Here is a 1,153,433-nt window from a genome sequence, read left to right as displayed (position 1 = left end):
GGCTAGTGGGAAACCAAGGTGAATATCGTGATCCCAGTTCTCAGGTCATGTTGTTCAGTTGGACTTTATTTCTGTCTTTGCTTAAAAAAATTCAGAAGCTCCTTAGTAACCTAGGAAGCTAGATATAATTTTCTAAAGGGATTGAAAACCAAGATCACAAAGTGTTTAGAATGTTAATGAACTGGGAATATTTACTAGCTGTCTTATTAGGAATTATAAAAGGAAAACATTATTATTATCATCATCTAATCATATAAACAAGACATAGTAACTATAAAATTAATTTATTGATTGAGGTGCTTTTGTATATATTTATATATTAGCTGTATGGTAGAAGTTTTTTATATATACATGTAAGTATATATGTGTCTATGTATCCCTTCCCAGTTGGAAGGGACCTCAGAAGACCATCTGGTGTGTATGTATATAAAGCTTCATAGTTTTCTGTCCAAAATAAATACACACTCTGTTTCCAAGAGCCTATATTTCTCTGAAAGTAATTTTCCTTAGTATTCTAAGTTATTTAGGAGCTTTGAAATTCTATTTTTTGCTATGTTTCTATGAAATGTGAGAGTCACTGCTTTGTAAGTTGAACTATGTTGTGATGACTCTAGCTTCACACTTGAATTCTATACATATTTGCTTGTACAGATGGGAAAAGAGAGAGTTTCTTTGGGAAAGAAGTCTTGGTCTCATAAAATTTGACACTTTCATTTGAGCTAAGTGAAGCTCTTACTCTAAGCATTTCAAATTATTTAAAAAAAAAAAAAAAGAACGAAACTTTAAGAAAGTAAGATTAAGACCTTGGACGTTGTCCCAGAAATATTTCTGCAAGTAAATTATGTGCATCATTCCACACGTTTCACAAAGCTGCATAAGGTTGAGTACCTACTTGAGTCTATATAAAATCAAGAACTGAATTTACTAATTTGGGTACTTAACTTAATGTAAATAGTCTATGAGCTATACTAAGATCTGCAGCTTTCATAATTAACTCTTGTTAGTATGAATATCTTGCCCTAGGTCATACAGGAATGTAACCTGACTATTTACACACTCACCTCATTTTTTAAAGTTCAGTTTTCCATTCCAGATAATTCAGGAAAGTAAGCATCTTGAAGAAAATTACATAGATGTCTGAGAAAAAAAATAGACCTAGTGATATTTTAGGCCACCAAGTTTTTCTATCTGGCTTTCAGTTGCCAGTCCAGAAGTGCAGATGTTTCTTTTAAATCTTGTTTCTTATCTGCCAGACCCAAGCAGATATTTTATATATGCTAAGGAGTTCAAAATTGTACAAAATTATTGTGACTAGGTTCCTGAGTATTACTGAATTTAAATTTTTTGTTTAGAAAATCACAGAAATATAAACCATGGAAATGCAAATTCCTAAATATTTTCTACCACAAAAGGGCTTTGTCTTGGCTTTTTTTGTTTTGTATTGTTTTCACATCACTTAATCACCAAAAAAATCCCATAGGCAGAAGGAGAACTTGGTGGATTCAGTTGCTTGGTGGATTCAGTTTTATTGTAATATGTAGCAGTGAAAGGGGGACTCTGAAAAATCTTGCCTTCATTTTGTTTTTTTTCCACTGAGGATGGAAATTCTCCATGTGTGATGGTCTGAACATGTCTGTCTTGGAGCAACTGTAGATCTTTCAATATCTGACATGAATGGCGTATTGTTTCCTGGTTTTATTAAGTATTTGCATTTTATTACAGTTCAGACAGTCTGGTTTTATGATGCAAATCTTTGCTACATTTGCTTACAGTTGGCACTTCAAGGCCTCTCTGTTGGCTGAGTATGAAAAAAATCATTAATCCTGAATATATTTTCTTTGATATGGTCCATTTGGTGCTGATGAGAAAAATTATGAGGCAAAATTCTGAAGTAATAATAATTTTAACTGGTTTAATTGTCTCACCACTTACTGACTGAGAGTTCATGCCTAAATGATATATGAGACGTAGGCTGCTTTCTGGTTTGGAACAAAATTCTGAAGTGTCCTATAAGAGATTTTAAAGATTTCTCATGAAGTCTATTACCTGCAGATTGATACATTCAGCACCGCATCAGCCAGATATTAGATCATTGTCTTCAGCAGGTCATGGTTTCAAGCTTTTTTCTTTCCTGCTCAGTGGGAAAACAGGCCAGAGCAAATAAATGTTCTGTGGCTGTCATGGTTTAACCTCACCCAGCAACTAAGCACCATCGAGATGCTCGCTCACTCCCTCCCAGCAGGGTAGGAGAGAGAATTGGAAGAGTAAAAGTGAGAAAACTCATGGGTTAGGATAAAGACAGTCAAGCAAAAGCCATGCACACAAGCAAAGCAAAACAAGGAATTCGTTCACCAATGCCCAGGCAAACAGGACTGAATCACATGTAATGGTTACTTGGGAACAAAAACCACTGACTAGATATGTCCCCCCCAACTCCTTCTTCTTCCCCCAGCTTTATATGCTGAGCACAATATCATATGGTCTCGAATATCCCATTGGTCAGTTGGGATCAGCTGACCCGGCTGTGTCACCTCCAAACTTCTTGTGCACCCCCAGCCTACTCGCTGGTGGCGTGGTGTGAGGAGCAGAAAAGGCCTTGACTCTGTGTAAGCACTGCCCGGCAATAGCTAAAACATCCATATGTTATCATAAGCACTGTTTCAAGCACAAATCCAAAAAATAGCCCCATACTAGCTACTGTGAAGAAAAATGAACTCTACCCCAGCCAAAACCAACACAGTGGCAAATTGTAAAACTGGATCTGTGGGTCTTGAGAAGCCATCATCACTCTATCTTAATCTCTACTATATTCTGCCTTTTTTTTTTTTCTCCAATTGTGTTTATCAATCTAGTCAATATTATCACAGTTTTTTAATTTCTTCTGTTAGAAAATAGAACAGATAGACGTGTCCATAATATTCAGTACAAATGCTTAACACTGTGTTAACTGCAACTAAGAGCTCCTGTAATCAGCAACTACGTCCCTAAGAATGAAAGCAGATGAAAAAGTAGGTTATAATCATAAAGGAAAACTGAAAAGAATATTTTAACTGTTAAAACATACCAAAACTAAATCAAAAAGATGAATTGTCTGCATCAACACAAAATGATAGAAAAGATAAATCAAGTCTCTAATGGAAAGCAACGGCTAGGGACCAAAAGTTTTACTATGGAAGTGGAAAACATCAATGAATGTTTTAGCAGGTATGACTGGCCACGTGTTTTCTATCATTCTAGTTCATGGTTATTGTTTGCTGCCAGATTGAACTGAGAAGGAAAGCAGAAACTTTTTGTTATGTTGCCTTTTCAGACACCATAATGTCTGGCTGAGTTCAGTTATTCCATTCTCCTCTGTAATACTACATGGCTGCTACCACCTTTGCAATCACAATGATGATATTTATAGACCACGCTAGTGCAATAAGCTACTAGTTTGCCCACTTTTCTGTGTGCTAATATATGATCTGATCCAAAGTCAATACTTCTCTTATGCACTGATGCATGTACATTTTTTCATAAATACCAAAGTACGCATCAATGTTGCTTAATCAGAAAAAAGTCTTTACTTCTGCGCACAGCAGAAGTAAAATGGGGGTACATTGTGATTTCTATTATCCATGGAATTATAATGTCACTTTCGATATACAGAAGTGTTGATAAGAATATGAGTAAAATATTCTTGATTAGCAACCTTGTTTAGATTTACATTCATGCAATTTTTAATCAATCAACCTTTCAGGGAAAATTGGATGAAATCTGCTGTATTTATCATGACATTCTGTATTTTTTAAAAACAGAAAGAAACAAAACCACTGTCCCCCTCTCCATCCCCTCACCTTCTCTCCTATTTCTTGACTGGGATGATCAGGTACATAGAGAATTTTTTTCATCAGTAGCTCTTTTGTCTGTGATGTCTTCTTCAAGTTCCTTTTCTCCCCATTGATGTTCAGAATCAGACATTGATTTTTTAATTCCTGAAAAAAACTAAATTCCTAGTTATCTTTGAAGAGTTATTAACAAATTTTTCCACTACATTTTTTTCATATTTGAATGTCCTTAGCTCATAGATTACATTGGAAGCAATAAGCTATTATTGTTATGATAGTTTGCATGTATTATTTTAGGCATTCTTATTTGCTAAATGACAGTGACATGCTGCTTATTGCATAACACACAACTAATGACAGCAGTGGCTTCAAAGGCCTTACAAAACTGGCTGTCATTTGAAAATTTAAATCCCTCTATGTAGAGAAGATTCCCAATGAACAAGTGACAAAAATGCAGCTTCATCCCAATGCAAACCAGATTTATTTATATATAACAATTTCTATTGTTTAGGTAAAGCATTTCTTCTGAAGCTTTCAGGAGTACTTTCAGGTCCTAACTACTTCATAAAGTGACCTTCACAACACATGACTGTCAATTTGCATGAGGTATCACCTCCAGTCTAACTTCTCACTAAGACAGGCAGCTGTGCTCTGACAAAGAAGATTACATGGTTTTGCCATTGAAAACCTGATTTTTATGTCTCCTATAAGAAGTAAGCTTGAAAAATGTCTTAGCAGTCTATTTGACCAGACAAAACCTGCAACTTTGCTCTTCAAGCTAGTGCCCTTCAAATTAAAATAGAACTCATACCTTCATATTTCAAGAGTTGATCTGCAAAGCCACTAGGAATATACTTTTAAGGCACCCAGGTATACCTGATCCAGAAAGTTGGGCAACTGAAAATTTACTGTGACTTTGACACCTTCTTTCTTCTTCCCATGTTACATCCTCTGAGAAAAATTTGCATATCTAACAAAAGTGTAAGCTCCTTTAACCTAAAAACTGGGCACACGGAATCACTAAAGTTTAATCAGAATAAGAAACAATATTGCATAAGGAAGGTGAAATATTAGTAGAAGTAAAAATAATCAAACTTGTTAATACATTTAAGTATATTAATTCACAATGGATATAGATACATATGTGGATAATCGGGAATTTTAAGTGTTTGTTAGTGTATAAATGCTGATTTTCAAAAAATGGTGGGTTAATAAAGAATTATTTTGATTTTTTGATTGCTTTGTGTTGCTAGCTTCCTCTTTTTTCAAAAATTTTAACCTTGTTGATATTGGATGTTTCAAAGGCTCAGCTCTCAGAAATCCACATCTTCCCTTTTTGCCTTAAATTCAAGTTCTCAAGATCTAGTTTTGATTAAAAAAAAAAAAAAAAGAAAAGGATTTTGAAACAAGCTCTGTAAATAGCACTCCTATTTCACTAACTGGCATGACATGCAAGCCTGGTTAAACAGAAAGGAGTGTAGGTACTCAAAAAGTGGAAGGGATAAATTGTTAGGCCCAATAAGCTTCTGAGTAATCGTGTATTCCTTCCTTTGCCAAAAAAAACCTAAAAGAGATTTATTAGGATGCAGGGTACATGCCAAAGCTACAGTAATCAAAGATAATAAAAAAATACAGTTTATTTTTCTCTCTTATCATATTGGCTTCCTGTTTTATTTCCTGTATTTTAGGGTTAAAATCAAAACTGGAGCACTGGTAAAAGTTCATTTGTTCTGGATGTCATCCATAATACCGAGGTATTAATGTATGTACTTATATAGTATCTGGATCTCAACAGAGCCACATTAGAGCTACATATCTCAGATATTGACATCTTAATTCTTCCACTTACCATTCTTCAGTTTTTCTTAACTTTGAAATATCTTCTCCGCATTTTTTCAGGCACTCTTGACAGTTTGGTTATACTTTTGATAGTTATGCCATTCTAAGCTTACCATTTTTCTTTCTTTTTTTTTTTTTTTTAAAAATCACAACCCCTCCTCTTCATTAAAGAGTTTATAATGTCAGCTAGAGATAGATGGAGACAACACCATGAACTTTTGATATTATACCTGACACTAATCAGTGAATTTTGGACCGAAACAGTTTACTCTTTTCTTTCCTCAAGGATAGGCTGACAGCAGACCCTAGCCCTGAGGACATGATGGCATGTAGTCACCCTCTGGCCCCACGTGTATAGTGAGTTACTAGACAGCTATGAACAGCATAGCATAGTTCCCCAGACATCTCAGACTGGCTGCCAGCACTGCAGGCACACAGAAGAACTTCCAGCCACTCCTCTTCATTGTCAACTTGACTTTACAAATGGAGGGTTTCTTTTTCTTCACACATCTTTTAAGTTAAGCATGCAGGCTTAATCAAGAGATCATAGAATCACAGAATCATAGAATAGCAGGTTGGAGGGGACCACAACGATCACCTGGTCCAACTTTTCTTGGCAAAAGCATGGTCTAGACTAGAAGGCCCAGCACCCTGTCCTGCTGAATTTTAAAAGTATCCAATTCTGGGGAATCCATCACTTCCCAGAGGAGATTATTCCTATGGATGTTTGTTCTCATTGTGAAAAATTTTCCCCTACTGTCCAATTAGAATTTCCGTGGGAGTAATTTGTACCCATTACCCCTCTCCTTTTCCAGGTGACTCCTTGTAAAAGGGGAGTCTCCATCTGCTGTATATCCAAGCTTTAAATACCGGAACACAGTTAAAAAGACCCCCTTGAGTCTTCTTTTCTCAAGGCTGAACAGACCCAGTTCTCTCTGCCTTTCCTCACATGTCAGGCTTCCCAGTACTTAAATCATCTTTGTGGCCTTTCTCTGGACCCTCTCCAGCCTGTCCACAGCACAGATGTATCAAGTATTTTCTCTCTGAAATTGGTTTATATTCCACATTTGTCACTGAGGCCAAAAAGTGATTAGATATCATACAGAAAAATGTGCTTTTCCTTATCTAATCATAAATTAGAGGGTTAGAGAGGGTGGAGAAGAACATTTGACAGGTTTGTAACCTTAGGATTATTTACTTTATTTGGAAATGTATTCTGCTTTCCAGTTTAGATCATGTTACAAAAGTCCTAAGTTCCTCGCTGATGTTTCATTTCCATATAGTGACCAAAAGTAGTGTCCAAAAATAATGCTTTCTATCGACTCCAGCTGACTAGGAAAAATTGATTCATTTTGGCAGATTATGACTTGATCACAGCTACGCATGCTTTTTTCTGACTTGAAAATTGATTGCAATTGATTGATCCATGTAGGCAGGAAGCTTGGGAATTCTGACTAGTGTTGAATATAAAGCGTGCTATTCAAGGCATTTGGCAACCTGGTTCCAGACTATCTAAATACTGAGAACTTATAAAATGATGACTTCCAATAATGTCAAATTTACTTTGTACAGCAAAGACAGCTTTCTCAGGAGTCTACACCTGTAAAAAGCATTTGCCGAGAGACTAAGACCCATCCCAGAAGAATTTTTATTTTATTCTATTTCACTTTCCTTTCACATAATCTTCGTTAACTCAGAATAGTAGTTGTGTATGTGCATTTACAAGTGTATATGTTGATACATAGTTAGATATAGATACATGTAATGTAAAAGATCCCAAAATACAACACACCAATCTTCCTCCATTAGTGGTCTAGAAAAGAGAAGGGGAATGCCTGAGAAATGTAAATTGTGATATTTATTCTACCAGAGACAGAATCTTAGGTATTATGGTGGTACTGATGGTGAATGAAGTAGGGAAGGAAAGAGTGGAAGGTCTTTAACTGTGATCCAATAAGTTGTTCCATAAATTTGTCCAGGCATGAGTCCTCTTGTGCCCTTTCTCTTCTCTAAGTAGAAAGGAAGGCGATAGAAAATACTTCAGCACTCATTGCTGGCAGTGCAGGCAGAGTAAACACCTTGGATAAGGTTAAAGCCAAGGCTCTGTTGTCTGTATTCTTTCTACTAAACATCTACTGTAGGAAGAAATCAGGAGAAAAACAATTCTTATTTATACCTGTACAGATGGTACCAAAGACCAGGAAAAGAACACAAGGTACCCACTGAGGATCTTGACCTCACTAGTATAGTCCCACGACCAGTGGCCAAAACTAATTTTAAAACCTATGTACTCTGTATGTCATTGATAAGAATGTTTATCATATTATTATTATGTTAGATTTTTTTAAACATTAGCAAATAGGCATATGTCAGCTGTTGCCAGATGAAATCAACATTTTAATGTATGCTGTACTTATTTATCAAATACCTATTAAAATTTTTGAGGGGTGACTGTAATATCTCCAGGTAGTTTTTTTCTCTCTGAAATGTAAATGAAAACAGATCTTCACTAGCTAGTATTCTGATGTGACAGAGTGTTTCACTGTCAAAAAACTATAATTTATGGTATTAACCATCAGTAAGTTTACTAAAATGCTGATGTAATGTGAGCTAGGAACATTTAACAGATTTCAGGGAAAAAAAAGAGCATTTAGTGTCTGTTTATGAAAGTGAATTGCCTTGAAAAATAAATTGATTCTTCAGTGCTCTTCGAGTTTAATCATTAGATAGAGTAATTGACAGTTGTATTGCTCAAGTAAATTACTGTATATATACCTCTTTATGTATTGCAAAGATATTTTTAACTCTGCAGTCTCTGCACTTAATAAAACCAGTTCTCTCATTAATTGCTTTCCTGGGTGGAGTCAAGAAATTTGCTCAAACATATCTGCAGTAATACATGTCCGCAAGGCCATGCTTGGACCAGTGTTGCTGTAGACGACTAAATTCATTCAGAGAAGAGAAAACCAGCTATGTCTGCAGAATAATGTTCTTACTCTTGATGCCCTGCTGGCATCTTCCTCTGTTTGGTCCTGTCCTTACAAACCTGTAATCATCAGGTTCCAGGCAGCATGCTCTTTAATGTGAAAATTGAAATAGGCTGAGAGATTACTTCGAAACTCAGGTACCACAGGATTGTGCCCTGCAGTGTGATGCGATACAATTCAGAAACAGGCAGCTGTAGTGCTGCTTAAATTCTGGACGTATGGGATGGGATCAAAATAGACCAGCAGGCATTGCGGGAATGCTGCCAGGAGGATCTAGCAGGAGAATGTTGCATTGTTGCCTTCACTTCATGGAAATAAAAGCTTAGTGGGGAGCAAGTGAATAGTTCTGGTGCCGATTGCAGAAGGCAAGAGCTCCTGGAGGGAGACTTTAAAAATAGTAGGCTTAAAGTCCTAAGTGACACTCTGCTAATTTGGAGGCTTTCATTCCCTGTCTAGATTTCATTATTGATGACACCTTGGTAAGTGATGTGTTTGTTCAAAGACCTGTCTCTGAATGTTGGAAACTCAATTACACCTTGTGTTGATGTGGGTTGATTAGTCAGTGGCCTCCCACCTAGATACAGTGGCGCTGCATATTTTTTACATCACTTGAGGGTGGTACTATGCTATGGATGATCACATGCTAAAAAATATGCTCAGCATGCTTTTAAAACTGTGTTTCAATGCCAAATTTAGCTATTTGCATGTGAAAAGTTCAAGTTAGCCACAGTCCAAAATCACTGTTTCTTTTAAATCAAAGACTTCAGATGCATATATATTCAATATTTAAGAAAAATAATGCTGTGGTAATTGGTAATTTGTTATGTTGTACTAAGATTTCAAGCGTAACCAATTCTCTGTTATTGTATCTTATTGAATGGAGTAAACAGACTAGCTGTGTGATGATTTTAAGAGCTCCTATTCTCCTGTCCTTGACTATGACTAAATGGCTAATGGCAATTGAATTGGTATTCATATGATCAAAGCACATAGATATTTGAATACACAAATACAGAAATGAAGAATTATATTTGTTGTTCTTGCTGTGTTTCAGAGAAGATAATTCTGCATTTCAAGACACTGAACACTCAAGTAATGCCAAACATAAATATTATTAAAGTGAATCATCTCCTACTAAGTGAACAATGCATATGACACAGAACAGAGATTGAAATGGACTGTAAACTTTATTCTTGCTATACGTTCAATGTGTATTACTATTCAGGATTTTTATATAGTACAGAATGTCAACTTCACTGTTTCTCACCACATGAACAAAAAGGCCTGGAAAGGTGTTTGATAGGAAAGATTGAGAGCAGCCACAACACTGAGACTTCCTTCTTATCATACCTGTCTTTGCAGACAAAGTAGAGCATGTGCAACTGAAAAGATAATACAGAATTCTATTGGCCTCTATTGTATGCGTAGAAAAAGGGTGATTAGTAAGATGGACAGAGAAAGACTTCTCAGCTGTGGTTTCTTTAAAAATACAAATTAGTTATATTTCTGTAGGCTAAAAGTTTACAGGGGAATATTTCCCTCCTTTAGCTGTAGCATGGGTTTGAGACTAGTTTAAATAAAATACAGATTAACTAAAATCATGACAATCCATTTAACTGGGCAGAAATTTTTACAAGTTTTAATATGATGCACTGACTTTGAGAGAAAATGGAATCTTAAACCAAGTCATCTGTTGAGCAGTTGTTATTCTATTGTATGTGGCATCTCTGAAAGTCATGAAGAGGGTTGGTTTATTAGGAATGCTGTACTTGTTCTTTGGTGGGGAAAGAAGGCAAGCACTATTGCTTCTCCATTAAAGAAGTCCATCCTGAAACACCTCGTTAGTGAATTTTTTTTCTTTTCCATAAACTGCAAAGTATTAATTTAATGCCTCAAGCAAATTCATCTTTCTTTAAATTTTGTGGGCACCTTTTATAATTGTGCGTATTATTTCTCAATCTTAACAAATTCTTACTCAAATAGAAATGGACTAATTAAGTTTGACATTTCTCCACCTAGATGGCCAAACACAAATCAGTCTAGATGTTCCTAGGTTAGCCAGAGCATGGATTATGAATTCTACCATGCTCTGTGGATCTGAACCCTTCTATACCCTAAACAGGGGCCATATCTTATTTCCAGGTTCCAGCTGGAAGTTCATAAGCTCAGTTTCACAGCATATTGCACATAGGTAGAAGATACTTGGAATACTTGCCATTCCAATCACTTTTAACACAAGTATGAGTTCTTCAGTGCCCCAGCACCCAATCAGACTTCAAATAACTTTTCCAAATAAGCCAAATTACATGCTAAGCATTCACCTCAACTTTTCTTAAGGTTATACAAGGTTTTTCTGCAAATGTTAAAATTATTAAAACAAAAATACAGAAGATATCCAAGGATATACTATTTTGTACCTGCAGTTTCAATACGTCTGGCTGTCATTTCAAAAAAGGTGTAGTCAAATTGGAAAAGCTGCAAAAAAGTCCCATGAGAATGATCAATTTCTCTGAACATTTCTGTTACAATTTTTCTTAGTTTAAAAGTCTGATGTTTTGTAATTCAGCAGTTTTTGTCTGTCCTTCAATGTACTTTGAATAAAATTAGCTTGTATATAAATAACTTCCTCCAAGGTTATTTTATGTAACTAACTCTTCCTTAATGTCCTCGTAAGTTATCAAAATAGCATCACCATTTTTAGGTCACTTGTCACACAGAGGAACAATTTAAGCAGGTGCTTAAATTTTAGCATATGACTGCTCTTTGGTGCACTGGAACCTTGATGAACTTCTTTACAATTAAATAATTAAGTAAAATTAACTTCCTGTCTTTCAAGTGAAAGATAAGCCACAGAAACTGGGACAGTTGAGGTCTTTCAGATGTCCCATTGGATCATATGAAATAATGAACAAATATGAAACTATTTATATAAACTCTGTCTTAATAATATGAAATCGTTATGTTTTATTGCACTCTCTCAAAGCAAATTTGGATTTTATGTGAGTCAGAATGTTGTTTGTGATTCTTTGCTGTTCTAATCTCTTTCCATGCCAATTTTTTTTCATGATAGTGTTCCATATAAATATCTCATTGCATATTCTAAATACTGGCTAGCAGTAAAAATTACTTCAAATGTCAACAAAATGCAGTTACTGTGCATGCAATGCATATGCCACATCTATATGGAAACATACAGGGTAAAGAGTTTGCAAAATACCGTTTCTAGAGCACCCCACCATATAGGAAAGGTGATTCTCTTTCTTTTTTTTTTTTTTTCCGTTGAATTCAAATGTCACCTGAGTTAGCAAGCAAAGATGTAGATGTCTACAAAGTTGAAGATAAGGTTTGTTAGAATTAATTCCATCCAGGGTCCTACTATTTGAAGTTGTTATGAAAATTTCTCTGTTTTAGGTGGTGCAGAAAAAGAATGTCCATGCAGTTCAGTTCACTTAGTAACTAAACAAATACATAAAATACAGTATATTAGTGATTAAATTTATTGTAAAAAATCACTTATGCAGCCTTACTTATCCACTAGTGGTATTTGTTTATGAAAGCTTTCTATTTTTCTTTTTTCCTACCTGCCTTTGAGCATAATTTAGGTCACTTCAATTTTTAGTATTTCTTCTTCTCTGGGAAAACTCTCACAGTGCTGCGGCATATTGCCCTCCCTCTCTCCTGAGATCCTTCTGCCCTCGCTGTGGCAACTCACCCTCTGCCCCAGGGCAGTGCTAGGTGGGAGGCGGGCACAGAAGTCAGGACTTTCTTCTCTTGGGTACATTATTCCTTCCTTCAGTGTTCATGCCCTCTTCACCTTTGGTATGTGCTTTTCACTATACTGCTTTCCCTGTTTCTCTCAAACCCATGTTTGTGCAGAGTCATGGCTGTTTTGCAAAGTTTGATACCCCCTGATATGAGTATGATTTCTGCAGCACAGCACTGCTACAGCAAGTATGAACTAAGGCATTAGTGCACATCTCTTTTTGTCTCTTTCATTTTAGTTTGCTTATGCCAGTCACTGTTTTTTCTATTTTTCTTTTCCTTACTCTCTGTTCTTTTTTAAAATTCTTTGTCTAGCTCTCTGATTCTCAATTTGGCCATCTTTTTCTACTTTCCTGTTAGTGTGCCTAACTATGCTCTTTTTCTTGTTCAGAGTTCTTTTATGGGTATTTGTATTCATGAGTCTGAAAGACACTCAGCTTTAGCTCTGTTCCAGATGAAAGCTTGTATACCTTCCTATTTATCTTTGTGGTTTTTTTTTCAAACTGCTCATTCTCATTATTGAATATATTTATAAACTGTGCAGTGTAGCATTTGACAATATCAATATATTTTGCTTACAGGTAAAGTAGTTGTGTCTCTTCAAGATGCAGCTATTTATCTGTCAAGAAGATCAATAACAGAATTTATAAAAATAAAAAAAAAGACAATTTCAAATTAAATCTCCCAAAGCGAAAAAAAAAAATTAAATGAACATTCATAAACATCCAGTAGGAAAATCAAGTAGAAGGTAAAATACACTTGTGGTTTAAATTTCATTGGCTAATTTCCATGACTCAAAGTGCAAAAGGAAATTATTAACTAATGGAGTGCCTCAAGGGCCCATACAGGCATTAATATTATTTAGTATCTTCATCAATGACATAGTGCAATTGAGTGCAACCTCAGCAAATCTGCAGATGGCATGTAACTGAGTGGTGCAGTTGATACATTTGAGGGAAGGGATGCCATCCAGGGGGACCTTGAAAGGCTTGAGAAATGGACCCATGTGAACCTCACAAGGCAAAGTACGAGGTCCTGCACCTAGGCTGGGGCAATCCCCAGTATCAGTACAGGATGGAGGACGAAGGGATTGAGTGCAGCCCTTCAGAGAAGGGTTTAGGGATACTGATAGATGAAAAACTGGACATAACCTAACAATGTGCATTTGATTCTCTGATTTTGTGATTCCTTTCAGGGATTTGTCAAAAGTCATTCCAAAACATACTGTAAATCCATTCAGACAGTTGCAATTCAAATGCACTACTTAGAGCTTCCACTGCTTTCTGTATTTATTCAAAGGGTAAAACTGAATAGTATATTGCATAGTTATGAAAACTATACGTGCAGGTTTCCTACAGGTCTGGCCATCAGTAACAGTACTTTGTGCCACTTTGTGTCACAGCCAAGCTTTCCACTAAGATGCACATTATTGAAACTAGGATGAGGACTTCATTTTCAGTGACTAATACGTCTGATCACCAAGGATTTGGGTCTTACAATTTTTCAGGTACCTATATTGATTTCTGCAGATTAGCTTATCATTTTAATCTTTTTACTGAAGTCTGCCTAGTAGCATGCAAATGCACTTCGGCTGGTGAGATATTTGCAAAAGATTCACTTTGATAATTCACTAACAATTTTTTGTGAAGCTGGTGATAGACATCTACTCTCCAGGGAAATTGAGAGATGTAATTAGTTTTGGCCAAATGTGCTATCCTTTGTATAAACAGGGTGTCTTAAAAAAAGATTATAGGATATGGTCTTATGCTCTTCATTATGCAGGCAGAATTCCTCATCATTGCTGAAAGGTTAAATGCGTTGGTCTGTTGTTATGAAAGCAGTATAAGCTGGTGACTGCAGCATTGTCCTGGGAGATGCAAGTTCAAGTCCTAGCATGACTAGTATCTTGCTTCTTAACCTTTAACAAGTATTTCCCTTCTTTCTTCTATATATCAAGTTCCTTTGGGCTGGATGGTGATTTTAATTCTCTATACAGTCTGCGAAATTTCTCATGTTATCATGTCACACAAATGAATAATTATAATTATTATTCATATCAGAAGTTTGTTTTAATATTCAGTCTTGTTCTAGATGACCTCTGAAATCAAAATTTTGGGGTTTAAAATTTTGCTTTTAAGTAGTTGACAAAAGAACTTTTATATTTCAGCAGAATTCATGATTAAAAGGTACATTTAAATTTTTCAATTTCATTTCACATTTGTTTACTGAATTTTCTTTTTCAGTTCTTTACATATTACAGTTTTATTTTAATCTGTTATTTTAGACCAGACAGGTGTATGGCAAACTGTACATATTGGTCTTTGTTTAACTTGCATAAGGTTTTATCAACAGGTCTTCGTCTAAATCCATACAACTCTTGACTAGTAACACTTTTTTCACATTAGACCTCAGAATAATTTCTAATGTGATGGTTATATTTTATTCCTTTTCATCCTTCAGCCCAAACGTAATTATATATGTTGTGCTCATTTCATTAAAAACAAATTAATAAATAAAAAGGCATCTAGCAGTAAAGCCTAGAGGAATTAATGTACTCTGCAAGTATACTAAGTATATCAGAAGTTCTTATTCTTAAAAGTTTTGGAAATGAATACACAGTTTAAGATCTTGATTATGTGGAATGAGAAGAGAGAATGACTGAAAAGTTGGAAAACAGGCTTACTGTATAAGTAAAGATGTGTGCATATATATATACAAACATATACATGAAAATATATAAATATATATACATAATACGCATATATATACATGATACATAAATATATATAAAAAATATTCTGTGTTGTTGTCTATACAGATTATCGAACAGTTTTCACAGTTTAGCTGGAGAATCCTCTTTATACCATGTAAACATGGTGTTTTAAACTATAGTTTTGCATGTACATGCATGTATGTTTTCTAAAAAATTTTAAAATCATAGAATAATTCAGGTTGGAAGGGACCCCAGGAGGTCTTTTATCCAAACTCTTCCTTACAGGAGGGTCAACAAAGAATTGAGACCAGGTTGTTCAGGGCTTTATCCAGTCACATCTTGAAAATCTCCAAGAGTGGAAACTGCACAATGACTCTGGAAAACTTGCTCCAGTGTCTAATCATGGTCATAATATAAATATAAAATGGTCATAATATAAAATTTTGTCATTGTGTCAGAATATCCCTTTTCAATTTATGGTCATACCCTCTGAACCTCATGTCATGCACAGCTATGAAATCCTGTCTCCATCTTCTTGCCATCTTCCATGTAGGCACTGGTGGGCTGCTTAGATTGCCCTTGAAGCTACCTCTTCTCCAGGGTGAAGACACCCAACTCTCTCAGCCTTATCTTACAGGGCAAGTGCTCCAATCCCTGATAATGTTGGATGGAGCAAGTCTGCTGGACTTGCGCACATTCACCAGCGTTTCCTTTGGGGATCCCAAACTGGACTGCATATCACAGGTATGTTGTAATGAGGACTCAGTATAAGAGAGTAGCTGGTTTCCCCAGTCAACTGGCCATACTTCTGTAGACACATCCCAGGATGCTGTTGGTTTCAGTGCTGCCCATGCAGCACTAATACAGCTCATTATAGCCTGCTGTCCACCAAGGCCCCCAGCTTCTCCTCAGTGGAGTTACTGGTAATTTATTTATAGATTAACTTTTACATGTATTCACTTTTTAAGGTTTGTTTTTTGAAATAGAATGAAAATGAGAACTCCTTTTGAGAAGTGACTTTATTTGGGGAGTGGAAGGTATCTTAAATAACATTGTAAAGTTATGTTTTTCTGATCAGCTTGAATTTCCTGTCAAATATTTTCTCCTGCTGTAGAACCATCTATTTCAAATGTTTCTGTTCTTTATGTAAAAACTTTCACACCTTCACATGATTTATAAATTCATTTAATCCACTTACTGCCTAACAGTCCTGGAAATATCTGCTCTTCAATAACTTTCAGTTGGCTCAGCACCATAAATTGCAGGCTACACCTTTAATGCTGGTTCCAGTACTTGATTTTACTTTCTTATCTGAATGTGTTAACTTCTGGTCTATGAGACTGAGCATCTCCAAACAGCTTTTGGCAAGCTGTGGAGAGCTTGAAGTTGTGTGAAACAGTTCGATTATTTGATGTGTTCAGTGTTTATATATATTCTTAACAATGCTGTGTAACAATATAACATTTATCCAAGACATTGATTTTAAGTGGAAGGAGTTAATTATAAGAGACTACTCAAACTACCTTAATTCATAAAGATTGCTTGCTTTATATAAAACTCAGGGCTGAATGCAACCTATAGTCATTGGGGAGAGACTAAGCTTTCTTCCTGTGTCAGGTTTGCCCCTTAGCCAGGGATGCATTCCCAGTACGGGTCACATAATCACAGTACAGTTTTGCTGTGCAGGGTTGCTAAGGAAAGGAATAGGCACTATGAAATAATCCTGGTTGCCAAGCAATTTCAAAGTTTCTGCTAGGTAGAAAGAAGTGGTAGCACTGAACAGCAGCTCTGTGTGTGTGTGTGCTCATGTGTGCATGCAAGAGGTGCAAGAGCGAGAGTTCGATGGTGAACTAAGTTTGTTGCAACCTTTCCTCCTCCCTTCTTCTCAGCAAGTTTATGCCTAGGAAAAAAGTAACACCCTTATACTGCCTAATGATGGTCCTTTTGCAACAGGACTTAATCTTAAAAACCTCTGGATTAAAAAAGATTGGAGCTTATTTTTGCTTAGCATTCATGTAATACACCAAGAGTGAAGATGGTAAGAGCAAAGTGTCTCATGAAGTGTGTGATTTGGGAAGTGAAGAGTGTTCAGCACTGCAATCAAACAAACCTTAATGAGAAATTGTCTGCTGGGGTAAATCAGAATATTTGCTCTGAAATAAGAAGCAGTGCTGGGCTTTTATATTAGCTGATGGTACAGTTCTGTATAATTTTATACAATTTGCTTGGTGTAGGTCATCATGAGGATGCCCAGTGAATAATAATCAGGGTAATTTGTTAATCATGGATGAATGTATTGAACAGTTTTGTGGTGTATTTATAGAAAGCTTTGCTATTTTTTAACCTAAAGAAAACACTCTTATTCTATATATATACATACGTATAGGTATGTATATAAAATTTTTTTTGTTTGTAAGAAATTTGAGGCATTTTATCGAAAGTATATTCAATTTATGCATGTGCATGTTCATTAGTCAGGACAAATGAGGTGTGTTTTATTACATTTCAGAAGGAATTTTTTTATATATTACTTCTAAAAGAAAAAATAAATAATGTAAAAATGTTGAAGAGCTGTTTAAAATTCTAGGTTTTTTACTTTGAAATCTGAGTTTCTGTTCTGATTTTATTGCATAACAAATTCTGTAGTCTAGGAAGACATGAGAAATGCAGAGAAGTTTCTTTCCAGTCACTGCCTAAGCTGCTGTACAATTTTGGGCCTTGGATAAGAAACTTAACCTCGTCATAGCTGGAAAATTAGATCAAAACAGAACCTTAGAATAATCACATGCCTCAAGCGAAATGAGTATTACACATGCAAACTATGTATATATGGAAAATATCGTGATCTGGGAAAATTTTTAGTACAATAACAGAATATAGACAAAGGCTGGGTTTTTAAAAGATACTTAGGCAATTTGGTGCTCACTTCCACAAAGCCTTAGGGAAAGAAGTAAAATATGAAATAAGCGACAAAAGAGAGAGTCATAAATGTGAGTGATAAGTCTCAAAGTTAGCTGTTCAAATCCTGATTAATTACCTTCAGTAGCTTTTATGGGCATGTCAAGAAAAGTGAATCCCCCAGAGAGCTTAATACAGCCACATCCTAGCTACAACTTTAAGAATGTGCACTTAATTTTCCTGCATCCCTCAATTTTCCAAATAATGTTTTTACAATCCCCCTTCTTTATCAGCTGAGAATATAATTTGTAAATAAAAAGCTGACTGAAACTGCTAAGAGAACTTTGGAAGAGAAAGGCAGATGAAAATGCTGAAAAACAGGTCTAAGCTGATCAGCATGTGGATGGTGACTGTACCAGAATACTCCCCCACAAAAAAAAAAAATAAAAAAAAAAAACCAAACAAAAAAAAACCCGCCAAAAACCACAACCCCCCCTCCCCAACCAAACAAAAACAACTGAAAAAAAGGTATAGAAGCAGAGACTGAAAAACATGTTGCCAGCCTTTCAGTAAGCCTCATAGGAGTTGTCCTTGTTCAAAAACCCAGATCTTGAAGTACTTACTTGACCATATAGACTTTGTGATTTGAGAGAAAAATAATGTAAACTGATGCAATCCACATTCAGTGCCAAAAAGCAAATAGAGAGAATGATTACTGTTCATTCTTAAGTCCTTTAAGCCAATCATGTAATTTGGGATGTTTTGTCTTTTTGAGTACTTGAAGTTGACTGAGCAATAGATGATAGCTAACAGTATGAAAGAAAACAGTGCAGCAAGAACTGGTAGTCACAAGAACGCCTTGAGTTCCTATGACAACTGAGGACAGTCTGAAGGTTGCAGAGGAATCTCATCCTAAGTATGTGCTACTTAAAATGATCAAAGAGGATAGTTTCCTTTTATTCTTGAATTTTCATTCAGAATTAGTTTCTTGCTTAATATCAAATTGAATACTAATAACATACAGTACTGTGAGAAAGGCTCTGGTTGCACCTTGAGAGGGCTTTGTGAATAATGTAAAACTTGTATTCCACAAAAGCATTTAATAAAACTACCACAGGGAGAAAAATTCTGCATGTTTATTCATTTATTTTAGCTTCCTTTGCTTTTAACAACCATAGATTATAAATAGTTCACTGTACAGAGCATAGGCTAGGCTGATAAATTTCATAGGTTTGTAATGGCGAAAGTATTACATTTCATGCCTTGTCACAGATTAATGGGAAAACCATATTAATGCTATGAAGACAATTTCTGTACTTTAAACTGAATTTCAGAGGCATGCTTAAAGAAAAAGAAAATAAAGTAAGAGCTTACATAGGAAAAGAATGGCAATAAAATGTTGAGACATCTTGGAATTTCTCTGTGGTAAAAGAGAAATTTGTATTATACTGGGTTTTTTCTATGTTGTGTGTGTGTATATATATATATGCACACCAAAAAGTAAGGGCATTAAATCTTCACAAGCCTTCTGTGTGTTTTATCTCCCCTAAACACCTAAATGTTTGACATCTAAGCTAATCATCCTAGGTTCCTTATATAGTTAGCAAAGAGAAATAGGCATTTCCTGAGGGTGGTTCATCTCCCCTGACTCAGACTCAAATTTTAAGACAACATGAAGTGCCTTCTGGATTTTTCTGGAAGAATCTGTTCCAATAAGGTCAATCTCACATTTTGTATGGGCCTGTAGGATGAGTGATGATCTATTCTGTAGATATATGTTTTTACACAAGACCTTTCAAAACTGTTGATTAAGGCAGTGGTAGAGTACAAGAACACGCCACAGGGAATAAGTCTTTTCTAGTCCTGGGAACAGAGAATTAGTGTTTGTGTATATCAAGATACCTTCAAAATTGTAAATGAGTCAGAAGATAAACTATGCTATAAACACTATAGAAAAACATTATAATTTCTGTTACAAAGACTTATGGCAAATACCTCAATGTGGCAAAACCTGAATTCCACATAACTGAAAAAATGTGTAATCTCAGTATTTTCTGATTTATTGAGATGCATATGTTTCACACATAATTTCTCTGTAAAGACCTCTCCTTTTCCTTATTGGGATTTATCAGCATATCACAATAGCTTTTGCTTTTTTAGTCACTTTGAAGTCATACAATGTCCAGCATGTATTTTATCCTTATTTCTTTCTACTCTTATCTTTGTGATATTTAATATTTTCACCTCTTGCTTTCAGCATTACTGTTCTCAGGGTACTATCATGATCAGTCTCATCAGCTGAAGCAATAATCATATCATCAGCAATTACATCTTCCCTGGAAGTATCACCAAGTGCCTCATAACTCTCTTTCTACAATATTTCACTGACACATTTAATTTCAAATGTTAATCTAGAAAACTGATAATGTCCTCCTGGAGAGTTAGAGGTACCAAAAAAGAGACATACCTCTCTAATTTCACCTGCCAGGCCCCATCTTTCTTATCTGAAATTGTAACAAGTTGGTCAATTGCTAATTAATGTTGCAAATCTTCTGATGTCAGCACTGAGCAGGGGTAATAGGCATGGTGTTATTTAACTTCTGGTGTTAAAAATGATGAGTCATTTCTTGTTCTTTGTTTTTTTTCTGTTCCCATCAAAGTGCTGATACATTCTCTTGTGATATCATGTTTCGGTTATTTACTGGCTAATCACTTCTGCCAGATCATAGAATTATAGAATCACAGAACGGTTTAAGTGGGAAGGGACCTTTAAAGGTCTTCTAGTGCAACCCCACTGTCATAGGCAGGGACAAATGAAATGGGTTCGGATGACAGGTTTTGAAAGGGTTAACTTGCCTGTGTTAAGGGCTAAGGAAAGCACCATCAGCATTTGAATAGGAAAAAAGACAACCCTGGTGAGGGCTTTGTCTTATTCATGTAGGACAGTGATCCAAGCTGAAGAGCATGCAACACTGATAGGGGTACAAGATTAAAATTTTATTTGTATAAATTATTAAAAAGCCCAAGTATTTATTCTTGCTGGAATAATCCTAGATATAATACGTGGCATTTGTAAAAGAACAGGAGTGGTTCATCTCATTTAACTTCAAATATGATGTGCAGTGTTTGTACTTTTAATCAATGAAGAGGAACAAGCACTTTAAAGATCCCAAGATGGATAGGTCAGAAAACCTATTTTAGGTCAGAACAATTACACCTTAGCAGTGCCATTAACAGCACAAACATAAAATAAGCTCACAATTTGTACTGTTACATCTTATGTAATATAATGCATATGAATATTATATGCAGTTTTATAATGTTATATTATATATAGTATAAAAACCTATATAACATTTTAAGCCTTTTTTTCCTCCAAATTTTCATCAGGGTATTTTTAATGCATTCAGCCTTCAGTAATCGATATAGGTTTGCAGCTTGCACATGCCTGTGCACTTAAGTGGCTAACACATGTGTGTTTACTGATTTGGCAGAAAAGGATTAAATTACGTTTGTAAGTTCTGGGATAGCTTTTGGTGGTGATAATCCAGCCATTCTCTGAATATCCAGACTCCCTTTGGCACTAGTTGTCCAGCTATAATTTCTTGGATTCGACAGGATAAATTCATGCTGCAAAGATTGCCTCCAAATTTCTGCCTAACAGTTTGCATGCAGGCCAAGATGGAACAGATGGTCTTTGCACGGCAGAAGCTCACAAGAATCAATTTCACCTCTCTTTGCTAGAACAGCTGACAACAGCACTAATTGATCTCAGTTGTTGCACATTTAGGAGGGGATAGAGAATACGTAAATTCTTGCAATTTCTAAAAGAGATCCATGAAATCTCTCGTGCTTGCACAAATTCATAAAAAGGTCTGTTGGGAATGGTGCTCTTTTTGTGCAAGATTTTTTTTTCTTTTTAATAGAGTTCCAAGCTTTCTCTTGCCAGGAAAAATAGTAACTCTGTTACGATCCAAAGAGATGTGTAGATCTGTCAGTGCTCTGAACACATCATTAGTTCCATGGAGCTGGTATAATTTAGATAGAGAGTCCTGTACCTTTGCCCAGATGCTTTTAATGATAGCAATATAATATCTATTGTTTCAGAGTAAGAAAAGCAATATGCTATATAATTTTTCTAATTAAAATTGCTTAGGTAACAGGTTCTTTTTCAAATTAATGTCTCTTCAAAAAAAAAGAACAAAAGAAGAATTATTAGATATTAGAAAGCATCAGAATGTACATATCATCATAAGCATTATTATGCATCGGTTCCTTTTAAGAGAGGTTAAAACCACAGGTGAAGAAAAAAGACAAGTACATATGATTTTGTGGAACCCATATGGAGGGTGATGAAGTTGTCCTTTCATTAACTGTTGTTTACTTATAATGCTAATTCTATCCCAAACTGCACCTAGAAATATTTACCAGTAACAAATAGAACAGTATCTGGTGAACAAGGTTTGAAACATTGCCATTTCCCACTCAACTGTGTAACTGCCAGTGTGAGGTCCTGAGGGTCAATATGGGGCAAACACACAGATTTTTTAATGAATTCAAGTTAAATAATTTCAGCAAAGGCTAGTCAGTTTATTATACAAATGTTTGACTTAGGTTTTGAACCGGCTCAGTGTCTGAGATTTGCAGTCCAGTGTTAAAATTAGGTCATAGTTTCTCTAGGAGGTTTCATGGACTATGCACAATACAGATGATGCAGAATGAATCTATGAAGTACACTGTCAAGAACAGTAATCTGCTGTTTAATGCTGTATTAATGAAATGTATTATTGAGTTAGTTACACAAACGGTTCTTGTATAATATCAGCACCAGTATAACATAGATAAATGAGATATAGCTTTTTGAAATCTCTCCAACAACTTCCATGAAGGTTCACCAATGAAACCACCAGATTTCAGCACAGATCTCTTGACATATGTACAGTGATAACATGGAAGTCTTCTATGTCGGTAGGTGCAGAATTCAAGGACTGGTTGATGGTTAGCAATCCATCAAAATTAGATCGCACGTATATAGGATTTTACTCAGTTATTTTGATGAAAGTAAAAACTCGGTTCATTAAAGCTTGAGCCTCTAAATGAATTAAAGAATGTATCTTCTAGATGGGACACTGTCAACCAGTTGCATAGTGGACTTCAATGACTGTGCCACAGAGGATGACTTCTGCTTAAAAGGCTTCCAGAGTTCAAAGGAGGATGTAAAGGTTTTAATGGGTCTGTGCAAGAACTTGATAAGAAGAAATTCACCAGAGGTTAGAAAATAACCTCTTCTTTTTCTTGAATTAGAAAATGTTTTGGTCTGTTAATCATAAATAACATGAAAGTAGCTGCATATTTTCCTACATTATTCTAATAAAAAAATCTGGAGTGGACAATAGGGATTTAACTTTCTCTGAAAAAGTAATTCTTACATTAATAATAGTTGATCTAATGTCAGTGTCATTTATTTATGAGCTAAGAGACAGTTGATGTTCTCAGCCTGTCAGTCATTCAGATGTCTCTTTCATAGAATATATCTGCTGGCTTTCATAGTTTATTTTCAAGTTGTTTAGTTTTCTCAGAAAACTACACAGTACTAGAAACTATGATTTTCTTTAAGTTTAAACTTAGAATACTTTAGATTTATTCAATAATAATAGCTTGTGTACACTCACTCACCAAGTTCTCTCTGTCTGTTAAGGTAAGAATTGAATTCTACTACATGTAAAATCTTAAGAAGTGATGGCAGCAGAATATAGCAACTTGATAGGGAAAAGGACAAGATGCAAAGGTTGACTTCCATGGGAAAAGCAGTATGAACAGGCTTCCTTTATAGAGCACTGCTAGAGTAGGATTTTAAGGAGAAAAGTGAAGAAAAGAAAAAAAAAGGTAGAGAAAGAGGGAGAATATACTGGTTAAAACCTTGTATTTGGTCTGTGTGGCAAGGTTTTGGTAGTGGTGGGGACCTGCAAGGGTGGTTTCTGTGAGAAGCTGCTAGAAACTTCCTCCATGTTCAATAGCCAATGCCAGCTGGCTCCAAGATGGACCCGCTTTGGCCATGGCCAGTGCTGGTGGTAGCACCTCTGGGATAACATGTTTAAGCAGGGGAAAAAAAATCCTGTAAGTATATCAACTTGCAACAACAAAAAAAGGGCTTTGTCATGATTTAACCTAAAGAGGGCAAGAAATATATTTCTACATTGCTTTTCCAGCTGCTGCTTTTTCTATAGCTTAGGTGAATGTGTACTTAGGAGAAGTGAGATATAGGTTCTTGTTACCCACATAACTAACATTTAACTCACTGCACTGTTGATTTATTCTCCAAAGTTTGCTTGCTGTACACTAATTTGAATCATATTTTCACTTATATTTCCAGTTGTGATCGTTGTATAGCCAGCTGTGGTTTCCTCTGATCACACTGGGAATAGCAAAAATTGGATTAAACCACAATTTGCCATTCCCACTCATTTCTAAGCTCCAGAAAACAGAGATGTGCCCTTCAGGACAATATTTTATAATTATATATCAACTTTTCATAAATGTTTGTCCAAAACCTCATAAAATAATAAATATAGGAAAAAACATGAACTCAAAACCGTAAGAGTGGGAAAAATGGTATCTTGTGGAAAAGCCTCTTATTTTGTGTATTTAATATATTATTTTGCTTAATCTACAACATATGGAGTACATCTACAGGAGTTAATTTCTCTACTTTTTACTCATAAACTTCTTTGGCTCATTTTTTTAAGTCCATCAGAGAGAGATATTTTTCAGATTATCCCAAAGATAATCTTTATTTTTTTAAAACTATAAGTGTAGTTTCTTCTCCATGTGTTCCTGGATTTTTGTTCTCCATGTAAGATGTGGGGGTTTTTAGAGCTATTCATTACTTTTTAAGCAGTAGCTGAGGAAAATAAATCAGGTTATAGTTTGTATGTACAAAAATTAAAGAGAAATGTTAGCATGGTAATCCTGTGCCCAGCGTGAAAAGTCTGGACACTGCATAAATCCTCTTAGTTGCTCTCAGGTCAGTCCAGCAAGCAGTATTTAACCACAGTAGCAGAACTTGAAAGTGAAAAACAATATCCAATTAACAGAGATAACTGCACTGCAGAACAGAAATGTGAGAAACACAAATAAAGGAAAATGAAACCGCAGGGTGTTTCGAGGTTTATGAAAGTAAAATGAGGAATCACATCAAAACTTGATATTTGAAAAAATAAAACATAACCAAATGAAAAGCCTGTTTACCTTGGAGAAGGAAGAAAAGAGGAAAGAAAAATAATCTATAGCATACAGAAATTTTCAGTGTGGTTGCTGGTTTGCATAAATGGAAAAAGTCTAATTAATTCCATCTGCTGTTGGTGTGAAAAAGAAGCATCTCCATTTAATTTTTCTCAACTATGGAAATTTATAAAATGATGATATTTACAGCTGAAGTAAACAGTTTAGGAAAGGAATCAAGATAAATAAAGGCATTTACATGTAAAAGGGCTTTCAGTTTTTAATCTGTTCAGTCAAAAACCACTTAGGAACAAATAAGCCATTTTTATAACTTAGGAGAAAAGATTTATAAGTATCTGTTGCATTTGGAGAAATGCTGTCCTCTTCACCCTTTGTAAGACTAGCTTTTACACACCACCGCAGCTTCACCAAACCAACTCTGTCTGAATGGGTAGTCTTACTAGACATGTACTATTTGTTCAGTTTGAAAAAAGCTAGAAGACATAAGCTAGCACTAAAACAACAAAGCTAACATTAGTTAGCTGACATAAGTAAGCTTTTGCTAATGTAAGTTAGCAGAAACATTAGAGTGTATTTGATCAAATTGCAGTTGCAGACCATGGAGACCTTGAGGTTAAAGTAACTGACTGTATTAGCTTATTACAAGATAAAAGTTCCTTGCCACCTAGATGTTGCCTAATACTAGTAGAGCGCATAGAATGGACCTGATAGCAATGGGAAGGAACACCAAACAGTGTTAAGGCTGAGCTATGATTATCACTAGAAAAATGAAAGCACTGAGGGTGGACCACTTCGGAGTTAGTGGTGATGTGTTTAGTGAGATCTACCACCTGATCTTGTGTCATCTCTGTAACGGTTTAAACAAAGAGGGGAGCAATGGAGAAATATAAATTCATATTTCCTAGAGGAGTTAGATTCGATTTCTCTGTTTATTTATACAAAGATTCTACAGACAAGCGGAATTTTTTAAGGTTTAACCAGAATCACTGAAGCAAAGAATGCTTGAGGTTGGAATGGGCCTCTGGAGATCATCTTGTCCAAACTCTCTGCTCAAGCAGGGCCATCTAAAGCCACTTGCACAGGATCATTTCCAGGTAGCTTTTGAATGTCTCCAAGGATAGAGACTTCAAAAGCTCTCTGAGCAACCTGTGCCAGTGCTTAATCACCCTCACAGCAAAAAAGTGTTTTCTGATGTTCAGACAGAACGTCCTGTGTTTCAATTTGGGCCCATTTCCTCTGGTCCTGTCACTGGGCACCACTGAAAAGAGCCTGTCTCTGTCTTCTTTACAACTTCTTTCAGGTATTTACATACATCGATGAGATTCTCCTGATGCCTTTTCTTTTCTAGGCTGAACTGCCCCAGATCTCTCAGCTTTTCCTCACGTGTAAGGTTCTCCTTAATCTTCCTTGTGGCCCTTCAGTGAACTCTGTCCAGTATGTCCATGTCTCTTTTGTACTAGGGAGCCCAGAACTATACACAATACTCCAGATATGGCCTCATAACCTTCCTTAAGCTGCTGGCAATACTTTTTCTAATGCAGATGAGGATATCATTTGCCTTCTTTGCAGCAAGGGTGCATTGCCAGATTACGTTCAACCAAAAATGACCTTTTCTGACAAGCTGCATCACAGCTGGGTGGCCCTGAGCATTTATCAGTGCACGGAGTTGTTCCTCCTGAGGTGCAGGACTTTACATTTCCCCTTTACGTTTCCCCTTGTTGAGCACCACAATATCCTTGCTGGCCCATTTCTCCAGGTTGTTAAGGTCCTTCTGAATGGTAGCTTAACACTTTTGTATGTCTGTTACTCCTCCCACATTGGTGTCATCTGCAAACTTGCTGAGGCCACACTGCTGAGGTTTGATGGAGAAGATGACCAAGAAAGCATGCAATACTCAGCTATAGTCAAGTGAGTGGAACAAGCATGTTTTCTAGAACAATGCTGAACAGGACAGGATTAATCACCAGCTATTAGTATACCTGGGAGATAAGGTGCCTGCAATGCCACACATGGCAAAGGGAAACAATGGTAATCCTTCCTGAACGTTGTCTGGCAGGGCTCTAATCCAACTAGCAAAACCAGTATTATTATGGTAGATTTTTAGAAATTTATACATTACAGCATATTTAGAAATATGTTTGTCTGTCACATCCATGTTTTGAGTTCCTAAGAGCACATCATGTCCATAATCTAGATGTTTTGTTAATTTTAGAAAAACTAGTAAAACATGCCACTGTTATGTTAAGGATTGAAAGTTTTTTGATGCGTTGGTGACAACAGCTATGTTGTTCTGTGCCAAAGCTGATCTCCAAGTCCTGAGGACAGATCAGTCTTTGCTTTTGGAATGGTCTTCCAGGACTAAGAAGATTCCAGACTGTGGCCATCTGTAGCGAAAGCTGTAAAAGCTTCCAATTTCAGAAAAGCTTTCCAACATCACAAGTCCTGATATCCCTCTTAAATGAAAATGAGGACATCAAAAAGATATTTCTATCTATCTATCTGCTATAGAACTATAACAGAGTTTTCACTTTCTACATGTATCGTATATGCAACATATCTAATGAAAGGAACTTTCAATCTCCCTCAAAATCAGCTTTCATTTCCTGGAACTGAAGAATAAACAGAAATGTCATGAAATATCTTTGCTATTTATTATTTTCACAAAGTATCAGATCAGTTGCAATAGATCAACTAAGAAGATTTAATAAATAAATAAGTATGCTTCCTGAGACATAGCTCCTATTGTAACAGCTGAAGCTGGAGAAGTGCTGTACCTGGTACCAGCGTTCTTTGTACGCTTTTACAGAGTTTGTCTCTTATCAGCAATCTTTATTTTTTGTGTTTTATTTCTTGTACTGCAAATCTTTCACTAAAAGTAATAAGAAATGAGCTACACTGAGATAGCATTTATATGCCTTTAAAACTCTGCTTGCTGCTGTCTTTAAAAATATAAAAGTCTTTAAGCCTCATTTCCCAAACAAATATGGCTTCTGTAATTACACTGTCCATTTGTCTCTTTTCACATCTGCCAAGCCATTTGTCTTTCTTTTGATAAAGTGAATCTCCTTGCCAGTTTCCACCAAATTTGACTGAAGTCTCATAAATTCATGTGAGTTTTGTAACGATCAGTAGCAGGATAGTTGTGTATTTGAGGGAGGACAGGGACAAGATGAGGGAGAGGGACAGGGACATGGAGACTGAAATGGGATTCCTGCTGAGTAGATAGCTGAGCTGAGAGTTGGTGGAGTTGAGAAGTGGGTAAATCTGGAAAAGGGTAATGGCTAGGAGATGGTGCAGAATTACATAGGGACAAAAGGGAGTACGTAAACAGAAAGTTAAAGGAAAGGAGAATTTGTCTGTATGCTGTACCAGGCAAACCAGTCTAGTCTACATAGCTTTCTTAAATAATAGCGTAATATAAAGATTTGAGGCTTCCAGTTAATTATAGCTCTTTAACAGGAGAATACGGTGTAGCTATATATTGTGTGTCTAAGTAATGAAGACTGAAAATAAAAAAAAAAGTGATAAAGTGCTGTTCTTTAGAAGATGAAAGGTATAAAATTCCTATGAATCATAATGGGAATTTCCAATTTTAAGTGCTCAAAATACTTCTCTCAGTTTGTATTTTTGTAATAACTAGTACTTAAGGCATTGATTTATTTTCTTTCTTTTCCTTTTGATTTAGTTCCAAACAGAATATTTTTGTACATTTGAACTTCCATATATTTTGTACTCTTTATGGGGATGATTTACACTGGCATCTACAGCTGAGAAGTCAAATTGAAACACATCTACTCTTTCTTCAAGGAGTTATTTCACGTCATTTAAACATTTAAAATACCAAAACGATGGCTTAATTCCTTAGAGTGTATATAATTCACATGACATAGTAAAAGTGTCGACATCAAAGTGAATACTAATCCAAACGTCAAGTGAAAATCAGATCATTTAAAATGCAAACATGTCTTATAACTATGAAAGCTGAAGATAAAAGCTGTGGAAGTGCACAGGCCTACACATCCTTAAATAAAGTTTCAAGAATCCATATGTTACAAGGATAATGTAGAACCACATGTCCATTCCTCAGTGATTTATATCAGAAGCAGCTGAATTACCTGCAAATGCCTCTATAACTAACTTATTCCAAATCTCGGGTGCAAGTCCTTAACAGTCTTTTCAATAATACCACTTTTAGATGCTCTTTTTAATGTTCAGGGGCTTGTTTATTCAAACCAGATTCCTAAATCTCCTCACTCCTTAGGATGTTTTGAACAAAAACAGGGCAAGGCTATGCATAGCTATTCTCCTTATATTTCCTCATGGCCTGGGGGGTTTGGTTTGTTTTTTTGGGTTTTTTTCTAATGAATGGGGACAGGGATGCAGTGCACAAGAAGAAACCTGCACCAAGAACAGTGAAGCATTGCTTTGCATAAGTCTTTTGAGGACTCTCAGATGCATTATATTGAATTAAGCCTCAAGGCTATTCCATCTAAAATCTAGTAAGACTTCAATAGTGTTCAGTCAATCTTGTGAAGAGCCAGTTTCTTGTAAGCATATGTGTAAGGCATGTAGGAAACACAGTTGATAGTGTTTAAAATTGTAGTAAGTTCGACACAAAAGCTATTGGGCATTTATTGGCATTTTTTATTCTTTGTGTTTTTTATACAGGGGTCCAGTGCAATGCTTTCACTGATTTTTAGCAGATAGAAGAACATGCAGTTTTATTTCCCCCACTGATACCTGTCTTTAAGATGTGACTGCTCTGCTGCATTTCTCTGTTTTTTCAAGATGAGAAGAAAAGCTTCAAAGCTGACCTTTTCCAAACATTGAATAGTTTCTTCAATATACCAGGCATGGATCAACAACTGATCAATCTACTTAGCTACTGGTGAAGCAAAAATTAAGTCTGTAACTGAACTGGTCCAGGTGTTGGGATCAACACCTGAGATAAGTATTTGTAAGACTCCAGAAGCAGAGCAATCTTTTCCAAATATGCCCAACTAAAGTTGGTAAGAATCTGCTGACAGAGTCTCAATCAAAATCAGTCAGATGGCAGCTGTTGTGCTATTGCTTGTAACAATCTGCATAATTTTCAACTTTCTATTTCATTCCATGAGCCAGTCGCAATGGGACACAACCATTATCATAATAGAAATCTATTCTACTAGACTAAGTTGCAGTGATGCTTACCTTTATACAAAGTGATGTATTTGTCGAAATGTAAGCCTCCTGGGGAAAAAGCAGCTTTTTTTGCTTTGAATGCATTAGTCATTCAATTAAGAGACCTGTCTTTAGCTCCTATGCATGCAGCCTTCCTAATTTACACCCCAGTTTTGGCTCATCCATTTATCATATGGTGAGTACACCGTGGATGTCTGGGGGAGCTTCTGACTTGCTTTGCCTTGCAGTACGTACATCTGAGGTTGGACAGACCATGTCTACGCTACAAAACCAAGCTGGGTTCGAAGCCAGCCCCACCACAGTACACAGGTTATTTAGAGAGCAAACCAGGCTAGGCTCAGGCACAGTCTCCAACACAGCTGGCTATTGAGAATTACTATACTGTCAACCATACCCAGATAGCCTGCTGCAAGCCTCCTGCTGTGACTGGCAAGTGGAAAGATGCTAGGGAGAAAGCTGGGCATGCTTTCCTTGTTCAAGCAGTCTGTGCACATCCTTTCTGTGGAATATATATGTGATATCACTTTGCAGTAGAACAGACCTATGTATGTAAGTAGCTTACAGCGCCAGTGCTTGTCTTCTTGGGCAAAGTAAAGCAGGGAAACTGCTGACTGACAGGCTGCTTTGCTTGCATAACAACGCTTTTAATCCACCCCTTAAATCAGGCTTATGTCACTGTTCCCAATATCCATAACAATTGTGTGCACTGGCTCCTGATCCGTCAGGAACTGTTTACTAATGGTGGATGCTAAGGACAGTCTCTCAGAAAGCCCATGATTAAAAAGACACTTGAACAAATGCTTATAGAGCTTCCAAAACTTTTTCCCATTTTTAAAAATTTATTTATTTATTTATGTTCTCTGTTGATTTTAATTAAACTCACTCAAAGTGATTCAGGGCATGGAGAAATACTGGTGGTTGCTAATTGAGGCTGCGATTTTAAATTAACTATCTTTTGGAGATGTTATGTAAGCTAACTGTAGGCACTCAGAAAATATTATGTGCCGTGATATTTCTTTGTGTAGGCTCAAGAGGGAAGCAGCCATGCTGAAATATAGCCAGCAAGTCTATTTCCAGAGAACTTCAAGTCAGGAAGTTTCTGTGTCACAGCTTTGTTCTCAAGTTTACATGTAAGGGGTGCCAAAGTGCCTTGTGTAAGTCATATTCCCAGTGTCACATCAAGTATGAATATAATCTGTTCAAATATGGGTTTGAGACCATATCTCTATTTGCAAAACCAAAGGAGAAATATTTAAAGTAGTTAGAATTTAATTTATTATTTTTTAGATTGCTTAAATATTCATATATCCAAAGCTCTCAGTACACATACAAAATATTAGTAGAAAATCCAGGAACATAATGCTGCTATGCAAAACATCTCAGAGCTACTTTGCCAGAGGAAATTGCTGCATTCTAAAAGCTTTATTGCTGTCCAGAATATTTTTGGGTTTTCCTTCTTTTTCATTGACCCGTTAGTAGACAACTTCAGGAAAAGAACTTTTATTCTTCAAATACTCTGTTTAACTTTTAATGGAAGTGTAAAGATAAAAAGGATAGGTGAGGTGAAGAAGGGAATAGGGAAAAGGGGAAGTGGAGTGGGAATGCAATGGAAGAGAAACAAAAAAATAGAAACAGAAAACAAAATAAAAAGGAAAAGTAAAAAGAAGATGAAGAAGAGAAGGAGGAAGAAAAAGAGAAAGCAAAAAAGCAAAAGAAAGAAAAAAGCAAAAGAAAAAGCAAAAGCAAAAGAAAGAATAAAAAGAAAAAGAAAAAAGAAAAAGAAAAAGAAAACGAAAGAAAAAGAAAAAGAAAAGAAAAATAAAAAGAAAAAAAGAAGAAAGAAAGAAAAAAGAAAAAAGAAAAAGAAAGAAAAAAAGAGAGGGAAAAGAAGAAACAGAAAAGGCAAGGGCAAAGGTAAAGTAAAAGGAAAAGGTAAAGAAAAGGAAACGGTAAGGAAAAGGTAAGGAAAAGGAAGAGGGAAAGGAAAAGGAAAAGGAAAAGGGAAAAGGAAAAGGAAAAGCATGTGTATGTTCTGGTTCAATACACTTAACAGGACAAAAGTGTATGTTCTAAAATTACTTTCTATTAGGGTAGAGCTTTATTATTCATTAGACTAGTTCAGTGAAAAACATTTATTTGAAAAGCCTTCAATCAGGATATTTGAAAAACAGTTTACCAACTCCAGCTTCCTCAAAAAAAAAAATTGGTCTGACCTGATGAGACAAATCAGGACCACAGCAGTGATTTAATGGAGCAATCAGCAATGTGTCAAATCTGATTGATGTGTCCCTTCAGAAACCTGACGGGTGATATGATCCCCACCAGCATAGACAAATCTTCCCCAAAAGACCCTATTGCTAACACAAGCCATGGAAAGATTTTTCCAGTCAACATTTTTTTTATTTTGCCCTTGAATTGAGGTGATATTTTTATTTGTCCAACCCCTTCACTTTGACTTGATTTGAATAGTATTGTCCCGACCTAAAGATGTTATTTATGACAGAACATTGCTCTTACTTTTCAAAATGTCAAATGTTTTATCAGGTGGTGAAGTTATTTCTCTGCTAAAGCTAAATTAAGAAAATAATAAATGTAATTTACACAAACCAGCAGTTCCACTAGCTAGAAATTAAATTAATTAAATTAAAACTACGAAATTAACAATTTCGAGTCAATAAGCATAGTTAACTTCTGGGTTTTTAAGTTACTGTAGAATGACTGCAGAGAAAGGCAGAGAGCAAAAAACAGGTATAAACCAATTAGAGGCTCATTATATTTCAAAACAGTTACAAATAATTCCATGATTATTTGTTTTTATAAAAAATGCATATTTGAAAGCTTTATTGAAAAATGTCATAAAAATTATGTTTTAACTTGTGTGAATGGAAACCTGCATGACGTGCCTTGCTGCTTCCAAATCTGTAAACTTTAAAGGTCTCTGTCCTCTCTGCTTTACAGCCCATTCACAGACTTACACACAAAAATCAATTATTTGTATAAGACCTTACTGTAATTTGACATAGCAGGCTACGGATACAATGGTCCTGTGTATATTAGCAGATATCACCCTTGCTAAGGCCAGGGACACTGAAAGCATTATAAATAACTTACTATATGAATTAATATTCAACATTATATAATTATGAAGTTAGCATACACTGTTTATGTAATGTTAGGTGCATAATGAAAAAAATACAAATAAGGAGATTGTGAACAAACACTGTCAGCAGAACAAATGATCTGGCGAGGCTTCTCCTCAGTCAGGGTAACTCAGTAAAGCTCTGAAGCCTGTTGTGATGGAGGCGTGCATGCAGAGAGAGGTTTCAGGAATGCAGAGGTAAGGTGATCAGCATCCTCTCTCCCAGTGCTGCCCCCCAAAACCGATGCTGTGGGGAAGAGGAGAGACAGCACATTGCCAGCATTGCTCTGCAGCACCAGCAGCATGAGTTAGTGTCCTGCCACGTACAGTCTGGGAACAGTCTGAAAAAAAACAGCTCAGGACTGAAGGGTTCAGAGATGGAGATACCTTTTGCTCCTTGGTCTTTCTGCATACTCTGTGTACACCCAGCTTTTGGTAGTGCATTTTTTTAAGCTGCAACCAACAGTCAGGAGCATGACTATGAGTCTACATGAACTAGACTGTGACCAGTGATGGATTTGAGTGGGTAGGTAAGATGTAGGTAGATTTGCAACAGAAGGGAAAGAGAGAATCAGTTTACTATACAAATTTTATATGTATAAATTGCTTCTTCCATAATATCTGCAAGTAATTTCCATGAGCCTGTAGGGAGAATTGGGAAGAGAAAGCAGAGCATAACTTCTATAAAAACTTAGGTCTACATGATAGTGTTTATTTTTCTTTATGAAATATAAAAAGTCTATTTAACCTCTGAGCAGTTGAATAAGGTAATTATTTGCAAGGCATTAGCAGTAATATGAAGCTTCATATAAAGTATGCATGACCTGAATCAAGAGTTTGCAAGGTCATTTCTTTTTAATGATGTCAGTTCATAATTAAAATCAACACAAAGGGTTTATTTTGGAGGATAGGAGCTAATCTGTAAATGTGCCTGTTACGGATCTTGTGTCCAATCCCAGTCTGACTACTTTATTAAAATGCATTTGGTGTGCTTCTCTAACAAAAATCAATTTTAACACCTTTCTCCAAACAATTTCCTTCCTGTTAGAATAATTTTCGTCTGTAATTATAAAATCATCAGTGTAAGAAGATACGCTTGGAGTTCGAATAGTATAGTTTATTTTTTAATTACATTTAATGAATAATTGAAAAATATATTAATCTAATGAAAATAAATTTGCATTTATGATTGTATCATTTTAATTTTTATTAAATCCATTTACAAGATGTTTATCGAAGAATACCTGTACATGTTCTATGGCTTGAATTTGTCATTAAATATCCCAAATAGGATTAAAACAGTCTGATCCCTTATTCCTGTTATCCCCTAGATTATATTCACATGAATGTGGTCCATTAGGTGCCTACAGTGAAATTTGGTTTGTATTAAAATTGAAGGCACAATTCCTAGTGATGTAGAGAGGTCAATACTCTGTCCATGGAAAGGCACAGCATAATCAGCTAGGAAGGTCTTTGAGAAGAAAGGCTACTTTCATCTCATTCAGCCTATGCAGCTCCAACTTGAAAGAAAATGATGAACTTTGGCCCTCATTAACATCTGTAGAGTCTGAGAGCATTCAGCATTTTCTCAGCAGCTTACAAGTACCATGGCACAGCCTCAAACTAAAAGCCTGTTAAACATACACGTACGGTTCTTGCTGATTCTGTGGACATGGAATAAGATTTGTTTCATTAGTCCTGAAGGTTAAAGGCAGACTTAGCCTCTGAAGCTATTGGAAGTAATTCTTTGGTGATGAGTAGATAATGCTTTAAGAGATTCATCTGATGGATTTATCTCTCTAGAAGTTGAATGTCTAGTCCAAATTTTCAGGTTTTTTTTAAGTTTGGCTGCTGCATCTCCATGACAGCAAAATCTTAGGTTGACTAGCTACTATGAAGATCCCAGCTAATATGAAGAAAAATTAACTCTACACCAGCCAAAAGAAGGCACAATGACTAATTTTAGGTAACTTTGATCATAAGAGGCAAATTCACCATGAAGGCAACTGAAATTTCCAAAATAATTATCAGCTTACGTGCTATCAAGTTTCCTATGTCCAGCTTCAGACATCACAAAGTCCCTTGGGCTGTGTAAAACTCTACTCTGTGGGTATTGGAGTATGCCAATTGGTTGGATGTACCAGTAAGCGCAGTCTTATGGTATTTGAAATTGCTGCATGGAGAGAGGAATTGCTATTCAAAATGTTGAACTGAGGCCAATCTCTTAAAAAAAAAAAAAAAAAAATCCTTTCAGCTCTAAGTCCACAGAGTTAAATCAGGAATGGCTTTGATTACAAAATTGAGATAGAAATATGCTTACCTAAAAATTGGCTATTCTGGCGAGGCTGATACTTATTCTGGACTATAAAAACACTTCCAGTGCCATTCTAGAACAGAATATTATATTATTCTGGTGCAGATCAATGAAATGAACACTGAGATTTCGGGATATTTTAGGTTTATAAACTGCAGGATGTTGAATATTCATCCCTGATTATCCAAAACCATCTTTAAACTTGAGGAAGCCAAGACTATATGCCTAATTTACTTTTATTTTAAGGAAAATAGGGTTCAATTTTTATTTGAGCTCTGTTGGTAATGAAAAATAGCTATTCCATCATAAAACTAACAACCTTAATATGTATGTCTTGAAACTGGCATTAAACACACTCTATTTTATAACTACACATCAAATAAATGTCCTTGACTTGGAAAATCTGACTATTTGAGAGAAAAAAAATGCTAGAAGATTAGGAAAAAAGATTTATTTGCAACTTTAGAAACTAATTTAATATGGAATCTGCAGCAAGACTGTGTAGCTTAAAATCTTTGTGGTAAAACAGTCTACATACTTCTGGTATCGCTACTGCTAAAATTGTAATTCTGATTAATGGTGCTGTATCATATGGAATGATTTCAGTTCAGAAATCTATGCATAGGAATGACCTATATTTTGTATACGATTAGTACAAAAAAATTTAAAAAAAAGAAACAGTCAGAAAATGCTGTAAGCATGACATATAAACACAAGTCTAGGAGACAGCATTTTTTTTCTTAGGTGAACTTGTTCACTGTTTTGATACTGATGGCATTTCTGCATTTACATAAAACCAGAAAGATCTTTCTTCATACTTTTCATAAGACATCCTCCTTGGACACATATAATTTAAGTGCACCTTGTTACATGTAACATCTCTATGGGATTTACTTAAGGTGTGTGAGATGCTCTAATACCCACATCTGGAAGAAAAACATAAAACAAGATAACTGTGAATGGCTGCTCATATTCTTGCCTATATATTCAGTTCGCTCAAAAAAGAACCAAAACCCAAACCTCTCAGTTGACAGACATAGTTAACAATCACAATTGGGTAGAAAAATAATCATGAAAGTCCTTGAATTCCTTAAAGGTAAGCAATGGCATTTTTCAAGTTTCTGACAGGAAATAGGTTCAGAGATCAGTTTGTCATATCATTTTACAAGATACAAGGAGACATCTCTTCCTTCAAGGTTATCATCTGCCATATGTCTTGCTCTATAGGTTTGCCAAAAGTCACTTAATGCCATATGTCCTAAGCCATTTGTTTTTTCAAACAGTACCTCAGCTGTTATAGGCACTGTCTGATGAAAATAGTCAGAAAAACCTAATGTTTGTGTTTTGCTGCTATCAGAGACTCCATTTGTCTGTGTATGGTAGGTATCATGAGAAGTGTACATTTTAAACCTGAATATTATTTTCTCCATAAGACAATTTTAAGTGACATGCATAGTTACACCTCCTGTAGCACTCCCAGTAGGGAGGGGACAGGTTTGTCTGCACAAGCAGGGGTATACCAACCCAAACAGGTCACTCCATCTTTCCCTAACAAAAATATTGAAATTTCAGAAGGTTGAGAAACTTGTCAAAATGGTATTTAAGAAGCAGTGTCTAATCATAAAATGTTCACCAGTGTAGTGAATAGATGGGAGGAGTGGAAGGTGGGGAAAGCATCCCTCATCTGTAACCCTTTCTTTCCCACAGCTGTTAGACAGCTGCCTAATCAAGTAGTTCCTGAAAATTCATAAATGCCAATCTTTCTAAAAAAAGGTTTGTCATGTGCCACTGCATAAGATTCGTGATCCTTTAAGTAAGACCTTAACTTAGGGTAGAAGGAGTGCAGCAGGCTACGCAACACATTAAGCTGTTCTTATTGAGTTAACCACTGTCTTCCCCAAAAATATAAATTAGGGATCTGTGGAAGTAGGAAGCATGTCTGGGGAAATATATTATTGGATTTTGTTAAAAATCCTAGAACTTTACCTTAAACATTTTAGTATTTGAGTATAGTTTACTACGAATTTTTTCTTGATTTTTATGTTACTAATTTTGAATTTTATTACATTTTATAATTTTATCTCACATCTGACTTTTAGCCTAAATATTTGTTAAAATAACATTCAAAGAAAGCTTGGTTTAAAACCTTGAAAAAGACATATAACAAAATATAGATACAGCTGAAAGTGCAAGGTCAAAAATGGTGCTCTCCTTTTGATCTTGTACTGCATATGGGCAGCTACTGTAAACATTTTATTGTTTTCAGGCTGTATTTGCTTTTCAGCTTGAGCAGAACAACAAATATTTGCTGATTTAGGCCCCAGAGACATAAGGGGCACTATTCCATTTTGAGTATGATATGAAAGCAAAGGCCTGACTTCTTTTTGTTAAGATTGAATAGTGGTTTCATCAGAATAAAGAGTTCCTGTTTTGTCTTCTGTTCAAGCTTGAGCCTTGTACTTTCTGACATTTCCTGTAGTTTACATAAATATACCATCCTTTCTTTAACAGTCCCTTTGCAAGTGTTAGAGTCACAGACAATCAATCCTTTGTACAGCAAGACTAATTTTCCGAGACATAATTTAGGGGGTTGTGTTCTAACAATCTGTTTTCCTAAAGACTTTCTTTGAAGGAAAAAAGACAAAGCTGGAGTAAATCTCTGTGCAATTGTCCATCATGCTCTGTTTAACTCTTTCGCAAGTCTGTGAAAGGACGATTTTCAAAGCAAAAGACCTGAGCCCCTTACTAAACTTTCACATACCCATCCTTAAATATGACCTTCTGCTCTGTCTCACACGGTAGTGGGTAGCTGTAGATGCAAGACACAGAAGGCAATTTGTTTTCCTGGTGAAGTATCAGAAGTACTCCTTCCTTCTTTTTCTTTCTCTGCACCACCAATTTTGTTTCTAGGCATGTTGGACAATCTTTGCTCCTGTGTGTTGAAGACAAGCTTGTTGCTACTACAGCATTCAAGCAGTAAAATTCCCATGGAGCTACTGCAAAGTGGGTAGTGTGGGTTGGGTTTCCTTCTTCTGTTGCAATACGGTTTATCATTAATAGCCCTTGAACATGTATGAGGAAGTTCCCAGGTTGGAGAATTACTCTATTCTTTCAATGGAGTTAGAAAGGGTCGACTGTGCTTGGTCACTTCTTTATGGTTTTCTTAGCAAACAAGGAGATGGAATTACTTTTAAGCTTTTTAAAATGAAAGATAGGACTTTCATTTGAAACATCAGCAAGCTTTTCCTTGCTATGAGTTCCAAGGACCTTAATTAGCTAAATTTTGTTTTGACTGTGGTAATGCTGTAGTGATTGTTCTTTGATTCAATGATACACTGAGTTTGAAGTGTAAAACAGATAGTGCATAGGAGAATAAATTTTGCTAGACTAAGCAATTAAAATATAATTAATTTCACAGAACCTTACCTCAGATCAGCTTTAAATATGACAACCTACGTTTTAAGTCTAACCCTATATCACTGAAGTTTTTTATACATCTATATTCCTCCATGCCTTTGTAGTATTTTCAAATTTATTTCCTTTCTATATATAGATTGTCTCTACATACTGTTTTCAGTACGTTGTTGATATTTTAGAATTAGTGGAAATAATTCATGCAGATTCGGAGGAGATTGAACTGGCAAAGTCTAGTCCAGGGCTATTATCCTAGAGAGCTGTCAAAAGTAATAATACCATGGAAACTACTGAATGTAATTGTTCTTAATATTTTCATAATCTGAACTCACTACAAAGACTTGCACCATATTTGTGTTAAACCGCAATAGCAGATGGACTGTGTGCGACTGTTTGCATAGATGTAGTAGTGTAATCCTTCTTAATATTGCGAAGCTTTGTTGACTTTCTTTGGTGACTGTTAGTACATGTATTTCTTTGACATGAAGTTCCTCTGCAGCTGGCTTAGGTCAACATAGCTAGGTTTATTCTTCCTGAAGTTTTGCCCAAGACTACAGCAATGTGATCATGCTACATAATAAAAGATTTCAGCTTGCCTTCCTTAACAGTAGACTACAGGTAGGGATACACAGCCTTTTGCATATCATGTCCTTCGAGACTTCTGGTATCACCATCAAAAATTTGCATCCCTTGGTCCTTGCTCTGAACTGAGAATGCATTTGCTCTGATTGTACTCTGAAAAGGTGTGGAGTCAGAAAGTCAGACTGTACCTGAGATGGTGCAGAATATTATTATCCTGTTTTTCAGTACAGTTACAATCTTTGCCACAAAAATGACAAGTATCTGCAGTATTTAACTTATTCTGAAAATGGGAGGCTTCCCACTTGGATTATGAACTTTATTTCCTCATCACCTAACTTTCGTAATTTACAAGGACTCCATGAAGTTTCTGCAATATAAAATAAGCAACAGCTATAATTAATATAATGCCTAAACAAGACTACTTAGTTCCTTTTAGCTGAAAATCCGTTGTACTGAAATGTCAGTGACATTTCTTTCAATGTAAGTGTTGCATTGCCATAGGAAAAAAAAATCAGATGTCATAGATCACTATCAGTAGCAGTAAGTTATAATTTTATTTCTTTTTGTCTTAATTAGGGTTGATTCTGCAAATGGAGTCCCTCACTATGGAATACCAAGTTTTGTCAACAAGTAGTATTTGAATGAAGAAAGACTTCATACTGGCAAAGCTTACCAGTGGTAGCAGAAAAATATATACATTGCTACTACCAGCTTATTTTACATTGGGAAAAAAAAAAAATAATCCTTCACCGTTAAATTTAAGCAGCACCATCTTTTACAGCAGAGCATATATACTGTGATTCACTTTCCATCAAATAATTGGGGTTTTCTTTGTCCTATAGCTATAAATTTTTGTTGCTGTTGTTGATGTTTATCTGACATTTATAAAATTTGTTGCTGGCTTTGGTATTTGTTAGTCAGGATGTGACTATGCCATATTGGTTTTGCTCTGCAGCAAGTTGTCTATGTCAAGGAACCATAGGAATCTAGTCCTTAGATATCCATTCCTTTTAAACCGGACAGAAAGAATGTCTGCTTACCCTGAAACTTCAGGGTAAGGTAATAAGGGTTCTCCAAGCTTCTCAAACCTTGCAGCCCTCTTACCCACTGCAGATAATTGGATTTGACCCAGATTCTAGTCTTCAACATGATGATTGATGCTCCATTGTCTGGGTATCATCATACTCTCATGACCTGTGAATCCAAAATTTATTTGACCTTAAGCATGATTTCCGTGCCAAGTCCTACAGCCTGGGAGCATCTTGGTTTCTGCTGACAAAGTTTACCAAGAAACTGCAGATTTCTGTTCCTCTGTAAAAGTGGTGCCATCTACAGTATATGGGCGAGAAAGTCATCCTTCCTCCTGGCCACTCTACTGCCTCCTAGAAATCCTGTGACAACCTTGAAAAGTTTATGTGACATGAATTTCCCCTCAGACCTAAAAATCTGGGCATCCCAGCTGAGCTGGATGTTTTTTCTTCCACTGTTACCAGTATGGAGAACTGGTGAGATGAAAAACCTCCTGAAAAAGACTAGTGAAGAATGTTAATCATCCTCAGGAAGTGTCTGTGTCACCCCATTGACTGTGGAGAGAATTCAAATAATTGCTTAGCCTAGCCACAGCTTTTAGGTCACTGAAATTACATAATATAACTTCCATCCTTAGATATCTTATTTTGCTCACTATTTTTTGTTACCTTTGCTGGGACTACTTTGCATAACTGAACAAAAAAAATTGTGGGAACAGAATCTCCCACAGTTATGAAGTGTATTAATTCAGTAATGAATTAATGATGAGTGCATCGACCTACCAATAAGCTGGATCAGATACTAGGTAATTTCCCACAAGAAAAAAATGGTTATAGTCATCAAAGATAGATGAAATCTAAAGTAATTTACCTAAAGTAAATTTTTTTTTTGTCATTTGAATGATAAGGTTTTTTTCGTGTCTCTTACATGAAAATATCATCGAGGGGCAGTTACATAAATTATGAAAAATCAACAGCCTTCGATGGTTACAGCATTAATAACTCTAAATAAATGAATAATGAAATGCTTTAGTATGCACATGCATATGTTTTAGAGTTACCAGAGGCAACTTTTTGCTATACAGAGCATATTCTAATATGACCAGCAGGGTACCAAAGGACTTCTACTTTCCCTTCTCAGCACTCAAGTATTTGGTTAAAAAAAAAAAAAAACCCACACCAAACCAACATCAAAAAAAAAAAAAAACCCAAAACCCAAAAACCCCAAAAAAACCAAAAAAACCCCAAATAAACCCCACCCCAAACAAAACAAAAACAAAGGGAGAAAACTCCTCTTTGGTTTTACATAAATATACTTCCCAATTTAAAGCCTAGTCTTAGAATAAGTCTACTTTTATTTTCCATTGAATAAATACTGTAATTTCTAACTCTGTTTCTGCACACCTTTAAGCACATCCAAGATTTTAAACAACACTAGTATATCTGTGAAAACAGTCTGTTTCTAATGCATTCCTTAAGTGTTGTAGGCAGGCTCTTGCAAATGCACTTGAAAAGTTTGTGAGTGTGTTTCTGAGGCCTCTTGATCATCAAGCCCAGTTACTTGGCTTCTATTCATACAACTATTTATCTTGTGGATATATAACAGTATATTGTATTTCTTAAGCAAAGTTCTTGAGTTTTTTAGTGAAATATTAAAAAACACTTTTCCAATTTTCATACTGTTGAGAAAAAAAAAAAAAATTAAGCTTTTTTTCCAGAGAACTTTTTATTTTAAGGTTAAAGACATAAATTACCTATAGAAAGTTTTATTGGGACTCCAGGAGAATGCTGATAAATAGATTTAAAAGGAAAAACAAACAAACAAAACCCAGAAAAAATATCACAACTTTCCCATGAGGAAAGCGCAACAGTGGAGCAGGCTGGACAGAGATGCTATGGAAAATCTCCACTGTTGGAGGTTTTCAAGACCCAACTGCAAGAAATCCTCAGCAAATTAGACTGTCCCCATAGCTGGACCTGCTTTGAGGAGGACATTAGACTGGAAGCCCCCTGAGGTCCCTTCACATGTGAATTATCAACGATCTCATGAACTCACCATATTGACTCTTAATGAAAACATGTCTATCAGGGCATGCTATTTTCTTCCGTATCTAAAAAGGTGAAACAAACATGACCTTGATGCACTGCTAAAACAACATTTATACAATGCCTTTCTTGGCTTTTACAACAGCAATCCTTTTTAACCACAAAAAAGGAAATGTTTGTTTGTTGAACAATACCTTTCACAGGACACAGACAAAAATTCTGAATGTTCAGAGCTCCCTATTTACTCTTCAGTTTTCTAAAGCCTGACAAATGAGAACATTTGGTACAGAAAGATGAGAAGAATGCAGAAAACAGTGTCTAAAGGAAGAGAATCACAGTGTGCTTACCTTAGGAAGCTGCCAGTATAGTTTGGAAAAATAGATCAGGTTATACTGAATGCTGCGATGAAGCTGAAGCAGTAGCACATAAAATGGAGAAAGTTTAAATTGAAGAGTCCTGGAGATTTTTTTCAGTCACGGCTACAGTGTTATATGTGATTTCTAAAGATAATGCGCAACACTAGTCACCTTGAATTTAAGTGTTTAAGTGCAATTTGAAATCAGAAGGTCTCAGTGAGATTAAGAAAGAGGACTATGGTTCATATTAATTTGAACAGGAGCTGAAGTTTTATTATGATTATAGTAATTGATATATTTTTATGGATTAATTTTTTAATTTTGCACCCACTCAGACATCGTTGTTCATGCTATAGTGGTAGTATGATGGATTACTCTGTTTTTTCCATTACTATTAAATTTAATTATTTTTGCTCATGTACCCAGATGTGAATAACATCAAGAGTTCTAATCTAATAACACAGACTGTTTGGAAAATATGTGCTGTCAATTAGAGGCATTATATAACAGAAACGATAAAAAGAGTCATTAATGAAAAGTAGTTTTCCTCCCTAAGTACTGGCTTCAGTTAATCAAAGATGCTTTGAAATTGAAATCATTAATTAACTTTGCCTGGTTTTGTACCAATCAAGCACATTCAGAGTTGCTGGAATTCTGTGAAATTAAGTTCTTCTGGAAAGAAAACAAAATTAATGTGGATTTTTTTTCCAAGTATGTTTTATTCTTTCCTCCAACAATGTATTATACATACACTGCTGACTATCTGTAAATAGAGGCAAAATTGAGCTAGGAAACTACATCGTTGCATTCCATTTTTTAATGACACCTCATTTATGTTTTAAATGATCATGCAATAGATAATGAAATGCATCATTTACATCAGTCCAATGTATATATATATATTTTTTTTTTATTTCCTAATATTTTAACAGGTGCATTGATGATCAAAACAATTTTAAAATTAAGACTCTGTAAAAAATGTATTGAGAAACAGAAAAGCTGTATGACCAAATCCCTGACAGGATGATTCTGTAAATTAATCTTTCCGACAAAGGTGTGTCCTATCTACTTTTCTAGTGTGAATTTTACATAGGGAGAGTTTACATTTTAAATTCCCTAGGTTCATATGTTTAAAGGTTTGTATAAAACTTTTTCTATTTTTTATATTTTCAATATGAGAGGGGAAACCTTTTTCTGCTGCAAAGTGTTTAGTAAACAAAATTCATCAATTCCTAATTAGTAAAGGATAAACAGCCAAATTACACTGCCTAGTCCAGCTTTTACTTTAAAAAAAGAGTAAACATGCACAGAGCAGTTATAAATATTACCAGGTGGAGAAAAGCAAAGTTTAGCTTTATGTAACCTTATTCATGGCAAATTGAATATGGCAAAGAGAAACAGTCAGAAAACTGATGGCAGGGATACAATCATACATCCCTTACCCAGTAAGGAGTTTTTCCTGGGTCTACACTGCACAACTTAAACTACAAAAATCTTCATGTAGGACCTATTGCATAGAAGATGCCAAAAGTCCTTGCCTTCCCCTGACAGTAATAGGAGTTGAAAGGGCTCAGCAGTATGACAGAGAAAATGTGCACCTTTTATTTCTCTGGAAGTCAATCATGTTCTGAAAGGTCAGAAGCTGACAATAAAAGATTTTTAAAAGCTTTTGGCAAAAAAGATAAATAAAATACTTTTCAAAATTTGTGTTCATTTCAACTGTCATAGCTGTAACATAATAGTAATTGTAATAATTTGCTGTATATTTCCACTATGCTGGTAACAGTATAACATAAAAAAGAATGACAGATAAATTCTAAAAATGGCCATGCATTTATTGTATGTCTATGCTCTTCATGGGGAATGCCAATATTGTTCTATGTGGGTGAGTAAACCTAAGACTGTACATAACCTTTGAAATCTTTGGGAATGAATGGTTGATCTTGATAGGTTTAAAATGAAGCAACATGTGAGTCATTTGAATAAATTTTTTGGAATTTAATACAGTATTGGATTCTCATGATGGAACCCCTTAAACAGGCTTAAAAAAGCAACAGCAAATCTATTACTGACCATTAAGTACTTCTACCAATTTCTATATGCCTTTCTACATTCCCTACTACTTGGCTGTCTTACTACTAAACTCTCTAAAATTTTTTCGTAAGATTGCATAATGTAATTATAAATATAAAAGTTGTGATTATATGATTGACTATATTCACGTGCATGTATGTTTAGCACAGTTTGGCTATGATCTTAATTGGAAAACGTATGTTACTGAAAGCCATAGTAATCTTAGCTCTGATATAATCCACGTTTTCTTTCATTTTTCAGAATAGGTCTATCATTAGGGCGACATATCAACTCTCATTATGTCAGTATGTCAGATAATACAGTGTAAGTGACTGTGATATGTCAGACCTGGTAGGACTGAATAAGGCAGGACTCACAGTGTAAGAGTTTCAATTTTTTTCTAGCACCAAAAAAGTGTCCTGTTGTATCAAAACCTAATATAAAAAGGTGCAATTATTAGTTGCCAGCACATGTAGGCACTTACCAGTCTGCACATTTTTCTGTGCACTGTGAGATCCTTCCTTGGTGGATATCTTCTATGCTGTGCACAACGAGAACTGGAAACTGAATCTTAAATCCTCAAGTCTCCCATTTTGTGCTTAAGTGCGTACCTCTATTCTGTGCCAAGGTATAGCCCTAAACAAACATCTTCCAGCATTTTTTTCTGAAACCATGTTAAAATGAAGCTCTTCCAGTAAGGGTTTGTTTTTATTTTTTTTCAAAGACACCTTAAAACTCTTGGGTTTTGTGTCTCGGTTTGGGCATTTGTTTGGTTGGGTTTTGGTTTTCTTTTTTTCCATTGGGCACAGTCCATTCTTCCCAAGATGGTAAGCATGCTTAGGCAGCAGGTAAAGCTTGGAATCCAATAGAACAAGACCTCTAAGGCGCCTTCTCTTCTGAGGCACATTCACCAGCAGGTTGTCTTCTTCCTAACACTATTATGTCTCCAGATACCTAATGGTAGCCCTTCTGAACTCAGGACAATACATCATTAGGCCAAGCTGCTGAAAGCATTTTGACAGTTCAAGTTACTGGAATCACTAGCTAAATGCAAGTAGGAGGCTACGAACAAGACATAGCAAAAACCAAACAAGAAAAGCAAAATCACAACAAGCTGATGTTTACACTTTACAGAGGTGTTTCGGATTACACTTTAGTTATTTCATCCATAACTGCAAAATGTGCCAAAGAGCGAGTGATGAAAATAAAATATCTTTTGAGCATGTAGGACCAAATAATGACTATCAGAGATTAAGAGGACTTCTTCAAGCTGCCAGGACACCAGGAAGTTCTTAAGGTCTGGAGGGAAGCTATGAATGCATTGGTATTATAAGAGAACAAAACCTTGATTCAACCAAATGAAATTTGGCAGAAAGATGACAAAGATAAACCAACATAGTAACCAACATGCAAGTAAGGTGTTTCTGAGAGATGCCTGGACTTTATATTCATTTTTAGCCATGTTTTATTCCTCAACTTTTCTAATGGTATAGGTGAAAGCATAAAATGGCTGGCAGTAAAACATGAACTCAGATGTTTGAAATTTATAATTTATGCCCCACATGTAGTCAGGGAAGAGAGGGATATCATCAAACACCAAGTCAGACCTTATATAACCTGAACAGTCTTCAGGAGCAGTCTTTCCTTTCTACTGTGTCTTTAGTTATCTGCCTAAAATTCAGAATGATAAACCTGAAAGCCTATATTCAAGCCTGCATTTTTGAGAAAGGCTGAATTCCCAAACCATTAGATTAGGCACTGTACAGTCACCAGAGTTTCTGCTTGGAAATACAAAAAAAAAAATTACATTTAGACAAAATAAAAATTACTTCAACAGTATATGAGGTCTGGAAAAATCTTCGTCGTGGAGAGTTGCAACCTTTCTATCTATTGAATGTATCCAAGAGAATTTCAAGTGTTAATTTTAGTATGGTTAATGAGTACCTAAAAGGTGAGAAGATTTTTCTGCTGAAAAGGGCTTCTCAACCCAAAAAGATAGAGATATTTTAAGAACCAGAAGCTGATGTCTAAATTTAGATATATTTAGACAAGACAGAAGGACCTTATTTTTAAAAAGAAAAGCTAACTAACTATATTAAAAAAAAAACCCAAAACTTTGTAGTATTCTATCTTATTCCTCAAGCCACCACTTGAAAACTTTAAATCGGTATCAATTGCCATGTTTTAAAATGTGCTGTAATACAGGTTTCATCAGTCCCACAGGAATCACCAAATTCTGCAGCCTGGCTTATATAGTATCTTACATTAGAGAATTTATAATGTCCTTAAAAATCTACAGCCTTTAAAAATCTACAGCCCATATACTGTATGAAAAGATCCAGACCTGTAGTGGAAGCAGTTAGAACCACCTGTTTAAAACCAGAAATTTCCCAGTTGCCTGCTAAATAAAATAATACTCTGCACCTCCTGCAAACTCATTTCCTCCTGATGCTGCTCTCTCTGCCACAAGCTCCATTGCCCATGCACATGTTTTGACAGGTGGCATTTTCTTTTCCACCTTCTTATTCATCCAATGAGTTGGCAATACCTTTTGCTGGCCTGTTTTTTGTCCCAGTTCAGATTCTCTCTCTCTCTGCTTCCAGACCTGCTTGTTGTCATCTTGTGCCAGACCACTGGAAAGGCATCTGGATCCAGAACTGTCTTCCTGCTTCTTGGGACGTTACACAATGGGTTTCGTTTTTCTGGCTTTACAAATACTCCTGACATGACAAATACACCTGACATTACAAATACATCTGGGTAAATTGCTGAATATTAAACATTTTGGTGGGAATTTTAAGTTTAAAAAGATCTTTGAGGCAAAGTTCAGGTCTAGCCCAGGATAAAAAAAAAAAAAACAACAAACATTAACATCCCTTTCAAAAGACATGAAAGATCTTGGCTAGCCTTAAGTAAATGGCTATAAGTTAATCAAAGCAGGGTTTTAGAGAACAATAATGCCATATGCATCCTGTATGTGAATGTTGGCATCTGCTTTGGTGGTGAGAAGACTTTTCAGGTGGTGGGTTTGGGAAAATTGTCACTGTTACAGTTCCAAAACTTTGCAAAAGATGTTTTTAAAACATTTTCAAACTCTGTTTAAAAAAAAAAAATAAAAATTGTTCTCTAAGCACCACAGATTATTTAAAGAATCACATCCGTATTAATCTGCAGGATATTTGTCCGAAGAAGATAAAAAGCCTTTTTCTGTTGTTGTGTCCAAGGTGAGAATCTTTCCATTGAATGAAAAGAATATGGAATTCAAGCAGTTTCTGGGTAAAATCTTAAAAAGAGGAAAAATACATACCCACAGTACTCTGTAGGCATTTTTCAAATTAATAACTATAATAACGACTACTGCAATTTCTATAATATATAATCAATTTGGCAGATTTCAAGGGAATTAGATAATAATGAAGATTAGCATGCTCTTGAAATTTTAAGGCTGCTTGCTTCAAAAATTATCATAAATATAATATTTACCAGGACTGCCCTGAAAATCAAATGAAAATAACTTTTTGTCTACTGACAAATGAGATAATTAAAAGCCTTTGGGAAAGGGTTTTTATTGGTATGGAATAGCCTAGACACAATATGAAAACAAAGCAGATGAGAAACAGAGTCTTCCCTGGATCAAATATGAAAAATAGATATTAGAAGTTTTATGAACCACAGTGGCTCCTGCTGTCAGTTTTCCTGTTCTCAGTATATTGATGTTTTTCACCCTTGTGTAGCCTATCAAGTTCCCTAGGAAAAAGAAAATTAATAACTTAGTGCTATAGAATTTTAACAAAGATATTTGTTTTGTAAACAGAAACTATGGGAGTATGAAAAAAGAATCAGGAAAACATCTATCAGCACAGACGTTTAACATTCTTTCATTGGTGTAATTGCGCTTGGACACCAGTTAATAGAATTATTTCATGGTCACATATACTGTCATTGTTTGCACACTTAGTGGGTGTGCTTACCCTGATACTCAGCAGAGTAAATTATGTCATTGAACAGAAGTGGATTGAGTGGAAAATTTTTAGGGGATCTAAGAGACTTCCTCCTTTTAGCCATATAGTTACTGACAAGATCCTCAGTATCTCTGCTCAGCTGCAACTGTATTTTAATAAGTAGAGTGCTGTAACATCCCCTATTTCAGAGGAACTTTTTGGTGCAGGATGAGTCTTAGGTTCATAATTTAAATTAAACTATGTTTTTAAGGAAAAAGGAATTTTAAACAGTAAGGGTAAACATCAAAGGTTATGTTTTCCAAAATGAGCCCGTTATTTGGGAAGGCAGTTCCTATTTCAAACATGACTGTCACATTTAGAGTCAGATTTTCAGAAACTGTGCTCAAAAACAGAAGTTATGCTGCCTCAGAACTGCCAGTTTCTCAGAGTTGAGATTGTTATTGCTTTACTTTGGAGGATACTTCACCTCTTGCATGTCAGCATGCCTGCTGAGGGATGCGGAGATTAAGACTAGGTGCACACTGAAGCAAAATGAAGTACCCACCTTGCTTATGCCGTTGGGTTTCTTCCATGTGGGAAGGAGGTTTTAAGGAAGACTAATACAAACATGAGTCTTTCAGCTGAGTAAACTCAAGATGCTACCATGGGATAAACTGTCAGGTGAAATAACTGCCACTTCCACTCCCTTCTATTCAGAATCTGAATACTGTAAGGCCAGCAGCATACTCCAGAGTTTAATAGTTCTTTTTTAATATGAGCACAACTATTAAAAGCCAAGTTAATATTTTTTCCAGTGCATAGTACTTTGCCTTAAAAAGGAGTTTAGAAGAAATAAAATGAGTGCTTAACCTGCAGAAATTAAAAAAAAAGAGTAAGAATACTGAAGAACGAGCTGACATATTTTGATTTTTAATTAAATTTTTAATCCTATATACTTAGATATTTAACTTCAATCAACTTCTTTTAACTCTGAAAAAGCCTATATTTAAAAATATGGATTTTAAACTCAAATTTGCAAAAGAAAAATAGCCATAGGTTAACTAAAAATGGAAACTGGACTACAACACTCCAAGCACTTTATTCCAGGTAGCGATAGTTTTGATGTTGAATGTAGTTCAAAACAAAAGCCAACATTTTTCTCTTTTTTATTTTGGGCTTAATATTAAATCAAAGGAACTTAATTTCCTTTCCAGGTATACAATAGGTCTCATCAAAGGCACAGAGTATGTGCAAGAGGCTAACTTTGTAAACTGGGTAATGCTGCAATGCTTTTTGCTAGAGTTGCTGTAGACTAACAAAACATATATATTGATTAATATATCAGTGTGACATACTTTTTTACAAAGAAAATCTTATGAAAGCTAAGTGTAATTAAACACAGCATCAATAAGCAAAATATCATAAATAAAACATCAAACACAAGAAGGGAACAAGAAGGGAAATATGAAGAGGCATTTTAAATATATAGGAAGCAAATAATCTCTAAAGTCTGGTACTTCAGGTAATTAAAAGGAACAAGACGGAAGTTTGGCAGGTGTTTATACTAAAATTACGAAGTGCTCAAATGAATTCTTTGCCTTCAGAACGGAAGCTTATTATCAACATCTGAAGTTTGCATATAATTTACAAGAGGGAAGAATTATTGTAATAGCACAAAGGCAAGTAGCTCAACTCAGCTTAAGAAATTCAACACAGAAGTGGTTTTAAATTCTCTGAAGTCAAATTACAATTACATACTTTTACAAATAATACACTTGAATCTGGAGCCTATGAAGTGAATAGGGAACAAGGAACTGGTATTTCAAGTACTTTTCTTGTCTGATACTCAGTGAGTGACACCTTGATGTATTTACTATGTTTCATGAAAATGTATGAAGCAACAAGTTAGCCTTCCACCATATTGTGCTGCTTCTGAAGCCTTAAAACAATTTATCAAGTTAGTTCACATTACGTTAGTTTAAATGTAATGTTGAGAGTTGTTCCTGCAAAGTGGGGGCATCGCCTGTAATTCTGCCTATAATGTAATCTGTAATACATGAATCATAGAATCATAGAATCGTAAGGGTTGGAAAGGACCTTAAGATCATCTAGTTCCAACCCTCCTGCCATGAGCAGGGACACCTTGCCTTAAACCATGTGGCCCAAGGCTCTGTCCAGCCTGGCCTTGAACATTGCCAGGGATGGAGCATCCACAACCTCCCTGGGCAACCCATTCCAGTGCCTCACCACCCTCACTGTAAAGAACTTCTTCCTTATATCTAATCTCAACTTCCCCTGTTTAAGTTTGAAGCCATTACCCCTTGTCCTGCCACTACCTAAGGAAGAGTCCTTCCCCAGCATCTTATAGGCCCTCTTCAGATACTGGAAGGCTGCTATGAGGTCTCCACGCAGCCTTCTCTTCTCCAGGCTGAACAGCACCAACTTTCTCAGCCTGTCTTCATATGAGACGTGCTCCAGCCCTCTTATCATCCTCGTGGCCCTCCTCTGGACTTGCTCCAACAGCTCCATGTCCTTTTTATGTTGAGGACACCAGAATTGTACGCAGTACTCCAAGTGAGGTCTCACAAGAGCAGAGTAGAGGGGCAGGATCACCTCCTTTGACCTGCTGGTCACGCTTCTTTTGATGCAGCCCAGGATACGGTTGGCTTTCACAGCTGCAAGTGCACACTGCTGGCTCATGTTAAGCTTCTCATCAACCAACACCCCCAAGTCCTTCTCTGCAGGGTTGCTCTGAATCTCTTCTTCGCCCAACCTGTAGCAGTGCCTGGGATTGCCCCGACCCAGGTGCAGGACCTTGCACTTGGCTTGGTTAAACTTCAGAAGGTTGGCATCGGCCCACCTCACAAGCGTGTCAAGGTCCCTCTGGATGGCATCCCTTCCCTCCAGCGTATCAACCAAACCACACAGCTTGGTGTCGTCGGCAAACTTGCTGAGGGCGCACTCAATCCCACTGTCCATGTCGCCAACAAAGATGTTGAACAGGACCGGTCCCAACACCAATCCCTGACGGACACCACTTGTTACAGGTTTCCAACTGGACATTGAGCCATTTACCACAACTCTTTGCGTGTGGCCATCGAGCCAGTTCTTTATCCACTGAGTGGTCCCTCTGTCAAATTGATGTCTCTCCAATTTCGAGACAAGGATGTTGTGCGGGACAGTGTCAAACGCTTTGCACAAGTCCAGGTAGATGACGTCAGCTGCTCTGCCCCTGTCCATCAGTTCTGTGGCTCCACCATAGAAGGCCTGGGACAGTGCCTTTTCACTGCAATGAATTTTTGGAGATGTTCTGGTGCCACCTTTAGCAATAAAAAGTAATATTGAAGAGCTAACCAAAACAAGTTATAAAAATAAGTACAGTACAAGCATTCCTAGAATTCTATGGAAACAGATAAGGTCAGATGTTGTAAGAGAATTAAGCTCCCACTTGGCCCATAGAAGTCTAGTATTTTTCAATGTTTTATATCTTGTTATCATTTGTTCTTACTGGGAACTGTTCAAAGTAAATCTCCTTTGACAATCCAATCTACAACCTCATTTTTCCACCATCCAAGAATGGAAAGAAAGATTTTCTCAGGATTTCCAATATGCACTGTAAGTAACTGTTAATAGCAGAAGAAATAAATTACTATTTGTGCAAAACTTTTTAGTTCTACAATTTCAATAAATTTTCTGGCCACTCACACTGCTTCATACCTTTCAAAAAAGGAAACCAACAAAAAGAGGCACTGTATAGCCATAGTTCTAGAAGTCATATATTTGAACTCTATAAATCCTGAGTCTGAAAGTTTACCCTACATGGAGATTTAAATGTAGTTCAAGTACTACAGATGGGATTTGCAAAAATAAACAGATAAGGTCTTTCACTGTCATAAATGACCGAATACATTTTTGACTTGTCTATACCTCTTTATGTTTGCTATTGTAAACGCAGTATTCATCTTGCTGTAAAGTTTACCATCCACAGTCTGACTCAGATGCCATCATTTGTATAATTCTCCTTTTTCTCATCACACCTGAAAAATATAAAATATAATTTGAAATAATGATTGGAAAATAACGATAAGCTAACACTCTTGTCTTCTCAGATGATAGGATTTTGTTGCTAGAAGGAAACGTTTGCCTTTCTTCCTTTGAAAAAATCTGACTTGGATTAGTGGAGCTGTATTTTTTTTAAGAACTGCCTGGTTAATATAGTGGAACTGATCCATCCCATTAGAGACCCAACAGAATCTTCAGAGCAGATGGATGCTGCCAAAAGATGACAAAAAAATTTCCAAGTATATATGGCGTGCGATCAGAATCAGTCAAGCTAGGAGGGAGACTCAGAGGAGATTCTTCAAAGCTATTCTTAGTTTAACCAGACTTTAGTGGATCTGCTTACAGTAGGACAACGATCACATATTTTGCTGTAATGGCTAGAAAATATGTTTATTTAACAACATGGTAGTTGTTGTACCAAACATGTGGCAAGGGCCTGTGGAAGAAGCACAGCATTTACATCCGTCTTGGCAGCGACTCAAATCTTCCTTCAGAAGTTTTCTTTCACTCCTACCCAGAGCAGCCTATTATCTCATACTGTGAAAACAACATTTGCATTTTCAACAAAAAGCCTATTTGATCTTCCATTGTCCCTTATATGTCTGCAGCTTGGCAACTTTATTCATCTCTGAAGTTTTTCTGGACTGTTCAGTCAGAATACACCTCTGCTCTTTCTTCTGTTGTGTTAGGTTTGTGTGGCAAGTTCTTGATGGGGATGGGGGGTGGCTATAGGGGTGGTTTCTGAGAGAAGCTGCAAGAAGCTTCCCTTGTGTACAATAGAGCCAATGCCAGCCAGCTCCAAGATAGACTCATGGCTGGCCAAGTCCACGCCCATCAGCAATGGTGGTAGCGCCTCTGGGATAACATATTTAAGAGGGGGAAGAAAACACAACTGCACAACAGCAATTGCAGCGAGAGAGGAGTGAGAACATAAGAGAAACAGCTCTGCAGACACCAAGGTCAGTGCAGAAGGAGGGCAGGAGGTGCTCCAGGTGCCAGAGCAGAGATTCCCCTGCAGCCTGTGGTGCAGCCCATGGTGAGGCAGGCTGTGCCCCTGCACACATGGAGGTCCATGGTAGAGCAGATCTCCACCTGAAGCCCATGGAGGACCCCATGGCAAAATAGGGGGATGCCTGAAGGAGGCTGTGACCCCTTGGGAAGTCCACGCTGGAGGAGGTTTGTTGCAGGACTTGTGACCCCATGGAGGACCCACACTGTAGCAGTCTGTTCCTGAAGGACTGCATCCTGTGGAAGGGACTCAGGCTGGAGCAGTTCGTGAGAAGGACTCACACTGGAGAAGTTCATGGAGGCCTGTCTTCCTTGGGAGGGACCCCACGCTGGAGCAGCGGAAGTATGAGGAGTCCTCCCTGTGAGGAGGAAGGAGCAGCAGAGACAACATGAAGAACACAGAGAGAACTCACCACAAGCACCATTCCCGGTCCCCCTGCACTGCTGGAGGGGAGGAGATAGAGAATTCAAGAGTAAAGTTGAGCCTGGGAAGAAGAGGGGAGTGGGAAGGTGTTTGAAGATTTAGGGGCCTATTTTCTTATTATACTACTCTGATTCAATTGGTAGTTAAGTTAACTAATTTCCCCAAGTCGAGCCTGTTTTGCCTGTGATGGTAATTGCTGAGTGATCTCTCACTGTCCTTATCTCAACCCATGAGCCTTTTGTCATGTTTTCTTTCCAATGTCCAGCTGTCTATACATGGCCTTACAATCCTCAAATCAAAAGAAGTTATTTTCTTATTTTCTTAGCATCATTTTGGGTAGAAAACAACAGCAAATACTGCTTCTGTAGCAAAGTGCTACAGCTGAATTGTTTCTAAAATTATTCCAGTTCCAAGACTAATTCTGCTAGATAATTCCAGAGACATATCTACAACAATAAATGTTGGTAGCGTTTTCCTTTCAATTGCTTTGTTAAGTGACAAGTTCAGGAATGTGAGTTCTGCAATTTCCAGAAAATTACAATCTAGGGTTTTTTTTATATAATATCCCTGATGAGAATTGTTTTTTAACAAGGACTATTGTGAATTTAAAAAGTAGAGTTAATTCAATCTGACAATAACGGAATCTTGTCAGCCTGTAGAACTGATAATTTTCCTTGAAGGTGTATCTTAAACGATTAAAAAGTGATGATATTAATTCGCTGTGCCCAAAGCAAACTCTTAAAGTTCTCATTTGAGTAAATCTCAAACTATTTTGAAAACCAACTTAAACTGTTTGCTATGGAAAAATACAAGGTCTTTGAAAAGAAAGATCATAACGTTTGCTTAGTTACATTAGAATTTATGTGAAAAACCCCAACAGGATTTAACAGAAGCATCTGAAAAAGGCCATCTGAACAAACCATGACCACCACCTGGCGCAAGGATATAAAAGTACCAGCCTCTTTTTGAGAATAAGGCAAGGATTTTCTTAGGAAAATCAACCTAAGATGTATTTCACCTTCTATTCAAGGCACAAATTTTGTTGATGCCTTTCCCAGGGTTAAGATAGTTTTCTGGGTTATGCCAGTGACATTTAAGTTAATGCCCACTGGAGATTGCTCCTACAAAGAGAAGGCTGCCTTCTAAAAAGCCAGCCTGGCCTCTATCAGACCTCAGCTGAAGGCAGGTTCACCTTGAACTGGATCTGCCTGCGTAAGGAGATCAGCTGAAGCCTGGAGCTGCTGCCTTGTGCAAAAATGCCATGGTTACTTACCCTCGCAATAGTTGGAAGTTCCTGCTCCTCACCTACCTTCCTCTGGGATTTCTCTAGCTGAAGGTGAAAGAACTATGGTGAATATCAGAGAGGTAGAGACCAAGGTGCTGGGAGTGAGGGGAAATAAAAGCTCAGCCTGCCAAAGCCTGCTTAGGCCAGCAGTCTGGAACCTCAAGTCTGTGGGGGAAAAGGTGGGATCAAAACATAATAGTTAAGTCAGAATCTTCAGGCTGAGTCTGGTGAAGAGGAGATGGTGTTCAATGAGGAAAATCTGATAGAGGGAATGCTCTTCCATTGCTAAAAGTAACAAGGCAGGAAAATTATCATAGAATCGTAGAATGGTTTGAGTTGGAAAGGACCTTAAGGTCATCTAGTTCCAACCCTCCTGCCATGGGCAGGGGCACCTCGCACTAAATCATGTTGCCCAAGGCTCTGTCCAACTTGGCCTTGAACACCGCCAGGGATGGAGCATTCACAACTTCCTTGGGCAACCCACTCTAGTGCTTCACCACCCTCACAGTAAAGAACTTCTTCCTTATATCTAATCTAAATGTCCCCTGTTGAAGTTTGAAGCCATTACCCCTTGTCCTACCACTACAGTCCCTAATGAAGAGTCCAAGATTCTCAAAATTGATTTAATTCTCTTTCCCCACTGTCAGAACACTGATTTGTACAGTGTTTGATGCAAAAAGATTAATATCGCTGCAGAAGAAAAGGATAATTTTAAGTCAAAAGATAGATTGTGAAATGAATTCTAAGTATAAATTAAACAGGACTCTGCTTTCTATTAATGTACACACATGTTATATTTTGCATTCTTTCTTTATGATTTCTAACTCCAGAAGGCATATTTCAGGAGAAACCACATGCAAGATACAGTCTGACAGTAGAAGTGTACTAGCAGGTCTGGAGAAGAATCTACCTCCTGCTACATTGCTTATAATCTTCTACATATCCATAAGGCTTTTTTGTTGACTGACATCTAATAAACAGAAATAGTGACCTCATAAAACTTTTACTTTACCTATTTTATTCTTTTTATATCAATTAAAGGAAAGATTCCCCTACTATGCATGCAAAAGCAGTTTGATCACTTGGAATTTTCCAAAACTAATTGATGAAGCTAGGCTTTACATCCTATATAGTGGTTCTGAACAAGAAAACTTTCTCAAGGTTCAAGCTTAATAGGGACATAGAAATTAATTATTAGCCATTTCCTCTAATTAATATCTTTATTAATTTATTTTGCTTGGCACACAACATATCCATATGTTCACCTGTATCTGTATTTTGCCAAAAATATAACTCCATGAGCTCATCAGAAAAAAAGGGTATCACTAGTACCACTATCAAGGGCAAATCCCTCCTTATGTAAGAAACCGACATACTGTGCCTTCAAAGACTATTATTCACACACAGATTTTGAGATTTCAACATGAAAGTTCACCTTTTCATTTCAAATTTTCCTGCGGATACATCTCTTTTAGGGTAAATTAATGGGAATATTTGTCTGCTGCCTTGAAATATAGTACCAAGAGCAAAGAGCCATAAATAGTATACTGTAGTAGTTTTGGATCATCTACAACACAGGTTGACTCTATAATCAGATTATTTTCAGTTAATAGATTCGTGAATTCCAGACTGCATCAGTTGTGCACATGATAAAAAACTGTTAGATGCTTTACTAACATTGATATGTACAGGATGCTGCCTACTAAGAGAAGAGAGTGCCAAGGGACTTGCGATCTTTTCTCAGTTTCCACAGAATGGCATAAATCATTCACAGGATTAAGAAAGAACAACAATATGTCTCACATTCAAAAGACTTGTCTGTGCACCTGTAGAATAGTGTAGGGATTTATGCTCATGATTCACTGATTTAATCCACACAACTCCAGCAATTAGGATTTTTGTAATAATATAGCCACATTTTATCAAGAAGTGTGGACACAGCTGCACTGCAGCATTCAAGTATAAAGGATCACTTGTTCTAATCTATTAATAGTTTCTGCAAGTTCAATATGCTTTAAAAATATGCCACTGTTTTAAAGAGTGTAAGATGAGCCATATATACTATACTGTTTTAAAGAACTGTAAGATGAGCCATATATACTATACTGCTGAGAAATTAAGGGTTGGCAGCAGCAATTCCGTGTAGGCAAAATTGAATTAACCCTCCTTTCCCTCAAAGGATGATATCAAAATAACTCATGCTGGATTATACTATCTCTGGAGCAGATAACAGACAATATTGCAGTAGGAAAAAAGTTCATGAAAGAAGATGGGGGAAGACAGGTTAGAAGGAATCTGAGATCAAAAGATTGAGTGTAGCTGAGTTTGGGAAAGCTCTGAGGCTATGAGGGTCACACAAGCTTCCAAGATGACTGACAGGGAAACTGGGAACACAGATGGTGAGAAAAAAGGGCCATGCCTTGGAGTTGGGTTATTTCCTTCACCAGCAACCGTCACCATGTTCAATTTTGTCCTTCCCGAACTAGCTTCTTCCAGCCTGCCCCAGCCTCAAACCATCAATCCAGCTGTCTCCCGTTGTACTTTGCATTGGCTGTATAATTAAGGCCATTGGCATTTTGCCCTGAAATGCTATCTTTTGGAATCTGGGAACCTGCTCCTCATTTGTAGATCCTCGTGCACCTATCCTCTTGCATCTCTGGGCTCTCTTTATCTGAGAATTCATTGTTTTAGTGGTGGGTTAACCTTGACTGGCTATCAAACGCCCACCCGACTGCTCTCTCACTCCCCCTTCTCAACAGGACAGGGTGAGAAAATAAAGCGAAAAAGCTGGGGGGGGGTGTCAAAATAAAGACAGGGACATCACATACCAATTGCCATAATGGGCAAAACAGACTCAGCTTGGGGAAAATTAGATTAATTTATTCCCAATTTAAACCAGAGAAAAATCACCTCCACCTACCACTCCTTTCTTCCCAGGCTCAAGTTTGCTTCTTCATTTCTGAATTTTCTGCCTTCTTCCTGCCCCACTCCTGGGGCAGTGTGGTTGGGAAACAGTCCATAACAGCTCTTGTTATTCATTCAAAGTGTTGAGCTTCATAGATGTCAGTAAGACTCCTCTGTGTGAAATGGCCACAGGAGAGAGGACTAGGACACTACCTGTAAGCTGAAGCAGGAAAACAAAGCAATAAAAAAGTATTATTCACTGGGTAAATCTGACAGTGGTTTTTATCTTTATGAATTTTTACAGAGATATTGAAAAATTAAGACATTAAAAAATCCATTTCTGGAAAACTGAGGAAATTATGCCATTCTATTTATTTTCTGTATTTTCATGAAGATTCTTGAGAGTCCTGCTTTTGCCCTTGCAGGTAAAATGAAAATTAATAAATGTCAGATTTCCTTTATTTTTATATAGTTTATATTTCAGATTCTTTTTTTAATATATACTTTACACTTCAGTTTTATGCATATTCACAGCAAATCGGATGTTCTCCTAACAGTCAGAAACACTCCAGAGGAAACTGTACCTTTGCACTACAGAATGAGTTATAATCTTCATAGTCTTCACAGCAGTGCTTTTTTCACTGAAGAATTATCTGTCATACTCCATAATGAGGCACACTTTCACAAGTATATTGTATAGATTTTTGTAACAGCAATTCATTAGTTTTTTTCTTGAGAGCAGTCACTCTTTTACAAAATGTTCAATACTTTGGAAAACAGAAAGGTTATACGACATTCGAGTTTCTTTTGTGGTCCTTCAGACTGCAGAGTCTGAAAAGTTTCTACAGCTTACTGCTGACTGTTGAATTCTCCATAGCTATTTTCCTATCATACACTGACACCTACAGTAAAAAACACCTCTGCTGTGGGTCTCATACCAAAAAATAAATTCAGAGGGACCTTGACACACTTGAGAGGTAAGCCCGTGCAAACCTCATGAAGTTCAATAAGGCCAGGTGCAAGTTTCTGTGTTGACGTAATCCAAAGCACAAAGAAAGGTTGGGCACAGAATGGGTTGAGAGCAGCCCTGAGGAGAAGGACTTGGGGGTGTTGGTCAATGAGAAGCTCAACACGATCCAGCAATGTGTTCTTCCAGCCCAGAAAGCCAACCGTATGCTGGGCTGCATCAAAAGGAACGCGACCAGCAGGTGGAAGGAGGGGATTCTCTCCCTTTACTCTGCTCTCATGAGACCTCACCTGAAGTACTGCGTCCAGTTCTGGGGCCCCCAATATAAGGATAAGGACCTGTTGGAGCATGTCCAGAGGGGAGGCGACAAAGCTGATCAGAGGGCTAGAGCACCTCACCTGTGAAGACAGGCTGAGAGAACTAGGGTTGTTCACCTGAGAGACAGCTCAGAGGAGACGTTATAGAAGCTTTCCAGCACCTAAAAGGGGTCTACAAAAAAGCTAGAGAGGGATTTTTGCAAGGGCATGGAGTAATAGAACAAGGGGGAATGGCTTTAAGTTGAAAGAGGGTAGTTTTAGATTGGATACGGAAGAAGTTCTTCCCTGTGAGGGTGGTGGCACACTAGAACAGGTTGCTCAGAGAACCTGTGGCTGCCCCATCCCTAGGAGTGTTCAAGGCCAGATTGGACAGGGCTTTGAACAACCTGGCCTAGTGGAAGGTGTCCCTGTCCATGGCAAGGGTGTTGGAACCACATGATCTTTAAGGCACCTTCCAACCAAAACCATTCTATGTTTCTATGTCATTCTTCATAGTGTGGGGTGAGGGTTTTTTCCCAGATTGGGTATCTTTAGTTTCAGCTTCCACATTAGAAGAGGTAAGCTACTGAGATGATGTTTCTTTGTGTTCTTCCACTAAGGAAAGAAGGAGACATATAACCAAGAAAATATTTCACCCTCTTGAAATTTAATTAATGGAATAAAATGAGAGTTAGAAAGAGTTTGCCCCATCTCATTTCATAAACTGAAAGTTCCAGCTACCTTACTTCCAACCTGAGTGAATTTTACTTGATGTTTCTGAATGGCAAAAAATACAGAACCCCATTATGTCATCTGAGTTCAAAAATTACTTTGCACAGTAAAATTGTACAGCAGGAAGTTCATAACTTTTACCATAAAACCTTGATTGAATCTTGATAGGCCAGCAGTATGTCTTGAATAGAAAATGTTTCTGTTCAACATTTTTCACAATGATCACTTACATCCAAAACATTATTTTTTTCTTCTGAAGATCTGAAGTTGTTTGGAAATAAAAACCTGAGGCATTTGGAACTGAAGGAAAAGTTTTATTTAGTTATGGAAAAATTTAATATTGTGATTAAAGGTTTTTAAATTAGTTTATTCTAGTCAGTCTTTCAATTTTAATTTATTCCTTAGTCTTCAATATGCTGTGAATTGAGACTTTCTAACTATGTTATCTATGCTTGGGCTCAAAAGGGACACAGACTTCATGAAGACAGGTCTGAAAAAAAAACATGTTCTCTTTGCATAAGCTATGTTCACTTAAATTACAACTTACTTTCATAACCGGTTCAAGTTCCTATCAATATTCATTTATTTAAAGATTTGTATGCAATGGAAATAAGGTGTTTGTCTGTCAGCCTTCCTTGCTACAATAAAACATTCAGTCACAGATGACAGACGTATCCTGCCCACTAAATTGCTTCACAGGGCAAAAAGTTTCACTGGACTCTCAGACTACAGAGCTCCTGATAGTGAGCTATGATGAACTGAAAGAGACCTTATTTTTCTCAGGGATCAATGTTCTATGGCAAAGTCTTGTGCACAGCTAACGTCATTGTAACTGGTAGAACCAACATACACCTACCCACCACAGCCAAGTTTCCATCCGATAGGTCTATTCATCAAATAATCCCCCCTAGAAAGTCATTTATGTGTTGTCATATTTCATAGCGTATCATAACTCCACCATTATTTCTGTATCTTATGACATTAGATATACAGGAAAGCACACATTGATGGTATGCAGGGAATATAACTGCAAAAAATTGCATCTAGATATCTGAAGCAGCAATAAATCAATACCTTCCCTACCAGCTATACCTTTGTTATCTATTGTTGCTGCAAATTACACTGTTTGTTCTTTGGTCAATTATTATCAATAAACTAGCTTCTCTGGAAATCTTACCTTTATTGTCATAGTGTCATGAGAAAATTTCGTGAGGTCAAAACATGTATGCACAGCTGCAATACACAATCTCTGGGGACCAGGATAGGATACAAACCTATTCTGGATGTCTCCAGCATTCATGGTTGCCTGGCAGAATATTACTTAGGACAATGGGCACAGAAGAAGAAACAGCCATAATTTATTATTTCAGGAAAGATGCTGAACACAATTTTACTATAAAGAGTATCTTTCAGCATTTACATAAGAAAAAATTAATTACTGGTTACATTTCAGACCCAAATACTTACATTTAATTAGCAACTGTAAGGCAGAAACTTCAACACCAAGTTTAGAAAAGAAATTTAATGTAAGGCAGACCATCCTTTTGTCTGTTCAAATTTCATCGTCTCTGCTTATCTTCTTCTCTCTGCAATAATGCAGGAAAAAACCTTTGAAGAAGCTAAATTACAATAAATTTTCTAAATGGCAAAGCATTGTAATGCAAGCTGAATTATCACTAATACAACTTCTGGCAATGTTTAATCACTTCAAAAGTGTTTTCAACACAAATGTTTTGAACACTCTTGGTGCAATGGCCTGGAAATATAAAAACCAGTCCTATGAAACAGTTTGTGGGAAATTGTTTCATAGAAAATATTGCTTACATTAATTGTAAATAGACTATCTTCATCTAGGAAAAATCTTTATAATCTTCCACATAAATTGAAGTTACGCATGATATTTGGATGGCAAGAAAACAGATGAGATGTGATAACAATTCAGTCAAAATGGCATAAAGGCTGATGGTGCTCTTAAAATACAGTATGGTCCTTCCAATCGCAGTTCCACTTCTGGTGTGGATTTTGGACAGATTACCTTTCTCACTGGAAAAAATAAACTAAATGTCAGCATTATATTTTTATTCAGTAAACAATCCACCATCAGCTGCAAGGCTGCTGAACACCTGTCTTCACAGCCCATCAGTTCACTCTAGCTACCACTTACAGTCTCAGAAATTCAGGTGACAAAGTACTTACTCTCATTTCAGTTGAGACTCACAGGCTTTGAGGCTTCTTAATCCTTAGAAAGCTCCTTCTGCTTATGTGAGATAAAGTAGTGATCACCCAAGACTATAAACTTTGTCAGTTTGTCCATCTTTATAAGAAGATGAGTAGTAATTTCATACACTTCCTTCATGGAAGAATTCTATTAAAAATTCTTGGCACTATTATTAGAAGGACCATATTTAACTGCCTTACTTTGCTGTATAACAAAGATTTTTGCCCGTCAGCAAATTTTGTTTCAGATAATGAAACTAACAGCAAACTTAGTCTTTTTTAGCTAACACAGAGAACGGAAATACAGTCCCTTCACCTTTGTTGACCTGACAGTACCACTTGACACTGTCTGCAGGATCTGTACTTTAGAATCAGCTGCTTAGACAATTTCATTCTGAGGTTTAGACAATTTCATGATGCAATGAAGGCAGGATTGGAGCAAGTTTGAATGCTTTCAGTTCACTTTCTCCAACAACAGAAACTCATGTCATCTTACCAGCCGTGCTTAGTATCTATTTCATCACTCTCAGCTGATTTCTACATCCTTCAGGTATCCAGATTAGATTCAGGGCTTGATGGAGAGCAGTTAAATGCTATTGTTGTGAGCAACAATAGTGACTGATCTGTCTGCTGACAACTATACCCCAGTTGCTCATTCCCAGGAATCTATGCAAATAACAGTGAATTGAGTTTCATCTGCATGTTCACCTTTTGGTATGATTAATGACCTTAAACCCATCACTTCTCCTGGTCAGCCATCAGCCATTAGTTAGAACTAACACAAGGCATGTGCTTCCAGCTGTAGAGAAATTATGTCCCCAGAATACCTCAGTGGTGAGAACAGATGAAATTTTCTGCAAATCCCAGGTGCTCAGGACAGCCTTCAGAAAATAACAAAGATATGTTTTTGACAAGAAGAACATAATTTTGCAGATAAATTAAAGTCTGAAAGTTGTCTGTCAGGGAGCAACAAAAGCAGGCTGCTCCCCAGGGAAGGTGAGCTGGAAGCTGGGGTGACAGCAAGGTGGCAGGGCAGTGTCCTCACCAACAAGGGGAAAGCCCCACAGGGCCCAAGCAAGGACAGCAGGGCAGGTCCGGTGACGCTAACCAGGATCAGTCACAGCCCAGATATCCCCAGGCAGGTCCCTTGTGATGAGGTAGGTCTGAGGTCAAGCTGGGAAGTCAAGTCAGCAGGTCGGGGTCTGTACAGCTGAATTTACTACATGTAGCGCATTTTATGAATCTTTTATGCTTTCTTTCTTCCTTGATGCTTTTTTCCAGATCTAGGCTTGCTTTTCTTTACATGACAGCAGGTGAGTGTCTGCTGCCAGCCTGTTTTCACTTCTCAAAGCTACCACTACCATATCAAGCTTCTGTTCCTCTACACTGCTTCATCACATTAGAGCCATAAATGTGTCGGTCTACATGGAATAATTTCTTGTAACTATCAGCTATATAAAACTATGGCTATACCACATGAAGATAAGCAAAAGTGAAACAAATTTAAGCATAACCACCTGATCATTAGCAAAGCTGATGTTGCAGCTAAACCAGGGAAAAACAAAGCTCCAGACAAGTCAAAATAAGTTCAGCTCAAGCAAACATGGCAAGCCTCAGTCCTGAGGCCTTCTAAACACAATACAAAGCCTGTGTTCTGTTATTGTCAATGGCAAAACTGCATTTATGGACCACTGGTCTACAATATAACAGTTTATTTGGAGGGGAAAAAAATGTTTTAGAAACTGCATTAGAAACTATTGCACATTTTTATTCAAGAATCAATAGATATCTTGATATTGGAAGAAACTTTATTATTCTAAAGAGATAATAAAATATATGCTTTGGCAAGACTAAAGTCATTCAAATGCATACAAATAGAGATGTGGGAGTATTACTAAAAAAAATATGTTGTACTAACATTCAGATTAAGGACCATGGCAGCTATGATATAACTTATTCCTAAAATTCATTAATACATTCAGAAAGTTATACACCTGCAGTATGAAGAGAATGTTTCTTAATTGGAAAAATCTTTGTTTAGTAAGCCACCTCTAATGTTAATATAGCCATGCTGTCTTTGGTATTTGTTAAGTTGCTGTAGGACAAATTCAGTGAGTTTAATGCACCTGCCTATGTATGGTTCTGACAAGAATTTAGTAACAGCTTTTAAATGAATTGGTGGATTTGGGCTGGGAATAAAACATCAATCATTTTTGTAAATGCTAGTAAACAAAGACACAAATATTCATATAAGCACTTATTGTATAATACTAAGGCATGGCTACATGTTCCCCTCTGATGTTCCATAAGGTTCAAGAGAGAGCTGGGACAGCAACTGGAGTGTTCTACATTAGATTTACAGCTTAGTGTTTGCTGAGCCACAGTGAGCTCCAGGTCAGCCAAGTTACAGAAAACAAGTTGAAAGTGGAGGTTTTTAGAAGAGTTGAACTATGGATGACATTTCAGAGTGCTTGAAGGCTTAATCCTGTTCTATGAAGAAAAAATTCCAAGAGGCTGGATTTATACCCAAAACATCTAAGCTTTCTAATCTTGAAAGAAATAGACCAGAGATCTTAGTCTTTCCTTGAATATTTTAGCATTCATATTCCAAATCAGAAATTGAGTTATAGACACTCAAATGGAAATTCACAAATACACCAAAGATAACCAAAATATTTTAAACTCAGAAGTTTCACCTCCACCTTGAGCTAAAATTTCATAGATTCAGAATCTTACCCTAAATCAGTAAAGTTGTCTCATCCATATTCTAATCTTGAGTAAAGGATTTTATCTTGCCTGCTTGGAAGTAGCAGGAGTTGGAAATCTTGATTATTTAGACCTTCCTGAAATGAGATGTTATTTTCGTTTTAGCTAAACCGCGAATTACTTTTCCTAGAAATATCTTCAGGTCATGTGACTTTTGAATGTCTTGATGACAGGTAACCATTTTTCCTTGACACACTCCTACATTAGATGCTCAAATAACAGGTTTCATTGTCTTGAGAGGTGTCTGAGCAGGACACTGAGAGTTAAAAAAGGCTTACTAAGAACATTTTCATAGGCATAACCAATTTCTGGTTAGGAAGAATATTAATTAAAAATGCAAATAATGAATTTCAAAAGAAATCAAATAAATACTAATATCTTAAGATGAAAATTACTTAAGATAGTGTGGGACTACATTAAACACAGCTGAAAGGTGTATGAAAATATCAAAAAGTAATATGTGTATGTAACTGTTGTGACCGCATCTGGAATGATTCAACCTCTTCTGAGTGTAACATTACCTAAAATATTGTGTTGGAGAGACCTCTATATAAGTAACTATAATAAGGATAAGGATGACAAAGTAGTTAAGGGTACAGTTAACAGCCTTACAAATACAAATATGCTTTAAGATGTATGCATATTGCATACATCATAGTAATCATTGACCATTATGGTTAACAGACGTACTCACATGGTTCAGTATTCAGCCTCATCATATGTGCTTTGTTGGACTTGCCATAAATGAAAAAACCATGTATTTTCTTAAGTGAAAGCTAAAGAAAAAGTCTAAAAACACTCCAAGAGGTTATTCTCATAAGGTAATTATTTTAATGAGGCACAAAATTATGTGACTAAAATCAATAGGATGAAATTTATAGAAGAAAAATGGTGGTTATAGCTTAGATGAAAATATTTTTGCTCTGAGATCTACTGGACTGCGGACCAACCTATGAACTGTGGTCCTACTTCAAGGAAGAAGAGAGAATTCTCATCTCCTTTGCTGCTTCCTGTGGCTGATAAAATCAGATTGAAAAAGCCTTTAGAGAAAATGCACTTCAATTTTCAGCTCATTTTCCTTGTTATAATCTCTTTTTACACCCTTTTTCTGCTATTAGGAATGACTTATTGAAGGAAAAAAATAGTTTTACTGTTGTAAAAATGCTTCCTGGGAAAAGACCTAAGGGCAGATAAATGCAGCTTGAAAGACACTGGGCAAATGCATTTCTGTTTCTAACATTAGTCTGATGTTAAAAAGATAATGGAACATGTCCAAAATGTCACTGAACCTCTTTCCTCTTCTTGATAATGTAACTCTGAACAAGTTGGTATATAATGTAAACTTAAAGCCTTCCAAAATAGCTTCTTAAGTGAATGCCTTTAAACACTTTTTACATATTCCTAAAAATGTGTAAGAAAACTAGCTGATTCTAAGATAACCTTTAATCTCTATCTACTATTCCAGACATTCAGCTCGACATATTTGGGAATTATATTAAAATTTTCCACATGCTAACTAAAAAATTTTAGCTTAGAATGGAAGAAAGTAATAAAAACTGAGATGGAGACATAATTAAGATTATTTTCTTGCACAAAAAAAAAAAAAAAAAGAAAAAAAAAAAGAAAAAAACCCCGACCTTGAAAATGGTTTTAATTTAGGAGTTGTTTGGGATTTTAAATATGGAATATTCATATTCTAAACTAACCAATGGTTGAGGGTTTTTTTTTATTTGATCTTTCTCTATGACTGTTTGTATTTCATTATTTCTTGCAAGTACCAGTGATAATATGGTTTTCAATCTGTTGTTGAAATTAAAATGTTTCTTACTAAATATTACGTATGGTATAGTGTATTATATTTAGCAGAGCTAAATGAAATATTAAATATAAAGCAAATTAAATCCTATGCTATGAAAATCAGTAACAATTTAACCATTAATTTTAATATTTTTAGTATTTTTCCTATTAAACATACATTCATGTGCAATAGAATGCTAAGAACTAACATTACATTTGTAATCATGTCTTTATAAGTCCATACTATAATTTATGTGAAATATACTTGTAGCACATTGAATGTATGGACAAAGCTTTTCATATTAAATTAAATCAATAGTATAACTTTAAACACATCTTGGGTTTATCTGCAGAGAAAAATCAATGTCTATAATTGCAAAAGGTTAATAGTATCTACCAAAATAAAAGCAAAAATTGTTTTTAGTTAGTAATTTATGATGTAGTTAACTGTCATTAATACAAATATTTATATTGTCCATACATTCCTATGATGATAACATACTGATTCTAAAATTCTTTGTCAGTTGTTTGGTTTTAACAGCCCACCTCACAACCATTCTCATTTATGCCAGTCGTAATGGTTTAAACCAGTAGTCTCAAAAGTTTTAAAAGCAGACTCCCTTTATTCTGAAGGACTTCGCAGCTTTAAAAAGTAAATGAGATATGTCTTCCAACCATGTTGCTGTGTCGTCCTGAGAAGAGAATTTCCAGTTCAGTTTTCCAGAGTGTATTGTTCAAAGTCATCTCTGGGTTAGATATAAATAAAAAGCACCAAATTTTCAGCTGTGAGGAGATCAAAAGATTAGATAGGACAGATGGCTATGAAGAAACTAAGATGGAAAGAATCAAAAATAAATGAATAATTATTGAATGACAATTCAAAGTTCTGTAAAGCAATCAGGTAGTATCATTAATCTTAGAGCCCTACACATCCATCTATATATCTATCTCCACATGGGCCAGTCATTACAGTACTGTTCCCTGATGTTCTTGAGGGACCACCTTCATTTGGTAGGAGGAACAATGTACATCATTAATGTGTGATAGAAGAAGGTATAGGGGTGGAATTCCCCTTCCTCTTTGTCCTTCAGAGTCATCACAACCGTATCTCCCTGTATTCAAGCATGTCAAGTATACTTTCACTTGAAATTCAGGCTGAGAAAAATTCTAAACAGTCCCAACCAATTCAAGATGTATTTCAGTGGAAGTTCAGGGGTCATTGAAGCCTCCACAGGCTGAACTCCACACTCTGGACCTCCTCTGAAAAACTGAAGACTCCTTTAAGCCTCCTCAGGCCCAGTTCATACCAGTAGCATGCTAGCACATTGCATCCAGTCCAGAACCAAGGCACCATTGCTGGCACTATGAACACAGAAGAGAAAACCAGTTTCATACCTTGCAGGTGTGTACTCTAAGGTACAGTGATAGGCACACTGATGGGGATATTAAAGGTTAAGACAGCAGATAGTAGTATTCCTATCACATCATCAAGCAAACCCTCAGTTTCCCACTGCATAGCTAATTTCCTAATCTTTGCCTTCCTCTTATGGAGGATAGAAATAGAAGGAAGAATACTTTGCTTAGGTTTACAAGCCACTATCCTTTCACTTAAACAACTAAGTAAACAAGTTTAATATTCTTACATTGTGTAATCTTGCCATCATGGGTTGATTAAGTCCACTTAGATGCAAAGACTCAGTCAATTCAAAACTAAACGAACAAAAATCTCTCTGTATGAGCTTATAAAAATGGATTTTTCTCTCAAACTTAGTCACAATATTTTCTGTAAGACTATTTGTTATGCAGTACATGTGTAATATTGATATTCTTGTCTTTAAAAGGTATGATTACCCAATACTTATAATTTATTTGCAGGAATAGAAACAACAAACTGGATTTTCTCCTTCTCTAGAACACTCTTATGTGAGTTTGAGCAGGCACGCAGAAGGCTGATATTTTGTAATTTACAGTAGGTAAATTCTTAGAATGTCATAGAGAAAAGGTAATTTAAGATCTCCCCTAGCTATACCACTTTACTTCTTGTTATAAACATGCTTGCAGCCAATTCAATGTTCTTTCTTCTAGCAGTGTTTATTTTAAAACTAAATGGAATCTGGATTTTAAAACTCTATTTGAGTAGCTGATTAGATGCAGAAATTTTGCTTATGATTTCTGCAAGGGCCTCTATGAGGTGTCCCTATATGAATACCTTCCCTTACATTGATTGCATAACATAATACGACATTTTCTGTTAATAGGCTTTTACGCAACTGGATTCAGAGGTTACAACTCTTGGGGATTAAAGAAGTTGTATAATGTAGTTTTCTCAATTTGATGATGTTAGAAAGGATACTGTGAGCTTCTAGTTGGGAAAAGTGATGGCTTTCACCTCTTTTTCAACAGGCACTTCTTTTCATATTTTTCCACTGTTGTCAGACCTGAAGCACACAGTTGTGCTTCAGTAAAATTAGAAAACATATATGTGTTTGTTATTTCAATAGTCAATGGCAATTCATTGTTTTCATTCTCTTGATGATACAACTGTGATTTCTCCTATTCATTAAAACCTAGCTTTAAAATTAAGTCACTCATACATATCAACTGCAGTGTTTAGCATGATGTACATTAAGGTATTTATTAAACGCTTCTCAGCTCAACTTTATAATTCACATTTCCAACACATATCTACAACATTTCTGTTGTAAACTATGTCCAGTGGATTACTTTGGGTTTCAGAATAATAGTTTTAGCTATGATACACACGTACAGGGTTTCACTCCCCAGAGCGGAGACTGGAACTCTGCACAGGGCACCTAAGGTCAAAACCTATCTGCAGAATAGGAGGAAATGACTAACAAACCAGACACTCAAGTATCACTGAAGTATGATTCACTGCCCCAATTCAATACCAGGTGCCTCTTAAAACTTTTATTCTGTTCTGCTAGTTAAAACTATGTTACTGCACAGAACAGAATGCAGCATTCACCAGCACAGACAGATGCCATTGCTGGCCTGTCCTAAACTCGTGGGGTTTTTTTTCATACTCCACCAATATTATATGTACTTGTACATGTACTTAATGTAAAATATAAATACAATCCTTGAATCTGTGAATAGTTTACAGCAGTGATTTCTGTCTTTCAAGTAGTGATTACCACACGGTGTCCTCTTATCAGCAAGCATATTCTCAGGGACTTTCCCATTTATGGTGGATAAAGCTGTTTAGATATCATCCTGCGAAGGATGAAGATATCATACCTCTCCTTTCCTGTCAAGAAATGCTCAGAGAGCTTAAGAAAAAAAATGTTATGCCCACTTGCTAAGTAGGGGCAGATTTTGCCTGAATAAAAGTAGCATATGCATACTTATCCCATCCCCTTGAATTCACTAAGCACAGGTCCAAACTTCCTCCTCCAACATACTCCTCAATATGCTCACCACCCAGTCTCAGGCCATGGTTAGGATTTCAGTTGAGTTCACCTATATCCATATTAACATGCAATGCAGTACAGCAGAAGAGCTGTAAAGCAAAACAGTTGTTGTTGAAGACCAGATTTCCACACTGTGTGTATTTTAGGGGGGGTCTTTCTGAAAATATTTTGACCCCATGAGATGGATGCCTGTTGGCTTGGAATTTATTAGATGTGCTCTCAGGGTGAGCCTTGTGGCTCAGTTTTATTCAAAAAAGCCCAAATTTATGTGCTCTGATACTGGTGTAAAGCAAAGCATGATACATAGGAATAATTGGAGATTTATGTTTCTGAAGAACAGTCCTGACATAATCTGGAGCACTAACAGAGGTAAAACAGTCACACAATCTTCCACTCAAGCTAGCTGGACACAAACAGCAAATATGTGGTAATACAGAGAACACTGAAGTTATAGTTATACTGAATGACAGAGTGCCATTTGTCAGTAATTTTAGTGATTTGGAAGTCATTAGTTTCCCAACTAATGAGAAACTATAATGATCATGATATACTTTTTCTCTTTTCTTCTTAATTTGAAAAGGAAATTATTTTTAAATTATTTTGATAAATGAAATTAATTTCATTAATTTCCAAATTAATTTTGAAAGTATTGTATCTTAAATCCAGCTGGGGATAAGCAGCATAAAAACTATGAGTTATTTTTATTTTTAGAGCTTTGATTTTTAGATCAAAGAAAATCTGTGTCCCACTGCTTGATTAGCTTAAAGATTTTCTTATTATTACCCATTTCATATCAATACATTTTTATTAGTGCAAACAGAAAGGGTTTTAGCATCCCTTCTTCCCAGTATGTTCTCTAGGTATTTCAATGGTTATATTCCTTTTTGTGATTCACAAAGTTACTGCTTCTCTGGAAATTGAAGGTAACATTAGAATAGAAAACCGCTGACAACTGCTATATGGTGACAAAACTGAACAGAAGTCATTTCCTATGTCAGACAAATCAATACAGAGTAATTATATTTTGAAAGTTGAAATAACTTACATAAAATAAAATGAAAACAACCAGTCCAAGCCAAAGCAATTATCTAAACATATCTGAGAAGTTTTTAAAAAAGTACAAGTTGCTTCTTTTAATGATTCAAGGGGAATATTTAATTAAAAAAATACACATTCAATTATGGATATTTTGAATAGTGTGATATGTAAGATGCAAAACTATTAAAATTCATTAGTAGGGTAGAATTGTTTTATGTACTTTTAAACTGTAGTCTAAGTTGACTGCACCTCTTTGTCTGTAAATCAGCTGTCCATTCTTTATTAAGGCATTTGTCAGTTCTTTGTAGAAAAAGATAGTAAAAGTGAGTGTGGACAGCTTTTAACTCAGAACCTCACAAAGACATTATTTCAAAGGAATATAAAAGAAGAAAATGTAAACAAGGCAACTATAAACAAGAAAAACACATGCAATCTGCATTAAATTTGATCTTACGGTGACTAATTTTATGAGCTTTCAGCTGAGTCATTAATCTCAGGATAAATTGTTTTATTAATAAAAATATTTTCTTTCACATTTTTTTGATAACAATAAGGGTGATAATGTAAAAATATTAACGCCCTCACCCTCCTCTAGGAATTTATAATGGGTTACCTTAATCTTGGTATTAACCCTGAAAACAAAGCCTTGTATCTCTCAACCTTCATTAAACATGGTTAGTGAGATTTTATTAGGTGTTCTAATGTTCCTACAGATTCACAAGTCTACAATTCAGAATATGGTTTTGGTTCTCCCAGTGATCAAAACTAATTGCAAATGTGCAAGTATGTTCAATAATTTCGTGCTTCTGGATCACCGACTTGTAAGCAGGACAAGATGAAGATAGGTTAGGGCATGGCCACATGAACAATTGCTAGAAGACTTGAGCTCTGTTGTAGAAGTTACATGCTGGGACCATGTTTGACCCTTGGTCTGTCACCAGGCCTCATCCCTGATCCTGCCCCACGTTCATGAATGGGCTGATGTCCTAGGTTGGGCATGGTGCCTCTCTGACCCAAATGAATGCTAATACACATCCCCCACATCTGCTCCTCCAAGTTAGGTGAAATGAAGATCTGCAATGAGAGTGTTGGATTGTACTCCCAACAATTCCAGTGGTATTCCAAAGACCCTTTCTTCCCTGAGTGCACACACCTCAGCTCCTCTTCATTTAGCCACTCAGAGAAAAAGGTGTGAATTCTGTTGCTCAAACCATTTCAGAACCACACTGAACAAATCCAGACTAACGCATTGCACATTAGGGAATAAGTTCAGTAAGAGCACACACTTTGGGAGCAACATGAAAAGATGAGGAGATATAACAAGCGTAATGGGTCTTTTTCATATATCATTTACAATTATATTAACCTAAATGCATTTTAATTTTCAAAAAAAAAAAAAAAAAAAGGCATTCGAAACATGAAATGCCAAAAAAAAAAAAAATCTTATTCTACAAATTACACACATTGAGAAAATTATCAACAAAGGCTGATAACTACAGTCTGCAGATTGCTGGATAGTAAAGAGAAATGAGATGTCTTTATGATCCTGCAATCTAGGAAAAAAAAATAAAAGAAAAAGAGTATTTGAATTGTTTATGTTAACAATTTTTTATTTAACTAAATGTACACATTTTATTTGAAGTTTGCATTGAGTAGGAATTTTAATTTGCCTGTATTGACCTTTCTGATTAGTAAAAAATCCTCAAGAAAAAAGTCAGTTTTTTCTTTTGTTTCACATTTAGTTGGTTTTGCTGAGTTTTGGTATCTGCATTATAGGCAAACAAATCTTGTATTTTTATAACTCCTTCTCTGGCATGAACATACAGGTGAAAAATAGCAAGCCAGCTATCTAACTTTAATAACAGAAACTTGCCCTGTTTTGCAGCTGTATCCATCTGCAAGGACTGTTTTGCCTAAATATATTTTCAGTTATAACACAAAAATATTCTGTCTTTTTCCTGTCTCATCAGATCATTTCTCATTACTTTCTGGAACAATCAAATTTTTACATATTTAATAATTGAAATCCTTATTAGAAAGGAAATTAAATGTGCATTTCACTAACCGGTCTGTAGGCCTATGATATAAGTTTTAGAACTGAGCAAATGATGCTTCTTTGGGTTTTTTTTTTTTGTCTTTTCATATCTAGTTTATTTCTTGTAATGGAGGCACCATGCATTTTACTCTTAAGAAAAACCTGACTATCTAGACACCCATCATTGTTTGACATTGACTACTCTGTGATTTTCTGACTGAACTCAACAACTGTTGATTTTTAGCACTCAAACTCCCAATAATTTATTGCTGATAGTATAATACCATTTTTCAGTTACTTTTCCCACTCTGACAAATAAATCTGGTGTGCTACTGAAGCAGAATCTTTTAATTCTTAATTAAAATAAACAACACAGCATATGTAGCCAAATAAACAATTTTAAAGAGGTTCAAACTATTTGAGAGTTGAAAAATAACCAGATGGATAACTGAGAAAGACCCAAAGCTCTAAATTCCTCATAAGAAGAAATTAAAAATATTTATGATTTAGCCAGATTAATTTTCATTTCATTTGACCCTGTAAGTTTTTTCTTAGTTACATCTCTGTGAGTAGTTTTGCTGATATGGGAAGCAATGTGTCTGCCTGAATTAACCGGAAGACTGCGGAAAGAAAATGGGTTAATGTAATGCAAAGGGCTTGAAACTCCATATAATCATGCAAACCATCGCTTTTTGCAGGGTTAGTTATTCTAAAATAAACAGTTAATGCAAATATGAAGCAAATTGTCTTTTGCCTTAAAAATGTCTTCTAAGATATTTTCAATTTGTGCCTCAAGTGAAATATAAAGGAAAAACATTTGTTCATGCAATGTTCCATAAAAATTTGTTTTAGTATGTCTATTTCTTCAGTTTAAAGTGACTGACAAAATTTCTACCTGAAAGTGAATTCTGAAGTTCAATATTTTTCATTTACTTTTTATTTTACTTTTACTATGAAGTTAGAAGAGGTCACTCAAAATAGGCAACTGCCCTGAAAAGAAATAATGTTATTTCAATTAAATTCAGCATATTAAAAAATCAGCCACAATTCTTCTAGTGCACTTTGGGTTTTGGATACGAAATTCAGCCGTCTCAAACAGAAGAGCTAGAATGGAAATAGGGTAGTGAAGTGTTTGTCCATGGGTTGTTCTTGTCCCTGTTATGTAGAATAAATTTTGTCTCCTTTAACAGGAGATCAACAGTGTTTTTAAGAGTCCCCTTGCAGTTCCTGGAGATCATTACATAGCACACTGCTAGTTTGTCCCTTTTCTAATGTTATCTATCTCCACCAGTAGCACAATGCACAGCTGATCATTCTAATCACTGTTCTGCCTGTTTTCTTCAGCAGTTAGTCTTGATATATGGGGAATACATATTTCTTTGGTTTTCTTTTATGAAGAATTACTCTAATATTTTTCTTTTATCTTTCCAAATACTTTCATGAGGAACATTTTCTCTCACTCCTATTTAAAGCCATGTTTATGGAACTCAGCATGTTGACAGGAAATCAAGATTGTCAGGAAATTTTCTGAGTGTTTTCTCCATAAACTGACTCCATCAACACCAAAGCGTTCTGTGAGAAAGGGACAGTGCCAGCTGTGCCCTGAGGAGCTTTCTCTGCCAGAAGGGATTTTGGCTGGTTCACTGTCCAGTTGCTGCCTAATGTGCTGCTGGGAAGCCCTGCCCGAGTGTCAATTAAGTCCTCAGCCTCCTACCTGATCTATCAGCTAGGATACTGGCATCCCTGGATGCCCCAGCTCAGATTCTGGTTATATTTGGCAGGTGGACCATTATGGAGCTGGAACTCAAAAACCAGGAAAGTCAAGAGGGTGTCTCCTTCAGTGACAGGGCACAAGGAATTGGGAAAGCAATTCTCTGCATTCTCAGTCATGCAGCTTCATGAGAAACATAGCAGGTGTTCTGCCATATGCTAAGATACTCATGATCAAAAAAGACCCAAATTTCAAAAAAGTTTCCCATTCACTCTAATTTTAAAAATTTCAGTAGCACATCAATAATTGCTAAAAAATACATAGTCACACCAATTTGATCTTTTTTGAGAAATCGTATATTTGTTTTATTTTTTCATCCTTTCAAATTACTTATGCACTTTCTTCTCTTGCCATCTCATTATGAGCAGCCAGCTTATTGCTCTCAAAATATGCTAATTGTAACATTGTATTGTAACATTTTCTTTCTTTCATATTCTTGTTTTCTTAAATTTTTATGTCTTGTGTTTATTGTTATAGTTACTTTACAATTCTGAGAAATCATGTTGTCCTTCCTGGGGTCTCTACATGTTTCACAACAGTTTCCTAATTCTAGTCAATAAACTAACTATTGTGTTCATATTAGGAGAATTTCCCTTTGTTGGTTGATTGAAGGGTGATCTTCAGTGTGTGCATCACTTGTTTTCTTTTTGCAGAACTGTTTGCACTTTTTTTCCTTGGGCAGCTCTGTGCTTGTGTTCCAAGGTTTTTTATCTCCAACATTTCACTGCCCTGTGATCAAGAGATTAGTGCATAAAACATAAACATCTAATGTTCAGGCTGTTATCAGCAATGCATTATGTAAAATGGAGATTAGACTACTTCCTCCAAGCATCTGTGCTTTACGGTAGAGGGTAGAAGTCTAAAGGATGTAACTAACCTTAGGGACAGCTGTATGTGTATAAAACAACCTGACCCTATGGCTCTTTGAAGCTTAAATCTTTTGATGCCAAAAAATAGACAGGCTCCAGAGAAAGAAAAGAACTTAGCAGAAAATTGAAGGAAGCAAATTTAAGATTTAGAGAGTAATTAAAGACATGACTTTGGACTGAAACCCAAATATTTGCATCTCTCTCATAACATTTAAAGTAGACTTTGTTAGCTATTTCTCACAAGATTAACAGAATTAATGGTTTATTTTGTTTCTTTTTTATAGCCAAAACAAAAAATACCAATGTACATGTTTTACAAATCCAGGAGAGCAGGGTAAGTGAACTTATATTCTCTTAAAGTTCTTTTCAGTATTTTAGAGGGGGATGGAAGTCATAAGTGTGAACAAATGAGGGTCTAAAATGTCTTTTATTTCTTTTCTTTTATGGAAATATTCTTTTTTACCTTTTAAATGAAAGAGGTGATAAACACCTGTATGCCTAAAAGATAAAGTTTTTTGGTAGGAACCTTCCCTCCCTACAAAATAGTCCTATGCTGCTGTTTCTTGTAATTCTCCAAGAGGGTTCTGTCACTTAGCATATTTGCTGGCAACTGCATTTAATCTAATATATTTAAAAAAAAAAAAAAAAAAGAATAGAAAGATAATGACACTAACACATAAACTTATGCCCAGATAAGTCCTTTCAATCATTGTTACCACCAAGGGCTATAAGACTTTTCTCTTATTTAACACAAGAAAATACACCTCTCCCACCATGGAGATGGTCTATTGTGCAGATAATTGGGTCCTCTGCTCTGTCCTGATCCTTAAATATAGCGTTAAAGTGCTGAAGGGCTGAAAGGAGCTCTATAAACCACAGTAGTGGCAAGGGGTTCTGGTATGGTGAATGAGATCCCCTACATAAGTAAAAGGCACAGACGAGAAGATAGTACCAGGATTGAGTTATTCTATGTAGCATGGCAAGGTCCAAGGCATGCCTATGAGCCTGCTGTAGGTTCAACAGACTCCTTGGCTTTTTCACTGCAGAGTATGATGAAAGACTCCTGGACTAAAGAGGTGCAAAGACATTTCCTAGACAGCTTTGTGCTGCACTTCTCTGAGACATAGCACAGAATATCTACAACAGTAGCTAGATTATCTGTCTATTTATGTGTTTGTAACTGATTGAAGAATTTACACTAGATTTACAGCCCTTCAGATCTTACAGGCAAGTCTCTATTGTCTTATAACTCTTCTTGTGGCAGAAGGGCTGTAAGCCCCTCAGTAACATGTCTACAGGGTGCTCGTGTTGCCTTCCAAAGTAATTATTCTGCAGGCACAAGAAACAACAGATTCCCTGAGACTGCAACTTCCCTGCAATGGCAGAAGATAGGGCCTTGGCTGGCACAGATGAACCAGCACTGCAAAAGAGGTAATTTGTATTTATTACAGGGTTTGCACAGATTCCTGTCTCCCTAGAACAAGAAAAAGACTGAGAAAGAAAGGCTTTACTTTGTGTTCTAGTTTGTCCTTAATGGAAAAGATCTATCATTCTTTACTCACATTGAAATCCAATTCAGCTTTCTGCTGCACTGTTAAGTACTGAAGATAATGATAACAAACAAATTCATCAGTGAATTCATTTTATTCTTGAAAAGAGAGGGGCAACTTACGTGTCTGTTATTGTCCATTGTAGCCTTTCAAGTTTCAGGAAAAACAAAATAAAGCTGTTATCAAGAACAGTGATCCTAAACTCAACAGAAAGTTTTACTACTTTAGCAGCTCCAAGTTCACATTAACTATGGGATGTTTAAAATTTTAAAGTATCTAGAATTTTGAGCGATTAACTTACCTGTATGAGGAACCCTTTATAAGCCTTTCAATATTAAACATAAATCTATAAAAATACAAAAATTCCTACTTTACCAAGCTAGACAGTCTACAGCAGGCCTTATATGCTGTAGGAGAAAAAAATTGGTTGAAAGCCACATCTTCCAGGCTCCATATTAAAGTATGCCAAGGTCTTGCCCTCAGCTGTATTTCCTTTATGCGGTGTTCCAAGCAGTATCTCAGAAAGCATGAGGTGGAGAGACCATTAAAAAAATCATTTCTCCATGACAAGGAGGAAATGAAACAACCTCTTTCTTGACATAAGTCAAGTATTTTAGCCTAGCTCCTGACACAACTACATCCAAGGTGGCTCTACAGTAAGTCAAGTGAAAAGGAATAAAAGGAAATACTGGATGTCAATGGAGCTTAAAAGAAGTGTTAGCCTGCATTAAATTTTATTTTGGTTGTTGTTTTTTTTTAATTTCAGAAAAGGTGTTATTAGTCTTATTTGCAAAGATTTAAATTTTAATTGCAAGAATTTAACAACAGTTTTGTAAAATACTGTGTTGCAAGAAAGCTAATCAAACAGTTCTTTAGCCTATAAGTTCTTTCACTGGAAGTGTAAAATTATAGCTAGAACACAGCCTGGAAAAAAAACTGCTACACGGAGCTCCTCCTTTGCTTATTGTCAGCTAGATGCCAGTTTTGAGAATGAAAGGAAATAACTTTTGCATTATAATCATGATATCAAAGACTAAAGTAGTGTGTTGAAAAGTATATGAACATCTTCCATGATTCTGATAGAATTGCAGATTTTTCGACAAATTTACACTTGGTTCATTGACCTCAACATTTATGTTACTATGCTGTGTGATGATACAAAGTGGGCCAAATGAGAATTCAACAATCCCCTTATGGACAGTCTGAAGCCTCCCTTCTGTCAGCCCTCCTCATTCCATTTGCTATCCCTCTTGTTTTGAGGACGTAATATCAGCATATACCAGCCTTATCTCAGCTCTGGTCATAGAATTTTTCCCTTCTAAGCCTAGGAATTTGCTTCTACACTCCAAAATGCAGGTAAATGCGATTCTGCCTTGCACAGGCTGGAGCAGTGTGTTGAGATTACCAGAGTATTAATTCTAGACCAGCATGCTTTGCTGTATCACTAAGCAGAGCTAGCAGTACCACAAACTGGGTGAGTGTTTGGAGCTAATGAGGGTGTTGTTGCTCAATTTAATGAAGCTGCGATTTCAATCCCAACCCAACATGCTCCCCTCTAACGTACTCCAGGTTAGTACCAAATTTCATCAGTGCACAGGAAAGAAATGGCAACTGGGTTTTTTTCTATTTTAGGAGATAAAAAATTAAGTAAATAGAAGAATTAAGTGAAATGGTTTGACAGAAATAATCAGAGATTAGAAAGGATTAGAAAACTAAACTGAAAGTCTGAGAGAGAGGACTTGGTTTCTTGTTTTGAATTTCTGAATACTTCAACAGAGATTGGTACTCCAAAGTTATTCCTGGTTTTGGTGCCCTTTCGAATTTCAATAATATTGTTATAGTTACTTGCTCAAACATATGAGCTGTTCAAATAACAAAGGTCATGTGACTACAGACAATGGAAAAATTACATTTTACTGTCTTTAAAGGACTGATGAGGGTTTGGGGCTTTTTTTAGAAGAGCTGAAATGTGGAAATAACATGATCAAAGGCATAGATCATTGGAAAAAATTGTGAAAAGTTCATTCTAGTTTCAGCTATGTGTTCTGTAAACACTTAGTTTCATCATAGACCAATTTGTCAGCTACTGTAAATTAGTAGACATCCATTTAAACCATTTTATGCCCCTTAAGGATCTGGTCCCCAAAAAAATTTCTGAGAGCTAGTGCAAATCTAATATATGGTCTGTCATCAGCAGGACTACTTACAGAAAATATTTTGTCATGGCAATTTATTGTGTTTTTCTTTTGTCCTGATAAAGGTAACCTACAACTTAAAGTCTTCAAATGAAACAACTACTCTCATTTAAATTAATCTAACAAACAAAAATAAAGTGTTATTGGCAAGTACCAGTGAATGAACAAAATTGAAGGAATATCGAGTAACTGGTTTGTGAATTATAAGAATGTGTTCTTTGTATTTGAAAGAGAAGCAAAAAATTGCAAACATTGATTTCAGAATAGAAGCTATTGCCTTTATTGTTGAGAGAATGCCCATCAGAGAACAATAAATTTCACTCACAGTGATCCCTTGGTACTCATGCCAAAAAACAAATCAGAAAATGGACTTCTTTTCTATAGCTGCAATGTCTCCAGTTTTGAGACTTCTAATACGTTTGCTCCATCCTATAAAAAGAAGAAAAAAAATAAATTGTGGTAAATAACTTTGAAACACCCACAATTAAATATATACACTGCTGAAAGTCTAAAGATTACAAAAACTGGTCTCTAAAACTGTTGAACAATTCTGAGGAGGGTAATCAATCATTAGGTTGATTAGTTTTCTCTTCACAATCATTATCTTTGGGTAAAGAAATTGGAAATCTAATGAGCTCTTTAAACCAGACTTTTGTCCCCAGATTCTGTTAATTTCTGTTAACTTCAATACAGATGCATGACCATGGGGGTGGTCCTGTGTACAGCTCATTTTTTGTTTAGAGCTTCATGATGTTGACAAAAGTCAAAATCATTACATTTTTATTAGTCAGAGAATTGGGGGCTGACATATTCTTAATGGTGGAATACATCTGTAACAGAAATAATGCCTCTGAGCTGCTCTGGACTAGAATGGTATGGTCATGTCTATGCAGGGCTGCGATCAGTTAGTAAGTTTCCTCAAACCAGAAAATATTGTAAGTACACATTAATCATATATTATCAGCTCATTCATACTCCAAACCTCATAGAACCATAGAATAATTTACATTTGAAAGAACCTTTGGAGCTCAACCCATTGCTAGCTTCTAAGTTAGATCAGGTTGCTCAGAGCTTTGTCCAGTCAAGTTCTGAAGATATTCAAGGGTAAAGGTTTCACAGCCTCCCTAAGCAACCTAGGTTAATGTTTGATCAACTTCACTGTGAAAACTGCTTTTCTGAAATTTAGTCAGGATTTCCCTTGCTGCAGCCTGTGCCTATTGTCTCTTGTACTTTCGCTGTCCCTTTCCAGGAAGTCTGTCCTCTCTAAAACTGTTGTGTACTTGAAGACAGCATTTAGATGCCGGCTCAGACTGTTCTTCAGGTTGCACAAACCCAACTCTTTCTGTCTCTTCTTGTGTTATGTGCACCAGCCCTGTAGTCACCATGGTTGACTCTCCAGTTTACCTAAGCATTCGTGCACCAGGGAGTCCCAAACTGGACACAGTTCTCCAGGTGTGCTTTCACAAGAACCCAGCAGTTCTTGTGAATAATTGCTTTTCTCAACACAATGGTTATACTTCTACTAATACAGCTCAGAATGTGTTTAACCTTCATAGCCACAGGGACAAACTGCTGACTCACATTCAATTTCATGTATACCATGACACTCAAGTCCTTTTCTGTATAGCTGCTTTCCAAATACTTGACTCCCCAGCCCATACAACTGCATAGGATTATTCCATCACAGGTGCATGACTTCACATTTGTCTTTATAGATCTTCCTGAGGTTCCCATCATACCCTTTCTTCAGCCTGGTTCCAGCTGCCTGGAAACCATACTATGCAGCATATCAACTCCTTGCTCTAATTTTCTGTCACCTGTAAGCTCATCAAGGGCACATTGTCACCATCCTAGCACAAATAACAACACCAGGACACACAGCTACTCAGGCTGCTCCTGGTGATAATCTGGCTGTACCATGTAGCTAGGCAAAACACCTGCTAACCTTCAGCTCATGTATTCCTGGACCTATCATACATGTTATTTCACCCATGGAGGGGTTCATCTTACGAAATAAAGGATCCAGCCAGAGACTGTGGCAAAGTTGGCTGCATTGTACCACAATGATAAAGAAGTTAAACTTTCACATATTTAATTTGATTTTTCTTAGAGTGATTTATTTTTTACATTGAGAGTTTCTTGTGTGCATTTACAATAGAAACTATATTATGACAATATAGTATATAGGCTATATTCTGTGTTATTAAAATTGTCAATATTAAAAGATGCTCCCATAACATGCAGCAAAGACAAAAATCTTCACCTATACAATTATGAGAATTATGAGAAAACCTTGCAACAACTACACTCGCTCAAATAGATGCCTGTGGAAGCAAGTACCCTTAACATATCATCCAGTCGGCAGATTTCCAGAGCTCATCATAGAATCATGATAAACCCCAAGCTGCAAAGAACCTCTATGATCATCTGGTCCAGCCTTTTGTGGGAAAGGGAGCCTAGATGAGATTACCTAGCAGCCTCTCCAGTCACATCTTGAGTTCATGGTCTCACCTCTGCTAACACTTGAAAATTAAACTAGAACAAAATAAAATTAGCCTTCCAAGCTCAGGAAGGTGTCAGTTTCCACTCAGGTTCACAAACAAGGATGTGATTCATCCGTTATCTGACTGTGTCCTGGAGACACTGGACGATTTAGTGGCTATGCAGCACAGAGATGATAAGTCTTCTTACATTTCCAACATTAAACATGTTCCACACTGAAATGCCATAGTCACTGAAGAGATCATAATCTTTTTAAAGAACTCCTTGAGGATTCTCAGACAAAAGGGGAACACTTCATCTGGAAGCTTTACCAGACATAGGGTTAATGTGGTCTCTTAGCAGCCTCTTACTGTTGTCTCTCTAGAGCTTTCTATTGGGGTGTTCTCAAGGGTATGTGAAACATAGAAAAGTGAAATGTAGGAAATTAATTTAGATGCATGGTTGGCAGGTAGTTTTAAGTTATAATTTTAAAGGAAAAATATTAATGGAAAAACCATCAGCTTTCTGCTTTCATCTTCTAAAAGAAATTTCATAATTATACTGTTTCCATTTCACATCCACAGATGATAAGTATAACTTTTTAATTTTAACCTGAGCAGACAACTTGCAGAAATGAGATTTGATTGAACTCTGTTGTGACTGATAATTTCTTTTGAAGGTCCAGCTTTTACTGAGGATATTGAACTCAAGTGAATATATAATACCTGAACATCAATAAGGATAAGGAAACTCAAAGTTAAATAAAATAAGATGTTAGAGAACAGCCACAGGATATTTAAATGTGTAACACAGACTTTATAATGAAAGAAAGGAATATAATTAATTTATAACCACAGAACGAGGCAGAAGAAAAATTAAGTAAGAAGAAAAAAAAGGTTTGTGGCCATCACCACAGATAGGATAAAATGGTGCTGTGCTACAACTCTGTCCTGATTTGCATGAAAGGAGAATCTGCAGCAATGTTTTGTAATGTTTACAATGTATATCCTATAGAATTATATTTGACTGTACATCAAGAGGCCAACCAAGAAATTACATTATTTGTTAGACCACAGAACATAGTTGGAAAAAATGGACTTGCTTTCAGGTCTGTGAAATCATCTTCAGGCTTTCTTAAAAATTCATGTCCCACTATGCTTGCATAGAGAAATGCAAGGGATTCAGCCATTTTGGCTATGCCTCTGGATTACAATGAGATCATATTTTGATTAGGACTACTGCCCTTGCCCACGTGTAGCATAGGGCTTGCTTTCCTTCTTGTCTCACTTGCTTTGTGATATGCAGTGTGTAAGATTCTGTTGTGCTCTACAGGATAAATCTGTGCAAGTGACACAGACTTTTGCAGCTAGATCCATGCTTGACTATGCTGCTGCGTTACATGCACTCCAGAAATCACTTCTTTCATTTTCCAATGTACAAATTGTTATTTACAGTGTTCCAACAACAACCATAAGATATGAACCTAATCAGAAATAGTTAAGAGCCTCCCACATACCCATGAACTATGGGCCTCATCTCTTTGGATGACAAACAAAAGCTGGGTTTTTTGCTTCACAGAAGATGAGATTTTACATGGAGAAACAACTAGATTACTACCCACAGTTGACTAACAATTTTTTTCTTTTGGTAATCTAATTTATTCTGATGGAGCAATGGTCACCGCTGATATCATTGTAAACATGATTGAGGACCTAGTCAAATATTTACAATAAAGTACATGGGTGCCTATCCCATTCTTGAAATGAGCAATGCTTGATGGGGCTGCCATTTTGATGTAAGAGGCTTGAGATCTTACTTTGGAGATAATTTTGGTGAAACTGCCACTGGAAGTCCTCAAAAGATTTGGTAGATACAAAGGCTGTCATCAAAACAAAACAAAAAAAAAAAAATCATCACCTGCAAGGGATACCTCACACTACACTTATATTATAAGCATATTTCACAGAAGAGAGTGAATTAATAACACAGCTGCTAGATAGGACTTTTGAGCATATCAGATGTTCCAAGAGAAAAAAAACATTGAATTCAAGTGCATTGCTAATTGTCCATATAAAATATTTTAACACCTTATCATAAGACAACCACAAATAATAGCTGAAATGTCAAGTTTCATCTGCCAACATCTATGAACTATGGAGACCTTCTGGCTGCATTTCACACAGTATCTGTTTCAATGTACATAAAGTTTCTGAAAATTGCCTGAAGACAATTGACTAAACTTAGAGAATTGTTTTGACAGCAAAATGTTTCTAAAACAGCTTTTCATGATGACATGCCAGGGATATGTCAGAAAGTAGAAGCACGTCTGAATTGCATAGCACAGCTCTTGCACAGCTATTGCATAGCACAGCTGTTGGCTAAAGCTTGGGGATAAACCTTTGTAGGCTAACTGAAATGCTGTCAATCTTTAATGGGCTCTTAACTTAAACTAAGGACCAGGCAAGCCTGCAGTGCAGTAAGACAGATGAAAGAGGATTTTCATGTACTAACATTAACACTGAAGTAAGTTTTCCAAGGTAGGATTCTCCACTCCTGTAATACTTAACAGAGAAAAGCATGAGTCTCCAGAGGGAATTTAGAAATCCTAGATATGCAGTTGCTATAGCCCAAAAGCAGAACTTCCTGTGGAGGCACCTGCCTTGAATTTAGTAATACAGGAAGCCTAAGAATCCAAATTCTGTCTGAAGTCAGATAGTATGAATGCTCTGGAAAAATCCTTTCCTTTCCATTTCTGTTGAGAGTCAGAAGGACAAGCAATGCTCAAATATAGCTTTGGGAGGGGTGGGTAGGAGGTTAATAAAACAAGACAATTTTTTTTTCCAGCTTTCTCACTGTTTAGAATTTTCCCCTGAATTCCCAATTTTATTTATCCATATTCATCCCTGATGGGGGGGGAGAGGGAAATAAAAAGAAATAAAAAAAAGTACTTTGATTCTCCTTTCAGCTTTTGTAGTAAAAACTGGGTCTGGAGATTTTTACTTAAGGGTAAAACCCCTGGGCAAGCAGAAGTGAACCTGACATTGTTAACTTCAGGTAGTACTAAAATAGACTTTACAAAGAGCGTTGTGGAGACTTTTTACTTTCCCAATTTTATTGCAAACAAGCCCAAACAACTCTCTTGGGAGCAAAAGCTGTCTAATACTGATCTTTTTAGTCAATTCATCTGATAACAGCAAATGAACATTATCTTGACATTCTATGCGCTGTTCTAGTTATTTTCAGTTGTTGCTATTGTAACCTGCTTTAAGACATCATGCTGAACAAAGATCCAATTTTTAAACCACCCAAAGGTACTGGCAGTATTAAAGAAGCATGCCAAAGTTGTCTTCAAGTAGACTACAGCAAATGATGAAACAAAGCTGAGCTGCAAGTCAAAAATTAAGTATCTTTCAAAATATTTGACAGAAAGTAATGCAGCTGTAAGGACTTACCCAGAGTAAAATCCAGTAGCGGTCAAAGTGAACATAGATGATAGGCGATAACATTCTGACTATATTAAGAAACTAGATTTTTTATTAAAATACATAGATTCCTTCCTGGAAAATATTTTATTTTCTATTTCGTAAAGGCTGCCACTGAAGAAAGGGACAAACCTGTGGGACATTTGAAATATCCCCTGTGCCAGGGATGTCAGTGTTTCCCTCCATAATGTTCGCTATTTAAGAAAAAAAAGTGTGATATTTAATTAAATTTGTACTGAAAATGTTAAACTCTTACTGATACAGTTATTAAATATTCATGAATTATCAAAACCCTAAATGAACAACACTGAAGCATTTCAATTCAATTTGATGTTAATATAGATCTCCAGAAGCACTTTTTTACTATCTTAGGGTTGTATGGATTTAGTATAAAAGATAAAAACATTAGGGTACAAGGCATACATACGATCTTTTAATCTTGTCAAGGCTTATATGATGAGGACTCGACAAGATAATAGTACAAAGATCTGTTACCCTCAATTCCATCTATGGTTTTATTAAGAAATCTGAGAGGCAGAAGGACAAAGGGGTCTCCATGAGTTCTTGAATGGTATACAGAATTCCTGAAGAATTGTGAGGCACATTAGTTCTTTTAAGTTGGGCCAGAATTTGGAAAAAAGTTTTTTTATGGTGTTGACTGCTGAGTGGTTATGTTTGTAAAATCATTATACATCTGTAGTGTCTAGAAATAAATAATTGCGTCAGCCAAGGCCATTGTAATTGTTTTTTCTTAATGCAAGTCCAATAGCCTGATAATTACTGAGTCACAGGAGATTATTACCTCTTCTTCCAGGAAAAAACATGATTAAAGTTAGGTTACTCAGTTTCTAATAGCATTTAGTTATTAATAAATAACTAAATAAATTAGTAAATAGTTATTAATAAAAAAAGAGAAAAGAAAAGGAAAGGAAAAAGAAAAAAAAAGAAAAACCCTTGCGTATAAGCAAGCAATAAAAATTGTTGCTTCTTTGCATGTTTGTTGCTGGAGTGCTTTTTACAGATATTATCATTTTCGAACTAGGTTTTCCTTACTTTGGGTACCATCCTCCAAATAACTCTATGGTGTAATATTCGTCACATCAAAGGCAAGTTCTTTCACAGCTGAGTGATGAGGTTTTGCTGCTTTGTTTTTCTTTGAGCTTCTGATGTTGGTTTGCATATGATATGAAGAAGGGAAATGTAAGGCATATCGAGGTAGGGCAGCAGTGTGGTGGAACAACATAACTGAAGTATATTTGCAAATGTTCTTTTCAGATATCCAGTCAAAGCATTGCAGTGGAGTGTCAACAAGCAGCTCACGGCTGTAGTTCAGCCTGAGATACTGGATTAAACAGAGCTTAAAATAAATATGAAACATTGTTTTCTTATTTAGTGTCCCCCATGAACCAACTTTCTCATCTTGGAGTCACTCATAGTTCTAGAAACAAGTGTATATTGCTGTCAGGAATAGCTGAAAGGCTTCAACTCAGGCTGCCTCCTGACTGGCACCTGTTTACAGTTAATTGAAGTATGATGGGAAAGTCAAAATCAAAAGCAGATGAATTTTGAAATTGGGTTAGTTTACCTAAGCAGAAAAATAGGTGTGACTTGGTACCATTCATGCTTTTATAGAAGAGCAGCCTGTGAATCACTGAAGTTTTGTTTAACATCTGTTTTGAGAATGTCTCAAATCAGAGCCACAATAAAAATGATGGCTTCTCCCTGGTCTTTCTGATCTGAAGCACCATCCAAGCAAACCAAAGGAGACTATTCTGGAGCTAGTACTCAGGTAGAATAAAGAAGCAAGCTATTGGACTGAAAGTAACAGGGGATAAAAACAAAAAACCAAATGAGAACAGAATGGAGTGAAGAGAAGAAATTGAGAGGGGAAATGGATCTGGCTGTCTAAAAAGACTGGAAGGAGCAAATGGGAAAATGAAGTGCTGGGACTTGGAGCTGTGCAAAACCTGCAAAATATGATTTCTCTCCCAACTTTCTCCAGCCCACAGAGAGGAGGATCAACTATTCTTTCTACCAGTTACACCAGTAGACATAGTGGCAAGTTACAAGTTGAATGTATTTTACCACACAAATCATGTAGGTGTCAGTGCAGTTGCATATAATGTAAATAGAAAGATTAATATAAAGGTTTTAGAAATGTGTAAAATGACAGATACAAAAGGTACTTCTAATTTTATTAAATTCTTTCTCAAATACCCCCTCTCCAGTCAGGATTTACTAGGAAAATATCGATATTTTTCTTTTAATTCTGTTCCTTTATGCACAGAATTTATAATTTATATTTTCAGTTAGAAATGACCCTTCATTATTTTCTCCCCAGACTTGTGCATTCAGCATATATCCGCACAACTGGAAAAAACCCTGTGCAGGTCTAAATTTGTGCCTCCGCTAGCTGATCATCCACACTGTTAAATGATAAGCCCAGGCGGTCACCTCCTGGTTTGCAGCCTGAAACCTTCCGAGAACCAGGTAGGAAATCTGGGTCCAAAAAGTGGAGTGGTTGAGTCACAGCAAAACTGGCTGGGTGGCTATTCCTGAAAGCTGAGAGGCAGTACGAAAATGGCCTAATAAGCTGTTGTAAAGCTATAAATGAGACCTCAAACCCTTACAGTTCTTTTCAACCCAAAAATCAAAGGTTATTGAAATAATTTCAGTTAATGTACATATTTGTGTACAAGTACCCCTCCCAATGACTTTGATAGCTCTAGATAAGTGATTTAAACATACATTTTTGCCCAGGGACTAGACCATAGCATGAGTGCTCGCGGAGACAAGTGTATTTTGGCAGGGTCCTTCTTCCCTGCCCAACAGATATGGTATCCAGCCACAGGCTGCTGGCATACAAGTGCAAGTCACACAGCATGCCAGAGCCCTGCTATCCCAAAGTCCTCAGACTAGAGGTGGAACCCCTGCCAGACCACCTTCCTCCCCACAGGCAGGTAAGCCTATGCCACCTGTTTTCTGTTTCATTGCAATATTTATATAATGTGCAGTGAATAATGTGATGCCTAAGGACATCCATTGACCAGTGAGTGTAAAACAAAGACTCAAATCATTGCTTATCTGCAAACACTGAACATTTTCTGTGTTAAATGAAATAAGGGCAGGAGAAAAAGTGCATCATATACTTTGGAATTATATGTATCAGAAAATATAGGTGCAATGGCTTAAAGTAAGGTGGCACCAACATCTGTAAGTCTGTTGCTTTCTAACTATTGAAATTTTGAATTTGCAGACTTTGAAGGTGCTCAACTGTCTTTGCTTGAATCTTTTGTCTGTCATATATATATATATGCATACAGAATTACTACTTGGACCAGTTTTAACTGGTATCAATTAAGCATTTTAATTCTCAGTCCTATTAAAATTTAGTATTATTACAACAACAGTTTTTCTGTTTCATAATTTTAACATGTTTGCAACATAGACCTTATGTTTCCACCAAAAAGAATATCCATATACAGCAAATAATGTGGGGTTTTTCCTCAGATGTTCTATATGCAGTATCTCGTTCTAATGTGTATATACAGAAAAACCCTTGCATTTTTTGTGATAGAAGATCACAGTATCATGTGTTTCATATAGATTCAATTCGTATTCTAAGTGCAGTAAGGGGACAGCTGTTGGAAAATACATTGATCTTAAAAACTGTGAAAACATAGAGGCAATAACTCAGGATTCCTTCTTGTGTCAACAGGATTCTTCCACACTTCAACAAATCTATTCTGCCTTCTGCTGATCCCTGCATTTTGCTCCAACTTGCTAAATGAAAGCCTTTCCCCTAGTGACCAAAATGACCACTTTGTATACTGCATGAGTGATGTTTTTAATTTCTCTCTGTTACTTTGGACATGTATTAGAAAACAAATGGTTATAACTGTACACTTATGGAAGCATAAATAAGCGTGCCACTTTCACTGAGAACATCCACAGTGAGTAGCATTTAGTAATTTCAGCAGATCTTTTTGACCTTGGAAGCAACTACGGTACTATGTAAGCTAACACAATAGAAACAATTTTAAAATGAAACGCATTTCCAGCTCAACAAGAGAGAAAAGTCAATCTATTTAAAAGCTGCTCTCTCCTCTGTTTTTGCTTATGTTATCAAAAATGCAGGTAAAATAAAGGAAGGGCTAAGATTTATGGCTTTGTTTTCCTATCTTGACTCATACAAAGACTGACATGCTGTCTTTGTTAAACTGTTATTAAACATATCTGATGACAACCATAAAAAGATATTATTATTATCTTTGTTAGGCTTATAAAGTTTTATAGGTTAGACGGGATATAAAAATGCCTCAGTAACTCCAGTGTACACATTTCCTTGGAGACAGTCAAAAAGAGCCGAATAATGTGCCAGAAAGTTAGTGTAAGAGCCAACATACTTATTCAGTTGTACTTGCAGCTCCAGTATGAAATGAAGCATTTTGGTTATGTTGATTAAGTCTTCCTAATTGTCTTGAAGCACTTGGAAAGAATGTGGTCTGAAAAATGAAGATTTATTTTAATGTATTTGACTGAATTCTACATCAAATCATATCCTCAGAGACTTTCATCTTGCTACTAGCTTTAATGAAAAGAGATTTTGGACCATTATACTGAGAACTGTTCATTTTAGTATCTCGCTTGCATGAGAGCTAAGTAAAAAACACTAGGTCATGGATTTTCAAAGCTGGGCAGGATCTGTGGCCTATTGAAATTGTTTTGTTAACTGATGTCTCGAGGAATTAACAAATAACTCATATTTTACATTACAGGTATTGCTATACTGTTGAACTATATTATACAACTAACAATAAGTAGATACTTCCATTTTTCCAGTATTGAATTTTCAGTTCACTTTTTCCCCCCCCTTTTTTTTTTAAGTAAAAAGTGTCAGTAACCCACCATGTTCCAGTGCATCCAGGTACACACGCAATTTAGTAGTACTGTCAACACACGTTACTGGGAAAGTGTACAGTCTTTTTTTTCATTTTCTAGTCATGTACCAGAGGTGGAAAGACTAATGTTGCCACAATAGAAACAGGGGAAACCAACAGAACTGGTTTGTTTTATCACCAGAAAACAGAGCAGTAGCTCTGCCTTTAAAATGCTTTAACACATCTTTCACTGTGTGGTAGTGTATTTACTGTACCCAGACTGGATACCACCATGAAATGAATGTTTTGAGCACATGAAGTGTCACTGTAATGTGTAACTGTGCAAGAAAATATTTTCACAGATGCTGTGAAAATAAAAACTTGCATTGTAGTCGTTCTACTTTCTATTTTGTGCTTTGTAGATTTACTTTCTGCTTTCTAATTCCACGTTCCTTTGTCCAACTAATGTACAGGAGAGTTCAGATCAAACATACCAAACAGTAAGAATTCATTTACTTGGCACTTGTATGTTCTTACCCTTTTTCTTTTTTTCCTTGTATAACCTCGAAATGTTTTGAGTAAGAAATTTCATACTCATTATACATATGTCAAATTTGAAGAAATTCTGAGAAATGTTTTTGTTTTGGTTTGGTTTTTTTAATTTAGTTGACTGGACTGACTTGTTTCCCTAAACAAGTGGTGTAGTGTAACTACATCGAATTAAAAAAAAATTAATCCAACTTCAAATGTACAACATACTTAACAGCTTACTTTAACCTTGGCATAAACCTATCACTGAACTGGGAGCTATAATATGAGAAGTTCACCAATATCTCCCATGAAAAGGCAGATTGTGTATTTGTTCATCACCCTAGTTTAGATGTAAGCCATGGTCTGCTGCACTCCAGTCAAAATATCCTGTTATAATTTCCAATTGTGATTGCAACTAGAAGAAACAACTATGGAAAAGTTTCACACTGTTACGATTTTGAACTGAAAATATTCAGTTATTTGGCATGCTGTCAAATTCAAATCGTGCTACAGAAAGATAATTGTGAATTTTAATTATTGTGCCATAAAATTACTTCTTTTTTTTAATGGAAAACACATCTATTCTAACTAATTCAGTTTGTTTTAATAATATTATTCAGTGTGATTGAAAAATAATGGCTCTGCAAATGTTTATAGTCTATGTAAGCAATGTGACTTACTAATGGATTATATTCAAATTTTAAAAATTAATATTATAGCATAACATTTGAGCATGATTTCAGTGCTTTGTGGAAACCAGAGTGACAGATCTCAAAAAGCATTAGTTCGTGTGAACTTACCAAAGAATTTCCCTGTGGGGAAAAAATATCTACTGACTTCCAAAGGAATCGTCTCAGCTCCTGCATTGTTCAACACTTTCCATCTGATAGAGCAATGTCTCCTCCCCAAAAGGCTGACTGCCATTCAGATCTGAGTCAAATGACATAAGGGAGAAACTTAAGATAATTGGCTTTTGCCATGAGTATGCAGCCCCATGCAAGAGTACCAGTCCTCAGCTCCTCCTGCTACTCACTGCACCCACAGTATGAAAACCTTGGCTGCATAACAGTCTCCTCTTGTGGCTTTTTCCTCTTTTTTCTCCACCATACATCATTCCTTGTCCTGTGTTCTTGCTAGTCTCTCTTTGGTTGTCCATACCAGAAAGCAGTACTCTAAAGCAGTTTATTCCAAATTTCGTACAAAACCATTTGAGAAGCTTTCTGTCATCATGATTTAGTATTTTAAACAATATTCCACTGAGTAAACTTGGAAGCCTCTGTCCACAGAAAGAAAGAGGTTCCTCAGTCTCTCAGCCAGTCTTCTGTAAAAACAATATCGCTCAAAAGAGACTGCTACAGCTGAACCCAGGACACTTGGTAACTAGAATTATATTGTCTGAGTTTCTCTCTCTCCAGCCAATAAATCTTTCCATGGGCCTTTTGGTATATGTTAGGGTTTTGAAACTTCACATGACTCTGAGGAGAAACTTAGTTGCTTTCGGTCCTTTGAGGGTCTGAGACTACAGCCTGGTAGTTCAATATAAGCACTTTGCTTCATTTTAATGTGTTATACAATGACTACCCTCTTTTCTCAGCACTGCTTGCCTATAAAGTGCATCTACCAGTTTCTGAGGCTGAATGACAAAGGTATAAAATCGACTTCAGCATTTTTTTATATCTGGCACAGTATGCATTGCCAGTTTGTCCATAAGGTGAGGATTTATTTGAGCACAAGTAAGTTCATCTTTCTTATAAAAAGTAAATGTGGAAGGGAAGCTTTGAACACTTTAACTTAACTACTTCCGAACACTAAAGTAGGTATAATGTATGCATTGTTGACGGAAACACATCCCATTTCCTTAGAAGAAAAAATGTGATGGGAAATCCACCTACCACAGAACAAAATTTACATTATAAAAAAAAGAGAAAAATATATATTTTAAATAATACATATACATAAATGTGTACCATTTATATTAGAAATCTAAAAATAGTACTTTTTTTTAAAGCTTCTATGGTTTGAAAATAATTTAGTATCTTTGTGTTCAGGATTATTGATTCATTATAAGAATGTGATTCAAAACCAATGTTTACCTCTTTAAATTTACTTCCAGCACATAATACTTAAGGTACATCCTTTCCTTCAAATGAACCCTTAGGATATTATCTATTACTGTAGAAGATAACCACCAAGTATTTTAACACCACATCCACCAGATACAGTAATGGAAAAAAAGACAGCCAGAGAAACCATTATCTGCATGTTCAGACTACACATGTGACTTTAGTTTAGATCATACTTATCTGTAATGTAGGTACATAAAATCTGCACAGGTTGAATTTTTGCATCTAAGCACAGCTTCATTCATGTCAATGAATTACTCCATGAATACAACTATCCAATCAAATAGATTACTGTTCCTAATTCTTGAGTGAAGTCCTACCTAGATAGGAAAGACAGTAGAAACACAGACCACAAACAGAATAGCAATACGTATTCTTCACAGTCATGTTCACAGTCTGCAGAAATTAATGCTTTTCAATGATAAAAGGAAAAGGTTTTAAAAAGCAAAATGGGAAAAACATCTAACAGCTAAAACTGTCAGTAACTCCACATGACACAGTGAGGGTGGAAAACCTTTCCTATGCTATTCAGGGATGTGACTTTTCAACATACAAATCATCAAATAATTAAAAATCTGTAATCTCATTTTCTTTGTAAAAAATTAAAAATTAAATTATTTTCCCTTCAGGTGTCTTCTGGGTCTATTTCTTCTGCTTTAAAAACTTTTCCTACATCTGCAATTAACATTTCTGTATTTCATATTCCTCATTAAAGTCCATGTTACCATTCAGTGATATCAGTATTGTCCCATGTTTTAATGTTCTCCACATAAAGCTAACTACTCAACAAGATGAAAAGATTACAAGAATTCAGAAGTATTTTTCTCTGCTTCTTTAGTAATAATTCCATAGGATACACCTTTGTAAAATATACTTTCTGAAATATAATTTATTTGTTTCTAGTACACTAAAACTGCTAATGGCACCTGTTAAAAATAAATAAAAAATGCTGTGTAGCTCATAATCAACCACAACATTGTGATTCCCTCATAGAGAATAAAACTTTGCTGTGATTCTGATCTGTGTTTTATTTACTGATGTTACTGCTGCAATTAAAATCTTATTAATCATTCACTGATACATTCTGTAGCAGAAAAGGGCAACAGTAAAAGAAATACAAAATTTACTTCAGTCGTTAGCTACACTGTTTCTCAGAAATTATTTTCCAAAACAATACAAAAAAAATCTAAGAAATAGTATTTTATTGGCTATTTGAGAAAAGACTTTGCATCTAAATAGAATTTCACTGGTTTATGACTTCATCTAGTCAATAGAAAAATACAGATTATGAGATTCTGTTACAGGCCATGAACATCTAGTCTATTCTCTAAGAAGACACAGACTACAGAATCCCTTGAACTAATTCCTGTTTGATCTCAAGTATATGGTTTAATAAAATATCCAGTATAGATTTATAAATATTCTCCAGAGATGGAGAATGCATTAGCTAAACAATTACTATAGGCAATTACTTTCCCTCTTTGCTAGTTCTCTGCTAATAGATTTCTATTCCCAGCAAATTATTTATCGATTACACTGGGGTCACCCCCACAGATTTGTCTTTTATTAGACTAATAGTTTGAGGTATATATTTCAGTGACAGCCATGTTTTTCCACCCCTTCATCATACTTAAGGTTCTTCTCTGAATCTACTCCAATTTCTCAACATTCTTTCTGCACTACAGATGCTGTACTCTGTCTCTGTGTTCCAGCAGTAACCATTCCATTCTCAATATGAAATACACTCACTTGACATTTCCTTAGTATGTGTCTTCCTTTGTATCCAAAAGATTTTTTGCCTCAAGCTTATTAAGCGGTTCAAATCCACTCTTCCATTCTACTGACAAAACCCAGTAAACTATGCATAGCCAAAAGCCCATTCCTCTGGGACACTATAAGAAGCACATCTCGATATAGATCTTGCTACATGCCTTGCAAAAGTGTAAGCCAGATTGAGCAACAATATTACTTTTTCCAGCCACCCTGCAAATAATTGGAAGTTTTGTTTTTTCAGTAAAACAATTCTATTTCCTTATACTCTGGTTGATATTCAAGGATCACGTGCTACATGCTCAGGAGTGTTGCGTCCCTACTAGAAGGGAGCATGGCAGGAGGGCCAGGAGACCTCCATGGATGGATAAGGAGCTGCTGAGGAAACTTAGAGGGAAGAAAGAAGCTTATAGAAGGTGGAAGCGAGGACAGGCCACCTGGGAAGAATATAGGAGCATTGGCCGGGAAGCTAGGGACCAGGTTAGGAAAGCTAAGGCCCAGCTAGAAGTAAATCCGGCAAGGGATGTGAAAGATAACAGGAAAGGCTGCTATAGGTATGTAGCAAATAAAAGACAGACTAGGGACAATGTGGGCCCTCTCCAGAAGCTATCAGGAGAAATGGCTACCATGGATTTGGAGAAGACTGAGGTTCTCAATGACTTCTTTGTCTCAGTCTTCACCAGCAAATGCTCTGACCACACCATGAAAGTCTTGGAAGACAGATGCAGGGACTGTGAGAATGAAGACCTTAGGCCCACTGTAGGAGAAGATCAGGTTCGAGACCATCTTAAGAACCTGAATGTGCACAAGTCCATGAGACCTGATGAAATCCATCTGTGGGTCCTGAAGGAGCTGGTAAATGACGTTGCCAAGCCACTGCCCGTCACATCTGAAAAATCCTGGCAGTCAGGTGAAGTTTCCAATGACTGGAAGAAGGGTAATATAACCCCCATTTTCAAGAAGGGGAAGGTGGAAGACCCGGGGAACTACAGACCAGTCAGTCTTAACTTTGTGCCTGGCAGGATCAAGGAGCAGATTCTCCTGGAAAGCATGCTAAGGCACATGAAAAACAACGAGGTGGTTGGTGACAGCCGACACTGCTTCACTAAGGGGAAATCCTGCCTGACCAATTTGGTGGCCTTCTATGATGGAGCCACGGAACTGATGGACAGGGGCAGAGCAGCTGACGTCATCTACCTGGACTTGTGCAAAGCATTCGACACTGTCCCGCATGACATCCTTGTCTCTAAATTGGAAAGACATCAATTTGATAGATGGACCACTTGGTGGATAAAGAACTGGCTCGATGGCCGCACACAAAGAGTTGTGGTAAATGGCTCGATGTCCAGTTGGAAAACAGTAACGAGTGGTGTCCCTCAGGGATTGGTGTTGGGACCGGTCCTGTTCAACATCTTTGTTGGCGACATGGACAGTGGGATTGAGTGCGCCCTCAGCATTTGCAGACGACACCAAGCTGTGTGGTTTGGTTGATACGCTGGAGGGAAGGGATGCCATCCAGAGGGACCTTGACATGCTTGTCAGGTGGGCCGATGCCAACCTTATGAAGTTTAACCAAGCCAAGTGCAAGGTCCTGCACCTGGGTCGGGGCAATCCCAGGCACTGCTACAGGTTGGGCAAAGAAGAGACTCAGAGCAGCCCTGCAGAGAAGGACTTGGGGGTGTTGGTTGATGAGAAGCTTAACATGAGCCAGCAGTGTGCGCTTGCAGCTGTGAAAGCCAACCGTATCCTGGGCTGCATCAAAAGAAGAGTGACCAGCAGGTCAAAGGAGGTGTTCATGCCCCTCTACTCTGCTCTCGTGAGACCTCTCTTGGAGTACTGCATACAGTACCAGTGTCCTCAATATAAAAAGGACATGGAGCTGTTGGAGTGAGCCCAGAGGAGGGCCACGAGGATGATAAGAGGGCTGGAGCACCTCCCGTATGAAGACAGGCTGAGAGAGTTGGGGCTGTTCAGCCTGGAGAAGAGAAGGCTGTGTGGAGACCTCATAGCAGCCTTCCAGTATCTGAAGGGAGTCTACAAGGATGCTGGGGAAGGACTCTTCCTTAGGTAGTGGCAGGACAAGGGGTAATGGCTTCAAACTTAAACAGGGGAAGTTTAGATTAGATATAAGGAAGAAGTTCTTTACAGTGAGGGTGGTGAGGCACTGGAATGGGTTGCCCAGGGAGGTTGTGGATCCTCCATCCCTGGCGGTATTCAAGACCAGGCTGGACAGAGCCTTGGACCACGTGGTTTAGCGAGAGGTGTCCCTGCCCATGGCAGGGGGGTTGGAACTAGATGATCTTAAGGTCCTTTCCGACCCTAACTATTCTAAGATTCTATGATTCTACTCCTGTTAATTAGTGTTTATTATCCTACTTTGAGCAGTAATTGTTCAAACCCCATCTAAGCTCAAACTCAATGTCATGCCAAAGAGTTTACAATTAGCACAGTAATTTTTCCATCCTTTTTGAATGCAGTTACAATGTTGCCTTTCTTCTACTTTTGCAGAACTTTTGCAAGTCATTTTTAAGCTAATGACAATGTTCCAAAGAACTCCTTTCCAGGAGGCATAAAATTTCCGATGGCTGTATTTAGAATTCTTTTATTTCTCCCATCAGTTAAACTTTGGAGTTTACTCTCAAAGTTGCATCAGCTCACTTCTAAAAGGGCAAAAACAATATCACCTGCTGGGTGGAGGAGTAGAAATCATTTAAGCAGATGAATAAGATAGATTGTATTATGTAGGTTTCAGTCAGCAGAGATAAAAGACTTGCAATGTGGATCATGACTTAAACTGGACAGCTCCTTCTTCAAGTTTTCCTGCTTTTGCATCAGGCTGATGAAAATTGATACAAGAAGTGAGTAGAAAATTAGTGAGTTTGCAACCTTTTTAATTTAAGTTTTACTTTTTGCTAATAGCAATGGATTCTCATTATTTAAAACATCAGTTAAACCAAACAGTCATCTGTGGTACTATGAGAATTAAATTCTCATCTTTCACGTCATTCATTTTAAAACCGTTTTTGTTATTAAGATGGCTTGCACACACTTCATTTTAAATATCTTAAAATTATATCTACTCTCAAGTCTAACGAGCCCATTGCCAAAAGATTCAGAACTTGGCTTTGGTATAAACTCTGATTTCGGACCCTTAAAGAGTTCACCTTAATTCCCAGCAATCACGTATTCTGATGAAGCTCTGAAACATTAAGTCACTGCCATAGACTTTTCCATCCTACTCAAGGTTTCACAGTAAAGCTTGAAGAATGCTTTGGCCAGAAAGAGGGTGAGAGGGGTAAATACAGCAGCTTGTGTACCTTCTTGAGAAGGCCAGTCTTCCATCTCAGTCTCAAATGGTCTGCTCAATAGCATTACGTTTAAATTAGATATAGAATGTAATATTAGACAGAAATGTTTACTGAGGCAATGAGTGGAGCTCAGTCTCCATGCGTGTCCCTTGGCCAGTGGTGAACCGCTGCATCAGGAACATGTGTGACTTTCACCCTGAGTGGCCTTTTGCAACATCTGCCTTGAGTTGGGAGGCTGTACCTTTATTTCTCCTCACAAAATAAAAGCACTACTTTAACTACTGGATGACTGCTTCACCCCCTGTACTGTTCTATAGAAGAGTGGGACTGCTTGACACGCTGTAAAAATGGTTCCCTTGGACTGAATTACATTGCTTACACAAATCAAAACCTTACTAGGTGTCTATTTAGACCACAATAAATTTAAGATTCCCATCTCAGTATTAGTTGAAGTGCTCTGAAAAAACAATGGTACTTGCTAAAAAGCTCCTAATTCATTTACTTTTATATTTCTTGTCTGAAAACAGTTTTGTGACTTCTGTTGGAAGAAATTGTAACAAAAGGAATTGAATATTAGCAGTAAAAAAGAATTTTTAATTAATCATTCTAACCTACCCAGCTACCAATACCATCTTTCTGTGTTCAGACACTTCTGGACATGGAAAAAACATAACCTTTTCTGAATCTAATTATATCTACAAAGCTGGTAGTTAAACCTAAGTCTTTGATGCATTTTCATTAGTATGAATATTAAAAATTATCTTATCATTTCAAATATTTTTCTTTTTAAGACTACTAAAAAGCAGTCAGGATTTTCTGTATTTATACTTAAAGTGATCTCAGCAAAATCTTAAGGATTTTTATAGCTATTCTATTTCCTACATAATATCTACAGACTCATTTAACCCTGGTTGTGGAAGATTTTTTTTTTCTTCTAGGGACAATTTCTAGCTGTACATAATAATGACATCTATCCCTCAGATTATTTTTTCTAATATTAAATATATATATTATAATTTTATATATATTATAGGTCAAAACTGAACTGAAGCCAATTGTTGGCAATCGTTGCCATCCACATTCTTTCATAAAAGCCTGATGCAGGATAGCTGCTAGTTTGTTTTGGATTAAATAGTTGAAGTTTTTTATGTTTCACACTGCTTCCAAAATCAGAAAGTGTAGGATGCTTAATGAGGGAATGACAGACTGAAAAAAACCAACTTGTCAGATAAGTTTCAAAAGCCTGAATGGACCCCAAAAAATTGTTGTTTACAACTGATGCTGTTTACTCTTTCCTATAAACAAGTTTTTTGAATCGTTAGAGAAAGTGTGTTTCATCTGTCTCTGGTGTGATGCAACACACAGCTCCAGCACAGTCTCCACACATGCCATAAGCTCATCTAGTAGAGCTCTTGCCATTGGGCCAAACTTGTAGCCCACAGCTGAAACATGCACTGGTTTGTGCTGTTCACATGGCAAGATATCCAGTCCATTCCAACGAACTCATCCCAGGGTGCAGCTGAGCCTCTGCAGTGAGATGATGTTGCCTCTGGGAAAGCATATGCCAGACAGGGCAAAACACTGCCTGGCAGAGGAGTGAGGGGAAAAAAGTTTGAGAAAAAGCCCTGCAGACACCAACATGAGAGCAGAGGGAGGGGAGGAGGTTCTCCAGGCGTGGGAGCAGAGATTCCTCCACAGCCCTTGAAGAGGACCCACATTGAAGCATTTCATGAAGGCCTGCAGCCTGTGGGACAGACCCGCACAAGAACAGCAGAAAAGTGCGAGGAGGAAGGAGCAGCAGAAAGGAGTGATTGAGGACTGATCACAACCTCTCTTTTCCATCCCTCTGTGCTGCTTGCGGAGGGGACATAGAGGAGTCAGGACTGAGGGATTGGAGTTCATCCATGGAAAGGGGGCAAGGAGGGAACAGAAAGGTGTTATTTTAATTTTTGTCTTTGTTTCTTGCTATCCAAATCTAGTTTAATTCCCAGTATATTAAGCTAATTTTCCCCAAGCTGAGCCTGTTTTGCCCATTATCATAACTGATAAGTGTTCTCCCTGTCTTCCTCAGCCCATGAGCTTTTTCATCTTATTTCTGTCCCCTGTCCTTTTGAGAAGGGGAGTGAGAGAGTGGCTGGGTAGACATATGGCCCTATTATTAAATGAAGCCAAAGAATATATATCAGTTGGAAAGATGAAGAAAATTATGAATAGTTGCTTATCAAGTCAAGGAGGTAAGATTCAGTGGTGAAAAATTACTATGCAAAGAAATAGTTTAAGATTGTGATTTTGTGCAAATACAGATCGAGGATAGTATTAAAAGTGTGCAAACAGTCATCCTTCTTACCTGTAACATTTTTTAAACAAAGGGGGTTTTAATGCATGTTTTTTAATATATTTGTCTTGCTGTCTCTCTTGCTGTATATATACATGTGTATGTACGCATATCTATATGATTATTAAGATCTCTATTTATTATGGTGTCATTCTTACATATTTATGTGTTATTCGCATCCTTAATTTCCTACTATGCCAGAATAAATGTATTAGAGGATTTTTGCAGTAATTTCTCCACTTCTGTAATGGAACAAATGCTCCTTTGACAGCTTAATTATTGAAAGAGAACTGTGGCTGTTTACAACATTTCAGATGTTTGGAATGCAAATGCATGTCCTGCAGACAGCTAATGATGTAATTTAACATGTCTCTGATTCTCAAAGATAGCTTCACTGCGTTATTGGTATGTCTGTATATTGGAGCAGAATTTACCTGTGTATGTGTTTGGAACTGATCAGCTAAGTATTACTCTGTGCCATCAAAAAATACTTGCAGTAAGAATAGATGAGAAATTCAGGCCCAACACTTCAGAGGTTATTCCCTCTAATCTCATCCTTCGGCAAAAGGACCTTTCTGTTGTAATTAATTTTAACACTTTGACCAATCAGTTCTGAAGTGACTGTCACTCCAGGCTGTTCATCTCAGCTTCACTGACTGTCTTGTAGCTAGTTATCATTAGCTCTTTCACCATACTGTAATTTAGCTCTGATTTCGTATTTTTTTTCTCCCATCTGAGTCTGCTTTTTTTGAAAGAGACTAGAATAAAATTTCTTCTTAAGAACACGGGCTGATTTATCTTCTGATTTCCACCAACACAACAGCATTACTACAGGATTAGGCAATGTTTTCCTTCAGTTGTGGAATCATTAAAAGAACAAAAGAATCAAGGTTGCTGTCAGTCACCATTTCTCAAAATCAAGATCAAATTATCAGTATGTTTTTACAGCACATTCAGAGTTAGCTGTTTGCTGCAGCATCCGGCGTAATGTCAGAGTTTGAATGAAAGCACTTTTAGAGTATGCATAGAGTCAGCTTCTTTTCCGGCATAAAAACATTTTTGAAACTATTGAAATAACCTTTCCAGATATGTCAAGAGAGACCTTTTAGTAAGTCTTGGGGTTCACACACACGAGCCTCAATTCTTTGGTAACCGATGCAACAGCATTGTTGCAAAATCTGATTTAGTATCCTGCTGCCAAAAAAAAAAAATTGTTGCAAAATGAGTGTTTTACGGTCACTAAAAAAATGATCATTAAAGATATTAGCAAAAGCTGTTTTAATATTAATTTATAAAAGCACAACTTAACAAAGTTCAATGGCAAGGTTCACTCTACTAGTATATGGATGAAGCATACAAAGGAAAATTGAGGTAAAATCAAGCTAAAATGATTAAGGCTTCCAGGAAACTATCTTTTTCTTTGTCTAAATGTGAATCAATGTGAAAGAGTGACTCGTCCATTCTTTGTAGAAAAACAAGGAGGAGAGAAATGAAGAAGAGCAGTATATAGGAACAGAGCAGGGAAGAATGGAAAAGTACTGGCCCAAGAAGTATGCTATTGTGCTGGCATAAAAGAATAGATAAGGAATAATGAACAATTTCGAACTGAGATTTTTGATCCCAGATCAACTGAGATTTTTGGTCCCATTCCCAGAACATGCTGATGAAGTGAAATAATTCACTTCTCAGGGCCATGCTAAGGTCTCCTACATTACAGTGGTAAGGTGGTATAATTTTCATCCACACCTGTGTTGTAGTTTTTTTCTAATAACATAAAATTACTCTCAACTGAGAAACAAAATAACAATAATATACAGAACATGCACTCATATGAAAATATTTACTGAACTATGACATAGTTTTACCAATAAATATAATTAGAAAAAAAATCAATAGAGTACTGAATTCAGTTATTTCACTTTTCAACATGTGTCTTTCTGAGACTGTGCATTTTCTTTTCCTGGATCTCAGCCTGTGAAAGGTTAGCCATCCCTGCTATAAGCAACATCTTCTCACAAAAGTATTACAGGAGAAAAACAGTAGAACCTAATGACACTAAAGGTCAAGTATAAGATTTCTTTATTTGTTTTTGTTAAATGAAGGCTGGAGAATTATAATTTATTCTCCTTTTATCTGAATAACAGTAATATCTTGAATAACTCTTTATGGCATGTCTTCCCAAATCTGTGGAACAGTGCAGCAGATTTTATGAGCAAATATATATATAAATTAAAGGAGCAATAAGAACTGGCTACTATAATTGTGAAGTGTGAAAGAACTTGAAGCTGAAATGCAGTTTACAAACAGTAACTTATTCCAACCTATCATTCAGTATTTGTCATATATGATTCATTCCCCTAATAGAAAGCTTAATTTTCCCAATGAGACCTGACAGTTTTCTTGAACTAGTTTCACATATAATATATCTGCCATGAATATAGATTGATGTGTCTCAGGCAGTATTACAGATGCCATTTTCCGTTGATCTGAGAAGATAGAAACAAGACCACAACTTTATGAAAAGCTCATAGATTTTTTCCAGAAAATGAAAGAAATTTCAAACTGACCTTTAGGGGGAAAAGAGACAACACTTCAGAGCATCCAGCCCAGTAAACTAACAAACTGACACTTTTGCAATAATGCATACACTTTGTATATTGAAAGTTTGATTGATGTTTAAATTGATCATCTGACATCAAAATGTCAAGATGTTGTTCACAAGCATGCAGTTCATTCTGTCCAAGAATTTTGTTAAGAATATTTAAGAATGCTAAGAATCAAACTCAAAGGATAGATGCTTACTGTGCTTGAATATCAGTAAATTATGGGGATATTGCAAAGTATCTGATCTCCATTAAGACATAGGATGCAAGTTACTCAAAAAAGAAAAAAAAAAAACAGGAAAAAGTATAGTCATGTTGTCATTAAAGTGGATAATAGAAAAAAAAGAACTTTTTATTTCATTTTTACTGTGTTGAATATAATGACTTGATAATGTTATACGTTTGGGGTTTTTTCCCACACACAAAATAAAAAGAAAGCACAGATTAAAAAATGTAAGAAATGTAGGATTTAAATGGAGAAAAAAAGAAAATATAGCCATGTCATCAATAACATTTTAGCAGGTGTAGTTCTGTGCTTAATTTTGTTTGTACTTGGAATCTACCATTTGTAATGCTGGGCACCCAGCTAAGCCCATGGTAAAATGTTTTTCTTAAAGATTCCATTCGAATGAGATCTTGTAAAAAATCTTTCTTTCTAAACAGGGAAAGCTAGTGCAAATCTACAATATGAAAGTTAATATTGGTATTAATGGCTGCAAACATCATATTTTTATATGCATTACTGAAGTTGAATGTATTCGGGATAATTAACACCAGATGATGAATGAATTACAAATATAGAAAAATGTGTTCATTCTAAAAAAAAAACAAACCAGCAATGCTTGGCTTCCCCTAAAAAGAAAGCTATTCTGGACATTAGCACTCATCAAATGCAGAAGGATAAACTGTGCATGGCCTCTGCAACAATTGAAAGAGGAGCTTACTTCAATGAATACTTTAGCTACTAAGTTTTTACCTAGATCGAGTGTGCTATGTAAAAACTTGCTTTGGCATTCTGCCATATGTCTTTTCTTTTGGAGCAATGCATTCAGCATGAAAGCCACATTTTGAATCAGACACTGTCAAACAGGAGAAGGGTTAGACGAGAACAACAAACTTTATTTAAAACTCGAAACTAGGAACAGTGAAGAAAGATTAATAGAACAGGACTGTTCCATCTAGCAAAAAGATGGATGAAGGGAGACAGAAGTGTCTACAAATGCATCACGTGATGTAATGAAGTGAACTGGGATCAGCTATCTCCCTAGTCAACATGGAATTCAAAATAGTCATAGACTTAATCTATGCATAACAACCAGATTAAATAAAACTATTGATGAAGTATGGCAATTGAAAAGCATTTCCAGGAAAAAGTGTAGTTGCATCATACCCACAGATTTTGGGTCTAGGAAGAATGTTATTTTTTTCAGGTTTGTTTAAAAATATTTAAACTAATCTTATCATGTTTTCAGGGAGTGAAAAAACACTTATGCAATGCAAACCAATTCTGAGATTGCTGAATTGTAAACTACATTATTGCTGAAACAATTCTTGTATGCTAATATCATCTCTGTGTTATGATATCTGAAAAATTTGTGACTGCTTGATGGTACTCATTAATTTTACAGATGTATGTACAAAATCCAACTTTACTTCTGGGACACATGAACCTTATTTGATTTTTATAGCTAAAAGAATACTTATATGTAACTCTGATTTGCCAGGTTTTTATAGCTGCCATCAACACATTAAAATTAATAAATTTGGATAGCCTTTCAAATAGATTTGACCTCTTTACCTTAGTAATCGTGCATTTCTACAGTATGCTCAGAATACATTAATTCTTACCCACCTGAGATTTATGTACTTTAGATAAAACCTTTAATGTCCTGTGAGAAAACAGTAGCAAAACCAATAACTATTTTTCATTCCTCTGCGTAGCTGGAAAGAACCATTACTTAATAAGCAGAAAATATAGGTGAGCATTTTAGCCTGTGATAAAATGATAAGTTTGTGTCTTATATCTTTCTGATATACCATCACATCTTCAAAGATAAAGATGATTAAGCCTTCTAAATACAATCATCTACTTCATTTTCCTACCAGGATTTTTTTATAGAATATGGTAAAGATTCAAGTTCACTCAAATTCATGAAGGTTTTTTTCATTACCAAATATCACATCACAGCTTCATGTTGGATTCCTTGGAGCTGTTGGAATCGGAGACACACAAGAAGTTTAACGGCACAAGCAACTAAGATTTCCATTTGAACTTACATGAGAAATACAACCACAAGGTTGTGAAAGGTTCAGCCAGTCATCATTTCACTTGAAAACTGTTGCCGAGGTGAGTACAAATTGCCGAGGTATCTCTAGAGAGGACGCCTTTAACACCGGAGCAGGGGGAAGCACAGCGTCCAGCAGCCTCAGTTCGGAGCGGCAAGAGCGACCGAGGGACCCTCAAGTCCTCGACAGGACTTGCCCAGGAGCCAGCAGCTCAGCTGACTCGAGCAGCTGACTCACAGGGGGAGGCGCCAGAAGTGACGGCACCAGCCCTCAGTGGGGAAAAACCCACCCAAGGGAGCGCGAGCGACCAGCAGGGCGGGCAAACAGGGCGTGGCACGTCAGTCAGGGCGTGGCGCGGCAGTTTGCGCAAGCAGGGCGAGCGGGCAGCGAGCGGGATGGTGAGCACTCGCCTCAGGACCAGGGCCCGCTCTGGGAGCCCTGCCCCGGTGGTGGTCAGCGTAGGCACCCAGACAGAGCCGATGAGAGGGGAGGCTGCGGCGCAGACCTCGGAGTGTAGAGAGTGCCTCGACTGGTCTCTTGAGTCGAGGGTGCACAATGGACAGGGCTGCACTCGGTGCGCCCTGGTGGAGGTCCTCCTGCAGCAGGTGGCTGAGCTGCGGGAGGCTGTTGGAGAGCTAAAAGATGCCAGGGAAGCTGAGAGGAAGCTGGGCTGCTTGCTCCAGGCCCAAACTGTGCAGGGGCTGCAAACGTCCAGCACTGCTCATATAGGAAAGAAGGAGGGCAGCAACCCGGGAAGCTGGGAATTAGTCACGAGAAAAACAAACAAAAAAAGGAGGAAGAGGACAATTAACAACATGGGGCTTCCTCCTAAATCTGATGTCCCCACCCAGAACCGCTTCGCAGTTCTGCAGGGGGCTAATGAGAAAGCACCCACCACACCTAATGAGCATCCTGCTGATGCACCAGTAAAGAGGATCACTACTGGTGCCTCCAGGAAAAAGCGGAGGGTCATAGTAGTAGGTGACTCTACTTTGAAAGGCACAGAGGCACTCATCTGCCGGCCTGATCCAGTCTCGAGGGAGGTATGTTGCCTGCCAGGGGCTCGAATCAGGGATGTTGCTGAGAGGCTGCCTGCTCTAGTAAGTCCTGCTGACTATTACCACCTTCTAGTGGTCCATGTGGGTGCTAGAGATATAGATAGCAGTAGCCTGGAGAACATTAAGAAGGACTACAGAGCCCTGGGAGAGGTGGTTAGGGGCTCTGGAGCTCAGATAGTTTTTTCGTCAATTCTCCAGGACAAAGGGGAGACCCTTAAAAAAGCTAGGCATGTTTGGCAGGTTAATAAATGGTTAGAATGGTGGTGCCATAGTCAGGGGTTTGGCTATTTAGAACATGGGGCTCCATTTGGGAGGCCAGATCTACTGGAGGCTGGTGGAGCTGGTGTGACAAAGAAGGGGAAGAGCTGTTTTGGTAGGAGGCTTGCCAGGCTGGTCAAGAAAGCTTTAAACTAGATGTGTTGGGGGAGGGGAAAATTGATCCATCCCAACACTCCTGGTCAGTTGCCAGCACCTGTAATAAGTGCTTGGAGCGATGTAGAGATGTTCCAGCTGCCCCAGCCATTGAGTTGGCTGCATTTGGAGCTCGGCTAAGGTGTCTCTATACAAACGCCCACAGTATGGGGAACAAGCAAGAGGAATTAGAGATGTGTGCAAGGCTACAGGGATATGATGTCATTGGTATCACAGAAACATGGTGGGATGGCTCCTATGACTGGAGTGTCAGAATGGAAGGTTACAGGCTGTTTAGAAAAGACAGGCCAGGCAGACGGGGAGGGGGCGTTGCTATCTATGTCAGTGATAGGCTGGAGAGTATGGAACTCTGTCTGGGGACGGGTGATGAGGTAACAGAGTGTTTGTGCGTCAGGATCAAAGGGAAAACAGCAATGGGGAACATTACGGTGGGGATCTGTTAGAGGCCGCCTGATCAAGAGGACTCTGTGGATGAAGCGCTCTGCAGACAGATAGGGGCAGCCTCACGCTCGTAGGCCCTGGTCCTCATGGGGGACTTCAACCATCCTGACATCTGTTGGAGGGACGGGTTCCTCGATTGTGTGGAAGACAACTTCCTCTTTCAAGCAATAGAGGAGCCGACAAGGAGAGGTGCCATGCTGGACCTTGTGCTCACCAACAGGGAGGGACTGGTTGGAAATGTGACACTCCAGGGCAGCCTTGGCTCTAGTGATCACGAGATGGTTGAGTTTGAGATCCTCAGGACAGTGAGAAGAGCATGCAGCAAGCTCACTGCCCTGGACTTCAAGAAAGCAGACTTTGGCCTCTTCAGGAGCCTCCTTAGTAAGGTTTCATGGGATACAGTCCTAGAGGGCAGGGGGGCCCAAGACTGCTGGTTGATATTCAAGAATCACCTGCTAAGTGCGCAGGAGTGTTGCATCCCTACTAGAAGAAAGTGCAGCAGGAGGGCCAGGAGACCTCCATGGATGGATAAGGAGCTGCTGAGGAAACTTAGAGGGAAGAAAGAAGCTTATAGAAGGTGGAAGCGAGGACAGGCCACCTGGGAAGAATATAGGAGCATTGGCCGGGAAGCTAGGGACCAGGTTAGGAAAGCTAAGGCCCAGCTAGAATGAAGTTTGGCAAGGGATGTAAAAGATAACAGGAAAGGATTCTGTAGATAAGTAGCAAATAAAAGACAGACTAGGGACAATGTAGGCCCTCTCCAGAAGCTATCAGGAGAACTGGCTACCATGGATTTGGAGAAGGCTGAGGTTCTCAATGACTTCTTTGTCTCAGTCTTCGCCAGCAAATGCTCTGACCACACCACAAAAGTCTTGGAAAGCAAATGCAGAGACTGTGAGAATGAAGACCTTAGGCCCACTGTAGGAGAGGATCAGGTTCGAGACCATCTTAAGAACCTGAACGTGCACAAGTCCATGGGACCTGATGAAATCCATCTGCGGGTCCTGAAGGAGCTGGCGAATGAAGTTGCTAAACCACTGTCCATCATATTTGAAAAATCCTGGCAGTCAGGTGAAGTTCCTGGTGACTGGAAGAAGGGTAATATAACCCCCATTTTCAAGAAGGAGAAGGTGGAAGACCCAGGGAACTACAGACCAGTCAGTCTCACCTCTGTGCCTGGCAAAATCTTGGAACAGTTTCTCCTGGAAAACATGCTAAGGCACATGAAAAACAACGAGGTGGTTGGTGACAGCCGACACTGCTTCACTAAGGGGAAATCCTGCCTGACCAATTTGGTGGCCTTCTATGATGGAGCCACAGAACTGATGGACAGGGGCAGAGCAGTTGACGTCATCTACCTGGACTTGTGCAAAGTGTTTGACACTGTCCCACATGACATCCTTGTCTCTAAATTGGAGAGACATCAATTTGATAGATGGACCACTCGGTGGATAAAGAACTGGCTCGATGGCCGCACACAAAGAGTTGTGGTAAATGGCTCGATGTCCAGCTGGAAACCTGTAACGAGTGGTGTCCCTCAGGGATTGGTGTTGGGACCGGTCCTGTTCAACATCTTTGTCGGCGACATGGAGAGTGGGATTGAGTGCGCCCTCAGCAAGTTTGCCGACGACACCAAGCTGTGTGGTTTGGTTGATACGCTGGAGGGAAGGGATGCCATCCAGAGGGACCTTGACATGCTTGTCAGGTGGGCCGATGCCAACCTTATGAAGTTTAACCAAGCCAAGTGTAAGGTCCTACACCTGGGTCGGGGCAATCCCAGGCACTGCTACAGGTTGGGCAGAGAAGAGATTCAGAGCAGCCCTGCAGAGAAGGACTTGGGGGTGTTGGTTGATGAGAAGCTTAACATGAGCCAGCAGTGTGCGCTTGCAGCTGTGAAAGCCAACCGTATCCTGGGCTGCATCAAAAGAAGTGTGACCAGCAGGTCAAAGCAGGTGATCCTGCCCCTCTACTCTGCTCTTGTGAGACCTCACTTGGAGTACTGCATACAATTCTGGTGTCCTCAACATAAAAAGGACATGGAGCTGTTGGAGCGAGTCCAGAGGAGGGCCACGAGGATGATAAGAGGGCTGGAGCACCTCTCATATGAAGACAGGCTGAGAGAGTTGGGGCTGTTCAGCCTGGAGAAGAGAAGGCTGTGTGGAGACCTCATAGCAGCCTTCCAGTATCTGAAGGGAGTCTACAAGGATGCTGGGGAGGGACTCTTCCTTAGGGACTGTAGTGGTAGGACAAGGGGTAATGGCTTCAAACTTAAACAGGGGAAGTTTAGATTAGATATAAGGAAGAAGTTCTTTACAGTGAGGGTGGTGAAGCACTGGAATGGGTTGCCCAGGGAGGTTGTGAATGCTCCATCCCTGGCAGTGTTCAAGGCCAGGTTGGACAGAGCCTTGGACCACGTGGTTTAGGGCAAGGTGTCCCTACCCATGGCAGGGGAGTTGGAACTAGATGATCTTAAGGTCCTTTCCAACCCTTACGATTCTACGATTCTATGATCTAAGCTTTATTAGCTGCTGATCTGCTGTCCCTGTGACCAGAAAAGCAAACTGGTAAAGTGACATTCAATTTAGATCTAAGCTTACAGTTACCTAATTTCTGAAATAGAAGGAATTGCTGGACAGCTGGGTAAGGAACGTAAGGTCTATAGTTTTACTTGAAAATCACTTGCTGTCAATAGAAAATATACCTTAGGTAAAAGTGGTGAACAGTGGTCATTCTTCCATCAGACAAGAACTTTTGCTGGTACCCATTGCCCATTTGGAATGTATGTCGTATAGACTTTTCTATCTGCTGGATAGTGTGTTCTATTTATTTATTACTTTTGTATGTCAATTCTCTGAAAACAGGTTAACAATGAAGCTTTCATGGAACTACAGAAAATTTAGGTAGAAGCAAAAATAGGGTCAAGCTTAATGATAAAGCTGAAAAATTTATTTAATTTTTTCAAGAAAATAAAGGTTTGTACAGGGAGAAAAAAGGCATGATGTAGTCCTCTGTGTAGAAACAAACTAATTAAAGAAATAAAGCTGGGAAAATAATTTATGTGTGTAGGCTTCTATTAGCAATGAACATCATTCATGTCAGGAAGTAACATGGTGTTGATGTGTCCAAGCTCAGCCTCCTTATAATGCCATTTATAACACTCACACTACTGAGGGTAACAAACATCAGCTGGCATCATAGCTGTGTTTCAATATGGGGCTTAGGAAGAAATGAAACATCCTATTTTGGCTTTCATACGAAAATTTAGTCTTCATCCTAAGGAAAATCTAAGCTTGTCACCCTTACCCATGCTCCCCTTTCTTACCTTTAATGGAAAACAGAGTTATTCCCTTTGCTTTATGAAAAATGTTGATTCACATGCACAGAGCGCAAACAATTTCCATGGTATGGCACTATGTCAGATGGAAGGATAAAAATATCAAGAACTCTATGAATTTCTCTTCAAACCTGCCATTTCCACTTTGTTTCATGCAACAGAAACTTTCCCTGAAAACTCAAAGATTTATGGGTTTCAGAGACAAAATTTTACCATTAGATTAATACTGAATCTAATTAACAACAGTTAGATTTGATGCAGCTATATAGAGATTACCTCCTAATGTGCTGACCAATGTCATGAGATAACTTTGATTACTTCTGAACACCTCAAAAGTGAGTCAACGTCCAACCACAGATATTCATAATCTTGGGGGTTGGGGGAAGGTGGGAAAAGCACTTTTATCTCAGGAAAATAGAACGATGCTGTAGTAAGTCAGACCTGAGATCTCTTAAACAATATTAAAAAATAAACATGATGGATAGTGAAAACTTAAAAGGAGTAACAGTCATCAAGACATCTGAATTCTGCTGTTGAAATTATTTCTCTTGTGATGTCACATGGCCTGAAATTCAGACATTACAGTGTATATTCCTCAAGGATGTTTCATAATATATTCTTGCCAGTATCAGCAGAAGATGAGAGACAGAAAGATGCTTGAGAAAGAAGGAAAGCTTAAATGTGTTAAACTAAATAATCAAAGGACTGCTATTGACCAGCCAATGTTCCTAGAACTATGAAGCAAAATATATACACCACCAAAACCTGGACACCGTATATAACTAGTCTGTCTCCCTCGGCTTCACTCGTAACTGAAGGAAAGCAAGACCATTCTTCAAAAATCCACTTGGGGTAATAAATTTCATTGCAAATGGCCCAGGCCTGACTAAAAAAATGTTACGGCCAAATCATGCAACGTGTAAACTGGTATAAATTCTCCCTTTCAGTTGAGATGCATTCAAAGCAATATGTAGGTAAGATGAGTATTTAGGTGCTTAAGGTTTAGCAGCATGTATATTGCCTAGAATAAGCACAAGGCAACACCTGATTTAAGAGGAAATGCGTAATTCAGGTTCTTCTTTCTTGCTCTTTGATTACTGCCTCAAGTGTCCAACTGATATAGGAAGAAAGGGAAATATTCACACTTCCCACTAAAGTTAGTGGAACTAGTGAAAGAAAAGCCACGTACCTTTAGTACTGGCCTGGAGCTGAGGGCTCTGTGTTTACCTTCACTCTTCAGTGCACAGCACAGAGCAAGAGGTGACAGACTACTATACTTTGCCATCTATGACATGGAACTAGTAATGCCTCCTTCACCTTGGGATCTGTGAGATCCTCTGTAGAAAGACTACATGGTTAGGCATGATTGTCACTGAAAAGGGAAAGGGAGACCTTTAAAGGTCTATTCAAACCCAAAATATTCTATGATTCTGTTACTGTTCATACATGATTGTGCCAAAAGACCTGGGAAGACAGCTATTTGCCTGATGTTGATGGAGAATCAAGACAATTTCCCATGCTCCCTCCTTCAAGTTTATCCTGGAGTTGTAGGGCACCTAGAATAGCTGCCTACAGATCCTTTCCTAGCTGCTTACAGATCCTTTTAGCAAAATGCTGGAAAAATTCCGTTTACTATAATGCATTAAAAGGAGGGTGGAAGACTGGGAACACATTTTTTTGTATGCTTAGGAGAAGGAAACAACATGAACCTTTTCCTCATATACTTCATTGCGGGAAATCATCTGTGTTTGAAACACAAAATCTTCTACTCTAGGTCCCTCTGGACAGCTAAAAATCTATTACTGAAAAGTTTCTTTCCAGAATGACAGAATTGTAATGCAGAGAGGACTAGTGGACTTCCCTAAGGGCAAAGGAAACAAATCCTGACTAACCACAAGATATCAATGCACCTGTACACGAACCACTCAGTTTTTGCAAACAAGAACAAATAATTTCTACTAGTCTGCTTCTCACTGTCGAAAAAAAAGAGCACTGAGTGTTTTACTCTGTTGGAATGATTTATGGTACAAAGTGAAAAATCAGTTTATTTCTATCTCTGAAACACAACCCATTGCTAGGAAGTGTCTCATGTACCATATTAAGGAGGAAAATTAATGTCTCATTAGGCTTAACTAAATCAAAAGTAAAATAGTAATTAAACCAAATTTGTGAACTTCCTTTGATAGCAATAATAGTAAATGGCAAGCAGAAGAACAGAAAAAAATGAAAATTTCGAAAGATAGTACAACATGACAGAGAAAGATCTACAAAGGAAAGAAGAATAGCGTAAGTACAGTGAAGCAATTAATATGACAGTGGTCAGCCTAAAACTGTTATTTTAAATCTTACCTTAAATCTAAATTGTGATTCTTGTTACGAAAGCTTAAGGATGGTAAACCTACCAGCAGATCATATATAGCACCTATCACTGATGTCTGTATATACATGTCAGTGTATGTATGCATTCAAAAAATGCAGCTCGCTAAATTCATCAGATTAGAAAGCTTGGAAATCAATTAAGAGAAAAGAACTCTAGGTTTAAAAGGGAAATTAAAAATAAAACATGCTCAACATGCTACATACTTGAAAGAAAAACAATAGAAGAAATACTTGAGAAATATTGTGATAAACAGTCGTTGCAAAGGCAGAATTTCTCTGGAAAGCAGTTTAAGTAGAGAGAAATCTGGTTTATTTTTATATTTCAATGACAAAAACACTTAAAGATACTCGATCTAATGTTAATAACATTATCTTTTAGACAACAAACAAACAGATCCAATGCTTAGCACAAACAAGGTGGCAATTAAACTCTGAAGAATTATCAATCATGTTATAAGAATCCTTCCTTGTCTTGCAACCAGAAACCTGGTCAACATAGCTTTGAACAAGAAGCTACGCATCTCATATAAATAAATTACATTTGGCTTTATTTAGCACAGCACTGAATCAAAATATTGCAGACAATTGGAATTGGAATGGTCTGGAATGTTTCAGTGTGACTAGCTAGGCTAATGGTATTGAGCTAGATGTACAATCAGAATAAAAAGAAAGTCCTTGCTCAAAAGAACTAAAGTCTACTTAAAAAAAAAAAAAAAAGGCAAGCAGAAGGAGCATGAAAATACAGATTCAATGAGGCAGAGAAGAGACTGCTTAATGATTTAACATCTACAAAACAAAAACCACTCAGTTGGGTTGAGGAGTAACCTCTTGATACCAACCCATGAGTCACATATATGACTATTGCCCAAAATAAAAACACACAGAAAAGCACATAGCAAACTCTCAGCAGATCAGCAATGATCAGGAAGGATAAGCAGACAGAAGGAACAGGTTACCATACCAAACAGATACCTAAGGTGTGTAAGCATTTTCCATAAGTCTACAGTAAGTTTCTCTGCTGTCTTGCCAACAAGGTATCTAAGCAGAATTGATAAAGGTGAAGCCAAAAGAAAGATATTATGTGGTTAGAGGAAAAGAATGAACATATCTAACGAGCATGTTCTTTACTACATAGAGTAATTGTAAATACTCTCATTACCATCCCATCAACATTTGGAGGTGCAAGAAGTGAAGCTAAGAGGAAGCACAAGCAAGAGTTTGTATGGAGTTTATACGGACTATAGTACTAAGCCTGTAATGTTATAAGAGGTTTGCTGGCTGTAGGAGAAGCAAGGGGTCTGCAATTTTATAACACAGCTTGGTGAGGAGCAGCCTACCTGTCCCGCCAGGGAAGAGGCTGCCTCTTTATCCTTATCCCCCTTTCACCATAACTATATATTTGTGTGGCTTCCTGGTTTTCAAAGAGGCTGACTTACCTGGAAAAATGGTAGATACTGGTATTTTACAATGAAGTGATTTTAGAACTGAAGAATAGCCAAAACAAAAAAGACAAAACACATTTGGGAGGAAACTTAGTAAAATAAAAGGTAAACATGAGTAAAAGGATAAATAACTATTTACAGATTCTGTGTCAAGAGTTCTGTGTATGTTTATTCTACCTGCAGCTGCTGAAACGTTGGTAGATGCCTAGGTATAGTTTCTTATTCATTCCCTCTCCCCAGAACATAAAGAAGTTGTATGAAAATGCACATTGAAGGTAGGAGTCAAGCAGCCATTGACAGATGAGTTATGACGTTTTCAAACTCCCAAAATCCTTATTCTGACTCCCCTTAGAAAACCAAAGAAAACCAGTTAGAACCTTGAAGCAATTCTTGCTTAAAATCCAAGACAGGTGATCAGTGAGATTCCCCACCAGGCTGAAAGCACAGTAGGGAGTGTTTTGACAATGATGGGCAATTTGGTAGGGTGGCCTCTCAACTTACCTGGGAATGCTTCAAGTTGAGGTAAGAATTGCTGCTGTTGCTCATTTAGCTGGCCAAGTTATTGCTGAATAAAGTATTTACCTACACAAATTAAATGCAAGTAATAACCTGTTCTTCTTGCAAAGGAATTCTAGAAAAGAAAAATAAATAAGCTGCATAGACCAAAATATTACTGTGTTGAAGCTTTAGAAGAGCCTTTTGGGGGGCAGGAAAAAGATCAGTGGAAATCAGTTAGAATAAGTTAGCAGCTGGCCTAATCATTTATCAGACAGACTTCCATGCGTCTCAAAGGGAAAATATCCAAACTCAGAAAGGTTCAAGTTGTGCCACAGATGGGCTTTGGGCCAGGATAAGCAGTTGTTTATATCACAGAACTGTGAATAAAGCAAAAATATTTTTTCTCTGGTCTGTCCCACCTTTTTTTCAGTTTAGAGTTAGACTAATTTATCATTTTGTCTTGTTTTCCTTCATAGGTAGGCATGATCATAACTATGAGTTCCAAACAAGCCTTACTTTTTATATCTTAAATTCACCTTTACATAAGTTATGTGATATGGCCGATTAAGTGGGTGATTGTTAAATTTGCACAAGTATGAAGTAAGCCATTTGAGCTACTGTAGAGCTATTTAGGAAGAGGTTTATGTATGTTAATTCATTAAAGATGAACATTTCACAGAACTATTTCAGCTTCTCCACCCTTCTGGCAAATAGTAAATGGTTCCCATCAGAGAATTCCCTGTTTCTCATTGTCACATATGGTGAACTGCTTGGGAACCTCAGTTTGCAGAGTAAAAAGTGGTAGGACAACCTTGTCTATGGGTTTTCCCTAAATCTGGGAACCCAGATCTTCCTCTACACAGGGTTCAAAAATTGAACTATTTCTGTGGAGTGTCTCAGGATTTTCTGTTAAGAAGCTGAGCATGAAAATTATGAGAATCCCAGTTTGATTCCAAGGCAAAGTTTCCAGGCTTCTTACCATGAATGTGGCAGTCACAGGGACTACAACATAGAGTCTTGCCTAAGTGAGTCAATGATGCTTAGGGAAACAAGAAAGTGAAATTTTTACTACCACACATAAAAGCTTAAATTCTGTTCTGAGACTCATAATTTTTTTTAATCTTGGCGTCTTCTAGCTATTTCTTCATTACACACTTGTACAACTTCTTTTGCTGAGATTTAACTCACAATTACTAATTTATGTCAAGTAAATTTTCTTTTTAGAATTTTTCTTTTTGGGAGCTGCCCTACAAATAGGGCTCTTCTGATGTCCAATCATGTATGCACACTGTTCACTTCTATCATAAAATACATGAGATCTATAATTTCAGCTTTGATGCATGACTGTACAAGTGCTAAGATTTAAAAGCCTTGAGGTGATGTTGCGTTCATTATAGGAAGCTGGCAGTGCTTCTTCTACCAGATAAAAGGAATTTAATTACTGGCATCTACAGGAGATAGTTGTGTCAACTTCAAATGTTATGATTTCTTTTATACCTAGCTAGTCATAATTTCTGTGCTGTGCATTTTCCCTGAGTGGATCTGGTACCTCAGACAAGATTTCAGCAAGAAATCATCATAAGAAGAACATCTTTTCTTCATTTGTTTATCTCAAGAATAAAAACTAATCTGATGCTTGAAAGGTTTCTGAAGCCTGATGGCAGATTTTCAAAGGTCATCTTATTTTTTTGAGATTTTTCAGGCAAATTCCCATTACTTTCCCTCTTTCCTGACTCTTTGGCTAATGTAGAAGAGAATCATCATCTATGTGACAAGTTGTTTATTCCATTTAGAAAATACATTTTTATTTTTTTTTCAAAGTGAGGTTGCGATATTCTAAATGTGTTGCAAGACTCTGGGGTGAGAATTAATTGCTCCAAATTAAATAACTTTTTTAGCAGACTTTTCCTGATTGAAGAAGAAAATTGTAGCCTAGTCTACTTCTCTCAAAGAAAGAAAGAAGTATATATACTGTATATATGCAAGGTCTGGCTGACCTTGTCATATATACTTTAAACTACTGAGTCCTCTCTCTCAGGTATAAACCCAATCACTGAAAGCCCAGCCGAAGAAAATCTCTAAGTGCTGGTTTTGAGAGAGGAATTTTAAAATAATTTTTTCTCAAGCCAGAGAATAGGGAATCTTTTGGAGACATGTGCATATATTTGCTTTCTGTAGCATCTTTAGGGATCCCAAAACATTCTTTGACCTCAGTTCAGCACAGGCTGCACATGTTTTGAATAGGAATGAATGTAAGTAGTTCCTTGTTTTTAAATATGCTGCTTTTCTGAAATGGGCCTTTCTGAGCATAATGGGAATATTGATCAGACTAAAGTTATCTTTAATTCCTAGATTAAATTTCTATCTTTAACAATACAGGTGGAATTTAAACAACATCAGTTGCTCTGTAATGGGAATGGCATACATACTGACAGTCTTCACAGTCTGTTGGCAGCTGTATGTCTGATCTGACAAGCCAATTTGGGCAAAATGCCAGTTGATATTAATGGGAGTTTTGCTTGTATAATAGTGCAAAATGAGTCTATGATTATTTGACATACTGAATATGCAGTAGGTTAAAGCATTAAAAAAGCTTGCAAAATACTTTTGCAGCAACAGCTAATGGAGGGCTAAAATAATCCTTGGTGTATCTTAACTGGATGATTAGAATTTTGCTCCATTTATATTTCAAAGAATAAAAAAACAAGATGAAGATAATTTCTGAGCTGTATTTTGTCCTCCAAGACATCTAAGTCCTATTACAGGTCAAAGTTGTGTTTCAAACCTGGTCATTTGGTGTAGATATGAACCTGATGGTACCATGACTTAACAGCACATACTGGAATATTGTGTGCATAGATTTAATATTGTGATGAAAAATAGCTTCACCTTTTAAGAGCTGTTCTTTACCCAGGCTAAACTGTCCACTCATTCTGTATATTTGAATAACTGCTTTACTAAACCATGTTCCAGGATAGATTATACATCCCGATGTAGTATTTTAAAGTCCAGTAAATACATACAAGGTTTCTAGAAAATCTGGAGAGTCATAAATTAAGAACATCTTAAAAACATGCATCTTCAGTGGTTTTCTACAGTTAAGATGGAGAGGCAAATAACAGTAGGATCATTGAATATGTATAAATCTCAACCAAGAATTTGAGACTACAGAGTGAGAGATAAAAGCATATATACTGTATACTTGTTGTGGTTTACCCCAGCCAGCAACTAAGTATCATGAAGCCACTCACTCACTCTCCTCCCCACCCAGTGGGATGGGGAGGTTTGGGAAGAAAAGGTAAAACCCATGGGTTGAGACAAAAACAGTTTAATAATTGAAATACAGTACAAAAAATAACAATAAGAATAATTAAAAGGGAGATAACAAAAACTCAATAAAAAAAAAAAGCAAACCAACCCCAAAAAAACCCAACAAAACCCCAACAATCAAACTCAATTTAAAAAGAAAACAAACCCAGCCAAAATCAAACAAACCAGCAGTGATGCACAATACAATTGCTCACCACCCACTGACTGATACCCAGCCTATCCCTAGCAGTGATCAGTCCCTTCTGGGTAACTCTCCCCAGTTTATATACTGGGCATGACATGCTGTGGTATGGAATACCCCTTTGGCTAGTTTGGGTCAGTTGTCCTGTCTCTGCTCCCTCCCATCTTCTCATGCCCTCCTCACTGGCAGAGCATGAGAGACTGAAAAGTCCTTGATCAGGGAAGGTGCTACTGAGCAACAACTAAAACATCGATGTGTTATCAGCATTGTTCTCAGACTAAAACTAAAACATAGCACTGCACCAGCTAGTGGGAAGAAAATTCTTTCCCTCTCCTAGAGGGAGAGGAAAACTCTTTCCCTACTGAAACCAGGACAATACTTTATGTTTATTGATGTTGAATTATAAAGGCATGCAAAATTGGGAAGTTCATGGATAAATTACTAGGGAGCAATTTTCACATCATAACCCAAGATTTAAGTAAAGGTGAAACTATAATAATTATTAGGAAAGCCAGAGAGGAAATACAGGTACAACATTCAAACCCTTATCTCAAAAATGGAAAATTAATTAGATACACCACTGAAATGAAAGGAATACAAAAAAGAGAATTTCTGTCATGCTGTATGTCTTATCATATTTCTATTAAGTTACAAGTACAATTACACTTCTGTCCTTTTGTCTCCTCTACATCTTTGTCTGTAATTATTCTTCTGGTTTTAGGAGTTGTTTTTTTTTCTTCTCTCTTTTATCTGCCAGTTCCTTTGCTTCACACTCAGTTTCTTTCACACAGTTTTATCCTTCTATCATACTGCTCCTTTTCTCTCCTTATTTAAATAATCCATCGAACAATGATATTACATGTGACCACATTTTTAAGTACCACCTTAAATCTGTTCTTTAAATCTGATTTCAGCTGATGTATATGCAGTCACCTTTGTATTGTTAGTTGCTTTCTAAAAAACACTACAACAAAGAGATCTATTCTTCTTGCCCTGCTTGGGCTTTTTTCCCAAGCCTATCACTTGGTTTTCAAAATTATCAGGAAAAAGAATTACTAAATATGCATATTACTATGCACAAAACATCTTTATATTTAAACTTAGAAAAGATTTTTTTAAAAAATAATTTTGTAACCAAAGAGTCCTATTAAGTTGGTTTAATTTTTCTGGGTTTATCTACTGTATCAGTGTACTGAAGAGAATCAAAGCTAGACTGCTTTTTTTTTACCCCCTGGAAATGGTTTCTGACAGTTCCTTTCATGGAGTAGAAAAGAAAACAAAATGAAATAGTGCAAGGTGCGAGCTGCTTTGCTTGAACTACTTCCCAAGATACAATAGAAACAAGTTTGTTTGCATGGCAAAGCTCATGGTAGGCCTCTGAAACTCAAAATGCTATTGATAAATTTAAGATGTATTTGTCTTAAGAAAGGAAGGAGAATACATTTGTGAATTACTGCAAGAAGGCTCATTTTATTGATGTTCTCCGTTCCAAAAGCTCTAGAATATGCATTGTGCATATTGACCATCTGCTGAAATCTCAGGCCTAGTTAAGGAGCAAGAATAGGCCAATGAGTTGGTTTATGCCTCAGTTACATGGAGACTCAAGTTTCATACATCAGTTTCATAATAGATAGTAATAACAAAGAAAGTGCCTTGCCAGCTTGTGAGTTACGAGGTAATCATCAGAGGCTGTGACTGCAAAAATCTGACAATCAGAGTAGAATTTAGCACAAGGACTGGTACCAAAATCAGCAAGGTGATACTGAACTCACCAACTAGCTTACAAACTTTCCATGGAATAGTCTTAGCCTAGTCTAGTAATTACCTAGTTCTGAGCTGGGGAACAAAATGATAACTACTAAAGTTTACAAACTTGGTGTCTCCTTGATTAAAAAAAAAAAAGAAAAAAAGAGTTTTTCAGTTTTGTTCAACAGTGCATTATTGTAACAGCCACAGACCCTGTGGTGATATTGTGCTTGGTATTTTAAATGCTATTGGTGCTCCAGAGAATTAACAATTTATATATTTTTTATTTGAAAGAACAATAACGTTGTTGTAAAGTGATAAATTCCTACCAAGCAGTATTTCTTAATGTGCTATCCCAACATTTAAGCAACAAAAAGCATAATCAGCTGCTCATATAAAATTGATCCTGGATATTAGTATCTCAGCAAACAACAGAGGATGTAACAATAAAATGACAAAGGCAGGCTTAGGGTTGTGCAAACTGTCAGTAAGAGGGATGTTCAGAAGATTTGGATCTGTAAAATCAGTTGTTAATGTTCTGAGGATTGCTACAGAAATGAATTCTGCTGGACCTAGGAACTCTAAGTGAATTATTCACATGATGCATTGCTGAGAAGCATGTGGGAAAACAGAGTGTCATGCTTACAAATACCTTTCATATGTTTGTTTACCAAACAGTATTATCTTACTCAGTAGCACAAGACCAACTCAGAATAGGCTAAGACTACTAGTTAACTGTGAATTGATCTACCCTCATTCTTACTTTTATTATTTGTCTAAAATAAGCAAACTTGAATCCTTAATGGATTAAAATCAAGCCAGGTCTATCACATCATTTTGGATGATCTTATATCTGAGGAGTGTTATAGCAGAGACGACAATAGGAAATGAAACAGTAGTAAAGAAAGAGGATTGACACAGATATTTCAATCTCTTAAAGACAGATGAAGAAGAACTGTTAACAAGAGAATACTCCAAGATACATCTGGTAAAGATTATTCTATGAAGGAGGCTATGGGGCTCAATAGTAAAACTTACTAAGGTTAGAGAGGCTGAGGTTTCGTCAGGACTCAGTGGAAATCCTTGGAAGGAAGCAGCATGCTCCAAGCACTCCATCTCTTCCAATCAGAGACAGAATTAGCTGGTTTAAAGTAATCTGTCAAAATTTATCAAGGAAACATTAAGTGGAAATATGCATACACAGGAATGTTTATAACTTATGAACTTTCAGGTGAATAAAAATGTTTTCTTCTGAAGATGTCATTTTTTATCAGTGTAATCAGACACTGACAATACCCAGAAGGAAAGAGATGTAGGTGACAAATTATGCATATCATGTTAACTTGTCTCAGAATATCATTGCACCTTTGAGAAAGGAGCTACTTGGCCTTGGGCTTTTGCACTTGAACTGAATCTGAGAGCGATGCAAAGAGGTCAGAAGAGCCTTACAGCTCATGCTTATCCTATAACTATGGTATTGCTTCCTCGTCCTTTCCAGACCAGGACAGCCCTTGGGTGTAATTATTTAATTCATTTTGGGAGCCTTGAAATATTTGTCTCTGTTCTGCATATGAGGAGAAGAAAGGGTCTATAGTTCCAGTTATTTTGAGGGTTTGCAGTATAAGCTTAGAAAGTAAATGTGTTGTGAAATAGAAATACTGGACAAATATGTGGAATATAAGAACAAACTTTGTTCAGAGATGGTCAGAAGAGATCAAAAAGTGATGCCTTAGAGTAACAACTATGAAATCTTGTCTGTCATTTATGAAACTAGTACAGCTCTCTGAAAATCCCCTGAATTTAGGGATAAGTTTTTTGTATTGAATCAGTTTGCATATTGCTAGTTATAAAACTAGAAAACATATTATCAACCGTGAAACTATATAATTAGTTTCTTTATGGACCTGCAGTTTTTACTAGATAAAATAAAAATTGTCACCAAATGCAGATACCATTATGAATATGACAGGTCTTTTACGGAAAAAAGGTTGTGTAGAATAACATCTGATAATTTGTTGGAAACATTAGCATATAGATGGCTATGGGATGTGTGAAATATTGTCAGAAGAATTCTAATCTAAATTGCTGCAATGTCCAAATAGGATTTACTGTTTTGTTACTATAATGCTCATAGCAGTTCAGACTCAGACAATTTATAGACTTACCATTCAGCTGTGAATAGAACCATGCATTCTTTCTCCCTGTTAAAATTTTGAGAGCTGTTGAGAGCATAGATTATTGTATTATACAACGATATGTGATGAAATGTTCAAAAGTGACTAATAATCCTGAGGAGAAATTATTTTTTTGCTCCAAGACATTTGTATAGCAGAGGCAACTTTGTTTTCTAATCATACTATTTGGCTAATATTGATAGGAGTGCTTTTACAACTCCTGCATGCAGAAGATTAGGTAAATATTTCCTGAAAGGAAAGTTTTTCTGTAACTCTGCTCGATATAGAAAGCAAAGAAAAAAAACTACTCATCTGCAGAGCCACTGTCTACGAGGGGAACAAAAAACCCAACAAATTATTTTGTTTCATGCATAAATTGAGTGGTCTAAGGCAGGCTACCCTGACCTATTGACTAAGGCAATTCATTGAAATGGAGACCAGAAGTTTCCTGACCCTGAAATCCAAGATTTTCCCCATGCCAAGAAAGTAATGATAGTAGCAAAATTAGAATTCTCCTCCTGGGTGCTCAGAGAGCACCACTACTGAATACACTTGCATCCTCCACTGTTTATATGGGCAGTGCAGATCTTTGACTTTGAACCCAGTGCTGAGAATCACAGATCAGATCAAAGATAGCACCTAATTCTTCACAAAGATGCTTGACAGTCTGTCTAAGAACTTCCACAAGAGCATTTGTAGCAAAAATAATACTCTAACAGCTGCACAAGTATATGGTGATTTGGTATCTTTGCTCCAAAACTCCACATGGGAAATTAAAGCCCTTTGCCCAACTGCCAGTGTCTGTTGCCAAATAATAAATTTGAAAAATCCCACAGCACATGGAAGCTATAAAAATGATTGTCATTGCTTCTGCCTACTACATAGGGTGTTTTATCTCCTCCAGGTCTATACCTTCTAAATGGAATTTCTATCGTACTGTCATAGAATGGTTTACGTTGGAAGGGATTGAAAGATCACCTAGTTCCACCCTCCCTTCCATGGGCAAGGACTCCTTCCACTCTAACAGCTGCACAAGTATATGGTGATTTGGTATCTTTGCTCCAAAACTCCACATGGGAAATTAAAGCCCTTTGCCCAACTGCCAGTGTCTGTTGCCAAATAATAAATTTGAAAAATCCCACAGCACATGGAAGCTATAAAAATGATTGTCATTGCTTCTGCCTACTACATAGGGTGTTTTATCTCCTCCAGGTCTATACCTTCTAAATGGAATTTCTATCGTACTGTCATAGAATGGTTTACGTTGGAAGGGATTGAAAGATCACCTAGTTCCACCCTCCCTTCCATGGGCAAGGACTCCTTCCACTAGACCAGGTTGCTTAAGGCTCTATCCAACCTGGCCTTGATCACTGCCAGGGATGGGGCACCCTTAACTTCTCTGGGCAACCTGTGCCAATGTCTCACCACCCTCACAGGAAAGAATTTCTTCCTAATATCTAATCTAAATCTACTTTCTTCCAGTTTAAAGTTATTGTCTCTTGTCCTATAGTTTGTAAAAAGCACCTCTCCACCTTTCTTATAGGCCCCATTTAGGTCCTGGAAGACTGTTTATATGGTCTCCCCTGAGCCTTCTCTTCTACATGCTGAACAAGCCCAACTGTCTCGGCCTGTTTTCATAGGAGACGTGCCTCAGCCCTCTGATCAGCTGGTTTTTTAGGTTCTGTGGGCCTTATATTCAACACTAATACACTTGCATTCCTTGGTTTTTAATCAAACACACATTCTTTCCAATGTCTGCAAAGATATAGGAAACAAAATTTTCTGCAGTTAAGCATACCTTAAAAGAGCTGCACACTAAGTACAAAGAAACCAGATTTCTTCCTGCTGATTTAAAGAGGAACTTCTCTCTAATCATGACTTTCAGTAATGAGAAATAAGCATTAATTCCTCAATATATTACGTAATTTTACATATTTGTATGTAAGTGGGCCAGAAAATATATGTAATTTATATGATGGACAGGACCTAGTTCTAAGCTTATCTGGGGGAAAACTTAAGGGGTTTAATTATGAATGTAATTTACTATGACAAAATGCAATATCTGCTTCTGATTTATTTTCTAGATTAAAAATCATTAAAACATTCTGAAATTTTTCCTATTAGTTTTCTTTTTTATGGTAGGAAAATTATTTTTATAAAAGAAAGAGCGACAATGGATATGTCCTGGTTTGATTTTTTTTTTTTTTTAATTGTTTTTAGGAAGCTGGTTAATTACTGAACTAAGAAGATAAAAGACAATAACAAACTTTTAGACATGCATTTCAATTATAGCCCATGTTTTTGTTCTTAGAAGAACAGCTACCTAAACTTCAGCTAGAAGAGCTTTCAGATCATTAATGATGCAAAATGATTTAAGGACACTTCCATAATTACTTAGGGCCCAAAGTCTGCCCATTCTGAAAATATTGAGCCACACTTCCTGTCTTAAATGCATGGCCCCAAATGTTCGACTGTAAGGTGATCAATAACTCAAAGCAGCACTATGTGATCTTGGAAAAGCAAGGATCTTCTCTAGAAGTGCTGTTGTCTCCCCTGCAGCAGCAGAAATATCATAAAATATATATTCTTCTCTACCAGGTAACCTAAAGTAACACAAGGTGAAAAAGCTGTGTAGAACTGCTATTAATTAGAATAATACTGCATGCTTTCCAAATTCTGAACTTCTAATGATGAATCTGCACTATATTGGGAATAGGAGAAAAAAGAACTTGTGCCAGTAACTGGGTACAAGGAATTGGCAAGTTGGGGCCATAAAGGGAACCACTCCATTGGGTGCTCTTTCCTAAGATGAACTGAGACACTGTTGTGTGTCTATCCTCAAAGCAAGCATCCAAATGTAAAATGAATCTTTTCATTCCTCCCTGACTTGGTCAACTGATTGCACTGGTTAACTGTTAAAATAGTTGTGAAGTGACTTCTCTTTCATATTTTCTAATGCAAGAGTAACTTGCATTAGAAACAGAGAAATTTGACTTGATTACCCGCTGGCTGTATAAGTTGGTGGTTTGATCATTTGAATGTATTGATTTATCGATTCAATTTTAATTGTGACTTGGATTGTCACAGTTATGATCATCACCCTATGCCACTTTTAATTAGCTCTCTGAAACTGCAGTCTATCAGATTGATAATGTGTTTGCTTACTTTTATTAGAAGGAAGAGCAAGCAAACATAAAAACCACAAAAAACACATGGGTTTGTATTTCCTCCACCAAATTGCCACATGGCTCATGTATTCAAGGACATTACAGCATTAATGTACGTGCAAACTACTTCACTCACCTTCTAAATTAATATTAAGTCACTCATGTTTGACTTCATCAGTAGAAATGAGAGTGGAATGTGTTTCTTTAAACATTTGATCATGTAGGTGAAACATAGGTATGTAGATATTTCATGAGGTTTTCTTTGGACTATTTTAAAGAAGAGTGGTTTGGGATCAAAATGAATATTTAATAAAGTTTCAATTTTAATCAGAACATTTTTCTTTTTTCTGATCAAGTGGAAACTAAAATTGAGTTATCTTTAGGAAAAAAATCAGAAATCTCCCTGGCTCTAACATGGCTATGATCCTCAGGAAAGAGTTCACTCTGATTATTACCAGAAACAAAAGAATCTTTTTAACTAGGAAACTTCACAACTGTGAGTAATCTTCTGGTTCTAGGTGCTGAATGTCTGTCGGGGGAGCACCTACTCTGTTTCCTTCCCTGTAACTTTTCCAGGTGCCTGCTGGGTTTGCCTCCAGGTTTCATATAACAGCATACTAGCACACTAAGCACAAGCTTAGCAGACATCTTCCAATGCACAAGAAAAATACTTTTTTTTTTTAACATACTTAAATATTTTTTTTAAAACTACCTAGCTTCAACAGGTAAAATAGAAGGTGTTATTTCAGAATATCCTACGTCAAGCTTGACCACTCTTATGGAGATGAGACACCTGCATTTTAAAATTTAACCAAAGTGAGAAGTCCTGAATCCAGATCTCCAGCCAACAAAATGACACCTTTGTTGGGAAGAACGACTGCTTTATTACCATCATGTACCTCACTGGCAACCTGACTTCAGTACCTTCATAGCACAAATATTAGAGCGGGCAACACAAACAATAGAGCAAATAGGACTGGGAAAAGAATACTTACCTTGTGCTTCCCATGAAGCTTAAATTTGAAATAGGTGCCACGTAACTTAATCACCAAAACCCACATGTTTTTGCACAGCTCGACAAATAGGTACCAACATCTAACAAACTTCACTGATTGAAATTTCCCTATACAGAAAAGATCTTGGGTGGACGAGGGGTTCATGTGTGGAGCTGGGCATCTAAAATGACAGGTGTAGCCCAAGATGTAGCTGATGTAGCCCAAGGAGCAGCTATCACTTTTCTGTAAGACAGATACACCACCAGTAAAACAGTGACTTTTTGTTTGGAACCTCACAGAGGCCTGACTGTCCAGGAAGCTAGGCACCTTGTCCTCTCCCTTTTCTGTCCCCATAGTAGCTGAGATGTGTAGGGACCAGGAACACGCTGACATGCTACCAAGGAGCAGTTTGTGGTGGCCACCTCCCTCTCTACTCCCAGCCGTGCAAGGGGTTGTGAGGAAATATCTAAGGATGTGTTTCGTCCTGTTTTTCACATCGCTGTGATATTTCTCAGCTGCAAATGATGATGGCCAGGGTCAAGTTCTGACAGGCACCTAAATACTTAGCACTTGTCAAAGTACAACAGCACTGTTATTTATTCAAAGAACCCTGAAATTTTGCCTGGTTGTTAAATAAGAAACACTGCATTATTACAGCATCATTATATTTTAGTTTTGGTTTACAACTTTTGGCTGGATTTCAGGCTGAAGATGAAAGGAAAACATTGTTTCTGAAGACATTTTCAAGGCTATTGAGCTATTTAGCATTTCCATTCATTTATATTACTGCATTATGCAGTGTTAAAGTACCAATTAACTCACAGAAAACTTTCAGGTTCTCATGATTATTAATCTCTGCTTTTCAAAGAGCTGACTGAGTTACTGTTGTGTAAACCCAGAGCATTATTCATGAGCCTGTGGCTGAAATGACATTTCTTTCAATCTTCAACAAGATCAACCATATCCTTAATGAACAAGAGCAAACGGGAAATACATCCAACAGAGGATTTTGATATTGAATTTGAAAAGTTTCTATCAGTCTTAGCAAGAGAATTACATAAAAAAGAGAAAAATAATGTTTGAATTATGCATGCTGAAAACAAAGAATGAAATGTGTCCTGGTTGTATGAAAACACTAGGAACACTGTTATTATCAACTTTGCTGTATAAACCTCACAAATATCATTAGGTACACCATTCTTAGTTCACTGCATATGGCATCAGATAAATATAACTGTTTAAACAAACAAACAAACAAACAATCAAAAATCCCAAAACCAAACACTAAGTTTCCAGGAACTCCTGTTTTGTACCCTTGAATAAAATATCATTGCTTTCATTTTTTTCCCTAAGACCCTTTAGTATATTTAGAACAGTATGCAACAAATCTGAGACTGAAAATTAAAATAAAAATAATTTCTCTCATTTTAAGAGATAAATATAGGTGTATTTTTTGCATTACATTCTTTCCATTAAGCCAGTCTCTGCTGGGAGATGGTTCAATTAATGATTTAATCCCAAAATCTGCTTTTTTCTTAAATTCCTTTCCATAGTAAAAGTGACTTTGCCTCCATGGTGATCATTTCTGCAGCATATGCACGATACCGTAACACTAGGCTAACTCACTGACATTAACACCCACCACTTTGAAGACAGCAAGTTTTTGCATCAAGAAGTAGACAGGATGTGGGGGTCAGTGGCATTCAGTGTTACTTTTCCACTCAACATATACATGGAGGTAAATCCTTGCCCCTTCTGTAAGACTTTCCTGCAAAAGCTGGGGAGGGGGGTGGGTAGCCCTGCAGGGCTGCAGGAGAGGCTTCTGTCCCCATCACTTGGGCAGGCAGGTTCTGTTTCCGGACACCTCCCACTGCACATGGAGTGCACATGGCTGTATGGAATTTTTCTATACTTCCATGAGGACTTTACCATTAAACACCTAAACTTAAAACAGAAATTAGCACCCACATAAAGAAAACTTGACCATATCTTTCAGTTCGTTAAGTACCTTCAATTACCACACTCGCATTAGTCAACAGGAACTGGCTATTCTACGTTCCACTCAAAAGCTATTTTTATTCACATGGATTAACACTCTAATCACTTCTTTCTGTTAACCGTGTTTTGTCTGTACTGCAGCAATCAAGGGCCCCTTTTCCTTAGGCACTATTTTTTTCAGTGTCTATTTACTTGAAAGGTTTTGAAATCTAAGTATAAAATCAGAAATGGATACAAAGAGGATGGTAGAGTTCTAAGGTAACAATGAAGTTATTATAATAAAGGAAGCAAAAACACTCATGTCAAACCAGCCATGAACCTAACCAGCTAATTTGCATACTGCAATCATCTAAACTCTGCATATGAAATGGGACCATATCAGCAAGAATCTGCTTGCTGTTTTGTCTGGGAGGGTGTTGCTAAAACTATGTTCCCACCCCTTTGCAGAGGAGTAAAGTTGTGCCAGTTTTCATAATTTTGAAGGGGATGGAAGAGACTGATGAAACATTTGGAAAGCATATCAGTGTTGCTGAATCTGCACCTTTCATAAGAAAATAAATTTTGACCCAAATATTCCATTCAGTTCTATTGGTGAAGAGTTATTCTGATCATGGACATGAAGACATAGGATATGCTTGTATATCACTCAGATTTGCCAGCTAGGTCACACTCATAGCTGCTTTGGAAAACCGCCAAGGAAGACTTATTCTCAGGCATGTGCAGTGGTAATTTCACCAGAGAATTTATATAAATCAAATAATCACATAGATGTGAAGTGAAACCAGGACTTAACATAGGTGCAGAGCTGTCACCTACTAGATTCACTCTGTGGTGTGCCCAGCTTTCTAAGCAGTGTTTCTTTTTAAATAGACTGTTTCTATGCTTAGGTAGAATATTTTGCTAAGACTTTATTAAGAAGAGAAAGAAAATAAACCACTCTTGTGTAGGTTGGGTTGTTGTTTGGGAGGGGGATCAGCTAATTTGTGTAGTATTGCTACATCATTTGTACCCAATTCAGTGACAAGCTTGTAAAGGGACTTTATCGCACTCTGTGCCTGCAACCAATTAAGGGGAAAAGGGTCTTTGTTCAGCTAAGCATCTGAGTGTTATCAAAATGATCCTTCTGAGCCCCATTTAGAAGTCTAAATACCTCTGGCGGTTGAAGAGTAGTGCTTGCAAATAATTAAAATTAGAAATATCTCTAAACAAATGAAATTGCTAGTGGCCTGGTACCTTGCCAACAAACTCTTGCTCAGTGAATTCACTGAGCTGAGAACAACAAAGACGCTGTAATCAGACAGCATATGGCAAAGTTATGTTTAAAGTTTCCAAGTAGTGTTCTTTTTCTGACTCACATTTAAATTGATGTGGTATGGAAATAGAGGGTATATAACTCAGCTTGTGGTAGAAATATGTTACAGGCAAGATGAAATTAAAGGAGCATATTTCAAGAATCTGACTTTATGTTTTTCTTTGTATTTTTATGCCCCAAAAGTAATACCACAAATGTCAAATGTAGGACTATAAGTAGTTTACTGATAGAAGCCATTTTAGATTCAATATAACACACCTCTTGTTTGAAATGATTCAAGGAACTTTATGAATTAAACATCTTGCAACTGCAGGTTCGCACTTCATTTTTGTTTACTTGTACTATAAGTAGTAATAATATCTTTATATGCAGTAATATATCCTGTACAAATGCATCCATTTATTTATGCATCAGAAATAGCCAGACCTGAGTTAAACTCAAACAGGCAAAGAAGACAAAGCACTGTGCACAAATATTTATGAGATTGTCATTTGGTCTAGAGTGATGGTTTACAGGTCCAAAATTTTTTTCAGTGCACATCTTGGAAACATCTGTGGATTTTGGTATTCAAAGATGTGAAAATTCAGTTCCACTTAAAATGCTTTACTTTTCAAGTACTTGAGAAGCACCTTAAATAATTAATTTTTTTTTTTTTTGTATTTGAATGGAATTTCTTCAAAAATTCAGCTGGCTGTGAAATGTAAATAAGTACACTAATAATCTTAGAGAATAAAGAAAACCCAGTCACATTGACATACCACTTCCATTTTGCGCAACTGTGATTAGAAATAGTGCTTGTAGGAATAAGATTTACAGCATGACAGCAAATTCTGGTCACCTACAAATGACTATACTGGATGAGAAAAACAGCCCATCATTATCCTATCCCCAGCAGCAGCCATGAACACAAGTCTAAGGAAAAACAAAAATAAAGCAAGCATTTATGGTATCTCCCATGAGTACACTCAGCCTTTGCCTGTTTTATGCTCAGGGGGAGTCCCGAGACTGATGTGGATTGTTATTTAGTTCTCATCTGATCTCTCTTCCAAGAACTTGTTTGGTAACCTTTGAATCCATGTAAAATTTTTGCTTCCACAAAAGCCTTTGGAAATTATTTCCATGGGAATAATACCCACTGCAGTGCCCTTGTTCTCCTACTGACAGAGGTAATGAACAGTTTCTCACTGTGCTTTTCTTGTCTCACATCATTCTGCAGATCTCTGTCATATTCCCCCTGCATCAGTTCCATCTGAACTGCAGCAGACTGGCCTCACACAGAAACTGTGTCCTGATTTTGATCATTCCCATTGCCTTTCCCTGAATCTTTTTTAGTGCTAGTGTGTCTTTTATTGGTGTGAGGCCATCAAAACTGCACACCATTGGCAGGGTATGGAAGAATTAAAAAATTTATTCCAGTGGCATAACAATATTTTCTGGTTCGTATTCTGCTCTTTTCCCTAAAATTCTTAACTCTGGATTTGGTTAAAAGACTAGTAAGCACTGAGCTGATCTGTTCAGGGAACTACAAGACAGAACCTCAGATCTTCCTCATGAGTGAGAACAGCCATCTCAAACACATTTTGACCAAATGCGTTATTTTAGATAAAACTGGAAGTGTTCAAGGCCACACTGGATGAGACTTTGAGCAACCTGATCTACTGAAAGGTGTCCCTGCCCATGGCAGGAGAGTTGGAACTATATTATTCTGGTCAACATTCATAAGCATTTCTTTGTTTCATGGAATTCTTCAGACAGCTGATTTGATCAGTTCTCTTATCTCATTGCATGCCAGTTGGACCAGCCAATGCAATTCTTTCTCTTTCCTTCTTCTTTGCTGCTTTTGTAAGAGAATTATTTTCTGTCTCATCTGCTGATTTTGACAAAGTTTCCTGGGAGCAGAAGGACCCAGACCAGTAAAATTAGGGTTTTTTTTTAATAGAGACTACCATAGCTATTTACATCTCTATGTGTTATAGAATTAAGTATAAAAGTTTCATCAAACTGCAATTAAAATAGAAACACTGGAAAAAATCTGAGATAGAGAGGTCTACAGATGCAGAATTTCAAAGGAACTTTGCAGGGCTTCTGGCATTGTTTCTGCCACAGTTATTACTGTTGCAGTGTTAAGATACCATTTTAGCTATTGAATTTCTTTCTCTCTTTAAAGATATAATATATAAATTGATAGGAATATGGTGAGAAAAGAGCACAATATTAAAAAAAAAAAAAATCTTGGGGAAATAGTACCCCCCTGACATTCTGTCCTGGGAGGAGTACACTTACTTTACCTGTTATGAAACAATAACTCCAGAGATCACATCAGATAGTGAGATGTGACTGAGCATAGAAGAATTCAATGTGACTTATCCACCTCATTTCTTCAGAAGCTCAACAAATTCATAGGTCAAGGTTTTCAAAGAGAGGTTACAGAGGTCCAGTTCTGAAATATTCTGAAGTAAAGGTCCAGACCCCTGTCCTGGGTCTTAAATCCCACAAAGAGTTACTGACCTCAGACTTTCCAAGCAAATCATAGGCAGAACAAGAGCCTCACTGATCTGCTTTTCAAAAGATTGAACATTCAACAGTTCCCACTGAATCCAACAGGGCCTGCTGAAAACCTGGCACTTCTGGCAGTACCGCTTTCTATAACTTCAGCTACAATTCAGGAGTTAAGCTAAAGATTTGATGATACATTCCCAATGTGCAAACAGAGGATGTGGGAATCAGTGATTGCATTTAAAACATCTTTACAGATGTTTCAGAATTGTTCATCCATACTGCATACAATTTTCATTTAGAGTGTTAACTCTTAAAACTAGATTTCTCTCATTTCTGCCAAACACTATTTTCATTCTTCTAATCTAAATTGAACTGTGTGATGCAGAAAAGTACGTTTCCTCAATGATAATTCCAGACTTATGTAATTTTCTCACATCCCAAAGTCTAATGTGAAGGATACAGTGTGAAGTAATGCTACTTTTATAGATGGGAAAGTAAAATTAAGATAAAAATGCCATTAGTGTACTTCATGGGAAAATGTAATTGCAAGATTTGAAACTAATTTGAATATTATTTGAGAAACTGGATGACTGTGTGCAGAGCTCTGAAGGACATGGCAAATATACTTGTTACTCTCTCCCCTTTGAAAGATGCAAAGGCAAAAGATGTCAGCTTTGAAGTGAAAGACACCTGGGTTTTTTACATTAGTTTTATTTTATTCTCACCTGAACACAGTAAGAGTAATTTTTTTTTTTTCTCTCAAAAAAGACCTACTTTAAATTAAGCTTCATATGAAAAGGAAGCTTTAATAAAGATGTGCAAGGCATAAATTTACAAGAAATTAAGTAGTTAATGGATAGAGAGATTCAAGAGCTACGGTTCAGCTAGTGGCCTACCTGTTTTTATGATAAATCCTTACTAGGCTGTCATCGCTATAGTCTTGGAAAAAAGTCAAAACTGTAATATATTTACCTTCTGTAGATCTCAGTGAAAAATGGGAGTAGTTTCTCAATATTAAGCAACTATAGAACTGAGTTATGGAGAGGTTAAAATGACATTCTTAAGGTCACACAGGGCATCTGAATAGTGACTTTCTTATTGCTCTTCTGTTTGGTTTGTGGTTTTTTTTTCTATTTAGACTACGATCTCTTGGGATTAGTGGCTGGTTCTTTTCTAAATCATACATATGGCCTAACATAATGTGACCTTGTGCAAGTCTGCACTAAGTACATGTCTGCTTGGTGTTAAAATGGTGAAATACTAATCAATGTAAGTCATCAAAAAATGAGAGATAAAGAAGAACCGCAGAAGAAAATTAGAAGTCTTAATTTAATTTTAAATGTTTCACTTTTTAATTACTCCAGAAAAAAATCAATTTAGACAATTCCATGCTTCATTTACTTTGGAACATGTGATTTTGAATGTTTGGTTTTGTACATTGTCTCACTTTTTGTACTACTATTACTGGAAAAAATGTAAAATGAAAGTTAGCAAGAATATGACAATTATTTAAACTTATTTTATATTGTTTGAAACTATTTTACAGAAAAAAAGGAAGAAGAAATGTAAGTGATATCTATTTTTCTCCTGAGCTTTTACAAGTTTCCCAGGCTTTCTAGTGGGAAGAGTGAAGAAAAAGGAAATTTGAAAATATTAGAAATAAAGTTATCACATTATTTTTAGAAATGTATCTTCTCAGGAGTCCTTCATCAGATATGAAAAAAAGAAACATTGTGAGAATTAATGTTTTTCAGTTACTTTTTTGTTATGACTAAACTCAGTGTTTCTTCTTGCATTTCTTGATGCATGTCTCCGCAGCATTTGTTAATACTGATGATAACAAAAGCTGGTTTATGTTAATTGTCTGGCCTGGGGCTATAGTCTGTTCTGGGGCTATAGTTTTGCAATACAATTTATTCAGAGAAAACATTAGCCTACAGTATTTCAGTCTTCTTTTGTCTCCTGCCACTTCTTCCCACCTCTCAGTCATTCTCACCTACTCACTTTACTGTGTCAGAAAATTGTTTGCAAGGTCAGAATGCACACCAACCAGATCCTGGACCAGAGATGCACCAAGAGGGTAGTATAATGCAAATGTGAGACCAAGGAAAATCCTTTGTGGTGTGAAACAAGATGTTAGCTATTGCAAGTATGTATTAGTCGGTTTTGTCCACTCAAATAACATTTGCTCCAACACAAGGCATCAAAAGTGTGGGCTACTCTCTTAGTCTCTCTCTATAAGCACTGCTAAGAACAGTCACTTCTTGAGGATAGCAGGTCTCATTCTATATCCACTGTTTTAGCATAGATAAATAACTCTTTCAAGACCCATATTTCTCTCTTTAAAAGCAAATTTATAATTAAATGTTTAAAGTAGGTCTGTTCATTTACATCTATGACATCATTCTTGAATTTGAGGTTTTCATGGACACATATAACCATACACATGTAAAGTATATGTGTAATCTCAAATGTGTAGACAATTGAATAGAAAAAAAAAAGGAGACAGTCCCTGGATTAGGAATATCCTGCTAAGGAGACAACATATAGATAAGAAAAAAGAGGAAATAAAACTAAGTGACTAGTCAAGTCAAATTCAACTTTTATGTTGATGATCCAGTTTTTTCTGAGTTGAAAATAATTTCATATGTTTAGATGTTGAGTGTTTGGTGTCTATACATTTGAAATGCAGGCCATTATTCCAGTTAAGCACCCTGTTCCTGTACTGCAGATCCTGACTTGCAGGTAGTATGCACAAAGCTTACACATGCCCAGCTTCTACACTGAACAACAGAACTGCAGCAACGTTCGTGGTCATCTGCACAGGATACTAGATTTACAGAATCAAAATTTTATGATCATTTGGAGCACATGAGATAAGACCATCATAATATTAGGCATGGTATGGTTACCTGAAAATATAGATCAGACTCCCAGGGCACGATATAAGGCTACAAAATGAAACAATGGCAGGTTACATACAGGCAAATTCAACTTACGCACAACACCAAAACTATTTTGGTCAATGTAATTGGCTTAATGTATTAACACTGGATCAAAACCTTGTGGGCAATGAAGCAACCACCCTTTAATCCTCCTCGAACTGATCTTTTTTATCAACATAAGCTGAAAAAGTAAGAAGAGGTGCTCAGCGCTGCACTGCCATACCTACGTGGTGCCTGAGATGTTTCTCCAGGAAGCACTGAAGCAGTGAGGCAGGCAGAGCAATGGCAAGACCTGCTTGTCCCTGTCTCTCTTCATTCTGTCCATGTGCAGTCCAAGAACTCTTTATAAAACTGTGATTCTTTCTTATGCACAAACAGAACAGTTTCTTTATGCTTCCTGGGGACAATCTGCACAGTGAACATCTGGTGCACAGAGATAACTGTATGTGAACACCATCCAACTTGTTCTTTTATTCAAAGTGGATAATGGCAGTATGAGCTCAGTGTTTCCTGATAAACTTGCTCAAAGTTCTGATTCAAGAGAAAACACCCTGAGTTCTGATAAATATTCATAATTCTCAATAAGTCAAAGCTTGCTCTCAGAAGAACAGGGCATACTTTTAAGGGTATTTTTATGAGTATTTTGATTCCCTAACAACACTGTCATAAAAAGACTCCTTATGCCATTCTGCACAAGGAGTGAATTTTATTCTTTATAATAAAATCTATTTAAATTTACTGTTTAGGAGTTTAGTTTCTCTTCTACTCCTCCCCCTCGCCAAATGTATGTTAAAGTTATTGACTGTGTTCTGTTCAAACATAGCTCATTGTATGCAATATATTTCAATGTAACAACATTAAAATCTGTCTTCAGATTTTTCACACTGCTTAGAAGTTCCCTCAAGTCCTTATATCTGAAATGAGGCTCTGCCATTCCAGGAGAGACTTAAATTTTCTCTTTTTTATATGCTGTGTCTATAACCAGTGAGTTCTTTCGATGGTTGTGCTAGTTTACTAAAGCATTTTGTCTTTTTGTCTCTTTATGGGTGAGCTTAAAGGTCACTACTGGAAAAAAGTGCTATATCTGCTTCTGAATTGTCAGGTTTTTCTATTTTTCTCTTTTGCCAGAGAAAATAAGATTATTCTACTGGTGCTGCCTTAAGCCACCCATGAGGTTTGTTTTGACAATACTCTGATCTCTGTGAAGTGCTGTATTTACCAGTCCATCAGTAGAATGGCAATGAGTAGCTGAGAAGCTCCGCACTTTGTCTTCAGTTTCTGTAAAGGCAGATGATTTTATTCAGTAATAAGGCCCAGGTGTCCTCCAAAATGGAACAGAGCACATGTAAACCTGGATTTTTGGAACAAGTCAGCCATGTTTCTTCTCTCACTTCTTCTTGACCATTTGTTTGTATCTCCTTCGAATTGGAAGCTGTACTAATCCTTCACAACAATATAGCAGGAGCTGTGAAGGGATGGTTCAGGTGACATCTCTATTGTATATCCTATTTGTGTTTTATTATTGCACAGATGTAAAACTTGATCTGTGCTTTGGGGCCCTGCATTTGTTTTGGTGTCATCTTTGGGCTGCCCCATGGGCTATGTGCCACTGAAAAAATAGTTGCATCCTCAAGGGAAGAGAGATCTATTTGGCTGAGGATAAATGGTGCTTAATGGGAAGGTATTTCTTCCAATCCTTCACTGTGAGGGTGGTAAGACATTGGAACAGGTTGCCCAGAGAAGCTGTGGCTGCCCCATCGCTGGCAGTGTTCAAGGCCAGGTTGGATGGGGCTCTGAGCAACCTGGTCTAGTGGAAGGTCTCCTGCCCATGGCAGGGTGGTTGGAACAAGATGATCTTTAAGGTCCCTTCCAACCCAAACCATTCTGTGATTCTGTGAATACCAGCATATTTTTTAGTCACAATAAAAATGACATTCTAACATTCTCCTTCTACTTACCTAACAAACAAACTGAATATTTGTCTTCCAAGAAATATTTGTGTACAGAAAATAATTCATTTATCTGTAAATGCAAACAAATTATTTTCCCAATCTGATCTATGGAAAAGAGAGCTAGGAAAAAAAAAAAATAAAAGCAAGAAGTGTTCCTAGATTTTAAATATCTTGAATTCCAGAATGTTTCAGTGAACATAATGTAAAAGCACACACCATCTGTAAAATTCGTATTTCCTATAGATTGATTGACAGGAAGAGTGGATAGTTGGTTCCAGACCATGTGTGAATGGTGGCAGATTTTATTCTCTACAATATATTTAACAATACCCACACTGACATTTTATAGCATTATCATGCCAGCACATGGCATTATGAGTAGAAGATTAAAAAAACATTTAAAGCATTTAACTGACTTAATTCCAGCAATTGACCTTTGCTGACATTACTAAAATGCTGTTTTGCAAAGAAAAAAATGTAGCTTCAATTGTTCACAGCCCATGAGCCTTTGAAATTACTTCAGGTACAAACTTTTTTTTTTTTTTTTTTTTTTTTTTTTTTTTTTTTTCCTGAGGAAAACCTGGCAACTTTCCTGTTGGCCTGCATCAAGGACTGTTGAACAAGCTCAGGCATTGAAGGAGCAAAAGGAGGTATCGATAACGCTGTGGGAACACTGTTAGTAAAAAGGTTTTTCTTCAAGATCTGACTGCACTGCTGTCCTCTAGCTAATCTTAAACTTCAACATATTGCCAAATTCTTTCATCAGAAACCTAACTACATTCCCAGTTTTTCATTGGGTTGTTTTTGGCCTAATAACATTGCGTAACATTTCCACATGTTTGTCCTGAACTATGTAACACTACAGCAGGTGAAACTTCTGAGCTTTGTCTCCTCAGATATCCTACTGGGGGAAAACACAGATTACCTGGCAGGTACAATTTATTGTAGTGTTTCAGATGCAAATGGAATAAATAAACACAATTTTAACTGTTGTTGTAGTGGTAATATATGGTTATTAAGAGTGTAAGTCAGAAGAATCCTCCTTTTTTTTTTTTTCATTGAGAGTATCAGGTGTTTAAATAGATTCCTAAAAATGAAGGGTGATGGAATGGATAGTTTGGAAACTAAATTAATGTAAAGATCATATGTATATAACGAAAGAATGTAAAAGATCAGTTTGCCCATTACATCTTTCCTGAAAACTTCTGTTTATTCAATTTGTTCTAAAATTACATTTACATTTATTTTTATGTTTATGTTGGCTTTCTTTCCTTCTACTTACTGTAACTACTTTCATTTCCTTACTTTCTCTCAAGTATTTTCCACGAACAACAAAAAAGCATCATGAATGAATACTAATCTAGTTTCTCCTGGCATCCCTCTGTTCCTTTCATTTGTATTAAAACAAAACAAACTCAAAGGAGCCCTTTCTGCAGTTCATAGATCTGCATTTTCTTCTGACAGATACTCAAAGTACATTTTTAAGCTCTATTTCTAGTTTATACAGATTTACATTTTAAAATTCCTTTAGAACTTTTATGCCCTAAATCTTTAGTGATAATTAACATTTTTCTAAACCTGAGTGTGTCTGCAAGGATCAACCAGGTTGACATACACATCATCAACTAGAATTTCTAATACCTGCACAGGTCATTACACATCCTATTTAACCCCTACAGACAATGATTTATGTGCATGATCTTCTTTTTCATTACCCTTGTCCATCACCATAAACCGTTCTGTCATGCCAGAGAACTGCCTGCTTCAGTAAAATTTTCTTATACGAAACTAAACAGAATGCAATTTATCATACTATTTAAAAAGAAGATTTAGGCATGAAGAAAGATGCCCAAAGTTTTGACTGCCCTTAGTTTTCCAGTGAAAATTAAGGGCAGTCAAAGACATAATGATGGGCTGTCTCCTTCCTACTCTTTCCTTAGGGGAAAAACTGGTCTTCAGCTAAGGCGACACCAGCAATGTGGAAAGTCTATCATTTCCTCGTGGCTTTAGAAAGGTTTGTTTGGGCCCGTTTCTCATTTTTCTCTACAATCTAAGTCAGAATATAGAGTCAGAATTGAGAAAGATAATTTAAATGAAAGCCCTCATTTTTAATTTAAATGAGAGCCCTGCTCTGGTGGATGTATATCAGCAAAACGGAGGACTCTTTGTACTGACAACAACTAGATGAAAATACAGATGTATGGTTACTGATGTTTGTATGCTTTGGGTTTGTTAAACCCTCAACATTAATAGCTGTCATGACTTTGTCTACGTTAAGCTAAGTTTATTGTTAAACATAGTGATTTTTCAACCCCATGGCACCTTGAAGTGTGTGTTAGTATCAGGACATGCAGCAGCTTTTGAAATCTGTGTGGGATCTCTCTTTACCTGCTGTGCTTAATTTTAAAACCCGATTCTATCATTAAAGAGAGAGAGCTGTTTCCCCTTTTGTCTATATGTGCTCTATTTCACACCAATTTCATCAAAAACTTTCCACAGTTCTTGCTATAAATTGAACCTGTGTAGCCCTGCCTGACCTTCAGACCCTACAAAGTAATATTTTTTAAAAGTTTAAAACTTTCTGCTAAGACATATGTATAGGCAGGGACACATTTGGTCCTTTTGCAATTCCATTGAAACTAATTAATTTACAAAACAAATGAGTTTTTACACAAGCAGTGCACTTTCATAGCAGCTAGTACATTCTTGCTCACTCCAGTACCACGGAGATTGCAATCTGCTTTAATTCATTTGCCTGAAATGAAAGAAAGAAGAAGGAACAAGAAAGAGTAACTCCAGGTCTCACTTGATGGTTGCTGAACAGGCAAAAGCACCTTATTTGAGAGTTTCTGAGGTCACAGACTTGAAATCTTTGCTGGATCTTCATGGACTCCCCAGATGTATACAGCCTATGCTAAGTTATATCCTGGAATCTTGCTCTTCAATTTATCTTACTCTTCATTTTATATTTTAGTGTGATCATTTTTTTATAATATCTGACCCTACAGGGTATAATTTTTACATCCTTTTCCTAATATCTTCCTTACTTAGACTTCTAGTTTTAAAAACTGTTACTTGGTACTGCTGTTCATAATTTTTTGTTAATAGAGACAAAATGAAGTTTGTTCGGCCACATCCCATGTGTCTTTGATAAATGCTATTCATCAGCACATTTCTATATTTGAACTCTTAATTTGGGGATATCCAAACCTAAATACAGGGTTTGGGCATTACCTGTTATTAGGAGAAAGGTATTTTTACAAAAAAAAAGTATTATCAAGAAGTGATTTTCCCAACATTTTTTTGAAATACATTTTTATCAGAAATTAAATACCCTGGTAGGCAAAAGCAGAGTAAAGGGGCTGAACAGAAAAAAGTGTTCTTGGACGTCTCAGTACATGCAGAGTAGCTTCTGCAGCTCTGCTTCATGGGACACGGGCTGGTTTTGTGATGCTAGAAAGGGAGGACTTTGTTAATGTCCTCCAAATACCTCCTGTGAGTACTGCATTGCTGGGAGAAAACAGAAGCAGCAGCCTGCAAGGCACTCTAAAAAACCCTTACATTGCCTGCCTAAAAAGGAAGAACCCTTTTTGTCCAGCTCCTGAGTGTTTCTGGGTGAGGAAACATGATTAACATGGCTCTGAATTACTATTATGATAATTTATTATTATTATTAATCACACTATAATATTTCTATTTATTATAAAGTATTATTTTTGTACTACACAAAAAAATGAGGTATGAAAACACGTCATATGTAAGAACTGATTATGAATCAGTTATAAAGACGTTGTTAGAATAAAACCCTAGAGTTTCTTCAGATGGCTCTGTAGTGAGTTCTGTGGGACACAGTCAGACAAATAGTACTAATTTCATTGGTCTGCTGGGCTAGAAACATCAGTATTACCTAACTTTGTAGTTCTGATTAGAGAGGATTTCAGTGAGAGTTTTCCTGGAATTACAGTAGTGGAGTCATGCCCACTGTTTCTGCAAAGTCAAAATGACACCATAGATTACTAAACATGTCTTTTCACATGTCAGTGGATCCATGCAATATTTGCTTTTATATTTGCTTTGAGAATGACACAGTAACACAGATGGTACAATTAGGTGTTTGGCTTTTACAAGTTGCACCTGCTTTTATGGCCTCACAACATAATGTCTCTGGCCATTTTATTTCTTGTAACATGTTTTTTCAACTGGTGAAAAAGTGCTTCTCGTTGTTTGCATTGCAGTTCTTCTATGGCAGCAAAGTATGTCTTCACAGGTCTATAGAGCCACATTTTTATTTACTGGTGCTAATGGGACCATATGACTTTCACTGTCAGTTGGAATACAATGCCACAGCGTGATGTGTGAAACACAATTGCATTTCTCTCACAAACATTTCACTCTCGGTGAACTCGAAGAAAGTCTACAATGACAAATGCTCTGGCCAGTAATGACAATCTATCTTTTTAAATTAAAATAGAGCATGTGTTTTAAAAAGGATTTAAGGAAAAATAATTATAAAATGTGCTACTTGCTGTGGCTAAATAAAAGCTCTGGTTTCATCTGAAGCTCTTTGATTTATTTTCCTAGACTACAGGGACATTTTGACTGCCTTCTGCCATCAGCTAAGAAAAAGGAGCTTGTTATTTTCACAGTGGCATTTCAAGCTTTCCTAGACCTCTGGAATGAGTGATCCATATGTTAAGGGGCACAGCAGGACTCAGCAGGGATTTGGAAACGACTGAGAGGTAGGTAAGGCCATAGCTTAAATCAAAAAAGCAAGGATAAGTCTGTCTAGGTTTGAGAAGACTTAACAATTCTGATCACTAGCAGAAACTTTGTCAACCCTGGATAACCTGGGAATGAGCCCTTCATGTAGGGAAACCCTCACATTTGGTGCAACTACTGGAAGTAAGTGTCTTAGGTAGAACATGCTCAAACTTCCTCCCCTTTATATCACTAATAACTAATCAGAAGCTTTTCCTTAGTGCTGTGTCTTTTTCCTGACTCAGACAATTTTACTGTGTCAATCAAAAGACTTTCCTAATTACATCTCAGCCCTCTACAAAATTCTGCGAAATATCCATTATAGTAGAATAAAATATAAAATGTAAATTTGGAGTTAAGATACCAATCAGAAGAATCATGTATGTAATTTTTTTTAACACCCTTTGCACAAAACACATTTAAATTTATTAATTATTTAAATTTAGCTGATTTTTTTCTTTTAAGACTGATTAACAAACATCCTTCTTTCAACATGATTCCTTTGTCAATAAATCTATTTAAAAATTAAAAAGGGAGACTCAATGAAATCATATAGCCTATTGTTTTTCCAACTTTTCCTCCAGTTTTTCAAATGATACTATTCTTTCCAAAGTTTTCATATTGCTTGAAAATTGTACAGAACAGAACACAGAATCTCCTGATTTCTGTTTCACAGATAAACCGCATGCAGCATGTGTTCAGATTCATACCACAGAGTTTGATAGACGTGTCTCACTCCTCTTAACAACTACTCCTTTGGTAGTTGCAGTAGTGGATAATAGGGAAACACAGCTTGTTCAAAATGCAGAGAAATGGAAGTGTCTTGTGTCCGACTGATAGCAAAGTTGGACATGCAGAACATGAAAATCTGTGTTCTTCCGTTTTCTTTTACACCTGCCTCCACAAACAGACAAATAGTTCAGCAGCTGATCTCCCTGCTCTTTCTCAAACCACCTAAGTCTTCATTCAAGACCAACTGTGTGTTTCTTGGAGCTTACTTTGCATCTTAATACCTTTACTTTTCATAGGAGAATCATGTTTAATTGCTTCTCAGAATCAGAACCCAGAAAATATACTGTGCACACAAGTCCAAATCCAAAGAAAATTAAAAAAATATCAAGTTACAGACTCAAATGTAAAGGCACAAGGGAAGAGTATTCAGACCTCACCTCTTCAATGCAAATTTTTGTAAAACACCTGTTTAAAAGTAGGAGGGGAATATACATGTATAATACCTTATTGTATCATTGTATGATTTCTCCAGTCTTTATGAATGAGGTGCCAATTAGTATGGTCATAGTCCAGGGAAGTAGACACCACCAGATAGTATTTCACCTTACAGTGTGAAATGCAGATGTATTTGTTTTTCAAATCATAAAGGATTTAATTTTTTAAAATAGCCAAGAAACTCAGAGAAGGTATAAAGCACATGCATGTCGTAAATAAATGTGTCCAATATGTTACCGGGCATACACATGACAAATACACTGCCCCTTCCTCAAAAGAAGAGGGGAGGAAATAAGATGAAAAAGCTCATAGGGGAGGTAAAGACAGGGGACCACTAACTAGCCCCCCTGTTACCAACACCTTAGAACCTTGTCGTGGTTTAAGCCCAGCCGATAACTCGGAACCACGCAGCTGCTCATTCACTCCCCTCCCTTCTTCCTCCCCCTGCTCCCGGAGGGATGGGGAGGAGATAAGAGCAGTCCAGTAACTAAGGTATAATACAAAACCGCTACTGCTACCACCAATAATAATAATGATAAGGGAAATAACAAGGGGAGAGAATACAATTGCTCACCACCCGCCGACCGATCCCCAGCCCTACCCGAGCAGCGATCTGGGCCTTTCGGGTAACTCCCCCCAGTTTATATACTGGGCATGACGTGCTGTGGTATGGAATACCCCTTTGGCGAGTTTGGGTCAGGTGTCTTGTCTCTGCTTCCTCCCGGCTTCCCCTCCTCCCTGGCAGAGCATGAGACTGAGAAAGTCCTTGATTGGAGTAGACATTACTTAGCAACAACTAAAAACATCAGTGTTATCAGCGTTGTTCCCAGGCTGAAAGTCAAAAACACAGCACTGCAACAGCTACTAAGAAGGAGAAAAATGACTGCTATAGCTGAACCCAGGACAATCCTGCACCCAATACAGTATATGAGTGTGTAACAGTGTGTGTGCTGGGACAGACAAACCCATCTGGGCGAGCCTTTGCCCCAAACTGATGATGGTCGCTGTACATCACTAAGGAGGAACTCCAGGACAACCATTAATTAGATTAAACAGTAACCATGATATTAGAAAGACACTATTGAAACTAGCTGAAAAGCAATGTAAAAGAAACAGGAATTTGCAGAAAGTGTTGGGAGAGGCCTTGATGCTGGAGAACGATTAATGACCCCAGTTGGGCACTGCCATGCATCACCTGCGGCACCCCCATCCCTGCCTGGGCCAGGCCCAGTAGCTCCCCATGGGTGTAAGAGTGCCCTGCACACAGACAGTGATCCACAGCACAAGGGTCGTGTCAGGGCACCCCTCCTTAGTGTGCACATACGACCATGTGGGGCACCTGTCCATGAGGGACACCCAGGGGACCTGCACCCACGCAGAGCAGAGGGAAGGGCACGTGAACCACCAGAGTGTGCATGTAAATATGGGATTGGGGATGCATTACTTGCAGAAGGATTTGGGGAAATCTGCAGGACTATATTAACATTTTTCAGGACTCTGGGACTGGTTTATCTGTTGTGTCACCAGTATCAATCCTGAATGTATAGTTCACTGATTGCCAGTTAACTGGGTCATTAATAAATCCATAAGGCACCTTGATCCTACTTTGGCTTAAACCACAGAAGTTGGGCAGTTTTTCTCCATGACACAAATGATCTATTGCTACACTGATTCAGAGGCCTGAGTCCCACAGAGAAGGATACAGGACCACACTTACATCTATAAATAAATAAAGGCTCTTAGCTCAAAAGGATCAGCAGTGGCAAGGTTAAAAATAGAATATGGAGGGTATAAAGCTCTAGAAAACAGAAGCTCTCATTATAAAACCATTGCCAGGCAGAGCAATTTGAGAAAATTATACAGTATGTTTTGCAAACAGCTAGACTCCATATGCTTAGTAGTTACTATTTTTTAAAATTCGTTGAAATACCACATTTTCCACCTGTTATTCACTGTTGATTTATAAAGAAGCTAAAAGGTTTATGACTATTTTGGCTTCTGTAAGGACAGAATGGGTTTCAGTTGCTAGTTTTGAACATCAGCTCTTGGCTATCTGGTGCAGCATGGATACACGATAGTAGCCACCGTGTAGAATAGACAGGTTAAACTGAAGAGAAGATATTACAGCAAGATCTTCATTTTACTCTAGCGACAAACCACTTCTACAGCAGGGCACAGTCAGCCCAACAGAGGCATTAGTTAGAGGAAAATCTGAAGCATGCTTCTAACTCAGAAATCAAATGTGTGTGAAAAATTGCCTAAGTATTTACCAGGTAGAAGAATACATAAATAAATAAATCAGATCCAGAAAAACCCAAACACACAAACAAATAAAAAAAAAACAAAACAAGAAAGATAACTAAATTTTAGAAAATGAAATATTAAAAAGGGATCAAAATTGATATGGAAAACTTCTTACCTGAATCGTTCCTTATAGAACAGTTTCATGTGAACAGACGAAACTTTCCAGTGCCTCCAAAACACAGAAAAAAAAGATCTCTACTGACATCTTAGATCCTAGAGACTCTGGGGCAATTTGGTAGTTAACAGACAATTAGACCTTGTCTCTTAAAATATCTTTCTATTCTACAGTAGTTTTTAAGAGGAATGCTTGAAAGAAGAACAAAACATTTTCTGTGATTATTCTGTCATACAAAAAAAAAGAAACTAGAAATTACACTATCTCTGAAACCAAGGTAATATTTTAAATCTACAGAGGCCAGAAACAAACACAAACTAATTTTGCTTCTTCTGTATGTTCTGCTGGTAATTGCAATCCAGAGTACTAGATGAATATAAGGAGTTTTTATTTAGAAATAATTTACTTTCAGAAAGTTGATCTTTAATAAATGTAAAGGAAACATTCAAAGATGAGATTTTTTTTTAAAGTACTAACATCCAACCTTTCTACAAAATAATTAATAATAATTTTTTATTTTATTTTGAACACAATCTCTTTTTGACAGTCAGTCATAAGGAAAAACTTCGTCTGTAATTAAGACATTTTGCTTGCCAGTTTAGTTCTGCTGCTCTTCATCCCTAGACAAAAGATCTATTCATTACCTGATGTACTGAAAAATCCAGTTATAAATGCCATTCTTCCTTACAATCTCAAATACTATAATACATTAATTCGTAATACAGCAACATCAAAAGTTCTGGCATTCTGGTTACATTCACATGAGGAAAGAATTGGGTGTTTAATTGTACTTTGACTTAAAAATCCAAGCAACTGAAAAATGCACAACTGGATAAAATAATCTCCTGTAAAGGGGCTTCTGCATGCAATTTTAATACTTCTGGCTAATGGCTGAGCTAAATAACAAGTTTTGTTGGATTTTGACATCTGAATTCTACAATACTATATCCTACAGAGTGAGAACTGTAGAATTACTAGCATATTCATACATATGAGATATATCCATAGTTTCACCCCTCCATATGAGACTTGCACTCAGACTGAAGTGGAAAAAAATTAAAAAGAAGAAATTATATTTCAAAGCCAAATTCATTTTTTTTTTAATTTATTATTTTTATTATAAATATTATCAAAAAGAAAATAAATATTATCAAAAAGATAAGAATTAGCATCATTTTAGTATAACAGAAATTAAGTATAAAGCAAATGTTACTTTAATGTGTAGTAGTGGCATTACATGGCCACTACATTGATGTGTTATACCTATGGCTACTCGATAAAGTATGTATTTGGTAACGGGTGTCCCAGAAATACTCAGGAATAGAAGGTATAAAACATATGCATTGAAGGAGAAATAGTCTTGGTCAGAAGAGAAAGCTGACATTAATCTTCCTGAATCCTACATCTCTGTCTTCAGTTTGCACGCAAGCCAGCCACTAAAGTGAGTTCTTCTAAGGCTTTTGATTCATTATTCATAGCACTGGCTATGAATACACAGTACAGCTCATGTCTCACTTTGCAATTTCTTGGAATGAAAAACGTAGGGAAAGTGAAAAAGATCTTTTCATGGAATTTTAAAAGAATAAGTTGTACGTATTCTCCTCTTATGCACAGGCCACTGAATTCCAGCTGAATTCCACAGTCCTGAACTGGTCTGTATTTGCATATTCAGAAGAATGCAGCAGCTGTCATTTACAAACCACTTTGTCTTAATGAAAGTGGACAGTTAATTTGCTGTCCATTTTATGACAATGACGTTTGAACACTTGGATAGCATAAACCCTAACACAGATTGTCCTCAGCCCACCCTCTGTTTCTTTTACCTACCTCATCTTTGCCTCACCCAGACACAACGAAATGCCAAGCTCTGAAAGTTCATTTGTTTGAATTAAAAAATTGCAATGAATCCTGACAGAACAAATAAAACAGGTCATCTCTATGAAATGTACATTTCAGTCACCTTAAAAAAAAGAAAACCTTCAAAACCTGTAATGCATCTTCTGTACTTGTGAGAGAAACATTATACTCACTCTTCAGGGATTAAATATTGCATATTTATAATGATTCATTGAGCCATACTCAAGCATTGTGGAGTGACAGAGGTAACTGAACTTTTTTTTCCCAAGCACATAAGAAAACAGAGCTGAAACATGATGAGCAAAAATTTTTATAATTTCAACAGAGACTTCTATACCACTGCTACCATAATGTTATGAACACTTTAATTAAGGAAGTGCTAACAGCAACTTGCATATTGCATGGTTATTTAGATACCTTCATCGGTTTTTGTTTTAAAGAAAAAAAGTTTGAATTCCACTTAAGATTTTGGTACCTTGTTTCATGTTCTAGACATTTAACATAAATACAGATCTTTAAATCTGTGTTTATCAGTGTGTAAAGTTTAAAAAAATTGAACGAAGGTACAGTGAAAGATAAAAATACCTTCTTCTGGCACATTTCTACACATTAACACTTTTACTTTCTGCAAAAGCCTAGACATATTTATCTTTCCTGAACTACCACAGAAAATACACATAAGCAAATCAAAGCACTCTTTGCTGTTTGCTGAAGATCAATCAATTGTATGACACTGCAAATCATTATAAATATCAAGGATAAGTTGTTGGTCATAACCTAATGAAGAAAAGTACCCCTTAGTGCTTTCCTCAGCTGACAACTTGAGTTTTGAAAAATAGAGTGATTTTGAAACTTGTTGTTTTGTTAATGTCTTGGCTGGCATTTTTCCAGCAACATGCAGAAGAGTATAATGTAACAGGACATGTATAATTTAAAAAGAAACACACTTTTTGTTTGGATTGCCATTATTGATCTAAATATCAGGTCTCCAGTCTGAATACATTTGGCTTTATAAGGGAAGTTATTGTATCTTACATATGTACTGGATAATTCAGTAATGAACAAGTGCTAAATAGGGTTTGCTGGAGCTGAAATAGTACCAGCAGAGTTTTTACATATTGCTTTTGGCAATTGAGTGTAATGACATTATTCTTATTGCATCAACATAAAATACACAGGTAGATTAGATGAGTAGGATTAATCTGTCCAAATAAAGATGTCTGTAATACTAATGGCTGAATTCAAGCTAGATTTTGTGGGATATCTTTATAGTGAATGGAGACAAAATAAGTATGCTAGGGTACAATTCATCTTACTCAAAACCAAAAGTCTATAACGGCTCAGATGCATCAAAATCAAGGAGGACTAGGATCCAGGATAACTAGGTTAGAGGTAGACACCCACACTGTGTACCTCTAAGGTAAGATGAGATGACCGATGTGCGCTTCATAAAGGAAGAACCAAGACTGGCATGGTCCAGACACATGCCTCAGCTTCTCTGAAGCTGGTGCCCAGCAGGATTAGTTCAATGGAGAAAGAAATTACTCAAAACAGCTCCAGCTGAATTCTGGGAGCAACTGATTCCTGTACTGGTTTTTATTAAGAGAATTCAAAATTAATGTAGATCTAAAGGAAAGAGGAATTCCTGAAGAAGAGACAAAGAGATTAAAAAATATTCCTCAGCTTGAGAAAACAGCTTTGCAAAAATAAAATATGCTTTATATCAAATTAATACTCTTTTCACTGCCACTTTCTTCCACAGATAGACAAGAATGTCATCTGAGAGACACAGTTTAATAAACTGGGGCTTTGTACTGATCCCCAAATCAGAAAATTGGAAAAACATGGAAAAATGTTTGAAGGCATATTTGAAATTTTATGAAAGAAAATTAAAGAAAGTAAAATTTCCAGTCAGTCTATGTAATGGTAAGCCTGACAGGACATCAGCACTGCTTTTCTCACTCAACGCTAATATCGAAATCTTTTATACCTGGCTAGATATGGAGAAATTAGGACTGGTGGAAAGAGTTTGTGTTCAGTAGGCTCACTGAGGCTTGCTAGGATTGGTAGCACCAGGTTCTGCGCTAAGTCTGTGAAGAAAATGGATGGAAATTATACAAATAAATACTGAACTCACTCACTGAAAGGAGGATCTCCATCTCAACCTCTTAGAAGGGGGATGAATGTCTCTAATCCTGACAGTAGCAATTGAGCCTGCAGTAAGGACATTCATTAAATATCATTGAGAACCAAAACACAGACAAAAATACACATTGGCTCCTAGAAGAGTATGCTATGTCAGTAAATCCGCACAGGAAACCATTGCTCATCTTATATGAGAATGATATGCATTAGCAGGATAGTGAAGACCTGATGTGAATTTCCTTAGGCAGAAAACCTGAATTACTGTTCTACCTGCCCAATTTAAGTGACTGAAATTCTTAGCACTATGCTTAATACTACGCTTTTTGGTTCAATCGGCTTCTGTTATATGTCAGAAGTTAAAGTGTGTATGTATGTACAGATGGTTCTTTCAAGCAAATTATATTCCTGAGAAAGCTGTAAAGGAGTTTTGGGCTGACAGACCTTCTGGAGGAATGGGAAAAAAGCATTTGTGTAACACTAATTGCAATTCGTTCCGTTCCTGTCTTGGGGTTCCTAGGTATATTTTATTGAATAAAGTCACTGATAAGGTGGTTCTCACGGCAGGTACAGTCCCTGGGTTGAAAGCATAATGTGATATCACCAGAAACAGAACCATATTTGACATTCAACTTTTCTGACAAATTTGTTAGCGTGATTCTTGCAAATATTTAAATATGAGATGCAGAACTAAGAATACAAACTTGAGTTGCCGTTTCTTGTTATCTTTGCTTTATCTACCAGCTTACCACATGCAAGGAGTGAGACTGTACTTGAATATGTTTTCAAAACTTCTGTCTTTCCATGGAACAACAGAATTAAGCTCTCTTTTTTTATCAGTAAGAGACTACATTTCTACCACAGAACAGTCACATATGTCTTCTCTTTTGTGATCCAGAAATAGTGCAGAATGCGCACTATGTGTAGAACCTACCATGGGAAACATGAAAGGTTCATTCCCCCTTTTCACTGCAGAGATCGGAAATATATGGAAATCCATCCTAATTTAGAATCCTCTTTTGTCTTCCTCAACATTTTACGCTCCATGTGGTGTAACTCTTGCTTTAAAGCCTGTCAAGCTTGTTTACAGAAGCATCATCCCTAGAGCAAGCAAGATAACCAGACCTAACCAGTTCAGAAGTCAGGGAAGAGAAAAATCCCAAATGTAGGATGCTGGGGCTTTGCAGAATGAACTTGGTTTCCTCAGTCTTTTGGTATTGTTTATCAGGATGAAACTTTCTCATTTATTCTTTTTTCCCCCCTTCTTCTTACCCACAGAAAAAGGCTTTAGCCCTCTTACCTTCTCATGCCTAGCCTTTCTCTCATCCCATCTGAATGTAGTTCTTGTACAAAACACAAGCAATAAATTCAAAGACAGCGGGGGGAAGAGAAATACAGTGAAGTGGGAATATTTCATTTTCCCAAGTATTTCATTCATCATTTTCCCTCAAATGCCTACATTTTGTTCTGTCTGTCCCTCATTGCTCTCATGGCCTTGTAGCAAGCTTCATAGATAAGAGCACAAGAGCAGGCCAGCTGGCTGCAGGCAAAGCCTCATATCCATCTGCCTCCTGCAGGCTCAGCCCTCCCTCAGAGGTGAATTGCTTAATTGTGAGTATATCATATCAGCCTTTTCCTTTGCAAGTGTAGTAATTTTCGGGAAAGCACTGTCGAATATAAGAGACAATTACAATTTCAAAATAGAGCAGTTTGAAGCATTCTATTTAATTTAATAAAACATAATGGCAAAGGGTATTTTTTCAAAAATTTCATAAGACAGTATAAAAAATCAATAAAAATCTATTTCCCAAGCTCAGCTGCACTATTAGGAAAGCTGTACTTTTTGGATTCTTATCTCTGAGACTTGATTAGTTTGATCCCAATTCAATCTTACAGAAGTCTTCCTTAAGGAAAGCAAGAAAATTGGCTAGGGGAAAAACAAAGCAAAACCACTGTTACAAGGTCCAAAATTCACATTTTACAAAAATACAAAATCTCACAACATAATGTTCAGTTTCACATTTTTGTAAAATATATAGGTCACTAGCAAAGCAATAAACTGTAATAATGAGAGACATCAGATTTCAAAAGGTGTGTTTTTCAATAGTTCAATTACCCATTTTCCAAGTAGTCTTATCAGGTAAGGCAAAAAGGTATGTCTGATAGAAGATTTGAAGCTGAAATACCACTATCAATATGAAGAGAGATCATGCATAATATGAGGATTCAAGGCCATATCCTGCAAATATAAAAATTAAAAAGGATAAAAGAAGGAAAATACTATTTTTTATTTCACTGTCCCAAGCATGAGATTCAACATAAGATATAAAATGAGCTTTCAAACACAAAAACCTACCCAGTTCTGAAAACGTGTTTGTTTATATTTCCAGGCAAGAAGAGAGGAGCACCAGGTCTCTTGACAGAAGAAACATACATGTCACACTGAGAACTTTGCACTGATGCATAAAGTCCCCTAGCTCTATCTAGTGGATGGAAAGGAGCATCCTCCTTTCCATGTAAAAGCTGCTCAGTGCTTTTGCTTTCATATTTGAGAGTAATACAAAGCCCACCTCTTTTCACTTTGAATGTAGTTATATTGCCTATAAATGGATTCAAGCAACAGCACAATTGGCTGTATTATTTTAGAATACTTCTGTTTTTTTCTTCTTGCCCTGCGCAAAAGATAGGGCTTAACAAATAATAGTGAGATGGGTTTGTAGAGAAAAATATTACTTTATTAAGCAACTGATTACTATTGGACAAAACCAGGAATTTTTTAGTCACACAAGTTCTTCTCTGGAGCTAAAGCAGACTTGTGTATGATTCACACAAAACTAAATCTTCACCCATAAAGTATTACTTTCTTCTTTTCCTCCCTTTTCATGCATTGCTGTTATACGTTCCTGAATCTTTTGTTTACAAAGATACTACTTGTTTCCTCCATTCACGGTCATTCATAAATATCATGACTATGCCTCTAATACCAGTATAATAAATCTTTTCTTTTTTTACTTTTCTTAAGGTAATTTAATAAGACATCCTTTTTCTCATTTTGATATATTATACCTATATAGACAAAATAAAAGACAACAGGAGATGAAAATGTTTAGACATGTCTATTAGTGTTTCGAAAGTTGGCTGTAAATCCAGGCTAGGCTTCCACCTACTCCTGTAAAACCTTGTGCAAGGAGGAAGACTCGCATGTGAGTTCCCAAGTCCAGAGCACAGTGAGGTCAGGCAGCACGGCACAGCCATGCTGGCACGGGATGGCCAGAGGCCTGGCATGGAGTGAGGGAGGAAGACTTCGGTGAAACGAAGGCATTTCTTAATGCCCCAAGGCAAAAATCACCTTTCTTATTAAATTTGAGAAAGTGGCTGAAACTCCCATGTCCTCTCACAAAAGCAGAAAGAGTTCAATGAGATTTCATGTGAGATCCCTCTATACCCTCCTGAGCAAGTACACTCACTCATTTAACAAGCCATTTGTCAGACTAAAGGATGTGGGAGCTAGAGTATTGCTGGAGTTGTCATACCATTCCTTTGTTATTGTCACACATTGCAGAAGTTTATGCATATTTGGGGTCTTTCAAATGAACTAATGAGATGTTTGCCACATGAGCTATTTTTGAAGGCCTGCAAGAAATTTATACTTTTGCTGAATGTAGCTGCCAACATGTTTACTGAAGCGAGAAATAAGTCTTTCTCTTCTGAGGACTCTTGTTTAACTCTGCACATTGTTTGGCTGTTTCTTTTTATCTGCAAATCCCTCTATAGCTGGAACTTCATGCACTGCCACAGCATTGATCTGCTGAAATATTTTAACCCACTTTACGTTTCCTACAGAAAGGCTTTCAATCGAGAAAAAGTTTTTTTGAGCAGCCATCAACTCCTTGATGTATTGCAATTTCAGCAAAGGACTGGTGCTGTAAAATTCTTGGAATTGTAACTGCAATGAGAACCACTCAAATCTAAATAAACCAGGACAATCTCAGGAAAGGAAAAGAGAAGGGAAGGGAAATGAAAGATCATAGGTTTAGCTGGCATTAGAAAAAGATTTATTGTACAGCTGTAAGAAGACACATTTCTAAGTTAGATAGACGTCCTGGCAGTGTAACATATCCAGCTTCACTCCAACAAGCCAAAAGGCACTAGCAAAACCAGGGAGGGGTTTTACCCCATAGCATTATGTTTACAGGAAGATTTACAACTACAAATATTATAGAAAACTCTACTGCTAAGCATTGTGATTTTCTGGTGATATTGTAATTTCTTTAAACCAACTGACACAGTTTACAAAAAATAGGCAAGTTTTATCTTCAAAATTACATCATTATTTTTAGTATAAAAGTTTATCTAACAAAGATACACTTTCTACTCCCAGACTTCATACCCTCACAGCTACAACACTAATACCTACAACTAACATCACCATATCATAAAAAGATTATAGCATGAACTTAGCTTTAAAATTTTTTTTCTTAGCTTTTTTCAAAGTATAGATATTTTTGAAAGGTTTTCCACAGATGTATTGAAGTAGTTCCTGTAGAGCAAACTTTACCAAAATGTCCTTAATTATCTTTGTTTAGACCAAAGATCTTGAGAGTCCCATGGAACCACAGATTTGAATTAATCGACTGAAACAGTAGTTTTCATAACGTGTCATTTTACCTACTATCAATATGAGGAATTGCTGAAGATCAGAGAACAGGCAACTGGCAGAAATGAGAAGAGGTAGTCTGGCTTAGTACTTATCTGTACACCACTCAAGTCTTATCATTAATTATTGGTTTTGCCTGAAGCTGAAGAGAATGTTAGAGGAAGTCTCGTGAGAGCACAGCGCTATCTTGGATGGAGATGTTCAGATAAAAATTGATTACAATGAAGATGTTATTATGCTGGGGATGGGAACATCTCTGTTCTGTTTGGTGTGAGATAGTAGTTCATTGGAATCATATCAATTCTAACACCTGGTAATATGTTAATAAATAATACTAATATTGATCTGTCCTGTTAATATTGTACATGTATTCAGATTTTGTGTATTTATCTTGTTTCCTAAACCAAAAAAATAATCTTGTTTCCTAAGCCAATCTCAAACGGTTGAGATTATAGAAGCAACAAACTAATATTAAAAACTGCAGTGAAAATGCAGTAAAACTATTATCGTAGTTTTACAATTCAATGGTTTCACAGTCAAAACTCTACAACATGGGGCAGGATTCTAAAACTGGAAATGCTAGAAACCTACTTTGATGAAAAATTTCAAAATTCCCGAGACTTTTTTGTCCTTTGGTGAAGTTTTACAGATAATTTGAAAACTCTAATATAAGTAGAAAACATAGATAGCATCGACTTCCACTTAATTGAATTGTAACTAACATAGTTGAGGCTACAACTTGAGAACTCATTGAGGTTCTCAAGAGAAATTGAGGAATGAACCCATCAGATTATTTCTTCTTGATTAGAAAAAACAAAGAGTGTAAAAGCTTCTGCAAATGCTGAATCCTTTTGTTGACAAGACAAAGTAGCTGTGCATAATGCATAGGTACTGATTAGATGTTTATTTGATTTACTGAAACACTGCTACTTAACAGTTTGCAATTCATCAGCTTCCTGAATGGAGGCTTAAACTACAATGTGTCCATATAGACAAATTTTACCTTCACCATTGTGAAAATCCACACCAGGATACTCCCAGAGAAGTGAAATGGTTCTGGCCTTTGGCTGAAACACTTTCGACATTTATTTCTCAGACCTTTATATGAGTATTAATTATCTTGATGAAGGGATACCAATTCACCCCCACCTATTTAAATTATATAAATAGCTACATAGCTTGTAAGCCATATATTTCTGTCTCAAGTGCTGTCTCTATCGTACCTTGCCTATCAGGATTTTATCATTACTCGAGTTCATGAGCTTCATTCCCAAATTGTTTATGACTGCAGCTTCTCCTTCTTGCTTGCTTCCAGACATTCAACTGCAAATACAGTAAAAAACAACTGCATTTCTTATAACACTCCCTTATATCTCCTACTATCACCCTGTTTCCAGCTGTAATTCCTGATTTGCAGACTACTGCTGCAGGCAGTCCTGCAATACAAATAATGAGTTATGCAGAGCAGTATAAAGTGCCTAGGCAAACAGGTGAAATAAGTTACATGCTCAGGAGTGCTGCTGGCAGTGAGGCAATATGTAGAATTTACACAGTGGTCATATGTCTAAGGAATAGCAGAAGATATAAGCCCTTTCTCTCTCACCTAATTGGAACGCAGTTGGAAAAGATGCAACTCACTATAGGAGCCCAGGGCATCCCAAGAGGGCAGTAACAATGAATCAGCAAGAACAGCCTGCCAAAGAGAAATCAGATGAGGGGTCTGTGTCTCTAAAATAATCTGCAAGAGGGGAGCAAACACATGGTAGGAAATGAACCCCTTGCATTGAACAGGAAACAGTTCAGCAGTGAGAAGGGGAGAAAAGGGAAAGAGACTCTGTTTTTAAGGCTCAGTGTACATGCAGAAGGTGATATATTCTATTGGCACAGTTCTGAGTTGTAGTTTATATGTCAAAACTAGCATACCTGATTTCACCCTCTCTCCAAGACATATGGTTTATGCTAGTGAAGGAACAGCTACCAATGTTCCTTCTGAACAGGCATAGACATGGTCTTCAGGGCTATGTCTAAACTGGTAATTGCAAGAGATCTTCCAGCCACTGGTGCCCAAGCCACATCCTGTATTATCCTTTGCTGGGATGTATATTGACGTACACTAGCTTTGTCTCATTCTGCTTCATCTCAGTTCCTGTGGGATGGAAACCCGGCCATTCCCTGCCAGAAAGGGACTGAAGTATGTTTTAATTTTTAACCATTCTGGATGATCAGGGAATTCTTGTAAATACAAACATATACATGAGTCATGGCTCATATTCGCTTACTTTTTAACAGGGAAAAATGTAGTCTGCTCTGTCAGTAAGCACAAAAATCACTCTTCATCACACCTCTGACAATATCACTGTGTCAGCAACACTCTGTAGGACTACAGCTGGTATTTTTTCAGTACTGTTTCTGGAGATCCAGAGCTACCCCCCAGTGGTGCAAAAGCGTAAAAGGCAAGAGTCTGTACCATAAAGGGTGAGTACGCCAAAGCCTGTCCTTCCTGACAGCCATGAACCCTTGCAGTAGGTTCACCTGAAGATCTGGTTGTGTATCTTCAGTTTGTTATGTAGAAGGAAACAACTAAGTCGACAATCCGTGAAGATGAAATTGAGGGCTGAACTGTTGGGTTAAATGCTGTTATCACCATCATGTAAGTACAGAGCAGCTCTACTCAAGTAGGTACATTTAAACTGATGCAAAATGAGGATATGTAAAAGAAGAGGCTAATAATACTAATGCTAAGGAGGCTTCCCACTGTTGGGTAGTATTCTGTAAACTGAAGGCATTCGGAACAGGATTTTAAAATTAAAGGGTCTGAATAAAGAATACACTTATACAGATCAGAGAGGATTTTCACAGTGTAAGGTCTGATACACAAAATGCTGAGATCATAGCCTACTATGTCAGGAATCATGTTTAAAGCATCAGATAACCTAGGAGAAATCTTCTTAAAGCTAATAATTGCTTTCATTGTTAATATTTACTCACCAAAATGATGCATCGATTATGAAAAAGCAGAGGGGGTTGGTTTTTTCCACCTGTATCTTTAAAAATCTTAGAAGGCAATGGCCTAGAGTTTAAACAGGTTAAAAGATATCAAGAAACTGAATACTGTGATTATTCGGGGAATTGCACTAAAACAAATAAGATTCTGTATAGCTCACTGGAGGTGAAATTTGCTTTCTGTAAGAATCTTTTTTCCTTAAGTCTCCACATCTAAATTCACAATAATAGTGTCGGTTCAAACTGCTTTTTGAATTAAATACACATAGCTGATATCTACACTATAACAAGTGGAGGATACATTTAAAAAAACAACCTAAATTTGTGTCAGACAGAACTAGAAAATATCTCTGCCTGCTATAGAGAGGAATGGCTGGGTAGTAACTTATCCAAAATCCTGAACAAAGATAAAAAATATAGTCAGTTATTATGCACTCAGTTGGCAGAACAGCTCTTAAAACAAGAAATTACAAGCGAGTATGAGGAAAAGATGATATTTAAAAACCTCTTAATTTTACATAACTTTTAACAGTATAATTAATGATAATTATGATAATTAATAGCTATGATTTTGATTGGTATAAGAGAATAGATAAATATTAAAAAGTTATATTCTTGCATGGAAAAAAAAATGCATGCTTAAGACACAGTGATCCATAGATAGAAGACTAAAGAAATACTATTCTTATTTTACTTTTTTCCAACACGAGAATCCAGCAAAACAGAAGGAAATCAATGAGAATAAAAACAATCTTGAAATTCTTTTCTGTCTTACTAGATGGCAATTACCTTTTATAATTATTTTAGGCTTGGTACTATGCTGCTTAATCATTCAATTCTTCATGTTCCCATCTCTACTTGTAACATTGCTGTAGGAAAAAATATTTTTATGGTTCTCTTCCAAATAGGCTCACTTGAATAGTTTGGCCTTACTATTAAAAAAAAAAGATATATAGATATTAGTAGTACTTTCAGTTTTGCAAGTCAACAAGAGGCAGTGCAAAGTTAAACCTCAGACTAATGTCTTTTGTTACCCAAGAATCTCAAAAATAAAATCTTCTTCTGTTTTAAAGACTCTTGGATGTATGCTTGTGGCCACCAGATAAACTAAGCTGAATACAAATGTGAATGCCGTCAAACATGTGAATGTTCTCCCTTAATCTCTGAAATGAGGCCATTCTGCTGGATGCCATTGTAGCGCCTGCCTTTATTGACTCTGTTGAGTTAGGATAGTTCACACACAGCATATAGTGTCACTTCCAGGGATTAGAGTCAGATCCTTGTTAAAATGTTAGATTAATTAGTCATTTACACTTAAATGAACTCCAGATTAGACCAAGTTACCATGAATATTTGAAGTTTCAGTGCAATGACATCGTTTGATACTGTTGGTCATGTGTACTTCAAGGTCAAAAATATGCTCTGAGTGGGGAAGCTCCATGAACACATTGAACTTCCCAAAGCATTGTAAGACATTTCCAAATTAACTTCCACTTGGAAACTGGTTCTAGATGCATCCTTCCCACCCACTTCTTTGTTGGTTTGTCATGTGCCAGGTGTTCAGCTGAATGAAGGATGAACCCTTACGCCTGAAACAGCCATATGATCTCCCTGTGTTTTCTTTTGCTTTCCCATGATCAATATCAGCTTTCCTTTCTCATTCTGCTGGTTTTATTGATGCCTGTTCACCCGCATGAATTTTCCCTTTCCACTTCCAACACCTAGCACACCAGACTTCCAGTGAAAACACTTCTGTAAGCATATATTCTTAAGAGTTCTCCCCTAATTCCACAATTTTCAGTAAAAATATTGGTAAAAGAAAATGTCAGTGACTATGATCTGAAGCTGCTCATCAGAACAAAACTAAAGCAAGTTTTAAACTGATATTTTCACAATGTTTCTGGTAAATACTGTTTTGCGAGTGTCTAGTGAAGACTTCACTGAATGGCAAAGTATTCTCAAAGGAGAACTGAAAGTTACTTTGAACTTTTTACTACATGAATGCATATACTGCTAAGGCAAACTACAAAGCTCCAGGATTAGTTCATCCTCACTGTCAGGTGAGGTCAGCAGGCCAGCAGTGATGGAGCTATGCAGATTACCTACACTGAAGAGACCATCTCACTGTCCTTGGATATTTAACTTTCTTTTGTTAATATGTTCCTGTGTGTTGCAGAGCTACCACATTTCCAAGCAGCATTGTGAGCATCCCAACGGAAGCACAAATTTGAATTGGCGAAAGGCAGCCACATTCCATGTATATCCTCAAAGTCAAAGTGATTTGCCATTTTTCTTAACTTTATCTGTCAATGACAGATGCCCCTGTATCACTACAGTAATAATAATAGCACAAATAAAGCAAGGTGCTTGATTGGCCTTGCTGTAACTTACTGATTTATCATATATTACATGGGAGCTTAAAGGTGAACCCTATTGTGAATCTCCATGATTTAGTGTATAATGCAGAGAAGCTTAGCATGTAATTCTGTTGTAAATTTATATTGATATGCTGTACGATATACAGAACCTTATGGTATACCCTTATTACGAGACCCTTCTTATATCTAGTATCATGCAGCTGTAACTGTAACTTCAGTGTGAAACGCCCTAAGGGGCACAGAAGATTTCACTGTGCAGGTCTGTTGTGACCCAGTAATGACATGCCCATTGAGCCCTGCTGGACAATAGGCTGGGCTTTAACAACCCACAGGTGCTGTCACATTGCAAAAAAGTACCTACAACCAATGAAGTATCTAAACATAAAAAGCAGCCTCCAAAGCACAGAATCTGGATTAAACCACATTTGCTCATACAGAAAATATAATTTTCTCCACGATCTCTAATGTCATCTGACATTTGGGTAAGCTCTCTCAACTCTATACTCACCCATTCTACTCGTGGCAGGTCAAAGTGAGAAACAGAGAAAACCTTGATGTTGTGTAAGTACTGCTCAGCACTAGCTAAAGCACTGGTGTGTCACCAACACTGTTTTAGTCACAAATCTAAAATACAGCACTGTATGGGCTGCTATGAAGAAAATTATCTCCACTCGACCCAGACTCAGTACACTGTTGAATGATGTCTAAGAAAGCAGGTTTCAGTAAGGTTGTCCTTAACTTTAAAGCCACTGCAACAGACCTCTAACGGTACATCATAGGAAAGGATATAACATTTTAGATGACCTTTGGAGTTGTCTTATCTCTTGACGCTGAGCAGCCAGGGGTACTATGGGAGCTAAGATACTGAGGTGCACCAGTTCAGTGCCTAAAATTTGGTGGTGTGAGTCTGTGCCCAATAGCTTTGAATTCAACTTAATATTCTACAGAAAGACTACATATGGAAGAGGCACAAAACAATGTCATGTATTAACTGCAATGCTGGTGACAGATCCCATCTCAGGTATACTGTAGCCTTGTAAGACAAACAAGAAAAAAAAAAGGAATAAAAAAATAAGGACATAACATTTACTAGGGTGGAATATCATAGCCAGCGTGAGATGGTAGAAAGCACTATTTGTGAATGTTGTTATGATGAGAGCTTAGTGTCGGCAATCAAAAAGCACTCTAACATTACAGATAAAATTGAACAATTGTTGTTGCATACCTTCAATCAAAAAAAATTGCTCTGGAGTTGCAAACTCATCCAAGTGGTTTCTCACCTTCAACCAATCATTCTTCATCCAGGAGCTGGTTTCCTGTCTGCTGCCTTTCTGGGTTTTTCTCAGGCAATGAATTAGAGCTTGCACAAAGCTCTCTCAACTACTTAGACCTCTTCACATCTTTCTCCACCTACTCAAGTCTCACACGCACATTTAGTGGAATTGCTTGTAAACAGTTCTTCTCCTCTTTTCTTTTTTTACTGCCATACTCTGGGACCACATTTGTCTGTTTTACACAGATGGTGTATTAAAATGTGTAAAAACAGCAAAGTTTCAGAGCAGCTAAATTAATGCTCTGAAACTACCTTGCAGGATCAATTTTTATTTCAAACATTTGAAGAACCTTGAACATAGCTGAGCTTTTTAATTAAAAAAAAAAAAAAAATCATGAAGATGTTGCAAAGAAATGGTTGGAGAAAAGGGATTGTTAAGACCTGAATACTGCAACTTTGTGAAGAGATTTAATATGTGAAAAATGTGAGTTGTGGAAGCAGACTTGCAGAGCACAGCCATATACTTTTATGTAGTCAGAACAACTTAAAAATGTCTATTCCATGTACTGACTGATATCTAGAATGTGTTGTTAAATTCCAGTAATTTAAATTCTGGGTAAAGGTAGGTTTCTGCTCAGAAATAAATGATTGGAATAGGTGTGTCTAAGGTGCATTTATTCACTATGTGTTTATGATTTTCCTCCAGCAGACAGGAAAAAATTATTTGGAAAGGAAGGGAATCAATAAAGGTAAAATGGCAGTAGACTTCACAAACTATTTTAATAAAGTTGAAGTATGAAAAAATTTATAGTGACAGCCTACCTTAAATTACAAATACTGAATACTGACATTGAACAATTTCTACTTTTGTTGCAATGGTAAAGAATACATAAAGGTGATACACATACACACACACAAATATAAACACGTGTCTTTTACTAGATTAAGATTTATATAGTGTTATCAAGAATTTAAAACATATTTTGATTCTTATAGTGCATCCTTTACTGAAAAGGCTAATTCAACAGTTAACCAAGTTTAACTAAACAAATGATAAAGACACACATTAGCTTTCAGCTGCCATGCTGTATATGTAAGTACATATACAAAATATATAAATATATTTTAGTGGGGCATTTTTCAGCACAGCATGAGACCTTGAGATCCCAGAGGAAAGTTGCACAGTACACTGCTGCCCTCTGGCTGGAGCCTGGAAGAACAAAGTCTGGATATTCACTTGTGTGCACAGTGTCAGCAGTTTAACATGCTGGAGAAATGTTAGTTAATAAATCAAATTCTCTTTTCGTATATCACAAAATCTGAAGCCTAGTCAGAAGCATAAAATTTCCAAATTCAAAATAAGCTACTGTATGGAGGACTTTGTAGATTTGGTGTTGTTTTCTTACACTATATCACAAAAAAGATTGAGTCTTGTAACAAGGGGTGTGAGGTGCCTTTGTTGTTCATTGCACAGCACAAAGTTTGCCTGAACAATGACAGTATCGTTTTTCAATACATTTTCACTGTGTTCCTAGTGTTTAATTACATGGTGTGTCTAACTGCAGCTGTAAGCCAGTTTTTCTGACTGCTTTGATAACACATATCTTCTGGTCTACTATCATCCCTGCATACACATATTATTAACAGGTTCCTTCATTAAAAATAATGTGATTTATCTATTATTTTTATCTTCTAAAATAGATAAGTCATTTTCCAATCCTATAAACTCAGCTATAAGCACAGTCTAGTCATTTGTTCTATGATCACAGAGCAACATGAGACCCCAGCAATCAAGGAAAATAGGCCAGCTTATTACACCTGTAAACATTATGCATCTAAGGATCTTGGTACATCATAAATTACATTTCGGTGCCACTTATCAAAACCCTGCGACTTTCCACAGACTTTTACCTGGTACCACTTTCTTTCTCTGTAACACTGTGAAGTTTTCCAGACTGTCTAGTGTAAATCTTCCTTGATAGAAGTCTGTTATTCTGTTCTAACTGTGATGGACAGGAAGACAATAATTCTGCTACTTAGCTACATCTTTTACATGCCTGAAAACCATTTTTATCACGTATACCCTATCTCCTCTTTCTAAGGTCTTCCTAGTAAATAGGTCCTACCTAGACATGGTCATTTGCTTTGGCCCCATCTGTATTTTCACCAATTAATCTACACGTGTTTAAAGTGTATCACCTTATTATCAAATCATGAGAATAAGTCATTTGAGCAAAAGGACCAGTTTCTGGTTCTTGCAGGCTATACCCTTGTTTATATTTCCTCATCTGTCCTTTCTTCAAAATCGCTGAGCTAGGGAAACGAACACAACCCAGGCTCCTCTCTGAACAAGCATGTACTTGGGCAGTTCACATCCTTGTCTCAATGTAGTACCCTTTTTCAAATACATGGGGGGGTTTTTGAGAACATTTCTCCAATTTGTTAACACTATTTTTTCTTTTTATCTTGTCCTCTAAAGTAAGTGGGGGAAAAAAAGACAAGCTTGGTGTTTTCAAAGACAATAAGCCTGTTCTCTGTTTCATTAGCCAGGTGATTAGGTAAAACAATGAACATTGGACTCCAGGGCAGATCCCTTTGAATGCTATTCTATACAGTCTTCCATTTTGACAGGTAATTTTTTAATAATTACCTATTTCTCTTTTTAGATTTTTCTGTAAAATTTACTTCATTTGTTGTTCCACTGAAATTATACACTGAATTCTCACCATGTTTGCAACTGGTTTCAGATCAACTCTTGTTTTTATAAATGGATGACTTTTGAAAGTATCACTCAAATTTATAATGTCTCTGTGAGACACACTTTCTGTGGAAAAACTCTCACTTCACATTATGAGCAAGTTTGCTTTTCAGTGAAAAGATTTGTTGATGTATAGTAATAATGATGTAAATGCTAAATGGGTTATACATTATGCATATGAATATTCTTCCATAAAATTCTATATACCCTAGCTGTTTCTGATGGAAAAAAAAAAAAAAAAAAAAAATCACTATTTTGAGGGAATGTTTATTTAATGATTATTAATGGTATTGATCGAAAAGCTTAGCCAGCCTAGCAACTGTTTATTTACCTGCATATATTGAATTGCAAACTACCATAATGCCTTTGTCATGCTGGCATTTCAAAAGCCACCTTTCAGTATGTTAAAAGGCTTAGGAGTTTACTGTAGTGCTCCTAGTAATTCTTCTGTATGTTATGGAACCAAGGCCTGGCATGAAACAACATTTAAAAGAAGCAGTCATGACATGGCACAATGCCAAAAGTGGTGCCACTTTGTCAGCAAAGATTTAAATATATATATTGTCTGCTTAAAGCTGAAAAGGTTACAAGATGCTTTATGAATATCAGAAATTTCTTATATATAAAGCTTTGCAACATCTGACTGTAGTAGTATCCTGGAAAATCAACAGGACCTTATGCAAAACTACAGATTTCAATTCTCTTTTTTTTCTCCTTTTGATTTATAGCACTGCACAAGTTTAAATTATCTAAGTAGTGATGCTCAAGACATTGATCTTGGACCTGTAGAACAGTGAAGAGTACTTTCAAACAACACTTTGAGATTAAATGTTGGCAATACAGCAATCAATAGTAATTAATTTCATTTGAGCAGTATGAAGTACTTATCTTTTTCTTGTTGCCTTTCCAAAGGATATGCATGAGAATTTGGTTGGGGATGCATAAAACTTCAAAAATTTGTAACTGCTTATTTTGAAATCAAATTATTTTATGTTTTCCCACAGAGTTTGAGTTATTTTTATTATACAGAATATATTTAGGAAACATTATTGAACAAAGTAGTGACCACACTAGCTTCAAGCTGCATTTGTGAACCTTCCTTTTTTAAAGAAAAAAAAAAAAAAAAAGGTGTTCATTTGCTAGAAACAGGAAATGCTTTAATCATATAGCCACTGTCTTTTCAGAGCCTGTGTCAATGAGGACTGCTTAGAAAATTCATCTTACCAATTTATGTTATCTTGCTGTAAGATACCCTGTAGAACATCAGTTCTAGTCAGTTGGGTTTTGTTTCTAAATAGTGGCTATCTATAGCTGATTTAATCAGATAGTTGGACATACACAGCAAAGGTTTATGTTTGATGTTGTTATTTCTTCAATGTTGTGATAAGAAAACAATATGGATAGTACATATAGTATATATAATGAACTTCATGTTCATTCAAGTTATTTATTGAAGTTCATTATATATTATCTCTTAAAAAGTGACGACTCTATACAGTGACAGATTATTATAAATCCAAGACAAACCACACAAAAAATTGTTTGAAAATTGACATAGTAAGTAACATGCCATCCTACAAATATATGTATAAAGTGAAGAGAAAAATAGACTTTTTAATCTGATTTTTTTCATTCATTTTGCCATCCTTAAAATCAGGTCCAAAAGAAATACAGTGTAGAAAATGAATCTAAATGTCTTCTGAGATTTCAACTTTGAAATGTGGTCAATGTTATGCCAGGATAGCCTTCCAAGTCCCAAAAGAACTGAAAGAGCAATGTAACTCAATTTTATAAGGTGTTTCACTGAGAAGGCTGAGAATACTTATGTTTTCTTTAATATGCTTTATTTTTAAAGAATCATTTATGAAAAGCAGGTACAGATCTGAAATTGAATTTTGGAAACTCTGGTGAGGGGATTTGTTTTAATTTCAAAATCAGCTTCTAGATAAACTTTAAAATAAAGATCATTATGCCTGTAGAATATTAATACATGTTTCACAGTCAACTGTGGTACAGCTTTGTTTAGCCAGTGTATCTACTATCATACAAAAATCCTATCACATTAACACACACTATACATGTGGTGCTGTGCTCTAGTACATCCTTGTCAGATGAAGGAATAGCTTGTTGTAAAACCTGTGTCACTGTTGGGACTAAATAATGAGTAAGGTAAGCTGTCTGAGCAAGGAAAGAATATTTATGGGTGTCTTTTGCCAAAAGCTTGTGAAGATGAGAGTGGGAAATTAGCAGAAAGAGAAGACAGAAGACAGGTCAGAAGACAAACAGATTTCCAGAGCCCCTGAAGAAGTGTCAAGGCAGCAAAAGAGAAATGTTTTTTTTTCAGAATGGGAAGATCTGGTTGAACGCAGGGCTAGACTTGGCCAATGTATATCAGCCTGGAGCAAAGAAAAATAGTCCTATGATCTGGAACAGCCAAAAAAATGTGTCAGATGGATAAGGGAGCAAAGTAAATCCGCCCACCAACCACAAACTGAGATGAGGGAATGCATTTGTGTTTCCTTAGACTATTTATTTCCTTTTGCTACCCAACTATAACGTGAGTTCTTCTTCGGAATCCCACAAAAAGTTTTAGCATACCATGTACTACATTTCAAGTACAATACTCTGTAGGGGAAGAGTAGAAGATCCATCAGTAGGTCACTAGCACATTTTCATACCTTCTAGTTGACAGAGGCATTGACTGAATCTTGTTTTCACTCCACTGATGACCAAACACTTTCAATCATAAATTCCTACACATAGATCAAAATACTGTGACAAGATAAAGAACATCAGAAACCACTGTTAATGTAGAGGCAGAGTATCAAACAAAGGTTATCTTTAATAATAAAGGATGACAGCAGCAATAGTAACAAAAACAAAGAGCAAATCTAAACCCCACCTCTTGCCATTCCAAAAACTTTATTTTAATTTACACCAGCTGCCATTTCTAATTTTAGGATAGGTCTTCCCTTCCTTTAAACCATGATTTGCCAGATTCTGAGTCCATATCTTCACTCATTCTTTCTGGCTTTAACCTACTCTCTCTTTTCTCCTCTTCACACTTCTCTTGCTCGTCCTTGACAACATCAGTTTTCCTAATAACGTCCAGTTTAAGCTCTTAATTCTCTGGCATCTTTGCCATTTTTTGCTTCATTTTTCATTCAACTCTGAATTAACAAACTAACTATCAAAACAGACATAATGCCCAGTGGTCTGACACTCCTGGCTACCTATTCCCTCTTCAAGCCACCATTTTATTTGTCTTAGTATCTTTATTCACTGTAAGGCTTGCAAACTTCATTCAGCAGATGAATTCCTGATATATAGATCATTTTATAATCCCTCCTCTCTTTTTATTTATGGCAATTAGGATATTGATTCCTGACTCCCAGGTTCTACAGACCCAGTTCTTTGCCTCTCTCTACAATGTTCATCAATCTAGCCTAGGTTTTAAATCAAAGTCAGATTCTTCTGGTTTAGCTACCCTTCATCTACTGAACAGGCTGGGAGAAATCCCATAACCATGCTGAACAAGAAATTCCACTCCTGCCTCAGTTCTTTTGATCCCCTGCACTGTCCCCATTATTCTTACACTTCTGCATATTATGCAGTCCTATTACAGTTGCTCTTCTCCATTTCACCTTCTCTTTTCTTCTTTTCATCATCAGGTCTGTTCAATTAAAATAAAAAACAAAACCACTTTTTAAAAGCCTATTAATGTTGTTTCATGAATATCAGTTTTTGCAGTGTCCTGAATATACACAGAAAATAAAATGCAATCACCACATATTATATGAAGGAGGGAAAAAAGTTCAATGCTTAAAGACATTTTAAAATATATCTAATAATTTCAAGGTTCTTAGCCATTCACTGTATGCATTTACACAGCATTACTACAGAAGAGTACTCTTCTAAATAAAATACCCCAAGCATTTATTCCTTTCACTATCCATTTCTTCAGTTTCTAACTCATAATGTTTCATAGCAACAAAGTATCGGATAAAAGTTTCGCCTAATGCTTCCTTAATGCAAGAATCTTTCTTGAGTGCAACAAGAGCATCTTCTAGTTTCAGAGGGACTGATGAATGTTTCAGATCAGCAGTGTGATTTTCTTCTTGGAGCATACCATCATACCTAAGTTCTCTCTTTATTCCATCTAGACCTGCAGCAATAGTAGCAGCAAGCACCAGGTAAGGGTTTGCTGCAGCAGAACTTACTTTATTCTCTATGTGAGTGCCTTTTCCACCATCACATTTGACATTAAAGGCACAGCTGTTATCATTATATGCCCATTTTGCATTTACAGTGTCTTTTGATTCTTTACTGTATTTAGAAAAAGGCTTACGGCAGCTGGTGGTAGGAGCCATCAAGCAGCTGATAGCTGCTGTGTGTGCCAAGAGACCTGATAACCAATTTTTTCCAATATCTGAGAGCTCCTCAACTCCATAACCAGCAGAAAACAAATTCTTCTGGCCGTTCAAATCCCACAGGCTATGTGACAGAGCCCCTGAGTTGTAGAATCCTGATTCTGAGAAAAAACTAGCCACATAGTTATACTTCTTAGCCACCTCTTTAATGCCTGTTCTAAATGTGAAAGCACTGTCAGCAGCATCTATGCCAAATGCTGGATGAAAAGTGATCTCCATTTGCCCAGGCCCAGTGGAAGAAGAAAAGCTTTCAATGTTGGCACCAGCATAATACATTCCTTCAATGAGCTCCTGAATGAAAGTCTGGTCATGGTTATTTAGTATCGTCGCTGCAGGAAAGGATATTGTCTTTGAATTTACAACCTCAGTAATACCATAAATACAAAATTCATAAGTGAAGGCAGAGCGCAGAGAAAAGCCATTGTCCTGAAGCTGGCTCAGCTGTTTCTTGGCAATGTGCCTTGGTGAGGTCATTAGCGGGTTACCCAGCACGGTGAAGGAATCACATATCACTCTTGCAGTCTGCTCAGTCCAGGGTAGTATTCGAAACGTTGATAAATCCGGGTTCAGGATTATGTCACAATTAAAATTGGTTGCATTTATGTAATCTAATTCATTATCTTTAGGATTCAGCGTCAGCTCAAGATAACTTCTGGGCATGGCAACACCATGAATTGCTTTCTCCTAAACACAGAGCAGAATGACAGATTACAAATGAGAAAAGAAATCAAGAGCATTTTTACATATGTAAAATATATGAAACTCAGATTCTCAGAACAAATGTATTTTTCCTAAAAGAACACTGAAACGCAATGATCACTGAAGTGGAGAGCAACAGCCAGTTACTTTGACATTATGAAGCAAAACAACTTTCTACAACATCAGTATGAAAACCCTGGCACCAAATATCCCAATGACCATTTTTTAAATTTCCGTAAAGAACTAAAACAGTGTTTAACACTTATCTTGCACGGTATTTATACAACTATGGGCATCACCAGTTAGGCGCAAACTTTGCAAGTCAAACTTCTATTTATAGTTACTCTATTAGGCTTCCATATCCTCTGAGCATTTCCTTTACATAGATCCAAGTGACCACATAAGACATACAAATTCAGGCTGCAACTTCTCTTTAAATGCCATAACACATACCTCACTGTTTTTCAGATTCAAAGTTTAACTGAAAATTATCACTTCCTGGACTTAATAAGTTTGGGGATAAAATGCAGGGAAGCACCTCCAAGTGAAAAATCATTCCAATGTTTCAGTACTCCGCTTCTAGGTAGCAAACAGGATAAACTCATAATTATACTTTCTTCTCCATTGGAACAGGGAGCTTCAGCTTACAGAAATAAAATGTAGATACGACACCAAGGAAGGATCATCTGCCTTCAAATCAAATAAGTACCTTTATAACTTACCTTACCTAAAACTTTAGCTGATGAAAACTGCAATTATGCCAAGTTCTGTCAAGGGAAATTTGGCTCATGTTTACATCTTCCCTTTATTCTTCTAAGGGAAAGGATTATCATCTGAGTGAGCAGAGGAGACAGAACAAACCTAGAAAGGGGCAAGCTCAGATCTGAAAGAAACCCAAAGCTTTCCCTATCTAGATGGAAAACTGTTTATATACTTCAAAATGCATACGGTGGCTTCTCTTAAAATTAATAAATAAAGTCCACCTTCTCTTAAGGAGGTGGCAGTCCAGTGGTAGCAATTCTCCCTGGGTGACACCCATAACCAAAACTGCACAGCATGGTGAATACTGCTCAAAGATGTCTAAGCTATCCATTTGATAGTAAAAAGGTGTTGAACCTGATTACCCCGTAGTATTTCCCTTCTCTAACCCCACTACATGAAAAAATTAGAAAAAAAAAAAGGAAATTACTCCCGGTTGCTCTGTATGTATACATATATGTGCTTGTGTGTACACATACACATTGTTTTACATCAAAAGATTTACTGTCATGCACAGCTTCAATGTGTTCAGATGGTAAGATATACACAAAAGCTGCCTTTGAACAAGCTGACTAGACATTTGCAATTTGATATAGCAACTGAAAGAGAAGTTGCAATTAACCTACCACCCCTCACAAGAATTCAAATGACTGAAAGTTTATTCTTATAATATCCATGTGACATCAGAGAGAACAAATTGTATCTAGATGATATATTTGTAGTTTAGCAATATCAAAAAGGGAAGTAATGAATACGGCTTAGGCTTCAGAAGGAACTTCAGATAAAATTGCTCTATATCTTTTCATGTTCATATCTTTTTTTTTTTGTGATACCTCAGTAAAGCTTAAAATATTCATAGTGAAATGTGAGTAAAAGTATAATGGAGTTATGCACATGAAGTGTCACAGAAGCAATATACTGAAAGGGCTGATCAGTCAAGGATACATGGTGTAATGATTTCTTTCTAATTTGGTTCTTATTTTCTGAATCATTAATATGGCAAATATTGCTATTAAGTCATCATGCAACCCAATAGTATCTTCAAGTGATTGATGACTATAAAATTTCTCATTGCTAAAGTCATTTTCATTCAGTCATTTTCTTTCATTCAGTATTTACTCCCTTCTTTTTGCAATTTAATGATGTGCAATAAAACAAAAATCTTTATAATGCACTGAAAAGATATTTCTGAAGGAAGAGATTATTGGAAGTTCAAGGAACTGAAATTACTAGCCTCATTTAATTAGATTACTATTTGGGACAGTGGAATATATTGCAGTGATGAAAAAAGTCCAGATCCTTTGGGTGCAAGTTAAGTGAACAGACAATTTGTTCTAAGTTTCTGCCTGCACTATGGGGAAAAAAAAAAAAAAAACCCCAAATAAAAAAACAAAATCAAAAAACATAGAAATTAAAGACAGGGCCATGAAAACACATAAAGTTACAGCCAGAAACCAAAAAAACTTACATGAAAAAAGCGAGAAGGAATATTCTTTGATCTTGACACACCATGGAGGTCTATTGATTCAAACCTAACAAACTGTACGTTGTCCCTGGCCATCTGCTGCTTAATAAATTCAATATGAGAGAATAGTTGAAGGAGAGTTGGACTTCTGAGGCCGTTTACATCAGGCTCTCTGCTGGGTGCTATAAGTGAAGAGGAATGGTCATGTCAAGCAAAATAATGAATGCTGGAGTACAGGCTGTTTAATAGTGCAATAGTGGGAAACTGTGCCATGGAGTATAAAAGCAAAAATAAGAAAAATATATGAATCATGAAACATTTTTGTAAAAAAACACACTTTCCACCCTCACCCCCCGGTCCCCTGAGGATGTGTATAAAATCCCTTATTTTTTTGAATGGTCTTTAACTTAAACTTTTCTTCAAGTTGATAAGAGAACACAGGGGAATCATACGGTAAAGCCAGGAATTACTGAGGGATACCTCAGCTGTTATGTTGGGCGTTTTTGGGAGCACAAATAGCAGCTGGGTACCTATTTTCCACTGAAAACTGATAGAATTCAGGTGCTATATTATTTCAATTCTTTTGAAAAAAGCACAGATACAGAAACATGATAAAAAGGGCACTTGTCTTCTACTAAACCTTTCTCAAGACCTCCTGAGGAGGTCTGCCATTTTCTCCACCACATGCAGCAGACTTTTAAGAAAAGTTTATGCATTTATGTATTTGCTGTTATAGAGTTGTCTTCTTAACTGTATTACAGCAGCTGTAGGACTGTATAAACTTCTTGACATGAAAGCAATAACATCTGAGTCTAAGTTCTGCAATAGATCAAAGAGCTGGGCATAGTCACATCTTTTCACAAACCTCCCGATCTCACAGCCTGCTTTTCTTTTGAGTATCTATGTATGTTATTATTCAAGTTAAACTATATAAGGTATTCATTTCCATTTAGCCAATAAACTAATGAGACTAAGGGTAATATTTTACATTAAGATATGAAAAAATGTGAAAAAATATTTCTTTCTACACTTCTGGGAGGAAAGTCCTCCATTATTCCTAAGGCTACAATCAGAGGAATTTTTGCAGATCTTTCAGACCGCAGTGGAAGATCACTAACAGCAACAATTCACCACCATCCTTTAAGTGGAAGTTAAAAGCTTTGTGCTGAAGCATCATGAAGGTTGATGGCAAAACTTGTGATCTCTCCAGTACCAACTTCAGGGACAGAAGTCTGAGGTTTTTGCCTTTTTACAAGTAGTGCTCTATCCCTTATTCTACACATGTTTAATTTCCTGTCTACCACCAGTCACACAGAGATTTTTATGCCTTCATATTATTCAAAGTAAAGTTTTACCAGCAAACCTTCACATCAGAATATTGTCAGGTTTTGACATAAATTTTGCAAGTATTTCTTACAATCTCCTGAAATGTTGCCTTTTAAATTTGCATCTACTATTTGCATCTATGTAAAAAACCAAATATTTTTTCAGGTTAAAAACATTGAACTCACAATAAACAACAACTTTAACTCTGACCTAAGTAATTCTTTAAATCAGGATTCCTAAGAGATATAAGTTATATAAAACAATAGCTAAGAAAAACACAAATGTGATATGCATTTATATTGTGTACAAATTCATTTTAAAAGTAAAATATATGTAAATACAAATATATACACATATAATATGTATAATATATATATTACATATTATATTATATATTATATGTTATATTGCAATATTTATTATGGGATATATATTTTATATTATATATTATATATTATATATATTTTTATATATATCCTTATATACAAATATACGTAATTTATACATCTACCAATGATAGGTAATTTTCAAAATGTTATATATTTGTCATCTTCAAGCTAAATTTATTTGCATAAAAGCATAAATAAATCATTAGATTATATGAAATCACATAAATTAACAAAATTTCTATAAAGTAACTTTTTAAAGAACATTAAGCAAGCAAAATTATTAACTAAAGAAGAAAGAATTTGTTTTCTCCAGTTGGACTTGTTATGATCCATGATAGATCTTTTTAAATTATGAGACTAAAATGTATATACTGATCTAGTACTAGTCTAAAATTAGGCTATATACCAGTCTAGACAGCCCACTAACCAAAAGACAGATACTTAATTCATTTACAATAGCCGTTATCCAAAATCTGTTAGAATCAATGAAACACTCCCACAACTTTCACATACAGTTTAGAGGCAGTTCATTTTTTATATCATTTGCAGATTATCTTTCCCATAGAAATAATACGTTCTGTAAATAGTATGATAGATAAAAAATACTGTAAGGACTTAATACCTCTGATTTTGGAAACATGAAATTAGATTTGTTTCTTAAATAATATTTAGTGAATAACTACTGACAGTACTTACTTTTCTCTGGCACAGGTCCCAGAATGTATTTTCTTGGTAGCCACTAAATAAATCTCTGGCAAACTAAGTTCATGAAGCCAATGAGGAATAGAGTTTGGAAAGGTATAGTAGGGAACTGAGTACTCTGTCTTTTCCCAGTTCATACTGTCATTGTCCAGAGCATTAGTTACTGGAGATAAAGTAGCTAATAAATATTCGATACGTCTAGCTGATTTAGATACACAGTCTAAAAGTCCTACATTCTTATGAGGGAGGACTGTGTTCATGAGTATACTGTTTTCCTAGCTCTCTGGGTCTCTAGAAATAGTGGCATTTTTATTTTCATTTCAGAATACCTTCTTCTGGAAATATGTATGTAAATTTCAGAAGATGCTCAGATTTTGGTTCAGATTTTCATTTTGAAAATTAAATATAAATCCAGACTGGCCATCTTTCAAAATGATCATCATTCACCAAAGTAGAATGGTACATACAGATCCTTAGATATCTATAGCAAATCAGTAGTACACAGAAAAGCAGTTTGTTTTTCTATGGTTCTGTCTGTATTTTCTATTTAAGTTACCACTGAGAAACAATTAGTATTACAATAATTCTTTCATAATTAGTACAAAATATCTTTGAATACAATCAAATTATCTTCACATATTTAAAAAATATTAATAACACAAAACTAACAATATTACTCAAAAAAAATCTCCAAATTATACAAATTGTATTATTATTCTTTTTTGTAGAAGAGTGGTGGCATTCTTAGATTGTTAACATTGAAATAATTTAGATTGCCGAGAGCAGTTGACATCAGGCTAGGGCGAATAGATAATATCAGCTTTATCATCTCAACAGCAGAAAAGTGTCATGACAGAAAAAGTGCGCACATCCCAGATCAATCTGTCATTGTCTGCTTGTTTAAAGAAATCCTTTCCCATGGTTCCTTATTAAATCGCACTGCATCTAAACCAAACAATTTCTCAGCTCTATAAGAGGTGACCGTGTCAAACTGATGAAACAAAAAGAACGTGCTACATGTTGCCAGGGGACTTGAGAATGACAGGAACAGGCTGACCTAACAAATGTAGTAATATAGGAAACTCTTCACTGTGAAACACAACCACCAATGTAATGCAAGGCAATAACAGCAGACACTAGCAGGTAGACTCCTTCTCTTATAAGTCATACATTGGAGAAGGAGATGCGATTCCATCAGTTCTTCCCCAGTCTCCTCCTCCCACTGCCTCTCCAGCAGCAGCTGCTGCACTGCACACCCTCCTGCTGCCTGTGGGACAGGGTCTCAGCATGTCTGGGTCCCACGCAGCATCAGAGCACACATCCCTGTGCTCTGTGGAACACTGTGGCACTTGCTACTGTCTCAGAACAGCAGGGAAATTAAAACTCTTGCAAGCATACGAATTGCTATGTTAGTCAAGGCAGCATTTCATCACATTATTGCTGTCTGGCATCAGCTATTAACAGGAAAGGCAAGGTGTTCTTTTGCAAAATAATCTGTCTAAACAGTGGGTTTTGCAGTTCCTCACTAAAAAGGGGGTTGTCGTTAGGAGCAGGACAAATCCAAATTTGTCTTTGTTTCTTCTTCATCCTTAGAAATCTAACACTGGGTACTGTGAAGAACTATGTGAATACTGACACCCTTTGTAAAAACAGATACATTGTGCTGATGGTAACCACTAGTAATGAGTCCCACAGGATAATCACACATCTGCACTCTTTTAAATCCTATGGAAATTCCTATCAGTACTAATTTAAATACGTCTGCTCTTCCTTACAAGACTCCAGTTTGTGTATTTAAGAACAGCCAGTCTATTTGATTTGTGCGGTACTTACTGTTTTCATATTTGTCTTCAAACATTAACAGCCTCTCTTTCTGAAACTTCATGTGACAGCTTTTCCTATGCTAGATGTCATTCTTATTGCTAGTTTTTAAACCATTTCTTTTAACATAGTAAATAGACATGAGTATTGGGCTACCTTTGAATAGTACTATTGATGTGAATAGTGATCAGAAGCATTTGCAGTTGAAAACATTATGTAATCTACATTTCTTTTTCACCCAAAAAAAAAGTTTGGCCAAAAATGTTTACTGATAGGTCAGTAAAGTATTTGATTTCTGCAGTAAAGTACATAAAAAGTTGTTTCTTACCTCATATTTTTGCTCCCCAGCAACAACCCTACCAGAGTAATAAATATATAAGCATAGCAGAAACTTACCAAAGCATGGGAGACACTAAATATATTTCCCTGATCTGTTTGATATTGATACTTTCAACTTTTTTCCCATCCGTTTCTTTGTCTCACGGTAATCTGCTTTCTTTTTAATCTTAACTGTGAAAGCTTTCTTACTGATATGGCCATGGGGAGGCTCAGCTCTTTTTAATGAGTTTTATAGGTAATTTAGAGACCAACGAACAGGTTCAATCATCCATGAATTATTTTTTGCAACTGTATGACAGCAACACGATACAGCTTCTTAGTGGAGCTACATTATCAAGAAGTGAATACAAAATAAGATTTTATTTCTCAATAGATGAAAGATAAAATATATCACCTATACCTTTCTATTTTGTGAGGCATTTTATTAAAATGGCTCTTCTTTACTGAATGAGAAAATGATCATAGTTTTACAGAAAGGTTAGAAAGTATTCCACCTAGGCAAGAGGATTTGAAAACAAAATATGAAGGCATCTGAAAAAAATTAAGGTGAGTAATACCCACTGGAACCACCTAACTAACAAGCCTGAATATGATGCATCTAGAGTGGCATGCCTTTCTTCAAACTCAAATTGAAAGTTTGGATTTAAGGAAGGAACCACTGAGCAAAGTTGCATGAACTGAGATATACACTGTTGCAAACTAGGTAGCTCCTTCTGATCTAAAAATGTTTGACATAATTTTAAAATACTGGGTGAGAATGAGGTCTAATGGGAAGCCAGGTTATTTAGGGAAGAGAAGATTTTGCACGGTACTGAACGTAAGGACTAAGCTCTTCTTGAATATGTTGTAGAAGGAAAGGTGGATGGCAGAGACATCAAGCAAAGAATGCTTACACTACATTTACACTCGGTCTAAACTAAACGGTTTTGGCAACCGTTCATTATTACAAGAAAGAAAGTAACCATCTCCAATGGGTGGGTCTGAATACATCTCTTTCTCACACAGTCACAGGATGACTAGCTAACTACAGGCACTAGAGACAGGTGAGTTGGATCTCACCTGAAAGGGGACAAAATAGATCAGAAAAGAGACATACGTGCAAGATATTTGGGCCACTACAAAAAGTATTACTTGGACAGTGCCAGTGAAACTGGATGTGAAGCTAAAGCTCTTTTAATCTAATTCATCACCATGGAAAGATAGAAACTAACACATGTAGATAATTAGACAAATGTACTGACTACACTAACCTGAACTTAGGAGTTTTATTTGCATTTATATCTATATGTGATAATGATGCACACTTCTGCAAATTGGTATCTAGTCATTAGTAATCAAGTGCTTCTTCAGCTGTTCAGTGCCTGCATTCTTGGGAGACCAAGAGGGAGGATTCCAAAGAGTAAAATTTCAGATGAAATTTCATGTATATAGCATAATATAACACTTTATAATATGTACATACACACACACATGGATGTATGCATGCACTATACGTATAGTGTACACAGCACAGAATATAATTTCTGTAAGAATGTAATATTGACCTCTCTGAACTCAGGTCTTACCACATCCACTCTGCATGCTACTAAATTTTAGTATTTAGACTATGCTAGCCAGAGAGGAGCCCAAAGGAAATAACTTTATTTAAGCAATATAAAGTTCCCAAGGATCATGGTGCACCACACTGTTGGGCTTCTCTTTGTCACAGGAGAATATGGGCTGCCACAGCCAGGGATGGCAGATGGCTTGCACTGCATATGGTCAGAGGGACCTGCAGAGCCTGGTGCCACCACACAGGCTTAGAAGAAATCTCTCCTCTGGACCTTATGAGACAACAGCACCTCCAGATAGCTGTAGGTGGGCAAAGCGCTGGAATCAGGCTCTCACCTGATACTTCAAATTCCCTTTGTATCTCTTGTCTGTAGCTGGGATAAAAAAGTTTGTTAAAATCTGCTTGGCTGCAGACCTGCAGAGCTGGGACCCAGAAACCTGAACACCTCCAGGAGTAGGTCCTCTCAACAGGGCTCATCTTCTTGAGCACACACCAGGTGAGGCTATGTAAATATGACAATATAGATATATACTCAAATAAAACTCCTAAGTTCAGGTTAATGTACTCAGTACATTTGTCTAATTATCTACATGTGTTAGTTTCTATCTTTCCATAGTAATGAATTAGATTAAAAGAGCTTTAGCTTCAGATCCAGTTTCACTGGCACTGTCCAAGTAATACTTTTTGTAGTGGCCCAAATGTCTTGCATGTATGTCTCTTTTCTATTATTTTTTTCCCATGTCCAAACACTTTGGACAAAAGTCCTGACAAGCAATGGACAAAATGTACATTCAGTAATATTTTCACAATTTCCAGCCAGAATTTTGAAAAAATGTATGAATTTATTATTTCAGAGAGATGTTAACCATGTAACTAACATGACTGTATTTAAGTTTTCTGCAGTACACTGAAACAGCAAAGCTCAGCTATGTCTTAGCCTTTTTACTGCTGACATCATCTATAGATTGTTCCTTAACTGTGTACTTTTAAAAAAATAAGGTATATTCTGGCTTTGGCCACATCTCGACACTGAGTAGATCTGAAATACAACCTTTTGTAATTTTTCCAGATATTTTGGATCAAGGTTTCCGATTTGAGCAAGTACAAATATTTAAAAACTTCCCAATTACAAGACAATGTATTTCAGATCTACTCAGTGTCGAGATACATTTAGATCCAAGTCTTCCAGCATTTCAAGTAACTAAAATATTGAAGGTAATATTTTAGTCATAAAAATGAAATATTTATGATTTTATCTTGTCAGTTTTAATAATTTATCACTGGCAGCAATGAAATACTGTTTATGCAAAGGCTCAATAAAGAGTGCAGAATTTTATCTAAAACTTTCTTCTCTGAAGTTACTGAATGTATTTAACAAAAATTAAATTTCAAACAAACACCTACATTTCAAACTGAGTAGAAACTATTCCTGTGCATTCCATTTACTAGTGGAAGCACACACTGAGCCCTACAGCTTGTTTGGTCAAAGCCAAATGGAATCCAAACCTCATGAGATTCCAAAACTTTTGGAATCAAATCATCAAATGTAGGCTGAGAAATAATCCTCCAATCTCTTTATTCCAGTAGACATGAATAGAGAGTGGTTTGAACACAAAATATCTTTTCAAAGCTTTATATTTTTCATGCAGTGCCCTGAGTTAGCGCTGATAATGTTCATGAGTATCCTGTTCAGGCTTGTTCAAACTGAGTTACACAATATGTCTACTGAGAAATCTGCTGTAACCAATAACATTTATATATTCAGATTGTCTGTTTTCAGAGGATGTATAGCAATATTTCTACCCTTCTGAAAGGAGACTTAAAAATAAACAAAAAAGCAGGATAACTTAATATTGTTGTAAAAAATAATTGTTACTATTATATTTTATTACATAATGATGGACAAAGTATTTTATCAATGAAGAGAAGAGATTCATATTTCTTGTATCAGTGAGATAAGTCAGAGGGTAAGATACCCATCCTGAAAAGCTGATAATATGATCCGAGCCTGATGCTCCTCCTGGAAATTTATTAATCTGATACCTATTCAACTGGCAAATTGTTATTTGTGTGCTTCCTGGAATAGACACAAAACAAGGAACTGCTCAAGCCCATTACATTAGCATAGCTAACAGTAGCTTTCAGTTTGCTGATTCAGCTAGTCCTGCAGTATAGCTCTTAGAGTTTCTAAGAAATCACAGCATATTAGTAGCAATTAATTGGCTCTATAAACACTTCCAAAATGGACTTATTGAACAGCATGAAGATAAGCGGAAGTTCTCTGCTTCGTTTGCTTTTCTTTCCCTGCAGTTTATATGAGATGTTTTTGCATTCCAGTCTTCCCATAGGACAGATATTGAAAACATCATCCCTACATGGGAGCAATTTCCACTGCTGGAAATGTTAACAAAAAGGAAATTTTAAGACTCCCAGATGCCATCAGAGCTTTGCAGTGTCCAGCAGACTTTTGGGAAATCTTTCCTGTGCTCAGTTCAAATGAGGAAATATATCAGATGTAGTGAAAAAGACACAACCACTTGCGTGTGGCAGGTTTTGGCAGGCAGCTGAGCTTCACAAATGCCGTAACTTAAAACAAAAAAAAGACGAGCATAGACATACAGCACAACTTCTGATCCATCCCAATCACACAGAAACCACAGGTGACAATTCTCTCATGCACTAGCTCTGACTAAAGTTTACAGCTTAACAAAACCCCACAAAACAACAAGAGCATTTTCTCTAACAGGACAGCAGGTGATGTTTAAATATCCTTACCAGCATGGCCTGCAGAGGAGTCAAAGGGAATCCCGGTAGCTGTGCTTTCTGCATGTGGAGAAGCCACGGGTAGTCCCAGAATGAGTTGATCCACGTCGCTTCCCACTGGTTGCTGCTGATCAGACCCAGCAGAGCTAAGGACCAGCAGAGGTTTGCTTTGCTGCCCCACTCCCTCCTTGTGGAAGCCATGGTACTTTCGGTTCTCCTCACCAAAAAGGGGACTAAAAGCCTCAAAGGGTCGGCCCTGCTTGTCAGCTGTTTTCTCCCGGGGTTTCACGTTTTTCTGAGGAAAAGTGCCACCTGCCTTGCCACTGTAATTGGGCTCAGGAGCAGACAGAGAACCTTCACTCAGCAGGTTTTTCAGCTCTTGCACACTTAGTTTAGAAATGCCAGGTGCCCCTGGGAAGGACTCTGCAGTACCGTGTCCTTGTATGGTTACAGTACCATCCAGGGAGCCCACCTTTGTCACGTGAAACTTGACATGTCTTTCTTCCACCCCACACTGTTCTTGCTTACTCTCTGCTTTCTCATCGTGCTCTCCCCTGTGCGCTGCCTCTGTGCATGCAGCTTTCCCTGCACTCCTTGCAGGTTGCTCACCTGTGGGCTGCTCTGTTTTAGTGGGTATATCTATTTCCTCATCCATTTGCCCTAATATTCTTTTCCCAGTGTCATCATTTTCCTGGTTTTCTCTTGTTTCTCCAGACATGCCTTCTTTTACTCTGCTGTCAGTATGGGAACTGTCACAACCCCCTCTGCCCTTTTGTACTAAAGGAGAGGTAGTCAGGTTTTGAAGAGATAGAGATAGGTCTGACGGTGGTTCTGATGGTGGTTCTGAGCAACCAGTAGCTTCTTGATGAGGACACGGATCTGGGATTTCTGAAATGCAGGACAGCTCCATCTTTTCATTTTCTAGAGGAGGAATGTACTTTGTTGGACCTTTAATTCCCTTTTTCTTTCTGAAACCACATATATTGTTGCCGTCAACTTCATCATTGTCCCTTTCAGATGTGTTCTGTAACCAGCAATAAAATATACAACCAAATAACAGGCATGAATGAAACAGAACATGGCAATAGAGTACCACTACCAGCTGCATTTACCTTGTAGCACTTCCATCAGTTCTTGTTCATGGAGGTATCTGTGGACACTTACTGACCCTCAAATTCTGCTATTTTGATTTTAAAAAATCTCACGGAATTCTTTTTCTTACGTTTAAGAACAAAATTGGTGAAAATACCTTTATAATTTAGTTTTTAGGCAGATTTAGTTGATGAAAATACAGATATTATACACTGTGTGACATCATTTGTCAAACATGTACCCTTTAAATGTGAAAAAATATGTATTTTAATTATTACATGTAAGTATATTCTTGTTCATATTATAAGCATTTGTATTTTTAAAGGAAATTTATTGTCCTGAAACATAAAACACTGGCAATCCATGTAAGTATGGGGAGTGAAACCTGAAAATAAACAGCTTTTAGAAGAGTTTCAGGACCTAATTTGTCCAAATGACTGAACCTTCAGGGCAGTGATAAAAAGGACAAACCCATGCTTGGATGCGTAAACAGGAAAGAACCAGATGACGTTTACCTTCATATATGGCATTGATATAATATATATTGTAGTGCTAGGAACAGATTTTAAAATGGTTTAAACATGTGGAGAAGGTGCAAAAAGGAGCTACAGAAACCAACTGCTTGCATTATCCCAAAGAATATCAAAATGTGTCTAGATCATCGTCTCTCCTAAGTATCCTGATCCTACTACCACAAGTGTGATTAATCCTACGGTGACTGGGAAAAGGATAGGACACCAAAACCAGTTACATTCAAATTAAAAAATAGCAGACATTTTAAGATTGTGGGTGATTAATTATTTCACAAACTATCAAGGTAGGGATTGAATTCTCCACCTCATAATGTCTTAAAATAGACTCCTTAATACAGTTTAACCAAAATATAAATCACTCTGTAACTGATCACAAACTGTTATATTGCTTCTGAATACCTACTCAAGCATGTATTTAAGACTCAGTAACTTAACCAGAAGTCCTTGCTTTGTTTGGGTTAGGCTGGAATTAACACCTGTAAAAACACGGGGAGATCAAGATATATCCTCTAAATTAAACCGCTCTTTACCTTTTCCACAAAGGAATAATCTGCACTCTTTCCGGTTTCTGAGTTTCCAGAAGAAACAGGGGTCTGCACAAAAGCAAAGTGAATGCCAGTTTGGATAAGGCAAAAGAGATTCCTGTTGGCAGACAAAAGCACATAGAAGAGAAGGCAGCAGCATCTGATGCGCGTATGGAAGGAAACAGTTACATGGACTCCAATAAGGCCATTAACACCTCCCTTTTTCTATATTATTCCTGCCTATTTTCCCTATTTTCTCATTATGCAATTTTCTATCATTTTATAGTCAGAAAAAGGCTTATGACTTCTTTTTTAACACAGGCTTATAAAAATATTCCCTTTCTCTCCCTCTTGCTTTAAATTTCTGTGACACACTGTATTTACAGCTGCTTTGGGAGCTTGCCAGGGCATTTTTTGTTAGCATGAAAGGCAGCTGGCTGCCAGCTCTATAGGGAGAAGGCACTCCACCTACAACTCCCATGCACATATCTTGACAGTGCTTGTGATGCCCACTTGCAATCAAACACAGTAACTGCCTCATTCACAACAAAATTCCTTGCTTACCCCAGTTTTAGCCCTCAGTTTTTAATGAACCTATTTTTTCATCTGAAGGTTTTGGTATATTCCCATAATACACCATAATATACACCCCATAAAATAATTCTGGGTGTATTGCTAATACCTCTGCACATTCGCCTATGTAGAATAGGCCTAATTCCTACAGCTCTGCATCATTATGGAATACAAATGTAATGAAGGAACTTTCCTGAATAACAAACCAGACAGAAACCTGCTTATAATGGAGAATTATAATGGAGAATTTTAACACCTCCATTAGCAATACAAGAAAGTGAATGAAGCTGGGGCGGGGGGAGAAAAAGTAGGGGTGGAGGAACCAGCATCTGCCTAATGAAAAAACCCAAATAATTTTTAAATAAAAGAGGCTTCAAATTACATTTCTAGATGTATTAAATTATTTTTTGAGAGAAAGAAGAGAGCCAGCTACGAAAGATACAGTCATAAGCTTGCATTTTTTAATGCATTTATGGAAAATAATTCTCATTTGTAGCAGAGGTTGTTGTCATTAAAATGTCCTGATTTCTACTTCATGAAGTTTTCAGAATTGCTTGGTTTCCTTTGAATAAAATGAAACCAGTAGCATAATTACAATACCATCTGCATTTCTGCTTTATAATGTATTCCCACTATCATCAAAAATAACCATTGAAAAATTTAATGTTAGATCATTTTTTCCTGTTCTCCCTATTGTAGATCTCTGAAAAATGTTCAATAAAATGACTGAAGGAAAGACAAGCACATCTGTTTTTATAACACCTGTTTACTGAAGCCAGACAAAGAGTAGTTCATGTATCAAAAGCAAAATTTCAGAAAACTGCCTGTTCATAACATTAGCCATTCTGAATGCTTTCATGAACACAAGGTACCATCCCCACATTGTAATCCTTAGCAAAACAAATTCCTTCTGAATACAGATGAGCAGGATAAGGACTAATAACTTGTAAATTTGTTAATGGAAACATTCATTTGCAATAGAACTCTAATAACTAATGTGTCTATAGTAGTCTATAAAGGCTACATAGAGAAACTGAGACTATGGTACAGCGTTTTGGTCATAGATCTAAAAGAGATACTACACCCACTGCTCTTAAACAAAAGCAGTGATCATTTTTGCTTTCAAATAAACAAAAGTCCTACATTTATATGGAGAACAACCTATGCATTACTTAAGGTCCTCAGCACAAGGCGCACTGACTTTTTGCAGAAGAATGACTTCATTTGTAAATAAACTCAGACATTCATGGACTTTCATTTAGAAATTACACAGAGTATTTTCTGCAGTGAATTAAACAGGACTAGGTTTGTTGCAAGGTACAAATACAGCATCCCTTCCTATTAAAGACAGTCATATGCATTATGGACTGTCATATGAGTTATGACACAGCCTTAGTTGTCTAGTAGTTTATGTGGTGTCTACCATCAGAAAAGGCCTTGTACCTGGGCAGAGAAGAGAGAACACCCAGAAAACAAGACTTGACTTAAAAATTATCTATCTGTTTAACTTTGTATTTTGAGCACTTTTTTTCTACAGAAAACAGGGTTAAGTAAAAAAGCAGCTTGAAAGAGTTACGCTGCAAGTGAGCTGGATACATATCATGACTTAATCTCATGGAACCATGTGTCCTTCAGTACTGAAAAGAAGCCAGAACAGTTACAGCATTAATATGGCAAGAGTTCTGATTTTTTATTTCATTGCTGAATATTCCTACATCTTTGTTGTTGTGTGGCAACAGTATCAGGAGATGCTAGAGCTACTTGAAATTTCTTTTAGCCAACATTTGTTTCAGTAGCATTCAAATTTTGTTTGCTTGTTATCAAATATTTACTGGCACCCTAAGACAGAATTTCAGTCTTGAAATTTTTGAAATTTGCTTCTCTTTCTTAGCAAGTGAGCACACGGGTGATAATTCAAATATTCCTGCCAGAAGGATTAGGTCCAAAATATAAGCAGTGTGGGCCACATTATGCAACCAATCTGAGATTTAGATTTTTCTTTTTAAAGATATATCTGATATTTAATTATCATTGATAAGTATTAGAACTCCCCCAAGTTCTGATTTCCACCAAGACTTCTTGCGCCAGTGCTGCAACTAGTGCTGGTACACCGATCCCTTCTGCATTGGGGATTTGCGCCTGCTAGGGTTTCAGTAGAGGTGGACAAGCACAAGTCCTACAATAAAAGGGGTGGATCAGACTTCATTTCCATTATGGATAACTTCAGCTCATACAAATAGCAGCTTTGCTTATCTTTACTAGTGGGTACACAAGAGTCTGGATGTCTGAAGCCATTAAGGGAGCATAAAGGCTACACTCATGCATCACAGCACCATGCAGGTAGGAACACGAGAATAGAGGACAGTATCAGCAAGTATTTCAGCACTGTACAGATGAAATTGCTTGCTCTACTTAACCCAATTACATGCCACTTCTGGCATGCCATCGGGCTTCTACAGCTGATAGACATTTTACATCTTGTGGTAACACAGAAAACATACATCTAAAGCAATTTTTCTTAATCAGTTTATGTTCACTTTTAGGCTTTGCAAAAGCTCTGAAGTGGAACATTAACTATATCATGAAATACAGCACTGCTAAAAGCCAGTTCATCTGTAAACCTGCAGGCTGAGAGCATTTGGAAATGTAAAGTGTTGCCTTTGGGAGGAATAATAAATGCTGAATTTTCTGGTGTGTGAAACGCAGGCGAAAATCTAAGGCAATTCTTGAAATTTTGCCTTTATAGGTGACTGAAAATACATTTGTAATGTTCAATGAGGCAAATTCAGAGGCTGCAGTGGGAACCTTCTGTTTTTCTCCTACTTTTTGTTTGTGTCATGACCTCAGGCAAGACTGCAAATGTTACTGTGGTTTACAAACCTGTCTCAAAAACATATTGAAAAAAAGAGACAGGGAAATGAGAAAAAGAAACTCACACTATAACATTTGAAAGGGCGGGGTGGGAAAAGCAGAAAGGGAGCTAGTTTAAAAGATGCTCTGAGTAACTAGGTGAATAGCTGCAGAAGGATTTCTATCACAGAAGGTGAAAGAGGCAAGGTACAACTCTAGCAGGAGATTTTGTATATCTAATCAACAACATAACCCAATGTTCCTGCTAGTGGCTACCCAAAAAAGTGGAGCACACATTCGGCAAAATGTACTGGGTCTCAGACACTTTCTCATTTTCAATTTTGTTTCAGATCATTAACCAATTTTAGACAGTATTTTAACTGATTGTGAAGAGGTCAAATTGTGATGTTCTTCCTGAGTTGTTGCTAAAGATTTTCCAAGAATGAAAGATTAATTTTGCGAAGAACACCAAAATGGCAAAATCTGGTATAACTAAAAATTACAAAAATAGAGGAAACTAAAACAGAAAAGTAAAAAATATGTAAAGTTTGGTTAGCTGATTTTTTTATTTATGGAAAATTAAACTGCTTCACTTAGGTTTGACTTTTTTTTCATATCATATAAGATAGGAAAAATTTTGAAATAACTTTTATTTTTCATGTTGAAAAACTGAAACAAAATGTTTCCAATCTAAAAAAAAAAATCTAAATATACGGTTCAAGTGAAGTTGACATGTGACATTATTCACATTGTTTGAACTTTTCTTCCAGTTATATTTCAAAAGTAACAGTTTTTCAAAGTATTTCAATTGCTATGAAAACATAAATGCTGAAGAACATTTTCTGGCCCACTCTGGCTGTTACCAGGTTACCCTTTGGCCCACTCTGGCTGTTACCAAGTTACCCTTTACAGCTCCCCCAGGTTGGTACAGTCAAGTTTAATTAATCTTTCAGTCTACTAACGAATTTCGAAAACTAGAAGTAGCCATGGGATGCTGCTTAAGACCTTACACAACAGTGCCCATAAAGCAACTATACCCATGCCCAAGTGCTTTCCCTGCCCTTTCTCCTGGCAGATGAAAGCATTGCCCAACTGCTCCCCCAGTAACCAGGCAGCGAAGGAGCAAAGGACACAGGAACAAATTATCTACTGTTGGGAATTAATGCAGCTTCACTGGAGTCACTGGAGCTACACAGATTTGTACCAGGAGGGAGTCTGGCCGTAGGGTCCTACAGAGGACAACAACGCAGACATTTGAGATTTGTACCAGGAGGGAGTCTGGCCGTAGGGTCCTACAGAGGACAACAACGCAGCTCCGGGCACAGAGACGGATTTTGGCTCTTGCATGCAGCACTAAAACAACGTGTGCTACGATGAACAGACACCAGTGGCTGGTAAGCTAGAGACATGAAGATCACAGCACATTGTCAAGATATTGCTGTGACTAATTTCTCCCTCGGTGACCCTGTTGGATGAAGTGGCTATTTGAGAGTGATTTACTGCTACAAAAACCTCCTAGTGAAAGGCCTGCAAGTGGCATAAATATCAGATGCATGTGATTATTGTGCAGTTAGAGAAGCTGAAGCACAAACTTGCCATAGGTCACAGGAAGATGTGTGGTAATATGAGCAGACGCAGTCTCCTTTCTTCTTAGAAACTTTTAAATATACTCAAGATTACCAATGTCCTTTATGTAAAAATGAATGTAATGGGAGTAGCACACAATATTGTGCCACTTATTTGCACATCTGACAATCTGGTACTCCCATCCAAAGCCTTCATAATATATAAACAATCCTTAGATGAGCTTCTCAAGGTCACTGATTCTCTTGCTGCCTCAAAACAGCAGAACTGACCTTGTGGCAAGGTTATTTGCAAATACTTTCCCTTGGACTATGCCACATGTACCATGTAAAAAAAAATCCCTAAAGTAAGACAGAGTCTCAAAATGAAGAAGTTGATCTTGCCTTCACAGTAATTTGGGACCACGAAAGTACACTGGTAGTGTCATCTCCAATTTGTGGCAGTGTAAATGAGGTCTAAAAGCAGGATCCATTTAACAGTTGACTAATCCTCAGGAAGACATTTGCAAGCGAATGGACTTAATGATCTACGAGACTTTTATGTCTAATTTCTGTGACTCATTTGATATACAAAGATGGTCTAGGAAGCAGTCAGTGACTCAGACTATGTCCATCTCTAGCATATAAAGTATCCATTTGTTCACCTTGATAAAATTGTCTAGTAGCTTCAGGAAGTCTGCCTCCAGTTACTTCCAAGCTACATTACATCTTTCTCTTACCAAAACATCCTAATTTCTTGTTTTCATAATGAGATAATTTGGACACTACTCAAAATAACAGGCACCTCTTTATCGTTTTGTTTGTTTGCTTACTTGCTTGTTTGTTTGTTGTTTAAGGTTTTTTCTACTTTATTGAAAAGTATATATTGCAAATTCAGGACGAACCTGTTTTAAAATCTACTCATATAGAAACTGAGCAGCTCCACCTAGGTCAGCAGTCTTAGGTCAGACTGGTCTGACCTAAATTGTAGTGCTTTTATTTACATTAATGAAGCCACAGCCAATCTTTCATTAATATTAATGGATCAGATTTTAGACCTTTATTTCTATTACTTTTGATACATTGAAATGAATCAAATGCAAATGAAAGAAATAGGAAATTAAAATGTGTTAGAGTTGCTTCCTGAAGCAAATCAAGTTTTTTTGGCTTAAAGAAGAAGCCTTTCTTTGACCTGCATTTGCTTCAGAATTCGATCATGCTCAACATACGTGCATGGAAAGCCTTGCATATCATCCACAATGAACTATTCACCTACTTGAAACCTTACAGTGGATGCAAAATGTATTTTATATCAGCATATCTGCTTAGAAATCATTCACAGTCAGTCTCTTACCTGCTGAGTAAGACCTTCCTTTTTGTTCATGTCCACTTCATTTTAGTTCAGGTCACCATTAGAAATGGCCTAGTGAAAATCCAGTAGAAAGACATCCCATATTTATAGGCAGAGATGATACAATAAAAGTTAGTTAAAACAGTATTGCTGTAAAGTTCTTTTCCCAGAAGGCCAAGCAGATGTTGAACCATAAAGAGCAAACCCAGTGTGTCATGGCCAAGAGCAACTCTTTCTGGAACAGTGTTAAAGTAGTAAACTGACAAATGGACATTACTAGTTGCATGCCTGCCTGGAAACAAAGACAACTGAGTATAAAATTGTTTTGCTCAACTTTTCTCCTCACAAAAGGCTTTTGTCCTGTAACAAGCCATTTCTGTTCTGGAATACCAGCTATTGTTAGGCTCCTTAGAGGTAAAACCTATATTGGGCATTATAATGACAGTATGTTATCGAGGCACATGGACAGGGATTTGAAAGGCACAGCACATTGCAAGAATAACATGCAGTACTAGCCTGTTATTCTAGCTGCTTGCATGTTTTTAATATTGGTGGATGTAGTTGTAACAAATTGGGGGACGGGGTCTTTTTTGCATTAGCTATCTAAAATTATTTCAAATATTAGATAGTTAAGATTGTCCTTCTTATGTTTTTTTATTTATCAGGTTCAACATGAATTCAAAGGACTATGTTTAACTGACATTTTTTCATTCAATTTCCTTTAGCTGATACAACATTACAGGATGACCGTAACATGTGTGCTTACAGCAACAATTCTCAACAACTGATCAATCAATAAACTCAAGTAAGCATGATGTTAAGATGGGAATATAATCCTGTGAAAACTCAGGTTTGCCATTTTTTTTATGTTGGGAAAAATAAAAGTTAAAGTTAGCCCATCAAAATAAGGACTATGGGTTAGGAGCTGTAGTTCACAAAAATATTAGGCATTGCCAGTGAAATGCATAAATACGGGTGCCCAAATCCCAGACTGTGATTCCAAAAATCCTGCTTTGTCTTGGAAATACTGAAAGGCCAGAGCTCCTAACTTTGTGACTTCATCTGTGCTATTTCTGTAACTGCCCCTGTTCTGAACTGCTCCATTTGTCACAGAGCAGAGCAGGCAATAGCTGAAAGTTTATTAGTATTCAATAGGCTTACTTATAAGACTTGACATTTTGTCAAGATTTAAGAAATCAACACCCAGCACACTCCATAGGACTGGGCTCGTATAAGACAGATAGGATGGAAGTCAACATTTTGCTTGCAGAATACTTTTTTAAAAATAGTTGCCCTCAGGCTGTCATCATACAACAGTCAGAAAAATTTCACAGTTCCTTTTTTAGGCAACGTACAGGTGTCATAAACCTATAGCTTGTGACTCTATGTTGTGATGAACTGTGCCAAAAGGAGAACACTTCTGAGCAGGACTACTCAAACCAAATAGTCTGAGAAGCAGAGGCCAGACAGAAACAGGTCTTCTGGCTTTCTTTTTTTTTTTTCATTTTGAATTCAAGCATGAAGAACTTCACCTTATAGTTTGAAAAAGACACACTTAAAGTTAAAAATCTGATTCATCAGAGCAATAAGAGTGGTCAAGCACTGGCACAGGTTACCCAGAGAAGCTGTTGGATCTCCATCCTTGCAGATATTCAGAACTTGAGTGTAAAAAGCTTTGAGTAACCTGATACAACGTCAAAGCTGGCCCTGATTTAATTGGTGGATCAAACATGATGACTACCATAGATGCTATCCAGCCTAAATTATTCTATGATTGTACATCTGACTCATTTTTACGTATTGTTAATTAACTTCATTACATTTTTGCTAGTACAAAAGATTTCTACCAGACTTTGTATTCTGTTCTACTCTGTTCTGCTAACCAGAATATAAAGACAAGAAAGAACAAATTGTGCCTTAAAGAGCGTAGTTTTTGAGGCGCCAGTCTCGCAAACATCATTAGTACTGAATAATCTTTTCATTAGCACTGGAAGAATCATTTATTTCCATCTCAAGTACCTATTAGACCCTCCTAAAACAGTGTTGTTTTGTTTCATTTTATTTTCTGGACAGAGTGAAGTAAGGGAGGGAGATGGTTCTCTGATAACACGTGCCTGCGAGAGGCTGCTGGATTCAGTAGAACTGTGCTGATCAGAGAAGCTGAGAATCTGATCTAGAAACTGATGGAAGCCCATTTCACATCTACAACAATGCGTGGACTACTGCAAAGAGTACAGTAATACTCATCATCTTCTCTCCTTTGGCAAATAAGATAAATCAGGCCAAATCTACTGTATCTCCAAGAGGAATATCATTTTTAAAAAATAAAAAAACAAAAAAACTGGCTTTTACATGTGCATTTAGAAAGACATTTTCTGTCACTAAGCTTTTGCAAAAACCTGTTTTCACATGGATGTGGGAGTATTGCTTCATAAAAACAAACCTCCCAACAGTCTTTCCCCCCAAAAAAAGCTCCAGAGGAAGGTATGCTAAAAGGAAGAAATATTCTGCTAGTATCCCATAGAGAGAAGATAAAATGAATGGTACCATGTTTATTTTACATTTATCATTGAATTGTGTGTAAGAGACATTGTAAGTGGTGAATTCCAAATCACTGGAAACCCAGTGTAGCACCTGCATTGGCTACCAAGGAGTTAAAGGGTCAAAGAGTACTGAGTAATGACTACTGCTTGATCAGGGATGCAGCTGTGAGAAACATCCTTGCCACCTCCATCCCACTAATGTCGGTTGTTGGCAGATGGATGGGCTGGAGCTGTCAGGCTCTTCCTCTTCCAGCTGCTTGCCCCATATTTCCTCCCCTCCTCCTTTTCCACTTGATTACAGAAGCATCTTTTCTAGTCTTCAATCCTTTAAGGTAGGTGTAGCAAAATTTATTTCATCTTCCTTCATAAGAAGCCTTGAGATGGTTTCAATCTTAACATTAGCATAACTCTATATTAATTTTATTTTTTTTCCAGCTTATACTGGCTACAAAGTCATGTTTAACATCGTTTTTAGTAAACCCACTTCCTCAAGGGTATGCATTTAGACCTATATGTTCTTTGTAGCATTCCTGGAAAAAGATCCTCAGAACTACCCATAAGAGTGTTCTCTGGAGGAGAAACAGATTTACAAAAATGATCCCTTCCTTTTAAAATGTAGAACTAACATTATGAGTTTGTGTGATTATTTAATTTAAATATGCTGGGCTTCAACCACAGTTTATAAATAATAATCTAAAACCCTAGACACTTCAGAACTATAACATAGACAAAAGATCACAAAAGTGATCACTTAATACTTTAACTACAGTTACTTTGTATGCATTGTCTGTGATGAATAAGTGGTAACGAGAAAGTGCAAACTGCTCATTATCCTATTAGCGGCTCTTCAACAGCTAAAAAAGGGATACAGCTTCTCCGATGACAGCTATTGCAGCAAAAAACTGCCAGTTCAGGGGACCTCTCTGCTGGCGAGCTGTCGGCAACCTTCATACACACGATTTCACGAAAATCGTGGCTTAGAACTACTTCTGATTCCAGCTACAACAAAGAGGTTAAAAGGGTTAAAATAAGATTAAAATTATCATTGCTTGTACTCTCCTTCCATTCAGATTGGTTTTCTAGAAGGGGAAGGTTCTGTATGCTCCGAATTAACATTGTTTTAAGCAGCAAAGAATCTGGGCATCCACAAGGAAACTTCTTTTTCTCCCCACCAGTGTAGGTTACCTTCAGCTGTTAATTTCTGTGGGTCTGCTGAAATGCCTAAATTGTTCAAAAGAAACTTTAGAGGATACAGATTTTGTATCTGGGGTAGGTCTTGGATAATGCCTAATGCTCCTCAGGTTGGGACAAAGAAGGATTACATCCTGTCATCCGCTTCTAGGCATGGAAAATTTCTCAAAATAATTTTAGCACTTTTTCTCATCACCTAAATTTTATGGGGTGTGACTACTCCAGTTTCTAATCTTGTTTGGCATGCTAAAAGACACCTATTCACCCCAACTAGATCAAAAGTAGTCCTCTCCTTAAAGACAACTAAAGTAGGTAACTAAAGGTTAACAGAAAAAATAGTTCAAAGAGAAATTTTTTCCTTCAGTTTCGGATGCCCTCAAAACAAAAGGCCTTTTAAAGCCTTATAGGATTTTTATAACACGTGGAGATTCCCAAACTGGTGCCAGCTATTTAGTGCCAACTAACATCCACACTACACAGTACTGTATGGATATACAAGCTAAGATGGATTTTGCATAGACCTGTCTCAAGAGCTTTTGAGAACAAAGATCCTTGAGCTCCCAAGTTCCAAGGCTAGCAATTACATGGCCAGCAAGAGGAGATACTCACTTAGTCTCTCCTTCACTGCCATAAACCTGTAATATTCTGTACTAATACCTAAAGGCTGGCATTACAAATCCAAAGGTGAAATTCAAACATCAAAATCCCTTCAGGAAAATCTAACCTAATATGTTCCTTCACCAACAGGATCTCTGGTTTTACCTCTAAGCCTGTGCCTTGCCATGATTATTAAACAACACTGCAGTTTGTCTTGCAAAAAATTGTTCTTCATTTATTCACAGCTAACATAAAATATTATTCGGCATCAAGATTTGCAAAAGACTTCAGCTAGTTAAATTTCATATTGTTACCTAGTGAAACATAAAAATAGAAAAATTATTAGGCCTTGGACTTGCACTGATCCTTACTCAATTACCGTAGCTATCTTTCTGCTAGTTCCTCTTTTAAGATTTCTTCATATGGTTTTCCCTTCCCACATTCTCACAAGCATGCCTTTGCTATGCGTGACTGCATTTATCCAGTATCCCCCATTTGTTGGCCAGTCATTTATACTCCAATTATGTAGCTAGACATGCTACAACAAAGCACTGCTCACTCCTCTATTTGCAGGTGCCAAAAGTTAGGCACTCACAGGCAAGGATAGGACTGAAAAATTGGCCTAAGATGTATTAGAAGTTAATGAACTTAACTTTTATGCCAATGGCATGTATAAGAAATCTTATCAATAGATAATAAACAATTATTTTATACTGACAATAACTATAGCTGTTAAAAATGTTTGACTATTTGAAACTGTAACAATATTTGTGCTTCAAATGATGCCTTAATATATGCTCTCCATAATTTTAGCATTAAAATGAAATGCCAAACCTTACTACAGACCCAGTTCTTGGTCTTCTATATATCAAATGTGCAAAAAAAATGCAGGGACCCTTTTATTTATTTTACTCTTAACAATACATTTGACTTCTTTTCTATATTTAAAGTTTAAAACTGCTCTTCAAATTATAAAGAACTACTGATTAGAAGAGCATGAAGAACCTGGCATTATATGAATCAAAGTGATACTCTTACACAAACAGCCAAGCACTTGTGAGTTTGTATCATTCCTAATAAATGGAATCAAAAATGTTTCATCTTTTCCATTGCTTCCTCTGTCTCATTAGCTGACTGAAAATTATTCTGTTTCTTTATCTATTGCTTTACTTTTTGCTTTCATTCTCTGCCAAAAATAGAATTTCTCTTCCAGTCTGAAAGCCAGTCTGTTCTTCAAAAATTTAATAGAGACTTGCACTAAAAGTATTTTCTCATAGGCCAGCTTTTATTTGCAAAGCATATGATACTTTAGTTGCTCCTATATACAGCTGTCACTGTAATAGAATTAAAAAAAAAAAAGTACAGAGTAATGTTAAGGGCTTTAGGCAAGTGATGAAGAATATTAAAACAAAAATAAGACCATAGCTAGAAGAAGTATTCCCATGCCTCTAGCTCTGCCCAATACACCTTGCTCAGTTTTTACAGCTATCCCTGTGATGCTGTCTAACTATGACACACTCTCTGAGGTGAACTGGAAGAAGCTGCACAACAGCAGCACGGACACCATCTTCCGTGACAGCTGGGATTTTCCACATTGATTTACCATGCAAATTCCTGGCTGATATAACAGATCTTATTTGGCTCATCAACACAGCAATGTCACAGGCTGAGGTGCTGTAACTGCATAAAGTCTTATAATTTATTTCAGGACCATGCTTATTTGGGAGGCCATGAACCCATGCTGGAAAAAGGTTATATGGTTACCATCAGCTGTCAGCTCAGACCATGACCAGCTCACCATGATTTGATTCCTGTTATCTCTTGTTACTTGCCATCACCCTCCACAGCTTTTTCCATATTCAGTCAGTCTTTAAGAGCCCTTTTGACATTTTGCCTTCCACCCCCATTTTAGCAGAAGTCCCCACAAGTTCTTGTCTGAGACAATTAAGGGAAAAGCAAAAAAATCATTCCATGTTTAGTTGCACTTGAAGACATACATAGTCTTCAAAAACTTTCTTAACTAGGAGCAAGAAATCTAAACCAGTCATAAGAACACAGGGAAAAAGTGATCACAGATTTAAAAATGTAAGACTAGTTATATGAGTTTAACCAAAATTAACCTCAAAAATCTATTTTTTTCCTAGGGATCACTGAAATCAGAATACAGTTCTGGTTCACTTCTGGAGAATCAATGATATCAAGCAATTTTCATGTTTTCCTGAATTGCCATAGGGAATAGTGTAAAGACATATTATAAGCAGCACTCAAGAATATTATGACAAGTGTCACAATAGCTTTTGCATTTTCTTGGAGCCCTAGTGCCTTGGGAAAGACAATTTAAGAATCCCTGCTTTCATTTAAAAAATATATTTCTATCTCATATTTTCAAGGAAGCCTTGAAAACAAGCCAGTGCCACAGGAAACTGTTTCTTGGAGAGCTCTGTGGTTTAGGAGGAGGTGGGTTGTTGTCTTTTTTTTTTTTTTTGTCAAACCCTGTGCTAAACTAGCCTTAATTATGACTTTTATTTTATCGTGTCCAGATTCGGTTGTGAGCAGCTTGCCACTGATATCAATGGTTCTGCTTCACCAATTTCAGTGTCTCAGCTGGCACCTTTTAGTCCATTTCAACCTGATCCAAACTGATCTGGCCTAGATAGTGCAGACCTGACTACTTACTGCACCATTGCTTTAGCTCCTTTGCTACCCACTAATCTCTCCTCACCCTTATACAACTTTAAATCCCTTCTCCTCGTATGGAAAAAATTCTTTAAAACACAATTCTGACTATGTTCAACCAGATCTGAGACTCAATACCTGAAGTTACAGCAATGCAGAAGAGGTAAACTGCTGCAAACTACAATACACACTCTCAAAATCTGACTTGACTCTGTTGATGCAAATACCAGCAGCCCTGAGGTTTACACCAGTGATTGGGCATGATCATGCCTAATTCTGCAGCAGTTCAAGTAGAAAGAGCATAGTTTAGAAGGGCAGAAGACAGCTGCTACTCTTTTAGGCTTTCTCTGGGTCATATTTCCTTGTTTCTTCTCAGCAGGAAGAGTATCTGTTAAATTCTGCCATCTCCTCCTCCACCAGGTTTTGAAAATGTTCTCACGTGATAAATGAATCTGACTGAAGCCAGGAGAGCTGCATGCAGCTAAACCTAAGAGATTTTTAGTCAGACGTTTTCTGTATTTTCCATGTTTAGAAATCATTAAATAGTTCAAAATCTGTTGATGAAAAAAAGACTAGAAGAGAAGTGAATCTTGTAGAAATGAAACCTTTTCAGTCATTCCACGGAAATCTCTGGCAGAACAGCCTTCCAGATAATTAGACAGAAGGGATAAAAGAACACTAAATTCCTAAACTTTCAATCCCAACTGGTAATTTAACGTCAAATGGAAAATAGTTGTCATGTTCTAAATTTACATTAGGTGGCACCATCCTCACGGATTTATGTTTTACGTCAAAAGCTGTGAAACATTCATTCTGAAATCGAGTATGAAATACCTTGATACAGTAGGTATTTGATTTGCAATCAACAGAAACATTTTACATTATTTAGACAAGAAAGAGTACTTAGTTTCAGCATGAAAGAAATCTCCATTACTAAAGAAAAGCTGCAGGAAAGCAGGAATGCCGACGGATTTACTACTAAACTTTGCTCTCTAATAGGCTTATTATGAAACCTGCAATGCACACTCCATTTCTAAACAGATCCTGTTCTCAGAAAAATAATTGCTAAAACTCACTTATGATTCAACTTATTTGGCTGGGTTATGATAATTTTCCAGGACCCTTAAATTCTTTATTATTAATAGAAGAATTTCTCAAAGAAGTTGACTGAGGTTGCCAATTCCATTTTGTGACATTTGTCACTATTTCACAGTTTGGTTATCCCCGTGTTAAAATGAAGTCAGAACTTCTGAAACACTTTCAGAAAAGGAGTGAAGGAGTGGTAATTGGCGACAGCAACCAACACCTAATTCAAGTCTTCTCAAATCACCCACATGTCAAGCAAGGCATGGACTTAGAATAGTATCCAGTGTCTCTAGGTGGTACCCCAAAATCAATGGTAATATGTAAGAAAGTTCCCTGCCCCTGAAGAAAAAAGAAAAAAGAAACCAAACAGAACAGACCCACAAAAAACCTTTGTGTATTCTTAAACAGATTTCTGCAAAATGTTTTCACTCTGAGGTACTTCAATACTTTGGTAACAGTGTTTCAGCTGGCAGGCCCTAACTATTTCCATGCCATCAGACTGCCATCACAGTTGAAAATCTCATTAGAAAGAAATTCTTACAAGACTCTTGACAATAGTGTTCCAGGTCTCAAGGAGAACTCTTGAAAGTTATCTGCTTAAAAGTTTGGGGTTTAGTTTTGCCAACCTTGGAAAAATAAATAGAGTCAAACAGGTAGGAACAGATGGATGGTAACTGTGTAAATATTTCAGGAACTCAGGAGAGATGTGACTTTCTGTTTCATTGCTCCATCTCTAGTATAAGAGTCCAGGAGCTTATGCAACCAGTTTAGGTAACCTGTCTTTCATGGTGACCCTCTGATAGAAATTTCACCTCAGTGCAAGCTCATGCCATTTACCAATGCTCACAGAGACAGGTGACCAAACAGCCTGTGACTTACATGAGAATTAGATAACAATTTTTTTTTTAAATCTCCCAAGGACCCAATATGCGATTTTAGATACTAGGTAAAAACAGCCTCTGAATCCTATCACAACTGGTGCTAATGGGAGGGCTTTTCATAAGCTTTAAGATTTGACCCAGTAATGATAAATATCTTTTCATTCTGTTTATGTCCAAAGAAAAAAAGCTATGATAATTTGAATTTATGATTCAGGGTAGGTGATTTAAGTAAAAAGCATGTTAAAGTAGAGAAGGCCCTAAATACTTAGCCTTACTGCGTTTTGTACACGCTCGCATGCCAGGTGGCATTCCACTGAGCAATGCTTGGGCACAGGGCTTAGCACAGGCCAGCTGCCATTCCTAATAAGTGGCTTAGATATGCCAAACCCATTTTGGAAAGCAGAAGCTATTAGACATAAGGGCATGAGTCATGTCGTTCCAGTCAACCTCTGGATCCAGGAGATGTTCTTTGCCATATTTAATGTTTATGTTTAGCCTGACAGTCCAATATGGGAAAAGGAGGTAGAGATGGTCCTTTGGGCCTACAAGGATCCTGGGGAGGGACTCTTCATTAGAGACTGTAGTGATAGGACAGGGGGTAACGGGTTCGAACTTAAACAGGGGAAGTTTAGGTCAGATATAAGGAAGAAGTTCTTTACTGTGGGAGTGGTGAGACACTGGAATGGGTTGTTGTGAATGCTCCATCCCTGGCGGTGTTCAAGGCCAGGTGGGATGGAGTCTTGGGCAACATGGTTTAGTGCAAGGTGTCCCTGCCCATGGCAGGGGGGTTGGAACTAGATGATTTTAAGGTTCTTTCCAACCCTAACTATTCTATGATTCTATGATTCTATGGCAATAGCACATAGGAGGCTATGAAATGTGTGGCTCCTATGAGAGAGTCATTGTGAAAGCTATGGTAAGTAAACATGAAAAATTCATCTGAGTTCCCCCAAAGTCATTGGTTGAAGCATATTTGCTTCGTGGTGAAAGTACACATAACACATCTGATCAGCTAAGGGTAAAGTAACAACTTGAAAGTAACAATGAAGTTTGCAATGATCCTTAGTTTCTGCTGGAGATATCTAAAGAGCCTAAAGTAATAGCTTTCTCACAACTTTCCTGAACCTGTATGAACTGCAGTTGACATAATTATTAAGACTTCACAAGAATTTGGGAGAATTTTCAGAGGCATGATGGAAGGCTTAGCTTTGACATAAGAACTATCCCTCTGCCAAACTTAAAATTCCTGCTTCAAAGCAGGGTAGTGCTGGAGAATTTTACAGAAAAGATCTCAAAGTATTCGCATGAGCAAAGTGGCACTTTGTTCCTAGCCTCATTCACTGAAGGAGCAAAGTTATTTGGCTGAAATACTACAGCATTCAGCCAGGCACACAGGCAGGGTATGAAAAGTTTTGGCTTAAACTCAGTGCTTCAATAAGGTATAAACAACTAAAATCAGTATTGTATACTGGGAATGGAAGCTGTCTTCATTGGTGCATTCAGTGGGGCATAATAAGTCGTGCGGCTTGCATCACGTGTAACGGACACACAGAGTTCTGACCCTGCTTCTTCTCTTTCCGTCATTGCAGCAGGGAAAAGGATCTTTTAATAGAAATACCAGAATAGTTTAAAAGGTTGTTAATAACCCAATCTATATAATATTCATTTATTCTCCACCTAGTATTCCATTTTAACTAGAAGCTCAAGAAGCAACCAGGAAATAAATGTCATCTGAGAGTACTCCTAGCATTTTTCTCTAGGACATGCCCAAAGCAGACTGCAGTCTTCCCAACCCATGAGGGACAAGGAGGCATGTGAGGAGTGAGAGATGTGTATCAGTCCTTCCTGTGTGCTAGCTGATGTTAAGAAGATGCACATGCAGTATGACTCAGCAGCAACAAACCTGCAATTTCCTGCAGGCCTCAGGCATTTGACATCAGAATGACTCAGTATCCATAAGGAGAGTAGAGGAGTCCTTTGCACAGCTGCACCAGAGCATCTTTATAAGAATTTCAGAGAAATAACTGTAGTTTTCAAGGTCTCCTTTTTCTTATAACTTTTTTAGGTATTGCAGTAACCTTCCTGCGGTTGTTTCAACAATAAGATATTGTTGCATGAGGCTAGTTGTGGCTCCACAAGTCTTACAAAATGGTATTGCATCCCCTCTGAGAAGTTCTTATCATCTTTTCCACCAAATTTTTTATATTTGCCAATACTAAAATAACTAAACACAAATATTGTAAGATAAGGGTCATCACTGAATTCTGATGAAAGGAAGCCTAGATACATCCTACAGGCTTGGGCATTTTTTGTGCCTAAAAATGAGAAGCAGATCACACTTCACCCAGTGAACAGCCTGCCTTCAGCATCTGACCAATCCCACACTTCCTAGCACAACTACACAGCCAGTGCTAGGTCCTCCAACCCCAATGAGGAGTTGGAATGGAAAATTTATGCTAAAACGAGCAAGATCCCTTCACCCGTGCTTTGAAAGGAAGCCACAGCTATCCATCCTCAATCAAGAAGTCCCACACAGAGCATGAATTCACTCCACAGAGGAATCACTGTGTTTGTTACGCTTTCTGTTTCATGAGAGCATCTATGTACTAGCACGAGGACTCATATTCCCACGAAGAATAACAGACTTCTATTGACCAAAAGTCAGTTCTGTCAAGCTTTGACATCAGTGATGTGAAAAACAACTGAGGGTTCAAATCTGATGATAGAGATTATTACAGTGTCACATAACAAAAGTTTTAAGTCACCTTTTCAAACCACAGCTGAGGAATTAACTTTAAAACTAATATGCAGAAAGATTACTTAGGCTGCAAGTTCTTTGGCTGTCGTTTACTGTTTTAGCCATACGACTGTGGGACCACAGCTGGTATGTGACCATCTGTCAAGGAATGCAGGCTGAGGAACTGAGGTCTGACACTGGAAGTTAGGAATCATCAGATAAATTATTTCCTGGCAACCTTTATTCTGTTCGCTCATACAATTGCATTTCAATATAGTCTTTAATTATGTAATCACATCTTCTTCTTCCCTTTTTTGCCTCTTACATTTAATTCAGCAAATGGATACCCATGGTAGGTAAATCAAGGTTTTGGAGGCAACTGTAGATGTACAGCTGACCCTTCATCTTAAATTATATTTTTCAACATAGTTTTTTTTTTTATATGTGAGTTTATATGAACTGATAACACCAAAGTCAGGTGAATTTTGAGTTTCTTTCTTTTACCACAGCTCTGCAAGAGGTTAGCAGAGGCACTCCTTGTTTTTCATGCATCACAAGCTTGATCTCCAACAAGCACTGCCATGTGAAAAGTTTCAGTATTCAATTGGTTTGTTTCCAGAAGAAAATGGTTTCTAGTAAACACTAAAATGTGACCATTTTTCATGTGAGATGTTGCACTTTCACTGAACATCATGAAAAAAAAAGTGGGATATGAGCAATTGAGGTGCAGTTCCCACCAGACACAAAAGTAGCATTCTAAATTTAAAAAAAACAAACAAATAAACCAGTTTTAAACACAAAAGTTTGAGGCTGAAAACTGATGAGGTCAGGCTCAGACCTTCAGCATTCAATTTTTCACTGAAAAACCAGTATTTTCTTTGAGGGAAAAAAATCAGTCCACCTACTATTTCTGCTTCCAAGCACTAGTCTGCACTGTTTGAAAATGTTACTAGGCAATGGCAGGGCAGCAGAGAACAAATGAAACAAAATTCAATGTACTTTAACTTGCATATGAATTTCAAAAGAAGAAACTGTTTCTAGTTTTGTTTACTTAGCCTGTTTCAGCTCCTTTGTTTATGCTTATAATGAAGTTCTAGGGGCAGGATGACCCCCTCCTGAAGAACACTGTGGTTTTGTCCCTGCCAGTCAATTGCTCCAAGAGTTGAAAACACGACATTATGGGGTTTTTTTCTCAGCAATTTAAGAAGCTTTGATATTTGTTGTTTAATGCCTGTTTAAAATTATCTTTTCCAACACACCACTGACCAGACCTGAAAGCTTTTTGCATTGTTCAGAAGAGGGTTATTAGTTCTGGTTTCATCTGGATAGGTAGTATTGTCCAGATTGAAGGTTTGCCCTTTATTGAACTAGGTGACTCATCTGTCATGGCTGCTTCTATTCTGGTCTGTCTATATCTTCACACTGTTGTTCTGGGTTTGCCTGCAGTTTGCATATGACTGCCTTTAGGCAGATGTTCTTCATTTTGGCTCCTCTTTTCAGTCTCATAACTAAGCCTAAAGTAAAAACATAAAATAAACCAAATAATCCAGGATTGTGATGAAAAATAAATTTTTCTTAGAGGTCATTTACTTGTGAACCTATTTAATTAGTCAAGGATATTCGATGCTATCATGGAACACGGGAAATATTTAATATTATGAAGTTTTAATATGATAGAAACTTTTGGCTGATGGGCTTATGTATTAAATTCTTTTATGCATATTTAGGAAAACAGATTTTTCAGTCTACAGCACTGAGACTTTGTTATGGCTTGCACCAGACATCCTGTGCCTGCAGCTAATAAATTGCTGCAGTATCAAAATTTAAAAGGCAATACTGTAGATTCCTATGGGACTCCTCCTTTCCAACAGCCCTTCATGCTACTGAAATGCCTTTACCCTGCTATAAATCAGGAGTTTTATCAGAAGTGGCTTGATGCAGATTGCCTATACTATCTCATTGCTGTAGTATGAGACACGGAACCCACTGCACACAAGAGGCACCTCTAATCTGTTCAAGAAATGGCAATTAGTCTTTTTTTTTTGTTTATCTGAATCAAATCCACTACTGTGCACTGAATATGGCTCCTTCAGAGAACCTCTGTTGCTTTGTGGAAACACTTCTTGAGAAAAGCATTCTTTTTTTATGGTGTAGTTACAAGGGGTTGTTTTTTTATTACAGCTCTCATTTTCATTATTATTATAATAAACATTTCCATCAAACCAGGATTTTTATTCATTGAGAATTATTCATAATGCAGTACAAATTTTTTTGTATTCATCTTTGAAGAGCAATAAAATATGTTAGTTACTACTAACTAGTTACTATCTATCATAATACTACAGTACAAATCAATTCTTTTTTTCCATGAACATCATAAAGATATATGTGACATTGCAGTAGACTGTCGTCAAAAATACTATTTTCACACACATGTTTCTGGTATTTTTAGATAGGAGATAAATGAGCGCCAGAGTAGAACTTTCACACAACTGCTTCTAATAAAAATGAGTTAAAAACAAGCACAGCACAAAAACTTACTGACCTCTGCTGCTTTCAGACTACTGTTGCTTCCTGCAGTCCTGGTCTGGAGCCTTAATGTCATGTGTAAGAGAATCTAGGGTGCAGGAATATGGATACTGCTTGTAGAAGATACTAAAGAAAAAGAAACAAGCCAATAAATCTCATTTAACTAGCATACTTGTTCCCATTTTGTTGCACAAGGTGGTGCACCCATTGCAAAACTGTCACAAAGAAAGAATTCATAGAATTATGGAATCATAGAATCACAGAATGGTTTGGGTTGGAAGGGACCTTAAAGATCATCTAGTTCCAACCACCCTGGCATGGTCAGGGACACCTTCCACCAGACCAGGTTGCTCAAGGCCCAATCCAACCTGGCCTTGAACATTTCCAGAGATGGGGTATCCACAGCTTCTCTGGGCGAGAATTGTTAGAAATCCTAAATGTTAGAAAATAATTTTCAATGAGAATAAAACATATTGATAATTTTTAATAAGCAAAATAAAATATCCTATTAAATGTCTATTAAAGCTTCAGACACTTTATATTAATTCACAGAGGTATAATACCATAATCAAAGCTACTGTTCTTTTCATCTTCATCTTCTCACAATGAAGGTCTTGAACCCAGTTTTTAATTTTCAAAAGTCCAATCTTTTTATGAATACAGACTAATTGTTTACAAGGATGTAAGGGGAAGTAAAAGCCATATCATAGGTCCTCATCATGATGTTCCCTACTGCTCAACACTGGCATAATTGAATTGCCTTGGGAAAAACAAACAAACAAACAAACAAACAAAACCAACAAAAAAACACAACACCAAAAAAATTTTAAACAGTTATTGGTGTTGGAAAGTCACATGAAAAATTGAGCATACATCATATTGTAATGCTTTGTTTTCTTAACATTTCTCAGTACATCTTTTTACATATAAAGAAAAAGGTTTCATCATTCATGCTCCTTTCTTTTTCTTTACTAAGGCAGGATTTCCATTTGAAAAAGGATTTTGAGGTGATTTAATGTATCTTTTGGACTTTTCAAATAATCCCTCAAAAGCTTGACAAACTCCATGTCCACAGTCTAGTTCCAGAGGTATCAAGGAGGATCTTCTAGTTAGTTCTTTCTTCCCCAAAATGCTTCTGTATGCTTCAAAAACTAAAATCCTTCCTGTATAAATCTACTACTTCTTCATGTACTGGCCCTCTGAAATTCACCTGCCTAACAATTACTTTTGCCTTTCAGTTTTGAAGCATGGAAGATAAAATGACTAATATGTTCTGCAGAAAAATGGTTCTTTTCATGGGAAAAAAGCCAAAACCAAAAACAAACCAAACATATTTAGTTCTACATGAAGGTAACAGGTTTGGAGCACTGAAATGACGTTTTCTGAACCTTTTTATTGCCATGTAAATTAATCTTCTCAGCCTATTCGTGGCCAGTGTATCTTCCCTAGAAAGTCTTCTGCTATTGCTGATTTGCAAAGGTAATATGACTACCAAGTTTGCAACTCATGGCACTTTCTGGCTGTTTAAGCTGTGGATGCTTTCCAGTGAGCAGGTCTGAAACCATATGTTGACCCTATTTGTACCTAGTTGAAACCTGGGAATGCCTCTACCTGCAGACAATCTGGGCACCCGGGCCAGAACACTGTCCCTCTGAACACCAGCAGTACCCCAACCTGGGCTGTGAGTCCTCCCAGGGAACACTCTTGCCCCCTTCATCAGAAATATGCATATGTATGAAGGAGGAATTCTGTTAAAACAGCTTTTCATGGCAAAAACATTGCTGCAAAATCTGAATGATCCATAGAAAAAATATTTTTTAATGAAAAACACTGAAACACAATGATTTACCTTATCATGAATGAAAAGTGTTCCTTGCTACCTACTGAACAATAACCATGGCTTCAGGAGCTTTGTGATCTAGGAGCTGTTACCCCCCTTTGTCTCCTATGAAGCTTTCTGGCCAGACTATATTTCCCATTATTTACTGGAGACATCCCTTACTAGAGTGAAGAATGGCACTTCTTTATCAGATCACAGGTTTCATGGTGAGTATTTCATCCTATTCCTCTTTCCCCCTTTTATTAGACCATGTTTCTGAGGTGGAGGACTGGCACATCCAAAACTCGAATTCATTCAGACTTCACAAAGTCTTCAAGCACTATTGGGACTTTGAAAGCAATGAGTTGCAGCTTGCTATATTTTCCCTACGGTAAATTCACAGCATCAGCTGAGCACCCTGTCAGCTTTAGAGCACCCACATGCTGCCCTGCCCCAAAGATTGGATATAAAATAGAAAGCACACAATGCATCTTCTTGTACCTTCAGGCTCCATCCTGCTGTCTAGCTCAGCCACCCATCTGGAAGTCCTGAATTCATTTACAGATAACAATTACGCAGTTCCCTTTTGGTAAATCCAGGACTCAAAAGCCACAGAAAGCCAGAAGAATATTTTAATCTGAGGTTGAAGTCCAGAGATGAAGAATACTGCTGATGGGCAGAGCCCACTTGCCAATGATTTTTTACCACTTAGAAGGTTTAACAGAGAATGGTATTAAATTCAACTCTTTTCACCACTTATTCAAACTTATCATTAATTCATTAATGTGATGGGTGACTCGCATCCGTGGCTGAAATGCCACATATTTCAGTCTGACTCATCACTGTTTAAGTTCTGAATTGTTTTGTCTCACAGTGTTACCAGCTACACTGCTAGTCTTTGCTTACTCACTTAAATAGATTTGCCATAGCCTCATGTCTTCCTCTCCATTACCCTCTCAGCATCTGTGGGCACAACCCAATGCTTGCACTCTGAGACAGGCTGGAAGATTTACAGCCTCATCCACAAAAGAGGAATCCTCGCTCCTCTGGAGAAGCCAGTCACAGCTTTCTCTCTCCTTGCTGCTGAGTGTATGCTACAGCCAATCTAAGAAAACTTTGGAAGATGCTCGGGAACTGGAGCTGCTGGCAAGGCAAAGAAGTGGCAGTCACTCCCCACTGCCTCCAAGAATTCACATTCTGCAAGGGGGATTTTCTTCTCATTTAAGCCTGAAAACATTCCTAAGAGGAACAGTTTGTCCTCAAGTTGGCATAATGTTGCACTAAACATTTGCCACTTACTGTTCTGCAAGCTGTTAAGCTTCCTGTGAAAGCAGTAAGATACCACAGAAGCACTTTTGTAAACAGAATCCTACATCATTTCATTAAAGTACTGTGGCAATACTTATCTGGGAACAAAACAAGGGGAAGTTGCATCAGTATGTGGGCTGCAAATGAGGCAAGGGGAACCATTATTCTAAATTAACACAGAAAAACAAATTATATTCAACCAGGAAGCTTTTTACAAGGAAGAGCATGTAGACAAAAAAAAATACAACTCTTAACACTAAGCATAGGATATAGGACATACAGACAGAAATAGAAGAAGGATGTAATTTGAGAGCAGTCCTGACATGCAATTACAATGGAAAACAGAAGCAGAAAAACAATGAAAGTTTCAATAGGCTCTAAAAAAGCAATAGAAATAAAGGAGAAATGCACTTCTTACAAAGATTCTGGACAAGTGAGCAAGAAGTCCCTTCCTTTCTCATTGTACAAGGACACTAGCACCACACTAGGCAACCCAGACCCCTTGCTTGTCTAAGGTTGTTGCTATTTCTTTACTTGCTGAATGGTAGAGTTTATTTGCAGTCTTGAATCATAAGCCTATTTGCTATGCACTCTACAAGTCCCCTACTGCTAACAATCTAATTACAACACAAGAACAGATAAACACAGATTAACATCACTCAGTGGATCTAGGTGGTCCTTTCTAGTTTAGCATCCTGGGAAAGCACCCTGAAACATTATTGTTCACCATGACAAACACTGATTGAAGAACATCTGCACCCTAACCACTGATATCTGCACCCTAACTGCCAACAGTTTTTACAGATGTCTGATTTTCTGAGAGGATCTCAGGAATGTAGCAGAATGAGAGTCCCTTACTTGTATGTATCTCTGCAAAAAGTGATCAGGCTGAACCTACTCAAGAGGTGGCAAGTAAGCAAATTGCTGGAATAAACTAGTTAAAGCACTACACTATAGAAGATTAAATATGCTCAGAACTTCTGAAACTGGCTAGACAAGAATGTCCTATGCCTGCGCTACTGATCACTATTTCTCTCCAAATCATGGTAGCTGCTTCCAAACTGCCTAGAGGGAATAGTGCCCAAAAACTTCTGGGAGGAGTCTGAGCTGATCCAGTCCAAACTTGGGACTAGGTTAATGATCCAGCACTACAGATGACTGAGTTTATTACTGCAGAAGATTTAGCATAAGGACATCACCTGTGGCACTAACCTCAAGGAAGTCATGAGCAAGAATCAACTGGAGAACAATGGTGTTTTCCAGAACTTACTGCAAAAGCACATTAACTGGTCTGCATGCCTGTATGTATCAGAGGCAGAAAATAAATTAATACTCCAGAAAGAAAGTTCCTGAAGGAGCTCTTGTTCAGTAGAACACTGCTTGTAAGGGCAAGCTCGGGACTGTAAGCATAGGAATTATTTTCTTTTGTCTGCTCCTACTGTTAAGGCAATGGGTTTGGTGAGTGCTGCAGAGGGGAAGGCTGAGGAGGAAGACAAGGGCATCCCTATTTATGGACAGACAAGACTGCACCAAAAAGTGCCCGACTTACACAAGCAATTTGTCTTTCTGTTTGTGTAAGCAATCCAGCTAGACCACAAATACTTTGTAAGTGCTCAGGTGAAAAGTGGTTGCAAGTCACTGTTCTGAGAAAATGCTCTGAAATGCAGAGCCCAAGGCTGTGACATCAACTGCAGACCTCTGCATACTAAGACTGGATGATGGTGAGTCATGACATGCATAAAATGGTAGTATTTCAGAAGCTCTTCATAACCAAGTCTAGTAAAATTTATTGTTCTTAATCTGCAATCAACTCAGAACAAATTGACATAATTGAGAGACTCTTACTCGGAGCCATATATGAAAATATAAGTGTATTTTTAAATCTTACGTATAAGACGAATGCATTTTCTGTTCCTGAAATGACATGAATGAGCATTACTTGTTTCTAAATGAAGTAATGCTGCATTTCAGCCAGTAAAGGAGCCAGACCATAGCTGATTAGTTCTTGTTCTGTCTGGGGTCTGAGAAACTGATCGATACCCTTAAATCCAGCCCAAAATGAACTTTTGTGCAAACTTGTGTCTTACAGTACAACTGAGAATTTACATAAACACACTGAGTCAGATCCTGCATGAAGGCGCAACTGGTTTTATCTTGCTATAAGAGAGATCCTTCCCTCTTTCTTTCTATGTTTTCTTTCCAGATAAAAACACCAATTCCAATTCTAATCTCCTGGACTGCAGGATAAACACAAAACAACTTGTCCTATGTCAAGGGAGCTGGACTGCGGTGGCAGCTGAAGGGGACTGCGTTGCGCATGAGTGGCATGAGCAGGAGCACGCTCAGCAGCGTGAGGCAGGTGTCGCTAGGCAACAGGAGTAACCATGGTAACTGGCATCCCAAGCGACACGTGGATTTCCGAGATTAGTCATTCATCTGGAAAAACACTTTAAAGAAAAAAAAATAGTATCACAATACAACACTGTATATGCATAAATATTGTTGTAATGATGAGATGCGATTAAATAGATCTTACTTTAGAAGAACCTGTTTGCTCCACCTCAGACTCAAAGAGCTTTAGGTCATATAATGGTTTGGGTTGGAAGGTCCCCTAAAGATCATCTAGTACCAACCCTCCTGCCATGGGCAGGGACACTTTCCACTACATCAGGTTGCTCAAAGCCCCATCCAACCTGACCTTGAACACTGCCAGCAATGGGACATGGTCACTCACTTTCAGATATTTGGGGTTGCAGCATTAGCGACACAACCAGATCTTTGGCCATGGGTCAAATGTTTTTAAACTCATCATTAGGGAAATACCGTGGAGAAGCTTTAGATGCTACAGGAAAAGCAGTAGAGTTCCTTTACGTATAACTGACCAGTGAGATTGACCATTCCTTCCCCAGAAAGATGGCATTGATGTTTAGTTGGTACATACGATCGTTAGTTGATTAGTATCAAAGTCGCCAGTAATCATGTGCCCACACTAATGCTCTTACACTTGTCATCTTCTACGTGCTGGAAATTTCCAAGAAGCAAAGGTGGCTCAAAGAGCGCAGCATCCGGGAGGCCCGAATCAAGCCACAGCAGCAGGGATAAAGAGCAGCCAGGGCAACCAGCAGCTTCCCTCCAGCACTTGCAAGAACGCAATTGTGTGGAATACACCCGCGTGATTTTAACAAAGCCAGAAAACCTCCAAAATCCTTTGCAGCCTGTGGCCACTACACCCCTGAGCAAAATTCCCTCCCAGTTCCAAGCCTGTGAACCCTTTCAACACAGCACATTCCACACATTGCCTGAGATACTAGTATCACCAGTCTCTTTCCTACCACTTCTTTCACCTAATGCTAAATAGCTGAGTCAATAAAATCAATCTGTAGTTAGTATAGGCATTCACAGGAGCACGGATTTGTCCTTGCACAAAAGGTATACCCCAAGTGATTAGCTCAGCCATTCCTTATAGGGGCTTGTAAAACAACTATTGATTCCTGGGTGTTTGAGGGATGTTAATTAGAATTAGATTTTGCAGCAACAGCTATTTCATCAGAAGAAATTGTAAAAACATATCAAGGAGCTCAGGTGGAAATTAAAAAGTAATCTTTCTTATCTGTGATATGTTGGCTACTTCAAATATGAATGTAAAGCATTAAGCAAACAAAGTAATGATAATACACATGCTATATATAACCTATCTTGCCTTGATCGAACTAGTTTACTTTGTTTACCATGGAAATGAGGCATCCCCTGCAATTTACTTTAATCTACTTCTTCAACTTTATTAAAATCATGCTTTTCAGCTGCGACCACTAAGCCAAATAATACGCAGTGTGAGTAAAAAGCTTATGAAAATCTGTATAAACTATTTTGATCAGTCTTAACCAAAAGATGAATTTGGCTTCAAACAATGAGCCTTTCTTTCTATGAAGCCTTTTAGGAAATCTCACTGCAAATATTCTTAATCTTAAATAGTAGCTATTGAGGCTACCATTTACATGCTAGAAACTTTAAATTTGATTTACCGTGCATTGCAGAAAAACAGAGGAGAAAGGGAAAAAAAAATGTCTGACGTCATACATTTGCAGTACTAACACAGTCAGAAACTACACTTCAATCAGTCTTAGGGTTGGGCTTAAGTGATGTTCCTGGGACATAAGCATTTGGAAAGACCTCCATAATTTCATAGATTTTGCCTCATGAAGCCTAAATGTATATGCACATCTGTACAGTTTCCTTGCAAACACTTTCACACATAGTTGCACAGTTAGCAGAGATTCTGAGAATCAGGAAAAAGCTTTTTCTCAATCAGAGATGTGAAGAAGGAACAAAGTGGTTTAAGCCTTAGCAATGAGGGGATTCTTTGTAAATAATGTATCACAGAAAGAGAAGTCTTAGACTAGATAATTAGAGTTAATATATCTCATAGTAACGTGACAGCCATCTAGAAAGAATACAAAGGAAAAATTAAACAAGACACACTATAATGGATGCTTAATATAAAAACCTATTTGATTTAGAAGCTGGGCTGCAAATCTCATAACAACAAATTTATTTCCACATGACTGCCCAGGCTCTCTGCTTTAGACTGGCTCAGAAACGCCTTGGCCTTTCTCACAGTGTTACTGCATTTCTTCTCCCAAACCCAGCCAAAAGCTGAGGCACAACGGACTGCAAAAAATGAAGGAATATATTATTTACTAAGTAAAACAAATCTCTTCTGGAACATTGAAGCTAATAAAGCTTGATTTCCTACAAATTTGTGCCTTGTACTTGCTTGACTTTGGCCAGATGTGAGCAATTGAAGCATTGCTTTTCACAAACTGTGCTGTCCAAATGCAGTTTTTCATTCAAGGCTCCAGGCTTCTTTTTCATGTGCATTCTAATAGAGTATAAATTTCTACTGCAGGCTTTAATGAACACACTCCTCTAACTGTTCATTTATTCACATAAAACTTGGAGCTTAATTATTTTTGAGATCTCTACCATCTTGCCAAATGTAATAGAAATCAGATAGGACTTCCCAGTTATTAGCGAGGATTCAGAAAATCATCATATAGGCAGAGCAACCTTAGAACATACATTTGTATAAACCTCATTTCTGTTTGACAAAATATATACATATATATTTTATTTTTTTTTTACAATGTGAATTCCAAGATTGGTTTGGCTGCATCAAATTGAAAGTTCCTACATTAGCCTGGGTCTGCACTGTAAAATATCCAGCTCTGGTGTTAAAATGTGAGGGTTCTTGGCTTTTTGGACCTGGTGCTGCCCATAGGACTGTACACAATTTTTATTTAAATCTTGCTTTGACTTCTTTGTGCCATTATCACTTATGAAGTTTTTGAAGATAGATTCTTGGTTTAAATCCCCTAGCGGATGCTATTAATCTCTTCCTATCTAAACAATCTCTTAAAGGACGGGAAGCTTCTTTATCTCATTTTCTCTTCATTATTAATCTGTTCACTGAAGTGCTGGAGTTGTTTCTGAATGCTAAGGAGGAACACCTCTTAGCTTGCTAATGAGGACAAACATAATATAAGTATTTTTGTAAAATCCTAACAACTGTGTCTAGCTTTAGAAGAACTTTCTGAGGTGATAAATAAAACCAATACAGAAAAAGGGGTGCTGAATTTTCCCAGAGGAGAAAAGGTTGTGTATATTGTTCTCATACAACACTGCAGTATTTGTTTTTGAATGCAGTGTCAGAGCACACAGTTCATACGATGCAATCTAGTACGAGTGCTTTTACATTTCAAACTGCATTAAATGGATCATATCTCACCATTACTGAGCTTGTGGCTGAGCAGAAAATAGATTTCTCCTCAAGAGGATGCCTGCAATTGTCTGTTAGTTTTGATTTTTCTTAATAATTTATTTCAATACTTAATGTTCTTCAATTTAATAGGCTCGTATCTGTAATAAACTGCATTTTAAACATTTGTTTTCACAATGTTTTCCCCATGAAGTTCAATGAAGTCCAACAATATTACACACAGTTTGTGAAATATGACAGCTCATGGACGAATTCAAGTGGACTAGAATCACAGCAATTGAAACCGATCCTACACACCTACAGTCTGGATTTTGGGGCTGAATGTGCCCAGACCAGAAGTGACCTCTCATGCTGCTGAGATTCTCTCACCTGCAACCACTGTTATTCCTGCTGGGCTGGAGTAAGACTCTCAGGCCCTTGTGTATAGCCAGTTTGTCCACATTTTGTGCCCTACAGTGTGCACTAGCCTGAAAGGACGAGCAAGAAGGCACAGATGTCTACAGCCTTTTTGAAACCGTGTTTCTCATTCTTGCTCCTGATCTGAGCTCTGCCAGTGCAATACCCACTTAAGAGACATGGATAAAAGGCACAAACAATATTGGGAACAGACATTTCCCCATTCCCTGTGAGCTTTTCTCTTCCTGGCTCCATGAATTTTTTGCAGTCTTTTCTGCACAGTGGTCCAGCTTCATCCACACTGTAGATAGATAGACATCTAAATTGTTGTATTATACCTTCTGTGAACAGAAAGTGTTCAAGCAACTTAACTGAAGGAAGAATTTTTAAGAGATCATAAATCAGATTAAATTTTCATTGGTATTCCAGTGAAATATATGGAAGATTTGATATCTGTCCTGATATTTTATTCTTTATAAACATGAGTAGCAAACAACAGAGACAAGCAAATATGCCAATTCTGTATATAAAAGTGTGTATCTGGTATGTATTTATACATATCAAATATTCAGGTACGCATAAGGAAAAGGAGGCAAAACCAAAAAGGCTAGTTCTCCCAATCTGTCCATCTTGAATTAGAAGACAGGCTCATACATTTCTCCTCAGAGATGATATTGAGAAATCTGGAGGAGGAATAATTGGCAGTTGAAATTTATTTTAATCAAATTGCAAGATAATTATTGTTTAATATTCCACTTTGATATAGCTTATTTTCTGCTTGACACATCTGTTAAGCTGTAGATTCAGAACTGTTCTCAGTAAGAATCTGAAAGCACAGATTACTCATCACCACCTAATTTGCTAATGCCCACAATCAAGCACATTTGTATTCCGCTATATTTGCTCCACATCTGAAACACACATGGTGTAGCTCAGGTCACAAAGTACACAAAAGTAAAAATATAGCATTACAAAGCTAGCTAATTAGGCAATGGTGAACTTCTGTTTAGGTGGTTGAGAACATTGGTAGTCCCAGGTTGGTTGTTCCTGTCTGTCTGTTGCAGATTGCTGAGCCCACAACCTTGCTGTGGGAGGAAACTTGTAAACAATCCCCATTTTACTTCAGGCAAAGGTGTCTGGGCTGGTACAGAGTCTTCTATCACCACTGTCACTGACTATCTTATCAATCTTGCCTGAAAGCAGGCTAGAAATTGAATGCGCAAGCCTTTTGGCAGCCAAGTCATAAACAACTAGGTGGTACATTTGAGGCCATTAATGGCTTCCACTGAGACACATAGATTCAGAAGGCTTGTTCGCCCATAGCCTGATTGATGCCTTTTATTTACATTCCTCATCCAAGAAGTCTGAGTTTTCTGCAGGCAAAAGATTAGTATTGGAAAACCTGTCTTGAGAAGTTTTCTGAGGCCAGTAAAGAAAATATTTTTTTTCCTAAACAATCATCTCCCTTTTCTGTAAGCTTTCTGAAGATTTTTTTCTTGTTTTAGTAAGGGAAATAGGAGCACATGCAATCATATTCATGGGCTGTGACAGGACATGGTACAAGAAGTTTCCCTTGCAGGAATTAAATGGTGGTGCAAAGCCAGGCTATCATTTTCTAAGTCACCTGCACACACAGACACACATCTAAGCACAAAGATGCAGTGCACTCCATAAACTCATAAACTCCTAAACTCCATAAACTATAAGTGTTTATAGTAGAACAAAGCAGACAGTGTTATTGATGCAGAAACCAATCAGCAAAAGGTAAAAAAAGAAAAGCTAAAGAAACACCACTGGTTCTGGAGGTCAAAGAAATTACTTTAGAACAGCTTTCCTCATCTTTCAGAACTGAATATTGAATTGTTCACAAGTGCTTCTGCCATAGCCGCACCCTTGGACAGCATATACTGAACACTGCAGGAAATATTACTCAGCTCATTTTATTACTATTTTATTTCCTTTCAGGTGGAAATGTGGTTTTCTTCATCTAATGTTTCAACATGACAGTATGAAGTTATGCAAAGCAAAAAATTAGTCAATAAAAAATTGCACTTAAGCATTCTGTGAGTAAAAATAATGCTTTTTTGGTTTTTTGGTAGCCCCCTCTTTTTCCCCCCCCTTTTTTTTTTAACCAGCAGAAAGCTGTTATCTCTCTGCAAGAGTGCTTTCTATTTTGCAATTCTGGTAAAAATCACCCCTTGAAATTAACCAGTTCTAGCTACAGAGATGAAACTCATGCTCAGGCATAGTGAGAGGCAGCCACTATGAGAAGGCAACCCAGGATCCAAGGTGACCCCAGCATAGGTCACCAGCAGGGCACAGTCCCACAGGGGCTAGTAGCAGGTTCCCTCAACAGCCACAAGAAGAGATGAGCCACATCCAGGGTCCATCCAGGGAACTCGGTCAGGAGCAAAAGAGATAGGGCTGGAGACAGGCTCAGACATATATCTGAGAGGTCCATCCGGGAAGACCAGCCACCTACAACACAGTTCTGAGGCCCATCCAGGAAACAGGCACACCTACACCACAGCTGAGGCTTCAGGACAGCAATGAAGGACAGAGAGCCCTGGGGCAGAGGGTGGAGGTCTCAGGTGAGGTTGGTCAAGGCCATAAGCACAACTGGTGCTCTCAGCACCCTGACACATCTCACAGTAAAGCAGTTGTAATGTCCTTTACTGCAGCTTTCCTACAAGAAAAAAAAAAAAAAAAATCAGTCCAAGGGTTATACCACTATCAGTGGTAACAAAAACGTTTTGTGCGGGTCTAACAGTAGAAAGTTTTATCTGATGTTACATTTCTTTTATTTATGTTGAAAGTCTTTTAAAAGACTATTATACCTCTTAGTACTAGATATAGTCCAGCACTAGTCATCATTTCTTATCTTGTTATGTATTAAACATGGATTATTAACCCCTTATAGGTGTTTCAGTTAAGCTCTATGTTGTGGATGCTGTACAAGTATAAAATAGAAGTTAGTTTTGCCCTCAGTAAGCTTAGCTCAACACACTACAACAAATACAATAAGTAGAAAAAAAATGGAAAAGGAAAGACAAAGGAAGTTACACCGTATATTAACAAAAGACAGTGAAATGCATCTGCATCATTTTGGCTCAATTATCCAGTTGGAAATCACACCTAATTATCAGAAATCTCCTTTGGCTGCTTATCTCCAGTAATATTTCTGGAATACTGTTTCAGCTCAGTGTAAAATTCAGAACACATCATTATTATTTTATTTCTTTGTCATCAAACATTTTCTAGTGATGAGAATTCCTGGCACTGAATTTAAAATAAAAATGTTTTTTCTTAATTGCCCTAGGATCTCTGTTCACTGGCTAACACAACTGACAGTGTATTGAAATAATGGGAAATGTATACAGATCTGCTATTTTTTAAGAGAAGCAACCAAGGAATGTGAGATGTAGAGCAGACATTCTACTCTTCTGAGACGAGCTGGGAACATACATGTCTCTGAGGTGATCTCAAATTCTGCAGATCTGTGAATTTTGTGGATGAAATATGTATTAGTCACAAAGGTCTAACATGTACATAAATTGATAAAACGTCTATCTTAAGCATCTGGGCACTACATAACCTTCTGTTAGATACCCTGATTTTGTAAATAGCCTATAGAAAGAAAGCAGTATAGATAATGGAATCATTCTCCCACCAATGTACATGTTAGAAAGTTATCTAAAGTCAGCCAAAACTAATTACTTTAAAAAACAAAAGGGCACTGGTTTCTCTTTTGGAGATTTGGTTTCTTTCTTAAACTTGCAGTTCAGTTCACCTATCCCCAGAGATCAAAAACTCAGACTTATTTGTGGAGGGTTTGTTTTTAAAGCCACATTTTGAAGAATTTAGCATTTAAAACAAACAAAGGCTGAGGACACAAAGCTGCTCTTTAAATTTTATGCATGAACATCAGATTGATACCACATCTCCTTTAGTGAGGTGGATGTACAGCGTCATCACTCTCCACTACTTGAAGAAATTTAAGCCCAAGTAGCTTTGGATTGTACCTTAAGCACCAGACAAAGGAACAATTGGATAAAAATAGTAGTTGCCATCAGTTTTGCTGGAACTGTCATTGTACACAGAAGAACATAAAAGTTATTTGGCCACACAGCACAAATGCAAGAGGGGACATGATGAAGCAGGCAAGACTTTTGGGTGAACAAGAGAGCAAATGGAGCTGTAAGCACTGATCCGTATCCAAAGGTGTTTTACATATTTTACCTATGATGCTCTAATGCCAACATTCATCACAGAAATATTTCAAAATCCAGGTCAATGTCCTCCCAGTGTATGCCCTAATTACTACTCTATGGGGTCAAGGTATCTCTTGTGCTCTCTTCACAGTCCAGTGAAATGGTCTACTTTCCTTTTCCAAATGCTTCATTTCTACAAAGGGCATGAGCAGAACGACTTCTTGGTCATACCACTCTCCACACTTAGTTGAAAGCAGGCTGCAGCAGAAAATATAGGAATCATCCTTTTCTGTGATTTGCACGTTTTAGACACAGTATAAACAGCATCAGACCTATAACAACTTATAAGATAATATTAATAATACCTGAAGTCTGAAATAAAGTAATTCTGATAACTTTTGTTCAGACCTCTACTTACATTATGGTCTTATGTTTCTATGTGTGTTGGCCTTATTCCCACACAGCATCCATATGCTGAGTGGGTCTGATCAATCCATAGCAGCTGTACCTGACTGAAGGGCAAGGAGCTTACTGCACTTCATCTCACAGCAGGAGGAAAATCCCAGCCAAAAGCAAGGCTTTTGGACCCTTAATACCTTAGGCTTTATTATAGTTACTTTTGGCAGGAGAAGGATCAAGTACGATTTAAATCTTGGGACTGGACATCAGTTCCACAAATAAATATAAGCCGGTCAAAGGAGTAGTTCTATAGCCCAGGCCAGCACAATCATAGATGTTAGATGACATTAGGAAATTAGGAATCCCTAAAGACAGCTTGTATCCTCCAAAAATACCAGTAACCAGAACAAGGGTAAAAGTTACTCAGTTTTGGATTCAAATTATTGAATATAGTGAACTGCTGAGCTTCTTGGGCATGTAATTGGGTTAGAAAACACCCCACTGTATAAACTTTGGGAATTCTGTATGCTGTTCTGCAGTAAAAATCTGTATTAATACTTATGGGTCTCAAAAATTGTCTCCTGGTATGGATAAAGCCTTTTATTTACTTTTTTTTTTTCTGTTTTGCTTCTGAATGCAGTATACATACCTGTTTTCTGCCTCTCCAGAAGCTGTGTGAAGCAGCCTGGCAGCCTGTGCTAAACGAGAGACAAACAAGACTCCATGGTGCACGGCTGGGGACTTAAATGAACATGGGTTGTCTCAAGGGAAGAACATATCGTGCCTGAGTTCTTTTACATAAGCTAATCCTTTCAGAAACCACATTGAAAGTCAAGAAATGAAACTGAGTTATTATAACTTGGTCTAGGTTTTTACAAAGACATAATACTTCTTTATAATCTTTGTGCAAATAATAATACAAGGAGTAGCTGCAAGATACAATAATTGCTTCTAATAGGAGGCTCAGCTGGTTTTCTAAATGTGAGATTTTACATACAACCTCAGGAATCCGCGCCTGAGATACTAGGAAGATTTCAGCAAATTACATTTTTTCCCAGTGTTTCTTTATCCTCTTGTTTCCTTTTTTTCCTCTTATTTCTTTACTCTTATTTCAGGAAGAGCCATCTGTACAGGCAGTGTCTAAGAACATCAATTCTTTAGTTTTTCATGAGTCTGTATTGCTCTTCAGATATATGCAGAGGACTACAGATTGAAAAATCAAAAGGCTGTGAATTGTGAAAGTTTAATAAATTTTACTGTGAATTCTGATTCGATTAAAGTTTTACTGAAAGCACCAAATTTAGTCTTCCCTTTTCACTATACTATTCATAAATACATCTGTCTTCCAACTAAGCAGTTGAAACAACACCATGACTGTATCCTCTACACACTCTCATCTATACTGATATGGAAAAGAAGATCTGTCTGTACCTATAGGACAAGGGGTAATGGGTTTTAACCTAAACAGGGGAAGTTCAGGTTAGATATAAGGAAGAAGTTCTCTACAGTGAGGGTGGTGAGGCACTGGAATGGGTTGCCCAAAGAAGTGGTAAATGCTCCATGCCTGGCGGTGTTCAAGGCCAGGTTGGACAGAGCCTTTGGCAATGTGGTATAGTGTGAGGAGTCCCTGCCCATGGCAGGGCGGTAGGAACTAGATGATCTTAAGGTCCTTTCCAACCCTAACCATTCTATGATTCCATGATTCTATCCAGGACTGCTTAGGGAATAAGGAATGGGGAGAATCAGAAACTGCCCCAAAACCTGGTCAAATAGCAGAATGGTAGGAAATCCAAGTGGTAATTTTCTGATTGCCAAACACAGTGAATAGAAAAATACTGGATAAAGCATCAAAGAAAGCACTCTAGCTTACAAATTATTTGTTGCCATTACTTGTGAAATACATGAACATTAAACATATTTGGATAAATTAGGATTACTTTGGTAATAGAAACAGACTACATTTGTCAGACAGCTTATATAACAAGGAAGCTACTCTCTCAGCAAGTCCTTATCAGTGGAAAAAGCTAATAAATGTGCCTCATGAATTTCTATTTTATTATTTTAATCTCAAAATTCAGTGTTGACTTGAAGTCAATAAATCTGCTCTACTCCTGTAATGAATTTTTATCTTGCATAACTAGACTGAATCATATGTGCCCAAGTTTAGGTGCATAACTGAAGTCCAAGAGGCAAAACACAGCCATAATGAGTCCTCAGAGGTTCAACAGATTTAACAAAGAATAAATATTATGTTTCTTTTATGTTGGATGGTAGATTAAGCAGTGCAGCCTTATTACATATTTCTATTCAGATACATTTTCTTCCATATATCATAATGAATTTCAGCTCCTTGAAACCCTTATTTTTTGATTTATTATATTTTAGCAGACTACACCTTTAAGAACATGCCAGTTACAGATACTTTAAAGTGCTTTGATCTTCTAAGATGTCACCTCTTACGAAGCAATCTCCAATTCCGATTCCCCATCTAAACACTCCTGAGTTTGGTATTTGCCACTCAAGCATAAAGACTTCTACTCGTAACCAGCTGATATTTGACAGACACCATGCACGATATTCTGACATCTTTTCCCAGACAAAGAAAAATCAGTCTCCACAATAACTCTAAAGATAGGCCATAGTAAATTTTGCTTATTGCTTAGAGATTAAATTCTGTCTTCTTCCCAATTCATAATGGCTATGAACCAGTAAAATTGAAGAAAAAATCTAGAAGGTTTGGCAAGATTGCATCTGCCTCTTTGGTTAAATTTAGGTATTCCTTGACTTGTCAAGCTTCACACAGTGAAACTGAGATAGACTTGGTACCTATTTCCTGCCGTTAAGACTATATACATTTACATTTTGTGACATCTCTGCTTCCCTGTTATCCCATGATCCCAAATAGATCACTATTATCATCAATGTACACTAGTGTGTATAGCCTATAAATTTAAAGAGCAAAAAAGAGGCCAAAAGAGGGCTACAGCAGAGAAAATGTCTTTGTTGCGGAAAGGCAATACCTCATGGAGTCAGGACTATAAAACATAGAAACTGTAGTCTTGGCATCCAAGAAAATGGGAAAAGATTAATCAAAATCTCATTCCAGCCTAGCTTCCTGTTAGTTTGCTGAGCCCTTTCATAGGATACATGTCTATGAAGCTATTCAATCTTAGAAAACTACTGCTGTCTTCACAATCAAGACATATCAGTGAAGATTTGCAGTGAAATGCATAGTGATTTTTATCTCTGGTTACAGTGATACTGAAGTCCTCTAAATTAGTTGTTACTAAGGATTTCTAGACACTAGCTACCTGAATCTTGATTTTAAAAAATACAGTTTCTAGCTTTCATCTTCCCATGTCAATCACCAACATGGAGTTTAGGGTATTGCTTAGCCCACTGTCCTTCACTGAACTGCGTAAAGGGGTTCAACTGAAAACATTTCCTGGAGAGACCCAAAAAACAGCTTCCTGCTGCTTGCCTGAGCTTTTCTTCATTATAGATGAGACACTGACAGGTGTCAAGTCTGGACTTTTCAGCAGCATAAGCATGGCTGAATCCTAATCCCTGATCAAGAACTATAAATTATGTCTATTATCATGAGCAATAATTACCTTGAGGAATTAGTATTGAAGCTCCTCAATTAAATTCAGATTTTCAAGAAGCTTTTGACAAAGGCTCTTTTAAAACAGTTAAATGCCAATGGAGGAAGAAGGAAAGTCCTCTCGTGGATTATTAACTGGTCAAAGAATAATCAATAAAAATTACAAACAAACGGTAGATTTTTCACAAAGAAGCAAGGTACCAGCAGAGTCTCTCAAGTATCTATGTTTAGACATACGATACTAAACACATTCATAAATGATCTGGTGAAGAGGTAAATAATGAGGCAAAAAATTCTCAAAATGGTACAAAATCAATTACAAGAATCAGCACTGGAACTCACAAGGACAAGTTGCAGAATGGCATTACGAACTATAACATCTGCATGACAGAGGGGTAAATAAAATTCATCCTTCATGAATGTAAATTCATACCTATCATAAAGAAGAGAAGCAAACCATAAGTTTAGAAACAAAACACTACATTTCAAATGATCATGAGGAAGGTGATCCTGGAAGCAGATCTTATGAAAAGTTCTCTGAAAACATTTTTTCAATGTTCAGAAGTGATCAAAAGAGAAAATAGAATAGCAAGAAATATTATGAAAATGGTCAAGAATCAAATACATTGAATAGAAATAAATTACCGTGATTCTACCTCAAATCAGAAAGTAAGTATAATGGGGGACTTGGAATGTTTCCACACGGGGAATAAACTAAGATTCTTCAGTATGGAAAATAAACAAATATGTGGAAATTAGAAAAAACTTTGTAGAAACTGTGAAAGGCAGAGAGAGGGTGCATAGGGAATAACTATTCACTGTTTCCCACAACACAAAGACAAGCTGGAACAAAATGAAATTACCAGGCAACTGGTTTAGAACAAATAAAAGGAAGTATTTTTCACGTTACACATTATTAAATTGTAGCACTCATTGCCATAGGATGTTGTGGATGCCAAAAGTATAAATGGGCTCAAAAAGCACTGAGACAAAATTAATGGAAGAATTCATGGAAGACCTCTGTTCTGAACGTCTGAGTCTCAGATTGTTGGAAGTTTTAAAAAATCATTCTATGTTTGCCCTGTTTGATTGCCTTTACCAAAGTACTACTAGTAGCCATTGTCAGAGATAGATCAGTGAGCTAGACAGGTGTTTGTCCTGATCTAACAAAGTTGTTCTTCTACTTTGAGACAGGAATTCAGCTGTTGGTTTGTCGGTTTGGGTTGTTGTAAGTATGAACTTCACTCTTATTCTAAAGTCAGCATATTTTAAAACAAAAGTCATGACTAGACTTTTTATTAGTGGTTGGATAGTGGTTGCAAGCTAGTGATGAAATTGCTGGTTTGATGCTGTCCCAACTCACGCAATGACTAAAAGCTCTTGTTATTTGCTGTCAGTTTTATGCGACAGAATTGATGGGGTCAGTCTGATTCCAAGAGATGAGATGGTTGCATCCTAAAGCCATATTCACAATTAAAACTCCAAATGAAAAGGACCTTGGTTCAATATAATGCAGCCCTCTTCATTAGCAAGGCACATTGACTAGGGTACATCACAATGCTTGCACTGTGTGCAAGATCTTAAGATGTCCTTCTTACCCTCAGTAGTGTAATTGGAGAGTATTTTTCTGAAAATTATTGATACTATCCAGGCTTATTCCTTGCACCTATCAGTTTCCAGGGCTGGGGCCCTTGTCTAATTTTAAGTAGTCTAGGGAATGAAAATTGCAGACCATTCCTCCTTTCAGAATCCATGGAAGAGCTTCAATCTGGACAACAGCAAGTGACAAGAGAGGTGTTAATGTAGGGAGTATTAATGAAGCCCATGTTTGTGGACTTCATTGCTTTCAGAGATGAGACTGAACTGGAGTTTTGCGTATTCATTTAATATGTGTTTTCCCAAAGGAGGCATTGTGCTGTGGAATAGCCAAGGAAAAGTGATGGGGTAGGCAGGAAAAGCGAAAAACAGAAGCAGAGATCTTTTCATATCTTTATTACTAACACTTTAGTTTGTACAATGCCTTCTGAGCATAGTGGAGGATTTAGAAACCATTGAAAACTAATAATTAGTTCAGAAAAGACAATACTACTAAGGTTTCATGCTAATAATAAACCATTTCCTTCATTTTTTAAGCTCTTTTTTTGTAGCTCTTTTTCATTTTTTCTGCATGTTTTGCATAGGAGCGTACTTCTTCCTTGACTACTATGAGGAATTTAAATAATATAATCATTATTTTGTGGAATGTACTTGGTTTTCATCAGTGTTATTAAATAATGTTGCTTGGAAGTCAGGCAGATTACTAGATGTGGATTTCAAGGTGTATCATGCTCTGTAGAAACAATCACTAGCAGTTCAGATAGCACAGATGATAAATGAAATAGAGATAACCAATGGATTTTAGATCCCTGACAAGGAAAGACATAGATCAAGTTCACATGGTTACAACATTGGCAAATCCATAACTATGAGAACAGAACAAACAAGACTGTTTTCTAATAGTTTAATAGGGTTGAGTTGCTGAATGTATTGGGAATAAACAATCTTTTGATAGCTGCGAAATCCTATATGGTCTGCAAGTGACTACATGCTTTCTGCCAGTTTGCTTTAGTTAGATTGCTGCACAGCATCATTGTAATTCAGGTACCAGAAAATTGTAAACTTGCCAACAATGTCAAATCTTTACTCACTGCTGAAAAGAGCCTATGAAATCTGGGGTCCAGATCAATAGGCAGCAGTGGGAGGATGGCAGAAACAGACATGGCACTGGGGTTATGTTTCATGGTGATCAGCATCTGAAAGACATCAGCAAGCAGCTAATTGTAAATTACTGTATTTACCAGTTCAGCAGGGCAAATTCTAACCTAATGATATTTAAATTCTGCTACACAGACCATAAATTAATTCTTTTTAAATTACAGCTTTCTCGTGACAGAAGCAAACAAACAAATGAGAGAAAATAATGTTTTAATTTGCTCTTTCAAAGCTAAATTCAGCATTTGTAGTGTTTACACAGTGATGGATTGCTGAGGCAGAGATTCATTCAAATGCCACCTAACAATACTGCACTGAAACTGAAAAGGACTGATTTAGCTGTAATCTTGTAAGATGTTTTCACTTCAGCTGTCCATTTCTGCCCTCTCATGAGATAACTGCTAACTTAGCACTAAGTGGCAACACCCCGAAACATTTTGATCATATTTGCTTAATTCATTTCTTTCTGGTTTTCATTTTATTTGTGACTTAGAACTGAAGTGCATCTGCAAAAGGGATCAATTCTATCCTGCAAATTTTTTGGAGGCTAATATATCTATGAAATAGGAAATAATTGTTTATATGCTATTTCTCATTCTCTGTCTAAAGATATGAACACACCACATTTTATCATGCTCCAGCCTTGAACCTTCCCCGTTGTTCTAAAATAAGCTAGTTTATCAGTCTAGTATTTCAATCCTGCTGTGTCTTCTATACCTTCAGAGGCACACAAACAAGATGTTTAATCCTTTAAATACCATGGAAGTGTTTCTGCTTGTTCTTTGCTATGTTTTCTTGTCTTTGCTGTGTGATACTCACTTATTTCAACTCCTTGCAATCATATTTCTTTCCCAACCCCTGAGCAAAAGGGTAATGCAATCACCTCTCCTCCCATTTTTTTCTGCTAGGTTATTAGCACTGAGGTGCTTGCAATCGCAACCTGTTGGCAACACATCTGCTAGAATTTATGAGACATGAAACACCTCACTGCCAAGGCAGTTCGATGCTATACATTTTGATAAGCTGCTAATAAATGCATTTTGATAAATGTAACCATACATTTTGAGTAGTAAGATATAGCTGCTTGTTGATGTCTTTAAATGCTGATACCTCATCCAGAATACCTTCCTTCTAAACAAGTTTTTTGCCTAGGCACAACTGGATCAGACAAGCCACAACAGTTCTCTGATAGTATCATACATTGAATAGCTAAACTCTGAGATACAGGGTTGGGTCCAATGGAATTATATACTTCTGCTGATGCCTTTTATCTGTGTTCCCTGTGAGATATTAAAGCCATATTCAGAATAGTCATCCAGTGCTCTCAAGTTTGATGTCCTGAGTGAAGACGAGGACTAAACGAATGTTTAAATAGCTGTTTGCTTCACTCCTTCTCTAAAGGACCACCATGGACACCTGAGGGGTCTCAAGAAATAAAGGGCATTTTAAGTGTCAGCAGGAAACCCTACCAGATTTTCCAAGTTATGAGAAGATGGCTTCATCCTTCCTGGGGATGAAGACCTTGTTTCTGCATCTGTAAATGGTTTTTCTGAATAGTGTACAAGCGTCTCCTAATATCTAAGGCTATTTGCTACAGCGGAAACCAAGGAAAATTAGCTTTAGTATCCACAGGGGGTCTACAGGTAGCCCAGGTGAGCAGTAGTGTTGGTCCTCTTCTATGGGTATGTATGGGTGTCTAAACGAATATGCTTTGGCTTCAAACTGGTTTCCATTTTATGGGCACACAACTGGGCTCTGGGTGTCTGCAAACAGGGACATCTTACAGGTTGGTCTTACACCCATTCTGCTCCTAGAGATATAGTCATGAAGTTATAGCTATGAAGCCCAGCCCAGAATCCTACCCCAGGCTCCATTTCATCTCTAGGGATGCGGCCTGCCTGTGCAAAGCCCACATATACCCCATATGTCAATGTTCCTGTCACATTACAGCTAATGAATGACAGATTTCACAGGTTGAACAGTCTGTCCTTCATGTACAGTCATCAAGCTCTTTACTACAACTCTTTACTCTCTTCCACTTGATCTATCCAATCACTTCTGGAAGTTTCTCACCCCAAGCAGAATCAGTTAATTTCCAGGGAAGGAATGATAACTCCCTCCTTGCAGAAGGATATCCAGCAGACACAAACATATTACCAACCATCTCATGGTATGCACCCTTTGCAAAACTTTGCTTTTTCAGTGACCCACTGATGATAATATTTCTTGCCTGGATGCTTGTCTTTCCTTGCAGTGCCATGTTTTGAAACACTACAAGACATATGCATCCAGTCTTCTCTTGTCTTGAGCAAATAGTCATTTTCATATCCTTAGTCAAAACAGACCAATTGCTCCCCTTGCTGTGCTGGGCTTGGCCATGGACTTTGTTATTCCAGAATATCAAGGAGAAAGACACTCCTGAGCTCACAGCATAGCATTGTGGGAAATGAAACCAGTGCTCCAAGGCCTAACACAGGCTCAAGTAAAGAACTGTTAACAGCTACTCATTCTTCCACAGCATGTGATGATACATGGGAATGTCACTGTGCCCATTTGAAACTTTTGCATCTGTTCACAATCCATATAGCACAACTATCTGTTAACATTCATTTTTCTCTTTAGAAACTCAGAAATTGAGTGGAATGAGGACAGGACCAACAGAGGTGGTGATGAAGTTAGCAGGTCAGTCAGTCTGGACTGTGCAATTTCCACACTCTCAGTGTCCCACCAAGCTCAGCAGTGGTTCAGTGGCTGGGCACACATCAGTACTCATATGCTCGAAACGGAAATATCAACACCTGCAAAACTCCTTCCAGAGCAGTATTTATGGTCTTACTTCAGCCCAGGTTAAAGGAAGGTTAGATAGAAGCAGTGGCTACAGCAGGCAGTCAGCTTCCAGTGCAGCTGCCTGCTGGGGTAGCAGCTGAGCCCTGAAGCAAAAAGCAGATAGAAAAGTGCTGGATATGGCAGATTTGTGGCAAGTAAAGGGGAGGTTAGACACAAGATACCCCAAAAGATCACATAAAATACACAAGAAAAACTGGCACAAAAGCATAATACATGATTTTTCCAACACAGGCAGTGACCATTCACGACCTGACCTTGCAAGTACATGTTGAACTGGTCCTAATCTACTCTACCAGATAATCTGGCTCTGCACAGATATGGCATAACTGCTTTTACCATTAGACTTCATAACTATGTCTAAAATCAAATAAATCTTATGTTCTCAAACCTGCAAGTTTTATAAATTCATATTAAAATCCCATCAGATATAAAATAGTCTTGTTTTAATAGAACACTCTAGATTCATTTTTGTTGAGACTTCTACCTATTGAAAAATACAACATGAGAAATAGCTTGTGCTTTTATATCTCCTTTAAAGCACCAACTTAAGAGCTTTTTCACTGACTAACAGTGTGGACATGTATATACATAAATAAATACACTTTACTGTATATACTTACAGTTTCTGATGTTCTGAGAATTCCAACATCCTATAATCATGAATGATACACAATACTAACAAAACAATAGGAAACAGGCCTGTAAAGGAACTCAGAAGGTCATTTACTGTTTCCCTCTGCTGCAGTGCAGGATCAACTTGGCCACACTTGACAAAGTTTGTCAATTCTGTCCTTAAAAGCTTTCAGTAATGGATATGCCTCGGTCCCCATAAAAAAGAAATTGTTTCAGTACTAAGGTTGGAATTAAACATTAAACATTCAATTTAAAAATCTTAGAGACAGAGTGCAGTCTTTTTTCCCCTTTTTGTTTACACTTTGTTATAACAAAGTTCAGTACATTGTTTGTTGGCTGATTTGGGGATTTGAGACACTGAACAACATTTCTTCTCAAAACCAATAGCACTGAATAAAAAAAGAACTTGTATGGTATTGATTACTAGATTGGTATGGGCTGAATTACATACAGAAACGTTTGTGTGCAAAAGCACCACAAGAAGGACTTGCAGGTACTGGTGAATGAAAGGCTGGATGTGAGCCAGCAATGTGTGCTCACAGCCCAGAAAGCCAGCTGTAATGCTGACTAAATTATTTCTTGATAAGAGAATAATCATTATTATCTCTTCTATTAGATATGTTTTAGAAAGTAGAGCAAGTTCTGATGGAATTTGAAGGATCTCAAATCTTTATGTGGAGTTAGGCATATCTGGAGAAAGGTTTTCAGATCAGGTCCTTCTAAAGTCTTAACAGCTGCTTTGGGTAGGTTTTGGATCCCACTATGGCAAAGGTGGAAGCCAAGCACTGAGCTGCTTAAACTGGGACAGTGTAGAAACAAAAACTCTGAGCACAAATAAAACAGTCAGGATGACTTACTGAAATGAAACACGTAGAGCTGCCACATGAAGGTTTTTGATGTATGACTGAACTAAGTGCAAGATTAAGCAACCTAAACTCAAGTGTTATAGGTATCTAAGCTGTGGAACTGTTTTATTTGCTAGTAAGGTCTTAGCCTTAATGACTGTTCTAAGGTGAACCGAACTGCTTTTAGACTCCAACTGTGTTACTTAGATTTCCATCTGGGGCCATAGGCATGTCTGTATATTTCTAAATATAAAAATCTAAATTTAAGAGTCTTAATGTCTAGCCAAGTATCACTGTCATGCATTGCCCTAGATGCCATCAGTCTTCTTTTGTATGTGCCTCTGAATCACATATCTCCAACAGTTTTTTATGAACATCCCTCTATTTTTACAGTGACCAATACGTAATTTTTCTCACTTTGTTCAAATAACAGCATTAAAAATGGTTAATTCATTCCTAAAATTACATATTTCTTAAAGTTTCATTTTGCATAGTACAACTATTTCACACAGTTAAAAACTGGTATATTCATATCTGTTCTAGATGTTTGCTGGCATTTATGCTTAGCATAACAGGGTACCATACACTGGGTTGATGTTTCCTGAAAGTTTAACAATGGACAGACTACATGACATGAAATTCAGTATATCTGGAGCAATCATTTACTGTTTAGTTCCCACAAATTTCCCATTATTCATAGATAACATGCCATGGTAAAATGCCCATATATTTCAGATCTGATCAGATTGCAATTTGCTTTTTACAGTGAGTGTATACTATTGTTCTTAGAAGTTCAGACAACAATGATATCTGAAATCTCTTGTTCAGTCACATAGCAACATTCATATCTAATGATAAAGTATATTTCCCCCAAATTTTGCTGTTAATAGTTTCAGTGCTGAATAAAATAGTCCCAGTTTCCAAAGAATGAGATTAAATCAGCCCTTTTTCACGCTGTTGTTGCTTGTAAACTCACTATGATTTTACCGTTGTTAAAGTACAAGTAGAAATCGAGACCTTTAGGGCTTTATTAGCAATTCTTTGCTGACTGTTCAGACTAGTGCATTCCCTTAACTTTCATTTCTGTTTTCCTTTGTGTGTGGTGCTCATGGTATAGTCCAGAATCTCAAATCATTCAGCATGAAATCAAATTTTGTTATCTTAAACATCACTAAGGTGTTGATTTTTGAATGAAGTTATGATTATTCTTCCTGCTGTTACATACAAACAACCTTTGAAACTTTATTTTGTGTTTATGTTTGCCCTGATTTGGGTCACTTTAGAGAGCTCCAGGAAGAAACATTTGATTTGCTCCTCTCGCAGTGGTTATGGTATGAAGCTGAGGAAAGAATGATGCACAGGCAATGCAGAAGGAGCAGTCCCATGTGAATACCTCTTTCCAAACAGGCACCCCTTCTCCATCCCTTTAACTGGAACTGGAAACTGTGGAGTTTTACAAAGGGCTTCCACCCTCTGTATCCTTCCACCCATACACCTTTGACAGAGCTGAACACTAATGGGGCTTTGAGCAACTTCATCCAGTTGAAGATGTCCCTGCTCATTGCAGGAGTTTGGATCAGATGACCTTTAAAGGTCCCTTTCAATCCAAACTATTCTATGATTCTATGATTCTATGTTCTATGCCTTCTTTATTGATTATAGCACTATAGTTTTGGATACTCCTGCACATTTTTAATAATCTTTTATTTCTTTTGGTTTACATCCAAAAGGCATATGTCTAAGTACAAGGGAAATGAGCTCTAGTGGTGATATGGATAGCCTTCTGCTAGCCCACATAAACCCTGACCATGGTGTAGTACACAGACAAATTTTAAAGACCCATCATTAATTTTTCATGTCTGTAAGGAGAGGTATGATGTAAAAAACATCTATGGAAAATGTAAGATGAGTGGTAGAACATGAAACTCTTTTCTTTCTTGCTTGCAGTAACAGATGGGGGATATCCTGTTGCTATTCAATTCTGCCAAAAAATTGCCAAAAGTCACTACATAAATTATAGTCAGGATAGGTTTCATTAACCTAAAGGCTGAAGTGATTCCTTCTCTGTTTTGATACATCATATCTGTTAATGTTTAATACCTACCTACTGTGATTTTTGAAATCTGCAATTATTTTAAAAAATTGTAGATTTTATCCTCTGCTTATATATATCAATTTCAGTGGCTTCTTCCATTTTACCTAATATAAAAATTGAAAATCTTACTTTCCGAAGTTGTTGCAAAATATAAAATATACTGAAACAGCACTCTAAGCCTGACTCTCCTATATCCCAGTTCAAAAATACTTTGTTTTCTTTTCTCCCTATACCAATGAATAATTATGTTATAAAAATGAAACTGTTTCAGTGTGGTTTTTTCTCTCCTTTATATTCTGTTGATTAAGGTGTTCTCACATAAAAGCAGAAAACTGCTCTAGATCCTAATATATTAAAATGAAAATTTGAATATAAGTTTTTTCTTCCCACGTATGTGTCCCAACTATTGCTTTTTGGAAAGAATGCGTACATCCGCTACCACACAGACTGTAAAAGTCCTTATCATTCATTGGAAATGGTATAACAGCAGTCCTCTAAGAGAAGATAGGATAGCTGGGAAGATCTCTGTTTTGGAAATCCTGTCAGGAGATAATTTTCAGTGTAGGTCCTCATGCAATGAAGTGGCATCCAGTGTAAAATGGCAGAAGCATCCCAGATGCAGAAACTCACACAGTACACGAACTGCAGGATTATGTGTCTGCAAAATTGGCACTATGTGAGTGAAAGACTTTTGCATTAAGCATTTTTTGGTATTAGACTTCTGCCTCAGATAATGAAGAGAACTGTTCTCTCCCAACCTTGCAGGGACTGTGGGGAAATAAATGCCTTAAACATTGCAAGTCTCTGACACCAAGAGGTAAATATTCTTTCACATAGCTTTCTAGGATTACATGCTGTGTTCAGGACCTTCGAGAAAATGCTTACTCTAAACAGATGGACAATGCGAAATAGTGGAGTGGAAAATTTACAGATGGCACAGAAATATTCTGAGGAATGAAGCCAACATTTTCAAGTATAAATCTTCAGAAGCCATGCATGCAGTGAAAGAAGCATCTTATCTGAAAGAAGCTGCTCAGAAGCGTTGGCTCCACCAGCACGGACTGCCCCCGGTTATTTATTTAATAGTTTAGGACGTAAGTGAGCATTCAAGCTTGAAAATGATCATCTGTTGCTCACTATAATGCTCCAAACCAGGAGTGAGGTAGGTCAAGCAATTCATGCCATGAAATACTTACACATAATTGCTGCTCATAGAGCCGGACTTCAAGTATCACGATAACTTTTACTTATATAAGGAGGCATTAATCATCAAGCACTTGTTACACATGGGCATCAAATAAAGACTTTGGACAAAAATTTGTCCCAGGAAAATGGCAAATGTGAGAATCTCTGTGAAAATAATCAAAAGACGTTATAGGAAAATTCTCTTCCATTTTCCTCTTCTTTCCCTTTCTTTATCTTTTCTGTTTTGCTCATTCTGGTTTTTTCTCATTTAACCTCCTTCAGAAACTATATTCCCAAGGAATCCTCCTATTCCCCTAATCCTCACTCAGTAACTCCTACAATGGTGTAAACCAGGCTTTGGAATGAGTGTACCAAAATCTTCTCTGATTGACAAGTCAATGGATCAACCGTATTCAGATTTTTTAAGGCAGCATTTCCTACCTCTGACCGACAGAAAGAGTTCAGGATGGGTGATTTCAACCTCTTTCATTTCTATTTCTTGCAATCCAGCCAGGATTCTTGTTTGGTTGTTTGTTTTTATCTTCACACCTTGTAAGATTTAAATTTCTCATTTTTCTTTCTTTCCTCTTCCTATCCTCTTTCCCCAGTGTCTTCCCAATCTTATCTCTTAGCTCTGCTGGGGTTTTTTCTGCTTATAACAAAAAGATTAAACTAACTTACACTATTCTTCACTGTTTTTATGTGTGTTCAAGAAATAAAGCTCTCTGATGGTACAAGGAAGGACTTTTTCAGTTGAATACAGTCACACATTTTCAGAAATAGATGACAAAGAATGATGCAGTATTTCACTATCTTACTTTACGTAGTTCACAAAACAACGCTATGCACTTCAGAATATGTATCAAAGCATGTGTTATATGTACATTACACATGTATATATATATGTGTGTAAGAAGATGGGTGAGACAGAAAGGGAGCTACGGCTTCTTATCCTTGTATATACCTTCAGGAAAAGAAGCTAGCTCCACACAACTCTCCTTAGAGTTCATAGAAGCCTTGACAGAAGCCTGTAATGCCTAAAAGGCCTGTAATGCCTATAATGCCAAGCATTTCACAACATGCCTAATATTTTTATCATTTCCTGAAATGACTGATTTCCCATGAATGTTATATATTTTCTGTGCACTCTTCTTATTAAAGTAACACAATTTTAAAATAAAATAATGTTTGCATGAGACTTGAAGTGAACTAATAAAGTTATTAGCAAAAAAAAGAGACTATTTTTCTATGAGAAACTAGTAAATCACAATTTAAAGAAAAGATATAGGAGAAGTAAGATAGCTGCTTCTATGACAAAAAGCCAATGTACGTGCATGAAAGATGTCACTTAGCTCCATGTATGTGCAAAATCCGGCACGACATTTGATAAGTTTAATTTCCAGGTTAGTAAGAAAATAAAGGCAACATAAACAGGATAAAAGTCATCCTAGTCTTGCTAAGACACTGTTGTGCTTGGTACTGCAGAAGTAAGGCAAATTCAGAGTCCTGACTATAATTCTTCATCAAAATAGGTTTTCTGGACAGTGGTATTTGCCTGGAGAGACAAGACACTCATAGACACTTAGCTTCTTACTTTAGTTTGGAAAAGGAAAAAAAGAGAAAAAATATGCTTAATTTATCATAATTTGTACTCTTTTTTGAGTACAAACTCATGACTTTTCTGTCCTTTTTACTGACATACACTTAAGTATTATCTTCTTACAGTTGAAAATAGAATAGAAACTGTCTAACAATATTCATTCCATGTAACTTCAATTAAAATTAGTTCACTCCTCTCATTTGCTCCAGTTTTAAAGTCATGTATTTATACTCCTGATTTACACAAAGTGCAAGAGGTCTCTGACACTTTGGTATGGGATTGTTCTTTTAAGAATGTCAGTGGATTTCATTCTAAAAGGTATATATGCACTTCTCATTGTGCTTTAGCTGAGGGATTAATCTGGTCTTGGAAAATAAAAAAGATTTTATGTAAATTAAGTTGCTTATCTGGAATTACTGAGTGTCAGGATGCAGATAATTGAAGGCAAGTTGGAAAACAAGCTGGGCTTTCTCCTAAAAAAGTGCCAGAGTGTGTCTGGAAAAGCAATTGAACCTAGAAATACTTGCTAAATACTTAATGAAGAAAAAAAGCCCAAAACTAAACCCTACTTCATTGCCTCATTTTTAGCTGTTCAATATTCGCTACACTTATATCAGGCATTATGTGTTTCTTAACCAAAGAATTATTTTAAATATTTTTTACATTATTTTTATTATTTTATATCACTTTTGCACTAATGTTATTTCTTTTAAAAAAATGAAATTTTGGGCCTGTATTGATGTAATTTATAGCAGAATGAGGCCATTAGGAATTACCAGAAGGGCAGGAGGCTGAGATAACCATAGCCAAAGCTTTCCAGGAGAGGAAGTTAGATCAGTTATTTTAAACTTGCCCAACAAAGTTGTTTTAGCTGACATTTTCCATACTGGAAATCTGGCTGAGCCTGGAAACATTTAGAAAACATTATCAATAAGACACTGGTTATTTGTGAGAAGAGAACAAGGAAAAGCATGTTGATTTCTAGATATTAAGGGAAAAAAAAATTAAAAAAAGTCTGGCATCTTTTCTTAGCAATATTTTAGCCCCATCTCACTCTCCCTCCTCCGTACTTTGTGCCATGGTTTTGAACCTGAGCAAGATATGAACATTTCAAGGAGTCATCTGTCACTGTCTCTGTGAACTACCATCTTAAATGGACACAATTGTAAAGCTTTAAAGTGCCACTCACATATAGACACAGAGACCTGTGAGAGACAACAGTCAAAATCCTTAGAAATTCTGTACTCACTACACTCATCAAAGCTTTACAAGGCTTGTAGTGATGAGCAGGATGGTTTCGAAAACTGCAACTACATAGTCTGGTTTTTTGAAGTATTAAGCACTCAGACTGTAACAGTTGTCAGAGGTACCTCTTCTCTAGACGTATGAACTGCTAAAAATACTACCTTATTTGAAAAATGAGGCCTCAGCCTTCTCAGTTAGACACATGAAATTAATGGATCCTTTTGACCTTAGCCTCTCCATACTTCTGCTTCCTAAAATCAAATAGGGATAAAATAATTCCATTTTTTCACATGGGCATTGAGCTAATAAATCAATGAATTTTTGTGGTGATTCCAGATGCGATAGATACATTTCATAGAAAAATCTGTGAGAAAGGTAATGATTCAGAGAAGACTCTAAATAGTGTGCACTGTCAGCTGTAATGAATTAGGCAATATTTTAAATATGTGCTTCTATAGCATAATACATAGGCAGTTGGATGCCAAATTAAGACTGCAGAGACATTTTTCACTCTGGCACTTACTTAAAAACTTTTTATTGCTTGGTTTCTCAACCTACTCACATTTTTATGTTTGTGCATATGTCTATAGTCTTTAAACAGTGAATTTTGCAGCAGCAGCAGTTTAAGTCTATAGTTAATGGCAAATTCTAAGGCCTATGAATAAAAAAGGACTTATTTTGGTCTGCCAAAATAATTGTTATTAAATACTACTGACTGTAGTTTGCTTTTACAGTCTGTTTTCTCCCTGTATGCCCTGCCTTGCATGTTCGTAATCGCATGAAAGCTGAAAAGTCACTGCAGAGACACTGTCACTCATTGCTTTACAACATTCTCACTGCTGTGTAGTTGTACTACACAGAGCTCTGTTTATAAACATTTTAATCTTTCAGTTGCTTATCATAATGAAAAATAAATTACCACTACACTATTGGAGAAAGGATTCACTCCCAGAATTTTGCCTACAGATTATGAAATCAGACAAATGAACAGCAGAATAGTTTACTATTTCTTGCCTCGTTTCACCTCTAAGGGACATTTTTACTGACAAGTTTGTTTCAGCATCACTCAACTTTAAGGAAGGTTCAAAATTTCAGTCTGTGATACATGTCAATGCATTTAATGGCATTTTTAACTGTTGACAGCTAAAATCAGCATATATAAATATGTCCTTGATGTTCTAGAGATATGAAGGGGGTTAGCAGGAATATATTTTCTACTTTTTTTTGTCACTGACTTACTCTTGCAGGTGTGGCTCTCAATTAATAAAGGAATAGATTTACTTAGTAAGAAAGTGCCACATTTACATAAATAATGTCCAAGAAAGGCACAGCTTGACATTTTAACTAGAATTTTAATAAAGCGGAAATTGTAGTATCCAATAGCTTAGATAGAAGAGACAACATGCCCATCTATTCACTCCAATACCATGGATAAATCCAAGATGGAAAAACACCAAAAGTAACAGATGCTGTGGCAAATTTTGCACATCATCAGAAAGCAGATATGAACTGTTGCTTTATTTGTATGCTGTTCAAGCAGTCAGACTTCTAGAAACACTCTTTTAAAAAAAGTATAGCCAAAAAGACTGAGTCTGGACATTGTGACAGCCAAGTAGGTCACCAAGAAAAAAGCCTAACTAATGTAAAACAGAAACAATCCTGAAGATGAAAACTAAACAAAAACCCTCAGGGATCTAGCTGAAGCAATCATTTAAATCCTAATGAGAACTAAAAAATAAATAGGTTATACAGAACAATTTCTCTAAGAGAGGTCACTATAAATCCAGATCAACAAAGATTAAAATAGCAACAGGAGAAATTTGCTGTAGCAAATCAATTTTACAAAGTAAAAGTCCTTTATCTCAGTGACAAACTAGAGACAAACTAAAAGCATGCAGGAGAAAATCATACCAAAGAATTAACTACAACCTTTCCTGTAATATATCAAAGCTAACTTTAGAATATCATCCAGTAAGTTTAAAGATTACAAATGTAAAGAGAACATAAAACTTTTGATGAATCTTGAGATGAGGATAATTGGGTGTACCACATACAATATCTATATTAGAAGTATCACGAAATCCCAGTCAGAAACAAAATCCCCTATCCAAAAAACATATGAAATCATGATCACTGTTCTAAGCCAGGAAGCATAAGCAAGATACAGCCTGAACTTGTTTTATTCACTGGAGCTTTTACAAGACAAAAATGATGGGGTTTTCTCAATACATCTGCTGTGCTGCTGAGAGTTTATCCATAATGAATGTCCTACAAATTACGGTTGTTAGGATAGCATTCAGATATACATGTAGGCGTTAATTAGACATAGCAAGCTGCTAGGGACCAAATACAATATCACAATAGAACAACAGCTTTTGAACATTACAGCCTAAGCTTAATAAAAGCTAAAATTCAGTTAACTGTGGACTGCATTGTGGTTCCCATGTTACAGCAGTAATTGCAATATGTTTTAATCTTTCCTACAAAATACAAATTTGCTTTAGTCAGAAGACAGTTTGCATCCAAGACTCCAAAAACTGTTCCTCCCTGTACATTTTCCTGTTCAATCAGATAATGATTATGATTCCTTCAAGTAATTGTAATCATGTTTGCAATTCCAAATATTTGCCAGTTTTGTGAAAAAAGCTAGATAGAATCATAGAATCATAGAATAGTAAGGGTTGGAAAGGACCTTAAGATCATCTAGTTCCAACCCCCCTGCCATGGACAGGGACACCTCGCACTAAACCATGTCACCCAAGGCTCTGTCCAACCTAGCCTTGAACACTGCCAGGGATGGAGCATTCACAACTTCCTTGGACAATCCATTCCAGTGCTTCACCACCCTCACTGTAAAGAACTTCTTCCTTATATCTAATCTAAACTTCCCCTGTTTAAGTTTGAACCCGTAACCACTTGTCCTACCACTACAGTCTCTAAGGAAGAGTCCCTCCCCAGCATCCTTGTAGGCCCCATTCAGACACTGGAAGGCTGCTATGAGGTCTCCACGCAGCCTTCTCTTCTCCAGGCTGAACAGCCCCAACTTTCTCACATGTCAGGCAGGATAGACATAAAGAATTCTGAAAGATCAAGCTCTAAGCCCAAGGCTTAGATCTGCTGAGAATGTGACTTCTTAAAATCAGTGATTCAGTCATAAAAGCAATGATATTCAAAGACCACTGAAAAAATTGAAGGAGTAGGCTCCTTTTGAACACTTTGAAAATCCGAGGTATGATCATTGAGCAGAGTAGCATTTATTTTTTTATCATGCATTAATGATTTAGCCAATCAGATTGGAAAAGAGCAACAACAGAAAAAAACCCAAGAGTTTTAGTAACAGCACACATATCTTATGACTTTGATTAACGTGAAGGTATTTAAACATAGTACCGAACTAACAACAAGGCACATAAGTGAGAATGATTGCAAAGAGCACCGGACCAACTCAGCTCACGAGGTAATGTATACCTTGTGTAGCATATGCTTCTAAACCAAACTTCAGAAACAGATTCCCTAAGAGATTCCTGCCCCATTCTGTTCTTTTTTGATAATCGTCTATTTACATCTTATTGACTGAAATTCTAAGGTCCTGTCACAGTAAGGTCTGACCTCAAGAGAAAATCTTGGCAGGATTATCTGCATAAAGTCTCCTTTGATTCTTCAAAATTAATTCAGGGACCTAGCATGAATATTCTACTTGTTCAGTTACTCAAAAATTTATTAAAATTATGCTGGTCTTAAAATATGTCAGTATTTGCTTATCCCTCAGCATATAAATGATTCTTCCTCAGTCTTATCCAGAGGCATGGAGACCTTACATAGTAGCAAGGAAGAGGAATACAACACATGTACAAGCACTGGTATGTCAAAGCTAACTTTACGCTAACTTGGGCAATAAATTCATAAGCTGTCAGTACTTCACTTCAGTGCCACTAAGGGCCAGCAGGAAGATTTGCATTCTATTGTGGATACTAGGTCCAAAAAGCAGATACATTTGGATTATAGGTTTTTCCAGCAACTATCAAAGGTTTAGGAGGTCTTTGCTACAGATTGCTGACCTACATTAGAATTTAAGTAAGTATATAAACAGCATAAATACATGAAAAAATTGCTGAGATGTTAGAATATTTTCTCTTTTTGTAGTTTCAGGATATTAAATAATAGATCATATTTCCCTTTACCAAAGAAGATGGTTAGTTACTGTCGTGGTTTAAGCCCAGCCTATAACCCAGGCATTTTCACACACACTGGTGGTTGTTACTTGTAGTACAACCACAGTGATTAAAAAATCTCAATAAGAAAGTCAGCTAATTAATCTAGCCTTTTCCCCTATTCCTGAAATATTAACAACTAAAAATATTTTTAAATATGCATTGAAGTAAAATCAGTTCTTTGTAAATATCAATATTTGTAAATTTGTGTAATTTACTTGAAGTTATCAGATAGCAACATCATTGGGTATGTTTCGTCATTATATGGGAGTACAAGTTTATTTAATTCTCATATATATCAAAAAGGAATTTTACCCAACTTCATGTCATTGTTCTATTTTTCTATTCTATTATTTCTTTTAACAAGCTGGACAGCTTAATTGAATATCTCTCTTCGCCTTTCTAATCTCAGATCTCCAAATCACTAGACAGTGACAAAAGGCAATTGGCAATTATTAACTGGGACTTGTCTATACTTGTTTTACACTTTAAAAGTGTTGTATAAATCCCTTTATTCTGAAAAAATGTCCTTTTGCAGAAATTCTTAACTATATTTTCCTTGTCATATCAATGGAAGTGTTAAAACCAGTAACGACTCCATGCTGACTCACTCCCCAAAGACATTGTGCTGAATTAATATGAACAGTAGATTTAAAAGGTATTTCACCCATGAACTGAGCAGCAATGCATTGCTTTTAATTCCAAAAGGTTGTAAATCTGAATTGCAAACTCCTTTTCCATAATTTTAAGACAGGAATCAAGCATGTCCTACTGTTATTTTGTTGCTATGTTCAAATAAGAGGCAAGTATCTTGCCAAATTTGAAGAAGTTTTCCTGATTAAAAAAAAAAAAAAAAACCAACACTTTTTCTTTAGAAAATCTAAAAACTGGTATCTTTTAATACATAGCTCTGTAACATCTATGTGGCAAAAGCAGGTGGTGCACTGGGTTGCAGGTTTCTCTTCCAGTAATAGAATATAATAGTTTGGTAGTAGCTCAAATTTACACTAATTTGCTCCTAGATAGTATTTCTACATTTTATCCCCCTGCATCCAAAGCAAGTGTTTTCTTCTCTTAGAATTCAGCAGTTGCCAGGTAATAATTCCAGGCCAAATTGCTCCAAACCAAACACAAGAGCTCTCAGTGGCAAATGAGCTAGAAAAGAATTTTCTTCTAGGAAGTTTTGGAGTGATATGTCCCTTGTAAAGACTAAGTAGGATTGGAAATTTGAGGTTCCCCGTTCTCTTGTGCAGTGTCTTCTTTTTACCTAGAACAAAACAAAGGGGAAACTGAAAAATAATATCCAAGATGCTCATTTGCAGGCACATGCAGACCTGCTAGAACTGTACTGCATTTTCTACCGCTGCAGTCTTCGGAGCACGTGTTTTTTGCCTTAATACATCTACCTGTCCCACACACATCCTACTTTCTCCTCAAATTAACTCAGTATTGTAACAACTATCTTTTGGCCTTCTCTGTTAAACTGCTTGTATTTTATGGTGAACATTTTGACTATTGACTATTTTCATATAGCTAAAATTAAAGGACAAAAAAATTTACTAAGCTTCGCTTTACTCAAAAAATGGCTTTTTAACATAACTTGGTTTATTTTTTTATTTAAGAAGAGATAAATCACGTGAAGCTGGGTCTTGTCTGGAAGACTTCAGTCCCCAAAATACCAGTAGTATTCCAATCATAAAAATAGGGCTTTGTAGAGGCCATCCCAATTTAGCTAAAGTATTGCTCTCCTGACACTATCATTATATGAACACAAAGCTCTTCCTATTCTCAGCTCCCACTTGCAGTTTATAAATAGCTGCAGTGCTCTGCAAAAACAGGTTGCAAACAAGATGGAAAGAACCAGCAGTGCTGGTTCTTTCTGAGGTCTAATTATTGTTTGTACTGCTGAAATGACCAGAGTCAAAGCACTTCAGTACCCTGTGTGCTTTAGAAATGATCTATGTCCTTTTAATCTTCCTCAGGATTTTGTGGACATGATTCATAAAACAACATCAAAGCAGAGTCCAGTAATGATTGGTTGATGAAAAGAATAGTTGAGATTAAAAATAATTTTCCTTGTTTTTCCACACTACCACTTCTTCACATTTCTTCAGGCAACTTTTCTGCCTAGCACTGACATGGGAAGAGAAAGTTTGGTGGTACAAGGGCAAAGGAGCACATAATGTCACTATGGCAATTAGGAGGTCCCCACTGCACTCAGTGGCAGCAGTAGTACATAGGAGACCTACCAGCTACAGCCGTTGGCCCATGGCCCATGCGATCTGGCTTGCCTGGGGAAAGGCGTGATCAAATTACTTTGTCTGGACAAAGAACAACTTGTGTAGGAAGAAATGATCTTAAAAGTCTCAATAGAAATTTGGAAAATTGTTGGATAAGTTTCCCCTTGCAAGGGAATTGCCCTACAATTGCCTTTTTTTTTTGGAGAGATGCTATTAACCTTGCAAAAATGCAGAAAAATCCAATAACCCCATAGTCAAGACAGTTCTTCCCTCAGAAAGTTCCACACAGTGTCTATCTGGTCTGCTCTTAAGACTGAACAGCACCTATCTTTCCAATACAGCTTGCTCCTGTGCCCTCCCTGCCCCTGGTATTTTCAGCTGGAAACCCTGGGCCTAAAATCACATTGCATCCTCTATTCAAAGAAGATCTGAAAAGAGACACAAGAAAAATATTTAAACACTTGGTCCCAGGAGTAGGTTTCAAAACTGAGGATTTGGCATCCATATAACATATATAGCACACAGCAGTATGTAAGTCACTTAGAATGACAACGCAAAAATTTGATACCCTGCTGCCCAGACAATAAAAAAACCTAAGGGCAGTGACATGTCTGAAATCCATCCTCTCCAGGAATGTTGCATGCAATGCCAGACAACAATAAGGCATTCCTGTCCACTCATGATCCACAGTCATGAATTCTTGATTGATAGTTGGCTGGGTCCAGACTTACTCCTTTCTTTCTAGACAGCATCAGAATGGTTTCTGCATAACTGCCTTGAGGTTAACATACTGCTGAAAGGACTGTCTTTGGTTTAAAATTTGTCTCCAACCTGAAACTCAGGGTTTTATTTCCTAGAGAATTTTCTAATTGACACACTAGCTGTATGCTGTAAATAACATTCCAGAAAGAATTATAACACATTTTAAAAGGAGGCAGAGAGGGAATTAGGAACTTATGAACCAGTCAGACAACTGCAATTCTCAGAAAAGTACTGCAATAAACAGCCAAACAATTTGGAGGTCTTTAAGAGGTAGCCTAAGGGATTTGTAGGGAATCCCCTGAGTTAAACCAATTTAATCTCCTTCTAAACCAGACAACAGGCTTTGTAGATAGGAGAAAAGAAGAAAAGATCACAAATGCTAACTTGCAAGAAGTTTTTTGATACTTCCACGAGACTTTATTTCAAGCAAAGAAAAATATATGGATGAAACTAATGTAAGACAGGTGCAAAAGCACTTGGGAAACTTTTTTTTTTTTTTTTTTTTTACAAAAATTTAAAATTAATAGTTCATTGTCCAAAGGGAGGGCGAGGCAGTATTAAACTACAGAAATTTTCCTTACAATTGGTACTACTCAATAAAGTAATCAGTAAATTAGATTATCAAATAAAAGAGTAATTTATTGCAGTTGTATTTTATATTATGTTTTGGAGAGTACATAAGCAGATTGACTGACAGAAATAGAATTTGCATGCTTTACAAAATTCTGTTTAAGGGCTAGCAAAAGCACAACTGCAAGATGACTAGGCAGAATTTCTTTGAAAAGGAATCTGGGAGTCGCTGTGGTTTGTAAGCCAGGGTGAATCAACACTGTCTTACTATTGTGAAAAAATATGCCATACTGGGATGCTTAAACAACAGTGTTGCAGACAACACAGTGAAGTAGTGTTTCTACTCCCACAGACATGGATAGATGCTTAAATTGAGTACTGCATCCTGTTTCAGGCATCTAACTTCAAACAAGGAGTTGGACTAACTGGATGGAGCAGAATAAGGGGCAAAATATGTACTCTGGAGCAAAAGACTGAGGGAACTGGGTTTGCTTAATTTCAGAAAAAACTAAACCTATAGAACTCCAGCAATGATTTAGGCAGATGGTCCATTAGTTGTTCTGTAAAACAACCAAAGCTGTGACCAACGTGCTGTGAAGTATTAAAGTTCTTCCCATTTTCTGAGTGAGAAAACACAAACTCAAAAGGTTTGCTTCTGGGGGCCACGGTATCCATATCTAAGACTGCAAGCAAATTATTGCTACTGGATTTCCTCTTTTTTTTTTTTTTTTTTTTTGCTACTCACCATGTCTGGCTTAGTTTCATAAATAACCCCATTATTAGCAATGTAAAGTCAGCACAAAATGCACAGAAGAACACAGAGCTGAAGCAGACATCTCAGACCTTGAAACAGTGAATGCAAATGAAAAATGATCAGGGGGGCAAGTTTAATATTAAATGTAAACTGGGAAAAAATAATCTAATATTTTAAATGTTTAACTATATTTAGAAATATATTTTAAAATATCCATTTCAGGCCTTATAAGTTAGGGAAATATTCACTGAAAACCAAGGCACCTATGCAGCAAGTCTCTGTTTATAACCAGATGACTAAGTACTACCCACAGGAAGGAGGGCATCAGCAAAGTCTTCCTTATGCCATTTAGTCCAGAACAACTTTTGACAAAGAGCCTTTAAAAGCATTAATGTAATTTTAATGCTTCATTTACACTTTTTTAAAAATTAGATTTCAACTTTAGAAAGGACTTAATACAAAATCAGAAGTTACCATGTATTTTGTCCGGTGAAATCAAGCAAAATTTATTTTGGATTATTGTACCCCCTTCCCAAATTACAGGGAGATCTCTGACAATCAGCAAACACCATTTATTACAGACATCAAAATGGGTGCAAAATGGTGCCTCCTAAGGTCTGTATTTTATGTTAAAAGGCATGAAAAATGTAAACTCTTTGCTGAAATACATACCTGAAATCTTTTTTTTAACACCATGTATGGTTGAAACTGTATTTTTAAATGCATGTTTAAAGACTGAGCTATTGTACCTTTTATATAAGCAGCAGAAGACAAGGTTTCAATCTGGCTGAATGCCCCCACCAGAAGGCAGTAACCAGAATCCAAAATTCTCTTTTTGTGTCACACTAACTAAAGTTATGTCCATAGTTCAGATAAGGTATATTCGCAGCACAGAGCTTCATTAACCCTACAATCTAGGGATTTGTCCCTTCTAAACTGACATTAATCTCTTTGCTGGCCTTTTAGTTTTCAGTCTTATTATGCTGAATTGCTTAAAATATGCTTGAAACACCCTGTACTTCCTTGCTCTTTTAAATCCAGCAATAAGACATAAATTACTAGTTGTTAATTTATGTGCATTATCCTGGAAACTTTGAGACTTCTGTTTAAGTAATTACCCAGAAACAAATAGACCTAACTTAAAATCCTGTTTCTGTAACCACTATCTATGCCAGACCAACCTGGGCCACCAACGATAGCATTGCACTATGGATATAAAGAATAAATAATCAGTGAGTCACAGTCCAAGAAAGTAAGAAGGTATACACTTAACTAATAGGTATGGCACATGTGTCCAGCAAGGATTTTTACACCTTGTTAGAGTGGAAGAGTAACAGGAGAGATTGAGACGCCCAAGTAACTCACTATATACTGAAGATGCAGTACAGTCTGAGGATTAAGAGAGCCTTCTGAGAGTTACAGGCTCAAATCCCAGAAGATGGAAGAGAGGATTAAATTTATGGTCTTGTAGGCCTTAACAAGTACCTTTGACCTTGCAGTATTAGGCCAATATCACAACATAGTTGTATTTGGAAAGTGTGTGACGCCCTTCATTAATTTTGTTTTTCTTAAAAGTGCATAAAACATTTCAGGTCAAATGCACCTTTTAATGCTGTAAAAATGAAATTATGATGATTTCTGTTCCTCATGGTTTCTAAATTATTTTAAGGTAAGGATAACAAAGAACTAAAACAGATGTTGAAGAGGTTGTAGTATGCCAAATATTGGAACACAGTCAGGACAGATGAGAAAAGCATGTCAGGAATAACACATACTGACCCATAACTCTTTGTGACAGCAAAATGGACTGGAGGCTTCCTGAGGTTCTTAGCTAGCTCCATTTTTCTCTGATCATCTGTCCTTCAGAAGGCATCAGACCAGTTTCAATCTTAGCAAAAGCAGAAATTTCTCCCACACGCTAAAAGATTATAAATTCACTTGAAATGTAAGAAATTTAGATTCAACTGAATAATTTGAAACATTGATGTATGTTCTTAGGGCTTGCAAGTACTCTGTGTCATTTTAACCCAATACTTTAAATACAGTATCACTATTTGACTTTGGGGTGATGAGTTAAGAGAATGTATTGAAATATTGCAGAAGAAAGGTAGAAAATCATGTCCTGTGAAGTACTCGATGTATATTGTGTCAACTGACTGAATATATTTATCAATAGTCATATCTGATTGATTGTGCTGCAATTCTACCAGTTTCCACGAGCTAAGTGGATTAAAGTCTATTTGGTATGTAGCACACCTCAAAGTAAAACATCAGGCAGAGTATGGGAACAGATACTATTTAGAACTAAAGCAGACACCTATATGGTTTTAGGTATTAATAAGATTTTTTTTTTCAGATGAGTGATATGCTAAAATCATTGGTAGGGAAAGTCCATGTCACTCTAGGTTGGCAAGACTTGAAGTGTCACTTTTGACATGACACCCAACCCCACATAAAATCTACAGTTTGAACAGACACAAAGGCAGTCTTCCTATCACAAGTTGTTAGGGAGACTTCTAATGCAAAGATGCTTCACTTCAGTATGGTTATTGTTTTCACATGACTATATTAAATGACTAATTAAATGACTAATATTTATAGCCACTAATTTAAAATATTACAGTTTGACTCACTGAATGTGTATACTTTAGCATAAATAAAACCACAAAGCTAAGAAGTACTACACATAGGACTATAATTAGACAGATGTGGAAATACCAGAATTTGGTATCAGAAGCTGTGTGCTGTTGAACAGTCTTACATTTCTTGCCAATCCTATAATTTCACCAATTAAAAAAATTAGGCATTTGAATACTAAGGAGGCATATGGAATGAAAGGATACCAGCTCTTTAGAAAGGACGGGCTAGGAAGACAAGGAGGGGGAATTGCCCTTTATGCGAGAGAGCAGTTGGAGTGCATGGAGCTCTGCACGGGGATGCGTAAGAGCGAATCAGAGTTCAGGGATTGGAGCATCTCTCATATGAGACCAGGCTGAGCAAAGTGGGACTGTTCAGCCTGGAGAAGGTTCTGGGGAATCTCATCAATACCTGAAGGGAGAGCATAAAGAAAGATGGAGACAGGCTCTTTTCAGTGGTGCCCAGTGCCAGACCCAGTTTCACAAACTGAAACACAGGAGGTGCCATCTGAACATCAGTGAACACTTTTCACGTTTCCTATGACATGTTCTAAATTTCCTTCTTGTAGAAGAATTTTAATTGTAATTTAATGGCATAAGCTTGTATTTAAAGACATAACAGAACTGCAACAGAGCTTGTGCTACCAGCTTTGGCTTCTATCTTTCAATTTTTAATTCAAATCTCAGAATTAAAATCAAAGTCAACAATTGTCAACAATAATGAAATTCCAACAGTAAATGACAAGACAAACTTTGAATCTAGTGACAGTACAGCATATCAGTTGACAGAAGAATATAGTGAGTTATACAAGTGGACCTTGGTAATTTGTTGATATTTTGCTGTACAAAAAAAAAAAAAAAAAAAAAAACCAAAAAACAAAAAACAAAGCCAAACAGAAAAATTAATGAATATTCCTCCCTAGCAACAGAGAGGAAAAATCCGGAGCAGTGTGGAAAGGATGATGAGCAGGCAGTAACTGACTGATGGCTGCAGTAATCTGAAGAGACTGAGCAGAGATCACTGTTTAGTTCTGGCTGCAGCAGTAACACCATAAGGCAACAAAATGTGTTTAACATTTTAGACCAAGAACGTAAATGAATTTTCACATTCAACCAAAAAAAAAAAATAAAAAATGGAAAATTCAAAAAGGAATAGTTATCAGTCCTTGTAATTGCAGTACATCTTGTAATTGCCATTAAATGTCAAAGATATTATTACTAAAGTATCAGTTTAGCAGCCTTCATGGGTAGCATTGTTGAAAGACATTAACACAAAAAATCAGAATTAGATTGCAGTTTTGTAACAGCAGCTGTATAGGATCTTTATGCCACAATTTATTACATACATAGTCATATCAAATATGAAGAACTGTAAGTGCCAAAAGCTCTATTCGTCATCCTTACGGCTAGGCTCTGATTAGCTCCCCTAACCTATCTTGAGAAAATATTCCCAGGCTGTCAGCATGAAAAGCTTGCTGAGATAAATGCCAAGACATATTCAGAATGTCAGACCACTGGGCTGTTCCAAAAAGAGTCTTTGTAGAAAAAAACCTAACTTAAATGAAATCAAAAGGCCCAGCTTTCCTAATGTACAGACCTAATCTACTTCAATAACAGTAAATAAGGAGACATGTTGTAAAAGTGCCTAACAGAAAACTTACATGTGAGCAACACTGCGCAAATTTTTTTGAAACTATTCATCTTTAGGATTACTCCTGTATTACTTAAATACCATCTACTTGAATTGCATGTTGCCTAAGTGCAAATCATGAATGTTAAACCTGCTGAGTGATAATTACAGCATGTGCCTATAAAAGAGCATGACTTCCTCAGTCATGAAAAATCCTTCTTTAGCAGATCTCCAAAGTTTTAACAGACGCTGGGCAGAGAGTCCATTATGGAGACAATTCTTCCATTGAACGGACAGAAGCAACATGAGTAATTCATTGAATTTTCCCAATAAATAACAGAAAAGAGGTTTCACAATGTTTGGTTTTGTTTGTGAAGCATCAGTAGTAGTTCTTTATTCCCTCTAACCAGTTCCTGACCAGAGTTCCAGAGAGAAACTGAAAAGATCTTCTCTTCCAAACCCAGCAGTTTTATGAGCTGAAAACAGAAAACAACTCATCACTAAAGTATATGGACAAGATCTATCCCAAGATCATGATGCTGTACCAGAAACATTTAGCATACCACACCGTGTATACAAACTGCCCTATTACATTAAGAGGTGAAAGGGTCTGTGCTAAATCCTCATAATCAATTCAGATTATTTTTTTAAATATGCATGGCCAAAGAAACCAAACAAATATGAAGAGCCCACTGTAAAATCTTTCACTTTTGGTAACATGCTAGAGCAACACACGTAAATTTCCCACAATAAGCTTAATCCTCTACCACTCTTCAACCAGTTTCTTCCACTCAGAACCACAAACACATCAAAAATATCTTCAGCCCATCAGCACAGAAATTTCCATAGCAGAGCAGCTCCCTTTTTTAGCATAGAGCACATCTGTCCCATCAATCTTGCTAGAAGCATTCCTTAGGTACTATATGCCAGCAGTAGAGGGCTCAGAGGCATGCTGTAACCACACGGGTCCAAGCCACGGAAACAGAACAGGCTTCCTGACTGCACGGTTGAGCAAAACCTGGACATAGGAGAAACATGAATTAACATTTAACAATCATGAAACTTTTCAAAGGACTGATCAAAATGAAGCAGTTTGAAAACAGACTACAACTGAAAACATCCATCAAACAATAAAGAAGAAAATATGTTAGAGGTGGCAATAAATGAGACCAAGCCACAGAAATGAACCTGACATAGTAAAAATTGACATGAGAGACAAAGTAATTTAGAAGAATTTCATATACACAAAGAAATGATTATCACTGGAAAAATATAAAGAAGCCATCAGTTAAATTGTAAGTATTAATGAACCTTAGAAATATTAAAAGCAGAATTTCCAGGTGACACAACATGTGAGGAGAAAAAGTGCTAAGAGTAGGAGTGGTAAGTGTAAAGGAGTAGGTAATAGGGCACATGAAAAATGCCACGCACAGGCTCAAGACAGCTGGGTTGGGGTTTTTTTATAACAGAAAATAAGGTAACTTGAGAAGGCTGTGGTCAACAGAATTGCACATGGTATTTCAATAGCTAGTATTGATACTATTTAGAAATAAAAATCCCTCTACTTCTCCTCACAATTTCAGGTTATATATCTACAGATCACATAAGGATCATTTTTACTGTCACCACGATACTGCCCTGGGAGTTCATATTGACTTACTTGTGCATTATAATCCCTGGACTCCTTTCAGAGTAACAGAAGCATTCTTTAAAACTTCTAAATCTTGTTTGTGTTCCTGGTTCTAGCTGTCTGACTTTGCAAGCGTCTGTACTAAACTTACACTTTTAACTGAAACCGAGTTACTAAAAAAACCTAGATTACTCCACAAAACTACATTGACATCATCGTTACTTGCTATTAATCAGTCTTTGCATCACACTTTTTTCAGTGATCTTTGATTACACTCCTTTGATAAAACTGTTTGAAAACATGAACATTTAGTGTTACAGCTATGCAGTTACTTTTATGCCAATCTTGTAATCTTATCAAAAGCATTAAGTCAGCTTTCTTTACAATAGCTATTTTCCCTAGAACTATTGATTTGCACTAATTATATTCTTATACTTTAATTCTTTTTTGTTTTAATAAGCTTAGTCACATACAAGTTTTCTGTTAGATGACAGTCTAACCCAGTCACAGTCAACTCACTTCACTTTTTTAAATGTTGACATGACATGGGCATAAACACAGCCTTCAGAGATTTCACCACAGAAAGCTACCGTTAATATCAGCAAATCAAAGATCTAACCAGCAAACCCTTAACTGTGTAAGTTATCTCACAGAATCGCAAAATGGTTTGGGTCAGAAGGGACCTTCAAGACCGTCCAGTTCCAACCCCCCCGCCACAAGATATAAGGTGCAGCACAGCACACATCATACAGTTCAAAACTGTGTTTGTTCCATATGACTCGTAACTCCATACTAGTAACAGACATGACATCAGTATCTATATAAAATCCCCCTGACTACATTCAAATTTAAAATAGGATTAATCCACACAAACACACTGAAACTACAGTGAAACTACATCCAACAGATACTTTAACAAATTCAGATTCTTTTATTTCTTTCCAGTATACAATCGTTCAGGGTTTTTTGCTTTCATATTATAATACACAAGACCCATGTAAATGTCAGGAGCAACTGACTTCTGTCTAGAGGGACTAAGGAAGTTAAGTGCCTGCAAAAGACAAACACATTAAGAATCAGTATTTTTATTTAGTATTTGAGTAATATTTATATTAGTTGATAAATATTTAAAACGTAAGAGCGAACTTTCACAAATCCCATAGGAGTGGCATTCTCAAACCAGAACACATGTACTAACAAGAAATTAATACAAACTGCTTCAAAGTGATGCACGGACACTGTGTGACTGCATGCTGAAGGCTACTTCTACTCCTGCCTTGAGTTAAACAATAATATAATGGATTTTTTGGAAATACATGAAAGTTGACAAAGATGATCAGAAATAAAAAAAAAAATTGCTTCCTAATTACATTAGGATTCGCCTTCTTGACAAAAATGGCTAAGAGAGCATACATATACACTTTTACATAAAGAAAGCGAATAGGGAATCTTTTTCTGAGAATAAGGCAACACCAAATTACCAGAGATTACAAAACATCAGGTTTTCTAAAACAAAAGAAAGTAATCATAATGTATACCTTACCATTGTGATCTTTGAAACTTTGGTATTCTTTAAATTCACTGGTTTAATGCACAACTTCCTATTAAAACTTCCTAAAAATATTGATTATAGTCAACTAGATAAGGGCTGGACATTCAGGCAATGCCCAGATTTTATTTTTGACTCACACTGCTTCAAAAATACGTTCAAACTCTATCCTAATATAGCCTCTTATCATAAAATTTGTATTATTTTTCTTAATAGTGCAACAACAGTGACGATCACCTCTTTGCTTCTTGGACTAATAATATCAACTACTTCTGAATTCACCCCACTTATTTCTCTTTACAAGCTTTTTTTTTTTCTTTTTTTAAATCTTTCAAGTTCTTCAGGAGTCTTGTCTCTGTTATTTTCTGCCTCCTCAACTCACATTGTTTCATCAGTTCACTAGTTCTGGCACCCTGTAACTATCCAGTTGTCTGTCTCTCCTATAAATATCTCTCTGTCCTATGCTATATGAAATAGTAGACCATTGTAGTCTACTTCTAACAGTTCATGTAACTCTTGTCATCTCAGAGTGTAAAACACAGGAACTGCATCTTAAGTACCAACTAGTATGACATAATTAATCACAACTAGGGGGTCCAGATAGGGACTATCACAACACAAATTAATACTAAATAGTTAAAATGAGACAGGCATTCTTTTCTACTTAAAAAAAAAAAAAAAAAAAGGAAAATACCAAACCACATGGTTTTAGACTAAAAGCTTTCTGATCTAAATCCTTTCTTCTTAGAGTACATTGTTTCAAAGAAACTGCCAGTGACTCTTATTTCCAAACTACTGTGCTACAGCACTGAAAGGATGTTGTAGAAGAAAGTAATTTGATCCTAAAATCCTGATCAGTTTAATGTGCAATGAAAAGTAAACAAAAGCTTGCATTGTTGGAGACAAAAAAAAGCACCAAAAACCAACAGCATGGATTAAGCAGGTAAAGAGCTGTTTGATCTGTCTCAGAACTTTATCCAGAGCAAACTCTTCAAACTTGACTGACGAGAGAGAAGCTGTGTTGACTTTTTCCCAAAAAAATCTTCCAAACACTGTAACCACCAACAAAAAAACATTATTCCAAGCAGCCATTAACCTTGGGATGATCTAATTATTTTATAGGATTCTGTACACATTTTCAGTAAGTTTTACATGAAGAAGCGGAAACAGCTGCAAGTTCATCAGACACAAGCCCAGAGTCAGCCACAAAATAAAAACACTCAAATGTAAATAAATACAGCCCAGATGTAGTTTATAACCCAGAAAAGCTGAGTGTATTATCCTCGCAGAGACATGGCTCCCAGTTAGAAATTAGCTTATGCCCACCTGAAGCCAGGTGGAGTGAAAGGTAATACAGACACGTTCTGAGTAACACATCTCTCGTGTTGGTTACCACAAAAACCTCCTCCGTACAAACCATGGTCTCTGCAGGTTATACAAAACCAGACCATTTGGTCAAAACCACAAACTGGCCATGCTTTGTACAAGCCAACACAAACTGCTGAGATTCAGAATTGAGCTGTTTATTTTCTAGATGAAAAACAACTTCTGCACAGACTCTCGTAATCTGTAGAGTGACAATAAAATAACATGCAGAAGAAAGGCTTAACTAGTTAAATGTAACTAGAACAGTATCAGCCTTACTGAAGCTAAAAATAGCCTGTTATTTCATAAAGCTACTGCTGACCCACATTGAGGTGTTTTCCAGGCTGGCGGTGCCTGGCTGGGGACTGACTGCCATGCCTCCACCAGTTACGCATGGAGGTGACACCACAGGTGTTTCCCGCTGCCGGATTTCACCCTCGAGATGCCCGCCTGTCAGTAAATCCTGTGTCTGGGGAGAATGGGCTTCCTCGGGGAGAGAGAGACACAGAGCAAGGCTGAGAGAGTCCACATTGTTTCCCACTCCATTCTGCCCTACCGGGCCGACCTCCCATCTGTAAAACCAGAAACCATGATTTTATTTCGTCTCAAAAGCACAGAATAATCTGCGGACAAAACGCGCTAAGATCTTCCTATTAGCATTAAACTCGTAAAAGAGGTTTTGCGGCCCGGGAGGGAAGGGGCTTAGGGATTAGAACGCAGAGCCGCGACTGCTCTCCGCTTCCGCGACCGCTTTTGAGGCCGGAGAGCCGCAACAGGCCACCCCGCTCCTGCCTGCCCCCCCAGTGAATGCCACTCCCGCCTGACCCCGCCGCCCCGCACCATTTCCGCCTCTCAGCCCCGCCGGGCGCCCCGCCCTCGGGCATCCCCCCAACCCGCGGCGAGACCGCCGGCAGCCGGCAGTCACCCTGCGCCGAGAGCGCGGGGAAGCGTCTAGAACTCGGCGCCCCGGGTCAGCCGGAGGCCGCGCCGGGTGCTTCAAGGCGAAGCCGCCGGCGAGGGGCGCGACTCCCGCGCAGGGTGACTGCAGCCCAGCTCCGGAGGCGCTCCCCGCGCCCGCCGCGCGTCCCGCTCTGCCCCCGCCGCGCCCCGCCGCCACCCGCTTCATTCACTAACCGGTTCTCGCCGGCTGCCTCCGCCTCCCGGCTGCCCCCCGCCTCCGCCCAGCCTGCCGGCGCCACGCCCCGACGCAGCATCGCTCCCGCCCCGGGCGCGCTGGCGGCGCCTCTAATTGGGCGAGCGAGACACTTGTCGATGACGTCCATGAGCGAGGGGCGGGCCCTGGGGCGTCAGTGCGGGAGGCGGCACCGAGTGTCCCTGCTGGTGCAGCCGCGTCCGCTCCGCGCTAGCCCGCAGAGCCGCCCGCCGCCGCAGCTGTATGGTCCATCCCCGCTCCGCCGCCGAACCCCCTCCGGCAGCTCCGCGGCTTCCAGCGCCTCCGCGTCCTCCTGGTTCTGCTCCTCCTGCCCCCGGCGGTGGCGCCCGCACCCCGGCTGTATGATCAGGCTACAGTCTTCAATGAGTAACCATATTCCTGTGAGTGCCGCCCGCATGTCCGCGCCCCCCGCCCCAGCCCCTCGCCCCGCCGGCCGTGCGGGCCTCCGGCTGGCCGCCTGTGCCCGGCTGCCGCGTCTCTTCTCCCGCTTTCCTTCCCCCTTGCTTTCCCCGTTTTCTCCATGTTTCTTTGTTCTGTCACCCGGGCCACGCCGGCTCCGGGCGGCTTCTCGCAGCGCCGGGCTGCAGCTCCTCTCGGGCGGGCCTCAGGAGAGCCGAACAAGCCAGCCCCGGTGCGGCGCGGCTCGGCCCTCCTGGCGCCCCTCAGCTCCTTCTCCCGCCTGCTGGTGCCCGTCTCTCCTCCTCTGCCGGGAGAGATGGAGGGGGAGATCTCTCCCGAGCGGCCCGGCCCGGGCACAAAGCCGCTTTGTGATCCTGGCTGCTGCCGGCCCCGCCCGCCGGCCCGGCCTTCCCCCTCGCCGGTGTTTGTCTGGTGGCGTCTGTCGAGCCGGGCTAGGCGGGCGGGCAGCGCCCCTGCGGCCGGGGCCCCAGCACCCCCGGGCCGTGTCAGGGTGGCGGGAGCCGGGAGCCCCCTGCCGGGGGGAGGCCGGGGCCGGGCGGCGGCTCCGGGGGACAAGATGGCTCCGCGTCGGGAGCCTGATCGAAGCGTGATGCGAACCCGTGACCGTCGCAGTTGGGGCGACGGCCTGGCCCGCGGGGCGGTGTCACGGCTGGGGCAACGGCTTCTCGCCGGCGAGAGACAGCCAGGCCGTGACTCCGGCGCCCCGCGGCTGACGCGACGCTGGGGGCGGCCGGAGCCCGGGTCTTAACGGGCAAGCCGGGGCTTGCCCGTGGTTGCCTGCCAGCCCGGTGGTGCGGTGGGGAGCGTGGCCGGGCCGCGGCGCTGGCGGCTGGTTGCTGGGGCGGCCGATTCTCGCCCCCTGCCGCGGCCCCACGTGTGCGGCCGCCGCCGGGGCGAGGGCGGCCGAGCTGCTGCTTTGTCTCCGGCGTCCTCGGGCGGACGTGAATCCTTTCCGAAATGAGTTTTACGCAGCAGAGGTGGGGTATGCCTGAACTCCCGTATGCAGCCGGCCTTGTTCAGGCCGAGCTTTTAGATGGCTGTTCAGCGAGATGAAAAGTCCGCAGAGGAGTCATTTAAGTACACGTTGAAGTGGATGTTTCAGCAACAGTGTGCCATTATCCCTCAGACGCTCACGAACGTGGTCAAGTTTTGACCGAAGCTGCTTTTAAGATCTTGCCATCTGGCTTTTCGAGGAAGGCATTTTCTTCCGGAGGTGGATCACAGTTCAGCATCTGAAGTTTTTGCTTTCCTCATACACTTGCCAGTTCCCTCCTCTCCCTCCCCCCCCTCCCAGGTAGTCTCGGTGCCGGTTGCTGCCTAACATTTGTGACCGCAGTGCACAAACAATGGAAGGCTTGCTGGTGGTAGTATGCCCTTCAAAAGTGGGGAAGCAAGAAAGACAAAACATGAAAATGAAGTAATCTACAGTAATAGAAGCAGGATCAGTGGTGGTTATGTGCAGATCTTGGTTGTGGTTTCATAACCAGCCACGCACATAGCAAATATTGCAAGCTAACAAATACACAGTGTCTGTAGCACGAGGGTCCTGTGATTCTGCTGTTTCTTACTGCTGCTGGAGACAACTTTCCAATATGTCTCCTGCATCTGCAGAGTCTTTCCCAAGCAGTGAGTGACTCAGGTGAATGAACCCTGTCTCCTTGTAACCTCATAAAACTGTGAAATCAAAAAACCTGAAGATGACACTTAAATGTCAGCTCTTACTATTCCATTGATGGAACAGCAAAGGGTTTTGAAATTGTCATACAGGAACAGAATTGTTTCAGGTGGAAAAATGTAGAAGCAGCAGCACAGAAATTGCACAGCCGTGAGAGGAAATGTGAGAGTGAGAAAGAAAAATGAGTAACAGAGCAGGAGCCAAAGGAGAAGAATGTCATTGTCCTATCAAAACTAAATGTGTCAGTAAGGCAGTAAATAAATAGATTTTAGCCTTATCTAATAACTTCTATCTTGTGCAGCCTTTCTGTTCTGACAGAACACATGCCACGTAAGAGTGCTGGATCTATCCCAGTGTGTGGGCTGACTGTAAGTGGTCACTTGTTCTCTTAAAGATTAACCAGAGCACCCAGATCAGAGTATTACTGAATTCTGAACAATCCAAGTAGCAGATTGCCACTTTATTTAAAAAAATTAAAATTCACTCTATCGGATCAATACAAGAGGTACTTCTGTGTTAAATGTAAATCCATAACTCCTTACAGTTTTCTTCACAGATTAAACTTCTTGTTTGGCACTTATATATACCCTTATTAGACTCAATAAAATAGAGCAATAACTGTCTTTGCATCTATATGCTAAATTTCTCCTGTTACTGCTTTAAACATAATGGAATAATTCTTGAGTAGAATGACAGGGTTCATGTTGTTTGCTATTGAAGTGACAGTGTTAAGTCATTTTGAGACTCTGCTTTCAGAAACTCAGGAGGATGCACTAGACAAGGGGATGGTTTCTGTGATGTGTTATTTTTCCCAATATCTGTTAAAGCTTCTTTGTGGGATTTTTTTTGTTGGTTGGGGAGGGGGGAGTTTGGTGGTTTTGGAGGTTTTTTTCATGGTCCGAGCAGAACTAGAAACACAACCACATGGCCTCAGTTTCATCATCTCTGGAAGCTGTATTGACTTGTTAGACAGGAATCTTTGAGATAATTTTTTCTTGCCCCTAAACTGCATTCTTGAATCACAAGAAACATCCTTCACAGAGCATGTTGCAACAAATTTATGATAAACCTTTGGAATCGCCCCTCTGTGATACATGAATATATTTTCTTAGGCCATCAGTTGCTTTCTCTGATTCAAAATGGATAGTGTTATCCCCATTGATATCATCATACAGGCATTCATGTGACCAGTAGATAGGAGATCCATCATGTCAACAATACCTAATGAAGGTGTGCCTCTACTTTGTGTAATGATTCTGCAGTTTGTACCCCCCACACTCCTCCTTGTCTGCCTTAGCAGTTGCTACTTTGTCCTTCAGTAACTTTTTGTCGGGTAGGAAGTTAGAACAATGAACTTACGTGCAGGTGTTCTCAAACTGTAATGAAATGTAGTTCTAGTTTTCTAGTTCTGATCCTGTGGTTTCAGTAGTTGAGCAAGTGGTAGGTCTTGACTTCAGAGAATGTGGTAGCACATAGTTGGTTCTGGGTATAAATGCTTCTGGTCTATGAGCAGGTGGATTGAGCAACTGTGAACCATCTTGCACATCTTTTGAAGGTAGTGAAGTGTCATGTAACTGTAAACAAGCGCTTTTGTTTGCATGCTTCTCAAGATGCTACCTAGTTGTGAACAAGAATGTCAACAGCATAGGATAACCTTACACCTCTCTGCTTTCCACCTATCAGTAACAATCTAATAAGTTACTTTCATAAGCAGTTTTTGCCAGACACAAGTGATTGTTTCAAACCCAGAATTAACATGCACCTGAATCTGCTTGTCAATGAAGACAGATACTGTAGCTTCCAGCCCTAAAGAAAGGCATGAATTAAAGCTTTTCTTTTCAAGATGACTTCTTCTTGCTTGAATTCTCTAACTTTTCCTAGCATAAATGATGGTAGGTGGTACAATCATAATTAACATGACTTTATCCCATACTGGGCAGCATACCTTCTCTTAATAGGTGATCCTGGTGTATTAACCTTAGTTTTGTTTTCCAAGTTTATTTTGATGGGTCTAATAGTTTAAATGTTTGGCTTTCAGTTACTGATAGGAGCAGCTGCGACCTGGTATGTTAATTTTCCTCAAGGATAACTCACATGTAAATTGAAAGGAATATGCTGGAATACCCAGCTTGATGGTACAAATGATGAGTTGCTGTTAAGCATACAATACTCTGCATTTGAGTTTCACTTCTGCAGCCTTACACTTTTATACATTATCTTGACTTTTTCGATAGCTTACCTAGCAACTAGTTAACTGTCTGAGACAATAAAGTAATTTAAAAGTGTATTTCCAAGCCTCTCAGAAGTTGCTCATGTAGTTTGAGTTTTCTCTAAGCCTGAAGTGGTCTTAATTACTACAACACTATTTTTATAGCTGATTTCTTCTCCTCCAAGTCTTTTTCTGAAGGGTGAAGCCTTGTACTCTGGCTTATTGCCATAACACAAACAGTATGCCAGGGTACTACTTGTCTTTAATTTTCATTTGACTCCCGGAACAGAACTAAACTTGGTTAGCAAAGCTGTCTTAAGGATAGTACAGTGTGTTGCTGCCCAAAGAAGTTGGTCTGCATGTGGAGCTTTCTGACTAGAAATGGGGAGAAGTGGTGGCATTCACATCAAAGGAAAATGTGAGCTTTGCTCCTTTATAATGGGGCAGCAGCAGTTGCCAAGGCAAACAGTGAGAACTCAAACTTAATATTGTGTAATATACTTGCTTGAATTTTGCATAAAAATTTGAACTGTGCACCCAGTTTCTAGGTATGATTAACAATCTGCATTTAAAAAGTAGGATTTATTACTTGGCTAATGCTTTGCTGCCTGTCCTCCTCTTTACCCCCGTGATCAGTTTGTCTGGTATCATATTGAGTGCTCCTAATTGTGTACTAAGGCAGCATGCTTACCAGGCTGGATGAATCCTGATTACTTTTTACTTCCTACCTTCCTCAGTATGGGGTTGTATTTACTGTTTACAATTACTCTACATTCTTTCCTCCCCCAAAATCTCCATCTTGCAGATTGAAAGGTCTTCTATTTACCCTAGTGACCCTATTCTATCTCCTCGAGCTCACTTGCATCTTTCTCTTTCTGTTTCCGACAGCCTTCACTCTACCAGGGAGAAAGACTGGGCTATGGCTCCTCTTAGCAGTCTTAGTAGAGATAAATATGAGATCTGCCAGTGCATGCGAAAAGTGGCACAAGACCTTGTACAGCTGTATCTGCTTAAAGGTGTCCTGTCCTGTTTTGTTGTTCTGCTTCTTAAACTAATTTAAAGTGACTTTAAATAAGCTAACTTTTGGTTTTGGTTTTGTTTGTTTTTTTTTTTTTTGGGGGGGGGGGGTGGGGTGGTCAGTTGTTATTTTAGGTGTTCCCTAGGTCTAGTCCTAAGAATGTTTTTAGTACACACCTACCTTCTTGTGCTAGGGCATGGCTGGTATGTCAGATCATGATTCTTGGAGTTCTGAGTCTGAATTCTCCTGGTTCCTGTTACTCTGTTGGCCTTTGCCTTCAGAGGGTCTTCCTTACCTCCTTTCATGCCTATTACATTTAGAGTTCTCACTGTTCCTCGAGCTATTACAAATAAAAACTTAATCCTACAGCCCATACAGAGATGGATATGGTAGTATCTGGAGTGGCAGCCTAGTGCATATCAGATTGTCTTATTAGTTTCTTGTATTTGTTAGCAGGTTTTGTTTGGGTGGGGGGGATTGGGAATTTTTTTGTTTGGGTTGTTTTGTTTTTGGGGGTTTGTTTTGGGGTTTTTTTTTGTTTGGGGTTTTTTGGTTTCTTTGGTTTTATTGCAAGCCTTAAAACTTCTTACAGGGAAGCTGTGTAAAAATGTGAAAAGGATGTCTGGTTGTGTTTGGTCTCTGTTTTTTAAAGGTTGTTTGTAACATTGTGCGATGCAGCTCTACCCATCTGTTACAGTCCAATCTTCTAATGATTCTGATCTTTTCTCTTACTGCTACTCTGTTACTGAACTTCCTCTTTGGAATTATGAATGGAGCAAAGCCATGTCTGCAACATAAAACACTGCTGCAATTCTTTAAATTGTAGTTGTCTTTAAGAAGTCTTGTACTGGTAAGATACCTAGATGACCTTTAAAGGTCCCTTCCAACAACTATTCTATAATTCTACACCTCTTCGAAAACTCAACAATTATTAGACTATTGGTCTGTTGTGACTTTTGCTTAATAATAGTTTTTGCTTGATAGACTTACTGTAGTCTTATGGTATATGGTTTAATGCCTGTAGTGGAATCTTGGACTAACTCCAAATCCTAGATGGCGGTTAATGACCATGATTTATTCGCATGTCACTTTTTCTTCCTTCCCTTTGGAAAAGTGTATGAAGACACTGGTTATTACCAGCACTTACTGTATAGTTATCTTAATTTTATGATTGGAAAGCTTTTCAGCACAGGCTTTCATGGTCCTTTGGATGGGAAGGTTTGAGTGTAGAGCACTGAAATACTGTCTCTTCTTATTTTCTCATGTACGCTTGCACTGATTATTTATGTGGATGGATGCATAGAGCTTGCTTGTAGCTTAAAAAAAAAATCTGAACACTGCTACAGTGAAGTTACAGCTTCTGTTTGCTAGAAACTAGATTTATGAAGGCAAAGAACTGATATTACTTGATTTTAGCTAGACTATTACCACTAACTTGGAATACTAATAAAGTCATAGTGTAAAAAGGCGGTTAAAAGCAAGTGAAGGTTGTCATGAGTCTTCAGCCTTTAGTATGTGAAATATTCCTTAGTCAGAAATCTGTGTGACTTAAAAGTCTCCAAATATGTTCAAAAGCTCACACATTTTTGTTAGGCCACAAAGACGTTGCATTTGCTTCCACAGCCTCCTATTTGAAACAGGTGGATTTAGATGAATTTTTATTTTTTTAACTGGCTGTTCTGTATGTGAGTTAATGATTCTTACATGCAAAGTAAGTCTTTTGCCTTTAAGACAAGTGTTAAATGTAGAGACTGTAGTTTTGTTTAAACACCAGAAATTGATGCTCAGTTTGAGTATTCAGGAATGTCATCCTTGCCTTCATGGGACTGCTTAAGGTCAGTATAACTTTAGTACATGTTGTACATCTCCCAGTTCAGAATGGAAAATACAGTTGTATGGGTATCCTGGAAAAGCTATGCTTTATATAAATACAGGGGTTCTTAAAACTTGGTGTTGTCTTGCTATGTTTATCAGATTTGAATTGGTATTTTAATACATTTCCATTTTTGGTGTTGAAACAACCCTATATGCAAACTTTGTATTAAGTAAATGTATTTCTTTTCAAGTAATCCTTTGCTAAGAAAGGTTAATGGGATTCTTGTGCAAACCTAATTCTTGGATTAAAAAATGAAACTTGTGAAACTGCTTAGTTGCTCTGGTTTTAATTTTAATTCTATAATGCTTGGTGTCTTCAAAACAATCTTACTTCACCTGTGCTCATTATGTTTTTGTTTTGTTTTTTTTTTCTCCCCTTTCTCTTTACAGCAGTTCTGTGGTGTTCTTGGTCACACATTTATGGAGTTTCTGAAGGGCAGTGGAGACTACTGCCAGGCACAGCACGACCTCTATGCAGACAAGTGAACTGTAGAAATTCATTACTACTCCACCAAGAAGCCCCCCTAAGAGTGGTTGACCAGGATAAGTAGTATTGAATTGAAATTGGCAGAGCATTTAACAACAGCATTCAGACCTGGATGGGGTAAACCTCAGTGCACTGCCTTTCTTTTGCCTCAGTATTACTGGATTGAAGAATTGCTGCTTCTTGTTAGGAGGTTCATTTCATTTCCCATTGCTCCCAACTTCATACTTCCAAGCACTGAGAATTTCACGTGGAGTATAGTGAAGTAGACTTCAGTTTCTCTACATCACTTCTGTATTAGAATTTTTTTTGAATCCTTCCATAATCTTGTTGCATGTTTATCTAAATCAATATGGCCCGAATGAACCGCCCAGCTCCTGTGGAAATCACCTACAAGAACATGAGATTCCTAATCACACACAATCCAACCAATGCAACCTTAAACAAATTTATAGAGGTAAGGCCAGGACAAAATTCGTATTGGTGTATTTTTTTTAATGTCTGAACAGCATGCTGTATTAAGTTTCCTTCTTTACTAGTTGGTAGCAGCTGTGGAAGCCATATGAAGAGGTACTGAGACTGTGTATTGACTTTTTTCAAACACTGGTGCCATGCTTCAAAGACCTACAGACAAATCTATTCACAAAAACATACTTCTGAAAGTGAAGCAAAGAAATAATTATACCGTATAGTATGTTGTACATTGGTTAGGTCTGAAAACAAGAATTATCTGGCAGAGTTATGTGTAGAATGATACAAAGGTAGGCTAGTGATAAGAATTCACATTTAGATTCATTTAAAGTGGCGTAACATTTCTTTCCACCTGTTGTGTAGTGATTAGAAAGAGAATAATAACTATACATTGTGGATCAGAAGCTTAGGAACAAATAACAGGATGGCAATATGCTTTCATGACTCTAGTGTAGCTTAAGAGAATCGTCTGAGTGTCATAGTGACTACTTGAGTGAAATTTGTGGTGGTAGGCTTGCTCTGCATCCAGAGCTGCTGAAGCTACTTTTAAGTATTTTGGTACATGCTGCAATTGTTCACTAACTAAAGCCAGGTTGCTAGGCACATATTGCTAGTTTCTGAATATATTATCTGAACCTTGCATCTAGCATGTTGGAGCTATAAACTGCACAGTTAAAGTGGGTGCATGTATTCTAACAATAGGTTCCTCCAAAGTTACCTCCTGGTAAGGTCTGAGCTTTGTAATGCAGTCTCTCATTCAATGTGGGATAATTTACAAGAAACAGAGGAGGTAACATTTGCTTGCCTTTATACTCTCACTACTAGGTCAAAGATGCTTAGGCTACACTTCAGTCATTTCAGTGGCAATGATGGGTTGTTGCAGGGAGGATGAAGAGTGATTGTCTTTATTTTTTTTTTATTTTTTATTATTGAGGGTAATAGCAAAATGGAAAGCGAAATTTTGTTATTCTTTAGTTATGGTAACTCAGGAACTGGTAACTCAGGAACTGGAACAATGTATTGACCTGTGCTCTTAACAGCAGGAGGTTTTATAAGCCTGTTTTAAGTAGAAGGAGAGAAGTGGAAGACCTAATCCTCACATCAGACTGCTTTTAGTGAAGTATGTAGCTTTGCAAGCCAGGAAACATCCTGTTGCTTTAAAAGGAATTATCTTTTTGGAGATCGACTACTTATTTCATCAGTATTTATCTGGATCTGATTTTCAAAGAAAAAGTCTGATCCAACGTAACAGAACTTAATCTTCAGATACGTTTGCAACAACAGGTTAAAGGTCTCTGGCATTAGCACACAGATTTACAGTTACTTCAGCTGTCTGTGTTCCTCACAGTGTGGCAAGCATGTCTGTGAGTTTACTTACTTAATACTTTGGAGTGAGTAGTTAAACTAACCAACTGAGAAAATTCAGTGGCAAGTGAAGTCCGTTTACTCTTAAAGCAGTTTGGTTGTTTTTTTTTTTTATTTTATTTTTCATTCCTTAGGAACTTAAGAAATATGGTGTTACCACAGTGGTAAGAGTGTGTGAAGCTACTTATGACACTGCTCCGGTGGAAAAAGAAGGCATTCAGGTTTTGGTAAGTAGTGTAGGAGCAGAGTTTAAAACCAACCCACTCCCTTACCCCACCTCAAAAAATAATTTCTGTTGACACCACCTTACTAACTTTACAAACATATTCCAGCAGCTGAGAGAAAAAATAGCCAGTTTTGAGCAAAATCATTTGCTCAATGAAAACTGATTGAAAGGACTATATTCCTAATACTGCTATAGTTATACTACTAGAAAATGTAAGCTCAAGTGGTTCCCTTAGCTGTCAGCTCTTTTTTCCATTGTTCCCCACACACACTTTTTTTTAGTGTATGCACACAGCATACAGCATGAAGAGTTCTACACTTATGTATTCATGTATGTCATCCTATATTCTAGGATTGGCCCTTTGATGACGGTGCTCCACCATCTAACCAGATTGTTGATGATTGGCTAAACCTCCTTAAAGTTAAATTTCGTGAAGAACCTGGTTGTTGTATTGCTGTACACTGTGTTGCTGGTCTTGGAAGGTGGGTAGAGTTTTAAAGAACTGCTGAATTGCCATGTCTGGTCAGACTTGTTAAGGTCAAGTACAAAAGCTTACTTGAGGCAAATGTAAAATAGTCACATACCAAGTACGGGAATGACCTCACAGTTAAAAGTCATTCAGATGGCAAGGAAATGGTTGTATGTATATGTTAAAGGATTTTAATTAATAGATGATGCTATGATCACAGCTGTTTCACAAAAACTACTGGGTGAAGTAAACAAGTACAGTCTTGTACCAAGCATATTGATGAGTGTCCCATTGATATTATGTCTTGCTAGGTTGTCTTTATTCTAATGGATGTGGTTTTTACTAAGTTTTCTCTTCATCCCCATTTCAGCAGTATTGTCAGTCTCCTTGTACTGAGGGTATTGTAACCATTAGCCACAAACAAGAGGGGTGTTCTGGCACATCATGACCAGCTTTCATCCACCACCTGTTCTGGGGGATGAAAAATGTTTTACAAAGTCCCAAAGCTTTGTTTTAATTTCGGCCTCAAAATTTTTATGGATAATGCTAAATATTCTCCTCTTAGCCCTGTTCCCTCTGTCTGCTGCTGCTATCTTAAATACAATTCTAACAGTTGTGAGAACATAGTGATTTTGTTGCTATTGTTCCAGACTACCTGGGAACTAGATGTGTTCAAAAAGCAGTTGCCATATTCTAGCCATGGGTCTCAGCATGTCCAATGTAAAATGGAGGTTTCTGGTCTTGCTGTCTGTAAGCCTGGCTTATCCATTTTTTGTGTTATGGCTTCACACATAACAAATTTGACTGTAGTGATGAATGCTACTGAAAGAAGTCCCCTTCAGCTGCTTAAAATGATACCTGCTGGGCTTTCCTCAAAATTAGGCAGTTAACTGGTTGTAGATCCTAGCTTTTTATCATGTAAGATGTGTTTTGTGTTTTTTGGTTGTGTTTTTTAATCCCTGAACATATAAAACCACTTAAGCTTGCTATTAGATGCACAAGTCTGTTGCTAGCCTGTGGCATGAGGGTTTGTCTTGTTTTTTGGGGTTTTTTTTTTTTTTGACCCATAAATTGCTAATTTATTGTATTTGAGTTTGATTTGTGTCAAGCTTTCCTAACTGAAAACTGTATTCTGTCAGAAGAAGAATACTGTGGCAAACAAGGAAATCCTTGGGGGTGTGCAGTGCCCTGTGGATTGCGTCTGTTCCTAAAACTTGTGACTAGTTCTAGGACTTGTTAGTTCTTGTTGCTATGGGGTCCCAGTTGCTTCTAAGGAGGCTTGTTTGTGGGAATAGTTGGCTGTATGCAACTCTTGACCACAATCAATTGGCTTTGAAACAAATGGGCAAATATTGCTTGCATTTTATTCCTGCTCTCCTCTCCTATATCTAAAGTCAGATGAACAAAGCTCAGGTTAATGTAAACCCCATTTTTGAATGAGGATGGGTAGCTCAAACAGACAGTATAATGGCTAAGTTAATGTATAAATCAGTCAATCAGGAGGACTGTGTGGATGAAGCCCTCTACACGCAGATAGGAGCAGCCTCAGGCTCGCAGGCCCTTGTCCTCATGGGGGACTTCAACCATCCTGATATCTGTTGGAGGGATGGTATGGCCCGGCAGAAGCAATCCAGGAGGTTCCTCAATTGTGTGGAAGACAACTTGCTCTTGCAAGTAATAGAGGAGCCGACAAGGAGAGGTGCCATGCTTGACCTCGTGCTCACCAACAGGGAGGGGCTGGTTGGGAATGTGATGCTCCAGGGCAGCCTTGGCTGCAATGATCATGAGATTGTCAAGTTCAGGATCCTCAGGACAATGAGAAGGGCAGGCGGCAAGCTCACTGCCCTGGACTTCAAGAGAGTGGACCTTGGCCTCTTCAAGAGCCTGCTCAGTCAGGTTCCATGGGATAAAGACCTAGAGGGCAGGGGGGGACCAGGATTGGTGGTTGATATTCAAGGATCGCCTGCTGCAAGCTCCGGAGTGTTGCATCCCAACTAGAAGGAAATGGGGCGAGAAGGCCAGGAGACCTTCATGGATGTATAAGGAACTGCTGAGGAAACTCAGAAGGAAAAAAGAAGCTTATAGAAAGCGGAAACGAGGACAGGTGGCCTGGGAAGAGTACAGGGATACTGTCCAGGAAGTTAGGAATCAGGTCAGGAAAGCTAAGGCCCAGTTAGAATTAACTCTGGCCAGAGATGTCAGAGGAAGGGCTTCTATAGGTATTCACCAAACAAAAGACAGATGAGGGACAACATGGGCCCTCTCCAGAAGCTATCAGGAGAACTGGCTACCATGGATTTGGAGAAGGCTGAGGTTGTTAATGACTCCTTTGCCTCAGTCTTCACTAGCAAATGCTCTGACCACGCTGCCCAAGTCTTGAAAGACAAATGTAGGGACTGTGAGAATAAACACCTTAGGCCCACTGTAGGAGAAGATCAGATCTGAGACCATCTTAAGAACCTGAATGTGAACAAGTCCATGTGACCTGATGAAATCCATCCACGGGTCCTGAAGGAGCTGGCGAATGAAGTTGCTAAACCACTGTCCATCATATTTGAAAAATCATGGCAGTCAGGTGAAGTTCCCAATGACTGGAAGAAGGGTAATATAACCCCCATTTTCAAGAAGGGAAAGGTGGAAGACGTGGAGAACTACAGACCAGTCAGTCTCAGCTCGGTGCCTGGCAGGATCAAGGAGCAACTTCTCCTGGAAAGCATGCTAAGGCACATGAAAAACAACGAGGTGGTTGGTGACAGCCAACATGGCTTCACTAAGGGGAAATCCTGCCTGACCAATTTGGTGGCCTTCTATGATGGACCCACGGATCTCATGGACAGGGGCAGAGCAGTTGACGTCATCTGCCTGGACTTGTGCAAAGCGTTTGACACTGTCCCGCACGACATCCTTGTCTCTAAATTGGAGAGACGTCAATTTGATAGATGGACCACTCAGTGGCTAAAGAACTGGCTGGATGGCCGCACGCAAAGAGTTGTGGTAAACGGCTCAATGTCCAATTGGAAAACAGTAACGAGTGGTGTCCCTCAGGGATCGCTGTTGAGACCTGTCGTGTTCAACATCTTTGTGAGTGACATGGACAGTGGGATTGAGTGCGCCCTCAGCAAGTTTGCTGATGACACCAAGCTGTGTGGTTCGGTTGATGGCGCTGGAGGGAAGGGATGCCATCCAGAGGGACCTTGACACACTTGTGAGGTGGGCCGATGCCAACCTTATGAAGTTTAACCAAGCCAAGTGCAAGGTCCTACACCTGGGTCGGGGCAATCCCAGGCGCAGCTACAGGTTGGGCAGAGAAGAGATTCAGAGCAGCCCTGCAGAGAAGGAGTTGGGGGTGTTGGTGGATGAGAAACTGAACATGAGCCAGCAGTGTGCACTTGCAGCCCAGAAAGCCAACCATATCCTGGGCTGCATCAAAAGAAGCATGACCAGCAGGTCAAAGGAGGTGATCCTGCCCCCCTACTCTGCTCTCGTGAGACCTCACTTGGAGTACTGCATACAGTTCTGGTGTCCTCAACATAAGAAGGACATGGAACTGTTGGAGCAAGTCCAGAGGAGGGCCACGAGGATGATAACGGGGCTGGAGCACCTCTCGTGACGACAGGCTGAGAGAGTTGGGGCTGTTCAGCCTGGAGAAGAGAAGGCTGCATGGAGACCTCATAGCAGCCTTCCAGTATCTGAAGGGGGCCTACAAGGATGCTGGGGAGGGACTCTTCATCAGGGGCTGTAGTGATATGACAAGGGGTAATGGGTTCAAACTTCAAGAGGGGAAGTTCAGGTTAGGTACAAGGAAGAAGTTCTTTACAGTGAGGGTGAGGCACTGGAATGGGTTGCCCAAGGAAGTTGTGAATGCCCCATCCCTGGCAGTGTTCAAGGCCAGTTTGGATGGAGTCTTGGATGACATGATCTAGTGCGAGGTGTCCCTGCCCATGGCAGAGGGGTTGGAAGTAGATGATCTTAAGGTCCTTTCCAACCTAAACCATTGTATGAAAAATGGCTTCTGCCTGTCTTTTTTGCTTCCCTAGGTGAGAAATACCAGATGTGCAGGACAGAAAAGAGAACTGGGGAAAGTTAACTCTTTTCTAAGTATGCATTGGCAAATGCAAAACTTTTTTTTTTTTTTTTTTAATTATTATTTTTTTAACCAGAGCTCCAGTCTTAGTTGCCCTTGCACTGATAGAATGTGGAATGAAGTATGAAGACGCAGTGCAATTCATAAGACAGTAAGTATAAAGCTAACATCTAGCTGTTTACAAGATTTAACATGTTGATAAATCCTTGGGCACTGAAGCAAAGCAAATTTTGAATGTTGTTCTTATCTTACAATATTTAGTACATCTGAACTTTTTAACACAGGTGCTGCATACAGTCAGTGTTGTAGGGCTTTGCTTGTATGATGGGGTTTTTTTCTGTTCGTGTGGAAACCGGAATCGGGAAGTAATTATTTGAGCAAATTTTGGTTTTGTTTTGGGGGATTTTTTTTCTTATTTGTTTGGGTTTGGTTTTTTTTTTTTAATATGTATTTTTATAAAACTAAATTAAACACCTAACAACTAACTTTCAGTTAGATCTGCAGTGTTATCTTTGTGCATGTGAGAGTTGGAATACCTTTGAAATTTAGGTTCTGTCTAATAGCTAGAGCCAACACTCATTCATGTTTGTGGATTCTTTCTTCTGCATTACATAAAAGTGTGATAAACATTTCCTCCTATTGTGTTTGTTTTCTGCTAGTCTACTGCAGAAAAATATTTCCTTGGGGTTTTTTTTTTATAAATGTATGTAAGTTGGATGAGAACAGTTTGTAGTCTCGATGCCTTAATTTTGCATATATTTAATTAACTATGTTTAAAAGAAGCTGCAGATCATATATAAACAGTACCAAAATACTTCTTGCATAGTTGCCAAGCCTTGAAAGAATTAAATTTGGTACGTATGTCTTAGCAGGCTGGTGTATATAAAGTGAGAAATAAGGAAGCCTGGTATGTATTCCAAACACTCAACAAAAATGTACCCTTTCTTTCACATGATTTTGGTTTGTGGAAACCAAGAAAGCTCAATTTCTGTTAAGCTTATATTATGGGGAGTTATAATTTTTATGTACTTTAATACTGCAGTACTCTCCATAATTATTTAAAGAGACTGCATAACTTCAGCTTTAAGACCACCATCTCACATCTGCTTTATAGCTTCCTTTTGAAGTTCCTTCTAAAGATATTCATATAAGATCTTTGGCTTGTGTATATCTAAAACACTGTCTAAAATGCTGTGTACTCCTCTGAGCATGTGGTTCAGAGGTATTCGTGAAAGGAAGCTACCACCCTCTTTCCTGGCACTTAACTTTTAATTATCCTTATTTTGGTTACAGTCTTGACTTAATGGTGGGGTTTTTTAAGTGACCTAAAAATATTTTTCCCTGGTTGGTGGTATTATTTCACTGGGCAGTAGATTAATGTTCTGTTTCAAATTCTTTTTTCCCATCTAGGAAGCGGCGTGGAGCTTTTAACAGCAAGCAACTTCTGTACTTAGAGAAATACCGCCCCAAGATGCGTCTGCGCTTTAAAGACTCTAATGGTCACCGAAATAATTGTTGTATTCAGTAAAGCTCAACAGCCTATGGTACTTCTTTGGGAATAAAGGATGGAAACTAGGATTAAGCAGACTGCATGCCAAAGACATCAGTCTGATATTTTTTAAGTAGCAAAGGAAGCTTCCTTAGGAGTATTTAATAGGCTAAAGGCTTAGTAGAAATGCAACTTCTATGTTTAGATAAATATCCATCTGTTTGGAGACCCAGTAAATGTTTTTGCTGTACCTTGTTTCTGAGCTGTCTCCTTGTTCATTAATTACCGGTTCAAATATCCTTTAATCATGCCATCGAGTCCTACCCACCTAGTTTCAACTACTAAAAATTGGGGTACTAAAATAAATCAATCTGTAGAGAGATTAGGTGCCAAAATACCCAGCATATCAGCTACATGTTTTTCCTTATAAATGAGCATAGTTCTGATGATGTGAGAACTACCAGCTTACCTGGACCCTTACTATCTTTTTTTTCTACAGTCATTTCAATATTTAAGAATATGGCCTCTAAGGTAGTCTTGCCTGCTCACTGTATGTTTTGTCTCCCACAATCGCACTAGAATTACCAGGATTTGCACAGTCTGTCTTTTTAATACTATGAATTACAGCGACTTTTTACCCCAGCATCTGTACTTTTCTGTTACCTGAACCTCTCCATTTTACAAATCACTACTCTCTGGTTACTCATGTAGAAAATCTTTTAAATTGTACAGAAGCACACAAGTCTTTAATGTCTCCAGACAAAAAGCCTTACAGTAAAATTAATGTCAGCACTTCATGTGCAACTTAACAGAGGGCCTGAAAAGGTTGGGAGGGGCTATTTAATATTTCTAGTAAAATGTTGCCTTTGTCTTGTGCAGGAAGTATAGAATATGCCCTTTACTTTAGTAAATATTTTTTTAAAACGTAGAAATGCTTTGTTATTGTAGCTAAAAATTCTTAATCAGAAAATTTCTGAAAAATCTTGTAGTTTATTTTACTGTACCTATTGAAAGTTGTTTACCAACTATTGCTTTGTTGAAAGTGTGATTTTTTTCCTTTTTTTTTTTTTCTTCTTTTGTTTTTCCTCTTTGAGTTTCTGCTACGACTTGGGCAGACCTCTGTAATATTTTGTATGCCTTTCAAGCTGCGTAACTTAATATTTGGATACTTGATAATTTGTTTTATTATGTAATTGATAAAATGGTGATGTGTATTAATGTTAGTTCAACCATATATTTATACTGTCTTGGGAATGTGTGGTTATAGTTCTGTGGGAGAAATAATTTTGCCAGTGTTCACCAGCTTGTAAAATCTAGTGCGAGAGCTTAAACATCTAAATAAATACTGAAATGCACTTACAAAGTTTATTGAAATGCTCATGGCTTTCACTTTTTTGTGTGCTTTGTCTGCAATCTTGAGGTGCCTAAATTCAGAATCTATCCAGGCATCTGTTTTCTTCTTTTAAATCTGGGCCTGAATGTCCCCTTTGCTGTAATGTTTGCTGTTTGTTTTACTCATAAATAAATGTGGACAAAAATAATAGTAGAAAGTACAGTATTTCTTTATGTAGCTTATTTGTGAATTCCCCAGTACTAAAATAATTGCTTACTGTTCTTGAAACTCTCTTTGCAGTAAATGCAGAAGCATATACACATCTGTAAAGCTTGGAGAACACTTTTATCAGTAGCCTTAGAAGGTTATTACAAAATAGTATGATACAATGCTTCATTGTCAAGACTGAAGCTATATCCAAAGAGGAGATAGCCTAAAAATCACATGACCTAAGGGCTCTGTTGCAGTGGTGACCAAACTTCCTGATGAGAACTGGAAGATGTTCTTAGTAACCAGTTGAGGTGGTGATCATAAGCTCAGGCCCATGTCTGCTTAAAATTAACCTATGGTTAAATATATTTTGCTTTTCTAAGCAGTGAGGTGGGATGCTATGTGCAACATCAGCCTCAGTGAGATTTCTGATGAAAGATACAGTCTCATTATAAAGAGCACTTTGAAATTCTGTATGATTTAAAATGCCTGAAACTGAATATAACTTAGCTTAGTCCGTAAAGTAGCAAAACTCTTAAATAGTTCAGCTTTCCTTTGGAAGTCAAACTTGCTTTAAAGGATATTTTGATAAAGGAATACAGCTTTTGGCTGACAAAATAAGGCCTTTTCTTTTGGAATGATGTCCAAAGTCATCAATGTTTCTATTGTCAAGATGGACTATAGGAACAATTGTGAAGACATAACCTTCAAAAATTCTGTAACTCAGAAGTACAGCAGGCTGATGTAAATATTGGTTTAACACAGATTAATATCCATATTGAGTTAAAAATACTCACTTGGTCACTCATGCAAGTAGGAGGAATCTGTGAAAAAACTACCAGTAAAATGCCTGATTATTTATTTTTTTTTTTTTACTTAAAAATACCAGTGCAATTTCTGTATGTGCATTAGATTTTGTTGTGTTCTCCACAGGATTTACACTGGTAAGGAGGGCTGCATTTAGGTTAAGAACTCTAACATGTTAGTGATGGGAGAGCATGGTCCTTTGAATTCTTCAAACTTGAGAGTGTGCTTGACTTGATTTCAGTAAACAGATTTCTAAAGAGGAAATACTTTTGCATAATGTGTCTGTTTAAAGCAAAGATCATGTCAACCTCTGAACTGTTTCCACATTTAGACATGAATCTTGAACAGAAAATATCTCTTCCTCTTTTGTCTAACAACTGGTAGGTTTTAGGGACTACAATACTGACTACTCAAAACATGAAGATAAAACAGCAAATGGAAATACATAAAGGAAATTAAATAAAGATCTATGTAATTTATATCAATTTACAAGTAAAAGGGAAGAAAATCTTAAATGGAATTACTGTATCTTCAGGCTAAAGCCTGGCATGGAAGGCAGGCTCTAATGTTACATCTAATCTTAGATGCTTAGAATGACTATATAACTGTTTTGTCCTTTTTTCAAGAGTTATGTTGTGGCAGTACTTAATTACATTGTAGCACATTCTTGTCCTCTACTAGACTATGCTTTGTGCTGTGGACCTAATGGTTTGAGTAGGTATGGTTTGTAAATGGTGGTAGTATTTATAGGATTCCTTAGCATGTAGTGGAAGATAAATACTTATGGGAAATAGGGGAGAGGGAAATTACGATCTTGCTAATACTGCGTCAGAAAACATAGGTTCTCTATACTGTTGTATAATATAGTCTCTAAGTAATGCTGAGGAAAGATAGCAAACCAAGATATTCTGCTACTGGATATTCAAAATCAGATATGAAGTTAAATGTGATTTTTCTTGAATCTGGTTCTCAGAAGTGCTGAGCTGTCAGTTTCAACTGAAGTCAGTAAATACTGTACTTATATATGAAACTATGTAGTATTGCATATTTCCAAACAGTCCTGAAGCATTTTAGACTGTATACTCAGAACTAGTTAATGCTTCTGGTTGTTCATCTCCCTGGTCTTCAGTTTTCTGAGCATAAAAATTCATTCATTCCAATCACAGAATCATAGAATGGTTAGAGTTGGAAAGGACCTTAAGATCATCTAGTTCCAGCCCCCCTGACATGGGCAGGGACATGTCAGTTTTGGACATAAGCAGTAATTTCTGAACTAATCAGACCCACCTGTATTATTGCAGAAGAAACAGGAAAATGCGTAATTCTATACTGAGTATAAAACCTAGATTAGATTTAAGATCTTGCTTGGCCATAGGAGTGGTAGTAAAGCACTACCCATTCATGCGGGCATTGTTCATCCTTACAAGTGAGATGGGGGGAAAAAGCTGTGTAATTAGATATCAGTATTTGAGAGGGCCAGACTAAGATTTCATAATGACGTTGCCTGTATAATTTTTAAGCTTCTGAGTGCTTGAGTGTGTACTATTAACACTTTCTTAATTTTAAATATGTGCAACATATGTAAATAGTAACTGAGAGATTTTGATTGGTTGGGATTTTGCTGTATCGTGAAGTATTTTCTGGAAGTATGGGGGAAGTTGTCAAAGTGGAGGTTATAGTTAATTTATTTGGAACAATGTTATTTTTTTGTACATGTTTGTGTAATCCCACTGTAATAAAAAGAATAGTTACACTTCAAGTTGAATTCAAATCTTAAAATCAGGCTGAAAATTGGTGGGGGTTTTAGTAGCTTGGACTCATCTAACAAATAGAGACTTACACATGAGTACAGGCTTCCCTTACACTCAGTGAAAGGGATTTTGCACTTCCCGGGCAATTAATCATGTGCTAAGAGAGATATCTAAAATGGGTTAGGCAAAGAGCTCTCAAAAGGTAAGAGCATAGTCTGTAAAGGGAGCATGGGACAGCAAATGCAGTTTGTTAGATTGGGATCTACAGGTAGATTAAATAAAACTTGCCTCGCTTGTGTAAGTGCAATAGTACAAAGTATCAGGTAAAGTATTGTGTGTTTCTCTCAATGTACCCTGCTCTTAATGTGTAATAAACATTGACAATTATAACCTGATTTGATTTTTATTGATACAGATTTATGCTACAGATAACCACGAGTCTTATTAGGCATTATTTTTCCTCTTGATAATTGCCTGCATGAATGCTGCTAATTTTGACAGATATTGTTCTAATGCATTCTGTCCTCAATGCATTGATAATTTATTCTCTCAATAACAACACAAGTTACTTATTGGTGGAAAACATCTTTGTGAGTTAATAGTGGTTAAACGGTGGTCTGACAAGAAACGATAAGGACAGTGCCAGAAGATCAAGTTGCCTGCTTCAATTTCTGATTCAAATGAGAACTCTTTCAAAGTGCAGCTGAAGAAAACCAAATGGCATATGGGAATGCTCAGTATAGAAATACTCAAATAATAGAAGACAGGCAACCTGTGTCAGTGTAACAAAACCTAAATAAGTACATGGAAAGGGTATTTTCTAGTTGGCTGGAGTTTTAATTCTACTTTATTGGTAGAAGTTTCTATTGGCAGTAATAGATCCTTATTCTTCACATAAACTTGTACATGACAATACGTTGTCAGCAAGTTTCACAGATACTAGTTCTGAAGAACTTGAATTACATTTGGGCTTTGGAGAAGAAATAATTGAAGGCAATAAACTCTCCTTCCCAATCCATAGGACCATTGTTATGATACTGATGCGAACGGGACAGCGCCGCTCCAGCATTGTCACATACTTCACTGGCTTGTAACAGGAGGCTACATACTCCTTAGTGTTTGCCTTCTTCAATTCCCTAGTAAATCTGTGTGTCACAAGGTAGGACATGCAAACCTTGAACTTGCCTTTAACATTTCAATTCAACCCTACAACAACTTTCAATTCTTCCTAATAAAAGCACATAAAGGCAATGAGGGCATAGCAGATCTGTAAAGCTGGGAAAGAGTTCCCTTATACTGCAAATACTACCATGTCTTTAAGCTCAATATACAAAGTGTTCTACAGTAACCAGGTCCTTTCTGCAAAGCTACTTTCTTGACAATTGACCCGCAGCCTTTACTGGTGGATGGGCTATTACATCCCCACTGCAGGAGGAGTTAACAACATAAATGACAATGCTCTCCCTTCATCCACTGAAGCAATCATCTCATCAAATGCTACCAGATTGGTCAGACAAAGTTTGACCTCGGTAAACCCATGTTGGCATGCACACAATCCCTTCTTTTTCATGTGCTTCTAGGCTTCCGGGAGGAACCTTCCTGGGAAACGAAGTGAGGCTGATGTTCCTTCCAACTGGAATAGTCTATTGTGCTCCCTACCCTTTTTTTTTTTTTTTCTTTCTTTTCTGTACTGTGACAAAGTCAAAGGCAAGCACTCAGGAGCAGTTTCTGCATCTGTTGTAGCTAAGGCTGGGACTGAACCATGCCACTGCAGTTGTCTCTCTACATACCCAACCGCTCTCCCTGAGGAGCACTGGGAGCAGAAGCCTCTCTGTGTCGGCAGGGCATGAAGGCTAGGAATATACTGACATAATATATAATAATATATCTATATAGAAATTGTAATTTCACTCCACTTTCATAAAACCTACAATAGGATCAAGAATTGTGCTGGCTGAGGAATATCAGAATGTTATGCATAGCTCTTGTTACGTTTGTCTAAAACAGATGAATTCAAACTAAAGCATGTGTGCTTAATAAGATTTCTTCTCCAAAGGCCTGGAAAATTTTAGCAATATCAAATTCAAACTGTACCATGCCCGCTCCCCTGCTACTTAATGCTATATCACCATTGTTGGCAAGAAAAGTACTTAAAACAACTGGTTATTGAACATGCACAGAGTGTAGAGATGAATGGAGAACATGTCTGCATAGGAAATGCAGTGCTCAACCTTACTGGAAAATCAGAGAGGAAATCTAACACATCAGAAACGAGCTTTACAAGAAACTTGTACAGGTTTTTAATGCATGATATATCCCATGCATACTACAATGCATATCAATAAAGCTATAGGAATAGATATAGAAAATTACGTATATGAATAAAAATTTCTTAAAATAATAATTGATGCTCTCTCAGATCTCTCATCTCTGTTACAAATACACAGAAAATAAGCCCTGATAAATACCAAATGAGCATTTATGCAATATAAAATTATTTGTTACTGTCAGTTACTACTGTATGTTTGCCTCCACAGAACATAAAAAATAAGGTAAATAGCACTGGAGTGAAATCTCGCTCCAGTGAGATTGAGAGGATTAGTAACTCTAGCAGCAGTTCCATAGGCAAGTTCCATAGGCAACTGCCCAAACTAGTTTGGGAGATAAGTCTAAAAGGGCTGTTTTGTGCTAGCTATCGTAGTTTGTTTTCCTCCAGCGCTCCAAAACCTCATTCGAGGATATTTTTTTCTCCCCATGGTGTACACAAATCTTTGCAAACAATTGCAACTCCGTCTTGTCTTCTGGGATAAAATGGCTTTTTTTCAGTCTCGAAGCTGTGTATTCCATTAGATAATTCTTAATAGTGGTTTATCTATGTTTCATGTCTCTACTAATATCTACCCTTACAATCAACAGCTAAACATCCTTTGTCTTCAGAACCTCACCTTTGTTCACCAAGCTGTATTGTTGATTTTAAAAGCCACAGTCCCTTTCACCTGTGGAACTGAATGGTTTTCTGCTGTGTTCTAGAGTATGACATGCAACTGCTGTTTGAAATGACTGGCAGCTGCTAACGAGTCTTTATGTGGGGAAAGAGAATGATCTTATCTTAAACTTGGTGGAAAGGGGATAAAGTGGAACATGTTACTGCTCCTGTACTAACTAAAGCAAGGAAAGGGGGGAAATAAAAGGAAAAACTGGTGTCAAAATCAGACATTGTCAATAAAAGGATGTGCATTTTTACTGTGGGACTAGAAAATTTTAGATTATTCACTGTTATTGTTCTGCATTTGAAGAAGTCAAATAATTCTTACTACAGTAAGAAATAGAAAAGATCAGAAGAACTAAGTTTTAAATTTTGCTAAGGATACTAGTTCACAGTAATTTACAACAAATAGGCTTTGAATGACCTATCAATGCAGCTTCCTGGACTATTGATGTTGGCAAATCCTGGGTATTGTGAGCAGGCAGTCTGCTGTTCATCCTGGGGAAAAGCACAGAAAATGTGGTGTGAAAGGCAGTTTTCTAATTACTAGGAGGTGCAAATGTAATATTTATGAATTTTCGTGAAACAGAAGAAAAAAATAAGCTTGTTCAGTGTCGCAAATTCAGCAGATAAATGCAACTGCTGCTTTTGTATATTTCTTTTAGAGGTCTAATTCTGGTTTGTTTGACATTCTAAGAAGTTATGTAACTTACAAACTAAATAAACCGCTTGCATTTTAAAATAATTTAAATCAAGTATCTTGAGAAAATTCAAACAGACATACCCAGCCAAAAAAAAGATGCTCCTGTGAGACTTTGCTTGCATAGTTATTGGCCTACTGCTATAACATATCTCAGCTTTTGAGCTTTGGACAGGAGCAAATACTACCCTGCAGCATGGGAGAAAACCTGTTCGTTTGCTATCATATCAAATAACTCCTTTATTCAGTTAAGTGTATGGAGCAATATAACTCCCTTCTACATTTTGACAACTGGAGAACTAGTAATTAACACTCAGAAGTGTGCACCATACTTAAGACCAGTACGGCAGGGGAAGGCTGCTAAGAAAGTAATTCAGGAACCTCTTGGAAAGAGTTATGGCTGGAAAGAGACTTGGAACTACAAGCAAAGAAATTGCCTTCTGCTGCTTTCTCTTATGTTCAGGGCACTAGTAGACTGTTTCCTGAAAATAAATATGTTGCTTTCCAATGAAAACAATTTGCAAGATCTGGATTATTACCAAGTAGCTCATGTGCAAAAGGACAACATGATAAAAAACATTGCTAGGAAAGATAGCAGATGGTGCAGTTGTAATCGGGTAATAGCTGATCTGCCATTGTATACAAAGATCTCTGTAATACCTATTAGATTATTCACTGAGGTGGGGTTTTTTCCTTTTTTTTTTTTTTTTTTTTTTTTTTTTGAAGTTAAATGACAACAAAGGTGCTACAGGTGGACAAGTTAACGATGTGTCCAACAAAAGTGGCTATAAAGGGACTGGCACAGCATGGGTCATGGCAAAATTATACCAACTCTATTAAACTGAGATGGGTCACTGGAGTTATGTGACTTTTGAAAGCATAAAGAACGAACTGAATAGGGCAATGAACAATGATCAGATTACTAACAGTGCTTTGCCTTCTGCTGGTGTCAAAAGCGATGAGATCAAAATGGTTGAATGCTGGAAAATTCCTGCAATGCAAATGTATGTAACTGAAATTCACTTCAGACAGTAATTTTATTTCTTAATATAATCTTGACAATGTGTCAGAGGTTTCACACCTTGGTGAAAGACTGTGCTTAAAAACCCTCTGAAGAAATTAGTGCGACCAGTCCAGTAGCTCAGTTCTGTGCATGATAAGAAAGTCATATTTTTTTAAAGATGTTTGACTTGGAAAGGAGGGAGAATTTCTGAAATTGGGAAAGCACAGGAAGAAAATTGGAAAAAAACCCCCACTTGTGGTGATTTGCATAAAGGTGGTATAAGAAGGACAGGCAAAAAAAATCGAGTAGGTTAAAAACTTTGCTCTGCTTCAAAGGTGTTATTATCTTATTGCAACTACCCTGTGTAGTGCCCCAAAATGTCACTGTTATCCTGCCTTCAATTTAAAGCCTCCTTTCTCACTGTTATGATAGCAAGAGAAATATTTAACGTATTTCAGCCTTTATGGCACCACAGAAGGCCCTAGAGAACATGTATCTCAAAGACTCCAAGCAGAACTGAAAGAATTTAAAAGAAAAGAAAATGAATCCATTTTAATTACCTCATCTTTCTGTTATTCTTTTTGTCCTGCCTTCATAAAATGTTTGTATTTCATTACAGAATATGAGGAATACATACAGGTAGTATTACTATACTAGTTCAGAAGGCAATTCTAAATTAGATTTTTTAGAAATAATGTTAAAACTTTCTCTTTTGAGGGTATGTTCAATTTGCGGCTTGGTATATGCAATAAATCCCCAGTACTGCACTTCATAGTAGCCATGAGGCTGAATGAAGCATACAGACATTGCATTTAACTAATGATATAACGCAAACTCCAGAGTCCTTTTCTCAGATAACATTCTGTAGAGACTAAGTTGTTTCAGGTTCTAATGAGGGCTGTTAGAGAAGGAATCTTATTAAGCACACATGCTTTAGTTTGAATTCGTCTGTCTTAGACAAACGTAACAATAGCTATGCATAACATTCTGCCTTGGACAAACTCGCACCACAAAAGCCTGGCCGGCGGGGATTTGTGTCAATGTGTGTGCCACAGGTACCTACAGTGCTCATGGACAAACTGTCAGCAGAAGGGAAGGCCAAGAGGAAACGTGCGTGCCGAGAGGCAGCAAGAGACGCGCCCCCCCCGGACTGACAGGCTCTGCAGACCGTTCCTGTTCAACCTGTAGCAACCGACGAACGTGGCACACCGAGGGCTGAAGGAACCTGCCCAAGGCCGCCGGCACACAGGAAGGACCGACACCAGGCAGGTTGCGTAGCGGTGACTACTTCGAGGAGCGTGGCATCTGCAAAGGCCCCAGTTACAGCCGCACCCGTCAGCGCGATGCGGGCCAGCCATCCCCCGCTGGGGCAGCGCCCTGCGCCCGCCTATCTCCTCCGCTTTGGCGTTAAACGGATATCCCGCGTCCAGCCCCCACCGACCCGCGGGCCGAGCCCTGCCAGGCGCTGTACCTGGCGCTGCGGCCGCAGGACCCATAGCCCTCGCGAGGGTGCCCGGGACGCGCCGGGTGCGCCATGGAAGCCGGCTAGGGCGGCGGCGCCCTCCCCGGGCCTGGCGGCTGTGCCCCGGAGCGGCGGGTCCCCCCGGGAAGACGCCTCATCCCTCGCCCCCCGGCCCAACCCGGCCCGGCGCCTGCGCACCGCAGCCGCGTACCCGCCCCCCCCGTAAACAGGGCCGTCACGTGAGCGGCTGGGCCCGGCGCGGCGCGGCTCGCCTGACGCCGCGGGGGCGCGCCTACGGGGCAGCGGGCACGCGGCCGGCACCGCGAGCCGAGCCAGGCCGGGCCGGGCGTGACCACCGGGGCCGGGGCAGCCCGCGCGCACCCCGCTCCCACAGGCCGCGGGGCTGCGCGCGCCGCCCTTTCTCCCTGCGGCGCGGCTGCCGCATCCTTCACTCCGCGGCTCCGGGTTATCGCTGGGCAGCGGAGCAGGGTGAGTTACCGCCGCCGGGCCGCGCTGCGGCACGTAAAAGGGGAAGAAGGGGAGCAGAGGGGACCGCCGCGTTGCGCGGCCTCGCCCTGCCTTCGCCGGGGCGCGGCGGGCGGCCGGGCCGGGCAGGGCAGGGCTGGGCTCGGCTGGGCTGGGCCGGGCCTGCCGCGGCGGCGGGGCCGCGGCCTGTCTTGGCCTGGCCTAGCCTGGCCTGGTGGCGGGGCCCGGCGCGGCCCGGGTAGACGCGGCCTACTTGTGCCGCGGCGCCGCCGGCATGGGCTGGGCGCGGAGGCGACGCGGCTGGTGGCCGTTGTGGAGAGGCGGCTCGCGGTCTGGCCGCGGGCCCGGGGGCGCTTCCTGAGCGAGCCGCGGCCGCCCCGCGCCGCTCCGCCCGGGCGCGGCCTCGCGGGCTCGCGCTGACCTTGCGGAGGCTGCGCCCCGCGGCCCCGGGGCGGCCGTGGCGCGGGCTCCTCGCGCCGCCACCTGGCATGGCGCTCTGGCCACGGCCTCCTGCCTGCGGCGGTCTCTCCCTTCCCCGCCCGCCCCGGCGTCCGTGCGGCACCCCGCCGCAGGCCCCCTGCCCGCAGCCGTGCTGCGGCTGGCTTTCCCGCACCGCCTTTCCTGCCCTGTGTTTGCTAGGTCTTGCCCGTTCTTAGCAGTGCTTGTCCCTTCCCATCTCATGAGCCGCTGATGCCGCCTTGCCCCACAAAAAGCTGAGGAACAAACGCTAATTTAGACCCCGCTGTGTTTCCTGCTATTGGTCTGACCTGTTCGGGGCTCCTCCTCCCGTCTCTCAAACTTAGCATCATCAACAATTTCTGTGTTTAACTCTTGTGTATAGTACCCACTGTAGGAAGTGCAGGATAAAATGTGGTCATCGGCAGTATCTGGGGGATTTAGTGGCCTGGTGGTATTTCCAGTTCCTGTTCTTGGATGAGATGCTCTTTGAGGGAATGTGTCCACGATTCTTGCTTGCTACTGGAGTGCTAGTAGTTAGTATCTGTGAAGCTGTAGAAGAGCCGTTGCTCATATGATTGCGAGTGTGCTTTCTGTATGGTCTGCACAACAGAGACGCGTTATAGCTATGAAGTGAGGGTCTAGAAGAAGAGCACTCTGTGCTGTGTAGGTTGAGTTAGTAGAAACAGCCAGTAGAATGAAGCATAAAAGTGAGGAAGGGAGTACAGGGACATGTGATGACAATAGCCGTACCAAACAAATTGTAGTTGTGGCATTGTCTTTCATGTAGCTGTTAATCTGTTATGTAATTTCTATACATTTGCAATTACGACAATGGATGCTCACATCACTAACCCATGGAAATGTAGGGTTAAATGTAAGGATGGTAAACATACGGCATCTCTTTAACACCATTAATTCATGCTTTGTTTTGCTTAGTAAATTAATCTCTTGAGGTTTGGAACACAGTGTAAGGGAAATCTTGAAAACCTGGATTTTTTATTTCTTGAAATAATTTCACTTTGAATAGGCTTTACACTTAGTGTGTGTCCCACAATGAAACTGCTACTCAGCTCCCTTATTTGCTTTACCAAGTATCTTCTGCTTTTAATTTCTGTAGTTAGCTTTAAATATAATGCATAGAAATATGGAGTTCTGAACACCTAAATTTTTTTCAGCTGTCATTGCCCATTACTCAGTCATTCATTTTTTATGTGCATTTTACGTTTGCAAACCCTCAGGAATTTCAAGCAGCTGAAAGGGCACCTAACTACAAATCATGTTCTCTAGATCTAATTCAGTATAGTTAACTGAAGTAATTCAACACAGTGGTAAAGTTTTTTTAAGAAAGGAAAAGCTCTAAAATGTCTGCAGTCCTTATCAGCCATATTTTGCAACCTCCTCTTTTTAGAAAGCTGAGCTCTACCTTCTGGAGTAAATACTACTGGTGGCGTGCAAAGAGCAGAACGGATGTATGCTGTACGATGTTCTTTTAAGCTGTTACTTTAATAGACGTTTGTATTTTTAAAAAACATATTTTTCCCTGATCAACTTAAATATCATTATATCTAAGTCTTAAAAATACTCAGGGGAGATAAATTATTCATAGGAAATAATAAACTTTCATTGTTTTATTATATTATTCCGGCACACTGTCAGAACGATGTTGGTTTGTTTGTTTTAATGGCAAGGGAATACTTTTGAAAGGCAATATTATGAGGTAGCAATGGCAATGTCCACTATATGGGGATATGAGTGTTCATTATGTAGCAGCAAAAACTGAAAAATACAGACAGCTTGTGATATCTGCCAGAGTGGTGTCAATATAACTACATGATGGTTGGTATATTCCTGTGGAAAACTTAAGGAGGCCTAGCCATTAAGCTTCTAAATATTTCTGAAAAACAAACACTCTAATCTGTGTTTCCAAATTAATCATTATCAGAGAGATGCTGACAAATTCAAAAGGTATTACAAATGAAATTATTCTGTCTGGGTGACTGACAAATAATCAGTGTAAGCTGTTACACAGCTTCCCATTTATACTATGTTCAAGCTGAAAATACTTAAAACAATACTTGAGGAACTTGAGGGTGGATAAGAGTTGAAGTAGTGCATAGCAGTAGTGATGGAAAAATAATCTGTCCTTATCTTTTTCTTTTCAGGGAAATGTCTCATGATAGTGATCTTACAAAATTCTAGAGTTGTATGCAGTGATGGAGAGATAAATAAAATGGTATATAATATGTGTGGGATTCAAGAGTATTTGTTGGTGATACAGTCCAGCAAATGAAAACAGTGTACTTTACAAACTAAATTTGCAAGATTTCACAACATAAAGACATATTTGTGACAGAACACAACTTCTAGTGCAGCGCTGTGCCTCTTCTAGCTGTGATGTGAGGGTGAGGAATTTTTGGGGTATTTTTTGGGGAAGTTTGTCTGTTCAAAGATAACTTAAGTTTATTTTCTGTGATACAATAATTTGATCTTATGTGATTGAGAAAAGGCTTCTCTACTTTTTCTGCATTTCATTGTATTCTAATTAAATCCTTTGAAATTTATTTTTTATTCTTCTTCGCTGAAATGAGGTGTAGTTCTGGCTGGTGAATGTAATTCTTTTGGATAGTGAAGGTTTAATAAAGAAAATATCATGAGCTATCTGCCTTTCTTTCAAATACCATGATAGCAAGTAGTAAGGAATCTCCTGTGTCAGTTAGGGCAGCAGCATATACTTTCAGGTTATAGACAGATTTTTGGGATGTGGTTATTACTTGATGGTGTCACACTATTGAGATCTAGCAGAGTGCTAGGATTCGTGTCAGTTGGTGATTGAAGGCTTTAGGATGAGTGGAACACATTAACAGTGTAGAAGTGCTGGTTAAGAATGAATTAAATGCTCAGATTTACATTTCTTGTTCTTTGATTTGTGACAGGGCTTCAGTTTTGGTGCCACTAAAAGCCAGATCTTTGATTTTTAAATGCAGAGTTAAATAGTAAATAATAAATAGGGGATTTACGTAAGGGAACACGTGACATATGCATACTTACAGGTTGATGTTTCTGGCATACAGCTTTTGTTAGTGTACCTGGGCCTCCTTTACAGTAATACTGGTGTTCAGGATAAACCTGTTGAGTACATATTGCTCTTAGGCGGGTCTTTAGCAGTGTCTTGTTTGATGGGAGATGGGTAAATGAGGAAGATGAAATTTTATTATGCTCTAAAGCCACAAAGCTCAGCAAACCATGTTCTATCCAGGTGTTGTATCTTTTTCTCTTTCTGTTTTTTTTTTGTTTTTTTTTTTGTTTTTTTGAGAAAGGACATTGAAATTCTCTTTTAACAGTTCCGAACACGTTTTTTTGTGGCTATGTTCCAGTTCATATGCTCATAAATCAAATAGCTTGTCCCATCAAAAATTTTTTGTAAGCTAATTCAGTTACTGAAGATTGCCCTAGATGACGGGATTTGAGCCAGTGTGAACCAGAATAGAAAGTGCATTGGTGTGAGAGTTGTAAAGTTGAAGTTTTCTTGCCAGCTCTGCCACTGATGCACTGTCTGGTATTGACTTTCTTTTTTATCCTGTGATGTGTTTAGACTGTGAGCTCAGTTGGCCATAATCTGTTACTGTAGAGGACCTGGGTCTCAGTTCTGGCTTTTGGTGCTGTAGTATCCATAAGCATCAGAAGAATGAGTGCAGCTTCTAGTGCTTAAAATACAGATATGTGGCAACTTAGCATTAATTTTCAGTTAGATGCTTGTGACCTTAAACTTTAAAGTTGTATAGATGAGGAAGGGCAAGGATGGTAGTAAAACTAGCCTGTGCTCAGCATCAGCGCTTTGAAGCAACACTGATTGGCAGGTGGGTTGTTATGTCAAGGTATCAGTGAGCAATGGGATGGTCCAACATCACAGCTCCGGTGAACAAAGATAGGCATTTTATACCTTGAATGCTCTTTTTGGGTACAGTATTTGCCAGAAGACTCAGGTGAGGAATTTATTTATTTTTTATTTTTTTTTTATTAACTGCCTGTGGTGTTACCTAATTTCATTTTCTAATTGAATTGAAAATTTATAATTTTCAATTAAGGTGCGTTTTCCCTCTTTCGGTGAAAAGTTACTATTTGATTCCTCTGTGACAGTGTGGAGTTAGCTTTTCCCATGTCTTTTGACATCTAAGGTGCTATTTATCCAAATAGCTCTGTTACTTTTGTATACTTTTCTGACCAGTGTTTATTACTACTACTTGAAGAAATAAATATAATCGGGATTTTTTTAATGGAGTCTGTTGCTGTTATAACTAGTCCTTGCTCTCAGTCATTTGGCCCATGGGTAAGCTAAAGGAAGATGTTTACAGGTCAAGAGACCATGTCTTATGTTTTGAGTGTTGCAATGTTTCCAACACACTCCAGTCAATAACTAGATTTACAAAAGCTTTTAAAAGTACTAGATGGGTTCACTGAATTCAAAGCAACAGACAGTATTAAGAAAGGTACATGCATGAAATGGAAGTAATTGTGATGTTCCTGCATAGGATCTTCAACAGCTAGGATTTTGAGTATCCTAAATAAGTAGTGTGAGGGTTTTTTCCTTTATTTGTTTATGTTCCTTCAGGTCCCCCTTGTTCCCAATTTAGTCATTTTTTGTTAAGTTTCCTTGTAGAAATATTGTATGTTTCTGAAGTCTAACTTCTGAGGACTTTCGTAAACCAGATTTCTTTTTAAATTCACAAGCATTAAACATACAGGAATTTTTGTTTTATATTTGTAAGTTTAAAATATAAGCTAATATATGAACGTCAAGTTTAAAATGAAAGCTAATACCTGAAAGTCACCCCCTGAGCAGAGAGGGGAGGAGAGAAAGTAATCACAGTGAGTGTTATTTAAAAGTATGAAACTTACCTTTTGCTTATTAAAATAAATGGTGTAGGAATACTGTTAAAATGGAATAAAACATACGTGAAGGAAAATAATAAAGTATCAAGACAAATATGAAAATCCAAAGCTGTGAAAGACAGTGTGCTCAGCATGTACATCAGCTAGGAAATACTTAGGATTTGTAGTGGTATGTGAAATTTGTGATTGCCTCTGCTTGAGGTGGATTTTAGATAAGATGGTAGAGACATGTCGATGCAGTTGGATATGTCCACTAAACTCTGTTCCAATTGCTCTGTTCCAATTAGAAAATAATGCACGAGGAACTGAAGTAATTTTTTGCCTCTTTCACAAACTAAATAATGAGAAACCTTAAAAATGTACAATATCTTTTGTCCAAATACTAGTCTTCCTTCCCCTTTAAGATCAGCTAGAAAGGATATGCTTGGTTGAGATCGCAGTTTCTTTCCTTTGCAAGTGATCATTCTGGCTATTTATCTTTTAATTTTGGAAAGTAGTTTAGAGCTGTTAGAGATGTAATGAAAAAGTAGTAAATGGGGACAAGATAGAAATCTGCCATGTCAGATCTTACAGTGTGTTTATTTCATACTGGTATTTGTTGGGATTTGAGGTGATATTATGACATCCCTAACTTAAACTAATTCAACAGCTGAAGAAATAATTTGTTTTTTTTTTTAAGCTGACTCAGGCTGAAAAAGAAAATGACGTTGAGACCATGAAGAGATTTTATGGTAAACATAATGTGGGAGAAGTTCGGAAAGTCATATTTAACTGACGTGCTTTTTCTCTTTAACATGGTTGTTTTTAGTGATGGAATCAGTTAGTGGTGAAAGATTCTAGTTGGTGGGTTACTTCTGTGAGTACCTAATGTTGCAGTGGGGAGGCTGTTTGAAACAAATCAGTCTTAAAAATGTAAGAGAAATGTACTTTATTTAAGGAATTGAGGAGAATACTTTTTATACCTTCAGCTTTTCTTGGTGGTCAGACCTTGTTGCGCCCACACTCCTGTACCTTGCTGTGCTGTGTGCTGTAGCAGCCTTGGTACGTGCTCTGTTGCAGGAGCCAGCAGGTAAAAGTTTCACGTCTGTTCAGGCTGAACCTGGCTCAGACTTCCTCCTCTGTCGTTTGCTGCTTTGCCTCGTTTTTGAATGCTCCTCTTCTCACTGATTCTCCATACATGAGACTTTCCATATTCTGTTGCTTCTGATCAGCTACCCAGTGGGAAAGCACTTTTGAATTATTGTGTGGTAAGAGTACATTTGGTATGTGTACTTTTGCTGTGAGTGATGCTAAGCCACTGGCCTTTAGGGTTCAAGCAGAGGACACAGCTGTTTTACAGGGGAACAACGAATTCCTCCTCCAAGTGGTTAGAGTTATCTTTGGAAATAAGTGACTGTGAAAAACTAAACTTTGTTTTTACTTTTACCTCTGGCTACTTTTTTCTGGTGTTCAAAGTGTTTCAAATGCAAAATAAACCTTTCAAAATACATACACTTTAGGCATTGTGTAAGGGCAGATTTTTTTGTAGCAACTGTTTCTAACAATCAGCTGTCTAGCAAGAAGTGTGTCTTTCATTGTCAGTCCCACAGATTCTACACTTCATGGGATAGTTAATCTAGTGATGCTGGAAATAATTTTCTAAACTTGATACTGTACAAGTTATGCAAAGAATTGAACAGTGGTTTCTTGAATGAGGTAAAGCAAAAATTTGATTTTATGTATTGAAGTTTTGATATGTATTCATATTGTAGAAAATTCCTCTTGAATTTTCTCTAATAGCTAGGTAGGTGTCATTGAAGGTGGCTGTGGCCATTGCTTTCACAGTTACTTTGCAGTGCTTTTAGTGTTCTGAATGGCTGCATGGTAGTCTTGCAAAACTTGCAGGTATTCTTTTCTCATCACATTGCTGAAGTTGGGTTAATTTCTGTCAGCAGCAGTTTCTTAAGCAAGAGCTAACATTCTGCTTGAGCTTTGCTACTTAACACTGCTCCTAATGAAGTGGTGAGCACTGCTTTGGTGGCAGCAATGTCTGAGTAACAATTATATAAATGTTGCCCTTCTTTCCAGAAGGAAAACCTTGAGGTGTGTTACTGTAAATGTGTTCAAACGCCCTGCCACTCTTTAATTTGGGGTACAAAAGGTTTCTTGCAGTAATTCACAGGTGTTCTGTTGCAATATCTTTGGCACTTGTTAGTGTCAGGGCTCACCTTCATATGTTACTCTTGTACTCCTGTGCTAATATGAAAAAAAACCCTGAAACTTTACAGGAAGGTGTTTGAAAGTACTGTATTGGGGCATTCATAATAATTTGCTTACTTTAAGCCACTGCAGCTCTTGTAGTTTATCCTGTATAGTATCAGATTGTTGTAACTACATGGCATAATAAATACAGGTTATACAGTGCAGCATGCTTCTTCAGCAGCAGTTAGTTTGCTGTTTTATTAGTTGCCAGATTAAGAAATTATTTTGACAACTGCAAAAAGAATGTGGGCTATAGGTGCTAGTTGGCATGGTGTACATGTAGAAGCACTGCATTGCTTGATAAAAGAAGTCCATTTTTTGGTGAGGGAGCTTTCAAATTATAACACACTTGCTCCTGTGAGACTGTTACCTGCTTACTAAAAGCACCTACTTTGGCCTCACTTCTTGCTGGCTGTTGTGTCAGTAGGACATTGTGTATTAGACTGTTTTGTCATGGTTAGTGTGTAAATACTGTAAAGGCACCCTGCTCTGCAAAGACATAGTGCTGTACCTGACCATTGTTCTTCTGAGCTGCCCTGTGGTAGAAGGAAGAAAGACTGACATATTTAAAAAAAAAACACCCTAAAAAAACCCCAAACAAAAAAAAAAAAAAAAAAGCCCACAAACAGACAAAAAAATAAGAAAACAACTGACCAACCAAACAAACAAAACCAAAGCAAAAAGAAACATTTTTCATGCTCCCATGTAGTTTTTGTTAATTCGTGAAATGAAATAACTTGCATAAATGGGGTTGAATTGTAGCAGAGCTGTTACATGTGTATGACTAGGATTTTTCCTGTTGATTGCTAAACCAGAAATGTCCCATTAATGTGTGTAAGGAAACATACTTGCTGTTATAGTAAGCATTAGTAGGTACTTGGATTTATATAGTGGCAGGTTGCTGGAACAGGGGTCTAGAAAGTAATTCAAGCACTACAAATTAAATCTTACTTGTCCTCTTCTCCTTTTCATTAAATGAGTGTGTTCATTTAAAAAGAAAATTAAAAAAATCCTGTCTAGTGTGTGGGAGAGGGATGATGAAGGAAAGAGAGGGAGAGTATGTATATCCTTCTTCTGTTTCCCAAAGCTTGAACAGCTTTGTGTGTGCCAAAACTGGTCTCCCAGACTTTCCTGTATACAAAATTAAGCCAGGCACTGCTGCACTACTCCATTTTCCTTGCCTCTGTGACCATATTTGCTATAATTCTCTCTCTCCACTCTAAGATGTGCTTATGCTAAAGTGCTGAAAAAGCACTTTGATGACTTTCTTTTCTATTGTGTCATTATACATTCTTACTAGTTGAATCTCTGCTTCAGTAGTTGGATTTATGCTATATCACAAAGAAGTGATCTAGAAAATATCTTCTTGTAAAATGTAGGTGACATCTTTGAATACAGTTCCTTAAGTTTTACCTAAACTTTTTCAAAATTGAAGCTTCTGAAAAGCTCCTGGCCCTTTTGAAGGCAGCTCAGAATTCTCATTGAGGTCAGATTTTAATCTAAAATTTCTGTAACTTCATTGAATGTAATGATAAGTGAAAAACAATAAAGCCTTGCTGCTTAAAAATAGTTTCTTGCTGTGAAGTACTTGGTAGTTCCTTTATGAACAGAAATAGAGTTGTTCTCAATTTTGAGCCTAGTACGGCAGGCTCCTGAGCCTTCTCAGCTCCACTGATGTTGGTAGAAGCTGACCTCACCTTATTAACATTTAAAGGTGAGGTACACTCACAATGCTGCTAACCAGGTTGACTTCCCCTTTGATTTCCTGCTCCCTCAAGTGTCTCACCCCTTTGAGTTGGTTAAGGTTTAAGCAAATTTTAGAAAGGAGGTGTTTCAGTTATCCTTGTTATATACACTCTGTAGAAGTGGAAGCACTCTGATACTCATAGCGATTATATAAACTTAGCATGGTTTTTCTTTTTTTAAATAGAGAATTGATCTTTAGCTATGCAGTCAGCCATACTAAGGCATAAGCAGATTCTTCTGTTTGTTTGTTTGTTACAATTCTAAAATACCTTAAGCATTCTTTATAAAACACAACAGCCAAAACAATTTGCTGTTTTCTTAGGCGTTTTATAATTTGTAGCTTATTTTCTTATGGTATTTTTCTTGTCTTTCTATAGGGCTGAAAGACACACAGGACTCTTCATGGATATAGTTGATACATTTAACCATTTAATTCCTACTGAACACTTAGATGATGCCCTATTTCTAGGATCCAACCTGGAGAATGAAGTCTGTGAGGATTTTAGTACAAGTCAAAATGTCTTAGAGGATTCGCTGAAGAACATGCTCAGCGATAAGGATCCTATGCTAGGATCTGCAAGTGCCCAGTTCTGTTTGCCTGTTTTGGATAGCAATGATCCCAATTTCCAGATGCCTTGTTCAACAGGTAAATCTTACAATTTTTTTAAGATTACAATTTAAAATACAGTTATACTCTAGTACAAACCCTTTTTTGTGATGTAGAAATATTAATTTGGGATTTCTGTCTCCTTCCTGCCCTTTTTGTTACGCTGCTTACATGCCTGGCATGTAAACTACATGCAGTTCTTTTTAACTTTGTTGCGTAACCATAGAGGAAGGCTCCTAATCTGGATCAGGAGTAGTTTAGGCTTTGTCTTGAGTATGTGTAAACTATTCCAAATTAAAGTCATGATTTGTTTAGAGTACCTGCTGTGCCTCATCAGTGAAGTTGCTAGTTGTCGTAAAAAAATGTAGTAATTCTGGATTAGCAGTAGGAGTATGACAGTAGTACAAATTACTGCTCTGGCCTCAGGGTTATTCAGTTAGTGCTAGGTATTCTAGTACTGGGCTGATACGGATTCTGGGTGCTTTGCTTTGGTTGGCTTCAAACAAAACCCTCAGTGGTAATACAGTTGTCGTTTCTTTTTTTACTGTTTGGAAACAGCTGATTTGGAAACAATTTAGAGAAAAGTTTTAAATAAAAATAATTTTAGGTGTTGTGGAGTAGTTTTTGAAGGTTTGTGGGGGTTTTTTTGTTTGTTTTGTTTTGTTTAAAAAAAGGGTGATCAGTCCCTAAAATTCTTTATATAGATGAATAGTGGGAATAATTACACCAAACTTCTTGTAAGAGACGAAAATACACTCTGTGCTTAATTTTTTTCTATTTGACTGAAAATTAAAAGAAAAATAAAAATAAAACCTTGGCTTCATTACTGAAAGGTGTTGTAGATAACTTTGATTATATCAACATTTTTTTTCCCCAGTAACTTATGAACTGTTTTTGAAAATCACGATCATTTCCTGATACAGTAGGTATTTTGTTTCTACTAACAGACTAAATTGTCACCTTCACTAAATTAAGTACAGAAAACTGTAAATCTGAGATAATACTGACAGAGGCAATTGAAAAGCAAACTACAAAGCCAGAACAAGCAAACTGCAAAGCCAGAACAAGACATTTGGTCTTTTTACTACTTTAGTAGAATATTATTTGAGGCCATCCTTAATATTTTTGTTTATTCTTGCTGCAGTCTGTATCCTTATACATTTTTGTAACCCCCCAAACAAAACTGTGTCAGTCTTAATGTGCATGAGTGTACAGTGTACACAACCAAATTCATCCTCTCTAATTTTTTTATTTCCTTCCAATAAAACAGTGATGCAGTTCTCTGTTTCACACTGCATCCAGTGCAACCTCTAGTAAACCTATACTGCGTTTAAAATTTTTTAATTAACCATCGGGTGCAGCTAGATATTTTTAGAGTTACAGGGAGACTTTTGGGGGCTTCTTGGCACATATTTCTCCTAAAAGTGATCAGCAGTGCAATAATTAACACTACTGATACTAAAATAATCACAATTAATTTTTAAGGTCCATTAAAATAAGCAAGCTGTCTTATGTGAGGGCTATTATTTCATGCTGTCTGCAGACTAAGGGAGTCAAAACTGATTAGATTTATGCTGAGTTCATTATTTTAACATGGTGGTTTTTTAAAATCTGAAAGCAAGAGTAGAGCCATATTTCAGTAAGTAAATTAAAACATTCAATTTGGAATTAGTGTAGTACATATCCAAAAGGACATGAAATGCTCATGCTGTTGCTTATTCTTTCTAGGTGTTGATGAGAACTGTCTCTATTCTGAGATGGTAGGACCGCAGTATATATTTATTGGGTTTTTGTTTAGTTGAGAATAACAATTATCAGTCTGAAGCGTCTCTTTCTTCCTTGAGTATTCATATAGCTTGTGATTTATTTGATTTGTCTGAGACCGTTGGTAATCTAACACAGTTTATGTAGTCTGCTGGTAAGAATGCAGTCATACAAGATAATAGTACCCTTGGTAAGAATTATGCATACAAAGCCTGTTTTTTTTTCCAGACAGTATGTGTGAAAGCTCATCTTTACACCAACATCAATTTGTCTAAAAAATAAAAAAGCATAACTCTTCCCCACAAAACCTACCTTACTTGCATCCTTAGAGCTACAACTCCATTGGTGTGTCATATGGAATGATGGTGTGCTTTATTCTGATCCTTCCGGTTCTTCCCCCTTATTGCCTCCCTGCCCCCTGTTGCATTAAGCAGTATGGTAACAGAGTGGTTGGTTATTGGCTCTTTCACTAGGGTTATAAGTGTACTTAGAAAAATGTATTTTCAGTAAGATTTTACTAGGTTGAGGTACATTTGTTGTTATCTATTTAAGTAAATAAGGGCAAGACTTAGGAAATACTGGAATGATAGATGATGGTGTTTTTTATGGTCTTGATATCATTCAGGAAGAAAAGAGTTAACTTTTTCCAGAGGTACAGATTTATTTACCACAATTTATTTTAGACCTTCAAACAGTATTTTGCATAATCCATGCCTAGACCATGTAACTGTTTAAGAAAAGGAACAAAATGCTCGTGGAAATCAGTTCAGAGGGCCAGCAAAGGACAGACTGATCATGCTTGCTGCTCCATGAATAACTGGAATGTACTGTGTTCAGTCCAGTTTTTAAACTGGTGAAGATTCCGTGCTATAGCTTATTTGATTGCTGTGAGGCCGCTGAAGAGATAAAGGTAAAAGTAGTTGGACTGAGGAGGTGGTTTGGCTAAAATGGTACTAGGTATCATAGATAAAAGGGAGGAGCAGAAGGCATGGCTCACTAATGCTTCTTTGAAAGCTTGGTTTGAGCAGAGTTCAAGAGTATTTGTGAACCTGTGCACAAACCGAGATGCTATCTTTATAGTTTTTCAACCCAAAGAGCTTGTACCATGTTCTAAATATGAAATTTCTTATGTGAACATGAGTACATGCGGGTGGCAGAAGCTTTGAGAAAGGCTCGTTTGAGGCATGCTTACTCACATACGAAATTACTCAGGATCACGACAATTTCTCTGCTTCACTTTGGAGATCAAGTCTTTTTGTCCAAGGACGCTTTCTCTCTTGCTCATAACTTGGGTTTGAGTGTGAGTTTGTTTGCTATTTTTCTTACAGCTGCATTGACATTAGTTCTCGTTGGGTGTTATTTACAGGCCTAATCCAAAGTTATTACTCATCAACATTGCATCTATCTTGCTTTAGCTTCAGGATTTATATTAAATCATTTACCGTGAACTAGCTTTTTCATTAATAGCAAGCTCTCTTTATGGTGAGTTACTGGTTATATGACTGTATGTGGATACAACCGATTGCTACCAGTATGTCTTGTAAACATACAAAGTTCAAGTACTTGTCTATAAGACAGAAACACATGGATTTCTGTGAGTTGAAATTTGATTTCCAATCACTGCTTGTTAGAGGTATCTATCCAGAAAATGCAAGTTTTGTGAGTTGGATTATAAATGCTCCTCTTAGGGAGGACAGTAGCATAGAATCATAGAATGGCTTGAGTTGCAAGGAACCTTTAAAGGTCATCTAGTCCCTGTTCCTTGCACGGGTGTTGGACATCTTCAGCTAGACCAAGTTGCTCAGAGTCCTGTTCAACCTCACCTTGAAGGTTTCCAGGGATGGGACATCTATCACCTCTCTGGGCAACCTGTTCAAGGTGTCACCCTCATTGTGAAAAATTTCTTTGTTACATCTAGTCTGAATCTACCCTCTTTTAGTTTAAAACTACTACCCTTTGTCCTGTTGCAACAGGCCCTCTAAAAAGTCTGTCCCTATCTTTCTTGAAGCTTTAAGTATTGGAAGGCTGCAATGAGGTGTCCCAGAGCCTTCTAGTCCACGTCCTCCTTGTACTGAGGATCTCATAGTCAGAAGTACTGGTATGTGACAAATAACAACGAGCATGATTCTCATGTCTGTTGCCTATCTTTTGATAGGAAGAACTGTATCAGTAGCAGTAAAGTAGTCTTGTGTTCATGTGTTGGCCTGAATCCAGTTTGTGCTGGATCTAAATGGCTCCCTCGGTTAGGTTACATTGTTGGTCTTTGTCTGCACTGTGAGCTTGCTCGATGATTGCCACCGAGTAATAGAATGGGGTTGTCTTGTTCAGTTTTGATTGAAGTTACATGTTTGGAGAAGATTCTTTGCAGGTGATCCTGGTACTGGCTTTGAGCAGATGTAGAAGGAACTCTGTGACCCTCTTGAAAGCTGGAAAGGCTGAAATCCTTTTAGGATGTGTTTGTGAAGAGTGACTGCTGAACTGTAAAGATGTAGCTGATTTGCAGGTTTGTGGAATTAGACTGAGCAGATTGCTGCTCTTATAGCACAGTTAGGAAGTTTTCTGTTATTTCAGTGAATCAAGGTACAAGCTGTCCACAGATCTTATTCACTGCAGCTCATAGGGGATTAGCAATAATGGAAGAAGCAATTTACTATCCTGAAGTAGGTATTAGCAGTAAGACCTAGTGTTGATAGGGGAAGCTGATACATGTGCTGTCTTTGCCAGTTGAAGGACGGAATTTGACAAAATGAGGCTTTTCAGAACTAAATGGAACCAAAGTTCTTGAAATAATAAGAAGTGCAGAAGTGTCCCATATCATGTTTTAGGTGTGTGTGTGCTTCTGGTCATCAGTGTGGTCAGGTGGCTGTTCTTCCAAGAACTGAATGACCAACACAGGAGGGTCTCTTTGGTGTTTTTAATGTGTGGCTGGGTGGGTGTGGAAGTGTGGTTTTGCTGTGTTGTGGGGTTTGTTTTTTTTTGTTTTTCCTGAGCAATTCGTTGATCAGAAGTGGAAACTTCTGAAGCTTAGGGTGTGATGCAACTCTTGAGAACACCACCTTATTTTCAATTTTGGATGGTACCCTAGTGATAGGTTTTGGTTTCTTCTGTTATTTCTTGCTGGAAGGCATGCTGGAATCTTATCCACTACTTTTATAAGCTTGTGAGCATAGCAGGTCAGACTGGTCACATGGAGTTGAACTAAATAACCAACACTCATAATAAATTGGTATTTCTGAGCTATCACAAGTTCCATAGCTTCTCAGGATGTCATTTACTGGGGCAGTTTGATTGATTATGCATGTAATAGAGGTAATGGAATTTGAATTGCCTATCATCTGGAGACATTTCAGACATTTCTGGATTTAATAATAAAACCCCAATTTAGTTGATGAGTGTTTATTAAATCAGGTGTTTCTCATTAATGATGAGGAAAACTGACCCTACAAGAGTGTACTGTTAGGAACATCTTTTAATTGCCTTTTTTTTTCCTGTCCCTCTGGATTGTTGCTGGGAAATTGTTTCCCCCAAGTGCAGTCTGTTCTTTCTCGTTTTCATGACTCCTGTTGAAAGCAGTGTTACCTCTGCTAAAATCGTGATCACCTACTGAATCTCTGGAGCCAAACCACTTGTTCTGACTACAAATATTTATTTTCTTTAAATAGTGTCCTGTTTCGCTGTGTAAGTGATGTCAGGCTTTTTTCACTAAATCCAAATGTATGTGTATTTTTCCTCCTGCAGATGAAGTGATTTTGAGTGTAACCTTCAGATTGCAGCCCAAATTGAGTCTCATGTTGTTTCTCTCAAGTTTTCTTACCTCTTTATGCCTTTCTTCCTCCAAGCTGTCCATGCGAACAGTTGTACAGTGTCTTGTGACCAAGGTAGTAACTTTCCTGTATAAAATTTAAATTTACTATATTGGTATTATACTTAGAAGTTGGAGAATATTTATTTTGCACTCTTTTCTATTTGTAGGTAACAAGCTACCATTTTAGGTTCTTCTGAGGACTTTAGTTATTTATTCCTTTGGATCAGTTTTACGGATGGAGAGAGGTTGGGTGTATAATAGGATTTAAAAGGCAGTTCATGTATTTACAAATCACAGAGTTCATCTAAAGGCTCTCCTTAATAAAATAGCTTAATTTGTTTTAAAGTGCTTGGTTTGGTGCTGTGTTTTCACTTTGTTGCTGAAATTTGTTCTTTACTACTCCTTATTTCCAAAGTAACAGGCTTCTGTGGCTAAAGAACCATAAACCAGTAGCCCTGTGGTGTAACTCCCATCTTGTTTTAAAATGTGGTTTCAGTCCTCTGTCAAGGTATATGCTTTATTAGATTTATTAATCCTAATTGATTTTCATATGTTTTATTTGAAAGAGAAAATCCCTCTTTACATTTCAGAGATTAATGAAGAATGGGAGTAAATCTTTAGCATTTCACATGGTACTTACCGTGATTCTTTTCTTGGACTGGGCAATCAGTACAGGGTACTCTCAGGCAAATTCTTAGCTAAGCAGGTTACAGGCTTACAGGAAAACTTCTGTGAAACAGTTGGAATTTGGTGTTTTCTTACGTAAATTGTATCATTGGTGACCTTGTTTCGCTTGCAAATACATTTTTTTCCTAACAAAAAGCATTTATTCAGTTTATTGAACATATGCGTCCAAAATATCAATAGAAAAACGTTTTAATATCAAGTATGCCATCTTCATTTACAGTTTAGAGACTTAGTAATATTTATTCACTATCAATCTATGTTTCATTGCTTTAGTAGAGTTTGTTAGCTCTTCTTAAGGCTTACCTAGACAGGCGTTAGTTACTGCTTTAGACTTACTGTTCTTTTCATTGAAGCGTAATGTAAGGTTTTTATGTTATCATCTGCATATAACATAGTAGAAATTTTTTAAATGCTCAACCACTTCCATATAGTTTGTGATGCTTGTGGAATTAAAATATGGAATCTGCCCTGGATTTGCTCAGTCCTGATGTTAGTGTGATTTAGGTGGATGTAGCATTTACAACAATGCAAAGCAGCAACGACAGTGGAGTTCTGTTCCATGTGGTTAGCTAAGCGAAAGAAAATCAGGGCTAACATCTACAGAAAAGAAATTTATTTCTATACTTGAGATTTACCTTGACCAGTATGTCAAAAACCTGAGTATTTCTGTCTAATTTTGGCTAAAGAGAATCAAAAGAAGACTTGCATTAATAAAAATAAAGATTTATAAATTTCAAAGATTTTGATGATGTTTTTAGGGGTATTTTCTTCTCCTTCCCTCCTTTACTCCCAGCAAGTAAGGGTTGTTTTTCTCAATTTTACATTGCTGAAGAATTAAAAAACGGTCATGCTTTTGTTTTAACGCATGGAAAATTTTACTTCAAATTTGCAAGTGAACTTTTTTTACTGCATGTTGTTCTATTATTGTATAAGTAAAAATCAGTCAACACAGCACAGTAGTTTGGAAATTTAAATATTTTAGAAGTAATGGAGAGACTCAAAATACTAAGGTAAAGGCCAGTGGTGTCTTTTCCAGTACAAATATGTTAAATGTTACTCATAATTTCCTTCTTTGCAGCTTGTTCAGTTGTACACTGGGGTACAACTTTTTCTATTCACGTATGTTTTTTCCTTTATTTTTTCCTTTCTTTTATATTTTATCCTTCTGTCCTAATTTCTGTATTTATTACTGAGATAATCTTTAGATATTACTAAGATCATCTATATATTTTTCTTTTTAGTTCTGTCTGGCTTTGCTTTTGTTTGTTTACTTTTTCCAATGCTGTTTTTCTACTACTGCTTCTTTTTCACTATTTAATTTCCTAGTCTCCTCTGTATCTATTACTGTTCTCTGTCACTTTTTCTCTTCCCAGCAGGGTCTGTGTCGAATGCTTCTCATCCTGGGGCCTCATGGGGCTGTACTAGCGGAGTTATAGCTCAGGTGGTTTGAAATTAGCAAGATTCTGTGCTTCAAATTCCTCTGTAAAATTAAAGCTACAGCACAGAGTCTTGTAAGTATGAAAATACTTTAATTCTAATATTTCAAACTGTCTGTCAACAGTAGGCTGAATGTGTCCCTTTTGTTCTTGATAAAGGAGGGTGTGTAAATTCAGTAACTTGAGCAAGAACATTGTAAAGCCCAAGACTCTAATGGCAGCCCTGAAATCTGCTCCAGAGCTGTTTCAGAAGTCTGAGTAGTTTTTATTTGTAATGTTGTCTTCCATAGCTTAGTAGTTTAGTTCTACACTGAAGAAACAGAAGAAGATCTGAAAGGAGTCTCCTTTGTCACAGTCTGTTCCCCAATACCAATTCCACGTTTTGAAGGAATGGTCTTAAATGAGAATGCTACTACCAAAGTGCAGAGCAGTTGGTAGGATGCCTTTGAGAACACAAGAATAGGCAGCCGGCATTAGCGTGAGAGTCCGTCTTGTTCGGTTTTCCATCTTGGACAGTGGCAAGTATTAGATATTTAGGGGAAAATAATTTCTAACAGGGCACTTATAATGTCATCTTTTTGCCAGTGTGTCCTGTTCCTCAAGAGGTAGCTTATAGCAAATAAGTGATTAAGGAACATATGGATGAGTGGAGTAACTCCGTCATTATCAGTCCTCTGCAGCTTGTGTATGGTGTCTGTTATATACATACATACGCACATACATAAAGGTGGCTCTGTGGATTGGAAAGTGAAAGTTGTCAGTAATTTAATGAAACACACTTTTCCTGTAAACTGATGTGTGCAATGCAGTAACTAAAAATTATAGTTAAAATAAAATGAGTAAAAATAAATTGTCAGCTCAAGAAACTCCTAGCTTTCAGGTCCTGGCAACCAGCTAATTATGGAGGTCCAGAGTGCTGATTACCTGGTACCAAGGTCAGGCTTCCTTAAGAGGCTGTTTAAAATCTTGATATTTAAACTTTAAAATTACCATGTGGTTTGGTTGGCCTTTTTTATTCTTCATTACAGGTGCTTGTGGATTGAATTATAGGCTTGATAGACTTGTTTAGTCATTACCAGCAGTGTTTTGCAACTTCCAATTTTCGTTATCTTAAAAGTATGTAGTGTTTTTACATGAGCATTATTTTTTTTAAGTTGCAGTAATGTCAGACTTGAAAAGGAGCAAGAATTGACAGATTTTTTTTTTTGAGACAGCCTAAAGATTTTAACAATTTTTAATTTCTATTGTTTATTTTGATTTCTGAGATAAATTTATTAATTTAAATCAGTTTTAAGTAAGCAATTGGTAGAAATTTTTAGGTATCTTTTTTCTGTCACGTGAGGTAGTTTATCTTAAAAATGCTTCTAGGTAGTTTCCTGAATAGTGAAAAACAGGCATATTTGATTGTTTGGAGTCTGTGTTGTATTTGTCAGACCCTCCTATATGTTTTGTAAAGTCATTTGGGTGTTTGGCTTGATCTCGCAAATTTCTCATTCCACAGGGACCAGGATTCATTAATCACACATAGGATCTTGGGATAGGAGAGGCTACCATTGCAGAACTAAACTTAGAGAAGGTGAGGAGAATGGCTGGTACAGTGGCCTGACTGTCTCTTAGGAAATTTATTTGCAGGAGAAACCTCTGGGATCCTTTGTAGTGGAGGTTAGGAATTTAACAATGATAATATTCTTACTTTCCTGGGAGACTAGTGCATGCTGCACTCCATACTCTTCCTAAAAGGGGTTGCAGATATGTGATGTGGGTGGGACTTAAGAGTTTTAAAATTGTGTCCTGTGAGAAAACTGTGATTTTAAACTCTTTGCACTACTGGATCAGCTCTTTCTGCTGTTTACCTTTCTTCACTTTTTCTTAGGTGGGAAGGGACAGTGGGGGACAGCTGATCCTCTTAAGACTGGGGACCTTCCTGTGGCAAAAAAAAAACCCAATAAAAATGTGAGTCCTCCAAAAAGCTGTAAGGAATAAAGCTACAGAAATTCTAAGCTTTAGGTGATAGCTTCTTCTACACTGAAACTGCCTCACATGGAAATTTTGTCTTGCATTTCTTCATTTTTTCCCCTGTTTGTTTTCAGATGTCAAATTTATTTATTTTATCCTGTCTCTTCCCCTGTCTTGCTTGGCATTACAGCTGCAATATTTTTGATCATTTTAAGTTTTAGGCTCTTTCTTGTTTGCTTGTTTTTTCCAGTTATTGGTCTTGATGATATTATGGATGAAGAAGGAGTTAAAGAGAGTGGGAATGACACTATCGACGATGATGAGCTTGTTTTACCTAACAGGAATTTGAGGAGCCGTTGTGAAGAAACATCAGTCACGTCACCAAGAAAATCACCACGATTAATGGCACAAGGTGATCATTCAGTAGATGATGTGTATTTGCACATTTGAAGTAAATTAAATTTTTATAATCCCACACCCCCAGCATTTATAAACTTAAAGTTTTGCTGTTTGCTTCTGTGAATTCAAATACAGATACTTCATTTTTTATACACTGCAGCTAGAAGTCAGCATCCATAGGGTACTACTCAATTTGAATTCCTCTTTGATAAATATTTTATGTCCATCTTATGGCCAGCAGTGCTGACAGTAATTTTTAAGATTTTGATCCTTTTGCCTGCATCAGGTTAGCACTGTGGTTCTTCACTAACAAAAGCATGGTGGATTTGCAAATAGCTTTGTAATATTAAGTTAGCATGTCTCTTTATTTTAAATTAAAATTTTAATTCTATTTATTTTTGTTAGTGTATTTTCTTCTTGTTTTAAATAGGTTATAGCAATTGCAGTCAAAGTCTTCCATCAAAGTATCTCAATATGCTTCATAAGTGTTTTAATCAAATTTTATATTCTGTGTGGCAGCTAATTGATTATGGTTAGGGTTTTTCTAACTTGTTGAACTGGTGGAGTTATTTACAGCTCTGCTTATTCCCCCTGTAGTGTAGGCTGAGTTAAAAAGATAAAGTCAGAATTTAAATAGGAGCCTGTGGTACAAAGCTGGTAAGTATGCTTCTTAAAAAGATATCATGCTGGGGTGGTGTCTTGTTTAGAAAATGTAAGAGATGGCATCAAGTGAGAATATGACTGGATCTCAGATTCAGGTACTATGTTGTCTAAAAGCTTTGTAAGCATCACAGCTATACTTCCAATCACCATGTAACTTACTTGTACAATTTTTACTTGAGGTAGAAAAAAATGAATGGTAGAAAAGTACAGTGGGTTTTGATTGCCTTTACCGTCACTTCTGTTTTGTATATACTATTCAGAACTTTCATAGCCATTAGAATAATGAGAACTTACCTCCATACTGTAGTAGTGTAAAACTGAAATGCAAGTAATTTACAACTTTTTAAAGTAGACAGCTGTGAGGGCTTTTTGTGGTTTTTTGTTTGTTTGTTGCTTGTTTGGGGTTTTTTTTTGGGGGGGGGGGGTTTCTTTGGTTGGGGGAGGGGTGTTTGGGTTTTGTTTCTTCAGGTGTTTTAAGTTTAGTAAACAACTAAGTTGTAAGTTCTCTTTGTGTCCAAAAATCGGTTCTATTCTAGATAGGTCTTGTATTTACAAAGAGGAGGATGCAGTATAGCTAAGACATTTTCTTTCTCCCTTCCTAGAACCAGTACGGAGTTTGCGACAGAGCACACTAGCCAAGCGTTCAAATGTTACTCCTCTTGTTAATAGCAAGAAATCATCCGTAAAAAGTGGATCTGCTCCAAAAACTGGACAGAAACAAGAGAGAAGTCCAGCAAAAGAGTCAGATGTTGCTCCACCCTCAAAAACAGAGCAGCCTAAAGAAGTTAGGCGTAGTACAAGAAGATCAGGACAGGCGGAGGGAACCGCAGCAGCAGTTACAACATCCCAAAGTAATACAGAATGTCTTACTGGTCCCGAAGAGGTGAATGAAGTAAAGTCTGAAACCCCTGACCAGGCAAAAGTTGAGGAAACATTGCAAGAGTTAAGTTGCGCAAGTTTAGGAGGAGCCTCTTCTCCTCCTTCAGGAGAAACAAAGGAAATAACAGAGGTTGCAACGAAGACTGAGTCTGAAAATGTTGAGTCAGTATGTTCAGTATCTGCAGATACTGAAATTACTGCAGTTAAAAATGAAGCAAATGATGTGCTTGATTCAGTGGTCTCTGAAACTTCTTCAGAAGAAAAGGCTGAAAATAAAACAGAGGAATTGGAGAAGAAAACAGAAAAGCACGATCAAAGTGGGGTAACTGGAAAAGCTAACGATCCATCTAGTGCTTGTGAGAATCCACGTGAAATCTCTGAGACCTTTTTGAGTTTGTCCAGCTCTGTAGATGAGCGGGTTGATTGTAGTTTAGGTTCACAGAATGTGGAAGTTCCTGATGAAAATACATTGTCAATAAAGGAATGTATAACAGAACCTGCAGATAATGACAAGGGAATGGAGAAAACTGTAACTTCATCTGAGAAACTATTGGGCAGTACAGAGTTCGATAATAAAAACTTAAAAAGCAAAGAGTTTACTTCTGCTGACCTGGGAAATAGCATTTTGGAAAGCACTGTTCTTGACCAAGCAAGCCAAAATGTACAGCAGCAGATCAGTACTAAAGTAGAAAGCCCTGAGGCATCAAAGTTTCAGGATGATGACAAACAAATTAGCATTCCATCAAAATGTGACAAGAATATTAGGCCCCGGCATAGTAAATCTGTTACACAGAATAAACAAAATCTGACTGCAGATACTCGACAGAAGTCGGGTACAGTGCAACAAGAAATAACACGTTCAAGAACAAGAGCTGGTCTTACTGTTTCAGGTCTTCATGGTCCATCTTCAGCAAGTCTGAAGCGGAATGCGGATGAGCAAGACAGTCATCAGCATCCAAATAACCCAGTTAAAATTAGAAAGAAACAGTCTGACCTGGGTTTGAAAGCAAAGAGCTGTGTTTCAGGGGTGACTGTAAAAAAGCAGACCAATACAATCCCGAAGAAAATACCCCGAGTCCAGGCTTCTGGGCAAGTACAGAAGTCATCAATTCAAAGAGCAAGTGAGAAATCTCCTACTCATCAAAGCCTTTCTAAAGATACCCACCACTCTGCACACTCATTGTCAGGGCATGTTTCAAATCTTAGTCAGAAGCAAGCTCAGGGCCAGAAACACCAGCTTGCAACTGTGCTAAAAACAAATAGCTCCACAAAGGAAGAGGCGGAGACAAAAGATCCCACTGTTGTAGAACATCTGAAGGAGGATGATAAAGAAAAAAACAAATCAAAAAGAATTGATAAGAATCTCCAACCTCGCCAGAGAAGAAGTAGCAAAAGTCTTTCACTTGATGAACCTCCTTTGTTCATTCCAGATAACATTTCAACTGTTAAACGGGAAGGCTTGGAACACATCTCTGCTAGTGAAAGCAAATATGTTTGGGTGCCCAACAAGCAGTGTGGCTTTTGCAGAAAGCCACATGGCAACAGGTGTGTGTAGCTTTGTGTCTGAGGAATTATTGGTCTCAGAAGATAATTTTTTTCCTCTTTTACCGAATGTTTCATACTGCTGCTGCCAAAACAAAAAGGCATAGCCTTATAGTGGAATCCTGTCTGTTACACTGTCAGTGAATTTCCTTTGCACTCACACACTTTTGTGTCTTTTAAATAGAGTAGTAGAAACTAGCTTGACCGAAAAAAATTTACTAGAAATGTTTTATTCTAGGAATAAATTTGTTGATGAATGTGTAATTTTGCTATGCTGCTAAGATGCTACTTTAAACTTGACTTTTTTTCACAGAAGAGAAATAAGACTTAGGATGTCTGTGTTTGCAGATTGTAATTTCCTTCTTTACAGAGACCTCTTTAGTTGAAGGATTACCATCAGCCAAAAAAAAAAAAAAGTAGTTGTTTACATGTGACTTTTATCTGGTAGAAGTGTGAGTCTCTTATTTTTTTCAATTTCTGTAATCATTTGCTGTGAGGCTTTCATGTCATAGGAGTACTGAAGTAGTTGAGGGGGGTGGTGGGAAGAATATAAGTCTCAAAAAACCCCTAGAAAACTTCCATGTGGGGCATATCTGAAATTGCCTTTAATTAAACCTAATAATGAGGTTGTGTCTGAAGTTGATAATGTCCCTCTGTGACAAAAGTTACTCTTCTACACTGTAAGTGAACTGAGAAAGGTCGTTGGGTTTCACTAATGAACTATCAGTCTAAGAACAAGAATTCCTTTATTATCACTTCTTATTTTCTGGATTTAATATTGAAGTATTTTTTCAAAGTTACAGTTCTACCTGCCAGCCTTTTTTGTTTATTTTTTGTTTTGTGGGTTTTTTTGTTTTGTTTTGTTTTGTTTTTCTTTTGAAAGCATGTCTGATTAGTCCTTTGCTTATGTGAAAGAAAATTTTACTGGTAATTTTCAGTGAGCGTGTTCTAGAACTCCATATATCAGAGTGAAATATGGAACAATTACCTTTGGTGCTTGAGGTTTTTATAGCATTCATTTGTAAGAAGAGCCCTTGTGAATTTTATTGACTACTTATATCATTTGAAAAGCTAATACATCAAATTCATTTACTGTGCAGCTATAGTAACTGCATCAGTGTGGCCCGTTAAAAGAATTAAGGCTATATTTGCTCTGCCTGGTTGGTAAGAATTACCTGATTGAAGGGGCACTCAGACTTAGTTCTGTGTGGTTTTGTGCTTTTATTTTTTGTTCTTAGTTTTTTGTTTATTTTTGGTTTTGGGTGGGGTTTTTTTGGTTTGGTTTGGTTTTTTGAAATCCTTTTATTGTTAAGACTGTCCCTTTACCATTTGGATCTCTATAATAGTTTTTAATTTTATGTTTTAATAGTGTTTAATTCTATGCACTTTGCATTTCCTTAGTTTTTATCATCTCGTGTATTACCATAGTGGTAGAAGTACGTAGGTAGCCTGAATTTCAATGAATTTTTTAAATTCAGAAAGGCTACTTCAGGACACGAAAATGTTTATGTGGATATTTTTAAAGCAAAATAGGCATATTTGGGGTTTAAACTGCTTTGATACCTGTTAAAAATTCAGCTTCGAGTTAAACTCATCCTCTTTTCTTTGTATTTTTTCTAACACGTAGAATTCTACAGGTTTTCTTGTTCTGAAAGTCTTGATTTCTAATTCTGAATGGTTGTAACTAGCACTCGGAAGATACAGCAGTGAGGCAAAACTAAATCTGCTTAGTTTATAAAGTTGAAGTAGTACTACAGAAGATACACTATGCATTGAGACAAGATTAAATGCAACAAACCGATTTTGCATTGCCAGCTCTTACTACTGCTAGAAGAATAGTATAAGGCATGTATCACTGGCTGAGGTTGGAGTCAGAGAGCCCATGAGTTGCCACAGATGGCGATTATGGGTGTCCTCAACTTCTTAATGTCTGTCCTGGGGTGGTTTTTTTGGTGGGTTTTTTTGTTGTTGTTTTGTTGTTGTTTGATTTGTTTTTAGTGTCTGTTACAAAACTGCTGACACAACCAGCAGTTTCAGGAGAAAAGGAACAGATTTGCTAAATGTAAAAAGATATTTAGTACATAAACACAGAATTTTTGTATATAGAATATGACTGAGACACACTAGTGGAAGTCACAAAGCTTGCAGTATTGAGCCCTGTGCTTAATAATAGAAGACTTAACTGTCATTCCAACACTTTTTACTATCACTATTCTAAAAAATGTTTTAATTTGTTCACGTTATTTTTATTTTGTAGCTGTATGCTGCAAATAAAAAATCAAATTCATTTGGTGTCATTAAGATAAAAAAGGAATCAAAACTCATATCTCAAGTGCCTTGGCATTTTGTATGTGTTTAATTATTGGTGTAAGAACAAGAAAACATTTTCAGTACAGTGCAACAGAAAATAAAAAAAAAAACCTGATAAATTTCACTTTTATCACCTGGAAAAACATCAAAACTATCAAAAGTGAGTATAGTGATAAGGGGTTTTCATTCACTTTGTGGATTGCTTTTCAAGGAATTTTTGTTTTCCTTTTCTAATGGCCTGGCTGGTCAGCCTGTTTCCTGTTTGTTTAGTTGTTTGGGTTTTTTTTTTTTATCTGCGCATTGCATAGGAGAAAAGGAGAAAGTGAGAGACATGAATATTGTTAATTGACAGTAAGTTCAACATATGTCAAAGCCAGAGCTAAGATCTGAAATAACATTTGTGGTTTTATCCTGCTTTATGGTTATTTGAACTTTGGAGATTTTTATCAGTGCTCAGAAAAGAAGTTGAACTGAAGTGGCAACCCCAAGTTGGGAAATGATGTGCCTAAGAGCTTTGCAGTACGTCGTGTTAATGTAACACATTTAGAATTCAGGCTGCAAATTAGTTGTCACTGGAACCTTTCTGTATTCCCTACAAAAAATACAAAACCAGTAGCTTGTTGTAAGTGTAATAGTAAGCTAGGAAAATTGATTTGGGTTGAAGATGTGGAGATGGTTTCATCAGCTTTGTTTGTGTACAGAATCTCCAAAGGTGGATGCTTACATAGGCCTTTCACAGCCCCAGAGTAATCTTACTGTGTCTGCTAGAAGAACAGTAGAAGAAGGATGGTACTTGTATGTTGCTTTATTTCAGAATGGGCACCTGGCAAATACAGTCATTTTCCATCTTCAGGAATACATGCAGTAATTTGGTGGCCACATGCAAAGTCAAAGTATGCTTACCTTGCACTGCAGATACAGCGGATTTGGCTGTAAAAGGAGAAATCCTTTTTAACAAATGTGACTTGCATGATCAAAAGAAGTTTACAAGTTAGAGCATGATGTTTAAGAGGCAGTATTTTTTTCTTTCCTATTAATAATTGCCATTCTTTGGCACCTGAGCTTTGAACAATGGCTGTTCATAGTTTGTTTTCCACTTGTCTTGATGTTTATAAGCTGGAACCAGCATAGCAGGTTTTTTTGTATCTTCATTACCCAGAGAGTAGGTAGGCAATGTTTGGCTTTAGAACTGTTTCAGTCTGTTTGCTTGATGTATGTTGATTCCCGTTCAGAGATTTACCCTTGTAATATAACCAAAGAATAGTTGTACTTTCATGTGAAAACTAAACCAATTTTTTTCTGGGCAAGTCAGATAACTATGGTGTAACTTTGTACTTAGTAATTTTCAGCATATCTGAAAGTAGGTTTTTGTTTGCTTTTGTTCCCGTGTGAAGTTTGAATTATTGTTACTCATTATAGTATTGCTTTCAATTTCTCTGACTTTGCCATTGTATTCCCATATTTCTGTTAGATGTTTTCTCATCACCTAACATAAATCATACATATAGATTTTCGTTCATCTATAGATGAAACGTGTATGGATATGCATATCACACAAATGTTACAGACCGAAGTTACTACCTCACCTTCTTGATGAGTTCATGTGATGCTGAAAATAATAAGCTTTGTCACGAACAGTAGTTATTTTTCTGAAAACAGATTGGAGGTCTTTAAAAACAGTTGAAGAAAAAAACAGTATTTAATTTCTTGACATAGAGCTAAATGAAGGTGGTAGCTCTGCAGACATTGAGAAATCTACTAATGTAAGATTTCTTTTTGTATGCCTTATATGCCCCCTTGCGATGTAAGAGCTCATATTACAAATTTCTCCAGTTTTCACCATAGATGTTAAAGTTCTCTGCAGGCTGAAGGGCTGAACTCATTTCTTTCTTGTACAGATAGACAAAGCCTAACTGATGTTTTGCAGATTGTCTCCCTTGTCTTCACTCAGTCGGGTTGAATGGAAAAAGTTCCACCAAATTCCAGTTAATAATTCATAGTACCTAACTTGAGATACGTTGTTTCTAAGCAAATTTTCTAGAAAGCATTGTATCACCAGGAAAGTTTGTATCTTTAATTCATTGCTGGTGACTTCCTCTTTTGATTTCTGCAATTCTAGTCAGTTGGGTTTTTTTAATAGGGTGTGGGAGTCTGGGCATTCTGTTTTGTTGGTTTTGGTGGGGCTTGTTTGTTGTTGTGTTTGTTGTTTGTTTTTGTTTCGCTGTTGCTTGGGATTTGATTATGCAGTGTGTGTGGTCATACACAAACTGGCCTTCTCAGAGCTCACAGGAAAATTAAGTGGTGCATGCCCAGAGTTTTACTCTGCTTTAATGTAGAGGAAAAGTTAGTAATATTGTAAAAGGCAGTTGACTGGGAAGTGCAGTAGTTGATTTAGCAAAGACTCAGTATTCCTGATCTCTTGCGTATGCATAGCCACTAAAAAGTTTCTGCACAACTGTCATACAGAAAATTACTTTGGCTTATGGCTTATGGATGAAATTAAAAAAGAAACCTTAGAACTGTTTTTTTCTGTAGAACTGTTTTTCCTGCATCATTGGGGCATTTGTTTTTTGAAAGTAGTGCTCAGACTTCAGTAAACTATTTTGGAATCAGGCAATCATGTAATTAATTTTCACAGCCAGTACAAAAGAGAATGGCTAAGGAAGGAGATTAATGCTCCAAACTTTGTAACCACCCTTAAATTAAATGTGCATATTTTTTAAGGGTGGGTGCATATAAAGGCAAACTGAATCATTGTTGTGACAACACTTCAGAAGAAACAGTAATTAGAATAATTATGATGCCTCTGTTCTAGTACACCTTCATTGAATAGTATGAGTATTTTAGACTGCACATTATGCAAGATGTCATCAATTTACGGTCATGGATGATGCTTTAAAATTTTCTGCCTCTGTTACTGCTTTCTTCCACTGTGAAAGCCTTGCAACATTAAAAGCTATCAACCATGTCCACCCACAGCTTGTAGAACAACTGTATGACAGTATAAACAAAATAGCATGGTAATGTATAATTAGCGAACGGAAGAACTCAGCTGTGTTTTATATTTACAGCTGTGTCATTTTATTAGTAGATTTTTGTATAGATTATATTACTGTGCTGCAGTATGGTAGGATTATTATTAATACCAGTACCATGATGGACTCAAGCAAATGGATAGCATGAGTTGTCTAAAATACGTAGTTTGAGAGAGATATATATCTATATGCAGTTATAGAATGTATGATCCTGATGCTGCAAGATGCATTATGTGGGTAGAATCCACTGGTAATGGAGCTTCCCTTAATGATTTTTTTTTTTTTTTTTTAATACAGATTTGTTATTAATGTTAGGAGAGGTGCCAATTTTTTTCAGGGTTTTGGGAAGTTCAGTGATTTTGGTTTTCCTGTTATTGAGCACATTTCATGCATTCACCTTTAGTTCAACGAGCATAGGGTTGCTTGTCTCCCTGTTTGTTTCCTTTTTGGAGAGGTTCATGTAACGTGAAAAACTAAAATTATGCCTTTGAGGAAAAAAAGGAAGATTATATTACATAAAAGATGGGCTATTGGAAATTAATACTTAAGAAAAAGTTTGCAGTGTCTTTTTCCTGTGCTGCAAATTTTGTGCAAAGAGATCTGCTGATAGTGTTTCTTTGAAGATAGGTTGTTCTTGTTAGATTGAAACCTGAAAAATCATGTCACCTGTATTAGACTTACACATGAGCAGTTTCTCTTCTTTGCTTTTTGTACGTGTTCTCTGACAAGGTAATGCAGTTTTTTGTTTTGGCGCTTTTTTTGACAAACACTTGTTTCACTTCAGCTTTGAATCAAGCCTGCTTGATTTTGCTACTTCACTGATGTAGAACATAAGTGCTGCTAAAGCTGTTATGAATATCTTCTGTACTAGCAATGTCTTTATTAGCTGAAGAAATAATTCTATGTAGTATCTCTGCTTTAACAAGACACAGTTGTAATGTTAATACAACTTTACAATAGATGTTGTAGAAGGTTGATGAACAGTGCCATTAATGGGGGAGAAAATGCAGGCATAAGACACGCTTTAACTATTTAGTCCTTTAAAAGTGTGTGAACAGTGGTTTTGCTCCGCTTCGGTGTGTTTGGGGTTAGGGCGTCATTTTGAATATTTGAGTCCTGTTGCAGTGTTTTTCCTAAGCTATGTACTACAAATGCAAAGGACTAAAGAGAGGCAATTATTTCTGAAGTAAATTATTTTCTTACATTATCTTGGAATGCCCACACTGAACTATTCTGACAGCTTCCGGTTTTTTGTCTTTTATTTTACTTGTTCATTGTAAAGCTACATTTATAACTGTTTTATTAATAAGATGGTTTCTGCCCATTTTACTTGTAAAATCTTATTTCATAGTAATGGATGTCTCTGGAAACTTGCTTTTGTTACATAAATGGAATGTATGTAAATTAATTTTAAAACATGGCCTGTATATTTTGAAGATAAATCATCCAAGCCTGAGTTTTTCATTTAACAGATTAATTTAATTTGGTGCAAATAACACACCAAACAAAATCTTACAATCCTAAGAGAGGTTGTGGAAAATTCACGTTATTTATCTCTTTTTATGTGTCATCTATTACTTTCTAATTTTAAGGTGCATCTTTTCATGCCAATGCGTGGACTACCAAGAGGATTCTTTAAAGGAATGAAACAGTAACATGTTCTATGCAAAGGTCCCAACGTACTGTAGTACTCTTTGCTGTCACCTGTCAGCTTTTTAAACCTTTTTCTTAAAGAAAATCTGTTTTTATATTCAAGTCCAGTGAAAACAATTCTGTTATTTAACGTGGCATGATTTAGCATTTTAAAAGACATTTTTCTTTCTCTTTCAGCTTTACATCTTCCAATCCAGCCTTACAACATGGGTAAAACTCCTGCACTTCAAACTTGAAGCAATCTACAATCAGAAACTTTGGTGTTTTAATAGTCCAAGATATCAGAACCTCTTCAGTCACAACTTTGACAGCTGTGCAAGAGGACATCCTTGATACTTCAAGCCAGGCTTCAGTTTCCCTTGGCTCCCCTTTTTAGTCTTTGAGCATTGCCCATTACCCAATTATAATTGCTGTTCCAAATCATAATTGTGTGTTTTGTGCAGTTACATGAAACAGATAAGAATGTAAAAGTGGCCTTATGGTAAAAAGGATTATTTACATTACTGGTATCAAAATCAGTGTGTTCTCTTCCATCCTCAGAAGTTGTAGTCTTTCAGTTGACTAGTGTGAAAATACTAGTAGAAATAGTGAATTTTTTAGGCAGGCAGCACTGGTATTTTTATTACCATTTTGTATAACCAGGTCCAAGCAAGACAATTGTAAACACTACATTCTGTTTTATAGTACAGGCTTCATGGACATTTCTAGATTCTCTTTGTAGTCGTAGTTTCTGAATCCTGAATTCTCAAGTTTTATTGTGTGTGTTTAAACATAGTGTAATAGAAACCTTATTGTGACGACTTGGAAAGAAGCCAAATGGATATTCCATCTCAGTAGTTTGCCTAAGATGGCTTGAATGACATCTATCTGTCTTGGTGTATATTCTCAGTGAAAAATTATCTTTTCTGAGCTGAATTCATTACCCGGGTTTTTTTACTTCTCTCTTTTTTTTTTTTTTTTTTTTTTTTTAATGGACCTGAAAATAAAGATGTAAGACTGGATGCCTATCCTGGTGCTTTACTTATATCATACACTGCCTCTATTGCCCACTTACTATGTGTGAGCTAAGCTGAAAAATTACACATGCTGTCAATTTAAAGTTGAAGATGTGCAGCATCTTGTGTACTTTAGTCACTGGAGTTAATCTTTGCTGCAAATTTAGTCCTTTTTATAAATATTAATGAAAATCTTGTTTCGGTTGCTAAAAGTTGCAGTCTGCCTTGGTCATTTAACAAAATAGTCTCCAATGCTTGAATTTACAAACTGGGGAAAAATACATACATTTTAAATAAAAATTCAAGTAGTAGCAGTTGTGGCTTCAAGATGGTGTATTCTTGGTTTGCTTTTATTTTTAACTGAAAGTCATTCATTCATTTAGTACACCAAAATACACTTTAAGCAAGAAGCACTTGACTGTATGCTTTGATTTTTACTTCAGCTCTGCAGAAATTCATTTGGAATTTTTGTAACTGTTTTCAGTGTTTCCAAAGCTTTACTAATAATTTCTTGCAATGATACAAGATATATCTTATGTAACGCATCCTTTTGAGGATCCTTGCAGTTGTGAAATAGGCACTGGTGCTGTATTTCCTGTTTGGCTCCAGGTTCTCAGAAAGGAGCAGTCATCTTTGTGTTGGAAGTCCCTTCGCTTCTCTCTTGTTTTCCTGTTGTGTTTGTGGATGCTATGGTATTACTCTGGTAAAACCACTGGAAGCAGTTGCCCCCTGATGTTACCTTTCTTCTAAATTCACTTTGCTGGAACATGGATCTGAAAAGATTGAGATACTGACAAAACATGAAGGATCCTCTCCCTTCCTAATTGAAGCTACTAAATAGATGAACAGTTATTGTTTGCTAGTGATAAGTAATACCACAAATGTACTTGAAGCTCAGGGAAAAAAAAGAAAAATGAGAAAATAGTTTTTGAAGAAAACTAGATTAAAACCTGGTTTCTTGAAATGTATTTAACAGCATCATAGGCTAGTGAAGCTGGAAATGACTTTGTTCTCAAGCTGCTTGAGTCTTAAAACTTCTCAGACTCATTTTGCATCAAAATATTATTCAGAATTTAATCCTGATTTATTTTGGGTAAGCAAGGACAGAATATAACACAATATTCTGTTCTTTTGTTTCAAACATCTGCTGTTAGATAGTAAGAATTTTCATCTCTTGAGATACCAGTAGTTCTTGACTACAATACCTGCATCAAGCCATCTGGAGTGTTCATTTGCAGTTCTGGAGAAAGAGAGTTCCTCTAAGCACGTCTTGTAGTATTTATATGGTTTTGCAAAGTAGGTAAGTCAGCAGATGGCAGATTCTAGCCTGAATAGGAACATACATAAATTAGGAATCATCTTCCTTAGAATCATGGTATGAAAGAGATTTACAGGATATTAGGTTAAAGGCACAGGGTTCGCAGGTCAGTATATTTAGCTTCTGAAATACATTGCTGAAACAACCAGCGTTTTATGAATTACTATGTAAGTATAAACCAAAAGCAAACCCAGAGATATAAAAGAGAAAAGAGAATGAGTGGATAGTGCAAGAGATCTTCCTAGATCATGTGAAAGCAGATCTTCAGTAATGATGCCAGTTCATTATTATAAGAAACAGTTAAAAAAATCATTACTACTATGTAAGTGTCCTGAAATAGCTTTATTGAGGGTTTGACCTGGGTAACTTTAAAATTCCGCATCCTTCCAAAATAGTTCCACTAGTAATTGTATGTATCAGTGCAATTAGGTACTAGTGATACCTAATGAAGTTTTCAAAATGCTTCCACAAAATAATCAGAAATTATGGATTTATTTTAGGCCAAGTGATCTTTACTTCGAAAATGCTATCTGTACCTAAAGTTACTTTTACTATTAAAATAATGAAGGACTTGAAGTGCCTCTTTAAGATGGTGCCTTAAAGTGCCTTTAAAAGATGAAAGGTGTCCTTTGGTGTTTGAAACATCCTTTAAATAACTATTAGCTCTGAATAACATAGCAACACAAAAGTGGCATGTACCTAGTTTAAAACAAACCAGTCACTGCAAGCTAGACAGATGTAGTTGAAAGCTCCTGGTTCCATATTCACCAGTAAAGGGAATAAAAAGGAATTTTCTGTAAGTAATTTAGTAATAATAGTCTAAGGAATGTGATGTTAAAATGCCAACTAGTTTAGAATAGCTTGATGTTGCTGTGCTCATCATATTTGTCAGAATGCTTAAATATCTTACTGTTGTGGAAGATTGCAGTGGGTACGTTTCTGCTGTGAAGATGGTGATCATATTTGAAGGAAATCAAGGATAATCAAGGAACTTGGAAGAAACTTTCCAAGCCTTTTCAAACACAAGTTTACTGGTTTGGAGAGTTTTGGTGTGTGGTTTTTTGTTTGGGGTTTTGTTGTGGTTTTTTTTAATCCAGTCAGGAGGGGTTTTTTTTAATAGTAGTCTGAAAAATCCTGTTGGTAGGATTTGGGGGCAGGTTACAAAAACATAAGGAGGTTATGATAGTCTCTTGGACTACTGCAGAAGGCAAAACGGCCAAAAAAGTATTTCTCAGGAATACTATGCCATGTCGTAAGGCTGGAGACGGATGTAAAGCTACAAAGAAAATCACTTACCAGGTAAGAACAAATTGTTGAGATGCACAAATCAAAACAAGTATGGTACATTCTGCTCTAATTACTGTATCTTCTTTGATAGTCTATATACTGACTTACCTCTTCTTTTGTTTTCAGGTTTATGGTAGGCTGTGGTAGATGTGATGATTGGTTTCATGGTGATTGTGTTGGACTGAGCCTTTCTCAAGCACAGCAGATGGGCGAAGAAGATAAAGAATATGTGTGTGTGAAATGCTGTGCTGAAGAAGACAAAAAAATGGAGTGTTTGGATCAAAGTGTACCAGATAGTCAAGTGAAAATTGAAATCCACAGAGAAGAAAGTCAGTGTGAAAAACTGGGGATGTCGAAGCAAACACCTGCTTGTAATCTAAATGTAACAACTGAAAAAACAAAGCAAATGGAGGACACTGGGAAGCACAAAGTCAAAATCTTCAGACGGGTGTGTCATTTAATGCTTAAAATACTGGTAATTATTGGAGGTAGAAGGAATTTCCTCCTAAGCCCTTGCTATTTAAAATATCACATTTCAAACATTTTTGTGAATCTTAATTTAAAACTTCTCCATTAGTATTTTCAGAGTTACTTCATTTTCTAACTGGCTTGACTGTTTTTTAAAGATAGTGATAAACTCCTCTTATATTGAGCAGGGTTATGTGCACATCATATGCATGTGTGTATATATACCTATACATACTGGTATATATAGAAAAGGTGAAGAACTTTGTGCATTTTTTTTCAGATTTCTAAGCACTTCTATAGGACGTATGTCAGTTTGCTGTATGATATAAATTGCAGTTCTTTTAAATATCTCTAAAGGAAGTCAGGCACTGGCACAGGCTGCTCTGAGAAGCTGTTGGCTGCCCTGTCCCTGGAAGTGTTCAAGGCCAGGTTGGATGGGCCTTTGAGCAACCTGGTCTAGTGGAAGGTGTTCCCTGCCCATTTCATAGGGGTTGGAACTAGATGATCTCTAAGGTCCCGTCCAACACAAACCATTTTATGAGTCTGTGGATATGAAAACAGTATTTTAGCTTGGCTGTTACAACTTCAGTTTGTATGTAGAAGAAAATGCCTAACATTTTAGTTGGGGCCTTTCTACTTTCTCTGTGTCTCATATTAACCAAACGATAATTTGCAGGAGCAGTGAGATGGTTTTTATTACAATTCTTTAGAGGGTTTCAGTATATAGTGTCATATTCCTCATAACTTAATCATCAGTAATCCTTTTTGTTTTGTTTTTGAATCGTAGTATTGTAATTCAGACACGTGAGTTATTGTGTTTAATTTTGGTTTACATATGCTTTCTAAACATAAGTGACTTCCTGTGGATACGTGGATAAAACTAGTTAAGGGATGTTCATTCATATCCCTGATCTTTTAAAATAAAAAACATAGCCATTTCATTCGTTAACATTCATTAAAACGAAAACATAGTCGTTTTCAACATGGAGTTTAACTGCAAATTGCTTGTGATGTGTTTTCAGCCAATATTTCAAAGAGGTTGTTAAGCAGTACTTTGCAGTAATTTGGGATATTCAGTAACCTTTTAGAAAATACTATACATACATCCAGGGAATTCATTATACACTATGAATTATACTTAAAAGAAAAAAAATGTGGAAAATGTGTGGTAAATACAAAGTAGTTCATTGTAGCGTTCAGTAGCATGCTAACGTGTAAATGTTTACTTCAGGAATCTGGTGATGGGAAGAACTTGCCAGAGTCCAGAGACTCAGATATGAAAAAAGGGCAGCATGTTCCTGCTCGAAAAGGATCACAAACTGCAGTAATTCCTCGGCGGTCCCCTGAAGACAAAAATGAAAAAATAAGTAAAGAATCCCTTAGTGTGGTTGAAAGGTCCACAAAATCAGGTAGCGAGGTTTGGTGAAGTACTCCATGCTGTAATTCACATACATGTACAGTGAAGGATAATGACTTTTCTTATAGTATCAGTTTTTCAAGTGCAAATTGTGTGAAGTGAAATGAGTCTTTGGCATCTATGAAATAATTGAATTGTTCTAAAATATGTTGCTTGAACTAGGAGATGACAAAAAGGTTTTTATAGAGATGATTTCAGAATAGAAGTTAATCTAAAAATCCTTTTTAAACAGAGGAGAGGTTTGGCAGTCTCATTTACAACAGTTACTATAAAATTATTAAGCAGCACATTTGTCTTAATCTCTTTTAACTGCTTTGAATTATGCTTATAGTGGCATTGTTTATTGCTAATCTTGCGCATAACTTCCCTGTTGCAGGACTGTGTTTTCAGATGGTTGAAACTTTGCCAAAATGTTGCTGGCATGTGGAGGTTTTCTGTTTTCCATGCCCCCCTCAGGCTATTAGTTTTAGTCCAGTTCTTCATCCTCCTCTTGAGGAGGAGATGAGCACAAAAATGTATTGAGCAAATGAAGCATTATTAGAGCTGCTTTAATAAACAAGCCTAGCATCTGAATACTTTAGATTACAGTGCAGAATGGGAAATAACAGTCTCGGGGCAGTACCGCCCTGCTGACAAGGAGGGGAAAATCAGTAATTTTGATAGGGATCATAGTCAGTGAGAGACTTGATGATCCAACCACACAGTCTGCCCAACGGAAAAGAAAATCTGTCTTTTACTAACTACTTGAAAACACAGTTCATTTGCATCTGGTATTAATACATTTTAAGTTGTACTCAGTGGCTGAAACTAATAATAAAGAAATAGGGGTTTTTTTACCATCAAATGCTTAAGTTAGATCTTTATCAAGTCTTCAGTTTGTTTCTGTTTTCAGAGTAGAAAGTAAATAAATTAATATTGTTTATTTCCCATTGCTTTCGTAAGTATAAGGCTACTGCTTTGCATTAGTGACATACTCGCAGGCTGAGACAAACAAGCTTTCAGTTTACATTCTGAAAGTTAAAGTTTGAAGGAATTCAGGTTTTTTGCTTTAGTGATTTTAATCTGATTAGAAATTTTCGTTATTCGTATTATTTGTGACACAGACCTTATAATGGCCTTGTCTAAGAATGTCTGTTACCTAAATCAGAAGCTGTGAGATTATTATAATTGAAATAATTCTAATGGCTAACAGATACAGAAATGATAAGTTTAATGAAAAATGCTATCTTAATGTAAAGTTTATGATGCTTATAATACGTGCTTCCCAGATATTATTTCTCAGTTTACTCATTGAAAGATTAATCTATGCTATTACAGAAATTCAGGGTCAAAATTCCCAAGTAAGATAAGCTAATAATCACTGGTCATCTTGGTTCAGTGTAAAAGAAAGTATCTTTAGTCAAAGAGCAAAAGTCCTGTTTGTTAATGAAGTTTCTTCTGGGTTAATCTAATTAATACAGTATCCAAATTAAAAAAAAAATAATCCCCAAACAAAGCAACAAAACAGACAAACAAAAAACCCAAACAAACCAAACAACAAAACAACTAACTAACCTTCCTGTGAGTCCATTCCTTTTACTTGAAGGTCAGTTCTTAACAGTTTAAAAATAAAACTTCATAACATCCAGGAGCAGTAAAAGTTCATAGCAGTGCCTTGAGTAGCTTACAGGTTTTAACTGTGTGTTTTGATAGGTGTTCATGAGAAACAAGAAATTAAGAAAAAGAAAAATGAGAAAGGATCCTTTAGTGCAACACACCTGCCGGCTGTGCCAGCTTCCAAACCTTCTGCTGATCAGATAAGACAAAGTGTCAAGCAGTCTCTTAAGGAAATTCTGATGAAAAGGTAAAGATATATAATTAAATTATTAAATTACATTTGTAATTATTTTCTTTCGGAAGTCAGAGGAAAAAAAAATTATTTAAAAGCATTTGGTAATTTTTGCCCTTGTGTTCTCTCACAGATTGACAGACTCCAGTTTAAAGATTCCTGAGGAAAGAGCAGCAAAAGTTGCCACAAGGATTGAAAGAGAGCTGTTTTCTTTTTTTCGGGACACTGACTCAAAGTACAAGAACAAATACAGAAGTTTAATGTTCAATCTAAAAGATCCTAAAAATAATGTACGTATTATTTGTCTGTTGTGCTTTACAGAAATCCTTTATTTGCTGTAGATTAAAGTCTCCTATGTAGATACATTATTAATCCTTTAACAATTTATCATTTGGTTTTATTTTTTAGCTTTCCTCATCTCTGATGTTGTTTGCCTTGTGCACACTGTGTTCCCTGTGTTCTTTTTCATCTGTTCCCCATCATTAATTCTTCAACTCCTTCCTCTCAGAGTACTTCTTATGATGAGGTTTCAAAGTGTAGTAGATATAGCTTGCCTAATGTGTTTGTCTTTACCTCTGATCTGTTGTCTTGGTGTCCCTGCCTCCTTCCTCCTTCCCCCCACCTTTGCTGCTTACTGCACGCACTTTTGTTTCTGTCCTGTAGCTTGTTTCACTGTGCTTTTTCATACCCACATTTCTCAAGTTTGGTCTTCACTCTCTTTTATCCTTTCTGTGAGCCCATTATTCAGTATCATACTTCCTCAACTTCTGTGTTTTGTCCTTTTATCAGTAATTCTGATCAGGTTGCTTTGTCTGCAATATTTTACTGTTACAGTTAGCCAGCTGTAAATTATATGAGCAGGATAAGTTCTGTCACTGGCTTCTCTTTGCTCATGCTGCTAAATTATGTGAGGTTTTTTTTACCCTAGGAATTCAGTTCAGTCAGTCTAGAGGCAAAGACATCCTCTTAATACTTCCTTCTGCTTTGTAATACAGGGGAGTTACTGCTGCCATGGACATAAACTTACCTTCTTTTGTGGAACAACAGTTAATTATGTGCCTGATCATTGTGGTGTATAATGTAGACACAATCTGTTAGAATAAATGGAGCTCTGGAATTGGGCTTTTTGTGTTGTAAAATCTACTACAGCTTCCTACAGTGGGAGATAATTACAAAACCACAGTATCCGTATAGCTGTACAGAGTATGTTGTTTGTTGCTTCTCTGCTTTATTTCCAGCTGCAAGCTGTTTTTGTCTTGATAGCAATAGTAAAACTTTTCTTCTTTCTTCTAGATATTATTTAAGAAAGTACTGAAAGGAGAGGTTACTCCCGACCATCTAATTAAAATGAGCCCAGAAGAACTGGCTTCCAAAGAACTGGCTGCTTGGAGACAGAGAGAAAACAGACACGTAAGACTTGTCAGCTTACATGGTTTCTTGACTGCTTAAGCATATCTAACTTCTACGTACACTTAACCTGCAAACAGAAAGAACAGAATACATGTTGCAAAAAGCAACTCTGACTAATCAGGAAGATCTGTATAATTTATTTAATATTCAAAACCCAAAGAATTTGTTTGGACAGAAGTGAAAGAAGTATAGTAAATTCCTGAAAGGGGGAAACCATGTGTTTTCACTTGTGATGCAACTTTGTTGCTGCTTTCTCTTCCTTTCTTCTGTCTCAAGAGTGAAGGCTTCTTTGTCCTTATTTCCAACAAGATTTTAAAGCTCTAGCTGGAGCTTTATAGACACCAGTTTCTTAAAAAGGGAGAGAGATCTCTTTGGACAAACCATACAGAACTGGTGTTGTTTGTAACTTACGTACTGATGGAACATGACAATTCACACACCAAGAAGCAGACCTGAAGCTGGAAGCCCGCTGCCACTGTGAAAAGTCCAAAGGGGAAAAAAACACCCACACCTCTCAACCCCTAAAAACTCCAACAAAAATGAATAACAGCCCCTACCCCCAAAAAAACCTCGAACAAACAAGTTTGAAAAAACAAAAAACCCAAAACAAAACAAAACAAAAAACCCAAACGAAACACGCCACCAAAAAAACCCCAACAAAGTTTGCTAGATTAGTTTGAGCATTATTTTTCTTGAAACAGGAAGTCACACTATATCTATAGCTGTGTTAACAGCTTAGAAGGAGAAACAGGAATATGAGGAGCTATATTATTTTTATAGAACATGCTTTTTTCTTACTACCGTATTTATTGTGCAGTTAATCCAATTATAGTTAACTGCAGCTGCTCAGAAATGCCTGGTTTATAGTATCAAGTTTTCTAGTTTACAAAATCTGGATTTGTGTTGGCAAAATCTTTTGGTATTTATATGTTGCTTCGTAGAACTGAAAGGCACAAAATTTGGGTAGTGTTAACTGGCATGCATTTTGTGTTTGGGTTTTGTGGTGTGAGGAGTTGTGAGTTATATCAGATGTCTCCTGATTAAAAATTAATGAGTAGGTATTGTGACATAGAATAGCTGGAAATTCATCCTCTTTAATTCTCTGTGCTCAGAATGAAAGAATGTTTAATGATAACTGATGCAGTACAGTGGGATGCTGGTTTAGAGATTGCAGTTTGCATTGGAACATTAATTATTCCTTTTTTTTCCCATTTGTGTATTATTACTAGACCTGTCTATGAATCATGACAACTTTTTACCAGTTCCTATTCAAAACCAGTTGTTGAATTATTCTGTTAACTCACTGTTGTTCTGAGGGGATAGAAAAGCATGAAAAGCTTGTTTATTCTGTAGCTATCCAAAGCTCATCTTCTGTAATACATCTTTGTTACATTTACTTTTATAAACATTAATAAAATACTGAAAACAGAGCACACAAGACAATATTCCACTGCTGTGAGGAACAGCTTCAAAACAAAAGTGTATGCTGCTTGGAAATTACTGAAGGGTCCTAAATATTTCAGAGAAATACTTCAAAATTTCTAGAAGTTGAAACGGAATACAGTGTGTGAAACAAATAGCAATGTATCATTTGATGGTATTTTTCATTTTACTATTTAAGCAAGACTTTGAGACTGCTACTTACTGATCTTTTTTGAAGTTTCCCTAGTGTGTTCTAGAGTAACTGTAAGTATTTGGCAGACAGATAAAGCAATCATAGAATTCTGTTTCCTTATAAAACCAGGCTTAAAATACTGGGGACTGCTAACACAAACTGTTTCTGGCTTAAGAAGTATAACCGTGCTTTAAGAAGCAATTTTATAAATAATGGTTTATATTTGGTTTTTTGCAACAGAGCAAAGCAGTAGTACTGATCAGAATTAGCATATTCATTACCTTAAGAATACATTGAAATGTTTGGGATTTTTTGAGGCAGAGCGTTAGGTTTATGTACTAAAAAATGAGCTATTGAAAAATTACAGAAATGTGTGTCCTACGTTTTTCCTGTTATTATGGGAATAGAGTTGATGCATTTTTCTTCTTTAGCTATTGGAAATTCAGAATTGCTTATCTTCAATTTTTGCATCAAAAACCTGCTTTATAACTTGGTTAAATACAGGACCAATAAGGACTTGCTGCACTGTAGGTCAAGTTAAAATGGCTGCTTGTGCATTTGTTTTATGAAACTACTTGACACTTGCAAAGTAAGAATATATTATTTTTTCCCTAGGTGGTTTCGTAATTTTCTGTTGTTTTGTTTGGTATGGTATTATTTGTTTGTTTTCTGTGGTATTCCAAATTTTATTGTATAGAATTAAATATATGTAACTTCCCGTTTTTACAGACAATTGAAATGATTGAGAAAGAACAGAGGGAAGTTGAAAGAAGACCTATCACAAAAATTACTCACAAAGGAGAAATAGAAATTGAAAGTGAAACACCAATAAAAGAACAAGAGGAAGCCATGGAAATTCAGGTAGAAAAGAAATCATGACAACAAAGTGTATTCAGTTTATAGATAATATGGTTGTAAACTGGTTTGTTTATGATTTTGTTGCTTAGATCTGTGATTATATGTTAGATCTGATTTGAGTTTAATTTTTCTTTTATCCTTACTTACTTTCACTTCTGGGCCTGGTGGTTTTGTGTTTTAACACGTTGTGTCCATCATTGCATGATGAATTCTGGTAATAGTAGAAAGTATTCTAAATCTTACCTAAAAAATATTTAGGAATACCAATTCATTTTTTAATGGATTTATAGATTTTTGGGATAGCCTTTTAGGCTATACAGCTGAAGAGAGAGTTTTGTGTCTGACGGGAAGAACATGGCCATAACATATTAAAGCACTGTGAATAGCAATATTAGGAATATTAACAGAGGAAAAAAAGGCTGACAGAAATGTGTTTGACTTTTCTTAGGAACCCAATATGAAGTTGTTTGAGAAGTCAGAGGAAGCTGAAAAAGATAAAGAAGTAAATGAATCTTCATCTTCAGACACCACAAATCAACATAAAAATCATCTCTTCGATCTTAACTGCAAAATCTGTATAGGTAATTTTGAAAGCACATCAGAATAAATACATCATGCTTCTATAATGCTTTTCAATCATAAATCTTGGTGTACCTCAGGAATGTAAATAAATGTAGGGTTTTTTCACTAGTTTGCTGACAAAGATGTAGAAGCAGTGGTTTACTTCATAATTTACGAAAGAGACTATTAAAATGATAGGCTGTGGGCATAAACTTGTCTTCTATTAAAAAAAAAGACTTCAGAGAAAGAAATCCCTTTAATGGGTGTACATACTGTTGTTAATTCCTCTTTATCGTATCCCATTAGTGGCAATATTTGTGTATAATATTGTATAAATATGTATAAATTGTATAAAATTTATCTTTGTTTATGCTACCCCACTTCAATGGCAATATATAGTGGTTTTGATGCATCTTCCATGTCTTCAAAGGAAATCCTCTTTTGTTTCTTCAATAAAAAATGAAAGGCATTGCAATTCTTTCCCTCCAGGCCGAATGGCACCACCTACTGATGATCCTTCTGCGAAAAAAGTGAAAGTGTCCGTTGGAGTTGCACGGAAGCAATCAGACAATGAAGCAGAGAGCATTGCAGATGCGCTTTCTTCAACATCAAGTATCTTAGCTTCGGAATTACTGGAAGACAATAAGCAAGACTCATCAAAATCATTCACGCCTCTCCCAAAGTAATATAAAATGTAGAAACAGTATTTTTAAATGAAAGACATTGTTAATCTTGTTAAGATATTATGACTAAGGCCAATTTTTTAATGGCATTTCAGTAATCCATTTGTGTGCTTGAAGTTGTACACCTTTTTTTAGGAATGGGATTCTCTTTTGGAGTAAATGATGCTATGCATTTATATAAATAATACTTCATATATTGTTGTGATCATAAACTTCTAATTACCACATTGTCTTTTGCGGAAAAATAAGCTACCTTATGTTTTATGGTGCAAAAAGGCTTAAACAGGCACATGAGTTCATACTAAAATAGTCAGGATATAGATTTCATATTTTTCTGTTAAGGAACATAGTATGTACAGTTCTGCATTTGAATGAGTGTGTGTGTTTCTATATATAAGGCTAGGGAATTTGAGATTACTCTAAACAGAGCATTTACATTGATAAATCAGGCTAGTTTCAAACCCTAAAGCAACACGTTTCTAGAAATGACAGTTAACAGCAGCTTGTTTGATGTTTTGCCATATTTGCCTTCAGTTCTGTCTTCATTTTCTTCCACACTTTACTCTGCTACCCACTAAAGAGGAAATTGCAGTTTATGAGGCTGTTTTTCTCTGGTTTGAGGGAAGGTTTTCTAGAAAAACATTGACTCCGGGTTATTTAGAATTGACCAGAGTTTGTGCTGAAATTCTGCCCTTATCAGAACAGTGTGATCCTTTGCCGAGGACGGTGGACTTCTGCATAACTTGCTGAAGTTATTTTGCATAACTTGCTGAAGATTCAAAGAAGCAATTTCTAGTGTAGACAGAAAGAAATGTGCTGTGTTACTGTAACAGCATATCTGGTACTGCTCGGTGGCTAGCTCAAAACCCCGCTAATAGTGTGCCTAGGATACATCAATAATTAGGAGGAGGCGGTCACGGAAGCTGTGAAAGTAATGCGTGAGTGAGAAGAAATGAGGAGCCAGCTTGAGGGGCAAGGTTGGAGAAGGGGAATGCAGGCATTCGGGTGGTGGGCAGAGAATGTTGCAACAAAATGTGGGAACTAGGAAAGCAGGGTGAGGGTAGGCCAGCAGGCAGTATGTTGTTTTCTGTCCATTCTTAAAAGATACATTAGTGAACTAATGTGCTGCTTATCTGACTGTCCTTCCTGTGACTTATATCCACTCCACTGGAAGATGAGAAATATGGTTGTATGCCTTTCTCTTTTCATTGACCTTCAAGTATGCTTAACAGAAAAAGAAAATTCTTACTGACACATCATTTCTTCTAGAAAGAAAAATGATGATTTATATTATCTTGCGGGTTATATCATGTTGTAAACAAAGTGATTTTTGTTTGTCGTTTTTCAGGTCAGAAACACCTGGTACTGTGGAATGTGAAAGCCTGTTTCTGGCACGCCTGAATTTCATCTGGAAGGGTTTTATCAATATGCCTTCAGTGGCAAAGTTTGTTATTAAGGCTTATCCAGTTTCTGGCTCTTTTGAGTATTTAACAGAGGTATTTATATTTACTGCAAAGAATGAACAATTTATTAACTTTAGCAACCTGTTTACATTTTAGGCTAATAATAGTGTCATGATGAAAGGCAGTGAAGCGTGATCATTGTACTGAGTAAAGTGTTTGTGGGAGGACATAGGTTAGGGTATGAATTCGCAGGTGAAGTATTTTTCAGCTTGCCCTATGTGGACCCCAGGGTTCATCAAGGTTCAAGTTCTCTGGTGTATTTTCCTCTCATCTCACTGTAAAATGTTTCTTGAGGATGAGCATCTGTATTTCAAGAGCTGGTTTTGTAAAAGTTGAACTGTTTTTTGTTTATTATGGAGTATATTCTGTAGTATAAAGTAGTAGGGAAGATATGACAAAACTGCTACTGAAATAACCACCTTGGTGGCATCCCTTTTCTGAATTAGAGGTGAGAAAATTGTAGTTCAGTTTTGAATTCAAAGCATTCAGCAATTCAATACCAATTCTTTGTAAGAGAAGTGTCTCCTGATGTTTTGTGTTGGCAGTGTGAGAAGTCTTTTCATCTTTTACAACAGAAACCTGTGTAAGAGGGTTTAATTTTTAAATTTTTGCCTATCTGGGGGCAATTCTGGTCCTGACTTTCCATTGTAAGACTAAATTGTCCCTATAACAAAAAAAAATGAGGTAGCGTCTTTCAGTGTCTGAGAGGCAGGAAAAGGATGCAACTGCTTATAATAATTGTAGTATTAAAATAGTTGTATTCATGTCATAAAATAAAGATCAGAGAGCTCATAAGGCTCAGTGTTACTTCTTGCCAGTGATGGAGGATGCATCAGCTTTCAAATTAAAAGGTCTTCTATTCATATGATTGTCTTTACTTTGCCATAAACCTTCAGTGAAGTGCAGGGCATGCAGTACCCTCTAATACTGAAGGATTGTTTTACAAACATGATGTGCTTTCCAAAACTCATTTGCTATATTTAAAAAAAAAAAATAGTTTTCCTTAAGTGTTCCTAAATGACCTGAAAGTCTGGTTTTGTTGCTTGTGAATAGTGAACTCAGTAGTATCCCAGAACAAATTTATGTCCATATGTACACACACATGTCTAGGTTGTGTTTTCCCCTTATGATTAAGATTTTGAAAGTTTATTATTTACATAGGTGTGGGCCTTTCATAGCAGTCTAATCTTATGGATCTTCCAAATAACTTACAGAGTGTTTCCAGAGCACAGTACAGTTATGTTTGCAGTTAATGTCACTGAAATAAATGATGTTGGGAAGGTATAGATGAACGGTATTGAACGATAAGTAGTGTAGTATGGATCAGTTACTTTGCACTGAAAATCTTAATTTAAATATCCCAAAGTTAAATCAATTTGTTTCTACTGTTATAACTTCTACTGAGATTTTAAAATTACAATTTGAGAACTGAAAAAATTAAGTATGTTTTGAATATATGAACAGATACTGGATGAAGGATTTACCACAATTTGTATGTTGGATTCAGATTTCTGTTGTCCTTTCTCATAGGATTTACCTGATAGTATTCAAGTAGGTGGCAGGATATCACCTCACACTGTCTGGGAGTATGTAGAAAAAATCAAAGCTTCGGGGACCAAGGTAAGAGTTTTATGTATTGGAAGGTTTGTGGTTTAAGATACATCATATTTACCCTCAAGATCGTGGTCTTTTTCCCTGGAACATTTGCAAAGTACATGATACTTCAAGGATTATTGACAGTTAATGGGATGGATGACAGCTGGTAGTGTTTATTTTCTTACTATCTAACCTTAACCTTTCAATTGCTGTTAGAGAATCCTTGTATTCCTTTGAGACAGTAACTCATCATGAATGTTTGGACGCCACTTCACGTCTCAACTGTTACCCTTTTGTTTTGGTACTGTTAACAGTGTGCAAAACCATCTTGGTGGGCCTCTGCTGGACTTGTCCTACTGTGTGCATGTTGTCCTTGTGCTGGGGAGCCCAAAACTAGATGGTGTTCTCCAGATGCGCTCTCACAAGAGCTGGATAGATAGAAATAATCACTTCCTTTGGCCTGATGGCTGCTTCAGTTCTGTCAGCCAGCATGCAGTTGGCATTCTTGGCATGGACGCATTGCTGGTTCATATTCAACTTGTCTACCAGCACCTCCACATGTCCTTTTATGCCAAGCTGCTTTCAAGCCAGTCAGTCCCCCAGCCTGTCCTGGTGCCTGGGATTACTCCATCTCAAGGCACAAGATTTTGTGTTTGTGTTTGCTGACATTGACAAAGGTCAGCCCAGTTTCTCAGCTTGGTGAGGCCCCTCTGTATGGCAGCCAGCCCTTCAGCATATCGACCACTGCCCCTGGTAAGGTCCCATTTCAAAGTCATTAAACCATTAAACAGCATCAGCCCCAGCATCAACTCCTGAGCTGGGTCATAGTTCTGGGATCTAAAAACAGGTCTTCCCCTAGTATTAATGGGTATCTTGGACACAGTAGACTACAAAATAAAGCTTTCTGGTAATGTTAAGGATGGGGAGGGAAATAATTAGTTGGAAGCTGACATGCTGCCTTAAAACTTGGTGTTTAGCTCACTGATAAATTGTTGGCTTTTTTGTGTCATACACCGTAATTCTTTTTGTTACACTAAATGCTTTTTATTTGTTTTCTCCAGTTTTTCTTAATTATTTTTGGCCCTGTTTCTGCTCCTTCTGTCTCTGTTGTTTTCTGCCTTTCTGGGGAGGCTTTTTCTCCTCCTCTGAACTGCGCTTTTAAGTAAAGAGCAGTTACTAAACCAGTTAAAATATCATAGAAAAATGCATCTGACCATCTTTTTCTCTCTCTTTGTAAACAGGAGATCTGTGTAGTTCGCTTTACCCCAGTAACTGAAGAGGATCAGATATCCTATGCATTGTTGTTTGCCTATTTCAGCAGTAGAAAGCGTTATGGTGTAGCAGCCAATAACATGAAGCAAGTGAAAGATTTGTACCTCATTCCTTTAGGTTCCTCAGATAAAGTCCCACATCATCTTGTGCCTTTTGATGGGCCTGGTAAGTACAGCTTGGACTTCGGAACTGTATTATCATAACACTACTTAAAGAGGTTTACAACAGAACTGTAAGAGACATTAAATTAAAAAATGCAACCTGTTCTGTTTAAACATGCCAGGAGTTTTCCATAGTATTATAGTAGCTTCCCTGAAAAAGCATTTATTTCCCATTGTAAGATTATTCTGATACTTTATTGTTGTCAAAAAATTTACTTTGCATAACTTTGTTTCATGTTTACTGCATTCTTCCTCTAACCTAAGTGACTTTGTAGGTTACAGTCCCAGTAAATTCAGTGATGCAAGTGAGCTATGACAGTAGTCATACTGAGTTCCAAATTGATACTGTAACGTTAAAATAGTAATTTTCATTATTTCAAATGTACTAATTCCTTTCTCCTCAAGTGTCACAAACTTCCTAAAAAGAAAAAAATAAATTGAAAAAACAGATGGGCAAGGAAGGAAAAATCCTGAAGTGGCTCTCAGTTGTTCTGCTTGCACCCGACTTATTTTGTATCAGTTTACTTTGGTTATAAAAATTTGTGGATGATTTCTTCTTCTGAGATAGGTAGGGCTGTAATGAAGAGAGGATGAGCGACAAGAGGTAACAGCTTCAAGCTGTGCCAGGGGAGGTTTAGATTGGATATTAGGAAAAATTTCTTCACTGAAAGGGTGCTCAGGCATTGGAACAGGCTGCCCAGGGCAGTGGTGGAATCACTGTCCCTGGAAGTGTTCAGAAAACGTGTAGATGAGGCCCTCAGTGACACGGTTTAGTGGTGGTCTTGGCAGTCCTGGGGTAACGGTTGAACTTGATGATCTTAAAGGTCTCTTCCAACCGAGCTGATTCTTTGATTCTTTTTTTTTTTTTTTTTTTTTAATTATTTTTTATTATTTTTGCAAGAACCTAAATTATACAGAACAAAATACATAGTGAAGAGATGGCTAATAGGATACCTTAAAACACAGTGCCTTCCTGGGATGGGGGAAGTATTTTGGGAAGTCACTCTTGGTAAATCTTTGAAGAAGTATTTCTAACAGAAATTGAGGAGGAGACATTGTGGTTGCAAGTGTGCTCTTTACTTTTTTTTTTTTTCCTCTCTCTTGTGCTTTGCTACCACTGTTACCAGACTGTAGCTGTGTTAGACTAACACGATGTTTAACTTCTGTGTTTTTTATGTGACTAGATGTCCTATGTAACTGTCTTATATTATGTATTTGGAAGTTATAATGGGCAATATAATACTTAAAGCAATTTTAAGTTGCAATGTTTGAAGTCATGATTTTTATGTTGGAAATGTATTTTTTATTATTTTAAGTATTGTTTGTTGTGTTTTAATGAGAGACATTTCAAATGTCTTAAAATGAATGCTTTCTATAACGTATTATGAGAGTATGGGGTTATTTTGTTAAAACGATTGCCTTAACTAAAACATAAGGAGATGATAAATTGCTGTTACAATTTTGTACAGGGATTGAAATACATCGACCAAATTTATTACTGGGATTGATAATTCGCCAGAAAATGAAGAGGCAGATTACTGCTGTTGCAAGTGTGACTAATAGTTTTGTTGATGAAGCTTCTGAAAGTACCTTGAGTAACTTGCCACCAGAGAAGAAAAGCAAGCCAAACAAACCTGAAGTCTCTCATCATGAATTGGCACTAGAAGAAGAAGAGGAAAACGATTTTTTTAATTCCTTCACAACTGTGCTACACAAGCAGAGAAATAAACCTCAGCAATCTGCTATAGAAGATGTTCCAGCAGTTACTGAACCGCTGGTGGATAGTACCAAACATGAACCACCGAAGCCTCTCAGATTTCTTCCTGGAGTCCTGGTTGGATGGGAAAATCAGCCTTCTACTCTGGAGCTAGCAAACAAACCATTGCCAGTGGATGATATTCTTCAAAGCCTGTTGGGTACGACAGGGCAGGTATATGAACACAGCAAGTCAGAAACAAATACAAATGAGGATATACCATTATTAAATGAACAGCCAACCTTAAAAGAAGAAAACATGGATGTTGCTGATGTAACTACTGAAGTTAGCGAAGCAAAGACTGGTTTGGATGATCTACAAGAATCCACTAACACTGCTGAAACTGCGGATGCAGCAGCTGTAGGGACCTCAAGTTCTGCAAGAAGTGCTGGATCTTTGATAGGACTGAGTCTTAAGGGAAAACCTCCAGATGTCTCCACAGAAGCATTTTTAGCAAATTTATCTGCTCAGTCACAGAATAAAGAAACTGAAGAAAGTAAAGAAAATGACCCAAAGCAGCAATTAACTGACAAGGATAATAACGTTGCACAGGAGGTTAGAAGGACCACAAATTCCAGCTTTTCTTCCTCATCAAATGCAGGGAAAAAAAACAATGAGAACAATGTTAATGCAGGCACTGCTGAAGGTACCACTGCTAATGCCTCTAAATCATCACCATTTATTAATCTTAAGAGAGACCCACGACAGGCAGCTGGACGGAGCCAGCAGACTAATGCTTTGGAAAACAAGGAAGGAGATGTTAGCAGAAATGAAGACCGACAGAATGCTTCAGGAAGTGATCAAACAGAACCAGAGAATAAGCAGTCTTCTGGAGAAGTGGGTGTCAACCTGTATCAAAGCGATGCGCAAACCAGTGAGACACAGTACAGTTCAACTGAAGCAAAGGCAGATAACATAGTTGCATCACAAGCGGAAGATACCAGACATGTACAGAAAGATGCAGTGATGCAAAACATTGAAACTCTGAATTCATTTAGAAGAGGACCAGCAGCAACTTCATCTCATTTTGAAACCGAAAACTCTTCTCATTCTGAATTTATTTCCAATGTTCCAAGCCCTATTACAAGTGGCAGCTTCTCATCTGTTAGACCTCCACAGCAGAATTTTCAGCATCCTAAATCTAATCCACCTGGATTTCAGTTTCAGGCTCCTGCACCTCATAACTTCCCTCCACAAAACAATGCTATGTTTGGATTTCCTCATTTGCCACCTCCACTTCTTCCTCCTCCTGGCTTTGGCTTCACTCAAAATCCTATGATGCCATGGCCACCAGTAGCTCATTTATCAGCTCAGCCACCACACTATGCCGGACCCATTGCACAAGGGCTACCAGTGGCTCACAAACAATCAAGATTTATGGGGCCAGAAAATTTTTTTCAGAGTAAAGACACTAGGAGGCCAGAAAGACGCCACAGTGATCCTTGGGGCAGACAAGAACAGCATCTGGAGAGAGGGTTCAGTAGAGGAAAAAATGATCAACATAGACAAAGATTTTACAGTGATTCCCATCACCAGAAGAAAGACAGACATGAAAAAGAGTGGAACAACGAAAAATACTGGGAGCAAGATTCTGAAAGAAATAGACGCAGAGACAGAAACCAGGAAAAAGAGAGAGATAGGAAGAGTAGGGAGGAAGGCCAGAGAGACAAAGAAAGATTGCGATCTCCACACAGTGATAGGGCTGCTGATGGAAAAAGCCCCAGAGAGACTAGAAACCCAGAGAAAAAGACAGAGAAGCCTAAAAGTGAAGAACAGTCTCATGAAAAAGATAAGGAGAGGGAGAAAAGCAAAGAGAAGCATAGAGAACGAGACAGTGAAAAGAACAGAGAGAAACATAGGGACCACAGTGACAGAACTAAAAGCAAAAGGTAAAAAGATGCAGGCAGTCTTTTAGAATTTTATTTAAACAAACTGTTAAGAGTAATGTCATAAAACTTTGTATAAAACAAAAAGAAAAAGCCTGCTAGGATTGTGCCATCTTTTTTATTGTGTTGGTGTTTTGCAGAAACAAGTCTGTGTTTTGGTACCACTTGATGTACCAATACTCATCCTTTTTTTCATCATACCAACTATCACTAGAAGTAGGAGTTTAATATTTTTAAAAATTTTACATTGCTGTATATTCAAAATTTTAAAGGTTTCTTTTATTAATATGCAATAAAGGCTTAGAAGTTTTCTTAGCTGATGAAGTTGGCTTTAGTCAAGTCTGCAATATAGTTGCTGCCTTTGGTAATTTGTGCTCTCTTCTGTTTTAAGATGCTCTGATAATTTTAAAGGTGAATTTCATACAATAACCTTCTTTTTAAATTGCACTGTTTTTAAAGACTGTAGCAGAGCCTCAGAATCCACACACGACAAAATAGAACATGCTCGGTGGTGTGAAGAGTTTTTTTTGAATTATTTGATAGTACAATAAAACAATTCAAGTGTAGTTCATTAGTTTTTCAAGTATTTCCTAAGCATCTGAAGCAGTTTGTGACCAGAAATTGGAAGGCTGAGCTGCTCGAATGTTATTGCTTTAAACGGCACTCATTTTAATAAGAAAGCATTTTTAACCTAAATTCTTAAAAATATGATTTGTAGTAGTAAATTTATTTCTCCCAGCATTTTCCATGCTTCAAAAACTTGAATACCTAAGCTTGTACATTACTTTGCGTTTTACTATCCTTTTTACTGTAAAATGTAAATATTTTAAGGGATATTTTGATTCTAAAATGATAAAACTTTCTCACATACTGTGTGTGTTTGATTTCATAGGTGTGAAACTATAGGCTAAATGAATACAGCAGGCCGAGATACAGAATGCCACATTTGTTGTATACTTCATGGCTTGGTCGTTTCAAGTTTGGGGGGTAAAGGGGGCGGGGAGAAGGGCAGAAGGGTTTTTGCACCATTGGGACTTCTGGTAAATTGATATTTTGCAGTGACTGCTATCCACTGATGCAAAACAAAAAACCAGGAAAGATGCAAACCTGAAGACCAACTAAGATGTCCTGCTCTTATACTACTTAAAGTACACTGGTCATTTTGTTAAGTCTGTCAGAAACAACAGAAATATTCCACCATATAAAGGAAAACTTATTTGTTGTTCTGGTTTTCAGTGTTTTGTTTGGGGTTTTTTTTGCTTTGAGTACATCACTTTATGTACTGATGTAGCATTTTGAAACTTGCTATAGAAAAACCTCTTCTTTCCAGAAAGGTCTTTCCAGTTTAACAGCACACTAATTGTTGGTTTTAATTATGAATACATTTTAAGGTAAAATTCCATTTGGATACCTTGCAGGTAGCTACATGGTCAAACTGACTAAAATGAAAAATCTTGCACGGAAAAAAGGGGGTGGTAGAGTTTTATTGGGTAATGTTTCTTAGACTCATAGTTGAGAAGATGCATAAAGAAAAAATCCTCAGTTTTTTGGAAACTAGAAACAATATTATACTTTATAGCTTGATAACATGATGTGATTAAATTAGTCTTTTCCAAATTAATTCCATGGTTGTAGTGCCATTGAATATATCTGGCAGTATTATGCATGTGTTTAAATATTTACATCAGAGTTCTTTAGACATAGAAGTGCATCAAAGCATTGTTTTGGTTTTTAGAGTAAGTTTTAAAATCAGTAGCTCTGTTTGTAAAGATCTTCTTTTAACCTGTTCCAAAGTAGTCTACTCCTGGTCCACTGGTGATCCGTTTCTCATATTAGTATCCATTTGTGCTTCAAAACCAAACTTGAAGCAGTGAAAATTGCAACTGTCCGTACTGAAAGGACGGGAATGCTTTCTGACAGAACTACCAGAAATAGTTTCTTTGAAAAGAATATGTAAACATTTTTCAGGTTTGCCAGGTGCTTTGCTACCTGCCTCGTGTATGTAGAACCCAAAAGAGCCACAGTAAATCAGCTCTTAAGGGAGAGTTTTGTAAAGAGTTTAAATTAACAAGCAGCAACGGTTTCCAGGATTTGGTCCTAGAATATGAGTTGGTGTAATGGGAATAAATCCCACTACTACAGGAATAAAGGATTTTGTCTTCTCCGTAGCCTTCAGTCACTCTCCTTCCAACACTCGTATTAGCTGGAGGTGCTCTGATTACTGGTTTTACACTGAATCACTGGTCAGACCACAGAAAGCAGTGTGCGCTGATGAGGAACTGGCAGTACACCAGGAGCCCCAGAGAGAACAGGATAAACCTTGAATATGCTCCCGTCACATCATGTGGCCATAAAAGGCCCTTCTAAGAGAAACCGAAAGAGGAGAAGAATCTGGGGGCACCTCAGATGCCAAGTGGGCTTCATGAGCTGCCTGCTGGGGGGAGGGAGAGGATCAGGCTGGTCGCTTGAGGGCTCAGAGCAGCTGAAGAGGATAGAATGAGCCTCACAAAGATGTTGGCAGATGCTTATTAAAACATCTCGGGGTACTTCCATCACCCCCACACCCCCCCACATTAGTTGTCTTCAACTCATCTCTAACTGATTTGTCAGTGCATTCATCGCTACATACTAATTACGGTTATGTGGAAACAAATGTGTGCACCTAGTTTTGCTGTGCTTGTTGTCTCTGCTCCATATCTGCTTTATGGAAAGACAAAAAACAAATTAGAAATAGTTACTTGTTGCTCATAGGTACCTACTGAAGACTTGTATTCAGAGAATTTCTGTGTGAGGAGGTGATGGTTCATTGTGTGCTTTTGAGCAATAGTGAAGTAAAAAAGCAAAAGATAGGAATCAATTGCTATTATTTTTATTTAATGATTTTACTTAGATAATAAGCCAGCAGTCAAATGAGAAATGTAGATACCATCATAAGTCCCTTGTTAAGCACAGTAAAATAGAACTTGATTTTTTTTTTTATTGCTCATTAAAGTAGAATATAACTGAGTTTTTTTTCAGAAGGAATAGAATTTTTGCATTTACATATGAAGACCTCTATTTACTTTTGAGATTGTAAATTCGTGAAGAATATAGTAATGGAAATTCAATTTACTGTGACCAAAACCTTTGTCTAGTAAAATTTCAAAATTTCATTTAGGGACACATAAGCCAGAAAGCTAAAGCAAAGCAGTTCTTAGACTTTGTAGTTTTCAAGCTGTTGGGAATAGAAGTTAGTTGTAGGCAGACAGCCACGTTCCCACATTGCAGTTGTGAAGGGTTAAACCAAAAAGTTTTCCTGTAGTCAAATAAGGGAGACCTCTGCTGCATAAAACCATCAGGTATGTTTTACATCTCTTCAGTAATTAAGTGAAATACATTTTCTGCTCTTAAGATCATTTTCCAAAGGGAATATTTTAGTGTGAAGACAGGCTTAAGTTCTGTCCTTTTACATAAATGCATACCCAATGGATAGAGACTCAGGTGGGAGGCAACTTTGTTGCCTACAATAGTCTTTGTGGAGTTTAATTACAGACGTTGTGATTTTAAAAAAAATCTCATTACAACAAACATGAGCTTTTTACCCCAAGTACATCATTTCATCCCCTCTCCCCCCAGCAATTTTACACTTGACCTTAATGTTACAGTAAGAGAAACTGCATTCTAATGAAATTTAAGAGTTTTGGAGGAACAGGTAAGTTGTCTGCTCATAAAGCAACAAACAGTTAATACTGGAGTGACGGTTGGCTTTATAAGCTAATTACTACCTGTTTGTCTACAGAACTATTTCTAGAACAATAAAGAAAAAAACCTCAGACTTTCCCATTATTTTAAAGTAAATACTAAGGAGTATGTATAAGTAATTTTCTGAGTAAAACAGCTGATGACATTTTAGGTATACTATTAATACTTAACATTTAAAAAAATAATTACGGATAATTATTAAGTGTTTTCTTATGTTGGTTCCTCAGTCTTACACTGCCAGCTACCACAAGAAACAGGAGGAAAAGAAAACTTATCACTTTTAAAGAGTCTTACACAGTTTTTCAGTTAATTTCTGTAATTTCCATTGTAAACATTATACCCTTCTGCTTTCATGAGCTGAATCTTCTTAGAGTCTTGGAAGAGCACAACATCTTTAATTTTACCAATGAATTCCTTGTGAAAAAGCCCTGTAGTGACTGTATTGACTTCCCTGCCAATTTCAAACCCACCAAAATAACAAATACCACCATAGTTTAAAGCAGTGTATTTTCTGTGTGGATCAATATCTTCAAAAAGAATTAGCTCTTCATCAAGGTAAACCTTAATAGAAGTCTGGTTTTGAACTACAGTAACGAAATGCCACCTTCCATCACAACAGGAGGAGTAATTGCTATGAATTAAAGGAACAGATATTCTTTCTCCAAGATTAATTACAACTTTTAGTGTTCCATTGGCAAGACCAATGGCAAGGAAATCATTATCTTCATCTTCACCTTTCCCCATCCATACTATTAAGCCTTCAGCTTGATTGGTAGTAAAATTTAAAGAAATGCGGCTATACTGGAGGTCTCTTTTTCCATAATAAGGATCTATGTATTTGATGTAGGAGTTGCCGACAAACTTTGCTATAAAAAAATGGATTTTGCTATCACAGTATTTACCTGACCAGCCTAGTGCGCACACACAGGTATATGAAAACAAAGTAGGTTGAGGAATACAGAGAGCCTGAGATCCACATCTGTGTTGTGAACAGTGAATAGATTGTTCACACGTGCTCCCTGTCCACTCTTGTGGGCAAGAACAAGAAAAGCCTGAGTTTTCAACTTGACATGTTCCATTATTTTTGCACACTGTGTACCCGCAAACCGTTCCATCACAGTCACCAACATTGGCTCCACCTGTGGGGTCAGTCACGGTAAGCTTCAGTTCCCTGTTGTTGATAACAACTTCTCGTATACAACCAGTGAAACCTGTGGGTTCGTTTTCTACTGCCATTGAATTAACAAGGTTTAAGGATGACACCCCTCCAACAAAAAAGTGTGTGTGCGTGTCTAGTGCATTCATTCCAGGACTAGCTTTATGAGTAATGTTCATACCATCCAGGTCCAGGTAGCCTTCATTGCCAACTCTTCCTGCTTTGAGTGAATGCCACATACTTCCATTTGTACAGGCTTTCTGAAAGGTCTGTAGGATGACTGTCTTGTCTCCGAGATTGTAGCGTAACTGTATAAATCCATTTACTAATGATAAACATAGGAAGTCACCTGTAAAAAGCAGTATAAAATAGTTTTAATTTTTAGAGACAGCACACTGAACAACAGCAAATTCATAATCCTGATGCTTTCATACCTGTGCTTCAAATAAATAACTAATTTTCAGCAGTCTTGTACCATCATCATATCTAAATAACACAAAGGGCAACGTTCCCTTATGAGCTGCTTGTGTCCCTTTTTAATTTTTTTCATTATTGGAAACTGAGCTTGTGTTTGCTTCAAAGAAAGAAGCCCGGCCTTCTGAAAAGCTTTCCTTGGTCAGAGACTAGGTAACTGTGAGCTAGGAGGGAATGGGATCATATTGGCATCCAAGGAATGTGAGCTGGTGTTCCCATGGAAAAAAAATCAAGTTTTGGCCAAGTTACAAATGCCAGAGTACTCTTAATTTCCATATGCTGAATAAAGGTTGATAGATTTGTCAGTTTAATGCACTGAAGGTTTGTCCGTACCAAACATACTCTGCTTTCCCTGCAGCTCCTTTTTGCAACAGGGATGTTTTGAGTTTAATAATCTGGCAGCTGTAGGAACAGATAAAACTTTTATTGAACTGGAGGCCTCCGTGACAAGTATTAGGAGGGAGTTATCTTTTCTTGTACTATTGGTGTGTCTGGCCTTACAGGCAATGTAGAAGGAGAATACCACTCTGAAGTATACCTACAAACGTGAAGAAAAGCTGGGAAGGTTAGGAAACAGGAACTGACATGAAGGTAAGGGCAGAGACAGAGTCTAGTAGGAGAAGGTGACAAGGACAGAAGAGGACAGCAGAAGAGTCTGCAGACGGAAGTCACATTAGCAAACTTTTTGATGTTTGCGTGTGCAATGTAACTTTTTCTTATATTGCTTTTGGAAATAGTAGGCATCAAAGTTTAGGGTTTTTTGGTTTGTTTGGGGTTTTTTTTAAGTCCATCAATTAAATTGATAAATAATGTTTGTTAAATTTTAATGTAAACATTTGTTCAGCTCCAGTCCAGTGATAGCAGGCACTTCCTTGTAGCTGGCTAGTTCCAGTTGTGATGATCTGTTTTACTTCCCTGTGTTTAGTGTTCTTTTTGAGTACCTTATTTGTTTCTGCTTTTTTTTTTCAGAAAATGGATATAATTATCTTCACTTGTGGCTTCTCTTGCTCGGAGATGTGGCTTTAAGCTTGCTTAATTTTTCATTGCATAGTATGAATGCATTAATCTCACTTGTTTGAGCAGGGTACCTAACCTGCTTGTCCATTGCTTTTATCAGGACCTTAATCCTTAGGGTAAGAAAGGAACATCAGGAAAAGTTTCTGAACTAACTCCTTGGCAGCCTTCAATCCCCTCTCCTACCCAGACATGCAGACTTGCAAAAGGACACGAGTATTCATCCTTTGCTATCTAGGAAGAGGGAAAACATCTGACCATTTCTTGCTTATCTGTCTTATAATCAAGAGCTGGAGAAGCTGGAAGTTCTTCAAGGCTTCCTGGCCTGCAGGGAAGTTTTTTGGTAGCTTTGCACATTTGACAATGATCTGTGTGAGATGACATTAGAGAATAGTGCTTCAGTGATGTCTAGGAAAAAGTGGACAGTTTCAGCAGTTAGCAGTAGTGCTTCTGACTGAACCCTAATGATGTCTGTTTCTAGTGTACTTGCAGTCAGTTTGAGTGTCTTACTATAAGAGTGAATCTAGGTTAGATGACACTGTAGATAGTATTTGTCATCTACAGTGTAAAGAGAGGTTATGGCTGAGTCCTCTGGATTATGGTCTAGCACAAATTTGAGGCCTCTCTTCAAATTGGAGTAACTTCCTTTTCTGCTAGTTAGGAACAAAAAAAATGGCACTTTCCACTTCCAACTCTCCCGGAGGCTCTCAAGGCACTTTCTTACTGCCTTGGTTAGACCCTCTCTTTTCACAGATGACTTGCTATTTTAGTCTTTGGCAAAAGAGCAGAGTGTTGAGATGAATTTTATCATGTGGACTTTGATCCCAGGGTTCGTCTCAATATTTCTTCATGAAGTTTATCATGCCATAGGCACTATCCGGGGACAACTGGCTGAAAACATTTTGGGACTCTAATGTAAAGTGCTGTGTGGTCAGTGTCTGTGAAATTGCCTTTCAAAGTGAAGGCAAATTATGGACTTTGTTTCTCTTCACTTTAGCAACCAGTGGCATTTTCAACAAGGGACCTCAGTTGTCGCTGTCTCTGAGGGACAGCTTGCATAGCTGAAGCCTGTGCAGGCCTATGCCATCATAGGAATTGCATCACTATTTAAATAAACAACATTCTTACCACTGAATTTCCCCTCTCATCAGTCTTAGTATGGGAGGCCATGAAGCAAGGTGGTTTCCACTGTTTCAGTTTTAGCATTACTCAAAGCTGTCCCATTCGGCCGAGCCAAAGACCTTTCTGAGGAGTTTTGCTTCTGATAAGTGTGAAGGAGATGATACACTCAATTTTTCCAGACTAGATTTTATGGTCCCTATTTTCTAGCAAATAGAGCCGACACACAGGACACACAACTTTCCAGCTTTTCAGATAAGCATCTCCTCCAATAATAGTCCACGATGTGGACTATTTATCCACATCGTGTCACAAAAAAAAGGAAAAACAAAAGCAGAGGGACTCCTGAGGTAGGCACTCATAGTCGTTCTTTTCTGGTGCACACAAGTCTCTGCCCAGCCTGTTGGATGTTGTGCAAGGAACTGTAAGGCAATCTTTATCAATAAGGTTGAATCTTCTTTAGAAATAGGCTGCTGTAGCTTAGCTGTGGCTTGAAACTGCAACATCTCAAGATGCTGGGTGTTGAACAAAATCTTCAGTGGTTATAGCATTCAGTTCCGTTCTGATGCTACTTCCTTCCTAATTTTCCTGTTTCAGTAAAATAGAAAGAAGAGGGGTTTTGATATAGCCCAAATGCTAAAAGGTTGTTTCCTTGTCTTCTCAGAGGATAGGCATTTTGTAGCAGGTGTTGTCTTCAGGAAGGAACTGTTCTGGAGATAAAATAGCACTTCTACTTGCAAACCCTAGTTCAGGGTTTTCACCAAATGACTGAAGGTCAAAATTGCTCCACCTCAGGGTGGATTGTCTCTATTCTGTAGTAGAAGCCAGCACTCCAAAACACTCTCCAAAGCAGGTCTTACCTGCTCCTGTATCAGATGTCAGCATTCCCAGAAGCCAAGTCAACTCCATGCCCTCAGCAGTCAGTTTCTAAAACTGGGAGGTTATGGAAAGTCTCCTATAAGTATATCCGACTACTACTGTGAGATCTGGATTATCTGTGATATCTGCTTATATGACTTCTTATGATGGATTCTGAAAACTGCTTATTTGACTTATGACGGTGAATTTTGAATGCATCACAAGAATTTTCAGCTTGCTACTATTCTGCATAAGTATGTAAGTCCATAAGCTAGTTGGTTACAGTCACACAGTCAAGTTTTAAATTCACCCACATGGTGACGATGCCCTTCCATGTTCAGCCTTTATCTATGCCTGTGTGTCTGTGTATCCCCATCTTGAGAGGGGATCATGTTTAAGCAGTGGCAGTTCACCATGTTTTCATGTTTCCACAGGAAATCTACATTGTAATGTGTCAAAATTTTGTACAGTTGGGAACGCATGCTGGAATGCTGCGCTCCTATTTTGAGATGTCCTATTTGTGCCAGAAGTATTACCATGCATAACAAATGCGATAGTGTTAAATTTACACAGCTGTAAAGCTGATCTTTGCAGAGGCAAAGATCTCAGCGGTTTCTGCCTTTGCTGTCAAATCTGCCTAATGCCGATACGTTTCCTAGGAGGACTGGGTACGATGTCAGAGGATCGTAGGCTGACAGAGCATGGCAGGGAGGGTATCCTGGTATTTTTAGCATTTCTCTTTCAAGGTCTCTTCCCCACAAGGATGGAAAGTGTACCCTTGTGCTCCATGTGTATGCATAGGAGGCAAAGCCTTTTTTACCTGCTAGAGTACCTGAATTTATTCCTACACTTCACCACAAATAAACAATAAGAAGGATTTCTCACTAGTTTGTAAGTCCAAAGGAGCTTCCAGAACATCCTTCTAAGTAACTTTGGAAGCAGTGGATACAGTCTTCTAGTCAGTGGCATTCACCATTTTGATTCAGGTGTCATGTCCCCAGTGATACAGAGATGCAAGTCTCCATAAGGGCTCCCTCTTTGCTCAAAACTCTAGACTACTGAAAGTCTAGATTCCTTTATAAAGCTTTCTAAGACAGCTGATGCTTGTCCTTTTTCTCATCCTGTATTACTAAGCAGAAGCCTCTATGCTTTGCTGGAACAGAGGCTTTGATGAGATCAGTGCTTCAGCAGCTTCTGCGGGGTAGGTGTCTCAAGAGCTGTAGGCAGTGGTTTCCTGGTTACAGAACATCTATAGTCTTGGTTCTTTCAGCCATTTCAGAGCCCTGAGACAGCATCTGTGGAGGTATGTTTGCTGGCCTCAGTCTATGCCTTCTGTTGCTTTTACCTCACCTTTCCGTCTTCTAGCTCAAGGCTAGAATGTAAGTTGCTTCCACGTGGAGCACCACCCTGGAGCAGAAGGGCATAGCTAGGATATGGAACAACCCAGCAGGCCACATGATGCTCATGCATCTAGAAGGTGTGGGTGATTATCTAATTGTAGGTTAGGCCATTCAGCCTCACCTATCAAAAATGCTGCTTTCCTTGGTGAAGAAAGTTTTTCTGCTTCCTTTAGTCACCATCACCCTGGCATGTATCAGCAGCTAGAAGCAACCTTCCTTGAGCAACCTCAATATACCAATCTTAATTTTGGTTTGCTTGCTAGTGGCAGATGGGTAGCAACAACACTTCATATGGAACAGATTTCAGGACAATGGGGGTGTCACGTGGGTAACTGGCAGTTCTGCTTCCTATGCTGATAATTTCCATAGAAATGATCACAAAACTAGTGACAAACCAGAAATGACGTCCCTGCTGGTTAAGGAAACATGGCTGCCAAGAGAGAAGACTTAACCACCCTTTTCTGAAAGTGGGTGGATAATCAATTTGTTTCTGATTAGAAAAACAACACTTCTCCCATGTGAGTATTCTAGAAATTCTGAGTATTTCCAAAAGATTTCAGTCCAGTTCCATGATTCAGTTTTTGCCATAAGCAATGTCTTAGAAAACTATGCAGACATCACACCCCCATACTGGCTATCTCTGATTTTCATGCTTCAGGGTTTTAAACTGAAATGCCTTAAATATCTGGAGTTGAAGTTTTGCGTTTTTTTCAGACCAGCTAGGTAACATAATCATGTTAAAGAGAGGCAGAGCATTGCTGATTCAAATGTTGAGTATTAAATTTAGCATGAGTCATCCCATTCCGTTTATTAACCTGACTTCCTTCTTAGTCACCCAGCATATCTGTTCTCTCTCATCTCATCAGGGAGCAGACCTTTCCATCACCCTTGCCTGGACTCTGGAACAGTGCAGACAGTCCACAGCATAATTCACCTTCACAAACAACTGCAAAGCTTCAGTAATGCTGTGACTCAACAAAAAAGTGATGCTTTTTACTCACTTTTACCCAGAGTGCCAAGGCCTTCAAGTATATAGAGTGGTTGCTATGTAAATGAACTGAATTATTCATTGTTCAAGCTGTTGATGGGCATCTAGCAAACGCTGTCTGAATTAAAAGCTATTTATTCAATGGGGCTGTCACAATTTTGTTGGTAGAAATAGGATACACTACACTTGGGAAAATGTGAAGTGGGCTGGCTTTCACTGGCACTCTGCTGAACTCCAGAAGAATGCTGTATTATCTGCAGAGGCCTCTCTCAGAAGCACTGCATATAGCTGTCTGCATCTCCCACGTTTTTACCTCATTGGCATAAAACAAGCAACCAAAGCAAGGGGAAAAAGTCCCATTGTCATTATATCTGCAAGTTTCCAAACTAAAATCTGCATATGCAGCTCACTCATTGGGGTTTCTTCCCAGCTTATTACTAATATAGCCAGCCACATAAGTTTTGCCAGCCCTTGGAAATTATTTTCTTAGGGCCTGCAGAAATCAATACTACCAGACTTGAAGTCATGATACACATTCAGAAAGAGCTGACAAAGCAAGAAAACCAATGACTGACAGAATTATAGGAAATTCCGCTAACAGATAAAGATTCATAGGATGTTCTCCATTTTATGCCAATTTGCCAGGTGTTCAAATGTGTATACTGAAGGAATCACGTTGTTAGAGGAGTAAGTAGACTAGCCACCTAACCACCCTTTCTAGAAATACATCTAATGTTCTTTGAAAAGAACAAAGTAAGAAGGAAGTGTTTCAGTGGAATTCTCATGTTTATTTATTCACCTATTAAAATTTCTTTTTTCATGATGGGAGGATTTTTTGGTGGGGTATGCCCCTCAAGGGAAAGTCCCAGTGTAGTGTTTGCATGTGTGACAAGCCAAGCCAATGTATAGCTGTGCCTCTCAGTATCATCGCTAAATTAGCTGTGTAATCAGAGCTCATTTCTTTTAAAAAACCCCAGCATTGCCTAGTGGCGGGGAGATCTAATTATTTCCTATTAAAAAGGAATTTTAGAAAAAAAAAAAATCCTGTGATTTTGGCAATCAATTTATTAAGTCTTATATAACTGTGTAGAAGAAAAGGCTTTATATAAAGTGCTTTCTAAACTAATCCCCAACAGAAAGCTCTTTCACATCTGCTGGCTGCTAAGAATACTTCAGAGTCTTTCATCAGTCTAATTCCATCTGGATTTGATAGGATTATATGAAGGCAAATATAAAGAGCCAGACGATTAGCTTTTCCTAAATCTTTCAAAACTTCAGGACAGTGAAAATGGAAGTAGGGAATTTGTAAAGAAATTAAAATACTCTATAGAAGAGGGGGTTTATTTTGAAATGAAATTGTTATGATTCTAGAAAATGATTTAAAGAAAATATTTCTTCCTGTTCAAACTAAACGTTCATGAATGGCGATAGAATGAAGGCATGCTCATGCTAAAACACTCCTGGTCCAAGTTAAACAGACTTAGCACTCTCTTTGATGCTTCCAAAGAGATACTTAATTTCTTTATATGCTAGCTGCTTCCCTCACCTTTGACTATTCTTTTGAGAGAGATCCTTTTTTTCTCTTCTGTTTTCATGGCCCATGTAATGCTTTAGTTTATACAGGAGAGAACTATTCACTGAGAATCTCAGAATTTGGCCTGTAAGTGATAGAATTATAGAAGATTCATTGTGGAAAACAGAGTTCTTTGCAAATAAATGTATTTGTATTACAGATATGCCATATATTTTTCTTTGAAGCTGTTCTCTGCATGCGGTTGTAATTAGAACAAGGCAAACGGGAGGTGCCAGCAGTGTTTAATGTATTATCAGTCTTATCAAAGAGCAGCCTGTTAAAACATCTGTGTATAGAATAATTTGGTAACTTGGGCATATGTGTGTTTCCATGCATATGTGCTTGAGTGTGTTTATTGAAATGTCTCAAAGCTTTAAGCTTTGAACAAAGGACTGTTACATAGTTGAGCTTTTTTTTTTTTTTTTTTTTGTCATACGAAGGCCTGGTTCTGCAAAACATACTACTTGTAATGCTTCTGTTTAAAAATGTGCAAGATACCACATAAATGCAGTATAAAGTATGTTAATAAAGTAATTACAACAGAGTCACACCTTAAAGACTAAATTTTAAAATGTATTTACAGTGGTTGGCAAATAATGTTTTTTTGCCATGAAGTTTTAGGAATGTTAACTCAGTATGTAACAAACTGTTACAAGGAATCACCTGGAAAATACGAGTGGGCCCAAGTTACTCCTGGGGAGATTCTGGTTGGACACAAGATGAACGTTTTTCACCATGAGAACAACCAGCCCTTGCAATAATCCCCCTACAGAAGTGGTGGATACCCCAGTGTTGGACACTTTTAAGATTCGGCAGGACAGGGTGCTGGGACATCTGGTATAGACTGTTTTTGCAAAGAAAGGTTGGACCAGATGATCCTCGAGGTGCCTTCTAACCTGCTGTTCTATGATTCTATGGTTCAGTAAAGCTTAAAATACTTCTACAAATAGTGGAAATACCTTATTTACATTTGTTTTTCACCCTGTAGAGCTGGCAAATGCAGAACTTTTGAATGTTTTTGCATGCTGCGCCAGCAAGATTTTCAGCATTATGTAATAAAAAGTTAAACTTGCAATAAAGCTCATAAATCTCTCGCAATCTGTTCACTTTCACATAACTTGTTTGATCAGTTTTTATATTGCTTTATTTCTGGTCATTTTAAAACACTGGGCCAAACTCCCAGACCGTGAATCCTAGTGTAGCTGCACTGAAACTGTGGGAGCAGTATCAGTAAATGTCTGTTGTAAGGCTGGCTAGAGTTACTTTTCAGGGGAAAATGGTTTCCGGAACGACTTCATTAAATACTTGATGGCTTTGGGTTAGTCCAAAATTTTATGTTTTTTCTTGTTTATGCTCTGTTATGTTTTTTTCTGACAAACTTGGTTATTCACAGTTCAAAACCCAGTCACTGTGGACGGTGATTTACAGAGACTGAATGCCTGAATCACTTCAGTGTACTGCCTTTTTTCTTCAAAAAAGTCCCTGCATGTATGATACCAGCAAGCTGAAAGATCCTTACCTGACTGAGTACTCAAATGTTGTGCAGTGTAAAACAAGATACCATCTGGAGATAGAGGCTGAAACTGCAGTTTGATATGGGTCTTATGCCGGATATAAAAGGGTGCAAATGACATCCAGGATGATTCATTACTTCTGAAAGATGGATCACTAATGGAAATATCTGAAAAATACAAGAGGAGGTGTCTTCTGAAAGATATTTTTTTGCATTTTTATGGCACTGGTTGTTTACAGTTATTTTGTATAGTTCATAAATGCTGTACAGAATACTTGCAATTCTTCCCTTCCCAAAGACTAAAAATAGCCTAAATACAGAATAAAACAGATAATAGCAAATCAATGCCATTTTGTCTTCTGTGTGCCTTATTTTCATTAACAATCAATCCCGTAATTATAATGTAAAATAAATGTGATCTTATTAGTGTCCATTTTCAAATAAATGTAAGTGTAAATTTTACATTGTTTAGAAACTCAAATGTAAAATACTTTTGCGGGAGTCAGAATAAACATTTATTTCTTCATCATCCAGATGAAAACCTTATTAGAGGATCTTTAAGGAACTGCTTTACGTGTAATAAGAAAGCACAATTAAGTGGAATGTGTTCATTAATTGCTGCTGAAATTTGTTTTTAGGGTAATCATGCTGCGATGCTGGACAATTCAAATTGTCCTATCTTATACTGAAATGAAGCATAATTACAGTGAAGATACAATGTATACTTCTGAGCTATGCACAACTTCATTGTTCTGTCTCACCACTTCTCTTGGTGCTGATTGTCCATATACCCCTAGGAAACTGGGCTGGTTAAACTTCAGCCAACTGATAAATGATTATACTCTTCTATGCTGTTTATGTCACTTGAAACTGTTCCCAGTTTTTCCCACTATAACAACATCACATATTTGAGATATAATTATGTTAGTTATTAGCTAATTCATTATTGAGTGCTTGCTAGTTTGCTGTATTTGTGGGTTCACAGGAATAAGTCTAGCTATTTAGATGTGGATGGTATATTTAGACCTGTATGATAAGCCCTTTTTACTACTTAGTTGACAGCAATGCTAAATTCCTGCACTTTAAGTGCTGCCCCCCTCAGTTTTCACAGTTTTCCTGCTGAAGCTATGCTGTTTCTCTTCAAAGAGGCCAACAGTTTTTTTCATTTTGGTGCTTCCAATTTCATAGTTTTATAGTAACTTGCTTGCAGTCAAATATACCTTCAAGGTGTCCTCGTAGTGCCTTCCTAGGCAACCTTATGCTATCTTTCCACAGTCAGGTTTTCTGCATAGTGTCTGCACATGAAAGCACCTTGTATTGCCTATCGCAGATGGGACTTATTTATTAGATTGGTATGCAGTCAGCATGCTGCAAGATTTTGTAATTTGTCTATTATTTGTCACACCACCTCTCTCAGAATAGGATTCAAGGTGTTCCTCATGGACTGTGTCCAGCAGACAGATGCACCATTGTATAGGATCCAGATCTCTCACTTGTTATCAGCATATGACTTGAGGATGTCTCTTGAGTATGTCGTAACAATATGGCTGGCTTTTTTGTTCATTTCCCACACTAGATCACAGTTAATACTTCTGAGGAAGGTGCATGGATCACAGATTCTCAGCAAGTCTAAAAGTAAGTTTTAACCTCTGAATATATATATGGATTTATGAAATGCTTGAATGATCAGAATCAGGCTTTTGATGAGCTGTACATTCTCATGCAAACATATTACATTAACAAATCACTCCCATCCTAAGCATCATAGTAGCTGTTATGATATCAAGGCTAGGCAGTGTCTGTAGTAATATACTACATAATGTCAGAAATGTGAAGGTCCTGATATGTACGCTTAAAAGCTGAAAGAAATAACAATAGTTTTAAGAGTAGCAATTACCCTGGAAGATAAATAGTAATAAAACTTCCTAAGCATATTAGGTTATGTAATTTGTATCACTAAAACACTATCAAAAGACAAAATAATACTTAATAATTTTCATATGGATTTTTAGGTGCTTGTATTTTTTTCGGCGCATCAGAGACACTGTTCTCCATTAGTATTTAAAGATCTAATCCCTATACTGATGTCTCCATATTTAAAAATCAATCAATCAGAAATCATAATCCATTTTGTATATAGACATTTTTGCTTTATGCATCATTTAGAAGTCAGCCTTCTCTTAGCAAATTTTTGCACAGCAAGACTTAAATATGGATTAACTGTGCCACAGTGGTCAATCTTATACTAAAATATGCTGCTGCTTAAAAGGCCATACCAGGTGAAGCATACAATGAGGTATCTGAAAGTCTTCATGTAGATTCAGTCTCACTTTGTCAGTAGTTACTTCTTCAGCGCTTGTGAAGAAAGCATGGACAAAGACTAGTGTGAAAGCAAAATGTTCAGCTGCAGCAGGATTGAAATGCTACATTGCTTGTCATTGCAGGGTATATGAAAGGAAGATTGCTATGATAAAAAGCCTTGGAGCAGAGAGAGAACAAGGATGAAAAAAGTTGATTTTGTAGTATCACTCAGAGAATGAATGAAATCCATGGCTTTACATTGCAAACAGAGTAATAAAAAAATAACACCCACACCTTGAGCAGCAGATGTCTGAATGCTTTAGGAAGGAGGTATTATTCTGATTGATAGATACCAAATAAAATGCTCTGTTTAATAAACTTTATTCTGAAACTTCTAAGATGCAAATATTTTATTCCCATTTTGATAAAAAGGTGTTTTATTCCCAATAAATACATCCTAACAAATGTCAGAAAACAACATGTTTTGCAACAATGCAGCAGGACTAACTGCAGGAAGTACTAGAATGACCTCTAATTTTCTTGTAAATTATCTGTAGATCCTGTAAGTGCTGGTTATATACATGGAGGACATCTGACTTGACAGGTACGTGAAAATGTACACCCATATCTCAGAACAGAGTGCTTTAACTCTACTGCAGTGCACAAAGATGATCGGTATGCAAAATTGCATCTATAGATAGACAAACTTTTAAGGTGAAGAATAAGACAATTTAAGCTTTGCAATTTGCTTTTATGGCAGGCATATGCAAAATTAACATGCCGTGTCAAATGCTGAGGTACTTTACTGTTGCTGTCTTGGCAATAAACTTTTCCCACCTAAGATAAGAAAATAAGCTCAGCTAAACTGCTACAAGATAGTTCTTGTGTTACATATGCTTACTCCAGAGAAACCCTTTGCTTAAATAAATGAAGTGAATGGATGTCTTTGCTAATCCTATAAGATGAATTTGTAGGACCTGTATTGTGTAACTACTGCATTACTCACTAGGGTGCTCAGCACTGTGCGGCATATTGTAAACAAAACAGGCATTTAAGCAAATATTTCTGTTCTGTACCTGATTGATGACCCACTTCTCTAAGCTGAGTAGTAGTATCTGATGAAGCTATGCATTTCTAAATGATATCAAGAGAAACTCTAAATCCCTTTAGACCAGTTAGAGCTATGGAAACACAAAGTTTCTGCAAGTGCTATTGCTGAAGCGTGATTTTCTTCCCCTCTACTATGCATTAACACCTCTCAGGTTCCTCCTGCTATCCTCATTTGATCAGCCCTGTAATGCTCACACATTTTATATAACTGTTGTTATGATCAAAGCTTTTTAGGTTATATTCTTGCAGCTCAATTTCCACCACTGAAACAGATGTGCTTGTACACATCCCAGTCTACATTTTAATGGCATTACATTACATTACTTTCAGCAAGCCCATTTTGCTGTTCAGCATGTCAAGGAAACTTGCAGTGGAAAAGCATAACAGGCAACATGAAAAACTGAGCTCAAACTCCAAGACGGAAGCACAGAGGCTGTGGAAGCAGGGATGGGCCACCCAGCAGGAATACAGAGCCAGTGCCTGAGTTGAACAGAGATGCAGTTAGGAGTCAAAACTCAGCAGGGTTTGAAACTGGCAAGGGGTGTAATGGGAAACAAGGGCTTCCAACAAGCAGGCTATGGAAAGAGAGGTATGACATAGCTGGCAGGGCCAAGAGCTCTCCAGCCAGGGCCCTGCCCAGAGTGAGGCAAGCAGGAGAGGTCAGGGGAGCAGCCAGGTCAGCTCCAGAGGCCAGATATCAGGCAGTTCCACAGTGATGAGGGGGGTGTTAAGGTCAAGCCTGCAAATCAGTCTGTGGGTGAGGGTCCATGTCCAGATCAACACAGCCAGGCAAGGCATGAATGTGATGCTTGCTGCAGTGTAGTTCAGCGAGGGATAAAGGACAGGAGCCTCGAAACGCTGCTCCTGAAGCAAGGCAGGAGGATGCTCCTGATAGGGCTTCTCAGCAAAACTATCTTCAAGACCAGGCACCAGCCCCGTCTCTAGGCTGGCTCTGAGACCAAGCAGACAAACCCTCAGGAAGCAGTGGGAGGATGCACTCAGGGCCCTGGCACTTGCAGTGCAACTTTAACAGCTCATTAGCAATAAAAACCTATCTGAAAACTTTAAATTCCACTGTCAAAAGTTTTCAGTGGTTTCATTTGCTCATAGAGAGAAAGTGAGCAGCTCTGTCAGTTGCTTTTTTCATTTTGGAAAACAATGACAAATATGGCTGTGTGGAAATCTTACAGTCGTAGCTCAAAGATTTGTGATATTAATAGGCATATTTTTCCTTTTCCTGTGTAAATATGATGAATTATCATTTTTTATTTAATCTTTGAAGAGCTAACTTTTCAGAACTTACAAACTAATTCAGGTATAGCCAAAAAAAAAAAAAAGGAAAAAGTATAGTTCGACTTCCATTTTTAACAAGTAGAGCATGTTAACGAAAGTATAAATTATTAACACAACTCAAATATTGCCAAGAACAATGTACCCATGAAAGCTGTAATTTTGCCACATCTGCAGCCATTAGTAATCCTTGCCATCCCTGAAGAGGAGAAACTGAGGCAATAATTATTCTGAGCAATACTGGAACAGAACACTGCGATTTTGTAAGTAAGTGAAGTCTACAGTTCTGTTTGGTTTTGTTGCAGTGGAGTTGTAGTCATCACCACTGTGAACTAATTAGACATCTAATTAGCTAAGAAGTAACACTGAGGAGCATATGGCTAAATCTCTAAAGAGATTTCTGGTCTTCCAAAGCCTAAAACAGCTATTACTAGCCAAAGTCAAAATAGTAGAACTCAGTCTTTCAGTACGACACATATTAAGAGATGAGTGCCTAAGACTAAGTCATATGAGCCAACAAATTGTAGTAGGAGCAGATATGAAACCTCGTTACTAGGAAATCAATTGGACCAGATATCTGAACCTGATTCTCCTGCATCTGAGGATGTGGATATTGTAACCAGAATACGGGTCATTTCCATTTCATCTGTCCAATGAATATTTCAGCAAACAAAAATTTCCTAGAAGAGATGAGACCATAGAAGCAAAACAGAAAAACCTTACATACCTGATCACTCAGTGGTTATTATATTCTTTGAGAATATGACATACACGGGTTCAAATATTTGCATTATGATAGTGAAAGTGAATGCTTAATCACTAGGCAATTAGGAAAATGGGATATAAACAAAATCTACAAATATTGAATCCATGCCTGCCTTTGATAGTAAGCTTATTCTAGGTATTGAAATCTCTGAAGATGCCTTCAAGATGAAACCTGCAAGAACAAACACCCAGTCTGGGATTCCCTCACTGGGACCATTTCTGCACCAGAAGCCTTCATTTGTCTAAAGACTAGGGCATTGGGTTGAACAGTGAGTTTTTCAGTGCAGCCTGATAAAGCAATTGGTAAAGAATTAAGTATCTACAATTTTGTTAATCTACTTTCAAATTGAGATCTGCACTTATATTTTGGACTGGATTTAGTATGACAGCAGTGCAAATGTGCTTTGAGGAGAACTGGAGCACAAGAAAGTTAGTATTCTGCATAATGTTTCTGAGAGTAATTAAGTCAGGGAAATAGGGATTAGTTTTGGCATTAAGACGCTTACATTTAGCTGTCCAACATACATATAGGCATGAAAATACCCATAATGTTCAATATAATACAATACAGGATTCAGTTGCTTAAATATGTTTGTCACTTGCCACTGAGATGCTTCAGCGTCTCCAGGACATCCACATGGGCCTGGTTGGTGTAACAGCAAGCACAGGACCTGCTGCAGTTGGCAGCTTCAAGCTGTGAGGAAAGCTTGGTGGAAACAGAAGGCTTAAAACAAGCTAATAAGTGGCTGCAGTTGTCCTTTAAATGGCTAAACATAGAAACACAAGTTTCCAAACAATAACTATGAAATAGTTTGTGCATTAAGCCAGCAAGTCTAACTGCATTGCCAGATAAATCCAACATATGCATGCATGCATGTGTTCTTGAGTGTTTGTACATAAAGAATCTTGCCATGTAAAAGTCTTGAGCTAAATCATACTTGGAATTAATTTTCTTACAATATCAGCCAAAATACGTCAAGTAAAGTTCTAGACTATGTAGAAATAAAAAGACCTTTATAGTAAAAATTTTTCCAAAAGTCAGCTTCTTCCATTTTTCATTCATTCATCATGACTATGAAGATGGATTAAATCATTACAGAATTCCCATTATTTATTTCTTTTCTGCCAGTTTACCATGTATTTTCAAAAATTTGCTGTATTTTTGTATCAGAATAATGGAATTTGATATCAGAATATCAGGAAGTTGACTAGAGCTGATAAACATGGCCAAAGGAAGATGTTTGCCATTTGTTCATCAAAGAAATAGCTTTATTGCTTGACAAGTATCTCATTAAATTGAGATAGAACAATAAAAATCTCTTTACATTTGCTTTCATTTCTTCAAGAGCTGAACGCTGACAGGCAGTATTTGTAGTTATGGAATTCAGAGACTAATACGTAATCGAAGAAATCTATTAACTTTTTCTTTGTGAAAAGGGTAATAGCATTCACTATGATGCCTTAAAGTCAAGAAAAAATATTTTAATAGATGTTATGAAAGTATGTGGCACAAACTAATCCTACTGAAAAAAACTGCTGAATAATTTTAAATTTATAGAAATATTGTGATAAACACTGGGTTTATTTTAGCCACTGGCAAGTCTTCTCCAATACTGCCATCTATAGAGTCTTTCAAATATTACATTGCTGTCCCCTAAAATATTATCAGGCCAGTGAAATCTTACAATTAAGCAACCTGAAATTATTTGATTCTTCATTCCTCCACAGAATCAAGTAAATTATCTAGGACATAAATTTCGTATGCTTAGTATCTAAAGGAATTCTAGCTTATGTATAAATATATCTCAGTGCTTAACAGAATGCCAGAACTTCATCGACTCCAAATTTATTTTTTCTCGTGTTTTCCACTGTCTGAAGTGATACTGTTTATGACAAGATGAGAGATGTGATTTAATCCATTAATAGAAATGGCAAGAAAAATAAAAGAGAAAAGATAAGCCGCAAAAGTTTGGATGCTAGAAGACTACTTCAGGGAGATGTCATATATAGTTGCTGTGTTAAACTTTTCCCTACACCTTCATTATTGGCCACTGCTAGAGACAGGATTACTGGCCTCACAGAGGGTCACTGTTGTTATAGATGAATAAGCTGCTGAATCACAATTTAGTAGGGATTAGAATACAATTGCAGACAGACATTATGAATAACATATCTATCTGTATTTTTAATGTTCACATCCCTTAATAATTATCAGTTATGAAAAAGATATTGAGTTCAAATGTATAATAATAATGTCCTATAAATCAAACTATCTGCAGCAAAAGGGATTTAGATTGTTGCTTTTTCCCCAGGAAGAATCATCCTTGACACTTGATCTCGGCCATTTTTTCTCACAAGCAGTAATCACACTGAAGCCAATAACTCCACTGTATACTTGCAGGAGAGCTGAAACAACCAGGTCCTTAGAGATTTCTCCTTCTTCAGAAACCCTTTAAGATATCTACTTACAAAAGTACTCATCGCGCCAAATGGAATAAGCTGGAATTTGGTGTGCAAATCCATGCAGTAGACTTTCCAAAGTGCTGGGAGCTGGAACCTCTGTTGGTTTTGAACATTGAGTGTTCATGAAATTAACTAGACTAAAATACATGCTGCTCTGGGTTGAAGGTTCACTTAATCAGAAGACAATTTAGAGTTGTCTGGTACTTCAGTTGCAAACTTTAAGTCAAATGAACAAAAGCTTTTATTAACATCATATTTTGGTGTCCTGGAAAATGTAACTACTTTAAAAAAAATCCTAGATAAACTGCTTTCCCTGTATTCCTAATCCTTGTGCTTGAGGCAGCTATAAACTAAGAATTAACACTGTGCCAGATCTTGACAGTGTTTGGTTGCTCTTTAGGCACTTCAGGATTTGGGCTGGTTTTGCTGTGTTACTGTTACAGTTCTGACCTTTTTAAAATCAGTGAAACAGAATTATCTGCTGTTTCATGTGTCATGAGCAGTCTTAGAAGTGGTCCGAGTCCAGATGGCAATGCTTACACTAAGCGAAAAAGACTCCTAGATAAATATTCCATTTCCTTCCCATTTCATTACAACCAATTTTTATTCTGGCAGTATAAATTAATAATTTTTTTATTTGCTTACATCAGTGTTACCTTTAGAAACCAAACACAGTTAAAGAACCATCCTGTCTTAGGAGTGGTAATGGGTTTGGACAACACAGAACATCAAAGAAGTGGAGCTTTAATTTATTCTAGAATTAATGTATTACACTGCCTTGCCTGAGCAGGCTTTGTTCCTTGGAACCATTCAGATCTAATTTTCAATGCTCTTCTCTTTTCCTAGAGCTCCTTATGGATGCTTGCCTTTCCAAAACAGGTCCTCAATTTCACAGGCATCTTCCTACTGCACTTCAGTCACCAGTCTGCAGCCTACCTGCTATACCACTTGATCTTTCTCCTAGAAACGCAAGTCCTGGCACTTGCTTTGGCAAGTTGAAATATACAATGAAATATTTGAACTCAGAGTATCAGACCAAAAAATACCAGTGTACTACTTGCTGAATATTCATTGATCATTTACAGCCTATTGGATATGCAGGATAATTGAAACTGCTACCCTCTCTTCGTCAGGTGGGTTTATTTCTTCTAACCTCCTCTAAAATACATGATTTAATACACATCTTACTGCAACATTCTGAGAATATTGTTCAGTATTTACACTTTGGCAATGAGCATTGTGAGAGTGGACCTCTCTGTGAATTTGAGGCCATATGAGCCATTAAAACTATGTTCTTTAACTGATGTTGCTCTCCCTGGGCTTACCTTTGTGCTAACTAGGTTTTCCAACTACCGAACACTTGTTCATGCAGCTCTGACTTCTAAAGCTTAACCATAATGTATCATACCTCTGTGCTGACAGTCATTGCATCCTTGGTGGTTTGAGTTGCTGCTCTAAGCAGGTCACTTCATGTTACTCTTTAAGAACAGTTACGTCCTCAGCTGCAGATATGCTTTCATCACTCATGTACATAGTTCATAAAGAACCACAAACATTTTTAATGTTTGCTAGGCAAGTTAGTTGCTTGATTTTTGTAAGTTTATATGTAAGTACCCTTAAATTTGTGGTCACAGTAGTCTTCCTTATTATTGTGGTTCTACCCCTAATGCTCCATTTACTCACTTCACCTGACCTGTCCTCCTGCAATCCACACTGTTCTCCTGTATTTACTGGTTGCTATTATTTGGTAAAGCCCTATTTGTTCTTACTGTTATTTACTCTCCTCTGCTTTTTTCTTCATAAACCTTGTCTGTCTTTTTCTCACACTTTTCCCCCTTCATTCTTGCACATTTATTAGTCCCTATCATTTAATTACCATTTGTTCTCTCCTGGTCCCTTGGGCTGTTCATTGCTCTCTGTCTCTTTTTCTTTTGGCTGCAATAACCACCATCAATCCAGAGATGAGATATTCAAGTCTTGATAAGCAGCTGTTTTTTAGCAATTTGCCATCCACTAAAAGTGCAAACTGCACTTCAAAAAATCACATGATAATTCATTATTCTGCCAGAGCGAGGTGAAACACAGGGCAAAGAGTTTGGTCAGGACCCATACTCCCTATTCATAAAAAGAAATCTTTTAAATAAACCAGAGAGGAACTCTCTAATGTGTTTACCAGGTGGAGGAATTACTAAAAGGATGACAATCTACAACAAATACAATTTTCTGTTGCTCAGATATAAGCTATTTATACTGGTAATAGTGGCTATCACAAACAGATCCAAATCTATTCTGAAACCAGAACACAGGAGTGTTTACCTGATTAATTACCTGCTTTATGTATAACACCTGTCCTGGTGATGCATGTCCTGAATTGAGATGGCATTACTTTCAAAAACCCCACTTGAAATGAGAATTCAAAGTTGAAAAGTTCATCTAAAGAGCCCTGAAAAGCTCTTTGCAGCAGAGGCAATAGAGCAAGCACGTTCTTACATGGAATAAAGAATTTAACAATGACTTCCAACATATTTCATTATGATGAGCTTGGGAATCGAACTAATCACTATAATGCTGCTTTTCAAGGCTTTCTGTCCCCTTGGTATTTAACAAATCACAGCTGCACTGCCCATGAAAATTTGGTTGAATGATTTCAAAAAACTGAAGAAACAAGTGTTGTAAAAAATAAGCAGAGTTAGAAAACAGTATCTAAAAATCATAGCTTTAAATTACTTGATTTTTTTTCTAATAGAAAGGAACACCACTTTCTTATATAAAAATTTATTTTATACTTCGTGTTTTTGTGTCACGTTTAACTGATATATTACAGCATACTGTGTTTTTCCACCAAGGCATTATAGCATATCTGTATGTACAGTGTACTATCCATTTGACATACCTTGTTCACAATAGGTACCGGTTGTTCCAAGAGGACAGTGACATGTGTAACCATTAGGCAGCGGCACACAGGTACCACCTTGCTTACACAGTTGTGGAGGAACGTGCTCAGGTTCACACACTGACACTGTTTCTGTGCAAAATGCACCTTTCCATCCAGAGAGGCAGTCACAGCTACAGTGGTAAGTGAAAGGAAAGAATGCAACATTGTTACCAAAAGAATCAACAAGTCAGTAGCAATGTAATCAACACTTTCAAGTCTGGATACCTGTATTTAGTCATCTGAACCAAAATGGTTAAGAGAAAAGTGTAGTATCAAGTTTCTCATGGTCATTTTAGGTTTACTTTATTGTAAAAGAAACATGTACTTAATAGGAAACATTTTAAATCTTAGTATTCACACTAACTGTAAATTTAAAATTAGTATGAATTCTATAGAAATTGTTAAATAAAGAATATACTTAGCATTGATGTTAATAATGCCCTCCTTACTAAAATGTTTCAAAATAGTTAAAATGAAATATTTTAGATCTATTTGTATTTTGGAACTTAGTGGCACTTCATGATAAACAGAATTGTTCCCTTGAATAAGAGCACTTACAGATCTTTCCCTGGAAGTTTTCTCTCTCAGGGCTAAGAATGAAACCTTGTATATCTTGATTGATTCTTAGGCCATGTCTTGTTGTTTATGTGCAAAATCTTGAATTTTTCTTCAAACTCACTGCACTACACTTTCCTCATTAATCAGCTCACTGTTTCTGGGCAAAACTTAATGAGGAGTCTGTGAAACTCTGCTGTTTCACCAAACCTTCAGATAAGACAACAACATGTAAACAAAGCGCAGCCAACGAGTCTTTCAGAGTGATTAACAGCTATTTGGAATGAAGGGGGAAAGAGGACAGGACCTTGCAAAAGCAAAAGCACCTTAATTCATCAAAGTCAGTATCAGAACACTTTCTGCCTCAGCTATAAATGTTATGCCTTGATGCATGAAAGCTACTGAGAAGGGAAAGTAATTTAACTCCCTGAGTGCAAACAGAAATGTCTGCTTCTTGGGCTGGGAAGCAGGGTGTTTGGAGCTGAAGCTACTGCTGTTAGGCAGCATACACTAGGGTTCTTCCCCTTTTCTCTTGCTTGTGTCTGCATATAAATTTCTTTTCATTCTTGTCTTTTAGGACCTAAAAAAAGCTAGGTTTTTAAATGAGTTGAAAATTATTTGTACAGAGTTGAACGTGTTTGCTGTGGCCTACAGTGGCAAAGGTCTATGAAAGCATGAAAACTCTTTTACTTCACAGTCCTAAGAAAGTTGGACTGGGATTGAGAAGTTTAGATCCAAAATTTCCTAATCTTTAGCAAGATAAGGGAAGATGTAATCTTTCAAATCTTTTCTATCATGTAGCCTGCCCTGCTGGTCTAGTTTTCTCTATATTTTGTTGGTTGTGGTTGCTTGTTTTTTGAAACCAGGAGAATGTAATGGCTTTCAACATCACTACTGCCTTTACTCTTAGAGATTTAAAGACCCATTTAGAATCATAGAGTACCTCAAGTTAGAAGGGACCCATTAAAGTTGCTAAGTCCAACTCCTTGCAAGACTACCTAAAACTAAGAGCACCATCCAGATGTTACTTGAATTTCTTTAGATATAAAAGGTGAGATTCATTCTGAGATCTAGACACCTAATTTTATATTATGCTAGACGTTGCCTTCCTAGACACCACTGAATGCTCAAGTTTAGGCAATGGGATCCTCAAGTAGGTGCTTGAGCTCATGTGCTAATCAATAATGTGATCCAGCTGAAACAGTCAGGGGAACTGGAGCACTATCAATCCCACAAACCAATACACACGGCTCTAATAGAATCATAGAATCATAGAATCGTAAGGGTTGGAAAGGACCTTAAGATCATCTAGTTCCAACCCCCCTGCCATGGGCAGGGACACCTTGCCCTAAAACACGTGGTTCAAGGCTCTGTCCAACCTGGCTTTGAACACCGCCAGGGATGGAGCATCCACAACCTCCCTGAGCAACCCATTCCAGTGCTTCACCACCCTCACTGTAAAGAACTTCTTCCTTATATCTAACCTAAACTTCCCCTGTTGAAGTTTGAACCCATTACCCCTTGTCCTACCACTACAGTCCCTAAGGAAGAGTCCCTCCCCAGCATCCTTGTAGACCCCCTTCAGATACTGGAAGGCTGCTATGAGGTCTCCACGCAGCCTTCTCTTCTCCAGGCTGAACAGCCCCAACTCTCTCAGCCTGTCTTCATACGGGAGGTGCTCCAGCCCTCTTATCATCCTCGTGGCCCTCCTCTGGACTCGCTCCAACAGTTCCATGTCCTTTTTATGTTGAGGACACCAGAACTGTACACAGTACTCCAAGTGAGGTCTCACGAGAGCAGAGTAGAGGGGCAGGATCACCTCCTTCGACCTGCTGGTCACGCTTCTTTTGATGCAGCCCAGGATACGGTTGGCTTTCTGGGCTGCAAGCGCACACTGCCGGCTCATGTTAAGCTTCTCGTCAACCAACACCCCCAAGTCCTTTTCTGCATGGCTGTTCTGAATCTCTTCTCTGCCCAACCTGTAGCAGTGCCTGGGATTGCCCCGACCCACGTGTAGGACCTTACACTTGGCTTGGTTAAACTTCATAAGGTTGGCATCGGCCCACCTCACAAGTGTGTCAAGGTCCCTCTGGATGGCATCCCTTCCCTCCAGCGTATCAACCGAACCACACAGCTTGGTGTCGTCGGCAAACTTGCTGAGGGCGCACTCAATCCCACTGTCCATGTCGCCGACAAAGATGTTGAACAGGACCGGTCCCAACACCGATCCCTGAGGGACACCACTCGTTACAGGTTTCCAGCTGGACATCGAGCCATTTACCACAACTCTTGGCGTGCGGCCATCGAGCCAGTTCTTTATCCACCGAGTGGTCCATCCATCAAATTGATGTCTCTCCAATTTAGAGACAAGGATGTCGTGCGGGACAGTGTCAAACGCTTTGCACAAGTCCACGTAGATGACGTCCACTGCTCTGCCCCTGTCCATCAGTTCCGTGGCTCCATCATAGAAGGCCACCAAATTGGTCAGGCAGGATTTCCCCTTAGTGAAGCCATGTTGGCTGTCACCAACCACCTCGTTGTTTTTCATGTGCCTTAGCATGTTTTCCAGGAGAAACTGTTCCAAGATTTTGCCAGGCACAGAGGTGAGACTGACTGGTCTGTAGTTCCCTGGGTCTTTTGAAAATGGGGGTTATATTACCCTTCTTCCAGTCATCGGGAACTTCACCTGACTGCCAGGATTTTTCAAATATGATGGACAGTGGTTTAGCAACTTCATTCGCCAGCTCATTCAGGACCCGTGGATGGATTTCATCAGGTCCCATGGACTTGTGCATGTTCAGGTTCTTAAGATGGTCTCAAACCTGATCCTCTCCTACAGTGGGCCTAAGGTCTTCGTTCTCACAGTCCCTGCATTTGCTTTCCAAGACTTGGGTTGTGTGGTCAGAGCATTTGCTGGTGAAGACTGAGGCAAAGAAGTCATTAAGAACCTCAGCCTTCTCCAAATCCGTGGTAGCCAGTTCTCCTGATAGCTTCTGGAGAGGGCCTACATTGTCCCTAGTCTGTCTTTTATTTGCTACGTATCTATAGAATCCTTTCCTGTTATCTTTTACATCCCTTGCCAAACTTAATTCTAGCTGGGCCTTAGCTTTCCTAACCTGGTCCCTAGCTTCTCGGGCAATGCTCCTATATTCTTCCCAGGCTGCCTGTCCTCGCTTCCACCTTCTATAAGCTTCTTTTTTCCCTCTAAGTTTCCTCAGCAGCTCCTTGTCCATCCATGGAGGTCTCCTGGCCCTCCTGCTGCACTTTCTTCTAGTCGGGATGCAACACTCTTGAGCACGTAGCAGGTGATCCTTGAATACCGACCAGCAGTCTTTGGCCCCCCTGCCCTCTAGGACTGTATCCCATGAAACCTTACTAAGAAGGTTCTTGAAGAGGCCAAAGTCTGCTTTCTTGAAGTCCAGGGCAGTGAGCTTGCTGCACGCTCTTCTCACCGTCCTGAGGATCTCAAACTCAACCATCTTGTGATCATTACAGCCAAGGCTGCCCTGGAGCGTTACATTTCCTACCAGTCCCTCCCTGTTGGTGAGCACAAGGTCCAGCATGGCACCTCTCCTTGTCGGCTCCTCTATTGCTTGAAAGAGGAAGTTGTCTTCCACACAATCGAGGAACCTCCTGGATTGCTTGTGCCGGGCTGTACCATCCCTCCAACAGATGTCAGGATAGTTGAAGTCCCCCATGAGGACAAGGGCCTGCGAGCGTGTCCTGGGTTCAGCTATAGCAGTCATTTTTCTCCTGCTTAGTAGCTGGTGCAGTGCTGTGTTTTTTAACTTTCAGCCTGGGAACAACGCTGATAACACCGATGTTTTTAGTTGTTGCTAAGTAATGTTTATTCCAACCAAGGACTTTCTCAGTCTCATGCTTTGCCAGGGAGGAGGGGAAGCCGGGAGGAAGCAGAGACAGGACACCTGACCCAAACTAGCCAAAGGGGTATTCCATACCACAGCACGTCATGCCCAGTATATAAACCGGGGGGAGTTACCCGGAAGGCCCTGATCACTGCTCGGGTCGGGCTGGGTATCGGTCGGCGGGTGGTGAGCAATTGTATCCTCTCCCCTTGTTATTTCACTAATCGTTGTGGTAGCAGTAGTGGTTTTGTGTTATACCTTAGTTGCGGGACTGCTCTTATCTCAACCCGTGGGAGTTACATTCTTCCCATTCTCCTCCCCATCCCTCCGGGAGGAAGAAGGGGGGCGGGGGGGGAGTGAGCGAGCGGCTGTGTGGTTCTGAGTTACCGGCTGGGCTCAAACCACGACAGTTCTTTTTGGCGCCCAACGTGGGGCACGAAAGGTTGAGATAACGACAGATCTGACCAGAGTGTGTTTAATCATATTTGTGATAAGTGTTCATTGTTACTACTCATCACAATGGTGATTATTTGGCTCTCAGACTTGTTGCGCTTGATCTCAGAGTTTCAGCATGTTGTACCTTACTTACAGCCACTATTTGCTGTTTTAGTGTTTATCGGCTGGGGGGCCTGGGCTAAGGTTCTTGTTTCACTGTACTTCATGGTAATGACTTGTAATACAATAGACTCATTGATCATGAAACTGGTCTGGTTTGTGCTTCCAGCGTGGCCATCACCACTATACATTGGGAGGTATATAATGAAATATTTTAGCAATTGCATATCTTTTTTTTCTCCTCGGGGGGTAAACTTACGAAGGAAGCATTCTCTTTCACCCCCCGTTCCCCCACCAGCCTATTTGCAACAGCAGTTGAGAGTTCTGAAGGTTTTAGATGGCCTTTGAGTACCCTTGAAACCTGCCTGCTGATTGTGCTGGGGATCAGCATGTTGGCAAACATACGGAGTGTGTTTTACCCACGGCCATCCCGTCGTAGGAACATCCTATTTCGTTTAATGTCAAAAATTCAGCAGTATCAGGTTCGAGTCTGGTCTAGGGTTAGACGACGATATAGGAGGACCACCAGGAGATTTTCCCTGAGGCTGGACAGTTATGAGTGGCAGGGTGTGTGGGATAGTATGGGCAAGTACCTAGGCCAGTGGGCCCCTCCAGTGCTTTGGAACTTCACCACTGAACAAGTGCAACATCCGGAAAAACTAGTAAAACACTTAAACGAGGTGTGCTGTCGTCCTGGTTATACCAGAGAGGGACAAATTTTGGCAACGTGCTGGGGCTTGGCCTATGCCTACAGAGCCCTGCTCAACACTATCCAGCACCTTCAAAGGGAAAAAAATGTCTCTGGATCTGATGGCAAAGCAACAGACAACGCAGCTATGCCAACTACAAGCACAGCAGCTACTCAGACCCTGACCACAACAGTCAACACAGCTACTCCAAGTACAGCAGCTACATCAACCCCAGTGACAAGCACAACAGCTACTCAAACCCTGACCACAACAGACAACGCAACTACTCCAACTTCAAATACAGCAGTTACACCAACCCCAGTGACAAGCACAACAGCTACTCAAACCCCGACAGCAACAGACAATGTGGCTACTCCAAGCACCGCAGCCACACCAACCCCAGTGACAAGCACAGTAGCTACTCAAACCCCGACAGCAACAGACAATATAGCTACTCCAAGCACCGCAGCCACACCAACCCCAGTGACAAGCACAGTAGCTACTCAAACCCTGACAGCAACAGACAATATAGCTACTCCAAGCACCACAGCTACACCAACCCCAGTGACATGCACAGTAGCTATTCAAACCCCGACAGCAACAGACAATATGGCTACTCCAAGCACCGCAGCTACACCAACCCCAGTGACAAGCACAGTAGCTACTCAAACCCTGACAGCAACAGACAATGCAGCTGTTGGTGTTACTCAACTCCCAAGCACAACAGCTGCACCAACCCCAGCAATAGACATTGCAACCACTCCAATCCTAGTGGCAGACACTGCAGCCACTCCAACCACAGTGACAAACACTGCAGCTAAACCAAATGTCCAGTTTGTGACAATGTCTGTTGCCCCTGTAAGCAAAAGCAGACGAAAGGCACAAAGAGCAACCCGCGAAGCGAAGAAAGATGAAGACCCAGTGCCATTACTATATGCAACAGCACCTGAACAAGAGTTACTACTACGTGGGTCAGAGGAAGAGGAAGAAGAAGAAGAGGTCACTTCTCGACCCCGGTCCTCAACCGAACTACGGAATATGCGAAAAGATTTCACCCGTCTTCCAGGGGAGCACATTGTCACCTGGTTGCTCCGGTGCTGGGACAATGGGGCCGATGGTCACGAACTAGAAGGTAGGGAAGCCAAGCAGCTGGGATCACTTGCTAAGGAAGGAGGAATTGACAAAGCGATTGCAAGAGAGAAGCGAGCCCTCAGTCTTTGGAGGCGGCTCCTGGCAGCTGTGGAGGAAAGGTTTCCCTACAAAGATGATATTACTAATCACTCAGCCAACTGGACCACGATAGAGAAAGGCATCCAGTCCCTGAGGGAATCAGCCATTATAGAGATGATCTATCGTAGGCCGGATTCCAGGAACACATCCGTAGACCCAGATGAAGTCGAATGTACACGACCCATGTGGCGGAAACTTACACGGAGTGCGCCATCATCATATGCCCACACATTGGCATCAATGACCTGGAATGACGGAATATCACCAACAGTGGATTGCCTGATTCGTCAACTCCGAGAGTTCGAAGACAATCTCACCACTTCCATCATTTCAGCTGTGGAAAAACTGTCCCAGGAGTTCAAACAATTGAGAGATGATTTATCCGATCTATCCAGCTCTCCACGCGTACCAACCCATGTCTCAGCTATTAACAGAAGGCGCCCTACTGCTCGAGAAAGAAAATATAGGAGGTACACGCCACGGGCCACCCTATGGTTTTACCTGCGGGATCATGGAGAAGACATGAGAAAGTGGGATGGAAAACCTACTTCAGCTCTGGAGCAACGGGTGCGTGAACTGAAGAGGAGAACAATGGTCAAGGATGATCCTCCCAGGAAAGCTGCTGCTCCAGTCTCTGGCGAGCAGTTTCCCAGATGGAGCGAAAGAGCTGATTTTACTCCAGCTCCTGTGATAAGGAATACTAATCCCTTTCTACAAGACAGAAGTGGAGAATTTTGTGATCACTATTAGAGGGGCCCTGCCTCCAGCCAGGTGGAGGAGAGGGATAATCGGGTTTACTGGACTGTGTGGATCAGATGGCCTGGCACATCAGTCCCACAGAAGTATAAGGCTCTAGTAGATACCGGTGCACAGTGTACTCTGATGCCATCAAGGTATCAAGGGGTGAAACCCATTTCTATTTCTGGAGTGACAGGAGGATCCCAAGCGTTAACTATGCTGGAAGCTGAAATCAGCCTGACTGGGAGGAAGTGGCAAAAGCACCCCATTGTAACTGGTCCAGGGGCTCCATGCATCCTTGGCATAGACTATCTCAGGAGAGGGTATTTCAAAGACCCAAAAGGGTATAGATGGGCTTTTGGTATCGCTGCCTTGGAGACAGAGGAAATTAAGCAGCTGTCCACCTTACCCGGTCTCTCAGAGGATCCTTCTGTTGTGGGGTTGCTGAAGGTCGAAGAACAACAAGTGCCAATTGCGACCACAACAGTGCACCGGCGGCAATATCGCACCAACCGAGACTCCTTGATTCCCATCCATAAGCTGATCCGCAGACTGGAGAGCCAAGGAGTGATCAGCAGGACCCGCTCAGCCTTTAATAGCCCCATATGGCCAGTGCAAAAGTCTAATGGAGAGTGGAGATTAACAGTAGACTATCGTGGCCTGAACGAAGTCACACCACCATTGAGTGCTGCCGTACCGGACATGTTAGAACTTCAGTATGAACTGGAGTCAAAGGCAGCCAAGTGGTATGCCACAATTGACATTGCCAATGCATTTTTCTCAATCCCTTTGGCAGCAGAATGCAGGCCACAGTTTGCTTTCACTTGGAGGGGCGTCCAGTACACTTGGAACCGACTGCCCCAGGGGTGGAAACACAGCCCTACCATCTGCCATGGATTGATCCAGACTGCACTGGAACAGGGGCAAGCTCCAGAACACCTGCAATACATTGATGACATCATCGTGTGGGGTGATACAGCGGAAGAAGTTTTTGAGAAAGGGAGGAAAATAATCCAAATCCTGCTGAAGGCCGGTTTTGCCATAAAACGGAATAAGGTCAAGGGACCTGCACAGGAGATTCAATTTTTGGGAATAAAATGGCAAGATGGACGCCGCCAGATCCCCACAGACGTGATCAACAAGATAACAGCAATGTCTCCCCCAACTAACAAGAAAGAAACACAAGCTTTCTTAGGTGTTGTGGGGTTCTGGAGAATGCACATCCCAAATTACAGTCTGATTGTAAGCCCTCTCTACCACGTGACCCGGAAGAAGAATGATTTCAAATGGGGCCCTGAGCAACAACAAGCCTTTGAACAAATTAAACGAGAAATAGTTCATGCAGTAGCCCTTGGACCAGTCCGGGCCGGGCCAGATGTGAAAAATGTGCTCTATACCGCAGCTGGGGAGAATGGTCCTACCTGGAGCCTCTGGCAGAAAGCTCCAGGGGAGACTCGAGGTCGACCCCTTGGCTTTTGGAGTCGGGGATATAAAGGATCCGAGGCCAGCTACACTCCCACTGAAAAAGAGATACTGGCAGCCTATGAAGGGGTTCGAGCTGCCTCAGAAGTGATAGGAACTGAAGCGCAGCTCCTCCTGGCACCCCGGTTGCCTGTGCTGGGCTGGATGTTCAAAGGCAGGGTCTCCTCTACACATCATGCAACTGATGCTACATGGAGTAAGTGGGCCACACTAACTACACAACGAGCTCGAATAGGAAATCCCAGTCGTCCAGGAATTCTAGAAGTCATCATGGACTGGCCAGAGGGCAAAGATTTTGGGATGTCACCAGAAGAGGAGGTGACGCGTGCTGAGGAGGCCCCACCATATAATGAACTGTCAGAGAGTGAAAAGCAATATGCCTTGTTTACTGATGGGTCCTGCTGTATTGTGGGAAAGCATCGGAGATGGAAGGCAGCTGTGTGGAGTCCCCTGCAAGAAGTTGCAGAAACTGCTGAGGGAGAGGGTGAATCGAGTCAATTTGCAGAGGTGAAAGCCATCCAGCTGGCCTTGGACATTGCTGAACGAGAAAAATGGCCAGTACTTTATCTCTATACTGACTCATGGATGGTGGCAAATGCCCTGTGGGGGTGGTTGCAGCAATGGAAGCAGAGCAACTGGCAACGCAGAAGTAAACCCATCTGGGCTGCTGCATTGTGGCAAGATATCGCTGCTCGGGTGCAGAACCTGGTGGTGAAGGTACGCCACGTAGATGCTCATGTACCCAAGAGTCGGGCCACTGAGGAACACCAGAATAACCAGCAAGTGGATAAAGCTGCTAAGATTAAAGTGGCTCAGATGGACTTGGATTGGCAACATAAGGGTGAATTATTTTTAGGCCGGTGGGCCCATGACACCTCAGGCCATCAAGGCAGAGATGCAACATATAGATGGGCTCGTGATCGAGGGGTGGACTTAACGATGGACACTATTGCCCAGGTTATTCACGAATGTGAAACATGTGCTGCAATTAAGCAAGCCAAGCGGTTAAAGCCTCTCTGGTATGGAGGACGATGGCTGAAGTACAAATATGGGGAGGCCTGGCAGATTGACTATATCACACTCCCACCAGCCCGCCAGGGCAAGCGCTATGTGCTTACCATGGTGGAAGCAACCACCGGCTGGCTGGAAACATACGCTGTGTCCCATGCCACTGCCCGGAACACTATCCTGGGCCTTGAGAAACAAGTCTTGTGGCGACACGGCACCCCAGAGAGAATTGAGTCAGACAATGGGACTCATTTCCGGAACAACCTCATAGACACTTGGGCCAAAGAGCATGGCATTGAGTGGGTATACCACATCCCCTACCATGCACCAGCCTCTGGGAAAATCGAACGGTACAATGGGCTGTTAAAAACTACACTGAGAGCAATGGGTGGTGGGACTTTCAAACACTGGGATACACATTTACCAAAAGCCACCTGGTTGGTCAACAGTAGGGGATCTGCCAACAGGGCTGGCCCAGCCCAATCAGAACTTTTGCGTACTGTAGAGGGGGATAAAGTTCCTGTGGTGCACATAAAGAATTTGTTGGGGAAGACAGTCTGGGTTATTCCTGCTTCAGGTAAAGGCAAACCCACTTGTGGGGTTGCTTTTGCTCAGGGACCTGGATATACTTGGTGGGTAATGCGGGAAGATGGGGAAGTCCGATGTGTACCTCAAGGGGATTTGATTTTGGGGGAAAACAGCCAATGAACTCAATTGTACACTGTTGCCTGCTCTATAACACTTTTATAGCCCACCAGCTAGATATCTTCAGGTCGCCAGCCATTGACCCTGACTTCCCTCCGATCATCACCTCAACAAAGAATGAATTTTGAGGAAACCAGACGAGCTCAGCAGTGACCAGATGAGTTTGGCGGTATCATCAGCAGGCAACAACCCAACACTACGTACCGTCCCTCCTGCCCTGAAAGACTATTACAAGAGATGGAGCCTGACATCATGGACTGGATGAGTTCAGCAATTTTAGAGGGATTGGTCCATGGACTAGGGAATGATATCTTTGTCTGTGTGTGGGTGTGGGTGTATATATATGTGTATATATGGGACAGGGGTGATGGTGTGCTGAGAGATGTGGGATCTGAGCATGACGTGAATGGTATGGAATAAGGGGTGGATACTGTCCTGGGTTCAGCTATAGCAGTCATTTTTCTCCTGCTTAGTAGCTGGTGCAGTGCTGTGTTTTTTAACTTTCAGCCTGGGAACAACGCTGATAACACCGATGTTTTTAGTTGTTGCTAAGTAATGTTTATTCCAACCAAGGACTTTCTCAGTCTCATGCTTTGCCAGGGAGGAGGGGAAGCCGGGAGGAAGCAGAGACAGGACACCTGACCCAAACTAGCCAAAGGGGTATTCCATACCACAGCACGTCATGCCCAGTATATAAACCGGGGGGAGTTACCCGGAAGGCCCTGATCACTGCTCGGGTCGGGCTGGGTATCGGTCGGCGGGTGGTGAGCAATTGTATCCTCTCCCCTTGTTATTTCACTAATCGTTGTGGTAGCAGTAGTGGTTTTGTGTTATACCTTAGTTGCGGGACTGCTCTTATCTCAACCCGTGGGAGTTACATTCTTCCCATTCTCCTCCCCATCCCTCCGGGAGGAAGAAGGGGGGCGGGGGGGGAGTAAGCGAGCGGCTGTGTGGTTCTGAGTTACCGGCTGGGCTCAAACCACGACAGAGCGTGAGGCTGCTCCTATCTGTCTGTAGAGCGCTTCATCCACAGAGTCCTCTTGATCAGGCGGTCTGTAACAGATCCCCACCGTAATGTCCCCCATTGCTGTTTTCCCTTTGATCCTGACCCACAAACACTCTGTTACCTCATCACCCGTCCCCAGACAGAGTTCCATACTCTCCAGCCTATCACTGACATAGATAGCAACACCCCCTCCCCGTCTGCCTGGCCTGTCTTTTCTAAACAGCCTGTAACCTTCCATTCCGACACTCCAGTCATAGGAGCCATCCCACCATGTTTCTGTGATACCAATGACATCATATTCCCGTAGCCTTGCACACATCTCTAATTCCTCTTGTTTGTTCCCCATACTACGGGCATTTGTATAGAGGCACCTTAGCCGAGCTCCAAATGAAGCTGACTCAATGGCTGGGGCAGCTGGAACATCTCTACATCGCTCCAAGCACTTATTACAGGTGCTGGCAACTGACCAGGAATGTTGGGATGGATCAATGCTCCCCTCCCCCAACACATCTAGTTTAAAGCTTTCCTGACCAGCCTGGCAAGCCTCCTACCAAAACAGCTCTTCCCCTTCTTTGTCACACCAGCTCCACCAGCCTCCAGTAGATCTGGCCTCCCAAATGGAGCCCCATGTTCTAAATAGCCAAACCCCTGACTATGGCACCAGCATTCTAAGCATTTATTAACCTGCCAAACGCGCCTAGCTTTTTTAAGGTCCTCCCCTTTGCCCTGGAGAATCGATGAAAAAACTATCTGAGCTCCAGAGCCCCTAACCACCTCTCCCAAGGCTCTGTAGTCCTTCTTAGTGTTTTCCAGCCTACTGCTATCTATATCTCTAGCACCCACATGGACCACTAGGAGGGGGTAATAGTCAGCAGGACTTACTAGAGCAGGCAGCCTCTCAGCAACATCCCTGATTCGAGCCCCTGGCAGGCAACACACCTCCCTTGAGACTGGATCAGGCCGGCAGATGAGTGCCTCTGTGCCTTTCAAAGTAGAGTCCCCTACTACTATGACCCTCCTCTTTTTCCTGGAGGCACCAGTAGCAATCCTCTTTACTGGTGCATCAGCAGGGTGCTCATTAGGTGTGGTGGGTGCTGCATTCAGTTGCCTCAACACAGGTATTTAGTGCCATCTGACATGCCATGATGTACCTGAGGGATCTGCACAAAACGAGCAGATAAGATAGAACAACTGCAGAAGATTTGTGCCCTTCTGGACACTATAAAGATGAGAAAAGGTATCTCAGGATCTGTGCCATTAGAATGCCATTGACTGTGTAGGATCTTATGCATTTAGCTCACATGGAGCCTGAAGAAATTAAGATTGGAAGGAAATTAACTATACTTAAACAAAGAGAACAAGGGAATGCTGCAAATGTGTCCCATTAAATAAGCCAATTTGGATGACAATTTTTAGGTAGCAAATCCACCCCAAAACCTTTACTGATCTAAACCACAATAATTAAACAGAGAAATGCCTTTACCCTTGCATTAAAATTTGATTCCATTCATGCACTGCAAATGGGTTCTAATTGAATTAAACCTAATAATGAAACTACAGCAACTAAATTTGTGGGGCATATCTCTACCATATAGGTGTGTGGTTTGATTTCCTAAACTGAAGTGACTAGTGCTATTTGAAAGCTATAGAGTACTGGAAAATCCACATGAGGTTTGGAGATACAACGGAAGACTTAAATGAGACCTAAGCTCTTCTGAAGCAGTAGCTGAAGGCCAAATGGTCTACCCATGAGCATCTGAAGTGACAGTACATGCTCATGCTTACGTTTAGCAAATTGAATAGCCTGCTACGTTTGATTTCTTTTCAAAGTGCACACAAGACATACTTTTTCTCTTACTTCAGCAACAAGCAATAGCCATAATACATCATAGACAATCTTGTTATATGCAGTTTTCTATTTTGTATGATTCTGTGCCATAAGTAAAATAATGGAGGATATTATTGTCCTTTGAACATAAAATTCTTAATTTTATTATGCGAATATTTCCTCTTTATTTTTTAAAAACATAGTAGTTGTCCTCTGTTGCTGGCCAAAATGTAAAGCATAATGCTGTATATCTCTGCTTCCATTTAAATCAAAGCCTATAGCAGCTAAATCTACAGCAGAACAGCATTGCGCACTTTCTGGCACACTGGTGAAAGCAAGACATAAAAATAGCTCAAAAGAGCAGCAAGAACCTCTGGAGAGATCGCATACCAGGAGGAAATCTATTTGAACACAAATCCAGTTCCCTCAAGGACTCTGCTTTCAAGGGAACACAGATAATTTGAAAACAGAAAGAAGTTCCTTCTGGGAAATTGTGAGATGGTATTGACAGATGTTACTACATTGACAAAAATTATATGCATTCTACGTCCACACCTCTTTGGCAATGTTTCACTTTTTTGTGAGAGGAAAAAGTGGCCATTACTGGTACATGCATGCTTATATACATACTCTGTGAAGACTTAGCTGCCCTGAAATACAAGGAGAGGAATATAATTTGGCAGTAGGTCACTACAAATTAGAAACAAACAAAACCCAGGGGGGGAAAAAAAAAAAAGAACGCCACAATTTTATAACAAGCCCTCTACAAATCTGGAATTCTAATTATGAAACTATAACAATGAAAAAGAACTTTCCCTATCATATCAAGCTTTCGGTATGGCTATGTCACCAGCTGCCACTCTAGCCTTCCACCTTCTTTCCAAATGTTCTCTAGGTCTTGCTGGTGGTGGCTCTGTGTACCTTATGGATGTGAAGATGACTTTTCATGGCTGCGTAAGTTGCTGAAGCAAGGACTTAGGGTGGATGGTATAGGTGGGCAGATGGGATTGACATGCTTCAATCTTAATTTCTGATATTTCTTTTCCTTGCAGTTTTGGTTTTGTATCTCCTCTAAGACCTTCATATGTGAAAAGAGTGCCATTCTCCTTCCTTGTTCCTCAGAAAGATGAAACACTCTGAATGTCAAGGATTTAACATTCCTGGAAGAATCATGCAAAGTGCCATAATTGGGATGTACTGTAGTGCAACAAATGGAAAGCAATCCCAAATTATATCTTTCAAAGCATTTCCTTCATTTCTGTATTTAAAAGAATATAAATACACTTGTGAGGGGAATGAGGAGAGAACTGCACGCTGCCTCTCAAGGGTGAATTTTTCAAATTTTAGCACAGCCTCACTAGCTTTGTAGTAGCTTCTAGGTTTGTACAGGTTTTCTTGCAGATGAAGATTTGTCTCAGGGCAGCAAAACCAATTACCATATAACTCTCTCTCCAACACAGAGTTAGTAGACTGTTTTTAGCTTGACAGGTATCCAAACACTTTTCCTTGCAGCACACGTAATGACAGGTCTTTGTTGTTTTGAAGAAGAATCATACAGAGGCTCCATTGTGCAAAACTTGTTTTCTTCTTCTTCTCTGTCTTGCTGTCTGCAATGTTTTCAATCAGCGTCTTCAGCTGTTTTAAATCAGCACTTTTGTCTTTTTTAAAAAATATGTAAATACATGTAAATAAATGAACACATGAGGAAGCACATGAGGTGAAGCAAGTATAATTAATCTTGGCAGATACTCCCAAAATCAAAAGTGCTCCTAAGCAAAGGTTTTACAGCTGAGTTACAAAGTGTTTGAAAACAAGATATAGTACAATGGAAGTGTTGACACACAACAGCAATGTGGAACTGCAAATGTACTTCTTTCTTGTATGCCTTACAGTCTGGACACTACGATCCATCTATGCTTAGTGATAAGGCATGAAAGACGATAGACTCATCTTCTGGGCCAGCTGTTCTTTCCACCACTTATTATCCCATAGATCAGCCAGGTGACGAGTTTATATGAAGAACTGACCTAGTTCAACCAATTTTAACGTAAGATCCTTACTAATACACTTTGTTTTGCTTGAAATTAATGTAAGAAGGTCTTACATGAGCAGGCCACCCAGCAGATCTGGAAAGGCAAGAATGAATGAATGCTTGAGTGGCATGAAGAGTGACCAGGGAAGGTGCATTTGAGAGTCAGGAAAACATCCACAGAAATCGCAACTGGAGGCACAGAGAACTGTGTGTATTAAGGAGTGACTGAGCAGGAGAAAAGGATGCACAGGTGCTAGGTAAGGAAAGTCCTAAGGATTTAAAATGGCTCAGAACTTTCTGATGTTGGGCAGCCAGGGGTTTACTCCAGAAAGGGGTTCTTAGATTAAAAACACTATTTTCCACGAAACAGAACTCACCTATTTTTGCTCCACCAGCCATGTTAATATATTAAGGCAATCAAGCTCTTCTCTTCACTATTTGTTCTCTGCTAGGTAGGCTTCTCAGTGAGTTTTTAAAAAATGTCTTTCTTACCCATCTAGTCCTTTCCATGCATTTTGTCATAAGTCTGGATGCCAGTGACTTCAGTGGAGCAGAACCAGACCATGGAATTTCTTCAGAAAGTTCCCCAGGAAGTGGCAACACATAATTTTAATATTTTAGTTTTGATTTTATTAAAGTAAGATTAAAATTCTCTGTGTAACTAAATGAACCCTTTAGCAGTTTTCTTTCTTTCCTTCCTTCTAATAAGGTGGTAGGCTCCTGGAGACGTCTGTTATCAAGCCACTAAGCTACCATAATTATAAGTCTAGAGATCAATCCATGTTGTAGTCTAAAAAAAAATATATATATACTTACTAAACAGTAGAGCCACTTTCGACGCACTTCCCACCATTTCTGCATTTTATTAAACTGCATGGGGAATCTTTACATTGTCCGACATTGCGACCAGAATTGGGGTGACCTTCTGGAGTTCCTGGTGATTTAAACTCTTGATTCATGCTGGTGCGAACTTGAACATCAAAAATGCAACCTCAAAAGTCAAACGAAAAAATAAATGAAGCTTAAACCAGATACAGGAAGTCAAAAGAAACCAAACAGGATGGTGGACTAAGGAGTGACTAGGTGCAATTTTGTGTTTACATATGCATGCTCTTCCAGGAATGCATCTATATCAGATAAAAGTAGTAAAAAAAACCCCAAACAAAACACAATAGAAAAAACAACAACAAAAAAAGGAGAACAGATATCAGGAAGTATGTTTAATGTAAAATATGCAAGAATATAGAGAACACTGACTAATACAATGGAGGCAGGGAATGCGGACTTGAAACTCCTTAGGCTGAAAAGGACCCCTTTAGGGAAAGACAGAAATTGTCCCCTTCTTAAGAGAATGCTTCAGTCCCTACTACATACAGATCATGCCGCACATGATCACGTTTTAAAGTAGGCATATGCTGCCCCTTTAGATCCTTAATCTCAGAAAACAGTTCTAAAGTTTAGTGTATACTGTTAAGGTAAGCACTTCCAGGGCCTGTTACTTGGTCCTGCAGGCAAGTGACCTGGTAGTAGTTACGATCATATTACCAAACTTTTAGAACACTATAGCTGCACCCAGGCTACTAATTGGAAATGGTCCCTACATTATGTAAAGTCCCTAAATACACCAAAGAATTGTTTGGAAAAAAGATAGTTGTCACAGACCAAATACTTGTCAGGGACCATTGTAAGAATTTATTTGCAGAGATGATTGAGTGCCAGTGCCTGGATCTATGCCCTGACATTCTTTTGATTTCGTAATATATTGGTCTCCCAAGTGAAAAGGGAAGCCCTTCAGACTGAAGCAGAGGTGTTCCTTACACGCTACCTCCAGGCAGCTTCTGCTTAGCCTCTGGGTAAAGACTTTGGAGAGTACTTGCTCTTCATAGAGACTGCAGAGGGTGGTTAGCTTTATGGGTCTAACCTAATTTCTCAGTATTTCCAACCCATGTTTCCAGATCCACATGCTCATTTATGTACATGTACTTCAGCAAAGCTGAAGATTATGCCATATAGTTTATAATTTTGGATCAAACCCCAAATAACTTTTCAAAATATACCTGAATATCCAACTGATTTAAAGCCACATTTAAAGGTAGTCTTAAGCGCTTTTGAAATGCCACCTACATCTATACATAAATATATACAATTTCAAACTAAAAATCACTTTAGTTAAATCAGTACAGTAATGTATTTGGAAATACCAATACCTTTCTAAGTCTGATTTATACAATTTAGCTGTGAATTCCCATAGTGCCTCAAATAATGAGAAAGTAGGTATTCAGCAATGTATGCCAGAGGTTCGTTGCTTAATATTAAAACCAAGGAAAGGATATGATATGGAGACTGCAAGTAATCATCACACTGGTTTTTTAGAAAGTTTGTGCATGATTCACTGAGGTCACATAAGAAAAAGCCTTGCACCTGAAAGACATAATGAATGTCACATAATTTGTTTTGAACAAAATAGAAATAATATTTACAGCAAGATAACTATTTTAACTACAGTTGGAACAATGTTACTAAAAGTAGCTTTCGTAGGCTTTTTCCATATTACACACATTTTGTGGTTCTGTTTATACGGACAGATAACTCATTAAGCAATTTAAAATAACCTAGTTTGACGATTATTTGCAATCTTCATATTATTGCTCCTCTGCTTTTAACAGTGCTGGTTTTAGGTCTCTCTATGCTCACTAAATCCTAACTAACGTTTCATCTGCTTATCAGTAGCAGATAAAGCATGTTCTGTTCTCCTGAGTCTTGCTGGAGCGCTAAGAAATAGCAGCCCAGAGCTCTTTGTAAACAATGGAAAGCACAGTGAGTACCCAAGAACTGGTAAGGTCATCATGGAAAATAAACTGGCATTTGTGTTGATGACTAGTTTAACTGTACCAGCAGAACATCTAGGTTAGGAACAGTTCTTGAGCACTTGTAAACAAAGCATATAGTAGGTACAAGAGTATTTTGGCCCAGCTTTGTGAGTTTAACTGTTTTTCTTTCATTTAATTTTCTTATTTCTTCTAGTTCTTAGTCAGTGAGATGCAGATGGAGGACTCAGAGAAGCAATGTGAGCCTGTTGTATCAAGCACTATAAAACCTTCTGCAGAGGGATCAGCTGATGAATGTGCTTTCTTTCTGACCTGAATTCCCTCTGCTCTGCCTGTTCTGGGCCTCTTTTAATGAGAGACTGCCAACTATTCTGAATAGTGGAGAGGTTTTCTGACACAGCCAAGTCTGTAAGAGGAACTCAAAAGAGGTTTCTGAATTTGTGAGTTAAACTTGGTTTGATCCTGAAGATCAGAGTTTGATGCAAGTAAGCTGAAACACAAGACAGTGTACTCACAGAGGATATACTACCTTTTTATTTGCAATCCTTTGTCTAGTGACTCTTTAGATCACACTTAGAGCTTTCTACCAATTACTTTTTTTTTCACTCTCAATTTAATCTATGGCTTTCACCCCAGGCTAGCAGATCTCTCAAACCACCAAACAGCTACTAATAATGGATCAAGGAAACTTCAGAGATTATAATAAAAAACACAACTTCATTACTCAGCCTTAGGTTGTTGGGTTTTTTTCTGATATATTCTTATCACATAAAGAATTTTTTGCAAAAATTTCTCATTAGTGTCCCTTACCTGATTGCAAGCACTTGACACTAATTTGACTAAAAAATACAGAAGGCAGGCATTTAGTACATCAAGATGTACTAAAAATGCAGCAAGAGAACTTATAGAAATAGACACACAAAAATTTACATGTTTCTAAAATTCTACCTGTCCTGAAGTGCTTTGTTTTTCCCCTGTTTTTCTTCACGGTTTATGAGTAGTGTGTTTGTCTAAGAGAGAAGGCCCCCACAGTGACCACCCAGTGCTGCTCTGAGCTGTGAGCCAAACACCTAGAGGTCCTGTATGAATCATACCAAACTGCGATGCAAGAGGCAACTCTGATTAAAAACTGCTTCAGAAGTCACTTTCCTTCTGTGACATCTGTGATGCAGGAACATAAAGAAAAGCAGTCTTTGCCCTGGCAGGCTTGCAATCTATTCCATTTTATTATGAACATAAACTTTGACCACAAGGCTATATTTGTATCTATTTGGAACTCAACTGAGTTGTGGGTTTACTTTAAAAAGTGACTTCAGTAGCTGGAATTTCATTTACTTCTTTGCAAAATCATTTATGTGAAAAGGTGGCTCTTCCAGTGCAAAAAAGGTTCCTCAACAGTTCAGCTTTATGGTAAGAACTTCTTTTGCCTTTTACTCCTTCATTTAATACTATTTGCTGTCAAACAACAGATTGCTTCTATAGCCATACTTAATCCTGTTTATGAACAAGACTACAGGATCAAACAGTTACTCCTGCCTTTCTGTTCTTCACTTCTTTCTAGCCAGACACTGCATTCTGCCATCATGGATGGCATGTTTCATGCCTCATGATATTTTATGCCTTGGCATTAAACATCAGAAGTTTCTCTCTTTTTCTCCCTGCCACTTGATTTCTCTCTGCCTGTTTCAGAGAAGTAGTCTTGAAATTGAGCTGTAACTTCTGGCTTTTTCCAAATAATTGTCTATCTCATTTTGTGTAGGCAAGTCATAGTGTTGAGTTGTGCAGACCTCAACATAAGGCAGTTGCTTTTATATTGCATTTCAGATTGTCCATAATGAGCAGTCTGAGTCTCTTTGGCCACAAGACTTGCAACTACCTAAAACCCATGCTGACTTTTTAGAGCAGAGGCAGTATGCTCTGCTACACAGCTCAGAAAACTCTCACAGGTCCCTTAATTACACTGTTACAGGTCAATGAGGAAAAGCTGGACACTTAAGTAAACTATACTACCATGTTAACATTACAAAAGGCTCACCTAAGCCCACAAAGAGCTACAAATTCAGATGAAGCTCAAAGATGAGAGCACCTAAAACTCCACATGAATTTGGCTGCTGCATCTGAGCTCTACCTTTACATGCTAATGTTGGAGGTGACCGACAGGAATCTGGTGCTTCACTGTAACCTAAACATTTTGCCAGTTTTACAGGTTCCTCATGTTGCAACTGTATTGTGATGGCCAAATTTCTACAAATGCAGTTTCTCACAGAGACTGAAGGAAGTTTTCTAAATCACTCAAGGTACCCTCAAGTATTCTTCAGCTTATCAAAACAATCTGTAGGTGCTGATGCACAAATTTCCTAAACTTAAAATACCCAATCTTTTGATTATTAAATTACAGATTGTTAAGGACATTTCTTTTCAGTTTCCTCCTCCCCCATAGAAATTCCTTGAACAACAACTGCTAAAGGCATGCAGGTAGGAGAGGAAATGGTCTAAAACAGTAGCAGTATGCAGTAAAAATCCTAAATGATTGCACACTGACACTGGGGACAGTTAGTCTGCAGCAGCAAGGCTGACCTCAATGTTTCTTGATCCAACAGTGATTGCTTACAAAAGGAGAGGTACACTCTGGTATTAGAAGCAAAATGGATTTAATAAATCATGTCTTTAAAAGCAGCCAACAGCAGCTTTCCAAAAGTCTGAGTGGTTTAATCAACAATGTGCTAGATAAATTAATCTTGACTGTCACTTTCAGAGTTTTTCTGTGGCCTCCCTATAGCTGCAGATTGGGTGAAGTAAAATGCTTTTATGCTAGTGGTATTGCAGTTCCCATTCTGAAGAAGGGCTATGGAGGTTTGTTTCTGATCATGAGGATCCTGAGAGCTGAAACTGGGGAGATTATTTCTGAGATAGAAGAACAAATGAGGTGCTGACCACATATGAAAATGTCATAGGAAATTGGTCATGGGGAAGTGTAGCTCCCTTGAAAGTCAAAATGCTTTGGAGAATAGACACAAGCTACTGCTGGGAACTGGAGCATGGAATGAATTAGCAAATATAGTAGACTTCATGCAATGAATGGTAGGGACAAAAAGAAAACTATTTATATTCTACACATTTGATAAAATTTTGAGTAGAGACTGCTTTGTAAACAGTAAGAAAAATCAAAAAATAGGGTGCTAACTAACAGTACATGAACTTTGAAATATTTTTTATTTTTTGGAAGAATTTTCATCCTGCATTTGTAGAAATTTGGTCATTACAATACAGTGGCAACATGAGGAACCTGTAAAATTGGCAAAATGTTTGCAGTTAAAGTGAAGCACCAGATTCCTGTTGGTTACCCCTAACATTAGCATGTCTATTAAAAAAGCTAGAAGTACTTCAGAAATAATGACAGTATTAAAATACTTTTGTAGACATTATGTTTTATGATAGGCCAATTTGCAAGCTGTTAAGAAGCTATGAAAATTGTAGCTATTCAACCCATACTTCCTGAAAAGATGGCGACAGATGATATGTTAATTCATATGTCTTTTTGAGTGAAAAGTTAATTACAGGATAAGAAATTGATGTTGAGGAAGTTTCTGTGTAAGAACAAAAAGTAAGGTGATGGCTGGAAAAGAAGCAGTTACATGGTCTTAGTGGAAATGGAGTGTAGTAGTGTATGAAAGTGAATTTTATTTCTATGCTTGCCTTTCACAATGTGCCCCCAATTTTATAATTGAGAACTTCAACTTTGCTCTGTTAGAGCAAAATGTTTTCTTTTCATTTAAAAGGCTTTCCAGTGCTGAAAATAAATTGAAGTTTACCTCACAAATATTAAGCACATTATTTCTATGGAAGTAAGAAATGCAAATAAAGAAGTGTTATGAACAAGTCCTCTGCTTCCTTGCTAATCTGTTAGGAGTTGAATTAAGATTTTTACAGAGCTTCAACTATCAGTTTTGTGGTAGGAATAATTATTTGTTAGATAAATAGCTGAAATACAGCTAACAGGAATTACTTAGGTCCTGTCTAGAGACTTAGCTCATGATGTCAGGGAAAAAAAACAGATTTCACGATGTTTCATGAGAAAGAATCTTTCAGCATGAAAACTATTACCTAAACCAGCACTGCCAGTAACAATGGTCAGAGCTAGCTAGAAGAAGAATCTAAGCTACTTTGCTGCAGAGAAAGGAAGTCCTTTTGGAGTGATGATGCAGAAACAGATAAGACAGATAAGAAAAAATGATATCATGGTGTCGTGGTTTAAACATGGCAAATTTCCATTTTTATCAGAAATGCAAAGTATTAAAAATATTTAGCTAAGCCTCTCTTTGCATAATGTTTCTTAGTTATCATAGTGAAATAATGAAAAAGCCGCAGGAATTTGCTTGGCTGAGCAAGGACATCCTGGTTTGTTTCCTTATAAGGAAGAGATTTTAGATCTTCATTTCACAGGCAACTGAAACAATTTAATGCATGTTTTAAAAGGAATTGAAAACAGTATATAATTTTTACCTTGAAAGCCGTTCTTAAATCTGGATCCCTTTGGCAGGAGTTCTGGAGCATACTCACGATAGCCTCCTAAATAAAATTGACTGAAAACATTGAGTCCAACCAGTCTCCCAGGAGAAGTGACAGTTTTATTCTTCTGATCATCCACCTTTCAATGAAACATTCATATTTGTTACAACAAAGGAATTTACCTTATTTAGGAACTCTCAATGAAGATGGTCCTCTAAACTTAACAGGGAAACAAAAAAGTAATTTTTAAACTTTCCATATAAAATGTGAATAAAAAGAACATATTCATCTAATAGCTACCTTCTAAAGGAAATAATTCCTTACCTTTAGCCAGCCTTTTTTGAGATATCTACCAAGATGGATAACATGAATATTGAGTGTCAAATCAAGTGGTTTACTAATGATTGTTGCTGTGCCAGAACCTAGATTGTAACTATATACTACTCTGCCATTACGGAGGCCTAACTCCAAGAAATCATCTCCATTGAGACCTGAAAAGACAAAAATAGAATTACTGCTTATTCCAGGATTTACTGAATACTGATGCATAAAATATTCTCCAAATGCACTGAAAATACATCAGTTTAGGAAAACTTTAGCCAGGAATGTTTTACATTTTGTATATATATGTAATACTCTCTGTTTAACTTGTAATACTATTTCCAGAATTCTTGTAGATTTAAAATAGAAACTGCAGAGATGTTGAATATATAGGCTTTTGAATAACTTTTTTTCACGCTATGGTAGGTCAGACATCCAAAAAACCTGTTGTGTCTGTTGGATTTAGCAGTCATTGCTGTTCCTTCCCCCTGCAACATGAATAAATTCTTAACTTTCTCCAAAATCTTAAAAAAAAGCAAATTGAAATCCCAAGTTGTACGTGAGAATAGCCAATGACTTAATTCTATTCCAGTATGCTTTCAGCTTTCATGGTAGGTACTTCAACAGAATAAAAACTTGAGGGCACCTGCTGCAGTGAGGTAAGGGACCAACATGGATATGCACCTGAAGCTCTAGAAGGTTCTGTCAAGCTTGGACAGTTGCCCTTGATCCAAGAGTGTCTGGAGACTTTATTGCAGCTGCCCCTGCCTAGACTATTTGTTACTAAAGTTTCTCTGGTCAGAAAAGCCATAGGATTTAATTCTCTGAAGTCTTCTTAAACTTTCAGGTTAGAACTCACTAATTTGCAAATATGCAGTAAATAGCTTAAAATCTTTACATTTACGACTACATGCTGTAAGTGTAGTCTGTGCTTTTCAGGTACCATAGTATAAAATCACATTTGAAAGATTTAAAGTCTAAAAAAAAAAAAAACCTTTGAGCAAGAATTAAATTCTTGGACCCATCCCTAGCCACCCAGGTAAATAGATTTTTAGACTGGCATCTTTGAAGAGAATTCAATCCCTCTTCTCATATAGGTAAGAGTGAAACGACCATTAGATCACGTTAAAGAAAACATGATCAACTGGTTTCTTTTTACAACCCTATCCTTTCTTTTGCACACACTCTTAGTATGGTAAAAGAACTGGGGTACAATGGTAAAAGGAAAGAAAGTTTCCAATCTTGGATTAGCATGTTCTGAATTGAAATTCAAAGCCATCAGTTTCTTTTTACAACTCTCCCGTGAATTCAAGCAATTTGGTGCTTAATTTCTGTAAACTTAAATCTGGTGCTTAATTTCTGTAAACTTAAATCTGGTGCTTAATGCCTGTAAACTGTGATCTATTTGATATTTTCTTGTTTTCGTAAGACTATTTCATTTTGTATTTGTTTTAGTGAAGGTCTCTTCCTATGTGTTCTTGCATTGTCATACGGTGGCTCTCATTTCAAATACGCGTCTTGATGCCCCTGCTCCAAGTGCATAGGGAATTTGCTTCATTTGCAAAAGATAAAGTGGGCTTTTCCCCACACGAAGCAATGATACTTATATCTCATCCTCCCACTGAAGTTCTACAAACTGCTGTTTCAAGTCCAAAATTGCCATATTCCACTTATCTCACATTCCTTAAATGAGCATGCTGCACTAGCAATGCAGGGGTACAACAACACAGTACTCTGCTTTTTATATCAAACAGAACTTTGATTTTTCTATACAGTTACTATTTTGATACACCATGAATTATACAAAAAGAAAAGCTTATTCCAAAGAATTTGAATACACAGCCTCTATAGAAAATGTCCAATTATATTCAGCTGAATACAACACAAACGCTGTTCATTTTTATTACAATGATTTGTTCATGACTGAATGAAACCTCATTGCCTTCAGTTACACTGGTACACTTCACACACCAGTGAAGAACTTCCAAACTGAAAATAACAATTTTTTTAAATTATTACCAAAGTTTCTGTTTTCAGCAGTGTCCGCAATGTACTTACATGTTTTGGCCTGCAAAACTAGGGGAGGCACATTAAAGACAAAGTGTTATTTAAAATGCTGTCTGGATTTTTAAAAAGCTTTCTTGGAAATGAAGTGCATAAAAGAAATGCAACAGTGTCAGTGTTCCACAAAATCGACCTGATGGTGAAGGTAAGGTTAATTAGTAGTCTCCATAAACTAGACAGCTTTCCACTGTTTTGTTGGTTTTGATTTTTTCGACTTACTTCTTGTCTATACCAAGAATGGAAAGGAAAACACTCTTGAGTAAGCTTTAAAGAAAGAAGGACATCTTAAATTCACATTCTTTTTGTTGATTTCTGACTCACTTATTTTGGGATTCAAACCAGTTGATTTTTACTTATGCATTAGTCTTACAAAGGCATAATTTTATTAACTTAGTTTTTCTTACACTAATATAACTGCAAATACAATCAGATCCAAAATGTTTTAACATTTTATACTTTCAAGGTTGTAAGTTAAGTGACTTCAATACCTTAGCTATGAAAACCAATGGTGATTATTTGGTAGAGTATACACTAATAGGTGGACATCAGGGAGAAAATATTTCCTGCTTTTTCTGCTTTTGTATCTGTTATGAGTTCTAGATTATTTGTTACTGAAGTTTCTCTGTCAGAACAGCTTTAATTCCCTGAAGTTTTCTTAAACTTTCAGTTTAGAACTAATTTATTTGAAAATATGAAGTAAATAATTGCTTTAAAATTAGGACTACATTGCTTTAAAATTAGGACTACATGTGCTTTAAAATTAGGACTACATCGGCAGAAGTCCTTCAAAAGAAAGGTTTGGGGTTTTTTTGGGGGGAGACACACACAAACCAGCACAATACCTTTTCATTTCAAGAGGGCAGCAAACAGAACTTGGAATTATCTGTTTTAAACTATTTTTTACTGTCCTATATATAAACCCTGCAGCTGTTGAAAGAGCACACTTTTATACATAACAATTTTAAGTGTCCTGCACCACATGACTATAGTAAATATCATTTAAAAATAATTTACACTGAGAACAAATGTTTGGTATGTATAAACAATCTCAGGCAGATTTGCTTTTGCTTTTACATTATTACTCCCACTTATAGAATAACTACCATTTACATAAGCTTAATGTTACATAAGCCTAACATAACAACTATTTAAATAAGCTTAACATATGTTAAGGCCCAACTTCACTTCTTTACTCCAGACTCCTCTTCCCCACCCCTAACACCAAGTGGGGCATGGGGATGAGGGTCTGTGGTCGGTACATGGTTGTTTCTCCCTGCTGCTCCTTCTTCCCTGCACCTTTACTCTGCTCAAGAGTGGTGTTAGTCTGATGACTCTGGGAGGTTTGGTTTTAAGTGAGATATTAGAACAAGAATGACTTTCGATTTATAAGCTTTGTGGGTGTAAAAGGAAGATCTTATACATTTCTGTATAAGACAACATTTGATAGTAATTCACCACAGGTTATCCATGACATCAGTGTCTGTGGTTTAGGCAGATATGGTGGTGGAGGGGACTCCGGTAGGGGACTGCAAAAGAATGCTCTCTATAAGAAATGGGATGAAGTGGAGAAAGGGGAAAATGAAAACAGAACATTAAAAATACTTCCTTACGGCAAGATCAGAGGCTGTGTAAAACCTCATGCTCCTCATGGTGAGAGCATTATTGTCAGAAAAACAGCATCTCCTCTCGGTCAAATAAAGTTCAGTTGGTAAGAAATACTGCTTTCTAGTAATTAAAACAGGGGTTACTCAGTCTCTCCAACCATTTAAAATAAGAAGAAAATAAATAAAACTGCAATTTACCAGGCATCTTATTGTTTTTCAACCTTGCCCACTGCTGGTGCTCTGCTGCCTACCCATCATTTGACATGAAGCTGCAGAAATGCATTACTACTCTATGTTTTGTGAACACTCTATGGCAGTGTTCACAAAAATTTACATGCAAAATAATAAAAATCCAGGTTTCTGCCAGACAACTACATAATAAGCTCAGAATGCTAGTATTCTGGTTGATAAAAATGACACCAGTAAGAATTGTTTTTTACTCTGTTCAGCTACGTATGTTTGCAAGACCTACATTTCACAACTTTGACACTACGGGGTACACCCTGCAGGCAGGCCTTTTTGAGACAAACTTCAGTGCAATGTATTGCTAAAATCTTAGTACAGATATAAGTAGATTTATATAACCTTCTTCTTATCTGTGTTAATCACACCAAGTTGAATACTTTGCTACATAGACTGTAGCACAACTTACTGATAGCTAGTTTGGGTTAACCTGCATTGAGTGACTTCAGTGGTTAGGGTCTGCTATTTTATATAACTGACACAGAGTCCAATTCTGTCTGCACAGGGTTGGATTTCAGTGTTGAGAGTCCTGTGGGCCCTGGAAGTGCAGCCTGTGACAACAGCAGCACTTCATGGTTACTCCTGCAGCTGTCATTTGAGACCACAGGAAGAAGAAATGGTAGGGTGACTGCAGCATGTTTGGACGGATGGATGGATTGATTTTCCAATAAAGCAAGTATCAGTGGAAGAAGATTTGAGGCAGCATCTCTCAAAACTGCACACCAAACAAATGTAATCCATAATGAAATTTATGCTTATGCTTGAAAAAAGAACTTTAATCTTCTATTTTCCATTTATTTTGTTCAGAAATATGCTACCTCAAGCATCAGATTACTGCTGACTTTAATTACTGGAAGAAGTTATACCTCTTAATGAAAAGAAACACTTACATAGCCTGATTGTTTACTGTGTGTTTACAAAACAGTATGGTAGCAAAGAGATTTTCCTCTTAATTATATCCTAAAAAGAATCAAGGAAAAACTCTGTATGTTTTTATACTACTTGTTTAATGAATTTTTCAAAGCCTGTAAGGATAGGTAATAAAAATAAAGCTTACCTTGGCCTTTCTGTCCAGTGAAAAAAATCAGGTTATCTTGTAAAGCTGAGTGGTGATTTGCCAACTGAAATTTCAAGCGGAATTCATAGTAGAAGGTGATATTTGGGATTGTAGAATAAGCCAGGAATGAGGTATAGCCAAAGACATCTGTGCCACTGAAACTCGGTTGACTAATATTAATAGCTGGATTAAAAAAAGAAATTCAGTGTTAGGGCAAATTCTTTAACACATTTATTTGCAAGTTCTATTCAATAGCCCGTTTTAGAACATAAAAACTAACAAATAATACTAACAATTCGGTATGTTGTAATATTTTACACACATGCAGATGTAGTTTGGCTTTCCTCTGAGTGTAATCTTTTTATTTTTCAGCTTTTGTGAACAAGTTTATTTTACAAGTGAATTATTTGCAACTACTGCCATCTCCTGGATTCTAGGTAACATTGTTACAAATAGAAGTACGCTGCAATATTTACTCAAAACTCAGGTAGACAAAAGAAACCAGACATTTTTCCATTAAAAGAAATGCCATCTCTGAGAGATGTGTCCCAATGGCTCTAATTATGAGCCTGCAAAACACACTACTATTAACATTGTGCCTAAACCGCACACCACTCTGCCAGAGAACTGAAGCCTTTTATCGACTTTTTGTCCTTGATTTTGTTCTGTGTCTCTCTGTCAGTCCTATGCCATTCATCATTGTCCTCTTCTGCATTCCCAGTACTGAAAAAGTAATAAGGTATGATATGTCTCATTGCCTCACAAACAAATAATGACAAATTATCATGTTATATAAATACATTAATATGGTTGGCTACCTACTTCCCTAACATTGTATATCTTATCAGAGGTGAGCACAGAAGTGGGAGGTAAAAAAAATGGACTATAGTTTGAAAACAATCTTAACAAAGAGAAGAAAATAAAGTGACAAAGAAGAAAGAGAATAATAGTTTCATTATCTTTGAGTTTTCTGTTATGAATTAATGTTCCTTTCAGTGTTCACAGCCAATGCATCTTGAATCACAGCTTTACAATACATTGTAAAAACCAAGACAGATGAAAGGGATAGAAAGAGATGAAGACTTCAGGCTACAGAATTACAATTGGATAATCCATTTTTTTATATTATCATTGACTAACCGTGAACAATTATCAGCTCTGTGTCTGGCTTCAGGATCAGCAGCCATATACACAGTACGATACAATACGAGTCCTCCTAAACACCAGCTCACATATTTGCAAAGAAAATGTTTAAAAAGGAATGGAAATTACTACCAAGCATTTTATTTTCCAGTCTTCCAAGCTGTGGTGGGCTGCAGTCAGTCCATCACACGTTGGATACGTCGGTGCTTCCTCCTAAGGGAGAGAATTCCTCACACTCTTCCTCTGCTCTAGCATAGTGTTCCTCTCACAGGAGACAGTTCTCTGTGAACTTCTCCAACATAAATAAGTCCTTCCCATTTGAACTGGATTGGCCCTAGAATTGAAGCCGGAGGAACACTTTTGGTGACCAGTTGCTGGCCAGGTGTAGCCCATTCACTACAACCGTTTGAGCTCTGCCCTTCAGCCAGTTCTTGACCCAGAGCACCATGTACCTGCTCATCCCACACTTGGACAACATCTTCAGACAGATGCTGTGAGGAACAATATCAAAAGCCTTAATAAAAATCTTCCCTCATGCCCTATTTTTTGGATTTGAATAACATTCCAGTCAGCAAAGACCTCCACAGGCTCCCAAGACCTTTAGTAGATGATCAAGAGAGGCTCTGCCGTAACATTCGCTAGTTCCTTCTGAATTCTGGGATGAATACCATCAGACACCATGGACTTGTGAGCATTTAGCTGAAATAACTGGTCTCTTACAATTTCAATGTCCACAAATGGAAAATCTCTGTTCCCACACTTGTTGTCCTCCGACTCAGGGGACTGGGCAGCCCAAGGTCTGTCAGTCTGTCAGTCTTATTAAAAACTGAGGCAAAAAATATATTGAATGTCTATGCTTTTTCTTCATCCCTATTAGTCAGATGACCATCTTCAACTAGTATCAGTCCAAAGTTTTCTTTAGACCTACTCTTGCTAGTAACATACTCAAAAAAGCGCCCTTCTTGTTATCTGATACAACACTAGGCAGTTTCAACTAATTGAGCTTTGGCCTTTTGTGCCTGCTCCCTGCATAAATGAATCACAGCTCTGCACTCTTCCTGAGAAGCCCGACCTCACTTCCAAAGATCATACGGTTTCTTTTTCCTCTTGAGCTCCAGAAGGAGTTCCTTGTTCAGCCAAGCTGGTCTTCTGCCCCCCTTACTCAACTTGCAACACAGTGGAATTGCATGCTCCTGTGTATTTGGTTTACATGTTTTGCTAGTTCTACATTAAAGGTGTTTTCTTTAATAGGCAATCCAATTTCCTCACAGGAAATTCTGGGAAGTGCAAGAAGGAAAAGGTAAGGGGTGCTGGAGCTGTACAGCAGTGCAGTGCCAACTGAGTTGAGGTGGTAGTAGAAGACTCTTGATGTCTGGCAGACTATTGTATGAGGAATTAGTGATCCACATAATGGATAATTCAGGTGTATGCCTTCCCCTCCCCACCTCCAATAAATACTTATGTTCCTTTAATTTGTCTTTTGGCACCAGTAGTCATGGAGCCCTTGGGCCCATTAGCTTAGCTTATTTCTGTAATCATATGGACTAGTAACTTGTACTCCTGATCTGAAATAATAAAAGTGATTTCACTGCTCAAGGATGAAAATATGAATCTGAAAAACTGGTATTACAGCAGTGACACTAATAGCATGTGAATGTGTCTATGTGTGTTTTGTACAAGTTTTATGACATTCCTCACACTGGAGGGGAGGGGGAAATTACAGGCCACCTAAAAGCAAATGACCCAGAAAATAAATTCTCTTGAACAGGAAGAGCAGCAACCCTGATCAGCATTCCCCAAAGTCTCCTTCCACTGACCAGAAACCTTGCAATGCAGCTTGTTTTTTTTATCTGGGGAAATTCCCTTTGGGCATCTGCTGTCACTGAACTGCACGATTTAGTCTGCAGACCCAAACAAGTCTGAAGGTGACATTGGGTGCCAGACATAGCTGCACAGAAGCAATTCATTTGAATTTTCACTCTACAGAGCTTGGAGCAAGTGACTATTCCCACTTCAGTACTTGGAAATTAATTTTATACATGGGGGGAATACATCCTACAGAAAACCTGCTGGCAATTTTTGCACTGTGAAGCATTACCATAAATGCTGCTCAGAAATGTTTCAAGGAAGATACTTAAAGATTGCTGTGAATGCATGCTGTGGATGGCCCTTTTGAGTGTCTGTTTATTAAATACAATGTCACGGTTAGGACTCCATTTTAGTGAAACTAAAACACTGAAGTATGATCTAAAACACCGGAATTGACACAATTACTCATCTTAGCAATGCACATTCCTTTGAAATCCTACTTTAGATTTACCTTTGTGCTTACAAAGTGCTTGCTCTTGATTCCTATCTTAACAAAATCATCTTATGATCAACAGCTTTCCAGAAGGGCCCAGTTTCTTGTGTAACATATAATTTACAACAAAATCAAGAGTTTAGAAGTCCAGGTGTTATTTTCTATTCCTGGTGAATGAACCATTTCTGCTCCACTCACATTTAGAAGGCCGTCACAACTCTGCAGTAAAATGATATCCTGATATTTCCTCTTTAAAATTTTCCTTGCACTCAGATATTTCAAAAATACTGGCTTTATATATTACAGACCATACCAGCTTCCTGTACCAAACAGGGAATGATCTCAGTCTGTACCTAGTGCTTAAAAAAATAGAAAAAAGAAATAAAGGCTGATTACAGAGATGGCAGAAATTTAACAATTCTTTCTTTTTTCAAGTCTTGAGGTACAAGAACAGTGTCCTAAACTTTGCTTATTTTGGTGAGATACAACAATAGAATTTTAATACTTTAATCTCATTGAAACTATTTGACTTTTAACAACAGTGATTTGGACACATTTCTATTCAAATCATTATAATTAGAGGTCTCCTTCATTTTAAAAGAGTTGAAGTATGGTGATCTGGACGTCTCTCTAACTGTCTATGCTCAAGTTCTGTGTTTGGATTGAGCAAGCACCACAGATGTTCGTTTAAGTCTTCGAGCCTATGAAATGACAGATTTCGCTGGATGACAGGCACTTTAGTGCTAATCTAATCCTCACTTCAATAATGAGTTGTTGATATGTCTTCCTGACCAACTTCAAAAGCAGAAATAGCAAATATATAGGAAGTATTTTAACAAGCATTTTACAGAAAAAAAGAATGTTCATAGCACCGCTGGAGAACGTGTATTCTGTATTCATTTGGTCTGAAATGGTGCTATTTGTAAACACTTTCATTCACCAGTGTGACTCCAAAAACTGGAAGAGATTTACAATCTGCAAGCACAATGAAAGCAACTTGTTGCTAAATTAAATATGAAAGAAAATTTATCAGAGTAGGGCTTGAATGTTGGCTGCTTTCACATGAAACTACTAAAAATCCAGAGCTCATAACTGGACTCAGTTTAAATGAGGTAGATCCCTTGATGTACAGCTTAAAAAGCCAAAGTCACTTTGGAGATTAAGTTGCCCATGCAGACACAGTCTTTGTTCCCAATCATTGCATACTGATAATGTGCATTGCTAAATATTTCCTGTTTTCTGTCTTAGTAAGTGACTAAATACTTGTTTCAAGCAACTGCACCCCTTCGAGTTGAAAGCCATTGGGGCCATTTAACTCCCCAAATCAAGAGTGTTTGGTTATGATGTGATAAATGCTTGCCCTCACACACACAAAGCAGCACAGAGACAACGGCAGGTGGTGGAACTCAATTACGACTTTGCCCCAGCTACTCCCAGCCCTATCCCAGGAGCCATCAGCCCACCACAGGTCCACCTCCACAGTCCCAGAGGAGCACAGAGTCCAAAGGCAGGTGGGAACCCAAATTAAGGATTCAGATGAAGGGACACCCTGTCTGGGCCCCTCTCAGGGCTGTCGCAGGAGACCCTCAGCCCTAGTGTCCAGCTGTGACACTCACCATGACAAGTCAGCACTGGAGCACCTTTTGAACAGTGGGGTGTAACTGCCATGGAGTAGGGGACACATTATGAGATGCAGGTGAAGAGCATTTTGGAACAACACAGGATTTACAGATGTCTAGGGGAGGAACCAAAAGTGGGAAGAAAGAGGGAATTAGGTGATTTAGGAGGAAAAAGTGTGGGAATATAGAGGGATACAGGACAAAAGGGCCATGAAAACAGTTGGCTGGTCAGTATGTTTGTCTGGCCGTGTCCTTTCTCTGATCAACACAGCCTGTCCTCTCTTCTAACTTATATTGTAATGCCCTGGGGCTACTGACCCATTATGCCTTAGCTATGTAGCTTCTTGAGAGATATTTCAATATATAATGGTCAATTTGCAGTTATAATAACACGGTCATCTAGTGATAAAATCAAGGAACGATGTGTAGTGAGAGATAATTCATTTTATTATACATATTTGGAAAAATGGACATGCTTTTAGGAAGCTTTTCTTGATGTCTGAAACAAGCATAGGGTAACTAAGATAAACTCAGAGCAATTGTTATCAGCCTGTTTAGACTGCTGTATGCTCCATCTGCTTCAGAAATAGAAGAAAAATCTTTGCTAGTCCCGGAAGCTTGTCTGGTTTTCCCTATTTATATAGATTTTTGCCTCATTTGTCATATTTATGGTAGCCTTACAGTTTTCTCATTTTTAGAATGTTGTGGATTCCCATAAAATGATGTATTTTTAACTTGTTATGCCAAGCATTTTGGGTTTGTTTGCTCTACCATTGTAATTAGGCAATCTATCATTATCTTCAAAATACCTCACCAAATGTACAGCTTTGATGCTGCTAGGGCGATCCCTAAGGCTGCACCCAGACTTCACTGCATTGTGGCTGTTTCTTCCCTCTTTGTTCAGTTTTAGCATATGTGATAAAAAGGCTTTTTTGCAGCTCATTTGAAGTTTCAGTGCAAAGTCCAGCTTAACAAGACTTCTGTCTGTGATCAGTTAATTTATATTTCTTCTAAACTCTTAAGACACAGTTCAAGAGAATAAAAATTTGTATTTCAATATTTTTTTGTGTTGTGGGCTTATTGACCCAAGATTTATACTCTGTGCTATGAAGCTGGGTGTTCTTCCCCATTTTGTTTGCTTACAGTGATGATCTAGAAAGTTTTCCCTTTCCACTCAGAAAAATTTAATTCTTTCTGTGCTTTCAAAGCCTTCAGCTCTGTAGTCTAATCAAACTAATGATTTTGTGTGCTTTCTCTCAATTTAGGCTTCATCAATTTTTACTCACTCTCAATTTAGAGACAGCTAACTACAAAGAGTTGCAAAGAACCTCACTGAACTACTACAGGGAAAAAGCGTTAGATGATACTCAGTGTTGACAGATGTAAATTGAGGTAGATTACACAAACAGTCATAGCCTTACATACAGAATGTTGGGTTCTGAACTTGCCATCAGTATTCAAAGAAAAAGGTGTTAGGAGTTTTAATAAGCAGTTTCACGAAAAACACCAGTGTACTCATAAAAAGAAATAGGCTGGAAGAAATGTTAGAGAAAAGGACACAGAGTAAAACAGAAAGATGTCAAACAGCACTATATAAAGAAGTAGCATTATCACACCTTGAGTATTGCAGTCAGCTCTGGACCCTCATTTTAAAGAGGATGCAGTGGCACTGAGAAGGAACAAAGAAAGGAAGCCTGGATGACTAAAGGTACAGCATGGCTGGTGTCCCAAAAATGAATGAATCTACTTGAACTATTCAAAAATAGTTTGAATAGGGAGGGTCATAGTAAGGATATATATGAAATCAGGAGAGGCATGGAGAAAGTGAACAGGAAAACATTCATAACACAGGGAACAACTCTGAGACATCTGTTCTCACATAGAAGCTTGAGGCATTAAAGTCATTAGTAATTGGAGCAGTTAAGCAAACAAATGGAAGTACTTCTGCACAAGCTATATACTTAAGCTCTGGAGCTTTTGCTACAGGATGTTGTGTATCAAGTTTATATGGACTCAAAGACCAATTAGAGAAGTACATGGAAGAAAATAAATCTATCAAATGCTATCCCAGGTACCAACCCTGGCACATAAAGCCCCAATGTCTTGCGATACTCCAAGTTAAGAAAGATTACCAAGGAAGTATCATACATGTTTCATACACTTGCCTACATATTCACTACTGGCTATCAATTACCAGGATTAGATGAAAACATGGATAAAACAAACATTCATCTGCTGAAAATTTTGGAAATTAAGATTTTAAGTAAAAGGTAAAGATGTATATGATATGAAGAAAAAGACAATGTAGATTTTGATCCAATCTGAACATAGCTTAGTATTTATTTTGAAAAGCACTTCATATGCACTGCTAAATCAGCTCAGAACCAATGATTATTTTCTATACACAGGTTTTTCAATCATTACTTCTTACTACATTGTTGGATGCTCACACACAGGAATTTCTGACCTAGAACAATCATTATAATCAATGCTTGAGGAATAAAAGCCATTCATTTGATAATATTAGTCAAAATGACCTATTTACTTAGCTTTATTAATTTCCCTTCATCCTGTCTCCTGTTTCATACCAATGCACTTGGTAAATTTTAATTTATTGCTCTTTTTGACCTGAGAAATTAATCAAATTTAGTACCTGCTGGTATTTTTACAATCCAGAAAGTATTATTTATACAGTCTTTTAATTGTACAAAACTATGTACAAAACAATGCTTCTCTAAGTAGAGGAACATCAAACTACAGGAGAAATTAATTTCTCCAATGGAGCTCTGAGTCAAACCTCTCCGCTTCTCTCCAGGTAAATTACTAAAACATCAGACACTATCTGTTTTTTCTTAGCTTGTCTACTCTTAGATTCTTTGAGCCCTCTGTCTTCCTTTCTCTGGCCAACAGTTTTATGAAACAACAGGCAGCGAGGGTCCTCAGTTAATTTTTTTGCATGTGATTAGATTTTGGGCTGTGGGTATGAAGCTGGTCACTTTCAGTGTTTTGCCTTCAAAACATTAGGCTTGTTTCTTATACATTTTCTGTGAATGATAGAAACTATGACCTATGCATAAAGAACATGGTTCTTACCATCACTGCAGAGGATGCCAGATCTTCCATATGGACAAAGGCAAACGGCGTCTCGCCTAGACTTTGGAAAACACGTAGCACCGTTTCCACATGGATTTTCTTCACAAGCAGCAAACTGGCAGAGTTTTCCAGAGTACAGTTTAGGGCATTCACAAAACCAATTTTCTGCATCACTGACAAATTTAAATGAAAACCAAAAAAGTATGAATAAGTACCAAAATGCCTTAAAAAACCCAGGATGTGTTTTATACTCACAGAAAATCAGTGACATTTGACTTATGGTTGAAATATATTTTTTTTTTGTTTGTTTGGTTTGTTTTGCTTGTGCACTTGACATTAGAGATGCCAAAATGCTTTATGGGTGACTATGGATGACTTGACTTGACAGATTCTTTTGGGTTTAATTTTATATTTTAATTTATCTTTCCTTTCCTGGTAAGATATATGACTTTTAGCATGTATTACTTGTTATTTGTGCTGCTGCTTTCATAACACAGTTGAAATAAGTGCTACAGAAAAACAGCTCTCCTATTATGTCTGAAAAAAGGAAAGAAAGTGAAAACAAAAATTATAAAGCTACTAGCTTACTTTGCAAATGGAAACATCATTTGTACATTCAGCTATTACATATAGCTTGTGACAACACAGTAGGATGTAAAGAACTGAAATATGAATACTTATAGTAGTGATTACATTGAAATTGAACCAGAATAAACAGGTAATATCTCTGCTTTCATATATCTTGTGTTCGCAGTCGTAGACAGAATATTAGAATAGGCAAGGGAAAAAATAAATTGGAATCAGTCTTCAGAGGTGATAAAAACAAATGTTTAGAAACGTGCATATTCTGTTTGCATGAATTACCTTTTTTTTAGTACACAAAGATAGCGCAATAGCAGATATGGTAGGAAAACCAAAATAAGATAGGAAAAGCAGGAGTGTAAGACATTCCTAGCTATCACTTATTATAAATACAATTTCATTAAAGGTCTTATTTGATTTTCCCCTTGTTTTATGACTGAAATCAGATGACAGCTAGATAGGCCAGTTCATGTGATTGCTACACACCCTCAGTATTGAGCAGAAACACGTCTGTCTTATACTTGGTAAGGTCACATGTCCCTGTGGGTATGAATGCATAAGACATGATGTGAGCTGTATCAAACCACAGTGTTTGTGTTTGTCCAGATAACAGCATAATTATTAGGATGTTCAGTGATAAAATGTCAAATACATGTGATTTCTTAAAATCTGGAGACTGCTTATAATATCCATGCAATCAGGTCAGAGAAAATAATCTGGAGCTGAGAGAACCCCTGTATTTTTTAAAAGGGGGAAATAAGTAAGTCTTGTGGCAGCCTTTGTGCATAGCTCATCACTGTTGATGAGCATATTTCTAAACTAACCACCTGCAGTTCTGGGGAGAGAGGATCTCAGCTGGAAAGTCTACCAGAATGAATCTCATGAATAATGCCTCCAGACACCTTTGCAAAAGAAAATTACTATCAGCTGCAATAATAAATTTCTGTGTGTAGGCTATTCTATTTATAGATCTGCTGCAGACACTAGGAGAGGAATGTAAATGAGATCCTGGATTGCTTTTGTTTGAGCAGCATGAAGAAGCCTGCTTTCTAAGGTTTTAATATCAGCATTACACAGTTCAGCTAATTAAAAAAGAAACAATAAACTGAATTCTTCCTGGAAATCTACAATTGATGGTGATGAAACATCATCAAATGTGTTTCGGTTTGTTTATAGAAGAGAAGACAGATCATCTCTGCTGACTGCCAAAATGCATAGACTTTAGTTATCATCTTTAGAAAAACAATTTTCATTCATTCTTCTATTGAGCTGTATATGTCACCATTGGCCATTTCTTTTTATAGCCTAACTTTCGCTATTGTGGAGAACATTGAAAATAACAGCTCTCATAACAAATTGTGAGGAGTTTATTGTTATCAAAATGAGCAATGTTCTAAAAATTCACTATTGATGCCATAACACCCTAATATCAAAGAGTGATTCCCAATGAGGCAAAGACAACAGTTTTAAAAAAGTTCTACAAAATAATACAAAACTTGTAAATACAACAGCTAACCACAGAGAAAAAGTATCACAGAACATGAAGTCCCAAACGACTTATTATTCTCTCTCAAAGCAGTCTGTCACTGCACTTATTAAGAACAGGACAAGGTTTCCCATACTCTGCTGAAATTAACTCAGTTGCAATAAACACATAAATGCTTGAATGACTGTGGACTTCTCTCTTCCTGAGTGGATTTCACTATTTCATAATATTCTGCTATCCTTTATAAATGCAAGAAGCAAATGAAATGGACAGTAAATCAGAATGGTAATATCTTTTGCCTACACTGTATTTGTGAATGGCTCCAAGAAAAAGTTATTGGATAATTACATACATGAGCTGAAGAAAGTGAATAATGCATGAAAGAAACAAGAGAATTATCAGAATTTTGAGGCAGAAAAATTAGAAACAAATTTGAAATGTTTTTCTGAAATGTGTTATATATCTACACTAGCGTTTGAGTTCAGATCCAGAGAGATCTGAAAGAGATTTGAAGAAAACCTCCTTGTTGTCCCCAGTTGAAATGCCTTCATTCACGTTGTGGAGTGGTCTCAAGAGTACATGAACTCAATTTCTTTCAGATGAACCTGCACCAGAAGATTATCTTACACCTCAGGTACTCCAGCTGCTAGTGGGCATTCAGTCCATGGCACCAAACCAGGTCCACTGTGAGTTAAAGCTTCCTGAAACATGAATAATGGGGATGCTGGGTCCTTGGCACTAATTGATATGCCCTGTAAATCTGCTCCCATTGAACTACATTATCTGCTAATATGGATGTATATTTATATGCCACCAAAAGAAAATCAGGCAGCCATGGTGTAGATTATACACAAAAAAAGGCTCCAGATTTTAAACTGGAGAATTTAAGAATTCCAGAAGTAGATAGGGGAAAAAAAACACTAACCATCCAGAATCATATGAAGGAAGAATGATACAAAAAGTGTGAGAAAATGGGAGAAGAGACAAAAATAGTGAAGAAAACACAAGAACAATACTCCTAGGGCACCATCACCTCATGTCACCAGACATGATATGTAAAGAAAAAGGTGCAGGGAAGATGAACTGTTCTCTGAAATGGTGAGGGATGCACTTTTTTTCATTACCACTACCCATGTTAAAATATTCCTTTGATGTTCAGTCTAGACATTAGCTTGGAAAGAAAATAATCAAGAAAAATTTGCACAGTACAACATGATATTGGTAATTCCATTAAATTCTTCTCCTTGAATCAGTATGACATCAGTAACCTGATTTAAAGAAATCAAAGTTTTGTGTAAGATTGACAGCTTTGGGATGCCAGCACAGGTTTTGATAACTTACTGTTTTTAAATATTGTACAATAAGGGGAGACTGGATTGTAACACATTAATAATACAGTCACGGCCGTATTTAATCACAGTTTTTTGCTTTTAAACTAATTCTATTTTTAAAAGAAAAGATTATAATGCCTCTGTACAATGTGCCATAGGCATAATTTGTACTTTGGTGATATACTGCTGTAGTTCTCCAAAGCATATTTTCTATATGTTGTGCTTTTTCCACCTCTGAAGTGGGAGCACTATGCTCTGTCAGTCCCACTGTGAAAGCACTGTACATGCCATTGTTATAGTAATATATGAGAGGGCTTCCCTGAAAGGAAGCCCACTCCACACCCTTTAATCACGACAGTGCTAAGCTGAGAATGTAAAAAACTATGATGTGTTGCAGTGGGTTCAATATTTAACTACAGAAGTTCTTTTAATACTCTCACTATGGGACAAAGTTATGGAAGTTGGAAGAAAGAGCTTCCCAAGCTTCTTCAGTCAATAAATAGTAGGTATAATTCATTTCCTTTTACAGTTGTTACTATTATTTATTACTAGTGCCATTTTGTTTTAAATAACTGGAAACTGAAAGGAGCATCATACTTTATCACTTTAAATTTTAAGTCGAATTACACTTCATGCAAAGATTCATTAAATCTCCTTATAGAAAACACCAGGATAATGTAAAGGTGATTGTGATCTTCCTTTGAAAGCTTTGCGTAATAGCCAAATCCACAGAAACTCGTTGCAGCCAGAAGGATAACCTTATCTCAGCAATAATCTTAAAAATATCAAAGGACAATATATAAAGGAAGCATTTCTTCCTTGTGCACAGCAGGTGTTTTTCTACTATATAATACATCTGACAATCTTTCCTTGTATTATACAGTGCCCAAAAATCATTTCAGCTTTGCTGCTGTTTTAGTACTTTCAACCAGGTTTCATCAATTACAGTATCTTTTCTAGATCTGAGTGCTTTTGTTAGCTTTACTGTTTTGAATCCTTTCTTTCCCTGTCAGGAGTTATTATTCCGAAAGCGCTGGTTATTCACTTCATATTTCCTTTCACTGAAAGCACTTTTGTATTGGGTTTGTGTGGCCAGGTTTTGGTAGGGGGAGAGAGGGGTGGGGTGGCTACAGGGGTGGCTTCTGTGAGAAGCTCCTAAAAGCTTCCCCTGTGTCTGACAGAGCCAACGTCAGTCAGCTACAAGATGGACCCACTGCCAGCCAAGGCTGAGCCCATCAGTGATGGTGGTAATGGCTCTGGGATAACATGTTTAAGATGGGGAGAAAGTTACTGCACAGAAGAAACTGCAGCCAGAGAGAGGAGTGAGAATATGTGAAACAGCTCTGCAGACACCAAGGTCAGCACAGAAGGAGGGCAGGTGGTGCTCCAGATGCTGGAGCAGAGATTCCCCTGCCGCCCATGGTGCAGCCCATGGTGAGGCAGGCTGTGCCCCTGCAGCCCATGGAGATCCATGGTGGAGCAGATCTCCACCTGCAGCCCATGGAGGACCCCACAGCAAAGCAGGAGGATGCCCAAAGGAGTCTGTGACCCTGTGGGAAGACCACACTGGAGCAGGCTCCAGGCAGCAGCTGTGGCCGCGCAGAGAGAGGAGCCCACACTGGAGCAGGTTTGCTGCAGGACTTGTGACCCCATGGGGGACCCACACCGGAGCAGTCTGTGAAGAACTGCAGCCCATGGGAAAGACTCACATTAGAGAAGTTTGTGGAGAACTTCCATGGGAGGGGCCCCACACTGGAGCAGAGGAAGGAGCAGCAGAGACAAAGTGTGATGAACTGACTGCAACCCCCATTCCCTGTCCCCCTGAGATGCAGGGGAGGAGGTACACAAAATCAGGAGTAAAGTTGAGCCAGGAAGAAGAGAGAGGTGGGGAAAGGTGTTTTTAAGATTTAGGTTTTTAGTTTCTCATTACCTACTGTGATTTGATTGGTAATAAATTAATTTTCCCCAAGTCAAGTCTGTTTTGCCCATGATGGTAATTGGTGAGTGATCTCTCCCTATCCGTACCTCAACCCAGGAGCCTTTCATTATATTTTCACTCCCTTGTCCAGCTGAGGAGGGGAGTGATAGAGCAGCTTTGGTGAGCACCTGGTGTCCAGTCAGGGTCAACCTGCCACAGCTTTCTAAATTGATTCTCTTTATATAAACTACCATTGACAGGCTCTTTTTAAACTAAGTCCAAATCACTTGTGAACTATTTTGGTTTTGAAAACTCCTAGGGAAAATATTTCCAGATTGGTTGAGTGCACTCATGGAAAAATGTTTTTTGCTCTAAATTTTCTTTGAGGCAGGCTTATACTCAGAGTTATATTAGTTTTTGCATGGACTAAGTAGAACCTCCCATTTAAAAGATATTTTCAAATTCTTTGATCTAGGTTAAAAGCATTGGAGTGGGAAGGTTCAAATTCCACTTCAAAAAGACCAAGAATGACAAAAAGGTTCCAGTATGTTGCTTGACTGCTGCCAACATACAAGAAAGAGACTATTGTGTAGAAAATGGTTCAGCTCAAACAGAAAATTCATTTATAGGACCTTGAAAGATGTCATTATTTTCAGGAATTTAGGATTGTTATAATTTATTTAACACATTCAAATATCTAACATAGTGCTAACTTTTCAGGATCAAGAAGCCTCTTCTGGAGTCTTTTGTAAACCCTATTTAACCTCTATTTTCCACTTAGATGGTAAATATACAGGTGATTCCCCATCATGAAGAACACACACCCATTAAAAAGTATGATGCTTAAAAAGTCCTGTCCTCTAACACGACAATTATGACCATTCCTGTCACACAAGAGGATACACAAGTGTGGTATCCAGCAATTCTGGACGCATAACACTTTATGGTGCATGGTTAAACATCCCTCAGGAAAAAGTACAGCAAGCAGTGGTTGGTTAGAACAATTTATGTGGGCAGAAATCCATTCACTGGACACATCTAGGAAGAGAAATAATGGTAAGTCAGGCTGGCTCCATCTCAAGGGCTGTAATTAACTCTGACACTACTCCTTTCCCCAATATCCTCAGTCTTTCCGGTTAATCTACATTTTCTCTTTCCTTGTGTTGTATGGGAAAAATAGAAAATAGATGGTATCATCTGCTAAAATGTATTTATAAAAAGAAATGAAAAAAAATAAAAAGTTGAAAGGCTATGATTTTGATACTAAAAAATTAGCACTATATGAAATGTGATTGGGGAAACACATAAACATTTTAAACAGTATAAGGTAGAAGCCAGATCTCTATCTCTCACTGAAATCACATGCTGCCTAACTTCTTTTTGTCCTTTGAAAATTTCTCATAATTCCTTATAACAGAAAGTTTCCAATTGCTCCCAGCAGTCCCTAGAGCTCTGAACAGCTTTTTCTTCAACATATCTACTATTGCAGCAGGACTCACGAGCACCATATCCAAAGTAGTGACACTGAACATTGGTGGGCAGCATATCGTTTGTTGCACAAGCATTAAACATGCATTGTATACTGTTACTCATTTCTGTTAGAATCTTAAAACAATATTTTAGAGCAAAACCATTCATTACTTCAATATTATATGAATTTATAGGTTGCAGAACTATGTAACTTAGGAATTTCCAAGATTTCAAAGTCTTGTCATAGTGAACTGCAATTTGCTACGCTGATCATGAGGAGATGGATAACAACAAAATTGAAGAACAAAATCTTGAATAATTTGTAAGATAACAGCATTTACTTAAAAATCACAACAATAATTTTGAACTATAATGACTATTATAAAAGTTGGCTTCCATCAGACATTGCCTTCTTATGTTAAATGTTGTAGCATCTTCCTACAACAACAAAATACCACTTTTTTTACTTCCAAAACAAAACATCTCTTAAAGCTTCTGGGTGTCTATCCTCTGTCTGTCTCTTTCTTTCCATCTCTTTGAGATCACCTATGTCCCTATTGTAGTCCACCATTCCTGTCAGGAATAAGAGAGGAGAAGAAAGTGACAGCACCATCTTCTTGTACATCCTCTCTCTGGAGTACCACCAGCTCTCAGAATGGGTAAGAAATCCATGCAGCACAGGATTTGTGTTTATACCGTAACTGAACAGTAGGAGGTTAAGGAAAACATAGATTCCTTTTGCCCATGGCTCTATCTGAATATCTACAATTAAGTCAGACAAAGCTATTTCTTTAAATGACATCAAAGGTAGGTCACAAAAACTGAAACCAAGAAACAGTTCGGAACATAATTGTGTTTGAAGGACCAAATCTTGACCTGTCTACCACAGTTTTCTCCAATTATAAAGAAAAGATAACGTATAGAAGACTGCACAAATCTTAAACAAAGACAAATTTCTTCAGCTTGCACAACTATTTGAACATAAGAAGGGCAAGAGGAGTACTGAATTCTAGAACTACTGACAACATTGGCTGAAGTAAAAAGTTAGCAATCACTGTGTGCTTTCAATTTTTTTTACGGTATAGTTTTTATCAATAGCTTGAGTTGTTCTGTCTTGTAGGTTGACCTTTTACTTTGATTGCTGCCTCAGCTCTTAATTTGTTTCACACATTCCTTGATGATGGCTGTGACTTATGAAGGACATACGGTGCCCTAAAAACTGTGAAATCAAATGCTACAAAACTGAGTGTTGGCATTTTTCAAATGTGCAAGAACTGTAACTGTTAAAGTTGTTCTATGGTTGAGAATCAGCATAGCTGGGTGACACACCAGGCTAAACTAATGCAAAATGCAACAGAAAGTCTGTTTTGCAGCTGACCTTTATAACTGGCACAAAAGGCCATTTGTGTACCATTTTCTCAAACAGATCTAACTTAAAATGCTATGAGATTAGTCTCTCTCGAGCTTGCACTCAAGAGGTCAGATATGCCAGGTAATCTGGCTTATTTGCAGCAAAAGGTAAATTACTATCTTGAAAAAGTAAATCACATGAGAATTTATGTTAGAGGAAAACCATTGCACCACAACATTGTTAGCAGTACTGTCTGTTGCTTCCAGACTTCCTTCAGAGGAACAAGTCAGTTGTTCTTCCTTGACATCACAATGCCGATCCATTCCTTTACATTTATGCAGAAGAATACCATGAAGTTACTCTGTCAGTCTGTCTCTACAGGCTATCTTACCTTGCAGACTTTAGGGGAATGGAAATAAGCTGCTCTTTTAAAGAAGACCCTTGAATTTACAAACATGTGACTAAAATAACCCAAATTCAGACTCAAAATACATATGTAATCATTTACATTTAAGCATAGCAGTGTTTAGAGTAGTTTTGTGGAAAAAACAGACATAGGATTTTACATTTTTTTGTGGATATAGGGTGTATATAAGGGTTAGCAAGATTGTGTCTGTGACAATATTAACCTTTGAATGTATGTGAATATGTTCACTTCTTCTGAACGTGTGTGTATCAGTATGATGCCTATCCATGTAAAACGAAATTACTGGAACAATTGCTAATAACAATCTGATATTACACTGTCTCATTCTAATATCTGAAGATGTTATAGATATGGCTGTTTGCCGGAATGGGTGGAATGAGCGCTGCTTCAATGTCTAACATGCGCTGTACTCTTCTGACAGAAGGACTTCTACCTCAGTGTTTCAGTAGCAAGGATGGTGATATGAAAGGTCTATTGGTATTTCTGCCATGAAGTTTTGAGGCTATGTCTACACAACAGAATGAGGAGATCAGGAAAGTAGAATTAGACATATTTGACTTCATTAGCAGTTACCACCTGCAGTGAAAACATAGCGGGATGTTTCATCTTGACTGCTAAACCTTCAAGGAAAGCAGGGCTTTTAATCAGTTTACTAGAATGTATTGATACTACTACTCATTCTACCTTCATGAAAACTACCTTAGTTATGCCTTTTCTGCAACCATTATCTCTTTATTTTGCTTTATAGACATGCCCTCTATGTATCCATAGAAACAAGCACAGAATAAACTGTGATGCTTTGTGGTCACACGTTTGTTTTGAAGTTACCATATAATGAAAGTGAGAGAGTTTTAAAAAAAAAAGTGAAAAGCATGGAAAGAATAAGACAGAGGACTAATGCGGTGAGAGGTAAGAATACCTTTTAACCTTTCTTCTTTGCTTCCTTCAGTCAACCTATAACACACTTACCACATCCACACTGGCTGCAATATTAATGCAGAAATTTTGTCCTTTGATATCAATATGCCTATAAGTGAAATAAGTTCACATTAGAGGTAGTAAGCACGATTGACTATTCCAACAGCCTAGTTAATAGCTTGGGGAAGAAAGTTAAACATCCTGCTTGTGGGTAGACAGTGATTTGATAATGACAGTAGATGCTTGAAGTTTTCCCAGGCTTCTAGGTTCAGTTGGCCAAATCAAGACAGCTCTACTGAAATCTGTGATGTTTTTGAAAAGTCACAGCTTTTCAGACACTGTAACAAACAGGCATAATTAGAATCACAGATTTAATTTTGGGGTGCTCAGATGGAAGAAGGAAAACTGGAATCCCATTCTCTACTTCTGGACTGCTTATGCAGTCACTAAAATAAAGAAAAAGTAACCCTGGAGTACCAGCTAGAACCTCAGTTCTCTCAATTCTGTTATACACCTCTTCAAAGGTATTTCTGGTCCAGAGCAATTCTTTCATTCTCGCATTGCCGGCTGCAAAGTTCTTCACTTCTGAAGAGGAGGTGTAAAATGCTCCCAGAAAGATTCTGACTGGGTACTTAAAGACTATCCTAAAATAGAGCCTGAAGTCCAAAAGTTATTTCACACCTGTACCATAAATTACCCTAGAACCATGTCAACTTGATTGTATCTGAGGCCATGTAGCACTTTATTTTACAGGTGTAAAAATTAAAAATACACATTACATCTGTGCAAGCCAAATGAATTATATAACTATTAATCAAAGGGGAATAATTTGTTAACTGATTTCATTTTCTGACATGCTTTGTAAAGCTTTTTTAAGAGATTCAGGAGTGTTTCCTGAGCTGAGCAGTTTCCTGGAGCTGAGGTTCCCCCCCCAGCTAAATAGCTTTCATGTCAAAGAATATGTTTCTCTTGAAACTCCTAGCTGTGACTGAATTTTCAGCACAATAGCTTTTAATGTGTTGAAAAGTCAGACCATGGTGTGAATGTTCAGTCTGTGTCTGAACCAGATGACTGGTTTCATGAGGATCATAATCTTCAGCGCAGTGGCAGATGCTTTAATGCAGACAAAGATCTCCATGAAAACACTTAGCAACTACAGAAGCTGGTAAAACTGCTGAATTCTTTGATGCACGTGCATCTCCTCATTGCAAAAAAGAAATGAAAAAAACAAACCAAAGCCCATCAGAGCTCTTACTTTACTCAAGGTCATGTAATCCTGAAAATTTAATACTCAAAAATATGTTGTGAGTGACAAATCAGGATGTGACACAAATCAAACGGCTCCAAAACCAAAAGAAAAAATACTGAATTTGTATGCAGACTCAGTAATCAAATTATTTTTCATATTGGATATTGAAGAAAAGCATGCAAAAAGGCAGGATGTCCTACTGGCACACAGCTATGATTGAATTGTATTCTCTGCAGTATATAACCTCTGTACTAAACCGATGTGCATTCAGGGGTAGAAAACTAGTAAATGATATATTGTCATCAAAAGCAGGTGTAGATTTCCATTTGCTTTCATTTTAATTTTTGAAATTTGGTTTGTGAAATCCTGACTGTCAATATTCACTTAGAACACCTTATATGCGATCTATGCAAACATGGAATATCATAATCAATGACATACATTGTTAGATCAGTTTGACTGTATCATCTATGAGATAAGGGCTTCAACAAATCTTTAACTGATATAAAATATAGTTGATTATAAGCATTTGTTAACCATTTTTCAACTGTACTATTTAAAATGTAAAATCAACAATTATATGATGAGCAAATTCTGTCAAAATCTCACTTTCCATTTATACTTAACACTACCACTTATTTTTAAAGGTGTCAAGGAGACAAATAACTGTTTTAAAATATGTTACTATTAATAATCTTTTAATTTGTCAAACAGCAATAAAATTCATGTCACAGTGGTATTTGTGAGAAGGGGACCTCTGGCAGAGGTTTCTGCTAATGCAGCTGAAATGCAATATCTTCACCAGGATTGAATTTGCCTTGTGATTGTAAAGAAAGCAGAGTAAGAGCAGTTTGTGTTGCAGATGCCTACCTGAGTCTCCAAGATTTTACAGAGCACAACATTTTTTCTGGCAGAAATTTCTGTAACTCAGATGGCTACTCTTAAATGTATTTTCTGTGTCTATACTATACATACTATAAGACACAATTCTGTCTTATAGTATAATCTCAGACAGTGTTTATGTTTAAGGTATCATTTATGTGTTTCCTGTGTTCCAGCAATTAGATTTATGCTCGTCTAGAAACTGCAGTCCTGGAAGAATGGAGTGATTCATCGCTAGGGTGTTTCTACGGTAAGCTTTTCCACTACTGTAAATGTTCAACTCCACAGGTGGTAGCTGTGGCAGCATCACTTGTGCAGAGAGAATACCATGCAGCTTCCGATGTTTTAAGGAAGGTTATTTTTTTTATTGCTAAAAGCAATCCTATACAGCACGATACTTATATATGGTAATAATTGCAGTTTCTATTAAAGACTAACTCATGCACAGTGAGAGTCTCTGTAATAAATGTTAAAAATAGAAAAAAAGAAGATATTATAGATTGACTTAGTAAACAAAGTACATTTGAAGCTGTACAAGTGAAAGTTATAAGCAGAAGACACATAAAAAAGTGGTTGATATGACTTTAAAAGGTCTATAATATATAAACTGTAAGATTTTGGTATATTTGTCCATGTTATCTAAGGGTGACCTTTATTTTCAAAGTGGTGGAGTTATGCTCCAAACAGGCAAGCTAACCTAGTTTACGCAGGACTCCATAAATCTCAAATTTCAGGTAAGACCAAAAAAACCACAGCTTTTGTGGAGCCCCTTTAGCACTCTATTTGTTATTTATCAAATATCTTTTCGTATACATAGCTAAGCTGTGCTGCTGACGTGATACAGTAAGATGCAAGGAGCACTAGAACTATGAATTCATCTCAGAATCACCAGCATAAATCATAGAGGATCATGAACGGTATATTAATCACTCCTTCCTCATACGTCACCACCTGCCAGGGGATGGCCGGTAATGTGCCCTCTCATTCTTAAACAGTTGCCTGAAATAGTATTATGTCCTGTTTTATGAAGGTTAAGTATCCTGGAGGAAAGGCATTGTCCTCTTATTACCCAAGCTATTAAAGCCTCATCCCCCATTCATCATCATTTCAATGACTACATTGCTCTGTACTCACTGTGCTCCCCTGCCTGCCAGGGAATGCAACCTCTGAAGAGCACAACCCTCAGCATGTTCCTACCACCTGTCATGTTGCAACAGCAGAGCTTTTCCAAATGCACACTAGATACCCGGTGAGAAAGCCCCAAAACACACTTCATTGTAGACAGTCCGATGACAAGTAAAAAAAATCCCTTCACACTCTCCCAGAAGAAATTAGAGCGATGTTCACAGAGGTTCGCAGGGTTCGCAGCTGTGCTCTGACCTATGAATGAAAATTAGTGATCTCCCTGCAAAGGAGTTGTGGCTGATAGGGCAGTATCATGAACTCTTTCTTTTCTGAGACATGAAAAAGAGCTGATCTAACTGAGGTGATCTAGCTGAGTCATTTTTGACATGTCTTATTAACTCATGGGAGAAACTCAGAATCCTTTCTTCTTCCAGGCAGACAAAGCCATGCTCCCTCTTAGCTTACATGACATGCATTCTTGAAATGGAAACTTTTTGCTTCTAAGACCTGTCCTGTGGCCAAGACACACTGACATCAAGCTATGCCTCTTTACCTGAAACAGTACAGGGTAGCGGAGACATGTGCCATTTTTATCTTTTGCTACTCTGGTGATGTTTCAAAAATTAACAATTTTGAAATGGTGTGAGTGGCAAAGAGAAGAGGTGTGAAGTGGAAAGCCTAGTTATTACACTCCACCACATTCAGCACCAAAATAAAAGATCTTTTTTTACCCCAGAATTGCAGAATGGTTGATGTTGAAGAGACCACTAAGGGTCATCTAGTCCAACCTCCCTGCTCAAGCAGGGTTACCCAGAGCACATTGCTCAGGATTGTTTCCAGAAGGCTCTTGAATATCTCCAGGGACTCCACAACTCTGGGCAACCTTTTCCGGTGCTCATCCTCCAGTAAGGAAGCTCTTCCTCACATTCAGGTGAAACTTCCTGTGTATTAGTTTATGCCTATCATCTGAAACCACCGAGAAAAGTCTGGCCCCATCCTCTTGACACCCTCCCTTCAGACACTTACGTCCATTGATCTGATCCCGCCAACCTTCTCTTCTCTAGGCTGAACAGGCCCGGCTCCCTCAGCCTTTCCAGATGAGGGAAGGGTCTGATGCTCCAGACCTTTAATCGTTCTTGTAGCCCTTTGCTGGACTGGCTCCAGGAGCTCCATGTCTCTCTTGTACTGGGGAGCCCAGAACTGAACACAGTACTGCAGGTGAGGCCTCACCAGGGGTGAGTAGAGAGGCAGTATTATCTCCCTCAACCTGCTGTTGATGGTCTTCCTTATGCGCCTCAGGATACCATTGGCCACAAGGGCCTAATGCTGGCTCATGGTCAACTTATCGTCCACCAGGACCCCCAGGTCCTTCCTCACAGAGCTATTTTCCAGCAGGTCAGCCCCCAGCCTTTACTGGTGCATGAGGTTATTCCTCCCCTGTGCAGGACCCTGCACTTGCCCTGGTTGAATTTCAAAATGTTCCTCCCTGCCCATCTCTCCAGCCTGTCTAGATCCTTCTGAATGACAGAACAGCACTCCTGGTATCAGCCACTCCTCTCAGTTTTGTATCGTCAGCAAACTTCAGACAAAAATATTTTCAATTAAAAATGCTTATATTTTTAAAGCTAACTTTTCAATTATTATCCTATTATTGTCACCATGACATTTCTAATACTGCAAACATTTCATGCTGCTGAGAGTCCGCCTTGTGACAGACCTTAGAAAAAACATCAGTTTAATTTTCTTCAGAGTTGAATTTTATGCAGGATTTGAAACACATTAGGTTTTTGTTAGGAACTAGATTTGCTAAAGTATAGCTAGGTGCCTCATGCATTCAATTTAGGTCAAAGTTTGTACTTCATTTACTCGTTGTCTCTCATGGCCACCAAAGAAGCCAATTGCTGCTGAATGGACAGAGTAAGGACATTCTCCCTCTAAAACCTAACAAGACATAAGGCAGGTTGATGTGGACATTATTTATGATTTTATACATTGACCTATTACTGAAACATAATCTATCGAATATTTTGTAGTCTATTACTATTGCAACAGATCAGACAATCAGGCTGTCAACATTATGCCAGCTAGCTGTACTGGGTCTGGCTGGGAAAGAGTTAATTTTCTTCATAGCATCCTCTATGGTGCTGTGTTTTGGATTTGTGATGGAAGCAGTGTTACAGATCAATGTTTTAGCTATTGCTGACCAGTGCTTGCACAGCATCAAGGTTTTCTCTGTTTCTCACTCTGAGTAGGCTGGCAGTGGTCAGGGTGTTAGAAGGGGACACAGTCAGGACAGCTGACCTGAACTGGCCAAAGGGAACTCTCATACCATATGAGATAGTGCTCAGCAATGAAAAAGGAGAGGTTGTCTTTCCAAAGTAGCTGTCGCATGGAAACTGGCTGGGCATTGGTCTGCTGAGGGTAAATGATTGCTTTTGCATCATTTGGACTTTTTTCTTTGTTTTCCTTCACTTATTAAACTGTCTTTATCTCAACTCACCAGTTGTCCTACTTTTACCCTTCCAATTGCCCCCCATTCTGCTGGAGGTGAGTGAGGAGCAACTGACAGGGGCTTATCTGTTGGCCAGGGTCAATCCATCCCACTGAGTAACTGATAAATTCCAAACTGGCCTGAGAGCTACTGTAGCAGAAGCTGCAATACAGTAACTCTGGAGGAGTTTGCATTTCATGTGCTATTCAAGGACAAATTATGTGGCCCAAAGACTGGAAAATATGGACATGGCAAGGGACATTAACTTCTTGCGATTCTTCTGCATTTTGATAACAACAAACATTTGTCAGAGGGAGTTCACTAGCAGGTCAGGATTTATGTGACAACCAGGCTACCACACATTTAATCAAGAAATAGAGAGCAGAAATCCTGCCTATCCTTAAAGGCTTTTATTCTTCATTTTTGACTCTGTTCCTGCTGGCCCACAGACCACAGTGGACTCCTTGCCCAGGTTCTGTGATGGCAAATACAGAAAATCCACTTCCCTGGAGTCAGTACAAATCCCAGTCACGTGCCCACAGAGCTATGAATATGTCCTTGGAGTTGACACTAAGTGGGTCTGAGCAGCACACAGAAATATGAAGAAACACTTTGATCTGGCCTACTGCAGAACAAAAAGGACTGCAGGGGCAGTGGGCTGCATGCTGTCAAGGGAATCAACTAAGATGGGGAACATGTATCATTCTCAAGCCATTTAGCAACTCTTACATTTGATTAACATTGGTGATTTTCTCCAAATTAATTGTAAGCATTCTTGTAGTAAGAAATACTGGAGGGTGAGACCCAAGAGGATGGACCAAAACACACCAGCAACTTGATTCTGTATGGCATTTTGTGATACTTGCGGATATTAGCTTTGAAAAGGAGGAAGTGTTTCTTCACATGCTATTTGTAAGAGTACTTCAGAGAATTCAGAGTTAGAAAATTGCTTCTACTGTTGGCAAAAGATGGTCAGGCAGAGTTCTGGATATGCTAATCTACACTGAATGCTAGGTGTGTCTAGAGTATGGGACCAACAGCATCCAAAAGCAATTCAGTATTGTCTCAAGATTTTTAAGCAGGCAAACCAGTAAATAACAGTCACTTGTAGGGAAAAATATACAGTAATGCTATACCTGGTACAATTATATAACAAGATAGGAATGTGAGAACAGTTATTCCAGGTCAGACCAATGTGCATTTTTATCATTATTCTGTCTCTGACAATGGGCAAAGCTGTCATATCACAAAAGAGGATTCCTATAAATCATGACCTGCAGCAAATAATGTCTCGAATCAGACATGTTTCACAGTCCTTAATAGATATTTTTTCTCCATGAACCTCTGTGTTTTCTTTCTAAACCCATATCAACTTTGAACATCCACATTGCGTGGCACAGTTCCACTAAGCATGTTTCCCTGCTCCATTTGAATTTCTTTCTCTCTTTTTTGCATGTGATGTACACAAGTTTTTCTATTAGAACATGAACAATTATTGTATATTTGCTTTTCTCATATCTCTCCTGATGTTGTAGACATCTTTCATAACACTCAAACATTTTTTTTCTGCACCAGGAAATTTCAAGCTCACCTGTTGAATGGACAGATTCCATTTCTTTGATCACCCTTCTCACCTTTTTCCCTTTAACTTCACCACTCTCCTTTTTGAGATAAGAGAATAAAATGACAAAAATAATGCAGGGTAATGGAGCCCTATTAATTCATATTTGTTCATCATGATTCTTCCACCCTCCCTTCCTAAGGTTTTACTCTTTGCTTTCTTAATTGCTACTGAACACAGAGTTAGTGTATTTCATTGATTATTCAAAAAGTGCTTCAGAGAATAATAGAACCTATAAACTTCCAAAACCTTTCCTGAGAGGTAGTTTCTGATTCAGAGCCAACCCTTTCATTTGAAAAGTTAAGATCTTCCCCTCTTTTAATGTGTTTTGCTTCTCAGTATGTATTGACTTTCTTTATATTGAATTTCTATCCACATTTATTTATCACTCAGTCACTCAGTATTATAACTCTCATACAATTCTTCACAGTTGGCTTGGATGGCTACAGATCAGCCTTTAGAGGTAAAGGATAAGGTAATGAGAACAAAATGTTATAGTGAACCTTGAGCAGATAAGAACCAGCTTGCAGCCGAGAATATTGTAAGGATGGCTTACTTACCATGAGCTTCGGGAAAGACAGCAAAACCTCTGTATCTACTGAATCACATGCCCTAATTATTTACCCTAAGTGGAATAAAGCTTTTTTTAATATTTAAAATTCTAGAATATGAGGGAGAACAGGTAAACAATATCGATGCACCAGCCATGCTTAATACCTAGTTAAAAGATATGTCTGATATAATGCAGTTACAACTTTCCCTTTTAATTTCAGGTCACCTTTTATGTCTGTATTTCAGTAAATGTTTAAAAATGATTCCACAATCATTAAAATGTCCAGTTAAAAAGAATGAATTAAAGAAAGTTAGGAAAAGACCACATTCTTTCTAGCGAAAGCAATGAAAATGACGTCTTACTTATTATGTCACTCCCTGCTGACTTTAATCCTTTAAAATGCCCGTTCTAGAAAGCTGTTAATTATATTCTAAGATGCTCTGAAGTAAAATAATATTAAGTCTGTTTCTAAATATGTTTCCATTCAAGGCAGATTAAGGCAATTTATCTCAAAGGGCTGTTGTGCAGAGATGATAAGGGTACAAACACATCCTGATTGTGAAGAACCATCAGCCATTTCTGGAATACAAAGGAAAATGGTGCTAACAAAACATGATACTCACTTGGAATTTTGTAAATTTACATTTTCATCTATCATGTTAATTTTTCTAGAAATCAGCTAATAGAGCTGCTAAGGCAGAGAAAATGATAAAATCTAAAGTAGACTTTCTGCTGTTTAGTCTCCCAGTGTCAGTAGCAATACATTCAGTTTATGAATGTCCTAAAGGCACAAGTGTCTCCTGCTCTGAGGACTGTGATATGTCTTATTTCTCAGGAAGAGAGCAGTTGCCACTGGAAATTACATTTAAAACTGGTAAATCTCTAGAAAGCAAAGAATCAAAACCATCAAAAAACAGATGGCTGCCAAACAGTTACCTACATTTTGAATAAATGCTTCTGATGGCCCAAGGCTCATTACTGTTCAGTTTCTGAATAGTCCTGATGCATTTATGCAGAAGATATGGTAGGATTAGAATGTGCTAAGAATTATGGTATGGAAAAAATCCTTGCTTTTCCACAGATTTTCAGACCTTGGGCAAATGTCTTAGATGTTTTCACTGAAGAGCATACTTAGGAGAGCAATAGCTTCACTACAGCATAGCACCTACAAAGCAGCCTGATAATATCCTTCTGTTAGCGCAACTAACTTGAGTTAAAAAGATCAACATACATGAGTTTTCCATAATAAAGGAATTAAAGTTAGATGCAAGACTCAACTTTGAATTGGAATAATTTTTCATCTAAGGGAAAACAAGTTTTTTTTTTCTATGCTAAGGTTCTTGATCTGTAAAATTAGTATAATTTTGGTTTTCTGGGTGTGTTAAAAAGATCATACTGAAGCACTGGAAATATGACCCAGGTAAGTCCTTAATGCATATTTAAAACAAATTCCGCTACAACAACTTATGTTGTCTGCTCATAGACTCATCCAACACCAGTGATTCAATAGAATGAATTAATATTTCTACTTCCACTTAGCAATATTTACTTCTTGGCCTTCATTTCAGTGTGTTAGTGTACTGGCTGGAGAGGAACATTATCTTATTGTCTTTCAAAACTGAAAGATTTTCATCTGGAAAGGAAAGATGCAAATCACTGAACGAAAAATTACCTATTTTATTCTGAATTAAAGAAATTACTGAGATTATTTTTGTATTTTTATTTGAAGTCATGCTTACAAATACAAGGTTGCAGAAGCAACACCAGTAATATCATAGCATTCCTAATGTTTCGTAAGGTAAACTTACTGAAGATACTTACATGCAAATGTGAATCCAAATTCCTTTAGATGAGCATGCTGGAAATGGCTATAGTGCTAGCCAAACTAGCCAAACTACTCAAATATCACTGGTGTAATAAGGGCTTCAGGACATTCTCTACAAGCCTGCCTGAGCCTTTAGGCAGGGGCCTTAGCTAAGGCAGGAGCCTTAGCCCTTTCCCAGAAAACTTTCCTGTAAAACTATATTCCCTTCACTGAAGTTCACATACAAGCTATCTAGCTTTGATGTGTCTACTTACGTTCCAGCACCTTTAACTGTTGTTTTAGAAGAAGCATATATTTTTTTTTTTTGGTAAAAGAATAGGAACTTGAGTTATTATGAACTTTTTTTTTTTTAAATAAGCTTATATAGAACAACTTATTTCTGCTTACAATCTGAAGAAACCCCCAATAGTCTGACACTTTTAACTCCAAGTCACTGCTGATATCTAATACAGATCAGAAAGGGCAAAGTGACTATAACTAGTAGGCAAATACCACTATCACAAGGAGACATGTATCAAAAATCCAAGCAGATAAACCTAGGACTATACATGATGATATACTGGATGTAACACTGCAGGAAAAGTTTCCCTTCTGTCACATTTTTGAATAGCTGTCAGTCATTTAAAATAAAAAAATAAATGCAGTTGTGTAAAAAATGCCATAAATCCTGAATGCGAATAATAGCCAAACATCCATAAAAATAATCTGCAAATAAAGACTGACACTCGGCAAGTGGAAGAAAAAAGCCTCACCCTCTGAAAGAATACTGGAGTTTATCTTTGAAAAGTCATAGAGAGAAATTGAAAGTAAAAATGCTGCTGGAAGCAACTGGCTTAACAAGTATCTTTTCAAACTCTCAAAACTGAAATTTAAATAGAACTGAAAGACTGTAAATCAACTAAAATCATTGCAGTGGCTTCTATTTACTGTACTCCAGGTTCTCTATTGAGTCTAGATGAAGACTATTAGTACCATATGCATTTAATTCCTTTTGAGAAAACTGTCAGCTGGTATGCATCATAATAACAAAACCCCCTTGTAATAGCCTTTTAACATTGTTAAATATATTGTTATGCTTTTATGCCTTTGTTTTCTTTCTCTTTTTTCTGTATCTAACATTTCCCACCCCCCCATCTGAAGTGATGTACCAATGAAAGTGTATTAACATTATATATTAACAATCATTCAGGCGGTGGCTTGTGAAACCATCAAGGATTGGGTCCTACTATAACAGGTATTTAACACAGAGAAAGAGTCAGATCTGGCAATATAATATTTGAAGACCTTGGTAATGGATCTGTTCATGCAGTTACTCAAATACTATGGAGCTGACAATGTTATAAACAGAAAATCTAAAGATGTTAATAGATTGCTAACGTCTACAGTTACTGTGCTCCTTTCTCTGTAGGCTGGAAGCAGTAAATGCTTCATCCCTGGCAGTGTTCAAGGTCAGGTTGGACAGAGTCTTGGGTGACATGGTCTAGTGTGAGGCGTCCCTGCCCATGGCAGGGGGGTTGAAACTAGATGATCTTAAGGTCCTTTCCAACCCTAACTATTCTATGATTCTATGATTCTATGAAAGATGAGGGGGCTCATATCTCACTGCTGCCCCACTTCTCATACCTATCTGTAAGCAGGAGTGACAAACCTCCACACATTCCTTAATACAGTTCATACTGCTGAGCATTTTTGCTATGTATGCTATGGGTTCTCCATGTCCCAAAAGCCTGAGAAAAAGATTTGTACCACTAGATCACTGTTTATAAGACTATTTCGTTATGCTTAAATGCTTGAAAAGTTAAACAACAGTCTAGTAATTTCATTGTAGGTACAATTGGGGAATGAACCATTTTAGCAAATTAAAGTCTGCCCAGCATGTTACAAATCATAGAATCATAGAATCGTAAGGGTTGGAAAGGACCTTAAGATCATCCAGTTCCAACCCCCCTGCCATGGGCAGGGACACCTTGCCCTAAACCACGTGGCTCAAGGCTCTGTCCAACCTGGCCTTAAACACCGCCAGGGATGGAGCATCCACAACCTCCCTGGGCAACCCATTCCAGTGCTTCACCACCCTCACTGTAAAGAACTTCTTCCTTATATCTAATCTAAACTTCCCCTGTTTAAGTTTGAACCCATTACCCCTTGTCCTACCACTACAGTCCCTAAGGAAGAGTCCCTCCCCAGCATCCTTGTAGACCCCCTTCAGATACTGGAAGGCTGCTATGAGGTCTCCACGCAGCCTTCTCTTCTCCAGGCTGAACAGCCCCAACTCTCTCAGCCTGTCTTCATATGTTTGTGTATTTGCAATTTGTTATCAGAATGTAACTGCCTCCTTCTAGCTTCGGTATCCACAGAAGTAAGCTTAATTACTAGGCATTACAACTGAGAGCCTTCATCAGTCAGGTTTCAGAATTGCTTCATGACAGTTTGCAATGTTTATGATTTTGGCAACTGTCTGTAATGTAAACTCTGTGGTCATCTGGATAAAATAATGCTCTTAAACTAATATGATAAAACTACTATATAGAATTTATTACATATATTATAATGCCCTTGGTTTAGCATTATCTTAATGTACTCTGCTACAATAAGGCTCTGTACATTTGCAGTAATATACTGAAATTTTACACAGTTACATAATAGCCTTATTAAAATAATACTGCACAGCATTTTTACGCATTTCTTAAAATAGCAGAGACATAATGTAACCTAAAAATCATAGGCTATTTGATAATGCATGAGATGTTAAAATTATGCCTTTTTTGTATTGTAAATTGTCCTTTTTTTCTTCATCTTAGTGTCTCAATGTGCTCTTCAACATTGTGCCTACTTCACCCTCCTTCACTGATCTCAATGCAAAAAAGTGTAATTTTACAGCACACTATTGTTGTATTTTTCCACCAATCTATAATGGATTATAAGAAGCAGTTAAAGAATAAAGCAGTTCCTTTTGCCCCTGCTTCACCATTTTCTTTGCTTCATTTGCGCACATTCAGAAAAAATTGAAAGAACCATTGTGCTTATCTTGCTGAATGCTATTTCAGAAATTACGAAAGAAAGGAAGAGATTCAGGGCCCATGCTAATCTTATGCATAATTTTATTGTTCTTTGGACACCCTTAGATGTAAAAAGCTATGTACACAGAAACTAAAGACTTTATCTACCAGTCTAGGAGTATGTTTTTCAGTCAACATAAAGATATTACAGAAGTCAATGTTCACAGAGTTTACCAGAAAAGAATACCCTTGCCTCTTCAGTTCCTGAAGTGAGCAGGCATTGTCTTAAGTGTACAACACATTTATGTGATGAGGGGACCCTAAAGCAGTACAATCCTGTTGCTTAGCAATATCAAACAAACAAAAGTAAAAATAATTCGTTTCATCCTATTCTCCTCTGCCCCACACTTGTTCCTTTTCTGAAATATCCACAGGCACTTGTGACTAAGCCATACTAAGCTTATATCAAGTATGATAGCCTGTATTTTTTAAAATATGAAAAAGGCACCTGATGAAAACCTTTAAGGGAAGTAACAGCCATTATTGAATGTTTAAAATTATTAGACTGCTACTAAGGACAAGACACATACAATGACATTTGCGGCAAACAAAACCAGCTGTCAGATTCAGATTCTTTAAAAAATACTACTGTGCCAAAAGCAGAATTCCTGTTTCAAAGATTACAGATTCAGAGAATGGCTGGAAGGCACGTCCAGAGGTCACCTGGTCCAACCCCTCTGCTCAAGCAGGGTCACCTACAGCCACTTGCCCAGGATCATGTCCAGACAGCTTTTGAGCCTTTTTGTGAGTCCAGAAATCTTTTTGAGCTTTTGAGGATGGAGACTCCAGGAACCTCTCTGGGCAATGTGTATCAGCATATGTTTAGCTAATTATGTAGTACAAAGCAGATTATAACAACTTCTGAATATATTTTACTAATGATTTCACTCCTTATCAGATAGTTAAAAGGAAAAACCAAGAAATACAGATGCTGGCAACCTGACAAATAATCACTTTAATGTCAAGATAAATTACAGCAGTCAGTCACATGGAAGTTGCTTACATAGGTGAAATAACATCAGAACAGTCCAAATAAACAGTGAAGGAAGTTCACTAGATTTTGAGCATTTTAAATGCTGATAATACTTACTTATCAGTAGGCTGGCTTGCATTTACAATAAAATTTTCAGACTTACTGTGCCTTGCAAACAAATGCCAAGCAAGACATTTTTTTTTAGAAACTGTAACACCCAGCTACTGAACCGATTGCTTGTAATTTCAGAATGCTACATTTTCTCCAGCATTTTATGTTTATTGAATGGTTCAAATTACACTATTTCTTATTCTACAGGAAATGAGTATTAATAAATGTATACCTAACACTTAAAAGTCTTCAAAGATCACAGATGAATTGAATATCTTTAAAGAACTAGAAGAATCTCTGTAGATGAGACAAATGATGCTGAATAATGATGCAGGGTCAAAAGAGCTGAACAATACCCAAGAGAATATACAGCACAGAATATATACAGAGAGCTATGTTAAAGGGGAGAAGTCTTTACTGTTAGAAAAATACAGTTGTGTGTTTTTTCCCCTCTCTTTTATATGACAAATACAGATCTAATAATTTTTAATGACATGGCCCCTTTTACATAAATTTCAAATTTATCTCGGCCATGTACTATAAAATACACTAGGTGGCAGCAAAAAGTAAGCTAACAAATCCATAACATTAAGGTACATACCAAGATTAGTGCAGAAAATCTGCATGATTTCAGCAGAGAATGAAGGTGAAAGGAAAGAAATTCTAGTTTTCTTTTGCTTGGGCCTTTTCCATTAAGTAGTCCAATGCCAATGTCCATTTCACTATTCTGTCACAAAGCTGAGATGTTCACAATGGTCTTTTAAGGACAATGAAGCATAGAGTCACTATGTGGCTCAGCGCAAAGAAAATCAGTGCAAAGAAAGTAACAAATCCAACGGTGCTACTAGGTTCACAAGTGGCTATGCCACGCACTCAATACTTTAGGTCAAATATTTTAGGTAAAATGATGCACCATACTTAAATACTGAAAATGCTGAAAAATACATTCCAAAATAGGGCCCTGATTTCCAAATTATTTCTACTGCTGCCTCCCCTTCAATATATTTTAGTTTCTATAGTCAGGATTTCAATATAAAGTCATGCAGAAGATTCATGGATTGACCAGTACGGTCTGGTTAAAAGTGGATCTCTTCCCTAAAAATAAAAAAGTCATGTAAAGCTGTACCACTTAAATCTTACCTAAAATAGCTGCCAGAATATTCGGTATAATACAGAGGACAGCTGCCATGACATTATACTGTGGAAAACATTTGGAAGCTGTCATATAGTACTTACCATGGCTCCCATTAAAGTTAATTACATACAACTAACTGCTTGCCTATACAAGAGACACAAAAAGTTACAACTAACTAACAGAAGTTTAATATAATTTTTATTATCTCACAAAAAGGAATTCCTTTATCATAGTTTTAACCCCAGCTGGCAAATAAATACCACACAGACGCTGCCTCCTAGCCCCTCTGCGGGAAGGGCAAAATTGTGAAAACTTGTGGATTGCGATAAAGGCAGTTTAATGGGATAGAAAAGAAAGAAAATAACAATAATGATAATAATAATGATAAATTCATTTGAACATACAAATCCATGATGCACAATGCAATTGCTTAACACCTGTTGACTGATGCCCAGCCAGTTCCTAAGCAGGGACCTCTGACCAGCTTTCACTCCAGTTCACATACTGAGCATGACATCATATAGTATGGAATATCCATTTGGATAGTTGTGAACAGCTGTCCTGACTGTGCCCCCTCCCAGCTTCATGTGGCCCTCCACCCTTCTCACTGGCACAGTGTGATGAGCTGAAATGTCCTGGATTTAGTATAAATGCTGCCTAGCCTCAACTAAAAACATCAGAGAGTTAACACTATTCTCATACCAAATGCAAACCACAATATTATTCCAGCCATTAGAAAGAAAATTATCTCTATCCCAGCTGAAACCAGGACAGCCAGGTGGATTTCTACTAAGGTACTGAGCTGTGAAGAAAAGGAACTGGACCACGGTTCCACATTCTGTCCTACTGATTCTCTGCAGTGGTGTTACCTCCAACAGGGGATGGTACTAACAACTGAGGGATTGAGACTTAGTCAATTTGACTACTTATGATGTATCTGAAAGCAAAAGATTAGAGAATCCTATATGCAGGACAGTAATGTACCTCCCCTTTTTTTTGGGAGGTTGGTTTTTTTCTTTGGTCTTTTTTTTCTTCTTTTTTTTTTTTTTTTTTTTAATAAGATCACAAATTGCTTATTTGGGTAACCCAGACTTCATTCCCTTTATATCCTTAATAACTGAAGTACTTTATCATATTTGTAAGTAAGTCCACTGAAACCATGGATTTAACAGCAAGTGGGTCATCATGACTGTCTAGCTTGAGATACTCCATGACATAGACAACATTTTCATCTCATCACAGTCTGTTGATATGCCTGTTAGTTTTGCATTAACAATAGCAAATCTCCTAATACATACAGTCCTCTTTACTGCTTGAACATAATTTATGTACGAGTAAAGATTAACCTAGGTTTAGTTAATGTTTGGTTACTTAAAGATACTGATCTCTCCATTAATTGTATTTTATTATTCAATGGTACACTAATAAGAAGTCAATGTGTCACAGATTAAACATCTGTGGAAGATTACAGAACTCCCTTTTCTCTTGGACATTCAAAAACCTTAATGGAATGGATTTAGTTTATGAAATAAATTAAAGTTTGGGTAATTCTTTTTTTAAAAACTATTTTTATTTTCATTAGTACATGCTGATATTCCTTTAGTGCTTTGTTCCCTTTTGTTCCCCTTCTTGGTCATTGAAACCCAAGGTAATTATCACACAGGACTTCTGAGTCGTTTCCAGGTTTTTGTCCAAGTACACATGTGCAGTGCCTCTCCAAGGCACACAGATATGTTGACATATTTCAGAAAATAATTTTCTGAATCTGGACTCCTAACTGTTGCACGTCTAAATGGACATGGAAATGTAGAGCCTGGAAACACTATTCTTAAATCTCACTTAGTATTTTTGAAGCTGTGGATACAACAGATATAAGGTTAAATAACTGCTGCCACTGTTGTGAACTACAAGTAAGATTTTTTTTAACAAAGTCATTGAGGATTCACGGCACGCATTTGGTATGCTTCTATAAATATGTAGAACAAGGTCAAACTTAAGCTTGTGACCCAAAGAGAGAATTAATAAAATAAAAAGGAAGTTGAGCATTCAAGTTTTAACTGGCATGTCTGAGTTTATAGAAAGAAGTGCTATACCCTGTCTTGTAGAAGCAGCAATATGGTAGGAATAGTAATTTCTTGGCAGTTGCAGCTATGCAGTAAATGTCTTCCTAAGCTCCTTGTGGAGAACATTTTTCCTTAAAACGCCCAGAGGGAAAGACATATCATATAGGAGAAACATGTCAAGGAGGAATTATTTGGAAACTATTAGGACTGGACTGCAGTGCTGGAAGAAGAGCAATGTTATAGAAATAATATTTTTTTAAGTATGGTGCAGAGTTAAAAGGGCTGCAAATGCCTTAAAGAACTTAGAATCTAATTAGTGAGAGGTAAGATAGACACGGATTGTTGTCATATCCATTTGCATAAAAATAATTGGAATTGAGTGTTACAAGCTGCAACATTTAAAAGAGTGTAGTGGTAACATATGAAGGTCTGAATCAGCCTCTCTGGGGCTGATGGGAGAAGATGCTGAAATATGACAAGCCAGCATAACAGATAAGAAGCAAAGGTTTGAGACTAATTTTGATTAATTAGTGCAAAATACAGACTAAAACCCTTTGGAAACTGAGAGATTTTGTTTCCTTCATAATTTAGAAAAAGTGTGAATACAGTTCTTAAGAGTAGACAAGGCATTAGGAGTGGGAAATACCCATATCATTCACTCTTAACTTGTCTTTACCAACTTTAATAAGAAAGGTTTAAAAATTTGGAGTTGTTAAATGAAATATTGCAAGGAAAGCCACCAATATGTATTTCTTACTCGTCAAGGTCAGTGGTCAGTTCAAGCAAAATCTAAATTGGTCAGTCTGTGAAGTCACTAGGTCAGGTAAAGTCAAAATGTTCCTTTATCTTGGCTGAAATTAGCTAAAGATTATCTTGAGGTTGCAAACATAACTGTTTTATTATGTAAGTGCCAGTTTTTCAGTCCCTGCATGTTCTAATTGCATTCTTGAGACTATTTTTGCTTCATAGCAACTTGCTTGAAATGACTGTGGAAGTACTAACGGATCATAGAAAAGAAGGATTTTTTTAGGGAAATATTGATGCAGTTTTCTGAATCAACTGGCTACTACAAACATGTTTGATGTTATTAATTTACGCCTTCCAGAGCCCCAGACAGGTGTGTTGTAGGAAAGAAGCAGGAATAGAATCTGACATGGTCTGGAAAGGATTATATAGTACAGCCTTTTCATTCTTCTCAAAAGACCTGGATCCTGTGAAAACAATTTCACATCACTACTTGCACAACCAAGACTTGTGGTACTTTACCTTGCATTCTGTTTGTTAATTACACATGAGAAGTACCAGTTTTGAGGGAGTGAGAAAAATTAAGTGAGGAGAAAAATTAATAATGTGTATTCCACATGAGAAATCCTAAGTAGGATTAGTAATTCTTGACAGTCCTTGGTGAAGAAAAGTGGCATTTTTTTATCAATGGTTAATTTCTCTTGAAAATATAAGTTTTCTGGCAAGTTGGAAATCAACTAGTAACAGAAAGTTAGTGCTTGAGATTAGCCCAGAAGACTGAAGTTTTTTACACTCTGCTGATCGCTGCTTATTTATTTTCTTTATATTTCATGGGCTTTATTATCACAGAGTTGGGCTTAGCGTGATACAGTGAAAATCAGATTACAAACAGTTCACTTCATCTGATTCAGTTTTCATTAAAATCCTTTAAATAATACATTAGTATACGTTACTTCTGACATACCCAAAGGTATGACACTGATCCTGTTCTGACCTGCTCGACTTATCTGCACACTTGGTAATTCCAAGTCATGCATTCACTTTAGCTCAATATAAATTGGACTTCTGCTGCAACAATCATAAATGTTCTTAATGCTTCTTTGAGTTTGTATGAAACCTGCATGCTGCTAGTGTTGCTCTAAATGGTTTCTGCCTCAAGGATGATTATAAAATCATTCCTAAGAGCTTCCTTTCAATTTATTTTATATATGAGAAAAATAAATTTTCTCCAATGCAGATTTATATACTTACCTTCTGAGGAAGCTTCTTAAATATGAGCAAAAATTTGACACAGAATTTTTAAGCTGCATGTATAAATGTGTTTACATGAGCAGACCTTGTGCTTTGCAATACTGTATCAGTACTCCACAAGGTCCTCCTGACGCAAAGGGGAAGCAGCAGAACAAATAAGTAATTGCCTTTCAGAAAGAAAGGTCGTAGAATAGTATGAGAGGTGCAGATACTCTGTTGGTCTATTGTATTTGGCAGTGAAACTGTTAGAACTGTTAAGCTGCATGATACTGGTTCAGTGATCAGATAGGAAATCTCTGCAGAAAACCCAGGTGGCAAAGAATCATAGTTGTTGATTCAGCAAGGGACTCTCATGCTTTAAAATCAATTCTGGTTAAATCTCTTCGTCTGATGCTAAAGAACACAGCAATTCTCTTTCAGATGAGACCTTAGGCACAAGTCTTAGTTGCTTGTAATTCCTAAAGGTTGGCTGATACTTCAAAAATAATGTATAGCAGATTTATGAAGGAGTAACCTAATGGCTGGAAAACAAGATGGATTCTTGCAGTTCTCCTTGCACACCCAAATAAATTATTTCCTGCCTGGAAAGTTATCATTAAGCCAGTGTTGTTTTCCTTCCTTAAGAAGGCTGCACTTAAGTGGTAAAAAAAAAGGATCCTTTATGTATATTTTTCAGTTTGATTTCTTAACTTCAGAAAATCTGGGACACTATAAACCAGCTGATTCTGTTCAGATTAGAACAGTTACCATATTGTAGGTAAGGTATATAAAAAAAGGATAACCACGGTATTAAGGGTGGGAATATTTTGATGAAAAATGGTTTTGACTGCAATAAAATAATAAATATTACATGTCAAATTCCTCTTTGGATAGTTAGTACAATGCAAATTTCAAATTGATGGTTTTTAATATTAAAGATGATGTTTAAGATGAGGTACTTTGACACTTAGAGTGAAACTTCTTTCTTACAGTGCTGTTACTTTCTACCACAATGTTCATCAGGTTCTATAGTTTAAATTTACAGTCTACAGGTTATTTGGGATTTCAGCTGATGGCCAAAAAAGCATGTTTTGACACAGCTGTGTTCTTACGCATGATGAATTTGCCAAATACTACAAGTTTGCAACAAAGTTGTCATGTCTGATCCTGAATTATTCAACAGATTAATGTCTGTTAGAGTATATACTAAAGCAATTGAAATTCAATAATTCACTCTTGTGATCTTTAAAAAAAGTCTTCTGGTCAGTTTTCCTTTTCCCTCTTCCTCCTTTCCTAGGCAAAGCAATCCCTGAGGTAGATGGGTGTGTAGAAGAGCATATGTGGATGCAAAGTGTGAGCTACTGAAATTAGCTCATTGTTTGCAGTGCCATGATAGAAGGGAAGCTAGGAAGAGTTAAAAATATGAAAGTATTATCAGCAGCAAGTTATCTGCTTTATGCATGTTTGTATTTGTATTGTTTGCCTCTTGTCTTTTGATGCATTTGCAGGTTCCCTGCTTCCTTTAATAGAGTGACATTTATAAGGGCATCCTGGTTTTGGCTGGGATAGAGCTAATTTTCTTTCTAATAGCTGGGATAGTACTGAGGTTTGAATTTAGTATGAGATTAATGTTTATAACCCACTGATGTTCTTAGTTGAGGCTAAGCAGTGTTTATACTAAGTCCAGGGCTTTTCAGCTCCTCATACCCTCCCAATGAGGACCACAAGACGTTGGGAGGGGACACAGCCAGGACAGTTCACCTGAACTGACCAAAGAGACATTCCATACAATATGTCGTCATGCTCAGTATGTAAACTGGGGCGAAATCTGGTCGGGGGCCACTGCTTGGGAACTGGCTGGGCATCAGTCAGCAGGTGTTAAGCAATTGCATTGTGCATCACTTGTTCTGTATATTTTAATTCTTTTATCATTATTATTATCATTATTGTTATTTTCTTCCTTTTCTGTCCCATTAAACTGTCTTTGTCTCAGCTTGAGTCTTCTGATTCTCTCTCCCATCCCACTGCGGGGGAGGGAGTGAGTGAACTGCTGTGTGGTGCTTAGTTGCCAGCTGGGATAAAACATGATACTGGCTTATACTAAAATGCCATACTGGGTGATGAGATACAGGCATTCACTCCTTAATCTGACACAGAAGTAGAGCAGACAGTTTGAACGGGCACTGCCAGCACTACCTGTCAGAGCTCTGAATGAGTTCATCTAGACCTGGAAATTTATAGTGGACAGGGGCAAGTTTATGTGACATCTTTCTTTTTGGACTCTGTGGGTTTATCTAATTTGGAAAACAAAGATGACAGGCTACCTTGAACAGCCAAACAATGTTCATGCAAGTGTATTTGCATAAAGTTTGGGTTACAAATGTTAAATTATCATCTTCTGCATGCTTTCTGCTGCTGTATATGCACTACTTGATATCTCAGAGTAAGTTCCTCTTGTCCTTATTGTTACGTCTTATTGTACTGTTATGCTGTATGTGATGCTACCAAATTCCCTTTTGCAAATCTCCTTCGAAGTTCTTTTTAAACAATGGTCTCAGATGATCAGACTTGTGTATCAAACTGAACACCATACACACTCATTTTAATGCACTATAAACAATTCTTGCAGTTCCTCTATTGATTGTAAAGTGCAATTCTTTTTTGTTATTGCTTTTCAATAATACTCCCATCAGCAAGATATCATTTCAAAACTGAATCAAATATTATCAAGATGCCTTGCTTCCAATATTTTGTATGGTGCATATTAACTACTAAGACATTGATTCACTACATTGTCAAAAAGGGTGAGAATTCTCTCTTTAAACTTGAGTGATCTGAAAGTTAGACAGCAAGACCAAGTTAATTATCCTCATACCCTTGACAGTCAAATAGGCAGAAAAGTACTTCCAGAGAAGGATTTATTGAGTACTAAGACATATGCCTAAGAAAGGTTGTGTGTTCTGCCAAAAGTGCCTGAAAGTCTGTGCTGACTGAGGAGGAAGCACACACACAATTTACATCAGACATCTTACTTGCTGGAGGCCTACACTGGTATGGTAAATCCCATCCTAGTGGCTCACCTGAAGGTTGAAAAACAACTGTATTCTGAAATTTGGGGTTTGACATCATGCATAGGCTAGCAATGCTATCTAGTTCTGCACTGACTTTAAAATTAAAATTTTAGGGTTTTTTTGTTTGTTTGTTTGTTTGTTTTTAATGATTTTTAAAATCAGACATTTAAAAAACTATTGTAAAAGTTTAAAATACATATTTTAGTTATAAAGTAAAACACCTAAGAAAGTGTGTGTGTGGGTGATTTAATAAATTAGCTGCTACTTAATTCTTGTAAATTTAGCAAACTGAATGAAGGTACAGAACAAAAAGTTATACTCTTGATAGTGTCAAGATATCATAATATGACATTCAGTATTGTTATAACTTGCATACAGATAAATTATGACTTATGTTATATAAAATATATTATACGAGCTGTTTCATGTCTCTGTCAGAATTATAAAGTTGTAAAAGAACACTTGAAATTTTCCTCAGCTGTCACATTTTGGTTAACAGCAGTAAATTCCTGCTGAGAAATGATTTTGTATATTTTAACAATGTTCTGTGCCAGACCATTAAAACCAAGGGTTTCAGTAACTGCCCTTGAACATTTCACAGGAAAAGGTAGCCTTGATCCAACTGGAATGCAAGGGAATGCTTACCAGAAGCTTCCTCTCCTTGGTGTTACAAGAAACCAAACCATACTTTCTACATTGGCACTATTGTTTCCACAGACATTTAGGAAGTCTGAGCCGATTCATTGCTGATGTGAGCAGGTGCCATTCCAACAGTCCTATCAACAGTGAATTTGGATCTAGCTATCATAATAGACAAAATAGTCCATTTAAATCTAACTGCAGAGAACAGCAATGAAATTCAACGGAAGCCTTTCAGCTTCAAGAGAAGGAAGTTAAATGTGTGATGCAGTTACTAGAATTATTTAGTTCCAGCACAGGTTTGGCAATACATGGTTATTGGGAAATACCTGCAGAAAGAATTTTCTCAGGTGATTTCAATACCTCAAGGAGGCCTACAACAAATCTGGAGAGGGACTTCTTAGAAGGGCATGTAGTGTCAGGACAAGGGGTTATAGCTTCAAGCTGAAAGAGGGGAGATTTAGAAAAGATATCAGGAAAAATTTCTTTACTGTGAGGGTGGTGAGACACTGGTACAGGTTTCCCAGAGAAGTTGTGGATGCACCATCCCTGGAAGTGTTCAAGGCCAGGTTGGACAGGGCTTGGAGCAACCTGGTAACTTATGGATGTGTGTGTAACAGTGTATGTGATGGGATACCCAAAACCACATGAATGTTTGTCCCAAACTCAAAATCCTAAGGAGGAACTCCATAATACCATCACCCAGAGGAAGCAGTGACGAAGGAATTAGAAAGAGACTTATGAATTCAAGAAGTCAACTTGAAACGCAGTGTAAAAGCACAAAAATAAGTAAAAGGTGCTGGGAGAGATAGGGTCAGCAGCAGTGACCCTGGCTGCTCATCACCCGGTGGTATCCGCAAGCCTGCCCGAGTGAGGTCCAGCAGCTCCCTGTGGGGGACAGGAGCAGCCCGCACCCAGCCAAGGACCTACAGTGTGGGGGTGGCACCACAGAACCCATCCTTAGGGTGCAGGTGGGGATGCATTGGGCCTGCCTATACTGGTGCCTCGCTAGGGTGCCAGCAGCAGCAGGGATGGAGACAAAGCAGGAGCACCCACATCTCCACAGGAGGGTCTGCCAGACTTTTCAGCAGAATCCACACTGCCTGTAAAGGGCTGGGTGTGCACACCCCATATGTGTAGATTAGTCACAGAAAGTTGCTTAGAAATTTGTAGATGTTTATTAACATTCTGCAGTGTCTAACACTGAGGTTTATCTGTGGCATTGTTGATATTCCTCCTGAATATTTAGTTCACTTATTGTCACATCATTAATAAATAATTATACATCATCAATAAATCAAGAAATTACTTTGATCCCAATTTAAACCATATAAATTAAGCAGCTTTTCCCTCTGACAAATGTCTGTAAAGATGTTAAGATAGGAAAAGAACTACCAGTCCAGGCTGCCTCTACCTTCTTATACTACACAATTCTGAACACGCATAGACTGTTGTGCTTGTATATTTTAGGAAACTCTGTAAGTCAAAATGAAAGTACCAGCTAATTTTAAACACCTCTTGGAGCTAGGAAGTGCTTGAAAGGAAATCATCTGAATTACTGTCTGAGACAACCTAAAGTTTGTCTAAATTGAGAAAATAGATGTAGACATTAAAAAATGCAAGTGTGGACATCCAAATAGTTATCCGTATTGCAGAGCGGCAGATCTGTTTCCAGCTGTATCAAACACAGATGAAAGCACTTAATAGGACAAAATCTTTGAAGCATTCTTTTGGCTGAAACTAGATGCAAAGCTTCACAGTCATGTTCTCTGTAGAATAAAGAAGACCCCTGAATTAGACTCCCACTTTTCAGACAGAATTAATTGGTTATTACTTAAGACTTCCATTCTCTGAAAAAAATCAACCCACTTTCCTTCTCTCTTGAAGAGGAATTATAGTCGAAACAGAAAGAATAAGGCAAACAGTGCTGTTTACTGGTAGCTATGGTGACTGCTTGTAGTAAAGGGTAGTATGTTCAGAGAGGAAAGAAAAAACCCTCCCTGTGTCCTTCTTAGAGTAAAATCCAGCAAAACCAAGCAAGTTCATTTTTTAATATACGTCTTTTTACCCAAGCAAGCAGAGTGGGAAGTGAACTAACTTCCTACAGTTCAACCATTAATTGGAAAATTGTTCTAGAAAGAGTGTCATAACACTTCAGGAATGCTGTAAGATATCATTATACCATCTTTCTGTGCTAAAGATCTCTCTAATAGCTGGCAGCTTTGTAACAATTAACTCCTTCCAGAAAGCAGGATGATAAAGAGGAGGGAAAATGTTAAAAGTTCACGCAATAGTCAGGATTACTGGTACACTATTATTGTAAATAATTGAGTCAAATAGGCCTCCTGTCTGCAACATATCCCTGAGATGTTGGATTCCTGTTCAAACTGATGCGGTTCTGGGACACAATATTGATTTAATCATCATTATTAAATTATTAAATCAGTGGTAGGAAAACAGGCCAGGTTTACACTCCTCTACATAATTAATTCCAAAATAGAGACATCTGAATGTGTTTATTGGCAATTGCCCTCTCTGTTTGCACTGCACTTATCCAGAAGCCATTTTTAACCTGGAGTACAAAAATGTACTGCTTAATTGTGAGCTAATATGCATTCAGCTAACAGTGGGCTCTAAGGAACATATCAGATCATTGTATTTCAGCAACATTAAATACATATTAATGCCTAAAATATTGAAAGACAAATGTGACAACTGACTTGATATTAGTTCAGAGCTTACAGTCCATCCCTGTTGTTATTCATCAGGCCTGTGTGGATCTCTGAGTCACTCTATGGTAAGGGTTGCAATGTCATCTCAAGATGAAAAGACTTTTTTCTTTCAAAGGATGAATTCTCAGACTTCTCAGCAACACAAACACTTATCCATGACTGCTACTGCTAGAGGTGGAACAGGTTTTGCCCTTTTCTTTGTCCAAGAAGTGAGAGGCAAGTGGATTTCTCTGTTCCCAAGTTTCACTCTACACTTACATCCATCGTGACACACGCTGGTAGCAGCGAGCCAGTGACACTACAGCAATTTCTTTCCTACAGAGCCATTCATTCAGCAGTCTGAAATGACTCAAACAGCCGTTTATTGTTCTGTTTTCCATCACTTGTTATACCGCACCATCTCTCCCCTCCTAGGTGGCTACATTTCTTTATAAAGAATAACAAAGGCAAAGTTGGACAAATTTTTGGTGGCATCCTCCTTGTCCCCAGTCTTTACTTTCTATCCATACAAAGCACTTAAGAAGTTCAAGACATTTTTATGCATGCTTCTCACTGCAGGTCCTTCATTGATTTCTAAGGATGATTCAGCTGAGTACAGCAATGAAACAAGCACCTTAAGAACTTTTATTAGGTTCTAAATGAGACACTGTTTCTCAGATTTCCCTCCTGTTGTTTTCTGTTCAGTTCTGTAATGCAGATCAATACAATCCAGAGTTATCCTGGGTGAACAAAAAGTTGTTGAATGTATCCAGCTGAGGGCTTGATTAGATTTTCACTTCACTGGTATAAATCAGAGTAACTCCACATAAAGCAAGCGGATCTCAGCCCCCTGAATTGGTGCAATCTCAGATGTAAACAAGAACCAAGTTCCATTTTCTTTCTTTTTTTGCTGTCAGTGTTAGCTCCAAACCCTGCATCAGAGGATGAAGCTCCTTTACATGTAAACACTGAATTGTACAAATACTAATTATTAATGATTACAATATTTTGGAAGAGAGGAATATGCCCCTAGCATCTGCTGGCAAGAAAGATAATTGGAGATGCTGCCTGAAAGAATATGTACTTCTGCCTCTGTGACTCATATGTCAGTACATAATTTCTGTTTGAAGAAAGGTAAGTGTTTTGAAGAAATGCTAGTTATAGGATGGATTATGTTGATTTTATTTCTTTAATAAAATAATGTATTCCTGTGGGTTTTTTCACAGCACAATGAGTTCCTATGTTTTTTTTCTTATATTCATTCCACTTTCAAAAATGAAAACCAAACCAAACCAAACCAAAAAAGTCAAGCTTAATTCCTGTGTTAAAAATGCAGGATGAAAAAAAATATCCTCTGCAAATGACTAAAGCCATGCAGGCTCTTGCCTATGTGCTTACACGTTTCGCTATGCAAGGATACCTTCATGAACACAGCATTTCTACTAAAATACATAATTCACTAAATCTCACTGGAACTACTTACATAAGAAATGCTTTTGGGAGTGAAGAAACTTGATCAGCCCACAGAGAGCATTCTAATGTAGCATAGAAAGTGAAATGAAATCAGCAAGAGCAAAGAAGAAAAACTCAGATACCACAGTAGTAGTGAAAAAAGAGGATACACTTGAATGGAAACAAACAACAATAATTTCCCTTCCTTCCACACATGCAGAATTTTTCATGCCAATATTTACTAGGATAAGCACCCAGAACAATTACTACAGGTAAGCAACCCTGCATTTTCCATATTGAAAAAGATAGTGCAATAAAGCACAGAATAAAAAAGGTGGGAGCAGTTGCAGAAAATGGCACACCACTGCTGAGCATTATTATTCCTGTTCTCCTGAAGTCTTAATGTAGAGGGACTGAGATTATAGGAGACAAAGCACAATCTAAAAGTGTCTCAAAATAATTGCAATACACAAAACCACAATTACTACATAGGCCCCAACATGATATCATCTTCTTTGTGTTTTTTTTCTGGTAAATCTCAGAGCATTTCAAATGTTAGCAAGCTGAGGGTTTGGTTGGTTTTTTTGGTTTTTGGTTTTTTCCCTCTCTATGAAATTTAAGCTCTGCAACATTCCTGCCAAGGTACTGCCAGTAGGAAGGTGCTCTCATGAGAAGAAAATTACTTGAATATGCTGCTGGGGGATTTACTTTCTCTGTAAGCCTGGTTTTATTTAAATGTGATAAAAAACTCTGGCAAAACCGAATTGCTGCCAGCTCTGCAAAGTCCTCGTTTAGCTCACCTCTCTAAGATCTACTGCATTTTGCCCAGAGAGGCTTTAGTGCAAGGTCCATTTATGTAGCTGGGAGTTGGTGTCATTCCAGCTGTAGGCAGCAGTAACCGACGGGTCTTCCATTTCAGAACCTAGTGGAGTATTAAAACGAGCCCGGACACACAGAAGAGTTTCACTCAAATGCAGCAGAACAAAATATGGATAACAAGGATGTTTTTCTAGCCAAGGATCCCAGGGTTTTCCTGGCAAAGAAAAGGAGATTTTGAAGCACCCATTTACTTAAATTATGGTCTCTGTGTTTTTTTAATAAATTGTACAAATCAGGTATTTTTCTTTACCTCAGTTTTGTTTGTTTGTTTGTTTGTGTTTGTTTGGTTTTGTTTTTGCTTTTGCTTCTGTTTTTGTTTTTGTTTTCTTTCTTTTTATTTGTTTTGTTGGTTTGGTTTTGTTTTAGAAAAGGACTATTTTGCTCTTGGACAGTGTATAATCAAATGTCTGCAAAGCAAAAAGATCAAATTTGACATAAACCCAACCTTTTTCATTTTGTCTACAATTTTATTTTTGTAAATTGGGGTAATCTGTAGTGGGTGAACTCAGGATGCTTTGGGAGTTCTTTTGGATTTGTGGCTAAGGCTGCAGTGTTCTAGTCTAAGGAAAGTTAATTGTACATATATGTAGCTTCTTAGTGTAAGGTGATCGAATATATAAGCGATCTGTGTCAAGGACTTGAGAAATACACATGTATTGATAAAGTTACTAAAAACGCATAATATCAAGACTAGCCTACAGGAAGTGGTTGCAAATTTAAACATCCATGAGTTAGGAAGTGCCCAATTCATACTGAAAAAAAACCCCCGCCCCAAAATATGGGCAAAACCATATTGATAAACAAAATAATTATATATTCATCTACACAGATTTATTTATGAATACACTTATGTAACAATGTAAAACTGGTTTTGCTACTACACAAATATTTATCCATAAAAAATGGATCAAAGCTGAGGTTTTAACTACATTAGTTCTAGACAGAAAAAAAGAAAAAAAGCCACGTTCATTTCAATTACCATTTTGAACATATTCCGCACCTAGCAAGATTAGTTCACACCCACAAATGCCATCTTGTTCATATTAAATCACAGCATTTTACCATCAAAGTAGAGGACAAGCATCCTCTCATTTTTAAACCAAGTATTATAACCCCACATCTGCTCCTAAATCATCTTTGAGCTTTAAAGACCGGCTTGAAAACAAACAAGCAACTGTCCATAAATACAAAGAGTGTCCTGATATTGAATCCTGCTTCATCTGAGTATTGGCTCTTGCCTTGCAATAGCTCATATGCAAAACATGCTCTCCTACAGATGGAATCCACTTGTCCTTGCTATTAAGCGACACAGCAGGACCCAGAGAGCATTTGCTGAAGCTGGAAACTGACTTTATAATTTAGCCTTTAATCTTGAGCTGGCATAGCTATCACATTATAAATCTAGATGCTGAGTCTCAACACTTGTAAAGCAAATAAAATAAACTCCTGTTTGCTTCGTCTTTTTCATTGCAGTTTAAGCATACATAGTAAAGCTAGATTTCAATGCTAAAAACATCTTATGTTTGCCCACTCAAGGAATTTCAACACCTAACAATTAAATAGGTATCTACCAAGAGCAAAACAAATACAGTTTGTCTACCTCACTGTTTTTCAAAGCAGGGGAAGTAGTAAGCACACTCAAAGACTGCACCAGCTTTTAAAATGTGAGTGGCTACATTTAATTTACTGTGTAACTAGATGCACATTTGTACACTGCATTCTTGCTCCATCATCCCTGCAACAGTCACAAATCAAGGAACTGTTTTCCAGGCGCAATGCAAAGCCTGCATACCACTTGAACTCTGCTTCCAGGGTTTAAGTGAATCTTAAGCAGGCAAATTTCGCCCTGGGGAAGGTAAGGCTATGAGAATCAGAAACCGAGAGAAAGCACCAGGAAAAGGAATAGGATTGTAACTGTTTCTATGCAGACTTGAGACTGGAGAGTGGGATTTAGACCTTCTGCCTAATTGACAGGTTTGGTATTAGTCATGAGAAAGATTTTTTTTAAGGATGCTCTCTTTTGGATAAAAGGAGAATAGGGTTCTATCAGGCATGATTATCAGATATAAGTGTATCATATAATTGGAGTAAAAGCACCTTATGGACTGTGTGTCCTGCGAAACAGAAGGGGAGATTCCAACCCTTTGTCAAACTTTCAAATTAACTTCTCCATCAAATGTGCTTGGGGGAAAGCTAAAAAAGGTTAAAAAACTAGCCATCTTTACAGTACACCACTTATTTGTTAATGTTTCTTAACTCCAAATGGTTTTCAGTCCAATTTACCCTAGATTTTTCTAAATGGTTTATTCTTTTCATTACACCAAAGTATTTAACCAGGTAGTGACTCTGATCCATGTAACAATATCATGAATACTAATGAATGCCAAGAATAAAATCTGGATTACATAGAATGATAAGACGATGAAAACAAGCTTAGACTGAATTTGGGGATTTAAATCAATCTCCGAATATTTTGATAAGGTGTGAAGTCCATAATTAATCTCTGAAGGTATCCAGGAAAGAGCTTAAATCTGGGTTAATGAACTACCATGCTTGGTTTCCAGCCTAGAAATATACTGCGCTGTTTCTGAAAATGGTTTACAGAATAGAAAAGTGGATGAATAATTGGGTGAGTCTGACAACTGAAATATAATAATGATGTACTGTAATATTATATCCTTCTACAACGACAACAACAAAAAATCCTGGACATTCTTCAGCCTTCAGATAGTAGCAGTCTTCATGTTTTACTTGAAGACTTGTGTTCAAAATACTATTTATAACTCAAAACCCCTTGTTGCTAAGAAGAATTTTTATTTTAGTTTGAATATAGGTTATTGATGCCACACCATCTTTTAGCATATTTCTGTGTATTTCTCTGTGACTTTTCTTTGGCTTTTCCAGACCCCCAATCTGAATAATACTGAAGAAAATAAATTAAAGCAAAGCTGTGAATAGTAGCAGGGCTAAGACTGTCACCAAGAAGGAAGAAAAAAATGGTTATTTACAGGAGAGCAATTGTGTACCTTGAACAAACTGTTCATTCATATGTCATTAATAGGATTCACTATAAATATACCCCTTCACCTGTCTGTTGGGGATTTTAACTATTTTCTCATTGACCTAATCTTTACAACTGGAGGGAGAGGGTAAGAAGGGGTGGAGGGAAGACACAAAATAAACCCAATTGCCCTTAGTGCCCTCACCAACAATATATCATAAAACTCCATAGTATAATAAAAAGACAATTATGAACAAAGGAATAATACATATTTCTACAACTATAACCACCATATAATTAAATTATTTGAGTGCATAGACATACACATGTGTATCCAGACACAGAAAGGAGTATGAGAATTGTCTAAAAATTCATAAGAGTATTTCATATGGCCTACTTCAATGTCACAACCACATTAGAAGATGATAAGAAGAACAAGCATCGTCAGTCTTCTATGTAGCTTCTGTTCAGAGCAATGTAATGCTTTCTTAGCTGCCTGTAAAACTCCTTACTAAGGCAATGTCTGAAGAAATCTAATGCACATACTGACCTCCAAGCCAGATGGATTTTCTAAAGCACACAATAAGGCTAAATTGATGGGCATATTGAGAAGGTGACCTGAATACAAGAGAACACAGCATCCCATACTGAAGTCTCATGCCTTGTGGAGTAATACAAATCATGCCTTGACTCCCCTGATCCTCTAAGTCATAACTCCTAAGCACTAACAGATTTTGAAGCAGAGAAGAATCAATACCAGCTGTACCCTTACAAGCACACAAAGAGCATAGTTTAACTGGGTATGACAAATAAGGCTGGTAATAATACAAACACAACTATCAAAAAATGTAGATTGTCCCTAAAGGAAACATTAAGTCTTTTAAAGCTATGTAGGACTTTTTTATTTAGTAATACAGTACCCTACATAGATAGGTAATTAAGCAGTATTGATACTGAATAATAGATCAACAAGATGGACAATAGACAACTATTACTGAAAATAATGACATGGGCTTTCAAAGTACTGCTGTGAAATGATTTTTATTGTTCCACAGCTAGTGTACAGAGATGTTAGATGGCTCCACAGACTATGGAAGATGCCAATGGACCCATATTAGAACTTATGTTGACCACTCCTATTATGATTTGAGGTAACCCAAGAAAGGTCCTGGTGAAGGACAAACAGATTTTTGTGGTTCTAGGGTGCTTTTATCTTCATATGTCCTAAGATATAACAGGTTTCAGAGAATCAGTCTTGATAATCAACAAACGTTGGGGTCAGCAAGGCCAGGTTGGATGGGGCTTTGAGCAATCTGGTCTAACGGAAGGTGGCCCTGCCTGTGGCAGGGGGGTTGGAACTAGACAGTCTTCAAGGTCCCTTCCAACCCAAACCATTCTATGATTCTGTGATTCTACAAAGACTAGTTGTTTCATACATAGTTTTCTCCAAAATAGCCTTTTTTTTGGTTGGTTGGTTTTTTTTTTGGTTTTTTTTTTTTTTTGTTTGTTTTGTTTTTTTTTAAGAGGTATGCACTAATTCTCTAGTTAATTCACTGCTTATCAGGACACCTAATAATTTTTAGATCTCTGATTTTTTTATGGATTTATCTACCATGCACTGCTTAAAAGTAATACAATACATCAATAGGTCTTCCCTAGTAAAAAAAAAACAAAAAACAACAAAACCATGAAAACAAACAAACAAAACAAAAAACCCCAACTAAACACCCCCCCTCCAAAAAAGCCCAAAACCAAACAACCCCACATTCCTCTCTTTACAACATGCAAGGCTGATATTTAATCTGAAACAACTGGAGACAGTTGTGGGGAAGACTGTACAAGCACCATGTGTGTTGGCTAATGACAACGGACAGAGGGGAAAAAGTGAGGTACTAGTGAGGTTAAGTTTGCCTTTGAATAGTTGGCTGGATGCCCACAGAACATCTCCTCTATTTCTGTCTTTCTCCTCCCTAAAAGCTTATCTTTTAGCTAGGTTTGGCATTTTGATCACAAAGCTGGTTGGTTTTACTGAATCCAAAAACCAAAGCTTACCAGTAAAAAAAATCCCATTTCCTATCTTTCTAAAAAGCAAACTTAAATAAGTGCTGTTACTGAGAAAGAAATAAAGTAGCAAAACCAAATTTGGTGACATGGTAATCTTCTGTATCAAGATACTATACAGGAACATTGTCCGGGAAGCTAGGGACCAGGTTAGGAAAGCTAAGGCCCAGTTAGAATTAACTCTGGCAAGGGATGTGAAAGATAACAGGAAAGGATTCTATAGGAATGTAGCATATAAAAGACAGACTAGGGACAACATGGGCCCTCTCCAGAAGCTATCAGGAGAAATGGCTACCCTGGATTTGGAGAAGGTTGAGGCTCTTAATGACTTCTTTGCCTCAGTCTTCACTAGCAAACGCTCTGACCACTCTGCCCAAGTCTTGGAAGGCAGATGCAGGGACTGTGAGAATGAAGACCTTAGGCCCACTGTAGGAGAGGATCAGGTTTGAGACCATCTTAAGAACCTGAACGTGCACAAGTCCATGGGACGCGATGAAATCCATCTGCGGGTCCTGAAAGACCTGGCGAATGAAGTTGCTAAGCCACTGCCCATCATATTTGAAAAATCCTGGCAGTCAGGTGAAGTTCCTGATGACTGGAAGAAGGGAAATATAACCCCCATTTTCAAAAGGGGAAAACAGAAGACCCAGGGAACTACAGACCAGTCAGTCTCAACTCTGTGCCTGGCAGGATCAAGGAGCAAATTCTCCTGCAAAGCATGCTAAGGCACATGAAAAACAAGGTGGTTGGTGACAGCCAACATGGCTTCACTAAGGGGAAATCCTGCCTGACCAATTTGGTGGCCTTCTATGATGGAGCCACGGAACTGATGGACAGGGGCAGAGCAGTTGACGTCATCTACCTGGACTTGTGCAAAGCGTTCGACACTGTCCCACACAACATCCTTGTCTCTAAATTGGAGACATACCAATTTGATGGATGGACCACTTGGTGGATAAAGAACTGGCTCGATGGCCGCACACAAAGAGTTGTGGTCAATGGCTCGATGTCCAGTTGGAAACCTGTAACGAGTGGTGTCCCTCAGGGATCGGTGTTGGGACCGGTCCTGTTCAACATCTTTGTTGGCGACATGGACAGTGGGATTGAGTGCACCCTCAGCAAGTTTGCCGATGACACCAAGCTGTGTGGTTCGGTTGATACGCTGGAGGGAAGGGATGCCATTCAGAGGGACCTTGACATGCTTCTGAGGTGGGCCGATGCCAACCTTATGAAGTTTAACCAAGCCAAGTGTAAGGTCCTACACCTGGGTCGGGGCAATCCCAGGCACTGCTACAGGCTGGGCAGAGAAGAAATTCAGAGCAGCCCTGTGGAGAAGGACTTGGGGGTTTTGGTTGATGAGAAGCTTAACATGAGCCAGCAGTGCATGCTCGCAGCCCAGAAAGCCAACCGTATCCTGGGCTGCATCAAAAGAGGTGTGACCAGCAGGTCAAAGGAGGTGATTCTGCCCCTCTTACTCTGCCCTTGTGAGACGTCACTTGGAGTACTGTGTACAGTTCTGGCGTCCTCAACATAAGAAGGACTTGGAGCTGTTGGAGCAAGTCCAGAGGAGGGCCACGAGGATGATAAGGGGGTTCGAGCACCTCCCGTATGAAGACAGGCTGAGAAAATTGGGGCTGTTCAGCCTGGAGAAGAGAAGGCTGCGTGGTGACCTCATAGCAGCCTTGCAGTATCTGAAGGGAGCCTATAAGGATGCTGGGGAGCGACTCTTCATTAGGGACTGTAGTGGTAGGACAAGGGGTAATGGGTTCAAACTTCAACAGGGGAAGTTTAGATTAGATATAAGGAAGAAGTTCTTTAGTGTGAGGGTGGTGAGGCACTGGAATGGGTTGCCCAAGGAAGTTGTGAATGCTCCATCCCTGGCAGTGTTCAAGGCCAGCTTGGGCAGAGCCTTAGGCGACATGGTTTAGTGCGAGGTGTCCCTGCCCATGTCAGGGGGTTGGAACTGGATGATCTTAAGGTCCTTTCCAACTCTAACTATTCTATGATTCTATGATTCTATGATTCTATGATATCTCATATCCAGACTTACCAAATTCAACAAGATACCAAATGTGAATGAATTTTCTCTAAAATTCTCTGTTCTGTTATGTGACCTCAGAGAAACTTCACTCTACCTTTCAATGATAAGCTCCCCAAACAGGGATTCAGAACAATCATTTTCTCACCCATTCAATCTCCAGTCAACCACAGTAGTCAGGACTGAAATTTTATATTTTTTTCTTCCCTTATGTAACTTTCATTGCTTGAAGCGAGAAATCTATCACTAGTGGGTAGGTGTATATTTCAGCTTAGCAGCAAAGGAATGAATGTTCTAACATATATTACAGGTAGTGCATTATTCATCTTCTGCAATACCAGTCTTGTAATCTTATTGTGATAACTTATAGTAAACAGCTAGAGCATATAATGGGTCCTTACAGAAAACTTGCACATTTCACTAAAAGGATTATCTCTGTGGAATTTTTGAAAACCATTAGTACAAAGAATATGGCATGTTTATCCTTTTTCATACATGCGCTATGTGATACAACTTATTACAAACAGTAAGAGCTAAACTATTTTTCAGGATTTATAGCAGAGTGGAATTCTTATTAAGACTCTGTGCACTATTTCTCCAGTTAGACAAATATGTATGAACAGTGTTTTGAGTATTTCTCTATATACTTCAACATCTCACTGGCCTTGGAAAAAAATTCAATTCATTTTGCTGATACGTGTTTTAAAGCGACTCCAAATAAGATACTTCTTCTGGAATCAAAGCTATCAGGAATGCTGATTTGGTTGTGCTATAATTCTCAAAAACAATGTTAGATAGTATTCCTGGGAATTGAGTCAAAGCATTCTAAGATGACTGGTATCAAAATGGCACTTACTGGGATTTCAATACCCACAGTAAAATTTTAGCCATAGCAGCTTCCTTAAGTAAAATTGAACTGAGATGATGTGAAAATATCATGTTTAACAAATTTTGTGCACAGCTTTCACATTATCTAAACAGTCAGGAATTTGAAGTCCTATTTATATTTGGATCCTTGATTTTTCTGTGTGCTGTGTTTTCAGCATGTTACTTTTCACACTAATCAAATACTAAATCTGCAGATCTGAGGATATAAAAAATTGATTTTTCCACAAACATTCTTAATAGAACTATCACTATACTGCCGACATTAAAAACAGAGAAAGGTTTAGTCTTTGAACATCGCTTTTTCTAACTTGTTGGCTTGGATTATTTTTCAATTGCCACAACTTGTTATTTCAACAACAATATATATTCTGATTCAGATTCTAAAGAGTGTACCATATTTTAACCATTAGTAAAGTTGCATATTTTAAATTCTTAATTAAAATCAACAACAGTAAAGCACTAGTATGTCCAATAATATTTAGGATTTTGCATTTCGCTATTTCCTCATACCTCATCATAGCACAATTTCCTGGGGGTTTACAGATGTTTTGTCTAAAATCTAAAATATCAGCTCTTAACACTGCCAGCTTAATGGAACACAGCTTTGATTTGTCAATTTTTTTTCTCAATACTACTGTAATCTGAGGAATATAATGCTTAAGAAATGCAGTATGATAAAATGTGAATCTGTTTCTGATGATACTACAGACACAACTAGTTCAATTAATTCGGTCTTGGAATAGATATCTGTCCTGGATTCAGCAGTAGCAGTCATTTTTTCTCCTTCTTAGTAGCTGGTGCAGTGCTGTGTTTTTGACTTTCAGCCTGGGAACAACGCAGATAACACCAATGTTTTTAGTTGTTGCTAAGTAATGTTTACTCTGACCAAGGACTTTCTCAGTCTCATGCTCTGCCAGGGAGGAGGGGAAGCCGGGAGGAAGCAGAGACAGGACACCTGACCTAGCCAAAGGGGTATTCCATACCATGGCACATCATGCCCAGTGGGGAGTTACTTGGAAGGCCTAGATCACTGCTCGGGTCGGGCTGGGTATCGGTCGGTGGGTGGTGAGCAATTGTATTCTCTCCCCTTGTTATTTCCCTTATCATTATTATTATTGGTGGTAGCAGTAGTGGTTTTGTATTATACCTTAATTACTGAACTGCTCTTATCTCAACCCATGGGATTTACATTCTCTCGATTCTCCTCCCCACCCCTCCGGGAGCAGGGGGAGGAAGAAAGGGGGGAGTGACAAGCGGCTGCATGGTTCTGAGTTATGGCTGGGCTTAAATCACGACAATATCCTAACACAACTGTGAGCAATTTACTAACTAAATTTCAAGGGCAAGAAGCAGGGGTTAAAATTTCTGTTTTTGCTCTAAGGAAAAGTAAGGTGGGAGAAATGCAGATTTAGTTCAGAAAAAAGTGTGGGCTTAAGCCAAACGCAATTCCTTTTGCCAGAAAGATCAACCTTGGTAAATGGATTCTCTCTCTGTTAATACCTAGTGTTAGGAAAATTAGAGATGAAATTTTCTCTTTTGCGTACTTGACTTTCCTGTGAAAATATGATGTCAGAAACGAATGACCAACAGGATTTTGGTCATTCTGAGAATCTTAGCAGTATTATCTTTCATAATCTTCAAAAGTGACATAAGAGAGTTTTCTTAGGCATTATGGCATTATTTTTTCCTACGATCATGTAGAACCTGAAATGATGAATAATCTCTCTGCCAGAAAAAGAAAACCATCTGGAAATACATTTAAATTAATTATTCTTTTCACCAAAGCTCAATGTGAAGTAATCATTGGAAAAAACAATGGATTTTGAAGTGTGAATCACTTTCATAAGTACCAAACTCCAGCTATATTAATCTCATTGGAAGTACAGGATCAAAAAATTCAAGCCCCCTAATTAGTCTTCCTAAATAATTGTATATGTAAACATTAATCAGAATAATAATACCAGCAGTTTGAGGAGTTGTAAAACATGTAAGCATCTTTAGTATTGACAGTATAGTACTGCCTAAAAACCAGCCCTTTAAAAGGAAGCAGATTAACATCTTCATACAAATCATACTATATATAATTCATACGTGAGTTCATATGGCACAAATTCTGAAAAGGTGTAAGAATACACAGCTCCCATCTGGAAATCTTATTCCTTTGCAAAACAACTAAAATGAAATTTAATCCCTTTGTTTGGTTTGTCTTTCTGCAAAAGTTGAATACACTGGAACTTAAAATACTAATTCTGGATTTAATGTGGATCTTAGTGAAGTTAACCAGGATTCAGATTTGCAAAAATCCCAACAAACAGATGTTCTAGATAATATGTTGGCTGAGTCTCTTAGTCTATAAAACAGATCTATAACAAGATCTGGGAAACATGATCAACCCTGCTATTTCTGACAAGCTTGTTCCTTTCTCACCCAGACACACCTACATCTAAAGCAGTGATAGGAAACCCATGAGTAATTCTAAAATGTATTTCTGGCACATGATCTGGAAAAGGTTCACCTTGACTACCCTCTGAAATGGAAAAAAAGATGTAAAAATATTTGAACATCTTAGTGTCTCCAAATCAAGTTTGGAGTTCATTTTTTTTCCCCCCTTAAAAATGTCATGTTCATATTGTCTTTTCTTACTGTTTATTTTAATTAACACTGAGCATTTATACTAAAAGGAGACCACAACATTTCTTATGTCACTTCACCTGGTCTCCTCAGTATCTGCAACACATAGAATTTTATCACTTAACCAAGTTCAACCATAAAATTTTCTTTAACTTACAAGAAAGCTAATCTAGACCTCACTTTATAATTTAAAAAAAAAAAAAGGTGCTCGAAACCTTATCAGATTATTTGGTGATCAGATCTTTGAGACTTAAAAAGAATTGCATGATGCTGCAGCATGCAGTTTCTGAAATATGATTTAAAATACAGGTTTTCCTATTAATAGCTGAAAAGGTACCATCCAAAGAGACCTACATATCCATGAAGGTATTATTTCTTACATTATCAGGGGATGAAAATTGAAAAATTACATTCCTTGTGTATTTGTGGTGATTACAGCTTTCATGGAAGTTGAAATCTGAAGATAAATGTCTCTCTATTGAAATTTATTACTAATTGAGTTTGATTTTTCAGTCTTGGTTAATTGATTAACAATAATGGACCCATCTGCTGCACCAATACATGGGAACAACAACAGGAAGAATAATCACTGTGAGAACAGTTTCAGACACTGGAAACATGATTGTGGGAGCAATTAACTTTGAGATTGTACTCTGCACTCTAAAAGCTAAGCTTGTCTATGTTTACATTTTGCTGAGTCTTTATACAATTTAAAACAAATGTATTAATCAACTACTACTAGTGTAGTGGCTGTCATAATTGTCAAATCATTGATGAAGTAATTTTATGAGTTTATTTCCCACACACAGATGTGTCTTCTTAACTATCACTATGCTTGGTTTGGCTCATATGAACAGGGGTCACTCAGAATGTTAAGAGCTTCCTAGGTTAATATTTCCATGCCCTTTTCAAACATACACTTTAAAATCCAATGAGCTGTGAATTTACTAAATTAGTCATAGAACTATATGACATTCAAACCCTAAATTTATTGAATAATTGTCATTTTTTTTCCTCTGAAATTAACTAGTCTCTGGAATTTTACATTAGCATGGATATAAAGTGCAGTAAAAGAGCTAATGAACTTGCAAAAGTGCTTCTAAAAGCAATAGAACATTTATGCAGGACAGTACTTTGTTTTTAAAAACTAATAAAATAATGGTTATGTAAAGAATTAGAAATTTACATTTGTACTGAACTACTCATCTGATACAGTGTATGTTTAAATAATCTTGAAACAGAATAGCTTTTGTCCTATTGTGCTGGTTTTGGCTAGGGTAGACTTCATTTTCTTCACAATAGCTAGTATGGGGCTATGATTTAGATTTGGGCTGTAATCAGTGTTGATAACACAGAGATGTTTTAGTTATTGCTGGGCAGTGCTGGCACAGAGTCAAGGCCTTTTCTGCCTCTCAGACCACCAGCGAGTAGGCTGGGGGTACGCAAGGAGTTAGGAGGGGGCACAGCCAGGAGAGCTGACCCCAAGTGACCACAGGGACATCCCATACAATATGATGTCATGTGTAGCAACAAATAGCTGGAGGAAGAAGAAGAAAGGGGGGGACTTTTAGTGTGATGGCATTTGACTTCCCAAGTAACTGTTACGCATCCTGGAGCCCTGCTTTCCTGGAGATGGCGGAACACCTGCCTGCCAATGGGAAGTCGTGAATGCACTACTTGTTCTGCTTTGCTTGTGTGTGGGTCTTCTGTTTCACCTACTAAACTATCTCTAACTGAACCCACCAGTTTTCTCACTTTTACTCTTCCGATTCTCTCCCCATCCCAACTGGAGGAGGGGCAGCAGGCAACTGTCTGGTGCTTAGTTGCCAGCTGGGGTTAAACTGTGACAACCATATACAGATATTTTAGTCTAAATATAAACGGAACCTATGTAACAGCTTTTTTTTTTTTTTTTTTAATGAAAGCAGAATGTATCTTTGTTTAAAAAGACTGAAGATAACTAAAGATTTCCAGTTCCACAATATACGATACACTCAGTAGTATCACAAGAAAATGGTGATCGTGCAGCCCATCCCCATCACCATGGCCCTGCCTGGCCACCTCAGAACTGTGTCTGATCCTGGTTCCCCTCACCGAGCTTCATCCTGATCCCCCACTTATGTCCCAGCCTCACCTCAGCCCATCCCTGTTATTATGCCCAGGGATGTACCTGATGCCCACAGCTGGGGCTGCCCCAGAGCCCTCCAGCTGCCTTGCTCCTGTCAGGGGCACAGGGATGGACGCTGGCTGCCAGGCCCTGCCCTGCCCAGCCCCTGGGGAGCACCTGATGCAGCCAATGTCCAGTCCAAGAGGAGTTGCTGGCCTCTGCTGCATCCTGAAATTCTGTATCTGGAAACTAGGTGCACACTAACTGTCGTGGTTTGAGCCCAGCCGGTAACTCAGAACCACACAGCCGCTCGCTCACTCCCCTGCTTCCTCCCCCCGCTCCCGGAGGGATGGGGAGGAGAATCGGAAGAATGTAACTCCCACGGGTTGAGATAAGAGCAGTCCCGCAACTAAGGTATAATACAAAACCACTACTGCTACCACCAATGATAATAATGATTAGTGAAATAACGAGGGGAGAGGATACAATTGCTCACCACCCACCGACCGATACCGAGCCCGACCCGAGCAGTGATCTGGGCCTTCCGGGTAATCCCCCCCAGTTTATATACAGGGCATGACATGATGTGGTATGGAATACCCCTTTGGCTAGTTTGATTCAGGTGTCCTGTCTCTGCTTCCTCCCGGCTTCCCCTCCTCCCTGGCAGAGCATGAGACTGAGAAAGTCCTTGGTCAGAGTAAACATTACTTAGCAACAACTAAAAACATTGGTGTTATCTGCGTTGTTCCCAGGCTGAAAGTCAAAAACACAGCACTGCACCAGCTACTAAGAAGGAGAAAAATGACTGCTACAGCTGAACCCAGGACAGCTGATTATCCCTGGTTTGCACATGCACAGTCTTCCATGTCTCCTCTGGACAGGAGAGCAGTGACCCATTTCAGAACAAAAGTGTTTCTGAAAACGGCTGAGGCCAGCAGTTGGAAAGCAGAAAATCAGGAAACAAATTCAATAGTCGTGAATTATTCAGGACACAAGCTTTAAATGAAACAGCATTCCATTAACGGTAGATGACACGAAAATCATTAGAATTCCAGAGATATATCAAGGAATAAAAGAGGAAAACCGGGCTCACTGTACTTGGGAGTGTGTACTCCCAAGTACACACTCACTTTCACCAGTCTGGTAGACAAATTGTGGTTGTTTTCCTAAAGTTGCCTTGCTTTCATCTGTGCTGTAGTCAAAAAAGACTTAGAGATCAAAAACCTGTTTGGTGTTCTTTGTGTGCTCACATCAAGCAAGAGAGGCAAAGATACACCTTAAAATTTTGATTCCAGGTGTCCTCGACGTAAGAAACACACAGTGGTCCAAAGCTTTGAAAGAACTTTAGATTATATTCTGTTCAGCATTTGCCTTGAAGTTGAAGTACAATTTTTAAAATAGACATGGCAGCTACTTTGCAAATACTATCAGATTTAAACAGAAACATGGCTCCTAAGTGCTAACTGCCTTAGGCAGTGATCAAGTTGCTGTGCTCCAGTTGAACCATCATTCAACTGAACTATCATCCTCTGTGCTTTTAGCTCATGTCCCTTTTGGACCCCATTTCCTCTTTCAGCATGATGCACTTTAACTTTCAGAGGTTCTTTGACAATGATTCTTCACACATCCTGAAGGTGGTCTTACCTGTTAGTGTTTTCATAGCGTGATGCTGAAGGCCTATGCTGTGTACCTAGGAGTACACCATGAAGATGTGTGAGGGTACAAGGCCTAATAAGATACAAAGTTGTTAGACAGGAGAATGGGTCTTACGTGTTTCTGTCCAAAATGTCTATACAGTCTGGTTTAGTCACCAAGCCTTGTAGTGGAACTGATCTAGTTGATTGCAAAGTAATTCTGGCAGCAACCCAATATGTATGCTGTGTTGGCAATGTAATTACATTTTATATCTCTTTTTCATGTAAGCAAGTAAGGTATAAAATCCCTCTGGTTAGGCATGAAGATGTCACATTTTCTATTTCTTCATTACACAGAATATTATAGTAATTTTTCATGAAGGATGAATCTACCAGTCACGTAGAGTAAATAGATGATAAAATGATTAACTGGGTGACTCTTACCTTGTGCAGGTCCCACCATTGTGACATGGATGATAATCACATATTGGAACATTGCAGTTCTCAACATTCCTCCCTCCAAGAGCCTCATCTATGATTAATAACTCTTTGTTGTTAACTTGAAAATCCCTAATACATCCTTCATAGCCATGTATCTGCCCAGCACATTGACGAACCTCTTCATGAACAGGAACATTTCCAAGGAAGATTGATCCAAAGGTGATCTGCAGAAACAAGAAAAAAATCATCAGAAAAGAATGTTATTTGAGATGTTACTGTAAGCAATAAGTGAATAATAATTAGAGATAAAGGAAATAGCCATTACTTGAAGCTGGCCAACAAGTATCAAACTTGCTGAAGGGATCATTTTTTAAATGTGGTTCTGTGGTTCTCTTTAAAAAAATTATAATAATTAAAAAAAAGGCATACAAGAGAGTGGTTTAATGAATTTGCACATCTTCAAATGTGTAAGACAACATGCACACGAATAGGAATTCCCAGCCTTAACCACAATAAACACAGTAAAGATTTCTCATTGCTTCCCTCATTCTATTCTATGAATTTTACATTCACAGTTGAGGGTTGGTGCAGGAATACAGGAGAAGTTTTAGCCTTGAAGACAAAGTTTTTCTTCAGGATCTGGGGCCTATAGGACCCCAAGATAAAGGGAATACAGAAAAAGGATATTACTTTTTCTGGATGAATTACAGAAACCAGGCCACTATACAGAAGCCCAGGGAAAAGGGAAAGTTTTAGGTAGTAAATTCAAGTCACAAATATCCAGAACTTCATTAAGAAGGTGCCAAAGAAACACCCACAAGAATTTCATACTGGGACTGACCAAATCATATTTGTGCTCCGCATGATATTTCCTGTGTTACATGACCGAGGAGTCAAACCCTTGACCGTCACATATAAAGGATCTGTGACTTATTTAGCACTGAACTCTGCTCCTCAAGCTGATGCCTGATTTTCTGGAGTTCTGTCACAAGGTTTCACCATTCCTAGGTTTCTCTGCTAGAAGCCTGTCATTAAGAATTGAAAAAATCTTTTTTTTTTCATAAGTGTATCACACTGTGATGCATTTATTTGTACAACACCATCAATCCAGAGGGAAGATGAAACCTAGCGAGTTCAAGCCAAGTAGGAATAAGCCAGTGGTATAAAAAATACAACACAGTATGTGCAAAACATGTGATGAGATCATTTATAGCGAAGAGGCCCTTCACCATCATATTCAGACATTAACTGTATAAAACTAGGAAAACATCACATTGTTTTTTCTGGAATTAACACATCCATATGATTTTGCTGTTTCCTATATTGCTTTTATCAATCTTGGAACTATGTTGCTGACAATTGCAAGTTTGGAGATATAATAAACATGAACACTACCAGATAGTCCTTTACTTACAATGTCTTTTGTTTAGAAGGGAAAGAAAAAGGGATACTTCTTTTAGAGCATGGATAAAATTAAATCAGAGTTTTCATGTGGAAGGAATTTAAAGACAGCGGCTCAGCATTTGTTGAATTCATTTCATATGACTGGACTTTATCCCCTTTCAAAGATATAAACCAGCATAGCTGTAGACAAGATTTGTAAGTAGTTTTTACAGACAGACATTTTCTCTCTGCTTGTGAACCTGTTACAAAAATTAAGCAAAGCATTGGACTGGAATGTAAAATGTCTCTAATAGAGAAACATAGTTTTAACACTCCTCTTGCAATGCAATCTTTTTATTATTTGTCTTATTTTACAAAAGCACTGACCTTGGGGGCAGATCCAGTGTACCACAGAACAACTTCAGTAGGCTCTGTTCAGTTTCTCACATCAATGTATTTTATCATAGTATGTTAGATATTCGAACTCGTGCTAGTACACCATAACACACATTCTTTCTATAAAGGTTCTGTTCTGAATTTAACCGGAATATGTTTTAGGGAAGCACTCAGGAATAATTCCTGCAAGTCTTATTAACAGGTTCAATATACTGTTATATTAGCATTATGTTAACTTCTGTAACAGTAATGATTAACTTTTCAAATATTAATTTGAAAATGTTCTCCTTCACTTGGAGCCTGAGTGGTAAAAAGGATTAGCTTGGCCAGTAATGGGAAGAAATTAATTAGTCCTCCTAGTGGTAAGAAATGTCTTTCTTTCTTTCTTTCTCTGCTTGTGTACTTCATAAAGAAAATCGAGTCTCTGGGAGACTAGGAGCAGACCTGTAAGGTGCAATAGTCATGAGGATATAACATTCATACTACATACCATGGAAGGGGTGATTCTGGACGAACTATGATTTAGTGCCATGAAATACCTATTTGTGGTTACAGCACATCAAGTGGACTTATAGAGATCATCTTTTGTACTATTTTACCCTAAAAGTATTCAGCTGGCACACTCCAGGATTGCTATGCAACATGAACCAAAGTGTGATAAGTGGGAACATTCACTTCAAAACCCCATTTTGTGGTACGAAATGTGGACCCCCACCCCCACACCCTGCCAGAGAAAAGAAACAGAGAAGAGTTGTGGACTTCGAAACCAAGGAAATTTCCTGATTAGGGGAAGAAATAATCTGATGTATGATCTTGGTGCATGACATCAAAGGTGGCTACCTGTAAGTTTTTCTGTTTGTAAGGTATTGCTGGCTTATCTATATAATTAGATACTGATGGGTAAGTTCTTTCCCCATATTCTCTATGCAGAAGTTGCCAATAGTGTTAGCTTTACATTCTGCCAGAGTTAATGGACCTGAAACATAAAGGGAGAGACAAAGCAACCTTCTACAGCAGAACGTCAGGTTGATCATCTGGAGGCTAGGAAAAGACAACTGATTGGACTAATAGCAATATCTAATACAAGTTAATTCTTTATCTCAGACTGAACAAACACCTAGATACTGACTCAGAGAAGAAAGAGAGAAGAAATTCCATTACTAACTGGCACTGCAATACAGTGACATGCACATCATGATTAGCATCTCTACAGCTAACTGTCCTGCCTTCTAGTGAAGAAACTTACAAAGTGAACTGCCAATCACAGTTCAAATGCTCAAGTCTGAAAACATTTAAAATGTATCATGCAGAAACAATCTTGTGATGAGAGAATGCATAACAAAAAGAGGTGATGACATGGAGACAAAAAATAACAGAAAAACTCAAGATTTGGGAAAGCTGGCATATTGCCCATTTATAATGAGTCTTCTGATACCAGTTTCAAAATGGGGACAGTCATGGAATTCAGGCAGTTACAATAGAAGTTTCAAAGTCAGGTAAATGAAGAAATTCAAGGAAATACTGTGGATATTTGATGTGAAAAGAGATATTAAAGAGAACTTTTGTATATATGATGGTATCTGAGGAGGAATTCTATTTCTTCCATTAGAAAAAGTTAGAATGCCTGTTCTCCTTTGAGAATGACTAAAGTGCATATGCTGATGAAATGTTCAAAGCAAATAGCTATTTTTTGATATTTTGCAGACTCACCTGAGGTGCTTGATATAAGAGAGAAAGTCTGTGTTGTACAGGAGGATTTCCATCTACAGCCATTTCAATCATACAGTAACCTTCAGGACTGCTCACAGGTAACATATAACTGGAAGGAAGCAGAAGATCTCATTACTATTTATACTATTGACAGCAGAGTATCCAAACCTCACACAGCAAACACAAGGTGAAAAAGATGTTTCTGCCTCCGTAAAGAACGACAATCTTTGGACACTAACAATTCCAGTTTCATGGCTACTTGGACTACCTAGGAGACAAAATATGCAAGTTTCTTCTAACATCCCTCTTCTATTTGCTTTCCTACTGATTTTGACTCTGGTGTCTGAAATGTATACAAAGAAGAAAGAAATCTTTACACACATAAGTGGGTATTGATAAATTTTAAGTGCTAGCTGTGGCTGACATATGGTCTCCCTAGTATAGAGGATGTTGGATGAGTAACATCAATGTTGAATGATGCTGAACTCCCTAAATGGAAATTACCTTTTCCTGCCCTACAGGGGAAACAGAAATAGAATAAGAAATGAAAGGCTGCACACCTCTGAGCAGCAAGATTATACTGTGATATACTTCTCGTTACTTGGGAAGCATGTTATTAATGTAAACTCTGGTACTGAGCTTCAGAGATAAAGACGAATATAAGGTTAAGGGAATTTGTAAAATAAATACTAGCTAACATTCAATGAAACACTGAGAATTCTTCAGGTTCTTCCTATGATGAGATTTGAAAAAATGCAATTTATACTATCTGCAATAAAAATTCAATTCAACAAGATGATTTTCAAATATACAGGGTTTGTACTTAGAAAGGAAATTTGCATAAACATTATCACAACAATGGCAGAATAAGAGAATAGTAGTGAATAGATTCTTTAAAACTGAGCTTTGCTAGTTCTGTAGAATGCTTCTCAATTCCATTTTGCCTCAGTTTCAGTTTTCACATGCTTTAAAACAGAATGTGATGGGCATCCTTTTAGGAAGCATGTTAAGGTTTACTGACTACATGCACTTTGTACGTGAAATCCTGTTCAGTCTAATCCATATATTTTGGTTTCCAAAGTAAGGCCTTTAACAAGAACAATGTTAAATTTTTGTGTAATGTTTCACAAATGTTACATGAGATTTTACAAGAGATTCTGAAAAAAACCGAAACCATACATATAGACTGCCAAATTTTCCAAATTTTTTTATCTGGACAAATGGTAAAGGACAATCAAAAGGAAGCACATAAATTATTTCATGTTGGGATTAATTTTTATGTTAGGCCATAGACATATGAAAGAGTTAACATTTTTTAAAGCCCATTATGTCCTGAACACTAGAAGCATATATTACTGGTCCTAAAAATGACCTCAGCACAGCCAAGGACAAATTTACTCCTGAATAAACCACATCAAGACCTACCATGCTCTCAAATGCCTCCCTTTCATATACCATACCTTGTTGGCTGTGCACAGCTGCTATTGTATGATTTACCCCATGTGATATCTTGAGCTTTGCTTTTCTATTCTTGTGTCTACAGTCTTACTGTTTCATCCTCCTGTCTGTAGATTCAGTATGAAATTTAGTCTCGGTTTTCACCTCTGAAGTTAGTGGGAACATTGTATTGACATAAATGGATATAGTATTGGGCCCCTAATGAATATTTACAGCATTCACTGCAGTGCAGTGGCTTCTGAGTGAAAAAGTCTTCTTGGCAGTATATCTGTATCAGCAGGTGATGCACCCATATTAATAAATCCTACCTTTCCAATGGTTATATTGCTTCTGGTTCCAGAGTAAATTCAGTCAATACTAACTCATTGACTTTTGACTGTGCTCTGCTACATGGGGTCGAAATGTGCTAAATTATTTCCCCTTTGCAAATATGCAACACTTTTCCTATTTTTGAGCCAGGAACAACAATGTTTCTAATTTTGTTTTTAAAGACTGAGATATTTGAATGGCATATTCTATTATCACCTTTTGAAATGTGATCTAGACTACCCTAGATATTCAAATATGTTTGAAAAATGGTCATTTTTCTTTCCTATTTCAGATAAAAAAAAAAGTTCAATTTGTTTTCAGTGTATTTTAAGTTCCTTCTTGTGTAAAGTTAGCATAACATTTTGATTTTGAGTATAAGGAACTAAAAGCAATGTCTGCTGTTCTGAGGATCACCTAATTTTCACAATTTCATTATAAAATGTGAACTGAGTAAACAGAAGTTCCTCCTTAAAAATAATGGGTATATTGATATATATGGGTATTTTGATATATAAAATACACTTTGAATTTTATTTATTATTCCTACTCGTATTTCAGCTGCTGCAAATTGTCCAGGTAAATCAGAGTGTATAAAGTATAAACTTTCTCACATAAAAGAAAATCAGCTCATTTAGGATTCTCAGGGGGAAAACCAACTCATAACCTTTCCTTGATGTTATCTACTCTGAGTGGATATTCTAGTATAGACTTAACGTACTCCTGGCAAAGCCTACCCTCTGCCTTGTCCCTGCTTTTTAGTAAGGTTTCTGAAGTCTGCATCTGCTGCAATTTCTAAATCAATTTAACCCCTTATATCACATATAATAATCCAGCCCACTAAGAACAAAAGTTGAAGTGATGCAGCAAAGTTAGTAAAGATGTTACCTAATGGAAAAGAACAATATGGCCTATGCCAGTTTGATAATTTTCAAGGAATTAGCCATCCAAGCCAAATTCAGCACTGTAAACTTTCACTGCAAATGGCTGGCATTCACACATTCTCATTGTCTTGTACACATAATTTCTCTTGTTTTGATTCTGTGCTAGGGATAAAAAGTGGAAGATTAAAAATAGGTGCAATCAAAATAAGCCTTAAATATTACTTCAGGCTGACATGGTCTTTACTGCAGTATCTTTATGTAGACAAGCCCAAGCATCCTAAGTTCATATAGATAATAACACAGTCATCCCTACACAGGCACACCTGGTGATCCATTTTACCTTTCAAGAAATGTGTCAGAAAAAAAGAATAATAAAATTGCCACAGATCCCCAGTACCTATAAACAGCAGCTATTATTCAAAGATTTTGATCATTAGGTCTCAACTGCTCAAAGGAAATAAAGTCTTTTTTTTTTTTAAGATATAGAAATGAAATCTCAAATAAAAGAACTGATGTGTTTGACATCAGCCAGTAGATTGTAATGACTGAGTTGTGAGGAAAAAAACCCCACAGGCTATAAGCAGCAAAGTACTGCCTATATCTGGCGTGCACACTTGGAATGCTACCTACTTTCTTCAGCATTTGCTCCTTTCTCTGCAAGGATTTCTAAGCAAGTAATACTTGAAATTTCTCTGCCTTGTGTCAGAAAGGAAAAATCGTCATTTGAAATGTGAACAAAATGAATATTTTTCATGCTTACATTACCACAAAATTAGGACTGTTTGAATTTGCTAGATTGCTTGAATATGTTTAGAATAGCTTTTAGAAAGAGACAGAGCATGGAAAATTACAGCCCAAAAGACAGTTCTCTGAGAAAATTATGAAAATAATGAAAAATGGCAATTAAACCAGAAATGCTGTCTCTATCTTTAGTATACCATTTAAAACCACAAAGTGCTACAATATAGACATATGCAAGACATAATTATAATAGTTTTTTAAAAAAAGACAGAAAAAAGAACGCACTTGAAATATTCTGTGGCAGAAATGACCTGAACTAAAATACCACTTCATGTAGCTCTATAACTTGATAATATTTTTCTTATAATCTAAGATTAAATTTGTCTTAATCTTGCAACTGGATAAATGCAGTTGTATTATTTCGTGCATCTCATAGAAGATTGAAATCCATTATCCACATTAGAAAAGAGAAAATGGAACTAATGATTTATTCTCTTGACATTTTTTCTTTATTTTTCTAATTAACCTCATATTATGACATGCTGACCTCACATTAAGAACACCTGAGATGAAATTGGATAATCACTGACATCTTTAAATTTTGAAGGATTTCTAGTTCAGTTGTACTTTTTCACTCATTTAGATGCTGAAGGCATTTCAGTCCATCTGCCTCGCATCTCAGAGGTATATTTCAGTTGCATTCAAAGCCAGTGTATTTTCCCCTCCAGGAGAGAACGCAATATGATTCTTACTCCAGGATTATTTTGTCAGGCACCAAAATTGTGATTCATGCACATCACACTCATAATGATATAAAAAGGATTTACAGGCCAGTAGAGAATTGGGTGTGTGGGGAGTAGTTATAGGAAATGGGTGTGGGGTGGGGATCTAATGGAATGTTAGGCGCAATAATCTAAATAGGTCTAGAGCCATGTGGAGCCAAACCTGTTCCTGTAAATGTACATAAAAACGGATTTTATATAAACTAATTTAGAACAAGAATTAACAAAGGATTTTCCACAGGGGCTGTTTCTTTACAAAAGACTCATGGACCTCAACAGATGCAAAACAGAACTTCTAAACAGTGATTAATGCCATTACTAGTTACATCTTGATTAATTATGTGTATGAACACTGAATTTCTATCAAAGTGCAATGTTTACCTAATACACTTATACCTATGACATATACCTGTGGATATTAAGTATTGGATTAATTTCGGCCTGGAAGTGATATTGAAAGAAATCCTCTTAACCTAGCCAAGATTGAGGCACTTCTAAATAAAATGTTACCTGGTATAACCTTGCTCAAGCAAATATTTTAGCTTAAACTATCACAGCTACTTCACCTGGAAATATAATCATACTTTTTTTTTTTTTTTTTTTTTTTTTTTTTTTTTTTTTTCTTCTTTCAAGCTAGTCACCAGGTGGCACTAAAGGAGCACAGTAGAAAGCATGAAGGCAAAATTCCTACTAATGTCTCTTCTAATCATTGGAGAGACTGACTTAAGCCCTAATTGATAGCATGATTGCTTCAGCTTCCAGTTTATATCAAGGGAAACACAGTAAAGTATCTTAAACTGATTACATATTGACAATATAGATGAGAATAGGTCTGGAGACTGGAACTTCTGGATGACTTTTAACTGCATTCATGCATTATAATTATCTAATGTAATCATGTAGAAATGGTGTGTTCATGGTTGCGTAAACATACTTAAGAAAATTTAGTTTATAGCAATTATGTTTTCTATATAGCGTTGAAGGTGCAGCCATATTTCTAACACATTAAGGAGATGCATAACAAAATCAAAATGTCGGATCACCAGGTATAAAAAAATCCCAACCATTTTAAAGAGAACCGGCCTCTGTTCTTATCCACATTAAATTATTATTGTAAAGGATTTTTCTGAACAAAGATCTCACACTGCTAGCAGACCAGGCTTTCTGGAAAATGTTTACAAAGTAGTTATATACTACTGTCTATTTTCTAATGCCACAGTTGGAAGATTATATTTAGAACTATCTGTTATTTTCCTCCCTACAAGCTGACAAACACTAGCCCAACTTAACAGCTCAACATAGGAAAAAATCCTCATAAAAATCCTCTTTACTAAAAAAGTATTGATATTAAAAACACAATATAAAATGACTCCTGAAAAACACTGAAACAGTGGCTTCATTTACACCCTTGATTAACCAGAGCAGTTGTCAAGGGAACATCTAACCAGTTGTCAAGAAATACAGGAGATTTTTCAAGAGCAGTGATTTTACTTTTGACTGAACACATTCAATTCACAAATGTGAAAATCTGTACTGTGTCTTACAGTTTTAATAATCTCTTGGTATTTCTTTCTAAAATTCTTGCACTTACTACTTTTTTTTTCCTTAAAAATATATATTAAAAAAATTATTAAAAACATACTTACTCTTCCTAAAATTAACTTCAACATACTGCTTCCATGGAAGCTTTCACGTGTCTACCTTCTTCTGTTTCAACAATGTCAAATTTTGGTATTTCTTACTACTTTCAATTACAGCACTAAGAAGTGACAATTATAAAAATGAATGTTTCACTTTATGTCTGACATTTTATTTGAAATCAATGAAACATCTCTCATAACCTGCAGCATACAACACAAATATCAGGTTTCTAGTTGCTATGAGCTGACCGAACTGTAAAAGCATACCAGTAGGGGAAAGGGAGAAAGAAACAAGGGAAGGGGGTAGACAAAAACATGAAAGATGAAAAATCCCAAATTACTTTGATGTGTAATAGTGTCTTCTAGTAATCCCTTGATGCTGTTTTTAAAGCAACCAAAAAAAAAAAAAAAAAAAGAAGAAGAAAAAAAGGAAAAGAGGTGTGTGAAGTTTTGGAATACATGAGGGGATGATAAACTCCAGCTGACCCTGAACTTGTTCTAGACCTGCAGCTCCAGCCGTTTGTGCATAAATCTGTGGGGCCTGATAGGATTCATCCCAGGGTACTGAAAGAACTGGATAATGTTATTGCACGACCTCTCGCCATTATTTTTCAACATTCTTGGGAGTCTGGAAAGGTCCCAGTTGACTGGAAGCTGGCAAATGTCCCAATTTTCAAGAAAGAAAAGAGAGAAGACCCTGGTAATTACAGGCCTGTCAGTCTCACTTCAGTGCCTGGTAAAATACGGAGAAGCTTATTCTGGGAATTATTGAAAAACACTTCAGAGACAACAGTCGTAGCCAATAGTTCATGAGGGGAAAGTCCTTATGATAAGGTCACCCATTTAACTGACCAAGAAAAGCCAGTAGATGTGGTGGCTTTGGATTTTAGCAAAGCTTTTGATGTTGACTTTCACAGTCCAGCACACAGCTGGACAAGTTCATAATACATTGGGTGAGCACTTGGCTGATTGGTGGGGCTCAGAGACTTAGAGTAAATGGGGTTACATCAGGCTGGCAGCCAATCACCAGTGAGGTTCCCCTGGGCTCAATTTTAGGGCCAGTGCTCTTCAATGTTTTTATAAATTATCTGGATTCAGGAATCAAAGGTACATTAAGTAAGTTTGCCCATGATACTAAACTAGGAAGAACTGTGGATTCACTTGAGGGTAGTCTCTGCTTACAGAGAGAGACATTATAAAGAGATCTACATAGACTAGAGAGCTGGGCAATCACCAACTGTATGAAATTTAACAAGAGCAAGTGCTGGATTCTCCATGTGGGATGGGACAATCGTGTTTATACATACAAACTGGGCAATGAGAGGCTGAGAACACCCCTGCAGAAAGATCTGGGGTTTTGGGTTGGTGGCAAGTTGAATATGAGTTACCAGTGTGCCCTGACAGCCAAAAGGGCCAACTGTGTCCTAGGGCGCATAAAGCACAGTATATCTAGCCACTTGAGGGAGGTGATTGTCCGACTCTGCACTGATCCAACCTCGAGTACTGTGTGCAGTCTTGGGTGCCTTAATATAAGAAGGACATCAAACTATTAGAGTGTGTCCAGAGAGAAGTGAGCAAGATGGTGAAAAGTCTTGAGGGCAAGACTTATGAGGAGTGGCTGAGGTCTCTGTTCAGCTTGGAGAAGAGAAGGCTGAGGGGTGCCCTCATTGTAGTCTACAGCTTCCTCAAGGCGGGCAGTGGAGTCGGAGGTGCTGGTCTCCTCTCTCCGGTGACCAGTGATAAGACCTGAGGAAATGAAATGAAGCTGTGTCGGGGGAAGTTCAGACTGGACATTAGGAAAAGGTTCTTCATTGAGAATGACTGATCACTGGAACAAGGCCCACAGGCAAGTGGTCATGGCACCACAGCTGTCAGAGTTCAAGGAGCATTTTGACAATGCTCTTAGTCATATGGTCTAGTTTTAGGTAGTCCTGTGAAGAGCAGAGAGTTGGACTCAATGATCCTTATGGGTCCCTTTCAACTTGAGATATTCTGATTCTGTGATTAGTTGTCAGAGGTCTGGGTTTGGAGAAGAAACCCTAACTGTGAAAGGCTCTTCTGATGGGGCAGAAAATCTGACAGTTTTGCTGATGGTTTATTTTCAATGTTTTCTTAATTATTGTGTCCTAGAGTATCTGGTATTTGTGTAATATTCAAGAGCTGTTCCTCACTATGTGAGGAAAACCAGTTAAGAGTCTTTGGCAGCATTACACCGAACATTACGTTCCCCATTATTGCTGACACCTTCCCATATCCACACATTGCAGGCTGTTCCTCCTAACAATGCTAAAAAAATGTTCTCCTATTTGTTCTTAAATTCCTCCTTTCTTCCTTGATCAGTTTTAGTAGAACATGTAGGAAAATAAGAACTCCGAAAAATACACAAAGGTGAACGAATTTCAGAGAGTGAGCCTTGAAAGACAGTAAATTAGCATAGTAATGCACACGAATATTTCTGAGGTGCAGGCTTGCCTTATGAGTATAAGCAGTTGCTTTGATATATTTGTTTCCAATAATAACGGTACTATGGCTAGGACAGAAATTATATTGCTTATCTATCTCTATGCCTTATACAGCTTGGTGTGTTTCTATGGTATAGTGGGTCCTGAAGTACCACATGATTTTTCCTGATTCAAAAAGACAGTAGATGTTCTGCTACTAGCTGCTGCAGAAAATGAAAAACATTTAAAATTCAACTGGAGTTTTCTCCTACCATTATACATAGCACTTTGTCTTCAGCTCAGTTTGTCTCTGAGTGCCCCATATTGCATTGCTGCAAAATACTACTTATTGTTTTCAATGAAAAGAGTTGCAAAAAAGACCACCTAAAACCCCACTGAAACCTAAGTTTTTAGAGCACCAACCCACTTACATTATAGTTTGACTTTGAAAGTCTTCAAAACACTTCATTTTCTCTTTCTTCGTTGTAGTTGCAACAAAGGAAATATAAAAAGGAACTATCTATCTGTTGCTTGAACACAGATACACAGTTTTATGGGAATACCAATCTTAGGCACCACTTTCAACATTACTTTCCTTTTAAATTAATTTTAAATGTTTCTTATTTGCATTTGATTATAGATTTATTGACAGGGTTGTTTTATCCATAGAACACATCTGAATTTCTTCCAGACTTTTGGATTTATCTGTGGGAAATAACAAATCTTTCTGTCAACACATCAAAATCTATGAGAATGTTTGAACTGAGTTGTACATATGATGTTTACACCAGAATTCCTGTGTAACACACAGAGTGATTTGCACAGTAATATCATATTTTTTGTACTAAATGCATGCTGTTCCCTCGTTCTGCCACACAGCTTTTTTTCTTCTTTCAAAAAATCTTCAAATTTACATGTCTGAGAGAGAAAACCAACAAGAAATGGGAAAACCTTATAGTTTTTCCCCATGTGATTTTGCATATTCCAGGAGGTCATAATTTTCTTAACAATCTGACCATAGTAATAAAACTGGTGTTATGTTACCACTTCAAATCTCTCTTACAAACATTTTATACACTTTGCTATAAAGATAATACAGAGTTTGACATTAAAAAGGTACTAGTTGCCTTTTGTTTCTTAGTAGACTTTCAACTAGTGTAATTTGTTGTACATTTGGAGAATGCCATTTGTCAAAATTCTGACTTCAAAACTGCCATAACAGTACTTGCTGGGTCTTCTGAGAACAGGCCAAATTCTAACAAAGTATGACACATGTTAACAGACTTGCATTAACACAAGAGAGAAAAATATGACTAGCTCTTCCTCAGTTCTGATTAATCCAGGAAGAATAATAGCATTCTTACATGGCTCTCATATTAAAGTTGCTGAGCATTCCCCCATCATACATATATCAAGATAGAAGAAATTAAGTATCCATAAGAGGACAACACATCTTGGTTTTCCATTATTAACATTTCCATATCAACATTATTAACATGCTGTGAGAATATATTTTAAATACTATCAAAGTGAACCTGCTAAATTCCAAACCTGTTTACTACAGGCAAGCTTCCATACTCCCTAGTTTTATTATGAAAATACGTCAGTGTGACGCTGATGTTTTGCCATGGTTTTGTTGGACAGAACCTTTTCTTTTATGTTAAAAGGTATTTAAAAAAAAGTTTATTTATTCTACTCTTCCATTCTTGTGACATTCTCTTTGAATTAGAGATAAATTAATATAATAAGGGTTCACCAGAAATTGGCTTGATGCGAATCATCAGCTTTCATCCAGTTAGCTTTTAAGGGGATGTTTTGCTAGGCTTGTTGTTGTGTCCTTTCTCATTATCTAGTAATAATTAATCTAGTATTAACATAATGAACACAGTGCTTAATATGGCATAATAATTATAAGGAAAATATACTTCACAGTGGATTTTGGAAGCTCCTAGGACTTGGAAACAGTTATATAGTTCCACATGAAAGATCCTTAAAAGTAGATGACAAGCTGAAAATAAATCAAAAATGTCATCCTATTAAGAAAATGTAAGAAAAATAATGGAATGTATAGATAGGCATAAAGACAGCAGACATGTAAAACATTTTTCTGCTTTCTTCCAAGGTAAGGCCAATAAGTGATGCAGTATTTCTTAACAACTCACTTTATTAATCAGCAGGAGTTTTGATTAATCCTTTTACTGATCTCTGATCTTCTGTTCCCTTATTATCATCAACATATTTGGTATCTGCATTCCCTCATTTTGATTGTTGCCTGCTACATAAGGCATGCTAATAGCTCTCAAATGGTGCATTGCATTGAAGAATATGTGAGACTATCATATCAGCACTATCACTACGTTGTAAAATGTCCCTTTTTTCTCTTTTGCTGTGGAGATACTAGTAGAATTGGACAGCCTAAGGAGAACAAACACACTTTATCTTGCCTGATATTGTCTATCACACACACAAGATGCAATTTCTTAATGTTGGCATATACTTTTTCACACATTATATAGAATCTTAAAAAAACCCAGAAATTCATGTTTCTGTATACGCACAGATGAAAATGGTAATATCTACCTAAGGCCAAAGAGACACTGTTTATGCTAGGTTCTACTTAGCTTGCTTTATGCCTCACTTACTCTAGCTCTGCCAGTCCAACAGTCAAGTGTATGATCCTTTAGTAAATTGGTTAATGGGACTCTTTCTATTGCATATATCACCGAGCATACTACAGGCAGCATGCATCTAAGGATCATTTACTTCAATGGAATGCTTTTCTTCAATATACATACTTCATGAATCATGACTTTAAAGATACCTGTTCTCAGTCTGGATCCTTAAAGGAAAGCGTAAATTTTGCTCTTAATCATATCCCTGCAGTTGCACTGACTTCACAGGGACTGCACTGGTGTAAAAACATCAGTGCACTGTGACAACTGACTGAAAACCTGTGGTACCTCCATTTCACACACGCAAAAATGTGAATAACACAAAGATACTGGAAAAATCAGTATTAACACTTGCAGACTTTTGAAGCTACAACAAAATTTAATGTTTATCATCATCATTATGACAGTTATTGTTATAATTATCCATGATCATGACCATATTGGAAGAATAGATTGTTACAAAACTGATTGTGACAGTAGTCACCAACTCTTATAAAAACATGATGTGCTAATCTGAGTTTCAGGACAACATGTTCTTACATAGAAGATTGGAGAATATGTACTGTGCTTGTGTACTGACTATTCTCTATTGGATCATAATTAGCTTCTTTGCATATTTTGTGGGCTTTTTTTTGTTAGATAAGTTCATGGAGCCACTAATTTTTACTGCTGATTAAAAAATATTTTCAATCCAGTAATCCACCTTTAAGAACTGAATACTGTTGCTTCCTCCTGTTTCTGACAGCATTGCCTCAGGTTCATGTACTAACTGGGCATCTGCTGCATCTGAAGAAGTCTGTTTTAATTTTCATTATGGCTACTTTTAACTTTTTTTTGATCCTGCATTAAAGGAAAGAGAAGGACTTCTACTATTCTACTCTTTGGAGCTCAAGAGATGAACATTCCTCAGCGAAAGTGCTTGGAGTCTTTTGTACAGCTTGTTCTTACCTTCTAATCTTGCTTCTCTAATTCACTGATTTTTTTTTAATATACATGTAATTGCACTCAAGCAATTTTATTTAAAAATATATAACAACAGAAAGGCAAGTTTGCTTCCTCCTTCAGCTAAAAGCCTCCAGTTATAGCCTATGTAAGATCAAATACAAAGTGTAGAAGACATGGAAAAATGAGGGAAATTCAAATTTAATTTTAACTGAAAGAATATTCTGATGTGAAAAGAGGGTAGACCCATTTTCTGAAGATTCATTACATAATAGGTTTTGACCTGTTCTTAAGTGCAGATGAACCCATTTAGCAAATAAAGTAGTAAAGAAGTTTCCTAACATGGATCTATTCTCTCAAAAATCATATACTTTAGGGGAATTAGGCGATTTTGTTAATCTAGAAAAAATCCAAATTTTAATCAAATGCAACAATGCAGTATTGTATTGATGAAGGGTGAGTTGGGAGACTTTTGCTAAACAATGAACAAATTGAAGCCTAAATTTGATTACATATAGAGCAGTTGAACACTAACTTTACAGGAAGAATACTCTACAAAAATATGAGACTTTACCAATGAGGAGATCTTTTACTCTCAAGAGAAACATGACTAGCTGTCCATCATCAGCCATAGCATTCTCTTTAAGTACAAAATCACTTGAAGTTACAGTGATTTTGAACACATTGAAAAAGTGTATTGGATCTTGTTTCTGTTTAAGAAAACCCAGTATCAGTAGAAGTAGATTATAACTCTATATAAGAAACATTCACTATTATCCCCCAGTAAGCAAATTAACATATGGCAAAATATGAAACAGAGCACTCAGTAAAATCTCAAATTTAAAAATCTATTTGGATACCATGTACACAGTGCATTACAAACTATAATATTGCATCTTAAAACTCTTTGTTAAACCATGTATCTGCTTACCAGCAAACTGAATCTCATACATATGAAAGTATTGATGAAAATAAAGGAAAATAACAAATCAGTGTACGTATGTATAGAAGCAATGGTCTCATGAAATGGCTGTGAGATACAAAGATTTGAGAAAATACATGCATACATAAACTTCTGACAACAACCCACATTTACCTACACCATGGTTATAGAAACAATTTGCCTATAGTGTTGGGTTGGGTTTTTTTGTTTGTTTGTTTATACATAAATTGTGCTTGTTAGAATGGTTAAAACAGAACAAAAAAAGGAATAAAGAAAAATAATAACATATCCATAATACCATATTTTGAGGTGGGAAAATTACACTTAATAATAAAAAAGGTAAATTCAAACAACTGTTGAGGGTTCAATTGTTCTAACGCCTCACCAACAAAATGCCTCAAAAATAATGTGAAATGTGCTAACAAAGAGATCTAGTAGGTAATGTTCTACCAGTTATGTTCCCCCTTCCCTGAGGAGGACTATCAGTCCCAGCAGGAGAGCAACTCCTCTGGAGTTATCAGGAGCTTAGTATTGCACTAGAGTATAACAATTAATGATTATGTCAAGCTATCTTCAGATATAGTCTGAAGTTACCAGCTGGGCTTAAACCACAACAGTGTCTCACATAAATCTGATCCTATGAATGAAAATTAGGAATCTACCTGACACATGAATAAAGCTGTATCAATGCAAAATTGTACAGATAACAATTCAGTACTGAAATGACTTCAAATTGAGAATCTTCTGTTTTCTTACCTATTACAGACAGAAAAAAATACAATAACGAGTAACATATATTGCTTCCACAAAGCAGCACTAATTAATTTTCCTTTGTATACTATAATGGTCTAAAATTGCTACCTCTCCTCTACATCGGAAAACTAAAGAGAAAAATTGGTTAAGCAACGTGATTAATGAGAAACCGTCTCTTTAACTTGAATGCCAGGAGAAGGAACAATTTATATACTTATCCTGGAAGTCCTGGGCAGACTTTAAAGCATAAAAACTTTCTATTGTCAACTAGTGCAAACCCTGAGGTTGAGGCTGGCATTTTTGCTAACACTCATGACCAAGAGACATCCTGATGGTATTTCGATTTTATGCATTCAAGTAGGAAAAAAAACCAACCAAACCCCAACAAAAAGAACGAAAAACCCAAATAAAAAAAACTGTGGTATTTTGGTTTCAGACTCTTTAAGGCTCATGTCATCTAACCCTTTGTAACCTTAAGTGTTTGGATCTTGGAGCTACTCTCACACTGCCTAATTGCAACTTAGGCGAACCTTATGTGCCTGCTTCTGATTCACTCAGACAGCCTATTCTTGGGCTCTGCTTATCACATTAAATAAGTTGGTTCTTCACATGCTCAGAAGCATCCTAGTTGCAAAAAAGGAATAGGCAGACACCTAATATCTCTTATAATGCAGGAACAAATGCTGAAGCACATATATTCTCTACTCAACTCTTCTATAAAGGTCTAAGAATGCCTGCTTCAGTTGAATTACATTAAGATCAACTGAAAAGGTGGCAAGAGAATGGGTGTCAGGGCATATGGAGCCCAGGAGAGCCTCCTGAAATAGGATATCAAGTTTTCTACTGCTTAATTTTCAAAATTATTATTTTAATTTAATTCAGGGTGCTAATACATTTTTTTGCTAAAGAATAGTTTTCTTGTCTTGATGACAAGAATCATCATTAACATTTTATCTGTGGCAAGCATTACTTCTTATGCTGTCATAGAGGGCCAAGCAGACCTGCAGAGTATACTGTAGAAGGGTGATACATCAGCCCAGTAGCTCAGATGAAACTGGGAATAAATAATTGATCTTTCTTAGTAAACTGTAACAACATCTAAGAGTGTTATCTCTGTGCCTGCAGTCTTCACTAAAATTTTATCTCTTGTTTGACACCATCTGGAAGTAAGTCTTTGCCATCATAATCCCTTCAGGTCCTCTTCAATGCATGTAAGAATAATTCTGATTTTGGATAAATGAAAGGTAGCAGTGCTATTAAAAGTGCTGGGCACATTACAAATGTACTTTCACAAAGCATGAGCAACTCCCTTGAAGTCAATAATACAAGGCAGAAACATTAAATGGCATACCCTCTTACCAGATTTATTGATTTGTGAAGCCTAACTGCCAAGCAATGTAATCAGTTAATTGCATTTTTAAAAAATCGTTTCTTGACTGATACTTATTCCATTGAATGTACAAAGGAAAGAATGGAGCAGATCTGTGCTTTCAGAATATATACATACATACAGAATTGCAGTCTAAACTGTTTAAAGGGGTCCACTCACCTTTGATTGGACCAGGCTCATTAGGTATTTTGATGCAGTCTGCTTATGATAACACATATGCTGTGTTTTTCCCTATCATCAAAAACTATGAGCTTTACAACAGCTATTTCAAAGAAATTAAGATTTTCATAGTATTTTCATAAATAGTTTGTAGCGGAAGCTGTCTGAATTGTAGCATCCTGCATGAACAGCCAAGAATATTTTGCTAAGCTATAACCAATTAATTTTAAATGAGAACCAGAAAAAGAGTCTGCTTTATGGTGATACGTTTATTCACATTTTAGCTGCAATTTTCTTCAAACATACTCTTAAACACACATGAAGGTAAGGATCATAATGCTTATCCCCTATTTGAATATAAAAAGCTAAAATACAGATTATAAAGTCATTCAGAGGTGCTTCAAGAGAGACTATTTAAATAGCAAAAGGTACCTTTTCTAATGCATTACAAATGTGTCACCTTTTTTTTTCAATCACTTTGATTAGTGATGTATATTTGAGCTGAAATGTATTATTTGAAAAATAAATATTCCTCAAAATTCATGAATATTAACTGCAAAAAAAAAAAAAGGAAAAATTAGGTAAATATAATATGTTTAGATTGTTTGAATAAATGTGTGTTCATATGCCACATTTTATTACAACTTCTGGGTTTTTTTTTAAATAAGATAAATTATTTCCATCAAATTTCAGAAATAGAAAGTATGAGATGCTCATGGAAAAGGGCAATCTTGTATGATATGAAATGTGCTATACTTCTTCATGGGTAGAAAAAATCTTATGTAGAACAGCAGCCTTTTAACAAGATTATATTTTATGAACGTAATTCATTAAGGAAATTATGGAAGTATAAACAAACACAACAATGACCATTGCTGTGTATGTACAATCTGGTTTTCCTTAAAGATAAGGTGCTTTATTTCTTCATTTTGATGTCCACTTTTTCACTTAAATATTATGAATGCAAATACACACATACAAGAAAAAACTGAGATTAACTCTTTCATTTCAGAGGGATGCTCAGTTCTATTAACCATCTGGATACTTTAGTTAAAAAATCAAGCACTGAATAAAGATTCAAGTTATCAGAATAAACATTTCTAATTGAGAAAAATTAATTTCAGATTATGCTGTCTCTGATCTGCAACAGTGTAGATTAAATGCACAAATCAAATCAGGTTGTTTTAAGCATCCTTTAAATAATGTGAAATCACAAAGTTCCCACCCAGAAGTGTGACTTAATGCAGATTTTATTCCCACTGCAGGAGACTGCTTATGTAAACCAACCATGGTACTACGCAAACTTTGGTGGGAGAAAAGATGCTTTGAAGACCCTAAAGGAGTCACCATCAGTAGGTCCAAGTTGTGCATGGAACCTTATAGGAGGATGTACTGGAGCCTTGATCATTCATTGCTGGAATGTAGACCAAGTGTTATATTCCAAACTTGACCAGTCAGGACACAGTGTGGGCTAGCTGCTCCCTCAAGGTTGGGGTGTCAAGAGTCACAGGGGCTCTCTGGGGTGACAGGGCAGGGTCTGGAAGCCAGGGTCTGTCCTACCACCTCAGCCAGGAGCAAGGCAGCTCTAGAAATGACGAAGAGTTGTTTTCTTGTAAGAAAATCCAACAATAGCTCAAATGATCAAAATGGGGTAACCCTCTGATTGGAAACCCATTTGATGCTGCGCAACCCAGGCCTACCATTGTCTGAAGAGTTGTAATATGCCTGTACTATCCTCTTTACAGTGTTAGCCCTAATAAATGCGCTGGCAGTGTTCAAGGCCAGGCTGGACAGAGCTTTGGGCAACATGGTTTAGTGCGAGGTGATCCTGCCCATGGCAGGGGGGTTGGAACTAGATGATCTTAAGGTCCTTTCCAACCCTAACTATTCTATGATTCTATGATTCTAACCAACAACCCCAAGTCCTTCTCTGCAGGGCTGCTCTGAATCTCTTCTCTGCCCAACCTGTAGCTGTACCTGGGATTGCCCCAACCCAGGTGTAAGACCTTGCACTTGGCTTGGTTGAACTTCATGAGGTTGGCATCAGCCACCTCACGAGCTGGAGGCACCTCATATCTCTCTGGATGGCATCCCTTCCCTCCAGCGTATCAACCGAACCACACAGCTTGGTGTCATTGGCAAACTTGCTGAGGGCGCACTCAATCCCACTGTCCATGTCGCCAACAAAGATGTTGAACAGGACCGGTCCCAACACCGATCCCTGAGGGACACCACTCGTTACAGGTTTCCAACTGGACATCGAGCCATTGACCGCAACTCTTTGTGTGCGGCCATCGAGCCAGTTCTTTATCCACCAAGTGGTCCATCCATCAAATTGGTATGTCTCCAATTTAGAGACAAGGATGTTGTGTGGGACAGTGTCGAACGCTTTGCACAAGTCCAGGTAGATGACGTCAACTGCTCTGCCCCTGTCCATCAGTTCCGTGGCTCCATCATAGAAGGCCACCAAATTGGTCAGGCAGGATTTCCCCTTAGTGAAGCCATGTTGGCTGTCACCAACCACCTTGTTGTTTTTCATGTGCCTTAGCATGCTTTGCAGGAGAATTTGCTCCTTGATCCTGCCAGGCACAGAGTTGAGACTGACTGGTCTGTAGTTCCCTGGGTCTTCCATTTTCCCCTTTTGAAAATGAGGGTTATATTTCCCTTCTTCCAGTCATCGCAAACTTCACCTGACTGCCAGGATTTTTCAAATATGATGGGCAGTGGCTTAGCAACTTCATTCGCCAGGTCTTTCAGGACCCACGGATGGATTTCATCAGGTCCCATGGACTTGTGCACGTTCAGGTTCTTAAGATGGTCTCGAACCTGGTCCTCTCCTACAGTGGGCCTAAGGTCTTCATTCTCACAGTCCCTGCATCTGCCTTCCAAGACTTGGGCAGAGTGGTCAGAGCATTTGCTAGTGAAGACTGAGGCAAAGAAGTCATTAAGAACCTCAACCTTCTCCAAATCCAGGGTAGCCAGTTCTCCCGATAGCTTCCAGAGAAGGCCCATGTTGTCCCTAGTCCATCTTTTATTTGCTACATACGTATAGAAGACTTTCTTATTATCTTTCACATCCCTTGGCAGATTTAATTCTAACTAGGTCTTATGAGAAACTGAACATGAGCTGGCAGTGTGCACTTGCAACCCAGAAAGCCAAACATATGCTGGGCTGCATCAAAAGAAGCGTGACCAGCAGGTTGGAGGAGGTGATCCTGCCCCTCTACTCTGCTCTCGTGAGACCTCACTTGGAGTATTGTGTACAGTTCTGGTGTCCTCAACATAAGAAGGACATGGCGCTGTTGGAGCAAGTCCAGAGGAGGGCCACGAGGATGATAGGGGGGCTGGAGCACCTCCCGTATGAAGACAGGCTGAGAAAGTTGGGGCTGTTCAGCCTGGGGAAGAGAAGGCTGCGTGGAGATCTCATAGCAGCCTTGCAGTATCTGAAGGGAGCCTATAAGGATGCTGGGGAGGGACTCTTCATTAGGGACTGTAGTGGCAGGACAAGGGGTCACGCATTCTAACTTAAACAGGGGAAGTTTAGGTTAGATATAAGGAAGAAGTTCTTTAGTGTGAGGGTGGTGAGGCACTGGAATGGGTTGCCCAAAGAAGTGGTAAATGCTCCATCCCTGGCAGTGTTCAACACAAGGCTGGAGTCTTGGGCAACATGGTTTAGTGCGAGGTGTCCCTGCCCATGTCAGGGGGTTGGAACTAGATGATCTTAAGGTCCTTTCCAACCCTAACTATTCTAACTAACTATTCTATGAAAATAAACACTAAATTAAGTGAGGTATCGTTTCTTTTCAGCATAACCACATGCACACTAATCAATCAAAAATATCAAGATGAAATCTGGTGTGCAGTGCACTGTCAGAAGGCGCTAAAGGTAGGAGAAGCCACAAGCTATTCCTCGTGTTCCATCAATATGGCTCTGTTCTTCTCCTCTGAGGGACCCAATGCACTACTTTACTTTATTATTTCTTTTTTCACAGTATTGAGCACTAAAGGATGTCACTAATAAGTGACTGCCACCTAGACAGTGCCCTGCTGATCATCAGATTTTCCACCCTCTTAGCTAAGCTGGATATGTGGGTCTTATGTGAGGCAATGATGGAAGCCTTATTGGAAGGACAGAAGGACAGCAGTAGGTTAAAGCAAAGGGTTTTTGAAATATTTTAATTGAATAGCGCTGTATTTTAGGAAACACCTCTACTTATCAGACATAAGGTATTTGTTTAGATTATTTTAGTCTTCCGTTATGCATCTCAGCACCTTGTGATTATTAGTAAATTTTTAAATAACAAGATCTCTGCAAATCTTTTATCACAGGAAAGGAGCTGAAGCAAAGATAGATGAAAAGACTTGCCCAAGATCATGTCCCAGGAATGCAAGTATGTCAAATAATGAGTGCAATTTCTGCGATTGTCATGATTATATCCACTAAGTAATTGTTCCTGTATGAAGTTACTAGAAATTAAGAAGAATCAATCTAAACCCAACTTGCTTTTAAAGAACATACCCACTGAACTGATTAAATTGCAGCAGTTAAATATTTGTCTGTCTTCAGTCAATATTTAGTACTTTGCTTAATGATGAATCTGGAAAACTTGCCCTATTTACATCTGCCTCTAATTTGTGAGCAGTGGGAAGAGAGTGGACAGGAAGACAGTGAGCAGCATTAGATCAGCTAATCCTACCACTACTTCCAGTAAACAGCTATTGGATTGTTTTTCAAATTCAAAAAAAAGTTACAAAAATACCCTACTCTTTGGTCAGGAAGGAAAACACATAAACTCAAACACCTGTGCCTGGCATGTGAACAACTGGGTGCATGCTCATGATAATTCAACTATAGTATGTGCTGCGTATAATTAGATAAGCAGAATAAGTTGTTTGGGGAATCTATTATGGAAAATCTGCTGCGTGATTAATTAGCATTATTTTCTTTTCACTGTCTTCCTTTTATCACCCTTTTCTCATTGGAAGGGTTGAGGAGCAAAGGAAGTTCTGTGTGTGTCTTCTATTTTTACTGCTGAATGTTGATATACCAGTTTGGCTAGGTGGGGAAGAAACAGCCCTTATTTGGCTTAAATCAGAAACCAACTCTATACTGATGTAAATAGACATGATTCTTTTCAGAGGGATAACTGCAAAGGAGAAGGTAAGAAAGAAGCTTATTAGACAAATTTTTTAATACTTGTCTTTCATCAACTCAGCAATTTGGAACCTACTTGTTCTCTGTCCATGATGATGATTTAAAGAATACTAGTTTTATAACAGAAGTTCCTTGGAGCCTGTGGAAAACTATCCTCAATTATCTGGGATTAAAATGAACAGGGATACTCTCAGCTGCTGACATCTGAAAGATCTCAAATGATTGAATATGCTGTTTGGAGGAATAGAATCTCTGAATTTTTGTCTACCTTTTGTTTAAAGGTATGCAATGAGATTTGGAAAGTCTAGAATATGTACCTACAATTCTCTCAGTTATTTGGCAAATTAATTTATTTCATCATCTGAAGATGCAGCAGCAGTATGCCATGAAAATTGCAGGTGGCAAAACATTAGTTCATGTTTAGTTCAAGAACTTGTGTAAGGTGAGATGATATATACTAGCTTCTTGCAGCTCAGCTTGAATTCAAACTGAGCAATTCTGTGCTGCTTAATTTCCTACTTAATGTAGCTGTAAATGTTTTGGCCCTTTGGTCTTCTGTATTCAGCATGCACAGTCTTCCTGCTCATAACTGAGAAAAATTACATCCTTTCTCTGTCTTCTTAAAATAGATTTTGAGCAGTCTACCAAAAAAAAAAAAAAAAAAAAATATCATGGAAAGAGTTGTGAGAACAAAAATGTATTCTGCATTTAAGCACTGATTTAGCATCACATGGACAAGAAGATATAAGCTACCAAAAATAAAAGCTCACAAACTTGCTGCAAACCTGTCAGAAAACATGAGCTGTAATTAAAATTATATGGACAAGTCACTTTAAATCACAAAGCAGTCATATGAAGTGAACTAATTCTGACAGTGTTAGACCTACTGTCTTTGGATAAAGTTTGTCTTCTACACATTAACTCATCAAATTAAGAATCAATGGAAACTATAAAGAACAAGAGAGGACTTTCCAAGACTTAAGCCTCTTTTGGTGTATGACTGCCATACTTGCCTGAGTGGTAAAATATTTCATATTTAATCTACTGTTAATAAGGGGCAGATTCAGTCAATCTGAGACAGTGCTGCTGCCAAAAAGAATGGTGCCCAATAGCACCTTGATGCAGCTGTTCAAGGAGTGTGATTAGAGATCTGATCCCACTAAAACCCAAATCCCCCAAAAGGCAATTTTTTTAGTCAGTTCAGCAGAATTTCTGCAGTAGTTCACAGCGAATCAGACAAAAGTAATCAGCCTTCTCTTCTTCCACTTGCCTGCCCAGGAAGACCGACACTACCCTCTGAGTGAAGAGAACTTTAAAAAGAGATACATTGATTCCAAAAGCTGTAAGATGCTGATCAGTCTAAAACTCACAAGGAAAATAAAATGTTACAGGTATTATATTGTCTCAAAATACTTTATGTTGAAATGTAGTATGTGCAATAATATACAGACATTTGCCATTCAATATTAATGAATGTTGTAGGTGTTGGAATGTGTGAACACTTGAATACCATAGGATTACTTTTTAGCATTCTGAGATGTTTTGCAGTTTTTATTAGGGATGAACCAAATGGTGATGTCTACCATGTTTCTCTATTATTAAATAAAGAATTCCCCTATTATTAAATATGTTTTGGGAAAAAAGCATGAAACAAAAAACAAACCAAACCCAAAACCAACAAAACAAACTCCAAAACTTTCTGGCTTAAATCTGAGGCTTAAAGAGGTTAAGAGGAAACATATGGGATAATACAGGCTTAGAAAGCATTCCTCATCCTTGGAGCAGGAATTGGGTATTCAGCAAGACCAGCAATACTATGTCTTTGGCTGGGAGAACCTCAGTGCATCACCACACTGAGTTCTAAAATTGAAAAACATATATACACATTTGGAACATGCTGCTGCTGAGCTTATTGTCTACATCAAGCAACCAGCAAACTTCATTCATGTAACCGTGAGGCTGTTTTATCTTACATATCTCAACCTTATGCTGTTCTACATGAGAACTGAAGAAACACCATTTACAAAGTGGTACGATAGAAATGCCAGATTCAGTACCTGCATGAAATAGAGTTAGCAATCTGGGGTAAAGGAGACTCTACAGAAAGATTATAGGGGTAAGTATTTGGTCCAAATAAATTCACTAAAACAAAGCAATACATGCCTCTCTTCTGTTAAAGGTGAAGGAAGAACCCACTATCTTGATTATCATAGAATCATAGAATGGTTTGGATTGTAAGGGACCTTAAAGATCATCTAGTTCCACCCCTCTGCCATCGGCAGAGAAATAACAGACACCTTCCTTCAGGAAGAGTGCTTTTCATCTACTTCATCCAAGGAAAGAAATGATCAGATTATGCCTTATCTTATGTCAGCCACAGTCTGGTGCACAGTTTTGTATTTTTCACAACATTTGCCATTGAGCAAAACTTACACCATTCCCCAGAAGGCCTGCGAGTATAATCCTGTTATTTTCCAGATGGGTGAACAAAAGAGGTTGCAGAAGATTGCTTCTGAAAGTGCTGGGAACAAAACCCAGGGGCCAAACCACCTATCAGATTTACATAAAATGTATTCAAATGCAAGAGAAAATGTATTTTCTGAAGGTATTTTGAACAGCTGCTGTGTAATTTAGTAGTAACACAGCATGGTACACTATAGCTCCTACATTCACATCTCTCATTACTTCTAGTTTGCTGGGTGCTGGCAGCTCTGACAAGACAACATGAACTGTAGGGGGGATAAAACAATTTCTGTGACGATGTATAGATCCCTAGTTGCTGGTGTTCTCACTAAACCCCATCAAGTCATATCCACCACCAATGCAAAAGGCTGACCAGCACTGCAAACTGCATGGAAGCTGCAGAAAAAAAAGACACAGGGACACATATCCCAAGGCTATATACGCCCTGTTTCCCTAAATGGGGAAAGTTACAGCAAACATGCAATCCTGCAGTTGAGCAAAACCTCCAGAAAAGGCAGTCTACAACCTGAAGAAGAATTTTATTTTACTGTAATCCAAACCTACATATTACATGTCTGTTTAATACAGTTTGCTTGGAGTGTGATCTCAAATGCAGATTTGGCCTTTATATAAAGTTTTGTTATTTCATAGTAAAGCACAGGGTTTCCAGAGACCTAGAGAACCTGTTTACAAACTATGTTAAAATAGTTACTATACCCTGAAATACCTTGTAGTGCAGCAGATGTTTTTCATGCCTCTGGAAAGATGACAGCACCAGTAGTGCTAGACATTAATTACTTTTTCTATGTTCATTACATGATAACACTTATAATGTGACTACAAGAATTCTACAATATAGTCACCTTTACCTTCTGTTGAGCAACAGAAGAATAAAACCTTATCCTACACAAGGCAGCACTATTTGCAATTTAAATAAACTACACAGGTCGCATTTATTACAGTGTTTTACCCACACAACTATGTATGCAAGGAATGTAGAAAAACCACTTCACAGTTCCTTCTGTGGTGGGTTGACTTTGGCCAGCTGCCAGCTACCCACCCAGCTGCTTTCCCACTCCCCCTCATCAGGATAACAGTGAGGATGGGGGAGCAGGATGAAAAAGCTCCCAAGCTGAGATAAAGACAGGGTGATCACTTACCAAGTAAGGTTATGGGCAAAACAGACTTGGTGTGGGGGAAAATAATTATATTAATTAATTACTTAAATTTATTGCCAAGTAAATCGATTGGGGTGGTAAGAAACAAACACAAAAGTTAAAAGATCTTGTCCCTAACCCCCTTTTTCCAGTCTCAACTTTATTCCATTCCCATGTCCTGAATCTTCCCATCCCAAGCAGTGCAGGAGGAGGATGGGGAACGGATGGTTGTGGTCATATTTTTCCCCTGCTCCAGCATGGGCTTTCCATGGGCGACAGTTCCTTTAGGAAACACCCACCTGCTGCAGCACACAGACCAAACAGAACCCATCTGTTCTGCCATGGTCTCTCCACGGGCTACAGGGGAATCTTGGCTCTGGTGCCTGAAGCGCCTCCCTGCCTCCTTCTTGACCTTTGTGCTCGCAGGATTGCTTCCCTTTCCCCCCTCCTCATCTTTCTGTGCGGTGTTTGTCCTTCCTTAAATACATTTCCCTGAGGGACCCTCACCTCGGCTGCAGGGCTCAGCCGTGCCCTTCGGTGGGTGGGCTGGATCCATCTGGAACTGGCTGTGCCTGGCATGGCACAGCCTCAGCCTCTCTCACAGAGCCCGCCCGGCAGCCCCTGCTACCAGTCCCTGGGCACCTGCACTCAGTATGCCTTCATTCTATAAACTCTGCATGCACTTTGCTAAAATATTAAGCTATTGACATATGGATGTAAATATATTAGCTGTACTTATTGTACAACCTTGTCAGTACCAGTATGACAGCAGTGCCTTTGAAAACTAGTCTTAGCTATTTTAAAATAGCTTGTTTTGTTTTGAACTGCATGATGTAATACTAGCACAAATTTGCACACCTAACCTGTTCGTGGTGAAGGTGTCTGCCCTCTAGTTTCTGCTACATTTACCCAGGGCTTAGATTTCCATCTGCAATCAGCCTCCAGTCAAGTGCATTTTTTTGATTCTGTATTTCCAGCCATGTCAAGGACAAGATCAAATAATGGTCACAAAATGACAAAGCATCTTTGGATGAAGGTGATCACAGATAGATGTAACAGCAGCATCAGTAACTCCATAGGAAATAGATCAACAAAGCTAAAGACAGTAGGGTAAAAGGCAAGTGGCACACAACAGTAAGCAAGCAGAGGAGAAAGTTTCATGGACATTGTATGGTCCAATAAAAAGCCAGGTCAATGTGTGCTTCAAAGAACAAGCAAGAGATAATGACAGTCAAGAAAGTGGAGAGATGAATAAAAAAAGCTTCTCCCACCTGAATTAATTACATTCCAGAATATAAATGCGTCACATAATGTACTTCAGTCAAAGGGAGAGAAATACCTTCTTCCTTCCTTGGTTGTATTCCTGAGTTTCTTTCAGACTTTCAGAAAGATGCAGCTCACATGTATCACTCTCAGATGTATCTCTCTCCGACCTGACTACTCAAGAAGACTATTTAACAAATGTATGTGTAAATTTTACTCAATACTCTCTTTAATCAAGTAATCCAATTTGCAGCACCAAATTTTCTTACTGCCAGTATGTAAAGGTAGAATTAAAGTGGTTCGTTTTGAAACAATCAGCTGTCTGAAGTTCATTTTGTTCCTTCTCTGTATTTATGTGAACTATATATTAAATATCTGCCTGCAATTCATTTAGAAAGCAAGAAGTTAGAAATAAGGTTATAGCAATGAAAATAATAGTAATAAGCCACAGAGCAACTATTGCTGTTTCTTCCTTCCCTCATCACCTTGAAAATAGATTTCCAATGAACTGTATGAAACAGACATCTCAAGTTAGTATATCTGAGGTTCTGCGATGATTTTGGGTTACAGAGCTGGACTGAGTAGAGTATAATATATAGATCATGCACCAGGATCTCAATGACACATTTTTAAAATCTGTTTAAATACTTGGCCTCAGAACATTTAAACTTTTGAAAATCTTTCTGAGATAGGAAAGTACTACTCCCACTTCAGAGCTGTGCAAGCTAACAAGCTAGGAGTAACCAAACTCTTTCAGACCACATAGGAAGTTTGCTGCTGAGCTAGGAGCTGATCACCTAGGCCAAGCACTGCTCTCTTGTCTTCAGCACAGAGGAGAAAATTCAGCTCACCTTGCAGCAGTCCGGACTGCATGACTTCACTGCCTGTTCCACTGTCTGTGGAGACCTGCCCTCCGATTCCTCTGCAACTACTAGTGCTCATGAGGTGTATCAAAGAGAGCCAGACTGGCTTGTCAGGACGTACATTTTCTTCCCCTTCCCTCCACCGCTCCTTTTTTGGACATTCATGCAAAATCTAACTTTCTGCTGGTTTTTAATTTTACTGATTTTCAATATCTACAGAGCAAATTGCACTTCCTATTGCTTTCAGCTAAAACAAACCCGCAGAAAATTGCAAACTGTTAGAAGCACACTGAACCAATTTTATTTCTATATTGATCTTCCACTTATGCAACAACAGGCTTGAGAAAGAGAATTTTAAAAATTGCTTTGCCTTCACAGGGTATGTTTGTTTGTTTGTTTAGCTCTTCAGAACTCTTTGTTTAGCTCTTCAGAACTCACAAATACAACAGTGTAAACATTTACTATCAATTAGTTCAATCATTACTTCACTTACTTGTGAAGAAGACATGGCTATTTGGCAACATACTATATTGCTATAGTTCCACATGCTGTGCCAAACTAACATGAATTAGCATGTATGTGAAAGAACTGTTCTTCCTTCCAAGCAGATCAGAAAGACTCTGCATTCTGCTGCTTCTCTGGAATAGCTGGAATAGCCAAGTATTTTGAAATCTTTGCTATCTGTTTCACACAGACTCATCTAGCTACAAGAAAACAAAAAAGTGAATAATATGAGATCATGGAGCAGAAGCTATCTGTCTAGAGAAACTGCAGTGAGTAAGCAATCCCAACAGTACTTGGAATACAATGCTTTATGGAGCACAGAGGAAAAAAAAGTACTATGGCACGTTTGAAAGGATCACCATTAAAGCAGTTTCTCCTTTAATACATGAATATATGAAGGAAGAGTTCTGAAGATTTTAACAAAATTCTGGGAATTTAGGATAAATACAGTTCAGAATTTCCATGATGTAATAAAAAGAACACTTACAAATGTTTTAACTGTAACATCGCTGCAAGGCAAAGCAGATAATTTTCAAAGCACATGTATACATAAAATGGGAATTGTGTTATAAAGACTATTAGAACTTTAATCTTGCTATTTCCCTTGCAGAAACACAGAGATTCTTCAAAACTTGTTATAATTTTTAAAATTATAACACAAAATCAAATCTAAAAATAAAAGGTAATGAAATGTGCATTCATAATGTTCTACAATGCATACCTTAATTCTGGTGAATATGCAGATCAATGTCTTTACAAGACCCACTAAGTTGTGACATAGAGCTTCAGTAAAATCACATAAACTAACAATTGCTATTAGCAACATCAGTCACTGAGAAATTAATAAATAATTATTGCAATTATCAACAGTGCATTGAAATGGTTTCTTTAATGTGATTACTAATCCCAGAGCTTTCTTTGGAAAATGAGATTTTCTGGTTATTTTTGCTTCTGAAAATTACGCTAACTATTAATCATCTCGATTTTGATAAGAGGGCTTGCTAAACAGGAAGGTATTAGAATGTTCTGAATCATAAAATACTTTAGTCATGCTTTGCGAAGGTTATAGCATGAAAACTTAGCAATCGCTTCACATATCTAATTACCAACATATTTTTAATATGCACAACAAAGAGATACTGAACATACATTAAATTACTATGGTCGTTAAACAGCTGATCCTGTTTAAACAGGTGAGTATTGATATGACAAAGTTTGTAAGCACCCTTCATTAGTCCTATTCTTATCACCATTTCAATCCTAGTAGGAAGAATACAAAGAAAACATGCTGTCTTGAACCACTTGGTGTTTCTTTAAAATCAATAACTGAAAGCAATGGAATTCATGGTTTGAGGGGTATTACTGAAATATTTGACTTACCTTAGGGAAAAGAGACATAACAAAAATATTGGTTAAAACTGATAATATCAACCGTCATTATTATTTTCAAGTATGGTCCTCTATTTAGAAATGAAGACTGGAGAAAATGCAACAAAATTATGGGCCAGGAATTAACTTTAACCACTGAAAAGATACAAAAAAACTTCAATTCTACCACCAGGCTATACAGGCACTCTCACTGGAACAGTTAGTATGCAAAATATAAAGCCTGACAAGACAGAAATCATCAGAAGTACTTATTTTTTTGCTCACCATCATAAAACATTAATGTGTATGTCTTGTACATTAGTGAAAAGTTAAATCTTCAAGTCTTTATGGTTAATAATTATTTATTTTATGTAGTTATGAGACAGTTATACCTGCAGGCAAACAAAATAACATTGCAAAATGCGAAACAAAAATATATCTCTAATTTCAATATAAATGTCTAGGAAATGGAACAACTTTATTGAAGTCAAAGATCACCTGCTGTCATGGGCTTGAAGAAAGGAACTCAGAACAATCTTTCTTCACATATATGTACATATATGTACGCTATTAATAAATCTATTCCTAGGATACTATACTTGTGCAAACAAAACCACACATTGGTAGAATTAATTTCTTGTGAAGATTTTCAAATGGTATGTTGTTATACTAAAAAAGTCTTTAAATGAAACAGGATTTGCCAGTTGTCAGGATGAGTTAGCTCATCCTAGAAAGGTAAAGGCAATCTAAAATAAACTACTGCGAAAGTTACTGTAATTTTTGTTTTACCTGATTTTGCTTAATAATGCTAAGCTGAACATGCTCATAATTATAAATACCCTCCAGCAGCCTTGGGAATACAAATGAAGTACGTTAATTTCTTAAAACAGATAAGAATATAGAATCACAGATTTTATTATTTTATGATTCTTAAAACAGATAATAATAAAGGTAAGAATAACAGCTATCCTTTCTTCTTACAAGGAATACAGTCATCTGTAGTATCTCTTATTCTGTAAAGTAAAAAAGTTTAAATTCTAGTGGATGATACTTTGAGGAATAGAGGTTAAATTGTGCCCTCTTTTTTTTCAGGACACTGAAGGGCTGGCAAGAATTTACTATGTCAATTTCAAGCTCAAGTTCAGAGTTATCTTTTTGAGTTAAAAGTCAGCATTTGACCCCAGACAGAATTGGATTTAACAGAATGCCAGATGTGACACAAAACTCGATTACATAGAATCACCAACAAAATTTAATTTTTCAATTAAAAAAATTGAAGTTTGGAAGGTGCACCACACTACCCGGACTTAAGAAAGAGAAATTTGTTTAAAATTCAAATAACTTTGTCACTGTTTGTACTATTATTTTTCATGGTACTAAAGAAATTTAAAAAATATATTCCTTTTACCATTAAGGATCACAACATCAGAATCCTGAATTATCAAGTAGATTTGAAGTTGCAGTAATTTCAACAGGAAGAAGGATTTATCAATGGGGAAAAGATTGTGAGAAAGAAATAATTTTTGTTTTGCAAAGCTGTTCTTTTATCTTTTCAGAATGTTTGCCATTTAACACTGACCTCTATATCAATGGAGGTAGACAACCTAAGGACAAGCTGCAAACTTTCAGCTGAATGGCAAAAAGTTATAGTGAGCAATAATAATCTGAGTACTGTATGAATTTTTATTTTTTTTCCATTAATCCACATATTTATATAATCTAACTCCTTTAGACTAAGTACCTAACTTGAGAGCAGGTAAGGTTAGATGGAGTGAATACAAGTCATTAGAATAGCATAAGTAGTCAGCAGCCTCGTATATTTTTCAAAATTTTTATCTTTGAAATATCATAAACATACTTTGCTTTCTTACGTTTCCTGTGTGGTTTCAGGTAGGTCACAGTATTCCATATGTGACTCAGAGTCCAGATCAGTATGATGGAGGGTGCTATTCACCACAACTGTGAGAAGATGTGTGGATGCCTGTCACTTCAGGAAAGGCCGCTGACAGTGCTGTACTATGCTACTCAGTATTACTGAACTGTTGCTACAGTTCACATTTAAAAATTTACATAGGAATAGGAATGAACGTATTTGAAAGAGACTGAAGAAAACTCACACCTAATAACACAAGTGATTAAACCTTCTTTAACATTTTTTTTCATCAGTTGTTTTAGCTTCTGGACTAGACATCCTTGCAGGTGCTAAAATGACGTTTAATGCAGCTTCCTTACTTGCAAATAAGAAAACACAGCACATATCAATCACTTCTATAGTGATATAGTTCTTTTATTTGAGATAAAAGCAGAATGACACATGACTCCATACACTATGAACTTGTCTGTGGTGAGCCCCTTTGGAATAAACCATCCAAAATCAGTTGACGGAAATTAAATTTCATAATAAATTTACCCAGCTAGAAATTACAAAAATAAAAATAAAATAATAAATCTTAAAAATCACATTGTTCAAGGGAAAAAAAAAAAAAGAAAAATCATGGCCAAAGCACATGACACTTCTGCTCTCCTCTTAACATAGCTGCCATAAAAAAAGCTTAGTGGCTGAATGGCCAAACCCAAAGAATGGTGGTGAATGGAGTTAAATCCAGTTAGCAGCTGGTCACAAGTGGCATTCCACAGGGCTGAGTATTGGGACGAGTTCTGTTCAACATCTTTGTCAATTATCTTGACAAAGGGGATCAAGTGCACCCTCGCTAAGTTTGCAGATGACATCAAGCTGAGTGAGGGGGTTGATCTGCTGGAGGGTAGGAAGGCTCTGCAGAGGGAACTGGACAGGCTGGATCAATGGGCCAAGGCCAGTTGCATGCATCCTACTGGCCACACTTTCTGATACAAGCCAGGATGCTGTTGACCTTTTTGGCCACCTGGCCACACTGGTGGCTCATGTTCTGCTGGCTGTCAACTTTCCCAGTTTAGAATGTGCCATCTACTTTTCAAGCATGAAGACCAAATAATAAGCTTCAGCAGCTCTGCACCACTGCATGGCCTAGGCTAGAATTGGACAAACAACATTAACAGAAGAATTTATTTAACAAATAAAGCCTTTTATGGATGCCTAAAGGTGCCCTTTTCAACCATGAGTAAATGCTTACATTCATACCACTAATTAAAGTGTGACAGAAAACTGGAAACAACTACATTTGATATGTTTTCTTGGAAGATACATCAAATATTAATGTACAGAATACAATGATAAAGCTCTGTGGGGTTAGGTACTATGTTTGTTAAATTCCAGAGCAAAATTCTGATGATTTTGCAGGTAAATAAACTGAAAAAGAGTGACACTATAATACATAGGCAAGATTTTCATTAATGGTTGCCTAGAATCTTCCAAACAGAAAAGAATCTCATATCCCCCATCACTGTCTAGAACAATCTAAACTTTTTAAGGAAATATAATTAAAAAAATATAATTTAGAGAAGAAAAGTGTAAGATGTCTAAAAAAAATCATTGGTATTCCTACTCTAAAAGGTAAAATCCACCCCACTATCTAGAAAAATCAAAATCATGGTGACTTGATCATTTTAATCTCTTGCTTGTTAAAATTGCTTTCCTTTAACCACTGAATTGAAGAAACACCATCTGGCCCCAGTGACAGTCACATCACTTTAGCCACAAATAACGTACGGCAACTTTTGCATGAGGGAAACACATTTCAGAATCCATGCATAGGATGAAATGTCTTTGAACTAATATTCTTTGAATAACTTTAAGGAACAAATCCATAAAAGCAATCTAAACTACATCTCACGTATGCGCTCAAAGCTTTAACTGAAAAGTTCAATACAATCTCGATTATGAAATCACAAAAAGTGAAACCCAAACAAATGCACATTTTAAAAACCAGAAATCAAACAATTCTAAAATAAACAGAAGTGGAAACAGTGAATAAAACTGCATTGAAACATGTCTCTATTTTCTATAGGCAAGGCAAAAAAAAAGGCAAGCAATCAGAGTTTTATAGCTTTTTCCTATATAGCTGTCATTTCACAAGGACCGTAAAGGCAATGACTGAGCATTTAAAACTCATTTAATCTTCATCAGATTTGAAAGAAATGGCCATATCTAAGAAAACTAACCACACAGTTAAGAGAAAGCAACAGTTGTAAACTATGGGTATATCTTAGTTTCCTGTACATGGTGGATGTAGAAACAAAAAGTTTGAGAAGATGAAAATCTGTTCTATAGACATTATTGGTTGTGTTAATTACACTGTTTATCCACTGGAGCCATAGTTGCATCTAGAACTGGAATATCTGTCAAATAAAATCTTACAAACTTATTCAAAGCCAAATTTAACAGAAATATTGTCTCCCAGTTCGAGTGTTTTCAAATAGAAACAGAAAAAGTTAGTTATTTTAGTCTGTGTATTTTCCTGCATTACAGGGGGAAAAACCCTCCCAAACCCCTCATTAATTTTGCACGTAAAACATACAGATAGAGTTATCTATCTTCAGCAGTCGCTAGGAGAACACAAATCAACAGTTCTGTTATGGATTTGTATTTTAAAGCCTATGATATAAGATCCTGGGGGGGCCAGAAATGTCTTGTCAAGTTTGCTTTTTTCTTTGGCAGAGGTTAAGGATGATTGCTGAAGGATTACAACTTTATTGCTGCTTGGTGAAGGATATACTGCTCTCCCTACATTTTAGAAGGACTCACAAGAATAATCACTAGTCATTTTGAAGGCCAAGCCCATAAACTCATATACATGTAAATCTCCACCAGTCACAGTCTACAATCACACCTTGCAAGTTATTTAATATGCCACTGTTTTAAAGATAGCAGTATAAATTCCAGTAAACAAAGGTAAAGTGTAAATTGAACTGACATTACTTTTTAATGTAACACTATGGAGAATGAAGCTATAAATATCCAGGTGTTAATTTTAAGCTGGAAAACGAGGGAAATAATTTCTTTCTTTTTTTTTTTTTTTTATTGTGAACATGAACTCTATAACTGGAATCAATATTTTCAATGCCATTTGGCTGCATTTGTTGCATATTATTAGACTTTGAAATCTATACAGCATTTTAATGTCTCAGTCTTACAAAGCAGAGACACAGTGCTACCACAGCTAATATAGTGCAGGCAATTAGCTGACCAATGTCTCACGCAAGAGTAGTCTTTGAGATTCAAAAACAAACTTAGAATTATTTGTTAGTGTTGAGCTTTATACTTCTAACAAGTATCTTCAAAGAGAAAAAAAATCTTTGTTCTCTTTTAGGGATAGCAAGAGATAGAATTTTCTTTATAAATTTTATATACATTTACAATTCCTACAAAAATCCTAAAATAGATTAATATACTTTCAGCAAACATGTAATTAGATTTTAATGTATGCTATGTGACTTTGCTTCATTAATATTAGGGATTAATGCTAATACAAAATAAAAGGAAAACACCTGTTTCAAATGTAGCATAAGAGTAATGTACAGACCTGTGGCTGAGAAGAAATGTAAGATGGAAATGAAACAATTTCTTAAATGGTAGATCCTTTCTTTCTTCCATATACCAAAAAGAGGTTTTATATTTACATTCTAATAACTTTGTTTTTAAAAGATTATGGTAAAGCTTATGGGGTGAGCATAAACTCTAGCCAAAAAAAGCTTAAACAGTCCTTTCTCCCCATATCAATCCACTCAATAAACTGAGAATCTGAAGCTCAGAAGGCAAATACAAAAATCTTTAGATGATGCTTTTACTTTCCTGTTTTGGTAGTTAAAAGGTAATTTTGAGAACTCTGATGTGCATGTTTCAGAGTAACTTTTGCAGTCTCCTGTTACAGCAAAATTGGTCCTATCTGAAACTACCTTTAATTTAATAACTTTTGCAACAAGTTCCCTCACATCACAAATGCTTATAATTCAGGTGCACCAATTAGCTCTGATATTTTAACTATTTAATAAATAAAATAATATCTTAATCATAGTAAATTTAAAATTTATATGGGTGTCAGAATTATTGCTAAAACATTTTTAAGATAAACATTAAATACTTTACTAATATAACACATCTATAATATTTTATTCTTACCTTTTTCCAAACTTGCACATATGAAATTCATAAGAGTGAAAAAGGAGTTAAACCATTACCAAGGCATGATACCAATATCTTTTCTAAAATTATAAATTAACCATTCTGTGAACTATTATGCGTACTAGGTTAAAAATAACACTACTGGTCAGCCACCATTGTATACTGCTGACAGTACAATTGCATACATAGCTATGACAGCTTATAGAATCATAGAATTGTTTAGGTTGGAAAAGACCTTTTAGATCATCAAGTCTGGCCTACATTTTGAGATGTTGTTAACATGCCCATTTTTAATTTTTCATCTTAAAAAATAAATTAGTCCTATATTTATCACTAGAATTCTGATGACAAACCTAATTTGTTCAAAGTATAAATTAATAAGCAGAAATTATGAGCTGCCAATTTGTAACCTCCAATGTTATGTTTAAATTGTTTCAGTTCTCAAACTGACTTCATCTGTATCTGTAGAAGTGTCTGAAGTTTGATTCATAAGTTCTACAAAGGACTAAATCTGTGTGAACTAGAATGTATTTTCAATCAAGAAGACTACCTTATGAAAAAGGTTTCCAAATACGCATACAATTTTGCTTTCCAATATGACTTGTCTTTTTATTGTCAAAAAAAGAAGTGAAGTCGCACTTTATTGCTCAATATATATATGACTAAAACTCTTCAGTGCAACACAGTAGTAAGTTCTTACCTTATTGTGATAGGGATGAGTGTACCGTTGGTAATGGATTGATTGACAGATACAGTCAGAATGTTCTGAGAGTTTCCACAGCTGAATCGAACTGTTGGTTTTCCCTCCACAAGATACAAGTGAAGAAACTGTTCTCCACAATTCCTTTCACTAGCTTTGAAAACAAAAATGGAGACAGTCACACTTCTGAAACTGTATGACCTTCCTAAACTATTCCTCACTACTGGAATGCCATCACCAGTCCTAACGCCTGTGTGACATTGAGCAGTCTTCTATCCATATACAGGACTCTGCTTAAGTGACTGTAAGAATAAAAGTAAACTCTGTATCAACAGCTGATAACAAAGTAAAAGAAAATAACCAAACGACAGAATTTATTTTTAGACCAATGTAGTTGCATAAACCTTATGGAGATCTTTACATTAATTGAAGGTGAACTTTTCTCTATATCCAGGAGTATCATTAAGGTGACAAAGGTGAGACAAAAAACCCAAAACAAATCACAAAAAGGCTATATCATGATTTACTATTTCATTCAGCTTTTCAACCATATTATAGAAAACAAAGATTATAAGAGAACATCTCCCTGTTCTTATAATCTCTGTAAAGATCATGAACAAGTCACCTTTCCCAATTAATGATACGTCAGACTCGATAAGAATAATTGTTATCCACAAAAATTCAGACATACCGTTAGTTGCACAGTTCAAACTAAGAATAAAAAGATATTTTAAAAAAATCTTTCAATCTTCGTTCACTTCCACTGAATAGTATATTGTAAAGATCACAGCAAAATATTTCTATTTAAATTATGGATGTCACATTGATGACACCTACAATGGCAAATTATTTTGGATGGGTAATGTTTTATGAATTTGCCCTTTGAATTTAACTGTATTTACTTCCCATAGAAGGTAAGACACAGTTCCTGTTTAGGATTTTTATTCCCCATTAAGACAAACTGTTAAAATATTAATCTGTTCTTTGCTCTACATTTTGCTATATTTAACTGAAGTAAAAAAGACACAATAGCTAGGTCATGAAATTGAATTTACTGCTTATTTTTTTCGGTAGTGTTTGAGCAGAAGGTTACTATGTTCTTCTTAACTTCCAGAATCCTACCTGTATCCAATTCTCCAGCTTATCTGTAGTTCAGTTGAGAAAAAAGGAAACATATACAATATACAAATAAATTCTTTATGAAGGTATGTGGCAGGAGAGAGCATTTGCTTCCTTGAGATTATCTGATCAACAACTTTATCAAACAGGATGATAAGGAAAAGGGAGAAAACCAAAACACATAGAGGCACAAACCTGACCAACAAATGGAGATAGTAACAAGAACCAAACCTGCTGGTTTACACTAACTGGTATGGGCATGCAGAGTGTGGGAATGCTTATTTCAGTAAGATTATCTGATTGAGGACTCTGCCAAAACGGGATGATAAGGAAAAGGGAAGGCAATAAGCAAAACTCAGATGTGACAAACTGTCATAGAAAACAGTAACAGAAGCAATGAACAGTAACCAGTCTTGTCAGTCACAGTAATGGATGGACTATCATGAAACTTCAGGCATCACTTCAAAGAGTGCTAACCTGGACTTCGCAATTGAGAAAAGGGCAAACGTGGGGGTCCAGGATACTGAGGAGGGTTGTGTTGCTGGAGCTATGCAAACAGGAAACTGCGGAGGAACAATCCATGCATGCACACATCCTTTTAAATCTAGCAAGTGCCATGTGTATGCCTTCATTAGTGAACTTCTATCTCTACCAGCCAGAGAGAAGAGAACTTGACTTTCTACAGCCATGTTTTGTGAGTCCTCTAGACACATGCTGTTGAAGGCAGTGCCTTGCCTGTGGCAGCCTGTGTAGCCAGCTGTGTCATGTTCTGTGTGTGTCTGCATGTGTGAGCATGCCTGTGTCTCTGGCATACGTGATGAACTTTGCGTGGTTTAAACTGCAAATGGGAAAGCAGCAGCCATGCCAATCAGCCTGGGATGGAGACCCAGTCTCTGGGCTGGGTTCCAGTGGCTGGGCAGGAGAGAGTTCCAGACCTGGAGCTGCTGGAGAACACAGCTTAGAACATCCCTTAACATTTTTATTCAGAAAGGTAGAAAGAATGTGGGTGTACTTGGAACAGCTCCCTGCTGGAAAACCTACAGATTTGTTAAGACAAAATGACCAATTTTAATTTGGAGGACAAAACAGAAAGGAAAAGGTAATACATTTTAGCAGATAGAGAGGGGAAACAGGTGCTAGCAACTTCCTAATCATTTGCTTTTGCATAATTCATAGGAAAAGCAGTACACAAAGTAAACTCTGCCCTTTAAAGCAGCTTTCTAGTCAACACAGCATTTCTTCAATCTGTTACAAATCCTGATGACCCTCTGAAAGTCTTTTATGCTTGGCCATATTTTGTATTGTGAATACCTAATTAACTCCAAAGATACTTTAATTTGACTGGATTTTATGCTTTTGGCTTTTATGTTTTCCGTCTACAACAGTCTGTTAATTCTCTTTCAAGATGTATTGCACTGTTAAAAAAGTCACTGCCTTTTAACCCCAGCATAACTGATATATGCACATCCTGCATCATTCATTTACTTATCTTCTTCTCCCCTTCTTGCACATGCTGTTCCATGCATTTCTAATTTCTATCAATAAGCAAATCTGTAAGCTACATTGAATGGCATGAAGCTTTATTATGCAAAAACATTTTGACACAGAGGAAGGATACTGTGAAATGCTCTGCTCGAGAAGGCTAGCTGAAATAACAGACAAATAGACTATGACCGAATTGCCTTAAATGACCATTTTCAGTTTTAGGAGAGAAGTAGCATATAAGTAGAACTGGGGAACAGAGCTTCTGAAAGCATTACTTATGAAAAAGGAGCTGGTGTCCTTAAGGAATGCTATAAACATGGGCTGGGCCACCCGAAATCCAATTGTCAGAAGTTACAGACTACCATATATACTAGAAGTTAAACAATCTGTCCCTGAAGGGATTGTGAACAGCATTATGCTGACTCTGTTAAAAGTGACAATGATGAAGTGAAACTTTATAACCATATTAGGGTTTTTATGACTACTTGAATTTATTTTGCTTTGTGGCTAAATGTCACAATTTGCTTTGATATGTTGATGAAATTAAATCACGCAAACAAGTAAAATCATGAAGGAATGGAATAAAAAAAATGGTGAGAATGCATACTGTATTCAACAAAGAAATATTTCTCAAATGATGGCTAATCTTTATTGGCACAAACGTAATAACTGTGTATATTTTTAAACTTTTTTCCTGACATATTTAAAGAGAAATCTCCTCACATTCTACCAATAACTTAAAGACAAGGTCCAGACAAAAAGTCCAGACATTTTTAGTCCAGTGACTGTTACCATTTTTATTCTTCTTAAATACAGACTGAAAATAATTAGGGAACACATGATTATTAAGAAGGAAAGTTGATTTGTCTTTGTATTAAAACAGATGATGGTTTATAATCTATAAAAAATGATGTGCAAACCATTTCTTCTTGGATTACTTTCTTTGCCTCTGATACATGTAGTAATTTTCTATAAATAGGATATAAACTTATATCCTATCTCTTTCCCCGTGTTTTCAACAATCTATTTTCGTCAGCCTCTACAAAAAAGCTAGACCTTAGTATTTCTTATTCTTAACCAACCATTGATAAAATCCTTGCTAATAAAGGTGTTAAATAGGAATATGCTTTTCAGCAATATAGTGCAAATTAGTAAAGTGACATGCCCAGCACAGTTACTGATTCTTCTATTCTGCCTATTAGATAGCCTATAAGAAGGCTTGTTTTCTGTATATACATATTTTAGTTTTCTTATTTATATTTTTATATGGGTATTTACATTAACTGCTAAAAGCTATTAAAACAATGTATCAGTACTTCTAAGTGGTCACTTTATTTTAAGGTGCATGTATATGAACAAGAGAAGGCGGCACAGATCACCTTTTTGATTCTCACTGGGTGGTATACTACATAAAAATAGATACAAGTTTTAATGCTTTTATATTTTCCCTTAAGATTCTGACTTCAATATTATTCTTATGCACTCTTTCTGATTCTAGTCCATTTGTATAGCAAAAGCATCTTGTCTGAGATGTCTCAGAAATAAAATGTTTACTAATTATCTGCTAGAGAAAAGGATGTAACCTCATCACCACCTGGTAAAATCAGGCGTTCTTGTAAAAAGAAAGATCTGAAAGTGGAATAATTAAAAAAAAAAAAAAGTGTAATTATTTTCTAGTAAAATACACCTGAAACATGCAGATCACTGTGATTTTCTTATTTTTAAAAATGTTTTTGACAAAGACAGAAGATTTTTGCTTTTTGAATGTGTGAAACTTGTTGCAACCTTAATCACAGAGCTATTGTTAACATCTGTATATTAACGGAATACGAAAATGTCAGGAACATTACCTCTTTTTTGTAATTCTGTAGTTCTTGCACCTAGTGAGTGTAATAGCCTCAAGACTTTCTGCTGACAGTTCATTTCTTGGCTGTTTGATAGTAGCACAGCTTCAAAAAAGCAGCAGAAGCAGAAGCAGGAGTTGTACTACTATTAAAAGGAGCACAGCTGGCAACAGCAGCTTCTCTATTGAAGTTGTTAGAAGGGAAAATGGAAGACAGAGCAAGGAACAAAAAACAGGGGTAAAGGAAGAACAGAGGGAGCATATGAAGTCATGAATGGTATTATGTTTATCTGACAGAAGAGTTTGGTGCCTGCATACAAAAATAATAAACTACAAAATTCAGGATAATCTGTATATGCATATTGTACTCATTCATAAAACACTAGAGATGCACGTATGATGGGTTTCTCAGAACCAACGAAGAAAACATGGGTAAAACATCTGCTAGAAATCATGTAAAAATTATCGTAAGTTCCTGGAATTGCCCCAGCTCAGTGTCAGGGTTAGAACTGAACTCATACACTGCATCCTGACCCTCCCTTCTTCCATCTGTTTGGGTTCATGAAGGGACAACAAGGGAGTTGTGACACGGTCAATGGAGGTCTCAGATATGGGTAACTGGAAAGCGCTAATATCATTCTACCTTTCTAGAAATGCAAAGACAAAGAATGTGAAGTGCTCAAATTCTGCTGTAACAAAATCTCTGTAAACACCTCAAAATCTTGTCATAACAAGATGAGATTAGATTCAGGATGAGTACCTTATCTAGAAAAGAATGTATGTAGAATCACAGAATAGTTGGAGTTGGAAGGGACCATTACGCGTCGTCTAGTCCAATCCCTCTGCAATGAGCAGGGACATCTTCAACTAGGTCAAGTTGCTCAAAGCCCTATCCAATCTGACCTTGAGTGTTTCCAGGGATGGGGCATCTACCACCTCTCTGGACAACCCCTTCCAGTGTTTCAACACCCTCATCATAACAAATTCCTTTCTTATATTTAGTCTGCCCTCTTAGTTTAAAACCATTATCCCTTGTTCCTTCTCTACAGGGCCTACTAAATAGTTTGTCCCCATCTTTTCTGGAAGCCCACTTTAGGTACTGAAAGAATGCTACAGGTCTCCCCAGAGCCTTCTCTTCTCCAGGCTGAACAAGCCCAACTGTCTCAGCTTGTCTCCATAGGAGAGGTGCTCCATTTTCTCTAATCACTCCTCTGGACCCACTCAAACAGGTCCATGTGCTTCTTATGCATTTCCTTCTTGCTCTTTAGTTCGACCAGCAGATCTTGACTCAGCTATGAGTCTCTTGCCTTCCTTGCCAGATTTCTTAAATCTGGGGATCAAGAGCTCCTGCATACTATGGAAAGTGTCCTTAAAGATCCGCCAGCTCTGTTCTGCTCCCTTGTGCCTGAGGGCAGTTTCCTAGGGGGTCCTACTAATTCTTTGGGCAGCTGGAATTTTGCTTTCCTAAAATTGAGGGTCCTGACTTTACTCTTTGCTTGACCCATATTCCTCAGGACTGTGAACTTCACCAGTGTGTGACCACTGCAACCCAGGCTGCCTTCAATCTTGACATCACTGATTAGCACGCTTGTGTTGGTGATCATCAGGTCCAGTATTGCATTCCGCCTGCTAGTGCTGTCTGTTATCCGGCTTAAGAAGTTATCCTCAGTGCACTCCAGGAGTCTCTTGGATTGCCTACAGCTTGCTGTGCTACTTTTCCAGCTGCTGTCAGGGTGGTTGAAGTCCCCTAGCATGACAAGAGACTGCAAGTGCAATGCCTTCTGTAGCTGGAGTAAGAAGTCTCCCACTGATTGGGCAGCCTGTAGCAGACACCAACCACAAGATCCCCTTTTCTGCCTTGGTCCCTAGTGCTTGCCCATAAGCTTTCAACCTGCTCATGGCTATAATTCAAAGAGCTCCTCACACTCTATCCATAGATAGCAGTCCCTCTATCTAATTTGGTGGGGTTTATTTTGCACTAATTGAATACAAAGTAACATCAAAATGTACCTAAAATTATCCAGTATTTGAATGCATATAACTGAATTAAGCATAAGGGAACTGTATTTTTGTTAAATCAGTTTTGGGTTGTGGAGTTTGGTTTTTTTATATATATATAAGAACAATGGTAGAAGCAGATTCACTGGGATACAGAGAATAAAATTAAGGAGTGTAATACAACAGTCATTTATGTCCATTGTGGTGTTCTCCCACAGTGCACAAAGAAGGCATCCACATATTTGTTTGTAATTATTGGAAAACATAGAGAGTGAAAGAGTTGGAATTTGATTTTCAGTTACAAATTTTGCAAATTTGATGTTTGCAAAGATAGGCAAATTCTCTCTGTGTAAAATAGTTGAGTTGCAAACTAAACAAACAGCATTCAGCATTGTAATTTCTGTTTCAAAGCCAATGACCATCCCTCCTCGGCATCATGAATTTGCTACTTTTCCAACAAGTAGTGATAGAAACAAATTTGGCTCTGCTTGTAGGAGTACAGTACACTGGTGTTTCGGAAAACACCACTTCCTCCTCAGAATAGCAAAGGAGCTTCCATGTTGGATTTTTTTTCTTTTTTTTTTCTTCTTAACAGACATGCTTACTCAGGGCTTATTGGTAGACAGCGAGCTTTAACTCTGACTGGAAACCAACTGCTTTGCAGTGATGAGGCAAATATATTCAAAGTACTTCCAATAACCCTCCTTGAAATCTTCTTGAAGGACAAATAACTCCTCTTCAAATTGAAATAACTAACAAGTATAAAACACTTCAAGATAAACAACTGCCACCTATCCATGATTTTTAGCAAACTTTACAGCCATGCAGCTTAGGCAGCTACAGTAACAGCCCAGCTATAACATAATAGGATTTGAGATAGCATTTTGAAAAGCAGTAAACATAAATGTTCAATTTGGGCTACAGTGGTTTACATCTAAAGAAAGCATAATTAAATAATACCATGGAGCTTATACTACTTTTAAACCTGGTTTATAAATATTGACACAGCGCAGGTGAATTCATATATATTACATCCATATTAATATATAAATAACAAAAATAAATCAAAATAATTTATATTAAATCAAGATTTCTGTGTGTAGAAAAGCCTTAGGAAGATGCTGCAAACAGAAAATGCTCCTAATGATTTTGCCTTTGTGGAGTAAATCTATCACATGGATTGCACAAACATATTTTTCTAGCTCTTCCTGGGTTTGGGAAGAAATCACTTCATTTTCCAGGTTTTCCATTTGAATAGAAATTACAAGATAAAATATATAACGAAATATTCAAGTGGCAGAGAAGCCTATTTCTCTTGCTGCCCAGTGAAAAACCATACTGTCTCAGAAGTTCATGCCATATACTCAGGAATGAAATATGCAGGCAAGAAGGAACATTCTTGATGTGGCATTACCAAGCAAACATCTAACTCTGCAAGCGTACTCTCTGGGGACCAGAAAAGGATCCTCTGAATTGTGAAATCCAAAATATGGCAAATTTTCAGAAATTAAGATACTCCTCAAATCAAAATATATATTGAACCAAGATCACGATTATAATAAAAAGTGAGTCTCACGATTATAATAAAGAGTGAGTCTCAACCTCACTACGGAGAAGCTGGTTTTCTGTAATAAATTGTTCAAAACTTCTTCGACATTTGTATTTTAGAGCTGTAACACTTATCAATGGAGTCATATGCTTATTATGTTCTTTCTTGTCAGGAAGCATCTTTTTCACTTGTAAGTTTATTTTGCTCAATGAGTCATAAATTAAAGAACTTTCCAGAGGAACACAAAGAACGATGGTTCAAATTTTATAATGCATCACGCATTAGAATACCAAAAGGCTTCTACTGCAGTTTAATGACTCATTTTGCAGCTGAATAGGAAATGCCAGATGATGTACACTAAAGTTAATAAGGACCTGAAGGAGCTAAAACTGATGCTTAGCTTCAAGTATCATTGGTACTTACTGTAAAGAATTGTGCCATTAAGAGCAGTTGTTTTCACTGCCAAGTACAGAGTCGTCAGATTGCTTGTTTCCTGCCCAGATGCAGTCCTGGTCTCAGATACAGATGTCAGAGAAGGTAGTTCCAAATAAGAATTTCCAGTGAAGGATGGAAAAAACAGTGCTGTGTCTGTAATGAATAACCAAAAGCTAATTTTATTAACTTATTACAAAATTAAGTAATAAAATTAAATATAATCAGCAAAGCACACTTAAAATATTAATTCTTCTGCATACCTGTGAATAGTGTAATCAACTACATTATTTGCAAAGCATGCATATACATTTATTTAATTTCAAACATTCAAGTTAAATATGCAGAAAATGAAGATGTTCTAGCATCTGCATATTGCCAGAAGTGGAAAGACTATTTTAAGAGGGAATACTCCCAGAAAATGCAATAAAGTTTGAAAGATTGTTACAATTTTTCATCTTTACAGATGTGTCTGCACAGAACTTTTGTCCCATGACATCCCTGTGAAGTACTTTTGGTTTGTAGTTGTAGACAAGAAACACAGGTTTTCTTCATTTTGAAGATACTCAAATATTCTGGGTTTGAAATTACGATGAGGATGACATTGGGTGGCATATACATTATTCCATTACACTACTCCTGTCTTGAAAATGAATAATCACAAGAGAAAATTTTTCACTATGAAGGCTTAACATTTGCAACATTTATCGCATTCATTATCTTTGTCATTATGCTTTGTATTGCGGGTTTTTTTTTGGTTTTTGTTTTTTGTTTTTTGTTTTGTTTTTTTTTTCCTGTAGCTGTGATAATAATAACCATTCAAGCAAGAAAAAAAAGAGTAAGACTAATTGAGGTTAGGTGGAAAGTCTTCCTGATGCCTTAAGCATCCTATTTAAGCAATACTCCTTGAAGACTGTCCACATTCATCACTAGGGATATGAATAAAGAATGAGGAACAAGAAAAGCAGTCTGAGTTCAGGTAATATTTTTGTAAAGAAATTTTTAATTGAATGAGTTAAATTTATACAATGGATTTGTGTCTGATGATTACAGATAGGCATGACTACTACATGGATATTCTTTTTTTTTTTTTAATTTTTATTCCCTTTAATTTTTGTTTCTTTATGAAATCTGCCCATGTTTTATTCTACACAATTTTTATTGGATTCAAGAAGAAAGAACAAAATGCAACCCTAAGTTAAACAAATATGTGTTGAAGGGCATTCGTTAAAAAAAACACTCCACCACAATTCAATAGTTCAGCTGTGCTTTCTATGCCCTGTACTGCAGAGGAGGAAGAGGTTTGGGTAGCCACATGTCCTGCAGGGAAGAACTTCCCAGCCTCAGGGAGCATGCTCTGACATCTTCTCTACAGGAAAATTTACCATGAAAACTCTCCAGAGCACTCTTTTCCAGAGACAATATTTACTGTTAATCATACAAGTTTGTTTTACCTTTTGTAACTTTGATCATAATTACAAATTGTTTTTAAAAGTACGCATATTCTCTTGTTCTTTAAATCTTGACAAATAATAAAAAAATAATTCTGAATAAAGTAATACACTAATCAGAACACAATTCCAAAAGAAGGTCTGGACGTGAAACTGTAATTCAGTGGCAAGCATTAGATAAGCAAGTAGCCCAGCATATGGCGAGACAGTGAAGCATGTAGGAACCCCAGCATCCCAAGCATACCTGTAGCAATTTCCACTGAGTCTTTTTGTCTTCTATCTTGCATATAGTGGAAGCACCTTTTAAATACCCTCAATATTTGTCAAGCAACATGCAATTCTTTTTCAGTATTGCTGGATTTGGCAAAAGTAACAAAATCTATCCCCACTTTTGAATCCCTTTTCACATCTCATCTTTTATCCTTAACAGAATTTATACATAGAGCTAACTTTAGACCCAGAATTTGAAATTAATTCAGTAACAGCAGAGAACAGTTTGATAACAGGGAACAGGTTGATGCAATGCAAACAGTTATTTGCAGCAAATTGCAGCCTCACACACAGCATTACTCTTCCTAAAGCTTATCAAGATCAATCTAATGACACAGTATTTTTGGAAAAACTTAGTAATAACCTTTGAGAGATTTCCTTAAGATAGGAGTGTTAGGAGTTCACTGGTAGTGGAATGTTGTTATCAAAATTGTAGGAAATCCATAGACAAAAGAAACACCATAATTCAAAGTGAAGATCTTGTCAAGTTCCTGCTAACTTATACAGATGCCTATAGATCCATTCCATAAGCCTATGTTGAACAATAATACAGAATTCCCTAACATGGGATTCTAAGAAAGGTGATACTCTATGGAAAGGTGACATTCTATGTACCATAAGAAATCGTTGTCTCAAACATATTAATGTTTTCAATTTATACATATAGTTGGTAATGATAGACAGTGAAAAGACAAATTATGTTTAACATGCATAAATAGTACATGAGGATGGTTAACTGTAAACTCTTTCTAAAAAATTAACAAAACAGTAGCCTTGAAAGAAAAAAAACATATACTGTGAAAAAACTTGGAATAAAAAGTAACTTTTAGGAAAAAAATTTGTAGAAAATACATGCATCTACAAGTAGCACCCATACTAAGATAGAAGCATGGTTCTGAAAAATCAGTTGTTGCTCCTTGATGTAGTTGACTGAATCTGTGTATTAAGAGCCTAAAATCCAGGTTTGTGATGAAATAGGTAGAATAGTAAAGGCAAAGCTGCTTGTCTGGAATCTCTTTTTCCACTTCTCTCATTCTGCTGAACTCTGAATTAGCAGGAATTGAAGTCCCATGAAGCACTGAGCATGGCTGCACACTAGTAGGTTCCATGAATCAGAGCGAAATAGGGCATATGCTGAACTGTAATAAGCTAATTACATACTATCAATGCCAGCTACAATGTGTATGTAAGACTTTTTTTGTAAGATATTTTACACTGTTTTCTAGTAACATTTACAGATCTCCATATTTTAAGATGTTTGTTGATAATAAGTAATTTTGTACTTCATTTATTTATTCTCTTCTGGGGCCACTACCTACCAACTGTCAGCTCTGTCCATGACTTCAGTGGACTCTTCCACTAGGGCAATGGTCTCCAAAGTGGAGTGCATGCACCCCAGAGGGTACGCAAGACAATTTGCTGGGGTGCAAGAAGAAAAATATTAGAACTGCAGTAGCACATATATGTAATTTATAAACAAATACATATACATACATTGGCGTAGTAATTTTTTTACTGACGGGGTGCACAACCGAAATAGTTTGGAGACCACTGCACTTGGGGAAAAATCGAAGGGCAATAGGGACTTACCAACTATGTGTCCCACAAGAAGGAAAGGAAACATAATGGAGTAACCAGCCAGCAGTTCTGTAGTATGGAGGATTTCTACAAAGGAATTGCATTATGATTCTTTGACCTAAGTTTGACCATTTACAGAATGTAACTTTTTGAGATATTAGCTGTTACTGCAACTAAACAGTGACAAATGTGACACTATACCACTAGAGAATAGTGAGAAAAGTAGAACAATACAACTAATCAAATCCCTGCGGTTCTTTTAGACTCAGAATATGTCCCTGTTTCAATAAACAAAATGGCTTAATAAACTTAGGACACTCTCTGCATACAAGCTTTATCTTTGGATATTTAAATACATCAGTGATCAGGAAGAAACATAATACAATGATAAACAAATTGAATGTTTAAAAAAAGACTAAGTACAAGACATAATCAACTGTAAGTAACATAACAGATTTACAGATCTCAATTACACTGGAAGAAATAAAAAAAAATCTAACATTTTAAGGGTAAAAAGGGAGACTACAAGTAATTCAAGATATAATACCTGCAAAAATTCATAGCAGAAACTACAGAGTTGGGTCTTGTATTCCCTGAATAGTGCGTATTGCTAAGAATTACACTTTAACTGTTTAACTGAAGGCTCAGATTTTCTGCTGAAATAAATAGGTTATCTGGGATATTATTGACTAAAATTTTCATGATACTACATGTATAAACAAATTTCTATTATGATCCTATTTGACCTTGTCTGAATTAGAAAATAAACAGCAGTAAGTGGAAGAATACAGTTTTATACTACTAGTAAATTGGAATCAATCTGTTTCCATTCCTATCTCTAATTTTCCATTTTCATTGTTTGCATTTTGTGACAGGTTTGGCTTAGTACTGAGTTCCGTTAAATTCTATTGAATTCTATTAAAAATAAACTTTTTACTCTCAAAGATCAACTGCACCAGCCATCACTAAATAAATTCAAATGAGAAATAAGTAAAAATTTAATAGTAAGGATGAGTAGAAAAAAAACCCCAAAATAAACCACCAGAAAACCCTGGAAAGGAAAGTAATGCATTCATCTTCTGGTAGGAGAGATCTGATGAAACATCTGACCAAGACATCTAAAATCTACAGGGTAGATAACTGCTTTGAAAGTCCTTGGTCCTCTTGAATAACAAAGAGAAATGGGTAATCCTAGGATGCAAGTCTCCTCAGCTTATAGTAAACATTTAAAAAGACCAGGTGAATCATGGCCTAAACCTGCCTATTTCTCTCCACTTGCTGTAAAAGGACTTGAGGGTTTCTAGTTTAGCTGTAAACATGTACACCAGCAGTATCTGAAGTTAGATGAACAATTCTCACTCTTGATGTCTGTGCATCAGAACCAAATGGCATGCTGGAGGATCTTCTTTAGGCAAAACCAAGTTAATACAGTAGTTTGGAGTTGAAATGTTAGAGATGTGAACTGAATAGGATGTCAGAATAATTAGTCAGGGACTTAAATTCTAAATTTGCTATTTGTATTTTTCAATTACAGTGGTAAACATCCTATGACAGAGATCTGAAACTTATGGACAGGTTCTGTTCTTGTTCTTCTTGTTCATCATTCAAAGAAAACTGGAGAAATACGGATGATAAAAGTTTTGCCGACCAGTGGCTCAAACCTTGTCCTTATTACCAAGAATGGAGGTGTTCCCTCCCAGCAGGCAAAAAGCCAGTTTAGTAGCACTATCAAGGGACTGGTGAATACGTGACTTGCTCTATCCATCTTATGCTCACAGAATGTCCCAGGGAACCCAATGTAACTACCTGAGAGTAATGCATTCTTTTATCTCATGTTCATGATGTGAAGAAAATCAAAATGAAATAAATATGATTCAGAAAATTCCTAGGGATTATTTCTAGTACATACAAAATCTGACCTGGGTATTTCATAAGGTATCACACACACCTACAATAGTACAGGAATACAATAAGCATTTCCTCAATGACTGTAACTTTAGAAATCTACGAAATAATTGATTAGTTGAGTTCAGCTGTTTCCAGACAATAAAATATGAAACAAAATAAATTTCACCCTTGCTGCTTTCATTCGTTTCAATGCACAAAAACCTTCTGCTTGCTGTAACTGAACTCCTACATTATGAGGCAAAAAGTCCCTATGGAATAAAATGCACAAGTTGTTCTTTACCAGGCCAGCCTGGTGCCTCGTTGATAATGCTCTCTGCTGTCAACTGGGAGATCTGAATTCAGATCACTGACTTAATCTCTTACTTTGTAGATTGCTAGGGGCTTCAAATGGCAGAAAGATGGTATATTTAATCGTGAAGACTCAGAGGAGGCACTGGGAGACAACGGGTCACATAAGCAATCCTTAAGAGCAGGACAGAATTTCATTTTCATTGAAGGAAAATGCCATACAAGTGAAGAAGTATCAGATGAAGAGAGCTAAAAAAAATTATAGGAAAATAAAGCAGATGATACCATTAAAAGTCTCTTCCAATTTTTTCCAAGCAGCCTGGTAACGTTCATCTGCAGAGGAACAACGAAACGCAGAACAGAAACAGGGATGATCAAAGGGATGGTATGGCTTCCAGAGTGAGAAACAGAACAGGCCTATTCAACACGCAGATGAAAATGTGAAAAAGAAATGACCCCTCCATGTCTTGTTATACAAAAACTAAGGGCACTCATGGATAATATCAGGTCACAGGCTTGAAAACCAAAAGCAAATAATTACTAACTTTTCACAGAATGCATATCTGTTTGGGGTAATTTATTGCCACAACTATTAAAAAAAAAAAAAAAAACCAACAAAAAACCAAAACCAAACAAACATGAAACAGTAAGAAAATACAAGAAAACGAATCCATCAGACTAGCAAGTATAATGGAATCACAGCTCAGGAAATCCTAATCTCACTGTCTAGAGGAAGCTGGAGTAATTGTACTTTGGGAAAAATCACATTTGCCCTGTTTTTTATATCCCTTCCAAGTATTTTTGACTGGTTTTGCTCAGAGACAGGATATTAAGCTAGATGATCTACTGGCATGATCCAGCTAATAATTTTTATGTGACTTGTTCTGCTTTCTGTATTACTGCTAAGATTGCATGACAGAACATAAAGAGTTATGCACACCGTTTAACATCAAGGAAATGAGTGATTCCATAGTTATCTGAAACATATAGCAATTGTCATTACCTACTGCCTAGAGATCAAGTTACCCTCTTTGGCAGCTGCACTGTAATAAATAGATCAACCCGATGTAAATACATTATTAGTTTCATTTCACGAAAAACAATTGATCAGTTGATAGTGTTCCTTATATACTAAGAAGTTCAAGAATCAGCTGCATGTCTGACAAAATGGAATCACAGTAAAGCAGCTTGATGTTCATATGCTTTGGGAAACAGGAAGCCACAAGAAGAAGAAATTATTTTCATATTCCTGTTTTGTAGCCCTAATTATTCCTTTTCTGACCTCACATTTTAGGAGGGAAGAATCACTTTTTTATTTTTTGTCTAGACCCTCAGTTGCTGTACACCAGCAAAGTTATAACTGCATCAATTTACTGGATATGAGAATTCAGTATTTCCTGCCAACTTCTGTGTATCCTTAAAAGGGAGAAAACTACCTGTCTCATAGAATAAGTTGAAACTTATTCAGTTAATGGCCACGAATGCTCATTCATATTGAGTTCAAGATTTTGTGAAGACAGTAGTACCTCAACAGAAGGTGTGAAAAAATAATCAAGAAGTTGGGTGTTGAAGAAATCCCAAATAATCTAGGGTTAGTCAAAACCCAGAAACAAAATTAGCAACTTTCTGCCTGCTTCTACTAGTTTTGAAAACAACTTGGTCATTTATCTTTTTATGCTTAATTAGTTTAATCTAAAAAAATTATTACTTTGTTCCTAAATGTGTTGGATTTTAAAGCAAAAAGAATGTTCATAATTGATACAGTACCTAATCAGATGTTTTTCACCACCTGCATTCAAAATGATGTGTAAGTGCTTAACTCTTTTCCTGAATTTGACATAGAGGAAATTGGGAAGCTATTATCTAATATTTTCTTCAAGCTTAACATACTTGAGAGGAAATATGATCTTCCTGCAAAAACACCAGAGTTTTATCTATTAAAAAAAAAAAAAAGGATCTATCTTTTTATAGATAGGAGGGAAATGAAGGTCCTTTATATCTTCATTTATATTTTTCAATATCTCCTCCAATTACAGGAAAAAAATGAAGGTAACTTTGAATATCAAACCTTTATTTACGCTGGAGTTGTCATGATGCACTACTATATTTGATGTTGAAAAGCTGGTTGCTTTTAAGATCACTGTGACACATATTATGGCAAATTTTAACTAAACAAGGACTTGTAAAAATCTTTTGAAGTTCACTCATTAATACATTTGTTCTGTAAAGTATCACGGAAGGCCTACTTGAACATGAGCTTACACATTCTTGATTCAAGCCTAATGAACTGGTAGAAGGAGTGAATGAAGTAAAGTATTGGTTTTCAGGGTGAAAAAGGCAGCTGTCAGAATACATTTGGAAACTCAGACTTTTCATAACATGTTGGTGTACTGGAGATCATATATTACTCATTGTAATAAGAACTGTTTAATTACACTAATGAACGCAGCTTAATAGCTTCATTTTCTGTTGGTTTACAGTGAGTGTCAGATAATGTGCACATATTTTATTTGTATATTTGTAACTCTTATGTCTATCAAAATTCTAAGGCCATCTTTTTTGCTTTATAAGATATCAATGTATTTTCAGTCCCTTCAATTTTATTTCTGCCAGCTAAGTTTAATTTTATTCTCCTCAATGGTGCTTGAACACATAAACTAACATTCCTATCCCAAAGGATAAGAGAAATACTTGTCAAGTAATTGGCTATAAAATTCTAATTTGGACAAATATTCAGACTTTTTCAGTGTGTGTCATATTTAGTCAATTGAAGCAGAATCTTCCATCTGGATAACACTGCAGACTAATTTGTCATATGGTTGGCACCAGATAATAGATGATTAATATTATATGTGAAATGCAAGCTTTATTTTTAAGAACACTAAATTTAATGTTCTCAGATAAATAACACAGTATGAAATTCCTCATTTTCTGGCTATCAGTATCTTCCCTGTAAAAGTAAGTTCCTCCAAGAACCAACTGCAAATGTTTTGGTAATATACTACTGACGTTCATTTGAGCTATTTATTTCCTAATTTTTTAATAAATATTCATACAATGGAGAAATTAATTTGGTAATGTGTCAAGTGATTAATCAACCAATGATCAATTGACATCCTTCTACTAATGCTTTTAATGTAGAAAACATTGATGTGACCTTTTTAAATTACTGTTTTGAAATGAAATTCAGTATGTTTCCTAGGACTTTGCAAGATCTGTAAACTATATTTATAGGAATATGTTATAGAGGTTTTTATGCCTCTTTTTATTTTGACACACAATAATTTGTGCTCAACACATTCAGTGTTTCTCCAGAAAGCTGGTTATATTTTCTCATTACAAAACACTTTTGGGGTTGGTTTTGTTTGTTTGTTTGTTTTGTTTTTGGGGGGAGGGTTAGTGCGTGAATATACATTCTTACTAAAAGAAAAAAAAGAAAGAGTAATGTGGCTGCAGATAAATGGACAGAATATTGTCCCACAGACCAATGGTTGAACAGCTACTGGCACACAAAACCAGATAAAAAAATCCCCCAAACCCCAGGACTTATGAACAACATCATACTAAGAAAAAGATAAGAAAATTATACAAGTAATGATGCAGCAAAAGTAAATATGTGGTATTCAGCAGAAGATTGGATTTCAAAGGCAATTTCATAACATAGACTCCCATTTGCAAAACTAATTAGGTGGTTGGACAATAAAATGCACTAAGCTACAAGAGAAGTATAAAAATAAATGCTGTATTTTGGCAGAAGGATACTAAAACCACAAACAGCAAGTTCAGCAAGAAGTCCTTCTAACTTCTTGAACCAGAGAGGGTAAGCTTTTCTACATTATAAGCCTGGAATGAATGAATTTACTAGATTCTACTTCTTAATTACAATGAATCACTGGATTGTTTGCAATGTTTTAATTTGTTTAAATTGGCATCTTACAGTTTCCCCTGAGACTTGGTTTTGGGGTGGGGTATGCTTCAATACTGTTGCTGTGTATGATAACAGCCTGAGATCAGCCAGTGACAATGCCTACAGGTGAGAATGAGAAAGGTTAGAAACAATGTGAACATAAACATTGTTAATTTCTGCCCTGTCAAAATGTGAAGTTTTAAGAGGAACCATGAAAGCCACAAAATAGGAATACGGAAGTGATTTCTTCTCCATTGTCCAATTATATTAACACCTTGCCACGGCTTGTTTTGGGAATCATGTAGCTAAATCTAGAGTTTGGTCAAAATAAAAGATCAACAAACAACAGAACAGGAAGAATATTTAAGGGCTAAAATTGTTAACAAATTAAGTTAGATTAATCTTCAGTTAGCATCAGAGCAGGAATTAGAAAAACAGGCATTTAAATGTATTTACTCTTTCCTCTGAGGATTCACAAATCAGTAATTTTCTGGCTCCCCCCAGTTTTGACAATGTAATTTATTTATTTTTAGCTGGAATTTTCTGAAGAATGTAAAATTTAAAATGAAGATGTATCTCCATTCCCTTCCCTCATTTCCAAACATTTGCCACTGTTATATTAGGAAGTACCAAATTAGAAATACCACTTACATACAACGATCATTTTAAACATTTGCAGTAGACCATATCTAACATTGAATGGTCTTAGAAAAGTATTTTCCAATTGATTTTTAGACTATTTACTGCATTAATATTTAATAATAACAACAATAATAATACCTCTGAATTGCAGTCACTTTGGTTATTTTGGTTATTTAGAAGACAGCAACATTTGGAGGAAGCAGGAACATTTGCAAATACGCATGTTGACTTAATCCCAACAGCAATAATTTCAAAGTAGTTAAATTGGGCTCAGTGTTGCAGGCACACAACCAGTTTAGTCACATGAAATTGCAAAAGACTATTACAAACAAGTAAGCAATATTATCGGATTATCTAATGAGGCGGCCAACTGAAAACCCAGAAATGCATAATCTCTTTATTTTTTATAATTATTTTTTTAGCAGCCTTATTCTGCCAAGATGTAAATGCAGTACTGACATTACCTTAAACTGAAATGAATAATTTTATTTTCTTTATGTTGACTATCTTAGCTTTAACTGTAGTACCATCACTCTCACCTTCCAAAACATAACCAGTAGAAGTGCCAGAAGAGATGGATGTTCAGTATTAGAGCTTTAAGCTCACCTTCTTGCTTTTTTCCACTGATTTGCTGTTTCAGTGATGTGGCAAACCCCTGCCGTGGTGTAGGTGAAACAAAAAGGGTAACTGTTCAATTTACCTGTAGATTGTCTGCTGTGTGCAAACTGAAGCATGGATTTTTAGACTGCAGCATTGGAGGGGCCTTTGAACAATCTGATCTGGTTAAAGTTGTCCCTGATCATTGCAGGGGGGTGGGATTAGATGACCTTTAAAGGTACCTTCCAAACCAAACCATTGTATGATTCTATTATTTTCTCAAAGCAGAAGTGACTGAACAGTAAACAAGAAATTTATTGCCTTGCCATAGCTGCTGCATTTTGGGTCAGTGTAAATCTGTCCTGAGACGGAAGAAAGAGGGGAAAGACTGCTTCCTCAAGGAACAGCTGAGCAAGCTCTGTTTGAAGATGGAAGAATCCTTCAGCATGGCTGTAAACACAGATGTTCCCAACTCCATCTCTTCTCACTCTCCATTCCGCCTGCCCAAAGAGGCCTGACAAATTCGGTCCCAGAGGTAATAAAAAAAGTCTATGAGAGTTTCAATAAACCTAGGAGACCACCCTTCTGGAATAGATGTTTTCAATCCCTTTTCTTTTAGCCTCTTTGCAGTAAAGATCTGACTTTCATTTATATAAAAAGTTACTTTATTCTAATTTTATGGTTTATGTTCTATGTGGCAAAGACGCCTTTCATGGTTTGGGGTGTTCTCTCTAAAATAAAAGGAAAACAATATTTCAACTTTAGGTTGTGGTTTACTTAGGAACCTGCCAAGTGGTTAGTACAGACTAAAAGCTCTTATTTCAGAACCATTTCTGGTAGTTTTCCAACTACTGCAAAATACCACATGCCTATTGATAGTGAAGCATTACACATCACCTACCATAATTTCCCTTTTTTTAACTGTACAGAAATAGATTTTAGCACTACTGTAAGACCCTTTGTAATAGTGTAAGTAGGTCTACTCAAACACGGTGTTGATTTGATCTATGGCATTAATTTGTAAATATACTTGAATAAATATACTCAAATTAAAAGCAAGGTGGTCAATGAAACAACAGAGATAATTTTACCTTACAGAAAAATACCTGTAGACAAAAATTTCATCCTCTCTCTGTCTTTACTGCAGACCTCAAACACATTAGTTTCAACGTAAGCAAAACTTCTGCTTGATAATAATTCAAGTCCAGGTGGCCAAGCTACACCACCAGAATATGGTTTGCAAAATACACTAAGTGAAGCAACAAAAATGCTGGAAAGCAAGTGACAAAGTATTTTCCAGCATTTGCCAACATTTTAGAAACATTTTCTTGTATATATACATATTTCTGCAAAGGATCCCAGCAGGAAAATAATCTTCTCTTCCAGGCAACAAAACAAATACAGCAACATTTGTCATGTATTAAAGTAATCTTTGTACCTCAAATGCAGAAGAGAATTTGTAAAGCAGGGTATGTAAGCAGCAACAGATCTTAAGTATACCTAGCTTGATTATGAAAAAAACACAGGAACTATTAAAAAATTGTTTGATGCTCTCTGATGCAAAGAACACAAACTAGAAGATATATGAATGTTATGTGGCAATAGAAGTATAAAACATGCCAATGTTAGAAAGTTTCTCAGTGAACCAGGACAACAAGTCCCTAAAATATTAATGTATCGGTATGCTTTTTTTTCTCTTCATTTCAGAAGGTAACTGCACTTGAGCTACTAGAAGCTTGTCTGTCCGACAGACAAAAGCAGGACACTACTGTGGAAGAAAAAGAGACTCACAATTTGTAAGCCACTGAACTCCAGTCTATTCTGACACTATGAGCACGTATTCTGCCTACTGACACAATGAAGTATATCTCCTTGGAGACAGCACTGTACGAAGTGAAGCAAAATATCTGAAGCTGGTTTAGGGTATCAACAAATAGTGAAATGCAAATGGCATTTAACAGAAAAGTTTCCATTAAACGTTTTCCAAATTAGATTGATTCCTCACTTGCTTTTACATATCTAAGGAAACAGCCCTTCTTTTCATCAAAAGATTTGGTGCTGCTAGACTCAAGCAAGTAGAACTTATCTGAATATCGTGTCAGTTTTTCCAGTGCTAGAGGACTCACTGCACTGCACAGCTTTTAAGTACTTTGCGAGAGGATGTAGAGAAAAGACAAAAAGCTCTTAGAAACCACATCCAGGTCTCCTGCATTGTGATGCTGAACTGTTTAAAAACCCCTGTTATTCTTTATCATTATTGTGTATCGGGGAACAAAAATTTAAGCAAATGTAACGGAAAACCCCAATAAATTAAAAAATATTACTTATCACATGCAGGGTACATCTCATTAGTGATATTAATCTGTCTTAAAAAGACGTGAATTTAATTTTAGTAATTTTTAACAATTCAGTGTTAGTAATTGTTGTGCTAGGGAATTAATATCATGGTATTGCATTTTCAAATTAATTACCTACTTTTAAATAATGTGTTGCATGCTCTCATAGTTTTTCAAATTGTCTATTTCTTTCATTGATGTCAATGATTTTCTCATGTAGTGGGATGACTTTCACCATATTCTTAGGGGCGAAAAGTGATCATTCTAGCAGTTTTCCATTATAAGACCTGTTTAACAGCTGAGTTGTAATTAAAAAAAACCAGCACCTGGAAGCTGATACTGAGCTTTTTGTAGCACAGACAGTGAATCTAAACTGTTCCATTTAAGACTTTAATGTAAAGTAAAATCAGGACAGTCTGCCCTTCAAGTCAGTGACAAAAAAGATGGGAAGGAAGTGATTTTATTTTTATACAATTAGTATTTTTATAAAATACAGTAGCAAATGACATAAGAAAAATGACATTATAAACACTACATGGAGTTTTGAGTTCAGAAGCATTGTGTAGTTGTGATCCAGAGAAAGAAAAGTGAGGAAATATCAGGGAGAAAACCCAGCCCAGAAGAGAAATGTTTTTCAGTCATGGGTATAATAGGCAGATGGAATCCATCTCTCAAGTCTGAATAGGGTTCAGTTGAGTGAACCGCTTAGATCACAGCCAAGTGGCTATGTTAGAAGTACAAATCATGTTGTACAAACTTCCTCTTCACTTCAAATGACCCTATGGAACTGCAGTTCAGACAGATCTGTATTAGGATACTGTATCAAGGATCTACATCAATTCAAGTACTCAGAGATTAAGTTCTGTTTACAGGTGAGTGGAGCAATTTTTCTGGTTGGAGCTGTTAAAAACTACAGAGCCTGGACTTGATAAGAGTGTTCTTTTCTCTCCCTTCTTGATTTGGATCAATGCTTCGTATAAACAAAAACTGTGGCACATAAGAACATGAAGTCTCAGAACAAGTAACTTTATATTGTGTTTGACATTTGCATGTCTACCAATTCACACATATTCCTTGGCAACCACAAGTAATAATATTACGCAATTTATTACATCTTCTTTAGAGGTTTAATGTTTGTGTATCAGTTGTTCTTTTCTCCCAGCAAACTCTGAAAGGTCATTTCAAAATGAAGCTGCTGATGTTGCTGTGATGGTTAGGCTGGTTTTCCCCTTGTTAATAAAATTACAGACAACTTAGCAAACAAACCCATTACAATGCTAGAAATTTATTCTTTAAAGCTGAAATAAATCCACCTATATATTCCATTGGAAAATTACTTCACTGTTATACATGAAGCTGGGAAATCAGTAAAATTTAATACAGTGAGCTAAGATACAAGCAATTACTCAGACCGGATAGGTGAACACGTCTGAGAGACAAATACTAACTTTTTATTACATTTTGTGAAACTATTAAAGTTTCAATTTGATTCAGTATCAGAGTAAGAAAAAATGGATTAAGACCTTCCTTTTAAAAGTAAATATTTCTGATTATCTTCTCTCCATCCATTCTGATTTCAGAATATATATTCTCACCAACTCCAAGATTTAGAGATTAATACTTCACCTCATGTTTGATATTGATTTTAGATGTAGCTTTAACAGTCATTCAGTGGCAGTTGCTAAAATCAAAACCATACTAAGGAAGTCATGGGGCAAGATAATAATCAGGATTATGTGATTTCAGAGATCCCAAACTATTGGAGCTAGAAAGTCTGCTGCCCTCATCAATGGAAAGCTAAAAGCACCTGCAGATTTTCAGCTGGTGTATTTCTATTTTTGACCTTAGAGTTGCTCACAAAGCCTTTACTACCTCTAACAGAGCTAAGCAGCATTTGTTCTACTCAAAACAACTGATGTATGTGCTGTAAGAGCAGTTAATTTGCAGAACTGGTTCAAAACTCAAATACTTCTCAGTCTAACTTTGTAACATAACATTACTGGCATGTAACAAAATAAACCTGCAAGTCTGATGTACTGATAGTGAAATAACCCAACTTTTAGGGATTGCTATTTTCTCCTTTGTTCCATTTGTCACTGATATATGGTTGATACATATAAAATGAAAGATTACCTACCGTTTTGCACTACCTTAATTCTATCACTTAACATACTGGAGGATACTATAAAAAAAAATAATTTGCTTTTATAAAGCTAAAATTAACCAATAATCTAGAATATCATCGTTTCATGTGCTGGTCTTTTTGCCATGTTAATTAGGATTTCAAGAGCTACTTCATGAAATTCAATACTTTGTTGTTGTTACTGTTTATATTCATAGAATCATAGAATCGACTAGGTTGGAAAAGACCTTTAAGATCGTCAAGTCCAACCATTACCCCAGGACTGCCAAGACCACACTAAACCATATCTCTGAGGGCCTCATCTACACAGTTTTTGAACACTTTCAGGGACAGTGATTCCACCACTTTCCTGGGAAGCCTGTTTAACACATAATATGATTCTTCCAGTTTTAAACCTGTAATGTTCCACAGTAAATTTCAATGGCATGACTTTACTGGTTTTGGCTGGGACTGAGGTAATTTTTTTCACATATTTCACTGTATGGTGCTATGTTTTGGACTTGTGATGAAAACCGTGTTTCTCACTTTTAACCTTCTGATTCTCTTCACCATCCCACTAAGTGAGCAAGCAGCTGTGTGGGGCTGAGCTGCTTACTGTGGTTAAACCACAGCACTGTTCTAGAAAAATACTTCCAGGCCATCTAGAATGCATTGTAACACAGTTTGCTGTCATTTTTAGAAACAAAATATTAATAGTTATGAAAAGCAAGCAAAGCTCTTTGTTCAACTTTGGATACTGGAAATAGCTGGGAAGTATACCTCCACGAGAGTCCTAAGATTAAACATAGAACTGTCAAATTATAGTAGGAGCCTCACTGATTGGCAACTGCAAGAATTTCTAAAAAAGATCTGAAATGTCTGAAGCAATAGGATTCAGAACTATAATTGCTAGAGTAGAAAAAAGGTGCTATCACTCCTTTGACGGGTCTGTTTTTATACCAACTCTTCTTCCAATAACGTCTGTGTCGTGGTTTGAGCCCAGCCGGGAAGTCAGAACCACACAGCCGCTCGCTCACTCCCCCCCACCTTCTTCCTCCCCCCGCTCCCGGAGGGATGGGGAGGAGAATGGGAAGAATGTAACTCCCACGGGTTGAGATAAGAGCAGTCCCACAACTAAGGTATAATACAAAACCACTACTGCTACCACCAATGATAATAACGATTAGTGAAATAACAAGGGGAGAGGATACAATTGCTCACCACCCGCCGACCGATACCCAGCCCGACCCGAGCAGTGATCAGGGCCTTCCGGGTAACTCCCCCCGGTTTATATACTGGGCATGACGTGCTGCGGTATGGAATACCCCTTTGGCTAGTTTGGGTCAGGTGTCCTGTCTCTGCTTCCGCCCGGCTTCCCCTCCTCCCTGGCAAAGCATGAGACTGAGAAAGTCCTTGGTTGGAATAAACATTACTTAGCAACAACTAAAAACATCAGTGTTATCAGCGTTGTTCCCAGGCTGAAAGTTAAAAAACACAGCACTGCACCAGCTACTAAGAAGGAGAAAAATGACTGCTATAGCTGAACCCAGGACAGTATCCACCCCTTATTCCATACCATTCATGTCATGCTCAGATCCCACATCTCTCAGCACACCATCACCCCTGTCCCATATATACACATATATATACACCCACACCCACACACAGAGAAAGATATCATTCCCTAGTCCATGGACCAATCCCTGTAAAATTGCTGAACTCATCCAGTCCATGATGTCAGGCTCCATCTCTTGTAATAGTCTTTCAGGGCAGGAGGGACGGTATGTAGTGTTGGGTTGTTGCCTGCTGATGATACCGCCAAACTCGTCTGGTCACTGCTGAGCTCATCTCGTTTCCTCAAAGTTCATTCTTTGTTGAGGTGATGATCGGAGGGAAGTCAGGGTCAATTGCTGGCGACCTGAAGATATCTAGCTGGTGGGCTATAAAAGTGTTATAGAGCAGGCAACAGCATACAATTGAGTTCATTGGCTGATTTCCCCAAAATCAAATCCCCTTGAGGTACACATCGGACTTCCCCATCTTCCCGCATTACCCACCAAGTATATCCAGGTCCCTGAGCAAAAGCAACCCCACGAGCGGGTTTGCCTTTACCTGAAGCAGGAATAACCCAGACTGTCTTCCCCAACAAATTCTTTATGTGCACCACAGGAACTTTATCCCCCTCTACAGTACGTAAAAGTTCTGATTGGGCTGGGCCAGCCCTGTTGGCAGATCCCCTACTGTTAACCAACCAGGTGGCTTTTGGTAAATGTGTATCCCAGTGTTTGAAAGTCCCACCACCCATTGCTCTCAGTGTAGTTTTTAACAGCCCATTGTACCGTTCGATTTTCCCAGAGGCTGGTGCATGGTGGGGGATGTGATATACCCACTCAATGCCATGCTCTTCGGCCCAAGTGTCTATGAGATTGTTCCGGAAATGAGTCCCATTGTCTGACTCAATTCTCTCTGGGGTGCCGTGTCGCCACAAGACTTGTTTCTCAAGGCCCAGGATAGTGTTCTGGGCAGTGGCATGGGACACAGCGTATGTTTCCAGCCAGCCGGTGGTTGCTTCCACCATGGTAAGCACATAGCGCTTGCCTTGACAGGTTGGTGGGAGTGTGATATAGTCAATCTGCCAGGCCTCCCCATACTTGTACTTCAGCCATCGTCCTCCAAACCAGAGAGGCTTTAACCGCTTGGCTTGCTTAATTGCAGCACGTTTCACATTCGTGAATAACCTGGGCAATAGTGTCCATCGTTAAGTCCACCCCTCGATCACGAGCCCATCTATATGTTGCATCTCTGCCTTGATGGCCTGAGGTGTCATGGGCCCACCGGGCTAAAAATAATTCACCCTTATGTTGCCAATCCAAGTCCATCTGAGCCACTTTAATCTTAGCAGCTTTATCCACTTGCTGGTTGTTCTGACGTTCCTCAGTGGCCCGACTCTTGGGTACATGAGCATCTACGTGGCGTACCTTCACCACCAGGTTCTGCACCCGAGCAGCGATATCTTGCCACAATGCAGCAGCCCAGATGGGTTTACTTCTGCGTTGCCAGTTGCTCTGCTTCCATTGCTGCAACCACCCCCACAGGGCATTTGCCACCATCCATGAGTCAGTATAGAGATAAAGCACTGGCCATTTTTCTTGTTCAGCAATGTCCAAGGCCAGCTGGATGGCTTTCACCCCTGCAAACTGACTCGATTCACCCTCTCCCTCAGCAGTTTCTGCAACTTCTTGCAGGGGACTCCACACAGCTGCCTTCCATCTCCGATGCTTTCCCACAATACAGCAGGACCCATCAGTAAACAAGGCATATTGCTTTTCACTCTCTGACAGTTCATTATATGGTGGGGCCTCTTCAGCACGCGTCACCTCCTCTTCTGGTGACATCCCAAAATCTTTGCCCTCTGGCCAGTCCATGATGACTTCTAGAATTCCTGGACGACTGGGATTTCCTATTCGAGCTCGTTGTGTAATTAGTGCGGCCCACTTACTCCATGTAGCATCCGTTGCATGATGTGTAGAGGAGACCCTGCCTTTGAACATCCAGCCCCACACAGGCAACCGGGGTGCCAGGAGGAGCTGCGCTTCAGTTCCTATCACTTCTGAGGCAGCTCAAACCCCTTCATAGGCTGCCAGTATCTCTTTTTCAGTGGGAGTATAGCTGGCCTCGGATCCTTTATATCCCCGAGTCCAAAAGCCGAGGGGTCGACCTCGAGTCTCCCCTGGAGCTTTCTGCCAGAGGCTCCAGGTAGGACCATTCTCCCCAGCTGCGGTATAGAGCACATTTTTCACATCTGGCCCGGCCCGGACTGGTCCAAGGGCTACTGCATGAACTATTTCTCATTTAATTTGTTCAAAGGCTTGTTGTTACTCAGGGCCCCATTTGAAATCATTCTTCTTCCGGGTCATGTGGTAGAGAGGGCTTACAATCAGACTGTAATTTGGGATGTGCCTTCTCCAGAACCCCACAACACCTAAGAAAGCTTGTGTTTCTTTCTTGTTAGTTGGGGGAGACATTGCTGTTATCTTGTTGATCACGTCTGTGGGGATCTGGCGGCATCCATCTTGCCATTTTATTCCCAAAAATTGAATCTCCTGTGCAGGTCCCTTGACCTTATTCCGTTTTATGGCAAAACCGGCCTTCAGCAGGATTTGGATTATCTTCCTCCCTTTCTCAAAAACTTCTTCCGCTGTATCACCCCACACGATGATGTCATCAATGTATTGCAGGTGTTCTGGAGCTTGCCCCTGTTCCAGTGCAGTCTGGATCAATCCATGGCAGATGGTAGGGCTGTGTTTCCACCCCTGGGGCAGTCGGTTCCAAGTGTACTGGACGCCCCTCCAAGTGAAAGCAAACTGTGGCCTGCATTCTGCTGCCAAAGGGATTGAGAAAAATGCATTGGCAATATCAATTGTGGCATACCACTTGGCTGCCTTTGATTCCAGTTCATACTGAAGTTCTAACATGTCCGGTACGGCAGCACTCAATGGTGGTGTGACTTCGTTCAGGCCACGATAGTCTACTGTTAATCTCCACTCTCCATTAGACTTTTGCACTGGCCATATGGGGCTATTAAAGGGTGAGCGGGTCCTGCTGATCACTCCTTGGCTCTCCAGTCTGCGGATCAGCTTATGGATGGGAATCAAGGAGTCTCGGTTGGTGCGATATTGCCACCGGTGCACTGTTGTGGTCGCAATTGGCACTTGCTGTTCTTCGACCTTCAGCAACCCCACAACAGAAGGATCCTCTGAGAGACCGGGTAAGGTGGACAGCTACTTAATTTCCTCTGTCTCCAAGGCAGCGATACCAAAAGCCCATCTATACCCTTTTGGGTCTTTGAAATACCCTCTCCTGAGATAGTCTATGCCAAGGATGCATGGAGCCCCTGGACCAGTTACAATGGGGTGCTTTTGCCACTTCCTCCCAGTCAGGCTGATTTCAGCTTCCAGCATAGTTAACGCCTGGGATCCTCCTGTCACTCCAGAAATAGAAATGGGTTTCACCCCTTGATACCTTGATGGCATCAGAGTACACTGTGCACCGGTATCTACTAGAGCCTTATACTTCTGTGGGACTGATGTGCCAGGCCATCTGATCCACACAGTCCAGTAAACCCAATTATCCCTCTCCTCCACCTGCCTGGAGGCAGGGCCCCTCTAATAGTGATCACAAAATTCTCCACTTCTGTCTTGTAGAAAGGGATTAGTATTCCTTATCACAGGAGCTGGAGTAAAATCAGCTCTTGCACTCCATCTGGGAAACTGCTCACCAGAGACTGGAGCAGCAGCTTTCCTGGGAGGATCATCCTTGACCATTGTTCTCCTCTTCAGTTCACGCACCCGTTGCTCCAGAGCTGAAGTAGGTTTTCCATCCCACTTTCTCATGTCTTCTCTGTGATCCCGCAGGTAAAACCATAGGGTGGCCCATGGCATGTACCTCCTATATTTTCTTTCTCGAGCAGTAGGGCGCCTTCTGTTAATAGCTGAGACATGGGTTGGTACGCGTGGGGAGCTGGATAGATCGGATAAATCGTCTCTCAATTGTTTGAACTCCTGGGACAGTTTTTCCACAGCTGAAATGATGGAAGTGGTGAGATTGTCTTCGAACTCTCGGAGTTGACCAATCAGGCAATCCACTGTTGGTGATATTCCGTCATTCCAGGTCATTGATGCCAATGTGTGGGCATATGATGATGGCGCACTCCGTGTAAGTTTCTGCCACATGGGTCGTGTACATTCGACTTCATCTGGGTCTACGGATGTGTTCCTGGAATCCGGCCTACGATAGATCATCTCTATAATGGCTGATTCCCTCAGGGACTGGATGCCTTTCTCTATCGTGGTCCAGTTGGCTGAGCGATTAGTAATATCGTCTTTGTAGGGAAACCTTTCCTTCACAGCTGCCAGGAGCCGCCTCCAAAGACTGAGGGATCGCTTCTCTCTTGCAATCGCTTTGTCAATTCCTCCTTCCTTAGCAAGTGATCCCAGCTGCTTGGCTTCCCTACCTTCTAGTTCGTGACCATTGGCCCCATTGTCCCAGCACCGGAGCAACCAGGTGACAATGTGCTCCCCTGGAAGACGGGTGAAATCTTTTCGCATATTCCGTAGTTCGGTTGAGGACCGGGGTCGAGAAGTGACCTCTTCTTCTTCTTCCTCTTCCTCTGACCCACGTAGTAGTAACTCTTGTTCAGATGCTGTTGCATGTAGTAATGGCATTGGGTCTTCATCTTTCTTCGCTTCACGGGTTGCTCTTTGTGCCTCTCGTCTGCTTTTGCTTACAGGGGCAACAGACATTGTCACAAACTGGACATTTGGTTTAGCTGCAGTGTTTGTCACTGTGGTTGGAGTGGCTGCAGTGTCTGCCACTAGGATTGGAGTGGTTGCAATGTCTATTGCTGGGGTTGGTGCAGCTGTTGTGCTTGGGAGTTGAGTAACACCAACAGCTGCATTGTCTGTTGCTGTCGGGGTTTGAATAGCTACTGTGCATGTCACTGGGGTTGGTGTAGCTGCGGTGCTTGGAGTAGCTATATTGTCTGTTGCTGTCGGGGTTTGAGTAGCTACTGTGCTTGTCACTGGGGTTGGTGTGGCTGCGGTGCTTGGAGTAGCCACATTGTCTGTTGCTGTCGGGGTTTGAGTAGCTGTTGTGCTTGTCACTGGGGTTGGTGTAACTGCTGTATTTGAAGTTGGAGTAGTTGCGTTGTCTGTTGTGGTCAGGGTTTGAGTAGCTGTTGTGCTTGTCACTGGGGTTGATGTAGCTGCTGTACTTGGAGTAGCTGTGTTGACTGTTGTGGTCAGGGTCTGAGTAGCTGCTGTGCTTGTAGTTGGCATAGCTGCATTGTCTGTTGCTTTGCCATCAGATCCAGAGACATTTTTTTCCCTTTGAAGGTGCTGGATAGTGTTGAGCAGGGCTCTGTAGGCATAGGCCAAGCCCCAGCACGTTGCCAAAATTTGTCCCTCTCTGGTATAACCAGGACGACAGCACACCTCGTTTAAGTGTTTTACTAGTTTTTCCGGATGTTGCACTTGTTCAGTGGTGAAGTTCCAAAGCACTGGAGGGGCCCACTGGCCTAGATACTTGCCCATACTATCCCACACACCCTGCCACTCATAACTGTCCAGCCTCAGGGAAAATCTCTTGGTGGTCCTCCTATATCGTCGTCTAACCCTAGACCAGATTCAAACCTGATACTGCTGAATCTTTGAGATTAAACGAAATAGGATGTTCCTAGGATGGGATGGCCGTGGGTAAAACACACTCCGTATGTTTGCCAACATGCTGATCCCCAGCACAATCAGCAGGCAGGTTTCAAGGGTACTCAAAGGCCATCTAAAACCTTCAGAACTCTCAAATGCTGTTGCAAATAGGCTGGTGGGGGAACAGGGGGTGAAAGAGAATGCTTCCTTCATAAGTTTACCCCCCGAGGAGAAAAAAAAAGATATGCAATTGCTAAAATATTTCATTATATACCTCCCAATGTATAGTGGTGATGGCCACGCTGGAAGCACAAACCAGACCAGTTTCATGATCAATGAGTCTATTGTATTACAAGTCATTACCATGAAGTACAGTGAAACAAGAACCTTAGCCCAGGCCCCCCAGCCGATAAACACTAAAACAGCAAATAGTGGCTGTAAGTAAGGTACAACATGCTGAAACTCTGAGATCAAGCACAACAAGTCTGAGAGCCAAATAATCACCATTGTGACGAGTAGTAACAATGAATGCTTATCACAAATATGATTAAACACACTCTGGTCAGATCTGTCATTATCTCAACCTTTCGTGCCCCACGTTGGGCGCCAAAAAGAACTGTCGTGGTTTGAGCCCAGCCGGTAACTCAGAACCACACAGCCGCTCGCTCACTCCCCCTCCCTTCTTCCTCCCCCCGCTCCCGGAGGGATGGGGAGGAGAATGGGAAGAATGTAACTCCCACGGGTTGAGATAAGAGCAGTCCCGCAACTAAGGTATAATACAAAACCACTACTGCTACCACCAATGGTAATAACGATTAGTGAAATAACAAGGGGAGAGGATACAATTGCTCACCACCCGCCGACCCATACCCAGCCCGACCCGAGCAGTGATCTGGGCCTTCCGGGTAACTCCCCCCGGTTTATATACTGGGCATGACGTGCTGTGGTATGGAATACCCCTTTGGCTAGTTTGGGTCAGGTGTCCTGTCTCTGCTTCCGCCCGGCTTCCCCTCCTCCCTGGCAAAGCATGAGACTGAGAAAGTCCTCGGTTGGAATAAACATTACTTAGCAACAACTAAAAACATCAGTGTTATCAGCATTGTTCCCAGGCTGAAAGTTAAAAAACACAGCACTGCACCAGCTACTAAGAAGGAGAAAAATGACTGCTATAGCTGAACCCAGGACAGTCTGAAAAGGCCTTTCAGAATTACAGGATTGGCCAAATGCATTGCAGGCAATAGAAAGGAGAAATAGAAGAGATAAATAATATCTTTAAGACTCACTGCAAAACCAAAATAAACCCATTTTACCTTCATCACTGGTGCAACCCAAGAAGAATAGGTAGATGTCATAATAGAATCATAGAATGATTCGAGTTGGAAGGGACTTTAAAGATCATATAGTCCCAACCCCCCTCTCTGAATTCACAGTTCACCATGGACTTACTATACCCAGGTTTTGGTTCACAAACACAGATCAAGTAACACTTTTAATTCATCCCCTCCAGAGACTATGGGCCTGAAGTGTGTAGTGTGGAGCCTCTCCCATGTTCTGTTTTTATACATCAAAACACAATTACAATTCCTTTTTAACATGACATGGTACTTTATGAAGTAAAATTTTATTTAAAGTTATTGGCAGGGCTGAGTTAAGTTTCATTTTGAGAACTACTTGCACTACTTTAGTATTAATTTTCTATACATTTTTCCCAGTCTGATGAGCAACTGCAATGGTAAAACAACCTTACAGCAATGTCACAGCTCTGCCACTCACACCACCAGATATTATGATTCTTTAGTACCTGATGAAGAAAACAGGAAAGCAGTGAATAAAACAATACTGAAATTACATTTACTGCTACTTTTAAATATGTTACCCTTTTTTTTTTACCTTGAGGTAAAAGAAAGGTTTTATTACCTTACTAGTATCTGCTTGGGTATAAATAGTCATCTATGAAATTACTTCTTTTTCAAATCATAGATGAAAAATGAATATGAGAGGAAAAAACAATGAAATAAACTATCATTCAGCACAGCTCAGATAGATACAGTTTAGAGCAGTAGCAGTGCTGATTATTCTTTTGAAAGAAACACAATCTCAAAACACACTGAAAGGGAGATAAAACCAAAATGTGTTCAAAAGAACATGTCCCAGGATAAGGAACACCTGCCCTTTTAGCTTCATGTATCTAATTATTAACAAAGGTACATTCTGCATTTTAGTGCTGTCTGATTGTTCCTGTTTGAACCATATTTCACCCTGAGTCACACCTCAGATATTTTCTTTCTAACAGTCGCAGTGCTGATGGATTTCAGATTGGAAAATGTAATTGCTTTTCTGTGTTTTTACTACATTCATTTGGTAACAAATCTACTAAAAAGTATCACAATGGATGAACTGCTGGTAAATGATCCAAGACATTTAATCTAATTTATCTACTAAATCACTTTAATTAGTTTTGGACTGTCAGATGTTACTTTCAGATTTTTAAAAAAACCTCTCATTAAAAAAAAAACCAAAAAAGACTTCTACGTACTTTCTCAAGTCAAATAACCTCTAACAATTTAGAGGAAACAAACAGAGATAAAACCCCATATCATTAGTATACTACTTCCAGTTCATAACTTGGATGATACGAAATAACTAACATCTGTCATTTTGAAAAGCGTTCTTTACCTTTATTATCTAATGTCTAGCACAGTCAGACGCTGAGTAGTCTTGTTTAAGCTGATTTAAATTCACATTTATTTTAATGCATGCGTATAAAAATTGAATTTTGCATTTGGTTTGGGTTTTGGTTTTTTTTAACGTTGCTTATTGATGTCAAATACAGTAGTACAAAGCCAAAATAAAGAGTCTGTAAAGCTAAGTATGATAGTGACTGCTACAAAGTGTTTGCAGCCGTTATAAACGATCATAAAAAATGCCTAACATCTTTTTGTATCTTGGGCCAACAGAATGAAAACTTCTTTTTTTTTTTTTTTACGCACAGCATGTAAATAAACAATAGATGTTTATTTACTCATTATATAATGTGTGTTCCTTTGTTCCTGAGCAGCAACTCAGGAACAGTTTTGTAAGAAGCTTCATATTGATTTTAAAGAACTAATTGTGTGAAATAAAGCCATTATTTCAACAGTAAAACATTTTCAAAATTATATTCAAACATAAAACAAATTTGTAAATCATGTTGGCATTACTAAGAGCACAAAGTAGAGGTCTTGCTGTGTTACCATATTAGCTTCATTACACTTATTTAAAAAAGTAGAAGAGGAACTAGAAAAATAACAATATGAACACAGACTGATACCTTTCCTGACCACCCGAGTCCTACAAGCTGATATACTTGCTTCTTAATCTATGGGAAATTTTCAATTATATTAAGAACTCTGGGACTTCTTTTTTTATTCTTTGGCAATAAATGAATCTATTTACTACTATAGCACACAACTCTGCCATAGAACAGAATGTGTGGCAACTGAACAGTTACTACTGCTGTAAGAATGTACTGCCCGGTCTTTAATTAGATTCACGCATTTGCATAAAGAGGTATCTGGAGACAAAACACGTTGATTCTTCTTTGCATATGTTTATGTTCAAAGGAGACAAAACCTAAAGTCTTGATGGATCACCAAAATAAGGGGCTGGGAAGGGACCCGAGCAGCAGCTGGTGCATGTCACGGATTCAAGGTCTACTAAGAGAAACATCAGACAGGAGATTTCCAAATGGGAAAATATAAAAGAGGGATCTGACATAGCGTATCTTCAGATATGAGAGATTTGGGGTCAAAAATGTCAAGGTGGTGAGTCTGTTCTCAGATGCTGATCCCTCCAAATAGGACTTGCATCTGGGGCAGATACACACACGAAGAGACTTTTATAACCATCACATTCTTTTTTTCTGTGAGAAACAGCCAAGCTGAAGCACAGATGAAGCTTGCATATGAGCAAAGCTATTACACAAGTAAAATCCCGGTATCCTAAGAACAGGTAGTCCAACCACAGCCTAGACCAGGGTTCTCTCTATGATAGAGGCTAAGAGAAGATACCACAGAGAAGGATATGAATGTGGCAAGTATGTAGTGATGCTTCTGAAATACTCTTCCAGACTCCAACAATTTGCAACTTGTGGACTTTATGAGCCAAAGATTCTGACTTTTAATTTAGTATCTTTTAACAAATCTCTATCTATCTTATGAATTTATACATGTTGCTTTTTGAACCCATGTAACATTTAGTATCCACAATACCCTACAAAAGATGTCCCTATGTGAAGAAAACAAGTTGAAGAATCCCCAGTGATTTCACTTAGGTTGAGGGTTCTTTCCCCTCAGAACATACAGTGCCTCAAAAAAGACAAAACACCTAAAAGAGGTGGGAAAATATAAATTCCATGAAACAGTTATTTGGACATTTTGCTAGCAGTTCTGCATTACACCCCAAGAATTTTTTTTTTTTCCTGAAGAACTTCATATTTATCCCTAGAATCTAAAAACTAAGAAAACTTATTATAGGTTTCAGCACATTTGCTGAGAATAATAAGAGAAAGCAACTGATTCTACTAATGCAAATTATAAATAAAAGAAATCTTAATGACTGAAGAGTATATAGACATAAGAAAAATATAATAAGCTACCATTCCTATTGTAAAAAAAAATATAAAAGAGTATCTTCTATTAAGAAATTGGTTTCTATAAGCATAAATTTACAGGGAGAGGTCAAGAAGCTCTGAGCCTTCTATTATTTCTCTACACAGTGTGCATTCTGGTGTCATGGAAGAAATTCCTGTTCAAAACCCTCATGTTCATGCAGACACATCTACCCTTGTCTGTGTATCTGTAAAAATAAATTTAATTCATGCTTAAATTAGGTTTTTTTCTTCCCAGAAATACTGCCATCTATTGAAAGAATTGAAGCTTAACTAACTTATCTGAAAAAGAACATCAGAGGGCATACAACAGAGAGCAAGAAGAACTTGCTAATTTGAAAATGAAAGCAGGAAAATCTTTCTCTAAATGAGCTACAGTTTTGGAAATGGTGAAAATGCTGACACTATACTCGTGCTCATTTATGAATTAGATAGAGTATCTTAAAATGTTGCTGTTCTTCAGCTGCTCATTACTGTGCCCTCAGATAAGACCTAATCATGTGAATCGTGAATCCTTTCAGTACATTTCAGTGCACAGTAAAGCATGTTAGCTTAAATCATATTACAAACGAGAACATTACAGAATCAATTTTTATCACCATGGATTACAATAATATCCTAAATTAGGTGAAAAAATAGACAGTAGACTCACACTTCGCAGAGTCTCTGAAAAATCTCTAAAAATAAGCCTTTTGCTTCATGCATTCAACTTTGTGCTTCCAAAAGCCGAATAAGCATTTGTCTTTTTAGAAAACAGAACACTTCACAATTTAAAAAATTTGTTAACTCTTAGACAAATCATGAGTATTGTCTTGGCTCACACATGTGGAAAACACAGCTTTATAAAGGACCAGAACATGCTTGATAGCTTAATTAGCCCAAAATACTAATAATGAACCTCCAACACACACTCAGGAGAAGCTTTTATCTTCTATGTTTCCTGTTCTTATTTCGCTCATCATTCTGTATAAGTTACATTTTATATGAGTTTAATACAATGACTATCATTGTAAAACTCAGTTTTAGAGAGTTATACCTTGCTCCTCTGCATGGTATTTTGGCATGATCCTAGTCATAATTTTTCATACAAAAATAAAAAAACTCTCAAGTATGACAAGAGGTTTGTGGTGGTTATTTTTTCATAATCAAAATGGTACTACTGTTACATAAAGTAAAATATTTCAATACTTTTTGATCAGGATTTTGTGTTCCATAGGGAATTTTTAGCAACATCACCTGTGTGAGAAAGATTTTGCCATAGTTATTGGAGAACTGATGTGGAGCTTCAGCCTCTAGAGGTATGACATTGCCTATTGATGTAAAACGACCAGTGAAATTTGGCATAATAAAGTTTATAACAGAATATTTCTACTTCTTTAGGTCTGCTACACACAGAGTAAGGCTAGATAGTATATCATGGTATCAGTGGGGCACTTCTTCACAGTTCCTTAGAATATATTTTCAGTTGTTTAGCACTTCATTAAATGAAACAAACTGAAATTTTGACCATGTGACATCTGACTCATGTCCAAAAGATGTTACTAGCATGCTAGAATTTAACTATACAGGTTGAAAGGAAACCAAGAAAATTCACATTCACAGACTAAGTCTGGCTAAACTCAATTGACCTTTATGCCTCAGAAAGAGTGCCCATCATCCACACTTAGAATCATAGAATGGCTGGGGTTGGAAGGGACCTTTAAAGATAACCTAGTTCAGCACTCCTTGCTTGAGTGAGAACTGTTAATGAATGCACAGACAGTGGATATTTCCATGCTGTATGTGAGGCAACTGAGAAGTAACCTGGAAGACGTGACACATTCCTGCTGCAGAATGGTAGAGCTCCGGTTACCACACACTCACAGCACCAAGAGCTGCCCACTCTCAGGCTGCTTCTGCACACCAATTGACCATGTAAAATGTGGCACTGGGGCCTTTTTACAGAGGTGAGGAGATCACTGGGAGATTGTAAGCTTTCAATGACCTACATAAAAATACTTGGGGGTGCTATCCCATTTCTGATTCAATGTCAATACCACACCATAAGAAGTTGTACTGTGAATAATTTTAATCCCATCAGTTAGCTTCAAGGTAGATTTCTCATACCTAGAGATAAATGCTCTAAATGTTAGTCTCAATAATTCAGTGAGGATGCTAGTACTGATGGTCCATCTGTTACAAGCGCTCTGCTTCTTTAGAGAAAAGAAACAGGGATCTTAGAGCTTTGCTGCATGAGGCTCTTCAACCCTAAAAACCAACCTGCCATTCCAAAGAATAACTTTTAAGGAATGTTCAGTTTCTTAAATATCTTCATATTTTCTTTTCTCTCAATTTTTTAAAGAAAACCACTAATGCTGTAATTTTATAATTAACAGTGAAGTCCATATTTCTGTGACATAAATATATGATGGTGTCAAAGAAGTATATGTTAGGACTGGAATTAGCTGTTTAGCTTGCAGACAGTGCTAAATGCTAGTGAAGGCACATTTAAGACTGCTGCAACATTCCTTATAGATTTTCTCTGGAAGTTTTCTCTTTTCTAACCAAGATGTCTGGGTAAACACATGACAATTGTATTATGCTGCACTGTGTCAGCAAAATCAACTGATTACATATAGATGACCTTTATTCCCACCAATAGAACAAGACGTGCATTTGTTCCTGAAGAAAAGTATATATTGTTGCATCATTACTGTCTTAAAATTACGCATAGATCCCCTGAAATGGAACCTAATACCCAATTATGCAGGCAGTAGAAACTGCGCTGACAGGAATTCTACTTTTCTGAAGCATTCATCATTGTAATAGATAAAATATACTTTATCCGCCCAAACAAATAAAAATTACATAATCAGGCAGAGCTGATGATACAGAACACTGAAAACAATTGTAAATAGTATAAAATAATACACAAAAGCCAAAACCAGCAACTGACTCTGTCATTCTGTCACTCATTTAAAAGGCTTATTTAGTGGATACTTCATACATAGTTACTTTCGTTAGTTCATAAGTGGTTCATTAAGTTATCATAGGCAATATACATAAATAATGAAAACAATATAGCAATTCACATATGAAATATATGCAAGTGTTGACAAACACTGCAGTGCCTTATGGCAGCCAGTGAGTTTTGAGAGGTACTGTGCATGTTTGACAGCATTTTTCTCTTTTCAAGACAGATTCTTTGGAATTTACTAACAGCAGTTGGGGCAGTTCCTTCTCTGCAAAGTTTTCACAACCAAGTAGGGAGAACAGAAAGCACATCACAAAATGCAGCTACAACATATTCCAAAGTTTGTCATTTACTGGGATATAAGAGGCAGTTTCCTAATTGAGTGGCTATGTGTACATATTCTGTTGCTGATGATCTACTGCAGTAGGGTTTTTTAACAGAAACTCTGAGCAAAAGAAATATCTACACAGTGAACAAAGCAAAGTGTACTAAGTTTCGTATTGTCAAAACAAGGGAACAGGTATGCATTTGGTGAGAAGACATTAAAAAAGATGACTGTATCATATTCTGAAAAGCATCCAAGCTAAATAATGGCCTGTGCTGAATGTTCATTTGAGGGCCTCACTCCTAAAACAACAAGCTGAAATTTTGTCAGAAGCAGCAAGTCTTTCAGCCATGTGATGAAACCTCACACATCCACATATTCCACTGAAGATCCCTTAATGACAGACCTATATTTTATTCTTCAATCGTATAGTCTCAACTCTCCAGGACATTTTTTAAAATGTTCCTGTCTAGACAGCTTGAAAATTCTCTGCAAACACACAATGTTACAGTCTGTGTTCTCCTTACCTGAAAGTCATTTGGAAATGTTGGCGAGGGGATAGGTTCACTTACGAAATGACATGCAGCTAACTTTGTCATATGTGTAAGATGCAGTTTCACAAAAACTTTATGAAATATGGCAGGAGATGCAATTATCCATGTATATTACTCACTTCGTTCATGGAAGTGTTGCCACTAGTAATGAGATATAAAACATGAGTTTAAAATGTGGGATCATGAGGTTTGATAAATCCAAATGCAAATATAAACTCAGTATACTACATCCACTGAATGGACAATTTTATTTAAATCCTTTGGAAAGGCAGACATTTGCTGGCAAAATGCTGAAAAAGCCCTGTAATAGATGATACATGGCTGAGGTAGCAGCTAAATATACTGTTATCAAATCCAGTGACAGGCACAGCTGCTTAAGCAAATAGTTTAGGATATCCAGAATCAGAGGTATTGTTAGCAATGGTTGCTATTGTGGAGAAAATGATAACTGTTTTTTTCACTTTGCTGGTATGTAGGTCTGCTAGAATTGCTTCTGTTTAGACCTCTGTGGTACTTCTGAAGCATGCACCTTGTCTTGAGGAAATCATGCACTGAGCCTCCACTAAGACAGGCTGCACAATGAGCTGAAACAAGGCTTAGGTCCACCAAGTTACCGTTGCCTTAAAAAGACTGTGTTCTGAAGTACGTGAAGTGTGGGTGGCCTCAATAAGCAGCTTCTCATAAGCTATTTCATCTTTATTATTATCTGAACAACAGAAGATGATTACACTGCAACTACTGCTAACTATATATAATGGCAGCATGCTCTGAGCATGAAAATGAAAAACCTAGCAAACCCTCTATTGTCTATGAAAATACAAGAGGAGGTGTAAGAGTCTCCTATACCCACAGAGAGGAAAATGGCACAACCACTGGAAACAGAACAGTGGTCCACTGGGTTTGAAAGCCCTCCATTGTGTTTGGGGTTTACTACCACTTGAAGATTGGCACTCAGAGCTAGTTTGAATTTCTCAAAGTGAAAATGCAGCAGCAGCTGCATGACTGTGGGATAAACTAAGCCTGCTGTATTTGGCAGCCTGAGTGCCAAAAAAAAGAAAGGCAGAGCAACTGGGAAAAGTGATTTTAGTTAGGTGACACTTAAGAATTTGGTTATATGAAGTGGCTATAAGGCACTTACAGATTGTCTTTTTTTTTCTTTGCCATAAATTAAAAACTTCAATGTTTAAGCAAACAATCAGAAATATAACAGCTGTCCTTACATAACCTTCAGGCATGTTCACAACCTTTTTTGCCTTTTAATGCTTCTGTGCATCTCATGTCTTTAAAGAGCATCTGAGGAGAAAAATCTTTTTTCCCTGTCTATCTGCTTCTGTTCAGAATTCAGAGTATTAAAGTAATAATGGAAAAAATGCTGCTGTTCTTGCCTCAGGGTGATGTTGCAGCCTCAACAAAATGAGGGCTCATTATCAAATTCCCTGGTTTATTATTATTAGTGTTAAAAGAATCCAAATAATGTCAGTATGAATTATATGCAGATTGTAGCTAAACAAAATCCAATGAAATACAACCATTAACTCTTACATAGGAGCTTACCATTTCAGTACCATAAAACAATAGCCAAGTGCGTAATAATCCTTGAGAATAAGAATTACCTTCATTTTATCAGGGAAAAGCAGTGTTCCTATTCAACTGTTTATAATCATGAAGAGTAGTCAGTCATGCACATTAAGGCAGTTAGGAAACCTTCACCTTCAGCAATGGCCCAGCAGGCTCAAACACAACACACTACTGTCAGGGTGATAATCTCATTCAGTTCTTGGCTTCAAGCTTTGAGTTTAACTCTCCATTTGCCACGGCACAGGGCTGGTTAAGCCTTGTTGGTCTCCAGGCAACCCCCCTGTCCCTAAGTGCCAATGGCGGCACTTGCCTGCGTGTGGAGAACCTTCCAGAGCAACAGGTAGGGGAGCCTGCACACTGGCAGCCAATCACCAGGTGCCATGGGAACTTGAGCCAATCAGAACTGGGTATTGTGCCTCTGCTCCTGTGACTGACAGGAGCTGTGGTAGCTGAGGGACAGGGCAGGTAGAGGCCCTGCATGCGGTGGCTGAAGCACTTTGGGGTTCTGGCCTCTGGCCCTGCCCAGCCCCTGGCTGGGAGTGCTGCCCTGACCTGCCCGACCTCCTCCTTGTGCTGTATCACCCCACCACACCAACCACCATCACCACTGCTGCCGCCGAGGGGCAGGGACACTGCATGAGCAACCTTTATCCTCATCCACCTGGCTTCTTTCCCAGGCTGTCTCATCTCCCCTGCCATAGACAGGGATGCCTGTCATTTGTTAGCATTAAGTACATATCTGCACTGAAAGTGCTTCAGTAGCTTAGTCCATTTGTCTCCACGCTGTCAGTTCAGTCTCACTTTTATATCCTGATTTAAACACTGACTGTTTATAGTGTTCCCAATGAAAGGGTACTAGAAAAGGACTTACTGAAAATTATAAAGTGATTGCTTGTATGGCACTTACCATATTAAATTTTAACACAATTTAGGTCATTGCAAAATAAGCTTTCAACAAAGTTCATGAACAGCGTGGCATCAATGCAGATTTTCTGTAACTTTCTAAAGAAACAGAAGAACATGCCCAAAAGGAACACAATCATTTTCATGTACCTTTCTGTCATATTAGAAAGTACATAGATCTAAACAAGGTAAGTAATAAAGTATTGTCTGCAACTTAGCACTACTGTTTGACCACGTATTGCCCATTCAGCAGTTCAGGCTAAGTATTTTTATAGTAAATTACACATTTAATCCAAAAGAAGGAAGTGCTTATTTTTTGCACTGTTCAAAGTCAGAAGTATGTAAAGCTACCAGTGATCTGACGAAAGCATGTTTGTGGGAAGAATGTATAGGAATGTATGCTTAAAGATTCATAAATAATTTATCACATGCTTTAAAATCTCATCACATGGTTTCTGTTACTATTTGGTACACCGATACAGCTATTTACATCCTGTGTACAAGAAAGATACAATATCACTGTTATGTTAAGAATAAATGAATAAATAAATGAAAAGTTGGTGCATACAAGGGAAAAGTTTTAAACATGCCTTTTCAACTCTTGTTAAATATTAATTTCCTGAATCCTTCACACCCTGAAATAAAAAGACTTGAAATATTCTTCTTGCTAAATGAGTCTCATTAGGAATATGGTTAATATAGGAAAAAAGTTGCAGTCCATGGCAAAGTTAATATGATCAATCGGTAGAGCAAGCATGGTCTCCTAGCCAGTTTTGTAGGCTGATAATAAAGAGAGACATTTTTCTTTCAAACTTACACAGTATAGCCTCACTGGATATCAGCCACAAGAGATAAGTCATGTGGGTACTCACAAAATGCCTCATCTTAATTAGTAGTAATTATATCACGTATCTTCAATCTATGTTCACCTGGTTCAAACTTCAAAGCAATGGAAGTTCAAAGTCTGTAATCACATCTGATTTCATATGTAAACAATTTGAAAGCCAAATACTTGCTTCTGGAAAGCTGGGAAAATATGTTGTCTGATTAAAAACTATTCTTCTCACATTCTGCATGTTTTTATAGGAGATAAAGCTTCCTTCCTGTTGAGTGAAAAGTGGTTTCATAGCACTGTGTATCTGATAAAAGTTTACTTAAAAAGACAATGCCAGGAGTGACAGCTTAGCTACTTAACCTGCTGTCAAGTTTTACTTTACTATCTTCAAACTACTGTAGTTACAAAATTGCTGGAAAAAATGTGTTAGTTTAATATTTGCAGTGTTTTAGTTCTCATATGATCATGCATTTTTTTTTTGCCTAGCACTATAGTTAAAATAAAGCTCTCCTACCTGGTTTTCAATGCAGCTTTCCATTTTCACTAGTCTTTTATAAGGGCGTACTCTCTCAGGCAATGGATTTAAGTGATTTACACAGTATTAGACCAAGGGAGCAGAAATTTCTGTGTCCCCCAGAGCAGCCACGCTTTTAATCAAATATAGCTCATAAATCACATTTACAACTTTCAGAGCTCAATCAATAGGATACTTTATAGTCTGTAACAAAATTATCTGCAAAGAAGTAGAAGTACAAGAGGGATGTTACTGAGGGGCCACTCACACCTAGGCTCTGCACCCTGTCTGCCTTTAGAGATTAAACTGCCAATTTTAACAATGAGTGACCTATCCCAGAACTCTAATGCATTTATAAACAATGCACAGTTGGCTGATAATGCAGTATTTTAGGAGGCTATAATCAATAGGATCAAAGCACAGCAAGTTTCCTGTTCCACTTTACCCTAGTTTGGTGACAAGTATCAGTACTTTTCTCATCAAACTTTAACTAAAAGACTTCTATTCTCATGGGCAGAAGTTTTCATGGCTTTGCTAACTCCACACTACTAAATTTCTCTGAAGATGTCTCCAAGTGAGTCACAGAATACCAATGACTTCTCAGTGCTAATTCAGTTACATGTCTTCCTTGAATTCAATTTGCATATTCAATATAGCAAAAATCTTCATCAAAAGTGTTTAATTTATATACATAATACTGAACAGTCTCCTTCTATAAAATGTAGTAAAAATTACTGCATTACACAGTACTTCATCTAGGACTGATGTACATAAGTCAATAGCAAGTTCTGTAAATTACTGCTAAAACACCTGTATAACTTCAACTATATATTAGATAACTTTGTCATAATTTCTGGAGTATGCAATAGAAAATAAGAACTTAATCACATTAGGTACTTCTTCAAAATGTGTTGCCTACTTATATATTCCACTAATGACAGAAATACTCTGCGCCTATTTTGTGTCAAAGATTTATTTGCATTTTTACCCTGCAAAAGGCACCATGAGAATTCTCATACTCTGTGCTGAGACCACAAATAATAAAAAGTATTATCTTGACCTCTTAAAGATGTAATGAGAGCAGCTTTCATGAAATTATAAGCCTATGCCTGCAGCTGTTGTATCAATATCCAAATTGCACGCATTCGGTAGTGATACCAGGGAGTGCTGGCTAAGTGACTTTTAAGTGATAGACTACTCAACAGCAAGTTTTCATTCAGATGAAAATCATCTTAATAGACTGCATTCAGACAGCTTTGCTTTTCATTCCTTTTTGAGACCTCTCCAGAAAGTATCGGCAAATGTATGGATGATTTCAGGTTTTGAAGATAGAAGACTAGAACACTGAAGATGTGAGAGCTGTTACCAGCTCTTACAGCATACGAAGGATAAAAATTAGGAAATAGCACTGATACATTCAGACCATGTATTTCCAATATTACTTTCAGCAACTCAGATGGAAATTGCTTGTAAAGACAGAAGACAAATAAAATGCCACCATAGGTCAGAAGTCCATTCTCTTGCCAAACCGCAAATGACTTTTAATATTCTGTCTATGAGGGATCATGTTGCCACTGATTTAAGACAGTTCTACAGGCTAAAAATCTTAAATTAAGGTCCTAGATGTGACTGGGTCTTTAATGAGTTTAAACACTTGTCCTTTTAAATATAAACCTTCAATAATTTTACTTTAAATTAAGGGTAGGAGAAAGTTGTTTGACACAAAAAGTGAAGCTGATAGCAGCCAAATAATCTTTGACCAAATTTAATGCAAAATGGCTCTATTTCAGTTTTAATAAACTCTATAGCATGAAAGGTACCCAGGTCTCACTGGTATCAGAAACCTCCTGAGGTGTCATGGAAAGTAACCTGAAAAGTATCCCATCTACTGCAGGTCCTATGGCTTTCTGACAAAGACAAGTGGATCTGTTTGTGAAGTCTGTAAAAGGTTGTTTGTTTATTTATAGGATTTTGTTTTGTGATCAGAGATTCAGGTGAATAGTAGGATACTGAGGAGGGAGCTGAAAGGATTCAAACTCCAGAAACCAACCACTTGAACCCTGCTTGACATCTATATTTTAGGAACTAATGAAAGCCTAAATACATACATGTCTAAAGCTAAGTCCAAGTCTTTAAAAGACATTTTGACATATGGAGCCTTTGATTTCCCATTTATGGAATAAGGAGAATGTCTGCTAAAGTTTTCTGTTATGGTGTTCTGCAGACCTGATGAGTGACTCATGGCAAATATGATCCGATGTTGGATGGTCAGCTTCCAGACAAACCCTCTTCTTGAAGACAGAGAATATGGCACCTAATAAAATTACCATATTTATCTATTTTCTACCGTAAGCAGAATGCTCTGATTTATAACCATTATGAAAATGTTGGCAATAAGACCTTTCTGGTATTCAAGGGACAGCAATTGGATGGACATACAGAGGCCTGCCTGCATGATCTTGTACAGAAAAATACTTACTAATTGAATTTCTATTCAAAGTTGGCAGGCCATGAATCAGATCTGGTGTACAAGTCATGATGCTGCAGTAATGCACACAGATGGTAGTAATTTTCCCAAATGTGTAAATTCCCATGCTAATAAAATCACATTATTTATGATTTCTTCACACACTGCTTCAAGACCAATGATTTCTCAGATGAAGTCAGAGCATGACCATCTGTCACTGATCATAAAGACATGCATAGAGTGGAGCAATCATGCAGCATCTGGTCAAAATATAATTCAAAAGGCCAATAATGGATACATAATCTGGAGTATGCTATGATAAAAGTTATCATATCATGAAACAGACTTATGTGCTAGCAGGGCAAGTAACACTTATACAATGTTATATATATATTATACTATGGATTTTTTTTCTGATTGTAAGATTCTGAAATCTGTACCAAACCAGATAGATAAACTCTGAATTTAGATTTTTCTCGAGAGTAATCATGTCAGAGCTACTACAGGTTTCTGAGCACGCTGAATATATGCTGAGTATCCAACTTACAAGAGGAAGCTTGCTTTTGTTTCAGCCAATCACCAAGGAAAGGTGCACCAAGATAAAGGGTTTTTTTTAATTATGTGTTCAACTGGTTCCATTAAAACTGAAGGAAATTGACTTTATGCCATTACTAGACTGACAGGCATTTTTTTTTATTAACAACAAGTAGAATTTGTTGCCAAGAATTTATTATGGATACTTAATGTACATTGATAGTACTGATATAGAAAAATACATATTTTAAAATTGTCCAGTCCAAATGAATCCTGAAGTTTCTTTTGCACATTAATGTTTTGAGTTTTGAAATCCATGTAAGCTTTCTGTTGAGTTAAAAAAAAATATTCTGGGAAAAGAACGAAGAAAAAAGAAATTACTGATAATGTACATATGCCTGTTTCAGAGAAACATTAAAGGATTGTGTGCTGTGAAAACATATAATGCATGGGATCCTTGAAAACACATGGAGTATCTGTGGCTGGTCTTACATACTGGGCAGAGGATTTAAAACTGTTCAGAAATACCTGCATCCACCATTTAACGTTTCTATTCTTAAGCATTCTTATGAGAGTGGGTTCGCCTGTGCTAACTGTCTCATGCTGAGTTAAGGACAGTTGTTGAAGCCTGTGAAAACACAGCATCTCTGGGTGATCTACTGATCCTTGGCATTAAAAAAGGTTTTGCAATTCACTTTTGTGGGACATGATTGCTGTCAGATACATTTCCTTTAATGTGTGAAACCCAATACATTACGCTACCTGCTAATTTGTTAATCCTTATGTTGTTTATGATACTGTATTAGCTTCCAAAGGCAGCTGATTGGAATTATCAGATATCTCATGACTAGAAAAGGATGTAAATAAGACCTGCTTGAGGCAGCCTTGGAAATCTTAAAAAACAACTAGATAAATAATGAAGAGTGAATTGCCACTTGGCAAGCAGAATCACATTGTTATGATCCCACAAAAACCACAGAAGAATGTGCAGCAAGAACTGACGTGACGGAACAGAAGTCCAAGGTCATAGTGAGACTGAGGCTAATTCAAAAATATAGGAGAGCTTGATTTTTAGTCTGTTATGCTATTTAATGTTAACAGTTTCTCTATCAAGCACTGAACTTGTCAAGACTACAATAGAAAAAAATACATCAGTTAACTGGAAAGTCAGTTTCTTGCAGAGCATGCATGGAGCTGCTTCTGGTGCCCCGAAGTACCCTCTCTAAGCTACTCCCAGGAACAGGCTTTTGCTCTACTAAATTACTGTAGGTTTACTTGGGGGTGGAGGCAGGGATGCTCTTTTCACTTCCTTATCTGATTGTTCTTTCTTTCCTCAAATACACTCTGTGTTGACTGAGAAAAAGTCACATTCTTTGATATATGACAGTCTATTTTACTTTTCTTTCAGTATGTTTTGCTTTGTTATTTCTTTCCTTACACTGAACATTGTCTGTGTAAGTACCTCTACTCTTTCCATGAAACAACTGAATAGTTGGCCCCAGGAAACCAATTCTGCAAAGCTACCTGACATCATCTTTCTCTAGAACCTATCTCTTTCAAGTCAAACTCTCTGGAAACTAATCTCTCTTTATGCTCCATCTTTGTGAAGGTCTTTTTCTTTGCCAGCTTTTTATAATCCACTGCGTACAGCCAAAGAAAACCATTGCTGTGGTCTCACTAGATTGATTCAAGCCATCTCAGAATACACGTATTATTCTTCCTCCCTAAATCCCTTCCCCCTTTCCTTTATTATTCTTGTAGATCTGATGTGACATGTGCAGAGCACCAAGCTAAGCTGTGTGGTGGATTCTGTTCTCTGCTGTATCATATATGTGATGGTCCACTTGTCACAAAAGCAGTGAAAATAAGTAACAAGCTACTGCAGATTTTGAGAAAAGGACTTACGGAACCAGCAGAAAAACACAAAATGCAGGCCCTTGGTTTTTTGGTCAAAGATAGGACGAGTAAAACACAGTAATTACTAATGCCAGATTGTTACATACGTATCTGGGTATACTTTCTGAAATAACCTCTGGCTGATAGCAGTGAAGTAATTCAGCTATTTATTTGAGTTCTCCAAACATTTCCTAATATTGCCTCTTTAGTTGACCAATATGTTAACAAAAATTCAACCCCAGTTTTAATTTTAATGATTTTTTTTCCATTTCACCTTCAAGGCATTTTATAAATTTTTAAGACCACAATGGCTGCCAATTCAATTGAGCCTCATGCTCTTTATTATATTATATTAGCTTTTGAAAGCAGCTAATCTGAATGATTAGACATCCCAGGACTGGAAAAGGAAGTAAATAAGGGCCTTACAAAACTACATATCGAAGTACTGATTGGAAAACTTGCTGGTTTTATTCTGCACATGCTGTTGTCCAAAAACATTAAGGGCAAAAGAAACAATATTTGTAAACAATAATGTTTACAAACATTATGAAAATATTTGAAGGTTAGCCTTTTCCCAGTTTTTGCTTTCTACTACAACGTTTTCCACTTTCAGCCAGAATAAAAAAAATGAATTGTAGCACGGAAAATATAAATGGAAATGACAAAAAAAGAAATAACTTCATAGCTCAGTCTTTATTCAGTGATGACAATAGGAAAACATTCATGCTCTTTTAAGAAAAAAGTTGAAGCTGGACTTGGTTGGACTAAGCGTGATTGGTTTTAGACTTGCACCCAGCTTTCTACCAAGAGATAATACCAAGAGATAATTAAATTCAGATTTTGTTCAGTAAGTGTTATCTCATTTTTAAAGTTATTGTCATCATCATTTATACATAACCAGAAAGCACAGTAAGCGTTTGCAGATAGGACCTAAAAGCAATGAGAAAACTCCAGGAGTATTTTATGTAGAAGTATTTTTTCCATTAAGCATTTAGTAAAAAACATCAGTAGTAAAAAACATCACTTTAGCTTCTTGTCTCACTCACTCTATCAAATGTGATATGGTACACAACAGTTCTACTGAGCTACCTTCCCACCACAGGGGCCACCACAACCAACTTTAGCCACAACTACCGTGAATACCTTTACCACAGAATACATCTCCTGCTGACTCATGTGAAACGAGCAGATTACTTCAAACTGCTGCTCTAGGTGAGCAAGCTGAGCAACTACTGCATGGCTCAGACTGCCTCACAGAATGGAACTGTAGCTGATACACAACATAAAAACATATGCTTTGCTGTATCTGTAAAGTTAACTTTAGATTAAACTGGTTTGGACTGGAAATCAAGAATTTTCCACATTTGATGGACTACATAAGTTTTCCACATAACTGGACTACAAAAAGAATAATTCAAGTTTGTAACAGTGGGCAGGCTCCATGAAGAAGACATCACCTTCCATCTGAGCAGGGATTTAAAAACCTCAGACCAGGTTTCCCTTCTTTTTGACGCTGTCATGCATGTAAAGGTAACAAAGAAATTGTCTAATACAAGGAGATGTTAAAAAGTGTCCCTAATATTATACCATGGCTCATAAAAAAGGAGATGCAGAGTCAGTTTTTTTCTGTTCTGTTCAGGGGTGGAGGGTAGGCAAGTCACAAGAGACTTTTAACAGGTACAAAAAAAAAAAAAAAAAGGAGAATAAACAAACGAAAAAGGTGACAGGAAAAGAGACAAAACTATTATGAAGTTGAAATGTAGTGTTTCTAGATGCTTTTTGCGCATTATACACATACACACAATAGCATATAACCAGTTTATTCCTTGGGGGAAAAAAGCTGCAAAAGAAACAAGGACATAATATCAGTATTGCATGGTCTGTAGCATAACATTTAGAAAAGAAGGAAGAAGCAGTGTTGGTTAGGTTCAGAAAGAAGCATTTCTGTTATTAGCAAAGACACTACTTTTAATGACATTTCAGAGTATTTTCATAGATGCCTTTAAGCCTTTCTCTCCCTCTTTTTTTTTTTTTTTTTTTTTTGGTAGGCAGACATTGATTATATCTTCTCTTAAAGACTCATTAATCAAATGTTAAGGGGGAAGACACTTTTTGTCAGGAGAGCACCTTTTAAAGCAGAGAATGAAAATAGCCATGTTATAAGCAAAATAAAAATAAAAAAAATCGTGGCATAGATAAATGAAGACATTGCCAGAACTTATAAAAATCCTAATGTCCTGCTCAATGCCTAAGCCTTATTGATTGTTAGGAGTGAGATTCGCCACTACTCATAGAGTCCTATATACTTTTGGCAAGTTGTTTATGTGAAAAATAAGACACAGCAATATAATAGGATAGTATTAATCTACTGCTTCTAAAACTGTAACAACTCAGCAGGATTTCAGTGTAGCACTACTGGAGCTGGAAGAATGAAGAATGTCTCTGTTCTGGAAATACAGCAAATGTATCATGTATTTTCAGAGATAACAGAAAATGCAGACAAATGCAGGGGTTGGTAACGTCCTTGCTGAAATCTCATTTTAAGAACAACAAAGTAGTAAACCACCTCTGCACTGAGATAAGATGATAATACCACAAGCTGAAAGAGTTCGTGGAAATGCTAAGTATAAAATGTTAGTTTCCATCTTCAGATAGTTCAGAGTTTTTATTAACATTCTCTGTGTCCAAGATTTTTTTTTATTCTTGTAAGATACTTTTAGCTGGATTAAATATAATGCTGATGAATACTTTCCTTTATAACTTCTTATTTCATTTTGCTTTTCTAGCTTAGTATTTCAAGAATATTTTCAGCGTTGAGCTGCCCTATCGCGCCAGCTCAGAAATCTGTCCTGCCTGCTGCTAAATGACAGAGTAGTAGTTTCTTTATTCTGTTCCTTCCTCCTATCCTTAAATGTCATAAACTGTTTAGCATATTTAACAGGGACCGAAGGCCTCATCATCTTGTTAATGTACCTAAATCCCCATGAAACTAATTCTTCGTTGTTTTACAAACAAAATAAAACAAAAAAGAAAGGGTGACCTTTGCACGAAACACATTTTAAGCCAGTATTTTGGATCACAATGTTCTGTTTTGGCCACATTTACTGTTTCTTTTAAATCTTTTGCCTCCCCAGCCTCTCTGGATAAATTTAAGATCCTCAAGCATCACCATCTCGATTATTCACAGAAATGTTCAGGCTTTAAATCTGGACTGACATTCTTCCCTTTATTCTCAGCTGCACCCAGGTTGGTCTCCAGAAATGTCAGAAAAAGCGAGACTGATTCTGATGATCTGGAGCTGAATTTTGTCATATCATTTCCTGTCTTGAGTCTGTCTGGCTTCCTCTTTAAAGGAAGAGATTTATGCAGTCTGCTGGATTTCAAAGGCAATGAATGAAATGTCCCTTCACACTCAATTGTTTTTTAGTGCATGTAAATCCTGGATTTTCTGTACCTTTTCTATGCATTCATTTTTTTGCAAGTGATTTAAAATGCTTTTATATCAAGAGCAGAATTAAAATAATATTCCTATATAAGAATCTCCAGGAACAGGGAGGGTTGTATACTGATTCTACTTTGCTCTTAACAAGACATTTAATGAAGTACACACGTATTTAATAGGAACATTCCCATCTTATGGTGATTTTTTTTTCTACTAACAGCTCCATAATTTCAACCTCGTACAAAGCTGCAATGATAAATATTATTTGTTTTGCACTGAGCTGAAAAAAATATCCCAGTAACATACTCCCTGTTATATGAAAAAATGTATGTGAAAAGATAAGTGTCTGTGAAGAGACTGGGCTTCTGCTGTTAACTCCAAGAGAAACTTTAAACGCTGTATTTTGCCACATCGTACATATTTTACTCATATAAATTTCTGGACGATTTATTCTCTTTATTTTGCTGAAGTTCACCAGTTGCTGAAGCAGGTTGTTCAGATGAATAAAAAAACCCAGCCACTACAGCTATGATTATTTCAAAAAGATAATGTTAAGAATAATGCCATGTGTTGAAAAACATTTTTGGAAGTCAGATGAATCTACAGTTTTCCATTATGGTTGGTAGAGGCTAACAAGATGCTTGCCTTTATTCTCTTGGTTTTATTTCCCATATTTGTGTATTTTCCCTTGTGTTCAATATGCAAGAGATTTGTATTAGTTATGTATAATACAGTGGGGGGTTTTTTGTCTTTTATAGGGTGGAAGAATTCATTACAGGATCATACCATTCACATAGGAAAATTATTTTCATTTATGTAATTTCCTGTCTTAAATATGAATCTAAAAGAAAGTAGGAATCCGACAGTAAATGCCTCAACTCTTTTTGATGGTGTATTCAGTATTTTCACTAATTCCACTGAAACACAGGGGGACTCTACATGCTCCCTAGTTTTTGAACCTCCCAGGCATTCTGCACAGAACTGATCTACAGGCATGTAGAATGTAAATAAATAAGTATAGGAAATTCATCTTTCAAATCCTGAATTTCCTTGGTAGTTAAATAGATAAATAGATAAAAAGTTTTTGCTATATAATTACTTGCATATTTTATCACCACAAACTGTTATTGCAAAAATACAAGAAAATAAATACAAGAAAATAAAATTGTAGAAGAAAAGCTGTCTTTTTATAGTATGTAAAAGAAGCTGACTTCTTTCCCTCAAAGGGAGGTTTGCTCTCTTAAGGAGCCTCAAAACAGTGATTTCCTAACATTTATATCTTAAATTTTCCTCTCCTTTGAACAACAATAGTTTGAGATTTTACGTAAACACACCAGTGTTCCATGAAGATGCATGAAAAGGCACATGTTACGCAATCTTAATTAGAAATAACGTGGAGTTTCATACTCAAGTCAGTTTTATGTTTAGGCCAGGAAAGAACAAAATTACATTTCCTCTGTAACCACATCATGTAAATGGTCAGTGTCCTCCCAAAATGACCATTCGCTTTGGAATATGACATGAAAGAATCTGCCAGTTGCCATGGTTCTGAGCAGGATGCGTTAGGGAATTTCCTAGAGAATCCTGATGTCCACTTCACACTCACAGCTAGCTGAAGCTCCTGAGAGTGGTCTGGGAACAGATCAGCAGCTGCACACCTTTGTATCCAGGAATGAAAAAAATAAGACCCTGTGTTTTTAATCACAGCAGTCTTGAAATCAAAATGTCATAGTAGCACAATATACTGTTATCCTAAGTCACTAACACAGGTGATTTCATTGGTAAAAGGCCTAACTAACTACTGTTTATTCTGTGCTATAAAAGCAAACCAGTCTTCTGTGTCTCTTTCTTACAGGCTACATAATACAGCTCAAAGACATTATTTAATACCTCACCTGCTTTATCGCATGGCATTTCCTGTGGAAGAATGCAAATGAGTCAAGCTCAGAAAACAAGCATTGCCATACAGCCTGGGGAGACACATAACATTTCCACAGATGACTTGATTATCAGCAAATAAGCACCAACAGAACAAATGGCAGCAATTCAAGCATTACTGAAAGAAGGTGTTTCCAGAAAATGCCATAAATGGAGAAGGAAGAAGCAAGTATTTGTCACCTATGCAGCAACTGTTATCTTTGAATGAAAAATGACTTGAGATTGTTCTAAATATGGCCGAAATCACAGAAATTGGACCAATTACATTTATTTTCAAAACCAAATACATTGACATACTAGTCAATGATGCAAGTTAGAAAAGTTAGGAACAATCTCTATAAAAGCTGCTAGTAAAAGAAACTTGATAATACCACCTCTGTTCAGGTGGTATTATCAAGTATTGCTCAACAAATCAGGAATTCTGCAAGTGTATCCCAGGGAACAAATGTAGCAAAGTCCCCAGGTGGGACAATTGCAAGGTAAATGCATGTAACAGCCTCCTATTTTACTCCTGGTTTTGCAGCTTTGTCAAAGGAGTTGACCTTTAAGTAATGTACAGAATATACACAGGCAACATATAAAATTAACAAGATTTCCCATTTTTAATACATGACATTTAAATATTCTTTTTATTGAACAATCTATAAAACTTCCACAGAATATGAAAAATTTTGGTGACTTTAGAAATGTTAATCTTATAATTAACAGTCAGGGACATACTTTCTTTGCACACACAAGACAGTGATATTCCAAACCTATTGCTATGAACTTTACAGTAATAGACAACCATCTGCCTTCCTACTAAAGCAGAAGCATTACATTTTTTCCACTCGTGTGTAGGGATTTCACAACGAAGCAGATATAACCTCTTAGCTAATAATTGTTTCATGGATGAAAGAATGATACATTTCATATTAAAGTCAAAAGGCTTATTTACCCAGAAAGGAAAAAGAAGAAAGGTAGCTCAGAGTACACTACCCTTCACTGTATTCCCTATCTACACAAGCCTCCCTTTATAGTGTATGACCTAGCACTCACTACTCAGTAATAAAGATTAAATTTACACTGACATCAAATTTTCTATGCTGCATTTAAGGTTAGAGGTTAGAGTTTTTAAAGAAAAACTTGTAGCAACTTTTTATTTCCAGATAACTTTGGTAATCTGTAGTATACTTAGGCATATACCCAGCATTGATAGCTTCAGTTTGACTTTGGCAAATACACTGATTCATATCCATGAATTTCTATTTCACTAGAAAAATGGAGATAGATTTCCACTTTTCAAAATTGTCAGTGAGAGACATTTCAGATTTAAGAGGTATCTGATGGTAAATACACTATGCATTTAAATGAACTGGCTTGGCCCTAATATGTCCATAATGACTATTTTGACTTGGAACACATTCGCTGTACGGGCAGAACAACATACTGAAGTTTATTAGTTAAGGAGCAATCAAATAGGAAAACGCAATATTGCATATAATAACACATTATAAAATTAAACCACATAATTGAGATAATGACATTCACTTACTTTCACTCTAGAAGTCAGTATTATACACTGTAAGAAATATACAGTTGTTACTAAGAAACTAAGTGGCATATCTTAACCTAGCTGTGAAATAAGCAACCCATTCTAATGAAGCCAGAGTATCTAAACAGGGTTTGTATATAAGACCCTGTGGTATGCCATATTGACTGTTACTATGCCAGTTGAGTGTGTGATATATTTTCTTGCTGAACTGTAGTTAATGGTAGGTGCAAGGTAGACCACTAAGATGTTTAATAACTATATATTTCTGGAATGTAGAGGTATACATTATAGCATGATTAAAACAGATCACAGCTATCTGTAAGGAGTTAAGAGACAATTTCCGTGACTGGAAAAAAAATTCTGGATTGCATAGATGATAATTTACTTTATCACTTTCAATGTTTAGAGTAAAAAATTTTAAAATGATTACAGATGCCCTTATCTTATGTAATTATCAGTTCTTTCCAGTCTTCTTGAAGAACTGGTCTCTGACTATCAAAGGTTTATAATGCTAATTCAGTTGGTCAATTTCTGGTTTCATTACATAAAACGATCAATCTCATTGAAACTTTGGAATTAAGTAAAATGACATTATGCTTCAGTTACTTTTCATCTGTTAAATACAGGATACATCAAATCTGAAACTGATCTATCTAAACATGCAATGTGACAGCATACGCCCTGCGCTGTAGCTCCCTCAGTGAGCTGCCGATGAGCCTGCCACATACTGCAACTCTGGCTGACGCAGGAGTGCTAAACATGAAGGAGGAAGCTGTTCCCTGTATTGATGGTGGGGCTGTAGGGGGCAAAAGCAGAGCTGTATGAAAAGAGGAACTCCTTAATTCACCTTCTCACAGCAAGGGAAAAAGGAGTGTTCAAGAACTATTACAAGACATCTGATGCAGAAAAATGGATCACTGTTACAATCTTATCATCAAGCATGCCAGCAAGGTTCTGCAAAGCAAACAGCATCTCTTCCAAGTATAGAAAAAGAAAAAGAAGGTATCTCATGGAAATTAGACACTCAACCAGTGAAAGGATGATATGATTATACAACTGAAGTTATATTCTCAAAAGGATCTACTTGTTTCAGGGTTTTTTTTAAAGCTTACATTCTGATTTTATTGAATGGAATAGTTACCAGTGTGTCTAACGTAGCATGCTTCAGTCCTAATCTTCAGAGATTTGGTTTCAACTGCAATTATTGTAATAATCCCCTGGTTTTAATCTGCTCTACAGGTAGTCATTATTCAGTCATATTTTCACACATTTTTCAAACAAAGTAACAAAGAAAGAAGGCGACCCCTTCATTTACACAGGTAAGATAAACATGAAATTCCCTTGGAAATGTCACTGGAAGACAATCAACTCATCGCATTGTATGAACTCAGCAGGCCTGTACTGGTTAAATTTCAAAGGAGAAATGATTCATGATGATATATTTTTGAATGAGCAACCCAAAAATAGCTGTTTCTGTCAATGGACTGAAAGGTACATCCATTAAAGTCTGTGGCACAGTGAAGTAAGTACTCAGCTCAGATAATACAATTTGAAGATAGATTATGTCAGTTTTCATTAAAAACACCAAACTGTCAAAGACTCCTGGAGACTGACAGATCAACAGGAAGATAAGACTAGGTCAGTAGAAGGCAGCAATCAGACACTGGTAGAAGGCACCGGTGGAGTCCAGGCAAGGTGTCACTCAACAGAGTGGTTGCATATATATGCTGCTGCAGCCTTTTACCCCAGGATGTCTACCAAACTCCTGCTGAAATTTAACATTGCTTACTCCTGGCAGACCCCTCGGGAAAAGGCAAAACCTGCTCCCATCCAAAATACTGCAGATAATGCTGATGCAAAGGATGCCAACTGCATTCTTTGGAACACAGAAGGGAATTCTGGCACATAAACCGTATGTAAATAAATAAAACACTTTATTGAAATATTGAAAAATCTTCATTGCAACACACACAAAATGGTAACTAAATCTATTCTCTTTGAAGGAAACCTGCTTTTTTGGTTCCGCTATTTTATGGTGTGGTTTGCACAACTGCCATGTCTTGAAAGCAAGTGCAAAGAGTATGTCCAGATACCAAATGCATAGAAGATATTCACAGAATTCAATTTTAACACTGACAATTTGAAAATATATGATTTAATTTATTATGAAATTGGGAAAGGCTGAAAGATAAAATATTCTCTGGTATCTAAGCAACACATGATAATTTCTTTGTTATTTTAAGCTTACAATCATTGATTGCTTTCACATATGAGTGTAATGACCTACTTTCAGACAGTAATACAAGGTGATGTTAGTTCAGATATACTGGCAACCTAGCAAGGGCATTTTTAATTCTAGTAGCTTGTATCTCATACCATGGGAAGTTCATGAGAAGGATGTTACAGTTATATAACCATAATCTAGACACTTATTTTGTTTTTTTCCTGTACACCAGTAATGCCCTTTAATACTATGAGAATTACCCACTGCCATTTATAACCCCCTGTACCTTAAAAGCAAAACCAGTTTTTGAAGCCAGCTATAAAATGTCATAAAAAGAACTTTCTAAAATCCAGTAATGCAAAATAATTGCAATTACAAAGTAGAAACGTAGGTCGTTTGTCTTACAGCCTTGATTCTTTTTACAAAGAAATCCAAATTGTTCGAAGAATTATTTTTTATTCAAATTCTAATTAAATTATGTTCATTTGGCTAATCTGTGCTTTATGAGCAACAGTAGTACAATAGAAGTACAAATGAGCAACAGAGTAAAAAAACTTTTTAAACAAAGGACCAGGCACAGTGGCAAAAACCCTCTCAATCTGTAGAAATGGAAAATATATCTTTTTTATAATCTTTTTAGGAGATCTTCTTCTTATTTTCGTAAGTTAACTTTCTTCTGTCTCAGAAATACTACTTTACATAACATGCATTTACAAGCGCGCAACGATTTGCACAAATACTTTTTAATTTACTCAAGCTTGCAATCTTTACTAGTGCCTGACTGATACCACCAAACTTTTACACTGCAAGTAAGTATTATTCTAAATACCTCAGTGAATTTACTTCTGAGTTTCCAACAGTAACTGGGACGAAAAGCAGGGAAACACGTTGATCAGCATCTCTTCCCCTTTTCCAGCTCCAAGAAAGCATAAGACTTGCATTTGACAACTAATAGAGAAAGAATGACCCACAACTACCTTTTTCGCAGAACCGACCAGTGAAGTGTAGTGGGCAGTCGCACTGAAATGAGGTGGCCCCAGTAGGCAGAGAGAGAGGATGACAAGTCCCTCCATTATGGCACAGTCCATCCTGGCATATAAATGTCAATGTGGGAGAAATCTGAGAGGGCACAACAGGCTCAGGCAGCTCAGGCACATCAGAAGAAACCATAGGGAATGCTGTTGACAGATGTGTGAGTACAGGAATCCTGAAAAGAGAGAGACTATATATCAAAACAAAAAAAATCACAAGACTTTTCCACTACACTTCAGCTTCATTTAAGAACAGTGCGGGGGTTGTTTAGAAATTCAGATTATATTTAAGAAAATGTGAGTACATTAGTAATTCCCAAATCAGGTCCCCATCCTGAAATCTATCAGAAAGATAATGAAAGTATTTTTCCCTGAGAGCGCAAGAAATAATGTACACGCATATAGCACAGTTTGTATGTGCTCTCATAATTCCTTTTCGGTGGATGAAAACAATGGAGTGATAAATAAATACAGGCTTGTATTATTAAGCATTTTATTGCTTGAAGTTACCAAATCTCATATGGCAGTTCTACAAGACATGACTTCCATACAAGTATATCTCTTCTGCACATGCAGAAGAGAAATGCTGTAGTACAGCAATGGAGTATATTTCAATTCACAGATATAACTGGGGTGATGGTGTGAGAAAGGGAGATGATTTTGTCTTCATTTTCCCCCATAACTTTTCTTGTTTAAAAAGACATTCTCTCTCTCTCAATTTTTGAGCCCTCACATTAACCACTAGACTGATATGTTAATCAGTTACCTCCTTTTTAATTATTTCCCACTGCAAAGTTGCTAGAAATGAGTTAGCAATACCACGTTTGTCCTAATTATCAACTCTATTTGTTACCGCTATTTGTTTCATCCAGAAAGCCAAACTTACGACTCACTAAAACCATACAAATTTAAGGTTACTGATTTACCAACCAGAACAACTTATGTGCATCACAGAAATTACTATGATGAGGGTAAAGCAAAAGGAATCAAAAGTCACAGGAAGTCATGACCATTTAATAAGTTTGCACAATACTAAGAGATAGACTTTATTCTTTCATTTTATAAATTTCAAGAGGTTCTACTTTTTTTCCAGAAAGTAACTTTTAATTCTGAAATTTGGCAACAGTAATCTAATAAAATACCTCACTATTTTTACTTCATTGGTATTTTTAAACTTTCTGAATATTTCTCCTATGTCCTCATGGTGTGCAAAAAAAAAAAAAAAAAAAATCATATTACAGAATGGGAGACTAGGTTGAACTGAAATGTCACTAACATTTTGGCCAAAACAGAACTTAGAAATTAGATGCTTCATGCAAAGGTTTACAGGTGTTACAGCTTGTGAAAGCCAGTATTTTTGGCAATGTGTTAAATATCCACAAATTCTTATTTTGGTGAAAATGGTGGTATAAACCTGCTTTACAAAAAATAAAATAAAATAAAAAATCATACATTGGCCCCTGTTGCACCCTCCTCTCTCTCCTTGTCATCTGTTCTTACCTCAGCTACGTCTCCTTACCTTATTATAGAGACTGGAGTATGTCTTAACAAGAAGCATTTGAAAGGGATGATGCATCATGAAAATAGAGTGTGACTGCAGAAGCAGTGTGATGGGGCACCTTCAGTGTGACTTTTAATTCACAACTACAGGCACCCATCTCCTTAAATCTATCTTCCAAATTTTTTATATATCCCACTTAGCCATGGCAACCTGAAAACTGATTTTATTAGTTTACTTTTTTGCAAACCATACGTGCTGCTTTGGGCCGGAATAGGGTTAATTTTCTTCACAGTAGCTAGTAGGGGGCTACATTTTGGATTTGTGCTGGAAACAGGGTTGATAACACAGGGATGTTTCAGTTATCATTGAGCAGTGCTTACGCAGAGTTAAGGCCTTTTCTGCTCCTCACCCCACCCCATCAGCAAGTGTGCTGGGGGTGCACAAGAAGCAGGGAGGGGACATAGCCGGGTCAGCTGATCCCAACTGACCAAAGGGACATCCCATAGAGTATGACATCATGCTCAGCAATACAAGCTGGGAGAAGAAGGAAGGGGGGGACGTTTGGAGTTATGCTCTTTGTCTTCCCAAGTAACCATTACACGTGATGGAGCCCTGCTTTTCTGGAGATGGCTGAACACCTACCTGCTGGTGGGAATGAATACCTTGGTTTGCTTCACTTGCATGCACAGCTTTTGCTTGACATATTAAACTGTCTCAATCCACGAGTTTTCTCAATTCTCTGCCCCATCCCACCAGGGAAAATAAGCAGGTGTATCTGGGTGGTTAATTAATGAGCTTAATTGCTGGCTGAGGTTAAACCATGACACCATATTTTAAACAGTACTAACAAACTTCATAATATTCTGAAAGAAAACAACACAACATATCCCAAGTAAGTACATTGTCTGTAAATATCACTATTGAAAAATCAGCTATATGAATTATTAATAGATCACCTTTACAGAGAAGACGATACATGCTGAGAGGCAGGTAGCAAGGAAAAGAATCTGGGGAGAGGAAGGACAGAAATAATTTGAGACAAAGTAAGTATCTAAGGGGAGCCAGAGAAAGGCACAGTAATTGAGAAACAGTGGAGCCTGGGAAAGAACAAAAGGGACACAGGGCTTATGTGACTGCAAAGAGGAGACGTGCAGAGCAATAATGGTAAGGGAAGCATTAGAGAGGGATACTGAAGCACAGACACAGACTGTATCCAAAACAAGATATCCAAAACACTCACACTATAGTGCTTAGAAATGAGGATACAGTGATTTCAATGCGGTTAAAAGCCATCCACTTTATATGAGAGAAACGCATCCAAAAAGATGGCAGACAACAAGAAGGCTGAAACCAAACCCCTAAAAGATTTTGAAGGCTGAAGACTTGCTGATAAGAGGCTTGGAATTTTAAGAAAATAAGTGACTTCCTGTTTATTTCCATTTACATGAATAGAATAACATTTCCATTTATATGATTAAAATTGCAACAAAGAAATTGCTGGGTTTATAACCAACCTTTTTTCCTCCTAAGGGAAATAACTAACATGATCTTCATATAGGCTATTCCATTCAGAGCAGCATTAAGAGTGCACTGATGTGTGTGTTATCTTCCATCAGGCTAGCACAGCAAATTAAAAATGTTTAGTCACCTGCTGCTGAGATTACAACCACTGATTAAAAAGAAAAAAATTAAAATCTTCATTTTCTCCCCAAACATAACCTAAATGTCTGAGAAACTCTGAGCTAATTACGTAAGAATCAGGCATTTACAGGAGAAATTTCTTGGGAGCTATTACTAGGATTTGGGGTTGATTTTTCTGTTACTCCTGGGGGAAAAAAAACCCCAAACCCAAAACAACAAGATAAACCACCCAAAACCCTAAAACCTAAAATACATGTATCAAGGCATAAGCTGCACTCTCACAACAAGCTATTAGAGATATCATTTCTTTGATGACAGATAATCCTATAGATGACCATTGCAAAATTTACTCCTCTGAACCTGGTTACAGCTAATGTCAGGGGTAAAATACTGAATGAGAGGGTATTTGCCTCACTTGCAGGTTGTGCACTCTTGTGTCTACTTGGAAGCACTGATCTACAGCCCTGGAATTTTCACATGCCCTTTCTGATGGGAAGCTACTGTTTTTCTCTATAATAGAATGACAGGAGTGTGCTTCAAATGTCATTTTATGAGTGCAAGTAATGCAGTCTGGCTTCATTTTTTGGTTGACATTCTAATTCACAGAGAAGCAAGAAAGGAAGGCTCCTTGGTAGGTTGATTTCTTCCTGGTTAATTTGCTAGTGTTTCGTTGGGTGTCAGGCTTTGCAGTGTTGTTCTGGATGTTTTGCTTCTAGATGGTGCCTGATTGCTTCTGTGCAGGTGCCCTGTGGCTCGCTGCCTTACTGAAAAAGCAGAGAAGAGTTTGCCTGGGCTGGTTAGTGGGGCAAAGGTCTGCAGCTGCACCCACAAGCCATTCAAGCTGCTGCTGCAAATAATCAATGACCTCCAGTCAACACAGTTTAACTAACATTTATTTGAATCAAGATCCAGAAAGTTTAAAGAAATATAGTAACTGAGGTGTTACTATATTTTACACCTCAGTTTTACTATAGTTTAGTTTACAGAAATATACTAACTGAGGTGTTAGAAGTTTTGTCAAAGTGTAACCAAAACAAATCAGGCAAAACTTGGTTCACTGATACTACACAACAAAGCTGCAATTTCCTGTTTGGTTGGTTGGTTGGTTTTTTCTTTTCAGTTTCCCAGACTGTCACTGCCTTTCATGTCATTAATGCACAGAAAGATCTTCTAACTTGCTGCAAGCATCAACACATTGTTTTTAATCTTAAAATTAGCTCAAACAGCTGAGTTTTAAAGGCCTGTAACCTCGTGTTTCATAGCTGAGTGCATGCAAGTTTGAAATGTTTGTCTAAATATAGATGTTAGTGCAATTTGAAGTCTTGGCTATTTTATATTACATTCTTTGCCACTCAACCAGATATATGATCTACTGAATGGCAGGAATATAGGAATCATGCTTGATGTTATGTCATTAAAGTACATATACCAATACTAACTGTGCTTCCCACTCCCCTGTGCTCTCCTCTTCTCTAAAAGAGCCTGAAACTATTAGTGTGCCGGGTTAGAAGCACTTTTAACGTAGTTGATTCTATGATTCTATCTGGCTGAACATGAGCCAGGAGTGTGCCCAGGCAGCCAAGGCGGCCACGGCCTGTATCAGTAACAGTGTGGCCAGCAGGGCCAGAGCAGTGATCATCACCCTGTACTTGGCACTGGTGAGGCCGCACCTTGAATCCTGTGTTCAGTTCTCGGCCACCTTCTACAAGAGAGACACTGAGGTGCTGGAGCGGGTCCAGAGAAGGGCGACAAAGCTGGTGAAGGGTCTAGAGCACAAGTCTGATGAGGCATGGCTGAGGGAACTGAGGTTGTTTAGTATGGAGAAAGGGAGGCTCAGGGGGGACCTTATCACTCTCTACAACTATCTGAAAGGAGGATGGAGCCAGGAGGTGGCTGGTCTCTTTTCCCAAGTAAGAAGCTATAGGAGAAGAGGTAACGGCCTCAAGCTGTGCCAGGGGAGGTTTAGATTGGATATTAGGAACAATTTCTTCACCAAGAGGGTGATTAGGCATTTGAACAGGCTGCCCAATCACTGGTGGAAGTGGTGGAATCACTGTCCCTGGAAGTGTTCAAAAACTGTATAGATGAGGCCCTTAATGACATGGTTTAGTGGTGGACCTGGAAGGCCTTGGGATAAAGGTTGGACTTGATGATCTTAAAGGTTTTTTCCAACCTAATTGATTCCATGATTCTATGGATTAAAAAGTCAACAAACCTTCTGGGATGCCCTGGCTGTGCCTTGACCCAGCAGTGCAGGGGCTGAGCTCTGTGTCACTGGTTTAACCCCTGCACCAGTGATCAGGACAGAGAGCTGGGACTGTTCATCCTGGAGAAGGGAAGGCTTGGGGGGGATCTTGTTTAGTTGTAGAAACACCTGAGGAGGAAGGGATGGTAAAAGATGGAGCCAGGCTTCTTGGTGGTGGCCAGTGAAAGGACATGGGGCAATGGACATAAACTGAAATGCAAGAAATGCCACCTAAATATACGAAAAAACTTTTTTCTTTTTAATTTTCTTTTTTAAAATTTTTTTTAGGGGAGATTTATCTGTATGAAAGACTTCAAACTGAGGCCTGCAAAGAGAGAAGACTTGACTCAAAAGCAATTCATTATCAGGCTGATGGCAAACATGTTTACAGAAGCACTCTGACATTTTTCCATGAAGCAAGTTGATGAGACATGCAATGGCACAGGCGTCCCAGTGATACAATAACATCTCCTCTGCCTATATCTTCTGGTACTTACACACTTAACATTTTATTACTGAAGTAATGGATTTAGCCTTATCTGATATGAGTGTGATAAGGAAGTTTGTATTTTTAGCTTGTCGATAAAGTAATTTGTGCTGGGAAGCAACTGCTGTTATTTGCAATTTTCGTTGGTGGAAAAGTGTGTACATGGCATTTTTCTTAGGTTGTGACAGAATATTATTTTAAGCAAATGGTTTTGATTTTGGAGCCAAAGGAAAGATTTTCCAAGGGCATTAGCATGCATGGTAGAATATAATTTCAAAACCTTCTGAAACTGAAAACAACTTCACTTTGTGGAAATGGTGTAAACAGGAATAAAAAGCTAGTACCTTGCATGTAATTTGGCGAGAATGAACAAAAGCTTTTACAGGCTGTTTATTTAAACGTCCACAACCATGCCAAGGACAGTACTTTAAATGGTATGTCACTGATTGCAGTGAATCCTTAGAACAGTATATTTCCATGCTTACCTTACTGGAGAAACCACTTAAATCACTCAACACAGTAATTTAGAAAGTGATTGAAGAGATTACTGGAGAGGGATATATTTCAGCAGTTTACATCTGAATTTTATTTCTTCTCCCTCCCTTCCTCCTTCCCAAACCTCAGTGTTTGTTTGATTTGGAAGAATCAGGTGTCTGTTTGCCTAATAGAGATGACTTAAGATCAGGCATGTCTCTTTGAAAAATTCAATTCACAATGTATGTTCCAGGCCACAAGACCAGCTTCTCCCTCCCACTACGAGCAATATTTGGTAGCAGAACTCAGTGATACTGTAGTTGCAGCTTTCCATTTAAAAATTCACAGTTGGTCTAACATCATTTGCAACTGCTTTTGCACACACAGCATCTCATTTAATGGTGCAAACTCTTAGCAATGCAAATAATATATTCAATATACAGTGCAGCTGAGGATGTGAGAATACAATTAACAGATATAATGAAGTTTATGAAAGCTCGGTTTACAAATCCAAAGAAAAAATTATGAACTCAAGGATGCATAGATGCCAGATATGGGAAGAAATGTCAGGTATGGAAAGAGGTGAAAGGGGAAAGAGGAAAAGGAAATACATGTACTAAAAGACATCTTCCTGTTCTGTTTGCTTTAAAGCATGTAGATTCCATAGACTTTGCAACAGATAAATAAGTTAATGAAACAGAATTTGCAGCAACAACACTTTATGTTGGAAGTTTAATGGTAAAAGTCTTCCTAAATAAGACATTAAAGTGAGTTTACCTTATATCATCTTTGGAAAAAAAAATATCTCAGTCCCTAAGTTTAGGACATGACAAATAATGGTTTTGCTAGAACTGAATTTCTGTACCAAATCCAGTCCTCTTTTTACTTGGATTGCTTTCATAAGTAAGTGAGCATTGAATCTTTCAACTGTTCTCAATGATCTTTGGCTTGGTTTTGCTGTTTCATAGCCTTTCCCATCCTCTCTTTGACTCTTGACTTTCTATCATCCAAACATTAAACTCAAAAAAAGGTGAGCAATCAAAACTACTGAACACTGAGTAGACCATTGTGCCAATCTTAAAGTTTCTGAAGATTAAGCAAATCTCAAATCTGTCTGAACTTCAGCCTTCTTTTTCACATTTACTCAATACTCACAGTTAGAAAACCTCTTCCCAGTTTCATCTTAGCTACTGCTTAGAAAAACAGCTCTTGAGATGCCCAAGTACTGCATCTTTTTGTTGATTTATGAAACTACTTTTGTTTCTTGAAACTAGTGGGTTTGAATCAGAAAAATACTTTCATTCCCTCCTTGAAGATTCTCTCAGCAAATCAGAAATTGTTATTTTTTTAACACGGCACTTGTACATCTGAAAAGCCTCTGTAAGATTAGAATATAACCATCCTGTCCCAGTCCTAACTGACTAAGTAAGAGAGATCTTGTGAGAGTTATATAAAAAACCATGATTCAAGAATGGAGTCACTACTGTTCACCAAAGCTTCTATCTAGTTTCAAGGACCAAAGACGTTCATCCACCTCAATAATGCCATCCATATTTTAAAGTCCAAAATGGAAGATCTACCTATGGAATTTTATTGCTCAATGTGTCTGTGAGGGGATAAAAGAGAATCATTTCTTGCTCCTGAATATGCAATTGGTTTCCTAAGTGATAATTCATCTCAGGCAAGACTCCCACATTTAATTCTCAGGACTGTAGTAGCTAAACCTTTGGTCTTTGCCCACAGTGAAGATTTTCCATATGGCCAGAGCCCTGCTTCAAAGAAAGAAAATTAAATGCTTCAAGAGCAGTTGATAAAATGGAAAAATCCAAGTCTGTATTCAAATGAATAACCCAAGGGATGGGGAACCATATGCAAACACTTTTCCTTTCTCCACTCAACTCAATGAATGCTTGTTCCACGCAGGACAGAACAGACTGAGGAACTGGTTTGGTGAGTTCTTACAGTCCTTCTGGTAGCAGACTGGAAAGTTTATAATTCCATCCAGCTGAGGACACAACTGAAGTCAAGTATCTCATAAAACAGAACAGTGCTCTTACTATTGATATGAAGAATAAAAAGGGAAAGCAAGTATCTGCCATCATTGGCTATGTCTTGTACAGTCTCTCCGCAATTTCTTCTCGGCATGCCTAATAGATCTTGCTCTCAGTGAGATACACTTAGGAATAATGAGTAGAGGCATTCTCAGACCCTAACAGGAGTGAGGGGGACTCTAGAGAACCAAGGTGCTTCCATAAATACATAGAAACACACACTTTGGCAGGCTGGAACTTCAATGCACCCTGATTATATTACAGATAAAATGCAGTACATACTTTGTTCTGAGGTGTATCACATAAGAATAGTTTAGGCATCTAAATTTTTACAGGCAGAGTCCTTAAGCTCTTTTTGCATTTATTTCCCCAAGTGCTAAAAATAGTTCTTCCCTACATAATAGAAGTAGGGGAGGCCTACATTGCTTTATAAATATTAATCAAGATTGATGGATAGAAAACATTTTGCTATTCAAAGACTGTATGACTGGAGAGAGATAGGAATATAAAAAGGCATTCTGTACCACTCACTATGAAACTACCATGAGAGCTGGCCTGCAAGCAGGATGACACAGAGGTAAGAAATTATTAGTACAGCAAGAGTTAAAAATGCAGATTACTGTTATGTATTACCTAGTCTTTCTTCCAGACTTCATTTCTAATTATATCTTAATGCTAGAGAATGGCTGGCATGAATATACACAAACATCATTTATTCATCAGTTATCTGGCATTTAATTAAAGTATTACTGCATTCTCATTGAGTGCATAAAGAAGAATGTTGTAAGTATGACAAATCAAAAAATCCCTGTGATATTAACAGATAGTGAAAAAATATACTACCAAAAGCTTTTTAAATAGTATTTTACAAGTTAACAGATAAGGAACTAAAATAATAGGCCTTTATACACTTTTATTCTATGCGCAAAAAAATTATTTTATAGTCAGTAAAGCATGTTTCACAGATGAGAGAGCAAACTACAGCCCATAGTGGATCTGGGTACTCGGGTTTACTTAAGAACTGATGAGATTAAAGCTTTTACCCTGCTTGTTTATCTCTCACTTTCCCTCATGCCCTCACTCCGCTCCATGCCCTGTTATGTTCACTAGTTTTCCACCTCCCTTCCCAGCAGGCAGGTTGCTGCTGGTCTGGCAGGCTCAAGTGGAAAGTCACGTTGATTCACATTGAGCAGCTGCTCATAGTAACTGGTCTTAACTGTTAACCAGCCATGGTCCCTAGTATTCATCTCCATGCACCCTTCTCATCTATATTACCTTCCCCCACTTCCAGGATCCTCCAGGCAGGATGTTTACCTCCTTCTTTCCTGGCCCTCTTCTTTTGTCCAAGACCAAATCTTCTTTTCAGGAGTTCTTATTTTTTCAGCACTCACTTTCCCCTCCAGATCCCCCCGCACTTATTTTTCCCAACCAAAATAATATCTTTTTGCAGAAGCACAGTGTGAGATCAGCCTGCTAACGGATGCTTTTGTCTCATGTATCTTCATTAATTGGAAGCTTCAGGATGTGCTATTATTGTTTGGTCCAGACATTATCAAAATTTACAGCCACCTCATACTGATTGAAGCTATCAAGTAGGAAGCTTCTGTTTGAGAATTCACAAGTTCAGTTTGCCATATTTGTACGTATGTTATCTGCTGCCTGCTATTACTTCCAATTTAATCTTTTTTTTTCCTTTTTTCTTACAGCAGTGTCATATTTTGAGTTTCCTAGTGTAAGAGGCAATACTGGTAGAGGTCTTTTCCTTCTTTCTCATATTAGTATGGAATGACTGTAAGAGCATACTAAAGTTATATTCTTACTAATGGGATTTTCCTAAAGGAAGGTTATTAAATGCTGGAGTACGGAATATTTTTCTCTCACATTCTTCTGACCACAAAGTATTTGTATTGGGCACTGTCACTTTACTTGAGAATGAATAAATACTGTAATAATGACAATGACAGCAGTAATAAGAACAATCAATAATAAAGTAATTAAAACGTTCAATACTTGTGACCTCATGTTCATTCCCTTTTCAATTCCAAATTCTCCAAGGCTTCAAAATGCCACCCAAAATAGCCTTTCCCTTCCTAAATATTTGAGGAAATTTCATCTGCCAATAAAACTCTAGGGCAGAAATCACTTTGTCAAACACTACCTGCCTAAGAGCTTGGAAACTTGCCTTCTCCCTGTACACAATCTATAGGCAGGGAGAGGCATCACCAGTTCAACCCATTCTAAGAAAAATACCACCTCCTCCACTGACTAGAGATGGAACTGAACAAATTAACTTTCATTTGAGAATATTTTATATCTTCTGGTTTATGAAATGGATTTTATAGCTGGTAAATGCTGGAAGCCAGTTATTGATGTCATACTTGTGTTTATAGTGCCCAGAAACTGAAGAGATCTAATCACTTCCCTTCATTTTCATACAATACTTACTCAATTTTATAACATCAGTGAAATATGTTAGCAGTTAGCTCTAAGAAATTACTGTATGGGTAATGTCATTTGGCTTCAGCCTTGCTCCTCACAGATGTAAAGAAAATAATATTACATCTTGCTATTTTTATAAGGAATTCTTTTGACAGTTAAGAAATGCCAACTCACACTTTATGTCATCTAGGACCTTGTATGAGTAATTAGCAGTGCAGCATCTTCTCCTATCTCTTCCTTAATTTTAGAGCGGGCGGAGAAAGGAAAAATGGGGAAATCTGGCTTCTGAAAGCTGGTCTGGAGCATGTATACGTCAGTAAGTTCTTGTAACACATAGAGACGGGTGTTTTTTTGAAGTTCAAGTCATTTGGGTTCATGTCCTATTTTTGACACTGCTCACAATTTTAACGATTTAGGATTTTATGAGCTGACACCCTTCCTTTTCCCCATTCATACGTAAATTACTTAAGATTTCTACTATTGCTATGACCAAGCACTGCTTCCTTTAAACTTCAGAGCTTCAAAAGAAATCCATAAACCCATAACTAATATTGTTTCTAGAAATTTACTAATCACTTGAGCAGGAGCTGAAGGGGAGGGCACAAACCCCAAACTTATCTTTATATTTTATGTGTGATTTTGAGTGAATTGTCAAAAATATATACGAATACCTACTGCAGTTTTGCACATAAAGCAGCGATTTCTGTATACTCCAAACATTCTACACACTACAGAATTTGTCTCTTGGAAAATCAAATTCTTTTTGTAACTATTCCTTTTTTTTTTTTTTTTTCGGTAACTTTCTTTTTGTAACTATTCATTTTAAAGTTTACACATGTATTCTGAATTGCTTATGCTTCTGCTTTCTGCTTTTCATATGCCAGTTTTTTTGATGAAAAACAGAAAGGATTTTTTTATTATCACAAATATATAAAAATCGGCCTTAATTTTTAGGTTAAATTTCTGAAGCATTTTCTCTTTATCCAAGAGCTGTGATTTCACTTTTAAAGAAGGAAGGAGGAAAAAGGAAAGGTTACAGCAGGATTTAAAGCTGTTCTTTTTCTGAATAGTTACTTCAACAAAGATCAATAGCATATTTTTTTTAATGTTATACTAGTATTTCAAGTCTGCAGGGGGCACTGATGCACTGTGTATCTACAGTACTGCAGAGCAACATTCAGACAGGATATGATTAAACAGTCCTGTAGGTTACAGGTACAGAAAAAACACATACACAATTTATAGTAAATTTAGGTTTTGAGAAATTATGTAATTGTAAAATATCTATATGAATTTTGGAGGGGGAATTAAAGTTTCTTTTGCTGGTAAATATATTTTTCAGCTGCAATCAAGTAATTGTAAGGATAAGACTGTTTTCTTAACTTTATAACCAAGGTCCCTTGAAGGATGATATATGTTTCTAGTATTGCATTACTTCATATTACAGCCTTAAACAAAAAAAAAATCCCCATTCCCTGTGGAAAATAAAATTTTGCTTTACATCTCTCTGGAGAAACCCATTTATTGACTGCTGATAATAACATTTTTATGTATTGATCAGCCAGTACAGTTACTATTTGATTCACGGACTCATTTAGGCAAGAATGAATTACAGTAAGAAATAATTATGTATTTTAAGAAATAATTATGTATTTTATCAATTTTTCCTATTTTAGGATCGAAGAATGATGTCATCTAAGATGTAGAGATTTCCTGATAATAAGAATGCATTGCAATTTATCAGTCAGCAATATACAGTAGACTTGCATCAGTTTTGTCTCTTGTTTATCTCAGATCTTCATATTGCCTGCAGTCACAAACGTACTTAGCCCAGTAAGTTATGGCTGTTTAGAGAATCCTTTCTAGGAAGACATGCAGTCTAATTTTAAAACAGGAACATATGAAGAAGCCACCACTTCAATTGGTAGTTTGTACCAATTATAATCATCATATGCTTGTTTCTGATAAGCTAAAGAAACCTCTTCTCTGTCCAGTTTCTCCTCATTAAATGTGTGTTCTATCTTCATATACACTATAACCACCTCAGTCATATTTTAGGAAAAAACCAGAGAAACTGAATAACTAAAGTCTCTTTCTGTATACCTTTTGTAAAAAATAAAATACCTCCAATTTCTTTGAGAATTTTTAAATTATACTTTTCATCTTTTGTACTTTTTAGGTACTGCTCCAGTGCACACCAGTACACAATGAAATACAGCACAACCAGTATCACAATCAATAGTGTACACAGAAATGAAATTGTCTTCCTACTTGCTTGTTCAGACACACAGAAATCACATTTACCATTTTGCTCCAGAAACTCTTCAGGACATTGTTCTTCCTTTGGGGTTTAGCCTGTTGAAAGATGAACTTCTAATATGAAATTTTGCACAAAATTCATTTCAAAAACATTACTACATATTTCCTTTTTTCAGGCTTTCCTTTTCTTGTAATGATTAAACCTGAAATGTGAGAGCAATTTTAGAGGAATTTTATTTTATTGTCAATACCTCTTATGAAGTTAATGCATATTAATATAACAAATTTTGATTTATAGGTTCACGATATATATTTCTACAATGGACATCTTTTGGATATCAATAATATAAGGGACTTAAAAAAAACCAAACCAAACCCACCTGGTTTCAAACTTGGATTCTTTAGTAATTTTTAGATCTGAAATGGACAGTTTTTATTAAAAGTGCTCTGCTAGAAAGAAGGTCAAACTATGTTATTAATTGTAAAAAATGTTCGAGTTTTTTTTTTTTTTTTAAGAATTGACCGTTATTTATATATAATCTTGTTGATTGTTCCAGTTTTAGCTTTGTTAAATGGAATTTTTACAAACTCACAAATATTTTATAAGTTGTGAAATCCTGTGGTCTTCACTGACACAGTGAAGGACACAGAATGAATGCAACAGAGAGTTGTTAGACAGAAAAACTCCACTTCCAAGCTTCCCTCCTGACATTCTGGCTGTTAGCAGTTGAAGGCAATTCTTATCATTTCTTATTACTTCTGTATCAAATTCAAAAGTGAATCTCAAATATGACAAAAGTCAAAGAGAAACTGATATGATACTGATTCAAGCTTCCATTAGGCAAATTATTCCTTTCAGTATTACTCATTCTTACTTATTCTAACATGCCTCTCTTCACAATAGTCTGGTTATAATAATAAGAGCAACTGCATCTCCATTGCAAGGCACTCCCTGCACATAGCATGGAAGTCATGGAAACCTGCTCCAAACCAAGTTTAATTATTTGTGAGTATATAACAAAACTTTTTCTTCCCCCTCTCTTTCTATGTTTCTGTAATTGGAATGACATGAAATGCTAGCACTAAAGCTAAGTGTTACTGCAGTACAATAAGGAAAGCATGCAATATAATTTCTTTTACTATTCAATTGTTTTTAGACAATTCCTCCTGTTTTATACTTTGCTTTTCTGAACCACTGCTCATAATAAATTTAAGACTAGATATTTAAGGAAATATTCCTAAACCAGAATTCTGCCAAGCCATCCATGCACCCATCTGCAGGTTTTAGATGGGCAGAACAAAACTGGGATTATTTTTTTCTGTTCTAAGAGAGTAGAAGAAAAGGGTTGTAATATTCATATACCTGTCTGGCTATAAGCCCAAGTCATTATTTCAGGACGCTACTGAACCACAGCACTTGATGTCTTGTGTCACAAGATAATTTTTCGTAAGAATTAAAATAAAGTTTCCAAAGAGTATTGCAATGGCTATGACACATGATGTTATTAATGTTGTAAAAAATACATGTAGTGAAGTTTTAAGAACTCTGAAGAAGGGCTTTAAATTTGGTTTTCATTTTGTGAATCTGCTCCAGTTTTGTAGGAAAGTTTAGATGTTCTCAACCCAATCCTTTTTTTTTTTTTAATTCTAACAAAGCCCTTCTGTTTTCATGTTTATGATATTATTCGGTTTTTAGGGGAAGCTATGCTGAAATCTGAAATAAAAGAAGTTGCATACACTCATGAGAAAAACGAGTCTTTCACATAAATCTTAAGAATGTATTTTGTTGACACATATTTTTTTATGGTTTTACATTTCAAAAACTAATCAATCATGTTCAAGCACAGTTCTTGTTCGAATGGCAGAATTTCTAGGAAAGTATAAATATTGAAAGCAATTTGGCAGAAGATAATGAACACTGTTGATAACCTAGAGCAACCCAAAATGTTGTGGCAATCTGTAGTGTTCCTGGAACTATGATCTCTGATGTAAAGCAAAAAAGGAGTCCTTCACATTTGCTGGAGCTAAAAATACACAGCTGAAATCCTGTATCTCTCCACCCATCTGACTGCCATATAATCCATAGGTAAGAAAGGCTGAAAGACTGCAAAAAAGCTTTTAAGTTATCTTGGCAGCCTTCTAATTCTGATCACTCTTAACACTGAAGAAGCTCCAAGTACAGAGAATTCACTGTGTTGTCAGCTAGGCTGTAAGGCCCCGCATAATTTCTGAACCACCATGCTGGTCCACTGAGCAATGCCACATCCTTAACTCTCTTATCTCCTTCCTATATAAGAACTTGTGATGACTACTGAACAGGCACTTGATGGGCAATTTCTCTCATTTCCACATTTTAAGAATGTGCTGTGGATGGATACAGTGACTTTTTACATTAATCACAGATGTTTGTGGGCTTTGAATCTACCAATGTAAAGAGGCCAAAGCAGATTTCTTTTTCTGTTGTAACAGAAGTCTTTAACATATATTTCTCCTTCCTAAAGTATTTATTTAACAAATTTAGTTCTATTCTGTGAGTGTTCTGATTAAAGCTTAGAACTTTACTGATGTACAAAGGGATCAATTCATATGCAAGGGTTCAGTATTTTGGGTGAGAGAAGCTTTATAAATTTCATTAATAAATTCAGTAATCATATAGAGCAGGAATCACCAGTAACTGGAGATATTCAATATTATATAACTGCACTAAAATAGATACAAAGTTGGGAAATGAGTGCAAATTAGCATTTCTCCAGCACTGGAGCCTTTTCTTCAGCATGTGAAACAAATGCATTCTAAAATAATGAAATACACATGAACAGTAGTAGGAAGACAATTTCCTTAAAAATTCTATGAGTCCTACTCATAAGAGAATTTCCTTTCTGTGCTACTGTGTCAGAGTGCTTTCCAAAATATTTAACTGAGATATTATTTATTTTCAGTAACACACTGCCTCAGACTTATGCATTGGCATGCATACACTGATACATATACTTGCAAATGGCTCCTTGATAAAAACAGAAGAAAAAAATGCATGGTATCCCTTTAAGACTTGTCTTATTAGCTTCCATGCAGGGACCTGGCAATTCCAGAAGAAAACAAGATCTCATTACAATTGTTCATTACAGACACATAGACAGTGACTGCCACTGAATTCAGTTGAAAGAACTAAGAAACAATCCCCTGTTGGTATAATGGACACACCTAAAGTTACAGTAGGGTAAGTAAGGTCAAGATAAACATCAGCAAAACCTATTATTAATCTTGTAGAAGTAGAGAGTTGCCCCAAGAAAGACTGGTGTTAGTTTTGCAGTATGCTGATGAGAGGCAACCTTTTCCAGGAACAGGGAGAGAAACTTAATATTTACAAACACCCATTATCTCACCTGCACATATCTGACACAGGGATTTGGCTAATATCCATCACAATTTACAGTGATTTTGAGGATTTATAACAGTAGGAAAGATTAGATCAGTTACTTCTTTCTTTTTGTTTTCTTTTCAACATGGAAGTCTGTATCACTGAAAAGTCATCATCTGAACACGAAAGCCAAAGAAGGAAGAAAAGGTAACAGAAAAAATACACAGAATTCATGTACACATATGGAGCAGAAAGGAAGTTGCACAAGACACCAAAACTCACAAATGAAAAGAAAACATTGCAAAGAAATGTTGTAAAAGATAAGAGAAATCAAGAAAAGCAAATCAAGCAAAGAGAATGAAAGTATATACAAGCAACTCAGGCACTGGGAAAGGAGGAAGGGGCAATTAGAAACACAGAAAGGGTTATTAGACAGCAAAAGCAACAGATGAGAGAGAAATAAGTAAAAAGATAGATGCAGAAAGAAGAAAAAAATGCTTGTTATCACTCTTAAAATTGCACAGAATTGTTGTTAACATAATATCATGCATCATATATGTGGTGAATACAAATGAATGACATTTCTTCAGTTCTGTACTTCAGAAACATTTAGTCCAATTTATATGTTAACCATGGAACACACAGAAAACCTATTAAATAATTAAAATTGAGTGGTGTCAGTGCTGTTTGTTTAATCATTTTCTTCTGCAGTGTGAAGGAGCACTATATATATATATCTTTTTTTTTTTCCTGCTTCAGAATTAAGCACATAACTCCAAATTGTTAATGAAAAAATACAAACATGACTACCTATGCTGAGACGTAAGAATATAAAGTCTTAATATTTTCTGTTTCACATATAACAGAAGCTCAGTGCTTCTCATAGGATCTTGCATTTATTTATAAACTAATATGTAAGTAGACAGAAGAGCTTAAGTTTGGAACTCGGTGATTTCCCTTTCAGGTTTGAGCCAGCTTGTACATTTGATTCAATGTAAGTTTTTCAGCTCAGGTGGATTCATATGAAAGAACCCTTTAACCTTACTTGAGTCTTATATGGATTCTTACAATGAACTCTAACAGACAGTATGCACCGCCATAGGCACTTTTCCTTTTCTAGGTGTGGAATGGTAACTGTTTGACTTTCATGACCAGCTGAAAAATAACTTTTCAGCAGACCCAACTTTCCCCTTTTCAAAGTATGCAGTTCATTTCAAAGACAGAAACCAAACACTTCAGATGCCTGGTGTCAGATGCTCTGAGTTGTGATGTTTTATAATACTCTGAAAAAGCAGGAAGTTCCATAGAGGAAGAGACATGCTGAGAAATCAGGAGACTGAACTTCACAAAGGTGTTGCGGTCTGTTAGGATGTTTGTAAGAAGACCACAGAAAACTACAGAATGGAAAGGGGAGTATTCACACATAAGGAAGGGGATTTAGAGCTTGTTGGGAAGTGGATAAGTGAGGGGAAAATGGAACTGAGGGCTTACTGAAAATGTATTGCACAGCTCCTGAGAAAATTGCCATGCACTGAGAAACCTATCATCAGTTCTCTTGATCAAATGGAACTTGGGTAATGCACATTCAAGAGCCTCTTTCCTAAATGCAAATGGCAATCAGAGTCTTTGCTGAAATAAAGCTCAGTTTCAGCCTGGAAAAAACATCTTAAGATAAATTAACAGCAAAAGAAAATCTTTAAAATACTAACCGAAAATCTGTCCAACGGGCAGTAATGAAGAACTCAGCTTATTATCGCCTGTCTGTGAGTGCAAATCAGCCTTGTACATTTGCATTCATCAGTAAAACTCCTCTTAGGAAAAAGGTAAACAGTATTTTTCTCTTTCCTAGTTAGGAATGTTTCCAAAGAGGAATAAATCATGGCTTGGATTAACACAAGTATATGCATATGCATATGTATATGTATATGTATGTGTATGTGTATGTGTATATATTTTATATATGTATGTGTGTGTTTGGAACTTTTGAATTTACTACATACTCTTACAGGAATATATAGCAGTCCTAACTCCCAGACACTAAACCACAAGTGAGCTGCAGCAGATACCAGCTTTTAATACTGGGACTCAAAGCTTCATTTATATCTGTCATCGACCTGAACCCTGCCTGAAAGTGACACTCATTTATCCTGCAAATCTATTCCAGTAACATTTTCTGAAACACTTACAGGAGCTTTATGTTGCAGTAACACATCACAAGTATCTTGCTTCAGAAGAAGGAAAAAAATAAAAAAGATTTCATTTTTTAACTGATCTCATCAGAGATCCATTATTTCCAATTGTCTCTTCTACTACTGTTGGCCATTATATAATCTCTTTCAAAATTGCCTATATGTTCATAGCTCTGAGACAGGAATAGTTTAAACAGAATCTTAAAATAAACTTCGACAGGATTTACATAAATGGATAGCCTAGTATAATTGCAGAAAACTACCTATTGGAGGCTGACCTTTAGTAATTGATACGGTTCTATTATAACCTTTCCTGAAAGCAACAGCTTCATAGCTCAGAGGACTTTTATGGCTGCAAATCTGCTCTCACAGAGTCAAGCTTAAATTCATTCTCCTGCGCATACCATTATTCTGCCATTTCCTATTCCACCTTGGTTACACCTTCTGGCAGTAAGCTCTGATGAGCCCTCAGTGCGATACATCCCTCCTAGCTGTTCTCTTCTCCCCGTGGTATTATGTGTTATAGCATATCTATAGACTCCAGGCTTAAACAGTGATGCATGGGATTAGCAGAAGGATTTGGGCCATGACTTTACAGATTAACTGAGTTAAAGCCTCATACTTGAAAGAGTGCTTCTGAGCATGCAGAAATCCTGCATCTTTCACAAGGATGGGGATTATTACAAGTTTTAAGGTCTTTGATCTTATCCAATTGCCTGGTGCTACATTCATCAACTATTTTCTTGAATTTAACAGAAATTTTGCATCTGCTTCCAAAACACCATGAAAGGCAATTTCCATGTTGCTCCCATCTCCCATTTAGTTCTACCAAGTTAAAATAATTCTCCCTCCTTTGCAGCACATGATATTTGCAGTACGAGATTCTGAAGGAACAAAGACCACACTTGCCCTACATATTTAAGGTATTTTAAGCAGATAGTCAGATACGTATGCCAGTGAAATTAATGTTATGGCTTCATTTTTTTACATTTTGTAATTCTCAAAGATTTTTAAACAGTAACTTAAATTGCATTAACCTCTGAGGTAAGCAACATGAAGTATATACCTATGAAAAGTACTGACGTGTCCTGAAATAGCGATGCCAATAGTTTTCAAAAGGTTAATTAACTGTATCTAAAATTTGGTTTTGACAGCTCTCTATATTCTTTGCACATTTTAGCTTGTCTTTTTGGTATTTTAAAATCCAAATAGATCCAGTTAAAAAAATGGCAGAACACATTTAAGTAAATTTCAAACCTATTAAAAATTCATAACCTTAAAATTTACTCACAAGCCCATACTCTTTAAGAAGTTTCCACATGCCTCCCTTTGGCTGACCTTCTACACCACAATAATGAAGCAATCCATGCTGCTGAGAAACCAAGAACTAAATTCCCCGGCAGGGTAAATGAATGCCACTAGAGTATGGCTAAATATGCAGGGGCATTCAAAAGGATTAGAAGTCTACAAAATGGTGATGATCGATAGAAAGTCAAGGAAAGAAAAATTACACCAGCAAGAACAGAAATGCATAGTGTTATTGAATAATAAATACAGGGACGTTCTTACAGAAATAAATTGGATTGCTTTGACTGCCACATTGTAGAGTACTCTTCTACTGACAGGTAGCTCCAGCTGTAGCAATATTGCATCAACAGAACCATATGAAGTCTGCAAATACAATATAAGTACACCAGGCTTTCTAGTATTCACCAGCTACTCATATTTGCAACATATATATTCTATTGTTGCCATGTTTAAGGAACTTTCTTCAATCAATTTCTCCTTCCTTCTCAAAACAAAGGTCTTTTCCCAACAAGCCTGTCTTGAATAAAAAGAATGGCTGCTGGGATTCCTATATGCTTTCTGAGAGAGCAGCATTTATATGATGATGATGGTCAGGATGCATGTGGGTTATACATAAAGTGAAAAGCAAAGGATAACGTAAGCTGACATGTGTGGGCAGATATGAGAGTCTTGTGTCACAAGGAAGGGAATGAGTAATGAGAACGCTTGCCAGGCTTCCCTGCAGTCCACTCCTATGGGACAACCATGCCACTGAGGGAAATTCAGTCTAATTTCATTTCTGTTTCCCAGTTTTTCACAGACAGAAATAACTGTGATTTGGACCAGGACGGAAGCTGCTCTGTGTTGACTGCATGGGGCTGGACACTGTTAGGCTCATCTGTAGCATTCTGAGATAGGCAGGGGAGTAAAATGAACATATTGTCCAGAATAGAGCATTGAGGAGGCCCAACATCCTTTCAACATCCCTTTAAGTACAAGACTATTTCCAAGTTCATCTGTACAAATTTATCATGTTAATTCAATCACCTAATCTGTTACATATACACAGTGAGTATTTTCAAGAAACAGCCCTAGACTGTAATCACTGGGTTCTGATTGAAATAAAGCAAAATTTAATGTCTGTATTATGATGAATAAGCCATATTTCTATGCTAATTGACTAACTATGAAGGGAAGTATCAGAAGAAACACAAGATGCAATAAATTTTGGCATATAATTCTATAGATTATAACCGGTAATACAGCGTTCTATATTAAAGAAATTCAAAAAGAAACAAAACCAGATTTGCTTATAAGCCATCTTATTCCTGCCTATATCCCCCTACACATTATGTACACAAGCTGGAAAAAGCAGACCTCATTGGTCTTTCGCTTCTTGAAGGCTACTGGTTCTTAACTGAATGGTTACATAAACCACTCAACAGGAAAAAATGAAAAAAGAATGTCAAAAAGCCCAAGGATGTAGACACCTATCTCACAGAAAGTATTCTTTTTGGCAAATGAAAGAAAGCACAAAAGATGAGTCCTGGCTTTTAAGTTATCCCTCTTTTACCTAGTAGTTAAAAAAAAAAAAAAAAAAAAAAAAAAAAAAATTGCTTTTGCCAGGACAAGGGGGAATGGCTTTAAACTGAAAGAGGGTAGATTTAGATCAGATATTAGGAATCCCTCACCATGAGGGTGGTGAGACACTGGAACAGGTTTCCCAGAGAAGTTGTGGCTGCCCCATCCCTGACAGTGTTCAAGGCCAGGCTGGACAGGGCTTTGAGCAACCTGGTCTAGTGGAAGGTGTCCCCGCCCACGGCAGGGGGTTGGAAATAGATGATCTTTAAGGTCCTTTCCAACCCAAACCATTCTATGATTCTATGATCTTGCCTAGGATTTGGGACACCAAAGCTCTAATGCCAGTTCAAAATCTAGAACAATTTCTTACCCTACCCAGAGAAGACAGCTGAGATGGTTTTTTTTTTTCCTAATGATTATTTAATTTCTAATGTATAAATAGTTCTTGAAGTGAAGATTATTTTCCCCCTAAATAAATACTTGAATTAAATGCATGAAGCAGCTTCCTCACTTGCTTTCATCTCCATGAATTTCTGTTCTGCAAAGAGGCGTAGTTCCACAGACAAGGGTATACGCTCCTGTTTTTGAGTAGACCACAGTTCTGGCTAGAAAAAAATCTCTGGGCAGAAATTTAGGAGTGGAGCCATTGCTTCTTTCTTAGCTGGGATTTGTCACAACAGAGACCAGAATTCTGTATTTTGTGCAGGATTTACACCCATGACAGTTTGCTAAATGCATTCAGGGAACATCTTCCAAAGAAAATGCCTTGGGGAACTCAAACGGTGTGAAGACTTATTTCTTAGTAAAGTTTGGAAAAGGAAATGACACTGAGCTGCTGTTCTAAACAAAAATTGTGGTGGCAAGTCTGTGCAGGTGTAACAAGCTGAACTTTATGTTCAGAGTAAGTTTTACTTGCAAAAGCTTAGATGTTTGGACTTAAGTCAGGTGGTTTATTAGATAATGGTTTTGATGTTTACACTCCTTTCATAACTTTGAGTGTGACATGTGTAAGTTCATTAAGGAACTAGTGGTAGAAGTGAGAGCAGAGTCCATATCTCATGGATCTTTAATTAATGATCTAGTCAGTTACCATTAGCTTTCTAACATACTGTTTAAACAAGCACATGTACATTAATTAACTATTCTGTAAATTTTAGAGGAAAAATTTAAAGGCATATGTTAAAAGGTTTATACAAAATTCTCCAGGGATATAGGACATATATGCCCTATGATTAAAATCATACTCTATTTGAAAGACTTCATGATCTACAAATACAACTCACCTCTACTTTCTTCTGTTTTCCACTTTTCCATATTCAAATCTTTTATACGACAGAATAGAATCCTAACCTACACCATTGCCTCTCTTTAGCCTTTTATTTCAATCAATTAATGACCAACAGCAATGTGAATATACAAAAATAAAACCCAGTGGGTTTTTTTATGTATTCAGAAACAATGCTTTTCAGCATTTTTCACAATCTCATCTATAGTAAGCGTAGCACCAAGTCATCAGTATTTGCTAAAAGATTAACGGAAATCTCAAAACCATGAGTAGAAACACAGCCAGAACATCACCTCACTTCCCACTCCTGTATTTCTTGCAGATTATCTTGCTTAGTACAGCAAGATAATGTTTCAGCATTCAGTGGGTGAAAACACTCTAAATAAGCTGTCAAGCTTCAGTGAACTATTCTGCAAAAAGCATCTTCCATAAAGAATATGCTTCAGAAGCATAAAAGAAAGAACAATATCTCTCCATATAATATTTTTTTTTTCCTGAAATGGTTACATTTACAGAATTTACAGGTAAACTGTTGAAGTTACCTAAAATAGTCCTAAAATATCCTTCCCTAAAATATTTAGGGAAGAAAGCAAAATCAACACAGTTTCTTCTGATTTGAAAAGGCCCAAAGGGTGGTTTACCTGCAATTGTCGACATTATTTCTTTCCACAGCATTAGAGAAGTTGAAAGGTCCCACATCATTAATTTCTATGACTTGTATACAGCCGGTGAAATTGTAGACAGGTCCAGGTATCTACAAAAGAGAAAATGCACACAATTCTTCTGCTTGTTGTCACTGTGATCAGTTTTAAAAATAATTAACTTTTTGCAAAAGTTTTGTAACATAATTTAACCCTAATCCTGAAGAGCCCTCCTGGTCTCCATTTTTAATTTAATGAAACCCTGTTAAAAAAAATTGAACGTGAAAAGAAATTACAGCAAAATAAGCAGTACTGACTTAAAAATAAACTCATGGAGTTTTGGACATGCAGACAGCCCAACAGGTATAGTGAAACACCAGCAAAAAGTGGATTTAATTAGGTATTAATTTTTTATAGATGATCACAGGTCATGGAGAATGGTAAACAAGGAAGCTTTGAAAATTCTACTTTTAAGTTTACTACTTCCCTGCTCAAAAGACATCTAGTACCACTAATCATGTTTCAAAGATGCATAAGGACCTACTAAAAGTGGCAATCACTGTAGGGGCACTGAAAAAAACAGAGAATGAATTGTTGCGCGTATCTCACCATCTAAACAAATGACACTGACACCATATGTTGGCAGGCGTTATAATTATATTATATAAACAAACCACCCAAAATGGTGCAACTGAGTCTTATGGACTAGACCACTGGACTGGGACAAGTTTCTTTCACACCACATCATGTGTACCTGTCCTTGGGGCCACATAAGACTCAATAGTTTATATAATAAATTTCATGCCAAAATAATATAAAAATATTGCTAGAACTGTCCATGAATATGAAAATCACTGAAACAGTTGAATGAGGCCTTGGGAAACTACTCAGGAAGAAAAAACAGTAACAGTGGAAGAAGGTATGACCTTAGGCACCTAAATGGATGCTGGTCATAAGCCCATAGGAAGAGAAGCAAGTTTTGGCTTGGTCCTTAACACTGCACTGTCAGGTTTAGACGCCTGCAGAACGAAAAATAAAAAAGTCTTGAGGAACAATTTGCTAAAAGCATAATGGCAAGCATTAAATGCTTTTTAAAACCTAATAGAAGCAGCAAGCCTACCAGAAAGGCTGTAGGGCTAATAGACCATCAAAGACTAAAGGAGTGTTCAAAGAGATAAGGCTCTAGCAGGAAATGTAAATAAACTCACCAAATTAAAATTTAACGTAGAGGAGCTTTGGGAGGTTCCCATGCCAGAACCTCTTTTTAGTAGGGAAACATCAGACATCTGTCTCTATTGAATTATTACTGGAAAAATGTTTTAAAATTAATTAATAAAGTTAACAGTAGCTAAAAAGAGAAAGACCAAATAATGTTTGCCCAGAAGTCCTAAGGGAAACTACTGTGGTCATCACTTAAAATGGCATCCAAACTACAGGAATAGTAGATGTGGATTTTTTGGGTTTTGTTTGTTTGTTTTGGATTTTTTTGTTTGGTTTGGGGTTTTTTTATGACTTGGGAAAGGGGGACAAGACTAGGGAACGCAAAGGCACACCTCAAGTAAGTCCCAGTTCCATTCCAGACAAACCATTAACAGCTGCATTAAAAACCAGAATTAACATATACATAGATGAACATTATGTACTGGGGAATAGCTGAGATGGTTTCTGAAAAGCGAAATTGTAACTCACAGGAGGAACACTGAATATGTAAAAAGGATGCCTTGGCACATAGCCTTTGATTTCCAAAAGGCTTTTAACAAGTTTCTATGCTAAAAGATTGTAAAGTAACTTGGTCACTCTGGGATAACAACGAAGGCCTTCAACATATTAAGGGAATGGGTAAAACAGAAGCATAAACACTGGTAATAAATAGTGAGCTTTCTCAATATGGAGAGCCCCTAGAAATTCCCTCAGCAATCTGTATTAGAGTCTGTGCTTTTCAGCATATTCACAAGTGGCTCAATGTTTCCCATGTTACTCAGGATATCAAAAACAAAATTCTGACATTATGATTTCACAGTATGCAAAAACTATAAGGTATGTGAGGATGATGATACGTATGAGAGTTTCTGAACAGACAGTGACTACATAGACTAGGAATTTTTATTCAGGGAAACCCATCATCAAGGAGAGTTAGAACAGAGTGGTGTGCAGACAAATAAAGCTTTTTCACAGTTTCTCACTATACAGGATCAAAAGGACATGAAATTACATAAATGAGTGTGAAGATCGAAGCAAGATAAAGGGTGTACTTTTCATATTCCTCAAAATCAAGCTGTGGAACTCCTCCATAGAATGTTGTGGATGGTATAAGTCTAAATGGGGTCAAAAATTGGTTGAATTAATGGAAGATATTTTTCCAAAATGGTTTTATCTCTTTTCTTATCATTAAATGTCACAAAAAGAATGGTGGCCTCTAGCTTGTATATTCACCTTCTTCCTTACCAGCCAGTGAAGCACATTTCATATTGTGACGGCTTCTTGCTCTGTCCAGAGCCCTGAGTTCAAACCACCCTCCATTTTCTTTAAAGGAAAAAAAGATTTTGAAAGATCAAAATATTTTAAAACTATGCTTACTAGAACATAAAATACTAAATTAGAACATGGCAACTATTTAATAGATTTCTGATGTGCTGGGTGATGTAGATAATTTCCCACCTCCGTCCTCCATCTTCGCAGGGAGAGCCCTTTGCTCTAGTCTTGCTTTTTGAAAAGCTCAGCGACTTTGGTGTAAAAAGCTTTTGGTATTCTAGGTGCATACAGCTGCTTCTGGGTCACAAGGAAAATTTCCTTTTTGCCATCACTTCTACAAGGTGTCTGAGAGTCACTTCCAAGCTTTAAGAAAGCACCCTGTTCCTCTCAGGACTGCCCCAGTCTCTTTTCTCCCATATCCTTTCTGCCTGGGGCTGCCAAAGCTGCTCCCAGCTCTCCTGGAAAAGGAGAAATTCTCCCTCCCAGCAGAGAGATATGCTGCACAAGTACGACATGGCTGAAGCAAGGCGAATTGCTTTGCACTGTTCAACCACTCTCAAACATAACACACCTTGCCATACTATACAATAAATAAAATGAACTGGCCTTCCAACCCGCGGGAGGGATCAAAGAAGTTCACTAACGGTTCATTGTTTATTCCTTTAGCAGCAAAGGCTTAAGGGCAGTTAAGACTTGGAAACATTACTATGTTACTACAATGCAATATGTTACTACAATGCAACAATGTGGAAAGTTATGTAACTTTAAGGTGGCATTTAAAGTCAGCAAAGTTCAAGTGCCAGAATGGGGAAGATCATCTCTCTGTGTAGTAAACATGTTTTAGAGGATTGTACTCCGGCTTCCTGGAGCTTAGAAAGAAATAAAACCCTCACTCACAGACTGGATATGAACACGCCTCTCTTCAAAGATACACTTCAGATGTTGAGAGAACAATGATACTTGATATACCAAGAGAGCGGACTATTGATATTGACTACAGATAACAGAAGGTAGTCTCTCTTCCTTTTTTGACCATCATTTTGGCAAGGAAATAAGTGTTATGGACTGCTAGGTGTTATACTCAGCAGTCTGCCTTTGCTGCCATTGTCAAGACAAATGATAACAGATAATATTTTAAAATGAGTCTCCTACTAGGTTTCACATTTTACTTTTTTATAAGAGAAACTTGTTCTTCTTCTCCCCGCCCCCCCCCCGCGGCCTTTTATGAATAGTAAATAAAATAATTTTCAAATTAACAGGGTGGAGGATCTGTTGCAAATTTAATATGAACACAGACAGAAAGTTAACTATTCTGAGTTGGAAATTACATGGGACCCACAACATTGCTTGAAAAAATCAAAAATTAAACATCTTTTAATATTGTTGGAGCTTTGCTGCTTCTTCTCTCCCTTACCATCAATGAAGTTTTGCTAAATCTTAATTATGATTGTGCCAGTCACACCATGTGTGTTTTCCAACAAAAGCCAAGCCCTTATTCTTGGGATTGTAAAAACAAACAAACAAATAGAAAACAAAAGGAACTAATAAATGCAAAGGCCAGATACAATATAGTTTTAATATTTACGAGAGCTACTGTGCCTAGCTAAGTTCTTTCAAGAATCTCAATGTCAGGTGGTATAGGAAAAATTCACTATGGCAACCTATGATCCATTTTGCACACTGAACAGCAAATTAATTGCTTGGTTTGGGAATAAAAAAATTACCTGTGTATTTCCCCAAGCACTATTATCAGTGAATATTTTAACAACATAGTTTCCTTCCCCCAAACCAAACATACTGATTGGGCTCCTAATAATTTCTCTTACATTAGTATGTGCATATTTTGAATGCAATGCATTCCTCTAAAGTAATATTAAACCACTTTGTTTTATAATTATTGCCACACCATAAAAACTCTGGTCAAACAATTACTTTGAACTGCTATGCTATCTATAAAAACCCCTAATGTCTTCTTATATTTAGGAATAAGGGCTATTTATACAAATAATCAAAAGTAAGTAGCTTTTATTCTGCTATTTTTGAGAATAGATACTCATTTGTGATTAGCAGAGTATTAAAATGTAGACTTTACATGTGGCTGGGTTTCCTGCCATTTACAAAAATACATTAATATGCTGACAATCTGTAATACTTAAATTGCCTGAAAATGTCAGGGTCATAGCAACACCAGAAATTTAATTTAATACAATTCACTATTCAGAAACTATGCAGATATGTTTGACATATAGTTAGCATGCTCTTTAAATGCCCTTTATACCTGACAAAAATGAGTACAGATACTTACCTGGTAGGAAAAGTTCACACATATATGCCAAACCATCTATTAACATCCCGTACTGCCTAGACCACATTAGAGATCTTGTTAGATAGAATTAACCTAGAATTGAGTTCCTTGTGAAATGACCTTGCATGCTATTATTTCTCTCCACATTCATAAACACTATAATGAGGCTTTGGCTTATGATCAGAGCATTTATAAGAAAAATCACAATTAACTCAAAAGAAAACAAAGCAGAGCACAATCTTTCCTCATTTGTCTCCAGTCAAGATGAATTTCATGTACCTTAAAAATTCTCACTACAGATATTACAATGTACCAGGATATGCTTTTTAGTAATCTTTCGTATCTTCACGATTCCTGTGAATCTTTTGCAGAGAGTTCTAAAAGTCGGACTCCAAAATCAGACATATTTCACAAGAATCAAAGATGTGAAATTTTTCAAATTACACTATTTTAAACATCAACAAAATGGCCCAGGTACATGTTTTTGAATGCTCTAGGAACATTTTTATTTATATTTACTAGCAACATTTCGAACATTTTGGAAATTTATGCAGAACTTCAAGATAAAAATCAATCATCAGATAGCAGTTTCTCTGTTGTAGTTCTAGTTCTTGCTAGTAATTAGAATCATATGAAATGGTCATAATGAACTTTGAAATTCAGCAAGTTCTACTCTCAACTCTGTATTCTCTTCAGATTACCCAAAAAACAACAAATTTGACTGACCATATCAGGTTTAACCTGGTTGAAACCTACTGCAGCTGAACTTCAGTATCACACCCACTAAGAAAAAGATCAGAAAACCAAAATTAAACTTTAAAAAAAACCAACGAACCCAAAATTCCATGGGGGCGGTGGTGCTCTTTCCTCCCTAAAGAATAATTTAGTCTTTAAGAAATGTCATTTTACAACCCATGTTTCTCAGTTAAAATTAAATACAGCATAAAATAAAACTGTACAGACTACCAAATTAGCACGAAGGCAAACAGAACATGTTTAATCCAACAGGACCTTATTCTGCCTTTGTATTCCATTTAATGAGCACTGAAACTTGCCTGCATTTGAGGCAACATGCTATAGATAGAATTTCCCAGTCTCTTCAAGCCACCAGATTTTCAAGGGTTTGTTAAAAATGAAAAGTGGAATTGGTTGTGAAAGCAAAAGTAATAAAAGAAAACACTTAACATATGGGAGAAGGAATATTGTTTCAGCTTCTCTACTAGTACAGAAATGGGAAGCAAAAATGAGAAGGTATACTGGTAAAATTGCTTACATGCCACCATATATAAAATACAGTGGATTAAACACAAAGAAACTGAGCAATACTGGTCATTAAATGAAACACTAAACCTATGCATAATATCAAAGTTTCATTTAATTAATATGTTAATATAATACATGATTTTACACTGAAACTGTGATTTCGAGCTAAACATAAAAAAAAAAATTTAATTCACAACTAAACACAATTAAACTAACACAACTAAAAACCACGACTAAACACAACTAAAAAGGGGTTAAGAGGTAAGTTAAATCAAGATTTATTATATCTGCCATGGATACTGAACCCTATCACAAGACTTTCATGAAACAAGAGTGGTAAAGCATCATAAAATAGGCAGTAGAGGGGTGGAAAAAACATCCCCAAATTGCCTAGGGTGGAACAGGTTTACATCTCTGCTCCTCATTTCTCATTTGTTTTAACAACTTAAATCAGGGGTTGCAAAACTTGCTACCCTGGTAGTTCTCTCATATGGGAAATCAACAAGTCAGGAGTTCTTCCAGTCTCCTGTGCTTCAGGGCGAAGAACTGAGATTATCCTCTCATATTAGATCTCATATTAGGCCTGTAAAACACCTCCTGGGTTGCTGTGCTTTACAGTGGGAACCAGACTGGTCATCTGCCTGGTCCCAGACTCTGATGGAGCCAGCTCACCATATAACAGATATTCACGCTCCTCTTTCATAATCTCTTTATCTAACATGACTGGCAATGTAATATTTGAGGGTGTTTCACTGTCAATTTCCTATGATTCTGCCAGTTTGTTCTGGCTGAGAATGGTTCATTAAGCCACAAAGGATTAATTAAAATCAGTAAGTCTGAAAGATTCCAGGGTATTGAGAAAATCCCTTTCCATTTTTATGAAAGTTTGTCCTTTCCTTTTGGCCAAGATCCTTATCTTTTAAACTTGCTCTTGCCTTGTAGTTAAGGAAGTGCAATGTTGCATTTCAGAAGTGATATGAAGACTCATTAAATAAGGAAAGATTTCCCCAAGGTTTATGGATATCAATATCTGGCCTTTTTGTCAACAATTTCAGTGTTCACACTTACAGGCATAATGCACGATTTACTGTGTTTGCTATTCTTCCTAAGTTCAACTACTGTAACTCATCTTTTTAATTCTCTCTTATTAATGTGGTACAATACCTTGCCCACGAACAAGGTGGAAAATATATTGGCCTGAGATGACTAGAACAGGTAGAGTGAAATTTGGAAAATAGACTTGTATTTCTTATCTAGTATAGACTCTAACAACTGACTGTGGAAATCAACTCATCACCCTGCACTTCATCTTTTCAGAGTGATGCTGAAGTTAGACATACTGAACACTCTGCTATTCTAATATAATACGGTATTACAGCACATTAGAGGAAAGGTGTTTGGAGTCCATCAGCATGAACTAGTTTCCAGTCCAAGCCAGTTGACTTCCGTAGTTCTGGTTCTTGTCCAGTCAATAACCAACACCTCAGACCTACAAGCATTTAACCCAAGAGATGTTTGTATCAAGTGCACGTGTTTAAGTACTGATGCATTTGATAATCCTTAGGGTCAGTTTCAACTCAGGGTATTCTATGATACATAAAACAAGATTCCGGGTGAAACACTTGTTATTGAATTATTAATGTTGAGTTGCAAAAAAGGGAGGGGTTGAAGCAAGCAGTTGTACAGCTGTCTGAACCAGAAGAGATAATGCTTTATCTAAAACAAACATCTGCATGTCAAAGGATGATGGCCAGGCTACCTCTGGCATAAGGAGGAAATACTTATGTTTCAGGGAGAATGACTGTATTTATCTGGAACATCTTGAGGTTTTCAGAAAGAAAAAATGGCTATAAAAGCTAAAATGTTCCAACAAAATAGGCTTTTCCTTAGTGAATGTAAACTGAAGTATATGGTATTCAAAAGGCATTCATTTTTCCAGAGTTCTAAGAAAGGTGAAGATTCTCTGGTAAAGAAGGGAGAAACAAGAAAAGAATTTCTTCACAAATTCTTGTGATTATGTACTTTCTTATATCATGCCTGTACATCTTTTTATAAACATCTGCAACTGGATTGTGTGGTTTTGTAGACTGTAAATACATTTTTTTCTTTTTTTCTTTTTTTTTCCTAGCTAAGTCTCTTTTAAATCAAAGGGTTTCAAGCTAACACAGTATTCTTCACACAATATATAAGCAAGATATCATCAGCTGGCACACTATGCCTTTCAGAAAAATCCCTTCACTTCCCCAAAATATTTCAGAGAATCCTAAATCTAACAGTGTAGTATATAAAAGTTATCAGGACCAGGTGAGAACTTGTATTACAGTAGTTTGCAGTGTTAGGAACATGGTAACAAGGAGAGCTGCCTGATACCTAACAAGTTGTTCAGGAGCATGGATGCATTCCAAGGTCACTAAGATGTTAGTCACATGTATTTCTGTTAACAGAGGTGTATCTACAATAGACATTCACATAAAAATGTTAACGATGACGTGTGAAGAAGGTAATATATCCGTGAGTTCCAAAATGATTTAATTCTCTTACTATAGTAAGACAAGACAATTTTTTTGTGTTCCAACCCCAATAAACTCTACCAATGAGTAAAAATTTAAAACTTTTTATCAATTTTTGATGAGACAACTGACAGGTTACTACCCACTGTTGTCTGCGCTGTCTTTCAGCTAGATGCTACTGCCCACGTGACAAATGTAACAGAATAGGAAAACATATCTATAATTCATCATATTAACATAGATTGAGATTAATGGCAGTTTAACTTGGCACAACTGAGAAGCAGACCCATGACCTATTTTGTCATCTCTCCTGAGGAAACAAAAACCTTTAGCAAAGGAGTGAGGTAAGCAGTTGGATTCGGTTACCTAATTATTTGGTTTATCTTGAATTTCCAGTTTGAGAGTCACAGTCCTGAGAGACTCATGACAATATGTGTTTCCCCAGAGCTAAGAACTTTCTCTGTACTGCCTACTCAATTTCCACAGGCAGACGTTGGCTTACGTAAAATACTTTCTTTCGTTCTAGCTCTCAATTTTATCTCCCTTTACCTTGACTTGTATACTATCCATATATTTGTCAAAAGACACACCTAATCCTGAGATTCTCATAATTGCCCTGAATTTCACATTCTTAGAGTCCTTGCCTACAGCATTTACAAATTTTATTTGGAATTGATAGTCCCTTGGAAAGCCAGAGTAGACAAAAGGGTCAGATTCACATGAACCTGTATTATGCACTAGATGATCTAGATGAGAAAACTGGAAGTATGAAATAAGTTCTTCACTTAAAAAATATATGAAACAAGTAATAAAATAATTAAATATGCATGGCAGATTCTAAACTGTTTCCCTACTTCCTCCCATCACTCAGGTCCTGGAACTGAGTTCCCTCCCCTCCCTCCCTAGAATTACTTTAAGCCTCAGTGCTGCTCTATTATTCTCAAGATGAAATCTTACCTCTTCTATTTTTACTCTCAACATACCTCAGGCTGTTATTCAGGGCAAACACCACAGGGTCAGCCCTTTCCTTTTCTTAAGATTCCAGAGCATTTGTATTCTTTCTCTAGCACATTCCTTCTGGTTGAAAAAACTTTCCAACCATCACAATTTTTTTAAGGCTATTAAAAGCCTTTATAATTATATATTAAAAAGTTGTTCATGCAATATACATCTTACCAAACTAACAGCATTTAGTTTTCTATTCTGTCTCCACAGAGACTACGAGAGTCATGAATAACAGTATAGAGATCTGGTACTCAGAGGGCTCTGAACCCTCTCTTCCACTATTCTGCAGCCATTGAGGCTTCTACTGCCCCAACATCTGACCGTGGTAACAAAAAAAAAAAAAAAAAAAATTCCCCTCCTGGAAACAGAAATATTAGATGGGAGTAAAGAACCATCTTCACCAAGCACTGAACCTGTACCCTGTATCTCAAGTAGCAACTCATAAAAAATACTAGGGAAGAGAAAATAACAGATCACGTATGCTGTGGTATTTCACTGAACCACAGCATGGTTGAGGTTAGCCAGGAATCTCCTTTAACTAAATCATAGAATGGTTAGGGTTGGAAAGGACCTTAAGATCACCTAGTTCCAACCGCCCTGCCATGGGCAAGGATGCCTCACACTAGACCATGTCGCCCAAGGCTCTGTCCAACCTGGCCCTGAACACTGCCAGGGATGGAGCATTTACCACTTCTTTGGGCAACCTGTTCCAGTGCCTCACCACCCACCCAGTTAAGGACTTCTTCCTAATATCTAACCTGAACTTCCCCTTTTTAGGTTTAAACCCTTGCCCTATTGCTACAGTTCCTGATGAAGTGTCACTCTTTGGCATCCTTGCAGGCCCCCTTCAGATATTGGAAGGCTGCTATGAGGTCTCCACGCAGCCTTCTCCAAATTACATCTGATAAATACATAAATAGATCTGATTCACTCAAATCCCTCTCCTCCAACTCCATTAAAGGATTCAGAAGTATTTTGCTGTATGCCGGAAACCTAACCAAAGATAGACAGCAGGTTTGCAGCATGGATGAACAGTTTTCACAACCTGATTACAAGGCAAAATCAATCGCTTTGTTTTTCAGGTACTGAGTACCCATGAGCTTGCAAATGACAAATAATACAGGCTTATGTGAAAAGCCAAGATATTCCTACCTTTTCTGGTTTACATTAACATTTCATCTTATAATTAATTTTTATCAATTTTGAAATATATTCTATAAATGTATTTGGTTTTGAGCTTTTTTTTCCTTCTATTTTTCCTATTATTTTGCCTGTGCTCTGAACAACAGTCTGTAACACAGCATTCTGTGACATGGAATGAGAATCTGTATAATGAGACAGTGACACAATCAAAAAATGCTTTTTCTCTTTACTATTATAAACCAAGAAAGAAGCTTTCAATAGTTGTATATATAAATCTCAGAATTTAGTAACCACCAGCAGAGTAAAGTAGGTAGAAGCTAGGTAAGTAAACAAGAAGGAAGTCTAGACCACACAAGAGTGACATGCACTGACACAGTTACTTATCTTTACTCCTTTTTGCCTTCAGAAAGCATAGTGGTAATACTAACAAAATATGAAATTAATGATTTTATGCTAATGTTCCCCAAAGTACCATTTTATTCCACACTTTTTCCTCCTCTATTCTTTCATTTCCAAAAGAAAGAGCAGAAAACAAGAGTTGCATTTCCAGTGATTTCATGTATAACAGCTGCCAGTTCATTTGTTCTTTTCCTGTTTTTATGATGCACACCAAAAATCACAAATTTACATGTGATCACCATGTTCCTCTCTCAATGCTTACTCTTTCTTTATATTACAACAGGTTATTTGGCTTCTACCTTAGAGCAGAGTGCACTTCCTACTGGCTTGGCAAATGTATTATTTGACTGTCTTTCAGGATCAGCTATTCTCTGCATGCCCAATAGCTACATTCAGATATTTGGTTTGAAGTGACGCTGCTAAGCAAACAGCAGTGAAAGGCTTATTTGCCAGGGATCAGGAATGGACTCCATTTACTACAGTTTTCTATAAAAATTGCCTCTGCTACATTGCTTGCGGTTGGGAAAAGAAATGAAATGACACAGCGAAATGTCAAAGCTGCCAAGATATATGAAGTCAATTTATTGTTACTGAAATATTGGAAACTTGTATGTAGAAGGCCAATGAGAATAGAAAATCCTGGTACTGAGAATGAATTCAGGGAAAGACCACTAACATTATTAGAGAAGCTGGTTCTAGAGGAAATCACACAACTGTAAGACTAACTTAGCACACATAACAGGAAACCAAATGCTTTTGATTTTTATAGAATCTCTATTCCTCAGCAAAATATTTCATCTTTTTTTTTTTTTTTTTATTATTCATCAATTGCACACTCAGCCTGAAAAAGATGATGATACCTTATATTTTAGTTTGATAAATGTCGAGGACACTATACAAACACTAGTCACCCAGATTAAATCCGGAAGAAGCAAATAGGAATCACTATAATTTAAACAGAGCCTAGACAAACAAAACTATGAAGATTTTCTCTTTTGGAAGGAAAAAGTACAAAATTAAAGGAACCAGTTAAAGAACTGAAAACATCAAAGATGGGACGTGTGAAATTTCATAATTAAAGTGGCAGAAATGTCAGACAATCACCAGCTGGATGAGGGTACTGGGAATAATGAAGAACACAAACATACACACACAAACAGCAAGGAATTATATGTGTTAGAATAGAAAGCTGAAAATAAAGATGAAATAAAACTTGCCAAAACTCAGAATGAGTTGGACCTTACACAAAATTTGAACACATTGAGAAAAGACAAGTGACCGACTACAAGCGAGGAGAGGGACCAAGTTACAAATACTGCAGCTGTCACCAAAAACCTTTGTCTTACTAACACTGGAGAAGAACTTCTAGGGTTCTCCTAGACTGTCTTGTATCAATGTGTTGCTGCAATAGGCTGCATATTATATTTGCTTCAATGTTAAGCTAGTATTATGTTCCCTTAAGAACAACAGTTACCCCTGTAGAAAGGGAAAAACATGATTTATTTCCATAAGGAGCCACAGAGTGGGCCCTGGTGAAAAAATCCCAAAGTTCCATAGAAACCCAGATGGCAGGCCATAGGCATAGCAGGGAAATAGCAGACTGCAGCTAAGCAGAGGAACTGAAACTGCTGTTAGGAGAACACAGCAGAGAACCTGGGCTCAGAGGTGATGGAGAGGAGAAGAAGGTCAAAGATGATGCAAATTCACTAAACTTTAGAAAGACAGTGAGAGACTAAAAACTCACCTGCAAGATCATGGTGGCTTGGAGAGGATTGTGTCTAGCCATTTTTTTCCTATTTTTGTCTGACACCATACTAAGCTTTTATAATAAAGAGATTAAATGTTCTAGATTTTATCCTACTAAAACCTACGATATTTCTTATTTTGAAGACTTCTGTCTTTCTTTGGTTAAAGAATATCATACCTGGGTATCTTCCTGTAATTTGAGTCAAATCAGAAGGTTATCAACTGTGAGAGCATTTATGCAGCCCTGGGTTAAGATTCCATGAGGAATTATTTCAACATTCTATTATTTCAACATTCCCTTCACTGAAAGATTAGCGGAAGTATATAACCCTGTATGACTATTTTCTTGCTGGAGTACCTTTCAGTATAGTTTCCTGCAATTTATAAACCAGATACTTCTACAACCTGATGAGTTTAATAAGTGAAGAAAAAAAAAAGATAAAAACAAATGATGCAAAACTAATCACTCATCACCAGCAGACCATTGCCCAGCCTGAGCAATGACTACTTTGGAAAAGCTTCCCCCTGGTTTTCATCCTGAGCATGATGCTATATAGTATGGGATACCCTTTTGGTCAGTATGGGATAAGCTGTCCCAGCTGTGTCCCCTCCCAGCCTCTTGCCCACCCCCAGCCAACTCACTGAGGGTAAGAGCAAGAAATAGCGAAGGCCCTGATGCTGTCTAAACCCTGTTCAGCAACAGCCAAAACATCCCTGTGTTAGCAACTGCTTTGGTCATCAGTCTAAAACACAGCACCGTATGGGTTGCTATGAAGAAAATTAGCTCCATCCCAGAGCAAGTACAGGCAATCAACATGAATCCAGAATTTCTCAGACATATGACAAGAGTAGTAAAGCTTACTGTGAGTCAGTGCATGGAAGTACAAACTGCCACTAAGATGTTAGAGAAATGCAAAGTGATACAAACACTACTTTAGTGATAATGGTGACAGAGGTGAGAAGAAAAACCCAAATTTATGTCTCAGAATACTGTAAAAACACAGCTGTGAAAGCAAAGATTTTTTAATTAATGTCAGTTCAGATGGCAGTATATGGTTATGGAATAATAAATAAACTACCTCAATATATTTTCTCACTACATGCATGCTTTTCATTACTAAGTTTGTATTTACCAGAAATGGCAACAATTTGCTCCACTTGCCATCCAAAGCACACAAGTTTAATCATTAGCAGTGATTTTCAATGGGATTTTGTGGGATTTAGCAGCAAATTGCCTCCTTTTTTTCCTGAAGAGAAACTCATGGATTTGCATCTTAACAGGATGGAGGTTTACACCCAAAACTTCATGCTTGCGGCATAAACCACTCTGCTGTTGAAAAAAAAATGGAGAAAAATCACGCATACATAAAATAGGCACAGATAAATGTTTCGACTATTAAAATGTGATAAGTTTGCATGATGTATTTTTTCTCATGTGTTTGTATTGCTATAGCTTATGCCTAGACATTTACTGATATCAAAGCCAAGTTAACAGAGGAGTAAACTGATAGCTGAAGGAGATCAGTTCTTGATTTTAGCTGTGTGTTTCAGGGAATGCACAAAGAAATACAAGGTAATATTTGAGCATTTTCGTTAACTGCAGAAAGAACGAGTTTGAAAGAGATGAACCTACAGTTCCCAAACATACAAAGACGACCGGGCAACTAACCTAGGGAACCGTCGATAGGGTCACTTGAGTAATTATTACATTAGTTGCTTGACTGGTACATATATTCTGTTAAATATATTTCTACCTTATCAAATGGGCTTCAGTCTGGTTTCTGCAGCTGAAAGGGTCTTACCTAAACTACATGGAAGTAATTGCTTGTCGCACATTTCCCTTCTAGGTTCACACCATCAGGCTGTCTCATCACAAGAACTACAAAGGAAGATTACAGGCCACTAACTCGCATCTACTGGTTTGCATGGGCAACACATTCCAGGAGTAGAGTCATAGAATCATAGAATAGTTAGGGTTGGAAAGGACCTTAAGATCATCTAGTTCCAACCCCCCTGCCATGGGCTTGCACTAAACCATGTTGCCCAAGGCTCTGTCCAACCTGGCCTTGAACATTGCCAGGGATGGGGCATTCACAACTTCCTTGGGCAGCCCATTCCAGTGCTTCACCACTCTCACTGTAAAGAACTTCTTCCTTATATCTAATCTAAACTTCCCCTGTTTTAGTTTGAAGCCATTACCCCTTGTCCTTGCAGCCTTCTCTTCTCCAGGCTGAACAGCCCCAACTCTCTCAGCCTGTCTTCATACGGGAGGTGCTTCAGCCCTCTTACCATCCTCGTGGCCCTCCTCTGGACTCGCTCCAACAGCTCCATGTCCTTTTTATGTTAAGGATACCAGAACTGAACACAATACTCTAAGTGAGGTCTCACGAGAGCAGAGGAGAGGGGCAGGATCACCTCCTTTGACCTGCTGGTCACGCTTCTTTTGATGCAGCCCAGGATACGGTTGGCTTTCTGGGCTGCAAGCGCACACTGCTGGCTCATGTTAAGCTTCTCATCAACCAAAACCCCCAAGTCCTTCTCTGCAGGGCTGCTCTGAATCTCTTCTCTGCGCTACCTGTAGCTGTACCCGGGATTGCCCCGAACCCAGGTGTAGGACCTTGCACTTGGCTTGGTTAAACTTCATAAGGTTGGCATCGGCCCACGCCACAAGCATGTCAAGGTCCCTCTGGATGGCATCCCTTCCCTCCAGCGTATCAACCGAACCACACAGCTTGGTGTCATCAGCAAACTTGCTGAGGGCGCACTCAATCCCACTGTCCATGTCGCCGACAAAGATGTTGAACAGGACCGGTCCCAACACTGATCCCTGAGGGACACCACTTGTTACTGTTTTGCAACTGGACATTGAGCCATTTACCACAACTCTTTGCGTGCGGCCATCGAGCCAGTTCATCCACTGAGTGGTTCATCCACCAAATTAATGTCTCTCCAATTTAGAGACAAGGATGTCATTCGGGACAGCGTCAAATGCTTCCCACAAGTCCAGGTAGATGACGTCAACTGCTCTGCCCCTGTCCATCAGTTCCGTGGCTCCATCATAGAAGACCATCAAATTGGTCAGGCAGGATTTCCCCTTAGTGAAGCCATGTTGGCTGTCACCAACCACCTCGTTGTTTTTCATGTGCCTTAGCATGCTTTCCAGGAGAATTTGCTCCTTGATCCTGCCAGGCACAGAGTTGAGACTGACTGGTCTGTAGTTCCCTGAGTCTTCCACCTTCCCGTTCTTGAAAATGGGGGTTATATTACCCTTCTTCCAGTCATCGGGAACTTCACCTGACTGCCAGGATTTTTCAAATTTGATGGACAGTGGTTTAGCAACTTCATTCGCCAGCTCCTTCAGGACCCGTGGATGGATTTCATCAGGTCCCGTGGACTTGTGCACGTTCAGGTTCTTAAGATGGTCTCGAACCAGATCCTCTCCTACAGTGGGGCTAAGGTCTTCATTCTCACAATCCCTGCATCATCTGCCTTCCAAGACTTGGGTGGCGTGGTCAGAGCATTTGGTAGTGGAGACTGAGGCAAAGAAGTCATTAAGAACCTCAGCCTTCTCCAAATCCATGGTAGCCAGTTCTCCCGATAGCTTCCAGAGAGGGCCCACGTTGTCCCTAGTCTGTCCTTTATTTGCTACATACCTATAGAAGCCTTTCCTGTTATCTTTCACATCCCTTGCCAGATTTAATTCTAACTGGGCCTTAGCTTTCCTAACCTGGTCCCTAGCTTCCTGGCCAATGTTCCTGTATTCTTCCCAGGCTTCCTGTCCTCGCTTCCACCTTCTATAAGCTTCTTTTTTCCCTCTAAGTTTCCTCAGCAGCTCCTTAGCCATCCATGGAGGTCTCCTGGCCCTCCTGCCGCACTTCCTTCTAGTCGGGATGCAACACTCCTGAGCATGTAGCAGGTGATTTTTGAATATCAACCAGCCGTCTTGGGCCTCCCTCCCAAGCCCTAGCTCTTCTCTGTACTGTTTATAGAGAGAGCGCAGTGGCCAGTATTCAAGACTTAGACATAATTCTGCCTTGACAAAGAGACTGAAAGGTTGGTCACTGAAAGTGACCGACAGTTGTGGACTGCATGTGAATTTTACGTATGAAGCCTTTTCCTTTTTTCTTTTTCTTTTGAGGAAAATGTGCCCATAATGCATTTTCAGTCCAAGCAGATATTCTGCCATCAAGCTTCTCTACAGAAGATCCCAGAGTACCATTATGCAATGAATGATTACAACCTATCCTCTGAAGCTTCGGGAGGCTGCTTGGAAACAACATAATGTTCAGTCAGTGTCTGGAAGGAACTCAAAGTGCTTAGATGACAGATGTTTGGGATGCAAGCACTGAAGAGCACTGCTGCATTAAGTCACTTCACCACAGGTTCTTTACGCTTTAAGCTTTGTAGGAAGGGACTGATACCAAACACATTCTCTAAGGGCTCATGAAAGTTATCTGCTAACTGCTCAAGCCTTACTTCTCACTTATCATCAACCAGACTTGCTCAAATTTTCCAAAAAGGGTAGCAGAGTCACACAGAGGAATTTCTGAAATGTCATCTTCACAGTTGATGCCATCTGTTGAGCTCCATTGCTTACACACAAAGGAAATTATTATACACATGTTTGTATAACATGTGGAGCAAACCTATACTTACAATTCTCAAAAGTATACACATTATGAATTGCATCAACTTCCAAGATGTCGGTATGAAGGCATAGCTCCATCAAACACTACAGATCCTGTGTAGCAGACTGCCTGAACGTGCTCTCCCTCCCATAATGCTGTGTGCTGCCACTTTCAAGACAACAATCAGCTTTTAAAAGTCATGTTCCAGAATGGACCATGAATAATAGGCAAATAAAGGTGAAGTACCTGACAAGCTACCTGAAAAGGTGTTATGTACATACACACAACCACATTTCCAGGTAAGTCAAACAACTGGAAACATCGAAAACTATTGGATAAAAAGGCTTGAATATGCTTAGCAGAAGATAAGTCATCCTAAATGTCTGTAACTGCTCTGAATTTGCACAGTGAATAGGAGGAAGAGACAAATGGTTAATGTTACTACGAGAAGCAGGGCTGTCAAATAATGAAAGCATCAAAGACACACTGAAAATTTTCCCCCAGGACATTCTCACATCAGCCCACACATCAAGATAAGGTGTCAAGGATATGTCTTGCCAACAAAAATGGGCTGTAGCTGTTGCCAGGATCCTGTTGGAATATGCAGGAGCTGTTGACTAATTAAGTGGCAACTTTAACCACAAACTGAAGATCTTAATAGCTGGGTCAGCCTGTCAGCTATGGAAAAATAAGTGCCCTCACAGTTAAAAGACAAAAAGCTATCTTGTAGTTTTGCCAATATATTCAAAGAGAAATGATCACCTGCAAATTCATGAAAGCAACTTGCATACAAGTTCAAAACAGTGCCATCCCTCCAAAATGTTCTTCAAAATAAGGTAATAATATCTAGAGAAACAGAAACGTATCTTTGCACATCATCAAAGCATATCTTTGCATATTGCCAGAACATCTTTGTTCTGACAAAATTAGTGGCTTTTTCTATGGGGTGTATGTGTCAAGGTTTTGGCAGTGAGGAGGGTGCAGAGATGACCTGTGTGAGGGGAAGCTGGGATTGCCCAGTGCCAGGAACAGCCAGTTCCAGCTGGCTCCGACAGACCCACCACAGGGCAGAGCTGAGCCTAGCAGCCAAGATGGTGATGCCTCTGTGAAAATGCCACAAAGGCAGAGGAGGCATGGAGAAAAAAAGAGAGAGGGAAACAGAAGTGTGAACATTAAGGTCAATATCTGCTCCATGTTGTCGGAGAAAATATTCCCCTGCAGCCAATGGAGAGGGCAAAACCAAAAGTTCTAAGAGTGAAGAAGAGTTTTCAGCTCTATGGAATAATTGGCAGCACTGATGTAAAAGTCCCCCAAGGCACCATTCAGAACAGATTCATCAGTTTCAGATATTTTATCGGTGAGTTCTTAGTGGTGAACGAAGCCCAAGCAGTTCACTAGTGAAACCTAAGGAATATAACAGAATACGCTTTTCTTCTAGCAGTCGGTCTCCTAACATGCCATTTTCCTGTGAGACACTTGCCTTTACACTCCTCTGACGCAGCCATGGAAGTAAAGGAAAAGGACAGAGGAATACACATAGGTACTCAGTATTCCTGAAGGTTTGGCAGTTGTAGTTCGTTCATTTTACGGATGACAGTAAGAGGGTAACAGTTGCCAAATTGCCTGGTCAGGCTCCAGCAAGGCCTCACAGATAGAAAATAATCTGCATGGGCTAATATAGAAGAAAACTTTCATTATGCTGTGTCTGTTGTTACTCTTTGAATGCTGAATAGAAGTTTCCAGGATCAAATAGCACACTGGATTAGCAGAAGAGGGCAGGCTTAACCTGGGAACTTCCGAAGCCCAAGAACAATGCCTCTCAAGGCATGCATGCCCATGAGAAGACATGTATCCATCTCTTTGCCGGCCACAGTGCCATATTATGACAATGCACAGAAGATACCCTGAAGGGGAGTTCTAACTTGTGGATCCAGAGCAAAAGAGTTCAAGAGTGAATTACCAAGGAAAGGTACAAAAGAAAGAGGAGGGACAGAGTTACCAGCAGCCCTGTGAAGGACTGATGAGCAAAGCCCTGTGAGGGTTTACAAGTAAGAGGCCTGGGGGAACTTGACAGGAAGGGATGACAAAAACAAAAGAACAGTCCTAGTTATTTCAGCTTTTCCTCATATGAGAGATGCTCCAGTCTCTTAATCATCTTTGTGGCCCTCTGCTGGAGATGCTCCAGTAAATCCATATCTTTCTTGTACTGGGGTCAGATTAATTCAGATGTGGCTTCACCAGTACTGAGTAAAGAGGATGAATCCCCTCACTTGCCCTGCTGGAAATGCTCTTCCTAATTCAGCTGCAGGATACTGTTGGCCTTCCTGCATCACTGGCTCAGTGATGTCAGTTTGTTCTCCACCAGAACTCCAAGGTCCTCCTATGCCAAGCTGTTCCCCAGCCACTTGGCCCATCATATATTTGTGCATGCAGTTCTTCCTCCTCAGGTGCAGGACTTCTTTGCAACTCTCCTTGTTGAATTTCATGAGATTCCTCTGGATGGCAGCATGACCCTCTGCAGAAATAGCCAATCCTCCCAGTTTTGTATCATCTGCGAACTTGCTGAGGGTGCACTCTCTTCTATCATCCATCAGTAATGAAGACGTTGAACAGTACTGGACCCACTACGAATCCTGGTGTACACTATTAGCTACTGGCCTCCAACTAGACTTTGGGTCACTGATCACAACGCTCCAGGCCTGGTCATTCAGCTAATTTTTAATCCACCTCACTGGGGACTTACCAATACCTGGACTTTGTCAGTTTGTCCATGATGATGTCAGGGGAGACAGCGTCAAGGACTTTGCTGAAGTCGAGGTAGACAACATCCACTGTTCTCCCTTGTCCTCCAAGCTAGTCACCTAAATGCAGAAGGTTATGAGGCTGGTCAAGTATGATTTCCCTTTGTAAATCCATGTTGATGACTCTCAGAGACCTTCTAGTCCTCCATGTGTTTGGGAATGGTTTCCAGGAGGATTTTTGCATCATGTTCCCAGGGACTAAGGTGAAGTTGTCCAACCTATAGTTTCCCAGATCTTCCTTCTTGCCCTTTTCAAAGATAGTGATATTTCCTCTCTTCTTCAGGAACCTCTCCTAATTGCCATGACATTCAAAGATAGTGACCTCACGGTGGCATCAGACAGCTTCTTCAGGACTTCTGGTGCAACCAGTCAGGTCTCATGGACTTTACGTATGACCTATGCTCCCTAACTTGGTTCTTCTCCACTAATGTAAGTATTCCTTGCTCCAGGCTTTCCCTCTGGTCTTAGGGGCCTGATTGCTGGAGGCTGGTTTTATAGGTAACGACCAAAGCAATGAAGGCATCAAGCATCTTGGCCTTCTCTATGCCATTTGTAACCAGTTCCTCTCCCCCATTCTGCACTGGACTTACTGTTTCCTAGTGGATGAACAAGTGAATGCCCACAATGGACCTGTCTTGCCAGATAAGATTTGAATCAGTGGTGTCAGTACAAAAAAATGTAATGTGTCTCAGGAAATGGGGTACAAACCCACAGTTGGCACAAAGCTGAAAGGTAGTCAATGTGGAGTTCCTAAACTCCAAAAGGCAAAGTCAATTTCTATTTTACATGCTGGTTAAGAGAAGAAAAAGAGCTTGAGCAGCCCCTGTAGAGGTACTGCAGAAGAAAAATTCTGGTGTCACACAGGAATACACATGTACTTTCTTTTAAATAAATATGTATTTCTACAGTGGCATATCAATTCATCTGAGTGCATCCACCAGTTGCCTTTAGAAATTGAATGATATCATACTATTTTCCTTTTAATTTATCTTTTATTTCCAAACCCCTTATTTCCATTTACAGGAAATACTAGTTAAAAAAAGAAAATGTTTCTTCCATACTAAACAGAAATCTGAACTCAAATCTCTTATTAAATTATCAAAATACAGAGTTTGCTTATATCCCCTTCCCCCATCTGTTTTTTTAAAAATTATCTCAAGAGAACATGACAGAGAAAGTTCCAATGATGCTTTTGTATCAGTCTTTTAATTTACTGAAGACGCTCTCTGGTTAGCTTCAAGCATTTAGAACACGGAAATATGAGTTCAGGCACTTTGAATCAATTAAAATACTTTTGAGAAAAATACTTCTATAAAGTCAAATTCTGAGGGGATTTCAGTGAGACAGTGGCAATCATCATCATTCAGGATTAGCAAGAGACTTTGCTAATTTTTTTCTTTTCCTTTTCTCCACACACTCCTTTAATTTCAGACTCAGACGATTCAGCAGTTTGATTTCCCCATGCACAGAGGGGTCTGGTTGTTTCTAACTGCATAAAAGAGCTTCTGGAGAACTTGGTTAAAGCCATGCATATCAAGACTCTCAAACAAATAAGAAACAGGAATAATCTATTTGGCTCAGCATCCTGATTCTGCCCAGAGTTCTGGAGCGCAAACCCATCATTTTTAATGTTCTGATTCAGTGTGGCTGCTCCTAGTGATGGCCTGCTCCACAGATGGCCCAGGGCTGTGAACTTCTTAAAGTTCACTGGCTTCTTTTCTACAGAATATTTTAATTACAATATCACTGGTTTGGGTGATCTATAGCTCTGTAATAAGTATAATGAACTTGGAATTCTAGCATTATCTAATGAGACTGAATTACATTTTTAATCTTGCTTGTAGTAATCAGTTTATATTGTGGATTGCTGGCATATTATATATGTGGAAAGTAAATGCATTTTTTTCATGTAGAGTTGTGATATTAGTGAGATTTTGTACTTCTGTGAAGCACAGCCATGTGAAAATATGTATACAACCTTAAATGTCTTCTTTAATTTGATGCACCAGATGACCACTGAGAAAAGATCTTGATTTCTCACCAGCAATACTTTCTGGTGAGTGTACTTAAAACGGTGAAGGATATTTTTTGCTTTCTGGTTTGAGATTATTTTGTTATGGTTTCGTTAAATCTTATGGTAAATGTTAATAATAATATACTATTAATACAACATTAACATATATTAATATTAGTATCAACAGCTAATTAATATGATATTGGTGTTTGCACTACTAATATGAATAATAATTATTATTCATAACATAATAGTATTAATAATGTAATTTTATTAATTTAATATAATTCATATAAATTTATATAAATTTATATATTGTTAATATAAAATTATAATGTATAAATATAACATATACACATATGAAATGCTAATTTCTTGAAACCAGCCCTAATGAAATTAAAAAAAGCAGTAAAAATGTTACAGAATATACCTGGAGAAAAGGCAGAAAAAAGATTGCTGCTTCTAATATACGTGTTTACAATCTATAAGAAGTCTGATATTATAAATGTCAGAAATACTTTTTTCAATATCTTCCTAATAAAATATAAAATGCAATCTCTAACTAGCAAAATTGCCGAAATCAACAGGAACTTTTCAATATAGAGTTATCGAGAAGTATTCAGGAAATAGGACTAGTAACTAAAAAGAATTAAGGGATCTTTATACTTACTTTTATGTCTTCCATTCTGTATTTTTAATATTACAAATTTTGAATTTATTAGACATACTAGAAGGATTTGACATTTTGATTAATATAGTCTAGGTTTAGATTTTACTCTAACTAGCAGAATCCAAGACTTCTGCAGTCTGTGTGAGCTGGCTTTTTTTTTTTTTAGCTTTAAGGATCACAAAGTACTACTACTGATCTGCAAGAATTCAAACTTGTTTCAAGCAGATAGGTCAATAATAAACTCTCCAAAACACTTACATATTCAGATGTAAGAAGCATTAACAAATCAATAATATGCTTATAAGCATGCTGATTAATTAAAAAAAAAACCAAACAAACAGAATGTGGCACTATACACTACAATGCTCTCCAAGCGTACCTCTAAGTTGATACTCAAATACTGCAATGTCCATGATCATCTTCTGCAGACTTTACAACACACATTGACTTGAAAGGAAGAATGCAGGCAAATAATACAATATTACATGAACATGTTTTAGATTTTCCTTGAGGATATCACTCCTCTATCTTGTTTAGCCTTAAAGACATAGTAAGACTACACCCATAGATGGTAAGGACTACTGACACACTAGTAACAAAGAATCCCAACTGGGAAGCATTGTGTACACCCAGAACTTGCAAGGAAATATCTTTTTTAAAAAATAGAAGATTTACATTTAAAATATACATGACTCAACTACGGTAGGTAAATATGTTAAAAAAAAAAAAAAAGTAATATGAACAATTTGTGTGCTTTTAAATACAAGTCTCTTTCTATCAAACCACTAAACTATTACTCCTTTTCAAAAGACAAGTAATTCCCTCTGGAAACATACCTGAATTTAAAAAAAAAAAAGCAGTGGACAAACAATAAGAATACGATAAGCATCTTGATGGTAGAAAAATAAACACTGGGATACTGTGATGCAAGTATAAGAATCATGAGAGGCACAGGCTTCATCAGCAAAAAAAGCCAATATAAAGGAAGTAGTCAAATGAATATATACAAACTAGCACAAATCCTTTTGCACTGAAATTTCATGCAGAAAGAAAAATACCATGTTACAACTATCTCATATATCACCTAACCAAGATGATGATGGTGCTTGTTAAATACTAAGGCAGGTTATAAAGGATAAGGCAGAAAACACAGTAATAGGAGAGTTAAATTATTCCCAAGCAGTCTGGTGAGAGATCATGAAAAGACATGATGTAGGGACTATATTTTTAGATGCTGAAAACAATGGTTTCTTGGAACCGTTAGAGAAACCACAGGAGAAATAACTCTTGATTTTGCATTAAGCTAGGCATAGGCTCTGTTTCAATATATAATCATCAAAAAACTCCATTTACAAACACTGACTATAATGTACTCAACTTCAGTGTTCTTCTGGGAACAAAACACACTTTAAAAATCCACCAAAATAGTTTAACTGGAACAGGACAAGCTTAGTAAGGATAAAAATAAATGGAAAAACTAATGGGTAATATGTTTGCAGGATACAGCAGAACAGTACCATAGAGTTCAGACAAGTATGTATGCTCTAGCAGAAAAAGAAATCAAGCGTGACTTTAAAAAAAAGGAGCATGAATGACAAAATAGCAGAATAAGACTACTAGTTGACATCTTTCAAGCTGAAATAAGGGTGGAGGGTATAAAGGTGAATACCTGGTAAAGCAGATCTACAACTATGCATATTCTAAAAGGTTGTGGGATATAATTTATTTTAGGCAAAGAAAAATACTCACAGAACCATAGAATTATAGAACAGCCCAGGTTGGAAGGGACCACGGAAGTTCATTCCAACGTTTCATGGGAAAGGGAGCTTAGATGTGATTATTTAGCACACAATTTTCAATTGCATATTGAATGCCTCTAGTGATGGGGACTCCAATATGTCCCTCAGGGGGTTGTTCCAGTAATCACCAAAACTTTTTAAAATATGAAAAGTAGGAAGCCTGACATTGCTCAAAACCAGTATGCAACTTTTCACTTACATCACGTTTTATACTAAAACACAGGAAAGTGACAAATACGATACCAGGTTTTTAAAAGGAATAATGAAAGGCCAAAATAGCTGAAGCAAACTAAACCCCATCAAATCTGTATTCAGAGGCAATTTCCTAAAATTTGTAATAAAGAATGTAAGTAGCAAAAAACATGAACAATGTGACATAAAGAATCAGTGTAAAATTTTGTACAAGGAAGTTATTATTTCCCCATAATTAGAATTCCTTGAACACATTAACGGTCCTAAACAAGACGGTCATCAAACAACATAGCTAATTTAATTTGCAAAAGTATTTTGACATCTTTCCCCACCAAAAGTTTTTAATAAAAATTGATAATCTTGGGAAATTCAGGAAGGTCTTCTTTTAGGTTAATAAACTGGTTAAAAGATAGAAAAGAAAAGATTTACAAATACTAGGTCAGTTTTCACATTGGTTATCTGTCACAAATATTGCCAACTGAGTCCTATGCTGTTACACACATTCACAAGTCATCTGAGAATGTATAAAGCACTGAGGTGAAAAAGTCTGTTGATCATAACAAACTGTTCAGAACAGGCAAAACAGTAGCTCCCTGCAGAAGACTGCAGAATTATCTCTTCACTCAAGAGACAGGATTCCTGATTTCAGGGAAATGATAAGTTGTATAAGAACAGAGCATGTAGACCATGATTTCTCAATCTAAAGAAGAATGAGTAGGAGTGAGTGTGACAGCAGCCAATAAAACAATGAATGACGTGTAGAAGATGTATTTTTGGTGATGTGGCAAATATCTAGTCTCTATCTGTATATTTATATAAAAACATAAATATACAAAACAGCTTGAGGAAGAATAAGTAGAGCTCTTCATTAGAATAAGCATTTGGGTGATGCAAAGACAGATCCAGAGCACACCCTAAATAGGACATCACATAGAAAATAGTCATCAGGATCTAAGGCTGTCATGTCAAGATCCAAGAAGAAATTAGACACTCTTCAGGATGTGCAATGCATTTCAAACAAACAAACACTCCGGAAAAGCCTTTCTGAATACTGTAATCACAAACCTGAGAATAGAGCAGACTTAAAAGATGTATAATATGTGTAAGAAAAGTCAAATTAAAAGGGAGTAAAAGGACAAATATTTTCATCCCTTTTTTTGAACAATACAGGTGCTGGAATTGATACAAAGAGGAACAGCTCACAGTTTCCACAATGTAGCACTGAAACCCCATAAAGATGATGGATAGAAGAGTCAACACTGTTCACTTTCATTTTCTGTATTACAGCAGAACCTCAAACTCAATTGCATAGCTACTATAAGCTAAGCACCTATATTCTCCTACACCTTGAATGAAGACTAATGCCTGGCAACTAGCTCCCACTTAGTCTGTTCTAAGCTACAGCTTAAAGTCATGGAGCAGATGATGCTTAAATAATATCAAATATGAATTATCCTTTGAACAATTGTCAAGCAGATTTATGATCTAATGAAAAAAATTATAACCAGTCTACAGGTTTCATTGTATATATTGATAAAAAAATCTAAGAACATTGAAACAATTTTTTTAAAACTTAGAGGACTCTATGAACAGATGTGGCAATTTGACTAGCAGCCAATACATCAAAATTCTGTCAAAATAAAATGGTTTTACATATCTTATTATTTTTAATAGTTAAGTATGAAAATTTCAGGTGTGTTGTGGACCAACACGAAATTTGTGGAGGTTCAGGAACTGGCCCCTCTGAGGTTTCAAACTACTCACTCTTGCTTATACCACTGTAGCAAACAGTTGCAGCCATGTAACAGTCTAGTATGCCTTGTAACCCTATGAGAGATTGGATGTCCTTTCCTTTGTTGGCTTCTCCAGGAATCTTCTCAAGCTGGACACGGTAGCCCAGGGGGCATTAACTGGATCAGGACCACTGTAATTTGCTTACATCTGATGACTACTGTAGCAGGATGTTAAAGCATCATGTAAGTACAATATTATAAATTGTTATGTGAAAATTACTGTCAGAGCCCCATTCTGCAGCTTTATCAGATAAGGTGAATGCCAGATAATCAAAATTGAATACTGTGCACAGATTGTACTAAATTCTCCCACTGCTTTACAATGCCTTGGCAGAGGAAATGGATCATAAACTATGTCTAACTAGACAGTTACAGAGAGATTATTGTTGCTTTGGTCTACGGAAGCACCGCAGCTGTAACAGCAAACTGCCTTCGGATCATTCCAAATGAAGGGCCTGATATTGTATTTTACATTGTCTATTTCTTCACTCAATGACATTGAATTCAGTGGATGAGTAATTGAGACAGAAAGCATGTAATTTTATACATTTGAGCAATAATTTATTAAAATGTTTAAATACTTTTATCTGCCTATGGTAATACCTGACAATTTTCTGAGACTAAATGGGCAGTTTCATAGCATCATATGATTTTAATATCACACTATCTCTTATTTGTAAGAAAAACATATGTTTTCCTATATATGCACAACATATTTTAGACCTACGTATTTAAAATGTGTGCCCCCGCAAAAAAAAGTCACCAGGTCTAAATGAGAGACTTTAGATGTAGAATGATTTCCATCTCACCTTAGTTACAATGCTAACACACTATTATCCTGAGCATATCACTCAACTATCTCTTGCCATTTCCCAATTATCTCTTGCCGTTTCCCCACCGGTAACATGGGAATACCAATGTCCGTATATATATTTCCATACTTTCCACTTAATCTTTTATCTTTATTTAGAAGATTGTTCACTTGGTACAGAAGCTTCCTTTCCTTCTGAAATTTTCCTTTTTGAATCCTTGCAAAGTTTAATTATAAAGAACTGCTTATGCTGAAAAGGAATATGAAGATATAACGACATTTCATATTCTCGATACTAAAATACTATTAAGTCTAGAAATATAAATTATTGGAGCAATTATAGTAGCAGAAATAACACTATTACTGCAATCAACTGTTGCTGTAGGTATTTGAAAACAATCTTTAATTTCTCTTTGAGTGTACCGATCTCTGCAGAGGAACAAGCTATTGTAAACAATTAATGACACTAAAGATGGCATGAAATTAATTATGCTGAAACCTGTCTTGAGTTTTCAGAAATAATACATTCTCTTTTTTTATTATTTCTGACTTAAAATGTCTTCTTTCTGTGTGCAATTTGGTTTCTATTCCCGTGTTGTTGATTTTTAGGTCTTGTAAAACAGCTACCATAAACAGCTATAAAAACACAATGTTTTAAGAAGATGACATTAATTAAATTAAAAAATTAACTGATTTTGCCATTTACCTGTTTTTTAGATGTGACAAGTCTGAATTATGCCTATCACATTCTTTAATGAAAAAACAGGATATGATTTAAAAATAAGTAATAAACAAAGCTGACAGAGAACTGAATGGGAGTTTTTTTGCTGTGCAGAGACAGCAGGATGAGAAGTCTGCCAGCCAGCTATTTATAGTCTAGCTTCCCTCCTGACTGTTCAGCTCTGCCTTCCTACACTGTCAGATGAATCCACCAAACTTTGCAAAGGACAGAGAGTCATAAAAACAATTTCTTGCTGTGCATGAAACAGTTTGCACTGCTTGAACTTGGATGACTTCGTCCAAGGTGTTTCAGCGCATGCATGTGTCAACTCATTTTCCATCGATGTCTTCAGATCCTTCAGAATCCCACAGCCAGGCAAATACTATTTCTGTCTTTGGCCTGTGGGTACATAACATCAGAAAATTGCAGATGCGTATGAAGAAGGAGTTGCAGACATGAGCTATTATGAACTGACCACAACTCCCATTCCCTTTCCCCCTGTGTTGCTTGTGGGGAGGAGATAGAGGAGCTGGGAATGAAATTGAGTCTGGAAAAAAGTCGGAAAAAAACCTGCCCTCCTTTTAGTCCACAGAGCCAGTCATGTCAACATGGAAGGTAATCATACCCATCAGGCAGTTTTCCCTTGGTATATCTATGCTGGTGGTTCCCAAGGACCTGTTTCTCCTCCATTTGTTGGTACAGTTCTCAGGAACTGAGTTGTCCCACTGGTCTGATCAGTTCATGATTACCTAGATGTTCCTCCTTGGTCTTTTTGAAGATGAACATGATACCACATTTGCCTTCATCCAGTCGCTGGGGACCTCTTCTGATTGCTCTAATCTTCCAGAGGTGATAGAGAGTGGCTTTGTGATAATCAGCCAGTGGCACATGCTTGCAGGCATCCCATCTGGATCCATGATGATATGTGTGGTTTACTTAAGTAGCCCATAATTGTAACCTGCTCTACTGTTGGTAGTGTTTCTCCCCACCAACCACAGCCACTGGGCACAGAGATCTTGGAGTTCTGAGAACTTCTGACTAGTGAAGAAATTTATTAGGTATTACGGCATGGCTTTCCTAAATGTCACTGACGTTGTTTCAAATATATCACTGCCTTGAGGGTAAAGCTGTAATGTGTTCTCCTGAAGTGCCTTTCCAAGCTGTGGCAGCAACCAGGGAAATTGGTAGAGCGATTAGGAAGGAAATTAAAATTAAGTCTGTTAATATGCTGGGTAGTGGAAACATACATAGTTAGTGTTTATCAAGCCTTCCAAACTATGACTATTATGACTTTGTTTATTGATATTTCTATTCAAAATGTGTATAATAAGCAGAATGCCAATCAGGTTCATAACAGACTCAAGACACCCCAATGAGTACATACAGAGAAACAGTAACTTCTCCTAATTATTCCTGAAAGACCCTATGGTTTCCTAATCAATCTTTAAGGAAGATTGAAACAATTCTCTCCCTTAAAGAAAGAGTAAAAGGCTACCCCTTACAGTACCCCTATACAAAATGTCATTAAAGAATAAAAGGAAAAGCTGTCAAAACAGGGAAGTAATTCCCCACTCATTTTTGGAGAGGAAAGCTTCCACTTTTTAAGACTGAAAGGCAGCAAATAGTTGTTGCACATTGCCTTACATGTTGAGGGCACTCTGACTCTAAGTAATATCAAACAATAAACATACAGACAAAAAAAAAAATATGTGGAAAAATGCATGGACACTCAAGAGCTGATCAGAAAATTGCAGTATAGGAAATCCTCAGAGGACAAAATATTTTACCCTGAGGGCTTCACAGATCATATCAAACTTCACTCACGAAGAAAGCAAGAGAAATCTAGCCTGGAAATTAATAGTGTAGCATGAACCAATTCTAGCAATACGGAACTCCTGTCTCAACAGTTTCTGTCACTGAAAGGTAGAAGTTCTTGTTAGAAACTGAAGCAGTCTAGGGTCTGAAGTCACTGTTCTCTACAACTTTGACAATATTGGAAGGTAGAGAGCCGACAGCAGAGTGAAGTACTCCAGTGAGGGAAGGAGCTCATCTAAAACAAGACGATGTATTATTAGACAGATACTACGGATATCACAAGGGTCATTATCAGACTTGACTTCAAGAGTGATAAGAGCACTTGTCAGAAGAAGCTGAGTCTCAGCTGGAGCAGAAATCTCCCTTGAAGCAAACTGCAGGATGAAGGTCAGAAACAGACCTTTTCTGTTTCTGGAATGATGAAGCTTTTACAATAGAAGCCTGACTGCCTGGGTGAAAGCTGATGAGAAAGAAACTTTCTGGAGTGGCTTCCTACTGCTGGGATTGAAAAGCCCACATAAAGAGAACTTGGACAGACAGCTCTCTGACTAAAAGCAAAAACATAGCCTTTATAGAGTGTATGTGGCTTATAACCAACAGATCTCAATAGCGAAGCCAAGGAAAATTAAACTTGCCCAAAGCTACAAAAAAGTAAAAGTTAAGCAAAATGAGACACCAAGATCAAAATGAACACAAAAATCACAAAGGAGCAAATGAAGTGAAATAAAAGGCTAAGGTAATCTCAAATGGAAAGCTTCGCAGAAAACTGGAGAAGCAACTGTGAATGCATTTTTACCTTTTTGGGAAGTTATATGCACATACATTTTCCAAGTACTGAGAGGTTAAATACCACCAGCTTGAGCACTTGCACATGTCCCACATCTATTACCTCATCTAAAAAACAAGCATGTACCATAATATTTCATCTATTAGTCCTGCATTTAGAATAATCTATTGAACTACAAGATCCGTAAAGAAAGCAAGCCCATCTTGATATGGCAATCCAACACATAGAGAGGCAAAATATTTTAGCAGTAAATTACCCTTAAAATATTATGTTTTATTGCTATTTCAACTTACCCAAGGTAAACCTATTTTCTGGATTTTATTTTGCCTTTAGCTAGTGAAGAGCTATTTACCATCTCAAATTTCCTTCTCACATACATATTATTATGTATAACCCTCAAACAAATTGTTTCTTTACTTGCTCCTAAATACTCTTCACAGATTGACCTTCTCTAAGATTTCACTGTAAATTCTTTGGGGCAATCCCCAGAATTATTTCTCTCAGCTTCTAGAAGATAAGTCATTTAAACACTGACAATATAATTTCCTTCTATCTTGTTAGTATATAACATTTCTTGAAGACACATTTCTATATTAAATAAAATTTTATGTGCAACTAATAGGATAAAATATTCCAGATGAATGGATAGTTTGCATATGAAAATTTAAATTAAGGGAAAAGTTATATAACTACAAATACTCTTTGGTATGTTTTTTAATGCCATTATGTGACATTTAGAAGTATACTTTTGGCTGAGTATTTTTTAACTCTAAAAACACTTGCTCACAATGACTTTTAAGTTGGGCTTCAACAGTACTGTCACTTCATTGTTACTGTACAATTTATCACAAGCATCAAAACCACTTCTGTGCTTCAAATGGCTGTATTTGCCTAATGATAAGATGACCTTTACTTCCCAAAGAACAGAACAGAAATGAAAAGGTTAAAACAATTGTCACAGAGTGAATCCTACCCAAAAGTACAGCTTAAAAAATGAAATCTGGACTACATATGTCCAGCTCTGACTATATGATTCTGCTTTGCACTAGGAAAACAAAAATCTCCACAGGTTAACTTTGCTACAGTTGTGGGGTGATAGCTATCCAAAGATCACTGCTCAGATAAATGAGTCCTGGATTACAACAACCCAGCACTAACAGTTTAGTTTATTGCACTATGCATGGAAAACAAATAAAGATTCGCAGATAATCATTGTGATGTAGTGGTGAACAGCTTTACATTCTGGTAACACATTTTGGACTTGAGACTAGAAGGTGAAACGATCCACGTAGCCACACTGGTTGGCTTTAGATAAAGGGAAAATCAGAGACTGACTTGGAGCTATGTAACTAGCAAAGCCACTGGCACTTTACAGCATCAATTTAATTTTAAAAATTTATACATAGTTATAGCATTAGCCCCTTGGGCACAGAGTGGGACTCCATACTCAGACATCTGACAAGATGTAGAAGCCTGAGCCACCTGGGAACTGCTTTGCACAGGGGTCACACTGCCAGGAGCTGGACTGAGTGTCCCTTGGGTGTACAGTGCCAGTCTCAAATGAATTACAGGGGCTGGGATTTTGATGTATGTAAGTGTGAAGTGTTTGAGTGTTATAGACTAGGATAGAAATTGCTACCTATACTCATCCTGCTTTGAAAAAAAATATTTAGATTGGAACTCACTTAAGTGATGTGCATCTGTTATTGTGACTATCCCAAATTCCTCCATAACAACAATTCAGTAATGAACCACTTCTCTCCAACCCTTTGCATGACACTGTGTGTACTCTTCTTCCCTAGTATTATGCTAGCCCTATTGCACATTACTTCTCACCCCTGCATACGCCATTACCCTAGCTGCAAGCAGGGCCCCACAAATTCAAGTTCTTTTACCGTACCTCTCACTGATTAGTGTAGTTCTGCAGGTTAACTTGCTTGGTCTATTTTTACACACACTTGTCTTTGCTAGCACAGGATGCAAGCAAAGAGCCTCTTTCATTACAGAACCCAGTGCAGTTACACTTTTTATATTTTTATACAACTAAGACCCGAGGTAACAGGTACAGCTTCTAAATTTGATCATATTTGCTCCTGAACTCTGCTTACTCAAGGCAAACAAGATTGCACATAACAACTTCAGGTCAGAATGCTGTTTCGGTTCGGTTCACTTACCAAAGTCCTATACGCACCAGCAAAACTCTGCAAGGGACCATACTCATCTGTTAGATGTAATCCTCAAAAAGCCACAGCCACAGTAATTTTAAATTTTTGCATAGTTTAAACCTCTTCAGTTATAGGCTATTCAATACACCACTCCCAGAACTAAAACACTTTAAATAAAGATAAATAATAAGAAAAAAATCACCTGTTTTATTGCATAATGATGAGGCAAACCACCAACAAATATGGATCCCGTTTCAAGCCAGTATGAACTGGACCAGAAATTTCTAGGTGTACTTATCTTTGCAGATATCCTCAGGATTGACATTTCCGCTTCACATGGTACTATGCCTTGCCTGCATAAATTTAGAAATAGACACATTTTACCACCATAAATAGTTTACATTACTGTCTATCTGACAAATTAATTGGGCTGTTACTAAACCAATGAGGAAAGAAATTCAAGTAAATAGCTGATTTTATATTAAAGACTATAAACTTAAAAGAAGCTATTTAACAAGCTGTAAGTTGGTATGTCTTTGGGGTTTGAATGTCTATTAAAATGAAGTCATATTGTAAATCTGAGCATTGTAATTACTAAAAGAGCCAAAGCACATAACAATGTCTGAATAAAAACGTTAGGCAATTTTTAACAATAACAAGAAGGCTTTGTAATTCGGAAAAAAAAAGAAAAAAGACATCTATTGACCTCAAATATTTGACATATCCTTCTTTTTCATCACTGAAAAAGATAACCCAGAAAAGAAATTTAAAATAAACTGCATTTTAGAAAGTGCAGATGTACTATACTCTGTAATACATATTTTCAAAAGTATCATTCCTAAAACTGAAGGCAGTAGTACTAAGCCCTGAAATTAATACATACGTTCCCTTTTCCCTCCCCCTATGCACGCACCCTCTTAACAGCATCGCTCTTAACAGCATCATAAATTGTTAACAATAAACAGAAAGTGCAATGTAAACAATTTGGATTTCTTAATTTTTTTTAATGATGCAAAGCTCATTTACATACTGATAACCAATGGACAGCAAGCACTTTGTCTTCATGAAAAAAAGCACAGTGAAGAAATACCTGAACTGAACAAGAGTCTCTCATAGGAATTTCTTTCAGCCTATCCTTCTTTCTGCACACAAAACAAATCTGAGTTCAATCAGCTGTACGTTTAAAAATATTCAAGTGCCTCTTAGTATAGGTGACACAAAAAAACCCCAAACCCAACTATGTGAAAATAGCATATATATATTAAAAAAAAAAACCAAACCAAACAAGCAAAAAACCCCCAAGAAAAATCCAAAACTATAAAAGCAACAGTCTGTAATTTAGCTAGGATGCTGTAAGTAAAGTATGAATGCAGTTTACCTTTTGTAATGCAAACTTAGGTTCTGAAACATCTTAGTTATAAAAAGAGCATAGAAAGTTTTCTTCACTACCTTCTGTCGCATAATGAAATATAAAGGATTTCTCACATACTATTTGATAAGATGTTTTATCATTTTTTAATTGAGAGTATGGAGACTTAACATTAGCAACATCTGCAAACAGTTCTCTGTGTTTGTTTTCCATACAATTCTGTTAGCGGATACTTTCAGAAAAATATGCAAACATGGTATTAGCTTTTTAACAGAAACAACTATAAATGTTTTTCTAAGCAAAAAGGCCTGTCCAACCTATTGTAATTAACTTTGGGTAAAGAATATAAAGTTTTGTTGTTAAAATCAACACTTAAAAAAAGAAGTAAATTTGGTTTTTAATTCTGTGGACTGAAAATAAACTTCTTAGGGGACCAGTTGAGGAGATTTTTTTTTTTGTTTGTTTTCACCTAATTTTTTACACAGTTTTTTGAAACTTGCTGATTTATAACTAACATGAATTAGAAAAGGAGAAATTTGTAGTCAGAACTGCAGCCAAGGAAAGGAATGTTTTGTACCATATTTTGTAGATATTATGCAATGGTTGTATGTCTAAGCACACACATGAGGTTCTACAGCACACCGTTTTCATTATTTGCTTAGAAAGGAGATTTGTTTGTATGTCATACATGCATTCTCAGTAGTTCTGTTTGTAATGATCAAGCAGTTTTTTCTAAAGCTTGAATCCAGTGTGACATCTTGGATGTATTCATTTTACAGCAGAAAGCTGTGGTGAGAGTTCTAAGGAAAAAAAAAATATTGATTTTCAAATATCTAAACTGTCTTCTATTTCTGATAAAAGGATATAATATTTATCAATAAATGCATATTAGGATAGCAATCTTTCTGAAATATTTTAAATTAGACCTGGTTTAATGTAAAGTAATTTTTAAGAATGGAGTGGAAGAGGGTCAGGAGGGGAACTGACAGGAATTTTTTATTTTTCAAACTAATTAACAGATATGCTAAATAAAGGAAAGCTGCCCAAACAACTTCATTTACTATTTTAAAATTACTATTTCTTCTACACATTTTGAGATAACTCTGTAACTGATTATGTTACCATGTATGTACTTCTATTACACAAGCACCCTATTTATAAATGTAGTTCTTTTCATGCTAGCTTTATACATATTTGTTAGCTTGTCCTTAATAGCTGATATGCTGGATATGCAGAGGTATTATTGTGTGCATATGTAAATATATTTTGAAATTAATTCCCAGTATTTTATGTCAGAAAACAAGTTAATGCAATTCAATAGCATCAGCTGCTTTCGCCCTAAGCTTGTTAGAATGTCAGCCATGCACCTTTGATTGTGCTTGACTGAATCTAGCAGGGTCTGGCCAAATTAGGATAACAACCATAAACCATTATTGTTTAGCATGTGCCAATGGTACGATCAATGGGTCATATATGCACTCTAGAAATTTCCATCAGGTTTTTAAAATTCTTTTTCAGCAATCAGCACGTTGGGTGCTTTAAAGGTCAAGTAAGAAAACAGAGCTTTTTGCATAATTATAAATGTGGAAATGTACACAGCGACTCTCAAGCACTTTTGCTGGGTAAGCTACCAGCAAATGTGCCTCAGTCCAACCCAGCAGCAATAGTTCACACTTTCTTCATTTGTACTCACATAAATGTAATGATTAAATATGGCCCTATTAATTATAACCTGAAGATGAGTTCTGTCTAAACAGTATTAAATCCATTGCCCAATGCCTCACAGGTTGGAAGGATGGAAAGGTCAGATAATAATTTGATAACTGTTAGGATAATGATACCTAAACATGACGATGTCTGCATTGAAATCCAAATCCTTTTACATAATGTCCTTACTTGCTGACATTTGTTAGTGATGATTAAATTACATGTTTGGGATTGTCATAAAATGGTAAAAAAGTAATAAAACAACTGGGGGAAGAGGAGGAGGGAAAGGGGGCTTTCCAGATAAAGTATTGTCAGCCATGCTGTGCATTCCTGGGAATAAAGCTTCTTTGATCTGGTGTTCCTGACCAGAAAGAGGAATCTCTTGTTCTAGAAACAAGATTGAAACTTACACCCAACTCTAGCAATTCCACTTTGAAGGTGGCCATGCTAAACAACAATAAAGAATTCACCAATTGCCCCTGAACTATTTAGGACGTATGTTAACATTCAGTCTCTTAAACAAAAAACAACAGTAGGTTTGCAAACAGGTACATAAAATATGAGTTGTGAACAACAAGAATTAAAGAGGTTTTCTTATCACATATTCTAAAAACCAATCCAAAATTTCCCCGATTTATATATATTGAAGACAATTGATTAACTAAAGCTAAGAAACATATTTCATTTTCACTGTGTTTATTATTTTACATATTTCTTAGATTAAAAAAATCAAAGCCAGTTCATGTTTCCCTCTGTTTTCACTGAGTATCTAGTAGTTGTCATTTTCTGGTTCCATACTCAAATTGCTCCTTGCAGTTGAATGTTTATTTCTGTAAAATTGCAGAAAAAAAAAAAAAAGACCTACTGTCACAGACAATTAAGAGTTACATTTTCTTAATTCACTTTTTGACTCAGCACTGGTTTTGAAACCCTTAAGGCTTTACAAGGGTGTTTGAGACAACTTGAATGGAACATCTGGACCTCTCTGCTCAGAGAGATTGTGCAGGTTTCACCCTTGGAGGTTTCCAAAACCTGGCTAAATAAAGCCCTGAACAACTTGGTTTGGCCCCTTGGCTGGCCCTGCTTTGCACAGGAGGTTGGACTAGAGACCTAGCCTGAACTATCCTATGATTGTACAATCCTGTGACATTTTCCTTTTGCAAGAAACCCTGAACCCTGTAGTAACTGGCTTTAGAGAATAAGGCAGAATTTCGTATTACCCTCAGTAGATTTATTTAGATAGAAAATATACCAGTTATACTCACAGTCATTAAATTTTCGCTCTGCAGTAAGATGCATCATTTTAGATGGCTCATATCTATTGGTGTTGACTGTGCCCTACGGAAGGATCAGGTAACACGAACTTTCATGTTGCAGATGAATTAGAGCCAACAATGTATTTTTCTCATTTTCTCTGACAGCAGACCCATATTTCCTGGTCCTGGAGCTGATTTCTTAGTCTGGTCTTAGAGAGTGATTTAGCTAAGCAAGAAAAATTAAGCTAATCACAAGGCATGATGTAAATTTCTCTAAGAATAGCAGGGGTGATGGGAGGGAATAATCTTTGTTTAACATTCTAAGGAATGAATAAATACGGTACACACTTACTCTCTTCACAGAGGTTAAACTTACATTACTAAACTAAAAAGGTCCACAATATGAGGTCCAACCCTGACACATAATCATCCATATTTTCATGAAGTTATCACAGTTCCTGTTACAGCTGCCACCCAGGCTAGCTGCCACTTCCAATTCTGAAACTGAACAAGTTCTCTGGTTAGTGCAATTCAGGAATCATTCCTATTTTAAATGTTGCCAACCTATTTTACAATAAGTACTTTTACAGACATGATCTGGAACCTGCTGGTTGGCCTCAGGTACAGACAATAGTCTTCAGATTTTAGTTTTATTTATTACTACAGATTTAGCTAGAGAAAAAATAATCATCTATGCCTCTGGCCATTTCTGCCTTTGCAGTTTGGAGAGCTTCAAGTTCCCGCTGTTCACATTGTAACAAACTTAAATACTATTTACAGAAATTATACCTAGAAAACAATATGCACTTATTTCAAGTTGATGTAGATGTAAATACAGTGTAATTTATTGAAAAGCTTGGCCCAAATGAGAATACTGTATTAAAACATCCAGGCAGTGGCAAGTTTAGTGTCAGATCTACACTTGCAACACTGACATTTTATTTCAAGTGAAACTGAAAGTTTGCAATGAGTAAGATAGTTACACAATGGAAATTCATATTTACAACAACTCTGTAGGCCAGCGTTATTTCTGTTCTCTATACCCTCCCAGTCTGTGACCTCCTTAATATCATTTCTGTGCTTGTGACATGATGTCACAGAATATTGAACCTTTAACTATGCATAGGCATCCTTTGATACTCCTCAGAAAATAATATAAAACAATATATATGTTATTAGAGTCTTACTCTATTATTTTTAAGTTTCTGCCCCTGAAATAAATTGTTTTGGAAGTTAATGTAGAAAATTTGTGTTCTAATGACCACTTTTGAGATCCAAAGTAAAAGAAAGTAGCAATTTTAAGTATTTATTTAGTTAAGTAATCTGAGCAAGAATAGAACGCTATATACCACAGATTTGTCTCTTTGATCATTCTAACTTTTAACTTGTGAGTGTCTCCTTTGACGTCAGAGTTCTGACAATGTATAGAATGTGATTTGTACCCAAGATGTGGCATGACTAACCAAGTAAGCTTTTGTCTTAAACAGGCTATAAAACAACAGTTTGTTTCAAACTAAACTAATTGGTGGTATTAAGTTGCTGTTAGCTGTTATTATGATCAATTTAGTATAATTAAATCCATTGCATTCAATCACATTGCTCGAGAAAGGCAGTTGCTTAGTCTCAGTTGACTCATCTGAAGTTTATGAAAAATAGTCACTCTTTGTGGAATATAGAAAACACACAACATATTGAGTTTTGATTTCATGTCAATTTTTCATTCCAATTAAGATTTCTTTACATTGCATTGATGTAAAATAAAATTATATTATTTAGCTGTAAACAAATGCACTTAGTTTTAGTCTTTCATTTTATTACAAGATTTGATCAGTGCAGGGATTTTTGTATACTGTGACAGATATGCAAGAAGAAAGTCTACTTTCATTCCCAATTTCTGGAAACTAAATGCAAGATATGAAAATATTAATGTCAAGTTCTTCTGTCATCATTCCTAGGTTTCCTCCATTTCCACTATTCCTTCTTTTTCTGTGAAATACTAGATCTTGTTGAATGAATAAAGCACTTGTAGAGACTTCAGAATAGCAAAGGGTATTCTGATATGTCTGGCAATGCAGAACTGAGATCTTTACTACACAGTGTTTAAACATAGTACGCTCATGGAACATCAGTAATATAACAGCATGATTTTTTTTTCCTGAAAGGGAATTAAATTGCTCATTTTAAGAAGACAAGCTTTAAGCTAACATTTTAGAGAGATTCTGAAAGTGAATGATGGACTGTGAATATGTACAGTAGATATGGTGGGGCCCAGATCATCTCACTGGCTTTTCTTATACATTTATTGGTGTGGTATGACTGGCAATTTAGGCAAAGGACTGAGTTCCAGTCTTTATTTCCATGGGCATTCACATGTTCTTCATGCAGCAATTTGCATTAAAGAAATAATTTAGCTGAAAACACTAAAAAGTATATATATTTTAACTGATCAGTCCTCTATATGAGCTTTGGCCACATGAGTCAGTAGCCAGATTAAAAAAAAAAAAAAAAAAAAAACAAAAAAAACAAAAAAAACAAACCACAAAAGGAAGAGGGAGGACAAACCAGGCTGAACACAATAAAAACAACCAAGTATTCCTGAAGTCAAAAGTCTCCCTTTGAAGGGAGTTTGAGTTGTCTCCCTTTAGTTAAAGTGACTTCTCAAAAAAGACATAAAAGGAGCTCCCTCGTTAATAAAGTCTTTTAAGACAGACTTTATTTAGAGGGCAAGATAACTAGATTTTTAAAAGGTAAAATTTTAAATATTGAAAATGTAGAAATAAGTGTGATAGACTAAATAGAAGGCAAATTTATTCTCTAACTTGAATAAATTCTTTACTATACACTGTTGGCCCCTAACAAAATCTCCTTCCCTCCATGGTCTGACAATGCTCATCTTAGTGCTCGTTTTCTACAGCAGTCAGACTGCTTTTGGTTGGTTGGTTGTTTCTTTGGGTTTTTTTTTTTTTGTTGTTTGTTTGTTTGGTTTTTTTTGGGGGGGGTGTTTTTAGGATTTTCCCAGTCTGCACTATTGCTGCAGACTTTCTGAAAGCTCTATCCCGCCCTTCAGGGAGATAAAGCTTATTTGCTTTCAGAAAAGGAGCAATCTCCTTGCCTCCAGATGACTCTGACTGAAAGGGAATAATATGAGATAAAGTAGAGACAGCTTCCTTCTTTCTAAGTAGGAGTTACAGTGTGCAGCATTCACACAGCACTGCCTGAATAAACAAGACAGCTATACTGCTTGGCCTGGTCTCTGCACATCCCTCTTTCTTCAGTGAGAAAAGGATGGCTTGCACTGTCTTTCAAATACTCATGGTTCCTCGTATCTGCCTCAGTACAATGATTATCATAAAAAATGCCTTCATGTTAGGCAATGCCTAACAGCAGTTTTCTCCCAGTACAGAACTGTCTAATTATTTTTGTTTCTCCATTCCCTGGGACATCTCTCAAATAGTAGAGCTTGAGTTTTGTGGTGAAAGGATATCTAGCCAATAAAAAAATCTTTGAGGTGAGAGTGAATTACACCTCTCAAGACGTCTGCCACTGCTCGTTCATGTAGTTCAGGTCACACATCTGAGACGTAGGGTTAGCAGGGCCAGACAGTAATCTTTATCAAGATTTTATTTTAAACTTTTCACTAAAGTATTAGCTGGGGTTTGCCAGTCATAATGATTTGGATGAATAAATTCCTCACCAGTGCTGTGGGTTTAGTAAGAGGTGACCACAGTAGAATGTGTCTTAGGGAAATATTTAAGAAATAGAAGGGCTTGATTTAACTGAAGTGTGGCTTTCTGAACAAAATATTAGGTTAGATATAAGGAAAAAGTTCTTTACTGCGAGAGTTCTTTACTTCTTACTGTGTGCGTGTAAGGCACTGGAACAGACTGCCCAAGGAAGTTGTGAATGCTCCATCCCTGGCAGTGTTCAAGGCCAGGTTGGACAGAGCCTTGGGCCACATGGTTTAGTGCGAGCTGTCCCTGTCCATGGCAGGGGGGTTGGAACTAGATGATCTTAAGGTCCTTTCCAACCCAAACTATTCTATGATTCTATGATTTATAACATAGAGAAGGTCATAGAGAACCTAATGGTCCTTTGGTGGTCAAGTAAATGGTCCCTTCTGAAACTCTAAACCCAAGAAATTTTAAAACTCTTATCTTAGATAAAAATGCTAGCCTAGAGTGCCTTATTCTGTAGTGTTGAAATGATGTAACATGTTCATCCATAGAGGGGGGGAAAGTTCCATGAAATATTTTTAAAATCCTACACTGTTTTTTTCCATAAGCTTCTTTTGTGATAGCTGATGTATTTACTCTTAATTAATATGCATATATTGTATAAAATATATTTACATCCCATTTGAAAACACGAGAAGTTAAAATCACTTTGTTCAGGAAGTCAAACGGCTCAGCACATTTAAGTGTATAAAAGAAACTACTGGATTGTGTGCATTATATACATATTAGGTCTGTTTTCCATATAATAAAATCTGTACAGAAATAGGATACTGTTATGTCCTATTACTTTTTACATGGAAAAAATTTTTTTTGAAATTTAGTTTTTTGAAATTTATTTTTTTATGTATAAAAGATGTCAGTCAATGTTATTATTTTGTTCAAAAAATTAGCAATTTGGGTTATTCTGAGAATATAATTATGAATAGTCAGGGAAATCAATAACATCAAGAATGGAATTAAGAGTTACTGTATAGATCACATGGGAAAGAACAGGATTTAAATATGTTTAAAGAGAGAACCAGTTTAGGACATGTCCTGAGGAAAAGCCTCCAGCAAATACCTAAATTATTGAGACAGAACCTCTGAAAGATATGCAATTTAGTTATATGCAGCAGCCAGTAAGACAGGGCATGTTGTTTCTCTGCTTTTTTTACTGAAGACATAGAAAGGAAGGCAATTGTAAGTATGGAAAAAATTAAATATTTGTGAATCTAGAAATAAAAATATAGGTTTGTTTTTGATGATAATGACACTTTAAAGAAGAGATGATAGATTTGGTAAAGTAGTTGTAGTACTAAAGTTTAAGTTATTATCTTTTCAGAAAAAAAAAGGGAACTAACTGAAATTCGAAAATATCTAAGATTAATAGAAGATAACTGCATTGATAAACTGTATATTAAACTAATTTCTGGTATTTGTACACAAAAATAATCTTTGGCCACAGAAATCTATACTTAAAAAGCAAAATGGATAAGTATATTTCATTGATTGCTTATCACTTTCCTTAATATTTCTTCAACAGCACATATTATCAATGCATTCTCAGCATTCAACTTATGTACAGACCAGTTTGCTTATCTGAGTTTATAATTGTTTAACTGGTCAGATGATTTTTATTGAGATGCTGTATTTGTATTTACATTGTTATTCCTCTCTAGCATTCACAAAATTATTATTTCCACAGTGCTCTAAGTCATTAAAAAAGGATGATTAGGATCTTGGACAAAAAAAGAATAATCTTAAAACCATTATTGATTCAACATTTATTCTTAAGAAGCACCACCATTTATTTTGAACTCTTGACCTCCAAATAGAAAGATAGATTAAGCTACATTTAAATCGAGTATTTATGAGATAAAGTAATGAATAAAATTAGTCACAGGAGGGAATGTTATTAGCCCAACTCCCCTTCTACTTATCTGTGAAGGATTAAAATCAAATTAATTCTCTCTAAATGTACTGCACAGGTTAGTAGAATGAACTGGAAAATATATGAAGATATATTCTGACTAGCAAGATTTCAAAACTTTTCCTCTATTTAGTGTTTCTGATTCATATTTGGTTTTAATCTCACAGTTCATAAATCAGAATCACCTCTGATTCTCTTGCTTCAATCCAGCATTGCCATTTCTGAGGCACTGTCATGCACTGCTAGTGGTCAGTAATAGCGTCACTGTGTAACAGACATCTTTAGGACCTAGAAATCAGTTTTGCACTTTTCGAGCTACTTGGGCCAACAGCCACTCTTTCCTGTTGCAAAGTCAGTCTCTTTTTCCTTTCAGATGTATGCCAGAACACTCCTTTTTTAGGAGATATTCTCCACTTCTTCCTGTTCATCTGTGTGATAGTCACCATAAATATTTTAACATAAATTTCTTTATCTCTGTCCAAAAACCCCAAACTAAACCAAAAAAAGAATCCTTCCAATCATCTTGATGCTTCATGATCAACTCATTCCTATTTTCTACCTTAGAAATCCAGGTTTTGATATTAGGATCCTTCTTTCAAAAATGTTCATCTAAACTATATTCTCAAATCAGTTAGTTTCCATTGACTTAGCCTCTCTGCAATGAGCTTCCTTGGGAGACGCCTGGAAAATGAAAAGAGCAGGAAGCTATCATCTTATATCAAAAATATACTTCTTACCGCATTTTATAAATATTGAATACACTTCTCTAATTAAGCGGCAGCCATTGCTATTAATATCTTGTGGCTTACACTGTTTTTTGGGGAGATGGCCCATTAAGCATGTTTTCATTAAATAGACTATATGGCATTTACATGCCATACATGAAACAATGGATGGATGACCTCTTCATCTATATGCTGTTATGTTAAAAATGAAGGCCAATGTTTGGCACCTTTGTAATAAAATAAAAATAGGAATTTAAAATAAAATAAAATAAATAAATACACCCCCCCCCCAAATCAGAAAAGCATCTGCAATTTTTTCTAACCTTTTTATCTATGATCTGCTTATCTTACCTGCCTGTAAGCCCTAGGGAAAATATGAGCTTTGCAGCATATTCTGAAGGATAATAAGTACAGCATATTTTGTACCATATGGATTATTTCAGGCCTTCATTAAAAGCTATCAAAACCAAGCAATATACAAGCTCCAGAGTGAGCATATGTTGCATTATGACATGATTAGAAGGATCTTTTTCTGACTACAGGAACCAGAAAACATCTACAAAACCAAGACAACCAACTGCCAAACGTCCTATCTGTGCAGACATCTACTGCACAATCAATTTATATGATAGATTCGCTAAAGCAATCAACAACTGTGATCTGAGATTAAAAGTAAAATAAAAAATATTCTTTATTTAATCAAGGAGATTATTACTATCAGTACTGAAATAATTGTTGAAATGGAGCATAGTGAACCAAAAAAATGATAAATTTCTAATACCTCTGCTACAGTTTCGCCTGTTTCTGCAATACATGTTATTTTATCAACTTGTTTTGATGACAAAGATTGAAGAAGATAAATTTTAAAGCAATTAAAGAAGGCAGTTTTATAAGGGCTGGAATGAGAAGATTGCGGTAGAGCATCCCTTGCATTGCTAGTAAGGTAACTGTATCTTCACAACAAAGCCAAACATGTAAATTTCCCAATGCCCGAGTCTAACACTTCCTTTCCTTTCCTTCATAATAACCTGCAGAAATCTAATCCCTGGGGGATATTGCCCATACCTGTTTTACACTTCTGCTCTTTCACTTCCCTGCAAAGATTCTTGAGAAAACCAAAACGATACAGTCAGAAATGTGAAACAGCTGCAATGATTTTCATTAATAGCTAGACTTAGCAAACAACTGTACAAGCTTGCACATAAATCAGAATTCTCAAGTGTTTACTCTGAGACAAACCTTGGCAATGTGTTGTTTTTAGCAGCCAATGCTATAAAACTAATCCGAGGCAAAAAGTTATATCCTATCCAAAATTATCAAGCTATCTCAGATTTTGACGCAAACCCAGACCTCTTAGTATATTCAATTTTATAAAATTGTTACAATTTTTGTGGCCACAATATTCCATCATCACAAAAAATTTACCTCAGCAATGCTGCCATTTTACTTTCAGCGTGAGTATTCTGCGGAACTGTAAGAACTGGATATAGTGTAGTGTCTGACAGTAATATTCACATTTATTTGCAAACATTAAAAGGTGTGACGTTTCTTTTATTCACACCAGGAATTATTTCTGTGGGACAAAGGAAGCAGAAAAATATTCCTCTGTAAGCAGAAAAGGAAGATAATATCACTACCTAATTTTCACTGTATTTAAACTTGTTTTACACAGTACTCATACTTTTAAGTCTGTTTCTTTCATTTAATACAATATTGTAGAGGCAGTATATTTTTTGCAGACAGTTTACCTTCAGTTGCTGAAACGCATTGCTGTTAGTGAATTTGAAAGACAAAAACCTTTCCATTGCAGGGCCATATCAAAAGGGCTCCAAACAATTAGGAATACTTTAAGCAATAAGAATGAGCGTTTTCTTTCAGCAAACTAGTACAAAATCGTATATTTTTTTTTCATCACCCATCATGTCTGTTCATAATACTTAACATCTGCAGAGCAAAGAAAATCCCACACTATGCATATCCACCATGTTAAAGTATCTAGTATTTTCTACATACCCATTCTGACTTCACCAACATCTCAGGTAACATTGTTCAAAACTTAACTTACTTATCTTACTGGAAATCAGTTCTGAGAAAATTAAAAGAAGTATGTAAAACTCTAGACAGCTGTTGAGTAAGCTACAGCAATTTTTAAGTTTTACTATGCCACATTATACTAGTTGATTAAATTAAATGTTTATAAACCAAGAAATACATGTAGTTCAAGAGTGACTTTATAAAATCTAATCGTCAACAACATGTACTTAATTGTTAATAAAGAAAAAAGTATGTAAAGCAGTAATTATACTTTTCCATACAATATATATATTTTCTTAATTAACTCAAGCACATGTGAAGATGCACTAGATTAATATAAGAAGCAACCTCTAAAAAATCTTTCTGACATCTGTGCCATTAAGACTTTAAATCTTAGAATCATAGAATTATTTAGGTTGGAAAAGACCTTTAAGATCATCGAGTCCAACCATTAACCTAGCACTGCCAAGTCCATCACTAAACCATGTCCCTAAGCATCATGTACATATGTCTTTCAAATGCCTCCAGGAATGGCGACAACCACTTCCCTGGGCAGCCTGTTCCAATGCTTGACAGCTGTTCCAGTGAAGAAATTTTTCCTAATATCCAAACTAAACCTCTCCTGACACAACTTGAGACCACTTCCTCTTGCCCTATTGCTTGCTATTTGGGAGAAGAGACTGACATCCACTTCACTACAACCTCCTTTCAGGGAGTTGTAGAAAGTGATAAGGTCTCCCCTGAGCCTCCTTCTCTCCAGGCTAAACAACCCCAGTTCCCTCAAACAACCCTATAAGACTTCTGCTCTAGACCCTTCACCAGCTTTGTTGCCCTTCTTTGGAACTGCTCCAGCACCTCAATGTCTGTCTTGTAGTGAGGGGCCCAGAACTGAACGCATCATTCGAGATGCAGCCTCACCCAGTGCTGAGCACAGTGAGATGATCACTACCCTGGCCCTGCTGGCCACATTATTTCTGATACAGGCCAGGATGCCGTTGGCCTTCTTGGCCACTTGGGCGCACTGACAGCTCATATTCAGCCAGCTGTTGACCAACACCCCCAGATCCTTTTCCGCCGGGCAGCTTTCCAGGCACTCTTCCCCAAGCCTGTAGCATTGCATGTGAGGTTGTTGTGGCCCAAGTGCAGGATCCGGCACTGAGCCTTACTGAACCTCATACAATTGGTCTTGGCCCATCAATTCAGCCTGTCCAGGTCCCTCTGTAGAGCCTTCCTACCCTCAAGCAGATCAACACTCCTGCCCAACTTGGTGGTGTCTGCATAGTGTCATCCTAAAACAATGTCCAAAACCATTTGCAGTCTACTAAAGTGAGTAGAGTGATTAATTAATAATTGCTTACCTATTAGCCTGAATCTCAGAAATAGTATGCATTCCTTTTCTTTTAACAGCAAAAATCAGTGTGGCTTATCTCACCTGAGCTGTCCTGAAATAATTTCCCTTCTCTGCAAATGAAAGAAGGTATCTTTTTCTTCCTTCCTTTTTAGGCTCACATGGAACACTAGAAATAGAAATTGGGTTGTTTTTCTTTCCAGCTATTGCCATAGGCTGATTTATGGATTAAAGTTGTTTTCTGCTCAGTGGAACTGGGGGAAAATGCATAAAATAGGTGCACTCACATCATGGTAGCTAGTGCTTCCCTGAGTAACGTAAAGGACATGGGAGTTTTCATGCTCTGGCACTGGGGAAAGCTTGTTTTTCTTAAAGGCTCCTACAGTACTTAGGGTTCGGGTATTCATACTTTTGTTACTTTCAGGATCTTAAATCTTCCTTAAAATTAACAACAAAGGAGTAACAATACAATTGTAATAGAATAAACTAGCTAACAGACTGATGATTTTATGTCTCCAGTCCTTATTCACTTTCTCTGTGTCACTTGTGATTTCAGAGACTTTGGTATTCTCCCACAGTTGTCTTTAATGGACTTGCAGAGTCCCTGGTTGTTTAGTCATTATTTAGAAGCTGCTTAATGCCTTTATCATCTCTACATCTCTTCTCTAAATAAAATTCCAATTCCACTTTCTCTATTTTGATATTGAGAGGGAGTCAAAACCAGAGAAATAAACAGAACTACACAAGTTATTCAAGATTCTATACACTTTTTTAGTGTTATAGAGACGTCTGCTATTCCTTCTTGGTCAGAGAGAAGCTTACACTTGCTTTTAGCTTCCATTAGCAAGGTTTGGTTTTATGTTGTTTACTTTTTAGGTAATAAGCACAACTGCTGTGAATTACTGACTTTTGCTCCCTGTGTTAGTTTGCACTTGTTGTGTGGTTTGGAGCTTGAGCCTAGTTTACCATGCTAGAAAAAAAAATAAAGTTACAGTGATGACAGCTGAAATGCAGCAACAAACTGTGATCCTCCTCACTGACTGTTCACTGCCATGTTTGAGCAAGGCACAATATAAAACCCTACTACCTACCTCATTCCTTCCTTTCCTTTTATGCTCCTTCAGTTGCAAGTATTGTTACCTTTGCAGTAGCAATATATCCTCTTATGAGTTGCAAGTCAGTGGCAGCAAACTCATGGTGCTGCTTCTGCCTACCTATTTTCCAAGATTTTTATATTAGTTATACTCTCATTAACAGAAATTCACCTATTGCACCTATCCTGGACCTACTGTACAGCAGCTTCCCTGCCTGAATGTTTATATTTGCTATGGTACATGATTTCAGTGAGAATGAATTTATTTCCATTAAGCATATCAGTGATGTGATGAGTATTGTCGAACTGTATTACAGTTTTAAATATTCTTTCCAAGTATGTGTTGTAGTCCACACTGTCATAACATTATTTTACTGCACACACTCAGGTATCAGTCATAGTTAATGGAATACAATATCATTGGAATTTACTAACTATGCAACCTAGAAGATCTTTGAAGCAATTAGAAACATAGACAACAGTAAAATAGAAAACTTACCTAATTTGCACGTCATACCAGTGTCCATTATCCACTCTACCAGTAGTAGTGATGTTTTTGACTTCTGCTGCTTCATCACATAAAAACTGGTACTACAGAGAGGGAAAAACACTTTTCTTACATAAGTTCTAGTAATTAAACAGTTACAGACCTCAAAATTTGAATTTAAAAATAACAAATGGTTTCAAAAAAACCCAAAGGATGAAATGTGCATTAAGTAAAACTAATGTTTCACTAAAGATCTGGATCAGGAAGTCTATTGTACCAAACATATACAAGCACGCATATATGCTTCCTATCCTGCATGAAAATGCTTTAATCTATACGTATTGTACAATAACATATTACAGGCCTGATTTGCAAAGAAGTTGACCACCTGCAACCCAGCTGAAATTAACGTTGGCCATGGGTGAATTTCACTTACCATTTTATGGCCTCCTTACACTTCCAAACACGTAATGTAGCATGGAGGCTTGAGCATTTTGGAACACCATTTAATTTCCTATACTAATGTGAACAAGCACTTGATTTCATGGTTTGTCTACTTGTAATTGTAGCTTGATTGTGAGCTTAGAACCACTTGTGCATTGGGCTTTAAATCTACGTTTAATTGACCAGCTTTGTGAATGATTAAGTGAATTCAATTAGTTTTAACATGGCACACTGGGATCTCTGAAGAGATTTTTGTCAGTTAAAAGTACTTTCATATTTTATGGTGCTTATGATATGTTAGAAAAATATTTTTCTGCATCATTACTTTACCATATATACAAGTAAGATGGACCTAAAGCCATCAACATTTTCTAAAGCTTGGATAACTTCCTGCCCCTGACTAATCTCATTTGTTGTGAATAAAGATAGTCACAACATAATAAAACACAGCAAATCACAATATAATAAAATAAAGTGAAAGGTTATTTTCTTCTTCTACTGTTTATTTGCAATTTATATACCTTTTTAGTATGATCGTGTTCTTTAAACATGAAGGCAAATAAAACTGAAATAAGCTGTTCCTAACAGTCATTTCATAGCTTTTACAGAAAAATAGAATTATATTTTAAAAAGCAGCAAAACTTTCAGAAATTTTTAACAGGACGATGGAAGATCCATTATAAGAAAAGTAACTTCTCTCTTAGTAGCTTTTTAGTGTCCTTAGTATTTGCCCATCTCTTCATACAGCTCAAGCTTTATCTCTTCCTCAGAAAAGAAGGAATAATTTACCAAAGATAAAGATACACTGGGGGACACATTTTATTCCTTAGAGTTTATAAACAAATGTATTCCTATTCAGTTTATCCATTAAAGCCAAACAAATGTTTTGGGGTTTTTTTTGTGATCCTGAGAAACTGTGTATTAACATGATAAATCACATAAAAGGTTTCCAGTCAGAGCCACATGGTAACAAAGATAGATACACTTTATTCCCTTTCACAGTAAATTTTCTTATGACAATTCACTCAGTTCCACAGCCTCCCTTACAACAATTTTAATGAACTTGCACATGAGGAGGTTCAGTTAGCTTAGGCTTCAAATGTACAATAGAATACCTTAATTGACACTGGTTGTAAAGACAAAGTCTACCTTGTTTATTTTTGTCTTTTAATGTGTACTTTTTATAGGACACATTCCAATTATAATCACTATTCAATTTTCCTCAAGCACCACATCTTGTGAGACATATTAATAATATCAGCCATGAATTTCTTGTAATAGATAGCAAGTTTGACAGCTATTTTCCTTAAAATACTAAAGAACGTCAAGACTCTCTGTAGCTTTATCATTTCTACAGTAGGAAACAGAAAAAAAAAATTAACATTTTTACAGATCCTAACTTTTATTTAATTCTCCTTCAGTGGGAGATTTTGATGCCTTACCTGTAAGGTGCCATGTTTGATGAAAAGGTGAATTAAAAAATATCCTATTGTTTCTGGGCTCTGTTCAATATACAGGAGGAGTCCGTGTGGATTCTGTGTTTTAAATTCCAAGTGGATGAAGTTTTGCATGTTCAAATGCAAGCCTTTAAATTCCAGGTAAGAATCACCATAGTAATGAGCATAATTAAAATCTGTAAATAGAATTTTGATATAAGGATACAAAGACATTTTTCTTCTTCACCCACTGCTTTCTTACTCTGCTAATGGTAGCACAGATATAGGATGCTCTTTTACATCTGTCTAGGAGGCAGACATGAATCTGAAAATTTATATTAGTTTTCTTCTGTCAAAGACTTAACACGGAGAGTTTATAAAACTGGACATAAAGCTTTAGGTCAAATTATATTAAGCAGGCAACTAAGATCAATGCCTGAAAGAAAAGACTATGAAGACAATAGCACTTGCTGCATATCTAGAAGTTTTGACTCCCCATAAAGCAAGAATAGTCTTTTAAAAGTTAGGTATTCACAGTTTTTGATGCAAGAATGGATGAGTTTGAAGTCTTTGCAGAAACCACACAGTATGGAAAGGGAGGAAGACATTCCAAAACCTAGTGATGAAACTGATATCTCAATCAAATATGTCAACTATTTCTGTCTAAAACAATAAATCCCATGTTAGAATGAAAGCTAAAAATTTCCCTTCTGACTACATCTAGCTTGTCTGTTTATCTAGATGCCTTTTAACCTCCAGCACCCTGTGCTATACCCGGCAAGAAAAGATGCAGCTCTTATTTAAATGAAAAAGGTATGTGAATACATGTCTGTAAGCACATTAGATGATAAACAGGTACAATTAAAAGGGGTTCCCCCCCCCATCTTTTCTTTTCCTCTCTCCTTTCCTTTTCCCTCACCTTTATCTTCTCCTCTTTCCTTTTTTCTTTCCTTTTTATTTAATTTCTTTCTTCCTATATATTTTTCCTCTTTTTTCTTTCTTTTTTCTTTTTTCTTAATCTCTCTTTCTCTTTTCTTCCTTTATTTTCTCTTTCCCTCTCTTCATGTCTCCCTCCCTCTCCTTTTTATTTTCCCTTCCCTGTCCTTCCTTTGTTTCTTCCTTCCTTTTCTTTCCCTTTCCATCCTCTTTCCCTTCCACAAGTTGTGGTTTTACAGAAGAGCATTCAACATACACATGTTGTGGTTTAACCCTGGCCAGCAACTAAGCACCACGCAGACGCTCACTCACTGCCCCCTGCCCCCAGAGGGATGGGAAAGAGAATCAGAAGAGCAAAAGTGAGAAAACTCATAGGTTGAGTTAAAGGCAGTTCAATGGGACAGAAAAGGAAGAAAATAATAATAATGATAATAATAATAATAAAATTAAAATATACAAAACAAGTGATACACAATGCAATTGCTCAATAGCTGCTAATCAATGCCCAGCCAGACCCTGAGCAACAACCAGCCCCTCCCAGCCAACTCCCCTGAATTTCTATGCTGAGCATGACGTCATATGGTATATGGTATATCCCTTTGGTCAGTTGGGGTCAGTTGTCCTGGCTTGTCCCCTCCCAACTTTTTGTGCACTCCCAGCCTACTCGCTGGTGGGGTGGTGTGAGAGCAGAAAAGGCCTTGACTCTGCGTAAGCACTGCTAAGCGATAACTGAAACATCTCTGAATTATTAACAGTTTCTCGTGCCCTTCCAGTCTTCTCACTGGCATGGCATGAGAGACTGAAAAGTCCTTGACTTTGTATAAACACTACCTACTTAGCAACAACTAAAACATTGGTGTGTTATCAGCATTATTTTCATACTAAATCCAAAACACAACATTATACCAGCTACTAGGAAGAAAATTAACTCTATCCCAGCCAAAACCAGGACATCATGGGTACACATTCACACACAAATGCAGTCATGCACTTCTTAGGTATTTTTACTTGTTAATATTTAAACTGAGCCTCAGATCAGTACATTTGTCTATTCATAAGGAATTAAAAATGTGTGTCCTCTTGTAAAAATGTCAAACGAGGGGTTTAGTTGTTTCATTTTAGCACAGCTATAGTGTTTTGATTTTTGCACAAGTAGAAATATGCTTTAGTCTCACTTGAAGAATCACTCGGCATACAATTGTTTGTTTAATCAACTTTATGAGACTGATGAAAATTTAAAAAAACATTAACAACTCACCCATCTTGTTAAAAAAGTCAGTGCAACAGTATGAATCTAGATACAATGCGCAACACATAAGTGAAGAATTCCGTTTCCCTTGGCTCAAATTTCACTGAATCATCTATACAGGGACTCTGAGCATCTTTGAAGGTCACAGATCTGTTTCTATTTTCCAAAAATAGGCAAAACTTTAATCTGTTTTGACACCAACTCCAGTAGGAATTACATTACTACATATGCTTAAATTCTGAACATCAGTGATACTGGGATAAATTGCAAACTATTAATGTTGCAATCCTATATATCACTATAAGACTATGCTGAATTTTATCCTTTCATGACTTTTCAGAAAACTATTTACAAAGTCAGAGTCACTGTGGTCAAAGCCCAAACAAAGCTCTTCTTAACAAGTTCTCAGGAAGAGGTGAAAAGAGAAACAGCAACAAATCAGTGATACATGCATGCATATAACATGCAATAAAATAAACCAGAAATTTCAAGCAATACCAGTCAATGTCCACTGACGCAAAAAAGATGACCATATAATTTTATACATATTTAACCATTAAAACCTCTTTATTTCTGTTTTGAAATATAAGCCTGTATGTGTAAATTTCAGAAAACTCTAAACAAACAAACAAAACCATACAAAATTGCACAGAGAACTTCTTCCGTTTTATTGACAGGACAATTTCTCTAAGAAAGGGCAGACACAGCTTTAGAGGATTACCTTGAATCCCTAACCCTTGTTTTTCTTCCTGAGCTCACCACTAAGCTCTAAATCCTTTCCTCATTCCATTTGCCCCAAGTTGCCCCTGCACATAGTTTTGCTTCTCCTATGGAACCATTCAATTTTCTCCACACTCCTGAGACACTGGTATCTAACCACCTCTTTTTCTTGACTCCACTTAGGAGATCAACTTGGCTGAAAACCAGCAAAGTTTCATGGAACTACTCTTTCCTGCAACTCTAATTCCTTCTGTACCTTCTCAGGTTTTTGGAGGGGGTTTTTGTTTTGCTTTGGTGTTTTGTTTTGTTTTTTGCTTTGGTCTGCATACAAATAACACATGTGAGAATAGGTCAAAATTATGTCAGTTCTCTGGTGTTTTGCCAACACAAGGCGTCTGAGCCCCTAGATCTCACTTCAAGAGTAAAATCTCTGACTGAGAGGAGGGAAAAAAAAGTGAGTGGGGGAACAAAGCAGTTTATTCATGGTTCTTGAGACTAGACTCTAACTCTGGTAACTGAGGGCAGACTTGGTTATCTACTAAGTTTCAAGAAAGACCAAACAAGAAAAAGCTAGTGGCATCTATGTATAGATGTAGCTTTCTATGTATAATTGTAATAAGTACACAGAGCACTGCAGTCAAAAAATGCACTTTATTGTCACTGACATCCATATCTTTTTATCTTCCTATGATGATAATGATGCTGCCTTGCAAGACAACACACTATTATTCTCTGGATTTGAGGCCAACCTGGCTTTTTATAGGAAATACATTCATGGTGCCAAGCAGAAAGCTTTTTAAAATAATCAGCTGCAGCAAAATTGCTGCGATTGCTCTATGTCCATAAATATGGAAAGAGCTAATAAGAGAAAGCACTGAGGAATATTTAGGTGGCTAAAGGTTTTCGTGAAACCATGAAAACATGCTTCTTGAATCACAAATGCCTACATACCTTCCCACAATAGCTATTAACAAAACCCACTGCTGTTGCTTTACCCATAAAGATTCTCACATTGTTTGTAACAGTACACAATCTCTTTTTATAGAACATATTATCGCTTATAACATTATTGCTTATAATCCTTTTACTACACTTACATGTAGCTTTCTCATTTGACCTCTAGAGCTGGCTTCCTAGATTGCTATTTGTCCTGGAGCAGAGTGCTCATCATCAGCCAAGCCTTCAGAAAAAAAAGAATAAAAAATTGAAGTTGTATTTTATCTTTCATTCTGAACATCTAACACTCGCTTTCCTAAGAAACAGGAAAGCCCTTTGGCCTACAAAATCCTTTCAGTTGTAGCTCACTCCCCTGTGTACATACAGCTCTCCTCGTTTTTCTGTTTACATGAATTCACTTTAATGTCAGAACGTTAAAAGGTTTGAGACCTAGCTTAACGGTAAGCACATACTCAGGCAGGCCTGCAACTCTGCTGACTGGCAAAACTTCATTAACTCTTGCCAATACCTACTGGTTTTCCTCTGTTCCAATGAGCTTCAGCTGCAGCAGCGTCAGAACTGAGGCCTTCAAATTTAAAACTTCTTGAGAGCTAGATAACCGAAAGTGTTGGTTTTTAAAGGCAGGTAGAGATAACAAAAACTTTTAATATGCTCCTGAGCATATGCTCCTGTGGATGATGGAGCTTCTGTACCTCGATATTTCTAACACATACCCTGCAGTTTGCATGGATTCAAGCACAGAAAAGATTATAATACTACTTGTCTTCTTTTATTTGCTATTTTTTTTATGTTACACCTTCGAACAAAACGCTCCTGTTCAAGCTATCATTTCTCTTTTACGGACACATCTTTTACATCATTTGCTATTCTTTTAATTAGCAATACATCACGAAATTCAAAGAAAAGGCATCACTGCCTGTGGGAAGGACTCTCTCATGAAAGATATGAACAATTAATTTGCTGTTTGGAAATTCAATTTATTTTTTTAGAAAGAAGGAACAGATCTCTTACAACAGTATAAAACTATGGTCATAAGAAAGTTATGTTTGTTTAAAACTGGGGAATGCCAAATGAAAAAATAGTTTTAGAAAAGCAAAATGAAAAGATCAGAGCAAGGACTGCTTCACTGGGCTGGCTACAGACCCCTCTAGCCCAACTATTGACTTCCAATTGCCGCCCACAGACCAGGCTCATGTGAACAGTATGCAAGGAATAATGTTTTTCCTGGGACAGCCTGAAAGCTTCTACCATAAATAATGCTGTGGCTTCCTCACACTGGCTATTCACCCCTGCTTACCACCTTCCATAAGCCTGGCTGGCAGGCCAAAAATATAAGCGGTGGCCCAGTGCCCTGCCCCTCCAATGGCCACACTGATGGCTCCCTCCTGGCTACCCACTGCTGCTTGCAGCTGGGTCTCTCAGCATGCTCTGACTGCAGCACTGTGTTGTCAGGTGAGGGAGCTGCAGGGAGAGATGGGCTTCCCACCATAGGAAAAACAAGGGGGTTTGCAGAAATGTGTGTGTGAAAGAAGCTGAACCACCCAAAGAAAGGGAGCAGGCACAGCTGGAGGCCATGGCCCCATCAGGGGGATGCCTGGCTGGCTGTCCAGATGGGGGAGGCTGGAATCTTGTGACCTCTGGTCAATCAGAAGCTGCCCAGGGCACTTCTGAAGGCAAACAAGATGTTTCAGGAGACCCTTCAGGGCCAGTTCAGCCTAGAGCTTGTGCCTGCAGAAATGAGCAAAGGGAAGTGGGACCATTCTTGAAGACTCCCTTTTGTGGGTATGGAAGCACCAATCTGCTAGTCCAAACTGATGTCTCTGGAGGCTTGCTGCCTGGCAGGGCCAGGATCTGGGATTCCGCACAGGGACCAGCCTCCTGTCTCAGGTGGTCTATGCATGTAGGAGTGTTTTTTCTTTACTGAAAATATGCTGAAAGTACCTTAGCTTTCATGTTCATTACTTTTCTATGTTTTATCTCCAAACACTGCATTTCTTTGAGGTTTTAATGAGTCATGTCGACCACTCTATTCTGCATTCTAAAATAAGGTCAATCATTTCAGCAAGTCCTAGAGGACAGCCACAGCAAAATAATCCATAAGTTTTATTCTTTAGTCCCTTAAATAACAGCAACATACTTCATACTTGTAATCAGTATTTAAAAGGTTTTAGTGTATTTTCAAATGAGTCTCATGTTCTTTGGTATGTTTTATTTAGTCTTCCCAGCTGAAGCACCTTAAAGACAGATCAGAACAATGGTCTTCAATCATTATTTCTATTTTGAGGTGCAATGTTATTTCACTGTGATATGCCTCACCTTTGGTTCCACATAACATACCCACAGTTACAGTGAACCTATGTTTTATGCTGTCAAAGAAGTCTGTGCTGCTTGACTAGCAGAGAATTATAGTTGTGTTTTTCTCTCAAAGTTGAAATGTTCTCTAATGTGGCATGCTAGTCAACAATAAAATGTGGTTAACATCCAGAACCGTTGCCAGTGCAGCCCACAAGCAGCTTTCAAGCAAAGAAAACAGTTATGAACAAACCCTCTTTACTGTTCCTTTGTCATGCTTACACAGAGCTACAGATTTGAGTAGACTGCAAAATTATTCTGAAAGAAAAACATGTCTGTTTTAGAGCTTCTATAACTCACAATGTCTACACTTCTAGCCTAAATGTATGCATACACACATACACAAACACGTACATAGAATTCAGCTGCATTAAAGGGTTGGAAAATCAGATCCTTAACCGCAGGAAGCTCCTTCCCTTTTGCTGCCATTATTGCGTATCTTTCCTTTCCTCACACATGTATCAATCATGTCTGTTGATGCATGTTTTCATTCTTAAATCCTTCACATTCAAAAGTCAATCTGCAATACTGTTGGTAATGAGATCTGCACTTAGCCTACCTGCTCACTCCATAAAGGGGACAATTGGCTGCATTTTCTATTAATTTTCAGTTCTCCCCTCCATTCTGTTCAAGAGTTATAAAATACAGTTGGAAACAACAAAAAAAAATCCATACATGAAAGGTTTTCTTATTTTTTTTTCACCAAAGATACATATGCACACACAGCACAGATCTTTAGAAAGAAGAGAGGCATAAAAAAGCCAAGATGGCAACAGAGATAGATTGAAATTCAGAGTTTTCTAATCACACAAGTAGCAACATTCTGTAATATAGACTTATTTTATGGGAAGTGAAAGTAAAATCCCTTTTTAAAAATGTAAATAATTTCTTTGTTTATTATTTACAGTATTTAGATACTGTGGGGAAAATGGGTATGAAACTTGTTTATATCCATGGATAAGAATAGATTATATTCACAGTAATAATTTTTTCTATATATTGAGGTATAGCTATATATATAGGTAATACATATCAAATTTCTGTATGTATAAAATACATAGACCACACACTTTTTAAAATCTTTTGGGAAGGAGGAAGAGAGTTTCTTTTAAACTATTCTAGATATTTTTACATAAAAGAAAACTCACTGAACACCAGCAATAGCTCTATTTCGTCTCTTTTCTATGACTTATATAGCTCAAAAAAAGAGATTCTGGAGGGTTCCCCACGGAAAGGAGGGATTGGAATGCTGGACTGACCCCAGCAATGTGGACTATGTCTCACACTGACATGGTATATGCCGGTGCAACATTTGTGCTCCAACAATCTTTCAAAAGTGTAATTGAAATGAGTCCATTTCAAACTAAATGGAAATCAGATATACATTTTTTCCTCTAGTATAACAGTTTGGAGAGCTCTAACACCTGCACCTTTATTCATGAATGCAGAGAATTCCTGAATTACTTTGAAATTATTTTAGGATGATAGATACTCAATTGTAATGTCCAAAATGAAGCTCCCAGTTTCTTCTGATTTCCATTCTGATTTTCATTGATGCCCACATTCTGACAGCCAAATTGTTGGCCATTTACAGACAGTCAGGTCAGCACTTTCAATTCAACATCTTTCCACAATCATCTACTGCAGGGAAGGCGTGGCTGTGCTCTACCTTGCCAGAAGATTTATAACTACACTGTATTTCTGGAAATAGTTATTTGCTATTTATAGAGGTAATATACATGTATCTCAACACCTTAAAGCTCCATATTTATTAGCAGTTAATCTAATATTTATTAGCAGTTAATCTAATATAGGTAATATATGTGTATTTCAATATCTTAAAGCTCTATATTTATTAGCAGTTAATTTAAAATTCTGGTTTTCTCCACTCCTCTTACTTATACTTACTGAATTTGAAGAGCACCATGCTCACGCAATGTGACCTTTCTCTACCGCTGTTACTTGCCTGTGAGCAACACTTTAATTGCCAGTTTTACCTACTTACTGTCAGATGTCAAATTCCCTCTGCCTCTTTTGCACTCAGACATCTATCAGGGCCTACTAGAATATCTTTTCCTGGGGTTAGCAAATCCTTGCTGGGGCCCTGTCCCAAAACACCTTTTGGTGTATTCCACTGATGCTTAAATTAGACTGACAGAAAAGTCTTCTCTAAAAACAAGACTACAGAAGGTTGCTATACAAGACATGACAACTGGCCCAACGCACTTAAAAATCTTTATGTTTTTCTTGTCTCTGCATTAACCACTAAGAGGGTCATATTAAATGCTTCTCCTGCTACCACTACAGCTAAATAGATTCCACCAATAACTCAACCAGAAAATACAAGTGTACTACATAATGGAAAAATTGCTGATATTGAGAAAAAGTTGGGATAAGATATATGTAATACGGCTTAACCAAGTGCAAGGTTTGTTAGAATGCGAGTGTAATAACAACTGTGAGGCATTTGTTCTGTTGGGTTCTCATACTAAAACAAATTAAAATGTCTACAGATGAAGAGAAGCATAACAATCTTGAAATTTTAAGCATTTCTGGTTTAATTTGGTATTCTGCTCACTCACACATTGAAAAAGTATTTTTCTGTCTACAAATTGTCCTGGGTTCACAATTCCTTTTTAGATAATTCACACATGCAGCAAGAGCAGTGAACGCTATATGCTTATGTACGTATTAGAGTAGCAGATGTTGTCTGATTTTTTCTTAAAAGGGCACATAAACGAGTAAATAAATTAATTACTGTACCTTTAAAAATAGTAATTTCAATACATCTGTTCATACATATATCAACTGCAAAGAATTGAGAAGATGGTAAGTCTTAGCCTCTCCTTGAACTCAGGGAAAAGGAGGGCAGAGTCTTGTAGCAGTAACATTTAAATTATAGGAGGCACCTGGAATGTAATTAGTGCAGGAAATTGCTTTATTATCATTAACATATAAATATTTCCTAAAACAGAACTCTGTTTCATGCTCAAGTGTGGATTTTAATATAAAATACACTGCAAGACCATATTAATTACAATATTAGCTTAGCAAGATGAACTGAGACTTATGTGACTGCTGTCTACCAGTCACACCAGAGATTTTTCAACATGTGCGCTAGCTCCACAATGCACAGATAATGTAGAGAGGTGCTAAGTTTTACTGCAATCAGCAGGTGAGTAGAAAAGATTCTCTCACTGAAGATATAAAACTATATATATATATAAATCAGGGAAAACTCCAGCTGTGTGTGGTTCAGTTTCAGCTAAAGCCTGTGGTTTTTTTTTCTTTTTAAATGTACCACAAGGGACATAGAGAGGATCAAGTATTATTACAGCAGAACTCAGGAGCAGCTCTTTCCATGGGGATAATTTGGCCTGCTCTCAGCAGAACTTCACGAGCCTCACTAAAATCTTTCCCTTCTGTCACACTTTCTACAAAGTGCTGGCAGCTGGCATACAGCCAGCTCAAAGCCCAGTGCCACTGCTTGCATGTTGATAACCTCCATGGTTAGAAAGTATTAGAGCCGCCACTGGGAGAGAAGCAGGTGTATCCATAAGAAAAGCTTTTTCACTTCTAGTCATAAACCAACTTGCTATATTCAGTCTCTTACAAATAGACTTCAAACAAACAGAACTGAACTAATTTTAACATCTACTGTTTTAAAGATTATATCCGGTATTAATGGTCACAGCACGAAGTGTACATAGTATGGCTTTAAAATGTCCTTTTTAGTATTATAGGTTACTCCAGAAGGCATTTATCTCTCCGTTATTTGGAATAAATAACATAGATGTCTATGGAACGATAACCAAAATCTTGCAATGCATTGCAACAACTGCACACTGAAAGCATAAGGTTTTAAGTCTACAAGGCAGGAAAACATAGGTCAGTAATCATCCTTCCTCCACTAACCCCCAATACCAAATCAATCACTTAAGCAAGATTATTTTTTAATTGGAAAACAAAATACAACAAAGAACTCTTGTGAAATCCAGAACAAAACAATATTTCTATCTGGCCAAATTCACTGGCAGAGGTTCCATACATTTTGTTGAGGATGCACGTATTGTATCTAGTATAGCAGGATAATTGAACTCTCTGTGAATAATTTGTTCTTGTTTCAGATCCAAACCTTCACAGATCCAACATTCTGATTTAACAAATCAGCTTGAGTTGCTCAGCACTACACTGCTATGGGAGAGGTGATATTTAGGGGATTTGCTGACAAGTATTCTCAGGAGTGTTTTTCCAGTTTAAGGTTATTGGGAAAATTCTTGTGAAGTCATAAAATTAAAACTATGCTCATTTTGAAAGCCATCTCTCCCCAGTCACTGATGATATACTGTGGCAAGACGGCATTGTAAGATAAACTATGCTTGTTCTTCATGATTTATAGTAATTTTTACCTATCAATGGCACACTGACTAAACTGACAGCTAAGTTTTATCTGTTCTGTATTTATAACAAAGTATGTTGTGTTTACTGCAGTTGCAACTTTGCATAAGCCTACATTTGCCCAATGAGTTGCAGTTAAATTGGACAAATGCATGTCTCTAGTATGCCTTGTTTTGGTCATGGCTGTGGATACCAGCTCTCGGTGGTGCCAAACCTGGTAGTGGGCAGGTACATCAACTGCAGAATCTGTCTTTATCCTGGACATATGGAACCTGAAAACAGTCTCAACTGAGCTACACCATCAGACATGGATAGGATTCACAGTAGTGCCCTATCGAACTGTCTTTCTTAAATAGGGCTGATGCTATTGATCCTAACAGCAAAGCCATGGTACTCCAAAATAATACTTTCATTCACTTCTTCTGGTGAAGTTGCCTCTTTCAACTAGTATCTTACTTACACATAGTATTATGTTCACTCTGCATCTCTCTGCCTTCCTTTCCCCCAAAGTACTTTGCAGCGTAAATATACTAAAACCATCAATTAAGAGTATGGTAAACCTTATTTCTACTCCCTTCATCTTATGTCAATTATTAGAAGCCTGCAGGCTGTCTTGTGTGCTGGTATGCATTTTATTCCCACTTAACTAATGAACAGCCGCATGCATGCAAAGCATCAACAAAAAAAAAAAAACAACACCCCACTCAGCGAATTTTAATAACACTCATTATTCACAATATTAACTTCCTCGATGATGTCCAATAAAGGAGCCGTAACATAGATGCATACAACATACCATTTTCTGTTTCACTTTCTGAGTCACAGTGGTCTAAGTCTGCTAATGTGAACAAGTACTATGGAAGCAAATGCTGCTATGAATATTTCAGAATATAAAAAATGAATGAATCATTAATAACATAGCAGTCCAGCACTACACCACATAAAATTCAGTGAATGTGTTGAAGGACACACAAACGAAACTATGATTAAAAACAGAATCAGGAAATTTAGTAGGTAGCTTTTATGACACATAACCTACTAGAGAAAAACAAAACTCAAACCCTAAAATAGATGGTTCATAAATTATATATTGAGAGATGTATATTATAATAAATAGTCCCAGCTGCTTTCCTTCCTGTTTTGTATGAACACATAAATGCAAAATTCTGCTTTGGTAGGTTTTTAATATGGGAACTTGGCAGCTCAAGGGATGGGGAAGATTCTGAATGATAGTGCTGCTTAAGTAATTTATTTCAAAATATAGATTTAAAGTAATTTCTATGCTGAAAAATTTAAGTTATACATTTGGAGTTCTAGTGTAAGCGCTGCAGAATAATTTTCCCTGTGTAGAAGAACTTGAAGTGCAAAAGGAAGCCTTCACACAAATTTTCTGTAGCACAAATTTTGCATGAATCATGAAGAAAATATTAAAGTGTTCAGACAGAGGACATCTTCCAAATTAACCACATGTACGGAATTTGCCCATGTAATGAAAAATGAGAAACTCCTTGTTGTTATACCTGTGTTTATACATGTGTAAATATATGGTTTTATATAGTGCTTGACTGTAGTGTCTTTGATTTAGAGGCAGTTTGGACTCTGAAGAAAGTATACTGTGGTCTCTAGAGAAGAAGTCGTGAAAAGTTTCCCGCTTCTGGTCATTATATCAAGTTAAACAGAAAGCTTACTGTCGTGGTTTAAACCGGCTTAAACCATGACACTAACTTAAAACCTAACTGAGGGAACACGGCTGGAAGATAATGGCTTGCAAATGCAAGCTAGCTAGCAATCAGGGCTGCAAAACAAGTAAGTTGCCCATATACCTTTATTTTTTAAGGGAAAAAAAAAACCAAATAGGTAAAGATCTCTGCTATCAAGATTACACAGACAAGGTGGCAAGAAAAAGAGTTTTTGCTTCTGCACAAACCATGTGAAATGGATAATATTTGGCTATGTTACAAAGGCATGTATTTATATATGAAGTTTTTCCAATAGATCTCAGAAATTAAGATGACAACAACAAAAGTTGGAAACACTGATCAAATTTAGAATAGATCCAAAGACAAAAATGTTGCTAGAGCACCAAATGCCAAAGAGAAAAAAAGAAAGGAAATGTACAGTTATTTATGTTTGAGACACATTCTGAAGGTCAGCATGAGTTCAGAATTAGTGTCAATGAAAAGGATCATTTAGCCAGTGGCTGGGTTATCTAATTTATCCTTACAAAAGCTGTAAAGCAGTTTTATATCACATTTTCTTTCTGTTCAGTGAATGGAGAAGTATGACCAGCGGGAAGTTCACCCATCCCAAGGCAACTTCCTAAAAGAATAGAAAGAAAACTCTGCAAAGGCATCTTTTTCCACTACTGAAAGATCCTAGATCACCATCTTCTGTTGATCATTTGGAGAATTACTAATATCTATACAGAAAATGACCTGCCCAAGAAAACAGCAGGATTTTTTGTTTGGTTTTATAAATCTCTGCGCACCCAAGTAGCAGGGCTACTAGAACTGCAGTCTGCTTTAGGAAGAGCCCCTTACTGTTATGAGTTTGAATGGACCAGATGTCTATAGCATCAGGTCATGAAATTCCTAATATACCTGCCTCCTTTTGAAATAAAAATTGGATATCAATAAGCTGGTTACCAAAGAATCACTGTTTCAACTTTATACTTATTCCTTAAAAGCCTTTACACAATTTTCTGACTATGATTGTTTGTATTGCTGAAATTATATTAAGTAGGAGTAAAGCCAGTGTATTTTCTACACCTTGTCCATACCACTAGTATTTAAAAACGATCTGTATATTTATCTTCTAATAAAAAAAATAAAAAGACCTTTGTAAACAGGGTGAATGTAAAACACCATCTTACCTGCTACTGTTATCTCCAATGATCAAGAAAGAAATATCTGAGGATTTGAGGAAGGACTGAGGAACAAAATTATAATTGCATATTTTGTAAAATTGTATACTATTGTATATCCTATACAACTGTAAATCTTATACAATTATAAAATTGTATAGGAGCTGGAAATACTCTTATTTAACAGACAGGCCCACACTCAATTCTTAGTTGTTGTTATTCTGTTAGTCAGTTTTCTGCCTAATCTGGCAATATGCTAAGCACTTCCATCTAAACTTACTTGTTACCTCTCACAGAAATCTAAAACTTCACCACTGGTAAGCCCAGCGTTCACCTGCCCTATATAAAATACCATTTAAGAAAAACGATGTTGTCCCATATGCCTCCAAGTAAACATAACTCAGGAAAATCAAGCTACAAATAATGGCTTATGCTTATTCACCACATAGCAGCAGTCACTGAGGAATTCTTGACAAACAGAGATTCAGTTCTGACCAAAACAATGAGAAAAAAAACCTACAAAAATTATTACTATTTGGGAGCTAAAGCACATTATATTTTATGTCATTAGAATGTTAGACATGAATTGTCAGCAGATATAGATAAGGATGGAAAAACTCTTTATTTACACCAAATAAAATTTGAAAAAATAAAAATAATTATAACCTTGGGTACAATGACATTTCATTTATCCAACTCTGCTTAAAATTCTCTCCAAAATGATAGTTTGCTTTAATAGAATTATTAGGCATGAAATGCAAGCAATTTGAAACAAGTATTTTCAGATACAAAAAAATATAAAAGCTGACTGCTATAGATATTTGTATGATAGGATTTTCACAAAAAACATTAATGTGAAAATCACTTGGTTAAAAAGAAACACTGCAGGATTTCAGACTTATTGTTTTCGATTGCTAATATATCAAAAGCAACATGACAGTTGCGGTGTATTTTGTGACAACAGGAGCAAGTACTGCACACCCTTTTTGAAGAATAATCATTAATGAAAACCAGAAAAAGCCTGGAATACAAAGGCCTTGTCCTGAAAACCGGTGTTAGCTCAGCACATATAGATTTAGAGTGTAGTATGGCAATATGCAACCCTTGAATTATTTAGCATGGTCTTTCCAGGGTTAGAGAAATATTGAAAGCACTGATTCTAACTATTGTTGATGCCATTCACTGTGCCTTCTTTAATTGGTTTGTAAAGGTCATACACTTCTTTCTCTTCATGGGATAAAAAATGTATAGAAAATTTGGTTATGCTATGTGAAATTTCATAGCAAATAATGACTATGCCTAACATCCCCAAGTGAATTTCTTTATATCTATATTATAAAGAAATATTGGGGAAATATTAAAAAAACAAAACCAAAAACAACTCAAAAACCAACCAACCAAAAAAAAACAAACCCCACAAAAAAAAACAAAAAAAAAAAAAACCACACAGAAAAGAGAAAGAGCATCCCACGATTAAGGACATACAAGATCTAGACAATGTCTTTTACAGCCTGCCCCAAAATTTTTATTTTTCAATTGAATACATTTAAATGTTTTAACCCTAAGTGATCCAAAACATCAGAAATTTGTCCTATGTCTTTCAAATATCCAAATTCAAGGTTACATGAAAATAAAATCCCAATATTACCAATTGTTAGTATTAAAAATGACATTTTCAAGAATAAAAAAATTAATAATTTCATTATGAAGCTTTTCCATCTGCATAGGTACAAGTTCTATCAAATTGCTAAGGACAGAACCAGAAATGGCCTGATGTTTAAAACGTGGTTGTTGTAAAGGTCTAATAAGGATTAACTTCTTACTGCAAAGGAAATTAGTTAAAACAGCATTAAACTAATCAACACATTGAGCTTTCTCCACAGCTTTAAGCTCTAAGGACTTAAAATCAGCTCCCTCATTTAAAGTACAAAGCAGTCTTCTCCACCCATAATGAGCATAGTATTAAGCCCTCTGAAGGAATGAGCAGCATTTTCTTCTCTTATATGGACAGAAGACATGACAACAATTCACACATACGCACACATTACAACCAAGGAAGAGTCATATATATCATAAAACCCCCTTGCCTGAAGAGGTTTAACGTACAGCTCTCAGCTTCCTTGGGAAAGTTATAGATCATATTCATGTCTTAATAATGCTATTCTTCAGACATGAATAGAAAATCCACTGGAACAGACAAAAGGAGGGATATGTCCAAGACTTCTAGCTGTAGCCTAGTTAAAAAGGCTGTCACCTGGCTAGAAGTCTGCGAAGACTTGGGCATTGTAACAGGATTTTGATTGCATGATTCCAACTGTGCCACAAATACAGAGAAGAATGGCATTTATATCATCTTTTAACACTAAGAAATTTTACGTTGTTAAAAGAATGTGTCATTTTTGGATGGGGGTTGAGAAAACATTTGTAAGAATAAAGAAGAGGAGATTGCAAATGAAGTCTGGGAAAGATAATGCAAATATGGTGGTTTATATCAGTTGAGGTATGCCTAGAAAAGCAAGAAGAAAAAAAAGATAACATAGTTTTAGTGGATTAAACTTCTGATCTGGTCTGAAAAAGGTATAATTGGATATATTGGGCTTGAAATAATCAAAGATGATTTAAAAATAGCTATCTAAAAATTCAGTTTGCTGAATAATGAACATTCTGGTTTGGGGTTTTTTTTCATAATTCAGGGAATTACTGATTGATCACCATTTCCACTAGAGTGATCATGCCCAAATCCCTATACTGTGGCTTTCTGGCCCCCTAAAATGGGATCATGAACTACACAGTACTTGGGAAATTAATAATTTTCAAACTATAATCCACAACCTGTATACAAAGCAGGAACCTATCTAATGCTATGTAATAGAAACTAGGGAAGGTAGCGTCAGGGATTTTGATCCCTCCTCAGCTGTCCAGTGTCTGATTACGCAGATCCATCCGCCTGGAAGCTGAAGGCCAGAATTTTCTGCTGTGCATTGACATGTACAATTGTACTTTCAAAGAACTAAACAGAGATCATTATTTTCCTTTACAGCAGTGTCACAGAGGTGATGGTAGTGCCACTGTTCATCTTTTATGCTACAAAGCAATTATTTCACTGTTCAGCCAGTGGGAGACACAGGTTCATTTTTGTCTCTGTCTAGAACTCAATATTTGTATCTTCTATGTATTAGCAAACGTCATACCTACTAGAAAGCTAGTTCAGAGGGCATTTTGTCCCCCAGAGTGGTAAAACTCATGAAAAACATAAGTGAGGAGGAAAGTGTAGATTTTGTAGCCTTAAATGCTACAAAATGCATTTATCTGAGAGCAAGGAGACACAGGATGATTAGGAGTTGCTTTATAGTGGATGTAGAGAGGAGAACTTCTATAACACGATTTACCTGAATAATTTTAGATGCATTCATTGAGATGAATCACACCCTAAAAACATCTATTTCTCTGCATAAAGGCAGCCGAGTGTCAGATTCCAAATCCTGCCATAGGCAAAAGAGAAAACACGATTTATATGGTGCCATGAAATCTGTGTTTTAAAGGTCTCATAGCACATACTACCCAATTAATACAGAAACGCCTCATTGATTTAGCTAATATAGTTATGCAATAAAGTCTTCCTAATATCTATCCCTTTTCTTAGCTGTTACGCTCATCCTTCCTGTTTCCTGCAGGGTCCTAAGGCTGACTCTTTGGTCTTCCCAAGAGTGACAGAGGTGGGAGGTTGTAGTGGTGGGGTCACAGTGATATCTCAGCATCCTCAGATGCTGACAAAAAGTGTTACATTTCTTTCTCCTCGGGCTTGTTCTGTTTTGGGTTCTTTTTATATGCTTTTCCCTGTCACAGCCTGTTTCCTTCTCTCAAGCTGCCAGGTGCAGCTTTCCAGCCCTGCCAGCCCCAGGCACACAAGGGCTGTGTTTTGCCAGGCCCTTGTGTGCCCCTTGTCACCCCCTCCCCGCTGGGGTCCATCCCCAGAGGCGAAGTTGGAGCAGCGGAGGCAGCAGCCACTGGCCCCAGTGCAGGGGTTAAACCAGCAGCATGGTGAGGCTGAGCCTCTGGGGTTGGCACACAGCTGGGGCATCCCCCCGCTGAGGGCAGGCATTGTATTTACTGGGCCGCACCAGTTATCTGGTTCCTATATCAATATCACCATAAATCTCCAAAGTTAGGTATGATGAAGTCTATCTTTAGTGTCTTGCTAAGGACAAACTATGGACTATTAATGATCAAGTGTAAGACAAACAATATCTATTGCAAATTAAGTCAGTCAAGCTGACTTTTCTGATGTGCTTAAAAGTTACTTTGTATGTCCTTAAAAGCAGGGGATAAAAAGAAAAGGAGCAGGATAGAGCAATGTTGGCACTAAAATTGCTAGTTGGTAAAAACAACTGTATATATACCTGCAAGGTTCTGAGAAGTATCTATTCACTCATGTGCGGAAGTAAGAGAAGTTCAATTAATTGAGTGAAATCTTTACCTTTGTCTTCCCTCACAGCTCCCCCAAATCCCCTAATCTCTAAAAGAAGGAAGTTTCAAATTCAAGCAATGTGAGATGACTCCAAATTCAATAAAATTAAAAATTAAACACTATGTTTTTTCAGCTAAAGCAAAGAAGTAACTGCTGCGTTTGGGGACACTGAATTCAAGAATGTAACACCCAATTTGTCCCTCATATTCACTCAATACATCCCTACTGATGTTATTACACTGATCCTCATCATGTTCTTTTCTGCTGTTTATTTAAAAGCCTCTCGAAGCACTAAATTGAGTACTTGCATTTTCATTAGGAAAAGTCCTGTTTTTTTCTGCTCAACTGAAAGGATAGAGAAGGGGACATCACATCAGGATTTTACTGATCACTGAGTTGTTTCTGGTCCTAATTTCTGTTAATCTAGAAAGTAACAATATCTGGTAAAACTTTATCCATCAGTGATTCCAAACAGAAGCCTCTAACATTACTGAACCAGAATACAAGGAAAGATAGCTCATATTCTCTGAAAAATAATGTATTACAAGAAAGTTCCTTGCGCCCTCTCCTTTACTGAGCAAGTCCTTAAAATTTTAGGAAATGAACAAAATCTTTTCTTTAAAGACTTGAGAGACTGTTTACTTTTCATTCATCAGAACCAAATGGAGTGTGTCTAGAACCTGCAGTCTATTAGATACATATGTTTTTTAAATTACTAGTAAAGCCAAGGTAACAAAAAAAGGTCACAAAACCTTTGTATCTTTAGTTACCATTTTATTTGGTTACCATGATGTTTGGTGTGGTTTTAAGTCTTCTGTTTCCAAATGTGCTGATTAATCATGAGGTTTTAAGACACACTCATGTCAAGAAAGAAAATAAATTTCTATTTTTAACTACTAGAAATGTTACAATAAGAACAGTTCTTATTCTGAAGCCATGTTTCTTAGGATTTCCATTCTACAGCAATTTGAATTAAAAGTAAATCAAAAGCCACATCTATTTATTCTTTTTTTATATTCTAGTCTCTACTGGAAGGAATTCCAGTTCAGATGCATCCATAGATTAATAAAGAAAAAGGGTTACATTAAGGTTAATTCCAAGCTAGCAGAAAACTCAAGAAACCACCTATTATGTATTTTGACTGTATTGGGCTTAGTGTTGCAAAACATTTTTCAGCTGGGCCAAATCGCCCACAAGAACAGCTCAGAGATTTCAGCATGGTGAGTCCCAAACTAGCTGTGTTTTGATCTCAGCTATGACTCCTAGTAGAAACCCAATTTAAATCTAAACACATTCTGATTAATCAATCTCTTTTAGTTTAAGTGAACAGATGTACTTTTATACTATAAAAAAATAGCAGCCTTCTATAACTGTTTAGTGTTGACTCTAAATATTTTACATCCTACAAAGAGGAAAGGATACATATCAAACTAATTTTATAGATTTTTTTTTCTCTATCCTCATCTATGCCTTAGTTCCTGACAAAATTTCATATATATAATATCTAACAAAATTAAACTATGTCATACAAGCCTGTTGTCATTTGTCTTCTGCTGCTCTTAAGACTTCTTCTGGCAAAGGTTGCCTCTGGAATATTTTGGTAATAATTCACACAGCTTGTTTAGTACAGATTATCTGTGCTGCTGAGGAGAACCATAATATCAACTAAATTTAAGATAATGAATTTTCTCACAATTAATTTTAAAGTATGAAAAAAAGCAGTAGTAGTTCATATTGAACACATGTAACAAAACTGCTGGAGTTGCTTGGCAACCAGGATAAGACTTTTTGGAGAACAATAAATACCTACAGCAATCTATAGAGATTTGCCTATAATAGAAAGAGGTAGCCAATACTTATTGGCAGGTTGGTTTGCCCACTATGCAAATTCTGTCTGGGTGGGTTTTTGTGATTAAGAGTTTGAATTTCTCTGTTTAGATTGCTGATGGTGTTATATTCACTTTATTTCTTCATCTCAACCTATATTGGCAAACTAGCAACCATCAGGTGAATCTGTTGAGCAGATCCTCTGTCCAGTTTCCAATATGACTCTGAAGGTTTCTTGGAGCACCTACATTTGCTTACTCAAGAAGTGACTAACTTTGAACCACTGCTTCTGGGGAGACTTCTTCAGAACAGGATTTCTTAACAGCAGTGTGAAGGGTTGTGTTTGCTTTCACAGCACATTTCAGGCATCAGTATGTAGAATATGCCCAAGTCAAATCCGCTTGGGTTTCTGTGCTGTGACAACCAAAGGTCCAGACCCGGAGATCTGCAGGGAACTATAAGTAAGACCTGCATCACTTTTATGCTCAAACGAAGACATGAACCCACCTGCAGTATGAATGGTTGGAGTACTTTGTGCCTGGCCTACGCAGCATACATTTTTGTAGTTCCTGACCTCCCCAGTGTGAAAGAGCCCCAAGGCTGCCTGCTGCAAAAGTTAATTGAATCTGTAGACAATGTAAACGTAGACTGCTTAGGCAATGTCTATAGCTGTTCTCCAAGAACAGCAGCTTGCCCTTAAACAGCTGAATCAAGAAGACTGTGGTCTGAGCTTTTTTCCTGACCTGGCACTCTGTCGTCAACATAGATATAGCCTTTCCTGTAAAGTGAACTATTTCAGAGTTTTAGAGAAAGAAAAAAACTTGCGATCAGCAAAAATTATAATATTTTAACTTGGAATAACCGTTTTCTACACAGATGCTCCATTGCCTCCTATGTTCCAGGTAAAACATTAATGGCTGGTAAAATATCCTCTGTTCTGAAATAGCAGTAACCCATTTCATTACAGATTAACCTTGTCTCTGCTATCAGATTTGTCACGTATGATGTAACAGCACTCAGAGGTATGAACTTCACTGAATACATAGCGGGATTCCCTTTAGAGAGAACTTAACTCCCTCTGGACTGAGTTATCATCAGTGCAATGGAAGCTCAACATATAAGATAAAAGAAAAAGGGAATTGTGATGCAAACTTTCCTTTTTTCTGGTTGAGGTTCATTTCTGTAATCAAGTGTAGCCTTGTGTACATGGAGCCAGTGTATATCATAAAAGCTTCCTCCTATTTTATTACAAAAAGAGCTAATTATTCAGAGCTAATAAGAATGATAAAGGTACCATGCCACTCTGGTACCTTTAGGTAAATCCTAACTTTATTTTTCCTTTGGTTATAGAATACTTTTGCTTATATAAATACGTCTGTCCTCTCACAGCCTTCCCATTCAATTTTCAGCTTTAAGGTACTGTCTAAGGCTTCAGTCAAGATGTCAAGACAGGCTTCTGATGTCAAGAAAGGTTTTCAAAAAGGAGTGAGAATATGGCACTATTATAATGAAAAGAGAAGAATTCATTTATGACCTACAGACATACAGACTTCCTTTAAAATAATTTCCTCAGCAGGTTAATGTTCTCATACTGTGGTCAGGCTACCTAATGATAAAAGACAAGAGTTAAAATAACACCTCTTTTTCTCTTAGGCACTAAGACAAAACTAAATAACTTACAAGACTAAATATGCTTCAAAGGGATTAAAAACAGACACAAAAGTGGAAAACGATGCAGAATAAACAAGAGAGTGTTTTATTATCTTTTTTCCATCTGACTACAGTGGATGAGTAAATCTAAGGTAACTTCCATTTGATTTAACTATCTGTGGAGAATAGTATGAAACTAAAGCAAGCCATAAAAAGGGAAGCAAAGATTCTAAGTGTTTCTAGTTTTCCTGACACATACCCAGATGCCCTACATTTCATTAGTGCATGAATAAGATACTGGTGGATATGCTGAAAGTAAGACCTTTCTTTTCTATTTAATACTCTTACCTCCAAGAATCAGAATAAAGTGTTTTCTGTTAATGGGCCCATATAGATTTCACAAAAATTCGTTATGGCTGTTCACAAGAACATTTCTATTGATGGGACTGTACAGAATTAGTTTGTATGTACTAATTCCAAATAATACACTTAAATTTTATTATCTCCCTGCCTTTGTTCACTCTGCCTTTGGTTCCTCATTTGACATAATATCACTGAGCTGTAATACTGCTTCATATATAAGACCTTCAGCAATTTAACTCTTTTTTGGTCTTAGTGATTGCATCTGTAATGCAGAACTAGAAAAAGCCTTCTGATGCTTGATACCTATAAACCTGTCATTGTAGATCACAGAAAATCTATTATACCAGTGAACACTTTCTGCTTCAAAAGGAGATGAGCAGGCAAACCTTCTATGGCAATTTGAGAGCATTTAATGGTGTGAATCACTATTCAGAAGTTTTTTATACATGTATTAAATCCAATATAATACTTGAGCTTAAGACGGTGACAAGTATTAGATAATAATTGTCACTTCATAGGTTGCACCAAGTGTTAATGAAAATGACATTGGAGGACTTAGCAGAAAATAAAACAAAATGTACAAAGCTACTGCATGCTGTCATTTGAAAATATCACATTTAAATTATATATTAGAAGAAAAACAAACAAAAGAATAAGGGGGAAAAAAAAGGAAAGAAAAATCTGGATGTGAACCTTATTTATATTTTGCTAATGGCAGTAAACCTCCCACCAATCAATAAACCTCATACTTCCTCCAAACAAGCTCAGCTGAAGTATTGCCCACTACTTACAGAATCAATTTGTTAATTCACTCAACACCTGTCCCATTACTAGCAAAGAGTATTCCATCCAGAGCCTTTGATATACTTTATAAAGTTGCTTACAGACATACCTAATCAGGTAGTACTCCACCTCCTTACAGTTATAAAGGTTTTCACAATACCTTTTCTTGAAGTTTTTGAGTTAAAGCATCAAAAAGGCACAGAACTATCAGGAAAAATAGACTTCTCTAGCTTAGATTTTATAACAGTGACTCTCTAGTGCTTCTAACTAATGGCAACACAGAGGTAAATTTCTGGAGTTCAATGTTTTGTATACTGAATACTTGTGTTCTCTTTAGATGAGCTCGGAGATGCACAAAAAGGAGCAGTGGCTAGTACCGGCTAATTTCTCAGGTTCCACAGCAGGTTTCACAGTGCTGACCTCTGTGCTGATACAGCTATTCTGGCTATTCTGATATCTTCACCACAGCAAGCTATTTTAAAACTTGGTTCTCTGCATCTACATAAGCTGTAGTCATATCTTTGACTGTGTTCTATTTGGAATTTCTCTTAATTAAATGTTGATGGTGCAAATGTGATGTCTGATGATACACATAAAGCTACCCCATAAACAGATTCTTTAGAATAATCAAAACCACAAGCATCTCAGTGGAGAGAGATCTATAAAAATCGCATGCAAATGTTTTCACCTTTCCTAGGTATTCTCTGACTAAATCAGAATTAGAATATCTGAAATGGAAACCAGACTAAATCTCAGTATAGGAACTCTACAATTCTTGTGCAAAAGGATTAGCTCTGTACAATACACGATGATGACTGTAATAGCAAGTTCATGCTAATTCTGAAAAATGTCACTGATGCTTTGCAGCTACACAGAGCACCAAATCATTGTTTCTGATTATGACTTGTCGACTAAAACTGTAAATCTTGCAGGAGTCTTGTAGGAACATTCAAGTCTAAGTTACAGAAAATAAAGAGAAGATATTTAATTTCTGGGACATCAAATTCTGATACTCATAGTAGCAAAGTTTCCATTTCTGACCCCCCACTTCTGGAGCTTTCCAATCAGAAAGGTTCTTGAGATACAGACATAATTCAGCAAAGCTGAATTTTATTTTAAATTCTTTGTTCAGTTTCTGTACTTGGCTCATCTCAGAGTACTCAGAGGTGTAACATTTAAATTCATCATTTTTAATAATTGACATCTAAGGCTATGTGTTTGTCAGTGACAGCATTCACTTCCATGTCCATCATATTTCCATACAGTTTAAACCCCGAATGTGTTCAGAATTTTTTATTTACATCAAAGAATCTCAGCAGTGTCCTGAGGTGTCATAGTCTCAATATCTGGTCTTACTAGATCTCTGATAGCATTAAGTAATAAATCTATCCAATCCATCTACTTAAGTTGTTAGGCTACCAGAGTAGTTAGGTATTAGATGACTCCCGTTTGCATAAAAAATATAGAACTAAATAGTACTTACATAGAACTAAAAACTAGGTATATTAAGTTTAAGAGAAACTCGTTTTTTCAGGTAAAAGAATATGGAGCTTTGTGAATTTAACTACTCACAATTAGACAGGGATGGTATACAAAACTAACATTCAGCTAACTCTCCCCATTTCTGCCTGGATCAGCAGGAGTTCTGAGTTTTCTCCTTTTTTCATTTCATGCCACAAACTTTTTCTGTCTTGGTGAACAACTGTCAGCCTCAGTAATTATGTGATCAATACTCTGGAGTAAATAAATGTAATTTCATGGAAGACTGTGTGCAAAATGACATCAGAGAGATGAAAATACAACCCAGGCTGAATGTAGGCATAGAAGAAAAATTAATCTCCTAAAGCTGACAGTAGTTGAGGAATTCTGCATTCTGTACTCAACATTAGGTAAGCTGAAACAGGACTCCCCTAGAGAGGCAAAAAACACCACTATTTGTCCATCTGTGAAAAAGGGATACTCGAAGAATGCATGGCAGGAAAAAAAACCCCAAACAAAAAACCTCCAAAACAACTGATAATTACAAGGCAGTCCACATCCCATAGGCTTGCACTGTCCCTCTCACTTTTGCCATCATTCTTTCTTGGACTTTTTGTTGTTGTTGTTGTTTTAGAAGGCAAATCTTCCTTCACTACACTGACTGAGCTTGTGGAAAACATGCAGGGACAAGGCCTCTGAGATAATTAATATTAGTGTTATAGAATGTATTGCTTCAGGAAGTGGACTGGAAGGTTGGTTAAAATAGGGTATAGCAGCAAGCACTTAGAACTGCATCAGGATACAGTGCTGAAAACACTAATAAAGCACTGCTGCCAGTGTAAAGTAGTCTATGCACCTCTCACGTGCCATCAGGAACATGTAGGTATAGAGTTCATAGTTGTAAAGTGTCTAATATTTTCCTATTGAAGCCCTACTGCCAGGATTACATTAAATCTATATTCTCTTCCATTGCTTAAACCATGATTTGTTTCACTAATTATGTTTATCAATAAATTGAAATGCTTAGAAGCAACATAGGTTGTTTATAATTGTAACAGCAGCAGCTTTCCTTTACTCACCACAGTTTGCAAGTTGCATCCCAGTTGTTTGATTGTCACTCATCTACGTGTATCAGAAGAATTAGAAAAATGAGACATGATTTGCAAGTGAGCAAAGGAATAAAATATCAGCTGAGTTATCTATCTCCCACACTGTTACTGCTCTGAAAAGAAAATATATTGCAAAAGGATCCTCTCATGTACACAAACTTGATTTTTATTAGACAAAGATGATTTTCCTATGGAAGATAAATAATGCTTTAAACGTGGTCATTACCACCACCACAGACTGTGAGGAAAAGGGTGGTTTCTGGAATGAAGGAAAAGCAGGAAATCCAATTTTCCTATTGATATAAATATCATTTTTTGTTGAACCTGAAGGATTTCTATGAAGAATGATGCCCCCATTCCCAAGAGGGGAAAAAAAAAAAAATCCACTTTAGTGTGGTGGTCCACCTAAGTAGTACCATTTTCTTGAAAACAGCATGTTTTAAAGCTGCTCTGACAAGCATCAGGTTATTGTCATGACCAAGACATAGAGTGAGGAACCAACAAAGCCACACCTTTCCTTCTTGGAATTCAGCTTCCTTTTCACATCTTAATTGTGCTGATCTTCCATATGCTCTGCCACATTTACTCCCAACTCTATGAGGAAAAGGACCATATTTCCACGTGACTGTAAAATGCCAAACTCACTTAAGAAACTGCACAGGTAACAGAAAAAAAGTCACTATCATTTCAGTTTAATTGAGTTGTATCTTTGAAGTTTCACAGTTTAGACAAATGTAGCTGGAACCTAAGGTAAGCAGCAGTACAGTGGGTACCTCTCTCCACTTTCCTGCCCTCCACCAGCCTTACATTTTTATAGACAGTGCTCAAGAAACCAAATATACAGGAAAAGGATTTGGAAAAGGAAAAAAACATACCCTCTCCTACTGTGTATCCTGGTTTGTTTTTTTTTTCAAAAATGAAAACAACCAAGCAAAAAAAACCCCAAACACCTAAACCACAACAGAACAAGTTCCTGCAGAGATAAGGGTTAAAATTTATCTTTTATTTATCACTTTGTCGAGATATATTATTTACTTCTAGTCTTACTCTTTTACTAATTTTTGTCTTCTATTTAAACATTCCCCACCTCTACCTACATAAATGCATTCCCTCAGCTATATGCTGGAATTCTTGCATCCCCATCTTTCCGTGGTTTAAAGGAATGTGTAAATCACAGCTCTGTTCAATCAGTAAAAATCCCAAAGACCAGTCTAGGAATCCACAGAAGCTCTTATATCCACCCCATGGGCTTCTCACCATTTCCCTGGGGAGACTCTCTCCAAGTTCAGGGCCTGACAGGTCATAGGATCATAGAATCATAGAATAGTTAGGGTTGGAAAGGACCTTAAGATCATTTAGTTCCAACCCCCCTGCCATAGGCAGGGACGCCTCACACTAGACCATGTTGCCCAAGGCTCCGTCCAACCTGGCCTTGAACACCGCCAGGGGTGGAGCATTTACCACTTCTTTGGGCAACCTGTTCCAGTGCCCCACCACCCTCACAGTAAAGAACTTCTTCCTTATATCTATCCTGAACTTCCCCTGTTTAAGTCTAAACCCGTTACTCCTTGTCCTATCACTACAGTCCCTGACGAAGAGTCCCTCCACAGCATCCTTATAGGCCCCCTTCAGATACTGGCAGGCTGCTGTGAGGACTTCACACAGCCTTCTCTTCTCCAGGCTGAACAGCCCCAACTTTCTCAGCCTGTCTTCATACAGGAGGTGCTCCAGCCCTCTTATCATCCTTGTGGCCCTCCTCCGAACTTGCTCCAACAGCTCCATGTCATCTGCAAGTCCTGCAAAATGACTGTTTCTTCTTAGTTTGAATTTACAAAATTTTCCCACAGAAACTTGTATTCTTATTTTTCCGTACTAAATGTTTTTGTTCATACCTAACCCCACTGGTTCAGGAATTTTTTTGTATGACTGTAGCTGCACATTGCAGCTACAGGAGATAATGAGGCAGAAGACATTCCAGACACCCACGAATCCCATGATTGCACACTTGAGTGAAGAAATGATGGCTGCAATCACACGAGAGGTACTACATTTTATGTCTTAAATTCAGCAAACCCTGAGGATGAGTTAAACGTAGTTTCGGTCTACATTCTTGATCTAACTTTCAACTGAAATAACCCTGAAAACAGTAGTATGCTATTCAGAAGGAATGTCGTTCAGTAGTATTGTTATAGAAGTCCCTATGACGACTAACACACAAAAAAATCTTTGTATCCCCAAAAACATATCTTTTACACAGACAATGAGTTAGGTATGCCTGAAGGATCAGGTTATTCTTGACAGTCAAGGTGAAGTGAACTGACATCCACCTCAGCTTTCCACATTTTACATCTTTTTCATAGTACAGGGTCAGATCACTCATTTCTCCTTTTGTAATGCGACAGAGAACGACTACTGGAAGAATCTATTCTGCCTGACCAATAGAACCAATCAATCATTGTAACCCTTTAATGGTGTAAAGAAAGCACAGAGAACAAGCAAGCAAACAAACAAACAAAACCTGAAAAAGCCCAATATCCAAGAAATCAGAGTAGGATTTATGTTAAGGATATAAAAAATCTACAGTAAAGACACCATTTCCTTTTTAACCTTGGTCACTAAACTTAAAAAATCACTATGGGTATACATTACATGCTTTTCTTAAGGCAAATACACAGATTGTTTTTCAGGGTTCCCAGGAAAAGTTCTAGATTTCAGGTCATAAAATTGCAATGTAATAATGTAAAGGTATTAGACCCCTTCAGACTACAGGTAAAACATGGCTATTCGGAAATCAATCTTTCTTGCACTAACATGTCACCTGCAGATGACATGGAGATAAATGTAGTTTTAATATTACATACAGAGAAAATGTGCTTTTAAATATATTTTTAGGTATCTAACCTAACAGTTTAACAATTCATAAGGTTTATCTTATATAAGCTATTATATCTAGACTAGTATAAAATAATCTTTCTTGTATAAGAAACATACCATGAATCCAAAACATACAAGTACATGATATACATACAGTAAGCAATCTGCATGCTAAATTTCACTAGTCTGAAAATACATATATTTATTAATCCTACGCTCATTTGTAAAGAAAGAGTCTTTGAAGCAGTGTAATTTTTTAATTCTGTCCATATTAATTCTTTATACAGACTGTATTACATGATCCATTACATCAGATCACAGGGTCTATCTAGAGCAGACACGTGCATGTAAGTGCATCTAGTATAACAAGCAGCTGATTTTACCTAAAAAGTCAGAATTTCGGAATATATTGTACTGATTATTTTGACTACAAAGGTGCAATTTCTAACTTTGGTATTAGAAACCGTATTTGATACATACTAAATGATTTCTTTACAGCAATGCAGCTTTGAATGTTCTGGAATTAATTTGCAGAATACATATCGTTCACAAAGAAGAGCTGGCTGGAAGTATCTAGATATAAAGCACGTAATACACATTGCCTCTCCTTGAGCCTGACAATCTTCTAATGCTTCTATAACAGACCAGGAATAATTTAATTCACAAGGAATTTCACTAATTGTGTCTCAAACTTGTCTCAGATATACTTATTATAAAATATTTACATGAAATCTCTCAAATGTTTATAAGGTGAAAAAGCATTATCGTGGCCTTGCCTTGACTAGGGGTATAATGCAAACAGGGGCCAAGCTTGTAACCCTGTTCAAAAGGACACTAGGAAGAGAACCTGAGTACTGTAAGTCTCAGCACATGTCATGGATTGACATCCAACAGGAAAACGGTACCTAAAACTGTTGGAAAGGTGCATCATGACAGCATGTCCTGGCCTTGGCAAATCACACAGTGATTTGATTGACAGCCTGTGCTGAAATCTGGCTATAAACACTCCCTTGCTACCCAGTGATTATAGAGGTAAGTTGTAGTAAATGACAAAGATGGGGGAAGAAACATTTCTATATGCATGCAGAGGACCTGAGGTACAACAGTTTTGTGTTTGTGCCGAGCTGCTGGCCAGAGCCCAATCCTGACAGAGTTGCCTTCCCCTGAGGTCAGTGGTGCCTGCTGCTCACAGCAGCAGGGATGGGTCTTAGTTAAGAGTGTACGTGTGTGTGTGCACAACACAGCCCTGTGGTCCCCTTGTTAAATCAAAAGTACAAGCAGCAGACTGTGTGGTGTTCCTTTCTCTCCTGTGACTAAGGGGTTCCATGTTTTCTATCTTGCAATTTATTTTTTTTTTTTTTCAAAGATGGGGGATAATTTTATACATTAAAAATCTAAAGGAATTAAATAGAAAAGATGATTTACTCCAGCCCTCTTGTGTGGTATCACAATTAATTGTATGTGGATCCGTTCATCTACTCTTCCCTAAGAAACATGACATATCTAAGAGTGCATTCAATCATGCCCCTACCCCGGCCACCAATACAACCCTTAAGACTCAAACCAAAATTTTTTCAAATGAAGCAAATAAAAAAAAATTAGTACACTTTCAGATGACATGAATTTACTTGTGCAATACTTGTAGAACAGACTGCATTTTCTGGTTTTTAAATATATCTTTATGGAAATTTAATTTCTCTGTGGGTTGTTAAAATCTGTAGGAAAACAGTTATTAATTATTGAAACATGTAATTCTTTTTTATTAAAAAAAAAAAAAGCAAAACCCAAACCTTTTCTTCTGTAGTTTTTATAAAACTTGTACATTTAAAAAGGAAAAAAAAATAGCATGAGTGTCATTTTCCCAATTTAAATATTGAATAGGCATGAAAAAATCAGTAGAAGTAGAAATATATGTGTTAGTGGCAAGTTTTAGGCCAGAATTAAATGAGTGCAAACACGAAAAACATGCAGCTAATCCATAAATATTGCTTAAAGGCAAGCCTAGCAGTAATGCAAATTTGTCAGGAGTTAGTGACAAGAATTGAGTGGAATTGTACTAGGTCATATTAATGAACCCGCTGATTACAGTTCAGGGATCATGAGAAATCTGAATTCGCAATTATTTACAACCTGTGCCCATACTAGACAGCTAGAAAACAGAATTGACCGACATAAAAACTTTACTGTATCTGTCTTATTAATTTGTTCTCCATATAGACTGCAGCTGAAGAGAGAAAAAAGTTACAGCTGTGAACTATAAAGTAACCAAGAAATAATTAACCGTTCCTATGGTAGGTCTGATGCGTTACTGATAGCACAAAATTAAAAATAAAAAAAATGTGCTCAGAGGAGGGATTTTTCCATGACAGATATAATAAGTAGGCTAAACTCTTGAGGGGTAAAGGCAGATTTGTAAATTCTTGAATGACAAAAGGTGGTTAATAGTATTAAATAATTTAGCACAGCAACAAAGAACCTTTCTACAAGTTACAAGCAAATATTGATATCTAAAATGAAAGAGGGTTGGAGAGAATGGAAGCAGCTAAAACAACAAACACTTCTGTCAAAATAATCATCTGACACATTAACTTTTTCAATTATTTTGATTGTCAGCTGCTCAGATCCTGCTGTTGCAGTGGACTCTGTAGCTGTATTTGTATTCCTCAGCTCTTGGCATATATCCAGTGAGCAAAAGATAGGAAAATCCTGTGGGTGTCCAATAATAACAGCCTCATAAACAACTATTCTTCAACCAAGATGCTATTATTATATGGAAATATTGCTATACATTTCATATTCTCCTTATCAGATATTTTTTCCCACACCTTTTAAAAATATGTACTTTGGATTGTAAATATCATGAAAATCCTAGGCATTTAGAGCCTCAAGAGGAAAAAAAAGAAAAAGATAACATACATAAACCTTCTGAATATCAAATGTCTCAAATGCCAGCCCCCCGCTTTTTCCTGAAGGCTAGAAGGAGAGAGAAATGTTAGCATGGGCTAACACTCATATGTAGTTTTGCAGCTTTTAAGGACAGTTAAAGGTAAGCATAAGAAATTAAACTTTAAAAATACGCTGCCCAGAGTCTACAGGCATCCTAATGTATGAAATTTGTCAGCTGCCATCAAATTTATCAGCTGGCTACCGTAACATCTTTAGACCAGCCACAAAGTATGCCATTAGTACCTATTTCTAACATTATTCTTATGGATCCTGGTGTTTCATGGAAAAAAGATTTATACTAACTGTTCACATGTATGAAAACACTCAGCATTATTAATTGGTCCTGACACAAGCAGTATTTTTTGCTGTACACAACTGAGCAAAAAGCCCTACTCAGTGCAAAGCTTTCATCAAATTATCTTGCAGTGAAAGCTGACAAGCTGATTGAATGTGTCAGAGAAAGGGGGAGGTGATATATAACAGTACAATTTTCATTCCACAAAGCAATATTTTTAGCCCTTACAATTTGTACTGAAAGTCATTATTCTTCTCCATTACGGGCAAAAGGGAAATTCTGTAAGTGCCCAAGTCTGTGACTTCTCTAATTTTAAATCTAGCTCAAATGACTGCTTTCCGCAGGGAGATGACTAAATGATATACAGCCGCTCACCAGGCATTTGTCTCTTGTTCAGATTCAGGGAAAGCTATCAAGAATTACAACTCTGTGCAGACGTAACGCTGCTGGGAATATTAAAGCTGGGACTCTGCTACATTAGATGCAGCATAATGAAGGATGCTGCATTGCAGTCAATCTAGAATTGATGTCACAGGACAGATGCCTGTGTCACAAATAGAAAGAGCTACAGCACTGTAATTCGGTACCTGCTCTAGAGCGAACACTTCTTGACATAACATAATCACTTGCCATATATGTGGCCTCTTTGTGTTTTATCACAGCAGGAATTTATTGAACTGTCTGGACACACCAGTGGAAAAAATAATCTAATAGTACTCATTATATGTACACAAATGAGAAAATGATACTAACAACTGATGAGAATGTGTAAAACCATTTGAAAAAACTATTATACATAAGATTTTCTGAACTTTTTTTAAGCGAAATCAGCCAAGTGGTAAATTCAATCTGGTAAAATCAAATAATTCACTGACCTTTTTCTTGTTATTTTTGGTTGGTTTTGGCTTTTTTTATTATTATTAAGAACTATTTTATGTCTATGTTTTAGCAAAAAATCAGATCAAGAAATTTCAGCCAAGTCTTTCTTGGCCTAATATATCCTATTATACCTGGCAATGTAGCACATACATGAATTTTCTACTTAACACGAAACGTCTAGTTGCAACCGATGCATTCAATTTTAGATAAATAATAATGAATTCTAAACACTATTTAAAAAAAGAAATTTAATTATTTTCTTCTTTATTTCAAAGACTCAGTTACTTGCAGCATCTGCATTAAACCCTCATTACAGTAAGACTGTACTGAGGCAAAGAAAGTAGTGGTTTTGGCTCTGCAGCACTTTTCAGGGGACAATCCACTAAAGCCACATGGCCACAGAGGATAAAGTAGTATCTTACCCAAGGTCGTGCAGGAGCCGAGTCTTGTAGCTGACTTTTACTTTGGTGAAATATTTTCTAGACTGTGCATGAAAAAATTCCCAGGCCTCCCTTAAAAGCAAGTAACATTCAAGGTCATGGCAAAGGTCATCACTCTTGTATGCCTCTGTGTGTTCCTTTAGCAGAATGTGTATTTTAGCTCAAGTTCTTCACTTCCAATGCAAAGTGAACTGAGATATGCATGTTATTCAACTGCAGTAATGAAAATAGTGTGAACGGTACTAAGGCAAAAGTTAAACTTGCTACTATTTCTCCCCTAGTACTTCAACATTTTAGGGTTGGGGCGATTCAGAAAAAAAACCCTAACCAAACACCCAACTAACCAAACAGAACACCCCACATTTTGCCTTTAAAAACAACTACAGATGAAGATTAGCAGCACACAGAAAATATGTTCAGTAGTTATTACAAGAAAAATAAAACCACAAAAGTCAAAGTCACACTAGAAATTCCTTAGATATCGGTAAATTCCCAGTAGAAACAAGAAACTGCTCAGCAAGAAGCAGAACCACTTGTCTTCTTTTTCCAGGGTAAAAGACTATTAAGATTCAAAATTGTCATTGAAAACTTGCACCTAGGACTATTCTAGTTTGTGAGAATATATAAACCTGTGTTTTCCACTGGATGATCAGAGTCTAGATGGGAACTTTACAGGCCCTTTTCTTGACATCTACTCAATGCTAACAGTATTATTTGATCATTTCATAGGAAGACTGGGACTTGAACTTTTGTCTACTGGCTCTATGTGTAAATATACTATTTAGCTATAAACATCTCCCTCCCCAAACACTTAATAACAGGGTGTACTGGGTTCAGCTATAGCAGTCATTTTTCTCCTTCTTAGTAGCTGGTGCAGTGCTGTGTTTTTGACTTTCAGCCTGGGAACAATGCTGATAACACTGATGTTTTCAGTTGTTGCTAAGTAATGTTTATTCCAACCAAGGACTTTCTCAGTCTCATGCTTTGCCAGGGAGGAGGGGAAGCCGGGAGGAAGCAGAGACAGGACACCTGAACCAAACTAGCCAAAGGGGTATTCCATACCACAGCACGTCATGCCCAGTATATAAACCGGGGGGAGTTACCCGGAAGGCCCAGATCACTGCTCGGGTCAGGCTGGGTATCGGTCGGCGGGTGGTGAGCAATTGTATCCTCTCCCCTTGTTATTTCACTAATCATTAAAATCATTGGTGGTAGCAGTAGTGGTTTGTATTATACCTTAGTTGTGGGACTGCTCTTATCTCAACCCGTGGGAGTTACATTCTTCCCATTCTCCTCCCCATCCCTCCGGGAGCGGGGGAAGTAAGAAGGGGGGGAGTGAGTGAGCGGCTGTGTGGTTCTGAGTTACCGGCTGGGCTCAAACCACGACAGTTCTTTTTGGCAACCCAGATGGGACCCGAAAGGTTGAGATAACGACAGATCTGACCAGAGTGTGTTTAATCATATTTGTGATAAGCGTTCATTGTTACTACTCGTCACAATGGTGATTATTTGGCTCTCAGACGTGTTGCGCTTGATCTCAGAGTTTCAGCATGTTGTACCTTACTTACAGCCACTATTTGCTGTTTTAGTGTTTATCGGCTGGGGGGCCTGGGCTAAGGTTCTTGTTTCACTGTACTTCATGGTAATGACTTGTAATACAATAGACTCATTGATCATGAAACTGGTCTGGTTTGTGCTTCCAGCATGGCCATCACCTCTATACATTGGGAGGTATATAATGAAATATTTTAGCAATTGCATATCTTTTTTTTTTAGCTCGGGGGGTAAACTTATGAAGGAAGCATTCTCTTTCAACCCCCGTTCCCCCACCAGCCTATTTGCAACAGCACTTGAGAGTTCTGAAGGTTTTAGATGGCCTTTCAGTACCCTTGAAACCTGCCTGCTGATTGTGCTGGGGATCAGCATGTTGGCAAACATACGGAGTGTGTTTTACCCACGGCCATCCCGTCCTAGGAACATCCTATTTCGTTTAATCTCAAAGATTCAGCAGTATCAGGTTCGAATCTGGTCTAGGGTTAGACGACGATATAGGAGGACCACCAAGAGATTTTCCCTGAGGCTGGACAGTTATGAGTGGCAGGGTGTGTGGGATAGTATGGGCAAGTATCTAGGCCAGTGGGCCCCTCCAGTGCTTTGGAACTTCACCACTGAACAAGTGCAACATCCGGAAAAACTAGTAAAACACTTAAACGAGGTGTGCTGTCATCCTGGTTATACCAGAGAGGGACAAATCTTGGCAACGTGCTGGGGCTTGGCCTATGCCTACAGAGCCCTGCTCAACGCTATCCAGCACCTTCAAAGGGAAAAAAAAGTCTCTGGATCTGATGGCAAGGCAACAGACAACGCAGCTATGCCAACTACAAGCACAGCAGCTACTCAGACCCTGACTACAACAGACAACACAGCTACTCCAAGTACAGCAGCTACATCAACCCCAGTGACAAGCACAACAGCTACTCAAACCTCGACAGCAACAGACAATGCAGCTGTTGGTGTTACTCAACTCCCAAGCACAACAGCTGCACCAACCCCAGCAATAGACATTGCAACCACTCCAATCCTAGTGGCAGACACTGTGGCCACTCCAACCACAGTGGCAAACACTGCAGCTAAACCAAATGTCCAGTTTGTGACAATGTCTGTTGCCTCTGTAAGCAAAAGCAGACGAGAGGCACAAAAAGCAACCCGCGAAGTGAAGAAAGATGAAGACCCAATGCCATTACTACATGCAACAGCATCTGAACAAGAGTTACTACTACGTGGGTCAGAGGAAGAGGAGGAAGAAGAAGAGGTCACTTCTCGACCCCGGACCTCAACTGAACTGCGGAATATGCGAAAAGATTTCACCTGTCTTCCAGGGGAGCACATTGTCACCTGGTTGCTCCGATGCTGGGACAATGGGGCCGACGGTCACGAACTAGAAGGTAGGGAAGCCAAGCAGCTGGGATCACTTGCAAAGGAAGGAGGAATTGACAAAGCGATTGCAAGAGAGAAGCGAGCCCTCAGTCTTTGGAGGCGGCTCCTGGCAGCTGTGAAGGAAAGGTTTCCCTACAAAGACGATATTACTAATCGCTCAGCCAACTGGACCACGATAGAGAAAGGCATCCAGTCCCTGAGGGAATCAGCCATTATAGAGATGATCTATCGTAGGCTGGATGCCAGGAACACATCCGTAGATCCAGATGAAGTCAAATGTACACGACCCATGTGGCGGAAACTTACACGGAGTGCGCCATCATCATATGCCCACACATTGGCATCAATGACCTGGAATGACGGAATATCACCAACAGTGGATTGCCTGATTGGTCAACTCCGAGAGTTCGAAGACAATCTCACCACTTCCATCATTTCAGCTGTGGAAAAACTGTCCTAGGAGTTCAAACAATTGAGAGACGATTTATCCGATCTATCCAGCTCCCCACGCGTACCAACCCATGTCTCAGCTATTAACAGAAGGCGCCCTACTGCTCGAGAAAGAAAATATAGGAGGTACGCGCCACGGGCCACCCTATGGTTTTACCTGCGGGATCACGGAGAAGACATGAGAAAGTGGGATGGAAAACCTACTTCAGCTCTGGAGCAACGGGTGCGTGAACTGAAGAGGAGAACAATGGTCAAGGATGATCCTCCCAGGAAAGCTGCTGCTCCAGTCTCTGGTGAGCAGTTTCCCAGATGGAGTGCAAGAGCTGATTTTACTCCAGCTCCTGTGATAAGGAATACTAATCCCTTTCTACAAGACAGAAGTGGAGAATTTTATGATCACTATTAGAGGGGCCCTGCCTCCAGCCAGGTGGAGGAGAGGGATAATCGGGTTTACTGGACTGTGTGGATCAGATGGCCTGGCACATCAGTCCCACAGAAGTATAAGGCTCTAGTAGATACCGGTGCACAGTGTACTCTGATGCCATCAAGGTATCAAGGGGTGAAACCCATTTCTATTTCTGGAGTGACAGGAGGATCCCAAGCGTTAACTATGCTGGAAGCTGAAATCAGCCTGACTGGGAGGAAGTGGCAAAAGCACCCCATTGTAACTGGTCCAGGGGCTCCATGCATCCTTGGCATAGACTATCTCAGGAGAGGGTACTTCAAAGACCCAAAAGGGTATAGATGGGCTTTTGGTATCGCTGCCTTGGAGACAGAGGAAATTAAGCAGCTGTCCACCTTACCTGGTCTCTCAGACGATCCTTCTGTTGTGGGGTTGCTGAAGGTCGAAGAACAACAAGTGCCAATTGCGACCACAACAGTGCACCGGCGGCAATATCGCACCAACCGAGACTCCTTGATTCCCATCCATAAGCTGATCCGTAGACTGGAGAGCCAAGGAGTGATCAGCAGGACCCGCTCACCCTTTAATAGCCCCATATGGCCAGTGCAAAAGTCTAATGGAGAGTGGAGATTAACAGTAGACTATCGTGGCCTGAACGAAGTCACACCACCATTGAGTGCTGCCGTACCGGACATGTTAGAACTTCAATATGAACTGGAGCCAAAGGCAGCCAAGTGGTATGCCACAATTGACATTGCCAATGCATTTTTCTCAATCCCTTTGGCAGCAGAATGCAGGCCACAGTATGCTTTCACTTGGAGGGGCGTCCAGTACACTTGGAACCGACTGCCCCAGGGGTGGAAACACAGCCCTACCATCTGACATGGGTTGATCCAGACTGCACTGGAACAGGGGCAAGCTCCAGAACACCTGCAATACATTGATGACATCATCGTGTGGGGTGATACAGCGGAAGAAGTTTTTCAGAAAGGGAGGAAGATAATCCAAATCCTGCTGAAGGCCGGTTTTGCCATAAAACGGAATAAGGTCAAGGGACCTGCACAGGAGATTCAATTTTTGGGAATAAAATGGCAAGATGGATGCCGCCAGATCCCCACAGACGTGATCAACAAGATAACAGCAATGTCTCCCCCAACTAACAAGAAAGAAACACAAGCTTTCTTAGGTGTTGTGGGGTTCTGGAGAATGCACATCCCAAATTACAGTCTGATTGTAAGCCCTCTCTACCACGTGACCCGGAAGAAGAATGATTTCAAATGGGGCCCTGAGCAACAACAAGCCTTTGAACAAATTAAACGAGAAATAGTTCATGCAGTAGCCCTTGGACCAGTCCAGGCCGGGCCAGATGTGAAAAATGTGCTCTATACCGCAGCTGGGGAGAATGGTCCTACCTGGAGCCTCTGGCAGAAAGCTCCAGGGGAGACTCGAGGTCGACCCCTTGGCTTTTGGAGTCGGGGATATAAAGGATCCGAGGCCAGCTACACTCCCACTGAAAAAGAGATACTGGCAGCCTATGAAGGGGTTCGAGCTGCCTCAGAAGTGATAGGAACTGAAGCGCAGCTCCTCCTGGCACCCCGGTTGCCTGTGCTGGGCTGGATGTTCAAAGGCAGGGTCTCCTCTACACATCATGCAACTGATGCTACATGGAGTAAGTGGGCCGCACTAATTACACAACGAGCTCGAATAGGAAATCCCAGTCGTCCAGGAATTCTAGAAGTCATCATGGACTGGCCAGAGGGCAAAGATTTTGGGATGTCACCAGAAGAGGAGGTGACGCGTGCTGAAGAGGCCCCACCATATAATGAACTGTCAGAGAGTGAAAAGCAATATGCCTTGTTTACTGATGGGTCCTGCTGTATTGTGGGAAAGCATCGGAGATGGAAGGCAGCTGTGTGGAGTCCCCTGCAAGAAGTTGCAGAAACTGCTGAAGGAGAGGGTGAATCGAGCCAGTTTGCAGAGGTGAAAGCCATCCAGCTGGCCTTGGACATTGCTGAACGAGAAAAATGGCCAGTGCTTTATCTCTATACTGACTCATGGATGGTGGCAAATGCCCTGTGGGGGTGGTTGCAGCAATGGAAGCAGAGCAACTGGCAACGCAGAAGTAAACCCATCTGGGCTGCTGCATTGTGGCAAGATATCGCTGCTCGGGTGCAGAACCTGGTGGTGAAGGTACGCCACGTAGATGCTCATGTACCCAAGAGTCGGGCCACTGAGGAACACCAGAATAACCAGCAAGTGGATAAAGCTGCTAAGATTAATGTGGCTCAGATGGACTTGGATTGGCAACATAAGGGTGAATTATTTTTAGCCCGGTGGGCCCATGACACCTCAGGCCATCAAGGCAGAGATGCGACATATAGATGGGCTCGTGATTGAGGGGTGGACTTAACGATAGACACTATTGCCCAGGTTATTCACAAATGTGAAATATGTGCTGCAATTAAGCAAGCCAAGCGGATAAAGCCTCTCTGGTATGGAGGACGATGGCTGAAGTACAAATACGGGGAGGCCTGGCAGATTGACAATATCACATTCCCACCAACCCGCCAAGGCAAGCGCTATGTGCTTACCATGGTGGAAGCAACCACCGGATGGCTGGAAACATGTGCTGTGTCCCACGCCACTGCCCGGAACACTATCCTGGGCCTTGAGAAACAAGTCTTGTGGCGACACGGCACCCCAGAGAGAATTGAGTCAGACAATGGGACTCATTTCCGGAACAATCTCATAGACACTTGGGCCGAAGAGCATGGCATTGAGTGGGTATATCACATCCCCCACCATGCACCAGCCTCTGGGAAAATCAAACGGTACAATGGGCTGTTAAAAACTACACTGAGAGCAATGGGTGGTGGGACTTTCAAACACTGGGATACACATTTACCAAAAGCCACCTGGTTGGTCAACAGTAGGGGATCTGCCAACAGGGCTGGCCCAGCCCAATCAGAACTTTTACGTACTGTAGAGGGGGATAAAGTTCCTGTGGTGCACATAAAGAATTTGTTGGGGAAGACAGTCTGGGTTATTCCTGCTTCAGGTAAAGGCAAACCCACTCGTGGGGTTGCTTTTGCTCAGGGACCTGGTGAGTAATGCGGGAAGATGGGGAAGTCCGATGTGTACCTCAAGGGGATTTGATTTTGGGGGAAAACAGCCAATGAACTCAATTGTACGCTGTTGCCTGCTCTATAACACTTTTATAGCCCACCAGCTAGATATCTTCAGGTCGCCAGCAATTGACCCTGACTTCCCTCTGATCATCACCCCAACAAAGAATGAATTTTGAGGAAACCAGACGAGCTCAGCAGTGACCAGACGAGTTTGGCGGTATCACCAGCAGGCAACAACCCAACACTACATACCGTCCCTCCTGCCCTGAAACACTATTACAAGAGATGGAGCCTGACATCATGGACTCGATGAGGATGTAAAATCCCCTGAATTTTACAGGGATTGGTCCATGGACTAGGGAATGATATCTTTCTCTGTGTGTGGGTGTGGGTGTCTATATATGTGTATATATGGGACAGGGGTGATGGTGTGTTGAGAGATGTGGGATCTGAGCATGACGTGAATGGTATGGAATAAGGGGTGGATACTGTCCTGGGTTCAGCTATAGCAGTCATTTTTCTCCTTCTTAGTAGCTGGTGCAGTGCTGTGTTTTTTAACTTTCAGCCTGGGAACAACGCTGATAACACTGATGTTTTTAGTTGTTGCTAAGTAATGTTTATTCCAACCAAGGACTTTCTCAGTCTCATGCTTTGCCAGGGAGGAGGGGAAGCCGGCAGAGACAGGACACCTGACCCAAACTAGCCAAAGGGGTATTCCATACCACAGCACGTCATGCCCAGTATATAAACCGGGGGGAGTTACCCGGAAGGCCCAGATCACTGCTCGGGTCGGGCTGGGTATCGGTCGGCGGGTGGTGAGCAATTGTATCCTCTCCCCTTGTTATTTCACTAATCATTATTATCATTGGTGGTAGCAGTAGTGGTGTGTATTATACCTTAGTTGCGGGACTGCTCTTATCTCAACCCGTGGGAGTTACATTCTTCCGATTCTCCTCCCCATCCCTCCGGGAGCGGGGGGAGTAAGAAGGGGGGGAGTGAGCGAGTGGCTGTGTGGTTCTGAGTTACCGGCTGGGCTCAAACCACGACACAGGGCAACAACTAAGCATGTAAAACCTTTCATCTTACAAAGGTAGAACTGAAGTTCCCTGCACAGGTAGCCAATGGTCAGCTACTGATTGCAGTCCACATGACAGGGGCCAGCAACTCCATCTCAGGAACAATAATACAACATTCATAGTCTTGCCAGCCAGATACTCACCATGTTTTACTTCTACATAAAAAAACCCTCTCTTCTTAATCATGAAATTGGAATTTGGTCTAGGTTACTCCACGAAGCAGTTAGTGGGAAAACCCGAACTTCCCCTTTGGTTATCTCTCCTCAGTTCATGGCAACATTAAAATCAAAAAGAGCTTTGCAATACCTGCCACTTCAGCAGCCAGGCCCTTAGAATAACTCTGGCCTGAGCCATTGGAGGAGGGTGGCTGGAGTAATAGGATGTTGGTTACATCTATTCCAGTCCTTTGCTCATCCTCAAAACATGGTCAGCTGTACATAAAGTATGGAGATGCAATCCTGACAGTTCTTTAGAACTTCATGGAAATTTTATAACATATATACAAGTTCTCTGACAGCAGTCTGTGGTCAGCTGAGACCTGTAAGTGGAATTAAGTACTATGGTATTTCATATTTCTTGGTAGAATACCAGTATGAGCAGATAAAGCAGCAATACACAGGATCCACTCATATCTACTTCATTTTGTGTTTTCAAGTGTTTTTACCATTAAAAAACCCCAGCTTTGCAGAACATTGAAAAACACTGGCCACACTCATTTTCATCCTTCTTACTGCATAGCATACATGATTATTTTATTCCTGTCTGAACAGGTGTACTCCAAAACCAGATGGCAAAATTATCTTGTAAATTCTGTGCCAGGTGGTGCATGAGTGTTCAAATGTTTGTAAGAAAATTATTTCCTCAGTGGAAAGAAAGAGGTCAGGATCTGAAAGTCAACTTGATACCTGATGAAGAAAAAGAACAAAATCACTAGTAATAAAATTTCTGAAGGTCAAGTGTTTCCTTGGGCTACTTCCATGGAAGCTGACTATTCCCAAAATAGACTTTAAATTACATCTTTACAATTTTATTATCTTTAGTATGGTAGGATCTGAAGGTGTAATTTGGAAAAAAAATCAGTTTGAAAAAGGACATTGCAAATAAAACTGAGTTCTGATGACTATATGCAAAATAAAATATATTCTAATTCAATTTCAGATTAATGTCATTCATAAAACATCAAAGGAAAATCTGGTAAAAATACACCAGTAAAGTATGTAGAAGCATATAAACAAGTAAACATAAAGGCAAGTGAAATGACTTTTTTTAATATAGTCATTTCAGGACTGAACTACATATTGAGGGAAATGAAGAGATTTATGTTTTCCTTCTGTTGTTTGTCCTTTGCCCCAAGTACTGGTCAAAGATGGATCAAAGATATTGTTACTCATCAGTAGCAGACTAGATAGCAAAAGGATGCCTTCCAAACAAGAGCTGCAAGTTGCAGGAAGTTAATCACACAGGGCGTTACAATATGTGATATTTTTTAATTGTCAGTGTATTTTAATCGTAATAGAAGACAAAATAGAAGACAAAAAAAGCCTAGTCTAGAAAAAGAAGACTGAACAACAGAAGCAGGGAATTCTAAATGCCATTGTATGATTTAATGTATCTGTAGATCTTGCTGAACACAAAGAAAGAAAGAAGAAAACCAAAAAGCTGAACTACAGCAAAGTTAGGAGAAGAATGAGGTGTGAGAAAATGAAAGATTGGTGCATAAGAACTACGGACAAATTTTTCCCCCATTAATATAAAAAGAAAATGAGACCAGTGACAGGAAAAAAGAAAATAAGAAAACAAGTAAGAAAAATAGCATTATATATAAGAAAAATAGCATTATATGTCTGGAACAAGAAGGAAGTTAGTTGAAAATATTAATAATACAATGGTAAAGAGTGTCAAAGACAAACTTTCTAGGGCAAACAGTAATTCAGCAGCATTTGTTCTCTATCTTGGAATTCTCTGGCAGAAACTGCTATGCATCCTTTAAAAAACCTTTCTGCTATCCCTAGGTTCATTGGAAAATCAATCGTATATTGGTTTTGCTATCTCTGTCTTAGCACCATTTTCTGTTAAGACATTCTCAATGAACTCCCAACGAGAATGAAAACTTTGAAAATTTTAAGAGATAATTTAATGTTAATATGTGAATTACATTCTTTTTTTCCAATTTTTCCTGTTTGCCATGGATGTTTTTAGCGACCTGCTTCACAGTACTATTCTAAAGCTCTTTGCAGTTCCATAAGAAGTCCAAAGACTATTTGAACTTACTAACTTATTATTTTTGCTTATAAAATTAAAACTATATAATCAAGTGAGATCACTGTTTCCCAGTAAAAATTTGCTTATTATATCCAAACTAAGAAATGTACATATACATATATATCTCTTAAATCATGCTAGTACAGGGATAGTTACTGGGTACATTCAAACTTCCAGGTTGAAAAAAATAATCAGAAGACAAACCTTGAGCATAAATATATCTCCCCATAAAATGTGAATATCAAATAATTATTCTATTTCAGTTATTTTTCCAGTAGAGTTTACAATTTTTTCCTGACCTAATTAAAAATTACTCCATATACAGTTCAGATCTATGTCAATTCATTAATGATCTACTACAAAAGCAACAAATAGCAAGAAAAAAAACACCACCAGTTCCCTACAATACAGATTCCCCTCAACAAAGAACTCAAAAGAGGAAAACATAAGGAAAGCAGTCCTGAAGACTATTTAGGTATTGTGAACATTCTCATGCTTTTGAGAGCTATGTTGTCTAAATCATGTACAGGTAACCTCTCAATAGAAGCATCACGGGTAAAGGACAATGCCTTTCTAAAAGGCTTTTCAACACATTAGGCCATAAGAATGGTTCTTCAAAGGAAGTAAAATAGTCATGCCTTTCTAAAATGTCTCAGAGTTCAGACTTGATCACAGAATGGTTTGGGTTGGAAGGGACCTTAGAAACAATCTGGCTGGCTGTAGTTCCCCGGGTCTTCCTTTTTTCTCTTCTCCAAAATGGGAGTTATATTTCTCCTTCTTCAGTCATGAGTGGATTCCAGTCATTTCCAGATCTCTCATTACACTGGAGCAAGTTTTCATCACTGACTCTTTGGGACTTTGAATGACCATTACTGGATCATAATTAAGACAAATAACCATGAAGTCAATCACTTCTGGCAACAAGCTCAGCCTCCATTTTGATACACATACTACCATAAATAAAATAAAATAACTACTTCTTGACGTGACCTAAATCCAAAAATATGGGTGACAGCAGTGTATTAAAAAACAAAAACAAATCAAAAACCAACCAAACAAAAAAAAAAACCAAAACCAAACAAACACTTTTTCCAAGGATTTTTTTTTTAGATGAAATCAGCCCATTTATCTTTGTGGAGAAAGGCAGCATTAAAATTCTGCTCTGGCTATCCTACTGGTATTCCCAGTCAAGCTTGAAACCACTAGTAAATACCTGAGGACACAGTGTCTTCCCCAGGAGTCCGAAGGGAAGGATTCCTCATGCAGCCTAGAGGGAGAGCAGGATGTTCTGCCTAAGAGCACTCTATTTTAATAGGCTTTCTTGACATCTCCAAATTAAAAACAGAAAAGATGAAACTATAGCAAGCAAATCAACTGAACAATAGGAAACAAAAAACATTCTTTAATTACTTATGAGTTAACTACAGTTTCAATGAGAGTTGGAGGAGATAGTACTTTTAGCAAACTAGTATAACTTTTAAGAGTACTAAGATCCTGGAGAGATTTGAATAGCAGCAATGATTTAGTAATAATGGGCTGGATTTCAAAAGGAAATACAAATGTACTCAGAGTATAGAAAATTAATTAGCATGCTGTAAAATGACTATTTGATAAATTACTAATGATAAAGAATTTCAAAGTTATAGTTTTTATAGATCTTCCTGATTTCTCTTGAATGTACTTTATTCTTAGATTTAATTTGTAATTATTTGATGTTTTTCTTATGCAACAATACCATAAAGGATTCATAAAACTTGACAGCTCTTGCATTTTTCAACTTTCAACTTTTCTGAAGAAATTAGAGTTTAGTATTTCAATTTCCACTTTTTCTCTTACAAAGTGAAATAGCTTTTGCAATATGTACCATAGTACATAGTGGACATATTTTAAAGTAACTGTCTAAAAATCCCTGAAAGAAATAAGGATTTCTGCTCCTATTTGTAGAATGTTCTTTGCTATTACACATAAACATTTTAACAAACAACACAGCTGGAGGTTCAGGAATGGAGATTACACAGAAATAATATGCAGAGAACACGTAATCTTTGTAACATAACTTTGTTATTGAAGGATGGATATGCAATTTGTGGATGGATGAGCAGGCCACCTGACCTGAGCTCAAGCACAGCTTGTGCTGTGGGTCTTAGCTACCTTTGCAGGTTGGCAGTGAGACCTGCCTAACCTCCTCTGGCTAGAACCAGCTATATGTGGGAACTTCAATTTGTTTAGTTGGAAACCAGATCATGCACTGCTGAGCGGCACTGAAAACCCATTAAAGAATTTTATCCCAGCATGACTGTAGAAAGGCTAATACGTAAGACTAAACTGGACCTTTTCAGTTAAAGTTTTCACTAAAATTTTTATTGCTCAAGATTTGAAATACCCCCTTTCTACCACTGCTCATAACTCAATGGCAATAGCACCAATAAGGACTACAATGAGGACCAAACTTCTGTCAACTCAAGAGATAGCAACAATGAAACTCCAGTTTTCATATAACCCTTGTCAAGTTTTCAGGATCAGGAATTGTCTCTGCAGCTTTTCCTGATGTCAATGAGCTTTTCTGGTCATCTTTGATCACTGGAAGATTGACCCCTCCAATACCAGCTCTCACACTAGCAAAACACAGCCTCTGCAGACAGGCACCATGATGGTGAAGGGCAATTACTGGGGAATGCCAAAACCTGACCTATAAGGATTTCTCCACAGTTAAGTAAATTTGCATGCAAAATGAAGAGAACAACTGAGTAAGGATTATGAATAGACATTATTTACAGAGAAAGTGGAATAGAAGGTTTAAAAAATGCACCTAGATTCAAGAGCTTCCTTGGATATTTCTGTATATTCATCTCTAATGATGCTGAAGGTAAATAAAGGCTTCCAATACACGCAGAGACCTTTCTTGTGCCAGCCCAACCTTCCAGTATAACTTATTCTCATTAATGAAAGTTTTTTCTTCTGTATTTAGGCAGTAACATTACTAGAAGTTTCATCAAAGAATAAGATTATATCTTTTCCTCTCCTTTTAATTTGTGTCAGAGTTTCTATTAGGATTTTGTCTTCACAACTACTTGATACATGTCTTATTTCAGTCTTTTTTCTCCCTGTGTATACACTGTGTATTTAAATTTTTCCAATGTAAGTTTTCCAATGATCTTATGAGAAAGAAATTTTGTGTGTATGAATATCAGAAAGATAACACATGAAACCCAAGATGTTAATATTTAGAAATGCATGCTATGTTGAAAGAGACAACTACATATTTCTGCATAAACTTAGTTTTAAATGGTCCTGCCAGATTTGGGATACTACTGCCTTGGTTTCAAAGTATCTTGTAATAAGACTTTAAATTACTCAAGGACAAGTTAGAGATATTAGAGTTAGAATACAGAGATCACAGTACCATGTCCATAGCTGTAGACTATTAAATCCCTTCAGATTCAGTGCTAGTGACTCAGGTGACAGCACACTAAACCAAGAGCAGTGGATACAAGGTAGTACAATCTCGGTACCATGAAAAATCAAACCTAAAACTGCTGTAAATGTTCATGTCATTTTGATGAGGCCAGCAGTTAATTCTTCAGTAAGAGACAGAGAGGCAGCCATTCTCTTTTATGAAGAATTGAGTACTTATCTCATTTGCCAGAACAGTACAGAAGCATCTAAACCAGCACAATTTCCTATTTCATCAGGCTGTAGCCATTTTGCTGGTGTTTCTTGGCAAGTATATACAGATACAGACCTCTGGAGCTCATACAATTACTCTTAGTCTACAGAGGATGTCCTCTGGTCCTGTTTCAAGTACAGGTAGCTGCTGCTGACTGAAGGGGATTCAAGAATTTAAGTCTATGGTTAGGTTTTGGTATGCATCAAGACACACATTTCATATAGCAGTCGATCCAGTTTTGTTCCATTACCTATCCCCCACCCCAAGAATCTGGCTGATACAATCAGAAATTGTTGATGAAAAGGCTGACACAGCCATTAGGTTGCTTTCTGTGTCTCCCTGAAGTGATTTTGCACCTGTGATAGAATGGAGAAACTGCAGCCATTCAGAGACCAGTAGACTGTAGGAACTAGCAATCACAAAATCTATATTCTGAACATGGTGCTATTTGTCATATAAGCAGCTATCACAATCGTATTATTAAAACAGAAAGCCTTTGGTGGGTACAAGTTTCCAGTTGCTATATTTTCAGAATAACAGAAGCTACTATAGAGAGTTTTAGAAGGGTATTTGTGGGTTTATTTAAAGCTACAGTGTGCATTAGGAAGTCTAAAAAGTAATGACCAACACATTTATTAACAACCACCATATTCTGAGAGTGCTTTCCTCTCCTAAAAGAAAGAAGGAAACACATTTTATTATCACAAGAGGGTATAAAACTGTCTATAAGCCAAGCATCACAAAAAACATGAAAGTTATGTACCTTGCTTATAGCTGTGTCTTTATTTTTTACTGTGATCTTTTTTACTAACATTCCTATTGATCAAATTTTGCCTTTCCTTTCCCTCTTCTAATGATTGTCAGCTTTTTGTTCTTTTCTTCCAATTTCTTTCTAATCATCAATTCCTGTCTCTTATCACACTTAGGAAATTTCCCCCCAAGTGCTTCTTGCATGTTAAACAGGTTGGTATTCTAAGGTATTTATTACAGTGAATGGTACTTCTTTACTGGTATTAAATACTTTATTGGATCTAGTCTTTGAACAGTCAAAGGTCTGTGTTTGCACTTAGGTTCATTCCACAAAGCTCATGTGAGGTCAGGCACCAAAATATGGTCACAAAACTTTTTTAAGAGATAATGGGTAGGATGACTAGAACATACAGGTACTTTGATATACTGCTGCTGAAGGAGGACACTATCTGCCAGATCCCTTCCTGAAGAAAGAGGTCAGGAAATTTCCCAATGTACTTGGTAGGAGTTTTGTTTTTCTTTTAAGAAGAGGACTGCCAGTGGTACTGTAGCTGCTACCTTTATGAATTATATGCTATCCTCCTGGAGGCAAGAACAAAAAAAGTTCATTTGCATACACATGTGCACACATACAATTTACTTAGATTTGTATTAGGGACAATGGTTAAGGAGAAATTTGATCATAAACAGAGAGATACCCAGCATAAAACAAGTGCTAAATTTACTCCTACAGTGAATTTATACAATGCAGTAAAAGTCATGCTGACAAAAGAATAAACATGCCCTTCCACTTTGTTCTTAAGATTGGATGTCCACTGTGACTCTTCAACCTTTCAGTTAAAAGCTGAAGTAACTCCCTCAAACCACAGAGCTACATTTCCCCCTTCAGTTCTAGCAGGTCATGACAGCTTAAGTTTCTGAGCTGGTGCTTGTTATACCAAGTGAACTGGAAATAATGTAGAAGAGATATTAACTTAGAGAGCAATAAAATGATGTCTGGAAGTCAATATAGATAAAGGTGAAGTGATGTTAGACACTAAGAACGTAGAGACAAGGAAACAGAAAAGACCTCATTAGGCTTGTGTAGCGGTGATGTCCCCATTCTATGAATACTGAGTGGTCTGGTGCCCATCTCATAAATTGGCAGTGTAGAACTGGAAAAATAACAAAGAAGGACAATTGCTTTCTTACAAAATAGAGTAGGAAGGATGGAAGAATAGTATAAGAAAGGGCTAGGAATCTATGGGTGACATGAGAAAGGTTAATGAGGCATTCACCATTTTCCAACAGAAAAAACAGAGGCCTTATCTTAAATCTATCTCAGCTGATCAAGGCAAACTAGGAGCAAATGCACTAGTTTCTCATAATTTCCATAATTTTTAAGTCAACCTGTGTCATTCTGCTCTCCTAGGATTTATTATGGTATTTGGGAAGATGAAAAACAAACACTAGGTTCAGTGTTTAATCAAAATGACTCAGCAGTGTTTTGTGTTTAATTAGCTGCCCTGAGCCCATAAAAAAGTATACTCACTCATTTTTTGAAAAATGTGCTTGCAACTGCTACCTTGAAGCATAAAGTTTATTAAATGCCTTTGAACAATGGTACAGATTCAAAAAAACCCAAACAAACCAAAACCAACCCAAACCACAAAAACAAACAACAAAACAAAGAAACCATTTTTCCTCACTCATGCAATTAAGAAGTTGCGGTCACTGGTCTTTCTTTGACAGCAATATTGCACTATTACAGTAATTTTCTTGAAACAGTGCCTGTGTACTCTACAAGCTGAAACTATGCTGTCACATAACCACCACTGCACTGAGAAGCCACAGTTCTAAGGGTGAGGCAAACACTGCAGAAGTACTTGGAATCTGTGCAGTGGTGGACAGAGGGCAGGGGGGTTGGAACTAGATAATCTTAAGGTCCTTTCCAACCCTAACTATTCTGTGATTCTATGATCCATTCCCATGAGAATTCACCATAAGGACACTATCAAGATTTGCAGGAGAATGGCCATGAGAGTGACAGCACAAAACCAAGAGAAACATACCACCACCACACCTGTGCACACTGCTGGCTCATGCTCAGCTGGCATCCCCTCAGATTCTTCTCAACAGAGCTGCTCCCCAGCCAGGCAGTCCCCTATACTTTTCTGTTACAGTTTCTAACAGTAATTAATTCTGCTGTTCCTACATCATATACACCAGCACATTAAGTCCTTTGGCAGCAAACTTCTGCCTAAGTTTGTGCTGCTTTTGGCTTCCCCACATCCTTGTATTCCAAATCCCTCTGAATTACTCTAGCCACCTCTATGTGAAACGCAGCCAGTCTCATTCACACAGCCGCAGCTCCCTCTATAATTTCACAGAGTTTTTAGTAAAATTCCCTCAAACTCAAATCTTAATTTCAAATTACTTGTAATATTGTCATGAGTTTACTTCTCACAACTTTATTCCCTTTGCAAAGAATGATCATCTCCAGAAATCTTACTTCTGAAATATTCCTGGATATGCAAGAACTTTATCCCAGGACTCAAATATGATGAAGACGGACTTGTTCCACTATTTATTACACAATTATTGTGTTTTTTGAGCTGTAACCACAGGTATTAAAACTATGTTTTCCGCTCTGGCTACACACAATACTCTCACTTCACTTACGAAATCAGCAGAGCTTAGCAGACTGTTTATGCCAGTCTTGTGCATCATATCCCACAGATGCTTAACCAACTTATGCTCTGAAATGGATGCCTCATTAACCGACAAGTTAAATCCTGAATAAATATTCTATACTTGCAGTCTGAATAATGAAGTTCTTTGCCACAGGACAGGGGCATAAGAAATTTTAACAATTTGTGTACATACAGTTTCTACTGTGTATCTTCACAACTAGAAAATTTTTGATTGAGCTACTGCAATTGCAGTATTTCAGATGTTCTGCATCAATATGGCACATATTTCTCAATGTACATTCTTTATCACAGGAAGTGTAAGCTAGCTGAGTGCAACAGGGAAACATAGAATATTCAGGGCAGTATGTGACATTATGTCCACTACCTGCATGGAACCATGTCTAACTTTCCAGAAAGAATCAAAGGCGCAAATCTCTTGAACTGCCCTGTTCACCTCACCTCTTTCTGTGCTTAAGCAATAACTTGGCCATTCTCCCATACATTAAGCTTTAAAATATATTTTTAAAAAAATATAGTAGGATGTACTCTGAGAGAAAGAATGGTGAACTGAAATCTGCCACTTGGACTAACAGAGTTGCTACATACCTTATATGAAGAATATTAAAAAACTTCGAGAAATTCTCTTAAATACATTTTAACCTGCATTTCTTTGCAAATACTGTTGGAGATAAATAAAACCAATTACTAAAATACAGAATGGCTCAGTTTTCAGAAATCGGAATCTACAGAGCCGTCTTACACAAGCATACTAGCAAGTTCACTTGTGAAAATACTTTTCGCATCACACGCCATAAATTATCACACATTAGTTATGTCCACTTACATCATAAAGATACTAAGATCTATTAGAGTGGTGAATATCACCTCATGCAGATTAAAAGAATAGCAAGAACTAGATTTGCTTGAGTATTCCTTTTCTTCTGCTATTGTGAAAGGGGAGAAAGAACACTACTGCTTGCACTACCTTCTCCTTTAAGTAACCAACAAATGACAGCATTCAGAGAATGTGATATTGCAGCTATAGGAAGGGAAGTGTCCCTATAATCTTCCCAGGATACCTGTCCCTGCCTGTGCATTTTCTTCTTGCCCTTAGTTTTTGACCAGTAAGTCTTGACTCAGCCATGCTGGTCTCTTGCCTTCCTTACCTTATTTCCTATACCTGGGGATCATGACCTCTTCTGCTCTAGGGAAGCCTCCTTAAAGATCTGCCAGCCCTGAAGACAGTTTTCCAAGGGTCCTACTGACTAACTCCTTAAAGAGCTGGAAGTTGGCTTTCCTAAAATTCACGGTCCTGACTGTATTCTTTGCCTGTCCCACCTTCCTCAGGCCTGTGAACTAAACAAATGCATGATCACTGCAGCTTCCAATCTTGACACCACTGATTAGCTCACTTGCATTGGGTGACCCTCAGGTGTGGTATTGCATCCCCTCTGGTAGGGCTGTTACCTAGCTTAAGAAGTTATCCTCAATGTGCTCCAGGAATCTCTTGGATTGCCTACAGCTCGCTGTGCTACTTTTCCAGCTGAAATGAAGGGGGATTGAAGTCCCCCAGCAGGACAAGAGCCTGCGAGCATGATGCCTTCTGTAGCTGGAGGAAGAAGTCTCCCCCTGATTGGGCGACCTGTAGTAGACACTAACCACAAGGTTCCTTTGTTGCCTCAGTCTCTGATTCTTACCCATAAGCTTTCATCCTGCTCATGGCTATTCTTCAGAGACAACTCTTCACAATCAATCCATTTCAGATGGATGTCCATCTCTTCCACCCTTCCTTCCTTGCCTACCCCTTCTCAACAGCCTGTAGCCAGGCTTTCTGAGCCTATCACCACCTCTGGTGTAGATGGACCTTCATCCTCCTCATTCAGTGACTGGCCTTTCACATCCAGAGCCTCACACCTGTTGTACAGAGAAATGTGGGAGGGTTAGGTGGGCCATGGGGGTTTTTGCCTGCCAGCTCAAGTGTGGACTTGGATCCATTCACCCTTTTCCCCTGAGATACTGCCTTCAGTCTGGCAGGGGGAGGATTCAGGACCCCTTAGGTCTTGCTTTTTTTATTGCTGGTCCTTCCTGTTCCTTTCTCAGTAAGGCCAGAGCCTGGTTCCACCAGTCTATCTTCCTCACAGACTCCCTGATGCTTTTTAACCTTTCTACTCCCTCTTTTAGCTCTGCCACCAGGCTGAGCAGATCATCCACCAGGCTAGATATAAGGAAGTTCTTTGCTGTGCGGGTGGTGAGGCACTGGAATGGGTTGCCCAAAGAAGTAGTAAATGCTCCATTCCTGGCAGTGTTCAAGGCCAGGTTGGACAGAGCCTTGGGCAACATGGTCTAGTGTGCGGCATCCCTGCCCATGGCAGGGGGGTTGGAACTAGGTGATCTTAAGGTCCTTTTCAACCCTAATTGTTCTACGATTCTATGAAATATATGTCTTCTGCCTGTTGATGATTGTATTATAAGGATATTTTGCACCCATCCAAAGATATGAAACTGTTGTAACACAAAATATGCAATTAATGGACTCTGTCATCAAGTAAGCAAACACTAAAAATTTCAAAGAGTAAAACAGTTTAAAAGCTTACAAAGGAAGAGTAAAGGGCATGGCATGATAGTGTGGTGACAAGCAGAAACACATCATGAAATAAATACAAAGGGCAGACTGGAAGTGAGTAGATTTTCATTACAAAATACACAGAAAATCCCAGAAGAGTGGGAACACAGGACTTAGGTATGGACACTTGTATTGATTACATTCTTATCTAAGAATGTAAGCATACACTTCAGATCTTTGTTTAAATATTATAGCCCAAGGAACTGCATGTTATTTTAGGTGATGATTAATGCAAAACACATGGCAGAAGAAGCCTCCCCTTTCACTTAATACTAGAATGAAGAACTTCATAAAACTCCCAGCTTTTAAGAGGTATTTTTGCTCCTCCTTTTCCAAATTAATTTTGGTAGAAGTCTCCAAACTTTGAATAACAGATTCACGTTTCACTGAATAAGACCTTTTCATCTATAGTTCTCTAACCAGCCTAAGGGAGTTCAAAATGCTCATAATGATTTATGTAACAAAATTTACTCACCTCAACTGTCAAGTACAATTTCAGAACAAATCATTAAACCAGTGTAGCTACTGCAACTTTCCAACCTGACTCTGATAATTATGTCTTGTTGCTTATTTTTTAAAAAAATATTTAATTGACATATTTAATTTGGGTCTTTAACTGACCAAACTTACATTGAAAATTGCCAAGTAGTACAATTGTTTCATTAGCCCTGCCTTAGTTAACTCTGTGTATTCCTCTTCTACTAGACAAACCTATTCCATAGGATTTTCTGCAGAGAAAGACAACTCGAGGGTTTTTTTTTTTTGACATTAACTGTATTTCCACAACTATCAAGCCAAAATTTTAAGCTCTGTTTCTCTAGCAAGACCAAATTTTTAGAAAAGGAAGTTAAAGTAAGTCCCAGGTTTCATGACACACTTTTCAGTTTCTTTATCTTTGTGTTGGTTAGGAGCAAATCTCCTGGAACACTTGTTCCAAGTTCTTGCAGAACATTACACCTCTATCCTGGAAACTTCTACTCCAGGGGCTACAAGAGAGCAGAAATCAACATTTGAGACAGAGAAGCCACATGCCCTTGCCTGTGAAAATTCTCATTTCAGAAGTTCTCCCTAGGAATAGAATTCAATAGATTTTATGGCTTCTTTGCAGTACACATGAAAATGGGATGAGGAAGGATAGTATAATCAATTGTTTAGAGTACTGTTGAGATGATCTTAAAGGAAGTGACTAAGTATTAGAAATGAAGATCAACAGTTTGAAAGTCTTTAAAGTAGAATTCAAACTATATATATGTATATATATATATAAAATGTTACTGTAAAAGCTCCAGCCTATGTTGGCATTTCAAGGTAAAATAAATCGTCTACTGAATTGCACTAAGATAGATGAGCCAAAAACTGTTTGCTCCTGGTGTTTTGGTTTTTTTTGCTTAACATTGGTCTGTAACAACCAATCAAGAATTCTGTCAAAATGAGGATGGAACTCCAAATTCTGCCACAGTAGATGTGACAACAGCCATATTGTTTGATTTCAGAAGCCCCCATTCTCCAGAAGTACTTAATATGAGTAACTGTAGAAAGGCAAGAAGAGATGAAACATACAAGTGTCTCTCCTAGTCTCCTATTATTCTTCAGCTCAGATGCAGCTTACATGGCTTTCACACTAAAAACTTCAATACTCTTCTCTAATCTTTCCCAATTTTATTATATCTCTTTGAAAAGGGTTAGGAAGACCAAAACTACAGATGGCAATCAAGGTATGAACATCTATGCTGTATCTTTGATGCTATAGAATCCCCCATTTATTTTCTTAATAATTCCTAATACTGCATTTGTGTTTTTTATAATTACTCAGCACTGAACTGACACTTCTATTAAAATATCAGGCAAGAACCCCAAATACTGCTCCTTAGTCTGTCACTGTAAACTGAGTCAGGATTTTCTCATCTTCCTTCTATGCTTGTTCACCATTTCAGACATATGCCAAATTTCATTATACCATTTCATAATACAGTCCCACAGTGTCAAAAGGCTCTTTCTTCTCTTGTTCTTCAACTAACTTGCTTTCTTCAGTGAGCTGTTTATCATTGCAATCATGATTCTATTTTCAGGGCATTAAAGAACTTGCCAGCTTGTAGAATTTCTCTAATGCTCTCCAGCTGCAATAAACATTTACTGTTTTACTGTTTCTACCCTTTGGCTTCTCGCTTTCCTCAAAACTCTGTTTTACAGGACTCAGCAGCAGCCTTTTGGAAATTCAGAAAACTTCCACCAATCCCTTCTCCACATGACAGCTAACTCTTCCAAGCCTTCCAATAGGTTTTAGGGTACAATTTCTCTTTAAAACAAACCCAAACATGTTGACTGTTCTTAACTAGGTCATAATTAGCTGTGTATTCACCAATTCTATCCTTAAATATTACTTCTATTACATTACCTGATACAGCAGGACATCAGTCTTATGGCTTGTAGTTTCCTAGAGCTCTCCTAAAACCTTCTCTGTCATTGCTTTAAAACTGACTTGGCACTGAAGGCAGAAAATTTCTAATGTTCATTTTCTCAGTTTATTCAGCTGTCATTGGTGCAGTTTCTTCTCCAAAAGGGTCTTTTGAAGACTCACACTCAAAGAAGGGATTCAGCCTAAATGCTTCCTCAGTTTCTTGTAAGTGAAGACAAAGTAAAGAGCATAAAGATATAAAGACTGATTTCAGTTTTTCTATAATGGCCCTGGCTTCTCCACTACTCCTTTTTTACCGTTATCCATCAGCCTTACGGACTCGCTCACTGACATCCTGCCCTTGAAATACAGAAGAAAAACATGTCATTGGATTGACACATTTTGCTAGTTGTTCTTCAAAGCCTTTTTGACCTGCCTTATGTTTTTATGTTTAGCCTGCCAGAGTTTCAGACTTTATCATCTTTAATTCTCTTCCTTTGGACAATACTTAGCCATACCAGTTTCCTATGGCACTTTTTGCAGACTCTTTCTCAGTACTCTGCCATAATATACAATCTCTATCACTGCTGCTTTAGATTTGTAGAAAAGAGCACTAAATACTTAGAGGGGAAAGCACCCAACTTTCTAGTCCTGCTATTAGAGCAGACAGAAGTACAGACTACTGGTTTCCACTCCTTCCTTCAGGGCAGCTTCTACAAATTATCAACATATATTAAATGCAAATGTGAATGAGTTAAAAAACAGGGCCAGGTGAGACGTAGTTGATTAGGTTCTATTCTTCTTCCTTCCCTGATATATTTCACCATGTTGTACTGAACAGGAAATGCTAAATTCTTGTACTCCTTTTAGGTGCAAATTTATATCTCGACAGTCTGTGATACTTGATATCTGCTAAATATAAAGGAAATTAAATCAACACCATAAACACCAGGCAGACTCTAGTTAATTTAGAGGCTGGGCTTTGATCACATTGAGAAGAAAGTTATATGTAACATGACAAATAAGCTACCGATCCTGGCAGTAAAAAGCAGTCTCTCATTAACTCCCTTGCTCTGCAAATACTTGGAAGGTGTATATGTGTTATATTTTAATTTCATATTTAACTGCCTTGCTTAGAATATTCAATAAATATACTCTATACTTATTGTTTCTTAAAACATATGGATTTTTTCTGTATTAGAAAACTGAAAGTATACAAAATAAAAAAAGAAAAAAGCTATCCTGATTATAGTTTTAACTCTTAAGGAACTGCTACTACCTTTACAGAAGCCTTCACTAGCTTTGCACTTTCCAAGTCAGATATTGTACACACTTATTTCCAAACATTTTAGAATTCACTAAAAATTCAGGAACTAAGGCAAGAGTCCTTGTCTTTTATTAAATGGAACTTTCTAATACATTTCTAAGACAGTATTTTTAAACCATGCATTTGTACCTAGGTCATTGCCAGGGGCTTCAGCAATTAAGAAAATCTATACACTGCTACTGTTTGCTCTTTTTCTGTTAAATTAGAACATGAAGTAAGAGAAAGAAAATCAGCAGTGAGGGCTGGTATCTTGACTATGGACAAAAAGGTTACTGATGCTTCTCATCAGGATATTCTTCCTTTTCTTTAAGAAACTCAAAAAGAAAACAGTTCAGAATTAATTATATTTGGGTTATATATATTTAGGTTATGTAGCCTATTTTTGTAATTCAGCTTCATAATCAGTACATAATCACACTTCCAGTGGCAATTTCTCTTCTCCTTCTGTTTCATACATTGAGAGAATGCCCCTCATACCCTTCCTCAGAAAGTTACAGTGGTACTTAAACTAATCTTCTTTCTTTTTTGTTTACCTTTGATTTTATTTTTAAATTTAGAAGTGTGCTTTACCTGCTGACCTAAAGTCAGTTAAGCTACTTTCATGAAAAAAATTCAAGAAACAGAAAGCAAAAGGGACAGCAAAAGCCCCACACTATTCAGTCAGTTTATTCTGAAAAGTGACTCGATAAAACTCTTTGATTTTCCCCATCCCACTTCAAAATTTTAATTTCAGTTTAGGAAATTCTGACTAGCATCTGAAGGAGGAAAAAATATTTGAGTTCTTACGAATTGTTTAACAATCTGCCACTTTCACGCCCTTTAAAGGCTTTACTCCAAAACTAATACAGTGGGAATGGCTGTACCCATGCATCAACTTTCTGTGTTGATGAGCAGAACCGTACGTAGCCTGCCTGCTGTTATACTAGCAAAAAACAATGTCCTTTACAGTCAGAGCAGAAGGGTAATATAGTGAAAAATCTAAACTTAAAAACAGCATTTACATAACAGTTGTGCTACAATGATTGTAAAGATAAAGATAATGACTTTTCCTAAATGGAAAATATTATTTCAAAGTTCAGTTAGTAATTTAATTATTGTATTTATTTTTAACTTTGAACTATACAGTTGCGCATTTGAATGTAAAAGAATCAAGAACTAAAAACTAGTAGGGTGCATTAAAGTACTTTTTCCTTGAATTACTGCATTTTTGTTCCCTTGAGCCTGCTGGAACTTTGCATCTCACCTCATCTTCTGTCACCTCTTGGGAAAGAAAAGTATGTTGACCCACGAAATAAACAAAATTACCTCCCACTGCTTAGAAGGATGAGTCATTTGTTTGCTTCACTTCCATGGATGCAATGCACCTGTATAAGCCATTTGCTTATATCTTATAGGCCAATGCTGTATTAAGCCCAGCAAATTACATTTCAAGAGATAACACTATGCATTAGGCAATTACTTCAGCTCTTGAAGAACTGTTATTGCTTTTCTTGCTACCTTTACCTTTTTTTTTTTTCTAAAAAGTATCTGAATGAAATGGTTACCAGGAATAAGCTAATCAAGTCTGTATCACGCTTGCTTAATAAAGGTATTTTAAGTGTTTAGTAAGTGAAAGCTGCATATAGCAGCAGTCTGTACTGCTACAAAACAAGCAATTTTTAAAGTAGGGCATTATTTAAAAGCAAAGGTTTGGAAATAAAGTATTCAGAGATTTTATAACGATTCTATTGATTACGAGTGGATACTTCACAGTCTCATTGAGTTAACGGTTTATTAGTATTACTAAGTTATTTTACTGTAAGTGTTGCTATTGAAAAGTTTTCATCTGAAATTAGTAAAGAGCAATGATTAACCATCCATCACAAATGTAGTGGATTAAGCTTTAATAGCTCCACAATACATAGAAAAAAATTTAAAATGCTGAAGTTCAGTGAGATAGGTGTTTTAATAGCCTTTTCAAATTAAGTCCAAGAACATCTGTATCATTTGTATGACCTACACTTGCTTACCCTGCAAACAGGGCATGATACGTTCAGCAGTTACCATAGCAATAACTTAGTAATTATTTCAAATTGCAGAAAAGGTGCTTCAGTAGAACTCACAGAAAATATCCTCATCTAACTATAGCCCTTGAAGCTTCAACTCTTGAGGGTTTTTTTTTCTTGTTGTTTTCTAATTAAAAAAAATAGTTTTGAGAAAAGCTTTCAGCTACCCACTCTAAAGTTTTGATAAAAGACATGCATATATCAGTCTTATGCATATAAGACTGATACACATAGGATACACATAACAAGTGCCCTACATTTTAAGCAGATAAACTCATAGAGCCCACAAAGATTTTAAAATTGGTATAATAAAACATACTGCTTGCTGAGGATTAGAATCTGCAACTCACATCACAGTAAAATCAATTTCATGACAGGGAGCATTACATCCATCAGTAAATGCTTGTAGGATTATATGGAGATTTCGCTTTCCTATGAAATGCATAGATACACAAACATATGTGCGTATGCATATATATATGTATGTAAGTATATATATTTTTAATCAGTCTTATAACATTGAGGAATACAAGAGATCCCTCTCCTTTCAGATAAAAGTTCTGCTAACAAATTGTAAGTCATATCTCTTGTCAGAACCATAAGAACATTGTTTATATCTGGTGTTATGGATATGTTCCAGAGCAAACAGGCTCAAAACCCCAAAACATTTAAAAATAAAATTTAATAAAATTTTTATGCTTACTAGAAGAAAGACTACCAGAAAAGAAAACTCACTCTCAGAATATTATTTATTTACCAGATGGGAACTGGCAAGTTTAAAAGTATATTGTAAATAATCATATCAATTCAAATAAGTCCTGATTTCTGTACTTTTACCTTAGAGAAATGTTTAATCATCTATTAAATGACAGCCACGCTTGTGCACACACGTGTACCATTTACCTTCAACTCTAGGTCAGTAAATATTTTAGTGAAGTTAGCTAGTTACAAATAAACATAATTTTAAAAAGTAAGAGACTTGACTGCAAGATTATTTATAATTGGGAAACAGCAGATCACAGTATGTATATATTTTTCAACCCTTTCTGTGCCTTTACAGACTCTATTATTAGTGCTGATGGAAGAGTTTCAAGCTAGTAGTTACTGACATCAATTTAGAAATGTTTATTATAACCCTATTTTTTTTTAGTTCATTGCAAATACTTGATTTTTATTTATATTAGAAAATGTGTCTTCATGTAAAAGTAGTTAGAAAATAAGTGATTACTACCTAGGTCAATGATTCATAGAATCATAGAATACTTAGGGTTGGAAAGGACCTTAAGATCATCTAGTTCCAACCCCCCTGCCATGGGCAGGGACACCTTGCCCTAAACCACGTGGTTCAAGGCTCTGTCCAACCTGGCCTTGAACACCGCCAGGGATGGAGCATCCACAACCTCCCTGGGCAACCCATTCCAGTGCTTCACCACCCTCACTGTAAAGAACTTCTTCCTTATATCTAACCTGAACTTCCCCTGTTTAAGTTTGAAGCCGTTACCCCTTGTACTACCACTACAGTCCCTAACGAAGCACCCCTCCCCAGCATCCTTGTAGGCCCCCTTCCGATACTGGAAGGCTGCTATGAGGTCTCCACGCAGCCTTCTCTTCTCCACGCTGAACAGCCCCAGCTTCCTCAGCATGTCTTCATACGGGAGGTGCTCGAGCCCCCTTATCGTCCTCGTGGCCCTCCTCTGGACTTGCTCTAACAGCTCCGTGTCCTTTTTATGTTGAGGACACCAGACCTGTACACAATCCTCCAAGTGAAGTCTCATGAGAGCAGAGTAGAGGGGCAGGATCACCTCCTTTGACCTGCTGGTCATGCTTCTTTTGATTCAGCCCAGGATACGGTTGGCTTTCTGGGCTGCAAGCGCACACTGCCGGCTCATGTTCAGTTTCTCACCAACCAACACCCCCAAGTCCTTCTCTTCAGGGCTGCTCTGAATCTCTTCTCCTCCCAACCTGTAGCTGTGCCTGGGATTGCCCCGACCCAGGTGTAGGACATTGCACTTGGATTAGGCTTGTATACTCATTTAAATATGGGAGTATAGAAATTTTAAACTGTTTAAACTTTTTTAACACACCAATATGTTAGTTCACCCAGATAACCTTAAGAAGTCTGCATTAAATGAACTGGATATGTTAATTCACCCACATCTCTGTTTCTGCACTACAGTTATTTGCCTTCAAGAACAACTTTTTTGTCCTGGGTTCAGCTACAGCAGTAATTTTCCTCCTTCTTAGTAGCTGGTGCAGTGCTGTGTTTTTTAACTTTCAGCCTGGGAACAACGCTGATAACACCGATGTTTTCAGTTGTTGCTAAGTAATGTTTACTCCGACCAAGGGCTTTCTCAGTCTCATGCTTTGCCAGGGAGGAGGGGAAGCCGGGAGGAAGCAGAGACAGGACACCTGAACCAAACTAGCCAAAGGGGTATTCCATACCACAGCACGTCATGCCCAGTATATAAACCGGGGGGAGTTACCTGGAAGGCCCAGATCACTGCTCGGGTCGGGCTGGGTATCGGTTGGCGGGTGGTGAGCAATTGTATCCTCTCCCCTTGTTATTTCACTAATCATTATTATCACTGGTGGTAGCAGTAGTGGTTTTGTATTATACCTTAGCTACTGGACTGTTCTTATCTCAACCCATGGGAGTTACATTCTTCCGATTCTCCTCCCCATCCCTCCGGGAGCTGGGGGAAGAAGAAGCGGGGGGAGTGAGTGAGCGGCTGCGTGGTTCCGAGTTACCGGCTGGGCTCAAACCATGACATTTTTGAACTTACAATTTTTAGTGTTTCTTTGTATTTGTAAGATCAAAATGCACGTGGTACAGCATGTTTAGCAATCAAGAGAGCATACACCTCTCCTAAGTAACTCAAGTCAAAAGACAGTCAAACTGATAAACTAATAGGACTTCTATTTAGTCACAATCCGCTCTTCGCAGCTTGTGATTTCTAAGAATATCTAAACTATCTGTGAAGTCCTTTTTCCCCAGAGATCCCAGAGCTCTGTTAGGTGTCTATGTTCTTTACGCACTTCCTAGACAGTTTGAAACCTTTGGAGTAGCCTATAAGAAAACTAACATGTTCATGGCAAAAGTTATTTCTGTACATCCTTAGCCAATCTCACCTGCCAAATCCACAATACATCTTTTGACGAAAGTCCATGGCAGAAATCTCATAGGATAAGTATTATCAAGGATTCCACATGCAAGTGCTTCCTTTCATGAGAGAATTCATGAGTCTCCTTGCCACAGCTGGGTTTAGTGGGGACCCTGACTCTCTGGCCGGTGTTTTCATTGAAGACATGCTAGTGAGAATTCTTCCTTCTCCCCACAAGACACTAATCCTCAGACCGCTTATGGAGAGATGATGCAGTCTAGTCTGCACTTCACTTTCACTGCAAAGCTCAGTAGAATTGGAAACAGATTTCCTCCTCCAGGGTTTGCTGAAAATTTGTTCTCATTGACAAAGAAAGAGAACTTTAAAAGAGTCAGAGATGAAAAGTCCTGTAGCAAAAGAACACTTCTTTCTCAGGGAAGGCAAAGGAAGGCAAGGGAAAGAAAGGGAAAGTCTCAAGTCCTAACATTATATTTTCAGAAATGTCAGTTACCTAGTTGTCTCTACATGTGGGTAGAATTTAAGATTTGCCATATGCTCAGAAAAAAAAATGTAGATTTCCTTCCCTACCACCAGTAATTTTGGCTCTCTCTTGTTTCAAATTCCACTTCTTTTAGAGTGCTGTTATATTAAAGTATAAAAGCAATTAAATTCTTCTCACCAACAAAAGAATATTATTTTCACTAATATTTACAAAGATAAATATAGCTAAAGTCATTCATAAAAAAAGTCTTCATTATGTAAAATTCCATCCTTTGTAGAAAAAGACTTAGTATATGGATAGTATTGGAGGTGAAGCTACCTTATACTTCATAATCCTTGTTTGAAGTATAACGATCTTTAGACTTTTTTCCAGTATCCCCATCCTTATGTAAAGTTTCAGTAGCTGCATGCATAAAAAATTAAGGTTACCAAGGAAACGATTTCTAAAGAGATTAGAGAAAAGCAAGGATGTAAATGATGGTATCTGTATACAAAAAGAAGAAAAAAGGAAAGCAGAAAATTCATTCTACTTTTCCATGTCCTGCAATTTTTCAGATGTGATCTTTAAACCAGATCCACCAAAGATAATTTAGATAGTCACCGTTACAAGTTTTCCTTTAAGAAATCCCAGTTATTTCATTGAAATAAGTATTCTTGGTATAAATTAAATATGTTGTCAAATCTGCTGTTGCACTGCACACGTTTAACACTCCCTTTTGCTTAATAGTTCTAAGAGATCATTAAGAAGACTGAATAGAACTGTGACCCGAATACTGCTGTTCTTTTAGGAACATCCAGTAGTCTCCACCAATAAAAGGAAATGTTATATACTAGGATATTTTCCAATACTTGGTGTATTCCCCAAATTAGGATAAAAACATCAACAAAAACATCATTTAAACTAAAGACTAAAATCAGAAGAAACAGAGAATACTTGGTCCACAAAGTACGTAGAGATACTCAAGCATTTAAGAAAATGCTACTACCCATGGCAGAAATACTAACTTGGAAGAGAACTGCTGTTCTGTGTAAGGAAAAATATTCTGATTCTTTCATTTCTACTTCTATCATGGAAGACAGGGCAGACTTTTAACTCACGTTTCTAAAGAGCGTTATCTTCATAGAATCATAGAATTGTTAGGGTTGGAAAGGACCTTAAGATCATTTAGTTCCAGCCTCCCCGCCATGGGCAGGGACACCTCACACTAAACCATGTTGCCCTAGGCTCTGTCCAACCTGGTCTTGAACACCGCCAGGGATGGGGCATTCACAACTTCCTTGGGCAACCCATTCCAGTGCTTCACCACCCTCACCGTGAAGAACTTCTTCCTTATATCTAATCTAAACTTCCCCTGTTTAAGTTTGAAGCTGTTACCCCTTGTCCTACCACTATAGTCCCTAAGGAAGAGTCCCTCCCCAGCATCCTTGTAGGCCCCCTTCAGATACTGGAAGGCTGCTATGAGGTCTCCACGCAGCCTTCCCTTCTCCAGGCTGAACAGGCCCAACTTTCTCAGCCTGTCTTCATATGGGAGGTGCTCCAGACCCCATATCATCATTGGCATCTTCAGCATGATTTATCCCCTCCAAACTTTCCTGACTCATTTATTGCAATACTAAATAAATTCTGAATACTTCTAAACACAATTATTCTCAAATTACTTTTTTAGAGTTACTCGTACAAAACCTGCTTGTGATACACACAATGACTGAATTGCCATATGACTAAATGTTTTTTGATACTTTACAATGCAGTTTCGTTGGTATTTGGAATATAAAACAGTTTGCTACAATGCAAATCATAATGTAAGTAAGGATTAACAGCGTCCCACCTGCCCAGCTTGGAAGAATAAAAAGAGCTTCTACAGTAAATTACGCCAAGAGATGCTAAACCACTTTCTCCCCTCACCCTCCCCTTAAAAAAAAAGCACCCAAGAGATGTACATTAAAACCTTTAGTCGGGGAGCAGCTATTTCCAGCCAATAAGAAGGGTAAAGCATTTTTCCTCTGGTATATTCTTGTCCTATTCAGGTATGCAAAAAAGGAGTAACTCCAACACCTCTTCAGCTATCTTATTTGTCCTCTTGTAGTAACAGTGTTCACAATCAAGTGTTTAGTTACACATACACTGGCAAGGTATATAAAGGTATTTAAGGTACCTTTAGCTTCTGAAGCAGAACTAAGACAACAAACATTTGAGAAAATTTGCTCCAGCTCCACACTGCGTACTTACTAATAGGGAAACTGTGTTGCATCTTTCTTTTCAAGAATAAGAAAAAATAATTACTATGTATGACAGATTGCTGGCCAGGCCAAGTGAAGCCACAGGGCAGCTTACCAGGCATAGTCATCTCAAGAGTATTGAGTAATCCCTTCAGTCTTTATGACAAAGTGACCCATGTGCCATCAAAGTCAAAAAATAGGATTGGCTTATGAAGTCATTTTACGTTTCCCATAACTGCACACAAAGATTTACTATCTACCTGAAACAAGACAATCCCCCTGGTCAAAGGTCTGAGGTGCATAATCCACTTTTGCTCACAACTCTACAAGCTTGTTAAAATTAGAGGTATTGAAAGGGTAAAACAGTAAGTGTGTATGACACACAGTAGGAGCACTACTACTTTACTCATGAGAAGTTATTGCCTCTTGTTTCCATCAGGGTAAATATGGAGATTTTTAGGATTAATACATCAGCAGAAGCTGAAGGGAATCTGGAAAGAGTATAGGCACTCTAGTTTTCTTCGGGACCAATAACTTGCTGTACCATTTCAGGTCTTGTCCCTAAACATGTCATCCTGAATACTCTCACATTCTGGATCAAGTTTTCCACTTGATTCTTATCACTGTTTACCTCACTGTGCACCCACTTCTACTTATCCTGTCCTGACCCTACAATGTTCCCCACCTTCCACGTCACGTATTTCTCTCGTTTTCACCCTTCCCATCCTACAACTTCCTTCACTTGCAAACAGATATCACAGCATTTCAGAAGATTTATTTTCTTCTTTTACTTGGGAAAGCACACTGCCCCATTTACGTCTTTACAGATATGACTGAATTGAGAATAGAATTGAGACTTACAGATGTTTAGCCAACAGTTCCTCTATCTTACTGTAATGTCTATGCAAGCAGAGATCACAATCAAAGAAAAAGAGTTTCTTAAACGCATCAAATCAAGAAAGAATTCCTTTACCTTAAGTATTAATTATCTTTTTTTAGATGGATGAAGTCTGAGAATTCACATCATTTAAAGTTAAATACAGGTCAAGTTTGCTCAGAGTTACTCAGAAATGTTACAGTTATTTGCAAGGAAAACCATACAACATCCACCCTTAACATTTTTCTTTTTTCCCTCCAGTCTTAGATGGGTGACAGCTGTCATACTTTGTACTCATTGTGCAATAGAATTTACACACAGATGCCTTAGTTTGAACAATGTTTATCAACTACAGGACTAGAGACCTTGCACTATAATCCAGTGCATCCTTCCTATTGTACTCCTCTCTTTGGTCCACATCCCAGTGACTACTATCTGAACTTATCACTGCTGGTGAGCAGTTACTCACTCAAGGGAATCATATAGGAACCTCTTTATTTCCTCCACTAAGCTGAACAACAGTTGAAGTGGCAGTGTTTACACTTCCTGAAAGCTGCTAAATCATCCCCAAGGATTACTTAACTCCAGGGCATGTAACAGTATCTTTGAAGAGCAATCTGTGCATTTGGGATGCACCTCATACTATACCAAATAATAGGTTTTTCAAAAAAATAACAAGAAACCTTTGTTATTTTAAACTACAGACATTGATCATTATAGTTTATTTTGACTATATTCAACATACGGGTTTAAAAGCAAAGCATAAGTAAATTCAGTAATCCCACTAACTGCTCTAAAATGTAAATGTAAAATGCCAGCTGCATGGAATTCCTCGTATCTTTCATTTGTTTTTCTTTAAAGAAAAATAAACCTAATCTTTTTAGGCTCCTCAGAACCCACAGCACAAATGACATTTTAAGATACTGAAACACTACTCTTGGCTATGCTGATGAATGGTAGCATGAATGCTATATGGATTGGTCGGTCCAAACATCTACAAAATAAACCAACATATACACAATATTAACATAGAATGCTGATATTATTTAACAAAAGCAGAGAAGTCTTTTGAATTACTGGGAAAACAATAGCTTCCCTAAGCCAGAAATACTTGTTCTATTCCACTTACTTCCCCTCCCCCCTTTTATTTTAAATCATATGGAAGTTAACTATGCCTGTAGAAAGTTCCTTAGAGTAGTGTCTTTCGAAGATGGAAGATGTTATTGGTGTTCTGTCAGTCCCAGGAGTAGATGCTACCCATAGATCCCACTGGCTTTGAAACTCCAAATGACAGAAGCTGACTGTCATACTGTTCTCAAGATGGCTTCTATATACCTGACACTCAAAATCTGCTATCACTGGTATATATGCCAAGAGGTTTATTCCCAATATCATGATTCTTTCTGCTGTAAACTAACATAGTCCTGGGAATACCAGGCAAAATGAACCTCTGTGCAGATGGACAATACAAAGTCTAGAAAATGTTTAAATAGTACTGGAACACTTTTGATGGTTAGAAGGCAGAATATAGTTTTCAATTCAAAAGGGAAACTTAACCCATCTCAGGTAAGAATCTGGCACCTATAAGTATCATCTTTTTTACTTGGACAACAATATCCTATCTAAACTACCAATATTATTTTTAAAAGCTAAACCTAATTACATGTTTGGGAAATACAAATGTTATCACTAAAGACTTGATTTTGTTATTGTACAAAGTATTTCTTATTGCTGTGAATCACTGTCACCAGTAAAAAGGCTTCTACTATAGATATATCCTGTACGCAATCTCCTTGAAAAGCTTTCTTCTAATTTCTATGGAAAGGAGCTAGTCAGTATACTTTACTGTCAGATACTACACAATGCTATGAACTAGTTTCTCATGGTAGTTTTTAAAATGGTTAGCAAAAATATTATCTGAATATAATTCTGTTACATTTTTGGAAGTTTATATTGTTATAGTTATTATGTCAGCTGATAACATAGAAAATACAAAGTGAAAAAATCAAGGTAAAATAAAATGAAAATGAAGTGACCTAATTTAATAGACAGGCTTAATTGATTTTAGTTTCATTTGACCAAGAGTTCATATAAAATTAATGAAAATGTGAAGGATTTCTACTTTGTCAGGAACATGAAATTATTAACATATAGACTGGGCCTACAAGAAATCTGGAGAGGGGCTTTTTACAAGGCCATGTAGTGACAGGACAAGGGGAAATGGCTTTAAACTGAAAGAGGGTAGACTTACATTGGATATTAGGAAGAAATTTCTTTCTGTGAAGGAGGTGACGCACTGGAACAGGCTGCACAGAGAAGTTGTTGCTACCCCATCCTTACAAGAGTGTTCAAAGCCGGGTTGGGTGGAGATTTGGAGTTTTGAGCAACCTGGTCTAGTGGAAGGTGTCCCTGGCCATGGCAGGGGGTTGGAACTGGATGATCTTTAAGGTCCCTTCCAACTCTAACCATTCTATGGAATTCCAAATTTTGATTTATCACTCACATCCAGTTGTTATTAGTTAAAGACTCCTAGGAGAAAGGAAAATTCAGTTTTCATTTTTTTTACACCCTGTTTTTCATAATAACGTAATGCTTCTCCATCTTTCTCCTTAATCAGGTTCTACTCAATCATACGAAATACGTGTACCAAGGTTTCTGAAAAATGTTGAAATTACATGACACCTTTGCCTTCTAATTCTGTTTTATCATATTGAATTGTCCCCATTACATTCACTAGATCTGCCATCACTCTCATGATTCCTTTAAACTCTGTCTTTTATCGGTTTGGCAAGACATATTACTATTCACCCCATTTTACTTTCCCTGTTCTCAATAGCTGTAATCACATGCTGATTTAAATGTGTCTTTTTACATCTGTCATATCAAGGAAGGAAATACTTTTAACATCATTAAGATGCTAGCTATGTAGGTTAGCATGGAATTTCATGCAAAGTGAATGCATTGAACCCTGATCCAGTATTTGCACTATATCTGTAACTGCTAGAAGCTTGAACCTGGCAACTTTCCAGACCTCTTTCACAAGCAGTCATTCTCTCCAGTGATCTGATAAAGAACACACAAAGTGTTAATGCAAACCTGGCCTGCTTCTGCTTTTATTTATGTGCCACATGCTGCCCTGCAAACAAAAGGATTTTGATAGCCTGTAACTTTAAAGTGCATTTTTTACTCTGATTGCTTCATACTCAGACTTCTGGGCAAGTAAGATATATAGCAAAATCTCTGGGAATTCTACATACATAAGCGCCACAGCTAGAAGGAGGTAAAAAGTATACATATATTTGTTACTTTCTAAGTTCTATATTAGAATGAAAATGAGCACATGGGAAACGGTTAGTGACCTGTTACATCACTTAGACATACAGAAGTCTATGGGGCTGGACGGGATCCACCCAAGGGTACTGAGGGAGCTGGCAGAAGTGCTCAGCAAGCCATTTTCAATCCTTTATCAGCAGCCCTAGCTGGAGGTTGCAGTTGTCTGGAAGTTAGCATATGCGACACCTATCTAGAAGAAGGGCTGGAAGGAGGATCCAGGGAACTACAGGCCTGTCAATCTGCCCTCATTGCTGGGGAAGGTTATGAAGCAGATCATCTTGAGCACCTCACAACCCTCACAGTGAAGAATCTTTCCCTAATATCTAATCTAAATCCACCTTCTTTTAGTTTAAAGCCATTCCCCCTTGTCCTATCGCTACATGCCCTTGTAAACTCTCCAGATTTCTTCTAGGCCCCTCTAGGCACTAGAAGGCTGCTATAACATCTCCCTGGAGCCTTCTATTCTTCATGCTGAACAAACCCAACTCTGTCAGCCTCAGACAACTTGACCTCACGAGTGCAGGTGCAGTATCAGGAGGCACTTCTGGCAGAAAGAATTTGATCTGTCTACTTATGTATGCATACCGAGAATGAAATCTACATGGACAAGTGTTCACAGGAAAAAAAAAAACCCTGTTATTCTATACCAAAAAATCATAATGTTTTACTTGACTTTTGGCACCTTTACACTTCTCTTTCATAGTCTAGAATCTTTTTTAATTTTTCTATGTGATTTAAGCCAAAGAAATATAACCATTCTTCCTACACAACCCCCCAAGCGAAGAATGAAAAGCAATTCTCCCTCTCCTTGGCTTGATGGGTGTTCATTTTGTAGAAAGCATTTTTATAAAAGAACATTATAATAATATAGTCCAAACCAATCGATATTCTCTAATGTTTAATTCTAGAATTCACAGAGTTTGGCGTGTTCTTTTAATTCTCTGACTTTCTGAGAGAGTTCTAATGTTCTTACAAAAGTACTGTTTTAAAAAAAATTAGCCATCATCTGTCTCATTTTGGAATGAGAAGTGCATGTTAATTATATTATATATAAAAATGACTCTCTCAAGAGATAAAAATACATTTTTTCTATATCTATTTTACATTTCAAATGTTAATAACTATATACTGTAACCATAGAGATACCATCTGAATTTATATGTAAGTATGATGAAAGCTACACCTGAAATCCTGAAAACTTCACTGTAGTGAAGTGAAACTGTTCAGTTGCTGATTGCCCGCCAGCATTACAGCAGCCTCCAACCTGCTGTATTGATCTAGTAGCCTATGTGGCAGAACATGAAGAATAACCATCTGTGTCAGGTACAGCAGCAGGTGCTGTATCCATTGAACAGGCTACTGCCTGATTACAATAAATCTCTTTCAAGCACCTGGTAACCTTGACAGACACTTTTATCTTTGTATAAAAACACCCCACCACCTCAAAAACTTGTCTGAATAGAAATGAGAAACTCAAGAGATAACATCAGTTCATAAAGGCTAGAAACTGAATCCACTGCAGATATACTGTGAAGTCTAGGTAAGACAGTATTTAGATTCACAAGGAATTTCTTGTCATAGACAGCAGTAGTGTCTGCTCATCTCATGTGTTTCAGTACAATATTGCTAATGTTATTGTAAGGCAGAACTTAAAGTAGAATAACAGGTATGTAAAGATAAATGCTTTGTCACTAACATTTTAGATTTCTGTTTGCACAGACAAGGCTTGTGCAGATAAAACCAAGTAAGATAACTCACCACTAGAAGATTTGAATAATGATGACTTTTCAGGGTATCTGTCCGTAAGTTTACACCTGAAGTTTTTGTAGGAAGAAGATATACATCAAGAACACTTGACCAGATTGTTTTTTAAAATATTTTAAGAGTCTCACCTGCATTTATTAGTAGATGTATTTTTGAACTCAGAACTACTATTTATTATGTGGGTTAAAAGTAATTATTGAGATAAACTACTCAGCTGAACGTTTAAGAAAGTACCTTGACTTCATGAATGATAGATCTCTGTAACTGGACCATGCAGTTTTGTCTCCAGTAATTGTTGAATTTCCTCTCATCATGTGCTCAATAGTAGTTACTCATTTTGTCAAGTCTACATTTCTCTCTTTAAAGGACGTACATGATGAAAATTAAGATTATAAAGAGATAGTCTTTAAATGAAAAATAGTCAGAGACTATCAATAAAACCATGGAAAATTAGTATCTGACTCTTGTGAAGGAAAAGGCAGAACAGACAGTTGCATCAGAGATGTGTGTGTGTTTCGTGCAGTGGCATGCAAGGATGACAGTTCTGTGAACTCCGGTGATGTTATTTTGCCAGATGAAAAAACATAAATACCCAGAAGTAATAGCAGGAGCTCCCACTAGTGTGTACCAGCTGGTTGATATCACTGAGTTAATCCAAAATGTCTCATAAAGTGGGAATTGTTTGCTATGCAGAACTTGGTCTGAGAATTCATCAGTTTTATTCCAGTCATAGAACATGTTGCACATATTTGGCTTAACTCACTTAAAGAATCAGCAGACTGTGACTTGATGTTTGTGAGTATCTGGCTGATGAATGAAGCGGTAATAGCCAGATATTCACTAGGAAGAGATGTTTTGCATTTGAGTTTTGTGACTAACTAAAGAAAGATATCTGGTTTTATATGTATATATTAGTAGAGGAATGAGAAATTATTGGAGGACATTGTAATCTACACTCTTCTGATACCGAAAAAACACCTGACAATTTTCAGGATCTTCTTGAGACAATCTGGAGAGAACTGAAGCTGCACTTGTAGAATCAGTAGTAAACTGTAACCCATAGTAGAGTAATGACTTGCTATTTAACTCTATTTCAGCCCTTGGTATATTACTAATTTCTGAACCCACATCTGTGGCAGATAAAAAACAGTCTAGTGCTGCTGTAATGATGGCACTTGTGTAGGAAAAGTGTCATTAAGGAACTAGTGATAAATGAGACTGTATCATAATTATGCCTGGGAAGAGGTACTGACCTTAAATCTATAGAAGTATCAGTAGCCATGTATGGTCCAGGCGTGATATTAGACTTTATTTTTACTGAGATCTTAACAGATGAACTAAGAAAAAGTGTGAAGAGAGAACATCTGTTGAGGTTGTTATCCTGAATACAGTTGAAGTCTCTCCAGCGGCAATTAGTCCTGCTAGTCCATAGCTCAGTTTAGCCAAATCAGTGGTCAGAAGTATCCCACAGTTGCAAATATCTGCCTTTTTCAGACCTTTAAGGATAAAAATACAGAAAAAACCCCCCAACCAACCAAAAACATGTAAGAGAAAGATAAAAATAACTAACTTCAGCCCTAGACTGAGTCTGCAGCAAATTACATGGCCACCGAAACCTTACTCAGTCTTACCAAAGTATTATATAGCAAATAAATACCACTCTGAAAATCTTATTCTTAATAAAAGTGTAAAAGCAGTTTTAGTGACCTCAAGAGTGAAGTAAATGCAAACCTCCCATTATTCATATTCTGTATGAGGGCCAGCATCAGAACAAGTGGCACTGCTCAGGACAGAAGTATTAGATTTTCTAAATCAAACTGCTACTGTCAGGGCCCATGGATTTGTAGGGGTCAAGCTTCTGTAACAGTTCGCATACCAACTCTTCCCTCACTAACAGTGGGTCTGTGTTTTCATCAACCTGGATTTTTGTTTCCAAGGTCTAGGGCTCAACAGTGTTACAGACAGGTGAAGAAAGTGTTGAGAACCTCTGCCTTTTCAGTGTTGATGACATTCACCTCTCCTGCTTAACAGTGGGCCAATAATTTCCTTCTGTTTCTGCTCGTTCTTTATGTACCTGAAGAATCCTTTCTTGAGGTTTTTGACATCTCTGGCCAATTTCAATTCAGGAAGAGCTTTTGGTTTTCTGTGTCTCTGCACACCCTGTCAATGCCGTTGTAGTTCTCAATGGGTATTTGTCCACTTTCCCATCTCTGGTACGCTTATCTTTTGGTTTTGAGCAGACTCAAGCTCACAGGTAGGCCAAGGGGGTCTCTGACCTTTGAAGGTCCCTTCCAACCCAAACTATTCTATGATTCTGATTCTTGTTCCACCTTCTTCCCTTACCTTCAAAGGGCATTAACTGGTTTTTGTGCTTCTAGGAGAGTGTTTCTGAAAAACTCCCGGCACTCTCTAGCTCCTTTATCCTACATAGAAGCTTCCCATGCAATCCCTCCCAGCTGAGCGCTGTGCAAGCTGAAGTTGGCTCTTCTAAAATCTAAAAGAACATTGTTTTATTACTAACAAAGCAGGTTTTCTTGATTTGTGAGTAGTAAGTCCAACAGTGCCTCATTCCTACTTGGCACATATGTATATCTCCAAAAGACTAGTCTGTACAGAAATCAAGCATTAAGTAAAACTCATTTACCAAAATTAAAAAAAACAGGAGTCCTGGCTTATTTCTTATACAAGTAATTACTTGGAAAGAGTATATAAGCAAAAAATTCTGAAACTAACTGTAAAGAGGACACCTTATACACATGCTATCTGTATAGTACTAGCTTTAATGAAATGAACAGACCACAATCTTCAAAATAAAATGTTGCGCTTGTGTTAGTGTTGACTTTTCTTCAAATATTTTAGAAATAACAGGATAGGAGTTTTTTGGGCTTCCCAAAAACATCACTATAAAGAGTTAAGAGTGGCAGAGATGTTGAGAGGCTTGTTGCAGATATTTTTAGTGAAAACACTGTCTAGACGCACAGAAAAGGAAGCACTGAGAAAACATGTGAAGCAGGAAAGGAAAATCAAAGTCTCCATGGAGTAAGGCAGATTATCTTTCTGCTGCTGACTAGCCAAGGAAGAAGGAAAGATTGGCATTAGGGTCAGAGATTGCTGAATGCAATATGAGGCATATGAAATTGTACACTTTAGCAAAGCAAACTGAAAACCAAGCTCAGAGAAAGTGCAGTTTTCCCTAGCGGATGTGTAAGATGCTTGGAAAAACACTTTTGAGAGAAAAGAGTAATTTTCCAGTTACATATGAATGCAATTAAGAAAGCATGATGGATTAAATTAATGGAACAGAAGGTAGTACAGGAAGTAGAAAACAACATTCTTAAGAAGAAAATATATTTTGAGTATTCTTACCATTAAAAAGGCACTAAGAAGGAAAGAAGGCTGACATATGCATTACTCAGAAGCTTTTTCTACTTACCTTGGGACACTTCTCCTGTATGAAAATCAGGAGAAGAATGTTCAGACCAAAGCTCCATAGGCACAGCCAGGGCTGACGGAAGGTCATTGTCTAAAATCTCATCAGGAAACACTTCAGACACCTCAGTGACAGTTTTCTTGCTTTGGGGGATAGGTAAACAGGTGATATTGTTTATTCCATCAATACAAAGAAACCCAGTGGAGCAGGACTGTATAAGACAATCATTGTAATTAAGCTCACAGCTTCGTCCCTGAAAGACAATTTTCAAAAAGCCATTTTTAAAGGCTGTTTGCATTTCATTGTTACATTAGTTCAAATTATTGCTTCCTTTTCATTTTAAAATGCTGTTTGCTTATATTAAGCTGCCCACACTTTTGAAAGCAAATCTAATCATGTGGAAAATATTGCTTTACTATTTTTATAGTGTAGTCGTATACTTTAAATTTTAACTAAATGACATTTTGACTCTATTACAGATTATCAATATAAATAGTTTTCCCACAGATTTATAACTGCAAAATATTGAAGACAGTATTGTCACCAGTAATAAAAAGTGGTTAAAATAAACATCTGCAGTTAACATGCAGTTATACAGAAAACTTTGTACAGTGGACTTGGCTGTTCAAAAGCCTCTGGTTTGTTCTGATTGTCAAATTAATGTTCTTTTTTTTTGTACACTGAAGCTCAGTATTTGTTGCCTGTTGTTAGCAAATCTTCAGACAGAACCTTGTTAATATATTAAGTTCACAGATACCTCTTAGAAAAGAAAAAAATGTAGTGGCAGTCTTGAATTTGACCTGGTCCTCACTTTTTATTTTTTATCAAGACTAATAATTTATGGGAAGCCTGAAATATCCTTCCTAGTAATAAATTAAAAATGTTTTAACCAGTGGCCAGTAGAAAAGATAAGAAATGCTGCATTTTTTTTATAGCAATAATTAAGTGAATTAAACAAATTCTTGAAGTGTGAAATAAATACATGCTGAAGCAGACCTGGGTTCATTTTATTTGCACTTCTGTTGTAATGAACTAATGGGTTATTGAAGAGATACAGCTAACTCAGCTAACCTAGAAGGTTCCTACATATCTGGATAGCTATTTAAAATATGCATGGTATCATCCCTGAAAGACATGCATCTCTGACAACATATCATCATTATACAATTTCTGACTGAAGCTTCTCCTGCAGCTGGGGCACATGTCAGAAAATCCAAGTAAGTTCTGTAGTGCTCAATAAGCATGTGCTCATTGCACTCTTCCCTCAAACAAAATGCTTAACTAGTCTCTCCTGGCTACCTGGCTAGCTAGTCACACAAAACTTGAACAACTTAGATTTGATAGAGATCTCTATCAAATCTATTAAATTAATTTATGACGTTGGGAAACAATAGAAGGTGCAAGAGAGAAAGGCAAAAATACAGACAGAGAAAATGAAATTACTCTTCTTGCAAGTAGTTTAAATCATTCAGTGTTTAAAATGGAAGAGGTTAAATTGAGGGGTTTTGAATGATTTAGATACATCCGTGCTTGTTTCAATCAAGTTGTTAATTTGCTTTGGCAAGCAGATGAGCTATCTGGTAAATTCATGGCGTCTCATAAAATCACTCACTGTATCAGTATTCCAAAGCATGAAGGAACAGCAGGCCAATTCATTTGTCGTCTTTCCATAGAATGATAAAAAAAACTTTTCTTCCTTGATCTATTTTAATTCCACACATAGCACAAATGATCAATTTGAGTAATATTTCTGTCTAATAATTTTTCTTAATCCTATAAAATTTATGTTTTATTCTGACTTTCCCTATGACTTATTAGTGCATTTTTATTACTACTACATGTAACGGTGAAGAGCATTTCATTAAGATTTTATGACTCATAGAAACAAAGCAGATGTGGATAACCTCTGCTGTGTGTGAAGGGTACATTAAATAGTCATAGATAAATTTGGCAGCCTTGAAAGTCTGTCTGTAAATGCTTTAACAGCTTCCATGCAGGTAGATCATAGAATCATATAATTGTTTAGGTTGTGCAGATTTGCATTTAAAAGTATTTATCTGTCTATAGCTGTTTCATTTTAAAAGTAAACATTTATTCCATACGCCACTGGCTATGCTTTCCCTCTCAGAATTTATGAGAAACTTCATGATCCATACTTTATGATCCATACTTCAGATAGCATCACATACATAGACTACAGAAGATTTACTTTACACATACTGTAGCTGGAGTTCCTTGAATACTTACTTCTCTGGGAGGTCCACTGTTTCCTCCTCATGCTTACTCATGGTTAGGAACCAGAACCTATCAGGGGCCTACCAAATACACATCTTAAGATGTTTAATCCCTCTGATGTTCCTCTCTGATGATTTTATTTGGTGTTCAGAAGACTTTTTTGGGTGAGAAACAAATACGAAAAAAAATAGTACAATTCATCTTCTGCCTTAACCTTAGACCTGCTTTGTGATCATAGACTTGCCTGGCAGTACCTGGAAGAACATTTTGGATGGTTACCATGATCACTTGTCTTGCTTTGCTGTCCTTGTTCAGGTACTGTGGGACTGAACCCCTTGCCTGTAAGGTCATTGCCCCTGCCTACCTTGCTGCTGTCCTTGGCTTCTGGCCTGCCTTCCCTTGTGAAGCAGCCCACTTGACACTTGTGCTCCTTGACATGTACTAGTATTTAGTGGGGATCTCCTTGCGAGAATGGGCATGGGACAGAGATTAATGGTGCCTGAGAAGAACTGAAGACAGAAGTGGTTTTTTTCACTTTTTAGAAATTCTTTTTTTTTACCATTTTATTGCTTTTTTAGTTTTTCCCTCATTGACTGTAAATGAGAATCTTCTGCTGTAGAAAGAAGCCCTGAAACCAACTAATGTCTGAAAAGTTACTTTTTTCTTGACTTGATTGCGGAGATCTACGAAAGTAAATCTGAATCTTACTTGCAATAACCTGCTCCTTCTATTTTACAGATATAGATACACCAAATAAATTGTCATCCTTTATAAAGAAAAGGTATTCAAGTAACAATTTCAAGCTTAGAGTTGTAGAGATAAGAATTACTGAAATAAGAAAAAAAACGCTAAAATCGTATACTCCTTTTTCTCCTTTTGTTACTAACCCCAAACTAATAAATGATACTATTACATTAAAACTGAAGTGTGACAAGGTAAAGCACAAGCTAAAGTTGTAGGTACCAACTTTATGTCTTCAACTACAGAAAGAACTGGCATAAAAAGTTGGTGACAGCATGCAAATTTCAACTTTACATGAATACAGCACTGGCATTTAGCCACCCTCAAAGGATTCTTTTGGTATGTCGAACAGAGAGAATAAAACATACGACCAAAGTCCAGAGTGTCAAGCATAAAAAGGAACTATTTGGTTTAGTTTCAGGGAACTGTTTTCAAAGCATGTGTCTGTATGCAGTAGTCTCAAGTATGAGTTATCTTAGTACGTAAAAATATTAACTGATATGCGAAATACAAATATTGATTTGTATGTATGAAAATATTAATTAGTGTTCAAAAATATTAACAAACTCTGCTGACTGACAAAGCCATTACATACACGCACTTTTTCACTTTTTGTGGCTATTAGGTAACTATTTCTCTGGAATATTAGTTACTATTAGTAAAACAAAACAAAAAAGAAAAAAAAAGACAAAACAAAACAAAACAAAGAACAGTTACTAACATATTGTATATTTGAGAAAAGCCAGGCTTTATCTGAGCAAGGTTAAAAAGGAAAAGGGTTGCATACAGTGTTTTCTGTACAACAATGAATAGTCAGGTTAAGGGAAGGAGAAGAAAGAATGTCAGCATCTCACCACAAATCCTGGCTTGCAAAAACAGGAATAACCAAAGCTGGGGTCCTTCTGAACACAGATGCCATGTATGCAGGGGTTGGATATGCACTCATCAACATCCAGCTCACAATGGAAGCCTTCCCACCCTGTCAGAAAAGAAATAAAAACAAATAAAAACAACAAAAAAACCCCAAACCAAGACTCATTAAATTCCAAATCTATTTATGGAGTGTCAGTCAAAAAAATCTGAGTACCTATAATCAATTATTACATATATATAAAAATACATAGTATAGGATGGCTTTGAACTGAAAGAAAGTAGATTTAGATTAGATATTAGGAAAAAATTATTCACTATGGGGATGGTGAGACACTGGCACAGGTTGCCCAGGGAAGTTGTGGCTGCCCCATCCCTGGAAGTGTTCAAGACCAGGTTTGAGCAAGTTGGTCTAGTGGAAGGTGTCCTTGCCCATGGCAAGGGGGTTGGAACTAAATGACCTTTAAGGTCCCTTCCAACCCAAACCATTCTATGATCCTATTATTCCATCTATTATTGAAATTAATGTTTGCCGACTTCTGTTTCTATAGAGACATAGTAAGCAAACAAGAGTAAAAGCTGAATATATTCTTTCTTTACTGAATTAAGTGACTTGATGGGTTGTCCTTTACCTACAGAATTACCCGTATTCTTATCTCTCTTGGGGCTAAGAATTAGAAAGTGTAAAACATTCCCTGAAACCTCTTATCTCATTCCAGATTTGCATAGTGCAACCAAAGCCGTACTTTTTTTTCCAAAATCTAAACTGAAAGAGTATGGAATCGCCTATATTAATTTTTGACCCTTTTTGCCCTATTCATTAAATTTGTACATTACTGCCACACTGGGGAATGAAAACTGGATGTTCAGATAAATGAAAATAGTTACATTACACAACATAAAACAAGGGGAAAAATATAAAGAGAAACTCTGAAACAGATTACAGTACCAGATCAATAAGGACAATTTCTGATGAAATACAGGTTTGTGTTTCAATACCATCATAATATCACCTTCTTATATTTCAATTGTCAGATTACTGGAACTTTTGTCAATAGGCATTTCTTATAAAAATCACCTTTACAATATAAATTATTGGCCAAAAGCTGATCTGGAAGCTATTTTTTAGATCACATAATTTGAGCCTATCTTGAACTTGCTCCTTGGAGGCTAAACTGAACTGGAAGCAGCCCAATTGCTTGGTAAATACAAACCCAGAATTTTGTAAAATATGGCTAGTTACTGATGAACAGCAGACTTCCTGCCATGATACTCCCACTACCCATGACATACGCGTTATTTCTCCAATTAAATTTTTCAATTTCCAAACAAATGAACAAAACACCTGAGCTTCCCCCCCAAAAAAACCCTGAAATTCCAAAATGAAAACAAAGAAACAAACAAAAAAAAACAAACAAAACCCAACAGCAGTCCTCAGCTGATACAAATCTAATTGTTGCCCCTGTCCTGCATTTGCCTCACAACATGCATCAAATGGACCCACCAGTTATGTTCCAGTCCTGCTTTAGCTGTGCTGGTAGAAATGCAGCCTGCCACAGTTAAAGACTTCAGCTGTGAGGCCACTATTAGTTGCCACAGCTGCTGTTGTTTCTTTTGAGCTGAGATGCTTTTAGAATACAGTTTACATCTCTCTGTGCTGCTTCTGCACCTGAACAGCCTGCAGCTGCAGCCACAGATCCTGAATATGCATCTATTATTCTAAGGGCATGGGGTCTGCTACTGGGAAAATAGCTGACAAAATTCATGATCCATTTATCAGAGCTAAATCAATTCCCTTTTCTGGTATCACATGCTGTCATCACATGCTTCATTTTGTTCTCTGAAGGTTTTTGGAAAGCTGCAATCATCTGCTCTGTTCCTACTTCTGTCTTGCGACTATCCCTTTTCCATTTCATTAAATTCCAACTGTTGATCTGTTGCTGGATATCTCAGAATTTCTGCCTGAAGTTCTTTCCCATAGTTGCCTTTACAAATCCAAAAATACTCAATCTCCTCTCCATATTTCTACACAGGAAGCTTAGTAGAGAAATCCAAGACCTATCATATGTGAACAGTAATAGCCTGCAACACCACCAAATTTGTTCTAAGCATTTCTACTTTCCATCTCTGCAAGATATTTTTATTTCGTCGTCTTTCAAGCCCCTTCTTCAGTTGTGTAACTTTCCAAAAAGCTGTTCCTTCTAAAGAATCCCCTGCATCTCCAAATCCACTTACTTTCTGAGTCACAACCTTCTTATTTCTTCAGCTATTTCAGAGACTAAAATAAGATTTGAAAATATCACATTAATTGAAAAAAAGCAAGATATCTAACTGTGATGCATATACCTAACGCATGTGGTTCCTTCACTGTGTCTTTTCCTGTTGGAGAAATAATGTAGAGATCTTTCAACCCTACTAATGAATGCAATTATGAAATGTAAAAGGAAGGCAGCTTACACGTCAGTTGGAAGTTGTTTAAAACATATTAGCAGCAGGAGAGAGTTCCAAGGCCCCAGAGAAGCTTCTTCTACTTATACCAAGCATTTCCATGTACTGTTGCATAGAGACAGCAGTTACAGTCCTTGGCTGGCAAGCAACTTTTAGATGTCTATATTCAAATATAGTTAAAATATTACTAGCTTTAAAAATAAAGAGAAAAATCTTGAACTCCACAATCAGTATGTTCTGTGTGAAGGACTATAATGATAAAAAAAATACACCTTTCAGCCTTTTAAGTCATTTGTATTAGTGAAGTGATATATGGCCATATGCAGTACCAGGTAGAGTGAGAGGACATATGGAATTTTGACTGTGTAACTGTGTTGAGAGTTAAAAAGATCCATAGTAATGAAAATAGGTCATGACTCAGACTTCTAATATCAGAAGGGACCTTTATGATCATGAATTCTGACCCTCTATATCACAAAGTCCAGAAGTTTTTCACTTAGTGGGTCATACATCAGGAGTATAGCGTCTTTCTGAATTACTGAGTATCTCTTAGATTTGCTATGAAAATGCTATAAACATACTAATCTGTGAGCAAGTTACTCCTAAAATTAATTTAAGCTTTATACACTACAGTATCGTTCCTTAGTGCTGATTAAACAAATGAACAGACTTTCCATATTGACTCTCATTATGCATATACACACACATTTTTGCTTCAGTATCTTGGAATCACTAAGAAATCTTGGATCAGTACCATCAAAGAAAATATTCAGCAGTGCAGGTCAGTACAAGAGAAAACAATAGACTTAAACTGAAAATTAAAGTTTCAGGATGTAGGTATGTCATGGTATATATTATACTATTTATACCCTAATTATGTTGACAAAAGGCTCCTTGTAAATAGAGACCAAAGGAGACAGTAAGTAGTACTAAACAGACTAAATTTGTGACTTCATGACAATGCAGGCTGATTGTGACCTTTGCTTTTGTATAAATACTAAACCCCTTATACATCCTATGTCACAAGTCTTGTTTAAGTTGATCTATGTCAACATCAGAAAACAGCTCCCACTTTTTTTATGAAGTGCTTCTTTTCATTGTATTTATAATTGTTTAGAAAATTTATTTTCGTCCCAGCCAGCAGACATAAGCATGGGTATGTGTGACAACAGTAACAACAACAATAATAATAAAAAATGTTAGTTAAAATGTTCAGTATTTCTTTTCAGTCAACCTTATTATGTAGCTAGTTAAATTCTGTAGTTGCTGTACAATGCCTATTTGACTGCTTGGTCAGTAACTTACATTAGTAAATCATGGAATCATAGAATAATAGAATACAAGATTGGAAGAGACCTCAATGATCATCTAGTCCAAACTTTCTTGGCAAAGCATGACCTAGACTAGATGCCCCAGCATGCTGTCCAGCCAAATCTTACAAGTGCCCAACTTTGGGGAGTCCACCACTTCCCTGGGGAGAGTAATCCAATGGCTGACTGTTCTCATTGTGAAAAATTTTCCTCTTGTGTCCAACTGGAATCTCCCCAGGATTAACATGTGCCCATTACCCCTCATCTTTTCCACGTGACTTCTTGTAAAAAGGGTGTCTTCATCTTCTTTGTAGTCACCCTTTGAATGCTGGAACATGGTGATAAGGTCTCCCCTGAGAGAAATCATACATAATAAACCTTGCTCCAGATAATTCTTCAGACTTACTTAATGAGCTGGGTTTAGTTTTAAGTGTTCCTAATGCGCTTATTAGACTAGTTAATTCTCTTCAGATTTCATTCAAACAGATTGTCATAGAGATAGTTAATATTTGTGTACCCTACAGATTATATATGAATAAGGAGCTTGATATAATTTACCAATTTTCTCGGTAGTAGCACTGATACAAAGTTTAATAAACTATCAATCATTGTTTAAGATTATTCTGTCAAATGTCAGTTGTTACCTTTTTGACATTTACAAGTGTATCCACTGATATGATCTTCACAGGTTGAGCCATGTAGACAAGGTGCTGAATTACACTCATTAACTTCTATTTCACAAAACTGTCCAGAAAATCCAGTAAGACACCTGAAGCAAACAACATTCAAAAGGGTTATACTATGCATAACCATCATACAAAATACAGTTTGTGTGGAAAAAATAGAAAATGTATAATGTATGTGCATTAACAAGACACAATTCATATATTGCTTTCTGTTTTAAGAAGTACGTTACTGGAACTCTTCCACGTTTCACATTTTAACCCATGGTGATCTTTTAGAGGATTTATGATGGCAAAACCCAATAACCCAATCACAAATTTCACATCTGGATCATAATCAAACGTAACAGTCTCAATTACAGTCTACTGGTTCTATCAAGGTGAGTACAAACCTTTCTTAATGTACTATTGGGAAACTGTCTACAAAAACAATTTAGTTAGCTAAGTAAGTTCAGCTTATGTTTGGAAAACTGCTTGTTGAGAAATGTTGCACCATTAAATGTAACTACTGCATGAAAACTAACCTTCAGAGACCACACTTTCATTATCATTCTAGTTATCAGATATTAGTCATATTGAAAAAACTCTTCTGTATTTTTCTGGTTGCAAATCCTATGTGATCATCTGTACCAAAATAGCTACCTATGATTTCATACAACTAACCCAAATGGACTCACAAGACCTCTAATGAAGCTCAGAAATCTTACTAATCTCATAATTGACACATTCTTCCATACATATGCACAGCTTTACAGATATACTCAAATATGTTTTGCAAAACAAGGCCCCATGACAGTATTTACAATATTTGCTCTTTCAAGATGTATTGTGCATGGATATATTTCACATGAGACAGTGTATGCAGAAACTCCTGTTGGCAAGTGGGTGGTGCACATCTTGTATGTTGTCTTGGCCCTAATGAAGAGCATAAAACTTTATTACATTAAATTACATTAAATTACATTAGAGTAAATTAGAATAGTCATTGTCACCTACTCCTCAAGGTGCTACATTGTGTGAATGCAAAATACATCATTAGAATGAAGTATCTATCTGCAGTGTCTACCTGAGCTTTCCAGATCCTGAAGCAAAAGAGGAGGACAGACCATGGAGCAGGTATGCGTAACACTTCTGAAAGATTATTACACTGTGAATCAGTAATTACATTTTGGTTTATTTCTGCCTTGACTATTAGAATATATTTCTTTCATTTTATATGGAATACACTGTGGGCAATGGGAATTTGGAATCTATCAAGACAATGACAGCAGAACAGATTTCCCAAAGTCTGCATCAATTACAGATCACAGCGATGACATACTGCTTGGAAAATGTACAAACTGAAGTACACACTATTATTTTTCAAATATCTAATTATAACATGTGAGAGAAAAGCTCACTGAGTGAACTGTAAGGCCACCTGTGTAGCTTTTTGGCCACAAAACACTAAGCAAAATCTACCTACTGAGAAGATACAGTTTGGCCTTTCATCCTATTGGCAAATATCAAAGCCTAGTATTTAAAAGCAAATACATCCCACCTAACTTGTAACACCCCTAGGATTCTCCTACACTTGGTGGAATAAGGGGTGCAGAGGATTATTCTGCTCACTGTAAGCTTGAATACTTCTCTGCAGATACCTTTGTCTTACCACTGGCTGCATAGCATATAAAAAAAAAAAAAAAAAAAAGGAAATAAAATAATTGAAGGGAATGATTTCTCCCACATATGGGAAGGAGGGCCAGGAAGGATGAGCACCTATAAAATAATGGAAAGAATATTCTACTGAAAAAAGGGCAACTAGACACAGGAAAAACTGGGACAGTTTAAGATCAATTTAACATTAAGTTCATACTTTGGTGTGTTCATAGTAATTTCACTTGGAAAAAAGTGATTACAACATAAATTGGAAGAAAGACATTTATTATGTAAAAATTTTGGACAGAATAACTATACCTACATTTATCTAAGATGAGTGGTCTTGATTTTTCAGTCTGCAAAATGCAAATACTGAAGAAAAGCTTAAAAGTCTTTTTAAGAGCTCTCCTGCTGGCAGCTTCAAGTGGGCATATTTTCATACATGATGTGTATACTTGCTGAACGGCAGAAACCAGTAAAGTCAAAAGCAGTTTACCCAATTACTGTGGTCATAAGTAGTTGGAGCAGGTTGATATAACTCCAATGGAGAGAATCAATGGAATTGAATCAGCTTCATATCACGGGATACAGCCTGGATGATTTTCTACTCAGTATATATTGAGACTTCAGAGGCACTATACAGCCATGGGCCTAACTTTATAAACACTGAGGTAGAGAAATAGGTATATGTATATGTATAAATGTTTGGTAAAAAAAATTATTTTGTACCGAAAACTTTGCAAATATTTATTAAGTGTATAATACCATGTAGTCTGATGGAGGCACCACTAAAAAAGAAAAGTTATAAAAAAAAATTACTCTGCCTTAAAGTAGAAAACAAAGTCATGAAAGCACTTGGATATCCAGTAAATCAAATCCCACATTAATTAATGTGCATGAAGTACACTTTTTCCCAAGTTGGACAATCATTCAACTTAAAGAATATTTAATAATATTGCAAGTATTTCATGTACTGATTTATTTGTTGTAAACGTTACAGTACCACAGTGTTTAGTTTGCTTACGTTCACATAGCATAATTAGATAAAAATGATACTTCTGACTGCAGAGGCAGGTACTCTATTAACTGAATGATTCCGAGCACTTATGAAACAACTAGCAGCAAGCATGTTACTGGTGTAATGACTTGTTTTATGTAAGTCATAAAACAACACCTTAATGTCAGCAGCTTTTGTAAATTTCCCAAAATTGTAATGAGTAGTATGCTTTATTAAGAATGTTAATGAAGTTGACACTTCTTAGGATTTAACAAGCACTTTAATAATTTCTGAAGTTTTGTTCATTCTTACTCCTTTTCTTTAAATTTATATTTCTGTTCTGCCCCTCCTCATTCTTACCTCCCTTCTGTCATTTCTTTTAGAGCATTAGAAGGGACACAAAAAAAAGGAATATAAATACAACTGACATTAGAAAGTATAAGCAGACATGCAAAATTGTTGTTGTGCTATAAATGGTATTAAACCTAATTCAAATACTTCAGAAAACATTTGTATGTGGTCCCTGGGATATGATCATTCTGCAAATTTAAAACAGGGGCTTTGTTTTTTTCATTTTCATACCAAGGTACGACCACTGCAAATCTTGTACATTAATTACTATTTAATAAAAAACAATTCACGCCTTTATAAGTAAATGCATACCTAGGTTTAGCAGCAAGTAACTCTTAGACCTCATCTGATAAAGAAAGCTAATACATTGTGAAGACTGAGCTTTTAAACTTACAAAGATATCAACATAAGATCAACAGTTTAGTACCAAAAAGCAGCAAAAAAGTACTGCTCATTTGCTGTAAGAATAATGCATTCACAATTTAATTATCATAGAATCATAGAATGGTTAGGGTTGGAAAGGACCTTAAGATCATCTAGTTCCAATCCCGCTGCCATGGGCTGGGATGCCTTACCCTAGACCAGTTTATAGAGATGTCAGCAAGGATCTTTCTCTTTTCTATCATTTTCCACAGCTTTTTTCTCTCATAAAAAATGCTGACATAAGATGGCCCTTTTTTTGTTGCACCTTTACATCAATCATTATCAGGATTGATCATCTTATTTTGGGCATATGCCAATGCAATAGCTGAACAAATGACTGAAAAGATTCTATTGAATTTGGTGGATTTGAAACAGAAAAACATAACTTCAGTATTTTTACACTGCAGTAAAGAACAGCGATGGGAATAAGCATCTCAGCAAAATGCTTATCTGAGGATTAGTATGGTGTAGAAGGTGACAGTTCATTTTCTTCTTCCAGCGAAATGTGGCAAAGCAGTCACCTTTAAATCTCCTACGTATCTGTAGGAGCCAGTTCTTTGCAGTTTTCAACCTGCAGCTGACATTAACTGCAAATTGTGATGAATTCAGACTTGCAAACTTTTAATTTTGCAATCTTTCCTCACTCCCCATTAATCTCAGCTGGATCGGAAACTCTGTCTTCTAAAGTGAATGCGGGAGTTTATTAAGATGACCTTGAAGGTCCTATAAGAAGCTAATGGACATTTAACCTGGTTATGACAATCAATCTTTCAACAGTGCCTATATTAAGTAGCACAATGAAGAACAGAAGTGAAAGGAAGAGGTATACATGCCTCTAAGTGTCTAAACTGCCTCTTAAAATTATACACAGGTTTAGAATCAGTGGCCAATTTCACCACCCATCTAGTAAGACCTATCCTATATCTAAATTAATCCCAAGCCATGTAGGAAACCTTTGAGTCAAAATGATCTTTAAGTGTAACTATAACATTTTAGGCACTTCCAAGCTGAAATTCCTAAATCAGGAACAAGCCAATGATCATTTTAAAGATGCTTCCTCTTTATGCTTGCCATTTGGGCTATTGGATGATACAAACACATAAAAGATAGATAATATGTAAGAGATGAATTTGCTTGTCAATAATTATTTTACTGAATATGTCTTGAGAGAGATCAGATGGGACATTTGAGAGACAGCAAGAATACTAATAGAAAAAGAGACTGGGAACACTTAGGATAGGGAAATACAGGCTGAACAAAGATCCAAATACCAGTGGTCTTAGAACACAAGAGAATCACTCAAGAAATGGAAAAGAGAAGTAAAGTTTAAAAAGTAAAGCATGGGGTTTAAAATCATACTTCAGTGACAAAAGGTAAAAGCTATCGAGAAACAGAAAAAATAGAAGGGTCAGGCCCTGCCCTTTGAGTGATGAACTTGCCATGGCGCTGCACATCTGGAGGCAGGAATAGCTAGTGCCCTAATGATACTGCATTAGGGCCATGACTATGTTTATGCCTTCTTCATCTGAAAGGCTAAAAAGAAACAGCTTTGGGACAAACACTGTCTGTTCTTATAGAAGACCAATTTCCTCATCCTCAGTTCCAGTATCCAGTCTTTCCAGTAATTAGTGCTAGTCTACCTTAGGTTTCCTCTTCCTTGCCTGTACCCTACATCTCTGAAGGGTATTGGGAGTGATAAAGCCGAGATACTTCCAGCCCCATTCTTGTAAAGTAGCCATGCTTCTATCACAGCTATTTTCAAATATGGCTTCAAGAGAGATGTTCAGTTTGAGAAGTTCATTAGTTATCACTACACACTTCCATAACACAATCATTGCACTCTCACTACCCCCCAAAGTCCTGAGATAACAGAAACTGCTATGTTATGCCTTGATAGCACTGAAGATTGTTGTGCTCATAGAGCTAGTTGCAAAAAAATTCAAAGGTTTATACTTTCCACTTCTATTTGATATCACAAGTGGTTGCAGATACCGGGGAAGATTCAGTTATTTGGAAAACAGTAAGAAATCTCTGCTGCCTTGGTCCTGAACAGTAGGGTTATTGTGGCATGGTGTCTGCATAGGTGTTTCTCTCACATATTCTCATTCCTCTCTTCCACTGCTGTTCTGCAGCAGGCTTTTTTTCCCCTTCTTAAACTCAGAGGCACTACCACTGCTGCTGATGGGCTCAGCCTTGGCCAGCAGCAGGTGTCTTGGAGCCAGCTGGCATTGGCTCTGTTGGACATGAGGGAAGGTTCTGGCATCTCCTCACAGAAGCCACCTCTGTAGGTCCCCCTCTACCAAAACCTTGCCACACAAACCACATACACTTGGGTATTTATTTTGTTAGACACAGCATTCTAGCTTTAGTAGGATGAATTTCACTATGGTTTTCATTATGATTCACTATGGATTGATAGAAGTTGTTCTTTGTTCCTGCCTCACATGGCTTTGTAGTACTTTGATTCAGTTGCAGTAGAGGAAACAGTTATGCACTGAAGGCCTTTTTGCAAAAAGCAGCCAAGACATTTAAACTGAATGAGAGAGGCAGTACACAAACTCAAGGAACAGGCAGGAAAGGGGCTAGAGAACGGGCCTGTAATGGACTAAGTATAAAAGCAATTTGCAAGCCTGAAGCTGGCCTACACAGTTTAGGCTAAAAGAAAGATGACTAATATACTATGACTGATCTTCAAATCTAAGAAAGTTGTATAGATACAAAAACACAGCAAGTGGTGTCCATATGTGCCTGGCAGACCTATTTAGAAGAGATGAATCAGGTCCTAAGAAACATTCACAGATTTAGTAATCTTAAACCACAAATTAAGCATTTACTATTGTAATATTGACAGATTTACAGAACTACAGGCAATTGTAACATTATTGATATTTTATCAACTGAAGGTCAGAGAAAATGCCATCTATCTGATTTAAGTAGCCCTGTCTCACAGTGTCATAGACATCCTACCCCGAGGCTGGCTATGCAATGGATTAGAACTGGTCTGATTGTTAGTAGTAAGAAGTATCATTGTTTTATATATAATATTTAACAACCTAATGCAGCAGATGCTGCACATATGAGACTGATTCCAGGTCTGCACTCCTGGTTTTCATTGCATTAAATAAAATAATTAAAATGGCAACTGTGGCAGGGAAAATTACAAAATAACGAAAAAATATGGGTATTTTATTCTTTTTTAGTTGGATATTATGATTTATGAGTGAATAATACGGTAGCAGCACACACTTCTTGTAATGAATTCACAAAAATTACACTGGGAGAATGAAGTAGTTATTTTTCCATTAGTCTAGAGCTAGTCAGATCAAGCCTAAGAACATCAGTGTTTCCATATAAAAGCAACAAACTTTTTTTGAGATTAAAACTAAAAGAGCAGCAGAAGAATCACCTAATGAATCAGAGCACAGCTGAGAAAAGGTCTACCTGAATGTCTCCTTATTTCCTGACTTCCTCACACTTCAGCAAAAACTCAATTGTCTATAGTCTCTTGATTAATGATTATCAATCAAAATGCAAGCTGTAAAAAAATCTGAAACATCCCCACAATACATCTCTAGCACATAGCAAGATAAGCTATTTTACTAGCTTGTTATGTAATAAGTACGTAAACAGAAACCTTTCAGTTATTTAAACAAATGAAAAAATAAGCAACTACTTCTACAGAAATTAGAAATTTCATATTTACATCAGTATTGGAAAGATTCATCAGAAAAGGGGTAAAGGAACTTCACAGACTTGTTTAAGCATAGCACTCTTTTATGCAGAAATCAAGTTATTCAAGCCTAATCAGAATTTTTTTGAGGGTTGCCAAAATATTTTTAACTTTTGCTGACACATTCCCTATTAAGAGTGTGTAAATCAGTAAGAAACTTCAACTCCTACATGGAGTTTTCAACAGAAGTCCAAGATGTCCTATATGAAACTCCTGTAAAAAAGCAGCAGTGATAACTGTTGTCTAAGTTTTACTTCATCTTAATTCTCTATTCTAAGGGCTACTGGCATGTCTACATTTCTACTACCCCAAATATTAGATTCAAAACAATTCCAAAAAAACTGATTAATGATTAAGAAAATTAAAATATGTATTTTGATCTAGGACAATTATAGCTGCAGCCATAGTAAAATTTCTTTTATGTGAGTAAACTTTCAGCCTCAGAGAAAATCTGCAAGGACTGAAATGTCCGCCAGATTTTTCCCTTACAAGTCTACTTCATATCCTGTTGTAACTCATCGCTCTATGAGTTTGTTTTGTAACTCATCTTTTGAATATTTTTTATCTGTACCCTTTTCCTCCTGTCTCCCTCTCTCTTTTATCTGCTTTGTGACCTTTTACAGCTTATGAATAATTTGTGTATCTGTGAGATATAAGGTTCAAAAAAATCATGGTTCTACAACATAGAAGTTTATTAGGTTTATCTGGGAGCAATGATTAACAGCAATTGTACTTACAAGAAGAGCATTTATGCTGTAACCTTTACCCACCTATGTGACTCATTCAGCCTGGTAAAATCAACAAACTTTATGGACCGGTCCACAGTATGGAATTTGTTTGTGGCATCAATTTTTCTTCATGCATGTTAACCTTGATGAGTGAGGTAATGTTTTGTGCCTCGTAATTAGGTCATTAGCACTTTGGGCAGAGTAATAGATCACTATGAAAAGAACCTCTCCTGAGCAACTGTGTTAGCTAAATAGTCTTGTAAATATGCAATCTCTTTTGACATCAGTTGCGAATTTTTTCTTCTTCAAATATGCATTCTCTATCCAAAATAAATCTCGTTAACTGCTCTTCTGTAGCAGGCCAGCTCTGTCACTGCAAATTTACACTGGAATTGCTATACATTATTAACAAGCTATGAAAAGTCACTGGCTAAATGCCATGGAAGCTGAGATATAGCAGCACCTTGGGATTCATATAGCAAACAGTTTAGTTTTAATCATCTTGGACCACAAGGTGCCTTGACATTTGCGAGGCAACTTTTTCCTTTTTAACTTCCACTGGAATCAGACCTCTATTATCTCAACCATAATTCTCAACTTCAAATATGATAGAAGGTTTTACCTTCTAAATTAAAAAAGTGAAAAATCAAACACGGACCTTATCATTCATTTAATTGATGCTTATATGCAACTTGGAAAGGGAAAAAGGAAGAGCAAGAAAAACGAGATAATTCAACCACCTTCAGGATTATGAGACATTTCCTGTGAAACACATGACCCTTACCTTAGCACTACTGAGGCATGACTTTCCTCAGCAGTATTAACACTGCAAACTTTTTAAAACACTACAAAACATGTTAATTTTAAGGAAAAAATGAGGAAGAGCATCGGTTTATTTTTAATATACATATTATTACAACATGATTCATACCAATTTAAAAATTTATTGGAAAAGAATCAATCTATGGTGCCAAATAAATTTTCAGTCATTATCATACTTCACTCTCTAACAGCTAACCTTTTGGATCATAAGTTCCAATTTACTGGAAGCCAATGCATCATTTTTTTCCAGATATTTCACTATTCTAAGCTTTGCATCAAGCATTTCAAACAAATTTCACCATGAGATTTATCAGGGCCTTGAAGTAACATTACAATTGTGGTCACATAATGACCTTTACAGGTCACATAATGAGCTCATCTTAGTGGAAACTGTCCCACACGTTTCACCAGCTACAGATTTTGTCCTTTTATCACATTAAGCTCAGATGCAGTAATTCCTTATGGAAAACTGAAAAATGAAGGTATCACATGGGAAAAATGAGGGGTAATAGGTGCAAGTTATTCCCAGTGAGATTCCAGTTGGAACACAAGAGGAAAATTTTTCACAATGAAAACAATCAGCCATTGGAATGATCTCTGCAGGGAAGTGGTGGATTCCCCAACATGGGATACTTTTACGATTCAGCTGGACAGCGTGCTGGGACATCTAGTCTAGGTTATGTTTGCCTAGAAAGGTTGGACCAGGTGATCCTTGAGGACCCTTCTAGGCTTTTATTCTATGATTCTATGATCACATCGAAGCGAATTATCTGCTGTCTAGTCATCTATCTGGTTTGAAGATTGTGGATGCTGGCGATGACCCAACCAATGCGTGTGCTATATATTGAAGAAAAAAAGTGTGCTATTGCTTTTAGATTCTGAAAAACAGATGGGGGGATTGACACTGGTGTGCATGTGTGTATGAACTCTTAGAGATTTCTGAGATCCTGTGGTGGATCAGCTTAGATCTTTGTTGTTACTATGGTGGGTTAAACTGATTATCTCCATAAGCACAATAACTCTCAGTTCAAATTAATACGAGTCAGCTGCCTGATCACTAATACTATTGAAAATTGCTTCTCCTGATAGTCTTTGAAGTATGCTTCTATCAAGACAATATGCGAAATCAGCCAGTAGGGAACTTACAGAAGTCTCCTGAGAGAGTTTTTCTCAGATTATTTTCTCTAAAACCCTTCCCAAGGGTGATACTGTGATTATTAATTTTAGAACTGACAATGAAGCTTTCCCCAAGCTATAGGTCTAGCATATCATGTTACTTTTTTCCTTTCCTTTCCCTCCTCTGAATTCTCCTTGGAAATACTGTCAAAAATGAAGCAAGTTTATTTATCTTTGAAGTAAAATTTTGCTTAGAATGAAGTAAAAATAAAATATAGTTATCCAGGGTGGTCAGGAAACGTTACTTCTATTTTAAACAATAGTGAATGTGAATCAAACAGAAAAAAAAAAAATAGTAATAACACACTTGAGAGTATATTTGATTTTAGAGGTCTTTCTTCTATTTATTCATGTACAGTTCCTATCTTGTTAGCACCAGAGGCCCTCCTAAAGATTTATAACCTGAAGTAACAAGGCTCATCTTTTTCCCTTCTGCTCTCTTTCTTATCTTATGGAAGAAGTCATTCAGTGATTAAAATATTTTGGAGTTACATAAAAAAAATTTATTAGAGAAAAATTTAGTTGAAGAGTCACATACATAGTCCAAGAGATACAGGTTCAGATCTTGTAAATGTTCTGATTCTTATAGTCAGGAACTTCTCCATATACATCACCAGTTTCTACAGAATGCAGCTTTGCAAAGGTAAAATTAATTTGCAAAAGGTAATTAATAGTGCCATTCTCTTGGAGAACTGTTTTTAGAACAGGAGCTACAAACCATAAGGTTGGGACCTTATCCATATGTTCACACTTAACAGCCCCAAATTTTCACTAACAATAAGAATTTACTGTAAGCTTACAGAAATCTCTGACTGGTTTAAAGACATGAGACATTTATCACTGGTTTTTGGCCCCATCTCTACTACATATTATTGCCTGAGTTTCATATTCACAGGGGTAAATATAAGGAAGAATGACCTAATACATCCACACTTTGTAAGGAATGAAGGAAAAAGAAGCAAGTTACTCTTAGTCGTCTTAGAAAAGTGACCCTGTCAGCATACTATGATAGATACTCTAGTGCAAGGCATCCTTCTTTCCAGAGCAGGAATATTGCATGTAACGGGCCAAAACAGATTCAGGTAGTTTAGACAAGATTGGAGCTGGAAGCTCTGCAACTTTTCAGCTTTCTTCTATGCTTGAAAAATAGTTAACAAAATAGAGAAATTATCACCTTTATAGAAAAGAAAAAAGAAAAAGAAATAAGAGGGGAAAAAAAGAAAAAAAAAAGAAAAAAGAGAAAAGAAAAAAGAAAAAAAAGAAAAAAAGGCAATGCAATGGCAGGACAGTAAAGACCATATTTAGAACTTTATTGCTGACTATAATAATGTAAGTGCAATGTGGGCTAGATAAAACTATTTTTTTACTACTCAGGACACACAAAACTACTGAGGACATTGTCTACATTTTTATTTAAAAAAGAATCTGGCCAATAAGTGTCTTTATTCTCACAGAATGTCTCAGGACCACCACAATGCATACTAAACATTTGCTTATAAAAAGTTCCATTCTTTCTAAGGTCATTCTCATTATAAGAGACATTAAACTTTCTCAGTCCACTTAGATACAGTCTTTATTTTCCCTAAGAGAAAAAGCAGATATCACTGCCAGTAAAATCTCCCACTGTGGTTAATGTGGACATTCTTATTAAGTGATAAATTACATACTTGCTAAATCACAGTTGGTGGGGTGTGACAGCGTTATAAGAAAGGTTAATCTGTGGAAGATCAGGCAAGAATGAATACAGTAAAATAACCAGAATGGCTAAGCCTTGATGAAAATCTACTAGAGTTAACACATTCCTTTATTTTATTAATTTACCCAATTGGAAACTAGATGCATTTCTTCACACACCAGTAGTGTGGGCAGAATTAAAAGAGGAACCGGCACGTGTCTCTGTGTGTGTGTGTGTGTGTGTCCTTGCTGGACTGATGAAAAGCCACCATCCAGCTGTTTGCTAAAATAATCCACGTTTGCACTCAAATTTCACATACATAAAAGCTATCATTAGCTGGTCAATCCCTGCTCAAACAGAAGTCTTCCTGACCAAAAAGGTCAGGAACTAATACTTCTTGTGCATGAATATGTTAAGACAGGTCCTCAGATGATGTAAAAACTCGTATCAGTCTTGACATATGTCTGTGCTATCCAGGTATTCATTCACAATCCTAGATACAACAAAGCAGATTAACATCAGACACCATTTTCTTATTCTTCTCTGTTTGGTCCAGTTCCCTTGGTTTAAATCAGTTCTGTTCTTATGTGACTGTGTTGAGAACCACGCATATGAAAATGGAAGTTTTGAATTAGTAGATTTTATATAGCTCCACTTACAGATACTGCTTTTTAACGTCTTAGTGATCTCTTTGTCCTGCAACAGCCACCAAATCATGATAAAAGTAGCCAAAATGGTCTTCAGCCTATTCCAGCCAAGATAAAAAACGACGTAAAGCTACTTTCATTTGTGCTCCCCATCCCCAGTCATCTAAGATCTCCCCATTTTCAGAGGGCGAAGGCTGGTGCACCCAGAGAGAAATTCATACTTTACATATCTATCCATCCTACCTTGCAATCTCCAGAAGGTGACTCAACTGTTTATTTCAGGAAGGGATAATTTGTAGTTTGAGGGTGCCTGTTGCTCCATTCACTAACAGCAGAACCCATGCAATTTTTTTACACAGTTGCCTAATTTTTGCAAAGCAGATTTAAGCAAGATGAATCTCATTATTCATCTTACATTACTGAGTTTTGTATCTGTAGTAAGATTGATTTGGTTTTTGTGAAGCCAGTTAGCTAAAAACCTTAATTACTTGTTTGTTCTCTAAAGTTTCTCATTATTCTTAAAATGATTTCCTGCTTATAAATAGCCAGAATCAAATATTGCTTGTGAGAAGTATTTTATTTTGAAAGTCACAAATTATGGACAAGTGACCGCAGTCAGGGATTTTTGTTTCCTAAAGAGCATGCAAAGCACTCACTGTTCCAAGCTGAAAGCTATCCTGAGGGAGAAATCTACAGGAGTATATACTGGATAATAGAACTCTCACTGAAAAGAAATGTACTTTTTGAAGTTGATTTTCTTGTTGTACTTAAGCTACCAAAGATGTTGCTCTAGACTTAGGAGGATTTTTCAGACAGAGCACATCTCAAAGCTAAATCCAACCTTGGATTAATCACACATTTCCTTAAGGATGTCTAGAATGTAAGGACATCTGGTTTGTAAGTATATCTGTTTCACTGCTATTCATCATAAGGTAAAAGGAGAAAACATAAGAAAAGCAATAAATGAAACAGAATGACACAAAGCTTAAGGAGCAATAGATAAATGAGATTGTAACAAACATGAGACCTTTCAGGTCACTAACTGATGGGACATTGAAGGAACCAGTCAAGTAGAACAGTGGAGAGGTTCAACCAGAACCTCATAACAACAAGAAAGGAAACAACATTATCATGCATGTGATGGGAATAGCAATAGAAAGAAGTAGTCATGTGTAATACTGGTAAGTATGCTTCTCTGGCCAGTCTCTCCACTCAGTCCCCATAGTCTGTGCTATCCTCTTACTAAATTCCTTTGCTAACTATTTCTGTGTGAGCATTGCTCTGCTGTATGTGTGGACATAAGCAGCCAGTGAATCTAAAGCTGAACTAGCCAGTGAGAAGACCAGCATCTCAAAACAACCACGGTCTGAGCTTGCAGCTGGGTAAGGGGCCTATGGTGTGACTACGGATATTGGACTTTAGGTCCACACTAGTATTTGTGGAATCCATGAATATAGATTGATCTGTGGATAAAGATGCAGAGGTTGTGTGCAAGTTCTGCTAGTGAAAATCAACCCCATCAGCCAAAGAGAAAGAACAGGCTTAGGCAATCATGCTGATCACTTATCTGTGACTGCTGTTTTGTTTATGTGGGTGCCTGTAAAGGCACTTGCTGTGTGCTGTGTGGCTGGTTGGCTAGCAGGGGTGTATCTGCATTTTTGGACTTTGAATGCAGCCTTATTCCTGGATGGATGTGTAAATACATAAACATCAAAGAGACCAAGTGGAAAAATCCTCTGGGCTTGCTTCTTAGGATCCACCAGATCCACTTCTCTCCCTTACTATTCCAGCTTTTCAATTTGAAGTATGAAGTCAGAGAGATTTGGGGAGTTGGCACCCTTTCTCACTGCCTCGGAAACTTGCCAGAAGACTAAGCTGTTGCCTTCTTGGTCACTGTTTGCAAACTCTGCTCATGTAAATAGGACTGCAGGTTAACTTACTTCCACTGACCTCTCACAACTTCACCCTGTAACTGACCTTTGTCAGCACCAGAAAAGGTTGGTACTTGAATTGCAATTACAGCTGAGGCACTCAGTTGCGTGGTGGTTTGTTTTTCTGCCATTTGTTTGTTTGTAGATCTTTTTTATCATACTGTTCCTTTTCTTTTGTGAACCGCTACAGAATCTGATGTGAGATCACTGCCAATATTTCATGCTCCTTCACACTAAGTGCTTGACCTAAATTCCTTTGTGTATATTAGCTTATAAAACAAGTGAAGAGCTCAAAAAATGCTAAAGCTAAAGGAGAACAGGAGAGAAGAGATGTTACCCAGAGAAATAACCTTTCTGATATAAAACATTTTGTACTTCAGTTAGTCTTGTTTTGCAAGTGCTATTTAAGACCTCTGTACTTCCCAACTCTGATAACACAGTTACAATATAGAATCATGAGCCCTTCATTAGCAGGCTGCTATTTAATGTCAAGACCAACCTCCCTACCCCCCTTAGCTTATTGTTAGAAATCCCAGGGATGATTTCACAGTGGCTGTCTTGCTGATTCTCAGTGCTAGTCATTCTGACTTTGAATGGTTCAAAACCAAGTGAACTGTAGTAAGTTCAATTTGAGAATATGTTCTCAGTTTTACAAACAGCATCAAAGTTTGTCCCCTGTGTGTCACATCTGTAGTCCTTTAGCTCAGTAGATATGGTATTGCTGAAGGAGAAAATGCAGGGTTCGCTCTAACACTGCAAGGCTACTAGGCTGGGGCTTATCAGGCACGATTTGTCTGGACTTGTCTTACGCTTGCCTGGAGCTTTGTTTTAGCTCTCTAGCTTTAGCAGACTGTTATCTAATTTGTTTGAGTTTTGCTTATCTTTGTACAATTGTGCGGTGCTATGTCTCTTGTTATAATAATTCTGATATAGCTCTGTGACTAACAGATAGTGATAACAAGTACTATTCTAGTGACAAAGTTTATTGTACACAGAATAAATTCTGTGGTATTGTGGAATACAAACACTGGATAACAGTAGAGGCTTCGAAAAATATAAACAGGGGATGACAGATCAAGGCTGTAGACGAATCATCACTGACTAACTACTGATCATTGAAAAGATGATACATTTGGAGCTGGGTGAAACTGGCTTTAGGGCAACAAAATGCAAGCTTCCAACATAAATAAAACAAACCTTATATAACAAATGCAGATGTAACACAGAAATGCAAAAGCAGTAAAGAACATGTTAGAAAATGCTTTAAAATATCCCTTAGTATAAGCCCCTCAAGTATGAGAAAGAAGTCCTCCACTGCACTCCCTTGGCAAAGGATTCAGGATGACAACTTATCATTTCCATTTCTTTTACATTTCCCCTGATATAAAGTTTGTTTGTCAGGTAAGAGTTTAATAACTATTAAACTATTATTACTGCGATTGAACTGCAATAATTGGATAACTTGCAAGGTAAGTCTTGGTACTTTTGTAACTGGACAGATAATACTTCCTTGGCAAGACTACGGTAAATTCTTGGCTTTACATATAAAGCATGTCCCTAGTCTCCAAGTTTTCATGTGGCACACTGGGAGAGGCAACCAGACTCAAAATTTAGTTGAACCTTTTTCCCCCATCTTTCTCTCATACCTCTAGTGCACTCTCAACCTACAAGCCCTGCTGGGTAAAAAACAACCCCCCTGATCCCAGATTGGGTTGGTAAAAAGCAGAAAAGTAAAATATGTATTACGGATCCCAGATTGACTTACAACAGTGAAGCAATAGTGTCACCTGGAAAAAATGTTACTCGTTCATGACTAGTCACTGTTACTGTGTCTTTGTCTGAAGAGAGAAACACTGAAAGTTTTCCCATGGCAGTGGTCAGGGGAAGAGGCTGGTGAACTACCATAGCAAGAGAAACTCTGATATATAAAAAATGCCTCTAATGGCTAGGAACAACTCATTTTAAATCAAAACTGTTACTTTAGATTCCCCAAAAGCGTGATCAGACTCTCCAAAAGCACAATCAGACACCATTACAATCTGTCCAGATTACTAGCATCCACAGCAACTTCTGTGCAGCAGACATTTTAGGAGAGCATATAGCTCCATTTAATAGTAGTAGAGAACACTGTCAGGTCAGTTTATTTATCAAGGGACATATTTGACTGCCATCAATGTAGTTAAAACACTTAAAACCAGCATTCCCAGAGAAAGTCAGAGCAACTCTTTGAAAGGCTGGACAAAGCTCTAGTAATTCTTGGAGATCTGAAAACAATTTTGATACAATAAAAGAAAACAGTGAAAAAAAGAGAGAAGTTGTGAAGAACCAAACATAGTTTGAGTGATAGTTTCACGAGTGCAAACATACTACTTACTGTTCTATTTTTAACATGCATTTATTGCTTTATACAAGATGACTGTAGAAGAATAATATAGAACATTGCTACATACCAACTTCTAGGAAAGACTGTATAGGTGTCACTGGAGATGAAACAAGAACTGATTTTTCAATAAGAGCTCCTCACATTAACTAGAACATTAGCTGATTTTCTTCTTATATTGTGTAATTTTAAGTTCCTGTATACAAACAAAAAAATCTCTACACTTTGTCACTAATACATGCCTTCCATAAAACATTCACAGACTCTACAGCTGATGGTAAAAAGTGGAAAACTAAAATGTATATTACAGATAAAACAAGAGTACTTACAGAAATCAGTATTCACACTTTCTAAGTGAGACTGAATGAAAAATGTAAGTTTCTTTCTACCCATGACTTTACATCCTTCTTTTCCTTAGCACAGGATATTCTCCTTCAGGGTAAGCATACCTATAGCATGAGAAGGAAAAACTTATGCCTTCCTTACATTGTCTGACATCTTACAGATACTCATGACTATCTATCTGAGCTACACTAACAATGCTGCTGCGAAAAGATCATCTCCAGTTCCTCATGTAATCTAAGAAACTGATTCCTCTAGCCCTTTCTACTCCCCTGCCCCAAATGGATAGGATGAGTATTAGCATGAAGAGATGGCGCTAGGCAGCACTCAGTCATAAACTGTATTCATAAAATTCAGTAGTGGAAATAATATATTATCTACCTTAACCCATCACTTTTCAGCATTTGACATTAATCTTCTCCTGTCCATTGAAAACACTTCTATTATAATGCAACTACTTTCCCATCTTTAAGGAATAAGTTGAAGGTTCTGTTCAAATCCTTATCTGCCTAAAACTGCATCTCCAACCCTGAACAGCTTTGTTTAGGACTTATGTTACACTCGCTGACTAAAGGCTTCTTTCTTGCCATTTTCAACACGTACTGCCTTCTGCTTATTTTCGTTTCCTGGTCTTTGGCTACTAGCTGTACTGTTATGGGTGGGATGCAGTCGCCTGCATAGAAACACCAAGTAGCAGTTCAGGCAATATATTCCACAAGGCTTCCTGCCACTTTTCCAGAAGTACTTAGCTTACCAGAGGTCCCATACCATATTTACAACCATGTCTGTATCTCAGATTCAGAAGGGAAATTACAATTGCACTTAACACCTATTGTACTCCAGTAAATGTGATTTGTGCCATTAACAGTAGAAGGACAAAGGCTCTATATTGACCTGACTGCAGGGTCTCAGGATTTGTCTGAGCTTGTCCTAGACTGAACAGGATTTGCTTTGTTGTGGCAGCTATGCCGAGCTCAAATGACTGTTGCCTCCCTTGCTCCAGCTTCAGCTTTGGGGATAGCCCCTCCAGGGAGGGTGTCACTGCCTCATCTCCTAAGTCACTGCCAGACGAACTATAGCTCTCTTGGGGTGGGGGGTGCAGTCGGCAGCCTGGGAGAAGGAAGCATGCTGTGATGTGGAAACACATGAAGAAAACCCAAGTGGACCCAAAAAATGAGGAGGAGGAAGCCCCCAGCACCAGCATCATGCTCCTCCTCACAGAGAATGAGCTAATGCCTTATCGCAGTTTACCCCACATTTTGCATAAGGAAGACTTGAAACGTCAGCCTCTAGGACATGGAGGACATTGGAAGTGTGAGCGTAACACCAAAAAAAGGGCAGCTACTAAAATAAAAAGATTATGTAACAACTTTAACTGCATTTGCTAACATATTGGGTAATTCGGATCACCAGCCTGATAAAACTAGTTCATGGCTCCACTATGTATTTTGTGTTCCCTCTTGCCCATAAATAACACTGACTGCAACCCTGTCTAGACAACTGAATCTCACCCATCACACCACAGAACAGTTCTCATATCCATTGCACTCCACAGCCCAAATCACAGTATGAAATGCAGTGCTATGCCCAACTTTATGTGATGAGGTAAAAAGCTTTCCCATTAAGCTACTGTAAGACCTTCTCCACAGAAAGTGATATTGAAAGTTAAGATCTCATGATTAAGTACTCAGCAACAACAATCAGCATTTACACCTCAAGGCTTGATTTAACTGATTTCCTCTATTTTTACTCATTCACAGAGCTATCATAAATATCCATTAAGAAAGTTACCTGACACATTGTAAGCCACTGCTTTAGTTTCTTTTGTAACATCTTCAGGGTAGGGGGGTGGGGGGGCAAGTAAAAAGCTCCCCATGACAAACCTTGTCCAAATAAATAAAGTACCCACAAACTGCCTAAGAATCAGACACCTACTCCAAAACCTGCTGAAAACAAGGGAAAATCCCAGCAAAAGCTTGCCATAAAAAGTTCACCATCTGCCTTTCTCCTATGCCTGGATTCACCATCTAGACAGTTCATGCCTTGTGCTTGTATGAGAAGAGAACGATAAAGGAGCAAATGCCTTCTCATGGTGGCGCTGGAAACAGGGCATGCATGATGCAAGGCTATGCTCAGGTGCACCACCAGAGGACATCTCAGACCATCCCAGCCAGGGACTAGAAACATCCTGCTTTTTCCTCACCCTGTACTGAGCTAGGTCACTGCTCTCATGGAGACCTCTGCAAGGAACACAAGGTTGACATTCTCTGGCAGGCAGTCTGGCCAGCCTATGTATGGCACGATCACAGGGGCAGCTCCTCACTGCATGGGAAGGATATGGTTCCTTGCAGACATGCTATAGTCTCCCCCTCTCTTCTCCTCCAGCTCTGCTGGCTTCCTGTTTCCCCATTTCTTACTCCTCACATCTTGTTGCTTACCTGGTTGTTACTGGGGGGAAGCAGGGATGACACTGAATGTTGGTCTTTCCTGCATGCTACAGTTGTGAAATCCGAACAACAGCAAACAAAAAAATATGATGCCACATGATGACATATTTTAAACCCCCCGGCATGCTCTGCAGAAGTTCCTCTTTTGTTTCAGGACCTAATAGAATTTTGACTTTCAATTTAGCCAGACTCTGTCACCTTTACTGAACTAGAGAAACTGGGATTACCACAGAGGTAACCCCTGCTGGGAGAAGTTTTGTCAGAAGACAGCATTAGCCCCTTTCTTCCTCCTCATGTATTTCATCAGCGAACCAAATTACTGAAAATCAGGAGTGTCCAGCAATACACTCAAGCCCTTATTTACCATTCAAAATTTAGACAAAACTTGTCTCCCCATTCCCTTTACAGTTTTTAAATACATTTTACAATAGTGTAAAAGAGGCCAAAGACACTCTGTGACATTCTGTTGCTCTTACTGACTCTGGCATTGTGCCGAGCACATATAGAGGGGACCAAATTGCTCCAATCCCTACAATTTTTATGCTTCTTTTAGGCCACTGTTCTCTCAGTCAGCCAATTTAGGATGCTGGGACCTTGCACAACTGAGCTAAGTGGCTTTCTAAGCCTGATCTGCTCATTCTTTTGAAGTCAATAACTGCTCACTAGATAGAAGTTATAAGTAACACATTTCTCTTTGTGCCTCTTACTGGCAACAAGAAAAACATTAATTTAACTTCTTTGGCTGAATGTGAACTAAAGCCTTAAAAAGAAGATGAGTGACTCAAACTACTTTGCTGCTGTTGCCCTCCAACTCTCTAAGAGAAATGAAATACTGCAGGGATTCTAGAATTCAGTTACAGTGACTTTCAAGAGAGAGAATAATTTCAGTTAGAATCTGCCAAACCATACAAAAATACTGGTTCAGCTTTATGCACATTAAGTCTCCTTGACCCTGTTCAATTCTGAAAAGGATACATATATTTAAGGGACTTAACAAACAATTTATTTCCAGCTGATTTCTCTCTGGCAAAGAAACCACTACTGAAGTGTTACTTTTTTGCTATAGACTCAGAAATAAATACACCACTGATACGTTTACTGTTGTAATTGTTATTATTGTTTGTATGAAGGTAACATCAAAACAGCCAGATCAAGTTCTGCGAGTCTGTACACACAGTAAGAGAATGTGCTAGCAATATAAATAGACGAAGCCAGAGGGATGGCAGCATGGTCAGAGACGTGACATACTCAAGGTCATCCAAAGTATCAGTGAGAAAGAACTGAGATTTTATCCCAGTAAAAATTCCTGAAGTATTCCATATGACAGCTATTTCAAACGTAAGATAAACAACTTATCAAATTAGAGCAATCTAAATTTAGGATATTATTCTGCATAATGTAATACACTCCAGCTTAGTCTTTTGCAATGAATGCATAGTGACTTGCTAATCCTGTCTGACATAAATAAAGAACAATCAGAAGTAATAATCTGTAATTCATTAATCCCGATGTTTGTTATGATGCTTCATACTGTATTTCATATTATTGCCTTATAGCACATTCAGTAGCAATGCAAATGATTAATCAACATTAGAAGAGGAAATGCAGTTGTATAAGTAGACTCCTGCTTTTTTTCAAATTTTCATTCTGTTTTTTTACATGTATGTACATAACACAATTAGCACTCAACTAATTCAGAACTGTGGTATGTTTATTTATGTAATCATTTGAGATGTTTACAACTACTTTTCTCATACTAATTAACAGGAAAAATGCAAACCATCTCTTGTTTTTTCAGGTTGCCTATCTTAAAAAACATTCCACCGATGGCATTTTTGCCCAGTGCTGTGAAGTAATGTTTTATAAACGTTTCATAGAGGCTTATGAACCCCAGTTAATATGTAAATCCTCCTTTCAGTGGCATCAGGAAATGATCCATCTACGTCAATAGTAGAAAATAGCAGTAACAAAAGTTTCCTTGGGAGGTATGCCCTTTTGAACACAGGCAGTTCACCTGTCTTGTAGAGAATTGTTCAATTGGCACCCTATGCGTACACAGTGCCTCCTCTCTTGTTTAGGCTCTATTCATCACACTTCGAGTTTTCTGTTTATCTTCATTCAATTTTATGTGGTTGACTTGTGTGAAAGTTTGCACTTTCCTACTCCTCAAGAAGAAATACCTGTTGTAATTGTTACAGAAGAGACACTGCTTTGGTCTTATGAAAAAAACATTTTCCATAGGCAGCTGTGTTAAACATCCCTAACTCCTGCTTGTATTTGTATACCTGTTCACCAAGAATAGTGCTCAAATAGCTTAGGTTTTACAAAAGTTTAAATATATAATATACAAACTAAGTTCTTGGATCAAAGAATAAACGGAAATTGGGTGTTTGACTTCTCAAACATATCTGCACACTGTTTTACATCTTTGGCTCTTCCATGCCCTGTAATGTCTCAGTTAAGGAAGACACAGAATTCATTTTTCTTAATACAGGCATAGTTCTGTATTAACATATCTAGAAAAAAAGGAAGACATAGAATTCATTTTTCTTAATACAGGCATAGTTCTATATTAATATATCTAGAAAAACTGTCAACAAAAAAGAAAGTACATGTCGTAAGGGGATGAAATCCTTTACTTGCTACAACAGTATTCTATGGTCAGTAATCAATGTTGTTCTATTAAGGATAGAAACTGAAGGATCTGAAATAAAAAAAAAAAAGTGGGAGTTTCATACTTCTGTCCTGGGTTCAGCTATAGCAGTCATTTTTCTCCTTCTTAGTAGCTGGTGCAGTGCTGTGTTTTTTAACTTTCAGCCTGGGAACAACGCTGATAACACTGATGTTTTTAGTTGTTGCTAAGTAATGTTTACTCCAACCAAGGACTTTCTCAGTCTCATGCTTTGCCAGGGAGGAGAGGAAGCCGGGACGAAGCAGAGACAGGACACCTGACCCAAACTAGCCAAAGGGGTATTCCATACCACAGCACGTCATGCCCAGTATATAAACCGGGGGGAGTTACCCGGAAGGCCCAGATCACTGCTTGGGTCGGGCTGGGTATCGGTCGGCGGGTGGTGAGCAATTGTATCCTCTCCCCTTGTTATTTCACTAATCATTATTATCATTGGTGGTAGCAGTAGTGGTTTGTATCATACCTTAGTTGCGGGACTGCTCTTATCTCAACCTGTGGGAGTTACATTCTTCCAATTCTCCTCCCCATCCCTCCGGGAGCGGGGGGAGGAAGAAGGGGGGGAGTGAGTGAGCGGCTGTGTGGTTCTGAGTTACCGGCTGGGCTCAAACCACGACAGTTCTTTTTGGCAACCCAGATGGGACCCGAAAGGTTGAGATAACGACAGATCTGACCAGAGTGTGTTTAATCATATTTGTGATAAGCGTTCATTGTTACTACTCATCACAATGGTGATTATTTGGCTCTCAGACTTGTTGCGCTTGATCTCAGAGTTTCAGCATGTTGTACCTTACTTACAGCCACTATTTGCTGTTTTAGTGTTTATCGGCTGGGGGGCCTGGGCTAAGGTTCCTGTTTCACTGTACTTCATGGTAATGACTTGTAATACAATAGACTCATTGATCATGAAACTGGTCTGGTTTGTGCTTCCAGCATGGCCATCACCTCTATACATTGGGAGGTATATAATGAAATATTTTAGCAATTGCATATCTTTTTTTTTTAGCTCGGGGGGTAAACTTACGAAGGAAGCATTCTCTTTCACCCCCTGTTCCCCCACCAGCCTATTTGCAACAGCACTTGAGAGTTCTGAAGGTTTTAGATGGCCTTTCAGTACCCTTGAAACCTGCCTGCTGATTGTGCTGGGGATCAGCATGTTGGCAAACATACGGAGTGTGTTTTACCCACGGCCATCCCATCCTAGGAACATCCTATTTCGTTTAATCTCAAAAATTCAGCAGTATCAGGTTCGAATCTGGTCTAGGATTAGACGACGATATAGGAGGACCACCAGGAGATTTTCCCTGAGGCTGGACAGTTATGAGTGGCAGGGTGTGTGGGATAGTATGGGCAAGTATCTAGGCCAGTGGGCCCCTCCAGTGCTTTGAAACTTCACCACTGAACAAGTGCAACATCCGGAAAAACTAGTAAAACACTTAAACGAGGTGTGCTGTCGTCCTGGTTATACCAGAGAGGGACAAATCATGGCAACGTGCTGGGGCTTGGCCTATGCCTACAGAGCCCTGCTCAACACTATCCAGCACCTTCAAAGGGAAAAAAATGTCTCTGGATCTGATGGCAAAGCTACAGACAACGCAGCTATGCCAACTACAAGCACAGCAGCTACTCAGACCCTGACCACAACAGTCAACACAGCTACTCCAAGTATAGCAGCTACATCAACCCCAGTGACAAGCACAACAGCTACTCAAACCCCAACAGCAACAGACAATATGGCTACTCCAAGCACCGCAGCCACACCAACCCCAGTGACAAGCACACTAGCTACTCAAACCCCGATAGCAACAGACAACATAGCTACTCCAAGCACCGCAGCCACACCAACCCCAGTGACATGCACAGTAGCTATTCAAACCCCGACAGCAACAGACAATGCAGCTGTTGGTGTTACTCAACTCCCAAGCACAACAGCTGCACCAACCCCAGCAATAGACATTGCAACCACTCCAATCCTAGTGACACTGCAGCCACTCCAACCACAGTGACAAACACTGCAGCTAAACCAAATGTCCAGTTTGTGACAATGTCTGTTGCCTCTGTAAGCAAAAGCAGACGAGAGGCACAAAGAGCAACCCGCGAAGTGAAGAAAGATGTAGACCCAATGCCATTACTACATGCAACAGCATCTGAACAAGAGTTACTACTACGTGGGTCAGAGGAAGAGGAAGAAGAAGAAGAGGTCACTTCTCGACCCCGGACCTCAACCGAACTGCAGAATATGCGAAAAGATTTCACCCGTCTTCCAGGGGAGCACATTGTCACCTGGTTGCTCCGGTGCTGGGACAATGGGGCCGACGGTCACGAACTAGAAGGTAGGGAAGCCAAGCAGCTGGGATCACTTGCTAAGGAAGGAGGAATTGACAAAGCGATTGCAAGAGAGAAGCGATCCCTCAGTCTTTGGAGGCGGCTCCTGGCAGCTGTGAAGGAAAGGTTTCCCTACAAAGACGATATTACTAATCGCTCAGCCAACTGGACCACGATAGAGAAAGGCATCCAGTCCCTGAGGGAATCAGCCATTATAGAGATGATCTATCATAGGCCAGATGCCAGGAACACATCCGTAGACCCAGATGAAGTCGAATGTACACGACCCATGTGGCGGAAACTTACACGGAGTGCGCCATCATCATATGCCCACACATTGGCATCAATGACCTGGAATGACGGAATATCACCAACAGTGGATTGCCTGATTGGTCAACTCCGAGAGTTCGAAGACAATCTCACCACTTCCATCATTTCAGCTGTGGAAAAACTGTCCCAGGAGTTCAAACAATTGAGAGACGATTTATCCGATCTATCCAGCTCCCCACGCGTACCAACCTATGTCTCAGCTATTAACAGAAGGCACCCTACTGCTCGAGAAAGAAAATATAGGAGGTACGTGCCACGGGCCACCCTATGGTTTTACCTGCGGGATCACGGAGAAGACATGAGAAAGTGGGATGGAAAACCTACTTCAGCTCTGGAGCAATGGGTGCGTGAACTGAAGAGGAGAACAATGGTCAAGGATGATCCTCCCAGGAAAGCTGCTGCTCCAGTCTCTGGTGAGCAGTTTCCCAGATGGAGTGCAAGAGCTGATTTTACTCCAGCTCCTGTGATAAGGAATACTAATCCTTTTCTACAAGACAGAAGTGGAGAATTTTGTGATCACTATTAGAGGGGCCCTGCCTCCAGGCAGGTGGAGGAGAGGGATAATCGGGTTTACTGGACTGTGTGGATCAGATGGCCTGGCACATCAGTCCCACAGAAGTATAAGGCTCTAGTAGATACCGGTGCACAGTGTACTCTGATGCCATCAAGGTATCAAGGGGTGAAACCCATTTCTATTTCTGGAGTGACAGGAGGATCCCAAGCGTTAACTATGCTGGAAGCTGAAATCAGCCTGACTGGGAGGAAGTGGCAAAAGCACCCCATTGTAACTGGTCCAGGGGCTCCATGCATCCTTGGCATAGACTATCCCAGGAGAGGGTACTTCAAAGACCCAAAAGGGTATAGATGGGCTTTTGGTATCGCTGCCTTGGAGACAGAGGAAATTAAGCAGCTGTCCACCTTACCTGGTCTCTCAGAGGATCCTTCTGTTGTGGGGTTGCTGAAGGTCGAAGAACAACAACTGCCAATTGCGACCACAACAGTGCACCGGCGGCAATACCGCACCAACCGAGACTCCTTGATTCCCATCCATAAGCTGATCTGCAGACTGGAGAGCCAAGGAGTGATCAGCAGGACCCGCTCACCCTTTAATAGCCCCATATGGCCAGTGCAAAAGTCTAATGGAGAGTGGAGATTAACAGTAGACTATCGTGGCCTGAACGAAGTCACACCACCATTGAGTGCTGCCGTACCGGACATGTTAGAACTTCAATATGAGCTGGAGCCAAAGGCAGCCAAGTGGTATGCCACAATTGACATTGCCAATGCATTTTTCTCAATCCCTTTGGCAGCAGAATGCAGGCCACAGTTTGCTTTCACTTGGAGGGGCGTCCAGTACACTTGGAACCGACTGCCCCAGGGGTGGAAACACAGCCCTACCATCTGACGTGGGTTGATCCAGACTGCACTGGAACAGGGGCAAGCTCCAGAACACCTGCAATACATTGATGACATCATCGTGTGGGGTGATACAGCGGAAGAAGTTTTTCAGAAAGGGAGGAAGATAATCCAAATCCTGCTGAAGGCCGGTTTTGCCATAAAACGGAATAAGGTCAAGGGACCTGCACAGGAGATTCAATTTTTGGGAATAAAATGGCAAGATGGACGCCGCCAGATCCCCACAGATGTGATCAACAAGATAACAGCAATGTCTCCCCCAACTAACAAGAAAGAAACACAAGCTTTCTTAGGTGTTGTGGGGTTCTGGAGAATGCACATCCCAAATTACAGTCTGATTGTAAGCCCTCTCTACCACGTGACCCGGAAGAAGAATGATTTCAAATGGGGCCCTGAGCAACAACAAGCCTTTGAACAAATTAAACGAGAAATAGTTCATGCAGTAGCCCTTGGACCAGTCCAGGCCGGGCCAGATGTGAAAAATGTGCTCTATACCGCAGCTGGGGAGAATGGTCCTACCTGGAGCCTCTGGCAGAAAGCTCCAGGGGAGACTCGAGTTCGACCCCTTGGCTTTTGGAGTCGGGGATATAAAGGATCTGAGGCCAGCTATACTCCCACTGAAAAAGAGATACTGGCAGCCTATGAAGGGGTTCGAGCTGCCTCAGAAGTGATAGGAACTGAAGCGCAGCTCCTCCTGGCACCCTGGTTGCCTGTGCTGGGCTGAATGTTCAAAGGCAGGGTCTCCTCTACACATCATGCAACTGATGCTACATGGAGTAAGTGGGCCGCACTAATTACACAACGAGCTCGAATAGGAAATCCCAGTCGTCCAGGAATTCTAGAAGTCATCATGGACTGGCCAGAGGGCAAAGATTTTGGGATGTCACCAGAAGAGGAGGTGACGCGTGCTGAAGAGGCCCCACCATATAATGAACTGTCAGAGAGTGAAAAGCAATATGCCTTGTTTACTGATGGGTCCTGCCGTATTGTGGGAAAGCATCGGAGATGGAAGGCAGCTGTGTGGAGTCCCCTGCAAGAAGTTGCAGAAACTGCTGAAGGAGAGGGTGAATCGAGTCAGTTTGCAGAGGTGAAAGCCATCCAGCTGGCCTTGGACATTGCTGAACGAGAAAAATGGCCAGTACTTTATCTCTATACTGACTCATGGATGGTGGCAAATGCCCTGTGGGGGTGGTTGCAGCAATGGAAGCAGAGCAACTGGCAACGCAGAAGTAAACCCATCTGGGCTGCTGCATTGTGGCAAGATATCGCTGCGCGGGTGCAGAACCTGGTGGTGAAAGTACGCCACGTAGATGCTCATGTACCCAAGAGTCGGGCCACTGAGGAACACCAGAATAACCAGCAAGTGGATAAAGCTGCTAAGATTAAAGTGGCTCAGATGGACTTGGATTGGCAACATAAGGGTGAATTATTTTTAGGCCGGTGGGCCCATGACACCTCAGGCCATCAAGGCAGAGATGCAACATATAGATGGGCTCGTGATCGAGGGGTGGACTTAACGATGGACACTATTGCCCAGGTTATTCACAAATGTGAAACATGTGCTGCAATTAAGCAAGCCAAGCGGTTAAAGCCTCTCTGGTATGGAGGACGATGGCTGAAGTACAAGTATGGGGAGGCCTGGCAGATTGACTATATCACATTCCCACCAACCCGCCAAGGCAAGCGCTCTGTGCTTACCATGGTGGAAGCAACCACCGGCTGGCTGGAAACATACGCTGTGTCCCACGCCACTGCCCAGAACACTATCCTGGGCCTTGAGAAACAAGTCTTGTGGCGACACGGCACCCCAGAGAGAATTGAGTCAGACAATGGGACTCATTTCCGGAACAACCTCATAGACACTTGGGCCAAAGAGCATGGCATTGAGTGGGTATATCACATCCCCTACCATGCACCAGCCTCTGGGAAAATCGAACAGTACAATGGGCTGTTAAAAACTACACTGAGAGCAATGGGTGGTGGGACTTTCAAACACTGGGATACACATTTACCAAAAGCCACCTGGTTGGTCAACAGTAGGGGATCTGCCAACAGGGCTGGCCCAGCCCAATCAGAACTTTTACGTACTGTAGAGGGGGATAAAGTTCCTGTGGTGCACATAAAGAATTTGTTGGGGAAGACAGTCTGGGTTATTCCTGCTTCAGGTAAAGGCAAACCCACTCGTGGGGTTGCTTTTGCTCAGGGACCTGGATATACTTGGTGAGTAATGCGGGAAGATGGGGAAGTCCGATGTGTACCTCAAGGGGATTTGATTTTGGGGGAAAACAGCCAATGAACTCAATTGTACGCTGTTGCCTGCTCTATAACACTTTTATAGCCCACCAGCTAGATATCTTCAGGTCGCCAGCAATTGACCCTGACTTCCCTCCGATCATCACCTCAACAAAGAATGAATTTTGAGGAAACCAGATGAGCTCAGCAGTGACCAGACGAGTTTGGCGGTATCACCAGCAGGCAACAACCCAACACTACATACCGTCCCTCCTGCCCTGAAAGACTATTACAAGAGATGGAGCCTGACATCATGGACTCGATGAGGATGTAAAATCCCCTGAATTTTACAGGGATTGGTCCATGGACTAGGGAATGATATCTTTCTCTGTGTGTGGGTGTGGGTGTGTCTATATATGTGTATATATGGGACAGGGGTGATGGTGTGTTGAGAGATGTGGGATCTGAGCATGACGTGAATGGTATGGAATAAGGGGTGGATACTGTCCTGGGTTCAGCTATAGCAGTCATTTTTCTCCTTCTTAGTAGCTGGTGCAGTGCTGTGTTTTTTAACTTTCAGCCTGGGAACAACGCTGATAACACTGATGTTTTTAGTTGTTGCTAAGTAATGTTTACTCCAACCAAGGACTTTCTCAGTCTCATGCTTTGCCAGGGAGGAGAGGAAGCCGGGACGAAGCAGAGACAGGACACCTGACCCAAACTAGCCAAAGGGGTATTCCATACCACAGCACGTCATGCCCAGTATATAAACCGGGGGGAGTTACCCGGAAGGCCCAGATCACTGCTCGGGTTGGGCTGGGTATCGGTCGGCGGGTGGTGAGCAATTGTATCCTCTCCCCTTGTTATTTCACTAATCATTATTATCATTGGTGGTAGCAGTAGTGGTTTGTATCATACCTTAGTTGCGGGACTGCTCTTATCTCAACCCGTGGGAGTTACATTCTTCCGATTCTCCTCCCCATCCCTCCGGGAGCGGGGGGAGGAAGAAGAGGGGGAGTGAGTGAGCGGCTGTGTGGTTCTGAGTTACTGGCTGGGCTCAAACCACGACACTTCTCTTTTTCCCTTTGAGTATGTAAGAAGTCTTACAAATAAATGTGCACACCTACACACACACATAGAGATATTTGTGTGAGAATAAGCTCCTACAGCTATATAAGCTTCTTTGGGTAAATATTGTAAAACAGGATTTTTTTCTTAAAAATGGCATATGCAGAAACTATATATATATTTGTACACATAATTACTTTTTTCATTTTGAAATATTTACACTTACATCCTTGTAAACACTTGTGTGCATATTTAAACTGCCTCTATGCAAGAAAACTGGTTTGCCATTACAAATGCTAACAGTTGCAGATGTCTCACAATTTTAGCATTATGTGTCAAAAGAAGTGCATTTGAAAGAGTTTACTTTCTGTTCCTAGTGTTGACTTCTGATTGAAATAGAAATTTATGTTCTATGCATATAATCCTGAAAAAGCTAAGAAAACACCTCAAAAATTTTAATAATTGGACATATCCAGACATTAAATCTTGTAAATTCATGAAACCCATTTCTAGGGCAGGATCTTGACTTGTGTGTGTAGATGTTTGCAACTTTAAAAGTGCAGGTGCATGGTTAAGCACATGTATTGTTGTGACCAGATGCTTTGATGTAAATTGAATGCTGGCTGTTCATTTGCTATTTAATGAAGAAGTTCCAGGCAGAATGCAGAAAACCAGGGAGCCGTTATCTAAGAAGGCTGTGTACAATGCATCTGAGATGTAAATCAGCAAAGATATCAGTTTTAAGGACCTTGGCACACACAAAGAAGAGACACTGCTTTGGTCTTATGAAAAAACATTTTCCATAGGCAGCTGTGTTAAACCTAGCAGCTGTCAGTTTTAAGGCTGCAGATGTTTCAAAATCTGATAAGGGCTGACTGAGTCCTTTTGGTTTTAGGCCATTGATTTGAAGTGTGCTTAGAGATTTGCTAGAAGGCACAGTGTGCAAATCTATATAAATAAAAGTGCTGGCAAATTGCCAGGCTATTACATATAATCTCATAATCCAGCAGGTGCTTACTCTGGGAAAACAAAGTGCTTGATGTGGCTCTGAAGTTTTCTACTAGGCAGTGCCTGGTATAAAACACAAATACTCTGCAGTCTTCTCTTTTAGATAGAAGATTTGTACCATAGCATATGTACCTTGTATTTATCAGAAATTATTATCCCAGTGCTATTCTATGCAAGACCTCTGATCGTACGTACAGCTAGAGAATGCTAATGAGAGTGGTTTTAAAATACATATCTAAGGCTTCAAAAAAGAAAAAGAAGGTATGCTTTCACTTAGCAGTACAGCTACTACTTTTTTATTTTCCAGCACATTACATTAAGTAGGTTTTTGGCACAGAAGCTGTTTACAGGTATCTTTTGTTATAAGGGATGGCTGGGACAGGAAAAAAAGTATTATTTGGACCTAAAAAAAAATAGTGAACATGCATTTAACAAAACCCAAAAAGCTAGAACCATGATCCAAACATGAAATATTGATGCTCAAGGAAGAAAGTCAGTTTAGCATTCCTTATTAATACTTTGACCTCTAAAGATACTAAAGAAATTATAATCATAGTAGAAGTCAAGTACATCTGGTTCTATACTGCAATAGATATTAAAAATTAGTTTCAACATGGATCCTAGTCCCTAATAAATTTAGCATTCAACCGTTTTCCTTTCTATCTAGCTCTTGCCATATCCCTGTAGACTAATATATTCTAAATTCAAAAAGATTGCTACCCTTAACTATTTAGATTTTTGGTAAAACACAGATCATAAAACTGCTCCCAGAAATGTATTCATTAGCCCTGCCAACTTCTGTTTAAACTGATCATGTATACATACCCTGAGTTTTTCAAATATCATTCGTCAGGGTCCATCATTCTGCATTCAGCAGTGGGAAGGATCACTGTTTGAAGAACCTGTTCAAGCCTCAAAGTTACAGGCAACTATATGCATTAGAAATTTCCTTCTCCTTCCAGGTGATTTTCTTTATCATGTGTAGCATAATTTACACTTCAACATTTCTCTTCCACCTCACGAAAAAATACTGTATACCACATTTTAAAAATTACATATATCACAATGCATTTTGTTTTACTTTAATTAGTCATAGACTCTATTCCGATCAGCTAATAATGTATTCTGACTTGCTCAGACATTTTATTCTGCTAGAAGAAAATGAAGAATCCCAAAGGAAGACCATCATCATCCAAGACTATATCCTCTTCTGAGCAAGGGATAAGCCTTATTTAGTTATTTTGTAGAGCTAAAATATACTGAGCTGTTTAGAAATAAAAGGCAATGAAATAGTGTTTAGCTATTCAATGAGGCTGTATAGTTCTATCTTTAATAGTAAACTGCCACATTCCCTGGATATAGAAAATATTTCTATTTATATCTTCTTACTTCATAGATACTTTTCTGAGTGTTCACTGATGAACTATTTAATTCACTCATGGCTTTGACTAGCAATAGAGGTGACTTGACTGCTGATGAGCAGGCAAAACACACTATTATTTTCTTATATTTCTATTTTCATCCTATGTTCAACAGTGATTATCTTTGGTCAATATTCATAAAGTGTTCATACTGATGGCTAGAAAATGTTATTTCAAAAATCATATGTGACTACATATATATAAATATGTGGTTATATCTCTCTATATATACAGACATGCACATGTATACTATGTATGTATATACACACAAACTCAAAAAGATAACATGACAGAAAATGTTCCATATAGAGATTTAACTGAAAGAAATATGTAAAAATTCAAGAATAATCTATAAATAGTTAAAATAAATTTCATTACCTGAAAAAGATCGTAATGTTTTCCAAACAAAGATGGTTTTTTACTTTATCTTCTTCTCTTTACAGTTAAAATACAGCTGTAAAATAATTGCTTTCATTGCATCAAATATTGAATCACTCTCTACAACTGAAGGTGGACGTCAGTCTCTTCTCCCAAGTAATGAGTGATAGGACAAGAGGAAATGGCCTCAGGCTGTGCCAGGGGAGGTTTAGATTAGATATTAGGAAACATTTCTTCACCCAAAGGGTTGTCAAGCATTGGAACAGGCTGCCCAGGGAAATGCTGGAGTCACAATCCCTGGAGGTATTTAAAAGACATGTAGATATGGCATTTAGGGACATGGTTTAGGGGGCCTTCGCAGGATTGGGTTTACGGTTGGACTTGATGTTAAAGGTCTTTTCCAATCTAAATGATTACATGGTTCTATACGTCTGTGAATAGCCTCTAAACTTATAGTGAACAAGTTGGGAAGTTCCTAGTACCATTTTAAAGGTGTATCATTACTGAGACCAAGACCAAATTTTGTACTACCAAGAGAATTTAAATGGTGATAGACATGATTTGAAATATTAATTTGTAAAATTAAAATGTTATGTGATTGCAATTCATACATTAGTTCTTTTTCTTATTCATATCAATATTTTTATTAATTACATAGTTAAATGAATTGTGCTTTGTCTGTAGTAAATTCCTTTACCAGCTATTGAATTTTAGGCCAATAATAAATCTTTTGGGTGCCTTTTCAGTCGAAGGCAGAAAATCAAAATTATTCCCACTATCATGGATGTAGTCAGCTATAGGCAAGAGGAGACATACAGAATACAATAGCTTTTTGTTACCACCTGTTACTGGAGGGTAATAGCCCTGCAGGTCTTCATACAGATATTTAACACAAGTTTTCTTTAGCCTGTTCCAAGAAAAGTAAGTCAGATTGGTTTAAATTGTCAATGAACCAATACAGTTGACTGTATCTGTCTTGGATTAGGACAGTTTTACTTGATCCTTTCTGCTACTGGCAGTTATTTCCAGGAGCTGATAACAATCCTATGGGGCAGATGATAGGGTTGAAGATACCACTGATGAGCAGTAATGAGCAACATAGACAGTCTTTTTAGCTGGCACTGTCACACCTGAAGATGATGTATGCCCACAGCAACCATTACAGAGAGCTCTCCTGGTTCCCTTGCCTTGGAGGAAAATAAAATTGAAACATACTTATGCAGTCAGAGAGCACTGAATTCAGCAAAATATAGAGATATGGACAACTGCCCAAAAATACAATGATGCAAGAAAAGAATTCAAGCATGACCTTTTATAAAATTGAATGATTAATACTTTTGTCTATGCTGGGACAAATTCACTTTCTAATCTTCATAAACTGAGAAAGTTTGGATTTGTTTTTCCTGCTCTCTAACAGAATGGCTTAATTTTCCATGCCCCTTTCCTTAAATGTTGTGAATCATCCAAATTACTTTTGACATGTTGAAACATCTTGATGAGGCAGTGTGAATTTATCCTTGGATTAGTGGCAAAACACTGAAATCATGCTTCTTGAGAAAGGGGAATAAGGTTTGGTCATGTTGTAAAAGTTCTTACTTTGATAAATACAGAAAAAAATCACTAAAATACTGTGTCTTAGAGTCACAGAGTGAAACCTCCTGAGATAAATGAGACCTGCACTACACGTGCCCACCTGTAACTGATGAGATGATTTGGTATGAACCGAGAAAACGAAGAACAGACTATTGACATGTGGAAGGTCAACTGGAAAGCAGTCATGAGGAGATATGACCTATCTCTACCCCACTGTTATGGTTTAGCCATATGTTCTGTAAAGAAACAGAATCACAGATCAACTGTTAATATCTTTACATTCTTGCAGCACATTTGGGGTGGAGGCCAGAAGGTGACCATTACACAGACTAATTGGCTTAGACCAGGAGAAAATTGTAGAGATTTATCTAGGGTGACTTCACCATCAAGGTCATTGTGCTAACCATCCAAGTTAAAAAGCAATGAGTAGTGAAAACATAGTCCTTTAGGGAACGTATTTGCAAACACCCAGTGCTGCAGGGAGGGTTGAGGCTGAAACAGAAGCGCCGCACATAAAGGCCAGACTGCCTGCCAAGAGTGGGACCAGCCAGAAGTGACTGTCCTGTTATCCCTGACAGGTCCATGGTGCTGGCCACAACCACACCAGAGGAGCTGGTGCTTTTGTTGGTGTGAATGTACTTATGAATATGTGTGTGTGTGTGTGTTGCAGAACAGGAACTGCTGTACAGCTGCTATACCCATCCCACAAAGTAAATAAATCTTACAGTTTATGTTATGGAGGAGTGTAGTTCTGTTCTTGCAGCCACCCCAGCCTTAATTCCCCTGTTACAATCTGGGTCTGCACTACACCAGCAATCAATAGTAATAAAGAATGCAGTTTGCCTCTCTGATACAGCTTCAAATCAGAGTTAAACAAGAGTGCCTTGTAATAGATGGCATATGTACACCGGTAATTAACTTTTTTAAAAAAGACAGCCTTATTACTAAGCTGAGGAAAAAGCAAAGATTTCTTTGGGGACCAATATAGGTCAGAGTATCAATTATAACAGAGTCTATAACTCTTAAATCTGTTGTATAACTTTTTTCACAAATAAGATACTATAAAATCGTTATCTCTAAGATGGCCCCACTGCCTTTGGGAATTTAAGTGTTCATAATACAGCAGCTACTGTAAACCTGATGCTAATATACAAAGGTAGTATCTAAATTTAGATGTCAATAAGCAAATATGCTTAGATACCAAATAAGGCACCCAGTGCTCAATCTATGTTTGTAAGAAGACATCTGGACTGACAGGTGAGGATTTGAAGATCAAATAATTTGATTCTGATGATCTGATACCCCTATTGTATGCATTTCCTGATTTTCTTTATAATTTTTTCTTAATTTTAAACTAGTTATCATCTAGTCCTGTGGGCTAACCCATTTGCAGTTGGAGAGCATTAGTTGTAGTTTTGGAGCACATCTTGTGGTTTAGTTTCATCCAAAATAAATCTTATCTGTGCACTCTGAGTACACTCCATTATATGAACCAAAGCATAGTAAATCAGGCAACCAAAAGATATTTCAAAAGTGCACTCTACATAAACTAAAACATTAATGTAAGCCCTTCCTTAGATCCTGTAATATTTGATAAACACCTTGTATTTGATAATGTAACACCTGATATTTGATAAATGCCAGTACAATCATCGAGCCAGCTCAGAATGACATAGCTAACTGTCCTTAGGGGTATGATTCAGTGCCTCACTGTTTTAGGGGTTGCAGGCTCAGACTGCTACCAGATCTGCCATAGATCTGCTAGTCTGTTGTGAAAGTTTTGGGCACTCAAGGCCATTTGCAGTGGCATTGATATCAATGCTTAGGCAACAGAACCTGAAAAAGATACTTGTGCTCCAGGTCTCTAGGGAGAGTTGAATTACTTTTCAGGCTGCAGTGACTGTACTGAGTGGATTTCATTGACTATAGTACCAGCATAGACAGCTGGCTGTCTGCATGTGCCTAAACACAGGCACGTGTGGAAATTTAAAATCCATTTAATGTTTTATTCTGGAAGTGAACTGCCCCAGCTGTCTGCATTGCACACAAAAAGACGCATCTTTCAGTACCAAATCCAACATTAACATAAATATAGGATGAGCTAAGTATTTTTCATACCAAAATGGCTGGTCTTTGCCAAGAGGTAGAATTCTATTGCTGGGGTAATATGCCAAATTTCTGATATTACTGCCTAGATAAAACAGGGATTACTGGCTACATTACTGGTTTTAGATTACTAGTTTTACTAGATTTAGATTTAGATCTTAGATTTTACTAGATTACTAGTTTTAGATTTACAGTGATTACTAGCCTAGATTACTGGCTTTAGATAAGACATAACGGGGGAGGGGGAAAGCTGTGCTCCCTACACCATGAGAAATACTTTAAATGGAGAGATGACACAGTAGTTTCCTGGCATCTCTAGGGGATCTGGGTTCAAACATAGTAGTACATCACTAATGGAATGAGATCTTGTGATCCTGAAATAATCTGTAATTGAAATTCACTCACATTTAAAAACATTATAGAAGCACTTACTATACTTCATAGAAGTAGGGCTTTACTTTAAAGTGCTGTATCCATAAAACAGTTTGGAAATAGACACTTACGGAATACTACTGACTGAAAGTCACAAGAAGTCACATAATATTAATCACTGTGAATGCCGGTGTGGACCAGACGTGGAAATACACATGTATATAATACAAAAGAACTCTGCTGGAGCTCATTTCTAATAATAGTCATAATGTATATAAGAAGTTATAAGCAGAGATAGATAGTAAAAATAACACAATTTAAAGAAAACTAGAGAATATCTTGCATTAGGAGAACATAGATAACTGCCTTTTTTTATTTCAGCATTGATTATTTTATGCTATTCTGTTAATAAAATAACAGAGATGGAAGCTGTCAGTGATTGAAATAGATTATGAGAACTATTAAGCAGTTTTCCAACATTCTTATTTTTGTAGTGAATATCAACATTTCCTATGCTCAGAAACTTATTTGCCTGTGATCTTAATGCATACAGCTTAATAAAACCACAAAAGTGATCTGTTATTGTCTTCAGGGAGAAGAACTGTATTTTCGTTTTTCGGTTAATTCACAAAATGAAAGTGACATTTATTATAAAGCACTGTTGTATATCCAAGTTATCCTGGAGTTAGCATTAAAGTGGGTTGAAAATAAAAGGTTTCTCTGATGACTACTGATTACATCCCCTCTTAGAGCAATGATCTGAAGCAAATTATTTGTTCTTTCCGCCCTTCAAAATTATAGAAGCCTAGTAATATTGATACACATACACCAGCATTGCATGTCTAATTATTTACTGATGAAAGGTATACTGGTTTTGTACTCAAGTCTTCAAAAAAAAGGAAGTAATCCTGTTTTTATAAGTTCCATTTCACTCTTCATGCAATTTTTGGATGGTCTTTTGCTGTTCCTGTTTTCATTGCTAGGAATATAAGTAATATCCTTAATTCTATTGTAAACACTGCCTTCATTTTAAAACTCAGCTAATACATTATGGAGTTTAATTCTCTTGATCAAAATAATTGTTACATGTTTGCCTTCACATGCAGTGGGAGAGAAAGTACAATTAATAAAGAAATTTCAGCTATTTCGATTAATCTTGAGTACAGCTGTGTAATTCTGGACATTAGTAGAACTATTCCAAGGCTATGCTACCTCAGGATTGGCAGAATTTCATCATAATGTTATAGGGCTGATTACATGGTAGTGACAGAGATTCAAAGATACTGATAGTGTTAAGTAGTTTGTAATCCTAAAATCATACAATCTGTGATTAATTTTAATGCCTGATTTTCTATGGTGCTCAAGTGCTCATTGGTTTGTTTGAAATAAGCATCCATGAATTATCATGTACTGATAAATCTTTGATAATGAGCATGCTCCTTAAATCTCATCTTCCTAGCAGATGTAACTCACATATTCATTTATATATGAACTTCTGAAAACATAGCCACCTTTAAAATTTTTTCTTAGCTTGACAGATACGTTTAACTACTTCTTCAGATAGTAAAAAAAAAAACCAAAAACAAAACCCCATGCATCCATTGGTATCAGTGGAAGGGAACTGAAATTAAGACAAAAAAAAGAAAGATAGAAAGAAAGAAAGGTAGCTGGGCCAGAACTGGCACCATATAAAATGTATCTACCTCATCTCTATAGAGAAGGAACAAGCCCTAGAGAACTTGGTGTTAGGCTGTGATTTTCTATCCATCCTGATCACAGTAATCTTCAAAGCAGCACAGTATGCTGATACATCTCAAGTGAACCATCCTTCAAATCTGTGGCACCTAACTGTGACTGAGGACCAAAAAGGGCTGGCTATGTCTAGCTTGCCCACTAAAATGTAGCCACTTACAAAATACCAAGTATCTCCTTCTGTACCTGAAGATATTTGTACTTTTATTGTAATTTCTGATGTAAGTCAATTTCTGTATGATTATGGGCCCATAATTTCAAAAGCATCCACCCACAGCCAAACAAATTTTGATACATTGACGTCTTCTGGAGATTTCTGAACTGTGTAGAATTTTTCTCCTGATCTTTACATTTTACCTGTTTGATTTTTTAACCAAATGCCATATAGTTCCCTTCTAAGCCATCCTCAGAATGCTGCAAGAGCAGATTTGGTGTAAGTTTGTCTAAAGCATGTAAATCATAGAAGAAAATCACAGAAAATCTTAGACTGGAGGAGTCCTCTGGAGGTCATCTAGTCCAGCCTCCCGTTGGGAAAACACCAACATTGAACGAAGTTGCTCAGGGCACCCGAGTCATATTTGGCAGAGTTGCACCTCAGCCACTGTCCCCCTCACCTGCACTGATGCAGGGAGTCAGTCCCACAAGCAAAACTTTGCATTCCTCTCTGTTGTAACCCATGAAGTTCCATGGGCTCATTCCTCATGATTTTTGAGGTCCCTCTGGCAGCAAATGCCACCCTTCAGCTTATCAGCTGCTCTCTCCGCTTCGGTTATTACCACTGGCAAATGCACAGAAGATGTTTTCTCTCCTGTCTTCCATGTCCCTTGAATCAGTGTTAAATAGTATCATTCTTGCTGTCAAATCCAGAGAAACACCCATTTATAACAGTTGCCTGCTATAACTGTGTTTCTGTGTGTGGATGTTTTAATTAATGCCGTGATACTCTTTGTTAGTCTCCTTCATAATTTAAAGACCAAAATGTGAGAAAGAAAGTGGGCTTGAGATTGACTGAACAGAACATGTAAAAACTTTTCTATTTTTATTGTAAATAATTGGTTTGGGTATTTTTTATTGTCCTTTTTCGTTTTTTATTAATCCTAAACCAAAGCATATAAAAGAGTCAGTGGAAATATTTAAAAGCTTCTTTCACACACCAGTTTGACTTGACCAAAGGTAATATTTTAAGATAAAATGTATAATTTTTTTCTGTGACTATAATTGGCACCTGCCTATGCAAATGTAAACATCATTCCTCCTACTGACTCAACCAGTTGAAAAGGATACATGAAATACAGTTAAGACAGGCAGAATGGGCAATATCTAGCGCTATTTCTCAGCAAATCACCAATGTAATACACATTTTATCCATTAGTTTAAATTATACTGGTCTTACATAGAGTTGAAAAAACAGGTTTGGTTTTCTTCCTTGGCTGCCAATATGAGTAATAGGGTTTAGCAGTAAGAAAACACTGTAGACAATCCAGACAGGAGGAGACAGATAGCAGACTTCACTGCCAGGTAGCCCATAATCTGGGTCTTTTGCAGAGAAAGACAAATAAAAACAAAACACTAAATGAGTTAAAACTGTGTTAAAGTAGATCTGCGTTACTTTGAAGAGTGTCTACAAAATACGTTTTCTAACACAATATATTTTGTCCTGTCAGACTTTTATGAGCACTAGTCTCACTAGACACTCAAAAGTAAGTGCTTTTACATTTATTTACTGTTTTTAGAAGACATGCTTTCTTTTCTGAAGTCCAGAATCTACAGGAAACCAAAATAAATGTAAATATATAACCTGTCATCCTCTTTGTAGGGACATTTTTGTTATATATAACATTAAAACCACGTTACTTTCTTCTGTGATGTCTTCATAGTATTTCAAGTTAACAGTTAATCATTGATTTGTGATAACCACTCTCCCTTTTTTCCCATTTAAAACTTAATATTTTTACTTTTTGTATACTACACCAGTAATTCAACATTTCATTTTCAGCATACTATGCTATATGCATTTGTACACCTGGAAGCTTTCTTCAAGAAGCACAGGTTAGTTGAAGACAGCAGCAATTTATTACCTCTGTATTAATATCCCTCTAGGTACATCCCCATGGCATTAAAAACAGTAATAGTGTGAATTCAGTGGTTCTCCTATACTGCAAAATCTCCAAGCCCAATATATGTTTGAGAAAAATAATGTTTCTGCATTTATACAACAAAGTGGTTTTCTGCATGGAATTCAGTTCTTACACATTCACATGCATGTGAGAGTTTGTACTAAAAAACCCCAACAAACATACACTGCCTTTAAACACACTTCAAAATTTTCACAATCCAATTTTAGAGTAAGTTTGGGGGTTTTTTAATAGTCAGTTTAAATTGTAAGATTTCTAAAGAAATATTCAATGTTCATATTTAACGAGTATGTGCAGAAGGTACAAAAGCATGTTAATCCACGAGTTTTTTTAAAAACAAAATCATTATGCTATTGTATATATTTCAAATTCTTCCTACATACATTACAAAAAAAAAAAAAAAGAAAAAAAAGAAAGAGTATTTATTGTAAATCAAAGAATAACAGAATCACAGAATGGTTGAGGTTGGAACGGACCTCCGGAGACCAGCTGGCCCAATCCCCCTGCTCAAGCTGGGTCACCTACAGCAGGTTGCCCAGGACCATGTCCAGATGGCTGTTAAATATCTCTCATCTACCAAGTCCCTCATTCCATCACAGAAGTTTATGAAGTTGGCCAAGCATCACTTCCCCTTGGTGAATACACGCTGACTACTTCTGAATGATTTTCATGTCCTTCATGTGCCTAGAAATACTTTCAAGGACTAGTTGCTAGATAACCTTCCCAGAGATTCAGATGAGGCTGACTGACCTATAGTTCCCTGGGTCCTCCTTCGTGCCCTTCTAGAACATAATTCTGATTGATTGATAGAAAATAGGAATGAGATTTGACTTCCTCATTCCCTACCTCCACAGCAAATTCCAGCCCTACTCCAGTGGCATGTCTAGGCTTTCTCTTTTGCTCAACGCTAACCCTAATTTCCACTTCCACTTGGGACTAAAACCCCAACCTCTGGCCCACAACGCAACGTTCCTCTCAGAAAAGATCTTTGCGGTGCCCCAGTCAACCATGAACCTAACCTTAATTCTAAACATGCAAATGGATCACATCTCTTTGAATAATTATTTAGCAAAAAAAATCTATACAATAGATTATTAGTGACAGTAGATATCAGCTTTCTGTTTGAATCAAACTGGTTTTAATTCTTTATATTCTGTAACTCAAAGAAGAAAGCCACAATCCCTCTATCATGATCTGGCACAGGGGCAAAAATGAAAAACTGCACCAAAGTGGCTGTTCATATAAGCTAATAATTCTTCATAAAAACTGTGGTATTTCATATTTATTTCAAACTTACTGTAATTTCTCATTACAGACTTATAAATCATCAGCATTTGGGATAATGTATTTCTGCTGACATTTTTTATTTCTTTATCTTCAAGCAACTTATATCTAAGCCATTTTTGTTTATACAGCATTATTACCATACTGGACTTTTTTTGTATAGTGATAAAATATAAATCTTTATGAATCTTTTTGGGTACATATAACCAACGAAAGGAGGTACCAGCTAATATGATCTTATGCCCATAAACAACGCTATGTATACACACAGACACACACGTTTCTACACACTGTACAGAATGTATTTGCATTCTGTACAGTGTATTACAATACACTAATACGCTGCACAATGTATTAGCATAACAGATTTGAAAGAACATAACAAGGAAAGAAAAATTCATAATATTAGCCCACTCAGTTAATTTTGTTTTATTTTTATGAACATATTTTTAAAGACTGCTTTCATTACAGAAAATTCAAACAGAACACCCTATTAACCAGTACACAACAGCTGAATGTATAAGCTAATTAATCTAATTGTAGTACTTCTATTACACTGAAAAACAATATTTTGGAAAGAAGGGTCCTCTACCTTCTTTTAAATGTAGCTACGTTAATGAATAATTTCCTGAGTGTGAGATTAATTTCAAACATTTGCAGAGTTAGGCACTCAGATGTCTGGTTTAGAAGAGGAATTGTATATATAAATGGGAAATCACTATGTAAATATTTTTTTCCTGTTGAAGTCAGAACTCTATGTTTTAGTGCTGCTTTTAGTCTGAGCTGTACCTGGTAAGGGATGTGAAGTCACCCTAAGAAATCTAGGTTAATATGGATCTACTATTCTTACCATCTTTAACACAAGAATCATTTGTTTCTTCACTATAAGGATGGTGAGACACTGGAACAGGTTGCCCAGAGAAGCTGTGGATGCCCCATCCATGGAAGTGTTCAAGGCCAGGTTGGATGGGGCTTTGAACAACCTGGTCTAATGGCAGGTGCCCCTGACTGTGGGGCAGGGGGTTGGAACTAGATGATCTTTAAGGTCCCTTCCTTGCCGAGACCTTGCAGAGAGGACGCCTTTAACACCGGAGCGGGGGGAAGCACAGCGTCCAGGAGCCTCAGTTCGGAGCGGCGAGAGCCACTGAGGGAGCCTCAAGTCCTCGACAGGACTTGCCCAGGAGCCAGCAGCTCAGCTCACGCGGGCAGTGACTCACAGGGGGCGGCGCCAGGAGTGACGGCACCAGCCCTCAGTGGGTAAAAACCCACCCAAGGGAGCGTGAGCGACCAGGAGCGCAGCGCGGCAGTTGGCGCAGGTAGGGCGAGCGGGCAGCGAGCGGGATGGTGAGCACTCGCCTCAGGACCAGGGCCCGCTCTGGGAGCCCTGCCCCGGCGGTGGCCAGCGTAGGCACCCAGACAGAGCCGATGAGAGGGGAGGCTGCGGCGCAGACCTCGGAGTGTAGAAAGTGCCTCGACTGGTCTCTTGAGGCGAGGGTGCACAATGGGCAGGGCTGCACTCGGTGCGCCCTGGTGGAGGTCCTCCTGCAGCAGGTGGCTGAGCTGCGGGAGGCTGTTGGAGAGCTAAAAGATGCCAGGGAAGCTGAGAGGAAGCTGGGCTGCTTGCTCCAGGCCCAAACTGTAGAGGGGCCACAAACGTCTAGCATTGCTCATATAGGAAAGAAGGAGGGCAGCAACCCAGGAAGCTGGGAATTAGTCACGAGAAAAACGAACAAAAAAAGGAGGAAGAGGACAATTAACGACAAGGGGCTTCCTCCTAAATCTGATGTCCCCACCCAGAACTGCTTTGCAGTTCTGCAGGGGGCTAACGAGAAAGCACCCACCACACCTAATGAGCATCCTGCTGATGCACCAGTAAAGAGGATCACTATTGGTGGCTCCAGGAAAAAGCGGTGCGTCACAGTAGCAGGTGACTCTGAAAGGCACAGAGGCGCCCATCTGCAGGCCTGATCCAGTCTCGAGGGAGGTGTGTTGCCTGCCAGGGGCTCGGATCAGGGATGTTGCTGAGAGGCTGCCTGCTCTAGTAAGTCCTGCTGACTATTACCTCCTTCTAGTGGTCCATGTGGGTGCTAGAGATATAGATAGCAGTAGCCTGGAGAACATTAAGAAGGACTGCAGAGCCCTGGGAGAGGTGGTTAGGGGCTCTGGAGCTCAGATAGTTTTTTCATCGATTCTCCAGGACAAAGGGGAGGACCTTAAAAAAGCTAGGCACATTTGGCAGGTTAGTAAACGGTTAGAATGCTGGTGCCATAGTCAGGGGTTTGGCTATTTAGAACATGGGGCTCCATTTGGGAAGCCAGGGCTACTGGAGGCTGGTGGAGATGGTCTCACAAAGAAGGGGAAGAGCTGTTTTGGTAGGAGGCTTGCCAGGCTGGTCAAGAAAGCTTTAAACTAGATGTGTTGGGGGAGGGGAGCATTGATCCATCCCAACATTCCTGGTCAGTTGCCAGCACCCGTAATAAGTGCTTGAAGCGATGTAGAGATGTTCCAGCTGCCCCAGCCATTGAGCCGAGCATTTGGAGCTCGGCTAAGGTGCCTCTATACAAATGCCCATAGTATGGGGAACAAGCAAGAGGAATTAGAGATGTGTGCAAGGCTACACGGATATGGTATCATTGGTATCACAGAAACATGGTGGGATGGCTCCTATGACTGGAGTGTCGGAATGGAAAGTTACAGGCTGTTTAGAAAAGACAGCCCAGGTAGACAGGGAGGGGGCATTGCTATTTATGTCAGTGATAGGCTGGAGAGTATGGAACTCTGTCTGGGGACGGGTGATGAGGTAACAGAGTGTTTGTGGGTCAGGATCAAAGGGAGAACAGCAATGGGGGACATTACGGTGGGGATCTGCTAGAGGCCGCCTGATCAAGAGGACTCTGTAGATGACTCTACAGACAGATAGGAGCAGCCTCACGCTCGCAGGCCCTTGTCCTCATGGGGGACTTCAACCATCCTGACATCTGTTGGAGGGACGGTACGGCCCAGCACAAGCAATCCAGGAGGTTCCTCCATTGTGTGGAAGACAACTTCCTCTTTCAAGCAATAGAGGAGCCGACAAGGAGAGGTGCCATGCTGGACCTTGTGCTCACCAACAGGGAGGGACTAGTTGGAAATGTAACGCTCCAGGGCAGCCTTGGCTCTAGTGATCACAAGATGGTTGAGTTTGAGATCCTCAGGACAGTGAGAAGAGCATGCAGCAAGCTCACTGGCCTGGACTTCAAGAAAGCAGACTTTGGCCTCTTCAGAAATCTGCTTAGTAAGGTTCCATGGGATAAAGTCCTAGAGGGCAGGGGGGCCCAAGACTGCTGGTTGATATTCAAGGATCACCTGCTACGTGCTCAAGAGTGTTGCATCCCGACTAGAAGAAAGTGCAGCAGGAGGGCCAGGAGACCTCCATGGATGGACAAGTTGCTGCTGAGGAAACTTAGAGGGAAGAAAGAAGCTTATAGAAGGTGGAAGCGAGGACAGGCGGCCTGGGAAGAATATAGGAGCATTGCCTGAGAAGCTAGGGACCAGGTTAGGAGAGCTAAGGCCCAGCTAGAATTAAGTTTGGCAAGGGATGTAAAAGATAACAGGAAAGGATTCTATAGATACGTAGCAAATAAAAGACAGACTAGGGACCATGTAGGCCCTCTCCAGAAGCTATCAGGAGAACTGGCTACCATGGATTTGGAGAAGGCTAAGGTTCTTAATGACTTCTTTGCCTCAGACTTCACCAGCAAATGCTCTGACCACACAACCCAAGTCTTGGAAAGCAAATGCAGGGACTGTGAGAATGAAGACCTTAGGCCCACTGTAGGAGAGGATCAGGTTCGAGACCATCTTAAGAACCTGAACATGCACAAATCCATGGGACCTGATGAAATCCATCCACGGGTCCTGAAGGAGCTGGCGAATTAAGTTGCTAAACCACTGTCCATCATATTCGAAAAATCCTGGCAGTCAGGTGAAGTTCCCAATGACTGGAAGAAGGGTAAGATAACCCCCATTTTCAAGAAGGGGAAGGTGGAAGACCCGGGGAACTACAGACCAGTCAGCCTCACCTCTGTGCCTGGCAAAAGCTTGGAACAGTTTCTCCTGGAAAACATGCTAAGGCACATGAAAAACAACGAGGTGGTTGGTGACAGCCAACATGGCTTCACTAAGGGGAAATCCTGCCCGACCAATTTGGTGGCCTTCTATGATGGAGCCACAGAACTGATGGACAGGGGCAGAGCAGTTGACGTCATCTACGTGGACTTGTGCAAAGCGTTCGACACTGTCCTGCATGACATCCTTGTCTCTAAATTGGAAAGTCATCAATTTGATAGATGGACCACTCAGTGGATAAAGAACTGGCTCGATGGCCACACGCAAAGAGTTGTGGTAAATGGCTCGATGTCCAGTTGGAGACCTGTAACGAGTGGTATCCCTCAGGGATCGGTGTTGGGACCGGTCCTGTTCAACATCTTTGTCGGCGACATGGACAGTGGGATTGAGTGCGCCCTCAGCAAGTTTGCCAAGAACACCAAGCTGTGTGGTTCGGTTGATACGCTGGAGGGAAGGGATGCCATCCAGAGGGACCTTGACACGCTTGTGAGGTGGGCCGATGCCAACCTTATGAAGTTTAACCAAGCCAAGTGTAAGGTCCTACACCTGGGTCGGGGCAATCCCAGGCACTGCTACAGGCTGGGCAGAGAAGAGATTCAGAGCAGCCCTGCAGAGAAGGATTTGGGGGTGTTGGTTGATGAGAAGCTTAACATGAGCTGGCAGTGTGCACCTGCAGCCCAGAAAGCCAACCGTTTCCTGGGCTGCATCAAAAGAAGCGTGACCAGCACGTCGAAGGAGGTGATCCTGCCCCTCTACTCTGCTCTCGTGAGACCTCACTTGGAGTACTGTTTACAGTTCTGGTGTCCTCAACATAAAAAGGACATGGAGCTGTTGGAGCGAGTCCAGAGGAGGGCCACGAGGATGATAAGAGGGCTGGAGCACCTCCTGTATGAAGACAGGCTGAGAGAGTTGGGGCTGTTCAGCCTGGAGAAGAGAAGGCTGCGTGGTGACCTCATAGCAGCCTTCCAGTATCTGAAGGGGGCCTACAAGGATGCTGGGGAGGGACTCTTCCTTAGGGACTGTAGTGGTAGGACAAGGGCTAATGGGTTCAAACTTTAACAGGGGAAGTTTAGAGTAGATATAAGGAAGAAGTTCTTTACAGTGAGGGTGGTGAAGCACTGGAATGGGTTGCCCAGGGAGGTTGTGGATGCTCCACCCCTGGCGGTGTTCAAGGCCAGGTTGGACAGAGCCTTAAACCACGTGGTTTAGGGCAAGGTGTCCCTGCCCATGGCAGGGGGGTTGGAACTAGATGATCTTAAGGTCCTTTCCAACCCTTATTATTCTATGATTCTATGATTCTATGAAATACAGACATAGAAAATCATAGAATCATTGCCTTAAAATGGTGTAAAGAACATGTATAGTATAGAGAAATAAAAGAAAGCTGCTTTTGGTCCCACTGTATGGCAGTCAGGTCACTATGCAGTTACATAGTCTATCTATCTGAAGTCCCATGGGGGGAGAAAAAAAAATCCCACTCATACCAGTGCTCATGCAGATTATTCTCACTGGCTCAGTATTTGAGAGCAGGTTTTGTTACTGACTTGTGGCAAGTGCCACTGAGCCCAGAGACTGAAAAGCAAATTCCATTGTAAAGAACCAAATCCTTTCTAACATATAGAATACATAGCTGACAAAGGTAGCTCACTTTCTAAAGATACAGTTATTTACCTTAACTTTTTGATAAAGAATTCTTTCTTGAGCAAAAAAAAAGCCCACCCTACTGTTATTCATACATAGAAATTTTAATGAAATCTACCACAATCTTGCTTTTAAAAACATAACCTTGAAATAATGAGCCAGCAAATGTGCCCTTACAGCAAAGACTAATGGTATCCCGGGCTGCATCAGGAGGAGCTTTGCCAGCAGGTAAGGGAAATGACCCTTACCCTCTGCTCAGCACTAGTGAGGCCACACCTGGAGTGCTGTGTCCAGTTTTGGGTTACCCAGTACAAGAGCGCAATGGACATCCAAGAGAGAGTACAAGAAAGGGCCACATAGATGATTAAGGGGCTACAGCATCTCTCCTATGAGAAAAAGCCGAGAGAGATGGGGCTGCTCAGCCTGGAGAACAGAAGGCTCAGGGGGATCTTATCAATGTCTATAAATACCTCGAAGGAGAGTGCACAGACAAGAGAGACAGGCTCTTTTCAGTGGTGCCCAGTGACAGGAACAGAAGCAACTGGCACAAGCTGTACACAGGCGGTAGGTACTCTCTGAACATCAGGAAATACTTTTTCACTGTGAGGGTGACTGAGCATTGGCACAGGCTGCCCAGATAAGTTGTAGAGTCTCCATCTGTGGAGATATTCCAAAGCCATCTGGACACAGTTCTCGCAACCAGCTCTAGGTGACACTGCCTGAGCAGAAGCATTGGACAAGATGACCTCCAAAGGTACCTTCAAACCTCAACCATGCTGTGATTCTGTGAAACTATTATAGCAAGAAACTGGTGTTCTGCTTGATGAAAAATACAGTCCCACTCTACAAGAAATAATACAAGTATTATAGCTATTACAACTCAACAACAAAAAAAACAATTCAATGTAACTAATGAAAAGCAAATTACAGATAAAATACAACTGCTACAATTTCAGATTTAACCCAAGGACGTAAATGTACTGTAAGAAGATGAATTTTACACTTTAAAGGCTCCATGTTTTGAAATACTGTTACTCAGAATCTTAATCAGCATGAATACATGCAATCCTGAAATCCAGATGGTAATTTATAATTTTTTACGAGTTTTTCTTAGATACTATACAAGAAAATCAGATTCAAACCAATGGAGGACTGATGAGATTCACATTTGTCATGAAGGTATGAAAGGCTGAATATCAGTTTAAAGTCTGAGGCTGAAACTGATTCAACCAAGATTAACACTGTGGAGTATAAAGCTTCATTTGAAATCTACGACAGTGCCAAACAGTTGTTGAAATTGGTTTCTTTAATGAAAACTGAGTTATCCATTCAACCATAGATTAGAAGCTGGCAAATAAAGATTAAAATACAGAAGATACATCAGTTGGTTCAGTGAACTTCTCTATAAACTGATCATAAAAAGAATGAAAATATAGAGCTTATTCTTCAAATGCTTAGCCTTACCAAGAAACATGCAGTAGTGCAACTGAGGGCAATAACCCAATGATCATTTTTTTTCAGTAACTTAAGATATAACAAAAATCAGTACAAGATACTTATTTTATATAGACACCAGAAATTCTAGAAAACTACTGTAAAGCTCTTAAAAAGAGCCATCCAATAAGGCCAGGATTTTGTAAAAGACAGCATGTACTTCCTTCCAGGTGCAGCACTGACAGCATGTTGCAGACATATCCAGGAACAAAAATGATCATGGGATAGACTATCAGAAGTATAGAGGGTCATACTTACACTGATTTTTATGAAGACAAAAGATCTATACCAAAAACTGGTGTATCTCTTGTGGGACTTATGCTCATGGTGTTCTGTAGAATTTTGTCTTCCTATTTGGTTGTTTTTGTTTCAGTTATGGTAAACAGAAGGAAAATATAGACTGTCTGTAACAAAATTATTGATGTTAAATATGCTATGATGTTAAAAATGCCAAAATGCTTGGCATTGATATCCACATAGATTGCTAGCTGTCTGATGAAAGCTGCAGGCTTTTTTAGGGAAATACCATAAAGTTAAACTAATTTTCATGAGGCTTAAGACTCTTGCACCTGCTACTAGGTCTAAAATCTGGCCTTAATCTCATCAGAGAATAGGACAATGATCTGAACAAATAACAAGTGAGAATGGCTATTACATGCCCAGGGAGAGCATCAACCACTGAGATGACTGAGATGGAGAGACTGAAAAGCATTTTAAAATAATTAAGCTTCAAAAATGAGGTATCTCCAAAAGATGTAGTAGTTATGAGCTATCTATTTCATAAAGGTAAAATAAGGGAGGTTAACATTACACTTAAAAAAACCCCAACGAAACTAACCCGCGTTCTGTTTGTAGGAAGGAAAACAAAAACAAACATCAGGTAAGAACCATAGTAACTGAAAGGACAGGCTAGCAGTAAATCTTTGATTTATTTCTGTATGTAAAATAATCCTGATTGTAAAGATTGTCTTATTATAAACTTCATTTACTATACATAAATAAATTTACAGCTGAAAATTAGACTGTCAAACAGGAAACTTTTTATAGTCACATTTACAATGTAAGGCTTGACTGTGCCCTGCTAAGTGAATAGAAAAGTAGGCAGTGACTTGTATAGAAGCACGATTAAGCTGTAGTACTTGAAGCAATATGTACCATTTCTGTGGGGATAACTCAAGTCACAGGGTATTACAGCAGGGGGAAACCAAATTCTTCGCTGAGCTTTGCTATAGGCCTGCCTGCTTCATTTAAATGTAGCACAACTCCAGCTTTTATAATATATGTTCCCCAAGTAAAGTAGGGCAGTGGCTCAGAGTGAAGCTAAAATGTTTGTCATGTGAATTGTAAACAATGAACAACAAGAAGAAAAATATGATGGAACACAAAACCACACATCTCCACACTCCAGAGCACTCCAGTCCTGCTACAAAAATTTAGTTTAAGCAGAAAAATCACTCACTTTAAACAATGGAGACTATCTAATAGAAACAGCACATATTAATACTGTCAGTGTGACAGATGGTTGTGCAGTACATAATAAAGTAAAAGACATTTTGACGAGAAAGAAGATGTATCTGATAATTTGCAAATCAGAATCCTGGCAGCACAGTGAGAGAAAGATAACCGAGTGCACATTTTGCTGGTGCATCTTTAATGCTTCGCATTTCAAGGCAATAAAGGAGTGGAAGTGAATACAAGTACCTGGAGAACTGAAAGGGAAAAAAGGATATGTTTATCTGCTACTAGCAAACATACACTACAGCGGCTTTTGGTTTGAAAAAATAATACCACATTTCTAAATAGGTCCATATTAGCTGTATGGGAGTATATGTACACATTGTCAGTATTTTAATGAATAACCTACTTTAAAAAAAATCATATTTAGAATTGCGTTATATTTAAAATGCCAATGGTTCCAATCTAGCCATAAGTAAATTAAAACCATGCTTAATTATGAGAATCTCTGCTTCTAGCACTGTTGTTTTAATCTACAACATATATTCAGTTGATCAAGATTTTTAATCAGAGTATTTCCTCCAAACATGTCTCTTGCCCCAAAATACCAAATAGACTTTAATTATAAATTGTGTTTTCAGATAGTTAGAAAGTGTTAAGGTTGTATACTATGTATGCAGGACAGGAAGATATATATAATCTCAAGAGATAAAACTTTTTTTATGTAAATTGGATCTGGATGATGGCTGAAATGTTCAGGATTGTATTTACTTTTAACAGGAAAATTCATAAGTAAATATGCCAAATATTCTCAAAGATCTCAGAAAGAAATAGTAACACCCTCACCTGAATGCCCTTTCATACACCAGAACCCCATTCTTAGTCTATGGACATTTCAGGGAATGGCACATGCAGAATAAATACCTCCTTTCCTAGTCTAGCTGTCTTTAACTGTGCTAATTTGTTTTCTTTTGTTCTTGTGGTAATGACAAGATGCACAAAATTTTTACATGCCTTACGTCTTCCTCGGCCTCTGTCTTCTTACTTGTGACTACTGGCTGCTCACTTCTACCACATTTTAAAGTATCCTTATGAATTTAAACTATAAAAAAACCCTTGTTCTTATTTGCAAGTGTTTGGCCCCACCACTGTCTGCAGCAGTAGTTACAAACTTCATCTTGGGCTAGAATAAACTTAACTTAGTTTAGAAGAAGGATACTTTGTGATCCACAAAGTGTCCACATGAACCTGGATATACCACTCACAGTGAATACAGAATTTAAAAGATTTCAATTACTAGGTTAAATTAAGTTTGAGGCTTATCACTTGATTAAGTTTATATGGAGTTTTAAAACCAAATGAAGATAAAAGCTGAAAGAGCAGTCTTTCTTCTCCAATGCTGATTTTTAGGGCTTACTGCTTAAAAATATACATTAGCCAGCGAGATTTTTAGGAGAAAAAAAAAAAGGCAAATTCTGTGTACAAAATATTTTGTCTTGACTTTTAGCTGGATTTAGCTTCAGCTACCTAATTTAGCAGAAAAATATTTATCCCAAAACTTTGGAACACGATCATCAACTGAAAATGGCGAATCATGTGACATACCAGCAGTCTTTGTAACTGGGAGTCCCAATTGTAAATTGATGCTTTTGTTAAGCACTTCCATTATTTCTTCTCATAGATGCCTTATCAGAAAAGTCATAGCATGTATCTTCTACTTTTGGGTTTTTTGGCCTTTACCAATTCAAATGTATTCACAAATTAATTTATTATATAGTTAAAATTTACTTGCCATTACTAAATACACCTGTATTTGCATTCCATTCTTCTTCCATTAGCAAATTCAGAGGAAAAAAATCTGTGAGGTATTTCCTAAAGGTATAGATTTGTACTGTTTAGTAAGTTTAGCTGAATTCTCCTGAACAGAATTTTTTCAGATTAATTACTGAGACTCAAGAGAACCTGACAATAATGACTAACATTCTCTTACTACTGCTGCCAGTATCTATATAGATTTGTTGGTAGAACTCTACAGGTATCTCGTTACGAACATCTGCCATGGACACGCACCATGAAAAATGATCACATCAAGGGACTTAGATTTTACCCTGACAAAAGAGGACAAAATGGATCAGAGAAGTTCAACGAAGCTTTTAAAATGTATTTTTTAAAAAATTGTGTGTGAATACACATATATTAAAAAAAGGATAAATAACTGCTGGCAGCTGTAGTACAACAATACAGAGGAAACAAAATGTGTAACCTTCTCAGAAGAAGACAGAAACGGCTGTTACAGAGTTTTTGAATGCTGTATACAGCTCTCAGGAAGATTTATATTGACATTTGAGACTGCAGATTTCCATTAGAGTCGGCCATAGGGACACAACTCTCATTTACTCTCCATAAAAATGTATGAGTCCTGCTAAAGGCATTTCACGTATCATAAGGATATGTGATAAAGGTGCTCTGAGAATTACTGCTCACTTGACCATTTTACGATTACAAACTAATGGCAATTGTTAGGCAGTAAACTTGTAGTTACATTTAAGTAACTTGTAAACTAAGCATTATGAAGTGTTTATCAAGCCTGACGCAAAGGTAGAGATGGTGTATCTCTTCCTTCTGCAAAATACTCAAGTCATGATTTCGAGAAACATGAACTTGAAGTCTTTTGGCTTACAGTAGGTCGCTAGATAATGCACACCAAGTTAATAAGTCCTTAAGTCTCTAGTATTCAGGTCTTTCAAAGCTTAACACATCTACCCAGGTCCTATAACACACCGTAATTATTAACGACTGGTGATTTATGCACATACAGACACCTTCTCACACAAGTAAGCCACTAAAATGGTAAAAAAGAAAAAAAGCATATATACTAAAAATTTTCAAGCTATATTTCTATCTTAAAAGTATCTTGTGGTAGTACAATGACAATCTGCTTCCCGACTCCTGACTATAAGAACAGAGCTTTCTTCCTAATTATTTGAATTGTCAAAATATTTATAGAGATGTTAAAAATAATAAAAACTAAAATTTTGATTTTGTAAAATAATAACCAAAATATTAAGTATTTTATCTTTATGCTACTATTCCAGCTATAATATAAGAATGAGATGGAGGTGACTCATTTTTATTTTTTTTTGCAAAGATGAATAGTTTTGACTCAGGTATCTTGAGGAACCGAAAGAAGAATGGATGATACAACAGTATATAATGCAGAACTATACAGAACGTACACACTACCTAAATTTAAGTGCCTAAGTATAGAGGTTAGTCTCGTGAGACAGATAATGTAAAGATATCAAAAGCCTGCCACTTCCATTTGACTTCATGTAGAAGCTGGGTGGAACTCTTATCATTGTAATTAATTTCGTCAAGTAATATAATTTCAGGCACCTATTTCCAACAATCTTGGCTTCTTATGTTCTACCCTTATGACTACCAGCTTGAAATTTTGTTCACGTCAGCTGAATAGAGTATTACCTACTCCCAGATAACATCTGACTTTTCAGATCTCGGAATTAATACTCTGGTAAGTCAGAAGTACAGTACCAAAGGATACAGTAACAAAGGTTTAAAACTTCAGTGGAGGTTCCACAGAGAGTCACTGGGTTTGGCTTGGATAGAGTTAATTTTCTTCATAAGAGCCGGTATGCTACTTTTTGGATCTGTGGCCAGAACAATGTTGGTAACACAGCAAATTTTTAACTATTGCTGAACAGTGCTTACACAGAATCAAGGCCTTTTGCGCTTCTCACACCACCCCACCAGCACGCAGCTGGGGGTGCACTAGAAGTTGTGAGAGGACGCAGCCGGGACAGCTGACCCCAACTGAACAAAGGGATATTCCATACCATATGATGTCATGCTCAGCATGTAAAGCTGAGCGGAAGAAGAAGGAAGTAGGGATATTCAGAGCTATGGTGTTTGTCTTCTCAAGCAACCATTATGTGTGATGGAGCCTTGCTTTCCTGAAGATGGCTGAACACCCACCTGCCAGTAGGAAGCAGTGAATGAATTCCTTGTTTTGCTTTGCTTGCATGAGTAACTTTTGCTTTACCCATTAAACTATCTTTATCTCAACCCATGAGTTTTCTCACTTTTACCCTTCTGATTCTTGCCCCATCCCACGGGGAGAGAGTGAGCAAGTGGCTGATTGGGGATGAACCGCCTGCCAGGGTTAACATGCAGCAGTTGCAAAAAAAGTTTTCTTCTCTATGAAGTAGTGATGAAATTACAACGGACTGCTTTTTCATTTAGATTTGCTATGACACATAGAGATATGTTAAACAAATAGAAAATCTACCCTCGAAAATGAGTCCATTAGCCTATAGTAATTTACACCCAGTACATCATGTTCATTTATTTCTTTGCTAATGGGTAAGCTATAGCCTGTCAGAATCACCCAGATATCAGATATAAATCTAACTGGTCAGCTCACTGATTTTTTCAACCATCGGATTTCATATGCAGTACAGTATTAGCTAGTAAATGACACATTTGCGTATTGCTGATTACTGTTTCTACAGGAACAGCCTTTATCATTACTACTTCTTCCCATTTTAGAATACAACTGTCTCTCGATTGTCTTTTTTATGATATTTCAAATATAAAATGACCAGGCTACATTGCTTTGTTGAGGATTCAGTAAAGCTGATGCCAGCATCCTGTATTATGAAGACTACAATGATCTGGAAATAATCTTGCAATATAGGAAATAATCTTCCAGGACACTGAAGCATGTCAGTCAGTGGGAATCAGCACTAGCACACAAGAATTCACACAGTGAAAGAGGTGAACTTTCTTGCTGAAGAAACAAATCAAACATGAAAAAGAGAAATTAAACTGACAAAAATGAAACATTATAGGATAAAAATGACACATTTCTCAAGAACTGATTGGTCTGTGTAGTGGAGTGTTTTCTCTCCTAAATGGAAAAGTAGGTTTTGTATAGTACTATGTGGCAAGTTTTAAGCTTAAATATCAAACACTGATATATGTTATTTGAACTCTGTGCATCCAGGACTTCAATAAAGACAATTAATTAACTCTGTTTCTAGATAAGCTTTAATATTTTGTATTTGACATCTCTGGCAACTATTGCATACTTGTGCTAATGGAAAAACAGTAAGGAACTAGCTATATGAAAGAAGTATGAATCACAGAGTTATATCCAGCATTACAACTCACTAGGCTTAAACTCAATATTCTGTAGGAAAGATGCTCCCAATATTAAACCTAGATTTTTATATTTCTGCATAATTTAATTTCTTCAGCAACTGAGTAAAAATTTTTATTGTAGTTCTAGATATATAATTAAGGTAAATTTTCTGTTCTCACCACAAAAAATCACAAGCAAGTACTTGCAAGCCAGCCCCACTTTCCACCACATACATACACCTTGCTCTAGGGTAGATTTAATGATGATAGGGTGCAACATAGTTCTGTAAAGGGTCAGGGAGGGTACTCAGATGGGCAGTAATAAGGTGGCCTTAACAGAAAAAGTGATGGTACTACATATCTGAATGAAAGAGTGAAAATAACTACAGACTAGAAATTCTTGAGAGAAAACAGAGAAAAGGTAAGAGAAAACAGAAAGGAGATGGCTGAAACTACTATGGTGATATTTCCAGGGTATCGTGAAATGTGAGAAATAAAGCAAGCTTGTAACACTTGCAGATGTTTGCATCATTGATACTGGGTTGGTTTTTTTTTTTTTAAAGTTTGGGCTTAGAATACAATGTTCTGAAAATCCAGAGCAAAGTCAACAAAATAACTATTTGCCTGATTTATATTAGAGGAAGAGCTATGAAAACCACTCCTACAAATACAAATCCATTGCAGACTGAGCATCCGAAAGGTCTACAGAGCATCCAGAAATAATTCAGGAGAAAAACTATATGAAGATATTTCCCCTATATTCAAATGCTTAGGCCAACTGAAAAAAGGTTTCTTAGCTGCAGGCCATGCATATGTGTTCAGACCTAGCAATTTGATTGGAATGCAGGAATATCACCCTAACTTAACAGCAAGCGGATAGTCGACATTAAAATCAAATAAGAAATTATGGTCAAAGACTCATGATTGAAAGTACTACATCTGCTGTAATTAAGAAAATATGAATTTGGCAGACATGACTGATTAAAAATGGTTATTTTGTCTTCAAATATATGAAGATAATAAACACATTCACTAGCTGTAACAGATAAATCTGAAATATAATGTAATATTGAAATATATTAATTTTATGTATTATCTAACTTTGAATATAAATGCAACATTTTAAACTTAATCTTCTCCTAAAGAATACCTGCTTTCAATATATTAGGGTCAGGATTTCTTTACTCTTAATGCTTGGTGTTAAGCTGTTCTTTCAAGAACTCTTTCAATATTTTACCTGATACAGGGAGCTATTCACCAAGCAAATGAGAAAGCAGAAACTTCAGTTAATGAGAAAGTAAGAACTATTTAGAAACAAAACCTGAAATTACATGCATCTGTCCCCTTCCCCATGATTCCTGTTCTCCAGAACTGGAAGCTAGCAGGATAAAAGAAAGCCACAGTTTTCCTCGTTCCTACTTCTGTAGTTCATTCTCTTCACAAGGAGGCAGTGTCAGTAATACACTGTCATATTTGGCTCGACACAGTCTTTGTAAAATATATAAATGCTAGAAAAACAACCCGGATACTTCAACAGCTTTTCTGGTTTTACAGCTCAGCCCAGGAACACAAACCAGTGTCTCAAAGGCTCCTTCCTATCCATAAATGCTATCCTTCATAACTACCTATTGCCCTGGCTTTTACGTTGCTACAGAATCAAATTATTTTGGGACATGAGAGCCTAGGTTGGAGAGGAACAGAAACCAAACTAGCTGGTCTTGTTTAGTCACCAAAACATGAGAACTAGAGCTCTCTTACTTTACACAAAAAAAATCCCTCACTTTGGTTTAGGACAATATATCTCAGGGCAATTTATAAAAAGGAAAAATATTTATTATTAAATTTTAAAAAGACACATAGTAACACATAGACATATAAACCAAACGAAACATTTCTTCCTGTTGCTCTCTTCTACAAATATATTGTGGTGTCTGTTGTTTTGTCTGTTGTTTTCTCTGTCCATACTCCAAGGAGTTTGGAAAAAACTAGAAGAAAAACATGTTTCATTTGGGGGGCCATAAATAGAACTGCTGACACCAAGTGCTTCTGTTAAAACCCACCCTGCATGACTATGAAATGAATTACCAGAAAACAATAAAGAAAATCTGCTTCGACAACCAGCTAAAGTTAAGTAATAATAACGTACCTACCTATCACATCATTTTCAAACTGATTGAGAACATGTATAATGACACTGTGAATCATTTTCTGCTCCCACAATAATCATACTGTAATTTACAAGTAAAGCAAAGTTTACTGATGTGCAGCCTTCTTAACTCCACAGCTCCTTCATTATTTTTTTTTTAATTATTTGAATTTTGCTACGCATCTGCTAATTTGCAGAGAAAATGTATCTATCTTTTTATCAATCACAGGTAAGTCTTTGGTCTGGTACCAGTCATTTAAATAACCCTTAAAAAAGAAGCTAAGCTCATGATATGGGTTAGCATCAACAGAAAAGGTAAAAAGCAAAAAAGGAAAAAAAAACTTTTACTATGACTGATCTATGTTTAAAACTGTGGTTCACGTTTCTGCTAAGAGATCTATTAAGTATTAGAACAAAACACTGTGATAATTATTTGGTCTCAGAAACTGACACAACTGAATGGTCTTCCAAAGAGTTCTTAGTAAATAGATCAGCTCCTCAAGAAAGAAACAAAAAAACCCCCCAAAAGCCAAAACATCATGTTGAGCATTTAGTGATGCTTTTCTGCTTTCCACTATGACTGCTGGATATTGAAGCAATGGTTGGTTTTTTGGTTGCAGTTTTACTTGATCACCTTGTAAATTAAAGGGTAAGGCAGTTAAAGTGTTGTTGAGAGTCCTGAAAGCAATGCGGCACAGTGGTATCAAAAAGACGGAGAAAACAAAGGACATAGTTTGATGTGCAGAATCTTTAAAAGTGGAAATAACTTGTACAAAGATAAAATGCAGCTGGAATAAACTCTAGATGATTTCACATACATCATACAAATCGTCTCACAAGAATACTTAATAAAATTGACCATACACATTGAAGAAAATGTGGAAATCAACAGTGTTAAAATTTCAGCAATGTTTCCATATTTGGACATTTTTTTTGTTTCCATTCTCTTGCAAAAATTGTTTCATACTCTTGCCAGTAATGATCCATGTCACGGAAGATGCCTTAGTGGCAGTAACAAGTATGTATTCTAGTGGGAACATTCTTACTGCACTGCTGGGACTGCACACAGAAGGGAACTACTTAAATGTGAATGAATAAACATAAAGGACTAATCACACAGCAGGACTTGTGCTTTGCACCACCTTGTGTAGTTAAAATCAGCTATTTCCTTATGCTAATCATTTAATTCCATCTGTTGAAATCCTGCCAGCCACATGTCTAACATAATGATAGAATTTGTACTTCAGAGTGTCATTCACATGTCTACCATGCCTATGAATCTCTTCCCATGGTTAATGCTATGGCTGTATAAAATAATCTGCAATACATGTGAAAGTAGTTGGAAAAATGGAAAAGCTGTATCTTCTTAGAGGAAGTGACACTATTTCTTAAAAAAAAAAAAAAAAAAAAAGACAAAAAAAAAGAAAAAGCTTAATTTCTTCACCAGAAAACAAAATTTGCAAGATAAATTTTCAATGAGAAAGTTCATATGTATTGAACCACGAGAGGAAAGGCTATTCTATTTGTATATGAGTTCAGTAATTGCTAGAACAGCCAGATTCACAGTTTCTTAGTAGCCTTATGTATATCTGAAATATTTACTGCACATAAAGCAGTATTAAAAATACAATGTGGCTACCCAAAGACTCTATGACAGCATTCTTGTGAACATATATGATTTGCATAATGACAGTTTAAGCATTTTCTATACTTTAACCACTTTGTAATCTATACAACTGTAATTTAGCATATTTTTTGTAAGTTTTCTGAGCATTCAGTTGGGGAAAAAGAGATACACACAGATACACTCTGCATGCAAGCGTACAACTCGAATCTCCAGTCTTCCACATTGTCTCCATATATCTCTGTGTGTTTAGTTACATATTAGACACAAGAAGTGCCTTTCACTTGGAGAATGTTCATTTTGCTACAGAGGTGCACTGCTCAGGCTACACTCAAGTGACTGTTGCAGACTCTCTCATTGTCACATCTTCCTTAATTCTGAAGAAACTCTCACATGGCCTATGCCAGGTCCACAGACTGCAGACGGTTAGAGACAGGCATCTTCTCCCCCCAGCTAGTAAAATTGCTCTGGCAACTCCCACGCACTCCCAATGCAGCGTATGCTGCTGCTGCAGGTGTTGCTTTGGCAGTAGTGCGAGCTTAACTCTTAAAAATGTTCATGTTCAGTTATCACTTTCTCAGACAGCCAACTTTTTTCCTGAGGAGAAAAACAAAATGGCTGAGGCTGAACTTTCAGTGTTTTGCTAGCATTGATGCAATGAACATGGCAGGAGGGGGGCGGGAAATCACATTTCCATCCAGTTCAACTAGGGGGACAAAAAAATCTCTGTGATGATGTCATTTATACAAGAAGATTCCTGGCACTGCTATGGTTTGTGTCATTCAAGAAGGCAGTTTAACTATGGTGAAGAAAGAGTTTCTTTTGCAAGTAAGATCTCTCTAGTAGAGGCCTTATTGGTATGGTTGTCCTGGCAAACTTACTGCAGTCTCACTAGTCCCAAAATTCAGCCATAATACAGTGGTATTTCATAAGACAAGAAAAGAAAGCAGTTTTGCTCCTGCTCAATTGCAAAGGCTACTTCAAGTAATATTTACCTCCTGACTGCTACTCTAACCCCCACAGTGGTGAGTGAGGAAGGGCTAAGCAGCAAGGGGGTGGAAGCTTTGACAATATATCAGCTAGTAGTATTCCTCAGCTGAAAGGATGCAGTCCCCACCTTGTAACGGATTGGTTTGTGACAGGATTCAGGATGCTTCCTTGTGTGCTGGGAAAAAAAAAGGTAAATTGTATTTCATTCATGATGGCATGCTAGCACCATCCCAATATACTATTTTTCATTTGTTCTAGCTTCAAAACTCAGACCATGGCTGCAAGATCTATTTCCTGTGGCATTCTCTTACTATATTTAGAAGTTTAGATTAGTTTCAAGCTTTGATTTGTCTGTATTTATCACATAAGTGTCAAAAGACTGAACACGCTACATTTAAAACAAAGCAGTACATTGTACCTCCCATAGTCTTACTTATGGTATGTCTAAGAAGTGTAAGGTTTAGAGCATGGCCTCTGATTGAGAGCTTCTAAGAGCTGCCTCTAGAAAATTCAGTGAATAAAGAATCTAAGTTAATGAATGTATGAGTAGTAGATGGTAAGGTAATACATGAGAAAACTGGGAATGTGATGAGTGCAGAATGGATCTAATCATGTAGATGATAAATGATTTCTGAGAAGTACCCAGTATTCAGTAATGCTGATCTTGGCTGAAATTCACTCTTCGATACTTTTTACAATAATATGGTCAATCAGTGGTTATAAGCCTTCAGAAAGTAAATTGAAGAGGCTATGTCCTTTCTATTGGTGCTTTTTCTGTTTGTGGGGATTTTTTTTCTCCCTTGGTTATTCAGTACATTGTTTGGAAGGTACAAAGTCAAACTAATGGGAACTCCCGGAAGAACCACATAGATCCACATCGCTTGGGGTAAAGCATCAATCTGAACTGGAAAAAAAGATGGACCAAAATTACAACAGAAATTTGCAGACTTTAAAATTAGCTGGGTACTGTTTAAAAACTAAATATAGAATGCATGTGTTGTGCCTAATGGTAATGTTAAATATTTAACATTCTCTCTCATACCATAACTGTCATGCTATTTCAAAGTTATTTTACATGTGAATTAGGAACCATTGACATCTGCACTGCCTCCAGTTTACAGTTATATCTTAATGGAATATTTTCAACGCCGACATTTCCAAAAGCAAAATTCAAGAGCCCTGAATTGAAAAAGTTAAGCATATTTTCTGAACATCAAACCCTGTTGTGCCTCAGGTTTTGTGCCCATGTATTCATAGCAATGTACAGAAATCATTAGTTGCCATTTGCTTCAGAAACTACATTTATTTTTTCCAAGTAAAAGGCACACTGTTTTTTTATGTACAGTGATAACACTTAATATAGTATCATAGAATCATAGAATAGTTAGGGTTGGAAAGGACCTTAAGATCACCTGGTTCCAACCTCCCCTGACATGGGCAGAGACACCTTGCACTAAACCATGTGGCCCAAGGCTCTGTCCAACCTGGCCTTGAACACCGCCAGGGATGGAACATTCACAACCTCCCTGGGCAACCCATTCCAGTGCCTCACCACCCTCACTGTAAAGAACTTCTTCCTGTAAAGAACACTGTAAAGAACCTAACCTAAACTTCCCCTGTTTTAGTTTGAAGCCATTACCCCTTGTCCTACCACTACAGTCCCTGAGGAAGAGTCCCTCCACAGCATCCTTATATGCCCCCTTCAGATACTGGAAGGCTGCTATGAGGTCTACATGCAGTTTCAGGTCTACATGCAGTTTCTCTTCTCCAGGCTGAACAGCCCCAACTTCCTCAGCCTGTCTTCATACGGGAGGTGCTCCAGCCCCCTTATCATCCGCATGGCCCTCCTCTGGACTTGCTCCAACAGCTCCATGTCCTTTTTATGTTGAGGACACCAGAACTGTACACAATACTCCAAGTGAGGTCTCACGAGAGCAGAGTAGAGGGGCAGGATCACCTCCTTCGACCTGCTGGTCATGCTTGTTTTGACGCGGTCCAGGATACGATTCGCTTTCTGGGCTGCAAGCACACACTGCCGGCTCATGTTAAGTTTCTCATCAACCAACACCCCCCCCCCAAGTCCTTCTCCGCAGGGCTGCTCCAAATCTCTTCTCCTCCCAACCTGTAGCAGTGCATGGGATTGCCCCGACCCAGGTGTAGGACCTTGCATTTGGCTTGCTTAAACTTCATGAGGTTGGCATTGGCCACCTCAGAAGCGTGTCAAGGTCCCTCTGGACGGCATCCCTTCCCTCCAGCATATCAACTGAACCACACAGCTTGGTGTCGTCAGCAAACTTGCTGAGGGCGCACTCAATCCTGCTGTCCATGCCGCCGACAAAGATGTTGAACAGGACCGGTCCCAACACCAATCCCTGAGAGACACCACTCATTACTGGTCTCCAACTGGACACTGACCACAACTCTTTGCGTGTGGCCATCGAGCCAGTTCTTTATCCACTGAGTGGTCCATCTACCAAATTGATGACTCTCCAATTTAGAGACAAGGATGTCATGCGGGACAGTGTCAAACGCTTTGCACAAGTCCAGGTAGATGACGTCAACTGCTCTGCCCCTGTCCATCAGTTCCGCGGCTCCATCATAGAAGGCCACCAAATTGGTCAGGCAGGATTTCCCCTTAGTGAAGCCATGTTGGCTGTCACCAACCACCTCGTTGTTTCACATGTGCCTTAGCATGCTTTCCAGAAGAATCTGCTCTTTGATCCCGCCAGGCACAGAGGTGAGGCTGACTGGTCTGTAGTTCCCCGGGTCTTCCACCTTCCCCTTCTTGAAAATGGGGGTTATATTACCCTTCTTCCAGTCATCAGGAACTTCACCTGACTGCCATGAATTTTCATATATGATGGACAGTGGTTTAGCAACTTAATTCGCCAGCTCCTTCAGGACCCGTGGATGGATTTCGTCAGGTCCTGTGGACTTGTGCATGTTCAGGTTCTTAAGATGGTCTCAAACCTGATCTTCTCCTACAGTGGGCCTAAGGTCTTTATTCTCACAGTCCCTGCATTTGCTTTCCAAGACTTTCGTGGTGTGGTCAGAGCATTTGCAGTGAAGACTGAGGCAATGAAGTCATTAAGAACCTAAGCCTTCTCCAAATCCAGAGTAGTCAGTTCTCCCAATAGCTTCCAGAGAGGGCCCACGTTGTCCCTAGTCTGTCTTTTATTTGCTACATATGTATAGAAGCCTTTCCTGTTCTTTCTGACATCTCTGGCCAGAGTTAACTCTAACTGGGCCTTAGCTTTCCTAACCTGGTCCCTAGCCTCCTGGACAATATCTCCGCATTCTTCTCAGGCCACCTGTCCTCGCTTCCACCTTCTGTAAGCTTCTTTTTTCCCTCCAAGTTTTTTCAGCAGCTCCTTGTCCATCCATGGAGGCCTCCCGGGCCTCCTGCCGCACTTCCTTCCAGTTGGGATGCAGCACTCCTGAGCTTGGAGTAGGTGATCCTTGAATATCAACCAGCAGCACTGGGCCCCCCTGCCCTCTAGGTCTTTATCCCATACAACCTTACTAAGCAGGTTCCTGAAGAGGCCAAAGTCCGCCCTCTTGAAGCCCAGGGCAGTGAGCTTGCTGCGTGCCCTTCTCACTGTCCTGAGGATCTCGAACTCAACCATCTCATGATCGCTACAGCCAAGGCTGCCCTGGAGCGTCACATTTCCAACCAGTCCCTCCCTGTTGGTGTGAGCATGAGGTCAAGCATGGCACCTCTCCTTGTTGGCTCCTCTATTACTTGCAACAGCAAGTTGTCTTCCACACAGTCAAGGACCCCCTGGATTGCTTGTGCCAGGCCGTACCATCCCTCCAACAGATATCAGGTTGGTTGAAGTCCCCCATGAGGACAAGGGCCTGTGAGTGTGAGGCTGCTCCTATCTGTCTGCAGAGACCTTCATCCACAGAGTCCTACTGATCAGGTGGTCTGTAACCGATCCTCACGGTAACGTCCCCCATCACTGTTCTCCCTTTGGCCCTGACCCACAAGCTCTCTGTTGACTGATCACCTGTCCCCAGACAGGGTTCCATACTCTCCATCCTATCACTGACATAAATAGTTACTCCCCCTCCCCATCTGCCTGGGCTGTCTTTCCTAAAGAGCCTGTAACCTTCCATTCCAACACTCCAGTTGTAGGAGCCATCCCACCATGTTTCTGTGATGCCCATGATATCATATCCCTGTAGCCATGTACACATCTCTAATTCCTCTTGCTTACTCCCTATATTATGGGCGTTTGTACAGAGGCACCTTAGCCGAGCTCCAAATGAAGCCTGGAGCAGCTGAAATATCTCTGCATCACTCCAAGCATTTATTACAGGTGCTGGCAACTGACCAGGAGTGTTGGGATGAATCGATGCCCCCCTGCCCCAACACATCTAGTTTAAAGCTCTCTTGACCAGCCTGGCTAGCCTCTTACCAAAACAGCTCTTCCCCTTCTTTGTCAGACCAGCTCCACCAGCCTCCAGTAGACCTGGCCTCCCAAATAATTTAAATTATTTAAATTAAAATAATTTAAAAAGCATCTTAAACCAAGTGTATACTGCATTTAGTACTGGAAAATTGGATTATTTTTTATTATTATTTCTCCAGATAAACTATTTCACAACAAAACAATGTACATATATGCATATATGTATGTGTGCATAAATATATATTTATATATATAATATCGCTTATCCAGTTTTCATCATGGAATAAGATTTTACTGTATGAATCATGAGGAAAGGATATGTCTGAAATGGCATACCAAAAAAGAATGTAGGATTCTTCCACTCACTGCCATCTGTTGCTGCTCTCCTATTTGAAGGATAGATGAGGCTTGGAGAAGATTTTCTTTATTGTTTTGAAGCGGCTGGCTCTGAGTGTAAAGAAAACATCATGCTGAGCTACCAGGAGCAGCATTCATTCTCATTTGAAAGCAGGTCCAGGTTCAGCTTTGTGCTCAATTTCCGAATAATCTAAGGAATGTGCACCACATGCTGCTTCAGGCCTCTGAAAGGACTCGTACTGGTAGCATCCCCAAACACACTTATTAGTGGTCTGGGCTTGTCGACCTTTTACTTCAGTTTCTAATTTTGCATGCCTGCCACAATGAGGCAACCAGGAAGTCTGCCTATGTCATTAACATGGGCTTTTTTTTTTTTTTTTTTTTTTTAAGGCAGGAACACTCAGTTTTTCCCTCAAAAAAAAGTGAAAAATGGTATAATCACTACAAATTCTGTCACTGTTTCTCAAACAGTGTCCACAGATAGGAAACAAAAATCAACGAGCTGTCAGCATAAAACTCAGAACAACAGATTGAACTGTTTTTTGTCATCTTCAACACAACTTCAATTACTGAGAAAATGACTTGGAAAGGTATTTAGATCCTATCCCCAAAGGTGGCTATTTTTCTCTGTCAGTCAGATACTCAATGTACTACCCCAAAAGCCCTCTGTAAAGGGTCTCTTGGCAATAGTGTGGATGCATCTGGAATGCTATGTCTAGTTTCACTTTCCCCTCCCTCTCTCTCTCCCCTCCCCTCCCCCCCCGCCTCCTCTTTGGTTAAGCAACATAAGGAAATTCAGGTCAAAATAATCAGGCATTTGGCTGACATGATCTACATGGAGAAGCTAAGGGAACTTTCCTTGTTAAATCTTGTGTAGAGAAGGCCAATGAGTGCTTGAATAACAGCAGGCAATTATTTGCAGTGTTACAAAGATGATGGGTATTAATTCTATCTGAGAAAACACACGAAGGGCTAAAAGTCACAGATTGTGAGTAGGAAGGTTCAAGCTGGATCTTCGGAAAAAAAATTCAGAGATACTGCAGAGTTCCCTTCTTTGCAGGCTTTCAAGGTTTGGCTAAGGAAAGCCATGAGCTAACCCAGCACTGACAACAGTCCTACTTTAAGCCAAAAGTTGGAATGGATGACCTGTAAAGGTACGTTCAAGCCAAAATTTCTATGATTCTATGATTTTTTCCCCTCCTGATTTCACAAGACTGTGTAAAATTTTTATTACCAGTATAATGAAGCCGTGGGAGAGAAGCTAGACTGCAGATGAAAACACAGCCTCTGTGACTTTTAGTTAACCCTTTAAATATTGTTATTTTCTGAGAGAATGCCCAGTAGATGGTAGATGTGCTTTTGTCTAGTTGGATGCCAAGTAAGATGGTACCAACCCAATATTGCAGCTACACTGTCAAGCATTTTCAGGCAATTTTTTTCCTGCTAGAAGGAAGGAGACATACTGCAGCTAGTCATACTTGTTCCTGCTGGAATGAGTTCTCCCATTTTGGTAAAACTGGAATTTGTGATCTTTGTAGCTGCAGTGAATGCTCTGTATTGTCAAAGGGGAAGAGGTAGGTCTATGGCCTGAAGCAGCTGCACTCTCCAGCAGAAAATGCACCTGTTTGTTCATTTTTTGAGATTCTAATTCGTAACTTCATCAGTCGTACCCACATAAGCTTAATCATCACTACATCATCTTCTGCCACATCTCATTCATAGTGCTGGGATTGCACATCAGTAATCTATAAACTTAATTTTTCAGTTAAAACTGATTTGGTATTCTAAACCTGCCAAGACCTGGAGTGAAAAACAGATGCTTCTCACTTTTTTCACAGTGCACAATACCTCTCTAGAGAAGATACTTCAAATGATACAATGAAGGCATTGCACAAGATTTGTATCATCCTAGTTTTTTAAAAGTTTACCATACTAAGATGACTTCAGTGCTCACATTGCCAGTGTAGTGCCTAGAGTCCCATTTTAACTTCTGAATCTACCCAGCTGCAGATATTAGAAACGGTTGAGAGATTTACAAACCATAATACAAAAGAAATTAAAGTTGTTACCAGTGTAAAAGTGGAACAGAAAACTAGTTTAAACCTTACAATGTTGTGCTATAAAAAAAGGCTTTAATCTTTCCTAAGCCTTGCATCAAACATCACTAAATATCTGGAAGGAATAAACACAGGAGATTTTTCCTGATGAAAAAAATAAATATATCAGAATCTAAGAATAGATTTTGCTCTTCGAGTAAATGTCAGAGAGTCTTTACCAAATAGGAAGAGGAAATTTTAAGAAGTGGAATGGGTTGTAAATGGCCTAACTTCAGGATAGTCTTGGAGACTCTTCCTGGTGACTGCAGCCTCTTTCATCTTTTTGGTTGTTTGTGTGTTACATTTTAGTTTTTATTACCCTTTTAAAGTCAGTGGAATATTTAGTATGTAAATGAAATATGTTCATTTCTATAAAGCACTGGCAGTGACAAACTATGTCTTCTGTTCCCTACTTCCATTACTCTTGCAATCAACTAATTTCTGCCAGTCCTCTACACTTGCTTGGAAAGCAAAGGTGGGCAAGTCACTTTCTAGAAGCATCTTCATTTCCCTTTATTTATTATTTGAAAGCAAACAGCAGTTATATTTCCTACCATCATAAGAAGACTGTTGATGAAAAATGAGAAAAATCATAGGAATACTTAGTAGGAACCGAAGTATCTAGTATCTGAAGTACATATTCCCTAGTGCTCACTGAGAACAAGACAGAGAACCTACAATCTTGCAGGAAACAGTTTCTCTAGGGAGACCTATCCAAAAGAACAAATGCTTGTTTGGGGAAAACTGAGTTCTCGAAGAAATAAAAAATGAAGACATATACAGCAATATACATGACTTAAACAACACTATTACTGATCATATTTATAACAGATAAGCAATATTTAATGGTAGACATGTGAAGGAAAGCTTGGAAACACTTGGAAATCTTATGGGATACCAAAATATCCATATTTAATGTAAAAATGCTTAAAAATAACCTTTCGGAATGACCTTAAACTTATGCTTCAGGGCAATCACTGCCTCTGACCAACTACACTGAGACTTGTATGTACTGGTAGATGAATAGGTGAGGAAAAATATGTAGTTTTTCTACTGAGTTCTTCAGGCATTCCTCTGAAGTCTGGTTACAGTACAAGATCATACAGAGAACAAGACAAAGCTGAGGTCTGACATTAAATGGCAGTTCCTGTGTTCCATTTTCTCTCCCCCAATTCTCTAACATGAAAACAAGTACAAAGAACTATGCATCAATATTAAAGTTATTGAAAATAATAATAATGCAATTGAATATAATAATAATGCAAACAGAAGTTTTACAGCAATGCTCAAAAGGTGAGGAAGTTTATTTTACAATAGTTGTTTGTCTCTGGCATTAGCACTTCCTAAGATAAGGTCACTTCTACATGAAGTAATTTAAGTGTACACAGTAGAGAAAAGAAAAAAATCTGTTCATGGGACCATGGCAGCCATTACCTGGTACTACACTACAGTAGCTTCTGAAAGGAAAATGTTATGCCACTGGGATTAGTTCTTATGGAAAAACACTGATTCTCCACTGCAGATGAATAGAAACTTGATCTTTAGCTGTGTCCTGCACAAACTGAGAACTGAAATTCTGAACTGAATTGAAGTTCAGAAACCTGAACTTCAGAAACTGAAATTGAGAAACCTTCAGGAAATAATGCAGCACCTCCGGTAAAACCATGTACAGAAAGAATATTTAATTCCAGTGGCATTAATATACATAATTCATGACGCTTTGGAGAAACTGTAATAGAATTACATTGTATGCCACATTCGGACATAGAACACAATACCTTATATATGATTTTCAATATGGGTAGAATAAATAATACTTGAAATTACAGAAGATTTTCATGGTAAAAAATGTCTTTGTGGTACTATTATTCTGTCAGATGGACATTTATATTTATTTATTAACATCAAATGCCAAGGTGTATCTAACCACATTCATGCATATTGGCACACACATGCACTTCTCAAAAATTGTATGGCTCCCCTAGAGACTAATTCTGAAACATCCATTTTCAACACTGAACCTAGATGGAAAAACATTTTTTATTATTATTCTGGGCTGCAAAAATGACCAATTCACCCAAATAATGCCCTTTTTTCCCCGTTCTCTTTCCCTTGCCCTTGTTTGTGCTCTTCTCTAACAAGTAACAATCTGTACCTCTGAATTACAATGTGAAACAGCTCATGCTAACAAAAAAAAAAAAAAGTTACAGTGAAGTCTGTTATTTTTTTCAGCTGTACTTTGTTTTCTCACTTTTTACATGCAGAGTGTAACAAAACCAAATAGCCATAAGCTATAGTGTACCTTTTTCAATAAATGTCCTTTAAAACCAATCAACCAAAACCTTTGGAAATTCTGTTATTTCATACAATGTCTTGAAAGATACTGTCATTCAAATTCTTTATGTTCTTTATGTCCAAAGTTTATGGACAAGTAAATGCAGTTTAGAAACAGCCTTTCTTATACAGAAAAGTTGAAATATTAATACTTCTATCTTTGTTTTAAAATAGAAAATATTATTTTCCCTTAATATTTTTATATTTCTTGTGACTATTTTGTATTGTAAAAAAAAACTGAGCATATTCATTTAATTATTCAAAAATACCCTCAATGATTGCAGTAAACTGTGCCTTCCTGTCTGGGCTAGCAATTTTCATATTAAGATCAGCCATTTTTTTTGACTTGTAGAATGTTTCTCAAGATACAAGGCAATAACATTTCTTGTTTGCAAAATGCCAGTAGGTTGGAACTCTGCAAAAAAGTAAATAAAGGATTTTAAACAATAAAAAAATAGACATTTTCAACTATCACGTTATATGAGATGTTAATTTAATACAATCCAATAGAGAAACCTTTTAAAAATTATGCTGTTATTTTTATAGTAGATTTATTGATGGTTTTGTCAACAATTACTATAAAAAGGCAAAGTCACTGTTAGTGATATGTGTGTCATTTGTGTACATGCACTCAGAATATATATTTTAGAAAGAGAAAGAAAAAAAGAATGCCACAAATGCCACTAAGTTTTGAACACAGTAACACCAAAAATATCAAAGGTGATGTGTATTTGAATCACTTGGTAAACATGCTTTAGTATTCCATATGTAATACTGAATAAATAAGCAGCACATTGCATCTTAAAGCACTGTGAAATTTTAAATCTTCTTCCAGGTGCTGGATTTTATTTGGGCATGGATGTTTTGGGTAAAGTTGAATTAAATATTCTTTGTGTGTGGCTAGAAAAACCTGAAATGTTCTGTTACAGTCGCATTCCCAACTGTTCAGTCACTGCATCGTGTTTAATGGGGATGTGAAAACAATTCCCAGTAGCTGCTATTGTTTAGCTTCTGTTACATGAAGTCAGAAAATAATTTAGCTAGAAAAAACCAAAACCAAACCCATAACCAACATATACATAGGGTAGAAGCATCCTTTGTCTTTTCAAGGCGTGAATTTCTAAAAGGTTTGCTTAAAAAAGAAAAATAATATAACAATTGGCAATAGCCATTCAGATACAAGCTTTAAAATGGTTTCATTCTGAGACTGGGCAGCTGGATGATTTGTACCAGATTTGTGTTTTGCTTTTGTGTGTGATTTTTTTTTTCCTACTAGGTCTTAGTGCCTCATTTCCAGACACTGCTGTCTGCATTTTTGTAGACAATGTTAATTCTCTAGCAAATTTCACTTTACTGTTGAATATTAGAGATTTAAAACGGTAAGGAGAGCGGTAATTTTAACTAGATGCAGTACTACCATCGTAAATATCAATAGTAAAATGAGACAAAACAGAAGCTGCATCTAATTATAAAAAACGGTAGCCATGTTTGGGATATGTTTCTTAAAGCCTTGCCTTTCTCCATGCTCCATCTTTACAGCCTCTTACCATTTGTATTTTTGTCCTATTTCTATTTTGCTATTTAATTGGCAAAATGCCTCCGTAGGTATTTAAAATGATTTGATAAAATGTTTGAATGTCAATCCACTTGAGTTACAGAATGATAATTTTTGTCTGCATTTGCCCAGATGCACTACAAAACACAGCTATAGCAGTTATTCCATCGGGCACATTGCACACATTAAACATCTTTAGATACATTATTTCTTTGTTTTAAATACTCATTCCAAATCTTGTGATCTTGACCTTCATGTATATTTGCTAGTATACAAGAAACCTCCCTAAAATGGATGTGTCTTTGCAGCTATGAGATATTCCTTTACCTTTTGTGCAATATCATACAAAAAGAGCAACATATCAATTTGATCCAATCTGAATGAACAAGGGAGCAATAAGGCATGTATTAATAAAAACTTATTTAAAAGTATGCAAATTATAAGCACCAAAGCTTCTTCTCAACAAGGTATGTCTAAAAAAATTCAGAACTATAATTCACTTGGAGAACTACCTTTTTAAATTACATATTAACATTTTTATGGTTACAGTTCTGATTTTAGTTGAAAGTGTAGAGATATGTTAAAGAGTAACAGCATATGCAGTTTATTAAATTCATTGTTTACTTTATATTAGCATGTAGCAAATAGACTCATAAGCTTGTCACACGTATAAACAAAGAATTTTACTGTACATTCAGAAAGTAAGAAAAATACAGGACATGATCTGCATTTTTACTATACTATTTCTTTTGATAGCATTACAGTTAGTATTTTTTGCCTGGAGACACAAGAATTTGTTGTTATAAAATTGAATAAATGGTTAGAAATTGTCATTGACATAATTACCTTTTTTTATCGCTCTGACAGTAAAGTGGTATTTTGCTTAAATAAAGAAGTGCAGTGTAATGAAAAATCACACACATATCTATATGCATATTTATAGTTAAAATAATTATACATGGAGTGGTACAGGAACATGTTAGTATGCCAACTTTATCTAACCATTCTTCATGGAAACTGTATCAGCCAACTTAAAAAAAAACCTGCAATACCTGTGTGAAACACCCTCTCCTGCCAGCATGAATGAAATGCTCATTGCTGTTATGGGAGGAATAGAGAAGGAGAAAGAAAACATCATGCCACTGTATAAATCACAAAGTGGCCCATAGCTTGGATACTGTGTGTATTTCCTGTCCCCTTGTGTCAGTAAAGACAAAATACAAGTTAAAAAGCCTGTAAAAAGGGCAACAAGGATGACCAGAAGTTTGAGATGGCTTCTGAAGGAGGAGGTACTGGGAAAGCCAAAAATCTTTAGCCTGGAAACGAAGGAGCATGGGGCAATATGGCAGTGGACCACAAAATCAAGGAAAGGATGGTTTGGAATCAGCTTTTCATTCTTCTTACGCACAGTAGAATAAGGGAACATGAGATAAAGCAACCGGGAGCAGCGCTCAAAGTTAAAAAAGTGAGGCCTTTTTCATGCAACAGGCTAGACCTGTGGGTCTGCTTGCTGAATGGTATTGTCACAGAACAGCTGATGTTGGCAGGGACCTCTGGAGTTTGTCTAGTCAAAGCCCCCTCCTCAGAGGAGAAGTTTATAAAGGTTTAAGGGGAGACTGTGTAAATACTTAGAGACTCACTGACTTCTACTGAACAAACCACAAGACACTCAGGAAATCCCTGGTTTGAGAGAGCATGGGAGAGTACTGGAGGACAAATATTATGCATGCACTTCTTATATTCTTTCCTGCAACCCACTTATGGCCACTGTTGGGAATAGCATTCAGGGTTAGAGGGTTCTTGGCTTGAAGCTGTATGCCCATTCTTGTATTTTCATGTAACCTAATACATACACACAATACGAACCCTAAAATATTAATGCTTTTTTAAATGTAAAGAACTATGCAGTTGATTATGAAATCAGCAAGTCATGCAGAACCCATCTCCTTCTCCACATACAAATGGAGGACCATCTGTTTTCACACAGAGGAGACAGAATAAGAAATATTACCACATACGTATTCATAGCACATACGAAAGTGAGAACTTATTGTTTTATGACTTGCCTGTTTAAAGAGATTCTGATGTTCCACTGGAGTCACTCCTTCTATATGATAAAATCACTTTCTTCTTACATTTATCTCAGTGCCCTGACAAACTTAAATACATAGCTCTGTGTAATGTGTACTCTGCAACTTCAGTCTGACCTTGCAAGGTGTCTATCGACTGCTAAATTAAATGAAGCTTTTCAGTTAACAATCTTCCAACAGAAACATGCCTTTTCTGTTACATGGCACATAAGACCTAAGTGATTCTCAAAATAAATGCCATTAAATTGCTCTTTGGGTTGATGGGCACACAGCTGAACAAATGTTCCACATGGTAAGCCTTTTGAAGTGCAGGAGAACTTTTCGATTATTGCCTGGATGCATTCCTGTGTAATGTGCTCTAAGTGGCCTAGCCTTGGCAGGGTGGTTGGACTAGATGATCTCCACAGGTCCTTTCCAACCCTAGCAGTCCAGTGATTCTGAAAAGCAGCTGAAAGGTGCTGGAAAAAATCTTCAGTTCTGAGTGTATTCAGCAAATAATCAAATATAATCGAAAAGTAGATTTAAAAAGCACTAGTCTCCCTTTATGAACTGAAGGATAGCATCAAACTTACTCATGACCCTACATATTTCTCAGACCAAGAGTTATCTTATACCACTAAATACATTTAAATTCTGGAAAAAGATTACTCAAGAGTAGATCAAAAAAGACAGAATGACATAAAAAATCACCTCTGTTTTCCCTAACAAAAGCATTACAAAACCCAAATGTGCTATAATGTGCTGAGAAAGTACAGTGAAGCTATAATACTCAAGAACTTAATCTAAGTACCTAAAACACACATTTGAAAAAGGCAAGCATGAGTGGGGAAGGAGGAATATTTTAATTATTATTGTTTTTACTTTTTTAAATCCCAAGCCAAACATGCCAAATGGTCTGGGACCAAAAGACGAAAAAGTGAGGATGAAACAACTGTGGATTAAATATAATGAAAAAAATCTGAGTAATGAAGAACAGTTTCTCTTCCTCAAAATACTTGGAGAATAGTATGAAAAGGCTTCAGAATTCCTATTATGTACTTCTTCCATGAACCATATGTAAGTATGAATTGTCCTCTGAAAGCCTTACTGAATCCAATGATAGCTTTATTATTAATTTGCTAATTTATACAGTGTTTGTTGTTGTGGCAATCAGTTCCTTTAATTAAGAAGACTAAAATACAAAAGAAGGTAGGTGGGCACTCTTTCAGATGGTAATCTGTTTCCTGAAGCCCTGATTCAGTGGCAGTCTGCCCAGGACAGAACTGAATTACAACTCCCAACACCCCTCTCATTTCCAGTGAGTTGTTTTAATTTCAAACCAAGGGTTTGAAGACAGAAAGATATTTCAGCTAACACACAATTCAAGGGCTATCCCAAAAGGTATTTTTCATGTTTATTTCAGGAAGAAGCCTGTAGAGCTGTTCATGTAATTGGTTCCCACATAATTCAAGAAAAGTTGAACTGTTCACTATACTACTGGGTAAAATACCACATACATCATAACTGAAGCTGGCAGCGCTGCCCACAGTTAAATCAGCCTGACATTTATCCATTACTGGACACTTCTCATTACTGGCTGTTTCCAGTTTTACCAACCACAAGCCATCCCAAGCCAGATCCACAAAACAAGGAGACTAAATGATACTGGATTTTTGTCTTTCCTCCTGCCCATTCCACAATGAGTGTGTAACAGGCAGTAAGATTCCTTACTCATTTGGATATCTGTGGCATTTTGCTAGGGTAGAAGCTATTTCTCCCTCCGTATTCTTCAGTTATTCTGCTTTTCCCATCCTCTATATCAGCCCTATTCTCCAGCCTGTACATAAGTTTTGTTCAGACTGCTTAAAGTGGAGCAAACCAGACTTAATGATCTTTCTATGTTTCTAATTTCCACTTGTACACATTATTTGGAATTGTAGCAGCTACTGAAGGATAAGAAAGGAGTTATATCTGTCTTCTGAAGCATATCAATGTAGAAGGGGCAATGTGCTGAAAAAGGTCCTTTCTCTGGACTCCCTCAAAAGAAGAAATTTATGAGTATGACAATTCTTGTTGTATCATCACAACCATATCTCACATCAGCTTACCTTAGTGTAGTCTTACAACACTCATGAAAACCTTTGTGATCTTGGCAACACTAAAAATCCTGATTTTAATTGTTTGCAGTTTTCCTCACTCTGAATCCATGATCAGCTCCTCCTTATGACCAGTGCTGGACTCAAAAGCAAGTGCAAAGTAGTAACACTCACAATGTTGGAATAAGTTCCCAAGCAGAAGAGAGGAGAAATATAAGTAATTTCATTTAGTTCAGAAAATTCATTTGTGAAAGAAGAAAGGACACTGCAGTTTGAAAAAAGGAAGTCTGTGTGCAGGTAGCAGCCCACTGCAAAAGTAAGATAATGTGAAGTATTTTAGTGTGTATTGAGTGGTGTAAGCTAAGCAGTAATATATTTGAGTTATGTAATAGGGACTGCAAGATTAGATGTATTTAGTAAGAAGCCTTAAACAGATAGAGAATGATGATGGATCATAGGAAATTTCTTTGGATATATGTTGTCACACACATACTTATAAATACAACCTGTCATCTAAAATTGATTGTAAATTAATTCTCTCTGTGAGTGCAAAACACAGGAGTACACACACACCTGTAAACCTAATGACATAACGATTAAAAAAATTTTATGGTCAGTTTATGCCAGGAGCTTCCACACATAATTCAGAAAAGCACTAGAAGATAAGTTTCCAGATAAAAGGGCCTGATGTTAAATAGTGACTGGTTTAAGGTAACAATATTTTTGATCACTAGATTGAACATCAAATCCAACTGAGTTCACATACTGCACAAAGTAACACCACCGCCCTGAAATCGGAGCAAATCAATGTGTATTAACCAAAGCAGTTATATGTCAATATTCATACTAACCTGCAATGAAATGTTCTTCCAGGTCCATCAACACATACACCTCCATTGTAACAGAGAACTGAGTTCAGCGCAGGCTCACTGCAAACATCAACATCAACTTCACAAAACCTGCCAGTGTACCCACTCAGGCAAGTACAAACAAATGCATTGACAGCATCTTGACAGGAACCTCCATTAATGCAGGGAGCAGATTCACATTCCTGAGAAGAGAAATAATAATAGATTGACTACACAGCTTTAAAACACATTACTTATTCATTCATTTCAACAGCAAGTGCAGGAGAATGAATCTGGTGATTAGAATAAGTGTTAGACTTTTTTATTGTCTGATAAACAAAAGCCTCTAATTTGGGATAACATTTGTTTAGACAGAGATCCTTTGATTGCAACTCATACTAATTTTTGAAACTATGCTTGTTCCTATTAATTTATCTTGGAGAGATGCAAATATATTGTTATATAAGCAGTCTTACAGCCATAAGTATGTGCTTCCCACTAATGATTCCTTTATTAAAAGTTTAAAGCATGTTTTTGAACCATAGTTTATACAATTATTCCTTTTAAGCTTTTACAGTAGGGCCTATTGCAGTGACAAAAAGCTGCATTAGTAAGGCAATTCTGGACAAAATAAAAAACTACTTATATTAACCAATGCGCACAAGCCTTTTATCAATATTTCCTCATAAATGCTTTCTCATTATCAATTAATGCATAAAATTGCAAACAGAAACATGTAGAAATGTTTATGTGTTCACATAATAACAATTCTGTCTGATAAAGCTAATGTGAAAGTAATCAAATTCAAACCATGCAAAGTAGCAGCAAATCAATGTTTCTCCAGAATTACAGGCGAGTTCAGTTAGTTCAATTGCTGGTGCAAAAAATGTGGTTTTGCTGTTGAGCACAGAAACCTAGTTTTTGCCTATACCCCAGAGGAGGTTTGTTTTGCTGCTACTACCCAAACAGTCTAGCTAAATCCAGTATTTTAAATTTATTCTCACACTCTTGTAACTTTAGAAGGTTTAATTCTTTAAGAATATCCAAGGGCACTCAGATTTCTTGCAGGTACTACACTTGCTTTGACAGAATGCAAATTCAGATATCCAGGGGGGACTGTGAGAAAACAACTTATTTTCCTATAAGCTTTCCAGCTGGGTGTATATAGGATGATTTATTAGTGAGCATTACATAAACTAATTATATATCCCATGGGAAGATGGGGATAGTTCTACAGAGTGCCAAAAATCCTGTGTCTAGGTTCTAGAAGTATTTTTTTTCTATATTAATTACATTTCGTTTTGGCAAACATAAGCCGTCTTTGTTGTGCTTATAAAAAAATCTCAATTCATAGTTCCAACTTTCTGCTTTTCTGGTCCAGTAACTTGTCTTGTCTAGTGTCCTTAATTTGGTATTCATTTGTATCCATCTCTACTACTTCTGTTATTACAGCTTTGCGCATCAGCAGAATAAATTATGAATCTATCAATTAATGGGTCAATTTTTTGCCTAATTATAATTAAAAAATTAAAATTCAATAATAACCAAAATTAGGTGAACTACCACACTACCACCAAATGCTGTAATTTGTAGTCTAAAAGAACAGGGACATTAGATGGCAAACTGAAGTTGCAACACAGCTGTAACAAAGTTCTTTTTATCTTAGACCCTACCAGAGACTGACTTCACAGCTTAGCATTAGGGAATAGCTGGTCCCACAGAAAATTTACAACTACCCTGATTCCCTGAAGACAACTACCCTAACTACCAATTTCAGTTTGTCTTCCTTTTTATAATTGGAGATTGAATCTCAACTATGACCCCTAACCAGGCAGTTCCCAAATCAAAGCAACAGTTGCAGGGTCTCACAGTCCTAGAAATATTCTCTCTCTTCTCCAGCATAGTAGGGGAAAACGACTGTCTTGGGCACCTCAGGTGCTCAGTTCCCAACCTAGTAAGATATGCTTTAACCTTTACTCATGTAGAAGTGATAACACACTGTCAAAGGAAAATTGCCTTTGAATAACTAAGAAACCTGAAAATTACAAAGACAATATTCACAAAGGTGGGTTGTTTCAGTTTTTACAAAACACAAATTTGTTGTTATATATGTGTCACAACTGCTCACTTATTTGTACTTCATTTTGTACCTTCTTATGAATCTTTTTAACCTTTATTAAATCCGAAATGCTATTTCGATCTGGAATTTAAATATGCATAATTTTTTTTAAGCTTCAAAGAGGAAGTCTTAGTCTTAAAGTAATCCTTCCAAAATTTTACAAATAACCTGTTTGAATAAAAAACCCAAATATCACTACCAGTCCTGCAGTCAGTAAGAGCAGCACAGGCTTGGTCCATTAGAAATATACAATATTGGCAGATACAGAGAATAAATACCATGTTTAAATGGTCACAAATAACTCAAGCTAATAGACTGAACACTGTTCATCTGCAAATAAATATGGGTCACTGCAATTTTTTGCCATTAGACTCAAATGTTTGCCAGTAGCAGAAAAGAAACATATTTTGCAATACCTCACTGATCATGAGGCCACTTTCTTGTTTCATTTTTCTCTTTCCTCTCCTCTTCTCAGTCTCATTTTTGGGGGAAAGGAGGTATGCAGTGTTGTGAGCAAAAAGGAAGCTCTGTTACTGTCACTATATGCTCATGTACTCACACTATTCCTAAAGCTGGCACCTTTATGGCAACTGAAAATCTGTAGATCATGTTACAGAACAGAAAAGTACACTCTGATCTTGATCAGTAATCCAGGCCTGAAGCCCAAAAAGTAATTTGACTTTCATTTCCCCGAGAAATCAAAGGGGAATAAACTACTTCAGGAATTGCACTGGCAGCATAAAAAGATCTCAAAGGTGGGATTTTATAATTTTAATGTTCACATCTGACAAGAAATATGTGAAAGTTTCCATGGAAGGTGAAGTATGAATGTACTAGGATCAGAAGTAGTTAATGTGTTCAGCAATTCCTGAACAGAATTGCCAATACATCTATGTGCAGCATCACTTCTCCAAGATGAAATCTGTGTGCATAGAGCAAGTACTTTATTACATCAAAACATTTATTCCTATTATGACTTTGTGTAACTTCTACTAACAATTTGCTAACAATGAATGATTAAAACAAATTAAAAACACACAAAGAACAAAATACTAAAATGAAACTCCCCCCAAAAGTCACAAAATTACTTTCAATTCCTTGTTGGAGTTCTCAGCAGAAATATGCCATTTAGAATGCAGAGAAAGTGCTGAGATCTCCAAGAACCACCGAGCAGTCATAACACTGAAAGACTAAGAAGCAGTAACAGTGATAGCTTTTGTGTCTCCTTCCTAGCTCATTTTTAAAACACGGACAGCTTCAATAAACTGTCTTATAAAGAAATCAAATGATATCACAAAATAAAAATTACACAATAATCATTATTTGTATAGAGGGATTTTTTTTCACTTCACCAGTCTGGCACACTTTACCCTCATCCAAATATCTTTGAGTTTTCTTGTATCTGATCTCCTACAGTAAAGCAGGAGGGCTCCCTTCCATTAGGCTTTTTTTTTTTTTTTCTGTGTTTTTTCTGTGGGGTTTTTTTTTCTGTTTTTTTCTGTGAAGCATACACTTTTCCCACTTTGATCTACTAAGGAATCCTTTATGTGTTGTTAACAGGCAATGACATTGGAAAAAACTTAGAAGTTATAATGGACAAGCTATCAACATGAACTCCCATTGCACAGCTCTGGAAAAAATTGCTAATGCTATCCTTAAGTCTTCAGAGAGAGGAACTGTGACTTTCACTTAGACATGTGATTATTCCTCTATTTATGGCTAGGGGAAACTGAAACATTGTGCCAAGTTCTAGAATCTGTTTGTTATAAAGGATGTCAAAAAACTGAGAATATAAAATTATTTAGGTACTAGATAAAATGCTTTACAGTAAACTAAGTCTAAGGAAAATAACACTTCATGGAATTTTTAGGATAGATTTTTTTTTTTTTCCCAAAGCCATTATCACACATACATCTCATTTTCACATGATACTGCTGAAAACATAAATAATATATATGGGTTAAAATGATTAGACAAATTCATGGAGTATAGGTCTATTTCTAGCCATTGAAAGAAATAATCAGTGTGAGCTCTTGGCTGTAAGCAGTTCAGAACTCAATGGCTCTATGACTGATCTTAGGTTTAGTTTATCACCAAGAAAATTGAGGGAGAGAGAGAGAGAGAGACATAATGGCAGTGCACAGTTATTTTCACAAGAAGTATTATATATTATGGAGTATTTTAAGTCCCAGAGAAAGTCAGTACAAAGCTGACTAACTGGATTCCCGAATCCAGATATATCCAGCTAGAAATAAGGTCCAACTTTACTACTGAGAGTCATCTACTGTAAAACTGTCAAAAGTAGTTGATCTTCCAAGTTTTTAAATAAAGCTAGAAGTATCTCTAAAATATATGCTATAGGCAAACATAAGTCAAATACAATTATTATTCTCCATGGGAAAGAATGAAAGGAATATACAGACTTCTGATAGGAGAACAGAATCATGATTTTCTGGCTTTATTTTTACTAAATTATTGTTATGGTACATGAAGGTCTTCATTGGTTTTCTTAGCACAGCATGACAATTTAAAACTCCAGGCAAAAATTGAAAGAATATTAAGATTTCTGGTTATGCAACTCTTTTAAGGGTAAGTTTTGTTGAGAATCCTTAGTTCAAACAATGCAAAACAAGACCCACTACGTTTACTAGAGCATAGTAATTTATTATTCCTTGTTCTGCGAATGTCATGGTGTAGTAAAGCTTGTTTGTACTAGGAAAGGGATGAGTGTCCCTTAAGAGATCCCACCTGTCATGGCACAGTCCACTGGTTCTGCTGGCAGGGAATTGTACTGAAATCTGGACTCTAGCAATTGACCTAGAAAGGCACAGCACTTTGTTCAAGGCATACTGCTCCCTTTTCCAAATCTGTGAGTCCATACTGACATCTGCCTTTGGAAGTCAGATCAACTTTCCACAAATCACATTATACCATTTCCAAAGTCACAATCCATAGCTTGTAATAATTAAGAGGGAATATATTTTAGCAAATTAATAAAAATAATGAAAATCTGTACTTTTAGAAATTTTGTGTCAGTTCAAATCTCTTTCTTAAAGCAAAATCTAGAAATGTATTTTTGAAGTTAGGATTTTTTTTTTCTTTTTTTATAGAAAAGTCTGCTCTTCAGTAGTTGTCTTTGGAAACTGATTAGAAATAAAAAATTATTTCTCATGTCACTTTGAAATCTATTTCTATAAAAGAGATTCAACGCAAAACAAGATTGTGATGAAAGACGCTTTTTTATTTAAGTGAAGTTTTTCTTTATATCAAAAATGTAATTATGAAATGGACTAATTCTGAATATACCCAACTCATGCAAATCCAATATGAGCAGAAAAAAGTCTACTGGAAATACACATAAGCTATTTACAAATCTATCTTTTGAAATACTTGCATGTATGTAGTGCATTATACAGTTTAATTTCCTGTGAATACTTATGACATAAAGCCCCAAGTACCATTTGCTGTCTTGATATCTTTGTAGACAATTATGAAGTGATTAACTTCATAAGGGAGGACTTGAAGAACAAAAAAGGTAGCAGCCTTAAACATCAATTCAGGGAGAGGAAGCAAGCATACTGGTATTTGGGAGAAAACTGGATTCCAGGTGGAAATCACTGACTTGTAGAAAGTTGAACCAAACAGAGCTTTAAAACCTGAATGTGATGGAGTCGAAAAGAGATAAGAAAGCAGTTCAAAAATAGATACTGCACCACAAAAGAAAGATGTTTTCTAGACTCATGTTTCCATTTATGATAGAACTGAAGGCAAAATTATTCTCAGCTGAGAAGTGGATGTTTTTGTGATAAACAAGAGCCATGTAGTTAAGGGTTTGCATTAGAATAGAAAAGGAGGCAGAAAGGAAATCAATGTTGTAAATAAACGCTTTAGAAGCTAATTTATGTGTTAAAGCAAGGTTATGTACATACAAAGTATGCTATGAGTATGTTTTTTAATGCACCCTGAATCTAGATTTCAAGAAATTGTCTAAATTTACCTTATTACTTCATAGGAAACATACAATTTAATGTTTCAATAAGATTTCATAGTTATACAAAACAGCCATGGTTCAGTGTGTTAGCCAGAAACTATGTATACAGATTTCAGTTCCTTTCAAAGATGTTTTACCACAGTTTAATTTATTTATCACGAGGGCAACCATCTAAAGTAACTATGACTGCTATTAAGAGACCAAAAGGCCCAGGTTTCCTTTGCTAAGTTTAAAATAGCACTTGCTTTAAACTGTGTGGTTTGCTAAGTTATGGACTTTTCCATACACATGGAGTTTGAAGTGCACTCTTACTTTGGGATAAATCCCAACAGTATTGCTACTATGTAAAATCTGAGAGTTACATGAAGAATTGAGATGAATGATACAGATATCTATTTCTATTTTAAATTTAACAAAACTACAAACAAAGTGCATTTTTCTAACCAGTAAAATTGTTACTCTATTTTTTTTTCTGTAAATTTTTTGTTAATATTATCACATACGCATATTGTTTAATTATTAACTTCCCAAAGCTTTTCATTTTGTGGATTAAATATACATACTACATCTTGTGGAATGAACTAGGAAAACTGATTTTCATATTTTAGAATGTTGGTTTTATCCAGCAGCATTCAATTCAAAGTGAGTTGAAAATGACAAAAGTATTTTGCATTGAAATACTGGATTATGGACTCCAGGAGAAGATAAAAATAATAAAAATAAGTCTATATTTTAGGTAACAATACAGAGCAGGAACATACTGGATCAGACCAGTGCTCTATCTAGCCCAGAATTCTGTCTATAATAGCAGCAGAGAAAAAGCCACTTCAGAAAAATCATGTGAACTTTGCCACTTTCTACAGTCTACATCCCATGCATCCTCCTAGCAAGCAGAACTGTCTAATCAGACATGATAAACAGTACTTCCCTGACTGGTTCATTTATCATTCATTTATGGACCTGTTATCCACTCCTTGCCTAATTTTTCTGAACCTACTAAGAGATCACCTGCCTCCCCAGCCTCCTGTGGATGCAAGTTCTTGATGTTCTCTGCTTCCTGTGAATGCATTTTAAAATGTTTCTCCAATTCTTTTCATCATGTCCCCCCAACTTTTTTACTACAGAATTTGATGAAGAAATTTTCCATTTAAATTTATCTACCAGTGTCATAGTTTTCTAAACCTTAATTACCTTCCCCTCAGCTTTCTCCTCTTCAAACAGAATAGTTTCAGAGAACTGTCAATGACTGCTCCAAGTCCTCCTTCCTGAGTTGTAACCGAGAGTTCTGAATTCAGCTGTAGGTAAGTACTAGAGCTATATCTCCCTAGATTGTTATCTTACACTGATGATTATCCACCACCTTTTCACTCTTTCCATTTTGTGAAGTCTTTCTGGCATTCCTCAAATGTGAAGAATTCACTGTGCTTCTCTAGCTATGACCTTACCCTCCCCGAGTGCCCATTTTACACTTTAGCCATCAAGCAATAGCACCAGTTCCCCTCCTGAATTCCTGGTTTTGATAGATGTGAAGAGCTTTTTACAAGTTAGAATATCCTGTACGAGGCACTTTTCATGTTTTAGCTTTTTCATCTTCCTGACAACATTTGAACTAATGTGTTTTACAAACTTTTCTGTTCTTATGTGGGCAAGCTTTCCATTTGTTAAAATGCCAGTTTTATCCTGTGACATCCTTATGTTTCTTCCTTAAGACATTCAGGGGCTTTGGACCACTTCGTGTTCTTGAATTGTGGCACACATTTTACCTGGACTTTTAACAAATTATTTGTTTGATAGCCCTGAGTCTGCTTCTAAGTTTCTCGTGGTTTTGGCTTGCTCCTTTTAAGTTGCTTGACAACACACTTCATTTTCACAGTTTCCTTTCCTGAAACTGAATATCTATCTGCTGGATTTGGCATGCTCTCTCATGTTACAGTCATAAACCCAGGTGTATTATAGACCTTAATAGACATAATCTCTGTTATTAACACCTCTTGAGCCAGATGCTGGTCTTTTCAGAGGCGTGATGAACATTAGTCATATTCAGATTTTAAGTTTTGTCATTCTTAAATAGTGCTCTTCTATACTCGTTAGCATTTCCCAAGCATCTAGTTTAAATATTCCCTGACAGCCATTTTAATTTTCCTTCAATAGCCTGGTTCCATAATGATAAAGTTGCAATCCATTCCTGTACAGGTTCCTTAAATTTCAAAAGGTTTGCCATTTTCAAATGCATTTGAGTTACTTTTGTCTATACCAAGATATTAATAATGTACTGAGGCTCTATCTCTGTCTTCCTCTCAGGTCTTACATGGACCTGGTAATCTTTCAAAGAAAGCAGATGCATGTCCTAGACTTCAGTTTTCTGCCCAGCGTGAATTTGTAACCTGAAGAACATCCTTCCTACACTTCCCTCCATTAGTGGTTATCAACACAGGTCACACTGATCAGCTCTTTTTCAGTACACTGAAGCAACATCTCTAGAAAAATCTTGAGATCCACCATATTTCCAGATGCAAAGTATCTGTATCCAAGGCTTCTTTGATGTCATAAATCCAGTTACCTATGTACCTAATAATCAGATAGTTCTGTTTTTTAAGATACTCTCTGTTGTTAGAGCATCCTGGGTGCAAGAGCATACTGTGATATCTGTTTACAGGCTTTTCTTATGTAAGAGATCAGAAATATCAGTGAAATGTCCTCAGAGGGCTTACCACTTTGTGGGTGAAACTCCTCTGCAACATTCTGGTAGGCCTCATGCATTTCTCTATTTCTCCAATTTCTACTCTCCGTTTTGCTATTATTTCTCCATTTAATCGAATCTCTTAAATTCAGTCACTTACTTAAAATAAACTTATTACTTCAGGGTTGTCCCGTGGCTGGGCAATCACAGGTGTGTTTTATATATAAAGCACATAAATAGGTATAAAGGACGTCTCTCTCTCTCCTTCTAGTCTTAGATTTACCTATCTGCATCTAGATTGGAAGCTTACATTAGTTTAGCTTCTTTCATGAAACTACGTACCTTTCTTAACCCTCTTTAAACTAGTTAGCAATAGGTAAAAATACTCGAGAGTGTGTAGTTCCATTCAGCACAAATAAGAGCATCCAGCTCATCTGAGGCTCTTCATACATTCACTTATGATTGCCATACATGTATATGCTACACATGTACAGAGAGAATTCTGAGGAGGGGATTCTACTCTCTCGCTCACTAATGAAATGAAGATGTCCATTTTAAAATCAGCTGAACAGCTCTGCAGATCTCACTGAATATTCACCACATTCTCGTGGATTATAGTAAGTTCATAGACATCTAGCTTTCACAAAGACACCTCAAGTTAGGCAAGCTGAATCCTACCATTCTTCCCAGTCAAATCACAGATAATTACATGGCTGTCAAGTCTCATGTCTAATATGGCAACACCTGGTGAATAATTGCTTATTTGCTTGGACTAGCAGGATATTGTTCTCTGACTTCATATGTGCATTGGGCTATGGTGCCCTTATGTAGTAAATTAGTTGTTCTTCCTGATTTCTGCCTTGTTTATGTCTTTTATGAAAATAGAGAGAAAAGATCAGTAAAACCAGACAAAACAAAGCAATACTAGGAAGCAGTCTGATCACAGCTTTCTATCAGATAGAGGAAGAAGCACCAACAAGATGAATATCCTCATGTGTAAAGACTCAAAATGCTTTTTGCTTCCTTTTTGACAGCATGAGACAGCCTTAGCTGATCACTGAAGAAGCACAACTGTCAGTGACTTCTCATCAGTCACAGCAAAAAAAAGGACAAAATATTAAGAAATATTGCCTATTACTAACCATAAGTACTGCTACTGACCGTATCAGCAATCTATGTTTACCTATATCAGACTGAAAAGAACTATTTTCAGTTACATATATTCGTTTCATGATTTCAGAAATATGTAAATGTCGAAGTAAATTGTGTATTGCAACTAACTCATATAGTGTTTTTGCTCTTTCTTGAATGAAATCTGTAAATGAAAAAGCAATGAAAACTGTAGTTGATAGGGAAGCTCCAATATTCACACTCCATATTAGATATGCAAAATGTACAGGCTGTGTCTATGAAGTGTTTATTTTTTTTCTAAAAGTATTAGACAACCTGAGAAAGCCTTGAAGTCTATTTTCTTGAAAACTATATTGCAACTCATGTAGAGAATGAAAAAATCCAAGATGAAAAATAAATAACATCCAATATGTCTAGGGAAATATACATATACCCATGAATATATTTTTAAACTGGTTATCTGAATCAGCTTAGTTGCTGACTTTTCCTGGCTGTGCAATGCCCACCCAGCCACTTTCTCACTCTCCCTCCTTAACAGGACAAGGGAAGAAACTAAGATGATAAAGGTCATGTGTTGATAAGGACAGAGATCACTTACAAATTACTTTCACCAGCAAAACAGACTCGGAATGGGGAATATTAATTTAAGTCATTGTCAATTAGAAATTGATTTTTGGACAGCGAGAAACAAAGAAAAACCTAAAACCAACCCCACTTCTTCCCAGGCTCAAGTTCACCCCTCCATTCCCAACTCTTCTCCTTCCTACTTTCACCCTGAGCAGTGGAAGGTGGGTGGGGAATGGGGTTTGTGGTCAGTCCATAACAACTCCTCTTTGCTGTTCCTTCCCTCTCACACTCTTTCTCTGTTCATGTTTAGGTCCTTCCCACAGGCCACAGGTCCTGCCTGGAGCCTGCTCCTGTATGGGCACTCCATGGGCTGTAGTTCTTCCAGAGCACATCTACATGCTGTGGCGTGGGGTCCTCCATAGGCTGCAAATGTGGGCGTGGCATGGTCCTCTCCATGGACTACAGGGAAATACCTGCTCCACCATGGTTGTCTCCATGGGCTGCAGGGGAATCTCTCCTCCAGTGCCTAGAGCACCTTCTCTCTCTCCTTCTTCAGTGACTTGGTGTCTGCTGGTTTTTTTCTCACACTTTCTTTCCTCACTCCTCTCTGCTGGGCTACCCTTTCTTAAATATGTTTCCATAGACATGCCACCATCTTGGGTGGCACCTGAGGGACTCAGCCGTGTCCTGCAATGGGTCCATTGGAGCTGACTAGAACAGGCTGTGTACAGCGCAGGGCAGCCCTGGCTACTCTGCAGCCTCCCTTCTAAATAAAACCATGGCACGTACACGCAGTGCAACTGCATAACCCTTAATACAAAGATATTTATCTTCAAGGGAAGAAAATATTGAAGTATATTTACCTGGATTAATTCCTGATTATGTTTTTAAACAACTGAACTTGCTGACGTTAGTCTAGAGCAAAACAATTATAGACCATGAGCCTACCATGATTATCCCAATGTGCACACTCGTACACAGTCAGACAGCCCAGCTGATCACTGTAAGACATGCATGCAAGTCTGAGCAGGATGAATGCAGTGTTACAGCCTTTAAAAGTATGACACCTGCATCATAGTCTAATCTGGGAACTGCACTGCATGCAAATAGAATGAATATTAAAAAATACAGCCATCACTCTGACAGACTTACCTGTCAAATATATATGTATACTGTTTCTTTCTATGAGTTTCTAATCTATGCATTTTCAAACACCTCAGTATGAAATATGATTATATTTTGAATATGATTTTATGCAGTTGTCTACAGATCATTTAATTTCTCATTCTCTTAAAATGGAGTAAAGTGTAAATCATGGATGTTGCTAGACAAAATATTACCCAAGAGTATTCTATATTAGCATTGGCAACAGCTGATAATCACAAAGATTTACAGTATCACATCATGATGTGCACTCTTTTGAGCTGAATTACTTATTTTCTGACTTTAAATTTCTGTAAAGGAAGTTGGGAGATAATATTCCAGTTAGGTTTACCTCTTGTGTGAGACTGTAATACATTTTCAAAAGAAAAGTTATAGATCTGAAGTATTTTTAATACTTTTAGCTATATATAAAAATCATGACAGGTTCTTACATACATATATAAGCTAAAAAGAAGTTTGGGTAACATTCTGGGATGTGTTTTTGACAATTCAGAAGCACAATAATAGAAGCCAGATAGCATAACGGGAGGCAGATCTCAAGCCAGACTTTCTCATGAAAGCAAATACGTTTGAAAGGATGATATCCCAAGATCTTATTAAACTCTTTTTGGCACAAAACCTGAAAAAGTCCAAACAAATTCAATACTTCCTCCAAAGTGTGGCCACCACTGTAAAGGCTATTCATTGCTATGCCAGATGTCATCTTCTACAATTTGGTTTGCTGACCATGGGAATCTTCATGGCACAGACTCACATATACAGATGCCTTCTTATACACAGCCACTCCCCATGATAAAGCAAAAAAAAATATTCCTGAATTTAAGAGGAGGAAGTGGGCAGTATATTTTGTATGCTACCATTTTGTATCATAGAATTCTACAGTTACCTGGATTTTGAAATTTTAAACACAAGTCATGCCTACTTTCAGTGCAGCATGTTGCACCTTGAGTTTTACTATTCAAACATACAATTAAGCTACAGCAAATGGGGCTCGCAATGCAAATTAGGTAGTTATGTCATCCATGCTGAACTGAGGGATAAATGATTTTCAGGTAATGTTGGCTTATCTTGCTGTGGCTTTTCAGATTTATCACTCACACTTCACTTTTAAACATTTTCTCAATGGTCTTTTCTAAAGCATTTCATGTAAGTAATAAATAATGAACTTTTCAGAATGATTTGAAACAACTGAATTTTAATGCATTTTCAATAAACTGACCTGTTCAGAAGTTACTTTAATGAAAAACTAGTTTCAAGCAGCATATTACCCTTTCCCCTATGATTAAAATAAAATTTGAAGACATACATTAATATTTATCTCACATCTTGAGCTGGTCCATCCTGATTCACAAGAGCATTGATATCCATCAATGAGATCTATACATCTGAAATACAAAATAGTGTTATTCAGATGAAGCTATGTAATTCTAGATTCAGCACTAGTAGTATCATTCCATACATTTCCAAACAGTGGTTTGATGTAACCTGCTGAAATTCATGGCACTTAGTTTTAATAATGGGGTTTAAATGTGTATATTATGGGTGCTGAGGGGTTTTATAAGGATTCTGATTGCCATATGCAAAGATGTCTTCCCATTTCAATCTGTTGGCATATAACAGCTGAAGATTTAAGTATATTAAACTCTAATTAATCCATGTGTACTGAAAACTGGTTTATGTTCATGAATAAAAATGAACGAGAAACTGCGATAATGTAACAGTATATTACATTAGCTTAAGCAGGCAACATCTATCATCTTTAGGTCTGCTAGTACTCTTATTTTCATGGAAGAACATAATTAAGAGTATATTTATCAACCTTCTCATATCATTAAATCTTAAATATTGCTTGTTAGGTACATTATCTTGGAGATAGTAATAGTTAAATAAAGACAACCACCTTCCATGAAGACAAGGATCTGGCAAGCATTCATTAACATTGATCTCGCAGTTTGTTCCAATAAAACCTCTTCTACAGTGACACGTATAGAAACTGATGTCATCAATGCAACTTCCATTGTTGAGGCAAGGAGTAGACATACATTCATCTATATTTACTTCACATCTATCACCTGTGTAAAAAACAGAAGATATGAATAAGCTTTAAATTCTAAACTCAAGCCAGTTTATTTATTGTTTACATAGTTCACTATATTCATCAATAAAGAATATCCCACTGGAATTACCTATAGGTGCAAATGCCAATCTGAAATTTCAAGAGCATCCTCGTTTCAGCTGTAACAGTTTTTCTTCTTCCTAGTAACTGGTGCTTCTTTACAGTTATTAGAAAGACAAAGAGTGCAGGTTTCCAATAAGAGAAATACAGAATTAAAATTATACATGTCTTGGTGGTGATCTAATGGTTAAACCTTATTTTCTCAAAATAAAATTAAAATGCAAGGCATATAATTCTTTGAAATCTTTTTTAAGACATTCATTATGAGAGATATGGTGATGCACTTTTCTGCTTGTAATTTTCCTGCAAATTAGCACCACTCATCTTCCATCTAAACATCTCAAAGTATTTTAGAAAATCCTAATTGACAATCAACATGTTCACAGGTCTCTCTGTAGGCAGCCACTGCCCACTGCCTCGTAGGCAGCTAAGCTCCACACAGCCGCTTGTTTCCACCCCACCACGGGAGGGGTGAGAGAAACAAAAGGGTAAAAGTGAGAAAACTGGTGGGTTGAGGTAAACAGAGTTTAATAGATAAAGCAAAAGCCACGCACGCAAGCAAAGCGAAACAAGGAATTCATTCACTGCTTCCCACCAGCAGGCAGGGGTTCAGCCATCTCCAGGAATGCAGGGCTCCATCACATACAAAGATTACTTGGGAAGACTAGCACCATTATTCCAAAAGTGTCCCCCACCTTCGTCTTCCCCACAGCTTTCATTGCTGAGCATGCCACCATATGGAATGGGACGTCCCTTTGTACCAGAAGCTGTCCCTCCCAGCTTCTGGTGCATCCCCAGCCTACTTTTTGTGGGGCAGTGTCAGAAGCAGAAAAGGACTTGACAATGTAGAAGCACTGCTCAGCAATAACTACAATAATGATGTGTTATCAACACCGTTTTCAGCACAAACCCCAAATATAGTCTCACACAAACTACTATGGAGAAATTTAGCTATGGATAAGTCCCAACAAAAAAACAGTAGGCTATGCATAATGCAAGAACATTCTCCTTATTTTTTCAGGTGTGTGGGCCAGGGGAGGTGTGGAGGAGAAAAAAATAATGGTGAAGATGACAGGTGCTCCTCTGGAGCAGACAAAGTGTCCAGAAGCCAGAAGTTACACTAGTTCCGCTGGCTCTCCTTTTCACAACAAAATTGAAAGGCATTTCTTGCCTTTCTGTAATGAAGCATACACTTAAGCACTGCAGTCTCAACTCAAAACCAGGTATTTTATACACAAATGTTTAGAGTAAATGAAAAGTTCCTATAGCCTTTTATCATTGCTATGCATCTGACTACTGGCAGCTTTCTAAAGGAAGGAATTCATACCAAGAACTAGAGATACGCTAACCTTTGTCTAGTCCATGTGTGAATACACAGCCAAAGCTAAAAATCAGGCACGAATCTATTAACATGCTACAAATAGAATTGCTTTAAGATCATGGGAAATGTTTTTAGCTAGTAAAGATCAACAGTGTAAGATAAAACAACATCTAAGATTCTATGCTGACGTCTGTGGCCTTAGCCCCAGCAGCCCTAGATGTCATGCTCTAGTGGAAAGTGCACGACAGATTGGACTTGGCAGGTACTCCCAGGAAAACGAGCTCAGGGGGGCTGCCATGTGATTCTGTATTTGACCAGATCTTGGCACAGTGGTACTTGCACTATGCTAAGCTATACATTGGTACAAATTAGAAGGCAGTTCTGAAACCTGTTTATCCTTGTTAAACCACAGCAATCCCGCATCCCATACAAGCATTCAGCAAATAGCTCTGATCAGTTGTGCTCCTTGGACACTCTCATTTAGCATCACACTCTCTGGATCACTGGTGTCTTATTTGATATCACTACATATAAGAACTTACAACTTGCAGAAAGAAAAATATTTTGTTAACATACTGCCAAAAACTACATTCAGGAAGACAGAAAAGTTCACCTGTCCATTATAGAAGATTGAACTATCAAAAAGGCAACTCTCCTTGTAAGTCAGCATTAGGAAAGAAAATTCTTGATTGCTCTTATCAAGGAATGCTTTAAAAGCATTGGCAGGCCAAAAGTACTACACAAAAACATACTTCAAGTTCACTTTACTTGCAGTTCTGGAAGTGATTATTTTTCTTGCATCTGAATAGTGAGGGCATCTCTATAACATTGTATTTCTATTCCATGTGATTATAAAAACCAAGGTCATTCCATGATTATAGATATTTTGATCTTCCTGGTCCATTTAGCAAAACCTGAGAGTTTTAAAATGCGATAGTCCTGAGGTTTTGGTTTGGTGGGGGTTTTTTTGGTTTTTTTTTAGTAAATTAATAATTCCAAGCTTTGCTTTCATAACCAGCTACATTTTCACTCAATCATTCTTTCATTCCTATCTTTCTAATGCTGCTGACTAGAAAGGACATTAGCTTCCCATGAAAATAATCTGTTGTCCTAAGAAGTTCTGCTAATTTAAATTTATTAAATTAGTGAGAGGACATATTAATTAAATGGGTAGTATTAATGTACACAGACTTCTGCTGGTTTTTGTACTATGTACTTTTACTAACCAATATGAATTACTTTTAAAAAGTCACTTTCCTAGTAAATCACACATGTTACTTAGGAGGTGCAAATCTGTATTTTAAGAGTTAAAGGTTCTCAGTTCAAATTTAGTAATTTGCTTTTTACAATGATACATATATGAAAGCATAATAATTAAAAAAAGTTTTAGTGTTTTCTGAATTTTTAAGGCAGATATTTCTCATCTTATTTTATGTTATGTTATTTTTGTTCCCAGTAGCTGGTGCAGTGCTGTTTTAACCTAAGTCTGAGAACAATGCTGATAACACACCCATGTTTTAGTTGTTCCTATGCAGCACTTACCCAGATCAAGGATTTTTCAGTCTCTCATGCTCTGTCAGTGAGGAGGGGCACAGGAAGCTGAGAGGAAGCAGAGACAGGACACCTGACCCAAACTAGTCAAAGGGGTATTCCATACCACAGCATGTCATGCCCAGTATATGAACTGGGGGAGTTACCCAGAAGGGACCGATCACTGCTTGGGTCGGGCTGGGTATCGGTCAGCAGGTGCTGAGCAACTGTATTGTGTATCACTTGTATTTTCTGAGCTTTCATTTCTTTTTTTGTTGATTCCTATTTTTATCAGTATTATTATTGGTATTCTTTCTATTATCACAATATTTTACTTTATTTTAGGTTATTAAACTGTTCTTATCTCAACCTGTGGGTTTACATTCTTTTGATTCTCCTCCCCATCCTGCCTGGAGAGGGTAGAGTGGGGGGTGAGTGAATGGCTGCATGGTACTGAGTTACCGGCTGGGTTTAAACCACATCAGCTGGCAGGACTACAAGACCATTTTGACTATTGATATTGCTAAAACTTTCTTACTAAGGGCGGATTATGGAGATATCACTACAAGGCATTTCTGTTTTTTCCCTCAGACTCAATCCTTCTTGGCAGAATCCAATCTTAATTACATCTCACGATACCTGTTTTTTTAAAGAAACTACGCACAAACTTGTGGTTCTCTACCGCCCAAATGTTATTCCCTGCCTGAACGTTACTTCACGAATTTTGGTTCCTATATTTCAGATACACCTGGAGAATAAAGACCCTTTCCGACATTAAGCATTGTCCCAAGCAAAGATTGCCTTGAAAGTTGATGTACAGGATTTTACACTATTTGGACAGAAATAAAGGAAGACGACAGTGATATGTTCTCTCTGAACAATAAGGTGTGGGAGAACTGAGGCTGAGAAGAAAAACCTTATTTAAGGAAACATTTCAGGACTCATGCTGCTATTCCAAAAACTCATATACACAACACAAAAAAAAAAAACCTGTAGATTTAGAAATCGTGGAGCAAGCTGCATTACATGGATAATGTTGTTTGCAGCTGATACTAGGAATAAGCTTGATTTTCCCTAATTTTAGTCCTCTATAAACTATGTAAGAAAGAACCATTTCTTTGCATTAACAACATGTATAACTAGTTCTAATTTGGCACTTTGATCAGAATTTTACTGAATCACTCTTTTTTTCTCAAGCAAGTGTTCGGGCTCTGAAACGGAAATAATCTGTTAATTTTGTTTTCAAACAATTCTATGGCATTTTACTGACATGTTCTCTTTTACTGTGACTATTAAATATGTTAAGTCATATCTAGTTTAATTCTTCAAGTTACAGAAAAGGAAAATCTCTTTATAAAATGTACATTTTGAATATTTTTCCACAATTTGGTAATTCTGATTACGTAATTCTGAATTTTTTTTTTTAAAGAAATGCTTCAATGATTCCTGTTTTTAAAACCCTCCAATTGTAAGGGGTTTTATTTCTAGGAATAAAAGGAAGATATTGTCCTGGGTTCAGCTATAGCAGTCATTTTTCTCCTTCTTAGTAGCTGGTGCAGTGCTGTGTTTTTTAACTTTCAGCCTGGGAACAACGCTGATAACACTGATGTTTTTAGTTGTTGCTAAGTAATGTTTATTCCAACCAAGGACTTTCTCAGTCTCATGCTTTGCCAGGGAGGAGGGGAAGCCGGGAGGAAGCAGAGACAGGACACCTGAGCCAAACTAGCCAAAGGGGTATTCCATACCACAGCACGTCATGCGCAGTATATAAACCGGGGGGAGTTACCCGGAAGGCCCAGATCACTGCTCGGGTTGGGCTCGGTATCGGTCGGCAGGTGGTGAGCAATTGTATCCTCTCCCCTTGTTATTTCACTAATCATTATTATCATTGGTGGTAGCAGTAGTGGTTTTGTATTATACCTTAGTTGCGGGACTGCTCTTATCTCAACCCGTGGGAGTTACATTCTTCCGATTCTCCTCCCCATCCCTCCGGGAGCGGGGGGAGGAAGGGTGGGAGTGAGTGAGTGGCTGTGTGGTTCTGAGTTATCGGCTGGGCTCAAACCACGACAGATATAAAATATGTTTTTCCCAAAAAGTCTTGTCTTTTGAAATGTAATTTTCGTCATCATTTATTGACACATTAGATTTATGCACTAAGTCTTCTTTTCCCACAATCAAATAATGGATTTTCACTGCATTGCCATTGCATTCATTGAGTTGTTCAGGCAAAAATTTATCCAATGGCATGAAGTATTAGACCAATGTCACATAAATACGAGTGGGTCACGAATGTAAACCAGAATCTATTTAATTACAGGATGTTAATCATCTAAAGGAACTATAACTTTTCCTTTCTCAATAGATTTTGTATTATGATCATTTTAACCCTTAATCTGTCTTTCAAAATCAACATGTCAATATATGTCAACCTCTTCAAATGAAAGGCTTCAGCCATTGAGGTATCTCAGTCAAGGTGGGTTGATTACAGTCAAATCAAATTTCATTATTATTTGGTTTTGGAATCTGCTACTGGTATAGTGCTGAACTAATTATTAAATATCTTAGTAGCAATATACTATTTTTTAAACTTTAATGTAATTTGAATTCAGGTTTATTTCCTTCACTGGATGTATTACACCTATGAAAAGGACAGAAGACAGCAGCAGTGAAAGGCAGCAGTAGGAATGAACAACATTGGATTGTTTATAAAGCACACTATTTTAAATGATAAGAACATACTGAACAGAGCTATTCTATGAACATTATCATTTAAATTATTTCCAAGAGAAAAATGTACTAACTTTGTAATTTCTCACATTATAGACACAAAAAAGCTAGAAATCATTCATGACTCTAACCTAGACAGCCTGTCATTCTCTTCCAATGTGACTGTCGTTCAATTTGAAACCTGCCTCTTTTTTCAATACTTGTGCAAAGTATGAAAACTTCCAATAAAAATAATTTTGCTGTATTATAATCATTATAATAAAATAAAACACTCTGCAAAGTTGGTGTGAGAGACAGACTGCAATGCCACAGAACTAGCACTTAAAACTTTGCCTGTAAATTGTTTCATAGCTCTGACTGTGTCAGTTGTGTTACTGGGATGAAGATACCTCTTGGAGTTCTGCTTTACAGATTATACCTGCCATGCTAGAAGCAATGCATCTATACATCAAAGGGAAAAGTACCTCACATATAGCATGTTTGGGGGATTATTGATATTGATGCTAGCCCGGGGGATCTGCTGCTTGTCAAGAGTGCTGCGGAAGGCAAGGAAATGCCATAGATGTGAGAAAACAAGAGTATGGAGTGATAACAGCAACACTAAGATAGAAAGGAGACAACTATTCTCTTACTCCTTCAAATCATCCATTCATGCGAAGGATTAGTCTGTCTCGTACCTTAATAAAAACTCAACAACCTTTTCCAATGCCTGTTTTATGCTCAACCTACTTCATTACTTGGAGCTCACTTGCACAATTCCACACTGACATCCTAATCTAAAGATTGTTCATCTTTTCAACTGTAAATCCAAACAAGAAATTACACTTCTCTGTCTTCAAGGATTTTTCTTACCAACTTCAGATCCAACCTAGACTCTCCCTCTTCCAATAATTGGACATTTATTCTCAGCCTTCTGTTAAAACAAAATCATAATGTTTTTGCATTTCTTCCCTCAGAAACACATCCCCCCAACATCTGACTGAGTTTTCACAAGCTGTAGTGTACCTATTATGATGAAAAATCAGATACTAGACTTCATTCACTAAGTATTTCAGCACAGGAAAGGAGGAAGTTTTAAACAGCAGTGGGTCGTAGAAATTAGTATTTTTTTTTAAACTATCTTAGTTGCAAAACTTGAACTCCTCAGGAGCTTTTGCCCTTCAACAGAATAGGGCTGAAAGCAGACACTATGAACGTAAGAATGGACCATACAACAAACACCTCTGACTTATGTGTGATCTCTGAGGTACGCAAGCCTTCTTACCTATGCTCCTTGAAGCTTTTATCCTACTACCAAAAAGAACAACTCTGAAGCTTTCCTACATATTTTTGCATTTTGCCTATGACTGATGCACTCATGCCAAGTTCTGTAGTCTATACAGCGTATATAATTATTTATTTTTTTTAAAATTATTCAGCTATTCAGCTTCACTTTAAGACATTTTTTGCTTGGTTTCTTTATACTGCATGTACATAACTTTTGGACAGTAAAAAAACATGTTTGGGTGGTTTTTTTTTACAATAAATTTCAATGATAATCTCTAGATCCTCTCCTCTTGGTAAGTAAGCTTGACAATTTCACGACATTTTGTATTTGGATGGGTTTTGTGTTTATGTGTTACATTTCTGAGAGTAAAAATTCTTTGATTATTTAAAATATAGTCTATATTCTGGTTTTGAATGCTGTTTCAAGAGACTAACAATTCAGGATATCAATTTATGATAAGTGGCTAGTATGAAAAAGAGAGAAAAAAGAAGAAACACAGAATTTTGTGTAAGTCTGAAGTCAAAGACGTACTATCCGGAAAAGAAAAATAAATGCATGATAAGAAACAATTGCTTGTTGAGGGTGTACCTGAAAATGGAAAAGGAGAAAAGAATGGGAAATTACCATGGTATACTAATTTAGACATGATATACGAAAAAAAAATGTAGGTCCTTCTATGGCAACTGAAAATTTTATATCCAGTTGAAAAGAGCCAGAACTGAGAGAAAAGGAGAACTGTCCTTTCAAAATTGCTCAGCAACACCTGGTTCTTCTCTTGTTGAAGTTATTTTTGGTATTAGCTATTATGATAAAACTATTGAAAACTACTTGTGACTATTCCGTGAGATGTCATTACAGATGTTTACTGAAAGATCAATTAATAGATTTATTATACGGATGTATAGTATTTTAGTATAGTATTTTAAATTGAAGTATAATCAATAATGAAGCAAATTTTTTATATATAAAGAGATTGTATAGCATAAGCCTAAGGAATAAAAATATTGCTCAATTTAAACATGGGCAGAAATATGACAAACCATAGTGCAGAGCATATTTAAATTACAGAAAAGAATTAACTGATTTGTTAAATAATTTCGGCATGACAGCATTAAGCCCAAGAAGACGCAGAAAATGAGAAATAAAAATATTTTCAAACATGCCTAAATATCATAGAAATTGTGAATAATAATGGTAATTCTTGTGAAAAACCTACATTTGTAGATTAATTTCATAGTACCATGGTCCATAGTACTATGGTCCTAGTACCATACATTACATTTTTTTTAAAATCACCATTCATCTTATAGTTGTCCTGGTTACTGATCTAACTCCAAGAAACATGTAATTGTAAACAATTATAAATTATCAACAGAAGTTGTGGGAAAAAAATGGAATATAATAGTTAACACTGGTAGTTATTTACAGCTTCAAAATCTTAATTTGGACAGATAGAAAATACATATTCAAACATGTTCCATCTTGGCAATGATCAAGAATGGTAACTGATCATTCTGAGCTGACTTTTTGCAGAAGAGAAAAAACCCCAAGAAAATAACAAAGAGAAAAAAAATACATCAGCTGAGCTGTCTGGGATCAGCAGTGTAAATGATAAACTGGTGTATGGAAAAATAATGTAATAGCATCTCATAATTAAAGCAAAGACAAGTTGGGATGAGCACTAGGTGAAAAATTCAGGTATTTAACTTATTACTGGAGGATGTGGAAGATACATCTTGAAAAGATACGGTATGAAGTTATTTCAACCAGCTACAAATTTATTTCCACAGCTTTCGAAATGTCTTCTATAATAAACACTTTTCCTGAATACACATATGTACAAAATCACATTGTAAATAAATACTTTAGTCTCCTTAGAAGACACTTCGCAGCAGAATTTGTCTTTCATCTATCATTAACTTTGATACAATATTCCCCAATCACCATATTCTAAATCAACCCCCTTACAAATATAGAAATAAGTTGCCTCTTAAAATTATTAACTGACTGCAAAGAACCACTACTCATTTTGTCACAGTAACATTAATCTTGTGAACAGCATAAAGTACTTTTAACATCATTTTAGTATTGCCTCATTCAGCCTGTTATGAGTCAATAAACTGTAACAAAAGTTTTCTAAGTATGCTGCATGAAAAACTAGGGCTGATAAGGTTGCTGAGCTTGTTTTTGTTGATTTCCTCTTCAGAAAGATTCATTATAGCACAGTGACTAATACCAGAGATGTAGGTTTCCTATTTCTCTTGTATTTTGTGTTAATAATAGATTTATTTCAAGCAATTATTTCACTTTCCTTACATTAAGTCATGTTAAATTGGTGCTGATCAGGCTGCAGAAAATTTGCATGGTTGCAAACTATTTTGAAGTAAGTATTTTTTCTTTGTTTAGACAAGGTTTGATTTCCGCTCTGGATGGAAAAGTGAAGAGAATGTTATAAGATTAGACCACAGGAAACAAAGTAATTAAGACACACACATATTAATATACTTGGTCTAAAACTTTGAAGATTTTTTTTTAAGTAAATATCAATTTGAGATCTTAGATATGCATTTATGCCTTCTGAGAACTGCATCTGTCTGTTTAAAATTTAAAAGTGAATGCAAGAACAGAAGGGATAAATAGAGACATCACCTGTAGCTTGCACTGTATGTTATTCGGATGTTTGAAGTCTAGACTGGAGTATGGTAAGACCAGCAGCAGCAGAAAACTTTCTACTAAAAATAAAAGAAATTCAAAAATTCATAATCTTGTGACGGGCGTGTCGTGGTTTGAGCCCAGCCGGTAACTCAGAACCACACAGCCGCTCGCTCACTCCCCCCCTTACTCCCCCTGCTCCCGGAGGGATGGGGAGGAGAATCGGAAGAATGTAACTCCCACGGGTTGAGATAAGAGCAGTCCCACAACTAAGGTATAATACAAACCACTACTGCTACCACCAATGATAATAATGATTAGTGAAATAACAAGGGGAGAGGATACAATTGCTCACCACCCGCCGACCGATACCCAGCCCGACCCGAGCAGTGATCTGGGCCTTCCGGGTAACTCCCCCCGGTTTATATACTGGGCATGACGTGCTGTGGTATGGAATACCCCTTTGGCTAGTTTGGCTCAGGTGCCCTGTCTCTGCTTCCTCCCGGTTTCCCCTCCTCCCTGGCAGAGCATGAGACTGAGAAAGTCCTTGGTTGGAATAAACATTACTTAGCAACAACTAAAAACATCAGTGTTATCAGCGTTGTTCCCAGGCTGAAAGTTAAAAAACACAGCACTGCACCAGCTACTAAGAAGGAGAAAAATGACTGCTATAGCTGAACCCAGGACAAGGTGAAAGGGAACACACTAGATATAGAATCTAGAATTAGATGATGCTCCTATTTATGTTTTAACCATCTGACAGTCAAAATTATCAGTACTGAAAAACATCGATATTAAAATGGTTGAAATGGTTATACCAACAATCCCCCCAGACCTTGACACTACCTAACCCTTTCCACTGGTGGTGCACTCACACTTCAAATGTCCCTGTGGGTTTAAAGTATGGCACTGCAGTTTTCTCCTCAAAATTGTAGATGGCAGTGGAGAGAGGGATGTTGTAAAGATTTGCCAGCATCGTGACATCTTTGCCAGGAGGACTTTGATGGACTGGGATTTCTTTCTTCTGTTTGAAGAAACATCATGTTGATAGTTTCTTCTTTCCTTAATCTTGGGCTTTGCTTGGGTTTCCCTTTAAATGTTTCCCTGTCACAGCCCTGTTCCTTCTCCTGGGCTGCCAGCTGCAGCGTGGCAGTGTCACCCAGCCTTCCCAGGCACACAACAGGCAATGGTTTTCCAGACAGTGACTGGGGGGCAGGGTGTCACCCCCTCCCCAGTGGGGACATTCCTAAAGCTGAAGCTGGAGCAGGGGAGGCAGCAGTCACTGAGCCTGGTGCAGAGGTTAAACCAGCAATGCCCACCTTGGGCCATAACAAGACTGAGCCCCTGCACTGCCAGATCAGTACACAGCTAAGCCTCTCTCTGCTAAGGGCAGACATCATATTTACTGGATTACAAAATGATAAAATCAAGCGATACCTAAAGATATCAGAGTTTAGATTCAGTTCACAGATGAATAAATTTAAAGAAAGGGATGAAGAACAAGATAAAGCTGAAGACAGTGCAAGTAAAATCTATTAATTTATGTCTGAATATTGGAAAAATCATGACAAAAATGTCACAGTTGTCAATATTGCCAGAGGAGGTCACCTTGCAGCTGCACAAGCTGCAAATATCAATTCAATAGTTACGACATTTTAATTTTCATTTTAAGGACACAGGTTTTACTATGAGCAATTACTTTATTAAAAATGAGGAGAACTTTTTATATTAAAAGATACCTGATACCTTTATATACCTTTTTATATTATATATATACCTTTTATATTATATATATATACCTTTTTATATTAAAAGATACCTAAGTGAAAGACAAATTTCTAAGAAGCAAAGTATCTCTCATTTGAACCGATATATGTCCATACAGAGAAAAGAGATGTATTGGTATGTTACATTGTGTATGTAATGTATGTATTTCATATATTGCATATATATTTTAATGTAAACGCATAGTCCTACAGAGAAATACCCATGTTTTATTCAGTGTAGTTGCTGTTTATTAGCCATTTTAATTTTAACATTGCAATATAGAATAGAGTGTAAAAATAAACTTAAAATAAGGGAAAATTGGAGATCTGTACTATGTGGTAAAGTCATAAAGAAAAAGATGTTCTAGCATCATTCTAAAATAATGTAAGCATAGCTTTGTGCAAAAAAAATTGTATTCACATTTACTTCCTTATCAATCTATAACCTAAATGTATCCAGAATATAGTAATATTATGATTACTTTTATAGCTTTTGATTTTCTTCTCTATTAGGCATGTTTTATGTAGTCTGTATTAGTCGTATTTAAAACTGAGGCACTTATGCATTTTTATAGTCAAATGATAATAAAAGTCAAAGTTTCCTGTATAGCTAAAAACTCTACTTGTTTTTCTCTTCTTGGGATACAAGGAATTACACTTACTGTTAATAAGTAATATATTATTCACATTACGATTTAAATGTCTCATCAGAAATGAGGACAATACTGTCCGTGGAGGTTTTCCAGACCCAAGTGGACAAATCCAAGAGCAGCCTGTTATGACTTCATCGCTAACACTGACTTCAGCAAGAGGTTGGACTCCAGACCTCACAAGGTCCCTTCCAACCTGAATTACTGTGATTCAAGAATGACATTTCCCCTGGGAGCTTGACCTGGTGGCCTGGTTAACGGCAAAACGCATGGGATCAAAGGTATGCCATGGGTGCATGGAAGCAGATGACAATGCAACAAGAATTTGACCATGGTTATATGCAAAATTTCTTGTGAATAGCATGTAGTTCATCATAGAGTAATAATTTTTACAATTCTCATGTTATTTAATAACACATAGGTAAAATTCAACCTTCCCCCCAAAAAACCCACAAAAGTAAGTATGAAAAAAAAGGTAGGCGGAGGTTTTTTTTTTCCATTTAGATTGATACTTATCACTAACTGAGACTCTATGCAGGCAAGCGGGAAGCACAAATACTTGTAAATAATCTTAATAACTGGAAATAATATTAATTACTGATGAGAAAATGTATTATTTAGAATACAAGTATGCCTTGGGTAATACATTTAGACACTAACATTCTGTTCATTTAATTACTATAGCACACCACCTTCACTATTTATTTCAAATGAGAACTTGGCAACTTGGAATAGCACTTAAGACTGACTGCAGGGAAATAAAACAGATCCGAGTCACGTAATCAGTAAGAACCGGAGAGTTGCCCCATACATTTTTCCACTATGAACCAGAAAAAGCCCCAACGCAATTGCTAAGAAAAGTACTAGACTCTTTGCATGAAAGGTCAACCCATTCTACTTTAGTGAACAAAATACTCTTCACGAAGTCATCTACTTCTCTGAATTCTGTTGAGAATAAAATCAGAGATTGCTGGCAGAGGTAGCTACAAACAACCAAAAAAAAAACCAAAACCAAACAAACCCCCCCTCCCCCCCCCCAAAAAAAATCCATGATGCTACCATGGCCATGCTTTTCCAAAATAAGAAGTGCAAGACAGAAACTGTTCTAACATATAGCATATTGAGTTCTGTGAAAGTGAAAACATCACTCAGCAGTCATTGCTTTAGATATTTATTGCTGTGACTGACTGAAACATCCACAGGTTTTTAAGTAAGTGATGAATTGCATGTTTTTATCTAAAACTAGTTCCCAGTCATGGATTTTTGAGTGCACAGCAAAAAACCCCACACCATCAGAGATAGTTATTAAAATATTCTTATCTCATTTGTAATGTTATCTTTTAGAAGTACTACAATATCTTAACATAAAAGATTTAGACATTGAGTACATTTACAACTTACACAAAGCTCAAAGAAATATTGGAGAATCACAGAAGAATAGACTGGCATTATGGTGCATAATGTTCCTCTGTGGTGTTCTTTCACTAAAGCTGCTTAAAAGTTCCTTTGTCACAGTATTTGTAGCAGAGCAATTTGGGTGGAAACTGAGAGTTCAATCCCCTGTGCCTTAACTCTTACAGAATAGAAACTCCTTTAAAGCATGCACAGTGGCATACTTGAATACATTCAAAGACCCCTCCAAAGTCACACTTGCTGAGAAGCACAGAGACTTTCCTAGCTAGCAGTAACAGCTAGAAAACAGCTCTAACAGTTGCATCAGGGCTTTCTTGAATTTGTTGTAGGCATAATATGAAGCACTGATGTTGTCTCTAGAGGTCCTAGATAATTTAAATTCTCATCTGATATGATCTTACCTCATAATAGGTAAGATCTAATCACTTGATCTCAAACTCCCAAATGCTCTCACTGGATAGTCCTATCTGCTGAATTCTTCATTTCAAGCAGCTCAAAAAATCTTCAGGGAAGAATTCTACATCTGCTTTACCCTGAAACACCAATCTGATTGATCATGTTTCTATTACCAATTTCAGTTACTATCTGTTTAGCTGGGGATTGTTTAAGTTCTATTAAATATTCCCATACAGTTAGATAGTATGTGTGTATCCTAAGAAAAATACTTATGTGCTAATATCATATATATAAATCATATTTGAGAGGTCGTAGCATTCCAGTGAAGTTCCTGCTGACTGTAAAAGGGAAGGATAACCTGTATTTTTAAAATGGAAAAAAGGAAGACCCAGGAAACTACAGGCCAGTCAGTCTCACCTCGGTGCCTGGCAAGATCACAGAGCAGATCCTCCTGGAAACTATGTTAAGGCACACAGACAATAAAAAGGTGATTCCTGACAGCCAACATGGCTTCACTAGGAGCAAATCGTGCCTGATGAATTTGGTGGCCTTTTACAATGGGGTTACAGCACTGGTGGGTAAGGGATGAGTGACTGGCGTCATCTACCTGGACATGTGCAACGCATTTGACACTGTCACGCACAATATCCTTGTCTCTAAATTGGAGAGGCATGGATTTGATGGATGGACTTGGTGGATAATGAATAGGCTGTGTGGTGCAGTTGACACACTGGAGGGAAGAGATGCCATCCAGAGGGACCTTGACACACTTGAGAAGTGGGGCAGTGCAAACATTATGAAGTTCAACAAGGCTGAGTTCAAGGTCCTGCATCTGGATTGGGGCAATCCCAATCACAAATATAGGCTGGTTGAGAGAATGGATTGAGAGCAGCCCCAAGGAGAAGGAATTGGTTGATAAGAAGCTGGAAATGACCTGGCAATGTGCGCTTGAACAGAAAGCCAAACGTATCCTGGGCTGCATCAAAAGGAGCATGACCAGTAGATCGAGGAAGGTGATTCTCCCCCTCTACTCTGCTCTCGTGAGACCTCACCTGCAGTACTGTGTCTCTGGGGTCCCCAACATAAGAAAGTTGGGGACCTGCTGGAGCAAGTTCAGAGGAGGGCCATGAAGATGATCAGAGGGCTGGAGCAGCTCTCCTGCGAAGACAGGCTGAGAGAATTGGGGTTGTGCAGCTTAGAGAAGGCTCTGGGGGACCTTAGAGCAGCCTTCCAGTATCTAAAGGGGGCCTACAAGAAATCTGGAGAGGGACTTTTTACAAGGACATGGAGTGACAGGACAAAGGAGAATGATTTTAAGCTAAAAGAGGGTAGATTTAGATTAGATATTAGGAAGAAGTTCTTTACTGTGAGGGTTGTGAGGCACTGGAACAGGCTATCCAGAGAACTTATGGATGCCCCATCACTGGAAGTATTCAAGGCCATGCTCGATGAGGCTTTGAGCAACCTGGTCTAGTGGAAGGTGTCCCTGGGCAGGGCAGGGGGGTTGGAACAAGATGATCTTTAAGGTCTCTTCCAACCCAAACCATTCTATGATTCTATTCTATGACACAGAATCATAATCATGATCAAAAGAGTAAGACAAACCACAGAACTTCACAGCAGCACTTCCATAATTAGGATACAACATTTAACAGTGATTCTATTCTTGTATGGCATGGTTTCCTAGAGAAAGGATTGCTATTATTATCATTGTTATTATTATTACTGTGATTACTTTGATTACCACTTTGTGGCAACAAGACAGAAATAAGAATGGTGCCAATCTTGTTGGAGGATTCTGCAAAATCTGTTTCTTTGAGAGACACAACCAGCCTTTCCGTGTAATCCACATGGGATGTCAAGTACTGAAAGACTTTAGAAACTAGAAAACTGAGGAAATAACTATGAGCACATGTCTAGGTAGCATAATACAGTAGAGCATTAGAGTCCCAAAGAAAGATATGCATAGCAATCGCCCTGAAAGCTCAGTGGACTTGTTAGTATGGCATTGTATCTGGTTTTACCACCATGCCTCTAAGGAGAACTAATCAGCCTGGGCCTGACACAATTCTGATATAGCTAATTTTTTTTTTTTTTTTTTTTTTTTTGGGGGGCAGGGTAGTGGGAGCATTTAACCTAACTTGCAAATTTTGAACTGTGCTGTGTAGTATGCTTAGTTGGCTGTATGAGTCTAAAGAATCATCGTCCTCCATTTTCACTAAGGATTTAAAAAATACCCTGTTTTCAGATGTTTCCAGATCTGGTTCATATGGAGCAAAAATGTTACACATGAACTGTCAGAATGCACAAATGGCTCACCTACTGGATATTTTATATTTAAAATATTTCTTCTGTTTTGTTTTTTGTTTGGTTGGGGGTTATTTGTTTGTTTGGAGGTTTGGTTTTTTTTGGGGGGGGGTTGGTTGTTTGTTTTCCATTAAGTATAAATTATTAATATTAAACAGACCAGCTATGGAAAGAGAAAGAATATGGGAGGGGACACACCACCATAATCTTATATTATAATATAGGATTCAAGACTTCGTTCTGATCAATGTGGAGTGATGTATGCAAAAAGAAGCAGAAGTTATTCAAAACTCTTTATAAATGTTGTTACATTTAACCTCTATGAAGGTGCAGGAAACCTAGAGGCAAATCTGTGAAATCAAACTGATATCTCCCAATCCATCACACCACTTTAGGCAATGAGTACAACTGGAAATGGGTCTAAGTCTGAACATGTACATGACTGCATGAACAATGTCTTTTTTATCATTATAAAGCAGTCTCCTACATCGATGCTATTCGTAAATAACCGAGATTCATAAATAACTCACTGTTTCTTTTCAGCAGTCAAAAGTAAGAAGCAGAGCTAGTTCTATTCTTCTTTTAGTGACTCCTAAATCCAGAAAAAGGAGCTGGTTCTCTTTGAAGATAAATAATAATTAACTATAGAACACATTGGTGAAATCACCTTAGAATTGCTATACCAAATATATTCAAATCAGACAGTAATGAGCATGAAGAACAAACACTTTGGATTTAGATATTCATTGCCAAAAGACAAGGATTTTTCTCCCTAAAGGCACAGATCCGTAACCCAAAACAATTTTATTTTACTAAACAAGGGGAGTGTGCTGTCATCCAAGTTCTTAATCACCAAATTTAATTTGTATACACAGTGAGAGTTGCTGTTGCCAAACACTCATTATGAATGGACTATAGCATTGCATATTTCAAGCATAATCCATACAAAAAATTAGGTAGTTATTTACTGAGTCTCCTTAAGGACCAGTGACTTTGCATGTGCTGTAGAAACCTTTCTTATGAACAGGATTCGTAGCTCTTCAGTAACTTCACTGCTTTGAAACTACAAATACATTTCTCTACAATTCTATGATTCTATGACAAAAGCAGGGAGATCACTTAGCAGTTATCATCATGGGCAAAACAGACTCAACTTGGAGAAAATTACTATTTTATTGCTAATTAGCTTTTCGGATGGTAAGAAACAATGATGAAATAAAGCAACACTTTCCCCCTTTCTTACCTTCCTTGTCCCCCTTTGCTGGCTCAACTTCATTCCCAATTCCTCTACTTCCCTGCCTTGAGCATCACAGGGTGGTGGCGAATGGGAAGTTGTGGTTCACCTATAACAGCTCCTCTTTGCTGCTCCCTCCTGTGCTCGCACACTTTTTCCCTGCTCCTTGCGTGGGTCCTCTCCCCAGTCCTTCAAGGTATACCTGGTTCAGAATGGGATCTCTATAAGGCCACAGTTCCTTCAGGAAATAATCACCTGCTCCTGTGTGTGATCCTCCATAGCCCACAGTATGGATATCTGCTTGTGTTGGGAATGTTTTCCACAGGCTGCAGGGGAATACCTGCTCCAGCATGGTCTCTTCCACAGGCTGCAGGGAAATTTCTGCTCCAGCACCTGAAGCTCCTCCTCTCCCTTCTTCTCTGACTTTGGTGCTCACAGGTTTGTTTCTCAGCTCTCCCCCTCCTCCCTGTACCTCTGAAGTGTTTTGCCTTTTCTTAGATACATTTTCTCAGAGGTGCCACCACCTTGGCTGAGGAGGTCAGCTGTGTCTTACAGTGGGTACATTAGAGCCAGCTGTAATTGCCTGTGTCTGGCATGACACAGCCCCTGGTCTCTTCTCACAGAAGCTGCCTTGCAGCTCCACAGCCCACCAACACCTTGACACCTCCACCCAATACGCAAAGTAAGATTTCAGTGGCTAAAATAGAATGTATATTAAACTGAAGTGTATAAATTCAAAATTCTGATTCACACTGCCAATTATTGGACATATGATTCAAAAGATGCCTAAAAATGACTAAGTACCATGAAGTCATTTTTTGCAGTGAAGGTTCAGTCATCATTTCTGCAGAGCAGTAATTTTTCCTGAATTCTAAATAGCTATTCTCTTAATCTCAGATCTACCCTTACATTCTTATCTTCTCTATGAGATCAGTACAAACTGACATTTGGAAGTAACTAAGGGTGCACTTAAGTGGTATGTTAAACCAAGTCAAAACCTTGGCTTAAAAAGCTCATCTTGTACTTTATCTTTAATGTCAGGTCTGAGCCCCAGCCTTCCTCATCCTGGGCCTCAGAACCTGCTGTTCATCTTGTCTATATGACAATGAAAATCTGCTCTAGTTTTTTATACAGTGGGCTGATCTGATCTAAAAAAAAAGTCCCACAAGATCTAATCAATGAAAAGGGAGAGAAGTTTTCTTTATCTTTTTGACCTTCTCAACTATTTCTACAGCTTCATGCTGCCAGCCATCTCTGGCAGTGATTGCATCTGCACTCCTCAAACCTCTGTCTGTATTCCTTGCTATTGATATGCAGAGGAAGGAGAGCAACTACATTACTAACTGAAGTGACTATTTATTTAGAGTCAGAGGGGACGAATCTCATGGTACACTCCCTGAGATGTCAAAGCAAGATGCCACTTACTTATCAAGAGAGTCCAAAACTGACTGGCATGCCAAGACCAAATTTAACATGTACACTGACAGAACCAGGTTTCTGTATTAAATATGGAGCTAGTGGTGTCTGTCTTTCAGCTCAACGTTTAGCATATTCACACGAGTTTTGGGAATTCTAGGTTCAGTGAACACATCATCATGAAGGGGAAAATTTACTTTATGCATTTTCCTGAGAAGTATTATAATGTCCATGCTATAAGTTAGCCTAATTTTTAAGGAAAAGAGGAGGAACTTTTGCTGTGCTTGCTGATTTTCAACACTACTCAGCAAAGATTTCCTGAGCCAAGAACAAGAAGGTGTAACCTCAAGGAGTATTTGCCTTGAAGTGCCACGTCTAGACTGCTACCCCCCTCTCCTGAAAGTCAAGGTCAGGACATAAATATTCTTTTTCCTCTCAAAGTGGCTTACCATCTACTAACTAGAGCCTTAAGCCATACCTTCCTGTTGATGAGGGGGACTGAGTAGCTGGATGAGCAGCTAGCAGCTGGCCAAAGTCAACCCAACACATCATTGGAAAAAAACTTTAGTCTTTGCAAGAGATCTTAGAATTATTTATTTAACCTCAAACAAAGAAATAAAGACAAATAAAGACTTGAGAATTACCATGCCTGTCCCTGAAGGCAATAATAACTTGGTAACCCTAGAATCCTTTCAAATGAAGCAATTAGGAATTGTAAAAAAAATTCTACAGTCAAAAAACTTGTATTCTTATTAAATCTATTTTGCAGCAGACACAGTGATCCAGACACTTATGGTTTGTACTTGATTATAAAATAATTTTTTCATGAACATGAAAAATATTTCACTTGAAGCATGTCTGAATCATCTGGATTAAATTTTGATGTAAGGTTGTTCATATGGTAAGATTTATATAGAAGAAGTGATTAACACCTCAATCATGAAATGACCTTCTGGGTAAGTGATCATAATACATTATGTTTAATTAATTATTCCTTTTAAGATGTTGTACTGTGCAGCTGAAGAGAAATTAATACTAGTGTTTTAATTAACAGGTTTTTAATATCAAACTCAGTGGAATATACATGCATTTGTTTTTTCTTGTTTTATTCTTTACATGATTGTGTACCAGTGCACGTTCAGAATGCAACATCACATTGATTTGTGATAATGCAGATATAGCTATACTCACTGATTGATTTCCTTATTTTGCTTTTAATTTTAAATTGCTGATTAAGTCCCATTTAGTTTATAGTTTCACAAACAGTCAAAAGAGTTCCACTTGTTTGCATTGTATCTTCAGATTCTCTGAACAAACGTTTACCTACCAAGCCAAAATTAAATCTGACATAGACTTTGATTCTCCTTTCATTTCTTTAGATTATGATTAAATTTCCTATATTTATGGTAACATTTATGAAAACAAAGGATTCTGGAATCATATAAACAGTCCTTGATTAAGACATATAAAAGGGTATCTTAGTGCTGAAAGATGACTACGTAAGCCATAGCTTCTTACTAAAAAGATCTATCCTCTATATACATTAAATCTCATGTTTGGTACATTACAAAGTATAATGTTTAGAGTTGCTTGTTTCTTTACCACATTTGCAGTACAAAATCAACAGTTCATGTTACAACCATTAACATTCATCACTTCAGCCAATGAATGGCTAACCATTTAGATAAAATAGGTTTTAGATTCAGTAACTCGGGAAGTATCTTTTAGTTTTGTGTTGTTCTATCTAATACTCAGTTACCACCAACATACAAACAATAAGCAGTAACAATGGTGATCTTGAGTAAAGAGATATTCTACTTAGGTCTTTCAGCCACTGATTTTTTTCAGTTAGTTCTGTAAACCAGGCCAGACCTTCCCCATATAAAGACAGGACATATGGAATGAGAATGATCAGACTGGAGAATTGAAGAGTTCACAGAATTCTGTAGCTAACTGGCTACCTAGAGACTTTATGCTATGCTACCTAAGCGTAGCATAACATAAGCATTAAAAACCAAAAACAGTTTTCCAGGCCTGCATCTTTCAACATGAAAGTTTAATGCTATTTCAAATAAATCAGTATTTTTTGCAATGGAGTGTAAAACTAGGAAAAACTAGTAACATCTCTGTGTGCTGGGAAGTGAGACGTCAAACTAATGTAAGGAGACAGTTTGTAGCTTTAGTACGCGTAAGTCATAGATCTGAAGGAACAACAGATGTCCATTTACGAAGATCCTTTTGGGCAACAAGGATGATGTATACTATATATACACAGTTGCTAAAGAGCAAATACAAGTGAAAGAACAGCAGCAGCTGATAGAACTGGAATAATAAGTTCTTGTGTTGTCAAGGTGACCTGGTGGAATTGAGCAGTATTGTTTCATGGAGCAATATTGGCCAGTCAAAGCAATTAACAAAGCAAGGACTAAGCTGTGGACAGAAAGTTATCACTGGGTCACCTGCACCTTTGATATGGCTTTGCTAGTCAGTGTGATTGATGACAACCAAACATACACAGAAGGCTAGTGCAGAAGAGGGGATGCAGTCATCTTTAAAAGGTATTTTGTCAAAAAAACCCCCACAACCCAACAAACAAAACCAGAGGAAAGGAACTGTGTACTTTTGAAAAGTTGATTATTTGTTATTATCCTTTTGTTGCTTTTCTCCTCTAATACAGCACTGCTTTACTAATTCACTTTCAGGGGAAAAAAGGTTTCTTGAATGCCCAGATCACTTAGTTTTATTTTCCAAAGTATCTGGGATGAGGACTTTAACCAGAGTTTATTAGTGTTATCTAGGGTTTAAGAACACCATTGTTGCTGCCAATTATATCCTGACAGAAATCATCTGAACTGTGATCACTTTTTGAAAGAGTCCACCTAAGTTGCAAAGCAGTAGATTTTATCTTAGTGTTGTGGAAAAGTTGTATTTTAATAGTTAATAAATTATTTTAATGCATTTTTTTTGTTAAACAGGTGTTTAGAATTAAATAAAATTATGAACAATGTAAAGTAAATCCAAAATAAATAAAATTATGGAATACTTCAAATTTTAAGAGATACATAAGCTGCCAAATTTTTAGAGCTAGAGAGATCAGTGTCTAAAGACTGCTTTGCTTAGAGATTAAAACTACATGACAACCAGAAAAAACATTCAAAATGTCTGAAAGTGAACAGTTTTAAAACTAATTTTTATAAATGAAATGAAATATAGTAACATTATTTGGCCTATCCCATTTAACGTATTGTAATTTCTTTCCAGTTTCCATTCAAATTTAGAAGTCTATAATACTTTAATAATTATAGTCAATGATTAAAGTTTTCTCTGTACATTAAAACACTTTTGAAACTCAAACGATCATTGTGTAAAGATGCACTGTTCAGTACCTTTAAAGGTTCCTTGTCCATGATAAAGAAAAAAAAAAGGCTGTTTCTAAGTGTATGAAAAAAAGGCTGTTCCTAAGTGTATGAAATAACTGAAATACACCTATCTTTCAAAGAGTTAAATAAATTGCTTTTGTCGTACTGTTATAATTCAGTACATTGACCACTAATATTTTGTAGTTTCATTGTATTTTCTTTTACTATTTATAATTCCAAAACTTGGTATTCTCAGATAGTATAATTACCTTTTCTGTATTGTAGGTAACATAAAACAAACAAAAAATATGTTAAATTAAATATTATTAGCTATTTGAATTGTAATTGCTAGACAAAGTTTTCAAAACCTCAAACTATCACAGAACTACTTCACAAGTCCAGATGTTTTCCATACACTTCATACATGCTCTTTTTGCTTCATAATCCAGAAAAGCAATGTTTTGCCTTGAGAAGACCTTGCTTTGAAATCAAATTACGTTCATTCACTTCTGAGCCTGCTAATACTGCAATTTCATTTTAAAGCCTTAGTTTAACTGCTATACCAAACACTTTGTGGATTAATTATTCCTTCAGACTTAGTCTAACTGGTACCTTGCATAGAAAATGTCCAAAGAGTGTCAATTGAAGGGGAGGAAAAAAAAACACTGGTTATAATTAAGTGATTGCCAATGCATCACTAAATTTTGAGTAATGTTTTAGTGTTTGACAGACACCCAGATATCATCCCACCCTGGTTAGAAAATAACTAACACTGAATAGTAAAAAACTATTCTTACAAATATATTGAAGGAATTTGTACCAGTAAATAGTACTTGTAATACTAAACAACTACTACAGCTAATTAAAACAGAACAAAACAAAACAAAACAAAGTCACAAAACCTCCCTAGCAACCCCCAACATCCTATCCTTGTGGTTAAATGTGTTAGGGAAAAGAACTCAAGTCAAACTGCTTAATCAATAATGAAGAATCACGAAAGGAAAGCACACTTGCAGATTGCTTGTTCCTTTTCGAATTAGAGTCTCATAAGCCTTTCAGGTACAGCTGTCTTACCTTTTATGAATATAACCAGAAATTCTTACAGAAATGTATACAGAAAGGTGAAGACAACTGTTTTGACATAGATTAGTAAGCTCTTCCGAAGAAAATACTGGGGGGGGGGGGGGGGGGGGGGGGAGCTTTTAAAGTTTTAAGCAATAGAATGATATAGATTTTTCCAATTTTTGCTGAAATGTCAATGATAATTTTGAAGATCACTGCGCTAGAAGTATGTGGACTAAAGTTTATGGTGGATGGAAGAAGGATATACAGCTACACAGACAGTTCCAAAACTGTACTTGGTCTTTGTTCTGTGTAGAAAATACATTCCTCTTAGTTCAGTGGATGTGAATTGTGTCCTTTCTAATCTTATGAATTACGTGGTATTTATCAAAGGATGGAATGGGTAGGAAAAAACATTTTATGCAGAAAGAATGCAGAAATAATACAACTTGAGGCATACAACTATAAAAATTTCTGCAAATGGAGTCCTATGACCCCATGTGTTTACAGGTTGCTTAAGCTGGATATATCAAAACATTAAGTATGAACTACTTGTTCTACAGCATGCAGAGCATTTAAATGTCACTATCATTTTAGAGAAATTTTACTGCATCTCTACCCACTAAATATTTTGCCATTAGTTCTGCAAAAATGTAACAATTAACACTAAAGGCAAGTGTCAGTCCAACAGGTCAGCAAAGTCAGTGGCTGAATCCAGAAAACATTTATTTTCTTTGCACTATGCAATCTCTCTTTTAATGTGTTTCAGCTGAATGTATGGGTGACTAAAGAAATCATAAATCAAGCCTTAACGTAAACAACATCTTGAGCTATTTAGCAAGAATTGGAACAAAGTTCTATTTGAATTAATAATGACTTATCCTCCAAAAATGAGATGATCCTGTGTATTCTTTTTTTATCTAGTTGAGGCCACTGCTATAAAATTAAAAACCTGTAAAACCTGTGAAATAGCTTTCTCCACTGTGGTAGAGAGCGGACCATACCTGTGAATCCAGGTGGACAGAAGCACCCATAGCCACCAAGCCTGTTGATGCAGCTTCCTCCATGCAAGCAAGGCAAAGTTTCACACTCATTTACATCTATCTCACACAGAGACCCATCGTACCCAGGTGCACAACTGCAGATGAATCTTCAGAAAACAAAAAATCAGGTAAGTCAACAGAAGTAAACAACATGATCTATTCCAATATTGTGAAGCTATATGTATGTCCTGATGTCAAGTTGGTATCCCTAATCCTCATCTATACTAAAATAATTAAGACTGTTGTCCTGGGTTCAGCTGTAACAGTTATTTTTCTCCTTCTTAGTTGACCTGGCGTGCCCCAGCTCCCCAGGGCTCACCATACTGATGCTAGCCTTAGCACGGATGCCTGCTCAGCACAGCACTGCAGCCCAGAACTCCAGAACTTCTCATTTCCATGTTTCTGAAGCAAGCAGAGCGATGTATCCCTTTTTTAAATCACTAGAAAAATTGTGCACAATAATTTTAGCTGAGGGTATGAGGAATGACATAAGGGCTAAAGCTCTTTTCGCACAAGTCTCTGAATGATTGTAGAGTGTTGTGGAAAAAACACTAGGTACAAATTTTTCTCTTGCTTACACTTAACTTTTAGTAAACACACTAGAGAAGGTCACCAGAAGCTGAAAAGGGAGATTAAAATGAAATTCTAACTGAAGATTAAATTCTAACTGAGGATCAATTTTCCTTTATTTTACTCCTATTCCAAATTTATAAAGAAAAAAGAAGAAGAAGGTAAAAAGGTAAGGGGTGAAAGAACAAATTGTGCTGAAAACAGTTTCCCTTCTATTTTTCTCTCAGGTCACTTAATAAGCAAATAGGTGAGTTAACAGCACTTGCCTACCTAATTTTAACACAGAATCTTTGTCATATGCTGAAGATCCCATCCAACCCCAAGGCAGTGAGCAGACTTTACATAAGGAAATCACATAATTGTTTTTCATTTCGTAATAACTAACCTGTTTACGAGATCCAGGCAAGTTCCATTGTTTTTGCAGGGTCCTGATAAGCATTCATTAATCTCTACTTCACAGAGCGTCCCAGTAAAGCCATGTTGGCAGGAGCACCTAGCAAAAAGGGTATTACTCACCATGTTACTTTTTAGTTTCATATAAAAAGATTCTGGAAAAATGTGGCAGATTTTGAGGAGTATGAATCAGGTGGTTCCAAAATCATGTTTGATTTTTCTTCTGGTTGTTACAAAGTTTACCACTTTAACAAGCTTCACAAGTACAGGGACTGCAGCCCAGGAAATAAATTTTTTTGCCATTATTAGTTGAAGGCCACAGCCTTTGTGCTGACCCCACTGTGCAGGGGCTCAGAACTTGCCCTGGCCTGAGCTCATTTTCACTTGTTTTGACACCTCTCCTGGCGCCAGCTGTCTGCTGCCTCTCATGCTTTAGCTTCAGCTCTGGAATTAGCACCTATGGTGAGGGTGTGGCACGCTGGGATAATCATGGTGTTACAAACAATAGTGTTTTGGGTCCATGTGGGCTGGGGAAGCTGACGAACAGTGCAAAGGAAATAAATTGTGATAAGGAAACATACAAAAATAGCTCCCAGCAGGCCTGAGACTGAAGATAGAAAACCCTCACCAATAAATTTCACACTTCTTCTGGCCAGGAGTCCCAGATACTGGTGGTTTGCAGTAACACTGGCAGCTCTTAAGACTGAAATCACTGGTAATAGGACACAGACGGAAATTGTGACATAGTAACAAAAGAGACAAGAGCTAGATAATTGCAACATTTCCTAATACAACCACTATAACTACATTGTTCATGAACCTGTTCTCTATTAGTTTCAACTTAGAATATTAGTATTATTGTAACTGGACTAATAACAGCTGTTTGTTATATTTTGATTAGATTCCTAAGATTTTAATTAGCCCTACAATAGGTTCTTGAGTCCACATGTATAGTGTACATGTATGTCTTTTTACCCACAAGATTCAGGGTGTAATGTAACAGTGTCAAACACATCACAAAAAAAAGACGTTACATCACCGAAGGGCAACAAACATAATACAGGCAAAGTACGAGAAGAACAGCAAGATGATAAACATCTGTGCATCATACTGAATATCTGCCATTCAAATAATTTTCCTCACCTGTAATGGTTAATCCCATCCACACAGAGACCTTCATTCTGGCATGGATGGGAGATGCACTCATCACTGTTAATTTCACAGTAAGTGCCCTCAAATCCTGAAACACAGATTATATTAACTGAATGAGTGAATCCTTCTACATAATGTGAATGTAAGTCACAGCTCCTCTTGGAAGTTTGGCTGCCTGAGCTCAGGACCAATTTAGACAATGCAAGTGACAGGCCTGAGAAACCTCATCTGCCCGTGAAGCTGTCCAAGAAAGAGCTGAGTGCTGACCTCCCCTTCTCTTGGGAGCATCTAAGCTGAGGCTCTTTGCCCTTGGTATCTGAGCTATGCACATGCTTAGTCATGTACCTGTTTACCTGGATGCCGACGCTGGCCTTCAGACTAGCTCCCTGACTTGACCTTGGACCTGCCCTGTTGCTGGTAGCCTTGCCTGGCGATCTGTTGTACTATGGTGATCCTGGACACCTTCATTAGCCCTGTTCTGCTCACCTCGTTCAGATACTGTCGGACAGGACCCTTGACAGTGAGGATCCTGCCCTGGCTGCCTTGGTAAGACTCCTGGCTTACTTTCCCTTCCAGAGCAGCCAGCCCTCACTGCTCTCTGACTCCAAGGTCAGGGGAAGCAAGTGGATACAATCTTAAAAGAATGTTTTCCAATTATTTTTGTTCAACAAGTTCATTTCAGGAGAGTGTGGAAGTCTTAACATACTTTACTGAACCAGAAAGAACAAATTTGGATGGGGCACCTGGCTAAATATACTGGGGTAATGTAACCTGTTCTAAAGGACTGAGAAGGCTTTCTTGGGGAATGTGAGACAATGTCATAAACTAAAAGCTAATTCAATAAGTAATATATTACAGAGCATAATGGTAGTTAGAGAGACCACATTTATTCAAAGCAGTCACTAGGTAAAAACATTTAACTGGTTTTAGTATTTAAATGAAGAAAAAATGCGATCAAGAGTTTATCTCCAGAGTACATCACTTGCATAATACATTCCATTTACCTCTGTAAAAGTCCCAGGATATGTGCTTAAGAGAAATAAGACATTTTTCAGTGTATAAGAATACTACTTCTGCTCTTCTATGGCATAAAACATGCTACATCATTCACATAAATAAATGTTCTACTAAATACACAGTTGTGTTACAATGATGTACAGTGGATAAACTGTAGCTACTTAGATGAATTTTGCACAAATTGAATATATGTTTTAATTGATGTAGTAATATAATCATTAAAATGAATGATTTGCACTGTAGTGACTATAATAAACATGACCACTTTTAGAAGACTGACTAAAGAGCATTTATGTTGCTCACCAAACTGCTTTTGAACACCATTTAGCTATCAAAATTAAATTTGAAAACCTACAAAAAGAGCCACTGAATTTCACTGTATATTATTATAAATATGACAAAGGCTTTACTGAATTTTCTATTAAAATAACAAGTAAAAATTGTTATCAGTATTTTTTGAGATACTGAAAAAAGGAGAGTAATGACTTTTATTGTTATATTATGTATTTATGGTTTCCAAAGTACTTCTTGAAACTGGGCAAATCATCAACGATCATATTTAGAATGACTTTTTTTTTTCTGAATGTATTGGGTTTCTGTAGTAGGGTTTTGGTAGTAGGTGAGGTGCTACATCTTCTGTAATAAGCCGCCAAAAGCTTCCCCTATGTTTGATAGAGCCAACGCCAGCCAGTGGCTGAGGCTGAGCCCATTAGCAACAGTGACAGCACCTCTGAATAACAGTTAAGAAGGGGAAAAAGTTACCGTGCAGGAGCAAACGCAGATGGAAAGGGGAGTTAAACAGCTCTGCAGACACCAAGGTCAGTGAAGAAGGGCAGGAGGTGCTCCAGGCACCAGACAGAGATTCCCCTGCAGCCCATAGTGCAGATCGCGGTGAGCAGGCTGTACCGCTGCAGCCCATGGAGGTCCACAGAAGAGCTGCAAATGTCCACCTGCAGCCTGTGGAGGACCCCATGCTGAAGCAGGGGGTTGCCCAAAGGAGGCTGTGACCCTGAGGGAAGCCTGCGCTGGAGCAGGCTCCTGGCAGGACCTGTGGCCCTGCGGAGAGAGAAGCCCATAAAGGCAATTGGTGAAGGATTTCTTCCTGTCCTTATCTCGACCCATAAACCTTTCGTTACATTTTCTCTTGCCTTCCCAGCTGAGGAGGGGAGTGATAGAGCAGCCAGCTTTGGAGGGTACCTGGCATCCAGCCAGGGTCAACTCACCACACTAGAGAAAATCATTACTGGAAAAATTAAGCAGCTTGTTCAGAGTTGTAGGGAAAGCTGTAGAGAGAAATCTCTGCTGGCACTCCAGCGTATGATCTAAACATCAACCCACATCAAAGCAGTTGGTATTTTCTTCTTACCAGGATTTTTTCTGTTCAAGAACTTTCCTGGCTAGAGCTGACTGAAATGAGTTCTCAGTATTTGCTGAAGTTTTCAAAGCAAAGTTTGTCTGCTACAAAGCTGGAAAATAAAGCCTGGAATGTATCTCAAACTAACCCTTCAATTATAGTCACTTACATTCTTGTGATATTATTCTGGGGTTTTTTGGGTTTTGGTGTTTTTTGGTTTGTTTGTTTGTTTTTTGTGGTTTTTTTTTTTTTTTTTTTTTTTTTGTTGGGTTTTTGCTTTTGTTTTTGTTTCCTTTTCCAGAAATATCTTGAGTGTGAAATGATGCCCTTATTTATTTCCTATTTGAATGATATTTGACAAACACTTTGTAAAAGAATTTCCATAATAGGGGAGAAAAATTCTCTGACCCAGTGTACTGCTTGTAGCAGCTCCCTCAACACTGGCAATGTTGGCGTATTCTGATCGGTTTAGTTTATTTTTTGCAAATGGGCTGGAGCCACAATTAAAGATCCAAATATTTTTGTTATCTGTAGCATGTGTAATCTGCATCGTAATACTGCGACTTGAGCCTTCATCTATATTTGCCTGAAGTTTAATTAAGGAAAAAGAAAAGTAAATGGACTATAACTTGGGCTGTGTCAGGCTAGTTCAATGTTCAGTACTAGACCTGCTCACATCAAATAGACAGCAGTCACTGATACACACACACACAAAATAATCAGGAGTTGCTCTTTTGACACATGCCCTCCCAGTGCCACTGAGTAAGAGCAAAAAAGGTAGTAATACGTTTCTCTAACTTTGGTTTGATTAAGAAACTGGAGGACATAGTGAATGTGGGAAGCCACAACCACAGGACCATTTGTAGTCACCTTCCTCATCTGTGATATCTCATTTTTGGTAATGTTTGATATATCTGAAACTAAGTTCTGTTACAGAGTAGAAGGCTATGTCAATGGGCAGGGGAAATGCGACTTCACTGAAAAGTAGTACACTGAAAGAGAAAGTAAACCTATGCAATATTATAAATAACCCAAAGGTATATAGGCAGATTTTAGTTTTATAAGGTAATCAGAAAAGGGTGTGAAGCTAATAAAGTAAAATTTTAAAAAATACTAACAAACTTTGTATGGAATAGCTTCTTACTCTTTTGTGGTACTATATAACATTTGAGCAAGCATCTCATTAAAAAAACCCACCATAGTTGTCAGATTAAAATACATAAAAAGAAAAATGTGAGCATTCATCATTCTGCTTCTGCCTGCCATCCCCACTTGGCTATGGATGTTTTATCATCTTTTTGAAGTAAACAGTACTGAAATGAATACATAGAGCACCATTTAGACACATTTTTGATTGCAGTAGTACACATTTTTCCAGCCCATAGGAAAATATAGCTATCTCTAAAGACACAAAATAAGCAAACATGTAGCAGGCATGCTACTTTATCTATTCTTCCTACAAATGGTGAAGAATTTTCATTTTCATCATGAATTTTACTGGTTATCTACCACATTATGAAATAAGTAATCTATGAGTTCAATTTACTATTGAATATTGTGGGTTTTTAACTGACATAAATTAGCTCAGTCCTTTTATATAAAAAAGTCAGTCCTTTCTTGATGACATACACTGTTAAAAATTACACAGAACTATTCTGATGATTTTTTGATCCACAATGAAAAGTTTTGAACTCATGTAGTGAATTTTCTAAGGACTTTTTAGCCCTTCTTGCAATTTTTACTGAAGATTTCAACAAAAAATCCTGCTTTTGACTAGAACCCTCAGATTTGCTTAAAAGGACCTGAAAAATATTAGCAGTATTATTTAACTTCATTCATACTTTCTGCATGTCTCTGCTGTAGCATATTTATAATTTATGAAGCTTGTACAAAAGATGTTTCAATAAAAGCATATGCTAATAAGCATATTTTAATTCATACCTGATACATGTTCTCAGAGTAAATTATGAAAATAAAGGAGTGTAACACTATGCACATCATTCATACAAACAGGAGAGGTCAAACCTAAAAATGTATACTGCAATGTTTGCATTAAAATATTCATAAAATGTTTGTTTTATGGATACACTTGAACAGACACCAATCATAGCACTTTCAGATCCAAAAGAACACTAAAAATGCTCATATGTGAGTGAAGCTGGTTTAAGAAAATAATTACCCTGGTAGTTTATTTACATAGCACTCGTTGAAGCTGTGAGTAACCTCATGGGTCTAACATGCATGGGCTCACGTTGTTCTTCTTATATTTTACATGATAGTCAAGCATAATTTAAAGGGTAATACATTAGGTTCTTTTGTATGAGCTACAACTGCTGCTGCTCATAGCTGTGATCTTCTGGGATACTTATACTAAAATTAATGTAAGGATGCAATTTTTACAATCATGTAGACATGTTTCCAGATTATTTCATGTGTTGCAAAAGGAAAGATAAAAAGTCAATGGGAGGAAACTGACTTAAAATGTTTAACATGCCAGATATAGTACTGAAACAAACTTTTCTGAGTTGCAAAGAAATCCACAGTATGTAAAAAAAGCATTCACTTAATGCAGACAACAAAGCTTTATCCATAATTTATACTTTGATTGCAATTACTTTGTTTGAATTATAAAACACAATAATTTTTACTTTAAGTGAACTATTTTGCAAAGTCATTCACTACTGGAAAGCTTAAAAATATGCATGGTGCTGTAATGTATTGTTACTGTAGCAATATTTAGTACTATGTGTAGGAAAATAATATGCACATTTAAATGCAACTACTTGCTGCCTTTGCTACTGCCAATCAGTCAAACTTAAGAACCAAACTCTAAATCAACAGCAAATGTAAATTACTTGATACAGCTCTTCAGCTATACACTTTTCCACATGTGAAACCTGAGTGACATCTTAAAAATGCAGTTTATGACCTAAGTACTTTTTATGTGGAAAAATCGAAAGTTTTCTGAGCTCACTGCAAGCCATTCTGAACTTCTAAGTGAAAAGATGCACCTGACCGATGGCGAAAAGCAAATGGCACACATTGTCACCTGTGAATACAGATTTCTATTAGATACCCGCCCCTAATTTTCAATAATTGAATCCAAGAAACAAGTGGCTTTTTCTTTTTTTTTTCCAGGTGGCCAGTATAACAGCTAGACAAATGTCATTGTGAAGTCTGACAAACCAATCAATGTTTTTTCACTTGTTAAGCATATTTTACACTATTTTTCGTGCCACATTAGAGACACTGAAGATGTAAACAGAATCTCATTTAAAAAAAAAAGACACAGGGACACAGTGCTTCATTTAAACATTTTTCATTTTAGGGAAAATGTATAGGATTTTTTGAGGAAGTGAAACGTATCTCAGAAATGTTAACAGTTTTCATAGTAATGAATAGTAATTTCAAGACTTTCAGATATTAACGGAGATGAAAAACAACTGAAAATCATTGCGATTCTTTGTGCTTACTTTTATTTCTGCGTATTTTGAACCATTCAGGAAGCATGAAAGTGACTTTAATAATATGAAGTCTAAAAACACCTGTGTTCCATGGAGAAAGCCACAAAAGCAGCTTCTCTAACCTCAAGCCCTAGTTTCTAGTTTTCTCATACTCAACATTAACACTAGAGGGTGTGACAGTATGATCAAATTTGCTTGTAATTTATGTGCAGGAAGAATGATACACTAATTTTAGTTTACAGAAATTCCAATATTGTGCGGTAGTGTTGCTGTCAATGGATGAAGCATTAAATGCTTTTACTTAAGATGGGACAGATCTTACTGTTCTTATTGCAGGTAACACAGGACTAATGGGATTCTTTCCCCATAAGCTCTCTACTGTTTTACTCATCATCACAGTATAACTGATTGTATTTATCTCCTTACCATTTATTAACCAATATTTGCAAGCAGCAGAGATATTGCAATAGCTCCATAAACATTAGTATAGGTATTTAGGTTATTCAGTATAACATAGGTATGCACACATATCAAAACCAAAGGTATGTGAAAGTTATTTCTCTTGGTGAATTACGTACATATGTTTCTGAAAGAAACTGGCACTGATGGGCTCAAAAAATTGACAATGGAAATCTTCAATTTATATAACTTCTGGGTTTTGGCATCTACTTACTAGTTCTGCTTGATATTATAAATTTGTACATGATGATACTTTTCAGTTAGTCTTATTTGAGATATGGGCTGAAAAATATCTTATCTCATTTCAAACTTCTAGCTGTAAAATGCTATAGACCAAATAAAAGTAATCATTAGCATGCTAGGAAAAAGGGCATTAAAAAAGAAGGTGTCACAGCAAACAGTTACTGATAGTCGCCCAATAAATGGGGTGTGAATGTCCTGAAAAGAACTGTTTAAAACAAGGACTTCAGAAATTACCCTGAAGCATAAAGAAAGGAACCATAAAGTCTTTCTTTTAGAAAGAGTACTTGGAGGATAAATAAAAAAATAGGATGGCTAATTCTAGTGCAAACTCTAGCTATTGCTTCTCCCTTAGAGACGGCACAGTATTAATCTTAGATCTCATTGTCACCTTTCCCTGGAACATGACATATAATTTCCCTACACCCTAAAACTGGTGGTTGTAATCTTATGACCCATGCAATTCCTCTTGTATAAATAAGCTTTTCAGCTTCTCAGTGTCTAGCTTTACAATATTAAAGATACAATGAGCACAAATAAGATGACAAATTTGAACAAATTGTCCTAAGCTTCCTATGTAGTCAGCAGAGTGACATAAACATTTAGCATAAGCCATTTGACTTTGTATCTCTGTTTTTGGGTGAAATGAATTACCTCAGAAAATTGCCTCCTTCTCTTCCTTGACTGTATATGGAAGACAAGGGGGACCTCCTCAATGTATACTGTGTATACCTGTACACACACCTCCTCAATGTAACACTGTGGGCATGGACATCTGGTCAAATTAATCCAGACTTTCTGGTGTATTTGTTTCAATAATAAACACATTATTTAATTGATTTAATTTCCCCTCTGAGTCTTCTAACTCATTAAAATACTACTGAACACAAATGCTGACCAAATAACCCATATTTTTGAACAGGACACGTAAAGCTTTGGTATGAACACTCTCTCTCCCTCCAATATTGAAGTTATTTACATGTATGTTTCCTGAGAATTTTCTCATCACAAACTAAAGGTAAGTGGAATATTGCTTCTATTGTAATAAGGACACTGCTTAAGCATCCTGAGCAGAGGATATTACTTGGACTATGAAGTAAGATTTACATCTAATTTTAAAGAAAGAGATGAATTTCTACCTCCTACCATAAGAAGCAGGAATTCTAAAAAACCTCTGAATTAAATAACTTGTCCTTCCCTTCCTGTCTTTGTCAGCAACAACTATATCTGCTTTTCCTACTAACCTTACCTTGCTTTAACTCCTAGATGTATCTACTAATAATTCTCACAGAAGAATAAAAAACTGTTCAAAAAGGTCTGGCCCATGGATTATGTTGGCAAATTATTTTTTGTCTTGTTAATTCTCTGTAATATTTATGTGTTTACATTTCCTCAGGTTTCACATTTCTCCATGCTGGTGCACGTCTATCCTTTTGTCTCTCATTTCATCAACATGTAGGCCTGTTATTGTTCAACATTCCTAGCCAGAGATCTGATCTTGCACTCTGCAGTTGCATGAGTTTTCCTTCATTTTGACCATAACTTTTTCAGTAATTTGCTCTTTCTTGGAACACAACTGTTCTACGAAAGCTGCACTATTTTTACCAAACTGTCCTGTCTTTGTTTTTGATTGCCTTTATGAAACTAACACTTTTGTGCTTGGAATTACGTAGAACATCATGGTCTAATGTTCATCCACTACTTTAATTAACCCTCTAGTTCTCTTACGTGTGCAGGTGAATTGCTCTTTGGGTCTTTTGCCTATAGAACTCCCAGGGAATTTATGAACAGTTAATTGCCCATGCCCATCCACAACTATTTAAACATTATTCATATACTATGGCTTTGCTCATGTTTCCTACCCTTCTGTTTTACTGAATTTTCATTTCCGTTATTAATTTCAAGAATTTAATTATTCAAGAACAGAAAAACTTGTTGATAAATTAAGCAATAAAATTTTCTACTATTTGCCCTAAATTGTCTTTTCCTCTTCTGTTTTACTTGCATTTATTATGTAGCATTTCAGAAGAAACTAATGGCAGGATTCAGTGCTGGGTATATGCATAAGCTTAAATGACATCTCCTACCTATTGCCTTGATCAAACCCTTGCTTACCAATCACTGGCAAAGTATCTGAGAAGAGGTATTTTCTGTAAACCTCTTGGCAAACGTGCTCTACTGCAGTGATTCTTAAATTTTTGCCATAATAGCCTCCCCTACAACATTCTTGCAACCATGAATATACCAGCATACAATTGTAGAGATCACAATTTTTTAAACTGTTTAACCTGCTTGTGTGGACAACTTAAACTTATAGTCTAACACTGCTTCATAGTCTACCATATGACAGCCCAATTTTGCATTATGAATGTTATAATCTAGCTCCAAGCAGGAAGCAAACCTCTACAGCTAGGGCAGACACCTCAAAAGGAAGTTCTACATTTATATTTATTGAATTTTAAAAATCTTTAATGCAAAACCATACAACTGTAACTCCCTAACATACATAGAAGAACAAAGATGTATAGCTTTTCTTTATACTACTACTAATCATGACTTCATTATCTCCCTACCAATTTGCAGTAATAATTCTGTCCTAGGCTAGTAACTTACATCAAGTTTGTGCCCAATTCGTACTCTAGCAGCTTTTGTCCTCTCTGCCCTAGTATGGCATTCCAACCCCAACTCCCTGTAGTCAGTGGATATTCTCTTTTTCTTCTAAATATGTACCACAGTCAGTAGGATCATTTGTGGTCCTATTTTACCCACCTCACATATGGTTTTCTGAAGACAATCTTTAGAATGTGGTAAACACAGCTACATTTTGCGACTCTTGCTAAATGAGACCCATACCTTCTAATGACTGAACTGTTAACTACCTCCAAGTTATTTAATCACATGCCATTTGGTACTAAGTAAGTCAGGTATCTTGAAATAATCTATCTATGCCAGTGTGACTGCCCCTTGTGATCAGATCTGTAATTGTGACAGGTTTACCGGGAGAAAAAGGGAGGCACATGGCAGACACAAATAGGAGAATGAAAGAAAAAAGAAGACAATTGCAGAAATAATTTCCATAAATTGCTTTCAATTAAATTTCTGTATTTTACTGCCTCTCTTTTTGTGATAAGAGTCTTGAATAAGTGGCTGCACTTTTCCTAGCATGAATGATTAACTCATTTCATGAATTATGCCTTTTACACCTTTTCAATACTGAAATATTTTCCACTTTCCAAGATTTGTCAGCAGTGCATGTTACTGGTTCACATAACTCCCCTGCTAGTTCCCTGAAGATTCCTAGCTGCAAGCTTCGAGAATACTTCAAGATTCCATGAAAGTTCTCTGAGAATCTTGGCTGCAAGTTTTTTTGATTCTTGATACTGTGCACAAAAATGTTTTGAAAAGAAGACTTTTCAGAGGAATGTCAAGAAAAGACTTGAACTACATGTCTCTCTACAGATAATTTCTGAAAAATATTTCAAAATCAATACATTGTATTAAAAGCTCTTTTTAAAAAGCAGCTTTTCTCCAAGCTGCTTTATTAAGCAACTTGCATACCTCCCCAGTGACTATTTTTTAACTCAGCAACTTTACCTTAATAGTAAAAAACCCGAGCTATAAGCATTACTGACTTGAATGTATTATCTCTGTATCTTTGAAGCTCAGTAAACAAAAAGTAATACTATTGTGGTATAAAACTGCAATTAACTTATTTGCTATCTTTGGTCCCCAGGACACCCCTACCATTTATAGGTATAAAAGTGATGACTTCAAAATCCTGCCTAAATTCCAGATTCAATAATTGTACTTTCACTTCTTAAATTTTCACTGCAGTTTTAATTTGTTAATGTATTCTTCAAATCCTTTGCAGAATTGCATAGTGATGTTATGCACAATTAAACTCTTGCTTGATGGACAAGAACTTGTATGTATGAGCAATGCATGGTTCTTGTACATCAAGGGAGAGATCATGTCTTTTAAGCCATGGCCCAGGAAAGTTGTCAGCACCTGTTGGGATTTAGCTGCTTGTGCATATGGAGAGCAATTCGCTCTACCCATTAGGCAGGAGATTACTCCCCTGATGTGTCAGGCCTTCCTGACAGCTCAGCAGGAAAAGGAATCATTTCCAACATGTATCATTTTTTGTACTCTTAACAATTTGCATATATTTTGTCTATTTCTGCCTTTCTATTCTGTCAATTTGGTTTGTCAGGTCTGCTGGCTAGGTGCATGTCTATCTGTATGTTGTTGTAACAATTGACACAGACATAGTAATTCTGAATGCTGGTATCTAAATAGACATAGATTTAATAAGTACTGTAATATAAGAAATTAATAGTGGGCAAACTGACATCTATCTTACCAGTCTTCTAACATAACGGATAAGCCTGCTGTAATTAATGAAGGTCTGATCTGCTTTGATAGGTATACATGGTTACTTTCCCTAAAGACGGCATTAAATACAAAACATATTTGCAATTTTTCTGCAGAACAACAGACAATGGAAAAGATTAACTATACCAGTTCCTACCTGTTTTGCAAATGCACACTGGATTTCCATCGGCTTGTGCCAAGCAGGTTGAATTGTTTATGCATGGATTGTAAGGCAGCTCACAGGGACTGAAGCGCTGATGGCAGAAGTCACCAGTATAAAATGGAGGACAAATGCATACAAACTGTCCCTGCTTAACAGATTCATAACAGGTGGCTCCATTCAAGCATGGTTCAGAATCACATTCATTTATATCTTTGCTGCAGTCTGGCCCCGTCCATCCTGTTGTACACGTGCATCTGAAACGAAAAAAAAAAGATATGACTTGGTGGCAGAATGAAAATCGGCAACTTAAAAATAGTTGGAGCTGATTGAGCTATTAAAAAAAAAGACAAAACCCCCCCCCAAAAAACCCAAACAAGAATCTTTTTCTGTGCATAGCTTTTTTCTAGACTGCACCATGAACAGAAGTCATATCCAGGTTCTTCTCCCACAGTTTATGGGTGCAAAAGCAAAATTACTTATTCTAAACCACAGGTTTTATCCACTTGGAGAACTACCTGGTTTAGTTAATGCTGACAGAATCATCTGTGGATGTTCTGTAAGATGAAACATCATCATAAATTATCAAATGTGGAATGGAAATTTCCTTAAGCTGTAGTATTGGAAAGGCATCTTTTCATACGTGTGAAACTACTAAGTAAGTACTTCAGTGTTTGGGATTAAATGAACCAGGTAGCATTCTGTACACTTTTAAGAAAGAATGTAGGAGGTCAAAGGCACTATAAATGATAGAAGAATTCTCTTTTCATTATGTTCTTTCTCTTAGTTGTACGCTTTTGTGAAGACCTGTTACTGACAACACAGAAGAAAACTTGGACCAAAATCTACATTATATCTGATTGCAAAGAATTTTATTTCCATGAATTAGATAGATATCTGATTTTATTTACAACATTAATATGATTGTAAGATTCTAAAAATTCAAAGGTAACAATTTGGTAATGATTTCTAAGTTTGCAGAGAAAATTTCCTCATTAGCTGCAGTAAAAGAAGGCTCTATGTGCTTTAAAAGATGTACATTCCTGTTACTCTCTGTGAAGACAGAATGAATTTCAACAGATATTTGCAACTATTCTCCAGGATAACAGACAATACAAAAGATTGACTATACCAGCTCTTGTCTCTTTTGATTGATACTGATTTCAGGCATTAAGCCATTCAAATACCGCTTCATAGGTTTAGTTTGATAAAAGGAATTGTTCTTAAATAATAAACAGGTCATTCCGTAGAGAATCAATCAGACAGTTCTGTAAGGCATGGGTATTCTTGACACACAAAAGGAAAACTTAGTCGATTTAAAAACGTAGTGTTTTCTTTGTACTTTCTAAAGTTCTGTGTGAAATCGGTATTGATAAGGAACTTTATCATTTGGAAGTCCTGAGTATTTCAGCAACAAGGATTCAAAAATTAGGTTACTGTATGGTTTTTTTTCATGGAAAGAAAAACAGTTGCAACTACCAAAAGGCATTCAGGCATTCTTAAAGTAACTATGACAAAAATCACATTTCAGGACTCATTTATCAGTTACAGCACCCGAAAACACATTTTTGGAAACATGGTTACAAACAAATATGTTTGTCTCTCTGTGTTTATGCACAACAAACATGTCTGCTTTCGCTATATCTGGTAGTATCAATTTGGTATCTAGAGAATAACAATATACTTGGTAGTATCAATTTGGTATCCACCGAATAACACTGGACACACTACTCAGCACTTTGTTTCATTTTCTCCTTAGTCAATCTATAAAAGTATGAGCCTCTATTAAAAATTATGTATCTCTGAATCACTGACACTAGACATAGTAGAACACTCTGTCCCAATAGAGCAGAAGTGTTTTAATTGTTTTAAGGATGCTTATTTTTTTCTTGACTTCATTTATGAAGTTCTGAATGAATTACTAACAACGAACTATGTAGTACCTTGTCTATGCTCCATCTGTAGCTTGGAAAGCTCATTACATAGAGAGTCTTTCACTGCATATTAGGAGAATGGGTTCAGTTCTTAACTGGTCCAACTGTTATGGGTGTATCCTGGCTTCATGCCAGCTAGCAGCTGACACAATTAATAATATAGTTTTATTGTACTCTGTGTTATCAAGTAGTTGCTGGTGCTCTCATTAAACGTGAAAAAATACATAGAAGTGTCTATCTCAAGGCCCAGTTTTAAGAGGCAAGAAAAACATTCTCCGTTAATGAGAACTGTTATTTAAACAAGGTGGGGAGGTGTTACGAGTATTAAAAGAATATACAGCAGAATTTTTTAACTGTGGGTTATCAATTAACCTACTATAGCTGACATTCTTGTAGATTATCTGATCAAAAGGCAAAAACCCAGTCTTTTTCAAAATGACCAGTCTATTCACTACATTAGAAAAAATGGAAAATTATGGGAAAAAAAAGGTCATCTACACTTTTATGAGACCACATAAATACAGTCATTGCTGGTTTTTCATCAATTTGTAAACTCAGATAAAAAGTTCTAATAGTGCTAGCAAAATACCATTAAAGTTTTCATATACCTTCCAAAGACAAAAATGTAAATATGGCAGATGTTCTGCATGCAACTTTGTGTTTATACCTAAATCATTTAGACATTATATAAACTTTTTTGAACCCCCAACACATACAGGTCAGCTTTCATAAATATTATCTGCTGACTTTCCAACAAACAAAAGCAGAGAGCAATGAAAATACACAATGTAAAGTATATGCATGGATTTGCATTTTACCTCCTGTTTAAATATTAAAGTCAAAGTCTAAAACTGCAAGCTATAATCATGAATGGTACTCTGTACAGAACGCTGTAAGCTTCTCTATCTCTATGAGTTATTTGGTTCTCACCTGCTTGAAAATTCCCTTTATTTCTCACATTGAAGTGAAATATATTGGTATCACCTACCTTATAGTTTTTAAGGAATCAAATAATAGGGAAGTGTCTTAAGAATCCCTGAATGGTTGATGTTGGAAAAAGTCTGTGAGGCTCATCTAGTCCCCCCTGCTCAAAACAGGGTTAGCTAGAGGTTTCTCAGGTCTGTGTCTTTGATACTTCGAGTATCTCCAGATATGGAGACTCCACAAACTCTCTGGGCAACCTATTCCAGCGCCTGACCACCCTCACATTAAAAGAAGTATTTTCTTATCTTAAAGTGGACTTCAGCTTTTGTCCACTACCTCTTGTCCTGTCACTGGATACCACTGAGAAGAGTCTGCCTCCATTTTTTTCACTCCTTTCCATCAGTTATTTACACACATTAGCAAGAGCTGCCCTGAGCCAAAGACATTTTTTTTTCAGGATGCCAACCAGAATGGGAATCCCCCCTGAATTTTAAGAGTTCTAAAGTGACTTTCTTTCTTCCTAGTTCAACTAGAGGACCTGGAAAAATGCCAAAGCTTGACAAAAGCAGTAATGCCAATGATTATACCAGCACAGAACAAACTTCAGAAGGAGCTGTTTTTTGCTTTCAGACATCTTAAGTAGAACACCAGGTCCTTGGTCTGGTCTTTTCAGTCCAAATTTGTATTTTATACCAAATTTTCAGAAAATATCAAAGTGCTTGCCTTTGCCACAGTTACAAGTGTTTCTACAGAAAAAAAAAGCAAGATTCAAGATGCAGCAGAACTGTTTTTTTCCATAGTGGTTTAGCCAAAGCAACAGGAATCCTAAACTGAACCCTCAGATACATTGTGCCCATCATTCACCTGCCTCATTGTTTGACAGGATCTTGATGAGAAATGGCAAGATGTTCAGTGAAGTGTAGGTTAGCCTGTTAGCTATACAATACATGCAACAATGATCCATTCTACAGTAAGAGTTTATGTTGTCTAGTGGATTCAATCAAATCAGCTAACAGCCTGAAAAACCACAGTGCTCAGTAACAAGTTTATTTCTGGTAAGCTAGAGGTTATTGGACCATCTGAAGTAGCAAAATGAGAGCTTGATTTCAATACATGCACAGCTTTAAATTTGGAGCACCAACACACACCACAAAGCTCTAAAGACATACACTTCCAGTCACCACAGAGGCTTCAGATATTCATTTTTCTCTCTCCTCTTTCTTCCCACAAATCTTTTGTTCTCTGAAAGCTTAACGCCCTCTTTGTTCCTTAAGCAGCTCTCTGACCCATCTTACATACTTCACCAGCTTTCACCTGCAAAAACTGTGTTATGAGTTTACCTCTGATGTTGTTCTGGTGCTACTAGTTCTCCACTCTCACATGTCACTACTAGATGTTCTCAGATTTCCACCCATATCTCTCCTCATCTCATCATCATGCCTGGGAAGATCACGGAACAGATTCTGCTGCAAGTTATGTGGAAATATACGGAAGATAAGAAGAGACAGACAGCATGGCTTCACCAAGGGCAAATCATGCCTGACTAATCCAGCGCCCCTCTACAGTGGAGTGACTGCATTAGCAGACAAGGGAAGAGCTACAGTCTATCTTTATGTCTGTAGGGCCTTTGATACGGTAGCACACAATATTCGTGCTGCAAAAATACAGGTCTGATGGATGGACTATGAGATGGATAAGTAACTGACTGGATGGCTGTGTCCAAAGAGTTTATAGACAATGTCTCGATGTTCAAATGGAGATCAGTAACACATGGTGATTTGCTTCTGTGATTTTATGACTTTGCCACTGCTTGCTGCTTGCATAAGGCTGCCAGCCTTGCTGGTTTAAGCCCTGTGCTGGGGCTAGAGACTGCTGATGGGGCCTGTGCTCCAGCTTCAGCTCTGGAAGTGACCCCTCTAGGAGAGGGTGACCCCCCTGCCTGCAGTCACTGCCTGATAAATCATAGCCCTTTGTGTTGGGAGGGCTGGGGGCCATAGCTAGGCTGCAGCTGGGAGCTCAGGAGAAGTGGGCTGTGATAGGGAAATGACCAAGACTGAGGATGAAACTAATTGCTTAATCTGTTCCGCATGGCAAAAGTAGTATTAGTTTTTATTCTGCTCCTTTTTTACATACTTTTAACATGGGACATATATAGTAATATTTATGAATAGCAGCAATGGGATAGACCTTTTAAATGATTGAGGCAAAGTCATAAAGGATAATAATGGCAAAGACTAAAATTCTTACTTCTTTTATTGCTGTGGTTAAGAAGGCAGGACCAGATAAATCCTGAAATAAAAATGCTGTGTTATAAACTTGCTCACTCATTGCCCTTCTCTGAGGTGTGCCAGAAAACTTTTGGTTAATGTGAATAAGAGAAAGATCTTTTCCACACCAGTGCTTTCTACTTCAGGCTCCTGAACTGAATCATACAGTTCACTGCAGGTGTGCAACCAATCCCCAAGGTCCACCTAACTGTTCTGAGGAATGCTGGGCACTGTGAAGATACTGCAATTTTAACACAAGGATACATTCTGAGTGTATCCTCTAATTTAGTGTCCTGGTTTCAGCTGGGACAGAGTTAATTTTCTTCCCAGTAGCTGGTGCAGTGCTGTGTTTTGGCTTTAGTCTGAGAACAGTGCTGATAACACACCCATGTTTTAGTTGTTGCTAAACAGCACTTACCCTGATCAAAGACTTTTCAGTCTCTCATGCTCTGCCAGTGAGGAGGGGCACAAGAAGCTGGGAGGGAGAAGAGATAGGACACTTGACCCAAACTAACCAAAGGGGTATTCCATATCACAGCACGCCATACCCAGTAAATAAACTGGGGGGAGTCACCCAGAAGAGACCAATCACTGCTCGGGTCAGGCTGCATATCGGTCAGTAGATGGTGAGCAACTGTATTGTGCATAACTTGTATTTTCTGAGCTTTTATTTCTTCTTTTGTTGTTTCCTACTGTTGGTATTCTTTCTATTATCATTATATTATATATCTATTTTAGTTATTATTATCATTATATTATATATCTATTTTAGTTATTAAACTGTTCTTATCTCAACTCACAGACTTTACATTTTTCAGATTCTCCTCCCCATCCAGCCCGGCGAGAAAGAAAGGGGGCAGGTGAGTGAACAGCTGTGTCATACTTAGTTGCCAGCTGGGTTTAAACCACAACATTTAGTTTCATCCAGAAAGATTCCAGTTTGTGTGTATATTCAACCCATGGCAGAAATACTAACTTGGAAGAGAACTGCTCTTCTGTGTAAGGAAAAATATTCTGATTCTTTCATTTCTACTTCTATCATGGAAGACAGGGCAGACTTTTAACTCATGTTTTTAAACTCAGACTTTTAACTCATGTATCTTCATAGAATCATAGAATAGTTAGGGTTGGAAAGGACCTTAAGATCATCTAGTTCCAACCTCCCCTGACATGAGCAGGGACACCTCACACTAAACCATGTGGCCCAAGGCTCTGTCCAAACTGGCCTTGGACACTGTCAGGGATGGAGCATTCACAACTTCCTTGGGCAACCCATTCCAGTGCTTCACCACCCTCACTGTAAAAAACTTCCTTATACCCAGTCTAAACTTCCCCTGTTTAAGTTTGAAGCCATTACCCCTTGTCCTACCACTACAGTCCCTAAGGAAGAGTCCCTCCACAGCATCCTTATAGACCCCCTTCAGATAGTGGAAGGCTGCTATGAAGTCTCCACGCAGCCTTCTCTTCTCCAGGCTGAACAGCCCCAACTTTCTCAGCCTGTCTTCATATAGGAGGTGCTCAGGCCCCTTATCATTCTCATGGCCCTCCTCTGGACTTGCTCCAACAGCTCCATGTCCTTTTTATGTTGAGGACACCAGAACTGTACACAATACTCCCAAGTGAGGTCTCACGAGAGCAGAGTAGAGGAGCAGGATCACCTCCTTCAACCTGCTGGTCATGCTTCTTTTGATGCAGCCCAGGATATAGTTGGCTTTCTGCGCTGCGAGCGCATGCTGCTGGCTCATATTCAGTTTCTCATCAACCAACACCCCCAAGTCCTTCTCTGCAGGGCTGCTCTGAATCTCTTCTCCGCCCAACCTGTAGCTGTGCCTGGGATTGCCCTGACCCAGGTGTAGGACCTTGCACTTGGCTTGGTTAAACTTCATAAGGTTGGCACTGGCCCACCTCACAAGCGTGTCAAGGTCCCTCTGGATGGCATTCCTTACCTCCCGCGTATCAACCGAACCACACAGCTTGGCGTCATCGGCAAACTTGCTGAGGGCGCACTCAATCCCACTGTCCATGTCGCTGACAAAGATGTTGAACAGGACCAGTCCCAACATCGATCCCTGAGGGACACCACTCGTTACTGTTTTCCAACTGGATATTGAGGCGTTGACCACAACTCTTTGCGTGCGGCCATCGAGCCAGTTTTTTATCCACTGAGTGGTCCATCTACCAAATTGATGTCTCCTCAAGTCAGAGACAAGGATGTCATGCGGGACAGTTTTGAACGCTTTGCACATTATGCATCAATTTCTCATAGAACTGAAGAAGAAAGCTGGAAATATTTCTTACAGCTGAAAACAGAAGTGGATATTGACCCCACTAAAGCAAAAGGATTCAGAAGGTACATTTCTGGAAAGAGAAAGAAAAGTTTACGTTTCTGCTACTATAATAGCGTGTGTGTTTTTTGTGTGTTTGATGCCTATAGAAAAGCCTCAGAGGGCTTAGGTAGTCTTCACTCCCTTCCAATTTAATTGCTTCAGCCTTTTAATACTTGTCCCTTTTCTCATTTTTTAGGATATTTTCTCTATTCTGTGTACTTTTGCTTCTTAATTCTTCATTTCAGTAACAATAACTAAAATCTATTCCTAATATTATGTGTATTCAGGGACATGACACAAAGAAAAAAATGTTTTAAAGGAACAAACAGACAAGATTGTATTTGCTTGTTTTCTAGGTATTTCTTCCTTAATCCTCTATTTGAAGCAATGAGTTCACACGACAGGCTCATTCAGAGAGCAAGCTATATTTCAGCTTTTACTTTAAGCTCTAGTTCAGCTGCAATGCTCTCATTTCTGTTTTCAGAAAAAGAATTCTATGTTCTACAGAGAATATTTTCAGCTTTCAACTCCTAATTTTTTAATGCAGCTTTTCTTCTTTTTCCATTTTCCTGAACCAGAAAATACAACACAGTTTGGTATCAACAGTCTTGCTCCTAGTCCATGACCACATAGAAAACAATTGGTAAAGTACCTTTCCCGTCAGCCTTACCTCCTGAAACTATTTTAGACGCAGAAGGAATTCATTAAAAATTAAAAATAAATAAAAAAAAAAAAAAAGAAGAAAATATTTTATGTTTGGGAATATTTTTTTATTACAGTTTTGGTTATTATCTAGGGTACTAGACAATACCTACGTACTAGATAATAACTACTTACCATGTTCAAGATTTTTAACACAAATTATAAAGATTAAAAAATACCAAATCATCCCTTAACAAAACAGGAACTTCCTTCTCTTAAATTCCCCAAGTTATATCTCAAGGGTATCATAGTCATGTGAAAATTTTCAAATGCAGTTTAGCGAGTTATCACACAACGCAGTGCAAAGAGAAAGAAAGATCTGTCTAAATCTGTGTTCAGTGCATAAAATGATTTTCTGAGTAGCAGTGTTCATTTCTTGAATTACTGCAGACCCCCATATAGGCTATCCATGCATTCTCGCATTTGAAGCTGCTCTTAGATGAGTAACATTACCTATTAAGTAAATCTGCTTTAGACTTCCTTCTGCAAAGGGGAAAGGACATACGTTCATTTTTATCTTACTACCTGTTGTCACTAACATCAAAAGCTGCATTCTTTGCCTATGTGTCCTTCATCCCACACTGGAACAACAACAATCAGTACAACAGCAACAAGGTAACTCAACACTCCATCCAGCAAGCTGAGGGGAAATACTTAATTTGCATCCTTTTTAATGTGCAACGCTTCTCCAAAGACTGAATCTGCCAGAGAGCAAAACATTCGTTTGTGAAAACATGGCACCAGTAAATCAATGCGATGGTGAACAGGAAGTAAAGAATCTACCTCCAGTATCTTGGATGGTATCAATTCACTTTGGTAGAGAAAAGAGAAATTTCATTCTTTCAAGAATCAGAGGGAATCAGTCGTTATGCAGCATCCAAGAAGCTGATGTTACGTGAAGTTAATCTGTTAACTGACTTAGTCAACATCTGAGCTCTATCTGGAAGACTCTCCATCTTTGAGGGATTCCTGAACAAAAGGCTTCCATCTCTCTAGTTGCCTGTTTGCTTGTGCTCCTCCATCTTAATTTAATGCCAGTCCTTGATGACAAATCTCGTAGTGGGTTTATTGTTGCACCTATGGAAACTGGTACCTTCAGTATCCATTTCCCCTTGGAAATCTCTTCCTCTCCACTAGATTTCAGTGCAAAGGGCCTAGTTGATATGGAAATAAGCTCAATACCTTTTTTCAGTTTGTACTGCTCTGATATTCTCTGAGAGTTACAGGTAACTCTTGCCATGTTGTAGTACACTGGTTTTGAGACAAGTCCTCTTTGAGCTCAAGAATCTGAAATGAAGAAGAATCCTGCACTGAAAAAAATAAAAGCTACCACCTACAAGCAGTTAACAGCCCCTGCAGGAAAGACATTTGTTAATTTGGAGAGTTTAGCAATGCAACAGTAGTTCTGTCAACTGACCTCAAAGCTCTTCACCTAGCATACGGAGATGGCACTGATGACAGGGAAGAAAAATGAACTCTTCAGGTAGAGTGCTAACGACAGTAGGTACTTCTGCTCTAGGCAGAGTAAAGGAGATCTTTCCTGGTCTGTTCCTTGCACCACAGGCAACACAAGAAGACCAAGTAAAGGTAATTACAACTGCTAATCTTTATTAGCAATAATTAGTACAGTAATATGAACTGGTAGATGGCATGCTGCAATTCTGAAATTTTTTGAAGAATGAGCAATATGAATCTAAACCTGAAGATAGATCACTGTGACATTTAGAAAATTTACATGAAAAATAACTGAACTTAATATGCACCAATTCAGAAGTTTATGCGAATGACCTCCACGTCATTTGCATAGACAAAGAAGCATTTCTCTCCCTCACTATTCAAACATTTTCAACACTCAGCAGTAGTCAATTATATCAAAGTTTATCTGGTGAATCATTTAGCATGTGAACAACTTCACAATGCTAATTTGAACATTATAAACTCAGATTTTCAAAGGAGCCCATACGAAGTAAAACTTTTGGAAAGGCTACAGAGTTTGTTTTCATCAATACTGGCAGTTTAGAAAATATTTTAGAAAAAATTTAAGAAGCAAGGATGCCTCTGGGCTCAAATTTGTTATTAGAGTAATAGAAAGAAAAGAAAAAATGCTTTTTGAAACTGATGTTCATTCATGATTTAATATACTAAATTATAATCTCTTACAATTGATCTGATGATATAGGAGGATTGTAACTTCCAAGAAGTAACTGAGGCTATAACATTTCATCTTGCCACAAATAAATTTACTAAAGATTACCTAACACAGGCCTTTCTTAAGTTTGCCTAGGAAGAATTATTGCATTAAGCCTGTGAAATATTTATAAAGAAGTACCACAACTTCCAAGCATATAAACAATAGGAAATGGGCAAAAGTAAGTGTTTTTAAGCTCAACTCAGACAGTACTTCTCAATGTTAAAAAAAAAAAAAAAAAACCCCAAACAAAAAACCAACAAAAAACCAGAATCATAGAATCACAGAATCAGCTTGGTTGGAAATGACCTTTAAGATCATCAAGTCAAACTGTTACCCCAGGACTGCGAAGTCCACCACTAAACCATGTCACTGAGGGCCTCATCTATATGTTTTCTGAACACTTCCAGGAACAGTGATCCCACCACTTCCCTGGGAAGCTTGTATATACATGTGTGTGTGTGTGTATGTTGCTCAAATGCTGCAGTCACAAGATGAGGTAGGTATTTCCCTACTACAGACTGTTACAAAACAAAATTCAACTTGTCATGTCTTGGCAATCAGCATTTCAAAAATAGCTTTGTCCTTAAAAAGATTATTGTTCTGATATAAAGCTATAAAATCCAACAACAAAAAATTATTTTCACTTAGTCTCCAAGAGTCACTTACGTTTTTATCTATCCTTGATACTATAATATAAACAATCTTTCTACTATGGCTGTCTCACTGGGTTACTTCAATAGACCAAACCTATGAAAATTTTATGACTGCCCCTTCCCGACAGAGAATGAACAAGCCTAAGAGACATACATAGCAATACTTATGGATCCTCATAGAGGGATGTGACTTTTGCATTTGTGCTCTCTTTTCTCTATTTGTGACCTTCAAAGATAAAGGCCTCCTATTATAACTGTGATAGATTTTTTTTTTCCCCCACACATCCAAACTGGCTTTTGATGGAAGCCAATATGATAATTATAGATCATGCATTATGCAGTCTGCTTGCTATTGCTGAAGAGCGAGCACTGCTTTACAGAGGACCTCTAATAGTGTACTATCTCTAACAGCAGTCTAAATAAACTTCCCTATAATACTTCTATTGATCTAACAGAACACAACAGTTTAAATCCCAGACATACTTAGAAAGCCTATCAACTAAAATTCCATTACCCATAGAAAATAGTGGTGGGGAAAATGATGTTGATTTTCTAATTATGTATTGTGAACAGTTTACAATGCTAGAACCATTTCATGTAATTTGTAATTTGTACATATATTTCATATATAAGCAATCATTTCAAAGATACAAGTGCTTTAGCTGAATATCTCATACTTTTTGAAACATTTTCTAAACATAAAATTATGCTCTTCCCCGAAACCAATTTTGTAGTCGCTAGCACAATCTTTTAAAAAAAATACATTTTTTAAAAGAAAAGTCTTATATTAATTTCTTTTAACATGTCTTAAATGGAAAACCAAAACAAAACAGAACTCTGTTTTTACTTCCATTAGCTATAGGTCACATACTGCCAGTTTCACAAATACTAGATTTTAATCTATCCTGTTAACAGTCTTGAAGAATTCTTCTTCACATGTTATCTTCATCACCCCAGTGACCTAACAATGGTAATATAATCTACTCATCTAAGGTATGTGAGCACCACTGATGAGATAGTATTTCACTACTGAACTGCTTGACATAACTAAAATGTATTCACCTACACTACCACTAATATATAGTCAGGCTTAATTTTGTCCCTATCAATCATCTCCCAAAACAGAGAAAATGCTGCCTGCAAAGTAGTCTTGTAGGTTGTTCATAGGGAAATTGTGACTACTATTGTCTGCTTCAAAAGAAAATATCTCAAATTTAAGATGAAACCTTGCTTTTGTTTTGGCCAGAACGTTATTTCAGTGCAAAATAAACAAAGGTAACATTTTGGCATTAAAACTGAGACAATTAATTTACAAAAATTTTGATTCTGAACCACTTTATAATTGCTCTAAGAGGGTAGGTAAAAGGAACAATACCTAGAAACTGATGAAATCTGTTTTAACAAGTGAAACATGTAGGTCTTGCTAATGACTTTTTAGATCAAATGAAAAAAATATAGATTTTATAGTAAAGAGAAAGGGGTTCTACATCCTGTCCTTTTATGTGGAACTGTTTATTACCCATTCTCCACGGTTCAACAGGATATAATGTCAGCAGCAATGCCCATAATCCTTTCTAAATTTTGTTCCTTTGTGCATCTACTAGACATTGCCGATGCATGAAATATCTAATCTGCAGCTAACAATGACAGATGGTTTTCCCATTCATTTCTAATGAGCCATTTTTAAAGTGTCAGCTCCATTTTTTGTTTGTTTATTTGTTTAAACCTCCTATTTTACTAAGATTTCCCGAATTAAAAAAGTGAATGTGCTTATAGGGAACTGTTAAATAGAGGAAAAAGAACAAGGAAAAATGGAGTCTATTATGAATAATCAGCACCAGAAACACTGTAACAGATTTGGATTAGAAATCATGAGTTAGTGAAGTCTGTCTTGAAAACCTTTTCAGCCATTCTTCTCTTTATTGCATATCTTATTTCTATCCATTCTAGTTTTAATTCTTACACACACACACACTGCAAAGAATACTTAGTGGTGGCAGCATTTTTACTATTGCCCAGAACTGTAGCTACAGAAGACAAGCCGCTGAAATTCAATTTTAATATTATTGCTATATAACATGACGGGAACTTCCATCAAAGTTCTGACAGGCAGAAAAATGCCAAATATCAGAAGTTACATACTCACTTTAAGGTAACCAAAATAGATTATGGCAAAATAAGTAAATTAAAAAAAAACAAAACCAAACAAACAATGCTACCTGTTGTCATTTGCATTGAAGGCAACAGGGCATGTTTTCTACTATCGTTTTTATTTATTACACCAAATCTCATCATGAGCACCCAGCTTTCTCTCTCTCTTGCACTTCTCCTTAAGATTTATTCACTCTTTCAGCCAGCACCTTACTTCATATACCTGCCTTCTGATGCACCACCATTTTATCTTTAAAATCCAACAATATTCTGAGATGGTCCAAACTGTTTCTCCAAACTTCTGCTTCCTTCACCTCAATGCCTTTACCAAATTCTGAATTAGTTTGTTGAACAGTTCCATTTTTAAAAAGCAACTCCATACAGTTTTCTAACCCACTTTTGGCAAACTCCTGCAGAGTCAATTCTTCCATCCCTGCAAAAACATTTTACTGCTGCTATTTTTACTCTTTTTTCATTCTTAGATGCAAATTAACTTTGTATCTTTTACATATAACACAGTACTGAATTCACCCGCTCATACACACTTCATACTGCTCAGTGTGTGCTTGTACAGTTTTAAAACTGGTCCTTGCAGATTTCTCCGTTGGCTCTTACTCCTAGTATCTTTCCAATTGCATGTGTCCACTTTTCTGTACATTTTCTCTTCAGCAGTGACCTTAAAGTCATGGAGCTTAGGTCTGAGGAAAGATAAGAGGTACCTAAGGCTTTTCTTCAAAAAGGAAAGGGTACTCAGTCTGCTCATTCTCCACACCCTGTAAGTGTAGGGTTAAGAATTGATACGACTCACTATTTCTCCATCAAATCTGTTACAAATTATGACAAATGAAGTGGAAGTTTACATCAATTTTTTTTTCCTGCATTCTCACTTCAGCCACCAGAGATGAAATGCAACAGAAGCACAGTTCAATCTTTCTTTCTTTTTTAGCCCTTTCCTTCATGTTTGTCTTCTAAATTTTTCCACACAAATCTTACGACCAGAAATTGTTGAATTAATATCACCAATTTTATGTATAGTCCACTACTATTTTATTACTCCTAACAATTAGATGCATAATAAATATCTTAGGTTTTGGGCATATATGAACCTTGCTATTTAAAAATGTCAGAATCCCAAAATACATACCAAAACTGAAAAACTGCAAATATAAAATTGCATGTATTTTACATACATTAAACATAGGAGTAGACCAAAGCTAAAAGAGATCTGAAGTGCAGATTAACTGGTGTGTATGTTTATGTACTTTTGCTCAATTATACTGTCAATATCACCTACTTAGACCCGAACTTTGAGGGATTTATGCATACAAACAGAAAAAAAAAATCTGATGGTTACAGAAATAAATAGAAATGCACAAAATCATTGAGGTTGGAAGGGACCTCGGGAGATCATCTAGTTCAACCCCCCTGCTCTCAACTGCTCAACTACAGCAGGTTGCCCAAGACTTTGTTCAGTTGCATTTTGGCTGTCTCCAAGGATGACACTCCGCAATCTTTCTGAGCAACCTGTTCCAGTATTCAATCAACCTAACAGTAAAAAAAAATAAAATGTATTTTTCTTACATTTAAATAGACTTTCCTGTATTTCAGTTTGTGCCCGTTGCCTCTTGTCCTTTGACTGGGAACCTCTGAGAAGAGTCTGGCTGTCTTCTTTACCTGTGCCTTCTCCCTGTACCGCTGCCCCCTTCCCCAGTATTAGACTCTTCAATCTCGCTCAGCCTTCCCTTCTGCAGGTTAAATAGTCCCAGCTATGCCTTATTTGTCTTGTGGGTACACCACGACTGACGGACCACCAGCCGGTCTTTGTGCCTGGCAGTGCAGCCAGTTTTATCTATGAGGATAGTGTCTAAACTCTTGCTAAAGGCAAGATAAACAACAGCCACAGCTCTCCCATTATCTGTCAAGCCAGTCATTGAACGCCATCATCAAGCATGATTTTCCCTTTGTAAACCTATGCTCTGCATCACCTTTTCCATCATGTGTGTGGAAATGGTTTCAAGGATTATTTGCTCGATCACCTTCCCAGGCACGAGGGTGTGGCTGACTGATCCAGAGTTTCACAGATTCTCCTTCTTGCCTTTCATGCAGGTATCAGCAACACTTTCCATTTCCAGCCTTCCTTTTTCTGCACTTTTCCATTCCATTCTCTGAACTATTTTCAGTTTCCATCTTTCTTCCAATCCTCATGAACCTCTTCCAGTCACCAAGACCTTTTAAAGACAATCAAGAGTGGCCTTGCAAGGACATCAGCCAGTTCCCTCAGGACTCATGATACAACCTATCAAGACCCTGAAGCAGGGAGTCTTCTAGTACAATCACTCCTTGTTGTCTCTCAGTGCTGCCTCATGGCTCAAGTTCAGCTGAATCAGCGGGACAGAGTCTAGTCCCTTCTCTGCTACTAGGTCACTGAATGAACTCTGTAGTTGCAGAGGCTCCTGCATGTAGGACAGGAGCCCTCATCGTGCTGTCCATATCACAAGCTTCCAGCCTCCATCATCACTGGGGTCTCCACTTACAAGCCTCCTAACCCCAGACTTTTCCTGGTCCTCTTTCACGATGGTTAAGAGTTCAGGTTCTTGTATGTGTAGAGTCTTGGAGAATGTAATATTGTTCTCATCATCTCTCAAGATGCACAGTCTGCTGACTGCCTCTTGCAGCTCATTTACTCAGTAGCACTGATCCTTCTCCAGCACACAAGTACTTTCTGCAGGCAAGGACACTGTATCCTCTGGTCCTAGCCTCAGCAAGAGTCCCTAGACATGTCTGCAGCACCATGCCTGCAGAACTATCTTCCCCTGAGGACCTCAATCCGGTTTGAGGTCTCTAATGTGCTGAGGTAGTTGCTCCTCTGGATGCTAAGGAATAGTGCCCTGTAGCACCTCACTACTTAAGTACACAGTGTCCTCAACAGTTTCTGGCCCCCTTCTACACTAGTGCCTGTGTTGGCTGTGCTCTGAGCTTGGTAGTTACATACTCTCTTCAGCATTTGCTGAAAGGATGCTGGACTGTCCCTAATGAGGAGTCAGCTGGAAATAAAAAGCTCAAAGTTTCCATCAATCAAGATCAAACAAGAAAAGCTGACAACAAAGCTTGTGGGAAACTGCTACAGCTTGCTAGCAGTCACAGCCTCCTGTAGCTATCCCTTCGCAGGGGCAGCAGGTACCCTGAAGCTCCTCAAAGAGTCCACAGCAGTCCTCTGATGACCCCAGAAATAGTTCCTAGAAAATCAGCCCAGAAACTGATGTGCAAACTGCTTCATCTGTTAGCTGCCTCTGTTAGCTGTGTTTATATATTTGTACATTACTTACACTGAAAGTGTTTAACTGGCCTACAGCAATGATAAATTTGGATAACTTTTGTATCACATTTCAGGCACTCTCAAAGCTATGCCTCAGGTACCTTATTACTTTAGAAACTGTTTTGTACTCCCTCCATTTAACCTGTGAGATGATGATAATTTTCATGTATTTTTGGGTGTCTTTAATGGAAAGATATTATAAAACATTTATTTAAAATATGTCACATAACGATTGAATATACCAGGAGGACCAATTCTACTGTTCAGGAAGGAAAACTTGATGAGCTGTTTGGGGTGGTGGAGGTATTTTCCAGGTACTTACTGTGCGTCCTTTTAAATTTCATGTTTCATTGGGATTTTGAATAAAAATGCCATTCTACTTTAACAGAAAACTGTTGAATAATGTCCAAAATATGCCCTAAGGGGTGCAGAATGTCAGTGACTTTTTATTAGATGCTACTGAGATGGCACAGTGCTATTTTGTTGTTTGCCTCAGGCAATGAAAATCCTAAAGCTGAATTCACACACTGCAGCATATCAAGCAGCACTCTACACATTTTTAGTGCAGTATTACCAGAGACAAAATTATAAAACACTTGCTATCTTTGGAGGGAACACTTGTTGTTGCTTTCACAAATTTCTTTAGCTAATTCATTAGTAAATCTCCTGACTGTCCATATGAATCTTTTAAAGATGGGTTTGAGTAAGAGGTGCATACACAACTTGGTAGTAGGATGAAAAAAACCCCAACAAGTCAGGACTGAAGATAAGTCATAAGTACAACAGACAAATGTTCTGGGAAACATCTCTGCAGCAAGAGAGGAAAAGCTGGCCAAAGAACCCTGAAGAAATGCCAGCTAAGAAGCCAGATGCTTGCAAAAAAAGTGTTCCAGAGTTTGGCATCTGGGACCATTAAATGCCAAGCTGATCCCCATCTGTGGGAAAAGCTGTTTATTGCTTCTGGGGGAGAAAAAGTAAGAAAGAGTATAACAGTAGTTTAAAGGAGTGCCAGTAAAAACAGAAGGCAGACTGAACTCAACATTCAAATTACAATCATATCACAATTTTCTTTTGACTTCCATGATAGTTTAAAATCCACTCATTTAGAAATAAACATATCTTAAAAATATACTGCATAAATATATATGCTTTTACTCACGGATCTTTCAGATATTCACCTATCCCTAATTTCAGAATCACCAGCTTATAAAAGAACAATTCTTGCATAGTTCTGAGAAAACACAGAGGCTGACTTTAACTGTGCTTTCCCAAAGCACAGTTAAAACTGCAAATCTTCTCCAGATGCAGGAAAAAAAGAGCAAAACTGTATGCTTCTTTTCTGTAACAGTAATATAATTAAGGATCATGGTATGCCTAACACTGAATATATTCTAATGACATAAGACTAGTCCTTTTTCAAGAACTCAGCACAGGTAGATGACAGTTATACTAATGAAAAACTATTTTTTTATTCTGAAAAGATGTGGCTTCAAATGCTAAGAAGCAAAGGGGGGAGCTACAGGGCAAGATGTATTTGGGCATTGACTGTGAAAATAACAGGAAAGAGATAAAGTAAGTCTAACTCTGGTTGACAGTATAGTTACCCAGATTGTCAGCTAGCATAAATTATTATGCAAGTAAAGACGAAGAAAGGTGATTGAGGCATAGTTACTAACTGAAGAAGCATTGCTAAGGAAGACTAGCACAGTCTGAAATGACTCAAAAGACCTTCCACTATAAACACAACTCAGAGACTAAAGGGAGATAGGGCCTCTTACAGGACAGGATAAACAAAAGAAGAGTTTAAATAAAGAGCATTTAAACAGACAACATTTTGCACATTATCAGTAATTTCTCACAAGTGCTTCAGGAACTTAAGCCTCATACTTAAAGGTGACATTGGAATTTACCAACTTTTGTCATTTGTCTTTGAACAAGTTATTGGGAAAGAGGTATTTCAGCACCAGAGTCCTCTCTGGAAAGAAAAAGCTAGCTTCTAGAATTAAAGTCATATAAAAAGATTATAAAACCAGCTACAGTTTTTTACTGAGTTCACACGTGTAAACAGTCATAATGTTAGACAAAAATCAGATCTGTATCACATGTAGCCAAAGAAAAGGACCACTGCACCCAAAAAAAGGTGCTTAGAAGCAGGCTAAAGGAACTGTACCTAATACTTGTTCCAGACATAAGTATGCTAAAATACCGTAACTAGAGAAAATGAGTAAGTATTTCATAATACTGTAACACCACTTACAGGATTTTGTAACACAACTAGACTTAAATATTTAAATATTATCAGCAACTGTGAAAGGGCAAATGGATACCTGTGATATAGCTGCACAAGTTGTAAGAAAACATGTGCCAGAATTAAAATCTAAAGGATAAGAACGAGCAGGCAGGAAAGACGTCTGTCTCTGCAAAAGTAAGTGAAACAAGAAAGGGTCCCAGTTCAAAAAGCAAGGTCTCAAGGGCATATAAGATCACATTTTTCTTTTAGAGAGGAGGCATGAAGCATAAAACACTGATGACCAGTGAGGAAAGCCAGGGAAAGAAGACAGGCCACTGTGGTTCCTGCTTCTGTCACTGAAGAACTCTAGAGACTTGCTACCTTGACCTCAGCAGCTAAGAGCCATCAACAGTCACAGCTAGCAGTGCTAACTAAACAGCATCAGTTCCATTGCATTGCATGATTATATAAACATGATAAATATACATATATAAATAGAAATAATGTTATTTTTAAAGTTAATAATGGTAAGTACTAACGGTGTTATACATGCAATGATAATGATTAACAGCAATTAAGAATTAACCTTTGGTAATGTGTAGTGTTAATGAGTATTAGCAATCCAGTAAAGAGTCATTCTGAAGTCTGGAAGTTGCATAGTTTGGCAGTCTTTTTAAATATTCCCATCAGAGAGACCACCCATTTCCTAACTGATCTATGCATTGATATATTAATTTACAACAAACTTATATTTAATTAAGTTACAATGAAAAGAATGCATATGGTAAAGTCACAGGGAGTAGAGATTTTTGGATAGAGCTCTGGTGCTAAGGACCAGTGCTGTTAGACTGGCTGACACAGACAACATGAGTCCCAGTCAGTGAATCAAGATACTGTAAGGATGACTATTCTCTAATTTTTTTTACTTTTTTTAAAAAAAGAAAAATGTTAGAAAAGAAGCGTCAAAGAGGAAAAAGGATAAACTGCAAGCATAAAAATAGAACTGGACTTCAGTTTCCACAGAGATTATAAAATGCTATCTTATTCAGCCACTGGCAAAAGATAACTTTTCTGAAGTAAACACTAAAACTGTTACAAGACTACAAGATCAATAGATGCCATAACAAAATACACTTAAGAAAGTACAATTTTCTGATTAGTATAGAGAAGTCCACTGATATGTTATAAAAAGAAAAGCAGCAACAACACATCATCTCAACAAATACTGATAAAATGGCAAATAGCATGAATCTGTGGGATTCAATGTGAATACACAGGAAGAATTGAGTACTTTACTTCGGAAAGACACTTGGTTAATTCTCCAAGTTTTAATGTCATAATGATTACAGCCAAGTTCAAGACTATTCTACACCACTGGTTCATCCATAAAACTATGTTGCCTACTATTTTGCAAGAAGAGTTGAAGAGATTTTTCACTTAAAGTTTCCCTATAAACTGGTAAAAGCAAAGGAAACACAAGGGCTTTAATTAGGGTTTGATGTTATTAGGGCAAAAGTACTCAAAAGTATCAAGAGAGATGATACAATAGGATAGAGAAGAAATAGGGAATTTAGCATAATAGATGCATCTGTCTATAAATGTTCAGAGACATAATTTGAGAGATTACACTGTCGTGAGAATTAAGAGTGAGGTTCATAGGGTACTGGAAATATATGCATGAAACTATTCTGAATTACTGACTTGCCATGTGCCAAACTGAAAAATAAGAAGGAAGAAAAAGAAATTTCCTAGTTTATGGGCCTGAACAAAAGCAAACAGGAATGAAACAGCAATGATATAGGAAATCATTCATACTTAACAATTCAACCTTAGCTCTTGATTCAGTATCTTATTCTAAATTTCTTATTCAGATTTTTTTAAATAAAAATACACAACTGAGAAAGCTTTTTTCTTCCCTCCCGCCCCTCTCCCCCCTGCCAGCGTGTGATTTATTTTCCTATGATGGAATCCATACAGAAAAGCATTCAGTTCTGGCATACTTGTTGATCCTTCAATTTTGGCAACAAGTTTGCAGATCAAGGTTAAAAAATGAATAGCACCACATAAATAAATGGATATAAAAGAGAATTTTTTTGTTAGTAGTTATGGGGGGCTGGAACTAGATGATCTTAAGGTCCTTTTCAACTCTAATTATTCTATGATTCTATGGTTCTATGGTTTGTACTATTATTCTCATTATTACAGATCTGAAACTTGCTACAAAAATATTTCCTTTCGTATTATATTTTTTCTCATTCTTTTTCTATACAAAAATCTATTTTTTATGCTGTTGCACAATAAATTACTTAATTTTTCAAAAAGTTTTCAGGTGGATTTGGAAATACTTAAAAGAAAGTAAACTAATGAGTGTTATCAAAGGCATAAAAGAAAGCTATGTTATCTATCCTTAACATTAATATAAGTTAGAAGTGATATCAAGTACTAGTGATGGTGTGGCCAACTTCAAAGAATTTCAGGAAATTCTGAGTATCATGTCCAGCAACTAAACTTACACCAGGAAAATAAACAGTGCCAGAACTTGGCCACAGGCAAGGCAGCTGCATTGTCTATCAATCACTGCTGCAATTCCAACGCAGTTCCTGGCCTTTGGTCAGAGCAACTAGTGCTTGTCCAACACAACACCTAGGCACAGCTCAAGAATGCCAGTGATCTTTTCTATTAAGCAGTTAGAATCTAGTTATCCTGTTTTAAAGACTTAATTTTAAAGATATGGCTGGATGTCCTCAGGATCAGATACTAGTCACTGCCGCTACTTAGCTACCATGAGATGAACACTTGGTTTTGTCACTATAGCTTTAAAGAGAAAAGCGTTAAAAAAGGTAATAGAAATCACACTTTTTTTACATTAAGTAATTGTGAAAAAAAGCAGAACGCCTTTTAACATCTGAGGGTATAAACTAGGACAACTCTAATGACTGAAATTAAGTTGCATTAGGTGATACAACAAAACCATGGATCTAGACTCATTTTCCTTGTTGTTGCCAAGTCTTAGACTCGTGGTGCTTGCAGTTCAAACCAGCTCCCTTGTAAACGTTTTCTGTAACAATTCAGTATTTGCCAAAGCCAGAAAAAGTACTTTATGAGCATCTTTTTCCTCATTAAACAATAGGAAGTCCTTGGATTTGCTCATACATAGTTGGCCCAGGTATAAACAAAGTCAAGAGAAGCTGTCTTACCTTCTGCAATATATATAATGCTCCATTATATATATATATTAAAAAAATATATATCCATTATATATATCCATTTTATATATATATAATGCTGCATTATATATAATACATAATAATATATAATAATATATAATGTATATAGAATATATATAATGCTTCCACTATAACGAAAAAAATAGGTATAAGGTCAGGTAATGATACATGGTTTCAAAATATTCATGCACATAGAACTGTCCTTGAGGGTGGTGAAACTGTACATTTGCCTTCATAATCCATTCTATCATGGAAGAATTCAACCAGCTTATCACACATAAACAGTATTCAATTATAAAATTATTTTTTGTTAGTACAATACAAACTTCACAAAAATATTTACAAAAATGAAAAAAAAAAATTATGTATGTCCCAACAGACTTAACACCCCCCCTCCCAAAAGAAAAATCAATTTAAAATGTTTTAACAGATTTTCTCAGCCTCAATAGACTTCTTCTTCTCTTATTGGACTGAACATATTTCTGAAAATATTTTGCCAAAATAGGATATATATCTATGCAGTCCTATGATAACTGAAAGTATTTCAGTTAAATTCTGAACATAGAATAATGCAAAAATATATATTTTATATGTATTATTTAACTGAGTTTAATTCATGCTTGGCTATTTGAGGAATCGTGTCTGGTTTCAACTGTGTTAGGTTTTCTTTCTGATTATTGTCTATATTACCAGGAATATAATCACGACACAACAACTAGACTCTGTACTGTGTACAGTCATCACACTGTGTTCTTTGTGCAGCTATGTGAGTATCTATTAAGGGTTTGCATTCTGATACAGGACTGCTCTAGCTAGTACTGACATCTAAATATAGGTAAACCCTGGATACAAATAACAAGCTGATTGCTAGATGGTTTATGGAATCCTTAGCTTCATAACAGTAAAAAAAGAAATTTTTAAACCATAAATGTATGTATGAAATAATAGGGGTTTAAGTTACGAATTGGGGTTTAAGTTACGAATAATATGGTGTCAAATCCTCATGCTTTCTCCCATTGTGCCTGTAAATTTTAGTTAATTTCCTATTTTCTCGTCTTTTAAACCACAAGGTGGCAGCAATGATACAATCTCATCACCTAAGATTGTACAATCCTCCACTCCCACTACTTTTTTCTCTTCAAGCATCTCTTGTGCTTACAGGACACACAAGACAGAAAAAGATCCTATATATTCCTTGACAAATTACAGCTTCAGGTTAGATTACTTGCTAAGTGTTTTGAATGGATGCATTTTTTTTAATTTTCCATTTACAATTAATTATGTCTGCTGACTTCAAATGAACATATAGTGAAGCAGTGTATCTATGACATAAGTTGTTTGCTCATTTGTGTAATAACACTCCATTCCCAAAGCTGAGCAATAAAATTACAACTGGATGCATAAGTCTGTCATTTCTGGAACATAATCATATAGGGAGAAGATGCAACGCTTACCGGTAGCTGTTGAAAAGATCCATGCAGGTACCATTGTTTTTACAAGGCTCCGAATTACATTCATTTGATTCATTTTCACAGAATGTTCCTTCCCATCCAGGCATACAAACACACTGGTATCTCTGTAATGTATTAAGTAAAATAAATAATCTGCGGGGGGGGGGGGGGGTGTGTAATTTTAATATAATTACAACAGGTATTAGTATTGATTGTTGTGCATTTTTGTCTTTTGACAGGCACTTCACTGTTTCAAAATGTGAAAATTTCATAAATATATCCATAGTTTGACCTACTATTATGATAATGTAGGCATGCAATACTACTTTTTATCTACCTTTTTTAATAACCAACTTGTGTACCCTCAAATCCTTTACTATCTCTGCCTTCCTCCTCCAAGTTTTTTCTAATAAAAGATCCCATCTCTTATATAAAAATATTTTGCTTAGATATTACACAGACATGCCTAAAGTACAGGTATTTCTAAGCTTCTGAGTTGTACAGTTCAGCATGCGGTCCAAATAGAACTCAATATAAAATAATTTACCATGGAAATTCTCAGGATTATATAGCTATCCAACGTGTTTAACACCTTTAATATGAAATTGTGCATCAGTATCTTAATTAAGCAGTTCTAAAAACTCATGGCATAAAAAATACTGTCTCCTATACAGTGGATTAAACAGATAGCATAAATGCAAATCTTCTAGTTCTATGGTGATAGTATTACATACACTAATGACCAGGTGTTAAGCGCTAATTTTCTGACTGATTAAACTGCATAAAACTTCAGCAATGTGCATATCCACCTCAAAATGACAAATATTATAGAGCATTTATCATCACACTATAAAGCTATTATACTAAACTGTAAGCACACTCCAGTATTATCTCCAGCTTCAAAATTATCTGGAATCTGCATGCAACGGGGTGTTTCACATAGTCTCAAAAAAAGCATAAAGTATATTTTTCCTGCCTATGTTCTACAAAACAAAACAAAAAAGAAAAAAAGAAAAAAAGAGAAAAAAAAAGAAAAAGAAAAATAAGAGAAAGGTGAACATCTGCTGAATTGATTATTAATTAGAGAGGGCCAGCAATGTAAACACTTCCATTCAGTAGAAGTTTTAATTGCTTCTTTTGTAACATGCTTGCTTCTAACAAGTCTTTTTTCTACTAAAAGTTAGGAAACACTTTAAATGGTAAGCATGACTGATGTGAATTATTTCATTACTGGGTAAACATTGCAACAGCCTTCAGGGTAGATTTTAAAGCCTATTAAAATCCAACGCCAATGGAAGGCATTAATAGACAGCAAAAAAGTTAGTATTTTTTTTAAAAGCTGAGTACGTAAATGAACTGCCATAGCATGATGCTCAAATGTGTAACGTACCAGCATTGTGGCATCTACAGGTGTTTGCAGTTTGCAAATCATATTGCTGCATTTCAGCTGTTTTATTACTGAATACGCACTTTGGAAACAGAGATCATTGTGTTTCAAGGAGATATGGGCTATGACCTTCTACATTAACAGCAAAATTATTTAATTTCCTAATATAATTTAAAAATAGAAGTTAAGGATCAGAACTCTAAAGGAAATGCATATTGGGCAATTGTTCCAGAACTTTCTATGATGATACTCTTACACTCTCCTGTTTTTTACTGGAACGAAGATAACAAAATAAAAAAGAAAGAGAAGTTAATAGTTTAAGGTCAAGCTTAGCTTGATTGTCCTGAGGTGTCATATAGTGTGGAAGAGCTCCACTGATTCCAGTACTTGAAGTAAAATTATTTACATGTGTATTCTACTACAACCGGTCAAATCAAATTTTTCACCAACCAGTTTGTACATAACGTTTTTGTGATTCGTACTTTCCCAACTGCATTCTATTCGTTTTGTGCTCATGTTGACAAACACAGTTGCTGTGCTTTCTTGGGACACACCCATTATTTCTGTGACATGAATTTTACTAACCCACTGAGATTAACTTTGTATGTCAGAAAATAAAATTGAAGGGTATCTTTCTGAGTTAAGATAGAGCATTTTGACAAATATGAAATGTCAGTGACTTGTTTACAGAGCAAAATAACAGAAAAATAACTGCATGAAAGCAGGTTGGACACTCAAGATCAGGGTATAATGATGAGTTAACTACATATTCTAGTCAAAAAAAGAAAGTAACATATTATCCTTTGTGGTTTACATAGGCAAGGCTATTCTATGCAACTAACTACATCTTGTGACCTGTAGACTTCATCTATTAAAAAAAGAAAAAAGAAAAGCTTAATTGATAGTTTACTGTTACTGTTCTGTACTCCTGAACTCAGGTTCAAGAACTGCAAAATAGTCTTCATGAAGAGAGAAGAAAATTGCCAGCATAAGTCCAAGAATTGTGAAATATCTGAAGTGACAGTAAATCAAAGATTAATATAGAAGACAGATTTTGTTCAAATATTTTGTATTTGTTTAAATATAACACCAAGAGACAAACATGGAAAGAGACAATCATTTTCTGGGAATTGTGCCAAGGACAGAAAAAAGAAAACACATTTGAGACAAATTACATTACTAGGCCACATGTTAATGTTTTCTATTACATCACAGCCACACCCAAACTACTTATTAAATACCTTAAATTTTTTTGAAAATTTTTCCAAGATTTCCTCAATTCTCTGCATGTTTATTGGTGCCATGAAAACAAGTGTTAAAATGGGGGAAAAGAAGATGGTGCAAACACAAAGGGCAAAAATGGGGACAACTAATTCATACCCACAAGTAACTCTTAGACACCTGTTAAAAACGGTTCTAATGGCAGGTTAGGTTTCCACATAAACCAGGAACATGACTTACTTCCAAAAAACTCTCACAGAAATGGATTTAAAAATTACACGTGAAAGGAGGCTGTTAACAGTTTTGTTTAGAAAGCCGCAGTATTTTTTCTGGTCTCACTAAAACCATCTATCAATCAGCTGCTGAAGTTTTATGCTTTGCAGATTTCTCATGACATGAGCAAGCACAAAACATTACTCGCATGTATGTATATCATGCATTTAAAAAAATGATGTATTAATTCATCTCTATGTAGATTTACAGCAACTGAAGGTGCCATGTTACAATAAATGACATATAAGTATAGGTAGATAAAAAAGGCGTTGACAGCTGTAAGACTTTGCAGAGAAGGACTTTGGGGTCCTGGTGGACACCAAATTGGACATGAAGCAAAAATGCACCCTTGCATCAAAGAAGGCTATGATGTCCCAGGCTGCATTAGGAGGCCTGCCAACAGGTTGCGGAAGGTCATCCTGCCTCTCTACTCAGCCTTGGAGATGCCACACTTGTAGCCCTGTGTCAGTTCTGGGCTACCCAGTATAAGACAGAGATGGAGATACTGGAAAGAGTCCAGTGAAGGACCAAAAACATCTCTCAGATGAGGAAAGGCTGAGAGACTGTCCTCTGTGGGACAGTCAGTCAGGGCATCGTACACTCCAAACAATGTAAAATGACAGGAAGCCGGGTAGCAGCAAGTACACAGTGAATAAAGCAAGGGACTAGGATTTGACACCTAGTTATGTATTTCTTCCCATTTATTTATGGGAATATTACTATTAATTGTAGACAGATTAAAATAAATGGCAGCTTTGAGTTTCTCCAAATCATCTTTTGCTTGTCCTCTAAAAATCATGATAAATGCATAAATAACACCATACTTGTTCCTTGTACATACCTTTCCCTTTTACAATATACAGCACAGTATATATAAGAAGAGTGGGCCTCACCAGCTATACACGTGGTTAAAAACTGATTTTTTTAAAATCTCCTGTATACATACGAAGCACTATATATGCACACTAGCATGTCTTTATTCAATTAACTCCGTGTGTGTGGTAAGAAAGTGTTATTTAAGAGAATTTGTATATTTTCCCTTCTCTAACACTGTAAATGAAGATTTAATCATTTCCTTAAGCCCTAGTCAATGTTACTTTACTGGAAAATGGCAACTGAACATCTGGCAAATAGAAACTACAACCTTTTTGTTCATCACACACAACAAGGATCTGAATTATGACCACGGTAAATCTTCAAGCCTGTACTTTGCACATGTAGGTTGAGTAGAATTTCATAGAATCATAGAATAGTAAGGGTTGGAAAGGACCTTAAGATCATCTAGTTCCAACCCCCCTGCCATGGGCAGGGACACCTTGCCCTAAACCACGTGGTTCAAGGCTCTGTCCAACCTGGCCTTGAACACTGCCAGGGATGGAGCATCCACAACCTCCCTGGGCAACCCATTCCAGCGCTTCACTACCCTCACTGTAAAGAACTTCTTCCTTATATCTAATCCAAACTTCCCCTGTTTAAGTTTGAACCCATTACCCCTTGTCCTACCACTACAGTCCCTAAGCAAGAGTTCCTCCCCAGCATCCTTATAGACCCCCTTCAGATACTGGAAGGCTGCTATGAGGTCTCCACACAGCCTTCTCTTCTCCAGGCTGAACAGCCCCAACTCTCTCAGCCTGTCTTCATACAGGAGGTGCTCCAGCCCCCTTATCATCCTTGTGGCCCTCCTCTGGACTCGCTCCAACAGCTCCATGTCCTTTTTATGTTGAGGACACCAGAACTGTATGCAGTACTCCAAGTGAGGTCTCACGAGAGCAGAGTAGAGGGGCAGGATCACCTCCTTCGACCTGCTGGTCACGCTTCTTTTGATGCAGCCCAGGAAACAGTTGGCTTTCTGGGCTGCAAGCGCACACTGCTGGCTCATGTTAAGCTTCTCGTCAACCAACACCCCCAAGTCCTTCTCTGCAGGGCTGCTCTGAATCTCTTCTCTGCCCAACCTGTAGCAGTGCCTGGGATTGCCCCGACCCATGTGTAGGACCTTACACTTGGCTTGGTTAAACTTCATAAGGTTGACCTCACAAGCGTGTCAAGGTCCCTCTGGATGGCATCCCTTCCCTCCAGCATACCAACCGAACCACACAGCTTGGTGTCATCAGCAAACTTGCTGAGAGCGCACTCAATCCCACTGTCTATGTCGCCGACAAAGATGTTGAACGGGACCGGTTCCAACACCGATCCCTGAGGGACACCACTCGTTACAGGTTTGCAACTGGACATCGAGCCATTTACCACAACTCTTTGTGTGTGGCCATCGAGCCAGTTCTTTATCCACTGAGTGGTCCATCTATCAAATTGATGTCCCTCCAATTTAGAGACAAGGATGTCATGCGGGACAGTGTCAAACGCTTTGCACAAGTCCAGGTAGATGACGTCAACTGCACTGCCCCTGTTCATCAGTTCCGTGGCTCCATCATAGAAGGCCACCAAATTGGTCAGGCAGGATTTCCCCTTAGTGAAGCCATGTTGGCTGTCACCAACCACCTCGTTGTTTTTCATGTGCCTTAGCATGTTTGCCAGGAGAAACTGTTCCAAGATTTTGCCAGGCAAAAGTGTTCCAAGATTTCTACCATACAGATATGTACTCCAGGTACTTTTCCACATCCTGAGTAGAATTTGAACGAAAGTAATTTCATTTTTGAAGATACTATGAAATTAGGTCATTTGAGGAGGGAATTACAGTTTTTAATTTACAGAAAGGAGAAGAAGATATGCTGCTTGGAAACAGAAACACACAAATGGAAATTTAGATATCTCCCATTATTCTGTGTGTTCTAAGTTCTTCTGCCAGGCTGTTTTTCTTGTGGTGCAACTCTTTTTCCATTAAGGCCAAACAGCATAAGCATATCATAACACCACTTATCACTGGCACATAATGGGAGATGTACTCCAGCAAAAAACCTCAGGTTTGACTTTGACATTTTTCTCCTGAAAAATTATGGTCTCTCTGCCTCTACAGAAAACTTTACATCACAAACTTCATTTTGCTAGTGCTAGCAGCAGTTCATTTAACCTTGTGAAATAAATGTGAACATAAAAATATAAGCAGCTGTGAAATCATATTTGCAATTGCTCTAACCATATTGAGTTCCTAACATTTTTTATGCAGCCTTTTTTGTTAATATAAGTGTCTTTTCTGAGTTGCTACTTTAAAGCTTCACTTTTAAGTTATTGATTTAACCATTTACAGAACATACATATTCACTAACACTAGATTATTCCCATTTTTCATTATGACAATGTTTTCGTTATTTAAGTCTGTTTGCATTTATATCCTAAATAAACAAGTATCCTAAATAAGCAAGCTTATTAAAAACAGAACAAAACAGCCCACCCAAAAAAGAGGATACCTGTTCATCTTCAGCTAGTTTAACTCTTAATTTCACTTCACTAAAGAAAGATAAAATAAAACAAGATCTACCCAGTGAAGTCCCAGCAACTACACTACCTTTCAGTCCTCTCATAATTAATTATTTACCTGTTCTTTACGAGATGTAGGAACTGTAAATGTATCAACACTGTTGTTCCACAAGTGAATGAAAATTGGCTTCTGAGGCATGAAGAAAATCTGTGGCCCAGTTTTCCCTAGTCTGAAAGACATACATGGCTTGCTCTAATATTTGTTAATAATTCTGTAAGAGATAGTCACACTGCCTAACCCTAACTCATGTCAAATAAACACTGCCATGATTTTTGCAATATGACTATGAATAATGAATGTTAATTGGAGGAACAATTGTGACATGAAAAACTAACGTGAAGAAAAATATGAAACATGAACTTTGAAATGTATAAAAATTACAATAAAAAGTCTGATTTCTAAACAGTGCTACAACTGAGTGGTTTTGATAAAACTGCTATTTAAAAATCAACAAAATCAGTTACTAATCTTATTATTAGAACCATTAGCTGTCATATTATATTTTACTTTATTAAAAGTTTTTTTCTAATTTACTCTTGTTATGTAAGTTATAAAGCCTATGTGATATTTGCACTAAGCACTAAAAAAAGTGAACTACTAGGAAATAACTTAGTATTAAGCACTAGCCATCTACAGAAATTGAGACACCACTATGGATTTTCAAAGGCTTATCCACTCTCTATTTTTATTTATATAGCCTTCCCTAAATAGTTTGACATGTTGAAAATGCTGACCAGTACATTTATTTGTCCTTCCAAGTCTGCTTTTATTCTTTTGCACTCAAAGTTATTATAAATTATGTATTATCTGATAACAAGGATAAAACAGCTTCTTTTATTTAAATTTTAAGCAAGACTAAAAGAAAGAAAGAACGTTTTTAATTTCCTTATCTCTCCAACCTTTTAAATAATGAATTAGTTAAATTAGCAAGAGGAAGTATATTTAAAATACCTGATATGGGCAAAGTTTGATGAGCTGTAATCAGTTTTGCCTTACACTGCAGTATTTCTATATCTGTGTACATTAGATGCATTTACTAAATATGTGGAAAAGTACAATTTTCATCTTATTTCAGTAGCACGCTGCTAGTAAAGACAAGCTTATATTTTCAGTGCAGGAATCAGCTTAAAATACGGCTGGTATCTAGACATGCTGCATATTTACAGCTCTAACTGCACTGTACTGTAATTTGTGGCCACAAGGAAAATTATCTTAAATAGGAATAGTAGTTATTTGCACTGCATGTTTTTATACACAATCATTTCTTAAAATGGTAGCTTTGCTAATAAATTCATAATCATTTCTGCTTTTGATATTGATCATTTTTAAGTGACCCATTTGTAAAAATACGATACTTTGCTAAAAGTTTAGTGCTCTTAAATTAAATCAAGACTAATGCTAGCAACAGATTTCTCCTCTAATTATTTTAGATTTCATGTTCTCATTGCAAATAAATGCTGGACTGTACCTTTAGAATTTAATCAATTATTTCCATCATTGCTCAAATATGACAGTTCTCATAGTCCAATGGAAATCATGTTTGAGTTTATCTTCTCTGTGGTGATTCATCTGTAACATGCTGAAGCATATAATCATACAACATGGCTTTTACTCATACTGATGTAGGTTTTCCATTTGAGCACAGCCAATATTAAATATTCTGTGTTAGGTTTGCAGAAAAAGGAAAAACAGTAACAAATCCATGCTTCTGTGTTCTTAGATTTTCCTAGTTGTTTTAAAATGTTACTCTAGGGGATACACTACAAGGAATACGAACATTAGAACACCATTACAAGTATTTAAGAATAATCATTAAAATAAACAACTGCAGCAGTCAAAGTGTTCAAAAATTTGAATTTTTTTACTGTTTTTAGAAATGTAATTTTAAGTACGGGCCTAACCTAACCAAACTAGAAGTAATTTCATGACAACAAACCAAAGTCAGTTTGAGATCTCTTATATAATTCATAATTGGTGATAGATTATTTTCATCTCTCTTTCTTGACCTCTGCCACTTATTCTATTTATATTTTTCTTTCCTTCCTCTCCTAGAGATTTTACTAGGAAATGTGTCATTCAATTCACCTTTAACATGACAGGTACTGAGCAGCACAGGAAAACTAATGAAAAACAACAGCCTTAAGATGTTTGTGTGAAGGAAACCAAATAACTCGTCCAGGTAGTGACAGACATTTGAATATCAGCCTTTGATCGGTGTACCTAGTTTTACACTTAGTTCAGTAGTGAAAGGTCATAAACACATTCCCGTTGAGCAGAAATACTGAAAGGAACTTGACCCACCTGCAACCTTGTCCGGAGCTTTTACTTTGCTCCCCTAGATTTCAGGTAATAGGAGACCTATGGGAGTTAACAGCGATATTCCAAAGTATTAGTCTTAGATACTGAGAGACAGAAGTAATACTTTGCTTCTGAATTTCAAACCCGGTATTGTTACTGGCAGCTTTTTTAACTAAGTATGAAAAAGCAGTAGATCAACTACTCTTTTCGATAAAACAAAGCTATCTGGTACCTTAACATAACAGCTGATTCAAATTCAGATCTTAAGCATACAACCATTATCACATCAGTACACTTCAAATACCATGAAGTGTCACTTTTGCCAACCTCAGGCTCAAAAATAGGGGAAAGTTAAAGAAATAGACTGTTCCGAAAACTCTTCAACTCAAATATCCTTAAAAGCACCCAGACATTAATAGAAGCATTTGATGTCAATTTTCCTCTTTTGAACTTTCACTCATCCCTGCTTTAAATTTATAGAGCATTTCAGTATAATAAATCACATTACAAATTAATGTGCTACTTCTATCATATGTAATACAAAAAGGTGAGGTTTTGAAAGTGCTAAACCTAGGCACTTGTGTCCTGTGGTAAGCACAGCTGGCATAAAAACAATCAGCTACACAACTAATAGACAAGGATCAAGGAAGAAAAGATGACTCTGTAGTAAACGAATTTTATGCAATCTAGTCCAGGTATTAATATGTATACTCGAAAACATTTTATTCAATCTAATCCAGTATCACTATAGACTAGAATAAGAGGGTTTCAAAATCGATCTAGTGATGGACATAGAAAGGCTGACACAGCCTCTGTATTGGACAAAGGAAACTGGTTTAATACAGCCAACTAGGAGCCTATGAAGAATAAATTATGAGCATGGGAGAAGGCAGAAGGGGGGAGAGCATGACCTGACCTAACAACATAAAGAAGCAAAACTTTAGAAAAAAAAACAGAAACCCAGATTTTTTGTGACAAAATGAGCTCAAATCAACCACAAGTAACCATAACCTTCTTCATTAACATTAGATTCTTATGATATTAAGTTTATCCCATTGTCTCTGAAACTACAAGCATGATGACTGCCTGGTCATATGGTGACTATACCTTACACAGTGGCTCAACAGTAGCCAGCCTCTAGAGAACCTTCCAGAGAGACAGGCAGGGAACACCCAGGCAGCAGCAGCCAATCACCACGCGTATTCCCTCTCTGCTCCTATAGCTGACAGAAGCTGTGGTCACAGATGGAGAAAGCTGGCAAGAGATGCCGCGGGAGGCACCTGGAGCGCTTTGGGGCTCTAATGGAGATGAGGAAGGGACTTGCCCCCGTCACTGGGAGTGCTGCCCTGACTCACCCCTCCTCCTTCTGCACCGTATTGCCTTCCTCCATCCACAGGGAAGGGACATTGTGTAAGGAACTCCTACCCTGAATCCACCTGGCTTCTCTCCCAGGCTGTATCATTTTTCCTGTCACAGGCAGGGAGGCCTGTCACTAGTTAATGTTAAATACATACCTGTGACTAAAAGCGCTTTCATGTCCAAACCCGGTTGGTTCTCACTGTCAATTTGGTCTTACACAGCATTTTTTGGCTCAAAGTCTGTACGTGATGAATGCTTCTGTCAGCAGCAGCTCAGGCTGATGTCTGTTAGCAGCCCTCAGCTGATGTGCAGTAGTTATTTACAGGGTGTTTTCAAATAAATTGGGTGGTGCTAGCGTCAGGCTACGAGAATGCAAACGAAGATGTAAAGCTCAGAGCATAATCCAGTAGGAAATCGCATAGCCGTACAAACACAAAGCATGCATTGCAAGTCAGGTATTTGAAAGAAGGAGAATGTGGATCCACATTCACCTGGGGCTCAATTTGCAACTCTTGGGACCTGATGGTGCTGGTTTTCAGAGCTGTGTGATCTTTCTTTGCTTTTTCAGTTAGATCAACATGCACAGAAGTTTAAAATCCACTGGAAACTCCTCCATTTAGCTCATAAACCTAGATAGTTACCAATGTCCAGACAGCACTGTGCATGCCTTTACGAGAAATTTCAGCATCTTTATTGCAAAGAGTTTTGTCATTTTGCCCAGGGCCACAGCTCCTGCAAGGCCAGTGCGTGCCTGGATCTGGATGGGTTGGGTTCCACAAAACGGGAATTCCAGTGTTCCCAGATTCTGAGTCACTAAATGCAGTGCAATTTTCTAGACTTTATCTCAGGTCAAAAAGTAACACAGTGGCACAGGTGTTTGTATTTTATACGTGTCCTCTGTATTGCAAACTAAACCTTGGTGCTCTTCTCACTGTTTTTTTCACTCAGTCTTGCATTACCGAAAATAAGAGTACATGACTGCTTGATATTGATAATGAACACTGAAGTTGGTTCATACACTAAGAACTTGGAAGAGTCTGTTTAGCAGAGTCACCTAGTGATAGCTGCATTCACAAGTAAAAATTCATAGCAGTTTCTGACTGCAACAGAATTTCTGTAGTTAATACTTATGGTCTCAGAGTGGCTTGTTATAGGAATCAATACTTTCTGGGAAAAGCACAAATTGCGTCCAACAGTCTGATTCACTTGTTATGTAAGACGATGTTTAAGTAAGTCACCAAAAGCCAAACACAAGTACTCTTTTGAAAACCAAATTATTTAATTGAAAAATCAATTAGAGTTTGCTTTTGAGGCCTCTTCTAACAATCATATGTCAAATAAAATATGAATAAAGAGGCTGTAGAACAGGACACAAAATACTGAGATACATTTTCATTAGCTGGGGGTTGTCAACATTTTAAAGATACAGTTACCTCGATAAAGAGAGAGGAAGAGAGAGAGAAAAGGGAACTGTGAAATTTGAGCCAGACTGGATGAACTGAACGAGAGTATCATGACCAACCCCCACCATTTTTAGAAACTTTTTCCAGTCTCAGGTCTTGACTCTGTCTTTTGAATGTGTTTGCCTTACTTCGTCTTGAAACAGCAGCAGTGGCTCCAGACTTTAATAAACTGTGTCTCTTTTTCCTGAAAAATGCAAGTTAATTCTAGATTTATTAGCATATTAAAAAACTATTAAGAAAGGATTTCCATTATGAAAAATTTATACAGACGAGAAAAGGGAATAGATGGATTCTTCCAATAATAACCTAATACTTTACATTCAAATGTTGAGAACTGTCTTCCCCTCTTCCTCTGTTTTCCTAACACATAGTTAAAATAAATTTTAATAGTATTTAAGATGAAGCAATAAAACCAACAATAATTTGTTCTGTAATTAGACTACTGTGCGCTTACGGAAATTATACTTTAAGAAATTATTTCTTCAGATTTTATGGGTCTATCTATATTCGGTATGATAGAGGTTAACAACTCTTTACCTGTTAGCTTTTATTTCATATGAGAGAAAGAAAAGGCTCTCTGACAGCAGCAAATTTAAAGACTTTAATTCTGATCTTGTAAGGCTGTAAAAATATCTAATCTTACCTATAACTTTTTCTGTCTCATTTCCTCTCCCTGGGAGACCTTCATATTATTAAAAGTAACCTTGTATAATTTGCATGTTGTGGGCCTTCCTGGAGCTTACCTCTTATTACTCTAATGAAGTTCTATTTCTGAATATTGAGTCCTACAGGACTTCAGGAGGCTCCACACTTTTTAATCATGTTGCAAACACCATACCCACTACCCGTATTTATTAAACCTATTACAACTTATGATGATGGTGCATGGTTAGGATTTTTCCCCATTCTTGAGATTTCAGCAGCATATTGATGAGACAGGAAATTGCACCAACAAGCCACAGAAAGATTATTTGTATCTGAAATTTGTCTACAAGTATAATACACTACATTTCTTCTTTTTCCTTTCTGTATAACTGCAGTTGTGTCATCATTAGGCCGCTGACTCTTTTATTCTCCCTCCTTTCTCCACCACTAAGATGCATCCTTTTCTTCCACTTCTGGAATCCTACTCAGGCCTTGGCAGGAACTGGACAAGGGTGTGGATTTGTGCAGCCACTGTAGGTAATGGGACAGTAGCAAGTGATGCTATAAGCCCACAGAAAAAAGAAAAAGAAGAAAAAAAAAAAATCCCAAATGAAACCTGTAGTACTGTAGTGCAAAACTATTAGGAGTGTGAGTGGTGACCCTTGGAAGAATGTACTGACTTGGGAAGCTTTAAATGGGGAAAAGCAGTAGAAAAATAGGATAGGAAAGACAGGAAACTGGAGATTCAGAGCAATGACATGCTGAAAGGACATAACCTCTGACTAAGCAGTCTTTATTAATATTCGTAGATATTTAGCAACTCTAATTTTGATCATCTTTTGTTAATGGATCAGATTGTGGTGGTGTTGGTGTTGTTGTTGGTGGTAGTATTATTATTGTTGTTGTTGTTATTCTTATTATTCTTAGTATTATTTCCATTAATAAACTGTTCTTGTCTCCACCTACAACTTTTCTTACTTTTACCCTTCTGATTCTCTCACATTCCACTGGGGTGGCAAAGTGAGCAAACAGCTGGGTAGGGCTTAGTTGCTGGCTGGGGTTAAACCACCACATGCAGACATGAAGTCTGCAGCACATTTTTCTCTCACCTACAGGTGAGAAACAGAAAAATATAACAAAGATACTCTGATATACCCTTGCAAAATAAAAACTTGACTATGTTTGATATGTGTTCTGCATATCTGCCAGTTTAGTAACAGAAGGAAACTTGGGGTTGGAAAACCTAGTATATCACAAAGAAGAGAAAAAAATCATGTATCTGACAGTAACAGCAAAATAACTGGGGCGATTCAAATAAAAGAAAAAAAGAGAATATTTAGACAGCTGTTGTAAGGATATGATATATTCATAAAGACAGGAGGAGGAAAGCCTAAAGCTTTGTAGAAGTCTGTGTTTTCTTAGATTAGCATACATGAGATTCAGCACACTTGAACTGGATCAAAACTAGTATTGTATCAAACATAACTCTTATATATAAATTACCCGGTTTTAAAATACATTTCTCATTCTTTCCTGATATGCATTTGTTCATAATTTCTTTTTGCCTAAACCACATTATTTTTCTGCACTTGTATCATGCAGAACAGCTGGGAATGGAGACTCCAGAAAGTCCTCCTAAACTGAAGCTTGTCTTAGTTAACTTCTTGATTTGTTCTTCATAATGCTGAAAGCTTTGGTTACTCATAACTCCTCCCTGGTCTTTTCTGCCAAAGGTGTATTTTATAGTGCTAAAAATCACACTAAAAAGTTTTGTTTCTTTCACACAGTTCCTTTCCTTCCCTTGGTCAGCTACAAGTCAGTATTTCCCTTAATGAAATGCATATAGATACTAATAGGAATAGTGTGGATTCTTTTAATAGACAAAGATTTAGTGGAGAAAACCTGACAGTCTGTAAGGTAGGCATTGTAAATCATTCAGGAATACAGCCAAAACCGAGAAGTAATATAAGGCTGGGAACTTGGAAGCTACAGGTGTACATAATGAAACCTGAGGAGAAAGAGAGTTTGTACACAGTCATATATACTGTGAGAAGGTGTATTTAGCCTACTGTTCACAATTACTTTTATTAATGAAACTGACATGCTTAAAGCATGTGAAAACCAGCATCTCTATTACTGTTCATTCCTCAAGCAAGAAGCAGCTATTAAAACATGACTAAAAAGCGTATGTCCATAGCCAGAGGAGACTGGGAATGTTGCCTAGGTAATAAAATCACTTTAGTTTTGGGAAAATGAAAATGCCAGACTCTTTGATGTGCCTTTTGTGTCTTTCCCCTATGTACACACTCGCAGAATGTACATTATTGTTCACTATAGCACTGGGACTTTTCCCTGCAGATGCTTTGCAGGCTTGGACTTCTTTAGTACTCATTTAGAGACAGTCATCCCAGATGGATAGCTAACCAGCAAGTGGCAACAGAGTAAACCAAAAAGTGTATTTTGTTTTCTATGCTGTACAAAATACATGGTTGTTTCTCCTAATAGAAAAAACAACCAAACAAAAAAAGAGTAACATTTGAAATTGTCAATTTCTTACACTAAATATGTATATTTGGACTAAGTTAAGACATTTCCCAACTGATTTTTAAAGTAGTGCACGTATTTTATTAGTCTTCAAACATGAAAATCAGAAATCGTCTTAAAACATGAATCTTACATGACAGACTGCTAACCAGACCAGTTGAAAGCTTTTGCAATCCTCCATCATTTTTTTTCTTCATTATTTCTGTATCTCAGTGTTTGCATGTGAATGAAACTGGAACAGCAAGGATCTTGAACGCTATTCAGCACCCAATGCATCAAGAAACATGTATCAAGAAATAAAATATCTTTGCCCTCCTTAGTACTCAGAATCAAGGAACTGGAAATACCTCCTTACCAGGCTTCTATTTCATATTACTAACTGAACTACATCGAGACAGATGTTACACTGGGATATAAGACAAGCTTGTCACACGGTGAAGCTACCTAAAGCATCTAGTTATTCCCTTTTAAAAGAAAACATACTTTCTTTGATATCTGCCAGTGCACTGCTAACAACTAGCTGGTTCCTTCCTGGTTCAATTCAGTCCAGTAGTATACCACTGCCAACAGTTACCTTGCCAGCAAGAACCATCTAAATTTAGCCTCCTTGCTCTGATGTCTTTTAGGGCTTGGGACAACAGACAGAATTTTTTTGTGTGAATACTGAGTTTTGCTTAACTTATATGACATGGTCAGTTACGGACCAGTAAGAGTTAAACTACTTCAATCACTTGGCACAATTTGTCTGGCTCTGTTAAATGGACCACTGATTTTCTAGTGGGCACAAAACCAGACAAACATATGGAAAACATTTATAGGCAATCAGTACACTTACACATAATTTGAGTATCTCAGCTGACTAATGAGGGACAGACTTAAAGCCAGAGATTTGCAAGGTGTTGTCCATACTGAGATCATAAACTGCTGTTTCATAAGATTTGTCCTTTATGAATCTGTTGGCCCAAGTAACTTAAAAACAACCATGTGTTCAAATGTTCCTTAGGGTCCATAAGGTTCAAACTCATTAGTGTTTAGATCAGGACTATGCTTTTGACATGAATTTCTCAATTGTCCTCGCTTAGCTGTGCTTTGCCTCACATCATGCAGCGGTCTCACTGCACACAAACCAGACTACTTTTGAAAGAAACTGAACAAGAAGATGCGCTTCAACAGTACACCCAATGCTCTCCAATCAGTAATGAGTATTGAGTCTACAGGAATACGTTCACTATGCTAGAACTACTCCAAAATAGGATACTCCTGCCCCAAAACATGTATACTGCTTGCAGCCAGGCCTTAGGTCCTGGCTGGTTGTTTCTGTTGATCTGTGTTGCTTGCTAATGTAGCAACAGCCTTAGATTGGGTGTACTACGAAATGTGAATGAAAAAGACAGAGTTTTTCCTTTCCTGATTATATTTCAATCTCATAACATACATCTTCTAAAACCTCCATGGCATACAGTTTATGTAAATTGTATACATTTAAAAAAGCAAGTAATGTGTAATATAGTGTAACCAGGATGGATGAATTGTGCTGTATGTTCATGAAACTTCAAATTAGTATGGCTATATCTACACTAGCAATCAGCAAGAGCAACAAATTTCCGAAAAGTGTTCACACTGAGGACCCAACCATTACCTGGGTTCTGAGGGTTTTACTTTAAAATAGATTTTACCCAACCCGCAGACTGAAAAACAGTGATTGAAGCCCATTATATGCATGTTTGGAGAGTGGTATCTGGCTTAGTTTCATCCAAGGGAAATCCTGTTTGCATCATTCAAGTCTTCTCCACAATGCAACTCGTGTAGTAGGCTGGTACAGCTGGGAGATTTGCTGAATAAATAAATGTTGTTGTAATACAAACTAAAATGGTAAACATGTCCTACAAGACACTTTAAAGGATTTGGGTTTTTTTTCATTTTAATTTTTCTTCTTGATTTACAAGATGAAAACAAGTAGAAATCATCTGTTTTAAAGAAAAATTGATTTACTAAGACTGGCAGAGAAATATGAAGGAAAAAACCCCAAAAAGTGGAAAGGGCATACATTTGTCAACAGAGCAATTTGATGCAAGAAAACTGAGTTGGTCTCAAACTAGCTAAGGCTGAATCCACCACTTATGAATGAAATTCAGAACTGTGAGCAAGAACTTCTCCCAGTGAGGCAAACAAACTGCATTTGTATTTGTTCTATAATAGTGAGCTAAAGCAGAGAACTATTAAAGAGTTTACACGGTGTTAAAAAGCCATTTGAGAAGCCTGTTAAGCTCATCTAAGGAGTTGCATAGCCAGAATCTCTCCTGTGATCACACCTTTTCAGGAGGAAACATTATCTCTAGACTGAGACCTTTGAAATTTTATGTCTAATTAAAACAATTTCTACGCTTTAAAGTAACTTGCTATGCTAAAAGGTGAGATATGGTTGTGTGACTTTGCGAATAGTGTGCATGTGGGAAGTATGAGAAACTATGAAAAATATTCTAGAATATTTTATTGTTATATGAAACCCTCTTCTTCCTGCCCAACAATCAAGATGCTAGGCACCTTGGCATGTGTTTATCACAGTATAGACTTTGTAACATTAAAATATTGCCAGTGGACTACATATGAGACTAACCTCCCATAAAAGCCTTAAGTTATCCCATATCTTTAGCGCTCCCTCCAAAATGTGATGCCTTTTACAGCCTGTGGCACATGACCAACTTCTATGTATACTTTTCATCAGGAAAGAAGAACTTACGCAGCCTGAAACTGTGAGAAATATATCTCCAGCTGGTGGCATAGCTTTTTGTAACAGAAGAGAGCCAGCGCTGAGTGGACAGTCTGAGTGAAACTACAGGAATATGTAACAATGAGAGAACCAAATCTACTTGGCTGTCAACACTGACCACGACAAGGTTTGTCTAGTTTATATGTATTCATTTAAGTTTGCAAAGACAGGCTTTGAAATTTATGGATAACGGGATTCTCCAAAGTGTACTTCTTAATAAATATGTTATTACATTCTCCACTGTTGAATCAAGTTATATGTATAGGATCTGTCCTCACCAGTGAGATTAGAAAAGTATAATGCAATTGAGAAAGGTCTCCTAGCGAGATTCCTTAGAACTTGGGGTTTTTTTTACAAAAAGTATTTAAACAAATATAATAAAAAATATAATTTGTGAAGAAAAAGAATGCTAGGATCCTCCAAGAAGTATAGTTCTTCCAGGTGTGCTTTCCATACACATGCTACTCTAAGTATGTACTCAGCCATAATAAAAGGCTCATGTGAAGTCTCCACATACAGCACAATCTGTTTGTGCCCATTCTTGTATGCCTTTACAACCACTTAGTCATGGTGAAAGGATGCTGTAAGCTTGGCTTTCCACTCACTTTCCACTCTGACTCATTCAGTCAGAATCCCTGGAATAGAACTTTAAAATCCAGAGAAGAACAGATCACAGAATTTGCAAGTAACTAAATGAAAAAAAAAAAAAAAAGGTAACCATTCTTTCTCTAGGTTATTTTCCATGCTAAGTGCCAAGAAGTTTTTGCAGGCCTGAAAGTAGTTTTAAATAGAGGTTATCAGCTAAAGAGACACACTAAAATTAGCAAATGATCTGCTAGTCTGTGGATGACAAACACAAATAGAAAAGTTATCAGCTCTACATATATCATGTGAATTATTTCACATTTTATTATACAAACAGGAAGGAGAGACTGTTCTTTATTCCTTCAGAATTTATTTTGTTATGGAAGAGACACCATAGTCTAATCTATAATTGACAAAGTAGAAGTAACATTCCAACTTTCTCTAGAAATGCAAACAGTTTGAATCAGGTATTAGTTAATATCCTTTAAACAAAAGAGAAAAACTCTCCTACTACACGGGGAAAATGTTTTTGTTTCACCCATTTAGAATTTCTTCTCAGAGTGAAAATGCCATAAGGCTTGCAACACTGTGTGAAGTGACATGAATGTAGTGAAAGGATCTTTTGACTGCAGCTTCGGGGGGAATTTGTCTTTATGGCATAACTGCCCAATGTAGTAACACAAAGGCTTGGATGTTCTCAGGATGTGTGAGAGAAATAATATCGGTTCTTGTTTCCCATGGAAACCTTTTGAAGTCAATGGGAACATTCCTAGAAGCAGGCGCTTGCAAATATGACAGTACAGCCCTAGGCTTACAAATATATTTTCTCTCAAATATAAACTCCAAAGTAAATACTTCCATACAACTTAAAGGACATTTATGAACAACATTTTGTTTCTATTTTTATTCTTTTTGACTGTTGGAACACTAGCATCTGTCTCTTAATTCACTCTGCAAACAGCTGTGTTTGCCTATCTAAGCCAATCCTTTGGAACTGGAAACATATCTTGCTGTACAGTCATTTTGATATTTTCCCTCTTAATACCACCTCAGTTCTTTGCCTTAGAATATAAAAGTTTCAGTATAAAAGTTTCTGTCTTGAACCAATCTTGTACTGAAAATGGACAACACTACATCTAAAGCTTAGATATGATTTCTGAGAAGTCAACCAAAGATGACAATCAAAAGATCATCAGACAAGTTGCCTAAGGGCACTATGGTATTGATAAACTTAATAAGGTTCTTAAGCTTCAGAAAGAGAATAATCAGCTGCTTTCAGGGTGCTCAAACAGCAAACTCCCTGCTGGCCACAGTACAGTAATTGGCACAGCCAGTAGTAAAGGATCAGTGAAGTATATTGCCAGGGAAGGATTATCAGAAGACTCGATTTTGTTTGATGTTTGATTATCAGTTTATTATATTAGCACCCAGCTTCTAAAGTTAAGCATCAGATGCTTTTCCCTTAATGAAGTTCTTGAAGAGTTGATAATGTAGGCAAATTTGCTTTCAGACGAAACTTGGTATCCTTGAGTAGGATCTCTTCTTTCATAAAGCGAGAAAACACATGGAGACCATTTTCAAAACCAGGAATATTTTGTGGGAAACTAAGAGATAAGCAAACTTGGAGACAGAAGATAATCTATGGATACCATTATGGACTTCTTTTTTTTTTTTTTTTTTTTTAAAGAAGGCAAAAGATCGGCTTTTGATGTAATATACATCAACGTCTGCCATTAAATCAAAAGAGTTGACCCCGGAATTAGAATATACTTGGCCAGGGGAGCTCTGAAGTCAACAATTTTTCTGTCAGCTACAGCGAGAGCAGAGCAGCAAGGTCAAGGCTGAGTTCTTTTCAAAACTACTGCAAATATATGTAGCATCTACTCCCATTTAAGAGTTAAAAACATCTACTATATGGATGTCAGAAAGTGGTCTCCATAGCAAAACTCATCCATATAATGATATGGATCCATTACACGTATCTTCTATAAAAATATTTGTGAAAAGAAAGAATGCAGGAGTTGCAAAATCATATACACCGAAAATTTAGAAAATGCCAGAACTAAGGGGTTTTACCATTTATTAGATTTAGCCTCTCTCCATCTAAATATCATGAAAGAGTCTCTACCAACATGGATTAAAATATGTTCCATCCCTTCATTCGGTGCATAAGAGAGCATGAAGAAACTGGTCTGCTCTACAGCTGTAGTAACGGGAAATATGTTTGTGTTCAATTGTACTTAGAAGGAAAAAAGAAAAGAAGGGTTAGTTTTCTGGTTTCGGTTAAATGTTGCCCTAAGAAAATTAAAATAAATCACACTTTAGCTGAAGTTGGTTTAGCAAGTATATTTTTAAAGGTAGAAATTCATTCTTCCCTTTTTTTTTTTTCTTTCTGAATTTTCATCTTAAGGTGTAATTTTCAGAACTGCTGAACACTCAACACCTGCAACTGAAGCCAACAGGTGCTATGTTTTAAATTGAAAACTAAATATTTGCAAGCTACTTAGCTTTTTCGATGACAAATGTAAAAAAAAAAGTTTAAAAAAAATACACACACACACACAAAAAAAAACCAACACCCAAACATTTTCATGAGAAAATGACCAATGCTGTTCTCAGAACAGGGTGCAGATGAGGCTTAAAAATTCCTACCAGACTCATCTGGCTTGACTTTAGAGACAATGACTTACTGCGATAAAAATTGGGATGTGAAATTACAGTCCGAGACCTCCTTTTCACTAATTGTCCTGATGCTCAGACTTATCCCACAGTAAATGGATTAGTTCATCATACTTCTACTGAAAAATACATTTAATCTTAATTTTTGCATGCTGTATGGTAAAGATGTATGTAGGTATAAATTTCACTAACTGATTTCAGAGTCATTATTGGGGGTTATTGTCGACCCCTACCCTTCAGTGACTTTCTGTTCTATAAATCTACTAAATACAGACAATACGCTGTATCCACTTCTCTGCAGCCAAACCCTCTTGTGTAGAATTATCTTCCTTATGAGTCAAAGAAGTCTCTGTAGTCCCAAGTCTCTGTAATACTGCTGCCAGGCTTTTAATGCTTTTGAAGGTACAACCACTTCATGTCCTGCCTCAAACAAAAATTAATCTCTATATCATACAAAAGTCTAATCAAGGGAAATGCTTTCCACAAACAGGCCACACTTCTCCAGCCTGATTCTTATGTTGTGAAGTCCTCCACTTCTTTCCCTGCTGTTGCTGATTTTCTCTGCCCCAGCCTCCTTGCTGCTGGCAGAGCTTACAGCACACCATCTGGGACCACCTTCCTGTATCTTTATCACATGGATATGCCATCTGTTCACACGTCTCATTGGAAATCCCATCTTTAACTTTCTCTTAATCTCCCTTTCCTCCACTTTATAACACTTTTATTCTGTTCTGCAGAGTATTTCAAATTCAGTTTATGAAAAACAATAAAAAGGTTTTACTCCTGTGGTATTTACTGCCATTGTTGGTTAAAGCTAAGAATTTTCATATATGTCTTTGGTTTCTTTCAAAAAATCAAATTAAAGCATTTAAAAATAGCGTAGTAAATAAAAAGAATAAATGGAAAGTTGATACTTGTTTGCTGACTTCAACTTCCAATTAGATGAGTAAGACATAAGACATCATAATCACTTTATCCAAGTAATGTATAATTCCACAGATCAATATTAAGGACATTATCCTAAGTCAGTAAATCAATAGCTAATTTTGTGCATTCCAATGTCTTTGACTCAGCTGGACTTACTAGAGCATAAATGAGTACATCCCATAATGACCAAGTTTTCAGTCTGTGTACTGCTGTATCTGCTAGCCCTATAGTACAAGGCAGAGGAGGGAGTTACTTAACTGGATTTTCTTCAAAAAACTTTTATTGAAGGACTATGAGGACACTGTTCATTTTTTTTAATGAAATATAGGTGGAAGATGAAATAGCTATGGCAAGTCGAATCTTCAGGGCAGCACAGTGAGTTGTATTAGCTGTTAGTACTTTGCAGAAGTACTGCTGTGGTTGCTAGTCTCTTAAGTGAACTTCAGCTGCTGTATAGCTCTTTTCTGGGATGTGTGATTGGTAATCTGAAACTGATTTGTCAAACAGGACATTCACAGTTTCAGCAGATGGATTCTCTCACTGAAGTCAAATGTGTAAGTTTGTCACATACAACTTAACTTGAATTTATGTGACCTGGGAACTTCAAGGAGCTTATTGCTTGTTGTATGCTGTATGCCATCCATAGCATGTGGTCTGACCTTTAGTTAAACCAAAGTACTGCTTCAGACCAATTTCAGCGGCAAAGCTTGTTCGCTTTATTAAGACCTTAAAGAATTTCCACTCCCACAGAAATCTGGAAATTTTTTGTTGACGCATGCCTATCTAGTCTTTATCCTTATTTCAGGTGTCAGATCACCTGCTATCACTAGCTAGGAGGAACAGCCTCCTGAAACTCAGTTACTTCATCATACCTTGAGCATCTCTGGATGTTTTAAAATGAATTATATGTTTTGGAGATGATTCTTTTTCTTTTTCCTATTCAGCAGAAAGTACAGGAAATTCTGTCTTACATTGAAATTAAGGATGGATGACAGATTTAGGAAATCAGGTTAGTCGAAAGACCTGACTAATTTCTTTTTGGCTAACATAAACTGTTAACAGTTAACTACTGCTTTTACGTTAGTTCTCAATGCCAGAGTTTCTTCCAATTAATTTTCCTTTCACAATTTATGTAATAAGCTAACCTACTTGTGGGTTACACTCTTGAGATATGATCCGTGGAATAGACCTCCTGTCTGTCAACTCTAAATATATTTTTGTGGGAGGGGAATAAAAGAAAGAAATTAATAGTTCTCTCTCTCCATGCTTCACATAAACCTTCCCTATAATGCAAAATGTAGCTTCCTAAAAGACGTGAATTACTGAATTTCACCTTGTTATGAGACCTTTTTTGCCTTCCGCTTAAAAAACAGAAACCATACAAGTAATCATTACTTCTTTACATTCAAATTGACAGGATCTTCTGTTACTGTGTTGGAGAGCTCATTTACATAACACTGTATTTTATTGAAAGAGAAATAATTGTGGTTTGAATCAAGCAGTGACAGAGTTAACCATATGGAGGATATGGGAATGCAAGAAAAACAGTATTATACAACTGTGAGTTTACTTAGAGTTTATATTTTTTAATTTACTATCTGGTAAGTACACAGAAATAATAGCTTCTAGAAACAAAGCTCTGAAGAAACATCTATTACGATTTCCTACATGGATATCCATATACACTAAAGTGACAGGATTTGCATTATATTTTGACATACAGAACAGTACAAACAAAAACTGAAGTCAGAGCTACTACATTTTCCATTTGATCTTATAAAAATTATTAGGGACAACATCTCAACTTTATACTATACTTGGAATTAATTATTTTAACTTCTTTTGGAACAATTTGCAAATTATCCTGGATAAACCCTGCCTTACCATAAGCAAAGCCAGAGGCTAATATTCAATAATATTTTTCACTTACTGTTTACTAGCTTTTGTGGTAAAATATTTTGCTGTTTATATATTTCAGTTTTATTCTATTTTTATTCATTACTTCTACAGTGAAAGCAGAAAGCTTCACCCCTTTACTTTTTGTCAGTTTATGAGGACTGCACCCCTCTTTTGCAGTGACAACACTACAGCCTTTCAACTGTTCTCATATTTCTCACATCCTATTTGATCTATCAGTTTGACTGAACAGTTGAATTATTTCTACATGCATGTAAATGCAAGATTTCACAGTGTTTTACACAAGGCTCACCAAATGTTACTTACTACAGTGGAAATAAAACCACTTACAGAGACCTTAATCAGGAATATTTCATAATTAACAACAACAAAAAGATAAATGATTATGAAAGGCAACTACTGTCAGACCAACCTTCTCAGCATCAATCTCATTTTTCAGTATCTTAAAATTTTTATATTTAGGCTACAAAAAAAGGCAACAATTCTGGCTGAGGTGACCAATGACTGAGAATATACAGGATAGGCAGCTGTGCTAATAGTACTAGTATTGGCAGCTTTTAATTTTTGCTGTCCTAGGTGACTTAATGAAGTATTTTTCTGATTAGTTCCTGTTACTCATGTCTCAGATTAGTTGCAATAGGTAAAATTACTTCTTCTTCCATGATACTTCTATAGAAAAGCACTTTATAATTTGTCACATATTATTTAAGTTGATATGTTGTTAAGATGACTTTTCTATTTTATAAAAATCATCTGTTAAGTTTGTATATCTGGTTGTCACTACTTAACATAGTATTTCCTTATCATCACATTTGCCTAATGCAATGCCCAGCCATAGAATCACATAATCCTAGAATAGTGAGGGTTGGAAAGGTCTTTAAGATCATCTAGTTCCAAGTGCCCTGCCATGGGCAGGGATGCCTCACCCTAGACCATGTCGCCCAAGACTGTCCATCTCATTGAATGAACAAATTTGGGAACTGAATACACAATTGATGTCCCAAATTTTATCTAAGCAACTCAGACAGAGTTTTGTAATTCCTCAGTTATAAACATTTGTGCTTACATTTTGGCATACAGTCTTGGAGAACTCCACTGTTAGAATATTGAGAATACAATTGCTGCATTCCTGCTTCTCCCTATAGTTAGCTAAGCAAAACACTGTGTTATTATCCTTCCTGCTGCTGCTCACTGTGTGTCTCACGTAATTTTTGGATGGGAATTTTATGGTATTGAGAACCTTTATAATACATAAACCTTAAAATTCTGAACATGCCACCCAGACAGACAAATCTCTAAATTGATAGAATGATTTATTTCTGAGAAGTTATTTTTAACACTTTTCATGTTTCAGAAATAATACAGCTGAAGAATTTTGAAAATAAATGCTGAAGTACTTAAATCCATTTCAGGAGGTAAGATACTTTTTAAGCCCCTTTGCAGGTAAGGCTGTCAGTGTGAGTATTGCTGTCATTTATAATGAGTCCATAAAGAGACCTAGTTGAAAATATTCTGCTCCTTTTGAATTCCCCAAATAACCATGTTGACTCAAGAACTGCTTTTAAATTATAAAAACATTGCTCTTTCCAACTGCCTGTATCATTACAAATGAGAAAACAAACAAACAAAAAAACCCAACAGTTACCGGAAAGCAAAATTATAAAACACCTGACAGGTGTATGGAGTAAGTGGAGGTTTAGAACTTGCAACGGTATTGCTTTAGATTTCAGGAGGAAAACTTAGTAATCATTTAAAGTAAAAAATACTCTCAACTGACCAGATGTAGATCAACGCATGTAGAATTGTGTTCACAAGAGTTGATTATGCAGTCATCAATGTCCTGGTCACATTTCAGTCCTGCATATCCTGGGTTGCACAAACAATAGAAGCCATCCACAACTGTAAGAGACAGTATTTTAGTAGTAAGAGTGTTTTAGAATAACAACAGAATGCAGTAGAATTAAGTAAGTTACAATTATGACTAGTATCTGGAAAAGATTTGGACTGGCTTTACATAAGAGGTGTGGCCATGTTAAAATACTGAAATAAATGAAATGCAGTATCTCAAAATACCTTTTCAATATGAAAGCAGATTCAGGTATTGCATTGGTTTAAACAATTAAAGTATTTTGACATAAGAATTATAAATCAATGACCTGTTACTAGCTTCTGAAAAAGTGATGGTTATCTTATAGGTCAGTGAGTAATTTTCCATCAGAAAACTGTACACAAAGTACATAAGATTTTATCTTTGCTATTGTGCCTAAATGAGATGGGCAAGTTAAACGTTGTTTGTTTTGTCAGCTTTTTCGGGGGGGGCAAGGACTGCCTCATATCACTATATTAAAGGAAAACTTGCTTGAGTTGAATTTGCCTGCTCAACCTACGATGTATTTCTAAGCTTCATTTTAATGTTAACAAGCTAATGATAAAAATTCTCTCCCTTTTTCACCATAGAATCATCATGGAATCATAGAATAGTAAGGGTTGGAAAGGACCTTAATATCACCTAGTTCCAACCCCCCTGCCATGGGCAGGGACACCTCACACTAAACCATGTGGCCCAAGGCTCTGTCCAACCTGGCCTTGAACACCGCCAGGGATGGAGCATTTACCACTTCTTTGGGCAACCTGTTCCAGCACCTCACCACCCTCACTGTAAAGAACTTCTTCCTTATATTTAACCTAAACTTACCCTCTTTAAGTTTGAACTCATTACCCCTTGTCCTACCACTACAGTCCCTGATGAAGAGTCCCTCCCCAGCATCCTTGTAGGCCCCCTTCCGATACTGGAAGGCTGCTATGAGGTCTCCACATAGCCTTCTCTTCTCCAGGCTGAACAGCCCCAACTCTCTCAGCCTGTCTTCATACGGGAGGTGCTCCAGCCCCCTTATCATCCTTGTGGCCCTCCTCTGGACTTGCTCCAACAGCTCCATGTCCTTTTTATATTGAGGACACCAGACCTGTACACAATACTCCAAGTGAGATCTCACAAGAGCAGAGTAGAGGGGCAGGATCACCTCCTTTGACCTGCTGGTCACGCTTCTTTTGATGCAGCCCAGGATACGGTTGGCTTTCTGGGCTGCAAGCGCACACTGCTGGCTCATGTTCAGTTTCTCATCAACCAACACCCCCAAGTCCTTCTCTGCAGGGCTGCTCTGAATCTCTTCTCCGCCCAACCTGTAGCTGTGCCTGGGATTGCCCCGACCCATTTGCATCAGTTTGATATTTAATGCAGTTTTGGACTTGTCAGAATTATGACAGATACTGCCTAACTGCTCCATGAGCTCCTTTTCAGCACCTGAATATTCTCTCATCGAATGCACAATGTAAGATGTGTTTGGCTAATGTGGGTATCAAAGGAGACAGCACAAATCTCATTAAAATTTCTCATTAGCTGCAATTCTGACCCCCTGAACACTGAAATCCCAATGCCAGGAGTTGAAGCATTTTGGCAAAAATAATCCTCTGGTACTGGCTGTGGAGCATCAGACAAGCTAAATTTCAGTAAATTATCCACTGTTCTCCCTAGAGCAGCTCAGTAGCTACAGACTCTTCAACAGAAAGACTACTCTACATTAAAGTGAGTAACCAGACTGAACTCACTGTCATAGCAGTATCCGTGGAGGCAAGGGTTAGAACTGCACTCATTGACATTGATCTCACAACGTGGACCTGCAAAGCCCTTCACACACTGGCACTGGAATCCAAGGGGAAAAACATCCAAATTCATTTCTTCTATGCACACAGCTCCGTTCTCACAGGGACTGCTGGCCTCACAAGGCCTAAACTCACAGTTCAAACCTGAAAAGGAAAATGGCAAAGCTGTCAGTGTTTAACTAATGAATATATCCGTGCAGCTACTGCCTATTATGAGCTGTATTTTCTTTATATCCCTGGTTAAAATTGAGTTGGAGTGTCTCGGAGGTACAGATAGGTATGTTATCATGCAGAAACATTTGCTTGCTTTGTAGAATTACTAACAAAAAAAGATAATTTTGTCTGTTTTGTTTATATAATGACATCACATTTTAAAATCATAACAGCTATCTCAATATATTTTAGTTTTTCCATTTACCCTTGTCCTCTAAAAAGGCTCAAAACTTACATTTCAGAATAATTAATGTATTTCATTTTGAAGCTCCTGCTATTTCTTCCTGATACTCTGTTGTCACAGCTACCCTATAAGCTGTTTATACACTAACCCATAATCCTGAATGAAATACAAGTAACCTTGTATAATTGTTCTGCTTGAAATTTGTGACTACACACATTATTTTACTGAAATTATGTGTATTTTTTACAATGACCAACTGCCTCCATCATTTATAAAAATTCCATACAGTAGAAAATCTCGCACAGTCCATTTCTACTCTTTACTAACAAACACTCCAGTGTATAACAGATTATGTTATCTGAGCTAATCAAGGAACCATGTGATGGTGACCTTGGGTTGCAGATGCCCTCATCTAAATCTTGTCTTTCAGGATTAGTTTCAGACAGAGCCCAGTGGCTTTCAGGGCCCAACAAACTGTGCACAAGCCCCAGTGAGCCCCTTTGTAGCCCATCTGCCTTGCTGTGACTGCTGAGGCTGAGCTATCTTTCTGGCAGAGCTGCCCAGGGTTTGCTGTACGCCAGGCCCTCTGCCCACTTCTCCACTGCCCCTGCCCCAGCTCTGGCTGCCCAGACATTCTTTCCTGGAGCAAATTCTCCCTGCCCCAACAACCTCCCTTTTCCTTAGACAGGCTGTAACCTTAACACAGTAATGGGCAATGTGACACTACAATCTAAAGCACCTGGGTAGTCATGTGGAAAATCAGATCCATATAGTTATGTTGTGGTGGGTTGACCTGGGCTGGCTACCAGATACGCATCCAGTTGCTCTCACTCCTCCTACATAGGGTGGTGACAATAAGATAGAAAACCTTGAGGGTCAAGATAAAGATAGTGACGTCACTTACCAATTACCATCATGGGCAAAACAGACTCAACTTGAGGAAAACCGAATTCATTACCAATTAAAAATAGAATAGGATAGTGAGAAACAAACACATAAACAAAACCACTTTCCTCCATCCTCCGCTTCTTCCCAGATTCAACTTCACTCCTTCACTCCGGACTCCTCTACCTACTACCTACCCCTGAGCACCACAAAAGGGTGAGGAATGGGGATACTGCTCAGTCCATTACAGTTCTCCTCCACCCCTCCTTCCTCCTCACACTGTTTCCATTCTCAAGTGTGGACCTCCCAAGGGCCACAGTTCCTGCCAGGAGCCTGATAAACCAGAGTCTTCTCCACAGGCTGCAGAGGAATCTCCATTCTGGTGCCTGGAGCACCTCCTCCCCTCCTTCTTCTCTCATGGTGGTGTTCACAGGGCTGTTTCTAACACTTTTTTCCTCACTCCTCACTCCCTGTGCTGCATTTCGCCCTTATACATGTTTTCAACAAGGAACCACCACCTCGGCTGTGGAGCTCAGCCATACCCTGCGGTGGGTGGGTTGGACCTGGGCACCTGCACCTGGTACACGAGGAAAGGCATTTTCAGGAGATGGTTAATAGTACTGATAATTTTTCTTTACAGGCTCAGAATTTCAGACAAGAATTCCTGACAATCAACCAGTGTTACAGGTCACCTAAGGCATACATCAGCTTTAAATTTGTCGACCAGTTACTAATTAACAGAACTGGCAATTCATACAGGGTTTTTGGATATAAGTTGGGGGAAACTCAATCAGTTAAGTAGGTAGTTTATTCTGTAGGAATATATTAAATATTTTATTATGGTTTCAGAAGAACAAGACTTTACAGCAAAGTGGTTGAGATCAAGCTACAGTGCCACTTAGTGCCATTCTGTGATTTGACTGAAAGCTTCAAATTCCTTAAATTTGTAGGATATGGTGACAGGATGAAGAACACTCATTGGATAACTTCAATACTAAGATGACCAGGAGACTGAATGTTATTTAACTTTAACTTGGAAAATGTAGTTTTAGATTTATTGAGATATGTTGTCAGTAAAAGGATCTGGGCTCTGCTATAAAAGAGGATGGTCAGGTGCACAGTTATACTCTCAGTAATGGCTGCAGCCAGCTGAACTCTCTATCTCCTCCTTTGTTTATACTGTCACTATAGGCAAAATTTTGTTGGCCTATTACACGTTAACTGTCTTTCTTTTTCTACTGGTAGCTGTTAATCATGTAGTAGCACACTGGCTATGAACAGGCCTTCTTCACAATTATGAAACATGCACTGTCCAAAATGTCAGTAGGATTTTAGGTGAGCTGATTCCTTACCGTAAGATAAAGTCATATAAGGGCTAAATTATTAAGGCTTCTAATAGCAAAAGCAACAAGTAGGAACAGATTGAGGTTAAAAAGACCCATCAACCCTTTGACCCCAGGAGTCATGCTGACAGAGGAGAAAAAGAATGGCACAAGTTGTTCCCTGTCTTTATGTCACCAGTGATCTCTCTGGAGCAGGATGATCCTGCCATCAGCAGCCAGCAGTCTCAGATCTGGAATTCATGGAACTGCACAGCAAGAGCAGCCATACAGCACATTGAAATTTTGCCCTGACATTTTTATCTTTATATCACAACAGCTTGACATGGGTGACAACCCTGATGATTCCTAAAGAAGAGTTTACACCTACATGAATAAACTTAACACATGGCTCACAAACATAAGTCTGTCAGATGATCCAGTAATGCAGTACTTGGTTTTCTTCTGTGTTGGTGGAAGAACGTTTAAACAGATTTGCCCATCCTCTTACATGCCAAGAGTTTGTGCGGGTAGACATTTTTGGTAGATGAAGCAAAAGTCATGCAACAGTGCAACACTTTTCCCCAATTACAGTATTCTCCAACGCTAGGTACTGCCACTTTTTGGACGAGAGCATAGCAGAGTTTTGGTGAACAACTGGAAAATCAAGATGCAGTAAGAAACAGTGAGGGTGTATGTCCTAAAGGCCACAGGTTTGTATTATTTACAAATACTTGTCCAGTATAAATAGGACTGTGCACAGTTCTGTCGTAAGAATGTTACTGGATTTTAAACTTTTAATCTCAGTATCCTGTGGCAAAGTTTCATGAGTTAACTATATATTTCAGAAAAATATTACCTTATTTCAAATATTTTGCTCTGCTGAGTCAATAACATACTCGTTTTTTTCTGCCTTTTCCTTCTACACTGTTTTGTTGGGGGTTTTTTATGAAATCTTAGATAGACGGCTTTCACTGAGTGCTCTGAGAAAAGGAGCCTAAATCTGTCTTCTCTATTAGCTCATATTAAATGTTAGTCTGCTGTTAGGTCTCCCTGAAACTTTCTTTTCCAGGTTGAAAAAGTTCAGCTTTTCCACTGGTGGAAAAACAGCATGAAAAAGGCATTGAGTATCTCAGACTCTTCCATGCCCTTTGTCAATTCACCAGTGTGATCACATTTTTCTCCATCTTTGTTACTGGTAGACTTCTAGAAATCTTTCTTGTTGCCCTTCAGCTGCCTTCATAGCTTTAGCTTCACCTGCCCTTTAGCCTTCCCAATTCTGTTCCCACATGACTGGGTGCCTAGGTGGAGAGGTAGCTCACCACTGCATCTACCTTCTGTGCACTTCTTCTCTTTAAGCAGAGGCAGGAATTCTCCACTTGTCCATTTTTCTGTTACATCTGCTTGAGTTTCTGCACACTGGAAAGAACTGCTTTGAGGAAACTGTCTCTTAAGATAAACAAGTGGGCCCAAGATAAATCAGTTTTCCCTCCAGTGCAATCCCTAATGGGAGTTTGCCAAGCAGATCCCTGAGCAAACTGAAGCCAGCTCACTGAAGCTCTCGTTTCTCTCAGGACTATAATCCCTATCATCTCACTGCCATTGTTGCCAAAGCTGGTTTTGACCTGTATGTCCCAAGCCACCTCTTGCTTATTCACAAATAGAGAATCCAGGTAAGCACCTCCCCTAGTTGTTTCCCCCTGCAGTTGTTCCAAAAAATTGTACTCAACATGGTCCAAAATCTCTGTGTGTTCTGAGATTTTTGTTTTTCCATGTTGTCTTTCCAATAAGTTAGGGTGGTAATAATATCCTAATGCAAACTAGGGCCTGTGTTCATGAGTCTTCTTCCAGTTTCCTAAAGATGAGTTCATAAACTTTTCTGGATCAAGCTGTCTGTAGCAGACACCCATCACAATATTTCTTTAAATGTTTCCGTTTTCATCCTGCCCCATCAGCTTGAGTAGTGCATCACCATCACTCATTTCATAGCAAAGATCCATGCATTCAAGACACTGCTTTGCATGAAGTCCAGCCCAGCCCCCTCATCTCCCCTGCCTGTATTTCCAGAAAGCTTACATCCATCCATTTCAGCGTACCAGTAATGTGAGCTATCTTTCTGTGTATATTATTCTTCTGATAGGAGGCTGGAGTACTAAGAAAGCACACAGACTCCTTACTCCTTCTATCTTTGCTATGCTGTGTACCTTGTCTGTAGGCACTTGAGATGGGCCCCCCGTCGCACTCCAAAGAACTGTGACGGCTTCTCTGATCATGCGTTCCCACAGGCAACTCTTTTGAGCTCCATGTACCTCCTCTTCCCTTTAGGTTTTTTTTTTCCTGCGTTCGCTGATTAATATAGTTCAAAATTCTCTTCACAGTTAGCAATCCTATTGGCAGATTTTCTCCCCCTTTTTTTTCAGATTTCATCTTTACCCATCAGACCTCATTGTTCAAATAGGACCCCTCTTGCCTGTACCCTAATCAGATATTAAACCTCAGGATTCCTATCCCTACCGGCAGTGCTGTGGAAAACTAACTGGGCCCCACACAGTCTTCACCCTTGCTACTAGAGTCCGCTAGTCACTTTTGATATGCTCAGGGTCTCTGTTGGCAGTATTGCTGGTTCCTGCACGAATAAGCAGCAAAAGGTAATAATCTGGGCACCAGAGAAGCTTTGGCAATCTGTTTCCTGCATCCTGAATCCAGACCTCTGACATACAAATAAACCTCCTCAGAGATCAGATCTGGTCAATGGGTGAGTGCCATTCTCCCTCAGAGGAGGGAGTTTATCTACTGTCAACCACTGCTTCATTTTAGCGGTACTGGTGAGGGTGTGTATGCGTCAGGCTCAGACAGCTTACATGCCTCTCCGGATGAAATTGACTCTTCTTCACCTGTTGTCGTGGCCTGGGTACTTATTCCATAAGTGAACCTCTGCAGGTGAAGAGAAAGTCTCCTTCAAGTTGTCAGAAGTCATCATCTTCCAGCCTCTACTGTTGTAGACTCTCTGTCCCCTCATGCCTGTGTATATCCCCTACCTATTTTCCCCTCCTCCTCCGATCCTGCTCCTATATCAGGCTTTTGTCATCACTGATGCTGTGCAGCCAGTTCTTCCTCCCAAGCTCCTTCCCCTGGCAGCACAGCAGCTCAGCCAGGATGCATGTCTGGCTGGTAAGGAGTTCATGCACCTTCCTCTCATGATGTTCTGCAAGCAGGAGCATGGGTTTATACCTCTTCTTCAGATTCTTGCTCAAGGTAGCTACCCAGAAGGATATGAATTCCAGTGAAGTTCGTACTGATTTGCAATTACACCAAAATTGTTCCCTGACAAAAGAGACCTTTACCCCCTCTTCAAGATAAAATTAGGGGAAACATAAATTACTGCTTTTGTTCTAGCTACAGTAAAACAAAACAGCACAAAGGAAAAACAATTTACGTTATCCTGACATTTATAAAACCTGGTCACAAAGTTGATAACCTGGGTTATGAGGTAACAATCCTATTTATCAAATGCAGCCAAACCTTGTGGTACAGTATTAATTGCTAGTAGCAATCTAAACAGTTTTTTCAGTGCCTTCTTTCAAGTAACCTTCACCACTCTTTAATTAGAAATTCAACCTCTTTTTCCTCCTTCCTCCTCACTGCATGAAAAATCTTTTTCTGCTTCTGGCAGAAATAGCAAATACTTCATTCACATTAAAACTGGAGGATAGGGAAAACAAAAAGACAAGAAAATAATAAGAGTGCTTCCCACCCACTCAGTCCCTTTCCCTGAATCAATTAATTTTAACCATCAGTGTTGAGAATTTATAACTTTAAAAACATCCCCTCACTCAGAGGATCACAACTGTTTATATTATTTTAATACAATTCTGAAAATAATTCATTATTAAATAACTGATTATTAATGCTAATGAATATAAGTAGCAAGAAAAAAAGGAAAGAAAGCTGGCTGCTTTAAAGTTGGGGCATTTAAAGCGGAATTATTTTGAAAAATGCACATCCACACAAAGATTAAGGTTGGATAGTAACAGGCAATGGTGGTTAAATGTTAGTATGAGTGCACTGCTGCTTTCGAGCATTTTTTTACAATGCTGTAAATGTATGATTAAAGCTATGTGGATAAATCAAGCAGCCAACAGGCTATAGGTGAAAATTTCTTTAATAAAGTAGATTAATCAGAAACCAGAATTTATGTTTTCTGCATTTTCTCTTTCTTGTAAAATATTTGTTAGAGAATATTTGTGCAAAAATGTAAATATTAAATGTTTAACTGTTGCTGATTAATTTGAATACTTTTTTTTTACTAATATAGGAAATTTCTCACTGCATCTTGTAAATTTCTGAACTAGAAAGCCTGTGACTGCTGACAGAAAGGACTGTTGTGCCAGAGAAACAGTTTATAAACTGTCTTCTCTCACTGACATATTTTTTAATTGGCCATCACAGACTAAAAATCTTGTGTTCACTAAACACAGTTAGCTGACAAAAAAAGCAAAAAAAAAAAAAAGCCCAAGAGATCAAACGTGAAAGAACCAAACGTAGAAGCTCATTAATGAATTAATAAATTCAGCATATTTTTTCAACTGTGCTTATTTCCATTAGACAAGTTTAAGATTTTTGCTTGTTTAATTCTTAGCTATATTTTATTGATTACAAGAAAAGATTGTCTTCGCTTTACTAGACAAATAAAAGCCTCTCTATCAGAATAAACCTGAACAAACCTCAAAAGAATGTGCACAAATTATTAAACTACAGCCAGTTGAAGGACAATTTCATTTTCAGTGGCACAATATATTGAATTAAATATTATACTTCTCTCTATATAGAGAGAAGCATATACCCATAGCATATACTATGCTTCTCTATTAGCTTACAATATATATCAAATAGTGAGTAATTTATTTGGAAAATCCTCTTTTTAGGAATGAGAAACATACTGCATATTCAGAAATGCCATTCTGCTAATATGAATAAGTTCTCTTTTCTACTGTGTTTGCTTATAATATTCTAGAGTAGAATATCAAATATAAATGAATGCTGAAAATATTTTTTTTTTTTTTAAAAGACTGTTATGTTAAGGTTATTATTGAAAGTCAAAAGCATGATTTATAAAAATGACATAGAAAATAAATTACCAGAGATGATAAGTTTTCACTTCTTTATGCTAAACTATTCATGTTTCTTTGTTTTATTTGCTCAGCTTAAATCTGTACATGAAACATTTTGATGCGTAGTACAGAATTTTCCTATAATCAGAAATGGCATCTCTTCAATGTTGTTATTCTTTTTGGAAAATAATTTAATAAAAACGCCATTTGCTACTAACATTTTAAGGAATTAAATTTGACAACAGCTTTCAAAGTCAGCATTTTTCCACAAAAGTACAGACTGAATCAACAACAAAATATATCTGATTGCAAACTGCTGGCATGATTAGGACAATATAGTGAAAATAAACTAACTATGGCTAGTACCAGAAAAATAAGTGTGTCATTTGGATGGCAATTTCCCAAATAATGCCACGTAGTCTGGTGCTGGTGTCCAATATGCGTTTATGAAGACAGAAAGCTCTCAAGTCAGACCAAATGCCGTCGTTGCCACATGGTCCATGTGGGGTTTTGGACAAGAAAGGAAGAACCAACCATGTAGCAGCACCTACACTTGGGCACCAGACTGGGCTAGAGAAGTGGTTGAGCTATGAAGTTAGGAAGTTTCACAGTCCCAGTTCTAGTAGCTGCTCAGATGGAAACTGTGATGCTGATCTGATCTTTAGACACTGGCTAACTAAAAGATTTTTATTAAAATTTATTTTATTGGGATACAGCTTCAGTAACCTTATAACAAACTGGATATCGGTATAGCCTTGCTTAAACCCTACTCACCACTGTTATAAATTTGATGAAAAAGAATGTATATTATGAATGAAGTTAATAGCATTTTGCTCCAATGAAATGAGAAAATTAGACCAGCTTGAAGGATGTCAGTAAGGAAAGAAAAGGGAGAAAATCTACAACAGACTATTTCTATATGGCTTGCATGAATACCTGAAAATTTTCAAAAGTTTCTGTCAACTCAGGAATGTTTTTATTTAAATTTACATTGTTTATTTTATACGCACAAGTTCAGAACAGAGATTTTTTTTTCAAAATGATACTAAACTAATTTATAGCTAATGTAAAAGCCAGTGACTGATGTGATTCTTCCATGATAAATGTTTTCTTTGATGTTTTCTATGTTTTTTAAGGTTTCATAAACTTACCTTAAAATCCCAGGAACACTAATGAATAGTAAGTTAGATGCTTCAGATCTGAGATCCCTGCAACTCTAAAGATTAAACGTCTTAATGCTAAATATTAGAAGTTCAAAATTTTAATTTTCTATAGTTTTTAAAAGTTTAGAAGCACCTCTAAGCTTGCCATTATTTTCTAAACTGTCTGCTTAGCTTGATCTACTTTGTGGCATAAGAAAACAAAACACCTCCACAGCTGAGACAATTAAAGGCTAGTAAATGTAGTAAGTAAAAGTAGTAAGTAAATGTAGTAAATAAATGTAGTAAATAAAAAAATCCAGAAGCACCCTGGAAGTGAAGAGCAAGTAAAAAGTATCTGCAGAAGCATGCACATACTGATATTGCTTGAAATTAAGCTAAGTATTACTTTAATAGTTTAAAAACATAGCAAGTCCTTTCTTTCAGTTCAAATTTATAGCAAATCCATCTTTTCCTTGGAATGCAAATTCTACTTTCCATGAGAATTGCTTTGTGATTCTACATATAATCTGTGAAAAGACATTTTCTTTGAAATCCACATTAATTGAAAATTAGTAAATCTGTTTCTTAAAGGAAGGATGTTTGAAATGCAATACTTAGTACTTTTCAAGCAAAAAACATTTCCTTAATTGTATATGATAATGCAGACCATGCAACATGCTTGAACAAAGTATGAGGTAGACCCACATCTTTAAAATTAAAACCACACAGAGACACACATGTTATTACTCCATACCTGTATAAATTTCTGTAAAAATAGACCAAATCAGGAGTTGAATACATTATTTAGGTGCATTTTTTTTCTTTTAAAATATACCGGTTTACAACTACTAAACAATGAAGATATGTCTGTATTCACATCTGTGGATTTTATGTTTCGACGTAAAAGGATGCTTCACTCTTTCTCAGAAAATAAAAGAACGCTACTGAGCAAAACAATTACACAGATTTATCTCCTACTGAGATGCTATGCAATGGGAATGTTTTTCATTCTTTTTATCTTATCTTAGTTTATTACATCAGAATCCAACTGAAATTACGAATATATGAGTAAAACTTTAAGAAAGCTGGTATCAAACTCATTTTTTTTACAGCCTAAGACCTGTGGATGTCATTTTCAGATATAGGAATGGCCAACTTCAGTTCAGGTGGCCAAACCCTTCAGTGTTTTGAGATCCTGATTTCATTTTCTTGAAATTTGAGAGATTGGCCAGACATTATTTATAGCAGCTGCTACCAGGGTTATTATTTTATTACTTTTCTTTGTGTATTCACAGATGACCCTACACCATAAATATGCCTGCCGTGTAGAAAAAATAAGCTGCAAACATTTGTTTTACTAGCCAAAGAAAAAAAGTCACATCTGGTAAACTTTTATTTGAGCAACAGCAATGTCCTCATAATTTGTAGGGCAGCCAGGGAAAATGTAACGATATTTTAAGTCTTAAAAAAATTGTAGTTTGCACATAATTCCTGGAAAATTAAGGACCAGATCCATACAGATTCTCTTTTGCAATGAATATACCTTGTATCATCTACATAACTGAAATCTCCTCCCTCCAACTAAGGCTCTTGTACACCATTCTCAGAGATTGACCAATGAAATTCAAATCCCTTATCTGCTGTAGAAGACTGAATTTACACATGCAGTATTCCCAGAGTAGTCATGACTGTAAAGGCTTAGAAAATTTTTCTTGTGGATCAAGATGTGTCCCAAGCTGCAAACTTAAAGCAGAGCTGAAACTACAACATATACCTCACTGAATTTGTATGGACAGAGTTCAGCAAACGGGGCTTTTAAAGATGCCTTTGTGTTCTTGGTGCTATTCTGGAAGGCTATGGATCTCCTACAGAGTTTGTCATATCTGCCAGACCCTTATGGATATCTTGCATACCCAAGACTGCCTAAATTGACACTAGAAATGGCTAGGCAAAAGACTTGTTCTCTGAATTGTTTCATTTTGGAAGCAGGAACACCTGAATTTATGTATCTAGATGGCAACTTTTCAAAACAATAAAAAAATGAGTAGAAATACCAGAAAAAAGTTCCAAAGAAGTTGTGCAGTGACTTCATGTATGAGCCAAGAGCAAGTCTCAGTTCATACTGATTCCCACTTAGGCACTGTATAGCTTTTTAAAACAACTTTTTTCTCTATTGCTTAGAGGCAATGCATATTTTCTAGGTAATATACCACAAATGTGGCCACTCTGCTTCTCTACCCACAAAAAGCTCCTATGTGATGCAAAGTGTGCTTCATAGTTCTCGGCACCAGTTTCCTTTTTCCCCTAAATAAAATTTTATTTGGCTGTTCAGTGTCAGAAGAACGGCAAAACCAGGTATAAACTGATGTTGAACAGGAGATTTTTTTTTTATGGTCTAACACAGAGATATGCTAGAAAGAGCCATAGGTCTTGCAAAACTGCCTTTTTGCTGGGTCTTGGCACAGGGAAGCCTGAAATTTGGCCTATGAGCACTGAAAAAGTAATTGCTCCATTATCCCCATTCTAGTTTTTTTGGCTTCATGAGCACTTACATTTCTTACTTATTATCTGTTTTGTAATTAGCTGTTCCCATAATAGAGTGTCCTGTGCTGAAAACTCCATTATTACTCTTGCTTTTCAACAGACTTAAGCATTCTTTTTCTGCTGAGTTGCCTTTCTCACTAGTTTACTTTCTTTTGCAACATGTTTAATGGCCAATTACCATTTTTGCTTTAATCTTAATTGGAACACATTTGGAGACATGTGTCATTAAGGCTGCAACAAATAAGTAGACATTTCCTCAGAACTGAATTTCAATTTTCCTCTACAATTACATATATTTGATTAAAAAGGTCGTACCTATCAGCAATATCTAGACCAAGCACATACAGTGCATTTTTTTAAATGAGTCATGCAATAATCTGGATCAAAGGATAAACTTCTTTGCACCATTGCTCCATTTATTAAAACCAAGTTAGTAAGCAGGTGTGGGTTTTTTTTAGTTTGCCCTTTTTTAAGGAAAAAAAAAACCCACGTCAACTCTTACAGGGCTATCACATATCAAATACACAATGTCTACCTGAAAGGGACATTTTCATGCTTTCTTCCTTACTGAGCTTTCTTTGGAAAGGGCAGAATACTGGCTCAGTCTATGTGTCACAGAAATGTTGGCAGTCAAAAGTAGTTTGGTTCATCTTTTCCTTAAATACCAGTGTAGAAAACGGGGAAAATTTGCAGGCTGGTGTGGAAATGCAATATCTGTTCTTAGCTTTTAATGCCAAATACAAATAAAGCAGCCTTGTAAGTCCTACTTTATTTTCCATAAAAATCAGCTGGTCTAAAAACTGTAGTGGGATCATTCTCCTTTTGCATGCTAAGAATGCTAAAAGCAGCATGCCTAAGACAGGGACAATCCCCCTTGGCTACACTCTCAACAAGGACTATGTCTAATAGTTATCACTAACTTTATTGATGTGGCTGTGTAGTACATAAAAATGTTGGCACTCCAAAGTGGTGAACAGTGAACTTGCATTTATTACTACAGAACCTGGCTGTTAGAAGAATATCTGAATATTCTGCAAGGTTCTTATAAAACACCAAACCCATCAATACATCTAAATATGGATGGAAAGGCTAATGATTCAGGTGAAGCACCTAGAAGTACCTTGAAAGTAGACATGTAACACTAGAACAACCCAGAAGTGTAAGAAATACTCATCCATTATGTAGTGGGCCAGTTTTACTAAGAAACAGTAAACCAGTGTTCATCAGTGGAGCATGTAAGCATGTCTTCTACCAAGATATCTTTGAACAACTGAATGAACTGCAGGCATTCCTCCCCTTCCCTTCATACAAAAAGCAAGTGCCAGATAAAATCTGTAAACTCATGCTCTTCTCCAGCTTTAAATTATAAGAAGACTTAAAACTAAGGAAACCAAATAAAACTGTAGCAATCCAAAAAGAGTTCTGATTTTGCTGGCACGGATTCAAGAATATAATGGATATTTTTCAGCCTTGTAACGAAATAAACAGCTTAAGATAAAAAATGTACTTTGTTAAATTCTAATGGAGAACAGCAAGGGACTGAAAAAATATGGGGTAATTTGAGGTTTGTAATTTTTTCTTTTTACTGAGCATAAAGGAATGTGGAGCCTTTCATTGAAAATTAAAGGGTGTATTGATTTCAAAATATGATCATTACCAACTTCTGCTTCCTATTATTCTCTGTAAATAAACTCTTCCAGGTCTCCATTTAACACGCTTCTACATGGAAGGAACAGCATGGATATAAATATAGGTAAAATATGGATATATATTTCATATATAGATAAAATATGACAATGGGGACTATAAAATTTACTAATTCTTGAATTGTGTGTGAATTTTTAATGGAACAAGACAGTATTTTCTGATAGAGACATAGGAGCTTTCATTCTACCTTTCGGGAAACTGTCAGGACCCCTAAATGAGAAACAGTCTCACAGTATGTTTCTCACACACTCTGCTCTCCTTTGAAGCACTTAATATCAATTCTGTAATAACTGTCATACTATTATAGAAAGGCTACAATTGTAGAATCAATACCCTAATACAAAAGTTATTATAATAACTCCCCAGCTAGGATACTATAATGGAATCAAGCTCATAAGAGGGCTGAGAGGCCTTCTTAACACTGTAATAGATAAATTACTGCCAAAGACCATCAGTGATAAGGTACTGGCCAGAACTGCAGCTGAATATACTTCTGAGCTGTTTGTCTCCTGTTGCTAATATTAAAATCTTTGATTTGTCCTGCACCCAAATCAAGTTTATCTATCTTCCTTCCTGCTCCCAGTTCCAACAGTTACTTTGTCAGTAGAGAACGCAACAGAAAACCAGATGATCCCTTTCTCTGTTTCTGAAGAACTTAACTTCAGAATGTCCTCTGATAAAAAATGTCCAATATACAGTGTTGTACCTCAGATACAATAGCAAATGAGCAGAAGAGGGAGATATTTCTAGAACAGTAGCATATTTGCAGGGACTAATACATTAGAACAAAGAAGCAGCAACTATACCAGATATGTACTTAGATTAAATCTTGTATGAAAAGAACATTATACTACAGTATGTGTGAGTGGCAGCATGGTAAATAGCATTTCATCATTTAAGTGTGAGGTGTAATAGCTGTCATAGTAATTTGTACTATACAGGGCAGTGACATAACACCAGTGAAAGCAGACAGAAACAGAGAACTGGACTGTCGTATTAGGGTAATTAGAACATATTCACAAGCACATATAGTATTTGTGGCATAGACAACTATTATGAATGGCAAAACCATATTATATAAATCCAGATGCTATTATTCTTTTCTCCATTTGGCCTTAGTTGCAAGATATGTTTTGTGAGGTTCAGTAACATCTAGGATTTCTGTGTGGGCTTACACAGGAATCTCTTCAGTAATAATATAATCTGGTATGGACCTTTCTTCCTTTAATCAAATCTTGAGCTTCCTCCAAACCAAGGTGAAAAGAGTTACGACATAAAAGTACATGGAATTTGAAATTCATTATTTTATACTTTATCAGGACTACAGGTAAAGTTCTATGATTTTGGAAAATAGAAATTCAATTCTTTCCTCCACAGGACAAGGAACTTGTCTGAAGATGGAAAGACTTCAGTTATCATATTTAGTTATTAGAACATTATTAGAAGTTGACAAGGATGGTATTTTGTGTCTTACAAGTTTCTTCAGTTTTCTTTCGAATTATGCATAGAGGGACTGCTTGTACCCTCAAGATGTTCAGCTGAACATTTGGGAAAAGTCACAGGTGGCAATTTCAGTGGCAATAATCCCAAAGAAATACTAGAATATACAGAAAAACAAGTGATCTACACTAGCTGTGGGTAAATCTTCTGTCAGGGGAACACTGGCAGAGAGGAATGCAATTAGCTCTGTCACTGTTAGGGTTACAGCAACACCATTAGAGGACCTACTTCTTGAGTGCTCTCCATGCATTGACTTTACCACGGAAATCAGACCTTCTAAATGAGGTTTGTGCCCACAGGAAAACTAAAACATCATTCACAAATCAGGCTTGTAGAGTTAATTTCCACAGCCTGGACTGTTGGACATTTCAAGAAAAATCCAGATATATCCTGCAGAGTCTCCTTGTCAAAATAAACAAATGAGAATAGTCAACAATATCGGGAAGAAATAAAGATAAATGCATGCAACCCAATTTCTATAGATAGAATCAATTTTAGCTTAATCTGACAGGCTACCTTTTTATATGAATGCACCCGAATGTCCAAATCATGCCCCGACTTCCTTAATTCTACACTCTATATAGGAGAGATCCGCTGCACACATCCTGATCAACTGGTATATTATGTTACTAACAGCAGCGCATACCCTTCCAGTCAGATTCTGTGACAGGAGAATCAAAAGATTAAAATGTATTATGGAAGTAAAACTTTAGATTGCTTTCCAAGTAAATGACAACATTCATAATAGTCATTTATGCCCTTCCACTGAGAATAGCAGAAGCAAGAAAATCTGTGAAAATATTTCAAAAAGAAAACAGATATTCTTGTATAAATCCTACCATTAATATAATGTATTTACTTCATTAATAAAGCAATTCTATAATTTGTAACAGGAATACAAAAAGGTATTAGTTATAGAAATATGTGTGTTTCCACACAATTAGAAAACACAGTTTAACTAGCCATTATGTTGGCTTACTGAGAATCTACTGAAGACTACATTTACAGGAGTTTAATACTAAATAAACAGATGGAGTGAGACTGAGGTAGAGTTTACATATGAAACTAATTATGCTTTTATTTATACCACCCTAAATCTAGGTAACATCCGTATGAATTTGATCTTGAAAGGTGCTGAAAAAAACCTGTAAAGAAGTAAACAATCTCAAAGAACCGTTTTTTTTCAACAAGAATCCTATAGATTCTAGACATCCTGTACCAAGCATATTATGTTTTTAGAGGAGCTCAGTTACCACTTATGAATCTTTGCAGCAGGGTTTAACTTTTCCATCAAGAGTGTTAGACACTGCTAGCTTCCTGAAGGGTAACTACAGAAATATTGACTTTCTGAAATTTTAATCATTTACTTAAATATCTAAATGAATACTAAAGGCCTCTGAAAATCTTTCTCCTTGTGAAACAAGTACTTAAGAGACCAGTATTTCTAACCATGTACTGAAAATGATTTCACATCTTTCTAAGCAGAGACAATTCTGATACTGCAGTACTCATTTACTTGTTATTATACTACATTTTATTTAGCTGAACATGAATTAAAATTAACAAAAATGATGAACTTAATTTTGACCATTAACTAAAATAATAAGAGCAAATATTTGAGCTCACTCTTTTCTCATGAATGATGAATTTAATGCAACCATCTTCCCTAAAGGGGAAAAGCCCTGCTGTCTCAACATACCAAGAAAATTGCTTTTTAATGATTATTCCAGAATCCTAAGTATGTATCATTATATTGAACTGCAGAAGGAAAAAATGTGTTTATGTTTAAATTATAAATCAACAAGTGCCTTTAATTGAGATTATCACTTGAACTAGATTTGCTTAAGAAACACCACACAATTTGTTATTTTAAATTACTGTAGCGGTGAGTGTTTAAAAGTACACCCCCAAAATTTCTGTGAAAAAGGTCATAATAAAGCTTGCATTTTAAGTGTATTATTTCCTTTAAAAGCATCAACAGAAATAATCGCACAAAATTTATGGATTCCAAGATAACTATAAATTGTTTTCTGATAATGAAAAAACAATTTAGAGACTGCCATGACCAATCAAATTAGGGAGGAAAATGTGTAGAAAAGCAACCAATCCTTGCGAAGGCAGCTTAATGCTTCTCATTTTGTAAATAATCTTATTGTGTTAACAAACTGATTTTAAATTATCCATTTTGATTAATAAATAAAAATTCCTAATAGATGTATAAACAAAGTTTACTCCACATTACTTGCAGCCTAAGGCATAATTGACTGGTCACTTTAAAAGCTTTGCCTGGGAAAATGAAGGACTAATAATGCTGTAGGAAGAGTGAAATGAGTTCAGACAATTGACAGAAATGCTTTCTAAAGTTAATTATGTTTGCTTTCCCCTCTCCCTTGGTGTTTATTACCTTTAAACGGAGCCACACATTGGCAGAAATAATTACCAGGTTGGTCAATGCAGGTGGCTCCATTCTTGCAGGGAAATGAAGCACACTCATCTATATCTGTTTCACATCTTGCACCTTCGAAAAGAGGAAAGATTTGAACATTCAGTGAGACAATCAGGTGCCAATTTCTAACTCATTTGCACCACAAGAATCTTAAGCAACTTGTGAGGAGAAACTAATATAAATCAGCCAAATAAAGAGACACACTTACTAATGTCAGCATCCATTTAATTCTTATCACCACAAATACATAGCAATTTATTTCTGAGTTGCTAAATGGTAACTAATCTTCCCTGTGTGTGGAAGCTTTGAAGGCCTTTTTAAATGCAGGCTAATTTATCTTGTGCTCTTTAGTTTACAGATGGAGTCAGTGTTCCAGTTTGTTGGAATGCAAATGAAACAGCAGACCAGGGCAGATAAAGAGAAATGAGAAGGAAATACAAGCAAATTAGTCAATGATGTCTTAATGGATGCTTTGTGGACTACCTCCCTGTGAAAAACAAGGTTTACTATGAATACAACTCACCAGTAAAGCCGGGTAGACAGCTGCATTCATAGCCACCAATAAGGTCTGCACATGATGCATTATGAAGACATGGAGAAGAGTAACATTCATTTATATTTGCTTCACAAGTTGTGCCTATAAATATACAATCAGGCAAAGGGAAGAGAAGTTACAGCATAGCACATATAGTTAAATACCAGCTTTTATTTTAACTGGAGATAGCTCACATGCTGGAATCTATTTGACATCCTTTTTATATTCAAATTTAGTTGTCTATGACAGTATGTTGATATTTTTAATGTTTAACCTATTCACTAGTTTTCCTAAAAGAGTAAAAGTACGGTCATTGAATAGATTCCTAAGGCTTCAAGCAGACAATTTTCTTACTACATGAATATAGAAGAACAGAAAACAAATTACATTAAACATGATAGACTGCACTGCACTCACATGAGAGAAAATATTGCTTGTGTTCATGATAAGGCAACAGAGGTACTCCCAGAAAATGGAAAAAAAGGTCCAATGTATACATGAACACAATGTATTCCAGTCAAGGCTATAGATAACCAGCACATAGCCATTTAAAGAATAAAACACTCAATTGTTAATATTTCTAGGTTAACTTAATTTTTTTTATCATTTGAAGAATAAATGAAAAATTACATCAATTGTGCAGTTTGGGAAGTTCAAAGAATCTTAAGTGAAAATGCAAGTGATAGCTGTTCTGAATATAGCTAGCAATAGAAATGTAATATTTTGCCCTGTGACATTTGAATTATGGGTTGTTTTGTATTTCAATGACTAAAAATCCACGATGTTTAAAATATGATGCACTAAAAATAAAGCAATTTAAATTCTTGATCTGAGCTGAAAGCAAAGAATAGCTGCAGATATTAATGCATGCACTTACCAAAGTGATTACATTTTTCATATAAATTGTATAAATATGCCAAGAACAACACCTTTGCCACAGTTTTTTTCTCTGATTCTATTGTATTAAATCTGCCAGCAGTTTAAAAAGCTTACAGAAAATAGTATCTCCTATTTGCAAAATTTCACTGATCCTCCCACTGATCCATTTTCAACAGCTAAGCCACCAGCCAGCAGAAAACATCTAGTCCTATGCTGTCATAAAAACAAATTAGATAACTTCAGTCAAGATGCACTTATGCTGAATTTACATATTTATAACCTCCGATGACACTAAAATAAGTATACATGCATCTCATCCAATATGTTAAAAAATTGGTGTAACATTCAAAATAGATTTACAAAGTTATAGTTCTATGATTTTGTAATACCTTGAAATCCATCTTGACAGACACAACTGAAGGCATTCAGATGATCAACACAAGTAGCTCCATTGTGACACGGGTCACTAAGACACTCATCCACCTCAGTCTCACAGTTATTACCTGGAAATGAGTGAAGGATTCATTTCATTAGGAACATACTGGTGGTGAGACACCAGCAACAACAAAATGAAATAACTGAGGTTAGGTACAGAGAACTTTTAGCAATGAGCCCTGAATTGTCTTTGGGGAATTCATTTCTTGTTGACTAAAGGCAAAAGTGAATTGAATATATGATATATAATATTTAACAAAGATCTGATGGGAATTTTATAGATTAATTTATAGAGGAAATAAAAAAATTGCATTTTTTCATATCTTACAAGCAATAAAGGTTTGAGTTTCCCTGAAGAAACATTAAAGTTTAAATATGGTTTCTAATACCAAATATTAAAATACCACAGTCTTTTTCTATAATGTTGGGGGTTTTTTTCTTTCTTTATTTTTTTTTTTTTATGAAGATCTCTATGGGAAATATTGGGAAAGCTTTGTATTATAGCTAAATATTTTAAATCTTTTTTGAAACTAACAGAAAGTTAGATACTGCCATATATTTTTAAATATGCAGATATGCAGAAATAAAAAAAAATAGATGCTGATTTGTACTTGAAAATGATGCACCTAATTTTTTTTCTGGCCTTCAAGGTAGAACAAAGCCCAGAAAGTATTTATTTGCATTTTGCATATGAATTATCCAAACAGATGATGGATTCAAATTTATTATTACTTATGCCTAAAAAGTAGTTGAAAAGTTCCTGATTGTTTCAGAGGCATTTTGAGGACTTCATTTGGACACAGAAAACATAACTTAAAATTATTAATCTATTATTATGTAGATATAAGAATTTAAAGAAACATTTCAATAAAATAAGACCTCATCAAGAATTAGCAATAATAACATCAATTTTACTTTTGTATTTTGATAATAAACCAACTGTAGAAACAAGACATAGCATTTCGCTATATTACAGACACAAATACTACAGCTATTAAATTACAGATCCATCATCTAAATGGATGCCCACATAAGGACATAGAGCAACAATTTTAAGAGGCATGGAGTCTACTCAAGATCTGAATTCCTCTGGTTGTCTGTGTCTTCCACAACTACTGAGAAAGATTCTAGAATAATCCTATTCCTGCTTTAGGAGCCCCATCAAAGTCCCTGCAGCTGGACAGGATGAATCTGGGCTGTAGAGCTGATCTGCCACTCAGGGAATTCCTATCGCACTTGATTATTTCATCCTACAGGTGATCAAAAAGTCAAAAAGATCTGAATCTGTTTTTTGGTTTTGTTTGGTTTTGTTTTTTTTTTTTTTTTACACTGTACTGTGGAATTACCATGACAGTATGCTGACATAACCAAACTGATTTTAATTACTAATTTTAATCTAGTCAGACTCTGTACTAATGACAATGACCTGGCAAGGTAAGCTTAAGCATGAGTAGTTAAACCTGCCCAGGATCTTGGACGTGTATTTGGCAGTTGAGGCCCTTGTTACTGCAGCCTTACTCTTACAGGAAACATAAAGCAGATAAATTAAGACCAGCCTGCATATGGCTGGGAGTTGCAATCACATCAGTGTAAAACAGACACCCTTTCTAAAATAGTATAAAGTAAGAGTTATTGGAGTGGAAATAGTCTCTTGTAGTCAGTATTTTTTACAGCTGAATACTCTTACACAGCCAAGTATTTTTGTGTGCCAGGAAATAAAAGTTGCTTCTTCCTGAATCAGAGGCACACTGCTAAATTATATGTATTGCTACTTTTAGATAACCTTCTTTTCTGTGGTTTAGGACTGACTTAAACAATACTCCTTTGAACCCACCTATAAAACCAGGCGCACAGAAACAAAGATAGCCACCCGCTATGTCCTTACAGATGCTGGAGGCTCCACATGGTTGTGACAGGCAGGTAGCAACAGCTGCTTCGCAAAACTGACCAGTAAAACCTGATGAAAAATAGAGTAACAGAAGACATAAAAACTTCATTATCACATTTAGTTTGAGAAAAGAGACGAGTAAAAGACCGATTTTGCTAAGTACTTTTATGTTCCTTACTTACATTTCAAAATAATATTTGAAAGTTTCAGTTTCATATACAAAGCAGTTCTAAATGGAATAAAAGAACTATACGAGAAAGCCATACTTGCAATAATAATACAAACCATTCAAGCTACAATGGGTCTTCAAGAGAATTTGATAGAATGCCAAATTCTTCAAGTGGTTTTATGCAGATATTCCCATTTTTATTAAAACATCAGTAAGTACACTGTTGCTGAAAGCCTTCTCATTTTTAGTGTGGTGTTGTGTACCCCACACTAAGAAAATATCCTATGTTTCCAACCCAAAATAGAAAATTGGCCCAATACATTCTGTAATAAAGCAGATATTACAAAATCTAACAGATTTGGCAACTTATTGATTGAAAATTCTAAGATAAACTATGAATCTGCACTTTACAGTTAAGTTATATTGGTCACGGTATTCTAGTTTCTGAAGCCACCATCCAGCAATAAAATCACATGGTTCACTGGTAACACCACCTTTATTTTAGAACATACACAATAAACAGTTGCAAGTAAATATTCTTTGTTTCATTAAAACCCAGTCATTTTGAAATCCAATAGCTATTTTTTTTAATAAATTGATACAAAGCAATTAAAAAATCACTCATTGTGTTTGGAGCAAGGTTTCAAGTGCTGAATATAAATGCCAGGTTTCCAACTTGAGACATTTTGTTGTGACTTTTGTCATAAAAAATCCATCAAAGCATAAGAAATATAGTTTTCTGTTCTCCTATTAACAAAACACTTCAAAAGTTTCTAAAGATTTTTAGATTCTTGCAAAAATAATGTTCCAGAAAAGATCAAAAGAGACTGAACCAATTTTTTATAATTTAACAATTACAGCATGAAAAGCTACTAAAGACTTAGAGATTTGCTTCAGTGAGCTAAATATCATTAATTCCAATGTCTTAAAAACTTGGATACCAAGTCTGGCTGAAGATCTGAATTTCACATTTCATTTCAGTAAAGATTTATAAAGGAATACTATGCTTCAGTAGCATACGCGTTGCCAGAACAGATTCTAGTGCGCCACTGAGTTACTCCATATCTGACCTCATGTTGATCAATGTTTTACACAACAAGGAGAAAGAACAAGCAGCCTTGGACAAAGATGTTCGAAAGAATTTGTATTCCTATAGTATGCTGTGATAGCTTTTAAAATGAAACATAACCCTGTTTCTATAGAATTTATTAAGTGCAGATCCAAAGTAATAGATTATGACAAAATATCAGAAGTTCAATTCTGCTTGAGACTAGTCTTCAAATTAAAGGAAATGTAAACCATATCTTCAGGGCACAACTGAAGAGCTTCTTCCAGAGCTGATCTGGAAGATTTTTTAGTTTTTGAACAGCTGATTAGATGAGGTAAGACAGCAACTTCTGACCATCAGACTAAATTGCTGAAACATACTGTGCTTTAGAAATCTTGGCTTCTGTAACAACCCTTTGAGGCATAAATACAAGACAATGCGTATTAAAGCTGCCCTACACATGCAGTCACTTTGGTTTCTAAATCAGTAGATGCAGAAAGGTGTCTTCAAGCTATGTTTCTACTCCATCCCAAACACCAGCTGTGCAATGCTCTCACACAGCTGAAGTGTTCCTCCCTGTTGATTGCTATTAAAAATTTAAGCATCTCTCATTTTTGCCTTCGTCAATAGCTGTTAACATCTGCTTACTGAAGTACTACATAAAACTAATATAAAAAATTATGATAAAGAAGTAAAATGGAAACATTAATCAATGATGGTAACAGTTATACAATATAACTGTTATATGCACTTATATGACCGTCATCCAAGTAGAGATACTGAATATAGAAAAGACAACAGGATTTTGACAAACTAAAAATAAATATTCATGGTAACTTTATAGATTGGAAATAAAGATCTTAACCTATGTATGCTTTTATTTCTGTGTTTTGAATTAATTATCAAAGTATTGCAGCATGGAAAAATATATGAAGTTAATGTATTAAGTTGAAGAACAAAGGCTCATGGTTTTCAGAGACTAATTTTAATATTCAACAACTTTTTTGTATAAGGTTTCTCATCAAAACAGATTCAGCAGCAGTACTTAAGAGTATTAACAGAATAGTACTTAAGAGTATAAATAGAATAGTACTTAAGAATATAAAAAGAAATGAGCAGGTGTAGGTTTATTTTTCTTACAGACACTCAAAAGACATTTTATGAATTCAGATAATGGAAATGTAGCAGCAGAGTTATTTTATTTTATTTTATTTTACTTTTATTTTAATTTTATTTTTTATGAAATGCTGCATTTACATTCTTCAGACATTTCTTTCTGACAAACCCAAATGCCTCATGACAAAAGTGATTTTTACTAGTCAGCCTGTGACACTTAAACTCTCCAGGGAGATCACTGCATTGTGATCCATTCTGACATAGTCCAGCCACACAGTGATTTATGGCAATTTCACTAGACTGTTCCTTATATTTTGGATTGCAGGTACATCTGAAGCTATTAAGTGGACCCTCACATTAAGGTTTATTGTCAGGGCCAGCAGGATGTAATGTGCGTTCATGCACTTTTATTGAACAAATATTACTTCTGAGAAAAAAGTTATATGGTTCCTGTTAAAATTACAGCTGGGAAAAGCTTAAACAGGCTGAAAGAAACAAATTTAGTCAGAATTTAATAAATTCATTTAAAACTCAGAAAATATTTTCACTGTCATTAAGATTCTTACATACTAATGGGTTTCTAATTTCTCCTTATTTGCACTGGATGTGATAACATACAAGCCATTTTATTAGGTGGTGTTTTGAGGTAAGAGTGATTGTTATTGCTTTTGTCATTCAACTCCTATCATAATGCAATCCTGCTTTTGCTTGGGTCTTCTAGAATTTCAAATATAATGATTTTACTTATTGCAAAATTTATACAAAACATAAAAATTGTAAAAAATATGCAACTATTAATAGCATAGTTGAAAAAAAAATAGAGAAAGGCTAATAAAGAGGAAAAATCACCTTTGGATGAAAGACAGGGAAAAAAATGCTGCTGTTACCTCAGACAATACAACAGGAAAGTGATTTATTGTGACCCTCTAATAAATACATTGGATTGTTGTATTGAAGCAACCAGTTACAACTATAAAAGACAGAGTGGAAGACACAATTTTCTCTGTTGTATCCTTGTGTATAGGGTTTCTGGAACTCTAAGATCATAGAATCATACAACAGTTAGGGTTGGAAAGGACCTTAAGATCATCTAGTTCCAACCCCCAAAACCCCCCTAACTCTTAATAAACACAACTGACACTTCATGATTAGATTAGAATATCAGAATTACGCTCTAAAAGTTTTAAAAACTTATCCAAAATTAAAGAGACTGAGAAATCATACACATCCAACGTCAATAAAGCTTTCGTGTTCTCTGGTGACTGCTCATTTTCACAAGCAGACTTCCTGATCCAATAACAGCTGCAATCTGAAAAATGGTATTCAGTTCCTGTGAGAAATTCAGTTGTTGTTTTACTTCCCAGTCTAGCTCAGGACAAGTCAAAACTTGTGTTTATGTACACATAATCCAAAAGAAAGTTAAAACACCTGGTATGAATGTGCTGTTACAAGTATTTAGGGTGTTTGTACTTCAGTTACTTACCTACATATTCCATTCCTGAAATAAACAGAGAAATATTCTAAGGAAAAATAATTTCAACCGATTTTCAATTTTCTGTCATTTAGGTTTGAAGTAATCCAGCAGTTATAAAACTTTTGCAAAATTTTCTCAACTAAGTAGTAAGTGAAAAAAATAAAGATCCTAGTGTAAAGGTCAGGTTTTAGCACATCATGTCAGCATTTTCTGATGAAATAACATTTCATTGGCTGTTCCTTAAAAAGCTCTACTGGCAGCTGAAAATTCATCATTATAACTCACTTTGAATTTCATATTATGATTAGCTGGCAGGAAGACTAAAAAAATATTTATTTCAGCAAAAACTTATACACATCATTCAAATTCAATTTAGTCTGGAGAGGAATCTTAAATAGCAGTGAGTCCACCTTCTGCTTACCTCTCACTCCCTTTGGTATCAACAAATACATGTACATTTTAAAATATTCTTGATGCCAGAGTTCTGCCTCAGTCATATTAGGTTGTTTATGGTAAATGCTAATGTGACAGTGATGGCAAGCGGATGTACCTGTAACGGTCAACTCAAAAGGACATTTCATCTAGGCTACTGATATTTTCTCCAAGATGGATTTGCTCCAAGATCACTTCTGATTCAGATAGTTCCCAGTGGACAGACCTCACAGGTAGACCTTGCAGAACTAGAAGCATACCGTATCTGAGCCTGAAGCCACATGCCTTTCTGGCCACCTTCTAGGTTTTTACTAAGCAACTACTATTGTCCAATTTGTCCTAGTCACCTTTGTGCTACGGCAGATATTCTTGGCACAGGCACAGTCGTTTCCCTTCACTGATACATTTGCAGGTGCTGCTCAGCGCTGGAGATTGTTTTTTACCTACACGTGGGTAGTGCTCCTACACATGGGTAGCGCTCCTACACAGGAGAATTAAAGGGCATTGTTATTTCCATTTCATCAATGCAGTCCACTGTGAAATCAAGACTGAAATTACAGGTTAGTATGAACTCTATGTACCTGAATGGAAGTTATCTGGTATATTTACAAATTCACAAATTGTCAGATTAAACTGAGTTCTCTAATGGTAACAAGCTGTTCTCTAACAGTTTGCTTGCTAATTACTGGACACCAGTACTTTTCTGATAATAATCCTCATTCACCAAACAACCCTAGCACTACAGAGAATAACATTTTCTTCCATGAATACCTATAGCTCCATACAGAGGCACAAATCCTTTAGAGGCAGTAAGTTTTAATAGGCTTTGAGAGATGGGTAGTGGTTGATGACAAACACATTCCAGTAATGCCATGTGGTGACTCTGTATGGCAGGTCTACGTCTTACCACCACATTGTAAAGTGTTATTAGTAAAGTTCAGGTAGGTTTAGTTTAATAATTTAAACAACTCTTATTATTCATATAGGGAATATGACAGCAAGGGACACAAAGCACAGCCTCACGGACAAGCAACACAGTCCCACAGTACCCAAATGAGAAGACCTGAGCAGGCTGAATGCTTGTAACCAGGGTCTGTCATGGCCCAGTTATGACAAGACAGCATGCAGTGACAAGGTAGGTCTGAGATCGAGCTGGAAGTAAAAGTCAGCAAGGCAAGGTCAGATCGGCAGGAGCCTCGTGGTACATTCTGACATACGTCAAGGAACTGTATCACTTCTTGCACGAACTCCTGACCAAATATATTAGCAAAGAGGTTTCTTTTTTCCACATCACCAGTACTTTGCTGAATCCCATTCAGCTCAAATTCTCTGGATCTGTTTTTGCAGATTACTGCCTAGTTGTTCCTGATTTGTATGTATTTGTTTATGACTGCCAGAGAGTATTCATCTTTGCTGAACCGAATCTTCATTCTTTTCTGGAACATTACTAGAGTTTTTGCCTATCTTTCCCACATTGGTGCAATCTGCAAGTTCAGTCACAATATTCCCAATTCAGTCATCATGGTCATTGAGGAAGAACACTAATGAAGAACATCACTGGACCCACAGCACTTCCAGTGAAATTCTCTTCCACACTGAATCACTATTTTACTATTTTTTCAAGTGAGTTATGTGTCATTTAGTGATATTTTCAGTAAGACACTGTTCCCTTGGTTTCCATATAGGAATCCTGATGCACTCAAGATATGTATCAGCTACTTCTTCCTTATCCAGAAGGTTTATTGCCACCTGAGAACAGAAATTGCAATGCTTTCACATATTTTGCTTTGAGAAATACTTCTAACTCAGTGACTGATGGTAACTTTTTTGTTGCCTTCATATGCTTATAAAGAGTTCATCTTTACATTTTCTCTAGTACTTTTTAAATAATTCAAGTTATACCTGACAGTTCTATACTTAAACACTGCTCTTTTCTGTCATTCTGTTATGTGACCTATCCACAAGCCAAGAGCTCTGAAACTGCTCTGAATCATTTCTAAATACCAGAGCTGAAGTTGAGGCCAAACAAGTATACATTTAAGTCAAAGCATTTTGTAGATTCATCTTTTTCTTTTATGGTAAAGCCTACAGCTCCAGGGACATTGGGACTGCAAAAGCCATGCTAAGGGGAGCATGAGCACTGCACCAACATTGCACCTTCCACACCTTTCACATTTGGGCCAACCATGGTGATGGGGAACTAAGCCTCAGCTCCAAGATGCCTTTCCCATTAAGGTATAGTGTTAGGGATTCGAGAACCACAAAGCCTACAACTTCAGGGACACTGGGGCTGCAAAACGCATGCCAAGGGGAGCACGGCACTGCACCAACAAAATCTCTGATAAGATGTATTGTGCAGCAGCAGCTCAAAGGTGTGAATGGTTTCCTCAACATTTCTTGTCTGTAATCTTGATGATTCAGTTTATTTTTTGAATCACAGCATGCAACACTTCCTAACGCCTTTTCCTGGAGTAAAAACTTTCACGTATAAGCTTCTACTTCATGATAAGGTTTGTAAGAATGTACAGTCTTATTTCATGGTACAGTAAACTTTAATAACAGTGAACCTTCCAAAAAAGAAGAATCTGATTTTTCTGTGTGTGAGTTTACTCTTAATCAGAATTACTGCTCCTTTGATTCAGTGTATTAAATTGAACAAAAATTGATTCTAGGTTGAATCCATCAACCCAAACATCTCAACTGTCAGGATTTTCTGCTTCAAAATCAGTCTACTTTAGTAATCATGCTAATTATCCACTAATCCCACTGAAATAAGAAATATTTATGCATTCATATAGGTGTAGCAGGGATGATATATCACTGAGGTATAAATGGTAAAGAAGCTGTGTGGTAGATGTAAGGTTTTCTAAAAGACAAAAACATGAGAACATCGTATAAGAACCTAAGAAACACCCTGTGTAGTCAGTGCAATGGTGCATCTGTCCTAGAACTGAGATCAGAAAAAGAGATGCTATGTAGGGAGAGCATATTAGCTTCGTGACTTCTAGCAGTCTGTTTCTTTTGAAACTGCCAAGCATTTGGATGTATTAAAGAAGTCAGAGGATACTTTAATATCCACTTACAGCCTTTTGGGTTGTGAATTTGTCTAATCTCTTACCAAACCTTCTAAATAAATTCTCTAGCTACATCACATACGGTGATGTAAATGAAGAAATGTGATGTTGTATGTTAAAAGGGTTTTTATGTGTTTTAGTCCAAAATCAAACAAAGTTTTTCAAGTACCTTCTTGCTTCCAGTGAACAGCCTTCAGTGAACAACAGTTCTGCTTTCAGCTTAATCCCTGCTATCATGATTTTCTTTCAAAGCTTCCTCTCTTTCCATTATGGTTTTCTTCTACAAACTTAAAGGGTCCTTGCTTTTTCATAAGACAGCTGCTCTATTCCATTGATCACTTTTGTTGCCTTTTGGAACACATTCTACATATCCAACAATATTTCCTTAAATATCAGATTACCTGAGGAGAAGTTATAAACTTTAAAGAGTGACAACTCACCTCTTCCTTTGAACTTTACCAGTTCAAAGCAAGGTTTCCAGATCATCAACTACTGTTGTAATAAACTTTTCACTACACCACTATAGCGCTTGCTTTTGTTTTTTTCCCTTATTAAAATTCAGTATAGGTATAAAGCCATTTCCTAGTGGAAGGCTAAATTAACACATGGGAAAAAATTGTATCTCAGAAATTTTTAAATATTCGTGCAAATTCTGGCTTTGGAAAAGCTTTTTGAAAATTGCATACAAACAACCACTTTTTTCAGCTACAAAGTTGACTGATAAAAGGTGACACACTAATGAAGGTTATGGAAAACTTTTAGATGTGGTCAAATGCTTATGGTCTTAAAAACTGTGTGTAGGCACAAGCAGTTCCATTAATTTCCAATTTGAAATATTACATTCGTAAACTATAAATAGAATTGAGCAAAGATTCCTCATTTAGTAATAGACTCACAAGATAGTTTATGTTGGAAATGACTTCTTGAGGTCATCTAGTCTGATACTCACTGAAAGCAAGACCAGCTAGATGAGGAAGTTCACAGAACTGTACTATCAAGATCTGAATGTGTCTCCAAGGACAGGGATTCCACAAGCTTTCCAGGCAGCTTGTTTCAGTAGTTAACCACCTTCAGTGGGGTTTTTTGCCCCTAATATCTATTCAGAATACCACTGCATTTCAATTTGGTCCGTTGCCTCTTGCCTTGCCAGAATTTTCACCTCTGTGAAGAGCCTTGCTGTCTTCCCTCTATCCTCCAAGGAAGTAGTTGTAAACCCCAATAAAATCTTCTATTACTCTTTTTTTCAGGCTGAACAAGTAACTCACCTCAACCTCTTTGTGTATCAGATTGTCCAAGTCGTTGGCCATCTTTCTGGCCCTTTGCTGGACTTGCCCTTGTATGGCAATGCCCTTCTTTTAGCAGAGAATGCAAAACATAGGTGCAGACCTTCAGATGCAGTTTCACAAGTCACGAGCAGAAAAATAATCATCTCCAGACTTGCTAGCCACACTCTTCCACCAGCAAATACTGTGGCCATTGAAGTTGCAGATGAGTATGAAGACCTGTGATGGTGATATTTCTTCAAGATGTTTAAAGAAGGCTTCATTTACTACTTCTTGATCAGGTGGTCTGTGGCAGACACCCACCACACCATCTGTGTGGATTTGCCCACTAATCCCTACCCATAAGCTCTTGACTGACTTAACATTCATTCCAAAACAAATATACCGGACACTCTCCTTTCCATAGTGTGAAACATCCTCACCTGCTCAGTTTATCCTTCTTAAGGACCCAGCACCCTTCCATTGCAGCACTCTGTGTTGGCTATCCCACCATGTCTTTCTAAACCCCATGAGATCACTGCTGTGCAACTACATGCACACTTGAAACTCCTCACGTTCCCATCACCTTCTGCATGTGTTTCTGCATTTGTACTGAAGAGGGACTCTCTCAGTTACACCACTTTCACAAGTGTGAGAACCTCCCCCACTATTCTGGCCCCTAGACATTTTCTCATTGCTCCATGTGCCTTCACACCTCTCCCTGTTAAGGCAATTCTCCAGTGGTGTATCCAGTTTAAAGCCCTCTTGGCAGGGTAGGAAGCCTGCTGCCCAAAATGCTCTTTTCCCACTTTCTCAACTGGGACACATCTCTCACTGTCCTTCAGAGGAGAACTAAAAGCTAAAGATCTGCTTGCAATTCCAGCCACACAGCCAAGCATTCACCTGTATGACATGCCCAAACCTACCTAAGCCTTTGACTTTCACTAAAAGGAGGCAAACTCCACATTTCCACCAGTCCCTTCTTCACTTTTCCTAGTGCTCTGTAATCACTCTTCAGTTTGTTCCAGGTATCCCTTGGTAGTACTCCCATTTGGGTGGGCAACCAGAGGCAGGAGCCTGAGAGCAAGATGAACATCAGCAGTCTCTCCAAAGGATCTGAGAACCTAGCACATCTTCCAAGAAATGAACGCAAGGGGATGGATGGGTTCTTCCATTCCCTGCAGAAATCTATCACCCACCACTTGTGCTAGGTGCAGTCAGTTGGTTCAGGTTCCACTGGCCTCTGTGCCTTCTCTGACAGAAATGCTTTGTCCTCACCTATTCTCAGGGCACTGTACCTGTTCAGTAATTGCAGGCATACAGGAAAAGGAAGAACATTCCTTTTGTTGCTGGAGTTGTAAGTTTCCAGCATTCCCCACCTTGGGAGCTTCCATCAACTACTCTTAAGCATAAGCTATAGCTGCTCATCCTTCTTTGCATCATGTGGCTCAGGTTTTTGTCTCTACATGGTATGTGGAAAAACGTTATTGATCTCCTGCATTAATCCTCTATGACAGCATGTAGTCTGCTCACCTCCTTCACAAGTAAGGCCACCATCACCCCTCACCACAGAAAGCAATGTTGTCTATAGCGCAAAGCCTGCATGGCAACATCATGCTTCAGGAGTCCTGCCTTTCTGAAGGCTTCTGTTTTGCTTGAGGTATTTTCTTCAGTTGAAGCTAGAGACTATCTTCTAGCACATTACCACCACCATTGCACATATCTTAATCTTGTGCATAGTTTTAAGAACTCTCTTACAACTGACAGACCTGCCTTTTCTACTCTCCAGGAGCTGCGCTTCTATCTACCAGATTTACATCTGCTCCCCAAGCTTCAGCTGAGTAGTTGCTCTACAATTACCTGATTAGCAGCCAGGTGAAAATGGTGTGTATAGCCACTCCTTAAAAAGGAAATGGCTAACAAGCAATGCCCTCCAGAAGCTTTTTCTTATTCAATACAGCAGCCTGCTAGATGATGCTGCTTAAAAAGGACCATACCAGCAGATGTTTCCAGTGGTTCATTAGAGAAGCCTAGAAGCTGCTATGATAGATGGTATGTCTATGTTATCCGTTCTATTCTCTGTGCTCATAGTCCTTATTGCATATGATTTGCATTCTTTTATTTATAAACTTTGCTTTCTTCTTTCAAATCCAATGCATGCATAACCTCATAACTTCCTAGACTAAATACCATCTAAATCATTAATTTCATCCTGTATTTTGTAGATGCATTAATTTTTCAAAAAGGTTCCATCTAACAAGTATTCAAAAATATTCAGGGAAAACGTATACAGTCTGAGAATTAACCTGTGTATTTCTTACAGCATTTTAATAATTTCATGTATATAATCTCACTTTTCCAGTCTTCTAAAACACTTATTACATTCTAATGTATAGAAGCTGGCCTGTAGCACCAATTTACCTCTATAGGTAAAAAGCCAAACTGATTGTTGATGACTTCAGACATTACTAGCTTTTCTCATCACTGCAAGCATCCGTATTGGGTTTGTGTGGCCAGGTTTTGGTAACTGGGGGCTACAGGGGTGGCTTCTGTGAGAAGCTTCCCCTGTGTCTGATAAAGCCAATGCCTGCCAGCTCCAAGATGGACCTGCCACTGGCCAAGGCTGAGCCCATCAGCAACGAGGCTAATGCCTCTAAGGTAACGTGTTAAAGGGGAGAAAAGTTATGGTGCAACAGTAACTGCAGATGGAGAGAGAAGTGAGAATATGTGAGAGAAACAGCTCTGCAGATACCCAGGTCAGCACAGAAGGAGGGCAGGAGGTGCTCCAGATGCTGGAGCAGAGATTCCCCTGCAGCCTGCGATGCAGCCCATGGTGAGACAGGCTGTGCCCTTGCAGCACACAGAGGTCCATGGTGGAGCAGATCTCCATCTGCAGCCCACGGAGGGCCCCATGCTGGAGCAGGGGGATGCCCAAAGGAGGCTGTGACCCTGAGGGAAGCCTGTGCTAGAGCAGGCTCTTGGCAAGACCTGTAGCCCCATGGCAAGAGAACCCATGCTGGAGCAGGTTTGCAGCAGGACTCGTAGGGGACCCACGCAGGAGCAGTCTGTTCTTGTAGGACTGCACCCTGTGGAAAAGACCCACACTAGAGCAGTTAATGAAGAACTGAAGCCTGTGGGAGAGACTCACTTTGGAGAAGTTAATAAAGAACTGTCTCCTGTGGGAAGGACCCCATGGTGGAGCAGGGGAAGAGTGTGAGGAGTCCTCCCCTCAGGAGGAAGGAACAGCACGGACAACATTTGATGAACTGACCACAACCCCCATTCCCTGTCTGTCTGTGCTGCGAGGGGGAGGAGGTAGAAAATTTAGGAGTAAAGGTAAGCCCACGAAGAAGGGAGGGATGAAGGGAAGGTGTTAAGATTTAGTTTTGTCCTGGTTTCAGCTGTAACGGTTAATTTTCTTCCTAGTAGCTGGTACAGTGCTGTGTTTTTGGCTTTAGTCTGAGAAGAATGCTGATAACACACCTATGTTTTAGCTATTGCTAAGTAGTGCTTAATACTGATCAAGGACTTTTCAGTGTCTCATGCTCTGCCAGTGAGGAGGGGCACAAGAAGCTGTGAGGGAGCAGAGACAGGACACCTGACCCAAACTGGCCAAAGGGGTATTCCATACCACAGCACGTCATGCCCAGTATATAAACTGGGGGGAGTTACCCAGAAGGGCACATAGCTGCTTGGGTCGGGCTGGGTATTGGTCACTGTATGGCGAGCAATTGCACTGTGCATTAGTTGGGTTTATTGTTTGATTGTTTTTTTTCTTTCCCCTTTTAGTTCTGTTTTCTCTCCTCTTGTTACTTTCACTAGTAGTAGTAGTATATTATACCTTAGTTATTAAACTGTTCTTATCTCAACCCAGGCTCACATTCTTTTGATTCTCCTCCCTATCCTGTCTGGGGAGGGTGAAAGGGGGAATGAGTGAGCGCCTGAGAGGTTCTGAGTTACCGGCTGGGTTTAAACCATGGCAAGTTTTTATTTGTCATTATCCTACTCTGGTTTGTAATAAATTAAACAAATTGTTAATTTGTATTAAATTAAACTAATTTCCCCAAGTCAAGTCTGTTTTGCCCATGACAGTAATTGGTGAGTGAGTGATCTCCTCCTGTCCAGCTGAGGTGGGAAGTGACAGAGTGGATTTGGTTGGCCACACGTCATACAACCAGGACCAACCCACCACAGCAACCTTTATGACAACTAATGTATAAATTTCCACCCCCCCCTTTTTTTTTCCCTTCAGTGTATCATTATTTCAGTGTATCATTGAATTGCTGAGGTATGTCCAGAGAAGACGCCTTTAACACCGGAGCGGGGGGAAGCACAGCGTCCAGGAGCCTCAGTTCGGAGCGGCAGCAGCCACCGAGGGAGCCTCAAGTCCTCGACAGGACTTGCCCAGGAGCCTGCAGCTCACGTGACGCGAGCAGCTGACTCACAGGGGACGGCGCCAGGAGTGACGGCACCAGCCCTCAGTGGGTAAAAACCCACCCCAGGGAGCACGGCGACCAGGGCGTGGCATGTCAGTCAGAGTGTGGCGCGGCAGTTGGCGCAGGCAGGGCGAGGGGTCAGGGCGAGCGGGATGGTGAGCACTCGCCTCAGGAGCAGGGCCCGCTCTGGGAGCCCTGCCCCAGTGGTGGCCAGCGTAGGCACCCAGACAGAGCCGATGAGAGGGGAGGCTGCGGCGCAGACCTCTGAGTGTAGAAAGTGCCTTGACTGGTCTCTTGAGGCGAGGGTGCACAATGGGCAGGGCTGCACTCGGTGCGCCCTGGTGGAGGTCCTCCTGCAGCAGGTGGCTGAGCTGCGGGAGGCTGTTGGAGAGCTAAAAGATGCCAGGGAAGCTGAGAGGAAGCTGGGCTGCTTGCTCCAGGCCCAAACTATGCAGGGGCTGCAAACGTCCAGCATTGCTCATATAGGAAAGAAGGAGGGCAGCAACCCAGGAAGCTGGGAATTAGTCACGAGAAAAACGAACAAAAAAAGGAGGAAGAGGACAATTAACAACAAGGGGTTTCCTCCTCAATCTGATGTCCCCACCCAGAACCACTTTGCAGTTCTGCAGGGGGCTAACGAGAAAGCACCCACCACACTTAATGAGCATCCTGCTGATGCACCAGTAAAGAGGATCACTATTGGTGGCTCCAGGAAAAAGCAGTGGGTCACAGTAGTAGGTGACTCTACTTTGAAAGGCACAGAGGCACCCATCTGCCGGCCTGATCCAGTCTCGAGGGAGGTGTGTTGCCTGCCAGGGGCTCGGATCAGGGATGCTGCTGAGAGGCTGCCTGCTCTAGTAAGTCCTGCTGACTATTACCCCCTTCTAGTGGTCCATGTGGGTGCTAGAGATATAGATAGCAGTAGCCTGGAGAACATTAAGAAGGACTACAGAGCCCTGGGAGAGGTGGTTAGGGGCTCTGGAGCTCAGATAGTTTTTTTCATCGATTCTCCAGGACAAAGGGGAGGACCTTAAAAAAGCTAGGTGCGTTTGGCAGTTTAATAAATGGTTAGAATGGTGGTGCCATAGTCAGGGGTTTGGCTATTTAGAACATGGGGCTCCATTTGGGAGGCCAGATCTACTGGAGGCTGGTGGAGCTGGTCTCACAAAGAAGGGGAAGAGCTGTTTTGGTAGGAGGCTTGCCAGGCTGGTCAAGAAAGCTTTAAACTAAATGTGTTGGGGGAGGGGAGCATTGATCCATCCCAACATTCCTGGTCAGTTGCCAGCACCTGTAATAAGTGCTTGGAGCGATGTAGAGATGTTCCAGCTGCCCCAGCCATTCAGTCGGCTGCATTTGGAGCTCGGCTAAGGTGCCTCTATACAAACGCCCGTAGTATGGGGAACAAGCAAGAGGAATTAGAGATGTGTGCAAGGCTACAGGGATATGATGTCATTGGTATCACAGAAACATGGTGGGATGGGTCCTATGACTGGAGTGTCAGAATGGAAGGTTACAGGCTGTTTAGAAAAGACAGGCCAGGCAGACGGGGAGGGGGTGTTGCTATCTATGTCAGTGATAGGCTAGAGAGTATGGAACTCTGTCTGGGGACGGGTGATGAGGTAACAGAGTGTTTGTAGGTCAGGATCAAAGGGAAAACAGCAATGGGGGACATTACAGTGGGAATCTGTTACAGGCCGCCTGATCAAGAGGACTCTGTGGATGAAGCGCTCTACAGACAGATAGGGGCAGCCTCACGCTCGCAGGCCCTTGTCCTCATGGGGGACTTCAACCATCCTGACATCTGTTGGAGGGACGGTACGGCCCGGCACAAGCAATCCAGGAGGTTCCTCGATTGTGTGGAAGACAACTTCCTCTTTCAAGCAATAGAGGAGCCGACGAGGAGAGGTGCCATGCTGGACCTTGTGCTCACCAACAGGGAGGGACTGGTTGGAAATGTGACACTCCAGGGCAGCCTTGGCTCTAGTGATCACAAGATGGTTGAGTCTGAGATCCTCAGGACAGTGAGAAGAGCATCCAGCAAGCTCACTGCCCTGGACTTCCAGAAAGCAGACTTTGGCCTCTTCAGGAACCTCCTTAGTAAGGTTTCATGGGATACAGTCCTAGAGGGCAGGGGGGCCCAAGACTGCTGGTCGATATTCAAGGATCACCTGCTACGTGCTCAAGAGTGTTGCATCCCGACTAGAAGAAAGTGCGGCAGGACGGCCAGAAGACCTCCATGGATGGGCAAGGAGCTGCTGAGGAAACTTAGAGGGGAAAAAGAAGCTTATAGAAGGTGGAAGTGAGGACAGGCAGCCTGGGAAGAATATAGGAGCATTGCCCGAGAAGCTAGGGACCAGGTTAGGAAAGCTAAGGCCCAGCTAGAATTAAGTTTGGCAAGGGATGTAAAAGATAACAGGGAAGGATTCTATAGATACGTAGCAAACAAAAGACAGACTAGGGACAATGTGGGCCATCTCTGGAAGCTATTGGGAGAACTGGCTACCATGGATCTTGAGAAGGCTGAGGTTCTTAATGACTTCTTTGCCTCAGTCTTCACCAGAAAATGCTCTGACCACACCACGAAAGTCTTGGAAAGCAAATGCAGGGACTGTGAGAATGGAGACATTAGGCCCACTGTAGGAGAGGATCAGGTTCGAGACCATCTTAAGAACCTGAACATGCACAAGTCCATGGGACCTGATGAAATCCATCCATGGGTCCTGAAGGAGCTGGCGAATGAAGTTGCTAAACCACTGTCCATCATATTTGAAAAATCCTGGCAGTCAGGTGAAGTTCCCGATGACTGGAAGAAGGGTAATATAACTCCCATTTTCAAAAAGGGGAAGGTGGAAGACCCGGGGAACTACAGACCAGTCAGTCTCACCTCTGTGCCTGGCAAAATCTTGGAACAGTTTCTCCTGGAAAACATGCTAAGGCACATGAAAAACAACGAGGTGGTTGGTGACAGCCAACATGGCTTCACTAAGGGGAAATCCTGCCTGACCAATTTGGTGGCCTTCTATGATGGAGCCACGGAAATGATGGACAGGGGCAGAGCAGTTGACGTCATCTACCTGGACTTGTGCAAAGCGTTCGACACTGTCCCACATGACATCCTTGTCTCTAAATTGGAGGGACATCAATTTGATAGATGGACCACTCGGTGGCTAAAAGTGGCTCGATGGCCTCACACAAAGAGTTGTGGTAAATGGCTCGATGTCCAGTTGCAAACCTGTAACGAGTGGTGTCCCTCAGGGATCGGTGTTGGGACCGGTCTTGTTCAACATCTTTGTCGGCGACATGGACAGTGGGATTGAGTGCGCCCTCAGCAAGTTTGCTGACGACACCAAGCTGTGTGGTTTGGTTAATACGCTGGAGGGAAGGGATGCCATCCAGAGGGACCTTGACACGCTTGTGAGGTGGGCTGATGCCAACCTTATGAAGTTTAACCAAGCTGTCCTGGGTTCAGCTATAGCAGTCATTTTTCTCCTTCTTAGTAGCTGGTGCAGTGCTGTGTTTTTTAACTTTCAGCCTGGGAACAATGCTGATAACACCAATGTTTTTAGTTGTTGCTAAGTAATGTTTATTCCAACCAAGGACTTTCTCAGTCTCATGCTTTGCCAGGGAGGAGGGGAAGCCGGGAGGAAGCAGAGACAGGACACCTGACCCAAACTAGCCAAAGGGGTATTCCATACCATGGCACATCATGCCCAGTATATAAACCGGGAGGAGTTACCCGGAAGGCCCAGATCACTGCTCGGGTCGGGCTCGGTATCGGTCGGCAGGTGGTGAGCAATTGTATCCTCTCCCCTTGTTATTTCACTAATCGTTATTACCATTGGTGGTAGCAGTAGTGGTTTTGTGTTATACCTTAGTTGTGGGACTGCTCTTATCTCAACCTGTGGGAGTTACATTCTTCCAATTCTCCTCCCCATCCCTCCGGGAGCAGGGGGGAGGAAGGGGGGGAGTGAGCGAGCGGCTGTGTGGTTCTGAGTTACCAGCTGGGCTCAAACCACGACAGTTCTTTTTGGCGCCCAACGTGGGGCACGAAAGGTTGAGATAACGACAGATCTGACCAGAGTGTGTTTAATCATATTTGTGATAAGCATTCATTGTTACTACTCGTCACAATGGTGATTATTTGGCTCTCAGACGTGTTGCGCTTGATCTCAGAGTTTCAGCATGTTGTACCTTACTTACAGCCACTATTTGCTGTTTTAGCGTTTATCGGCTGGGGGGCTTGGGCTAAGGTTCTTGTTTCACTGTACTTCATGGTAATGACTTGTAATACAATAGACTCATTGATCATGAAACTGGTCTGGTTCGTGCTTCCAGCGTGGCCATCACCTCTATACATTGGGAGGTATATAATGAAATATTTTAGCAATTGCATATCTTTTTTTTTTAGCTCGGGGGGTAAACTTACGAAGGAAGCATTCTCTTTCAACCCCCGTTCCCCCACCAGCCTATTTGCAACAGCACTTGAGTGTTCTGAAGGTTTTAGATGGCCTTTGAGTACCCTTGAAACCTGCCTGCTGATTGTGCTGGGGATCAGCATGTTGGCAAACATACGGAGTGTGTTTTACCCACGGCCATCCCGTCCTAGGAACATCCTATTTCGTTTAATCTCAAAAATTCAGCAGTATCAGGTTCGAATCTGGTCTAGGGTTAGACGACGATATAGGAGGACCACCAGGAGATTTTCCCTGAGGCTGGACAGTTATGAGTGGCAGGGTGTGTGGGATAGTATGGGCAAGTATCTAGGCCAGTGGGCCCCTCCAGTGCTTTGGAACTTCACCACTGAACAAGTGCAACATCCGGAAAAACTAGTAAAACACTTAAACGAGGTGTGCTGTCGTCCTGGTTATACCAGAGAGGGACAAATCATGGCAACGTGCTGGGGCTTGGCCTACGCCTACAGAGCCCTGCTCAACACTATCCAGCACCTTCAAAGGGAAAAAAGTGTCTCTGGATCTGATGGCAAAGCAACAGACAACGCAGCTATGCCAACTACAAGCACAGCAGCTACTCAGACCCTGATCACAACAGATAACACAGCTACTCCAAGTACAGCAGCTACATCAACCTCAGTGACAAGCACAACAGCTACTCAAACCCTGACCACAACAGACAATGCAACTACTCCAACTTCAAATACAGCAGTTACACCAACCCCAGTGACAAGCACAACAGCTACTCAAACCCCGACAGCAACAGACAATGTGGCTACTCGAAGCAAAGCAGCTGCACCAACCCCAGTGACAAGCACAGTAGTTACTCAAACCCCGACAGCAACAGACAATATAGCTACTCCAAGCACCGCAGCCACACCAACCCCAGTGACATGCACAGTAGCTACTCAAACCCCGACAGCAACAGAGAATGCAGCTGTTGGTGTTACTCAACTCCCAAGCACAACAGCTGCACCAACCCCAGCAATAGACATTGCAACCACTCCAATCCTAGTGGCAGGCACTGCAGCCACTCCAACCACGGTGACAAACACTGCAGCTAAACCAAATGGCCAGTTTGTGACAATGTCTGTTGCCCCTGTAAGCAAAAGAAAACGAAAGGCACAAAGAGCAACCCGTGAAGCGAAGAAAGATGAAGACCCAGTGCCATTACTACATGCAACAGCACCTGAACAAGAGTTACTACTACGTGGGTCAGAGGAAGAGGAAGAAGAAGAAGAGGTCACTTCTCGACCCCGGACCTCAACCGAACTACGGAATATGCGAAAAGATTTCACCCGTCTTCCAGGGGAGCACATTGTCACCTGGTTGCTCCGGTGCTGGGACAATGGGGCCGACGGTCATGAACTAGAAGGTAGGGAAGCCAAGCAGCTGGGATCACTTGCTAAGGAAGGAGGAATTGACAAAGCGATTGCAAGAGAGAAGCGAGCCCTCAGTCTTTGGAGGCGGCTCCTGGCAGCTGTGAAGGAAAGGTTTCCCTACAAAGACGATATTACGAATCGCTCAGCCAACTGGACCACGATAGAGAAAGGCATCCAGTCCCTGAGGGAATCAGCCATTATAGAGATGATCTATCGTAGGCCGGATTCCAGGAACACATCCGTAGACCCAGATGAAGTCGAATGTACACGACCCATGTGGCGGAAACTTACACGGAGTGCGCCATCATCATATGCCCACACATTGGCATCAATGACCTAGAATGACGGAGTATCACCAACAGTGGATTTCCTGATTCGTCAACTCCCGAGAGTTCGAAGACAATCTCACCACTTCCATCATTTCAGCTGTGGAAAAACTGTCCCAGGAGTTCAAACAATTGAGAGACGATTTATCCGATCTATCCAGCTCTCCACGCGTACCAACCCATGTCTCAGCTATTAACAGAAGGCGCCCTACTGCTCGAGAAAGAAAATATAGGAGGTACACGCCACGGGCCACCCTATGGTTTTACCTGCGGGATCATGGAGAAGACATGAGAAAGTGGGATGGAAAACCTACTTCAGCTCTGGAGCAACGGGTGCGTGAACTGAAGAGGAGAACGATGGTCAAGGATGATCCTCCCAGGAAAGCTACTGCTCCAGTCTCTGGCGAGCAGTTTCCCAGATGGAGCGAAAGAGCTGATTTTAATCCAGCTCCTGTGATAAGGAATACTAATCCCTTTCTACAAGACAGAAGTGGAGAATTTTGTGATCACTATTAGAGGGGCCTTGCCTCCAGCCAGGTGGAGGAGAGGGATAATCGGGTTTACTGGACTGTGTGGATCAGATGGCCTGGCACATCAGTCCCACAGAAGTATAAGGCTCTAGTAGATACCGGTGCACAGTGTACTCTGATGCCATCAAGGTATCAAGGGGTGAAACCCATTTCTATTTCTGGAGTGACAGGAGGATCCCAAGCGTTAACTATGCTGGAAGCTGAAATCAGCCTGACTGGGAGGAAGTGGCAAAAGCACCCCATTGTAACTGGTCCAGGGGCTCCATGCATCCTTGGCATAGACTATCTCAGGAGAGGGTATTTCAAAGACCCAAAAGGGTATAGATGGGCTTTTGGTATCGCTGCCTTGGAGACAGAGGAAATTAAGCAGCTGTCCACCTTACCCGGTCTCTCAGAGGATCCTTCTGTTGTGGGGTTGCTGAAGGTCGAAGAACAACAAGTGCCAATTGCGACCACAACAGTGCACCGGCGGCAATATCGCACCAACCGAGACTCCTTGATTCCCATCCATAAGCTGATCCGCAGACTGGAAAGCCAAGGAGTGATCAGCAGGACCCGCTCACCCTTTAATAGCCCCATATGGCCAGTGCAAAAGTCTAATGGAGAGTGGAGATTAACAGTAGACTATCGTGGCCTGAACGAAGTCACACCACCATTGAGTGCTGCCGTACCGGACATGTTAGAACTTCAGTATGAACTGGAGTCAAAGGCAGCCAAGTGGTATGCCACAATTGACATTGCCAATGCATTTTTCTCAATCCCTTTGGCAGCAGAATGCAGGCCACAGTTTGCTTTCACTTGGAGGGGCGTCCAGTACACTTGGAACCGACTGCCCCAGGGGTGGAAACACAGCCCTACCATCTGCCATGGATTGATCCAGACTGCACTGGAACAGGGGCAAGCTCCAGAACACCTGCAATACATTGATGACATCATCGTGTGGGGTGATACAGCGGAAGAAGTTTTTGAGAAAAGGGAGGAAAATAATCCAAATCCTGTTGAAGGCCGGTTTTGCCATAAAACGGAATAAGGTCAAGGGACCTGCACAGGAGATTCAATTTTTGGGAATAAAATGGCAAGATGGACGCCGCCAGATCCCCACAGATGTGATCAACAAGATAACAGCAATGTCTCCACCAACTAACAAGAAAGAAACACAAGCTTTCTTAGGTGTTGTGGGGTTCTGGAGAATGCACATCCCAAATTACAGTCTGATTGTAAGCCCTCTCTACCACGTGACCCGGAAGAAGAATGATTTCAAATGGGGCCCTGAGCAACAACAAGCCTTTGAACAAATTAAACGAGAAATAGTTCATGCAGTAGCCCTTGGACCAGTCCGGGCCGGGCCAGATGTGAAAAATGTGCTCTATACCGCAGCTGGGGAGAATGGTCCTACCTGGAGCCTCTGGCAGAAAGCTCCAGGGGAGACTCGAGGTCGACCCCTTGGCTTTTGGAGTCGGGGATATAAAGGATCCGAGGCCAGCTACACTCCCACTGAAAAAGAGATACTGGCAGCCTATGAAGGGGTTCGAGCTGCCTCAGAAGTGATAGGAACTGAAGCGCAGCTCCTCCTGGCACCCCGGTTGCCTGTGCTGGGCTGGATGTTCAAAGGCAGGGTCTCCTCTACACATCATGCAACTGATGCTACATGGAGTAAGTGGGCCGCACTAATTACACAACGAGCTCGAATAGGAAATCCCAGTCGTCCAGGAATTCTAGAAGTCATCATGGACTGGCCAGAGGGCAAAGATTTTGGGATGTCACCAGAAGAGGAGGTGACGCGTGCTGAAGAGGCCCCACCATATAATGAACTGTCAGAGAGTGAAAAGCAATATGCCTTGTTTACTGATGGGTCCTGCCGTATTGTGGGAAAGCATCGGAGATGGAAGGCAGCTGTGTGGAGTCCCCTGCAAGAAGTTGCAGAAACTGCTGAAGGAGAGGGTGAATCGAGTCAGTTTGCAGAGGTGAAAGCCATCCAGCTGGCCTTGGACATTGCTGAACGAGAAAAATGGCCAGTACTTTATCTCTATACTGACTCATGGATGGTGGCAAACGCCCTGTGGGGGTGGTTGCAGCAATGGAAGCAGAGCAACTGGCAACGCAGAAGTAAACCCATCTGGGCTGCTGCATTGTGGCAAGATATCGCTGCGCGGGTGCAGAACCTGGTGGTGAAAGTACGCCACGTAGATGCTCATGTACCCAAGAGTCGGGCCACTGAGGAACACCAGAATAACCAGCAAGTGGATAAAGCTGCTAAGATTAAAGTGGCTCAGATGGACTTGGATTGGCAACATAAGGGTGAATTATTTTTAGCCCGGTGGGCCCATGACACCTCAGGCCATCAAGGCAGAGATGCAACATATAGATGGGCTCGTGACCGAGGGGTGGACTTAACGATGGACACTATTGCCCAGGTTATTCACAAATGTGAAATATGTGCTGCAATTAAGCAAGCCAAGCGGATAAAGCCTCTCTGGTATGGAGGACAATGGCTGAAGTACAAGTATGGGGAGGCCTGGCAGATTGACTATATCACACTCCCACCAACCCGCCAGGGCAAGCGCTATGTGCTTACCATGGTGGAAGCAACCACCGGATGGCTGGAAACATACGCTGTGTCCCACGCCACTGCCCGGAACACTATCCTGGGCCTTGAGAAACAAGTCTTGTGGCGACACGGCACCCCAGAGAGAATTGAGTCAGACAATGGGACTCATTTCCGGAACAACCTCATAGACACTTGGGCCAAAGAGCATGGCATTGAGTGGGTATATCACATCCCCTACCATGCACCAGCCTCTGGGAAAATCGAACGGTACAATGGGCTGTTAAAAACTACACTGAGAGCAATGGGTGGTGGGACTTTCAAACACTGGGATACACATTTACCAAAAGCCACCTGGTTGGTCAACACTAGGGGATCTGCCAACAGGGCTGGCCCAGCCCAATCAGAACTTTTACGTACTGTAGAGGGGGATAAAGTTCCTGTGGTGCACATAAAGAATTTGTAGGGGAAGACAGTCTGGGTTATTCCTGCTTCAGGTAAAGGCAAACCCACTCGTGGGGTTGCTTTTGCTCAGGGACCTGGATATACTTGGTGGGTAATGCGGGAAGATGGGGAAGTCCGATGTGTACCTCAAGGGGATTTGATTTTGGGGGAAAACAGCCAATGAACTCAATTGTACGCTGTTGCCTGCTCTATAACACTTTTATAGCCCACCAGCTAGATATCTTCAGGTCGCCAGCAATTGACCCTGACTTCCCTCCGATCATCACCTCAACAAAGAATGAATTTTGAGGAAACCAGACGAGCTCAGCAGTGACCAGATGAGTTTGGCGGTATCATCAGCAGGCAACAACCGAACACTACATACGGTCCCTCCTGCCCTGAAAGACTATTACAAGAGATGGAGCCTGACATCACGGACTGGATGAGTTCAGCAATTTTACAGGGATTGGTCCATGGACTAGGGAATGATATCTTTCTCTGTGTGTGGGTGTGGGTGTGTATATATATGTGTATATATGGGACAGGGGTGATGGTGTGCTGAGAGATGCGGGATCTGAGCATGACATGAATGGTATGGAATAAAGGGTGGATACTGTCCTGGGTTCAGCTATAGCAGTCATTTTTCTCCTTCTTAGTAGCTGGTGCAGTGCTGTGTTTTTTAACTTTCAGCCTGGGAACAACGCTGATAACACCAATGTTTTTAGTTGTTGCTAAGTAATGTTTATTCCAACCAAGGACTTTCTCAGTCTCATGCTTTGCCAGGGAGGAGGGGAAGCCGGGAGGAAGCAGAGACAGGACACCTGACCCAAACTAGCCAAAGGGGTAATCCATACCATGGCACGTCATGCCCAGTATATAAACTGGGGGGAGTTACCCGGAAGGCCCAGATCACTGCTCGGGTCGGGCTCGGTATCGGTCGGCGGGTGGTGAGCAATTGTATCCTCTCCCCTTGTTATTTCACTAATCATTATTATCATTGGTGGTAGCAGTAGTGGTTTTGTATTATACCTTAGTTGCGGGACTGCTCTTATCTCAACCTGTGGGAGTTACATTCTTCCAATTCTCCTCCCCATCCCTCCGGGAGCAGGGGGGAGGAAGGGGGGGAGTGAGCGAGCAACTGTGTGGTTCTGAGTTACCGGCTGGGCTCAAACCACGACACAAGCCAAGTGTAAGGTCCTACACCTGGGTCGGGGCAATCCCAGGCACTGCTACAGGTTGGGCGGAGAAGAGATTCAGAGCAGCCCTGCAGAAAAGGACTTGGGGGTGTTGGTTGACGAAAAGCTTAACACGAGCCGGCAGTGTGCGCTTGCAGCCCAGAAAGCCAACCGTATCCTGGGCTGCATCAAAAGAAGCGTGACCAGCAGGTCGAAGGAGGTGATCCTGCCCCTCTACTCTGCTCTTGTGAGATCTCACTTGGAGTACTGCATACAGTTCTGGTGTCCTCAACATAAAAAGGACACGGAGCTGTTGGAGCGAGTCCAGAGGAGGGCCACGAGGATGATGAGAGGGCTGGAGCACCTCCCGTATGAAGACAGGCTGAGAGAGTTGGGGCTGTTCAGCCTGGAGAAGAGAAGGCGGTGCGGAGACCTCATAGCAGCCTTCCAGTTTCTGAACAGGGTCTACAAGGATGCTGGGGAAGGACTCTTCATTAGGGACTGTAGTGGTAGGACAACGGCTAATGGGTTCAAACTTAAACAGGGGAAGTTTAGATTAGGTATAAGGAAGAAGTTCTTTACAGTGAGGGTGGTGAAGCACTGGAATGGGTTGCCCAGGGAGGTTGTGGATGCTCCATCCCTGGCAGTGTTCAAGGCCAGGTTGGACAGAGCCTTGGACCACGTGGTTTAGGGCAAGGTGTCCCTGCCCATGGCAGGGGGGTTGGAACTAGATGATCTTAAGGTCCTTTCCAACCCTTACAATTCTATGATTCTATGATTCTATGATTCTATCATTAGAAATTTAAAAGCTAACATTTTCTAGTAAGAAAGACTGAAACAGTTTCATTCTACATTAACGGAAGGAAGAAAATTAACTTTGGCACAGATTTAGAAATTCTGAATCCCTCAAAGACCCTAGGGTGAATACCACTGATAGTATTGGTTGGTTTCCAAGACTCTTCATTCACCAGTTTCCATGGCAGGATTTCTGGTACACAGGTTATATCTTGTAAACAAATTCTACTGACATCAGCTGCATAGCAATTGTAGAGTATGCTTAAAGAATACGTGCTTGGTCCTCCTCTCTTTTCAAGCAGAATAAGTGACTACTTAGTTGTGTGCTTATGAAAAACTGTAATTCTTTCTTGAATACCACAGAATATTTCTCACCTAAATATCACCTGACTTCTTACCTGGCAAACAGCTACAGTAAAATTCACCAATCAAATCATGGCAACGGCCTCCGTTTTTGCAGGGCTTGGAGGAACATTCATCAATATCCATGGAACAGTTTTTGTCTGAAAGAAAATTAAACGTTAAAGCTATAAATCATGCTGGGTTTGGGTACGCAGAAAAGCTACTTCACAGTGCAAGTGACAACTACACAATTTAACTTTCTGGGTTGGAAACACTATTTCTGCTTAAAAGCTTTAAAACTAGAGATATTTCTAGATCATAGCTGATGATAGTGAACAAATTAAATATTTTGAAGGAGTAAGTACGAGCTATATTTGCAAATGTTTTGTGTATTGTAGCATTACATCTGAACACCATAATTGGTTTGACTATATGCCACATTCTAAAAAATATTTTAGACTTAATAACCTTAGCAACAATAATAAGAAAAATGTTTCTCAAGGTTGCTTCCATGTTTAGATGAATGAAGTAATTTCTCAGATCCCAACAGAAAACCACAAATTCCCTCAACTGTTTCTTCATTTTTCTGCATTTAAAGAGATTTGAGTTGTAATTCAAATTAATTCAAATCTGAAACAACAGAAGTATAGGACAACATACAGAAGATGTATACAGAAGACTATTTAGAAGACAATATATTAGGCGGATTATGAAAACAACTCATTTGGCATACCAAAGAAAATCCACAGTTCCTCATCTCTCTACTGTGCACTGCATTAATATAGAGCAAGCTCTACCCTGATAGAATTTATACTGGGATCTTCCTGATCCATAACTGATCTAGAATGAAAGAACAACTGTAGAGATTAAGAGTTCCCATGAATACCAGAAGCTACTCCAGCAATACAGAAGGAAACTATAGCTGTGACAGATGTGAGCGAGCAGAATGGTCATTGGTATTCTATACAGAAAGCGATGGAAGGATCCTTGTGTAACTCAAATGGGGTATATCAGGTAATGTCTCCCAGGAATCTCATTCTAAGGAGCTGAATTCCAGGATCACATGGGGTTTCTGGGGTAACCAGAGCTCAGACAATCATAGATTCATTCCAGCAATAAATGCATGGCTGGCAGAGGTGTAACCTGGCATTTTTGTCTTTCTTAACCATATGATGTTCTTCGAGCTAACAGGTAAAAATAGAATTTATGTAAAAATAAAACACAATTGACAGAGGAAAAAGTCATAAGGCAGAGGATGGGGGGGGAGAGGAACCCCCTCTTCTTTACACTGATTCTCTAAAATAATTATTTAGAAAAGGCTGTACGGGGAAGGAAGCAGAAGCTCATAGATAAGGAGAATGATGGAATCTAGATAAGACTAAGTATGTCGGAAATACTGCACGCTCACAGTAATCTGCTGTATTTAATCATTCACTACAGATCATAAATCCAGTTAAACCAGTAGAATGAAAGCTTAGGTTTTTAGAGGGATTTTTTGGTTGGTTGGTTTTGGTTTTTTTAGTATTATAAATGTATAAAAGAACTAGCAGAACTTTTAAGAACACCGGACTTAAGAGTGATAGGGTATTAACTACCAAAACATCATTTTGGAAATGAATCATTGTTCGACACTGTCCTGCATGACATCCTTGTCTCTAAATTGGAGAGACATCAATTTGATAGATGGACCACTTGGTGGATAAAATACTGGCTCGATGGCCGCACGCAAAGAGTTGTAGTAAATGGCTCGATGTCCAGTTGCAAACCTGTAACGAGTGGTGTCCCTCAGGGATCGGTGTTGGGCCCAGTCCTGTTCAACATCTTTGTCGGCGACATGGACAGTGGGATTGAGTGCGCCCTCAGCAAGTTTGCCGACGACACCAAGCTGTGTGGTTCGGTTAATACACTGGAGGGAAGGGATGCCATCCAGAGGGACCATGACACGCTTGTGAGGTGGGCCGATGCCAACCTTATGAAGTTTAACCAAGCCAAGTGTAAGGTCCTACACCTGGGTCGGGGCAATCCCAGGCACTGCTACAGGTTGGGCAGAGAAGAGATTCAGAGCAGCCCTGCAGAAAAGGACTTGGGGGTGTTGGTTGACGAAAAGCTTAACATGAGCCAGCAGTGTGCGTTTGCAGCCCAGAAAGCCAACCGTATCCTGGGCTGCATCAAAGGAGCGTGACCAGCAGGTCGAAGGAGGTGATCCTGCCCCTCTACTCTGCTCTTGTGAGATCTCACTTGGAGTACTGCATACAGTTCTGGTGTCCTCAACATAAAAAGGACACGGAGCTGTTGGAGCGAGTCCAGAGGAGGGCCACGAGGATGATGAGAGGGCTGGAGCACCTCCCGTATGAAGACAGGCTGAGAGAGTTGGGGCTGTTCAGCCTGGAGAAGAGAAGGCGGTGCGGAGACCTCATAGCAGCCTTCCAGTTTCTGAACAGGGTCTACAAGGATGCTGGGGAAGGACTCTTCATTAGGGACTGTAGTGGTAGGACAACGGCTAATGGGTTCAAACTTAAACAGGGGAAGTTTAGATTAGGTATAAGGAAGAAGTTCTTTACAGTGAGGGTGGTGAAGCACTGGAATGGGTTGCCCAGGGAGGTTGTGGATGCTCCATCCCTGGCGGTGTTCAAGGCCAGGTTGGACAGAGCCTTGGACCACGTGGTTTAGGGCAAGGTGTCCCTGCCCATGGCAGGGGGGTTGGAACTAGATGATCTTAAGGTCCTTTCCAACCCTAACTATTCTATGATTCTAAACTACAGTGAAAGTTAGATCAGATGATAAGGAACTACTTCTGATGCTCAGTATAAGAACAAACTGGAAAGATTGCCTGAGGAAAATAAGGACTGGTGTTGGACTTCTTTAAAGTGAGACAAACATATAAGAGAAATAATATATGTATAGTGTAGGTTTTCTGCTGGGGTGAGGATGGAATAGGTAATATTTACTGTTTTGTTCTAGTGTTCTAGTCATACATTTTACAGAGCAAACACACTGTGACACTGAAGAAGGTCCAAAGGCTTTTATGTTCATGCAGTGAATTGGATTGTCTGGAAATTTGCCTTGCCACATGGTAAAGGTCTTAAGTTACTTCGGATGTGATAACAGAGCTCCCACTTTGGAACCTAGTGCTTCTATCCAAACCTTCATCTCCACTGTGTGTCTCTACCAACACACATTTCTGTCTTAGCCAGACAAGACAGAGGCGAGCCCAGCATGCAGTAGGAAAGAGACACAAAGGATGAAAGTATTCACACTAGTAGGCAAACACATTCTTCGTGCGCACTATAAATGTGCGTGGTTAAAACTACAGAAGGGTAGGTGGAAAGTCCTACTCTTACAAAGAGAGCAGTACAGCTTTTGGCACAACCAACCTGTATCTGCCCCTCAAGTCTTTCTCATGAGAAAATTGTAATGAGACAATGAGCCATTTCATGCTTCCCTGAATCTCTTTTCCTGTAGGTGGATGTGAAAAGCCCTTACTCTTTTATTTCAACACTGACTTTTAAAAAGACACTGCATTTCCACTCTCACTTCCTTTCCGGTACCTTCCTTCCACAGAATAGCAAGCATATGCACTAACTCAAATCCTGTGCTAACTTTTTTTAGTTACACAGTACATTTTAGTTACACAGTACAATGTACTGCAGGTCACTTCTGGTCACTTGCAGCTGCCAGATACAAGCAGAGAAAAGACATGTCGGTTATATCTACTGAACTGTATGTGAGGAAACAGAAATGATCTGAAAAGGACTGCTGAGGACCTCAGCATATGAGCCCTACTGCAGTGCTGTGAGGGAAAAAAAAAATCTCAAATGTATTTAAAAAACCAAGAATGATTTTGTGTAGTATTGATGTGTAAAATACTTCTGCATAAAACATTAACTACAATGTTCCATGTTTAAAAATAAGTGGAAGAATGCAGGAAAAGCCACACAATTTATTCAACAACTGAAGAAAGCATGCTGTCGGCAAAGGCTTAAAGAGCTCCATCTGTTTCATTTCGAACAAACAAAAACAAGAAGTGACTTGATTACAGTGTAGAAGTGTCTTTACAAAGAGAAAATACTTGGGTAGCAAGAGACTTTTTCATTTTTGTGTACAAAAGGTAATGAGACACAATAGCTTGAAGTTGAAGACAAAAATTTAAATAAAATATTAATACAAACTTCTAAGTATGTTTGTGATTCCTACTAGAAAAAAATGCCAGTGAAATTCTGACTTGTCTTCATGCACTCGTATGAGGATTTAAGCCTTCTGGATTCATCGTGTGCTTTATTCAAAACTAAGTAATTAGGTTCAGTACAAGGTGGTTAATGGGCAACATTAACCACCTTCTGGTCTACAATCCTAACGTAGACCATACAACCAGCAATCTACAGGTTAGAAGACTTCCAGAATAAATGTACTCATTCTGTAGCCTTCTATGGGTCTTTCCTGGGAAAACATCAAGACAAGACCGTGAGCCAGATATCCTTCTGATAGCTATAAGCCCACCCTTAGGCAGCTGGGCTCTGTAGCATCATTGTCATCATGTGAAATGTGCATGTCCTGTTTTTGGAGATTCCTCGGAAAACTGGCTGTCAGGTGCTGCTCTTCTGCTACCAGAGCAAATAACCCATGCAATTTTGTTTCTTTCTGACAGCAAAGGTGTCAAGGAAAAAAGTATACTAATAGAAGTTGTATAAACAGCTTTAAAAATACCACTTTGCACTTAATGCTTTTCCCCTCCTGCCTCAAGGCTCAGATCTGGGCAAGCAACAGCCTCTGATCAACCTACTGTTTAAGTGAAGTCAGTCAATGTCCCCATTATCACAACTGCAGCCCTGTAGCCCAATACATGTGGCATTGCCATTGCTACCATCAGGCCACAGGTTTGGTGTCAAGCTAACACCAGATGCGTCAGGACATGTCTAGTGGCCAGGTGGATCTTGCTTAATTTGTTTTAGTCTTCCTTAATTTTGTAAATTGCATCATGTTATGCTTATTTTTAATAAGATGTAGACAGGAATAACAAGCAGTTGTGCCGTACAGAATGAACTAATTATGATCCTAGAATAAGGCTGCAGTGTGAAGGAGTACAGGGGAGAGAGCAGAAGCCTTAAGGATGCATTTATAGCATGGTACAGGAGACTCCAATGCTATTAACAGCTTGCCTGTGGCCAGTTACTGGTAACGAAGCAAAAAATCTAACATAGGAGCTGGGCAAAAACAGTTTTAGGATTGATGTAAACAACATGGACAAAGAATGAATGCCTAACATATGTAAAATGTCTCAAATATAGCAAAATCAGTAGTTATAGGGAGTTGCAGAACTGGGGGTGGGGAAGGAAAGGCGTTGAAAAAATAAAAGAAAAAATCAAGACAAAGAGAAACCAAAGAGTAAAGAAGAAGAGTCAACAAGTTTTCTGAAGACGGCACCAAATATGGCTACTAGTGTGGTTGCACTAAAACTGGTAGTGTTATACCTTTTACAGTATGACTCTGCCAAAACAAGAAGGTGCCCAAGGTGAGTTGCTTCACTTGTTAAAAAGACAGCCAGGTATATACTGGTGTCCTGGGTTCAGCTATAGCAGTCATTTTTCTCCTTCTTAGTAGCTGGTGCAGTGCTGTGTCTTTTAACTTTCAGCCTGGGAACAGCACTGCTAACACCAGTGTTTTTAGTTGTTGCTAAGTAATGTTTACTCCAACCAAGGACTTTCTCAGTCTCATGCTTTGCCAGGGAGGAGGGGAAGCTGGGAGGAAGCAGAGACAGGACACCTGACCCAAACTAGCCAAAGGGGTATTACATACCATGGCACGTCATGCCCAGTATATAAACCGGGGGAGTTACCCGGAAGGCGGAGATCACTGCTCGCGTCGGGCTGGGTATCGGTTGGTGGGTGGTGAGCAATTGTATCCTCTCCCCTTGTTATTGTCCCTTATCGTTATTATCATTGGTGGTAGCAGTAGTGGTTTTGTATTATACCTTAGTTACGGGACTGCTCTTACCTCAATGCGTGGGAGTTACATTCTTTTGATTCTCCTCCCCATCCCTCCGGGAGCGGGTGGAGGAAAAAGGGGGGAAGTGAGTGAGCAGCTGCGTGGTTCCGAGTTACCGGCTGGGCTCAAACCACGACAACTGGGAAATACAATTTAGTAGGAAAACCTCTGGTACAATGCTAGTTGTTACTGCAAAGGAGTTACTGAACAACAGACTTTCCAATATCAATGATTTCAGAGATTTTTTTCCAAAAAGGAACTGTCTGCTACAAAAAGCTAGAGAAAAAATTCTTCTTTAAGATGCCATTCTGTTTCTCAAATTTGCTAACAGAATATCTGGGAGGGATGGAAAAATATGCAGTGAGGAAGATGACTGGATGCAGCTTTTCCTATCTCAAATATCTATTCACTGATTGCTCATGTTGTAACAGAAAATTTAGTCCCAAGAGGTTAATTGAGACAGTTACAATAAAAATCTTCACGTAGTTGGAAATTTTCTTGAAATCCATGTTATTTTACATATTTTACAGGTGCAATTATGTAAAAAGCAAAAATTGTGCTTACTATGCTGGCCTATCACTTTCATAGTACAATGACATCCATGACCTTAACTGTTTAGAATACGACTAGAAAACACATGCAAAGAAAAGGAAAAAAGAGAAATAGTTCATAGAAAAAGTATGGAGTTAAGGAAAAATTTGGTTAATTTCCCACAGTAACTCAGGAAGACTAAGACTTTCAACCATGTTTTCTGGAGTCTTCTGTGCGTGCTTTAATCACTGTATGAGCTTTTCTTGACATGATTACTTTTTCTTTGCTAAGGGCCTCCCAGCAACTGACAACATTTTTTTTATTGAAAACCAAGCCTAACGTATTACATTATTATGTTACAGTTTATCTAAAATTAATTGAATACACAGTCACACCCAGAAAGATATTAAAGTATGTTCTACATACATTGCATTATGCATGACAATTATCATCACTATTGAAAAAAACCCCATTATATCTGAAGCAGATAAACCGAAATACAAAAACCTTCAGTAACACCTCCAGTAGACCAATAATAAAGTAAATCCCATATAAACTAATTAAACTTCTGATTGAAGAATTAACTTATCTTTTGTCAGACTGTTCCAACTGTTACTACTCACCTTCTAATTTAAACAAGTCAAGCATAGTATTTGCAGATGGAAAACTACTGGAGAAATGTACCACTTGCTTTCTCACAAAAAAAAAAAAAAAGAGACACTGCTTGTTTTTTAGATGACTGGAAAAAAAAACATTGCTACTGAACTATAATTGATTTGTCTTTCATGCAATTCAATAGTTTTTAATGTATTATTTTATCAATTTTTTCCGTAATGTAATTTGCAACATGATGAAACTTAAACAGACTTTTCTGCACTCTACTGATTGTTATTTTTCCACTCAGTGTTCTATCCTGAATTTCTTTCAGGGGAAGCAGATAACACTTACACTTGACATGATGAGAAATATTCTCTAATAACCACAGAAATACATATTGAATACATTTGCATGTATGCATAAATAGTGTTTATTTTCCAGCACGTTAAGTTTACACGCCCAGCCATGGGGAGCCTGCTCCTGGCAACCTCCCTTCTGGAATGTTTGTGAAAACCAGCAGCCCATTGGCACTGCTCTAACTGAGCAGAGGGAAAGGCAGTCATACTTTCCCTCTCATCCAGCATGGGCCCACTATGGATCAGAGCGCTGGTGGCAAGGAGCTGTGGGAACCATACCACTCTCTTCAGTCTTCAGCTTCCAGGTTTTGGATTGGTTTGAAAAACCTTAAGCACTTTGACTAGAGATCAGACATAGGCATGTTGTTTACATTAACCTAGTCGTTAGGAGACATCAAAGAAAATACCTGGCTTTTGGGCTGCTTCTGTAAGGGCCATTGATGTGGAACAATAATCTGATTTATGTTATGCAACCAGGACTGAGTATGTTCTTCACTATGAGGGTGGTGAGACACTAGAACAGGTTGCCCAAGAACTTGTGGATGCTCCATCCCTGGAAGTGTTCAAGGCCAGGCTGGATGGGGCTTTGAGCAATCAGTGGCCTGGCAAACATGTCTAATGGAAGGTGTCTCTGTTCCTGGCAAGGGGGTTGCAACTAGATGATCTTTAAGGCCCCTTCCAACCCAAACCATTCTATAATTCTATGATCTGTGACTGACTCTAAAGATGGGCAAGCATCAATAGCTTTCTCAGGCTAATTCTTTCCTTTGAATTATCGAAGACAGGACTGGAGATGATTAGCATGGATGCAATAGAGGACGGAGCGACTCAGTTATTTTAAACTGTGCAGTAGTCCTAATATTAACTAAAAACATCTGGATTAGCCAAAAGCTGCCTAAAATAGAACAGCTTTTGCAGACTTGCTGAAAACAAAGCTTAGAAAACCACTGAAAAAGAACGCACAGGAAAAGATTTTTGAAAGAACAAAAAAGGTATTACCTTTTCCCTTGTGATGGAGTGAGTTGAGCTATGAAACACTGCACATTCGTTCATAATTTTGGTTTTCAAATGTTCAGTGTTGCGGGGACCATTTGTTTAGCCACAATGGCTACTACGGGATTCCTAAAGCTCATGAGACATGTCAGAGGAAATTACATAGATTTGATCTTCAGAAAGCATATTAAAAGGCTTGCAAATTTACTTAGTCTGCAATGTAAAGCCTAACGCTTATTTAAGTCAACATGTCACCTGATGGCAGATTTTGACTGTTGATTCATACTGCCTCATGACAATGATAAACATGAATGAGACACAGGCAAAAACCTAAAACAAGGATCGTGTTACACACAGAGAATTCATATAGACCATGATATAAGTGAGGAAGTCAGATTAGGAATTTCATGCATATAAATAACAACAAAATTCAGTGCTAAGTGCTAAAGTAAAAATCACTTTGGAAACATCTATTTTCTACCCAGTGTTCTGTGGTGCCAACATCCTCAGTTAGGGATTACTTCTACACTCAGGCACATGTGCATAGTTTTGAAATTCATTTAATTAATAATCTCTTATAAAACTTAAAATAGGCAAAGAGTTTATAATGGACAAAATATAATCCCATCACCTATTTGCAATTAAAAACCCATGCCTTCTTATACCAGAACACCGACTTACAAAAATTCTTGGGTTCCAGTGACTGATACTACCAGAGAAAATCCACCCAAATAATGAAAAAGGTCAGTAACCAGCACTGCATAAAATTGCCCCCTCCTTCTGTATCACTGGTGAATTCCATTATAGCCCACCTGATTGATGCTTTGATTCAAGGTGCCTTACTACTTAAGGTACTGAAGTTGTCCTGCTGTTCCCTACTTCGCCCGTCTTCAGGTTCTGATAATGCCCAGAATTAACCAGTCTGGATGTGCCAAACAAGTCTTTTTAATTTTTGTGGCTTGACAGGTTAACAGATATGGTCTGCCTTTACCATTCTCAACTGCCAGATGTTCTTGAAACCCTTCTACTTGACAAAATAAAACAAAATATTGTGAGGTAAGGAGGTGGCAGTGATGCCATCTGTCCATTTGTCCAGTAGCTCTTTACTATGGGATAATTACAGTGATCCTGTGTATGCTGACTCCCGCAAGAGGGCATTTGAGAGCAAGCTTTGATTTAATAGAAAGTCTTTTCCTTGTCTTCCTTAGGGCTGCTTGTCTCTGTCTGCCTATTTTGGTCAGAGTAAGTCCATGCAGCAGGTTGCAAAGTTTCCAGCATTCAGGTGCACACCCTTTTAGCAGTAAGAATTACACTGGAGAGCAGAAGCTTGAAGAAGACCCCCTGCTCCTCTCAGCACTCTCTCGGGTACTTAGAATGCTGTTGTCCTGCTGATTTTCCGCAGCAGGAGAGAGCTGCTCCCTCCATCCAGGCCTGCTCCCTCCTTCCCACATGGGAGCCTCTTCCCAGCTCTGCTCCCAGGGAAGGAACAAGCTCTGCTGCCTGTGGAGCATACACAGCCAAGGCCATTCAAACAGGCAGCTGTCTCCCTCCTGTCCAACGCTGCTCTTCCAGCAGAGCATTCATGCACAAGGCATGCAATATCAAAGCCGAGTTACGCTGCCAGGACAGTGCTAGTAAACAGTAAGACAAGCAAACAGCTAGGCTTAAGACAGTTTTTGTACCTGACCAGCTCAGATGATAAAGCTAAACTCTACTTGGAGATGTCTTTTAAAATGCTAGGAAAGCAAAAGTACATTTGGATGGGGGCGGGGGGGGGGGGGGGGGGGGGGGAGGAAAACCGAAAATCATCCCTACCTATACATTTTATACATTTACTGGATTTTATAAAATCTGGGTTCCTTGACCAAGTCTCATGAGAAAAATACAAAGTGTGATTGACAGGGTGCTAGCATATGAACTTTTGGTCTTCTGCCTCTGTGTAGTCAGAGCTAACTGTGTTAGCCCAGTAAGTATGATGCTTACCCTCAGCAGGGGGATGCCCCAGCAGTGCCATGGCCTGAGCTGGGTTTCACTGGCTCAACCCCCCTGGATTAGGGCCAGTGACTGCTGCCTCCCCTGCTCCAGCTTCAGCTCTGGGGGTGGCCTTGCTGGAGAGACGGTGACACCTCCTGCCTATCACTGCCTTGCAAAACACAGCCCTTGTGTGCCTGGGGCTGGCAGGGCTGGGGACCACTGCCAGGCTGCAGCTGGCAGTGCAGGACAGGATACAGGCTGGATGAGAAAATGTGTAAAAATAACCCCAACTGGATCCCTAGCTAAGGAGGAAGAAACCCTCACCAGGAACATAATCTTTCTCTTGGGAAAGGGCTCAAGACACTAATGACTAAGGCCTAGACTCCCCCACTCCTTGAGAAGACTAAAACTGTCACCTGCAGGACACAGAGGGACACTGGAAAGTTGATCATAACTCCAAAGAAAATGGGTAGATACTAGCAAGTTTTCTGGTATAACAATTTTTACTGTGCTGCTAATGGTGCTTTTCTACATTCAGTATATAATATAGATTTCTACATTGCCTAAATATTAACTGGATAAACAAAAAATTCGTATTCATATGTATCCACTATGTTTCCTATTGCCCTTTAAAATTTTTGAGTGTATCACTGTTATTATCGCAATATCTTTTTGGGCCATTTACATCCATCCTAAAACTCAGAAGGACATGGAATGTTCTTTTACCACTATCTGCTTTTCTTAGAAGAAAAAAGCTCAAACATTCAGTATTTTTCATCAAAGACTCTTTCTAGGGAGGTTGAAGCAGTTGTTGGAGAGAGCAGACCTAATGACATCTGCACTGGCTGACCGTGCATTTACAAATAGCATGAGCAGAGATCAAAATACTCCGTGTAATCAGGAGGATCCTTATCCCCACTTCCAATTCAAGTCAGCAGACTGACTGATTTTTTTCTTGTGGGAGCTGTCTTGTCTCACAAAAAAAAGCCAGTTTAAATGAGATCAATAGCACATTCATGATGAAAAGTCTCTCACACAGGAAATGGGGGAGAAAATAGAGCCTTTTCATAACAGCCTATTATGCAGTCGTGAACTTCTATGACTTCAACATAGGCCTCGAGGTACCCATTAAAATCTGCCCATGACTCACCTGTAACTGTTTTACTGTTGACAGATTTTTACTTCTTTTTGTCTTGGAATGACAAAAGATATGTTACTGGCAAACTGTTTGCATCGCTATAAATCTAGGATAAAGTGTTCTTCCTAAAGAGAACATACGCTGTTCAAGGCTGCCTTGGTAACACCCACACACTAGTTTTAGTTCTGGTTCTGTAATGTGGATTCCATCATACTCCAAAGTACTGTAGCTGTATTTTCAAAGGAGCAGCTCTTCCTGCATTCCCTAGTTCAAACTGAGTGTTTGCAATCTACTACAGAAAAGTTGGATGTTGTCCATTTTGATTCTTGCAATATACAGTAAGTTTTGAAAGCTCCTTCTTTTAAAACTATTGCACTAAAAATGCTTCTATTTATATAAACAAATACTTTGTAATCACGTCCATTATTTTCACGATTGACACAAAGGCATACACTCTGCAAACTCATGACAGCAAATCCAGTTATGAAACAAAAAAGGAGAGTATGATCTTGTAGGACATAGAGCACAGCTCAGTTTTAAAATGCTGAATAATATAAGAATAATAAGAATAGTTGGCATGAATCAAGCAAAATCACAGATGTTTGTGGGAGCTGCAACTATTATTACTTCCACAGATTCTAAATCTCTGTGTATCATCTTACATTCCTTATGTACCATCTATTTTTAACCATCGACAATATATGTATGAAGCGCTCCTAAACTGGATGTCACTGGTGTTACTATCAACCTGAAATGCTCTATTTACTTCTAACTTTATTTTTCTTCCTTGTCCTTCACTATTCTACTTGCTTCTTCAACCTTTTATTTCTCTTAGATCTCTTTAATTTTTGTCTTTCCTCTCCATTGGTCACCAGATTTTGAGCTCTCAGTACATATTTGTTTGGCTTTTTATTACAACACCCACTAACTGTGTATGACCACTGAGACTGCCACTGCTTGTCTTCCTGTTACAGCTTATGACTAATGCTGCTCCATTTGCCTCCTGAAATCAGCAGCTGAAAGTCAGTTGTTCCAGCCTCTGAAATCACAGCGTATTAGTTGTTAAGATGGCATATTTTTGGAGACAGTTTTATTGATTTCCCAATGATCCTGTTAGATGCTTCTAGCAGAAAGTAAGGCCATGAAGATCGCTCCCAATGCACGAGTTACTTTCTTAAACCTCGTAGATACACAATAATAGTTCAATTTACAAGCTATTTATCATAAGGATCTGATGGAATGTTTCCTGAAGAGAACAAAGCGTCCTCTTGCTAAAACCGTATTCTCATTTCTATCTCAATTGAGTATGGCTGTGATATGATCATCTGAAGACAAACAGCACCTGCTATAGCTGTCACTGCTCACCTATATAGACTAGGTGTTTTGAACACTTTTTTTCTAGGCAAAGTATAATTTTGCTTTCCATAAATTAATCAAACAGGATGCACACTGCTTTCAATTTTTATCATATTAGTAGGGAGATTAAAGCAGATTAGCAATAGCACAGAGAACTGAGTTGAATTCATTTTTAATGCTAAAATGATGAACAAAATGCAATTAAAAAGTTTCTTTTAATTTCAGAAAAAAGAATAAAAAGTTTAACTATTTAATGTCTTTCCAGAGTTAAAATAAATCTTACCAGTGAATCCTGGTGGACAAACACAGCTGTAGTCTGCAACCAGGTCTAAACAAGTTGAATTGCTTTTACAAAAACCGTAAGTGCACTCATCAGAGTTGATTTCACAGTTCAAACCTTCAAATCCTTGGTTGGAAAAAAACAGAGAGCTATTTATTATTCAGCTATATCTGTGCTTTCTTTTCTAAAAGCATGTCTTTGGGTCCCTTAAAAAAAAATTGTTTTCAATTTACTCTTGTAATAAAATTGTCTTGCATTCTTAAAGATCTTCCTGGAAGTTTCTTCTGCTTTGTCATTAATAGGAAAATACATTTATCATCAAATATACCTTAAAAGGAGCTAGTAACTGGAAGAACAAGCTTAGGATTCAGTAATTAATCTAGTTGAATTATTTGTTTAGCAGAATCTATGTACCTTCTGCCATTTTGAAAGCATTGCAGACGAAGATAAGTGATGCTGGGATTTGGACAGCTGATTATAGTTTAAAAAATCAACTCTCAAATAGTTACTTCTCTACTTTTTCTCTATTTGTTTCTTGTGTCATAGTGACTTTTACCAAACTCAGAAGACCAACAGTATTTTTCTGTACTTGAAATTGCTGGAAATCTGCACTCCAATAGCTGACATTTTATGCTCTTCTAAATGTATTCTAATTCATGGTCATGCTACAAAATGACTATCATTAGTGCTGTCACAGGCCATGGCTGCAGGAAGACCATGACCAATGCTAAGCTATCAGCACCCTCAGTGCAAGGCATATTCCCATAATTTCTCAAACTGACCATGGAACCAATTTCCACTGATCCCTAAGTCATAAAACTTCAGAATTACCCTCAGTTCATTAGTAATGTATACAGTAACAGCTCTCATTTGCATTTAGAGTTTAATCAGACCCATGTCTCACAGGTAACAACTACACCACAAAATTATCAATGTGGATGCCAAGATTTATTTTTCCGTAAGCTGGTCAGGCAGACCAGCAGAATGATCTTTTCCCAGCTTCACTTTCAACTGCCTTCAATATCTGTTTTGGCTTCCAATTTAAGCTAACTAATGACGGAGGCTGTACTTATGAGAATTATTTGTAGTTATTTCATCTTTTGTGATGAGCTTCTGAACTCATCACCACTGGAATACTTGAATATATAAAACCCTGAAATATTATAAGCTTTGAAATCCACTCAGCATCAGTCCATGCTTACAAAATAGTACTATTTGAAGATTAAAATCAAACAAGTATAAGAAGGTTTAAAACAAAGTACCGGGTTATAAATCACAAATTTTACTTTATTTTTAACTAAAAATCCAATTAAAAAAAAAAGAAAACCAACACATACAAATATTCAGAAGAAATCTACTTGTGAAAGTATTTCAGAAAGACCTGTAATTTTAAATGTTTTAAAGCATTTTAGTTTTTCCTTTAACTACTTTCTTGAAAACACTCATTTGTTCATACACTTCTGATAACATTGAGCAGTATGCGTTTTTAAAGAAACAGATCCAGTGCTGAAACCCCCCCCTATTTTTTTTTTTGTCTGTGAAAGCTTTAATAGATTTCTGCACTGAAGATATATTACAGTCATTATTATGGCCATTGTAATTTACTTGCTATGCTCAGTCATAAAGCTGCAATTTAGTACATCAGGATAAAATGGATTCTTTGCAAGTTCATTGATTACATTTTCTGTGGATTTCATGTAACGCTCATTTGTGTTTTCTCCACTCCTTCAGACTTTGCTAAAATCACAAGGTTCTGTCCAAAAAACAGTAGCAGTTACAAGTGTACCTGTCTCCATTCTTAATGAGCATGCTTGTTTTATTAGGTGCCTTGGTGGACAAAGATGCAAATGAGACTTCAGAAAAGAATGAATAACTTTCACAGAAAGGAAATTTTAACAATGGCTTTGAAGACTGTCAAGCACAAGTTCTGCAGACTTCAGGCAATTTTTAAAATTGACAAAGATAATAAACGTAAATTATTTTGAACAACTTACCTTCAGGGCACAAACAATCATAGCTGTTGACATCATTCTGACAGACAGCACCATTCAAGCAGGGAGCTGAATCACACACATTCAGTTCTATTTCACAGTACTGGCCTGAAAAACCTGCAAAGGAAGCAAAATTATCTTTGATGGCCTTCATCTTTATGTGTGCTATTAACATGGAACTTTTATTCCAAATGCTGTCCTGTAATTAAAACCAGGAGGTGTTACATTCTATATTCATAAAATTCATTCATAAAATGCATAGCTTCTGCATTTTATTTACAAATAATTAGATTTCACTCATTTCTTATTCAATATCACAAAGATACGTATTTGTTGCTGGAATAGAGAAATAAATTTAGCAGGAAATACTTCCAGAAGACATTCATAGTGATACGCAAATACACAGATTTTCAAGTGTTTTGCTTATATTACAGTCACTTTAATAATCTTATAACACCTTTTTTGAATTTTGCCATGCCAGTTTAAGACAGAGTAGATCGATTATCTCTCATCCATTGTCTAGGGATTTCTACTGTGGAGAGGAGTAGTAAAAAATACATAGAACAAATACACTGAGGCATAACAAACACATGCCATACAAGTCAGGTCTTCAGCACATGTAAAGTGTATGGCTTAATTACAATAGATGAGGATGCAGTATATGTTGCTAAACAAGGGAAGTAGACATCTCTGAAACGAAAACCCAAAGTACTAATGAAACTTACAGAAGGAAAGGATAACTCAGTTGTCTTGTTTCTTTCAGGTACTTTGACTTGCTGTACAGAGTGCAGGTGCCCAGGCACTGGCAGCGGGGGCTGCAGGTCTCCTCTATAAGGAGAGGCCGTGGCTGCCCTCTGCTGACAGAGTCAGTTCCAGCCAGATCCAACCCACCCACTGCAGGGCACGGTTGAGCCCCGCAGGCGAGGAGGGGGTGCCTCTGGAAAAGGTGTTTAGGAAAGGGCAAAAGCTGCACAGGTGGAGTGAAGAGTAAGGAAAGGGAAAGAGTGAGAAACAATCCTGTGAGCACCAAGATCAGAGAAGCAGCGGGAGGAGGTACTCCACGTGCCTGTGGAGGACGCCATGCTGGAGCAGGTGGATGCGCCCCGAAGGACTGTGGCCCATGGACAGCCCACACAAGGAGGAGTGGAGAAGCGTGAGGATGAAGGAGCAGCAGAGAGCTGTTACAGACTGACCACAAGCTCCACTCCCCCTCCCCCTGTGCTGACTGTGGCAGGAAGGAGGTAGAGGAGTAGAGAATGAAGGAGTCAATTGAGCCTTGGGGAAAAAAAAACAGGCATGGGGATGGTGGTGTTTTAATTTGTCTTTGTTTCTCACTATGCAAACCTACATTAATTGGCACTAAATTAAACCCATTTTCTCCAACCTACGTCTGCTTTACTCATGACAGTAATTGGGAAGTGATTTCCCTCTCTTTATCTTGACGTGTAAGCTTTTTCATCTTTTCTTCTCCCCTCATGCTCGTTAGAAGGCAGAGTGAGAGTGAGAGAGGAGGGTCTGACAGCCAGCCAAGGTCAGCCCACCACACATCTATAGCTTTGTTCTATGGTCCAAATATCACCACTACTCTTCACGCTACCATTAGCACATTCAGTTTGATTGGAAGAACAAAATAAATTGTAACTTTATTGTTACTAAATAAACAAAATCCATATATAAAATGAAAGTGTATCTGTTGAATGTTTTCCTTCTGTTCAGTTTCTTTTCATGTACTTTTGTTTAATTACTCAAATGGAGAAAAAGCATTTTTTTATGTGAGGTTCCCAGTACTTGAATTCTGAAAGATGTACAGAGGAAGCACACCACAGTGTTAAACAGATGTTTACTAATGTAACGCAAAAAATTCCCAATTTCTGTTTTCTTAAAAAATTTTTTTTAAAACTACTAAATACAAATAAATCAATTCAAAAAAATGTATGTTAGGAAAGACAGATGATTTTACATCTTTCCTTCCTATTTTCATGTCATCTTTTAAGTCTCTCAACCTTATCGCATTTAGAAAACAAATTCAAAAGCCTTCAGAATCATCATGAAATGTGTATCCATGATGCATTTGTGAATACCAGGAAAAATAATCTGTATAGAATTGATATGTGTGTCAGCAAAATAACAACAAATGCAGATAAACAATGGAGTGTCCCAGAACAATCAATGTGTGAGTTGTTTTCCCTCTTTCTTGCAGATTTTTTTTATGAATTCTAATATATGGCTGGGTTCTCACATAAGATACACAGCACAACCTGCAAAGAATACAACAGAAGTCAGATATTAGACATGCTTTCAAAGAATCTCCTTTTCAGTCTAATCTTAAACTGAATCTTTTTTACAAGGCACCACACAGTCGATACTCTTTGGATTATTCTGGGTTGTTTGGTATAATACATTTCCCACGATTGTACCAAAATAGCAAGGAAAATGTAGATAGTCTGTGGTAGTTAAAATATGGATGGTAGAGGATAAAAATCATGTGGATTATATGAGTTAAGCTATAATGCTTGTGTTCATTTCACTGATGTTATAATTTACCAGCAATACTAGTCATGCTGTTATATTTGGAAATATGATTAGTCCTCACTTTTTCAGAGGATACATTACTAAACAATAATGATAAAGTATCACCCAGGGAATGGATTTTTGGTTAAGAACATGTTATTCTTCTCAAAGGCTTTCTTCCAGAAGTGAAACATTGTTTCTATTTACACATGTAATAAAAGACTGTTCAGGTAGAAGCACTGTTAAATTAAAGCCAGGGAACTCTACGCTGTCCCTTCCAGGTTACATTTAGTCATTCTGTGCATTGTGGAACTGGCCTCAATGATCTAGGACATCCCCACTCGTCCCACGTTCCAATGAGCTTTATCTTCCCACCACTCAGATATTTGATAACAGAGTCAGTTTTTTAAAAAGTGGAAGTATTTACAATTGCATAGTTGGTAATTTTAAGAGTTGTTTTTTGCAAATTCCACACTGCCTTTTTTTTTTTTTATGTCATTTATCCTAACAACTTTGTATTGTTCCAGAAATATAGCTTTGAACATCACAAACTTAAACTTGTTTAATCCACTAAAATTGAGAATTATATGTGATGTGTTTGCTAATCTAATTGCTGAGACAATTGCCATTTTAACACTTCGCCACTATCACTGGTCATTGTAAATAAAAGAAAAATAAAAGAAACTCAAAACAACCAAGTATCCCAGTCTATTTGTTGTCACAAGTGATTTCATATATAAGCACTAATGTTACGAAAAATGTGTCTCCAGCCCCCTTCTATTAACGATTACTAGCTGGAAAGAAACACAGTAGTCAGCAGGTGATCAATGTGTCTAGTTTCTACACAAAAGAAGATTGCTTAGGAAAGTTTCTCAGATTGCTTAGAATTACAGGCCATGAATGGGTCATTACATGAACAGTAACAAGTCTGAAATTCTGTTTTTTTTCCTGAAGATCCAACTTCTGTATGTTTCAACTAGGATACTTTGGCAAAAGAGCTACAGCCTATTCAAAACAGTCTTGACTATTCTTCTGAGCTAGCTTTGAACTTACTAGACCCAATATGGATGGCACAGCATAGCTACGGCAACTCACACCTCTTAATCGGATAGCTGCTTATATGAAGTGTGTAAGCAAGTTACAGATCACAGGCTGAGCTCCATGCTGTGACAACACAGTTTGCTACCTACCTGGTTTAAAGATACCATGATCTCACAGACACACGTTGTCCCTTTTACTTCCGAGACTAGTCCTATCCAACCTAACTTTCTTCCACTTGGGAATTCAGAATAGGTAAATTCCCTATTCTTATTTGTGTCATCTGATAATCTCATGTTCAAAGAAAGTGGAAAATAATGAAGAATGGGATTAAATGCTGTTGAAAAGGTATTTCCAGAGTCTTATAAACTAGTAAGTTTAACAACAATTCCTTTAATAGAACTGTTCCGCAGCATATCCAAAAGCAGAACTGCGTATTTGTTTATTACCAGAACAGTACTTTCAGACCAGCTCTACAGTGAGAATATAAATAAAAACCCTCATGATACAAAGTGGTAGAAAATAGCAGTTTTATCTGTGCAATGATGGGAATGTGCTCAAGTACACAGTCTGCATATTTTATATGCAGTTCTGTATAAGAAGAAATTTGCCACCAAAAAAACCCCAAAACCTTAAACAACACATAGAATTGTAAAATTAGAATCTATTCACAAATTACTAGATGGGTTCTGCAGTTTCAAGCTTCCAGAGGAAAACAACAAAATGAATTAGGTTTAAAATGTGTTTCTCACAACCTATCTAACTTCCTAATGAGTAAAGACATGTAAAACAATTCAAATTTTAAACACAAACAATCATTTACCAATGTATTATGAGATTAGACATCATGAAAATGAAAAGCTGAGAGGCAAAATTAATTACTGTAAATCCTCTATTATAAATTCTAGCAGACTACACACATGAATTGTCACAAGTTTAGGTCTTCTTTACTTAAGATAGAATTATTTCTTTGATGTATTGTAAACTGGGCACTTTGAAGATCATATCAGATTCCCAGGGAAGTTATTAGCTGTTTCACAGGGCTCATCAAAGAAGTCCAGAAGAGTGAGTCTGGAGGCACACATAGTGCCAATTGTGACATGCTAAAATTTAATGTTTTACGTTTTGCTGCATCAAGCTGGTACTGTAAAAACTGCAAAACTCTCAGACCAGAGCCTTTTTCAAGGTAAAAATATTTCTTTCTTAAGCATCGAATATGGAACTTCAAGGGTTTGTTATTTGTATTTGATTGCTCTGCAGATCCACAATCAGAGATTCAGGAGGAGTTCTAACAAGATAACTCCTGCCAACTTCACATGATAGAATAAATGTTCAAGTAGTTAGACGGGAACCTTTATTCACTCCCTTAATAGATACACAGTTTTGTCAGAAACCATTTCAAAAATTTTTTCTCAGGGGACTGGTAGAGAACAGATTTCCAATACCTGATTACTCATGTCTTTCTTGGTTTATTATACTATTTGATAGGTAGAATAAGGCACTATTTCTTTAGTAAGATTATGTTTATTATCTTTTCCATTTCCTTTTGCATTTTCTATGAAGTTTGGACTAAACCTTAGTCATTTTCCATATGGCATGCTTCAAATGAGGAGAAATGAAACTTATGAAACTTATTCCTTTTAAGTTGACTGTTACGAATTATTAGCTAACAATTGTATTGCCACAACTTCTTGCTGCTTTTCCTTTCTGCTAGGAGGAAGGTAAGAATTTCCTGATGTCACAGAGCAAAAGAGGAGGGATGAGAAAAAAAGCTGTTATGATAAGAGATATTTAGCACTGTGAGAGATAAAGAAAATTCTTCAGTATGTTAGCTGCTGTTGTTAGCCACTAAAATGTCAAGTTACCATCCCTTTTATTTCTTATAATAAAAGAACCTTCATGATTCTGCCTCTTTGAACAATTCTGTATGGAAAAGATGACAGAACACTACTGTTCTGATAATTCCTCATCTTTCAGAGTAGCAGTAGCCATCTTTTATCCTGTGTCCAACAAAGGGAGGGTCACACAAATAAAAGAAAAAGAAATAGATATATCAACTTATTGGAAGTGCTCAATAATGGAAGAAAAAAGAAAAGGTATTGAAGATCTCACAACATTTTTTTTACAACATGGCATTACATCTCAGGAAAAGAAAAAAAAAAAGAGCTTTTTCAGACTAAGAAGAGACCCAAACAAATCATAGGGGAAAAAATGTCTCACTTTCTGAGAAGCCCTAGCTTGGTAAGAAATCCTGTTAAACTGTGATGATTGACAATTTTCTTCTCTACAAAGGTATTATGTACTATCACTTCCATATAGCTCAGAAGAAGATGCAGAGCTCAATTTATCTCCAAAGGTTAGGCAGCTGAGATCTCATTAGATTTCTTTAGATGAAGATTGAATAGGAGACCATCTGCTTCCCTCAGAATGGAGAAAATGCCAAAGACAAAGAAAGAAAAAATACAAGTCAGAAAAACAAAGTAAGATTTTTTCTGAGAAATGCAATCTGAAGATGGCCATCTCTGGAATATCATCCCAGTATAAACAGACTCTGGCCTGGAATTACGTTTGATATTGGACAGGTATTGGCAAAATTTATGGCAAGCAAAGTTGCTATGCTCAGTTTTATTTTCAGAGTGATAGGAGATTTCTAAGAATTCAGAGAAGCACAAGAAAAGTAAAACTGAAGTATGGCAGAGAGTTAAAAGAATTCCCTAAAGGAAGGTAGCATATATTCATTGACCTACATTTATATTGTTCAAAGTTATGACCAGGATGACTTTATCCTAATCGTAACACCAGCTATACTTAAGGAATAATAAAAAGAAAAAAAAAGGAATCAGCAATTAAGAGGCATGGTGGGTTGACCTTGGCTGGAGGCCAGGTGCCCAGCAAAGCCCCTCTGTCACTCCCATCCTCAACTGGAAAGGGGAGGGTAAATGTAACAAAGGCTTATGGATTGAGACAAAGACAGGGAGAGACATTCACAAATTATGGTCATGGGGAAAACAGACACAACATGGGGAAATTAGTTTAATTTATTACCCATCGAATCAGAGCAGGATAATAAGAAATAAACCCCAAATCTTAAAAACACCTTACCCATACCCCTCCCTTCTTCCCAGGTTTAACTTTACACATATAATCATGGATTGGAAGTAGCATAGGGACAAATACAGAGCTGCAGACAGCAGAGACTTTTTTAAAGGTTTTCATTACGTAGTTCACGCTGTTGCAGTTGTTCAGAGCTGCCTTTGGTATATTCCACACCTAAGGACTGGGAGGGAAGAAATTCAAGGCATAAGTCAAATCTGTCTTTTACTTCTGTCTAAAATTATTTGGTGTACACACTGTGAATTATCCACTCTGAAAGACGTGAAAGGAAAACATTGATAGATTTCTATTTCTTTGTCTCTTGTGACATTTTTAAGAGAATTTGTTCTGCAGACAGAAAACAATTTAAATGTAATTTGTATTTATCTGATTTGTTTCTGCTGAAGTAATTTCATTTTCAATATCGTATCATATGCTTTGATTATGTTTATTTCTCTCTGATCAGAATGCCATCAAGCGATGCCTCTCTCACAAACATCAATTAGATGTATTAATGTGCTGGAAGAACATGAGAAAGGGTAAGCTTCATTTGCATTATTTTTAAATCAAGAATGAGCTGAGGGGTGTTTTTAACTACATTATAATCCATGTATTCATGCTTAATTACCTACTTTTAATATAATAAAACTAAGTTAGACAAGAAAATAGAAGAAACTGGTCAACTAAAGTATAAATATATCTGCATATTTGAAATTGTACCAGCTTGATATGATTTTAACTGGGATACCATGCAAATTTCATTAATTCCATACACATGAAAATATGAGAAAACATTGATGTGAATGTTAACATAGAACATAAAATTACTGTAATGGGATAGTACATTAAATGCTGTGAGAGGGGAAATAGTATACGCATATTTAATCAGTTTATGGGAATTCTTTTATGGGAAATCTCTTTCATTTAGACTTCATCCTCAAGATGGGGATGAGATCTCTGTTTCCACTGGTACTAGCCATAGTTTTCTCAGGTAATGGAAAGGTAAAATAAAGCTTAAAAAGTCAAGAAAAGAACAAGATTCACTGGGAAGCAGTTCTGTGAAAGCAACGTTGCTTGCAGAAGTCTTTTATATATATATGAAGTTGTTTAAAAAATAGTCATTTTTTATAGACATTCTGTGAAGATATATATGCAGTGAGCTGACTTATAATCATGTTCTATATATCAAAGCCTTAGCATTATTTTGTTTTTCAGTGATTAATGTTAAGGAATAAATCATGAAAGAAGAAATATTTTAAATGTGTCATAAATACTCCAAGAAACTGTTGGTCAAATCTAAAAATTTCAATAGAAAATACAGAATGAAAATATGTTTCTAATATTTGACACTTGAGAATTATGATTCCACCAAAAATAGGTCTAAACAATTCCTTCTTGTTCTTGGAAAAAAGACCACAACCACAGAAAAAGTAATCTGCATTATGATTATGTCAGAGAAATGAGAGATGCTTTCTGAGCCCTATAAGCATGCTGCTTAACAAGAACCCCCTGGATGCTTGAATCTATTAAATCACATCATTACACAGTAAAGGCAAGAAATCTTTGCTACTAAGTTAGATTTTTAATAATGCACCTATTTGTAAAAAGGAAACAATACATGTTTATCTTCTGTGTGACTCTTTCTACGAAACTACACTCATACAAATGTGGTATAGGATCAACTTCACAGAAGCTTGAATTCAGACACTTTTTACAGCAAAGTAACTGCTTTACAAAGTGGTAAGACTCCTAGACATTTTCCAAGGATGAAATCATAAAACTGAAAACTATTTTATGTTACAATCTTTAAAGTCTTAACTCTTAAAATGTCAGGTTAAGCCTGATACTGAAGTAGGTTATATGAGAATCTCTTGCACTGAAAAGTAAGGTGCATTTGGAAACTGAACTGTCCACACCTCCAGCAATGATGTGAAATCTGCTTGTTGAGATCAGATTTTTTTTATGTCTTGGTTCCTGCTATTTATGATTTCTTTTCTTCAGACAGCTCCACACCAACTGCAGTGGTGCAGCTATTTGACAAAAGATGTAAGATTCGGTTGTCTAGATGTAGCTTCCTTCTGCTACTTCAGATGTTCTGGGGTAGACATCTGCAAAAGATAGATGTCTTGGGGACCAAAATGTTAGTAGATGCCTATATTTAGGCAACTGAATCCCCCATTTTTAGCACCTGTGTAGATGTAAATTTGACAGTACTGTGCATACTGTAAGGGAAGAGAAATTATGCAACTTCAGATTATAATGGATTTGCACAGACAGGAAGAGAGAGGATACAGGAAATCTCACTGGCAACATTAATTCTGTCTTTTCCAGATTTTGAAACCTTAAGCATTCTTTTAATACATTTTGTGGGTATACGCATAATGGGCTCATTCAAATATTAATGAGGAAAGAATAAAGTCCCCAGTCATGCAGGAGATACTATATGGGTAAACTATTCTGCTTCTACAAAATTCCACTGACCTTCATAGGGTAAGTTATTCCATCTGAGAGTGTCTCCAACAGATACACTTTCTGGTTACAGTACTAATCTAAAACTGAACGGAATACTGGAGATTAATCTAGAATTACTAGGGAATGGAATCTCATCTTGCAGATGTTTCAGTTCTCTAAATCTGCATTCAAACTACTTCCTTTCCATCTTTGGCTGTTCAGGGTTAAACCATTACTAACTCCATGGATTTAGATGGGGAAAGGAAACATCCATAACTTAGCTATCTTGTCTTCTGCAAACCAGCCTGCACCCGATGGGATTTCATATCATGTTATTTTTCAGGTGATCAGGAGGCTGAACCTAAGATACCAAAGTATCAGAAAATTTCAGAACAAGGAGAGAATAGACACATTATAATTGTCTAACACAGGGATTAGAATTATTTCTACAGGAGATAAAGCTTTCTTGATAATTTAAATAGGAATTAAGAACAAACATATAGCAGAGTACATGTATTTTAAAAAAAAAAAAAAATCCCTATATGATTTGTCCTTGCAGAGAAAAATAAAGACAGACTTGTATGTCATAGATGCTAGTAACTCAAACCATAACTTGGGCCTGAATAGGAAACCATACCCCCTGACAGGATGATTGTATAAAAACTGTGCAAGCTTAGGCTTCCTGATTTTAACTTGTGCTACAGCAGATCTTCCAGGCCTTTCTTTCAACCTATTCTAATTTTCAAATGTCCCATGGTATTTTTGTTGAAAGGTGAAAAGCATCAGAGTGGTTTCTTCCATTCCTGTAAAGTACAGCATTATTTATTTATTTATTTTTTTTAACATTAGTATCTGTTTATTTGAGAGGATGTCATCACTGCAGACAAATTTATAAAGCCACATCAAAGCTAAGGATGCATGAACACCCAAGTATCTCCCACAGATAAAGAGATACAGATGCCAGCACAACGAGCTCAGTTCCAAGCAAGATGCGGAACATACCTGTTACCACAGCCAGCACAGGGACAACTATTGTTTCATTTATATCTCAAGGCCTGAGGAGCCTCTTCCTGCATTTGTGATTTTCAGGACTTACAGCTTGAGTTAAAAGAATAACAGGATTTATGGCCCAAATAAAAGGAATAATTTATGATGTGCACACACTTACAAGAACATACAAAACATCTATGTAGCATTTTCCCTGCTGTAAATGTATTAAAGGCACTATACTTAGAAGGATTTGGAGAACTGTTTTTGCTTGGAATTGTTCTGTTTGGGTTTCTGCTTTCCTTTCTTACTGAGGCTGCTATGGGTGTTTTTTTGCAGCAATGTCTTGTTCTATTTTATTTTTCTAACAGATTTTAAAGTGAAATAAAAAATATTGACTAATTAACTGTAAAAGAAACAGAATAAATGGCATTATAAATTGTACATTTGGACTTTAATAACCAGCTGGGAACTTCTCTATTCAATAGACTAAAATTCTCATGCACATAACTGGGATCTACTCACTGCCCAGCAGATGTAGAACACGGATGCCATTTTTTCCAGATAACTATCTCAGGGGACATGAAGCATTGTTAATTTCTTTTAAATAATTCAAGAGAATATTAATAATTCCACAACTCCTTAGAGTCATAAGTCTGTTTAAATTAGATGTCCCTATAAGCAAAGTATTCAGGACACAATTTTACCCTGCAAAAAGCTCAAACGTAAGTTTAAAAATAGTCTGGAAACTAACCTTAAATCAAAATAACAAATAGTTCAGAGTATGTAGCATTTGAACTAGGACTTGAATGTTAATTTTTGCCTCTTGCTGGTAAAGCCTGCACAAATCCTACCACATAAAAAACCACTGAGGTTCCCTAATATCCCGTAATTTATAGAGGCAAAGATGCTGAATATGACTCCCAGTTTGGTTGAATTGACGTCCTTGATGTTTGATAACCATTTGTCATGAATAGAAATCCTTAATGTGACTACTGAAGGGGAAAAAAAAAAGAAAGGCAAGCTTAAATTGTAAATGCAGCAGATAAATGTGGATGTGGGTATGGGGAAATATCAAGTAGAAGCCTGCAACTTGTTAGCTGCAGTGTGACCTTATTGTAAATTTTGGTAACATCTGTTAAATAAAAGTTGCGTATCTTGAATCTTCCAGTTAACAGAGAGACATGAGAGACAATCACCCATCTGTGCTTCTGCACAAAGACTGTTTAGACTGGGAGAACTGACGCGTTGGGCTTTTAGAAAGAAGAGCTGGTGCTTAAAAAGATGAGTTCCTGAGAACGACAAGTGGTGTTGTAGAGAAGGGAGTTGGTAAAGAAGGAGGTGAAGATCTTGGCTGGAGGAAAGATCCTGGAAGTGTGGGAAGAGCCTGGAGATCAGAAAGATGTGTGAAGGGTGCAAGTGGGTGAGTGTGTGGGATAACCAAGTATGGTAAAAACTGCAATCTGGCTTGTTATTAAATAATCCCCATTATCCAGATCCACTATGGGTGGCCATTTACACTGTTGCCCATGACAGTGGTTTGGCTGACACCAATGATGTCAGTTTGAAGAAACTGAAATTACGTGACTTCTGTTGAAAGAGAATGTCACTTTACTTACAATACACAAGGGCTATACTAGGTGGCAAATTTATATCTAAAAGCCTGTATCGAGCTGACTACAGAAGAATTCTTTGCAAGGTTTTGGGGATTGTGTCATATGAGACACATTCATTTCCATACTGATAAAACAGACCGCCCGGAATACAGCTGCTTAGCAATGTAAATTGGTCATAAACCGTCCTGATGTTTTTACTGCTGGTCTTGATGGCTATTAGCCCATGTCTGGATCACAGAATCATAGAATAGAATCAAAAATCCCAGAATCATAGAATGGTTTGGGTTGGAAAGGACCTTTAAGGATCATCTAGTCCAACCCCCTGCCACGGGAGATTGGGCTGCTCAAAGCCCCATCCAATCTAACCTTGTACACTTCCAATGATGGCACATGGACAACTTCTCTGGGTAAACTATTCCAGTGTCTCACTACCCTCATCGTAAAATGTGTCTTCCTTTTGCCCAATCTAAACCTACACTCTCCAAGTTTAAAAACTGCCGCCCCTTGACCTGTCACTACAGGCCTTGGAAAAAGTTTCTCTCTGGCTTTCTATAAAATCCCCTTTAAATATGGAAAGGTGGTAATAAGGTCTCTGGTGGATGTACTTCTCTTATTGTCCTTCTAAGCATGAGACACAAATAAGGTCTTTCTGAAATTCTTATCTCACCCCGGATCTCAGTATTACTTCAGAACTGAAGAGTCATACTTGTTAGTTGGGATGGACCCACAGAGGCGGACCCTTGTGGTAACATGCTGACTGCTGCGTATTAAACAGGCTATGTTCCATTACATTTCACTGTAGCGGCAGATCCGAGCTTTGAATCAATTTCTAGTGCTTTGTGTTACGCGTTCCCACCACTGAAATAGTTGTTGCCATCACCAAGTTCAGCTTTGTATTCGGGAATTTCACTAAATTCCCGAAGAGTGTAGCAGAAGAGCTATAAGTGATAAGTTTTCAAAAATAATAATCACAGACACATTCTTTATATATTTTCTAATGAGTCGTTACTACTTTTATTGTGAAGAGAATTTTGCCAAACACAACAATTAAGTAAGTTTTACAAGTTGTCAAAGAACCACCATTACATTTCCAGCTGTATTACTAGTTGCTGATAAAGTAATTCTAAGAAACAAAATAATATATTAGTTATTTTATTGTAGAGGGTACTCTAATACTGAATTCATAATTTGTTCTCTTTTGGGTCCTTAAGAAATCAAAGTGTCTGACAGTTTGTGTAAACTCAATGATTCATTGTGGTTTTCCAGAAGAATTAGGGAAGTGGTTGAAGGGCATTTTTGTTGAGTGGTTTTGAAGTGTCAGAAATGCATTTATCAGAGAGAAATGTAGTTTATTATGTTTTAATTTCTACAATTTATACGCCAGTTATATGCAGTCCTGCAATTAACTACACTAAAGATTTACAAGCCAAAGATACCATCAGCATCCCAAATAATTTACAGTCTAACCTGGGGTGAAAGAATGGGATATCAAAAGTAAGAGATAGCATATACTGTGATGGTTCAAAATCCAATAAATAAATGGTAGAAATATTTTTTTTAAGTACTAAAAATTTAGATCATATAGAAATATGAAAAGGATAGTTCAGACATGTATTTCTATATGTGTAAACCAAAGTAATCGTATTGAAATAAACAGGAAAAAAATGAATATCCAGAAATTTAAAAAATCAGATCAGTGTCCTATTAAGGGAGTAGCTGAGCTATGTTAAGCATGAGAAATTAAATAACAATAAGGAAAAATTATGTATACTTGTAATGGCCTGAAAATCAGGGCAAGCCAAAGCCCAGGTACCTAGAAACTTAATTATTGCCACAAGATTTAGTGCTAGGGTGGTAAAATGTTGGTATGATCAGTTTGAGATAGCTAAACAAGCAAAGAAAATGGTTAATCTCTAACATTACTTACTATTAAAAAATGTTTTCCCCTCCTAGTCACGAATAAGAGAGTAATCTGGTTTTACAGAACCAGTAAGGGCAATGAGGTAGTTATTTTTCACAGCGCTCAAGATGTACCATCACCATTTCCTGAAACACAGAATTTCAACAATGATGTGACAGTTTAATGCAAGACCATGGAGACCAACTGCTTTCAATGCTGTTACAAGGTGAGATAACCATGACAAAATGATTTCTGTATGTGTCTACAGGGAACCCATTATGAATCTATCATACTAGCATTACAGTGTGAAATTATGATGAGAAAAAAGAAAAACCATTCAAATTTGTATGGCATGACCATGTTTTTCCAACATGAGTTAATAATATATATAGCAAGTGAAGTGCAAGCTTGGGTTTTTTTCCTCCTGTATTCTGAATAGAAGTCTGCCTAACCACAAAGTTGTGATTCACACATAGTTTAAGACAATTTGATATAAAAGTAAATTATCAGAATTACCTTCAGTTAAATCACGTATTCTTCTCTACTGTGTGTAAAAATTCTGCCTTTAGGCTATATCAGGATGTTTCTTTGAAAATTTACCATCAATAAAAATTCACCTTGTACAAATAAAATACACAAACAAAACCACATAACCAGAAATCAATTATCCATGCTCCCATAAAATAGAGTATCTGCTCCTCACTTACACAAATTTCCATTTTCTTTCTTCAATCCAATTATTCTTACGCACCTGCCAACTTGGGGTTTTTTTGTTAATAAAATAATTTTGAGCTTCCTCTTTCAGTACTATATACTAACATATGTATTTATGTGTATATTTCCCAATATTTCATTATTTGCCCTTCATTATCAGTGATTTTCTTTACAGAAGTAGTATTTCCTTACTCACTGGTCAGTCTTTTTTCTTTTTTCTCATAAAAGCCTCAGTTTCCCTGAAGTATTTTTTAGTCAACATTATTGTTATTCAATTTATTATTGCACTCAGTTTTTCTAAGACTTTCAATTCAAAAATATGTTTCATGCTATTCCTGAATTGTGACTTTTCTTGTTCACTCCTGTCCTCTTCTATTTTCCTAGAGATTTTATTAAACTCCACTTATTTTCATAATCCATATTTAGCCAAACTTATTTATGCTTTTTTTTTTTTTTTAGAGAAACACCAGCCTCAACCTCCTTATTTACTGAACAACTAAGAAGAAAATGGTAAGAGGCCTGTCTGCTCACGATAAATTTACACAGCAAAAAAAGACCTTATTCAGCATTGTTTCGTATCTCTTGGCGCCAGTTAACAAAAGAACTTTCTGATATTGTCTGCAAGGATGCTTGCTAGTTAGAGTGCTTCAGATGTGTTGTTCTATGGCACAAAGGATTGGAGTTTGAAAAGCCAAGACTTCTATATTCTCTTAGCTATATAATTAAAAATGTTTCATTTTAAAAGTGAGCATAGCTCTGGTGAAAATATTGAACAAGCACTGTCCTTCAATACAAGCACTTAAAACAAGTACAATGACACCCCACAAGTACCCTAAACATTGTGAGTCATTCAGGCTTTGGAGGGACCTCCTTTGAGAGTTAAAATGTATTTCATTTTCCAATATCTGTTATACTTTATTATTGAAACTATGTAGTGGGGAAGCATGACATGGTAAATTAAAAAGTAAACCAAAAGAGATAGCTCTATGGTCACTGGAGTATCAGGGGGAAAAGGATGACTTGAATGCTAAAGATTTGGGATGCGACAGGTGAAACTTAGCATGTTACTGTCCACAAACATCCTACAACTTTCACTTTAGGTTTACCATTCCAGGTGAATTCGTCGTAAAATACAGAATCCGTAGTGGAAATCAAAAAAGTCTACAGACAGTAACTCAATTTGGCCTTTCCAAGCTGAACATGAATTCCTATCAGTTGCTTAAAGATTTTTGAGCATACACTTTACCAGTTATTAATCCAATTACACTAACAGTATTATTCGATATAAAGATTAAAAAGGAACAGATCAAAAGTGGTAACAGATCTTAGAAAGATAGTAAGTATTTCTCCAGGGAAATGTGGGAACCAGCTAGTTTTAGAAGCAGTGTAAGTCACAGGAACATATAACTGGCAGGAACTACTGAAGTCATTGAATCAGTCATCTCTCTTCTCACTCCTGAAAGTTGCCGATCATGAAATAAATGCTTCTTTCAGAAGAGCTAGCGTTCGGGTTTTTTTCACATCTCCTTCAGGAATCTTTTCAGTACAGTGTCATAAAATTAAGGCCTGTGCCAAAACATCAATTTTACTGGGAGAAAAGATTTAAAGATGAAGAGATTGACTCAAGTCTTAGATACAGTAACAGCAGAGAATTTGTTAGATTAAACTTCCTGATCATCTTAGGATCTGAGAATGGCCTGTGCTACAGAGGAAGGCTAAAAAGATTTAATACTTATAAAAAACCCAACAGGGAAGAAATCTTGAGTGCAATCAATAAACTAAGGTACTTAGATATGTGACCTGTGGTGTTACTTTCAGTAAGACTAAATGAAAGGTACTTGTGGGAGTTATTCCCCACCTACTTTGTCAGGGGAAGTTGGGTGTTTTAACTGCAATTAGCAGTCTGTGGAAATCAGGCACCTGTGTCCTTAAGGTGCTTTGGAAACTGTCTCCTTAAAGACAGAAAATGAGAAAAGAGCAGTTCCGCACTTTGTTGTACTTGAGATTTCATTAAAGCTTTTTTGATAAGGTAAATTCACATGGTTAAACTTAATATTCAGGCTGTAAGAAGCAGCAAGGATCAGCTGACCAGGATATAGCTAATGTTTATTATCCACCCGCTTTTAAGATCACAAATTTTATTCTGAGAATGTTCACTATGGTGTATTTGAAAATAAATAAAACATTAAAAGAGAGGATTAAGTCTGAGGTAATGGCAGGAACTAGAACCCATCCAAACGGAAACACAAGAGATGTCCAGGAATGCAATTTATATATTCCATCTTTCACACAGGGTTTGGTCCATATTAAATTTCACTTCCTGCCATTTTTCTTCTCAAAACCCAGTGTCAGTCTCATAGGCACAAAATGGAAAAATACTCTGAGACACCAAAATCTGCTACAGTTCCTTTGTATTTCCACAGTCTAATAAGATGCAGGAATTCAACTTTGTTGTACAAGGACTTAAAACAAGTCTGTTACAGGGAGCTTATTTCCATGATCATTGGTTCAGCCATAAGGTTTATACTTCTGATTCTTAAATTATTTTTATTTAAAGAGTGTATACTTCAAACTAATTTTAGCACAAACATTTCAATAACCTTTTCTTGAGATATCAGGTTTCTCATAAAGTCTTTTCGCACCTACTGCAACAAGACATGACAGCCTATTATTTTGAATGAACTTTTCCTCAAAAGTTGTATTTTTTCATTTAAAGACAAAATTTCTTCCCAGGCAATTAAATCTAAATGCCTGTCTACTAGTATTCCTACCATAAACCTAAAGACAGTTGTGATTATAGGATTGCTGCTTTGTTTGTTTTAATAACCCATTCTAGCAGCAACAGCTTAAAAAGTAACTGACCAAGAATATAATATTAGCTTAAATTGCTTCTGAACAGGTGTTAGAAATAGCATTTGAATAGGTGTAAATTATTTACTTAGAAATTAACAGCACAGATACTCTCACTCACCATGCACATCCTTTCTTTTCAACAATGATTTAATGGTTTCTTGTACAGAACTAGTCCAAGACAATTAAAAAGCTAATAAATAGTCACAGTGGAGGGTAAATTGCCTTTCCTGCTTCCAAGAAGCATGTGTGCAGCTGTAAGATAAGATGTTGTCAATCTGTTAAAATCTCAGCATAATCCTTCCTCATCAGATGTTTATACCATAGCATACTTCAACATCTTACTCTTAGTACTAAAGGTCATTCTTCCATATGTGTTATGCCTTGAGAGCATAAACAGAACAGTATACTTACGACACTGCAAATATAAAGAAATCATATAAAAAATTCCTTACTGTAGAATCTACCAATATATCACATGTTAGATTTTTACTAATGTCTAACTATTAGACATCTTATGTCATCTAGGTTAAATGCAGTCATGCAGACACTATACAACTAACAATAAGATTTCAATTACTCGGAAGTAAAATACTTAATGAAGTTAGAAAAATACTGAAAAGAAAAATGTTTTACGTATGGACACATACAACATTACTGCATGCGAACTTATTTTTCACTATCATTGTTAAAGTATTTTTAAAAAACACTGAAGCTAAACTAGAGACAAGAGCAGCTTTTCCTTTTAACTTCGGAACTATTCCTATTTTTACAGTGATCATGAAATACTTTCTATTTCATCAGTGTTACGGATAACACTAAAATACGAGAATTCAATTTACTACATCTTCAGACTGGAGGGACAGAGAAATCTCATTCAAGATTATTTTAGAATATTGACTGAGTCATCTCTAATAATCAGTATTAATTATAATAAAAACTAGGAATACAGAACCTCAGAAGGTTGGAGGGGAGAAGAACACATTTTACTGCTACATTAAAAGTCCAAGTAAGAGGTCTCTTTTTTATCTTAACTGTACTTCCAGAAAACAATTATAGAAAGATCTGGAAAGAATTTAGAGACAAACTGAACGACAACACTATAACTGACATCAACGATCACTATTTTAGGAAAGCAGGCAATATCAAATAAAATCGATATTTATGGTATGATCACAAGCACAGCCGACACAAAAAACCCTCTGGTTTCTATGTATTTTTTGACTTAATATCAGAAAATAATATTCTGAGTAATGCATCAATACTATGCAAAATAAGGGGTCTCCAGATTTAGTGCTATTAAAATTAGCCAATGGAAACATAAGCGATTTTGACTATGGAACCTCTGCAGAGCAGGAATTTGATAGTCAGAGATGGAAGAGATCTATTCTTAGTCTAAAGATATTCACTATTTTAATTATAAAAATAGAAATAACTATTAGCAAAATTTGCATCTGGAATCAGAATAATAAATATTGATGGAGACATGCAAGTTATAAAAATTACATGGCTTTCTAAGAGGACTGTTTGGACAAACTGTTTCAAAATCAAATGGTTAAAGTAAGAAAGTGGGCTACACTTGCAGGTGGGCTACACTTGCAGGTAACGATTAAACTGTAGTTCAGAGATACCTACAATGGGCTTATGGATCACAGTAACATATCACCTGTTGCAAAAAATATGATCTCATATCTAAGATGTTGACATGTGAAGTGAGAAAGAAGATGAATACAAAGAACACTATGAGTGAGACCACTGTGTCGATCCTTTACCTACTCCTTCAGCTGGTGTTTCTAAAACAATTTGGGAAAGCTTAAGGTCTTCAAAACTTTGCCTTGCAAAGACAGTCTTAAAAGCCACAGTCAATCTAATTTGTCTGAACAAATGCAAATTATTGCATAGAATACAAAGACGCAGCAGGCAAGCTCTATCAGCAGTAGCCAGAGTAACTTGTGATTATTGCCAATTCTGTTTACTTTTAGATAGCTACTTCTCAGATGGAAATTTGTAATGCTGCTTTTCAGCCAAACAGCAGTTCTTGCTGGGGCTCACAAAAAAATGGTAATAACAGTGAAGTGTATCATTCTGTCCAGATCTGAATAAAATCTGTATAAAAATCCATTCTAATTCATCTTAATTCATACAGGCCTACGTAGAAAATATTAATATGTTCTTATTTGTAATGAAAACAGGCTTTGCCAGTTAAAGGGAATAGACAGACATATTAAATTACACATTGTTTATAATTTTTATTAATGTGATCCATTGACTCAATCTGACCTTATGAAATGAGCATACATCTGAGAGATGAAAATTTTCCAGAAATACCCCTTTATTGTTATATTTCTCTGAAATACAAAGAAACACGTTTTCTAATAATACTATTTTAGGCCTGGATCCAAGAAAGCACTTAAGTAGGGGTACAATTTGAGCATGTGAAGAATGGTATTGATTTCATTGGAGGCACTTATATAATTAAGAGTTACTCAGGTGATTAAATACTCTAGTGGAGTTGGACCGCACTGGCATGGCACAGAATTCACCTTTATGCAGAAATGTGGAGTCAGCAGAAAGAAAAAAAATCTCATAAAACTTTGAAAATGGGAACTCCAGCATGGGCTTACACTAGAACTTTTCATTTTTGGAAAAGAGAACACCAGCCCAGCTGTAAAACAAATGATGTGGCCAAAGAATTATGTGGCTGAGTAGCATCTCTTATTTTTCTTTTAAACCAGCCATTTCTTCTACAGTCATTTTTCAAACCGGAGCAGGCCACTGCCAGTGTAACTCAGGGAATGAATAATCTCCTCCACTAAACTTCCAGAAGACACTGAATGAGTGTGGGAAATTGATTTGTTATTTTCCAAAGTGGGAGACTTAGCAGGTCGTGTGCTGGAAAGAGACTATCAGTGAGTGAGTGGGTACGTTGCAGACCAGAAGCCTGTCCACAGAGAGGTGCCCCTGCATGCATCCCTTCTATTTCAAGAAGGGTGCTGGTGGGGCTTCTCTGAGGTTCACTTAGGCAGCAGCACAGTACTGCAGACTCCAACTGAACAGAGACAGTATGCTGCTCAGAAACGAGGCCAGAAATCCCTGTGTGGCTTCAAAGAGTGGGAGAGAGGACATGGCTTAACACTGTACGTAAGAACAAGACAGAAGACTAGCGGCAGGGTGGTCTGGGGTAGGAGCTGGTTATGCAAACTTCACTTGCAATGCGTGTGACTTGCCCCATCCTAGTGTCACCATCAGTTCCCCATTTCCCCTCTAATAATACTCAGCATGCTGCTGTGAGAGTGGTGAGGCACTGGAACAGGCTGCCCAAGGAAGTTCTGGCTGCTCCATCCCTTCAAGGTCAGGTTAGACGGGGCTTTGAGCAACCTGGTCTCCCCTGCCTGTGACAGGGGGGTTGGAACCAGATGATCTTTCAGGTCCCTTCAAAACCAAACCATCTATGATTCTGTGAAAATCAGAGATAGAGCTGTAACACAGACATTATAGCATTTTACTGTTATTTGACATTAGTAAAAACAGGCAAGAAACCATCTAAGCTCTAGGTCTCTAAAGCTCTGTGTCAAAATTGTATGCTCAAAACAGATCAAAGGGTTTATATAAACATTATTAGTGGCATTAATTTAGAATGCCATGGCATTTTAGCACATGCCTGCTTATAGGACTTGTAAGTAAATGACTTCAGCATATGTGTGTGGATTTTATCCAACAAGCTTCTCTCTGAGATTACAAGAAAATGTAAAGTATTGGGTTTTTATCCAATCTGATTCCACCTCAAATGCCTCCACATTTTTTTTCTTTTCAGAAACACTCACTGAATGCTTTACAAAGTCAAACAATTCCTGAAGCAGTGTGATGAGACAGACTTATTTAAAGTTATGTTTCACAATGTAGCAATTAAATTGTTCTGATATTTTTGATTCCTGTTATTACAACTAATTTACATAGGCACATAATTAATTATATGAGAAAATTACTCAGCACTTTAAATTGGTATTTAAAACATCTGGCTTTGGAATGTAGACAAATCAACTACAACAGCACTAGGGCTGCAATTACTGTCATCTTGTCAACATGTATTCCCTCTTGTGAGTCTACAACTGGTCAGTCACTGAATGACTAAACTATCTACACTTATTGTTGGGAGTTTAGCCATACCACACCTCAATGTTTAGATCTTTATACTGAATATTTTGGTGATGGAATAGTTATCTGAAATACTTTTCATGAAGTTCTAGACAAACTAACAGTTATCACTCAAGGATTTACTACAGTCCATTGATTTTTCCTTTTTTTCTCGGATTTGCACCATGACTTTCTAAATTTCTACTGTTGTGGGTTTTGTTTGTTGCTTTTTTAATATATATAGCTGTCAAAACTGAAGAAATATTTTTAAAATTCTTCCAGACAGTTTTCATATCAACTTAAAACCAACAGTAAATAAATCTTATGGAAGAAGATAGGCTTCAGCTAAAAAGAAATAAGCTTGTTGATAAAAGATTTGTAAGTTGTGTCCGTATTTAACCTTTCTTTCTCTTACACTTATTGGCTTTTCATTGTTAGTTAATTGTGTTGCCAATTGCAGTTTGTTCAGATGTTTAAATTTGTTGGCCTAAATGCTGGTAAACTTAGCTGTCTTAGTAGCTTAGAACCCACACAGACAAGACAAAGTAGGAAAACGGAATCAGACACACAAATAAAATTGATTTCTCATATCTTCAGCAGATTTGAAAAGGCAATCCAGGTTTTGCCTACATCATTCATAGTCCTGACTGTGTTAGTTCTTGCTTTCAGAAATGATAACAGAAAATGAGAAATGCAGTACAATGCCTTCAGAGAGAAAAGAGGAATCTAAAACCCAGTAGGCTGTACTGCAGCTCATTAACCACTGATGAAAATGATGCAGCTGAATCTCTCTGCAAGACACACACAGAAGAAACAGAAATGGTCTGCATTTGCTGTATCCTAAAGATGAATGAGAAATAGTTCAAATATTGTTTTCCATGTCAGAGTTGTTCAGACAGGCAGTATTTAACATGTAGTCATTTACACCTGGACTCTGGCTCACAGCTGGATTGTGGCTCACAGCTACATGCAAGTGCTGATATAAACAGTGTCCAGCAAAAATCAACATTTATCAATAGATAAAACACCAGATATATAACGTGCCACAATCATTTTTTATTTGAAGAAGGAAGGTAGGAAATATGTTATATTGTATGTGAACTGGGGCTATATTCTATTAAACAAGGAATGCATTGAGTACAGGGCCAAATTTTTCAGTGTATACAGCATGTGCTCCTGCAGCTGTAGCATAGCTGAATCAAATTTATAAAATCATTGCACAGCAAGCAAGAGCTTTTAAAATGTAAATATTGTGGAAGCAAACACTGAAGATAGCTTTATTCAGTTCATTGACCCATATGCAATTTTACTTCATTTCAGGATTTTCACAGCTTTATTTTACAGTATTTTCTCTTCTATACCTATATCCTTGCTTAATTCCGGTTAATATAATACAATTATCTTTCTTCATTTTACTTTTTATGTTGTAAATGAGTGGCATATTTGGGTTTTCTGAAAATTTGTAAGGACCTTTATGGCTTTTATTTTCTGCACATTGCTTTACAATGGAGCCTTACTGCTTCAACTGAAATATTTACTCTGAATGTATTTTGCATTGCCAATTCTGGATATAGCTACTGCTCTTGTCAGATCTGTCACTATGTTTACTCCCTTTCCATTTGTAAATTTGCTTTTAGCATTCCTTGTAACTATGTATTATGATGTTAAAACTCAGAGTATAGACAGAAGGAGATGCAGGCTATAGCAAATGAAAGAACTTCAAGTTTTAAATGCTTAAAGGCCTTAAACTCTTTATAGAAAGAAGATTTATATTTTATCTAGCTATAATACTGTACAGTTTGAGATAATTATTTCTACAGGATTATTTGCAATATCCACAGAGCAACTCGCCCTCTGTACTTTTGTTCTATTTACACACCAATAGCAGACATAAGCTACTTACCCTGTAATGTTGTATTTAGGGCACTTTTGTTCATGCTCTTCAGAACAACTATAAAATTAAGATTATTGGTGTTCGATAACATGTTTTATAAGGGCAGAAATCTTAGTCTTGGCCTGATTCCAGGAACATTCCCAAATAAACTATTTATGCTACCACATATTTTAACTGTGGCTAGCACACCTTCTTCTATGTATGCTGCTATATTATGATTTTAATCTATATATTTTAATCTATATATTTTAATCTATATATTTTAATCTGTATATTATGTCTAAATATTAAGCAATTTGCAATGACAAGAACAAATTTCAACAAAGACAAAAAGCAGTAAGGTCTAAATATTTGAAGGTTTTATATAACTGAAAAATTGAGCCATAAACAGTCAGACAAGAAATCCAGCAGTTTTTTTGATGTATTCAGTTTTATTCTCTATGCAAGAAGACTTAAAAATACCCTGTCAGGCAATGCCAGTGCCAGCTGGCTCCTGAGTGCCAGCTAGATGGTTCTGCAGGAAAACAGAACCTCCAGCCTTCAGAGAAGTGGATAACTGTGGGTAAGCTGGCTGGCTTTGGGGTCCTCCAGGCTGCTTTCCAAAGGCTTGATCCCACTGAAGTCAATAGGATTCTCTCCGTTGATTTGAACTGTCTTTGGCTCAGATCTTAACTTCCCAAAGCCAAGACCTCCATAGTGAGGATTTTATGTGCTAGTCCAATACATAGCCAAAGCTCAGGAAGATGACACGGTACTTCACTGGGAGGTATTTGTTCAACTTCGGATAATAAGGACTGCTTTCAATTTAAATTGCTCCACATTATAATCACAACAGCTATAACCGTGCATAAAATCATCTGGCAGACGATCAGATATTTCCCTAATTAAATGTTAGAAGATGACTTATCCAACCACATCTGCTAGACTTTTAATGTTTTCCACATATTTTCATATTTATGACACTTTCTGTGACAACTTCTCATGACTCATTAAGCAGGATGTAGTGAAGACTACATACGGAAGATATAAGGAAGTCAGCTATTAAATTAATAATGACATAGAAGTAAAAGGATTTGTAATAGAACTGGTCTATTGTTCATTCTTAAAAGATGTTGGGAAGGTCAGTATTTTCTATTGCATATAGTTTTGCTTCTATTTTAACAAGATATACTCAAGCATATGTACACAGATTATCAATTTGCTGGTGTTTTCTAAAATTATTACGTGAAAAAAACAACACTTCAACACTCCATGATTACTTTTGCAAGATAATTGCCTAAAAAATTAAAACAGCAACAACATAAGGCTCTGTATCACGATATATCTTATCTGATATTTTATGTTTAAGTCATTTCTTCAGTTACAACAGTTCCATTAATTTAGTCCCTTCATGTACCCATATCAACATGTTAAGACTACAGGAACTCATCTTAATTCCTCCTGACAGCTCAGTAGAAGATGAGTATCTAGAATAATCACAGCTTTTTATGGTTTAGGGCATTGTTCTGTATTCCCCATTCAGATTCAAGTCAGTTTAAGTCCCCATTCTATAATGACAGTAAAAACACTTAATTAAATACTTTGCCAGGAATTCTCTTTTCCTCATTTCATTTCTACACTGAACATGCTTAATCAAGGGTGAAAAACATTTCATTAAGAGTTTTGCATCAGAAAATCAAAAATATCAAATTAACTAAAAAGTGGGGTACAACAGGTGCAAGCGAGAATATAAACTTGACAGTTAAAGTAGGTGCATACTAAGATAAAAATGAAAGAAAACACTTTAAAAAAAACCCCATGACTCTTCTCCTTCACTGGGTGCTAGGAGCATGTATCTTCATTTAATTGTTTATATGAGGAGAGAGAACAGGTGACTGCTGTATGGATGTAGAGGCTGTCAGATTCGCCTCAAGCAAAATACATATAAACGCACTGAAGCAGTATTTATGAAATTTGTTGATCTAACAGTAAATCAGGAATTACAACAGAATCATAGAATCATAGAATAGTAAGGGTTGGAAAGGACCTTAAGATCAGCTAGTTCCAACCCCCCTGCCATGGGCAGGGACACCCTGCCCTAAACCATGTGGTCCAAGGCTCTGTCCAACCTGGCCTTGAACACCGCCAGGCAGGGAGCATCCACAACCTCCCTGGGCAACCCATTCCAGTGCTTCACCGCCCTCACTGTAACAAACTTCTTCCTTATATCTAATCTAAACTTCCCCTGTTTAAGTTTGAAGCCATCACCCCTTGTCCTACCACTACAGTCCCTAAGGAAGAGTCCCTCCCCAGCATCCTTACAGACCCCCTTCAGATACTGGAAGGCTACTACAATAAGTGTTTCTAATACACTGCACTTGAAAAATTTGTATGGATAATTGTATAAACTATATGACTAATGACTTGTCTTGTGCAATTATTTAACACGTCAGGTACCAAACTTTCAAACTTTTAATGTTTAGGGTTGTGGATCTTTATCTAATCAGCAGTCAAAGCAATCATTATTCTCAATCCATGAAAGACGTAAGTATTCTAAAATACCCTCCAATGCTTAAAGTCAATGGATGGATACCTATATTCTTTTTTATAAGCAACGATTTTTTTTTCCCAAAAATAACTTTTTTTTTAAATTCTCATTTCATTTAAATTTTGATTTCATATTAACCAAATATTCGACATTCTAACTATCCGCATGCATTTTATCTTGACACTGGCATTATAACTGGCAACTATAAAAATAGGTGTATATGCTTTTCACCACTTTGAAAAAGAAAACCTGCATTTGATTAACAGACCTGATCTGAATTTAAAAGTTGGCCAGGGGCTCTCAGATAATGTCAAATGTCTTTGTACATCTGGATAGGCTGTGCAACAGAACAGAGTTTAACAACAGAGATCAGTCATGAACAAATCCCAAGAGCATGTGTGTGGAACATCACTAATTTCAAAGGGCTGCTTTGGGGCAAGAGGCTGTCAAAGGTCATCCTGGTGCAAACAGGAACTAATCTGCTGCAATCAGGAAGAGAGGTGGTTGCAACTTTGCCAAAACTGTGGTAAGTAGGTACTGAGGCATAAATTATTTTGACAAATTACAAAATATGCAAATTAGATTTATTAGGCAGGCTAAGCAATTTACAGTGGTACAGCCTGCCTCTATCCCTGCCGACATCAATTTGTGCCTAGGTCACAGGATGGGAATGTGCCTGTGCTGCTGTCGGATGCACTTTCCCTACACGAACAGCACTGTGATTGATCAAGAGGCGCAACAGTCATTAACATGTGAACATCTAATTGGAAGAGATGGCTCCAGACACAATGGGCTGGAAAAAAAAAAAAGGTGTCTGTGCTCACTTATGCTGGAATAAATTATATGGAACTTCACTGACGTCAAGGTACAACTGAATGAGAAATGTTAGTCTCACTATTTGCAGGTTATCTCTCTGCAGATAGCCCTGATCTGTTTGTTGCTACATGAAGAATATGTGCATAAGGTACAAATCAGTTCTGCCTTACTGATAAGAACAAAGAGCAAGTAGAAAGCATACTTTATCATCACCAGCAGCTGACAAGGTGGGGACAGGCAAGGCATACACCTCATGTTCCTCCTACCTCTTGCTGTAATGGTGAAGGAGTATAGAAACACATCATGGAAAACTTGAGGAACTACGCAAAAATGTCATTCAGCCCTTCTCTCACCTCTTGTATTTCTTTCAGACCTGTTCCAGCCATTAAGGTCAGACCATACCAAAAGCGATGGCTTGATCTAAGACAATCTCTCTGTTCAGCAGTCCAAACTGATTAAATAGGGCTATCTGCACTTTCTTCTATGCTTTTCTCCTTTGTACTGGGATGTGAACTGGGCAGAGTGCAGAAACACTTGTTCCAAAGGCAACAACGGGCAGGCTTTATGCAACACTGATTAAGGCAGTAAGTATCCTCACTTGTGAACATGAGAAGAAGAGATTTTCTAAGGATAATTAAAGATATCATGGGCAAGGTCGCACTGGGGAGGATGACACCTGCAAAGCAAGACTCTGGAAAGGTTCAAATGAGGCACACAAGGTGCTTTATAGGCAGTGAGGCAGTGCGGCAGTGCAGGGAATCTCTGCTGGAAGGTAGGGAGGAAGAAGAGAGGTTTGGGCTGTCCACCAGAGGCTTGAATAGCTGCAGCGTATGAGTGAAAGTAACATGGATTGTTAACATACAGATTGTTTGACTTTGGCCAATTTATACAATAAGAAAGAAAGAAAATCTAAAAAGCAAGATATCATGAAAGATGGTAGGGGATACATCAAATCTTTTACATAGATCAATTCAGCCTGAATTTTCATTTCACCCGAACTGTAGTCTTCTGTTTACCATTAAATTAATGAAACACATTTACATTATTTTGGGGGTTTGAGATGTTTTTCCAGGATTTGTTCATGCCTCAGAACTGCACAGAATGAAAGTGTCTACAGAACTGAACAGAAAGTCCTCCATGTCATCAGAAAAAGACCCATAACACCATCGAACAAATTGAGCAGCAGGACATTAACCCAAGGGAGAACAGCTGATGCCTTGGAACCAACAGCTGGTTGTTTCTGCTGAATGCTTCAAAGCAGGGAGTGACTGAACATAATCAGGAGCAAGGACAGAAAGGAACCGTAGGATTTTTTTCTTTACAGTGAAATGATTCTTTTTACTGATGTACACTATATTAAGAAAAAATTATACTAAAATTGTAATCCAAGTCAGTTAAAACTGTCTTAGTGATGACAGTATCTGCGAATCAATTTTCTCTTGAAACACATTCTTATAGACAAATCCCATTTATAGAAGTAGTTCGATAGAGATAGATTATTTTCAAAACAGATAAATTATCTTAATTAGGAAGTCTTTAAACCATGAACGACTGAGAAGAGATTCTGTTAAAAAACAAAGCGGGATCTAAACTGCGCTTAAATTTCCAGTGTCTGCAGTGAAGCAGTCCTTGTAAGTGTAGTGCATGTATTTGTAGTATATTCATTGACAACAGATGTTTTTTCTTGAAACGAACTATTAAGACAATCTTTTTACCTAACTTTAGATGTGCAATATATCCAATGGGACTCTATCTTCAATTTTAACATATTCAGGATATGGGAATACATATAAATATGGGAATATTAAATATAAATATGGGAATTTTAAAGTATTCAGGATATAAGACATAATACAGTGATCATAAAAAGGCACTTAAAGCAAAAAGAGAGAAAGCTGACATCTGAATTAAGAGTAGCACTACTCGTCATTACCAATGCCACATGTAGGAACACATGGCCCACTGGTCTGCACTAATGATCAAGCTACACTCTCAGCCCCTCAACTTAAACTGTTCTTAAGCAAGGAATTATAGCACTAACGCCAACAAATCCTCCATGCTTCCAAAAAGTAACACCAAATAGTTTTCCCATAAACTATGCTACCTATGACATTCAAACTCAAGTGCAGAGCTACACAGTAGAACAAATGTGAGGCACGAACTTCTTTTCTCTATGTGCGTGAAATAATTTCTATTATACAAATAACAAATGCATTGAGAGAGAATCCATCATTAAAAAGCTACTTACTTAATGCAAGGTATTCCCATGCTAGCAAAATCATAGTCACAGTAATAATGTGTACATATTTTCAGGAAATGTATGTTATGCTTGAGTGAGAATTAAATACTAACATTAACATCTTAAAAAGTAGTTACCATCTACTTCAATATTATGAACACAGACTTACGATAAGGACTATTTTGCACTATGCAACCTCTTAAAGTATTCTTTATCACAGATACATGATAAAACTTCTATTCTGGAAGTAACTATAGTAACTGTAAGTAAACCTAACTTCTAATACATACATTTTGTTCCTCAACTGTCTACTACCAGTATTTTTGACAAGAAAATAATTTTTTTTTGTAGCTGTCCAAGTCATCAAAAGTAGCAATGCCAGAATTAAAGGTTGATAATCTGCCTATAATTTATCTTGAAAATAATGAGTTAATTTCTTTCAGTTCAGCTATAATTGCAGATATCTTAATCTGCATAAATACTCTTTAGAAAACATTTAAATTTGCCTTTATCAGAAATGAATTCAATAAGGATTAATCTTCATTCCTTACCTCTTTGTCCTGAATTCAGAATCATGCAAACTGTTTGCTGCCACAGATACCAGGATATGTAGCAATTACTATTATGCACAATTTTGCTTTTTCCTCTAACAAAGCTTGAGTGCTCCTTGGCAAGGTCTCAGCATGCACAATGCTACTCAGCACAAAGGGAACTCGATTATCTAGTTCATAAAAGCTTTTATAATCATTTCTACCACTGCAAAGCACATGTGGCGTCCTGAATTCTTTTACATAGTTTTACAGGGACTGTATGCAGACAGAGGAGATTGTATCACAGATAAAATACATTTAGCACATACAGTAGAAAATTTTTGTGTTTAAATGATAAGTATTATAGATTCAAATATAACGAGAAAGAAAAAAGAAAAAAAATTGAATGGAAGAATATTATAATACTTGATGATAATAGACTATTAATCTATTACATAGCTATTGATAGTCACAGAATCACAGAATCATAGAATGGTTTGGGTTGGAAAGGACTGCAAGTTCATCTACTTCCAAGCCCCCTGCCATGGGCAAGGACACCTTCCACTAGACCAGGTTACTTCGAGCCACGTCCAACCTGGCCTTGAACGTTTCCAGGGATGAGGCATATACCACATTTCTGGGCAACCTATTCTGACGTTTCATCACCCTCACAGTGAAGAATTTATTTCTCATATCTAATCTAAATTTACCCTCTTTCAGTTTAAAGTCATTACTTCTTGTCCTACCTCTGCATGCCCTTGTAAAAAGTCCCTCTCCAGCTTTCTTGTAGGTCCCCTTCAGGTACTAGATGGCTGCTATAAGGTCAACAACAACAACAAAAATGACTATGCTACTACTAATTATAAGAGGAAAAAGAGAGAGAGGGAATAAACCCCAAGAAACACAACTGATGCACAGTACAATTGCTCACCACCCACTGACCAATGCCCATCCCACCCCCGAGCAGCAACTGATGGCTCCCAGCCGACTCCCCCCAGTTTATATACTGAACATGACAGTTTATAGTATGAAATACAGCTTTAGCTAGTTTGGGTAAAGGGTCCTCTCTCTGCTCCCTCCCGGCTTCTTGTGCCCCTCCTCACTGGCAGGGCATGAGATACTGAAAAGTCCTTGATTTAGAGTAAGCACTAAGCAACAACTAAAACACTCGTGTGTTATCAGCATTGTTCTCAGACTAAAGCCAAAACATACCATGGTACCAGCTAATAAGAAAAAAAAACAACCCAAACTTTATCCCAACCACTGGCTCATGTCTAATTCTTTATCTACTAGTATCCTCAAATCCTTCTCTGCAGGGCTGCTCTCAATCCATTTATTACCAAGACTATAGCGATATAGATCTAATACAATACCCTACAACTCTAAAGAAATCTACATATTTGAAGAATATTTTCACTGGTACATATTTGACCTTGAACAAGCCATTTTTCAGTGATTACTAGCTTGTTTCTTTGCTCTACACGTCTAGTGAAAACAATATAATCATCTTTAAAATCAAAAACATCTTAACCTTGCCTTTCTGGAATGTAAGAATCAAAATTTTATTTTTTTTTTTACCCTCTGGATAGGTCTAAAAATGAAGGCTTATACTGTAAGCAGAAACCATGCAAAACCTATCTTAAATCACTAATAGATATTATCTGTGCAGGTTTTTTCTAAATGAAAACTTGTTCATCCTGTGTTTTTCTGCTCAAATGATTCCAAGATTGATAAAACCAGAATCCTTACTCTTTCATTTAATAACAATTAATACACTAAAAAACACTGTGAAAAACAGAAAATTTAAAGATGTCTTTCTTGTTCTTGATATGCTGAATATTTGATCAGAATAAAGGTTTAGTCATAGCTCATTGTCATTTACATGGGCAATCAATAATACATTTTCATCTAGGTATGTCAAGATAAGTACTTTTTGTCATCAACTGCACTGATTAACAAGTATCTCCTGAATTAGTTCAAGATCCACACTCTACAGTGTTACATGTGGTATGAAGAATACAAAGACTGTATAGCTTCAAAATTTCTTTCCAACAAGCATTTAATTAAGCTTCTACATTTTTAATGAATAGGGTATTAGTCATATTATGCACCAAATAGTAATCATTACAAAAATATGTAGTGATGATAATAATATATAGAATAAAAAAATAAAAAATGAAAAACCCCAATTAATTCCATGCAGGTTTTTAGTGTAACTGAAGAAGAAAATAAAAAGCTTTCTTCAAAAAGCCTGAGGGGGGCCAACTCCCTACAAAGATAAAGGCATTACTGATGTGGTGCTGTAACTAATAACACACACACTTCCTGATTTTCTGATTTTCCAATTTTCCGTTTGTGACAAATATGAAGGATGTACAAATATAGATGTAAAATTTGTCCATACACATACCCTCTCACGCATGCACGTCCAAGTGGAGACCAGTGACAAGTAGTGTTCCTCAGGGGTCGGTGTTGAGACTGCCACTATTTAACATCTTTGTCAGCAACAAGGACGGCGGGATCAAGTGCACCTTCAGCAAGTTTGTGGACAACACCAAGCTGTATGGTATGATAAACATGCTGGAGAGAAGGGATGCCATCCAGACAGAACTTGACAAGCTTGAGAGGTGGGCCAAGAAAGATGGAAGGGAACTTTTTACAAGGGCATATAGTGATAGGACAAGGGGGAATGGCTTTAAATTGAAAAAGGGTGGATTTATGTTATACATTAGGAAGAAGTTCTTTACTGTGAGGGTGGTGAGACACTGGAATGGGTTGCTCAGAGAAGCTGTGAATGCCCCATCCCTGGAAGTGTTCAAGGACAGGTTGGACGGGGCTTGGAGCAACCCAGTCCTGCGGAAGGTGTCCCTGCCCATGGCAGGGGGGTTTGAACTAGATGATCTTTAAGGTCCCTTCCAACCCAAACCCTTGTATGATCATTCTATGATTAATCCTTACTTCATAGTCACAACTCCCTGGTTTTGTGTTAACTGTTTTCATCTTATGAACTGTTCTTGAGCTTACTGTGGAACAGTTATAGAAAAAAATAATCCAATTTGAAATGTGCATCATTTTGAAAGATCACACAGTGAGAAGTACTCCTTGCCACAATATGCTGCAAATCGTGTTTGAAATTAACCTTTTCTTTTTAAGTGGAATTACTGAACTTCCTGGAGAGGACCTATACTGCTAGTAAATGGTATTTTTCCCTTCAAAACTCAGTTGAAGATTTTAAGAAAAGATAAACTATTATCTTGAACATTTACTAATTGAGATGTAAAAAACACAGTTTGAGTCTGATTTTTATTTTTTTTTTAACCTTGAGCAGCTTATTAATTAAATTTTCTTTACTGGAACCTGTGTAGGTCATAATTTTCCCAAGTTTATCCTGTAGGGACAGCACAGCATATAAAGCAGCACAGATCTGATTTAGTATCCCTGCCCTCAAACATTAAAACTACAGCAAAGAAGAACTAAATTACAAGCAGAAAAATCAAGGAAAGTTACTATGAAAATTTTAGAAATGGTATCACTGACAAGAAAAATCATTTAAATGCCTCCTGTCCAAACAACCAAAAAAAAAAAAATCTCTTGTACAGTGGTACAAGCAGATAAATATATATCAACTTAGCTCAGGATAATACTAAATCAATAAAGGCAGATTTCTCTTAATGAGATTTCATAATTTTTCTAAGATTAATCTGAAAAACATTTCTTCATGAGAGAAAAAAAGGTACGTATTTTGAAGCTCTTATGGCTTCAAAGAGAATCAGAGAAATCACCAGAGAATGATTAATCACAGTCACATTTCAGGTTCAGAAGATAACACTAAGTTACCCTAGAGAAATAAGTAGCTGGTAACAGTTAATATTTAGAAATTGATGCTTTTACTTTGAATGGCCTCGGTATTTGGTCCACTGGTGAAATATTAGAAGCTTTAGCAAGTGAAATGTTACATATGGAAAGCCAAGGGAGCTGCAAACATTCAGAAAGCCCAGAGAGCAAGCCCAGAGATCATCCTCAAACAACTCTGTCTGTAGAAAAGGCTAAGGCTCTCAGAACGAAGACAGGTTTTCCTAATATATATTCAACAATGAATGAGAGAAAGGCGACTTGGAAACTATTAATGGTTTCATTTTCCTCTCAGGTCTACTCTTCACACTATACTGTAAACATGATCAGAAGCTTAGAGAAGCAGCAGCTAGCTTTGTTTCAAAGTTAGTTTCCCTGTGTATCTGTATCTTCCAGCTGCTATTTGGACTTTACATCCACTTCAGGAAAGCTTTAGGGCGATAGGCATTTTAATAGCCCAGTGAACACTTTCTCTGCTTGTGGGGTGCAGTTACAAAGTGAACTCAGTTGAGATTCATTGAATCTGAATGAAGAAAACACAATAGGAAACATTCTTCACAGCTAAGAACAGCTACAAAAGAATTAAGTGTAAACCCAAACAGTCCATTTTCTCATCCTGACTTCCAGCTGTTTTTCTCATAAAAAAGTGATAAAAATAACTTTTAAGTTATATGTGGTTAGGGTATGACAAGGATAGAGAAGTGTCCCCTCTCTTGTTGTGCAGTATCAGTTGATTTGTGTTAGTGCTAATCTGATAGCCTTTCAGTTTTATCTGTAAGTAGGGATGAGGTTTAAAATAAAGACCTGCTTCCATCAGAGTGATGCTCATTTCATTTTCTCACAGTCCAGTTTGACCAACTCACTCTGATATATAGAGTACTGGTAAGATGCTCATCCCCTACAACACTTAAAGGTGGCATCTTACTGAAGGAGTTCATAATTATGGGCTGCATGGAAATATGTGTAATTAATCAGACTGTTCTGAAGTGGCTGGAGTGAAAAATATGAGAAGCTTGATTTTTTTTGGTGGATAGAAAGATTTAGGAAAGTTGGGATAGAGAGAAAGAAGAAATTCTTGAGTAGAGTTTAACAAAAATATAAGAACTGTAAAGGTTTTGGAATTTAGCATTTTAGTACAAAACATATAGAATATGTGTAAAAATTTATGTGTTTCATGACACTTATATACTTGATAATGGCTGGTGACTTTGTAATATTCTTACTATAATATTAACTGGCAGCTCAAAACTTTATTTTAAAAATGTATTTAAACTATGGATTCTGAGAAAAATGGAAGGATAGTTAACTGCCTTCGTTACCATGACCTGTTCATGCTCTGAACATGTGAATAAGTGTCCAAATGTGGTATTGCTTATACAGTGTAATTTGGATTTTGGTCCATGTAATATTATTGCAATTTTCTTCCCTTCAAAATATGCCTTTTGTTTTGCTTTGAAGATATGAAAGATAATGAAAATTATGGAAATACTTTCACTGTTTAATTACAAAAAAACCCCCTTCAAATAACTACAAAGAAGAAAGGAAGCATGGACACAAATTCATAAGAATAGTGCTGTCTTCTAAAAGCTCTGCTCATAAATAGTATGCATTGCTGAACACTGGTATGAACTCCTTAACAGTCAGAAATAGCTTTGCATATATTACTTGCTTTGAATATGATTTAATACAAAAATATTTCATAAGGAACTTCAGCAGAAATTAAATACTGGGGATTGATAACAGGCATGCAACCTTCTTAATGGAACAAATAATATTTTTAATAGAATTAGTTTAAGTACCAATTCTTCAGCTGTATTTGACAACAGCACCCTATATGTCTTACAGTATTATTAACACTTTGGTTGACAAGGGCTGGGGAGGGGGTGTGGGGAAAAAAAGAAGAAACAATCAAGCACAAGAACAGGACTCTTAATAGCTACAATGTATAAAAACACTAAGGACACTTTGACAGCAAAGTCTTCCTTTATGACGTCTTTATAGTTACTTTCAGGTGGGTATTTCATTTATTGATAGATAGCAGTGCATTTGGTATTGTTTTCAAAATACAATTCTTACTAATTTGGGAAAAAAAACCCTGAAGGGATAAGATGAAGCCAAGATAAAAAGCAATTTAGAAAAAAAAAATCCAATACAATTTAAGCCACACTGTTATCCCTGTTTTTACAACTGATTTCCTACAAGCTGAGTGGTGAATGTGCCATTCCTGCTGACCTGCCTATCTATGGATGTCTTGAGATCAGGACATGTGAGTCACTACTGACTCTGAACATTTCAAGGCGAAACTGCTGTCACTTCCTGAGCTCTTTTCCTCTCCAGAATATTCCTGAATCTCTTCTAGTCCTCTTCCAGAAGTAAAATGTATAAAGCATTGAAGAGTCTGCCACCTTTCAGCTACATTAGGAATATAAACTGAAAAGCCAGCAGTGCCCTCATACTCTACAATGTTTAGCAGCCTTCAAATTCAATGTTTGGGTGTTATCCTGAAGAACTTCATTTTTATCACCCACACGACTTTCTAATTATCATGCCTTTTGCTTCATTCCTCTCCACCTAAAAAACATTTATTGAGAAACAGGGGCACAAGACCCAATACCTAATAAATGTCCTAATCTTTACACTAGCAGTCAGATTCCCACCAATCTCACTTTAATTCTTTTCTTTGAACTCTTCTTCCCAGTGACAGCTGAGGTAAAACTGGTAAGACTGAACCAGGTTTGGCTCTTTAAGCCCTACATAGTCCTCTGTGACTATACCAGAGCAGATACAAACCAATTTGTGGTGTGTAGAAACATCCCAGAGCTGAATCTGAAGCAGGGGAGGCAGCAGCCACTATCTGGGGTTAAATCAGCAACATCCAGCTCAGGCCATTATGAGGCTGAGCCCCTGCACTGCCGGAACACGGCACAGCTGGGGCATCCCCCTGCTGGGAGCAGACATCATATTTACTGGGCTGCCACTTGTGTCCTGGCACTGACTGACAGATGTAATTTCATTCAATTTATCTCTATAATTAGAGTCCTGAATATTTCAAGATACCATCTTTTAAAAAAATTGTTTGAGATGCCTACAAATAAGCTTAGGAACCTAGCACTGGACTTTTGTTATGGTAGTAGAATATCAAAGTATTAAAGCAGACTTCTCGTACATCCTTTCTCTGAATCAATTGCTACAGTTTTAAAGTAGGAAGAAATTATTTTTCAATTGTTACTGAACAGAAATTCTCCTACCTCTTAAACGGACTACTGCACCTAAATGTGGTCGATTTATAATGAGAATTTGGGCTTTTTTATTTTTTTATTATAGATCATGGATTTGGGAAGTATGAACTCTAGAAAACTAAATAAATTTAGGTGAAAAATGCGGAATACACTGCTGAACAAAAGTCATAGCAAACCAAAGTTGATAAAAAATAATCTAAACATCCTTATGTGGATAGATTTTGAATTTAAAGTATGCTCTGAGGGACAGATATAATAATAATTAATGCTTTGCACTTCCATGTGATCTATTATCTGAAGATCTTGAGCACTGCACATTATTATCTCATTAAACCTTATAACACCCCTGTGAGGGAGGAAAGTGCTTTATTATAGATATTTCACAGATGAGTAAACTGAGGTATTCAATTAGGAAAAAACATGGCAGCTCAGTAGCAATATTAGCCCATACTACCACAACAGTTAAAGAGCAATTGTTACCATTTTGCCCATTAAGGAAGAGCAGAAACAAATAAAGAAGCAATTAAAGTTATTTTTCTAAAGAGAGGACAGGCCTTCATTTAAAATACCAATTCGATTCAATAGCTTAAAATAGCACTTTCGAACAACCGTTTTAAGAACGCGAAGAAAGAGAAAAGGCTTCTCATAGAAGTTAGGGATGTTCTATTTTTAGAGATTTTAAAAAAATTACTGTACAAGATTCGGAACAACTTTTCAGAGTAAATCTTTGTTATATTTTTTTATAATCAGTACAGTTCAGATATTGAAACTCTCAACTACATAAAAGTTTTTCATAAGAATCGTCCACCATCGACATTTACAAACTACACATTATTAAAGGAATAATCTATCACAATTTTCACTCCAAGGAGAGAATAATTTCCAGAATTGTTTTGAAATCCATTGAAAATTATGCTATTCTATTATTTGCTAAGTTAACCAATGCTATTGTAAAAAGCAGAAGTAAACACACAGACAGAAAACCACAGATATGAAATACTAACTCTTATTCACGTGTATCAGCAGAACTGTGTTCTTTCTTTTTTAAATGAGTTCTGGTAACTTACTGGAGACCATTACACTTCAGCCAGGTAATTTAATGATTTTCTGTATCGGTTGGAAAACAATTCTTAAAAATCAAAACACTAAGCTTAGGGTTTTGTGGGGGTTTTTTTAATCTTTTTAACAGTGTAAAATCACATATAATTTTGTTAGATCTTTCATTTATCTGCTTTTAAACACATAATAGCCTCCTTAAAGATCTTATACTTAAAACTTTTAGACTATAGACTTTTTTCCTGAATAAAAATGTCAAGTTGCTTCTCAAATAAGTGTTCATAAAATGTAATGACAGCTTTCAGCTGGTATGCCTAATAGGGAAAATCACTAGATACTTTTCAGAATTTTAATTTTCTTTTTTTCTGCAACAATCAGAGGAGCAGAAGAATGAAAATAATTGTCCCCCCTAATAGCACCATTTTCCATTTGGCAAACATTCAATGTCCACTTAGCAACACTGAAAAATTCCTTCTGTTTACTACTGATACAGAACTATGTAAGTGCAGTGAACAGTTTGATTGTTTGCTTACAATATTTGCAAGGATACCAATGAGTAAGGTATGTTATATGTAGAGTTTAAGGACAGAAGGGATTTCAACCTGGTTTGACTTTCTGTAGCCAAAAGGGCATTACAGTTCACTTGGTCTTTCTAGAAAGACTGATTTACAGTTACAGAGCTAGACAATACACAGGTTCATTTGAGGACTTTCTTGAAACCACTCCTGCCTGTTTCTACATCATGGAAATTTCTTATGAGCAATGACACAACCCTCCATTATTTCTTCCTGATAAACCGTACTCACTATAAACTGTTTTATCCATTTTAGACATTCAGCTTTGTCCACTCCAATTTTCCATCAGACTTTTTGAAATAAGCAGTGTGCTATCCTGTCAGTGTCTCAACAGTGAGGGAAACTGAATGTCAGTGTCTCAAGGGTGAGGGAAACTGAATGTCCATACTAAACAGGCATTAGCTTATCTACCTTGTCTAGGCTAATAGATATATTTCTAGGAGACTGGAGAGCTTCATTACAATATGGCTATGTAAAGTAAACACAATGCAAATAACTTCCTTCAACCATGCTAAATCCATCTTCATCATTGGCTACTGGCATTATGTTTTGATCTGACATTATAGTTTTAGCCTGTCCCCTTTCATTTTAGAGAATAAATAAGGGGAAAGAAGTTATTGTTGCTGTAAAACTGATGTTTTGAAGCAGATGGACCAACATTTTTAATTATAACATGAGTTATAGTTCTTTTTTAAAGTGAGATAAAATAGAGCATTGGATCACAAATAAAAGGATATCCTAAAGTTAACTTTCTAAAATGTATTTGTCTCGATATAACTATGAGACTTGGGCTTCTAAATTACTTAAGTACTTTTGCCAATTGCCTTTTTAAACACCTATGGATTAATCTGTTTATAAATCATACATGGTAAAGAGATGCTTGCCTATGAGAAGATAGACTGCGCTATTAGAATTGTTGTTACCCCAAGAGTGTTTAGGCCGTAATTCCACAAATGACACTCTCCCTTACTAAAGAAAGAATGCATATGGGAAGAGAGGAAGTAAGAAATCTTCTTAATTCTGAAGAACTCTGAAGCACTTACAAGAGCAAATGAATATTTTGGGTTTAGATTGTTCGGATTTTTTTCCCCAGTACAGCTTCTAACACGTGTCAAGGTTTAATGCTAACATTTCTTCCCAAAATACTAAGATTAAATGAATACAAGTAACAAAGGGAAATATAGGGTAGTGAAATAAATGCAAAATTAGAATTCAGAGACTTCAGAAATATAGTAAAAGCTCTCCTGAAAACATAAAGCAAAATATTTTCAAGTGTTAAATTTTGAAATGCTCACTTCGATGAAGCAATTTTCTTGTCCTTTCTTCCTTCAATATAAGCTTTTATTGTTCACTATTTTCCTCAGGATCAAAACTGGAATGTGCAGGTAAAGAGTAGGAACATTTGGCAGACAGCAGAACTTCAGTTTTCTTTCAGGTATCTAATATCTAAAGGTTTTATTTCTGACAATTTTATTTTTAAAAGTGTCACTGATAGGAGGCCATACTCCAATGACTGTATTATTGTGTACCCCTATACCAAATTCTAGACATACCCTCTTCTGACTCAAACTAGACTATGCAGAGTTTTAGTGTGATGCATTATTTTTGATCCCTTCCATTAGAATCTAGCTTGAAGCTGTCAAAGACTGGGGAGGTCCCCAAAGACACATGTAACAACAAAATCAGAAAGGAGAAAAACTGCTTCTCCTGAGGCCCCAAATTAGAGACAAACGAGACATTTTATATCTATGCTGTTTATCTTCTGACAGAACAAGTAAGCAATACCTCTCAAGTATATTAAAATTGATAAAATAAAGCTACAGTGTTGGAAATGTAAATGCACAGCTCTCTACACTTTGCATTATCCTGCCTACCAGTTATCAGAAATACTTTGTCTATAATGCTTCCTTCATAGATATTTTTAGCTGGTTATGTATTCTTACAGAAAATCTCAGCCCTCCAGTTCTAACAACCCCCTCTACAGCTTATGAGATCAGCAGGGGATGAGATCAAGGTCCTTCCATAATTCTCTTTATTTCGATTCTTCTTATTGTTGTCTTTCTAGGACAACATTGTTAAACTGTGTAAGAAAAAAGCTACATTTCATCTGCAATAAAACAAACAAACAAACAAACATCAATCTGTATCAAGACAACTTTCTTTTAAATGAGTTTTGACAATATAGGAAAGAACAGAGGAAAAGGCTGTTGTGACAAGGAGGTCAGCCTCATATGTCAGCACATATCACTTCAGATGTATTCATTCAGTACGTCCAATTACCATGTGTATTGAAACTAGTGAATAACTCCTAGGAGTTCAAACTAGCTTGCTGTTGACTTTGGATATTCCACTTTTTACTAAAGTAAGTTTTCGGTTAATGATCAGATGAATAGAAAAAAGGATAAGAGGTAGGCTAATTTCCCATTCTTCATTGTTTGGTGTACAGTAGAATGTTCTTTTCTTTAAATAGTTACTTTTTTTTGTGTGAGTCATGGCTTGATTTAAATCCCTCTGAAAACATAGCCCTTGCATTGGAACAAAAAGAAGGCAAGCCAAATTCCATTTAATTTAGTAACAATCAAAATAATAGAGGCCATTGTACTCAATTTCAGTTCCCTGGCATGACTGAACAGAGGCTTAGAGGCTTAAGGTACTTTCCAAGAAATTATATAGCAAGACAAAATCTAGCATATAGATTTAGCACTACAATATATGACAATGTTTAGTGATAGATAATGCAGTCCTTTGCAAATCTTGGAAGAACATCCCTCATTTCTATAAGAGGTTGATATAGCCCTTTGCATATTTACTGGTTTGGCATAACCCGATAATTTTATCACTTTTAGCCTGAGATATTTGAGCTTGTTCTGAAACATCTAGATCTTAATATATAAAGGTACAGTGAGATCATGCCAGCAGACAAAATTAAGAGTTTTATTACTAAAAGTTACCCTTATAGACAAAAATCCCAAGGGGTGTTATTAATAACTCTTAACTCATATTCAAAAAATTCTCTACTATATAAACCATTCTGCCAAAACAAAAAAGGCTAATTGTGGAGGTAGCTCATAACCAAGATTAATAATGACAACCACATAATGAGTTCATATTAAAAAGTAAAAAAAAAAAAGTCTACTGAGCATAGAGAGCAAAAGAGACAAAGCAGTAGTGTTGAGAGATTATGCGGAAAAGAGCATTTGACATTTATAAAAACTTGACAGTTTTGCATCTCAAGCAGACTTGGGTCCTTTAGCAGGTAATACTATGACATTTATCTGACCATAGCCTTTTTTCTTACTAGCTATCTTTCCTAACTGTGTAGGCATGAAACAGAGCTAAATGCAGTATTCATTTAGTAAATACATTTGGCATAGAATATGAAAAAAATACTCTAAATTCCTAATTTTGATGCAGTGCTAATTAAAAACCTTTTATGATCTGTTGTTTCATCTCCTAAATCCATTCTTCCACAATCCATATGCCATCAGCTTTCTAATTAAAAAGCAAATACCTCTGAATACTGGCACAAAGACAAATTTAACTTTTGTAGGTTGCTATGAATATGTTTTTGAAGTATGTTTTATATACTTAATTTCACAAAACCTTACCAATATTTGAAATACAAACTAATTGCAAATTATGTAGAATTCAGTGAAATGTTTCCTGCTACCACTAACATTGCACAGTTACTTTATTGACTAAAGTAACACTGTTTTGTTTAAGTGAATGGAAATCTTAGGGTTTTTTTTTTTACCATATTTATTTGAAACTAGAAAGATGCTTCACATACTTTACAGCCAAGTAAATGCTATGGGAAGACAATGCTCACAATTTTAAATTTGCAAGATACTGAAATCCTGTTGAACTGACAAATTGCAATACCTCATTGCAAAAGAGCTTAATTAATATCTGGAGACTGCACTGGCTTATTGGAAGTTAAAAAGTCAAACTAAATCAAAAGACTAGTATATTTCTTCCCAAATCAGCATATTTTATTCTTGTAACTTTTAAAAGTGATGTCCTGTACTGTAATTAAAGATAACTCTACAGGTTGGGCAGAGAAGAGATTCAGAGCAGCCCTGCAGAAAAGGACTTGGGGGTGTTGGTTGATGAGAAACTGAACATGAGCCAGCAGTGTGCGCTCACAGCCCAGAAAGCCAACCGTATCCTGGGCTGCAGCAGAAGAAGTGTGACCAGCATGTCAAAGGAGGTGATCCTGCCCCTCTACTCTGCTCTCATGAGACCTCACTTGGAATATTGTGTACAGTTCTGGTGTCCTCAACATAAAAAGGACATGGAGCTGTTGGAGCAAGTCCAGAGGAGGGCCACAAGGATGATAAGGGGGCTGGAGCACCTCCCGTATGAAGACAGGCTGAGGAAGTTGGGACTGTTCAGCCTGGAGAAGAGAAGGCTGCGTGGTGACCTCATAGCAGCCTTCCAGAATCTGAAGGGGGCCTACAAGGATGCTGAGGAGAGACTCTTCCTTAGGGACTGTAGTGGTAGGATAAGGGGTAACGGCTTCAAACTTCAGCAGGGGAGGTTTAGGTTAGATAAAAGGAAGAAGTTCTTTACAGTGAGGGTGGTGAGGCACTGGAATGGGTTCCCAAGGGAGTTGTGAATGCTCCATCCCTGGTGGTGTTAAAGGCCAGGCTGGACAGAGCTTTGGGCAACATGGTTTAGGGCAAGGTGTCCCTGCCCATGGCAGGGGGGTTGGAACTAGATGATTTTAAGGTCCTTTCCAACCCTAACTATTCTATGATTCTATGAACTCTGAAACAGAGGTCCTGAAAAATGTTGTTGAGTGCCTTTGCTCTGTCCTTGATTCAGTGCAACCATTTGTGCTTATCTGCAAAATGTTGATGCTTTCATTGAGAACTGCAAACCTTCGGAAAATCATCTGTCATACAGTTCAATGGATGACCTTGACATTAAACTTCTGAAATGAAACACTGAGGTTCCCACACCAGGATTTGGGGTGACACTGGTACTGTGAAAATGCAAAAGTCACATCCTGAATGGGGAACCACTTGAACTGGCTGATAACAAATATCCCCAGATGACCGTGCCTTGAATCCATTTCAACTTTAGCTATCTGCCTCCATCCTCTTTAAGAGTAAAGCCTAGAATGATTTACTAAGAATCAATACCTCTACTTGTTACCTTCTTTCAGGGTTTTAAGTGAGAAGACATAGGAGATTGACAGGCACATGTCAAGGCCCTGAGGGTACAAACAGGCATTTGTGGTCCTGCCCAGGCTCGCAGCTGCTTCCTTTGGCCCTTTCCCAGGGGTCCAGGAGCCCCATTTTATCCCAATCCCTGTTGCAGTGATGCTGTAGGAGAGTCAGTCTCCAGCTCTGTCTCTGCTCTGTCTCCTGGCTGGACTTCAGCTCTATGCTGATGGTAGCTGGACCCTTCAGAACCACCTTCAAGCCTTGTCCCCAGTCTTGCCTCTGGACCCATTTGCTCCTGGCTGGACTCTGTTGATGGACCCCGGACCTGGTTCATTGCTCACTGTGTCTGGGTTGTCCCCTGCTACCAGCACCTTGCTCTGTCCACCATGTTCAGCCCCTATTTGTGGAGCACTGTCTGTGCTGGGGTCACACTCACTGTTCTCTGACAGTGTTCCTATTACTGTACAACTTTATGACTTGAATCCTAACCAGTGACATGAGAAATCTTAATTTAGATTGCTTTAGATCCCCAAACTATTTGCATTGACATCTTCTCTTACTGTAAGTGTCCAAGACTCAAGGTCATCAGATACCTTGCAAGAAATGCAACCTTCACTTTTTTCTTTTCCTCAGTAAAGAGAGAGAATGAGCAAAGAAAATGTGGAAATAGAGACAAAAATGAACTACTTCTTAGCCCAATGGTTAAAAAACTCATTAGAGAGACAACAGTTTTGACAAGATCTGCATCTTTGCAGGACATCTATGCAAGAGGACCTCACCGGTGTGAGTGATCTAACCACAAGGATACAAAAGCAGTCTTCAATTTATTTCTCAGGTTAACGCATTCTCTTTGGAATCACATTTTGGGGCTGATGTGTTCCTATTCTGGCTCAGTCTTGTATTACGCTTGTTATAGATTTTAAGTCTTCAGCTGGTTCCTTACATAGGCAAGACTTCATACCTATCTCCCAGTGATACCATGAATTTTAAGTAATAAGGGAATGGAATGATAATAATGCAAAAGGTTGTTTTGCACACTAACTGAATACTCAAAGTGAAGCAATTTGAGGACCAAGTTTAAAGGTTTTCTCTTGCATAAAGATATCTCAAGACTTCCAGGTTAGCCTCTTACCAGCTTGCACCTACAATGAGCATTCCAAATACTATCTACTACAGCGTACTTCACTGTAAAAGGTTAATAAAAACATACTAGTTTTAATATGCATTATACATGACCACCTCTGCTAACAGGTCAGCCATTACATGTATATGGTACAAGAAGTTCAAAACAGCTTACAGAATAGCTTTATCAAGTCTTTTTTGCATGAAGAATGGAGGTTCTTAATACCAAATTATCATTTTGAATTCTTTTCTGTTCATTATGGTCTGAGAACTCAGTACCAGTAAACTCAAAGAAAATTGAGAAAACATACATTACAAAGCCAGAAAGAGTGAAAGAGAGAAAGAGCATGAATGCTAATGCCACTGCTTTTATAATGTGTTTGGTTCAGAACAGCAGATGTGTCAGTGTTCGCTGATACACTGATAAGCATGAGGTACTCACAAGTCAAGGAACAGAGCAAAATACATCTATCTGCTATTCATGCATATAGCGCCATGCAAGTGCAATCTTTTATTTTTTTAATGCATATGAAAAATTAAAGATTATTGGAGAGAGGTGCGTTTTGTTGGGTTTTTTTCCCCAAAAAAATCCCGTGAAATTATGTATCATGCAATATGAATACTTGTAGATACAGAAGTGTGGAATAAAAATTACCGAACACAGACACTAGCTCTAAGCAACATCAGCTAGCAAATCATCCACCTAAGATGCAGTGGTAAGGACATCATTTCAAGCTACATTGAATACTGCATGGTATAATACAAGCCATTCTGAAAGATAATTAGATGCATAATTTCCTACACAGACAACATAAGAAGCCAAATCAAACTATATTTGTCATTCTAATGACACATTTTTGCTATCTTTAATGTCAATTTGCTGCAATTTTTAACTCCCACTGTGTTGTTATTTTTGGTGAGGAAGACTGCCATAGAGCCCTAAGGTATATCTTGCACAAATCAATATATCAGAATGACAGCTATGAAACTCATTTACAAAGAAAGACCACATGAAGTTTGAGGAAGACTGTAATGGGCAGACCCATAAATTCATGTTTGTAAGACTGTCTCTCAGTTTTCTCACTTGCATTACATATATTTTAGTTTATAACAAAGGTATAAATTTTATTATTTACAGATGCCTGATACATTCATAAACCTGTATTAGAGATGTCAATACTGAAAAGGTCAAAAGTTTCCTTATATACTTATGAAATATAAAAACAAAAAATGATTCTTCCATCTGACTTACAATTCCTACATCTTCAGTGTCTTTTTCTGATAGACGTTACTGTAAAATCTGGGATTAAGTAGTGTAAAAAGGCTGCAATTCCAATAAATTAACAGTGGTTGAAATCAGATCAGCGTAACTTCTTATCTGTCTCCCTCCCTCTCCCCTCTGCCCCCAACCCTCCTAGAATTCTCTTCAAATTATGTTCCTCTTGTTTATGGTGATAAATATGTGTACTTTACACTAAGCATAGTTCATTAATTACAGTATTCTTTACACTTATTAGAGCTTTCAGTAGCCACAGGTTATAACTTCCACATAAATAAACCTGCACACAGGGACTGAATGTAATTTATCTCTGTGTTCCACCTTCTTCAAAAGATGATGTTCAATGATTATTTTCTGAAGTCTTTTTTTTTTTTTAGAGGTACAACCATAAAATTATGTTACTGCTGAGTTTTACTAGGACTAGTTATTGGATATTTGACCTGCCTCAGTGACACAATGAAATCCACTGATTAAAGCTGCATCTCTCTCTCTAAGTGGGAATCAGACAGCCTGTAGCTATCAGAGCACCAGCCAGCACGCTATGAGAACAAGTCAGTAGGAAACAGGGAAGCAATTTCTCTTCAGATTTAAAGGTACACGTGTAGAACTGGGATGTTCATACCAAAATGTGTAAGTCCTGAAGTCATCCCCTCTTTTAATGTGAAATATATGTGTATGCATTATACAGTTCTGGAACGAAGCACTCATGCGACAAGGTGGAGATACAGTGTCATGTCTCTTCACTACTAAAGATGTTTTAAGCTTGACTGTTGCAGCAGCAAGCCCTGTAAAACAGGGTGTAACCTGAGATCCCTGTACCCAGCTTCATTCTGGGCATGAGTAGCAATAAATGCAGTATTTGGGAAAGAAAAATGGGAAGTACAGGCTTGTGGCTGTCAATTCACACAAGGTTTTGAATATACCTGTTCTAGCTCAGACCTGTTTCAAGCAGGGTACAGAAACATTCCTGGAAACAAGGGCTAAAGGCAAGTTCATACTCCCAGTGAGAATATGTCAGCATTAGGCTGCTGAGGAGCACAAACTCTCTTGCATGCTTTTTCTCACAGCTGTGAACCCTGAAATCCTCACTGCGCAGTAGTCTGGTTACTACAGAAAGCGTTTATACATCTTGCCCAAGTCAGATGCTAGTCCAGTAAGTAAGGCTTGGCATTGTTCTCAGTGGTGGGAGATGTAAAATGAGTAGGGAATCAAAATTTTGCACCCTTCTTCCTGCATGATTGTTCTAGTAAACAGTGCTGTTACAGAAAAGCAAATGCACTACTGCTCCATTTTTTATTAAACAACAAAGGAAGATGCCAGTTTTCTTTGATGTACGTTTTCAGTCCTCATCCATCAAAACTATATCCTTTTTGTGCATGTCCCCAACTTGACTGTCAAATTAACAAATGCCTATGGACATTAAAGCAACTGAAACGCTAAGCAGTGACTTGGCTCAGAAATCTATGGCTTAGTCTTTCTGGTCGGAACAAGAATATTTGTTGAAACAATTATCTGCTTAATAGGACAATAAGAAGGCTATTGTACAAGAATATTTTTACCACTATAAAGCCTTCACAGCTGAAACATGTTTTCAATTAATTTCTTTCTTGCTATTAATTTCTGCTAAATACACAAACACATAAAAAAACATGAATGGAATAAATTTTCACCACCCAGAGCTAGTTTTATACAGTGAATACTGAGAAATATAGTGCACTGACTCACTCAATAAATCACTAGACATATCTTATTCCAAAACTGGCAGTAGTTGTTGTTTCTTTATTCTTTTTGCCTTTGTTTATAGGCTTTGCTTCTATGTGTGTCACACTCCTGTCAGAGACACTTTGTACCAGAGGGAAACTACTTCTACTTCATCTGATGTACTGTGCTAGTTTTCTACTACAGAATGTGTTAAATTGCAATAATTCATCCCATACTGCATTTTCAGTTTCTATAACTGAACTATGTCTTAATTATACCCAGCAAATGGCCAACTATAGAGTATGTCTCCTTATCATCAGACACACAGAAGAAGAGTATCTTTGTACTTACATTGTTCTATTCTAACACCCCTCACAGGTCTAATTCGAAATGGTTCTCTACAGGGAGCCTAGAGAGATGCTAATATAATTGTTTGCAATTTAAATGTAAAGAAAATTACTAAGAGGTTCATGAAGGCTGCTCAAAAAATTACTGTAGTTCTTATTACAGGATTCAGCATTTATGAATGCATCCTGACCTAGTTTGCTCTTCTGAGTTTTCAAAGCAAGGACTGTTACATAATGGCAGCTTCATTTAGGACGTACTGGTCCAGATTCTATAGACTATATAAAGCAATGTAGAGATCTTACTACTAGGAAAAGACCTGGCGTACTATGGTTAACTTTCTGTAGGTTTTAAGAAATCTGCAGGGCTGAATAAAGTATAAGCTGAAGGGGCTGTGTGATGGCAGAGCCACTTGCCCCGTTCTGTGCCTGGGAGTGAATGCCTTTTGAAGAGTAAACACGGGAAAGGTACATTCTCTAAATATCCACAGGTGTAGCCCTAAGAAATAATCTGTAGTATAATCTTCCCGTATGCAGAATAGACAGCAGGTCTTCTGCTGAATGATAACTGAAATAAGGACCCTATAAACTAGTTTCTACTGGAAGCAGTAGTCTGTGAGGTAGCATCTCCATGTGTCCTCAGTGTAACTTACATGGATACATAAGTTGATGCATAGGAATGCTGTACCCTCTCTTATTGAAATCTAAGTCCAAAGACCAATATCCAGTTCCTGAAAATTTACTGTATGCAGCATGATTAAAGCACACAAAATGTTTTCTTGCTGCAGCACACCCAAATAAAAAACAATACAAGTAATTCTGAAGGAAGAATATATGCAAACATAGAAAAAAAATGCAAGGACACATATATAATTCATGTTGGAGCACAGTGAAGAAATCCATCAGCTTGCTATGGTCTGAAATGTTAGGACCCAGCAAGTCACTGAGTCAATGCAATCTCATGTATTTACACAGGAGTGCTACTACATTCTGTTGTAGAGCTCCAGGGGAACAGGTAGGCTATGCCTGGCCCAAAACAGCCCCCACCCAGCCACATACATCAGCTACAGTCATCTCTGATCTGGATCTGAGAAGAGTACCCATGAGTATCCAAACACACCTGCTATGGGTGTCTGTAAAATAGTACTATCTTATGGCACCAAATGAAGCAAAACCAATAGATCATTACATAGCACTTCTTTCTTTTACCTCATTTCATGCCTATCTTTATCTCACTTTCTATTTCCCTGTTTTGGGATTATACTTTACAGAGAAGCTTTCTGGGTTCAGTCATGCATGGACATAATGAAAATGTGTTAGGATCACTGGGGGGTCTATAGTGATTGAAGCAACAGCCATGTAGAACGCTGACTGCTAGTAAAAAAAAAGTTGATTTTATTGTCTAATGCCAGCTGAGCAACTCATTATCTTATAATGACATGCCTGTGCCCTCCCTTCACTAGACTTCTGGATATTGAACATAAAAAAAAAAAAACCCAAAACAAAACAAAACAACCAACAGCAACAAAAAAAAACCACAATGGAAAGATACTTCTCCAGTGCTTGGATGTCAATGAAGGACAAAGAACCAACAAAGGCAACTACTGTGACTGCTACCCTGTTACTATAGATTATTATCATAATATTAGAATAACTTTAGAGAAAGCAAACCCTTTTTGTGTACAGTTCCATGTGATAGGCACCTTTTAAGAATACACACAAGCCAACATAATTCATCTTGAGAAACAGATTTAAGAACTCTATGAATCTATACTGGGCTTTGCTCAATGTTCAGCTCATGCTTCCCAGATCCTGACAAAACAGATATACTTGTGAATTTTGTAAGAAACAAGGTTTGGGGAACTTTTAAGCAGAACATTTATTCACTTCAGAAGATAAATACTGGTGGTTTATTCCTTATTTTTACTAACCCTTCTAGATGTATGTTTGTTAAAATAACTTTAGTGAAATAGAAGAGATAACTACCAAACTAATCCATATCAATATACAATAGCAACTGAACATGTACAGGTATTACAGATTACAGCATTTCCTATGAGGAACATACCCACTAAACCTCGTTCTTCTGTACAGATCTCTTTTTCCTGACTGCGCAGTCCCCTTGCATGATGTTGCTAGACTGTCACTGACTACTTCAGGCCCACAATCTTTGGCAGAACTGTGTGTAGAAATAAAATCCATCCATGCTGCTGATTTGGAATGTACAGAGAATGAATGATGTTCTAATTCCCTTGCCCTCCCTTCCTTTGCCTTCCCTTCCCTTTTCTTCCTTTCCCTTTACTTTCTTTTCCTTTACCTTCCCTTTCCTTCCCTTCCTTTCCCCTCGCCCATCTATTTACAAGTCTAACTTTAAGCTTTATATGAGCATATGCACAATGTTGAGAATTAAATAATCTCAAAACTATTAAAATTCTTAACCGCACAGAACTGAAATCGCAGATCTTCCAATGCATGTATTCTGAACACACTACAAAGAGGAATTAGAGAGATGTATTTGTGACTCCCTCCTGTGTGAATTGTTTTCTCCTATATGGTTTAAACTTACTATGACTGATTGTAATAATTTATTATCACTCTCTAAGTTCTGTGAATGGAAGAAGCATATGTTTCCTGAATCTCATTTACCACTGTCAAGTTGAAAAGGTATGTGAGATTGTAACAGATGCATCAGAGACTCCCTGTTACATGAATAAAACCCCAGCAAATTAATACTGGTGAGATGAATTCATGAATATTTACACTGTCCTTGAAATCGATTATGAGAAAAATAGTCATTTGTGTGTAATTTATCAAAGCAGACAGGTGGAAAAAGATGATAAAATATATATTTTTAGGAATATAGGAATATATTTCAATGCAACTTATATTACAAGATCGCACTTTCTTATTCTGACTAGAAAGCCAAACTTTCATTTCAGAATATGCTGATAAACCTGGCAACAGTAAATGTCATGCTGAAATGCAAAGTCAATGGAAACTGTAAATGAAATGCTGGAGCACCCAATATGCAGTTATACTGACATACAGCAAAATAAATCTGGTTTGAGTGCTGTGAAGTACAACTCACTTAATGGTGTTTATCAGATGCAAAATAACACATTTATAAAGTATATAAGTGGCAGCACTGTATGGAAAAAATAGCTGCAAGGTGCATTTAACAAGTTTTTTAAGAGTTTATCTCAGAAAAGTTTGAAGTTGAGTATTTGATGGCACATAAATAAAACAGAAGTTTCATGATACTTACATGCTTCCAAGAATTTTGTAAGCTATAGAATCACGCAATATATAAGCACGTAATTAACATATTAAACATATGCAAAGTGTAGCTCATGCTTAGAAAATAACTCAGAGGAACTCAGTTTCACTTACAGTGGGTAGATTACAAAATGAACAAAAGCCATGTAGTACGATCAGGAACGCGTTAGGCTGGTACTGGCACGTGAAACTGGTTTTCTCCTAGAGACCTGACAAGCCCGGGGGCTGGGTCTGTACATCAGTAGAAAAATTGGATAGGATTTGGTCAGGATGAATAGCTACTGCTGTTGTGAGGATAGCTGTCTTTTACAAATAATGTTATGTACCAGGCTCTATCTTAGGAGGCAAACTGGCACAAATCTTATTCCTTCATAACCTATGAATTATTGTATCTTCATTGACATCCATTTTTCAAACAATCCTCTTCTTCATATGATGACCTACACAAGTTATATAATTTTTCTGCCCCTTTTACTTATATACTTGTTTCATATATATTATCTTTTTCATATATAGGAAAATATTATGTATATCAGTACAACAGGACAGAAGAAATTATTCATTTTCTTTTTAACAGGGATTGCAAAGCTCTAACTATGCATTTGTAGCACAAAAGAAGCATAAACATGCTTATCTTTTCTCCTTAAAATTTATTTTCAGAAAAAGAATAATACTGGCAGAGAAATAAACTGGTATAAACAGGTTGTGTTTGAATAAAGTTGCAAGACATCAAAATGATTGAGTTTCCAGAATAACTTTACACAAGTCATGGAAAAAACCTTTATTGCTTTTAAATGGAACTTCATAGGTTTGTGAAAAGAATTATAAAATGTACTCATCTGCAATAGCAGGAAACCGAGTTCAGACCTAAAAGGCACTTTGAGATACTACTTCATAGGAACTTGTTTTACTTGTTTTTATGGAATGTTTAAGAAAGACAGCTGGTTACTGAGTAGCCAGTCAAATTGCACATGGAATGAGAACATACCTGCAGATTTTGACAATGACCTGCTCTCAAACTGATTTTTGGTAACCCAGCACATCTATAAACAAGTATACACACTAACTTTTCCTTGCTAGGCTTCTAGTAAACACCGTTAAAAGGATTCCAAATGCAGTAGCTTATCATTTAGTGATTCATTCAATAAGCTTTAACAGTATCTTGCAGTCAAATGTACTAATCAGCAACTGAAAGTCCACCTAACTCTACAGTCAACTTTTATGTCTAGGTGTGAATGCTGGTACTGGATGGATGAAGAGGGAAGGACAATGTACAATTAGTTCTACAGTTAATGGTGATTGGTTTTCTAGTTTAAAATATATGTATATTAAAATCTGTTTTTGAATTTCGAACAATTTTATGCATTTTTGTATACCTCTTCCCTACATTACTGGTCTTCAAGGGAACACTGGTTAATGATTAACTCATGAAATCAGAAAATGAAGGCAATGAAACATGTTCCCAACTTCATGCTGTGTGTACAGAAAAATAAAATGGTTTCAAGTAAGATGGTGAAACATATGTTAGTTCTGAAAAACAGACCCATTTATGCAATGATCATGGGTAGTCCAGTTTTAAATTAATCAGTGTCCTGAATTACTCAGCACAATTTTAAGTGAAGCCATAATTGACTTCAGTCTCTGGAGCACCTGCAGAGCTCACAGCCACCTTTCTTTGCATTTTCAAGCTTTGACATTTCATTTTTCTCAGAGTTTTTCTTCTCATTATCTTTTCTGCCTAAGTTGTTTCTTGAACTCCCAGTTACTTCACAGACTGAAGTGGCTGACAGGAAAGTCCAACTAATTATTTTTCACTAAGCTTTGTTCAAATTTGACCTTAGCTGTTATCACCAGTTATTGAAAAGCAACATCTTGTCATGCTGCTACTGCTATCTGACCATCAAACAATAATGTCAATATATTTAGGCTAAGTATATTATTTTTTTTAAACAAAATTAGCATGTATGCATTTGGACAGATAAAGTGCATTTGTAATACGATTTCAAATGGCTGAGTTATAAAGTTCTTGAAAATGAAGGTTAATAAGGAAACCATGTAAAGACATTTGAACACAGCAGTAGTGCATAATGGCTTCTTGATATATAAGGAAAACTTATGTTCTCTTTTAAAGTTCTGAATGATTTTTCATTATGTATTTCCAGTATCCCTGGGCTACAGCTTCATACCCTATGAAGTGCCATCTAATAAAGGCTTTATCCTATCACTATCTGTCATCATCTAGAAGGTGCCTCAGGAAAGGACACATTGAAACATCTTCAGTTCCTCTCACTGGTTCAAACCTTTACAGAAGCCCAGTTTAAAAAAAACCCCTGTAATTCAAGCAATATATATCTGCAGTATTACAGCATGCAAGTACTTTACTTTAGCAGGCAGCAAATCCAAATGAGTCATATTTACTTACACAAAGGTTTCACTTCAAACATAAAATTACAAGGAGAGTTCTTTATTCTTTCAGCTCCCATGCAAGGAGATTAAAAAGCCTTCCCTGTTTCCTTAAAAAAGAGAAATAAGAAAAAAAAAAAACCCAAACCAAAGTATATTTAAATGTAATAGCAGAAAACTACTAATAAAAACATGTTCTCTGAAGAGGTATCAGTGCAGGTAAATGAATTCTGTATCAGACATAGAAAACGACTGTTAACTCTATCTGAGAAACTGCATGAAACCACCGAGTTTTGCACTAATCGTAAGAAGCAGATCTATGATAAAAACAGTATCAGAAACAGTTCAGACAGCTTCAGAAGAGACTCTGAGTTCATGTATTTACACTCATAATCTAAACAATTCAAAAGAGACAGTCTTTAAAATAAAGAAGAAAAAGAATCCTGCAGAGAAATAAATCATGTCTGGTGTGGTGGGTAATAGCCAGTCTGTTGAATTGTGGAGTAATTTAGGTTAAAAGGAGAGGGGTCATCTGCTTCAGCCTCCTGCTTAAAGCAGATTTACTTTCAAAGGCAAATGAGGTTACTCAGGAATGTGCCTAGTTACATTTTGAAAATCTCCAGGGATGGTGATCCCACAGCCTCTCTGGAAGCTCTGCTCCAACTTTTGACAATCAACCCTGACCTTTTTTTGTACATGTCAGACTAAAGTCTGCTTGATCTTCCCCATTACCTCCCATTAAAATAGAATTAAAGTTCCCTGCTTGACTCCTCTTCCCTGGGCTAAACAAACAAAGCCCCTCTGGCTCTGCTCCTGAGTTATGTATTCCTGCTTTCTATCTACCTGCTTTAGTGATCCTTTGCTGGATTTGCTTTACTTTGTCTACGTACCTCTTGTACTGGGGCCCAGAACAACACATTTCACTTCAGATGTGGCCTCCCCAGTGCAAGAACAGCTTCCCCTGGCCAACTGGTAATGATCTTACTAACACGACCGTACTGGTCTGGCTGGGGTGGAGGTAATTTTCTTCACAGCATCTGGTACGGCGCTAGTTTGAATTTCTGACCGAAACAGTGTTGATAACACACTAGTGTTTTAGCTATTGCTGAGCAGTGCTTTTACAGTGTCAAGACCTCTTCTTTTTCCGACTCTGCCTCTGCAGAGTAGGCTGAGGACGCATAAGAAGCTAGCAGAGGATATAGCTGGGAGAGATGACCCCAACTGACCAATTGGTATTTCGTACCATATGACATTGTGCTCAGGAATAAAAACTCAGGAAAAGGAGAAGGAAGGGGGAAGATGTGTTCATCTTCCCAATTAACCATTATGTGTGCTGAGGCCTTGCTTTCCTTGAAATGGCTAAACATCTGCCGGCCAACGGGATGTAGTCAACAAAATTCTTATTTTGCAAGGGGGGAAGATGTGTTTATCTTCCCAATCAACCACTATGTGTGCTGAGGCCTTGCTTTCCTTGAAATGGCTAAACATCTGCCGGCCAACAGGATGTAGTCGACGAATTTCTTATTTTGCTTTGCTTGCACAAAGCAAGTTTTACTCTATTTTGCCCTTTTGATTCTCTCCCCCTTCCCCCTGCAGGGAGTGGGGAGCGAGCGAGCTAGCAGATGTGTATGGACTTACTGCCTGCTGGCATCAAGCCATCACAGCAGCCTTCTGTGTTTAGCTTTTATCACCACAAGAGTGTAGTCCTGGCTCACGTTAATTTGTTCAGCAAGACACCCACTCAGGACCCTTCCAGCAGCACTCTTCCCCAGCACATCAGTCCCAGCACTAACACGTCTTCACTGAACTTCATGAAGCTCCACTGGTTCATTTCTCCATGTTGGATAGCTCACCCTAACTGGCAACCCTTCTCTTTAGCATATCAGCTGTCCCCCAATTTGTTGTCATCCATGAACCTCCTGAGGGAGCCAGATGCAGTATTGACCCCCAAGTTAATGAAACAGGTCACTCAGAGAGGCTGTGGCTTCTCTGTCAGTGGAGATTTTCAGATCTGGATTGGACAAGTCCCTCAGCAACCTGATCTAACTTTCAAGTTAGATGTGCTTTGACCAGGAGGCTGCCATAAATGAGCTCTTGAGGTCCTTCCCACCTAAATTACTGGTACAAACAGAAAATACAGGAGGAAGCCTGCACTTTTTCAATTCATCAGATCATGTCATAGCACTATTCAGAAAGAATAATCAGCTCTTCTCATTCTGACAATGTTTTGGTTACACATCAGATTGACTGTATTCATATACAAGTGATACGGCAAGACTTGACAAATCCGTGTCTTTCTGCAAGAAAAAAATCTAAGTGGTTGCTAATAGGAAGACAAGTAAGACTCCATAACCACTTAAGAAATACCAGATATTTCAAATGCTACTGGAATACCATTATACGGTAATGATGACCACCACAGAGTAAACCAAATTATGTTATTTACACTTTGCTGTCAGCAGGCTTTCATTCCTGCAGTTTCTTCCTAAGTTGATCCAACAGATTAATAAATGCTGGATATAACTGTCACTAGTATATCACAGATTTTTAAGCCTCTCTGTGTGTTATTGTGGAACAGCCTTTTCAATTCAAACTTTCCTTTACAGGATAGTTTAAAATCATACCTAAAGGCATGTGAATAAATTCTTATTCCGCTCTCTCTACTCAAGATATGTTAGAATTACAGTTGTATTCATGAAGGAAGGGCACTCATAGCTCAAACAATATATTTCAGCATTTTCAATCCCTGCAACTCCTTCAATTAACTGGCTAAATTGCACACTCTCTTACCTTGGCAGTCCTGTTCTAATGCACTAGAAACCCAGAGCAGTCCAAGTTAAAATATGATTTTGTATCTATGTACACACACATAAACACACTTGAAGCCTCAAGAGAGAGTTCAGAGAGATACAGGGAGATAAAATTATTTGCTTGTAGACATCTAAATTTTCTGAGAGGAAGCTGTTTGGGAAGTTTTTGAATGTGATTGATTTTATCTAAAATAGACATCTAAAAATGATGAAATGAATTGTTCACTAAAAGTACCTCTTTTCCCCTGCTTACTGTGCAGCTATGTCATTTATCCATGGCTATTTCAGAGAAAGATAGCTTAAGGTGAATGAAGCTAATACCGTCTCCGGCTAAGGACTTCATATTGGGAACTGACAAGATTGCTGTTAGGGACTTTCTGCGTGCTTCCAGTTTCTGAAATCTTATATACAAGGTCTGGCATTATTTGGGATACTGCTGGAGTGAAACCTTCAGTGCGGTATTCACCTCATCTTACTGAAGGTGTCTGCAATATTATCATAACCATATCATTGAATCCCAGTAGCAACTAAAACATCTGTCGTTTCCTGAGCAAATTTGGAATTCAAACAATTTCATTTCCAGTACAATGTAAGGCTAAAACGATGCCATCAACTTGTTACTACAGTTCTTACTGTGGCTTAAACATGGACTTCCCAAGAATCTGATTAAAAAAACCACAAAACTTTTAAAGTCTTAATGAGAAGGAAGAAAAAAAAAAAAAATCCTGAATTCGTATTTTATATAGTGTAAAAAGACTGAGTGAAAGAGTACACAGTTCATGCACGTTAGTTAAGCTAACACACTGAAGTTAACATGACATAGCATATTATTTGATCACTTTTTCTTCAGCATAGTATTTAAAAGATCTAGTATCTTCCTTCAGCTCAAAACACAAATTATTTTGCAGTCAAGTTGAATGAAATTTGCAGTAAGCAGTTCAGTTACTGTGACTTACCTCTGAATTGCCCTGGCATAGTGATTATCAATAAAATTAAGAGCAAGAGCCCAAACAATGATAGATTTATGCACGTAACCTTTACTTGTGTTGGCAAGATTTAAGAAAGTTGTATGCACTATTACCGTAACAGACTTTGGGTCCTTCTTTTATTAGCACTTTGGAAGAGGGCTGGGGCACAGGGAAGGGGGAGAAGTGTCTTCCTTTCTGGAAGATTCAAAAAGAGAAAGCTTTCTGCAATTCAACCATTTATTTTTATACGGAAAGTATTTCCCAGCTAATGCAATCGAAAATATTGCTACTCTATTAACTTATTTATTGGATATACTTTTTCATTCATACTTGTATGAAATGTGTGTACTAACATACTTTGAGATGTACAGTCATATCACCAGATCCTCACTAAGAAATGGCTTGATGTAGAATGCATCAAATGATTTATTCACATTATTCACATTTATGCCTAGTCCTCCTCCTCCATCTGTTATCTGTAGTATTGAACTATTGTGTAATATTTGTACTGTCTTTAACATGTTCACTATTAAAAAAATCAATGTACTTAAATAAAATTGATTTTCAAATATAGCCTACAGGGTATTCTCTGAGAAATTACACCTTGCCTTTAGATTTTTTTTGTTTTATACTACTCGGCTAGACATAATGTTCGGAACTTTATTTTAAATAAATGAATGTTTTAGTTAACATTAAATTTCAATAACTGACTTATAAAAATACATTTTTCTACCTTTTATCTTCTCCAAGCAAAAAGATATTTCTTTCAAACAGAGAATAAAACTGAACAGCTGGTCGAGAGTTTCATTATCCCTATTATGAGATGAAATCTTCTGTTTTCAACTTTGGTTTATTCTGGCAGACTTTAAATACAATATAGTGTGATAAAAACATGGAATTATTATTTTTAGGTCATGCATAATGCTTGAGTAATTACAAAAAAATTTATAGGTGTATGTATGCAAGATGATAGTGCTATAAGACTAACCAAATATTGTAATTACCCTCTTCACAAAATATTCAATATCACCTTAAAAAGACAAGATAACACCTTCCAACTGCCTATATAGAAGCATCCCTGCAACAAGACATTTTTTACAGTGAGACTGGTTAGAGATCATTGTAATTGGTTCTGTATGGTGATGTGAGGTAAATTAATCAAATCATTTTATATTTATACATCAGTGAGACAATGACCTAGTCCATATATTCTAAAGTATGTTGTAATTATAATTAGATGATAAGAACAGTAAACAATATATTGCCAACGGATTTGGTATCCAGCTCTATTAAAAATTCACAGCAAATAATTTCTTGTATTTCCATATACTGTTCTGTTAATCTATAATAACTTTCTGGCATGTTTTTTTGCAATTATTACAGTACAGAGGAAAAAATAAAATTATGTATTGCTGAAATATTAAGTGTATACATGACTCCGTAAACTATCATCATTTAATTAATGCTTTAATGAAAATAGAGTCCCAGATATGTATTTACTGAGCGAATAAAAATGTAATTAAGTGTATTGTATGAAGTACTATGAAGTATGTCACTGCAAATATTGCAAGGCCTACCAACTTTCTGCAAGTAATGCCTCTCTTGCATTATTTATACACATTAAATTATTTTGTGTAACTGAGTACTGAACTCTATGCAGGGATATATTTTAGGCCATAACTGGACATAGTGGTATCTGCATATGTTGATATGCTCAGACAAAACATCTTTTAAGAACATACGAAAAGCTGTGCATACCAGTGTCAGTCCATCTCTATACAAGATCTGACTTCTCAGGGGATATTCATAAAGTACTGCGACTGCAGGACTGGTTATGAATAATGAATGGTACTGCAGCGCCAGGAAACAAAGGGTCATATTCAAAAGGATGACTGGTATCCGATCCATTCTGAACAACTATATTTGGAAAGAAACAACCTCCAAACCTGTTAGTGAAGTATTACCAAACAACCATCTGCTTTGTGGAACAATCATCATGAAAGTATTATTTGTAAACACTCCTGTCATTTTTGATCAAAGCTAAGTTGCCAGTTTTATGCAATTCCAGCATTGCTTTATGTCTATTCTTCTTCTATTCTGACATGACAAAAGCTTGGTTTTCATTTCAGAAACAGTAAATTTAGTAATGTCATATAAGACATGTCGTTAGACGTAAAATACAAAGTCCATATGACTTCACAAATTTGAAAAGATACAGGGTATCACAGATGTCAGAACTGATGTGCTGTATTACATTGCTTTCATATCAAATAACAGTTACCGGAGCTGATGAAGAATGCCATGTCTCCCTTTGAGGATCTCCTCACCCTTGAGGTGAGAAGAATTTAGTTTAAAAAAGCTGATGATAGCACTGGGAAATATTTGAAATGCTTGTTCTTACAGTGGAGACAGATGGAAAATTAGCGACAAGAGGCAATCTCAGTAATTAAGTACTACAGCAAGGGACATTATGGATACAAATACATGTGAGAGTAGAGAAGCGCAGCCCGTGGTTTTGAAAGTCCTTATTTATACAGTTAATGATACTAAAATAATCTGTCTATGCTACTTTATAAAATCAAGTTATAAGGAAGTTGGAAGCAATGTGTGCTCACAGATCTGCCCACTTTTGTGAGGCCTTGATATGTAGAAGTAGCCCTCACCCTACGTGTAAGCAACCTACAACCAGCAAGTCTAGTTGCATCTACACAACTAGTGGTATAGAGTAATAGACAACAACAACAATGTAGAGTAATATAAAACAACAACAACAACAATATATCTACAACTAGATGCAACTAGTGATATGGAGCAATAGAGAACTCTAGGTCAGAAAAGACCTCTGGAGACAATCTGGTCCTGCTTACTGCTGATAGCAGGGTTTATCCAGGGCTCTGACAAGCCTTGGATATTTCCAGCATGGGACATTCCACCACTTCTCTGGACAATTTATTCCCATGTTGAACTGTTCTCATGGTGAAGACTTCTTTTCTTTAATCCAGTCAGAGTTTGCCCTGAAGCTACTTACGCCCACTGCCTCTTCTGTGACCAGGCATCCTTGTGAAGAAAGAACCTTGATGTTCTCTGTAAATGCCTTTTAGGTATTGGAAAACTGTGACTAGATCCTGCTTGAGATGTCTCTTTTCTATGCTGAATGCACACAATTCCTTCAACCTTTCATCATATGTCCAGTTCTCCAGCCCTCTGATCATTTTGGGGCCCTCTGTTGGACACTCCACAACTTTCCTGTGTCTCTCGTCAGCTGGGAGTCTCATAATTGAACACAGTATTCTAGGTGTTACCTAAAAAGTGCCAAGTAGAGCTGAGTAATCACCTCCCTCAATCTGCTCGCTATACACCAGACATTGCAGCCCAGGATGTGGTTTACTTTTCTTGCTGCTGAGATACATATCACTGGCTCAATTTCAGCTTGCTATCCACTGTGACCCGAGAGCCTTTCTGGCAGATATATACCCCTATGTGCTTGTAGAGGTAAAGACTCTGCTTGTGCTGCTCTTTGGAGTTATTCCAGTTACAGAACTATACATCTAACCTTGTTGAACTTCATGTGATTCTCGTTGGCAAGACCTTACACTTGTCCTTGCTGAACTTCATCAAGTTCTTGTTAGCTCACTCTTCCAGCCTATCCAGGTCTTACTGCAGGGTAGCTCTCCCTCTGTAATTGTCCACTGCTCCACTCAGTTTGGTATCATTGTCAAACTTCATTAGGGTACCCTTCATCCCATCACCCAGATCACTCATGAAGATATTAAAGAATGTTGGGCCGAACATCGATCCCTGGGGACTCCCACTTGTGACAAGTTGCCAGAGAAGGAGCTATTTACCACTACCCTCTGGGTGCAATCTGTTGGCCCGTTCTCCACCCACCACACAGACCACTTCTCTAGACTGCAACACATCCGTTTCTCTAGAAGGAGGCTGTGAGAATTCGTATCAAAAGCCTTGGAGAAATCCAGGTAAACAATGCCCACCACTCATCCAACATCAACCAAGCCAAGACTTCTTAAAGATTATGGAGAGTGGCCTTGCAATGACAACAGCCAGCTTTTAGAACCCTTGTGTGGATACTGTCAGGGCCCATCGATTTGCTGGGGTCAAGCTCTTGTAATAGTTCACATACCAACTCTTCTTTCACTGATGGCGAGTCTGTGTTTGCATCAATCTGGATTTTTATTTCCAAGGCCTGGGGCTCACTAGCGCTGGTAAAGACAGAGTTGAAGAACAAGTTGAGAATCTCTGCCTTTTTGGCGTTACTGGTGACCTCTTCACCTCTCCTGCTTAACTGCAGGACAACATATTCCTTCTGTTTCTGCTTGTTGTTTATGTACCTGAAGAATCCTTTCTTGTAATTTTTGACATCTCTGGACAATTTCAACTTGATCTGAACTTTTGTTTTTCTAATGGCATCTCTGTACCCTCTGGCAAAGCCCTTGTAATTCTCAACAGGCATTCGTCTGCTTTTCCATCTCTGGTAGGCTTGTCTTTCAGTTTTGAGCAGACTCAGAAGCTCACAGTTAAGCCATGGTGGTCTCCTGCTCTGCCTGCTTTCCTTACCTTTAAAGGGGATGAACTGGTTTTGTGCTTCCAGCAGAGCGTTCTTGAAAATCTCCCAGCATTTGCTATGTCCTTTCTCTTCCATGGAAGTTTCTCACACAATCCCTCCCAGCTGAGCTCTCAGGAAGCTGATGTCTGCTCTTCCAAAATCCAAAACCTTTGTCTTAGCGCTAAACTTCAGTATTGTTGTGGTTTAACCCCAGCTGGCAACTAAATACCATGCAGCTGCTCACTCTCTCTGCCACTCTCATGGGATGGGGAAGATAATCAGAAAAAAAGCAAACTGCGTGGATTGAGATAAGAAGAGTTTAATAATATATTAATAATAATAATGAAAAAAGACTCCATGGTGTTTACCTTTTTTTGCTGATCCTCCTCCTCATTCCACCATGGCAGGCTGTGAGCGAGCTGCTGTGCAGTACTTAGTTGCTGGCTGGGTTTAAACCACAACACTGATTGAGGTGAAAAGCTCTAACCAAGCTGTCACACCTACAGGTGACTATTAAAACAATGCATTTGACAAATGGTTATTTTGGGTAATTTCAGAACTCTATGCACCTGATTTGTTGCCAGAGATGGTCAGAATATTGTACTTCTTCTCTTGCTTATTACTGAGGAGGAAAGTTACTGTATTGGTTTCCTGGCTCTAGTATCTTTTCCAGTTGAATGTGTTTTCAACGTTGGCATGCTTCAGCTACGCATCATCTATCTACTGACGGCTGCACACTGTCTTAACCATTTTCTGATTTGGTTCTCTGCTGTCTGTAGAGCTAACTTAACATCACTTCCGACAGCTCTAACACCTCCAGCTTTACAGGTACTATTTATGCTCTTTTCACTTTTCCCAGAACTCTTTTCTCAATTGTTTTGTACTGTTTGTCCAGACAATTGCTCACCTTTCGACGATAGATGGTTCTTACTTACTTCTGCCATTTTGTCAGGGTTAGCATTCAAATTTTAACTTTCAATCATTTTATCAACACAGCCTAAATTGTTGAGAAAACTTGACTTCAGCTTCCAAGATGCAGCTATGAGACTCAGAAGATGCAATGCATATATCCCCAAACATGAAGACTATGATTTATCGTGGAAATACGATCAGAGATTGTAGGTTATGAAAGACAATGAAGCACCATGGCAACAACACTTTTTGTTTGGTTTTGTTCTGGCTAAAAGACATTTCTCTTCCGAACAAAATTTTTCTACTAAAATGTTTGTTTTGTTTGAGTTTTTTTTTCTCCAGAAAAAGAATTACGCCGAAATTGAATGCAGTTTGACAGCCAAGGCAGCATCTTAGCATTCTGCTACTTTCCCAGTGCTTCCAAAGCTAGCAGTTCATAAAGCATACTCACCTCGGAAAATACATGATTTACTGTAAACATCCAACAAAGCCCATATTATTACAATAGAGTCAAGATTTTACCTTGAGTTTCTGAAGTCTTTCTAGTAAGCTCCCATTTCTGTAGCTACATCCAGTTGTTGAACACTTATTCTATTTTTTCCATGTAAATAAATACTGTAATAAAACCAGTTACCTACAATACAAAAAATTCCCAATACTTAGGAGCACTACTGTGTTACTTAGTCTTTTGTGACCAAGCAACCTCCCTCTAGTATTACTAGGGCTGGTGGCATTTTGGAGGCAGGAAGGAGGAGTGAAGCATGTATTGCATGATAGTGACAATCTTCATTGTTTTCTATGGGCTATTCTTTTAGAGCAATTCCTTGAGAAAAACAGTCTTTTAAATAGGTTTCAAGTGTCTCAAAGTATAAAAGTGAAAAGCTGGTAAGACCTTTCTGACTTTCATCATTAATTTGAAGATCAGTTAAACCACACGGTATTTTAGGTGTAAAGAATAAGAAGTCTAAATACCAGTTTCAACATGACAGCAGGTACTTCCTCAAGAAACCTAATTAACTCACTCACTCATAATTTTTCTTCCACTGCTTTCAGGATTGTTCTGGAGGCATCTCACGTGCATTTCACTGAATAATCAAGTTTGGTTGGTAATGACTGGTCTTTTGATTACTTGAAACACATTAATTCTTCTGTAGAGAATGAATAATTAGAAGACATTTAGTATAGCTAATGATTTCTGTGGATTTCATTAAGTAGAATAAATAATTATTTGACTCCTCACAGGCACAGCTAGCAACTGTGATTATCTGATCAATACACTTTCATGAATGACAGCAACATTACAGACACTGGCACTTTTTGCTGATATTCCTTCAGATGTCCTGAAAACCATCTGCCTTTATAAAAGGCAGTAAGATAGCTAATGTAGCCAACTTAATACATGTCCTGATTGCCTATCTTTTGTGTTAGGTATAAATCTTCCTGAAATGTAAGATTATGCTATTTTTTTCTCTAAATTCTAATAAGGCTTTCAATGAAATGTCAAGTCTCATTATTTCTTTGAAGTCTTGGCTGTTAATTTCTCCTTCCAAAGCAAGATAGTATTTCATATGTTAGAATGTGTACAAAAATATGTTCTTTTTAACTTGTTAAAAAGTTCTCTTTGTTACAAATTTGTCAGATAATTAAAATTAGAAAATGGAGCCTAAGAAATAATCTTAGGTTTATCATATCTTTATAAAATAAACTTTATATGAATGTTCTTTATGAAGTAAACCTTATGTAATGCTTTTTGCTTGTATGCATGAAAAATGCCCATTAAATTCACTAATTTCAAATTCAAACAAGTCACAAGTCTGAAAGTGCTATTTCTATACATTCCATGAAAGTGACAGTTGAGTTCTGATGCGTCCAGTGACTGAAAAGCTTTACCATTAGCTCTCCTCTTCTAACACAGTGGAGAATTCATGTGGGATTTTGACCTTCATGTGGCAAAAATTAGGCTTGTTATTTTAAATGCCAAAAAATTAGTCTGTGATAAAGATGTCATAATACACAAATACACAAATACTGCTATCGGTCCTTCAGCTCTCAGTAATACAGGGAAGATACCTATGACATGCTTCTTTACCTTACACATGCTGTTTACTTCCAAGCAAAAAGGGCGAGAAGATAAAGCTATTTATTTCACTAATGTACCTTTCCAACATGTGTTCTTTAAAAAGTAAAAAGGACAACTAACTTGGAGATGTATTGGAGAAGAGCAGATTTTGGGTAATTAACAATGGAGAACTGGATTTGTGTTAACCATAAATATTTACAGTGCAGATTTACACCATACAGCTGATCTAGTCTTCCGTCACATCAATGGTGAAAAAACAAAAGCATTTCTGGATTGTGAATCAGCACTTTTATGTAGACATTTAAAACATTATGTGAAATGGGTCTTAAATTCCATTGGCAAGATAAGATTGTAAGTTACGTTGTGAATATACAGATAGGACTCCTGAATCTTTGTCTATCCCAGGGAAAACAGTTAAACCAGTTGCTGGAAAGTGTCTTTCTTCTCATGCTTAATGTAGAGTTAGAAATTGAAGGACTAGCTCAAAAGAGCTGGATGGGTAATTTTTTGTTAGAATATATGGCATGAAGGTTTAAAGTTCTGCCTCAATTCTCATTAAGTCACGTCTTTAACCCTTTGACTAGAATAGCTAAGAATGTAGATACTGCATTGTAGAAGTTTTGACCCAGAGTGGAAAGGAGGGCGGAAGAAATAAGGAAGCTTTTTGTTTGAGATTTATTTTTGAGATTTTTGGTTGGGCTATGTATGAGCCAAAGAAAATTGCTCTAGAAATCTAAGCATCCTTTTTTCTGCAAAGAAGAATTTCTGAAGTACAAGAACTGCTTTTACAAACAGTGCATGTGGCAGACTACAATAACTGAGTATGCAATGGCAAATTACTAGGATGTTTTTGAAGAAGGAATTGAAAATCTCTTGGAATGAAATAAAGTATAACGTAAGCATGAGGAAAAAAAAGACGTACTTTGAAGAGTTAAACATCCACTAAGGGGGAATCCTAAAATATATAAGAAGGATAAGCATTAAAGTCTTTATGAATAATACCTACTCCAAATGATGTGCCAGTTATAGCAAGGACAGTTTAGACTTCCATGTTTTGCCAAGATAAACAAATCCTAGCACAAACTATGAATGCAGTATCTAACTGAAGAGACCAGAACAGAATTTTACTTTCAGGTGGACACCTTCAGTTCCTAGGTGACATCTGTAATGCCTGTGTATAAAGAACTAAGCTCTCAGAGCTTAGCTGAATTTCAGAGATGATTGCAAATGGCCAAAGGCAACTCCTCCCAAGTCCCAACTCCCCTTTTATGCATGGTAGATAAAGAGTTGTAGATATGAATTTATGGGTTTGTTTGGTTTGGTTTTTTTGGGGTTTTTTTTGTAGCGTGACTGTAGATCCTAGAGAGGAGCTGTTGGTAAAGAGCAAAAAACCCAACAACAACCAACCAAACAAAATCTCCTAAACTTTAGGTGAATCCATCACTAATATACATCTCTAGTAGCTGAATGCACATCATTATGCTCATGTGTTGCTACAATTTTTTTGGTGGCGACTTCATTTGAAGCATTCATATTGACACTCTGGACATTACTGAGGGGATTGCTAATCCTAGAATTAACCTAGGAAGGAAAAGTGGATATTTTTGGCAGGTTTTTTGCAGTTCTGTCCCTACTGAGCTGTATCCCAAGACACTATGAAAGAGGTGCTATGAAGAACATTAACTCCATCCCAGCAAAAAACAATACAGATAAAAAACAATGTGAAGGTTTGTTTTGAGTGACAGGGAAGTTAATTCCATGAGAAGAAAGTTAAATGGACTTGCTTGAAAAAAGAAACCTGAATTGTTCCAAGAAGTCCAAAGAACAGCACTTTTTTAACTAAATCCCAGTTAGCAAAACTGAGTATTTCTCTTGGGATTATATGCAATCTGTGTGAAACTGTTGATGTACAGACTCCCCATACAGCTGTCAGAAACATGCTTTTTGTTCTCTGGAAGTCCAGCTGACTCAGCTGGCACAGCCTGAGTTAGAAGCTTGAGGAAGCAAGCTGCTGAGTACATTCACAGACTACTTGTAGATGGGCTGTGCACTGGATTCTTGCCTGCTATGTGGAAAGAATAACCAGATAGATAGCCAACTTCCTTCAGATATTCCATAGATAACTGAATATCTATGGAAATTCAGATAATTTCTAGCCTTATCTGAAACAGGCTGGAGAGAATAACCATTTCTAATTATGATGACAGACTAGAAGTCCAAACAGATGTTCTGCAGTGCTAACTGGAATGGATTAACTTTTCGTCATGTGTTAAGTGCCCAGCAAAGATAAATTTGCCATTCAAAGTTGGTCTGCAAGGATATGAAGTATCTTTTCCCATCCCTGTTACCAATTTCAAGTCATAAACAATTAAGAAGTGAAAAAATGTGGTAGGGCTGCACTGTCATACAGGAATATAAGCACTGTAATAAAGGAAGGCATATAAATACTGCACAGTGATATTTCCATGAAGTACAGCATGGTTTACCTTCCAGACTCAAGCAAATAAAACCGTATTTTTCATTTAATTAAAAAAATATATATATTACGGAAGATAAAAGAAAACTAAGGGCAGGGTAAGTAAATAATTTAATGTAGAGTTTAGTGAAAGAAACATCTCATAATCTTGTTCCCAATGAGAAAAATTCATCACCTATGGGAAAGATAAAAGCCAGTGTGCTTTGTTTTTAAATACTGCCATGAGGAAGTACATAGAGACCTTCTTCATCAAGCTATGGTTTTGTTTCTGAAATCAAATAAATTTCCATAAGCAAGTTTGATTACTTACATTAACAGTCATAAATAGATATGAATAACAGATAAAAATATTAGATTTTATACATGTATTCTACAAATGCATTTGTGTTTATACAAGTATGTTTTTATTATTGATATGAAACTTGAATTTCTACGGATCGTAAGAAACCTACAAACCCCAAACTGAAACCATACAAATGACCAAGAATGTTTTAAGTTATATTGAACCTTATTTAGGAAAAATATCGGTAAGATACCATGTGTTTAAAAAAGTCAGTCTGCAACCAAAGAAAAATATACCAAGGCAGATGGTGCATATATTAACAGGTTGTCTAAGATGCACAGGCTATTTAAGGAAATACAAAATGAAGGGTAGTCGACATAAGTGGTTCGCACATTAAAGTGAAATATTCTGTGGTCAAATCAAACAACCTTGCAAAGGGATCCCAATTTAATCAGGTAATTTAATCCTTAAAGTTGAGTATGACTAGTAGCATGGGTAGAGCTGCTCCAAGTTTGGGTACATAACACTGTAGTAAAATCCAGTGAGTTGTGCAGTGCTGTTTTCTTCAGAAACAGGTATGCCAAACTTATCACTGATAGCCTTAATTCCATTGTCAATTAAACCAGCATTGCTTTATTGTCATTAAAGTGAACTGTGTAAATCTGGTGTAAAGTCTATGTGGTTGTGTTTGGCCTGAGTACCTGGCTTCAAGGACTGCCTATTAAGGCTGGATGAAACAAGTGGTTAATAATGTGGGCAGCCTAGACTGTAATTTGGCTGCAGCAAAACCACAACTATTAAGAAGTTTAAATTTTTATTTTCAATTGTGGAATGCATAACATATGCAGTGAGTGTGCAGTTTGCCTAAGACATTGTCAGTGTACTTTTTAACAATTCAGGCAGTAGCTTTATTACTGCCATCCTAAGTTATTCTTTAAAAGGAATATTATGATGTTGAACTTAATAAAATTGTGTGGGAGCTTTTGTGAGGTTTCATTTTATTTAACTTTTTAATGGTGTCTTATTACAACTTATTTTCACTGTTGTACAGATACTGCAATTCTGCCCTTACCATCCCACTGCACTTCCCACGTTATTTCTTTGATGATTCACATTAAGTTGCAATATATACACATTTTCCACTTGTCAGATTCAATGAGTTGATTACAAAAAAAAAAAGTGCTTTATTAAAGTAGATGAATCCTTTTGGGAACCTTAAAGGTGTAATGACAATAACAATGAAGAAATGTGTGACTGAAAAAAAAAAAATGCCCAAAATTCAGTTATTAAGATGGAAGAAAGTTGTCAGAATAAGGCTAAAGAGGCCTCTGTCCACTTTTACTGCAGTGTCTCTAGTCACAGAGAAAATCACTTCATCTAATCTCATCTACCTTCACCTGTCTAAAACTTTTATTTTCTAAATCTAAGCTCTCTCAGTTTAAGTTCCGGTACAAGAGACTTGTACCTGTAGCAAAATGTTGATCTATTTCACCTGTGTTCATGTTGTCTCTACAACTACAAAATAGGGAAAGCAATACTTGATATATCCAACCATTTCCTATCTTGTTCACAACGATGATTCCATTTAAAAAACAAACACTGAACTTTTTGTATCAGATTAATGCCTATGCTACTGTAAAAGGAAAACACATTCCTAAAGTACATTTGTATAATTGTCCCCAATATAAATCAGGCATCACGGACACTATTATAATACAACTAAAGTAATACCTTCTATCATGTATTTCATCTTTCTTTTGTGGATAAAATAGAAACAGCTATTCAAATAAGGTACAATGAAAATGATGAGAAGCACAGGAGTAATGCAGAAATGTTTTTTGAAACTCTGAGAAGGGAAGTTGTCATGGAAACAGCTGGGTTAGAAATCTTTTTATTGCTACAATTTTGTTTAGCTGCTGCTTAGACTTTATGTTATTTCAATAAAATAATCTTCCTCAAGTCATTCATGGTTTTATTTTTCCCAAAACAAGATGCTACGTTAAGAACTTTTGAGATGCAAGGCAATGACTAATGGCATATTCATCTACACTGAAACATACAAAAATGAAAACTTCCATTTTACTCCTACACTGATCTAGCTGAAAGATTAAAAGAGAAACGTGAGCAAAAGAGTTAGTCACTGACTCCACAGAAGACTATTAGGGCATTCTAGACAATGTTTTACCTACTGTAAACTAAAGCAAGAAGAAAACATGTGTAAACAGTCCCCCAAACTTTAAAATGCTTAAATTATTTAAATAACAAAATAAGTACCAAGTTAATCGGAAAAGGAACACAAATACTCAGGTGACAAAGTGAAAAAAAAAAAGCTTGCTACCTAGCCTGCCTGCAAGAAATAGAAGTTTAATTAGTCTGTTTAAGGAACAAATAAGAGTTTCTAAATATAATCATCAAACAGAAGAAGTGTTAAATACCATTGGGAGCAGAATGGGAAGGACAAGTGGCACATATTCAGAAAACAATCTGAAGCGACAAATATAGAACAAACTTAAAAACAAAAAAAACCCCAAACAAACAAACAAACCCCCCCCCCCAAAAAAAAACCAAAAAACCAAAAAAACCCCAAAATTGTATTTCAATGAGCAATACAAATTGTCAAAATGACAAAAAAACATTAGGGCCAAACAAAAAAAATCTGAAGTCTGAGCCACATAAAAGAAGGAGAATGTACAATGAAGCTATGATGTAGTAAAATATGTAGCAATGAATCCATGAGTCTTGAAAGTGTGTGTGTTATTTTTTGGAACAAGAGCAGATCTAACACTTTCCACTGACTTTTTTTTTTCCTGCTAAAAATGCTGATTCACTGATACCTAAAATGTCTTATGAACACATTGATCTTAGCCAATCTTGGAATACAACATATGTTCAAATATCGTCCTTTATGGCTTCCTCATCAGTCATCTGCCCTTCAGTTTTCTCAACAGACTGTGTGAAGAATTACATCCACTCTATGAAGCCAACACCATGTTAGCTGCAATACCACACATTAAATCAAATATCATATGCTAGCTGTGTATATATCACCACTGAAATTTCCTCTGCCATTCCTTCCATTGATGAAGATGGCATTATGTTGTGCTTTCATTATGCTGAATTCAGAATAAAAATTAATCAATGCCGATCAGTCCTTATGTTTCTGATGAAAAAGGTCACATAGGGACAGTGAGTGATGGAAAGAGACGTAATGCTAGTGCCTATCATTTTTTCCTTGGCACTTTTAGTTCCGGCTGGAGGTTTTCTCTGCCCTAGTGAAAGACGCGGGAGTTTCTTCCTACAGAATTGATGAAAAATATCTTTCCAGAAGGTATTATTTAACAATGGAAGACTTGCTGTGTTGGAACACAGATTTCAGACTCGTCAGAATTAATTACTTTTCCAGTGCCATCTTCCAGGCATATCTGCCAGAACTGCAGCTCTTGTTTCTGTCAAAGCACTGAGTTGAAGATTTGTTTAGGGCCTTTCCACATCACTTATAGTGCTTATTGTTACAATGCTTTCACCATATTTCAAGAATCTTAAACAGAAATCTTCATGTTAATTTTATTACTGGATAACCTGGATTTAAATATTTTATAACTTTTATGTTAGAAACTTTGTTCTTAGGTGCAAGACATACTTGAGAAGGTTAAAATACTGAAGGTTCCTGGTTTTACTTTTCTTTTTATTAAATGTGCTGATCCCTGAGACTGGTGCTTGTAGGTGTGCGTGGTAGGTTCACCCTGGATGGCTGCTCGACCTCCACCCACCTCCACCCCTCAAGAGGATGGCGGGAGAAAATAAGATGAAAAATCTCTTGAGTTGAGATAAAGACATGGAGATCACTTATCAGTGAGCATCACGGGCTGAACACACTCAACTTGGAGAAAATTAATTTAATGTATTGCCAGTTAAAAGCAGATGACAAGCAATGACAAAAATTAAAACATCTTCCACCTAACCCTCTCCCTGCTTTTTCCCAATCTCAACTTCGTTTATTCCTGACTTCTTTACCTCCTCCCACAAAACAGCACACAGTAGTAGGGGTTGTGGTCAACCCATAACAGCTCCTCTCTGCTGCTCCTTGCCTCTCACATTTTTCCCACGCTCTGCTGTCGGTCTTCCCCACAGGCTGCAGTCCTTCAGCGTAAACCTGCTCTAGCATGGATCCTCTCCAGGGCTGCAGTCCTTCAGGAAAAGACTCTCCCCAGCATAAGGCAGCCCCGGCCTCTCCTCACAGAAGCCGTGCTGGAACTTGCTATGGACATCCAATAAACTTTGCACAACCAAAACCTCTAAACCACTCCATCCTAGATATCTAGAACATGACTAGTGAATTTGGCGTGCCTCAACTTTTTGTTTTAGCTTTTTCATTGTGTGTCTGATGATAAGTTCCAAAGTCATGACCCTTCCTCTATGAAGACTGGAAATTTGCCTGTGAACAAGAAACTCATGTACCTGGAGATGCCAGTCACACACTGCCAATGTCATTCAGTCTGTCCACAATGGTCTATATATCGAGAGGGAGGCAGACTTCACTTTTCCAGAAGCCACTCTTTTAGAAAGATACTGACATAGAAATATATACCATTTAGAAAAGTATATATAGAGAGAAAAAGGTATATAGATAGATGGTGTTCAGATGGTATATTCTATGCCCTGGAAAAGAAAGCTCTATAATAGGAGGCAGTCTTAGCATTATAAAAAAAAATTACCTTGAAGAAATCCACTGTTGGTAATCATTATCCACTAATCCATTATCAACTAATACTGTTGATCAGCTAAATGGAAATACTGTTATCTAAAATGCTAAAGTTCAAATATAATGCTTGTAAAATGCCTGTATACAGTCATCAGAACATACCAAAAGCCATACTAGCAATAACCAGTAACCCAAGCTATACAATTGTAACATTACTTTCCTGTTAAACACTTTCAAAAGATGGTTACAGTGTTCACATGAAAGCTACATATGTCTTCGACACAGAGGGAAAAGGGATTATGTAATGAGGTCATACAGTATGTAAAGACATTGTCCAATTCCATTTTATCCATTTTTGTCTTATATCTTATCATGAGATGCACAAATTTGTGCTTTATCACAATAGTAGAGTCCCACAAGAGTGCATTACTTAAAGTAACCTATACCTTTTGATGGATGGTGATCTTACACTATGATATGAAATTAGAATATAGTACAGGGAAATTAACAAAAAAAAGTAAGTAACAGCTCACAGAAAAAATATCTGGTAACAACCAAACCTAAGTGCTTACAAGGCAAGAGTTTTCTTTAGATATGTATTTTTAAAAGTTAAGACTCTGGTTATGTCAGGTTTCCAGCAATGCTGAGGTATATTTATACGAATTAATGATCTGTATGATTAAATTACTTCATTTCTTTGTATTTAGTGACAATATCTTATCGACAGCAGCATGGAGTACTGGAATAATTTCTAAGAAATACCACAGCTATACTACAGACAATTTTAATGAATTCTTTTTAAAGCTGCTGAAAGGAGACTTGTCATATGAAAATAATAGCGTTAAAATTGACAACATATTAAGATAATGAATTACGTGACAGTAACTAATAGAGCATTAAGTATATTTCAATAAGATGAGCATATACAAGTTAAACGTGTATATTTTAGATTTGCTAAATACATACAGTTTTTCTGATTTCTTAACAAAGAAGAGCAATCCTGCTTCTCAAGGATGGAGGAACTGTATATGTAAGTTTGAAAGTAAAACTAAAAATGGTCATTTTTCTTGTCATTTGTAATTGACTGTGTGGGATACAAAAGTATTTGGAGTAGATCTGGGTAGCTGTCTAGCGAGAGAATTCACACCTGAACTGGCACCAAGAATCCAGGTGAAGATTAGTGTCAGAATTCAGATTTGGATGAGCAGAAGTCAGTGATCAGAAACCTCAGGTCAAAACTTTCTGCCATCAGCATGGTTCTGCAGATTGTACTAACAGAATCAATTATTTTACTAACTTGTGGTATTAAATGTATTGTGTAAAAATTCACTCTGGAGCAATGCAGAACTTGCAGCAGATTTCCTAAATCAAAGTTCATTGCTTTAGCCCTCAGGCCATGCTTCATTTCAGCTTTTGTAGATGAATTTCCTTACTGGTGTTCTCTTAGTTTCTAAAATGTGGGGTTTCTTTCTGGAATGAAAAAAGAGTTTGCTGTCATATTTAACCCTACCAAGTCAGTTGCGTTTTTGACACTGGATAGGCGGATGAAAAAGGAATCCAGCATAATTTCCCCAAATTATAGTTTTCCAGGAGTAAGAGTTCTTTTCAAGTATTTATGAACTTCTCTATTACTCAGTACTGAATTCTTACATGTCATACTTAAATATTTCAGCAGTACGTGGTCGTTGCGTATTATTCCAGCTACATACTACTTTAAAAACATGTAAATATTCAGTACAAATTACTGACGGTCTTGCAGACATTTATATTCAAAAAGCATGTATTTTATTAAATCTCTTCGCTTTTAAAATTTTTCTTATATCCCCTGAAGGTTCTTCTTCTAAGAATATATTGAACACGTTTATATGAACATGTTATGCTCAGTGGAAAACAACAAAGGGATTTCATATGGTATAATACTATACAAAAGTTACTAGAAATTTCAAATTACTAATACTTTGTTGTTTTGGCATCACGAATGGCTAAAACATATCACAAAGGATGTCCATCATACTTTATTAGATAATGCTCGCATGCGTAGACTTACAAGTTTGCCTCATTTCAACTGAGACAGAACAGACATAATAACAGATCTGCTAATTTTCCTCTTACTATACATTTATTATTTCCTACATTAAAAGAGTGAGCTTGAATTTGTATAGATGAAGAGAACACACATCCATCCTAATAAATATTTATCTTTTGAAAAACTCTGAATTTTTCAAAGGTTTTTTTTTTAAAAAAAGGTTTGGGAATAATTATGATTTTGTGTTTTTGGGTGAGGTTTAAAACATGACTTCACAAAAGAGGCACTATATGAACTATCAATGAGTCAAAGTAGTAATTCAGTATATGTGCTACTGTTGTTACTGCAGGACTTTTTTGTTCATCAGTGAGTCCAGCTAGGCTAATCTCTTGAGCCATCAGAAGGATTAATACTGAGGTTCAGCTAACAGGTTCAGCAAAGTTTTCAGAGGTAATCTATTTTTCTGGCATTTAGATAGAGAACACGCACCTATTCATATTTTAGAGAGAATGTTTTCTGCACAAATGAGATACGAAATGTGAATCAGTAAAGCAAGAATTCAGCAAAAATAGTGAAAATTTCAAATTTCAGTAACAGGAAATTTTTGCGTTAAAGAGAGAAGAACTGAATCTGTAAAAATAAGAAGCATATTTTAACAATTTTAATTTAATCATTACTGTAATGCTTTAAATTTATCAATGTGTCTTATTTACTTAAATATTTTTATGTGATAAGTTGTTTTCCACAGCTACATTTAATTTTTTGTGTTCATCTTACTATCCTAAAGCTCTTAAAAAAATCATTTTGTTGTTTTAGATAAATAAGAATTATTTTGGTATTACTCACTCTTGTTTTAATGGTCATTTATAGCACAAATATTCCAGTAATTAGATTTTATTTTGAAAGCTTCCTATTGAAGTTTCCTGTTGATTTATGGTTTATTTAGTAGTGACAGAAATGAAGAAGATGCTTGCAATTTTGCATGACATCAAGGTCTCTTACTTTTGTGACTGATTCAAATAAGTTTTTTCACCCATATTCCATAGAGTAATTAAAAATCATAGCAGTATCATAGATCATTCAAAAACAGGAAATACATTTCCTACGCTTAGCAAAAACTTTAATGCATCTATTTTTAGATCAATTTTTTAAATTTTTCCCAAAAGGAAAAAAAATCTGTGCTCTTACTGAAAAGTGCAGGTACTGTGCTAAATTCAAACAGTTCTATCTTTTGAAACATAATATACACATTTAGTTCACTGAAGAACATCAATACTGTAAGAAAATCCTCATTTAGCTGCCTGAAACAGTACAGGTTCAGTATTTTCTATATACTAATTACAGAAGTGTGCAATGTTAGTGTGCCTTGGTTTCTGTAACACAGTGACTACTGGTGGTGAAAAAAACCCAGTAACTTTGGAATTTCCAGTGGAGAAAGCACTGAGATCTTCACAAGTGCATTTATGACAATTTCTAAATATAGACTCTGTCTTGGAAAGTTCATACAGACATAAACATGACAGACGGAAGCTTGGTCTGTTGAAGGATTGCCCTTGTAAAGCAGAGGTCCCACTGTTCATTCTACATGCATTTCCCACTTCAAACTCTTCTTTAAATAAAATTAAAATGGAAGACCATGAGTCTCAATCAGAAGCAGTTTGATCGGTCTATAAAGATTCTCTAACAGCAGAACTCTCTTAACTCCAGCCAATGGCAATGCGTTAGTAGGTCTGCACTTCATAATCATAGTACTTCATAAAAAGACAATATCTGAAAGAGCTTACTTCAGTATCAGAAGCAGCATTAACTACCAGCATAGCTTTCTTGTTGAGCTAATGATCCTTGGTTCTTAATCAGGTTAATTATCTTGCTTTCTTCAGACCCAACCAAATGTCTACACCAAACAGTGCAGTGAAGAATCCAGCCCTTAATCCATCATGTTTGCATCCTTGCTGAGCAGTTATGCATTTCCACATACAAGACTATATATCATGTGTAGGAACTACTGACATATTTCTTGCCCAGCAAAGGTATCTTAAGTTGTATCCAGTAAAATAGTTATAATTCCTTGTAAAATAATAATTTAAATTAAAAAAAAAGGGGGGGGGGGGAGAAAAAAAAGAAATAGAACGTCCACTGTATATAGGGGAAAGCTCTTTATGTTCATTATTTGTAGCCATTTGATAATATTGAAAGGTCTAATTTGGGAACACATCACTGTGTACCTGAAAATAAGATGCAGCCAGAGACTGTTTCACAAACAGCAAGCAAAGCAGAAAAGTGGAAAGGTAACAGCCACTTGTCTAATGAATAAAAATGTATTCCAAAGAAGAACTGGCAGTGAGAAACAAGTTATCGGTGATCTAGTCAGACAGACAGTTGCAGATACAAGTATTGTCATTTACAAGAACTTGATCATTGGGGCATAACCAAAGTCTCTGTGCTCCTTTGTATCTCATTACTGAATACATGTGATTTATTCAATGTTTTTATTATTTATTTGGTGTTACTTACCTGCTAAAGGCCAGCAACTACAGATCCTCTGATAAGCAAAACCTATTTTCTTTTTCAGAAATCCTATATGACATTGCTCGTCAATGAAAGTTTTTCACTTAAGGATTAGATCGAGTTAACTGTCTCATCTTTCGAAGTAATACTTTTGTTAGAACTAAGCCAGCTTGCAAAAATGTCCAGTTACATAGCGACTATTGTTTTCAGGCAATTTACAGACATTATCTGTTTAATCATTGCAATATCTTTGTGAGATGGTTACATTTGTTTATCTAAACCTTCACTTAGAGAATACGAACTGGGATATTAATTAATTTACCCAAGGGCACAAAGGGAATCTGTATCACATTTAGATTAAAATTCTCTTTTCAGCTCATTGTTAGGTATGCACATCACCACAACATTTCCCCTCTGTCTAATTCAGCTTGCCATTGTATTAATAATGTAGCTGCATATAGTAGTACAGAAAATCTTAACTCTTCTAGAAACTAACTGATCACTTCTACAGATAACTGCTGGTTCACTATGAGTTACTTGATCCTCTGACTGATGATGATCAATAGCCCCTGCTATACACAGCATTTTAGCAGAGTCAACAGAATGAAACTCACAGTTGCTAGTGAGTATGTGTCCATTACATAAACCTCATTGTTCCAGATGAATACCTGGATTAACCTCAGAAGCACAACATGAAGGAATGAACAGTTACAGACACTCAAACCATACATGCACCTACAACACACTGAGAATGATAGTAAAAATTAATTGGATAAGGCCTGTCTACAGAGCTACTGACTTTTAAAGCAGCACAAATGATCTACTAAGACAGTGTCACAACAATTTGCTTTCCTAATACTGACAGACATTCTGCTGTGTTAGAGATATCTCTTTTCAGATCTGTGGAAGCAGGTACAGGATGCTTCTCTCTAAAATCCACTGTATGTGAGAGTGTTAGTGAACACCAATGAGAGTTTCACATGGGATAGCAAAGCAGTGCATTGAATGTGAGAATCTCCATCTCACAAGAACAAAGGAGATAATGGTTTTGTTAAAGTTTAGCTACAGACTTGTGTCTACCCACCTCAAGTAAAACACTTGAACACATGCTTAAATTTGTCCCAGTGAAGCAAGAAACATCATCTTACATTTGAAGATATAATTCAATATTGTCTTCAGTTCCCAACTTGGCAGGATATCACCCTTAAAACATTTAAGGATCTCTTGATATTAAGTACTTGGAAGTCCTCTTAAAATCAGTTGCTTTGCTTCAGAGGGATGGTTGGAGACTTGTCTTTTAGTACTCTGACATTCCGAGGTTTTATTGATCACTATCAGTTTCTCTTCTAAACACCCAAATACTGTAAGCCTTCTTAGACCACAACTGTGCAAAATTCATTTTTCTGACCTTATTTTCCATAGTAACTATGAGCTTATAAACACATGTCAAAACCAAAAGCCTTTTTAGAATTTATCAGTAATTTATTATCCATACTTACGAATTAACTTCCCAGCTGCTGAATGTCTACCCCATTGGTCATAATTAGATTACAAATACAGAGAAAGCCTGCTGATCCTGGTCTATGGAATTTCTAACCCACACTTTTCTAGGTTTTCTTAGTCACCCTACAGTAACACACAAAATTCCAAATTATACAGTGTATATATAATTAGCAAACAAACTCTTCAACACCGTATTCTTCTCCCTCTATTTTGCTGTGCCTTTTTACATTATGTGCTTAGTTCAGTTGCCACCTTGGCCTGATCCATCTTGGATGTCCCTTTTATCCTGTACTGTATCTTCTAGACTCATGCAGTATCTTAGATACTTAAGTGCACTTCACATGGCACAAAGTGCACATACTCAGGCAAGCAGACTGAGGTCATACATACTTTAGAGCAGTGTTCAATCTTCTAGGTGTGAGCAATGTGGCCAGCATAACAGGATTCCACAGACTAGGATTCTGAACGTTTGCTCTGTTTTAACATGTTTTGCTGGCTAAAACCTACACTTTTTTTAAGGCATGTGTTGCTAAAACATGTCTATATAAATAGACACTAACTAACTGGAAATCTCCAGTTCTGTCATTCCTTCACCAGTGTGTTCTGGTACTAAAAGTACATTTTGATCAAAGTAATCTACTATTTATAAAAATCAGACATAGGCAAATTGTCATGGACACTTACTGAGGAAATTTTCCCTTAGTAGTCTAAATAACTAGCTCTTTACCTTTCAAAATGAAAGCAAAATGCTTTCATCATACCCGAGTAACAAATGTAGAACTCATACATTATACTAAACTAGCAATTGTATAAAAACTCTAAATGCTTACCAAAGGGGCAATTGCATTTGAAGTCATTTATGTTCTCTTCACAGGTTCCTCCGTTCCAACAGGGTCTGTCTAGACACTCATTCATGTGAACAGAACATGTTTCTCCTGAAATTTTAGATTGAAAAAAAAAAAAAAGACAAATGTGCTGACGTCTTCAAATCATAGAGACATATTTGTAACGAAAAAGTACTATAGGATTGTCACAGTCTAAACGCTGAACCCACTGGCCAAAGTGCACTCGCTTACTGAGTACACAGGAATACTGACAGACATCCTGTGTGTCATGAATTTTTCCACTTTATTGGTTACAAGACAGTCCATTTTGACAGGCAGTGTTGGAAGCATGAGAATCAGGAAAATAGAAAGCTTTCCTACTGAGAATATGCATAAACCTGGAGCTTTTTTCCATTATACAAAATTACTATATTCAGGCAATTTTTGTTCAGTTGTGTCAATTCTTTTCTTTCATTTCACTCACTGTGTCCTTCAAAAAAAGAACAGCAAAGTGTCACTGAATACGAAAGCATATGAAAGTAAGGCCAACACTAATTTACAGACAGTTACATATAACAGCAGAGATGAGCCTATGTTCTACAGAAAGTTGTCAGTACTATGATATTGGATATTTCTTTTCTCCATATAATACAAAGGACGAGAATGATCAAGTCACTGAAGAATATTTAATGAGGCAAAATACAGATGAGAGGGAATGAAATAATTAGGAGCAAAGGTAGGAAGTACAGTGAAATGTAGATTTGCAGTCTACAATAGGGGTTGCTTTGATTTGTAACAGGAAAAGTTACTTCCATCCACAGGAATATGGAGGCAAATCAGATATTCAGTACTTACCACAGGTTAGCAGTGTACAAAGTATGCTGGGCTTTCTGTGAACCTCAAAGAATAAGATAAAACCAAAACGAATGCTGAAATTCCTCTGAACTCTTTCCACTGTGGAAAGTATTTGGTCTCTTATCTGCAGCACTCATATGTGCCCTCTCATACAATCTTAGGAACCAAGAGAGTCAGCTCACAAAACCTGTATTTTGGGAAACTACTAGATATAAAAGGCCTCCACTGGAGAAGCCCATAGTAGTACCAAGGTTCTCTTCCACAAATAAACTTATGGCAGAGTGGCTCCTATTAGGGTCTCTCCCTGCCTCTAAACATGCTCTACATTTTCTGTAAGACTTCAAGATATCTGTATGAAAAGGGGGTGGCACAAGCAGAGACTATGGAGAGTTCAGGTAACTCAGTAAAGTAAAAAGCTATCTGCTTGCAGCAGCTGCTGAGTGCTGCTTGGAGTGCACTGTGGCACAAGTGAGGAATGGACAAAACATGAATATTTTTCTAGGTTACTTTTAATTTTATTCTTTGAAGTGCTACTAAGGTAACAGCACTGTGTGCATCCTTTATGATCTAATTCTGATATTTTGCTTTCATTACGTTTTCTAGTTCAGATCCATTTCCAGAGTCAATTCCCTGATTATGGTAGGTCTCTTTTGATAAAAAGAAATGGAAATATATTGGCATATGTTGTCTTCTGCATAGACAAGTGGAGAGTAGCGCACAGTTTCCTGTAGAAGTAAATCATCTGACCACAAGCCATGGGTAAACTGCAGCATGTACAAGAAAAAAACTCTTTGAAATAGATTCTTTCAGCTCCCTTGAGTTGTGGTGTACTCCTGACACATAAAAGGATAAAATCAAGCAACTGCAATTCTAAGGGAAATTATGCATTGAGATCATCCTCATTTACTCATAATATTGAGAGATTTCTGAACTTCTTACTGCCTTTTTGTGACAATGGCGCTGTTTTCCTCTTGAATCTAAGGCAGCAAAGGTATCTTACCGACCTGGATAGTACCATAAATTTAAGACACGGCTGAAACAGTTGTAATTCCTTGTGGACTGTTCTTAACCATCTCCTTTGATTTTCTTTCCATTTAGGATAGGAAATGGGTGTGACATTCAGCAGGAAATCAGTTGAATACATGTAGGCTTCTGACTACAGATCCATGCTTAAAACTAAGCATTTAGGCTGAAATTCATTTCCCTAAATGGCAGTATCTAATGCAATATATGGCATCCTGTGTTCAGTCCCAAGAAAATAGTTCTTCGGGGATAAAATGGACAATATGCAGAGACAACTGCAACAGTTTTATAACAGTACCATAAATTGGTCATTCAGGCTGGAAATGCTGATGGGATGGTGGGAAATAAGAGAAAAGAACAAAGACACAGAGGGCAGCTGTCAAATAAGAGTGTTTCCAAAAGGGAACAAAAAATAGCATGTACTGGGCAAGTTAAACCCTTGGAGGAATTCAGAATCAAAATGACACCTGATCGAAAGGTTAATTCTGTGGCTATGTTTCAACTGAACTATATGGAATGATATGACACCTGAGGAGTCCTGAGAGGATGATGAAATAATGAAGGCTAAAAGAATTTGAGACATAAGATGAACAGTGGAGCCTTAGCTGTGTTGAGGAGTAGTGACAAAACTTGATTGTGTGCAGAAAACATGAGAAAAGAATCAAAACCATTCTCCCACTCCAAGGCTGACAGGAAGCATAATGATTCCATCAATATGAGAAAGGGTGCTGAAAAAGAAAATTTATTTTGCATCTTCATTTGGAAATAAATAAATATCTGCTATAATGTATCGCAAAGAAATTCTCACTAGTGGCATCAGAAAAATAATTTTGTTTCTGATCTCATGACACTAACCTCCATTATTTTAAGACTTCAAGGAGTACAGTTTTTATTAATGTATTCATCTATATTGAAACACTCCATAGATTTAGCTCCAATTTAGACAATTAATCCCAAATGTCCAAACTAATGCTGTAGAGATATACATGCTATACTTGTTTAATAGAAAACTTCTTGGCTTCAGACATTTTGCTTTTATTTGCCTATGGCTACACTAGGTGTGTATGAATTCCATTCTTCATTTAGGAGAACAAGGAAAAGAGGAAAAAAAACCCTGCTCTGTTAACAAAGGCGATGATTTTATGCTGGAGGCTGTTATTACGGCTAAATTACTTCAGTTGACAAAGAAGCAATTACATGCCACTCAGCCTCATCTGAGTTATCAAGCACTGAGAATACCTCTCTCATAAGTGATGAAAATATTTGTGAAAACCACTGACTGATTTACAAGTTGTGCTACCTAACAGTACTTGCAGAAGGATTTAGAAAAATAACAAGATATCTGAAATATTCCAGTTGAAAATTAAATACAGATCGTTTTTCTTCCTGACAAACTCACAGTATTGTCGGCATATATAGCTAGGACTTTAGTTTCTATGCATCTCTGTTACCATTCCTTCAGGATCACTTTTGTTTTCTTTCTGATTTTCCTATCTAGCTACTGATAAATACACTATATGCTGGTATGAAAAACTGACATTGTTTTTCATCTAAAAGTTAACAATGCAGTTTTGGGTAATTCTCTGCATTCCAGAAAAGGCTAGGAGAAAAGCATTTTTTACCTATGAATCTTGTTAAAACTTGGAAAAGCCTTCATGTTTTAGTGCAATTTCTGCCAGTCAAATGCACATGTAGCAAAAATAAAAGACAACTGCATTTTGTGTACCTTAGACAGTAACTAGCTCTTCTGGTTATGTGCCATAACATGGAGTGCCATTAAACTGGTAGTCGCATCTGACAAAAGGCATGTCCTAAATCTACTTGCAAAGAGTTGCTAGGGAAATTCAGCAATTCATGTCCTCAGAGTACAATGGCAATATATGGACAGTATTTCAACAACATTTCAGAGAGAATCAAAAAAAAAAAATCTATGAAGGTACCATGAGGCCATATTTTCTGAGTATTTGAGACACGAAAAAAGCTGGACAAGTACAGAGAAGCCTTTTTTTTCCCCACCATGCAACTAATCTCAACTAAGAGCTTGAAATGCTTGATGAGAACCTTTGAACATCAGATAAAAATCACTAATTAGCTACAAATTACTTTCAACATCAAAGTATGCCAATGTAAATATTTTCTGCAGCTACACTTTTACGCTTAATATTAATGCAACACATCCAAACATAATTAGAAGTAAAATGTAATATTTTATTAGTTATTTAATAAATCTTAGCTTAAGATCTGAATTCCTGAACAATTTACTGGGATCATGTCACCAAATTCTGAAGTATAAAGAGAATGTTAAAATTCATCACGAGCCAATTCTACTTCTACTAACTCTATAGTGTGTTTTATCTTGTAAAAAATTGCAGTGTTCTTAAAATACAAAACAAATAATTACGGCTGCTTAGGAAACTGTCACTCTTGCAAACTGCATGGCCTTATGCTTAACAGCAACATTTTATACAGGCACATTGATGATACACAAGAAATGTTATTCTGTGGGAGCACAAAAATCTTGAAACAAGCCTAAGGATCTGAGTAGGTGCATGCTAAAAAATTTAGCAAAGGTATTTAGTCATCCACCAGCATTACTGATGTAACTCGCTCTGTTTAAAAAAATACTATTTTAGCAAATTGAGATATTCTTAAGTTCTTAGGGAAAAATAACTGGCGAGCAAAGACAACAAATAAATATTCCTTTTCATAAATATAATGGATGAAGCCTTCTTGAATATTCCTTCACTTCAAAAGCAAGAGCAACACTGTAAGATCACTAGATTGAAAGTTTGCACCTTTCAGTGGTTTAAATTTTCTGTGTTTTATTTCTGCTTAATTTAAAGACCTTAACTTCAAACTGAACCAATGGAACTATTTTTAGATTTTGCAGAATATCCACAAAACTGATTTTACATATCAGAATAAATTTAACTTCATGTCATTCTCACATACAATATTCAGACATTAGAATAAAACTGGAATCTGAGAGCTTTTCTCAATGTAATATACATTATGTGCAAGTATCTCATTAACTGTCACCACTACTATTAACATCTTTGTCTGAATTATGAAACACATTATGAAGCACAAATATCAACATAGAAAGTTTAATTTACATACTGTTTATACCAACTTTTGTTTTATAGACATAACAGAATATGAAGTTTGACAATGCAAAGACAGACAGAATGATCACAATTAGTAAAAGGATGTCTAAAAATTTAGGATTTTTTTTTTAACTAAAACTCTTTAGTTAAGGAAATATTACACCAAGATATAAGCTCATTTTTTTCTATTCCCAGATCTGATGAAAAGCATATTATTCAGAATTCCACTTCACGTAATGTTAATGAAGTACTGCTGAAAAAAGACAGGAGTTTTTTTAAGTTCAACTAGTATCCAAACCAGTAACAATATATTTGAAGGCTGTCTTCACAACCCTCCTGCCTTAATGTCTACCATTCTATAAAATATACATAAAGCATTCAAGTCATGTACATGAGAACACATGGTATAATTCTGCTGCGTTTTAGGCAACGTAAGGTATTGTGTTAGATAAGAGAGGTATCAACCTCGGTAACATCGCTGCTTAACTTTGCAGAAAATGCAGTTGTGAAAAAGCAAGACAGACAGTTCCAAGTGCGGCCTCAGTGAATTTAACGACATTTCCCTTTTTCGACTTTGCTGTTCTACACATCTGGTCTTTTCTTTTTTTTCTTTTATTCAAGGTCTTTTCTGTGTAAGAAATCACAGTAGTTAAAAACACAAAACAATTTTTATTATTATTTACCTCATACAGTGTAAACCTTTCTATGAACACTTATTCCAGATTGAAACTGATTTATATGATCTTGTCTTAAATCACTTCACTGGCTTAGCTTCCCTGAAAGAATTTTAACTCAGAGAAAGTCTATGACTCTTCAACTCGCGAGCCCAGCTCATCTGTCTCCATGGGATTACACTGTACATCTGACAGACTAGCTGCACTGGCACAGGGTGCCAAGGATAACCAGTCTCCCCTGGCATAAAAAGCCAGCCAGAGCCCCCCTAGAGGCTGCACTGTCCAATACCCTGAGTCACACACCCAGCCTAGACCTGTTTGGTGGTGATGATGTGGGAGGAGACATGAGCTGTGCTACAGGATGGCCTTGCCCTATTAAAATAGGAACTATATGAATGGAAATGAAGCAGATATTTCAAACACAGAAAGGGTGTGTAAACTAACCAACTGAACCCAACTGCCTTCATTCATGCAGCAGAAATAATACTTTCATAATATCAGGTGACTCTGCTAATATAAGCAGGTATCAGGACCTTGAGAACACTTCTACTCTCTAATTTCCCTAAGCAGCCCCATGTGGGACCTTCCCACACACCTGGCCCCTTGCACAACAAGCATCATTTCAGCTCAGCTCCACCCAGCTGTAGGCCCGCAGATCTGACCTGAACTATTCTGTAGGTCTGCTGTTTCCTCCCTTTGGCCCTGTCTCAGGAACAGACTTCAGCCCACATTGTAAGTATTTTTTCTCTCTGGATGGACCCCTTGTATGTACATTATAGTATTGTCTCTGGCCTTGTCTCCTGTTGCTTCTAACTTGCTTCCACGGATGGACCCTGGACTTTGTCCACTGCTTGCAATACCTGGGGTTTGTGAGGGACTCTGTTACCAGCCCCTGACTCTGCCTGACCTGTTTAGATGCTGCAGGACTATGCTTTGCTTAGCAATTGTACTGCCTGCACGGGGCTCGCTCATTCACTTTGAATTTTTTTACCTGTAATTCAAGGCCAGGTTGGACAGGGCCTTGGGCGACATGGTCTAGTGGAAGGTGTCCCTGCCCATGGCAGGGGAGTTGGAACTAGACGATCTTAAGATCCTTTCCAATCCAAACCATTCTATGATTCTATGATTCAGTTTTTAAAAATCATACGGTAAATTTCCTGGTTTGATATAGGCCAAATTCTCTTCTAAGCAGTAGAGAATACTCCAGCCATCTCCATTTTGAAGTTTCAATCACAAGTACAGTTTATAGTTCACAAGAAAAGATTGTGGTACATGATGTTATAAAGTATTTGTTTTTACTGTGCAAATAACCAAGCCTTGGATTTTTTCTGAAAAGTGCCTAAAGGGTCCCTAGCTAATACAATATAACGCATTTTAGAAATGTTGCTAGACATCAGATCAATCATCTAGAGAGAGGAGACAGCTATGAGTTCTCTATGTAAAATTTTGCTTCTGAAATAAAAACTGATTCTAATGTTATATCAAAGAGCACCCAGGGATTTACTCATTAGCAGAAGAGAAAACAAGTTGGTGACTGGGAAATCATGGCTTATTTGCAAATCTATGAATCCTAGTTCACAAAGTATGATAGTTCCCCAGAGATTTACAGAGTCCTGGGAAACAATAACTTCTTTAATTTATTTACTATTGCCTTTGATATTTCATCTGAAAGTGAATTTACTATTTATGGAAAAAAAAAAAAAGTAGTATATCTGGATATGTGAAAATTGAATTACAGATAAATGGCATAAAAAACACACACACAAAATAGGTGAAAATAAATGTGGTTTTTCAGTATTACACTGAAATGCTCTTCATTGATTTGTAGCATGCGTTATGACCAAACTTCAAATCTGTCCTGTGCTGGAAGATGTCCCAGGATCATAAACCTTCAGAGATTATATGAAAATGGAATTGCTAGGGTAGTAATAACATTTTTATAAGTTTAAACAGCCTTTTATTAAGTGTTTGTGGTTTATACTCTCTGAAAAATCAGAATTCAATATACTCAACACATGTGATAATGAGTTATACCAAATGGGTAATATTGTAAAATTTCTTTTTTCTTTGTTTGTATGGAAATGTTATTATGTAATACCTCATTGGGTGATTTTTCCAGTAACACATCATTATATAATTTATATAAGCAAGTTCTCATGTTCACAGAGCCACAGAATGGTTGAGGTTGAGAAGTGATCTCTGGAGGTCATCTCGTCCAATCCCCCTGCTCAACCAGAAACACTCAGAGCCAGTTTTCCAGGACCTTGTCCAGATAGCTTTAGAGTATCTCTATGGATGAGACTCAGAAACCTCCATGGCCAACCTGTGCCAGTGTTCAGTCACCCTCACAGTAAAAAAACTTTTCCTGATGTTGAGACAGCACCTCCTGTGTTTTAGTTTGCACACTACATCTGGTTCTGTCATGGCACCACTGAAAAGAGCCCAGCTCCATCTTCTTTGCACTCTTCCCTTCAGGTATTTATACACATTGATGAGATCCCTCCAAAAGCCTTCTCTTCTCCAGGCTGAACAGACTCAGCAGCCTCAGCTTTTCCTCATGGGAGAGATGATCTATTCCCTTAGTCATCTCTGTGATCTTTCACTGGAATCTCTCCAGTGGTTCCATGCCTCTCTTATACCAGGGAGCCCAGAACTGGACACAGTACTCCAGATGTGGCCTCAATACTAGTGTTGAGTAGAGAAATCTGCTGACAAAACACCTCCTAATGCAGCCCAGGAATTTGTCTTCTTTGTTAAGAGCACATTGCTGGCTCATACTGGTATCCACCAGGACTCTGAGGTTCACATCTTAACTTCATGCAACTGATCACCACCCTCTGGACCTTGTTCATCCAGTATTCACCTCACTGTCTGCTCATCCAGCTCACACATGATCAGGTTTTTTCATGAGGATATTGTCAGATACAGTTCTAAAAGCCTTGCTAATGTCAAAGTAGACAATGTATACTGCATTCCCCTCATTTACCAAGCCAATCTTTTAATTGTAGAAGTGTATCAAGTTGGTCAAGCACGACTAAGCCTTGGTGAATCCATGCTTAACTACTCCAGATTATTTTCTTGTCATTCATGGTTTCCAGGATTAGCTGCTCCATCACCTTTATAGGGATCAAGGTGAGGTTGACCTGCTTGTAGTTCTCCAGGTCTTTGTTTTTGCATTTCTTGAACATAGGATTGATGTTTACTTTCTTCCAGTCTTTGGGGACTTCTGCTAATCACCATGATCAGTTAAAGTTTATTGACAGTGACCTCACAGTGACATCTGCCAGCTCCCCCAGCATTTGTAGGTACATCCTGTCAGGACCTATGGACTTACGTATATCCAGTTTGCCTAGGTATTTCCAAACCTGAGTCTCTTCCACCAAGAGCACGCCTTTCTTGCTTTGGAATTTCCCTCTGGTCTCCAGGTTGTTGGATTATTGAAGGACAGTCTTACCAGTACAGGTAAAGGCAGCATTCAGTACCTCAAACTTTTCGACATCCAGTGTCATCAATGTCCCATCTCATTAAGCGATGGGCCCACATTTTCCCTACCCTTCCTTTCATCACCTACACACTTGTAGAAGCCCTTCCTGTTGTCTTTCACATCCCTTGTCAGATTCAACTGCATTTGGGCTTTTGCTTCCCTAACTTTACCACTGCACGCTCAGATAATGCCTCTGCATAACCCTTCCAGGTTACCTCTCCTCGCTTTAACCCTCTGCATGTTTTTTGTCTTTCAGTTTGTCCAGGACCTACTTGATCATCCATACAGGTCTCCTGGAATTTCTGCCTGACTTCCTGCTCTTTGAGATGAACACTTCTCAAGCTTGGAGGAGGTGATAGGCTTTCTTGAGCCCCTCTTCCCTCCAGAGCTTTATCCCATGGGATTCTTCCAAGCAGATCTTACACACCACTGCACTGCCCGTAGAGCAGACATTGAGGTGGCTGAAGTTCGCCATGAAGTCCAAAGTCCAAAATATGAGTTGGAGCTTCAGCCATGAAATGGAAATATATTATGCTAGATTTTGTACAGGGGAGCCAAGTATTTTTTTCTCTTCAGTTGCAGTCATTTAGTCGTGCTATCATAACAGAATTTAGGCTACCCCAGGGACAATCCTCTGTTTTGTTACACATTTATTAATAAATGAGCATGAAGAGGATGTATCATCTTTTATTAAATGTGTATTCAAATGCCCAAGAACTTACATACTCAACTCAAACTGAGGACAATAAATCTGCAAATATGTATCACATACATAAATGTATATAATATAAACGAATATAAATGTACTTAAAATTAAAAATTAAAAATGACATATTAAAAGTAAGTGTAGCTGGGCAGAAATTATAATGAAAATTAGCACTGAAGTTACAATTACTTTATAGCTCAGAACTGCGGCAGTGACCCAGAAAGATCCAAATGCATGTGTTATCTCAGTGCTTTAACTGGGACTTACACATCTAGTACTACGCATGTTCCCTGAATTGGAACAAAAGCCCTCAGCAGCTTAAAGAAGAAGCTGCAAGTAATGATTAGTTAGTACAGATGACACTGTACATACTATACTATTTATTTTTGTCATTGTTAGTGGTAGTGTACCACAGATTGTCAATAAAGATAGAGAAGCATTCAAAGCATTAATGCATTTGTTCAATGACTTGGACTAAAGACTGGGAATGCAACATTTCAGTATTGCTGAATCCAAAATTATTTTCTGCCTCCCACACATAGTCTTTGTATTAGGGTATTCACACAAAACAGAAAACTGGAACTAAAGGGAATCACATTATCAGATTGTGTGGGATTCATTTACCCAATGCAGAAATCTACAATGTATCTCATCCTAGAACAGATGTCCAAGATAGGCAGATGCCCCATCTCTGGTGAGTAGAAGGGGAGTCTGAACAACCCACTCAAATATAGCTGTTTATATTCATACATGTCGAGAGATGATACTGCTGTTCTCATTCCTCCTCATGCTTAGAATTTCCTGTTCTGTACCAAAACATTTGTTCTTATCAGCCTGTGTTGACTAAATCCATGCAATGGACATGGACAGGCTGAAAAACAGCAAAATCAAAATAATACGATTAAAACTGTGGTTTGGAACTTGATCAATTTTTTTGCCAAAAGCATCAAAGCATTGTATATTTAGTGGAGAGAAGGTCACCTGAGGAACAATTAGGAGACACAATCTAAGTGTTTCCATGCTAATTCATTCCAATAGATACATATGTATATATATATAAGAATTGTTATGCAATCATATAAACATCCCTTACACATAACTGGACAATCACATCTGTAGTCCAAGTCATTTCAAAAGAGAAAACTTACCTCTGAACCCAGCAGCACAATGACACGAAAAGTGGTCAATTAAATCCATACAGGTAGCTCCATTTTTGCAAGGTGAACTTGAGCATTCATTAATTTCAACTTCACAAAAGGGTCCTTCATATCCAGGCACACAGATACAGCTGTAATTATGCAAGTGGTCCTGGCAGAAACCATATTCAGAGCACTGGTTTCCAATGCAGTTGTCTGTATCAAGTTCACAAAATGTGCCAGTGTAACCAAGGGGACATATGCACCTGTTATTGAGACACGAGGAGGGGAAAAAAAAAAAAATCTTGAATATATGGGTCAATAATGACTAATGTTATCATTATTTTCACTTTGAATTTCTCACAAATTAATTGCAATTTTTTTAATCTTCTTTCTTTACCTTTAATTAGTCACTAAGTAGATTTGTTTTACATAGACTGCTTGTCATAATTAAATGGAACTACACAATAATCAAAATTTTAGCTATTTAGATGGGACAAACTAGTAGTTATACAGCTTTTAATATGAAGCTTCCAATGACAATATTCAAATAGCAAACTGATACAAACAATGAGCATGATGCATCTTAAGAATTCTTCTCTGAAAATTATTAGTTGCTTGCTAGAATGTGACAAATAAAAGAACGCATTATTAAATCTTGCTTCCTCTGGACGTAAAATCAGTATAAAAATGCTTTATGAATCAGTATAAAAATTGCAACCAAGGTTGCACGTTCATTCTATAACTGGAAAAAAACCCCCACCAATCTATAGAATTTTATATAACTTCAGCAGGATGACATGTAAATTGTGTAAGAGTGGAGATGGCTTTTTTGTGCTTCCTTTTCTCCCTTTTTTTTTTTTTTAAGTGTGTGAATCAAAATAAAGGTGGATTATCCTATAGCTGATCCACGTATCATAAAATTAGAAAATCCCTTTCTTTGATTGATCCTCTCTTTATCATGTCCAGAGGTCTCCTTGCACAGGAGGAGATAATCTTACAATAATCTTACATAGTCTTGATCCATAGAAATGTTATTTAGAAGCTGGAAAGAACTAACAAGTTAAGGAAGGCTTGATTGTAGCAATGTTCCCCTACTGATCCACCCAGCAGAAAGTGTATTTTATCTCTTTATTTTTAACAGAAGAGAATGTTCATGTGGCTGTTTGCTTCAGTCCTTCCTTATTATCCCTATATTTTTGTGTTAGAGTTGCAGAAATTCTAATTAGATAATTTATATAATTGTAATTGATAATTGTAAGTCAGTAGAAGAAAGACCCTATGTACAGAAAGGATACTATAAAATCACAGACAGCATGGTAGTAAGAATGTCATTTCAAAATGAGCGTCATGGATCTTCATGTCATGTGAAACAAAGTGGCTGACTTATGCTACTAGTCAAGCCCAAATCTGTGGCAGTGGTCTAGAACAATGTAAAACTACAAACTAATGGTACAGAAAGAGGTTTTGTTCTGTTAGTGTTTGCCAAAGTCACATACCAATGCAAAGAGGAGAACTCTAGTCCTCTTAGTAACAATTTAATTTCTTACTATGTGTTGACGATTAAAACAGCTAAGAATTATTATCATTTGTTTATAATTCAGACTGAAGTTTAGAGGTGATGGGATCTAAAAGTTCAACAAATTCCTTACAATTTATAATGATCTACATAAAATTCTAATGGCATGTTTACAACAAACTTCAGTACATAACATCGTATATAGAAAATCCACAAAGAAAGGCTAAAAAATATTTAAATGCGTAGGTTAGTAATGGCCTCTATTTAAAATCTGCACTTTATAATGTGTTGATTTTTCAATACTGCCATTTTTATGCAGTAAAAGTCTAAACTAGTCAGGTCATTGAGTTTGGTGCCTTTTTTGTTAATGTAACAGCACTAACATGTAATAGTTACCACTTGCATTATATATTCAACAGTACAATGTACAAGGCTGATATGGATCGCTCTATGCATATTTCTTAAATTTACTGTATAATAGTCAGTACTGTTCTGCAGGCTTTGGATATCAGCATCTGACTGCATTTATTTTCAGCCTTAACATTTTTGTAAGATTCTAAATGATACAAGGTGTTTAATAGATGTTATCATTTCATCACTAAGTCAATCTATGAAATGGGTCTTGAACAGAGTTTTGATAAACACTCTGCTGGCATAACATTGACACAGCTGAACTTCAAATATCTTTTCCTTCCTGTCTTAGAAATAATATCCAGACCAATGATCTATAAGTAATTAAGTCTTTTACACTTGTAGTAGGAAAAATACAATCACCACATTAGATTTTAATGAATATGACCTTGTGTTAATATTTCAACTGCACTAAAATACTGAACATGATGGCAAATGCTTTGAATCATGAATTGATTTGCAGTTTTAATTTGCTGCAAAGCTGAACTGCTTCTCTACAAAAATTAAAAAAAAAAATAAATTATACAGATATCTACAATACCAGAATTTCTACTTGTGAGTGAATCTCTAGCTCAGAAAACTTGTTGTCTACCCTTATCAGAAGGACACCCCCGCTGTGTGCTGGGGCTCAGCCTCGCTATGGCCTGATCTGGGTTTCAATGGTATAACCCCTGCCCTGGGGCTCAGTAACTGCTGCCTTCCCTGCTCTAGCTTCAGTTCTGGGAGTGGCAACTCTGGAGAGGGTGGGACACCTAATGACACCCCCCAACTACTTTCTTAAGGAAGACTAAAACATCAACTTTACAAACTGGGGGAACATTGAAAGGACAAACATGGCATGAAAGAAAAGGTAAATATGAGGAAGCTTTGTATTAACATTAATGGGAACAACAGCAATTTCTTAGCTTCACATATGCTCTCTTTTGCCTGTATCAAGATTTTGAGTATAACAGATCCTGGGAGGGGAAACCAATACCTCAATGCTTTTGCTACAAACATTGATTTTAGTATTTAGTGTATACCAAACACAAGCCACCGTTATCCTACTGCGGACTGCTCTGCTCCCACACATACCATGCAGATGATGATATGTTGCTACTCCAATGCCTAAATGTGGCTAACACTGCACTGTAATTTGATATGCCTGTAAAATAAATGTTAAATGGAGATGCAGATACGTCAGGCATGGAATTTAGTCTAAGAAGGGACATGTTACTCAAATGCAGATGGTTATGGAATAGCTGCAATGTGTTCCTAGCAATATGGAGTGGGATATAACTTTTTAGCACCAGAGCTCTAGAACAGCAGGTGTGCAGGTAAGCAAGTTCCTACTAGTTAGTCCAGGCAGGGCAGCTGTCACAATGTCACCATAGACTGCCTGCACTGAAGAGATGTAGTACGATTTGTGCCATTGAGGAAGTAACTGTGTACAACAGATGAATATTCAAAATTACTGAAAAAAGGCAAAGAACATATTGAAGATTTGATTATGTTGATCTGTGCTAGGAGATGACCCAGCTAGCTATTTTGTATCTTGAGACAGAAGGCGTATCGAAGCACTGAAGCCTGGTATTAGCAAAGACTTCCCAGTTACCTCTCTACTTTGTTTTTTAAAAAATGTCTGGGGTTTTAAATTATAGTATTCCAAACAGATTAACTGCATTTTCCCAGTATTTAGTATTTTCTTTTCTAGTTGAAGTATGAACTCACACACATTCATAAAATGGATGAAAAGGTTATTTTTCAAAGTTTTGCTTTGGCTTTTTGTAAGCATCTGTATGCTCTGCAGAAAAGCTGTTGTGTAACTTATTACAGAGATATTCACCAAGAAATTGCAACATATATTCACCTACCTTCTGGAGTTGTAGCAAAGTGAGGAAAAGTATTTTTCTTCTTTCTCTAGCGAAAGAAGACTGTTATTGTTACAGAAAACTCTGTATATCATAGTACTAACTTTATATGGCACTGTCAAGTAGGTCCTGAAGTCAAATTGCGTATCTAGTATAGGATGAATAAACTTAAAAATGGAAAATTAGGTACTAAAAAACAATGTAATCTAACAGCCTAATTTATCCAGCTGGCAGAAAACGGAAAAAGTCAAGGATCAATGAAGTAATAGAAGCTTTAAATTCTGTGATACAGAAAAGTTATCTGAATTATGTTTACTTTTCATACTCTTGCTGGCATCATGCAAAGAAGTATCTTGTATTCTAAAACATTTTATTTAACAATGTGTCACTAGGTAAGGCTTTATACTCTCCTAGGGAGATTAATTCAAGATTAAATTATACACACTGAAATTTATGTACTGAATACTGAAAAATGAGCTGGCAATTCAAGCTGTACTGTACACCTAATCTTGCTTCTTAATTGGAAGTTTTCCTGCATAAAGACTCATGAAATGCTGACCTCAGAGCTATAGCTGTAGACTAAAATAATTTTAAAAACATATTAGTTACCTTTTAAATAGTGGTAAATTCTAGAATACGTCTTCTTCAAATGTCTTAATCTAATAGTTCTCAGTCCTTCTTGCAGGGCTTTCCTGGGGCTATGGTATGTCTAAAACTTATCTGAATAGACTGGACTGAAGAAACAGGAGAAATAGGACAGGTAATTGAAACTACATTGAATTTTAAATTCCGTCTTTTCCCTCTGTTGCTCCCCTTCACTAAATAGACTATGATAAAATATCTACTAGGAGTTGTTTCAGTTAGGATCTTGGTTGTCCAAACAACAGTAACAGTAAGGAATAAATTTACAAGGTTGAAGAAAACAGAGTAATAATTCACCGTTTGGATTTCAAAGCAGGAGTATCAACTCCTTGAAGAATTCTTTCACTTTGATTATTTATTAAATGCTTTTCATTGACCCATGTTAAACCAGTTTTTCTCTCTCACAACATAATGAAACAATACCATTTTTTTTGAAAGGAAAATTCAAATACTCTTTCATGTAGCAACATTTTCTATTTACTGAGGTAATGAATCTGTTTTTTCTCTGTTGTATATGTGACCAAAGGTCAAGAGATTCTTTTGGCACACGGATGCGATTGGTCTATTGCATGGTATCTGCCTGATTCATCGTATTGACAGCTACACCGTCAACCCAGTGGCAGGAGCAGTAACTCTTTGGAGAAGTTATCACTTTAAATACATGCTGATTAACTTATGTCATGATATCTCAAACAGCACAGACTCAGCTGGAAGTGCAATAATTAATTAGAATTAGTGGTTTTGTGATAGTATAATTTAGTCCACTCTAGTTGTAACAGATGGCTCACTAAGCCAAAGGAGTAAAACTCCTAAGACTTATTATTGTAATTATGTTGCTCTTATTATGTAGCCTTACTGAGTACTATCCTCTATCATAGTTTTAAAGTCCCCCTCCTTCACACAGAGCAATTCCCCATCCTGTACTCAAAGGAAATTCTCTGCATATATTATGTGACACTACTGTCTGCAACAGTCATTTCAAAATCGGAGGAGAAAAAGACTATGCCATGGTAAGGAGACTGAAAGTTAGAAAAATTACATACAGCTGAGCACTTATTTCCAATCTGGAAAAACCTGACAGCTTGTAAATGTGAGACCTCAAAAGAAGGGTATGTTCTTGAAGCTAAGCTGGATACTTTCCATGCTTTCCTGCTCTTAGCATTACTACAGCAAGCTACCACTAGAACAATATATTATAAACAAAGTTTAATAATTAGCTTAGGAGTAAAGTTTTCTTAACTCAGAGAAAAGTCTAGTTTTACATTTATTACAGTAAATAAAAGCATGTAATAACATATAACTAATACATAACATTTTGGCTAACTTAGTAAGTGGATAAGAGAAAGGTAAGTAATGTTTTGAATGACTATAACAGCTTTAAAAATGGATCTCAGTAGGGCTGCTAATGGCACTTACACCTCTAGTTCTCCATATACTCTGCTGACAGTTTTCATATGTCTTCCTGAAACTACTTTGCATAAAATACAGCTCTTGATAACTGCCTTATCAAAAGTGATACCCATTTTAGGATAGAAATGCAAATTGCAAGTCTCTTTCAAAAAAGGTGGATGACTACAGTAGTGAAATTCAGCATTTCCTCTCCTATTGTTATGGTTTTAATGGTGTACTGGAAATGGGAAATAAATATGACAATAAATAACTCTTGGGAAATACCACTATTTTTATGGAAGGAATAGTTTAGTTCGCTTAAAAATGCTTCACTGTCCTTGTGAAATAGCAATGCTCTGTCAACAGAGCAGGTATTACACATTAAACTCTCTGCACACTGTCTTTGCAAAATAACCAATTGTGTTCTTGTGAACTCAGGTTCTCTGATAACATGCCTGCTAATGCACCTAGGATCTGGATCTTCATGATATGTCTTCTTGTTCCTTAAATAAATGGACTGCTCTGCCAACCTTACTTGTCTTTCAAAGACTTCAAAAGTAAGAATTTAGTGTTTTCAGTCAGCAGCCCGAGTCTGGATTAGCGAGCTAAATTCAGAAGTTCTTGTTTCATCAGAATTCTTCAGACCTACTCATTTCTCAGTAAATGCTAGTGGATTTCATAACGTAAATGTCGCTTTGTTCATCTATCAGGGTTCTTTTTGTGACACATACAGGAAAATCAAAGATTATCAGTGAAATAAAAGGAATTTTTGCCACACCGTCCTTACAAAGTACACATCCTTCCTTTCTGCAAGCTTGCAATCTACTCTTGTATTGAATCACTGGACTGTATTTTGACATTTTAACTCTGGTACATTGAGAATCACGTACTTACTGTATTTTCGTGCTTAATTGGGGATTGCAGTTATTATTACAGAAGATCCTATAAAAACAGAGGTGGAGTGGAAGAAATCTTTAATTACTTCAATTTTAATCTGGTCTGCTATTGCAACCTTTTCTAAGTAGAAAAAATAAAGCATATTACAGTGCTTCTAAGTACAGAACACAGCATGATATTAAAGACTTTCAAAATACACTTACAGACATTATGGAGAGGTTTTAGTTATTCTGGGGTTTTTATAGAGGAAAAATAAATAATTCAAGTCTTATGAGAACAGCTGAACTCTGCTTACTGAAGAAATATTTTTACATTTATTTTTCCCCCATACTTTATAGAGTCTTATTTTCAAATATCTACAGCCTGTTGCAGCTCACTAAGGAAAGCACATACTTGACAGTTTTCTCAATACCAAACCCAGAAGCCACAAATAACTCAGCATTTCAACTATTCACTTGAAAATTATAATTTGGGTTTTAATAAGAAAAGTCACTCCATGTCACACTCCAGGGTCATAAAGTGTTTACCATTTACTAGAAGAGATGGTTTGTTTATCTGAGATTTTACATAGTTGGTTTAACTTTGTCTATCAAAGAGGAACATTTGTGAGGCCTTCCTGAGCAATACTTCAGACTACACAGTCTTACTGAATGCATGTTTATTTGAAGTTAGTATCCATCGCATTTTATGATCTGACAAAAATATTCCTGTAATAGCAACTCTCTTTGTAATTCTTGTTGAAAGGAAAAACATCTTCATTTGGCACAAACTTCCCCATGAAGCCTTTTATGGAAAGCATCTTGTTAGTACCTGTATTTATTAATTCCATCTTCACATGTGGCTCCATGTTGGCACTGGTTGACCTCACAGTCATTAATATTCTCCAGGCATGTTTGTCCTTTCCATCCAAGAGCACAGACACAATGAGATCTCTGGTTTTCTTCATCATAAAAGCAGCTACCTCCATTTGCACATACCTGATTATGAGAAGTACAAATACATAAAACAGCTTTTCTCTATATTCTGGGATTTTTTCCCCCAGATTTTAACTGACTAAGCTGTTGGTAATAAATATGGTTTTACGTTGTAATATGACAAAAGATCAATCTCCAAAATACTGAATGTCATTAAATCAATCTATCATATCACTGTTTATTTGGAAAGAGGCATTTATGATTCAATTTAATAGTGCCCCTTTCATAACTGACCTTAAAATGTGCTTGCTTTAGGAGAGATAATAGTGAACTAGCCTGTCACTGTTCCATTGAAAGCGTAGAACAACTGTTCCTGTGCTTAAAATCGATGTATAATTTAATTGAATTTTTGGCTATCACCACAAAGACTATTTTTTTTAATTTTAATCATAATTCTGATTCACGATGTATACTTGAATTTTTTATATATATCTGTATCTATCCATATCTATATCTCACACATCTATGCTCTGGGAAGACCAGAAATTTCTTTCTTTTCAACCTCCAGACACTAAGAAATTAATAAACCTAGACTGGAACAGCATTTTTTGTCTTAGCTTTTATTTGCTAATATTACTTACAACATTTCCTGTATTCTTCAAAAATTATAGAAATTTCTAGGTCAGAATGAATGCTGTTTTCTTCAGTTCACTTTTAGGGTCCCATTTAATTTCCATGAAAATTTTGCCAGTGTAAAAATGGATAACTACGTTTTCATTTCAAACCAATTAAGACCCCTTCTTCTAATGAATTGGTTTCTAAAGAAAATCGTGTCTAGAAGATGAGCTAATGCACTAGTACTTCAGTTTGATTGAGTCTGAATCTCTTTATAAATGCCATTAGGTTTTGTAATAATAATAGTTCTTGGCAGAAATCCTCTAATATTCATTTGTCTTTGATTAGGTTTTAAATTGACCTTAAAATGAAAAAGATTTTTTGCTATGCTTATAGTACTGAATTTCAGACACAAGATCCTTTCTCAATAGGACAACTTATTTGAAGAAAAGCACTGCTCAACATAAATGCAAAGAAAACAAATGCAAAGAAAACTCCTCTGTGTATAGTTTTGGAAGTATTCTCTTTTTGTGTGTCTTCTTACTTTTTTATTTTTAACATTTCTGCAGGATTTTCTCCTAAGGCTTACTATTTCCTCAAACCTCCAATATAAGCTTACATTCAAAAAAAAATCATGCAGAAAAAACTTCTAAGATGATTAAGACAAAAGTTATATTTCAATATTGCCACATTATTATATTTATTATAGTCTTATGTGGGTTTGATACTTCATACTGTGAATAAAAGTGTCAGCCTTTAAGATGTTATTGCAACCTAAAGCAGCTTTAAATTAAGATAAAGTTATGGAAGGTATTTTTAGCATCAAATCCATTCAGCAGTTTTCTCTATCATATACATTTCTACCTCTGTAAAATTAAAAATTAATGTAAAATTAATTCCCTATCAGTTTAAATATTGAAAACTCTGAGTTAGAATTATTAACAATTTTTTAATAAACGCCAGCTACAATTATTCATTTATTACTAAAGTCAAACTAAGTACCTCCACAATGTTGTTCTCTAAACTTCAAACCTGCATTGTAGTTTTCTAGAGTTACTACAAGAAATACTTTTAAATGAAAATAAACAGATAAATGGACTTTTGTAAAGAGCAGCATCCTCTCACCAATCAGCTTTTTCGTTTTCCCAAGGTAAATCTTCCTCATCGTTATGATTAAGCACAGATCTTATGACTTCATAAACTGTGAACGGGGGCTCTTCTGGTCAGTCTGATCATCACACTTCTGCCTATGGCATGTACTTAAATCTGCCTTATTATTTAGTCTTGATAAAAACATAAGAATCACTTCCTTCCAGGAAATGTTATTACAGCAAGAGAAGATAATTAATCCCTAGACGATTACATTTCCTCCTCCTTTCTTCACTCCGCAGTAATTGAGGGACTTAACCCTACTATATGGCTGTCTCTTCTCTACATATTATCTGTTCTCCGTTGCTTGAGATAAGACACTGAGCTAGAAGGATTTCAGCACAATCATTTCCTAACGTTTCTTCCGTCTTACTTTTTCCGAAATTCTCTGCAGTTTGAATGAAACTGTTTTGGTTTTTGGTTGGGTTTTTTTGGTGATTTTTTTTTTTTCATCAGGCATATCCTTTTACTACAGTCTTCAGGCTTTATTACCACAAAATCAATTGTACCCATATTCAAAATTCCCCAGTGTAATTTTAGTGGATCTGCCCTACGTTCTTTCCCGGACTAGTGATACACTAAGAAAGTAGAAAAAAAAATTTCTTAAAACAAACAAACAAAAAAAAATCCCTCCTCAAAAAAAAAAAAAAAATCAGAATTTCAAGAAACAATTGCTGAAAACTCCAGAAGGAATTATGAAACTAAAATATGGAAGAGTATGATAAATATGAAAGAAGCACTCTGCTTATACTCTGCTTGTAGATTTCACTTCTACCTGCATTGTAGATGCTACTGAATTATTCCTTGTGGAGCAAATACTTAAAATCCTTCGGCTGCCTATAAGCAGAACCTGATGCCTTTCTTGGTCTCCAGAATGTGAGTTAGTTCACCTCAGTTATGCATGAATATGTTTCCACTATGTTTCCTTTTATTCAATTCTGATACCCTGGCTTCTGACAACTAAATGTTATTTTTTCATTCTGTAAGTGTAGTAAGTATGGTGAAAGCCGTTTCTAAGAAGCAAACCTTGTAGAAAACTATATAGAAAATATTATTTCTATGGATGGCTATATTACTTAGCATCTAAAACCCTTCCTGCAATGCCTACTAGCACTAGTAATTGAAAAGTCATTGAATCTCTTATTTTGGAGATTAATTTAACATAACAATGCTGAAGTTCACAGATGTCACTTGTAACTTGCAAACATACACACTAAATTCCATCCTATTTTCCAGACCATTTCTCCAAGGTGGTGTCAGATTCATTTATCCAGGAAACTACTGCTAAAGTAACTCAGCATAACTGTCTTACCTGCTTTATATCAAGCTAGAACAGGTGCACTGTTTCACTAGCTCACTTATGAGATTACTATTTGAGAAGCTCACCTATTTCGAGTTTTCTAAAAGCTTTTTATTTTTGCCATTTCTATTCTTGCTACAGAAAGAAAATAAATTGCCTTGAAATTATTCACTTCTGGCTATTTTTTTATTTACTTTATTACAAATAACACTTTTTGCAGAAACTATAAATGAAGTATCATTAGTTTCCTTTAGATAAATAGAAAAGACTTTATTTCTGATTTTTTTTTTTAATGCACAGAACCATAAAAAATATATAATAACGTATGTCTTATCCTCATTTTCCTTTCTTCACTATCCTGTGCAGGTTCTCAAAGATAAACACCTAGTGATTTAAAGTCAGCCTCCTCCACATAGGGCAGCAAGGAGGGCACACAGCAAGCTCACTACCCTGGAAATCAGGAAAGCAGACTTTGGACTCTTCAGGGATCTGTTAGAGTACTATGGAATAAAGCCCTAGAAGGAAGAGGGGCCCAAGAAAAATGGTTAATACTCAAGGATTGCATCCTCCAAGCTTGGAAGCGATGAATCCCAACAAAGTCAGGCAAAAACACCAGGAGGCCTGCATGGATGAACAAGATGCTCCTGAACAAACTCAAGCAAAAAAAGGAGGGTGGAAGCAAGGATATGTAGCTTGGGAAGAATAGAGAAATTGTCTGAGCAGCCAGGGATCAGGTTAGGAAAGCTAAAGCACTGACAGAATTAAATCTAGCCAGAGATATCAAAGACAACAAGAAAAGCTTCTGTAAGTATGCCTGTGATAAAAGGAAGACTAGGGAAAATATAAGCCCTCTCTGGAAGGAAATGGGAGACCTGGTTACCTGGGGCATGGACAAGGCTGGGGTATTCCATGACTTTTTTTTGCCTGTCTTCACCAGCAAGTGCTCCAGCCACACCACTCAAATTGCAGAACACAATGGCATGGACTGGGCAAACGAGGAACCACCCACTGTAAAAGAAGGTCAGATTCAAGAACATCTAAGGAACCCAAAGGTGCACAAGTCCATGAGACCTGACAAGATGCATCTGTGGGGCCTAATGAAACTGGTGAGTGAAGCTGCCAAGCCATTATCTATCGTATTGGAGAAGTCGTGGCAGCTCATTAAAGTTACCACTGACTGGAAGAGGGGAAACAGTATTTTTAAAAAGGGAAGCAAGGAAGACCTGAGGAACTACAGGCCAGTCAGTCTCACCTTGGTGCCCAGCAAGATCATGAAGCCTATCAGGTCATTCCTGACAGCAAACATGGCTTCACTAAGAACAAATCATGCCTGACCAATTTGGTGGCCTTACACAATGGTGTTACACAGCATTTGTGGATAAGGGAAGAGCAACTGGTGCCATCTAACTGGACCTTTAACCATCTAAATGCAAAGCGTTTGACACTGTCCCATATGACATCCTTGTCTCTACACTGGAGAGGCATGAATTTGACAGATAGACCATTTGGTGGATAAAGATTGGCTGGATGGTTGTTGTGTAAGAGTCTCAGTCAACAGCTTGATGTCCGAGTGGAGACCAGCAATAAGTAGCATTCCTCAGCGGTCACTACTGGGACAGGCGTTTTTTAGCATCTTTTGCAGTGACATGAACAGTAGAATAGACAACACCAAGATGTGTGGTGCAGCCAACATACTAGAAAGAAGGGATGCCATCCAGAGGGACCTTGACAGGCTTGAGAGGTGGGCCAGTGTGAACCTTACGAAGTTTAACAAGCAGAAGTACAAGGTCCTGCATCTGGGTTGGGGCAATCCCAAGCACAAATACAGGCTGCGCAGAGACTGGAATGAGAGCAGCCCTCATGAGAAAGTCTTGGGGGTGTTGGTTGACAAGAAGCTCCACATAGGCTGGCAGTGTGTGCTCGCAGCCCAGAAAGCCAACCGTACGCTTGAAAACAAACATGGTCAGCAGGTTGAAGGAAGTGATTCTCCTCCTCTGCTCCTTTCTCATGAGACCCCACCTGGAGTTCTGTGTTCAGCTCTGAGGCCCCCAACATAAGAGGGACATGGACCTGCTCGAGCAAATCCGGAGGAGGGCCACAAAGATAATCAGAGGGCTGGAGCACCTCTCTCTTCAAGACAGGCTGAGGGAGTTGGGGTCATTCAGCCTGGAGAAGGCTCAGGGAAACCTCTGAGCAGCCTTCCAGTACCTTAAGCAGGCCTACAAAAAAGCTGGAGAGGGACTTCTTACAATGGCATAAAGCGATAGGACAAGGGGAATGGCTTTAAGCTGAAAGGGAAGATTTAGATTAGACATTAAGGAAAATATTTGTCACTATGAGGGTAGTGAGGCACTGGAACAGGTTGCTCAGAGAAGTTGTGGATGCCCCCTCCCTGTAAGTGTTCCAAGGCAAGGTTAGATGGGGCTTTGAGCAACCTGGTCTAGTGGAAAGTGTCCCTGCCCATGGCAGTGGGGTTGGAATTAGATGATCTTTACAGCCTCTTCCAACTCAAACCATTCTATGATTATGTCACTCTATGAAAAGAACTAAAACCCAAGCATATCACTCCTTTATTTTAGTTGCTATCTTCTTTCCCATAAGAAAATCTACTAATTATTTACATTTTGCCCCAAATATGTTTCTCATGCAGTGGGTGTATATAGATACAAATACATTATTTTTTTACTTCACATGACATTTATGACTGTGTATGTAATGTTTGTATGAATAAATTAAATATGTCTTAGGGCTTTAAAGCAAATATCACAGTAAAATGTTATAGTAGCTCCCATCAGCATCCTTGGCACACTATCACTTCTCATCCTAACTAGCCATAATGATTATTGCATCATTTTGGTATTATGCAATGTACAATAAATTTGCACTCAGTATGACATTTTAAATCATAAAAACATTAACATTTAACAGATGCTGAACAATTCAAATATAAACCTTTAAGCCAGTGAGTATTTAAGCATTACATTTCATACTTATTGGTGAGTGTGTACCCATGGACTTCAAGGTGACATAAATGTTGATTGCTTCTATGTAAACACATTGTCTACTCTGCATAGTGTGTTTTTATGGTGAATATATTTCAATAAGAAAACTGATTAAGCCTTTGAAACACTGGTTACCATGTTTAAGTAGCTATTTGAAAGGGCTACACAGTATTGTGTACATAGCTTTTAAAATAACTAACATAATAAAGCAGTGCAACATTATTTTACTTTATCCTGTACTGCAATATCAGTAACTCAAGGGCCTGGGTCTGTAGCCCACTCTGATGTGAATGAATCCTAACTAAACCAATAATTTAACTGAAAAGGTCACTAAAGTTTAGTGAGAAAGGTATAATCAACACATCTTAAAGACATCTGGATACAAAATGGATGCTCCTTTAGTCTAAGCATTGTCGATATCTAACTTTTAAGTTAGAGAAGATTTCTAGAATACCTTGTATGTACAAAAATCCAATTTATTACTATATTCTGTGAGCATTTAAGAATAACTTTCAAGGAGAATCTTGATTTTTTTCTAATTGCATTTCCAGCTCTCATTGCAGTGTAATATTACCCTTGCTTTAGTTTTCTGTTGTTGATTATGGTTTTTATTTTTGCTTTTAATGGAAATTAAGCTTTTGTTATTCTTTCTCTGCATTGATGCACCATCAGCCTTCTCTCTAGTAACTTTTAACCACATCAAACATTACTAGGAAATTTCACCTGAAGTTCCTACAAGTTTCATAACATAGCAGCGAGCAGGGTACGGGAGACATCAGTGAGTAAACCTATAAAGAACAAGAAGGGCGGAGCTCAGACATTCCAATGTTTCTTGGGCAATGATGAGACTAGTCACATCACGCACTTTTGGATGTGCACGTTACACAGGAAAGGGAAAGATTAGCGTGAGAATGTATCAAGAACAAGTACTGTGTTTAGGAAACCCATGGGAAATGAGGCTTCATCAGCCTACTGCTCTTAAAATAACTTGTCTGATCTCCCAAAAACACTGGGGGAAATGTACCACTTCATCCTACCTCTGTGTTTCCAATACACGGTGATAAACATGTGTAATTAAATCCATGAGATTTATCCACACACAGTGCTCCTGGGGCACATCTTATATTGTAGAATAGGCAGGCATCAATATCCAGTTTACATCTTTCGCCTTCAAAACCTGCACCACAAAGACAATGTTTAATCACAGTTCATTCAGAATATTGACATTATGTCTGTTCAGGGTGTCAGCAGTTAACACCACTCTACTAGAGCAATTTGGCAGTTTTATTTCCTAAACAAATTGAAAAAATGGTATTCTTCATAAAAAAACGTTTCTTGTGTACATTAAGATATATTGCTATTTTTATGACGTTATTTCTTAAATATTATATGACATTTTCTTTGTTCTGTTTAGAAAATACAGTAGATTTCCAGTGACTCACCTACAGGGCAAGAGCACTTAAAATGATCTCCATAGTCAATGCATGTTCCTCCATTTTCACATGGATTGGAACCACAGGTATCTACTTGTACTTCACAGAATTCTCCTAGGTTGGAAAAAAAACTAAACATGAACCATATCAGTAATACTAGTAAAATAACTATTGCTGTAAATCATCTTTCCGGAATATTGGTTAGAATTTAAAGACCTTGTGTAAGTTTCCAGACTCCTTTCTCTCCATTTATATATAAAAAATAAAGAATCTGAAACAGAGGTAATATTTTGCATTTTCTTCTAGTCTTCACCACTGCATGAGTCAACCCTGACCTTGATCTCTACTCAAGACTTCTGATTCTGTTATGCATATATTTCATTATGTCTTTTCTGGGCTCCATTTTGGCTAGAAAAAAGCTAGTCCACATTTGTCTGAGTTACCCTTAGTGTCATCCCACTGAACAATTACTTGCTCATTTAGCTGAAGACCCCTTTTTTAGGTCAGCAGGAAAAAAAACCTGAACTTGTCATGACAGTTTTAAAAAAAATGTGCTGAAGAAAAATGTATCTTTGGCAATGTGATAAAAGACAATAAGGAAGATGGTCAGCTTTACCATTTGTCCTGGAGAAACAGTAGATTTGACAAAAAAAGAGCACTTAAAGGTTTTCTCCTTATTCTTTTTAGTACTGAAAACAATATAATGAATTCTGTGTAAAGGTTTTTGAGATTTTTTTTTTCTTGTTATTGGTGTGCTGTTGTTCCTTTTTCCATGAACTTTTTATGTTTTAGTTTATTATTTCTACAGTGGGAATTAATCTTCACTGCCAAGAAAACTAGAAGAAAGTGGAGGAGTTTTTAAAAGTTTCAAAGAGGAAAACTTCAGAAAAGAAAGTAAGAGTAGATTACTGATGGTTTTACTATCAACTGGTTTGTAATCAGTGATACTTTACTCAGTAGCTTAAGCAGAAAAAGATGGAACAGCTGTACAGGAGAAAAATGTTTGAGAGAGATGTTCACGGAACTGGGATTCTTTTTTAAATCAGACAAAAGGTTCTGTAAAATGTTTTGTCAAAAGAGAGCATTCAAGTTAAAATTCTTCACAGGAAAAAAAAAATAAAAGCAAAAAAAAAAAAAAGAATTCTCCTTCAAATAATGAAATAGTTTCTAAATTTTTAGTCAGCTCTCATTTTGAGCTAAAGCCAGAGACATCAGTAGAACATGAACTATTAGTATAAAATTTGCTAAGTAAAGGATTATGTCTGTTTCCGCAAAGCATTTCTGCCAATTTAATTGACTTTAGTCCATTCCTAATATAAAACACTTTGAGTTTCAAGAAATATACATTCTATCTTTTAACATGCTGGAATGGAGTGTCAAACTAAGACCTAAAGACTGCTTTTTATGGACTTCTACAAATGTAAACAGGAATATACTTATTAAGGCCTTAATACTGTGATCTGTTGTCCAGAAATCTCTTGTTTTGGGCCAACAGGTGCTGAACCACATGTACAATATTATGTATTTACAGAGAAGTTGACCAGCATGCCATACAGACTGCTAATGTTTATTTTGTGCTTTTGCTACTCAACCAAAAATAGCCTAGAATTAACATGTCAATTTTGAAACAGCCAAGAGTATACTTTACTGAAAGCTTACTGACTTACTGGTTTAAGTATACTATTACTGTAAATTTTAAATTAATAGATAAAATAGGAAAATAGATACTTCTTGCTGTTTATTATTATAATATGTAGTATTATATGGGCAACTATGGACAATGTGACCTTGCATTTACAAGATTCACACTTCCTCACTTTGTATTGACACTAACAGTAACTGTAATGGCTACTTTTAGAAAGCCCTGCTATGAGATGAGCTAGGAAAAGAGTTATAAAAAGTAACTTTGTGTAATAGTGATTGGCAAAATGACATGGTAAAAAATAAACAGACATTTTAATTGCAAAATGAACTGAATGTGTTGAGGAAGTTGGTATCTCCTATGAAATGTGGGGTTTCTTTTCATATTTTCCTTAATGAGGTCTGGAAAGCAGAAAGGTGGGAATAAACTTCAACTCAATATGTATTTTGGATCCAATTTTTCATATTTATTCATGAGGATGAAATTCTCTTCTCCAAGAAACCCTTATGAATAAGTATTAGTACAATCAAACAGGATTAAAGAATTATTTTGCTACAAATCTGAAATTCCTGTAACAGCTGTATCCTTTAAGCGAACTTTACAACTGTTCCTTCCCACAATGAGGTCAAGAAAACCTAGTAACTCCAAACTGTTATAAAATTTATTAGAATCTGAATACTGCTGAGAAATACATAATTTATGGTATTAATATCTGATTAAGTGTTAAATGGATGTCAGGAGAGATCTCCACAGTAATCCACTTAGCTTTTAATGCCTAATTATCACTTCATAGTGAGAGAGAGCTGAATAATTGAGAAATGCAATACTTGGAGAACTCAAACGAGATTTTTGTGTGCAATTATGCATGTTATTCTTCTATCAGGAATAAGTTCAGCAGGTACAAGGAACAAAGCAAAAAAATTGTATAACAGTTATAAGAGGGACAGGAAATAATTTATATTAAAGTGTTTAGTGTTGTACTGTTTATTTTTAAAAATTACCTTACGTTCTTACAAGTTAAATTGTTTAATTACAAATTCTATGCCTGAGATATCAATGAAATAAAGTGTGACCACGAACAAGCACAAACTAAGGTTATACATGAACAACACGAAACATTTTTTTACTGCAAGGGTGACCAAGCACTAGAACAGGTTGCCCAGAGAGGTGGTGGAGTTTCTATCTTTGGAGATACTCCAAAATCCATCTGGACATGGCCCTGGGCAGCCTGGGGAGTCTGCTTGAGCAAGGGAGTTGGACAACATGACATACAGAGGTCTGTTTCCAACCTCAACCATTCTGGACCTGGAGCTGGACAGAAGTGGTATTAAGGGTAACAAGAAATAGTATTTCATATATGTAAGAGCCACCATAAAAAGTAAATTCAGATATAAAATATAACTGCAGCCCAATGAAGTGTAAAAGCATTTTAGCAGACATACAGAAATGATCCCAAGTGGATCCTAGAGAGATGAAGAAACCACTAGCATGGTCATATTCCTCCCAGGGAAGGACTGCAGATTCTCTAACACTGCCCCCAACACCACCACTATAAAATTAGATCTGCCCCAATAATTATTATATTTTTAATATTCCAATTACATTACCATTAAATTCTTGGCTTTATATACATGTACTTTTCCTTTGCCCATAACCAAGACTGTTACCATAACAGAACCAGTTAGAGTCGTATGTACTAGTAGGACTGATTTTACAAATAACTTCTTGAAGGTCCTTATAAAGAATATAATTCGCAGTTGCCTTCCATATTGCAGAGTGTGGAAAAGTCAGCACTTCTAATAAGGGTGTTTCATTTTTAACTGACTCAAACATCTTAAGCAATAAAATCGGAATTTGCTTTTTTTAGGACTTTAGTTGCATTTGTAGTTGCTAGACATGTTTTTAGTTTTATGTTACCTGCTTTGGTTTATTTTTGCAATTCTGCACTCATTTTAATGAACTAGATGATCTCAAGGTCTTTTCCAACCCTAACCGTTTCATGATTCTATGATTCTAATATCACCACTTTTTTTTGCAGAAACTATGTAAGTAACAACCAGTATGCTAATAAAGAGTATATATCTACACTAAGCGTTTCCCGTTCCCTATTTTATATGGCAACCAGCTTATCAAGCAAAATATATTACATGACCTAATACCGTTCTTCAGTACACAAGTACTGGGACTGCATCATAACTCCTTTTCCCCCTCTCCCCCCTAAAATCAAAGTAATTTTAGCAAGCTACAACTTCTTTTCTCCTTCTGTTTCTGAGTGTAGTAACACCCAGGTAGATTTAGTGCATATCTGCACATGTGTGCAATTGCAGATATACACATACACCCATTACTTTTTGACCATTTAAACAAAGAAGCGAGTAGGAGCATTAAAAAAATAGCTTCTTTGGCAGGACATGGTCATTAAGATTCCTCTTCTGAAATGTGGGCCCTTACATCCATGCTATTGTATTTACAGGCCATGGAAACTCTTAAGTCTAAAATAGGTCAGATGACTGGAGTCTTTAAAATTCTCAATTCTTTCACAGAACCTGTAGACAGCACAGAGTGACAAGCCTGGTACAGCCATTTACACTGTAGATGCTTAAAAATTAGCCATAATTTATTCAAAAAACTTTACATTGAATTATTTTGAAAGACAATAAATTCGCCCAAAGGAATTTTTATGGGACCCACTAGAAATTAGAAAATAGGTTTTCATAGATTCTGAACATTTCCTCATTTTCATTTAGAGTTGTTTAGAACTGAGCAGTAAAAGTATTCTTAGAGAAGTCTAGGTATAGTAATTAATCTTTGTGCTTTTCAAAGTAAAGCAGTTACAGTAAATGAGGAAAGAGTAAAAAGAGGAGATGTCATCTACCTGGACTTGTGCAAAGCGTTCGATACTGTCCCACATGACATCCTTGTCTCTAAATTGGAGAGACATCAATTTGATAGATGGACCACTCGGTGGATAAAAAACTGGCTCGATGGCCGCACGCAAAGAGTTGTGGTAAATGGCTCGATGTCCAGTTGGAAACCTGTAACGAGTGGTGCCCCTCAGGGATCGGTGTTGGGACCGGTCCTGTTCAACATCTTTGTCGGCGACATGGACAGTGGGATTGAGTGCGCCCTCAGCAAGTTTGCCAAGAACACCAAGCTGGGTGGTTCGGTTGATACACTGGAGGGAAGGGATGCCATCCAGAGGGACCTTGACACGCTTGTGAGGTGGGCCGATGCCAACCTTATGAAGTTTAACCAAGCCAAGTGCAAGGTCCTACACCTGGGTGGGGGCAACCCCAGGCACTGCTACAGGCTGGGCAGAGAAGAGATTCAGAGCAGCCCTGCAGAAAAGGACTTGGGGGTGTTGGTTGACGAGAAGCTTAACATGAGCCAGCAGTGTGCGCTTGCAGCCCAGAAAGCCAACCGCATCCTGGGCTGCATAAAAAGAAGTGTGACCAGCAGGTCGAAGGAGGTGATCCTGCCCCTCTACTCTGCTCTTGTGAGACCCCACTTGGAGTACTGCGTACAGTTCTGGTGTCCTCAACATAAAAAGGACATGGAGCTGTTGGAGCGGGTCCAGAGGAGGGCCACGAGGATGATAAGAGGGCTGGAGCACCTCTCGTATGAAGACAGGCTGAGAGAGTTGGGGCTGTTCAGCCTGGAGAAGAGAAGGCTGCATGGAGACCTCATAGCAGCCTTCCAGTATCTGAAGGGGGTCTACAAGGATGCTGGGGAGGGACTCTTCCTTAGGGACTGTAGTGGTAGGACAAGGGGTAATGGCTTCAAACTTCAACAGAGGAAGTTTAGATTAGATATAAGGAAGAAGTTCTTTACAGTGAGGGTGGTGAAGCACTGGAATGGGTTGCCCAGGGAGGTTGTGGATGCTCCATCCCTGGCGGTATTCAAGGCCAGGTTGGACAGAGCCTTAAGCCACGTGGTTTAGGGCAAGGTGTCCCTGCCCATGGCAGGGGGGTTGGAACTAGATGATCTTAAGGTCCTTTCCAACCCTTACGATTCTATGATTCTATGATTCTATGATATAAAGAACTGATCTGAAAATTCACACACGTAGGTGTTAAAAGTGTCTGCCTGTAACTCAGACAGTTCAACAATCAAGCATAAATGACTTGGTTTTGATATCAGAATTTGATAATTCTATTACAGGCTATATGAAAGATCTGTCTTTAGTAAAGTTGTTATCATAAATATTTAAACGAAGATTTAGTTAAGATCAATATACATAGTTTTTCAATCCCCTTGGAATAAAATATAACTGCATACAGATAAAAAAAATGTCTTGACTCTACAGCTAAACATGAAAACAGGAACATATAATTCATCCCATTGGTGGAGAGATTTCTACTATAGGTGGGATGAGGATGCTTACAACTGTCATCTCCACTGACAAAATATGGAATCTGGACAACTTTTTTAGGCTAAATTATTACTTTTTAGATTGCTAAAGACACCTCACACTGAATTAGCTCATTCATTGATGATCACTACCTGTCTCTTAATATTTAATTAAAAAAAGAATGAATGATACAGCCATCTCAAATGGCAGCTGGCTTCACAATGTACGTACCTATCTGCAGTGGTATGTGGAAAATAATCTATTATTTTTGTCAAAATTTGCAGTTTTAATGATAATTTCTCACTTACTTTACTTCCCAAATTCCTTGTCTCTCCATTTTAGAATGGTGTTTTACAAATCCCTGTGAAAGTGAGTTATTCTTCTGACAGGAGGGGATTATAAAAGTAAACTCAAGAAAAATGAGGTATTCATACTTCTCTAATGACACAGATTTTCTAATTAAGATATAAAGCAAATAGTTTCCATTAGCTCCTGAAAAACAAGCTTTCACTGGGATTGGAGCGAACGATTCTGAAACTTGAACTCATCATATACTAAATCTGATTGGGTGAAAGATACTAGACACATCTGCACCATACAGTGGACCAGTTTTCTAGGAAGCTATTTCTCCTCTTAGGAAAGCAACATAACCTTTTAACACAAAGACACAGACGACCTAGTAAGTGACAGCAGTCTAACTGAAACACTAAATACTGTCCCAGCTTCATAGACTAAGGGGATCCAAACTTCAATTCACAGCATCCAGTTCAAGTGAACATTAGTAGGCTTATTCTCTTTTTATTTACATGGAGCTAGATTTAAAGCTTTTCAGAAAGATCAAGAAAACTTCCACTGACCACAGTGAGCTTATGACTTAGCTGCATGAATTATAAATATGGACACATAGCCTTGAATGTTTAGTACGCAGTTAAAATTTCACCTTCTCCTGGCTTAGAATGAAATGAATCATTCAAGGACTCTTAAGGAATAGTGCTTTCTGAAAGCTTCTCTGTAACTATTGTTTTTAGCACAGAGGCTGTCAGCTGAGTTACTTTTTACAGAATGTCTTTGTATTTGTTTGAGATGTATTTTATTAACCTTGGCTCTTAAATGAACTCATTATTCTGGAACATACAATTTGACTTTTGACCACCCAATAGATTATCTGTCCTTTCTCTTAGCTGCCTCCAGGATTTAGCTGGAAACCTGGCCTTAAAGATTCAGCCTTTGGCAAAGTCTTTTACAGACCTCCTTTTCAAATAGTCTCTTACTCTCTTGGGAGCAGGGGCGGGGGGGGGGGGGTGTGTTTCCTTGTTGCCAAAGTGCCCTTCACGTCTCACTAAAGAAGATGGTTCATTAAAGAAACCCCAGGATACTTGAAGAATATGCAAAATATTTTTCATGCCTGAAACAGAAAAATTTCATCTATCTTTATCCCCTTTCACTGTCTTTTAAACTCATCCTAAAGGGAATCAGTCAATCATCGTATATGAAATATGAAGAAATCCAGAACCACCACTCACATAGCCATTCACAGAGAGAGAACCTTCCAGAATAAGCATCCTACGCAGCCTGGATAAACAACATCATCCTTGACGGCTCCTCTGCCCTCTGAAGAGGAATGAATGCCACACCTGGAGTTCCAGAAAGGTGGTGGGAATTACATATATTTATATTATATATTATTTATATATTATAAAGTTTTATAAAAATTCCTTGGCAGATTTGCTCCTTACTATTTTGATATAAGAATTCTGGATTGAGAATAGGATGATATGGGTTATAAACCTGGAGTAAAGATTAATGTCAGTGCACTGGGACAGCAGCCCGAATTTGCTGGGTGCCACAAAGATTGATCATAGAATAGTTTGGGTTGGAAGGGACCTTTAAAAATCATGTAGTCCAACCCTCAGTCCCCTCCCCAGCAATGAGTAGGGACATCTTCAACTAGACCAGGTTGCTTAGAGCCCCATCCAACCCAACACCCTTAATATTTCCAGGGATGGGGCATCTACCACCTGTCAGCAGCCTGTGCCAGTGTTTGACACCCTCATCGTAACAAATTTCTTCCTTACATTTAGACTGAACCCACCCTCTTTTAGTTTAAAACCATTACCTCATCCTATCACTACAGGCCCTATCAAAATTTTTGTCCCCCATCTTTCTTATAAGACCCCTTTAAGTATTGAAAGGCCACAGTAAGGTCTCCCTGAAGCCTTCTCTTCTCCAGGCTGAAGAACCCCAATTCTCTCAGCCTGTCCTTATGGGAAAGGTGTTCCATCCTTCTGATCATTTTTCTGGCCCTGCTCTTGACCTGCTCCAACAAGTCCATGTTTTTGCTGTGCTGAGGGCTCCAGAGTTGGATGCAGTGCTCTAACTGATGGAGTTCTAATGTTATTTAATGTTCTTATTAATGATCTAGAAAGCAGATGAAACAGAACTTCAATCACATACGGTTTATACTAAATTGGTGGCACATACAGAGGAGACACATACAATAGAAACACATGTAAAAACATTAAATATTTTGAAGAAACATGTTTTAAAAATGAGCTATGTCTCAGGAAATAGAAATTGAAGCAAGTATATTTCAGAAAAAGTAAACCTGAACTATTCAGAAAGTCCCAGAATGAAGACCAAAGCAGAGAAGTTATGGCTGAACGTAAGTTTCCAATGTAACACAAGTTAAAAAGAAAGCAGTTAAGGCACAGGAAAAATACACATCAATAACAGACATCAATAACACAGATGAAACTGTGCCTATTGTGTAACGTATCTGAATGGAATGTTGGTTTGGTTTTGATTTTGTTTTGGAAGGAACAACTACTGAACACAAAGATTGAGAAATAGCTTAAGAAAGCCTTGAAGATTTAATTCTTATGTTCCCGTAATTATAGCTTCAGTGGAGATACAGCTCACTATGTCAGCTAATGATGTGGTACATTCTGTCTGAGAAACAGAAAGCAGTACTTGGTTAAACATGATTATCCATTCTTTAAAGACGAAATTTGATATTCACGTTGGTGTAAGAATACTGTAGTGGATTGGTTTAGTTGAACATGGTAAAACAGGTAACTTAATCATGTTTTCTACATAGTTTCATTCATGATAATTTCTTCAGAAACACTGAATTCCAACTTGAATGCCTCCACCTTAGAGAAAGGCTTCAGGAGCTAAACGATGTAAGACTAAGGTCTTTTAAAGAAACAAAACAGAGCTGCAAAGATCAGCTGTGTAATGAACACAGTCACTAAATCTACATGATAGTGTTGTTCATCTCTCCAATGCATCTTCTATTTTTAAATGTGTTATTTCTAAACCTGTACTACACACCTTATCATGTTTCAAACCCATTAATGTGATAGGTGATTTTACAGCACTGTCAACAATTTTTCTACCTAGGCAAGATCTGAAATGCTGTTCCCAGCTGAGCTAATCAACACAGGCTCAGCTGAGAAGCAGAAAAAATGTCTCTATGGCTATTACAGATCATCAACTTTTTAAACCACTTCAAACAACTTGTTCTGAAGGCTTTTTGACTGAATTTACATAAAAGGTGTACTTCCCTGCTGTTTCTTATTTATGATTTGATGATTTTTTTGGGGGTGATATACAGCTAATTTGAATGTACACTATCTCTCCAGCTGCCTCTCTGAATGACTAAAGAAAGCTTAAAATTCATAGTTTCCCTTGCCAGTTACAGCTGATTCACATGTTGGGTAATGAGAATGAATAATGCACTGGTGTTCTCAATGAGAGAGATGAATGGAGATCCATGGAGAAAAGACCTTTCCTTTTAGATTTCACTCTGACTGAGTAAACAAGACCAAAAAAAAAAAAAAAAAAATTACAGACACTGATATCTGTGAAGAGATGCCAGAAGAGACAGACAAGCTAAAGCAAATCAGCAGAGGTCTGCAAACTCCCTGAGAGTAAATTTGGGAGAGTGTGCCTTAATAAAATGAGCCCTGGTAGGTATTGGAAAGTAGGAAAAGAAAGTAGTAGTTTGTTTTGTATGCACCTGATTTTGAGGTCAGACTTTCATGTGAACACACTGATAAGGAAACACTCCTACTACATCTCTGAAATTCTGCTACTTTTAAAATAGTCAGCGATGCAGAGCACCACTCTGGTTTGAGTGCTGGTCTGACAGTCCCAGAAAGTAAAAAGTCAAAGAGTTTGTACTTTGCTCAAAAATAAAAAGAAGCTTGTCAGAGATGAGTGAAAGTTTTTAAATTCATGAGCAGCTGTAGACAGCTGGAGTATTCTACGTGTCAAGTTTAAGCGCGAATTTTTAAGCATGTCTTCCAGATGAGAACTTTACTAATTATTTACTCAGAAATGCATAGACATATGCTTCTGAACAACCTACAGCGTCTTTAAGTTAACCATGTAATATATAACTATTCTTGATGGACTAAAATTCTATCAAAATTCTTTCTTATTCATATGGGCAAAATATATTTACTGTACAGTGATTTAAATTGGAAACTGAAATGCTAAGAAACATGAACATATTCATAGATATTCTGTGCATTGGGAACATTCTGTTCCATTTTAAAAGCAGCCAGAACTTCAATACTGACATTATATTTCCCTTTGAAATATCAAGTAGAACATTTTTATAGTCTTTTGGCTTTTCATGCAATTGCTGGATGCCAAAGAATAAAAAGCATTTCAAGCGTGAAAATTTCAGTAGTCTTAATATTTCCTGTGAAAATCAAGAACTGAGAATAACTGCTGACTTAACCTCCTGTAGGTCACAGTCTGCTTGGAGTTCCCACAAGTATGGTACAGTATCAGATACTAGCCCCCTTGCTTAGTTTTCTAAGTTTATCTGATTCAAGTTAAATATTATGCCACTATGGTTTAATAATTTGTTCTTTTTAATTTTTGATTGCTTATTTCTCTATCCTTTTATCTCAGTTACTACAGTGGAATGCTCCAGATGGACTGCAACCATTATGTTTTCACATAATTCAACTTGCTATCTTCTTAGGTGAGAAATCTTTGTAAGGACCCCTGCCCTAGCTAAAACCATTTGCATTTCACCCTAACTAATACTATTCAGCCACGCCTTCTAAAAGGCATTTTAAACAGCAGGAAACATTTCTAGACATCTGCTAAAGACTATTAGAGATTTAAGTACTTTGGTTGTTGTTTTTGCTTTCTGTCAGTTATCACTGAAAGTTCTTTAACAGAAAATTGAATCCTTTGCAAAGCAGTGAAGTGTTCCCTTTTTCTTCATTTAATGAAGATAAGTATTCTGAGTGAATTCCTCTAGTAATACTTAGAAAGTTACTTCTTTTATTCCATTATTTCAGTCCATAGTCATTGATGTTTGGAATCTGTGTGCACAAACAATTTCTCTTTCAAAGGTGACAACGGTAATAACACATGAAGTGCAATGAACAAAGCTTCAAATGACAGCATCTGTTGCTCAGACATATACTGCTCTGTAATTCCAGTGACATCCCTGTGATATAGAGACCTTCCATGACGCTACAAAAAATCCTTTACCAGCTCACGTTTAGTACAGGGAACTGTACTAAACAGAGCTGTAGAAGAAATGTTATTGTTCTTTTTATCTGTTTGAGTTGAGACTTATAAGACTTCCACTGTACGTCAACATAAAAGAGGGAACTTCCCCAAATATTCTGGAAATGGCTGAACGCCTGCTTGCCAATAGGAAGCAGTGAATGAATTCCTTATTTTGCTTTGACTGTACGTGTAGCTTCTGCTTTGCCTATTAAAACTGCTTTTAGAAAGGAGTTCAACTTTCAAAGGTTTTCCTACTTTTACCCTTCTAATTCTCTCCTCCATCCCCTCGGGGGAGAGTGAGCGACTGGCTGTGTGGTGCTTAGCTGCCCACCAGGGTTAAACCATGTCACCCCTGTATTCTGAAGAACAAAGTGATTTAAAAATCTGGATTTGGCTAGATAGAAATGGTATAAATTATGCCGTGTTGTTGTTTTGTTCATAGCATAAATGTTGTCTTACCTAGATTGTAAAAGATATAGGAACTTTTATATCTTCTTCTCTGGACCATTAGCTATTATGGCACCAGAGCTACTTTCTGCAGAAAACTGTTACGAACCACCTACATAGTTCCATAGTGCAAGCTTCATCCAAATCTCTTTATAGTCATTTCCCATATACCTGTACAAATTAGCAGCACTGTCTCAACTCAATAAAACAATGAGATAAAGAGGGAAAAAAAAAAATGTGGATAAATCCATGAATTATCTTGATGAGTATTTTAACAGGAAAGTTTGAAGATGAGGAAAAATTATCTAACTGAAGTAGTACTTTAAATTATGGTTGGTGAGTTTGCTTGGGGTGCAGTTCATTTTAGCAGCAGTGAGATTATTTTAATTAAAAGTCTTTTCTACCAACTAAATGAAGTGTCTAACATGCCCAATCAATTCCTGCCAATATGATTGCTCTACACACAAGGAAAGATAGTCATTAATTAGCGGAAGCTTCTTCAAGGACAATTGGTCTCCTGTGCAAAACCTCAAAAATTGCTGACATGGATTGTTCCATTTCAATGTCATAAGCCACGTTACTTACATGCACTGTTGTAGATACAAACGTTTTTATCCACTTTCAGAGAAGAGAAAAAGGAAAAGGAAAATAACGAACTAACTTTAGAAGGAGGTCAAAAGTACAAAAGCTGTAACATCTATTCAAGAAAAATAACTATACTTTATAACCTTTTTATTGTCTCTTTTGACCATTTAAACTGACCACAGATTTTTTTTCAGATATTTTTCTGTATCAACTATCCAAAACGTATTTTACATATAAACAGAAATAAGAAATGCAGTTTAAAATCACATTTTTATTGTGATTGTAGAAGCTAAGCTTCTACAAGGTTTCATTTAAGAGTATGTAACAAAAAGGAATTTTTGTTACTGCTTTTTTAAATCAAGTTCTGCTATTCACAGCTGACAATGTTACACCATGTCATATTTCTTTTCCCTAAGATGTCTACTGCAAATATGATTTAAATGTTAATGCAAAGGCTGCAGCTGTAGTGTGTATAATTTATAAACACAATTAAGAACAATCACATGTGAAACTGCACTAGCCTTTCTGGTTGCAGATGCTATTTCATTCAGAGTCAAGTAAACATGCCAAATTTGCCACTGCAGTATCCTTCCTTCTCTCCCTTCCCAAACACATAAATGAAACAACAAACAGGTATAAACGAAAAATGCTATGGAACAAGATTGAAGAAGAAACTTATTATTTAAAAAATAGAAGTGAAAACCAAAATACATCTATTACAATATAAAGAACCTCCTGCAGTGATATCCCACATAGGAAAAAATCTTGACTTTACATTAAGATTTCCCTGAACCCTGAAGTCAATTCCACTTGAACTCAGTCATAACTCAGTGTTTAGTAAGGTTAAATTGTATAAATTGTATGTATTTATTGCCATTTACTGTAGTCTGTCAGACTTTTGTTTGATGATTATGCCGTACAGTAGAGACCTTACTATTATGTCAAAAGCCTTGAAGCATTGTAGTTGAACATTATTTTTATTAACAAATCCATACTTTTAGCTGTTGCACCAATAAAAAGTAACTGAAGATTAGTTTGAAGAAAGAAGATCTTAGAGGTGATAAGGTGGAAGTGAAAAAGGAAGCTGATACTTACAACTCTCTGGGATATGATTCTATAATTTCTATCTATCTCAATAGCAGCTCAAGTCAATTTTCTCTTTATAAATACTAGCATTCTTTTAGATTAATCTAATTTTCATTCTTCAGGTAATTAAGTTTCTATCTTTTAATTGGTTATTCTTTTAAATTCTGGTAAATCTTTTTTGGCACTTATCTTTAAATTTATATACTTATGGCTAATACCCGTTTCCTTAATGTTACCTAAAGCTGGAGTGAATCACATTCAATGCTCCTCTTTCAGTACCCTTTCTATGCAAAGATTGGTGAAGGATTGTAGAATCCAACCTAAATGAGGTTCTATTTAAAGGGTAAGACTGGAGGAAAAACTAGAAATTGTTTTCCTTGTCAAATAAAACCCAATCTGGTTAATCTAAACTACTTTTCTAAGCTTCTTCTGTAGCCAATTGAAAGAGTAACACTTCTGAAGAAAATGTTTCTACCACTAGCAAATATCCAATAAAGGTGGTCCTAATTCCCCTCTGAAAACGCTTACTCACTGATGATAAATAGAGCTTCGAAGACTTGTTTACTAGGTCTCACATTACTTTATAGACTTCTAAAGTCATGTGAAAGTGAATCATTTAACTCCACCCCAAATTAAGTTGCATAAATCATTGGTGGCCAACCACAGAATTAAAATACAAAGTGGGATTCAGCTCTCAGAAAAGTAGAGTTACCTGAACAAATACAGGTTGATACAAACTAACAACCTTCCTGGACTCCACTGATTTCATCTTCAGGAACTATAATGAGATGACAGACATCTAGCTCACATGCAGAACTTCTACATGCAGACGTACACTTAAGTCTCTTAAACTGAAGCTTAATCTATGTCTATTCTTATTATAACCTTGATTGGAAGCTTCAGAAGTAAACCTGTAAGTTTTATTTAAATTTTGCAGACATCACAGCAGAGGGCAGAAAATGCAAAGAGATGTGATTACTCCTCCAAACACTTCTCTATTCCTTATTTTTGAAAATTCAGCATTCCTGTATTGAATATTTAAACAGAAATGAAATTACAAACTTCTACATGATTTGTATATACCTTACCTGTGAAATTATGAGGACACAAACACTGAAACAAAGGTTGCTCTCCCAGTTGGCTCATATCGATGCAAGTTGCTCCACCAGAACAACTATTTGGGTAAATTAAACATGCATTTTCAGCAAATTGGCAAAATTCTCCTGTCCATCCAGGTGCACAAAGGCACTAGATATAACAAACATACAAACAACAACAGAACAACCACTGAGAAAACACAAAATTAAAATTTAATGTCAAAGTTTGTACGAATTAGTCTTGTATTTTACTACTGAATAAAAGTACAGCAGAATGCAGTGTTATATCCAGCCGAGACTACTCAACATGCCTGTATTTGTAGATGATAAAACAGTTTAAAGAGTCAGAACTCACGTACCATGTCTGTTGAAAAAGTGTGGGAAAAGAGGGTACACAAGCAGGAAGAAAAGGCAAGATAATTACTGGTTCTAAGGGATGGAGCTGCCTGCAGGAACAGAAGAACTGAGTATGCAAAAAAGATTTAAAAAGCTTTGAGTTTAAGGAGAAACCAAGCAGTGATATTAACACAGCCTGCAAGACAAACACAGAGGCCAACCAGTCATGACAAAACATAATATGGGGGTTCCGTTATACATTCTGACCCTATCTGTTAACTAAAATAAATAAAACTAATTTCTGCAGAGGAAAGGGGAAGATTCAAACTAGAGCTGCTCCTTTAAGAAAAAAATGTATTTCTGGAGTAGTTGAGAAATCTTTGGTAGTCTTCACACATTACATATCTTTTGTTTTGGAACAATGATAATACAATCATGACTCACTGAGGCAAAGAGTTTCATTTACAAAAAAAATGAACTAAAACATAGGAACAAATATGTTACATCATTATTCCATTATTATGACAGAAGCATTATTATGACAGAAACATGTTGGCAGAGTCTTTTTACTTCAATATCCTTCAAGGGCCAAAAAGCACCATTAAAAAAAAAAAAAAAAAAGATGACACTAGTTATAACTAGAAACAAAAAAAAAAAGACATTGAAAATATTCTCTTAGAATACAAGCTTAATAGATTAACTTCTCAAAAGAGTCCCGTGAAACCTATAAATTACAAATGCTCTGGTAAGGATATAATTAATAGCTTGCCTTGAATCCAATTATAAGGGCAATAAAACAGCATAGCCAGCAGTAGCATAAAAATATTTTAGAACTTCGTGAGGGTGTAGCCAGCCAAAACGTGTAAGCATTTCACATGTGTACAATGTGACCAGCAAAGGGATGCACAAGGGTGTAGTTGCACATGATGTAACTAACAAAATGTTGCCAAAGGAGGAGATTAGCTTAAGGCATGGAAAATAGGCAGGACATAGTGTTGAATACAGAAGAAGAATGACAGGCAAGACACAAAAAAGCCCCAAGGCAAGCAGTATCAGAAGAGGAAACCCACTTTTTTAAGGGAGGGAGGGGGTAAAAAAGCATGAAATGTCAAACATGAAGAGGAAGAGCGCAGCAAAAGGAAAACAAGCTCACTTCAATAATGACTTCTCTCATGAAATTGCTCATAAGACAGATTGCCTTGACTTTGGAAGCAAGAATGACCAAGGACCAGAGCCATGACGAATAACTATATGGCACCAGCTCCATAGTATTGTATAATCACAGATTATTTAGATTGTAAGTATTGCAGAATAACAGTATGTAAGTGTAGTGTGAATGGCTAACATGTAAAAACTATTAAGTATGCTCTTTATTAATTCAGTAAAGTTTTGTTTTAAAAATTTGCCCAGCAATTCAGTCTTCTTAACATTCTCATTACAGTGATCTCTGATCCCCTGATATACATCTTTTGTAAAAATGAACACTATTCAGGTGGCCAAGTGAAGAAGACTTTAAGAGAACTGCAGTAACGGGAATCCCACATTGTGAAACTCTGACTTGAACTAATGAAACAGCTGACAGCTAAAGTGGGCTGTCATCTCTTGAGTGACCCACACGTAAAAAGAACATCATATGCAACAGCATTAGTGTGACTTACGTTCTCAGGGCCTGGAAAAACTTAACGTTCTTCAGAGGCTTTATATTCCTTAGTTTTTATTTTCTGAATTCCCAATCCCTGCATCTCTGTGTTTGACAACACCCACACATGATTCTGCTACTTCCCAATTCCATTCCGTTCAATCTCCAGAAACACCTGCCACTGCCAATAAACCGACCTTGTCCCTGATGTTATGTTTGGTTAACTTCGACACTACTATAAAAATGTAAAAACAACATGGCATGTTTTAGGTAGCTGTATCTATGGCAATGCCTACCTTTGTCATTCAGTATACAAGAGCTTCCCTGAACAAATCTATAAAAATATTATTTTTTCTGTATGTCAATATATTTTACCTTCACAGATTCCTACAATAATATAGGTTGAGAGAGACCTCTGAATGTCATATAGTCCTACTCCTTGCTTAGAGCAGTTCAGCTTTAAAATCCAAGCTGGTTACTGAGGACCTTGTCTTGAGCATATCCAAGGACAGCAATTCCACAGCCTTTCTGTGTCACTTGCTCCAGGACTTAATTGCAGTCGCAATATATTATAAACAATTTCTTCTTCTTAGTTAGTCAGAATTTCCCTTATTGCAACTTGTGCCAGTTGCCTCTCACTCGATTGCTGTGCACTTCTGAGAAAAGTTTGGCTCTGTCTTGGCTGTGATCACTCAATAGGGAGCTGAAGAATTATATTCCCATTCAGCTTTTTGTTTCAAGGCTAACCAAACTCAGATCCTTCAGCTTTTCTTCATATATCATGTGCTGCAACCTTTTCACAATGTTGATGGTTCCAATCTTTTTTGGTCTTTCTTTTTGTTTGTTCACCGAATCCCAAAAGCTCACACAGTACTCTAGGGGCGGCTTTGCAAGTGCTGAGCAGACTTGATCTGCTGGCTATACTTTTTCTAATACAAGCCATTATTAGATGAAGCTAACCTTTATCATCTTCTGATTACAGTGATTCATAAAAAGAATCATGTCCAGCAGGTCGAGGGAGACGATTTTGCCCCTCTTCTCTGATGAAACCCCATCTGGAGTACTGCATCCAGCTCTGGAGCCCTCAGCACCAGAAAGACACGGACTTGTTGGAGCAGGTCCAGAGCAGGGCCACAAAAATTATCAGACGGACTAAGCACCTCTCCTCTGAGAGAAGGCTGAGAGTTAGGGCTGTTCAGCCTGGAGAAGACTCTGGGGAGACCTTACTGTGGCCTTTCAATACTTAACGGGGTCTTATAAGAAAGATGGGGATATTTTAATAGATAAAACGGTAAGATGAGGTAATGGTTTTGAACTAGAAGAGCATACATTCAGACTAGATACATGGAAGAAATTTTTTACAATGAAGGTGGTGAAACACTGGCACAGGCTGCCCAGTAATGTGGTAGATGGAAGTGCTCAAGGTCAGGTTGGACGGGGCCCTGAGCAACCTGATCTAGTTGAAAACCTGCCTGCCCATTGCAGGGAGTTGGACTATATGACCTTTAAAAGTTCCTTCCAACCCAAGCCATCTTATGATTCTATGATCTCTAACACCATATGCTCATTCACATGAATCCCTGATTTCAGGTAAAACTCTTTAGGGGTCTGTGCAGAAAAACAGTGTCTCTTGAATTAATTAATTCATTTTTACAGAGATTATATTCTTTCCTTTTTCAGGTTTACATATGGGGAGAAAACAGAAATTAGTTTTTTTTATAGTGACCAGTATTCCCCTGGCTTTTGATGAAGTAGAATTCTATCCATGCACATCTCCTATAGAGACGAGGAAGGTGAACTTGATTTTTGTGTAGTTTGAGCATGTGCTGCCTCTCATCACTTTATAAAACACTTAAATTTTATCAATATTTAATTATAAACTAGAAAGGAAAACTAAGAATGTGCATATTTTGAGTGTTTGGTAGTAGATGAAGATAGGGCAGATACTGAAGGATGAAAATTAATCAGCAAGAAGCTGTAGCATGTACTAGGAAATTACTGAGCAGTACTGGAAACAGCTGCTGAAGGCACCACAAAACTTAAGCAGCACATGGAGTATGTGTGTCTGATCTTACTGGCACTAATAAACAGATTGAAGAATTTTATTGTAAGTTACACACTTCAGAAATACTCAGTGCTGAGTTGGCTGGCTGAACCTCTATGGAATCTTCCTACAGCAATCCTCCTTATCTCAAGGGGCCAGCTCCTTATTAGGTAAATTAGTCAGAAAAGAAGAGATGTGGGCAATTTCTGTAACCTTGAGAAGTGGTTTAAACTTGAGCACAGGCTTGATTTTAACTGATTCTCTTGAAAGTAATTACAACTCAGCTAGTGTGATGTGCTGGTTTTGGCTGGGATAGAGTTAATTTTCTTCATAGTAGCTACTGTGGGGCTATGTTTTGGGTTTGTGCTGGTAACAGTAACACAGAGATGTTTTAGTAATTGCTGAGCAGTGCTTACACAGAGTCAAGGCCTTTTCTGCTCCTCACCCCCCCCCCCCCACCAGCGAGGTAGTAGAGTGTCTTTCTACAACATGGAAGTGCATCACAGACACTTATTTTTGCATACAGCCCATTTTTAATGAACATGACACTCCACCCAGGTACAGGCTTTCATCTCCTTTATAGATTTCATGTCATTCCATATGAAACAGAAGCATCTGAGCTATAGGTAATATGGTCTTTGATATAGCAAGTATTTTACAGTACAAAATTAGTAAGAAATACTGCTAGTATTCTTACGTGAACACTGTTTTCTTGAGATTATTTTTCCTTTCTCCTTGAAATTCGTGAGGTGCTTTTTTTGTCTTTCCATTCCTATTGTCTCGTATTTTCTCTCTCTCCATCTCAAAATAATCTAATCATTTTTCCTCTGCATACAATGCATAGGAACAGCACTGCATTTTATCAATAAAAAACAGTATTTCAGACCTATCAATCATGTAGTATGTCTTTCACTGTAATATTTATCAACTTTGTGTATTTAATTTTCATTATTTTTGCCCGCTTATGTTTTTTTTTACTGACAATGGGTTAAAATGACTATGTCATCTCAGAAGTTTTGTTTAAAAAAGAAAAAAAAGTAGTTCTTATTGGTTATTTTGGTGCATTTTACTGTCTACTTATATGTAATTATAATCTACTCAAGTAGCTCAATTAAGATACATGTATAAAGATACATAGGTATAAAGGTATTACATGATCAGAGCTTTAAATATTTTTTATTTAACTCTTGGAAAGCAGAATATGTAGTTTTTACTTGTAGATTATTTGAAGATTTCTAAATTACTAAATTTCTAAAATTTCTAAAAGAAGGAAATTACTTGAAGATTTCTAATGTTTACTAACTTCTGTACTGCTCAGAAGTACAGCATGTATGGAAAGTACCTAGGGTGCTTTGATGCTGTTTATTTCAACAGAATAAGAAAAGCAGGAAAAGGTTGTTTTGACGAAGTTCAAATTAAATACCGAAGAAGCACAGAACTGTATAGGACATTTTAAAATTAACATGAACTCTTCAGTGGAATTACTGTTACTGTGTGGAAGAAAATGGACTAATTAACCTGTGCAAAACTAGACCATAATAGAAGTATCTGACTTTGAACTACTGCTGTTTGAATAGTCAGCTGGAAGGACAAATACAGGAGACACATCACTAGAATTAATGATAGTTGCAAAGTCACTTCACAGAGATGAGATTATATTGCTCAGATGGTTCATGGGGAGAAACCAGTAGGAGAGACTAGGTATTCTTTTTAAGGAAAATGACAATAATCTAGTTTATATGTTGTTTGTAAGTATAAAAGTTGCACCTGAGAGCAGTAGATTTTGCAGTGCCAATTTTCACTACTTCCAGCATTGCTAGTAGAGCTGTTATAAATATTCATAACAATTTTATCACTCCAAACAACTGCTTTAATATATAGTATGCCAAACGTATTAAATATTTGTTTCCCTACGGCTTTTTTATACTCAGAAAACAAATGTTGATTGATACAGTGCAAAGGGCTTTAAAAGAGCCCTAGTGGCTTTTTGGTAAAGAAAGAACTGCATTCTGCATTTGTTAAACAAGGTAATGTTTTCTCTCAGCTATCCTTCCTTTTAATTCTGGGTATGTTACCTAGAACTTACTTCTCCTCTCATGCAATACATACAAATGGCTGCTCTAAGAGCAAGTCTGAGGCCTTGTCAGGGCTACGAGATCTAAGCAGATGTAGCTCAATCCTGGAGATTGTTGCTAATTCTGCATAGAGATGCTTTACTTTGGGTTATAAATTCAGCCAGACTTCTGTGGATAAAGTATTATCAAACAGAATGAGGACTGAGAGTGGCTTCTCAGGGAAGAACTTACAAAGTGGTAAAGGGGAGCAGCAGCAGCAGAGATTCCACAAAGGCTGTTCAGGCTGGTGCAGGGTGTACAACACGTCTGCAGGGCTTGGCACTGCTTGCCACTCTTCTGAAAAGCAGCAGATTGATTCCCAGCCTGACAGCTGGCTGACAGGTCTGGTTCTGCACCCACAAGGGCGAACCTCATCTGGTTAGGGATGAAACTTGGAGCTTTGTCTGCCTAACTAATTTCTGCACAAGTTCTTTTGAATGCATACTGCATTCCAGCTTTCTAACATGGGGGAAAAAAACAGGAGAACGAGAGGTTCCCTCCTCTTTCCCTCATCCACCCATAAGGATCACACTGGCTTTGGTGAAGACAGTTCTTTGGGTTAGTATACAAGTCTCTTCTTGCCAGAGAACATGATCATCTTCAGGCAGCACATATTTGCTGGCTTTTGGTGTTGGTTTTTTTTTCCACTTCAACTACAAAGGTGTGATCCATGGGGTTATCAATTACTCATCTGTGCTCCCAATTTTACTTTATCAACCATATATCCTCTTGGTTCACACCCTGTTGTTGAAATATCTCAGGTTCACCACTAAACTCCAGATACAACAGCTATGGCTTTGATATATGGTCATGTGGAAAAGGATCAAACACATATAACATGAACAGCCAGAGAGCCATCTGCAGGGCAAATTTTAGGTGCCAATCTTTTCCATTATATTAATTTTTCTATGCTGTTACAGTGATCATACTATTTAATATACACTATTAAATGCATGTCCATATAAAAAAAGCAAAAACTTAGTAACTGGGGAACAATTCTCTGAAAGGTATGCATGTTGGTATATGTTTTCATTAATCAGTGTTCACCAGGCATATACAAACACCTGATGGTTACAGAACACATATCCTGAAAATTACTTATGGAAATTAAAACCATTACTCCTTTTTGCCTAGCTTCACTTCCCCTTAAGAGCATAATCTATTTCCTCTGCACTGTATGAACACCAGCCAGAAATCAGCAGCAATTCCTGCTGCTCTTTTGGAAGGCACCAGGACATCCATTGACAATGATTCCAACATAAAATTTCATGTTCAAGTGTTGAGTACAGCTTTTCAGAGAAAATTTTAACACTTGCTTTAAATGGCCAACAATAATTGTAAAACCCAGAAGGATAACACAGATTGCTGTCTCTTTCTTTAACGCTGCTCTAGTGTTTATTTGCTTGCCAACTCAGCCCTGCTATTCAGGCAATATATATAATTTTCTTAGTCCCTGTCTCAAGTATAGTGCAGGCAAATGGAAATGTACCTTACAATGGCATTGCCTTCACTTCATCTTTTAGCTTTATTTTTTTGTCTATATAACTCAATTCCTTTGTTAGCTTGTAAGCACATAATCTTGCATGAATCAGTGGCTTGTCAGGATGATGGGAGTTTGACAACATAGACTTGGGTACACCATGCAGACCATGTAAGTTGAAAGACAGTTGCTTGTAACACAGTAAGGGGCTGTTGGGCTGTTACGCAAAAAAAAGCTACGAATGAGCACTTTTACACCCTGCATTTTCACTCTGCATGCCCTCCCATAAGAAGTGTATGGCAGAGCAGAAACATGGAAGAGTGTACAGCTATTCCAAATCTCCTGCTTGCAACTCAGCAGGGCTGCACATTCTTCTCCCTCAAATGCCCTCTTCTGTAGGTATTCATAACTAGCCTGTGAATTCTGTAAATTTTATGCAATTCAATGGTTTCTCCCTAGAAAGTAAATACAGCTGGTCTGCCGCCAGAAACTTGACAGTCTTACACCCTCTACTTTCCCACTCTTGTGTTTTAGAAACTGCACTTCTTTTCAGGCTTCCAAAATTTAGTAATTGACAGTTCTGTTATCCTCATAATTTACACTATATTTATATAATACATTCTTTCAGTATCTTTGGTTTTGTTGGTTGTTTGGTTTTATTTACTTTAATAATAATGATTCGGGGAAAAGACAGGTGATCTTAAACAGAGATTATTCTTTTGCCTTGATCTAAGCCACTTCCTGTGGATAAATAGTTGAGTACCTGATTCCCACTTGGAACCTAAAGGAATGCTTTACATCCCCAGGTGATTCCTTGTTTGTATACCCTCTTTACCTGCTTTTACTGCTCCATCTCCTTGTGCCAGAGGCTTTGCTGGAGTCATTCTAATTCACTGGCAGAACTCTACCCAAACCACTGCATGCCCCCGCAGGTCGTTAGCATACAGAACCAATACGTTTAGCACAAAAGAAACAACAGCTCTTTCTTCCCTGACAGCTGTCCTTTGTCTTTTCCCTGTCTTCATGTAAAGATAACAGACGCCCACAGCCATAAACTGGTTAAGACATTCACATTAAAAGCACTGAGAAAATACTACGACCTGAAAATTAAGAAGAGTCTTTTCATCTACAAAATCCACTGAAGAAAAATAAAGCGTTGCCATGAAAATAGAAATGCCTATTGAAATGTGCTTCTGTAAGACAGATCTTTTTAAAAAATAAATATTTAAGAAGCAGATTATCACATTGTCAAAATAATTTAGATGAATATTTTTATTGAATAAACTTCTGCTGGAAACTGCAATAGGTTCACACGTCAGTAACTGCAGAAGTATGGTTTATATTAAACCTGTTTTAACTTAAAATTTTCCTTAAAACAGCGGCCTCTGTCTTTTAATACCGAGTAGGTGGAAGTGAAGTTGCCAAATCAGGATAGTATTAATTAAAATCTTTCCTATGTGACAGGTATTGAAGACAAAGGACCTGTATTATATTTTCTTCTACAAAGATGTTTAAAAGTGATTCCAACATTGCAGATGGAAACAGGGGAAATTCAATAGCAGGGTTCTTGCAATAACTGACAAATCAATAATCAATAATATAATTTCACATAGCAGTATTTTTTGAAAGAGGAAGATCTGTAACGTTCAAACACTGTATTTGTTACCTGTCTAAGTGAAACCCAGATTTCTTAAACTGAGGCAAGGCTGCAATCTTACCTTTCTGTATTTTAGAAACTAGCTAAAAAAGTAAATGTTGTATCTACAGAGCCCAGATAAAGTGAGTTGAGTTTTTTATGTTTTGACTATTCATGGAAACTGGGAAATATAATCCTTTTCCCAACCTTTTAATTCAGAAGAATGAGGGTGCTGCATAGACTGCTAGAAGCAATTCACCTAATTTTTCCAGCCTTCAGCCTGTGGTGATTCTGGATTTTGAACCCCACAGTAGCAGATCCTCATGAAACTTTATGTCTGTTGGAAGTTTTTCACTAGAACAGGACAGATGTGACCTGGCACTGATCTGATGGAAAATTGCTAATACATTGCACTGCACCGTATTTTATTATCTAGCTGTTTTTGAAAATGCTCGTGGTATAATCAGTAGTGCACAGGAGAAGCAGCTGCACAAAACTATGCACAATACTGTTAGCATGTCCTTGCTAAAGCGGTTTCAACATTTTCTGGCACCCAGAGTTAAATATTCTAAATATAACTGTTCCTTTGTTTTTCTTCTGCGGAAAACTGATAGCCCATGGACTGGCTTGATGTGAGGTCCACTAAAAACACTCATAGGGGACAATAATTCCCAATTCATAATTATTTTCCTCTTCGACTATTCACTCAGTTTTTACTTAATTTAATAAAGTGTACAAAAAAGTTTTCTAATTTTAAAACTAGAATAACTGCTTCACAAATTTTCAAGCCTGTAAGCCCAGTAATACAGTGATAGTATTTCTATCAGTTTGAATTTTTTCTAATTTTGAAAATAAAATCCAAAATGTATCTTAGGCAGAATTCTAGGTCTTTTACAGTCATCTCGGCAGTTGGCCGTGACATGCAAATGGTGCTATCTACCGTCTGCTTCAGCTGGATGGGGTGAGGGATGTGTGGCGTGTGTGCTACAAAAAGCGGAACATTCAACTATCTGGATACAAAACAACCTGTGTCAATACAGCTGACTGATTGGCTATACCCACTGAAGTGTCATCAAGATCTAGATTTTTTTTTCCTTAAGAGTTGAACTTGCTCCATTAAATGATTTATTTTGCTTAATGAGTAAATTGCAGCAGAAAATATTTCTCCATCACTATCTGTCAGGTTATCCCATTAAATCTGCTTTGTCTGATGTGATCTGTTTGCATTAAGCTATGTTAACAGGAATTAATTACACAACTACACACTGTTTTTCTAATGATAAATCTTATCTTAATATATACATCATGATTTTGGTTCCCAAGATGATGGGCAACCATGTAAAGAACAAAGGAAATTGTTACTAGTAGAGCTGTACCCTGAAATATAACAAATGAGAATTGAGATATAAAAATATTAAATATAAGAATATGAAATGCAAGAAGCTCTGTTTCCTAAGAAGCAACAATTCTGATGTTTCTCTGAAACAACAGCATCATCAGTAAATACTTCCTATAACTTAGCATTACTATCTAGCATAAGCCTAACATACATTAGAGGGATTTCTTAATAGAGGCAGAAATAATTTTAGAAACAGTAAATTACCAAATACAATAAATGTAAGCAGAGTAACTATTAATATCACGTTTATTTATAATTAATATCAGTTAGTGATCAAGAAATCCTGTCAGTAACTGTTCCAGCAATACTGAAAAAAGAAACTATACTGTTTCAATTCTAAGTATTTCCTACTTTCTGAAACTTAACTAGCGATTACTTCTAAAACAAAAATAATTTTCGAATTAGATTTTAAGATTCAGCACCTGAATTTTTCAAAAATCACTTTGTTGGGGGCGGTTGTTGGTTTGGGGTTTTTTGAGGTGGTTGTTTGTTTTGGGGGGGGTGTTTTTGTTTTTTTTTAGATGGACTGCTTAGTGCCACTTTTGTTAAAAAAAAAAAAAAAAGTAACAGCCAAATTTCTCTTAGCTGGAATTCTCAAATTACTCATCAGTATTTGATTTCCTGATAGCACTGAAAAAGGTATTTACTGTGGGGAAAATATGAATTACGATCAAGAAACTTACAACAAAGAGAAGCAAAAAAAATGGCTGGACAGAATCCTTAGTTATTTGTGTCTCTTCACAGAGAATTTAACCTACAACTGAGGTACAACTGCTTATCTTACAAATAAAGATGCCACACCACAAACTGAAAGTAAAATGACAATGATTTTCAACTGTGGAAATGGTTTTCAACATTGTGGAAAGCATTGTGGAGAAAACATCAACACCTCTTTAGCTTTTGCGACTACAAGAAAAGCAATAAAATATAGATTTAATGAATAATTACATGCAAGAAATATTCAGAGAAACTGTCAGGACGCTGAAAGCATCAACAGGCTCTAACTGCCCTGACCAGACTACATTCACCTTTCACTGCACTCTTCCTTGGTGACCTCTTTCCCCTCTCTCACAGATATAACTGCCTGTGTTCAAGGTCAGCTTTGATGTGGCCCAGCACTGTCACCTCAGATCACCCTACTGTGAAAACAGAACTCACCTCTGAGCCATCTACATTTTCATTCATTTACACATGAGCTGCATTTAAGCTCAGGCACTAGATCCTTTCCAGGGCTATTATGTCAGTATGCACGTATCCAGCTTTGTACATTGCTGATCCTTATCAGCTGACTTCTCAGCTTGGCTGCAAATCACTACAGACTTGTTTGGTGATCACTGGACTTTTGGCTGAGTCTGTGGATCTGCTGTGGGTATTGAGGGATTGTGTGCCCTTTGTTGGTGAAGATATTGTCCCTGACGGCCTTGCTGTCACCCTCGATTCCAGTTCTCCTTCCCTTACACAGGAGACTTCTTCCTACCCCAGGAAGCAAGGAGTAACAGTAATCCTAATGCATTTTGTCTGGACACCCAAACAGGTAAGTGGGTTAGGACTGGATAAATGGCTGTAGATGGCCCTGCTTGTGTAGACTGGTGGACAAGATGACCTCCAGGGTCCTTTCTAACCTCAACCATTCTGTGATTATGTAATCATCTCCTGTTATATGCAGAATGAGCTGTTGTTTAGAGTAATCTTTATGCCGTTCCCAATTATTGCTGTTGGAGAAACTACTCTTTCCTCTCTTCTGACAAGCTATGACCAGGAGAATCTTGGTACATGATGGATGTTAGAACAAGCAGAATTACCTTCTTTTTCAAATTATCAGTTTGAATTAACCTCGCTGCACTGCAGTTTTATCATCAAACTTCTAAGTTTGTATTAAGTTTAAATGTGTTTATGTTTAAATTGCTAATTTGATTATGGTCAAAACAATGGCAACAGATGTTCTCAATTCAAGCAATATATTTTTAAAGACTGTAATTCTCATTTGTGTGGATTGGCACTGGACCACAATTATAGAGCTAGAGATATATATATGTAATTTTCCCTATAAAAATACTTTTCAGTTCTCTTAGTTGATACAATACAAAACATGCTCTCAGTAAAAAAGTAATAAAAAAAATCCATATTACCCAAGTGAATTGTCCTTATGTTATTGATTTAAATAAATAAAACACATAAATGTATCTCCCTCTTGTCTCTTAAGAGTAATGAATGCATTTGAAGTTCTGCTTGTCTGAAGCTTTTATACTTTGGAGCACTGAATTAGTTTAACATGTATTAAATTACTTACACTGAATCCTCCAATTATATTAAGACACAATCCTTCATTCAGACAGTTGATGCTGAGCAGCCTGCAGTAGTCAATTACTTCCTCACAGTTCTTTCCAGTGAATCCTGGCATACAGCTGCAAATACAACAGTGTATTAGAGGACTTGTATTTTAAAAGTTAATTGTATTTAATTATTTTCCATAATTCTATTAAATAATGTTCTTGCAGTAACGAAACCAACTTCGTATGTTATTAAAATGAACAGGACATGTTTTCAGGCAATTAAAAATCAGTTGCATGATTCTGGAAATTTTTGCTTCCTCATAAAATATTTTTTTGCATTGATTAAAACATTTTCATACCAATACTTCATATAATCTTCCAGAAACATAAAACAATCTAGTATGAGGTAATATTTAATAAAAAGCGGTAAATGAGGTTTTGGAAATCTATTAGAAAGGACAGGTCAATTAAACCATCAGAGAGAAAAATTAGAAATACAATGATAAATGAGGTCTAAAGTACTTAGCATCAATCATTATTAATGATTAACAAAGACTAGTCAATAATGACACACTTAAGGTATGTAAGAAACAATATAAGGAATCTGTGGAGAGAGTAACACATGGTTTAGTGTTTGCTTAGTTGTAATTCAGTATTTTCTTTAAAAGAGAAAACTAGCATTCTATTTTTATGACAGTTTGTTAGTTCCATGTGATGCCAATGGAGCCATGGGTAACTACTCTACGGTAAAAGGAACTGCAGGCATTTCTTCTGCTTCATGTCAGCACTTGTCATTCATAGGAGAAAATCTTTTTCTTATCTAGCCCTCCAGTGTTTGAAAAATCCTCTGTACACAAATAAAAAAGATGAGATTCAAATGTACAGTAAACAAGTCTTATTCAAAAGCAATAGAAAAATATTTGAATATGTATATCTTGCTCAAAATGTGCAAAAAGTAAAATCCAGACTGCAAAAACTCTCTTTTGTGTTTTGACAGATACATAATACTTGTCAAATTCACTCAGTATTTACTTGCAGACATGCTTAGCATGTTCCTCTGTAAAAGCTCCTTCTGGTAGCACGGAAAGAAAAGATTTAAGTAGAAGAGAAAGATAATCGCCAGTTGCCTGAAAATTTGTATTTGTGACAGAACCCAAAAGTAATAGATTGGAAGTTTCTTTAGTTCTTTCTGAGGGGCACTTTGTCTAATGACTCAGCCCAGATGCTGCAAATCAGGAAGATGATAAAGAATTGCTTCTGGATTTTTTCTATGCTCTTCTTCTAATGGATATGAGACTCATTCATGTTGCTTATGTTTCCCCATTTTAAAGAACAATGCCACCACTGGTTTCAGAATGCATGAAGCCTCTCACAGTTATCTAGCACAAGTAAAGGATATATTATCAATAGCAAATAGTCAGTCACCAACATTCAATAAAAACTAAGTTAATTGTATTTTCTAACTCAGTTAAGGTGCCTAATCAATAGGTATGGCTATGTCTGTGAGGGATGCACAGACGCACCTAGCATGTCCAGCTTAAGTCACTTATTAACCTTTGGTGAAGTGCCAAACCAGTGGGATTTCACCAGAAACCCCCTGAAAGCATCCACACAGTCCATACGTAGGTCCATTTGGACAGAGGTAGGTGGGTTCTACCTATTTGGAGAAAGCTTTCTCTGAATAGTTATATCCTTTCAGGCTGGTATAAACACAATCACAGGAGGACACTCTATGCAAGTAGCAATGGATTACGTAAACCTCACCCTTCTCTTGAAAAACTTGCTGTATGTAAATCTTATTATTATGTTGTTACCATTTCAAATACTTGGAATCCAAACTCTTGCAAAGTCTGTTCTTAACTCATTTCTGCTTCACATATTGTAGCTAAAAGGAGCTTTTCATAATACGTATATGCTTTTATTTAGGAATGTTACTGGATAGTTACACACTTATTTTTCCCTCTAAACGGAAGTACTCATATCAACAGATAGCATATTTGTTGTCCTCTATGTTACAGCACCATTCATCCATGTGTTATATTTATATATTAAAGGAATGTAAAAGTAAATAAAGTGTCTCGTTGTAATTCCATTTTTAATTAACACGTAATACCAAGTCAGAGCAACTCAATTATAACATTTGTTTTATTGGTTTGTCTTTACCAATGATCTGAAACCAGGTGAAAAAGCTCCTAGTTTTCTCGGTTCAATTTATTTGAGTAATTGATGACTGTTTCATAAAATAGATTGTTTAGTAAGCCAATTTTGGAAGCTGCTTCTTCTATTTTTAAAATTTGCTCATTTTTTCCCATTTTTGTTTTTGATGTCATTTTGCAACAGACACACTGAAGTCAGAGAAGGTAAGAGTAAAGTAGCATAACAATGTTGACAGTAAAGTTCAGAAGAAGACACCAACAGAACAAATTTTCTCAGAACACCCTTTCACATTTTTTGTGACTTTTTATTGTCCTAAAGAACATGGATAATAGAAAATACAAAGTAAAAAATCACGCTTTATGGTGATGGATATCCTTGTTCACTGCCTATTTGAAATCACCTTAAATTTTGACATTTAGGAAAAAATGCTACTATTAGATTCTAAGCACAAAGCTGTATGTGATAGCAAGACTGAAAGGATGGAATTAGGATACAAGATAGTCATACATCATAACTGAAGTGGAGAAAATTAAAATGAGTCTGGTTATATGTTTAGAACTGAAAACAACTGCTTTCTCAAAGAAGAAAGGAGGAGTAGATAGAAGCTGAGATGGTGATGGTATAAGCAGAATGGAGCTTGGCTCCAAAATAGGGACAGGAAAACAAAACAAGAATGAGTAAAAAAGGTCAGTTTAGCTATTACCTGAATTTGTATATGCATGTGAGCTAAATGCCACTACATTTCTTCAAAATGTTAAAAAGCTGTAAAAGTGGATCAGGTAGTAGTATTACACAAATAAAACACATGCAGTTTTTTGTGAAGTAAACAGACATAGTCATAACATACAGTACTGGACAATGATTATGAAAAATGAAACAAAACTTCTGCTTAAAACTTTGAATGAGCAGCTCCAAACCTCCTGAATAAAGCAACATAGTTAACTGTAGGTTTCCTTTGGGTAAAATGAATTCAGAAACAACTCACAGCCAGAAAGCTTCAGAGCCTGTGACTTAACAAAACTGAAACTGTTACACCACTGTTCCTATAGAAAGTAGCTAATGCAAGACATAAATCTACAAAGAGAATTCTGAATCCTAAAAATAGTAAAATCTGCTGTTGGCCCTCTCTAGAAGTCAGCATCTCCTCTACATTTCAGCACTCTGATTTTGGCAATACTGTAGCTCCCACAACCAACTACTGAATCTGCTGTCCTTTTGAAAAGTACATGATTCATACTCCCTGGAAATGCTTTCTCTCAACTAAATATCTCCTTCTGAGTATATAGGCATAAATATACACAGAATTTATATTTATTAAATATTGGGGATTAAGTGGTAGAAAATTGCAATTTAACAAAAAATGAGGAAATAATTTCCTATTTATTAACAACAAACACTAAAAAATATTGCAATCAATAACTGCAGCCTACAGGGACTGAATGGTAATACTACGGCGGCGAACTGAAGGTTTTCAATAAGTGACTGGACAGGCTGCTAGATGTAAGTACCTTTTCCCATGGAAGGCTGACCAGATGATATTTTGAGATCTCTTCTAACTTGGGCTCTTCTGTGATTCTCTCATTCTACTGAAAATAATTTCAATGCTGCTATAGTTACCTAATGTTAGAAGTCTGCAGTCTTAGTATTTGGTTTAGGACAGCAATCCAGGCTTTCTCTGTAAAGAAAAAACCTGAAACATCAAGATGCTTCATCTCACCTGCCCTGGATAGAACTCTTTGGAAGAGGAGTAATTTTCTGGAGTTCTTCCCTTCCTTCACCAAGAAAGTCTGCTGTGCAGGTTGCATGCTAAAGAAAACTATGGGGGTTTAAAGTTTTGAAGTTTGTACTTAAATAGTCTTTACAGGCAAGGCACTCGACATTGCACAAAGCTGAAGGATGCACTCTCCATTACTCTATTCTAGTATTCTCCCTAGGATGTTATTTCCCTTTTTAGAGTGTTCTTAGTGTTAAAAACAATAACCTTACAACCTGTCCCGCTTCGGAAACTAGCTCTCCACAAATATCTTGCCTGTCTTATCAAATGTGTATGTTACAGACATAAAAATCATATACTTATATACAAATATAATACACACATATTAAAGGCAAAATCTAAGCACCACTGATATTAATAGGATCTTAATGCTTGATAGTAGTAGTAAAAAGGATTGTGTCACTTGAGCCTAAAACTAAAATTTCTAGTACCTAGCTTTACCACATAACTTAAGTGATTCTCTGAACAATCAGTATGCATAGGTTAATTGCCCATTTTCCTTTCTGTTATATTGATCTAAATCATGACTTCCATTCTTATTCTTATATATTATATCAATTGGAAGACTGTTTATATCACCATGCTGTTCCATAGCTATTTTCAGTAATCACGTTCCTTGGTACAACGAAGTTCATGGTACAGAATATTTCTACCAGTGCTTTGTGAAATTATAAATTACTCAATCTGCATTATACACAGGGCCAAGATTTTTGGGGTTTTTTTTGTTTGGTTGGGTTTTTGTGGGTTTTTTTTAAGAAATGAAATCTTATCTTGGTATTGTTATGTTATGCCTAATTTTAAACGTAAACATCAGGTATCATTTCATGCTTATTCCTGCACCAACATACCATGTAAAAGACTGGCTGTACAGTAGTAATTATTAGCAGCATATATCTTGTTTTAAAGTATTGGAAAATAAATGTTAACACCATTGTTCTGTGTTATACATATCTATATGGGAAGATCTAATTTTGTATGTTTCCATGTGTGTTTGTGTATGTATATATAAATTTAGGTGTAAGTATAAGTAAAATTGTCTTTTTTCTTCTTTGGGAAAATTGCCAACACAGCTCTATTTATATTTTAATTTCCAGACTTCTCAACTGAATCTCTTCTGGTGGACTGTAACTTTATATCTGTACTTCTGTTATGTATCTGCAATTTCTAAAAGTTCATTCATAATGGTTTCAGGCTTTCGTGTACCACAGCTTTCAATTTTCTTTTTTTACAAATACCTTAAAATTTGAAAGTTGTTTACTGCACTTCAGTAGTGCTCAGCAGAACTTACTTCAGGCAGCCAGATAAAAGCCAAAGAAATGGGAAGAGGACAAATTGTACTCCTTAGTGGTATAACAAAACTAAGCTAGTAGTTTTAAATAGCTTAGTTTTTAAACAGTTTTAAATAGCTTCTAAAAAGCTATTTAAAATATAATGAAATTATGTACTGGGTCACTTCTGTTGTTTTCAAATGGATAATTTCCAGTGTGGTCTTCCTGAATAAAGCACTTTTAACTATGCTGCTTGAAGGATCAGTCTAAGACCTACTAATGCATGTCTGCGAAATAGAAATTTAAACATTTGCCTTATACTATCAGAAACAACAGAAATATAGAATCATAGAATCATAGAATCGTAAGGGTTGGAAAGGACCTTAAGATCATCTAGTTCCAACCCCCCTGCCATGGGCAGGGACACCTTGCCCTAAACCATGTGGCTCAAGGCTCTGTCCAACCTGGCCTTGAACACCGCCAGGGATGGAGCATCCACAACCTCCCTGGGCAACCCATTCCAGTGCTTCACCACCCTCACTGTAAAGAACTTCTTCCTTATATCTAATCTAAACTTCCTCTGTTTAAGTTTGAACCCATTACCCCTTGTCCTACCACTACAGTCCCTAAGGAAGAGTCCCTCCCCAGCATCCTTGTAGACCCCCTTCAGATACTGGAAGGCTGCAATGAGGTCACCACGCAGCCTTCTCTTCTCCAGGCTGAACAGCCCCATCTTTCTCAGCCTGTCTTCATATGGGAGGTGCTCCAGCCCTCTTATCATCCTCGTGGCCCTCCTCTGGACTCGCTCCAACAGCTCCATGTCCTTTTTATGTTGAGGACACCAGAACTGTACGCAGTACTCCAAGTGGGGTCTCACAAGAGCAGAGTAGAGGGGCAGGATCACCTCCTTCGACCTGCTGGTCACGCTTCTTTTGATGCAGCCGAGGATACGGTTGGCTTTCTGGGCTGCGAGCGCACACTGCTGGCTCATGTTAAGCTTCTCGTCAACCAACACCCCCAAGTCCTTTTCTGCAGGGCTGCTCTGAATCTCTTCTCTGCCCAGCCTGTAGCAGTGCCTGGGATTGCCCCCACCCAGGTGTAGGACCTTGCACTTGGCTTGGTTAAACTTCATAAGGTTGGCATCTGCCCACCTCACAAGCATGTCAAGGTCCCTCTGGATGGCATCCCTTCCCTCCAGCGTATCAACCGAACCACACAGCTTGGTGTCATCGGCAACCTTGCTGAGGGCGCACTCAATCCCACTGTCCATGTCACCGACAAAGATGTTGAACAGGACCGGTCCCAACACCGATCCCTGAGGGACACCACTCGTTACAGGTTTCCAACTGGACATCGAGCCATTTACCACAACTCTTTGCGTGCGGCCATCCAGCCAGTTTTTTATCCACCGAGTGGTCCATCTATCAAATTGATGTCTCTCCAATTTAGAGACAAGGATGTCATGCGGGACAGTGTCGAATGCTTTGCACAAGTCCAGGAAGATGACATCAACTGCTCTGCCCCTGTCCATCAGTTCCGTGGCTCCATCATAGAAGGCCACCAAATTGGTCGGGCAGGATTTCCCCTTAGTGAAGCCATGTTGGCTGTCACCAACCACCTCGTTGTTTTTCATGTGCCTTAGCATGTTTTCCAGGAGAAACTGTTCCAAGATTTTGCCAGGCACAGAGGTGAGACTGACTGGTCTGTAGTTCCCCGGGTCTTCCACCTTCCCCTTCTTGAAAATGGGGGTTATATTACCCTTCTTCCAGTCATCAGCAACTTCACCTGACTGCCAGGATTTTTCAAATATGATGGACAGTGGCTTAGCAACTTCATTCGCCAGCTCATTCAGGACCCGTGGACGGATTTCATCAGGTCCCATGGACTTGTGCACGTTCAGGTTCTTAAGATGGTCTCGAACCTGATCCTCTCCTACAGTGGGCCTAAGGTCTTCGTTCTCACAGTCCCTGCATTTGCTTTCCAAGACTTGGGTTGTGTGGTCAGAGCATTTGCTGGTGAAGACTGAGGCAAAGAAGTCATTAAGAACCTCAGCCTTCTCCAAATCCATGGTAGCCAGTTCTCCTGATAGCTTCTGGAGAGGGCCCACATTGTCCCTAGGCTGTCTTTTATTTGCTACGTATCTATAGAATCCTTTCCTGTTATCTTTTACATCCCTTTCCAAACTTCATTCTAGCTGGGCCTTAGCTGTCCTAACCTGGTCCCTAGCTTCTCAGGCAATGCTCCTGTATTCTTCCCAGGCTGCCTGTCCTTGCTTCCACCTTCTATAAGCTTCTTTTTTCCCCTCTAAGTTTCCTCAGCAGCTCCTTGTCCATCCATGGAGGTCTCCTGGCCCTCCTGCTGCACTTTCTTCTAGTCGGGATGCAACACTCTTGAGCACGTAGCAGGTGATCCTTGAATACCGACCAGCAGTCTTGGGCCCCCCTGCCCTCTAGGACTGTATCCCATGAAACCTTACTAAGGAGGTTCCTGAAGAGGCCAAAGTCTGCTTTCTTGAAGTCCAGGGCAGTGAGCTTGCTGCACGCTCTTCTCACCGTCCTGAGGATCTCAAACTCAACCATCTCGTGATTACTGGAGCCAAGGCTGCCCTGGAGCGTTACATTTCCAACCAGTCCCTCCCTGTTGGTGAGCACAAGGTCCAGCATGGCACCTCTCCTCGTCGGCTCCTCTACTGCTTGAAAGAGGAAGTTGTCTTCCACACAATTGAGGAACCTCCTGGATTGCTTGTGCCGGGCCGTACCGTCCCTCCAACAGATGTCAGGATGGTTGCAGTCCCCATGAGGACAAGGGCCTGCGAGCGTGAGGCTGTTCCTATCTGTCTGTAGAGCGCTTCATCCACAGAGTCCTCTTGATCAGGCGGCCTGTAACAGATCCCCACCGTAATGTCCCCCATTGCTGTTTTCCCTTTGATCCTGACCCACAAACACTCTGTTACCTCATCACCCATCCCCAGACAGAGTTCCATACTCTCTAGCCTATCACTGACATAGATAGCAACGCCCCCTCCCCGTCTGCCTGGCCTGTCTTTTCTAAACAGCCTGTAACCTTCCATTCCGACATTCCAGTCATAGGAGCCATCCCACCAGGTTTCTGTGATACCAATGACATCATATTCCCGTAGCCTTGCACACATCTCTAATTCCTCTTGCTTGTTCCCCATACTACGGGCGTTTGTATAGAGGCACCTTAGCCGAGCTCCAAATGAAGCCGACTCAATGGCTGGGGCAGCTGGAACATCTCTACATCGCTCCAAGCACTTATTACAGGTGCTGGCAACTGACCAGGAATGTTGGGATGGATCAATGCTCCCCTCCCCCAACACATCTAGTTTAAAGCTTTCCTGACCAGCCTGGCAAGCCTCCTACCAAAACAGCTCTTCCCCTTCTTTGTGAGACCAGCTCCACCAGCCTCCAGTAGATCTGGCCTCCCAAATGGAGCCCCATGTTCTAAATAGCCAAACCCCTGACTCTGGCACCAGCATTCTAACCATTTATTAAACTGCCAGACACGCCTAGCTTTTTTAAGGTCCTCCCCTTTGCCCTGGAGAATCGATGAAAAAACTATCTGAGCTCCAGAGCCCCTAACCACCTCTCCCAGGGCTCTGTAGTCCTTCTTAATGTCCTCCAGGCAACTGCTGTCTATATCTCTAGCACCCACATGGACCACTAGAAGGGGGTAATAGTCAGCAGGACTTACTAGAGCAGGCAGCCTCTCAGCAACATCCCTGATCCGAGCCCCCGGTAGGCAACACACCTCCCTCGAGACTGGATCAGGCCAGCAGATGAGCGCCTCTGTGCCTTTCAAAGTAGAGTCCCCTACTATTATGACCCGCTGCTTTTTCCTGGAGGCACCAGTAGTGATCCTCTTTACTGGTGCATCAGCAGGGTGCTCATTAGGTGTGGTGGGTGCTTTCTCATTAGCCTCCTGCAGAACCGCGAAGCGGTTCTGGGTGGGGACATCAGATTTAGGAGGAAGCCCCTTGTCGTTAATTGTCCTCTTCCTCCTTTTTTTGTTCGTTTTTCTCGTGACTAATTCCCAGCTTCCTGGGTTGCTGCCCTCCTTCTTTCCTATATGAGCAATGCTGGACGTTTGCAGCCCCTGCGCAGTTTGGGCCTGGAGCAAGCAGCCCAGCTTCCTCTCAGCTTCCCTGGCATCTTTTAGCTCTCCAACAGCCTCCCGCAGCTCAGCCACCTGCTGCAGGAGGACCTCCACCAGGGCGCACCGTGTGCAGCCCTGTCCATCGTGCACCCCCGCCTCACGAGACCAGTCGAGGCACTTTCTACACTCCGAGGTCTGGGCCGCAGCCTCCCCTCTCATCGGCTCTGTCTGGGTGCCTACGCTGGCCACCGCCGGGGCAGAGCTCCCAGAGCGGGCCCTGCTCCTGAGGCGAGTGCTCACCATCCCGCTCGCTGCCCGCGCAAACTGCCGTGCCACGCCCTGTTTGCCCGCCCTGTTCGCCGCGCTCCTGGTCGCTCGCGCTCCCTGGGATGGGTTTTACCCACTGAGGGCTGGTGCCCTCACTCCTGGCACCGCCCCCTGTGAGTCAGCTGCTCGCGTCAGCTGAGCTGCCGGCTCCTGGGCAAGTCCTGTCGAGGACTTGAGGCTCCCTCGGTCGCTCTTGCCACTCCGAACTGAGGTTCCGGGACGCTGTGCTTCCCCCCGCTCCGGTGTTAAAGGCGTCCTCTCTGGAGATACTCGCCTCGGCAATTGATCGTTAGTGGTCGATGATGGCCCTTTTGAATCTGCCACCGTCACTCCTGGCGCCGACCCCTGTGAGTCAGCTGCTCGCGTCAGCTGAGATGCCGGCTCCTGGGCAAGTCCTGTCGAGGACTTGAGGCTCCCTCGGTCGCTCTTGCCGCTCCGAACTGAGGCTCCGGGACGCTGTGCTTCCCCCCGCTCCGGTGTTAAAGGCGTCCTCTCTGGAGATACTCACCTCGGCAATTCAATATCATACATCCTGAATGGGAGCGGTACCTGTAGTATAATTGTCTTACCTGTCATCAATTTGTCAGGACTTATACATTTTATCTTACAGAATTACTGAATAAAAAGTTCGTAACTTCAATGTTTTAAATCTTTTTCTAGCACTTCAAGAGTTTTCAAGAAGTCTGACACAGCAGAGCACCAAAAATAAACAATTGTTGAAAGAAGAGTTTATAATTGTGTGTTCTCTGTGACTGAAGAAGTCTTTTCTTTCTGCAATCAGTGGGATGTCATCAAGTGATCAAAGTACTAAAATAAATTCACTTCTAATCTTACCGGCAGTTATAGTTCTGGTGTTGAGCTACGCAAGTTGCATTATTTAAGCAAGGCAGTAATCCACATGGATTCAGTATTCTCTCACAGAACTTGCCAGTGAATATTGGCAGACAGATACATGCCACATCCTACAGAAGAGAAGAAAATTAAAAATAATTATTTGTTGTACCCAAGGCAATACAGAAATTAGTGTTTACTTCCATTACTATAGAGATCCTAACTAGGACGGGGTTTCATCATATTAAACAGTCTACAAAGAACAAAAAGCAGTCCTAGCTTACAAACAGAATTTAGGACAAGTTGAATAAGCATTCCAGCACAAATTATACCAGAGTTGGGTTTGCTAGCTGGAAATACAGCGGCTCTAAATTTAGCTGGCTTTGTCATTTCATAACTGGATCAAGAAGGAACTTTACAATTCATTTAGGGTTTTTCCTCATTTCTGAATTTGAATCAATGTAATGTGTGCATCTATCAAACAGTAACAGTGCACAAGGTACATCAGATACCAAACTGTATGCGCTAACTACAGTAGGAAATAAAATGCTTTTTCCCTTCAATATGAAACACAGAAAATATGCTTCTCTATGATGGTGACAGACATCTGTAATTTACATAGTAAGAACAGTAAGTTATTTTACAAAGTAAGTATTTCTCAGAGCTGATACTCTCACCTTTATTTTTCTACATAAAGTAATATTCTTTACAGGTCTTTTGATGTCAGGAGGTATAGGAAAAGTATATAGGGGTTTATTCCTCCAGTGAAATTACAAGTGTTCAGGTGTTTCTTTAGAATCAGTCTTAAAGCCATGATCAAGGAACTTTGAACATCCACTGAAAGATTTATACATACACGTGAAACAAACTACTGCATATGACTATAGAAATGACTGTACAAATTACTATGTGCTAGTATATCTGCTAAAAAATATTTAAACAGATTGTAGAATTTAGAAATCTATCAGTTTGTTCAGCAATTCAGATGTCTTTTTTTTTCTCTCTCTGTGAGTATGTATCGCTGGAACGTGATACTGAGCTTTTGAATCTTCTTCCATTATTTAGGTTCTGTATAATCACTGCTATTTGCAATAGCTATGCTAATGAAAGAGTACTGACAATGCAGTTTGAAATATGACCAGATATGACTCTATTATCAAACCTTTATGAGTCTGCATTAATTTATTCTATTTTACAAGAAAAAAGAAGGGGGGTGGTGGTGGTGGAAGGAAATTAAAACCAAGTATTGCAGGCAGAGCAAGAGAATAGGAAACAACCATTAATTAATAAAGATGACTGATATATCATGGTTTATATCAGAAGATTTTATTAGGGAGAGAGAAAACAATTAAACAACATACGTAGTTTCTTAAGTGACCACCAAACAACTGAACTAAAAATGTGGTATTTAGGCTTTTCAACCATAGAAATATTAGGAACACCACACATTCAGACAAAGCTGAGTTTCTTTACGAAGCATGCAAAGCTAATTTTAAAATGTACATTAGAATTAAATGGTCTGCCACTTTCATGGAACAGATCCTCCTGGAAGTTATGTCGAGGACATGGACGACAGGGAGGGGATTAGAAATACCCAATATGGCTTCACGAAGGGCAAAGCATGCCTGACTAATCTGGTGGCATTCTATGATGAAGTAACTGCATTGATGGATAAGGGAAGACCAACTGATGCCGTTTACCATGACTTCTGTAAGGCATCTGACATTGTTCCACACAATATAATTGTTGCTAAATTGGTGAGGTATGGGTTTGATGGATGACTATTCAATGGATAAGGAATTGGCTGGATGGCCATTTCCAAAGAGTTGCAATCAACTGCTTGATATCCAAATGGAGATCAGTAACAACAGATGGTATCCTTCATGGGCCTGTACTGGGACTGGTACTGTTCAGGATCCTTATAAATTACACAGACAGAAGGACTGAGTGCACCCTCAGAAGTTTGCACATGACACCATGCAGAGTGGTGCAGTTGATTCACTAAAGGCAAGGGATTCCATCCAGAGGGACCTTGACAGACTTGAGCAGTAAGCTCATGTGAACCTCGTAAGGTTCAACAAGGCTGAATGTAAGGTCCTGCATATGAGTCAGCGCAATCACCAGTATCGGTACAGACTGGATGATGAATGCATTAGGAGCAGCCCTGAGAAGAAGGACTGGGTGATAGTGCTGGTTGAAAAATTGGATGTGAGCTAGCAATATGCACTTGCAGCCCAGAAAGCCAACTGTATGCTGGGCTGCATAAAAAGAAGTGTAGCCACCAGGTCTAGGAGGTGATTCTCCCACTCCGGTCTAGTAAGATCCCACCTGGAGTACTGTGTTCAGGGTCTGGGGACAACAGCATAAGAAAGACATGGACCTGTTAGAGGAATGCCACAGAAACGGCCACAGAGAAAGGCTGAGCAGATTGGGGTTGTTCATGCAGGTAAAAAGAAGTCTCTGAAGGATCTATTGAAGGCTTTCAATACTTGAGAGCCTACAAGAAAGCTGGAGAGGGACTTTTTAAAAGGACCTGCATTGATAGCACAAAGAATAACGCTTTTAAACTAAAAGAGGGAAAGGGTATATTTAAATTAGATATAAGGAAGATACTCTTTACTACAAGGATGGTGAGACACTGGAAAAGACTTCCCAGACATGGGTGCGCCATCCTGGCAGTGTTCAAGACCAGGCTGGATGGGGCTTTGAGCAACCTGGTCTAGTGGAAGGTGTCCCTACCCATGGCAGGGGGGTTGGCACTAAAGTTCCCTAAAATGGACTTTAAGGTCCCTTCCAACCCAAACAACTCTATGATTCTATGTTCAAATAGAGATCTCTGAAGCTTATACTTACATTTGGCAAATCGATACATGTACCTCCATTCTGACATGGCCTTGAAGAACATTCACTGATACCAATTTCGCAGTTGTGACCAAGAAAACCAACAGGACAATCACAAACATATCCATACTGGTTATACTGGCATATACCCCCATTCAGGCATGGCTGAGATGCACAAGGATCACCAGGTTCCTCACAAAATGGACCTAAAAGTAATAAACATAAAAAGCTAGGGAGTGTTTGAGTGAATGATGCTTCCTGATATTCTGCCCATAAACATTATCTTGTCACTATGTTGTATCTCCCTATTATTTCTCCCTTTTTTTTTTTTAATTTTAGGAGGGATTGAAAGGCTTTTATTCATAGTGGTTTTCTGCAATTGTCTACCCTGTGAAGCTCTAGTTACTAACTGGGACATCGCCATTTTAAAAGAACTGAACTAAAAATATTCCTGTTGGTTTACTTCTTTTGGTGAATAAACATGGTAGAAGTATGTGGGAGTGACTAAACTCATGTCTAGCAAAGGGAGGAGGAGAACTGGAACCACAGCTCCACGAGATACTGAACAGTCACTGAACGTCTGTTTTGCAGCAGTTATTATGAAGAAAAGCTGAATCCAGTGGACTTTCAGATCAAGCAGGTTGTTCGCATTCCTGTTTATAGATCCAGCCAGCAGTGAAGTTGACTGTAGTCTCAGTAGGTGCACAGTCATGCACGCACACACGCACACAATACAGACACATTGCCCACATGGATCAACATAAACACAAACAGCACTCACATGAGCATGAACAACAACAATGTTCAACCTTTTCCTCCTCTCTGGCTAGTCAGTACTGAAGTTCAACAGCTAACATACGTACTCCCTTGTTTTCTAAAGGCACAAATAAACCCATATTAATGGGTCATTCAAATATCAGTGCAGGTTTTAAGTCTTGTCTGATATCCAGATCCAGATCCTGAACCTCTTACCAACTTGCTGGCTCAGACCTTAAGTCATTCCAGATCTGGGTATCATTCTAGTTGGAAAAGCCCACCCCTGCCTACTAAGAAGTGTGGTAACACAGAAGAAAGTAAAGAAAAAAGACTGCAGTGATCACACACAGGCTCAGCCAGAGAAGCATAATGAGCAGCAGACTGCTTACACTCAACCAGCTGTTTTATCACCTTTTCTCTGCATTTTCCCATATTTGTACTCCTCCCACCCACCTTGATCCCTCTTCTTCTCCCAGATAAACCACCCTTATGTAATTGTTTGTCCCCATGGTTCCCAGTTTTGTCACCTCCATATACGAATTTGTTATTTCTGGTAGTTACCCAGATAATGTGGCTTTATGTGGCATTACTGATATGGCTACCCAGGCTCTGTTGGCCTTACAAGAAAATAATCCACAAAATGTCCCTGATTCCTCCTTTAATTATCTATCTGTGAAGTTTTCCTGTTTCTCACAAAATTCTCCCTTAACCATCTATGAAAGCCACTCATCACTCATGATGCTATCTGTAACTTTCAGCCACTCAGTTAGTTGTTAAAATCAGCAATTTCCCATGTTCTGTCCAGTAGTTCACTATGTCCTGTTCAGCTACCGTAACCCCAGGCAGGGGTTTACTAATCTACCTGCATACCTTAACAGTTATGAGCTAAGTATTCTGGTCAATTAACTTTTTAAATTGTGCCACATCAAAGATCGAGCAGAATTATAGCACCTGAGAATTTACTTCCATTTACTTCTGGAAAATTATGTAGCAGATAGATATGCTTTTTACATGTCTTGTACTTTGGTACTCTGATTTAAACCTCCTTCCTAACGCATACTTAACAGATTACATCAGATGCATTTTTTCAGTAATTGGCTGTAGCAATAACATTACCTTCATAATAAATCTATTCTGAAGTAGTAGTATGTATTGATTCTGCATTTTGTTAGCCACTTGAAATAACTGCATTAAAAATAAGACATTCATAAAAAAACAGATTATACTTTACAAAAAGATGTATACTTCCGAAATGGTAAACAGAATACAGGAAACTGAGAATTGTAAACTATAAAGCAAACATAGAAAATTCATTCTGAACCAATTAACAGATAAGTGTGCAAGCCCCTAGTAATTTTCTCACCAACAGACTAGTTATATAGAGTAAGTATGTGGAACAATGTTTACCAGGAAATCTAAGTATTACACACTCTGTCTCTATTATTTACCAGAACAGCTGATGCAACAAACACTATACATGAAAATCCCATTAGCAGAAAAAAGGGTCAAAACACAAAATCCTTTTTCTCACTCAGTTCATTGGAAGTAGTTGTTTCAATAATGCAAAATGCACTGGATCTATCTTTTAGAATGTATTACTCCATTCTCTTTAGCATCAGAGGACATTGAAAGAATCTGTAATGAATTTGTTGCTATCCTTCATCACCATAGTAACCAAATTACAGTAAAAGTACATTGCAACTTGCAGATGTTAATAGAAAAAGCTAAGAAGGCCACTCCTCAGAACAAGGCCACTGACTGGTATTAGTGCACATACATAAGAGAACATCTGAAACATGAAGTGAGGTGGATTGGCCAATTGTTTTTTTATTATTCAATTATGTATTTAGCTGTCCTGTTATACTTCAGTACTATTTGTACCTTAGCAGTACATAGATAAGGTTACATATGAATGCTTATTCTTTTGGGTTTTTTTTCCTTTTATTGGGCATATCTGACAAGAATGGGTGCTCCTGTCCCACCTACGTTACTCAACAGGAGAAGACAAATCAGCAAAACAGTGACTTCAACTGCTCTACTCAAAGGAAAGCCAAACAGCGTAGTTCCACAAGCCAAATGATTTGTAAGTTGTTCCTGCCTGAATCCATAAAAGCTTCCCCATTTTTTCTGCCACTGTTAACCAAGAATTTCTTAGCCTTCTGTTAAACAATGACCGTGGATGGGATTATTAGAATAAGAAAAGACTGAATGAACAAAATAACACAAAACAATGAAGGCCAGCTGCGGAAACCAGATGACAGAGGCATTTTTGATACCAGTATGATCATTTGTAGCAAAACCGGGAAAAGGGCATTGTTGTGCTAAAAAAAAGAGATAGTGCAACTTTGTTTTAGAGAAGACTAAACGTAGATGGAAGAGAACTAGAGAAAAGCCTGAGAGGAGACAAGGAAATGGTAATCATAGCATGAAAGATGTACCAAGGAAAAAGTTCATGGTTCAAGGAAGGCAGAGAAGGTGTTTAACTTCTTTTCACCTTGGCATCTCCTTAAAAGGGGCAAAAATTTATATTTTTCTTTTGTTAATTTGGAAAAAGCAGCGCTTTTAGTATGAATTGGAAGCCAATTACCTAACCAGGTCACAGGGGATCAATTTCAATGAAGATACTGAGGCAGCAACTGCACACATGGTCTAAAACACGGGTCACATCTTTCACAGGTCAATCTAGAGTAAATTCAATAAAATACCAACTGTCTAATGAATTTTAGGAAGAATTCAGTCTTGAGCAGGAATATTTCCTTAATCATTGATGCTACTCATGTCTTTAACATTCCTCTGCTTTATAATTCCTTGTATTCGGCATCTCATATGAAAAGCAAAAGCAGTGCTCTTTCACTTGAACATCCATGCCTGGTGAGTTTGACAAATCAAGTCAATAAAAGGAATTCTGAAGGATTAGTGATTTGAAGCTTTTTAGTCTATCATTCCCAAACCTGATATCACACTCCATCTATTTTCTTAAGTAGATTGAAAGGCAACTTGATAACAGCCCTTGGATGCGGATAATATCAGGCAGTAAAGGGACCATTAATTCAGTGGAGAAAAATGCAACAAAAGCAAATGAATGAAGAGAGAAGCAAACACAAACAAAGTTAGAAACGCGTCATAGTTTTACCAGTGAGATCTCTGTATCAGACAACCATGAAAGAACTGGATTCTACAGCTGCTCATGTCTTCACATCAATGCCTTTTGAAAGATACTATTTTAACCACATAAAAGACAGGAGCCTTAATATATTTGAAAGCAATATAACAAACTTTGGGCAGAAGAGATGAACAACTGTTCCTCTAAACTTGCAAATCTACTTATCTACTTGGACTCAAAACATATACAAAACCTCTTAATAGTTGTGTAAAATTGGGAATTAATTCCAAATTCACATTATAAAACTTATATGTTTTTGTCATCATCAGTGCCTCCTGTTTAGGTATGTTAAAATAAAAACTTCATAGCCATGCTAACATTTACTGACCTCTTGAATGCTGTTGCTAGAAGCAAGGTAAAAAGTGACCAGGATAGGAACAGATATGTATAATCTGAAGACAACTGTGTACCCCTGCAGGAGAATAGTATTTAAACAATGAACAATGCAGCTGGAAAGAATACACTGGTCCAAACTGCAAGCGAATATTGAAAATGTTTGTACACATTATGGAGACCTGAGATTTAAATTAAAAAAGGGCAAGGCAAATTCTTTTAACTGCATAGATCTGATGCATAATTTTCTATTTTACTTTAACATCAACATAGTGTATAGGCATAGTATTTGACATAGGTGTTGCGTCTTTCTGTTGCCAACAATTTCAACAGAAGTGATTCTTCCCTCAGTCAGACCCAAAAAGAGACAGTTGCTGAAAGCATTCACTGATAAATGATTAATGAATGACTCAAAGCTATGGCATATTGTTCAAATTCTCAGGAAAATAAATGTAGAAAACATGTTCTAATGGCAGATAAATGATTCAGGAAACTTTCAACTTCCATATAAAAAAAATAGTTACCAGCTTGACTGAATATCCTGATTAAACAGGAAAATTAAAGAAATTAAAGACATCACCAGCAGGATTGGTTCACCATGGTCTTCCAATACAGTGACTTCTTGTTTGATTTACTTCAATGAAAAAAAGCTGGCAGAAGATCAAAAAGCAGTAATGGGCGAGTAAAGATTATCCTACAGACCAACATGACAGTTAATGAATTTTAGTTTAATGACCTGAACCTTATTTCCAGCATCTTTTATTGCTTTGACATGTGAAGAGAATAAAATCCTCCACCAAAACCAAACAAATGACAAAAAAAAAAAACCCAGACCTTTCTTGTTTAACTGTATCCCTGCTAGTCTTCATTATTTTCACTACCATGTAACAATGATAATCCACTGAAAGTCCAAAGACATTCCTGACACCATTGATAAGCCACTGAATTTGTTAAGACACCACATAGTGCCACTTACTTACAAAAATAGCTGGGGTTGCTGATCAATACAGTTTTTATTTTTAATACAAGCCTTTCTGGGCTTCATATTTCTACAACTGTTTCTCTTTCCAAGGAGAAAAATATGTAAAAGATCATATAAGCATAGTATACTTTAATATTATTTCAGTACTTTTCTTTTGTTGTTCCTTTAATGAAAAGTTTTCTAGAAGAGTTCTATTTTCTAGAAGAGTTATGCGTAAAGCACAGTAGACTTTTTCAGGAAACAGCATATATTACACACATACACATTCACTTATTTGTACTTCAGTTAGAATGAAGCAATAATATTTCAGGGTTAGCACAAAAAAGGAACTATTTAGTGGAACAGAGATCTATTTTCAGTTTAAATGAAATAACGTGGTTGCTTGGAGCTACAATCAAGGATCAAGATGATCAGTAGGCAGTGAACGGAATAAAGCCTGGAAATGAAGACAAATATGATAATGTAATTGTTTAAAAGAGTTAAAATTGTAGTATGTTCTGTTTCACAACTGAAATTATAGAAACCCACACACCATGTCCTTATGCCATGCCATTATTAATGTTTAGCACACTTGTTCACTTTAAAACTAATGCCAAAATGAGGCTTTTTTCATCTGAGGTCTGTCAGGTTTCAGTTGATTAAGTGAAAGTACTTCTGCAATTAAACTAATACCTATCTGCATAGTTCTGTTAATAACGTCTTTCAATTAGTCCAATCCAGTTCATTCCTTTTTTTTTTTAACTTTCCTGAGTTTTGTCAGCTGCTCTTCCTTTTAAATGCAAAACTGAAAAGTATTTTTAAAAGTTCTCTTTGTAGCAAGATATTTTTATTTCTGTTTAAAAACATCGCTGAATCACACGGTCTTTTCTTATATATATAGACCCTGAAATATACCAATATTTCTACTGGTGCACTAAAATCATTAATCTTTGAACTATGAATAAAGTATTTGCATCTTCATATAGATTTTTAATCAAAACCAATGAATGACACCTTTTTTTCTGCATATGAAGTTTCAGTAAAGTTTGAATCAAAATGACATCTACTTAGGGCATTATAAATCTAGGTCTCAGAAGAGAGCAAGTGCAAATCTCCATGAAAGATTATAAGGGCTACGATCTTAATTTTAGACCAAATAGGCAGTATCAAAGCTCACTGATGTGCTTTATACAAAAGCTCCAATCAGCAGACTTGAAAATAGACATTTTGGAAGTAAATGAATGAGAAGAACATTAGCTTCCATCAGAGGAAAACCTATTAGAGAGCAAATTACAGTACTGCTGGAGAAACTCATCAAGAGTCCTTGTAAACTTTTTATCTTGACTAAACACAGTGTTCAGAAATTCTAAAATAGCCAGAGCTGTGCTGATTCTGAGCCCATGCCACCCCGGCTACTGCTAAGGCAGTGTGCATGGGCTGTCCTGTCACTGCTTCTGGAAGGCTATTATTCCCTGGGGCAAGAGCAGGGCATCAATGTAGTTCTAACAGATCAGCATGTACTATTCCTAGCCTAAAATCCCTTCCTAGTGCCTCAGTTTGCTGCAGAAAGGGGTGTCCAAATAGCTGTTAGGGGCGCAGGAGGAATAGCCATAATGTTCAAATTGACAGCTATGACTTTTATCAACACCAATGCTGCCCACTAATGGAATGTCTACATTTTAACTTGCCTTCCTCCTTGCAGCAAGCTGCTTGTGTTTACTAGACACCAGGTACAGAAGAAAATGTGTGTCCATTAACAGTGAATTCACTAATACCCCACGGTTTCTGCTACAGTAAAATTACATGATTTTGTATCCATGTTCTGGGAAGGCGATTTTAAAAATTCAGTGGTTAATCACTCCTTTCTCTCTAAGGCAACTGTTTCTCCAGATAATATTAATTTAGTTCCTCAGCGCCCCTCAAGTGACAAGACTGCTCCTATGCTGTTACTATGCAAGATATGTTTCTGATGGCTCACATACTCCTGTGAGAGGCTCAATACTTCTCAAGTATTCCACCTCTTAGAGATGAGGAGGTCTCTCCTGACATTCATGGACTAGCACTGTGCCTGAACTTATTCAGTATGCTTTCTAAAGGTATGAATGGGACATATACTTCTTATTAAAATTCTAAATGATAATAGATACACTGAGTGGGACAGAAATGATCAACTATCTTGAAAAGCAGTAAGTTCATGGATAAAATAAATTTAATGAAAAACGGTGGCAAATATGGCTAGACTTGATCCTTAGTGAAAACTGGAAAAGAAAACGTTTGCATTTGCATCATCATCATTATCTTAATGGTCACTGAATATCTGAGGTCAGTAGAGTAAATGACAGACAGAGCTTGTCTGCTTCTGGTTGAGGCAATGTAGAAATTTCCTACATTTTTCTTTACCTCTGTACTACTGCTTGAGATTCACAAAATCACATGACAGTTTAATTTTACCAGATCAGTACAACCCTGAAAAGTAACACGTATGACACAACTGAACAAATAATTTTCTCTTATCTTGAACACTCTGTCTTACAAAAATTACCTTACAAGTAATGGAAGCTACTTAAAAATTAAAGCAGTTTGAGATTCCTGGCAATATATTGGTGAAGTTACTTCTTCAGTAGACTCTTTAGGAAAATTAAAAATACTCTATATTATCAAGCAAAAGAAGTTTTGTAGGGACAAAACAGCTTTTATAGACCAAAACTGGGGTTTTATTTGTTTGCTTTGTTTGTCAAGTTAATAAATGCATTTTTGCTTCCACCAGTCTTGATTTACTTACAGATTTTGTTCCCCATGGCTAAAAATCCTATCAATGTGGAAAATCAATATTTCTTAATTAAACAAATTAATTAATTTTCTTCTAGCTTTTATTTTTCTTTAAAATGGAGACAAATGACTAGAAAGAGCAAAACCCCTTCAGAAGGCACTGAATGCACTGAGGTTTTAATGAGATGCGTAAAAAGATGTATTCCTGGGCCAGAATTACTCTGAACCACTCAAAACACTTCGGGACATTCTTTTTTATAAATGCTCCCAACACAAGTAACAATTTTAGCCACATTATGTACAATCTGGTTATTTATGATTGTTAGCACTTACCTTCCTAGCACCATAAAAGTAGATGAGATTTTAAAGAACACATAAAGAGGCCAAGTACCATTTTTAAAAACATTCGAATAACTTGACATACAAAATAAATGTGCTACATCTCTTCTATTATAGCTAGACTCTTCCACATCTGAAGGTATCTTGTATGAAGTCGTGCTGGCAACTGCAAATTGAATTTTAGATTTCATTTTTGACGTGATACTTTGATATACTATGAAGTCCCATGTTCGAAAATTATCTACGTACCTTTAGAATGGAAATTCTATTGCTGGCACTGTAAAATATTGTGATAAATGGCAGCTCTAAGAAAATGATTGTTGTTAACTGTGCTAACAGGCTTACTTTAGTCTACATAATAATTTATTCTTCCTTCTTGAGACACTTTTCTTTGGTAAAGGTGATACAGGTCAGATTTGCTGGGTTGTTCTCAATTCCTTTATGGAAACATTTAAACAGTTTTGGGGCAGTCATAATTGTGTTCATTTGCTAACTGATCTCAGTATCACCTCACATAACCTGGTGTAAATCAGAAGAAATCCTGTAAAACCTGATGAACCAATACTGATGAAATGCATCAGTAGATACATTAAGTAGATTTCAGCAAATTCCTCATCTTGCTTTCCTACGGAGTGGAAGTCACCAGAACAATAGTAGGGTTTTTTTGGACACCAAAAGCTCTAGGCTAATACCCATTAAGAGTCAAATAAAGAAACCGACCTGCAACTGGAAGTTCCCTAAAAGATTAAAAACTTGGCTCTAACAGGCCTGTACTCTATACCCCGATATTCAGCAATCATGACTACAACGTAATAAATTTAAACCTTTAAGAACTGTAAAGATATTGGGTGGGGGGAGGGGCAGGTGTTGTTATTGTTATTTCATTGTCATGAGGCCCCACCTGCAGTACTGTGTTCAGCTCTGGGGCCCCCAACATAAGAGGGACATGGACCTGTTGGAGTGAGTCCAGAGGAGGCCACAAAGATGATCAGTGGGCTGGAGCACCTCTCCTATGGAGACAGGCTGAGGCAGCTGGGGTTGTTCAACCTCAAGAAGGCTCAGGGAGGACCTTAAACCAGCCTTCCAGTACCTCAAGGCGCCCTACAAGAAATTTGCAAAGGGACTTTTTACAAGGGCGTGTAGTGATGGGACAAGGGGGTATGCCTTGAAGCTGAAAGAGGGCCAATTTATATTAGATATTAGGAAATAATTCTTCACTATGAGGGTGGTGAAATGCTGGAACAGGTTGCCCAGAGAAATTGTGGATGGCTCAGTTCCTGAAAGTGTTCAAGGCCAGGCTGGATGGGGCTTTGAGCAACCTGGTCTAGTGGAAGGTGTTCCTGCCCACGGCAGGGGGGTTGGAACTAGACAACCTTTAAGGTCCCTTCCAACCTAAACCATTCTATGATTCTATGATACTATTGTTGTTGTTGTTATTATTATTATCCATTCTTTTGACTAATATTTTCAAGAATTCCTCTGAAACTAGGATAAACCAAAGATGCAATAGTTTAAATATTGATAGTGAGCCATTCAGTTAGTTACATGAATCCAGAAGAAAAGCTCTAAATAAAGCAACAGCATGAAAGTTGGCATTCTGGTATTTCTCTGCCAATACACAGACTTTCTAGAAGCACATGACAGGTGATCAACTTTGTGCTCTCTCTTCAAAGTTACCACAGCCAGCTGACTGATGACGGAAGATATTTGTAGGCTGAAAAATCAAATGGATTTGTAAGAATACTCGAACACTTTCCTCCATAACAAATTATTTCATGTGCAGCTTGGACTTCTCTGTTGTTTGCAGCCAAAACTGTATTGTGTGAGAGGACAAAAAAGCTTGGGTAAGCAGGTACTAAGCCATTTACATCTTTTTACATCAACTCTAAATCAAGAAAATACACTTGCAGTCAAATACAGTTCACAGCACTGATGTATTATACACAGCTGTAAATACTGAACTTGACAAAAATGCTGACATATTTGCACCGCTCTCAAGGTTTCAAAGAGTCCTCAGCAATATACATTTTAAACACTTTAATTCTCCCAAACAGCATGAGTCTTTCAAACTCACTAATTCTTATGAATCCCTTAACAAAATTATTTTTAAAATGAATTTTGAGAGAAGTGAATGACTGAAACCAGTGATCCATTTGTCTCTGTATAGTTCTGCAGCGAACTGTTAATCATTTTTAAAGATTATGTATCTTCTTTTTCTATCTGTAGTATGTAGAAGCAGGTTTACAATTAATCAAGAAAGAAGTTAACATGGAGAATAATCTTTTGAAAGGTAATTGACTGTTCAAGTCTTTGACAAAGGAAACTATTCAAGATACATACTTTCCATAACACGCACAACCCCCATCATGGTCCTTGGAAATCACAACTCTAAATGGCAAAGTCCTATCACAGTCAAAGCGGATTTTGGCTGAGATTAATTCCAACTTGATTACTTAACAATGTCCAGAAACATGACTGTAAGTTTGAGGGGCTACTAAGGACCTGGGAAACAGATCTTCAGAAGAAATGAAATTCACTTGAAATTCAACAAGCAAGGTAAGGGTTGAGGAAGATGTAAATTATAGGAAAACATTCTGGGAAGGCGTGCACTCAGGCAACTGCAGAGACCAGGGATATGTACTAAATAAGGGGAAGCCTCAGGCAGCAGTGGGGATTGAGTATAATGAGTAGAGGGGAAGGAGGAGAGAGCAGGTGGTACAGAAAGTGAGAGCAAAAAGAACCCTTGAATCTCAGGAGTAGAGGAGCCCATCACAGTAACGCAGAGCTACAGGAGGAGCTGAGTAGTTACCAATACCTCTGCTTTGATATGTGCAGTAGCCTAGGAGGCAGAGGAATTAAAAAAAGCAGTTGAGAAGAGCTTTATGTTGCTGATGAAAAAAAGATGGGGTTTAACTTGAATATTTCCATATTGGTGATTTTTATCCTGGCTACCAAATTTTAAAGTATTGATTGTCATGAAAAATCCCAAGAGGGCTCAGTTGTGTTAATACCTAAAATGAAGGCTAATCACATGGATAAAATGTGTGATATGTCACCAAGTGATTGCATCACATCATCTCATAGTCTAAATTTATCTTCCCTTCTCCTAAATTATGCATTCATTTATTGTGATCGATTAATCTTGAGAAAGAAAAAAAAAAAAATCCCTAGGAGTACCTATAGAAGAAAACCAGAAAAACAAAATAAATATTAACCAAAATTAGGTAACTCAGTTTTGTACATAAAAGCCATCATACATAGTAAATTCAGATGTGACGTGGAACTGCAGCCCAGTGAAGAAAAAGAAAGGTATATAAGCATGTTAGCAAACATATAAACATGATCCTAAGTAGATACTACAGCAAGGAAGATGAAACCATCAGCACAAACACTATATTCCTCCTAGAGAAGGACTCCAGATGCTCACAAGAGCACTCACCTCAACACCCCTGCTGCCAACAGCAGTAAAGCAGCCCAGAAAGGGTCAACACAGCATCTGGAAAGGAGTTAGAATCCAAGAAGTAGATATGTATGAACCTGAGATCTATAAGAACCTTACCTGTATTATTATTGAAATATTATCTGCACAGATGACTCTTAAGATTTCAACTGCACTATATCTTTTTTGCTTTATATATGCAATGTTTTTTCCAGAATCCTGTGCTTAAATATTGATACATACTGACACATCTAAAAGCAGCAAGATAACAAAGCCAAATGAAATTAAAGAGCAAACGGAGGGGAAAAAAAAAAAATTCATTATTTTAATATTCAAGACACTTGCTATTAACAAGATCCCTTCAGTAGTAAGTTAAAACTCTACAGCATCAGAAGACTGTATTTTCTCTCACCATTTGGGAGGTCTGTGCTCTGTAACATACAAAACAGAAGTTCATACGACCTAACGTGGGCTATATAAAAACTAGATGCTCATTCTTAACTGCTGTCAGAACCAACAGTGTAAACAGGATACCTCTAGAAGATCGTTCGTTCCATTCAAAAAAGGTAACTAGGACAGATGCAATTGTTCCTGGGATACCTGTTTTTCCTCTAACTAAACAGGGCAAATTAAACATATATTTCAGGTTAAGACACCAAAATCTAGACAGCTGATATTGAATAACATGGAACCAGTCAATGAAGACTATCTAAAAGTTTGTTAAATTAATGGACTAAAGCTAATCAGAGAATATAATTTTACCACAGATTTATCACTTTACAGCAAGCTGCAAAGGCTAAATAATCAGGTTTGGTCTGTTGATTTTACTGTCAAGGTGATAAAATATATTTTGAAAAGACCAATTATTGTTTGGAGAACAGACAACGAAATGGTGTCCTGCGTCTTGGAGAAAAAGCAACTTCAAATATGATGTATTCCTACCTATATGTTTAGGGATTTCATTCACACATATACTAACTAATAAATTAAAATGGAGAGTGGTTAGTGTAATCTTTTCATTTGGCCTACGGAGTATTTTTATTTTAATCTGTAATCTCCATTCATTTTGAAAATGCCTTAAATTTAAAAGATCCACGTTTGCTTTTACTGGTATTATGTTTGAACAGTTAAGCATATGAGAAGTTTTAGGACTTAAATTTATTTTTAAAGGATTATAATCTACCAACAAAATGAACAAAGGAATTGTCAAAGCTTTCTGAAAGCTGTGAAAAGCTTTTGAAATAGTGACTTTCTGTCATAATTCGCAGGTTGTCATTGTCTCCTTGTAACGTAAACTCGTCTTTTGTCTATCTGCGTATCATGGCTATGAAGAGTGGACTTCCCTTTAAAAGAAGACAGACGTTATTTTACTGAAATGTTTGCAACAGTATTGGTTCTATACACTGATTTATATCCCTCCTGGTGCTAGTGATGTCATTTCTAAATTCTGCTCTGCTGCTAATTCCCTAAGATAAGTAAATGAGTCTTACTAAACTGGAAATGTGATAGTCGTCATCTATTTACAGCAAAAAAAAAACCAACCCTGCGCACATTTTCTAGTGTTTAAATTTCATTTATTAATTAAGAACATTAGGTATTGTCTTCTGCTGACACACAGTATGGTATCAATAAACAGTCAGCTACTTTCAAGACTACATGTTTCAAGCCATTGATTTCCTGATGCTGAAATACATAATATGATAATATTACAGTCTATACGTCCTACTTATATAGCAGCTATGAAATGCATAAAACGTTAAAGATTCTTATCTCTTTCACAGATAAAGATGAGGGTCCTGTCCTGGTGCCCAGAGTCAGATTTACCCCTCTCTCTGGATTAATGAAGTCCATCAAAAACATAAAAAAAAAAGTCTCTGTAAAACCACTCTCTCTTTATATAAACTATAGGTTGCTCTTACTGACATAGACTTGGCATGTGTTTTACTTCTGAAGTTATTTCTAATTTGAAATGGAAAGTGGTTCTAAATACTGTTATTTACACTTAGTTAAAGATTATTTCACCACTGCTATCATCAGGTGTAAGGATGGTAGGAAGTTTGTAGTCCAACCTCCTGCTCAAAGCAGGATAAACTATGAAGTCAGACCACGTTAGTTAGGGCTTTTGTCATGTCTTCCAAAACACCAAAGATGGGAGACTGTGTAATCCTCCTGGGCAACCTGTTCCAGTCCTTGACTGCCCACACAGTGAAAAAGGTTTTCCTAATATCCAGTTTCACCCTCTGTTGTTCCAATTTATACCTGTTGTCTCATTCTTTCGCCATGCACTACTGTGGCAAGCCTGACTCCATCTTCTCCCCCTAAGGTGTCCTGACTCAAATTCCAGACAAAACTGCAAAATATCCTGAGGGTCTTAAAGGTGTCATTTGTAAATGGTAATGGTGAATTGTATCAAAAGCTGTAACAGTGAATAATAAATTAATTTGTTGTTCCTAGGAAAATCAATCTCATTTTAGATTACTTTAGTTAGTATCTTGTACTAAAACCAATATTTTGAGATATTAAGCATGTCAGTCTTCCTATACATATTTTTTAGAATAAAGTAAACTGTGCAATGAATTCTAGCATCTTTTCTCCATCAATGGTAATTCATCACTAGCCTGGGGAGAAACATTAGTATACTGAATAGTGGTGTTACCAATCCTGTGACTTTGTGTCTGGAAATATTTCCCAGAGCACAAACTTCTGATGGCATTTCATTCTGTAAGAAACTTAACTTTAATTTTTAAAGGAAGTTTGTATTTCTGGTGGAGAGAACTACAAATGAAGACGTACTTTTTTGGTCCTTTTTTTACTACATATAAAATGACAGTAAAAGTTAGCATACGTGAAATTGTTTTTAAAAGCATATGAGTGAGTAGGATAAAGGAACGCTGTTTAACTTATCCTGTCTACTACACTATGGATTAGAAGAAAGCTGCTGGAGGGAAGGGGTGAAATCACTCCTGAATACAACTGAAGCTGCAGGAATCCAGGCAGAGATCTGAGCAACAGGGAGAGCAATATGAGCACAAAGTGAAGGATTACAAGAAGTGAAGAAAACAGATAGGGGCTAAGGCACCATGGTGGAGGGCAGAGAGACATTTTTCCTGTGGTAAAGCGTACTTTACTTTTTTACTTTTACTACTGTATGAGGTATAGAAAATGTTTCAACCCAAAGAAGTGACTGACAGAAGAACTGGGGAACTGATAGCAAAATTGAAGGAAAAGACACAATAAAGGCCTTTTTATTTTTATTTGTCATAATGTATCTCTTTTCAAGTTCTTTGTTCTCATTACGCTTTTATAAAACAGTTCAGCAATTCAAAGCCCTTCTGTATTGAAGTGCAGTCAGGTCCAATTCAAATGTCTGGCTGAGTCAGGTTTGTGTCCCAGTTTCTAACTTTATTTTTTCTACTTCATAGCAGAAAAAGGTAGTATACTTTAGTATTGCAGAGTATTATTACAACCCACATACACTCAGCACAATTTAGCTAGAACGAAAGGGTACTGGGTGGTCTACTAACAAAATGTACTATTTACCATATTCTTGACTTGAACTGTGAGAAAAATCTTTGAAGAAAGCAAAATTAAAAATTTGAGAATATAGAAGACAAAACAAAAATGCTGACAGCACTAGGAACTGGGCATGTGTTCACAAATACTTTGCTTATATCTGCCTATCTGATTTAAAAACTATTCAAGTTTCAGAGTAAACAAAACCAAATGCTATCTTCATTAATTAATTCACCTCTACTCAATATACAGTGTTACCAGTCAGGACAGCCGCATTTAATCTGCTACATTATTTTTTACTGCATGAATTCTTAGGAACTAAATCTGAACTGTAAACATTAGCTAAATGAATTATTGAGTTATTTAAGTGCCACAGAATAATGCCACTGTTTCTGATGCTGGATGACTAGAGCTACATCTCCAAAGGCACTGCTCTTGAAGATGGAACCAAAAAGCAAGATAGCGTCTAGCTACATCTTCTTGTCTCACTTTATTTAACAACCAGTGATATCCTTCTGTTGGTGGATGGATTTAACTCGATCAAGAACTAGACGATATGACAAAATTGCATACGCGACAGAAAGGTCAATATGGTGCAGATTTTTACTGAAGAAAAAATGCTTCTGCTTACCTGTGTCATAAATTTGGTAGAAACGGAGAGCTATACATGATGCACAAAATATTACGGGCAAAAGGGAACACACAACATGATCCAATAATTTACTGTTAATTAATGTTTTAACTAATATTTCATACTCTATTCTTAATACAGAAACACCTAAAAGACCTAAAATAACTATAGCATGAAGTTTACTAATATTCCCTTTCTCCAGTGTCTTATTCACCCTTCCAGTGTCTCTCTGGAGCACAAGGTTGACAGTTTCTGCCTTTCTGAGTAAGAAGGGAGTAAATGTTCAAGCCTCAGCTATGAGACTCATGGGCATCTTGATGCCTTCTTCGTGGCAAGTATGATGTTCATAGAAGGGGTTCTCTCTCCTCTGTCTCAAATCTAGGGGAGTTTTGTGTATATGTTTTTAATTTTTTTAAAATATATTTTGTAATCACAGACCACTTCCTTCTCTCAGTCTGCCAGCTGAAGCCTGGGCCCCCAGCCTGGCACTGACTGTGGGAGGTGGGATGGGTGATATCACCCCACCTCAGGGGCCATTCCCAAAGCTGAAGCTGGAGCAGGGAAGCAGCAGTTGTGAAATCCAGCTCAGGCCGAGGTGAGGCCAAGCCCCTGTGCTGCCAGGTCAGCACACAAGCCTGAAAGCTTCTACCATTAATAGCAAAAATCACATATTCAATGCACTACACAAAGATTATGCTCTCTCACAGGTGCAAGATACTGCCAGCCAGCTAATCAGTAGCATATTTACCCTCTAACTGGCAAAAAAAAAAGCAATCCGATGTATATATATTGAAGGACTTACGATACTCACTTTAGAAAGCACTTCAGATTGTGCATCAAGCTATTCCCTTGCTATCCAAATCTGTATCTTGCTGATTTTACTCATTCTGCTAAGGAAAAATGTTTTGTCATTTTATTCAGAACACTGATTTACAAGGTAAAGAATACTGTAACATTTCATCCATTCTCAAAACACACCTGATCAAATAAGCCAAAAAGTGAGGGGTTTTAACCCGTTCCCTGCATTTTGCCATATTTTCAAATTCTGTCTTACGTTCTCTCTTCATATCCTTGATTTTTGCTCACTTATAAATATACTATGCTTATCTTTTCCTACTGGTTTTGGCTGGGATAAAGTTAACTTTCTCCATAGCAGCTAGTATGGGGCTGGTCTGCATGTGTCCTGAAAACAAGTGTTGGTAACACATCCCTGTTTTAGTTATTGCTGAGCAGTACTAGCACAGAGTAAAGACCTTTTCCACTTCTCACAGCAAGCGAGCAAGTAGGCTGGGAGTGCATGGGAAACTGAGGATACAGTCACGAGAGCTGATCCCAACTCACTAAAGGGATATGCCACACCACATGACACTGTACTCAGCAAGAAGTGCTGCAGGGAAGAAGGGAGAAGTGTGGGGACATTTGAGTCATGTCATTTATCTTCACAAGTAACTGTGACACATGATGGCATCCTGCTTTCCTGGAAACGGCTGCCTGCTAAAGGAAAGTAGTAAATTAATTCCTTATTTTGCTTTGCTTGCATGCATGGCTTTTGCTTTACCTAGTAAACTGTCTTTATCTCAATGTGTGAGTTTTTTCGCTTTTACCCTTTTAGTTTCTCCTCCATCTCTGCCCCATCCCACATTGGGGATGAGCAAGCAGCTGTGGGGGCCTTTGTTGCTCACTGGGGATAAGCCACAACAACCATTTGGAGAGCTATGTAAAACTGTGCTGTAATGTGCCTGAAAGCTCACTTCTTCACATATTCCTCTTTCACCTTTCCACCAAGTGGGTTTTTTCAGTAGAAACTGTTACACTGTTCAAGTTTCACCAAGTTGAGTCATACTACATATCTGCAAATTTTTTACCTTTTTTTTTTTTTTTTTTTTAGGTAATATTAGAATGTGTTAGTACCTTTTTGGGGGTAATTTGACCTCAAAACCAAATCACATAATTGCCTCTTGAAGTAAATTGAGTTCTTAAAATGCTGTAATTGACAGTTTGGGTTTGGGTTGGTTTAGTTTGCTTCGCGTTGCTTTTTCCCTACCAAATTTGTTCTCATTTTCCTGCAGCTGTTTTTGTCTCAGTTTAAATCTTGATTTCCTTCAGATTTCCTCAAAGGAATGGAAAGCCATCTGGATGAATGAAGTTATGAGATAAGCTGAGAGAGAAATCTGTGAGTTGGGATTTTTTAGAATTGTCTTTGGAATTGATACAGCAATTAATGTTACTTATTTATTTATTTGAAATTTATGTCAAGTACACAGGCATGTATTTAAATTCTATTTTATTCACTGGCATATAAATGTACTAGAATAGGTCACCAAGTCAGACACCACTTTGAGGCAGACATCTTCTTCACAGTGAGTTCCTAAATAACACCTGAAAGGTTTCCAAACTACAAAAAGGGCCAGCTTTTATTAGAGTATAAGCTAGAAGAATTTGGGTTTTAAACAAAAGGAGCTCAAAGTGCCCCACCTAGCTAGAATAAAAGGATTTTTCCTCTTCCATGCTTTCTCTGCAGGTTACCTGTTTCTGGGCTTGGTATCTTAGCATAGTCCCTAGGAAATTCTTTCCAACACCACTAATTCCTGGCTGTCTGATCCTTACCCCTCTACAGTAGTCTTCTGTATAAGCTACAGACTCTTTCCTCACTGCCTTTTCTCCAGTTTGCTACACTGCCATGCAGAGGCTTCTCCCCCAACTCTACTCAGCTGTTCACTAGGGAAGAAGGAATCTTCTTGTGCTGGTTTGGTTTGGTTTGGTTTTTTAAGGGACATATTAACTGAGACTGACAAACAAAAGCAATTATTTTCATTATGTACATTCTTCTAAGTGTTCTAACAGGATGGGTGCCATTATTTCATACTGCTTGTTTTTATTATTTAAAAATTATTCTACTGGTATCAGTAATTCTGACTCATTTATAGTCCTCTCTCTCTTCTACCTGGCCTGTGACTGTAGAAACTTATATTCTTCTTAATTTACTTATAGTATAGTATCATTAAATCCTTTGAATATTGCTACAAAAAAGTATGAAGTTACTGCTGATCATGATTCATGATACAGGTCTACAAGTACTACTATTAATTACCATACAGAAGATGGTTTTTAAAAGGATATTCTCTTAATCTCTCTAAATCTCTTACGCCTCAAACAGAGGTATGTGTGCATCTGTGTACAGAGGCTACATTTAGGAGACTCTGTTAAGCAAAGCTGTAAAAGGGCTACAGTTATCGAGACTGTTCAAGAATACAGTATATAGGACGTTACAGTATCAATGCACATGGAGGCATATAATTTTGACTGGAGTCTTATGAGTATCTAATATATTATGACTTTTCTGACTGTTTTTGACTAGGTAGATAAATCATTGTGAGTCAAAATTAAAACAAAAACCAAATTCTTTAAAATACATCAGAACTCCCAAGGTTGAACTCCCTCTCTCTCTGAAGAGTAATAAAAGATCTTTTGTGTTTCTGGCTTGTCCAGAATTAGAAAAATTATTCTGGAAAGTAAATTAAATAACCAATCAACAATCACTCCTGCTCTGGCAATGAACTTCCCATTTTACAGGCAAAGCCACCACTGTCTAGGATGGATTCTGAATAAACCATGGGTTAAAAGTAGTTTGCGAACTATTTAAACTTCTTAATTTAGAGCTCCTGACCTGAGCTACTGTACATAAATGAAATGTATAATCACAAATGTACAGACCAATAATTTGTCCACATAGTAATGGACAAACCATGAAAATTCTGAATTGAAATGGCATGGTAAATTACATTCTTTAAGTATAGAATGCTTCTTTAACGCTTTACATTTCTAGAAATAATAAATTGAATTGCTTTCACTCAAATTTACTTACAGGAAATGCTGATCTCTCTAATTTTATGAGCAGTTAGCTTTTTTAACACTGCAAGTTCAATCAGGCTGCCATTCTTTTGAAACAATGTAAGGTTTTTCTTTAAAGGAAGCACTGCCTGATAGAAAAATAAGAGGGTTTGCTTTCAAATGGCACTGTGCTGTATTTTCATGACCTTGGTTCATTACTATATGGACAAAGTTAAAGTCAAGATAGTGCTGAAAGGTGTACTATCTGTGAACTTCAGAGTGATTAATGACAAGACAAGATACCAGGTATCTCAGAGTTGAGAATCCATTAACTTTGGAGCAAGCTGAGAAGCCAGAGGGGAAGAAATAAGTCATAGTAATAAAAGGAGATGAAGAGCAATGCAGTTCTCTTGACTATAGACTGATATGCTCCTGTAGCCATGCTTAGTGCCAAAAGGGGGATTTTCAAATTACTGCTCGTGTACACTCTGGCTTTACATTCAAACTAACAGGAGTTGACCAGTGAGCACTGAAGGCTTAAGTAAGAGAAAAACAATAGATGCCAGCAGCAGGCTAAAGAAATGATTCTCTAGAGTGAGTTCATAAAAACAAGAGAAGTTCAAATATAGGAAAATTAATACAGTGGTTTTTTCCCCCATTAACATAGTTTAAGAAAGGAATTGAACTCTATAGGATAGAATTGCATGTGTACAACATATATTAAATCCATAAAACATGTATGGAATTTTTCTCTTTTTTCAGACTCTAGAGTGTTCAATCCACTCAGCATACTGTCAGAATAGAACTATTACAAGTTTATCTTCTGCAAAGATATAGGTTGAACAAAGGAAATATTTGGAATGAATCAATCTCAATAGCAAACATATACAATTTGCTTTGTATTTCTAACTTCCCTGTTTGCAGTGATTTCCGTCACTTAAAAAAACTTTATTCCTCACACAGCACAGCACAGATGAGCTCCATGTATGATTTCTTGTGTTTACAGGCATCCACACAAGCTGCTCTGTTGTACAAGAGTTTAACACAGTATATCAAGGTTTTCTGTGTTTTGAATAAAACTGGTTTCAGGAACAGTCTGGATTATGTTTTCTTTTTATAAAACAATAGCAACAAAAAATCACTACCGATATAAGCAAAATATTCTTTAGTTGACAATTGTCAATAAAATGGCGCCTGCTAAGAGATCTTCAACAAAATTAATTGAGTAGAGAGTACCTGCTGGTTTTAAAGGCCAATAATAGCAGTAAGAACTGTGAAACTGTAGGTTTTTGTACTGAACACTTATTAAGCTCTTTATTCCCGCAGTGAAATAGATTACTTTTTGACAAATCAAATGCTGAGTATATACATTCTAGATCAACATATAGTGACAGAACACCTCACGGCACAGTGATCAGATCTTTCATGGGCGACTCAAAGGAGTGACAAGTCTAAGCCTGGAAAATGCAGTTTGTGGATATGGAAAGGGAGAAGAGACTGCAGTCTAGAGCTCATGAAAACTTATATGTTGGTGGCAGGACTTTGGCAACTAAGTTCTCTCTTTATCCAAAATAGTGGTAAAATACCCTCTAAACAGCTACCACCTAATCACCAAGGCACCCGCACTCTATAGGCATCATGATTTCGGTATTCTCTATTTGTCTAACATGCTGGTACCATATTTAGGCTCAAGCTCCGCCAATTTGATGTGCTCATTGCCTCTCTTCACTGGTGTAACTCAGATAACACATCTAAACGACATCTATTTAGTTCTAACTGAAGTAACATACACCAAGAACATCAGCTTATCTGGGTTTTGATACTGTAATGATATTATACCTATGTTCAGTGAAGATGATACAAAATTAGGATCCTTTCTAAATTCCCCCAGAAGTTCAACAAGCTATATAGGATTTGAGAAATTCTTGCTTATCAGTCAGAAACAATTCACACAATGAGAAGTAACAGTTATGGGCAATTACAATTAATTTTAATAAAACTGAGCTATTCCCACTTACTGTGGAGAAGATGATATTACTTTCACAAAAACTTACTGCAGAATGCTTGTGTGTCTGGTTCACAAAATTTTGTCTTGTGCTTAAAACACTAGAATTACCATCCAGAATTACAATGATATAATACTATCAGTGGACATAAAAGATCAATGCACTGAGGAACTTAATTAATCATTACTAAATGAACATAATTAAATCAAGTTTAATCTGTTGCAAATAATGCAATCACAAAGTAAAAAAACGCATTTAAAAGTGAAGTACAGAAACAAATGCAGTTTGACTACATTTTTTTGCATAAAACTAAATATACGCTTAAGCCATTTGTTCCTCTTAGCCACTAAAGCCATGGGTATCTTGCAGCTGCAATTGAGTCCATTAAAAACGTATTTCTGGCAGTTTTAAATGTGTATTCATTTACAGAATGCTGTTTGACTTGGGGTTTTCAATTTTTGTAAATGATCACTGAAATAGATCCATAAAATTATGTTGGTCACACTGAAAAATGAGTTTGAGACAAATGAAAGTCTATAATCACAAATCATTAAAATAGCAGAGGGAGACAGCTTTCTGCTATGGAATATGGAATTGAAAATACTTCAGAAAAGTAAGATGCAGTACAGTGAAACTTGTGCAAGGTCTACAATTAGATAAGAATACTCATCTATGCAATAACTTGCTAAATAACTATTATTTAAAGAGTTTCATGCTTTTTCAGCATCACAATCAATGTGAATCAGTAACTTCTTGCTGTTTCAAAAATTACTTGCATGAAAGGAAATATTTTTTGCATAAATAAAGAAGTTTGGGGTTTTTTTAACAGGTAAAATGTTTTCTCCTCTTTTTTAGTTTTCTAAGCAGAGTTTTTAATTTTGAGTCAAGGAATCAGAATCGTTTGGGTTGGAAGGGACCTTCATCAGGCATCTAGTCCAACTCCTCATGCAATGAGCAGGGACATCTTCAACTAGATCAAGTTGCTCAAATTCTCATCCAACCTGACCTTGAAGGTTTCCACGGATGAGGCATCTACCACCTCTCTGGGCAACCTGTTCCAGTGTTTCACCACCCTCACTGAAAAAAATCTCTTCCTTCTATCTAATCTGAATCTCCCTTTTTTTAGTTCTAAACCATTACCCCTCGTGTTATTGCAACAGGCCCTGCTAAAAAGTCTGTCCCCATCTTCCTTAGAAGCCCCTTTAAGTACTGAAAGACTGCAGTAAGGCCTCTCCAGAGACTACTTTTCTCCAGGCTGAACAACCCCAAATCTCTCAGCCTGTCCTAGATTAGGTGCTCCATACCTCTGACGATTTCTGTGGCCCTCCTCTGGACCTGCCCCAACAAGTCCTAGATGCCTGCTGGATCTTGGATACAAATTACAGCAACTGTGATACTTTGTAAAGGCTCAGAAACTGCCATTATCCCTGTGTGGCACTGTTGCAGTTCTGAACAATGGACACACATGACAGGTTTGAAACAAGGCAAATTTGTACAGGTTTCTACAATTTACTATTAAACGTGAGAAAATTATACTAATTGACCATATTCAGGCAACAATTTACACTTTACTACCCGCTTTGTTCAATTAGCTATGTCAACAGGTAATTAACAGCCACAGATAGGAAAATTTAAATGGGATTATGCATTTTTTTTCTTGCTGTGATCATAGAATTTGAATGTATTTCTAAAGCAGTGCTGCACTATTCCTTTTACTCTTGACCATATTAACTCCCACAATGCAGAGAAACAGAAAAAGTGATATGCAGATGTCATAGCAGGAATTTAGAAACACTTGGCCAGCAAATCTGATTTGGAAGACTCTGAAGCTGCTTTGGTGGACAAACTGGAGTTAGAAAAAGAACAAGTACATGATTACTGACACGAAAGTTCTCTACCTAAGGAACTGGTAGGCCAGCTGTCGATGTTACAAAGACCCAGCTGGTTATTTTGCTACTACTGAGGTAATACACTCATAACATGAATGAACATAGGAAATCAGAAAACTGTACCTTTACAGTGTCATGAAGTTGATGGCATGAAATGACAAACCCTTGACTTCCTATTTAAACTAAGGACCTAAGTAAGCATAGTTTTAGGGAAGAAAATAAATATAGTATTCGACTGAGTTTCAGGTGGTCATAATTATACAGTACTTCAACAAGCTGACAAGCAAAAATTTTGGACTCATACATAGTCTAGGCATAGAAATTTGATAGATCACTGTGAGGCAATTTGGAATTTGCAAATGTCAGAACTGCCTATGTATCATGCAGTTTGATTGCCAGATGATCAACCTATGGGGTGCTGTATGTCACAGGATGCCTGACAATCGCAATTTAAATACCAGTTGTAACAAATTAAAGGGTTCAGATTCAATTACTCAGAAGAGCAGAGAAGAAGAAACTAATGGAAGTCATTCTTAATGTTGTTTAGCTTTGTAAAAGACAAAATGGATAATGTCAAATAATCAAGCTATTTGCAAGCACCCAGAAGACAATAAAGACAGCATATAATAAAAAACATAAAATACAACATGGAGTTGTAAGCTACAAATCCTGCCAAACCCGTCTAGGCTTATGAAGGACAACAAGACTTATAATGCCATTTATATTAAATTTAATAGTGCATTTGACACTGATTTCCATAAATAGTGGAAAACATAATCTGGTTCTATCTCAGTTAGAATTCTGGGTCAGTTTAAAAAACAGAGGGAAAAAATAAGTGTATCATTACAGAAAGTCCTGCTTAAAGAAAGAGAAATATCAGAAGTTTAATCAAAATTATTTACAAAGTCAGTTTGAATGAACTTCAGTTCGGCTAAAGAAAAAAAGCAGAAAGGCTTAGGGATAATGTGATGGCAATTTTCGAGGGCAAGACAGATTTGAACATTCTCCTTCTAAGAAAATCCTGTAATAGCCTGAATGACCAAAATAGAGTAACTCTTTCCATGGACTGGGTCAGCATGGAGTGCTGCACACTGCTTGGAGTACCATTCAGTGCCACCAAAATCTATAGGGATATAAGATTATCTATACTATTTTCCCTTTCTTTGTTTTGTTAGCCCTGATAGGTAGAATCTTAAAGCACAATTTAGCATGAGATTTTACAGAGTCTGAGTGCCTTTCTTCCTGGGGTTGTAACAGACCAGCACCTCATGGTAAGAAATACCTGTGTGACAGGAAGTGCTAAAACAAAGACAAGAGACAAGTGCTAAAACAAAGACACTGATTAGGAATTATACAGTAGTTATCTTATGGTAGCCTAATAAAAGAAAATTTTTTTTCTTGTAAGGAAAGTTGCAGGTATAGCTGGTCCTGCACTGGAGAAGAAGGGTGGAGTAGATGTTGTTGGGATGAATTTATGTTATATTCCTTTGATTTTTGTAAGTCAGGATGCAAGTCAGATAACATGCACTATCTCAGAGAAGGTTCTTTGCTTTGTCAAAATCAAATGTGAGACATGTTGGTTTTTGGGGTTTCTAAAATGATCTGAACACTGCTGAAGTACACATATTGTGCAAATCTTGAGTAAAATGTAGAAACTGGCAAACAAGAACACTGTCTACCATACATGGAAGTTTTAAAATGCTTCTGAAGTATAAATGTCAACAAATGCAAAATGGTATCACACCAAACACCTCTACAGTGGCTTTAAATTGTATACGCCCTATGATGGTGCTATTGCACAACATTTCAATGAAGATTATCAAATTCTGCCAACTGATGGACGAGAAATCCTGAATCACTGATGCAAAGTGAACAATGCAATACCATTAAATGATTCATCTATCATTTCTGACAAAATGCTAAATGAAACTTAAGCTACCCATCAAGAAACAGACAGTAGCAGGACCACCTTTGTAATATGCTTCAAACTCCTAAACAGCTGCAATAGAGCCATTCAACAGAAACACAGGGTATTCCCACAAAAATACAGAAATACAGGAGACGTCATGCTCAGCATATAAAGCTGGGTGAACAGGGAAAGGGGGACATTCAGAGTTACAGCATTTTTCTTTCCAAGTAACCATCATGCATGACGGAGCCCTGCTATGCCGGACATGGCTGAAAAAGGTGCTGCTGATGGGAAGTGGTGAATGAATTCCTGATTTTACTTTGCTTGCATGGACAGCTTTAGCTTTCCCCATTAAACTGTCTTTATCTTAAACCCTAAGTTCTCACACGTTTACTCTTCTCATTCTCTCCCCTATTCCACCAGGGGGGCAGGGAGAGTGAAGAAGCAGCTGTGTGGTGCTTCGGTGCCTACGGAGCACCACAACACTGATCAAGCTGGTATGACTTGTACAGCAAGGGAAATTTAACAAAGAATTTAGGTCATCAATCCAAAACCTTCAGTACTATCAGCTATCAGGTTCTTTCAAGTCTTCAGAAAAAAATTCCTTCATGCATATTTGAGTTGGCATAAAGGGATCTGTATTCGTCAGCATTTACATGAGAGAGATGTTGTGCCAAATCAAAATTTATATAATTGCTGTACCGTGGGCTGTTCTTTGCCAATGATTATGCACATATTAGGACATATGCCCTATATCATCAACTCTTTTGATCATAAGAACAAGCAACTAAGCCTGCACATCATCATAAAGGAAATTAAGGTCCTCATCCAGCTTCACAACACTGAAGAGCTAGAAGATGCTGAAAAGTCAGTTATATCTATGCATTACCACTGAATAATGCAAAAATCTGTGGGAGAAATTAGCTAAGTTGACAATACAGCTGATAAAATATACATGGATGACAATACGGATGAATTCACGTTCTGTTTTGGGACATAAAAAACTCATCTCTGTATCAAGAAGAAATAAAATATTTTGAATGAAAGTGTGTTCTCTTAATCTTTCAAAGCCAGTTTAATGTAACGTGCAGAAGTTAAGAAACTTGCAGTCATCAGAATAAACATTTCAATACTGTCCGCATGAGTCTGAATAATTCTGTTTATATAAAGTGACAGAATACAGTTTTGAATATTGAGATTAGCAGCACAGCTGTGTGATACTTTAAGCACAAATACACTGGTCAAGGCATCTGAATCTTAGAACCATGTAATAGTTTGGGTTGGAAGGGACCTTAAAGCAGGGACACTTTCCACTAGACCGGGTTGCTGAAAGCCCCATCTAACCTGGCCTTGAACACTGCCAGGGATGGGGCATCCCCAACTTCTCTGGGCAAGCTGTGCCAGTGCCTCATCACCCTCACAGTAAAAAACTTCTTCCTTATATCTAATCTAAATCTACCATTACCCCTTGTAGTATCACTGCATGTCCTTGTATGTCAGATAATAGATTGCTCAAACATATTTTCATTGGCCAGATAACACATACATTAATGGCTGAAAAGCTGATGAAAAAATACATGTACGCACTCAAGCTAAATCTTCACTGGACTGGCAGCAGTACCACTACAATATGCAAAGCTAAAGGTAACTTGCTGAGTCAGAAAAGCTATATTGATATTGCCAAGGCCTTCAAGGAAAAACTAGGAACAATGGACAAAAGACACCACTGAAAGTGCAGTAAAGAGTACAAAGTACTTTTATGGCATTTATTGTACTAACTGGCTAGAAAATAAATCACTATGACTACAAATTACAGTAGCTACAAAAATTAGACTAATTTCTCAAGAGGAAGCCACAAAGCTGAATCTTCCCACATTGAGTGAGTAACATCTCTGTAAAAACATTCCTGGAAAGCCCATTTATCTAAAGAAACACAGGCAACATTTTGAGATTTACGATATTCTGATTGAATTCTGGCAGTGCAGAACTTGGGGGGTAGGGAGGAGAAAAAGGCTTATTTTATTCAGAATGAGTAAAATTTACAGTTGTGTCAGTGAAATGCAGACCAAACCACCTAATTTTTGTGAACAAAGTATTTGTGGACTGGTCCCATTTTTAGTTTAAAGATGTATTTTTTCAAATGCTCTGGAAAAGCCTAGTAACCTGTATGCTGCAGTCAAATAAGGTAAGCAAATATAACCACTACCTTTCTGCCTGGATATCATTTCTGCCTGGACATTGATGATGTGATTTAAAGTCGGTTTTGTGAGTCTGACTTACTACGTGAAGAAAGGCAGCACAGGATTAATTTGCGGGCATGACTCCAAGTGAAATAACATATGTTCACATTAGGAGAATATTTACCTCGTTATCATCTATGCTGCTCCCATGTTATTTTCTTTGGCATACAGCAGCCAATGGGTAGCTTGGTGTGAAGGCTTTTGAAGAGCTAACTAACCTCATTACAATTTATGGATATGATACAGAGTCTCTCCTGTGAAGAAATAACTTATTTATTTTACTACTATGTAGAAAGTCAGCAGTGACACTATTTCCTTTTACATCTTATGGTCACCATAGCAACTAGATTATCATGTTAACCTTCTGTTATTATTAATTTCTTTCTTCTATATTTTAACCAAGGATCTTCATTTATTTTGTGCTTCTTTAAAAAAGATTAATAAACTCTAAAATAATCCTTAGTTTATTGTACAGCATCAAGTTCTTCACAATCCTTGGATTCTTCCACAGCAGAGTCATTAGTTTTCTTTGGTTGTATAATTTAGTTTTCTTTTTCAGTATTTCTTTCTCTCAAATCATTTTAACTGCCTTTCAGACTTCCTTTTTCCAGTTAGTATTCATGGAGGACTCATAGGAGAATGATATTGAGCTGAATTGATAGTATTAACAGGAGCGCATTGTACTGAAAATGTAATACTACTTGGTGGCATAAATTTGCAGTGGAGGTCCTAAAATAAATGAAAGTCATACCAGTATGAGTAGTTCTTTTCCAGTTGTTTAGCTGCCATAAATGCAGGCAACTGACAAATTTCCATTGATACATGCAGGCTGGAGTTGCTTCACAGGAATACATGAACTAACTAAAAGGACTTCCTGGGCTATGGAGTCCCATGCCCTCTTGAAAGCACTATGTTGCACATCCACTTCTATAACAATGGACAAGTTACATTCCAGGAGAGGTGGGATCCATTGGAATTGTCAGGGCAAAGGTATTATTGCCAGTAAGATGGCTAACTTGGTAAGGAGGGCTTTAAGCTAAAAACAAACGGGAAGAGTTACCAGCAGCCCTGTGAGTGACAGGTTTCACAAGTGTCCACAGTGATGTGAATGAAAGGGAATGCAAAACCAATGAAATGTGGCTTAAGCAGGATCACCTCCTTGCTTGAAAGCAAGTTAGTGCCTATGAAGCATTACTGTGAAGAAAGAAAAACAGACCCTTTTTGGGAAATCAACATGCTGGGGTGTTTCTTTGAAGTACCTGTGCGGAAATGCACACAGCAGAGAATAACATGATATCTTGGTTTCAGCTGCGATAGAGTTATTTTTCTTCCTAGTAGCTGGTACTGTGCTGCGGTTTGGCTTTAATCTGAGAATAATGCTGGTAACACACCAATGTTTTAGTTGTTGCTAAGTAGCAGTTATCCTGATCAAGGACTTTTCAGTCTCTCATGCTCTGCCAGTGAGGAGGGGCACAAAAAGCTGGGAGGGAGAAGAGACAGGACACCTGACCCAAACTAGCTGAAGGGATATTCTATACCACACCACATCATGCCCAGTAAATAAACTGGGGGGAGTCATCTGGAAGGGACCAATCACTGCTTGGGGATGAGCTGGGCATCAGTCAGTGGATGCTGAGCAATTGAATTGCTCCTATCTTCAAGAAGAGTAAGACAGAAGACCTGGGGAACTATAGGCTGGTCAGCCGCACCTCAGTTCTTATGAAAGCAATAGAGCAGCTACTACCAGAAAATATTTCCAGGCGTATGAAGGACAAGAAGGTGATTAGGAGTAATCAGCATGGATTCACAAAGGGGAACCTTTGGCCAACCTGACAACCATCTACAATGAAATGACTGGCTTGGTAGATGAGAGGAGAGCAGCATATATTGTCTACCTTGACATTAGTAAGGCTTTTGGCACTATCTCCCCCATGAGATCCTCATGAAAAGTCAGATGAAGTATGGGCTGGATGAGCAGACAGTAAGGTGAACTGAAAACCGAATGAACAAGGCCCAGATGGAGATGATCCCTTGCATGAAGTCCACCTGGAAGCCAGAAACCAACGGTGTACCCCATCGGTCAATAGTGGGTCCAGTCCTGTTCAACATCTTCATTAATCTGACTGCTCTGACTGATGGCCCAGAGTGTACCTTCAGCAAGTTTGCATAAAACAGGAAAATGGGAATGGCTGACACACATGGGGTTGTGGTGCCACCCAGAGGGACCTCAACAGGATTGAGAAATGGGCTGACATGAACCTCATGATGTTCAACAAGGGGAAGTGCCAAATCCTGTACCTGGGGAGGAATAACCACAAGCACCAGTACATGCTGGGCGATGGATCTGCTGGAAAGCAGCTCTGCAGAGAAGGACCTGCGAGTCCTCCTGGACAACAAGCTGAACAAACACCAGCAACATTTCTTTTGCCACAAAGGCTAATGTTATCCTGGGCTATATTCAGGAATTGCCAGCAGACTGAGGGAAGTGATCCTTCCCCTCCATTCAGCACTGGTACTAAGGCCACACCTGGAGTACTGTGTCCGTTCTGGGCTTCCCAGTATAAGAGAGAGATGGATGCACTGGAGAGAGTCCAGCAAAGGGCCACTAAAACTCATCTTTCTGAACAAGTAAGGAGTCAGATACTGTAACTTCTCTTGTTGCATGTTGCTTTTTTTGCAGTGTGCTATCAAAAAATATCCCTTTTCATGACATCTGATTTTGGTTAATCAGTCATTTTCTGTTTGTATGTCCTGTCTTATTATATTAGGACACAATAATGCAATACATACTATGCTAGTCATTTACACACACACAATTCCACTATGGTTACACTTATCCAGTAAATAAGCAAGGATTTATGTATGGCATCTGAGCTGTACTCTTTTCTCCTAGAGTTTTCTAATGAATGACTTTGGAGCTTCAGTTTTCTAGAATTCAGCTGACATGATATTTCAGTCATGAAGTATTTGGAGAAGAGAGATTTTTGTTTGCACAATCCTTAGTACAACAATAACTGGAATTAGAGCCAGAATTAATATAAGCTACTGAATTGAAATTAAAAAATAAAATAAAAAATAGGGAAAAAAAGCAACAATATCTATTGAAACATCTTTTCAATTTCATGACATTCTTACTTTTTCTTTTTTCCTTGCCCGTATGGATCTCAAAAGCCATTATTATCACAACACTGAAACAGTAACATCTGCCTTTTTGTTTTTGCTCACAAACCATGGATTTGATTTCAAACTATTTTTCTTTTAAAATCTGTTGCTTGCTTAATGTTGAGAATTTGAAACAGTCTGCTGTTCAGAGTGGCAGTAACTTTATTAACTGTGACACTTTTATTATTTCCTATAGTATTTGTCTTCTTTCTAGAATTACTATTATTTTCAATATTTGCTTTGTAAGAGTTTGTGTGACTTCAGTATGCTGTCTATACTTAACTCTTCAAATCACCTTGTGGTTTTTTCTCCCAGTAAATGTAATTTATAACCCTCTAAGTAAAATGGCAGCACAGGCAGAACTAAGAAGAAATATTACATTGCCATGTTTTCATCAATATTAACCCAATACATTGCAATGTATGCTTTGTCTTCACCAATCCAACTATGATTGCTGAATATGAATAATGACAGTCAAACTATGAGCAATCTTTGCTTGTTGTATTATCTACCTATCTGCCTATTCATCCATCACCCCAGTGTCTAATCACTTCCACGAAAATGAACAGTGATATGTTTTGTGGGCTTAATGGAGCCTTTGGCATGTCTCCATTCCAGGCCCACCACTGTGCTGGGGTACAGCTCTTTTGTTCTTAGTATTTGCTGTGGCTTATGGGTAACAAAGAATGTCACATTTTAGCTGTCTGTCATTCCTCAGCCTCTTTGGCTACTGTAGACTCCCTCACACTCACTATTGGCTTTTTGCAAATAATGGCTCTGTTTTTATTTCAACACCTCCCATTCCCCTTATTTTCCATTATTTTATCTCTTCATTTGTTTTCAATTATTTTTTCTTTAAATACAAAGGACTACATTTAAAATGTCTTTCCCTAATCCCTCATTTCCATTCAGTCTCTTAGCTAACTCCACCTTCTGAGCCTACCCTTCCATGAAGTCTCACAATCATGCAATTCAGTTTAATAGTAACATCTCCTTTTCCTGTTTTTTACTTTTTCTGCCATTCCTCCACCTATGTTCTTTTTTGTTGTGTCAACCTCTCTTCTTAAGTTATAGGGGGAGGGGTGGGGCTCCTGTGACTGGAGTGTCAGGACGGAAGCATACAGGCTCTACAGGAAAGAGAGGCTGGGGAGACAAGGGTGAGTTGTCACCCTCTATGTCAATAAGCAGATGGAGTGCATACAGCTCTGCACTATGGGTCAGGATTAAAGAGGGTTCAGCCTCAAAAAGAGAAAGCTCAGGAGAGACCTTAGAGCAGCCTTCCAGTACCTAAAGAGGCCTACAAGAAATCTGGCTCTCCAGACTTTTTACAGGGACATGTAGTGATAGTACAAGCAGGAATAGCTTTAAACTGAAAGAGGGTAGATCTGTGTTAGATATTAGGAAATAATTCTTCACTATAAGGGTGGTGAAATGCTAGAACAAGTTGCCCACAGAAGTTGTGGCTACCCCATTCCAGAAAGTGTTCAAGGCCAGGCTGGACGGGACTTTGAGCAACTTAGTCTAATAGAATGTGTCCCTGCTCATGGCAGGGTGGTTGGACCTTTAAGGTCCCTTTTCTAACCCTAACCATTTTATGATTCTATGATATAAAAAGTTACTATTAAGTCTTGGCTCTAAATCTTATTTCTTCACTGATTACATGTATAATATGAAACTGAACATTGTTCTGGATAATGTAGCTGTACAGGACTGTTAAGAAAACACATGCTCCCTTCTGGTCCTATGGAAGGATGTAGAAGTGCTCTTGCTGTTTTCTACTGCTTGTCATACTTCAGATGTATTTTATCAAATAAACGTTATTACAGCAGTGTGCTTTGCAGCTATAAGAAAAGCACCACGTACCTTTCCCTTAAAAAAATATTATACAGAACTGGCTACTTCATATATGAATACCCTGATGCACGCAGCAGATGTTGGAACAATGAGCTAAAATTAATAACTGTAATTAACATCTAAACATTTTCTTATTCCCTATTTCCCCATTTGTTTATACTCTCTGACTTATCCCCTTTCTCTTCGCCAATGAAATAAAAACCACAGAATTTCTCTATCATATCTTATGCATTTAACTGAGAAATGCAAGTCAATAGCTTGTTTTCTGTAAATGTCTTTGCTGTCAATGAAGAGACAAAGAAATCTAGGGCAGACTAAGTAAGCTCAAAATGTAGGTCTCCATTGACTTCATATTATTATGTGCTATATTCTGAAAAAAACACATTTAAAACTGTAACAAAAAATCTAATAGTTACTCAATATTAATAATAATTAGTTGAGAAAGTGATATATATACAGTGACACACTTTAAAAACCAGTGTTTGGCACTGTGAGCCATGCAGACTAGACAGGTATGTAAAAGTTAGGAACCAAAAGACTGCAGCAGAGGTTCCTAAGATGTCAGCATAGAGGCTTTGAAAGTACTGAAACTTATCAGACAGCAATGTAATGCACACAAATGGCCAATTACTGATATAAAATTGTGTAACAAGCTAATGAAGCTGCCCATAACTCACAGCATGGCTGAAGTGCCTTTGTAGTGTACACAAGACTACATTAAAAAGAACTGATTCTGCAGATGCCATGTTTCAGAACTGGATATGCAGATCTGATCACTGTGGAATTCTACTATGCATTGCTACATATCTATGCACTGTTCTATTATCATTAAAAGAAATTTTATTTAGCCTGAAGCATTTCTGACTCTGTTTGGTTTGGACACCCATATTTAACAACTGCCTATTTAAACTAGATATAATATCTGAGTTAAGTAAGAATTAGCTTATTATGCAAAATTATGCAGCTAGTTCTACCTTCTTCAAAAGAATTAAAAGCATCTGGGGATTTTCTATCTGTCATTGTCTTTCCTCAATACACCAAAAATATTAATGTACCTATACTCTTCATGGTGCAACTCCTTTGTTTATTAGAAGGAAAACATTATATTCAGAGCTAACCTTCCTGTTTATGTTTTGTGTCTTCATTCCTGATAGAACAAAGAAACAGGTTGTTTTTTACTTGACTGGTTTACGTTTTTAATCTGAAATAATATTTAAGTAGGTTCTATTACACTGTAGCGAATTATACACTTTTGCAAAAAAAATGTAACTGTCTTTAGGCCCCTGCCTAGCTTATGAGCTCATTTCATTGAAATAATAGATTTAAGTGTAATGCCTAATTTCAGAGAGGAAAGAAAACAAAAGAGAAAACAAAGAATTATAGAAGATTCAGTTCACTATCAGGCCCCAGAATAAACCTGGTACAAAGCACCTAGGAAATAGCAAAGAGATTAATATATTTGGGGTAGTCTAGACTAAGGAAGAGAAGATTATAAACTTAAGTTAAAAGCTATAACCATCTTCAGGTACATCAAAGGCTTGCAAATAGGGAAGACAGGTCCTGCTATGTTGAAGTCACAGCACTAAATGTAACTTTGTAAAAAAAATTAGATCAGTTGTTAAGAAAACTTTTAATGATGCGGACAGAACAGAATGGCTTGGGAGATGATGAAGTCTCTATCTGTGAAAATATTTAAGAACACGATAAAAACATTGGTATGATTGTGGTGGTTTAAACTGGCTAAGGACAAATGCCCACCCTGTTGCTTGTTCACTGTCCCTCCTCAACACAACAGGGCCTGAAAATAGGAAGAACAACAGGAATGAGAAAGCTTGTGGATTGAGATGAGAACAAGGAGACTGCTTACCAACTAGTGCTGTGGGCAAACCAGATTCAACCTGGGCAAAATAAGTTTAATTTATTAATAATTAAAATAGATTTAGGTGGTGAAAACAAAGATGAACCTTAAAACTACACCTTTCTTCCCCCCTTCCCCAGACCCAGTTTCACTCCACTCCAGACTCCTGTACACTCTGCAGGGAAATACCTTCTCCACCACAGCCTCTCAATGGGCTGCAGGAGAATCTCTGATTCAGCGCCTGGAGCCCTCCTCCTCCGCCCTTCTTGTTCACAGGGTTGTTTTCCTTCACTCCTCACTGCTTGTGCAGCACTTTGCTATTTCTTACACGTTCTCCCCTGAGGCACCCTCACCTTGGCTGCGGGGCTCAGCCATGCCCTGCAGTGGGTGGGCTGGATGTGACTGGAACCGGTTGTGTCCAGCACAGAGCAGCCCCAGCCCCTCCTCACAAAGGCCACCCGGCAGCCCCTCCACTGCCAGCAGCTTGCGACAGACACCCTCTATGATGATAAATTTAGCTAAATGCCCCGAAGGGGACGGATCCTACTATCTTGCCCTCTTCTGTTTTTCTATGATAATTTTATATCTTTTCCAAGCGTGAAAGCTCTTTGCGAAGATGATGGTATCTTTTCTCCCAGTTCTATGTGATTGTATTGTTCTATATAAAAACCGTAGCTGCATTCCCTGCAGCACCACTGTTAACAATTTTCCACTTTTAAAATGCTCACGAATGTTGATCTCATGTTTTCTGTCATACATGGAAACTGATATGATCAGGTGAGGAACAATAATAACACAAGTTAATTATTTATGCCTACATCTGAAATGTCAATCAGTATCGTTTGTACCTTTTACTTACTGCTATCTATTTTAGCACTTTACAGATGCTGTTATTTTCCAAAGTTCTAAATTTAGTACATAAACATAAGGTAAGGTTTCTTCAAGAAGATCTGTTTTCCAGAAGACAAGTGATAAGTGTTAATTGTATAGTTGTCAAGAATATTGAGATATTAACCATATTCTTCCACTTCTTGTTTTTGAGAACTCATGGTCTTTATCAACACATACCTTTTTTAAATCACATGAATGAAACTATTTACAATCAGTGGATGAATAATATCATTTAAATACGTAGTTTAGTCCAAAGCACACCACCAGTGTCAAATGAAATAGCTCTTTCAGTATAGACGACATATTTTCTACATTGAAAACGGATACCTGAACTAGCAGGATGCAGAAGAAGACACAAGAAAAATGAGATTTTTAGAGGATTTAAAGCACAAAATGGTAAATGTGCCTGGCCTTATTAGTTATATTAAATCCATTTTATCTCTTCCATAAAAAAAACAGATCTTTTTCACACTCAAGTGCACTTGCAACACAGTAATTCACAAGTGAGATAGAAAGATGTGAAATTAACTAATTAGATGTATAATTCTATGAAGTCATAATTACTGAAACTAGGATACTGCAATCATTACCAGTTGTTACATGTGCTAAGGTTCTTCAGCCACTTGTCTGACTGGGACTGTGGGGTTCTTAGGAACATAAATTCTTCCCAGGATTTTTGAGGACTGCAAAACGTACCTCATTATACAAATCTTCAGATGTTACAGCATGACAAAGCAAACAACAAAATGTTCTGATGAGCAGATGTGTATCATTAGCTTGCAGTCAGCTTTGACACCATAGTGAGGCCTCTTAGAAATTGCCTAATCTTTTCTTCCCACCCACCCTCCAATTTCTTCCTTCTCTCCTCTCCTTCACTCCTTTCTTTTCCTTTCTCCTTCACTTTTCTTCCTTTCTTTTCCTCCCCCTCTCCTTTCTCTCCCTCCATTCCTTCTTTCCTTCCTCCAGCACTTGTCCTTCAGCTGATAATATTCAGTATGTATGATCAATAAGACAACTGGGTTTCTACATGGCATATGCCTACATGCTGGGACCTTTTACAACATCTGCATGATGTGGCATTCATAGTAAGTCACTCATCCCTTGATTCTATTAAACCATGTCGATTCTCAAGACTTGTGCTTTGACTGCTTTAAAACATCGGTCATTGTCTGCCTGGGAACTGTTTAGTGCTTAAGCTGCTGTTGTTCTTACTGACTGTAAGGCAGTGTGCCTTATAATACCTCCTGCTGATAACAGGTGGATTTGGCTTGTCTAGTCATGATTATGCCTCCCTGAAATATCAAAAGGCTGTTGAGCTGTAACGGTTTTTTGTATTGCAAGGGTCAGAATCTGTATCATTTCATCAAGATATATGCATCAGTGCAATTTAAGTGCTAGGACCTGAAGGAAAGTGAGCATGTCACTAATAGGTCTATCTATCCAAAGTTCTTTTGAACTTCTTTTAATCTGTATCAATTATAAATTAATTTTCAAGAAAAGACAAAAAACTTGTCACATGTCTTTGGTATCAATATTGCCTCATGCTACTTAAGTCATGAGCATTTTCAGCCTGTTACTTCATCAAATAGACATGAGAGTCAGTGTGTCTTGGTTTTTAGTCCTGATGCCTTACTACACTTTTCAAATGTTACATCCCACTTGGTTCACCCTCCACCGTAAATCTTCCTGTAAGACTGAAGTATCATGGGTCTTCATGGATTCTGTAAACTGTAAACACACTCTGACTGTAGCTTAGAGCTTTTATCATTATACCCCTTGTCAAAAGACTATGCTTATATTGCTTAGATAAAAACTACTGCAGACCCTGGACTCTACAATATAAGGTTCATTTTTCTCTCTATTCAGAGCAATCATGTGAAAATTCAGGCAGAAATTCTATTTCCATCCTACACAACCCACCTCTGCACTTATCTCCAAGCTTCTTTGAATAGAAATTTGTATTCTTAACATGGGTCCTTAAGAATTGCTTCCTACCATTATTGTCTTAAGCAGAAAGTGAACTACAGTTGCATTCAGATTAAAATGAGCAGACAGATTTGTAAAGAGAAAACTGTTATGAACAGCTATGTTAAGCATCTGAAGAAAACAATGGGACTGAGAAAGTGAAAGTAAAATAGACCCAACCTTACTATGCCTTTGCATGAATACTACCTTTGAATGTTAATACAGAAATCCAAGAACACTGAGGCTATAAGAATCTCTAAATTACTATGGAACAAAATTTTAACAATATACCTAATGTGCTTTAAAACTCAAAACACTGTGGAAGTGTTTATTTTTCTCCAGAATTTTCACTTTTGCTACTGCAGTTGTCTTTACTTCAACTAGAGGCAACATTACGACAGATCTTTCTACAATTTGTTTGAATGCATTAAAATATTTGATTAAATGACTATGTGAAGATGAGATAAACAGGAACTTTTGTCTTATAAAAATTTTCCCAAGACTTAGGATCTGGTCCTATCAAATAAAAGGCTAACCAAAAATAGATTCTGTGGTAATCAATGTCCCATATTCATGCAGTTATGATGTTTGGGTTTTTTTTGCTTGTTTGTTGTGGGGGGTTTTTAATGCATTTATAGTGCAGGACTACAGCTGTGAAACCGTAAAATTTACCTTGTATTAATTCACAGACAATGGAAAGCAGGTTAAGTCTGATTATAAAACAGACAAATTCTCTTAATACACAAATGTCTGAAATGAAAGGAACATCAATTTGACATACATCAACCTAAATTACATTCCTAGTAAATTTAAGCTTGTAAAATCTATTTTAACAGCATCTCAATGAAAAAGAATTTTGTAGCTCCTTGTATTACCTATATATAAAAATGTAACATTTAACTTCTTCTATAACTGTTACTTTTTTGTACACAAGCAAGTAGAAGAACTACCTGCACATAGAGATAGCACTAATTTTCTTTTTTTCCTTTTATGAACACTTACATGTGCTTACATCTCCCAAGGCCTTGCTAAAAAATCAGTATTGCGTGTATACAGAATCATAGAATGGTTAGGGTTGGCACAGATCCCAAGATCATCTAGTTCCAACCCACATAAGAGAGGCAGGAACATCTCCCACTAGACCATGTTGCCCAAGGCTCTGTCCAACCTGGCCTTGAACACTGCCAGGGATGGAGCATTTACCACTTCTTTGGGCAACCTATTCCAGTGCCTCACCACCCTCACAGTAAAGAACTTCTTCCCAGTATCTAACATGAACTTCCCCTGTTTTAGTTTAAAACCATTACCCTTTGTCCTGTCACTACAGTCCCTAATGAAGAGTCCCTCTCCGGCAACCTTATAGGCCCCTTTCAGATATTGCTGAGGTCTCCACGCAGCCTTCTCTTCTCCAGGCTGAAAAGCCCCAACTTTCTCAGCCTGTCTTCACACAGAAAGTGCTCGAGCCCCCTTAACACCCTCGTGGCCCTCCTCTGGACTTGCTCCAACTCCTCTGGACTTGCTCCAACAATATATAATCAAAGATGGATTTCCTCCTGATTTCCCCAGGAACTGGGGATGAGCATCTGAGTGGAGGAGGGCTTAATTCCCCCTAGATCCCAAGAAGATTGAAAGAGCATGATTTTGTCTGTAGACTACTGGAGAGTATCACTGTTCATTCCCTTCTCCAGATCATTGTTAAAGATAGTGAATAAAATCAGACAGTGTTAGTCTTTGGGTAAAGTATGACTGACTTCCCTCTTTCCTGAAATAATGAGCATTAACTCCTATCCTTTGTTTCTTGTTCTTTAACTGGCTTTTAATCCTTTCCTCCAGTTCCACATAACTTTGTTGTTGCTTGGCGTTTCATCTTGTTCTGTTTGTTTCAAGTGGACCACCTATGAAGGGCTGGGGGTTTTTTCTTGAAAAATCAGAGCTATTACACTCACTGCATTTCCTTTTTCCATATGTTTAATGATGAGCTTGCAGAATTTCAGCAGACAAGTGACGCAGCACTTCTTTTTACAGAAACCATGCTGACTACAGTAACATCCATATTTGTTGTTTCCAGCTCTACTTTCTCTCACTATCCAGTAACAACTCCAACTCTTCAGTGTCTTCTTTCTAGTCTGTATTACTGACCCTGTCAAATCAGTATATTTATCTCTTACCAGTTTTCCACGTTATCCATGTAGGATATCTTGTAAATCAGCACTGAACACAGATTTTCATCTCTTTCCTGATCTGGTACTCCACACTTCATTTTCTACTAGTCTTCACTTACTGGAAATCTACTTTTAGATGTGTGGCATTACACAAATCTGCTCTTCCCCTAGTTTTGCAGGCCTGTAAGGATCCATTTCCCAGTGACCCCTGCTGCCAGTGGTACCAGCTGTAAGCTGTTCATTATCACTAGTCACCTTAGGCCTGGTAGAGAGATAGAAAGTTGCTGGATCCAAAGATAAACCCATCCCTTCTGCTTCACACCTGTACTCTGGAATTGAAGTGTCCAGGGTTCTGATGTCTCCAATGAGGCTAATATAAGAAAATTTGTATTTGAGGGCAAAATCATATCTGATCGTCATTACTGCCATTTTAAATTTACCTCCCTTGAGGCAGCGGGGATTACAGAAATTCAGTAAAAATTACCTTTGTAATACTGCATGTAAAGGTTTTGTGGGATTTTTCCATATAATACAATTTACAGCTGGGACACTTAAAATGAAAATTTAAACCTGGAATCCTAAAAATGCTTTTAGCTAAAAATACATTACAGGCTAGTTGGAGAACTCTGTATAACTTTGCAGAGAGCATACACATTCTTATAAAGTAAAATGGTTAATTCACCATTATAATAGATTCTTACAACGAAAATATTTTTTGAAGATTACATTTCCTTTTCCAAGATTTAAATCTTTAAAAAGCAAACAATTAAATATTCATACTTCCATAAAATTACAAATTCAGCTATGAACTATTTCAGCTACAGTGGCAGTAACTTCAGAATATTGCAATGTTCGTATGCAGACACCTGAACAAAAACAATGAAAATGCAATGTATGTAGGGGTTTTTTTAATAAAGAATGTTAATCATGTCCAGTTAGCAATGTGGAAAAGGTGGGAATGAAAGCTTATTTCTTTTTAAAATTCTAGTCATTTTAAATGTACTACTTAAGAGGAGACCAAGCATGAGAAAAAGGTTCTGTTTTCATTAATACGGTTAGGATTATTACCTAAGTTTCAATATCTATGACACAAGAAAATACATGTTAGCTAAATATCTAGGCACTTCTTAGAATTAGGGGTAAGATCTAAGTTAAGATCAATTGCTCTGAGGAAATTGCTCTGAGGAAGTAAGGTTTTACCCTGTGGAGGAATGCCATGGGTAAGTTCATTTCTCAGGTTCAGACACCTAAACTTACATAATTGTGTGGTAATGGTTAGTAGCTCTATGCATGCATGGATGTGGTCTTCATATCCCTACCATTTTCAGCTGAAAAGGAATTTGTGAATCTTTGTGAATGAATTTTGAGGAAGTAATAAAAAGCAACTTTACCATTATTTTCCTTTAAAATAAAGCAGCTATTAGACCAGTTCTACTGGTTTGGGTTGGTTTTATTATGTAGGAAGCATTTTATTTGTAAAAATCTAAAAAATAAAGTTTCAAATCACCATGTTGGCATTAAGATCTTTTTACTAACCCAGATAAACAAACTTTGTTTAATTCAAATTTTTAAGATTACAATGCTACTAATATTGACAATGTGCTTTTGTAAAACTGAAAAGACAAGGAAAAAAAGCATTTTATTGAGTCACCTTTTAGTATTCTGCCCTGCATTTCATTAGCCAAATTGTTCACTTCATCACAGCTCAAGCATACATCCCCAAACATCTTATATGCAATATACTTACAAGCTGTATAGCACCCAGAAATGTTTGAACACTGCTGTGTACTTTTGACTTATTTTTGAGCTGACAGTCTTACTTTTCTTATAATAGGGCAATTTCTACTTTTTACTGTAGAAATAAGTACTGTTATTCATCTCATGGTCAGTGACTCTTTCCAATTTTTTGAAATAATTTTTTACAATTCATTTTACTGAAGACTTACTAATTGACATATTGGATTAGAGTGTCAGTGGAATGTACAAGTGAGTCCCTAAGGTGCTGATTTACATTTAACCTTGGGAAAGGTCACTGGAATTTGCCCTGACATACCGTTAATAATAGGGAAACTTGAGTGCAAGTTAGCAAACTCCTTTAAAAGGATCACTGAGCTGCTCAGAGTTTGAAGCTACTCTGTTTAGTAATTAACAGTGAACTACAAGAAACATACGTCTGGTGTTGCCCCAGAGTAATTATACTTGCCTATTGTAAAGCGGTGTCAGATATATATTCAGTTATTATATTGATTGAGTATACTTAACATTGAGTTGACATGCTCAATGAATATGAAACTTACTTATAAACCAACGACGTTTTTCTATTAAGAAAGGCAAAAAAATCTGTGTGATGCAGGAAAATTAGCGAAAGTCATAAGAAGTTTTTGAAAGACAGACTACCGAAGTGTGAAATGGAAGCATGCCAAGGAGAGCATATTGAAGAAAACTTAAATCTACTAGGTCAGACAAACTAATTCATGTCATTTGCATATGTTTCGACATATGTATATGTATTTATTACTAAGTTAAGTTGATCTGTATCATGTTTGTAAATTATAGCCTCAAAACATAAAGTCCCATCACATATTCTCATGACCTAACTTAAGAGCATTTACCTTAACTCTTAAACTAGAATATTCCTTCGTTGCTGAATTAGTCTCTTCAGGGCCTCACAAGCCCATAGAAAACACAGACTTAATTAAGGTACCCTACTCAAACATGATGCAAGTGAAATGTTGTGAACCTGCTGTCCCTGAATTTAAAGCAACTAAAGAAACATATATAGTAGTTAGATCAAAGAACAGGGAGATTTATTTTCACACCTGGGTCCTACGTGACTGACACATATTATGGTCTCTGGCATAAAATAGGCATGTATTCTGGAGAAGAGCTGAGTCTCTCAATTATTTGATCATTTTCATCTGTCATTAAGTTGCTTCACTGCAATACAAAGAAAGTGAGGACAAGTACTGCTTGTGGACCATGGTGAAAGCACAGTGAAACGAAGTATCTACTGAGTGATAATTTATAACAGAGGCTAAATGTAACAAAGGATGCTAAGGAAGACTATTAACTTCGGAATTTCTACTTTAAACTGTTTTAAAAGTAGCTTAAAAATAAGCTGTAGAAAGGGCAAAGAAAAAGAATCAGCTAGAATTATCTTAAAATATGTTATAATAAAAATAGATATTTTTGTGATGCTGGACCACGGGAGAAAAACAAACTCCTATTCTGGACATGCTGTCACAGATTTTATGGTACTTTTGAAACAAGCATGAAATATACATGAAGTAATGCAATTAAAAAAGTCATCATCACTTCATTAAAACTCCAAATACAATACGCATTTTCTTCCTTAACACTAGAAGTACTAAGGCTATTTCATCAGTGTCATTCATACAAATGGCCAAAAAACTTGACCATACTTTCTTCATTGGGACAGTGAGCAGTAATCAGGGAATATTTTACAGGATGTTTTTACAACTAAGGATCATAATCCCCACAATCTACAGCTTTCTCTGAGGAAACTGTCATCCTTGATGAACTGTTTTATTAAACCTTAGCCAGTCAGTTCGAAACAAAACAAAAAACTCAGCGAAAATCACAAATGAGATTAAAGTATCCTGGAAAAACATAATCTCTAATTACCCTCTTCTCTTCCTCTAGAGGAACACTAAAAAATAAAAAACAAATTCTGTAACAGGAACATCTCTTCAGGCTGACCTTTGTGATGACCTGACAGTGCAAGGGCTCAGGACTAGTCTAGTTTGTTTTAATCCCTGTGTTTGGGCACAGTGACTGCTGGCTCCCCTGCTCCAGCTTCACCTCTGAGAATGGCTCCTCTGGGGAGGTGGTGATCCCATCTGAACCTCCATCACTGCCTGAGAAACCACAGCCCTTTGTGGGGAGCAGCTGGGGACCACTGCCAGGGTGCAGCTGGCAGCATGGGAAAAGGAAGGAGATAATGATATGAAAACATGTAAAAGTAGGTTGAGATGCACCCTTGGCTGACAGGAGAGAAACTTTCAGCATAAATGTCTGACGAAGACCTCAGGATTCTGATGACTTGCTGCAAATCTCACTCCCTCTTCTTGAGGGAGATTTATGTATTGCTCTTGGAACAAGAGGAGAGTGGAAAGCTGAGCATAATATCACAGTGAAAAATACACAGTAGGAAGGTGGTTTTCTATAATATTTTTAGAGGTATTATTAATAAGGCTTTGGGTGTTAATTTGGGCTGTGCTAGTATTAGACAAATTGAACTATTAGGATGTTAAAACACTAACTGCACAAACAGATTCTTCTCTCCACACATATATAGTGAAGTCCCTTCACAATTATGACTTTTTTCAAAGTACTCTGGCTGTAATTCACTGATTAAGCAAACACACCATTTTAAACTAAAGCACTTGGATGATGGAAGCTCTAGCAAAGTAGCTCCAAGGAAAACCACCTCATTCTTATAGTATCTCCTATCTCACAAGTGAGGAGAGAACTCATTATGACCTGTAAAGAGGCTAATTGGGCCATTGGGGAAGGCAGGAAACTTAGGTCTCCCTTGCAGGAATATGAGAAAAAAACTAATAATCTCAAGTGCTCTACAGAGGATTGGTTTTTAACCACTTCTCTTACCTCCCATATTCGTACCTAAGAAGTAAGAGGTCCCCCCAGATTCAACAAAACATATTCAAATGGAAAACCACTGCTCGTAATCCACCAAACACTATTTAGGGTAAATACACTAAGCACTACCATTAGAGAGGTAGTTAAGATATTGCTATTTCCTGTAGGTTGTGAATGAGTCACATTAATTATCTGTGCATCTTCAGAACAGGATCACGACATCCATAAGAATTCCCAAAATATCCTTTTTGTTAGGCGATGTATCAAAGGTATCTCCTCTGGTGAACTCTGGGGCCTGAGGAGCCTCCTTCCCAACTTCTGGAGCCCAGCCCAGTGCACCTAGGGACCTGGGAGTCCCTCTGTCCTAGGCTAATGAACTGTTTGCTTTCCTGTTTGCAGGAAAGCTGTTTGCAGGCTCAACCAGTTTTCCTGCTTGCAGGCTCAACCAGTAGCAAACATGAATATGTATACCAGACACATATGGTATACATGTGTCCACCACACATGCAAAGGACACTAACACAGCCAGCTACATAAAGTGCCCAGAGAGAGGGCACTGCCTTTAACACCATCCACATCTAATGCTACCAGAACTCACATAAAACATACACACAGTCAAACCCCAGTCCTCCTCTCTGACTGAACAGGATTGCGGTTTGCTAGTGAAGGCACAGTCCCTTACTCTCTTGTTCCAAAAGACAGACACATTCGTGGATGCCTTGAACAGTAGTGTGGGTCATCTAATATCAATGCCCAAACCCTGGGCCTCCTCTCACCACGTAGTCCAGCTTGTCTACTAATGAATTACACATGCACAAACAGGCATGCACACACATACACACAAGGTGAGGGGGAAATATAAACATTCCGGTCTTACTGGACCAGCTCATGCCCAGGCACATGGGCCCTATCACACTTAGTTCCCGCTGCACTTGCCAATTCTGGGACTCTCACGTTCTGCAGTTGGCACGAAGCACAGGAATCACAATAACCCAAGGTCTGATGCCAGTCACTAGCACTGAATTCACTCACTGCAGATACACAATCACATCAGCTGTGGTCTCCCTGCAGCTGCTAATGCCCAGATGCTCATTTACTCTAGCTGCTGGCACCACAGACATTAGGACCCTTATTGCCAGTGGTCTAACTCCAGCTGCAGACCCCTAACTCAGTCACTTTCATGTCTCCAGTTTCTGGCATCTAGACCTTACAGCACTCACAGACAGGGAGAGGGTGAGACTACATGGAAAGAGAGTTAAGAAAGGATTTAGTAAGACTGGACAGACTAGAGTGATTCAGTTCAGGGCTTAGTCAGACAGGTATGCTGACCAGCTACTGCTCACACCCTACCACACTATTTTACTCCTCCTTGCTCTCTACACTCACCCTGTCCTCATTTCGCCCAGATCCCCTTCCTTTAAAAATTCCTTAGTAAGTCTAAGGGTGCAAATTCTGGTATTAACTGGAGTATTCAATCATAAGAATAACAGCATGCCTACTGTTAGTGGTTTGTTATTAAGTTATGCTAAAAATGTTCTTTCAGGAAAGAGTTTTGAGAGCTCAGTGAATGAACAATTAATAAAAAATAAAAATATATAACTGACATGAACATATTCACTGCTAGTCCAATAGATCCATTCTGTCATCATGATCACAACTTGGACAAAGTAACCTTTACTTGTTTTTAATAAATACTTGTAAATAATAATAATTATAAATAAATAAAAATAACATTTTATTTACATGCCAACAATTTATAGTAACAAGAATACCTTGTACTTTCCCTCAGATCACATGAACTGGTTACTGCCAGTGTCCTACCTTATTTTGGAATAAAGATATGTCAAAGTTTATCAACTCTGAAACACCATTTGCACAGTCTTGGTATTAATGTTTGCATCTTCTGTGCACAAGTTCAATATCAAAGCAATGTTTTGAATTTGCTGCCATCTTCACACACTTTGAATAGCATTCGAGATACAAGATTCATAATTACATAATTCATCTTGTCTGAGAACACAATACAGCCAAGATAATACAACAATAGAAAAATGTCTCTTTTCATAGAAAAATGGGTTTCACAGGGGTTGGATTTTTTTCGGCAACTATTCTTGAAATTGCCTTAGTGCTAGCAAACACTTTTACATAGGATCACAGGAAGAAATATAGACTTAAACCAACCATATTTGGTCAGAAAATAATTGCAAAATTATACTGTCTGCTAGTCAATCAGTCCTGTTGCGAGGTATGCAGATGTACTACATAATTTCCTGTTAAAGCAGGACCTGAGGTAATTTGTATCAAAGCAGGAAAAAAAGAGGTAAATTCCTGAAAGTCTGCCTTCTCCTCCTGTGATACTTACACTATGCTTAGAAACAAGAAAGGATTCTCCATTTTCTTCTAGCTAATTGGAGAATAAAAAAGGGAGCTAATTCACACTCATAGTCTCCTTTTCTCCGTTGCCATCCTTACCAGCTACCTGGAGAGTAGATTGCAATGACTGCTGCTATCCACTGGAGTTGAGTGTATTGAACAGTTTAATGTCATTATGTGTTTGGGATTATAGTTTCTGGAAGGGGATCCTGCTGTCTTTTACACTCCTCTCCCTCATTAGGTCAAAACTGCAAGGATACAGAAGATTTCTGTGGGGGAAATTTCAAAAGCAATGTGCCCGCACAATTTGGCTGAAAGGGACAAGAGTGAAAGTGTTTTAAAAAGATACAGCCCATATGTGGGGGAAAAGCTAGTTCTAGAAAATTTTACTAATGGACTTGCCATGCTTGGGAAAAAAAAAGATTATTTTCCTTTTTTCAGTTTTCTCTGAATGATGGTGACCATGATGCCCTCTACAGTGAAGGAAAGTGAGGAAAAGGAAATTAATATAAAACAAATTTACTAGGAATTTAGAATTAAGCATGTCTATCCCATTTTAAAATTATAGTTCTACACACGAATGTTAACAAGATTGTTCAGTCTTTCACTATGAACACGAAGATGGGTTCTTATTGGTTCTTGGATCCCTCTAACTCCCTTATGCCTTTTTTTGCCTTCTTTCTTTTGTTTTTATTTTTAACTCTGTATCTCAGTGTAGTGTTTTGTTTATATTTTGTGGTTGTCAGGGATTACTGATGCTTCCAAGAAAAGACATTTTGAAAAGTTTTACTGTCCTTGAATATTCAAGTGCTAGCTTTATACTTTGCTCACTCTTAAAAGTATGTTGTTGTATGTATTGCTACTTCTCTTATACCAGTATAGTGAATCTCTGCTATGAAGCACAAGAATGGTATTTTAAGTCTGACTGTTATCCTGACCTCCACGAAAAAGTGCTTACAATAGGATGGCTTTAGATACATTTTCTGATTCAAGCTTTTCTCATGACAACATCTTACTTGTCCAATATATCAGAAGCAAATGGATTAGCTTCTGAAAGTTGGAGGTTTTTTAATCAAGACACAGCACTCAATCATGAGGCTCCTGACTCCTTAAATTATTTCCATCTTATTTTTCTAGCATATGTGTAAAAAGGATGCTGAAATCATGAATAAAGGTGTCATGATCATTCTAAATCATCCAGCAAGAGCTTCTGATCCTATTCTTGCTAACTCTATACTTGAGAACAAGTGAGTTAGTGATTATGAGTCTTCCTTTGTCATACTGCCAAAAGGAGAAGGTACTCATGGATGGGATTCAATTATGAAAAGCCTCCATCATTCATACAGTTTTACTTTAGTATGTAAGTGTTTTACAATAGTCACACTGAAGTTGGATTTATTTTACAAAAGCTATATATATAAAAAAAAAGGAGGAAATTGCAAACTGTGCAATAATAATCTAAAATAACTTTTAATAAAGCAAAAGTCACGCTATTACTACAACACAGGAAATCACTATCGTAAGACAGGAAACAGAGGTGTTTCTTACCTGTAAAGCCCTTGTCACATTCACAAATAAACGTATTTGGAGTAACATTGCTGCAGTTACCATTGAAACATGTAGGTGGCTGGCACTGTCCAACTATTTCTGTACAATTTTTACCTATTTAAAAGGAATTATGAATTTTATTTTTTTTTCTGAAATGTCAAATTTATACGTAAAATAAAACATTATTTTAATAGGTGGATGGATAGATACGTATTTGTGCTAATGTTGGTTGCTAGTTTTCACCAAAATCACTGAAGTTCTAAAGCAAGGCAGAAAGATATACAGCTGCTGCTACTGTGTTCAACCTCATCTGCCATATAGTTACAAATCAACATACACCTTAAAATGCAGAAGTGCTATTAGCACTGTAGTATGCTTCTTTTTTACATGAATCTAGCTTACAGTTTCTTCCAGCATTGTGAACAAAACATGTTTTCATGTGGGCTCCAGTTTGACTGAATTTTTCTTAAAATGCAGCTTTCTGGAAATTACAATTTCAATTATATGTTGTTTATGCTATTACAACATATGGATCTAAGTACCATATAATTATGCTTGCCACTTGGATTGTTGCTATGACACTATTCACACTTCAATTTTTCAGATTTCTAATAGACTTTATATTATGGGAGGCACACTTTTCCTCCCTTATTCTTGTGTAGCCACATTCATAATACAGTGTGGCTTAATCTCCTAGTTTTTCTTGTTCACATACATCTGATTTACTGTACCAGTATTGCCAGTACAAAATTATGGCATTAGACAATGCTGTCTCATATAGACTAACAGAATATTTTAAGCATTGTGTGTTGATAACATTAAGAGTGATGATTGCTTTTAACAGGATTGTGAATCTCTCCATTAATTTGAATTAAAGTAGTACCAAATACTTTTTGATGATATCCATTTCAAAGCATTTTACACAGCCCTCGGAAAACAGGAAACGTATTGCATACTAATATTTTCCACTATTTTACTGAACTTCAAATAATTATAAAAATATTCTTCTCATAATATTGACTTAATCATACCTGCATAATCTTCTTTTTGCAAATGCATTAGCAATTTAATTATTATGCAGTTTGAAAAGCAATTAAAAATAAATTACAGCAAACTTTATGCAACACAGCCTCACTCATTCCTGACTTGTCAGCTGTGTTTCATAGCATAGCATCACTATTGTGAGAGCACAGAAGCGTCGTCCATCAAAGGAACATTGCTGGAATTCTGCTCCACAAGCACAGAAAGAGCCACAACAATCCTTTTCATGGTATGAACGGATATTTCTGATACTTTGTAAAGGATTCCCAAACTCCATTGTTCTAAATGCAGCAGGAACAATATACCCATAATTTTCTTCATTCCCCGTTAAGAACGTATCTAATCATACTATACGCTCTGGTAGTCCAATCCCAAACTCAGATTCAGTTTCTCCAATGGGTTTTGGGTAAGTACTGCAATATTTCCAGGATAGAATCAGGTGAACTTTCTTAATTTGGTGATAACAGTATGTTTAGCAAACTACGTTTGAAATAACTTTGCTATGAAAAACAATCTGGAAGATAACAGTATTTTGGTTTGCTTGTCCTCCTAATTAAATCTTTGACTTTGAAATTGAAAACAAATTTTGTTTTCTAAAACCCCTCTAATATAATTTAAAAGTTCTTTAAACTGAAAAGGGAAGTTTTGTGGCAGGTTGAATGAAATGCTCATTTCAACAAAAACGTTTGCTATTTCTCAGCAGTATGAGTACCTATTTTTTGAGGAGCTTACTCCAAATGCTTTATGTTTTTTGGTGCAGGAACTTGAACTGCTGAACAAACCAATAAAAACCATCTGTTACTTCTGTAAGTTCAGAAGTAGTTACTTATGTAAGTGGAAAAGAAGCATGATAAGAACTTAGTCTGGTTTTCCCCACAATGCAGACATGAATGTAAGCAACTACAAACTGTCTTCAAATAACTGCACAGTCTCCTCAGTGCAGGTGTAGTAGTGGCAATGGGTAACCAAATTATACAAAAACCTTGCTAATTCTGTTCTCAATGTTTTATCATCAATTAAGGAAAATGCATTATCTACGTAACATTTCTTCCTAGAGGGGAAAATAAATACCTGAGAATTTTGGAGGACACGTGCATTTATAGGAATCTCCAGAAAGTTCTGTTTTCTCAGTGCAGGATGCATTGTTGTGGCAAGGTTTCATGGAGCATACATCAAACTTCTGGCAGAATCTTCCAGAATACTGTGAGAAACAATGGCAATTATATGCTTTTTCCCAAATGTGGCTTAGACATTTTCCATGCCCAGAGCATAATGGTGCACTTGGAGACTGTTGACAAAACTGCTGTTTCACAGTTACATTCAGACGGAGGCCCATGTTGCACAGTAGTGGGCCTCTCTTATGAAGTTCTGCAAAGTAGTGAGTTCCAACACCAAGCCAGTTAGGGTCAACTTGGTGCATTCCTTTTATCTGACAAACAAAAATCAACTGTTCTTTAAGAAAACCAGCTTTAGGGCAGTTAATAAATTCTTCCTTTGAGACATTTACTAAATTCATTCCGAAGGACTGAAACGATGGCTCGGAGGAGATGAAGAGACTATCACCTAACTGAAGCTGTAAGGGGCATATCTGAGGGATACTGAGGTTTTGTTCTTCTGAGATTTCCCCAGTAATACTTTTATTCGTATTCCAGCATTCAGTGTAAAAGTCTGAGCATACGTTTTCCCTTGGTGTCCATTTTATTATACTAGGTTTTGGTTCCACTCGCCATTCCGTGGTCATTTGCCTCTCACATATTACCTGCCCATTTACAACACATAGCTGAAGAAAGCACACTAACATGTGAACTGTTGATTTTGTCGTCATTGTTTCACTTGGCAAATGGGAGATGTCTTTCACACCTGCTTCATTACTGAAGATAGCTTCAGAACACTTGTACCTTAAGGTTCATCTGTATTTCCCACAGCAGCCTAGGAATTCAGAGAAAAATATTTATGTTTTCACACCAAATACAATTGAATATCAACGCATTATTACAAAAATAGAAAATACACAACAAAGCAACATCTACATGTAATTACACTGATGTGAAACTGGAGTAAGTCCAATTAAACGATCAGAACTACACCACTGAAGTGAGAGTTTTCCAATTCCTATTCCTGCTAAAGATTTGATTTTCATTTAGTACATTGCATTGTACTTGCATATGGAACAGAAAGAGCTTAAAAGAGTACTTTCCATAGTCCATCCCTCTATTGACAAAAACTAATGATAAGCAAGTTTAACATCTGTGGCAAAATTAATAATTAAAGCAAAACATCAAAGTTCTAGTCATGAGCTTTAACCATAGCTGTTACGCTGATGACTTATCATTAATTTTTGATAAAGGTAGATATTCTGAACATGTAGGCCTGTGAATTATGGCTTCAACAAAGAAAACATACAAGCACATCTTCAACTTCTTGATGTTCACGCGCACGCAGCAAAACAATCAATTAAATCCTTCATTTTCCAAGTACTTTTCTGAAAATCAAACTTTAATCATATGCTTGAGGTTTCTGATGCATCACAGTTAAAGGCAGCAGACTACAGAGCCCTCTAGGACTATTCAATTTACAGAAAAGCCATTCGTGGCCCTTCGATATATCTGGAAATTTTTATTGCATGGAGATCAGTGATTACAGAACAGAAAGAAAACCAAAGTAAGATTATCAAGTTTATTCTTCGAGTCATACTCGAAGAAAATGATGAAAACACAGTATATGTCAAAGTCTTTAGAAACTGTCAATAATAATTTAATTTGCCTTAACGTTTTTTCTCCTTTTTAATTCCATAATGCCTTTTTTTTTCCCCTCAGTATATTTATGTTACAATTTAAGATAGCGGTCTCTAAACTGACATTTACAAATGAGAAAATTACTGTAAAGAATAAACTGTATCTTTCAAGGGAAGCCATTCAGTATCAATACACAATGGCATTTATATTTTGAAATTGGTTTACAATGTTTTCGGTTTTGCACAGCATATGGAATGACATCTGGATGTGTGTATTTCTACACCTACATACACCTGTTCCATCTCTGAAGTGCACACAGATTATGATACCACTCTAATTACATCATTTCATTAGATGTCCTATTCAAAAAAAACTTGGAACATACTACAGCCTATGCTGAAAGAGCAAAGAAAGACAGGAAAGATACTGTTTGTGAAAACTTTGAGCTGGAGAACAATAAATGACTCACCTGTAAAACTTTTAAGATAATATCAAAGGGTAGTACCCAGTCTCTCCTATTGTCACTTAAATTGGGATGAAAACATTGGAAAATTAGGTATGTCTTACTAGTAAATTGCTGTGCATGTGAACCTGTCCAAATGACCTTTGTGCAGCACAGTGACCAGCACTGTTTAAGCCTTTGAAGATACCAGAAAGGTGTGGACTATGACTAATAGTAATAATGGCAGACTTGAGGGTTAAAATATTAAACTCAGAAGGGGTAGAAATTAGATTTTAATCCTCTTCCCAGAACAGTTTTTTGTTTTACTATAATAACTGAATCCCAGTTCCGCCTTCAAATAGTTGAAGTACTCTTAACCACCTAGCTCCACAGCCAGGCAAGCATGCCAATTTCTAATTCCTCTCTCTGTCTCTGTATTTCCACCTCTGGGAGCTAGGAAAAAAAAAGAAAGGACATAGATCTGCAAGAAAACTACTAGCCTTGTTATGCAATACTCATAGTCTTTCTATTATAGACCATTCCATCATCTTCAGAATCTCATGATGTTCAATGATACCATTAGATAATGTGCTATCAAATGTGTAGTTTCAATCATTTAGCATTTTTTCTTTTAAGGTAGCAGAGCTGAACTATTATATACATTATAGCTGCTATTACATTTGTCACTATTATCAGGGGTAAAAGTCTATGCTCTGTATTACTGTAGATTTAGAAATCCTACATTCAGCAAGCTATCTTTATATACCTTTTGTGTAATGAGATTTTCTGAGGCGTTGCTAAACTAGATGTTTATAAAAGGTTATTTTTCTTCTTAAAACACTTCAAGAAGAAAGCTATTGCATGTCTACTGCAGAAGAATCCTTGCCCATTTACAATACATTTTGCCCTTCATTTACGTAATTATGCACAGGCCTGATATCATATACAGGCTTCATTTTTACTGGTAAAGAAAACTGTCTTCCTTACAATGTTTGTATGGGATAAAAATTCTGAACTATTTTAAAATAAGTAATTAGCAGCACTATAACAGTTGATACTCTGTCTTCACAATTACTAATTCCATACAACTGAAAGAATATTATGGGGGTACTAGAATTAATTATGTTAAATAAACAAATACATCCTGTAAAAAAAAAGCAGTGGCAAAACCAGGGAAAGATGGGAAGAAAAATCAAGAGAACAAAGATTGGTTTTTAGCAATAAAATCAAGGGGGGTGGGGGGGGGAATTATACAGTGGAGAATGAAAAGTACAGAGCCGTGCACGGAATAGAGTTACAGTATTAACATATATGACTTAGAAAATCAGCCAAGATATTAAATACCTGCAAAATGCTGAGGCCATGTCATGAGACAAAATTATGTCATGAGATGAAATTTGAAGGTGATTATGGTAAGTGTTCCATTTTAGCTCTGCTTTAGGCAAGAAGTAAATCTTCCTATCTATAACCCTAGATGCTTCCATGTAATTGATGAAGACTAAGTCCAAGACTGGGACTTCTATGGACACACAAAGATACTTAAGAAAACCTAATTCTTCAAGTTGCATAAAGCTCACTGAAAAGCAGCACAGTGCTCTATTTTGAACTAAAGGAGAACTAAAGCAGCAAGGTTTATGCAGAACCCCAGGGAGGCCATTTAAAAGCAAAAACTCACCCCAAGTTATTTGCATTCCAGTCCATTATTTTCAATATTATGTTTTCTTTCTATCAATAAGTTATAAAATTCCAATTAAAAAAATAAAGTACATTTTAAGCAAGACTGGTGAAATACCCAGAAAAGGGTAAAAAAAAATAAAAAAAAAAAAAACAAAATTAGGAACATTGTGTCACCGCATTGGGGCCAGGAATGAACCTTCTCTTGCCGCCACTGCAGATGTTGCGCACACACTTTGTGGAATGCCTGTGTTTGAGTTCAGCTCTGGCAGGATGGGACTGCAAACTTTGGCCAAACTGCTGCGAAAACTGTCAAACTGAGAGGGAGCTGGGGAGGGCAGAGTTTGCTGGACCTTGCTTACTCAGGACCTACATTCAGGCCCAGGCTTGTCCTTGGTCCTCACCTGGGCTATGACAGAAGTGGGCTGATACCTGACCTTATATTTACACCCTGCTTACCTAGGCCTTGACCCTTATCCAAATTTTTGGCTTACTGGCTTGATCTCAGCACCTGCCTCCTCACCGCAGACCTGCCTGGGCACCACTGGACTATTGACTGGCTCTGAGTGCCACCTCCAACCTGCACTCAGCTTCTCACATGCTGCTGTGGGGCTATCTTGCAGGACAGACAATGTTTGCTGCTCCCTAGGACTGTGATGTCATGCTTGATTTCTGATGCATATTTAAAAGCATCAGATTTAAGCATTACTTACGTACACATAATACATGAAATGCCATAAATTATAGTGCCTGCTGTCGTGGCTTGAGCCCAGCCGGTAACTCAGAACCACACAGCCGCTCGCTCAGTCCCTCCCCCTTCTTCCTCCCCCCGCTCCCGGAGGGATGGGGAGGAGAATGGGAAGAATGTAACTCCCACAGGTTGAGATAAGAGCAGTCCTGCAACTAAGGTCTAATACAAAACCACTACTGCTACCACCAATGATAATAATGATTAGTGAAATAACAAGGGGAGAGGATACAATTGCTCACCACCCGCCGACCCATACCCAGCCCGACCCGAGCAGTGATCTCGGCCTTCTGGGTAACCCCCCCCGGTTTATATACTGGGCATGACGTGCCATGGTATGGAATACCCCTTTGGCCAGTTTGGGTCAGGTGTCCTGTCTCTGCTCCAGCTTCCCCTCCTCCCTGGCAAAGCATGAGACTGAGAAAGTCCTTGGTTGGAGTAAACATTACTTAGCAACAACTAAAAACATCGGTGTTATCAGCGTTGTTCCCAGGCTGAAAGTTAAAAAACACAGCACAGCACCAGCTACTAAGAAGGAGAAAAATGATTGCTATAGCTGAACCCAGGACACCTGCATAATTCGACTTCCACCCTCTGTGTGTTTTACAATATCCACTAATTGTTTCAATGACATACCAAGTTGTCCTTTGTACCCTTACATTTTTCATCATAAAATTAATAATTCTTAGGAAACAATGCATCATTTATGCCAATCTTCATTCTTTGCAAATGAACCTTTCCTTATTTACTAAAGACCACTCAAAACATACACTGCTGAATTATTAATTTGCTAATATAACTTTCTGGAATACTGAATATGCTAGACAGTGAATTTATCTGCAACTCAAAATACAGAATCTTGATTTCTACCTTATAGTTATACTAGGTCTACTTTATGAGGGCTTTCTCATAGCTAGTCTTTCTATTTACCAATCCATACGACACCACTGTAGGCATAACAATATTGAGTCTGGGAATTTTACTTTAATTTATTGCTAGCTGTCACGGTTTAACCCCAGATGACAATTCAGTCCTACACAGGTGCTTGCTCACTATGCCCTCCATGGGATGGGCAAGAGACAGAACAGATGCTAGAAAAAGTATGTCTTATTTCAACTGCCATGGTTTCACCTAAATAAGTAAAGGACACTCTTTTCACCTGTCATCTTTATTGTAGCTCTTTTCAAAGATCATGATGAAGACTCTGACTATGATTGTGACCACAACTGTGACCTCCTGAGTTCAGAGAGGCTGTAAGTACAGGAAACTAAACAGTGATGGAAGATCACAGCTACCATGAACACTGTGCAAACAGCTCAACACAGCATAATTAAAGATTAAAGATTATTTTTTTACATAGGATCAGTGACCGTTTCATGAAGCAACAGGCTAGAAAACACATAAGGCAGAGCAACCTTTGTCATGATTCAAGTTATTTTTTGTGTCCTGATTCAGAACTGAAAATGTCGTGGTTTGAGCCCAGCCGGTAACTCAGAACCACACAGCCGCTCGCTCACTCCCCCCCCCACTTCTTCCTCCCCCCGCTCCCGGAGGGATGGGGAGGAGAATCGGAAGAATGTAACTCCCACGGGTTGAGATAAGAGCAGTCCCGCAACTAAGGTATAATACAAAACCACTACTGCTACCACCAATGATAATAACGATTAGTGAAATAACAAGGGGAGAGGATACAATTGCTCACCACCCGCCGACCGATACCCAGCCCGACCCGAGCAGTGATCAGGCCTTCCGGGTAACTCTCCCCGGTTTATATACTGGGCATGACGTGCTGTGGTATGGAATACCCCTTTGGCTAGTTTGGGTCAGGTGTCCTGTCTCTGCTTCCTCCCGGCTTCCCCTCCTCCCTGGCAAAGCATGAGTGTAGGTAGTTAAGGTATGGCGGCCGGAAGATATCGCGATGTACGGAAAGAGAGAGCCCCCCCTAGGTACTCTCACAAGCCCCATAGCATGGAGAGGGGAATTGTGGGGCTAGGCTGGACAATACCATAAAAGGTAAAATTTGTTAACCTGCCCTTCTGATTGGGTCAGAACAGGTACTTCCGTGTGGCCGAAAGGTATAAAGCACCTGCTGTTGTTTAATAAAACGCTATTTGGTCATCCTCCATATTGGTGTCTGTGATCTTCTAGCCCTAAGCCAGGGGTTGGCTTAGTTCTGCAAGTCTTGGCTGAAGCAACGCAGCAACACATGAGACTGAGAAAGTCCTTGGTTGGAATAAACATTACTTAGCAACAACTAAAAACATCAGTGTTATCAGCGTTGTTCCCAGGCTGAAAGTTAAAAAACACAGCACAGCACCAGCTACTAAGCAGGAGAAAAATGACTGCTATAGCTGAACCCAGGACAGAAAAGTACCTTTCAAACTTTCACAGAAAACATTCATAAAGTACTTAGATCCAAAATGCTTGTAGAGAAACTAAATAAAAAAGTACACAGTTGTCCTAAGTTTCTAAAAGACAAACCAGTGATGTAGTGAATTTGCTAAAAGAAGGCTTAAGAGAGAGCAATGGTGTTAAATGATCATAGAAAAAGCAGAGACTATCTAAGTATACTGTAGTGGAGACAGACAAAAAATGTGCACCATTAATCAGGGCTTGAAAATACATAAAAGGGAGCTGGCATGACTAAACTGGATGATGTGAGAAGGAAAGCAAGCAGCAGACCTTAGAATCTGCAAATCCCTATAAATAAATGAAATAAAAACATCACAGACTGATATGTTAAATGTGAAAACACAGATTCATATAAACACGCTAGAGCGAGAAGAGAATTTGAAGAGAAAGTAACGATATCAAAACCAACAACAAATCTCTAGGAAGTAAAGCCTAACAGAGCCTCCATGACCAACAGACATTCTGTGTACAAAAGGAACATTCAGTGAGATATTGAGAAAAACTAAATTATAGGTCTTTATATTCACTGTGACAAAATTTGATGAGGCTGATATAAGGATTTTTTAGTGTTTGAAGTGTTGATAGAAGATATTTAAAACAAAATTAACAGAGTCAACTGCAACAGTGAAACAGACTCTATGAAATACCCAGTTCTAAGGAAGTTCCAGAATCAAACAGATTCACTTATTTTTGTATATAACCTTCTACGAAAACTTCCTTGGTATGAAACGTTGGGGAAGAATCAATATGACTTACTGGAGTTTTCTGAGAATTCTTCATGAACAGAATATTGCAAAATCACTCTGAAAAAATTAGGATTGTGTCACTCTCTGTTAAAGTATATTTCCTGCAGGGTAAGAAGAAAGTAATGTATTTCATATAATTTAAATGCAAAAACCATCTATAGAAGCATCAAAACACAGGTTAGATACTCAGAACTCTTATCTCAGCCAAACCTGAAGACAATTTCACAAGCTACCGAGAATGGCAAATCCCTTTAGTGCCCTGATAATGGTAGAAATATCAACAATGGATATTGCTAAGATACACGTTGTGTTTTGTGATTAGGTACCTTTCTAATATCCCTTAATTGACATATGAATTTACCTTGCACTACAACTGTATTAAAAGCAAGAAAGCAGCAGAGTTTTTAAGTGTTCTGTCATTTAACACTGCAATAGTTGACAACACAAGTTCCACAACAATGGACAAGAAGCTTCAAGCCCTTTAATAGTTATAGCACAATAACAAAACAAGGTCCTGAAGGTGACCATCAGCTATGATGATGAAGAGCATTAACATTTGTCAAAATATGTATGGAGTATTTACTTGAGTTACATTCCTTCCAACAGCTTCCTTCCAACAGGTTCCCTGATTAGTCGTTTATGAAAAATGAAATGGAAACGGACTGATTTAAAACAGGACATACATTTCTCTTGCCCATAATCACACTACCTTTGCTTTTGGTGCTTAAACGTTCAAAATATTTAATCATGTCAGTAAAGCAGCTGCAAACTTCTTAAAAATGAAAACAGGATTTTCAATGAGAATGCATTAAACGTATGATGGGAAATGTAGAACTGTAACAGAATTCTAAATATAAAAGAAAAGCTCAGCTTCATTTACTTATTTTGTGCAGAAGTAATATGTAGATTGGGAACCAAAGCTACCAATATCTGTGTTCTACCACTGACCACCATGTTTACTGTTGGACTTGCCATGAGGTTTCTGAATCTCTTAAGTTCCTCTGATAACGTATTTCCACTGCTGTCACAAGTACAACTGGTGTTGCTGATTTTATTGTTCAATGAGAAACAATTTGTTTTAGTAAAAAATACTTAGGAAGGCACACTAGATTTGACTTTTGCAGGGGTTTTTTTACTCCTTTCATGTTAGATACTCAACTGTTCTAAAATATTGTTGTACTTAATACTTTGTGATTCATGAATAAGGTGTTACTACTTTGAAATCTTAAAGACACAGACTTCAGAGAGGTTTTTTCCTTCCTTGATCACCCCTTCTACATATCAAAAAATAAAAATAGAATTTCATCTATAAATCCTCATCAGAGAGGTGAGAAGGCCAGCCAATAGTTTTTCATTTTCATTCCTTTGTTTGAAGAATTCACTTATCCAAAATAATTACTATATGCTAATTTTACCTTTTGGAAAAGTCACTTCAATTTTCTTAGGCAAAGAGTAATCTTTTCCCGTAAAAGGCTGAGCAATGAAACAGTTTGAGATAAAAAGTAGTGCTAATGTAATCAAATTACCTATGGTGATATCAGCCCATTTTATAGTATAACAAATTACAAAACATGTGAAAAACCTAACACTCATCTAATTGGCATACTTACACTAGTTTCATTGAATTCGAATTGAGAGCCCCATGAACAACAGATAAAACCATCCCCCCAAAAACTTAAAATAAAAAAGAAGGTTTCCAGCAGAGATTAGTAGTTTTTCAAATTGCTAGACTTAGAAAAGATGATTTTCAGATAGGATACAGTTTATTGCAAATAAAACATAATTACAGAGATTCCACACTTTTTTTCACTTTGAAATATCCAGGATTTTTCAGTACTTTTCTCTTTTCTACTCGAAGTGACATGTTTCTAAATTTAAGAAGCAGTCACTAAGACAACTTATACTAAATGAAGATCAACTGTAGATTAACTACCACGTAGGTGTGTTCTTAAGAATCTCATTCTTCTCTGTCTCTGGCGCAGAGCAAATTGATCTTTACTGCACTAGACACCCAGATCCCCAAATCATTTTAAACTGATTTATCACCTTGTTTCCATTTCTTTGAAGATTTTTGAGTTCCTACAGCAGGTATTTTATAAGTGAGTTTACAGTAACCTTTCATTAAGATCAGAAATATGTTTCTGAAGCCAATTCCAAATCATCCTCCCCTGTAGTATACTTTAGTTCACATAATGCAGCAATCTCAGAACAAGTGAACCTTCAGATTAAATAACCTGAAATAAGCACTTTGAGAACGTACCTAGTGCACTCCAGTGCCTAATGGATGGCTGATCCACACCTGTAGGGCGAGTCTGCAGTAAAATTCCCAAAAGAAGAATAGAATGGGTATCACGTAGCGGCATCAGGTAGCTTTACTACTGCACATTAAAAATCCTCTCTTACTGCTCCACAGTGCTTGGAAACAACGACATATCTGGGAACTAAATGGGAACTAAAATAGAACTAATTTCCTAAACTATTTAAGGAGTAAAATTCTCTTGTATTCAACAGAACTGTTCCCTAATTAGAGCAAAGGAATTAAGTCAAATCTCAAAACTAGGATAAATCTTAAAAAAAAAAAATTCATTTTTGCCAACACCACATAATCTGGGTCCAGTGAATTGGCCTAAACACAGTGTTAGAGAAAGTATGAGCCTGATTTGCTTATTTATAAAGAACCATATTAGTAAAGGATTGCTTGACTACTGCAGTCTATTCTAACTGTAGTTGAGGACAGAAAGAACAAGATTATTGGAGAATTCTAGATGTCCTACTGAAATGAAAACTGAATCAGCAAAGGAACAAGCCAGATGTTAAAAGAAGGCTCAATTCTCTTGAATTTGCATTGAAATATTCAGAAAGGATCACAAGACTGTGGTTTCACTTTTGCCTTTTGTTTCTAATTTCTTTTTTTAAACACCAGAATGCATTTTTGTCCTTGTAAGAAAGACCCTTATTCTACAAAACGGTTCAAAAAATCCCAAAAGACTGGAGTTATTAGCAGTACCTAAGAATCATACCAAGAACCAAAATTATTACTTAGGAAGTAGGTAAGTATTAAAATATAGTAATATTGTAGGAGGTAAAAAAAGTCAGATACAATAGCTATGTCTATAGTAATAATCAAGTATCACTTTATTTTATCAATTCTGGAAGTGGGAAAAATACATTGATCTTCTATATCGTTAAACTGATAGGTTAGTTTTTGGAATGATGATGACCATTACCAATTCCTAACAGTCAGTTCTCAAGCACCATTTGTGGCATGTCAGGGCAAGGATCATTCCCAATAGGCAGGAAGAGTGCAGACATTTGTTCTGGAAGCTGAGTGATAGTTTGGATAGATCAGACAATCCCATTAAGCCTCAAGACCAGACAACAGGCTCTGGTAATACTCAGTTACTAGAAAAATTACTTCAGGCTTTTAATGTAGGATATGATTATACAATTTCAGGAAGTTGGGAAGCACAAAACAAAAGGCAATGTCTATGTCTACTTAAAAAAATAATTGCCCAGAACACGTGTCGAGAATATATGACTGCTGTTTTACTATTATTTTGAAATATATTAAAATACAATAATTGGACCTGTGAATAATGACAATAAATTAAATTGTGTGACTCACAATATTAAAGGGTCTGAATTATCAGTTCGGTAATGTTGTGTTTTACCTAATACTAGACATTATGAATTCAGATTCAGCAACTACATTTTTCTTGCAAGTATTCCATAGCTGCCATACATACACTGTTAGTATATGCAATAGGTAATCAGAGATAAATATTTAGGTTAACATTGTGATGAAATCTCATTCTTAACACAATATGTAAGTAAAATCATAGAATCATTTAGGTTGGAAAAGACCTTTAAGATCAGCAAGTCCAACTGTTATCCTGACACTGCCAAATCCAACACTAAACCATGTCCTTAAGTGCCGCATCTGCATGTTTTTTAAATACCTGTAGGGACGGTAACTCAATCACTTCCCTCGAAGGGAAGTGCATGCACACAGGGAATGTATGCTCATTATATCTTTCAATATTTATAATGCATATTCCTAGTAGGTATTTTTTGAAAATTCCTAATAGAGATGACAGAAGCATCTGTTTAATAGAATTGACAAAGTCATTCAATTTAAAATGTTAAGATTTAGTATATTTAATACTAAGTGTACAGCAATACATCTAGGCAACAAGAGAAAGGCAGTAACTGGTTTATCTTTGCTAGAATTTTGCAAATTACTACTTTACAAGAACAATAAGAATTAAATCACCTTCCCACTTGCTCCTCCAATTACATTCTCATCAAGGTTAACCCAAAGGGCTTGTTTCTAATGATGGGGAATTTAGGCTTTTTATCCAACTTTTTAGCTGTATTCTTGAAAGAGTAATAATAAAAAAGGTAATTATTGCCACCTATGACAGTTATGTACCATCTTCTGTGGTTTTAGTTGCCTCTATCATAATTCTTGTATGAATTCACAGAATAACGAATATTTGGACAGAGCCTTGGGCCACATGGTTTAGTGTGAGGTGTCCCTGCCCATGGCAGGGGGGTTGGAACTAGCTGATCTTAAGGTCCTTTCCCACCCTAACTGTTCTGTGATTCTGTGATTCTACGATATCAGGGATAACAATGAAAAATCAGAATGCTCACTATTATCATTGTATTTATTTTGAAAAACCAGAGTAAATAGGCAGACGATTAAATCCTCTCCTAGGTCTTTCAAAGTCACTATTAACAGTCTGAATATCAGCCAAACCTTTACAAGTCACTGTCAATAACCCGGGTTCTATCTATCTGAGATAAGCTGCAGCAGGTGCACAGGGAAAATCTTTTTCACAAATGGCACAGAAAAATAAGATAGTTTTCAAAGCCAACCCTTCTTTCAAAGCCAACTAGTCGAGATGAACAGAATTTTCCTTTTGAAGACGGTATCATGTGGATTGTATAAAAGAATGTCAGTGTTGATGTCAAATTATATGAAGAGTTAACAAGTACAATGTTAGAAAGGAACTTGCAGTTCTCCTAAAAGCTCAGCTGAAATGTACACTTGGGGAGTAATCAAGACTTTACAAATAATCCTCAAAAGCAGATTTTAGCTGATGGTGGGGAAAAAAAATGGGGTTAGCAAAAAAAAAAAAAAAGTGTATCAATCAACATTATTCTCCAGATTCTATACACAAGTAATGATCATGATGAGTTACCTTTTGCTGACATAAATGTCTCAGTGCTCCTGGAAGAGTATTCAAACCCTCCACTTCTAAGGAAGCAGGTATCTTGTCACCTGTTCCAACTACAGAAACACACTCTAGGACAGAAAGTTTTACGAAACTCTGATGAGACTGTGTTTGAATTTAATTGCCTGGAAAGATGTGGTTTGGACCTCACGCTGCTTTCATTCAAGTGGTGATTTTACTCAACTATGCTTGTGTTGCTAGTCAAAGCAGCAACACTTCCTGGCTAAGAGGAAAAAGGTTACTGATGCACCAAAATTAATTTACATTGGTATCTGGACTATGATTTTCTTTTCTTAAAACAACACTGCTCCAATGGTAGATTTTGGATAGGTAAAATGCGTATTTTTACTCAGACGCTCATAATGATCTCAGAAAATTAATTTCTCACACAACTGTGAGTGATTCCTTGCTGTTCTCCTGCTCACTCATCTAACAGGTGCATGTGCCAGAGTAGCTTTCAGCTCTGAGGGAAGCATGCAGACTGCAATTGTCATAGCAAAGCAGAAACTGGCTCAATGCTTCCTGCTGAGAGCATTTCACTTTTCCCAGTAGGCTTTCGTAAAACTCAAGAGCTCAGGGGGGAGAGGGGGGAAAAGAACAAAACAGAACATGGGAACCACTTGATGGCTGCTGACCCCAATCACAGCTTTGAAACAGATACACCCCGTTTCTTTTTTTTCAGAAGTCAGTTAGTTTTGCATTTCTAGGATTACTAGAACAAGACACTTATTAAGTTAGAGTTGATCAGACAAGAGAAGGACTTTTTAAACAGCATTACTAATACTCATTGTGTAATTGAATGGTATATCCTTTCCTGTGGTCCATCAGTTTTCAGAGGTCTTCTGGATTTAAAAGCTACACTGTTCTCTCTAGGAAAGTAAAAAAAAAAACCAAACCCTCTCTGCATTTCCTGTAGTCTCTGAAGCCTCCCTCTGTTCTTTCCAAGATCTCCCTGGCTGTGTTCAAGTCCTTGCACTTGCACTGCAAGAGCTTCTTCAAAAGGTCATACTGAGCTGCAACCAGGCAAAGTACGATCTTTCACTCTGTTCAGGGAGGGATCCATATGCAGCAGCTAGGACAGGGAAGATATATAACTTGGTTCTCTGTCACACTTACCATTCTTTGGTTTTAGATGAACAGCTATCAACAGTTGAGTGGATGAACTGGTGGTGTTAATGTTGCTCCCTGAATTCACTAGAAGTATGAATGTCTCCCTCAATTAGCCATACCAGCATAAGGAATGAGAATACATGGCTAAACCCAGTGAGGACTGTAAGACAGTTAGCAAAAGAATTTTGAAGAGAGTAAGAGGCTTGATCCAGTTTCAACTCACATTTTCCTTCACAGTGACTGGGGACACCAGCATTGTGACTGAGCATATAATAGGGATTTTATTAGGATTGTGACTGAATGGCATATTGCAATTTTCTTTTTATTTTGCTATGTTTAACTTGTATTTGTATTGTGTTATGCAGTATATTTCATATAACTCTGCTAAATCAAAAATCCCATGTAACATCAAATATCTTTAAATAATTAAATTTTGTATCAAATATTACACCTTCCACCTGTGGACTATGAAGAAGAACCTGGTCAGAGTTTTGGACTATGACAGTGACTTATCTAAAGAACAACTCAACAATATCGTTCAATATGATTTAAATGCAGACTTTGAATTTGGCTCTGTCTTATTAAAAGCATGCTGTGGGTTTCACTAAAATGCTTGAAAATTACTACATTAAGATTTTAATTCAGGACAGCAAATCACTTGTAACTATCATACAGTGTGAACTTCTCATTCTTACTTTTTTTTTATTTTATTCTAACTTAGTATGCGTCTTCTGAGTCATTACCACTATTAATCATTAAATAAGATAATATTCCTACAGCTAATCATATAACATGATTCTAACACATCGGCTTGCACAAACATAGAAGAAAAAGACCTACCCTATGCATCTTCACACACTTGGTCTGCAAATTAAAAAAATGTTAGAGGAAAAATCTATAGCATATCTTCAAACACTGGTCTTGGTTTTGAAACCTACTTACCTACTCGAAGTTTTCCATAGGCAAAACCACACATAGCTATAAATTACAAAGTCATTAATTAGGTACAAGCCATGCTGTCATTCTTATATTCAACTGTATGTCAATTTTCTTTAAAGTATCATTCCAAGATGTGACATAGAGCTTAATATCTATGGAGCACATTAGCTAAGCTACGCAGCTTCACTGAAATAAATCTCTGTTGTAGTATTATATGTAGACATATGTTGCCTTTGGAAATAATCTTAAAGTGATGCTAATTATTTCAGACTGAATACTTAATGCCCTCAGATAACCCTGTAAACTTTTCACTTGAGCTTACTGAACAGATGTAATACCACAATGTCGTACCAGGCAGAAGATTTAACTTGACTGATAAAACTATAGAACTGAGTTATGTTTGTGGCAGTTCAGATTTTGACAATACAAATGTATACAATTTCATTTTTTCCTATTATTAAAATTCTGTGATTTTTTTTTTTTTTTTTCCTTAAAAAGGGTATGTTTAAGTAATATAGGCAACATACTCTTCGGTGTTACTAGGGGGAAAAAGGCAGAAATTTCTATTTCTCTCTAACAAATCCATAATTTTAGGATTGTAACTGGCAATCAACAGAACATTTAAAAACACAGTAGAAAGAGAGGAAGGCAATTATATACAAATGTGCTGCTAGCTAACCAGCAGACAAATATTTTTAAATGGCAATAATTCCTCATAAAGTAGTCAGGCTGCGTAACTGTTCAGCTAATTGACAGTGATCATTCTTATAGAACAGACCACGATATTATTCCCCATTTCACAGACTGCCTTTATGACAGAAATAGTCAAACGTAAACTTATGACCTATTTTAAAATTCCTATTTGTTCCCCTGTAGCTCGCAGCAGACACTGCATAAGCACAATCACAATAGCTACTCGGAGGCTCTAAGTAGGTAGAGTCCCTCTCCCTCCTGTGCTTGAGTTTAAAACAAAATGCGAAGTGTTTGTTAGGAACTTGGTGTACACCTAGTATCTTTCTGCAGAAATAGATCAGTGATGTGCTAGTTTTTCCTACATTTGCTAAAGAGGGCAGCAAATGAACCCTATGTGAATGAAACTCCAAGTAAACAAGGATATTTGCAACATAGGAGATCGTTGTATAGGGAGAAGAAAGCCGTGAACTTAAATGTTGAATATATAGAAAACTAATAATAAGAAGAAATGTCTTTCAAGAAAAAATCTTGCTACATTTTGTAGTGTGCAGTATTTGGGACTATGTGTTTACTGGTCACGTCTCCCATTTACAACTCTGCTACCACCAGTGTATGTCTGACATCATCTCAGTATCACTTAAGACCAAGGCATGTAAGTGGAAGGAGAGAGATTTATGCTCTGTTTCAAAACTGTCTATTTTGGCATTTAACTGAGTGAACTTCTGCTGTGGTAGAAAGCATAATCTTTACGGTAGAAGTCACTTTCCCATGACTGTATGAAGGAGTGCTAATGATGCCTCATACATACAGGAGATCACTGTAAAAGATGAGTTTACAGAGATAAGTCAGAGACTTTAGGAAAATGAGATCTGATCATTCAAGCATTTCAGGTGATAATCATGAGAACAGTTAATGAACTTGAAAAAAAGATGTTAACTCTCTTGAGTCAATCTCCTAGTGCCTGGGAGGTAACGATATGTATTTGCAGAAGCAATTTCAATATGACATAGCAAAAGGAGAGTCAGTTTAACTAATTATCAAAAGCGTTACAATTTGCTGCTGTATTATAAAAACAAAAATATATTACTTAAAATTAAAAAAGCCCAAAATCCCGCAACATGTATGTTTTACATTTTCTAGACTAAAAAAACAATGCATATCTCCCATCCAAGCAAACAATCACTGCAGGAAGTTAATTATTTCTGTTAATAGAACACAGACTTCAAAGTACTGCCGTTTCAGGAACAATAATGAATTCTCAGGTAATCCAGAGTCACTGCGAAGACTTTTGTGACTTTCCAAAAATTACACATATTTTAGAAGGAATCCAAAACAGCTGTTTATAAGAATCCTGTTTAGGCATAAATTTCTCATTTTTAAAAATAAAAATAATATACTCCAGAAGCACATTCTATGTAATGTCAGTGGCACGCGCAAATGCATTAAAATTAACAGCCCAGGTAAACCATAACATACAGTACCTAACCATTCAGTCAGTTCACAGCATCATTTAGCTCATGTAGCAAATAGTTTCGTTATAGTAGACACTACTGGATGAAAAATTAAATTCCACTGAACCTGATTTTCTTTGGATTTTCACAGAATGAGAAAATTGGGAAGTATTAAAAACACTACCATTTTAAGAGCAAGCACCCTGATCCACCATTATTCCAGGTTACCCAGAGAAGTTATGGATGCCCCATCCTTTGCAGTGTTCAAGGCCAGGTTGGATGGGGCTTTCAGCAACTTGGTCTAGGGGAAGGTGTCCCTGCCCGTGGCAAGGCGGTTGGAACTAGATGATCATTAAGGTCCCTTCCAACCCAAACCATTCTATGATTTTATGATTTTAGTTTTATATTTGCTATAGAGCCTTTCATCTCAATTATTCTTTTATCTGTTTATTTTGTATGATATACTTACATAGGATAAAGCTATTGCACTTGCATACTAAGCTTAAAACTGTTTTGCTTGGCATAAAAATGTAGCCACAAATACAGTAACCTGACAAAAGTGAATGCAGTGTCCCAAAACTGAAAACAAAGAATTCACACATTATTTGGCAACACCACTTCTAATACTCTTTTGGAAAGCGTTTTTGTCCAAAATAATTTCTGAATTTTAATAATGCAAGTAAGGGGTATACACGTATTAGCCAGAAGAAAATGCTTTATCAACAGGGAAGACTGGTCATTCTGAAATCACCTCACAGTACTTCAACATATTCTCACATCCTTTTGATTACTTACAGTTAATTCAAATCTAAAATAACTCTGCTAATCTGTAGCATACATTTATGCAGTTAAACTGAATAAAGAGGCTCTTCAACAAACACTTTATTATTCCTCAGCCACAAGCTTCTTGACCTCTATAACCACATAGCTGATGAAAGCCCAATATTGAAAATAGAAGTGCAAGATCTGAAAACCATAAAGCAAATTATTCTGCAGCTTTCCTGCACAGCACACTCCCTCCCAAACCAAAACCCCCAAAAACCAGAAATCTTCACTGAGTGCGCCCATACAAAGCATTGCATATAACTTGTTGCATTTAATCCATACCATTACAAGTTCTATCATCAGCAAGCTATATTCACCTTGGGAAATGAGCTCTAGTATCCAGTTCTGATGTAGACAGTGTTATCATAATCTAAGATCCACATAGTCTGAATGTTGTAAAATAATTTAACATGCAAAGAGGAACAAGGCTTGCAAGGAGAAGGAAAAAAAAAAGAAGAACACTACATAATTTCAAAGTGTATGAAAAGTGAAAAAAGATTCTTGATCTCATCAATGATGGTGAGAATATGGAAGAGGAATGTATTCTCAGCAATTTCAGGAATTGCTTTACTACCAATGAGTTAAGATATTACTAATCAAATTAAAGAGAACAGAAAAGCTTCTATGTTATCAAACAACTAATAGAAGACAGCACTACAAAGTCTTTTCCATTTATAGCAGAAATGTCGTGCTTTAAATGCCTATCAGCATCATTCCTGTAAAAAAAAGGAGACAGCTCTTCACAGAGAAGCCTCCCGCAGCCTCACACCCCACAGAAGCCTACATTCATGTCTCTCCTAGGATGTCTTCTCTGAAGCTGTGGCTCAACCATGACAGAAAATACCTGTATTAGAAGAACGATAGCAAAGCAACTATCTACCATCACCTCCTGCATGGCTGCCTCAGAGTTGAATTGGCAAACTGCTGCAAAAGCGAAGCCAAAACCTGAGGACATGCTCAAGTTTACTTGACAAAGTAACACTAAAATAGAGGACAATGCAGACGCATGCAGATGCTGAAGAAACTGTCTGCTGCAAGCAGCTTTATTTAAGCCCAGGTATGGAAAGGAAAATGGCTCTGTTAGCGAATACAGAGGTATTTATTTCCTGCTTTCCTGGTGAAACCCCCTTTCTTCTATTATGCTGAGCTAGAGTGCCTGGCTAGCATTGGATGTCTTTCAGTTAAGTTGTATCTTGTCTAGAAAATACTTCTATTCTTGCCCTATTTCTGAATTTCCAACTTTTACAGGATGCCGAGTTACCCAATGTAATCATGGTTTGCTCCAAAATGAGAAGCTGCAGCATCCTCGATGTGTTTCATATTCTATTCATACACATATTCTACTACACTGCAATAACTCCCAGTGTGCAAGGCATCTTTACACTTGTAACACAGTCCCTGACAGGAAGATATTTTAATTCTAAGGTCAGGGAAGGAGAAATGAAGGGGAAAATTACAAAAAGAAAGAATGGAATTAAAAAGAAATATAAGCTTACTAGATTGAATGCCTAAAATCTCACAGAAATAGGTTCCCAGAGGACCTGAAACATGATCAGACCAGGGGCCTTGCATACAAGCTGTGGGATCAGACGCAACACGTAAGGAGCTGTGTGCGTGAAGGCACCTGGAGATTCTGTGAGAAACTGACAAACACGCAGTCAAGGGTGGAAATCTTAGAACTGAAGATGAGAACTCTTTACACATGGCTGAGCAAGAATAAACTTTGCTATGAAACAAAAGTAAATGAACTGACAGGATCTAAAGTATTTTACATGTTTTTCATAAAAAATAGTTATGAAAATTTAATTAAATACTGGGGAAAAAGTTTGAGGAACAGAACTGTATTTTTCTTTTTCACAGCTTTAACCTACTTAAACTGGAACAGAATAAGAAATAGTGTTATTTTGTTAACAGTAATATGTTCATTTGATTTGCTAATACTTTTCTATACTAATTTTATTTTCCTTATAAGCTTGATAAGGAAAACCACACAATTTAAGAGAAAGCATGATGTTCAATAAGCATTTGGCACAATTTAAACATGCATTTGAAAATAAACCTACAATCAGAAACTACTTTCAATAATGAGATGAAACTTTTAGTTATTTTTGCAAGCTTGAAACCGATTTGGTTTGGATCTAAGTACCAAGGCTTGAAAATTCATTTTCAATTCATCCTCATATTATTTTACAGATTAGTTGACAGGTAAGCCTCATGTACAGACCTGGCAAATATTGCCATTTTGGGATTCTCCTTTTTTTTTAATATATAATTTTAGTTGAAAAAGGCATTTTCTCATAGCACTATTTGTCTGGACTTCCTGTCCATGTTGACATAAAACTGCAGCACCACCAGTGTAACTTATGTGCTAAATATTTTACAATCTTGTTATCTTAATTTGCCTGTGCTGAATTATAACCAAAGGTAAGAGTAAGAAGTCATTATCAGATAATGATACTCAACAGATTTTAGGTGGTTCATAGATCACATTCCAAAAGCACCTCCTGAAGCCTCCTGAGGTAGCATCTGCTTCCTCATGATTTTACAGTACCTTGCTGGAGGATGCTGTTTAAAAGCATACAGTAATGAATCCATTTATAACAAAAGCTATCCTATTTCCCTGTTCTAGTCTATTAAGCTCCATGTTTCTGTCTTCAGAAATAAATTAAGCATCTTATTTGCAGAGGGCTATTTATCTCCTATTAGCTGCTTCTTGGTCACTGAAAGAACAGTAAAACACCTGTCTTAAAACACCTGATATGCCTGAATCAAATCATATTCAGCTGCTTGTTTTATCTGACTGATCTACAGAGAGACACTCAACAGCCACATTACTTTAACTTGGGTGAAATAAACTGTGATGGAGAATCAGCAGATAAAATTCATGATTTTTGCACAAGATACTGGGTTAGACCTCCAACAACTGCCAACAAAAAACCATCAATTTAAGTGTTAAAGGGCATAAATGGCAAGGTTTTGGTAAAACAGGCAGAGGAGGGGGGCTGCAGAGGTGGCCTCTGCAGACGGATGTGGAGGCTGCCCCAATGTTGGACACAGCCTATTCCAGTTGCCTCCACAACAGACCGACCACAATACACAGCTAAGCCCATGTGCAAAGCTGGTGGCTCCTCAGTGAGCACATTTAAGACAGATGAGTAAACATCTAGAAGGAGGGAGAAATGGAACAGAGAGACAGGGGAATAAAAAAATCGAACAAGGTCATAGTAGTAGAAGGTGCTCCACAGCATAGCTGAACAGACTGAGGGCCACAGACAAGCTTACGCTGGTACAGGGACACCCTGAAGTGACTGCAGCCCATGAAGGACCTATGCTGGAGCAGAAGAGCCAAATGAGAAGGAAAAAGCAGCAGACAGAAGTGTTACCTGGTCCTGCTCCCGTGCCACCCTCACCAAAGGGACTGCATGCAACCTGTGGCAATAACAAGGGGAGTGGACACCAGGAGGAGGGGAAGAGAAATGTCTAGAGTGAAGTTGATTCTAGGAAAGGGAAAGGAAAAGTATTTTCAGAAGTGTTTCAATGTTCAGCTTCTTTGTTACCCTATATTTCAATCAGTTATTAGATTTTTAGGTTGTTAAGTAAAAATGAATTAAATCAAATTACCTAAGTAAGATCTGTTTTGCCTGTGACAATAAGTGGCAAGTGATTTCTCTGTATTTATTTCAACTGATGAATTTCCTCATTCCTTTTCCTTCCATTTTTTCCTCTATCTCATCAAGGTTTCCTCCTCATTAGCTATGGGTGCTTGGCTGCTAGCCAGGGCCAAGACACCACCAATGCCAAACTAAGTGTTTTTGCTACCACCTCCCATTTTTACCTTAGATATAAATATTTATTTTAGGGTAGAACTTTGGTTTTTTTTGAAAGTGGAAGCGTACTCACTGAAATAAGACACTAACAGTATTTCCAGAATCAAGTCCTTTTATGTATTTAACAACTGAAAAAAAGAATATTCTGACTGAATCTTCTGAAATCTTCGACTTTTAAAAAAAGCTTCAACCTCAAATTCTGAACCTCTTTTGAGTAGAAACTGACCATGAAAATAAACGTTCTTCAGCAGGTACAGGTTATGCAACTCTACTTCACTGTGACTTGTGAAGGAGTGTGTGAGGGAGATCAGAAAATTCGTTTTATACTGCATAAAGAATTTCTAATTTTGTTACTTCCCTATCTGATGTGGAACATGCAATCATTGGTTAAATGTTGATTACATGGTGTCTGTCAGTCTCTTTTCCCAAGTAGCAAGCAACAGGACAAGAGGAAATAGCCTCAAGTTATACCAAGGGAGGTTTAGACTGGGTATTCGGAAAAAATTCCTTCACCAAAAGGATTGTCAAGCGTTGCAACAGGCTGCCCAGGGAGGTGGTTGAGTCACCGTAACTGGAGGTATTTAAAAGTAGATGTGGCACTTAGGGACATGACTTATTGGTGGACTTGGCAGTGCTAGTTCGACTATCCTAAAGGTCTTTTCTAACAGAAATAATTCTATGACCCGATTTTTAAATAGCCAATTTAGGTTTGGTTTTTGGGGTTGGTTTTTTTTTCCCAAAGTCATCAACTGTCCATTTATATCTATCACATAGAAATGGAAATGGTATATACATTTTTTCAACAGAAAGGACAAATAAAAGAACATTGTTCGTTTTAATGTTAGGATAATATTAATAGCATCCTTGCTACTTCTTTACAGATAGGAATATTGGGTTTGCTTTGTAGGAGCTTTTTCCCCCCTTTCTTTTTTTCATTTCAGAGGAAACATGCTGATCATTTTTTTTGTAGCTAAATGAAAATGAAAACAAAAGTCCTTATAGAACAACCCCCAAAGCCAGCAGTGAAAACTCCTGTCACACCTTTTACACACAGATAGCTAAAACAGATGAAATATTTGAAATTTAGCACTGTAATAGTGCTCATTTTGACAAAGACTATGATTGAAAAAAGAATTGATTAAATAATGACACAAGGGACCAGAACTTGGTATAAACTCATTAGGCACTGACTTGAGATTCCCTTTAGCACCTACTAAGGAAACCCAGCTGCTTCTG

At 37.6% G+C, this 1,153,433-nt stretch overlaps 4 protein-coding genes and 1 long non-coding RNA gene across 13 annotated transcripts; 2 read left to right on the top strand and 3 right to left on the bottom strand.

Moving 5' to 3' along the window:
- Positions 1-168,757: 168,757 nt before the first annotated feature.
- LGSN (lengsin, lens protein with glutamine synthetase domain) lies at positions 168,758-224,118 on the bottom strand. 2 transcript variants are annotated; one of them, XM_030490431.1, is made up of 4 exons: positions 224,014-224,118; positions 181,101-182,112; positions 172,200-172,378; positions 168,758-169,957 (listed from the first exon to the last, which is right to left on the bottom strand). In XM_030490431.1, the coding sequence occupies exons 1-4, from the start codon at positions 224,116-224,118 to the stop codon at positions 168,758-168,760; spliced, it is 2,496 nt and encodes an 831-aa protein (XP_030346291.1). The 2 variants fall into 2 exon arrangements, with proteins under 2 accessions (XP_030346291.1, XP_030346292.1); XM_030490432.1 differs by lacking the exon at positions 224,014-224,118 and adding an exon at positions 189,577-189,606.
- Positions 224,119-253,143: 29,025 nt separating this feature from the next.
- PTP4A1 (protein tyrosine phosphatase 4A1) lies at positions 253,144-270,374 on the top strand. 2 transcript variants are annotated; one of them, XM_030490428.1, is made up of 6 exons: positions 253,144-253,428; positions 260,636-261,186; positions 262,700-262,792; positions 263,143-263,273; positions 267,421-267,495; positions 268,755-270,374. In XM_030490428.1, the coding sequence occupies exons 2-6, from the start codon at positions 261,082-261,084 to the stop codon at positions 268,870-268,872; spliced, it is 522 nt and encodes a 173-aa protein (XP_030346288.1). In that variant the 5' UTR covers positions 253,144-253,428; positions 260,636-261,081; the 3' UTR covers positions 268,873-270,374. The 2 variants fall into 2 exon arrangements, with proteins under 2 accessions (XP_030346288.1, XP_030346289.1); XM_030490429.2 differs by having other exon boundaries at positions 253,179-253,428; positions 260,639-261,186.
- Positions 270,375-279,313: 8,939 nt separating this feature from the next.
- PHF3 (PHD finger protein 3) lies at positions 279,314-332,392 on the top strand. 7 transcript variants are annotated; one of them, XM_030490423.1, is made up of 18 exons: positions 279,336-279,574; positions 289,285-289,553; positions 297,144-297,281; positions 298,708-298,782; positions 299,413-299,574; positions 300,827-302,648; positions 313,370-313,691; positions 314,943-315,120; positions 316,821-316,971; positions 317,090-317,246; positions 318,250-318,366; positions 320,711-320,842; positions 321,288-321,420; positions 321,890-322,082; positions 323,432-323,579; positions 325,077-325,166; positions 326,384-326,579; positions 328,045-332,392. In XM_030490423.1, exons 5-18 carry the CDS (start codon positions 299,433-299,435, stop codon positions 330,222-330,224), a joined length of 5,961 nt encoding a protein of 1,986 aa, XP_030346283.1. In that variant the 5' UTR covers positions 279,336-279,574; positions 289,285-289,553; positions 297,144-297,281; positions 298,708-298,782; positions 299,413-299,432; the 3' UTR covers positions 330,225-332,392. The 7 variants fall into 7 exon arrangements, with proteins under 7 accessions (XP_030346282.1, XP_030346283.1, XP_030346284.1 ...); XM_030490424.1 differs by lacking the exon at positions 298,708-298,782 and having other exon boundaries at positions 297,147-297,281; XM_030490421.1 differs by lacking the exons at positions 297,144-297,281; positions 298,708-298,782 and having other exon boundaries at positions 279,348-279,574.
- Positions 293,363-315,837, bottom strand: LOC115609780. Its single transcript, XR_003991984.1, has 3 exons — positions 315,763-315,837; positions 298,758-298,767; positions 293,363-293,373 (listed from the first exon to the last, which is right to left on the bottom strand). It is a non-coding gene; the product is annotated as an uncharacterized LOC115609780 (long non-coding RNA).
- Positions 332,393-334,168: 1,776 nt separating the features above from the next.
- EYS (eyes shut homolog) lies at positions 334,169-1,131,214 on the bottom strand. Its single transcript, XM_030490420.1, has 47 exons — positions 1,130,427-1,131,214; positions 1,128,315-1,128,428; positions 1,080,115-1,080,308; positions 1,077,265-1,077,392; positions 1,066,806-1,066,920; positions 1,053,859-1,054,018; positions 1,039,128-1,039,232; positions 1,038,723-1,038,862; positions 1,031,516-1,031,682; positions 1,024,010-1,024,263; positions 1,013,019-1,013,123; positions 932,051-932,173; positions 918,897-919,001; positions 893,786-893,908; positions 891,906-892,019; positions 890,626-890,739; positions 890,061-890,174; positions 872,998-873,195; positions 871,169-871,290; positions 845,894-846,015; positions 822,515-822,774; positions 811,441-811,537; positions 810,290-810,397; positions 809,296-809,441; positions 784,916-785,087; positions 784,322-784,400; positions 771,367-771,566; positions 695,542-695,666; positions 691,124-691,248; positions 687,297-687,546; positions 613,751-613,941; positions 611,877-611,968; positions 596,405-596,555; positions 563,164-563,276; positions 539,672-539,901; positions 490,040-490,204; positions 481,623-481,776; positions 446,981-447,089; positions 443,495-443,715; positions 391,395-391,567; positions 383,238-383,420; positions 378,273-378,439; positions 377,943-378,087; positions 371,428-371,602; positions 354,876-355,048; positions 344,060-344,221; positions 334,169-335,463 (listed from the first exon to the last, which is right to left on the bottom strand). The coding sequence occupies exons 1-47, from the start codon at positions 1,131,178-1,131,180 to the stop codon at positions 334,265-334,267; spliced, it is 8,736 nt and encodes a 2,911-aa protein (XP_030346280.1). The 5' UTR covers positions 1,131,181-1,131,214; the 3' UTR covers positions 334,169-334,264.
- Between the last annotated feature and the right edge of the window lie 22,219 nt (positions 1,131,215-1,153,433).

Source organism: Strigops habroptila, chromosome 6, assembly GCF_004027225.2.
Source record: "Strigops habroptila isolate Jane chromosome 6, bStrHab1.2.pri, whole genome shotgun sequence".
NCBI lineage: Eukaryota > Metazoa > Chordata > Aves > Psittaciformes > Psittacidae > Strigops > Strigops habroptila.
Note: the sequence above shows the minus strand (reverse complement) of the source record. Positions and strands in the feature narration are given on the sequence as shown.

What these genes read in the sequence shown, in the direction of transcription:
- LGSN (XM_030490431.1), bottom strand. Translation starts at nt 224,118, where the DNA reads ATGCTGATCACCATGAAACATAACCCCAGTGCCATGTCTGTTTCTGCC. An exon ending in TTCATAGGCTCTTTTCAGCA is followed by an intron (nt 182,113 to 224,013) that starts GTGAGTAAAGAT and finishes TGCTGGTTACAG; the next exon opens with AACACATCTGAAAGGGACAA. An exon ending in TTCCTTCTCGCTTTTTTCAT is followed by an intron (nt 169,958 to 172,199) that starts GTAAGTTTTTTT and finishes CTCTGTGTTTAG; the next exon opens with GAGAAAGCAATTCATGGTGT.
- EYS (XM_030490420.1), bottom strand. Translation starts at nt 1,131,180, where the DNA reads ATGACGACAAAATCAACAGTTCACATGTTAGTGTGCTTTCTTCAGCTA. An exon ending in CTGTCTACCCGGCTTTACTG is followed by an intron (nt 890,175 to 890,625) that starts GTGAGTTGTATT and finishes CTCTTTTCGAAG; the next exon opens with GTGCAAGATGTGAAACAGAT. An exon ending in GGAAGAACATTTCATTGCAG is followed by an intron (nt 695,667 to 771,366) that starts GTTAGTATGAAT and finishes TGTTTGCTTCAG; the next exon opens with GTGTCTTACTGGATTTTCTG.
- PTP4A1 (XM_030490428.1), top strand. Translation starts at nt 261,082, where the DNA reads ATGGCCCGAATGAACCGCCCAGCTCCTGTGGAAATCACCTACAAGAAC. An exon ending in TGTGTTGCTGGTCTTGGAAG is followed by an intron (nt 263,274 to 267,420) that starts GTGGGTAGAGTT and finishes TTTTTTAACCAG; the next exon opens with AGCTCCAGTCTTAGTTGCCC. An exon ending in GCAGTGCAATTCATAAGACA is followed by an intron (nt 267,496 to 268,754) that starts GTAAGTATAAAG and finishes TTTCCCATCTAG; the next exon opens with GAAGCGGCGTGGAGCTTTTA.
- PHF3 (XM_030490421.1), top strand. Translation starts at nt 289,310, where the DNA reads ATGGATATAGTTGATACATTTAACCATTTAATTCCTACTGAACACTTA. An exon ending in GACAGAGAGAAAACAGACAC is followed by an intron (nt 318,367 to 320,710) that starts GTAAGACTTGTC and finishes CCGTTTTTACAG; the next exon opens with ACAATTGAAATGATTGAGAA. An exon ending in CTTTTGAGTATTTAACAGAG is followed by an intron (nt 323,580 to 325,076) that starts GTATTTATATTT and finishes CCTTTCTCATAG; the next exon opens with GATTTACCTGATAGTATTCA.